This window comes from Bos indicus x Bos taurus, chromosome 21 (assembly GCF_003369695.1).
Source record: "Bos indicus x Bos taurus breed Angus x Brahman F1 hybrid chromosome 21, Bos_hybrid_MaternalHap_v2.0, whole genome shotgun sequence".
Taxonomy (NCBI): domain Eukaryota; kingdom Metazoa; phylum Chordata; class Mammalia; order Artiodactyla; family Bovidae; genus Bos; species Bos indicus x Bos taurus.
Window position 1 is genome coordinate 16,984,335 of NC_040096.1, and position 1,153,433 is coordinate 18,137,767.

Here is a 1,153,433-nt window from a genome sequence, read left to right on the forward strand (position 1 = left end):
TCTGCCAAAGGCTTTGGTGAGACCAGGCTGAGGTTAAGACATGACCTCCTCCTTTTTGATTTTGTTTTTTTAAACAAATATCTTTATATAAGGAAAATATACAGTAAAATGGGCTTCCTAGGTGGTGCTAGTGGTAAAGAACCCACGTTAAGAACCTGCCTGCTGATGCAGGAGATAGTTAAGAGACACGGGTTCAATTCCTGGGTTGGGAAACTCCCCTGGAGAAGCAAATGGCTACCCACTCCAGTATTCTTGCCTGAAGAATCCCATGGACAGAGGAGCCTGGCAGGCTACAGTCCATAGGGTCACAAAGAGTCGGACAGGACTGAAGTGACTTAGCATGCACTCATGCAGTACAACAGGGCCGGAAGGTGGTGGGAGTGGATGATAAGGAAAAACTTAATCAACCACAAAAGCTGCCCAAATGTGACTTCCTGCTGTGGAGGAGAGTGACTTGTCCCTTACCTCACCTGTATTTCCTGATTCAAAGAAACCTGTTCCTAGCAGGGCTGGGCCCAGGGAACCCCATTTTCCAACGAAAATTTGGGAAAGTTTGGGTTTCCAGTGGGAATTTGGGAAAAGTTGTATAGTTCTCAGGCTTTTAAGATATGGAAGTATAGAGAAAGGAGGGATGTTACAGCCCTTTATTCCAATGTCCCAGCCCCATCCCTCAGTATTTGTTGATGCCAAAGAGATTAATGAACCCCATGGAACTTGGGTAGCAGTACGGTAAGCAGTGAGGCTGTGCTGATGAGGAAGTGTGAGCAGCATCATAACTTCCTGTAGAAACTGACCAGGAGGTATAGTACAATGGGAGAGATGCTGAGGAATTTTGGGGAAGAGGTAAATTGGAGCCCGTCGTCCATCTCTTCCTCATTGCTGAGCCTTTCTTTGGCCAGGGGTCTCTTTCACTGTATGCAAGAAGACATACAGAGCCTGCCAGCTTCTGAAGCCTGTCCAGCTCGGGGCGTGTCACTTGCTTGTTCAGGTTCATGTTCACGTTTCCCAGGGAGGGCAATGAAGCTGCATGCTCATAGATTAATGTCTCAGCATAGCTGGTCATAATACTATAAAACAAGGCACAATATCTAATCTATATATAATACATAATACTAGACAGTGTATTAAAAAGCAGAGATGTCACTTTGTCAACACGGGTCAAAGCTGTGGTTTTTCCAGTAGTCATGTACAGACATGAGAGTTGGATCATAAAGAAGGTTGAGCACTGAAGAATTGATGCTTTTGAACTGTGGTGTTGGAGAAGACTCTTGAGAGTCCCTTGGACTGCAAGGAGATCCAACCAGTCCATCCTAAAGGAAATCAACCCTGACTATTCATTGAAAGGACTGATGTTGAAGTTGAAGCTCCAATACTTTGGTTACCTGATATGAAGAGCTGACTCATTGGAAAAGACCCTGATGCTGGTAAAGACTGAAGCAAAAGGAGAAGGGGGTGACAGAGGATGAGATGGTTGGATGGCATCACTGACTCAATGGACATGAGTTTGAGCAGACTCTGGGAGACAGCGAAAGACAGGGAAGTCTGGTGTGCTGCAGTCCATGGGGGTTAGACATGACTTAGCAACTGAACAGTACAACAATAGCTAGTCCAGGTGGGGCTACGTGGGACCCAGGAATCCCAAATCGGTCCATGTTGTCAGTAGCAGCATATCTGGTTTGGAAAATGCTGGTCATTCCTAGCAGGGTAATTAAGGGGAATCTATTGTCTTGGCATCTCAACTTTGCCTCTGCCTAGCCCTGGCCACCCTGCCTAGCCTTGAGCACTTGGAGAGGTGAACTGATGGTGTGTGTCCCCAGTGGAGGTCAAGAAGCATCGCAACAGACTTGTAACCCTACCCAGGACTGGGGTGACAGAACCTGAGCCCCCAGCTGAGCCAGCCCTTTCCTTTTTGTGTGACATCCGAGCCCCTGGCTCGCTGCTAAATAGTAGTAACCTAAGGACCCGGGAGGATGCACCTGGTCCAAGTGTTTACTTTCTTCTGCTGACAATCTACCCTGTCTTGGGGCTGGGTGCTATTCTTTTCCCCTGATTTAATTAACTCTTTTCCTCAATGATTTATACTGGGGCAGTCCCTGCTTTGGGGGGGATGTAGCATTAAGTGGGAGGGTTAATGGATTTTGTTTTTTGTTGCTACGAATATGCTTTGTTATCTATTTGCATATCAGAGTTGATGAAAGCAAGCAAGAATCATTGCCTCGAAGCAACCCCCCATTCTGCTCATCTAAGTGTTTGTCATTTTAAACCTGGACAGTAGTTTTATTTCATATGTAGGAAACATTTCTCCTCTTCCTCCTCTTCCTTCTTCTTTATGATGAGAGGAGATTCTCCTCCAGGATGGAAAGTATTTGCTTCATCTGTACTGAGAGGTCGTGGCTTTTATGTTCCCAAGCAGAAGGTCCCTGGGAGGGGAAGGGACGGGAGGGTAAGACCCAGGAACCCATTGCCTGGAGCTGGAAGCCACACAGACTCAAAGGTCTCCATCTCTCAGTGGGGATTTACACTCTGAAAGGGACAGCCCATCTCTCCCAGGGCGGCGGTTCTTATTTTCCTCTGAAAACTCAAGCTGCAGAAATTGATAGTTTCTCACAGCTTTTCTGACAGGTACAATTGTCGCCAGAAATGGAATAAAGAGACAATGCAAAATAGCTCCTCTAAGCTGCATTTAATTGGCTCTCACAGTCATTTCCCCGAGATGGATTAATCACACCAAGACACCATGTGCTCGCGCAACTCATAAACCCTGTTTTTCTCGATCGTTTTCCAGGGTGAGGAGGTGTTCTGGGCTACTCTTGGTCCTTATGTCAAGACCTGTTATTAGATTTTATAGGGGCCAGTCAATGGAAATGCCCGTTCAGGTTCTGGCACTCCAAGTCCAGGGGACAGGTGTGGCCTAATCCCAGAGGAGGCTTTCTTGCCATCTTGAAGATCACATCAGATTCCTTCTGCTTGTGGAAAATGACAGACTCCAAAACCACCATTCTGCCAGTCCTGGCAGGGGGTTATGGGTCTTATGCAAGCTCTAGCCCTGGGATCTGCAGACCTTACCATTAAAATACGCTCTTATCCTTTTTTGTTTTTTAAATAATTTATTTATTTTTGTCTCTGTTGGGTCTTTGTCGCTGCGGGGGCTTTTCTCTAGTTGCGGTGCATAGGATTCTTACTGTGGTGGCTTCTCTTGCTGCGGAGCACAGGCTCTCGGCACCTGGGTTCAGTAGTTCTGGCTGTGGGTTCAGTAGGTGTAGCTTCCAGACTCTCGAGTACAGGCTCAGGAGTTGTGGCACAGAGGCTTAGTTGCTCCATGATAGGTGGGATTTTCCTGGACCAGGGATAGAATCCATGTCTCTTGCGTTGGCAGGCAGATTCTTTACCATTGCACCACCAGGGACGCCCGTGATTTCTTACTCATCCGGGCATCTATGTGTACTCATATAGGCATCTATAGAGTATTGATGCTGCCATTTTTTGTGTCTAGAGAGCGTCCCAAGTGTCACTGGGCAGTCCCCTTCCCCAGAGTTAGTGAACTTAGTGAAATACACTGGACGAGGCAGGTCTTTGCAGTTTTGTTTTAAAGCTCTGTTACTTGGGGGCAGAAAACAGTGGAAGCTCAGCTTAAATCAGTGAAGAATTTAAGGCTGAAATCAAATAAGAACTTGCACAAGTTAATCTCAAACACTTAATGGTATGCAAATTTGAGCTCCTATTCATGTAAATCACTGGTAATGAGAATTGGTTTCAAGCAGCCAGATCAATTTTTCTCTTCTTGCTTCCTTGCGTGTCTCATTGTGAGTGATGTGCAGGCGTGCTATTTCCCTGGGATTCCTGTGTGGTGGGAGAAGACTGCTGGAGGGGTGGGGCTGAAGGACAGATGGGAGACCAGCTGGGCTGGAGGGTCTGTTCATGACTGTGGCTTCCTCTCCGAGGCTTCAGTTTAATCCTCAGGCTGCCAGCATAATGGTGACGACTGCGGGGGCTGCAGTCAGGCTTGTGGCCGCGTGTCAGAGCTTTGGCTTCTTGCTGGAGCCTGCTGGAGACCACCCACGGTTCCTTGTCATACAGGCTTCTCCGGCTTGGCCATTTATGTCATTAAGGCCAGCAAGAAGAGACTCTACAGCTAGTCTGCCAGCAAGGTGGAGTCATACAATGTAACACGATTGTGGGAGCACACTCTTACCACCTCTGTCACGTTCAGGGTTCCTCCCACACTCAAGGGAAAGGGATTTGTTACACAGAGGTGTGATGTTCAGGAGGTGGGGGTCATGGAGTGGGATGTGGCACCCTAGAGTCTGTCCATTCATTTCCTTATGAATTCTACTTCAAGTATCCTAAAATGGTGTGGCTCATGTCCGACTCTTTGCAACCCCATGGACTACAGCACACCAGGCTTCCCTGTCCATCACCAACTCCTGGAGCTTGCTCAAACTCATGTCCGTTGAGTTGGTGATGCCATCCAACCATCTCATCCTCTGCCATCCCCTCTCCTCCCGCCTTCAATCTTTCCCAGCATCAGGGTCTTTTCCAATGAGTCACTCTTCACATCAGGTGGCCAAAGTATTGGAGTTTCAGCTTCAGCATCAGTCCTTCCAATGAATATTCAGAACTGATCTCCTTTAGGATGGACGGGTTGGATCTCCTTGCAGTCCAAGGGACTCTCAAGAGTCTTCTTCAACACCACAGTTCAAAAGCATCAGTTCTTTGGCTCTCAGCTTTCTTTATGATCCCAACTTTGACATCCATACATGACTACTGGAAAAACCATAGCTTTGACTATACAGACTTTGTTGGCAAAGTAATGTCTTTGCTTTTTAATACACTGTCTAGGTTTTAGATGTTTAATGATTCTCTAAATTGAGCTTGAAACAGAAAGGAAGGACACAACCTTTAAAAGAATGACATAGCCATAGGACATGAGGAAAACTGGTTAGAACCAATTAGGTCAGCAGAAGATTTGACTTCTAGTAGATCTTGAGCCTCATTATATGCTCATTTTAATACATTAGCGTAAGCTAAATGTCACACCCACCAGCGTCATGGCAGTTCCGAGGTCAACCATAAAAGGGTAAGAAGTGGGTGGTAGCCCAGTTTCTGGAAATCTTCACTCTTTCCCCCAAATAATTGGAGTAATCCTCCCACTTATTAGCCTATGAAATTACCCAGTCCATAAAAGCTATATTTTGAAACACTTTACTCTTTCCTGGCTGACATTAGGTCTGGAGTATGTTTCTCTCTAAATAAATCTACTTCTTACATATCACTTTTTCTCCAAATTCTTTTGTGATGAAGCAAGAACCTCAAATTCACTGGCAGCAAGCCTATGTCTTCTGTGGCTATAAGCTGATAGAAGATAGAAGACTTAATTTCAGATGCTCCTCTGAGGTTACTCATGACTAGTTACCATGGTCATTATGGCTAACATCAGATCATTACTTATTAGTATGAGAAAAGAAATATCATCAAGAAAAGTTTCTGCTGAAAGAGGGATGGGATAAAAATAATAAGGGGCATAAGGGACTTTGTCATTTCCATGGCTTTTGCTCCCTTCTTACAGATAGTCAGTCTGTGATAATGGTGTTTCAGCTCTGAACTTCTGCAAGTACAGATGGCTCAGTGAAAGCCTTGGATAATGACTCAAAAGGAAAATCTAGAATCTCTGCTATGTTCACAAAGTGATGGGTATCCCAAGATAATTCTATCAGAAGTTGTTAATCAATTGTTAACTGATAAAGAGAGCCTTTCATTGTAACGAGCTTCAGTTCAGTTCAGTTCAGTCACTCAGTCGTGTCCAACTTTTTGTGACCCCATGGAATGCAGCACTCCAGGCCTCCCTGTCCATCACTAACTCCCGGAGTTTACTCAAACTCATGTCCATTGAGTTGGTGATGCCATCCAACCATCTCTTCCTCTGTCGTCCCCTCCTCCTCCCAACTTTAATCTTTCCCAGCATCAGGGTCTTTTCAAATGAGTCAGCTCTTCGCATCAGGTGGCCAAAGTATTGGAGTTTCAGCTTCAACATCAGTCCTTCCAATGAACACTCAGGACTGATCTCCTTTAGGATGGACTGGTTGGATCTCCTTGCAGTCCAAGGGACTCTCAAGAGTCTTCTCCAACAGTTTAAAAGCATCAATTCTTCAGCACTCAGCTTTCTTTATAGTCCAACTCTCACATCCATACATGACTGCTGGAAAAACCATAGCCTTGTCTAGACGGACCTTTGTTGGCAAAGTAATGTCTCTGCTTTTTAAGATACTGTCTGGGTTGGTCATAACTTTCCTTCCAAGGAGTAAGCGTCTTTTAATTTCTTGAGCTTATAGGGTACTATCCTGTAAAAATGAGGGAGGGGATTTGGGAAGGCGTCCTGAATCACAAAAGACTTATTTCATCTTCTAGTTAGTTACCTGGCTTATAATTGTCCCTTAGTAAACTGCAAGTACGCCTGATGAAGCATTGCATCATGCCTTATCAGTCATTCACAGTCTAATGTGAAGGAGGAAAAAGAAAAATGAATCTGCCATATCCTTCACTTCACATGGAGCAGGAGAAAGCTCACATTTCCAGGGAAGGAGAAGAAATGTAAACATGAAAGTGAACTTCACTCATATCTTGCTTACAAATTTTCACTGGGATCCCACCCCACACTATGGAAAGCAAAGCTACTTTATCTGGTCTGAGTTACTCCACAGCTTCACTATGAGGGCTCTATCAGTTGTATGACTCTCTTACACAGGTATTCCTTTCACACGTTCTTCTACCTAGAATTCCCCTTTGCTTTCTTCCACTTGGAAGCCCTCAGAGGTCCAGTGCTAGGGCTGTATTCCTTGGGAAATTTTCCCAACTTCTTCAGCAGGAGACTTGGAGCTTTCATTAAGCAGCAGCTTGGTCAAATCACACTGGAAAAGGTTATATGAAGGTTAATCTCTGCTGCTACCCAAAGAGCTCTTTGAAGGCAGGAATTGAAACATCTATAAGATACTTTTTCACCTTAATCTCTTTGATGCCATCCCAGGACCTGATGATAACAATTAATACCTATCAAGCTTTATTATATGTCAGACACTGACCAGCAAATTTTAAATGCATTACTCATTTAGTGCTCACAACCCTTTGTGTTACTATTACTGTTTTAATGATGGGAAACTGAGGTAGAGAAAATGTATATAACTCATTAAACGTCGTGTAACTAGATTTGGCAGAACCTATATGTAAATCAAAACTGATTCCAGAGATTTTGCTTTTAGCTTTTGTGTGATGGTACACTCCTCACTGTAGAAATCTGATGAATACATGTTTGTGGAGTAAATGACTGAATGAATGTGTCACAAGCTGGAATGTGGCCTCCTCCGCAAGGCCCCTCCCAGAGAAGCCATGCCCCTGCCCAGTTTGGCATTTGATTCCTCTAGTCCTGGCTTGCAGTCTCTTTAGCCTTCACTGAAGCAAAAGGAAGCATCTGGACTGGTGGCATTGATGGCTGATATCTCTATTTCTCCCCCACCCCACTCTGGGCAGCCTGACCTTAGGAGCCCTTGGTTCCAGCTTGCTTGTGACCTGATACTTCAGCTTGAGACCCAGAGGCCATGAGCCTCTGGACTGGCCCCGATGCAAGAGGCTGATGAACATTGCACACCTGTCAGCACTCCAGGTCTGGCCACTGATGGGACTAGACTGGGCACAAGGGTAGAGATTATATTGGGCCTCTCTGAAGAACTTTGTCAGGTGTACATGGCAACAACACCTCAGGTGGATGCTGGACCTCAGCTTCATAGAACCAAGGATATGGTGTCCTTTGAGCTGCCACTTACTGACAGGGCTGGAATACTGGCATGTAGCTAGTCCAAAGGTGGACTCTGTCCTTCACGGGAGGCCACTGGAACCCAACAGTTTCTTGCCAGCTACTATGTGCCTAGCATTGTGTTGGGTGTTATGAACATAGAAAGCTTCCTTGGCCACTGAAAGACTTCAAGCCTAACAGCACAGCTGACCATAGAAACTTATTACTATAACATCTGCCTGCAATGCGGGAGACCTGGGTTCGATCCCTGGGAAGATCCCCTGGAGAAGGGAAAGGCTACCCACTCCAGTATTCTGGCCTGGAGAATTCCATGGACTGTATAGTCCATGGGGTCACAAAGAGTTGGACATGACTGAGTGACTTTCACTTTCACTTCATTATCATCAATGCTATGTTATGTATGCATGTACTTTGGAGATACAGAAACTGGAGCATTTAATTTAACAGGAAGAGTGATATTAGGGTAAGCTGCCAAAGGAAGGGATAGTTTAGGGTGAAATTAAGTAAAACTCTTGCACAGTAGCTAGTACACAGTAGTGTAAGCACTGTACTTAACAAATCTATCCTTGAGATGCTCAAGGATATCAAATATCATTATCAGCAGCAATAGCAGTAGCATCCTTAGATCTAGAAGATACGTGAGTGATCTTTAGGCACAGAAATCAGGAAAGGGCTAGCAAAACTTTAAGAGGAGAAAATGTTATTCCCAAGGATAAATTTTTTAAATGTATTGAAAAGGCAGCATATTTTCAGGTTGGAAACTGGGAAGACACCGAGTCTCAGCTTGGGCGATATAGTTTCAATTGGCCATGACTATCTGTGTGCATTGGGAAAATCATTTTCCCTGTGGGCTCCTTTTTATAATTTGTAAATGCATTAAAATGGATTATGTTATCCAAGAGTCCTTCTAATAGCAGAGTCTACAATCTCCACAATATCTCAAGGACAATGTCTTGCAATCAATAAAATATTACTAGACACTTACAGAAACTGAAAGATGTATTCCATAGCCAAGAGAAAGATCGGTTAATAGAAAGTAACTCTGAGATATTGGAATGAGTGGACTAGGACTTTAGAGCATCTATTTTAAACATGTTCAAGAAATTAAAGAAAAATGTGGTCATAATGAACAAACAGATGGGTAGTAACAGAGAAATGAAAAGTGTAAAAAAGAACTTGATGAGTCCTTTACAGTGTAAAACTAAACTACTTGAAATTTTAAAATGATGACAAGTAAGTGAACTTGGAAAATTAATAGAAAATTAATAGAAACCATTTAATCCAAAGGACAGAGACTTGACAAAATGAAAAGAGCCCCAGGAACCAGTTGTACCAAGTCAGGTTATCTAACATATATTTAATTGGAGTTGAAGAAGGGGAATAGAAAGGAGAAGGAAACAATATTTTTGAAAAAGGAATGCTTAAAGTATCCAAGTTTGGCAGAAAGCAAAAACTACAAATTCAAGGAACTCAAAGAAATCAAGCAGAATATGTATAAAAGAAGCCACATGTAGGTATTACATCTTAAATCTGCCAAAAGTCAAAGAGAAAGAATTGTTGAAAACAGACAAGAGATATGACACAGCACATACTGGGAACATTGATACGCGTATGACGACTGACTTCTTTCAAAAGAGTGAGGACAAGAAGGTAACCGAATGACGCCTTGAAGGTGCTGAAAAGAGAAAATCAGTCCAGTATTGCAGACTTCTATATTCTTCAAAAACGATAGCAAATAAATGCATTTGAGTATTTGTTGCCAGTAGATGATAACTTCAGAAATGCTGAAGAAAAATTGCCAAGCTGAAGGAAAATGATTCCAGAAAGAAAATCATATCTACAGGAAGGAATAACAAGCACAGGGAATAGTAAGTCTGTGAATAACTATGAAAGACTGTATTTTTTTCTTTTCATAATTTCTTTAATAGACAGATGACTGTCTTAAGCAAAAGAAACAGTGTGTAGGGTTTATAACAAATATAGAGTTACTATTTATGACAACAATATCGAAAGGATAGGAAGTAAAGGCGAGTGAGATATTCTGTTACATAGTTATCATATATTACATGAAGAGGCACTATACAAACTCCAGCCAGACTGTGGGCAATGGTTAAGGATGCATGAAGTAGTCCTTTGAACGAGCACTAGAATATAATGCATAGAGGCAGAGCTGAAAAGTCAGTCATAGAATTAAACGAAATACTAAAAAATACTTGATTAACCCGAAAGAAGGCAAAAAGGAAGAGAGACGGATGAAACAAAGAGATGGCAAAGAGAAAAACAATGGCATTATGATAAAACCAGCTATATAAAAATTATACTAAATGTAAGTAAATGGAACACTCCAGTTAAAAGGCAGGGATTGTCAGAATAAATAAAATGTCAAGACCCCACTATATATTTTTTTGTACAAGAAATGATGTGTATAAAATACAGATATGCTGTGCTCAGTCGTTTCCGTTGTGTATGACTCTTTGCGACTTATGGACTGTAGCCTGCCAGGCTCTGCTGTCCATGGGATTCTCCAGGCAAAAATACTGGAATGGGTTGCTGTGCCCTCCTCCAGGGGATATTCCCAACTCAGAAATCAAACCCATATCTAGGGCATGCTCCTGTGTTGCAGGCAGGTACTTTATCCACTGAGCCACCTAGGAAGCCCTCTCTTATTCCTACTTAACCTTTATTATTTAACAATGATAATACATTGCAATAAATTCTCATTAGTAATATGCTAAGTAGTAGTGGGATGAGCCAATAGAGGTAGATTGAAAATAAAGGATGAAAAAAGCTATATCAAGTAAAATATAGCATAAAAAAAACTGGAGTAATTTTATTAGTATCAAACAAAATAGACTTTAAGACAAACAGTATTTTCAAAGACAGAGACATTTCATTATGATAAAAGGGTCTATTTATCTGAAAGACATAGCAGTTTAAATGTGTCAGTTCAGTTCAGTTCAGTTCAGTCGCTCAGTCGTGTCCGACTCTTTGCGACCCCATGAATCACAGCACGCCAGGCCTCCCTGTCCATCACCAACTCCCGGAGTTCACTCAGACTCACATCCATCAAGTCAGTGATGCCATCCAGCCATCTCATCCTCTGTCGTCCCCTTCTCCTCCTGCCCCCAATCCCTCCCAGCATCAGAGTCTTTTCCAATGAGTCAACTCTTCGCATGAGGTGGCCAAAGTACTGGAGTTTCAGCTTTAGCATCATTCCTTCCAAAGAACACCCAGGACTGATCTCCTTTAGGATGGACTGGTTGGATCTCCTTGCAGTCCAGGGGATTCTCAAGAGTCTTCTCCAACACCACAGTTCAAAAGCATCAATTCTTCAGTGCTCAGCTTTCTTCACAGTCCAACTCTCACATTCATACATGACTACTGGAAAAACCACAGCCTTGACTCGATGGACCTTTGTTGGTTGCCTACTAATAGAATGTAAAACTCCATTAAGCCAAAATTTACAGAACTAAAGACAGGGCGGAACTTCATTGGGCAGAAATATGGATGTCAGGTCACTTCCTCTACCTCAGTTCAGTTCAGTTCGGTCGCTCAGTCGTGTCCGACTCTTTGCGACCCCATGAATCGCAGCACACCAGGCCTCCCTGTCCATCACCAACTCCCAGAGTTCACCCAGACTCAAGTCCATTGAGTTGGTGATGCCATCCAGCCATCTCATCCTCTGTCGTCCCCTTATCCTCCTGCCCCCCTTCCTCTACCTAGTCCCTTCTTATTTAGCAGAAGTCCAGGGCATCGGTACTTAATAATTTCCACCATTCATCACCTTACATTAGGCACTTACGCATATTTTTGCTCATTTAATCTTCCCACCAATTACTTGAGGTAGGAATTCTTGAATCTTTAACAAAGGCAATCGTAATAGTATCGGTAACATCCGTATGTGCAGAGGGCTTACTGGATGACAGACGCTGTACTAAGAACATCATGCTGTTCCAGTGAATCCTCCCAGCAACTGATGAGCTGGGCATTATCATCGCCCCATTTAACAGATGAGAAAACTGAGATGCGGTGAGTTTAGGTCTCTTCCCTATAGTCACAGAGCAAATAGGCAAGGGAGCAAAAGTTTGATCTCAGGGGTTCCGTGTTTAGATTGGAGAGAGGCTTTTCAGAGGGCTGGTCCCAGGCTGAGTGATGAAGTCTGTTTTCAGGCCTGCCCTTCTACTGGAGGTACATGCCTTCGTGTGCATCGAAGTCACTATGCCTTTCTAGACTCCTGCCGGTGGCACTCACAACCTCATTGCAGGCTATGCCCTCCTGTTCCCTTCACTTGCCTCTGTCTTCAGGAAGGAATCCACATTTGTCATTTATGAATGTATTGGGTTGGCTGAAAGCTTCTTGAGAATTTCCCTTCCAGGGGCTTCTGCACTTGCAGCCTCTCTTCTCACTGGAGGGTAAGACCATGAGGGCTGACAGATCCAGGATTAAATCCCTGCTCAACACCCTCATGTAGTTTAACCTTAATTTTCTCAACTGGAAGTGGGAATAATGTCTGACTCAGAGGGCTACGACAAGGGTTCCATTAAATCAGGTACACACAACACCAGCTCTTGGGCCCAGATTTCTTTTCCTCTACTCCTCTGTTCCCAGCCACTCTCCTTAGGAATTCATGCATCAGGAGAAGGTGGGGGAAATCTTCTGAGAAGCAGTAGGGACAGCCAGTCAACTATGATGTACTGTCAAGGCAGACTTTTTTTTTTCTTTCTGTAGTTGTTATATTTTACTTTTCAAGTAACACTGATTAAAAATATTTATACACCAACTTTTAAAAAAAATTTTATTTTATTTTTAAACTTTACAATATTGTATTAGTTTTGTCAAACATCAAAATGAATCCGCCACAGGTATACCCGTGCTCCCCATCCTGAACCCTCCTCCCTCCTCCCTCCCCATACCCTCCCTCTGGGTCGTCCCAGTGCACCAGCCCCAAGCATCCAGTATCGTGCATCGAACCTGGACTGGCGACTCGTTTCATACATGATATTATACATGTTTCAATGCCATTCTCCCAAATCTCCCCACCCTCTCCCTCTCCCACAGAGTCCATAAGACTGATCTATACATCAGTGTCTCTTTTGCTGTCTCGTACACAGGGTTATTGTTACCTTCTTTCTAAATTCCATATATATGTGTTAGTATACTGTATTGGTGTTTTTCTTTCTGGCTTACTTCACCCTGTATAATAGGTTCCAGTTTCATCCACCTCATTAGAACTGATTCAAATGAATTCTTTTTAATGGCTGAGTAATACTCCATTGTGTATATGTACCACAGCTTTCTTATCCATTCATCTGCTGATGGGCATCTAGGTTGCTTCCATGACCTGGCTATTATAAACAGTGCTGCGATGAACATTGGGGTACACGTGTCTCTTTCCCTTCTGGTTTCCTCAGTGTGTATGCCCAGCAGTGGGATTGCTGGATCATAAGGCAGTTCTATTTCCAGTTTTTTAAGGAATCTCCACACTGTTCTCCATAGTGGCTGTACTAGTTTGCATTCCCACCAACAGTGTAAGAGGGTTCCCTTTTCTCCACACCCTCTCCAGCATTTATTGCTTGTAGACTTTTGGATCGCAGCCATTCTGACTGGCGTGAAATGGTACCTCATAGTGGTTTTGATTTGCATTTCTCTGATAATGAGTGATGTTGAGAATCTTTTCATGTGTTTGTTAGCCATCTGTATGTCTTCTTTGGAGAAATGTCTATTTAGTTCTTTGACCCATTTTTTGATTGGGTCATTTATTTTTCTGGAGTTGAGCTGCAGGAGTTGCTTGTATATTTTTGAGATTAGTTGTTTGTCAGTTGCTTCATTTGCTATTATTTTCTCCCATTCTTAAGGCTGCCTTTTCACCTTGCTAATAGTTTCCTTTGTTGTGCAGAAGCTTTTAAGTTTAATTAGGTCCCATTTGTTTATTTTTGCTTTTATTTCCAATCTTCTGGGAGGTGGGTCATAGAGGATCCTGCTGTGATGTATGTCGGAGAGTGTTTTGCCTATGTTCTCCTCTAGGAGTTTTATAGTTTCTGGTCTTACGTTTAGATCTTTAATCCATTTTAAGTTTATTTTTGTACACACCAACTTTTAAGTCCACAGTTTAGTAATGTTATTTGTAGCATATTCAAAAGCAGAGACATTATTTTGCCAACAAAGGTCCGTCTAGTCAAGGCTATGGTCTTTCCAGTGATCATGTATGGATGTGAGAGTTGGACTGTGAAGAAAGCTGAGTGCAGATGAATCAATGCTTTTGAACTGTGGTGTTGGAGAAGACCCTTGAAAGTCCCTTGGACTGCAAGGAGATCCAACCAGTCCATTCTAAAGGAGATCAGTCCTGGGTGTTCTTTGGAAGGAATGATGCTAAAGCTGAAACTCCAGTACTTTGGCCACCTCATGCGAAGAGTTGACTCATTGGAAAAGACTCTGATGCTGGGAGGGATTGGGGGCAGGAGGAAAAGGGGATGACAGAGGATGAGATGGCTGGATGGCATCACCAACTTGATGGATGTGAGTCTGAGTGAACTCCGGGAGTTGGTGATGGACAGGGAGGCCTGACGTGCTGCGATTCATGGGGTCGCAAAGAGTCGGACATGACTGAGGGACTGAACTGAACTGAACTGACTGAAAAGAATGCAGCCTTGTTCTGACTGGCAGAAGGTTGTGGACAATGTGTGTCTGTGTGTGCAGGCACTGGTGTTCTGGAACACACTGGTGTTCTGGAAATGGGGCAGGAAAGTAAAAATGAAGAAAACCAGAGCATGAAATGGAACGTTTTAAGATAGTAGCATTATATGCAAATCATGATAGACAGACTGGTCACGTGTGTGGACTTGGGTAAATCTTTTTATTAATCAGCTTATTATGTGTCAAGGAAGGAGGGTGTTAGGTAGTATTTAAGAGAGATTTAGTCCCACTATAAGATGAGAGAAAAGATAATCTGAGCTGAGTATTAGACAGGAAGCGTGGAGCAGTGTGATCCTTCCATAATTTTAGCTATTAACCTCCCTCTAGATTTTTGCCGTGTCTGAGAGTCACATGCACTATTATTCCCTTAATGTTTTTCTTAACATTGACTCACTTTTTTAAAACCTTTATTTTATGGGTATAGTTGATTTACAATGTTGTGTTAATTTCTTCTGTACAGCCGTGAATCAGTGGTTCACACACACACACACACATATTCTTTTTCATATTCTTTTCCATTATGGTTTATCCTAGGATATTGAATATAACTTCTGTTCTATACAGTAGGACTTTATTGTTTATTCATTCCATATATACTAGTTTGCATCTGCTAATCCCAAATGCCCAATCCATTCTTCCCCCAGCCCCCTTCTCCTGGGCAAACACAAGTCTCTTCTCTACGGCTGTGAGTCTGGTTCTGTTTCACAGATAATTTGTGTCATATTTCAGATTCCACATGTAAGTAATATCATACGGTATTTGTCTTACTTCAGACTTACTCTGTCTGGCTTACTTCACTTAGTATGATAATCTCTAAGCCCATCCGTGTTGCTGCACATGGCTTTATTTTGCTCTTTTCTAATGGCTGAGTAGCATTCCATTGTCTGTAGGCACCACACGTCTGCTTTATCCATCCATCTGTTGATGGACATCTAGGTTGTTTCCATGCCTGCCTATTGCAAATAGCGCAGCAGTGAACATCAGGTGCATATAGCTTTATTGCTGGGTAATATGGTCGTTCTGGGGCTTCCCTGGTGGCTCAGTTGGTAAAGAATCTGCCTGCAATGTGGGAGACCCAGGATGGTAGTTCTATTTTCCGTTTTTTGAGGAACCTCCACACTGTTCTTCTTTTGAAGAAGGAACGAATGAATACCTGAGAAAACGGTTTTATTGTGCTAATTAGGTATTTTTTTCTCATACAGGCCGAGATACAACCTATCCATCAAAACATAAACTGTTTATCTGAGTTCCACCCAGATAGTCACATGGCCACCTGGGAGAGTGGGCCACGTTCCACAGGGAAGATTCAAAGGGGGAGTTTGTTCCAGCTCTGACATCTCCTGGCTGTGTGACTTGGAGCCAGGGAGTCCCTCTCTTTCTCCTACCCCATCAAGTCACTGAACATAAAGCCTGTTAAGGTCACACAGTCCTGGAGTTTCCTCTGGAACCTTCTGACCAAATGCTTTTCAGGTCCCTGCTGGGCAGGGAAATAACCCCTTGTGGTGGTCTGAACCCTCTCGGGACAGTTCTGCATCTGCCCTACATTGGGCTCCTGGGACCTCCACCCTTTACTTCTGTTTCTTGCCTTCCTCTGCACATCCTTTCCAGCCTGGTGGCAGTTGTTGTGCATCTAGAGGCCAAGTCGTGTTGAGCAGGACCAGGGTCTCCTCTGTTGCGGTTAGGAGTCATCCGTTGGTGATGTCCATAACAGTAATACCCAGCTCTCACTGATGGGCACGTCCTCTGTGCCAGGTGCCTTGCTGAGCTCCTGCACAGGTGGGACCTCAGTGTAGCCTCACTGCCATCCTGGTTACAGGTACAACTTTCACGCCCCTCAAAGATGATGCATTTGACTGAAAAGACACTTTGGGAATCTGGGGCCAGGCTGACACTCATGTGGCTCTCCCCTCTGGCTCACCTGCCAAACCTTTCCATGGCCAACACTGTTTTGCCACGTCTCTTACCTTACTCTTGCAGAGTTGGTGTGGAGGATCCAGGAGCAGGAGTGTCCATCTGGCTCTGTTATATTTCATCCTGTGGGATCTGGTCCACCACTCAAGGCTGCTGAAATCTATTTGGATCCCAACTATGTCAGCTGACATATTTCTGTCTTTCTCAATCGGGTGTCATCAGAAAATTTGGTAAGCTTGTAGTCTTTATTTTCATCCCAAGTCATTGATAAAAATGTTGAATAGGAAGGGCCAGGGGAATTCTCAGAATGCCATTAGGAAATTCCCTCTGAATCAGCAATTTATTAATTTATCGCTCTTTGAATACTGGCAGTATACTAGCTATTGGATCCTCCTATTTATACAGACCTGTGCTTATTTCTCCAGCTTATTCACAAAGTATCATGAGATTCTTGGGGCTGAGATAATGGGATAAGAGGGCAGGTATGCAGTAAAGGGTTAACCCTGTCCAAATAAAGTTCTGACTCTTGCTTGGCTCCAGAGAGGTGATTTCTCAGTCCTTTGAATATGCTGTCTAAGAGTGTGTTTACCTGGGGACCTTGGGCCATGCTAGATGTGTGTGCTTAGTTGCTCAGTTTTGTCTGACTCTTTGCAACCCCATGGACTATAGCCTGCCAGGCTCCTCTGTCCATGGGGATTCTCCAGGCAAGAATATTGGAGTGGGTTGCCATGCCCTCCTCCAGAACTATGCAAACAATATCATTTAGGTGGGGACCTTGGATCATGGTGTGATCTTGACCTCTGGAGGGGCTGGAGACTAAAGTCTGTTGTGTCTACATGACCAAACCCCTGAAAACCCTGGACAACCAGCCTCAGGTGAGCTTCCCTGGTTGGCAACGCTTTGTGTGGGTTGTAACCCACTGTTGCTGGGAAAAGTAAGTACTGACCACACAGTGGCCCGAGTGGGCATGCCTGGTGTCTCTGGGACCCTGCTCTGTGTGCCTCTTCGTTCCGCTGATTTTGATCTGTATCCTTCTGCTATAATGAATCATAGCTGTAACAGGGCTTTCCAGGTGGCACTAGTGGTAAAGAATCCTCCTGCCAGTGCAGGAGATGCAAGAGGCTTGGGTTTGATCCCTGGGTCAGGAAGATCCCCTGAAGTAGGAAATGGTAACCCTTTCTGGTATTCTTGCCTGGGAAATCCCATGGACAGAGGAGCCTGGTGGACTCACAGTCCATGGGTTGCAAAGAGTGGGACACAACTGAGCACATGAGCGTGGCAACTGTTGCTGAGTTGTGTGAATCCTTCTTGTGAATTACAGGACCAGGAGGTGGGGTTGGACACCTCTTGAAACTACAACAGAAATCTCTGGATCACATTAAATGTGTCTTTCTTTGAAGCCAGTGGACTGAGTTCTATCCAGGTTTCTCTAAATGCCTTCTTCAAGAGGTACAAAGTCACTTTCTCTTCTGCGCAAAGTAGCATCCTTGCTAACCTTCCCCGGGGTCTGACTGCCCTGTGTGGGTCAGGAGCACTCATTTCAATCTTCTCTGGATGCTGTTTTGCCCAGGAGGACTTCAAGCTTGGGTATCTCCTCCTGCCTTTTAGGAAAGTCTCTGCTGAAACTCAAATACTAATGGGGGCATGCACACTAAGCTACTGTCACTCATTTATACTCCAGCTGAAATGAATCAGCCCACTCGTGGAACTAGAGTCTCATTTGGACAGAATCCGGGAGAGGGATTCAAACGGCGTCAATTTTATGTCAGTGCTAACATAAGGGCCCATGAGCACAAAAATACCTTTAGTTCATGTCCTCAGAGTTGTTTGTGTGAATTCTCAGGACAAAGGGCTTTTTCTCTTTTATTTAAAAAAATGTTTTTGGAGTCTAGTTGATTTACAATGTTGTTTCAGTTTCAGGTGGACAGCAAAGTGAATCACTCCTACACATATATCCACTCTTCTTTTTTTTTTTTAAGATTTTTTTTTCCCATTTAGGCTATTACAGAGCATTGACTAGAGTTCCCGGTGCCACACAGCAGGTTCTTATGAGTTATCTATTTTATATATAGTAGTGTGCATGGGAGAAGGCAATGGCACCCCACTCCAGTACTCTTGCCTGGAAAATCCCATGGACGGAGGAGCCTGGTAGGCTGCAGTCCATGGGGTCGCTAAGAGTCGACAACGACTGAGCAACTTCACTTTCACTTTTCACTTCCATGCATTGGAGGAGGAAATGGCAACCCACTCCAGTGTTCTTGCCTGGAGAATCCCAGGGCCTGGTGGGCTGCCGTCTATGGGGTCGCACAGAGTCAGACACAACTGAAGCGACTTAGCAGCAGCAGTGTGAATATGTCAATCCTAGTCTCCCAATCTCTTACTCATTCACTCATTTTTGGCTGCACTGTGTCGTTGATGCTGTGCATGGGCTTTCTCCAGTTGCGGTGAGCGGGGGCTATTCTTCACTTGCAGAGTGTGGGCTTCTCACTGTGGTGGCCTCTCTTGTTGCCGAGCACAGGCTCTAGGCACGAGGGGTCAGTAGTTGTGGTGCACGGGCTTAGCTGACCCCGAGGCAAATGGGATCTTCCTAGACCATGGGTTGGACCTGTGTCCCCTATATTGGCAGGTGGATCCTTTACCACAGGACTACCAGGGGAGTTTGGCTTTTTCCTTTAAACTATTTTTGAGATATATGTTGGTAGGGAGGGCTTATTTTTCCTCCTGCCCTTTGCTTTATCCTACAACCAAGGGGCGTGAATATCTGCCTTTAAGGTAATGACATGGGACAGTGCGCGCCTTCCTGCATCCCTGGACCTTTAAGGAATCATAGGATGTGTGCCTCGAAAAGCTCCACTCCTTATAGGAGATGTAAAGCCTTTTTGTTGTTTAGTTACTAAGTCATGTCTGATTCTTTATGACCCCGTGGACTATAACTCGCCAGGCTCCTCTGTCCATGGAATTCTCCTGGCAAGAATGTTGGAGTCGGTTGCCATACCTTCTCCAGGGGATCTTCTCAGCCTAGGGATCAAACCCACATCTCCTGCTTGGCAGGCAAGATTCTTTATCACTGAGCCACCTGGGAAGCAGGGGCCTTTATTTCTTCTCTCCTGTCATCAGAGGTGGGGGAAGTGGAGGGATCAACTGCCCCTCTACCCCCACACTTGATTAATGTGAGATGTTATAGTCCAGTCCCTACATGGAAGGTCTTTATATTTAAAGCCATTAAGAATGGCTTCATGGGCTCCAAAATCACTTTGGATGGTGACTGCAGCCATGAGCATAAAAGACACTTGCTCCTTGGAAGAAAAGCTATGACAAACCTAAACAGTGAATTAAAAAGCAGAGACGTCATTTTAAAAACAAAGGTGTGTATAGTCAAGGCTATGGTTTTTCCAGTAGTCATGGACAGATGTGAGAGTTGAACCATAAAGAAGGCTGAGCGCTGAAGAATTGGTGCTTTCAAACCGTGGTGTTAGGAGACTCTTGAGAGTCCCTTGGACTGCAAGGACATCAAACCAGTCAATCCAAAAAGAAATCAGTCCTGAATATTCTTTGGAAGGATTGATGCTGAAGCTGAAGCTCCAATACTTTGGCCACCTGATGTAAAGAGCTGACTCATTGGAAAAGATCCTGCTGCTAGGAACGGTTGAGGGCAGGAGGAGAGGGTGACGACAGAGGATGATATGGTTGGATGGCATCACTGATTCAATAGACATGAGTTTGAGCAAACTCTGAGAGACAGTGAAGGATAGGGAAGCCTGGTGCTGCAGTCCATGGGATTGCAGAGTTGGATACAACTGAGCGACTGAACAGCAACAAGAGTGGAAGTTTCTGGAGGGCAGAAACCACATGAATTTCATCCTTGAATCTGAGGGTGTGGCCTGGCCTAGCATGGAGAGGGAGTAACTGACATGCTGTCTGTCTCCTAACTTGGGAACGTTTCAGCCAAGTAGGATCAGGAAATGCAGAGTCCCTTTCCTCGGTCACCACAACTGGCTTGGGCAGCTGCCAGCTGGCTGCTCTGATGCTCATGAGAGGTCCCCGAGCTCTGCATGGGGCTGTTGGCTGTGAGCCCAGGCCTTCCTGCCTAGCTGGGCTCTTGGTCGGTCATGAAGTTCAATGAGCTCACTCTCCAATTTCACACGTGCATGTTGTGCTTGGAGCTTGCTGGAGATTGGAGACAAAAGCTGTCAGGCATCAAACCCACGGGCTCTCTGTGGCCATGTTGTCAATGGGGTCAGAAATGGGGCTTCCTGAACATTTTCTCCTCTAATATTGTTGTCAATCAGCTGTAGATCCCCTGGGGATCTTGTGAAAATGCAGCTTCTGATTCAGGAGCTCTGGGGTGGGGTCTAACAAGCCACCAAGTGATGACCTGACCACACTCTGAGAAGCCAATATCTAAAGGACTATAAGACACGTGGGTATCGACATGGTGGGGCAGGGTTTAGGTGGCCAACTAGCCACTAAAACTCTTGTGACACATTCTGAGCAGAAAATATAGAAAGAAGTGATGGATCCTGCGTTGGTCTGGAGGAAACCAGCCACCAGGGCATCTACTCTCCCTGAGGCAGGGGACAGGGCTCCCAGCCCGCATTGTATGACTTTGATCAATGCATTTGCAGCAGCAAGAGGCAGGATGGTATAATGGCTTCTGCTTGTGGTTTGGCGCCAATTCACCTCGGCAGGTTGGGCATACACTCCTAAGCTCTGTTCCTGTGGCCCAGAGCTTTCTCTGTGCCTGAGTTTTCTCTTTTGTAAAAGGGAGATGCAATCATAGTATCACTTGGTGCTAGTGCTAAAGAATCTGCCTGCCAGTGCAGGAGACACGGTTTTGATCCTTGGGTTGGGAATATCCCCTGGAGTAGGAAATGACAACCCGCTCAAGTATGCTTGCCTGGAAACTTCTATGGACAGAAGAGCCTGGAGGGCTACAGTCCATGGGGTTGCAAAGAGTCGGACACAACTGAGCATGCACTGTCTCTGTCTGTAGGGTTGCTGTGAAAGCTGCACATTATTTAAGGGACTCGGTTGATAAAAAACGACCCGGAGTAGTTCTTTTCCTTCTCAGCCAGAGCTCCAGTCCCTCAGCCTGGGACCTCAGGGGGCCCTGGGCTTCTGTGCCCTGCAAGGCCACGGTTGTGCAAGCGCTCTCGGGTCTCTTGTTACCCAGGAGCCGGCAACAGACCAAAATAAAGTTGAGAGGGGGACCGGCGGGGAGGGCCGAGCGAGCCTCTGTAGGGAGTCTGACCAGGTCAGCTGGGAATGCCTGTCAGCCATCCAGGGTGGCTCCTGCGTGGGCCTGGAGGTGGGTGAGTGACTCATGCCGGGGGCCCTCTCTACCCCCATGCCCAAGTGCTCCTCCCTTCCCGGGCCGGGGCTCACCTAATCCCCGCAGTGGGTGTCGGGGGGCACCCGCACCTGGGCCGAGGGCTAGGGTTGCAGCGTGCTCACTTCACACTCGGCAGCGTGCAGCTGAGGCCCTCTCCCCGGGCAGCGAGGTCAGCTTGGCAGACATTGCCTCTCCAGCCTTGATCTGGATCTGGCCGCAGGCAGCCGATTCCCCCGGACCCGACGAGGTGATGGCCGAACAAGAAGCCAGTGGGCTGCAGGTCCTACTGCACACGCTCCAGGTAGGCAAGAGGCCGAAGGCCGCCTGAGCTAGCCAGCCGGATCTTTGCTGCGCCGGGCCTGCCTGGGAGCCGGGGCTCTCCCCGCAGTCTGCTCTGGCCGCAGTGGCCTGGTTTGCTAACCAGCAGTAACACCCGAGTCAGCAGCAGCTCTCACCTTGAGGCTGACCTAAATGATGCTCTGGTGTTTAAATATTAAACCTGACTGTGTTGATGAGTGTGCTGCTTAAATTATTGAACCTGGTGGGATTAGAGGCTCAGGCTAAAAGATCCAGGTTTGCTCGAGATGAGCAAGATGGAAAAAAAGGCTGTTTGGCAAATGCACGCCTGTTTAACTTCTGCCTGAGCAGGACAGGAGACCCCGGGGTGGAAGCGTGTGTATAGAAGTAGGAGGAAGGGGGGGGGGTGCATCAGGAAGACTAGTCCTCTGGGCTTCTGTTGAATGGCCATTACCAGGTTCCCAGCGAGTGGTCCTTGTCGGAATCACCTAGGATGCCTGCTCACAGTGCCTCTTCTCAGTGGGATCTGCTGGAAGGAATCACTGTCACCAGGGGCGGGGGCCTGGGAATCTGCCTTGCCTTCTATGGGATTCTAGTCACTCCTGATTTTGAGATTTCTTGTCCCAGGGCATGGGTTTGCTAACTTATCTGCAGACTAGACACTCCCAGAGGGTGTTGAAAAAATGTGGATACCCACCCACCCAAATTCAGATTTAATTGATCTGGGGAGTAACCTGAGCATTGGATCTTTGAAACCCTCCCCTCCCAGGTGGTCTCAAAGTGCAACTCAAGTCAATGAATCACTGCTCTGTAGACTTGGGTAGATGCTTGCACTGAACGGATGCAGGGAACAGCAGACCTCAAAGGGGCCCAAGAGACCATCCATTCCAGGATTCTAAACCTGAAGTTCATGGACAGGCGGCACCAGAGAATGGGCTTCAGGGACTCCGTGACCCCCACCCACGGATTTAGAATGTCAATGTTTTGCACTTACATTCATTCTTCCCAGCTTTGAAAAGTTTTGTTTTCCTTGGATTCTTGAGAAAAGCTATATTCCTAAACATACATTTAGAGTTTTGAGCAAACTCTGGGAGATAGTGAAGGCCAGGGAAGCCTGGTGTGCTGCAGTTCTTGGGGCTCTCAAAGAGTTGGACTTACATGACTTAGTGACTGAACAAAATATCCCCAGAAATTTGAAAAACCGGGAAATCCAACCTTCCAGTGCACAGTTAAGGCAACTGAGTTTCAGAAGTGAGATAGCTTCCCAAGGTCATGTAACCACTTAATAGGGGAGCTGGGACTAGCACCAGAGAACTTCAGTATCCCGTGGACCAAGTGTCTCTGACTCATTCTATCCGGTGCAACAAAGGTAAGAATGTATCTGGGTTAGGAGCGTTGGCGGTGGGAGTGGGCCTGAGAATAAATATGCAGTGGGCCTGGAAGTCACTGCAGGATAAACTCAGTCTCCTGTCTTTCTACTGTGGGGTTTCTGATTGATATTTAGAATGATTGTTCCAGATTCTCAATCATCAAAGAAAGACTGAATTAAATTCATTATACCCTGTGTGCTAAGTCACTGTAGTCGTGTCTGACCCTTCATGATCCTATGGACTATAGCCTGCCAGGCTCCTCTGTCCGTGGGATTTCTCCAGGCAAGAATACCGGAGTGGGTTGCCATGCTCTCCTCCAAGGGTTCTTCCCTATCCAGGGATCCAACCTGCATCCCTTGCATTGCAGGTGGATTCTTTACCACTGAGCCACTGGGGAAGCCCTCAGTGTGCACTACTTATTCCCAATTAACCAAAACGCTAAAATAATTGGAACACGCTTGCCCTGTGCACTCTAGTTGATCTCAGAATCTGGTGGTGGAATTGACTTGGGTTCCCGGCTGAGCCCTGAGTCAGCCCTCTCTCCAGGTGTCTGCCAGAGTCTGGTTTCAGTTTTGAGGGCATATTAAAAAAAAGGAGAGCGAGAACCCAGAACAGATATTCCATGGAATAATGTGTCCTGATGAGTTTCCTGCCCCTCCTCATTCCCATCCCCATGGACTAGACCCTGAACAGTTCTGAAAAGGGCTTAGCTGGTGTGCTTTTGATGGAGGGTCTCAGAGGTCTTAGGGATTCAAGCCAGTCCTCCTTGTGCACAAAGGTGAGCGACCGAAGTGTTTGTACCGCTTCTCAAATCTCTGCAGAAAACAGCGGTTATGTCTGAGTAGGAGATCAGAATGTGAGTTCTCCATGTCTTTCAGAAGCACTCAGAACATAGCCAAGGGAAGGAGAAAGAGAGACCAGATGACCAGGAAGACAACGCACAGGGGTGACCATGTCCCCACGATATGATGGGGACTTCCGCCTCCTCGGGCGACTATGACAAAATCAACTAGATTATTAAGAAATATTGGTTTTCCAGGGACAGCCTTGGTAGTTCAGTGGCTAAGACTCCATGCTCCCAATGCAGGGGACCCAGGTTTGATCCCTAGTCAGGGAACTAGATCCTGCATGTTGCAGTGGAGACCTAGCACAGCCAAATAAATACATATAAAAGAAATATCAGTGTTTTACCTATTCCCCTTCCCTTAACAATTGGGAAAGGGCTAAGTGCTTTTTTTCCTACCCCAGTTTCAGCAGATTTATCTCTGCCCTGAAAGGATGAGAATCAGATTTCTACCCAGACATTTTCCAAGTCCCTGACTTTTACCGTATGAGTTGAGACAGAAAATCATGAGATTGACTCTCGAGGGCCTGGGTGAAGGGGAGGCGGCACAGAACACAGGTGTGAGAGACAGGAACAACTGGCTTCTGCCCCATTCCTGGCACTTACCAGCTGTATACCCTTAGGCAAGCCCCACAACCTCTCTGAGCCTTCATTTCTAGATCTGTAAAAGTAGGGGGCGGGGAGCAATAAAAATACTTTCCTCAGCCCTTTGTGCCAGGATTAAGAGAAGCCATTTGAAAAGTGCTTATAAACTATAATCGACAGTTCAAGTGACTCTGGTTTTTATGATTTCCCCGGCTGAGGACTCAGTGGAGAGGCTGGGAACATTTGCCTAGGCTTTTCATCATCCCATCCCTATTTCCTGGATGGGCTCCAAAACCCTTGGTAAAAAGGGGAGGTGTCTTGTCCATCCTGCTCTTGTTTCTCCGTGTGGTTTGAGCTAATGGGGAAGATGGGGAGCTGCCAGGGTAACAGGATGTGGGCGCCAGGCCAGCCCCGAAGCCGGGAGCCCTCAGCCGGCGATGTCCCACAGGATGCCATCTCTGACACACTTTGAGCTGTGATATGGGCACATTTTTTGCTATTTGCATTTGCATTTTATTATTTGATGTTATAGCTGCTCAGACTGAATCCCAGGTCTGCATCTTGGCCAAAAGGTGAATAGTGAAGCTCCTTTGCTTGACTTGGGCTCTGGAACTTTATCTATTATGGATTGCGAATGAGGTTGCTGCATGTGCGGTTTCCGGTCCTGAGTGAGCATCAGGCTCAGATAATAGAAAGCCTGGAGGAGGTGGCAACTGCACTGTTCCCTTGGACTTCTTCCTTCAAGGTTTATTTCTGAGACAACAGGTGATTTCAGCCTCTGGGCTGCGAAGAGGGGATGGGTGGGAAAATGATGACTGATATGTTTCATTCATAGCACTTGGGGGTTTTGTTTCCAAAACATATGCTTAAAAATTTCTAGAATACTTCACAAAGGATGTAGAAATATCCATCTATCGTACATCCATAGGACCTGGTGTGGCGGAAACTGAGCTTTCCCCTTGGACATCAACAGAAGGGTTTGGAAAAATGCTTGGAAAGGACCAAAATCCTTGGTCCTTGGAAAAGGACCAAGTTTCCTTTTAGATAGCAAGTATTGTGTCTTCCCTGAATATCCAGTCAGGAGGAGTCTCTTCTCCCAAATTCCTTACCATGGCATTCATTACATACAAACTTGCTCTACAAGTATTTTTATCTTCCCATTATTCCTCTAGAACATTGTATTTTCATTGAAAAATGGGTCAACTTTCAGCAGAAGAAATTGGTGCAGTTAAGAGGGTAATGAGGGTCCCCAGGGATCGTTCTCATGGCATCAAAATGTGGAGAGTGTTCAGTATTTGCTATGACACTGAGTTTGATTAAAACAGAAAATCTGAGAAGGGGAAGAGAGGAGATTGACATGGGAGTTTGCTCAAATGCTTGAGAGTCTTGAGTGGCAAGCTTCAGATCTAATCATGCCCTTGGCAATGGCTGCTTATCCATAAAGGTAGGTGATGGGGACTCCAGGACATTCAGCCAAGGTGACAGTGGTACAACTCTTTGGCTGGGGACATGAGCCACGACTGTATCTCTGCTTTTTACTGCCAAGTAATGTGATGTGTAGATTTCCCTGGTGTCTCAACAGGTAAAGAGCCCGCCTGCCAACAGGAGGTGCCAGAGACTCAGGTTTGATTTCTGGGTCTGGAAGATCTCCTGGAGGAGGGCATGGCAACCCACTCCAGTATTCTTGCCTGGAGAATCCCATGGACATAGGAGTCTGGCAGGCTATAGTCCATGGGATTGCGAAGAGTTGGATACGACTAGGTGTGCAGGCATGCGTGCACACACACCCTGTGATGTGTTACACACAACCTCCCCATCACTGACCTGACTTTTATCCTGGTCCTCTTCTTATCCATCCCCTCCCTTTAGCCCTTTCTTGTCACTTAACTCAAACTTGCATCTCACCCCATCCTGAGCCACTGTGCATCTCTAATCCCCCTCCAGGGGGAAGGTCAGAGACGGATTATGGCTCAGGGATTGGTGAAGTTGCACTGTTTAAACTTTTTTTTTTTAATTTAAAAGGAACAAAATTATTTTAGAGGCAGCATTCAATGTCCTTGTGTCAAAACAGTTCTAATAACACAGCATTAAAAGGACCAATGCATGCTAAGTCACTCAGTCGTGTCCAACTCTTTGCATCCCATGGACAGAGGAGCCTGGTAGGCTGCAGTCCATGGGATTCTCCAGGCAAGAACACTGGAGTGGGTTGCCATGGCCTCCTCCAGGGGATCTTCCCAACCCAGGGATCGAATGTGCATCTCTTACATCTCCTTCATTGGCAGGCAGGTTTGTTACCACTATCAAGTTGAGTCCAAAAGTCCCATCCTCACTTTTGGTAACTGAGAGCTCCCCTCTGCACTCCCACTGAACCCAGACTCTGGATCCAACTTCCTCCCTGAGCATCTACCTCCCCAAGGCAGCAGGCGAGGGACAGAAGGCCTGCATGGCTTTGAGGTGTGATTGAAAATTTGCCCTTGCTGGTGACATATTGAAGCTAATGGCCAACAGAGAGACCCACATTTACTCCACAACTGGCAACTTTTACTGGCAACATCACTCCACAATTTACTCAGTTACGAAAATTGGAACCCCTCTTATGAAAGTCAAACACAGTCTGGGTTAGAGCTCGGAAAGCATGCAACCAGGGAAGAGAAGTTGGTCTGGGTGGCTGATCACTGTACCATACCTGTAAGTGTGGGGGAAGGCAGCTATGAATCAAACAGACAAGGTGCTTCTTCATATTTCAGAAATAGGCACTTGGAAATGTATCCTCTTGGGTGTGAGCTCCATATCCTTTTGCCAGACCTGAAATGAAGGAAGTTGAAGGTTTGTGGGATCTGTGCTTTTTCACCAAGAGAATACTGCATGGTTCCCTCAAAGCAAGGGGTCTGCAAATCAGGTTCTTGAGAAAGAAAAGGATGTGTAAGATGAAGGAGAAATCGATAGCAGAGATGCCAGGAATACAAGAATGAGGAGAGCAAAGGGTGTGAAAGAAGACAGAGCACTCTGGGTCCTCTGCACCTTGCCCTGACTTGCTTCATTCATATTTGTTAGTTGAAAATGGCTTGAGATGCTTTGCACTGTAGTTCTTGTTCAGTTGCCAAGTTGTGTCCGACTCTTTGCGACCCCATGGACTACAGCACACCAGGCTTCCCTACCAGGCTTCCCTGTCCTTCACTATCTCCCAGAGCTTGCTCAGACTCATGTTAAGTCAGCGATGCCATCCAACCATCTCATCCTGTCAACCCCTTCTCCTTCTGCCTTCAATCTTTCCCAGCATCAGGGTCTTTTGATATGAGTCGGTCCTTCGCATCAGGTGACAAAGTATTGGAGCCTCAGCATCAGTCCTTTCAATGAATATCCATGGTTGATTTCATTTAGGATTGATAGGTTTGATCTCCTGGCTGTCCAGTGCTTTTGAATTGTGGTGCTGGAGAAGACTCTCGCATGGAGAGACTTTGTCAAATTCACGTTGTTATGTGTCTAATTTCCTCTACTTGGTCCCTTGAACTATAATAGTTAAAATAATAGTGAACATTTATTAAACAGTTTCTACATGTAAGAAGCTGTACAAAGTCCTTCACAGGCATCGTCTCATTTAATCCTTACAACAACCCTGTGAGTTGGGTGGTATTAGTGTCTGCATTGTAGAGCTTTCAAAGGGAAGGTTGGAGATGTTAATACATTTCTCATAGTCACACAGTGAATGAGTGGTGGAGCTGGAATGTGAGCAGAGGGAATCTGACACGAGTGGACGTGCTCTTGCCAGGTGCATTAGCTCTCTGAGGAGAAACAGGGCCATTGCGAAGATTCAGAACACATTTTCCCAGGTGGTAGGTGTTTGTGGAGGAGAAAGGAGACCCCCTCCCTTGGGCACATCAGGCAAAGACAGCAGCTGTGCCCACAGTCCTGGCAGGACTGGCCCAGAGGGCAGAGAACAGGTGTCTACAGTGGGTGTCTGCAAACTTTGAAGGGTCTGATAGCAAAGTTTTTAGGCTTCTCAGGCCACACGATCTTTGTCACAATTGTTCAGCCCTGCCGCTGTAGTTGTAGATGGCATGGGAAAGAAGGGGCTCTCTTGCAGTAAGATTTGTGTACAAAAACCAGGGAATGGGCTGGCCTTGGCTGTTGTGATAGACGGTGGACCCCTGGCTGGAGGTCCTTTGGGCCCAAGCAGGGTGTATGTCAGGGTGGGAGAGGGGACAGAAGGCGAGAGGTGGCGCATCAGGGGCCTGTTGGACTGGCTGCTGCCAAATGGGAACTTCCTTTATGTGCGTGGACGTCCTCCTCAACTTCCAGGCCGCCCTCCTTGCAAAGACAGCACAGAAAATGATGCTCTGAGTTCCTCTGGGGGCAAGTCTTACAGAACCTGAAATGCACACTTCAGTATGTCATTTCCTGCTGCTGCTGCCTGCAGTTTTCTAAGTACCAGTGGAGACATTAGACTATTAATCCTCCAAGGAGGGTTTTCAGGGCATTTTAGCAGCACTTAACATAAATGCCGCTGGTTTGATCCCTGGGTCAGGAACATCCCTGGAGGAGGGCATGGCAACCCACTCCAGTATTCTTGCCTGGAGAATCCCTTGGACAGAAGAGCCTGGCGGGCTACGGTCCATGGAGTCACACAGAGTTGGACATGACTGAAGCTGACTTAGCACATTGCACCAGTGTAGTAGGCGATTGTCTTGCAGATATTGTTTGCATTCAACAGCACTTCCAGCACAAGACATGTTCAGTTAAGCACTTCTTAGACTGGTTTCTACAGAACACCAGTGTTCCCTTGGATGCCAGTGAGTGTTCCACTCACAAAAGTTCTTGTTGACAGATGGATTGGAGATGTCGGGGTAAATAAACTTATTAGAATTGCTTACTGAAAGATAATCAATCTTTTGAAAGCGTTTCAAACATTTATGTCCTCCAGCTCTCAGTTTAAATGCCTTTTACTTGGAGGGGAATGCTCTGACACCCCAATGTTCCTGACAGCCCAATGAACTGGGCTCTGAGTCCCATCTCCCTAGTTTGACTTTGCATAGAACTTGCCACTTCCTGATGCTTGTCTGTGCCTTCTTTCCTTTCTTCCACCAGGGCAGAGATGTCATCTGTCTTGTTCACCTTTATCCCTACTACCTAAAGCACTCTCTAGGACACAGTAGGCACTCAATAAATGTTTATTGATTGAATAATAAGATGAATGTGCGTGGTAAATTATCAAGTTGGGGATATAATATATAGCATTTCTAAATCACCTCCAGTTCAGTTGCTCAGTTGTGTCCGACTCTTTGCGACCCCATGAACTATAGCACGCCAGGCCTCCCTGTCCATCACCAACTCCCGGAGTCCACCTAAACCTATGTGCATCGAGTTGGTGATGCCATCCAACTGTCTCATCCTCTGTCGTCCCCTTCTCCTCCTGCCCTCAATCTTTCCCAGCATCAGGGTCTTTTCAAATGAGTCACCTCTTTGCATCAGGTAGCCAAAGTATTGGAGTTTCAGCTTCAACATCAGTCCTTCCAATGAACACCCAGGACTGATCTTCTTTAGGATGGACTGGTTGGATCTCTTTGCAGTCCAAGGGACTCTCAAGAGTCTTCTCCAGCACCACAGTTCAAAAATCATCTTAGAGATGGGGTTTTTTAAAACTTTTATTTTGTATTGGAGTATAGCCGATTAACAGTATTGTGAGTTTCAGGTGGACAGCAAAGGGACTCCGCTGTATACATATGTATCCATTCTCCCCCAAACTCCCCTGCCATTTTCAGGCTGCCACATAACATTGAGCAGAGTTCCATGTGCTATGCAATAGGTCCTTGCTGGTTATCCATTTTAAACATAGCAATGTGTACCTATTGACCCCAAACTCCCTAATTTTCCCTTCCCCCAGAGATGCAATAATTTTTTATAGCAAATGCCCACCAGTATTCCATCCCACAGAACATTAGGTGTTTCTTTCTTTTTTTCTTTCTGGCTGAACCACCTGGCATGTGAAATCTTAGTTCCCTGACCACGGGTCAAACCTGAATCTTCCTGCAATGAGGGAGACCCAGGTTTGACCCCTGGGTCAGGAAGATCCCCTGGAGAAGGGAACGGCAACCCACTCCAGTAGTCTCACCTGGAGAATTCCATGGACAGAGGAGCCATGAGGTCTCACAGAGTCAGACATGACTGAACAACTAACATTTTCACTTTTCTTTCACTTTCCCTATGGTGAAAGCCCAGTCTTAACCTCTGGGCCACCAGGGAAGTCCCTCACAAGACATTAAGAATCCATGGAACACATTTGGGAAACAATGGTTGTAGATCCAGGCCATGTTATATCATTGCTTTGAGGTCTTTGAGGGTTGAATTTCTCCAAATCTGGAAACTGACTTCTGGCATGTTGAAACATTTCTAATCCAAGTTGATATGAAATTAGTTCTGTTGGAGACCTAGGGTCATTCCTCTACTTGGTGAATTCTACTAGCTGATGACTATCCAACCTGTCTGTAGGCCTTGAGTGGACATGACTTCTAATCCTTACTTGATTGGGAAGGAGAATATAAGTGACAGATGTGGAGGTTTAGAAAAAAGGTTCTTCTAGAAGCTCGTGAGAGCCATTCTGCTTCTGATCAGGAGGCCAAATGGCGATAAGTATGGCATTAGGTTTCAGATGAAAGGCAGAGTCAGATTTCAGAGTCAGGCTATCTGATGAAACTTTCCCTAGGGCACTTGGAGAGATAGAAGCTTCTTCAATAAATGGTCAGTAATGAATTCTCCCTCTACCCTTAAAAAAACCCAAACCCAATGTGTGTTAACATCTCCATCTTTGGATCCCACCAATCAGTACAGCCCAGTGCCCTACATGTCTGGCCCATAAGCACCCTTATCCCACCCCTCTTAAAACTCAAATTAATCCCCAAACCCCACGACAATGCAGATATTTTTTACATATCACAATAGGTAGATTAAGAAGAGGCTATAAGAAAATCCTGTTTTCTCCTTTCCCTTCATTATTAAATCATAAAATATATATTACATGTCCTAAAGGAAAAGAAATTCCCTAAATGATAGCTAAGATTTTAGATGAAGGAAGAGGCTAAAATGATATTTGAAAAGGTATTATTTGAAAATTAACATTAAAATTCAAGAAGTGTTTTTGCCATGAGCTGCTCACACTGTTGAACACTTACTATGTGCCAGTCTAAGCATTTGACACGTGTTATCTCATGTAGCCGTCACAGTGATCCTATGCAGTCGGTCCGACTACTATCTCCGTTTACAGATGAGGAACCCAAGGCGCTCAAGATCACACAGGCTTTAAGCAGAGGGTCAGGATGTGAACCTAGGCACAGTCTGACTCTGGTTTGCTTACTGCTCGTTGCTGTTACGCATCAGGCTACAGTTTCTTTTCCTCTTACCTGCCCTTTTCACCACTAATGCTTTTTTCCTGATGAAAGAAAGTAATAAAAGCTCATGATTATAAAATTCTAATTAAAATACAGATATAAATTTTAGGGAGTAAAAATCACCCCCTCAAATCCTGCTTTCTAAGACAACCACACAAGGGTCTGCTGTGTATTCTTTCTGTGTTTGCATACTTATAGCGATATGTGTATTTGTATAACTATGTCTATGTGTGTGGATCGTTTTAGCACACTCTATTCAATTTGCTTTTCCTACATATCAGTATAACTGTACATCTTTCAAGTCAGCATGTACGACCCAACTCAATCTTTTGTGATAGTTGCATAGAACTTTAGTATATGGATGTACTATGGCTTAAACAGAAGTACATTTTCTTCTAGTGTTTCACTTAAATTTGACTTGCTTTCTGTTTTGTTTTTATTTTTGATGTTGTGTTACATTTTAATCATCAACTTTATCAACATTTTCAAACTTTCATGAATTTTTTGGGCCATGAAACCTTTTCCCCAGGATCTGTTATACTTAGAGATGTTTGAATTTAACGCCATACCATTCTCTTTCTTGTAGGTCTCGTCGCTTTCACAGGGCTTCTCTGCCATACCACACTTCACCAGGATGTGGCAACAGTAAACACGTTTATATCCTTAAAATTTCTTTTACTGGATGATGCCAGTTCTGTAACATCTGATAGAGCTCTGCTTGATAATATTTGAAAATTTTACATTTGCCATAAATATTTATTTAAGATAAACAGGTGTAGGTTCCTTGGCTGGACTTCAGGTGGCCAGAGTTGATTTTGGACCCAGCCACTGTCTTTCTGTTTGCCTAGAATCCCTGGGCCAGCATCCTCTGTTTTGTTTTCAGATTTAAGTGCTAGGAGATGTGCCCAGAAAATATCATCTGTTTCCTTGGTATTTTATGACTCTCTTGTTAATGGTTCATTCATGTATTAAATGCTTCCCTTGTGCCAGAGGCTGTGTTAGGTAGTGGGTGGCAAGGTTCAAGAATCTTATTAGTCAGACACTTTCCTACTGAAATTCTTCCAAATGTTAATGACTAATGTCAGGAAGAAAGAGATCCGGAATACTGCAGTCACACCTGCCCTCCTTTCCCCCACGGACCATTTTATTCTGTGGTGACTGGCTGAGAACACAGTATTATCATTACTCAAGTCTCTGGGGGAAGATCTGAAGGTTCAGCAGCTGTAACATGTTTAGCTACGCCTATGTACTAACGTTAATTCGTATGTGGTCAGTTTTTAAAAAACTGCGGGGTCATAATTCTAATCCTTTTCATTCCTTTTTTTCTCTTCCAGTGAGTAGGGTGTCACAGATGCCCCCCCCTTTGTTTTGGCTACTCCCCACAGGATCTAGGATCTTAGTTCCCTGGCCAGGGGTTGAACCCGTGCTTCCTGCAATGGAGCCTCAATCACTGGATCACCAGGGGAATTCCACAGTTTCCTTTTTGGTGCCATGAAAGCTAAAGGACACTTGCCCCAGCTAAATGCACACGCCAATTTTTGTGAACAATTTCAGTGTAATAAGTTACACCATAAGGTTTCACTGCCTCAGGGTATTTACTTGGTTTTTTTTTTTTTTTTTGCATGGAATGGAGCTTTTTAAGGCTGGAATAGTAGAAGTCAGTTCTTGTCACATAAAGCAAACCCCATATATCTGTCCAGTTGTAACTTACCTTTTATGCCTCTAACCTGGGCACAATAAATTCTTTTTCTGTGAAATAATAAATTACAGTACTTTGCAAGCCACATATTACATGTGTTTACTGTATGAAATTATGTGTGCATTGATTTGGGGGCAGGGAAAAGACTCTAATGTATGTTTTCTAGACTTTGAATCAGATTAACTTTTGCCTACCAAGTTTCTATACAGAAGAGAAGAATGGACTCTTTGTTTTCCCTCTTTGGACTTGACTGAATTTATTTTATTTTATTTATTTTTAATTGGAGGATAATTGCTTTGTGATGTTGTGTTAGCTTCTGCTGTACAGCAACATGAACCAGCTATAAGTATACATATATCCCCTTCCCTCTTGAATCTTCCTCCTCCCCCAACCCCATCCCACCCCTCTAGGTTGTCACGGAGCACTGGGCTGGGCTGAATTCCCTGTGTTATATATCAGCTTACCACTAGATATCTGTTTTACATATGGAGAAGGAAATGGCAACCCACTTGGGTGTTCTTGCCTGGAGAATCCCAGGGACAGAGGAGCCTGGTGGGCTGCCGTCTATGGGGTTGTACCGAGTCGTACCGAGTCGGACGGGACTAAAGTGACTTAGCAGCAATGTGTATGTTTCAGTGTTACTCTTTCAGTTCATCCCACCCTCTCCTTCCCCTGCTGTGTTTACAAGGCTATTCTCTGTGCCTGTGTCTTTATTCCTGCCCTACAAAAAGGTTCATTAGTACCATTTTCTAGAGTCCATATATATGTGCTAATACATGATATTTGTGTTTATCTTTCTGACTTCACTTTGGTTACAGTCTCTAGGTTCATCCACCTCAGTTCAAACTGACTCAAATTCATTCCTTTTTGTGGCTGAGTAATATTCCATTGTATATATGTACCATGACTTCTTTATCTATTCCTCTGTTGATGGACGTCTAGGTTGCTTCCATGTTATGGCTATTCTAAATAGCACTGCAATGAACACTGGGGTACGTGTGCTCCTTGGTTTTCTCAGGTATATGCCCAGTAGTGGGATATATAGTAAAGAATCAGGTGGTAAAGAATCTGCCTGCAATGCGGGAGACCTGAGTTCAATCCCTGGGTCAGGAAAATCCCCTGGAGAAGGAAATGGCTACCCACTCCAGGATTCTTGCCTGGGGAATTCCATAGACAGAGAGCCTGGTGGGCTACAGTCCATGGGGTCAAAAAGGGTCAGACATGACTGAGTGACTAAAAACAGCAACAACAAAATGGTAGTTTTTTCCCTAGTTTTTTAAAGGAATCTCCACACTGTTCTCCATAGTGGCTGTATCAATTTAGATTCCCACACATTTTTTCCACATCCTCTTCAGCATTTACTGCTTGTGGACTTTTTGATGATGGCTATTCTGATTGGTGTGAAATGATACCTCATTGTGTTTTGATTTGCATTTCACTAATAATGAGTGATATTGAGCATCTTCATGTGTTTACTGGCCATCTTTCTTCTTTGGAGAAATGTCTGTTTAGGTCTTCTGCCCATTTTTTGATTGGATTGTTTGTTTTTCTTATACTGAGCTGCATGAGCTAATAAACTATTTTTATCCAGATTCCAACTTTGTCTTGACATCTTTCATATCTGATCTATACTTGTGAAAATTATAAATACTTTTGATGGATCAACTGTAGTGTTACTTTTCAAAGAAAGCCTCTTTTGATAAATTGTATAGATGATACTTCTCTTTCTCCTCTGAAGTAGTATCTAAGAATTTGTACCTCTCTCTTAAATCATCCATGCTTGCTTTGTCATAAGTTGTTCTTTATTTTTCAGTAGACCTTTACTGGGAATGGAGAATCCCAAAATAAATATGACATGGTCCTTGTCCTCCCAGAACTCACTGTATCAAGAGGAACCAGACAGACATCTGAGATTCTCCTGAAAATTACAGACCCTTTCTTTAGATAATCATACATATGCAATTTAACTAAGCATTTAGATCTTAGATTTGCCCATAGTTTGAATACGAATCTATGCCATGTGACTGCTTGGTTTGACATATCAGCAAATAATTACAAAGTACTATTATAAATGAAGATATAGCAACATGCCCAGGGAATTCCCTGGCAGTCCAGTTGTCAGGACTCTGCTCTCACTGCCAAGGGCCTGGATTGAATACCAGGTCAGGGAACACAAACAGAACATTGCATCCAACAAACAAACAAACAATACCAAGCCAAAAAAATCACAAACAAAAACACCATATGAGTGTGTTATTCTTGGAAAAAAAGAAAGTTCAATCTCCAGTCTTCTACGACCTTCTCTTCCTGACTAACAGATTGATTCGATAATTCAGACCAACCCTTGAGTTGGAGATAGTTAAAAAGACATATAAAGTATAAATAATTTTTTAATAAAAAGCATCCATGTCCTAACTAAATAATGAACATTTAATGATCTGGAGTCAGAAGAAGTGGGAAATCCAGAGAGATGAGCGGAACTCTGGCACGTCTGCCCTCGAGGCATTTACTGTTTTGAAGGCATGGCTTGAAAAATTAAGCTGTATGTTCTGTAGTCTTGCATGTCTAGGAGAACAGGAGTTGGAATATAGGGCTTACCAAGAATAGGCATCCTGGTAAACTACTCTCTGCTTTTGGGCTGAGACGTGAAGGGATGCTCACTAGAGATAAAGGCGAGTCATACATAATCTCACCTTCACACTGAGCCATTCCTCAACTCACCTGGGTGGTCCAGAAAATCCTAAGACTTGAACAGGCAGTCTCAGATTCCTGGAGCTTCCAGGTACCTGGGAGTAGCAAATTAAAATCCCCATCAGTGGAAGAAAATATCATACTGGGCTTTACATTAATTCTACAAATAATTTGGAAACCAGAGACCAGGGAAGATAAATCAATGTGAGTAACCACCAGCAGAAACAGGGAATTGTATTCAAGATCCTGTGGTAGTCCATAATGGAAAAAAAATTTAAAAAGAATGTTTATGTGTGTATAACTGAGTCGCTTTGCTGTAGAGCAGAGATTGGTACAGCATTGTAAATCAACTGTACTTCAATTAAAAAAATTTTTTTAAAGGAATATAGGATTTCTGTTGTACTCCAGAAACTAGAATTATCAGACACAGAATGTGAGAAGGCTTTGGTCATTATGTTCAAAGATATTGAAGTCAAGTTTGAAAAATTGGCCATGAACTATCATCTATATAATGTTATACAGCAGATTTAAAAAGGAACCAAATAGAAACTCTTGAACTGAAAAAATAAATAACCAAAACTAAGAACTTGATAGATTTAACTGTAGATTACATTTGGCTGAAGAAAGAATTGAAGACCAGGTCATACGAAGCTATCTAGACTGAAGCATAAAAGGCAAAAAGATTAAATATGCTATGCTGAAGGGCAGGTAAGAGATAGAGAAGGTTTAGCATGTATTAAAATTGGAGTTCTGGAAGGACAGAAGAGAATGAGACAGCAACAGTTTTTCAAGAAATTATAATAGAGTCCCAACCCTTTAATATACTGCTCATTCCTTGATAATAGGAGTGTCTTTCTCAAGTCTGTATTCCTGTAAGTACTTAGCACGACTTTATTAAATGTTTGTTGAGTTTGTTAGGTGAGGAAATGTCCCTATTATTTTCTATTCCATTTTATATTTTTGAAATTATGTCAAAAGTTCTCTTAAAATAGTATACTCTTTAAAACAATTCTATAAAATTACTGTCTGTTGTGGATATACATTCAAATATTGAAATTCCTGTATTTGCAGTTGTCACTTTAACATTTAGAACTAAATTTATGATTGACTTGACAGTTGAAGAGTAAACTCTCATTTGCAAACTGATGATTCATTTTTGACCCCCCACATACTCTTAGACTCAGGTTGTGCTGTGCTTAGTCACCCAGTCAATGTCTGACTCTTTGTGACCCCATGGACTGCAGCCCGCTAGGCTCCTTGGTCCATGGGGACATCCAGGCAAGAATACTGGAGTGGGTTGCCATGCCCTCCTTCAGGGGATCTTCCCAACCCAGGGATCGAACCCAGGTCTCCCACACTGGCCACATTGCAGGCAGATTCTTTACTGTCTGAGCTACCAGGGAAGCCTCAAACTCATATATGATGATCATACTATGATTATACTCCTATGATTATACTCCATTTCCCTTCTTGCTTTTTAAGTTTGACAGCAGCCTTTGGAAATGAGTTATAAAACTGTAATCTGATCACACTAATTAGTATATTACATTCACTTGTTGTTATTCAGTAGCTAAATCGTATCAGATTATTTGCGACCCCATGGACTAGAGCACACCAGGCTCCCTCCTTCACTGTCTCCTGGAATTTGCTCAAACTCACATCCATTGAGTCAGTGATGCCATCCAACCATCTCATCCTCTGTTGTCTCCTTCACCTCCTGCCTTCTATCTTTTCCAGCATCAGGGTCTTTTCCAATGAGTTGGCCCTTGGCATCAGGTGGCCAAAGTATTGGAGCTTCAGCTTCGGCATCAGTCCTTCTAGTGAATATTCAGGGTTGACTTCCTTTAGGATTGACTGGTTTGATCTCCTTGCTGTCCAAGGGACTCTCAGGCGTCTTCTCCAGCACCACAGTTGAAAAGCATCAGTTTTTCGGTGCTCAGTCTTCTTTATGGTCCAACTCTCACATCTGTACATGACCACTGGAAAAACCATAGTATTCTCTTTAATGATATGGTATTCTGATAAGAAACTTCATTTTTTCTCTTTAAAATAGAGAAGAAAGATGATGTTTTATAGGTTCTCTGGGAAACAGATTTTGAGACACAAAGTTGCATTCAGGAAGTGTACCAGGGAGGGCCTCAGCACCACACAGGAAGGAAGGAAGGAAGGAAGGAAGGAAGGAAGGAAGGAAGGAAGGAAGTCTGGGCAGGGGGAGGGGATGAAATGCAAGGTGGTCTCAACAAAGACTCCAGCTGATCCCAGCAGGGGTCCCAGAACTCCGATGGCCCTTTGCAATTGTCTCCTCCCGTGAGCAGGGGGCTGGCCCTTTATACCTCCTGCCCCACACCACTGACCAGTCATCAGTATAGGCTGCTTCTGAACAGGGGGCATGACCTTAGAGATCTCTTCACTTAACAGTAGTTCCCAAAGTGGGACCCAGGTGAGAGCTGTCAGTCCCTGTTGTCATTATTGGTGATTTCCTTTGGTTGGGTGGATGAGTGTCTCAGTCCTGAAGGGGAGACCCAGGAGGCATACGTGTAGCATCCGCTACAGGTGATATCTGATAACACTGGGTATCAGAAGACTTAGGTTCAAATCCTGGCTTTGGAATTTGGAGCTATGTGGTCTTGGGCAAGCCATATAACTAACCCTCTGGGTCACAGTTTCCTCATCTTTTCTTTTCTAAAGGAGTAGGAATGAGATCATATTTTCCTCACAAAACAGTAGTTTGAATGCTACTTTCATGAGTTTTGTTTCATATTTTGAATCAACGATAATATTGTTTACTTGGCATGTTTATTCATTTTACCTTAAATGTTACTTAAGGTGACACTTTATATATGACCATAAATATAGCAGTAGTGAAGTGAAGTGAAAGTCACTCAGTCATGTCCAACTCTTTGTGACCCCATGGACTATACAGTCCATGGAATTCTCCAGGCCAGAATACTGGAGTGGGTAGCCTTTCCGTTCTCCAGGGGATCTTCCCAACCCAGGAATCGAACCGGGGTCTCCTGCCTTGCAGGCAGATCCTTTGCCAGCTGAGCCACAAGGGAAGCCCAAGAATACTGGAGTGGGCAGCCTATCCCTTCTGCAGCGGATCTTCCTGACCCAGGAACTGAACTGGGGTCTCCTGCATTGCAGGCGGATTCTTTACCAACTGAGCTATCAGGGAAGCTATCATACTCAGTAAAAATAGAAAGTAGCCACAAAAATAAATATATTGAAATTTTTTCTTTAAAAATTTTTTAAATTGGAGGATAATTGCACTTTACAATTTTGGGTGGTTTCTTCTGTACAACAATGTGAATCAACTATAATATATGTATTTTGCCTCTCTCCTGAGCCTCCCTCCCACTCCCCATCTCCATGGCACCCCTCTAGGTCATCACAGAACATCAGGCTGTGTACAGACTCCCTGTTATATAGCTCTTCTACTATATATTTTATACATGAAGATGTGTAACTACCATATGTAAAAATATATTTAATTTAAACAATGTGGTGCTGTTAAAATCCACATTGCCTGTGGAGTCTCTGAGCTGAGGCCTTCTCTCTGCTTTCTAACATGTAAAGAGTTAGTTGCTCAGTTGTGTCAGACTCTTTGTGCCCCCATGGACTGTAGCCTGCCAGGTTTCTCTGTCCATGGAATTCTTCAAGCAAGAATACTGAAGTGGGTCACCATTCACTGCTTCAGGGGACCTTGTTGACACAGGGATCAAACCTGGGTCTCCTGCATTGCAGGCAGATTCTTTATCATGGGAGACAACAGGGAAGCCCCTGCTTTCTAAAAATATTAGCAACTATTGGAGAAGATTTGGAAATATACTAATAACTAAGACTTTAACAGACATTTCTTCAAAGAAGAATAAGCATTTCACCGGAAATAAACATTTTTCTCTGAGTGATTCAGTGAAATTCAATGCTCTGTCTCTTGTGATGCCTAAATCCAGGTCATATACTCTCAGCAGAAGATTTGTGACCTTCCAAGAAAATACTGAATTAGGTAGCCTTTAGGGTGAAATTGTATTATTCCATGATTCTCTTCTTGTGGGAAAGGAGTATTAAAAGAGAAGATATTTATGAGTTATACTTTTCTTAAGGTCATACATCTATTAGATTGAGTACCAAGTGGAAGCTTGAGGAATTAAATTTATTGGCTAGGGTTCCTAAAATTATGAGCACACCATATCTGAAATGTAGCCATGATGATCAGCAATCAGAATGCAATGCTTCAGCTCTCCTGATACCCCTGGAATAAAGAGCCTCTTGTAGATGGTAGACACTCCTTTCTTGAGTAGCTTAGCACAGCTCTGTGTGCTAAGTTGCTTCAGTCATGTCTGAGTCTTTGCGATGCTATGGACCATAGCCCATCAGGCTCCTCTGTCCATGGGATTTCCCAGGCAAGAATACTGGAGTGGGTTGCCATGCCCTCCTACAGGGGATCTTCCTGACCCAGGGATTGAACCTGCCTCTCCTGTGGCTCCTGCACTGCAGGTGGATTCTTTACCACCTGAGCCACCATGGAGTGGGGAACTACCCTACACCTAGTCCCTCTCCTCAGGAGAGGCTGATCTGAAGTATCACAGCACATGGTCCTCTTATCTGGAGATCACCATTTTCTTATTCAGTTGCTGTTTCCCTGCTGACGAGTTAGCCAGTTTATCCCCGGACATTGACACATTAATAGGAGGGGCTAGAAAATTCTACCTGTGATATCTTCCAGATATCAGGCCCTATACTGGGTTGCCCAAACCTACTGGCCTGCTTTCAGGGTTCTGTCACCTCTGCACATGCTGATCAGCATCAGGAGTAGAGATGGGAGCTTTCTCTGCATTTCAGCTGTATTCTAAGCTTACGTAGGGTTACTACTCACGATTCTTTATTCAGCTATGGTGATAGATAGTTCCTCCTAATCTTGGCATCCATTCAGCCCCAGATGTCAGGATTTGGCATCTCTTATTGACTTCACCTTTTGCAAAGAGCCAACTCACTGGAAAAGACCCTGATGCTGGGAAAAATTGAAGGCAAAGGGAGAAGGGGGTGGCAGAGGATAAGATGGTTGGATGGCATCATCCGCTCAATGGACATGATTTGGAGCAAACTCCAGGAGATAGTGAAGGACAGGGAAGCCTAGCATGCTGCAGTCCATGGGGTCACAGAGTCAAATACGACTTAGCGATTGAACACAACACAGTATGAATTCAACTATACTGGCCAACAGGATGGCTAGAATTCTATGTCTGTACCCATTTCCTCCATTAAACAAGTGAGGAAAATTATCTGAAGACATTCACCTTAGTGGGACCACCTCCTTTACTCAATTAGTTCTACATTCTGAATATATTCCCAAAGAATTGAGACTATCAGGCCTTTTTTGCTTGTATCATAAAACAAATGTATATCCATATATAAATAATGATGATGATGACATTTATGATATTAATATCAGAGGAGGAAGAAGACAAGTTGAAAGAGGAGGAGGTGCAAGAAGAGGAGGGAAGCAGAGGGGAGAGACCCTATATCTTTCCACAACCTTTCAGCTTTTGAATACAAATGCTTCATGTGAGAAATTTATCCCTTACATTTTATAGCTCAAGTACGATTGAACAAACTAGTACGTCTTATTCTCTTCTAGACCAACCCCATCTTTGCTCTGTTTATGGCTCTTTCTATCTCTTCTTGGTAGAGAGTCAGTCCTCAGACCCCATTCAAGGAGGTCTGTTGAAGTGAGTTAGTTGTATGTATACAGTTTTATTTGGTGTGACTATGAGTCACACGGAGTGTCTGAAGTTAACGCTAGTATTTACAGAGTGCCTGCCAACTCAGCCCTCTGTTTCTTCAGTTCTCATCTGGGAATCCCTTTGTTCTTTTCTTCTAAATGTCTTGCTCCCCTTGCCGTTATTTAATTCTGGAAATGGCACAGGAACCAAATTTAAATGATAATAATGTACAAATAAATATGTCTTTGACCCGATGTATGGATAACTTCCCTGGGACATGGTTGTGTTTGTCAGTTGCTGAAATCTGCAGAGAGAATGGGATAGTTCACTCTGCAGTGAATTTGGTGCTTATGTTACACGTACTTGGCCTTTGTGAGATTTGGTTCAGAGAGATGTTTTCAGGAAAGCTAATTTCCCATTACTCAGGACAAAAACGTGCTTGGATGCATTCCAAGCCACCCATGGTTAGAGCAGTTTTCATGCATGGCATGTTAGGGGTGCATGGAGATGAAACACTGATTCGATGCAGATGACCTCTGGACCTGCCTTGAGCCCTGATCAGCGCTAGGAAACCTCCATTTGATCTGGGATAATAATTATCTTTTTGGTTGACTCCAGTGATTGTCCACTAGGAATAATTTTGCCCCACAGGGGACATTTGACAGTGTTTGGAGACAACTTTGATTGTCACAATTGTGGAAGATTTTGCTGGTTAAACATCCCTATACTGCTTTGTGTCCTAATGCTGTTAAATGTCCTACAACACACAGGATCCGGCCCCCATCCAAAGAGGTGCCCAGTCTAAAAATGTCAACAATGCCAAGATTATAGCCTTCCTCTATCCAATCAGCCCTTTATTCGTTTTAGTAATTGAGGCTGAAAGTGAAGATGGCACAATGTCAGATAGCACGGTGTAATTTGGTCCAAATAATACTTTCTCTGAGAAGGGTAGTGATGCTCTCCTTGCTAATTCTTGGATTTGCTCATGGAAGAATCCGGCTAGTGAATCTCAGGACAGGCATTTTCTCTCCAGACCCACCTCCTCCTAATTCCCACTGGCAGTGTGCTTCTGAGCCCTGAGAACCAGTTGGCAGTGATCAGTGCAACTTGCTTTGATGTCTTCCTCAGGCTGGAGGAGCTGTTGAACTCTGTGAGTGACACATGCCTGGAGGCAAAGTGTATTATAACTCACAAATGGGAGAAGAAGACCAATTAGAGTTGATTAAAAATAGAACACACTGTGGGAAACATTTTGGGTCCAAAATCATTCAGGAAGCAAAGGTATATTCGCCAAGATCTGGCTGTGCCAAAAATGAAGATGGCCAGGCTGCCCTATGATTTATGCGTGTGCATGTTAAGTAACTTCATTCGTGTTCAACTGTTTGCAACTCTATGGACTGTAGTCCACCAGGCCCCTCTTCCATGGGATACTCCAGGTAGAAATACTGGAGTGGGTTGCCATGCCTTCCTCCAGGGAATCTTCCCGACCCAGGGATCGAACTCACTTCTTGTAGGTCTCCTGCATTGGCAAGTAGGCTCTTTACCACTAGTGCCACCTGGGAAGCCCCTATGGTTTACAGTTTATTATAAAATAGGCTTTTGGTGATTTAGTGCAACTATAGGCTAATATAAGTGTTCTGAGCTTGTTGAAGATAGGCTAGGCTAAGCTATGATGTTTGGTAGGTTAGGTGTATTTAATGCATTTTGCACTTCTGATGTTTTCAACTTAGAATTCCAGGATGTAATCCCATTTAAGTTGAGAATGATCTGTAGATGTTTGATGAATATTCATCCATCTTCGCCCACTGCTTCCTGTGGATAGGAGCTCACAGGAGAAGATAAAATAGAAAGGTTTTACAAAGAACTGTGGTCCTCTGTGATTTTTATCCTGTTCTTACTTTTTCTGCATGATGGTTAGATTGTAGAGCTTAATTTTGATCTGCCAGTGAGGCCAGATGTTGGGTTTAACTCCAGAGAGAGTTGAATTTCCATTCTAGTCCTACTACTCATAAGCTGTGTGCTCCTAGGCAAGTTATCTAGCTTCCTTAAACCTCGGTTCTCCCTTCAGTGTGATGCAGAAAATGCTATGCATCTGTTGTGAAAATGAAAGGTGATATCGTTTGTGAACGTACTAGCACAATTTCGGCACACATGACAAATGGCGCCTGACTTAACAGGGATTCGATTTATGATTTTTCCATGTTACGATGGTGTGAAAGCAATATGCATTTAGTAGAAACCCCACTTTGAATCTGGATCTTTTCCTGCCTAGTGATATGTGATATGATACTCTCTCTTGATGCTGGACAGCACGCATGAACCTCGCTCCTAGTCTCCTTGTCAGCCACATCATCGTTGAGGAGGTGAACACCAGGTATACTGATAACCATTCTGAGCCCAGATACCCATGCTGTTTACACTTTCAATAAAATATTCAATAAATTAGATGAGCTGTTAAATACTTTATTATAAAATAAGCTTTCTATGATTTTGCCCAAGTGTAGGCTAATGCAAATGTTCTGAGCATGTTGAAGGGAGGCGAGGCTAAGCTATGGAGTTTGGCGCAAACTCCAGGAGACAGTGAAGGACAGAGGAGCCTGGCCCGCTGCAGTCCATGGGGTCTCCAAGAGTCGGACATGACTTAGCTACTGAAGAACAGCAACAAATATGATAATCAGGAGAGGACCCAGATTTTGTGGGGCTTGAAGCTTATATAACTCTGGGGTTCCTCATTAAAAAGAGAGCCGTTGTTTTTTGTTTAGTCACTAAATTGAGTCTGACTCTTTTGCAACCTGATGGGCTGTCCATGGGATTGCCCAGGCAAGAATACTGGAGTGGGTTACCATTTCCTTCTCCAGGGGATCTTACAGACCTAGAAATTGACGCTGTGGCTCCTGCCCTGTCTCCTGCATTGTGGGCATGTTGTTTACCATTGAGCCACAGGAAGAGTACAAAATTACAAATACAAAATTAAACACGAATGGGAATATTTATTTAGAATAAGAAACCTTTACAAAGTAATGACTTTTAAAAAAGCTGACAACGCAGGCCTCATGAAATCCAGAAAAATAATGTATTTTTTAATTGACTTCCTGGCATTTCTTTATAATCCTTTTTATCATAACTTTTTGGGGCTGACTTTGCCATATTCACAGGACATTTTACTATATCCTCTTCCATAGAGAATAAGGACAGTTCAGCCTCTTCCTGGCATGGCTGATCAACATTTATTTTTCCCTGTTAATAATCCAAGAACATTTTCTTTCAGTGTCCTAACTTTGTTTTGGGGTCATGTCAGGTAAATTTTTAGAAGTATTGTCAAATTGGGGAAAGCTTCCATTGAGTTAGTTTTAACAGAGCTGTAAGTTCTGAAAGGACATGTTCTAGACTAAATTCTGGCTTTGCCCACTCCGTGTCTTGTTGCTCCTCCATCCCCGACATCCAGGGCTGGATGCTGTAGGCAACATCTCCATAATGATGAGGCCTTCATGTCATGATGGTGGGGAATCTGCATATGTGGGAACATTTCTGGAAGCCCTTGTTGTGCCAAGATGACTAACAGCAACTTAAGTATGTGTGTGTGAGTGCTAAGTTGCTTCAGCCATGTCTGACTCCTTGTGACCCCGTGGACTGCAGCCCCCCAGGCTCCTCTGTCCATTGGATTCTCCAGGCAAGAATACTGGACTGGGTTGCCATTTCCTCCTCCAGGGGATCTTCCTGACCCAGGGATCGAACCCACATCTCCTGCAGTTCCCGTATTGGAGGCAGACTCTTTACTACTGAAGGGAAGCCCAACTTAAAGTATACACAAGAGTTACTGTAAATCATAGGGATAAATCCAGCTAAACCCAGGTTACCTAGGTTCTTAGCTCAATTCCAGTGTCACTCAATTTGTGGGCAAAGTACTCGTATTAGTAGGAGGTTGAAGAAGAAATAAATAGGGGTCTTAATTGTAGTCAAAATATCTTCCATCTGCAAATTATACAAAAACACATGACAATGTAAACATGTAGCTAGGACCCCTCCCAGGTCTTGAAAGAATTCCATGGAAGGGAGGGACTCTGAAGCCTAAACTTCATGGTTAATCTACCACTGATAATAATAAATAACTCAGAAAAGGGAATGAGTGGACTTGGGAACTAGCTCTGCAAACTTGGGTAAAATCATTTCATTTTTTATGAACCTTTTTTTCCTACTTTTAAAGTGAAAATGGTGATGTTGTAAGGTCTCAGATACGCATAGCAGTGGGCAACTCTGAGAACTATTTCGGAGCAAGCCTAGAGGGGCCAGGGAGGATTGTGAAAGAGCAAGAAGAAATAGTCACCACATTAAGCCTGTCCCTTCCTGCCTCTCTCCTGCAGCAAAGTTTGCTTAGCAAAGGAATCCTGAATTTCCCCAGCACAGCAGAGCTATGAAAACTCTGTGCCACTGAGCACTGCTACAATTACGGGCTGTGACAGACCTATCTTTTATTTCCCTGGGAGTGAGATGTAAGGAATGAACTGAGCTGTCAAAATGACTTACCCAGACATCCCTCCTTTGAAAGTCATCAGGGCAGGCGGAGAATTGTCTTGGAGGCAGCAGGGCTCAGGCCAGTTCCCTGGGTGGTCCTGAGAAATTCTGGTTTCTGACAGTGCCTAGGAGTCAGATCAGACCGTGAGTTTGGGAGGGTTCCAGTGCTTTCTCGCATCACCTTTTGACCTTTAATCCCTCTCGTTTGATGAATGGACTGGGAGTGAGAGAAAAGAGGGTGATGACTAGTCTTGCCTGGACAATATACACTTTGAATGTACTTATGGTATTAAAACTCATTTTTTTAAAAAACTTGCATTCATTCTGATCTTAGCCAGCTTGAACATACATAAAATTCTTTTCCCAACATTCCTTTTCCACAAGCCTACAACTTTTTGATATATGTTTAGTTTTTGTCCTGTGTGCTTTCTCATTCTGGAACAGCCAGTCCCTTTACAACAACAGCTTTTGTTGAACACTTGTTTCTTTTCACCCTTATTTTTCTAAGTGGTTTTACTTACGTACATTGATGAAACTCCTTAACCCTTAGAATTCTTTATTCTTAGTGAAAACTAAGAAGTAAGCAATCACAGACTGTCTGTTACATTAGCATTCTTGGTTCCGTTCAGTTCAGTCACTCAGTCGTGTCTGACTCTTTGTGATCCCATGAATCGCAGCACGCCAGGCCTCCCTGTCCATCACCAACTCCTGGAGTTCACTCAGATTCACGTCCATCGAGTTGGTGATGCCATCCAGCCATCACATCCTCTGTTGTCCCCTTCTCCTCCTGCCCCCAATCCCTCCCAGCATCAGAGTCTTTTCCAATGAGTCAACTCTTCGCATGAGGTGGCCAAAGTACTGGAGTTTCAGCTTTAGCATCATTTCTTCCAAAGAACACCCAGGGCTGATCCCCTTCAGAATAGACTGGTTGAATCTCCTTGCAGTCCAAGGGACTCTCAGGAGTCTTCTCCAACACCACAGTTCAAAAGCATCAATTCTTCGGCACTCAGCTTTCTTCACTGTCCAACTCTCACATCCATACATGACCACTGGAAAAACCATAGCCTTGACTACATGGACCTTTGTTGGCAAAGTAATGTCTCTGCTTTTCAATATGCTATCTAGGTTGGTCATAACTTTTCTTCCAAGGATGCACTGGCAAATGTATAAACATGTTTCATAATTTCTAGAAGTATATTCTTCCTCACAGTGAAATTTTCAATATGGCACAATGTGTGAAAGACCCATTTTTGTTACTCTGTAAAAGGAAGCCAGAAGTGGATAAACCTATGGTCAATAATTAATGTTTCAGAATTTCAGCTTGTTTGGAAATGAACTAGAAATTCAATATTTAACTTATATCAGTATAACTTTCAAGTTATTTTTAAGTAGACATACCATAAAACATAATTATTGTTAAAAAGTTAACTTATAAACTTTTATCCATTATCTATTTACTTGTTTTTAACAATTATATTTATATTATCATATAAAAATTTCATGAGACATGAAAGAGCTAAACATCACTTTTTTTTGCTGACAAAGTTATCTTTTTTGCTGACAAATTCTGTAACACAAAAATCGTGAGCTTGTTTGATTTTAGTAAAGCTAGGTAGAATAAAACTTTTATATTTAATACTGATAATTCTACAGATATACCTGTTTTAATTAAACCAACAAGCTTAAACTAGCTTTTATTTACCAAAGGCTTCCCAGTGGTTCAGTGGTAAAGAATTCACTGTCAATGCAGGAGCTGCAGGAGATGTGGGTTCAATCCCTAGGTCAGGAAGATCCCCAGGATGTGTAAATGGCAATCCACTCCAGTATTCTTGCCTGAAAAATTCCATGGACAGAGGAGCCTGGAGGGCTACTGTCCTTGGGGTCGAAAGAGTTGGGCACAACCGAGCAACTGAACATACATGCACAATCCTAGACCAAGTGAGCTTGAGAAACATTTGGGTTAGTTTCTGTGTTTCTGAGAATACACTTTTTAAATTAATAATGCTTGTTTGTCTTTGAAAGTGTGAAAATGTTATTTGCTCAGTTGTGTTTGATTCTTTGTTTTTAAGCAAATTAAAACAAATTTTTAATTTGTTTATCTTTAAGCATATTACATAGAGCTCTTTATGAATTAATTTTGGTGATACATTGTGGAGGCAGAAACAAAACAACAGACCTGTGACATACATACTTGGACATCTGGGCAGTTGCAAATGGAGGTCTTACATCTTTCCTGAGACAGGTATGATAATGCAAAACTCACTGGTGTACAGTTGGACCCAAACTATTTTTCTGGCAGATGGAATAAGTTAAGGTTACCTACTCAGATGGCTATAGCTTTTTACCAATATTTGTGAAAGAGACTTTTAAATTCTTCATAGGCCTAATTTTCAAAATAGGCTTTCCTTTTTCCCCCTCCTTCTGATAAGAATTACCTTAGTTCCCGGAGAAGACCAGGTAGATACTTGCATTTCAAAAGGCACAGAGAAAGAAGACAAGTTTTACCAAGAAGGATTTTTATTCCCTAACTTCAGATTTTTTACAGTATGTGCAAGCCTTTTGAAAGAAATAGGGGAGGTTTGGGAATTAGTAGAAGGATCGGTGGGCTTTCAATTTTTCTAAGGGCACATTTCTGTTCTTGTAAAACTCCTTCTGTAAGTTGTTTTGAATTCCTCAGATAACTGAGCTGCAATTCTTGAATAATATCAGAAGCTGATCCACCCATACAACTATACTTTCTTCTATTTGCATTTTATATCAGGAAGAAGATCTTTGAGATGAAATAAAAAACTTTTATGTTCTAGGTTTAGAATTGTGTATCTTTGGAATGTTTTCCCCTAATCCTTCCACAAAGCCTGCAGAATATTTTTCTTTCCCTTTGGGTACATTGTTTCATTTTGGCTTAGGGAAGGAAGCCTAAAGAAATATTCCTGTCTGACTCTGAGTATCAGCTTTCAATCTGGTAAACACTTGTCCATAGAACTACTTAAAACAGTTTCTTCCAAATATCTTATCAGATTTTGACCAGAACAAACAGTGAGTAATTTTGTCAATATTGAGCAACACTGTGAATGCAAGAGGCATCCCCAAAGAGGGCTCCAAGGATACTATCATCCCAAGATCCAGAGCCATGCCGCAGTATAACCAAAAGAAAGAAAGACAACTCCCCTGACAATTGACAGCAGCTATTATAATAGGGCCCCAGTTAGCTGCAAATCCACATTTTTGTTTGGCCATATTTTGGGGGATCCCAACCTGACAGTTTCCAAGTCAAGTTCTCAGGACACAAAATGAGAAAAATGAGGGTGTCCAGTGGTTAAGAATCTGGTGTCCAGTGGTTAAGAATCTGCTTGCCAATGCAGAGGACATGGGTTCGATCCTTGGTCCAGGAACTAAGATCCCGTATGCCGCAGAGCAACCAAGTGTGTTTGCCCCAACTGCTGAGCCCGTGCACCTAGAGCCTGTGCTCTGCAACAAGAGAAGCCACTTCAGTGAGAAGCCTGTGCCCCACAAGGAAGAGTGCCTCCAGCCACTGCACAGCAACAGAGACACAGAAATACATAAATCAAGTGAGACAAGCGAGAAAGCAATACACTGTCCCCAGAAGAGGAAGAATCAACCATCCATGGACACCCAAAAGCAAATTCACAAGCCAAAACTCAAAGACCTAGTTCTTACCTGTGTCTTTTAGTCTGCCAATCTGAATTTGGAAAGGAAGAGACAACGCAAAATGGTACCTTCCTCTTTTGACCAGGCATCACAGATGGAGATCTGACTTTTTTAAGGATTCTTACCTTCTGTTGGCTTCTGGTAGTTTTCCCCAGATGTCATCTATGGGTTTTGAAGCTAGTGAGTTGTCCCAGCAGGTGTCATCCCGGTCATCAGACACTCTAGAGGAAGAGAAACAATTTCCCCTCTATACTTTATGGTGAGTGACTGGCTGAGAACACTTTTTCTCTAGGCTATACCTCCTATGTGGATAAGCTTGTCTAAGTTACATTTTCCACTGTGGCCACCGTAACTCAAGATTATCTTTGGAAGGGTAAACTGCTTGCTTAGCCTCAAAACAAAATTTTATCTACTTGAGACATCACACTCAGCCCAGCCCAGCTTAAGTCAAATCTGGCTTAGCTCACACTCAGTCTGACCTGGTCCAGTTGGCTTTAAGGTCAGACCCAGCCCAACTCTGGCCAGTTTCTGAATCCAGCGAAAAGAAGTGCTCAGATAATGTCTGAAGGCTCATGACACAAAAGCTGTGGGGCTAGAATCTGAGGGGGGCTTACCCATCACTTCCAGAGGCAGAGAGAAACCAGCAGTGCTAAGAGGCTCAGCAGGTACTGACCTCTGCTTCGTTGTTGCTCTTGGAAGCTGTTGGGCATCGCCTTTGATTCCCATTTCTGACACCAAAACTGTCAAAAGATAAATTGAGGTGGGTTAAAAATGAGTTTATTTGAACAAAAATTGATTCCCATTGGTCAGTATCCAATCCAGCAGATAGAAGGGAGCTTCTGAGGAGCTGTATAAAATGAAAGATTTGAGTAGGCAGAAGGAAGCAAGAACAAGGAAGCCATTCTAGGCAAAAAAGCTGGTTGGTTATTGCAAAGTTACTTTCCTTTAGGGGATGGCAGGGGTCTATCAGGCAGATGACCCCACTCATGCCGATCAGAGCATTCCTTACTGACCAGCTTAAGACTCCATTTTTGTGAGAGCTAAAACTATAATTGAATCTTGGTTTGGTGACATGAGGCTTAGCAAAAGCAACTCCATTTTGGGCCTGTTGTCTTGGTTTTAACAAGTTACATTTTGAAGACTTGGAGATGTTTCCTAGGAGATCAAAACACTGTTGAAGGGCAGAAGGCATGCATTGAATTGTCATAGGCAAATAAACACTGTCCATGGATGAAAAGGTTGAGAACAATGTACAGGTGTATATATCTTTCCAGATTTTTTCTGTGCATTTATCCACATATATATGTGTGTGTGTTTAAACAAAAACCAGACATGCTACAAAAGTATTTTGTGCATTTATTAATATAACATGAATATCTTTTTGCATTAATACAAGTGTCCTACAACAACATCGTTATCAATGATGGAGTATTATTCCATTGTATTATGGTAATTCATTTAATGTTAGACATTCGGAGTGTTTTTATTTTTTCATGATTAGCAACAGTGATGAAATGATGAAGATCCTTGCACATAGATGTTTGTCTCCATTCCTTAGAAATAATTGCAGTAGAATTGTTGGGTCAAAGGGTCTGTACATTTTAAAGGCTTTTGATTAAGTATTTCTCAATTGCCCATCCAGGAAGGTTGGAGCAATTTAAGTCTCTTCATTGCTTTAGAAGAATGCCCATTTCCCTCTCACCCTCACTAGGGCTAGATTTTTATCATGCTTTTAAATCTTTGCCCATTTGAGAGGAGAAAGATGGTAATTTGTTTTAATTTACATTTATTTGATTACTAATGTGATTGAGCAGTTTTTTTTTTTTAATAAGCTTATTAGCCATTTGCATTTCTGCTTTTGTAAATTGCCAGTTTATTTCTTTCGTGCAAGAGAATCTTTTCCTTTAGGAAATTCTCCCTAAGATACTGCTGCTGCTAAGTAGCATCAGTCGTGTCTGACTCTGTGTGACCCCATAGACGGCAGCCCACCAGGCTCCTCTGTCCCTGGGATTCTCCCAGCAAGAACACTGGAGTGGGTTGCCATTTCCTTCTCCAGTGCACGAAAGTGAAAAGTGAAAGTGAAGTCGCTCAGTCGTGTCCGACTCTTCGTGACCCATGGACTGCAGCCTTCCAGGCCCCTCCGTCCATGAGATTTCCCAGGCAAGAGTACTGGAGTGGGTTGCCATTGCCTTCTCCGCCCTAAGATACTAGGATCAATTATATTAAAAAAAATCATCTTTTGTTCTTATACTTCAAAAACATGCCTCCTGTTGGAAAAAGGAAGAGACAGTCTAAAGAAGGAAATGGTGTCCCTGTTAGCAAGTGATGAGTCCAGCCATGGGGGTCAGGGGCAGAATTTAGGCTTGTTGTTTCAACTCCTAGCCCTTGCCTCAGAGTTACCTTTTCCGTTAGTTGAATTCTATTCATGGCTATATATTGCATCTTTTTTAGGGGGTAACCAAAGGCTTTCTGGTAGTCTAGATCAGTAGTCCCCAACCTTTTCAGTACCAGGGACCGGTTTCATGGAGGACGATTTTTCCGTGGACCAGTGGCAGGAGGATGGTTTCAGGATGATTCAAGCTCATCACATTTATTGTGAACTTTATTTCCATTATTATTACACAACCTCCACCTCAGATCATCCGGCATTAACTGCTAGAGGTTGGGTACCCCTGGTCTAGATATTTGAGTATCTATATCAAATAGATATATAATATGATGTAGTATATAGTATAGTTTATATTAGGTAGTTTATGTTGTGGGGCTTCCCCCTTGACTCAGCAGTAAAGAATCTGCCTGCAATACAGGAGATGTGGGTTCGATCCCTGAGTCAAGAAGATCCCCTGGAAGAAGGCAAGGCAACTCATCCCAGTATTCTTGCCAGATAGAGGAGCCTGGCAGGCTACAGTCCATGGACTCACAAAGAGTCGGGCACGACTGAAGTGACTGAGTTTATATTATGTTGTTATGTTTTATTATTAAACTGATGATAGATGAGGGATTACCCTGCCCTATGCTAGGTTATAAGCTCCTAAAAGACAAGGGCAGTTTCTTCTTCATCTTTCTGACACAGTGGCTTGTCCATAAAAGCTGCTGTCTCTTGTGGGATGACTATGGATAATGCCACATCCCAATAATGCTATTTTAATTCTAGCAGATTTTGAGTTTTCTGGTCCTTTTGCAAACTTGGTATGTAGTCTTAGAAAAATGAGCTGAGTTTATAGAACTTCTTATTCTCCATATCCCAAAGGAAGACTGGTAATTTTGTTAATAAGGTTCTCTGTGTTATATTGGTTCTTTGAAAATGCTGAGAATTATTACAGTGGTAAAAAAACAATTAAGAGAATTCTACACGTAAGTCATTAACTACACTTGAAATAAGATATGTGAGTTACCACTGACATTTCATGGACTATATTTGCTAATAACTGAGCCTTGACAAATTGAAATTATTTACAAACTTGGCTGAAATGGGAATCCAATACTGCTTCTAGTCTTGTTGAACAATCCAATTAAGGGACTCTGTTAGAACATGCGTGCCATTTTTCTATTTGAAATGTTATGATGATGCTATATTTGAAGTCAGAAACTGGCTTTTGGACAGTGGTTTGGTCTCTTTGAACTTAAGCTTGGTGGGGTCAGGGGAGATGAGAGGTGGGGAGTGGGGGGAGCAGGTTCACACTTAGTCTTGGCCATTTGCCTTTCTTCTTGTTCAGAAGAGCTCAGAGGCACCATTTTCAGTTGAACCTGGGGGGGAGTAGCCCCAATCCTCGACAAGCCAATTGGCTTGTGTGTGCTTGGTCTGCAGAAGACACTCCTTACTGATGATCCAGTGGGATTCCTGGAGCCCAGCTTTTGTGATAAGTGATAGAACTTAGTTCCTTATGGATCAAACATTTTTTTTTAAAATTTAAGTCTAGTTGATTTACAGTGTTGTGTTAATTTCAAGTGTACAGCAAAATGATTCATTTATGCACACACATATATTATATACATATTCTGATTCTTTTCCCTTGTAGGTTATTACAAAATATTGAGTATAGTTCCTATGTCATACAGTAGGTCCTTGCTGGCTACCTCTTTTATACGTAGTATATCTGTTAATCCCAAGATCCTAATTTATCTCCCGATACCCGCTTTGGTAACAATGTTTGTTTTCTATATCTGTCAATTTGTTTCTGTTTTGCATATAATTTCATTTGTATTACTTTTTTAGATTTCATAGCCCAAATGTTGACTTGACCTCAGTGTGGCATAGATATCTTTCTTCCACGATGAGAGTTCCTTTATAGGAGCTTGACCTTTGAAACAAAGAGAAGATTGGAAGGTTCCAGGAAGGGGCTGTTCTTTTCACTGATGCATCTGAATCTTATTGAAGCTGTGGATTTGTCTGGTTTAGGGATTGCACATACTGAGACATGGCCAGTAAGATACCGTGTCCTAGTTGAGTTTGGTGTAAATGGCAGCTTGTGTCTAGCCCACTTCAGATGAGTTAGGTCTGCCAGTTTATTCTGTTAGCAGTCCATACCAATGCTGGGATCCTTCAAGAAGTCCTTTCTCAGTGAATTCATGTGAAATATAGAAAGAGTGGTCAGAGCTTTCCATTAATTTGTCTTTTTTGCTGTTCAGTTCAGTTCAGTCGCTCAGTCGTGTCTGACTCCTTGCGACCCCATGAATCACAGCACGCCAGGCCTCCCTGTCCATCACCAACTCCCAGAGTCCACCCAAACCCATGTCCATTGTGTCGGTGATGCCATCCAACCATCTCATCCTCTGTCGTCCCCTTCTCATCCTGCCCTCAATCTTTCCCAGCATCAGGTCTTTTCAAATGAGTCAGTTCTCCGCATCAGGTGGCCAAAGTATTGGAGCTTCAGCTTCAACATCAGTCCCTCCAATGAACACCCAGGACTGATCTCCTTTAGGATGGACTGGTTGGATCTCCTTGCAGTCCAAGGGACTCTCAAGAGTCTTCTCCAACACCACAGTTCAAAAGCATCAATTCTTCAGCGCTCAGCATTCTTTATAGTCCAACTCTCACATCCATACATGACTATTGGAAAAACCATAGCCTTGACTAGACACACCTTTGTTGACAAAGTAATATCTCTGCTTTTGAATATGCTATCTAGGTTGGTCATAACTTTCCTTCCAAGGAGTAAGTGTCTTTTAATTTCATGGCTGCAATCACCATCTGCTGTGATTTTGGATCCCAGAAAAATAAAGTCAGCCACTGTTTCCCCATCTATTTGCCATGAAGTGATGGGACCAGATGCCATGATCTTCGTTTTCTGAATGTTGAGCTTTAAGCCAACTTTTTCACTCTCCTCTTTCACTTTCATCAAGAGGCTTTTTAGTTCCTCTTCACTTTCTTCCATAAGGGTGGTGTCATCTGCATTTCTGAGGTTATTGATATTTCTCCCGGCAATCTTGATTCCAGCTTGTGCTTCTTCCAGCCCAGCGTTTCTCATGATGTACTCTGCATATAAGTTAAATAAGCAGAGTGACAATATACAGCCTTGATGTACTCCTTTTCCTATTTGGAACCAGTCTCTTGTTCCATGGCCAGTTCTAACTGTTGCTTTCTGACCTGCATACAAATTTCTCAAGAGGCAGGTCAGGTGGTCTGGTATTCCCATCTCTTTCAGAATTTTCCACAGTTTCTTGTGATCCACACAGTCAAAGGCTTTGGCATAGTCAATAAAGCAGAAATAGATGTTTTTCTGGAACTCTCTTGCTTTTTCGGTGATCCAGCAGATGTTGGCCATTTGATCTCTGGTTCCTCTGCCTTTTCTAAAACCAGCTTGAACATTTGGAAGTTCACGGTTCGCATATTGCTGAAGCCTGGCTTGGAGAATTTTGAGCATTACCTTACTAGTGTGTGAGATGAGTGCAATTGTGTGGTAGTTTGAGCATTCTTTGGCATTACCTTTCTTTGGGATTGGAATGAAAACTGACCTTTTCCAGTCCTGTGGCCACTGCTGAGTTTTCCGAATTTGCTGACACATTGAGTGCAGCACTTTCCCAGCATCATCCTTTAGGATTTGAAATAGCTCAACTGAAATTCCATCACCTCCACTAGCTTTTGTGCTGAGCTCCATGATAATCTCCAATGTTGTTACCAAGATGAACTCACATCCCAACAGGCCAGTAAAATGGGAGATGAGTTGTTGGGGAAAGGACTTTAATTGGAAAGCTAGCAGACAGGGAAGTTGTCAGATGAGTGTCTCAAAAAACCATCTTCCCGGGGATTTTTCCTTGTGGCCCAGTGGTTAAGACTCCATGCTGCCCATACAGGGGGCGTGGATTTGGTACCTGACTGGGGAGCCCATGTGCTGTGTGGTGTGGCTCCCCCCCGCAAAAAACAAAACAAAACAAAACAAAAAAAAAACATCGTCCCTCAGTCTGAATTCAGGCTCCTTTTATGTAAAGGAAGGGGGAGGGGCCCACTGCAACCAATCGCTGAGCGGGACCCATACTGGTCAGTCGCTAACAGGCGTGCACCTGCCCCGCCCCTATTACAACGTGAAAAGGGCAGGACAAATTGTGCCACTTTCCGTTCACTGTTCACTGTTGGGTGATGGGTAAACTCCTGGGTGGCTTGGGGAATGAGAAAGAACTGAGTTACTAGTTTTGACTTCTAAAAAAATAGCTACTGCTCTCCCAAAATGACACAATGAAGCTACTTTTGCTTTCCTGAAAAGGCCTTTCATGAAGGATGCTTAAGCCATTCTCTAGGTGGTTACTGCTAATCTCGTGATCCAGGTGAGCCCTGTGAGGTCACAGCAGGGGACAGGACTGAAGATGAACAGTGGCATCCGCTCTGCCCTTGTCTAGACCTGCCTGTTAAACACACCGCCACTAGGTTGTGCTAGAGTATAAACGTAGCACTGACGTGCATGTCCTGGTAAATCTTTTCTTCCTTGGCTATTTCTTCCGTTAAAAAAAAATTCTTTCTGTTCTTCATGGCTCAGGAAATATATCAGAAACATCATTGTGATCCTCTGCCTTTAGATGGGGAAACAGTGGAAACAGTGTCAGACTTTATTTTTTTGGGCTCCAAAATCACTGCAGATGGTGATTGTAGCCATGAAATTAAAAGACACTTACTCCTTGGAAGGAAAGTTATGACCAACCTAGAAAGCATATTAAAAAACAGAGACATTACTTTGCCAACAAAGGTCCATCTAGTCAAGGCTATGGTTTTTCCAGTAGTCATGTATGGATGTGAGAGTTGGACTGTGAATAAAGCTGAGTGCCGAAGAATTGATGCTTTTGAACTGTGGTGTTGGAGAAGACTCTTGAGAGTCCCTTGGACTGCAAGGAGGTCCAACCAGTCCATTCTAAAGGAAATCAGTCCTGGGTGTTCATTGGAAGGACTGATGCTAAAGCTGAAACTCCAATACTTTGGCCACCTGATGTGAAGAGTTGACTCACTGGAAAAGACTCTGATGCTGGGAGGGATTGAGGGCAGGAGGAGAAGGGGACAACAGAGGATGAGATGGTTTGGATGGCATCACCGACTCAATGGACATGAGTTTGAGTGAACTCCAGGAGTTGGTGATGGACAGGGAGGCCTGGCGTGCTGCAGTTCATGGGGTTGCAAAGAGTCGCACATGACTGAGCGACTGAACTGAACTAAACTTAACTTGAATATCTTATGGTGGTGGTGGTTTAGTCGCTAAGTTGTGTCTGACTCTTGTGACCCCATGGACTGTAGCCCTCCAGGCTCTTCTGTCCATGGGATTTCCAAGGCAAGAATACTGGACTGGGTTGCTATTTCCTTCTGCAAGAGGTCTTCCTGATTCAAGGATCAAACCCAGGTCTCCTGCATTGTAGGCGGATTCTCTACGGCTGAGCCAGAATCTCTTATAGGCATCTCAATTACCATGTCTGAAACTAGGCTCTTAAATTTCTACCTAATTTCCATATATTTTCCCAGTTAATGGAATCTACATCTACCAGTTGTTTAGGCTTGTTATCTAGTACTTTCCACTGATTGTTTAATTTCTCTGATCCAATTAGTCAATAAATTCTGCAGGCTCTCCATTTAAAACACATTCCAGACCTACCCAATCCTATCCTCTCTACTTCAATTTGAGTCCATCCACAACCATCTCTTACTTGGATGGATCTTAAAATCCATTCTCCATATGGTAACCAGTCTGGCATTTAAATAAGATCATGTTTTCTTGCCTAAAATCCTCTTGGAAGATGGGAAGTAACTAATTGGGAACAATAATAGAATTTATGATGCCACTAAAACAAGCAGGGAACCTAGATTTTCTTTCACATCATTGTGCTGGTTTATTTGCCTTTATTCTCTCATCTCATCTCTGTTTCGTGGGTATTATTCTAGTTTATTTCAGCCAAAACAAAGCAAAATAAAACAAGCAAAGCAACGAAAAAAAAAAAAAAAGTGAGGCTCAGAAAGACAAAAATAACCTGCTTAACATCACACAACTGCTAAGTTAAAGCTGGATTTGAATTTTAGTTCTCTCCAGTGCTGAAGTCCAGGGATTACCTATTTGTTTTTTCTAGTCACTTTGTTGGCAACTAGTCATCTTTCTTCCTCTGGCCTCAAGAATGCTTTCTGAGAAGTTTCTCTATTTCTTGGGCCATTTGCTTGATGATTTATCAACTGTCATCATTACGGTCTTATTGAAGACTTGGTTACTGTATTGATTAAGATTAGGCTATGGATAATAAAACTAAAAATCTTGGTTTTATTCTATTACACATTGAAGAAGTCTGAAAGTAAGCAGCCCTGAACTGTTATGGGATTCCATTCTCATCATGGCCATGACTTTTTTTCTGCCCTCCTATTGCAAAGCATGATTACCTTCCTTAAGATCACCCTATGATCCAAAACTGTGGCTGGGAAGTCCTACTAATATTTGCTCTGTTACTAAGGGGGAAGAGTAGAAGTCAGCCGTCTCTGCTGTGGTGACTGACCGCTTTCTTTTATTTTCAATATTTGGGATTTATAAAAAAGTGTGGTATAAAGAATATGTATAAAGAATAAAGTTGATTTGGCATCAGATTCACCTGGCTATAATTTTCAGCTTTCCCTGGGACTAACTTTGCTAATTGGGCAAGCTGTGCAACTTCTCTAAGTGAGGTGCTTTACACAATCGTCTCATTTAAGTCTTACTAAAGCCCCCATTCGGAGAAGGCAATGGCACCCCACTCCAGTACTCTTGCCTGGAAAATCCCATGGATGGAGGAGCCTGGTGGGCCACAGTCCATGGGGTCGCTAAGAGTCGGACACGACTGAACAACTTCACTTTCACTTTTCACTTTCCTGCCTTGGAGAAGGAAATGGCAACCCACTCCACTGTTCTTGCCTGGAGGATCCCAGGGACGGGGGAGCCTGGTGGGCTGCCATCTATGGGGTAGCACAGAGTCGGACACGACTGAAGTGACTTAGCAGCAGCAGCAGCAGCAAAGCCCCCACTCTCTCTGTTTTACAGATGAGAACACCAAGACTCAGAACATGTTAGTGCACTTCCAATAATGATCAATAGGCAACGATTAACACTTCACATGGCACACAAGGTATCCAAAACACTATTTACCTAGTTTTAACCTGAAGCTTTCCTCTTGACTATCAAATAGGACCCTTCATCGTTTTCAATTTATCAAGGTTTTCACAGAAAAAAAATAAACAAACCACCTCAAGTTTAATGCGATCAGAGATGATAGGAGAACGTCATTGTTGTTGTTCAGTGGCTCAGTTGTGTCTGACTCCTTTCGACCCCATGGACTGTGGCACGCCAGGCTTCCCTGTCCTGCCACAATCTCCCAGAGTTTGCTCATACTCACATCCATTGAGCCGACGATGCCATCCAACCATCCTTTTCACTGTTGCCCCTTCTCCTCCTGCCCTCAGTCTTTCCCAGCATCAGGGGCTTTCATAGGGCTTTTAAAGAATGCATTTGTTTTTTTGACTGCCTTAGGTCTTAGCTGCAGCATGCAGGATCTTCTGTTTCAGCGCACAGACTCTCTACTTGTGGCATATGGCTCAGTAGTTGCAGTGTGTGGACCTGGTGGTGCCATGGCACACTGGATCTCACTTCCCTGGTGGCTCAGATGGTAAAGCGTCTGTCTACAATGCAGGAGACCCGGGTTCGATCCCTGGGTTGGGAAGATCCCCTGGAGAAGGAAATGGCAATCCATTCCAGTACTATTGCCTGGAAAATCTCATGGACAGAGGAGCCTGGTAGGCTACAGTCCATAGGGTTGCAAAGTCGGACACAACTCAGCGACTTCACTTCACTTCTCTGACTGGGGATCAAACCTGTGTCTCCTGCTTTGCAAGGATGATTCTTAACCTCTGGGCCACAAGGGAAGTCCATGTCATAGAGCTCTATAAAAATTCATATGTCTGAAGTCCAACTCTAGGGACTTCTGATTCAGTAGGTCTGGATGGACTTGAGATGTCTGTTGTTTAAAAAGTTGATGTGTATCCATGGTGAGCTTCTGACACAAGAAGAAGAGCTTTCTGGAAATGTGCTGCTGGCCTTAATTTGGTCTCGTTTTAGATAGAAAAGTCTTTGCCTGTTCCAATGTTTGTGCTGTCATATTAAACAGCCATATCTAGATTTCTTATCACATTGACATTGTTACCACCCTCCTAAGGAGTGTCAGTGTAATCTTTCTTCTCATATTTACCTGCAGGAATTCTTTTAGAAGCGGGCTCTCAGCTTGTTCTGGGTGGGCTCAGTTCTATATCTAGGGGTGCTGCTTAGGCTATATAAGAGTTGCTCTTAATTGAGGTGTTGGGGACCCCCTGTTCATCTTGCCCCTCCCTCTTGGCTTCTTTATGGGGTGAAGGCTGGTAGGGGAGAATGAGAAGAAAGTCTAAACACTCCAAATTGGAAGGTTGGATTTCAGAGAACAAAAATAATATTCAAGGCATCTTTCCCCTCTGTTTATGCTGACAAAAGGCTGTCTTTGTAAGAACTCTGCGGCATCAAGCGCACTGTTGGCCCTCTGCAAATCAGCACCAATGACAACATTATAATTACATTTCAAAAACAAAGGCAGCGAGAAACTGCATTTTAAGTATCCTTTATTTGGTTGCTCTGGGGGTGTCTGTGTAAATTCAGTGCTGGAGAGCAGGTGCAGAGATTAAAAATACACTCAGGGGAATATCCTAGCCATCCGATGTGGTTCAGACTCTGTGCTTCCCACGCAGGGGACATGTGTTCAATCCCTGGTCTTGGAACTCAGATCCCACCTGCTGTGCAATGCGACCAAGAAAATATTTTAAAAAATGTATTTGCTCAAAAAAAAATCTAGAACCCAGTACCTTGTTTTCTGTCATATCCATCTTGAATATTAATGCTTTTCTGGAGGCCTAGACATTAAGGAGGGGTGATGAGGTGGGACAGGAGAATTCCTCTTCTTTTGGGTTCTATAATAGCACAATAAACCAAGGATGAGGAAGACTAAAGCTTTTGGGGGAGGGTGGAGCTAGAAAGCAAATTTGTACTAATAACCAATGACCAATTTCTCATGTACTCAGAGCATTAACCAGCTGTTTAGAAAGGGTCTCCTAAGGTAGGCATAATCATGTGTGTGTGTGTGCTCAGTTGCTCAGTTGTGTCTAGCTCCTTGCAACTGCGTGGACTAGAGCCCGCCAGGGTCCTCTGTCCATGGAACTTCCCAGGCAGGAATACTGTAGTGGGTTGCCGTTTCCTCCTCCAGGGGATCTTCCTGAAGGCATAATCATAGCAACCCCCATTTTAGCATCCACTATTTGCAGGCAGGCTTCCGGGTAGTTCATTGCCATGGTTTCTCATTTCCACACGAAGATGCTGCGAGAATATCGTGTATTCTCTGGGAGTCTCTGAGAGGGCACGCAGAGGGGAGGGGTGCACAGCCAGTAAGTGGCAAAACCAAGATCCAACCCTTTAGGCTCTGAAGTCTTCGCTAGTTGCTCCAGGTGGCATCTCACCTCTGACTTGATGAGGGTTCATTTCTTAAAATTGGAGTATGATTGCTGTACAAAGATGTGTTAGTTTCTGTTGTACAATGAAGTGAATCAGCCATGCGTGCATGCTAAGTCGCTTTGGTCGTGTCCAACTCTTTGTGTCCCTGTGGGCCACAGTCCACCAGGTTCCTCTGTCCATGGGATTCTCCATGCAAGAATACTGGAGTGGGTTGCCGTACCCTCCTCCAGGGGATCTTCCTGACCCAGGGATTGAACCTGCATCTCTTATGTCTCCTGTACTGGCAGGCGAGTGCTTTACCACTAGTGCCACCTGGGAAGCTGGAAACAGCCTTGTGCATACATACATCCTCTCCCTCCTGGACCTCCTTCCTACCCCAGGCTCCCATCTCACCCCACCCCACATCCCTCCCCTCTAGGTCATCATGGAGCACTGACCTGAGCTCCCTGTGCCGCACAGCATCTTCCCACTAGCTATCTGTTTAACATGCGGCAGAGTCTGCCTGTCAATGCAGGAGACGTGGGTTCAGTCCCTGGCTCAGGAAGATCCCCTGGAGGAGGAAATGGAAACCCATGCCAGTATTCTTGCCTGGAGAATCCCATGGACAGAGGAGCCTGGAGGGCTACAGTCCATGGGGTCGCAGAAGAGTCAGACAGGACTTAGAGGCCACACAGCAACAACAACACTTGAGTTCACTCTTCCTTCCTGTGATCAATTAGTTTCTCCTGGCTCTTTCTGCTGACTCTCCTCACATGCTGCCAGTAGTTCTGGAGTTTAACATGACAAAGTCATGACACCAGAGAGAGATACCAGCTTCGACAGCCCAGAAAAACAGATTGACTGGTTCAGCTGAGCCAGCAGGAAGGTTAAGTTGTATAAATATATGGCTGAATCACAGTGGCCAGTGGATAGGAATCCCACATAAAATTGGAATAGGGCAGAGGAGGTCTATGAGGACTGTGGCAAGTGTGAGTATATATATTTGTGTGCACACTGCATGGGTGTCTGTATGTAGAAAATGGGTAGACAAAAGATGCAGACCAAAGTGCATCTGGACAGATTGCAGGGGTCTTCTGATTGTGTGCATCCTGGAAAGGGCATAAGTTGGCCATGTGACTACTTTTTTGGAAGGATTTTTTTTTTTTAATGTGACCATTTTACAAGTCTTTATTGAATTAGTTACAATATTGCTTCTGTTTCACGTTTTGGTTTTTTGGCCATAAGGCATGTGGGATCTTAGTTCCCCAACCAGGGATGGAACACATACCCCCTGCATTGGAAGGCGAAGTCTTAACCATTGTAGGGGAAGCCCCTCACAATACCACTTTTAATCCTGTCACCAAGGCTGGCTCCCCACAAGAGATAAGAGAGTGAGGGTTTCGGTGATGGTGGAAGGAAAGCCATGGAAGAGAAGAGTTTGTTCATAACCTGTTCTCAGCATCAATTCTGAGCATTGGCTAACTATTAAAAAAGCAAAGCCTACTTTTGCAGATCATCTTTTACCTTCCTTTGTGTATCCTTGGAACTCTAGTACAAGTTCCAATGTCCTTTTGCCCTTCATATGATAAATGAACTCCGTTTTGATCTCAGCAAGACAGCAATGAGCAGTAGTGTGAAGTGAGATCCCAAGTCCCTGCCCAGGAATTGAACCTAAGTAGCCTGGATGAGGAGAAGGCAATGGCACCCCACTCCAGTACTCTTGCCTGGAAAATCCCATGGACAGAGGAGCCTGGTGGGCTGCAGTCCATGGGGTCGCTAGGAGTCGGACACGACTGAGCGACTTCACTTTCACTTTTCACTTGCATGCATTGGAAAAGGAAATGGCAACCCACTCCAGTGTTCTTGCCTGGAGAATCCCAGGGACGGGGGAGCCTGGTGGGCTGCCGTCTCTGGGGTCGCACAGAGTCCGACTGTGTGACGACTGAAGCGACTTAGCAGCAGCAGCAGCAGCAGCCTGGATGAGGACCAGGAATCCTAGCCACCAGACCAGCAAGGGCTAGAGGCTAGAAGCTATTTTCCCCTGGATCATTGTCCCCAATGAAAATGCATTTCTCAAGGAGGCAGAAACTGTAAATGCAGGTACAAGGTTTGTTATTAGGGGCAGAGCCCAACAACAAATGGGAGAGCACACAGAGAAAGGGTTTCATTAGCAGAGATAGAAGCAAGGCAGAAACGCACACCCAGAATAAAAGGCTGTGGGCGGCCCCCTAGTGAGGAGGAGCACAGTGAAGAGGGGGTTGAGTCATTTATATAGATCAGTACTTCTGGTTCTTTGCCTTCCTTCAGGCCAATTACCTGCTTTCTTTTTCCACACCTGACCTACCCTGGGACCCTCCCCTGGGTGTGCACACTCCTCTCAGCCAACATGGGTCTGGAAGTGAAGGCTTCTGGGAGGAGCAAGACTCATTATAGCCTGGTGTTATCCCTTGACTTTTGACCCACAAGGAGGCTTTCTGTGCCTGTGTAGTGTCTCCTCTGTCCCAAAAGAGAGGGGAATGGAGATCAGATCCCTGAATCCTTTACTCAAACAGGGTTTTACCCCACTTTGTCCCTGCCGTGACTGTTATCTTGACTACTGCCATGACTATTACCTTAAGGTGTTCACAAGAGACAAACACTGGCTGTTTACCTTGTTTGTGTTCTTACTTCCATTTCAGAGGGCAAACAGGAGGCTGATTGTAAATGTCTTAACTGGAGCCCACTTATCTCTTGTCTCAGAAAATGCTAACATTTGTAAGTATCCAGCCCAAAGCCCATTTCTTTGCGGCCCGTGAAATACAAACAGGAGGCCAGCTGTAAATGTCTAACTTGGAGCCCATCTATCTTCTACATCAATTGGTTTCAAGGCAAAGTTCTATCATCATCTCCCTAAATTCTTCTCTGTAACAGCCTCTGTTACTCCGAAAGCTAAGCTAAGTGATGTTTCCATATTACTTAGTGGCCTAAGTATTATGGGCTTAAGTCTTCAGAAAGCAGCAGGAAAGAGCCAATTTTCACCCCAAGTTGGATCTGTTTCTTTGACTTTAATCTTTGCTTTCAGTTGTTCTTTGTTATCATAGTATATACAAAAGAAAAAAAATACATTGGTGTGGAATATTTTGAAAACAAATTTGATCATTCCTTTTAAATAGAGATTAGGAGACATATAAATTTGTCAATCACAAAGAAATACCCCCAGTCTAAGGATTTGTTGTTGTTTTTCAGTCACTAATTTGTGTCTGACTCTTTGTGACCCCTTGGACTATATATAGCCTGTCAGACTCCTCTGTCTGTGGGATTTCTCAGGGAAGAATACTGGAGTGGGTTGTCATTTCCTTCTCTAGGGGATCTACCCGACCCAGGGATCAAACTTGCATCTCCCTGCATTGACAGGTGGTTTTTTTTTTTTTTACCACTGAGTCACCAGGAAAGCCTGAGCCTAAGGATGACCTTCTTTAAAATTAGAATTTCAAACAGTGGTGTAAGCTGCTTTGGGAGATGCTGGATTCCTTGTCTTTGGATGTATTTTAAAAAAAAAAAAAGATGAGGAAATTTATCATTTGTGTGTTGTATGGGTTATCTCGGGCTTCCCACATGGTACTAATGGTAAAGAGGCTGCCTGCCAATGCAGGAGACTTTAGAGATGCAGATGTTCCCTGGGTTGGAAATATCGCTGCAGGAGGGCATGGCAACCTACTCCAGCATTCTTACCAGGAGAATCCCCATGGACAGAGCAGCCTGGTGGGCAATTGTCCATAGGGTCGTGAAGAGTCAGACTTGACTGAAGAGACTTAGCACAGCACAGAACATGGGTTATTTCATGCATTTGACAATAGTCAGATTAGAGAACTTCTAAAGTCCGAGATTCTAATCTGTTAGTAGAATTCTCATGGATTTCAAGGGGAACCCATGTTTCTAAAAGTGTCTGCTATGTTGAGAGCCAGAATGCACTTTTCTGCAGCCCTGTTTCAGCCAGCCTAGACCTCAAAGGCAGCCTTTCAGAGGTTAATCTTTGAATACATTGTTAGGCTTACTTACACTTTTCAGGTTGACAGATGAGTTTTCGTTCCACAATGTATCTAGTGATGCCTAATGTAGTCACTGCACAATTAGCATTAAATTAGTTATAGGATGAAATGAAACAAATTTGGCTTTTTGAAAAGGGGGATTTTCTTACAAGGTCCAACTTGAGAGAAAGAAAGCCAGAGAATATTTCAACTCAAAAAGCAATTTACTTTGAAAAGGAAGTAGGAAAATTGCAGCCCATCATACCTAATTACTGCACACATTTGTGCTTGAATGCGAGCTGTCTCTCCAAGGAATGGTCTCCAAGTTCCTTACACTTCTCTCAGCAGCCAGAATCCACTGCTGATGGCAAAACAGTCATTGGAGCAACACGATTTTGTCCATTTCCTGACACGGTCGAAGGAAGTGCTGACAGAATGCTGTAGAAAGTCTTGATCTAAGTGAAGTAATGGGCCTGCGATGATGAAAAATAGGATGGGACAGAATGTAGATATTTTCATGAAAGCTGAATGCATTGAATGGATTTCCCCCTCAAGGTCAAGGGTTCAAAGAATTTTTGTAGATACTACCCCTTTCAGGAGATGGAGCTTAATTTCACCCTCTCAGCTTGTGTAGGTTAGACAAGTGACTTGCTTTTCCAAAAGGTAGAAAGGGAACCATAGTAACTTCCGATTGGAGAAAACTGACAAATGTCAGTTTATCCAAGTGTTGAATCATGTTATCATACACCTCTGATAGATGATGGGAAGGGAAGTTCCCTTCTGAAGACTTATAAACTTGGCTAATGAAGGGGAGAGAAGGAGGCGACAGAGGATGATCTAGTTGGATGGCATCACAGACTCAGTGGACATGAGTTTAAGCAAACTCTGGGAGATAGTAAAGGACAGAGGAGACTGGTGTCCTGCAGTCCATGGAGTCCCAAAGAGTCAGACACAACTTAGCGACTGAAAAACAACCAAAGATCAGGGACCATTCTAGAGGGCACCCTTTCAGTACTTCTCAAAACTGTCAAGGTCATGGGAAAAAGGAAAGGTTGAGAAACTGTCACAGACCAAAAGAGACTGGAGAAATGACAACTAAATGCAATGTGATAACCTAGTTGGGAATTTGGCACAGAATGAAGACGTTAGTATAAAAATTGGCCAAATCCAAGAAGATCTAGAGGCTAGTTAATAATGTACCAATGTCAGTGTCTTAGTTTTGACAAATGTGCCGCACCATTATAAGATGTCAGCAATGGGGAAAGAAGGTGACAGGGATCTCTGCAACTTTTCTGCCAATCAAAATTATTCTAGGGGGACTTCCCTGGCAGTCTAATGGTTAAGACTGTGCTTCCAATGCTAGGGGCGCAGGTTCAATCCCTGGTCAGGGAACTAAGATCCCACATGCCCTGTGTTACGGCCAAAACATAAAAAGAAAAAACCCAAAACAAAAAATTATTCTAAATTTAAAAGGTTTATGAAAAAGTTTCAAGGATTTTATTCTCTATGAAGATTTCTCTTCCATTTCATTAGTGGACTTCATCCATGCCTTTGATACTGACTCATCAGATTGTTTTCAGGAAATCAATGTATTCCTTACAAAGGATGTCTGCATTTCTAATCCTGTGGCTCAAACACCAGACTTCTGAAATGAATTTCTTATGACTAAAAGATTAGACTGATCATTCAGCATCTAATGCTTGACAATTGACCATGGAAACTCTGAAAATCACTCAGAAGGTCGTTAATGCTTAATCTAATTATATATTAACTTAAAACAGTCTGTAATGACAAGACACAGTTATAACTACCCTTGGTAAATGGGCATAAAACTGGTTGATGTTCAAATGATAGACTTTATTTTATAGAGAATAAAAGAGACTTTGGAACTAATTTGATCAAACATCCCGCCAAAGTACAACAATCCCTTTATATAAATTGATTGATTGAATTGATTGATTGAAGGCTCCTTGATTTTGCTTATCCAGTTAATTCGTGTCTTCCTGATGGGAGAGGAAAAAAACTTCAATTTTTAATCATGGAAAATCTGGTGCTTTATTTACACAATTGGATGACTTCCTTCGAGAAGATTAAAGCCAAAACTTGAGACAGAGTTAGAAATAATTCATAAGGTTTTCTTTTTTTCTAATTTTATTTTATTTTTAAACTTTACATAATTGTATTAGTTTTGCCAAATATCAAAATGAATCCGCCACAGGTATACATATGTTCCCCATCCCGAACCCTCCTCCCTCCTCCCTCCCCATACCATCCCTCTGGGCCGTCCCAGTGCACCAGCCCCAAGCATCCAGCATCGTGCATCGAACCTGGACTGGCAACTCGTTTCCTACATGATATTTTACATGTTTCATTGCCATTCTCCCAAATCTTCCCACCCTCTCCCTCTCCCACAGAGTCCATAAGACTGTTCTATACATCAGTGTCTCTTTTGCTGTCTTGTACACCGGGTTATTGTAACAATTCATAAGGTTTTAAGAAGAGATTTCCACCTTGAAATTGAGATAGTCATGGCTAACCAAAATAAACGTTGCTTCTATTTAGAAAGAACTTCTTACCTCCTCAGCATACATCTCTACCATTTACTTTTTTAGAAGATTTATTGATTTATTTGTATTTGGCTGTGCTGGGTCTCTGTTGCTGCATGCAGGCTTTCTCTAGTTGCAGAGTGGGGGCTACTCTGTAGTCGTGGTGCACGGGCTTCTCGTTGCGGTGGCTTCTCCCGTTGAGGAGCACGGGCTCTAGGGTGCGCGGGCTTCCGTGGCTGTGGTTTGTGGTCTCAGTAGCTGGGGCTCAAGGGCTCTAGAGCACAGGCTCAGTAGGTGTGGCACATGGGCTTAATTACTCCAGGGCGTGTGGGCTCTTCCCGGACCAGGGATCGAACTCATGTTCCTTGCATTGGCAGGTGGATTCTTAACCGCTGGACCACCAGAGAAGCCCCCATTTTATTTTCATAATGAAGATTTTCACAATTACATTTTCTCCCCTTCTCACACACTTTTCCCAGAACTCCTATTAGTCATTCTCATATACTGAATTCAGTATGGACATGGATAAAATGTCAGTATTTTTGTGTCTAGCTACTGCTTATGTAGGAAGTCACGACTCTCTGTGACTGTACTTCTTGGTGACTTTCAAGCAGTAATTTTCCTTTCATTTCTCTTCAACCTGTAGCTTCATTTAATAATGTGTTAAAGAGAAATTCCTACTGGTGGGAAATGAACCTTCTCTGGAAGGCAGGGAGATGCCACTGCATCCCTGTGAACCTGTGTACCAGCCATGTCTCTCAGATTCCTTGAAAAGATGCAATCAAAAGCAACTTCCATCATCATGATATTTGGTAATTTCAACATAAAGCTGAGTTCCAGAAAGGCGAATTGAAACAAATGTGTCCTCCTTAAGAGGGAGCATTTAGCTAAGAGCTTGCTGAATATCTCCTTAGTTCTTGGAATTCAGCCCTGGCAGTTACAAGAGAGTTGCCTGATGTCCTCTTTGTGGTTTATGTGATTCTACACAGCTGCAGACACTTTTCTGGACTATTAAAATTGTGACTTACCTGACTACTTGCCAAATATCCAGGGCCTGTTTGCTGAATCTTTTGATAGACCATTCTTCTCCCACTGGCCTTTTACAGTCTCTGACCCTTGAAGCCTTGAAGGTGGAACCATAGCCTCTACCCTTTGTAGCTCTTTTTAAAATTATCTTTCCCATTTATTTAATCTCTCAACTCTCATCAGTTTTTATAACCCAGCCTGCTAACATTGTTTTTCCAGAATCTTCTGGTTTCTTGGACATGAATATGAAAAAAAAAGAGATGTCAGTTTGTATCAGTATCTTCATCTCACCTTACCTCTGACCTGCTCCCTTGACTTCATGAAATATAAGTGAGATTCATGAGGTATGAGTGCTTGAAGAATCTCTTGTGAAATTATGAACAACCAAGAGGAATGTACTTCAAGAAGTCACCGTGTCCCCGTTAGAGTTCTCGGGTGACACCAGTGGATCTTAATAACTTCAGTGTGTGATTTCACATTTCCAAAGAGGTCTCCAAGATATTCCACAAATAGATGGGAGAGTCTGTGTGAATTTAATCATGTGTTAAAAAGAAATTTCTATTGGTAGGGAATGAACCTTCTCTGGGAGAATGATTTGCAACATACTCTCACTGATACATGTCACCTAATGATTACATTTTGAACCTCTTCATTCACCAAAGAGATCAACAAGATCTGTGATAGAGATACAGATGAAAAATACATTATTAACTAAGTGATCTTTAAAGTGAAAGTGAAGGTCACTTAGTTGTGTCTGACTCTTTGTGACCCCATGGACTGGAATTCTCCAGGCCAGAATGCTGGAGTGGGTAGCCTTCCCTTCTCCAGGGGATCTTCCCAACCCAGGGATCGAGCCCAGGTCTCCCACATTGCAGGCGAATTCTTTACCAGGTGAGCCACAAAGGAAGCCCAAGAATACTGGAGTGGGTAGCCTATCCCTTCTCCAGCAGATCTTCCTGACCCAGGAAGTGAACCAGAGTCTCCTGCATTGCAGGTGGAGTCTTTACCAACTGAGCTATGAGGGAAGCCTAAGTAGTCTTTGGGTGTCCTGAAAATGAAGCTATAGAATATTCGGAAAGATAAATAACATTACTAACTTATTTCAAAACTGCTTTTTGTTGAGCAGTTGCACTGGGGTGAGAGGGGTACTCCCCAGGTCGCATGGTGGTAGAGAATCCACCCGCCAATAGAGCAGACCCAGCTTTGACCCCTGGGTTGGGAAGATCACCTGGGGAAGGAAATGGCAACCTAGTCCAGTATTCTTGCCTGGAAAATTCATGGACCAGGGAGCCTGGCAGGCTATCGTCCATGGAGTTGTGAGGAGTCAGACACTACTGAGCACGCACGCATCTGTGGCTATAATTAATATAACAAATCTTGAAACAAACTCCATTGCAGCTGCCCACATAGCACTGAGATTCCTGGATATATTTGGTTGGAAGCATTTTGCTTTGAAGATGAGAATGACTAGGATGGAAACCACAGTTGAGGTTCCTCAGAGGTGTTTGGCCTGGGGCAGCTGGTCCAACAAGCTCATGAAGTGGCTTGAGATCCTTCTGAGAAGTGCCTCCTGTGATGAAGAGGGTATGCTATTTAGATAGGATGAGTAATCGCTTTTCATAGAAACTTAAAGCTGAGTATTGACAGGCATTTTCTGAGGTGCTCACCAGCACTCTGGCCTCCAAATAAGGAAACAACTACTGGAATTATTATTTTTTTTAATATTTATTTGTTTATTTGGGTGCATTGAGTCTTAGTTGTGGCATGAGGGATGTTCGCTGTGTCATGCAGGATCTTTCCTTGCTACTCAGGGACTCTTCATACATGGGCTTAGTTGCCCCTCGGCATGTGGGGTCTTAATTCCCTGATCAGGGATTGAACCCAAGTTCCCTGCCTTGCAAGGCAGAGTCTTAATTACTAGACCACCAGTGAAATCCCTACTGGAAGTATTAATGTTCAGCCTTTGGTATTTTTGCTTTTAGCTGTTGATGACTATTTTCTATGCTGTAACTCACCCAGAAGTGTAAGGACTTTGTGATTTCAACTTTGGTCGTAGGTTGTATGATATACTGACTCCTTCTTGTTGTTACTGTTTCTATTTTTTCTTATAAAGTAATGTGCTTATCGTTGAATTTGAACTTTTGGTTCTTCGCGAAAGGTGTACTGGAAACCAGAGTCAACCTTTCATGAGTGGGGTGGGTCCTCACACAGGAAATAAGAATTGGAAAATTGCCTTTGATGCAGGGTGGTATATCCAGTGTCTCCTGATCTTGCTTATTTTGGTCTGTAGTTAGCAAGTTTAGACAGAATGGAGGGAAAGATGGCGTCCTCTAGCAGGAGGCCAGCCAAGGGCATGATGGGAGATCCTACCTGTTGGGAAACCATAGAGGAAGTTGAGGAGACTGCACTCTGTCAGAGCCCAGCTAGCCATCTACCAGATCTACTTCCTCTTCCTTTAATACAGCTGCTGGAGTTGTGTGCACAGTTCATGTCCTGATTCTGGAATATGCTATCCTAGCAGCTTGGGAGGGAGGTGAATACCCATGAGCAGGAGAATTAATCTTAGAGTTGCAGTTGCCCCTCTCCACATGATGGTCCCCAACCCATCCTTACAAGCTGAACTTACAGATTTGGGCCTTATTTTTATTAATGGAGGCAGGGCGTTTTTATATAGTATATGCTAACTCATCCATCGGAGAAGGCAATGGCACACCACTCCAGTACTCTTGCCTGGAAAATCCCATGGATGAAGGAGGCTGGAAGGCTGCAGTCCATGGGGTCGCTGAGGGTTGGACACGACTGAGCAACTTCACTTTCACTTTTCACTTTCATGCATTGGAGAAGGAAATGGCAACCCACTCCATTGTTCTTGCCTGGAGAATCCCAGGGACGGGGGAGCCTGGTGGGCTGCCGTCTATGGGGTCACACACAGTCGGACGCAACTGAAGCGACTTAGCAACTCATCCATATGTCTTTTTCTTATCTCTTTAAGCCAAAGAGTTCATCTACTAGAGATGAGGAAGCAATTTATACTTACACAGCAGAATGAAAGGAGTTGGGACATATAACTATTATGTCTACTAATTTTACTCATACCAAACTTTAGTTAAGCAAACTTTTCATAGACTGAGGGAGCTATGAGAGCTGAGACCTTATTGGCTTCTTTACAAAGGCCTCCCTGGCATGTTTACAACCCAATACATGTCTTCCGATTATGTTAGTTTGCTGCTTTGAGCCAATCACGGGAAAATCAGGGAAAATATTGGAAATAAAACAAAGAGGAAATCTTACTCTTTACCTATTAGAATGCACTGGGTGTTTTCTTTCAGTATAACAGAATCAACCATTTTACACAGAGGATAATTATTAATCATTCAAAAATAGATGTAATGTCCCATGTAAGAGCAAAGCCATGCCTTTATTTTAATTCTTGGTTGATTGTCTTAGTTTCCAGCAGGTGAGTAGCTGGTGGCATCCACTATAGAATGAAATCTGCCAAATTCAACTAGTTTGCAATTTAACCAAGTGTGTGTACGTGTGTGTTTATGAATCTGATTGACCTTACCTCTGATCCAGAACTCTAGTGCTGGCTGTGAATGCAAGAAGAAAACAGACAGTTGTCTGGGAGAAGTAATTTGTGGGGTGACCAAAAGGATCCAGGACCCTATGTATCTCTGTGACTTGGCTTTTCACTGATCCTTGAAACAAGAAAAGCTTTATTTCTTTGATTTATGTTATTCTCATTAGATATACTGGGAGGGATATTGTGTTACACAGGAATTAGTCACTAATTCATTAGTAGAGTGGTTCTTGACCAGTGCCAGTTTTGAATTTGGCAGTGTTGTTCAGTTTTCACAACTAGGGGGAGTGGGAGTTGGGTGGGCTACACATTGGCATCCAATGAATACAAACCAGGGATGCCGCTGAACACCTGATGATGCACTTTTAAGAAAATTTACAATTGGGCCCTGTACCATCCCACATCCTCAGTAGCTCCTCTTGAACAACTTTTGTCCATAATGATTAAAGTATTAATATTTTTATTATTATTAAAATTGAATATTTAAATTAAAAAATTTTTTTTCTTTTCTCAGTTAATCAACTTTCAGTTATTAAAGTTGAGTAAGGAACATCACCATTCCTTGCTGTGGCACAGGTTATAAACTTAAATGGAATTTACCTGCACCACCAAATGTTTCAACTTTAAAAAATAAAAGGAGAGTACAAGTGACTGTTTAGTTCTAGAAAATTTGAGCAACGTGTTCATAACAATGGCTGTGGTTGCCAGAAAGTGTGTCATTTACGCTTCTCTGGTTGCAGCGAGCGGGGGCTGCTCTTCATTGCAGGGTGAGGGCTTCTCACTGCGGTGACTTCCCTTGTTGGGGAGCACAGGCTCTAGGGCGTGGGGGCTCAGTAGTTGTGGCACACGGTCTCAGTTGCTTCTGCAAGCCGTGTGTTACTCCGGGATTCGTGACCTCCGGAGGAGAGGATTTCCATCTGGGGTCAGAGACGAGGCTTGACTACTTGGAGCTTTTTGTGCAGCAGAGTTTTTATTAAAGTGTAATAGAGATAGGGAAAGCTTTTGACATAGACATCAGAAGGGGACAGAAAGAAGGCCCCTTTGCTAGTTTTTAGCAAGGCATTTTATGTCTGTTAGTGAGCTGCTAATCAGATAAGAGAGACACCTCAAGGCTGAGGGAGTTTCACCAGGCCCCTCTCCCACAATATGCATTTCTGAGATAGGATGGCATGAGGTGTGTCATCCCTGGCCATAAACAATTGACACAAATACTGGTTTGTTGATCCATTATTAGCTCAACGTTTGAGAAAAGGAAAAAAAAAAAAAGGTTAGTCGTCATAGGCAGTCGTCACAGACAGAACCAGTTTCATCTACAGTGAAGGGAAGAAAAAAAAATGTTTACCACTTGCAGTTTATTTCCTCCTGCCACTTGGGGACTTCTGGCCTTCCTACCTGTTACCTTCTCACTTCTCGGCATGTGGAAGTTTCCCATACCAGGGATCGAACCCGTGACTCCTGCATTGGCAGGCAGATTCTTTACCACTCAGCCACCAGAGAATGCTCATTTACCTTTAGATACTGTTAATGTGTCATGCATGCAAATGGGACGGTGGAAATGTGACTAAAGTGGGGGCTGTAACTGCCATGCTGGCAGAGTTGCCTTCTACCCTACCAGCTCAAAAGTTCAATCTGTTTTCATTTAGAGTATATATATAAAAAATGTGTCTGTTAAACAGCCTGACTCTGATTTAGCCTCTTCAGATACTCTTGTGCTGTACAACAGTGGTTCTCTCTGTAAATGCTATGTATTTTGAGGATACACAAAAAATTATGATGTGTACAGGATAATGTTTCCTACCAATCAGATGTCCATTTGTTACTGTGTTTGTTAAAAACCCTTTATCTCTTGTTGTTATGAACCTCACTTAAAACTGAAAAAAAAAAGAGGGCTTCTCTGGTGGCTCAGTGTTAAAGAATCTACCTGCCAATGCAGGGGACATGGGCTTGATCCCTGGTCCAGGAAGATCCCACATGCCAAGAGATGGCTAAACCCATGCACCACAGCTATTGAACCTGTGCACCCTAGAGCCCATGCTGTGCAGCAAGAGAAACCACCGCATTACGAAGCCTGCACACCGCAACTAGAGAGGGGTCCCCACCTGGTGCAACTAGAGAAAGCCCACGTACAGCAGCAAAGACCCAGAGCAGCCATAGATAAATACATAAATCTAAACAAACAAAAAAAATCCTACAGCATAAGTCGGCACTCCATCTTCACCTCAACAAATAATTATCTGGCCCCAAGTATCAATAGTATCGAGTTTGAGAAACCAGACCTTAGTGTAAGCTAATTCATTGGCAAATCCTTTAGAGAAAATAGTTGGCAGAGTGGAAGGTTTTGAGAGAGAATGGGCAGGGTGGCCAGAAAGGCATTAGAAGAAAAGTGTGAAAATGGGAGATAAGTGTTGGGATTCATCATCACCCGGACGTCGGCATCTGTGAACTGAAAGGGAAAGAATCTCTCCCTGGGAAAAATGCCAAATGTAAGAGCTGTTTTTTTTTAAAATGGCAGAGTGCTGCCTTAAGTTCACAAAGGTGAGGAGAGGTCGTGGGAGGGAGGGCACACACAGGAGTGGCAAGAGCAGGGATCCTGGACCTGAAGTTAACACTGGCCTCTTTCTGGATTACTCTGGATCTTGAGGGATATCTTTGAGAGAGCATCATGCACTGCTTGAGGTTTCCAAGGGCATATCTGTCCTCTGAGACCCTTGAGCGCTTTTCCAGAAAATGAACAGATGCCATCTCTTGCTCTCTCATCTCTCATTTTCAGTCTGATTCATGTTTAAGCAGCCACTCTTGGCCTACAGCGCCCAAACTAGAAAGTTAACCTGTTAGCCTGAAGATCTTCTCTTTGGCCCAGTCTGACCTCATCAAATGCCACAGGGTCATAATGTTGGGAGGGACCTGAGAAGCCATCTCTTCTTGTTCTCTTAGTTGAAGAATGAGGAAAGCAAGTAAAGGCTAGAGAAGGTAAACGATGTCTCTAAAGTTGTAAAGGAAGAGTTGGGTGAGAAGTGGGTCTACTGTCTCCTCATCTGACGTTTTCTGTGCTGTCACGTGGTCTCTCACAAAAACCAATGAAATAAGCTCCTAAAATCTTTGTGATATTTCAGAGTTTAAAAGGTCTAGGTCCTTCTCATTTTCTTTTACTGTCATGCGTTCCAAATTCTGGTTTTTGGAAATCAAACTTTCAACGCATTTTTTAATAGATCTACTTTTGAGATGGGTTTATATTTCAGTTACTACTACTGCATAACGAATGACCCCAATATCAGTGGCTTAAAGCAAACATTTCATTTTTCTCACAGTTTGGAAGGGACTCGGCAGGGTAGTTCTTGGTTGGTGTCTGTTGTGTGTTGTATTGGAAGCCATCTGGGGATGCAATTATCTGAAGGTTCAGCTGATCTGGATAGCCAAGATTTCTTGCTGCTATGGGTCACAGCTGATGCTGAGTGATCCCTATGGAGCTGCTCAAATTGGGGCTGTCTATCACAGCTTCCCTGGTGGCTCAGTTGTAAAGAATCCATCTGCCAATGCAAGAGACACAGGGTTTTAATCCCTGGATTGGGAAGATTCCCCTGGGGAAGAAAATGACAACCGACTCCTTTATTCTTGCCTGGGAAATCCTATGGACAGAGGAAACTGATGGGCTATAGTCCATGGGATTGCAAAGGGTCAGACACAATTTTGTGATTAAATAACAACAATGGGAGGTGAATGTAGTGTGGGCATCTTCACATCATGGCTGCTTTAGGGGATCCAGTACTTGCGCATGGCAGGTCAGGGCCCCAGATGCAAGATCCCAGTGACCTAAGTAGAGTTTCATCACTTTTTATGGCTTAGCCGTGGAAGTTAAGCACTGTCACTTCTGCTACAGTCCTTATTGGTACCAATAAGAACTGCTACCTTATTGGTAATAAGGGGGTCACTTGGCCAAGATTCAAGAATATGGGCCATAGATACTACCTCTTAGTCTTTCTCTCTCTTTAGTTGCTAAGTCATGTCCAACTCTTGCGACCCCCATTGACTGTAACCCGCCAGGCTCTTCTGTCCACGGGATTCTCCAGGCAAGGATACTGGAGTGGGTTGCCATTTCCTTCTCCAGGGAATCTTCCTTACAGGGATTGAACCTGGGTCTCCTGCATTGTAGGCAGATTCTTTACCAATTGAGCTATGAGGGAAGCCCGCCTCTTGGTCGTAGGTATGATAAAACATTTATAGGCATGTTTTAAACTTGTCAGTTTGTTCTCTAGAATCAGAGAGTTTCCACTAAAGAAACATTAGTTACTTTGAAAGTGATTTTTTTTTTTTCAAATTTAGTAGCTTTCAAAACTCAACTCAGAAAATAGGAAGAAAGGTTACTCTTGCTATCAAGGAAATTATTCCTTTGGCCGCGGTCTCCTCACTAGTACAGTAGGAATAAAAATATCAAAATTGCAAGACGATTTCAGGCAATCCAGTGGTCCAGTGGTTAGGACTCAGAGGTAGCAAGCACTGCAGAACTGCAGGGGCCATGGGTTTGGTCCCTGGTCAGGGAACTAAGATCCGGCATGCAAGTTGCAAGACAGTTTTCAGGATTAAGGAGTAAGTGATATCCGAAGCCAAGTGGGCACTCGGTGGTAATATTTGTAGTACTGTGGGCTGTGTGTGTGTGTGCGCCGTTGTGTCTGACTCTTTGCAACCCCATGGACTGTAATTGCCAGGCTCCTCTGTCCATGGAATTTTCCAGGCAAAAGTACTGGAGTAGGTTCCATATCCTACTTCAGGCGATCTTCCTGACCCAGGGGTCGAACCTGAGTCTCCTGCATCTCCTGCACTGGCGGGTGGATTCTTTACCCCTGCGCCACCTAGGAAGCCCCGTTATGGGCTATGTGGGATGTCAGTTCATAACCTGATGCCTAGTTCTTAACCCTCAAGGTACAGAATACCTCTGAAAAGCAGCTTTTCAGAGTGGGTTGGGGAAGGTCTAAGACTAGGTTAGAGAGCAGCCAAGTGGTGGAGCAAAACCACAAAATGATGGGGTCCCTGAAATGGGAGACATGAGGACACCCGAGTCAAACTTTTGTTGCTTCGTGACTGTGCTTTAGACCAGCTGGCTAAGAACTAGCTGGGTGGAACAACCCAGAAAAGGGCTTCTTCTTTGTGGTTTTGGAAACTGCTTGGTTCTGGGGCCTTTCAGTGGCAGAATGAAGCCTCCCTGTCCCAGTGCTTTTAGTCTTCCCTGTGTGCTTGGGAGGTTGATGGATTCAGAGAGGATCAAGGTGGTGGGTGGCAGCTGCTGATTGAACAGGAAGGCAGCACTCGCATCCTCCACTTTGGTACTGAACACTGGGTGACAGGCACCTGGACATGTTATTTACTGGCTCTGTTTAGAATCCATTCAGAAAAGCTGAAAACAATTTGGCACTTCTTTTCAGCGAGCCTTAATTCTAACTTGCAAGTTTTGTGCTGTTGTTTGTCAACTGTGTTCTGGAGCGACTTCACAGCCTTCCTAGAAATGGAGACAAGTCTGCTTTCCGCTGATTGTCATTTAAAAGAAATCAGAGAACATCTCAAGGGTGTGATGCTGTTGATTGCTGTTGTAATGATTATGACTCAGAGTCTTTACTGTTTACCAAGCGGCAATAAATGTGCTGGACATAGACAAAGCGTAGGATTATAAATGGTCTCTTTTCAGAGGACACAACCTCACCATTTTCACTTGTTTTGGTTATTTTTCTCTCCTCCTTAAGAGTATCCTGCTAAATTGAAAACATCGTGATCTGGGTGTAAAATTGATCCAGGAAGATGCATTTCTAAAGATCTTCAGATCTGTTTTTAGACGACTCACCTTTTGTTAGGCATGCTCATGGCCATGTTTATTCCCCAATAGCCAATCGAACATCTATTGTGACTTAGGCAGAGAGCTAAGTGTTTTGCATCCATTACGGTATTTCTCACCCAATTGTATACTTGAGCTGGGTTCAGTGATTAGTCCAATAATGTAGGAAAGAGAGTAAGTTGTACAAAGGTTTTGGTGACCAAGGTCTATTTGAATTAAGGTACATGCTTCAAACACCCCTGTCCCTTTCTCTACCCTAACTTTACTGCCCTTCTTTATCTCCCTTATCTTTGCATGTTTCTACCAGCTATATAACTCTACACTACTCTCATTTGCCTGGTTTCATCCTGAGCATTCTGCCCTCCAATTTTCTCCTAGTTAATGCTAGCTTATTCTTTCACTCTAAGCTGAAGTGCTACTTGTTTTTTAAAAAAGAAAAGGAAAATTTTATTATTATTTTTTTATTGGAGCATAGTGGCTTTACAATGTTGTGCTGGTTTCTGCTATACAGCAAAGTGAGCCAGCTATACCTATCCATATATTCCCTCTGTTTTGATTTCCTTCCCATTTAGGTCACCACAGAGCAATGAGCAGGATTCCCTGTTCTATACAGTGGGTTCTCATTGCATGTGCATGCGAAGTCCCTTCAGTTGTGTCAAACTTTTTGCAACCCTATGGACTACAGCCTGCCAAGCTCCTCTGTCCATGGGATTCTCCAGGCAAGAATATTGGAATTGGTTGCTGTGCCCTCCTCCAGGGGATCTTCCCGACACAAGGATCGAACCCATATCTCTTATGTCTACCTGCAACGGCAGGTAAAGTGGTTCCTTACCACCAGCACCACTGGGAAGCCCTCTTTAGTTATCTATTTTATACGTAGTATCAATAGTGTATGTATGTCAATCCCAATCTCCCAATTCATCCTACCACCCTCTTTCTCCCTTTAGTATCCATACATCTGTGTTTCTATTTCCACTTTGCAAATAAGTGTGTTATTTCTTAAGGAAATCCTGTACTGATTAACATCGAATAACCTTATTTTATGGTCACATGACAACATACACTTGGGTACTTATCCTCAGTTGCAATTCTACATTTCTTTGGGTGACTATTTAGCTATCTGCCTTTCTTTTTTTTTTTTTTTTTTGCTATCTGCCTTTCTAACTGGCTTGAAAGTTTGATGAGGGCAGGGACTGTGTGTATGTACGCTATCAGTGTTATTCCTGCCACCTAACACAGTACCTGGTACAAAGTAAGTACCTGACAATATTTGCCAAATAAAAAATAGACCACCTTCTAACTTTACCAGAGGCTGAACCATGTATGCCCCTTTACTTAGAAGGGAGAACATTGGTATTCTTTGTTGTTGGTCAGTTGCTTTTGTAACCCCATGGACTGCAGCACGCCAGACTTCCCTGTCTGTCATTTCCTGGAGCTTGCTTGAACTTATGTCCATTGAGTTGGTGATCTCATCTAACCATCTCATTCTCTGTCATCCCCTTCTCCTCCTGCCTTCAATCTTTCCCAGCATCAGGGTCTTTTCCAATGTGTCAGTTCTTCAAATTGGGTGGCCAAAATATTGGAGCTTCAGCTTCAGCATCAGTCCTTCCAATGAATATTCAGGACTGATTTCCTTTAGGATTGACTGGTTGGATCTCCTTGCAGTCCAAAAGACTCTCAAGAGTCTTCTCCAGCACTGCTGTTCAAAAGCTTCAGTTCTTTGGTGCTTAGCCTTCTTTATGGTCCAACTCTTACATTCATACATGACTACTGGAAAAGCCATAGCTTTGTTGGGAAAGTAATGTCTCTTCTTTTTAATATGCTGTCTAGGTTGGTCATAGCTTTTCTTCCAAGGAGCAAGCATCTTTTAATTTCATGGCTGCAGTTACCATCTGCAGTAATTTTGAAGCCTGAGAAAATAAAGTCTGTCACTGTTTCCACTGTTTCCCCTCCTATTTGCCATGAAATGATGGGACTAGATGCCATAATCTTCATTTTTTGAATGTTGAGTTTCAAGCCAGCTTTTTCACTCTCCTCTTTCATTTTCATCAAGAGGCCCTTTAGTTCCTCTTCACTGTATTCTTAACAATTAATTTTGTAAGACCCAATATATGACTAGGGCATTTGTCAAATTCTGGAGCCCAAGAATTATGAGGAAAGATACTAGTGGGATTGTTCATTCTTTTACTGGTAGTGAAGTATTTTTAAATTAAAAAAAACTAATTTTAAATGGAGTACAGTTGCTTTACAATGGTGTGTTAGTTCCTGCTGCCGCTGCTGCTAAGTTGCGTCAGTCGTGTCCAACTCTGTGCGACCCCACAGACGGCAGCCCACCAGGCTCCCCCATCCCTGGGATTCTCCAGGCAAGAACACTGGAGTGGGTTGCCATTTCCTTCTCCAATGCATGAAAGTGAAAAGTGAAAGTGAAGTTGCTCAGTTGTGTCCGACTCTTAGCGACCCCATGGACTGTAGCCCACCAGGCTCCTCCATCCATGGGATTCTCCAGGCAAGAGTACTGGAGTGGGTGCCACTGCCTTCTCCGGGTTAGTTCCTACTGCACAGCAAAGTGAATCAGCTATATGGATACATGTACGTATATATATACGTATGTATACACTTAAATGTACGTAAGTCCCTCCCTTTTGGACTTCCTTCCCATTCAGGTCACCACAGTGCATTAAACAGTTTCCTGTGCTGCACAGTAGATCCCCACTAGTTATCTATTTTATACATAGTCTCAATAGTGTATACGTGTCCGTCCCAATCTCCCGATTCTTTCCATCCCCTCCTTTCTCCCTGGGCATCCAGACATTTGTTCTCTACACCTGTGTCTATGATTCTGCTTTGCAAATAAGATCATGTACACAGTTTTTCTGGATTCCACATATATGAATTTAATATAGTATATTTGTTTTTCTCTTTTGGACTTACTGCCCTCTGTATGACTTGTTCATTCTCAAGAGTCCTCCTAAGACAGAAAACATTACATACCATTTCACTTTATTCTATTTTGGAATGATGTTTATTTTTTAATATTATAAAACCACATCACCCAGCTTCTGTAATTATGGCAAGCTTCTTATTTTTTTTTTTTTGCTATTTCCAGCCCAACAGCTATCATATTGAGAAAACTCTCATTTCTTTACATCTGTGTCTCCTTTGTTTCCCTGCATGTAGGATCATTGGTTCCATCTTTCTAGATTCCATACATATGTGTTAGTATATGATATTTGTCTTTCTCTTTGTGATTTAATTCACTCCATATAGTAGGTTCTAGGTTCATCCACCTCATTAGAACTAAGGAGAAGGTGGGATGATTTGAAAGAATAGCACTGAAGCTACATATATACATTATTATATGTAAAATAAATAACCAGTGGGAGTTTGATGTATGAAGCAGGGCACCCAAAGCCAGTGCTGTGTGACAGCCTGGAGGGATGGGGTGGGGAGGGAGGTGGGTGGGTGGGGGGCTCAGGGTGGAGGGGACACATGTATGCCTATGGTCGATTCATGTTGATTTATGGCAAAAACCATCACAATGTGTAATTATCCTCCAATTTAAATAAATAAATAAATAAAAACTATTTCATAACCATCTGGTGGCTCAGACAGTAAAGAATCTACCTGCAATGCCAGAGACCTGTGTTCAGTCCCTGGGGCTACAGTCCATGGGGTCACAAAGAGTCGGACATGATCGAGCAACTAACTCTTTCACACTTTCGTAGATATTTCAGTCCATACTCATTTAAAACAACTCTCCCTCTTTTGAACTCGTCTCAGCCCTGAAAGGAAGTTTTTCCTTCTGCCCCAACTAAACTTCTAACTATGCAACTTCTTCCTATTTCTTCTTGTGTGAAGACAGAAAGCTATTGGTCACCATTTCTGGTATAATAATCATTTTCAGTCATTGAAGTTTGTGATCAGTACCCTCTTTTATCACTCATTACCAGCTCCAAATTTAATAATATCTTTTCTTTAGCCAATGGACCATTTCTAGTGAGTGTTCAAACTGCGTGACTGAAGAACAAATTTATTTTTGGCAATATGGTTTTCTTGGGCTATGAGCTGTGTCCTGTGCTCTTGGCTCATGAATTTGGAAGAGGTTCTGTCTTATTCTCTAGAGATCAAGAATTAAAATTTCATGGGCTTATTCTTTCCATCTGTGGGAACAGAGTAGCAGAGTGTAAGCACTCTATTTCTGTGATATCAGGGGTGTTACAGAAAATGGGATTGGGATGGCCTTTTTTCCCCTCTGTTCAGTAAAGTTGGGTGTAGACTTGAGAAAATTTCAGAAAGAGGCATGGGATACTTCTTTTCCCTCCACATTGGCTGGGGTCATATTGATGTTCCCTATTTATTAACACAGTTCTTGGCACATGATGCTGCATCACGTCAGTCGTGTCCAACTCTTGGTGATCCCATGGACTGTAGCCCGCCAGGCTTCTCTGTCCATGGGCTTCTCCAGGCAAGAATACTAGAGTGGGTTGCCCTGCCTTCCTCCAGGGGGATCCTAGGGTGTGTGTGTGAGTCTTGCATTGGCAGGTGGGTTCTTAACCACTAGCACCATAATAGGCATCCTGGATGGCATCACTGACTCGATGGACGTGAGTCTGAGTGAACTCTGGGAGTTGGTGATGGACAGGGAGGCCTGGCGTGTGCAATTCATGGGGTCGCAAAGAGTTGGACACGACTGAGCGACTGAACTGAACTGAACTGATACTAGGCAGCCTATAATTGTTTGTTCGGTTGCTGGATTCATAGAAAAGTTGATCTTTATAGCTTGTCATAAATTTGTGTAAGGATGTTCTCACTGGAATATGCTTTGAGGTAAATCCTGTCATCAAAGAGAATAGGATAGCAAGGCTCTGGCAGATTTCATATTAAGTTTCCATTTCATTCCATTCCATTATATCCCATTCCATTTTATCCCATTCATCCCATCCCTTCCCAAGCCATTCCATTCAATTCCTTTCCATCCTATCTCTTCCCATTTTATAACATTCGGAATGTTTACTGAATACCTACTTTGTGTAAGATGCCACACTAGAACCTGGGGACCCCAATGGGAAATGAGGTAAAATACTTGTTCTGGAGGAGCTTAAAGTCTAAGGAGAGTGTGGGAGATTAAAAATTGCTTCAATTTTTTTCTACTCCTCCAGTTGAGAGGTAGAGATTAATTCCATCCACTCAAATCTGGGCTATCATCGGTAACCTGACTGGCCAATAGGATGCGGCAGAGGTGATGGTTAAACTGAGGCTAAGCCAAAAGAGGCCTTGCAACGTCTACTCAGTTCTCTTGGGATGCTTGATCCGCCGTGTAAGAAGTCCAAGTTGCTTAAGACTAACATGTTGGAAAGGCCGCATGAAGGCATTCTGGTTCATAGTCCACGATGAGCCCAGTCCTTCAGCCTGCCAAACAGAAGCCATCTGTGCCAAGGTATCAGACACACAAATGAAGCCATCATAGACCCTCCAGACCAGTCATTCATTTGCCAGCTGAATGCCACCCAGAGACCATAGTTAACACCTTGGGAAGTAGAAGACTCTCCCAGTTAAGCGCTGCCCAAATTCCCTGTCCACAAAATCAAGAGAGAAAATGTAAAGGCTATTGCTTTAATCCAATAGGCATCAGGGTGGTTTGTTACCCCTGCAATAGACAACCAAAACACAGAGGCAAGAAAATAACCAGGATTTAGTTAGAATTCTAATAAAAGGAGGGGCAAAGTGGATTGTGAGAAATCAAATATTTAGAGCAAATAATTCTGTTCTTGGACGGGCTGGGCCACTGCACCATCCCACTTTAGAGGGCATTGATTATGTGGTAGTCCTTGCGAATGGCATGCCTCGCAGTTGTACGGTGCCCAACGTATGCAGACATGTGGCAGTTTTGAGTAATGAGTGCCAGGAAGGTAGGTAATGCGGAAAAACTGTAGAAAGGGAACTTGAGCTTGGAATTGAAATACAAGTAGGTTTCATGGGCTAAATACAGGTAGGTCTCATGGGCTAAGTACAAGTAGGTTTCATAGGCTAAGCACAAGTAGGTTTCATGGGCTAAATACAAGTAGGTTTCATGTTCTTCACAAGGAGAAATAATACTCCATCAGTAGAAGCAATGTGAGCAAAACTTTGAAGGCATAGGAGCCTATGATGGGCTTGGGGCACAGTGACTGGTCCTTTGAGGCCAATATACATGGTATTGGGGTTGGGGGAGTGGATGGAGAGGAACTCCTGAAGCTGAGCGATGTGAAGGGTCTTATATCTTAATGGAGAGTCAGGAGGAGGAAGGCAACAGGGAGACAAATATTTCAAAGCAAGTGAGCAACAAATTCAAAACAGTATTTGAGAAAATTGTAGTTCAAAACCCCACAGACTGTGAAAGACAGTGTTTGTTCTTTCAGCTGCCTGCCTCTACTAGAAAGCTTGGCAAGTCGGTTTTTTTTTTTTTTTTTAATAGGAAAGTCTTAAACAACAGGGAATTACTCAATGATTCATTTAAAAGGATCATTAAAGGAAAATGGAGGCATGTCGCATCCTGCCTTCTTTAATTGCTCATTTATTATTACTGTGGGTGAGATAATGGTTTTGTGTTATTCTTCTAAATAGTGTAAAATATTTATTGGTAAATATAGCAGTGCATATATTAATGCCAGTGGAGATTTTGTGGCGTGTTTTTTCCCTCCGCTGATAGCCATAATTTTTACTTAAAGGAAAACAATATTGTGCTGATTCATTCTAGCTCAGAGCTGAGCGAGAACATTACGAACTAAGCATCTGTACGACTGCACTGTCTCTTAGCACCGGTGGAATGGCAGGATTCTCCGGGGCTGGCCGTAGTCTGTGAAATCAATTTCTTTCCTGTTTATTAACTCATGATTTGGAAGAGGACAAGCAGAGGTGTAAAAATGTTCTTTTCTCCCTCTTCGTGACAAACAACCTGATTGAAAATAGCTTTTATGAGTGAGGATGCTTACCATTTCATGTGCCTGAAAGTCTACGAAGGACAGGGAGACCTGGCGTGCTGCAGTCCTGGGCTCGCAGATCGGACACAGCCGAGCAACCGAACAACCGTGAAAGTCTACAGGTCGGTGGTTTTATAGAGTTGGTTCACAGCTTAACAACGTCACCAGTGACCCAGGGTTGTGTCCTCAGACAGCGGTGCCCCAAATAGGAAATAGAGTGTTTGTCTTGTTGCTTTGTTTTTGCTTTTCATGGTTTCTCTTTTTAAATCTTGGAGGATAATCTTTTCTGGAATCTCTCAGTCGACTTCTATTTGAGTTTCCTTACCCAGATCTGCCCTCATGGTGGTGTGGTGGTTTAGTCCCTAAATCATGTCTGACTCTTTTTGACCCCATGGACTATAGCCCACGAGACTCCTCTGTCCAAGGGATTTCCCAGGCAAGAATACTGGAGTGGGTTGCTGTTTCCTGCTCCATGGGATCTTCCCCACCCAGGGATCGAACCCACGTCCCTTGTATTGCAGAAATTCTCATGCAGTTGCAGGCAGGTTCTTTGCCACTGAGACACCAGGGTAAGTCCCTATCTGGGATCATACTCACATCTTAACCAACCATTGGAAAAGGAGAAAGACAGAAGAGGTGAACTGTGGCCCATTCCCCAGGGAGGGGACAAGTAGAGTATGTATCTTTCATCAGCAGGCTGCTGCCCCGGGCTTGAAACAAATGGGATTTTCTGGGAAGCAATTATAGAAGAACGACTGGAGTGTGTGCAGCCAACTGTGTTGGCCACAGGTCAAACCAATTTAGGGGCGGTGATTTAGTAGATTCTGTACACCCAGATCTATCTCCCTGCTGGAAGGTACAGCAGAAGCCTAGGAGAGAGTGCTTGTTCTCAGGGAGCATTAGTGGGCATTGAACTAAAAGTGGGCAATCTCTTAGCTGGATAAATGGATCCAATAAAATATACCGATTATCTATTACACCTCAGGACACAGGAATGCAGAAATGAGTGAGACCTAGTTCTTGTCCACAGACTCACAATTCCTTTCACCATCTGCTTCATCCTGGAAGCAGCTTCATCCTCCAAGGTTGCCACACTCTGTCATGCTTCCCTCTGAGTAAGTAGGGCTGTGACACAGCTGGAACATTCCCCTTGATATGGTGCAGGGCCCTGTGGTGCTCCCAGGCACAAGGCCTTACTGTGTCTCCCATTTCTTTGATTACAGGAAACAGCTTTCATTTATCCTCCATGACCTTCCCTGAGTCCCAAGGGACAGATTCAAGCAGTTGTTAATGAGGGAAGGGAGGGGATGCGAGACCAGGGAGAAACAAACAGTCAAGAGCCACCTTGGGGCAAGGCCCTGTTACCCCATCAAGGGATACACACAACAATATCTTTGAGCTCTTTGCAGATACTGAAGAGCTTCCCAAGTGGCACTCGTGGTAAAGAACTGCCTGCCACTGCAAGAGATGTGAGAGATGTGGGTTCTATCCCTGAGTCAGCAAGATCCCCTGGAGGAGGAAATGACAACCCACTCCAGTATTCTTGCTTGGAGAATCCATGGATGGAGGAGCCTATGGACAGTGGGCTACAGGCCATAGGGTCACAGAGAGTCAAACATAACTAAGTGACTTAGCATGCACGCAGATACTGAAAGCCCCTCCAGGTCGGAGAAGTTAATGATTGGTGATGACAGGTGGCCCACAAGCATGTAGACCCCAGACTGGTTGGACCCGAAGGCTGCTGATGCTGACTCCTGCTTACCTCACTGTCAGCCCATCAGAAGAATGCCCATGAGTGATCACAGCCTCCTTGAACAACGGTTATAAAACTCCTCACTATCTTCCCAAAGTTGGAAACACATGGTTTTGAGGGCATTAGCTCACTGTGTCCCCCTTTGCCTGGCAAAGCAGTAAATCTATCCTCTTCTACTTCACTCAGAACTTGTCTCTGAGATATGATTCAGCACCCATGTGCAGAGCAGCTGGGCTTTCAGCATCACTCCTGCCCCGCTTCTGCCTGATTTCCCAGATGTATCACTCATGGACCTGGTTGGGTTACACACCCCGTCCCTGAATTCTTCTAGCATCCACGTTTACCTTTGTCACAGTCCTTAACCATCCTGGGTCCTAACTGTTTGCCAGCTGTTCGTCTCAGCCAGGCCTGGAGCCCTGTGAAGGCTGAATGTGTTCCCATCTGTTTGTATCCCAGCCCAGTGACTGGAACATGCATGATTTCCAGGGAGCATTTGTGGGACGAATGCATGAATAATTGAATGAAAGGAAATTAAACATGGATCTTTTTATCCCTCTTCAATCAGTTTCCACTTTATTAGTTTTCCTCTCTCCCTTTTCTCTTTGCTCCTTTCTCATCACCCTGTTGCCTCTCTTGTTTTCCTTTTTGCTCATTATTCACAGTTAACTGATGAATCCTGCATTTATACCAAGTTACGCGATATTGCCCAGCCTTGCTTTTATGGCTTATCCCCCTCCCTCTTTTCAGAAAGAAGAGCAGTTATGGGGGTTTCTGCTGGTGGATCCAGACACATCATTCATTGCAGAGAAGGGACTTTGTTTTTTTTTTTACCATCAGCCATCTTTGGGTCCATTTTCAAAGGGCTGGATATTTTGTGATTTATAGTAAAAAATAGATATTTGGTCTTCCTCTTGTTTCTGGCACAGAGCTCCCCAAACCCTTGGAATATCCTCAGTGATGAGAGCAATAAACTTGTCTTTTGTTAAGTTAATGGGTTGACTTTTGGACCACATCTATGAATGGAAAGCTGACTGTCAGGAGAACTGACCATGTGGTTGGAGGGTTGGGACTTTCAGTCTGACTTCCTGGCTCCCCAGGACACCCCAAGTCCCCTTTACCTCCAGGGAAGGTAGAAGAGCCAGAAGTTGAATCTATAGACTATCTAAGGATAGGGGAACTACCTTGGCAGTCCAGGGGTTAAGACTCCACATTTCAAGGCAAGGGCATAGGTTCGGAACACTAAGATCCCACATACTGTTGGTGTGTCTCTCCCCCCAAAATTAAAAAAGAAAGAAAACAGGAAACTTGAGAGATGAAGTTTACAGAGCCTCCAGGTTGGTGAACAGGTGGAGATGCTGGGAGAGTGATGCTTCCGGAGAAGGCATGTGAGCTCTGTGCCAATCCCCCGGACCTTGCCCTGGGCATCTCTTACATCTGGCTGTTCCTGAGTTATACTGTTTTACAATAAACTAGCAATCCAGAAAGTGAAATGTTTCTCTGAGTTCGGGGAGAGGATTTAACAAATTAATCACACCCAAGGAGGAGGTCGGTTATGGGAATCTTTAATTTATAGCCAGTGAACTGGAAGGACAGATTAACAACCTAGATTTGTGATTGACACCCTGAATTAGAGGAGCTCACTGGAACCCCTGATTTATAACAAATATGTTGGCCAGAAGGAGGGGTCACAACCTGGACTTGCCACTGGAGTCTGAAGTGGGGGTGGGCGATCTTGTAGGACTGACCCCTCAGCCTCTGGGATCTGATGTTATCTCTGGGTAGATAGTGTCAGAATGGAGATGAACTGTAGGACAACCTGATGGTGTCCAGAGTATTGTTTGTGGATGTGGGGGAACCTCTCCTACAATGGAACTGGTACCAGAACCGAAGACTAGCAAATTCCCTGGGATGATATATCAGTGGCTTCCCTAATCCTTGGTTCTTGTTCCCAGATTTTGGGAGACCAAAGGGTGGGAGAGGACAGGGAACACTGACACGGAGCACAGCTGTGCATGACATTTGTTGGAGGGGACTCAAAGAATGATGCCTTCTGTTAGCGTCCAGGGCAGCTGTGATAGGAGGCATCAGAAAAGTGATGCTGAGGCTGCCTTCTTTAGGCTCAGCTCCCTGTGGAGAAGCTCCCAGAGCAAATCCAAGTCTTTTCCTTGGTAAGCGTATAAACCTCAAATGTCTAGGGAACCCCAGGTGTCTCATCACACCTGGAAGATGAGTTAAAGTATTAAGTTTGGGCATTTTGTCCATAATGGACCTTTTTTTTTGCCTTGTTTGGTGTGTAAAAGCGTACCTTTACAATAGTATCTTATCAGTGTTCAGTGGTGACCTAAATGGGAAGGAAATCCAAAAAAGAGAGGATATATGTATATGGAGAAGTCAATGGCACCCCACCCCAGTACTCTTTCCTGGAAAATCCCATGGTGGAGGAGCCTGGTAGGCTGCAGTCCATGGGGTCGCTAAGAGTTGGACACGACTGAGTGACTTCACTTTCACTTTTCAGTTTCATGCATTGGAGAAGGAAATGGCAACCCACTCCAGTGTTCTTGCCTGGAGAATCCCAGGGACAGAGGAGCCTGGTGGGCAGCAGTCTATGGGGTTGCACAGAGTCGGACACAACTGAAGCGACTTAACAGCATGGCTAATTCACTGCTGTACAGCAGAAACTAACACAACATTGTAAAGCAACTATACTCCAATAAATTAAAAAAAATATCTTAATTGTTGTTATTTAGCCACTAAGTCATGTCTGACTCTTTACGACCCCACGGACTATAGCCCGCCAGGCTTCTCTGTCCATGGGAATTCTCAGGTAAGAATACTGGAGTGGGTTGCTATGCCCTCCTCCAGGGGATCTTCCCAACCCAGGGATCGATCCAGTGTCTCCTGCACTGGCAGGCGGATTCTTTACCGCTGAGCCACCAGGGAAGCCCATCGTGTGTGAGTATTTCCTCCCATTCTGTTGACGTTTCTTTGTTGATTGTTTCCCTGGTTGTGCAAAAGCTCTTCAGTCTAATGTAGTCTCATTTGTTTATTTTAATCTCATTGCACATGCTTTTGGTGTCTTACCAAAGAGAACATTGCCAACACTAATGTCAGAGATTTTTTTTTTTTTCTCCTGTGATTTCTTTGGGAGTTTCATGATTTCAAGTCCTAGATTTAAGTCTTTGACCTATTTCGAGTTAATTTTTGTGAGTGGTGTAAGATAAGACTCCTGGCTTTATATTCAAAAGATTTGAAAGCAGTATCTGGAAGAGACATCTGCACACCCATGTCCACTGGAGCATTTTTCATAACAGCCAAGATATGGAAGCAACCTAAGTGTCCCTCAACAGATGAATGGATAAAGAAGATGTATATACATACAGTGGAATATTATTCAGCCACGAGAACAAGAATATCCTGCCATTTGCAGCAACACAGATGGACCTTGAAGGCATTAGGTTTAGTGAGATAAGTCAGAGAAAGATGAATACCGTGTGATACCACTGATATATGGAATCTAAAAAAGCTGAACTTGCAGCAACAGAGAGTGTAATAGAATGATGCTTACGAGGGGTTGGAGAGTGGGGGCTTTGGAGAGGTGCTATTTATGGGTGCAAACTTGCAACTTATAGGTAAAGAAGTGCTTGAGAGCTAGAAAATTAACATATTACCATGCAATGACACTGGCCTGGTTGTTGAGAGCCTGGCCTGGGCTGTACTCTGGCGTTGGCATTGTGGATCACCACAGAGGTCTTGATTAAGCCCTCCCTCCCTCTGAGTCTCGGTGTTCTCTCCCGTGTAACAAAGGGGAGAGTGTCAAGGATTGCAAATACCCCACAGAGCTATGTCATGAGATTTGTTGCTACCCCAGGTGTCTCTTAAGAAAACAACACTTCATCCTTGTGAGTCAGGGAAGTCTTTCCATGTGAACATGTTAGTGGATTTCTGTTTCTGCTCTCTGTCCTGGATTGAACAATAATCTAAGCCTCCTGAAATTAGCAAAGGCTTTGCTACCTTGGCCCACAAAGCCCCTTTTCATTTGCCCTTTCTGCCTGAACTATCAGTGTTTTCTTTTGCCCATTTTGCTGATGTTGCCAGTTTCTGAAGGCTAAATATGGAGATAGAGCCCCTGAGATGCTTCATTCAGTGAGTCCTTTTCAGTTTTTATTTAAGGAGCAACCATGCAACGATTTGTTTTTTAAAAAATATTTATTTATTTGGCTGTGGGTCTTAATTGTGGCAGGTGGTCCTCTCTCTACTTGTGCATGGGCTTAGTTGCCCTGAGGCATGTGGGATCTTAGTTTCCAGACCAGGAATCTAATTCGAGTCCCTGGCATTGGAAAGTGAATTCTTAACCACCAGACCACCATGGGAGTCTCCGTTCAGCCATTCCTTATTGTAGAAAGTCCTTCTCGGCAGAAGGAAGCTGCCATTCCCATGCATACCCTTGACCATGCCACCTCCCTTCTTCTGCCTTCTTTCCTTTTAAAATTTTTATTTTCTATTAGAGTATACTTGATGTATGGGCTTACCAGGTGGTGCTAGTGGTAAAGAACCCAACTGCCAATGTAGGAGATTTAAGAGATGTGGGTTTGATCCCTGGGCAGGGAAGATCCCCTAGAGGAGGGAATGGCAACCCACTCCAGCATTCTTGCCTGGAGAATCCCATGGACGGAGGAACCTAGTGAGTTATAGTCCATAGAGTTGCATAGAGTCAGACGTGGCTGAAGCTATTTAGCATGCATAGTTGATTTATAATGTTGTGTTAGTTTCAGGTATACGGCAAAGTGATTCAGTTACATATACACGTGCATCTATTCTTTTTCAAATTATTTTCCCATTTAGCTTATTAGAGAATATTGAGTAGAGTTCCCTGTGCTATACAGTAGGTCCTTGTCGATTACCTGTTTTATATATAGTGGTATTATGTGTCAATCCCAAACTCCCAATTTATCTCCCCACCACCCACCTTTCCCCTTTGGTAACCATGAGTTTGTTTTCTATATCTGTGACTCTGTTTCTGTTTTGTCAATAAGTTTATTTGTGTCATTTTAAAAGATTCTACATGTAAGTGATATCGTATGGTATTTGTCTTTCTCTGATATATTTCGCTTGGTATGACGATCTCTAGATCCACCATGTTGCTACAAATGTCATTATTTCTTTATTTTTAATGCTTGAGTGATATTCCATTGTATATATGTGTGACATCTTCTTTGGTCTTCCCCTGTGGCTGAGTGGTAAAGAATCTGCCTGCAACGTAGGCAACTTGGGAGATGCAGGTTTGACACCTGGGTCAGGAAAATCCCTTGGAGGAGGGCATAGCAACCCACTCCAGTATATTGCCTGGAGAATCCTATGGACAGAGAAGCCTGGCAGACTAAAGTCCATAGGGTTGCAAAGAGTCAGACACGACTGAAGCGGCTGAGCACGCAGGCATGCACCACATCTTATTTAGCGATTCATCTGTCAATGGACATTTAGGTTGCTTCTGTGTCTTGTCTTTTATAAATAGTGCTGCAATGAACATTGGGATGCATTTATCATTTCAAATTAGGGTTTTCATCTTTTCTGGATATATGCCCAGGAGTGGGATTTCTGGGTTTTATGGTAGTTCTACTTTTAGTTTTTGAGGAAACCTCCCTACGGTTCTCCTTAGTTGGCTATACCCTCACCTTTCTTCTTAAAGATGGCTATCTGCTTTCATTGTAGAACTCCTCAGACCGGGAGTCCATCCTGGCCATCCTCCAGCTCCTCGGAGATCTGCTTTCAGTTGGTGAGTAGGTCATGACCTCACTCCTCCTGTGGCGGACATGGGGCATGCAGATGCCATGTCTCCCAAGAGACTGTGTGGCCTGGGGTTTGCTCCAAGTTTTCTGTGCGAGACAAAGTCACCATAAGATGGATGACTTTGGGCTTTTCAATCATGTCACCCGCCCTACAGTGGCCCAAATTTAGGAGGCATTTAGACTCTGGGTGGCTATTCTGTGACATCTCATCTCTGCGGCCAAGGACTTCCAGCCCTCAGTGGTTTGACCTCTCGCCTCCCCCTCTTCCCTCATCATGGCCCATTTAGAGAGCCAGGTGTCGGCAGCTCTCTCACGTAAGTCAAGTGGAGACAGGAAGACGAGGCAGGAGCTAGACTTAGCAGTGTGGTCAGCCATTATATTTTGAGGGATAAATGGACAGAAGTCACTATGGTGGCATCAACTGAGTCAACTGGGTCCCACTTCTATCAGCTCTTTTCCACCTGAAGTTCTTGGAAAACACAGCTTCTTGAGCATTCCAGCATTCACTTAGCTTTCACTTCTATGAAGCCAGCCATGTTGCATTAGAAAGACATATTCGTACCAAACAGAAATACCACAGTGAACGTCGCTCCAAAGCCCCAGACCCTCAGGTTACAGTTTCAGAAGGAAGGGTCCACTCGTATCGAGGTTTACCCTCAGGCTGTGCTGCACTCCAGTGGCAGGGTGACACCTCTTCTTCTGCATCAGGTACCCTCTGGAGGTGAAGCCCATTTGTTCTCTGGGATAGTTCTGACTTCGGTTTGTCCAGTGGTGTCTGGAACTCTTAGAATGAAACCACAGAGTTCTCTTTCTGAAATAGGTACTGATTATTGCCCCTTTAGTAGAGGATGAAAAATCAGAGAGTCTTCTTTGATTATAATCTCCTACCCTGTTGACCACCTTGGTTCAAGAGCATAGAGAATCATGTGAGTCCCCTTCCAAGATGAAACGTAACCACTGCCTTTTGGCTTATCCTGGGGTAAGATGGGGGAGGTCCTTCTTTAAAACTACTCTAAGGTAGAAAGACCAACATATTTTACCTTAGTCCAGACCTTCTTCAAAACTCCCTAGGTATATTATTAGGTGTTTGTTTCTCAAAGGATTACTCTGCTTGTTTCCATACGTCCCTCACATCAGTTACTGAAGGCCAGCACAAAATAATCATTAATACCACTCATGAAATTATTCTAGATAAGCTATCAAACTAAACTTTCTTCTATTAAGAGATGATTTAAACCTAATAGCTGAGGGATACTGATATTCTCACTTTATTCAAGTATATGATTATCAGTTCAGTTCAATTGCTCAGACGTGTCCGACTCTTTGCAACCCCATGAACCGCAGCACACCAGGCCTCCCTCTCCATCACCAACTCCCAGAGTCCACCCAAACCCATGTCCATTGAGTCGGTGATGCCATCCAACCATCTCATGCTCTCTCATCCCCTTCTCCTCTAGCCCTCAATCTTTCCCAGCATCAGGGTCTTTGCAAATGAATCAGCTCTCCACATCAGGCGGCCAAAGTATTGGAGTTTCAGCTTCAACAACAGTCCCTCCAATGAACACTCAGGACTGATTTCCTTTAGGATGGACTGGTTGGATCTTCTTGCAGTCCAAGGGACTTTCAAGAGTCTTTTCCAACACCACAGTTCAAAAGCATCAATTCTTCGGTGCTCAGCTTTCTTTACAGTCCAACTCTCACATCCATACATGACTACTGGAAAAACCATAGCCTTGATTAGATAGACCTTTGTTGGCGAAGTAATGTCTCTGCTTTTTAATATACTGTCTAGCTTGGTCATAACTTTGTACATCAGCCTACATGCATATTTCTTTACATGTGATAACAGGGCTTCCCAGGTTTCTCAGTCATAAACAATCTTTCTGCCAATGCAGGAGACGCATGAGACATGAGTTTGATTCCTGGGTCGGGAAGATGCTCTGGAGAAGGAAATGGCAACCCACTCCAGCATTCTTGCATGGAGAATCCCCACAGGCAGAGCAGCCTCGCGGGCTATAGTCCATGAGGTCGCAAAGAGTTGGACACAACTTAGTGACTAAACATCAGCAAATACATGCAACACAAGTACCCACATACACTGACTTCATAGAGTCTTAGGAAAGGAGAGTTTAGGCTCCATTTATTATACCTGCTGCAAGTTCTCAAATATTTCATTATTTCTCCATTTCTCACCCGTCACCCCTACCCCTGGCCCCTTACCTAATAGCACAACTTTACACAAGATGCTTCATGAACTCCACACTTACTGTCTCTGAGATGAGATGAATCAACGCTTGCTCAGTCTCTAGCTGTGAGATCTGCTTCCTGCTCCAAGGACAGGAGGGTAGTTATGTGAGACTCAGGGCCCCTCTGCTCGCCCCCTCAGGCACAGACCGGAGGATCCAATACATGATCAGCAAGGGTGGGAGTGAAGCCCTTCTGCGGACCCTGGTGGACACGGCCAGGACGGCCTCTCCGGACTACGTCATCCTCCTGCCGCTCTTCCGGCTGCTGGCCAAAGTTGGCCTCCGAGGTACCCACGCCCCCAGACCCAAGGATGGCTGGAAGGGTATCTGGGGTTGTTATCATGGGAACGATTGGGGAAGCTTTTATGGGAGAACAGAGAGGAAGCAGGTCTAGACACCTCGGTGATGATGGCAGGACCCGCCCCACAGGCGAGCACATCCCAGGTACCTGGGGGCTCAGGACTGGACCCAGAGCAGGAGTGGACTACCTGGGGCATGAGACGTGTGGAGGACGGAGGGGAGATATTCCAAGGAGGTTTTCAATCACTTTATTTTTAAACTTTATTTATTTATTTTTGGCTGCACTGGGTCTTTCTGCTGTGCAGGTTTTTTTTCTCTAGTTGCAGCAAGAGGGGGCTATTCTGCAGTTACAGTGCATGGGCTTCTCATTGCGGTGGCTTTCTTGTTGCAGAGCGTGGGCTCTAGGTGCTCGGGCTCAGTAGTTGTGGTGCATGGGCTGAGTTGCTCCATGGCATGTGGAATCTTCCTAGAGCAGGGATCAAACCCACGTCTCTCACATTGGCAGATGGATTCTTAACCACTGGACCACCAAAGAAGCCCTCCCTAAATCCTCATTGTGTTTAGGGCATACTCAAATATGTACGACCTTACTTAAGTAATTAAGTCTGCAGAGACTGTTTCCAAATAACATAACATTCTGAGGTTCCAGGCAGACATGACTTTTGGGGAGCCAGTTTTTTTTTTTTTTCATTAATTTTTTAAAAATTCATTTGTTAAGTTTATCAAGGACTTCCCTGGTGCCTCAGGCAGTAAAGAATCTGCCTGCAATCCAGGATATTGGTGTTCAATCCCTGGGTTGAGAAGATCCCCTGAAGAAGGAAATGGCAACCTGCTCCAGTATTCTTGCCTAGAGAATTCCATAGACAGAGGAGCCTGGTGGACTACAGTCCATGGGGTAGTTGGACATGACTAAGCCATTGCTTAAAACAATTTTTTATTAGAATATAGTTGCTTTACAATGTTGTGTTAGTTTCTACTCAGTAGCAAAGTGAATTAGCTATATGTATACATATATTGCCTTTTTTTTTGGCTTTCCTTCCCATTTAGGTCACCACAGAGCACTGAGTAGAGTTCCCTGTGCTGTACAGTAGGTTCTCATTTTAATCTATTTTATACCTAGCATCGATAGCATATATACATTAATCTCAATCTCCCAATTCATCCCACCCCTCTTTTCCTGGAAGGACAGTTTTCAACTCACTAGTGATAGAGTGTATAATGTTAGTTGCTCAGTCGTGCTCAACTCTTTGTGACCCCATGGACTGCAGCCCACCAGGGTCCTCTGTCTATGGGATTTTCCAGGCAAGGATACTGAAGTGGTTTTCCATTTCTTCCTCCAGGGGATCTTCCCAACCCAGGGATTGAACCCCGGTCTCCTGCACTGCAGGCAGATTCTTTACCAACTGAGCTACTAGAGAAACCCAAATAAGTCATGTAGAAGTGGTGCTTCCCTGGTTGAAGAGAAGATGGGGGTTTAGAATTCTTCCCACTTATGCTCCACATCCATTTCTCTTTTCACATGGAAGACCCTGAAACACCTCCCTAAAACCCTAGGACCCTTTGGAGCACAGTTGAAAAAGCCTGGGCACCCAGGCTGCATGCAAATGTTACAAATTAGTCATAACAGTTAAGCTCCAATTGTGTGCAGTCTTAGACCACAGGGCTTCTTCCCTGGTGGCTCAGATGGTAAAGAATCTGGCTGCAATGCAGGAGACGGCTTCCATCTGTGGGTCGGGAAGATCCCCTGGAGAAGGGAATGGCTACCCACTCCAGTATTCTCGCCTAGAGAATTCCATGGACGGAGGAGCCTGGCGGGCTACAGTCTGTGGGGTCACAAAGAGTCAGACATGACTGAGCAACTAACATGAACACTTTACGCAGACCACAATCAAGAAGCGCAGTTCCTCTGAATGTTGTGAAGGCAGCAGCCGCTGAGGGCACAGAGCTCTGGGGGTACTCCTTCCTTTCAACGCTTCGAATTCTGCTTTGAGTCCCTTCAACATTTCGCAAACAGTGACTGAGACCCAGGCATCAGCCAGCTCCTGCAGGGTCACGTTCCAGACAAAACACATAGAAATCACCCACTGATCACTCAGCAGATATTGACTGCGTATCTCCCAGGGCTGTGCACTCTTCTAGGCCCATGGGAATGCCACTGTCACCAAGACAGATAAGGGGGTCTGCTCTTGTGGGAATTACATTCAAGTGGGGAAGGGCAGGAAGTACATAATTAGCTAGATAATAGCAGATGGTGATAAATAACTAGGTAGTAACTGGAAGGAAAAGAAAGGGTGATGTTCCTCTAAGATGGTGTTGACAGAGAGAGGTGACATTTGAGCCTAATCTTGAAGGATGAGAAGAAGTCAATGAAACAAAGAGTGGGCTAAGTGAACTCCAGGAAGACAGAAGAAACATGATATACACCCTAAATAGCAGAGTCTGGGGACTCAGACTTGGGTTTTAGGCTTGAAAGTGAAAGTGTTAGTCGTTAGTTGGGTCTGGCTCTTGTCACCCCTTGGGCTGTAGCCCGCCAGGTTCCTCTGTTCATGGAATCCTCCAGGAAAGAATACTGGAGTGAGTTGCCACTCTCTTCTCCTGGGAATCTTTCCGATCCAGGGATTGAACCTGGATCTCCTGCATTTGAAGTGGATTCTTTATCATATAAGCCACCAGGGAATCCCTGGCTTGATGCTTATTAGCAATGTGACCTTGGGCAAGTTACCATTGGGCTCTCATCGACAAAATGGGTCTCAGTATATAATTCTTGGGTCATTTGCTGTAAGGATTAAGCAAGGTTGTATGTCACCTGCTTAGCATGTAGGGTCAGAGGCTTGGCAAATAAGAGTCATGTAGGTTTTATAGGAGAAAGAGATGAATCAGAGAAGTGATTTTCAAGTTATAGACCCCGATATTACCATTGCCATAATTACATCACCACACCTTCTGCCATCAAAGACTGTAATCCTAGATGTTAGCATTCAAGCTGTCAGGGGCTGAGCTGAACAGAACAGCAATGAGATTGGCTGCTCATGAACGGATATCTTTCTTTTCTGATAAAGGGAATGGGTCATATGAGTTCAGTCACAGTCTCTTTGCTGGTGTCCTTTGGTCCAGAGATAAATATTGGTAATTGAGGTTTAGGATGTTACCTGTTTTACTCATTTCTCCCTGTGATGAATCTGATAGTGACCGTGTTCTTGCTAACATAAACGTGGCTTGGGCATTGCACTTGGGAAAGGACAGAGATAAATGTGACAGGTGGCATAGTCATTTGTTATCCTGTGAAAACCAAGTGCATAGAATAAAAAGTACTTTCTATTTATTTCTTATGCTTATTCACTATTATTAAAATAATAATGACTCACCCACAAGTCTGAATATCAGGTTTATTTTGATCAATATTTTCAAGAAATCTGGGGAGAAAATTATATTTTCTGAAATTATGTTTTCACCTTTTATTTTAAAGTCCTCTATCATATAGAATGATGACCTCTTATATACCTATCCCTCAGATCAAACCATTGTTAACATTTTATCATATTTCCTTAATCTATTTATGTTTGTTTGAAATATTCTAAGGAAAATTAGAGATAGCATTTTACTCCTACACACTTTTGAGTGAATTTTTTGAAGAGAGACATTTTCTTATATAATCACAATACCAGAATCACAAATCTAGCAAATTAACAAGACATGCATATTTATATTCATTCTAGTTTCTCTAAAATGTTCTCAGCGTGCCTTTTACAGACATGCTCAGGGAAGGATCCAATCAAGGTCCACACACTACATTTGAATTTATGTAACTTGTTATTTAGTTGCTAAGTTGTGTCTGACTCTTTGCAACTCACTGGATTATAGCCTGCCAGGCTCCTCTGTCTATGGGGATTCTCCAGGCAATAATACTGGAGTGGGTTGCCATTTCCTTCTCCAGGGAATCTTCCCAACCTGGGGCTCAAACCCACATGTCCTGCAATGCAGGCAGATTCTTCACCACTGAGCCACCAGGGAAGCCCAAGTTATGTCGCTTAAGTATCCTTGATTCTAAAACTGTCTTAGAGAAATAAATTTATACCCAACTAACATCTAGCTCATGTTTGAGAACAACCAGAAGCATTCTTACATACAGGGGATAAGAGTCATACAACCCACAAGGCACATGTAAATAATACTTGAAGAATAATGGACCGTATGGGTACCCTTGATGGGCTCTTTGGAGCCATCTGGTTCTAATGGAGACATATTTATTAGCATTTTCTACTAGATCTGAAAAGTCTCATTTCCATGACAATCCTCTTCCCTCCACCGTCTTTGCTGTCCTCTCCCCCACGTAGTATACAACTGTCAGAATTAATGTGCAACACAACAAAGATGGATTGATATGTGTTCACAGATAAAAAGTTTGGACAGAAGGCACTGGAATTGGAAGCACTTGATGTGACATTGATTCTGGCCAGGAAAAACCTATGCCACAGCCAGAACCTCCTCCACTGTCTCTGGGCTCTGCGTGTGTTCGCCTCTAGTGGTAAGCAACTCAACTGTGGCTCTCTGGAGGGCTTCCAGATCTGGACTGGAGCACCTGGAAACCGTTTGGGAGTATGGTTGGAAGGAGGGCTTGGGTGGAGGACAGATGTAATCCCAACAAGATAAATAAACCATGAGGATCCTCACATTCTAGAGACTGTAGAGGTGAGAAGTTATTTCTTTGTCTCCTCCTCAGCTGTGGAAAACTCTTTTTTTTTTCTTTTATTTATTTTTAATTGAAGGATAATTGCTTTACAGTATTGTGTTGGTTTCTGCCAAACATCAGCATGAATAAGTCATAGGTATACAATATGTCCCCTCCCTCTTGAACCTCCCTCCCACCTCCCTCCCCATCCCACCCCTCTAGGCTGTTTCAGAGCCCTGGTTTGAGTTCCCTGAGACATACAGCAAATTCCCATTGGCTATCTATTTTACATATGACGATGTATGTTTCTATGTTACTCTCTCCGTACATGCTACCCTCTCCTCCCCCCGTACCCCCACCCCGTGTCATAAATGTGTTCTCTATGTCAGTGTCCATGGAGAACTCTTGAATCAGTTCTTGAAATGAGAGGTCCATAATGTTTTCCCTTGGGAGCTACTTGTTTTAGCACTCTACATTTCTCTGTCAGTACTACAAGGTGAAAAAAACATTCCAGGGGAAAGCAGACTTTATTGAGTCCTTATATCCAAGGCACAGTGCAATGTGTTACAGCTGTCAAGAGCAGCCCTCACATCACAAATCTCTCCACTGTGTCCCTGAAGTCACGCATGCATCATGACATCCTTTACCCAAGTTTATCTCCCAATGTGTCTTAAAATGGTCCTTCAGGTAATTTGATATATCATAGTAGAAGTGTTGATGTTATTTGCCATCTCCTAATTTGGATTATTTCTGAGCATTGTTAACAATCGTGTATGTAGACTTAGCGTTTGATAGCTAAGAAGAAGAAAAGGAAGCTTAGGAGAGTGAAGAAATTGCTTGAGTTTATACAGATAAGTCATGAGGGCTGAGTTTCTAACTGCAAAAGTCATGTTTATTCTACTCTCCACACAGAGACAGTTCTTATTAATAGATTATATTCTGTACCACCTATTTCAGCATAATGAACATAGACTTTTATTTCTCTTTTCTAAGCTCCTTTCCTGCAGAAAGAAAAGTGGCAATTATTTAGATATAATACTCTCTAGAGGAAAGAACGTGAGCTTAGAGCCAAGAAGACCTGAGCTTGACTCTGATTTCATTTCTTAAGAGTCATATGACATGGGCACTTAACTTGTTTAACCTCAGTTTCTTCCTTTGTCAAGTCAGAGTTGTAATAAGACCTCATAGACTTGGTGGATGGGTGAGTAAGATCATGTTCGTGGGTAAGCTCATCACATAACAGTTGCTAAGTAAGTATTTTGCTTCTCTGCTTTCCCTTTTCCCTCAGTCCTATGAGATAATAGGAAGCATGCCCATACAGGGAATTAATAGGTGACCTTTTCTGTAACTAGCCTCAGAACTACCAAAATAGTAGGGACATGTTTTATTGGTTAATTTCATGAATAAGCATGGTGTGTGCGTGTGTGTACTTGTGTGTGTGCTCAGTCACTCAGTTATGTCCGACTCTTTGGACTGTGACCCACGAGGCTCCTCTGTCCATGGAATTCTCCAGGCAAGAATACCAGAGGGCATTGCTATTTCCTACTCCAGAAGATCTTCCTGATCCAGGGATTGAACCCTCATCTTACCATTGAAACACCTTGGAAGTGAATAAGCATGGAGGGCCCATCAAAAGACAGTATTTCTAGGGAAAAATCAGATAGACGCTTGACTCCATGTTCACAGACAGAATCTCCATTCACACTCATATATATTGACTAGATAATCAGACAATATTTCAGAGAGATTAAAAGAATATATCCAAATCAATGTCTAAAAAAAGGAAATTCTAAGTGAGAGGCTGTGGCTTTGCATAAAGGACAACTCTTATTGATGAGTAGGCAGAAGATATGCCATTCCCATTTTGAGCTTGCCAGCAGCATGAGACTTGAGATATCTTATTTTGGTTTTGTAGCAGGGGTTCCCAACCTCTGGGATCTAACGCCTGATGATCTGAGGTGGAGCTGATGTAGTAATAATAGAAATAAAGGGCACAATAAATGTAATGCACTTGAATCATCCCCAAAGCATCCCCCACTCCAGTCTGTAGAAAAATTATCTTCAACAAAATTGCTACCTGGTGCTGAAAAGTTTGGGGACCACTGTTGTAAAGAATAGTTAAAATGAATAGCCTACTCTCATTATATACATTGATTATAGAGATCTTGAAGAATTCCTTCAGCAGGGAGCTCTGAAAAATGCGGAGATTTGCCTATGGATATGAAGAAGTGGCCATTTGTCTCCTATTCCAAGACAACATTTATTGTACAAACTATTTCATAAGATATTTAAAAAATATATGATCAGTCTCTACACATTAACTTTACTAACGAGAGGCAAGCAGAGTTCATGAAGCCCATGGATTGCTGTCTCTTGGGTGAATTGTTAGCCACTATCGAATGTTCCAGCAAGTTTTCTTTCTGCAAAAGAAGTTGGCTGGAACCAGAATGGCTCTCTGACAGCCAGCAAACCCTTCACCAGCTTTCACTTGGCCAATGGGGATGTTTATATGCCCAAGTGGTCTAACCTTGGGCAGTCATCCAGCATGGAAGAAATTAGTGAGGATTTTTTATTGTTTTTTTTTTCTTTATTTATTTTTTAATTTTTAAAATTAAAAAAATTTCAGGTATACACGTGCTCCCCATCCTGAACCCTCAATTCCAAGTTGAAAGCCTTCCATGCTAGAATTCACGCTCTTAAAACTATTTCCTCCCTAACTGTACTTAATACTAGAGTTTTGCTGAATTATTTGCCAGGAGTTTACTCCAGCATGTTTTCCCAACTTAGAAGTAAAGACTGGGTAGCCATGGGAGTGGAAGATTGATGGACAGAACTTGGATGCCAAATTCTTGAATTTTGATCCAGGCAGTGACTGCCTGTACTAGCCTCAGGACGAATGGATGCATAGGGGATGTTCCAGGAATACACACTTCTCGTGGTAACTAAGACATCAGCCTCAGTCTCTCTCTGGTGGACTGTACTGGGATGAACTATATTAGAGACTCCAGTTTTCCATTTTTTATCCTTTCCTGAGGCTTGGAGCAAGCCAGGATAAGCCTCCCTTGATTCTCTCTCTTTGCTTCTCCATGACCCCCTTGCTACCATTCATATTTCCTGGAACAAAGCTGGCCCAAAGCACAAGGCATTCCTAGGTTTTAGTATGTTACTGAAAATGGGGTCCAGCTTCTTGCCACTCAAAAGCCCTTAAAGAGACCAGGTTGGGGGAAAGGAAAGTTTGCTTTATTTTGGATGCTGGCAACAGACGGGGAGGGTAGATGCCAGTCCAACGATCGACTCCGTGCCCTCCTCCACACCTCCCACCCCAACCATCAGGGGTCAAGAGCTTTTATAGGCTGAGGGAGGAGACTACATGCAGAAACAGCATGGTCGGCTCTAACAGCCACCTTGAAACTGGTCATCAGTGGTCCCACCAGGGTCATCTTGATGGTTTTAAGTACAGTTACTCTTTAGTTCCAGGTTCAGTTTGTTTCCATTTCTTTGAGGCCAACTCTGGGAATTGTGGCAGCTTATGTCATGGCTACAGTCTGCTCATCATGTACTTAACTTCTTCCACCTGGTGGGAATTCCAGTATCTACAAGACAGCTTACAGGATATGACTCAGTATATTATCACTAGCTCTTAAGAAGGAATGAAAAGTCCTTGACTTCCCTTATTGACTGAACTATTATTATTTGGTTTCCTTTGATAGCTTTGCTGCTGCATTTTCTTACTTTTCTGATTAAATTTTTTCTTTGGTTAAAGTTTTTCCATAGGCAGAAGAGTGTGTGTGTGGGGAGGGGGGCGGGTGGCAAGGACCATAGGATCCTGCTCTGTTTCACAAGAACAGTGCGGTAAAGGGGGAAAAAAAAAAGAGTCACACTTTGGAAGATAACCTTCTTTCCTTCTCTGAATTGAACATTTTGCCCCCAGCCAAACTGATTCCATTTTGTATCCTGTGGATTCCTCTTATTTTTTGATGTGACCAGAGCTCTTCCTAAAGTGAGCTGAGTGGAGTGGGGTGCTGGGGATATTGTGGAGAAGCTGGAGCATCATTGGAGATGAGAGTGGCATCCAGAGATTTTGTATCCAAAATACTTACCTGAAGCTGCCAGGTTGACCAGATACCCCTTTGAGTCTCTTTCTGTTATTCAGATCTCTCACTATGTTTCTCTAACCATCCACTTGGACAAAAAGACAAAGATTTCTGGTAATTACCTCTGAGAAGGACCAACTAATGGATAGAAGCATAGTCAAGCCATAGCCTCAGTGTTGGGAAATCCGAATGCCAAAGTAGGAGAATTTGGATTTGGCATGGAACAGAAAGGGTGCTATCTTTTTTATTAAGTTGTTCCTTAAAGTTTTAAAGAAGTGAATCCAAGTTGTACTCACCCTTAACCCATCCACTTGTGACTTTTCTTCATTGTAAATTCTCCAAACAGTAAAATGTACCCAAGAAAGTGTTTCTTAAGGTGCTGGCTGTGTGTGTGTGTGCGCGCACGCACATGTGAATGTCATTTTGTCTGTGTGTGCATGCATATGTGTGTGCGTGCATGTATGTATCATCTGGGAAGTTGGTAGTGGGTGAAACAGCTTGATCTGAAGTTGCCAGAAAGCCAAAGGTCTACTTAAAGAGAAATCTGCTGCTCAGCAATTACCTTGACTATTCTGATTAAAAATACAATGGATTCCACATATATGCATTAATACACAATATTTGCTTTTTCTCATTTTGACTTGCTTCAGTCTGGATACCAAGGAGGAAAAGGGGTGGGATGGACTGGGAGATTTGGATTGGCATATGTACACTACTATGTATAAGACAGATAACTAGTGAAAGGTGACAGTACGGCACAGGGAACTCTACTCAATACTCTGGGGTAACCTAGATGGGAAGGAAATCCAAGGAAGGGGGGATATATGTATACGTGTGGCTGATTCACTTTGCTGTACGGTAGAAACCAACACAACATTGTAAAGTGACTATACCGCCCGCCCCCCGAATACAATGGTGTAGAGCAATGGGCCACCGGAAAATGAAAAACGTAATTTCATGGCTTGGGCCCCCTTTGAGAAAAAGATAGGACGCGAAGATAATGAGTGCTTTTCAGGTGTCTTTAACTTCCAAGCCAGGGATGAAAGACCATAGACTTTCTCTACTTCTAAGTTGCCTTTGGCAGGAAAGGCAATGGACCTCATCTTTCTTTTAGGCTCAATCTGTGATGCTGAAAATAATGCTTGGTTCAGATGGGTCAATAACTAGTGTGCTTTTGTTTTTCTCAGTCACCACAGGAGCCATGTTGGGAATTAACGGAGCAATGGAACTTCTTCTCAAGGTCATCACCCCTTACACCCAGCAGCGCACCCAAGTAATCAGGTACTGAGCACTTTTGAGTACTTTCCCCCCCTTTGAACAGATACAGAGATGGGGATGGTCCCAAAGATATTCTCAGGGTGATGGGTTGACATAGCTACGATGTCCGCCTTAGATATGGTACAGTGACCTTATCCTGTGTCAACTCCCATCCACCCATGCACCACTTCCTCTGAATGTTACAACAAACCTGAATAGATATGATATAATGGGTATAGCACCATCCTCATTCTCAGATGAGGAAACTTAAATGTGGAGAGAGTCCCTAAGATCACAATGCCAGGAAAAGGCAGAGTTGGGATTTGAATTCAGCCTGATCTGTCTGACTCAAAACTCTTTTTTTTTTTTTTTACCTGAAGCCTTCAGGTATCTCTTTTAATCACAGCAACTCTACCATAATGAGTACAGCCCTTTAAAGACAGTCCAGAAAGGACCTGGAAATGAGATGTTCTCAGGGTCTCTGAAGAGATGGCCAGTTAAATCTCTGATATGAAATTCTGGTTGCGTGCTAGCTTTGAGATGTGCTTTTATGATTGGAAAGTGAAACTCTGCCTGTTCTCCCTGGTCCTGCCTGCTGGAGTGGAGTGAATCACAAACTTAAAAAAGGGAGATGGTCAGACACGCCAGCTTTAGAGATATTCAGAACCATTAAGATCCATCATTTATGGGAGTGACTCAGCAAGGACCTTGAAAGAATATTAGAAAAATTCAGCCAATTTCCAAGATATATGGGGTCGTTTGGCAAAGGAGCATTTCCATGCCCAGCCATGGTATTTTCCGCATCCCAGCATCAATCTTCAGCTCATCTCCCACCTGATTATTTTTCTCTTGGGTCACCAGACCAATGCCATTATCATCCATTCTCACCTGCACCTCTCTTCACCAGCAATTCCTAGAGTGAAAAGCATGATATCTCAGTCAAAAAAAATTACTCATCAAATATATCGAGAAGTACTGGGTTAAACAAAGTTAGGTACATTTCCTTACTCTAAGACTTCTCAGAGCTTTTGTAAAGCCAACACATAATTCAGAATATTCAAGATGGGTATGTAGTGTATTAATTGTTCTTTAGTTGCTCAGTAATATGACCCCATGGATTGTAGCCCACTAGGCTCCTCTGTCCATGGGATTTCCCAGGCAAGAATACTGGAGTGGGGTGCCATTTCCTTCAGGGGATCTTCCCAACCCAGGGATCAAACCTGAGTCTCCTGTGTTGGCAGGCAGGTTCTTTACCACTGAGTCACCAGGGAAGCTTCCAGGTAGTATATACCCTTTTCCAAAACTGATTTGGCTAGGGATCCATTTTTGTTTGGAGACCACCTCTCTTTTGGGAGTCTGTGTTGCATGTACCTCATTTGAAAAATCTCTGAAGTGCAAATGTATTGCAAAATGAAATTCAACTAAATTCTATCAAAGGATCCTCGTTTAGTTAAGTATGAAACTTCAGAGTCACAAGCTCAGTGACAAAAAAATTAACTTTCTTGATTTCTCTGTAATTATTGAATAGATCTTATTTCCCTCTTAAACTTCATTATTCAATTTAAATATGTTTGATTTGGATATTTTGGTTTTTATCATGGTTCATAGGCCTTTGCTGCTGACATATGCAGACTTAATGTGGCTTTTGGTCAATAATCCATGAGCTGTATCTTTTTGCCCTATTCCCCAGAACTCTTCTATTTTCCCCGCTTCCTTTTAAAGATTGCTTTTTTTCTCTTGATGTGGACCATTTTTAAAGTCTTTATTGAAATTGTTGCTATATTGCTTCTATTTTGTTTTGATTTTTCGGCGGGGTGACATGTGGGATCTTGGCTTCCTGACCAGGGATTGAACTTCCACCCCTGCACTTGGAGGTGAAGGTTTAACCACTGGACAACCAGGGAAGGCCCCTCCAGGACTCTTCTAAACTGCTGTTGTCTGCATGCATCTCTTTGACAGCTCAAAGATATTTGGTACTTATCCTATATCATGTGAAAATCTAGCAGCATCTCTTGGGCCCACCCACATAGCAGTATCCCTCAGTGCTCACTCGGGTACCATGTTGTTTAGAGAGCTTCTCTAGGTGAGTCCTCCCTGGCTTTTCTTGGCCCTAGGCCCCTCCTTTATGGGATCCATATAGTTTTATATCAAACTGGGGGATGGGGAGTAAATGACAAAGCACCGAAGCCCCCTTCTCAGAGATTCATGCTAGTCGCCCTCTCTATTGCTCTTTTTCTCCCGCAAAAGGAATAGAATTCACCACAGATCCAATCAAGGTGTATAGAAAAACGGGAAAGTGACCCCAGGGATTAACAGTGGTGGATGTTTCCAATGACACAGACGTTTCGGGGACCTTGGCATATTCCTGCATTTCTGGTCTGTTCTGTAAAAGACAAAACGATTCCCCTTCTTGATCCAAACGCCAAATTAAAACCAAACCTCCATAGAGGAGAGGCTTTTCCACCAGCCATTTCAATAGAGCTGTCATTGCCATGGCGTTTATTATGTGCTCTGCCCTGTGTTAAGCTCTTAGCATGCATTATCTCACTCGATCCTTTCCTCTTAGAGGCAGGTGCTATTACTATTCCCAATTTTAACAGGGGGAAAAAAATAAAAAGGAAGCTGAAAGAAATTAAGTAACATGCTGGGATTTAAGTGAAAGAGCTGGAATTTAAACCCTGTCTGATACATGAGCCTTTGCTCTTAAACCACCATCGTCGTACCTTGCACAGCCTGTTTCCAGCATTTGATTTCTAAAACAACCATAGGTAAGACAATCATAAGCATTTAAAGTTTGTTTAAATTTCAGTGACCCTCTAAACTCATGGACCAATTCGCTTAATGATAGGGGAGCCTTTCTCTTCGGTTGAGTGACTATTTCCTCTCAAAGGCTAAAGATCTGTTCTTCTGCATTTGAATTCTTTCTCAACGCTTCCTCATTTTCTGCCTTGCCTCCAGCCTCCAGCAGCACAATAAGAAGAAAGGCACTAAAATCAGAAGACCTGCCTTATAGCTTTCCTTCTAGCTGATTCCTTGGCAAGTCCTTTATCCTTTCTTAACTCTCACATTTCTCAAAGTGTGAATATCAAGTCCTTCCTCCTAGGTTTGTTGTGGGCATTAAGAAAGAAGGTGCCAAAAATCTCAGAAGCTTTGCTGGGCTTTAATGTTGTTCCTCGTTGGGAATATAAATGCTATTGGATACTTGGCCGCCTGCTTCAGATCAGTCAGCAAAGCTAGAGGCAAACGCGCAGCCGGGAGGTTTCTGCCATCACTCACCTTCTCCCATGAACTCCCTGTTCCAAAAAGTAACTAAGGCATACCCCAGTGGATTCGACTCTAGTCCACTGGGATGCCAGAACCTGGGGCTTTGAAAGGGTCTTCCAGGGATGCAGTAATGTGTCAGGGGGTCCTAATAGCTCTACTTCTACTTGCAAGAGGGTCATCTTGCAAGTGCTGGCAAGCTCTGGGAGAGTTATTCTCAGATGCCTCAGCGAGAACAGATGCTCAGCGTTGTTTCTGTGACTCCTCCCTGCCCTGGAGATTAAACCTGCCCTATTTCTCCAGTGCAAACCTAAAATTAGTTATGCAGCTGTCCTCCAATAAAACCCTGTCTCCAGATAGTACTCAGGGTGAGATTTACGACAGAGGCACCAACTGCATACCTTTTGAGAGAAGGGGCATGCCGAGCAATGTCACTCACCCTCTGTGGCTTCTTGCCAACCCTCACTCTCAGGGGAGGTGGCTGCTCCAGGCCTCCCTCACTTCCCAAATAGCCTCCGTGCTGGCAGAGTCTGAGGGCCATAGATTTGTGTCAGCTTGAACCTGTTTCCTCCTGACCATCGCTTTACTCTGAGCCATTTTTAATCAGACCTAGATGGCTCCTCTAGCCTTCCAGTTGGCCTTCCCTAACTTCAAGGCAATTAAGAATGTGTCCTGGGAGATTTCTCTGGTGGTCCCGTGGTTAAGACTGCACGCTTCCAATGCAGAGGATGTGGCTTTGATCCTTGGTTAGGGAACTAAGATTGCACATGCCATGCAGTGTAGCCAATACGTGCGTGCGCGCGCTTGTGTGTGTTTAGTTGCTAAAGCATGCCCGACTCTTTGTGACCCCATGGACTGTAGTCTCCCAGAGTTCTCTGTACTTGGGATTCTCCAGGCAAGAATACTGGAGTGGGTTGCTGTTTTCTTCTCCAGGGGATCTTCCTGATCCAAGGATTGAACCTGCATCTCCTGCACTGGAGGCGGATTCTTTAATGCTGAGCCACCTGAGAAGCCCATATATATGTGTGCATATGTGTTAAGAAATATATATATATATTAAAAACCCCCAATATGTCCTGATCTCCATCTCTTTCCTTACCTTGCAGTCCTCCTCTCATCTCTCTAGTCAGCTGCCCCTGCACATGGGATTCCCTGTCCTGCTCCAGACCTTTTCCTCAGGTGCTTCCTTCCCTCTGGAAGGGCATCGCTGTCTTATTGGATGGGAGAAACTCCCCCCACCTTTTCAGGCACCTCACAGGAAGGAATTTTCCCTCCTCCAGCTCTTTGTTCACATTTTCCTTAAACACATATCAGATTTGACTCCCATGTTGGCTTTCCCGGTGGCTCAGTGGTAAAGAATCCACCTGCAGTGCAGGAGAGGCAGGAGAGGTGGGTTCGATCCTTGGGTGGGGAAGTTCCCCTGGAGAAGGAAATGGCAATCCACTCCAGTATTCTTGCCTGGGAAATCCCAGGGACAGAGGAGCTTGGCAGGCTACAGTCCATAGGGGCGCAAAGAGTCCATAGGGGTGCAAAGAGTTGGACGCAACTGAAATGACTGAGCACGCACCACACATGTTGGTTTGTGTGTCTTCCCTCTCCTTGAAATTCTCAACCTTCTGAAGGAAGAAGTCAAATTATATTTATTTTGCTGTTCTCCATTGGCCGAACCCAAGTGCCCAGACCATGGTATACTCTTAATTAGAAAGAACTTCATTAAAAAAAATATATATATATATATATTTGAATAACCTATCTGATGATTAATAAAAGCCAACATTTATTGAGTGGGTGCTATTTCATGTGTGTGTGTTCAGTCGTGTCTGACTCTTTGTGACCATCTGTGACAGGCCCCTCTTTCTGTGGAATTCTCATGCAAAAATACTGGAGCAGGTTGCCATTTCCTCCTTCAGGGGATCTTCCTGACCCAAGGATCAACCTGCATCTCTTGCATTGGCAGGTGGATTCTTTATAACTGGGGCACCTGGGAAAGCCTGGGTGCTATTGTAGGTACTTCCTATTTATTATCTTATTCCTTGTTACCAAGAACTTCACATGTGAGGTTCTATCATGTCTAAACATGTCTGGGAAATGATGTGGTAGATCTCTCTGAAGTCTCTTGCGTGAGAGACTGAGGTGCCTGGAGGGAGAGGAATCGTGCTAAGAGAATGAAGGCAGCAACCGTCAGCTTGAGAGAGAAGAGAGTCTCACTGGAGGGAAGGCACACGTGGCGTCTTTTATCTCTTCCTCAGATTTGTCTAGAGGATTGCCTGAGGTTGGCAGAAGAGAAAGATCCGAGTGTGAGGGGACGTGACAGGCAGTGTTCACATTCAGGCTTCACTTCCTATTTGAGACAGAGCTAGGCTTCCAGTATTTGGTTTGATAATCCATTCAGCTGGAATTTATGGGGCTTTAGAATTTATGGGGGAGCTTTTTATAGAATGGTGGCGGGGGGAAGGAATGACACCAGGCCCGGGTGAGCTCGCTCTCACTAGCTGGTTCCCCTGTGAACAAGTTTGTTTATCTGCACCAAAGCTCTCCTTGAGCTTTCCAAATTTGCTAAGTAGGAAAATTTATTGAGGCAAAAATGGATTGCTGGTCTGGCTCATCTTATGACCTTAGACGAGCCTGTGTTTGTTCCATGTCTCGTCCTGTACCTCGGTGCCCTCATTTCCAGGGTGGACCTATGGTTCTGTAAAAACAATGGCAATTTCTGCTGTGAGCATCAGTTTATTTTTCAGGACTTTAAACTCTGTTGACCTCTTTTGCCTTAAAAACATCAGTGTATGGGGCTCCCTGGCAGTCCAGTGGTTAAGACTTTGCCTTGCCATGCAAGGGTTGCAGGTTTGATCCCTGGTCAAGGAATTAAGATCCTACATGCCTTGTGGCCAAAAAAAAAAAAAAAAAGAAAAGGCCAAAATCCTTCACTTGAAATTTCTCTAAAGCTTTCCCAAGAAGTCAGGAGGTCAGGAAATGTGTTGTTCAGGACCCTGCTGGTCTAACCCTCACCGAGGACATTTTCAATATTCCCATCCCATCCATGTCCTCTCAGGCTTTCAGCAGGATTCTCATGCTATAATTTATGCTCTTCAGGCTCAGGAGTTCCTGGGGGCCTAGCATTCTATGGGGCCACGGCGTTCAGAGACCATGTGCTTCAACTGGGTGCCAACACTTTGACAAGAGGAGAAGATGAATGTGTCGGGTCTTTAGCAAGCCTCATAAGCAAATTCTCCAGCTTAGCCTCTTGTTGTCTGTGCTTAGAATAGTTTTAAGTGATCTTCTCCCTTCAAAGGCCTGATCTCACAGCATCTCTGGCATTTGAGCTTTGCCTGAGTGCAGGATTACTAGACATTGCTTCACAGGCAGTTCTTTACAATGATTTCATCTTCAGTTTACGAGCTCTAAAAAATGTCCCTCTTCTCCTTTCCCTCCTTGCAAAACTCCCTACATTTTTCCTGTTTTGCAGACCCAGACCTTCTGGAATTTCTCCAAGCATCCTACCATTCCACTTTTCAGAGTAGCTGACAGATGAGTGGAGACTCAACCAAAGCTCATGGGTTCCCTGAGATCATGAGTGATTTGGTGACTCAGCTACTTTGTCACTGAGACAGAGAAGCAAATTTTCCTGTTTTTCAAAATAGCTACTGAATTTCTCCCTGGGTGTTCTTTCCCCCCTTACTTTCTCATGAATGGCTTTGTGGCTTTTGCTATTCTCGGTTTAATATAATTAAGACTCTGTGGTCTCCAGGGTTTGGGCTCACATGGCCGATTTCAAAAAATGTGTGCTCCAGATCACTTGGACTCAAATACCCTGGAACAGGAACAAAAAAATTCCACCCCAGCCCTACAAGTGCTTCTTTTGGGATGGGCCACACAGGCTCAACTTACTGACAGAGTGATTAGTGCCTTTGCCACCTGACGCCAAGCCTGTAGCTGATCATGGAATGGAGAGTTTCCTACATGTATTAAAACCTTGGTGACTAGGTTTGTTGGTTGAAATCCCTGTCATCTTTTTGGGAAGCCAGTGATCTCTCCCTGATTAGGGCCAGTTGTAGACATTCAAGTCATAGGATCTAAAGTTGGAAGTTCCGTGAGGACCTGCTGGTCCACTTCCTTTGTTTTAAGATGAGGCAGTTAAAACCCAAAGAGGTCAAACTCAGCCTTCCATCATGATGTCAAAACTCTGTCTCTCTTAGATCCTCTACTGTGTAATACAAATCAAACCTGCCCCGAACTAGGACTTTTGATATTTATTTGAGAACATTGTAAGTGTCTATCTTGATTCTAGGCAGGAGGGTTTGAAAATAGCAGAAGGTGAACCCTGCGTTCAAATTATGGCAACCATAAGAGCACAGTGTGGGAGGAACTTCCTGACCCCAGTGCTGGGCTTGTGAAATGGACAGATTTCCTGTTTTTGGAAATGTCCTCATCATGCCTTGATCCTTAGAGCTGAGCCAGAAAGCCCTCCTCTTGTGGACCTGGATCCTTAGGAGGCTCAGGACTTTGGAGAGCCTGCCTAGAAATGTGTCAAGTCCTCCTCTGGGCCTGAGATGGGCTTGGGTTGGCTGTGCATCCACAGGGCTCCTGGTCTGTTTCTTGCTCCTAGACACCCTGATACTTGAGTGAGGTGAATTGGATACCTCGAGGAGGAGGAGCTCTAAAATACATGCATATGGGGTTGCCCGGGGACCCCATGGCCAGTCCTTGATTCAAGGAAGAGATCTGGCAAGCAGGTCTGTCCTGTGGTGTGGTATTTTGTCCTCAGCATGACATGAGATGGGGCAGATGGAACATTGGTAACATGCTGATTTGGGGTACGTCCAGCTGTTTGTATAGCCAGAGGCTCCAAAGCAAAACAGAATAAAACTTGCTGGGCCTGTGTACCCGGGACGGTCCTACATGCCCCCTTGGCTCTGTGAGGGTTCTCTATGACACTCCATTCCCATCTTTATGTGCTGAAACCTGTTCTGCCCATACCTCTTCATGGATTTGGGCTTCCCAGATGGCACTAATGGTAAAGAACCCACTAGCCAATGCAGGAGACATAAGAGATGTGGGTTCCATCCCTGAGAAGATCCCCTGGAGGAGGAAATGGCAACCCACCCCTGTATTCTTGCCTGGAGAATCCCATGGACAGAGGAGACTGGCAGGCTACCATCCATGGGGGCACAAAGAGTCAGACAGGACTGAATGATGAAGCATATGTGCTTCAAGGATTTGCTCCCATTTCCCCTCTGGAGTTTGGAGGCAGGCTCTTAGGAATTTTCACTTTCAATAGATTATTAATCTTCTAGCCCAGGCTGAATGAGCAAGAAACTTTTGCAAAGAAATTTGTTTCTTCCTGTAAGTCATGCGTTCCTCGCAATACTATAACTGCTTTCAAATATGTGGGTGAGGGGTTTCAAAGAGCTGATGGGAGGTTCAGAAAGACCTGTATCAGGAGAGACTCTTCTGACCTTTGCCTTCTGCTTTGAGGGAAGAGTTGCTTTTAAGTATTATTTACTGACTTGGCCATGCCAGGTCTTAGTGGTGGCGTGGGGGTCTTTAGTTGTGACGTGTGGGATCTAGCTCCCTGACCGGGGATCGAACCTGGGTCCCCTGCATTAGGAGCGCAGAGTCTTAGCCACCAGGGCAGTCCTGAAGGAAGAGATGCTTCTAATAGGCCATTACCAAATTCTTCAGGGTTTGATTCTACACTCAGGTGAATTATGAAGCATATGTGTGAAGGGAGCACATTCTGCTTTCCCTATGGGGCTGTGAGTGGCTGCTGGGTCTGGGGTATGTTTATTAAGCAAGATGGACCTACACAGTTAGCTAGAAAGCAAAGGTCAAAAGAAATCTATTAAGCAGATGTATAGCCTTCTATAGCTAGCTTCTTTGAAGAATTTACACAGAGATTGCAGGATGGGAACAGATTGGAAACATTCTAAGTTCAGTTATAGTGCTATTTTAATATCAGGTCACATGTGATCATTAATTATATTTAAAAGAGCCAATGAGAAGAATGGCTAGAAAACAATCGTTTGCCATTTCAAATAAGTTAATTATTAAAAAATGAGGTTTTAATTTCAAGTGGTAGACAGTAGGTATTCAATAAATATCACTTGAATAAACGAACACTGTTGTTTGCGATGCACTCTTTTAACCATTTATTCCTTCAGTAAGTGTCTTTGACATTTATTATCTGTGGAGATGTGTGGACTTTGAGATGAAAATCTACAGCTCTTGTGCTTTAGGGCGCTTATAGATACATGCACAATATGATAATATAATGGGAGGATGTTCAAAGAAGGAGGATCTAGTCTACCCAGGAACTGTCAAGGAAGAATTCACTTAAAAAGGCAGCTTTTGATTTGAAATAGGAAAGGATTTTCAAAGTCGTTAATGTTATAAAAGAAGAACCCTCCAGGCAGAGGCAGAGACAAGTGCAAAAACAACAACAAAAAAGAAAAAACAAGAAAAGCTGGTGGGTTCATATATGACTGGGGTATATTGCAACAGAATGGGGCCAGGGAGCCTACCTCGGTTGTTTTGGAACACTCCAATATCTTAATAGCAATAAAAGAATGGAAATACATAATTCACAAAGAGGAAATAGAGAAACCAATAATCCCATGAAAATATTCAGCTTGCCAATAATCACGGACACACAATTTATATCAGGATACCAATTTCATAAATCAGAGTGGCAAATATTTAGAAAAGTAATATTGTTGGTGAGGATTCAAAAGATGAACTCTCATATATGCTGTTAGTAGTGTAGATTGATAAAATCTTCCTGTAGACAATGGGATGATGTACATCAGGTTTTTTTTTTTTGTCACATTCCCATTCCTTAAACTAATTTTTCCACTTCTTGAAATTTGTCCAGAATATCATTGAGAAAGGTGGATGAGTATTTGTGTACAAAAATATCAATCATGATATTATTTATAATTGGAAATACTATAAACAAAAAATGTGATAACATGGGTGAAAGTTATATCACTCAGTCATGTCCGACTCTTTGCATGGGATGCATAGTAAAATGGATATATTTATACATCATAATATCATGTAGCAACACTCAACAAATACATTAGGAATGCTGTTTGTCAGTAGTATGAGCTTAAGATAAAATATTGACCACAAAAAGTAACGTCAAAATTAAAAATGATCTCAACTAGGTATAAGAACATGCAGACAATTTCTGTTCCCAAGATGGAAGAACTGTGATCAGATTAATCTTCCCATCTGAAAAAAACTACAGATAAAATATATTTAAAAATTATTTTAAAAGATTTAATTGACATCAGGTAATGAAGAACAGTGATCCGTGGGAGTTGTTCAGTCACTCAGTCGCGTCTGACTCTTTGTGACCCCATGGACTGTAGCCTGCCAGGCTCCTCAGTCCATGGGATTCTCCAGGCAAGAATACTGGAGTGGGTTGCCATTCCCTTCTTCAGGGGATCTTCCCAACCCAGGGATCAAACCCGCATCTCCTGCGTGGCAAGCAGATTCTTTACTGTTTGAGCCACCAGGACTAAATGTTAACTTTAAATGTGTTTTCTGTAATTATTAGGCATTACTTTTGTAATGATGAAAATTAAAGCTAAATCAAAATAGTTACAGTAAAGTTTAGTCTGCAGAATATTATATTGGATTGTCTGGCTATGGATGCGTGCATTAAAACTAACAAAACCATTACTGATCATTAGATTGTTCATTTACTCATTCATTCAAAAAGGACTTGAAGAGTTTTGATTAATGAGGAGGATTTAGCCCATTAGCATTGGGAATGGGGAATGGAGGGAGCAAAAGCAGCGTGTGTTTTTGTAGGTGGAGAGAAAAGCACAAGAGAATGCATAGAAGCAAGAAACAGACTAGTTTGGGTGGAGTGAAGAATTAGTTGGATATTAACGTAGGTGAAGTTTGAGATGGGTGATCCTGGGAAAGAAAGATATGAACCAGGGCAGGATATCTTTATATCTTGGCTTCTCTCATTCTTCTCTCCTTCCCCTTCTCCTTCCTTTTCTTACCTTAGTTTGTTTGTATGAGGTTTTTTTTTTTTTTTTTTCCATTTTAGAGAAATTCTTTATGTTTGCATTAAACTTGACTAGTTCAGTTTTCTGCTATAGTCTGTCTGCTGTTCACTGCTTCTGATAAAGTTTTGCATTCATAACCATGTATTTAATATACATAACTCAGTTCGTCTTTTTTTTTTTTTTGTAATTTCAGTCTTACAGAGATACTTTGTCTCTCAGTATTTGTTTGTAAACAGTAACAGTTGAGTGGGGACTAAGGTGGAATTAGGTATAGGTCTCTACTCAGATATTTCAGAGCAGGATCTTCAGAGTCAGACTAAAGAGAAAGAAAGGAAGGGAGGGAGGGAAGGAGGGAGAGGAAGGAAGAGAGAGAGAAAGAAATCTGAGTGTTAATAGTTACTGTTTTGCTGATTTAGAGATCTGGCAGCCTAAAGAAGGAATGTAGTGGGACAGAGCCCCCGGTCTTGCTTTTTTATTTCAGTATCACCGAGATAATGCTCTGCGCCATGGTTAACTCTCCAATGCGTGTGATCAAAAGCGAACCTTGGCCACTTCTCACGTGCAGGGGTCTAGGAGGAAGGTGACCACGCCTTCCCAAAGATTCCCACGCTGCTATCTCCGCAAGTCCTTACTTCTCTGGGGTGGGGTCTTTCTCTAAGTGTTTACCAGAGTTTCTGTCCATTTTCTTCTTTCACAGTTAGGAGAGTTTTTCTAAATGTTATACTTTGGGAGCATCTCATTCCTGTTTCTCAGAACTGCTATGATTTTTGCCACCTAAATATTTCTACAATATTTTTTAAAAGGATGAAACAATTTTAGACTCTCTGACAGCAGTGCTTTTAATTTTCATAGAATCTTGAAATATTTTATGCAGAAGGAAAGTAGAGGGTACTCATTTCAGTACCCCCGGCTTGATAAATAGAGACTGAGTTCAAAATAGGTGATTTTCCTGTAGTTTACACAGGTTGTGGGTAGAAGAAGTAAGGTAAGATCCCAGTTCTTTTTTTTTTAATTTTTAATTTTTTAACTTTACAATATCGTATTGGTTTTGCCATATATCAACATGAATCCACCACAGGTATACACGTGTTACCCATCCTGAACCCTCCTCCCTCCTCCCTCCCTGTACCATCCCTCTGGGTTGTCCCAGTGCACCAGCCCCAAGCATCCAGTATTGTGCATCGAACCTGGACTGGCGACTCGTTTCATATATGATATTATACATGTTTCAATGCCATTCTCCCAAATCATCCCACCCTCTCCCTCTCCCACAGAGTCCAAAAGACTGTTCTATACATCAGTGTCTCTTTTGCTGTCTCGTACACAGGGTTATTGTTACCATCTTTCTAAATTCCATATATATGCGTTAGTATACTGCATTTGATAGGAATATCCAAGCATAGTTTTACCCTACCTTGCTGTAACACGATGACCTCTTCCCTAATTTATAAAAGTCATTAGAATATTAAATTACTTGAAAAAATAAACACAGGTGGTGTGCCATTTGACTAGAGCCTGAGGACTCTAAAAAGGAAAGAGGGACCCTCACATCTCTGTTGCCTATGACTGAAATAATTTGTCTCCGAAAATGGCCCACACTAATTATAGTGATCATCGTCCACACGATAAAGTCCTGTGTTATATAGCATATTGTGGCCTGGGTTATATAGCATGTTTTAGCCCTTGTTATATAGCATGTTTGGGGTCAAATGAACCCCCACAAAATGCTTTCAGATTTAGTACCAAGGTCTGCCAATTATAGGATGCTCTTATGAAATTAAATAACGCACTAGCAGAGTTATTTTTTAAACAGTTATTTTTGGCTGTGCTGGGTCTTCGTTGCTGTCCAGGCTTTTTCTTAGCTGCTGAGGGCGGAGGCTACTCTCTGTTGCGGTGTGTGGGCTTCTCACTGGGCTGGCCTCTCTCGTTGTGGAGCAGGGGCTGTAGGGTGCTTGGGCTTCAGTAGCTGTGGCTCCTGGGTTCTAGAGCACAGGCTCAGTAATTGTGGTGCACAGGCTTATTTGCTCTGTGGCATGTGGGGTATTCCTGGATCAAGGATTGAACCCATGTCTCTTGCATTGGCAGGAGGATTTTTTTTTTTTTTTTACCACTGAGCCACCAAGGAAGCCTGACACCCTCAGAATTATGATTATAAGGGGTAAGAAGGAAAGTGGGAAATGATCAGGCCAGAACAGTGGAAGGGAGTTTTTCTGAAACAATATCAAGAATCAATGAGGCAGAGAGGGCCCCCCACCCCAACAATGTTTATAGCAACACTATTTACAATAGCCAGGACTGAAAGCAGCCTAAATGTCCATCCACAGAGAGATGGATAAAGAAGATGTGGTACGTACATACAATGGACTATTACTCCATCATACGAAGGAATGAAACTGTGCCATTTGCAGAGACATAGGAGGCTCTAATATGGTTATACAGAATGAAGTGAGTCAGAAAGAGAAAAACAAGTATCATATATTAATGCATATATGTAGAATCTAGAAAATGGTATGGATGAACCTATTTGCAAAACAGAAATAGAGACACAGGCATAGAGAACAAATGTTTAGATACCAAGGAGGGAAAGGGGAGATGGGATGAATTGGGAGATTGGGATTGACATATATATACTACTGTGTATAAAATAGATAACAATTAAAAAAAAAGTCATTAAGGGGGAGAAACAGGAAAGGCAGTTCCAGATGTCAGCAACCCACCAACGCTGAGCACATATATAGACCACTGCCCTTCCTTGTTAGTCATGGGTATTACATTTCCAAATTACCTCATACAAGCTGGCATATTAAGATGTTAGCAGTATAAAGTGTTGCAATGAAATGACTTTAAATTTATAGACATGTTATTTCCAAGTCTCTCAAAGAAAATAGTTTTTTGAGAAATTCAATTTATTATTTTATTTTTTGTGCAGTTTGGAAAACCCAAATATTGCCTTCCTGAATTTTGTTTGTGATGGCAATAAATGTTCATCACAAGTTAGTTTTTTTTTTTTTTTTCCTGGTCAGAGTTGACAGTGAAGGCTAAAATGAGTTCATCGAACAGTTAGTCACTGGATCAATATGAGACTGTGTTTTGAAGCAGAAGTATAAGAGCATATTTTGGAAGCCAACTGTTGAATGGCTTTTGATTTTTGTGAAATTTTGTATATATTCTGTTTTTGTATTTTTTGTTTCATAAAGGCAAGCAGCTTAAAAAGGAGTTATAAAGTAATTTTTGGTGTCTTAGAAAATAGTTTTGAAAATAACTGTGTTTTCTCTTCACTCAGGGTCAGCTTCTGTCCATGAAAATTATCCTTTGAGGAGTTCCCATAGGGTGGAATTTCATAGCTGGAACTGGTTTATGGCTGTTCATGGCTTGGACAACTCAATTGACTCAGATCTTGGACAATTTGTTTAGTGAGAGGATGGTGCATTTGACACCTCTTATGATCGGTCTGAAAGTATTTATTCCAACACAAATATCAACTGCATATCATGACCACTAAAAGGGAAAAACAGAGAAATTAATTGCAGTGTAAAGATTACTGTTTTTGCTGTGGGTGTTCCAAGGCCTTCCAATCCACCACTTCAAGTGTAAGGCTACATGTGAAGGCAAATGGCTATGCAGACTTGTTGAAATGTTCGCTGTGGAGTAGAATTTTAATCTCAAGAGCCAGCCTGACGTGGAACCATGTGGCTTCCACAAAGTCCTCAGCAAAGTAAAGGTCACAGAGTGTATCATTACTAGAGGCTGTCAAGAATTTGAATCATTAGTATTAATAAAAATGAAACATTAATTGGGAACCTAATACATGTCAGATGTTTTCACAATATACAAAATCACTGTGAAGTTGGCATTTTGGCCTCCATTTTACAAAGAAGGAAACAGAGTCTGAGAGATGTTTAGCAACATATCCAAGGTTATACCAGACTGAACATTCAGGTCAGAGTCAGATTCAATCTGACTTTAAATCCCAATCTGTTTTCATCATAGAATGGATGAAAGTGAAAGTCGCTCAGTGGTCTCTGACTCTTTGCGACCCCATGGACTATGCAGTCCATGGAATTCTCCAGGCCAGATTACTGGAGTGGGTAGCCATTCCCTTCTCCAGGGGATCTTCCTTTGATCTCCAGGGATCTTCATTCGATCTCCAGGGAATTGAACCCAGGTCTCGCTGTTTAAATTCTTTGAGCCCTAAGTCCATGCTAATTTGCTCAGTCGTGTCTGACTCTTTATGACCCGTGGACTGTAGCCTGCCAGTCTCCTCTGTCCATGGAATTTTCCAGGCAAGAATACTGGAGTGAATTGCCATCCTGCTCCAGGGGATCTTCCCAACTCAGGAATCAAACCCTCATCTCTTATGTCTCCTGCATTGGCAGGTGGTTCTTTACCACTAGCGCCACCTGGGCAGTCCATAAGTCTATGCTTATTTCTATCTATAATCTGAGGATCTCTGGGCTATCATTGATATTAATGCTATATTAATTAAAGCTAAAGCATTTATGTCTGCATCTACCTTTTGCTTCTCAACAAAAATATCTAAACTGTGCTGTAAACTCACACTTTCCTATGAAAACCAATACATACCCATATCTACAGATTAATTATTGCAGTCTTACAATGGATCTGTTATAAGAAAGGATATGGGGAAAGGAAACAGACAGAGTGTTTTACATTTTTAAAGTCTAATTTCTTATGAGATTTTTCTTTTTATAAGTGGAAGATTCCAGCCCCCTTTCCAAGTGGATGCTTATGTGAAACTTCAAAATACGATACAGATAATAGCTACCCTCTTCGCAGTGTTTGAAAACCTCAAATTCTGCCTTCTCTTTGCACCTTCAACTTCTTTTCCTCATCATGCTCCTGGGATGCCAGGACTTGAAAGAACGTATAGTATAAACTTGCCAAACTATTGAAATTAACAATATGTCAGCAGTCATAGATTAGGATTCAAGAGTTGACTTTCCTCTTTATCAAATCAGATCAGTTGCTCAGTCGTGTCCGACTCTCTGCGACCCCATGAATCGCAGCACACCAGGCCTCCCTGTCCATCACCAACTCCCAGAGTTCACCCAGACTCACATCCATCGAGTCAGTGATGCCATCCAGCCATCTCATCCTCTGTCATCCCCTTCTCCTCTTGCCCCCAATCCCTCCCAGCATCAGAGTCTTTTCCAATGAGTCAACTCTTCGCATGAGGTGGCCAAAGTACTGCAGTTTCAGCTTTAGCATCATTCCTTCCAAAGAAATCCCAGGGCTGATCTCCTTCAGAATGGACTGCTTGGATCTCCTTGCAGTCCAAGGGACTCTCAAGAGTCTTCTCCAACACCACAGTTCAAAAGCATCAATTCTTCGGCGCTCAGCCTTCTTCACAGTCCAACTTTCACATCCATACACGACCATGGAAAACCCATAGCCTTGACTAGACGGACCTTTGTTGGCAAAGTAATGTCTCTGCTTTTGAATATGCTATCTAGGTTGGTCATAACTTTCCTTCCAAGGAGTAAGCATCTTTTAATTTCATGGCTGCAGTCATGCATTAGGGTTCAAATAATTTCTCTTTATCCTTACCAACACATTATTTTTCACTTAAAAAGTTATTATTTTAGCCATCTTAGTCTGTGTGAAGTGGTATGTGTTTGTGTTTTTGAGTTACATTTTTCTAATGGCTAATGATATCAAGCATCTTTTTAATGTGCTTATCAGCCATTTATATATCTTTTTGAAAGGTCTATTCAAGTTTTTTTAAAATCTATTTTGTAACTGAGTTGTCTTTTTGTCATTGATCTTGCCAGACTTTTAAAGTGTGTGCAGAGTATTCATTCAGTGATGGACTCCACCCCAGATTTATTCCAATGTAAAATTAGTGCATTGTTTCCATGAAAAGGAGAAGTAGATATTGGGTAGAAAAAGCAACAAATCTCTGCCATATTAAGAAAAATACACAAGGCAATTTCTCTGAGGAACCCTAGCAGACTTCCCATAACCTTGCACAGTAATAACTCTGTAACCCAAATTCATCAGTTTTACTTAATATTTTTCTTTTTCTGGCTGTGAAGTCATTACATTGGCTGCTGGGGAGAAGTAGGTGAAGTGGAAGAAATGAAATCCTGGAGTTGATTTCTGTTGGGTTCTACCTTCTGTCAGGGATAATTGAAAGCCCAACTATTCTTTCCATGTGATTAATATATGCCTTTAGTCAAGTGAAATGAACTCTGTCACCAGATTTCTAAGAAATTTCGTAAAAAGGTGAACCATTCTAGTCTGTTTGTGACAGTCTCAAATTTTGCATGAAAATCTAAACATCTTGTGTCCTGGGAAATCCCTCAGGGAGATAGGAAAGGTCTTGATTTCTGGTGATGGGTATGGAAAATTGATGGAAAAGTACAAAATTCACATGCTGCTGCTACTGCTAAGTTGCTTCAGTTGTGTCCGACTCTGTGTGACCCCAGAGATGGCAGCCCACCAGGCACCCCCGTCCCTGGGATTCTCCAGGCAAGAACACTGGAGTGGGTTGCCATTTCCTTCTCCAATGCAAGAAAGTGAAAAGTGAAAGTCGCTCAGTCGTGTCCGACTCTTCGTGACCCCATGGACTGCAGCCTACCAGGCTCCTCCGTCCATGGGATTCTCCAGGCAAGAGTACTGGAGTGGGGTGCCATACATAGTAACCCCCAAATTAGGGCCTGAAGGTAGTATTGTTTTCAATGACAGGTAGTTACAGCATGGGCTTCCCAGGTGGCATTAGTGGTACAGAACCTTCCTGCCAAGGCAGGAGACATAAGAGACTTGGGTTGGATCCTTGGGTCAGGAAGATCCCTTGAAGGAGGGTAACCCACTCCTTCACTCAGGTTTTATTGCCTGGGAAATCTTGTGGGGTACAGTCCGTAGGGTCACAAAGAGTCAGACACAACTGAAGTGACTTAGCACACATGCACAGATATGGCATAGATGGATAAATGGGTATCCTCTGTAGTCACCATCGTTTTCTCTGACCACTGATGTTGGCAGTGATGAGTTGTGGTTCATAATAAAGGACTATTGGACTATTTTGGGTGATGAGACTTGAGTGTGAATATAAGGACATTGTAATTGTGAACGTTAACAGTCTGTTTAATTTTAAACATTGTGAACACTGTGACCAGATTTTCTGAGAGTTTGGATAACAAAATGAGAATGATCATGATATTTTACCAGCTTCAGCATGACCTAGATATCACTGAAGAAGAAAGTTAAATGACCCTGCAATTTTTGGAAGTATAGTTGGTTTACAACATTCTGTTAATTTCTGCTGTACAGCAAAGTGATTCAGTTATACATATATATATGTTCTTTTAAAATATTCTTTTCCCTTACAGTTTATCATGGTATATTGAACATAGTTCCCTATGCTATACAGTAGGACCTTTTTGTTTATCTATTCTGTATATAACAGCTTGTATCTGCTAACCCCAACTTCCTACTCCACCCCTCCTCCAACCTCCTCTCCCCCTTGACAGCTACAGGTTTCTTCTCTATGTCTGTGAATCTGTTTCTGTTTCATAGACAGGTTCATTTGTTTCATATTTTAGATTCCATATATAAGTAATATCCTATGGTATTTATCGTTCTCTTTCTGGCTTCCTTCACTTAGGATGATGATCTCTAATTGCATCCATGTTGCTGCAAATGGCATTATTTCATTCTATTTTATAGCTGAGTAGTACTCCATTGTGTGTGGGTGTATATGTATTTAGACACCCCATCTTCTTTATGTACTCATCTGTCGATGGACATTTAAGTTGTTTCCATATCTTGGCTATTGTGAATAGCGCTGCTATAAACACAAGAGTGCATGTATCTTTTTGAATTATGATTTTGAATGACCAGTATAATATTAACAACTGATGGAGGGGTACCTGTAACTGGATTAGGGAGACTGATAATCAAGCCAAATATACTGTACAATACACAGAAAAAAATTGGGATCTTGGATGTTGAAGAAGGGATGTGAAGGCATATATAGAGACTGAATCTCACCAATCTGTAATGGGACAGTCAAGTACTTCTAAGCCAATTTAAGTGCTTTTCCTCTACTGAAAGGCACTAGGACTCAGTTGAAAATAGTGGCCTCTCGTTGATGTATGACAGAGACTACTACAACACTGTAAAACGATTATACTCCAATCTTAAAAAAAAGTAAAGAAAATAGTGGTTTCTGAATTGGCTTCAACATATGTATGAATGGAGACACATTATTGTTTTCTTGAGCGTCTGTGAAACTATTACTTTTCTTGATTCAGATATTGCAATTAAAATGTTCTGTAGTTAAACCAAAGGGAAAATTTGATAGTTGACCTGTTGGCCCTTCCCACTGTAGAGTTCATTCTGTTAGCTGTTATTAATGATCAAGTTTTCTATAATATTGATTAAGAAGGGAAGTAACAGAAATTAAAAAAAAAATAGTTCTCCTTAGGTTTTAGGCAATTTGTTTTGAGAAAATGAAGCATCAAACTATCGTCATGATTTCTAAGAAGATTCTAATGAAATTGCAGACAATATAAAACAAAAGATTGTAGTAATCTTGTCTAAATGCAAATTAGACAAATTATATTTTGCTCATCTGTCTGCTTATTTGTTAGATAGTGCTAATATAAATTTTGACAAATTCTATTTAATCTCTAAACTTTTTGCCAAGGGAAAGGGTAAGATCTTACTTTTTAAGTGTTCTGCACCCCTCGTACACAACATTGCTAAAAAGGGATGTGGTTTGCTTATCCATGGTATTCACAATGAATTTTCTGTCACTTTCAAGTTCCTCAAAACATTAGAAGCAATTAATAAAATTTTGACTTTATAGAAATGAAAGGAAATAGCGTCCTACCGCATGATACATCTTGACACATTTTTCTTGGCCATTAAAAAAAAAAAAGTTTTAAAACGTTGGCCTGCTATAAAATATTTTCAAATGTGAGATAAGAAGAATCTCCTTCACTAATTTGGAAATACCTTGAGGATAAAAATGGGGAAAAGGATTACTTTAAAAGAGAGATTTATATAATGTTTCTTCAAAGCTTTTCAGTGATCTTTAAAGAGATATTAAGGAGTTCTAGAAAAGGATGAACTGACTGCACTTGAAATATTTTAGGTTGTGGAAAACACTTATATGGGAAAAAAAAAAGAAGCCTTATTTTTGGAAAGAAATAAAACTGTTTCAGAATTCATAAAAATGCCAACAGAGCAGGCAGCCAAATTAAACAGGACTTTCTCAATTTATTTACTAAAACTGTAATGTATTTGGAATGCAACTTCAATTCCACAAATTCACACTACTTCTTGGCTTTAAAACCATTTTCTGTGAACGAGGTTTAATTTTGGATTTTTTTCAAGATTATGGACATTGTGGACACAGAAAATGTATTTGATAAATTTAGAGATGCAAAGGAACTGATGGACAGATGACTAATCTACCATAACAAACCAGTAGATACGATGTGGTTGAGCATTTGTAAAGAACTGGAAACTAATTCCTAGAAGTCTAAAAACCTGGTGTTGCTAGTAAATAAAATTGTAAGTATTCCGTGTATGAATGCTTTGTGGAGAGGGTGTTTAGCTTGACATCATCAAAACCAGAAATCAGTGTGATGTGGGCTTAATAAGGGCAGAACTTGCAACACAAAATGAATTTTATATTTGACTGTTGTCAGTATCACTACGACATTAAAAAGGATGTCCTAAAGGCTGCAGGAAATTCAGAGAAGTGTTGTTTGAGAAGGATTTAGATTTACAAGTAGCTTACTGTGTCATGGGACCAAAAGAAACATATTTTATTTTAAATTAAATATGAATAATACCTGCTTAACTAGTCCTGTGTTCTCTTTTTTCACAGTGCATTATATTCAAGTATCTTAAGAATAGATACTATTATAGCATAATGTAACAGAGCATCACTGTTATATTCAATACATTTAAAAGGTTTAAATAATTGCTCTATCAGAGGGCAGAAAGAAATATTATAAAAATATTAAACATTTCTCACACATATGGTTTGCTTAGATCTAGTTGGAAGGACTGATGCTGAAGCTGAAACTCCAATACTTTGGCTACCTCATGTGAAGAGTTGACTCATTGGAAAAGACTCTGATGCTGGGAGGGATTGGGGGCAGGAGGAGAAGGGGACGACAGAGGATGAGATGGCTGGATGGCATCCCCGACTTGATGGACATGAGTTTGAGTAAACTCCAGGAGTTGGTGATGGACAGGGAGGCCTGGTGTGCTGTGATTCATGGGATTGCAAAGAGTCGGACACGACTGAGCAACTGAACTGAACTGAACTGATTAGTAAATACTACTAAGTATTACCTTGTCTTATTTTTGTTTAAATATTAACATTTGTATAGAATACAGAATTATGATTTCAAATAAACATCTACTTTTCATATTTTATATTAATGATAAAGTGTTAGTCGCTCAGTTGTGTCTAAGTCTTTGCAAGCCCATGGACTATATCCCACCAAGCTCCTAGTCCATGGGATTCTCCAGGCAAGAATACTGGAGTGGGTTGCCTCCTGCAGGGGATCTTCCCCTTTGAGAATTCAAACCCAGGTCTCCTACATTGCAGGCAGATTCTTTACTGTTTGAGCCACCAGGGAGGCCCAACAGATATATGAATAATTATTGTATTTTATTATGATTTTTGTTTGTTTGTTTGATGTGGCTGTGTCCTGGCTTGGCTTTCTAAACAGTTGTTAATTCTACCCAGATAAATGCAGTACACTGACTCTAATCCAACTGGGGCTCCCCCATCCTCTTCCTGTAGGATACACAAAAGCAGATACGGCTTACTGAGGCTGTGCAAAAACATAGCTAACCGACAACATTCAGACCTCCAAGCGAAACTCTGAAAGGAAGCTAATGAGGTACCAAATGGTGTGAGGGTGGACTAATGGATAATTCAACCTCATTTTTATACAGCAAATAAAATGTATAAAAAAGGACTGTCCTAGTTAATGGGCTTCCTTGATGGTTCAGCAGGCAAAGAATCAGCCTGCAGTGCAGGAGATGTGGGAGACACGGGTTTGGTCCTTGAGTTGGGGAGATTTGCTTTAGTAGGAAATGGTTACCCACTCCAGTATTCTTGCTGGGAAAATCCCATGGACAGGGGAGCCTGGTGGACTATGGTCTATGTGGTTGCAGAGAGTCAGACTGAGCACACACATACACTCTGAGTCAATCAGTCAGTTCAGTCGTTCAGTCGTGTCCGACTCTTTGCGACCCCATGAATCACAGCACGCCAGGCTTCCCTGTCCATCACCAACTCCCAGAGTTCACTCAGACTCACGTCCATCGAGTCAGTGATGCCATCCAGCCATCTCATCCTCTGTTGTCCTCTTCTCCTCCTGCCCCCAATCCCTCCCAGCATCAGAGTCTTTTCCAATGAGTCAACTCTTCGCATGAGGTGGCCAAAGTACTGGTAATATGAAAAGTAACATTGTGGAGGAAGACCCGTCTAAAAGATGCAAGAAAGCGGATATTAAAACAAACAAACAAAAAGAGTCTAAGCTCAAGAAAACCCAACCCAAGAAACAAATAAAAATTTCCTGTAAGTGCTTTTCAGAGTAGAACTTAAAGTGAACAAGAATTCAGTGACTCAAGAGCTCAAAGATAAATTGCCAAAACAACAGAGTGAGCTGAAAAGGAAGATTACTGAAGGAGGAAAAAAAAAAATTAAGGTGCAAACTCTCTTTTAAGTGAAAGAAACTGAATAGGAATAGAAAAGACCTAGCAGAAAAGTGAATGCAAGACAGAGCAAAGCCTTGTGATAATCACTCTGAATGCGGGGGAAAAATCAAAGGGGTTAATGGAATTAAAATGACAGCGATAGATAAAGAGGTAAGAGATGATATTTTTAACTAAGAATAATTGGTCTTCTTGAAGTAGAAAGTGAAATAAATAGAATTGTTATGAATGAAAGAACACCCTACCAGAGTGGTCTCAGGAATCCTGCTAGAATGACAACCCACGTCTTTAGGAATCAGGCTCTTTCCTTCTGCTCCACCCTCTTTGAGTGCGTGCAGAGTCACATCAGTCGTGTCCAACTCTGTGACCCTATGGACTGTAGCCCACCAGGCTCCTCTGTCCACAGGATTCTCCAGGCAAGAGTGCTGGCGTGGGTTGCCGCTCCAGTGGATCTCCTCTTCCAGGAGATCTTTCCAACCTAGGGATCAACCCTGCGTCTTTTGCATCTACCTGCATCGACAGGCAGTTTTTGTTTTGTTTTGTTTTTTAACCACTAAAGCTGTCTGGGAAGCTATAGTGTGTGGCCACTCTGCCTTCATGCACTGCTTCCACATTCCGGGCAGGAGCATGGATGAAGGACATGGGGCCAATTGCGTCTACTAGTGAGCGTTTGTGTTTTTAAGACAGGATAAGCTCTCCCAGGGACATCTGACTATATCTCATTGGTGAAACTGTGTCACATGCCCACACCCCACGTCAAGGGCGTCTGGGAAGGTATTCTGTATTCTTCCTGTATAGTAGAGGAAGGCAAGGGGTTAACCGTGGCGTCTGGGAACCCAAGCCAGAGCCATCTCCCCAAACAGCAAGTCCATAGGCACTGTCTAAATTCGATAACTCAATAAGCAGCAATGTCAGTGTATTTTTTAGAAGCTTGGTGGTAAATACTGGAATAAACTGCAGAAATATTTGAAGAGTTTGCTTTAGGGAGCAAAATGTAAATATACAGAGAAGTGTGGTGCTGTATAGCTATTTTCACATAAGCCCTTTAATTTTACCTGAATTATAACCATGTATTTGTATTTAAAAATGGAAGTATCTTTGGGGAAAATATAGGGAAAAAAGGAAAATAGAGAAAATCATTAGGTGACATCCCTGTTCAACTCCCTGTCTCTTACCACCAGAAAATAAAAAATACACATACAGAGAAATTAAAAAGAAAAAGAGTTTTTGTAAGTAAAATTCTTACTAAATACATAATTAATGTATAATTATGTATATTTAAAGTTCAAGGAAACAGCTAAGAAAGTAAGGGGGAGAAGACAAAATTTTAGTCCATAGAGGGAAAAAAAAGAAGCAAAGAAATTTTAATCAATTGAATGAAAGGCAGGAAAGAAAATGAAAAGGAATCAAGGAGAAATAATGTAAGTGGGAAATACAAAATAAGAGAGCAGAAGTCCATCTATATTACGACAAATCTGAATGAGCTCAACAGGGGCAACAGAGATTAAAATCCAGCTGTGTGATATTGACAGGAGATATTCTAAATGCAAAATGATGTCTGTAACCTGGAAATAAACACATGAATACGGGTAGATCAGCTCCTAATGATGATGACTATAGGCATGGTTGTAGCATCAACAGCAACCACAAAAAACGAAATGATTTCCCTCCCCACCCTGCCAAAATTACCTGTCGGCCGTTTGTATGTTTTCTTTGATAAATGTCTATTCAAGTCCTTTGTCCACTTTTTAAGCAGTTTTTTAAATTTTTTTTTTTTTTCGCTCTTGAGTTGTAGGAGTCCCTTAAATATTCTGGATATTAACCCCTTATCAGACAAATGGTTTGCAAATATTTCCTCCCGTTCGGTAAATTGCCTCTTCACTCTGTTGACCGTGTCCTTTGCTGTCTAGAGGCTTTGTGGTTTGATGCACTCCTGTTTGTCGTGTCCTTTGCTGTCTAGAAGCTTTGTGGTTTGATGCACTCCTGTTTGCCGTGTCCTGTGCTGTCTGGAGGCTTCACTCCTGTTTGTCTGGTTTTGGTTTTGTTGCTTGTGCTTTTGGTCTCATGACCGAAAAATCATGGCCAGGACCAACGTCAAGAAGTTATGCTGTTTGTTTTCTTCTCCTAGCCTAATAGTTTTAGGTCTTACATTTAAGTCCTTAACCCCCTGTGATTTGACTTTTTTCATTTCACTGGAGTTCAGAATGATGCAACAGAGCCACTGAACCATGTGTCCGCATCAGAAAGTGGCAAATTGTAGGTGCCACTCTGGCTTCTCACGGCGTTTCCTGATCTCAACCCACAGCTCCCTGGAGGTGGGACCGTCCCTTCATTCTGAGCTGCATTTGCTTGATGGCACAGTTGAGGTGCTCAAGGCCTGCATGCAGGCAGAGAAAGGGGGCCTGGCTCCGTGGATCTCTCGGGGGAAAAGCTTGACAACACAGAGGAGTAGCAGTTAAACGTCAGAATAAATCACGGACTGTGTGGTTCAACACAGTGGGAAGACCAGTGTGTAAAGAATGGTGCCTGGGACTTTTCTGGCAGTCCAGTGGTTAAGACTTTGCCTTTCAGTGCACGGGGCTGGGGTTCTATCCCTGGTTGGGAAGCTAAGGTCCCACATGCCAAAAATCTAAAACATAAAAAAACCCAGAAACAATATTGAAACAGATTTAATAAAGACTTTAAAAATGGTCCATCCAAGAAAAAAGATTACAAAAATATTTTAAAAAAATAGATGATCCTTGACATACTCTTAATCCAGGCTTTTAGCTAGATTTTGAAGGTTGTTCAAGACCTGCTCATTTTGGAATATTTTCTCTCTTTATTCTAACCACAGTCCTACTGCAAACACAAAAGCTGTTTGCATTAAACACTTGCACGAATTGGCAATGACAGGGTCCTTCTGACAAGTCCATCAATCCCAGGGAGTGACACAGTAGAGAGGAGCTGACATCTGCTTCCAAATCTTCTATCTGGAGGTGAGACCTCTGGGCGCAGGGGGAGATCTTGACAGAATAACACATTCTCCTGAGGGATTTTTGTCCTGACACTGGGTCTTGATTTCCCCATCTTTTAAATTTCTTCCTTTTATTCCTATGCACATCCTGTGAGAAAAATTCATTTTGTTCCTAACCTGCTCTGGGATTGGCTTCTAAGTACAAACCAGAAGTACATCTGTACTTTCTCAGCAAACTCATCGTTTGGCTGGGTTGCTTCATAATTAGATTTTTCAAAAGCCCTCTCTCCTCATATATCAATGATTCCACGTCCTTAATCATCCTCCTTAGTTCTCCATGAGCCTACTCATTTGTCAAACTGTCTGGGTCTCCAACGCTTTGGCATTTACAGAAAAAGGAGGAGTGTCACACGCGAACCGGGTGTGATGTTGACCTGGCTGTGGTCTTGGGATCTTTCTCCCACGTTTTCCCCCTTCTGCTCCCCATTTGCCTGCCAGATGATAGCATTGTTTCCCGTATCCAAAAGAGAAGATCAGTCCATTTAATGGGCTTTTGGATTTCTGCAAAACTGCTTTTAGAAGTAGAGCACTCTGGAAATCGAGGCTTCCTGTTTATGTCCCTTTGTACTGAGAAATCTGACTTCCTAAAGCACTAACCAGTTTTACAGCTAATTAACCTCTGATAACCTTGGTGATAACCCAAGAGACAGGATGAATTATCAAATGAGTTCTTGGTCTCATATTGGGTAGATAGTACGAAGGGAGTATGTGGCAATATGTGGGCAAAGAACAGGCAATCCTCAGTTTCATCAGGGGTATCACAGCCTGAAAATTCACTCTATGGCAATTTAATCCTGTCTGTCCAAATAGGCATGAAAGGAACAAGCTAGCAAGGTCTCAGGCAAGAGACATATTTCTATTATTTGTCACTGGGGTTTTTCTGCAGAACCTGATATGGATATACTGTCTTTGATGTGTTCTCTTCCACTAGGAGACATCATTTTACGATGGGAATGAATATGTTTTTTTTATGAGAATCACTAAGTATGAAGTGTTGAAAGGATTCACTTCTTCAGCTGATCTACGAAGGTCTTTAAGTATCTCATTCACTTATGGATTCATTCTTTCTTCACACAGTTATTGGGAGTTTACTATAGACTGAATACCGTGTAGGCACCTGGAATGGGATGGTGAGTCAGAATAGATAGGCCTCTATCCTGATGGGTTTTATAAAGTAATAGGGAAAGACAAATGTTAATCATTATAGGACAAAAATACTTGTAAAATCCCTGAAATGATAATTGGTCATTGGAGGGTACCTCAGTGAAAGGCATATGGGGATAGGATGTTCTGGAGTTCTGATTGGTTGAATTTGCTTTGGTCATCCTGGAACTAATGAGACACATCTACAGACACACCCTTCCCTGTGAGTACTCTGAAGGTGAGGTCATGTTGCATTGTCTATTTTTTTTTTTTTTCAGAGGATTTGATAGTTTTTGTTTGCACTTCATACCTAGGTAGTATCACTTAGTTCATCAGATTCATCAGACAAAATGTCTCCAAACATAATTCCATCACAAAAGGGATACCTAGAAAAAAATTTTAAATATTGACCTGAAAATCATCTGGCTTGCTGGGAATCACATGTTCTTCAGATTAAAGTGAAATTCAACTCCAGATCTGGTGGGAATCCAGTAGCTTTTTACTCCCAGCATTCACCTGTAAACGCTCCCCTCGCAAGATTTACTGGAGATTTGGGGCAGAAGGTGGTTGTGGTGGTAGTGAAACCACACAGCAGCACAAGAGAAAAACCTGAATTTTGGATGTTCCAGATTTTAAAAGTCCCTCAAGCATTTCCTTCCTTAGGGGATTTTTGCCCCTTTTTTTCTTGAGCTCAGCTCTGTCATTTTTTCACATTTCTAAGTCTATCTTAGCAAAACCCTAGGGGTATCTTTCAACAGCTATCTTCTTTTGTTGAGGGCAATAGGATTTACTGAAAAGAATATAAAAGGATCCCATTATCAAATAAATTTGGGGAGCTCCAGCTGAAATACAATAGGAGCTTTTTAACTCTGGGATTTCTCAGAGTCTTTAATTCACTAATATATGTTGCAAATTGCTAAGAGGGAGATTTTTGAAAGTCTTTCACAGGATATATTTTTATTATTTCTCAGAAACGGCATCATTTATGATGATTTAGGCTCCATATAGTACAAGATCTATGACTTATAATGATTTGAGCAACAAGAAATGTGATGTCTTCATGTGGCTGGAATCACAGACATTGGATGGTTGGTTCTGTGGGTCAGTGGTGACACCAAGGGCTCAGGCCTTTGCCATCGTCAGAATTGACTGTACGCAGACTAGCCACAGAATGGCTGCTGCAAGAATACTCAGTGTGCCCAGTTGCTCAGTCATGGCTGATTCTTTGGGACCCCTTGAACTGTAGCCCCTCAGGCTCCTCTGCCCATGGGAATTTTCAGGCAAGAGTACTGGAGTGGGTTGCCATTTCCTTCTCCAGGCTGCAGCAGGTACAGGCTTTACGTCAATAGTGGCAGTATCCTTAAGAAAAGGAGTGGCCATTTCTTCCTAGGGCTTTTTCTTCGAGAGAATCGACTTGTTTCAAAATCTACCTATAGACTCTCTCCCACAGGTCTTTGGCTGGATTGGTTCTTAGCCTTATTCCTAAACTAATTCATAGCAAGGAGGATGGCTGAGCCTCCCTTAAGCATCCGGCTCTGCATGGGATAGGTAGAAACCCGCACACAACTGAGGTTCTTTTTGGAAGGTGTTAGGTGGGAATAAGTGCCGATCAAGCCACTAATAATGTCCATTAAAGAAACACATTGCTACGGACTGAATTTTGTCCCCCCTAAAAGTCATAATTTTGTCCCTCCTAACCCTCCTTTTGACTGATTAGATTTGAGGATATGGTCTTTATGAGTAATTAAGGTTAAATGAGCATCATGGACTCAATGGGCATGAATTTGACAGAGGAGCCTGTCTTGCTGCAAAGAGTCGGACATGACTTCATGACTGAACAACAACATCTGAGGTCATAAGGGTAGAGCTCTAATGTGGTAAGACTGGTGGCTTTATAAGAAAAGGGAGAGAGAGAGAAAGTACAAGCACCAGGGAAAAGCCAGGTGAGAACATTGCAAGAAGGTGGCTGTCTGCAAGCCAGGGGCGCGCTGTCACCAGAAACCAACCCTGTCAGACCTGCATCTGGGACTCCCAGTCCCCATAACTGGAAGAAAATACATTTTTTGCTGTCAAGCCACTCAGTCTGTGGTGTTTTGTTGATGGCAGCCTGCACTGACCAATATACACCTCAGTGTGATAAGAGCCTAAAATAGTACAGAAATTTCTAGAAAAATGATGAGATACTCCTCCTCTATGCCAACTCCATTCCTCCCTGGCGATTGCTGCTAAAAATGATTTGCAATCTACTTTTCTAGTCTTTTTGAGGCTTACCAGTTGTACATATATGTTCATGGGCTGTAAACATACCTATCCATGTACACACATACATTTTTGTTGTTGACTTTATTTTTTAACATTGACAGTCCACTTACAGTTATGCAAGTTTATTTATTCATTTATTTTCATTCTCAACAAAACATATACCCCAACGTGATTCCTCATGAGGGTTGCATGGATATTCTGTGCAGATGAATCATAATTTCTTCAACTATTTCATTGTGGAAGGATGCCATATGAAGTGGGTCCCACATGTATCTGAACATGGAATATCTCCTGAGATTTGTGTTCAGCACATTGGTAGATCTGCTGCTCTAGAATTATAGGTTCTCTCTCTTTTTTGTCCTAAAAGAAGACAATGTCTTGAGGCTTTTATGATGTTTAACCGCAGAAGAATGTAGTTGGCTGATGGTACTCAAAGGACTCGATGGCACAGGGCACTAATGAATTATTGCATGTTGGATAGTCTTCTTGTTTGACCCCTGTGCTTCTAGAAATGCTAACTTCTCATTCTTTAGGGCATCAGACACTTTGTTCTCTCATGCATGACATTGTACTTAGAAATGGTGACATGACTCAACCACTGACTTATTCCATCTTGGATGAACTCTTCCTCAGGTCGTGTAGCTTCAATAGCATAAATATGACTAATAAATTTACAGGCAGGATTTTGGCAACATATATAAGGTTCTGGCCTCCTTAGAAAAGTTTAAACAATTGGTCTAATGTTTATGAGGAAAATCATTTCTCGTTATGTAGGTTACTTGAATCTAATTTTAATGGTCAAAAGACACTCTATAAATATAGGAAACCCACCCTAGTAAAGTCATTTAGTCTTTAAGCCCATTTAATCCTACCAATGGGGTTGTTAAAATAAACATGGGTGATTCTAACATGCCTGGGAGTTTACACAACCGCTCTGTTTGCAAGAGCCAAGATATTATTGTGTTTATCATGGACAAAAGATGACCTTCATTTGGGGATTGGATTGAGTTCCAACAGAAAGATTATTCTGTAAACCTAATCCCCAGATGAATGTGGGTAATTGTTAAACACATATCTCAGTTTGTTGATTCAGTTGTTGGAAGGTCTAGATGCAGTGTTTTGGAAGATTTGTCTAACAATTTGATTTTTCATTTCTTCCTTTATACAGGCTCGTCTTGGCTTGAATTTATTTTAGGTGACAGCACATTTAAGTAGAGGAAAAGAGAAAGAACTAGAGTCATTAAATTGATGGATCAGAGACTTAAATTTTTTTAATGAACTTTCTCTCTTGATTTCAAAGGAATTATAAGAAAAAAAATCTTTCCCAAATCCACTTAATCTTTAGTACCTCAGTTTTGTCATCTGTGATGTCTTTCTAGACAAGGGTGACTTACAATTCACCCAGATTTCAGATTGTGGTGGTTAAGAGAGTTCCCATGTTTCATTATTTAAAGGTATTTATTTTACAGCACTTTTTTATTTCATTATATTATCTTTTTAGAGTAGTAGCTACCATTTTTTAACTTTAAAAGTGTTTTAAAATATTTTTATTTAAAAAAATTTTGTTTATTTATTTACTTTTTGGCTCCTAGACAGGTGCTTGAACCCTGGGTCCTCAAAGTAAAAGTCTGACGCTCAGCCAGCTGGTCTACCCAAGCAACCACCGGTTGGTCTCCATCACAGTATTGCCTCAAAGAATCATGGATTCCTTAAATTAGAAAAAAAAAATCATATTCTTATTCAAACTCCCATGCATATACTTTAAAAACATTTTTTAACCAGAAGATAATTACTTTACAGTGTTATGTTGGTTTCTGTCATGAAACGATTCAAATCAGCCTTAACTATATATATCCCCTCCTTCTTGAGCCTCCCTCCCACCACCACCCTGTCCTACCCCTCTAGGTCGTCACAGAGCGCCAGTCTGGGCTCCTTGATTTACATAGCATCTTCCCAATAGCTATTTATTTTACACATGGTGGTGCATACACTTCTATATCTTTAAAGCATGTCACGTCTAATGATGGTTTAAGAAGTATAATTATGCTACTACAAGTAATCAAAAGCATGTAAAGTATATTTTCAATTATATAGCATATATGAATACTTGTATATGATATTGTATTCATCCATCCATCCATCCATATATCTATCCTATCTGCAAAGATGTGTTCAGCATACGATAGGAATGAGTCAGTATATCTAAAAGCAAAAAAAAAAAAAAAAAAAAGACGTGCAAACAGAAGAACTTCTTCACCTTGCAATCTAAGCAAGCCATCAACCTCTTCATGGCACTTCTGGATGGAGATTGAAGGGTGAGAGTCATAGTACATGAGGGGTCTGGGAAGAGAGCCAGTGTCTCTGTAAGGGAGATGAAAATAGCAGGTGGACTCTGCTGGTAGTTCTGGCAGCTCTGCTCTAGGCTTGTTGACCTGCCCCGAGGAATCCCTGTGCAGTCCGCCCCTCGTGGTGAAGCTGAGCAGTGTGTCCTGTGCCACATTCCCTTATGCTCTCAGTGCACTACTTGCCCCCTTGCCCTTCCTCCCACCATGGCAATTCACTCCTGGTAATCTTTTTGCTTGTTTGTTTAATGAATTAGTTTATTTCTGGCTGTGCTGGTCTTTGTTGCTGTGCACTGGACTAGGGGGGGCTACTCTAGTTGCAGGGTGTGGGCTTCGTATTGCGATGGCTGTTCTTGTGGAGAAGGGTGTGCAGGCTTCGTTAGTTGCAGTGCATGGGCTCAGTACTTGTGGTGCATGGACTTTTCAGTTGCCCCAACTAGCGTGTGGGATCTTCTTGGACTGGGGATTGAACCCATGCCCCCTGCACTGGCACATGGATTCTTAACCACTGGACCACCAGGAAAGTCCACTCCTGGTAATCTTTAAAAAAAAAAACAAAAGCCCTTTTTTTGGGTGACAGTTTCTTCGTGGTTTCTGGAGCTAATGTGAGGTTAGTTCAGTTCAGTTCAGTTGCTCAGTCGTGTCTGACTCTTTGCGACCACGTGGACTGTAGCACTCCAGGCCTCCCTGTCCATCACCAACTCCTGGAGTTTACTCAAACTCATGTCCATTCAGTTAGTAAAGCCATCCAACCATTTCATCCTCTGTTGCCCCCTTCTCCTCCTGCCTTCAATCTTTCCCAGCATCAGGAGGGTCTTTTCAAATGAGTCAGTTCTTTGCATCAGGTGGCCAAAGTATTGGAGTTTCAGCTTCAACATTAGTCTTTCCAATGAATATTCAGGACTGATTTCCTTTAGGATAGACTGGTTGGCTCTCCTTGCAGTCCAAGGGACTCTTAACTGGATAACTGTACTCAAATCTCATATTAACCTATAGTGGAAAAGAATCTGAAAAGCAATATATATATAAAACCAAATATATATATGTAACTGAATATGTATATATATAAAACCGAATCACTTTGCTGTATGCCTAAAGCATTGTAAATCAGCTATATTTCAATTTTTGAAATTTACCATTTTAACTGTCCTTAAGTGTGCAATTTAGTGCCATTAATTACATTTTCACTGTTAGGCAACAATCACCACTATTTCATTATTTTAGGCAAAAGTTTTAAGCAAAAGTTTTCATTTGTTTCATTTAAATGTTTGAAAACTTTTAAACAAATAAAAACTCTTGTCTTAAACTGACATTTTCATTACTTTAAGCAAAACTCTGATGATTAAGCGATAACTCCCCATTCCCCTTCCCCTCAGCCCCTGATACTTCTAATCTGCTTGTATTCCTATGCATTTGCCCATTCGATCTATCTCGTATCAGTGGGAAGAATCTTACCATATTAGTGTTTTGTGAATGACAGCCTTTGGAAGTGCTGGTTGTGCTGGTTGCGTTAGTGATGGGAGCTTTAAGCCTTGGTACCAAGTGTGTCGCTGTGTTACGTCTAAATAAATAGGTCAAGTAAGGATCAGGCCTGTCTTTTCTTTGCTCTTCAGCAAGAGTAAAATCAGATACATTTCTGTTCATTCATCAAATCAGCAAATATCCGCCAGGTGCCTGTTCTGTGGTTTGCACAGCTTTTTTGTGCTTCCAGATATTCAAGATAGGATGGTCTCATACATGCATTTATCTTAGAAGAATTCAACTAAATACAGCACTTATTCTACTACAGTAATACAGAAAACATTCTGTAACACTTTATTTTGCATATATATGCATAATTATACACTGTTCTCATTATGTATTTATATATACGTACATACAAATTTATATGCACACACATATTTATATGTATATTTTATATACACATGCATATTATACATTTATTATACATACATTTATATATAGGGTCACAGTCACTCATCCATATATATTATACTTTATGAATAATTTAAGGAAACTAAAACATTACTGTCACATTGAGTTCTAACTCAAGAGTCAAAGAGACTCCCCTGTTTGTGAGAGCTTATTAGAATCCATACTCTGCTCTTCCCTTCCCTGAGTTAACCTTTCCTATCCTGGTTGTGGGGATTCTCAAAAATTTTTATCTGAATCCTAGGTCCTGATACCATTGCCCCTGGATTTGGAAGTACTTCCAAACCGGTTCCCCTTTGCAGAGTTGCTGCTTGGGACCAGCCGGGAAGGGTCCTCCCAGCCTGGACTGTGGTGCTGTGCTCCTGGTTCCTTGGCTCAGGCCATAGACCCTCCTTGGTCACATTCCCTCAGTTCAGTTCAGTTCAGTCACGTCCGACTCTTTGCGACCCCGTGGACTGCAGCACACCAGGCCTCCCTGTCCACCACCAAGTCTTGGAGTCCACCCAACCCATGTCCATTGAGTTGGTGATGCCATCCAACCATCTCATCCTCTGTCGTCCCCTTCTCCTCCTGCCTTCAATCTTTCCCAGCATCAGGGTCTTTTCCAATGAGTCAGTTCTTCACATCAGGTGGCCAAAGTATTGGAGTTTCAGCTTCAACATCAGTCCCTCCAGTGAACACCTAGGACTGGTCGCCTTTAGGATGGACTGGTTGGATCTCCTTGCAGTCCAAGGGACTCTCAAGAGTCTTCTCCAACACCACAGTTCAAAAGCATCAATTCTTCAGTGCTCAGCTTTCTTTATAGTCCAACTATCACATCCATACATGTCCACATCCCCTACTGATGTTCTAACAAACCTGTCTGAGGTTAGGGTTTTGATTTCTCTTGTAAAACTTTCCCATGACAGATGATGGTTCCCACAAGGTGTCTTTGACAGCATCTGGATAGTGTTGGGGGGGTACTTTTTCTTTTTCTTTCTCCAGAATGAAATGAACAAGTTCCATGCTGGGCACAGGATCTGGTGAGACCTTTGCACCATATGTTCATGGTTTTTCTTTTCTTTCACCGTGTAGGAGTTATCTCAGTTTCCATTTCTTTTTTCTCCTTTCTTTCTGAAAATAGTGATGAGAAAGATCCACTTGTCATCTGTTTCCCTTGGTAACTGGCCGTGTGTGTGTGTGTGTGTGTGTGTGTGTGTGTGTGTGCGCGTTTGTCTGTGAGCTTTTACCCATCGTGCTGTTCCTTCTCCAGCCAGGCAGGAGGCTGGGATGGTACCAGATGGTGTTCTGGATGTCCGTGTTCTGCAGGCAACATGTTCTGTCTCTTGTAAAGGTCCTCCTGCTTTATCCACCTGTTATTTTAAATAATTCTTTTTTCCCCACCACTTTCTGTTTCTGTTGCTACAACCCCGCATCCCATGGCCAGCTCTTGAGAGACTCTAACATTAAGTTCTAGGGCTGCCTACTTTTTTCTTTCTGAAAGCTATCTGATTTATAGATGGTTTGGTCTTGTATATAGAAAGTCATAATGAATCCATTAAAAAAAAACTATCAGAACAAATAAACAGATTCTGCAATGTGGCCACGATAAAAGATCAGTATTCAAAAATATTGATTAATATTCAAAGATCAATATTCAAAACTATCATCCTCGTTCATTGCTAGTTTACTGAAATACAGTATTTCTGACCCCAGAGCTGCTGGTGTTGCTAGGTGTCTGGGGTAAGAGCCAGATGTTGGGGTCAGACAGACTCGAGGCCAAGTTCCTGCTCTGGTGCTTTCTAATGTTACTTAAGGTGGGTTAATTTACTGTGAATAGTCCCTTCATCTGTAAAGTGGGAATAGTTATGAGATATACATCAGGGCTTCCCTGGTGGCTCAGTAGTAAAGAATCCGCCTGCGATGCAGGAGCCACTGGAGACATGGGTTTGATCCCTGGGTCAGGAAGATCCCCTGGAGGAGGAAATGGCAACTCATTCCAGTACTCTTGCCTAGAGAATCCCATGGACAGATGAGCCTGGAGGGCTGCAGTCCATGGGGTTGCAAAGAGTCAGAAACGACTGAAGCGATTGAGGACACACCCATGCACGAGAAATAAGTTAATGTTACTTCTCATAGTTGTGGCCAAGAAATTCTGTTAGCTCCAAATTCAAAACATATCCGTGTTCTTCCTGAGAAGATCACTCTAGCTCAGTGGTCCCCAGCCTTTTTGGCACCAGCGACTGGTTTCATGGAAGATAATTTTTCCATGGATCAGGGCAGGGATGGTTTTGGGATGATTGAAGTGCATTCCATTTGTTGTGAACTTTATTTCTAATCTAATGCCACTGCTGATCTGATAGGAGGTACCAGTCTGTGGCCCACAGCTTGGGGACTTCTGCCGTAGTTATACCCTGAACATTTTAAAGGGGACCACCAACCTAGATAGCATATTCAAAAGCAGAGACATTACTTTGCCAACAAAGGTTCGTCTAGTCAAGGCTATGGTTTTTCCAGTGGTCATGTATGGATGTGAGAGTTGGACTGTGAAGAAAGCTGAGCGCCGAAGAATTGATGCTTTTGAACTGTGGTGTTGGAGAAGACTCTTGAGAGTCCCTTGGACTGCAAGGAGGTCCAACCAGTCTATTTTAAAGGAGACCAGTCCTGGGTATTCTTTGGAAGGAATGATGCTAAAGCTGAAACTCCAATACTTTGGCCACCTCATGCAAAGAGTTGACTCATTGAAAAAGACTCTGATGCTGGGAGGGATTGGGGGCGGAGGAGAAGTGGATGACAGAGGATGAGATGCCTGGATGTCGTCACTGACTCGATGGACGTGAGTCTGGGTGAACTCTGGGAGTTGGTGGTGGACAGGGAGGCCTGCTGCTGCTGCAGCTAAGTCACTTCAGTTGTGTCCGACTCTGTGTGACTCCATAGACAGCAGCCCACCAGGCTCCCCCGTCCCTGGGATTCTCCAGGCAAGAACACTGGAGTGGGTTGCTGGCGTGCTGCAATTCATGGGGTCACAAAGAGTCGCACACGACTGAACTGAACTGAACTGAACAGTGACTATGGATACATCAATTCTGGGGCTACAGCAGTAGTTAGGAGACAGCTGACATTTAGGTAATTTCTATTTGGTTAGATATTCTTTAATTTTTTTGTTTTTCAAACAGTGTTTTCTAGCTTTCCATGTAAAGGCCTTGGGTTTCTTTCTTAAATTTATTACCCAGAATTTAATTCTTTTTGTAGCCATTATAAATGAGATTCCTATTTTAAACTTCATTTTTGAACTATTTGTTGCTAGTTTACAGAAATGCAATTGATTTTTGAGTATTGATTGCAGAACTTTTTAGTTCTAATAGTTTTTTCCATGGATTAATTTACTTACTATATGTAAGACCCAACCATCTATAGATAGGATAGTTTTACTTCCTCTTTTCCAATCAGCATTTCCCTCCTTTCTTCCTTCCCTTCTTATTAAATGCTCTGGCTAGAACTTCCAGTACAATGTTGAACAGAGGTGGTAAGAATGAATATTTTTTGTTGTTGTTGTTCTTCATTTTATTTATTTATTTTTTTTAAATTTTATTTTATTTTTAAACTTTACATAATTGTATTAGTTTTGCCAAATATCAAAATGAATCCATCACAGGTATACATGTGCTCCCCATCCTGAACCCTCCTCCCTCCTCCCTCCCCATACCATCCCTCTGGGTCATCCCAGTGCACTAGCCCCAAGCATCCAGTATCGTGCATTGAACCTGGACTGGCATCTCGTTTCATACATGATATTTTACATGTTTCAATGCCATTCTCCCAAATCTTCCCACCCTCTCCCTCTCCCACAGAGTCCATAAGACTGTTCCATACATCAGTGTCTCTTTTGCTGTCTCGTACACAGGGTTATTGTTATCATCTTTCTAAATTCCATATATATGCGTTAGTATACTGTATTGGTGTTTTTCCTTCTGGCTTACTTCACTCTGTATAATAGGCTCCAGTTTCATCCACCTCATTAGAACTGATTCAAATGAATTCTTTTTAATGGCTGAGTAATACTCCATTGTGTATATGTACCACAGCTTTCTTATCCATTCATCTGCTGATGGACATCTAGGTTGCTTCCATGTCCTGGCTATTATAAACAGTGCTGTGATGAACATTGGGGTACACGTGTCTCTTTCCCTTCTGGTTTCCTCAGTGTGTATGCCCAGCAGTGGGATTGCTGGATCATAAGGCAGTTCTATTTCCAGTTTTTTAAGGAATCTCCACACTGTTCTCCATAGTGGCTGTACTAGTTTGCATTCCCACCAACAGTGTAAGAGGGTTCCCTTTTCTCCACACCCTCTCCAACATTTATCATTTGTAGACTTTTGGATCACAGCCATTCTGACTGGTGTGAAATGGTACCTCATAGTGGTCTTGATTTGCATTTCTCTGATAATGAGTGATGTTGAGCATCTTTTCATGTGTTTGTTAGCCATCTGTATGTCTTCTTTGGAGAAATGTCTATTTAGTTCTTTGGCCCATTTTTTGATTGGGTCATTTATTTTTCTGGAGTTGAGCTGTAGGAGTTGCTTGTATATTTTTGAGATTAGTTGTTTGTCAGTTGCTTCATTTGCTATTATTTTGTCCCATTCTGAAGATCTTAATCTTGTTCCCAATCAGAGAAGGAAAGCGTCCAGTCTTGTTTCTCCATGAAGTATCACGTTAACTATGGTTTTAAGGGATCACTTTATCAGAGACAAGGAGATCCGTTTATCAGATATTAGTCAGTTATCTTCTATTCCTAGTGTGTTGAGCATTTTTATCATGAAAGTGTAATGAATTTTATCAAATGGTCTTCCTGTGACTATTAAAACGATAATATGATTTTTGTATTGTATTTTGTTATTATGATGGATTAATTGGTTGATTTTCAGAGGTTCAACCAACCCTGCATTCCTGCAAGTGGGTCAAGAGAAATCCCACTTGACCATTGTCTATAATCCCTTTTAGTCATTGCTGTATTTGGTTTGCTCCGCAAAGTTCTCTACTGGTTTTTACTTTGGCTTCCTTAGAGTCCTTTTTTCTTTTGGAAAATAGAGCAGCCAGAAAAATCTTAAAATATGTTATATCATTGCTCAAAATTCTCTGGTGAATTCCTCACTTGGAATGTAGGTGAAGCCTCTCAGTGCACACCAGGCCGTCTGTTCCTCCTTACCCCAGCTCCTACTCTTCTTCCCCCGTCCATTTTGGCCCCAGCAGCCCAGTCCAGCTTTCTGTTCCTTGAACAGATCAGGCCTCTTGTCATTATAGAGGGTCTGGGCATGCTTCCTTCTGATATGCATAGGACAGCTTCCATCCCTACTTTGTTCAGAGGTTGTCTTCCCCATGAAGCCTACACTAGCCAAACTTTAAAACTTTGCAAACTGGCCCTGTGCATCTGATCTCTTTACTCTATTTTTAATTTTTTTTTCTCCATGGCACTGATCACAATTGAGAATACTAATTTAATATATTCTTAAAAAATAATTATTGTCTATTAATTATTTCCTTAACCTTATCCCTTTGGAGTGTAAGAATCTTTGCTTTATCAGTTTATCTCAGCACACAGTAAGTGCTCAATAAATATTTGTTGGCTGAATGGACAGTGTAAATAAAGCTCCTAGACCAGTGCCTGATTTTTGGAAAAGGTTAAGTGAATATTTGATGGTGTTCTGTAATCAAGTACTATTAAATGGTGGGGGTAGAATATGGATCTAGTGGCAAAGAACCCATCTGCCAACACAAGAGACATAAGAGGTGTGGGTTCGGTCCCTGGGTCAAGATGATCCCCTGGAGGGCATGGCAACCCACTCCAGTATTCTCGCCTGGAGAATCCCATGGACAGAGGAGCCTGGCAGGCTATAATCCATGAGGTATCAATGAATCAGACAAGAGTGAAGCAACTGAGCATACAGTCACATACACTGAATAAGGCAAAACAAACTGTTTTCTGTTTTTTGGAGTTTGCAGACTGGAAGGGGAGAGAGACATTAGTAAAATCACCATGAAAGGAGTGAAAAATTACAAACTGAATTGAGAAATTTAAAAGGGGGGAGGGGTGAAGGATGAATATACCAATAGAGGACCTGGACCTAGGCTGCTGCTGCTGCTGCTGGGTCACTTCAGTCGTGTCTGACTCTGTGCGACCCCAGAGACGGCAGCCCACCAGGCTCCCCCGTCCCTGGGATCCTCCAGGCAAGAACACTGGAGTGGGTTGCCATTTCCTTCACCAATGCATGAAAGTGAAAAGTGAAAGTGAAGTCGCTCAGTCGTGTCCAACCCTCAGCGACCCCATGGACTGCAGCCCACCAGGCTCCTCCGTCCATGGGATTTTCCAGGCAAGAGTACTGGAGTGTGGTGCCATTGCCTTCTCCGAGACCTAGGCTAGGGGTCCTGAAAGTCTTTCCTGTGGGAGTGACACCTGACATGGGATGTGAAGAAGGAGGGGAAGGCCATGGCATTTTAGGCTGTGTCATTGGCAAGGACGGAAAACAAGTAACAGGACATGTTTCAAAGCCTGGCAAAAGGTCAGTGGGGCAGAATTATAGAGCATGAGAGGCTGGGCTGGGGCTGGGCTGGAGTGGGTGGCAGCTCCCAGGCTTGGTGGGGTCTCCAGGAGCATGTTTCAGACTTGGGTGTTTTTCCAAAAGAGAAAGTAGTTGTGGGAGTTGCAATGTGAGGGCTTTCTAATCAGATGATTTTGATAAAACATCATTTTAGTTGCAGCCTGAAGACCAGTTTGAAGGGGATCTGGAGTAGATATTTCCTGGGAGATTTCCTGGACAGAGAAGCTTGGTGGGCTACAGTTCCTGGGGTTGCAAACAGTTGGTCGTGATTGAACACACACACATGTTAGAGTTGATATGGTTAGATTCATTCTGGGGTTATCACAGTAGCTAGGTGAGAGATATTTGTGTGATTTAATTTCTTCCATTTACTCATGCACAACTCTATTTTCTGATATATCTAACATGATTCTGCAGTTCATATACATTTATTATACAGAAAATAAAATGTAAATTTCAACCAAGGACCAATGACTAGAAATTACATTTTTCCATGAAGTACCAGACCCCCATGTGCTTGGACTAGGGTTGAAACAACAGAGGAATGGGAAAATTAAGAGCATTCTAGAAGCTAAAATGGGGGAGTGTGAGTGCATGGGGTGATCTGGATGATAAGGGCATACAGACAGAAGGATGGATGCTCAGTTTCTGAGATAGCAGTAGTTCTATTCTGTGGGAAGAGGAAGACGAGGGAGGGTCATGTCTTGGCTAGGAGAATATCAGGATCCTAGTATCTAAATAGCAAAGATTGCAAGAAGCGTTGGGTGGTGTATAGACTGTAATGTAGCCCCCCCCCTCCCCGGCCCCTTAACCTCCATCTCCTGGTGTTTATGCATTTGAGTAATCCCCTCCCCTTGAGGGGGTTCCCAGGTGATGCTAGTGGTAAAGAATCTGCCTGCCAATGTAGGAAGTGCAAGAGATGTGGGTTGGATCCCTGAATTGGGATGATCCCCTGGAGAAGGAAATGGCAGCCCACTCCAGTGTTCTTGACTGGAAAATTCCATGGACAGAGGATGCTGGCAGGCTACAGCCCATGGGACTGTGGAGAATCAGACAGGACTGAGTGACTGAGCACAGCTCCCCTTGAGAATGGGTAAGATCCAAGGCTTTCTTCTAGACAATAGGATATGGCCACAGTGAGAGTGTGTTACCCCCATGATTGCATTGTGTTCTAGAAGACTGTATCTTGTTTACATACAGCCTATCAAAATTTCATGATTGATGGTTAGTAGACAGGTCCTATGTAGCATCTAGGAGCTGAGATTGGTCTTCAGCTGACTAATAGCAAAGACACCAGAGTCCTTAGCCTCACTGTTCCAAGGAAATGGATTCTGTCCATGATCTGTTGGAGCTAGGAAGCAGACCCTTCCGCAGCTGAGCTTTCAGATGACAAGGATGCATTTCTGGCTGACACCTTGGTTGCAGCTTTGAAAGACCATAAACAGAGGATCTGGTAAGCCATGGAGTTCCTGCCCCAGAAAAACTGTGAGATAGAAAGTGTTGTTTTAAGCTGCTAAGTTTGTGGTAATTTTTCACATAGACATAGATAACTAATATAGATCACGATCATTATATCTAGACCTTTGGAATTTCAGAATACTTGACCTCCCTGAAATAGTTTGGCTATTTTATTTTTCTCCAAGAGGGAGAAACCCATTTTCCCCCAGGGGCCTCTCCTGACGAGCATGTGACAATCCTGCCAGCTCACCATCTGCGAACACGTATAGAGAGATGAATCCTCACTTCCTTGCTTGGTAGTGGTTCTATTAGAGATACATACAAGTTCATGGTATGTTCCAGGGACTGTGGTAGATTTTAATTTAATTTTTCCTTGATTTCCTTCTTCACACCACTGTTATCAGTTAGACCCGATTAAATCTACTTCACTGGTGAGGCTGCTGTGAGATTTGGGGTGATCCAGTAAACCCCAGAACACAAGACTGCTTCAAACCCCAGCCTTCTAATTCCTAATTCAATGACTTTTCCTTTTCCTATTTGGAACCAGTCTGTTGTTCCATGTCCAACAGAATAGTGGCATCTCAAAAATGGTTATAGAACCAGGGAAACTATCAGAACCATGGGTGCTGAATGTCCATGTCCAGCAGGGGGCAGTCTAGAACACCAATTCATTCATTCAATGCTGTGGGCTTATTTCTTAGCGTGGAAGTAACTCACTTTGACTCATTTTCTTACTTGTTTAAACTTTAGCCGCTTGAATTTTTGCTTTTTTGTTGGTTTAACCATTGGTTGGCAAAATAGTTGGTGTTACGTTCTTAGTGTAACACCAGGGGGTCAGGAGGGAAGCAGAGTGCAGTGTTCAGACAGTGGACCAGTCTTCCAGACATTTATCCACCAGACAGAGTGAACGTTCAGAGGCTTTCGGTGACATTCACATGAATGCCTGATCTCAGCACCACGTGGGGGATCAAACACTTTCTGTTTGCTCATTAGTTCATTAGCTGATTCCAGTCGTTTGCTCTTGTTTAGATCTCATATGGATCCTATACCTTAACCTGCATCTTTACAAGCTTAATTTTTTTTAGAGGAAATTACTTATATTATCTTCCCAGTAGGCACACAATGTGTGTATGGGCCTTGAAATAAGGTTTCCCAGATCACTGCTAGGCTTTGCTGCATGAGATATCTCTGATATATTTTATTCCATTTCAATTTATTCATTTTCATTAATGAAGCTAGTTAACTGCTGAACTGATTTTACAGCTCCTATTGGGTCACAACCTACAGCTTCCCTCGTGGCTCAGATGGTAAAGAATCTGCCTGCAATGTGGCAGAAACCCAGGTTTGATCCCTGGGTCAGGAAGATCCCTTGGAGAAAGGAATGGCTATCCATTCCAGTGTTCTTGCCTGGAGAATTCCATTGACAGAGAAGCCTGATGGGCTACAGTCCATGGAATATCAAAGAGTCAGAAATGATTGGGCGACTAAAAGCAACAAACAGTTGGGTCACAACATACAGTTTGAAAAACGCTGTGCCTGGAAAATCTTGCGACTTAGTTTTAAACTGAACCCCCCCTATTTCTTTCCCCTTGATTGTGCATTATCTGAGTTTCTTAGGGGTTTCCTTCCCTCTAGTTCAGATGCCTCCCTGGACCAGTTCTCTATTCAGCTCCTGATTGAATTTCTTCACAGATATCCCCTGTTTCTGTGGCTACAACTGGTGTTGCTACTGTAGTGATTCATAAATATACACCCCAACTCTGGATGTCCTCCAGAATCCTCAATCTGTGTTTCTAGTAGCGTTTTGAATAGTTCTGTGTAGCTTTGTCCCCATCATCTCGAGCTCAGCAAGTCCCAAATCAAACTCAACATCTTCTCTAAACACCTCAATTTCCCTCCTTCCAGGGTTAATTGGTCTCCCAATTACCTTGGCTAAAAATTCCAGGCTCTCATTGACTCTTCCCTTTCCTTTGCCCTTTATCATTGGCCTGTTTACCGTCAAATCTTATTGATTCTGTTCCTGGTGAATTTGAGGTTCTTACTTTATAAGAAGTTTGGAGACAAAGTGATAGGTAAAAGTGGATTTATTTAGAGAGAAACATACTCTACAGATAGAGTGTGGAGTCTCACAGAAGGCGCGCGAGAGAGGCCTTGAAATATGCTGTGGTTAGTTTTTATGAGCTGGGTAGTTTCATAGGCTGGCCTTCCCTGGGTTGAGAAGATCCTCTGGAGGAGGGCATGGCAACCCACGCCAGTATTCTTGCCTGGGAAATCCCATGGACAAAGGAGCCTGGCGGGCTGCAGTTCAAGGGGTTGTATGAGTCAGACACGACTTAGCGACTTAACAACAACAATAAATTTCACAGGGCAGGGAGGAGTGAGATTTCTAGAAATTGGACCACCGCCCACTTTTCGCCTTTTATGGCCTCAGAGCTGTCTTGGTGGGTGTGACCCTTAGCTTACGCTAATATAGCACACTGAGCGCCTAATGAGGCTCCAAATCTGTCGGAAGTCGAGTCCTCTGCCACCTTGCATCTATGGTTCTAACCAGTCTTTGTCCTGTCTTGTGGCTATACCATTCCTTTAAAAGTTCACTCTGCCCGCTTTCCTCCTGTTTCAATTCTTTGCTCAAATTCTTCCTCTCGCTTTTCCATCCTTGACACCATACCCTCTTGATCGAAGAAATGGAATGGCTTCTTATTATCTATGAAATTGTATCTAAACTTATACTGGATTTTTGGTCTCCAACCTGATGTGCATCGTTGCTCTAAATGTGCCCTTTGCTGTATCACAGATTACTCCCCCAATTAGAAGGACAAAGTATTTGTGAAGAAAGAAATATTTTCTGGTTCCTCAGGAATCAATCTCCCATCTTTGACTAATACGACACTTACCATGTGTTTTCTGCTGTATCCGTCACTGTTTGGATTAATGTTTATTTATTGTGTTATCACACTACTGGCTTCCCTGGTGGCTCAGATGGTAAAGAATCTGCCTTCAACGCAGGAGACCCAGGTTCAATTGCTGGATCGGGAAGATCCCCTGAAGAAGGAAATGGCAACCACTCCAGTATTCTTGCCTGGAGAATCCCATGGACAGAGGAGTCTGGCAGGCTATAGTTTGTGGGAGTTGCATAGAGTTGAACATGACTGAGCAATTAACACTTCCACTTTTCAATGGAGCAGTACCTGATAGTGAATCCCCCCAAAACACATGCCATGCAAATCAAAAATGCAGGGTTGCCCCAAGATCTGGTCGTGATCTAAGAGTAGGCTAGATATTTTGCTTGGGATGCCCCCATTCTTTCTTTTCCTGTTTCTACAGTTTCCTTTCCCATTACCATAAAACCCGAGGCAGCAAGCCGCATGGCAGAGCAGTTCCCTGGGTCCCCCGCTCTCCACCGGGCGCCCCTTCCCAATAATGCCTTTTGTTTTGTGGGTACATGTGTCTCCTAGGACAATTCATTTCCAAATGTTAGGTAAGAAGGTGTTCCCCTTCCTGCAACACCACTATGTAGAGTTAGAAAGAGGGTGACTGAGGAAGCTGAAAGTTGATCCGAGGAAACTGCGGTTAGGAAGGAGACGTGATGTAGTCCGTTGGTGAAAACTAGCCTTGCTTTCTTTACAAGTGTCTTGAAGCTGGGTGGGTCTCACTGGGCTGGGGTCATCCCAACCATGGATTTGTGCCTTTGAGCATCAGACCACTGCTTTACAGGATTCTCTCACAGGTTATGGGGAGCAATCATGTTTCAAGCACCTAATTTCTGTTTTAGTTTAGTTTACTTTTGTTCATTCCTTTGTTGTTATTTTTCACTGTCGGCTCTATTGCTCAATGTGAAAGTGTTAGTTGCTCAGTCATGTGCGACTCTTTGTGACCCCACAGACTGTAGCTTCTGTCCATGAAATTCTCCAGGCGAGAATACTGAAGTGGGTAGCCATTCCCTTCTCCAGGGGATCTTCCTGACCCAGGGATTGAACCTGGGTCTCCTGCATTGCAGGCAGATTCTTTACCATCTGAGCCACCAGGGAAATAGTACATAATATATTGCAAAGAGACTTGTTCTTTATCAACTATGCAGAGATTGGGGCAAAGCAAGTGCAAGATAAGCTCTGAAGACCAGTGGATGTAGGAAGCAAAAATGGGAAGAGAGATTTCTGGGTTTGGGGTTTCAGTTCCGCTCCCATGTCTAGGAAATCTTGGAATAGTGATATATTTTCTTTGGCCTGTTCCCCCAGTTCTCAGAAGGGTGCTGGGAATATATCACTGGTTTTTTTTTGTTGTTGTTGTTATTCAGTTGCTAAGTCGTGTCCGACTCTTTGTGACCCCATGGACCATAGCATCCTGGGCTCTCCTGTCCTTCACTATCTCCTGGGGTTTGCTCAAACTCATGTCCACTGAGTTGGCGATGCCATCCAACCATCTCACCCTCTGTCATGCCCTTCTCCTTCTGCCCTCAATATTTCCCAGCATCAGGGTCTTTTTCAATGAGTTGGCTTTTCGCATCAGGTGGCCAAAGAATTAGAGCTTTAGCTTCAGCATCAGTCCATCCAATGGTTATTCAGGCTTAATTTCATTTAGGATTGACTAGTTTGATCTCCTTGCTGTCCAAGGGACTCTCAAGTGTCTTTTCCAGCCTCACAGTTTGAAAGCATTACTGTTGAATAGGCTTTAAGGATAAGTTAGTAGGGCTGTGCAGAACACTTTTTAAAAAAAAGCAAACCCACTCTCCCTCCCAGAATCACACCACAGAGTCCCCAGTGCCATGGTTTCCCTCTGCCATATGAGTGGGTCTTCGTATGACCTTCCCAGGCACAGGGAGCCTTGGGCCAAAGGCATTTTCATCCTCTGTGCCTCCTCTCGCTGTTACAAAGGCTGTCAAATTCCTTTATGGAAGAAAACAATGAATTTGGAAGAAAAATGCAATATAGCCATTTTCTACCCTAAGGAACCAGCTTCATTTTCTAGTGTGTGAGTGTTTTCGAGTGTGTCTCCTGGGCCCTGAGTATTTCAAGAAGTTTGCGGTGAATTGCTGTACTCACCCAGCCTCCAAGGCTCACCCCTCCCAACTCGTTCCACAGAGTCCCCGGGGTTTCCAGGTATAAATCAAGGGCCTGTGAGAGCTCTGGCTGGAAGGAGCGGGGTGTGAGGGAGCTGGTGGGAGCGGGGATGGGGAGAGACTCCCAGCAGCAGAAGGGACTCTTGATACCCATTTGCAAGACAGACGCTTCACTCAGCACGATTTCTACATTCCTGGCCCTTTAATGGTCAGCAGCAGAATCCATGGAATGCCTGCTACCTGGTTACTAATGGGGCAGTTAGGTGGCAGAAATGAGCAGGCCGGCTGTGGGATCCCTGGGCTTAAAAAAGACCAGGGAACACTGATCTGACCACTCTTGTTTCTCTTTCCCCAGGGCAGCCGCTGAAGTCCTGGCAGCACTGCTGAAATCCAGTAAGTGCCTCTTCTGGAGCATGGTGCTGTCTTTCCCCTCTGAGTTCAGTGAAAGATGCTCTTCTGTCTCCACGGCTCATTTTCAACCTGGAAGGCAATTGAGCCATTCCTGGCTCTTTGGGGCGAGAGGGAGGGTACAATGGCAGTTCCAAGGTCGGGGCTGCAAAGAGAGATGGATGTGGATGTGTCCGTACATAATACTGCCGGCACAAGCCACTCTAACGGGAGCCTGGTGTCTACTGCAGACCCGAGGAACTCTCCAGCTCCTTCTACTGGGACCAGCAGCCCTTAAGAACTGTTGGAATAAACTGAAGTTTCCAGTTGGATTGTCCTACGTATGAAAAGTTTATGAGAGCGAGTGGGAAGTCTGACTCTTCCCTTTGATTCACAACTCAGCTTGTGACTATATTCTTAGGCAGATGGGGTGTTGTAATAGCTTGGCCAGTATAGATACTGATAACAAGTTTATATTAAAAAGTTGGCTCCTTTCTCGGTTACTTGAGTGATTGCAAAAGCATAGCTCTGGGGGTCTGAATAATTTGAGGTTTTTTTTCTTTTTTTTTTTTTGCCTCGTAGCCCTGGTGTAATTACACTGGGAGTCAGTTTCATGTGAGCGATATAGTAGAAGGCACCATGCTCTTGGGAGGGAAGAAGTCTCAGCTTAATGTTTTTATTCCCTCCTCCCTCTTGCCTCTTCATCTATTTTAATTTGGCACCTTGGAAACCAGCTGCTTCAATTGTGATAGTTGTTTCTCTGTAGGGAGCCCGAGGCCTGTGGGTAATAGGTGAGTTTTAATAAAAACCTATAAATAAATAAATAAATAAATAAAAAAAAATCACCTCCCTCCCCACCCCCGCCCGGCCACCACACATCTGTCTCAGCTCCAAGTGCAGAGAAAGAGTCGTATCACATAATGCTTCCCTTTGTAGACTGAAAAAGTAGTTGAATCTTGGATTCATTTGGTTTCAGGTCTATCCACAGGTGCCTGACCTGAAGCGAGAGGGGAGGTGCTTAGAGCAGGTGAGGGAGTGAAGAGTGAGCGGTTAGACAGCCCTCCAGGCGGGAGGCGATGAGAAAGTGTTACCTGCGGGCTATGGGGATATTGCAGAGAAGAAGCCAATTCTATCTCCATATTGGAATATGTTTCTTTGACTTGCTTTTCGTTGTTTTTGTTATTACATAGTTGTTCGGCCACTCAGTCGTGTCCGACTCTTTGTGACCCCAGGGACTGCAGCATGCCAGGCTTCTCTGTCCTTCACCATCTCCTGGAGTTTGCTCAAACTCATGTCCATTGAGTCAGTGATGTCATCCAACCATCTCATCCTTTGTCGCCCCCTTCTCCTCCTGCCCTCAATCTCTCCCAGCATCAGGGTCTTTTCCAGTGAATCGACTCTTCGCATCAGATGGCCAAAGTACTGCAACTTCAACTTCAGCATCAGTCCTTCCAGTGAAATTCAGGACTGATTCCCTTGAGAATGGACTGGTTTCATCTTATTACAGTTCAAGGGTCTCTCAAGAGTCTTCTCCAGCACAATTTGAAAGCCTCAGTTTTTCAGCACTCAGCCTTCTTTATGGTCCACCTCTCACATCTGTACATGATTATTGGAAAAATCATAGCTTTGACTATACAGACCTTTGTTGGCAAAGTGATGTCTCTACTTTTTAATATGCTGTCTAGATTTGTCATAGCTTTTCTTCCAAGGAGCAAGTGTCTCTTGATTTCACGGCTGCAGTCTCAGTCTGCAGTTGATTTTGAAGCCCAAGAAAATAAAATCTGCCGCTGTATCCAGTGCAAATACTGACTGATTCAGATTTGGAGATTCAACACACTAGCCGAGCTTAGCAAATGGAGTGGGCTGTCCTAGGGGCTTAGTTTTAAGAGTTTCTAATGTCTACTCTCTCTCCAGAGCTCAGCTCAGCCATCATTCCCTCTGAAAACATTTTCCCTAACTACCAAGACCAGGCTAGATAGATGTCCCTCCTCTACGCACACATAGGCTCTCTCAACTCAGCATTGATTGCACTGCATTGAATTTGCTGTTTGCCCACCTCTTCCAGCTGATTGCAAGCTTTTTATGGCAAGGGTCATCTTTGCTGAATGTTGTTTTACTTGTATCAGCACAATATAAAGGCTAAAATAAATATTTGTGTGTGTGCACGTGTGTGTTTGTGTGCGTGCGTGCGTGCGCTCAGTTGCTCGGTCGTGTCGGACTCTTTGCCACCTCAAGGACTGTAACCAGGATCCTCTGTCCATGCGATTCTCCAGGCAAGAACACTGGATTGGGTTGCCATGCTCTCCTCCAGGGGATCTTCCTGATCCATGGATCTTCACAACCCGTGTCACCTGCATCTGCTCCATTGGCTGGTGAATTCTTTACCACTGAGCCACCTGGGAGGCTCCAAGTATTTGTGTACCAAATGTTGAAATGAGTGAATGATTTCTGATATTCACATGTATAAAAATGGCAATACCATCCTCTACTACCCTCTTTTACTGAATCCAACAACCAATGCATAAAACCAATGATCTTAGTTCTAATATCTGTTTAACTATAAAGATAGACTATCAGGGAAGTGATAGCCTGCTATCTTCTACATATAAAACAGGTTTGGTTTTTTTTTGCCCCGTTAGAAGGCTGTATAGGGCTATTTGCTAATTCTTTGGAGCTGTCCACATACATTTTGTCTGAATCTTACGTCCATCCTATCACAGTTGGATGAGAACTTCTCTAAAGTTCTTTCTGCCATTAATCAACCTTACTGTTTACCAGGTTTTCCAGCCTTGACACTCTTGGCATTTTGAACTGGATGATTCTGAGTTCTTGAGGCTTCTCCTGTGTATTTCAGAATGTTTGGCAGCATCCCTGGCCTCGACTCACCAGATGCCAGGAGCACTCCCAGTTGTAATGAACAAAACTGTCTTTACACAATGGTGATATCCCCTAGCATGTCAAAATTGCCTCCTTCTGAGAATTGCTGATGTATATATGACTATATAGGAGCTGGAGCTCGTTCAGGATTTCAAACGATCTCTCCTAAATACCTTTATTGGTATTTCATAGAAGTGCTTATTTTGTCTTGCATGGTGGTTTAGTTGCAACAGTCGTGTCCAACTCTTTGTGAGCCCATGGACTGTAGCCCGCCAGGCTCCTCTGTCCATGGGATTTCCCAGGCAAGAATACTGGAGTGGGCTACCATTCCCTTCTCCAGGGAATCTTCCTGACCCGGGAATTGAACTCTGCATTTTCTGCAATGGCAGGTAGATTCTTTACTACCAGGGAAGGCCTTCCATTAGTGATCTTAAATTCCCCAGTGCTGGCATCATTCCTGTGGACTCAAATGAGGTAGGAATATGAATGGCAGAAAGTCGTGTTGAACATGCAGAATTTACTTGGGAGGGAGCATGTTCTCGAGCTTTAGAGAATCTTAGCACAAGGAGGGCAGAAAGTTCTTCTACAAGTGCCAACACCCATGTGTGGGTAGAAAGATTCTGAGATCACAGCTGAGCTCAGCAGGAAAGAGGACTGTGTTTTTATCTTTTTTTTTTAAATTGAAGTATAGTTGATGTACAATATTATACAGATTATAGATGTACAATATAGTGATTCACACTTTTTAGAGGTTATAGTCCATTTATAATTATTATAAAATGTTGGCTATATTGCCTGTGTTGTACAATATGTCCTTGTAGCTTATTTCATACCTAATAGCTTTTGCCTCTTCCTCCTGTACCCCTATGTTGCGCCTATCCACTTCCCTCTCCCCACTCTTAAGCGCTGGTTTGTTCTCTCTGTGAATCTGCGTCTTTGTTGTTATAGTCACTGGTCTGCTGTATTTGATTCTCCTGTAAGTGATATCATATAGCATTTGTCTTTCTCTGACTTATTCACTTAGCATAGTGCCCCCTGTGAAAGTGAAGTTGCTCAGTCATGTCCGACCCTTTGTGACCCCATGGACTGCAGCCTGCCAGGCTCCTCTGTTCATGGGATTTTCCAGGCAACAATACTTGAGTGGGCTGCTATTTCCTTCTCCAGGGGATCTCCCAAACCCAGGGATCAAACCCAGATCTCCCACATTGTAGGCAGATGCTTTTACCATCTGAGCCACCAGGGAAGTCCCAAGTCTATAGATGATGTGGCAAATAGCAAAATTCCATTCCTTTTTAATGACTGCATAGTGTTCCATAATATGTGTATACAGTACTCATCTTTACCCATTTATCTGTTGATAGAGACGTAGGTTTCTTCCATACCTTAGTGATCACTTGTAATGCTGCTATGGACATTGCGATGTATGTATCTTTTGGAATTCGTTTTGTTTGTTTTTTTCAGATATACCGCCAGGGGTTGGATTGGTAGGTCACATGGTAGTTCTATTTTTAGTTTCTGAGAAGCCTCCATATTGCTTTCCACTGTAGCTGCACCACTTTACATTCCCACCACCAACGTAGGAAGGTTCAAGAGGGCTGAGTTTCAATGGCAAGGTCTTTCATGGACTTGGGCAGGAGCAGTTGCCATCTTTGTCCTGCCAGCCTAAGCGGTATGGTGTGGCATGTGAGGTCTGAGTGTGTGTGCTGCTGCTGCATTTAGGCTGGCTGGGGTACTGCAGGGGAGACGGTTGTCATGGAATTCTGCAGTTGTCTTCAAATGCCTTCTTGCATAGTTAAGATTTGACATGGAATGTCACTTTGGATCCCAGATGAGATTGTTTCCACTGAACCTAAATGCAGGAAGCTAATTTCTGTCTAAAATTCAAATCCTCACTGTGTGACACTGATATCTAGAATATTTCCATGAACATTTATCTCTTGAAAGCACACTCTTTTTAGCTGGTGGTTATTCTGGCCTTTCTACTTATACCTATCAGTATAAAAGTTGTCCTTCTTAGTATATCTCTATAATTTCATCATGGGGCTTCCCTAGTGGCTCAGTGGTAAAGAATCCTCCTTTGCGACCATGGGGGTCGCAAAGAGTCAGACAGGACTTAGCGACTGAACAACAATAACAACATAATTGTGCCACAAAAGGAGAATATTCCCCAGTCAAAATAGAGCCTGAAGGACATATCTACTACATTGCGGACAGTGAACACATGTGGGCTTGGGAATCTGAGGTCAAAAAGTCTTATCAGTAGTAGGTGATGGGAGGTAACCCCCACCAATAACAGAGTAGGGCTGGGGGATCTGGGAGCCATGGAGCCACCCACTGTAACAAAGAAAGGCAGAGAACACCAGTTTGCATTAGGACAGTTTCATTATTTCAGCTCTTTTTTCCATCAAGTAGCTTCTGCATGAGAAGGCAAAGAAGGGCAGGTAGATGGTAGGCAGAGAGAAATGAACCAAAAGACAGCTCTCATCTCTTTCCCTTTCTAAGCAACAGCAGGCAAAATAAACTTGGAAGTTCTAGGCGTTTTCCCCAATACCTTCTGAAATTTAGAATCCTAATAATTAAGGTCATTGCTCATTCAAGGGTCCTTTTTGTGTGTACATGGAATCATCTAATCCAGAGTCTAATCCTTTATTCTATCAGCTTCCCTCCTTCTACCCACACATGTGCAAATGCTAAATCTTCCTGTAGTGAAAGTTTTACCCTTTTATGCTTTATCCTACACAAAAACATTTAGCTTTTTATCCACAAAACTTAATAAAGGTTTAATTAAGAAATAAGGCTTCTATGGCAGGCAATTATTTTCCTCCAGTAAATCAAAACAATGCATGGTCCTTTGCCCTATCCCTTTTAAAATTTTTATTAATTTATTGAAGTATAGTTGGCTTGCAATGTTGTGTTACTTTCTGCTGTACAGCAAGGTGTCTCACTTATGTATATTCTTTTTTATATTATTTTACATTATGGTTTATCTCAGAATATTGAATATAGTTCCCTGTGCTAAACAGGAGGAACCTGTTGTTCATCCAACATAGTTTGCTTCTCCTAAGCCCAGACTCTCCCATCTTCCCTCCTCTTTGGCAACTGCTCTGTTCTCTGTGTCCGTGTGTGTGTGTGTGTGTGTGTGTGTGTGTGTGTGTGCTCAGTCATGTCTGATTCTTTTATGACCCCATGGACAGTAGCCTGCCAGGTTCCTCTGTCCGTGGGATTTTCCAGGAAGGAATATTGGAGTGGGCTGCTGTTTCCTTCTCCAGGGGATCTTCCCAACCCAGGGATCAAACCCGAGTCTCCTGGATTGGCAGGCAGATTCTTTACCACTGAGTCACCAGGGAAGCTTCCAGGTAGCATGTACCCTGACATCCTTCCATGAGCATTAGGTATAAATGGAGTTCAGAGAAGTGCAGGCCCTGGCAGGGATGCTTGGAATGAGCGTGCGCTGTGGGATTCTTTCTGATCTGTACCAGCTCCAGTGGTGAATCTTCATGTGATGTCTTGGCAGTCACCTTGCTGCCCACAACAAGGAAACACTTGAAGCACTTTCTGTCTCAGGCCTTACATCTTATTTATTTATTTTAAACTTCTTAATGGGCCATGTAGCATGCAGGATCTTAGTTCCCTGACTGGGGATCGAACCCATACCCTCTGCAGTAGAAGCGTGGAGTTTTAACCACTGGACCACCAGGGAGGTCCCAGGCCTATGTCTTGGTAAGAGGGTGATGGGTCTACTTCAGACCACCCTCCAGCTTCAGAGTTTTCATTTAGAGGAGTCTGGGAGTTTGCATAAGTGGGGGCAATGGAGGGTGTTTGAAATGGCAAAGTGAGTTAGTGGAGGGATGGCGAATGCAGGGGAGCTGGGGCAAGTCGGGCAGGAAGAGGGGTTCTCTGTGATCTCCCTAGAGAAGCCTGTCCAGCGGGATCCAGGGGACAGTGCATCCTGTTGCTAGGGGAAGGGGCCTTTTGGTGCCTCTCAGGCTCTCAGCGGTCTTCTCCTGTGGTCTGTCAAGCAGCTGTGCAGGGACCAGAGGCCGTGATGGTCAGAGAGATGCTCTGTGGCCAAATGTCAGAGAACTAGCCATGTAAGAAATGTCCCGACTGAGGCTTTTGTGGGAATTCTAGGAGCTCTTAGTTCTCAGTAGGGCATCAGTGTTTTAGGATGGTAGGCTTGGTAATTCCTTTGAACTTCTGACACACACCAGTAGCTGTGGGGCAGTATAGCCTTCTTGGGGTTCACATGTACAGTCTGGGTCACCATGGGGGCTGGAATCTGTCCTCCTGGCTTCTGGACAAGCCAGGTACCCCTGGGTTCTACCTGCTGCTGCCGCTGCTGCTAAGTCGCTTCAGTCATGTCCGACTCTGTGCCACCCCATAGACGGCAGCCCACCAGGCTCCCCCGTCCCTGGGATTCTCCAGGCAAGAACACTGGAGCGGGTTGCCATTTCCTTCTCCAATGGGTTCTACCTAGGGAGTGTTTTCCCTTTAGTTTCCAGGTGAGGGCCATGGAGTCAGACCATTAGAGCTGGAAAAGACTTTCTGGGTTGCTTAGTGCAGTGGTGTTCAATCTTTTTTTTTTTTTTTGAGTAGAGAGCTGAGAGCGCTCTCTGTCCATTTCCCAATGATTCTTGCCTTAAGGTGGCCTCTGAGACACATTCATGAAAATATAGGGCTCCCTGAGAACCTAGGATACTATTAATCTTTTCTAAAATTGAAATATATGTGACACTTAACATTGTATACATGTAACAGTGTTGATTTGCTACCTCTGTATATTACGGTGGCCATTATAGCAATAATTTGAATGTCTGTCACATCACATAATTACCATTTCTTTTTAGTGGTTGGAATAATTAAGATGCAGTCTCTTAATGAATTGGATGATTATAATACAATTTGTTGTCTAGATCCCCCCAAAAAACTATTGGTTTTATTCACCCCCCTCCTCATTTTGGGGCTTCCCAGGTGGTGCCTGTGGTAAAGAACCCACCTGCCAATGCAGGAGATGCAACAGACTCGGGTTCAATCCCTGGGTTGCAAAGATCCCCTGGAGGAGGGCATGGCAACCCATTCCAGTATTCTTCTCTGGACAATCCCATGGACAGCGGAGCCTGGTGGGCTAGAGTCCATGGGGTTGAAAAGAGTCGGACATGACTGAAGCCACATGTGCATGCATACTTGTAAGAACCAACTATCTGCAATCAATGATTCCTGCATTTTTGCATAAGAGTCTGTGTGTATGTGTTTCTGTGTATGTATGTATGTGTTTTTCCTGCAGGGTATGCCTCCATGGGGGCTGGGGTCCCTATTATAGCCCCCACACCTCTCACTGAGCTGGGCCCAGAGAAACTCTAGCACAGGGGTCCCCAACCTCTGGGATCTAACGTTTGATGACCTGAGGTGCAGCTGACATAATAATACTAGAAATAAGATTCGCAATAAATGTAGCGCACTTGGATCATCCGGAAACCATCCCCCACCCCTGAAACCAGTCCCTGATGCCAAAAAGGGTGGGGACCGCTGCTGTAACGCAGTGTTAACTGAGGAAGAATTCTTATTTCCTGACTTAAGCCTCATATACCTGCTTTCAATATACCTTAATGAAGAGACCAGCCCAATTCCTGTCCCTGGAAAGAATCGCACTGTGGTGTCATTACAGACCGGATGTGCTTTCTGCCACCATAACTACTGCAGAAGCGAGCCGGGTTATTTTGTGATGATCCAGAAATGAACTTCAGATAATATGGATAGATTTTTGCATTTGTCACACTGGGATGCACAGCTGTGATGGACTTTGTCCAGCACAGAGTGGGATGGACATGATAGCACAGATATCTACCATTCATTGACTGGCTTGAGTGTCATTAACTATGTATATACATGTTGCCTAGCAAGGAGGTCTCCTCATACCCATTTCACAGGTATAGGAACTGAGGCCTGCAGAGCTTAAGTAATGCACACAGCTTGTGGACTGCAGAGCTTATCTGCTGTAGATCCCTGAAACCTGAGCCCTGTGCATACCAAGGATAGATACCAAAGAGGGTAGGTTTATTTAGCCCAAAGAAGATAAAATCAAAAGCTGAAAGGAAGTTAAATGCTTTCTAAGTCTTAGGATTTTTTCTTCGTTTTTTTTGTGGTCGCATCTGGCATTTAGTTGAGAAAGTCCCTGGTCCATCCCATACAAGCATCTGAAGGGGACCCAGTGAGGGGTGCCCAATACACACACGTGGCTGCCCTAGAGGCCAGAATCTGCTGTGAGGCTGGTGAACGATGCAGTGAGCGAGAGGAGAAGGGGACAAGACCGGGAGGGCTTCCAGACCTCTAATACGTCATGCCGCATTCAACTTGGTATTTTTCCCCCTTGGTTCTTTTTTTTTTTTTTGAGTAATTTCCCCCCCCGCCCCCCTAGTTTGGGGAAAATTTTTTCCCCTAGTTGGGGGACCTAGCTGATCGGCGCTGGCCACAAAAGGCAGCTCCTGTAGTTCCTCTTTCTGCCATGTGGTGGTGCTGTTCTTTTAGTTATCTCGGTCGCGCTAGTCCAATATTTATTTTCAGTGAGTAATTTGTTTATCAGGAGGTTATTTTAATCTAATTTTGGCCATATTTGCTATTCCACACTATCTGTGCTTCCCAGCGTTAGCAGCTTGCATGTCTTGAAGGAAATTAGCTGAAGATGGTCTCGGAGGCATTTGCTCAGCCATCATTTAAGGGAGCTGGGAGAAAGAAGGCAGGGTGAGCGGAACCTGGGGTTGGAAAAGCTGCGGGAATTTGTTGCTCTCGAGGTGAGGTCAGCGTGACTGAGAAAGATGTACTGCGGGCGGGGGCATCTGGCATCTCGAGCAGCTCTTTTGAGGGATGCCTCTGGTCAAGGGCAGCAAATTCTGCAACTTACTTTCCCCATCTCCCTTGAACCCCCGTGATAACCTGTATTTTCCTGTATCTTACTCGCTTAAGGAAGATGTCCACCTGCCTTCCCGCGGTTCACAGGCATCCCACATCCCATTTGATAATATGTTTCATGAGCTGTTCACTGCCAGCCTTCGAGGAAGGGGGCAGGAAGGTGGGCAGTGGGAAGGGAATTATTGTTAGAATACCTTCAATGAATAATGATCGTAACTATTAATTACAGAGCACTGGCCCTTGTCGCATATTTTATATTTCCAGTTTACATATGAGGAAGTTGTCCTTAGGAGAGTTAATGCTTTCCCCCAAGATCCCATAAGTAGTGAGTGGAGAACTAAGATTTGAACTTAGTTGTGCCTTCCTTCAAAGCAGAAAATCTTCCTATTTCAAGGATGATTCCTGCCTCCCACTTGGAGCCAAGGAAACCTGGACTTGGCTGATGGGCAGATGACCTTTAATCAGTTCTTTGTCATTGTATGTGACTCAGTTTCATTTTCTGGAAAAGGGAGGGTTATACAGATTGAGTGGTTTGAGAGTGCTTTAGTAGAAGAAACAATTTTTTTTTTAAAGGAAGTCTTTTGAGGAGCATGCCTGCTGTGTGCTCAGTCGCGTCTGGCTCCCTGTGACCCTGTGGACTGCAGCCCGCCAGGCTCCTCTGTCCGTGGGATGCTCTAGGCAAGAATACTGGAGTGGGTAGCCATGCCCTTCTCCAGGGGAACTTCCCAACCCAGGGATCAAACTCACGTCTCCTGCATCTCCTGCATTGGCAGACGGATTCTTCACCATTGCACCACCTGGGAAGCCCTCTTCTGAGGAGAAGACACATCTAAAGCAGATGAAACAGGAGCAGAGGTGGGAGAGCCCAGTGAATCACAGCCTGACCTCGCCCTTGTCCCCTCTCCTTTCTCTGACCCGTTTGACTGACACTGAGAAGCTTCCACGGATGTTCCTTAGGGTTTGAAGGAATGAAGCTTGTGAACCTCCAAAGTAAATATTCTCATGAGGCACTTTCAGAACTCAGTATATTGTCAGGGATTATAATTTAAAGTTGGACAGATGAATCCTTTAGGAGGGTTGGAAAACTATGCTCGTTTTTACTGTGTGCTGGTCCTAAGGAAGAGCTCCTCCAGTTTGGCTGAGAGATGCAAAATTGTTATCTTCATCCTTAGCCCTAGTCAAGTAACTTTTGAGGCTCTTGGGACTAAGAGGACTAATGAAGCAATTAAACTTAACCTAATTAAGTGAGGAGGGTCAGCTTTCATTGGAATTTAGACTGTTAGTATGGTGTGTGCTAAGTCGCTTCAATCGTGTCCGACTATCGTGGCCCCATGGACTGTCGCCTGCCAGGCTCCTCTGTGCATTGGAGTTCTAGAGTGGGTTTCCATGCCCTCTTAAAGGGGATCTTCCTGATCTAGGGATTGAACCCGCATCTCTTGCATCTCCTGCATTGGCAGGAGGACTCTTTACTTCTAGCCTCACCTGGGAAGCCCTGTTAGTATGGGCAGGATGGTAAACCACCTTCCCGAGGTGGCCAGGGTGTTCCAGGTACCCACACGGGGTATAACAGAACTGTGGACTGTGGTCGTGTATTTTCTCTGCTTGACATAAAACTGTTGTCTGCAGAATATATTGTTTTAATAAGACTGCAACCATTCTGGCTCTCACACCCGAGAAGGAGGCTGGCTGTGTTTTCAGATGATCCTTTTCTCCAGCATTAAAGACCTGCTTTTCCCTCTAGTGCTTTCCCTCTGCCTGATTATCTGACTGTATATTTGAGCCGTGATGTTGCTTTGACAACACTGCAAATGTGTTCAGGGAGGCTCAGGGTCATGTGTGAAGGTAGCCTGTGTTTGCTGAAAGCTCAAACCTCTTACTTGCTAGAAGGATGAAACACGATGGAGAAGAGTGTTTGTACGATGGTATCAATGCTGGCTCTCAACAGACTGAACTCAAATCGTGGCCACGCTGGGTGGGTTCCGTCAAGATTCTGTGCTACAATTTCCCCACTGGTAAAGCAGGGAAGATGATACCCTCCAAGGATAATTAGTAAGATTTAAACAAAGTGGTGGGCTTCCCTGGTGGCTCAGTGGTAAAGAATCTGCCGGCAATGCAGGAAACTCTGGTTTAATCCCTGGATTGGGAAGCTGCCCTGGAGGAAGGCATGGCAACCCACTCCAATATTCTTGTCTAGAGCATCCCATGGACACAGGAACCTGGAAGGCTACAGCCCACAGGGTTGCAAAGAATCAAACACGACTTAGCGACTAAAAAATAACAACAACAAGCAAGTTGATGTGCTCATCGCGGGAGCGTAGTGCTAGATCTTAGTCTGTCTCTATAAAGATCAACTCTCACTTTATTATCAGTACCACTTGAGGAATACTGAGTTTCAGAAATGGGTCACACATGAGCATAACTGCTGTTGAAATGTCATCCCGTCTCCCAGCGTCTGCCTCAGTGCTGAATGATACAGAGTTGTTTTTACTGTCTGTCTTCCTTCTGTAAGCTTTTTGATTTTTCCAATAAAAGAAGCAAGTAAATAGATGAACACAGAAGAACAGGCCTTCTGAGTTGATCCACATGCCCTTAAACATACTTTATTTTCATTCTGGGGAAGCAGGGGTTGACATCCAGGATTGCTGAGCTCTAAATATTCTGGATTTTAGAATTCGTGTCACCCTGACATAATGAATGACTGGCTATGGATTGACAGAGATAAAGTATCACAAAGATTTAAAGAGATAGACAAAAAGATAAACATCTCAGGGCTCTGAACGTGCACGGTATCTTTCTCATCACATTCAGGACTGAGTGTACAATTATTTGCATTTGTCAGGTTGTAAGTCAGCTGCTTCCTACAGACGTCTAATAAGAGCAGTTTGCCAAGCACTTTTTCATGTATTATCTCATTTAATGCTTACTGTAGTCCTGCAAGACAGGTAAATATTTAAGTCTTCTAGAGCAGCAGCTCTCAAAGTGAGTGATTTGTCCCAAGGGAACATTTATTAATAATAAGGTCTGGAGACATTTTTAGTTGTTGCATCTGCAGGGAGTGGGGGTGTTCCTGGCATCACGTGAGTAGAGATTGGGATGCTTCTAAACATCCTGCAACGCACAGGGCAGCTCTCCCCCACCCTACCCCAAGACATAATGTTGTTGTTCAGTCGCCAATTCATGCCCAACTGTTTGGGACCCCATGGACTGCAGCATGCCAGGTCTCACTATCTCCCAGAATTTGCCCAATTCAAGTCCATTGAATTGTTGATGCCATCCAACCACCTCATTCTCTGTCTCCCTCTTCTCCTTCTGCCTTCAATCTTTCCCAGCATTATGGTCTTCTCCAGACCCAAATATCAATAGTGGAGGCTGGAAAACTGTTCTATAGACAAAGCATTGAGGTTGAAAGAGGATTGCTGATTTGCCTAAGATTGTGTGATGTGCCCTTGGTACACTGGGACTGAAATCTATCCCTCTGTTTCACTCCCAGAGGAGGTCAAGTCTTTTAAAGAAATAAAACTGTTTTAGGGACTTCCCTGGTGGTCAGTGGTTAAGACTTTGCCCTTCAGTGCAGGGGGGTGAGGGTTTGATCCCTAGTCAGCGAGCTAAGATCCCACATGTGTCAGTGCCAAAAAAAACACAAAAAAACAAAAACAAAAAAAAACCCCCAGAAAACATAAAGTCGAAGTAACCTCATCACAAATTCAACAAAGACTTTAAAGATGGTCCACATCAAAGAACAAATCTTTAAAAAAAATGAAATAAAACTGTTTTAAATACCTTGGCAGACTGTTGCATGTAAACAGCTGACAGCAGAGCTGCCGTGGTGGAAGTGGGGGTCAGAGGCCCCACTCAGCCTCCTTCTCAGCCCCTCCCCTTAATTCTGGGGCTTCCCAGGTAGCTCAAACAGTAAAGAATCTGCCTGCAATGTGGGAGACCTGGGTTTGATCTCTGGGTTGGGGAGATCCCCTGCAGAAGGGAATGGTAACCCACTCCGGTATTCTTGCCTGGAGAATCCCATGGACAGAGTATCCAGGTGGGCTCCAGTCCATGGGGTCGCAAAGAGTTGGGCACGACTGAGGGACTAACACACACCCCTGAGTTCCAGGGGTGCACAGCCTGGCAACCTCTCCTATCCATTCAAGGAGACCCAGAGAACATCAGGACCCTGTTGGCATTCACAGACCTTCCAGATTTCCCTGAGCTGTTACATTGTTCTGGCAGAGGATGAGAGCATCTGAGTTTGCATTTTAGTAAGATGTGTTGAGCAGTGGCAGGGAGAAGGAAGCATGGGGCCAAGGAGAAGGCTGCTGCTGGCACCTTCCAGGTGGTAGGAGAGGGGACTGGAAGGATTACAGGTGACAGATGATAGTTGTTCAGTCACAGTTGTGTTGGACTCTTTGTGACCCCAGGGACTGTAGCACGCCAGGCTCCTCTGTCCTTCACCATCTCCTGGAGTTTGCTCAAACTCATGTCCATCGAGTCAGTGATGCCATCCAACCATCTCATCCTATGTCGCCCCCTTCTCCTCCTGCCCTCAATATTTCCCAGCATCAGGGGGTTTTCAAATGAGTCAGCTGTTCGCATCAGGTGGCCAGAGTACTGCAGCTTCAACTTCAGCATCAGTCCTTCCAATGAACATTCAGGGTTGATTTCTTTTAGGATGGACTGATGTGATCTGCTTGCAGTCCAAGGGACTCTCAAGAGTCTTCTCCAGCACCACAGTTCAAAAGCATCAATTCTTCCATGCTCAGCCTTCCATATGGCCCAATTCTCACATCTGTAATTTACAGGCGATAGGGTAGAGTTTAAACGAGGACACAGGAGGCTCAGGCATGCTGTGGGATTTTACAGCACTGTGCTATTGGGTGTCATCAGGCTAAAGGGTGGCACGCCAGGAGCAGGGAGACTCAGCTCCTAGCTGTTGTCTTCTGCGCATGTGGAGGCATGGAGGCATGATGCTGCGTGAACCAATTTGCATGTGACCTTTGCGCCGCCGTGCAGATTTCTTTTCTTGCAGCCCACAGTGCTTGTTTTCACTCTGATTGGACACTGGCAAGGCCACGGCAGATAGGTGTCTCCTGCATCCATTGACGGAGAAAGGAGAGTGCTCTGTGTTTCTCCTTCCAGGTATAATTCTGGCTTTCTTCTTTAAGTGTCAGCTTCTGATGAGCTGAACATGGAAATGGCAAAATGAAACTAGGAGGAAGGTTACTAACAACGGCCCAGAAGAGATAGTGGTTTGTCTTAGGACTTAGCAGGTAATAAGAATCCAAATTCAGAAGAAAACTCTGGATGGATAGGAAAACTCCTGGGAAATTTTAGGTCTGGACAAAGACGTTCATTCCTAAGGGCTTTCTTGCAGAGATGTCAAAAATAAATAATAGAAAGGAGAGTGAGAAAATCTACCTGACATATCCGTCCCTCCCCTGACCTGAACTTGCACAACCCCCTGTGAGGAATGTCAAGAGGTGGGGGCCCCGCCCTCTGACACCCGCCCTTCTTTTCAGTCATCTCCTATTGCCCTCCCCTCACTCTGTTCACTTGCCTTTAGCTTCTAGGCTTTTTGTTATTTGCACTCACCAAATTTGGGCTTAGCCACTTGCTCTGATCTCAAGATTACTAGAATTTTCTGTTCTTGGATGTCTGCATCCTGACTCCTTCCTACATTCCGGTCTCAGCGCTAATGTCCCCCTCAAAGGGCTGCCCCGACCACTGATCTATAATAGCTACCCTACCCAGTCCCTCTAGAATCATTATTTTATTATTATTTTTTTAATTTTAATTTTTTTGACTATGCTGGGTCTTAGTTGCAGCATGCAGGATCCTCATATTCTTTGGGGCATGTGAACTCTTAATTGCAGCTTATGGGATCTAATTCCCTGACCAGGGACCGAACCCAGACCTCCTGCATTAGGAGTGGGAAGTCTTAGCAACTGGACCATCCAGGGAATTTCCTCATTATTTAATTTTCACTGTCATTATCTGAATTTACCTAATCTGTGTCTGTGTATGCCTATTTGAGGGCTTCCCTGGTAACTCAGCTGGTAAAGAATCTGTATGCAATGCAGGAGACCCTGACTTGATTTCTGGGTGAGGAAGATCCGCTGGAGAAAGGATAGGCTTACCCACTCTAGTATTCTTGGATTTCCCTGGTGGCTCAGACAGTAAAGAATCCACCTGCAATGTGGGAGACCTGGGTTTAATACCTGGGTTGGGAAGATCCCCTGGAGGAGGGCATGGCAACCCACTCCATTATCCTTGGCGGGAGAACCCATGGACAGAGGAACCTGGCGGGCTACAGTCCATGGGGTCACAAAGAGTCGGACACGACTGAGTGAGTAAGCACAGCACAGCTCTTGCCCATTTGAATCTCCCCCAAGGGAATAGAAACCCCTTAGAACAGAGACTTGGTCCATCTCATTTCCTGCTGAGATATCACCAAGGCCTACGGTGGTGTCCGGCACATACTGGCACACAGCAGTTGTTAGCAGTGTTTGTTGAATGAATGAGGAGTGGTGTCTGGGGTTTGGGGGTAGGAGTATGGTTCTAGCTGATGATTTACTGCCTGCCTCGTCACAGCAAGGTCTGGCTTTCGGGACAAGTTGTCTCCGCTTATTTGCATTTGCTGAGCAAAGCCCTCATGTGATCACCGCTTGCTGGGAACCAGCTCCTTTTAGAAAATTTTCAAACTAGATACTGAAGAATTAATCCTGCTTCCTCAAATCGAAGATGTCATTGATTATAAGAAGCACCATGTGTACATGCCACTGAGAGAAAGAGAATGCTGCCAGTTGCCATTGAAATACCATCGTTAGTTAGAAGCACCTTAAATTTGGAACAGCTTAAAATGTGAAAAAAAAATGTCTGAGAATTGATAAAGTACAAGATGAGGTGGCTTCATCATATGGAGTTCAGGGAAGTGGTGGGGCAGTTTCGGGTCTGGAGTATGTCCTTACTAGTCGTCCCTTCCTCCGAGGCAGTGCATCCTGACACTTGGACATGGCACGCTTGATGGACCAGAGGAAGCACTGGGTGTGTGCAGGAAGAGGCAGATATCACTTCTGAGGCTTTCTCAAGAGTGGAAAAAGTTCTCCAGCTTGGGAATGTATCTATGGAAAGGCATTAGAAGGAGTTGGTGATAAAAACAAACAAAACAACCTAACCAACAGTGAGTGAGTCTAGATTTAAAACAATACTATGAAGGATGTTTTCTTACCCTTTTCAGCCACTCTCACTGAAGCTTAGGAAAAGCATCTTTAATTTTCAAAAGGCAGTCAATGGGAAAACAAGATTTGCTTAAAATCCAAATTTACTTTACAGCCAGGTTTACTGAAATGTATCTATTTTACAAAGATAAAAAGAAAATACCTGCAAGCTAATTCAATATCATTATTCTTATTTGAGCTAAAGATAATGGAGTATAATTTCCATTACTTCTGGCATTAAGATTAGTTGTGTTTCAATACATATATCATAGCTTCTCCTTTGTGGGGAACGTCTATGCAGCTGCCAGCGGAGGCTGAAAGCTGACCCCTCCTTTCCTCAGAAGCCCTACACTCACCTCTTGGGCCTGACATAGGGGTTGGCCTCAGGGCATCACTGCTAGGTGTCAGGACAGCTCTTGAACATCCCCTGCAGTGACCCCAAGAACCGTCGGCTGTTTGTTTGGCTCCTTAAACCTTCTTGGGCTTCCCTGGTGGCTCATATGCTAAAGAATCTGCCTGCAATGCTGGAGACCCAAGTTCCATACCTTGGTCAGGAAGATCCCCTGGAGGAAGGCAATCACAACATGTTGCAGAATTCTTGCCTGGAGAATCCCATGGACAGAGGAGCCTGGGGGGCTACAGTCCGTAGGGTCACATGGAGACGGACATGACTGAAGCGACTTAGCACATTGAATGCACAAACCTTGAGTTTCCTATAAAAAATCAGCTCTCTGAAGTATGTCAGAGAGAGAGAAACAAACATCATATATTAACACACACATAGGGAATCTAGAAAAATGGTACTGATGGGCCTTTTTCCAGGGCAGGAATAAAGATGCAGACACAGAGAACAGGCATGTGGGCACGGGGGCACGGGGAGTTGGCGGGGAGAGTGGGATGAACTGAGAGAGCAGCGCTGACATCTGTATATTCCCGTGTTTAAAACAGATGGCTAGTGGGAAGCTGCTGTATAGCACAGGGAGCTCAGCTCGATGCTCTGTGATGACCTTAGGGGGTGGGATGGAGGTGTAGGAGGGAGGTTCAAGAGCGAGGGGATATATACATACCTGTAGCTGATTCACACTGTTGTACAGCATAAACTAACACAACATTGTAAAGCAATTGTGTGTGTGTGTGTGCGCTAAGTTGCTGCAGTCGTGTCTGATTCTTTGTGACCCTATGAACTGTAGCCTGACAAGCTTCTTTGTCCATGGGATTCTCCAGGCAAGAATACTAGAGTGAGTTGCCATGCCCTCCTCCAGGGGATCTTCCCAACCCAGGGATGGAACCCCCATCTCTAATGTCTTCTGCATTGGCAGGCAGGTTCTTACCACTTGTGCCACCTGGGAAGCCCAAAGCAATTATACTCCAGTTTGAAAAAAAAAATCAACTCTCATCACAATTTAGGGGCCTGGGAGGTAGCAGAGAAGATGCTGGAGGGTGATTGGGTGGAGGGGCTGAGCCAGGTTAGATTTGGCAGGTAGCCACGCCCCTCAAGCACCTCAGGTGTTCTGCTGACTTTATCTCCTTTGGCCTTTCAGAAACCTTCTGCAGGAAGCTGCTTCTCCTGGTAACCATGAAGGGTCTTTATCTGAATGCAAAGCAGTGTAATCTCTGCAAACCAGCATCAGAGCTTTGGGGATAACAATGTGGGTTGTCAGCTTTGGAGGCAGATGGGGGATTCCATTTGAATTCTCCATATGCCATTTACAAGCTCTCAGGACTTAAATAAGTTATTTAACTTCTCTCAGCCTCTGTGTCTTCATTTGTAAGAGGAGGCAAATAATGCTTATCTTCAAGCATTTTCATGAGACAAATGAGATGATCATGTAGGCTGATTAGCCCAATGCTGAGCACAGAGGAAACAGTCAGTAAATAAATACTCAGTAATTTTAACTGGTGTTAAAGTGGCAAAGAGGCAGCTTTTGTTCATGTACAGGACTTAGAAGGCTTGGTAAAAGCCTGCTTTGTCCAGAAACATCTTCTAAATGGACTCCATGAAAAGACCGCTAAAAGCATCTGTTGGCTGTAGTTAAGGTCACCGTTATCTTGGGTTGTAGTAATATCTCGAAAGGGGGAGATCTAGGGTGAGATATTACACAGTGTGAGTTCTGTGGCTCCAACTAGATCTTTCCATATGGGGTCTTGATGAAGATCAGGCAGTGTTTGTGATGTAATTGCTCTGGTCTGGGGGATCCAGGGACGAGAGGGTTTGGAAGCAAACCTTGGGGAGGAAGATTTGTTTGATGAGCCCAGCGAGTGGTCTTCTCTTCTGAGAAGAGGACCACTTTCCTGAAAAGGGCTAGCTGAATTGCCAATAGTTCATATGAATGAATTTCCATGAAGTTCCTGAAACAAAAGGAAATCAAGCTGATAATAAATCTATTTAGTCTTCCTAGGAATTTCTTGCGAGCGTGATGTCCTAGTATGCTGTATGGTTGAACATGATTTCTGTTCTCAAGAATGGTGGGGGCCTGGAATCCTGGTATATATTCTTACTCATATATGTGCATATCAAAAGCAAGGATGAGTTATTAAACAGTTAACCATTATCAATCAAGAAGATCTCATAACACTAACCAGGCCTCTAAAAAAGCTTTAGTAATGGGACCCAACTGGGGTAAATTTTTCCAGAGAGGGAACTACTTATAGTTCCTTAAGGTCTACATTATGGACATTGTCTGTAAGGGGTCCTGGGATAACACTGGGAAGTGATCCTCAGCATGTCTTTTGGGGTGTCTAAGGCAGCTATGTAAAAGGGATGGTCATTTGGGGTAAGAAGTCAATTACATTACATGGGGATTGAAGGACTCTGGTTATCAATTTTACTTCTTTTGAAACTTTTGCTTGGGCTATTCTCACTGGTGAAATGTATGTGAAGTTTGAATGGAATCCATATGGGGAAAGGGTTTTTGTTCGAGCACATCCTCCTGAGCTTTTATTGAGCACATATGTGGTTCAAGGGGCTGCACTGTGTATTCATTCTTTATAACGGATGTGTAAGGTTGATGCTGTCATTGTTTCCTTTTTATCTTGCTTTAATATTTGCAGATAATGGAAATGTAGTCCAGAGTGGCTTAGCAACTTACCCAAGGTTATGCAGCTGGTACAGTCAAAATGCAGATCAGCAGCTATGTGACCCTGGTGCTCCTGTTCTTGCATGAGGCTGTCCAGAGGAATGTGTTCATGTCCTGCGCAGTTGACAGTTTGCTGTCCAAAATTACAGAGGGCCAGTTGAAATAATAAATTGTTGTTGTAGTTCAGTTGCTCAGTTGTGTCCAACTCTTTGTGACCCCACGGACTGCAGCACACCAGGCTTCCCTGCCCTTCACCATCTCCTGGAGCTTGCTCAAACTCATGTCTTTTGAGTTGGTGATGCCATCCAACCATCTCATCCTCTATCGTCCCCTTCTCCTCCTGCCTTCACTCTTTTCCCAGCATTGGGGTCTTTTCCAATGAGTCAGCTCTTAACCTCAGGTGGAGCAAAGTATTGGAATTTTAAATAGATAATGCTTATCATGATTATGGGCTTCCCTGGTGGGCTCAGATGGTAAAGAACCCATCTGCAATGCAGGAGACCTGGGTTGGATCCCTGGGTTAAGAAGATCCTCTGGAAGAAGACATGGCAACCCACTCCAGTATTCTTGCCTGGAGAATCCCATGGACAGAGGAACCTTGCAGGCTACAGTCCACAGGGTTGCAAAGAATCGGACACGACTGAAGCAATTTAGCCCACTGAGTGCTTATTACATTCCAGGCATTGAGCTATCTACTTTATATATATTACCTCATTTAATTTTCTCAACAATTCTCAAGGAGGAGATCGTTATTAGGTGTTTTTTTTTTTTTTTTTTTTTTAAGTCTTAGTGATGAGAGCTGTCAAGTAACATGCTCAAGGTCACAAAGTTAGAAAGCAGTGGAGGTCATGGCCTTGTACATGGAATCCATAAAGAAAGCTGAAGGGTCTGCCCACTGAGGCAGTGAGGAGCATACGATGATGGTTAAGGTGGGTTTGGAGTTCTGCACTGATTCGTGTGTCTTATTCCTAGAGCTGTGGCTGTGAAAGCGTGCAGCTCATTCTTCTACTGCAGGTTCCCACCTTTCCACCGCTTTGAGTCATCTCTTTTCCCTAAAGGGCTGATAAAATTCTCAGACATGGTGAACAAAGAGCATCCATGGAAATCTCTGGTTTTGCCAAATAACAGTAGCAGAGTGCTGGGCTGCTTGCAGGTATAATAATCTGGCTCATCAGGCACTTACTTCTCTACCAGCCTGTCCTGGCATAGAAATTCCCCATGAGAAATCCAGGTTTTGAGTCTTAAAGGTTTCTGAGCTTTCTTGTTAAAAGACAAACATCCTTATAGAGATGATCATGATCTCAAATACCTTCAGGGGCGAGGTAGATAATTCACTTTTGAAAGGGATGGGGTAAGACCAGAAAGGTGCATTGGTTGCTATGGCAACCTGGGGACTGCCTGTCCTGCCCACAAACATTTATGACGTGGCATATAGTCTATGGACTTCCTGTCAAAGCGTAACCTATCTTTTTCCTCTCGTTAAGGTTCATTGTAGATGACGTGGAGAATAAAAACTACAGAGAAGTGTAAATTGAGGCTAAAAAATCCACAGCAAATTGAATCATCAATATCTTCCTCCCTCATAAGTACTATGGATATCTTGGCATATTCCCTTCGTTTTTCGTTTGTTTGTTTTTTTCCTGAGTATAAAAATCTGCTGCATCGTTGGGGTCAGTACTAAAGAAAACATTTGAACTTCTATGAAGAAATGAGGAGCAAAAATAAGATTGTGAGACCACATTTTAGACTGAGAATTAGCTACAAATAAGACATCAGGGGGATAAAACCTGGAGAGGTAGGTAGAAATAGTAAAACTTAAGAGAGTTAACGGGAGGTGGGGACCAGGATGTGGGCTTGCCACAGGAAAACTGGCCAGAGAAGACTTTCAGCTGGAGGCCTCCAAGGAGGGGCTGATGGAGACAGGACATAACACCTTTGGATGAAGTAGGAGTTGGGGTGCTCTGTTGCTCAATTGTGTCTGACTCTTTGTGACCCCATGGATTGTAGTCTGCCAGGCTCCTTGGTCTCGTCTGGGGATTCTCCAGGCACGAATACTGGAGTGGGTTGCCATTCCCTCCTTCCGTGGATCTTCCTGACTCAGGGGATCGAGCCCACATCTCCTGTGTTGGTAGGTAGATTTTTTACCTCTGAGCCACCAGGGACGCCCTAGGATTTGAGGATGAACTGTTAAATTAAAGGTTCTCAGAAGTCCTCTCTGCCCACTCCACTCCATCCTCCAATCAGCTTAAGATAAACCAATCCATTTCAGAAATTAAAAAAAAAAAATACAGAACAGGAACTTTTTTCCCCAAGAAAATCTTAGGAGGAAGCCATTTATGTAAACAGGCTAAAGTGCACCTTGTCAATTTTAAGGGGGGGTGGGGGGTCCTTACCTGCCCACCCCCAAACCCTGAGCTCACCCAAAACAGCTTATGAAAGCCCACATCTTCTCCTTGCTATCTGGCCTCCCCAGGAGAAGCACAGTCTTCCCCCCAAACCTTCTGGAGCTCCTGGAAACTTCTGATCCCAGCCACCCTCATTTCATTCTTTGGGTCCTCTCTGCATTGGTTCAGCTTGATGACCCTCCTCTTGTTGGGTTTGAGATGCATATTGACTTTTGCAAAGCTCCCGAGCCATCCCCAGAGAAAGACTGACTGATTTAGGGTAGAGGGTGGGGGAGAGGTGTAGCGGTTTTCGATGTTAGTAAACAGGACAGCTTGCTGAAGATTAGCAGGAAACCATGAATAAAATCATCGGGATTTGATAAGGGATTTTTCTCACAGACAATTAAAGATCCCCCCCCCCCCGTATCTCCCTCCCCCTCCCCACAAAACTGGAGATGAAGGTCATAAAGATAACACATTGTTAGTCTCATACTTTTAAAATAGATGAAAGACAAAAATGCTTAACCTCTCGCTGCCCACAGGGCCTCTGTGCACTGCTTTTTGCCATTCTGTCATCTTTTTAGCAGGCGATACTTTCCTTTAATGCCTCCTACTTAATCCTCAATTTCTTTTAAACATCAGATATTGGCTAGGCTGGAACCTCATTTAGGCAGCAAAGAAACTCCAGTGCTCTGTGGCCACGACCAGCCGAGATGAGAAATATTTTTGATACAAAAGAATAATTCATTAAAGGAGGTAATAAAGGTGATTTAAACCATCCACCACAAATATATCACAGAGTGAATAAAGCTCATCACTCTCAGTTCAGGGTCATGGCTAAATGAAATGTTGTGAAAAGTGAAAAAAAAAAAAGAAAGAAAGCAACTGCACAAATGGGTCAAAAAATCTCAGTGGGGCTCAGTCAAGCCTGACAGTTTAGAATTTGACAAACAAGCAGGATAAAAGGAGAATTCTATTAACATTATGAGAAAACCCTTCTGGAATAAAACACAATTTCCATGTCATTTTTTTTCACTCATGGGCATTTACATGGTCTTAGGGAAAAATCTGACTCGGGGCTGAAACTTTGCTTATCCAATTACAGCACAAGGGATCTCTCCCTCTCACACTCAGCCAAAAGCATAGACTGTCTATAAACCAGTGTGAACAGTATGGATAATGCAGAAATGTAGTGTCAGAGTGCAGAGCTGCACGATATGGGCCGTTGTGCCTGAGAGTCAGCTGGTTAGAGTTATACAGGGCACCTAGTTGACAAGGGCAGAGAGAACCAGAATCCAGAGAGGATCTACCCATCTACTAAGGTCCACACTAATCCACAGGTAGTTGGTTGTCCGCCGGCCCTGTAGGGTGAGGAGTTTAACATGAAAACTGGAGTATGTGTGCTGTTGAGAGAAGTCTCTTAGATGGTTCTTCCCCCTTTGTTTCTTCAAAGAGAATTTAAACTGTATCTTGAGGAGACTTCCCTGGTGGTTCAGTGATTAAGAATCTGCCTTGCAATGCATGGGACATGGGTTCGATCCCTGGTTGAGGAACTAAGATCCCACAGGCTACAGGGCAACTAAGCCTCAACTACGGAGCCTTTCTGCTGCAACAATTGATCCGAAGTGCCACTGTTGCTGCTGCTGCTAAGTCACTTCAGTCGTGTCCCACTCTGGGTGACCCCATAGATGTCAGCCCACCAGGCTCCCCGGGCCCTGGGATTCTCCAGGCAAGAACACTGGAGTGGGTTGTCATTTCCTTCTCCAATGCATGAAAGTGAAAAAGTGAAAGTGAAGTGGCTCAGTAGTGTCCGACTCTTAGCGACCCCATGGACTGCAGCCCACCAGGCTCCTCCATCCATGGGATTTTCCAGGCAAGAGTACTGGAGTGGGGTGCCATTGCCTTCTCCAAAGTACCACTACTAAGACTTTACTTCGCCAAATAAATAAATGTAAGTCACTTTAGTTGTATCCTGCTCTTTGCTGCTGCTGCTGCTAAGTCGCTTCAGTCGTGTCCAACTCTCCGAGAACCCATGGACTGCAGCCTACCAGGCTCCTCTGTCCATGGGATTTTCCAGGCAAGAGTACTGGAGTGGGTTGCCATTGCCTTCTCCGATCCTACTCTTTGCTATCTTACGAACTATAGCCCTCCAGGCTTCTCTGTCCATGGAATTCTCCAGGCAAGAGTATTGGAGTGGGTTTCCATGCCCTTCTCAAGGGGATCTTCCCAACCCAGGGATCGAACCTGTGTCTCTTCCATCTCCTGCATTGGCAGGCAGGTTCTTTACCACTAGTGCCACCTGGGAAGCCAAATGAATAAATAAATAGGTAATATAAAAAAAAAAGACCGTATCTTGAGAAAATGAAGAAACCATACATCAATCAGAGGGGTCTTATCCTCCCATAAGACTCTCAGGCAGAGTCATTCAACTAACAACATGTACACCCTTGCTATATATCCGTTTTAAATATAGCAAGTGTGTCCACTGAATAACTCCATTATACAGTGATATTGTAGAGCACAGGGAGCTCTGCTCAGTGTGATGTGGCAGCCTGGATGGGCGGGGAGTTTGGGGGAGAGTGGATATGTATGGCTGAATCCCTTTGCTATGTACCTATAACCATCACAACATTGGTAACATTGGTAACTGTCTATACTCCAATGTAAAAACTTAAAGAAACTGCAGTTGTGGTGTGGAAGAGGGGAAAGGCACTGTAAGATCTTACTATTACAGCTCCCTGAAGGATGTAAGGAAGCCCCATCCTCACCTCCCTGCTGGGTGGACTTCCAACCTCTGTCTGGGTATTTTTGGTGCCAGGTTGCTCGTCACCACATAAGAGTCCAGTCTCTTGTTGGGTGGCTTGACTCCAAGGAATTCCTTTCCCAGATGGAGCCAGCCCCTTGACTATGTAAACTGGCTTCCAGTCTCTTTCGGGAAAACACACAACACATCTGTTACACACGACAGCCTTCCCGACATGATGTCTCTCACTCGGGGTCCTTTCCTTTCCATTTGGATTGAGTCTTATAGTTTGCTCAAATGACCATACCCCAAGTCCACTGAGATTCCAGAAAGAGGAATGGAAATCTGGTGAATCTCTCTTCCCTTCTTCTCTCTCCTCCACACTCAATTATCCTTTTTCTGAACTATTTGAGAATAAGTTATAGACATTCACAATTGTGGATTTCCTAAAAACAAGAATATTCACTTACCTAAGCACAGCTTATCAAAATCCAACAATATGCATTTACATAATACTATGTGTGGGTGCATGCCCAGTCTCTCAGTTGTGCCCCACTCTTTGCAATCCCATGGACTATAGCCCACCAAGCTCCTCTGTCCATGCAATTTTCCCATCAAGAATACTGGAATGGGTTGCTTTCTCCTTCCCCAGGGATGCTTCTCCAGGGGATCTTCCCGACCAGGGATCAAACCCAGGTCTCCTGCACTGCAGGTGAATTCTTTACCACTGAACCACCTGGGAACAAACTATGTAATTAAGTGTGCTAGTTGCTCAGTCTTTGTGACCTCATGGGCTCCCAACAGGCTCTTCTGTCCATGAGATTCTCCAGAAAGCAATACTGGAGTGGGTAGCTATTCCTTGCTCCAGGGCATCTTTCTGACCCAGAATTGAACCCAGGTCTCCTGCATTGCAGGTGGATTCTTTACCATTGAGCCAGCAGGAAAGCTGCTGCTGCTGCTGCTAAGTCGCTTCAGTCATGTCCGACTCTGTGCGACCCCATAGACGGCAACCCACTAGGCTCCTCTGTCCCTGGGATTCTCCAGGCAAGAATACTGGAGTGGGTTGCCATTTCCTTCTTCAATGCATGAAAGTGAAAAGTGAAAGTGAAATCGCTCAGTCGTGCCTGACTCTTAGCGACCCCATGGACTGCAGCCCACCAGGCTCCTCCATCCATGGGATTTTCCAGGCAAGAGTACTGGAGTGAGTTGCTGTTGCCTTCTCTGCAGCAGGAAAGCAGCACTGGGTTAATCTAAACACCTTATTCAGACTTTACCAACTGCTTCACTAATGCCTTATGCAGGGAAAGAAAAAAAATAATTTTGGTCCAGGGACTAAATTCTCACTATATATTGTACTTACATGCCATATCTTTTTAAAAAAAATTATTGAAGTACAGTTGCTTTGCTATTGTGTTGTATTGTGTTTGTTTCTGCTGTTCAGTAATATGAATCGGCTATTGTTGTTCAGTTGCTCAGTCCCATCCAACTCTTTGCAAACCCATGGACTGCAGCACACCAGGCTTCCCTGTCCTTCACCATCTCCCAGAGCTTGCTCAAACTCATGTCCATCAAGTCGGTGATGCCATCCAACCATCTCATCCTCTGTCGTCCCCTTCTCCTCCCGCCTTCAATCTTTCCCAGAACCCGGGTCTTTTTCAATGAGTCAGTTCTTTGCATCAAGTGGCCAAAGTATTGGAGTTTCAGCTCCAGCATCAGTTCTTCCAATGAATATTCAGAACTGATTTCCTTTAGGATGGTTTGATTGGATCTCCTTGCTGTCCAAGGGACTTTCAAGAGCCTTCTGCAACACCACAGTTCAAAAGCATCAATTCTTCGGTGCTCAGCTTTCTTTATAGTCCAACTCTCACATCCATACATGACTACTGGAAAAACCATAGCTTTAAGTAGATGGACCTTTGTTGACAAAGTAATGTCTCTGCTTTTACGTATGCTGTGTCTGTTGATCATAGCTTTCCTTCCAAGGAGCAAGCGTCTTTTAATTTAATGGCTGCAGTCACCATCTGCAGTGATTTTGGAGCCCAAGAAAGTAAAGTCTATCACTGTTTCCATTGTTTCCCCATCTATTTGCCATGAAGTGAGGGGACTGGATGCCATGATCTCAGTTTTTTGAATATTGAATATTGAGTTTTATTCTGCTACATGTATACATATATCCCTGTGTCATGTCTTTTCGGTCTTTGTTAGCTGAATTCCTTGGTCTTTTTTTTTTTTTTTTGGCTTTTTACTACTTTCACATTTTTGAAAAGTGTGGATCAGATATTTACAGCATATCCCTCATCTTTGGTTTGCTGATTTTCCTCGTGGTTACGTTCAGGTTATGCTTTTGGTTCAGGAATATCATAGTACGGATACTCAAGTGATGCTGTGTCTTTCTCAGAACATCTTGTCTTATGTTGTTGACCCTGGTCACTTGATTAAGCTGATATCTGCCACTGGATACCAGTTTCTACACTGGAAAATTAATATCATCCTTTTATGATTAATTAGTATTTTGTGGGAGGGGAAGATCTCTTAGAGGAGGATATGGCAACTCACACCACTATTCATGGACAGAGAAGCCTGGTGGGCTATAGTCCACAGGGTTGCCAAGAGTCTGAAATGACTAAGAGGAATTAGCACGCACGCACACTGGGACATCCTCAGGGGGGTGTGGCCAGGAGAGCCTTTGATTGATGTTGCCTTTTCCCATTGGTTTCAGAGTCTAACAGCCGCAGGGCAGTGAACAGAAGCTACGTCCCCGGTTTGCTCAGGCTGCATCAGGATTGGCACAGCCACGACACGGCCAATTCCTTCGTTCCGATCCGCCGGGCGCTTCTGCTCTGCCTCAAGCATATTGCCAAGCTCCGATCGGGCAGGGAGGCCTTCCTGGCAGCTCAGGGAATGGAGATCCTTTTCAGCACCATACAGGTAACCTGCATGGGGACTGCCTCTGTAGTTAGATGGCATGTGAAGGAAGTCATTTAGGACTCACCCTTCACAGAGCTGGGAAATCTCAGTATGTTTCTTGCTTCTTGCTCTGGGCAGATGTTCTGGACTCAAATCCTCGTTCCTTCACTCACTCATGTATTGATTGACTCACTTATTAATTGGGTACACCTGGGTCAGGAAGACCCCCTGGAAGAGGGTGTGGCAACCCACTCCAGTGTTCTTGCCTGGAGAATCCCATGGACAGAGGAGCCCGACAGGCTACAGTCCATAGGATCACACAGAACTGGACACGACTGAAGTGACTGAGCAGGCACGCACGCACAGTGTGTACACACTGAGCGGAGCCGTGATCGAGAGCGTTGCTTTTTTGTTGCTGGGGTACAGTTGCTTTACAGTGTTATTTTCTGCTGTACGACAGTGAATCAGCTATATGTGTACATGTGTCCCCTTCCTCCTGAGCCTCCCTCTCATCCCCACATTCCATTCATCTAGATTATTACAGAGCACCGAGGCAAGCTCCCTGTGCTATTCAGCAGATTCCCTCTAGCAATCTAGAGGGATTTTTTTTACACATGGCAGAGCACATGCTTCAATCCCAATCTCCCGATTCATCCCCATCCCGTGTCTGCATGTCTGCTCTCTACATCTGCTTCTCTATTCCTGCCCTGCAAATAGGTTCATCTGTACCATTTTTCTAGATTCCACATACATGTGTTAGTGCTGATTTTAAAGCTAGAGAACCTGGTTTCAGATCTCAGACCTGGCGCCTACTGCTGTGCAGTGACTCCATCTCTCTGGGTTTCAACCTTCTTCTTCTTAAAAAAAAAAAAAAAAAAAGACGAAAGTGATAAAATCTAGGTTTTCTACGTGGCCTGGATAAGTTAACATAGACACATCTTGTTTAGCAGGGTACTGCCATGACTTCACTGCTTTATGAGGGCGAGTGTTTATTGGAATAGCGATTAGTTATTGGGACCTCACGGTGAATGTGATAGACAAGATCCCTGACCTTTGGGGGCAAATGTTCCAACAGAGAGTCAGACATTAAGGAAGCAAATGATTCAGTCTGGAATATAATTTCATATTGCTCTGTGGGATCAATAGAGGAAGGGCACGGGTCCACAGTGACTCCTGCCTGGGCAGAGAGAAGGTCTTCTCTTAGAGACATCAGGTCTTTGAGTGGGTGACACCTAAGCTGAGACTTGAATTATTGAGGGAGCCGGTCATGCCAAGTTTAGGAGGAAGGACATCCCAAGCAAAGGGAGTAGCACCTACGAAAGCTGTCACTGATCTCTGCCCCAGTGGAATATGTGTCTAGGGTTTCCTGGATTTCAACCAAATAACACATTCTTAATTTCACTTGATTAGGGCTAATGTAAGCACCATCGTGGGCTTCCCTGGTGACTCAGATGGTAAAGAATCTATCTGCCTGAAATGCAGGAGACCTGAGTTTGATCCCTAGGTCGGAAACAGCCCCTTGAGAAGAGACTTTCAACCCACTCCAATATTCTTGCCTGGAGAAACCCATGGACAGAGGACCTTGGTGGCCTGCAGTCCATGGGGTCGCAAAGAGTCGGATAGGATTGAGTGACTAACACACACACTCAGGCACCATCGTGCAGGGCTGCCTATACGTTCTCCATGAATAATGTGAGTGTCTCCCAGGTACCCGTCATCTGTTCACCCACCCTCTGTTGGGGCCAAAGCAGCTGTGTTTCACACACATTATGTTCTTTTCTGTCTTCTTATTTGGACTTCCCTGGAGACTCAGTGGTAAAGAGTCTGCCTGCCAAGGCAGGAGAAATGGGGTTCAATCCCTGTATCTGGACGATTCCCTGGAGTAGGAAATGACAACCTGCTCCAGTATTTTTGCCTGGGCAATTCTATGGGCAGAGGAGTCTGGCAGGCCACACTCCATGGTGTCACAAAAGAGTCTGACATGACTTAGCGACTAAACAATGCTTGAAAAGTGAAAATGAAAGTCCCTCAGTGGTGTCAAACTCTTTGCAGTCCATGGAATTGCTCTAGGCCAGAACACTGGAGTGGGTAGCTGTTCCCTTCTCCAGGGGATCTTCCCAACCCAGGGATCAAACCTGGGCCTCCCGCATTGCAGGCAGATTCTTTACCAGCTGAGCCACCAGGGAACCCCACAAATACTGGGATGAGTAGCCTATCCCTTCTCCAGTGGATCTTCCCAACCCAGGAATCAAACCCAGGTTCTCCTGTGTTGCAGGCAGATTCTTTACCAGCTAAGCTACCAGGGAAGCCCAAACAATGCTTAATATCTTCATATTAGTCTCTGTACTCCCTTCATCTGTCTCATTGCTTCTCTCTGGACACCTTCCAATTTCTCTCCACCTGAGTACATCTGGGGTAATGAAGCAGTCAACCAGAGTGCCGTTTTCCAATCATGCTATCTGTAGACTCTAACCATTTTAAAAAAGCTTTTCCCCTCTAAACAATAACATAATATTGCACTGCAAGCCAATATCTAATTTTTTTGTCTGCTATCACCTCTGGGTTTCTCTCCATCATTACAGTTTTCAGAGTTTCTCGGTCATGAAATAGCTACCTTTTCCATTCTGTCCCTCTGGATGAGGAAATGCTCTGAATTTTTCCAAGTTGCACCATACTTTGTAAGCTTGTGTTCCCCAAATCTCGAATTTCTCCCAGCCCTGTGAAACTGCCCCCTGCTATGCTGATCTTTCACAGCCCCCTACTCTGGCTCGTGTGCTGCAGCCAGCTCCTCTGCCCCTGCCCTCTGCATTTTTGACTGTTTCTCAGATCTGTGTTTTTTTTTTTTTTAAAAAAAACAAAAAAACACAAAAGAGCAGAAAAGACAGAAGATGTTGATCCCAGAGGTACAGGTCTTTGACACAGAGAGGGTGGAGAAGATTCGAAGTGAAGCCCAGACATAAAAGCAGCTGTGAGCCTAGAAGCAGGCTTCTAGAAGCAGTTCCTCAGCAGGTCGATAAAGACCTCAACTGCTCAATTAAGCAAATTTACAGTGAACTCCCAGCCTCCAATTACTGTTGGGACTGAAGCAGGATGTGAGAGAGGCAGACTCTGCATTTGGTGGCCAGGTTTCTCTTGCCCGCAGGCCTCCCAGCACCTGGACTCTGGGCTCTGAGCACAGATGCTGTTGCAGCTGTGCTGGAGGCGGGGCTTCACATCTATCCTCTCCCCTCTCCTGCCAGAGACGGCACGGGAGCTGCAGGACGGCCAACCTGGGAACCTTGGATCTGGGGATGTCATTCTGGCCACTATTGCATATTATGCTGCTGCTGCTGCAGCTAATGGTAATAACACTGACAATGCAGGAGAAGAAGAGGAAGAAGAAGAAAATGAAGGAAGAGATGGAAGAGGCGGGAGGCGGGGGTTGCGGAGGAAATTTGTGTTGAATGCTTACTATAGCCCAAGACTGGCATAGCAGCTTATGCAGACTTTCTGATTTCAATATTTTTAAAGGATTTGGTGGCTCAGATAGTACAGAATCTGTCTGCAATGTGGGAGACCCGCGTTCGATCCCTGGGTCGGGAAGATCCCCCGGAGAAAGGAACATTAACCCACTCCGGTATTCTTGCCTGGAGAATTCCATGGACAGAGGAGCCTGATGGGCTGCAGTACATGGGATCATAAAGACTTGGACATGACTGAGCGACTAACACTACCTACCTAAAGGATTTGAAACTGATGATCTTTTTTAAATTGGCTTATAATTGCTGTACAATGTTGTGTTAGTTTTCCCCTCTCTCTTGAGCCTCCCTCCCACCCTTCCCATCCCACCCCCTAGGTCACCACAGAGACTGAGATGAGCTCCTTGTGCTACACATTAACTTCCCACTAGCTATCTGTTTTGTGCATGTTAGTGTATATATCATGGTCTTACTTAAGAGTCCAAGCTTCTGTCCAATGCACCAGAATTGAGTGCATTGGACAGAAGCACTCAATTCTCCAAAATGAGTGTGATCAAAGCTGCTACATGGTGGCAAGGTCCCTATCCTCAGAGTTTCTGATTCAGTAGGTCTGCGATGGAGCCTAGAATTTGTGTTTTTAACAAGTTCCTAAGTGATGCTGCTGCTTCTGGACTGGGGATCACACTTGGAGAACCGCTGTCCTGTACCATTTTTATTGGTGTTTGTGGTGTCATTACAAGTCTACTAGGCGTGAAAGCGACTGAGAAAGAACTGTTTTTGAGTCCTTCCCACAGCTCCTGCTCATCGTAGTGTTCTTCACTTTGCTGCTGAGGTCGCTGCTTGCCATGTTTCTCTCTCAATAACCCCACCTCTTTGTTTCTTGGGTCCTGCATCCTTGCACAGATTCTCTGAGCATCCTTTAAATGTTCAGAGGATCACATTGTCCATAATGCAGTGAGGCTGTGTGTAACATACTGGGATCTTGCTGGAGCTCTGCATGAGGAAGGACAAAGAATCCTGACAGTTTGCATGTAAGGTTAAAAAAGAACCCCTGCTAGGATGCCCTGAAATAATTTGAGATAGTTACCAATTTTGAGAAATGGGTAATTGCAGATGGAATAAACTTGTATGAGATAATCAGATAAAGGGGCCATTCAGTCTCTGGAGCCAGAACAGCTTCTGAGACCTAAAACTTTGCTACGAATGGTTGTTTGGAAGCTTAATTATGTGTCATAATCACCCAGAGCGCTCATTTATATGCAGATAACTGGACTCCACTCCCAGAATTTCTCATCATTAGATCTGAGCTAAGGTACAAGATTCTGCATTTCTCATAAGTATTCAGGGGATGTTAATGTTGCTGATCTGGAACCCTCACTTTGAGAACCACAAGAGTAAGCCATGATAGTCTTTTTAAAAGTTGCAGCACTACCTACAATAGCCAGGACATGGAAGCAACCTAAATGTCCATCAAGAGGGAAATGGATAAAGAAGATGTGGTGCATGTTTACAATGGAATATTGTTGTTGTTGTTCAGTTGCCAAGTCATGTCCGACTGTTTGCTACTCCCTGGACTGCAGCATGCCACACCTCCCTGTCCCTCACCATCTCCTGGAGATTTCCCAAGTTCATGTTCATTGCATAGGTGATGCCATCCAGCTATCTCATCCTCTGAGCCTCTCTTCTCCTTCTGCCCTCAATCTTTCATAGCATCAGGGACTTTTCCAATGAATCGTCTGTTCGCATCAGATGAACAGAGGAGCCTAGTGGGTTACAGTCCATGAGATTGCAAAGAGTCAGACACAACTGAAGGGACTTAATGCTCACGCCCACATGGTAGAGATGATTATTTGCAAAGCAGATTTCAACTTGTCAAGGATCATGCTGGCTGCCACTGGAGAGGAGTATCCCAGGGCATGAGAGGAGGAGGAGTTAGCAGGGCAAGGGGAGAAGTCAGACCATGAGAGTTGAGGCAGGAGATGCTGATGGCTTTGGCTGGTGAGAAGCACTTGTCACTCAGTCTGCTTGTAACCCCATGAACTATAGCCCACCAGGCTCCTCTGTCCGTGGGATTTCCAACAGGAAAGAATACTGGAGTGGGTTGCCATCTCCTTCTCCAGGGGATCTTCCCAACCCAGGGATGGAACCTGCATCTCCTGCATTGCAGGCAGATTCCTTACCACTGAGCCACCGTGGAAGCCCAGTAAGAAGCAGATCTGGAGCTTAAACCCAGGACTGTTTCTTCCTTGAGCACCTCTTCCACTAGAACATCTCATTTTGTTATTGCAAGAATTGTTTCTAGGACTCCGCCGTGAGTTAGCCGTGGTCTCCTAAGATCTTTTCAGATTCTTACGAGATTTTATGATCCTAATGATGCCTCCTGGCATCCTCCTAGCTCACTTACTGAGTGTTTACTATTAGGCACTCATCTTACATATAACTCATTTAATTCAGACACAGTCTATGAGAGAGGTTCTGATAGCATCTCTTCTTTACAGATAAGGAAGTTGAAAAGAGAGGTATAGTAACTCACCAGGGTTCTGAGTTGTACAGTTAGTCCTCGTCAGCCCAGGATTTGTTTTTTTTTTTTTCAACATTAAACTTTTTATTTTATATTAGGGTATAGCCAGTTAACAATGTTGTGGTAGTTTTAGGTGAATAGCAAAGGGACTCAGCCATACATATACAGTATCCATTCTCCCCCAAATTCCTGTTCCATCCAGGTTGTCACATAACACTGAGCAGAGTTCCCTGTTCTCTGCAGTAGGTTATCCATTTTGAATATAGCAGTGTACATGGTCTTTCCAAACTCTCTAACTGTCCCTTCTCCCCCGGCCACTGTAAGTTCATTCTCCAAGTCTGTGAGTCTCTCTCTGCTTGGTAAATAAGTTCATTTGCATCATTTCTTTTTAGATTCCACATTTAAGGGATGTCATACAATATTTCTCCTTCTCTGTCTGACTTACTTCACTCAGTATGGCACTCTCTAGGTCCATCCATGTGGCTGTAAGTGGCATCATTTCATTCTTTTTATGGCTGAGAAGTGCTCCACTGTGTACACGCACCACAGCTTCTTATCCCTTCCTCTGTCGATGGACATTTAGGTTGCCTCCATGTCTTGGCTGTTGTAAACAGTGCTGCAGTGAACATCGGGGTGCAGTCAAGGACTTGGATTCAGATGGCCTTGCTCTGATCTGAGCTGTGTGCTATCCTCTATTTCACTTACATATTATGAAAGTAGGATATTTATCACCCCGCAGCTGACTCAATGATATTAAATGTGAGCTGAATATTTTAAGCAGTCTTGTATTTCATCGTCTTTTTCAAGTAGCAGGTGGATGACTCAGTTACAGGAAGAGTGTGCCTATAGATGTCACCTTTGCCACAATTCTGAGATATTTGTCCACAGAGATCCGATATCTTGGAGTCTTATCACTTGATGTTACACAACACAAGTGGCTACCCTGCATTTGCAGGAGCCGGAGGGTGTATGCCTGCTTAAATTTTGTGTCCTGAGCCCCTTCTTGCCTCACCTGGGTCTTGGTCACGATGCATTAAGACTAGGAAAATGTTGGCGAAAGATCTAGGCATTTCTGTTACAATACCTTGGACTCAAGGATTATCTTTGTTCTTTTAAATTAATTTTTATTGGAATATGGTTGCATTTGGAGTAGGAAATGGCAACCCATTCCAGGGTTCTTGCCCAGAAAACACCGTGGATGGAGGAGCCTGGCTGGTTATAGTCCATGAGGTTGCAAAGAGTTGGACATGACTGAGCACACGTGCGCATAGTTCCTTTACAATCGTGTGTTCCTTTCTGCTGTACAGCAAAGTGAGTCAGCCACACACACACACACACATCCCTTCTTTTCTGGTTTCCTTCTCATTTAGGTCACCTGGAGCACTGAGCAGCGCTTCCTTAGCTTCACAGTAGGTTCTCATTAGTGGTCTATCTTATACATAGTATCAGTCCAAGGATCACCTTCAAATTCATTAATGTTTTCTCCAGAGTAGAGCAGACACCCAACATAACATTATCCCTAATGTCTAGGTTTCTGGAGACACTGTCACCCAAAGTCAGTTCATGGCATGGCCTAATCCAAGAGGACACTTGGACTTGACTCCATCCTTGTACTTGCTTTTTCACCTGCACCATCCCACACCAAGTAAAGCATTGTTTCCATCATCAGCAATAAACCAATGACAGTCATAGACCTGGCTTCCAGAGTCCTGGCAGATTTGAGCAAGTTTCCTGGCCTGGACTTGGCTCCATATCTCCTAAGGTTGTAACTCAGAGCATTACCTCTGATCAGTCATCCACCTCACTCACCTCTCTTTATCATCCACATTCAGTTCTCTCTTTTTCCAATCCTCCTAGCTTTCACTAAGCACTTGAAACTATTTGAGCAGTCCCAGTGATGAAGTGGGCTTCCTGGGTAACTCAGATGGTAAAGGATCCACCTGCAGTGCAGGAGACCTGGCATCAATCCTGGGTTGGGAAGATCCCCTGGAGAAGGGAAAGGCTACCCACTTCAGTATTCTGGCCTGGAGAATTCCATGGACAGAGGAGCCTGGTGGGCCACAGTCGCAAAGAGTCGCACATGACTGAGTGACTAAGTCTTTCGGTGATGAAATAGCCTCAACTAATTTATTTTCCATGGAAAGTGCGCCTGCTGTTGGTTCAGGTTACCTGATTGGTATTGTCTGAGCACACTGAAGAGAGATAGTGTGGTTTTTTTCTTTTTGATGTGGACCAATTTTAAAGTCTTTATTGAGTTTGTTACACTATTGATTTTGTTGCTTTTATATTTTGGTTTTTTGATTGCAAGGCATGTGGGATCTTAGCTCTCTGACCACGGACTGAACCCACACCTTCTGCATTGGAAGGTGAAATCTTACCCATTGGACCGCTAGGGAAGTCCCAGGCATTCTTGATTGTATTAAGAACTTTCTGTTTTGAAAGTTGGCTTACTTTTATTTCACTCTGGAGTCATTTGGGTAGCTTGAATTCATGGCTCAAATTTTATTAACTTTTTCCCCTCCATGTTCTTTCCTGTGGGGCTGCCTGTAATGTGGACCTGAAGGTGCCAGGCAGGGTGTCACTGTAGACAGTCCCTGCTCTGTGGCATGTTCTAAAGCGTCCTCCATATCTCCTGCTCTGACTTATTGGCCTCAGAGCTTACTGGAAGCCCTTTAGGAATATCACGCTGGAGGCTTTCATTAATCAACTCTCTGTACCAAATCAGGAGACAAAATGTTTACTAAGAGACTGAAGGAAATGGCCATGCTTTTGCCAAAGAGATTCTGACCACTCCCAACTCACTCTCTCTCTCTCAGTTTAGTATACTTGTTCTTAGATTTTTCACGGTGCCTGAAAAGCAGGATCTTGTCATGTTCCATCAGCATCAAAATGTTACCTCTTGCAAACTCAATTTTTCTTTGCTTTGTCTTGTACCAAGAGGGACGGACACTGTGGGCTTTGAGAAGAGGCATGCTATTTAATTTAGGTGCTTGGGATTCTCTTAATCTTTCTTCTGATTTCATATTTTACATTTTCCTTGATATTTCCCCCTCAGATAATAGCTGAAAGAGAACAGTAAGACTTCTATCAGTTCAGCTGCTCATTTTCTAATTTAGGGGATAATTCACAGTGACACATGGGTGGTTGAAGGAAGATACCGTTTCCTTTCCTTCCCTCGGCTCTTCTAGACAATGTCTTACCTTAGGTGCAGCCTCCCTTGAAAATCTTTCAGGTCTATTTTCAGACTTAATTCACTCCAGTAATATATGAGCTGTAAAAGAGAAATAAAACTGTAGATGATAGACTGGACCAAAGCAGATTCTACATTAGACAAAATGCTACGTTAGAATGTTCAGATTAGATGGTCTACCTTTAGGGTATTTGCTGTGCATTTAGGCTGTGTGCAGTTCGTTACCTAAAATACCATTATAGCAAAGGGATTCTGCACAAGATGGTGGTGTCTGATAGGATATTCTCTTTGTTTAGAACTGCCTGGATGACCAAAGTCTGGAGCCTGTCATCTCCACTGGTCTTCAGATCCTGAGACAATGCTACCCTAAGAGTCCACTTCCCTTGGTCACAAGCAGCAGCGCGTATTCTTTTCCAGTCCCTGGGATCGTCACCTCTGAAACTCCACGTGTTCTAACTGAAGGTAAATATGTGGATATACAGATCTTCCTGTGGCTCAGTGGTAAAAAGTCCTCCTGCCAATGCAGGAGAGGCGGGTTTGATTCCTGGGTTGGGAAGTTCCCCTGAGGGAGGAAATGGCAACTCACTCCAGTATTCTTGCCTGGAAAATCCCATGGACAGAGGAGCCTGGCAGACTGCACTCCATAGGGTCACAAAGAGTCAGACACGACTGAGTGACTAAGCACATACACAATGTGTGGGTAGTTATTCTGTACTCATTTTGCTAGCTGTAAGCTTTATGATGAATTTTTGCATTTGGATAATATTTCAGAGGAATGTGGATGAAAGTAGAATCAGTTTTTTCATAATACCAAGGTCATTAATTTTGTCCTTTATTATTAATTGTTGCCAGTTTGCATCACTGACATGAGTTTGAATAGGCTCCAGGAGTTGGTGATGAACAGGGAAACCTGGCGTGCTGCAGTCCATGGGGTCACAAAGAGTTGGACACAACTGAGTGACTGAACTGAACTGAACTGATGGAATGACTATAGTCATCTCAGCTGATGTTAAAAAAAAAATCTATTTCCAGTCCCATGGTGGAGCCCCTCCACTGTACAGACTGGTTCTGGAATGAATTAGCCCTAAGGATGGAATTGAAATCAAACTTTTGCTGTTCACCACCCCCACAGTAGTCCTGTTAGAATATGTGACAGTGTGATTGTCCAATGTCCAAGAAGATTTTATTGTCAGAAGAGTCTAGTGGTTTTCAACTTTGTCCTTTTTCCAGGGAACAGATTTTCTGTAGGCATCATCTTGTTGTAATGACACTGGATGCTTTCTTTGGACTTCTGTTTTAAATACGTTCCTTCGTACTAAAATTAGGGAGTCAGTCAAAGTGCTGTCGACATTACAGCAGCTTTGACATGTATGTGATCACTAAACCCTGGCAATGATAGTTGCATAACTACTTCTATATCGGGTGGAGGAAGCCAGAATGGTCCACGTGCCTGCTAAGTCGCTCAGCCATGTCCAAATCTTTGTGACCCCATGAACTATAGCCCACAAAGCTCCTTTTTCCGTGGGATTCTCCAGGCAAGAATACTGGAGTGTGTTGCCATTTCCTCCTCCAGGGGATCTTCCCAACCCAGGGACTGAACTGCATCTCTTGCACTGCAGGCATATACTTTACTTCTTGAGCCATCTGGGAAGCCATGTGTCATTTTATTCTGCACTCGTTTTGCATTCAGCATGGGGCAGCACTTTAGACTTCATGAGATAGTGCTCTTGTGTGCCTGTATTTGCACAAATTACACATTCAATAATCACTAGCCTGTGTTGAGGTCTTGCGCACTTCATAATAGCCTCCTAGTTGTAAAAAAAAGTACTAACCATTGTGTTCTAAGAATTGCAACCCACCTCTGTTTTTTTTCCCCCACTTAGAAGATTATGAAGATGATGGTGAGGAAGAGGAGGACAAGGACTCAGACTCTGAAGATGTGAAAGAGGAAGTAGGTACACTTGCCCTCGATTCAGATGCTCTCCACATTCACAATTCTCAAAAGAAAGTGCCCTTTTCTATGTGCAGCTGAACCCAGAGTAAATTTTAAGGACACACTTTTGTGCTTCTCTGGTAGCTCAGCTGGTGAAGAATCTACCTGTGATGCAGGAGACCCCGGTTCGATTCCTGGGTCAGGAAGATCCGCTGGAGAAGGGATAGGCTCCCCACTCCACTATTCTTGGGCTTCCCTGGTGGCTCAGCTGATACAGAATCCGCCTGCAATGCGGGAGACCTGAGTTCAACCCCTGGGTTGGGAAGATCCCCTGGAGAGGGAAACGGCTACCCTCTCCAGTATTCTGGGCTGGAGAATCCAGGCAAAGAGTCGACACGACTGAGCGACTTTCACTTTGTGCTTCCACTCTAGGGCCCCAAAGATACTGATGCTCAGTTAATGACTGCAACTGTTGTCCTTTTCATCTTGGTAGGTCCTGTACAATCTTATTGTCACATCAGAGGCTATCCATTATTAAGGCACTAGTATTCCATCAGGATGAGCCTCAGGTAGACACTCCTGGTTGGTGTATTTAATAAGTGTGAATGGCATTCAGGCAAAGAGACCACGGAAAGATTTTCTAGGGAACTATTTCTGGTAGATCTCCAGTATCTTTGTAAGTTAGCCTTTCCTACTCACTCTGTCCACACAGGGCCACTGTGTCGTACAACTCCATGTACCTTGGAGTCGATGTGAGCTGTATTCCTTTGGGTTGTGTCGTGAGCATCCTAACCAGTGGGAGAGTAGTGCCTGTTGGTCTCTATCACTGCTAACCTGTGCTGTAGAGTGGAGGCCAGCAAACTTTCTAGGAGAGGTCAAATGATCATCGCTGTAGGCTTCGTGGACCTTTCAGTCTCTCAATGACTCAGCTTTGCTGTGGTGGCACAAAGGCAGATGTAGACAGACGTGCAGACAATAGGGACAGTGGGGCACAGTGTACTGACTGCGTTTCCAGAAAAGACTTCCTGAATGCTGGCACTGTTGGCATTTGACCAGATAATTCTTAGCTGCGGTGGCTTGTCTTGTACATTGTAGGGTGTTTAGTAGGACCCCTGACCTCAGTGCGCAGGGTGCTGGTGACACCCACCACTTTGACCCCCAGTCACGAGCAAAACTGTCTCTTGTTGTTTAGTCACTAGGTCGTGTCCGACTCTTGGAGACCCCATGGACTGTGGCCCTCAGAGCTCCTCTGGGATTCTCCAGGCGAGAACACTGGAATGAGTTGCCATTTCCTTCTCCAGGGGATCTTCCTGACCTAGGGATCAGGATCAAACCCGAGTCTCCTATATTCTCGAGTCACTCGAGAAGCCCAAAACTGTCTCTAGGACTTGCCACATATCTCTGGGGGTGGGGTGGGGAGGGGATCACCCTGTGGTTGAGAACTCCTGCTCTAGAAAAATGATAATTCATCTATGAGTTATAATTATATCTCCATTTCTGTTGGTGGCCATGAACAAGTTCCTTCAAGTTATAGTTCCTTAATTTTGACGCCAGAGAAATAAGACTGAAAAGCATGCACTAGCTTTTATGACATTCCTGGAGATGAAGTCTGAGTTTAAAAATCTGTCTATTTATCATCTACCATCTGTATGTCTATCTATCTATCTCATATCTATTTATGTATTACCTATATATCTGTCATCTATCTTTGTTGATATATCTATCATCTACTACCTTTCTATTATGTATATCTATTTACCTGTCTCATGTGTATCTATCTGTCTATCAAGCTACTTATCTACCTATCATCTCTATCTGTAGTTCTATTTCACCTTTATCTATCTATATATTTATCTATCTACTTGTCTATCATCTATATGTCAATTTATATATCTCACGTCTGCCTACCTATCTATATCCATCTATCTAGCTCATCTGTGTCTATCTGTTCATCTATCTAGCCATCCATCATTCCATCCTCCTCTCTCCCTTCTCTTCCACCTACATATCTACCTAGAGAGAAAGGGACTTTTTGCATTCTCTATCATAATAATCACCCACCTTGCTATTAGTAGTACAAGACATAGAGGGTCTACCTCTTAGTGAGGTCTCTAAGTTAAGGCTGTTACTGATATTATAGTGTGCTCAGAGTTTTGCTGATAAACAGAATCATTTTTGAAGTCATCAGAAGCAAATTGGCTCTTTGCTGTGGCTTGCTGGTGCAGGCCTATGGAGAACTTGCTGAATTATTTGAATAATACTGTGCTGCTGCAGTCATTCATCAATGCCACTTTCCCTCCCCTCTTGCGGGCTCTTTGATAACTGAATGTTTGATGCAGAGCGTCAGTAATCTCTTGTATCTGATATGAAGGCACAAGTTGCAGGCTGGTGCCTGACTTCACACAGCATGGGGTTGTGGGGTGGGGAGCTCTCAGACCATCTCCCTGCCCCCACCCCTGGCTCTGCAGATGATGGTGGGTTGGGATGGAGTGGAATCTAAACAAATAAATAAATCCAGCTGGGAAGGAAGCATAAGACAAATGAGTGAGGCCCTGGAAATAATTCATCACGAGCCTTCAAGCCGAGGAGAAGGTGAGAAGTTAGTGTGAGCACGCATTGTAGAGAAACAGAGGAACAGTGGAGTAAGGGCTTGATTCTGGGGCTGTTGCAAGAGTCGGGGAACTGGTGCCTCAGCAAACTTGTTTTCCCCAGGAGAAGCCAGCAGCATTTTCTCCTAGATTTGTGGCCAAGCCTTCCCAGGTGATGCTAGCGGTAAAGAACCTGCCTGCCAATGCAGGAGACATAAGAGATGCGGGTTTGATCCCTGGGTCAGGAAGATCTCCTGGAGGAGGAAATGGCAACCTACTCCAGTATTCTTGTCTGGAGGATCCCATGGACAGAAGAGCCTGGCGGGCTACGGTCCATAGCGTCACAAAGAGTCGGACATGAATGAAGTGACACAGCAGCAGCAGCATATGGGCAAGAAACCAAGAGTATTTATTGCTGGTCAGAGAAGTGACCCAAGACTTTATGGCCTTTTCATTTGAAAAATCTTAGTTGCTAATTGGGAGAAGTCTGTTAGAAAGAATTATTAAAAGGAACTTCTTATATCTGTAAAGGGTCTTGAGTGTGGATAGTCAGATTGCTATTCTTTAAAAAGTGTCATCATAAGGAAGGAGAAACTTACAATGAATATCAACTGGGAATTGGCCATGATTTTTCCTTCATGAAAATAAACATTAGATTTAGATAGACCCTGGAGAAGAGGATGTACAGAGTGAATTCAAGCTCTTCCTTCCTTTTTTTCCTCCTCTTAAACTTTTTATTTCTTTCAGATATTTTCTTGGATATGATTCGTGCGTGCAGCAGCATGCTAAGTTCTTAGGGATGATACTACTACTAAGTACTAAGGATTCGCTCAGTCGTGTCTCTTTGCGACCCCATGAACTGTAGCCCACCAGGCTCCTCCGTCCATGGGATTCTCCAGGCAAGAGTACTGGAGTGGGTTGCCATTTCCTTCTCCAAGGGATCTTCCCGACCCAGGGATCGAATCCAGGTCTCCCGCATTGCAGGAAGACGCCTTCACCTCTGAGCCACCAGGGAAGTGAGACCCCAAAACCTATTTTCTGTTCTCCAAAATTCACCTTAACCAAATTCTAAGTAACCAAGTACATTCTATGTATTTATGACCCTGAATCATATCTATTTGTTAAAAAAAAGTTAACTGTTAAAGAAAAACACAACTGTGAAAGACTTGGTGATATTCCAAATAAGGCCTCAAAATTTTCTCCTGCACTGAGAATACACCTTTACCTTCTAATCAAAGCCAACGTTAGTGTTACATTTTTGAAAGGCTGCTAGCTGTAATGGAGAAGTAACGAGCGGTCTCAACTTGCCAAGTGGAAGTCGTAATTAGCACCCATTCTGTGGTACATGGAACTGCTGCTTCCTTAGTCCCCTTACTTGGTGACACAGAGTCCCCTCACAGGCTTCTCAGAGAGAACTGAGGGAGTATATATCTGGATACTCATTAGCTTTTCAGAAAAATATAAAGGCATGAAGCTGAAGTTATATGAAAACATTCTATGTAGAAACATCTTAAGTTCTATTTTTCAGTTACCAAAGATATTTAAAAGAAAATACCTTTACTCTTTAAAAATACTAGTGTCCTTAATTTCCTTCTAATTCTTCACCTGAGTAGTCTCTCCAAAGAGCATGATTTACAAAATGCTCTCTCATGCATCCCTGCATCTTAGGGATGATATTATGATACAGAAGCAAATGAGACACAATTTTATCTTCAAAGAAATCAGTCTGGTCAACTTGGGGATTGTCTCAGCCAGAGTTCAAATTAGTTCCTTCAAAAGGGTGTTGAACTCAAATCTAATGCTGGCCAAAGTCAGTATTGGAAAGGTCCAATCTGAGGAAGAAGGACCTTATCTGGGTTGTATGGGTTCCAGAATCCCCAGATGATGAAGTTTGTCTGGGTTGCTGTGACTGCAGAGAAGTTGGTCTACTGATAAATAAATATAAATGGAATTTGTAAAATATGGAAGGAGTTGACAACCTGCCCGAATGCCTGGAGATTCAGAGGCCAAGATTCAATCTTTAAAGACCAGAAGGGATCTCTGGGGGGATTCCTGGCAGTCCAGTAGCTAAGACTCCGAGCTCCCAGTGCAGCGGGCCAAGGATTGGTCCTTGGTTGGTTAGGGAACTAGATCCCACATGCTGCAACTAAGAGCCAGTGCAGCCAAATAAATATTTTTTAAAAAGTAATGGTCTCTTACAAGTCTTTGAGAAAGGCATCATAGACAATATATAAATGAATGGGCATGGTTGTGTTATGATAAAACTTTATTTACACAAACAAGCAGTGGGTCATCAGTCGTGACCTATGTTCATAGTTGTGATTAGTTGTGGTCATCAGTTGCGACCCTATGTACCATAGCCCTCCAGGCTCCTCTCTCCATGGGGTTCTCCAGGCAAGAATGCTGGAGTTGGATCCCATGCCCTCTTCCAGGGGATCTTCCTGTCTCAGGGAATTGAACCTGTGTCTCTTATGTCTCCTGCATTGGCAGGTGGGTTCTTTACCACTAGCATCACCTGGGAAATCCATAGATTGCTAACTTCTGCTCTAATGCTAAGTAGATCACCTAGTTAGGCTGAAACTCATGGGCTACCGAACACTCTTCACACCAGACACACTGGCCTTACTTGCTGGTGGGGAGATGCTTCTCAATGCTTGCCAGGTTGCATTTCTATTGGTGCCACCTCAGGGCATGGCTGAGGCTGGAGCAGAGATGGTGGAAGCAAGGAAGATCTGATGGACGAAGCTGGGAAGGATAAGTGTTGGGATCTCTAATACCAGGCTAAGGAATTTGGGTCTGAAAATATCATTATATCAACCTCATGGGAATCTGTATTTCTTTTAAAATTTGGAGGGAAATTGCAGAAGATGGATGAAATATTGCATTTTTATCCCCTGAATCAGGAATATAAACATTTATTTTCACAATTTATTTGATTTAGGGAAGAATAATCCAGACTCTCAGGACTCTCAGATTTTTCCTTAACTAACAAAATAGACTTCTAAACTCTAGGGTAGAATCCGCATTCCCCCCCGCCACCCCATTTGATTAGGGAAATTTGATCTAGAAGAAGCACAGAGAGATGAATAGATTAAACTGTTTGATTCTTGATGTCCTTTCTCCGTATGAATCTATAACCTTTGGAAATAGAGAAGTGTTTGGAGGAGAGTCACCATTGCTATAAAACTATTATGGAATGATGATCTAGAAGAAGTAAAAGGTCTGGGATTATTCAGTCCAGTGAAGAAATGGCTGGTGGTGACTTGGTAAACTTTTAGGTGTACAAAGAGATAAAGGCGTAGCCAGAGGTTACAACCTCCTCCTCAAAGCCTGGGAGTTCCAGCATCATCTTGACTCCTCCAGGCTTCCTCTTACACTTTACGCTTCAACCACGTTCTTTCTATGTAAAAGTTTTTAAAAAAATATTTTTTTGAAGTATAGTTGATTTATCATGTGGTGTTAATTTCTCATGTACAGCAAAGTGATTCAGTTATACATTCATAAATGTTCTTGTTCTGTATGTGAGTGTATAGGTTCGGCCACCTTCTTTCTTTAAGCAAATTTAAGCTGTTTTTGTATTTTTTTTTTTTTTGGTTAGTAATTCCTTTCCCCAAGTCTTTGCCTAGTTAGCCCTTATGATCATTTAGGTCTAGTTAAATGTGACTTCCTCAGCTTCTTGTACCCCAGCCTCACTCATAATCACTCTACCCCCTTTCATTCTTCCCATGACATTTATCACTGTTCCAAGTCACCTTATTCATGCATTTACCTACTTAATTCCTGTCTTCCTTCTTTCACTAGAAGGTAAGTTCTATGGGATCATGGACCTTGGTCTGTTCCATTATCTCTGGGTCTCAGTACCCTTTCATAGTTGGTGCTCATTAAATGTTTGTGAAAAGAATTATTTAAATGGGTAGATAGATGAATAAATATGACAATTACAATTATGTTGAAGAAAGTGGTGATGAGATAAAAGCAATTCTTTTATATTGTTTACCCAGTTCATCTCATTTTGCATAAATTATTTATTTGTGATGAATGTTGATAAATACTGACATGAGTGCTGAGAAAAATTATCTTCTTTCTTTTTATTTAAGAAATACAATCTTACATATTAAATTATCCTTGATTAGGCCAGCCCTATAATTTGGAGGCAAGGGAACTGTGCCCATGATTCTGAAGAATCACATCTGTAGCTTGTCTCGATATTTCTCAGGATGGCATATGCTTTGAATAAACATATGCCTGTTGGTAACATATGTTTTGAATATTCCATTGCAGGATGATGACTTGGAAACAGATGTGAACAAGCTGAGCTCCAAACCTGGTCTTGACCGACCTGAAGAAGAACTAATGCAATACAAGGCAATGTGTCTTGAGCTCTCCTGCAGCTTTGAGGTAGGGTGTCAGCTGTGGTTCTGCTCCTTGGTGATGCCCATGGGTTCTTTGCAGGTGCTGGGAGGCCAGACAGGTTTCCACAAGGAAAGCATCACTCATTTTTAGCAATCTGCTCTGGGATCTTTCTGAAAGAGAAGCATAAGGCTAAACACAAACGTGAGAAGGTGGCAGAGCCACAGATGCATGCAAGGGTTCTACAGTGTGGCCTCAGGACCTAGGAAGGAAGTAGGATGAAGGCTCACGTTGCAGCCTGTTGTCTGGTGGGCAAGATGCCTACCCCCACGCACTGATAAGCAGTGAAAATCTTGGTGATTTAATTGTCCCCTTGTCAAAATGGAAAGGTTGTACTCCTTGGCTTTCTGAAGGTGACCAGCCTGATTCTAGGGTTTCTTTGTTAGTGGATACAAATCAAGAACCTTATACCTAGTGATGTCAGTTCAGTGACTAGTTGCTGCTGCTACTGCTGTTTCCACCTAATTTTAGACCTACTTTTTGACCTCCATTCTTTTCTTATGATTCTTAATAAAGCATGAATTTAGCCTCTTCTAAGAGTATAAGCTAAGTCACTTATAGAAGAGAGTTAACATGCTGCATTTTGCTCTAGAAAGCAGAAGGGGATCAATGGGTAAAAGGTTCAGGGAAGGAAATTTTAATTAAATGTAAAAAGTAATATCTTAAAAATAATCAAAATCACCCACAAATGCAAAGAAGCACCTTGGGATGCAAGGAAGCTTCTGTAAGTGAGTTGTTTGACTAGACTGAATACTTGGGGTATCGCAGGAGGCATTCATGTAGAACTGTACTACACCCATTGAATTCCCCTTCTAAGTTCGAGTTGCTAGGATTCTACCATTTCTTTGACTCTTGAAGCTTAGACTTTTTGTTGACTGACCTTGGAAAATGCTTTCCAGTTGACAGGATTTATGCTTAGCTCTGTGCCCAGAGAGTAAGGACAGGGATCAGATTGCATTCTCTTTCGGAATGAAACAATGACATATTCCTTTCTCCTTTTAACCTGAAGGAACTGGAGTCCAAGCCTGGAGATGATCTGAATTCTGACGAGACTGAGTATGCCAATCACCATCACATTCCGACTGCTGCCTCCCCAAAGGGGCTTTGCTTGAATAAGGACCAAATCTCCGGGGGACAAGAAAAAGAAGTCCCGGTCCAAACCTCTCTTCTGAGCAGGGTGAAGATGGGGAGGTCCAGCGTACATGTAACTTCCAAAAGAGGACCTGGGATGAATTCATACCGAAATGTACACTCTAATGGTCCTGGGATAGGTTCTTCTGGAAGTGACGTCTCAGACATTCAGGCATCCTTCCGAGAGGATGCCTGGGACATGGATGCGATTTCCTGCCCAAGGATAAGTGCTTCCTTTTCCAATTCCACTAAGACTAGAGAAACTGCCGAATTCATAGATCAGCTCCTGCAGACACATCCAAAGCCTATGGTCTTCCATGACCCCTATCTTTATATGGCCAAAGCCAGGAGAACCAGATCTGTGGCTGATTTCAGCATGATGGCATTTCCTGATTTCTGGGGACATTGTCCACCTCTCTCTGCCCAGCCTATGTTGCAACGTAAATGTGGAGTCCAAAGGTGATGGTGTTATTAACTTGGGAGCTATGTGTTTTTTCCTTCTTCAGTAAATATTGTTGTAGGTGGAATGGTTGGTGCAGATAGTTCTGTTATCCTCAAGAAAGTGAACATTAGTCAGGAGCATCTGAAAACCCTTAAGTACAAGCTTCCTTGATGGTCCAGTGGTTAGGACTTACCTTCCAATGCAGGGGGTGCTGATTCAGTCCTTGGTCTGGGAGCTAAGCTCCCACATGCAAAAACACTAAAGCATAAAAACAGAAACAATATTGTAACAAATTCAATAAAGACTTTAAAAATGGTCCACATCAAAAAAAATTTTTTAAATCCCCACGACCTTTAAGAACATTTTTGCCAAATATACAAGCTTGTTTCTCTACTAGGACATTTCAGAACCAAGTATAGAATGGTAGACCTTAAAGTGAAAAGTGAAAGTGTTGGTTATTCAGTTGTGTCCAACTCTTTGTGACCCCATGGACTGTAATCCACCAGGCTCCTCTCTCCATGGAGTTCTCCAGGCAATAATACTGGAGTTGGTTGCCGTGCCCTCCTCCAGGTAGTAGATGTATGTCTGCAAAATGAGTTTCTTAGATGATTCCAGTGCAACTGCTTAGCTCCTGTCCATTGCAAATCCTACAAAAGGAAAAGATTATCTAGTTCCACCAAACACTGGGATCGTTCCCTAAAGGAATTCCTCAGGAAAACAGACAAACAAACAAACAAGTGTGGATTGTTTGGGATCACTTTTCTCATTCACTGCAAATTGGAGTCTGATCTCTTGATGCGAGGATGTGACCTCCACGCAACAGTCCCAACCTTACAGAACTTGACTTGGCTTGGGGAAGAGTTTGGCTGCATCACTGAGGATTGTAAGGAAAAAATGCATCTTCCATCTTTGGGTGATGGATTATTCCCAGCATGCATGGAAGGGAGTTTGCCTTGGGAATGGCCTAGTGAGATTAAAAAGAAAATTACTAAAGCCGAGGGGAAAAAACCTATCTCCATGGAAAAAAAATGAGTATATATGCATTAAGTCTATGCAGTAAAGTGTGCATAGCAGTGAAAGTGAAAGTCGTGTCCGACTCTTCACGACTGCATGGACTGCAGCGCACCAGGCTCCTCTGTCCATGGGATTTTCCAGGCAAGAGTACTGGAGTGGGGTGCCATTGTCTTCTCCAATGCATGAAAGTGAAAAGTGAAAGTAAAGTCGCTCAGTCGTGTCCGACCCTCAGCGACCCCATGGACCTCAGCCTTCCAGGCTCCTCCGTCCATGGGATTTTCCAGGCAGGAGTACTGGAGTGGGGTGCCATTACCTTCTCCAGTGCATAGCAGTAAGTTTTATTAACTTATATTCAAGTTCATCAGCAAATTGACGGTGGACCCCAAGAAAAAAGTGTTCCTACTTGGTCTTTTGGCTGCCGTCTCTGACATCTGACATCTCTGACCTTATCTTAATGTTCTGTTTCCCGAGAGACTCACGGCAGGGGCTGGCTCACCTCCACACCCCTCTGGCCAGGATACTTTCCCCTGAATTCAAGCCTCGTGTTGACCTATCCTTCCTCTTCTCCTACCACTCCCTACCACAGAGACCTGGAATGGAAATTTAGGGAGGGAATCTGAAAGATCCTTAGGTAGCCTTCCTCTCTTGTACTTCAATCTCCCGGATATTGCTGTTTCTTGGGCTTCTCAGGTGGCACAGAGGTAAAGAATCCACCTGCCAATGCAGGAGACACAGGAGAGCTGGGTTTGATCCCTGGGTCGGGAAGATCCCCTGGAAGAGGAAATGACAACCTATTCCAGTGTTTTTGCCTGGAGACTTCTATGGACAGTGGAGCCTGGGGGGCCACAGTACATGGGGCTGTAAAGAATCAGATTTGACTGAGCACACTTTGCTGTTTCTTAGACAGCACCTTGGTTCCTTAACAGAACCAAGGAGTATAAATGATACCAAAGTTTAAGGTCTTACTGGCACCTCCTAGACCCTGAGGAGGCTAACAGTCAGCAACCCTGATGTCTCCTGTCTTAGTGCAAAGGACCCTCTTATTCCCACAGCCAGAAGCTCTCAGAGTCCTTCAGCCCGAATGCTCTCGACAAAACTCTCCTTCAAATAGACAGTTCTCCTAAAACCACAATCTGGCATCACAGCTTCGTACATTCCTACTGCTCGGTGCAGTTTTATTGCTTGATAATGAAGAAAAGGGAGGAGGCATACTGCTTTTTGTACTCATTCAGCTCAAGGTTGGGGTATTGTTGCATTTTTCTTTCATAATTCACTGATGACTCCCAAAGTGCTTTCCACATGACATAGGATGAATGGGATAAGGAGTGAAGGCCAATCCTTAAAATGTTTCCAATTTTCCTTTCCAGGATCAAGATACTTGAGGATGTCCGGAGACTCATCCAGCCAAGTGATATTATAAATAAGGTTGTCTTCAGTTTAGATGAGCCTTGGTAGGTGGTCCTGAACATCAGTGGAGCGAGGGTGAGGGGTGGTGGGCATATTGAATAACCTTTTAATGGCATGTGAATACGAATATTTTAAGTTAGTAATCCATTCCTTCTCCTGAAAACAACACAGTGAAAATTCGTGTTAAAGATCTGTAAGATAAAGCTTATCTCTAAGAAATGTCAAACTGTGTCTAAGAATAGCAGTCACTCCTATAATAACAGGTTCTTTAATTCATTTCAGGCCTTTGCAAGATACTGCTTCTGACTGCTTGCAGTTCTTCTCTGCGTTTGAGTCCGGAAATCTTCGCAAAGCCATCCAAGTGCGTGAGTAAGTAAGGAAAGCTGCAGGGGTAGGTCCTGGCAGCTCAAGCCAGCATTTTGCGACTATCTGTCCCGTCCTCTGTTTTCAGGGACCTCACATTGATAGTTTGAAATCTATCATGGTGGGAGCATTTACAACATACAAACAGCCCAGCATGTGAAGGTTTTTTTATTTTCCTAACAGTTGATTGTTAAATGTTTACCAACACACCACCGGGGAACTCATTAGCTGATGTCAAGAAAGTGGAGACTCTGACTTCTCAGGTGGTCTGGTGATTAAGAATCCGCCTGCCAATGCAGGGACTGTGGGTTTGATCCCTGGTCTGGGAAGATCCCACATGCAACTCACAGATCATGTAATGATAGTGTCTATACACAAATTTCCCCAAATGTCACAAATACCTTTATGGCTTTTTTTTTTTTTTAATTCCAGAACTCTATCAAAGACCACATACTTGGCACACGCATTAATGTAGAACTATTCACTTCATCATCTTTTTATGGCCTTTCATGACACTGACACTGGTGTTTTTAAAAATTCAGAGTGGGTTATTGTAGAAGGACCCACAACCAGAATCTGTTTCCTGCTTCATGATTAGATTCTAGAGAAACATTTATTTTGGCAACAATTTTACATTGGTGATGATTTTACATTGCCATTTCCTAATGTCATAAAATGGCAAGGACACAATGTTATTTTGTTTTACTGTTGGTGATACTGACTTTGATTACTTGCTTAACAAGACTGGGTGCTTGAAAGAAAAAAAAATCTGATTCAAGTCCTCCCCCTGCTTCAAACCCTATTGTGACTTTATCTTAGAATAAAGCTCAATTTTATGAGAAAGAGTGTATCGAGGGGCAGGGATAAGACTTTTTGAAAACAAAGTAACCTGATGATAATATTAAGTCAAAACTGCATTGCCAATTTTGTTGCTAAAGCTCAAAAAATAGTTTTTGGAGACATAGTGACAGGGTGGAGACACATAAGGACTTTCTGGGGTGCAGGAACTGTTCTACATATTGATCCAGTGAACTGTCAGACAGGTGTGTCCAGATGAATTTGTTTAAATTCACTGAGTTGTACATTTAAGATTTGTATACTTTAGTGCATATAAGCTAAATTAATTAAAAAGGGGGGGGCAAACAGACAAATCTTTCATTACTAGTCTAATTCATGTTTGTTGCCCTGATGGGGATTTACATATGCTATTCTAAAGGTTCATCTAGTCAAGGCTATGGTTTTTCCTGTGGGCATGTATGGATGTGAGAGTTGGACTGTGAAGAAGGCTGAGCACCAAAGAATTGATGCTTTTGAACTGTGGTGTTGGAGAAGACTCTTGAGAGTCCCCTGGACTGCAAGGAGATCCAACCAGTCCATTCTGAAGGAGATCAGCCCTGGGATTTCTTTGGAAGGAATGATGCTAAAGCTGAAACTCCAGTACTTTGGCCACCTCATGCGAAGAGCTGACTCATTGGAAAAGACTCTGATGCTGGGAGGGATTGAGGGCAGGAGGAGAAGGGGACAACAGAGGATGAGATGGCTGGATGGCATCACTGACTCGATGGACGTGAGTCTGAGTGAACTCTGGGAGTTGGTGATGGACAGGGAGGCCTGGTGTGCTGCGATTCATGGGGTCGCAAAGAGTCAGACATGACTGAGTGACTGATCTGATCTGATATGATTCTACTTAATCTTTACAAACAGTACTGCAAGTTTAGACACTATTTCTAATTTTCATATGAGGAGACTGATGCTCGAAAGTCATGTCTAGCATCAGATAGTAATGGCATATCCAACCAGATGTGACCACATTTTTCTCTGGAATATAGCACACTTATGTTTTTCGACCTGGATAAACACTTCATTGTTACTGTCATCGTTCAGTTGCTAAGTCATGTCTGGGTCTTCGTGACCCCATGGACTGCAGCACGCCAGGCTCCTCTGTCCTCCACTATCTCCCAGAGTTTGCTCAAATTCATGTCTGTAGGGTTTGTTTGATCTCCTTGCAGTCCAAGGGACTCTCAAGAGTTTTCTCCATCACCACAATTCAAAAGCACCAATTCTTTGACACTCAGCCTTATTTACGGTCCAAGTCTGACATCCGTACATGACTACTTGAAGCTTTCTTACTGTTTAATAAAAAGATGTGCTCTAATTGTATAACTGACTCTTTTAATACCAGGATACTGCTTCCCTCTCCTTAAATTTCTAGAGCCTGTGTCCAAAATTGTGAGACAAGGATGAAAACTAAAGCTTACCAGACAACTAGATCCTGGGTCTTAGATCTGTCATCCAGAACCTGAGATGTGTGGACTTCTCATTGTTAGAAGTTCTGTTGAAGGCTTTTAACCCACCCGTTTTGATTCTGCCTTTGCAGGTTTGAGTATGACTTACTGGTCAATGCTGATGTGAATAGTACGCAACACCAGCAGTGGTTCTACTTCAAGGTGAGCGGTATGAGGGCCGCTGTCCCCTACCGCTTCAACATCATCAACTGTGAGAAGCCCAACAGCCAGTTCAATTACGGTATGTGCACTCAGGGAAGAGAGACTTTCACAACAATACCAAAAATGATGTCACTTTTGAGTGTTGGACCAAGCTCTGCTTGGGTTGCATAGGGTTTGAAGTTGGGATGGCACGTTTTGGTTAAGCTAAATGGCGAGAAAGCCGCCAACCTAGAGCAAATTTCTACTGTGGGAGGGGAATGGGGAACTCTCCTTCTGCCATGCAATGTAACTAAAGGAAGTCCCCTGCATATGAACCTTCAAGTTGCAAACTTTCCAAGATGTAAACATGCATTTGCACATCCAGCCACTTAAGTTAGTTCATGTGTGTGGTGTACGTTGTCACCCCCATGCATCCTCAATAAAGAGTTGTTCTTTTGTGTACTGTCCAGTAATGTATAGAGTATGTAGTACAGTAGCTTTATCTCAAGCCCATGATGTGTGGAAGCAGGTGTAAAACAGTGGTGTTGTAGCTGGTACATTACAATCCAGGAATCACTGGATCATTTTTTTTTCAAGAGAGTAGATAGAACTGAATCTAGCAAGGAATCAGAACCTATGCCATCAATATCAAGCATGGGTGACATTGCAGCTTGCCCTCCATCTCCTATTGCTGACGATCCTTCAGCTCTACCATCTCCCACCTTCTCTCCCTCCTCCATCAGTAACTCTTCTGGCCTGTTCACTTGATTCCAGCCCCTGTATGCCAGCTATTGTACTGAATTACTGTACTTTTCAAGGTACTGTTCTATGAGATTAAAATTAAAAAAAAGAAGATTTATCTTTGCTATGTGTAATTTGTGTGCAAAGTATCATAAACCTATTACAGTACAGTACTATATAATTGATGATGGTAGTTGGGTACTTAGGCTAACTTATTGGACTTATGAACAAATTGGACTTAGGAATGCTCTCTTGGAACAGAACTCGTTTATATGCAGGGGGCTTATTGTACCTCACATAACTTTTTACAACTACCTGCCTCCCTGTCTCAGCTTGAACTTTTTGAAGTCACTGAGCCCTCTCACTTATCCCTTCTCTCCATCTCGTGAACCCCCCAGGAGCACACGCATTGCTCTGTTTGTGCCAGACAGGCAAACAGCACAATTCAATGGGACAACGCTCCTTTACACTCTCAGAAAACAGTGGAGAACGTTTAAATTCTCCCTAACACCTGTGGCCATTTTAGAGGAGGCATTCAAGGGACAAAGAGTAGAAACTGGAAGTTCTGCCTGTTACTGTTGGCTCATATACTGAGGCACTGAGTGGCTTTGAGGAAAGAAAAAGTATTCCCACATCTCCAGGCTCGAGCACAGGATGTTGCGTCTGTCTGGCAGTGATGAAATAGACTTTTGCTGGTATAGACAGAGAAAAGGGAATCCTTGACTCTTGAATTCACTTGCTGTAGCTGTTGTAACAAATTGTCTCATATTTTGTGGTTTTTAAGAAGACAAATGTATTCTTTTACAGTTCCGGAAGTCCACAAGTCCCAAATCAGTTTCCCTGGGCTTAAGTCGAGGTGTTGGAAGGCTTCCTCTGGACAGTCTAGCAGATTATTTATTTTTGTTCTCCAACTTTCAGAGCTGTATTCCTCACATTCCTTGGCTCATGGCCCCTTCCACCATCTTCAGCGTCAGGGCATCTTCAAATCTCTTTGCTTCAGTCACGTTGCTTCTCCTCTAAACTCAAACCTCTCCCAGCCTCTCTCTTGGAAAGACATGTGTGATTGAATTTAGGGACAACCAGGATCTCCTCCTCTCAAGATACTTAATTTAATCATATCCACAAAGTCTCTTTTGTCATAGAAGGTTAACACACAGCTCCCAAGGGTTAAGACCAGGGTATCTTTTTTATTTTTCACATACTCCTAATTTTATTTTATTTATATATTTATTTATTTTTGGCCACACAGTGTGACATGAGAGATCTTAGTTTCCGAAGGTGTTAGTCGCTCAATCATGTCTGACTCTTTGCAATCCCATGTGGCTAGCCTGTCAGGCTCCTCTGTCCATGGAATTCTCCATGAAAGAATACTGGAGTAGGTTGCCATTCCCTTTTCCAGGAGATCTTTCTGACTCAGGGATAGAACCCTGCTCTCCTGCATTGCAAGCATATTCTTTATTGTCTGAGCCACCAGGGAAGCCCAGGATCAAGCTTGTACCCCCTGCACTGGAAATTCAGAGTCTTAACTACTGGACTGCCAGGAAAAGCCCAAGATCTGGGTATGTTCCAGGGCTGTTATTCAGCCTACCACAACTCTCCTTTCCTTTTTTCCCCCCTCATGGATTAATCCTGCCTTTATTTTGTGTAGGGATGCAGCTGACTCTGTATTCCGTGAAGGAGGCTCTTCTTGGCAGGCCCACCTGGGTACGGACAGGCTACGACATCTGTTATTACAAGTAAGTTAGACTGTTAGCTTCCCTTGCTCTCTCATTCTCTCTCAGCTTCCTCCTTCTCCATTCTAAAAAATGTCTTAAAAAAATATTTATTTGCTATTTATTTATTTCTCTGCGACAGGTCTTAGTTGTAGCATACAGGATCTAGTTCCCTGACCAGGGATTGAACCTGGGCTCCCTACATTGGGAGCATGGAGTCTTAGCCACTGGACCACCAGGGAAGTCCTTCCTGCTTCTCCATTTTAATCTTATAAACCTGATCAATCTGTGCTTTTCTGGTTTACTCATCACCCTCTCAATGACAAATGTTGTGTCTTTCAGAAGCATAAGCATGTTAAATGACACCCACAGTAGACCACAAGAAATATCTTTTGGTTTTGTGAAAAGTCATCTATTCTTATTTAAACACATCAAAACCTTTAGACCTTGTTGTTGGGTACAGACTCAACCTATGACTAGCCTTCAGTTTCTTTCCTATTTCCATTTGTCTCAGTGAACAAAAATGTCTCAGATATTCTGGCTTATTCTTATCCATCCTGCACTTCAGTTTTCCAAAGTAGGTAATCGTGAATATGTGACAAATACACCTAAGTAACTATTCCTCCACAGCAAATGACGTTTTGGACAAAAGTAAAAGAGAAAAGTATTTCAGAATTCATCTTCAACTCTTGATCAGTAGCCAGTTTCATCAACTTATCCTGTAAAGTTGTAATGAAATTTGAATTATCCATGTATTTTGATAAAACAAATTCATTCCAGGCCCATGAATTGCTTATTTGTGCAGTTTCCTCTGATAGAAAATAAAATAGAAATTCATAAGACAAAAAAAAAAAAAAAAGATAGGAATTGCAGACAGGTAGAAGTGATGTAATTAATTATTAGTTCATTGCTGCTGCTGCTGCTGCTGCTGCTGCTGCTAAGTCGCTTCAGTCATGTCCGACTCTGTGCGACCCCATAGACGGCAGCCCACCAGGCTCCCCCGTCCCTGGGATTCTCCAGGCAAGAACACTGGAGTGGGTTGCCATTTCCTTCTCCAATGCATGAAAGTGAAAAGTGAAAGTGAAGTCGCTCAGTCGTGACCGACCCTCAGTGACCCCATGGACTGCAGCCTACCAGGCTCCTCCGTCCATGGGATTTTCCAGGCAAGAGTACTGGAGTGGGGTGCCATTGCTTTCTCCATAGTAAGAGACTGCTGCTGCTGCTAAGTCACGTTAGTCGTGTCCGACTCTGTGAGACCCTATAGACGGCAGCCCACCAGGCTCCCCCATCCCTGGGATTCTCCAGGCAAGAACACTGGAGTGGGTTGCCATTTCCTTCTCCTATGTATGAAAGCGAAAAGTGAAAGTGAAGTCGCTCAGTCGTGTCCGACTCTTAGCGACCCCATGGACTGCAGCCCACCAGGCTCCTCCGTCCATGGGAGTTTCCAGGCAAGAGTACTGGAGTGGGTCGCCAGTGCCTTCTCCAAGCATTAACTTTCAGCATCCTCTGGGGAGTAAGGGTGGAGAGGGAATAGCTCCCCCTAGAGGCTGCTTCCTTGGCTGGGGGATAAAGCATCAGTTTAAGGGGACTAAGCATTTGCCCAGAAGAGAAGGAAGAAATCAGACATCCCAAAGCAGAGCCTTGGCCTAAAGAATGCCTGTGTTAATGTTAATAGCTTTTAGATTCATTAACAAGACAATTGTTATGTGATTAAAGAGCAACAGAGGGGTAACATGAAAACCATGCATGTGTAATGTAATTCATTTTTCGTCTTCCAATCATGAATCCAAGCAGATGAATGGATAAGATTGCTACCCAGTCACGTAGCTTGTTTTACAATGATTGGCCACATTGTGTTAACATATTTCCAATAATGTGATCTAACAACAGGATAGATATGTGTATCTCTATTCAACCACAAATCAGAGTAATTTTCCCTAAGGTAAAATGCCTTAGATTAGAAAATGTATTTGTTTCCCTCTTTTACTTAACACAATCTTTTAAAAAATATATGGTATTTTATTGCAATTAATTGCATCTTCTTTCTATTAGAGTGAATCATTGACTTTTAATTTTTTTACTGGAGTATAATTCCTTTTCAATGTTGTGTTAGTTTCTACTGTACAATGAAGTGAATCAGCTATACGTATGTATATGTCTCCTCCCTTTCGAGATTCCCACTCCCCTTCCACCTTCCCCGCCCCACCCCTGTAGGTCATCACAGAGCACTGAGCTGAGCTTCCTGTGTTTACAGCAGCTTCCCCCAAGCTGTCTGTTTTACACATGGGAATGCATATATGTCGGACTTAATCTCACTATTTGTCTTACCCTCCCCTTTCCCTCATGTGTCCCTAGGTCTGTTGTCCTATGTCTGTTCTCTAATTCCTGCCCCACAAACAGGCTCATCTGTACTATCTTTCTACATTCCATGAAAAAGTGAAAGTGAAGTTGCTTAGTTGTGTCCGACTCTTTGTGACCCCATGGACTGTAACCTATCAGGCTTCTCCGACCATGGGATTTTCTAGGCAAGAATTCTGGAGTGGGTTGCCATTTCCTTCTCCAGGGGAATCTTCTTGACCCAGGGATCGAACCTGATCTCCTGCATTGCAGGCAGATGCTTTACCATCTGAGCCGCCATATGCATTAATATATGATAATTTTTCACTCTGCTCTAGAAGATTATTTTTTCCTTCATCCCTGCTTTTATTCTGTCTAATATATTTATTTGGGACAACTTTGCCTCCTTATTTCTTTGTCTCCGATGTGTCATCAGGCGCTCAGAAGTCCTTTGACTGTTTACATTCTTAGATTTAGTACCACGTTTCTAAAGGATCGGCTGGGTGCTTATTGTGGAAAGAACCATGAGCCATGGTACCTGAGTATATCTATGGGAAGGTGAAAGGAAAAAAGAGAGCACTCAGGAAGAATGGGATATTCATTTCCCTTAAAAAGTGATAGCAATAATGATCAATTAAGGAAATGGGCTGACTGCTTTTTGGGTTGGAGCATCATCACGTAAAAAGTGATCTCCAAAGTATTTTGATAACATATATTAATCCATGGATTTTTTAAAATGATTTATTTATTTATTTGTGGCTGTGGCGAGTCTTCGCTGCTGAGCACGGGCTTTCTCTAGTAGAGGTGGCTGGGGGCTACTCTCTAGCTGCGGTGTGCAGGCTTCTCATTGCAGTCGCTTCTCTTGTGCAGAGCGCGGTCCCTAGGCATGCAGGCTCAGCGGCTGTGGCACATGGGCTTAGTTGCTCAATGGCATGTGGGATCCTCCCAGATTAGGGATTGAACCTGTGTCCCCTGCATTGGCAGGTGGATTCTTAACCAATGGACCAGCAGAGAAGCCCCAATCCATGGACCTTTATAATTTGTTCACAATTTTTAAAATTCAATTATATAAATCTTGCTGTACTAGTATATTATGTACCCTTAGAAAACATGCAAAAAGTTTAGAATTTTAAATCATGGGGAAAAGATGAGAAAAATAATTTAAAATTTAAATCTTTAAATTTTAAATGTAAAATTATTATATTTTTGTACTATTGATAACTCGGGGCATCCTGTACCCTTAAAGTTGACCATGAAAAATATAGTTGTAAAGTGTCTGGTGGATAATTTTGAAAAATTGTGGTTAACTCCCCAGATCTAATTAGTGAATTTTTATGCAAATAAGAATTCTTGAGAAAGAGCTAGTATTAAGGGTAGGAGATGGATCATGTCAGTTCTTCCCTTCTCTTTGTCATTCATGCTTACAATGTAATATTATTATCAGTCTCTGAATTCCAAGCTGAATTTAGAAAAAATGAATTGTCTGTATTGTAGGGTTTAATGTAGATAATATAATCTGTAAATCCACTTGAGAAGTCTTCTGCAAATTTAAATACCTTGCCAGAAAGTGAAAGTGAAGTTGCTCAGTCGTGTCTGACTCTTTGCGACCCCGTGGACTGTAGCCCAACAGGCTCCCCCGTCCGTGGAATTCTCCAGGCAAGAATACTGGAGTGGGTTGCCATTAGAGATGGTGAGCTATTCCCATCCCTCCCTCAGGAAGCCTCCTGTGTAGCAATCCATACTTAACTATCTGACATATGAAAACCATCGATATGCAATGTAATATATTTTTCATATTCTAGCCCTGAAAAACAACAGAGAAGAACGGATAACACTGTTACACTATTGTTGCAGGCAGGGGGACCCCTTCCAGGACCCGAGAGTGGGTTCTTGTCTAACACTGGGAAGTGAATTGTCCAAGGAGACATTGACAAATCAGGAGAGCTTATTGTTAAGGTGGGGCCCAGGTGGAGAGCAGGGTAAGGGAACCCAGGAGGACTGCTCTGATAGTTCGCCATCGCAGTTTTTACGGTGATGGGATTAGTTTCCCAGTTGTCTCTGGCCAATCATTCTGACTTGGGTTCCTTCCTGGTGGTGTGTGCATTGCTCAACCAATATGGAGTCCAGCGAGAAGGAGTCTAGGAGGTTGACTGCACAAGCAGTTTCTCCTTTTGCCCTTTCCTGAATTCTTCTGGTGGAGGATGGCTTGTTAGTTCCCTTATTCCTTACCAGGACCTCCTGTTAGGAGGTCATACAAGAGCTCTGCCATCGCGCATCCTTGCCGGGGATAACTCATGCCAGTGGTTGCTGTGGTGCCTAGTCAGGGTGGGTGGTCTCAGCCAGTGTTTTTCCTAACTCTCACATCTAGCTTGTTTCACAATGATTCATCACAGTAGGTTGATGTGCAGAGCATACTGGCAGCAGTGTCAACCCTTATATTAAACCTTAGGCAACTTTGTTTCTTTCTTCTAAGATCACCATACATTTAAAGGGGAATTCTCACATCTTCTCCCCACATTCAGTTGATTTGATCTTTCTGCCCCTTCCCTGGAGTACCTCCATCCCACCCCCTCGCCCACCCACCTTACAGACCACTAAAGCCAGAAAACCAAAAGGGATCCTCGGAGGAAAGAAAGAAATGGGCAGGCTTGTTTTTCCATGGCTCTCATAAAAGTAAGCCAGGGCAGTTTTAGTTTCTGCTTTATTTACTTCCCCGAGGTCTGCTTCTTCTCGAACGTACACAGCTGCACACCTTTTTGAATTCTCTCTCAGCTCTGGTCTAAAGTTTTTTTTTTTTTTGCCAAAGGGCAGAGGGAGAGGAGCTGCCCACTCAGAGTGGCCATGTAATACACCACGGCTGATCTCTTCTGACATTTATCTCTGCTTGTGAGAGGGGACGGAACAGCTCACTCATGAAGATGAATGTCATACAAGAGCTCTGCCGTTGCGCAGTCTTGCTGGGGATCTCAGGAGAGAGATTTGGTGCTCTCCAGAATATTAGAAACGCCACAGACACAGGGCAGCCCGGTGACTTGGCAGCTCTGCCTTGTTGGATCCTGTTAAGTGAAATGATACACCCATGTTAAACAGAGCCATCGTCATTATGAGATTATCTAATTCCCTTTCTGTCTTGGCATTTACTTCTTTCATGCACACACACAGGAAAAAAAAAAAAAAAGGCTTCCCAAAAATAAAATAAAAAATATGACTTCCCAGCCTGTTTTAAAGTACAAACGGAAATAGATGGAGTTCATAACTATGCATTTGTGTACTTTGCTCCTTGCTTCATTGAAGGCTTTATGATTATAAAAGTGCAGATCCTTCCAAAGATAAATGGTTCAGGGAATGAAAAAGCAGAGGGGAGCCTTTTAACTGTGGAATGACTGATCTCTCCGTATTATCCTTGACCCAAGATGACATATCCAGGGGGCTTCCCAGATGATAGCTCAGTTGGTAAAAAACCTCCTGCAATGCAGGAGACTCCAGTTTGATTCCTGGGTCCAGAAGATCCACTGGAGAAGGGATAGGCTACCCACTTCTTTATTTTTAGCCTTCCCTGGTGGCTCAGCTGGTAAAGAATCCTCCTGCAATGCAGGAGACCTGGGTTCGATTCCTGGGCTGGAAAGATCCCCTGGAGAAGGGAAAGGGAACCCAGTCCAGTATTCTGGCCTGGAGAATTCCATGGACTGTATAGTTCATGGAGTCACAAACAGTCAGACCTGACTGAGTGACTTTCACTTTCCCAGATGACACTAGTGGTAAAGAACTCGCCTGCCAGTGCAGGAGACATAAGAGATGCAGGTGTGATCCTTGGGTCGGGAAGATCCCCTGGAGGAAAGCATGGCAGCTCACTCCAATATTCTTGCCTGAAGAATCCCTTGGACAGAGGAGCCCGGGGGGCTACAGTCCATAGGGTTGCACAGAGTTGGACATGACTGCAGATGGTGATTGCAGCCATGAAATTAAAAGACACTTACTCCTTGGAAGGAAAGTTATGACCAACCTAGATAGCATATTCAAAAGCAGAGACATTATTTTGCCAACAAAGGTCCATCTAGTCAAGGCTATGGTTTTTCCAGTGGTCATGTATGGATGTGAGAGTTGGACCGTGAAGAAAGCTGAGTGTTGAAGAATTGATGCTTTTGAACTGTGGTGTTGGAGAAAACTCTTGGGAGTCCCTTGGACTACAAGGAGATCCAACCAGTCCATCCTAAAGAAGATCAGTCCTGGGTGTTCACTGGAAGGACTGATGCTGAAGCTGAAACTCCAATACTTTGGCCACCTCATGTGAAGAGTTGACTCATTGGAAAAGACTCTGATGCTGGGAGGGATTGGGGGCAGGAGGAGAAGGGGACGACAGAGGATGAGATGCCTGGATGGCATCACCAACTCGATGATCATGAGTTTGAGTAAACTCCGGGAGTTGGTGATGGGCAGGGAGGCCTGGCATGCTGCGATTCATGGGGTCGCAAAGAATTGGACATGACTGAGCAACTGAACTGAACTGAAGCAACTTAACATGCATGTACAACACATCTAGGGTCTAATTTGAGAGCACACTTGAGTTTCTCCAGGCTTCTTTTCCCACTAGAAGAACAGATCAAGGACAGAAAGTTCTTGGAGTCAAAGTTCTACCACCCATTAATGATGTGGTCTTGGGGCAAATTATTCCAGCCTCTGTCAACTTCAGATTCTTCATCAGTAAAAGGGGATGTTAATGGTATCCACTTGATAGATCTGTGCTGAAGATGAAACGAAATAAGATAAAGTCCATGGAACTCATAAAAAGTGTCTGGTGCATACTAGATGTTCTGTGAATGGTAGCAGTGATTCATAATTAATAGAAGCATCTTAGTGGCATCAAATACTGATGACATAAAGAATGATAGTGAATAAATAACATTCACTAGATCTCCTCTGAATTATTTATCATTCAGTTATTTTAGACTTTAAGTTTATAGGTAGCCCTGATTTATGAAAACCAAAACTTCAAATTCTTGCTGTATTAAACCAAAAGACTACTTGCCCTTTTATCCATTCTTATGAGACAGATGATAGAATGAAAGAAAAAAAAAAAAAAAACAACACCTTGGTTTTGGAGTTAGCCCACAATCCCATTCAATCCCATTTGGGGTTGAGTCCTGATTACTGCACTTGTTGTATGCCTGAATGCATGCTTAGTCCCTTCAGTCGTGTCTGACTCTTTGTGACCCTATGGACTGTGTAGCCCACCAGGCTCCTCTGTCCATGGGATTCTCCAGGCAAGGATACTGGAGTGGGTTGCCATGCCCTCCTCCAGGGCATCTTTTTGACCCAGGAATCGAACTTACATCTCCTGCATCAGCAGGCAGTTTCTTTGCCACTGAGTCACCTGGTTAGCCCTAATTATACAGTAGGAAACCTAAAAAGAAACAAGACTCATGTGAGATGAGACCATCCCCACTCACCCTGGGGGCATCTTATTAATCTTGAGTAAAGATGCGGGCTCTGGTTCTACTCCGTGTAGGTGAAAAACTTGGGGATGACAAGGCACTGGTTTGGTTTTAGTCGCTAAGTCGTGTCCGACTCTTGCGACCCCAAAGGAGCCCACCAGACTCCTTTGTCCATAGGATTCTCCAGGCAAGAATACCAGAGTAACTTGCCATTTCCTTTTCCAGGGGATCTTCCCGATCCAGGAATCAAACCTGGGTCTCCTGCATTGCAGACAGATGATTTACTGACTGAGCTAGGAGGAAGCCCAATGCACTGGTTGAGTGTTTTACCTGCCTTTGAAAGAGAGAAGGACCCTGTGGTCCTTGTACCCTATGTTCTCAGCCTGCATTTTGTCTGTAGAAAAACTTTAGCCAAAGAACAAATTTAATTAGAGAAGCGAGATCGTGTAGAAACTAAGGAAAACAGACAAAGGAGACCAAATAATAACGATAAGGTAGTCCTTAAGCATAGTCAATGACACTTAGTTTCTGCTCAAGGGCTGTAGATAATATTCTGAGCCATATCCTATAGATACTGAAACTCCCACCAGGTGAAATAAGTTAGCTACATGATGACCAGACTGTGGCCTTGACGTAAGCTGCCACAATTCCAAGAACTGGCCTCAAAGTCATGGAAACAAACTGATCCCAGAACTGAGGATCAACTGTACCTAAAACAATCAAGATGATGCCGGTCAGACCACTGATGACCAATTTCAAGATGACTGCCAGTTGTGTTGTGTGTGTGTTGTATCTGCACGAAGCCCCTTCCCTTTGTCTATAAAAGCCCTTGCCCCTTGATTGTCAGGAGTGAGGGGGCATTGGCCTTTGGACAGGAGTCCACCCTCCCCCCAGCTGTTGGCGTCTAATCATCTAAATAAAGCAAACTTTCCTTTCCACCAGCTTGGCCTCTTTAATGGCTTTTGAATGGCGAGTAGCTAGGCCCCTCTTTTGGAGATGCCTTTACCTTCATGAGTATGTGTGTGTGGTGTGTGTGTGATTTCACACTCGTGCATGTAAAACTCTCTTCCATGTTTTGATTAGTTGTCAAAATGTTGACCATTTGACCAAAATGATGACTGGCTCATTTTACTTCAAAGAGAGGTATAATTGCTAATGTAAACTGAATGAGTGTTTGCAGTAGAGCCTTTATGAGTGGAGTCAGAGAGAATAAAAGGTAGAGCGTATGTGGTTTGCATGCTTTCTGAGTTACCATCTGCTTCTTTACATACTTGCTAATAATCAGAACCTTAGCTCTGCAGAAACTATAGAGCTTTAGGGAAATCTGGAGAGAGTAGACCCAATTAGGTATCAAGGACCAGAGAAAGCCATGGATGAAGATACCTTTTTGAAGTTTCTAATCCTGTAGTCACAAAAGCTATGGCTCCTATTAATAGGAAGCTGAGAAGCTTGGTGGGATCATCATTTGACACTTACATCATTGGGAATTTCTTTCTTTCACTAGAATGATCAGGGACCCAGAGTGCCATGTTGGCAGAAGCTGAGGCAAGAGAAATGCAGGTCATAGTCCATGGAACTGTGAATTTCTCTTTCTCCCATTCTTAGTTGTATGAATCAAGTAAGTCTCTTATATATGAACCTTCAAGTTTTGAACTCTCAAAGATGTGAACGTGTATCACTGAATCGCTTTTTCAAGAGGGAGATAGAATTGAATCCAGCCAGGAGCCAGAACCTGTGCCATCCGTGTGACTGATGGCATATCAGGTGTAAGTGAAATTGCAGCTTACCCTCCATCTCCTGTTGCTGACAACCCTTCAGCTCTACCATCTCCCACCTCCTCTCCCTCCTCCATCAGTAACTCTTCTTGCCTGTTCACTCGATGCCAGCCGCTGAGTGCCAGCTGTTGTACTGTACTACTGTACTGAACTTTTATAAGTCTTGTATTATAAGATGAAAAATGTTTTCTTTATTTTGGTGTGTTTTTAATGTATTATTTGTGTGAAAAGAAGTATAGACCTTTTACAGTACAGTCCTATGTAACCGATTGTGTTAGTTGGATACCTAGACCAGCTTTGTTGGACTTAACAACAAGTTGGACTTACGAACACACTCTCGGAACAGAACTCGTCTGTCTGTAGAGGACTTCTTGTGTTGAAAAACCACCAAACCACTAGAAACAAGACGGTAGATTTTCTATTTCTTCCTTTCTCAATTGCTTGATTCTTTTGGCGGGAGGTGTCATGAAAGTGGTAAAAAAGGCAGAAGAGAATAGTCTGTATTTTTTATACTTGCAAGAACACACAGAATAATTATCTATTTCTTCCCTCTCTCCACCCTTCCCCCCAGTGAAACCCCAAAACACAATGGACAAGAAAGCCAATGTTGTTAATGTTCAAAGGTGGAATTACATCTTTCTGTGTCTGGGTGTATTTTGCATTATAATGCAGCCTTGATGATAGCATTTCTCAGGAAAGCCTGCCAGGCTGTCTCAGCATCAAGAGACAAAAGGGGAATGTAACTGGCAGCGTGTGGGGAAAATATTGCTGGGAGTGTACTTCTGGGGGCAATTTACTTTGATACTGTTCTCTGAAGTATCAAAATTGGGTCTTCATCTTTGACAAAGGAAAGCACACATTCTCAAGCTGTAAGAAGTTGAACCATGTCGGGGTAACAAATGTATGCCTTTGGGAAGAAAGTATTGTTGTGGAAAGAACAGAGGCTTTGCAGGCAGATCTGGGTCCAAGGCACTCACTAGCTTTTTGATCTTTGTTGTTGTTCAGTCACTAAGTTTTGTCCGACTCTTTGTGAACCCATGAACAGCAGCACATCAGGCTTTCCTGTGTTTCACTATCTCCCTGAGTTTGCTCAGACTCATGTCCATTGAGTCAGTGATGCTATCTAAACCATCTCATCCTCTTCCATCCCCTTCTTTTGCCTTCAATCTTTCCCAGCATCAGAGTCTTTTCTAATGAGTTGGCTTTTTGCATCAGGTGGTCAAAGGATTGGAGCTTCAGCTTTAGCGTCAATCCTTCCGATGGATATTCAGGGTTGATTTCCTTTGGGAAATTGGGAATACGATTGACTGGTTTGATCTCCTTACTGTCCAAGGGACTCTCAAGAGTCTTCTCTAGCACCACAATTTGAAAGCATCATTTCTTCAGCACTCAGCCTTCATTATGGTCCCACTCTCACATCTGTACATGACTACTGAAAAAACCATAGCTTTGACTAGACGGACCTTTTTCGGCAAAGTTTCATCTCTGCTTTTTGATATACTGTCTAGGTTTGTCATAGCTTTTCTTCCAAGAAGCAAGTGTCTTTTAATTTCATGGCTTCAGTGATTTTGGGTCTATGGCATCTAAATGACAATTCCTCCCACCTTTCACTCATTCGCCTCTCTCTCCCTTCTCTTCTAGAAATCATTATCACCAGAGAACAGCCGTGACGGGCGCAGCTTCTGGGAAGTGCTATTACACGCTGACCTTTGCTGTCACCTTCCCGCACGCCGAAGATGCCTGCTATCTGGCTTACCACTATCCCTACACCTACAGTGCCCTCTTGGTAAGTTCCTCTGCCAGCCCTACGCGGGTTGGACTGAAAGGGCTCTTTGAGGCTTTCCTGGAAATCTTCAGGAAACCCTGACATCCTGCTGGGGAGCTTCAGGCGTCCGAGGGAGCCAGGGTTTGTTGTTTCTGACTCAGGGGCTTTCTGTCTGTCCCGTTTCCTTCCTTGGACAGAGCGCGGGCTGAGGTCATGGCCAGCGACATTCTAACAGCCCCAGTGGTGCACTGTGCTCTTCATATCCAGGGTGAGTGTGGATGCGAGGGGCAGGGGGCACTTTTTAGGGGCTTTATCTTTAAATAGCCCTCAATATACAATGTTGAAGGAGGACACATGGCTGAAGATTAAAATTCATATTTTACCAAGGCCAAAACCAAAGCAGAGAAAAAGTTTGAAAATTTTCTCAGCTAAACAAATTTGATCATGGGTGTTGTATATCCTCCTGTGATTTTTTTTCATCTTGTCATATTCTGAGGCAGCAAAACTGATATTCTACTTTGGTTTCATGCTAACCAGAAGTAAAAAGTTCACAAATATAACTTTAAAAAGTACTCCCAGTCTAAATAAAATTAACTAAAATTCCATAGCAATTCTGAAAGGTTATTTCCTTTTATTTTAGAAATGCAGGTACACTAAGTTAATATAGAAAGGTTGGAATCATGATCTAATAAATATCTATTAGTTTACCCTAAAAAAATAATAAAAAGCCCTCAAGTTAAACAAGAAGAATGAGATTGGAGTGAGATTATTAAGCTGAAATGGGGTAACACCATGCAGGTCAGCTGAGATGCCAGTTTAAAGGACATGGATGCATTGAGAGGTGTGAAGCAGAGATTGAGGGGGTGAAGCTTGGAAAAATGCCCTGAGATCACCTTGCAGCCACTTTCCCATTTCCAGTGGTTTCCTCGGCCATGGACTAGAAGGATCCAGGGTGGAAAAGAAGGGTAGAAGAATAAAACATTGAATCATTGCAAATAAGGGTCACGATCTTTTTACAATAGGAGTGTACTGTCAACCAGTCCAAACTTGAAGTCATCATTCAGATATCTTATCAGGCCATTTCTTGCCATTTGAAAAAGTTGGTAAATCATCCCTGTCCCTGAGCTATTTCATGGATATCCTGTGGAGTCATGAGCTAAAGTATCTAATAAAGTATTTCCATCCTCTGTGTTAATGCAAAATGTTATTAGCATATTTATAATAATATGTGTATATGCAAATATATATCACTTAGCCTGAAGGATAAGCATTTTCATTGCAAGCCTGTGATAAGGATTTGGAAAAGATCATAACTGAGAACACCTTTTCCCTCCAAAGAAATATTCACGTGTAAATGCATTGTTTTTTCTCCATTGAGAAGGCATAACTTAAACCACTCAGCTAACTGCTTCATAAAAGTACATCTGCCCTTCTCTCCATATGCTGGCTTACCTAAAGAGAGATTTGTTTTTACTGTTTCCCGGATTGTAAAAGATACACAACTAGTATTATTTGTGGACCACACTTAGAGATCTCAAGAATTTAATCCAAGAAATGTGCATCACCAGCTTGGCTGTAACAAGGCATGTTTGTTTTAAAACATGCTTGTTGCCTTGAGGGCCTCAGAACAGGCAAGATCCATAATCTCCTCCAACAGCTGTTCTTACTGTCTCATCTATGAAACCCTGCATGTTGAAAAGTCTACTGGTGGAGGGGGTTCCTTTTTAAAGACAGGTTTGATTTTTCTGTCAGAGTAATGGTCCATGGGTCCAGGTCACTGTTCTTTTCACTTGTTAGAATATCTTAGTCCTACGGACTTAGAGAATGGACCTGTGAACTCAGGGTGAAGGAGCTGGTGGGATGGTTTGAGAGACTGGTATTGACATATATACACCACCACGTGTAAAATAGGTAGTTCGCAAGAAGCTGATGAACAGCACAGGGAGCTCAGCTAGGTGCTCTGTGATGACATAGAGGGGTGGAATGGAGGAGTGGGAGGGAGGCTCAGGAGGGAGGCGATATATGTGTGTGTGTGTATATATGTGTGTTCAGTTCAGTTCAGTCACTCAGTTGTGTCCGACTCTTTGTGACCCCATGGACTGCAGCACGCCAGGCCTCCCTGTCCATCACCAACTCCTGGAGTTTACCCAAACTCATGTCCATTGAGTCGGTGATGCCATCCAACCATTTCATCCTCTGTCATCCCCTTCTCTTCCCACCTTCAATCCCTCCCAGCATCAGGATTTTACAAATGAGTCAGCTCTTTGCATAACGTGGCCAAAGTATTGGAGTTTCAGCTTCAACATCAGTCCTTCCAATGAACACTCAGGACTGATCTCCTTTAGGATGGACTGGTTGGATCTCCTTGCAGTCCAAGGGACTCTCAAGAGTCTTCTTCAACACCACAGTTCAAAAGCATCAATTCTTTGGTGCTCAGCTATATTTATAGTCCAACTCTCACATCCATACATGACTACTGGAAAAACCATAGCCTTGACTAAATGGACCTTTGTTGGCAAAGTAAGCATCTTTTAATTTCATGGCTGCAGTCACCATTTGCAGTGATTTTAGAGCCCAGAAAAATAAAGTCAGCCACTGTTTCCACTGCTTCCCCATCTATTTGCCATGAAGTGATGGGACTGGATGCCATGATCTTAGTTTTCTGGATGTTGAGCTTTAAGCCAACTTTTTAGTCTCCTCATATGTGCATCACAGAAGGCAATGGCACCCCACTCCTGTACTCTTGCCTGGAAAATCCCATGGACAGAGAAGCCTGGTAGGCTGTAGTCCATGGGGTCGCTAAGAGTCGGGCACGATTGAGCGACTTCACTTTGACTTTTCACTTTCATGCATTGGAGAAGGAAATGGAAACCCACTCCAGTATTCTTGCCTGGAGAATCCCAGGGACAGGGGAGCCTAGTGGGCTACCGTCTATGGGGTCACACGGAGTCGGACACGACTGAAGTGACTTAGCGGCAGCAGCAGCATATGTGTGTGTGTGTGTGTGTGTGTGTGTATGTGTATAGAGATAGAGAGAGAGAGGGAGAGAGAGACAGACAGACAGACAGAGAGAGCTGATTGATTCACGTTGTTGTACAACAAAAAGTAACACAAAAGGGAAAAAAAAGATTATCTTTGACCCTGTGGAGAAGCTCAGGGGCAGCTAGTATAAAACTTTAGAATTCAAAAGCGTTTGGGAAATTGTGTAGCTCACATCTATCATTCATAAATGCAAAAACCAAAGCCTAGAAGTCCCACATTTAGCTAGTGGCCAGAGAACTGAGTAGTGGCCTTTGAGGTCTATTCCTATCTGATGGAGACTCTGAGAGTCCTTCAGCTGACCTTGGCTGCATCTGGCTTTTTAATTTGAATTTTAGATCTGAATCAGCTTGTATGCACTTAGCAAAGACCCATTAAAGCTTCTTGGAATAAGAATGGGATCATGTTTGGGAAATAACACTGTTCTCAGCTGAATCACATCCATAGCGTTACAGACAAAAATTGTGGGTTGGTGACTTGAACTCAACCATCGGATATTGTATAATCACACAACTTGACAACTATGTGCACCTATAAAAGTGGGCTGCCATTGTAGTAGCTGCTGTAAGTCATAGCTTTGTCTCTGGGAACACTTAATACTTTTGTCATACCGAAGCACAAGTTTACAGTCAACAATTATTAATAGTTTAGGAGACATTGAGGTCAAATTGAGGAAAATTTCATATTGATGGGGGACAAAAACTCAAGAAAAGAAGATCTTGGAAGATGGTCTCATCTTCCATCAACTGATCTCTGTGAGAAAAAGAGACAGATCTTATTCATTGATGCTTATTGGCTTGTTACTCAGCCTATTGACTGAATCTCTTCACATTAGGGAAGTTTGAGGAGAGTTAATGAGAAAAAGAGAGGAAAAGGGATAGCTTTTCATTCCTTTTAAATGAGTAGAACAGAGTAAGAAAGACAATTTGTTACTTGAGGTGAAAAACGTGTATACTCGATTTTAGGTTTTACATTTCCAATAATGCATGGGCTTTGTCCTCTTCAGGTTTAAGAGAGTAATTGACTCTGTGACTTCTTTTAGAAAGCTCTTTCTCCCATCATGGACAGAATGAGTTCATTCTGTAATGCACACTAGTCATTTTTACTTTTGGACATATCCTAAGGAGAAACAGTTTTATTCCAACAGATCAGTGATAAATTAAATGTGGATGATACCCCAAGGGTGGAATTAGCTGTATTTTACTTGGGGGTTATGCTGATGGGTGAAAAATATATTTCTATGTGGAATTCACAACTGGTAAATCTCTTGTAATATGGATTATGTTTAACAATTATAGACATTTTTAAAGCAGGGTACATGTATGTTGAATGTTTTTCAACATGAACCATAAAAATTTTATTATTCTCTTATAATGAGAGAATTAGTATTTATTGGGTTCTTTCAAACTGATGTCTTCCAGATGCTTGCCAGGAATTCTGTTGGATAATCATCCCAATTATAGTATTAAAATAATGCTAAAAGAAAGAAATACAATATTATTGCCATTACAAAGCCAACAAAAGACCTGTTTAATCATCCATCTCAAGCTTTTTCAATAATTGCAATGATTGTTAATGTGTTGTTTGCAATACTTGTTAAAGTATTTGGTTTGTGTTCTGGATTGCCCGTAGGTAGCCAGGAGTATTGGCATCCCAAGAGAGTTTCTGGTGGACATTTTAGAGAGTAAGAAAGTGGAATCTTACTGAGAACTTAAAACGATATGAGTTGGCAAGAGAGGAAAAAAAAAAAAAGTGATCAGAAATAGGATGGATGTGTTGGGAGAGCTTGTGGCTTTTAAGGAGTATAGTAGGGTTTTTCACCAGGCATGTATACTCCCTGTGCTAGTAACCATCAGCAGGGTAACCTGCTGAGGTCAAATGAAGTCTTTTATGGGAATTTTAAGGGAGTAGCTGATGAAGCTTTATCTTTAGAGATAAAATGGAGGGTAGTGTAGGAAGTGAAAGGGAAGGGACGGGGAGAGAGGAGGGGAGAAAGAAAGTATTGAGAATTAGAATGCCATATTCACAACATCTTAGAAAGAGCTCACATTTAAAACATGTCAAATGGGAAGTATTGACTTACATGTGGTAGATCAAAGATGCAGTGAGCAAGTCATAAATCAGTGTTGTCGTTTAATCAATCAACAGACATCTATCTTTGTATGGGCCAAAAGAAAGGACAGATATCAGTAAAGGGTCCTGATGTTGAGGAGTTGAACACGAGAGGCCGTTCTGAAGGAGCTGAGGTGTGCATGGGTGCTGAAGTCATTGACCACAGGGACCCCTGAATTCCAGGGTTTTGAGCACAATGGAAGAGCAAGCTTTGGAGTCAGAGTGGCCAGGATTGAGGTCTAAGCTCTGTGTTTTGCAGTGTAGTCATGGGCAAGCTACTTAATTTTTCTCAGCCTCAGTTTTCTCACCTGTGAATTGGAACCATTGAAGTGGTTCTTCTATGGGTTATCAAGATTACATGACTTGATACATGGCAAGTGTTAGCCAACTGTCTACAACTAGTAAACAGTATTAGATAGTGACCTTAGAGCATTTATTCTCTTTTTTTTAAATGATGATGGGTGATCATTTTCTCTGTTGAACTGATTGTGTATATATACACAATATATAACAAAATTAAAATTACGTTATAAAAAAATCCCATTAAAGGACCAAAAAGAAATACATACAGAATCTACTGGTAGTTTTCTTAGGGTAGTGGATTATGATTATTTTTTATTTACTCTCTTATCCAATCTGGAGTAGGATATGGCAACCCACTCCAGTATTCTTGCCTGGAAAATTCCATGGACAGAGGAGCCTAGTGGGCTACAGTCCATGGGGTTGCCAAACAGTTGAACACAACTGAGCGCAGCACAGCAGCAGCTCTTCTCCAAATCACCAGCGATATAACTTTATCTATTTTTAACAGAAAAAGGATATTAAAATCACCTTTTCTTTATAATCAGCCAATCTGTGAATACACATCTAGAGACGAATCACTTCCATCAGTCTCAAAGTGGATCTGTTTCACTTAGGGAAAGTGGTGTTGGCAGACTGGGGCAGTTTGAGAAAGCTCATTAGAACCTAGTTACAGCATATTCTGTTGTTTTTTATTTAACTTAAAGGTGTCTTTGGTTCTTCTCTTGTAATGAGAAGGATTCGATTCTCTGATGAATGTATCTAAGTGACAATTGAGGACTAGTCAGTACAAAAGTAAAATAGGCCATCTTTTTAGGGGTGAACTTTATTCTGAATTAGGGGGATAGGAGGTACAGCTGTTTAAGGGCTAACAATGAGATGTGAATGATTTTTGAGTGTGAGTTTTTCTTACTTTATTAGTAGCCATCAGCAGAGTAGCCTGCTGAGGTTGAGCGAAGTCTTTTATGGAAGTTTTAAGGGAGTAGCTGGTAAAACAAAGTGGGCAGAAAATGCCTGCCGAGGGGCAGCCATGAGGCTGCAGAGTTATCAGCCTGATGTCTTTCCTGGGTAGGGAGGATTTTCTTTTAAGAAGACAACGTCTCTGGAGGTTTCCATAATTGCCCTGAACTCTTTCCCATTTTTGCAAAGAAGCCCACTCTTGTGGCTTCCACAGGGCTGCTATTACAGCTGTTTGTTGGCACATGCATTCAGAAGCCCTGCTTCTCTCATCAGTGGTGCCAACAATAGTTAATTAGGCATGGCCTCGCTGGACCTGAGATGGGAACATTTACCTAAGACTCATTTCCAGGAGAATGATACAAAGCCATTTTTTGAGAAAGGAAAACCAACAGCAGTTTATAATTGGTTTACTTCTGGAAGACTTCTGTGTGACTGGAGCTGAATAATGCAATGAGCACAGGGGTGTTACATGTTCCATGGCAGGTGGAGTGGTCAAAGGGACAAGGGGTTCATTGAGGGACACAGGGAGATGACTGCATGAGCAATTACAGAAAATGGGCTTAAGCTAAAAGTTGTTTGGCATTTGTGGAGTTGTAATATTAGTGATCATGAAAAATGTTATAGTGAGAAAATTAACAAAGAACTCATAGAAGAAGAAAACTTTTAAACTTTGCTTCCTTCATTAAGGTGACAGTGTTTTAAAGGAGAGTGTACATGAACACAAGATACTTTGCTTTTTTATCCTTTTTTCTCCTGTATCTAATTGTGTTTGATGACTTCTGTAGGCAAACCTGCTTCCAAACCTTTCAGGATCTAATTTATAAAATCTAGATTTTATTTTGTTTCCCCAAGTTTGAGGGCAGAAGGAGAAGAGGGTGACAGAGGATGAGATGATTGGATGACATCATTGATTCAATGGACGTGAGTTTGAGCAAACTCCAGAAGATAGTGAAGGGCAAGGAAACCTGGAGTGCTGTAGTCCGTGGGTTCACAAAGAGTCAGACACGACTGGGTGACTGACAACAACAACCCCAAGATTTGGCAAGAAGAGCTATGGCCTATTTGTATTGAGTTGGCCAAAAGGTTCGTTCAGACCGTTCTGTAAGACCTTATGGAAAACCTGAAAGAAGTTTTTGGCCAGCCTAATAACTTTGTGATATCGTAGAAATCATGGCCAGTACTTTTCTGGAGAAGGGTCTCTATTTCTCCCCCATCACCCTCATATGTCGAGAATCCTTGTCGCCATAATAAATGTGAAACAAATAGCTTTGATGGCAAGAACAAGGCAACAGACAAAACAAAGCAAAAACCCTCATAGAAACAATTCAGCAGACAGTGTTTCCCAAAACGCATGCTACAACTCTCCAGGGTCCCAAGATCTTTAGAGGAAAAGGGTTCAAGGGTCACACAGATTCTTGAAGCCCTATTGGCTAGTTTTTCTTCTATGAGTTTGTAATGTGTATTTGCATGTAATGTGTATTTGCATATAATGCGTATTTGCACAAGAGTCTGAACAGTTCTGCAGTCGTGAAAATGTCTTCATTTAGTTTAACTCACTGTGCCCCAGGTACTTTGGATCTCCCCCTCTCCACACTCCAGCATTTAGTAAGATACTGCTGATTACATTTTGGAAAATGCTTCAGGAAAAGGTATAGATTTCCAAGTTTGGGGGCCTGGAATCTTGATGGTAGTTATGAGGCAGAGTTCAACTCAGTTGAGATTTCAATAATAATACTGGGACAACTTTCACCCAGATATGTGTGAAAGTGATTAAAATAATTTGCTTATGATGACAGACTATCACTAAATCCAGGGTGATATTGACTCTTTAGGAAGGTGCTGAAATGTCCTTTTACCAGGGTGGCTGACATTCTGATGGGGTCATTTTTATTCCTGTCTGTGGCTTTTCTCCTGGGATGGCAAATGGACACTTCTTCAATGAGGGCTTTAATTACACTGATTTAATATTGACTTTTCTTTTAATAGATGAATTTCTTCTTTAGGAAGATGATTTTTTATTCCTGAAAGAGTTAGTTGCTCAGTTGTGTCCGACTCTTTGCAACCCTATGGAACTGTAGCCCACCAGGCTCCTCTGTCCATGGGATTCCAAGCAAGAATGCTGGAGTGGGTAATAGCCATTCCCTTCTCTGGGGGAGCTTCCCAACCCAGGGATAGAACCTGGGTCTCCTGCATTGCAGGCAGATTCTTTACTGTTTGAACCATCAGGGAATTCCTTAATCATTATATATTTGCTGTTTTTAAAACAAATTTTACTTAAGTCTCGTTTCATCTAATTGTTAGAAAATGTGGTTTGTATAATTTCTGCTTTTAAAAAAATTTAGTGAAATTTTTATAGTCTTGTATATGATTAATTTTATTACAGTTCCATGAACGTTTGAGAAAAAAGTAAAGGATGCTATCTGTAAAGACAGTTTGACATATATCTATGAAAAACAATATTGTTCAAATGCTCTATCATTTTTTTTGCAATTGATATGTTCAAGGCTGATGTATTGTTATAAAGTCTCCCACTCCGAGTGCAGTGTTTTCCCCTTCTGCTGTTTTGCCATTGTACATTTCAGTTCTGCATTATTTAATTCCTGAGATTTATGAATCTTATATGTTCTTTATGAATCATGCCCTTTATCAAAATAAGATTTTTAAATCCCATTTAATGCACTTTTCTTGAATATGACTTTGTCATATATTACTGTTGCCAGGCCCACTTTAATTTGTGTTTGCTTATCCATTTAGTTTCCATATTTCTCTTTTAAAATATTTTAGTTGAGTCAAATAGAATAAAAGATAATTTAGGAATGTTTTTCATACACATCATGGGTCTTTTTTTCCCTTCTCTTTTAAAGTTCCTTTTATATGCAGTAGGCAGTGGGATTTTGAAAAGCTAATCTGAAAGTTTCTGTCATTTAATAATGCTGTTTAGCCTATTTATACTTAAAACAATTTTCGGTGTTGGGTCTGTCATTTTGGTTTTGTAATTTCCATGCTTCATTGCTTTTCTTTCTTTCTCTCTCTCCGCCTCGTCCCCTGTCCATCCCTTCCTCCCTTTCTCTTTCTTTCTTCTTTCCTTTTTTCCTTCCCTCCCTCCCTTCTTTCTCATTTCTTCCTTTCTTTCTTTCTGTTTTATGCAACATGACGTGACCATATTTTCTTTGATTTTTTTTCCTACAATGTTTATAATTCTACTAGTGTTTCCCTTTCAGTTCTTAAAAAAATTAAATATATATGTATCCATGAATAATAACAGCTGAAGTTGAGTGTTTCCTGTATGACAGACACTTCTCACACACAGTAAATGACAAAATTATAGCAACCACTGAACGACATAGGTAATGCCATTTTATATACACATTACAGAGAAAACTGAGTCACGAAGAGGTTAAGTATAGGATTTACACGATTTATCTAGAATCCACAACCAAATTTAGAACCCAGGCGGTTTGACTCAGAGCCTGCATGGTTAGTCATCTTGCTATACTGCCTTTCCATTTTTAAGAATTAAATAATAATACTATGTCCATGTAAGCTGAAAAGTGAACATTTTGTTTTACTTTATACTTCACTTACACATTTCTTTTGAATTTCATTTCAGAACCAGATGATGAGATTAACATTTGATGATATGTTTTCTCCCTAAAGAACTTTTTTTTATGTCTGTATTATGTAGTAACTGTGTTTTCCAATGATCATCTAAACGAACCTTGTTTAACTGGACTATCCTTTTATATCACTCTTTAGTTTGAATTTGGGCAGCTAAAATTTGTCTTCAAGTTATTATAAGGATGAGGTGATATGTTTTCTGTGCTCTTGCATAGCTAAGCATATATGAGAAGAAATGTGTGAGTAAAAACTTGGCTGGTTATAGGTTTGCTATGCATTGTACTTTCAAGCACTAAGCAGTATTCATTTCCTCTGACATTCAGCACTGCAGAAGGAGTTGTGACCCAAGAATAACTTTTTACATATATATATGTGTATATATATTTATATATATCCATGAATAGGTTTATCTCTACACACACACACACACGCACACACACTTATAAAAATAACTTTAATTGTATAATGAAACCCTCATTCTGCTCAACAAGGAGCAGTGATGTTGGGTTTAGACTGGTGATCGAACACATATGTCTTGGCTTTGCTGCTGCTGCTAAGTCGCTTCAGTCATGTCCGACTCTGTGCGACCCCATGGACTGCAGCCTACCAGGCTTCTCCGTCCATGGGATTCTCCAGGCAAGAACACTGGAGTGGGGTGCCATTTCCTTCTCCAATGCATGAGAGTGGAAAATGAAAGTGAAGTTGCTCAGTTGTGTCCGACTCTTTGCAACCCCATGGACTGCAGCCCACCAGGCTCCTCCATCCATGGGATTTTCCAGGCAACAGTACTGGAGTGGGGTGCCATTGCCTTCTCCACATCTAGGCTTTACCTGGAACCAAATGAACGCATCCTCGAGAAAGGCAAGCCATAGCACAGCATGCGTGGAAGAGCCTCTGTGAAAGTCTGGGCTCTCAGACACAGCTTTCTTGGCCTGAGTCAGTCTTTGCCCAGGGAAGTGTGTGGTCATGAGAGATGAAGCTGAGCTCAGCTTAGAAGAGCCATCAGTTCTGGGTTTTCTTCAGCTTTCATACTTGGCTATTTACATAGGGCCTTTGTAACTAGTGTGTGCAGAGTGTGTGTGTGTATGTGTGCACAACTAGCTAGCGTCCTTGTCTCCTCAGGGGTATGAGACCACCTCCCAATCCCCATTGCAGGTGCTTCACAACAATACCTGGTATTCACCATCACTTGACAAATGACAGGAAGAATGAAGCACAAAGGTTTGGTCAGATATATGTGCCTTAGGTGAATTCTCCTTTTGAACCTGAGGTAGCCATGGTCCTTATAATTCCTTTTCTTAGTATTGTGTCAAATGCTGGCTCTCAGAAATACCACCGGTTTCTAAGACAGACCGAAGATATTGCTTATCTCGGTGTGGTAGACAGAATAATGCCCCTAGCCCAAGATGTTCATTTTCTAATCCCTGAAACCTTTAAGGATGCTGCTTTATGTGGCACAAAGGACTTTGTAGATGTGATTAAGTTAAACTTCTTGAGATGGGGAGATTATGTCAGACAATTAGACTGGGTCCAATGTAATCACAAGGGTCCTTAACCATGAACCACTGAGACAGAAGAGTCCGAGTCAGAGAAGGAGATTTGACCGTGGAAACCAAGGTAGCAATGTTGTGATTGCTTCCTTTGAATGTAAGAGGAGAACATCATGGGACAAAGAATATAGCTGCCCTCCAGAAGCTAAAAAGGCAAGGAAGTTACTTTCTAGAACTTCCATGAGCAGTGCAGTCCTGCCAACACCTTGATTTTTGCACAGTAAAACCCATTTTGGGCTTTTGACCTCCAGAACTGTAATACAATACATTTGTGTCATCTCCAACCAGTAAATTTGCAGTAATTTGTTACTGAAGTGATAGGAAACGAACATATTTGGTAAGGGAGAATGTGAGAAGAGTCTTGATAGTGTCTCAAAGGAGGAAGGGCAAACCTGAGGTATTTATTAAGATTTTAAAGTTTTGTGAAGTTCTGGTATTTTAATGTAGGGCTTGATTAACATTGGGTAAAGATCATGATAAAATGGTTTAAGACTGGTGGAGGCTGTAGGGCAAGCATCTTGAGGAGAGGGGTTGTCGAGTCTTAGTTGCAGCATGCTGGATCTTCACTGTGTCATGCATCACCTTTTGTTGTGGCTCATGGGTTCTCTAGTCATGGCCCACAGGCTTAGTCGCTCTGCAGCATGTAGGATCTTAGTTCCCAAACCAGGAAGAGGACCGGTGTCCCCTGCATTGCCAGGCACATTCTTAACCACTGGACCACCAGAGAAGTCCCCAGTTGATACTTTCTACTGAAGAGTTGTTCAGATGTTCCTGAAAAATTATCAATTTATGAAAAGTAAATTTATTTGTAATTTCTATTTTCCCAGGCAAGTGTTTCCTGTGGCAGTAAACTTGTGTTGATGCAGACAGAGAGTAGTAAATTCATATTAATCTAGGCAGTAGGCTGTGTGGAGGCAGATGATTCAGGATCCCAGTTGCAAGGAGGATGCGATTCAGGGTCAAATTTTCAGGTATCCCTGAAGCTATAGGAAAGGCCACAGAATCATTTGTCATCTTTTCTTTCCTTGGGACTTTTTCTTTTTCCTTGTAAGTCCGAGATTTATCTAATAGAGTACAAGTGGAATTTAGTTCATTCCTACCCAGATGCTAGGATTTCTACTTCGTTTAGAAAATTCTTTTTCTTACTGCCCAGTGTATTGGTTTTGTATTGCTGCTGTAACAAATTATCACCAATTTTGTAGCTTAAACAATTAAAAAAATCTTACAGCTCTTATGGTGAGAAGTTCAATATGGGTAAAAATCACTGGGCAAAAATCAACCTGAAAAGATACATGCATCCCAATGTTCATTGCAGCATTGTTTATAATAGCAAAGACATGGAAACAACCTAAATGGCAATCAGCAGAGGAATAAAGAATATGTGATACATATATACAATGGAATATTACTCAGCCATTAAAAAGAATAAGTAATGACATTAGCAGCGACATGGATGGACCTAGAGGCTGTCATACTGAGAGAAGTCAGAGAAGGACAAACATCCTATGACATCACTTACGTGTGCAATCTAAAAAGAAATGATACGAATGAACATAGAAAACAGAAACAAACTCATAGACTTAGAGAACAAACTTATGGTTGCCAGGGAGAAGGATAATTAGGGTGTTTGGGATGGACACGTACACACTGCTGTATTTAACAAACAAGGACCTACTATCTTGCCAAGAAACTCTGATCAGTGTTATGTGCCATCCAGATGGGAGGGGAGTTTGAGGGAGAAAGGATACATGTATGTGTATGGCAGAGTCTCTTTGATATTCACAACCTTTGCAGAAACTATCACAATATTGTTAATTGGCTATCAGATCAGATAGATCAGTCGCTCAGTCGTGTCTGACTCTTTGCGACCCCATGAATTGCAGCATGTCAGGCCTCCCTGTCCATCACCAATTCCCGGAGTTCACCCAAACTCATGTCCATCGAGTCAGTGATGCCATCCAGCCATCTCATTCTCCGTCGTCCCCTTCTCCTCTTGCCCCCAATCCCTCCCAGCATCAGAGTCTTTTCCAATGAGTCAACTCTTCACATCAGGTGGCCAAAGTATTGGAGTTTCAGCTTTAGCATCATTCCTTCCAAAGAAATCCCAGGGCTGATCTCCTTCAGAATGGACTGGTTGGATCTCCTTGCAGTCCAAGGGATTCTCAAAAGTCTTCTCCAACACCACAGTTCAAAAGCATCAATTCTTCAGCGCTCAGCCTTCTTCACAGTCCAACTCTTACATCCATACATGACCACTGGAAAAACCATAGCCTTGACTAGCCGGACCTTTGTTGGCAAAGTAATGTCTCTGCTTTTGAATATGCTCTCTAGGTTGGTCATAACTTTCCTTCCAAGGAGTAAGCGTCTTTTAATTTCATGGCTGCAATCACCATCTGCAGTGATTTTGGAGCCCCCCAAAATGAAGTCTGACACTGTTTCCACTGTTTCCCCATCTATTTCCCATGGGTGGGATAGAATGCCATGGATCTTCGTTTTCTGAATGTTGAGCTTTAAGCCAACTTTTTCACTCTCCACTTTCACTTTCATCAGGAGGCTCTTTAGTTCTTCTTCACTTTCTGCCATAAGAGTGGTGTCATCTGCATATCTGAGATTATTGATATTTCTCCCAGCAATCTTGATTCCAGCTTGTGCTTCCTCCAGCCCAGCATTTCTCATGATGTACTCTGCATATAAGTTAAATAAGCAGGGTGACAATATACACCTTAGACATACTCCTTTTCCTATTTGGAACCAGTCTGTTGTTCCATGTCCAGTTCTAACTGTTGCTTCCTGACCTGCATACAGATTTCTCAAGAGGCAGGTCAGGTGGTCTGGTATTCCCATCTCTTGAAGAATTTTCTACAGTTTATTGTGATCCACACAGTCAAAGGCTTTGGCATAGTCAATAAAGCAGAAATAGATGATTTTCTGGAACTCTCTTGCTTTTTCAATGATCCAGTGAATTTTGATAAATTTACCTGGAATGGGTGAATTTAACTCAGATGACCATTATATCTACTACTGTGGGCAGGAATTCCTTAGAAGAAATGGAGTAGCTATCATAGTCAACAAGAGAGTCTGATATGCAGTACTTGGATGCAATCTCAAAAATGACAGGATGATCTCTGTTCATTTCCAAGGCAAATCATTCAATATCACAGTAATCCAAGTCTATGCCCTGACTAGTAACACTGAAGAAGCTGAAGTCAAATGGTTCTATGATGACCTACAAGACCTTCTAGAACTAACACCCCCCAAAACATGTCCTTTTCATTATAGGGGACTGGAATGCAAAAGTAGGAAGTCAAGAAACACCTGTGCTGCTGCTGCTATGACTGTCACGTCAGTCGTGTCAGTAACAGGCAAATTTGGCCTTGGAGTACAGAATAAAGCAGGGCAAAGGCTAATAGAGTTTTGCCAAGAGAACGCACTGGTCATAACAAACACCCTCTTCCAACAACACAAGAGAAGACTCAACACATGACCATCACCAGATGGTCAACACCGAAATCAGATTGATTATATTCTTTGCAGCCAAAGATGGAGAAGCTCTATGCAGTCAGCAAAAACAAGACCGGGAGCTGACTGTGGCTCAGATCATGAACTCTTTATAGCCAAATTCAGACTTAAATTGAAGAAAGTAGGGAAAACCACTAGACCATTTAGGTATGACCTAAATCAAATCCCTTATGACTATACTGTGGAAGTGAGAAATAGATTTAAGGGCCTAGATCTGATAGACAGAGTGCCTGATGAACTACGGGCAGAGGTTTGTGACATTGTACAGGAGACAGGAATCAAGACCATATCCAAGAAAAAGAAATACAAAAAAGCAAAATGGCTGTCTGAGGAGGCCTTACAAATAGCTTTGAAAAAAGAGATGTGAAAAGCAAAGGGGAACAGGAAAGATATAAGAATCTGAATGCAGAGTTTCAAAGAATAGCAAGGAGAGATAAGAAAGCCTTCCTCAGTGATCAGTGCAAAGAAAGAGGAAAACAATAGAATGGGAAAGACTAGAGATCTCTTCAAGAAAATTAGAGATACCAAAGGAACATTTCATGCAAAGATGGACACAATAAAGGACAGAAATGGTATGGACCTAAGAGAAGCAGAGGATATTAAGAAGAGGTGGCAAGAATACACAGAAGAACTGTACAAAAAAGATCTTCAGGACCAAGATAATCATGATGGTGTGATCACTCACCTAGAGCCAGACATCCTGGAATGTGAAGTCAAGTGGGCCTTAGGAAGCATCACTACGAACAAAGCTAGTGGAGGTGATAGAATTCCAGTTGAGCTATTTCAAATCCTAAAAGATGATGCTGTGAAAGTACTGCACTCAATATGCCAGCCAATTTGGAAATCTCAGCAGTGACCACAGGACTGGAAAAGGTCTGTTTTCATTCCAATCCCAAAGAAAGGCAATGCAAAGAATGCTCAAACTACCACACAATTGCACTCATCTCACATGCTAGTAAAGTAATACTCAAAATTCTCCAAGCCAGGTTTCAGAAATACGTGAACTGTGAACTTCCAGATGTTCAAGCTGGTTTTAGAAAAGGCAGAGGAACCAGAGATCAAAAAAATCAACGTATTGGGTCTGTATTCCTTCTGGAGGATAGTGGAGGAGAATCCATTTCCTTGCCTGTGCTGGCTTTTAGAAGACACCACATTCCTCAGCTTTTGCCCTCTTTCCTCCATCTTCAAAGCCAGCATGGAAGCCTGAGTTCTTAGCATGTGGTTCTGGTCCTTTGTGGCTGGGGAAAGTTCTCTGCTTTTAAGCATTTGTGATTTATATATTAATAGTTTGGCCCCAACTGGTTAATGCAGGATCACCTCCCCATCTCAAATAGACTTAAATCTTAAATATATCTGCAAAGTCCCTTTTGCCATGTAAGGTAACATATTGTCAGGGTCTGCAGTTTGGAGCATGGACACCCTTTGTTGTTGTTTAGTCGCTAATCTGGGATTTCTTTGGAAGGGATGATGCTGAAGCTGAAACTCCAGTACTTTGGCCACCTGATGCGAAGAGTTGACTCATTGGAAAAGACTCTGCTGCTGGGAGGGATTGGGGGCAGGAGAAGAAGGGGACGACAGAGGATGAGATGGCTGGATGGCATCACTGACTCGATGGACGTGAGTCTGAGTGAACTCCGGGAGTTGGTGAAGGACAGGGAGGCCTGGTGTGCTGCAATTCATAGGGTCGCAAAGAGTCGGACACGACTGAGGGACTGAACTGAACTGAACTGAAGTTGTGTTTGACTCTTCATGACCCTATGGTCTGTAACCCGCCAGGCTCTTCTGTCCATGGGATTTCCCAGGCAAGAATACTGCAGTGGGTTGCCATTTCTTTCTCCAGGAAATTTTCACAGCCTAGAGATTGAACCCACATCTCCTGCATTGGCAGGTGGATTCTTTACCACTGAGACACCAGGGAAGCCCAAAGGTAGGGTACAGTAGGGAAAATCATTTGTTACCAGTTAGTTTTCTTCACTTAACATTTTCCCTGGATCGGTTGCTTTCTATTTTCCTTCCATACGCTCCCAGCCCTCCTTGTATTGCTTAAATCTAGTCATGTGCACCACTGAAGCTCTGTCTCACGTTCCCAAGCGTCTTGCGTGTACTCTGTTTTTGTGATAACAGTGTTCTTTACATGTCATTGTCATGGGAAGAGTGCTGTGTGCTCCTCCTCTTTTGCTGTCAGTGCAGCTTGAAATCAGATACTCTATTGTGCAGACACAGGCAGGAATGATGTTTCCTGTTCAGCCTCACTGAACTTCTTCCAGCGAGCAGTAACAGTCCTGCTTCTAAATGACTTGATGCCCTGTGTCAGGCAGATCTGTTTGTTTTAGTTGCTAAGTCCTCTCCAACTTTTTTGTGACCCCCATGGACCATAGCCTGCCAGGCTCCTCTGTCCATAGGATTTCCCAGGCAAGAATACTGAAGTGGGTTGCCATTGCCTTCTCCAGGGGATTTTCCCAACCCAGAGACTGAACCTACATCTCCTGCATTGGCAGGCAGATTCTTTACCACTGAACCTGTCGGACAGATTAGGTTAACAAAAATACTTCTAAACTACCAGGAGTTAGAGGAATATAAGCGTTATTGCTGCTTTCACCTATTGTTATTATCAAAAATCTTAAATACACTTTCCTTTCATTTATGCCCCAGACTCACCTTGATATTCTGGAAAAAAGTGTGAACCACAAGCAGGTCTACTTCCGACAGGAGGTTCTCTGCCAGACGCTAGGAGGAAATTCCTGTCCGTTGGTGACCATCACAGCCATGCCGGAGTCTAACAGTGCTGACCACCTGGAGCAGTTCCGTGAGTAATCACATACCTTCTTTGAAGATTTGGTGGTGACGGTGGTCGGGGAGGTCCTCTTAGTCTTGGAAGCCCTCTGTCCCTTTGAGGTCAGAAATTCCACAAAGGGTTGGGTACTGGTCTACCTTTGTAGAAATAATACACCCCAACTCTTCTTGCTTTGTTTTGTTGGTCAGTTGCTAAGTCATGTCCAACTCTTTGTGACCCCTTGGACTGCAGCACGCCAGGTTTCCCTCCTTCACTATCCCCCAGAGTTTGCTCAAACTCTTGTCCACTGAGTCTGGGATGCCATCCAACCATCTCATCCTCTGTCATCCCCTTTCCTCCTGCCCGCAATCTTTCTCAGCATCAGGGTCTTTTCCAATGAGTCAGCTCTTCGCATCAGGTGGCCAAAGTATTGGAGCTTAAATATCAGTGTTGCTCTGTTATCATAGGGAGAAAAAAATTAATTGCATATTGTCAGAGAGATGAAATGACTTGTTGAAATTGAGAGCAGTTTAAAAGTGTCAGTCAGTTCTCCTAAAACAGAACTGGAACAGGAAAATGAATCAACATTTTCTGACCTCTAATCCAGGGACTTTTCTCACCATGCTTATTGCTGTTATACTACCCTCATGGTCAGTCACAGTTTGGAAATAAAAGAAGCTGAGTCTTGGAGAGCTGGCTCAATAAGTCCCTGAATGACCTGGATACAGTTTGGATCTGAAGAACTAAAAGTATGGAGTAGGCTCTAGCCAAGAGTTGTAAAACCAAACCAAAGCACACAGGCACACACAGAGATGTACATGCACACACACACGCAACACCCATTTCATGTTAGAATCCTGAGCACAGATGTGATTTTCTTTGTAACCCACCGGCTTTTAAAGTTGGCTCCTCCTGGCATAGTTTTCAACCTCAGACAAAAGCAAGGAAAACCAAACAGAATGAGGCATGCTTTGCAATATGGAAAAGTTTGGGAAATGAAAGAAAAGGCTGGGGAATAAAAATCCAGCTAATTTATCCCCTAAAGAGGCAGCCTTACCTGATGAGGTGCTAACTGCATTCAGGTGAATCTTTGGTGGATAGGAAATGTAATTTCTCACACCCCATCAGCATCTGACAATGAATGCTTAACTGTCTGGCTAATCAACAACCGATTATCCCATCTGAATTAATAAGGCCATAACATGCTTTAATGAATAATAAGGGATTTTCCAAAAGTTCTCTGATGTGGTTCATGCATTTAAGAGCAGTTTCTCTTAACAGTTACCACTTTCTTCCCTTGCAGATGAGCAGTTCATGGAAGTTAGAGACAGTAATCCTTCCAGGCAACCTTCAGAGAGCAATTATTTATTTAAGAAAGTGGATCTTTGTATGTCTGCATTTTGCAGGCTCAGTTTCTAGATAGGAGCTGAGAGGTACCCAATGTGTAATTATAACATAGAGTTGCCTCTGCGCTTGCATCTTTATTTACATTGACAATGGTACTTTTGTTGATATTATAACCACAGAGATCATTCTCCCTTTAAGGAAAGGACTTGAAACACAGTGCTTGCTTGCTCAGTTGCTGCAATTATGCCCAACTCCTTGAGACCCTATGGCCTAGAGCCCACCAGGCTCTTCTGTCTGTGGAATTCTCCAGGCAAGAATACTGGAGTGGGTTGCTGTTTCCTCCTCCAGGGGATCTTCCTGACCCAGGGGTCAAACCCGTGTCTCTTATATGTCCTGCATTGGCAGGCAGGTTCTTTACCACTCGTACCACTGACACACAGTGAAAGCCCCTAAATAATTTGACACTTCCAAATAGTTCAGTTAAAAAAAATGAGAAAATATTTCTTATCACATGTTCATATGAATCAATGGAGACTCATTTCTGCTTGGGATCTAAGGTTGGTAATAATACATGTATACTATTGTTGGGGGGTGGGGATGGCTGGAAGCAGGACCTTGGTCCCCGTCTTCTTTAAAGAAATAATTCAATAGAGAGCGATATTGTGAAACAGATAAAGTGTTTATCAAAATCAAAGTACATGTGGAGGAAATGGCAACCCACTCTGGTATTCTTTTTTTTTTAATAATTATTAAAAATTGTTTTTACTGAAGGATAATTGTTTTACAGAAGTTTGTTTTTTTCTATCAAACCTCAATGTGAATCAGCCATAGGTGTACATATATTCCCCCTCCCTTTTGAAGCTCCCTCCCATCTCCCTCCCCATCCCACCCCCTCTAGGTTGATACAGAGCCTCTAGGTTGATACAGGTTGTTTGAGTTTCCTGACCCGTACAGCAAATTCCTGTTGGCTATCTATATTACATATGGTAATGTAAGTTTCCATGTTACTCTTTCCATGCATCTCAGCCTCTCCTCCTCTCTCCCCATGTCCATAAGTCTATTCTCTATGTCTATTTCTTCATTGCTGCCCTGTAAATAAATTCTTCAGTACGATTTTTTCTAGATTCTGTATGTGTGTATTAGAATATGATATTTATTTATCTTTCTCTTTCTGACTCACTTCACTTTGTATAATAGGTTCTAAGTCATCTGCCTCATCAGAACTGATTCAAATGCATTCCTTTGTATGGCTCAGTAATATTCCATTGTGTACATATACCACAACTTCTTTATCCATTCATCTGTTGACGGACACCTAGGCTGCTTTCATGTTCTAGCTTTTGTGAATAGTGCTGCAGTGAACAGTGGGATCCATGTGTCTTTTCAATTTTGGTTTCCCCAGGGTATATGCCTAGGAATAGGATTCCTGGGTCATATGGTTGTTCTATTCCTAGATTCTTAAGGAATCTCCATACCATCTCCTATAGTGGCTATATCAATTTACATTCCCACCAACAGTGCAAGAGCGTTGCCTTTCCTCCACACCCTCTATAGCTTTTATTGTTTGTAGACTTTTTGATGATGGCCATTCTGACCCGTGTGAGGTGATATCTCATTGTGGTTTTGATTTGCATTTCTCTAATAATGAGTGATGCTGAGCATCTTTTCATGTGCTTTTGTACATCAAAGGAAACTATAAGCAAGGTGAAAAGACAACCTTCAGAATGGGAGAAAATAATAGCAAATGAAATAACTGACAAAGGATTAATTTCCAAAATATACAAGCACTCCAATATTTTTGCCTGGGAAATCCCATGGAGAGAGGAGCCTGGTGGGCAATAGTTCATGGGGTTACAAACAGCTGGACACAGATGAGTGATCAAGTACACAGCACGCATGGAAGAGCACACGGGCGAATTCTCAGAGTGAACTGCTCCCAATAAGAATGGCTTAGTTTGCTTATATGGGGGCAGTCTTCTGTGTTTGTCTCTAGCCAGTAATCTTGCTTGGGCCCATATTTGGCCTGACTCAGGGTCCTTCCTGGTGGCACACACATCTCTCAACCAAGATGGATTACAGCGTGAAGGTTTCTGGGGGGCTTGGCAGGACATATGAAAAAAAATATGGTCACTTTGTTTTTCACCCAATCAGGGCGGATGCTCCTGTTGCTATTTTGTCTCAAAGTGTCCACAGGAGACTGGATGCAGTGGCTCAGCCTTGTGCCCAACTATCTCCTACATCAGTCTCATGTATCTTTAGAGTTTTCTCTCTTAAACATGTGCTAACATGTCAGCTGTTGTTCATCTCAAGATGGGCAGGTGTTGAGAGGACCCAGAAATGAATGATGTTCATCTTCTTTTGGGCATCATTGACTTGGAAGTGACAACCACTGAGTTGAGTCCCGAGGAGAAAAGACCCATGGAGGCTGTCTTTACAGGTGTGTCAAGTGGGCATTTGCACAGATGCCATGCTTAGAAGGGCCTCAAACTTTGTTTAATGCTCTTCAGTCTCCAACTTGAAAATCCTAAGAAAAAAGTTCTGAAAGGGGCTTTGAGTTTTCTCTAAGTTTTTTGAGTTTATTTATTTGACCGTGTTGGGTCTTCATTGCATCTTGCAGGGTCTTCGTTGCATTTTGTTGTGGTGCTCGTGCTCAGTGGTTGTGGCATGTGGGCTCAGTTGTCCCATGCGATGTGCGATTTTAGTTACCTGACCAGGGACCAAACCCACGTCCCTGGCATTGGAATGCAGATTCTTAATGACTGGACCAGCAGGGGAGTCCCTGTATTTTCACTGTGCAATGGACCCTCATGTTGAGCAGCTGGTCCTAGGCCTAATCTAAGTTCCTATAGCTGAAAAATGAAAAAGCTAGTGTACAAATGAGGTAAGTGGGGCTCAGGGAAGTTAAATATCACAGTCAATGGTGGTGCCTGATTTTCTTTTTCTGACTCCTGGGTGCATATGCACAATAAATGTGCTAACACAGTCATCAGAACCGGTGTTCAACATCACCATTCAGGCTCCACTCTGATCCAGGACTTCCTCTTTCCCCTATTCTATGTCCTCACACTATTGGAAGCTAGTTTAGTTGTTAAAGCAACTCACACTAAATTGACCGCAGGTAAATGCATTATCCTCTTCCTGCTCACAGTAAATTTTATTTTCTTCTCCTCACCCAATGTAAACATTTTCATGGAGGATGTTTCAGGCACTGTGGCAGGAAGGAAAGAAGGAAGGAAGATTCATAACCCTCCAGACCCTTAAGATCCCAGCACAGAGCTGAGATTGCATGACCTGAGCCTCAGTGCTGGATTCATAGTCCCTGATGGGTTGCAGAAACAATTTGTTCAGCAGCTTTCAATATATACATGAGCACAGGTCTTTACTGTAAAGAGCAGAATATGAACATCACCTACCCTCCAAAACACAATACCATGGCTGTAAATCAGAAATAAAACAACTTCCTTTGAACTGCAGTGTGTCACATTGTTTTAGGACAAGAAAATAGCCAATGAGCCAGTAGCTCTGGACTCTTCCTGCCTGCAGGCTTCAATTGTCTTATCTGCTTCCTCCCTGCCTGGGTCACCAGCTTCAGCCTGCACTTGTATTTAAATGTGATGTGACTGGTTTCAGATTCAGCGGCTGCCTCTCATCCCTCATAAGGAGGTTTTGGGTACTAGAAGACTTTCTTTCCACTGAGCAGGATTATCACTTCAGTCTTATTTTAGAAGTTCAAGAAATGAGAGCATGGGGGCCCAGGGAGAAAACACTTCCCCCCACTGGAGACTGGTTCCCTGATAGTCTGACCTAAAGTCCTAGACCAGGGGCTTGTTGAGAACAATTTATTGGTTACTTTTAATTTTTTCTTGACTCTGGGCTCCAGAGAGTCTTTCCTGGAAGGATTCATTTGCTTTGATTTATTTTTCTAAAGCATTTTTTAAAAAGATATTTTCCTGGAAACATTTAGGCTTACTTTCCTGATAAATATAGTTTTGGTTCAGTGAAAGTGAAAAGCGAAGTGAAGTAGCTCAGTTGTGTCCGACTCTTTGCGACCCCATGGACTGTAGCCTACCAGGTTCCTTCCTCCATGGAATTCTCCAGGCAAGAATACTGGAGTGGGCTGCCATTTCCTTCTCCAGAGGATCTTCCTGACCCAGGGATCAAACTGGGGTCTCCCTCATTGCAGGCAGATGCTTTAACCTCTGAGCCACCAGGGGTTCAGTAGTAGCCAGATTTAGGAGACATAAGTTCATTCCCTGGGTCAAGAAGATCTCCTGGAGAAGGAAATGGCAACCCACTCCAGTATTATTGTCTGAGAAATCCTATGGACAGAGGAACCTGGTGGGCTATAGTCCGTGGGGTCACAAGGAGTCAGACGCGACTTAGTGACTGAACAACAAGTAGCCAGATTTGCCTGGTATATGTTTTATCTCTCTCCTGAGAATTGAGGGTGAGTGACTTCTCACAATGGTCCCAAGAGAGAAGGCTCATTTTAGACCTGGAGATCTAAGCCTCAGAGCCAAAATGCTGGCAGGTCCCCAAGAGCAGAGTCACTGTCCACCCTTTCAGAGCGATAGTGAACAGGGAAGTTCTCCGAGAAATTCTCGTTGAGGCCGTGTGGAAGAGACTGACTTGAAAAGAAATGGAGAATAAAAGGGAGCTGTTACAAAAAGGATAAATGACTCATTCTAGCATCAGAGACTCTCAGTGGATAAGCCGTTCTGGGTCTTCTTAACTGGTAGGATTCCAAAGGTCAAACGAACCCTGGATGTTTGGGACGTGTAGAGCAGAGAGCCAGTGAAGAGTGAACAGAGTCTAAGAGGGTGGGATAAAGGCTCTGACAGGTTGAAATAGAAGGCATTGGATGAGCTGGTCTGGAGGTAGGTTTGGTAGGCAAGATCTATCCCAGACATGGGTTTGGGTGCTTTCTGAGACTACTCTCCATTGGTTAGTGATTTTCTGGCATAATTACACTTAGCCTAGTTAAATCCTTCTACACGTTGTGTGTTAGCAGATATTCCAAGAGTTGAGAAATCATATTTTCTTTAGTTTGTGTATGGTAAGTCCCCTACATATGAATGAGTTCCATTCTAAGAGCGTGGTCATAAGTCCAACAAAGTTAGCCTAGGTACCCAACTAACACAGTCATCTGTATAGTACCGTGAAAGTGAAAGTGTTGGTCGCTCAGTCGCTCTTTGTGACCCCCATCGACTATAGCCACCAGGCTCCTCTGTCCATGGGATTCCCCAGGCAAGAATACTGGAGTGGGTTGCCATTTCCTACTTCAGAGGATCTTCCTGACCCAAGGATTGAATCCAGATCTCCTGCATCTCCTGCATTGGCAGGCAAATTCTTTACCATTTGAACCACCAGGAAATTCCAAAAATACTGAAGTGAATAGCCATTCTCTTCTCCAGGGATCTTCTCAAACTCAGATCTCCTGCATTGCAGGCAGATTCTTTACAGTCTGAGCCACCAGCCCAGATAGTACTGCACTATAATACATTAAAAATACCATACAAATAATACATAAAATACAAACATAAAAAATTAACATTTTTAATCTTACAGTACAGAACCTTGAAAAGTACAGGGGTACCAGCTACATAAGCATTACTTTTTGCTTCCAGACATCCTGGGCTTGAAATAAAGATACTGTACTACTCTTCTCCAGGAGCCTCCCAGGCGGCACCAGTGGTAAAGAACCTGCCTGCCAATGAGGAGACGTAAGAGACACGGGTTCTAGACTTGGGTTGCCAGATCCCCTGGAGGAGAGCATGACAACCGCCTCCAGGATTCTTGCCTGGAGAATCGCATGGGCAGAGGAGCCTGGCACTTGAAGGTCCACAGGGTCGCAAAGAGTCAGACACGACTGCAGGGACTTGGCACAGCACTGCAGTACTGATCTCTGTACAGGACCGCATAGTAAAGTTCACAGAAACACAGCACTTGTAGAGGAGGCACGGCGGGTGACAATGTACGCCAGACACCTGGACTAACTTATGTGATTGACATGTGAACCCACGCTCGCATCTTTTCAAAGTTTGCAACTTGAGTTCATATGTAGGGGACTTGACTGTTCTCTTCAGGAGTGGTGTGTGTCTGTGTGTGTGCATAGGTGTGCTTTTTGGATTGGAACTGAGAGAAGATACTGCATTTAAGAAAACTAGAGAACAATTCAGAAGGTTAAAAAAAAAAGTCTCGGGAGAGGGGAGTATTGTTTCCTCAAACCCCATTGAAAGTGGATGAAAAACCAGGAAGGGCAGTTGGTCTGCCTTTTCGAGGGCTCAGCCACTCCTCTGCCTGGCTTCCTACTCTTGCGGAAGGGCTGTCATTATCTCCCTTTTGCAGATGGCCAAGTTAAGCCTCACTAAGGGTATACAGCCAGCCTGAAGCCCCATGTTAAGAGGTTTCTCAGAGAGGAGACCCCAGGTCTCTACCCCACAGTTCCAGAATATCCCCCTCTTTAGGGTCTGCCCTCACTGAGAAATTTCCCAGAAATGCACACAATCCAAACACACTGCTTATTGAAGACCATCGTCATTCTGTCAGCTTTTCTATTTTCTCCACATTTCCCCCATCCCCTCACATTATTTTTTTTCTTTTTTAAAGATTTTTATGATGTGGACCATTTTAAAAAATCTTTACTGAATCTGTTACGACATTGCTTCTGATTTATGTTTTGCTTTTTGGCCTGTGAGGCGTATGGGATCTTGGTTCCCTCATCAGAGACTGAACCTGCGCCCCCTCTGCAGTGATAACTCGGAGTCTTAACCACTGGACCGCCAGGGAAGTCCCTCATGTTTTCAATGACCATTTCAGTCCAGGGAAAGTTGAGTTCCTTTTTAGTTTGGGATCACATCTCTGTGATGGAAGCTTCATGTTTTTCTCAGGAACTTTCTTGCTGATTCTTTTCCCCTTTGGACATCTCTCCATCCACGCCCCCGAGCCGCATTGGCTTGACTATCCTTAAGAAGAACCTTAGGGGGGAACAAGTCTGTGAGAATTTTCCAAGGCAGAATGACATTCTCTTGTTAGAAGCTGTCCTTCTCCAAGCGAACAGTGACTGCCTGACTCACGGACTGGTGAGAAGCCGAGAAACAGAGGCGAATGGAAGGGGGCAGATCTGCTATTTCTGCCCTTGGGGACACCTCTACCTGGCATTTATTATAGCCTGAAAGAGCAGAGTCTACCCTTCTGTGTCTGGAGGTGAGGTAATCTCACAGGTCTGCCATAGCCTCTGATGGCTCACACACTGTTCTTTCCAGGGGGCCTGAGGTACAGAACAAGAGACTGTGTTTGCTGCTGTTAAAGAATACCTTTCTCTTGTTCTTTCCCTTAAAAATATTCATACAAGAGCAATGTTCTATTCAGCCTGCTATTATGCTAAAAGCTTTTTCTTGGAAGACAATAGCTGTTCTCAGGAAAAAAAAGATTTACACGGGGTCCCCAGGGTGTAATGAGCTACCACACAGCACCTGCCTCGGGTTGGGAGTTGTCACTTGTAAGTGGTTTTAAATTAGAACGGAGTGGAAAAATACACAGTTACAGAATTCCCCTTTTGGCTTCTTTGCAAATCATTTCCCACCCTCTCTGGCCTTTGTCTCTTCCTGAGACACCTGATCAGGTATGAAGAACAGAACTTTCCAATGAGGAGAGTGTGAAGTGACAGTAACGGTCCAAGGAAAACAGAAACCTGAAGTGGAAACCTCTCCCTCTTGGAAATTTCTGTTTCGGTTTTGTCCCCCACCCCTCCTGGAGGCACGTGGGGCTGAGTACTGCTAAGGGATCACTGAATTTTAGAACTTCAGCATCTGTAGACCGTGGAGTCCAGATTCCTCCATTGCTAGTGAGGGATTGGAGGTCAGATGCACGAACTGACCTGTGTTCGTCTCCCACCTGGTTGATGGCAGATGGGGTCTGAAACTTCGGACCTCTCGTCTCCTGATTAAATTAAGTGCTTTTCTCTCTCTCCTTTTTTTTTTTTTTTTTTGGGTAATGCATTGCTGTTGACAAGTTATTAGGACTAAAAAATGAGCTACAAGAGTATGAAAAACTTCTCTGTATGGAAGTTTTTAATAAAAACAAGTTAGAAATACTGAATTGTAACCTTTTCTTGTCTTACAGTATACATCTTTTCAGGCAACCAGGGCTAGGAACCATGGTAGATATTAGGAAGATAGAGATGAATAGCACGTGATTCTAGTCTTTGAGACACTCTTGATAAGCATTGTGTTTGTGTGTATGTGTGTGACTTATGCAAACAAGTCATTATGATACAGAAGTTATACAAGAACAAAGTTCAGTGGAAGCACTGAAGAGAGAGCCTTTTTCTTCTTGGAATCAAAGGAGGGCTGGTACCTAGGAGGGACAGCTTTGAAAATCCCATGTGTGTGACGATCCTTTATTGACACACCATTGCTTTTAAAGAAATCTCAGTGGACAATCCCAAAACTATTTAAAGAACTGTTTAAATCTTTCTTGAGAAGACATGAAAAGGGGAATATATAAAATGCATGCAAACCATCGTAAATTCATCTTTTTTCATCTTTCTTACTGTTACCAATCTACACAGACAAATAGAGGTTCACAATAATCCCACCGTTTTCCAACACAAACCTTTTAAACTATGACATTTAGATCAGTTAAGTATCTCCTTTCTACTTCCCATTTTGGCCCAGTCACTCTAAGAAAAGGAAGATGAAGAATGCTTTCTCCTTCCAAGGCTGGTTGGAGGCAGTGGGAAAAACTACAAAATCTTACAGTTGAATAGTTTTGCTTATTATACCCAATCATGTAGTTTACTCTTACAGAGTTTTTACATAATATATCATTTTGTCCTTATAGTTCCTTTGTTCTATAATGATAAAACTGAGATTCAGTATCAATGCCATTGGATCTGTGTCTTGAACTCAGACTATGGCATGCAGTGACGTGGAGGTGTGTCTTCCCAAGCAGGAAAATAGCTTTTGTAGAGACACGGAGGCCTGGAAATAATCGCTGTGAACATCTCAGGGTGCCAGAACTACAGGATGGTGGATTGAGTATGGGATCAGAAAATAAGGTGGGAAAGATAAATTGGGCTGAGTTAAAAAATATACCTTATTTTTCATATTAGTTTCTCCTGAAGGCAATGATGAAGTAATAGGATGCTGTTAAAAGCAGAGAAATGACAAGATCAAATCTGTTTTGGAGGAAGATCTTGTGGCAGGAATGTAGGGGATGGAGGAGGAAACGGCAACGTACTCCAGTATTCTTGCCTGGAAAATTCCATGGACAGAGGACCCTGGAGGGCTGCAGTCCCTGGGCCGCAAAGAGTCAGACCCAACTGAGCACACACAATGCAGGGGAAGTCTGGAGTGCGAACATGGTGACATGACACCCAGCACCTAGAAGCTCATAAGCATTTAGACCCAGATTCAGACTCACTGGGGTCCTGGTCTCAACTCTGCCATTTGCTAGCTTCACGAGCTTGGAAAATATGTTTCGACACTTCATGCTGAGGTTTCTCCACTTATAAATTTCGGGTGACAGCAGTACCTTCTTCACGGGGCAATCTGAAGCTTGTGAAAGGACTTAGAGCATGGGACGCAGTATTTAAGAAAAATATCAACTGTTAGTCTTCTACCTGGTTGATGAGATTCCCAGGGAAGATGCTGCTGCTGCTGCTAAGGCACTTCAGTCGTGTCCGACTCTGTGCGACCCCATAGACAGCAGCCCACCAGGCTCCCCGGTCCCTGGGATTCTCCAGGCAAGAACACTGGAGTGGGTTGCCATTTCCTTCTCCAATGCATGAAAGCGAAAAGTGAAAGTGAAGTCGTTCAGTCGTGCCCGACTCTTAGCGACCCCATGGACTGCAGCCTACCAAGCTCCTCCGTCCATGGGATTTTCCAGGCAAGAGTACTGGAGTGGGGTGCCATTCCCTCCCAGGGAAGATAAGTCTATGGAAATGGGAGGGGAGGGTCTGAATTTAGGAGATATGTCTAAGTTAGGAGTGAGAGGTCTTGGTGATTAACAGAGAATAGGGATAAAGAAGGAGTTGAACTATTTCTCTTTTGGGTGATGGGTGCACAGTTTAATACCAATAGAAGAATACTTGAGAGAGTGAGACTGTTATGAATGGATATTGAGTTCAGTTTTGGAAATATTCATTTCCAGAGGCCTGCAAATTATATAACTCAGGTTAAACATGATCATAAAGCCAATATACTATAAGATATAATCTATTTAAGAGGGAAATAAAACAAAGTTGCGTTACCTGATTAATTTTCTAAATTAGCAAGGATACTATAAGTTGACTCTATGTGGTTACTGAAGCAGAAGCATGTAATATATTTCATCAGAAAGTGAAAGTGAAGTTGAAAGTGAAGTTGCACAGTCGTGTCCGACTCTTTGCAACCCCATGGACACCAGGCTCTTCCATCTGTGGGATTTTCTAGGCAAGAGTACTGGAGTCGGTTGCCATTTCCTTCTCTAGGGATTCTTCCTGACCCAGGGATTGAACCCAGGTCTCTTGCATTGTAGACAGATGCTTTACCATCTGAGCCACCAGGGAAGTCTATATTTCATCAGAATCCATGCCAAAACTGTTATATCCTGTAAATATGTTCATAGGATTTAACAATTTATATCTTTTCAAGGTAATTAACTGTTTACAGAATGTTTATATATGATTAACTGTTCCTCACAATAGCTCTGTGAGGTAAAGAAAAAAAAAATTACATTTGTGGTTTCCATTTTTAGCTGTTAAAATTGAGGCCCTAAAAAGCCATGTGGTTAGTAAGAGCTGGAGCTCAGATTTACCCCCAGATGCTCTAGCTCCATAACCCTAATTCCATATTCTAGGACCTTTCAGCTCTTCAGTCATGAGAGAAAATCCTTTATCGTTGAGGTGCAATTCTCTGCATGTAAAAATACTTGTTTATATAGCAGGTAATACATTCTAGGCTTCTCCAATGTGCCTAGTACCTGTGTAGTCTGATTAACATTAATAACCCTTGTAATTAAAAAAAAATCTATACTACAAGTCCTTTAATTAATAATTTGTTTATTTATTTTGTATTTTTCTGTAAACTTTTTTAAAAACTTATTCTTAATTGAAGGATCATTGCTTTACAATATTGTTGGCTGTGAACATCTCAGGGGTTGGCTTCTGCCACATGCCAGTAGGCATCAGCCATAGATATACCTATGTCCCCTCCCTCCTGAACCTCCCTCCCATCTCCCACCCCATCTCAACCCCCTAGGTTGTCCCAGAGACCTGGTTTGACTTCCCTGAGTCATACAGCAAATTCCCATTGGCTGTCTATTTGACATACGGTAGTGTATATGTTTCCATGCTACTCTCTCCATTCAAAAATAAGGAACGCTTCACGAATTTGCGTGTCATCCTTGCGCAGGGGCCATGCTAATCTCTGTACTGTTTCAATTTTAGTGTATGTGCTGCTGAAGTGAGCACAACAATTTATTTTTATTTTTTGCCATTGATACCATGAAATTCCATGTTAGAATAGAATAGCCCTTGTAATTTTAGTAAAATCGAAATCTTTCTGCCTCCGCAAAACCCTTGTCGCCTGTATCTTACCCCTTAAACACTCCATACCCTTCAACCACACTCACCTTCTTTCTATTCCTTGAACACAGCAACCAAATTATCTTCCCCAGGCCTCTGGATTTGCTGTTCCCTCTGAGTGGAAAACTTTACCTCTGTAGCTTGGCAAGATTGATTTCCTCTGTGTCTTATATTATCCTTGCTCAGGTTGAGGAAACCTTCCTGGGTCACCATATGTAATGTTCTTTCGCTCAGAACCTCGTTATTACATGACCTTGTTCTATCTTCCTCACAGCCCCTATGACTGAACTCCATACGGACACAGATTACATGCTGTGTTTTTTCACTGTTGTATCTCTAGGGTCTAACAGTTCCTGCAGAAAGCCGGTGCACACTCAATATTTATTGAACAAATGCATGAAATTTTTGCATCTATTTTTCCTTCCACCCACAATGCAGGGACACCTCTTGAAAAGTTAACTTTTTCCTTAGGTGTTTCATGGGTTGCTCTCAGGTAGCCTCAACTGTACTCATAAAGTAGCTGTTGGATATAGTCACCCTTACGGGCCACTCCATTCTTCCCTGATGCCTGGGCTTGTTTTGTTAGTTGTCAGCTGTCCTCAAAGCTACTGAAAGGATTCTTGCTACTGCCATTGCTGGGTTTTCAGAGAGTTGCTTAATTCCGTGTAAAGTTGGGAGGAATTAGCACTCTCTAAAACTCCCCAAAACAATGCTGCTTGGCACCAAAGTGCCTTAAGTTTCCTCTGAAAGAAGCTCCTTCTTCATACACTGGACAGGGACAAATTGGCAACCCATGTCTGCATTATTCAGATGTTTTTCTTTCTCAAGAGTCCCTCACCTGAGACCTGAAAACTCATACTCCTTGCTTGTCTTCCAGCCTCAAATCCTAAGGCTTCCCTGCCTGCCAGCACATGTTCTCAAGGGTGGGTCATGACCAACCTTCCAGTTCCCCAAATAATCAAACTCAGTTTACGAGGCTGCAGTAACCAGGCACTCTGATTCATATATTTCATGGATGTCTCATAACATGACTGGCTTCCCAGGTGGTACTGGTGGGTGAAGAATCCACTGCCAATGCAGGAGACGCGAGAAACCGGGGTTCGATCCCCAGGTCAGGAAGATCCCTGGAGTAGGAAATGGCAACCCACTTCACTATTCTTGCCTGGAAAATTCTATGGACAGAAGAGCCTGATGGGTTACAGTCCATGCGGTTGCAAGGAGTTGGATGACCGAGCACACATGTGCAACATGACCATGAATTTGTTATTAAAATCCCTTATTTTAATAGAAAAGGACAATGTAGTTGATTATTTATGGATATTTATATATATATAGAAAAAGTATAAAACCATTCTGAAAAAAAAAATAACACCAGATTCAAAATAGTGATTCCATCTGAAGATGGTGGAGCATAAAGAGGAAAAAAAATGAATATTTATTGGGAGTTTGAATTTCTTAAAGGAAAAGAATTTTAAGGAAGATATGACAGAAAGTGTGAGCTTTTAAATCTGGATGGGCAGGCACATGAGTGTCTGTCCTATTGATTTTTGGATTTCCTACTATATTTGTATTTCATATTTAAAATTTAAATTGAAATTTAAAATGTTAACATGTCATCCTTAATCAAAAATTGATAAACTAGTATAAAATATTAAATTAACCACATATTTTTCATCTTATTATTCCCTAAGCAATTGCTTTTAACAGGTTCATGTTTTTCTTCAGTGCACACACACACACACACACACACACATATACTCACACATAAACACATGAACTCATGCATACTGATTCCTGAAATTTAGACTTAATGAACTTAAATTAGCCTTTCTGACAATTCTGTCCTGTGAAAGTCCAAATCTCTTTCCCATGAATTCCAAGATTGACAGCCTCACTAAATTCTGTATTACCAATTATACTCCCACAAAAATGTAGGAGAATATTTTCCTCCAGGGCCCAACCAACAATGGATTTACCAGTCTTCTACATTTTCCTGTTAGTTAAAAAAATTAATCCCCTTCTCTCAAAATACCATTTCAGTGTTATTTCCATTTGAATCTCTTTGTGCATTACTCAAGTTATACATATTTTTAAATGTTATTTATGTGTCTTTCTTTTAAGTTACTCAATTTTAAGAGTCATCTGTCTATTGTTTTATTAGATGCTTTGTTTTTCCCTAAATGATGTAATAGGAGCTCTTTGTATATTAGAAATATTCTTCTTTGTTAAACATTGATTTATTTAGCAAATATTTATTAAGTATTGATCATTGTTTTAAGATAGGGCAACAAATGGTTGATGTTTTCTAGTGACTAGGGTCTGTCACTTCTTTTTAAATTTGTTAACATCTTTGCTTAGTTTTCATAGAGTCCAGTATAATAATTTTTTCCTTTATTCTTATGAAAGTAATGTGTTAGGGAAAAAATATGATTTTTAAAGATGATGGAAGTAAGGCCCAGTGAGTTAAAAGCGAGTGGTGCATGGTTGCGTAGCTATTAAGTATGAAGCCAGAAATTGGAAACTGGGTCTTTTATAATAACAAAAATTGCTTTATTTTAAATGCAACACTTATAAAAGAATTCATGTAACATAAAGGTCTAGGATGGAGAAGGCAATGGCACCCTACTCCAGTACTCTTGCCTGGAGAGTCCCATGGACAGAGGAGCCTGGTGGGCTGCAGTTCATGGGGTCACTAAGACTCAGACAGGACTGAGTGACTTCACTTTCACTTTTCACTTTCATGCATTGGAGAAGGAAATGGCAACCCACTCCAGTGTTCTTGCCTGGAGAATCCCAGGGACGGGGGAGCCTGGTGGGCTGCCGTCTATGGGGTTGCACAGAGTCGGACACGACTGAAGCGACTTAGAAGCAGCAGCAGCAGCAAAGATCTAGGTTAAGAACAATTAAATGGACACCCAGGGATATACTTCCCATTTTAAGAAATGGAGCATTACTCCATATTTTAACCCCTGTAATCCTTGCTCCTATGTGTGTGCTCAGCCATGTCTGACTCTGCGACCCACGGACTACAGCCCACCAGGCTCCTCTGTCCATGTGATTTTCTAGGCTGGAAACACTGGATTGAGGTGCCATTCCCTTCTCCAGGGGATCTTCTTGACCCAGGGACTGAATTTGCTTCTCCTTCATTGGCAGGTGAATTCTTTACTACTGTGACACCAGGGAAGCCCCTTGTTCCTATGACCCCACAGTTTCTTCATTTGAGTAACTGTCATCCTGGATTTGTGTGTTAAGTAGTCTCTTGCTCTTCTTTATCTTTATAAAAATCACATTTATATATCTCTAAACAACCTACTGTCAAGCCTGCTATTTGGGGCTTTAGGTAAATGGAAACATACTGTGTATGTAAATCTTGTGTTATAATGGGCTTATTTTGTTAATAACATTTGAGACTGAACCATATAACATGTTGGAATTGCATCTGAGCTATTCATTTTCACTACTGTATAATACTCCCAGGTATCAATTTAGGTCTATTCATCCATTTTACTGTTGATGGCTAATTGAAATATTTACAATTTTGTTTTGTTTGCTATTACATACAGAAGGAATGGAAAGTTGCTCAGTCGTGTCTGACTCTTTGCGACCCCATAGACTGTAGCCTACCAGGCTCCTCCATCCATGGGATTTTCCAGGCAAGAGTACTGGAGTGGGGTGCCATTTCCTTCGCCAGAGGATCTGCCCGACCCAGGGATTGAACCCGGGTCTCCCGCATTGTAGGCAGACACTTTACCGTCTGAGCCACCAGGGAAGCCCTTTACATACAGAATATGTATACATATAAAGAGCCTGTTGATGAGGGTGAAAGAGGAGAGTGAAAAATCTGGTTAAAACTAACTATTAAATAAACCAAGATCATGGCATCCAATCTTACCTCTTCCTGACAAATAGAAGGGGAAATAGTGAAAGCAGTGACAGATTTCATTTTCTTGGGCCCCAAAATCACTGTGGACAGTGACAGCAGCCATGGAATTAAAAGACGCTTGCTCCTTGGAAGGTTAGCTATGACAAATTGCCTGTAAATTGCTTCAGGCCTGTCTAACTCTTTGTGCCCCTATGGATTTAGCCCACCAGGTTCCTCTGTCCATGGGATTCTCCAGGCAAGAATACTGGAATAGGTTGCCATGCCCTCCTCCATGGGATCTTCCTGACCTGGGGATCAAACCCATGTCTCCTGTGGCTCCTGCATTGCAGACAGATTTTTACTGCTGAGCGACTGGGAAATCCATGATAAATCTAGGCAGCATATGAAATTTAAAAAGCAGAGACATCACTTTGCTGACAAATGTCTGAAGTGTCAAAGCTATGGTTTTTCCAGTAGTCACATACAGATGTGAGAGTTGGATCGTAAAGAAGGCTGAGAGCCAAAGAATTGATGCTTTCAAATTATGGTGGTGGAGAAGACTCTTGAGAGTCCCTTGGACAGCAAGGAGATCAAACCAGTCAATCCTAAAGGAAATCAACCCTGGATATTCACTGGAAGGACTGATGCTGAAGCTGAAGTTCCAATACTTTGGCCACCTGATGTGAAGAGCCAGTTCATTGGAAAAGACCCTGATGCTGGGAAAGGTTGAGGGCAAGAGGAGAAGGGGATGACAGAGAATGAGATGGTTGGATGGCATCACCAATTCAATGGATATGAATTTGAGCAAACTCTGGGAGATATTGAAGGACAAGGAAGCCTGGCATGCTGCAGTTCATGGGATTGCACAGAGTTGGACACAACTTAGTGACTGAACAACAATAGCAACAATTTAGTGTTTTGTTTCTGGTTGCCCTCAAGATTTTCTCACTAACTTTGGTTTTCAGCAGTTTGACTATCAACTATATAGGTGAGATATATGTAGATATGCTTGTAACATTTATTCTGCTTAGAATTCTGTGAGCTTCTTGCATTAAGGATTGATTCCTTAATTTCTCTTTCTAATTTTTCATTGTTAGTATATAGAAATGCAAGTGATTCCTGTGTATTGATTTTGTATCCTACAACTTTGCTAAATTCACTGATTAGCTCTAGTAATTTTCTGATACTGTCTTTATGGTTTTCTATGTACGGTATCATGTCATCTGCAAACAGTGAGAGCTTTACTTCTTTTCCTATCTGGATTCCTTTTATTTCTTTTTCTTCTCTGATAGCTATGACTCCCAGAACTATGTTGAATAATAGTGGCGAAAGTGGACACCCTTGTCTTATTCCTGATCTTTCAGTTTCTCACCATTGAGAATAATGTTTGCTGTAGGCTTATCATATATGGCCTTTACTATGTTGAGGTAGGTTCCTTCTATGTCTATTTTTTGGAGTTTTAATCATAAATAGGTACTGAATTTTGTCAAAGGCTTTTTCTGCATCTATTGAGATGATCATATGGTTTTTATCTTTCAGTTTGTTAATATGGTGTATCACATTGATTGATTTGCATATATTGAAGAATACTTGCATCCCTGGAATAAACGCAACTTGATCATGGTGTATAAGCTTTTTGATGTGTTGCTGAATTCTGTTTGCTAAAATTTTGTTGTTCATCAGTGATATTGGCCTGTAGTTTTCTTTTTGTGTGTTGTCTTTGTATGGTTTTGGTATCAGGGTGATGGTGGCCTTGTAGAATGAATTTGGAATTGTTCCTTCCTCTGGAATTTTTTGAAAGAGTTTTAGAAGTATAGGCATTAGGTCTTCTCTAAATGCTTGATAGAATTCTCCTGAGTAGCCATCTGGTCCTGGGCTTTTGATTTTTGGGAGATTTTTGATCACAGTTTCAATTTCAGTGCTTGTAATTGGGTTGTTCATAATTTCTATTTCTTCCTGGTTCAGTCTCGGAAGATTGAGCTTTTCTAAGAATCTGTCTATTTCTTCCAGGTTATATATTTTATTGCCAAATAATTGTTCATAATAGTCTCTTATAATCCTTTGTGTTTCTGCATTGTCTGTTGTAACCGCTCCTTTTTCATTTCTAATTTTGTTGATTTGATTCTTCTTTTTTTCTTGATGAGTCTGGCTAAGGGTTTGCCAATTTTATTTATCTTCTCAAAGAACCAGCTTTTAGTTTTATTAATCTTTACTTTGATTAGTAAATGAATCTTTGATTTCTTTTTCATTTATTTCTGCTCAGATGTTTATGATTTTTTTCCTTCTACTAATTTTGTTTTTTTTTTGTTGTTGTTGTTCTTCTTTTTCCAGTACACCACTGCTTTAGGTCTAAAGTTAGGTTGTCTATTTGACGTTTTTCTTGTTTCTTGAGATAGGATTGTATTGCCATAATCTTCCCTCTTAGAACTGCTTTTGTTGTATCCCATAGGTTTTGAGTTGTTGTGTTCTCATTCTCATTTGTTTCTAGAAATTTTTTGATTTCCCTTTTGATTTCTTCAGTAACCTGTTGGTTATTTAGAAACGTGTTGTTTAATCTCCATATGTTTGTGTTTCTTACAGCTTTTTTGTTCTAATTGGTATCTAGTCCCAGAGCGTTCTAGTTGGAGAAGATGCTTGGTATGATTTCACTTTTCTTGAATTGACTGAGGTTTGATTTGTGACCCAAGATGTGGTCTATTCTGGAGAATGTCCCATGTGTGCTTGAAAAGAAGGTGTATTCTTCTGCATTTAGGTGGGATATACTGAAGATATCAATGAGATTCATCTCATCTAATGTATCATTTAAGCTTTGTGTTTCCTTATTCATTTTCTGTTTTGATGATCTGTCCATTGGTGTGAGTGGGGTGTTAAAGTCTCCTACTATTATTGTGTTACTGTCAATTTCTCCTTTTATGTCTGTTAGTGTTTGTCTTATGTATTGAGGTGCTCCTATGTTGGATGCATAGATATTTACAATTGTTATGTCTTCCTCTTGGATTGATCCCTTGATCATTATGTAGTGTCCTTCCTTATCTCTTGTAATCTTCTTTATTTTAAGGTCAATTTTGTCTGATATGAGGATTGCTGCTCTAGCTTTCTTTTGCTTCCTATTTGCATGGAATATATTTTTCCATTCTCTCACTTTCAGTTTATACGTGTCTTGAGGTCTGAAGTGGGTTTCTTGTAGACAGCATATATATGGGTCTTGTTGAGCATTTAATCCATTTACATGTAAAGTAATTATTGATATATATGTTCCTATTACCATTTTCTAATTGTTTGGGGTTGATTTTGTAGATCTTTTTTCTTCTGTTGTATTTCTTGACTATAGAAGTCTGTTTAACATTTGTTGTAAAGCTGGTTTGGTGGTACTGAATTCTCTTAACTTTTGCTTGTCTGAAAAGTTTTTTATTTCTCCATCAATTTTGAATGAAATACTTGCTGGGTACAGTAATCTTGGTTGTAGATTTTTCCCTTTCAGTACTTTAAATATATCCTGGTATTCCCTTCCAGCCTTCAGAGTTTCTGCTGAAAGATCAGCTGTTAAATGAATGAGGTTTCCCTTGTATGTTACTTGTTGCTTCTCCCTTGCTGCTTTTAATATTCTTTCTTTGTTTAGTCTTTACAGTTTGATTAGTATGTGTGTTGGCATGTTTCTGCTTGGGTTTATCCTATATGGGACTCTTTGTGCCTCTTGGACTTTATTGACTATTTCCTTTTTCATGTTGGGGAAATTTTCAACTATAATCTCTTCAAAAATTTTCTCATACCCTTTCTTCTTCTCTTCTTCTTCTGGGACCCGTATAATTCAAATGTTGGTATATCTAATATGGTCCCAAAGGTCTCTGAGGCTGTCCTCAGCTCTTTTCATTCTTTTTACTTTATTTTGCTCTTCAGAAGTAATTTCCACCATTTTGTCTTCCAGCTCACTGATTTGTTCTTCTGCTTCAGATATTCTGCTCTTGATTCCTTCTAGAGTATTTTTAATTTCAGTAATTGTGTTGTTTGTATGCTTATTCTTTACTTCTTCTAGGTCTTTGTTAAGTGACTCTTTCATTTTCTCCATTTTGTTTTCAAGGTTTTTGATCGTCTTTACTATCATTATTCTGAATTCTTTTCCAGGTAATTTTCCTATTTCCTCTTCATTTATTTGGACTTCTGTGTTTCTAGTTTCTTCCTTTATTTGTGCAGTATTTCTCTGCTTTTTAATTTTTTTTTTAAAGTTATTGTGTTTGAAGTCTCTTTTTTCCCCAGGCTTCAAGGAAAGTTGAAATCTTTCCTTGAAGAAGGTTGAATTCTTTCTTCCTTTTTGTTTCAGCCCTCCTAAGGTTGGTCCAGTGGTTTGTGTGAGCTTTGCATAGAGTGAGATTTGTGCTGAGTTTTTGTTTGTTTATTTGTTTCCTTTGTTTTTTTCTTACTCAGTACAAGGCTGAGTGAGGTGGTAATCCTGTCTGCTGATGATTGGGCTTGTATTTTTGTTTTGTTTGTTGTTTAGGTGAGATGTCCTGCACAGGGTGCTTGTGGTTGGGTGATGCTGGGTCTTGTATTCAAGTGGGTTCCTTTGTGTGAGTTCTCACTGTTTGATACTCCTTAGGGTTGGTTCTCTGGTAATCTAGGGTCTCGGGCTCAGGGTTTGATCTCTGGTCAGGAACAAATATTTCACAAGTGGTTTGTTATGGCATTAAGGGAGAGTAAAACAAATATCCAAAAACAAGAAACCAAAGATGAACCCCAGAAAAATGGCAGTTACAAATCAGACAAATAATAATTAAAATAATGGAATATACACATATACATATACACCCATGAGCAAAGTGAAAACAGTCCAACAAAAATAAAGTACAGTAGATTGATCTGGCAAACAAAGGAGATCAAAAATTTTATTTACTGGTTAAGAACAAAACTAACTTAAGCACAAACTGGAAAACAAAACTAAAGGAAGGTGTCAACTGGGGAATAAAGCAATGAAAACAAAACTAACAAATAAATTGAGAGGAAAGGAAAGAAAGAAAGAATAGATATGCAAAGTTGAATAGAGGTAGATGAAAAAGATTTATATATATTAAAGATTAACTGCAAGGGGAAAAGAACAGTAGGAAAGGCAAATGAAGGTATAAATGTAGAAAAAATATAATAGGTTTTAAAAATTAAAATTATAAAAAAAAGGAAAGAGAAAAAAAATGGAAGAAAGAAAAAAGGGGAAGAAAGGATAACTCCACAGAACTGCAAAAGCCCAATATAGAGGCAGAGGTTTATTGCAACAATAGGAAGTGTGACTGAATATATACGTATACACTCATAAGCAAAATCAAAGCAATCCAACAAAATTTAAGTACAATAGATTGACCTGGCAAACAAAGGAAATGAAATTATATCTCCAGAATAACACTAATTAAAGCACAAACTGGAAAAAAAAACTAAAGCAAGGTGCCAATTGGGGAAATAAAGCAATGAAAATAAAACTAACAAATTTGCTGAGAGGAAAGGAGAGAAAGAAAAGAAATATAGATTGCAAAGTTAAATAGAGGTAGCTAAAGAAGATTTGTATACATTAAAGATTAACTGCAAGGGGAAAAGGACAGTAGGAAAAGCAAACAAAGGAATACATGTAGAAAAAATAATAATAATAGGTTTAAAAAATTAAAATTAAAAAAAAGAGAAAAGGCAAAAAGAGGAAAACTCTGCAGAACAGCAAAAGCCTAATGTAGAGGCAGAGGTTTATGACAACAATAAAAAATGTGACTGAGGAAAAAGAAAAAAAAAGTTCGAAAGCTTAATTGGATTTCTTAGTGTCAATAAAATTGACAACGACAACAGAGGAGGGCAAAAGGAAAACAAAAAGAAACAAAAATCCAAAGGAATCTAAAGAACAAGTCAAAAAATAAGAATAATAAATGTTTTTCTTGAGTCTCTGCTGTCAGAGTCCTTTCCCTTGCTGGGAGTCACAGTCCGCCTCACCTCTCTAGGATGCCCTCCAACACTGTGCTGATCTCTGGACCTGCTGTGGGGGCAGCTCAGATTCTAATCTGGTCCTACTCCTGTGTGTTCTTGCCTCCAATGTCCACAGCTATCAGAGCTAGTGTGTTTACTTTTGTGGGAGCTCTCAGTGATCTTTTATATATTCCATAGACACAGAGTCTGCCTAATTGATCCTGTGGATTTAATCTGCATCTTGTACAGCTGGTGGGAAGGGTTTGAATCTTCTTCCTTAGCCACACTGCCCCTGGGTTTCAATTGTGGTTTAATTTCCACCTCTACATGTGGGTCGTCCACTGGGGTTTGCTCCTGAGGCTGCCCTGGAGGGCTTGGGGTTGCCCCTGTGAGGGCCAGGTGTGGGGTTCTGGCAGCACCAGGTACTCTGGGGGGTTGGCGGCTAGGGTAGCAGGAAATAGAGTGCTCTAGAAGGGTATGGCAACCAGTACTAGCCAATACGCTCCAGTATTCTTGCCTGGAGACACCCCTGAGAGAGAAGCCTGGTAGGCCACAGTCTACAGGGTGGCAAAGAGTCGGACAGGACTGAAGTGACCCTGCACACATAAACACAAGACTATTTTTTTGCCTGTGGCAGCTCTGCCCCAGTGAGAGTTGAGCATGAAGGTGGCACAGCTGCTTGGCTTGTGGGGACGCTGGCAGTGCCAAGTGTGCAGGGACACAGACTGCCTCTGTAGCAGGAGTTATGGCCCTAACAGAGTCTTTTTTTGAGCCTTTGTAGCTGGTGATCAGAAGGCCTCTTTGGCCAGTCTTTCTTCGTAGCTCCGCCTGTTCAGGCACCAAGAGGGACCCCTGGGTGGGGTCCTACTCTGTAGTTCAGTGCGTCAGGTGCATTTGACGGGCCAGCCTCTCTGTTGTTCAGCTGCTGATGCTGGCTTGTGGGGAGAGAGAGGCTATGGTGGTGGTTCCATGCTCTTTGCGTGACTCAGCAGTATCACCTTGCTTCCATGGCTGCCTGGCTTTCCTTCACAGGCATTTCCCACCACAATCTCCTCCCTCAAATCCCCTCGATCTGTCTCTGTGCGGTCAACAGCAGCCCTCACATTGAGATTGCTCCACAATCCCTAAACTCCAGCTCCGAGCCACTGCACCTTCCAGGAGACCTGTGTTCCTGCCCGGCATATATATGGCTGTGGCAAGTACTGTCTGATTCTCACTCCATTTAGGCGGCCACAGATCAGCTGTTTCACTCTCAGCCTTAAATGTTTCTCCTCTGACTCAGACAATTGTCCCGATATGGGGATTGGACCCCTGCTTCAGTTCCCTGACCTGCCGAGGGCAGGTCCAGTCCTACTAACACTCCTGTTTTTCTCCCTAGTCCCTTGGTCCTACTGAGTTTTGCGTGGTTCTATATATTCTTCAACACTGGTCAGGGACTCCTGTCTGCTCTCAGCTGGTGTCTGCATGCACTTCTGTGTCTGAAGGTGTATTCCTGATGTATCCATGGAGAGAGTTGTACTCCATGTCCACTTCCTCCTCTGCCGTCTTGTTCTCCCACCATCAGCTTTTAATAGCATGTTTGCAATACAGAGAGCCTATGTCTCCATGCCCATTTCCTCCAGCTGGAGCAAACAACTTTTCATTTCCTTCTACCCCCAAAACATGATATATTAGCCTGGGTCCTGAGACTGAAAGAGTTTGGTTCTCCTCTCACAGCAGTTTAAGTTTTACTTTGTATGATAGGGCTCGAAGAAGGAGGTGCTGTTTTTTGGCCTGTTTATCAGCAGCTCGTGAGCATCTTGCTCATATCTCAAATTTCTGTTTCATTTCTTTAAACATAGTTTTTTATATTATATTGTTATTTTATATTGTTTTCCACAGATCGACTATCTCCTGGAGGCCTTAGTTCCTACAGAAGAACTCAAAGATATTGTTATGTATATTCCTTGAGGAGGAACAACAGTTCAGTTCAGTTCAGCCTCTCAGTCGTGTCTGACTCTTTGCGACCCCATGGACTGCAGCACGCCAGGCCTCCCTATCCATCACCAACTCCTGGAGTTTACTCAAACTCATGACCATTGAGTTGGTGATGCCATCCAACCATCTCTTCCTCTGTCGTCCCCTTCTCTTGCCTTCAATCTTTCCCAGCATCAGGTTCTTTTCCTGCTTTAATTGATGCACTATAGTTTTCTGATTGTTCCTCTTGTTTCTGCCTTCTGTATTTCCCTGATTAGCAACTGTTTGCATCTGCTCTTTGGAACTCTGAGAAGGTCTAGGAGACTGAAGCCTTTATCTTGCAAATAGGAAAATTGAAAGGCTTTTGTGTCCAGGGCTTTCAGGGATTTCTTAAAATTTTACCTCTTCTACAAGCAGCCTTTCTTCCTCTCTTATATGCCACCAAAGCAGAAAAATTTGTTACTCCTTGTTGGGATATAACACTTTTTGCACTCTTTGGAATTCAGTGCATTCAACTGCTTTATGATATTAACCTCTGATAGATTCAAGGAAAGTTATGATGGATATGAAATCATGCAACTCACATTGGGGCTTTAACCCATCATCTGTTCATTGAGAACAAACATCTGGTCTCAGGACTTAATGAAGCTCACGTTCTTGATGTCTCATTGCAGAAAGGATTTAATGAGAGACAAAGTCATAGGTGAGAACTGGATTTATTTAGAAAGAAATACACTCCACAGAGTGTGGCCTATCTCAGAAGGTAAGAGAGGACCTTGAAATATGATATGGTGAGTTTTTATTGGCTGGGTAATTTCATAGGCTAATAAGGCAGAGGATTGTTCCAACTATCTTGGGTCAGGCATAGAGATTTCTAGAAATTGGGCCACCCTCACTTTTTGATCTTTGGTGCTTGGCTTCAAAACTGTTATGGTACTTGTGGGTGTGTCATTTAGCTTATGCTAATGTATTACAAGCTCAGTGAGGCTCAAAGAAGTCAGATCTGCTATCTTGAACCTAGTGAGTTCTAATAAGTTTTTCTTTTCTCCTGTGTCCGTGGTCTCAGAGTCAGACATGAGCTAACACAGCACAGCCACATGGCTATGTCATTCTTTTAAAAAATGCCCTGTCTGCTTCCTGTCTTGGATAGAGTATTATTCAGCTTTTTTTTTTTCTCCATTAGGATGAGAGAAACATTGTCCAGTGGCTTTCTACATGTTTTCTTCAAGAAAGCTATAAAAAGTATTTAGTCTATTATTCTTCTCTTAATGGGAATTCTCACCCCTTCAAATTCCATTAATATCCTTTTCTCTATTGACTTTTTAGTTTCAATTATTAGATTTTTAACTTCTAGAAATTTATTCCATCCTTATCCACACCAGCATTTTGCTTTTAGAATCTCATTCCTTGTTCATATCTTAAATTTCTCTTTCATTTCTTTCAACATTATGGTTTTTTTTTATGTTGTTATTTTATATTGTTTCCCATCAATCTAGTATCTTGTGTCTCTGCAAGTCTGGTACTCCTTCTTGTCTCTGCTGCCTCTCACTCATGGGGCCTTGTTCCCTGGTGTGTTTCATAATTGTTGACACCAAATCACTCATTTTTCTTGGAATTTTACCTCCTGGAGGTCTTTGAGGTCAAAATTGAGGCTGCTTTACTTAAGAAAGCATTTGTATTTGCTTTTGCTAGTTATCTGAGGATGCTAACAAATTCAGATAACTGTATTACCTTTCTTAAATTTGGGGACCACAGATGGATCATGAATTCAAATGAATGTGAAAATTTTCTTATAGTTATAGACTCCTAGGGAAATTTTGAAATAAGCTTTTCTTGCTCTGCCTTTTTGTGAATCAAGAGTGAAGACTCTTGGCGGGGGGGCGGGGGGGTGTCTCAGTTTTATGCAAGAATCTCTATTTGATGCCCCACCAAGGATAAGCCACATGCTTCACTTTCCTGCATCTCCTGCAGCTTTCAAAGCGAGAACTCGTGGTCTCCAAGGCTCGGTAGAAATCCTTGGGTGAAAAGTATGCTTTGATGCTTGCTTACCTTTCAAGACTTCTTTGGTCTCACTTTGTTTTTGGCATCTACAGATTTCTTTATTTAAGATCAGCTCAGCAATGCATTGAAAATGATTTTGGAGAAAGAGAGTATATTTAGTATGATGGTTGTTTCATTTGGGGGATTGTTCAGAATATTTAGTCTATTATTCTGTTGGAAATGGAGGTTTTCACTCCTTGATCTTTCCACTTTACATGCTGCTTCTTTCCATTAGAAAGAAAAAATGAAACTATTTTTTGTTTACTATAATGGATAATATGAATTTGAAAGTCTGTTTGTGAATCTGAAATAGTATATCTGCTCTTCTATATTTAGATTTGACGTTAGTCCTGCTGAAAGAATATTCCTTCTTTTATGGTTCTTGAAATACCCTTTTTTTTTCTCTCCTAGCAGAAAGTAAGGATTTTAATGGAGAAATAATTTGAAAATTTTAAATTAAGAATCCAACTCAGGACAGGTTTGCTCCAGTGCCTTTTGCTTCTTTTCTTTGACATCATGAATATTATCAGAAGAGTGGCTTTTGTTTGGCTTTGTTCTTTGCCTTTAAGATGACTTGTTCACCTAGAGGTACCTCCTCTTTCTGATTTCAGTCACCCATACCAACACCATCATCACCACCAGAAACCTCCAAAAGACAAGTTATTTATTCCATCCCATCTGTCTGCTCTGTGAAGCTAACTTGCGTTAGTTGCTCAGTCATGTCTGACTCTTTGCGACCCCATGGACTGTAGCCCATCCATGGAATTCTCCAGGCGAGAATACTGGAGTGTGTAGCCATTCCCTCCCACCCTAAAACAAAACATACATGGTCACTTTGCAAGTCTGACTTACAAAATGCTGAGACTGTGTTGTAATGCTCTTTCTCTTTTCTTAAAAATAAGGATTGAATTTAATGGAATAACACTGATGTGAACGATATTACACTATCCAATTTGTTTGTGGTGGTTTCCTACTCCCATTCTGCAAACCAAGTTGGAGGGAAAAAGGTAGTTTGGTCACACAGGCTTTTGTAAACAAGAATCTCTCGAGGCCATAGCAGGGATATCACTACACTGATTCCAGTCGCAGGAGAAGATTCAGGAACACAGACTATGGGCTGAGTCACTGGGCATATTAACTGCCTGAAATGTGGTCACTGAAATTTATGTCAAAGCCACCTTGGTAATGATCTCCTGACGGAGTTCTGACCTTAAGCTGGTATGTGCGGTGCTGCCTTTCCGAAGCAACAGATGAGTGCGGTAGGAGCTTCCATTCCACAACTCAGAAGCAATTGGTGATGCCCCAGTGTTCTCTGTGCGCCCTCCCTGTAGCTGATTTTCTGTGGCTCATTGAATGTGGAGCCCAAGTGCAGCTGTGGGTTTTGACATCCCAGAATTTTATAGGGCAAGGGCACCCTCAACATGTACTGATGTGCATCTGGGTTGGAAGTGGCTATTCATGAAACTAACAGAGTAAAACCCTAATTAGAAAGACCCGCAGGCGCCCTGTACCCTGGGATGCTTTAACAGAGCTGTCACTGTCTCCCCTCAGGCAGGATCATCCGGCTAGAACACTGAGCAAAAAACATTTTGTTCAATGTTCACCATAAATAACTCCCATCATTAGCAACGTGACAAGTGAAAAGGCGACCTGCATGTCAAGAGACAAAGGTTTTTGTATGGTGGTTGTAAGGGGTGATTCTGAAAACTTTTAGCTGCTGGGAAGTAGATTTTACCTTCTGAGAGATGCTACTAGAAACTAGGGAAGTCAGACGGGTAAGCCTCTCTGATCTTCAGCAGAATGAAGTTTAATTTGAGGTTTTGGAAACACTGTAGGCTGGCAAAGGGCTGCGGTGGAGGGACTTGACTTCGAATCCTGATTCATGTCAGTATTTTGTAGGACTTTTTCATTTCTTTGAAGCTGTATTTCTTGGTCTTTGCGATGGAGGGTTGTAAGCAACTCTTTGTTTAGGCTTAAAATGTAGCCCTGTTAATTAAGATTCTGAATTCTTTGGAAAAAAAAAAAAAAGCAAACCTATATACCTTATTGCAGTCTAATACACTTGTGCAAATAACCTTTATTCATACAGTTGAAAAGATACATTGTCAGATCATATGGTAGTTTCTCAAGCTGTTATGGAAAGCAAGAGTCCTTATCTTAATTTCTTCTCAGTCAATAACAATTCCTAATTCAGAAGGAAGAGGAGAAAAGCAGAAATGGTACTCCTTTGAAGGAAGCTGTGATGTAATGATTTGGTGGGCAACTTACATACTTTAATTAAGCACTCTGATTGAATCAATATGTACCCAACAGTTCAGCCTGGCAATCAGCTTAATCTCATTAAATGTTGTTCAGGCCCCAATAATTGATTAATAATACATTATCATTTATGAATTATTGACTTCAAGTTATTATAATTGCACCTGCTTTGTTCACTGCATCTGCTGCCCACATGTTAATTATGAAATGCTCAAGCACTTTTCTTGGAATAACTTTAGAGATAAAGCTGATGGGGTTTTTAATGAAGTAAGATTATCTTTGGTTCAGAGCTGGCTTTTCTCAACCCTGTGTTGTTTAATAAAAGGGAGCAGACATTTGCCTTTTTAAAGCCTGGCTCTAAGAATTAAAGACGGAGTTGGCAGACCCCATGCTCAAGTTGGACGGTAAGCCCTTCTGAATGAGGTAGATGATGTCAGCCTCCTAAGCCAGTGGATTCTACTTACTGAGAAAGAGCTTGCCTTACTCAGTAGGGAGTGGGTTTCATCTGGAAGAGATGGGTGCTTCCTTCATCAGTGGTCTGGGAGGAAAGAGAGGGCCTCAGAGAGGAAAATGGAATTGGCAGTGTGAAGGACTATCCTTAGACTGTGGGAGAAGAAGAACTCCTTGGAACTTCTAACATCAAGGAAATGTATTACCTTGTCAATTACCAGTTGACATTGGGGGCAACCTTCTGTTTCAACTGAGATCATACTGTAAAAGTTATTCCCCCCAAAGACATCTATTACATGCCACTGAGAGAGACAGACCTTGGATATAGAGACATCATTTCTGTTCTGGAGTTTACTGATTCTGTCTTTGAGGGTTGGATTTGCCTAAGGTTATTTGGGGATTCTAGAGGAAAGATTAGACCTTTCCTGGCTAGAGATAGGAAAGTGTTAGTTGCTCAGTCGTGTCCAACTCTTTGTGACTCCGTGGGCTCTAGCCCACAAAGCTCCTCTGTGGATTTCTCCAGGCGAGAATATTGAAGTGGGCTGCTATGCCCTTCTCCAAGGGATAGGAAGCATGGGAGCTGTTTGGGAAAATGCCCTTTAGAAGGGCCTTAGACTGAAGAAGAGGAGTGATCCCACTTAAACCAGGTTTAACCAGATTAGTCCATTGCGTCCTATTTCTCCCTACTTCTAGCTACATTCTCTCTCTCTCTCTTTCTCTCTCTCTCTCTTTTTTTTTTAGGGTGAACTGGTTAGCAAAATCCTGCTTCAGAGCCCCAGTCTGGCCTCAGCTTGCCAGATGAATAGAGACAGGAGTTGAGAATGCACCCACACTTGAGGCTGAACATAAAAGGAGAGGACAAGGTTAACCTGGTTATGGCTGCGGAATGCGCTTATGTTTGATGCTCAAGGGGAAAGTAAAATTGTGGGACATGGGGAGTCCCAATTTTGCAAAGTCCCATGGCCCTTCCTATGCCGTGAGTCTCTATCTATGGCCTTCCTTGAAGGACCTGGGCTTGATTTTATTGACAACACCCTGGGAGGCACTACTGTTGCCCGCTCGGGTTCTTAGTTCTTAAGAAACCCTTCAAGGATGAATGATTCTGGCTCTTCTAAGATGTTCCTTCTCCAGTGAGATCCCCCTTTAACCTCCAAAACCTTGCCCAGAAATCAGCAGAGTAAGAAATAAGATCTCATCTTAAGGCTACATTTTTTTTTCTTTTTGTGAATGCCTTTAAGAGATTGCATATTTTCAAGTGAGAAGATATATTTTTAATAATTTTATTTATTTATGGCTGTGCTAAGTCTTCGTTGCTACATGGGCTTTTCTCTAGTTGTGGTGTGCAGGCTTCTCATTGCAACAGCTACTCTTGTTGCGGAGCACAGGCTCTAGGGCGCGTGAGATTCTATAGTCGCAGCTCCCAGACACTAGAACACAGACTCAGTAGTTATAATGAACGGGCTTAGTTGCTCCGTGGCATGTGGGCTCTTCCTGGATCAATGATGCAACCCGTGTCTCCTGCACTGGCAGGCACATTCTTTACCACTGAGCCACCCGGGAAGCCCCAGGAAAGATTTTGATAGAGTGGGAAAGCATAGGTTCATCATCAGGCCTGGGCTGGCATCCTGGATTTTCTGTGTGAAGTTTGAAAGTGGCTTAAATTCTCTGGGTTTCAGTTTCCTTATCTGTAGAATGGGGATGATATTATTGCCCTCATAAGGGTGGTGAGGTTAATGCAGTAAGGCATATTTTCCTAACAGAATGTCTAAGAAAGTACATGCATGCTCAGTCGTGTCTGACTCTTTGCGACTCCATGGACTGTAGCCCACCAGGCTCCTCTGTCCATGGGATTTTCCATGCAAGAATACTGGAGTGGGTTGCCATTTCCTACTCCAGGGGATCTTCCTGACCCATGGATCGGACCTGTGTCTCTGCATCTCCTTCATTTCCTGTGTTGACAGGCAAATTCTTTTACCACTGAGCTACCTGGGAAGCTCCAATGTCTTAAGGAAGGTGCTTGTTAAATTCTCATGTGCCTATTCTGTCTCTGCCATCCTTGGCTATTGTAAGCTGATGCATCACTCATCTTACTTGGTGCCATTTTAACCCTCAGGTTAGCACACAGCTTTCTGAATTGAGGAGCAGGGGGTGAGACTCAGCAGAGAGGCAAGTTACCCAAATGTCACGTGAAGAGCACCGACCAAGCACAGCTGTTGGAACCTTGCTGATTAGCATTCAACTTTGAGCTCAGTAGACTCTGACCACTGACTGTTGGGCAACCTCTGAAGTGAACCAGCCTCAGTTTCTTCATCCGTAAAATGACACCAGTAATATTTTTTCATATGACTGTGATCAAGTTGGAAAGCGTTAGTGTGTAAAGCACAATGCCAGGCACGAGGTAAGGGCTCAGTAGTGCTCCCTCCTCCCGTACTCATCTTATATAGGCATTACGGTAGCTAATGTTTACTTCAGAGAGGGATTGCTCAAAGAGGAGAATATAAGCTTTCACATTTGTAATTTCAGATAACACCAGCAGGCAGGAAGTCGTCAGTATGATAAAACATCCTGTCTCAAATGGCCTAAAGCTCCTGGGATGGGGGTGGGGGAAGCTTGTCTATTTTATTTATTTATTGACTTATTTATTTGGGTGCATAGGGTCTTAGTTGTGGCGTGTGGAAGCTTTAGTCGTGGCATGTGGGATCCAGTTTCCCAACTGGGGATCAGACTCGGGGCCCCTGCTTTGGGAATGCAGAGTCTTAGCCAATGGACCACCAGGGAAGTCCCAGATCTCGTCTGTTTTTGATACACCAAGTTAAGGATGTCTTTTAACTCCTGTTTTCTAAATGAACCCCCAAATGACCAGTTTTAACATAGCCAAAGCAGTCCTTCTATCTTGTACCCCTTTTCTTTACACTCAGCTTGTTTACTATGGGTAGACCCACGGAGAGTGCCTGAAGTAGCCCCATTATGTTGCATAAAGGGGTTTAGACAAAATTGCAGAAGTGTTCTAAAAATACTGATTGTCTAGAAGCAATCTCTTAATAGATTCAGCTGCTCTTCCTGTGTTGAAATAAATCCCAGCTCACCTTGAAGTGAAGTGCTCCTTCAGATCCCAGATAATTTACTAGACATTTTTTTTTTGTCTTGCTTGATTTATTTTGATGAGATTCTCCATCTTTACCTCTTAGCTTTTGTTGACTAACCACACCTCTCCATTCATTTGGGCTTCCCTGATAGCTTGCTGCAGAAACCAGTACTCGAGAAACCAAGCACCACACTTGGAGAGTTGGAGAACACAGGTTTATTATGCTGGTGGGCCCAGAGGAGTTAACACTCTAAGCTCTGAGTCCCTAATAAAGGGGTTACAGAGCTTTTATAGACAGACTGTAGTGGGCAACACTAGCTGTTAATAGGCTGGTTTAAACTAAGGGGTTTCATGTGCATGGGAACAGTGGTCAAGATGGGGAAGGGGATGCCTGACCTGAACAGGCATGATTAAGCAGGTTTGCAGGGGCCGGGTGACTGCAAAGAGCAGGACAAGGGTGAGTGCGATAAACTCCAGTTCCTAGTACTGAAAGTCCCCATTTTCTGAGACTACGTGACCTACATGATCCAGACTTTGCAAGGGGCAAGGTGAGTTACAGAGGCAGAAGGAGGTAAAATTTTAACTTTTCCTCTTCATTCCCCCCTCTTGATGCTTCTATCACTTCCATGAGATAAACATCATCTCATGTTTTGGTAAGACTTCAGAGCTCCCCATTGTTTAAGGGGCTATATTGAGCTATTACCATTTGTAACTTTATGGATTCAATCCAAGAGGTTATGAACTGGGTAATTGCATTGAGAATACAAGGGCTAAACAAGAGCACCACAAAGAACATGAAGAGAGGACCGGTTAAAGGGAGAAGCCACAATGCCCAGCTCCAGATATTGTTCCAGTTACCCCAGGAATTTGCTAGTTCCCAATGGCAACCCACTCCAGTACTCTTGCTTGGAAAATCCCATGGATGGAGGAGCCTGGTGGACTGCAGTCCATGGGGTCGCTAAGAGTCAGACAGGACTGAGCGACTTCACTTTCACTTTTCACTTTCATGCATTGGAGAAGGAAATGGCAACCCACTCCAGTGTTCCTGCCTGGAGAATCCCAGGGATGGCAGAGCCTGGTGGGCTGCCATCTATGGTGTCGCACAGAGTTGGACACGACTGAAGCGACTTAGCAGCAGCTCTCCTTTTCATGATTCATTCCCTTAGCTGTTGGGCCATGTCCCTGACTGTTCCTGATTGGTTTACATAAAAGCAGCATTCTTTGTTCAAGAAGAGGCAGAGTCCTCCCTTTTCAGCTATCAGTGGGTCTAGCCCTCTCCTATTCTGTAAAACCACCTCAGCCAGGGAGTCTAGTTGGTCCTGTAAGGCCGCTAAAGATTTGGCTACTCTCTTAATGTTGTCTGTGAAGCCTTTGGATAGTGTACAGTAAAAGGTGGCTGATGAAGCAATTCCTGCTATTCCCATACCTACCCCAGCCATGATTCCTAGACCATCTAGTAGGGGCATAAACTGGATAGCTCTTTTTGACCATGTATATGCTGCCAGAGGTATGGTGAGAGTCTGGTTGTTAGGGACAATATTCATCTGGGGAGTGAGAGAAGCTAAGGTGCAGATACCCGTCCAATTGACTGGTAGACACAAGTAAGCATCTGTCCCACACACAAAGAAAAGGCCTTGATGGGGCGGCTCCATACTGTGTTTGTGGGAGGGTGGGTGGGCCACTCACCTTTTATAGTTTGATTACAGTGGTCCTGGCTAAATTGCCTAGAGGTTCAGTTCTGCCATTGTTTGTAAAGCATTCGGGAGCCTTTTGAGTTAACTCAGTAGCCTTTAAGACTGGCCCTTGTAAGGGTGGATCTATAGGAGTTCCCATGGCTGTTGCATTATTTAATGGTACTGGTGTAGCTAAGTACCATGGAGCTCCTCAGGATGAGCAGAGCCAGCAGTCCCTGGCCAGCTGGGGTTGGTGTCGTTAAGATGGCAAGGAGTTGTGTTGAGAACCTGGCACAGACAGGGGTCTAAGAGGGAGTTAACTCTGTAGCCTGGGTCTTACTGCCAAGAGGCAGAGCATGAGTTTTTAGGGCAAAGTTGGTCCGTGATTTTGTCTGCATTGTTGTTCCTGTCCGGTGGGTCTTTCCATTTATTTGACAGACAGATACCTGTTCTGGGTTGTAACATCTGCATGGCATTTGGGGGTAGACAGAGGACAGGGGCATGATGGCAATGGCATGGTGTCAGGATACCGCCCAGGGTTTGGATCTTCTGGTGGGGGAGAGGTAGCGGCAGTGGAGGGAATAACTGGAAAACATTTTTGGTGCCCAGGCCCCCGGATATACATCACATGTTATGAAGGCAGTAAGTAACCGGCCTATAGCATTGGCTATCTATACATTGTTCTAGCTGATGGTTGAGTAAGTGATTTTCCCAGGGTTGACTGTAACGTTGACAGGTGCATGATGGATAAGGAATGGCACCATCCGTTACAGCAAGGGACTCCAAAAGTCTGCGAAACAGCCTGCACATAACAGATAACTGAACACTAGCAAAGGGTTTCCTTCCCATCTTTGGGTTGTCACACCTATAGCAACTGAGCCTATTGTGAAGGGGGGTCAGTTATACTGTGGGGCAATTTAGTTCATAGGGAGAATTGATCATAAGAGACATCTAATAAGAATGAGGCTTCCCACTACAGTGAGATAACAGACAGCTAACCGTAGCTTCTGACCCAAATCCCAGTCCTGGGGTGTGACTGAAGCTAGTGTTGTAGCAAAGAGCACAGCAGTAATACCAATCAGGGGTACAGTCTAGGAGTGACAGTGAAAATCCACTGATATTTTGGTAGCTGGATACTCAAGCTTCCACCGTGCGTCGACCAGCCAGCTGCTGGAGTGTGGCTGGAGCAAGGCTGAAGAATCCTCAAGCTTCTAAGGTGTGTTAACTAGTCAGCTCCCGGAGAGACTAGAGCAGGGCTCAGCATCCTTCATGGGTGAGGGCCATTGCTTTTGGAACCAGACCCTGAGGGGGTTTTCAGGGTCCCGAACTGTGCACAGGGAGCTGCTGCCTTCTTGACTCTGGTGTGGTGGATCCAAGGGATGATGCCTGTAACTTTATCAGCAGTAGGGGTTGCCAGGACAACCGTGTGAGGGCCTGTCCAAACTGGCTGAAGTGGTTCCTTTTCCCAGTCCTTACCCATACCTCATCTTCTAGCTGATAGGGGTGAACCCAATTGCCCAAAAGAATGGGTGTCCTTTCTAAGCTTTCTCGGGCGATATGATAGAAAACTTTTCTCAGGGCCTGGTGGTGTTGGGACATCTCCAGGTCAGCTATTGGTTGGGGGTCTCCCTTGAGTTTCCCTGTCACTGGGGGTGTTCTCTCATACAAAATCTCAAGGGGAGAATAGTCTGAGGACCTTGGGTGCACTGGGCTCGGAGTAAGGCTAGGGGTAACAGGTTGACCCAAGATAACTGGATCTCCTGACAGAGTTTAACTAAGGTAGTCTTGAGGGTCTGATATATGCATTCAACTTTCCCTGAGCTCTATGGTCTGTAAGCAGTGTAAAGCTTCCATTTGATGCCCAGCATCCTGGATAAAGTTTGGATTATCTCAGACACAAAAGCTGGCTCATTGTCAGGCCCTATGGAGAGAGGCAGCCCATATCTTGGGATTATGTCTCTTAGCAAGGCCTTGGCCACTTCTGTGCCCGTTCAGTGCGTGCAGGGTAGGCTTCAGTAGGTGTATCCTGAGTAGGTGCAGACTACCACAGGTAAACACTTATAGCCCTGATAGGGCTTGACTTCAGTAAACTCTACTTGTGGATCTTCAAAGGGGAGTGTCCCAACTGTCTGCACCCCTGGGTTGGGTCTTGGTCCTTGGCTGGCGTTGTTTTATGCACAAGTCACACATCTAGCACTGATCTGGGCACACAGGGTTGGGAGCTTAGGAATATTGAAATAGCAGTGGCTCAATAAACTCTCCGGCACAGTTTTTCCTAAATGAGTTGTCTCATGATGTTATTTTACCAGCTGGATTGCTATATTACTGGGAACAAAGAGTCTTTGGCCTGGAAGCTTCCACCAGCCCTCTTTTTCTTTTATTCGTCCCTCATTTAGAACCCACTGATCTTCTTCCTTGGTGTATCTTGGGATGGATGCAATTCTGGTGCCAAGAGGACCTTAAAGATTGACTCAGGACTCACTGTGGGACTCAGTTGGGTCGCCGCCTCCTTGGCTGCCCGGTCAGCCAACTGATTTCCTTTGCTGACTGGATCAGTTCCTCACTGATGGCCTTTACAATGGATGACTGCCACTTGGGAAGGCTTCCAGGCTGCTTCTAACAGCTGAAGGATTTCTTTTTTGTTTTTAATCTCCTTTCCCCCCACTGTAAATAATCTCCTTTCTTTAGAAATGGCTGCATGTACATGTAGAGTAGTAAAGGCATTCCTTGAACCAGTATAGAGGTTGACCTGTTTCCCTTCGGCATGCCTTAGCACCTGGGCGAGTGCCCATAGCTCAGCCCATTGTGCTGACCACCCTTGTGGCAAAGCCTCAGGCTTCACTATCTTGTCAGTTGTTGTTATGGCAGAGCCTGCTTTAGGCTGCCCTTCTTGGATGAAACTGCTTCCATCAGTGAACAGTTCAAGTTCTGGGTTCCAGAGGGGAATGTCCATCAGGTCCGGTCTGGTTAAGTAAATTTCATCTATGACCTCTTTATAGTTATGATCGGGGATTCCCGCTTCCGTAGGCAGAAAGGTGATGGGGTTCAGGAGCCGAACAGTCTGGAGTTGAACCTGTGGGTTTTCGCAAAGCAGATCTTGATGGTGAGTCATCCTGGTGCTGGTCAGCCACGTATTCCCCTGGCTGTTCATCAGGCCAGTAACAGCATGGGGAACCTTTACATTTATATTTCATCTTAGAGTAAGCTTATCTGCTTCTCTGACCAAAACCACAGTGGCAGCTAATGCCCAGAGGTGTGGCGGCCATCCAGTGGTCACTGGATCCAGTCGTTTGGACAGATATGTGACTGGGCGCTGCCATGGCCCAAATGTTTGTGTGAGGACCCCCAGTGCAGTGTGATTTTTCTCATGTACAAAGAGGTTTAAGTCCCGCATCACATCTGGCAGCTGTAATGCTGGAGCGCTGGTCACAAGTCTCTTTATCTCCTCGAAGGCCTTTTCCTGTTCAGGTCTGCACTCTAGGGGGTCCTTTCCAGACCCTGCTGTGGCTTTAAACAGAGGCTTAGCAATTTCAGAGAAACCCGGTATCCAGATCCTACAGAATCCAGCAGCCCCGAGGAACTCATGGACTTCTTTGTTGGTGTTCGGCCGAGGTATTGAACAGATAGATGGCTTGCTTCCTCTCATGTATGAGTGCCTGATGCCCTTTTGAGATGACAAACCCCAGGTACTTGACCTCCTGTCTGCAGATCTGAGCCTTTTTCCAAGACACCTTGTACCCTGTGGTGGACAGTAGAGGCAACAGGGCTTTGGTGCCTCTCCAGAAGTCCCCTTGGGTGGGACTGGCTAGCAATAGGTCCTCCACGTACTGGAGTAGGGTGCAGTTTAAAGGTTCCCTGGGAAAGGCAGCAAGATCCACAGCCAGGGCTTCACCAAACAGGATAGGTGAGTTTCTGAAGCCTTGTGGCAGTTGAGTCCAAGTCAGCTGTGTCTTTCTTCCGGTGTGTGGGTCTTTCCATTCAACGGCAAACAAGGGCTGGCTGGTTGGTGACAGCTGGAGGCAGAAGAATGTGTCCTTGAGATCAAGGCAGGTGAACCGGCTTGCCTGAGCGGGTAAGAGACTCAGGAGAGAATAGGGATTTGGGACCACTGGATGGATGGTGATCACTGCACTGTTGACGGCGCAGGGGTCCTGGATGGGACGGTAGTCATTCCCTCCAGACTTTTTGACTGGCAAGAGCAGAGTGTTTCAGGGAGACTGACATTCATTTAGGATATTGGCATCTTGTAGGCAACGGATATAGTCCTAAATTCCCAGGTGTGCCTCCCGTGGTACTGGATATTGTTTCTGTCTAACAGGAGTGGCTCCTGGCCTCAGGTCCGCTACAAAGGGAGCATGGTTTTTGGCCAAACCTGGGGGCCCCTCCTCTGCCCAGACATCAGGGAATTCTTTTAGCAGGCTGGGGGAGATTTATTTGTTCTCTGTCTGAGGAATAGAGATGCCATTCACCTTCCCTGGGCGCAGTCACGGCCATCATCAGAGCCGATTGGCTCCCTAGTGTGAGTCTCGCAGGCTTTCTGGGGGCAAAGGTGATTTATGCCCCCAGTTTTGTCAGTAAATCTCTCTCCAGCAGGGGAATGGGGTACTCTTGTAAGTACAGAAAATCATGAGTCACCGGATGGCCCCCTAGCTGACACAAACCAGCCTTGCAAAATGAGCGGGCTGCCGTGTCCTCTGTAGCCCCAACTATAGTTGCTGTTCGGCCTGTGAGGAGAGCCACAGGTGTGGTTACCATGGAGTGTTCAGCTCCGGTATCCACCATAAAAGTCATTGATTGGCCCCCTACCTTCATCGTGACCATGGGCTCCCGGGGACCCAGGATCAGGGAGCCCGGTCTTCCCTAGTCTGGTTCTGCTCTGTCTAGGCCAATAAGGTTTTGGACAGCGGGCTCAGGCTGGTACCTTTCTCTGTTGGGTTGACTGAACTTCTTTGACCCTTTAGATGTCCCTCTGCATTGGGGGCACTTATCCCTTCAGGTCTGGCCTCTTTGCAATGGGTGCATTGGTCATAGCAGACTGATGATCTCTTCTTAGTTTCCCCTTTCCCCTTTCTGAGCTCCTTAATGCTGCTGCTAGCAGGGCCGTTTTCTGTTTCATTTTTCTATCTGCTTCTTGTTGGGCTTCACGGTCTCGGTTCACAAAGACTTTATTTGCTACCTCCAGGAGCTGTGTGGCATTCATCCCAGTAAAGCCTTCCAGCTTTCGGAGCTTTATTGGATGTCTGCACAGGATTGAGCCGCAAACGCAGCGTTAATCATCCTTTGATTCTCGGCTGTCTCAGGGTCGGAAGGGGTGTCTGTCCGGAATGCTTCACACAGTCTCTCATAAAAATTGGTGGGGTTCTCACCCACTTTTTGGATTATCATTGTAATTTTGGACATATTGGTGAGCTTTTTGGCTCCTGCTCAAAGTCCATGGAGAAGGGCATCATCATGGTATCAGCCCAGGGTTTCTTGTCCTTCTCTGGTTGAAGGACAAGAATTGAAATCCCAATTAGGTCTTGTCTCTGGCATTGCTTCTTATGCCCATCCTTCCACATCTAAGACCTCTGCGAGGGCTTGTCCTCGGAGCCATTTTTGGGCTTCAGTTGAGACGCATCATCTTTCCTCAGTGGTGAAGAGAGACATAGGAGCTGGCGACAGTTCTCCCATGTTGGCTAATGGGTGTGGAAAATGGACTCTAGGAGGTCAATCATAGCCTGTGGTTTATCAGGTATGCTGGGTTATGGTGTTTCCAGTTTAGGAGATCAGTAGTGCTGAAGGGCTCGTGATAGAGGATGGAGTGACCAGGCTGGATTGAGCCGTCCTCGTTCACTTGCTGAAGACCTTGAGTTTCTCGCAGTGGCATCTGATGGGCCATGGCCAGCTGGTTAGATTGTTTGGCTGAGTGGAGCCACCTCCCTACTGCCTTGAGGTTGGAGTTTTGCTCATGAGGTGGTGGGGGAACATGAAGGGAGCTGGGCTGTCAGGCAAGGGGTCCGGTGCTGGCTGTGCAGGGCTTGTGGAGTCAGGGGAACGTATTGTGGGGCAGTAGTGGGTCTTCCACTGGATTTCCCTGGAATATAGATTTTTTTCCTTCTTTCTTTTTTTCTGAGTGGTTGGGCCACAAATACTCTACTCTGTCCCTGTCTGTTTGTGCAAAATCTTGCCCATGGGGACAGGGTCTGTGCCATTAGAAGCCAGGAGGCTATGTATTGAAACTGATCTGGATGTCCTGGAGTCCCAGTGACGACCTGGTGTACTGCTTGGACAGTGGGCAGGTCGAGCATGCCCTCTGGCGTCCATCCAATGTCCAGCGATGGCCAATCGAGCTCGCATAAGTTATGAAGCTTCCTGGGGGTCATCTTGACTCCATAATCTCCTACAAAGCCTTTCTTAAAGTTCTTTATCATGCAATCTAAAACTGTTGGCTTAGAGGAACTTCCCCCCATGGTGCCAAATGTAATCTACCTGGCAGGGTTTTGAGGAAAACCTAATCTCTTAGATGTTGGCTCAAGGAGTCAGTTGACAGAAGAATAACCAGTAACCAATAATTTCTCCCTCCCTGTGTATCCCACCCTGAGTTGGTGGCACAAAGACAAACAAGGGTGGGGGCCCCCTCAAAAGAGGAGACCATTCAGGTGACTGCTTGGCCCTGTCTCCAGGGGGAACTTAGGTGCCTCTTAGCATTGGTGGAGCACTATAAACCCCTGGTCCACATCTGTCTCGCAGGGAGGGACTGGGTCCCCCAGAGGCAGACATCGCCTTGAGCCATATGAGGTCACCATGGAACCGCAAGTTAGGGCCCTCTCCGACTCCGTAGCCACAAATGCTGTGAAGCCACACAATCAAGCCTGAAGTGCAAGCAGATCAGGCTGCACACTTGTTCACATTCAGTTTTTGTCCACCTGGCCGCTCTCCTAAGGGAGATTTAAGATGCCTCTTAGCATTGGCAGGTCAGTATAAACCCCTGACCTGGACCAGCCTTGTGGGGAAGGATCAAATCCTGCAGAGACTGGCACTGCCTTTCAGCCTTATGAGGTCACCACGGAACTACAGGTTTTAGACCCTCTCAAGTTCCATAGTCTGAGGACTGTGGAGCTCACTTTCACTTCCTTCAGTTAGCAATCATGTATATACAATCACTCAGAGGTTATCAAAATACCTCCCTTTGCCTGAGTCCGTAGGTCTCCTATCTGATGCTTCCTTCCTGGGAGCCCAAGGAGGTGGTCAGTCTCTTCTTCTACCCATTGGGGTAGGTTCCTGCCTGGGGACTGGCCCTGGGGCTTTACCTTATCCTGTGGCCATTCCTGGTAAGTTGGTATGTCCTTCCAATGAGTTCGGTCAGAGCTCAGCCATCCAGAGTTGGAATGCTGGTCCAGAAAAGAACCCAGAATACCATCAGGTGGCACGCCTCCTTGTTTGTTTCAGGGCTCATCCTCTCTGACCCAGGCAAGCCACCAGTCTTGCAGCTCAAGGGGCTGGCATGGTGGGAATCTTGCTGAGGCCTCCAGAAATGTTGCAGAAACCAGTACTCGAAAAACCAAGCACCACACTCGGAGAGTTGGAGAACTCAGGTTTATTACACCGGCAGGCCCAGAGGAGTTAACACTCCAAGCTCTGAGCCTTGAACAAAGGGATTACAGAGTTTTTATAGACAGACTGTAGTGGGCAACACTAGCTGTTAATAGGCTGGTTTAAACTAAGGGGTTTCACACATGTGGGAACAGTGGTCAAGACGGGGAGGGGGATGCCTGACCAGGACAGGCATGATTAAGCAGGTTTGCAGGAGCTGGGTGATTGCAAAGAGCAGGACAAGGGTGAGTGAGATAAACTCCAGTTCCTAGTATTGTACGTCCCCACTTTCTGAGACTGCATGACCTACGTGATCCAGACTTTGCAAGGGGCAAGGTGAGTTACAGAGGCAGAAGGAGGCAAAATTTTAACTCTTCCTTTTCAAGCTCAGTCAGTAAAGAATTTGCCTGCAATTCAGGAGACCCTGGTTTGATTCCTGGGTCGGGAATATCTGCAGGAGAAGGGGTCGGCTACCCATTCCAGTATTCTTGGCCTTCCCTGGTGGCTCAGCTGGTAAAGAATCCATCTCCAGTGTGGGAGACCTGGGTTTGATCCCTGGGTTGGGAAGATCCTCTGGAGAAGGGAACAGCAACCCACTCCAGTATTCTGGCTTGGAGAATTAGTCCATGGGTTCACAAAGAGACACAGCTGAGCAACCTTCACTTTCACTTTCATTCATTTATCTCCACATGCAGACCCAAGGAGTAGAATGACTTCCCTCTTTCTCACACAGCTCTGAGACTTTGTAATTTGAGCATCTATCAGAGGTGAACCCTATTCAGAGGATTTGGGAATCAGTGGGTCTGTTACATTTTCTTTATTTTAAAGATTTGTTCATTTATTTATGGCTGTGCTGGGTCTTTGTTCCTTTGTGGAGGCTTTCTCTTGCTGTAGCAAGTGGGGTCACTCTTCCTCATGGTGAATGGGCCTCTCACCACTGTGGCTGCTCTTGTTGCAGAACACGGGCTCTAGACACGTGGGCTTCAGTAGCTGTGGTGCATGGGCTCTGGTTGTGGTGCAGGGGCTTTGTTGCTCCATCACATGTGGGATCTTCCTGGACCAGGGATTGAACCTGTGTGCCTTGCAATTCAAAGCAGATTCTTTACCACTGGATAACCTGGAAGCTCAGTGGGTCCCTTACTTTGTGTGGGGCAGTATCCTCCTCCTGGCTGCCTAGATAGAGATCTATCTGTGAAGTTGGGAGCTGGGTCCTGGAAAGCAGGTAGGAGATCAGAGGATATAGAGATGGGGACATCACATTGTCCATCATGTCCTGATTCTCATCTTTCTTTACTCTGTTTTATGAATCTCCATCTGGCCCAGTCACTGTGTCCTTTCTGATCTCAGTTGTGTACTAGGTATTGATCTCTGGCTTTATATTCTTTCCTTGGAGGAAGCAACTGATCCTTGCTGGGATGATGTCGTCCGGAGAGAAGCAGCGCTCTCCTGTAGGATGATGGCAGAAGCTTATACTGGGACTTGCAGGGCTATGAGCTGTCCTGTGGACAGAAAGTGTCCGCCTCCACACCTGCCAGTCTGGCATCCTTCACTGTTTCCATGTTTGTTTACAACATCTATAAGCAGGCAATTGGGTCAAAGCTATGGTTTTTCCAGTGGTCATGTATGGATGTGAGAGTTGGACTATAAAGAAAGCTGAGCACCAAAGAATTGATGCTTTTGAACTGTGGTGTTGAAGAAGACTCTTGGACTGGCAAGGAGATCCAACCAGTCCATCCTAAAGGAAATCAGTCCTGAATATTCATTGGAAGGACTGATGCTGAAGCTGAAACTCCAATACTTTGGCCACCTGATGCGAAGAGCTGACTCATTTGAAAAGACCCTGATGCTGGGAAAGATTGAGGGCTGGGAGGATAAGGGGATGACAGAGGATGAGACGGTTGGATGGTATCACCAACTCAATGGACGTGAGTTTGAGTAAACTCTGGGAGTTGGTGATGGACAGGGAGGCCTGGCGCGCTGCAGTCCCTGGGGTTGTAAAGAGTTGGACGCGACTGAGCTGAACTAAACTGAACTGCCTCTTATCTGTTTCCTGTTTCTCCTTCCTTTCAGTTCTTTTTTTCCAAGGAGATAGGCATCAATTTATGCTCTCAGTACTTCAAGAAGTGTGCCTATACCTCGTTAAACCAACTTTGTTTCTAGCTCATCTGTTCTCATGGCCGCTGATCATGATGTCACAAACAGTAGGGGATGGCCCGAGCAAGGCGTTAGGTGGTGAGACTGCAGATAGACTTTTGGAAACAGGAAAAAGAAAGCAATATCCTCTTCACACAGAGTTCTCCTTGGTAATAAAGAGCAGGGTGGAGATACATCAAAAAGCAATGAGAGAGAAGAACCATTTCCAAACACTGTCAGAGAAATTAGGGGGTGGAAATTAGCAACACTCATGAGCAGTGTTTTGTTTCCTTTCAGTCACTATGAAAGTTGAGTCTGCACAGCTCTCATGGGATGATGAATTCCACACAAGATGGGGACATTCAATCTTTGAGAGGCTAAGGAATTTGCCAGAGATTGTGAAACACAGGGACAAGCTTTGAGAAGGTTGCATTGGTATTCAGAATGAACTGAAGCAGAGATAGAAACACATTTTCTAATAAAGGGTCAGACAGTACTTATTTTAGGCTTTGTGAGCCAGTGGTCTCTGTCTTAACGACTCTGATTTTGTGAAGCAAAAGTAGCTATGCTGCTGCTGCTAAGTCGCTTCAGTCGTGTCCGACTCTGTGTGACCCCATAGATGGCAGCCCACCAGGCTCCCCCATCCCTGGGATTCTCCAGGCAAGAACACTGGAGTGGGTTGCCTTTTCCTTCTCCAATGCGTGAAAGTGAAAAGTGAAAGTGAAGTCGCTCAGTCGTATCAGACTCCTAGCGACCCCATGGATTGCAGCCTTCCAGGCTCCTCTGTCCATGGGGTTTTCCAGGCAAGGGTACTGGAGTGGGGTGCCATTGCCTTCTCCAAAGTAGTTATAGCCAATACATAAACAAGAAAGTTGTATTCCAATAAAACTATAAAAATAGGATGTAGACTGGATTGAGTCTGAGAACTCTTGAAATAGAGGATTATAGAATCGAGTACTGCGTTTAAATGGAAAGGGCCTTGATGGTAGTATTGATACCAGACTCCCCCTAAAATGTACTGGTTCATGCAGTATAGTATTGTGAGTGGAAAGAAAAGATCAGGACTGAATAGACTGATCCCCGTTCCTTTGTTTATTCCATAAACATTTGTTGTGGCTCCGCTTCAAGAAATATTCTGTGCTGGGCATTGGGAATACAGCAGCGCATGGATCTCTGTCCTTGAAAAATTTTATGTTCTAATTAGCTGTGCTAGCATGGGGAAATCACTGAAGCAACATCAACCTTGGTTTTCTCATTTAGAAATCTAATTTTTAAAAATCATGGGCCCTATTATATATACAATACAATCTATAATACATATATGTAAGGTATAAGAAATAAAGCAAACATATATTTTTGCACGACCCATGTTAACCAAAAAATAAGATGCTGTTAGTACCTAAGATTTTTCTGTCTTTCCCAAGACTCATTATGCTTCTCATTAACCCAAAATTTTGTGCTAATTATTTCCTTGATGTTTTGCTTCATACGTATGTTTCATTTAAAATTATGTACCTTAATTTTTTGCCTCTTTGCTTTTTAAAATTATTGGAACCATCCTGTTGTACCCTCCTCTGACTTGGGTTTTAAAATTAGGAATTTTTCTTTGAAGGGGGAGTTTATCCACACGAATGTATTTAGCAATTGATAAAACCTGGGGCCCAAAGAGCAGTGGAGTCAGACCTGTAGTCAAACAAAATTAGATTTATGAACATGCTATAACTAAGAAAAATGGAGAATCACTAGGCATTCCAAAAGGGGATTTATAAGAGGCTATTTATAGATTTTGGCTAGTGTTGGCCATCACTTTTCTTGGTAGGGATTTCTCAGAATTTGTAAGCCACGTTGCTAGAATAGTCAGTGTTTGTATCTGTAGAGTGTGAGTTCATGTAGTGACTCTGTTAGATCAGTTTGTTGTGGATTTTATCTTGTAATGTATGAATCTAGATAAATGGGTTTTGAAAGAGTTTGAGTTTATGTGAGCTGTGATGCATATCAGGACTCAGTTGGGCAGTTTATCTGTCACTTGGGTCTGTGTGCATTCTGCCAGATATGGTTTCTAAATGATCAGTTTTCCCCTTACAACCTTGATGCCAGAAAAGGCATTAAAAATGTTATCACTGCAGTTTATTTTTGTTGCAGTGCAACAGTCCATTGTAAGAGTATAGCCACATTTACTTATCAGTTCTATCTTGATATATTTGGATTGTTCCTGGGCATTTACTGGTACAAGCCATGCTGCTGTGAACATTTTTAAAATTTTAGAACTGTTTATTTTGTATTGGGGTATAGCCAATTAAGAAACAATGTTGTGATAGTTTCAGATGAACAGCAAAGGGACTCAGCCATATACACATATATCCATTCTCCTCTAAACTCCCTTCCTATCCAGGCTGCCACATAACTTTAAGCAGAGTTCCCTACGCTATACAGTAGATCCTTGTTCGTTATCCATTTTAAATACAGCAGTGTGTACATGTCCATCTGTAATTATCCCTTCTTCCCATCCTTCCCCCTGACTCCTGCCTGACAACCGTAAGTTCATTCTCTGTTTTCGAGTCTCTTTCTGTCTTGTAAATAAGTTCATTTGTATCATTTCTTTTTAGATTCCATGCATAAGGCATTCCATATGATATTTCTCCTTCTCTGTTTGACTTACTTCACTCAGTATGACACTCTCTAGGTCCATCCATATTTCTACAAATGGCATTATTTCATTCTTTTCAACAGCTGAGTAATATTCCATTGTATATATGTAGCCCATCTTCTTTATCCATTCCTCTGTCAATGGACATTTAAGAGATTAGTCTCCACAATTTACAAACAGTTCATGATGCTTAACAGCATCAAAACAAACAACCCACTGAAAAAATGGGCAGAAGACCTAAATAGACATTTCTGCAAAGAAGACTACAGATGGAAAACAGGTACCTGAAAAGATGTTCAACATCACTACCGATTATTAGAAAAATACAAATCAAAACTACAATGAGATATCACCTCACACCAGCCAGAATGGTTATCATCGTATAATCCACAAACAATAAGTGCTGGAGAGGATGTGGAGAAAAGGGGACCCTCTTACACTGTTGGTGGGGATGTAAATTGGTCCAGCCTCTATGGAGGACAGTATGCTGCTGCTGCTTAGCTGCTAGTTCGTGTCTGACTCTTTGCAACCGCATGGGCTGTAAACCTGCCAGGCTCCTCTCTCCATGGGATTTCCCAGGCAAGAATACTGGAGTGGGTTGCCATTTCCTTCCCAGGGTATCTTCCAGACCCAGGGATCAAAGCCACATCTCCGGCTTAGCAGGTGGATTCTTTGCCACCTGGGAAGCCCTATGGAGAGCAGTATGGAGGTTCCTTAAAAAATAAAAATATAGTTACCACATGACCCTAAAATCCTGCTCCTGGGCATATAGCTGGAGCAAAACATGATCCGAAAGGATACATGCACCCTAGTGTTCATTGCAGCACTGTTTACAATAGCCAAGGCACGTGAGCAACCTAAATAGACATTCTTGATGTGTATAAAAATTTCCCTAGGTTGGGTATGTACCCAGAAAAGGAATCATTTGGTGCATCCCTACATGGATATTTAACTTTTGTAGGAAACAGCTGGTTTCTGAAGTGGCTACACAGCCAGTTGTAGGTGAGAGTTACTGTAGCTATACATATATTCTGGCTAATACTTGGGAGTTGTTAAACTTTTTGTTTTTTGCCAGTCTGATGAGTATGTGATGATATCTCATTGTCGTGTTAATTGGTATTTCTTTGATTACAAAAGAGATGAATCGTTTTTTCAAATGACCCTTAGGTCTTTTGGATTCCCTCAGGTGTGATGTGTATGTTCATTTTTCTCTCCATTTTGCTATTGGTTTGTCTTTATCCCACATCTCTATGGAATCCTATTTTAAATATATCTTGGTATGCAATAGGGAAGTCCTGTATTTTATTTTGTTTATTCAAGAGTATTTTAACTCTTCTGAACCTTTTTGTGTCTAAATAAATTTTAGTGTGAAATTGTGTTAATTTCAAAAAAACAGTATAAAAGTACTTACTGGGGTTTTTATTGGAATTTTATAAAATTACTTATGTGCCAGGGCTGTCTGAGGAGGCTTTACATATAGCTGTGAAAAGAGAATTGAAAAGCAAAGGAGAAAAGAAAAAATATACCCATTTGAATGCAGAGTTCCAAAGAATAGCAAGGAGAGATAAGAAAGCCTTCCTTAGTGATCAGTGCAAAGAAATAAAGGAAAACAATAGAATGGGAAAGACTAGAAATCTCCTCAAGAAAATTAGAGATACCAAGGGAACATTTCATGCAAAGATGGGCTCGATAAAGGATGGAAATGGTATGGACCTAACAGAAGCAGAAGATATTAAGAGGTGGCAAGAATACACAGAAGAACTGTGCAAAAAAGATCTTCATGACCCAGATAATCATGATGGTGTGATCCCGCACCTAGAGCCAGACATCCTGGAATGTGAAGTCAAGTGGGCCTTAGAAAGCATCACTAGGAACAAAGCTAGGGGAGGTGATGGAATTCCAGTTGAGCTATTTCAAATCTTAAAAGATGATGCTGTGGAAGTGCTGCACTCAATATGTCAGCAAATTTGGAAAACTCAGCAGTGGCCACAGGATTAGAAAAGGTCAGTTTTTATTCCTATCCCAAAGAAAGGCAATGCCAAAGAATGCTCAAACTACCACACAATTGCACTCATCTCACACGCTAGTAAAGTAATGCTCAAAATTATCCAAGCCAAGCTTCAGCAATAGGTGAACTGTGAACTTCCAGATGTTCAAGCTGGTTTTAGAAAAGGCAGAGGAACCAAAGACCAAATTGCCAACATCCACTGGATCATGGAAAAAGCAAGAGAGTTCCAGAAAAACATCTATTTCTGCTTTATTGACTATACCAAAGCCTTTGACTGTGTGGATCACAATAAACTGGAAAATTCTGAAAGAGATGGGAATACCAGACCACCTGACCTGCCTCTTGAGAAACCTGTATGCATGTCAGAATGCAACAGTTAGAACTGGACATGGAACAACAGACTGGTTCCAAATAGGAAAAGGAGTACGTCAAGGCTGTATATTGTCACCCTGCTTATTTAACTTATATGCAGAGTACATCATGAGAAACACTGGGCTGGAGGAAGCACAAGCTGGAATCAAGATTGCCAGGAGAAATATCAATAACCTCAGATATGCAGATGACACCACCCTTATGGAAGAAAGTGAAGAAGAACTAAAGAGCCTCTTGATGAAAGTGAAAGAGGAGAGTGAAAAAGTTGGCTTAAAGCTCAACATTCAGAAAACTAAGACCATGACATCTGGTCCCATTACTTCATGGGAAATAGATGGGGAAACAGTAGAAACAGTGGCTGACTTTATTTTTCTTGGCTCCAAAATCACAGCAGATGGTGATTGCAGCCATGAAATGAAAAGATGCTTACTCCTTGGAAGGAAAGTTATGACCAACCTAGATAGGATATTAAAAAGCAGAGACATTACTTTGCCAACAAAGGTCCATCTAGTCAAGGCTGTGGTTTTTCCAGTGGTCATTTATGGATGTGAGAGTTGGACTATAAAGAAAGTTGAGCACCGAATAATTGATGCTTTTGAACTGTGGTATTGGAGAAGACTCTTGGGAGTCCTTTGGACTGCAAGGATATCCAACCAGTCTATCCTAAAGGAGATCAGTCCTGGGTATTCATTGGAAGGACTGATGTTGAAGCTGAAACTCCAGTACTTTGGCCACCTGATGTGAAGAACTGACTCATTTGAAAAGACTTTGATGCTGAGAAAGATTGAGGGCAGGAGGAGAAGGGGACAACAGAGGATGAGATGGTTGGATGGCATCACTGACTCAATGGACATGAGTTTGGGTGGACTCTGGGAGTTAGTGATGGACAGGGAGGCCTGGCTTGCTGCGTTTCGTGGGATCGCAGAGAGTCAGACACGACTGAGTGACTTAACTGAACTGAACAAGGGAAAATGATATAAAAAATGATAGCAAATGCTCATATCCATGATGGTTCCAAAAGCTTGTCTATTTCTCCATTTAAATAAGATTCTTCAGTAATTTTCATAATTTTTTTTATTAAGAGCTTGCTTCTACATCATAATTTTATTCTTGAATATTTTTTACTTGTGAGTTACTGTAAATGATATATTCTTTAAAAATTACTTTTCAAAATAATTGTTACTGGTAAAGAGAGATGAGTTTGACTTTTCTATACCATTTTTTATTTAGAAAATGGAATTCTTTTAAAATTTTAATATTTTTTCTGCACACTATTTAGGATTTTCTATATGGATAATCATATCATTTGCGAAAGATAGAATTATTTTCCTTTCATTTCAAAGTGTTGTATCTTTAAAAATTTTCTCTTGTTTTTAACACATTGGCTTGAACTTTAAGAACATTGTATAAATGGTGATAGTGAATATCTTTGTATTGTTCCTGATCTTAAAGAAATGCTTTCAACATTTCACCATTAAGTATGGTATTTAATGAAGGGGGGGTGTGTTGTGTGTGTATGTGTGTGTGCATGGTCATATTTGTGTGCATTTCATTTATAAGTTTAAGGAAGTATCTTTTTATTCCACATTTACTAAAATATTTTAAATACAAATGGATGTTGAATTGTATTAGATGCTTCTTTCCACATTTATTATGATTATCAGATAATTTTCCCTTTTAATTTGCTATTGAGTTAAATCACATTAATTAATTTTCTAATATTAAGCTAAACTTGCAGTCCTGAGATAAACCTACTTGTCATAATATATTGCCTCTTGTATACACTGCTTATTTAAATTTGCTTTTCCGTAGTTAGGTAACAGCGAATAATATTAACAATTGATGTAAAATATGTAAATAGACATCATGCTTGGGAGAAAAATGAGATAAGTTCACTTCCTTGTAAGGTGGTTGTGTGAGCCTTGGTATTGCCTATTTGTTATGTTAAAGAGCCATATGTTAAAGCTCCACCCACTGTCAGGATAGGGAACCATTTGATTGGCAGATGATGCAAAAGATAGTCTGACTAGAGGCAAGGTCATCAGAAGTTAAATAACTGTCAGTGTAAAATCCTGTTTGGAGGTTTGTACTAAATGTGTTTGGTCTCTTGATTTATTAGTGATACTCCTTATTCAGGTATAGAATTAATCTCTAAAAGGCTAATGCCTCTAACTCTGCCTTGCTTGGCAGTCTCTATATTCAATGCTGTCAGTGTGACTTCTGAAATTATTTCTTTTATTTAACTAGGTTCACGGACCATTGGTGCTCAGATTTGCACAGTAGTTTGAAAACTAAATGGACTTACTACTGACCTCTCTTCACAGTGTTTCTCCTTTTTTCTGCACAATCTGACAAGTCTTGCTTTTTGGAAGGGTTGAAATTTCCTAAGGGTTGTGCTATTGTGGCTCAGATTGTAAAGCGTCTGCCTGCAATGCGGGAGACCCAGCTTCGATCCCTGGGTCAGGAAGATCCCCTGGAGAAGGAAATGGCAACCTACTCCAGTATTCTTGCCTAGAAAATTCCATGGATGGAGGAGCCTGGTGGGCTACAGTCCATGGGGTCGCAAAGAGTCGGACACGACTGAGCGACTTCACTCACTAGCGCTGCTGTATATCTTAGTGCTCCAGGTAATGGATGGTGAAACGCACAGAGAATATGTTCTGCTAATTTCTATAGTGGGATGTTTCATAGGTTAAGAAGTAGAATCGTAGCATGCCTCATTTTGTCATTAATTCCTAATTCAAAAATAATTTCAAGAGAGCTTGTTTAGTGTCAGACACTGGGCTAGGTATTGAGTATGCAAGGATGATTAAAGCATACTCTCTATCCTTAAGAAATTAATGAGTTTTCCTAAGGGGACCTTGGGTTGGAAAGATCCCCTGAAGGAAATGGCAACCCACTCCAGTATTCTTGCCTGGGAAATCCCATGGACAGAGAAGCCTGGCGGGCTGTGGTCTATGGGGTTGCAAAGAGCCAGACATGACTGAGCACATATGCAACACAACAAAGAAACACAAAAATAGAACATTTAAGTGTTACAGGAGCTATGCTAGAAGTTAATACGAATTCGAGGTAAGGTATAAAGGAGGAAGCTGAAAACCATAACTGGGAGGGAAGAGTAGTCAGAGAAAATTTGAAGGAGCTAATGAGGCCAGAAGTAAAGATATGGGTGCAGTGTGGGTGTTCAGCAGGATGTGGGATGGGACAAAGTTCTCTCTAGGATGAGGGGTCATTGTCGTAAAGGTCCACTGGCATGAGGCAGCCATGAGCATCTCATGGGCTGCACTCATTTATTAATTCATCTGTCATTCATTCAGCCAGTTTGTACTGGGCATCTGCTAGGTGCCAGGGACTGTGCTGTGCGTAGTCACTCAGTTGATTCTAACTCTTTGTGACCCCGTGAACTGTAGCCCGCTAGGCTCCTCTGTCCATAAGATTCTCCAGGCAAGAATACTAGAGTGGGTCGCCATGACCTCTTCCAGGGGATCTTCCTAACCCAGGGATTGAACTCAGGTCCCCTGCATTGCGGGTTAATTCTTTACCATATGAGCCACCAGGAAAGTCCAAGAATATTGGATTGGGTAACCTATCCCTTCTCTGGAGGATCTTCCCGACCCAGAAATTGAACCAGGGTCTCCTGCATTGCAGGCAGATTCTTTACCAGCTGAGCTACCAGGGAAGCCCGTGCCAGAGACTGTAACAGATGTTAAACATATAAATGTGGTCTCTGACCTTTTGGAGCTTTCAGAATAAGGTAAGACAGTCAGTAAACCAGGAAGCCAATGAGAGAATAGTCACATAACGTAGTAATAGCCATAAGGAAAATAAGTAGGTTATAGTGATAAATAAAATAAGGTTGGGATATAGTTGTGGCAAGTAGTTTAGATAAGAATGGCCTCTTTGAAGAGGCAGCATTTAAGTCAATGCCATAATAACTTTGCACTTCACAACACGTGCTGAGGTGGGATGGAATCTGGGGAATGGTTTAGAAGGTTTTAGGAAGAGGGAACAGCCTGTGAGAAGCCGGGTAGCAGGAATGAGCTTAATGTGTTTCAGGAATGAAAAGGAAGCCAGGGTATGGGGGGAGGAAGGAGAAGAGATGCAGTGAATGACACTGGACACGTAGGCATGTGACAGATCTCGGAGGGCGCTGTAGACCAGGCAAGAAGTACTGGTGTAAGCAAGCTCAATGTCCATTGGCAAAGAATGGCTAAAGAAGATGCAGCACATATAGAGAACGGAGCACCACTCAGCCATTAAGAAGAATGAAATAATGCCATCTGCAGCACCCTGGATGGACCTAGATATTGTCATACTGAGTGAAGTAAGTCAGAGAAGGAGAAATACCATATGGCATTCCCTATATGTGGAATCTAAAAAGAAATGATACAAATGAACTTATTTAACAAACAAAAAGAAACTCACAGACTTAGAGAATGAATTTACGGTTGCTGGGGGGAAAGAAGGGGGAAGGGATAGTTAGGGAATTTGGAATGGACATGTGCACACTGCTATATTTGAAATGGATAACCAGCAAGGTCCCACTGTCTAGCACAGGGAACTCTGCTCAATGTTATGTGGAAGCCTGAATGGGAGGGGAGTTTGGGGGAGGATGGATATATGTGTATGTATGGCTGAGTTCCTCAGCTGTCCACCTGAAACTATCACGACACTGTTAATCAGCTATACCCCAATACAAAAGAAAACGTTTTCGAAAAAAAAGTTTTAATAGAGAGCCTTTGAAGGGTTTTGGATTAAAAAAGATACTGACATCTGGGATTTAAAAAATGCCACTGACACGAGTGGACAGGATGGTTGAAGAGAAGTAGGAAAATCACTCAATGATTTTCTTTGGAAAGTATGGCCAGGAACTAATGAGTGTAAATGGGAACAGAGAGAAAGAATCTTGTAAGAAATGTTTGGGTAGGGGAAGAAGACAGGTGACAAATGGCATCCATGAGTAGACGGTGGTGTCGGTTTTTAAACCTCTAAATTCAGCAAGAGTAACAAGTCTCTGGAGCAAGGCAAACAAGTTACTATAGATGGGTAACCTCTGAGGTCCTGAGCGTGTCCAGGAAGAGAATAGCATTTGGTGGACTTGCAGATCTGTTTGGGGCTTGTGACTGCAGCCAGGGTTCGTATGAGAGAAGGACACAGGTTTGGAAGGGCCCTCCTTTTCTGTAACTTGCCAGCCTACCCTGGCGGGGAAACAGGTTCCACACACGATGAGTCCGTCCTCACCTCTGTGGCCAGCCTGGCATTGTTTTGTTGCTGAGTTGGCCAGCCCCACAGTCAATCCCTGCTGAACAGCCATCTCTTGATCTCTTAGCAAGATCCTTAACGTCCTTTTCCTTAGTACCTCCTTAGTAATTTTACCAGGCAAAACGCTGGTTCATAGTGGTTCATAGTGGAAATGTAGGGTGCTATTTTTCTAGTGGATCATACACATTTCACAGTTACAAGGTGTGTGTTCAGGGGAGGGAGGAGATATTACTGTTTCACTTAGTTTAGTTGCTCACCTGCATCTGGATGGGAAGTACCTGATACAGACTTATGTCTTTGAATGGATGGTGCCTCACAGGGATAACTTCTTTCTTCAAATATCACTTCTTAATTTCTTCCATTTTTCTCCTGAATCTTTTACACTCAAGCCCACAGAGGCAGTATCCCACTTGCTCCTTCAGAAAATTCCAGGCCTTCCCACCTGAGGATGGAGTTCTACTCCTTGAACTCCTATAACTTCCAAACTTGATCACATACAGCTTAAGATAGATGGTAAAGAGCTTGTCTTAAATCCAGATGAGAAAAGTGCAGTCTCATGGGTGAAAGCAGCTAGGTGCTCCGACTCTCATTCATCCTCTCCATCAGCAAGTGTTATAGTTAATTGCCTTACTATTGTCTAGAAAGCTAGCACACTTTGTCAAGGTGAGCATTTTTTCTCTTTCTTTCTATTTTTGGTCAGGGCAACACAGTTCGGTCTTATGTGGACAATGGAAATCCGTTGTATAGGATTTCCCAGGTGGTGCTAGTGGTAAAGAATCCACCTGCCAATGCAGGAAACATGAGACATGGGTTTGATCCCTGGGTTGGGACAATCTCCTGGAAGAGGATGTGGCAACCCACCCCAGTATTCTTACCTAGAGAATTCCCTGGACAGAGGAGCCTGGCAGGGCATAGTCCATAGGGTTGCAAAGAATCAGACACGATTGAAGCAACTTAGCACTAACACTGAGAAGATAGTTTTCTACCTTCCTGTGAAGCAAGAAACAAAGAATTACAGTAAGTCTCCTACATACAAATGAGTTCTAAGTCCAACAAAATTAGCCTAGGTACCCAACTAAACACAATTGGCTATATAGTACTGTACTGTAATATATTTAATCATACTTTACACACGAATAATACATACAAAATAAACAGAGAATAAAGAAAACACTTTTAATCTTACAGTACAGTAGTTTGAAAAGTACAATAGTTTAGTACAACAGCTGGCATACAGGGGCTGGCATCCAATTAACAGGCAAGAAGAGTTACTGAGTGGAGGAGGGAGAGAAGGTGGGAGGTGGTAGAGCTGAAGGATCATCAGCAATAAGAGACAGAGGCAATGGAATTTCACTCATGCCTGATGTTGATGCAACTCATGTTCACATCTTTGAAAGTTCAAGACTTGAAAGTTTGTATGTAGGGGATTCACTGGATTGGGCTACAACAGCCATGAATGTCTCTGTCTCAGACATTTAAAGCTAATGAAAAACATACCATGAAATTGTATTTTATTTATGTATTTGCTTCCAAATAGAATGGAGAAGGGTATAGAGAATGTTTATTTTTTGTTTACTTTGCACATAAATAAAATTTTCAAATATTGCAGTGAAGCCAACTTAAGTTGAAAATGCAAGAGAAGAAAAGATTCCTTTCCTTGGCTAGGGATGTTTGGCTGGTAGGAGAGAAGAGAATGAAGGTAATCTTTGTTTGAGAAACGTGATTGTTAAAGAAAAGAGACTATTAGGGCAATAATTACAGAGGAGTGGTATATTTTGGCTTTGTGTTATTTGATTTTTCTTTTTGCTTGTTTCATTTAAAGAAGAAACTTGAGAAACTTCTAAAAATATCTTCTGGGTAGAGCAGAAGCCAGTTTTGAGACAAGATTTAAAGCACAGCCTAAGAGGGGAATGAAATGGTTTAGCAAAGTCAGAAGAGGTTTAGAATAGATCGGTCATGAACAATGGGAAAGGAGCCTCTGCCTTTAGACTGAAAGGAAGAAGGTGGCTTTTAGAAGATAAGTTTATGGATACAGGAAGCTGGAAATTGAAGGAGGTCACTCCCCTAGCCTTGATAGTCTGTGGGGAGTAATACGAGATCATCCACTGATGGGTAGGACGGGAGGATAATTTGAGGAGATTGGTCAAAGTAGAAACAGTCATTCAAGGGAATGGAGGAAAAGCTGACCAATGAAGGAGAGATGGGTGACAGAGTAGGACTTAAAGACAAGTGTAAATGTAGATCATGGGTTTGTGGGTTTCTGTCTATGTGGGTAGGTACTTTTCCCAGCAGTGCTCAGCAGGTCTCCTGGAACTGAGAAAGTCAGTGGATGGCCTGGCCCAACACTGAGGGTGGTAGGACAAGGGAGTGGGAAGACTAGGGGATAAAAGGAGACTTAGGTCATAAACCCTTTGTTTTGTGGGGCTGCTGCTGCTGCTGCTGCTGCTAAGTCGCTTCAGTCGTGTCCGACTCTGTGCGACCCCACAGACCACAGCCCACTAGGCCCCGCCGTCCCTGGGAAACCAACTAAGTTCTTATCTAATACATTTTGGATGATCCAAACACTAGATTTCCTGGTGGCTCAGATGGTAAAGAAACCGCCAGTAATGCAGGAGACCCAAGTTTGACCCCTAGGTTGGGAAGATCCCCTGGAGAAGGGAATGACAACCCAGTCCAGTATTCTTGCCTGGAGAATTCCATGGACAGGGGGGCCTGGCAGGCTGCAGCGGTCCATAGGTCGCAAAGATTCAGACATGACTGAGTGACTAACACTTTCATCACTTTCACTTTAAACACTAGATTTGCCCTTAATATGTGATAGCTAGACATGATGTTTTCCTTTACTCAGAAAGCTGAAGTTTACAACACCTCTGACTCATTCTCTGATGATAAATTTTACTTTCTGGAAGCCGAAATTCTGGTCTGAATACAAATGTCACTGGAAATTAGTTTCGTTTTGCTTATTCTGAGAAGTGATAAAATCCACATAAGAGAAGATAAATCCTAGGCATGTGTACCCAGCAGAAATGTTTGTACACTTAGTGTTTGCTTATGTTTTCCTGGAGGCATCAGCTGCTTTTTCTATACCAGTACCTTTATTGAACATATGGCATCTTGAGGTGAATCATAGGAAATTCAGCTGAGTCTCTTAATTGCTAAAAGAGACAGGTATAAATCCAGAAGGAGCCAGAATGTATCCACGAATGAACTCCAAGCAGGTGTGACTTGTCTAATTACTTGCTGATGGAAAAAGCACTCCTATCCTAATTTATGTACCCTCTGGTCATATGATAGGAAAAGTCTTGGCAGCTGTCAGATAGGGTGTGTTTCAGACAGGGTGGGTTTCAAATGGAGTGTGTTGTGATCTGGCTCCCTGAGTATTCAGGTAATGTGTTTTAAAGGGAGTAAGGATCTGGTTAGAATCTTGGCTTCATAGTTATATGGACTTCATAGCTACGTCAACTGGAGCATGTCTTTGCCTTTAAGCCTCCATTTTTCTCTTTCTTAAAAATGAAGCTCAGACTTCCCTGGTGGTAGAGTGGAAAAGAATCTGCCTGCCAGTGCAGGAGGTATGGGTTCAGTCCCTGGTCTGGGAAGATTCTACACGCCGCAGAGCAACTAAACCCAGGAACCGCAACGGCTGAAGGCCACATGCCTTGGAGGCCCTGCCCCGCCACTAGAGAAACCACCACAATGAGAAATCCATGCACTGCAATAGAGTAGCCCCCACTGGCTGCATCCAGAGAAAGCCTGTGCAATAATGAACACCCAGTGCAAACCCCCTCCAAAATAAACAAATCATTTTAAAAATGAAGCTCGTGCATGCGTGCTAAGTCACTTCAGTCATGTCTGACTGTCTGCGACCCTATGGACTGTAGCCTGCCAGGCTCCTCCGTCTATGGGGATTCTCCAGACAAGGATACTGGAGTGGGTTGCCATGCCCTCCTCCAGGGGAATCTGCCCAACCCAGGGACGGAACCCATGTCTTCTGCATCTCCAGCAATGTAGGCGGATTCTTTATGGCTAAGCCACTGGGAAGCCCAGTGAAGTTCACAATACACAATGTTTTATTATTCTGTGGACTAAGTATTAGAAGCTCTCAGCTGAGTTCCTGGCCTGTGGATATTTGCTCACCTCTGACACCTACTCATAGAACTTCTAGCCTTATGTATGGGAGATCAACTTGTGCTTATTGTGGTTCTTCTCCAGAACAAGAACTAAAACAGTGGAATCAAAGTGTCGGTGCTTAATAATCATATATAGATAGAGGGTATTAAAACAACTGTAGTAAAACATTAAAAATTAGGGGAATCTTGGTGAAGACTACACAGGAATCTTCTGAACTATTTCTGCAACTTTTCTCTAAGTCTGATATTGTTGCCAAGTAAAACTAAAAAAACAAAAATAAAGCCCCACGATTTAGAGAGAGAACACATTCACACATGTCCCAGAAATAAAGAAGAAGTAGTTGGCCTGTTTGACTGTCTCAGAGATGGCTCAAAAGAGACATATGGGTAAAAGAACAGAACTGGATTTGCAAGTGGAGATGGACAATGCACTCGGTGTTTGGGTGCAGTAAGGACAAGAGTATGGGCTTCCCAGGTGGCGCTAGTGGTAAAGAATCCCCCTGCCAGTGCAGGAGACACAAGAGACACAGGTTTGATCCCTGGGTCCAGATGATGCCCTGGAGGAGGAAGTGGCAACTCACTCCAGTATTCTTGCCTGAGAAGTCCCAGAGACAGAGAAGCCCGTTGCTCTACAGTCCACGGGGTTGCAGGCTTGGACCTTGCTGAGGCAACTTAGCATGCACACAGGCATTCCAGGTCTGTTGCAGTGAAAATTTAGCTAAGCTACCCAAATTCTCTGATGAAAAACCTGCATGGGGTGTTTTCTGGTTTTGGTTTTTAGAAGACTCGGCCTAATGAGCCATCAACTCATTTTGCCCAGTGATTGTTATTTTCCACTGCAGAGCCCAGTGTACTTGTGTTGTGAACGTGTTGTCCCAGAGAGGTGGCAAAGTGTGAGGCCAGCTTGCTACAGTAAGGAGGAGAAAGGGTAGAATAATCCAGGAGCCAAGGAAGAGGAAAAAGCACATCGTCCGCCTGCTGCTCCTGAGCAGCCCAGACCTTCGGACGAACTGAGGCTTTGGAATCAGAGGAGTAGTTTGCGCAGAGTAGCAGTGCCCAGGGCATCTCTCACTCCTAAGACTTATGCTCCATCTGCCCTGAGTTCTTCCCTCGGAGCTGCCTTTTGCCTTGTGGGTTTGGATTCTGTTTCTGGATGTTTCGAAAGAACATGCTTCTGTTTTTGAGTTGCTAATCATCACGCTCTGTAACTTGCAAAGAGACCCCCCCTGAGGTTTCGCCGACTCAAGTAGAACAGAGGATAAACTTATTATGGAGCCTAAAACACGAGAGAATCAAACTGAAACAAGTTCAGAAAATAAATTGAATTTAGAGCTAAATGAATAATCTCTCCCTCTTCTTGGGCCGACTGGAACAAAGTACCTGCTTGGAATAACAAGTCTTGTGTGTGAGCTGGCATTTGATTGTGCTTTTATTACCCAGTGGTCTGGCTTCGGCATGAAGAGAAGTGAGGAGTGTTTACTTAGCACAGGGTTGCTGGATTTGCTGGACATGCTTTAGCTCTGATCCATGATGTATACCAAGATGGGAGCAGCCGGCAAGACCATCAGTGTAGATGGGTGAAAGCCTATCCTTTATACCCCGTGAGGCAGAAACTTAACAGGAACTTCTCATATTCTGAAATCAAACAACAGATTGCCCTCATCCTTTAGAGAGAGACAGGTGAAAGAGTGGCCCAAGAAGAGCTCCAATTTTGACCCATGATCTGTGCAAACCCATAATCTCAGTAAGAATTATCCTTCCACCTACCTGTCCTGTATGAATAGTCCTTCTAGCACAGAGAAATTTTCTGCGTATGGGGCTTCCAAGGTGGAGCACTGGTAAAGAATCTGCCTGCCAACGCAGGAGATGCGAGAGATGAGAGTTCGATTCCTGGGTTGGGAGGATCCCCTGGAGGAGGAGATGGCAACCCACTCCAGTATTTTTGGCCTGGAAAATCCCATGGATAGAGGAGCCTGGCGGGCTACAGTCCATGGGATCACAAAGAGTCAGACACGATTGAGCTACTGAGCATGGCATGGCATGGGGAGCCACATACATGCTCTATTTCTAGGCTGTCAGGAGACACTCCTGAGGACTCTGGCTGTCAAGAATTAGCATCACTCTCAAGAGTGAAGCATTAGGTGGATATGCAAAATCACTAGTTTAGAAATACGCAAAATCATTAGCTTGTGTTCCTGAAAGTGATCTGTTTCTGCCGCTCATTCCTACAGAAATTTGCACAGATTTACACTAGTGAAACTTTTGGAAATTGAGTTGCCATCTGTGTCTCATGTGAGATTTTGTTTACACACCTGGATATTTGCAGAAAACAGGTAGACCTATTCATGCATAATTTGCATGAATCCAATCTGTTGTCTTGCACAACCAGGAGACATTTGTTTAAAGAAGGAAAGAAAAAGAGAAGGAAGGAAAGAAAAAGAGAAGGAAGGAAAGGATGGGGTAGAAAGACGTATATAGAATATTGTTTTAGCTTGTTCATTTATTTAACAGATATTTACAAGCATTTGGTGTGTGCCAAATGTATTTCTAGGTACTGATTAGAAAACAAAATAGGTAAGGTCCTGCCCTCTGAGAATTTACATTTTATTGATTTATCTTTTAAACTTTTAAGGATATTTCTTAATGTAGACCCTTTTTAAAGTCTTTATTGCATTTGTTACAATATTGCTTCTGCTTTCTGCTTTGTTTCTTTTTGGCCTTGAGGAACGTAGGATCTTAAATCCCCAACCAGGGACTGAACCCGAACCCCCTGGATTTGAAGGTGAAGTCTTAACCCCTGGATCCCCAGGGAAACCCCTGAGAGTTTACATTTTAAAGAGGGGACACAGATGATCACTACGTAGCCTAGGATAAATGATGTGTCAGTGGTTCTAAGGGATATGGAGGGAAGAAAAACAGAGTGTGGGATGGGAATGCCAGGTGGATGTGGCCTCTGGGTTGTCAGAGGTGGTCAGAGAAGGCTCTTTGAGAAGGGGCCAGCTGGAGGCTTGCAGACCCATTCCTGGCAGTCTGTGCTCAGCTGCTTCAGTCGTGTCCAACTCTTGGCGACTCTAGGGACTGTAGCCTACCAGGTCCTTCAGCCCATGAGAAAATAGCAAGTACAAAAGAGCCTCAGTAAAAGCATGTTTTAGAGGCTTCCCTGGTAGTTCAGTGGTTAAGAATCTATGTTGCAATGCAGGGAACGTGGGTTCCATCCCTGACTGGATAACTAAGATCCCACATGCTGTGGAGCAACTAAGCCTGTGCACTGCAACTACTTCACCCTCGTGCAACAACGGAGTCCGTGAATCACAACTAAAGACCAGATGAAGCTAAATAAATAAATGTTTAAAAAGCAAAAATAAATTAGAGAGGTTTACTCTTTTTTATAAAAGCATGTTTTAAAGCCCCACAGGATTATGCTTGGTGGGTTCTACTAAGGATGATCCATGTGGCTGAGTGAAGTGGACAAGGAGAGTCAGAAGTAAGGTCTAAGAGGTGATCAGGGCCAGTGTCTGCAGGTTCCTGTAGTAGTCCTAAGAATTCTGGCTTTTCCATTTAGTGATATGGCTCCACTGGAGAGCTGAACAATATGCTGTGATTTATACATGGAAAGAATCACTTTGGCTTCTAAGGGATGAAGGTGAAGCAGTGCCACCCTGGGTGATCCATTGCTTTGATCCAGCAAGAAATAGTAGTGACTTTGAACAGACAGGGGAGATGGTTGTGTTTTGAAGCCATTTTGAAGGCAGAGCAACAGATTTTGCTGATGAATTGGATAAGGAATGTATAAAAAAGAAATCATTAAGGATGCTCCTCCAGATAAACAGTGCAGACAGGCTGCCAAGACTGGAGCCAACAAGAGCAGGATGGAGGCTGCTCTCAGTCATTGAGGTAAAGCTGGCATTTCCAGCTCAGTGTTGAAGGAGAGTGATGTAAGTGGATATCCTTACCTTGTTCCTAGTCTCAGGAAGAAAGCACTTGGCCTTTCACCATCACGGACAGTGTCAGCTGTGAGTTTTTTTGTAGATTATTGTCAAGTTGAGGATGTGACCTTCTGTTATTATTTTTCTGAGAGTTTTCTTTTTTATCATGATTGGATGTTGAATTTCATCAAATTCTTTCTTCCACATTTCTGTATTTTTCTTGTTTATCCTATTAATAACACAATGAGTTATGTCACTTAATAAGTCTTTTTGAAAGTTATCTTCACTGCTTATAGGATTCCACTTAACAGTCATTTCTTCTAGCACTTGGAAAATAGTTCTCTACTTCCTTTTGGCCTCTGTGGTTTTCGTTTATTTGACTGCACTGGATTTTAGTTGCTCTACATGGGATCTTTGATCTTTTATTTGAGGCATGTGGGATCTAGTTCCCTGACCAAGGATTGAACCTGGGCCCCCTACATTGGGAGTGCAGAGTCTTAGCCACTGGACTACCAGGGCATTCCCTGGCCGCTGTAGTTTTTAAACAGATCCACTGTCGTTGAAAATGTTTTCCCCTACAGGTAAGGGAAGGGAAGGGAAGTTTAGGTGAAGGGTTTCCTTCTCATGTTGCCAAGAGCTTTTTTTTTTTCTTCCTCCAGTTTTCGAGGTTTGACTATGAAGTGTCTTGCTATGGGTTTCTTTGGTTTATCCTGTTTGACATTTGCTCAGTTTCTTAAATCTGTAGCTTGCTGTAGGTTGCCAAATTTAGGAACTTTTTAGCTATTATTTCTTCTAATATTTTTCCAGCCCTGCATTCTTTCTCTTCTAGTTCTCAGTTCAGTTCAGTTTAGTCGCTCAGTCGTGTCCGACTCTTTGCGACCCCGTGAATCGCAGCACGCCAGGCCTCCCTGTCCATCACCATCTCCCGGAGTTCACTCAGACTCATGTCCATCGAGTCGGTGATGCCATCCAGCCATCTCATCCTCTGTTGTCCCCTTCTCCTCCTGTCCCCAATCCCTCCCAGCATCAGAGTCTTTTCCAATGAGTCAAGGATTTGTTAAATCTTACATTATTGTCTTATATGTCTTTAAGGATATGTTCATTTTTTAAGCCTAATTTCTCTCTGTTGTTGAAATTGGGTAATTTCTATTGTTCTGCTATCAACTTCATTGATTCTTTCCCCATATCCTCCATTCTGCTGTTTCACTCATCCAGTAATTATTTTTTTATTTCAGAAATTGTATTTTTCAGTTCTTCAGTTTTATTTTATATCTTGTTTGTTGAGGCTTTTAATTTTTCATTGTTTTGAGTGTGTTCATAATTGCTTACTGAAGGAATTTTACAATGACTTCTTTAAAACTTTGTCATAAAATTCTAATACCTCTGTTTTCTTGTGTGTTATTATCTATTTTTTTAACTTGTTATTTTATATTGGAGTATAGCTGATTAAAAATGTTATGGTAATTTCAGGAGCACAGAAAGCAACCCAGCCATACATATACACGTATCCATTCTCCCTCCAAATTCCCCTTCCGTTCCGGCTGCCGCATAACATTGAGTGTAGTCCCCTGTACTATACGGTAGGTCCTTGTTGGTTTATCCATTTTAAATCCAGCAGTGTGTATATGTTGATCCTAAACTCCACACTTCACCACTGGTGATAAGTTTTTTTTTTTTTCTAAGTCTATGAGTCTCTTTTTTGTTGTAAATAAGTTCATTTGTATTACTTCTTTTTAGATTTCACATGTAAGGGATATCATATGATATTTCTCTTTCTCTTTCTGACTGACTTCTCCCAGTATGACAGTCTCTAGGTTCATCCATGTTGCTGCAAATGGCATGATTTCATTCTTTTTAATGACTGAGTAATATTCCCTTATGTATGTGTACTGCATCTTCTTTACCCATTGCTGTTGATGGACATGTATGTGGCTTCTGTGTCTTGGCTACTGTAAACAGTGCTGCAATGAATATTGGGTTTTATATATCCTTTCAGACCATGCTTTTCTTTGGATATATGCCCAGGAGTGGGACTGCAGGGTCCTGTGGTAGCTCTCTTTAGTTTTTTAAGGAATCTCCCTAGTACATTCCATAGTGGCTGTACCGATTTACATTCCCTCCAACAGTGTAGGAAGGTTCCCTCCTCTTCATTGGTGTTGTTATCTATGGCTGCCCATTTTCAGGACAACCTTCCTGTTTTTTTTTGTTTGTTTGTTTTGTTTTTTTGTTTTTGTTGTTAATGATGGTTAGTTTTTGACTGAAACCTGGACATTTTGAGGTATCATGCTCTAAGACTGTGGATCTTATTTAAATCTTCTGTTTTAGCTGGTATAATGGGTTGAATAGTGGCCCCCCCAAGTTCATATCTACCTGGGACCTCAGAATGTGACCTTATTTGGAAATGGTCTTTGCAGATATAATGAACTAATTAAGAATATTTAGATTAACTCATCCTGGACTTAGGACGGGCCCTGAGTCCAATGATGCTGTCCTTATCTATAGAGGAGAGGGCACCAAGAGACACAAACCAAAACCCTCGTGAAGACAGAGCTGGATTTTGGGGTTATGATGTCGTATGCCAAAGAACAGGTTTCCCAGGGGCCTCTGTGGCAAAGAACCCACCTGCCAATACAGGACAAATTGGTCAATCCCTTGGTCAGGAAGATCTCCTAGAGAAGGAAATGGCAGTCCACACCAGTATTCTTGCCTGGGAAATCCCATGGACAGAGGAGCCTGGTGGGCTACAGGCCATGGGGTCACAAAGAGTCAGACACAACTTTAGCGACAGAACAACAGCAAGCCAGAAAACACTTGCAGCCACCAGAAGCTGAAAGAGGTGAAGAAGGATGACCTTATAGAGCCATCAAGTCAGTGTAGCTCTGCTGGCCACTGGGTTTCAGATTTCTGGCCTCCAAAAGTGTAAGAGAATAAGTTCCTGTCATTTTAAGCCATCAAATTTGTGATAGTTTGTTATGGTCATCTTAGGAAGTAAATGAAATGCTCTGGCAGGGGAAGGGGTGGGGGTACCACTTTGTAACTGCTACAGGAGTGAAGTCCTAGTTTCCCACCTGGCCTTTGTTTGGAGAAACCTCTGCATTCCTGCTGATTGTGGATAGGTGTTCTGATCACATTAAGCTTCCATTGATTCCAGCTTGGCTGGGAGGGGCCAGAGTGCTTCATCCCTGCTTCTGACATGGCTGCTTCTGATACTGTGGGTGAAGGCAGCCGTGTTACTCCTGGGAAGTGTTGAAAGTCCTGACTCCTGCTAGTCTTCCCCTAATGCTACCCTGGTGGGGGCAGGAACGCAACACCTCATTACTGCTAGGGTGGAGTACAAGTCCAGGCTCCCTGTGTGGTCTCCCCACCTCTGCAGGCTCCCTAATGGCCCTCTCTGATACACCGCTGTGGGAGTAAAGATAGGGGGGTTAGGGTGCCTCCGTAAGACCTATCCAAGGTGGAAATCTAGTGTCCCCACTGGGCATTTGCTGGTAGGGGTGGGACCTCAGTTTGTTTCTGTGGGGTTGGTTTGAAACAGTTTGTTTCTGTTGCCTGTAGGAGAGTATTATCTAAAAGTTTTCTGATTTGCTAAGCTCCCCCCTTTTCTGATCCTTTGACTAGACAAAGCAGTTTTCAGTCTGGGCTTTTTTCATCTATGCCTGTTGGGTTTCTGAGTTACTGACTTTATTCATTCTAGAATGGGGATGCATGAGACAAAAAGCCACACAAAAAAACTTGAAGTGATGACTCCTTTGTCACTCTTTAGGTTCTGGTGGTTCACCATCCTCTTGTCCTTTCTTAGAGCCGTCTTTTATTTGTTTTAAACATCATGATCATATGGAAAGAAGAAAGAAAGATACACCTACTGAATACTGTGCTTCCAGAAGTAGAAATCCTTATTTGCCTGTAAAGCTATTTTTTTTGGCCATGCCACATGGCGTGTAAAATCTTAGTTCCCTGACCAGGGATTGAACCTGTGCCCCTGCCTTGGAAGAAGGGAGGTCTAACCTCTGGACCACCAGGGAAGTCCCCAAATATTTTTCACATCTTTACTCTTGTCAGATTGTAGAATTTATCTTCGATGCTCTTCTGGGTGAGTATAGTCCTCAGACCCTACAGAGATCTAGGGAACTCTGCTAGGTCATGGCTTTAATTATGAGCCCATAGACTCATCATGTCCCCCACTTAGGAGGCCCATGAACCTTAATAGAATTTTGGTCAGAAATTTCCTTTGCCCCTTGCTTTTACTTGTGAGCTAGCCACTTGAGTCATTGCTTTTAGGAGGAAGGGAAATTGATTGTAACTCATTTCTTTCTAAGGAGAGTCTTCACTTGAGAATTTTCTTAACCATAGGATTTCTCAGAAGAGCTAGTCTTTCAAGGGTGAATTAAATAGTATTCAGCTAACATGAATGTTTTCATGAACACAAATGTTCAAATCAGTGATTGCTTATTGAAATCCTGGCTTGTAAAAGGCAGTGGGCCAGCACCTTCCTCCTGTGTGCATTTCTCATAGTAAAAAAGGCTGCCACCTTCAAATGGCCCTTTTCTCAATTTTATTCTCACCTTGTTATCTAATATCACATTATTGACCAAAGATGTATTCGTTTGTCTTATTGACCATCAATAGGTTTTTGGAGGGGGATACAATTAACATTACCATGCAAAGTTGTTAGAGCTTAAAATTGATCAAGGGTTTATTATACAATTTGTGATTGTTGTTTTCTTTCACATTCTTCTCCATTAGGTTTTTGTTCCAACCTGTGTGTTGTATTATAAACACAACCTTATTCATGTAAAATTAAAAAAAATGATGCACCATGACATTTTGAGTAAAGAAGAATTTTTCGGCATATTTTATGCAGGTGCTTTCTCTGATTATCCAAGCGACGTACATACTACTGCCTCAGAAGATGATATTTCTTCAGAATATAGTTCTCATTCAGACAATGTATCAGGCCAACAAAAAGACAGAAAAAAAAAAACAAATAACCTCTGTGATTGATCATCATACAGAAAGTGAAAATGAAACTCTCAGTGCTGGAGAAGGCTTTACACACGTGTCAGGTGTGACTATTGAATGTAATAACTTGCAAAGTGTTAGTGAAATAACAGAATTCATTTTTGACCGGCCAAAATAAAAATCATGGCCACAGACATTAGCTTCTGCAAAAATCCCTCGGTCGATAGCAAGATATCCTTTCTTTACTGCCGGGTCTCAAACTGCCTAGCACTTACTATGTTCTTAAGCATTGCTTAAGTTTTTCTCAGCATAAGCATGTGGGAAATAGCTGAATTCAGCCATTCTTTATATGTTGTACACAGTTGTTTGATTATGAACTCAGTTATGTCTCTTGACTTGTATATGTTGCTTTTTTCAGAAATACACAGTGTGAGACTCAGGACTGTTTCTTGTTTCCTTTGTTACCTTTTGGGATGATTAAGAGAGTGCAGGCTCAGTAACTGATTGTGAAAAGAACTGATGAAGGAGATCAAGAGAATCTGGCTTAGGGGATAATGACGGAGACGCACAACCATGTTTTTATTCTGTTAGACTATGTTCACTCATTCATCCAATAGACATATCGAGGTCTTCTTTGTATGGGCGCCTTACTAAGTATTGCAGAAATTTCATAAAGCAAGAAAGAGGCAGAGTGACAAGGTCGCTAAGAACCTGAATGGTAGTGTCAGAAAGAATTGCGTTTAGTTCTCTGATCTTTCCCATGTTGGCTGCGTCACCTTGTGAAACTCAGCTCCTCTGAGCTTTATTCCCTCATCTATGTGTTCATTATGATGATTAAATGAAACAGTAAATGTAGCGAATACCCACTGTAAGTAGGTACTCAATTTATGTTGTTTATTAGGAAATCATGTCTGTCTCCCTCAAAGGAGTTTCTATTATAATAGAGAAGGAAGCACAGACTCAAAGAAATAACATTTTTAGAATTTGCACCAAGTGCGGCATATTGTGAATTCAAAGGAGAAAGCTCACTTTAAACTGGCACTGGGTGAAGAAATTAAATTTAATTAATAATTATCATTATTTTAATTTTTGGCCACACCATGCAGCATGGGCTCTTAGTTCCCTGACCAGGGATTGGACCCATGTTCCCTGCAGTGGAAGCATGGAGTCCTAACCACTGGACCACCAGGGAAGTCTCAAATTTAGTGTACTCTATACACCATCCTTGACTAGACGAACCTTTGTTGGCAAAGTAATGTCTCTGCTTTTCAATATGCTATCTAGGTTGGTCATAACTTTCCTTCCAAGGAGTAAGCATCTTTTAATTTCATGGCTGCAATCACCATCTGCAGTGATTTTGGAGCCCAGAAAAATAAAGTCTGACACTGTTTCCACTGTTTCCCCATCTATTTCCCATCAAGTGATGGGACCGGATGCCATGATCTTCGTTTTCTGAATGTTCAGCTTGAAGCCAACTTTTTCACTCTCCACTTTCACCGTCATCAAGAGGCTTTTTAGTTCCTCTTCACTTTCTGCCATAAGGGTGGTGTCATCTGCATATCTGAGGTTATTGGTATTTCTCCCGGCAATCTTGATTCCAGCTTGTGCTTCTTCCAGTCCAGCGTTTCTCATGATGTACTCTGCATATAAGTTAAATAAGCAGGGTGACAATATACAGCCTTGACGTACTCCTTTTCCTATTTGGAACCAGTCTGTTGTTCCATGTCCAGTTCTAACTGTTGCTTCCTGACCTGCATACAGATTTCTCAAGAGGCAGGTCAGGTGGTCTGGTATTCCCATCTCTTTCAGAATTTTCCACAGTTTATTGTGATCCACACAGTCAAAGGCTTTGGCATAGTCAATAAAGCAGAAATAGATGTTTTTCTGGAACTCTCTTGCTTTTTCCATGATCCAGCGGATGTTGGCAATTTGATCTCTGGTTCCTCTGCCTTTTCTAAAACCAGCTTGAACATCAGGAAGTTCAGGGTTCACGTATTGCTGAAGCCTGGCTTGGAGAATTTTGAGCATTACTTTACGAGCGTGTGAGATGAGCACAATTGTGTGGTAGTTTGAGCATTCTTTGGCATTGCCTTTCTTTGGGATTGGAATGAAAACGGACCTTTTCCAGTCCTGTGGCCACTGCTGAGTTTTCCAAATTTGCTGGCATATTGAGTGTAGCACTTTCACAGCATTATCTTTCAGGATTTGGAATAGCTCAACTGGAATTCTATCATCTCCACTAGCTTTGTTCGTAGTGATGCTTTCTAAGGCCCACTTGACTTCATATTCCAGGATGTCTGGCTCTAGGTCAGTGATCACACCATCCTGATTATCTGGGTTGTGATAGCATATTCAAAAGCAGAGACATTACTTTGCCAACAAAGGTTCGTCTAGTCAAGGCTATGGTTTTTCCTGTGGTCATGTATGGATGTGAGAGTTGGACTGTGAGGAAGGCTGAGCGCCAAAGAATTGATGCTTTTGAACTGTGGTGTTGGAGAAGACTCTTGAGAGTCCCTTGGACTGCAAGGAGATCCAACCAGTCCATTCTGAAGGAGATCAGCCCTGGGATTTCTTTGGAAGGAATGATGCTAAAGCTGAAACTGCAGTACTTTGGCCACCTCATGCAAAGAGTTGACTCATTGGGAAAGACTCTGATGCTGGGAGGGATTGGGGGCAGGAGGAGAAGGGGACGACGGAGAATGAGATGGCTGGATGGCATCACTGACTCGATGGACGTGAGTCTGAGTGAACTGCGGGAGTTGGTGATGGACAGGGAGGCCTGGCATGCTGTGATTCATGGGGTCGCAAAGAGTCGGACATGACTGAGTGACTGATCTGATCTGATACACCATCCAGTATTCTTGCCTAGAGAATCCCAGGGATGGGGGAGCCTGGTAGGCTGCCGCCTATGGGGTCACACAGAGTCGGACACGACTGAAGTGACTTAGCAGCAGTGGCAACATACACCATCCAGACTGGTGTACCAGACATATAGTCTTCATTAAATTAGGGGGAGTCCTGGGGGATCAAGGATAAAAGTGTATTTTGAGAATTTTCTTGGTGTGCCAGACATTTTCCAGTTATCCCCCCTAATACCCTGTATCCACTCTCTAACTCTAGAGAGTGAATTTATGAATTGGGAGGTTACTGATCTTTATAGTCAGTATCAATGGTGGCGGGGTTGGGGCGGGGGGTGGTCCTTTGATGGAGTGGCTTTGAATTGGATTGACCAGTAGGAGGCAGTATAAAAGATTGTAAAAGGGAGAAGAGTGAGATCTCTTTATTCTCCCCGCTTCCTTCTTGGTTGTGGGTTGGCTATATCTCTCTTCTGAAAGTCACCACTTCTTAGAGGCACCTCTCTCCAAACCTCTGCCCTTTCTGGGTGTGTGTGCTCAGTCACTTCAGGCATGTCTGGCTCTTTGTGACCCATTGGACTGTAGCCTGTCAGGCTCCTCTGTCCATGGATTTCTCCAGGAAATAATACTGGAGTGGGTTGGCATGCCCTCTTCTGGGGGACTGTCCCTACCCAGGGATCAAACCTACATCTCCTACATTAGCAGGCAGGTCACCTGGGAAACCCATTTCCCTTTCTAGGTACCAGCAATGGCTCCCTCTGCTTTTTGCCTTCAGGCCTGCCAGCAAGCCTCAAGGTCCTTGATCGGGCCTGGCTAATTCCCCTGGATTCTTGCTCTGCTTTTGCCCGTGCCCCAATACCCTGGTCTTCTCAGAAATTATTCTTGCCTCTACATCTCCTCACAGGATAGATGCCTCATGGAGGCTGAATCCAAATATCATTGAAGTCATATCTAAGCTCAGATAAGCATGGGTTAAAGCCTTTCGTAGATTTTGCAGGCTTCCAAGGTGGCTCAGTGGTAAAGAATCCACCTGCTAAGCAGGAGGTGCAGGAGATGCAGGTTCCATCTGTAGGTTGGGAAAATCCCCCAGAGTAGGAAATGGCAACCCACTCCAGTATTCTTGTCTAGAGAATCCCAGGGACAGAGGAGCCTGGTGGGCTACAGTCCACGGGGTCGCAAGAGTCGGACTTGACTGAGGGACTGAGCATGCATGCAGTGGATTTCATGGCAGAACAAAAGATTAGAAAAAGAAGGAAAAGTCGGGGAACTTTTTTTTTTTTTCCCTCCAATGCATTCACTGGAGAAATTTGTACCAACTTTTCCAGTGCCTGTGGGTTCTTAAGTTTCTTCCTTTTCAAAGTAATCCATCTCCTTTTCTAGAATGTGACCACCAGGCCCTGCTAGCCTGCTGCTAGCAGGACCTTTAATCACCTGTGTGCACGTCTAATAGGGCTATGAAATATGGACCCTGAAGGCCTCCGCACTGCCTTTTCCCTTCCTCAAATGGTGAATAATCATTGAACCGCTCCACAGTTTCTGATATAAAGTTCAAATCAAGCCATGAAAAAACCCATATTTCACAAGGTAACGTATTTTTGATTCCTGGCAGTAAATTTCTCTCCCTCTCACCGTGCTGTGGGGCATATTTGGAAAGGTCAGTTTGGCACTGTGTAAATTAACCAGAGAACCATTGGAGTTGAATGAAATCTATTGTCAATGTGTATTGATGGGCATAACATGGGCTGGGGGGCATGGCTCCAGTGCCAGAGTGATTCAGACCAGAAAGCAGAATTGTAACATGGGCCTTAGAATCATTGTTACTGTCGCGCTGAGTAACCATTGAAATGGAGTGGACAAAGCAGGACGACTCTTTCCACAGCTTGCTTATCGAAGTGAGTGTTGAACTTAATCCAAGGGTTGAACCGTGGTCGCTTGGTGTCCTGCGGGCCTCAGCAACTCGAACGTGAGCACTGCTGTTGTGTTGCACAAATCCAGTGAGCACTGGTCACGTTGTGATCCATGTTAATAGAGCACCCTGGTGTTGTGCAGTGTACAGCCTGTGAATCCAGGCGGGGTGAACCAGGGTTTATAACATTCTAGGTCTAGAAGGAGACAGCATAGTCCGGAGGCTAAGGCTCTTTGAGATTCCATGGACTGTAGCCTACCAGGCTCCTCTGTCTGTGGGATTCTCTAGGCAAGAATGCTGGAGTGGGTAGCCATTCCCTTCTCCAGGGGATCTTTCCCACCCAGGGAATGAACCCAGGTCTTCTTCATTGCCAGTAGATTCTTTAGCATCTGAGCCAGCAGGGAGCCCCAAGACGTGGACAGAAGCACAGATCTTTTGCTTGCTAGCTGTATGGTCTGGAGTGTGTCTTTTACATTTTCTAAGCCTCAGGGTCTTGGCTTTAAATACAATGATAATAACAACACCTCCCTGTGTGGTTTTGATTATGGAATCAGATAATGTAAGTAAGGCACTTTGCTCAGCACGATAAGCAATTCTTAAACATTAGCTATTACTGCTCTTATCATTTAATACGCAGGCCCTGAGTGGGAGCCCAGATCCCAATATAGCAAGAAATGATGATTACTAGAAGGACACAGAAGGGATTCTGATCTGTCCTGTTCAGAGTCCTCAATTCCTACCTGACTCCTTTTCATCCCTCAGTCACATAACGTCATTGGTGAGCAGAGAGGAGCACGACTTTTCCACAGTCAATTAAGTATTTAATCAATCTAGTCATCCATTTGTTCATGGTAAATTAGCCGAGCGCCTCCTCCTTCTTAGCACTGTCTTAGGCTCTGGGGAGCAGCAGTGAGCAGAGAAGACAATCCATACGTCATGCCCAAAGCCCTCGACACAGCTTCTGCTGGTCTGCCTGAGCATCTTATCAACGTCTCCCTTGGATGGCTCTGTTCTCATTTTTACCTGCGGGGAGACAGCTGATTAGGAGAAAGAGTGAGGGAGAGGAAAAGAAGAAAAAGGATGTGGAGGAGGGGGGCAGTGACATTTAGAGAAGACTTTCTGTGGATAGTAAAGCCAGAACTATTCAAGGCCTTGCCCTGCTCGCTTTCTGCTGCTCACAAGCCATCCCGTTTGTAGTTGCCTCCTGCGGTCGGTGACACCAGCAATCAGCCACAATTAATTGCATGTCTACTATGCACCAGGCACTGTGCTAGGCATTGGGCATACTGCGATGAACAGATCATAAATGTACAGTTTAGTAATGAATACAAATACGCTAGTAGTAAAGAACCACCTCCCAATGCAGGAGACTTAAGAGACACAGGTTTCCATCCCTGGGTCGGGAAGATCCCCTGGAGTAGGAAAGGGCAACCCACTCCACTATTCTTGCCTTGGGAAACCCATGGACAGAGGAACCTGGTGGGCTACAGTCCATGGGGTTGCAAGAGTTAGACACGACTTAGCGACTAAACTATAACAGCAGCAAGTTGGTGCAGGATGTGATCTTGTTCTTTAAGATCGAGTGAATAGCAACATCACTGACCTGACAATCTTTTGTTGAAAAGGAGGAAGCAGGAACTTCTGAAAAATGGACCTTTTTAAGGTAGTCAGGGCTCACCAGCCAACAAGATTCTCGTGTAAATGACACCACTCGTGGAAGCTTTGAGAATCGATGCTAACAATGGGCCGTACAGCCAAACTCTGCCTTTGGGTCTGAGCGCTTGCTGGTTTGGTCTGCACTATGGTAGGTCAGGTTAGAAAGTGATGAAAAATTACCCTGTTTGGTACCTTGTTTTCACAATATGGATCTTGGTGGAGCTTTGAGACCTTTATTAATAATAGCATCTGATGGTTTATTGGACATGTGGTACCCAATTAAGGGATTTGACAGTACAAGGCATATATTAATGACTTATTAGGGTGGACTTGGCTGGTAATTGATCACTAATGAGGCTTACTTGCTTGCATCTAGGCAAAATAAGATTTTGAAACTGTTTTAGCAAACCCTGCTTGAATGCCTTAGGAGAAGCAATCTAATGAATGGGTGATAAATATTTCATGGTGGACATTTTATAGCACCCATTTTACTAAATTTTTTAAGGATAACTAGATGGTTACTGAAAAGTCCCCATTGGCAGTTGCCTGTACAAAATTCTTGATGTGCAGGATCGGCACAGAGTAATTGCAGTCATTACTGACTTTCTCTTGCTACCTGTGGCGACAGAGTGATGTCCAAGTGACTGAGAGTGTTTTCCTGGGATGAGTAAGTTCTTGGCAAGCTTTGTATTGGATTCGCAAAGACAAAGCATAGTTTATGCATGTTTCTCAAATGTCATAAGAAATGAACCATTGCAAGCTACAACTATGATTGCTCACTGATGTGGAAGTGAAATGTTTTCTTTCCTTTTAGACCCTGAATTAAATAAATACTTGCTTGCCTAAAGATGTTGCATGTATGTTTGCCATAAAAATGCTCTGGATCTGTTTTACAAATTTCCATTTTCCATATGACCCTTTTTCTCTTTATATTAATGAACTTCACCTAATTGAATCAGATTCCACAACTTGACAAGCGCTCATTCTGAATTTCAGCTTCGTTTCCCCAAGCCGGCATTTTCTCAGTAACACTTAGCAAAATGATATCTATCAAATCACTGGTGCAGTTAGAATTTAATTTGCTCTATCAGCTGCCATTGTCATGCTACTTAACCTTAAAAAAGTAATTTTCCTCAAGACTTCATAATTCCTTTTACATCTCTCCTTCTTCTCACTGAATGAATTTAATAAACTCTTGAAAGAGAAAAGACTGGAGAAGAGCCATTCTTCACAAGCTGACAGGGGATGTGAGCCTGTAGTGACCACTTTATTTCCAAGTCACCCCAACTAGCTGGCATTGTATGGTTTTAATGGCATCTTTCCTCCTGACGCTAGCCTCAGCAGTGTGCCCTTAAGGAAGGGGGAAAGAAAGGCACTGACGGGGAATGGGAGGAAGGAAGGGAAATGGAGAAAAGGAGAGGCGAGGAAGGTGAGAACATAAAAGGAGGAAAGAAAGAGGAGGAAGGAAATAGCAATGATATTGGGAGAGAAAGCAAGGAGAAACAGGGGCTTCCCTGGTGGTCCAGTGACTGAGACTCAGTGCTCCCAAAGCAGGGGCCCAGGTTCAATCCCTGGTGAGAGAACTAGACCCCACATGCCACGACGGAGTTTGCATGCAGCAATTAAAGATCCTGCAAGCTGCAATGATGATCGAAATCCAAAGTGCTACCACTAAGACTCGGTGCAGCTGAATACATGAATAAATAATAATGTATTAAAAAAAGAGGGAGGGACAACACTGCAAAGGCAGAGAAACAGATTCCCTTGACCCTTTCCTGTCCTGTTGAAAGCTTTACTGAGTACTCAGCTCACATTCGTTTTCCGTTTTCTTTTTTTTTTCCTGCTGAGACAGATCTCTCATTTTATTTGAGGTTTATGTTTATGCGCATGCACACATTCATGGGTGTCTGATGGTGGAACAAGACTTGAATTACAACTTTGGAACTCTTTGCTCTTATCTATCTATTCAGTATCCCTGCCATCAAATCGGAGCTGAGATTCTTCATCACTTTTGCTATCCTCAGAGACAATAGGGTTCCATTGAAGGAGCCAGCCTGAAATTTAATTCTAACCAGCAGCTCAGTCCTAAAATCTGGCTGGGATGGAGTTGTAAGGTATTTTGACAATCCACTTAGTGAAAGAAGCGCCCCCTAGGAAATCGTAACTAAGAGTCTTAAGCAAGTCTCAAGAAGATTAGGCTAAAGTTTAAAAAAAGTCTCCAGGGAAGATGATCTCTTGAATAAAGTTGTCAACAAAAGGACTTGCATTTTTCCCTTTTCTGATCTTGTGAAGCAGTGGTTCTCAACTCCAAGCGATCATTTTCCCCCCAAGAGGACATTCGGCAATGTCTGGAGAGATTTTTAATTGCCATGACTTGTGGAGGGGAGGGCCGGGACAATGTAGTGGGGATGGTACAGGTGTGCTGGCTTGAATCCCATTCTTGAAAATTCATGTCCAACTGGAAAGTGCAAATGCGACATTACGGGAAACAAGACCTTTGAAGATGTAATTGAGTTAGCAGGAGGTTACACTGGATTAAACTGGGCTCTGTTCCAATGATTGGTGTCTTAATAAGAAGAGGGAAATTGGGAGGTGGGGACACAGACAGAGGAAAGACAGCCATGGGATGATGGAGGCAGAGACTGGGGTTACACTGCCACAAATCAAGCTAAGCCCAGACTGCTGGCGACCACCAGAAGCAGGAAGAGGCAAGGAGGTATTTTTCTCTAGAAAGTTTGGAGGGAGCATGGTCTGCCAACACCTTGGTTTCAGATGTCTAGCCTCTAGAACTACGAGCTAATACATTTCTGTTGCTTTCATCCATCCAGTTTGCAGCACTTGGTGATAGAAGCTGTGTGGGGTTTGCCCTTAAATGTCCTGCAACACACAGGCAGCCCACTGTGAGAATGAACTGCACGGTCCAATTGTTGGTAGTGTCAGGACTGAGACAATCTGCCAAAGAGCTTAGGTCTATAACTCTCACTGAACACTTTATTACATAAGCTTTGAGGCAGTTTCTATGCTATCAATTCAATTTTTTTTTTTAAACCTGATTCCTATATGTCATTTACCTTTTTGTGCCTTTGTATGTCAGCAATCCACTAAGTAAACTCTTGGATGGCATGGGGTTTGTATTTGCTTCTTTGATTTCTTTCTTTGCTTAATTGACATGCATACTGTAGGAGCTCAAAAATGCTTCTTGAGTAAATGAACAAAGGTTATCCAGTCTTTGATCGAGCTCAGTGGCACCTGTCCCCAGCCATGTTAACTGAACATTTTCTGAGGTCTTGAGGTTGTGCTTTCCTAAGTTGTGACTAATGTTTCTTAAGTCTGAAGCCTCTGGGTAGAACCATTCAATCCCATAAGGAAGGCCTGTGTGGATGAGGAAGCCTGGTCTTTCTCAAAGAGCTCCAGGATGAAAATCAGGAGATGGGTTCAATTTCCAACCCTTTGGGCATCTCACATTTCTTTCTAAACTTAAGTTTTGTCTACCTAAAAAATGAGACTAGCTACATCTGGTATATAGAAAATCAAGCAGGTAACAACATAAAGAGTCTGACAAAGGTACTAAATAAATATTTTATCTTTTATCCATGTAAAAATTGGGACAAATGTTTTTCTTGTTTCAGGAAAATGGCACGACTGGGAGATATAAATATTAATACATGCACGATGGGGCTGTGAGTTGTGTCTCAGAAGCAGAAAACAAGGAAGAGAATAATGCTTATGTTGTGTGAACATGCATCCTCTGTGCCAGGCATGTTCATGCTTTCTCATGACAACTCTCTGAGGTAGCCATTGCTCTTCAAAGTCTGGAGCGAGGGAAATGAAACTCACAAAGAGCTGAAGCCAGTAGGGACAGACTCAGATTTTATCATGAAGTCCGTGATGTTTCTACTGCACTTGCCCCCTGCCAAGCTTACACGAAAAGTCCTGAGCAGTTGTTTGGTAAATCAAAGGAAGGTGATGAACCCGTGTAGTGCTGGAACAGAAGAGATCTTGTAAATACAGTAAGTCCCCTACATACGACCCTTCAAGTTGTGAACTTTCAAAGACGCGAACCTGTGTTCCCATGTCCATGCACGTAAGTTAGTTCACGTGTCTGGCGTACGTTGTCATATGCATTTATCCTCTACAAGCAGTTCTGCTTTTTTGTACTTTACTGTACAGAGTACAGCAGTAAAGTATCTTTATTTCAAGCCCAGGATGTCTGGAAGAAAGTGAAAAAGCAGCAGTGATGTAACTGGTACCTCTAACTTTTCAAGGTACTGTATTGTAAGATTGAAAATGTTTTATTTTCTGTTTGTTTTCTATGTATTGTTTGTGTAAAAAGTTTTATAAGCCTATTAAAGTACAGCTCTATGGCTGATTGTGTTAGTTGGGTAAGTAGGCTAACTTTTTGGACTTATGAACAAATTGGAACAGAAATCTTAGAACGGAACTCGTTTGTATGTAGGGGACTTACTGTAACGTGAAGTGAACACATGTTTATAGGGTATTGTCTCTGTGTGGCCACTCTTGCCTGGCGGTGTGTCTGGGCTGGTTTTCTGTACTTGGTGATGACTACAGCTTGGTCTCCAGCATGTTCCCACAATATGTTGGGTGAAGGTTAATAGCATTGTCTATCACCATGGGATAAAGAGAAAATGATGAGTAATGGCCTCAGGAGCTCTACAAGGCACTCTGTTGAGTTGGTTGGTCTCAGAAGTATGGCCATCAGAGCTAGAGCATGATTAGGGTTAAAGTCCTGGGAAGAAATACTGAGTTAGAAGTAGCAATCCATATAAGATTTTAAACCTTCAGGTTAGGTTCATATTAGGAACTTATACTTGGTAACTCCTCTGAGAAAATGTCCGTGTCCTAGTGGGCTATGTCCTGATAGAAAAATATGTAGATCCATGGGCAAGTTTTCAGCGGGGCATTTGAAAGAAAAAAAACAAGTTTAACATATACATTTAAGTGATATCAAAGAGAATAATTTCTGTGTATGAAACCAGAATCACAGCAAGAGAAAGCTAGTCTTATCTTGGGTTGGCCATAAGGTTCAGTTGTTTTTTTTCATAACATCTTATGAACTGTTTTGGTGAACCCAATAGTTTACTTATCTGTGTTAAGCATATTCTGCATAGTTATTCCAGATCTGCTATTCAGGAAATTCAAATTGGAATCCCATGTTGATGGAAAGCATGCTTTTCCTGTACTATTGATAGAATGGCGGTGGTACCAATGGTTGAAGGTCATTGTGGGCTCACATGGTGCTGTAAATCTTGCCTGTGGAAGACCCAGCTTTCATCACTCAGCCTGTGATCAGTCAATCTGAATATGTGTGGATATTGAGGATGATACTAGCAAAATGACCAAGAATGGGCTCCTTTTGTGATGGTCATCACTGAGAGATTTTAGTAGTGTTTTTCTTTTGCCAAGATGCTACAAGAGCAGATATTTGATCATGAGAGAAAAAAAGTTAACTTCCTACTATCCTGTTAATCAAATTAACTTAATCATTGATGTCTACTCTAAAATTTTCACATTTCTGTATTTTTAGAAGTTTATATCCAAAAGAGTCAAAAATGAAACATATTTCTAAATGTCCTTCCATTAGGGATAAGTGGCTTTTGGTTTCTCCTCCATTTCTCTTATATGTTCTGCCTTCTATCTAAACTTAAGCCATTGACTTCTATATGAATGGTGACATCAGAAATATTTTCATTCTCTCTCTTTTTGGGTCGTCTGGTTCTGAGAAAGCATATACCAAAGGTAAAAGTCTTTTAATTCATATTAGAAGTAAATTCTGGCGTTTCCCAGGTGGCTAAGTGGTCAAAAAAATCTGCCTACAGTGCAGGAGACCTGGATTCCACCTCTGGGTTGGGAAGATCCCCTAGAGAAGGAAATGGAAACCTGCTCCAGTACTCTTGTCTGGAAAATTCCCTGGACAGAGGAGCCTAGCGGGCTGCAGTCCATGCGGCTGCAGGGAGTCAGGCGTGACTGAGCACACACACACACCAAAGTAGATTCCACTATATTAGACACATGACTTCTCGATCTTCTCAGACATTCTCCTTTCTTCCTTGGGAGGAGCTGCCTACCTCCTGCACAACACTGCAGTCCCCAAGGGCTCTTGGAAGGCAAAGCCCTCCTCTTACTGCTCCTGAGAAACTAGACCAGTAGCAAGCCTGCAGTTTCTAGTTCTTCTAGCAAAATTCTGGACTTGGATGAAAACTCACACTGAAGATGTGTGTTGTGACATTTTAAGTCATGAAAGTAACCAAGATAAGAAGAAGTTTTAATACCTCATGAAGTGAACTCTCACCAGCTGGAAACAGGAGACAGGAGGGATGTGGGCAAATTATCACCCGTTCTTCCCTTTCATTGACTACTTGGGTGTAGAATTTCTCTTTACAGCTTGTCTTTAGTTTACTCGCATGCTGAGTAACCCGGTCTGTCTCTTCATGGAAGGCTGTGAGTCAACGTGGTGATTATGAACTAACTTCTGTTCTCCATCCACCACCACCGTAATTTATATGTTAAAACCCTAATATGTGACTGTATTTGGAAATAGATCTTTTCAGGAAGTGGTGGTGGTTAGTCGCTAAGTCGTATCCAACTCTTGCGACCCCAAGGACTGTAGCCCACCAGGCTCCTCTCTCCATAGAATTTTCCAAGCAAGAATACTGGAGTCGATTGCCATTCCCTTCTCCGGAATCAAATCAAATCAAATCAATCAAATCAATCTCCTGATCCTTCTCCGGGGATCAAACCCAGGTCTCTTGCACTGCAGAAGATTCTTTCAGAAAGTAGTTAAGATTAAATAAGATCATGAGGGTAGGCTTATATGCAGAATCTAAAAAGGAATAATAGAAATGAAGTTATTTACTAAACAGAAACAGACTCCCAGACTTGGAGAAAGAACTTATGGTTGCTGGGGAGAAACCATAGTTAGGGAGCTTGAAAGGGACATGTACACACGGCTGTATTTGAAATGGATAAGCAGGCTGCAGGAGGCACATCTCTGGTCAGGGAACTAAGATCCCACATGCTGTGCAGTGAAGCCTAAATAAATGATTAAAAATATATTTTTAAAAAATAAATAAAATGGATAACCAGCAAGGACTTACTGTATAGCAGATGGAACTCTGTTCACTGTTATATGCCGGCTTGGATGGGAGGGGAGTTTGGGGGAGAAAGGATACATGTACATGTATGGCTGAGTCCCTTTGCTATCCACCTGAAACTACACAAAATTGTTAACTGGCTATATCTCATTATGAAATAAAAGGTTTGCAAAAGTTTTTTTTTTTTTTTTTAACAATGAATATGAGATCTAAGCCTGTCCATCCAACATAAAAATCTTTAAATAAAATGTTTCATATTCCCTCAAGAGAAAAGAAAGAAAAGAAAAGGTCATAGTGTGGGGTTCCAGTCCAGTAGAATTTATGTTCTAATAGGAAGAGAAAGAGACACCAGATGGCTCTTTCTGTTTGCAAGAGCGCAGAGGAGAGGCTGTGTGTGGGCCCAGGGAGAGGGCGACCATCGACAAGCAAGGAAACGAGGTCTCGTCAAAAAATGAATTTGAAAGTACTTGATCAGAAACTGTTAGTCTGCAGAATAATAAGAAAACACAGGTCTTGTTCAATTCACCCAATCTTGGGTATTTTATTATGGTAGCCCAAAGCAGGCTAATACAATGGTAATGCTGTATTCTGATTGCTTCACACCAAGGTTCTGTTTTCTCGGCCCCAGGCTAAGACGAATGTCTTACCTTGGGGGAAAAGTGCCTTAATTAGAAGATGACACATTGAACTCTGTTATAGAAATATGTCAGAAAAAATGTAAAGTTTTAATTATAAAAAGGAGATGCTAAAAATCTTCTCTTGGGGACTGTATCATTCTTTTAATGAAGCATCTGTTGTAGTATACGTCAGTTGAAGGAAACTCTGGGAGATAGAGAGACGGTTGGCCAAAAAGGTTCAGATATGACTTTTCAGTTGCTGCTCCTTGGTCCAGCAATATGTTATCCATTGTAGCTTTTCTACCGCACTTTGCAGAAGAGTTGAGTGGGGGAAATCAGTTGGCTTTTCAGGGGGCTATTTGAAAATATTCAGGCTGTTGCCAGGAAAATAGTAAGACAGAGTTTCATAGAACTCTATTTGTGAAATTAAATTGACCAGGATCAGGACAGTCCTACAGCTTCAATCTGGTCGCACGCCTCTAAACAGAGACCATCAATACAACACAGCGTCTTCCTTGTGAGGACATATCTAATGGGCTGCCACTGAGGTCAGCTCTAGGTCAAGCTTCATTTACTAATGAAAGAAAAAGTGAGCACTGTGGAGGACATTAATGAAACTTACTCTGGTTCTAAAGGAAGGCCCTGCCACTCCAGGAAGAGGAAATAAACATCACTCTTATTTCTTCCCATTTAGCAAGCTTTGCCAATTATTGTGCAGTGTGTGAGATTTTATGATAAAATCATTTGAAGGATAAGTGAAATAATGGAAGTGGCAGAGACGTGCAGGTAGGAGAGATGTTTATCTTGGAAATGACAAATCCTTTGGATGAGAGCCCTTGGAGTTTCATTTTGAGTGAGAGGGAGAAATATATAAATAGCCACAGAGGAAAGATTTGGTGGAATATTCAACAACTGAGACCAGATATTTTTTCAGGGAAGTATGGAAGTCAAATTAGAAGTCAAAGACCAGATGTCCCATACGTGAAAGATGAGAGTCATGTGAGAGCCAGAGCATGAATTTGTATTGGTGAGGAGATACGACAGTCATGGTGGTGGCTGTAATAAACTGACAAAACAGTTGCTTCTTTTTTTTTCTTTTATGCATGGCTCAAGACAGAGTGTGCTGATTATAGCACAGAATAATACTTGAATTCCAGAGAATGTAGCTCTGTGGAATCGGCCTCTAATGAGGCAGATGATCTACACTTAACTTCTCCATAGAAGCAGATGCTAAAGGGGGTGACTGTCACAATGTCCATATGCTTGAGTAAGGGGTATACCCAGACCCGATCTATGGGCCAACCAAGTCTGTCCCTTACTCTAGCAGCTTGTCCCTGAGGGGCATTCAAGTAGACTGAGAGTAAAGGTAAAATTATTCTAGGGTGGAGACCTCCCTGGTAGTCCAGTGGTTAAAAATCTGCCTTCAAGTGCACGAGACATGGGTTCGATCCCTGGTCAGGGAACTAAGATTTCACATGCCTCAGGACAACTACTCCTGACCACAACTACCGAGCCCCCAAGCTCTAATATTTAAACAAAATTATTCTGAGATGCCTTGGTGGCTCAGACTATAAAGAATATGCCTACAACGCAGGAGACCTGGGTTCGATCCCTGAGTTAGGAAGATTCCCCTGGAGAAGGGTGTGGCAACCCACTCCAGTATTCTTGCCTGTAGAATCCCATGGACAGAGGAGCCTGGTGGGTTATGCAGTCCATGGGGTCACAAGAGTCAGATACAACTGAGTGACTAACACTTTCTAAGGAGCAGTTCCAGGAGGCCTAAGTAAGAAGGAGGATCATTTGGTGATTTGGAAAAATGTAGAGAGTGCCCATGGCAGGGCTAATATAGCCGTCTGATTGCTAGTATACTGATTTTGAGGAATTGGATAACTCATGGTTGTATCCTGCATAGTGCATGAGTTACCAGGATATGTTTTCAACATCCTGGATGAGAGGTAGACCAATGGCCTGAGACCACTCACTTTGGTTAGATTGTAGCCCATGTCTGTGGTCTTTGCCACTGTCAGAAATGGTTGAGGAATTGGAGGGGAAGTCATCAGTAGGTGGGATGATCAGGATTAAGTGCATTTAGAAAGGTGAAAGATGCTAACGGAGAAGAGACATGTTTAAGAGTGTTGTGTTGGGTTGGCCAAAAAATGCATTTGGGTCTTTCCATGTGATGTTCCAAAAGATGACCTTTTTGGCCAACCCAATAAATATATAGTTCTGGACAATCAGCTAATATTCCTGAAATGTCAGTTGAAGTTTAGTATAAACAGGAATTTAGGTCATGGATTCACTGTGGTAGGTCACATAATGGATCCTCCAAGATGTCCTTGCCCCAGTCTCTTGCTTCTGTGAATAGGTTGCTTTATATGGCAAAGGAACCCTGCAGAAGTAATTTAGATTATAGGCCTTAAACTAGGGAAGATTATCCTGGAGTACTGGAGTGAGCCCAATCTGTTCTGTCCAACACTGAGAACTTTCAGTGGCTGAAGTTAGATGTGGTAGAAAAGGAGGCAGAAGAGATATGACAGGTGGGAAAATCTGTCAGAAAGATAAAACAGAAACAGAACTTGATGGACTGTTGCTGACTTTGAGGATGGAGGAAGGAAGTTGAGAGCAACTCTAAGATAACAGACAGAGAGGAGATGGGGTCTCTTGCCCTAAAGTAACAAGGAACTGACTTCTGCTGACAACCTGAGTGAACCTGGAAGCGGATCCTTTCCCCTAGCCTCCAAATGAGAGGCCTGAACATGTGACACCTTGATTTTTACCTGGTGAGACTCTTTTTAAAATGGATTTTTATTGGCATATAGTTGCTTTACACTGCTGTCTTAGTTTCTACTGTACAGCAAAGTGAATCAGCTATAGGTACATATATATCTCCTCTTTTTTTGCATTTCCTTCCCACTTAGGTCAGTCCCCTGCCTGGTGAGGTTTGTGTTGAGTTTCTAACCTACGGAACTGTAAGAGTAATTGGTTTTGCTTGAAACCTGTAAGTTTGTGGCAATTTGTTACGGTCACAAAAGGAAAGTAGTCTATTCTCCTATCTATCTTTCCATAGATATACATAACATTATTTTAATGTGTGAACACTCATATCTGAGCAAAAGTACCATATACTACACAGCATCCTGGAATGAGTCGATTTCATGGGAATATGCAGCCTTATGGTCAATGCTTCTGGCACCCACCACTGAGGGCTGGTCTAAGAGCATGTTGCATGCACCTTTTTTTTTGGTTTTGTTTTTACTTAAATTTAAAAGAATTTTTCTTTTTTTTTACAATGTTGTATTAGTTTCTGCCATGAAGAAAGAGTGTTAGTCTCTCAGTTATATCTGACTCTTTGTGACCCCATGGACTGTAGCCCACCAGGCTCCTCTGTCTGTGGAATTCTCCAGGCAAAAATACTGGAGTGGGTTGCTATGCCCTTCTCCAAGGTGTCTTCCCGACCTGCCAGGTTTCTGCCATTTGACAGTGCAAATCAGTCACAATTATACATGCATCTCCTCCCTCCCTCGTTCTCCTCCCCCCATCCCATCCATCTGAGTCATCACAGTGCATCAGACTGGGCTCCCTGTGCTATGAAGCAACTGCTCACCAGCCATCCATCCCACACCCAACAGTGTGTATATGTTGATGCTGTTTCTTCATTTGTTGCACACTCTCCTTCCCCCACTGTGTCCGCAAGGCCATGTGCTACAGCTGAGTCTCCATTCCTTCCCTGAAAACAGGTTCATCAATTCATTTTTCTAGATTCCATATATATGTGTGCAACTATTTTTAACTTCTTCAGTGATTAAAGAGAGAGACTCCATGGGTGAGATTATTGTACTCTCTGCTTTTAAGAGCTGCCGATTCACAAAGATTGTCAGAAATTCAAACAGCTCCAGGCTTCCCCAACACTTTTGCCAAATTTGATAACTTCTCCAGCCAATATACATGCATGTGTGTGGGTTTATGCGTCTAAGGTATGTGCCTACTATATGTACACAGATATAGAACTCTCATTTCCAAAACAGTTTTCTAACATGTTAAGAATAGAACTGGACACCAGCCTTGCTGAAACACATGGGTCTTCATTTCCTGTGGACTGGGGCAGAGCTGGTAAGAGACGATGGGGAGATTTGATTTTTGTCAACACTGAATCTGCCCTTTTCTCAGACTGACATCTCTCGCAGGATCCCTTTAGTTATGATTCCTTGTGTTTTGCAAACTCACTGATAAGTTTATACAAAGAAAAGCATCTTCTGTTTCTTTCTTCTCAAACACCCAGATCGTAAGAATTTAATGGAATGCTCCCCAGAGCAAGCACTCTGCTTGCCTGTCTCTCTTCAGCACCAGCCTGGATGGACAGCTTTCTCTGGGTGGTTTGTGTGCACTTCTTACACAGTCAACAGAACTGTCCTCTGTGTTTTAAATCTAAATGTGGATACTGAAAAATGCTAATTTATGATAAGCAAGAACTGGATTGACAGGAAGAACAGTAGCAGAGGGAGAGGATGTTTGGTGAGACTGGGAAGGGAGAAAGGAAAGGGAGTGAAAAATTTACAGAGACTGATTGGGAATAAAACCGTAGAGGTTAAAGAATTTCTTTAGAGTTAACCCAGAGAGGGGCTGCGATAGAATAACTTAGGAAAACCCATGTATATTTATATATAGGGAAATAGACCAAGCATGTTTTTCTTAGTCAGGCAATAGTGATAAAGAAAAAAATATACATCAGTTTAGGGAGTTACACACCTTCCTGGAAGATCAATTATTCCAAACCTTGGGTTTATGTCTTTAGATATAGTAAAGGTAGCTGTTGAGTTTTTGAAGGTGATTAACAACAAAAGACCAAGTTGCTGGTTGTAGGCTGGAAGATAGGTGGAACTAAAAAGCTGAACCCAAGTTATCTCATGCATGCTAAGTTGCTTCAGTCGTGTCCAACTGTGTGACCCAATGAGCTACATGTAGCCTGTCAAGCTCCTCTGTCCATGGGGTTCTCCAGGCAAAAATACTGGAGTGGGTTGCCATTTCCTCCTCCAGGTGATCTTCCTGACCCAGGGATTGAATCCCCATTTCTTATGTCTCCTGCATTGGCAGGCAGGTTCTTCATTGGCAGGCAGGTTTTTTACTCACAGGGTGAATTAGATGGACTCAGCAGAGATGCTATACTATGTCCCGTGATTTTGATGATCTGCAGAGACTTTTTTTAAAACAAGATTGATTTATTTATTTTTGGCTGCACTGGGTCTTCCTTGCTGCTCAAGGGCTTTCTCCAGTTGCAACAAGAGGGGGGTGTTCCCAAATTGCAGTGTGCGGGCTTCTCATTGCATGGTTTCTCTAGGTGGATTCTCAGTGGTCGCAGCTCGAGGTCTCTAGAGTGTTGGGTTGGTAGCTGGGATGCACGGGTTTAGCTTCTCTGTAGCATGTAAGATCTTCCCAGACCAGGGATCGAACCTGTGTCCCCCGCATTGGCAAGCAGATTCTTAACCACTAAACCACCAGGGAAGCCCCTGCAGAGACTTTTTCCTCTGGGAGTTTCACTGGCAGGATGTGAGAGTTAGGGCTACAGTTCTCCTGAGCAAGGCTGTCAGCTGGAGCAGGAGTTAGGGCTGACTTTACCCCAGGTCTGACTTCCCTGGTGGCTCAGATGGTAAAGTGTCTGCCTACAATGCAGGAGACCCAGGTTTGATCCCTGGGTCGGGAAGATCCCCTGGAGAAGGAAATGGCAACCCACTCCAGTATTCTTGCCTGAAAAATTCCATGGATGGAGGAGCCTGGTTGGCTACTGTCCATGGGGGTCGCAAAGAATCGGACATGGCTGAGCGACTTCACTATCTATTACCCCTGGTCACTTAAGGAGCTGTTCCTTTTGTTGATATCGCTGGCATTTTGTTTTGCATCCGTTTTGTGGAGAATAATGGAGAGATAAGGTGAAATAGGTTCTCACTTTACATTTGATGCAGCTGAGTCACAGATGGATACTGTTTGCCCAGCATCACACACCAGCATCTGGGCTTCCCTGGTGGCTCAGATGGTAAAGAATCTGCCGCAATGCAGGAAACCTAAGTTCAGTCCCTGGGTCGGGAAGACCCCCTGGAGAAGGGAATGGCTACCCACTCCAGTATTCTTGCCTTGAGAATTCCATGGACAGAGGAGCCTGGTAGGCTACAGTTCATGGAGTTGCAAAGAGTCAGACACAATCAAGCGACTAACATTTTCACTTTTTCCACACTGCAGCATCCACACGAACTCATCTAAATACTCTTAATTTTTCTTGATTACTAAAACCCTATTTCTACTCTGGCATTCCCCGAGGACAAACTTGTTTCTTGTTTCTCTGCAAACAAGAGACTATCCATGCAGAGCTTAATCATGGCTGAGAGAACATTTGAGAACTCAGGAAATATTTTAGCTAGGACCGAGTAACTCAGTTGGGGCATGTTTGTTATTTTCAGATATTTGTCAAGGAGTCATGTAAAAGAGGGATGTATCTAAACTCCTGGGGTCCCAGAGGGCAGATGCAGGAGTGTGATGTAGTAATTACAAGAAAACAGATTTAAGCCCATGAAAGGAAGAACTTGCTTTCAATTTGAACTGTTCAAAAACGGAATTAACTCTTTTATGTGATAATGAGTTCTCTGCCTCCTAAGGTAATTAAGTAAAGGCTTGATAGTTCAAATCTTGAACTTCAATGCTTCCATCAAAATTAAAATGACCCTACCTGAGCTTTTTACTTCCCTTTCTCTATTTTTCAAGTTTTATTTTAATTTTCTTAAAGTTAAAAATTTTATTTTTTTAATTTTTAAAAAGATTTTTTGATGTGGCTCATTTTTTAAATTCTCCAGTGAATTTGTTGCTATATTGCTTCTGTTTTATGTTTTGGCCTCAAAGACATGTGGGAGCTTAGCTCCCCACCGAGGGATCAGATCTGTCCCTCCTACATTGGAAGGTGAAGTCTTCAACACTGGACCACCTGGGAAGGGCCATACTCTTTTATATATATTTTTAAATTGTTATTTTTATTTTCATTGAGGTACAGTTGATGTACAGTATTATATGATTTCAGGTGTACAACACAGTGATTCACAATTTTTAAAGATTTTATTCCACTTAGACTTGGTCTTGATTTCTACTCTTCATCCAAACTTCTGTGGATTTAGCAGAGACCACCTCACCTTTCTGGGCTCAGTCTTCTTTTCTCCCATTTCCTTCTCAGTGTACTTATCAAAATTTCCCCCTCTCTCTGTTTCAGTTGTGTGTCTTCTTTCCCCAGTGGCACGTTCTTTTTTTACACACCACATTCTTCTTTACCCTAGAACAGTATTTACTTTCCCTGCCCCTCACATTTCCATTCTGAAACTTTTCGTGAAGCAAGACTTTGTCTGCACTTGGTCCTGATTCATGCTCACTCCACAGACTCTTGATATACGACTCTTATCTCCTCACTCTACTTACTGATGGGCATGGACATGTTTGTTCTAATATTCTTTTCTGACTTCTTGCTTTTTAAAAATTAACAAAATCATGAAAAGCTCTCTTCCCTGGACATCCTAACTGCCAGATATGGAAGCATCTTCCCGATCTTTGTCCTTCTGATTTCTCCATGACCCTGTGGCCCTGGATACAGTCCCTCACCTCCTGGAAGCCCTCTCTTCTCTTGACTTCTGAGGCAGTCTCATGCTAATTCCCTTTCTACTATTGCTACCCTGTCCTGGGACTCCCCAGGGAGCAGTCTTCTCCCATTTTTCCCTCTGTATTTTTCCCCTCAGCTGTATCATAGGCTCACTTAGGGTCAGCCATAGCCCTGCACGCAAATGGCCCTCAAATCCATTAACTTAAGCTCCAACCTTTCTTCCAAATTACTGACTTGGATTTCCAAATGCCTTGTTAGAGAGCTCCCCCTGGTTCTTCTGTGTACCCCAGAGGCAGCATGGTGAAAATCAGAGTGGTAAACTCCCCCACTCCATTAGCTCCTCACGCTCATTCCTTGACTGTGATACCACCATTATCCAAGCTGCTCGGGCCCACAATTTTGTAATCAGAGCTGACTCCCCTTCCTCTTACTCCACAGTCAGTGCCTAGTCTATATATCCTACCCAAGATTCCGTTCAAGTGAGCCCCCCTTTCTATTCCCACCACCCCTGCTTTCGTGTGGTGCTCATTCCTTTTCATCTGAACCTTTAGAGCATCTTAACTCATCCCACACCTGCAGTCTCTGTGATCTCCAGTTAAAACCTACATACTCAGAAATTATCTTTCTCTTCAGATCCCACTATTGGCTTTTTCTCAGTGACAGACTTCATAACAGTTTGAAATTTGAGTTTCTCCATGATGTTAGAGCCAACTCGGTGTATCTTAACCATTAAAATAGCTAATATGGATGAATGTTTACTCTGGATTAGGCATTGTGTTAAGTGACTTTAAACCCTATGAAGTAGGTACTCACAATTTAAGTAATTTGCTCATGTTCTCAGTTTATAAGACTTTGAGTCTAGAGCTCAAAGAAGCTCTAGAAGCTTTAACCATTCTGAGGTCCTATTGGCTTGTCCTCTACATATACTGGGCTTTCCAGGTGAACTTTGTGATTAAAATAACCTGTCTGCAAATGCAGGAGACGTAAGAGAATAGGTTTTATTCCTGGGTTGGGAGGAGCCCCCAGAGGAGGGCATGGCAGCCCACTCCAGTATTCTTGCCTGGAGAATCCCATGGACAGAGAAGCCTGGTGGGCTACAGTCCATAGGGTCACAAAGAGTTGGGCATTACTGAAGCAACTTAGCATGCATACTACATATACCATATGCAACTTTAATCTGAAATCTTAATGCATCTTCCCTATCTCATTCTGATTGGAATGATTTTCTACATATTTTATTTTAAGAAACTATCTGTTCTCTTAAGGACTCTACTAATTCCTGCTCCCTATTTGAAATCACACATTATTTATTTTGTACTTTTATGTATAACTTCTTTAAACATTTATTATAGCAATGCATATCCCTACCTTCTTAGTTCTGATATTTATCATCTCCTTACAGAGAGGGACCATTTGTCCACCACCTTTGTTTATTCTTTAAGTTATATAACAGAGCACACCTTCTCTATAACATAGTATCACGTGTGTATGCCCAGTCATATCAACCCTTTGGGACCTCATGAACTGTGGGGCTCCTGTGTACATGGGATTTTCCAGGCATGAATACTGGAATGGGTTGGTATTTCCTACTCCAGGGGATCTTCCCAAACCAGGAATCAAGTTGGTGTTTCCTGTGTCTCCTGCATTGACAGGCAGATTCTTTACCACTGAGCCACCTGGGAAGGCCACGGTGTCTTTATTTAAATTGAATTGACTTGTAGCACATTAACTCGATGTAAGAGCTTGTCCTAATTCAGTACAGTGGCCCCTTTCATGCTTTTATGATTAGTACTCTTAGTTCTAGTGCTAGACAACTGAAGTAGCCTCATTTGATTTATATATATATATATATATATATATATATATATATATATATATAGCATTGATTTATTTACACTTCAGGAGCTGCGCTTCTAAGTGGAAGAAAGTAAAGTCTCATTTCTACAAGAGACAAGTGATAATACCTGAAAGGGCCATGTCACTGTCCAAATGGATGGAAAAAATTCATTAATTAGAATTTAGAGCATGATTCTGATTTCTTAGAACAGATGGAAGAGATTCATCTAAGCTATTCTAGTTGACATGTAATGGTCTGAACTTTTTGACAGAAGAGTTCATTTTGAGGAACCGATTTTGAGTTCCCTGAATTCTGATACCCTTGAGGGGGGGAAAGCTGGGAAGGAGGATGTGATGAGGATATTGTACTTGTGATAGATCTGCGTAATCTGGGATGGAAGGGTGTGGTTGTCTCAGCAACCGTCTGCAAGAGGGATTTGAAAGTGACCATTTGGGTAGTCCTGTTTCAGAGAGCGGGTGATGGAATTTTTGCCTCTCACATGTGAAACTCATCTGTGCCGTTTCTCTCTACACCCATTTTTCTCTTTGCAGAACTCCCTGAGATTATTTATATTATTTATTTTTTTCCTTTATCCCTTTTCTCACTCAACCCTTTGATTTTCTCTCAGTTACACCTGTTATTTGTCAGTTTTGCTTTCCAAGAGCCTTTAAGTTTGTTTGGTGTGTGATGAACACATTTTTTTAAATGTTTTGTGACAGAACATTTCTGGAGTAAAGGAGTGATAAATATCAAATCAAGTGGAGGCCAGAAATTTAATTTTCCCTATCAGGGCTAATCTGTGCTTCGTTTTATCCTGACAAAAATTGATATTTTATCCCTGTGATAATGGAAGACTCTGATTGCAGTGCCTTTTCATAATTTAAGAAAAAAACGTTTTTCTTCCCCTAGAGAAGCTTGAATCAAAGCTGAGCAGATCCCTTGCTCATTGTGAAGAAAGTCACCTTATATTCCTTCAGCCTTTTGTGTCCCCTAGCCTGGCAGCAATTATTTCTGTAAAGTTGCTCAAGTTCTTGATTTAATGTGTTGCTTTCAGGTTTTCTCTCTGGTTCTTCTCAAGAAATTTATCTCACCATGGCAGGGATACAGGCCTCCTCCACTTTCTTCATCTAGCCCCACTTCATAAATTTAGGAAGACCTGAGGATTCTGACATTATGTCTGAGAACTGTCCTTTCCAGTTAATGCAATAGAAATTGTTTAAGGCTGGAGTGAGACAAATAAGTACTTATTTAACAAATACTTGTATGTGTGGGTCAGACGACATTTCAAGGGATCTGTAAATATTCATACATTTAATGGTGGTAACAACCCTATGATGACCATCAGATTTTTAAACCCATTTTACAGATGGGGAAACTAAGGCACAGACAAGTGAGAACTAAAGTTGCTGGCAAGCAGTGGAGCCAGGACCCAAGTGTGGCAGGCTGCCTGGATCCATGCTTTTAATCACTTTACAATGCTGACACCACATTAGATTGTTCAATTTGCTTTGTGTCCTTCCTAGCATCATCCTTCCCTCATGGACACCTTTCCAGTTCTTCTTAGGACTACTCTTTAGAATAATGTTGCAAACCATATTTCTTCACATTCTCTAAACTATGCCAGAAGCATTCATGAAATGTCTAGTTTCCCAAATCCTAGAATAACTTCTTCCGAGAGGTGCAGTGTCAGTTCTGCCAGAAACTAATCGTATGGTCTCGGGGAAATGTCTACTGTCTTATCCATCTGTAAAATAAGGAGAGGCTGGGCTACTCGATTGTTTCTGTTCTAACAATTAAGTGTTATGATCCTAAAAGTGACTCATGTTCTTTGGGGACATCCAGGCTGTGTGGACTGTGCTTAGAAATCTATCTCAGATTCAGAATGTATCTTCCAGGGGGCTAGAATCAGGTTCAAAACTTTGTCCCAAGGCTGTTCTATAGAATCTATTAGTATTACTACACTGACTGCCTTGATTTTGTGGCATATTCAGTTCAGTTCAGTTCAGTCGCTTAGTCGTGTCCAACTCTTTGCGACCCCATGAATTGCAGCACGCCAGGCCTCCCTGTCCATCACCAACTCCCAGAGTTCACTCAGACTCATGTCCATTGAGTCGGTGATGCCATCCAGCCATCTCATCCTCTGTCGTCCCCTTCTACTCCTGCCCCCAATCTCTCCCAGCATCAGTCTTTTCCAATGAGTCAACTCTTCGCATGAGGTGGCCAAAGTACTGGAGTTTCAGCCATATTAGACCATTCCTTATGTCCTTTTGACAGCCTCTGTTATGGTATAGGTATAAATGACAGCATATTCCATGAGGACAAAGAGACATTATTGCAAGACTCAGAAGTGTTCTGGGGGAAGCGAATAAGTTGTTTTATTCCCTTCGTGTGTGCTTAGTTGCTCATTTTTGTCTCTCTGTGACCCTGTGAACTCTAGCCAACCAGTCTCCTCTGTCCATGGTATTCTCCTGGCAAGAATACTGTAGCGAGTTGCCATTTCCCTCTCCAGAGTATCTTCCTGACCCAGGGGTTGAACCTGCATCTCCTGCAGCTCCTGCATTGGCAGGTAGATTCTTTACTGCTGTACCCACTGGGAAACCCCATTTTATTTCCTAAACTGGACAAAATACATGGTATGAAGCCTGGTCCTGAAACAGAGCACCCTGAATGGGTACTCAACAAGGCATTTTCTTCTTCTGAATTAATTAATTTAATTGGAGGCTAGTTACTTCAGAATATCGTAGTGGTTTTTGCCATATTCATATGAATCAGCCATGTGTGTACATGTGTCCCCCATCCTGAATGCCCCTCCTACCTCCCTCCCCATCCCATCCCTCAGGGTCATCCCAGTGCACTGGCCCTGAGCGCCCTGTCTCATGCATCGAACCTGGACTAGCGATCTGTTTCACATATGGTAATATACATGTTTCAATGCTAGCTATTCTCTCAAATCATCCCACTCTCACCTTCTCCCACAGAGTCCAAAAGTCTGTTCTTTACATTTGTGTCTCTTTTGCTGTCTCGCATATAGGGTCATCATTACAGTCTTTCTAAATTCCATATATATGCATTAGTACACTGTATTGGTGTTTTTCTTTCTGGCTTACTTCACTCTGTATAATCGGCTCCAGTTTCATCCACCTCATTAGATCTGATTCAAATGTATTCTTTTTAATGGCTGAGTAACACTCCATTGTGTATATGTACCACAGCTTTCTTATCTATTTGTCTGCTGATGGACATCTAGGTTGCTTCCATGTCCTGGCTATTGTAAACAGTGCTGCGATGAACATTGGGGTACACGTGTCTCTTTCAATTCTGGTTTCCTCATGTGTATGCCCAGCAGTGGGATTTCTGGGTCTTATGGCAGTTCTATTTCCAGTTTTTTAAGAAATCTCCACACTGTTCTCCATAGTGGCTGTACTAGTTTGCATTTCCACCAACGGTGTAAGAGGGTTCTCTTTTCTCTGCACCCTCTCCGGCATTTACTGTTTGTAGACTTTTTGATGGCAGCCATTCTGACCGGCATGAGATGGTACCTCATTTGTGCATTTCTCTGATAATGAGTGATGTTGAGCATCTTTTCATGTGTTTGTTAGCCATCTGTATGTCTTCTTTGGAGAAACGTCTGTTTAGTTCTTTGGCCCATTTTTTGATTGGGTCGTTTTTCTGGGATTGAGCTGCATAAGCTGCTTGTGTATTTTTGAGATTAATTCTAACAAAGCATTTTTTGTGTGAGAACCATGTTGGTTTAAGGCTCATAGCATACAACTGATGCTTACGCCCCCTGGTGGCATTTTCTGAAGCATCCCCACACTGATAACTTGGTTTTTATAGGCTTTATCATATGGAGAAGGATCAATGAAGGGGAAATATGTTCTTAAGTCTCAAGACTCCTCATTTCTGACTCCTCTGTTATACTCTCATAGATCTAAAGGTCCTTATGCTAGAGATTTTAGATCAATGGGGTCCATGGTTGGATTTCTTTCATCTGTGAGAGCCTGAAATTATGTACATAAAAAGTGTATATATGTGTGACTATGTGCCTTTTGTGCCGAAGAATTGATGCTTTTGAATTGTGGTGCTGGAGAAGACTCTTGAGAGTCCCTTGGATCACAAAGAGATCAAACTAGTCAACCCTAAAGGAAATTAGTCCTGAATATTCATTGGGAAGACTGATAATGAAGCTGAAGCTCCAATATTTTGGCCACTTGATGCAAAGAGACAACTCACTGGAAAAGACTCTGATGCTGGGAAAGATTGAAGGCAAAAGGAGCAGGGGGCGGCAGATAATGAGATGGCTAGATAGAATCAGTAACTCAATGGACACGAATCTGAGCAAACCCCAGGAGATACTGAAGGACAGAGGAGCCTGGCAGGCTACAGTCCATGGGGTCACGAAAGAGTCAGACATGAGTCAGTGACTAAGCAACAAGAACAGATCCACTTAAATCGTATCAAATATATGAAAATATCTTACTGATTTTAAACTTACTATATTCAGCATGCATAAAGTGATAAATGAAGGAATAATCCCAGATGAGAACAAGAACACATGAGACAAAAGAGGCAGACAGGAAACAGGAATGGGCAGGGGTGAAAAATAACTGATTAGAAATCTTGTACATGAAGGACATATAGTTCATTCAAAAAAAGTGAATGGGACTAATTCAGTCCTAGAGACAGATGGAGAGAGAGTTAATGAGTTTGAAGAAACTCACTCAGTACAAAGTACTGAGAAAGAGATAAAATATCCCCATTAAGATTAGGTAGAGACACACAGCACATGCTGAGGGACCCCAACATTCATCTAAAGAACTTCAAGGAGAGAGTGGAAAGAATGGTGGAGAAATCATATTTGAAGAAATAATAGGTTAGGAGTTTGAAGAACAGGAGAAAGACTTGAATCTTTAAAAAATGCATTCTAAATACTAAAAAATGAGAAACAAAAATAAATCAACCCCTAGAAACACCATCTTCATACAGCAGAACAACAGGATAAAGAGAACTTTTTAAAAATAGTCAAAGAAAACAGCAGATAACTTTCAAAAAGACAACAATTAGACTGAGGGAAATGAAACAGCAACAAGACACAATGTTTCAAAAGAGGATGAACTAAATGCAGATTTTTAAGTCATGAAAGATGAGGAGAATTTTCCAATAAGACCCTTTAAAGGAGGACAATTAACAAGTCTACTTTGGAGAAGGCAATGGCACCCCACTCCAGTACTCTTGCCTGGAAAATCCCATGGACGGATGAGCCTGGTAGGCTGCAGTCCATGGGGTTGCTGAGGGTCAGACATGACTGAGCGACTTCTCTTTCACTTTTCACTTTCATGCATTGGAGAAGGAACTGTCAACCCACTCCAGTGCTCTTGCCTGGAGAATCCCAGGGACGGGGGAGCCTGGTGGGCTGCCATCTCTGGGGTCGCACAGAATCGGACATGACTGAAGCGACTTAGCAGCAACAAGTCTACTGCAGTAAGAAGGGTAAGCAAGAGATTGGAGGCATGGGGTCGGAGAAATGATGCTGGTCATAGAAATTGATACATTCGATAAGAAAACTATGACAAGCATTGGTCACAAAAAATAATTTATTGTTTAACATGGTAAAAGTAAACCCTAGATAGCAATAACATGAAGGAAGACAGTATTCAAAGGGTACTTAAAATATGCGAAATTTCTGTCATCTTTGTAGGGGTGGGGATATATTGTGAATAATTAAATTTTGTTTAGAAGATTTATAGTAAAGAGACAACTAAAACACAGACATAAAAATCTATAATTTTGAAACTAACAGAGAAAGAAAAGAGCAGAATATATTAAACTTCATCAATCGAAGCAGAATCCAGAAAGTAGACGTAAAAAAGCAGCAAAGAAAAGAAAAAAAAAAAGAGATGGACACAAAATAAAGTGGCTAAAATGAGTATATATATATATCAATAATACCAATAAATGTAATCGGATTAAAGTTATATACTTTTGACTGTAAGTATTAGATTGATAAAAGGGAAATTGATTTTTATCCTGTTAACAAGACATGTACTTAAGGTGACCCTCAGAGAAAGGCTGAAAATATAAACCAAGAATAAACTTGAGTTATAATATCAATATCAGATGAGAGAAAATTTAAATGAATTATTAATTCAGATAAAGAGGGCTACCTTTTTATATTTGGTACCTAAATATAACAATTATTTATTACGGTGTCTGCCAACAGAGAGAAATAGAATTATTAGGAGACATGGATCAATTTATATTGTGGGTGATTTCAACAAATATGTCTGATTGATATATATAGAACTCCACCCCCGACAAATAGGCTTGCAAAATCTAACCATACTGTAGATCAGAAAAGAAAAATTCTCAGGCAATTTCATAGAATCAGTTACAAACAGGCCAGGTTTTATGAATGGAGGGCAATTTAATTCCATATCAATCATAAAAATATTTAGAAACTTAATTCTTCATTAAGAAAATCACCCTGAAATTTCAAAATGTCTTGAAAGGAAGAGTAATGAAAATATAACACATCAAAACATATGGGGCGTAGCTAACGTGTTAATTAAAATAATATTTTCTGCCCATTAAGCTGGTATTGAACACCATGAGTGACTTCCCTGTGGCCTGGGCTGTAGATTCACTCTGTAGTTACCCGGTAGGTCTCATGAACCAGTACATTCCATTTCTCAGACTCCTCCTCATCTTCCTATCACCTCTGCTTTTTAAGGCCAAGATAAGTGACAGCTGCCCAGAATACACCCTCTGGGTTCCAACGCAAGCTGATTTATGCTCTGTGTTTCTACCTCTCTGCTCCCAGGGCTCATCTCAGTTGGCTTTAGTGCTAAGTAATCAGTGACTCTGCTTAACCTAACTCTCTTCTCTCCACTAAGTAGAAGGTCTTTAGGGGAAGAGATCTTTATAGCCCCCACCATGCCCATATCGGGGACTTGCCTATGGTGGTGTGCATATGGTAGGGTACAGGCTGAGTACCAAGTTGAGTGTGGAAGGCATATACACATTGTCTTCACTAGAGTGATGGTGCTGGGATCTGTTGGTCTGGAGTTCAGAGAAGAGGTCAAGACTGAAGCCATGATCTTGAGTGTCATCAGCATTCAGATGGTATTGAAAGCCTGGGGATGGGATAAGATCATAGTGGTACTGACTACTGTGGGCAGAGGAGAAAGCTGAGAGATGGCATATGGTACAGTGGGGATTAGGGGGGCTCAAGAACATGAGCCTGGCTGCAAGGAGCATGTTCTAAGGAGACGTGAATTGTGCTAGATGCTGCGGGCAGGTAGAGAACAATGAGGCCTTAAAGGATTCCACTGGAGTAAAAGCAGTGAGTGTCACTGGGAACCTTAGTAAGCTCAGTTTTCAGCCAGTGTGAGAAACAGGACGCTTGATTGGAATGAGCTGTCTGCATGACTTCCACCTGGGGTCCACTCAATCTGGAGTGGTTCCCCCCCCCTCAAGATCTGGGTCACTGTAGCCCGTTCTCTGTATGAACTTCATACACTAAATATTTATATTATATATATGTATACATATGTGTGTGTACATTCGTATATATAATACAAAGCGACTGGGCATGCACGCATATATATGTTGTTGTTTAGTTGCTGAGTTATGTCTGACTCTTTGTGACTCTGTGGACTATAGCCCGTCAGGCTCCTCTGTCCATGGGATTTCCCGGGCAAGAATACTGGAGTGGGTTGCCATTTCCTTTCCCAGGGGATCTTCCTGACCCAGAGATCAAACTTGCGTCTCCTGCATTGGCAGGGGATTCTTTACCACTGAGCCACCAGGGAAGCCCAAAGGATTATTACCTTCATAAATAGACCCATCAACCCTCCTCTAATTAATTCATTGTGGTTTAATCCATACATCCTGAAAAGTTTGGTAATAATTCTGCTTAAAATTCTCTAGGCTGAATTTCCACGTGTAATTTGCTTTGGGTCTGTGTGTCTCTTATAACATGAAGACTTACTTCCCCAGAAAGGCTGTGAGACCCTTCCAGCATTTGGAAACCCTGCTCCCATGGACAGAGAAAGTAGCCTTGATAAGCTGGGGCACAAGCAGTGATGGGGCAGAAATAGTCCAGGGTTGGGGTGGAGATGGTACTGGACTTGCCCTTGAGGGCCAAGACCAGTGGTTTGGCTTTATGAATGGTGGTGTCAGGAAGTCCTGTAAGTCAGAGATGAAATATAAGACACTTAGCAGTGCTGAGAAGAAGGGAGTGAAGGCAGGGAGGTTGACAGTAACCCAAAGATTGCAGGAAGCAAAATGGGATTTTATGCCAGAAGGCCAGGCGCAAAAATTCAAGACCTAGGTGGGGACTCTGAGCATCGCAGGGTCAGTAGCCTTTGGTTAAACATGTTAGTATCAGAAAAGCCCTAGGTGAGACAGCAAGCATGGAAAAACCAGAGTCTGCTAGGCCTCACATTCAGGTCTGGCTTTAAGTGCCTTTTTTTAAACACTACTTTCTGTATTTATTTTTAGTTTTTGGCTGTGCTGGGTCTTTGCTGCTGCACGTGGGCTTTCTCTGGTTGTGGTGTGTGAGCTTTTCATTGTGATGTCTTCTCTTGTTGTGGAGTACAAGCTGTAGGGTGCCTGGGCTCAGTGGTTGTGGCTCCCAGCTCCAGAGCACCGGCTTAGTAGTCGTGACACACGGGCTTAGCTGCTCCACAGCATGTGGGATCTTGCCACACCAGGGATCAGACCCATCTCCCCTCCTTTTCAAGGCAGATTCTTAACCACTGGACTACCAGGGAAGCCCAGACTGAAGTTTTTGTTATGCTATTTATGAGAAGTCTGTCCATGAGCATAATTAACATCTGTCAGCCATTTATTTTACTTAAAGTGGAGCCAATAAAACTCTTTTGCTTTGTTATGGTGAGAATTAAGTGAAATTATGTGTGCAAAGTGCTTGGTACAGGGCTTCTCCGAGCAGAGAAGCTCTGAATAACTGAACGTAACCCCCTTCCTACCTGAGGCAAAGCCCCCTGGCACAAGTCGTTAGAATGGAACTTGACTCTACTTCGGAGGCTTTCAAGGGAGTAGGAGAAGGGTCTCCTATTCAAGCTTGACTTGATTTCCAATTCGAACAGAGACTATGGTCCAGAATGGTTACTTGTCTTGGTGAAGATCCCAACAGTTGTTGGAAGCAAAGCCAGAAATGTAACTCCAGCTGTTCTCAAATCTAACCCACAGGCATCTCCAGTTAAGCATGTAAACATTTACTGTATCAATAGGAATTCAGGGTGAAGTAAGATTTGCATCTTGGCGAGGAAACTTTGTTGATTTATGACAAAGCCTCTGAAGATAAGTGTAATTTTGTGTTTCATGGCTTCATTTTTATGAACACCCTAGAGGTCTGCATATTTGACTGTAATGCTTGCATCTATCTAAATATCCTAAAAGTAATAGCAGGAACATATGACAGAGGCTGTGTGTGATCCAGGCAGCCCCGACTTCAGGGCATGGGATGTGTCTTGTTTATACGCTGTTGGTGATGGACTGTTTTGATTTATCCACTTTTCCATCCTAGTCCTTCGGGCAATGCCAGTAATGATTGGAGTTCCAGAACAATCTGACTGGAGTGGAGTGAGTCAGGTCCTAAACCTGTAAGCTGGGGTCACCGCTCACACTCAGTGGCCGCTCGCATCTGTCTTGTCAACAAAGAACCCCTCAGTTTCCTTGACTCTCTTTTTAATTTCTTTCTTGTTCCTTTGTCAGAGTGCCCTCAATCATGGGTATTCCTCTCACGAGACTTTCTTTGGAACTGACTTGCCTCTAACATTCAGTTGGCCAAAAAGTGCAGCCAGGTTTTTCTGTAACATGTTATGGAAAAACTCAAATGCATTTTTTGGCCAACCCCATATGTGTGCTCAGTGCCTCGGTTTTGTCCGACACTTTGAGACTCCATGGACTGTAGCCCACCAGACTCTTCCATCCATGGAGTTTTCCAGGCAAGAATACTGGAGCACATTGCCATTTCCTCCTCCAGGGGATCTTCCTGACCCAAGGACTGAACCTGAATCTCTTGCGTGTCCTGTACTGGCAGGTGGGTTCTTCACCCCTGAGCCATCTGGGAATCCAAACCCAGAGCTTAATTGTTGCAGAGCTTAATTAAGAATGTGGACTCAGGAGCCAGTCTGCCTGAGTCAAAATCCAGCTTCCCTTACTCATTTTCTGAGTGACCTTGGGCCAGTAACTTAACGATCATGATCTGTAGGATGGTGATTACAGTAGCACCTCTATTCTGAGATGCTTTCTGAGGACAAAGTGTGTTAAAAGAAACAAAGTGCATAGTCAATCGTGGACACACATTAAATGCTCCTTGAAAGTGAAAGTGTTAGTCGCTCAGTCGCGTTTGACTCTTTTGTGACCCAATGGACTGTAGCCCCCCAGGCTCCTCTGTCCATGGGATTCTCCAGGCTAGAATACTGGAGTGGGTTGCCCATCCCTCCTCCAAGGGATCTTCCCTACCCAGAGATTGGACCCAGGGATCCATTACAGGCAGATTCTTTACCATCTGTGCCACTTGGGAAGCCCAAATGCTCCTTAATCTACTGTTATTTTCTGGTTCTAAAGCCACTGATTCTTCGTTTCCCTTTGGGGAATCAGCCGCACCCTCTTGCTACTCAGCCACTTGGGATGCAATGCTTGCCCTTGTCTTTGGCCAAATCTAAGGATGCCTGTCTGATTCCTGGTGAGACTGAAGTTGGGCAGCAGTTTGTTTTGAAAGGTATGGAACTTTTGATGATGATTTACGGAACCATGTTGAGTTTCCTAAACCCTCCCATTCCCAGACCATGTCAGCCTTTTCACTGGTCTGTCTGCAGAGCCCTGCAAGGTGCCTGATGCAGGGAATGTGGGTAGTGTGTGCTGACCACAGGAAGGAGTATGTATTTGTCAGTATTCAGTGAAGAAATACAGTCTCATGTGCAGCCCTAGGCTGGTCCTAGGACAGTATACTCAGCATTCTGGCTTTTTCTCTGTGTTACCTGCCCCCACCCCCTATTTCATAGCTTACTATGTGACAGAAAAGGGTATAAGACTTAAGTTTAGGGCTCATGGGTGAAGGGGAAATGGACAAACACCAAAGTCAACAAGGAAGGGTGCTTGTTTGAGCCCTGATCAGTGGTAAGGTCAAGTGCATGCTGGAAACAGAAGGGTGGAGTCTTCTCTATTGAGAGAAGGCTGGACACATTCTGAGTCTGATCACACCAGGTGGCCACACTGCCTGAGGCAGGCCAGTGGGTCCTACATTAGGGTTGGATTTGTGCAGGTTTTCATCTATGGTGACCAATGGCTCTGTGAGAAGACAGAGAGTAGAATTATGCTAGAGAGGTGCCACAGTTTTAGCAGAGGATATGGTATGTGTTTTGAACTTGGATGCTGAGCTAGGAACTCGATGGGACAAAGGAGAAGACGGGTGGAGATCAGAATCAGGGAGGGTTATAAGCAGGATGAGAGGGGGTCAGTGTTTGGTGAATGCCATCACTCAGAGTTAGTGCAACTTCCAAGTCTGGGGGAACAGTCCCCACCAAGCTGCTCTCCCTTCTGAGGCCAACTGCAAGTTGGAGTGTTCCAAAGCTACCTCCATGTAGATAATTTATTGGAGGAGTCAAAGAACTCCCTGAAAGCTATTATACTTACTGTGATAGTTTATTACAGGGAAAGGACCCACCCAGGAGGGGTCCATATGCAGAGAGTTGGCTAGCCGTAGCCCCGTGGAGTCAGGGACAACAGTACATGCTCCCTGCCAAGATGTGCGACAATACGCAGGAAGTACTGCACACATGGGAAGCCCACCCGAGACTCTGCTGAGCTGAGTTTTTACCGGGGTTTGATCACTTACTGTACATGTGGCTGACCTGTAATCTCAGATTCTCTGAAACTCAGAAGTGATACTGTCTGGCCCAGAACCTTTTCCCCGTCATAAATCTCATTGTTAGACTGTCCAAGGGGCAAAATCCCCAGGCAAACAAAGTCACTCTTATTAGGAAGTACGTTCCTGGAGCCTAGGGATGACCTCCATGTAGTCAAGGAGAAAGACTGGAGTCTCTTCATGTACAGTTAATTTTTCATTCCATAGTTATTAAGTCTTGAGTTGCCGCCCTCCCTCTTTTTCCTTTTTTTTTTGTTTTGTTTTGTTTTAATGCTGCACCGCATAGTTTGGGGGACCTTAGTTCCCTGACCAGGAATCAAACTTGTGCACCCTGCACTGGAGGCGTGGAGTCTTTACCAGTGGACCAGGGAAGTCTCCTTGAGTTGCCCTTTGATGAACTCATCCTGTGTGTGTGTGTGTGTGTGCGTGCGTGTGCCCGCACGCTCAGTCATGTTTGACTCTTTACAACCCCATAGACTAGCCTACCAGGCTCCTCTGTCCATGGGATTTTCCAGGCAAGAATACTGGAGTGGGTTGCCATTTCCTGCCCCAGGGCATCTTCCTGACCCAAGCATCAAACCTGCAACTCCTGTGTCTCCTGCATGGCAGGTGGATTCTTTGCCGCTGAGCCACTGGGGAAGCCTGAGCTCATCCTGAGGATGGTGACAGAAGGAGAGGCATAGGTTATAGAGGATACAAGAACTAGACCATAGAAGCTTGTAATCCTCTCAGGGTGGGAAAGTCAGGCAGGGTGGGCCTAATACTCAGAAAAGGAGTCATAATTATCATGTTATGAGAATTGTGCTGGCTTGGTTTTTCTGGTTGAGCCTAATGGGGCCAGACCTACCATGAGTTCAGCCCTAGCCTTTCTTTACTTTCCAGTCGGGAAAACTCAGCTCTATCCATTCTTCCAGGTGGATTGGATTATATGGACCAAAGTCCCAAGAAATGGATTTAAGAAATCAGTATCAAGTTTATTAATTTATAATTAAATACACACACTCATGTATTTGTGCATACTTTTACATAGAACAGGATGAGGTCACTCCCCCAGGGTGTTCCCAGAGCTGATAAGTTATCCATTCAGGACACCAAAATATACCTGCGAAGGCGGCTTGGTCAGCAGAGACTTGGAGCAAGGAGAGCTGGCTTTAAAGATATGGGGGTTCTCACAGCCTGATGGACTGGCCTAAATAACTGTACCAGACTCCTAAAATGTGAGGGAAATTTCTCGTGGTCAGTGCTGACAAGTCCTGAATTTCCACGTCTCCATTTTCATTATTTCTTATCAGATCCCAAAGGTTTCTCTCATTACATTATTTTATATTACAATTTACAAGCTCATTTTATACAAGTGACATTTCAGAGTAACTGGTTCCTGGCATGTTAATCTCACAGATGAGCCGGCTCTAAATCACGCTGTGCTGTGGGTTAGTACTGCCTCTCATCCACTGTGGGGGCTGCCATGCTTGCTATTTCCAAGGAGCTCTTCCCTCACTCCCCAAAGATTTCAGGCCTTGGGGATTTGGGGTCCACCTCTGAGCCCTCCATCCTCACCCTCCTTAGTTACCCTGTCAGATGAATACTTTCTCTTTTTCTGTATTTTTAATGTGCAATATCTTCAAATGAAAATAATTAAAAATAAAAGGCAGACTGCCTCAAGGGAAGAGGGCTTTCCAGGTAGCTCAACGGTAAAGTCTCTGCCTGCCAGTGCAGGAGATGCAGGAGAGGTGGATTTGATCCCTGGGTCAGGAAGATCCTCTGGAGAAGGAAATGGCAACCCACTTCAGTGTTCTTGCCTGGAGAATTTTATGGACAGAGGACCCTGGTGGGCTATAGCGCATGGGTCACAAAGAGTTGGACAGAACTTAGAGATGGAGCATGCATGCGCACATCAATGGAAGGGGTGTTGTTCAGTGTTGTTATGACAAGGGAGGTGCTCATTATGAACACTCCTTCAAGAAGGAACTTGTCACCCCACCAGGCTGTTGGTGGGTGCTTTGTAAAATTACCTGGGAGAGAAACTCACACTCAAAACCCCTCTCTTCCTTTGTATGGTAGAAAAGAGACCATGAAAAAAATAGTAATGGTAGGAAAAAAAAAAAAAAGATGGTTATTTGTGGATAAGAATTTAAAGTTCTCATGTAATATCCAGACTTTATATACCTAGGCTCACGCTTCACTTTGCCTACAGACAGACTTTGCATGTAAATGGGACTCTCACTGCAATGTGTACCTATGTATGGATAATATAAATACATAATGTTCTTCCTAATACAGCAAAGAAACAGTGGGGCAGATTTCAGAGTTTAAAATACAGTATTGTCATATTTTTAAAGCTGGAGTCACCTTAATGTGCTGTCTGCCTCACTCAGGCAAACTTTAAAATAATATCATATTTCACAAAACCCTATTAAACTGTCACATAAATTCCCCTTATTTCCTTTTCCCGTCAGTGCTGATTACCATGGAAGATATTTCTGTGTCAGTGGAAATTCTCATCTTTTCCCATCAGCCTCCTCCTCTTGGCTTGTTCTTTTGGGGGCCGTCTCCAGGGTGTGGTCTCCTAGGGTCCCCCTCTGCTTCTCCAGAGGAGGGAAAGGCAACCTGGTGACCCAGTGCTGGGTTTCTCATTAGCTGTGAGCAGCTTTAACCTCTTCTGGGCTGTGTTGAGAGACACCCTGATTTCACAGGGCCTTACAAAGAGTTATCATTTCTCAAGGACTTCCTAGGGGTCTGGGTCACGCTAAGCCATTCAAGTCACCTCCTCTCATTCTCACAAGAACCTAATGAGGTGGGATTATTATTATTCTCCCTATTTGGCCACTGAAGAAATTGAGACTGGCTGTAAATAACTTACACAAGGTCAAGTTAGAGGTGAAACAGCAAGATTAAAATTTAGGGTGACCAGTTGTCCTGGATTGCCTAAGACTGAAGGATTCTGGGATTTTCAGTGCTGAAAAAAAAGGGACCATCCCAGACAAATTAGGGTGGTTGGTCACCCTATCTCAGATCCCAGTCCATCTGACTAGCTGAAAACCCTTTGTTTTAACTATTACGGACACTACCCTACCTGCATGAAGCAGAATATAATATAATAATATCACATGAATTAATACAAAACTCACTCTTCTCTATTCCTATCTTTTTTTATTGTGTTTTAGAGAAAAGTTTTTGAAGTTGAATCTGAATGGTTCTCATTCAAACTTGATGCAGCCTTTTCAATAATTAATTCATTCATTTAATTTACTATAGCGTGAATAATAATATGCGTGTGTGCATGCTACATCGCTTCAGCTATGTCTGACTCTTTGTGACCCCATGGACTGTTGCCCGCCAGGCTCCTCTGTCCATGGGATTCTCCAGGCAAGAATACTGGAGTGGGTTGCCATTCCTTCCTCTAGGGTATCTTCCCAACCCAGGGATGGAGCCCTCATCTCCTGTATTTCCTGCATTGGCAGGCAGGTTCTTTACCACTAGCACCATCTGCGAAGCCCAAATAATAATAATAATAATATAATCCTCCTTAATTAATAATTATGCAATTTAATTACATTTATGAACAATTTAATGTGTGCTTTTTTCTTTGAAAACAGGCTTTACTTGTTTATCCTATTTAATTTGGACAAAAATTTTATGAGATACTTTTTTTTTTCTGGCTTTACTGAGATACAATTGACATACAACATTGTGTGAGTTTAAGGTGTGCAATGTTATGCTTTGAACCATCTTGCAAAATGATTACCACGGTGAGGTTAGTTAACACATCCATCACGCAGTACTTTTTCCCCCCTAGTTTTGCAAATAAGCCTCAGAGAACTTAAGTGACTGACCGCAGTGTGCATGCAGGGCTGAGATGATAACCGAGGTCTGAGACCAGAGAGCTGGCTGGCTCAGGACATATGGGAACACTGTTTATGCGCCCTCGTCCTCGCATCCTCAGGGCTGTCTGCAAGGGCCTTGCAGCAATCCAATCTTACCTGTGTAGCCGTGTCTCACTTCAAAAAGTAACTGCAGGAATTCTAACTTTTCAGAAAGATTCATAGCAGGGGGCTTCAAATTTGAGAGCTCTCCAAGTAAATTTAAATGATGACTTGATTTTTAAAATATCCATTTACATGCAATCGGCAGGGCCCACCTCTGGCACAATTCCTTGGCTTGGCCTAAGGGGTTGTTTGAAAGCAAAGCACTAGTGGGATGTCATCTGGCCTGTATTAAATGGCTTTCTGGGGAACGTCAAATCTACACACTGCACAGGAATAACTGATGGCCAGAAATTCTCACATGATAGAATCTTTACACCATGAGCACAGAGTCACCTCCCTCCCTCCTATCTATCTGTCTAGGTCATTCTGTTTCTTTTAGTGTCCGTTGTTCTTTCTGTCTCTGAAGCCTGAAAGAGGAAAAGAAGTATTTCATTAACTTCCTCTTAATTTACAAGTTCATCCATGCACATGCATGGTTTAGAAATCTATTTATAAGCTCCAGTTTTCTGTGCCCATTTAAGGCTACTCATCCTCATCTAATTCTACTTTAAAGCCGTGTCTCAAAGGATGCCCCGTAGAACTTTAAAAAGTCTTGCTATTAGTGCTTATGTGATTTTCAGGTGGCTCAGTGGTAAAGAATCCATCTGCCAATGCAGGAGACACAGGAGACACAGATCTGATACCTGGGATGGGAAGATCCCCTGGAGTAGGAAACGGCTACCCACTCCAGTACTCTTGCCTGGAAAATTCCATGGACAGAGGGGCCTGGCAGGCTACTGTCCATGGGGTCACAAAGAGCTGGACATGGCTGAGCATGCAAATCACATGAAAATCATGTGATTTTCAGACAGAGTGATATTGCTCTCACTAGGCTTTGTTCTTCTAACCCATATTTTTAAAAAAACTTTTTATTTTGTATTGGTGTATAGCCGATCAACAATGCTGTGATAATTTCAGGAGGATAGCAAAGGGACTCAGCCATACATACATGTGAATCCATCTCCCCCAAACTCCTCTCCCATCCAGGCAGCCATATAACATTGAGCAGAGTTCCCTCTGCTATACAGTAGGTCTTTGTTGGCTATCCATTTTAAATATAAAAATGTGTACATGTCCATCTCAAACTCCCTAACTCTCCCTTCCCTTCATCATTCTCGCTGGCATTATTTTTTAATGTATGTTTGTGTGTGTGTTTATCTGTGTGTATTTGTGTGTGTGTGTGTTTGTGTGTGTGTGTTTGCACATGCATGCCCCAGTTACTATGCTGAGTTTCTTTGGAAACAAAATTGAATGAAATAGATATCCTTAGGGACATTTTGAGATCTTCTTAGGCTCAAATCATTTTAAAAATTTGAGCCCCCATCATCATATATCATATTAAACATAATAAAATGCCCTCATATGCCACATTTCTCTTTTTAAACTGAATTTGAAATAATTTCATGTTTGTTTTGCAATTATTAGGCTATGGCTGATACTCAGTTTATGGTTGGCTGTGATTCCTTAGCCAACATTGTCCGCACTCAAGAATTTCTGTGAAGTGAGGAAATCTTACCTACCGCTGACTTTCAAAGATAATAAAGTTTTTATGAGTCCTAAATTCATTCATTAATGAAGTTGACATAATATTCTAATTTTGGGGCAATTAAACACCTATTGCCATCAAATAATGTTTCATATTTTAGAGCCAACATATACATTTCAGGTCTCAAATACTTTTCTGAGTTTTACCAAGCCCGTTGGCTCTGGTACTGTGGCTTGGGGCCTGAGGGGTGAAGGACTGTGGATGTCTTTCGTGCCTTGAAGTGTGTTCCAGCTCAAGACAGGGAAGAAAAGCAAGACGTGCGAGGCGGGGTGGACTCAAAGCACTGATGCCACAGTAGAATTGTGAGCCAGAGGCCAAGGAGCACAGGCTCTGGGGTATTTAATTCAAACTCAGAAGGAAGTAAACAGGGAGGTTACCCTGAAGCGAGTGAAACTTGAGCTGAACTTGAAGTCCATTGGAGCTGGTCAAGCAGAGAGGGTGTGCCATCAGAAGAAGAGCCAATGTTGGGGAGCAGAACGGAGCCTGTTGAGCCAGCGGCTGCACACTGTGCTTTGGGGGTGCATGGGGAGTGCCAGTGCTGGTGTGGGCTTCCCAAGAGAGGGGGCGGCCCATCATGGAGGGCCTGTGCCCCAGAAAGAAGCCTTAGATTTTTAGTTTGCCTGTTTATTATTTGTTTATTATACTGAAGTATAATTGATTTATAATGTTGTGCTAATTTCAGGTGTATAGCAAAGTGATTCGGATATATATATATCTCCACATGTTGTTGTCGTTCAGTCACTCAGTCATGTCCAACTCTTTGTGATCTCATGGGCTGCAGCACACAGGCTTCCCTGTCCATTACTATCTCCTAGAGTCTGTTCAGACTCATGTTCAATGAGTCGTGATGCCATCCAACCATCTCATCCTCTGTCACCCCCTTCTCTTTCTACCCTCAGTCTTTCCTAGCATCAGGGTCTTTTCTAATGAGTTGGCTTTTCGCATCTGTTAGCCAAAGTATTGGAGCTTCAGATTCAGCATCAGTCCTTCCAATGAACATTCAGGGTTGATTTCCTTTAGGATTGGTTGGATCTCCTTTCAGTCCAAGGGACTCTCAAGATATATATATATATATATATATATATATATATATATATATATATATATATATACATACATACACACACACACTCACACACCTTCCAGACCCAGGGATGGAACCTGTGTCTATGTGTCCTGCATTGGCAGCAGGTTCTTTACCACTAGCACCACCTGGGAAACCCCATATGTATGTATGTATACATATATATCGGAGAAGGCAATGGCACCCCACTCCAGTACTCTTGCCTGGAAAATCCCATGGACAGAGGAGCCTGGTGGGCTGCAGTCCATGGGGTCGTGAAGAGTCGGACATGACTGAGCAACTTCACTTTCACTTTTCACTTTCATGCACTGGAGAAGGAAATGGGAACCCACTCAGGTGTTCTTGCCTGGAGAATCCCAGGGATGGGGAAGCCTAGTGGGCTGCCATCTATGGGGTCGTACAAAGTCGGACATGACTGAAGTAACTTAGCAGCATACATATATATGTGTGTGTGTGTGTGTGTATCCATATTTTCTTTTTCTCTGATTATTTTCCATTACAGCTTATCACAAGATAGTGAATGTAGTTCTCTGTTCTGTACAGTAAATGCTTGTTGTTTGGGTCACTTGTAGAGACATGAATGGACCTAGAGACTGTCATACAGAGTGAAGAAAGAAAGAGAAAAACAAATATTGTATGTTAATGCATATACATGGAACCTAAAAAATGGTACAGGTGAACCTATTTGCAGGGCAGGAACAGAGACGCAGAAGTAGAGAACGGGTACGCAGACACTGGGAGGGAAGCGGAGGGTGGGACGAATTGAGAAACGAGGATATTGACACTGCCAGCTGTAAAATACACAGTGAGGACCGGCTGTATAGCCTGGGCTTCCCAGGTGGCGCTAGTGGTAAAGAACCCAGCTGCCAATGCAGGAGACTTGAGATGCGGGTTGATAAGATCCCCTGGAGAAGGGCATGACAACCCACTCCAGTATTCTTGCCTGGAGAATCCCATGGGCAGAAGAGCCTGGTGGACGGCTGTCCATGGGGTCGCAAAGAGTTGGACATGACTGAGAGAATCAGCACACAGCACAGTGGGAACCTGCTGTATAGCACAGGGAGCTCAGCTCTGTGCTCTGTGGTGACCTAGAGGGGTGGGATGGAGGGGGTGGGAGGCAAGCTCAAGAGAAAGGAAATGCATGTATACATATGGCTGATTCACTTTGTTACACAACAGCAACTAACGCAACATTTGAAAGCAATTATACTTCAATGAAAAGAAAGTCTTAGTTTTATCCTAAGGGCAGTGGGAAGGGGGAGATGAATATTTTGTACGAACAGGGGTGGGGGGATGTGAAATACTCAGAAAGGTATTTTGGAGGCAGAAATAACAGGACTCAGTAACTTTCTATGTGTGGGGTCGCTTTCTGTGGCATGGGGTCTGGTGAGACCTCCCTGTTTCTGCTGAGTCGCGTGGAGGCACAGTGATGCTCTACACTTTCACCAGCACAGGCCACGCTGGGCAGGGTGGGGCCGGGCCCTGAGCGTGAAGCCCTGAGGCCATGGGGTTTGTCTCTGGACAGCTGTCTCAGTCAGCTCAGGCCACAGAAACTGGCAGGAGGGTGTCAGCAAATGTCAGGAAAGACAGAAGAAAACATCAGCAAGAGGGGCCAGAAATAAGTATTTGATCCTGATAGAAGCCTGGTTTGGGAGCAGCGGAAGATTTTATATGCTGATCTCAATTTCTCGATTCAGGCCTAAATGTGTCACTAACATTCTCTGCGAGGCTCCCTGGCCAGACCCACACCCCCTCCCCTCCACATACACACTCTGTTGATTCCACACATCCTAGGAGCCCTTGGCCTGCCAGGAGCTCTTTCTTGTTGCCCAGTCGTCTGTGAATATACCTAATTCAGAAGGTGAATACATTTAAATGGCTTAAACATGAAAGGCAGGTTGCCAAGCAACTGGGAAACCAAAATACCCTTGTCAGGTTATGCAAGTGAAGAGCTAGCAGGTCATTGCTGTAGTGGTTTTTATTGGAACAGCATCAGTAATAATCCTCTTTCTCTTTCTTTTTCTCTTGTATCTTCTCTCACTCCCTCCTTTCATCTCTTCCTGTAAATCAGCAGCTCAACCTTAATTTTAAAACATAATATCTCTATTTCATCCCAAGTGTGGCCGGAATAGCTCTGGGTTCTGTTTGTGGAATAACTAAGCAGCAAAGTTACTTTCCGTATTCGTGACTTCTCCCTGCTCCTTAAATACCTCCAGGTTCTTGAAACAACCTGTACCACGCCAACCCTTGCAAGAGTAAAAAGGTCCACATCTCAAGGCAAGCAACGCAGCTATTGAAATTTCCTGGCACGATTTGAGTTTTAAAGCTCTCTGCTCCAGTGTCAGGTGGTGACATATGTTTTGGGCTTAAGACTTAAATTTTCTCCTACCTTCTTGGTCCTTATGACTCAGGCCCATAATTTATTCATCGTGTGGTTTTCACTTGGTGGTTTTTTCTGCCGTCTTCAACAGCGGAAACTAAAAAGGCTTTGGCAAGGGGGAGGTTGAAGATTCCTGAAGGAAAACGCAGGGAAGAGAGCAGGCTTTCAGTTGGCAATTTATAATTTAAAAAGAGAATCATCTGCATTTCCCTGGTGGCTCAGTGGTAAAGAATCTGCCCGCCAATGCAGGAGATACAGGTTTGATCCCTGATCCAGGAAGATCCCACATGTAGTGGAGTAATTAAGGCCGTGCGCCACAACTGCAGAGCCTATGCTCTGGAGCCCCTCAGTCTCACCTACAGAGCCCATGTGCCACCACTACTGAAATCCACTTGCAGTCAAGCCTGTGCTCTGCAACGAGAGAAGCCACCACAATGAGAAGCCTGTGCTCTGCAACTGGAGAGTAGCAGCCACTCGCCACAACTAGAGAAGAAGCCTAGGCAGCAATGAAGACCCAGCGCAGCCAAAAGTAAATTATTTAAAAAAAGAGAGAATCATCCTGTTTGCCTATTTAAAAATGTCCCTTGCACAGGAGATCACGTTTCCCCCCGTGTCCCTCTTATCAATTCTGTCGACTTAAAAACATAGCCACAACCCAAAAGTTGAGAGCTATGTTTTGTTCAGTGGAAATTTTTAGGACTTAAACCCAGGAGGTGACATCTCAAGTAACCCTGAGAGAACTGCTGTGAGGAGGCGAGGGGAGGAGCCAGGTTATACAGAAGTTTTACAAAAAAGGACAGTTAGCTTGAACATCAAGAGATTATTGTTTATGAAAAGAAACCAGATATCTCAAATTAAGGAATTTCTTTCCTGGTGACTCAGACGTAAAGAATCTTCCTGCCAATGCAGGCGATACAAGAGAAGGGAGTTCGATCCCTGGGGCAGGAAGATCCCGTGGAGAAGGAAATGGCAAACTGCTCCAGTGTTCTTGCCTGGAAAATTCCATGGACAGAGAAGCCTGGTGGGCTACAGTTCATGGGGTCACAAAAGTCAGATACCACTTAGGGACTAGACAGCAAAACAACAAGCACTTTTCTATGTGAGGGAAAATGCGAGAGTCTGAGCTCACTGAAATCATTCCTTTCATATATATCTCCGCTATCTGGGCCGGTATCCTGTATTTTCACATCCTGAGTTCCTCAGGGCTCACTGTAGGGAGTGGCTGCAGCCCTAAGGCTGCTAGATCTTGCGGGTATTCTTCCTGAGCGCCCTGGAGGATTGGAATAGCTGATGACTGTGACATCCTTGTTTATTGATATGGCAGGAAATACTCCTTTTTTCACTTCCCTTCCCTTCTTCACAGATGCCTAATAGTATCTCTCAATAAGATTTCCTAACAGGTTATGGTAACACAGGGGCAGACGCTTTGCTTATGGAAAAAACTGTCTTCAGAACAGAGCACCTGCACCCTCAGGGACTTTGAATTCTTTTCTCTTTCAAATACGGTCAGGCAAATAATATGGGTAAAAGCAAAGCGAGAGACCCGTTGTATGTGATCTGGGAGCAGAATTATCCACTAGGATGTTTCAATGTTTTCTGAGCAAAGCAATAGCTCTTTAATCTCTTTCTTCAAGATTTGTATCTGCATCTTTCAGTGCTTTATAATATGCCTCAACCTGATGAGATGTAATCTAGTGTAACAAGGTGAGCTGTGTTGGATGTATCTTTACTGAGCTGGAAAAGGTCTCCTTCCAACTCAGTTCATTTATTTAGGCTTCTCAAGGTTATTGTGATGCTCAGAGAGCTCTGGCTGAAGATTGCTGGAATTTCGGCTGTATCTTTAAAAACATTCTTTCAGAAACAGCTGGTAGTGATTTGACCTCACCATCAGTGGTCTGTAGGTGACACAGCCCTCCTGGGACCTTGTGGTGCTTGAGGGAATTATAAAGCTTTCCTCTGGACAGAATTAATTCTATTAAGGAGGCCAGAGGCAAAGGAGCCAGTGTCCTGAGGTACCAGTGAGCCAATACATCCCAGGCAGAAATGTGAGCATCCCTAACTGAGATCAGCTGATGGGTTGGGGGGGGGATTTGGAGATGCAGTAGCATCTGTCTGCAATTTTTCTGATGCGATTACTCACTTCTCCCAAGTGACTGTTGCTTCTGTGGGTAGTAAATTTCTTAAACCCAATCTAAATACTGTATTATGATACTGTATATATTGTGTATCATTATAGCACAGATGTATTATTTTTATTTCCAGCATATTATAGTATAACAAAATCTCTAGAAAAAAATCTGACACATACGAGGAAATGCAGGAATTTGTTCTTATTTATGCAGAGTCTAAAATTGTTATCTCAGCCTCCATTACACCACTTCCTCTTGGTTATCTGAAAATTTCCCAGGAATAGATTTCCTGATTTTCTTTTCATTTATACATTATCCAAACCCGCTTTCTTACAGTCAGCGATAGGCACGACTAGATATAGTCAAAATAAGAAAGTGAGATTGCCCTTTGCAAAGAAATATGGGTTTGTAATAGTTCAAGATTGGATTTGTTTCATGAGAAAGAAGGCAATGAAACAATGTTTTGTGTGTGTGTGTGGGGGGGGGGGCTTATCCTTTTATTCATTTTATTAATGTCTCAACTATATTACATTGGAATGTATTTACTTTTACCACTGAGTATGGTGAACAGTTCCAGTACTCTTGCCTGGAAAATCCCATGGACGGAGGAGCCTGGTAGGCTGCAGTCCATGGGGTTGCTAGGAGTCGGACACGACTGAGCGACTTCACTTTCACTTTTCACTTTCATGCATTGGAGAAGGGAATGGCAACCCACTCCAGTATTCTTGCCTGGAGAATCCCAGGGACGGGGGAGTCTGGTGGGCTGCTGTCTCTGGGGTCACACAGAGTTGGACATGACTGAAGAGACTTAGCAGCAGCATGGTGAACAGTATCAGTTAAGAGACTTGAAAGAGGGTCCAGGGGTGTATTGTTCAAGTTAATACAATAAGCCCCCTACATATGAATGACCTCCACCCCTCCTCTAAATTCTCTGTTGCCTCCGTTTGCCTTAATTTTCTTCATATTACTTAGAGGATGTTACTGTTTGCCTTCCCTACCAGAAAGTAAGCTCCTGATGACTGAACTTTGACTCCTGCCTTGTTATAGCTCCAATTTGTATTATAATGCCTGGTGCATCATAAGGTCTCAATAAATACTTGTTAAATGAATGGATTCTGCAAGAATTGGTAAAATATATTGTGAAACAACTGGGCATAGAGAGGTTAATTAGAGGTTAATTACCGTTAATTATGGGCTTCCCTGGTGGCTCAGTGGTAAAGAACCTGCCTCCCAACGCAGGAGACACAGGAAACACAGGTTCAATTCCCGAGTCGGGACAATCCCCTGGAGGAGATGACAATCCACTCTAGTTTTCTTGCCTGGGAAATCCCATGGACAGAGGAACTTGGCAGGCTACCATCCATGGGTTGCAAAGAGTCTGACCCGACTTAGCAGCTAAACCACAGTGGGGCTTCCCAGGTGGAGCCAGTGGTAAAGAACTTGCCTGCTAGCAGAAGAAATAAGAGACATGGGTTTGATTCCTCAGTTGGGAAGATTCCCCTGGAGGAGGGCATGGCGACCCACTTCAGTATTCTTGGCTGAGGAATCCAATGGACAGGGGAGCCTGGTGGGCTACAGTCCATAGGGTCACAGAGTTGGATATGACTGAAGTGACTGCACACGTGTGCACAGAGCAAACCTTTTCTGAGGTCAGCCTTTGCTCCACAGCTTCCTCCCTGCTGCCCCCCAGATCCTCAGTGAGGCCGTGGCAGCCGGTGGTGGGGGGCGTGAGCATCCTCTCTCCTCCTTCTGTCAGTACAGGAGCCCTTGTATTTCTGCCGAGAAATAAGAAATCTCTTTACAGAAAGAAGACAGTGGTCTCAGGCTGTTTACCTTTCATTCTGTGGTCAGGAGATCATTTCTCAAGCTTTGAGAGGAAGACAGAGTGCTGAGTTCTGCGAGGGATAAGATTTGAGGCCACTCCAGTATTCGGGCCTGGAGAATTCCATAGACTGTATAGTCCATGGGGTCACAAAGAGTTAGACACGACTGAGTGACTTTCACTTTTCACTTTCTTGCACTGGAGGAGGGTGGGGATGAAGATGATTGGTTGGGGATGAACTGAAGTTTTTAACCTCACCATTTGGAGCAACCCCAATTGAGACAAGTTTGGAAACAGAAGTCTGGTCAGTTGTGTGTTCTCATGGCGTATGGGCCAGAAAACCGGTAGCTTACGAGTCTGTATGGACTTCCCTGGTGTTCAGGGAACAGGACTCTATGCTTCCGGTGGAGGGAGCACGGCTTCAATCCCTGGTTGCATAACCAAGATCCTGCATGCCCCATGCCCACCTCCCCTCCCGCCCCCTCAAGTGTTTGTAAAAGAAGGCATGTGAAAAGTAGACCCTGCTCATCTGGGAAGGAATTATGCCCCAATAATCAGGAGCAGCGAGGGAGATCCAGTTCACACTTGATTGTTCAGAAACTTATTATTAGCACTGATTACGGGCTCTCTATTTTTTCTGCCAATACCTGACTTTTGACTTCTCTACTAATTAGCACTTGCATCTGAATATTTGAGAAAGAGAAAAAAAAAGAGAGATGAAGTTCCTTGTAATTTCACTTCTTGTTAGGCTCTCTCTTAAAAGAATACAGGAGAATATAATAGAATCAAAGGAGATTGAAACCACTGGCCAAAAAGTTTTATTTTTTTATCTATAATATTTCACATTGCCATTGATAACATTGAATTTAGTGTTGCAAAGACCTGAGAGAGCCTGATTTTATAGGTGAGGGACTTAGATTTCAGAAGAATTCAATCTTTCCTAATATGTTCAGTTAGTAGGATGCAGACTGGGCCCCAAACCCAGCTTGTCTAACTCAAAATGGACATGGTGCTTGTTTTCATATCAATATATCATTGTGTTTTATTTCAAGAGGATTAATTTCAGCCTTCCTCTTGAGTATACAAACAGAATAATATATGGTCAAATGAAAAGAACATTGGGTTTTGTTTCAGAACACCTACATTTTCCTCCAATGATTTTTAATGATTTGGTTTTGTTATTGTATAATTTGAGTTGTTATTTAAATCTTCAGAGGAAAAAAAGATCTAGGCTCATGGCTCCACTGAAAAATTCTAAAATAAAATTAAGAAAGAAATACTTCTAAACTTCGAAAATCTTCCACAGACATGAAAAAGTGGTAATGGCTTCCAACTCATCATACATTGATCTCTAAGTCTGTAAAGGACATTACAAGAAAGAAAAATTACAGGCTGTCATGGGACATAGATGCACAAATCCTGAGGGAAAAAAGAACAAATCTAGAATTACAGAAATGACATATATTATAATCAGATTGATTGGCTCTCAGGAGTGTAAAGTTGATACAACTTGAAAAAAATCAGTCAGTTTAATATAAAGTGATGTCTTGTTGCTCAATCTCTGAGTCATGTCCGACTCTTTGCAGCCCCATGGACTGCAGTATGCCAGGCCTCCCTGTCCTTCACTGTCTCCCAGAGGTTGCTCAAACTCATGTCCATCAACTCAGTGATGCCATCCAACCAACTCATCCTCTGTTGTTCCCTTCTCCTCCTGCCCTCAATCTTTCCCAGCATCAGGGTCTTTTCTAATGAGTCAGCTCTTCGCATCAGGTGACCAGAGTATTGGAGCTTCAGCTTCAGCATCAGTCCTTCCAATATATATTCAGGGTTGATTTCTTTTAGGACTGACTGGTTTGATCTCCTTGCAGTCCAAAGCCACAATTCTTTGATGCTCAGCCTTCTGTATGGTACAACTCTCACATCTATACATGAGTACTGGAAAAACCATAGCTTTCACTATATGGACCTTTTTTTTGACAAAGTGATGTCTCTGCTTTTTAATATGCTGTCTAGGTTTGTCATAGCTTTTATTCCAAGGAGCAAGCGTCTTTTAATTTTGTGGCTGCAGTCACCGTGTCTGCAGTGATTTAGGAGCTCAAGAATAGAAAATCTGTCAGTGTTTCCATTTTTCTCCCATCTATTTGCCATGGATTGATGGATTTGGATGCCATGATCTGAGTTATTTTTAATGTTGGGTTTTAAGCCAGCTTTTCCATTCTCCTCTTTTACCCTTATCAAGAGGCTTTTTAGTCCATCTTTGCTTTTTGCCATTAGAGTTGTATCATCTTCACATATGCGGTTGTTGATTTCTCCTGGCAATCTTGATTCCAGCTATGAGTCTTTCAGCCCAGCATCTTGCTACTCTGTATAAAAGTTAAATAAGCCTGTCCATGGACAAAGGGGAGCCTGTAAGGAGAATGAAGGAGGGGCATAATCATGTTATAATCAAATCCCATACCTGCAGGGTGGGTGACCCACAGACTGAAGAATACCAAAGAAGTTCTTGCACTTCTGTGAAGGTTTTAGGCCCCACGTCAAACTTCCTAACCTGGGATCTGGCAAAGGGAATCCCCAGGGAATCTGACTTTGAATGACATTGGGATTTGATTATAAGACTTTCACAGGATTGGGAGAAACCAAGACTCTTAGAAGGCATGAACAAAATCTCGTGTCCACCAGAACCCAGGGTAAAACCCACAAAACACTGAGCCAGACCTACTTGTGAATATTTAAGTGTCTTCTGCAGTGGTGTGGGTCAGAAGTGGCCTGCCGCAGGGTCAGGGCCACTGGCACCAGCAGTCCTGGGAGGTGCATGTTGGCATGTGCTTAGTCGCTCAGTTGTGTCTGACTCTTTGTGGCCCCATGGACTGTAGCCCCCCAGGCTCCTCTGTCCTTGGGGTTCTCAGGCAAGAATGCTGGAGTGGGTTACCACATCCTCCTCTAGGGCAGGCAGATCATGGATCAAACCCAGGTCTCCCAACATTGCAGGTGAATTCTTTACTGCCTGAGCCTCCAGGGAAGGCCAAGAATACTGGAGTGGGTAGCCTATCCCATCTCCAGAGGATTTTCCCAACCCAGGTATTGAACTGGGGTCTCCTGCATTGCAGGTGGATTCTTTACCAGCTGAGCTACCAGGGAAGGGCATGTTGGCATAAGTCCTTTTTGAAGGTTGCCAATAGACCATGGAACCTGTAACCTCCAGGACTGGTTCACCTCAGGCCAAACAACTAACAGGGATGGAGCATAGCCCCACCCATCAGCAGACAGTTGGATTAAAGATTTTCTGAGCATGGCCCTGCCCACCAGAGTAAGACCCAGTTTTTCCCCAGAGCCAGTCCCCCCTATCAGGAAGCTTTCACAAGCCTCTTTCTCATCCATCAGAGGGCAGACAGAAGAAACAAGAACTATAATCCCATGGCCTCCAGAAAGCTACAACCACAGAAAGCTAACCAAAATGATCACATGGATTTATAGCCTTGTGTAACTCAATGAAGGTATGAGTCATGCCCTGCAGGGCCGCCTAAGATCGTGCAGTCATGGTGGAGAGTTCTGACAAAATGTGGTCCACTGGAGAAGGAAATGGCAAATTGCTTCAGAATTCTTGCCTTGAGAATCCCACGAAGAGTATGAAAAGGCAAAAATATATGACACTGGACACCTACCCCAGGTCGGTATGGCCCAATATATCCAGTACGCTACTGAGAAAGAGTGGGAAAATAACTCTAGAAAGAATGAAGAGGCTGGACCAAAGTGAAAACCATGCTCATCTGTGGATGCATCTGGTTTTGAGAGTAAAGTTCAATGCTGTAAAGAACAATACCCTACATGCAGCTAATTAAAAAAGAGAGGTAGAAAAATCTTTATATACTGATCTAGAAAGACCTCCAATATATATTAGTGAAAAGCACACAACACAGAAAATGTTCATAGCATGCTATCTTTGGTGGTAAACTTTAGTATCATGTATATTCTATATAGTATATAATTTTTTCCATCAAACTCTTTTCAAATATTCTTTCTCAGAATCTTCTTTCATTGATATTTTCTTTTTTAATTTTTATTTTATATTGAAGTATAGTCAATAACCTCAGATATGCAGATGACACCACCCTTATGGCAGAGAGTAAAGAAGAACTAAACAGCCTCCTGATGAAAGTGAAAGAAGGGAGTGAAAAAGTTGGCTTAAAGCTCAACATTCAGAAAACTAAGATCATGGCATCCGGTCCCATCACTTCATGGCAAATAGATGGGGAAACAGTGGAAACAGTAGCTGATTTTATTTTTTGGGGGATCCAAAATCAGTGCAGATGGTGATTACAGCCATGAAATTAAAAGACACTTACTCCTTGGAAGGAAAGTTATGACCAACCTAGACAGAATATTAAAAAGCAGAGACATTACTTTGTCAACAAAGGTCTGTCTAGTCAAGGCTATGGTTTTTCCAGTGGTCATGTATGGATGTGAGAGTTGGACCATAAAGAAAATTGAGTGCCGAAGAATTGATGCTTTTGAACTGTGGTGTTGAAGAAGACTCTTGAAAGTCCCTTGGACTGCAAGGAGATCCAACCAGTCCCTTCTAAAGGAGATCAGTCCTGAATATTCATTGGATGGACTGATGTTGAAGCTGAAACTCCGATATTTTGGCCACCTGATGTGGAGAGCTGACTCATCTGAAAAGACCCTGCTGTTGAGAAAGTTTGAGGGCAGGAGGAGAAGGGGACGACAGAGGATGAGCTGGCTGGATGGCATCACGGACTCAATGGACATGAGTTTGGGTGGACTCTGGGAGTTGATGATGGACAGGGAGGCCTGGCGTGCTGCAGTTCATGGGGTCACAAAGAGTCGGACATGACTGAGCAACTGAACTGAGCTGGTTGGTTAACTGGTTGGTTAACAATGCCATGTTAGTTTCAGGTGTACAGCAGTGTTTCAGATGTACATACACATGTATCTATTCTTTTTCACATTCTTTTCCCATTTAGGTTATTACAGAATATTGAGCAGATTTCCCTTTGCTATACAGTAGGCTTGTTGGTTAACTATTTTAAATGTGGTGATGTGTACACGTCAATCCCAAATTCCCATTTATCCCTCCCTTCTCCTACCTTTCCCCTTTGGAAACCATAAGTTTGTTTTCTAAGTCTGTGAGTCTGTCTCTTTTTTGTAAATAAGTCCATTTATATCATTTTAAAAAGATTATGCATATAAATGATATCATTTTCTTTTCCATTTGTTTTCTGGTCTCTTTCTTCACCCCCTTGCCCTTCAGTCAGGCCATTTTTATCCACTGTCTTCCAGAGTTAAGGTCACATTAGCTGACTTGACCTTAATATCACAATATGTGCTTTTTCGCTATTTCTCCTGCCATCTTTAGCTCCAAGAAAAGTCCCCATCTAATCACACCATTGTAGAATGATTTTTCATCGTGCTTCCATAGCCTGTAAAATTACTCCTTAGCCTGGCTGAAAGACCTGTTTAAAAGAATCGGGTACAGATTTAGCCTATCGCATCACTCTTATCTTCTATATAGCTATTGCTTCAGTCACATAAAATGACATCGGTTTTCTTCAGACACTATGCGCTTTATGACATTGTTATTTTGCAAATATATCAACTTATCCCTTTCCTATCATCTCCCACCTTTCTTTTCTTTTTAAAGTATTTTACTGATTTTTTTTTTTTGACCACATCATGCAGAATGGGGAATCTTAGTTCCCTGCATGTGTGTACGAGTGCTCAGTTGCTTTAGTCCTGTCTGACTCTTTGTGACCCCATGGACTGTAGCCTGCAAGGCTTCTCTGTCCATGGGATTCTCCAGGCAAGAATCCTGGAGTGGGTTGCCACGCCCTCCCCCAGGGGACCTACCGGACCAAGGGGTCAAACCAAAGTCTTCTGCATTGCAGGTTGTTTCTTTACCCACTGAGCCACCTGGGAAACCCCCCTGTGGTAGAAGTATGGTGTCCCAGCCTCTGGATCACCAGGAAAGTCCCTCATCTCCCTCCATTCTTTTCTTCATCTGTCAAACTCCAATTAAAATGGGATGAACCAGATCAAATGTCACCTCTTCTGTGAAAATTTATTTGCTTTTTAAAAAATTTTCTCTTCTGTGTTTTACTATTGGAAAATATTTTAGAATATATTGAAAAATTGGAAATATTGACAAATACTTTGCCTCTATGAAAACTTACATATGATTGTTATTTTCTGGAGAGACAGACACATTAGGTCAGGATAAAGAGGACATAAGAATGACTCAGATGGCCTCCACTCACAGATTTGTCTCTGTGTACAGATGCCTTTAAGTATCTATTAATACAATTAAACACAGATAGGATCCATTACAATTCAGGTATCTCACCTGTATTGCTTTGAATCATCATAATGTGATAGGTTGCCAACAAAGGTCCGTCTAGTCAAGGCTATGGTTTTTCCTGTGGTCATGTATGGATATGAGAGTTGGACTGTGAAGAAGGCTGAGTGCCGAAGAATTGATGCTTTTGAACTGTGGTGTTGGTGAAGACTCTTGAGAGTTTCTTGGACTGCAAGGAGATCCAACCAGTCCATTCTGAAGGAGATCAGCCCTGGGATTTCTCTGGAGGGAATGATGCTGAAGCTGAAACTCCAGTACTTTGGCCACCTCATGCGAAGAGTTGACTCATTGGAAAAGACTCTGATGCTGGGAGGGATTGGGGGCAGGAGAAAAAGGGGATGTCAGAGGATGAGTTGGCTGGATGGCATCACCAACTTGATGGATGTAAGTTTGAGTGAACTCCAGGAGTTGGTGACGGACAGGGAGGCCTGACATGCTGCGATTCATGGGGTCGTAAAGAGTCGGACATGACTGAGTAACTGAACTGAGCTGAACCCTCTAATATCAACAGAAAGAGATCTATGTGCCATTTTTAATGGCTACATAGTATTCTGCTTTATATATTGTTTCCTTAACTAATTTCCTGTGGATGCACATTAAGTGACTTCCAGGTGCTCGCATTACTGTAAATAATGTCATAATGAGCATTCCTCTGTGCTGTGGAAATGTTTTGACAGTTTCCCCTGATCACATAAGATCATGATTATCTGTTTTCCTGTCTTTCTCACCAGAGTATTATTAGTTCCCTGAGGGCAAAAATCATTTCTTTTGGAATCTCAAGACCCTTATAGAGTGCCAGTAGGAGCTTATTAATACCACTAAAAGAAAGAAGGAATAAATGAATGAATATTTATATAGTTGGGTGCACATCACACATGTCTTTAGTTCTTTCTCAGTTTTTCATTGGCCGTGAGCCTGATATCTCTTAGGATTGTACAGTTCTCTAACAGATGTCATTGCCACTGACATAAATTTAATATGTGACTTTAAGAATTACAGTATGCCAAACCATGACTCCACTGTAGACCTTCATGGACTCCAGAATAGATTTTTTAAATTGCAGAGGAAAAATAAAAGATGTATACCCTACACTCTTTGCCGTCCCCTAAGCAGAGATGAGTTATTAAATCTTAAATTTTCAATTACAAGAAAAAAACACATAGTATGTGTGTCGCATACTGTTTACAGCTGTTGTCTATTATGGGTTCTCTGGGGCACCATTTGCTACTACAACTGAATGGTCCCATAGGTTGAACTCACCAATATGAATGCAAAATTGCCTAGAATCACAGAGAGGAAAATCTACTAGAAATGGCTAAGCTGCTGCTTATACTAATGTCTTCGTGAGAACCCACAGTTTCCCTGTTTGCTTCTTTAGGACAGCCTCTTAGGTTTTGTGGCATATGACAATTTATTGAATTATAAACTTGACTCTCCAAAGAAGAGAAACATCACTGATATTTCCTTGCAAGAGCTGCATTTGACCTATTGACTATAATGCACTAATTGTACTGGTTATCATGCAATGGGACTCAACTTGCCCAGACAATGAGAGGATCCAATTGATGTTGAAAATTTACAACAGCTTGAGCTTTTTTTTTCACTTCTTCTTGATGGACTGGGAACACTTACTATTGTTTAATATACTGTAAATGAGCATAGTTCAAAAACCACAGAGAGAGATATGGAATTATAGAACTGAAAATAGGCCACTGATTGGGTACAGATTCATCAAGCCTCTTTATTTCTCAATAAGCTTTTTATTGGCATGTCAATACAGCTTGCTTTGGAAGGAGTGAAAAGTAATTGTGATCAAATGATATAGTGGGAAAGTTGACTTCAACTAACTTCAACTGTGCTAACTAGCTGATTGTATACCACCCCACCCCCAACCTCATACACTTACTTAATAAGTTCCAGATAGCAAATCCTTGGTCTAACATGCCGAACATCCAGTCCAAAACTCAGTTTCTTTAGAAACTTGCATAATCCGTCTTGGACAGAACATGGTGGGGCTGGAATTTGAACTCTGGAAATACAGCTCTTGAAGTTGTTCTCTGAACTTATGGTTGCCAGCAGGGAAGGATGGGGGGAAGGGATAGTTATGGAGTTTGGGATTGATATGTACACACTGCTCTACATAAAATGGATAACCAACAAGGAATCACTGAGAACTCTGCTCAATGTTATGTGGCAGCCTGGATGGGAGGGGAGTTTGGGGTACACGTGTGTATATAGAGTTACGTGTATATGTGTGGCTGAATCACTCTGCCAGGCACCTGAAACTATCACAGCATTGTTAATCAGCTATTCAGTTCAGTTCCTTTCAGTCGCTCAGTCGTGTCCGACTCTTCACGACCCCATGAATCGCAGCATGCCAGGCCTCCCTGTCCATCACCAACTCCCAGAGTTCACTCAGAATCACGTCCTTCGAGTCAGTGATGCCATCCAGCTATCTCATCCTCTGTCGTCCCCTTCTCCTCCTGCCCCCAATCCCTCCCAGCATCAGAGTCTTTTCCAATGAGTCAACTCTTCGCATGAGGTGGCCAAAGTACTGGAGTTTCAGCTTCAGCATCATTCCCTCCAGAGAAATCCCAGGGCTGATCTCCTTCAGAATGGACTGGTTGGATCTCCTTGCAGTCCAAGGGACTCTCAAGAGTCTTCACCAACACCACAGTTCAAAAGCATCAATTCTTTGGCGCTCAGCCTTCTTCACAGTCCAACTCTCACATCCGTGCATGACCACAGGAAAAACCATAGCCTTGACTAGACGGACCTTTGTTGGCAAAGTAATGTCTCTGCTTTTGAATATGCTCTCTAGGTTGGTCATAACTTTCCTTCCAAGGAGTAAGTGTCTTTTAATTTCATGGCTGCAGTCACCATCTATAGTGATTTTGAAGCCCCCCAAAATAAAGTCTGACACTGTTTCCACTGTTTCCCCATCTATTTCTCATGAAGTGATGGGACCAGATGCCATGATCTTCGTTTTCTGAATGTTGAGCTTTAAGCCAATTTTTTCACGCTTCTCTTTCACTTTCATGAAGAGGCTTTTTAGTTCCTCTTCACTTTCTGCCATAAGGGTGGTGTCATCTGCATATCTGAGGTTATTGATATTTCTCCCAGCAATCTTGATTCCAGCTTGTGTTTCTTCCAGTCCAGCGTTTCTCATGATGTACTCTGCATATAAGTTAAATAAGCAGGGTGACAATATACAGCCTTGACGTACTCCTTTTCCTATTTAGAACCAGTCTGTTGTTCCATGGTCAGTTCTAACTGTTGCTTCCTGACCTGCATACAGATTTCTCAAGAGGCAGGTCAGGTGGTCTGAAATTCCCATCTCTTTCAGAATTTTCCACAGTTTATTGTGATCCACACAGTCAAAGGCTTTGGCATAGTCTATAAAGCAGAAATAGATGTTTTTCTGGAACTCTCTTGCTTTTTCCATGATCCAGCGGATGTTGGCAATTTGATCTCTGGTTCCTCTGCCTTTTCTAAAACCAGCTTGAACATCAGGAAGTTCACGGTTCACATTGCTGAAGCCTGGCTTGGAGAATTTTGAACATTACTTTACTAGCTGTGAGATGAGTGCAATTGTGCGGTAGTTTGAGCATTCTTTGGCATTGCCTTTCTTTGGGATTGGAATGAAAACTGACCTTTTCCAGTCCTGTGGCCACTGCTGAGTTTTCCAAATTTGCTGGCATATTGAGTGCAGCACTTTCACAGCATCATCTTTCAGGATTTGAAATAGCTCAGCTGGAATTCCATCACCTCCACTAGCTTTGTTCGTAGTGATGCTTCCTAAGACCCACTTGACTTCACATTCCAGGATGTCTGGCTCTAGGTCAGTGATCACACCATTGTGATTATCTTGGTCGTGAAGATCTTTTTTGTACAGTTCTTCTATGTATTCTTGCCACCTCTTCTTAATATCTTCTGCTTCCGTTAGGGCCGTACCATTTCTGTCCTTTATCAAGCCCATCTTTGCATGAAATGTCCCCTTGGTATCTCTAATTTTCTTGAAGAGATCTCCAGTCTTTTCCATTCTGTTGTTTTCCTCTATTTCTTTGCATTGATCACTGAGGAAGGCTTTCTTATCTCTTCTTGCTATTCTTTGGAACTCTGCCTTCAGATGCTTATATCTTTCCTTTTCTCCTTTCTTTTTGCTTCTCTTCTTTTCACAGCTATTTATAAGCCCTCCCCAGACAGCCATTTTGCTTTTTTGCATTTCTTTTCCATGGGGATGGTCTTGATCCCTGTATCCTGTACAAGGTCATGAACCTCATTCCTTAGTTCATCAGGTACTCTATCTATCAGATCTAGGCCCTTAAATCTATTTCTCACTTCCACTGTATAATTATAAGGGATTTGATTTAGGTCATACCTGAATGGTCTAGTGGTTTCCCCTACTTTCTTCAATTTAAGTCTGAATTTGGTAATAAGGAGTTCATGATCTGAGCCACAGTCAGCCTCTGGTCTTGTTTTTGTTGACTGTATAGAGCTTCTCCATCTTTGGCTGCAAAGAATATAATCAATCTGATTTTGGTGTTGACCATCTGGTGATGTTCATGTATAGAGTCTTCTCTTGTGTTGTTGGAAGAGGGTGTTTGCTATGACCAGTGCATTTTCTTGGCAAAACTCTATTAGTTTTTGCCCTGCTTCATTCTGTATTCCAAGGCCAAATTTGCCTGTTACTCCAGGTGTTTCTTGACTTCCTACTTTTGCATTCCAGTCCCCTATAATGAAAAGGATATCTTTTTTTTGGTGTTAGTTCTAAAAGGTCTTGTAGGTCTTCATAGAACCGTTCAACTTCAGCTTCTTCAGCGTTACTGGTTGGGGCATAGACTTGGAATACTGTGATATTGAATGGTTTGCCTTGGAAACGAACAGAGATCATTCTGTTGTTCTTGAGATTGCATCCAAGTACTGCATTTCAGACTCTTGTTGACCATGATGGCCACCCCATTTCTTCTGAGGGATTCCTGCTCACAGTAGTAGATATAATGGTCATCTGAGTTAAATTCACCCATTCCAGTCCATTTGAGTTTGCTGATTCCTAGACTGTCCGACATTCACTCTTGCCATCTCTTGTTTGACCACTTCCAATTTGCCTTGATTCATGGACCTAACATTCCAGGTTCCTATGCAATATTGCTCTTTACAGCATCAGACCTTGCTTCTATCACCAGTCATATCCACAGCTGGGTATTGTTTTTGCTTTGGCTCCATCCCTTCATTCTTTTTGGAGTTATTTCTCTACTGATCTCCAGTAGCATACTGGGCTCCTACTGACCTGGGGAGTTCCTCTTTCAGTGTCCTATCTTTTTGCCTTTTCATACTGTTCACGGGGTTCTCAAGGCAAGAATACTGAAGTGGTTTGCCATTCTCTTCTCCAGTAGACCACATTCTGTCAGATCTCTCCAGCATGACCCGCCCATCTTGGGTTGCCCCACGGGCATGGCTTAGTTTCATTGAGTTAGACAAGGCTGTGGTCCTTGTGTGATTAGATTGACTAGTTTTCTGTGAGTATGGTTTCAGTGTGTTTGCCCTCTGATGCCGTCTTGCAACACCTACCATCTTACTTGGGTTTCTCTCACCTTGGGCATGGGGTATCTCTTCACGCTGCTCCAGCAAAGCGCAGCCACTGCTCCTTACCTTGGATGAGGGGTATCTCCTCACCGCCACCCTTCCTGACCTTCAACGTGGGATGGCTCCTCTAGGCCCTCCTGCGCCTGCGCAGCCACTGCTCCTCGGGCGTGGGGTTGGTCCTCCCGGCCGCCGCCCCTGACCTTGGACTTGGGTAGCTCTTTTCCGCCATTCAATATAAAATAAAAAGTTGAAAAAGTAAAAGTTGTGCTCTACTCTGGTTGGCTGTACTGTCTGTGACTAAACAAATGCACTGTCTATAGAAACGTCAGGATTTTTTTGAAGCACAATCTTTGGTATGTCTTCCTCCTGTTAAAAGCCATCATTTACTCTCTATTTCTTAAAGTAGACATTCTCAACTGTTTATTTCTGGGACACATCTAGCAAATATTCTCATTACAACTCTTTGTGTCTCTCTTTTCTCCCCAGTCCAGAAAGCACACTTAGGTGCATGCTATTCAAGGTAACCATATTATAAAGATGATTTTAAACCTGTTTTCTTATTCATATCAATTGAACTAGAGTCTAACAAAGTATAACAAATATGTGATTACACTTGCCCAGTCAAATAGTGGTTTATTTGTCTCAAACATCTAGAAGCATTGAAGAAGCTAGTGAAGGTGCAGGATAGCTGCTTAAGGGGTTTTTCAAGAACCCGGGCTCTTTCTACCTTTATGCTTACCATCTTCTCATGTGACTTGGATTCTCTAATTGGCTTCCTCACCTTAAAGTGTCAGATCTATGTTCAAGGAAGGAAGAAGAGACAAATAAAAGAGACAGGAATCAAAGAAGGCATTTACCAGGTGAAACTGTGCTCTCTAATCCTTTTTTCCAGAAAGACTTACCCTCTGGCTGCTATTTACATCTCACTGGTCTCACTCCTGTCACATGGCCATTCTTACCTCTAAGAGGATTCATGAAGCTGGGTGTTTTGATCTGGGCACTTTTTTAACCTCCCCTGAAATCAGGGGTCTGGTAGTAGGAAAGAAGGGGACTAAAGTTTATTGGACAAGTAACCAACATTTTGTGTGATATATATATTGTGAACATACATATATATATCTATGTATGGAGAAGAAAATGAAAACCCACTCTGGTATTTTTGCATAGAGAATCCCGTGGACAGAGGAGCCTGGTAGGCTGCTGTCCATAGGGTCACCCAGAGTCGGACATGACTGAAATGACTTAGCACGCATGCATGCATTGGAGAAGGAAATGGCAACCCACTCCAGTATTCTTGCCTAAAGAATCCCATGGACAGAGGAGCCTGGTGGGCTGCCACGTATGGGGTCACACAGAGTCGGACACGACTGAAGTGACTTAGCAGCAGCATAAATACATATAGGGCTTCCCAGGTGGCACAGCAGTAAAGAATCTGCCTGCTAATGCAGGAAACTCAATAGATCTAGTTTTGATTCTTGTGTTGGGAAGATTCCCTGGAGTAGGGAATGGCACTACGAAAAAGCTAGTGGAGGTGATAGAATTCCAGTTGAGTTATTCCAAATCCTGAAAGATGATGCTGTGAAAGTGCTGCACTCAATATGCCAGCAAATTTGGAAAACTCAGCAGTGGCCACAGGACTGGAAAAGGTCAGTTTTCATTCCAATCCCAAAGAAAGGCAATGCCAAAGAATGCTCAAACTACCGCACATTGCACTCATCTCACAGCTAGTAAAGTAATGTTCAAAATTCTCCAAGCCAGGCTTCAGCAATGTGAACCGTGAACTTCCTGATGTTCAAGCTGGTTTTAGAAAAGGCAGAGGAACCAGAGATCAAATTGCCAACATCCGCTGGATCATGGAAAAAGCAAGAGAGTTCCAGAAAAACATCTATTTCTGCTTTATAGACTATGCCAAAGCCTTTGACTGTGTGGATCACAATAAACTGTGGAAAATTCTGAAAGAGATGGGAATTTCAGACCACCTGACCTGCCTCTTGAGAAATCTGTATGCAGGTCAGGAAGCAACAGTTAGAACTGACCATGGAACAACAGACTGGTTCTAAATAGGAAAAGGAGTACGTCAAGGCTGTATATTGTCACCCTGCTTATTTAACTTATATGCAGAGTACATCATGAGAAACGCTGGACTGGAAGAAACACAAGCTGGAATCAAGATTGCTGGGAGAAATATCAATAACCTCAGATATGCAGATGACACCACCCTTATGGCAGAAAGTGAAGAGGAACTAAAAAGCCTCTTGATGAAGGTTAAAGTGGAGAGTGAAAAAGTTGGCTTAAAGCTCAACATTCAGAAAACGAAGATCATGGCATCTGGTCCCATCACTTCATGAGAAATAGATGGGGAAACAGTGGAAACAGTGTCAGACTTTATTTTTCTGGGCTCCAAAATCACTGCAGATGGTGACTGCAGCCATGAAATTAAAAGACGCTTACTCCTTGGAAGGAAAGTTATGACCAACCTAGGTAGCATATCCAAAAGCAGAGACATTACTTTGCCAACAAAGGTTCGTCTAGTCAAGGCTATGGTTTTTCCTGTGGTCATGTATGGATGTGAGAGTTGGACTGTGAAGAAGGCTGAGCGCCAAAGAATTGATGCTTTTGAACTGTGGTGTTGGTGAAGACTCTTGAGAGTCCCTTGGACTGCAAGGAGATCCAACCAGTCCATTCTGAAGGAGATCAGCCCTGGGATTTCTTTGGAAGGAATGATGCTAAAGCTGAAACTCCAGTACTTTGGCCACCTCATGTGAAGAGTTGACTCATTGGAAAAGACTCTGATGCTGGGAGGGATTGGGGGCAGGAGGAGAAGGGGACGACAGAGGATGAGATGGCTGGATGGCATCACTGACTCGATGGACATGAGTCTGAGTGAACTCCGGGAGTTGGTGATGGACAGGGAGGCCTGGCGTGCTGTGATTCATGGGGTCGCAAAGAGTTTGACATGATTGAACGACTGATCTCATCTGAGTATACTTGCCTGGAAAATTTCATGTACAGAGGAGCAGGGTGGGCTATAGTCCATGGGGTTGCAAAGAGTTGGACACAACTGAGCACACATGTACACACACATGCATATACATATATAATGTGAATGTATCTGTATCTGTATCTATAACTATTTCTATATATTGTCTATATCTATACATAAAACAAGCAAACATTTGTACTTTTATTAATAACCAGTGATTCTTCAATAGATCTCATCACAGATCATAGCATACCAGTGAGACACTGACTTCATGACTGAGAACTTCTGATCAACAGTATAAACTCCAAACCCAAAACAAAATGTTCGAGGAGGGTTATTACTAGTTTGACACCAGCCTAATTTCTAAATTCATGAGCTACCATTTCCAGTCCTTTGCTTCAGCCACTCATGGCGTTTCTTGATTCTTGAAAGCACCGGTTTGTAAAAACTGATTGTTTTCACAGACTGGTAAAAACATTAAAAACACAACAGGAAACTGGTTGTGTTTCCTCTGTATTCTTTGCATGTGTCTTTTTCTTTGCTTAGAAGACCCTTCCTCATCTTCTCTCTCAAGCTGTGCTTGGTTGCTCAGTTGTGTCCGACTCTTTGTGACCCCAGGGACTATTGAGCGCCAGGCTCCTCTGCTCATGGGGTTCTCCAGGCAAGAATACTGGAGTGGGTTGCCATGCCATTTCTCTCAAGTTAGATGGTAATTATTCTGCAGGACCCAGTCTAAATAAATAGCATCACATCTCTGGAAGTGTCCTTCCCTCTCTTAGATAGACCTATTTTTGGTGCTTTATTTACACCTCCATTAGCTCGCTTGTCATCATTAGCTTGAATGTTTGTCACTGCCGACAAGCGCTTTGGTCTTTTACAGAACAAGAACTATAATAGATTCAGCTTTTTCTACTCTGCCTCCTGCAGCTCCTGGAATATGTTCAAGATACCTGCTTAAATTAAAAAAAAGAAAAAGCTGAATGTTATCCCCCAAATAAAAAGGATCTACAAAGAGAAGTAATGTGCTCTCAACATAGTCAATAAAAGTGCATGAATATATATGCCCCTTAAACCTGCATCTCGTTGGCTGTTGACAGAGGGGATTTTGTTTGTTTTAACTGATGATAATAGTAATATGATTGGGTAATTAATAGTTTATTTCTCTGTATCTTTTATTCTTTGTTATTTAGGGGTTCTTGAGGTTATTCAGTTTTGTCTTTCTTTGTATAGAATTAGAGATACAGTTTATACCTTCAAAAATATTACTCTTTAAGGGAAGAAAAGCCATAAACTCATAGTTAAATATTTAACTAATGATTTGAATAATTAGGAAGAAAATGACTTGTTTAACTTTTAGACTGTTTAGTGGCTAGTGTATTTATTCCTGGCAAAAATTTAGTTCTCGTCTTTAAAATGAGTTTAGGAGCAATAAGGAATCGGGTGAGGATACAGAAGGAAGTGAGAATCAAAAAACCCTCACAAAATCAGGCAGGAGGTTAGAGCAGACATGGTGAATTGCTTGTCTGATATCACATGTTCCCCACCTCCCACTTCCTCAAGTATGTGAGGACAGACATCACTAATCAATCAAAAGCGTTTTCCACCTGAGCCCAGATGTGGTCTGAGAATAGGTCTCAAAGCTATGTGCATCTTCTGTCAACAAAGAAAGGATGATAAGTCTATCTTTTCTCAATGCATTCTGCATAGAGGTATATTGTGTCAATACACTCCTTGTGATTGGCAGAAAGTGTGTTCCTGATTTCTTTTGCAAAGTGAAGCAGGTATTGCAACTCCAAAACTGAACTTCTAGGCACTTCCTTCTGTGAAATCTCTCCAGGATTGGTCTCAGTGTCATAAAGTCAATCATAAGTTTCCCAGTTCAGTTTCTGTACTTGACTCCTCTAACTGCTGGGAAATGAGAGGGAACATCCTAACCACAGATTTTATAACTGAGAAGGTAGAGAGCTAACAAGTACACACTTAATGGCAAGCAATATGCCAAGTGCTTTATAATTACATCATTTAGTTTTTATAACAGCTACAGGAGGTCAGTAGCATTGTCCTCATTTTACACGTGAGAAAGCAGCCTTGGAGAAATTAAATCCTTCGTGAGATCTTACAACTGGTAAATGATGAAGATAAGATTCAATCTCAGATCTGGGACATCCAGCACCATGCTACTGGATCCTGAAGAGAAAACTATTTCTTTGGTGGTCTTCTAAAATCTGATTCATGGCTTGTTTTGATGCCACGAAGTACTTACGGTTTGGATAACAGCCTTGAGCTTTAACTTTATACTCTCCTGAGTTTTACAGACTATAGAGGCGGATGGAAAATGGATAAATGCACATTAGGTGTGTATTAGAAACAATCAACCTATTTAAGGCTTTATGCCAGTCAGGTGTAAAACTGGCTTCCTGGAGATTGTCTTGATGGATATGGAAACTGTATTTAGGTTTAATTTTCTTGCGTGTGTGTTTTCTTTTTCTCTGCAGGGCAGCGCCCATACCAAGTGATTACGGCTCGAGTTCACCCAGGAGAGAGCAATGCTAGCTGGGTGATGAAGGGGACCTTGGAGTTCCTGGTCAGCAGTGACCCTGTGGCTAGGCTCTTGAGGGAAAACTTCATTTTCAAGATAATCCCCATGCTCAACCCAGATGGTGTCATCAATGGCAAGTATGTCAGGCACCTGGCCTAACTTAGGTCACATTTATGTTACCATGATAATGGATTGTTGTTCTGCTCAATGGATTTGACTTGAGAGGTCTTGGTACTCTGGTAGGAATAACTTCTCTTGAGTTCTGTTACCTTGTACAAATATCAGGATATTCTCTATAAATATTGGTATCAATCTCATAGTTTCTTTTAATAGAAAAGTATAGATTCATAGGCAATTACTAACAGAAGAATCCTTAGAAAGAATTGAATCTAACACTCTCCTTTTAAAAAGGAAGGAATTGACGTCCATGATAATCAGATGACTCCCCGCCCACCACCCCCTGCCACCTGGGCTGGGTTAATGACAAAGCCAGGGCTCAAACTGTGATCTGATGAAGTTAAGACTGGTGCTTTTCTTTGCTTCTGAGCCTGGTGGGCCACGGCCCATGGGGTCGCAGAGGGTCGGACACGACTGAAGTGATTGAGCACACCCTGCAGATAAGTCTTTATTTTCAGTTGTGTTTTTACTTGGAGCAGGAAATGGCAACCCACTCCAGTATTCTTGCCTGGAAAATCCCAGGGATGGAGGAGCCTGGTGGGCTGCTATCTATGGGCTCGCACAGAGTCTGCAGCAGCAGCAGCAGCAGCAGCAGCAGCAGCTGTGTTTTACTGAATTCTGGATACAGCTGTAATAAGCTGTATTTAAATGGAATGGCTGAAATGGTTGAAGAATGGCCACGGAATGGTTAAAAGTGAAATGACTGAAAAACGGTTGGCTGAAAGAGAGAAGACTGGGGTGGTGCTTTTCCTAGCCCACTCCTACATGCCTTTCAGAATGTATATTGGGAAAGATGCATTCCACTGTTAGAAAGAGTCAGCATTTTCAGAGTTTGTGGGCTGAGGCCCAGAAAGCAGAGCAGGTTCTCAATATCTCACAGCCGGTGGATGGGGGTGACAGGGTGAACATTCATACATACCTGCCTCAAGCTGTGGAAAAAAGCTTAACATTCCTTCCTTTGGTAATAAATGATTATTTTTACTATAGGATTAGACAGTGATATCCTATGGAAAAACCAGAATTCAAGATAAATAGAAATATTGAAAGGAAACATAATTTCAAGAGCTAAAGATGCAAAAGAAGTTGTAATTTAGAATATCCATATTAAAGAGGCAAACACACACTTTTAGAAACTAAGAAAATAGAGCAATATTGAAAATGTGAAAATAAAGAGAGATAAAATGAGAATTATAAAAAATATGAAAAAGCAAATTTCAGAGATAAAATGACTTAAATAAGAAAAATTTTTAAGAAATATAAAATAATTTCTTTCAGGAAAGAAATCCTAAATATTAATAAATGTTGAAATGCTGAGAATAGATTAGTTTCAAAGGATAAGAACAAAAAAAGAATATTGAGAAGTTAAAAAGGTTAAAGATATATAAATGGTAAAATAGTAAAAGAGGATCAGAATAAATTCCAAATGATAAAATATGTTAAATAATGCCAAGATGAAAGCAAATGAAAGCTAAAGCCTATAAAAATAAAATTAAAAAACAAACAGGAACATACTTAACAAGTTTCCTAGTTTTGTAGCTCCCCAATTCTTTTTTTTTTGATGGAATTTTTTGGTGGGCAAAGAACAGGGTCCTTCCTTTTTGTATATGGTGACTGGTTGGCACAGTCTGGCACTTTTTGCATATGGTGACCGGTTGGCACATACGAGGCATGAGAGGACAAGTCCTTTAGCAGGTACCATCAATCAGACCCGGGCAGCAGTCAGGCTTCTTAGATCTCAAGCGGGACAAAGCCCTGAAGCACAGTGTCCATTCCTGGTCCACAGCACTCAGCTGGCTCCTACCACGTGTTCATTGAGCTCTAGGAATCAGCTCTAGAGTCTCATTGAATCTCTCCTCCCTGCTTGAGGGGCTAAGGATTTTATTAGCATGGTTACTTAGCCTAAATGGATGGAAAACAACTCTGCAAGCCATCTTGAGGGACATGACCTCGTTTCAAATATTTTCTCATCCAAGTTGGCTCTTTTCTGAAGTTACGTGTTCCCTTGAATCATCTGGAGTCTGGCTGAGAGTGAAAAAAGCACTGGGTTCAGAGTCATAATTCTACTTGGGAATTCTGGCTCTCCCCCGACCTCCTTAGTTTTCTCTTCTATTGAAACAGGAAGCTCCCTGTTGACCCATCTGGGTAAAGGTAATATTCAAGGTAATATTCTAAGGTAATATTCAAGCTTTGGAACAAATACTATAGTTTCTTCTATTTCAGATGCTCACACCTCTGAATCAGAGGCTTGGTCCAGGTCTTAGTTTGAAAGGTTAATGTGGTCTCATCAGTGAATATCCTTCTGGTCTGGACATGCTTTATTTCCAGCTGGTTGCTCTGGGTTCCCTAATGGCAGGCCAGCTTCTTCTTTATGACACCACCATTCATCATCATTACCGTTATTTATTATGACTAACTTACCCTTTTTATTTATATAGCATCTTTCATCATGGAGCTCAAAGCACTTTGTAGGTTACTTTGGATCACTCAAACCATTTTGGCTGAGAGGGATTTGGAAATCATACCGTTATTCCACTGAAAGGAAAATCCCCAGGTCATTGCACATCATTACTGAAAGACTTGAGGCTGCCATGGAATCATAACATCACATGATAAATAGGCTTAAAATCCTCAGCTCATGAGCCCTTCCCAGAACACACCTAACATATGGTTTACCTCGTTTTTGTTGAGTCCCTAAGTCGTGTCGAACTCTGCGACCCCATGGACTTAGCCTGCCAGGCTCCTCTGTCCATGGGATTTTCTAGGCAAGAATACTAGAGTGGGCTGCTGTTTCCTTCTCCAGGATATTTTCTTGACCCAGGGATTGAATCCATATCTCCTGTACTGGTAGGTGGATTCTTTACCACTGAGCCACCAGGGAAGCCCATGGTTTATCTAATGTCCACTTAAATTCTTCATTGACATTCCATTTAAGGACATACACATTCCATGGTATATAATTAGGTGGATTTGTTTTTCTCTGTTTTGATCTTATGAATTTTACACATTTTGCCTAAAATGTGTAAAAATAAGGAAAAGATGTTACCTTCATTTTACATGTCTTAACTTCCCCAGGTGAAACCGACTCCAAGTTTGATGCAGTTCACCTAAACATTGCTTATGTGATGTTGTTTCTGATGTTCTGACTTTCATTGGTTTTCTTGGGACACATCCTATTCATAGGCTTCTTAACATTAACAAAACTTCCCTGTGTGTGGTCTGACCAGCAAAGAGGCAAGCTTTGCCTAAAGATTAAAGAGCCCAAACTTGAACTTGGCACTTAATCTACCACATGAAGCTTTTCTTTTACAAGAAATGATGGGCCCCTATGGAGTTTGAAAAACCGTGTAAAGGTGGAGTAGTTTATTTGATGCTAATGGAGACTCTGAGGATGGCTGAGAGGTTTTAATAGCAGTGGTCAGGGAGACAAAGCCAGGATTTTCTAGCAGAAATAGAGAGGGTCTTGCCAAACCAAAGATATCTTAGCAACATATGTCTGTAACAGGAAAACAAATCACAAAGATGGTTTCCAAAAGAAACGTCCTACCATCTTGTTGGCCTGGTCATTTGTATTGAACTAGGCTGAGTTCTAAGTAATCTGGGAGGCCTGACGCAGTGATCCGTTGATTCTTATAATTCTTCCCAACATGCAATAAAAGTAGGAGACCACCAGTTGGGTTAAAGTAGAGGTGATAATGGTGGCTTGATTAAAGCGGGAGGTGGGAGAAGACAGGTGATACCTTAAAAGGTCATCATGGCAAGTAAGTGAACGAGAGGAAGAGATCTAATGTGAATCCCAGTTTTTGGACTTTGGTTGCTGGGTGGATGGTAGTGACAAAGAATTTTTTATAAAATCAACACACAGGCCAACATTTTGTTCCCAGTAGAATCGGAGTATATTTGTCCTTAGTATATTTGTCCTTAGTATATATACAAGTCTACAAACGTGATTACCTCTTCCAAGACCACAGTGGAAAAGAAGTAAACAACAGTAAAGAAAACAGTAAAGATGGTGTTTTGCCATCTTGAATCCAGCAGAAACTAACACAAGATTATAAAGCCAACTCTACCGCAATAGTAAAAAAAGAACAAGGTCATGCTGTAAGTAATAGCTGACTGCTTTAGGACAGCGGTCCCCAATATCTGGATTCTAACGCCTGATGATCTTAGGTGGAGCTGATATAATAATGATAGCAATAATGTGCACAATAAATGGATTGCCCTGAATCATCCCCAAACCATCCCTCCTGCCAGTTCATGGAAAAATGATCTTCCATGAAACCAGCTCCTGCTGCCAAAAAAGTTGGGGCTCTTTGCTCTAGAAGAAACATATGAAACTATAAAGATCAGATAAAAATTTTGATGATTTTAACTATCTAGGACCATTTAAACTTAGTATGGATAGCCTTTTATTTGTGAGTTGGGAAGGCTTTATTTTACTACATTAAAAGCCCTCACAGACTTTATCTAGGAAAATATTTAGCACCTTTTTTAAGTCAAGAAAGAATCTTTCTCTTTTACATGTATTTTCTTATCCAGTAGTAATTATGGCCCAACCGGGGTATCAGTAGATCTTCTGTATAATTTTCAGGTATGAAAATAAATTTAAATACATATACAGGGGTGAAGTCTTCAGAGCAGTTTATTTATTTTTTAATTGGGGTATAATTGCTTTACAATATTAGTTTCTGCTGTAAGGCAAAGTGAATCAGCTGTAAGTATATGTATATCCCCTCCCTCTTGACCCTCCCTCCCACACCACCAGCCCACCCCTCTAGGTTGTCACAGAGCACCGAGCTGAGTTCCCTGTGCTCCACAGCAGCTTCCCATTAGCTGTCTATTCAGTTCAGTTTAAGTAGCTGATATTACAGAGGCAGGACTATAACTACCGTCTATTCTGCATTCCTTTTCTATAGAGATTTAAAAGCATTAAAATAAAAGAAACTTAAAATGTTCTAGCTGGGCGGATCCTTGTATATTACTTAGTCTCTGTCCATTAAATGATAAGGTAATTGAGACTAAAGAGATAAAAATAAGTTATCACATAGCCTAGTTGAAAAATGGCACTAAAAATTGTCTAGATAATTAAAACGCTCAGGCAAACACACACACACACACACGCGTCCAGGTTGTATAGCCAGCTTGTGATAAGGTTGGGGTTTGGACCCGTCTCCCTCCAGAGCCCATGTCAATTTTAATCCATCAGCTCTTCCCAGACTTAGATGGTGTGCTTAGTCACTCAGTCATGTCTGACTGCGATCCCGTGGACTGTAGCCTGCCAGGCTCCTCTCTCCATGGGGATTCTCCAAACAACAATACGGAGTGGGTTGGCATTTTTTTCTCCAGGGGAGCTTCCTGACCTGGGGATTGAACTGGGGTCTCCAGGATTGCAGGCAGATTCTTTCCCATCTGAGCCACCAGGGAAGCCCAAGAATACTAGAGTGGGTAGCCTATCCCTTCTCCAGGGGATTTTCCTAACCCAGGAATTGAAATGGGGTCTCCTGCATTGCGGGCAGATTCTTTACCAGCTGAGGTACTAGATGGAGATGGAAGTAAAGCCTCAGCCCCATCAGCAGAAATGGTTTCTAAAGTTAGTCCTGTTTTTTTTTTTTTTTAGCTTTTTATTTTATACTGGAGTAAAGAGATTAACAATGTTGTGATGGCTTCAAGTGGACAGCAAAGGGACTCAGCCATATATATGCATGGATCCATTCTCCCCTCCGATCCAGGCTGCCACATAACACTGAGCAGAGTTCCCCATGCTGGACAGTAGAACCTTGTTGGTTATCCATTTAAAATATAGCAGTGTGTACATGTTGATCTCAAATTATTGACCTTGATCTTCACATCCAGTGTGACAGGGATGAAAGAAGGCATAGCCTTCCCAGCTTTCCACAGTATTGATCCATGATAAATGAATCAGTTTATCCTTGGTTTTCCTTCATGGAATCTGAATTCCCAGCTTGGCTTAAGCCTGGACACTCTACCATATCCTGCCAGCTTTTTCCATTGTAGAAGACATCCTTCCTGTTGCCACCAACTTTCTGGCTGTAAATAGCACTCGTCTGACTTTGAATAGTTTTGGTCACTGGGCTCCTCTTCCACTGTCCTCTCTAGTACATTTTCATTCAGGTGACTATTCAGGATCACAAAGTGATTATGGTGATCCCCTTTGGGCTCACTTCACCTCTGGGCTTGGCTAGGCCTCTTCCTTCCTTTTTTTGATATGTTACCAGCTCCCCTCTTATATGACCTCAATTCTTTGAATGTATTTCAAATCTCTTCAAGATAAAAACATGTAGCACTGATTCTCAGATTTTCAGATTTCACAGATCAGTTACCTTTGAAAAAAAAGGACTGTAGTGAGTATATAATCTTTTAAAAATTTGCACAAGTAAGAATGGAAGATACTCTCTAAGCTGCTGACCAATAGATTCATGAGAAATTCAACATCAGATGTTTCTTGGGCTGCCTCTTCACTTACATAAAATCCTACAAGTAACTCAGAGGTTTGTGCTGCTCAATCTTTAGATCATGGAGGTGAGCATTCTTACTTTTCTTGCCACGATACATGTACTACTGGCCATGAAGGCTTCCTTGTGGGTAGAGAACAGTGTAGTCATTGAATGAATTGGCTATTCCCAGTATTAATCTTCCCAGAAAGGAGTGAATCCTGGAACAGGAAAAGATTCCTGACAAATGGACCTTTTAGGGGGAAGATACAATTCTTATGATTTTGAAATTGGAGAAACTCTGGTCCCCCTTACATCATTGAGGGTCATTTTAGAATGATGGCACCTAGGATGTCAAGGAGGTCTGAAGAAGCAATTGCTCAACTTGCTGCCTGAGAATGAGAACAGCTATCACCAATGATCAGTTTTAAATTTTCTGTGAGTAGTTATCATCTGTATATCCTTTATTCTTATTATTGTTCTTGAGTCACTAAGTTGTATCCTACTCTTTGCGAACCCAGGGACCTCAGCACTCCAGCTTCCCTGTCCTTCATTATCTCCATGAATTTGCTCAGACTCATGACCATTGAGTCACTGATGCCATCCGACCATATCATTCTGTCACCCCCTTCTTCTCTTTCCCTCAATCTTTCCCAGTATCAGGGGCTTTTCCAAAGAGTCAGCTCTTCATATTTATTCTTAATAAAGACTCTGATGCTGGGAGGGATTGGGGGCAGGAGGAGGAGGGGACAACAGAGGATGAGATGGCTGAATGGCCTCACTGACTCGATGGACGTGAGTCTGAGTGAACTTCAGGAGTTGATGATGGACGGGGAGGCCTGGCATGCTGAGATTCATGGGGTTGCAAAGAGTCGGACACAACTGAGCGACTGAACTGAACTGAACTGAAAGTGCTAATAAGCCTTTTTGTCTTATTTCAGCTGTGTTATTGAGATTGAAAGAAAGTATCTATGCCTCAGATTGGTGAAGAAGAGCAGTGGCCCTCATACTTAGAGAAACTCTTAAGGAGACAGTGAATAATAAGTACAATGGCTAGTATGTTTTAAAAATCATAGTAATATTGAGACATTTAAAAATAAAATTGTTTTTTAATTATGAAAGGATACGTGATACAATCAAGATAATAGGTGTTGAGGAAGATGGGATTTGATTCACACAGTGATAGAAATCTGAAAGTTCAAAAGGGGAATGCAGAAGAAACCAGATGATTAATATTTGCAGAGGCAGGCACGGCCTACAAGCCTGGGGGAAGCAAAGGGAAGCTGTGGAGTTACTGGAACCCAGGGGCTGAAAGGCTTCAAAACACTGGTGTTTGGAACTGAGAAGGAAATGTGACTTGTCATGGGCTTCGGTAGACCAAAGGTCACAGGTGAAAGGGTCAAAGAGTGTAATATCCAAATAGCAAGGGGACACATTCCACCTGCTGCTGGCACCCATGAGAGGATGCAGTGATGCCATTGGTGTGCATCTTAAGACGCAGGGGCTGAGCCAATCACCTGGTGCTGCTCTCGTCTCTTTACTGAACTGGGAAACATAGAGGGTACCCTTCACTTCCTCCTCCTGCCTTCTTCTCTCTCTCTAGCGCCTCTCATTTCAGAACCTAGCAGGAAGTCAACTGGCAAGGTAGTCTGAGCATTGCAATCTGCAGAGTTTTAGCTGCAGTGTGACAGAGAAGGAGACAGAATTGTGGGCTGAGAGCTCAGAGACAACTGGTGAAAAGCAAGCACAAAGTGCCCATCTACAGAGTGCCCATTATGCAATTGCATTGGGCTTATTACTGTTTATATGTGACTTCTTTGTTTTCAAAAAATAAAGTGGTTTATTGTCTCCAATGGGGGGAAAATGAAGCTTTATTATTGTAGAAAGTCCCACTGTGCAGAAAAAGCTTAAAGAAGAAATTAAAAAGCACCCAAATTTCAGGCTAACACATTGCATTACTCCAAGGGGTATTGTTCACATTATCATCTATGATAATTACATTGTGCCTGTGGAATTTTGTAAGATGGAGTCCCTCCCTGAATCAGGCTGCCCAGAGAGATACACTATTAGGAAGATGAAGAAGATGCATTAGCGTTTGTTCATAAATCTACAGCTTCGGGTATATCAGTTATTTCTTTACATGTATTTCTATATCCAGACCCATTTTAACTTTTATAAGATACTGTATTTTATAGTAGAGTTTAAAAACAAACAGCATCTTCCTAATGGCAAAGAATACAAATGGTGTTATTCGTTTTTAAAACAGCAATCTTACTGTATTATTGGGCCATAATTAATTCAAACAGTTCTCCTTATAAACAACAGACAGGTAAAGAGTCTTGTCAGTCTCTTGACAAATTTCTCAGGTCGTTTCCTTTAAGATAAATTCTTAAAAGTCGTGTTCTTAGTGAAATGTTATGCACATTTTATATTTAATACCTATCATTGCCAGATTTCTCTCTATAGAAGATACGCAGATGTATATTCCTCCCACTGATGGATGAAAGGGCCTGGTCTCCATACCTTTTTAACGCTGCACATTATCATTCTTTTTATTCTTTGTCAATCTGATAAGATAAAAATATGATTTTTAAATTTAACTTTTTATACTTGTGAAAAGTAAATATCGTATCCCATTTTGCAGATGGAAAAAAAAATTGGATGCAAAAATCAGGTGACATATGCAAGGCCAGCCACACGGTTGATGTTTCACACTCAGGAATTAAACCCAGGTTTGTCAGGTTGCAAACCTCCCATTCTTTCCACCTGGCTGTGCAGTCCCACTTATGTCAAACCTTCCATACCGTCATACGGTGACGCTTCTTTCGAATGCTGTCAGCATAGAACTTGGAAAGTGTAAGCGCCTAATACGTACCTGTTAAGTCTAACTCAGGGTGAACCTGACCTTTCTAAAGTGTTTTAACATGTGGCCCTCCAGAGAGTTCATCTTCAGACCAGAGTAAGACTGCTTCAGTCTAAAGCAGTGGTCCACAAGCTTTTTGACACCAGGGACCCTTTTCATGAAACACAATTTTTCCACAGACTGGATGAGGATGGCTTCAGGATGATTCAAGTGCATTACATTTATTCTGCACTTTATTTCTATTACTATTACATCAGCTCCACCTCAGAGCATCAAGCATTAGATTCTGGAGGTTGCAGACCCTTGCTTTAAAGAGCTTTGAACCAGCTCTGTCAGAAATGAACTTTCTGATACATCTTCAGTTAAATATTAGTAAGCAAGTATTGGTGTACTACTCACAGTGTTTTACTACAAAACACTGGCTATAGTTTTTCATTCAATCTTGTACAGATGTTAGAGTTAGGCCATAAAGAAGGCTGAGAACTCAAGAATTTATGCTTTTGAATTGTGGTGCTGGAGAAGACTCTCAAGAATCCCTTGGACTGCAAGGATATCAAACCAGTCAGTCCTAAAGGGAATCAACCCTGAATATTCATGGGAAGGACTGATGCTGAAGCTGAAACTCCAATACTTTTACCACCTGATATGAGAACCAACTCATTGGAAAAGACCCTGATGCTGGGAAAGATTAAAGGCAAGAGAATGGGGCAACAGAGAATGAGATGGTTAGATGGCCTCATCGACTCAATGGACATGAGTTTGAACAAACTCTGGGAGATAGTGAAGGAGAGGGAAGCCAGGCTTTCAGCAGTTGAAGGGATCTTGAAAAGTTGGACATGACTTAGTGACTGAACAACACCAAGAAAATTAGAAGATTAGATTTGTAACCTACCCATTTGAGGTATGATTTTTATTGAACCTGGGGGTATGATGCTTAACTGTCTCTATTCCCTTCTCATCCTTTTAGTCCCCATTCACTGTTTTGAATGAATGACATATCAGGGAGCCTGTTTTTATGTCTGGACAGTCTCCAACAGGCTAAGGTTTAATCAGCATCTTCCACGCTGGGAAGATTTGTGCCCTTATGAGTTCTGCCCTATGCCCTGAAAAGCAAGGACAGCCGATGACACTCCTTTGTAGAGGGGAGAAGGAGTAGCCGGAAAATACAGGGGAGACAGTAAAGGCAGAGGGATACTGTCTGTAGACGGTCAGCCTCTATCTGTATCACTCTCTCTCTCAGCAAGGCACTTTGTCCTCCTGTCCAAAGGCCAAAATGATCCCAAGCCAAACAGCCTAACAGAAGAAAGTTCTACATTCTCTGTGGCCTTTGGGAAGATGAATGATTGAGTAAATGTTGTCTGGAGAAATAGTGATGGTCGTTATCCCATGCCATGCCGTGACATGACAGGAGAATGATACTCCACATTGAACTCTCGTTCCAAAGTTTCAGCTCCAAATTCTCCTTTCAGTGAGGCCCAGGAAATCCACCACTCCTGCTATGGGATCTCCCTGGGAAATATTTGCTGGCCAAAGGTCATGTTTCTTAGTTAGAGCTTAGCCATGCCAGTCATCTTTCCTTCAACGTAGGATGCAATTTCTCTTCCTGGGAGCTGAAAAAGTTTCTTAAACTTGCAATCACGGACTTTGAAAATTCAGAATGTTTTGCTCTTTTGTAGTCTCTGGACCAGAGTCATCAGTGGATGGATATTTGTTTTTAAGAAAATTTTAATTTCTTTGGATATGGAGTGAAGGTTGGTTCTTTGGATGGAAATAGCAGTCTGACTCCGTTTCTGCTTTGTTTGCTGGTCTCAGTGTTAGGGGCTCTGAGAAGAGGTGGGCAAAAGGTATTTAACCTCTTTCTCTTTGCTTTACTTTCTTTATATAGATAATAGGGGGAAATGTTATTTTGATCCAGAAAGGATTATTTGGATGGAGGAACTATAGTTTTCTCCATTTACCTGATGCCCTCACTGGAAAAAAAAGGAACAATGGAAGTCTCAGTCCAGTTTGAATGCTGAGATGTTCTCCTAGGCACAGAAAGGGAACACTTACAGGAATATGTTAATCTCACAGACTCTTTTTAAAATTAAAAGGTAAAGTTTTAAAACTTTTTTTAAACATCGGAGAATAGTTGCTGTACAATGTTGTGTTAATTTCTGTTGTATAATAAAGTCAGTCAATGGTATGTATACATATATCCCCTCCCTCTGGGACCTCCCTCCCAGCTCCTGCATCTCACCCCTCTAGGTCATCACAGAGCATGGTGCTGGGCTCCCTGTGTTGTACAGCAGGTTCCCACTGGTTATCTGTTTTACACAGGGGAGGGTATATATGTCAATTCCATTCTCCCACATCATCTCAGCCCCTTCCCTCTCCAAGTTCATGTCCCTTTTCTGCACCTGCATCAAATAACAACAAAATGAAAGACACATATGCATTTGAGATTATTTTAAAAGTTGCAAATGTAACTGTTTTCTACCTTAAATACTTGCCTTGCAAATGTCTGCCAGCAAGTCTCAAATCATGGTCTACAGAGATTTTGCCGGACATCTGTGATGTTCCTTCTAAGAGACAGAAGGAGGTAAAGAGATCCATGAAGAACGTGGCATTTGGTGGCACTGTCTGAACCTCTGTGCGTACCTCTTAGGAAAAGTGTGAGTTAAGGGAATATTTGAGGGTTGTGGTTCTAGATGCTTTTTAACTGCCGTGTTGGAGAAGACTCTTTAGAGTCCCTTGGACAGCAGAGGGATCAAACCAGTCAATCCTAAAGGAAATCATTCCTGAATATTCATTGGAAGGACTAATGTTAAAGCTGAAGTTCCAATACTTTGGCCTCCTGATGCGAAGAACTGACTCATTGGAAAAGACCCTGATGCTGGGAAAGATTGAAGGCAGGACAAGAAGGGGACGACAGAGGATAAGATGGTTGGATGGCATCACCGACATAAGCTTGAGCAAGCTTCAGGAGTTGGTGATGGACAGGGAAGCCTGGTGTGGTTCAGTTCATGGGGTTGCAAACTCCGACATGACTAAGCGACTGAAATGAACTGAACTGCTTCTAGAGAGAGATCCGATACAGTCTTGTTGATGAACTTGTTCTTAGAGACAAAATGAAAATGATTTGCTCTGGGAACTGTGAAAGTCCTGCTGCTAAGTCATTTGCATAGTGTTAAATGATGCATAGTTCTGGGTGGATAGTTCTGGGAGGGTGCTCCCAAGGGCTTCCTTGCTCCCACCCCTTCCTACCACAGCCTGCCCACCGAGACGGGGGTCAGCAGTTTGACTCTTCCATTTGCCTTCCTCAGATATTGCAGTGCCCAATAAATATTACTATTTATTATTCCTAAATTTAGGATTATTAATTATATCAGCATAAACCTAATTTATGCCATCATAAACAGCGATAATAAATGCTGCCAAATGCTAATACCCAGCTCTTGCCAACTGTGCCTATGGTTGATGGGTTCCCCCCTCTCTTCCCAGAAGCATTAAATTAAAAATGATTCAATGTTGCAGAATCATTGATCACATCGGAGCTGAGGCTCTTGGGGAAATGGGCTTGTTTTGTTAAATGCTTTTCTCCCTCATTTGCTGGGCAACTTTTGTTATCTGTCTGCACTGGAGTTTTTCTCTGTTCCTCCCCCTATAGGTGGAGCAGGGATGCAGGCAAGGAGGGAGGTGGTAGATCATTTGTTCTTCTTTCTAGATCTCCCCTTTAGACATCTCTCTTTATAGTATTACCACTCTTAACACCTTCTTTCAGCATACTGAGAAGTCTTTATAAAGCAAACCCTTGAGGATAATTTGGATGTGTTATTTCTCAATTCCCATCACGTCTACCATGTTTTTAATGATGTATGTCATGTGGCTTCCTAAAATCCATCAATTTCCATCACTGGAAAATACGAAGCACAGCTCTGACAGCTCCGCCAATACCGAGGGTGTTATTTCTTTTGCCTTTTACCCTCGGGGAGGCTCTGCTTTTATGAAGGAGGACGTAAGCCTGTGTCCCTTTGTTATGAGAACTGTAGTAAGACCTCACTGCTTTTCTCAAAGGAAACTGTTTGAACTTTTCCTGCCTTCTTCCTGGATCGCTCTTTTTTTCCCATCTGGGATGACTGACGGAGGCGTAGTAAAGAAACTTTCCATCAGGTGATCCAAAGGCTGATTTAGGTCAGAGTTGTATTCTTTCCATTGATGTGGCTTTGAACAAGTTACTTAAGCTCTCCATTCCTGTTTCTTCAGTGTTTGAAGACACCTTCCCTAGGTATCATCGTGGTCAAATACCACAGCACTTTGAAACCGTTAAGCACTGTATGGAATTATAAAGGAAGGGTTCCTCGGATGGTGTTCTTTCTTTTTTTAACTAGAGGAAGGAATATGTTTTATATTTAAATTTTTATTGAGGTATAGTTGACATATGATACTACTATGTCACACACATAGTGATTTGACATTTATATACATTACTAATTTATCACCATGATAGGTCTAGTGAGCATTTGTCAACATATGAAGTTATTGCAATGTTATTGATTTTATTCCCTAAGTTTTACATTATCTAAGCTGTGACTTATTTTATAAAATAACTACAAGTTTGTACCTCTTAATTCCCTTTCCCTGTTTCGCCAAACCCCTCAACCTTCTCTTTCTCTCCCTCTCTTTAGTTTTGATTCATTCTTTCTTATACTTACAATTTCTTACTCTTTGCTGAAGTTCTTATTGAGTTCATCTATTATTCTCCCAGGTTTGTGAGCCTCTTTCTGATTACTTCTTTAAACTCCTCACTTGGTAAGTTGCTTTTCTCTTTTTCATTTACTTCTTTTCCTGAGGTTTTGTCTTGTTCTTTCATTTGAAGGTATCCCTTTGTCTCCTCAATTTCCCTACCTCCCTGTGTATGTTTCTACATATTAGGTATGTCAGCTACATCTCTGGGCCTTGGAAGAGTGACCTACATATACGTGATCACCACACAGGCTCTCCTCTGTGGGTGGCAAATGCCCTCCTCTTATGGTTGGACTGTGAGCAAAGTGGTGGGGGCAGGTCCCCAGTCCAGCTGCCTGTGAGGCCTGGCTGTGGTGGTTGCAGGTGCCCTGCTGGGTAGGGCTGCTTCTTGGCAAGGCTGTTTCTAAGGCCCAGCTGAGATTACTGCAAGTATGCTTGTGGACAGATCTGACCCCCCCAGAGTGGGAGTCACTTGGAGGGGCTGCTTGGGTGGGTGGATCAGGTGTGGAGGGTCCTCAGGGGAATGCTAGGATGGGATGCGTGGTGTTAACTAGTTTGATGGAGAGGGACAGACATAGTGCTCACTAGCGCTAAGCCAACTAGAAGCCAGGGAAAGGAGAGTAAAATAAATGGTGTCCACCAGCACTTATTTCCCCAGAGAAATTCCCACTAGATCCTAGCCTGTTTAGTACACACTATAAAGTTATAAGCCAGAACTCCCTGGTAAAGAGTCTGCCTGCAATGCAGGAGACACAGGTTCAATCCCTGGGTCAGGCCCCTGGGAAAGGGAATGACAACCCACTCCAGTATTCTTGCCTGGAGAACTCCATGGACAGAGGAGCCTGGTGGGCTACAGTCGTGGGGTGGCAAAGAGTCGGACACGACTGAGCGACTAAGCACAGCACACAGCACCAGAACTCTAGGGTCAGATTGATGAGGGCTCAACAGCCTTTCCACATCTCACCTGTGCTGTGATCTTGGGTTGGGTACTTAACTCCTTTGAGCATCAACTTCTTAACCTCTTTGAGCATAAAATTGTAAAATTTCCTTGTATGATGCAAGCACGTTTCAGGCTGTGCCTCTGCACTGGAACTCAGTGGGTGTGTTTTTACAAGCTCTTTAAGAGTGGGTCTTGGTTAGCCACAACCCTCTGGCGCTCCTAAATGTAAGCCAAGCTGGTTTTCAAAAGCAAACACTATGGGGGCTCATAGTGTTTTCTTCCTGGCACAGGTCCCACAGGCTGGAAAACACAACACTGGGCTCAGGCTGTTCGCTTCTCAGGGGGCATCTCCATAGTCGTGATACCTGCCTCCTGCCCCCGGTTGTCAGTGACCCCATGGTGGGGTGAGCTCTGTGACGAGGCAGCATCTCTGCTACTCCTACCTGTCTCGACGTGGTCTTTTCTTTATGCTGTTAGTTGTAGAAAATCTGTATGCAAGTCTCCAGGTCATTCTGACACAATTGCTCATATGTAATTGTAGTTCAGGTGTATCTGTGAGAGGATATAAACTCAGGAGCTTCCTACTCTGCCATCTGCATCCTGATGGTTTCCAGTTGTTTTCTGTTGCCTGCATTATAACTGTGGGACGTGCAAAGTTCTTCTCAGTCGCCAAGCCAAGCAGGCTCTTTCCTGCTTCCATTTTCTAGTGTTTCAAAGATATCAGGATAAGGTTTGGCAAGAATAGATGAGACAGATATTTTTCAGAGGTTGGGATAAGGTCAAAGGTGAGAAAGTCTCCTTTAATATATATATTTGATATATACGTATATACATGGTGTATATATATGTATATATATATAATTACATGTATATGTATACAATTTATCAATCTTACATCCACTTCATAATTTTAAAGTAACAGTCACAAGGACAACAACCTCTTTAGTAAGAGCTTTGATTGACTTGTGATTATGATTTAAAAATTATGGATTGGGTTGAGAACTGAATAAATTGTATAAAGTATACAGCACTAGGGAGGCTTGGAACTGGAAGAATTCAGCTAATGCCTATTTTCTTTTCATGCTTACTTTTCAAATAAATATCAGTTTTTGTTGTTCAGTTGCTAACTCAGGTCTGACTCTTTTCGACCCCATGGACTGCAGCACACCAGGGTCTGCTGTCTTTCACTGTCTCCTGGAGTTTGCTCAGATTCATGTCCACTGAGTTGGTGATGCCATCTCACCATCTCACCTTCTGCCTCCTTCTCCTTTTGCCCTCAGTTTTTCCCAGCATCTGTGTCTTTCCCAATGAGCCAGCTCTTCACATCAGGTGGCCAAAGTATTAGAGCTTCAGCTTCAGCATCAGTCCATCTAATGAGTATTCAGGGTTGATTTCCTTTAGGATTGACTGGTTTGTAATCCAAGGGACTGTTAAGAGTATTCTCAAGCACCACAATTCAAAATCATCAGTTCTTTGGTGGTCAACTTTCTTTATTGTCCAACTCTCACATCTGTACGTGGCAACTGGAAAAACCATAGCTTTGACTATAAGGACCTTTGTCGGCAAAGTGATGACTCTGCTTTTTAATACACTGTCTAGGAGAAGGCGATGGCACCCCACTCCAGTACTCTTGCCTGGAAACTCCCATGGAAGGAGGAGCCTGGTAGGCTGCAGTCCATGGGGCCGCAAGAGTCGGACACGACTGAGCGACTTCACTTTCACTTCTCACTTTCATGCATTGGAGAAGGAAATGACAACCCACTCCAGTGTTCTTGCCTGGAGAATCCCAGGGACACGGGAGCCTGGTGGGCTGCCGTCTATGGGGTCACACAGAGTGGGACACGACTGAGGTGACTTAGCAATAGCAGCAGCAGCAGCAACAGGTTTTTTATAGTTTTCCTTCCAAGGAGCAAGCATATTTTAATTTTATGGCTATAGGCACCACCCTCAGTGATTTTGAAGCCCAAGGAGCAGGGGGCGAAATCTGTCACTGCTTCCGTTTTAAATAAATTTAGTTGTTCCGTTTGAACGGATGAAAATCTGGCCTCTTGTGTTTTAGAACACAGCCTCAACCTCAACCTTCAGCCTCAACCTCCATCAGGGCATCTCCAAGAGTGTTTCGGGGTATCTGTGTGAGCAGTGTCTATGGTGCAATCTGTCTCCCCCAGCCTAGGGACTGCCTCCTTGGTGTACTCAGTCTCAGCATCTTAGCCAGCCTTATTGCCCAGCACCCACAGAAGCCTGGATTCCTGTGAAAGTGCGCCCCATGAGGAACCAGAAGGAAATGCACCTCTAAGCCTGGCATTGGGCAAGTGCTGGGAGCCTTGTTCTTGCAAATTCTGGGTCCTGCTGCCTGGCTGGCCGTAACAGGAAAGTCAAAGACAGCATGTAAACCTTGGTAATATGGCTCCACCCTCCCTACCCTGGCTTCCAGGTTGTCTTTTTCTTGGAGAAGGTTATTTATCTCCCTGAGCCACCAAGCCCTTTTGAATTATTAGTCTTATTCCTTTATTGCCCTGCTTCCTTGTTGCAAATATGTTCCTATACATCTTCACTGCGTAGGAAACTCTTTTCTATTTACAGCTTCTCTCTGCTCCTCACCCCTCCCCCTGGCCCAATAACAGCCAAGGAGATAAATAAGAAACATAACTCTTTTTGGCTATTATTTTTTTTTCTTACCCTGCACAGTAATATATATAATAACAAGAAAACAAATCTTATTACTAAAGTAATTACAATAAATAAAAAATAACCGAGTGTGGAGCTTAAGGAAGGGGGCATGTCAGGGGAGTGATTGCAACAGGATTTAAAAAATCTAATTTACTAGCACCAGTCTCACTGTTCTGTGGATGCCTCGTTTAGGAGATTGTGTCTAATTAGGGAGTGTTGTTATCACTCATTGAATACACCCGCCCCTAGCTGACTTGTACTTTGGGTCTTTGAAGGGAAAATTTGGCTCAAGGAATCCCTGGAGAAATTTCCTTGTCAGCAGCCCTGTGTTGATAACAGCTACATTTTGCATGCTAAGTTGTATAATTGTCAAAACATGGGAACTGCAAAGAACTGCATGGTATCCTTCCCTCTGATCATAGGTAATCTCCTCCTTCATCATCTAAATAGCTGGGTATTTATCCTGCCATTTGTGAATTTCTAAGTAGAGGTCACAGAGCACGCCTTAGTAAAACATGCTGGTGCTGACCAGTTCTTTTTGTTACAGTGTTTTTCCTTGAAGCCAATCTAATTTTATCTGAAAGCAATTTATGTCTCTTTGTTCTTGTGTGGTCCAGAGTGGAAATGTGGAATAGTTATTTTTCTTCATTATTTATGGCTATTATCTCATTTATGATAGCCATTTTTCCAAGTCGTTTTAGTATTTGAATCATTTCTTTTCTTTAAACTATGTCCTTGTATGGTCTGCATTTAGTATTTTTTAACTACACTGTAATTGTCCCTGTTTGGTTTCTTTAGCCTTCTTCAAGTTACTCTGGGTATGGAAGGCACTTTAGGCATGGCATAATAGTTTTATCATGTCTTTGAGCATCATTCTTCAACATCAGCATCACAGAAACATAATCACATTTGTTAATCCATTATGTGCTCATGTGATCTAACTTACTCTGGCCAATTGGTCTTAGTCATCTAACACATTTGAAATCCAGGAAAAATGCACAGTTTAAACACATAATATGCCGTCTCATTTCTCAACCGTCACTCCTGCAACCATCTCTGAAAAACACAGCCAACATCATCGATAAAGTGGCAAATATTAATTGAGCATTTAGCAATTGTTTGATAATGCTAAACATTGTGCATGCATTATCTATTTTCATCTTCATAACAACCCTCTGTGATAAGTCCCTAATATGACTTTATCGTGAGGACATGAATTTGAGCAAATGGCAGAAGATAATGGAGGACAGAGGAGCCTGACATGCTGCAGTTTTGAGGTTGTAAAGAGTTGAACACAACTTAGTGACTCAACAACAACAACAAATTATTTTAGGAGAGAAAGGAGATAGAACACAGATAATGAAGAGGGTATAGAATTGAGGTTTGTGTATGAATGTGTGTATGTGTGTGTGCATGTATGTTTGTGTTTGTGTGTGTGTTTCTAGAACCTGTCCACTTACCAATACATTATACATGATATCAAAAGTTAAGAGAATCCTATAATGTTAGCACTGGAAAGGCTCTTTGCATTTCAATAAATCGAGCCCTGCTCTCTTTCTTTACAGAAGATAAAAATGATGCCTAGTCAGGTTCAATAGGTTTTTAAATCCTTAGAATTTTGGAGCTGAGTTTAGAGGCTAAGTCTAAAATTTTCCCCACTGAATGGCCATTTCATGTGAGGATAATGCATTTGCAACCAATGTAGACATTTATTAATAACTTTATGCATAATCTTATGGCATTTAGGCAAGTAACACACAGCTAAGTACTTTCTACATTCTGTACTTCTCTGTGCAAAACTGCAGTCCCTCACTAGTCTAAGATGGCATCCCAGGAATGGTGAGACATCAAAGAGAGATTACACAGGGGAAACAGGGACCTCCCTGGTGAGCTGGTGGTTGAGAATCCACCTTCCACTGCAGGGGATGTTGGTTCCATTCCTGTTTGGAAAGCTAAGGTCCCACATGCCACGGGACAACTGAGTCCTCATTCCTCAACTCCCGAGCCTGCATGCTACAACTAAGACTCGATGCAGCCAAATAAATAAATGAAAATAAATATTCCAAAATATCAAAAGGGTAAGCAGAGTATTCTTGGAAGAATGGTGAAGATTTCTTTAGGCCAATGTTTCCCAAACTGGGTCTGAAGCACGCTAGCAGATTGGTGCTAATAGATGTTTCTTAAAATGGGTGCTCTGGTTGGAAGACACATTACAAATTTAATGCAAAAAGATTTCTTTGTTCAGAACCTACCAGTCCTATTGGAATATTAACTTGCATGGAGACTGTCCAATAGGGGATAAAATGCATGGCATTTACTGAACTTACTTAAACAGGGTCATACTTGTTGATATAGACCTAGAAGATCTAGAGGAATATTGTTGTTGCTGTATCATCATCAATTTGGGTCCAACTCTTTTGCAACCATGTGGACTGTAGCCAGCTAGGCTTCTCTGTCCATGGGATTTCTCAGGCAAGAATGCTACACCTATGGCTGATTCATGTTGATGTATGGCAGAGGCCAATGTAATATTGTAAAGCAATTATCCTCCAATAAAAAAGCGAGAAAAAGCAAACAAACAATAAAGAATACTGGAGTGGATTGCTATTTCCTCCTCCAGGGGATCTTCCCACCCGGGGAAGGAACCCATATTTCCTGCTTGGCAGGTGGCTTCTTTACCACTGAGCCACCAGGGAAGCCTCTTTAAAGGAATACTAGTGATCCTTCAACTTGGGTGTTGGAGAAGACTCTTGAGAGTCCTTTGGACAGCAAGGAGATCCAACCAGTCCATCCTAAAGGAAATCAACCCTGAATATTCATTGGAAGGACTGATGCTGAAGCTGAAGGTCCAATACTCTGGCCACCTGATGCGAAGAGCTGTCTCACTGGCAAAGACTGATACTGGGAAAGACTGAAGGCAGGAGAAGGGGATGATAGAGAATGAGATGGTTGGATGGCATCACCGACTCAATGGACATGAATTTGAGCAAGCTCTGGGAGATGGTGAAGGATAGGGAAGCCTGACATGCTGCAGTCCACGGGGTCACAAAGAGTTGGACACGACTGAGTGACTGAGCAACAACTTGGAAAGTGTGGCTCAAGACTTTTAAGTGAGATGCCAACGTAAAATGAAGCACATTACTTTTAAGGAAGCATATTTGCATAGTGGCTGAGAACACGCATTCTGGAGTTGAACTTCTTAGGCTTGCTACTTACTGTCTGTGTGATCTTGGACAAGAAGCTTTCATGGTTTGGATTATGTGGGAAACATTCTGAGAGGGAGATTTGCTATAGTATGTTTATTGTAGCATGCTTTTGAGAATAACACCTGTGAGGGAATGGAGGTAGCTGAACCAGGACTAGGGTAGGGTTGATTACTGACGAAGTTATTGCAGAGGCCTCAGATGATGAATGGGAAATTCTGCAGCTGGGGTAGGCTTTGGATATCCTGAGTTAAACCATGTGAACTGAACCTTTCCTTTGTGAATCTGACTAATGACCAATCATTAAATGTGGGCTGTCCCTGGGGAGAGGGTGCAACCTTAGCTAAAAGCCTTTTGACAACTCCTCAGTTCCTCAAGGAGGTACCCAGCCATGAGCCTCAGTGGCCAACAGCAGTTTAAGGATGAGTTCTTCAGTCCTAGAGGGATACTCTGAGTGAAATGCCACAGTTTCTTCTGTGCTTCACTTTTCTCATCTGTAAAGTGGGCATAATATAAAATTGATATGGGTTAAATGAATTATTGTACAATGTGCTTACTATTTATTAGTGATGAATAAGTATTAAGATAATAGCATAGATAACAATTTAGATAATACAATAGATAATAAGAATAATTAAGATAACAATACTTAAAATAAGTTATCATGGAATTCATAGTTAGATTTAAGCCCATGAAAATTGGAAGAACAAAGATATTTTTTACTCCTAGTAAACTGAAAACAATTTTAGTCCCTCTGTGTTATCATATGTTCACACCAGTGGTTCTCTGTGAGACAATAAAGCAAGTAGCAAGTGTTCTATCTTCTGATGTGCTCTTTCCCTACTAATGTAGGACTCTGTGATGAGAACAGTCTACTCCTTCAGAAGGCATTCCCTTGGATAGCTGGGATACATATACACCTGGGAAAGTGTATATAGTGTTTTTATATACACACACATATATGTATATATGTGTGTGTGTGTGTGTGTGTATGTATGTATGTATATGGACTTCCCTGATGGCTTAGATGGAAAATAATCTACCTGTAATGCTGGAGCCCTGGATTTGATCCCTGGGTAGAGAAAATCCCCTGGAGGAGGAAATTGCAACCCACTCAAGTATTCTTGCTTGGAGAATTCCATGTACAGAGGAGCCTGGCAGAATACAGTCCATGGGGTCTCAAAGGGTCAGACATAACTGAGCAACTAAGTATGTGTGTGTGTGTGTGTGTGTGTGTGTGTGTATACACACTGTGTATAAATATATAGTTTCCCAGATTTATATATATGTGTGTGTGTGTGTATGTGTGTATGTATACATGAATCTGGAAAATTATTCAGAATTACTTTGTTCAGGTTAGTCATTCCATTCTATAGATTAAAAAAAAACACTTAGAGATTTGATGCTGCTTATAAACTTTTATTCAGTTCCCCAGAATAGGTAAGATCAAGTCAAAAGACAAATGACTCTCCCATTCTACTATTTCCATGAATGTAATTTTCTCGGACATACATCTTATTCCTCATGGATTAATTCAAAGAGTAAGATAGTGTGAATTATAGATGAATATATTTCTGTGAATATATTTAAATGCAGAGCTCTAAAGAATAGCAAGGAGAGATAAGAAAGCCTTCCTCAGTGATCAATGCAAAGAAATAGAGGAAAACAATAGAATGGGAAAGACTAGAGATCTCTTCAAGAAAGTTAGAAATGTTCCAAGGGAACATTTCATGCAAAGATGGGCACAATAAAGGACAGAAATGGTATGGACCTAACAGAAGTAGAAGATATTAAGAAGAGATGGCAAGAATACACAGAAGAACTATACAAAAAAGATCTTCATGACCCAGATAATCATGATGGTATGATCACTCACCTAGATCCAGACATCCTGGAATGTGAAGTCAAGTGGACCTTAGGAAGCATCACTATGAACAAAGCTAGTGGAGGTGATGGAATTCCAGTTGAGCTACCTCAAATTCTAAAATATGATGCTGTGAAAGTGCTGTACTAAATATGTCAGCAAATCTGGAAAACTTTGGAAGTGGCCATAGGAATGGAAAAGGTCAGTTTTCACTCCAGTCCCAAAGAAAGGCAATGCCAACGAATGTTCAAACCACCACACAATTGCACTCATCTCGTATGCTATAAAGTAACGCTAAAAATTCTCCAAGCCAGGCTTCAACAGTATGTGAACTGTGTGCTTCCAGGTGTTCAAGTTGGATTCAGAAAATGCAGAGGAACCACAGATCAAATTGCCAACATTTATTGGATTGAAAAAGCACGAGAGTTCCAGAAAAACATCTACTTTTGCTTTATTGACTAGGCCAAAGCCTTTGACTGTGTGGACCACAATAAACTGTGGAAAATTCTTAAGGAGATGGGAATAAGACCACCTGACCTGCCTTTTAAGAAATCTGTATGAAGGTCATGAAGAAACAGTCAGAATTGGACATGGAACAACAGACTGATTCCAAATCGGGAAAAGAGTATGTCAAGGCTATATATTGTCACCCTACTTATTTAACTTCTATGCAGAGTACATCATGAGAGATGCTGGACTGGATGAAGCACAAGCTGGAATCAAGATTTCCGGGAGAAATATCAATAACCTCAGATATGCAGATGACACCACTCTTGTGGCAGAAAGTGAAGAACTAAAGAGCCTCTTGATGAAAGTGAAAGAGGAGAGTGAAAATGTTGGCTTAAAGCCAAGATTCAGAAAATGAAGATCATGGCATCTGGTCCCATCACTTCGTTGCAAATAGATGGGGAAACAAACAGTGGAAACAGTGACAAACTATTTTCTTGGGCTCCAAATCACTGCAGATGGTGACTGCAGCCATGAAATTAAAAGACGCTTGCTCTTTGGAGGAAAAGTTATGACCAACCTAGACAGCATATTAAAAAGCAGAGACATTACTTTGCTGACAAAGGTCTGTCTAGTCAAAGCTATGATTTTTCCAGTGGTCATGTATGGATGTGAGAGTTGGACCATAAAGGAAGCTGAGTGCTGAAAAATTAATGCTGTTGAACTGTGGTGTTGGAGAAGACTCTTGAGAGTCCCTTGAACTGTAAGGAGATCCAACCAGTCCATCCTAAAGGAAATCAGTCCTGAATATTCATTGGAAGGCCTGATGCTGAAGCTGAAACTCCAATACTTTGGCCACCTGATATGAAGAACTGGCTCATTTGAAAAGACCCTGATGGTGGGAAAGATTGAAGGTGGGAGGAGAAGGGGACCACAGAGGATGAGATGGTTGGATGGCATCACCGACTCAATGGACATGAGTTTGAGTAAACTCTGGGAGTTGGTGATGGACAGGGAGGCCTGGCTTGCTGCAGTCCATGGGGTTGCAAAGAGCCGGACACCACTGAGCGACTGAACTGAACTGACTGATATTTCTGTGACTTAATCATTCTGCCATGTAATAATAGAGAATTTAGCATTTAGGTGAGCTTCTCTTCTTGTATTTGATATTCCTTGATGGCTTTCCTGCCATCATATAGCCAAATATTGTGTGCTTTGGCATATCCATACTGTATAAACTTGTTTTATCTCATGGGAATTTATATCATTGCTGGTACTCCTATCAGAAAGTCTTCTCTTGAAGAGATGTCTTCTCTTGAACCATGCTAAAATATCTGTCCTTGAAAATTCTGTCCTTGATGTCATGTAGAATAAGCTAAATCAATCCTCTTCAGACATTTACCTAATTGAAAACCACCCTCACATCACTCCCATGAGACTTCCTTCCTCCAGAGTAAGCATCTCTAGTTCCTTCTAGTTCTCTTGTGATCACTGTTTTTTATTCTCCCACTCTCCTGACTACTCACTGATTTACCTCACTCATTAATTCACTGAAAGTTTGTTGATCATCTGGTAAACTTATGGGTGCAACAATGAGCTCACTAAGCAGTTCACAGTATAGAGGTGGACAAAGACAATATAATTCAGTGTTTGAAGCGATCTGATAACTGTGAACTGTAGGGATGCTCAGAGGAAGGACACCTGGCTTAATCTTGAGATCAGGAGCAACTTCCTTTGACGTCTACATTGAGAGCTGAAGGAAGAGTTAGCCAGGAGCAATGCATGTATAGGACAGTAGAAGTAGGGAGATATTAGAACTCTCTATAGGAGAAGCCAGAATGCTTGTAAGTCTAGAAATATTGAGCTATTATAGTAGGATTCTCAGATGACCACCATTATCATTCTGAAAATCAAATTGCTATTCATGAAGTCTGAAGTATGAAGACTTAAGGTCTTTGGATGGCCTCATCATATGGCTAACTCATTTTCAATTTAGTGTCAAGTAAAGTCCTGAACTCCTTTTTTCTAATAATGGCCATTAGCATGAATGTTTCCAGCTACATCCCTGGATAGTGGATCTGGAAGGACCACATGCTTGAGCTTACACTTACTCCAATTTCATCTGATTAGATTCCATTCTTACAAGACCACTTTGGATCTTGAACTTGCCATCCATTTCACTTGGCCCTCTTCTCATTTGCAAGGAGACTTCACTGCTGACAGGAATTTCTTTTATCTTTTTTACTCTGCTATTGATACATTTGTTGAACTTGAGTGAATCAAGTACAATAGACTAGAATACATATCACCCAAAACAGATCCATTTAGTTATGATCATTCAAGCACATTCTAATCTATTTGAGTGCTGCCATTGAACCTATCTCTTTTTATATAATGTGCAGGGGTATCTTGAGTGACTCTTGCAAATTCCTCACTGAAGGCCTGTTAAACTCTGTCTCCTTATCTAATAACCTGTCAAAGTGTGAAATGAAGTTGGGTTGAAACAGCTGGAATAATTCCTTAAGTTGTTCTTGGTGATAGGCGCTGGTTTCTATGATTTCTGCTTCTTTTTCTGGGCAGCCCCACACTTCCTTGTTAATAGGTTTAAGAGTGTTGCTGAAGGTCATTGTCAAGCTCACTGATTTTATCTGCTGTTTTCTCCTTTTCACAAACAGAGGGGCGTGTGTGCATCTTCAGTCTTGTTGTGAATTCTCCATAGACCACTGCCACTGACTCCGGCTACAGGTAGAGTCAGTCAAAGCCTCGAAAAGTGAAAAGGAGACCTCAGCTCCTGACTGAGGGTAGCTCAAACATCCCAGGGTCATCTCTAGGTGATGTGTTATTTACTTTCCCTCTGCCCAGAACAGCCCATGCGCAGTGCTTGTCAGGATGATTTATTCTAAGGACATGAGAGCTGCAGTTCTCTTGACCTTAGGGCACTGAACTAAATCATACACATGGGTCAAAATCATTGGGATTTCAGGTATTTTAATCTAGAAAAGTCTTTATTTTACTTATATTGATTTATTTTTTAATTATTAAAATTTATTATTTAATTTTAATTTATTATTTAATTATTACAACTTATTAATTTCTAGTGGAATATAGTTGCTTTACAATGTTGTGCTAGTTTCTGAAGTAGTGAAATTGCTCGGTCGTGGCCGACTCTTTGCTGCCCCGTGGACTGTAGCCTGCCAGGCTCTTCTGTCCATGGGATTCTCCAGGCAAGAATACTAGAGTGGGTAGCCATTCCCTTCTCCAGAAGATCTTCCTGACCCAGGGACTGAACCCAGGTCTCTTTCACTGTAAGCAGATTCTTTACTGTTTGAGCCACTAGGGAAGCTCATACTGAAAAGTATCTGAGTATTTTTCAGTGTTAATTTCTACTATACAGCAAAGTGAACCAGCCATACATATACACATATCCCCTCCTTTCTGGATTTCCTTTCCATTCAGGTCACCACAGAACACTGAGTAGAGTTCCCCGTGCCATATAGTAGTTCTCCTTAGTTACCTGTTTCATACATAGTATCGGTAGTATATACATATGAATCTCAGTCTCCCAATTCGTCCCATACTTCCCTTTCCCTCTTTTGTATTTATATATTTGTTCTCTATGTCTATGTCCTTCAGGCGTGTCCAACTCTTTGTGAACCCCACGGAGTGGTTCGTGGAATTCTCCAGGCCAGAATACTGGAGTGGGTAGCCTTTCCCTTCTCCAGGGGATCTTTCCAACCCAGGGATCAAACCCAGGTCTCCCACATTGCAGGCAGATTCTTTCCCTGCTGAGCCACAAAATCACTGCAGATGGTGATTGCAGCCATGAAATTAAAAGATGCTTACTCCTTGGAAGGAAAGTTATGACCAACCTAAATAGCATATTAAAAAGCAGAGACAGTACTTTGCCAACAAAGGTCCGTCTAGTCAAGGCTATGGTTTTTCCAGTGCTCATGTATGGATGTGAAAGTTGGACTGTGAAGAAAGCTTAGCGCCGAAGAATTGATGCTTTTGAACTGTGGTGCTGGAGAAGATTCTTGAGAGTCCCTTGGACAGCAAGGAGGTCCAACCAGTCCATCCTAAAGGAGAACAGTCCTGGGTGTGCATTGGAAGGACTGATGCTAAAGCTGAAACTCCAATACTTTGGCCACCTCATGTGAAGAGTTGACTCATTGGAAAAGGCCCTGATGCTGGGAGGGATTGGGGGCAGGAGGAGAAGGGGACGACAGAGGATGAGATGGCTGGATGGCATCACTGACCCGATGGACGTGAGTCTAAGTGAACTCTGGGTGTTGGTGATGGACAGGGGGCCCTGCAGTGCTGTGATTCATGGGGTCGCAAAGAGTCGGACACGGCTGAGCAACTGAACTGAACTGAACTGGTGTCTATGTCTCTATTTCTGTTTGCAAATAAGATCATCTGTACCATTTTTTCAGAGTCCACATATATTTGTCTTTCTCTTTCTTACTTACTTCACTCTGTATGTAGTCTCTAGGTTCATCCACCTCTCTACAAATGATCCAGTTTTGTTCCTTTAATGGTTGTGTAATATTCCATTGTATATAAATACCACATATTTTTAATTTACTTCTATTGATTTAATGCTCTTTATACCAATAGAGGTCCTTCTTGGCTATGATTAGATCCTAGATTGTAAAGTTTATCAACACATTTTTTGATGTATGACACATTATAAAATATATGTCCTACCTATTGTAGGCACTTTTAATATGAAAATGTTGTTCACCTGTGATAAGTTTGAGGGGGTTAAACAGCAAAATTCCAGACTATTAATATAACTTGGGAAACAACTTAAATCAATGATTAAATTCATAGTTGTGAGAAGACTTTTTTTTTCTACTAAAAAGTGTTCCTGTCTCCAGTTAAAATTCTGGTAATTTACACCAGTGATTTAAAAATGTGGTTGATCATTAGAATGCCTTGAGGAACTTTCTAAAAGCACAGAGTTCAAGGTCACCTCCTCAGAGTTTCTGATTTCTGATTCAGGAAGCGAAGGAGGAATCTAGGAATCTGTGTTTTAGTATATTAAATAATTCTGAAAATAGAGCAATAGTATGCTACTTGTCTTTATAAGCCTTGTGACAGTCACACTGTCAAGAGAATTGTGAAGAGAGGTTATGAATATAAGTATATATATGTGTATGTGTGTGTGTGCACGTGTGTGTGTGTGAGAGAGAGAGAGAAAGAACAAAAACATAAAAAACTATACATATGAAGAAAATTCACCAAAAGGAACAAGAAGAAGCCATCTCCATGTGAGAGGCAGGAAGCATTTTTTTCAAAGTATCCGCTACAGATGAGGGTGGCCACATCTCTGCTGTCCACTGGAACATCCCAGGTGGCTCAGGAGTAAAGAATCTGCCTGCCAAAACACAGGAGATGCAAGAGACATGGGTTTGACTCCCTGGATCAGGAAGATCTCCTGGAGTAATAAATATCAACCTGCTCCAGTATTCTTATCTGGAAAATTCCATGGACAGAGGAGCCTGGTGGTCTTTAGCACATGGGATTGGAAAGAGTCAGACATGATTGAGCACAACAGAACAAGCACATGTAGCAGAAAATAGAGGAACCAATACAGGAATGAAGCTCAGACTTTGTACTTAGAGCCTGAACACTGAAGGCTTATACACAGAAAGACTGAGAAATCTCTGAAGTTAATGTTGAAGATCTCATACAAGGGAATATCCATTTTGCCAAAGGCAGATGGGGAAGAAATCCGCATGGGATCAGAAAAATTTAGTGGACAATCTAAAACCACCTTCAGCTTCTAGAGATCCAGGACAAAGAAAATCTCCTTAGCCATATCTACCAAAGAATTCTGCTTAGTCCTTTGTAAAAAACTGTGTGGAAGTCATCTTTATTGGAGAACTGTATCATGGTATGTGTTGTATATACATGTATATATGTGTGTGTCTGTGTGTATGCATTAGATCATAGATCGTAAAGGATATCTGAGCATTTTTGATAGTGATGCATTATGAAAACTATGTCCTGTATATCTTAGGCAGTGTTTGGCTGCCATATGTATAAGATATCAGCCATTTGTTTAAGTAAGCCCAAAAGGATATTGCATATGGTTCCATAGTGTGGGTTCATCCATACGTGTCTAACTTCCTTTGCCCCTCATTGAAAGGACTGCTTCAGGTAATTTCAACCTTAGCCAGCTAGACCAGCTGACAAACTGGTGCCTCTGATAAAGGTGGCCAGAGTGAGCAGTGGAAATGAGCAATGTCCCTGGTAAATGCGACCTGACAGAGGTCTGTTCTGCTCTGAGAATGCAATGCAGTATAAATGCACACATCAGTTGACATCTATGGATCTTGTTCTAAAGCTGCCCAAGTGGGTCTACTGAGATATTTATCTTGTCTGTTTTTGTTATGTGCTTTGTATTTATTTTATTTACCTCAGGTCAAATGGTGATCATTTAAAGAAATGTACTTCATATTTTCTTCGTCACTGTATTACTCTGTTTTCGGCTGAACTGATAAATCCTTCCTGGGAAAGATACTGCAGAGAAATACTTTTTCATGGTAAGAAGGAAAAAGAGGAACAGTTCATGAGATGAAATTATAAAAGCTTCATTTTATAGGGTGATGACAAATGTGCTAGACCTTTCTGTAATATCCATAACCAAGAAACAGGAATTGCATAGGGATGAATATTAGCGTCTTTCATTAGACGTTTTAGTACATGCTGGAGGTCATTAATTAGGCAATATTTCTATGAGCTTCAAACTAGGACATCTCCAGAGTCCTATATGACATTTCCAGCTTTATACTGCCATTGAGTATCTTTTAGGTTGTTTTCTTTTTCTTTTTTTTCAGTTCATTTTAAGCATTTAGATCCATGCGTGTGTGCCTGTTATGCTGCTTCGGTTGTGTCCGACTCTGTGTGACCCCATGGACTGTAGCCCGCCAATTTCCTCTGCCCATGGGGATTCTCCAGGCAAGAATACTGTAGTGGGTTGTCATGCCCTCCTCTAGGGGATCTTCCCAACCCAGGGATTGAACCCGAGTCTCCTGCATCACCTGCATTGGCAGGAATATTCTTTACCAGTTAAGCCCCATTGAAAGGGAGTGACCTGAAAAACGGAGCCAGCGTGAAGGCAGAATTGTCCACAAATGCAAATGAAACTCTGGGAATTTGGAACTCTTATCTAGAACAGCTTTGGGCTGAAAACTGTACAACAAAGAGCTGGACAAAGAGGGAATTTTAGTGTCCCTAGGAGCCAACAGCAGTCTCTAGGTGCCAACCTTGGCTTGAGGAATCATATCGTTTACTATTCAGTACCCTCAAGTAGGGCAAAAATTGTAAAGACGAGGGAAAGTACTGGATGCTTGGGGCTGGTGCACTGGGACAACCCAGAGGTATGGTACGGGGAGGGAAGAGGGAGGAGGGTTTAGGATGGGGAACACATGTATACCTGTGGTGGATTCATGTTGATATATGGCAAAACCAATACAATATTGTCAAGTTAAAAAATAAAATAAAATTTTAAAAAAAGAAAAAAAAAGATCCAACTCTTACTTTGGACATTCTTCGCTTTTCTTCTCATCTTTTTCTCTATATATACTAAGACACTGGGACATTAAGGATAATCTACTTCTTAGTGTCCTGTTTAGGGACAATATTGGGAAGAGGATACACTTTGTGTTTTTAATATGTGCTAAATTATTATTTTATGAGTTGACTTGAGTTCTATGTTTTCTCTGAGAAAACCAAGCAAGAAAAAATCTGAAATGGGGAAGATTATGACTAGAACTAAATTCATCACAGGTATCGCCAGTCATGAGGATGGATTCACAGCAGAGTTCACAGAATAAGATCTGGAGGTCTTTAACAGGTCTTTGGATTCCTACCTGCCTGGGAAGTTGATGAACTAAGTCTTTCCAAAAGCAGCAAGTGGCACAAAACCCTTTCTTTTTTTTTAATTTTTAACTTTTTTCTTTCTTCTTGAAGTATAGTAGATTTACAATGTTTCAGGTGTAGAGCAAAGTGATTCAGTTATACATATGTACATATACATATATATATATATATATATATATATATATATACTTTTTCATATTCTTTTCCATTATAGCTTATTGGAAGATATTGAATATAGTTACCTGTGCTATGCAATAGATCCTTGTTATTTATCTATGTTATATATAGTAGTATATATTAGTTAATCCAGAATTTCTACTTTATTCCTCTGCCCACTTTCCCCTTTGGTAACCATTGCTTTTTTTCCCCTTCTATATATGTGAGTCTATTTCTGTTTTGTAAATAAGTTTATTTGTATCGTTTTTTTTAGATTCTACTTATAAATGATATCATATGATATTTGTTTTTGTCTGACTTCACTTAGTATGATCATCTCTAGGTTCATCCATGTTGCTGCAAATGGCATTATTTCATTCTTTTTTTATGGTTGAATATATGTGTGTGTGTGTGTGTGTGTGTGTGTGCGTGTGTGTGTATGTGTATATGTATGTGTGTGTGTGTATGTATATGGAACCTGCCTGTCAATGCAGGAGATGCGAATTTGATCCCTGGGTTGAGAAGATCCCCTGGAGAAGGAAATGGCAGCCCACTCCAGTTTTCTTGCCTGGGAAATCCCTTGGACAGAAGAGCCTAGTGGGCTACAGTCCACGGGGTCACAAAGTGTTGGGCATGACTGAACGACTAAGCGCGCACACACGCAGGCCTTTCCTGCCTTGTAATTAAATGCGTTTGCACATTGGTTGACTCATGTTCTCAGTGATCACTGAAAGTAAAAAGCATAATTGAAAGGTTTATCTTCTGGATTTCTTGGTGTGTCCTGGAGCAGGAAGTCTCAAAGAACAAAGCCATGGACAAATGAAGACTGAGAGACAGAACAGATCTAGGAGCGGAACTAAGGGTTAACAGTCCTTCTTCACTATGTCTTCTCACAAAGGAATTGCCAGGGGTGCTCATTCCCCACATCACTAGGCTGTGAGAACCTTAGGTCCAGAACCGAAAGCAGAGTAGTCTCTCTGTTGGGAGGTGTCTGCCTTACTCCAGAGCCGTGGGAAAACAGACACGCACTTGTATCTCTTGCTGTTGCTGCTTAGTCACTCAGTGGTGTCAGACTCGTTGTGATCCCACAGGCTGTAGCCTGACAGGCTCCTCTGTCCGTGGGGTTTCACAGGCAAGAATATTGGAGTGGGCTGCCATTTCCTTCTCCGGGGTATTTTCTTGACCCAGGGATCAAACCTGGTCCTCTGCACTGCAGGTCAGTTCTTTATTGCTGAGCCACTGGGAAGTCCCATTTGTATCTAGCATGCTGGCCTAAAACATGTGAGCTTTGTCTCTGCTTTCCTCCAGGACCAACCTTGTAACAGAGCTGCATCATATTAGTCACTCAGTCGTGTCCGACTCTTTGCGACCCCATGGACTATAACCCTCCAGGCTCCTCTGTCCATAGGATGCTCCAGGCAAGAATACTGGAGTGGGTTGCCATACCCTCTTCCAGGGGATATTCCCGACCCAGGAATCAAAGCCAGGACTCCTGCATAGCAGGAGGATTCTTTTACCACGTGAGCCACCAGGGAAGCCCACAGAGCTTCATGGGCTGGGTCTATTCTATACCATTGGAATTGAAAAAAAAAAAAAAAAATCTAAAACTTCACCTTTGCAACACATGCATGGTAAATAGAAAAGACAAGGAAAGCTGTGATTTTTCTTTGAAAGTAAAAGTTTAAAAAATGCATTGAGCATAATAGACTGTCAGCCACACTATCAAGCTGAAAATTATAGCTGGGCCCTGCAGACTTCCAATGTAAATCTGACAAAGAGGGGAACAGACAAGTATGGTACAAATGCTGCCTGGGATCGTAACTTCAATTCATCTCTGAGGAATCAACATGAAGGGCCTCCTCTCCTGGATGCTCATAAGCCCTATAATTTCAAGCTCTGTTCTCACCATGTGGGTGAATACAACCTTGAACTATGTCTGCATTTTTCATTTTATTTCAGGCAAATGAATTTCTCACAGGGCATGTTATTTGTGCAATCAGGCATCCTTTTTATCATTGCCTTCGAGCTTTGCTGTGAATAATGCCAAGATAGCCAGAGACATAAATAAACTGAAACCTAAGAGAAACCCATGTTGCAACAAATGGCCACAATATATTGACTTTGATAAATATTCTTTACTGTTGCCCATGCTGGCCTGGAGTTCAGTCAGCTCTTTAGCTTTTGATGACTGAGTTTGGAGTTGTTCTTTTGGGAGACTAGTATCATGAAATCTAGCCTGTTATGATTCCAATATTTTCTTTTCTTGCAAATAGAATATCATGCTTTGTCTTATCCAATCTTAGAATTTCTAAGACTCTGAACACTAAAGCATAATATTAATGTTATTATATATTGAGAGAGTACTCAAAAAAAAATGGGACTTCCCTGGCGGTTCAGTGGTAAAAGTCTGTTTGCCAATGCAGGAGACATGGGTTTAATCCCTGGGTTGGGAAGATTCCCTGTAGAAGGAAATGGCAACCCACTCCAGCATTCTTGCCTGAGAATTCCATGGACAGAGGAGCCTGGAAGGGTATAGTCCATGGGATTTCAAAAGAGTCAGACACGACTTAGCCACTAAACAACAACTCACAAATCGCAAGTCATTCTTTTAGTGCATAGGTTTTAGTTGTGATATATTGGATTTTCTTGAGTCAAGATAAAAAAGGATTATTTTTTGTTTTTAAAATTTTATTATTGAAGTGTAGTTGATTTACAATATTGTGTTAGTTTCAGGTATACAGTAAAATGACTCATATATATATATATATATATATATATATATATATATAGTGTGTTAGTTGCTCAGTTGTGTTCTACTCTTTGAGGCCCCAGGGACTGTAGCCCACCAGGCTCCTCTATCCATGGAATTATCCAGGCAAGAATACTGGAGTGGGTCGCCAGTCTCTTCTCCAGGGGATCGTCCCTATCCAGGGATGGAATTGGCGTCTTCTGCATTGCAGGGAGATGTGTGAGCCACCATGAAAGCTCTCTCTCTTCCTCTGTCTGTCTGTCTGTCTGTCTCTCTCCCTCTGTCTCTCTGTCTCTCTTTTGCAGGTTGTTTTCCTTAATGGGTTATCACAAGGGGGAGTAAGTCCTAGCTATTTATCTGTTTATTTATATGGTAATGTATATGTGTTAATCTTAAACTCTTAACTCATCCCCTCCAATTTCCCCTCTGGTAAACAATAAGTTTGTTTTCTATATTTGTGAGTCTGTTTCTGTTAAAAAAGAATTCTTAAAATCAGTGTTTATTATGTGACTGTAACAGTGCTAGTAATTTATATTACAAAAGCCTATTTAGTTGTTGTGACAACCCACTGGGAGTGATGATATTAAAATCCTCTATGCAGGAAAGAAAACATAGGCCCAGAGGGGTTGACTAATGTTCTCTGTGTTACTCAGCTACCAAGTAGTGACACTGGGATTTGAACCTGCTCTGACTCCAACATACCAGTATGTAATGATAGCTGTGCAATGAAACCATAGTTATTTCACTCATGGTGTTTAAACTATCAGCATTTTAATGGGACCCAATTGCTTATAAACTGTGAGACCCTGCTATGAACCCATTTGCCAGAATGGGCCTGTGGTTGTTGTTCAGTTGCTCACTTGTGTCCGACTCTTTGTGACTCTATGGACTGCTGTGCAGCAGGCTTCCCTGTCCTTCACCATCTCTCAGAGTTTGCTCAAACTCATGTCCATTGAGTCAATGATGCCATCCACCCATCTCATCCTCTTTCATCCCCTTCTCCTTGTACCTTCAATCTTTCCCAGCATCAGGGTCTTTTCCAATGAGTTAGCTTTTCGCATCAGATGGCCAAGGGACTGGGGCTTCAGCTTCTGTATCAGTCCTTCCAATGGATATTCAGGGTTGACTTCCTTTAGGGTTGACTGGTTTGATCTCCTTGGTGTCCAAGGGACTCTCAAGAGTCTCCTCCAGCACCATGATTGGAAAGCATCAGTTCTTCAGTGCTCAGCATGACCCAGTGTCAAGAGTCAGTGCCCCCTGGTCAGTCTCACTCTGGGACTGTCAGGTTCAATGTCAGCTTCACTACTCAAGTGATCTTGGAAAAGTTACATAAAGTCTTTTATAGGTAGTCCTCTCTCCTGTAAAATAAATATAACAATTCCTCCATTACTCAGAATGTGGTAGGATGAAAGGAAATGACACATGTGAATGGCTCAGCAGAGTGCCTAGTGCATAATGAGAAATTCATAAAAGTATATATTACCACATAAATTTCTGAGTTATCTGCATGCATGTAAGGAATGATGCTAAAGCTGAACTCCAGTACTTTGGCCATCTCATGTGAAGAGTTGACTCATTGGAAAAGACTCTGATGCTGGGAGGGATTAGCGGTAGGAGGAGAAGGGGACGACAGAGGATGGGATGGCTGGATGGCATCACTGACTTGATGGACATAAGTCTGAGTGAACTCCGGGAGTTGGTGATGGACAGGGAGGCCTGGCGTGCTGCAATTCATGGGGTCGCAGAGTCGGACACAACTGAGCGACTGAACTGAACTGAACTGAAGCTAAGTCATTTCAATTGTGTCCAACTCTGCAACCCCATGAACTGTAGCCTGCCAAGCTCCTCTGTCCATGGGATTCTCCAGCCAGGATACTGGAGTGGGTTGCCGTGCCCTCCCCTAGGTGATCTTCCCAACTCAGGGATGGAACTTGAGTTTTCTGCAACTCCCGCATTGCAGGCAGATTCTTTACCACTGAGTCACTGTGGAAGCCCTCTGAGTAATTTGCCATCTATCAGTTCCAACTCACCCATAGTTGACATTAAAGCTCTGTGACAACTTAGAGAGGTGGGATGCTCTAAGTTTGCTTTTTCCTCAGTACTAGACAGTAAAACAATTACATGTAAAACTTTTCTATAACTCACAATGACTTTCACTATTAATATTAGCTAGTAAGATTTTGTTTTACTTTATTACAAACCCTATGTGTTTATGTGGTGTCTGACAAGCCATAGGAATCCACCTGCATTTTATTTTTTATTCAATGTGCTTTTAATTTTTTATTGAAGAATAGTTTTTTACAATGTTGTGTTAGATTCTACTGTACAGCAAAGTGATATTTTTTACTCAGTTTCGTTCTTTTTAAAATTTTTAATTGGAGGATAACTGCTGAACTGAACTGCTTTACATTATTGTGTTAGTTTCTGCCATATGTCAACATAAATCAGCCTTTGTTGTTCAGTCACACAGTCATGTCTGACTCTTTGCTACCCCATGGACTGCAGCCGCCAGACTTCTCTGTCCCTCACCATCTCCTGAAGTTTGCCTAAGTTCATGTCCATGGCATTGGTGATGCCATCCAGCCATCTCATCCTTTGATGTCCTCTTCTCTTTCTGCCTTCAATTTTTCCCAGCATCAGGGACTTTTCCCGTGAGTCAGTGTTTACATCAGATAACCAAAGTACCGGAGTTTCAGCTTAAGCCTCAGTCTTTCCAGCGAGTATTCAGGGTTGATTTCCCTTAAGATTGATTGGTTTGATCTCTTCAAAGCCTCACTTCCCCCTTGAACCTCCCTTCCATCTCCCATCCCACCTCTCTAGGTTGTCACAGAGCACTGGGTTTCGCTCCTTGACTCATACAGCAAATTCCCAGTGACTATGTATTTTACACATGGTAATATATATGTTTCCATTCTCCTCTCTCATTTAGCTCTGCTCTCTCCTTCCCCCACTGTCTTTACAAGTCTGTTCTTTGTGTCTATGTCTCCTTTGCTACCCTGCAAATAGGTTCATCAGCACCATCTTTCTAGATTCCATATATATGCGTTAATATGTTTAAACTAAAAAAGAAAAAGTTAATACATTTCTCCCACCCTGCCCCTTGTCTCTTTCAATTACCAATCTTTTCTCTGTGTCTATGAGTTTGATTTTTTGTTTTGTTTTGCTTGTTCTTTTAGATTCTAAATATGAGAGAGACCACACGATGTATTTTTTTTCCTGTCTGACCTGTTTCATTTAGCATAATACCCTTCAGGTCCATACATGGCATTACAAATGGCAAGATTTCACTCTTTTGTGGCTCAATAACATTCTATTATACATTTTAATAATATCCTTATTCTTTTGTTCATGAACATACTTAGGTTGTTTTCATATCTTGCCTTATAAATAATGCTGCAAAGAATATGTGGTGCATATATCTTTTAGAATTGGTTTGTATTTTCTTTGAATAAATACAAAGAGGTAGATTACTGGGTCATATGGGAGTTCTGTTTTTATATAGGTTTTTGATGAACCAGCGTAGTATTTTCCATAGTGGCTGCACCAATTTATGTTCTCACCAACAGTGCACAGGCTCTCCTTTTCTGCACAGTCCTCACCAACACTTGTTATTATTATTTGATGTCTTTTTGATTATAGCCATTCTAGCAGGTGTGAAGTGTTATCTCACTGTGATTTTGATTCACATTTCCCCGGTAATTAATATGCTGAATATCTTTTCATCTATCTGTTGGCCGTCTGTGTATTCTTTTTGGACAAATGTCTGTCCACATCTTCTGCCCATTTCTGAACCATTTTTTGCTTGTTTTTTTCCTACTAAGTTGTATGAGTCCTTTGTATGTTTTGGTGATTTGCCCATTTTCAGATATATGATTTAGAATTATTTTCTCCTATTCAGTCAGTAGCCTTTTTATTTTGTTGATAGTTTTTTTTGGTGTACAGAAGCACTTTGGTTTTAGTTTGTTTATTTTTGTTTTTGTTGCCTTTGATTTTGGTGTCAGATTAAAAAAGCATCTTTGTCAATTCCTATGTTTAGGACCTTATTGCCTTTGTTTCCTTCTAGAAGTTTTGTTGTTTCAAGTCTTACATTTAGATCTGTAATCCATTCTGAGTTAATTTGTGTGAAGGATGTAAGATGTACAGTCCAGTGTCATTCTTTTGCTTGTGCCCAATTTTCACGACATCATTTATTGAAGAGACTATTCTTTCCCAATTGTATATTCTTGCCTCCTTTTTCATAAATTAACTGACCATATATGCATGGGTTGCTTTCTGGACTTTCTGTACTGTTTCATTGTTTTATGTGTCAATTCCATATCTGTTTTAATTACCAAAGGTTTGTGATATAGTTTGAAATCAGGGAACTTGATACCTTTAGCTTTGTTCATCTTTCTCAAGATTGATTTTGTGGCTCCATTCAAATTTCAAGATTGTTCTATTACTTTGAAAAATACCATTAGAATTTTGATAGGGATTGCATTGAATCTGTATATTGTTTTGGATAGTATGGACATTTTAACAATATTACTTCCTATAATCAATGAGCATGGATGTCCATTTATTTGTGTTCTTCAGTTTTTTTCATTAATATGTTGTAATTTCAATTCACAAATCTTTCACCTCCTTGGTGACATTTATTCCTAGGTATTTTATTCTTTTTGATGTAGTTGCAAATGGAATTGTTTTCATAATTTCTTTTTTTTGGATAGTTTGTTATTTCTGTAAAGAAACACAACAGATTGTCTACTGATTTGTATCCTGCAACTTTACCAAATTTGTTTATTAGTTTTAACGGTTTCTTGATGGAGTCTTTAAGGTTTTCTATACACAATGTCATGTCGTCTGCAAATAGTGACAGTTCTATTTCTTTCCTTCCAAATCACTTTCCATGTTCATTGAACAATGTGAGTGCTTACTTAATAGACTGTATCAGCTTGGGGACTGAATTGTAACAATTGCATCAGAACCCTACTGTAGTGCTGGTCTGTGTGATCTTTCTCTTTGACTTCCTGGAGCCTACCTTCTAATATGTCTTCAGTGGAGACTCCTGGTTGCCCTGACTTGGGGCAGGTGGTTTATAATAACTTCAAAGGCTTCCCCTCTCTCTAGCAGATCTGAATATCCTGGGGCTCTAGGACTGTGCACTGAAAATCCATAAAAGTTCTGAATCTCTTTTCCTATCGTGCAGTCCTGGAGCCCAGGAACTCGCCTCCTATCTGTCCCACCTTCCCCCAAGCTGGGGTCTTCAGTGCTGCTCAGCTCCCAGATTGAGCTCCAGTTTGTGGCTCTAAACTCTGTTTGTCCAGGACCCAGCTGAGGTGCCTGTGTATAGCCTGTCCTGGTATCCATTCTCAAGACAAGCGATTATGCATGTGTCAAACTGCAATTAATATAACTCTATAATAATACATGATTATTGACTAAAAGCTACTTTATTCAGATGTCTCTACCTTTTGCTTAAAGTACTTTTGTTGGTGGTGGTGGTGGTCCCAGGACCCCATCCATGATGTCACATTACATTTAGGTGTCATATCTCCTATGAGATTCTTGGACTTTGTTTTTGATGCCTTTATAGTTGTGAGGAATACTGGTCAGGTAGTTTGTAGAAGGTCCTTTATTGGGAATTTGTCTGGTATTTTTCCCATGATTAGATTAGGGTTATAGGTTTTATTTATCACAGAGGTAAAGAGTCATTTTCATCACATCATATTAAAGGTAATTCTATTAATGCAACTTCCCGCTAGTGATGTTGACCCGACTGAGCTGGTGTTGTCGGGTTCTTCCAGTGTAGAGTTACTCTCTTTTCTCCCCCGTTTCAATACTGTACTCTTTCTGACCAGTGCTTTTCACTCAAATAACATCAGGTCACCACCAAGGAGTGCAGAGATAAAGAGGAGCTTAGATAAAAGCCTGAACAAGGTCAGGAGATCTAAAGCCTGAGACTATTCTGCTTGGGGTTTAATTTGTTCCTGGATCTAACGGCAGGAAAAATGGAAAGAATTTTCCTTGAGAGCAATGAGGAGTGGGCCACTGTTGTGCGGTTGTATTCCGGCAGAGGGACAGGCCCCGCTGGCCATGGGGAGTGAGCTCTGTCCTCAGCTCCCTCAGGTGCTGCCAGGGGCCCATGCTGCAGGGCCACCAGAGCAGAGGTTGCAGGTCAGTCCTGGTGCTCTCATCAAGGCTGACGTCACTCCATGATGTGCAGAACAAAATGGCCAAGGGTGGCTCAGCTGTGGCTCATGCCAGGGGAAGTCTGAGAGGAGCAGCTAAAGCTGATGGACCCCAACCTGGTAGCTCAAGGAGGAGTGGCCCAGCTGGCCTCGAAGAGATGAGGATTCCGAGTGAATTCCTTGACAGAAGATGGAGTTCCTTTAGCTCTTTTTTAAGCCATTGGCCACATCTTTAATGGATGGGTGGAGGAATTTTAGATAGAGTCAGAATGGTAGTCATCATCCCAAATGGGCCTATGTGGTCCTGGAGAAGACTGTTAAGAGTCCCTTGGACTGAAAGGATATCAAACCAATCAATCCTAAAGGAAATAAACCCTGAATATTCATTGGCAGTTCTAATGGTGACGCTCCAAATATTTTGGCCACCTGATGGGAAGAACTGACTCATTGGAAAAGACACTGATGCTGGGAAAGATTGAGGACAGGAGGTGAAGGGGATGACAGAGGATGAGATGATGGATGGCATCACTGACTCAATGGACACGAGTTTGAACAAACTCCTTGAGATAGTGAAGGACAGGGAAGCCTGGCACACAGGACTCCACGGGATTGCAGAGTCAGACCCGACTGAGCGACTGAACAACATCAACAGCAACAACAACCGTTCCTTCTAGAAGGGGATGGTGGCAGATCCTGCTCAGGAATGTTCCATGGAATTATGTCAGTGTTAGAGTGGGAGAGAGGCCCAGGGAAATATTAAACAGAATGTGTTTAACTGAGAAACCTGGTTACTGCCAAGTCCTCCCTTGATCCACTTTGTGCGTCACTTTTCCCGTGTGTGAGGCAAAGTGTGAGGCACTTTTCCTGGGGAAGGAAGCATCCCTGTGTGAAGGGGTCTGTCCTGGGAGAACTCTGGCATGTGCTGAATGGTCACTGACACCTCTAGGAGGGCATCCCTTAGCCTAAGCTACCAGCCTAAGCTTCCTTCCCTTTCTGCTACCTTGAATTTCTTTCTGCAGACCTTACACCTACAGACACTGACTTACTGAAGCCTAAGCTATGGGACCCAGTTTGGAAGATTTTGCCAACTCTTTCATCATCCAAAGTTGGGCAGATACAAATAATTCTAGTTGATCCAGACAGTGGAGGGATCTACAGGCATCTTAAGACCTGTCTTCATGTCCAGCTGGTCTTCGCAGGTGGCTCAGTGGTAAAGAATCCACTTGCAAATGCAAGAGATGTGGGTTCAATCCCTGGGTCAGAAGGTCCCCTGGAGAGAAAAATGGCATCCCACTCCGGTATTCTTTCCTGGGAAATCCCATGGACACAGTGGCCTGGCGGGCTACAGTCCATGGGGTCACAAAGAATCGGACACGATTTAGCGACTCAAAGACAGCGTGTCCAGCCAGTCCTTTTCTTGTAGCTGAAACACTTGATCTGTCATTTACCTAGTCATTTCAGCTTTTAAACAAAATGGAATCTAGGTAGTTACCTGAACAAATTAACCTTTTTGATGACAGTACTAACCATCTGGGTTAATCACCCCTGTGAAATCAGCTGTCCACAAAAGCGGAGTTTTATGAGTCTTATTTCCTTTGACCTTTATTCTAACTGCCCAGTTATCTGACAACATGTGTCTAAAAAGTGAGCAAGATCCACGTGGTTTACTCTAAATTCAATGTCTGACCTTGCTCCTCCGCTGTAGAGTGTATTGTTTAGATCATGAAATTGGTGAGGCGAGGAGAAATGATGCTGAGAGGAAAATAAGCCAAGTGCAGTATGAGCCCAGGAAAGACCTCACAGTGCAGTTTGCTTACATTTAAATTAACTGATGCTAATTTATTTACTTATTATATTTATGGGATGCACCCATTGCTTATTAGCCCCTGGATACGTTTTAAGAGGACCATAAAAAGAGACACTCCTTGTCATTATGGCTAATTAACATTCAAACTGACTAACTAACTAACATTTAAGCGCTAAGAATAAAATCAGTCATGGGCCAGTCAACATTTTCATCAAATGTCCTTAAATAGAATCCATTAGTTGGTTCCCTCTCCTCTACTTTTCAACCTGCTGCCAAGATATCTGGCACCAGAGAATGTCGGAATTGAACAGGGGAATTATATTGTTACCTCTGTGACAATTAATATCTGATGTGTTTCTGGGCTCATACAAGGTAGTATGCAATATTAAATGGACAAGGCTTCCTCCCAGAAGTGGTTTATAGTCCAGCTATAATTGATACAGAAGTAATGAACTTGTAAACCCAGCGTTTATATGTCCTTTTATTCTGGACTTGTCTTGCTCATGCAGCCACAACAATTACTGAAGCTTATAAATTAGGTGTGTGTCCAACAGTAAGTTTTCTTGATTGAATATGTACGGTGAAAGACCCTTGAGCTACTGTAAATCCATTCAATTGAAGCATGAGAAGGACAGGGAGAAGTAGTGATTGGACAACTTGGTAATTCTTGTAATTTCTAAAGGGGAAGAGAAAGGGAAGAGAATTCTTGTTTTTTGTTTGTTTGTTTTTCTTTTTTTTTCTTGGTCATTAACTTACCCAAGTAAATCTCTATATAAGCACATATGAGTCCTATATTAAAAATATGTTTATATTAAAAATTTCATCCCTGTTTTCTTTATATTCTTGATTTCCACCTACTATTTCAGTTCTGAGTTGTTTTTCTACTGAAAATAATTAGGAAAGGTCAAGACCAGGCAGAGGGGGATAAACTGTGAACTTTGAAGATCTTCCACTAAGTTTGGTGGGAAGGCCTAATCTTGCTTGATGTTTAACTTATCACCACTTAAGAAGTAGCATTTTTACTTTAGTCAGACCTGGTAAATTTGTATTTTTAAAGAGTCCTTATTTTAAGCCATGAATTATCATTAGGCTAACTTTTCAGTAATCATTTCCATGTGAATCAGAAGTTTTAACCAAATTACAGATTTATAGTCCTGTGATACTTTATTCTCAGTGGGCTTCTTTAGAATTAGAACATCTAAAGTTAAATTTCAAGTTGGTCACTAATCTAGTGTAGACTAGAGGAAGAACATATGGGTTTTGGGGCCCGACTTCTGAAATTTCTGGCCTGGTTGGACACATAGCTAACCTCTCTGAGGCTCAGATTCCTTACCAGTAAAGTGAAGTAGATTATGAAACCTATCCATTAAATGAGATAATCAAATAAATTGCTTAACTAGATCTGTGGCAAATACTAACTGCTCAATCTTCAGCTATTGTTATTACAGTTAATTATCAATATCATAACAATGCAATATGAATTATTAACAGCTCTATTGGCTTCTTATTTTAGCTGAAAGTTATTCTCATGGCATTCATCACAGTCTAAGGAATCATTTGAATTCAGTTCCTTTCTCTTAAGATGATACTTTGAATGTCTCCCTGGAGTGACTGCAATGAAAGTTTCTTAATTTTTTTTCTTCCAACCCTTTCCTCTTTCCCCTTTGCTCATCCATTTCTTACTGAACTCCTTGATTCTGAGCCTTGCATGCATACAGATGGCTATTAACTTATCCCTCCCTGTGGTGGTAGGAAGAGTGGGGTGGGGGGGCATTCATTTTCATCTTGTTGTGAATCAGCTTGGTAAAGGTTCCATCTCTGGCCCAAACTATGCATAGCTAAGAATCAGATGGTGTGTAGGAGAAAGGCGAAGGCTGCTACTTAGGCCAAGCCAAAGAAGAGATCCAAAATACATAATAAAATAGACAAATTTGGCATCTCATAAAATTAATGAAAAAATAGATATAAAATAGGATCAATGTGTCCTGTGGGTTTGTGGGAGCAAGTTTCTTGGTGGTAAAGATGGTCTTGCCCAGAGCTGGCTTTTTGTGCAAGAAGAGTTTGGAAGTAGGGAGATTGTAACTATTTTCCATCCATTCAGTAGATAATTAACGTACTACCACTAAGTGACAGGTGCTGCTCTAAGCCTTGTGTAGAGTGATATACACCAGAGGCATGGTCTTTGCTCCAATGGCTGTTACACTAAGTTAATAGGAAGAATTATTTTAGTAAATGAATATTAGTTGACAACCATGATCTCAAAGTTATTATTTACAAATAAAGCAGATCAGCTGTGCTAATAAGGAGTAGGTACCCAATGTTAATTATTGTTAATGAATAAGCTAAAGAAAGATGGAGGGAGGAAGGTATGAATAATTTTCAGACACAGTGAGGATCTGCTTATGGTTCTAGAAAAAAGCTATGAAGGAATAAATAAAGAATCACCAAATTTCATACTTCTCCAAATCTTTTTTAAGATTCTACAACTCCACCATAATAAAACAAACTGGCCTTGTCAAATCTTGCAAAACCATCAATCTCAAAGAGATCTAAATGAGCTTTTATATGGTTTATATCAAATGACTCTGGACTTCTTAAGAATTTTCCATCAAAACCACTTTTTTTTTTAGTACGTCAAGGCTGTATATTGTCACCCTGCTTATTTAACTTATATGCAGAGTACATCATGAGAAATGCTGGGCTGGAGGAAGCACAAGCTGGAATCAAGATTGCTGGAAGAAATATCAATAACCTCAGATATGCAGATGACACCACCCTCATGGCAGAAAGTGAAGAAGAACTAAAGAGCCTCTTGATGAGAGTAAAAGAGGAGAGTGAAAATGTTGGCTTAAAGCTCAACATTTCAGAAAACTAAGATCATGGCATCTAGCCCATGACTTCATGGCAAATAGATGGGGAAACAGTAGAAACAGTGACAGACTATTTTTGGGGGTCCAAAATCACTGAAGATGGTGTTTGCAGCCATGAAATTAAAAGCCGCTTGCTCTTTGGAGGAAAAGTTATGACCAACCTAGACAGCATATTAAAAACCAGAGACATTACTTGGCCAACAAAGGTCCGTTTAGTCAAGGCTATGGTTTTTCCAGTGGTCATGTATGGATGTGAGAGTTGGACTATAAAGAAAGCTGAGCACTGAAGAATTGATGCTTTTGAACTGTGGTGTTGGAGAAGACTCTTGAGAGTCCCTTGGACTGCAAGGAGATCCAACCAGTCCATCCTAAAGGAGATCAGTCTTGGGTGTTCATTGGAAGGACTGACGTTGAAGCTGAAGCTCCAATACTTTGGCCACCTGATGCGAAGAGCTGACTCATTTGAAAAGACCCTGATGCTGGGAAAGATTGAAGACAGGAGGAGAAGGGGACAACAGAGGATGAGATGGTTGAATGGCATCACTGACTCGATTGACATGGGTTTGGGTGGACTCCGGGAGTTGGTGAACAGGGAAGCCTGGCATGCTGCGATTCATGGGGTTGCAAAGAGTCGGACACGACTGAGCTACTGAACTGAACTCTTGCCAAAAAGGGGGATCTCAATTCGTCCCACCCTCCCCTTTCCCCTCTCTGGGTCCCCAAGTCCATTCTCTATGTCTGCATCTCTTTTCGTGCCAAATGAGGGGATATATGTATACATATAGCTGATTCACTTCATTGTACAGCAGAAGCTAAAACAATACTGTAGAGTAATTATATGCCAAAAAAGAAAGAAAAGAGAGGGGGATTCTGAATGGGCTGTTGTTTTCAGAATTTTATTGATTATCTCAATTTGAGGGCACTGAGTATGTGTATTAAGATATGTTCTAGAGAGGTGAAATGAGAAGCATGCATAATAAATATTACTCTCAAGCATAGAGTTCTAAGTACCTTGATGCTTTGGCACAAGCTCTCCTCTTGAAGGCCTGGTATTGATAGAAACAGTGTTGGCTTTTGGTGAAGCAGGAGCCCAGTGTTCTGCTACTTCCTTTCTCCAGCAGAGGCAGGAGAGGGGGCTCTAAGTAAGATGGCTGCACCCTTGTTCCTACTTCAGGGCCCCCTTGGGTTAGCATTGTGAGCCATTGACTGAGCATCATCATTTCAAGAAACAGAGTGAGATCCAGTTTGTCCTCCCAAGTTCTGTGTCTCCATGGAACCATGTTATCCTGTTCTTTCAATTCCATTTTCTCCTGATGCTCAGGTGATTCTGCCAACTTAGCTGGGTCCTAAGACCTATTCTTGCTTGAGAGTAGATGGCTTATCCTGGTAAGTGACTAACGTGGCTGTTACTTCCAGCAATATTAGCCTCAAGTATTACTAAGCCCATGAGGTGGAGCTTAGGGATCAGGTGGTGGAAAGTTGAAAAAATGCAAATCCTACTCTTCTGAACTCCCAGTGTCTGTGACTTTCTCCTTCTACCTTTCTGTTCTTATCATGGGTGGCTGTGTAGAGTGAAGAATCAGAATAGAAACTAGAGATATCTGTGGTCAGATCTAGCCTTTCCTGATCACCAAGTATCACCGGACAAAGTATTTAATCCAGACAAGTATCACTGATTAAATGGGTAATATGATAATAGGTGGGTTCTGAGAGAAAAAGTAAGCTAATCTAGGTAAACAGCTTGGGACCTAGCCCAAAATGCTCAGTTTAACAGAGATCTTATTTTTATTAAATAATTTGCTGTTGTTGTTTTTTAATTGCTAAGTGGTGTCCGAGTCTTTGAAACCTGGTTTGGAGCCTGCCAGGCTCCTCTGTCCATGGGATTCTCCAGGCAAGCATACTGGACTGGGTTGCTATTTCCTTCTCCAGGGGATCTTCCTGGCCCAGGGATTGAACCCACATTTTCTGTTTGGCAGGTGGATTCTGTACCACTGAACCACCTGGTTCAGTTAGGTTAAATTCAGTCACTCAGTCATGTCCGACTCTTCGAGACCCCATGAATCGCAGCACGCCAGGCCTCCTTGTCCATCACCAACTCCCAGAGTTCACCCAGACTCACGTCCATCGAGTCAGTGATGCCATCCAGCCATCTCATCCTCTGACGTCCCCTTCTCCTCCTGTCCCCAATCCCTCCCAACATCAGAGTCTTTTCCAATGAGTCAACTCTTCGCATGAGGTGGCCAAAGTACTGGAGTTTCAGCTTCAGTATCATTCCCTCCAAAGAAATCCCAGGGCTGATCTCCTTCAGAATGGACTGGTTGGATCTTCTTGCAGTCCAAGGGACTCTCAAGAGTCTTCTCCAACACCACAGTTCAAAAGCATCAATTTTTCAGCACTCAGCCTTCTTCACAGTCCAATTCTCACACCCATACATGACCACAGGAAAAACCATAGCCTTGACTAGACGAACCTTTGTTGGCAAAGTAATGTCTCTGCTTTTGAATATGCTATCTAGGTTGGTCATAACTTTCCTTCCAAGGCATAAGTGTCTTTTAATTTCATGGCTGCAGTCACCATCTGCAGTGATTTTGGAGCCCCCCAAAATAAAGTCTGACACTGTTTCCCCATCTATTTGCCATGAAGTGATGGGACCAGATGCCATGATCTTAGTTTTCTGAACTTTTTCACTCTCCACTTTCACTTTCATCAAGAGGCTTTTGAGTTCTTCTTTACTTTCTGCCATAAGGATGGTGTCATCTGCATATCTGAGGTTATTGATATTTCTCCTGGCAATCTTGATTCCAGCTTGTGCTTCTTCCAGCCCAGAATTTCTCATGATGTACTCTGCATATAAGTTAAATAAGCAGGGTGACAATATATAGCCTTGATGTACTCCTTTTCCTATTTGGAACCAGTCTGTTGTTCCATGTCCAGTTCTAACCGTTGCTTCCTGACCAGCATACACATTTCTCAAGAGGCAGGTCAGGTGGTCTGGTATTCCTATCTCTTTCAGAATTTTCGACAGTTTATTGTGATCCACACAGTCAAAGGCTTTGGCATAGTCAATAAAGCAGAAATAGATGTTTTTCTGGAACCGTCTTGCTTTTTCCATGATCCAGCGGATGTTGGCAATTTGATATCTGGTTCCAATCCCCAGTCTCATGTTCTAAGCAGATTGGAATACTCCTTCACTCAGGAACTTGCTTTACCCCTTTTTCTAATTTTTATACCATTCACTTTATCAAGCCTCATTTCCATATCCCCTTCCTCTCTCCATTGAAATCATGCAGTGTAATCAGATTTAGCAAGTTAAAATACAGGACACCCAGTTAAATTTGAATTTCAGGAAAACAAAGATAACGTTTTAGGATAAGTATTTCCCATGCAATATTTAATAAGATATAATACTTCTAAAAATTTTATCTATTTGTCTAAAAGTCGAACTTAACAGAGTGAAAGTGAAAGTGAAGTCGCTCAGTCGTATCGACTCTTTGCGACCCTATGGACTGTAGCCTATCAGGCTCCTCCATCCTTGGGATTCTCCAGGCAGGAGTACTGGAGTAGGTTGCCATTTCCTTCTCCAGGAGATCTTCCCAACCCAAGGATTGAACCCAGGTCTCCTGCATTGTAGGCAGACACTTAACCGTCTGAGCCACCAGGGAAGTAGGTTGAGAGTAACTGAGAGTAGTTGGTAATTTAAAATATAAAGTACGTGTGATCTGTTAGTATTTAAATGTTGGAAGTAGTCAAATGCTATAATAATTATCCATGGGTCACAAATTACAAAAATCTGGTCAGGATAATTATGTCCTTTTTCCCCCATGTAGACTTTCTGTGATAACCCACAGTAGAGACAGTGTCTCTTTCAGTTGAACTCCATTCTGATGGCTCAGTGTTTATGGACCTGTATGGTATATTTTTCTAAGATTATCAACTTCAAGAGAGTAGGGACAATTCATCTTTGCTTCTCCAGGGCTTAGTATTTAAAACATTATCAATTGAAAGAATGAATGAATGAATACATAAATGAACCAGTTTTTATTTAGCGAGATTCAACCAAGATTATCAACAGGGCTGAGAATCAGAGTTTTAAATAGGGCAGCGCTGAACAAAGCACAGAAATCTATAGATTTTCCGAGTATTACCAGACTTTACCTCATACACATTCTTTTCAGTCATCGTGATTAGTGAATTCCTCCTCTCGACAACAGTTGTGTTTCTCATGCCTTATCCACTCAAGGAGTCAGAGCAGAGGGGTTGTGTAAATAGATGCACATCCCATTTTCTTAGGGAGGATTTTTATATCAGTGCACACAGTCCAGGAGAGAAGAAACCAGAGACACAGAAGGGGCCTCTAGGTGTCTAGGACTAGGTGTCCTAGCCAGCTTTATCTCTGGAGTTGAAGCAGTAAATCTTGCTCTGCAAAGAACTTAATTTTAAGTTCCTCAATATTAATAAAAGCATTAAGGGCTTGTATAATAAAAGTTTATTGACTAATTTTCTGCCGTAATTTCTATGTGATTCCTGTGCAGCCATATTATATTTTTATGAAAAGGAAACACTGTGTTCCTAGGCTGCATGATAATGACAATAAAAGAGCAAAAGATACTTTGAAAATCATTCATCAGGATCTGAGGCATTTTGGGTGAGGAAATTTAATCCTATTTTCATGGGGGATGTGTGGAGTAATTTTAAAAAAAATAATAAGGGAGTTTACCCAACTGGGGAAATACTAAGAAGCCCATAATACATTCATGATTGGTTCATATATTACTCGGCTATGCACAAAAGTAGATCTCTTTGTAAAAGTCTTCTTGAGCATCAAGAGAGGAGAAGTTGAGATTACGGTCAATAACCTGTCATCAAGGGCTAAATTGACATGTGTGATTGTCCTATCCCTGCTGTGGGATACAGAATTATAACAATAATAAGACTCAGAATAGTGAATGAGAGTTAAACATTTACTTTGTTTCTGTCACCATGTAAAGCATTTTATAGACCATGATCTCATTTATTCCTCGTGACCACCCTATAAAATTGGCTTTCTCATTAGATGAGGAAATGGGTCCAGCCCATTGCCCCAAGCCACATAACTAGCGAACAGTGTTATTAATGTTCTAATTCAAGATGAAGAAGCTACTCTCCATGCATTTACCATGGCCTCTTGCTGTGAAACTGTATCATGGATGCCTTAGGAATTGAGCCAGGGAGCAGCAACCAACCTCTAAGACACTCTTGTATGTGAGAGTGAAACCAAGGGGTTTTGGAATAAAGTACCTGTCATGAGGACATGAGGTGCCAAGAGTTAAGTGGAATAGTCAGGTATGATAAACAAGCTCAAGAAACATCATGATCAGCATGGTTATGGGAATGAACGGACAACAGAGTCAGATGCATTAGAGTGAGGGTTAGGAACAGATGGAGTAAAGCCCTAACTTTTTCAATTAGAGGTGTAATTGATGACCAAGCCCAGCAACCATCTGACTACATGAACTCAAGAAAGATGATGTGCTCAAATCCAGCAGATGGAGGCTTGCTGGCATGGACTCATTTTGTGAAGGGCTATCAGTGTGGCCCTGTGTCATGTGACTGTATTAATTAGCTGTGAGACTGCTGCTTGTTTATACAGGTAATCGGGATATTTGAATAAGAATGTCACTGATCATCAATCCTTTAAACTTCTGAAGTAAAAAATCTGACTTTTTTCATATTGATCTAGTATTTTGTCTTTGGAACTAAAATCTTCAACATCTCATACTACAGAAGTGAAAGTTGCTCAGTCACACCCAACTCCTTGTGACCCTATGGACTCTAGCCCACCACATGCCTCTGTCCTTGGAATTTTCCAGGCAAGAATACTGGAGTGGGTTGCCACTCCTGTCTCCAGGAAATCTTCCTGACCCACGGATCGAACCTGGGTCTCCCACACTTCAGGCAAGTTCTTTACAGTCTGAGCCACCAAAGGGAAAAATAATTTCAACAACTCTCTCCAATTCCTGCTCAACTAAGGTTTATGGCCTTTGGAGCAGAGATGAGCACATAGAGCAGACTCTGGCTAATTCTGTTTAATTAATGACTTTTGAGAACTGTAGAAGATGATAGGAGGCTAGATGTGCCAGTAATATATCTTTGCTTCGAGAAGACTATCCAGGTACCTGTGCCAATAGGCCCATGCCAAGGCCCCAGCATAAGCCCTGAAGTCACTAAATGACTAAGTGGCAGGGTGTACACCTGTTAGAAGGGCACTGTATCTCTGTCATTGGGAGAGATCAGGTAGCTCCCCTTCTCCAGGATATAAACATGGCAGTTGTCCAACCAAAGGGTCAGCAGCCTGGGTTGAAGGTAATCACGGTGGAATTGGCAGGGGGTCAAGCCAGCTTCTTCTGCCTGTAGAGAGACATGCCCAGCAGACAGTGGCGAGATTAGTTCTTGGAGAGGTCAGAAGAAGAGGTTAAGCAAAAGCTCAGGTCGTGTTCTGAAGAGCTCTGAGCATCAAAAAGAAAACAGTGAAATCCATAGGAGAAGGGGCAGATGATAACATGACAGATGAGGCTTGGAACACTCCAGTAGCCTCAGGAACTGAGAAGGGAACAAAGGAGGGAGCAAAACCTGCTTTAAGACAATTGTTTGCATGAAGCCAGGAGGCTGTGCCTGGTTTTAATTGGATATCGGTTATGCAGTGTGTGATACTCAGCTGGATTTTAAAAGCATGTGGTTAGGTCAAGAAAAAAACAATCCGTCTTTGAATAGGCAGGAGCAGACTGGGCCAGCAACAGAGCCACCGTGCTTTAATATAATACATACAAACAGCCTGTGGACCAAGCTGGCCCTCTGCAGCCCAAGGACTGAAACAAGAGGAAACAGTACTTGCTGCCCATACCTTCATGAAAATGAAAGTGTTAGTTGCTCAGTCATGCTTGACTCTTTGTGACCCCATGGACTGTAGTCAGGTTCCTCTGTCCATGAGTTTTCCCAGGCAAGAATATTGAAGTGGGTAGTCATTCCCTTCTCCAGGGAATCTTCCCAACCCAGGGATTGAAACTGGGTGTCCTGCATTGAAGGCAGATTCTTTACCATCTGAGCCACCTATAGGATCTCCCTATAACCAGCTGTCGTGTTGGGGCAAGTAGAGACAGGGGGAAATAGCTCTAATAGAGAGTTAAATTCTGAATTGACTGAGCTTTTTCCCAACAGAGCTGTTTGTAACCAACCCCTAAACAAATTTTAAACCAGAAAAATTCAAGATACCCCACTCAACATGAAAATTTAAGATTTCCCTTATCCAGTGGGATGGTGGGGAGTAAAAGGGCGGGGGAGATATCTTTTTAGGAGCAATGTCTGAGCTGAATGGTGAATAGATTTGTGACTCTGCTCTGTGTGTGTTATTGGGAGTAGCATCCTTTCTGCTTCCTAGAGAAGTGGGTGTGAACCAAACCTGAGAGATCAAGAACAGTCACGCTGGTGCTCCTTCTGATTTGAAGCCCATTACTCTGGTAACATATGACCCCTGGGACACCAACAGAGTAGCAAGTCCACCAAGGGGATCTGGAGAGAAAGAAATCCATGAAGTGTGTGAATGTGTGATAGCTTTTGGTGCTTGCAAAGGTGTGACTTGTTGCTATGGCAGTACTTCTGAGATGAATGGGTTATAACAGGAAATGCCTCTCAACCCTTTGTTGCCATTCAGTCATTCAGTCGTATCTATGTCCGACTCTTTGTGACCGCATGCCTGCAGCACGCCAGGCTTCCCTGTCCTTCTCTATCTCCCAGAGTTTGCTCAAACTCGTGTCCTTTGAGTCGATGATGCCATCCAAGCATCTCATCCTCTGTCGCCCCTTCACCTCCTTCCCTCAATCTTTCCCAGCATCAGGGTCTTTTCCAATGAGTCTACCCTTTACATCAGGTGGCCAAAGTATTGGAGCTTCAGCTTCAGCCTCAGTCTTTCCAACCTTGGCTTCAGTCAAACGAGGAGCATATATGAGTGAAGGCTTGGTCAGGGAAACTTCCCTTCTGGCTGCTGCAATGAAATCTCTTCCCTTCAGGGACACAGTAGGGCACTCCTGTGCCAGTTTGGATTTATAGATCTTCACCACCGCAAGCAGGCTTCCCTGGTAGCTCAGTTGGTAAAGAATCCGTCTGCAATGCGGGAGACCCCCGTTGAATTCCTGCGTCAGGAAGATCTGCTGGAGAAGGGATAGGCTACTCACTCCAGTATTCTTGGGCTTCCCTGTGGCTCAGCTGGTAAAGAATTTGCCTGCAATGCAGGAGACCTGGGTTCGATCCTTGGGTTGGGAAGATCCCCTGGAGAAGGAAATGGCTATCACTCCAGTATTCTGGCCTGGAGAATTTCATGGACTGTCCGTAAAGAGTCAGGCACCACTGAGGAACTTTTACTTTCACCACAGCAAGCTCCTCATCAAGCATGGCAGACAAACCACTCCACAGAAAGAAGCAAGAGCCTTACAAGGAGCGTGGTGATGGACTGCTGGGTTCATTTTCTGCTTCCTGCTCTAGACTGATCTCCCTTTTCCTTCCAACCTGGCACATAATTTGGTGGTCAGTTTCCCCCTCCACTTGGTCTCAGTTGAGTCCACTCATCCATTTATCAGGAACAGGTGCCAGTTGATACAAATAAATAAGTTGGAAAGGAAAAGGACCTCAGCATCCCAAAGCCCTCCATTGAGCTGTGACTCAGGAATTACAGCACATTGTATTAAACCATTTCTTCTTGATGCATTGGGGCTGCTCAGGAGCCGACAGTGACATATGGGAAAGGCCCTGTTAGCGGGATTGGGGCTGTTGTGTGATAAATGACACAATATGTCAAAGAACATCTGTTATCCATCATGCTGGCTTCCTTGGAACACTTGGATGATGTGTGTGTGGGGGGGGGAGCGCTTCTGGGGAGGGGGCTGAGAGGTGGGTGAGTTAGGAGGAAGCAAGACTCAACATAGCTGGGAGAAGATAGGAAAGGAGGCCCTACCCTTGAGAGAGTAAAAGTGATGCAGGAAGATGAACACGACAGTGAGTCTCTCCAGCAACCTGCCACTCTCCTGGTTCTTTTCATCTCCTCTCCCTTGATTTTATTTTTAAAATAATGTGGTCGAGGGTTGAGTGTATTAAACCATCATGCAGGCAGGTGAGGGATTGGAGCTGGCTGCACCGCTGTTCCGCTCCTTTCATTCTCCAGACGCACCGCCCTGGAGGGGCATCGGATCTCTCTGGGGACAGACAGGCTGAACTGGGCATTCTGCGACTTCATTGGCATGACAAGCTGTATTCGAATTGTCCAAGCAAACACTCTGAAGCCCCTCGTGTGAGAGCAGGTTTTGTGCGAGGAGGGATCTTTCATTTTGGATTTCTTCGCCTTTCATCCTGTTATAGTCATGTAAATGTCTGTCTTTCTTATCTGGATGCAAACTTTTCTGATTGTTTTGTGTCTGGGGAGAGAAAACTTCCGTTTGTTTTGAATTTTTCTTTGTGATGTTATGAATGCAACTTTCCCAGGATGAGTCCAGGGGCACCCAGGAGAAGAAATGGATTTCTCACTCCCTTCAAAGATGTAACCGCTCATCATGTTATCTAAAAGAATAAATCTGTTTTAGTGATTCTGATAGACCAGAACCAGACACCCCGGGGCTCATCTGCTTTTGTTTTAGATGAGATTGGAGGTAGAAATGCTTATTGAGAATATTTACATCTTATATTTACAGAGTCACTTTCCTTGGTGCTCATATTTCTTTTTAATATTGCTTCATAACTTTTTAATATGAACCTGCATTACTTTCCCGTGTGATAGAAGTAAAGGAAGGCACAAACATAAGTCAGAGGCTTTGAATCCCCTCACCTCGGCAGAGGAGGAGGTCTTATGAAATGCATTTCCCAGACTTCAGAATGAGATTCTCGTTTGAAAGTCTTTAGATAAGGTCCATAAATCTGAAATTTAAAAAGTTTATCCACTCGATTCTGATGATCGATATAGTGAATAAATCAATTGCAATCTAAATATCAATTTCCCCTTTTCCTGTTACTCATACTCAGATTTCCCTCTGTGTATTTATCTCAGCCTCTTATCCACCATGCAAGGATTAAATAATGAATACTTGGTATAGTGCTCCATAAGAGATATCTGTTCAGAGTGTGGAGTAAGGTGGGAGACCTCAGCTCAGACTAGGCAGAGTGGCTATGCCGTTCATCCAGCTAGGACAGCCTCCTGAACCTCAGAGAGGCAGGTTCCAGGATGCTGTAAACATGCCTGTGAGTGCAGCTGCTGAGACATGACATGCCTGGTCCTCACACGTGGGAGAGCCAGCCTTTGGTCTGCTGCTGTGGTCAGGCACACCCAGGCTTCACTTGCAGAATTCTAAACTGCAAATAACTCCCCTTCTGTTCCATTGGCCTATTCCAAAACGCAAACAAACAAGCAAAAACTATCCAGAGGAAACTTGGCATACTTTTTCTCACCTACCTGTGACCCTCGATGCCGGCTTACTCCAGTAGCTCACCGATCCTGTAGTCATGGATCCTTAGCACACCTCTGAGTCCGTGAACGTAGTCTGATCCAAGTCAGCTTTTCTCCAAGGCTCCACAAATGGATTGTGGCATGATAGCTACTCGATCCAGCCACCCCTTGATAGCTGGGGCCCATTTTCATGCTGGATTTGACTGTTGTCTAAGTCAACAGTGCTCATCTTTGCTCAGGAAACTCTTCCTGGTTTGTTTTATAACTCTGTAATTTTTCCTCTGTTAAATCCCTACCCTAGACCCAGCTCGTTTGAATCTCTAAGGATGGGGTTTGGTCATGTGTATTTTTACAATGCTCCTTGCATATTTATACAGTGAAATCACAAATTTGAGGCAAGAAATCTTTGAAAAGTTGAATGGGGTTTTTGTTTTTGTTTTGTTTTTTTTTTTGGTTGTTTGCTCTGGAATGAAATGTTGGGGAAACATGTTTCCTGTCTCCTAGATTAAATTAACATTAATTTTAGACATTATTGTGCTCTGTTTATTAAGACTGGAGGATGACTCCTTGCTTATTTAAAAGTTAACTTTTTGATTACAGTTGTTTTAGAATAGACTCAAAATGATAGATTTTGGGTTAGGGACAATTGAGTTCAAATTTTAGTTCTGCTGGGACTTCCTTGGTGGTCCGGTGGTTGACTCTGTGCTTCCAATGCAGGCCGCATAGGTCCAGTCCCTGGTCAGGGAATTAAGATCCCACATGCTGTGCAACGCAGCTAAAAGAGAAAAATTCAGTGCAGTTTTGCACTAACTGACTTTGAGGATGTTATGTCATGTCTTTGATCATCATCTATAAAATGCAGGCAATGCCCACTTCACAGTTTAGGTTTAAAGAAGACACTGTGCAGTTTTCCCAGCTCAGTACCTGAACATGGGATATGCTTTAAACAGTAGTTATTACTCTTAATAATTTAATTATCTTAGTTACTGATTAATAGATATTCTTATTGCTTTATCTTCTTAATATCCCAAATATTTGTAAACTCAAATTGGTATTTTTCACCTGAGACATGTCAGAATGTAATAAGACCTTTTAGGATATGTTTTAATAAATAGCCATCATTTCTTTGAAAATATTTACAGACATGTACATGTATGCACAGATGTACTCACAGCTATTAGTGATTGAACATGTAGAGACTCATCACTGAATATTTTACTTCTTTGAAATTGTGTTTCTATTATAACTCAACTGATTGAATGCTTTCTTTCCTATGCTTAAACTTTTGGGATGTTTGACTTTCTCAGCACTTTTTCATTGTCTTGCTTTTATAAATTAGTTGTTGGATTGAAATTGTGTTAGACTTTCCTTTTACCAAAATCCCTTGAAAAACAGTCTTCTTAGATTTTTGAACCTTCAATTAGTTGATCCTTGGTCACACATGTGGTTATGTCAACATTTGGCCAGGAAGGAACTTGGAAGTTTAAGAATTGTATTAAGATTTCACACCAAGCAGTAGAATTAATTCCTCCAAAGGAGTATCCAGATGCATTCAGTTCAGTTCGGTTGCTGAATTATGTCTGATTCTTTGCAATACCATGGACTGCAAGATGCCAGGCTTCCCTGTCCATCACCAGTTCCCAGAGCTTGCTCAAACTCATGTACATCGAGCCAGTGATGCCATCCAACCGTCTAATCCTCTCTCATCCCCTTCTCTTCCTGCCTTCAATCTTTCCCATCATTAGGGTCTTTTCCAGTGAGTCAGTTCTTCACATCAGGTGGCCAAAGTATTGGAGTTTCAGCTTCAGCATCAGTCCTTCCAATGAATATTCAGGAGTGATTTCCTTTAGGAATGACTGGTTTGATCTCCTTGCAGTTCAAGGGGCACTCTAGAGTCTTCTCCAACACCACAGTTCAACAGCATCAATTCTTCAGCACTCAGCTTTCTTTATGGTCCAACTCTTACATCCATACATGACTACTGGAAAAACCACAGCCTTGACTACATGGACCTTTGTTGGCAAAGTAATGTCTTTGTTTTTTAACATGCTGTCTAGGTTGGTCATAGCTTTTCTTCCAAGGAGCAAGCGTCTTTTAATTTCATGGCTGAACTCACCATCTGCAGTGATTTTGGAGCCCAAGAAAATAAAATCTGCCACTGTTTCCATTGTTTCCCCATCTATTTGACATGAAGTGATGGGACCAGATGCCATGATCTTAGTTTTCTAAATGTTGAGTTTTAAGCCACCTTTTTCACTCTCCTCTTTCACTTTCATCAAGAGGCTCTTTAGTTCTTCTTCTCTTTCTGCTGTAAGGGTGATGTCATCTGCATCTGAGGTTATTGATATCTCTCCTGGCAATCTTGACTCCAGCTTGTGCTTCACCCAGTCCAGCATTTTGCATGATGCCCTCTGCATATAAGTTAAATAAGCAGGGTGACAGTATACAGCTTTGACGTACTCCATTCCCAATTTTGAACCAGTTCGTTTTTCCATGTCCAGTTCTAACTGTTGCTTCTTGACCTGCATACAGACTTCTCAGGATGTCTTTGTCCGCTTGACTTCACACCCCAGGATGTCTGGCTCTAGGTGAGTGATCACACCATCATGTTATCTGGGTCATGAAGGTCTTTTTTATATAGCTCTCTGTGTATTCTTGCCACATCTTCTTAATATATTCTGCTTCTGTTAGGTCCATACCATTTCTGTCCTTAGTAGATGCATTAGAAAGTGAAAGTGAAGTCGCTCAGTCATGTCCAACTCTTTGCAACCCCGTGGACTGTAGCCTACCAGGCTTCTCTGTCCATGGGATTCTCCAGGCAAGAATACTGGAGTGGGTTACCATTTCCTTCTCCAGGGGATCTTCCCGACACAGGGATCGAACCCAGGTCTCCTGCACTGGAGGCAGACGCTTTAACCTCTAGCCACCAGGGAAGCCCAGATGCATTAGTAGAGCTAAATAATTTATGTCTCCTCTTCATCTTTCATTACTTACCAAGAATTGCCTTCTTTTTTGGCCACACCCCTGGCATGTGGCGTGTGTGATTGTAGTTCCTCCATCAAGGATCGAATCCATGCCCCCAGCACTGCAAGATGAGATTCTTAACTCACTGGACCACCAGGGAAGTTTCCCAAGAATTGCCTCCTTGATGTCTTTCATGTCTCCCATTGTCCCTATGCTTTGGTCTCTGTTCTCCTGTAGCCTGGTAACTACTTCTCCTGTAACCTGGTAATTGCTTTCTCCCAATTTTAATATGTTTTGAATATGTCGATAAGATTAAACACCTTTACCATATATCAAAACCTTCAATGACTGCTGATTCTCATTTTATAACATTTGAACTCCTCTGCCTGCCATCCAAGGCCCTACAAAATCTGTGTCCTACTGATATTTATGATTTTATTATTTAGAAATCTCTCACTGACGGGGGGCTTCCCCGGTGGATCGGTGGTAAAGAATCCACCTGCGGTACAGAAGACACAGTAGACGTGGTTTCCATCCCTGGGTCAGGAAGATTCCCTGGATTCTTAGTACAGAACCCAGAATTCCCTGGATTCTTACCACAGTATTCTTGCCTGGAGAATCCCCTCAGGGAGAAGGGCCTGGTGGGCTACAGTCCACAGTGTCACAAAGAGTCAGAAATGACTGAAGTGACTTGGCATGTACACACCTGAACTAGACTTTCAATAAATTCACTCTTTTATCTTGAAGGTGGCCTGTGTCTACTGATGGAGGCACCCTGTCCCAGCCAGGGTAGCTTTTCTGAAGACCTCATGTAGATTCATTAGACGTCTTAAGAATCATGTGAGCATCATCTACAGACTCATCTTCTGTCATTCCTGGGATTCTCTCTTACTCTGTCTCCCACTCCATACACCCATCGTACTAAAAATCTTACAGGGCTCTGGGCTGACCGTGTTGCACTGGCTGTTGCCTCTGCCTGGAATGTCATCTCCCTAATATTGACATGACTTCTGTTCACATGTTTCTACTTAGACATCCTCTTATTGGAGAGAGTTTCCCTGACCAATAGCTATCGTGAAGCATGCTCCTCAAGGCACTTTCTATCTGCCTTACCCATCTTTTCTTTTCTTATTTTTTTGAAGATTTTTTTGGTGTGGACCATTTTTAAAGTGTCTACTGAATTTGCTGTAATATTGCTTCTTTTTTTATGTTTTGGAGTTTTGGCCCCAAAGCATATGGGATCTTAGGTCCCCAACAAAGGATGGAACCCACACCGCCTGCAGTGGAAGGTAAAGTCTTAACTACTGGGTCACCAGGGAAGTCCCTCTCTTGCCCTTTTTAATAGTTTCTACATGTTCAGTAGTGTGTTCATTACATGTCTTCCCATGTATATGATAATTCTATGCGTATGAAAACTGTCTTGTCCTCTTTCTGTCTCCAGCTTCTGGAAGGGCACCTAGGTACTCATTACGATTTGTTAAATAAATGAATATGTGCTAAAGACACGAAAAGATGTAAAGGAGCACAAAGCGTGTAAAATGACTGTGTTCGGGATGATTGAATAAAGGGAACCGTTCCCACCGGCCATTCATATCCCCCTTTCCACATCAACAGACAGACACCTAAATTAAATATAGATGCATGTCCCTGCATCTTCAAATCCGATGTGGGCACAATGGTATTAATAATACAAAATCCATCATGTCTGGCATTGCTTTAAGGAGATCAGGAGAGGAGAGGAGAAGGCCTGCATGCTTCTCCCTGCAGCAATTCCATACCTCTCTTAATGATATTTTGGTAGCTTGATAGAGGCATTTTATCCCAGAAAGGAGGCCGACATTTATCCTGGATTGCCTGAATTTACAGCTGCAGTTACCAGCAAAAAGCCATCAGGTTTTAGAGTTTTCTCATCCGTGGGAAGCTGGTCAATTTGTTTTATTAGAATCTTTTCCAGTGCCTGACCCTAAAATAACCGATTTCAGTGTTTACATTCTTAGTGGCAAGCTAATGAAGAGCCCTTGTTGGCTACAGCCAAGTCCTCGATGTCTGAGCAAAACCTCATCATAATGGTAACAAAAACCTCCCTGTGGAACCCACTGGAAAAAAAATCTCTTATCTAGGATATTTTTTTTTGCATCTTATTGTTTTGTGAATAAACATTTAATGAAAATAATTGTGGAAATGTGTGGAGCTTTGCTTTCCGCCCTCTGCTTCACACGGGTCCATGGTATCTACAACTTGTCTCTTCTTAGGATAGTTTATTTTTCAATCTTCTTGTCCTCAGTTTCTCCCTCTCATCTATGTGCCATTTGCTTGCTTTCTTCACTTAGTGCTGAAAGGTTTCTGGGATTTTTGAATTGGTGGGGAAGACGTTAGAAAAGTTCCCTTATAGGAGCACACAGAAAAGGGAACTGGGGGCTTTTGAGAGTCCTTTGTATGTACCCACGAAGATCCTTTCAGCTTTGTCACCAACAGTTCTGCCCATTAAAAGTCAACTCACTTTCAATTTTGGTTTCCTTAGGGTATATGCCTAGGAGTGGGATTGCTGGGTCATACGGTGGTTTTATTCCTAGTTTTTTAAGGAATCTCCATACCGTCTTCCATAGTGGCTGTAGCAATTGACATTCCCACCAACAGTGCAAGAGCATTCCCTTTTCTCCATACCCTCTCCAGCATTTATTGTTTGTAGACTTTTTGATCATGGCTATTATGACCAGTGTGAGGTGATAGCTCATTGTGGTTTTGATTTGCATTTCTCTAATAATGAGTGATGTTGAGCATCTTTTCATCTGTTTGTTAGCCATCTGTATGTCTTCTTTGGAGAAAAGTCTCTTTAGGTAGGTCTTTTCCCCACTTTTTTATTGGATTGTCTATTTTTCTGGTATTGAGTTGTACAAGCTGCTTGTATATTTTGGAAACTAAATATGTATCCCATTGTTCATTGCAGCACTATGCACAAGAGCTAGAACATGGAGGCAACCTAGATGTCCATCGATACATGAATGGATAAAGAAGTAGTGGTATATATACACAATGGAATATTACTCGGCCATAAGAAGGAATGCATTTGAGTCAGTTCTAATGAGGTGGATGAACCTAGAACCTATCGTACAGAGTAAAGTAAGTCAGAAAGAGAAAGAGAAATATTGTATTCTAACACACATATACAGAGTCTGTAAAAATGGCACTGAAGAATTTATTTACAGGGCAGCAATGGAGAAACAGACATAGAGAACAGACTTATGCACATGGGGAGAGGGGAGGAGAGGGTGAGATGTATAGAAAGAGTAACGTGGAAACTTACATTACCACATGTGAAATAGATAGCCAATAGGAATTTGCTGTATGGCTCGGGAAACTCAAACAGGGGCTCTGTATCACCCTAGAGGGGTGGGATGGGGAGGGAGATGGGAGGAAGTTTCAAAAGGGAGAAGATCTATGTATACTTACGGCTGATTCATGTTGAGGTTTGACAGAAAACAGCAAAATTCTCTAAATCAATCATCATTCAGTAAAAAAAAAAAAAAAAAAACATATTAAAGAAAAGTAAACCCATCATGTATTCTTCATTGTTTATTCTTGCCTCTTTTGTAAAAGACAAGGAAGGAAGCTAAACATCCATTGACAGATGAATAGATAAAGAAGATGTGGTGCATATACACAATGGAATATTATTCAGCCATAAAATAGAATGAAATTGGGTCACTTGTAGTGATGTGGATGGAGTTGCAGTCTGTCATACAGAGTGAAGTAAGTCAGAAAGAGAAAAAGCAAATGTCATTTATTAATGCCTATATATGGAATCTAGAAAAGATGGTACAGATGAACCTATTTGCAGGGCAGGCATAGAGACACAGACATATAGAACGTCCCTGTGGACATGGAGGAGGGGAGGGGAGAGTGGGACTGACATATATACACTGCCACGAGTAAAACAAAAAGCTAGTGGGAAGCCTGCTGGATAGCACAGGGAGCGCAGCTCAGTGCTCTGCGGTGACCTAGATGGACGGGGCCGGGGGGTGGGAGAGAGGCTCAAGAAGGTGGGGATATATGTATACACATAATTGAATCACTTCATTGTACCGTGGAAACTAACACAACATTATATCTCAATTCTACTCCAATAATAAAATACATTTAAAAAGTAAATGAACCCAAGAGTGGGCAAGAACGTGGAGCAATTCGGACTCTGCTACGCATCTGGTGAGAGTACCACTTTGGAAGACATTTTTGCACTTTCTTTAAATTAAACACACACACAAACACACACTTCTATGATTCAGGAATCCCATTCATAGGTATTTACCCCAGAGAAATGAAAACACAGACGCAAGCAATTGCTCACAGCAGTTCTAGTCATAATTGCCCCAAACTGAAAATCATCCAAATGTTTTTCAACAGATGAATAGCAAAGCAAATGAAGACATATCCATACAATGGGCTATTAGTCAACAACACAAAGGAAAAAAAAATCTGGCATGTGCTGTAATATGAATGAATCTCTAAAATATTCTTAGTGAAGGAATTCAGACACAGGAAGACTGTATACTGTGTGATTCTATTTTACGGAATTATTGAACAGGCAAAACTAATTTAAAGTGAGAGAAAGTAGATTGATAGTTGCCTGGGGGTAGTGGTAGAGGTATTGACGGCAAGCAGGCAGAGGGAATCTTTTAGGTGATGAAAATGTTCTATATCTTGACTGAAGTGGTGATTATGTGGGTGTGCACACGTGTAAAAATGCATCAAACTGTTCCCTTCAAATGGGTGCTTCTTGTTGAGTTAAAGTAAAAACAAAACAAAATGAAAACCAAATGAACTCATGTTTAAAGTCTGTATTCATCCACATCTTTCACCTGCCAGAGGCTCTGTCCAGAAAGAACTCTTGCCTCCCTGAAACTCTAGTGACCATTCACCCATTACGAGACCTTTAGAAAACTTTGTTAAGTTTTTATATGAATAAAAAACAAGTTCTGAGTTCAATATCTGGTTATGCTCTCCTCTTCCTATGAAATCTCTGGGACAGCAACCAATGATAAAAACAATGAATGTGATTAAAATGTATCAATTGCTCGAAATGCCTGGAATTTGCAATGCTTTACTTCATCATATCAATTTTTAGCAGAGTGCCTGGTGCCTAAGAAGCACACCATAAATATTTATTGAATAACAGGACAAACCTTATAGCAATCTTATAAACATTTATCATATTCTATAGATAAGGAAACTGAGGTTAGACAGGTTAAGTGACTTTTCCAAAATCTGAGTTAATTAATTGGCAAAGCCAGGTTTTGAGTCCTGATCTGTAGTATTTATTTTTCCATTAAATTAATTTGAGTTAATGCAAAGTGTGGGAGAAGGCAATGGCACCCCACTCCAGTACTGTTGCCCGGAAAATCCCATGGATGGAGGAGCCTGGTAGGCTGCAGTCCATGGGGTTGCTAAGAGTTGGACACGACTGAGCGACTTCACTTTCACTTTCCACTTTCATGCATTGGAGAAGGAAATGGCAACCCACTCCAGTGTTCTTGCCTGGAGAATCCCATGGATGGAGGAGCCTGGTAGGCTGCAGTCCATAGGGTTGCACAGAGTTGGACATGACTGAAGTGACTTAGTAGTAGTAGTAGCAAAGTGTATTATCTCCCAGTTGGTTGCTCATATGCTCAAATTGTTATTATAACTATGTCTTACATCTAAGTCATGTGCCTGTACTGATGATCAGATGATTTAAAATATGTGAACAATTTATAGAAAACTCTAAAGCTTTGTAGAAATATAAGAAATAAACATGATTTTATGTAAAATGTGGCTTTCTTTTTAACTATCACTAGAAAAGCTAACAGTTTTTGAGGGCTTACAAGTTACCACATGTTATTTTAAGTGCTGTAAAACATATTTAATCTCTCAGTTCTCACCAGAACTCTGTGGGGTAGATAGAACCATCATCATTGTCTTCATTTTACAGAGAAGACTGAGGTTCATGCAGATTTTCTCAGTCACAGAGATATTAAGTGGCAAAGTTAGGATTTAAATCCAAATAGTCTATATGGATATCTCATAGTCATTACCTTATACTCTCATCCATCCGTCTATCCATCCATATCCGAATCAATGCTTCTCGGCATTTTCCCTTGAAATATATCTCACAATTAATGTTCATTCACAGATATTCTCCCATCATTGTCATTCATGTCAGTTGACTACTAGATTGACAGATGGCAAGTTGTGCGATTTTTTTCTGTGAATTTGCATTTTCTGTTCAAAATGTCACCTTTTTCTTATTCCAGATGAAAGCTGATACTCCAGATTTAAACAACAACAAAAACAATCAGGCAGACAAAACAGTGGCATGGTTTGACTTTCATGATGCCAACCTGAATTGGATAAATCCAACATTAGTAATTCATGACACATTTATCTGGATAATGTCCTCTTAAGTTGAAAAACTTAACAAAGGGCTAACTTCCCCGTAAAGCTGTCCTGCTTGTTCCATCTGCAATGTCTTTTTATCTTGCTATTAAAAAAACTTTTGGCTGGGTCCAGCATGGGATTGCTGGATTTTGACTGTGCTGTGAATGGTGAAAGGACTCATGTCCAGATGTTCATTGACATTCTTCCCAAAGACCATACAGGGCTGGGCTGGGCATGGTAGATGGTGGTGGTGATGCCTTCCAGAGCAACTGACAAGAAGAAACTCTGACCAGTGTGGTATTCAGAGGAGAAGCCCTCATAAAACCTGAGTGGTTTATTCTTCACTTTGCCATCCATGTCTATAGGCTGAATCTCAGGTGGGGCAAGAGTCCTAGATCAGAAGAAATTCAGAGAAGCTCTGGTCAAAGCCACAGCTTGATTAAGGTATTTCAGGGAGGGAACTCTGATTAACCATGCCTCCAGAGCAAATAAAATTTAATCTGTTTCATGACAGTTTTGATGCTTCAATTTAAGGAGTTGTCGCATTATTAAATGGATGTCAGTTTTATCTGATTGGTTTTATAAAACAGAGTCTATCTGAAATGTTTTCAAGTTCAGGCTTTAGAACCTTTGCTGTTGTGTTGGCTGAGGTGGTATGGCCAACATTTGAACATCTCAAAAAAACATCCCTGCACTCTGGAGACTGATATATTTATTAGCTATTCTTTACTGATTTAATGAATCAGTAAAGGATATACATATATGTGTATATTCATATACACTTATATATTCATATGAGAGAGAGAAGGACAGAACAGGGCATGTTATAAACTAGTGCTATATACTGAAGCCGAAGCTTCAATACTTTGGCCACATGATGTAAAGAACTGACACGTTGGAAGAGATCCTGATGATGGGAAAAATTGAAAGCAAAAAGAGAAGAGGGTGGCAGAGGATGAGATGGTTAGATAGCATCACCAGCTCAATGAATATGAATTTTTTTCCATGTTTTGATGTGTATTTTTATTTCCCTGCAATTTTCACTTATCAAGAACAAGTAACAGGAAAAGTTGTCTGAACTAGTGCATAAACAAACATTCTGAAACATCACTGCTGCTGCTGCTGCTAAGTCGCTTCAGTCGTGTCCGACTCTGTGCGACCCCATAGACGGCAGCCCACCAGGCTCCCTCATCCCTGGGATTCTCCAGGCAAGAACACTGGAGTGGGTTGCCATTTCCTTCGCCAATGCATGAAAGTGAAAAGTGAAAGTAAAGTTGCTCAGTCATGTCCGACTCTTAGCGACCCCATGGACTGCAGCCTACCAGGCTCCTCCATTCATGGGATTTTCCAGGCAAGAGTACTGGAGTGGGGTGCCATTGCCTTCTCCAGGAACATCACTACACATATCTAATATTGATGAATATGAATTTGAGCAAACTCTGTGAGATATTGAAGGACAGGGAAGCCTAGAGTATTGCAGTCCATGGGGTCAGAGTGAGTCAGACACGACTGAGCTACTGAACAAGTTAGCACACTAAATGGACAGAATCCCTTTCATCCTGGAACCTAGAAAAAAAATTACTTGCCCCCACCTCCGGAAAGATGTGCAAAGGGACAGAATGAAAAGTCTCTCTATTTTTCATTATATATTTTTACTTAAATAAATATACTTTGCTATTTTTTTTCCTTTATGAAATTAACTTCTGGGACTTCCCGGGTGTTCCCGTAGTTAGGACTCCTTGCTTCCACTGGAGGAGGTGTGGGTTTGATTCCTGGTTAGGAAACTTGGATCACACACACCATGCTGTGAGGCCAAAAACAAACAAAGAAAAGCAATAATTTCTTCCTTAAAGGCTAAAAACCAGAGCAATCATTTGATTTGTTAGATATGCAACAATCTTTGATCTTTTGTGGATGTACATGGAGAGCTTTTTATTTGCAATGGGGCTATCCTTGGCACATAAAGTTTTTTTGATTCCATCAGGTGAAGAGGAGGCTTACTCAACAGGTTCGTGGCCATTTCCTTACTTAAGAGGCCTTCCCAGGTGGTGCACTGGTAGGGAATCCACCTGCTAATGCAGGAGATGCAAGAGACGTGAGTTCGAGCCCTGGGTTGGGAAGATCCTCTGGAGAAGGAAACAACAATCCATTCAGTATTCTTGCCTGGAAAATTTCATGGACAGAGGAGCCTGGCGGTTATAGTCCCTGGGGTCACCAACAGTTGGACATGACTGCTCATGCACGTATGCCTTACTTAAGATCCTCTGGGAGCAATTCCAATAGCTGACATCTTTGTTTTCTGAAGAGGACAGTGCACCCAAGGCATACTCAACATAAAAGGGATCATTATAAAGATCTGTCTTAACTCATTCAGGAGAATTGTAGAATCAGGAATGTATGATTAGGGTATCATGTCTAAGGGAAAACGTCTCTACTATGCTTCAAACTTCATATCTTAAAGAAAGAGTTGAAACCAGTTTTTTTTTTTTTAATTTAAATTTGTTTAGTTGGAGGCTAATTACTTTACAATATTGTATTGGTTTTGCCATACATCAACATGAATCCACCACGGGTGTACAGGTGTTCCCCATCCTGAACCCCCCTCCCACCTCCCTCCCCGTACCATCCCTCTGGGGCATCCCAGTGCACCAACCCCAAGCATCCTGTATCCTGCATCGAACCTGGACTGGCTATTTGTTTCACATATGATATTATACATGTTTCAATGCCATTCTTCGCAATCATCCCACCCTCTCCCTCTCCCACAGAGTCCAAAAGACTATTCTATACATCTGTGCTGTCTCTCATACAGGGTAATCATTACCATCTTTCTAAATTCCATATATATGCGTTAGTATACTGTATTGGTGTTTTTCTTTCTGGCTTACTTCACTCTGTATAATCGGCTCCAGTTTCAACAACCTCATTAGAACTGATTCAAATGTGTTCTTTACAATGGCTGAGTAATACTCCATTGTGTATATGGACCAAGACTAGTTTTGAAACTAAACAAGATTAGAAGTCTTTTGGGGACCGCTTGCAGGATACATCTGCCTGGTAGTCATATTGTCCAGAATTATGCAGGATTATTGGCTTAAAGGGTGTCAAAGGAGTATATAAATCATCATCTTTCATTCAGTTCAAAATAAAAATTTGTTTTCTGCCAGTAGAGTAGAAAATGGATATTAGAAACACACACCACACTCATCTGGTCTCCTAATTCCTCTGAGATTTTCTGAGCCTGAGATGAGTAGGAATCTCAGATTCTTCCATGTAAGATCCTTGGTCTCTGTCCATTTGCGGTGTCTTCAGTCCCATGAGAGGTCTGGTGTGGAGGGAACACTAATGGAATAAACGTGGAAAGAATGATTGGTGAATAGTAGAAAAAAAATAGTACCGCTTTTCTTGTTGGAAAGCAGGTCGACTGCCCCCTTCTTACCACTTTAAAAAGTGAGTTCAGGACTTCCCTGGTGGTCCAGTGGTTAAGAGTCTGTGCTTCTATTGCAGGGGGTGCAGGTTTGATTCCTGGTCAGGGAGAATCCCAGGGACGGGGGAGCCTGGTGGGCTGCCATCTATGGGGTCTCACAGAGTTGGACTCGACTGAAGTGACTTAGCAGCAGCAGGGAACTAAGATCCCACATGCCACAGGGTGCAGCCAAAAAAAAAAAAAAAAGAGAGAGAGAGAGAACCACCCCACCACCACCCCCTGCCCTGCAAAAACAAACAAACAAAAAGAGTTAAATCAACCCAACAAGAAGGCTCAGCAGGCTGGCTGAAACCAGGTCAGGTAAACTACTACAACTAGATACCAACTTGAAGAAACATGAAGATCAAGTCAGTTTTCTCTAACATTTAAAGGATGGATTTCTTTTTTAAAAGAAAGTAAAACTTCAAGAAGAAGATGACAAAATAAAAATAATTATAATTACCTTTATATATACGTTGCTCAGTTGTGTCTGACTCTTTGTGACCCCTTGGAGTGTAGCCCACCAGGCTCCTCTGTCCATGGGAATCTCTAGGCAAGAATACTGGGATGGGTTGCCATTCTCTTCTCTAGGGATATAATATCCCATATTATTCTTTATGCTAATAAGCTGCACTTATTTGCCAGGCGATGCACTATTCATTTGCATCAGTGTTCTATTTCCCCCAGTAATTTTACGTGAGCCACAGTCTCATTGTCTCTTTTAAGAAATGAAAACATTGAAGCAGAAAGAGGTTGAAGAGTACACCTAAGGGCATGCTAGAACTACATTCCTGTTATAGATTGATTATCCTGGGTTGCAGACTGTAGGGGAGTTTTTAGGTTGATAGCAGATATCATATGTAGGGTAGGTATTACAAGGAAAGTGAAGTTGATGAGAAAATAGATGGGAAATTAGACATCTTGGGGTACCTTTGAGCACTGTTCAGCCAAAATCTGTATGAATTATTTATATGTTACAGAATTAGTTAACCATGAGCTTATAACTTTTTTCCTCCTTGCCTTAAAAGTTTAATAAAGCTTTCTGAGTCTTATTTGTTTATTTTGGCATGTAGCTTTACCTTCTTACATGCATGCGTGTTCAATCCCTCAGTCAGATCTGACTCTTTGCTAGCCCACCAGGCTCCATGGGATTATCTAGGCAAGAAAACTGGAGTGAGTTGCCATTTCCTCCTCCAGGGGATCTTCTCCAAGCAGGGATCGAACCTGCATCGGCAATCAAATCCTTTACTACTGAGCCACCTGGAAAGCTCTAGCTTTACCTTCTTAGCCTACCTACATACAATAATCTTGTGAGTATAATAGGACCCTCTGATAGTGCCTGCTTTGGGGAGGTGTTCTGAAGAAGATCAGATCTATTGCTACTATTTTCCCAGAAGGTTCACATTTTTGGAACTTGCTGCCAATTCAGCAAGATGACTAGAAATTGCGTTTCTTCTGATTTTCCTCTGGTCTCATTTCATCTTGACTAGGGTGTATGTGCTCAAAAACATGAAGGAAACAGAAGCCATAGTCAGTACCTGTGTTCATTTGACTCTAAGATCTACTCTCTTTGGTGTTAGTTTGCCTGAAAGTAAGTAGCAAAGAAATCTTCATTCACTATCCTTATATCAAACATTGAAAGTACATTTCTCAATTCTCGTTCTTATACCTAATTGGGGTGAGAATAAAGATGTGGGGATTTAAAATTGAGATCCTATGAAATTTTGCGCCAATTTAAGCCTTGATTCTAGTATATAATTTTGTTTGCTTCCTTAAGAAAGCAATCCTTATGTTGGAATCAGTTACCTAGCTATATTACCTGGTGACTTGCTACATGTTTAAAATCCTAGAGGATTTCAAAATGAGGAAAGAATTTAGAATCAAAGTTTGAACATAAATTGATGACAAAAGATTCCTGCTTCTGAATAAGGTAGAGGAAAGAACTCAGTAGGTGGACTATTTTTTGTGTGTCAGATCAACTCAGAAATCAGGCCAGATCAACTCAGAAATAGAGGATGCTTACTGGGCACTGGGTTCAACTTGGTGTCCTTGTCTTGGGTGTCAGATGCAGCTGCTTAGACATGAGTTGACAAGTTGTGCATTAAGAACTATAAATGGGTGCTCATTGAACATAGAGCTTCCCAGGTATCTTCCTTGGAGACTAGGATCCAGAAAGTCTGAGACGTCATTTGGGAACTACCATGTTTAACAAATATCCTGGGTCTTCCCTGGTGGTCCAGTGATTAAGTATCCACCTTGCAATGCAGGGGATACAGGTTTGATCTCTGGTTGGAAAAGTAAGATCCCACATGCTGCTGAGCAACTAAACCCAACCACCGTAACTCCTGAGCCCTTGTGCCACAACTAGAGTCCATGAGCTGCAATGGAAGATCTGGTAAAGTGCCATGTGCCACAACTACGACCTGATACAGCCAAATAAATGAAAAAAAAAAAATTTTAACAAATCCTAGCAGATTCTTACTATTAGAGAAGTTTGAGAGATTCTGTGGAGAGAGGGAATTTGTGGGCTGTCAGAATTAATTGGACTACCCTTTAGTTTTTCCTCGCTACTTCCCCCAGATTCCCTGGTTCCTTACTATTAGTTCTGCATCATTGACTCTTTAGCTCAGCTCTGCCTTCACTGGACCCAATGTTGTAGGTATTCAACAACAGGGAACAATGGCAGAAGCAAGGAAATGCAAAATGGAATGCAGCTTTTCTGGTAGCAGCATTGAAAGCCAGTGACCTAAAGGAAGGTTTCCCAGGCGGCTCAGTGGTAAAGAATCTGCCTGCTAATGCAGGAGATGCAGGAGACACAAGTTCGATCCCTGGGTCAGGAAGATCCCCTGGAAGAGGAAATGGCAATCCACTCCAGCATTCTTGCTTGGAAAATCCCATGGACAGAGGAACCATGGAGAGTGGGCTTATAGTACAATTCAGTTCCGTCGCTCAGTCGTGTCCAACTCTTCGTGATACTATGGACCACAGCATACCAGGCCTCCCTGTCCATCGCCAACTCCCAGAGTCTATTCAAACTCACCTCCATTGACTCAGTGATGCCATCCAACCATCTCATCATCTGTCGTCCCCGTCCCCTTCTCCTTCTGTCTTCAATCTTTCCCAGCATCAGGGTCTTTTCAAATGAGTCAGCTCTTTGCATCAGATGGCCCAAGTATTGGAGTTTCAGCTTCAACATCAGTCCTTCCAATGAACACTCAGGATTGATCTCCTTTAGAATGGACTGGTTGGATCTCCTTGCAGTCCAAGGGACTCTCAAGAGTCTTCTCCAACACCACAGTTCAAAAGCATCCATTCTTTGGTGCTCAGCTTTCTTTATAGTCCAACTCTCACATTCATCCATGACTACCGGAAAAACCAAAAGCCTTGACTAGACAGACCTTTGTTGGCAAAGTAATGTCTCTGCTTATAGTCCATGGGGTCACAAAGAGTCTGAAACGACTGAGTGACTGAGCACCCCTTCACTGGGCTCCTAGCATCTCCTGGAGCCCACCATCCTGTCTCTTACATCATAGCCCTTTGCTATTTCTCCTACTAACCCTGAGCTTTATCTCTGTCATTATGACCCGTGTGAGAAATTTGGTTGTTTAGTGTCCAAACAAACCATTTTCTGCCTCAAAGGTTAAAGGATGTTATGATCTTATTTTCTCATTTGCTGGTTTTTGGATAATTATTCTAGGTATATGCATTCTAGGCCAGAGGACCTCAATCTTACATGGAGTTCCCTGGAGAATTTTACAGATCACACCCCTCCTCTTTTTAAAGGCTCCGGGAACCTTTAATGTGTCCCGAGTAGAAACCTACTGCCCTAGGAAGACTTGTGACCCCTCCACTGGCCCACAGGGTAGTGGAACTGGGTTTTTAATAAACTTCACTTTCATGGTAGGAGCTTCTAAAGGAACCAACCACAGTAGCATCTTGCTCAAACTCTCTTTTCATCTTTTTTTTTTTTAATTCATTTATTTTAATTGGAGGCTAATTACTTTACAATATTGTAGTGGTTTTTGCCATACATTGACATAAGTCATCCATGGGTGTACATGTGTTCCCCATCCTGAACCCCCCTCCCACCTCCCTCCCCATCCCATCCCTCAGGGTCATCCCAGTGCACCAGCCCTGAGCACCCTGTCTCATGCATCAAACATGTTTCAATGCTATTCTCTCAAATCATCCCACCATCGCCTTCTCCCACAGAGTCTCTCTTTTCTTTTTAAAAAAAACATCTATTTATTTGGCTGCAGCAGATCTTAGTTGTGGCATGTGGGATCCTTAGTTGCAGCATGGGGGATCTAGTTCCCTGACCAGGAGTTGAACTGTGGGCACCCTGTGTTGAGAATGCAGTCTTGGCCACTGGACCACCAGGTAAGCCCCCCAAACTCTCTTTTCTAGAAGAGAAGAATTTGCAATGAACTCTGTTTGTGCCTAGCCACATTCCTCCCCCAAGCCCCATCCGAGAAGGACTTGTTACAGTATTTGGTGTTTATGTAGTACTTGTCTCCCTGGAGCAGACGTACCATGCACATTTGTTTTAAGATCTCATTAATTCTCACAGATTTTTTTACTTAGGATTTCACAGGAGTATCACACCAATATATAAATGTTGAAACATTATTTCAAATATATATGTATGTGCCATATGATTTTTTAACTTAATATTTACATCACATAACCATTCATGCATACATGTTTGTCTCTATGTATACAGAAGCATAAACTATATATGACATATATTAAACACACACCCCCCCACTGCCAGTGTGCTTATATTTATCAACAGTGCTTTTCAAAGCCTTCTTTTAATCTTTAGTGCCCTATTTTTTTCTTTCCCTTTCCCTTTGCAGGAGTTTTCATCTCTCTTTATTACTGAAATCCCCTGGTGACACTTCTGGGTAGCTCACTCACAGTGATTGCTTATTTCTCATATGCTCCTGGTGGCAAAGTTGTCGCATAGTGATCAAACGATTGCAGCATCCATTGCTTGAAATCTCGCATCCAGTCCCTCCCTGCTTTATTCAGTCCATACAAAGTCTTTCCTGTCTGGGATTCCTTTTTTTTGGGGGGGAAAAACTTTTTATTCTATATTAGTATAGCCGATTAACCTTGCTGTGATCATTTCAGGTGCCCAGCAGAGTGACTCCGCCATACACATACATGTATCCATTCTCCCCCAAACTCCCCTCCCATCCAGGCTTTCACATAACACTGAGCAGAGTTCCCTGTGCTAGACAGTAAGTCCTTGTTGGTTATCCATTTAAAATATATTGATAGCAGTATGTGCATGTCCATGGGCTGCCCAGCTGGCTCAGATGGTAAAGAATTTGCCTGCAGTGCAGGAGATGTGGGTTTGATCCCTAGGTTGGGAAGATCCTTAGAGAAGGGAATGGCTACTTCTCCTCGGTATTCTTGCGGGGAGAATTGCGTGGACAGAGGAGCCTGGAGTCACTACAGTCCATGGCGTCACAGAGTCAGACATGACTGAAGCAACTAACACTTTACTTCACACATGTCCATCCTGAACTCCCTAACTATCCCTCCCCACCCCCATCCTTCCCCTCAGCAACCATAAGTTTGTTCTCTAAGTCTGTGAGTCTATTTCTGTTTTGTAAGTTCATTTGTATCATTTCCTTTTAGATTCTGCTTGTAAGCGATGTCATACAGTATTTCTCTTTCTCTGTGTGACTTACTTCACTCAGTATGAAAATCTTTAGGCCCATCCATGTTGCTGCAAAAGGCATTGCTTCATTCATTTTCATGAATGAGTGATATTCCACTGTATATATGTACAGCATGTTCTTTATGCATTCCTCTGTCGGGGGACACTTAGGTTGCTTCCAAGTCTTGGCTATTGTAAACAGGCCTGCAATGAACATTGGGGTGCATGTGTCCTTTCAGATAATGTTATGCCCAGGAGTGGGATTCCTTTTCTTTAGTCAATTGCCTGCAAAACCTGAGCTGCTCTATTAGTTGAAAAATAGATATTGGTAAACCTCATTGCCAGCTTCTATTTCAAAAGACAGTGCCACATAAGAGTTGAGAATACAGAATATAACAAGGGGTCAGACTGATCTGGGTTCAACTCCTACCACTTTCTAAGTGTATGGTCATCCTGAGCCCCTTCTGCTGGGTAGCTATGAGGCTGAGTTCAGATTGCCATGCATTGAGTGGAGTGCAGTGTGCCTGATGCGTGATAGGTGATCAATAGATGTTGACATTCTTATTATCATCATTGATTCTGCCAAGGCTTCAAGTTTCAGATCAAATTTTTCCTCTTTTTTAAGATCGTCTTTGACTGCACAGGGAAACTTCTTGACTTGTCTCCTTGTTGTATCATTTTCACTTGTGTATGCCCCATTTATGAATATTCCTTTTTTTTTTTTTGATAGCATTTCTCTTCCCGCCTAGACTGTAAACTCGTGAGGGTAAGGATGTGACTTAAATCATTGTATCTCTACAGCCAGACACACAAGTGTATCATGAGCATATGGGGACAGGCAGGGAAATTGCTACCTACAAATACTTTGATTAAAAACTGCTTGTGAATTTCTTCACTGGCTGTGTGGGAAGAAAGCACTAGACAAGGCATTCAAGGCCTTGGTCACCTTTTTCTAACTAGTCCTCAATTGGACATTTACATGAACCTTGCTATATCTGGCTTTTTGAATGGAAGTCTAGAAACTCTGTTCATTGCAAAGATTTTGACAAGCTAAAGCTCAAACTGCTGATTTCCTCTAGATGATAAGGAACACATTAAGCAGAGGGTGCAGTTTCTCAAATTCCATTGCTAGAATCTGCACTCCAGTCATGTGGCTTCTCTGCTTCAGTTCAGGTTAATTTCAAAGGCAGGCCACTTGTCCCCAGAGGGACTTGAAACCTTGTATGGACGTCACTGTAGGTTTGCCTGTTTTCTTTCCTCTGCTAAGGAGACAATCATTTCATGTGCTGGTGAAAAGTTTTAAACCATCTCATTATCAGTCTTTGCAAGCCCTTTAATGGCACAGCTTCCATTGTGATTGGGTCTGAATTGGGCTGAAACTCTCATCAGTAAGACTCCTGTTCTTATTTCTTCTAAATGGCAGATTCTTGTTTATGGCCATTCCTGTCACCACCAAGGAATCGTGAGCAGGGTTTGGAAATTCCTTAGCTAATATTTCAGTGATTAGGGTTATTAAAAGAGTGTTACGTTCAATGGATGTGAGAGGGACATGGCAGAATTAAGAGAGATGAATGATCAATCTTGACACTGAATGGGAACAGAATTTTTTGTTTCCCCTCTGTGAATGCAGTTTGCCTAAATGAAGCAGGGAAGGTCAAGTGGATTTTGATTGATATTTTAAAATCCTGTTTCCAATCTTTGATGAGGTCATTGGGTTACAGTGATGGTGGCTTCTCTGCATAAACTTTGCATCTTCAGGGCATCCTGTTGCTTCTATTTTAATAAGTAGAATATGGAGAGAATTGATGAGCATTTGAAGAGTAATATAATGTCTTGAGAGCTTCCTAGGTGGTGCTAGTGGTAAAGAAACCACCTGCCAATGCAGTAGATGTAAGAGACACAGGTTCAATCCCTGGGTCAGGAAGATCCCCTGAAGGACGGCATGGTAATCCACTCCAGTATTCTTGCCTGGAGAATCGTATCATGGACAGAGGAGCCTGGTGGGCTACAGTCCATAGGGTCACAAAGAGTCAGACATGACTGAAGCAACTTAGCATGCATATATTGTGTTGAATGGTGATCCCCCCAAAAGAGATGTGTGTATGTCTTAACCTTCAGAACTTGTGAATGTTTAGAAAGAGGGTCTTTGTGGATATAAGTAAGAATCTGGAAGTGAGATCATATTGGATTATGATCTCAAAGAGAGCCAGGAGTTACCAGAAGCTGGAAGAGGCAAGGAGGGCTTTTACCCCAGAATCTCTGGAAGGAACACAGCTCTGCCCACCTCAGTTTTGGCACCATGGCATCCAGAATGGCAAGAGAATAAACTTCTGTTGTTAAGTAACTGAGTTCGTAATTTTTAATGACAGCCCCAGGAGATGAATACAGTTGACTACGATTTATGTCAGTGTTTGTGTTCAGTTGCTCAGTTGTGTCTGACTCTGAAGCCTCATGGACTGTAGCCCACCAGGCTCCTCTGCCCACAGAATTCCCCAGGCAAGAATACTGGAGTGGGTTGCCACTTCCTACTCCAGGGGATTCTTCCCAACCCAGGGATCGAACCTGCATCTCTTAAGTCTCTTGCACTGGTAGGCAGGTTCTTTCCCACCAGCTTTACCTGAGAAGCTTAGGATTTATATCAGGGAGGCAAATTAAAAGACCTGGTCAAGGTGTAAGTTATCTTACTGCTTATTAGGTTGTGTGGCATTGGACAAAGATATTCTCCAATATCTGATTGGTTGGTTCATTGATAGATTCATTTATTCATCATCATGTACTTAGTAATCTTTTCAGTAAATACATTCTGACTTTCTTTTGTGCTCCAACCACTGTGGTAGACATTTTGATGACTAGATGTATTTCCAAACATTAAAAAAAATTACACTTAATGAAAAGAGACCAGTTATTACAGTATGTGTTTGTTAAATTTTCTTTTTCTGATTATAAATATTCTAATGGGAGAAAATGCTAATTGGAGAACATTTAGAAAATATAGATGGGCAAAAATAATAAAAGTAACCCATTATTTCAACACCAAGGGATTAATCATAGTTAATATTTTAATAGATTTACTTACACCCATTATATGAATGTGTGCGTGCTAAGTCACTTAGGTAGTGTCCGACTCTTTGTGACCCTATGGACAGTAGCCCACCAGGCTCCTCTGTCCATGCTGTTCTCCAGGAAGAATACTGAAGTGGGTTGCCATGCCCTCCTTCAGGGGATCTTCCTGACCCAGGGATTGAACCCGTCTTTTATTCCTGCATTGGCAGGTGGGTTCTTTACCACTGGAAGCAAATATATATAATATTGAATTTTATAATACTGTGATATATATATTTGCTTCCTTGCCTTTCTAAAAAAAATAAAAGAACATGTATATAATTTGTGTTAGTGTTTCCTTTCCTCATGCCAAAACTGTTCTTCTGAGACATCATTTTTAATGACTCAATAGTAAATACTTTGTCACAAAGATGGAAAATAATTTATTTGCTATTGTCGGAATTTCAGTTATTTCCATGAATGCTATTGTTGTCAATCTTTGCTCATATCATTGATTATTACCTAAGGAATAACTCCCATAATGGAACTGCTAGGTCAAGCCTCTTCACATTTTTCTCTCTTGTACTAAGTTGCACCAAATTGTGCTTAGAGACACGTCCCAACTTGCACTTTTACATGAAGTTTGTGACAGTGCCCACGTCCTGAGCGTCTGTTCTGAAAGTCATAAGGAAGGTTGTGTGTTGCCAACGTTCAAAGTTGCTTTCCTCTTTGAGCGTTTATGTCAGACTTCAGGTTGGTGGTCCTCATTATCAGGCTAATGTACATTTAAAAAGAAAAATCTCATCAAGAGAACTTGCTGCGGAAACGATTACTTAAATTCTGTTAAACAGTCATTAAGCACCTATGATAAGCATGAGACTTTTGTTATGTCTGGTACTGTGCAAAGATAAATGATGTGATTCATTGAAAGAACACATAGTTTATAGCGGGATAAAACCTGTGCATACCTGCGAAGACATATGTGGCCTATGAATATATGACAAGGAAGAGGCAGTATATACCCTCATATGGACTCAAGCGAAAGGGGTGATGGAGTCAAATTTTCTTGGAAGATATGACATGGAGATGAGTCACCAAAGCAAGGCAGGATTTTAAAAGATGGAGATTATAAGGCCAGAAGAACAGCATGAACAAAAGTTTTAAAAGGCTAGAGTACATCAAGGCTGTATATTGTCACCCTGCTTATTTAACTTATATGCAGAGTACACCATGAGAAACGCTGGGCTGGAAGAAGCACAAGCTGGAATCAAGATTGCTGAGAGAAATATCAATACCCTCAGATATGCAGATGACACCACCCTTATGGCAGAAAGGGAAGAGGAACTAAAAAGCCTCTTGATGAAAGTGAAAGAGGAGAGTGAAAAAGTTGGCTTAAAGCTCAACATTCAGAAAACGAAGATCATGGCATCTGGTCCCATCACTTCATGGCAAATAGATGGGGAAACAGTGGACACAGTGTCAGACTATTTTTCTGGGCTCCAAAATCACTGCAGATGGTGATTGCAGCCATGAAATTAAAAGACGCTTACTCCTTGGAAGAAAAGTTATCACCAACCTAGATAGCATATTCAAAATCAGAGACTTGACTTTGCCAACAAAGGTCCATCTAGTCAAGGCTATGGTTTTTCCAGTGGTCATGTATGGATGTGAGAGTTGGACTGTGAAGAAAGCTGAGTGCCGAAGAATTGACGCTTTTGAACTGTGGTGTCGGAGAAGACTCTTGAGAGTCCCTTGGACTGCAAGGAGATCTAACCTGTCCATTCTGAAGGAGATCAGCCCTGGGATTTCTTTGGAAGGAATGATGCTAAAGCTGAAACTCCAGTACTTTGGCCACCTCATGCGAAGAGTTGACTTATTGGAAAAGGCCCTGATGCTGGGAGGGATTGGGGGCAGGAGGAGAAGGGGACGACAGAGGATGAGATGGCTGGATGGCATCACTGACTCGATGGCTGTGAGTCTGAGTGAACTCTGGGAGTTGGTGATGGACAGGGAGGCCCGGCGTGCTGTGATTCATGGGATCGCAAAGAGTCAGACAGGACTGAGTGACTGAATTGAACTGAACTGAACTGAGGAATATTTAAGGAATGGTAAGTAGTCCAGCCTAGTTGGAGCCTAGAAAGAATGTGAAAGACTTTGACCAACACTGAAACCAATTTCGAAACTTATTCTATTGGCAAAATTACTGTCTGGGTATTCTTGTTTGTTTTTTCCCCTGCCTTTAATAGTCCTGAAGACTGTTTCAATGGATAGGATTTATCAGTCCAAAGGGAGGGATATTATGAAATACGAAGAGGAAGAAAGACGAGTATGATTTTTTTTTAATTGAAATGAAATGGGCATAACAGCTGAAAGACAAAGGAAGAAAGAAAAAGCCATTCTCCTATCTTGGTCCTTTGACACATTTAGAAAACTTTTTGATGGTTTTGTGGCAATAACCATAATCATCATTATCAAGTGCTTACTATGTGGTTGACACATTTTTAGCCATTAACTGAATGTTTATAGCAAGTGAGGCAGATATTTTAAACCACATTTATGTGTAAGAAAGCCAAAGTCTTGTAAGGTCATGTGCCTAGTCCAAGATCACACCATCTGTAAATTACAGCACTGGGAATAAAACATCCATCGTTTCCAGATCCTATGGTCTGAGTATTGCCCTACACTGTATGTGTAGGCCTCCATGGGCAGGATTTCTTGGTTCTCCTCTTAACTCATATCTCTGCATCCCCGGGGATGGAGAACTTGGGTTATCATATGCAATGAATGTCCAGTGGATTATCTGTTTTCACATTATTTTCTCTAGATCCTGTCAAACCACATCAAAACTACAGATCTTATGATGGGGTTACATTCTGATAAACCCATCTTAGTTGAAAGTATTGTTTAGTCAAAAATGGACTTGAGGTTCACAGAGGAAAGGGCATCTGCAAGCTGAGGAGAGAGGCTTCAGGAGAAAACAACCCTGCTAACACATTGGTATTGGACTTTCAGTCTCCAGAACTTTGACAGTCCAGAGGGTGGGTGCTGGTTCCACCAGCTGCTGCAACTAAAAAACCAGGTTCAGAAAAGTCAGATATCCTCTGGGAGCTGCTCTGAGTTTCTGAGAGAGCTGCCAACATTGCCTGGGTGTGCAGGCAGCAGGAAGCCCTCTTTCAGCTGCTGATTGAAGAAAAGAAAGAGGCAGAAAAGAACAAGATTTGCAGTTGTTTTCTAACCCCTGGCTGATGTACTGGTACAGGAAGTTATCAAACAGAATATGGAGAACAAGTTTCCAGGCTTGGGGAAAAATTTTTTTGGAAAAGAATCCGATTAATTTGCTAATGATTTGGGGAAAAAGATTATCATGAGACTGTGTCCATTAGAGGAAGAACCAGTAGATCTTCTCTGCAAAGTCCTTAATGGTAACAATCTGAGGCCTTCGCCGAGATTGTATACCAGAAGATTGTCTTCAGTGACCCAGCTTTGGATTCAATAGAGATCAACATTCCTCAAGACATCTTGGGAATCTGGGTGGATCCTATAGATTCCACTTATCAGTATATAAAAGGTTCTGCTGGCATTAAACCCAACCAAGGAATCTTCCCCAGGGACTTCAGTGTGTCACTATTTTAGTTGATGTCTATGACATATAGACAGGGGTGCCTCTCATGGGAGTCATCAACCAACCTTTTGTATCACAAGACCTAAACACCCTCAGGTGGAAAGGACAGTGTACTGGGGCCTTTCTTACATGGGGACCAACATCCATTCCCTCTGCTTCCCATCTCTACAAGCAGCAGCAGTGAAAGGCAGAGCCAAATGACCCAAACCCCAGCTCTGAATGCTCCCTCCTGTTCTCAGCTCTCATTCGTACCAGTGAAAAGGAGACCATCAAGGGTGAGCACTGCCACGTGTGTGTGGCAAGTGCATCTCCAGGCAGCTGGGGCTGGTTACAAGAACCTCTATGTGTTCCTCAGCCCTGTTGATTTTTACATCTTCTCAGAAGATACCACGTCCAGGTGGTACTCTTGTGCTGCCCATGCCATCTTCGGGGCCATGGGTGTGGGGATGGTGGACTTAAAAGAATGCCTGGAAAGGAACACTGACGTGGGGCTTGACTTGCCACAGCTGGTGTATCACGTGGGAAGTGAAGAGGCTGCTGGAGTGGATCAGTGGGCCAACAAGGGAGGACTCATCACGTACAGATCAAAGCAGCAGCTGGAGACATTCCTGAGCCTCCTCCTCCAGCACCTGGCCCCTATGGATACACATACATAGATGTGTTCCATCCTCATGGGCTCCACAACCCAACTGTGAACCTGATTTCCATATCTCTGTCTTTTGAAGACAGCTTTGTCCTATTGACAGTCAACATTCACCTTCCTCTTTTGGGAAGCATTTTTCCATTATGTGTTCACAACACTAATGTTAATAAATGAATGATATTCATGCAGCAAAAAAAAAAAAAAAGGACTTAACACCCCTGAGTTACTGAACATCATAGCTTAGCATAGCCTAACCTGCAAAGTGCTCAGAACACTTACATTAGCATACATTTGGGCAAAATCATTTAACACGAAGACTATTTTACAATAAAGTATTGGATATCTCATGTAATTAATTGGATACTGTACAACTGTACTGGTTGTATGGGTGCAGCATGCTTGTAAGTGTATCAGTTGTTTATCCTCATGATCACCTGGTTGACTGGGGGCTGTAGCTCATTACCACTGACCAGCCTCTTGGGAGAGCATCATACTGCAAGAAAAGATCACATTTTGAAATTTGAAATGCCTTTCCTACTGAATGTATATTGCTTTCATACCGTCATAAAGTCAAAATATCATAAGCTGAATTATCATTAAATTGGGGACCGCTTGTAGATGGAAATTCAGTGGCCATCTGGTTCCGTGCCCACTCTACTGAAATTCCCATTATCTCAGATAGGTATTTTCTGCTTCAAAACTTTGCTGCATGACACTGGAATGACATTTAATGTAGTTGAGAAGTGGAATGAAAGATGTAAAGTCACGTTTACTTCTAGAGAGATTAAACATTGAATAGAAAAAGTAATGTTTGGATGTTGCTAGAGATAATGGCACCCCACTCCAGTACTCTTGCCTGGAAAATCCCATGGACAGAGGAGCCTGGTAGGCTGCAGTCCATGGGGTTGCTAGGAGTCGGATACGACTGAGCGACTTCATTTTCACTTTTCACTTTCATGCATTGGAGAAGGAAATGGCAACCCACTCCAATGTTCTTGCCTGGAGAATCCCAGGGACGGGGGAGCCTGGTGGGCTGCCGTCTATGGGGTCACACAGAGTCAGACACGACTGAGTGACTTAGCAGTAGCAGCAGAGATGTTCTTGCCTGGAGAATCCCAGGGACGGGGGAGCCTGGTGGGCTTCGATCTATGGGGTCGCACAGAGTCAGACATGACTGAACCGACTTAGCAGCAGCAGCAGCAGCAGCGGAGATACGTCCTAGAGTCTTCTCTGTTGACTTCAGTCTTACCTGCCTTTCATAGTACAGAAACTCCCATGCTAACAAGAAAGAAGAGATGTCTTTCTGACCCATAACTGTGATGAGTTAACCTACTTTGGTAATATATTTATAATCTTTTTGAGCTCCTTGGAGGAAAGATGAAATATGAATATAAAATAATAACAGAACTAACCTTCAAGCACTTCCTGAATGCCCAGGTGTGGTTTGAAGCTTAATGAATTTGTGTTAGTAAAATATTCTGAGATCTCAGTTGAGGGGAACTTGAGAACACAAGTGGTTATTTATTATTATTATTATCAACTCCTGCCCAGAGTCACGGAGATTGATGATCCCTGCCATGTTTTATCCCCAGGAGTATGGTTGCAGGTGTCAGTCCAGGGCACAATAAATGTTTAATCCCTTAGAAGGATTAAAAAAAATATTATTATCCATAATATATTCTGAATGAACTACTTCTTCCCCTTGCTATTTCATCTGGTGATTCTTGGTATTTATAGTGGAAACAAACTACACTAAAATCCAGGCTGGACCCTTGGTGTTTTGTATCGGGTAGCAGCACAAAGAAACTCCATGGATTTTTACTAGCTCTGTAATATGAGAAGAGCGAAAAGGGCAAAAGAGTTTTATCTAAGGAATATTTTTTTGTACCTTGTGTCATATGGACCACCTCTTGCCACCCAGGACATTTGTTCTAGGTCTATTATCCAGTCCACCTTGACCAGATTTTTTTTTTTTTTTTAAATCAGTGATCTGGTCTTGACCACTCCACAAAGCTTCAAAGCAGCCAAGCCGAAATTTGTTTCCTCAGTTTCATGCTTGCCCTAAGGAGGCACAGGGGGAGAAGTTGGTGGCTGACTAATTCTGCCTCAATCACTGTCTATTGTCACTGACCGAGAAGCACAATGGAAAGATTTGGGCAGATGAAATGGTTCCAGTGCATTTCCAAAGTGATTACAGCAAAGTTTCATTGGTTTTCCAGATACAAACATTTAGCTGTTAAAATAAACAAACTTCTGCATCCCTACAATTATCGCTTACCCCTGCAGATGCAGCTTAAATGAATCCCAGCTCATCTCAAATGCTGTGATGATGTCTCCAAATGAAGCTTCTTGCTATTTTAGCCAGGGGAGGAGCAACAGGCATTCAGCTGAACGTTCTTGTACAACGTCCTCCTTGCTTTCCTGTAGAAGTTTGAAGGACATTTCCAATCAGGTTAACGAGGACCTGCTGATTCAGGGCTGAAATGGGTTTGTTTACATCTTTTTACTTACCAACCCATGGAAAGCCAGTCTCCTTTATCTGCCAGCCAATCACAGCCTGCCACTGTAACATCTGGCTTGAGCATCTGCCAGGAGAGGAAGCATTCTTTCTGTCCCCTTCAGCAAGTAGCAAGGGTATGTAATTGAGAACCCGTAATTGTAAGAATGCACAGACTGGCAGAAATCACGAAGGTGAGAGGAGATGGAACTGCAGGAGGAGCCTCTGTGTAACTTCCAAGGGAGCCCGAGGTAGAAAGAACCACACAGGGGAGAGTCGTGATTCATTTTAATCTGTGCATCTCTACAAAAGTTATTGTTAATGTGTATCCAACGATGCCTGTGCCATATTCTTTTTTTATATTAGCATTTTTTAAATTCATCTTTAATTGGAGGATGTTTTACAATATTATGTTGGTCTCTACCATGTATCACCATGAATCATCCATAGGTATACGTATGTCCTCGCCCTCTTAAACCTTCCTCCTACCTCATCCCATCCATCTAGGTTGTCACAGAGCACCGGATTTGAGCTCCTTGCATCATAACAGCAAATTCCCACTGGTTATCTATTTTACATATAGTAATGTATATATTTGCATGCTATTCTCTCACTTGTCCCACTCTCCCCTTCCCCCACTGTGTCCACAAGTCTGTTCCCTACGTCTACATCTCCATTGAGATTGTTGTTCAATCGTCAAGTCGTGTCCAACTCTTTGCGACACCATGGACTGCCGCACGCCAGGCTTCCCTATCTCTCACCATCTCCCAGAGTTTGCCCAAGTTCATGTCCATTGCATCGGTGATGCCATCCAACCATCTCAGCCTCTGTCGCCCTCTTCTCCTTCTGCCTTCAGTCTTTCCCAGCATCAGGATCTTTTCCAATGAGTTGACTGTTTGCATCAGGTGGCCAAAGTATTGGAGCTCCAGCATCGGTCCTTCCATTGAGTATTAAGGGTTGATTTCCTTTAAGATTGACTGGTATGATCTCCTTGCTGTCCAAGGGACTCTCAGGAGTCTTCTCCAGCACCACAGTTCAAAATTATCAATTCTTCAGTGCTCTTCCTTCTTTATGGTTCAGCTCTCACAATCATATTTGACTACTGGGAAGACCATAGTCTTGACACTACAGACTTTTGTCAGCAAAGTGATGACTTTGCTTTTTAACACACTACATTTGTCATAGCTCTCCTGCCAAGAAGCAATCGTCTTCTGATTTCATGGCTGCAGTCACCATCCACAGTGATTTTAGAGCACAAGAAGAAGAAATCTGTCACTGCTTCCACATTTCCCCCTTCTATTTGCATGAAATAATGGGGCCAGATGGCATGATCTTAGTTTTTCTTAATATTTAGTTTTAAGCTGGCTTCACTGGGTTATGCAAGCCCCTTTGCCATGACAAGGCAGTGATCCATGAAGGGGGCATCTCCATTACTGGCCTGCAAGTACGTTCAGCAGTATCATCTTTCTAGATTTCACATATATACATTAATAGAACCACTCTCTGATTAGACAAAAGTTAGGAAATGATATTTTCCCAAGTTGAAATTGCAAGGAATCATCCATGGATCTGGGAGGCACTGTTTTGATTCTATGACTAAGTGTTCTCTGAGTCCAGATTTATTCTTAAGGAGGCATGTGGCAAGTTAGGATGGAAACTGATTTGCTTCTGCATTTCTGGGGAAGCTGCCTCCCCATGGTGTATACTGATATGCTATTGCCTGAGTGGGAGACACATTGAAAAAGTAGCCTATTATCAATTTATCCTGTATCTTGTGAAGCACTTCCTAAGCTCTTCTCCCTTCTTTTGGGGTATATTTCCTACAGACTCTATGACTGTGCTAGTCAGTCAAAAGTACACTATAAAATTGCTCCGAGAACATTTTCAAAGCTTCCCATGAGATCAGATAAGAATCACTGGAGGTAATTGAAAAAGTTTGAGAAGTTTCCTAGGTTGTTCTAATCTGCCTTCCCTTCTCTGCACCCCTACATCTCTTTTAGAACCAGTGTGCCTGTGTGTTTCCTTCTGCTTATGGCTTATAAGCTCTTGGGCAACAAACGTTGGACCTCAGGGATCTCTGAGAGCTCCTGGCAGAGAGCAGAGTGCAGGTGAGGCCACGTGCAGAGTCACAGGCAAAGCAGGCTGTGCCAAGTACAACAGTCAACGTGTCCTGAGCGAGCTGTTGGCTAATTTATTGGTGATCTTGCCAAACTCTTGATTGGCCTGATGAGAGCATGCACAGGATAAGGACAAGAAAACAATCTTATTCTAGAAAACTGAGATTATAGTTTAGCATTTCCTGGTACTTTTTAAAAATATTTATTTATTTGGCTGTGCCAGATGTTAGTTGCAGCACGTGTTATCTTTGATCACTGCAACATGTGGGATCTTTAGTTGTGTCTTGCAACTAAATATATTGAACCAGGGTCCCTTGCATTGGGAGTGCAGTCTTAGCCACTAGACCACCTGGGGAGTCTCATGGTACATTAAAAAACAATTGTTTTTAATTGGAGGATAATTGCTTTACAATGTTGTGTTGGTTACAACGATGTGAATCAGCTATGAGTATCCACATACCCCCTCCCTCCCCTCTATCTCACCCCTATGTCATTCCTGAGCACCAGGCAGGCTCCCCATGTTATACAGCAACTTCCCACCAGCCATCTGTCTCATACATGGTAATGTATGTATGTCAGCGCTGCTCTCTCAATCCGTCCCACCCTCTCCTTCCCTTGCTGTGTCCCCAAGTCCGTTCTGTATGTCCGTATCTCTATTCCTGCTCTGCAAATAGGTTCATAAATTCTGGTTGTATCACCTCTTAGCTGGGTAACTTTGGGCATGTTCTTTAAACCATCTGTGCCTCAGTGTTCTTTCTGAGAATATTGAAAAAAAATTAAGTTATTATCTTCAAGTATAGTTATGAGGATTTTAAGAGGAAAATCCATGGGAATTCCCTGGCAGTCCAGTGGTTAGGACTCTGTGCTTTCTCCATAAAGGTCCCAGGTTTGATCCCTGGTCAGGGACCTAGGATCCCACAAGCCTTGTGATGTGGCAAAACAAAACAAAACAAAAAGCAGCAACAGCAACAAAAGAAGAGAGAGAGAGAGAAATCCATGTAACCTGAATTGTTAGATAAGGATCAATCAGGTATCTGTGTGCCAGGCACTGTAGAGCTGTGATATAAGTATAGAGATAAGATCTAATCTCTACCTGTGTAAAGTGACAAGTCAGAAGTTCTTAACTTGAGGTTCATGGGCCCTCCAGGCTGGGTAATAGAAACCAGTTCTCTAAAAATAGTGCTTGACACATAAGAAGTATTCAATTACTGTTAACTGTTTTTGAATAATTGATACTTAAAAAATATAATTCTTACTCTCTTAATGTTCAAGTGCTAAGAAATCTGATTTTTAAGTTTAAATTTTAATTTTATATCCAAGTACATTTTTTTTCTGCCCATTCTGCTCTGTAAAATTTCCATCACATTTTTAATGGAATCATCTATTTTCCCATAATTTCTATGTAACTTTGTCTTGGTTCTTGCTTCTCTGTTTCATCTCTTCTCTACTGCTTTGTCAAAGATGGTCTGTAATTTGCTATTTTGAGTGAAGATATTCCCAACTTTCAGGTGCGAACAAAAGCATAAGAGTATGTCTTAGAGTAACCGTCAAGATGATATGGTGCCCTTTCAGTCATCTTCCCGAAGTCACAGATTTTGCTCTTTAATACTTGACGTTCATTTTCATGCAGGATCACACAAGCAATTCACAAATATATGTGTCATTTTTAATAACCTATTACAATGCATGAACAAGAAACATATTAATTTTTTTTTACACTGCCAGGTCTTAAATAAGTGGTCCTTAATTTCTTTTGGATCTTGGACTTCTTTGAGGGTCTGATGAAATCAATTATATCACCCAAGAAAAACACATATATACAAGCATTTTTGTACAAAAAAATTCTGGTGTCTGTTACCCAACATGGGGGGGTGGTCCATGAAGCTCAAGTTAAGAACTCCTGACATGTCACTTTACTCCAGTAGAGATTAGATCTTGTCTCTATACATCTATCACAGCTCTACAGTGCCTGGCACATAGATACCTGATTGATGCTTATCTATTTGAACTTGACTTCTATGAAGGTGACTTCAAATGTCTGTTTTCAACTAGGGGCTTTATCTTAAGTGCCAGATACATATACCCAACTATCTTTCCTCCTCAACCCAGTTCTCTACCTCAAAATATCTAAAATGTTAATCAGCTTTCTCTGTGAGAGTGTGGATTTGGAGACAAAAATCAATCCATCTAACTCAGCTGAGGGCTTCCCTGCTGGCTCAGCAGTAAAGAATCTGCATGTAATACAGGAGACATGCGTTCAGTCCCTGGGTAAGGAAGATCCCCTGGAGAAGGAAATGGCAACTCACTCCAGTATTCTTGCCTGGGAAATCCCATGGGCAGAGGAGCCTGGCAGGCTACAGTCCACGGGGTCACAAAGTCAGACATGACTGAGCTGCTAAACAACAATGAGAACAAATGCAAGATGGCACTTGCAAAATGCCTTGTCCCATGTGGCCACTGCAGAATCTATTCACCTCTCCTCTTGGCATTAGCCTGTATCCATGAATCTAGGCTGGAAACCTTTGTGTCATTTTTCAGCTCCTTCTCTCCACTACCCTTATTTTAATTAATTATCAGATCTTAGTGTTTTTACCTCTTTAATACCCTTTGTTTCATTTTCAGTCTGGCCTGGTTTAAATTTTCACCATCTCTTGCTTAAATTTTAGTACCAGTCTACTAATCAGCTGGGTTCTGGTTTTCCCTTCTGTCTTTCTACCAGAAGTTATTTTCCTTTGATCCGAAAGCATAGATATGAATGCATTACTCCCTTGTTTAATGGTCATCAAGCCCTAGGTTTAGTATAAATATTCATGAGCCCAACTCAGACCTGTTGAAAGAATCTGAATCCCAGAACTCCGTATAATTAACAAGGTTCCTAGGTAGTTTTGTAGATCCTCAGATTGGGAAGTGCTGGCCTAACGCAGTGTTTCTCACTTTCCCTGATTCCTCAGTAGCATTTCTTCAAATGTAAATTCCTGGGCTTCCTCCCAAAGGCAGGATTCGGGAGATTTGAGACAGGTCTGGGGGCCTGCACAGTCACTCCTTCCCCAAGTGTCTCTGATGCAGGCGGTCTATGGAACGGTCTCCAACCTTTCTGGCACCAGGGACCAGTTTCATGGTAGACAGCTTTTCCTTGGACCAGGGTAGGGGTGATGGTTTCAGGGTGATTCAAGCACATTACATTTATTTTGCTATTTATATGTATTATTATTACATCAGCTTCACCTCAGATCATCAGACATTAGATCTTGGAGGTTGGGAACTCCTGGTTTATAGAATCACTCTTGAGCAGCCCTGAACAAAAGGTCTAAGCTTTGGAATCACACCTAAAGCTCTTCACAAACCTTGACTTCATTTCCTCCTCCCTGCCATACATTAGACCCTCAGGAAGGCAGAATTGCATAGCAGCTAAGAGGCTGAGGACCAGCCTCACACTTCTCTGGGTTCAAATCTAGGCTTTTCTGTTTACCAGGTTTGTGAGCTAATTAAGGGCTTATCTGCATACACCTTAGCCTCCTCATCTTTAATTTAGAGATAATTACACAATTGCTGTTCAATTGTTCACTGACTCTTTGTGACCCCATGGACTATAGCACTCCAGGCTTTCCTGTTCTTCACTATTTCCCAGAGTTTGCTCAAACTCATGTCCATTGAGCTGGTGATACCATCCAACCATCTCATCCTCTCTCGTCCCCTTCTCCTCCTGCCCTCAATCTTTGCCAGCATCAGGGTCTTTTCCAATGAGTTGGCTTAACATCAGGTGGCCAAACATTGGAGCTTCAGCCTCAGTGTCTGTCCTTCCAATAACTATTCAGGGTTGATTTCCTTTACAATTGATTGGTTTGATCTCCTTGCTGTCCAAGGGATTCTCAAGAGTCTTCTCCAGCACCACAATTCAAAACTATCAATTCTTCGGCAGTTGCCTACCAGTTTTGTGCCAAATGTTAAATAAAGATAAAATATGCAGTTCTTCATATAATGTAGTGCATATTATACATCCTGCATAAGGACATCTATTATTATTTGCCACTCCTGATCTACACTGTGGATTTGGATGTCTGTCTTCTTTGCTTGGGCTTCCCAGGTGGTACAATGATAAAAAAAAATCTGCCTGCAAATGCAAGAGACTTTAGTAGACTTGAGTTCCATCCCTGGGTGGGGAGATCCCCTAGAGTAGGAAATGGCAATCTACCCCAGTATTCTTGTCTGGGAAATCCAGTAGACACAGGAGCCTGACATGACTGAGCAACACACATACTTCTTTGTTTATACTCTTTCTTCTGACCACATTGCCTTCTATTTCTATATTCTTCTAGGCCGAGGATATTCATTACACCTTTTCTAACATCTTTCTTAACCCATTCTACTTCTCCAACCCCCTATTTAGATAACAATCCGTATTCCCTACTTGTGTTTTGTTAATCACATCATCGTAATTGCTGTCGCCTTTCATTACACTCATGTGTATGTTTGCCTCCCTGGCAGGGTGATGAGACCCCTGGACCTGAACACTTTCTCATTCAACTTTGTTATCCAGGCATCTGGCACAGTCTGTTTCCCAGAGTGGGCTCGCAACAACAGTTTGCTGCATGAATGAAGGTGATAAATATCTGGTGAGCTTTGGGTGTGATTCTAAAGTTCAGACCTTTTGACCAGAGCTGTTCAAGGGTGATTGTACACCTGCATCACTGTTATGGATAAAGAACTTGAGAATGGCAAAGAAAATACATTTTTAATATTATTTGGAAAGTCTTTATTATAATTTTTTCTCAACTTCGTTCCTAGAAGTGAGATATTGTTCAGTACAATTAATCTCCATGTGTCATTTGGGATGCAAACATTCTTTCTCCTTCCTTCCGTCTTGAGGCTTGTGGATACTTGGGTCTTGGCTCTGCCTGTCTCTATTGACCCTATGCCTGTCTGCATGATTTTATTGAGCTTGAATACTACACGTAGTGCTGGTGAGCTTTGACAACATGTTTACTGCGTGGCTGAGTTCCCAGTTCAAGTCTAGAAAGCTGACCTTTATAAATTTCCATATTTTCTCCCCACATTAACTGCTAGAAGTTTATCTTCACTTCAACTCGTAGGGCTCAAGTATTCCTGTACATCCTTTCATGGAACCAGCTGGGATCTGTAGATATCCACTGCTCTGTGGTTTTAGCCACTCTCCTAGTCCTTGTGACCGCCTGCTCTTTCTTGCTCTGATCTGTCATCCTCCCTGACCTTTCAGAACTGTCCCCAGAGAGGATTCTATAATCAGATATGAAAAGGTAAAAAAGTCAGGTTGTAAGGAAATGGCAGCAAGGTGTAGCATTTATCCAGAAACACCTTTACTCCACCTGAAATATCCTTTCTTCCTATTGTAGCCCTTTGCTTGCAAAAGGAGCTGCCTTCCTCCCAAGCCAGCTGCTCCTCAGCCTTGGGACAGCTGAAGTGAAGTCCCAGTTTTCTGATTCTGGGAGTGCACTTGACACCATTGCCAGGGAACAGAATGATGATGGAAATAATAATTAATAAATGATATGACATTATGGACTCATCAGGGACACTGTGTATTACTAAGCTGGATAGATGAAGAATATGGGTCTCTTAAAGACCTCTTAGAAACCTGGACAACCGTGGTAATGACATCAGCTAAACATTTGAAAAGCAAAGGCCCTTTGTTTCCATTTAAAGGGAAGTGGCTTCAATCTAAAAGGAGATGAAGGCTGAGTTGGCAAGGAAGCCCAGAGCCATGCCAGAGAACAAAGCTAATGCATTCAGGTAGCCCCTCCCTCTCGTCTGTAAAGGACCCAAAGGCAGGATTTTTCCTGCAGTTGTACAAAGACTCATTGTGGGTGAGTCCAACACTACCCAAATGTCATACATTGAATGCATTCTTTCTCTAAGCATCCACTTATTTATTTGGATTTAAATCCCAGGAAAGTGAGAAAAACCAGAGAAGTGCCTAATGGGGTGGCATGTGTTGAACTTGCCTCATCAATGAGAGAACACTGGTTTGCAGGCGAGTCTGGTTCATGTGAAGGCTTCTCAAAAGTATCTGGATTGGTTTCAGGTTCCCCTCCTCTTCTTTTTCCTAAATGAGTGGGTTTCACCTGGTTGAAGCAAATAAACACTAAACATCGTTCACTAATCCTGAACATTTTTATTCAGGTCCCAATTTGGTTTCCGGTCATATTGGCCCACAATTTTAGCTGTGGGGTTTCAGCTAAACAACAGCTGGGAGTTGACAGCAAGCCAGCTGCAGCCTGCTAGAGCAAACACTTGAGCTCCTAAATGTATAAAAATGATAAAATGACTAGACATATAGGCTTCTAATTGCACCCAGCAGTCTGCAGCTGGGAAGTCACCAGGAGAAATATATTCTGTGCTGTCATCCAGCAATCATGCACTCCACCCCAATTGAAAAGCACTTCCCTTTCCCCACCCAGATTGACAGCCAAAATGTGAAGTCTAGTTCCAGTTTCAGACAATGTTCGCTACTTATTGAGGAACTGACCCAGCTCCAGGCTTGTAAATCCAGTCAAAGGTGGAGCCAGGGTGATGCATCAGTTGAAATTTGATGGGGAAATGATGATAAGCTGATGCTGGAAAATAAGACTCAGATGCACATCTATGATGAGATCTATGGGGGTCACAAAAGTAGCCCCCAATGCAACAAAAAGCATATGAAAGATTCAGAGCACAGCCTCTTGTTTCTTTTATTTGACTTTCCATGGCATATCCTTCACTCCTGTCTCCTTTCCTCCCCTTTTCCCCCTTCCCTCTGCCCTCTAGATACATGCCCTCCTTTCTACAAACAACTGCTATAACTCATCACTCTTCTCCATAAGGCCTGTTCCAATGATAGGGGGACATTCATCTTTCTTGAGCTTCTCTCCAAGCATCAAGAAGGCAACCGTTTCCCTTATGTCAAGTATTCATGCTTTCATCTAAAGTTAATTTTCCAAACATTTGTTCTTTTTTTTGAAGTTTAAAAAAATCTTTTTTTTTTTTCAGATTAAAATTATTTCCATAAATAAGGATAAAGCAAACCCACTTCCTTGAGTCCATTATTTCAGGTGATTGTGATTTCCGTGAACGTTAGTGTTCCTGAGTATTATTTGAATATTTGCTTATGTACTTGTGGGAAGCTTCCCTGGTGGCTCAGATGGTAAAGAATTTGCCTGCAATGCAGGAGACCCAGGTTTAATCCCTGGGTCAGGAAGATCCTCTGGAGAAAGAAATTGCAACCCTCTCCAGTATTCTTGCCTGGAGAATTTTCTATGTGATAGAGAATCCTATGGACAGAGGAGCCTGGTGAGCTACAGTCTGTGGGGTCACAAAGAATTGGACATGACTGAGTGACTAACAGTTTCACTTTTGGCGGGAAGCTGCTATAGACTTTTCTTGGTAGGAATTCCAGTTTTACTGAATTCTTCCCTTTCCTTTAGATATTCCACTTTCCATTCTTCATTAAAGGCTGGATCATTAGTCATTCTTTCAATGCATAATTTTCTTTCTGGCATTTTATTACCTTGATTGAAGGAAAAAGTAACCAAACTTTCATAGTTTTCTTCTGCTTGAAATTTATCTTTCAAGATGGTTATTTCCCTGTAGATTTAAGAAAACTGAGCAATGTCTTTGTTTTCTTTTTCCCTGGAGTACTGATCTCCAACCTGTTGGACTAACTAGTCTTTTTTTTTTTTTTTTAGTATTTATTTATTTGGCTCGCCAGGTCTTAGTTGTGGCACTCAGATCTTTAGTTGTGGCATGCAAACTCTCAGTTGCAGCGTTGGGGATCTAGTTCCCTGGCCAGGAATCGAACCTGAGCCCCCCACCTTGGGAGCATGGAGCCTTAGCCACTGGACCACCAGGGAAGTCCTGGAGTAACTGTTCTCAATAGCAGAAAGGCTGAAGGGCAGTGGGGAGAGGATGTGTGACAAAGAGGTCAATAAAGGAAAGTGAATCTGAACTACTCTGGAACATCATCTGGCTGTGTTCTTGGGCCCATGGCACTACATTGTCCTGGCTTGTGTACGTTTTGTACACTCAGTCAGTGCGTGTGTGCCCAGTCGTGTCTGACTCTCTACGACCCCATGGACTGTAGCCCGTCAGGCTCCTCTGTCCATGGGGTTTTCCAGGCAAGAATACTGGAGTGGGTTGCCGTTTCCTTCTCCAGGGGTCTTCCTAACCCAGGGATTGAACCTGCGTCTCCTGAATCTTCAGCATTGGCAGGTGGATTCTTTACCGCTGAGCCTCCTGGAAAGCCATATATTGTACTAGAGCAACAAAAAAGAAGACTTCTTCTATTTTCCTTTGTATCTTGGAGGTCTTGCACAGTACCTGGTCTTTGAAATACATGTAGAAAGAGTGCTTGTGGATTGAACAGTGAATGAATGAACTGCAGTCAAATCTGGCTGAATACGTTTGTGCTAATGCCCTACATTTGTACATTTGTAAGATTTTTCAAAGTGTTTCCACATATTTCATTTCCTTGATGTGACTATTAGCAAGTTGTCACCTTTTTCTGCACTTTTGTGAATGAGCCAGAAAGCCTACAAATATACAACCTATTTTAAACTAAGAATTTAACCAGAAGAGGCCATGGCATGCAAGACCGGATGCTATCCAGTCTCTGGATACCAGCAAAGAGGTATCCAGCATACCTCTTTGCAGGCCTTGGGGGGATCTAGATCAGAGGTCAGCAAAACACACCTGTGAGCCAAATTCGGCCTGTGGTCCACTTTTGTAAATAAAGTTTTATCAGAACAGCAGCCATGATCACTCATTACCTCGTGTCTTCGACAGCCTTCTGACTACCAGACAGAGGTGGAGAGTGTGAGAGGCGGTTAGGCCCTCCTGCTGCTGCTAAGTCACTTCAGTCGTGTCCGACTCTGTGCGACCCCATAGACGGCAGCCCACTAGGCTCCTCTGTCCCTGGGATTCTCCAGGCAAGAATACTGGAGTGGGTTGCCATTTCCTTCTCCAATGCATGAAAGTGAAAAGTGAAAATGAAGTCGCTCAGTTGTCCCCGACTCTTAGCGACACCAAGGACTGCAGCCTACCAGGCTCCTCCATCCATGGGATTTTCCAGGCAAGAGTACTGGACTGGGGTGCCTTTGCCTTCTCCGTTAGGCCCTCCAGGTCTATGCTATTTACTCTTTGAGACTTGGCAGAAAAATTTTGTTGACCGCTGGTCTAGATTTTAATAACTGCAGGATACACGAGTCACTTTGAAGGATGTCAAAGAAGATAGGGGGAATCTATCCACCTTTGGAACCCCTCTGGATTGTTGAGTTATATTTCTGACCTATGATCTAATAATACACTTAAAAAGAAAGATCAGCAAGTAAGCACGAGAAAGTAAAGAATGAACAGCAAGAAATCATCCTTTTCAGTCAATTTTTGGGCAACGACACTCTGGGATATACAGGGTTTTTCACTCAGGTCTGTTGTGATATCTCAAAAGGCTCAGTGAGGCACTTCCGCTGTTCCACAAGGCAGCTGTGACATCCCAGTGAGCCATCCCAGTCCCCTTCTTATCTCACACTTTCTGTTATCTTTACCCCTGAGCAGTCACTCCAGATGCCTGCTGAAAGTAACCTAATTAGATATGGGTGCCTCTCTTCCCCTTGCTCGCCTGTGGAGTGGGTGCAAGCTGCCTTCACTCTTGAGAACTTAATTTTTTTTTTTTTTTTCTCAGTGGATTCCTCAGTAGACTGAACATATGGGACCTCTCACACCTGTAGGCATTGTAGCAATTTTCCTCTGATGAGTCCATTTGTAACCCTCTGCTCAGTTACACCAAAGGGTTCTTCTTCTTTTCTTTCTCTCTCCCTTTTTTTGGTAATCTCTGAAAGATTTTGCCACTTGCAGGGCTAAGAAGTCATGAGCTATGTGGCTAGCTGTGCGGAAACTTTTGCATGTGGACAATTTTTTTGACTTTCATAAATCTCAATGAATTTTTCTAAAGGCAGCTGCTTTTTATTTATCTGCATGACAATGCTAATATTCTAGAACAAGTCCAACATGAGAATTTGCAATTTACCTCTTTATTTGGCAGCTTCATTTAGCTTTACTGTTTTTTTTTTTTTCTTTAAATCACTGAGTTAATTACTGGGTTATAGATAAAGAAACTGACTGCAAAGTGATTAAGTGACTTTCAGATCAGAGTTAAATCTTGCAAATAGAGAGAATGCAGAAATATCCTTTCTCAGAGGCATCTGCTATATTAAAATTACACAGACTCTGGGATGAGAGGACCTGGGTTCTAAGCACAGCTTCATCAATGACAAACTCTAAGGCTGTGGCTGATTTGCTCCGTAACTTCTCTGAGCCTGTTTCCTCTTGTAAGAAATCTGGCTGCTCACAGTATTGTGCTCCTCACTGAATTTGAGCATGCATGCTCAGTCACTCAGACATGTCTGGCTCTTTGTGACCCCATGGACTGTAGCCCACCAGGCTTCTCTGTCGGTGGGATTTTCCCAGACAAGAATACTGATATGGGTTGGCATTTCCTTCTCCAGGGTATCTTCCTGACCAGGGATTGAACCTGCAGCTCCTAGCAGGAAAATGCTTTACCACTGAGTCACCTTGGAAGCTCTCACTGAATTTAATTCTGTTCTATTCAATGTGGCAACATTTCATTGAGCGTATACTCCTTCTAGGCGCTTTGCCTAGCACTGTAGTTATGCATGAGAGGGTAACAGGCAGAAAGGCTAGGGGTCTCCAAATGGAGGAAATAGACTGCAAGAGTCAGATGTTTTTTTCTCTCTCTCTTAAGTGGCAGGAGGAAACAAATTACAAGTGTCAGATATTTCCCCCTTCTCTATACACATTTATAAAGAGGTTTCTTTTAAAATTCCATGTTGCCATGATGACACCTAGTTCCACCTGAACTTAACTTTCCTCAAACCTTGAGCTAACCAGAGCATTTTTCTTATAGAAATGTTTTTCTTAAGCTATGACAATGAACTGTGTATTTACCCTAGACTCTGTCTTTCTTCAAGTTGGTTCAGCTTAAGACTCAGAACCTATAAGGACTCAACAAACCAGTATGTTTTACTCATACATTATTCACCTACTCTAAGTTACATCATCTATGTTAGCAAACCAGTATGTTTTACTCATACATTATTCACCTACTCTAAGTTACATCATCTATGTTAGCATCACTATGAACAAAGCTAGTGGCGGTGATGGAATTCCAGTTGAGCTATTTCAAATCTTAAAAGATGATGCTGTTAAAGCGCTGCACTCAATATGCCAGCAAATTTGGAAAACTCAGCAGTGGCCACAGGACTGGAAAAGGTCAGTTTTCATTCCAATCCCAAAGAAAGGCAATGCTAAAGAATGCTCAAACTACCACACAATTGCACTCATCTCACATGCTAGTAAAGTAATGCTCAAAATTCTCCAAGCCAGGCTTCAACAGTACGTGAACCATGAACTTCCAGATGTTCAAGCTGGATTTAGAAAAGGCATAGGAACCAGAGATCAAATTTCCAACATCCAATGGATCATGAAAAAATCAAGAGAGTTCCAGAAAAACATCTATTTCTGCTTTACTGACTATGCCAAGGCCTTTGACTGTGTGGATCACAACAAGCTGGAAAATTCTTCAAGAAATGGGAATAGCAGACCACCTGACCTGCCTCTTGAGAAATGAGTATGTAGGTCGGGAATCAACAGTTAGAACTGGACATGTAACAACAGACTGGTTCCAAGTAGGAAAAGGAGTATTGTCACCCTGCTTATTGCAGAGTACATCATGAGAAATGCTGGGCTGGAAGAAGCACAAGTTGGAATCAAGATTTCCAGGAGAAATATCAATAACCTCAGATATGCAGGTGTCATATATGACACCACCCTTATGGCAGAAAGTGAAGAAGAACTAAAAAGGCTGTTGATGAAAGTGAAAGTGGAGAGTGAAAAAGTTGGCTTCAAGCTCAACATTCAGAAAACTAAGATCATGGCATCTGGTCCCATCACTTCATGGCAAATAGATGGGGAAACAGTGGAAACAGTGACAGGCTTTATTTTGGGGGGCTCCAAAGTCACTGCAGATGGTGATTGCAGCCATGAAATTAAAAGACGCTTACTCCTTGGAAGAAAAGTTATGACCAACCTAGATAGCATATTCAAAAGCAGAGACATTACTTTGCCAACAAAGGTCCATCTAGTCAAGGCTGTGGTTTTTCCAATAGTCATGTATTGATGTGAGAGTTGGACTATAAGGAAAGCTGAGCGCCGAAGAATTGATCCTTTTGAACTTTGGTGTTGGAGAAGACTCTTGAGAGTCCCTTGGACTGCAAGGAGATCCAACAAGTCCATCCTAAAGAAAATCAGTCCTGACTGTTCATTGGAAGGACTGATGCTAAAGAAACTCCAATACTCTGGCCACCTGATGTGAAGAACTGACTCATTTGAAAAGACCCTGATGCTGGGAAAGGTTAAAGGCAGGAGGAGAAGGGGATGACAGAGGATGAGATGGTTGGATGGCATCACTGACTCAGTGGACATGAGTTTACTCCCGGAATAAACTCTGGTAGTTGGTGATGGACAGGGAGGCCTGGTGTGCTGCAGTCCATGGGGTCACAGCGTCAGACATGGCTGAGAGACTGAACTGAACTTTATATTAATGAAGCTGTATATTTACTTGGAAAACTGCCTTTCTTCAAGATTCATGCCAATAATTTTATGGCCTGGGATGACTCACCTGGTGCCAATGTTATCTCAAAATGCATGTTGTGGGTGAGGGGCCTGGTGTCAGTCTCTGAGTTTTGAGACCTTCCTTTTAATTAGCAGCCTGCTGGTAGCTATAACATCCAGCTAAAGACTAGCAGGGGGGCACTTTTTCTGTCCCATTCCGATGTCTATATCAGAAGATTTCTCTTTTATACTTTAATAAAACTTTATTGCAGAAAAGCTCTGAGTGATCAAGCCTTGTCACTGGCCCCAGATTGAATTCCTCTCTTCTGGAGGCCAAGAATCCTGGCGTCTTTCACAGCTCGGCAACAACCTTTCATTAATCAATCTAATCATGTCTCCTTACCAGTTTAATGTGTACTGGAGATTCAGATACATATAAATATGGTTTTAACATAATTTGGTATGAATCATATGAGATATAGTCTGGGTTCTATAGGGATATTTTGCTCTATCCAAGTGTCCAGGAAAACATCCTCTGAGACATGGTACCAGAGCTGTGATTGAATTAATGTCATCATGCTAAGATAGAAAAGAAAGATTATTTAGATGGCAACACTAGCAGGAGAGAAAGTGGGGTAGCATGAAACCACCTTGTTTATGTAGGAAACTGCAAGAGGTATATTCAGTTCACTTCAGTTCAGTTCAATTCAGTCACTCAGTCGTGTCCAACTCTTTGCGACCCCATGAATCGCGGCACGCCAGGCCTCCCTGTCCATCACCAACTCCCAGAGTTCACTCAAACTCACATCCATCAAGTCAGTGATGCCATCCAGCCATCTCATCCTCTGTCGTTCCCTTCTCCTCCTGCCCCTAATCCCTCCCAGCATCAGAGTCTTTTCCAATGAGTCAACTCTTCACATGAGGTGGCCAAAGTACTGGAGTCTCAGCTTTAGCATCATTCCTTCCAAAGAACACCCAGGACTGATCTCCTTTAGAATGGACTGGTTGGATCTCCTTGCAGTCCAAAGGGACTCTCAAGAGTCTTCTCCAACACCACAGTTCAAAAGCATCAATTCTTTGGTGCTCAGCTTTCTTCACAGTCCAACTCTCACATCCATACATGACTGCTGGAAAAACCACAGCCTTGACTAGACGGACCTTTGTTGACAAAGTAATGTCTCTGCTTTTGAATATGCTATCTAGGTTGATCATAACTTTCCTTCCAAGGAGTAAGTGTCTTTTAATTTCATGGCTGCAATCACCATCTGCAGTGATTTTGGAGCCCAGAAAAGGTAAATTCTGACACTGTTTCCACTGTTTCCCCATCTATTTGCCATGAAGTGATGAGACCAGATGCCATGATCTTCGTTTTCTGAATGTTGAGCTTTAAGCCAACATTTTTACTCTCCTCTTTCACTTTCATCAAGAGGCTTTTTAGTTCCTCTTCACTTTCTGCCATAAGGGTGGTGTCATCTGCATATCTGAGGTTATTGATATTTCTCCCGGCAATCTTGATTCCAGCTTGTGCTTCTTCCAGCCCAGCGTTTCTCAGGATGTACTCTGCATATAAGTTAAATAAGCAGGGTGACAATATACAGCCTTGACGAACTCCCTTTCCTATTTGGAACCAGTCTGTTGTTCCATGTCCAGTTCTAACTGTTGCTTCCTGACCTGCATATAGGTTTCTCAAGAGGCAGATCTGGTGGTCTGGTATTCCTATCCCTTTCAGAATTTTCCACAGTTTATTGTGATCCACACAGTCAAAGGCTTTGGCATAGTCAATAAAGCAGAAATAGATAGTGATCCCCATAAATTTGAGGTTCTTAATTTTGTTGTGGAAGCATTTAGAGACAAAGTGATAGGTAACAAGTAGATTTATGTAGAGAGAAATATACTCCACAGATAATATGTGCCATCTCAGAAGGTGTGATCTCTCAAACTGTTGCATGGTTAGTTTTGATGGTCTGGATAATTTTATAGGTTAATAAATAGGAAGATTATTCCAATTATTTGGAGAAAGGGGCAGAGATTTCCAGGAATTGGGCCACTGCCCACTTTTTGGCCTTTTATGGTTGGCCTCAGAACTATCGTGGTGCTGGAGAGTGTGCCATTTAGCATGCTAATGTATTATAATGAGTATATAATGAGATTCAAAGCCTAGTGGGAGTCAAATTTTCTACCATTTTGGATCCATTTGGTCCCAATCAGTTTTTGCTGTGTCCTTTGGCTATTTCATTCTTTAAAGGCTGTGCCCTGCCCCCTTCCCTCTTGTTTCAGTAGTATGTGGCAGGGTATGTGGTTGGAGGTACATTTAGGAACCAGGACATGAAGGGCCTTGTAAGATTTGTCAAGAAGTCCCAACTTGACACGGTAAAAGCAGTCCTAAGGGGAAAGTTCATAGCAATACAGGCACACCTCAAGAAACAAGAAAAAAGTCAAATAAATAACCTAACTCTACACCTAAAGCAACTAGAAAAGGAAGAAATAAAGAGCCCCAGGGTTAGTAGAAGGAAAGAAATCTTAAAAATTAGAGCAGAAATAAATGCAAAAGAAACAAAAGAGACCATAGCAAAAATCAACAAAACCAAAAGCTGGTTCTTTGAAAGGATAAATAAAATTGACAAACCATTAGCCAGACTCATCAAGAAACAAAGGGAGAAAAATCAAATCAATAAAATTAGAAACGAAAATGGAGAGATCACAACAGACAACACAGAAATACAAAGGATCATAAGAGACTACTATCAACAATTACATGCCAATAAAATGGACAACGTGGAAGAAATGGACAAATTCTTAGAAAAATACAACTTTCCAAAACTCGACCAGGAAGAAATAGAAAATCTTAACAGACCCATCACAAGCACGGAAATTGAAACTGTAATCAAAAATCTTCCAGCAAACAAAAGCCCAGGTCCAGATGGCTTCATAGCTGAATTCTACCAAAAATTTAGAGAAGACCTAACACCTATCCTGCTCAAACTCTTCCAGAAAATTGCAGAGGAAGGTAAACTTCCAAACTCATTCTATGAGGCCACCATCACCCTAATACCAAAACCCGACAAAGATCCCACAAAAAAAGAAAACTACAGGCCAATATCACTGATGAACATAGATGCAAAAATCCTTAACAAAATTCTAGCAACCAGAATCCAACAACACATTAAAAAGATCATACACCATGACCAAGTGGGCTTTATCCCAGGGATGCAAGGATTCTTCAATATCCGCAAATCAATCAATGTAATACACCATATTAACAAATTGAAAAATAAAAACCATATGATTATCTCAATAGATGCAGAGAAAGCCTTTGACAAAATTCACCACCCATTTATGATAAAAACTCTCCAGAAAGCAGGAATAGAAGGAACATAACTCAACATAATAAAAGCTATATATGACAAACCCACAGCAAACATTATCCTCAATGGTGAAAAATTGAAAGCATTTCCTTTAAAGTCAGGAACAAGACAAGGGTGCCCACTTTCACCATTACTATTCAACATAGTTTTGGAAGTTTTGGCCACAGCAATCAGAGCAGAAAAAGGAATAAAAGGAATCCAAATTGGAAAAGAAGAAGTAAAACTCTCACTATTTGCAGATGACATGATCCTTTACATAGAAAACCCTAAAGACTCCACCAGAAAATTGCTAGAACTAATCAATGACTATAGTAAAATTGCAGGATATAAAATCAACACACAGAAATGCCTTGCATTCCTATACACTAATAATGAGAAAACAGAAAGAGAAATTAAGGAAACAATTCCATTCACCATTGCAACGGAAAGAATAAAATACTTAGGAATATATCTACCTAAAGAAACTAAAGACCTATATATAGAAAACTATAAAACACTGGTGAAAGAAATCAAAGAGGACACTAATAGATGGAGAAATATACCATGTTCATGGATTGGAAGAATCAATATAGTGAAAATGAGTATACTACCCAAAGCAATCTATAGATTCAGTGCAATCCCTATCAAGCTACCAACAGTATTCTTCACAGAGCTAGAACAAATAATTTCACAATTTGTATGGAAATACAAAAACCCTCGAATAGCCAAAGCGATCTTGAGAAAAAAGAATGGAACTGGAGGAATCAACCTACCTGACTTCAGGCTCTACTACAAAGCCACAGTTATCAAGACAGTATGGTACTGGCACAAAGACAGAAATATAGATCAATGGAACAAAATAGAAAGCCCAGAGATAAATCCACGCACATATGGACACCTTATCTTTGACAAAGGAGGCAAGAATATACAATGGATTAAAGACAATCTCTTTAACAAGTGGTGCTGGGAAAACTGGTCAACCACTTGTAAAAGAATGAAACTAGAACACTTTCTAACACCATACACAAAAATAAACTCAAAATGGATTAAAGATCTAAACGTAAGACCAGAAACTATAAAACTCCTAGAGGAGAACATAGGCAAAACACTCTCTGACATACATAACAGCAGGATCCTCTATGACCCACCTCCCAGAATATCGGAAATAAAAGCAAAAATAAACAAACGGGACCTAATTAACCTTAAAAGCTTCTGCACATCAAAGGAAACTATCAGCAAGGTGAAAAGACAGCCTTCAGAATGGGAGAAAATAATAGCAAATGAAGCAACTGACAAACAACTAATCTCAAAAATATACAAGCAACTCCTACAGCTCAACTCCAGAAAAATAAATGACCCAATCAAAAAATGGGCCAAAGAACTAAATAGACATTTCTCCAAAGAAGACATACAGATGGCTAACAAACACATGAAAAGATGCTCAACATCACTCATTATCAGAGAAATGCAAATCAAGACCACTATGAGATACCATTTCAAGGCAGTCAGAATGGCTGTGATCCAAAAGTCTACAAATAATAAATGCTGGAGAGGGTGTGGAGGAAAGGGAACCCTCTTACACTGTTGGTGGGAATGCAAACTAGTACAGCCACTATGGAGAACAGTGTGGAGATTCCTTAAAAAACTGGAAATAGAACTGCCTTATGATCCAGCAATCCCACTGCTGGGCATACACACTGAGGAAACCAGAAGGGAAAGAGACACGTGGACCCCAATGTTCATCGCAGCACTGTTTATAATAGCCAGGACATGGAAGCAACCTAGATGTCCATCAGCAGATGAATGGATAAGCAAGCTGTGGTACATATACACAATGGAGTATTACTCAGCCATTAAAAAGAATACATTTGAATCAGTTCTAATGAGGTGGATGAAACTGGAGCCTATTATACAGAGTGAAGTAAGCCAGAAGGAAAAACACCAATACAGTATACTAACGCATATATATGGAATTTAGAAAGATGATAACAATAACCCTGTGTACAAGACAGCAAAAGTGACGCTGATGTATGGAACAGTCTTATGGACTCTGTGGGAGAGGGAGAGAGTGGGAAGATTTGGGAGAATGGCATTGAAACATGTAAAATATCATATATGAAACGAGATGCCAGTCCAGGTTCAATACACGATACTGGATGCTTGGGGCTGGTGCACTGGGACGACCTGGAGGGATGGTATGGGGAGGGAGGAGGGAGGAGGGTTCGGGAGGGGGAGCACATGTATACCTGTGATGGATTCATTTTGATGTTTGGCAAAACTAATACAATTATGTAAAGTTTAAAAAAAAAAAAAAAAGAAGTCCCAACTTAATCCAAAGAGCTCTGGGGAACCAGTGATGTTTCCAGGCAGGGAAGTCACACAATGGTGCATATCCGATTAAACATTATTTGTGGGGGTCCTTCCTCAAGGACAGCCAGTTTTAAAGCTATATAATAATGTTTTCAGCTTCCAATGAAAGGGTTATAGCAGATCTGTGACAAGAGTCAGAGAGAAGGACAGAAGTCATAAATATTATCATTAGGGGGAGAGAAGTTGATTGGATGTGGTCAGTGAAGAAGGGTATATCTATACTGGTCATAAGCTCAACTAACATGAGTAAAAGCATTGTGCAAACTATAAATCGCATGTGTGAATGCTAAGTCTCTTCAGTCATGTCTGATTCTGTGTGGCCCTATGGCCTGCAGCCTGCCGGGCTCCTCTGTCCATGGGGTTCTCCAGGCATGAATACTGGAGTGGATTGCCATTTTCTCCTCCAAGGGATCTTCCCAACACAGCGACTTAGCCCACATCTCCTGCATTGGCAGGTGGATTCTTTACCACTGGGACACCTGGGAAGCAGAATGAGACTGTATGACATGCTAAATCTGGACTTTGATAAAAGCAGTGAGAAACTATCCAAATGAATTTTTAAGCAAGTATGGGTTAAGATAAAATTACGTATTTTAGAAAAATCATTTTGATGCCACTATGGAGAGGATGAAGAAGATGAAAGAAGAGGGAGGGGACATATGTACACCTATGGCTAATTTGGGCTTCCGTGGTGGCTCAATTGGTAAAGAATGTGCCTGCAATGCAGGAGACCTGGCTTCAATCCCTGGCTTGGGAAGATCCCCTGGAGGAGAGCATGGAAACCCACTCCGGTATTCCTGCCTGGAGAATCCCCACAGACAGAGGAGCCTGGCAGGCTGCAGTCTATACGGTTGCAAAGAGTCAGACACGACTGAGCGAATAAGCACAGCACGTGGCTAATTTATGTTGTTGTATGACAGAAATCAAACCAATATTGTAAAGCACTCATCAATAAATTAAAAATAAATAAGTAAAATTGAAAAAAAAAAAAGATTGGAAGAAGGCAATTTCTAGGTAAGGCATAGTAGAAGCATGGACTAGTGTGGTAGAAGTGGAGATGAAGCAGGACTAACATTTAAGAGAGTAGAGATAACAAGCTGACCAGGGATTGTAGGGAGAGAAGGATATGAGGAATCACTTCGTTTTCTGTCTGGCCATTGTGGAGAGAGCTGAACTGAAGATGGAGACTATAAGTAGAGGAGTTAGAGAGGAAGAAAGAGCTTGAGGGTAGACATGGGTAGAATGTAGATGGAGGGCAAGGGAGAGAAACTGAGGATGCCTCGAATATTCGAAAGGATGATGGCTTCATTTTTAAAGCAGGATAACCTTTCATCAGGTGGAGTCTCCTGGCTCCTTGAGAATCAGGAGAGTGCCTTGAACCCACTTTCCTAATTTACAGAAGTTTGAAATTTCCCCAATATGTCCAAGATTTCATGATGCTTCAGTTCTCAGGATTTCTTGAGTCTACACACTGTTCTGTAGGAATGAATTTTTACACAATATTTAGCCCCATGTGAAACTATTCCTTTCACTTCTTCTTATAAAAACACACTCTCCCTATTGCCCACACACACACACACACTTACAGGCAGAGTAGTTGCTCACTGACACTCCAGCCCTTGTGACCTTGGGGCAGGAGGTGAGGGGTGGGGAAGCATCACTTTTTACTCCAAGCATTTACTGAGTATTTCTTATACAAAATATATCAGTTACTGGTTGTAGAAGGACTGGAGAAGGCAATGGCAGCCTGCTCCAGTACTCTTTCCTGGAAAATCCCATGGACAGAGAAGCCTGGTAGGCTGCAATCCATGGGGTCGCGAAGAGTCGGACACGACTGGGTGACTTAGAAGCAGCAGCAGCAGCAGTAGAAGGATTACGGACTTCCCAGGTGGCACTAATGGTAAAGAACCCTCCTACCAATGCAGGAGATATAAGAGATGCAGGTTTGATCTCTGGGTCCAGAAGATTCCCTGAAGGAGGGCATGGCAAGCCACAGTACTCTTGCATGGAGAATCCCATGGACAGAGAGCCTGGCAGGCTATGGTTCATAGATTCATGAAGAGTCAGACACATTGGAGCAAATTAGCACACATATAGATGGATTATAATTGACCACTGTGTGGTAAATACAGGACAGGGTTGGTGCAGGGGTCATGTTAATAACAGAGGAGGACTGGTTTTATTATAAGTGAGTTTCATTTGACATGCCTATGGGACATTAAGGTCATTCCTGTGGTTACAGGTAACCTCACTCCTAGAAGATGCTTCCTATAAAGAGTTCAGTTCAGTCACTCAGTCTTGTCTGACTTTTACGACCCCTAGGACTGCAGCACACCAGTCCTCCCTGTCCATCACCAACTCCCAGAGTTTACTCAAACTCATGTCTATGGAGTCGGTGATGCCATCCAACTATCTCATCCTCTGTCATCCCCTTCTCCTCCTGCCCCCAATCCCTCCCAGCATCAGGGTCTTTTTAGATGAGTTAGCTCTTCGCATCAGGTGGCCAAAGTATTGGAATTTCAGCTTCAACATCAGTCCTTCCAATGAACACTCAGGACTGATTTCCTTTAGGATGGACTGGTTGGATCTCCTTGCAGTCCAAGGGACTCTCAAGAGTCTTCTCCAGCATTACAGTTCAAAAGCATCAATTCTTTGGCGTTCAGCTTTCTTTATAGTCCAACTCTCAAATCCATACATGACCACTGGGAAACCATAGCCTTGACTAGATGGACATTTGTTGGCAAAGTAATGGCTCTGCTTTTTAATATACTGTCTAGGCTAGTCACAACTTTCCTGCCAATTTTAATTTCATGGCTGCAATCACCATCTGCAGTGATTTTGGAGCCCAGAAAAATAAAGTCTGACACTGCTTCCCCATCTATTTGCCATGAAGTGATGGGACCGGATGCCATGATCTTTGTTTTCTGAATGTTGAGCTTTAAGCCAACTTTTTCACTCTCCTCTTTTACTTTCATCAAGAGGCTCTTTAGTTCTTCTTCACTTTCTGCCATAAGGGTGGTGTCATCTGCATATCTGAGGTTATTGATATTTCTCCCAGCAATCTTGATTCCAGCTTGTGCTTCTTCCAGTCCAGCGTTTCTCATGATGTACTCTGCATGTAAGTTAAATAAGCAGGGTGATGATATATAGCCTTGGTGTACTCCTTTCCCTATTTGGAACCAGTCTGTTGTTCCATGTCCAGTTCTAACTGTTGCTTCCTGACCTGCATATAGATTTTTCAAGAGGCAGGTCAGGTGGTCTGGTATTCCCATCTCTTTCAGAATTTTCCAGTTTATTGTGATCCACACAGTCAAAGGCTTTGGCATAGTCAATAAAGCAGAAATAGATGTTTTTCTGGAACTCTCTTGATTTTTTGATGATCCAGAGGATTTTGGAAATTTAATTTCTGGTTCCTCTGCCTTTTTGAAAGGCAGCTTGAACATCTACAGTTTCACAGTTCACGTATTGTTGAAGCCTGGCTTGGAGAATTTTGAGCATTACTTTACTAGTGTGTGAGATGAGTGCAATTGTGTGGTAGTTTGAACATTCTTTGGCTTTGACTTTCTTAGGGATTGGAATGAAAACTGACCTTTTCCAGTCCTGTGACCACTGCTGAGTTTTCCAAATTTGCTGGCATATTGAGTGCAGCACTTTAACAGCTTCATCTTTTAAGATTTGAAATAGCTCAACTGGAATTCCATCACCTCCACTAGCTTTGTTTGTAGTGATGCTTTCTAAGGCCCACTTGACTTCACAGTCCAGGATATCTGGCTCTAGATGAGTGATCACACCATCATTATTATCTGGGTCGTGAAGATCTTTTTTTGTCCAGTTCTTCTGTGTATTCTTGCCACCTCTTCTTAGTATCTTCTGCTTCTGTTAGGTCCCTACCATTTCTGTTCTTTGTTGAGCCCGTCTTTGCATGAAATGTTCCCTTGGTATCTCTAATTTTCTTAAGGAGATCTCTAGTCTTTCCCATTCTATTGTTTCCCTCTATTTCTTTGCATTGATGGCTGAGGAAGGCTTTCTTTGTCTCTTCTTGCTATTCTTCTGAACTCTGCATTCAAATGGGAATATCTTGCCTTTTCTCCTTTGCTTTTCACTTCTCTTCTTTTCACAGCTATTTGTAAGGCCTCCTCAGACAGCCATTTTGCTTTTCTTCATTTCTTTTTCTTGGGGATGGTCTTGATCCCTGTCTCCTGTACAATGCCATGAACCTCCGTCCATAGTTCATCAGACACTCTATCAGATCTAGGCCCTTAAATCTATTTCTCTCTTCCACTGTGTAATCATAAGGGATTTGATTTAGGTCATACCTGAATGGTCTAGTGGTTTTCCCTACTTTCTTTAATTTAAGTCTGAATTTGGCAATAAGGAGTTTATGATCTGAGCCACAGTCATCTCCCACTCTTGTTTTTGCTGACTGTATAGAGCTTCTCCATCTTTGGCTGCAAAGAATATAATTAATCTGATTTTGGTGTTGACCATCTGGTGATGTCCATGTGTAGAGTCTTCTCTTGTGTTGTTGGAAGGGGGTGTTTGCTATGACCAGTGTGTTCTCGTGGCAAAGCTATGAAGTGTAGTTTATATTCATACCTAAAGGACGTTGACTGTTGAGTATGGTTATTCCCCCTCCTCCATTTGTTTTTCCCAGGCTGATTTTATAGATTCTGCAGGATAGTACTATGCTGGAGGGTTTATGTTTCCATTTGGGGTTGAGGATCTCAGTGTGTCCTAGTGGACTGTTAAGAAGGAGACTGAGGTTCTAATGCAGGGTAGGTAGTTTAAGCAATTAAAATTCCCAGTTCTGGTGTCACAGGCTGCACTTTTATCCTCCTAGCTGTCTCAAAGGTCTATGCCATTGATCACAAAGTTAAACAGGTATGACCCCAAAAAATCTATCACCACCATGGGAATGTCAGCTTGCCACTGCATCAGTGCACTCATTAGCCATGAAAATTCTTGAGTGTTGGCCCGATTCTTATGGCTGGGGTAATAGGGTCAGGAACATTTTACTGAGGAGTGGGGGGAGCGGAAGCAACTCACGAAAGCTAGTTTAAGTCAAAATGAGACTCAATGCTTATTTATCAGAAAAATACAAGGGGAAATTAGACTTTATCTCCTCTTCCTTCCTTCTGTTTTCAGTTATGCTTCTTAGATGGTAGAAGGTGATTACCACAAGCATCAACTTTATATAGACTTTTGGTTCTCAGGGTTTCTAGATAAGGTTCTTATGCCATGACAGTTTCAACAGTAGTCCTGGAGAAAGCTTTGATGGACACAGCTTGAGTCATTTGCATTTCCATAAATGAATCAGTGTGTATGAGGGGATGTGACATGCTGATTGGTTATACCCAGGTCATTTCTTCACTGACCTTGAAGAAATAATGGTTCACCCAACACATACGGGATTTATGCTTGGTAGTCTGCTAAGTAGGATCCAGCCCTGGTAGAAGTGGGATCCAATATTTGCACCTTACTCAGCATCTGTATGGAGAAGGCAATGGCACCCCACTCCAGTACTCTTGCCTGGAAAATCCCATGGACAGAGGAGCCTGGTGGGCTGCAGTCCATGGGGTCTCGAAGAATTGGACATGACCCAGCGACTTCACTTTGACTTTTCACTTTCATGCTTTGGAGAAGGAAATGGCAACCCATTCCAGTGTTCTTGCTGGGAGAATCCCAGGGATGGGGGAGCCTGGTGGGCTGCCCTCTATGGGGTCGCAAAGAGTTGGACACGACTGAAGTGACTTAGCAGTAGCAGCATCTGTAAAATCTTGTCTTAGGCACCAGATCATATCCCCAAGCAGCTTAATGGGATCCAGCAGTGAGACCCTTTACAGATACCGCAGTGTCAGAACTGAGTATAGACGTCAACACTGCATGGCTGTGGCTGTAGGATCTCATCATCTTCCTCAGTTAATTATTTTATTTGGAACCGTTCTTGGTTTTTAACAATACATAGTTTGTTCTTTACTCTGGAGCACTGATATTTAAAAAAATAAGTCATAATAATTCTCATTTCATGTAAATACAGCAGAATTACTCATGTGTCTGTTTTACTTGTTTTAGGAAATAATTCAGACATAAATAATGCATAGAGAATAATGTAAGGAACAAACGTAAAGCTAATGTAATGCTATTTAATGAATTTTAACACTTTTATATATTTGTGTCAGGGTTTATGTTTAAACAAAAACAATATTTTGGATAAGGGTTAAAACCCTCTTGTATCCAGTCAAATTTAATTTCTATCCTTTCTTCTCCAAAGTTATGACTATCCCAAATCCAATGTTGGTCTATCATCTATCTATATATCTGTCTATCATCTATCTATTTTGCTTTAAGGTTTTCTCTTTGCTTTCTTTGGGTAATTTTTCTATGCCTGTGTATGGCTAATTTGGGCTTCCTGGTGACTCAGATGGTAAAGAGTCTGCCTGCAATGTTGAAGACCCCAGGTTCAATCTCTAGGTCTGGAAGATCCCTGGAGAAGGGAATGGCTACCCACTGTAGTATTCTTGCCTGGAGAATTCCATGGACAGAAGGGCCTGGTGGGCTACAGTCCATGGAGTTAAAAAGAATCAGACTTGACTCCGTGACTAACACTATCACTTTCATTTCATGGCTAATTTACTCTGTGTTTATAGAAAGTGATAATTAAAGTTCCCCATTAATTAAAAGCACACACACACACAGGTAGAAAAACTACTCTAAAATTTTAAAACATCAAAAACAAAAATGGTACCTGTAATAGAACTTTTTTTAGTGAGCCATGGCTTTTGTATGAAATGTTCCTTTGGTATCTCTGATTTTCTTGAAGAGATCTCTTGTCTTTCCCATTCTGTTGTTTTCCTCTATTTCTTTGCATTGATTGCTGAAGAAGGCTTTCTTATCTCTTCTTGCTATTCTTTGGAACTCTGCATTCAGATGTTTATATCTTTCCTTTTCTCCTTTGCTTTTCACTTCTCTTCTTTTCACAGCTATTTGTAAGGCCTCCCCAGACAGCCATTTTGCTTTTTTGCATTTCTTTTCCATGGGGATGGTCTTGATCCCTGTCTCCTGTACAATGTCAGGAACCTCATTCCATAGTTCATCATGCACTCTATCTATCAGATCTAGGCCCTTAAATCTATTTCTCACTTCCACTGTATAATTATAAGGGATTTGATTTAGGTCATACCTGAATGGTCTAGTGGTTTTCCCTACTTTCTTCAATGCAGAAGATGTTAAGAAGATATTAAGAATACACAGAAGAACTGTACAAAAAAGATCTTCACGACCCAGATAATCAGGATGGTGTGATCACTGACCTAGAGCCAGACATCCTGGAATGTGAAGTCAAGTGGGCCTTAGAAAGCATCACTATGAACAAAGCTAGTGGAGGTGATGGAATTCCAGTTGAGCTATTCCAAATCCTGAAAGATGATGCTGTGAAAGTGCTGCACTCAATATGCCAGCAAATTTGGAAAACTCAGCAGTGGCCACAAGACTGGAAAAGGTCAGTTTTCATTCCAATCCCAAAGAAAGGCAATTCCAAAGAATGCTCAAACTACCGCACGATTGCACTCATCTCACACGCTAGTAAAGTAATGCTCAAAATTCTCCAAGCCAGGCTTCAGCAATATGTGAACCGTGAACTTCCTGATGTTCAAGCTGGTTTTAGAAAAGGCAGAGGAACCAGAGATCAAATTGCCAACATCCACTGGATCATGGAAAAATCAAGAGAGTTCCAGAAAAACATCTATTTCTGCTTTATTGACTATTCCAAAGCCTTTGACTGTGTGGATCACAATAAACTGTGGAAAGTTCTGAAAGAGATGGGAATACCAGACCACCTGACTGCCTCTTGAGAAATCTATATGCAGGTCAGGAAGCAACAGTTAGAACTGGACATGGAACAACAGACTGGTTCCAAATAGGAAAAGGAGTACGTCAAGGCTGTATATTGTCACCCTGCTTATTTAACTTATAGGCAGAGACATCATGAGAAACGCTGGACTGGAAGAAACACAAGCTGGAATCAAGATTGCTGGGAGAAATATCAATAACCTCAGATATGCAGATGACACCACCCTTATGGCAGAAAGCAAAGAGGAACTCAAAAGTCTCTTGATGAAAGTGAAAGTGGAGAGTAAAAAAGTTGGCTTATAGAAAACGAAGATCATGGCATCCGGTCCCATCACTTCATGGGAAATAGATGGGGAAACAGTGGAAACAGTGGCAGATTTTATTTTGGGGGGCTCCAAAATCACTGCAGATGGTGACTGCAGCCATGAAATTAAAAAAACACTTGCTCTTTGGAAGAAAAGTTATGACCAACCTAGATAGCATATTCAAAAGCAGAGACATTCCTTTGCCAACAAAGGTTCGTCTAGTCAAGGCTATGGTTTTTCCTGTGGTCATGTATGGTTGAGAGTTGCACTGTGAAGAAGGCTGAGTGCCAAAGAATTGATGCTTTTGAACTGTGGTGTTGGAGAAGACTCTTGAGAGTCCCTTGGACTGCAAGGAGATCCAACTAGTCCATTCTGAAGGAGATCAGCCCTGGGATTTCTTTGGAAGGAATGATGCTAAAGCTGGAACTCCAGTACTTTGGCCACCTCATGCGAAGAGTTGACTCATTGAAAAAGACTCTGATGCTGGGAGGGATTGGGGGCAAGAGGAGAAGGGGACGACAGAGGTTGAGATGGCTGGATGGCATCACTGACTCGATGGACATGAGTCTGAGTGAACTCCGGGAGTTGGTGTTGGACAGGGAGGCCTGGCGTGCTGCGATTCATGGGGTCGCAAAGAGTCGGACATGACTGAGCGACTGATCTGATCTGATCTGATGGCTTTTGTAAGATGTTTATTAAAAAAAAAATCCCACTGTGATTGTGATCTGTCAGTTTCTGCTTTTAAATATTTTTGCTTTTGTATTTTGAAGTGATGCTGTTAAGGGTACAAACACTCATGGTGGTGAGAATATCTTAGTGCAGTGTTCCTTTAAGGATTATGTTATGTTTCTCTTCATTCACATTAATAAATTAGACAAATCTCTAATAACTACTACTACACAATAATTACTTGTCTAATTTACTAGTCTTTTTTTCTATGTAGTTTGGGACTTGCTGATCATTTTTCTTTACCCGTTTCATTATTTTTTTTAATTCCTTTCTTTGTGTATTCCATTTATTTTTCTCTGAACTTATTCCATCCTCCTCCTACACCCTTAACCTTTGATTTCAACAAACCTGTTTTTATTTTAATTCACCTTGTTTTTTAAAGTATAACTTTACAAAAGATTTTTGGCAAGCATTATTATATTTGTATATAGTTTGTAATTTACATAATCATTTCTTTAACCTGTGAATTGATTAGATTCTGTTTTTGGGTGTCAGATATTAGAGGTGGTTATCACTGTTGGTATAATTTGTTTTGTAAATTATAATTTGATGTTAGTTTTCCATTCCATCGTGACTCAGTTCCATTGTGGTCAGGGAAACTGGACTCTGTGAAGGTAACTTTTTAATATTTATTGAGATTTCTTTGTGACATAGTTCCTGACAAATTTTTATAGATATTCAACATTTTGCATAAAGATGGGCATAGTCTCTGTTGGAAACATAAGTATTTAAGAACAAGCTTTTATCACGCTATTTTAATTTTATCCACCTTTCTATTTTCTCTTCCATTTGATCTGCTTTTTTTTAAAGTTTATTTAAAAAATATTAGTTGTTCTTGGACTTATTTTATCCTATTCAATGTTTTTGCCTCAAACACTCTTCCCCATCACAATATTAGTATTGCTAAGTCAGACAAAAATAGTGATCCTTTTTTTTCACATAATTTTTATTTTTAATCTTTCTCTGGTAATTTCTTTTAAGTGTTCATCTTCTAAATATTATATAGCAGATTTTTTTCCTTTGGGTTGTTTGGTTTTAGAAAATTCAATAGATAGTACTGCCTTTTAATAGGTTATTTAATTTTTTATTTAATCTGAGCACTGATCAGTTTCAATTAATTCCTTCAATCTTACCTTGAACTATCTATTGAACATTTTTTATTTGCTTACTTTTTAAAATCTCACATTTCCTACTTCTATTAGCTTATAAATTTTAAAATATTCCTTTGTTTTTCCCCTTTGCCAGACTATAAACTACTAATTATATTTTTATTGTGTTTGTAAATTTCTCCTAGTTAAAAAAAATATTGATGTGCATGGAGAAGGGGGGCTTCCCTGTTGGCTCAGCTGGTAAAAAATCTGTCTGCAATGTGGGAGAACTGGGTTTGGACCTGGATTGGGAAGATCCCCTGGAGAAGGGAATGATTACCCACTCCAGTATTCTAGCCTGGAGAATTCCATGGACCTCATAGTCCGTGGAGTCGCGAGAAGTCGAACACCACTGAGTGACTTTCACTTGGATGACATGGAGAAGGAAATAGCAATCCTCTCCAGTATTCTTGCCTGGGAAATCCCATGAACAGAGGAGCCTGGCAGGCTATAGTCCATGGGGTATCAAAAAGACATGTTTAGTGACTAAACAAACTGATACAGATAGGTCCCAGGTACCCTTCATCCAGCCTCCCCCAATGGTAACATCTTAGAAAACTCTAGTACATCATCACACCAGGCTATTGACAAATATATAGACAGATAGACAGACAGATTGGTAGATATACAGTTGGCATACAGGAAATTGCACAGAAAAAAATTAATTTATCACAGAATTAACATTCATGTGATTGCCATACAAGAAATAAAACATTTGCAATGTTTCAAAATCACAAAGTATTAATATATTTTTAAAGGTAAATCTTTAGAGTTAATTAAGTTTCTTAAATTAGCTAAAGTTATGCAGTATCTCTATACTTTCTCCAGTGAGATGAGGATGTTAGCAAACCAAACTAGTCATTAAACTCTTTCCCACCTTCTCTGATTTTGTTTTAATTTTAATTTTACTTCTTTGAGACAGTGAAATTCAGCTATTTGAATCTGGCAAGTTGCATAAATTTGCCAATTGTATCTTACTGTGTATTTGTTTTTGTTGTTGCTGTTATTATTATTGTTTTGTACTAAAATACAGCTTATAGTGGCTCTTTCCATACTGATTTATGGAAATCATAAATCAGTATGAGCTTACTGATTTATCATAAATCAGCTTACTAAACTGTAAGCTTCATTTTATGTCTGCAAATGGCTTCACTTCATTTTCACTTGAATGATACTTTATCCAGATATAAAATTCTTGTTTGACTATTGTGTTCCCTCACCTTTTTGAAATGTTTTCTCTGTTGGCTTCAGGTTTTTATTATTAATAAAGTTAGAATTATTCACAATACAATTACTATTCCTTTGAAGGAAATTTATCTTTTTCATTTGATAGTTTTAAGACCATTTCCTTTAATTTTCATTGCATGAAATAGCAGTGTTATCTGATCTTTAGTATCACATTGCATACTAACCCTGGCTGTGCCTGATGTTCCTATGTTTGACACCTGAATAGTTTAATAATTGAGAATAAATCTTTAGCCTTCAGACATAAAGGAGGAAGGAAGACTGCTTAGTTACACAACCTGGGACATGGATCTGAGGACCTGATTTCTTTTTGTAAAAACTTTCAACGAATACCGTGTTTCGACAATTTCTCTATGTCTCACAGTCAGAGACACTTAAAAATTTTTTTTTAATTGGAGGATAATTGCTTTACAATGTTGTATTGCTTTCTGCCATACATCAACATGAATCAGCAATAGGTATACATATGTCACTTCTCTTTTGAACCACCCTCCCACCCCTAACCCTATCCCACCTATCTAGGTTTTCACAGAGCACTGGGTTGAGCTCCTTGCTTCATAGAGCAAATTCCCAATGGCTGTATATTTCACATGTGGTAATGTATATGTTTCAATGCTACTCTCTCAACTAGTCCCACTCTTTCCTTCCCCCACTGTGTCCACAAGTCTGTTCTGCATCTCAGAGACACATTTTACACTCAATTTCTGATTTTTTTTTTCCTATTGTAATTTGGCTTACTTGCTTTTGGTATGTAAGTTTGAGAAATCTCTGATCTGTTAAATCACATACCACCAGACCATCTGCTTTCCATCTCTCAATATTTAGATATTTCTTGCCTGTTGTCATCTCCTCTCCTACTTTCTGTAGGTTTGAAGATTTATAGCTATTTTTAAATCCTTTACAGTAATTTTAGGGGGGTATTCTTGAAGATATAATGGGTGGATGCATATATTCAGTCTTCTGTGTTTAAACAAAAATCCTTTCCATTAAGATTTTGCAGACCCTGGAAATTCTATTAACAGATGATAGAGTCCTTCATTTCATAATTAGAAAAATCCCAGTGAGACATAGCACATTAACTTATAAATTATAAATGGCTGTTATGCTTTCCTCTTTATAATTGACCCCCATTCAGAATTAATTGCTTCTATATCCTTATTATATCTCCTTCACATATTTATGGTTTTTGGTAGGCAGGCCTCAGTAACTAGACTGTGAACTAGTTAGGATTATGTTTAAGTTTAAGGCACTTTTGCATTTGAGGATCATTAGTATCTATCACAGTGCTTTGTGCAAAGAGATTGCCTCATAAATTCTTCTTCAATAACATTAAATAGTTTAGAATCAGAATTAACACAAAAAACCTTTAGCTCCAGCAAGTGTTTTTCATCCATCATTGAGAAATTTGAACCAGATGTTCACAGACTTTTCTCTCAGGTTTGTCTCATGATTTGAGTGATTGTATGTTTTAGAAACTGGCATTGTGAGGAGATTAAATCTTCAAATAATGATAAATTAACAGCATTAGTCTATATTTATATAATTCATTTATTTTTTTATGTTGTTTCCATACCATATATGTTTTTTCTAATCCTCACACATCCCTGCAATATTGGAGAATTGCAAGGTGTATTTCATTTTATTTTTATTTATTCTTCCAAAGAATGTATAGTACTGGCAGGGATAATCATTGGTAAATTGGGAAAATTCAAGAATATTCCCTAATTTAACATCATTTTTCTGTAAAACTATGAGAAACCAAGGCTGGGACCCAGAAGAGTTTGTTAAAGGGATAATAGAACATGGAGCAATGTCAGCGACAAAGTAGAACTTTTTCTTTCCATTTTGTTGTTGTTTAGTCACTAAGTTGTATCCAGCTCTTTCAATGCCATTGACTGTAGCTTGCCAGGTTCCTCTGTCCATGGGATTTCCCAGGCAAGAATACTGGAGTGGGTTGACATCTCCTTTGTCATGGGACCTCCTGACCAGGGGTTGAACTCATGTCTCCTGCATTGGCAGGTCAATTATTTACCACGGAGCCACCAGGGAAGACTTCTTTCCTTTTTCACTCTGCCCCTAAAGAGTGCTGTTGAGCAATAATCAGTACAAAGGCTGCAAAGAGCAAAGACTTTATTGGAGGTCTTAAGACCTGTAATTCAGGAGACATAGATTCATGTAAAACTGAAAGTGTATTCCAGGGAAGAGAAAGACTCAGGGTCTTATAAAAGCAAAAACCACAAGGTTGTACTCTGGCATAAGAAAAGAAATATTTCCTCTGTACGACTGTTTCTAGGTCCATACACATGGCTACAAATGACCCAGTTTTGTTCCTTTCTATGGCTAAGTGAAGTCCACGGTGTATATGTACCACATCTTCAGTTAATGGACATTTACTTTTCTCCCATGTACTGGCTTTTGTAAATAGTAATAGTTGTAAAGTTGCAGTAAACCTTGGGGTGCATGTTTCTTCCTGAATGATTTTTTTTTCTGGGTACATGCTGAATAGTGGGATCCCTGGGTCATATGGTAGTTCTATTTTTAGTTTTTTAAAGAAATTTCATACTATTCTTCATAGTGGCTATATCAGTTTACATTCCCAGCAACAGTGCAAGAGAGTTCCCTTTTCTCCATACCCTCTCCAGCACTGTAATCTAGAAAAATGGTACAGATGAACCTATTTACAAAGCAGAGATAGAAATGGAAATGTAGAGAACAAAAATATGGATGCCAAGGCAGGAACAGGGGGATAGAATGGATTGGGAGATTGGCATTGACATGTATAAACTGCTATACATGAAACAGTTAACTAGTGAGAGCCTGCTGTATAGCACAGGGAACTCTACTCATTGCTCTGTGGTGACCTAGATGGGAAGGAAACCCCAAAAGGAGGGGATTATATGTACAGATAACTGATTCATTTCAATGTACAGCAGAGACTAGCACAACACTGTGAAGCGACCATGTGCTGTGCTGTGCTTGGTGGCTCAGTCGTGTCTGACTCTTTATGACCCCATGGACTGCAGCCCACCAGGCTCCTCTGTCCATGGGGATTCTTCAGGCAGGAATACTGGAGTGGGTTGCATGCTATCCTCCAAGGGGTCTTCCCAACCCAGTATTGAACCCAGGTCTCCTGCACTGCAGGTGGATTCTTTACCATCTGAGCCACCAGGGAAGCCCATGAAGCAACTATACCTCAATAAAAGACAACAATAATAATAACTTTTCTTATTGAAAAAAAAGAAAGAAAGGAAATATTTGTCCTTAAGGGTTAAGCTGTCATGAGTTATTTTAGCCTAAGGGTCCATTGGGTAGATAGATGTTCTGATGCCTTCATCACTTAAGACAATAAGGGCTCAAAAGGTCAGATTCTATCTGGACTGAGATGTGCATAAGTCACACTTCTGTGATGGCTTCATATTAGAGAACACACTTAACAATGTTGACTCCATGTTGATTTTCCTTTCACGACATCACCATGAGACAGCTCACACCCTCCAATTTTTGATTGGAAATAGGAAAGGACTTGAGCCAAAATTCTCAGAAATGGCTTGTCTCCTAGAACCCTTGCCCAAACAGACACACCTCTTCAGCCAAGCCCCTCATTCCAAACAGAAAATGACTCCTACTTTGAGCTTCTCTTCTCTATTTTTTTTAAGCAGAGGAGGTAAAGGGACCACTACTTTTATAAATGGTAAATGAAGTTCTTATTTATTACAAATGGTTAAACACACTGATAGGTATCCTAGAAATTTTTGCTCACAGAATAGTTGAAGGCAAAAAGGAGTAATGATCATTTTTGCTTAGAGCAGAAAGACCTACCGTTGTTAGTTCTGAGAAGTGTCTAATCTATCCTGAAAGAAGCAGGAGGTCTGGGGATTTTGGATACACTGAAATTCCAGGAGAGGGGAATGTGTGGGTTTGAGAAAGAATGAGGCCTGCTGCTGCTGCTGCTGCTAAGTCACTAAACTGTATTGATTCTTAAACCCCATGGACTGTAGCCTGACAGGTTCCTCTGTCCATGGAATTCTCCAGGCAAGAATATTAGATTGGGTTGTCATTTCCTTCCCACGGGGATCTTCCCAACACATGCATCAAATCCGTATCTCCTACCTTGGCAGGTAGATTCTTTACCACTGGGAAGCCCCAAATTGAGGTCTATGACTATACAATTTAGAACAAAATCAAATGGAAGCAGTGAAGCTGAGATTAAATAAGGGAATGTTTTAAGAATTGAGGAAAAGTTCCCCATACAAGATTTCTGGGTCGGAGCTTTAAACAGTTGGGATTCAGAGTAAAAAAAATCCCAACTTTAAACAGTTGTGATTCAGTGTTTGGAAACCCATTTGTTGTGAAATGTCAGACAAAAAATGCAAGCTCCATTAATTAGTATTGCAGTTCATTTCATTACTAGTCTCATACTTGAGGTTTTGAGCTTGGATTTAGCTAGCAGGAAGCGTGCATTTTAAATACACTGAAGGAAGCTAAAATTGTAAATAAATCATTCTGCCGTCTTAAACTGACAACAAGGTGTTCAGTGAAAGTAGTGACCTGGTTAGCAGTCAGGGTCTGAGTTAGCACAGAAACATTCAATTGTTATGTAAACGGTGGGAAGCAGGGGAATGTTCCCTGCTCTTCTGCGAGATCAAATTAATTAACATTTTCACAGCAGCAGGGATGTCTTCTGCTAATGCCTAGCAGCTTTTCAGGTGTAACTCCCGTGGTTATTTCAAGAGCCTGTCAGTTGCAGCTTTGAGCAGTCTTCCTGTTAGCTGTGAGAAAGCTGGATAATTAAGGTGTTTGTGGCCATGCAGCCTTGCAAGGCAAAATGAACAACTGAAGACAGTACCACTGTTTTCTTCTTCTGAAGAATACACAAATAAACATCCATCACGCAGGTGGAACTTGAGAACATTATATGGGCTTCGCTGGTGGCCCAGATGGTAAGGAATCTGCCTGCAATGCAGGAGACCCAGGTTCCATCCCTAGGTCAGTAAGATCCCCTGGAGAAGGGAATGGGTGCTTACTCCATTATTCTTGCCTGGAGAATTCCATGGACAGAGGAGCTTGGTGAGCTATAGTTCATGGGGTCGCAGAGTTGGGCATGACTGAGCGACCAGTACTTTCAAGAACTTTATGGAGCTGGCTGACAGAAAATCCTTTTCTGATGCATATGTTTGTGGAGGAAAACTTTGTCTCATGGCTTCCTGATGGTCATTAGGTTTTGAAAAACTAAGCTGAAGCCCAGATGCTCTAGAGGCTGTGCTCCACAGTAAGAGAAGCCACCGCAATGAGAAGCCTGTGCACTGCAGCTAGAGAGTTCCCCCAGCTCGCCACAACTGGAGAAAAAGCCAACACAGCAACAAAGATCCAGCAAAGCCAAATAAATAAGTAAATAAAAGTACTTAAAACTGCACTCAATAAGTTAGATGTTTTTAAAAGCATCATCACGTATGGGAAAATTTGGGAAGCAAGCTGGAGTTAAGAGTTTCTAGCATTATTCATATTTAATTTTCAAACAGATTATTAATAAATTTTAAAAGTTGAGTACAGGCTATTCCAAGGTTCTATATGCAAATACATAGGCATATGCTGATAGAGTTAAACCTCAGTGATTAAGGAACTAATTAACGGAGTATCTACAATATGTAATAGTTTTTTCACAGTTTTTATAATTGCATTTGTAAAATTGGGATATAATTCACATATCATACAATTCAGCCATTGCAAGTGTACAATCAAGCAGATTTTAATATATTCACAGTGGTACAACCCAGCACCACTATCTGATTCGAGTATATTTTTGTTACCCCAGTAGAAACCCCATACACAGTAGCTGTCATTCGCCATTCTTCTCTCCCTGTGGTCCCTGGAAATCACTAATGTACCTGCTGTATCAGTGAATTTGCTGATTCTAGACTTTCCATGAAAATAGTGTTGTGTAATGTGGAGTCATATATGGCTCTCCACGTAACACAGTGTCATGGTTCATTCACTCACTGTTTTTTAACACTTCATTTTTTTTTCCAGCTCAGTATTTTTTCCATTGTATGGATATATCACATGTATTTATCAGTTCATTCACTGATAGACAGTTGTCTTGTTTCCACTTTTTGGTCATTATTAATAACACTGATATGAATATCCACATACAATTTACGTGGAGATATTTTTTCAGTTCTCTTGGGTCACCAGGAGTGACACTGTGGGGTCACGTGGGGAATCTATTATGTTTTAAGTAACTGCAAGATTACTGCAAAATAGGCAAAACTTTTTATTCCACTAGAATGTATAAGATTTTCAATTGTATTCATTCTCTAACATTTTGATCTTTTTAATTTTAGGGATGCTTTTTAATTTAGGGTGTGAAATGATATCTAATTTTCATTTTGAAATAGCTTCACCTGATAACTCGTGATGGTGATTGTATTTTCATGTACTTATTGGTCATTTGTATATTTGTTTTGGAGAAAGGTTTATTTAAATGCTTTGTCCAGTTTTTAATTGGTTTTTCTTATCAGATATGTGATTTGTGAATATTTTCTCCTATTCTATTGGTTGATTTTTACTTTCTTGAGGGTGTCCTTTGATACTCAAGAATTTTAATTTTTTATGAAATACAATTTATCTACTCTGTTTTGTCATTTTTGCTTTTGATAATCTGAAACCATTGGCTAACCCAAGGTCATAAAGATATAATCCAATGTTTCTTTCTAGTTTTGTAGTTTGGTTCTAGTATTTAGGCCTTTAATCCATTATGAGTTAATTTTTGTGTATGATATGAGATAGGGGTCCAAAGACATTCTTTTATTTAGGTATTCAGTTTCCCTAGCGCTATTTCTGGAAAAGATTATTTTTTCTCCCTCATTTGTAGTTGTTTTGAAAATGGGAGTCCTTCAACTTGATTCTTGTCTTTCAAGATTGTCTTATGTATTCTGAATTTTAAGTGCAGGTTGTCAAATTACAAAAGAAAGAAAAAAGTCAGGTAGAATTTTAATAGATATTTTATTGAAACTTTGGATCAATCTGATGGATATTGTCACAGTGACAATATTAAGCCTTCAAATCCATGAACAAAGGATACTGTTTCATGTAATTGCTGCTGCTGCTGCTAAGTCGCTTCAGTCATGTCTAGTGGGAAACTAGAATTTCCATACAGAATCACTTTTTCAGAGCAAATCAATTGTACATGGAGACTTGGAAATTACTATATCGCAAAGGGTTCAGCTCTCAGGGGCCTTATGAGACACTTTATATCTCCAGCTATGGCCCCCTCCTCTGACCTCTTATATACTCAGCTGCTACTGCTAAGTCACTCAGTCGTGTCCGACTCTGTGCGACCCCATAGATGGCAGCCCACTAGGCTCTCCCTTCCCTGGGATTTTCCAGGCAAGAACACTGGAGTGGGTTGCCATTTCCTTCTCCAATGCATGAAAGTGAAAAGTGAAAGTGAAGTCACTCAGTCATGTCAGACTCTTAGCGACCCCATGGACTGCAGCCTACCAGGCTCCTCCATCCATGGGATTTTCCAGGCAAGAGTACTGGAGTGGAGTGCCATTGCCTTCATGTATTCCAGTTCAGTTCAGTTCAGTTCAGTCGCTCAGTCGTATCCAACTTTTTGTGACCCCATGAATCGCAGCACGCCAGGCCTCCTTGTCCATCACCAACTCCCGGAGTTCACTCAGACTCACGTCCATCGAGTCAGTGATGCCATCCAGCAATCCCATCCTCTGTCGTCCCCTTCTTCTCCTGCCCTCAATCCCTCCCAGCATCAGAGTCTTTTCCAATGAGGCAACTCTTTGCATGAGGTGGCCAAAGTACTGCAGTTTCAGCTTTAGCATCATTCCTTCCAAAGAAATCCCAGGGCTGATCTCCTTCAGAATGGACTGGTTGGATCTCCTTGCAGTCCAAGGGACTCTCAAGAGTCTTCTCCAGCACCACAGTTCAAAAGCATCAGTTCTTCGGTGCTCAGCCTTCTTCACAGTCCAACTCTCACATCCATACATGACCACAGGAAAAACCATAGCCTTGACTAGACGAACCTTTGTTAGCAAAGGAATGTCTCTGCTTCTGAATATGCTATCTAGGTTGGTCATAACTTTCCGTCCAAGGAGTAAGCATCTTTTAATTTCATGGCTGCAGTCACCATCTGCAGTGATTTTGGAGCCCCCCAAAATAAAGTCTGACACTGTTTCCACTGTTTCCCCATCTATTTCCCATGAAGTGATGGGACTGGATGCCATGATCTTCATTTTCTGAATGTTGAGCTTTAAGCCAACTTTTTCACTCTCCACTTTCACCTTCATCAAGAGGCTTTTTCGTTCCTCTTCACTTTCTGCCATAAGGGTGGTGTCATCTGCATATCTGAGGTTATTGATATTTCTCCTGGCAATATTGATTCCAGCTTGTGCTTCTTCCAGTCCAGCGTTTCTCATGATGTACTCTGCATATAAGTTAAATAAGCAGGGTGACAATATACAGCCTTGACGTACTCCTCTTCCTATTTGGAACCAGTCTGTTGTTCCATGGTCAGTTCTAACTGTTGCTTCCTGACCTGCATACAGATTTCTCAAGAGGCAGGTCAGGTGGTCTGGTATTCCCATCTCTTTCAGAATTTTCCACAGTTTATTGTGATCCACACAGTCAAAGGCTTTGGCATAGTCAAAAAAGCAGAAATAGATGTTTTTCTGGAACTCTCTTGCTTTTTCCATGATCCAGCAGATGTTGGCAATTTGATCTCTGATTCCTCTGCCTTTTCTAAAACCAGCTTGAACATCAGGAAGTTCAGGGTTCACATATTGCTGAAGCCTGGCTTGGAGAATTTGAGCATTACTTTACTAGCATGTGAGATGAGTGCAATTGTGCGGTAGTTTGAGCATTCTTTGCCATTGTCTTTCTTTGGGATTGGAATGAAAACTGACCTTCCATGTATTTAGGTGTTCTTTAATTTCTTTCAATAATGTTTTATAGTTCGAAGTGTATGTGTTGCACTTCTTTGGTTACATTTGTCCCTAAGTATTTAATTCTTAATGATGCTATTCCATGATGTATGGAATTGTTTTAATATTTTATTTTCCGATCAGTCATTGCTAGTATACAGAAATACAGTTGATGTTAGCACATTGTTTTTGCAACTTGTGTTCTTGCTGAACTTGTTTATTAGGTCTATTTTGGTTTTATTGGTAGAGTCTCTATATACAGAATTATTTTATCTGCCAATAAGGATAATTTTACTTCTTTTCCAGTCTGGGTGTTTTTTATTTCATCTTCTTGCCTAATTTCTCTGGCTAGCATTCCCAATACAAGTTTGAGAACATGTGGTGAGAACAGCCTTCCTTGGTTTAGTATAGATCTTTGGGGAAAGATTTCAGTCTTTCACCATTAAGTATGATAACAGATGTGGGATTTTAATAGATATGCTTTATTATGTTGATGAATTCCCTCCTATTCTTAGTTGTTTTTTTTTTTTTTTGAGTGTTTTCTGTCATGAAAAGGAATTAGATTTGTAAAATGATTTTGTGCATCTACTGAGTTGATAATGTATTTTTTTGTCCTTTGTTTTATTAATATGGTATATTACATTGATTGATTTTTAACATTGATTTATATGTTGAACAAACCTTCAAATCCTGGAATAAATTCCACTTGTTTGTGAACAACATATATAATCATTTTTATATACTGTTTTGTTTGGTTTGATAGTATTTTTTGAAGAATTTTTAGATGTACTTGTATTTATAAGGGGTATTGATATCAAGTTTTCTGTAATGTCTTTGGCTTTGGTATCAGGGTAATACACAGTCAAAGAAAGAGTTGGGAAATATTTCTGCCTCTTTTATGTTTTAGAAGAATGTGTGAATAATTGATGCTAATTCTTTAAATGTATAGTAGACTTTACCAGTGAAGTCATATGGTCTGGGGCTTTCCTTTGTGGGGAATTTTTAAGCTATTAATTCAATGTCTTTATTTATTATAGATATATTCAAATTTTATATTTCTCCTTGATTTAGATTTGGCAGATTTATCTTTCCCAACATTTGTCCATTTCCTCTATATATTCTAATTTGTTGGTGTATAATTGCTTATGTGATGTGTGCTCTGCTAAGTTGCTTCAGTCACATCCGACACTTTGTGACACTACGGACTGTAACCTGCCAGGCTCCTCTGTCCATGGGATTCTCCAGGGTTGCTATGCACTGGAGTGGGTTGCCATGCCCTCCTCCAGGGGATCTTCCTAATCCAGGAATTGAACTCGTGTCTCTTAAGTCTCCTGCATTGGCAGGCAGATTCTTTTTTTTTGGCAGGCAGATTCTTTACTTACTTAGTGTGACCTGGAAAGCCCTTGCTTGTAGTATTTCCTTATAAACCTTTTAATTTCTATGAGCTTAATAATAATGTTCTCTCTTCCATTTTTTATCTTAATAATTTACTTTCTCTCTCTTTCTTTACTGTGTCTGCTTAGCTACAGGTTTATACATTTTCTAAGAACCAACTTTTAATTCATTGAGTTCTCTATTGTTTTTCCATTTTTGTTTCATTGATTTCTGTTTTAATTGTTATTATTTCCTTCCTTCTTTTTGCTTTGGGCCTGATTTTCTTTTCTTTTATTTCTAGTTTCTAAAGGTAGAATGCTGGGTTACTGACTTGATTTTTTTTTTTTTTTAAGGTAAGCACTTGCAACTATATGCCTCTGAGCAATGCTTTCAGTTTATCCCATACTTTTGGTGCATTTTGTTTTCTTTTCATTTCTCTCAGTGATTTTCCTGGTTTCCCTTGTTTCTTCTGGTTTGACCCACTGATTATTTAATTTCCACATATTTGTGAGTTTTCTCAAATTTCCCTTTGCTATTGATTTCTAACTTGATCTACTTTTGATCCTGGAACATACTTTGTATGATTTGAATCTTTTAGATTTGTTGAGACTTATTTTATGGCCTAGCATGTGATCCACCTTGGCACATATTTCCATGTGCATTTCAGTAGAAAGTGTGCATTTTGCTATATTGTACCAAGTGTTCTGGTGTTGGTTTATAGTTTTTCCCCATTGTGTAGTCTTGCTGGATTGTTCCAAGTGTTCTGGAGTTGGTTTATAGTTTTATGTACATCTTATGTTTCCTTGTTGATCTTCTGCATAGTTGTTCTATCCATTACTGGAAGTGAGGAAGTGAAAGCTGCAAGTGTTGTTATTGAACTGTTTCTCATTCTGATTAGTTTAGGTATTTTCATATATTATGCTACTCCTTTATTTTGTGCATGGATATTTACATTGTTATATCTTATTGATGAATTGATTCTTTATCATTATATAATATTCCTTCTTGTCTCTTATAATAATTTTTGAGTTAAAGTTTATTTTGTTTAATATTAGTATAGTCACTCAGTCTCTTTCTTTTGATTACAGTTTTCATGGTGTATCTTTTCCCAGCCTTGTACTTTTAACCCATCATGTTTTTGAATCTGAAGTATGTCTCTAGTAGGCAGTTTATAGCTATAACCTTTACTTTTTTCAAAAATCCACTCTATTCATCTCTACCTTTAGATTGAACAGTTTAATCAATTTATATTCAATGTAATTACTGATATGGAACATTTTCTATGTCCTCTTGCTATTTGTTTTCTATGTCATTGTTTTTGTTGTTGTTCAGTCACTAAGTCATGTCTGACTCTTTGTGATCTCATGAACTACAGCATGCCAGGGTTCTCTGTCCTTCACTGTCTCCTGGAGTTTGTTCAGATTCATGTCCATTGACAGTGATGACATCCAACCATCTCATCTTCTGTCACTTCCTTCTCCTCCTGCCCTCAATCTTTTACTTTTTCCATTCTTCCATTACTATCACCTTTGGGTTAAATAAATGCTATCTACTGTTAGATTTAATCTGACATTGCTTTTGTAATTTTTTTTTTTTTTGTTCTTTTCTGTTTTTGCCTTGGGGATTATAATTAATATCTTGATGTTTAAGCATCTGGTTCAGATGAATACAAACTGAATTACACCAGTATATAAATTTTTGCTTATATAGAATTTCATTTCATCCCCTGTTCCTTTGTGTTATGATTATACACATCATACCTTTATACATTGTTTGCACATCAACACAGTTTATAATTATTATTTATGTAGTTGTGTTTTAGATAGGAGAAAAATGTTAAACTAAAAATATGTTTATACTGTCTTTTATATTTACCTATGTTGTTACCTTCAACACTACATTTTTCATGTGTATTCTTGTTATTATCTAATCTCCTTTCATTTCAGCCTGAAGACCTTCCTTTAGAATTTTAGAATTTCTTATGTGTGTGTATGTGTTCGTCGCTCAGTTGTGTCTGACTCTCTGCAACCCCATGGACTGTAGCCCACCAGGCTTTTCTGTCCATGGGATTCTCCAGGCAAGAATACTGGAGTGGGTTGCCATTTCCTTCTCCAGGGGATCTACCCAACCCAGGGATCGAATCTGGGTCTCCCATATTGCAGGCAGATTCTGTACCATTTGAGCCAGGAGGAAAGTCCAAAATTTCTTATAGGGCACATCAGTTAGCAATTACTTCTCTCAATTTTTGTTTATCTAGTATTATCATAATTTCTTCTTCATTTTTCCTTCAAAAAGGATAGTTTTGTTACTTTTAGCCTTCTAGTTGGCGGTCTCTTTCAGTGTAAGTATGTTATCTCATGGCCTTCGGGCCTTCATTGTTTCTGAAAAGAGTAATCAACTTCTAATATTACTGTTTATTTCTTCTATAGGATTAGTTACTTCTATAATACTGTTTTCAAAACTTTTTTCATTTGATTATAGCTGTCTAAGTGTGGCCTTTGAATTATCGGTCATAGAGTTTGATGAGTTTTTTGAATATGTAAATAAATACTTTTCATTAAATTGGGACATTTTTGGTCATTATTTCTTTAACTATTCATTATACTTTGTCTTTCTCTTTTCTCCTTTCTGGGACTTCTGTTATGTGTATATTGGTATGCTTGTAGTGTCCTAATGGTTTCTGAGACTGTTCATTTTTAAAATTTGTTTCATATGTTTGTTCCTGAGATTCAGTTCAGTTCAGTTCGGTTCAGTTGCTCAGTTGTGTCCAACTCTTTGCGACCCCATGGACTGCAGTAGGCCAAGCTTCCTTGTCCATCACCAACTCCTGGAGCTTACTCAAACTCACGTCCATCAGGTCAGTGATGAAATCCAACCATCTCATCCTCTGTCTTCCCCTCTCCTCCTGTCTTCAATCTTTCCCAGCATCAGGATCTTTTCAAATGAGTCAGTTTTTCGCAGCAGGTGGCCAGAGTATTGGAGCTTCAGCTTCAGCATCAGTCCTTCCAATGAATAATCAGGACTGATTTCCTTTAGGATTGACTGGTTTGATCTCCTTGCAGTTCAAGGGACTCTCAAGAGTCCTCTCCAACACCACAGTTCAAAAGCATCAATTCTTCACCACTAAGCTTTCCTTATAGTCCAACTCTCACATCCATATATGACTACTGGAAAAACCATAGCTTTGACTAGATGGATGTTTGCTGGCAAAGTAATGTCTCTGCTTTTTAATATGCTATCTAGGTTGGTCATAACTTTTCTTCCAAAGAGCAAGTGTTTTTTTAATTTCATGGCTGCAGTCACCATCTGCAGTGATTTTGGAGCCCCCCAAAATAAAATCTGCCACTGTTTCCATTGTTTCCCCATCTATTTGCCATGAAGTGATGTGACTGGATGCCATGATCTTAGTTTTCTGGATGTTGAGTTTTAAGCCAACTTTTTCACTCTCTTTTTTCACTTTTATCAAGAGGCTTTTTAGTTCTTCTTTGCTTTCTGTGTTAAGGGTGGTGTCATCTGCATATCTGAGATTATTGATATTTCTCCCCGCAATCTTGATTCCAGCTTGTGCTTCCTCCAACCCAGCATTTCCCATGATGTACTCTGCACATAACTTAAATAAGTAGGGTGACAGTATACAGCATTTAAGTACTCCTTTTCCTATTTGGAAACAGTCTGGTATTCCATGTCCAGTTTTAACTGTTTCTTCTTGACCTGCATACAGATTTCTCAGGAGGTAGGTCAGGTGGTCTGGTATTCCCATTTCTCAAAGAATTTCCCATAGTTTGTTGCGATCCACACAGTCAAAGGCTTTGGCATAGTCAATAAAGCAGGAGTAGATGTTTTTCTGGAACTCTCTTGCTTTTTTGATGATCCAACGGATGTTGGCAATTTGATCTCTGGTTCCTCTGCCTTTTCTAAATCCAGCTTGAACGTCTAGAAGTTCATTGTTCTTGTACTGTTGAAGCCTGGCTTGGCGAATTTTGAGCATTATTTTGCTAATTTTGTTCCTGAGATTGGACAATTTCAACTGAACTATCTCAATTTCATTGAATATTTCTTCAGTTTGCTCAAATTTTCTATTGAGCACCATTAGTGAATTTTTCATTTCAGTTGTTGTACTTTTCAACTCAGGACATTTTGTTTGGTTCTTTTTTATAATTTCTGTCTCTTCATTGATAATATCTATTGGTTGAGACATGGATCTCAAACTTCCCTTTAGTTCTTCAGATCCAGTTTTCCTATTCCTTTGAACGTATAGACATACCTATAAGTAGCTGTTTTGAATATTTCTCAGTAATATAATATCTGGGCTTCTACGTGGACAATTTCTATTAACTACTTACTTTCCTATGTATGAGCCATACTTTTTACTTTCTTCTTTCTTCTTTACTCTCTCTTTTTTTGCATGACTCATAAAAAGTAGAAATTTTAAATAATATAATGCTTCAGTTCTGGAGATTAGGTTTATCCTCTATGCCCAGATTTACTGTCATTTGTTTAGCAAATTTTTTGAATGAATTTTCTAAAGCCTATATTATTTGTCATATGTGGTCACTGAAGTCCCTGCTTGGCTAGCTTAGTGATCATTTAATTATTAGTGATGTTCTTAGGTGTCTGTTAATGTTTATAGCCTCTGCTGAGCGGCCTGCAAGCAAGTTGGGGATATGCCATCAATAGTGCAAGCTAACAACTCTGCTTTTTTCTTTACTACCTACTTGTACAGAAACTCAAGGTTAGTCACAAGTGAGAGTCTAGGGCCTTTTTAGGTGTCTTCTGAGCCATGCACACAGGCATGCACATAGATCTGTGTATTCACACAATCCTCTGCATGTATATTCTCAGAATAGTTTGAGATTTTTTTTCAAATTCCTCTATGGGCATTTCTGTCCCCAGGTTTTAGTTTTGATTTTGTGGATAGTTCATTGTTTGTCCAACTGCTGTTCTCTGCCTCGGACAGCCATGATATTCAGCAATTGCCTCTGACTGTTTTTTAAAAATGCCCCGGGAGAAAGGCTGTTTTCACGTGGCGAGCTCTGAAGTAGGTAAAATAAAGACCAGTGTTGCTGATTCCTTTTGCCTGTCATCAGGGAAGAGCTAACACTTCTCCAATGGCTTTTCAACAAAACAACCTTATTGAAGAGTCTTGACACAACTTGCAAGACATCACTAATTAGATTTCACTTGCCATCTGCTACACTATCCTTGTTAGAGACCAGTAAAATGTAAATTAAGAACAGATGACAGAATGAAAGGAGAAAACAACACCTTCCTGTTGATTGTGATTACTCAATCTGGATGCTGGGGAAGCAATGCAATGTTATCTAAAGGATTCCTTCTTGCCATAGGCTAAAAGAATTGGCATTGAATGAATAAAAGAAATAAATAAAGAAATAAAATTTAATTTATTTATGTTTTCTTACCTTGGAAGAGGGGTGAGAAAGAAGGAGATCAGATATTATCTTATACAGGGGAATTTTTCCTATAAAATATAATTTTGACAAGAGATGTAAAAGTTATGTAAAAGAGATGTAAAATTATATTAACTATGTTTAGCTTGAAGTGTATATTTTTCATTTAAAATATACAGTAGATCAAAGGTAGCATTTTTTTTTTTCTGGTTCATGAGACCTAGCTATAAAGATATTTTGAATTCTCATATTGCTAAAATAACTCCCAGAATAAAAGGATGAAGTCAAGCTGCAATGAGAAACTTGTCTGATTTAATTCTGGGTCTTAATGGAAATAAGATCCAAAGTAAAGTAATTTCAAATTTTTTAGGAAGTATCTTTGAGGAAGCTAGTGGTGAGTCATAGTCAGTCTGTATATATATTTTAAGTCAGAGTCTGTACAATTTGCTGATAAGTGAGATTAGGGGTATGAAATAAGGAGGCACCCAAAGATGACTCTAAGATATTTGGTTTGAGAAGCCAAAGAAATGGGGGAGACATTTGCTGAGAATAATGAGAAAGTCATTAGTGTTACCTCCTTTTTTTTTTTTTTAATAAGATCTGATGAATAGTTCCTTTGCCTTTTTAACTTCCTGGTGCTGTATGTGTGTGTAATTTAGCTGAACAATATAAGCAGTCCCCTGTTGTCTGTTTTTTTTTTTTTCCCCAGAGTTTCAGTTACCTGAGTTTAAATATGGCTGGAAAATATTAAATAGAAAATTCCAGAAATAAACAATTCATACATTTTTAATTGCATGCCTTTCTGAGCAAGTGTGATGAAGTTTCAAGCCGTCACACTCTACCCTCTTGGGTCATGAATCATTCCTTTGTCCAAGCGCTCCACATGGGATATGCTACCTGCCCCCCCGCCTATTAGTCATTTAGTAGCCATACTGGTTATCAGATAAACCATCGTGATATCACAGTGCTCTGTTCAAATAAGCCTTAATAATTGCTTCAAAGCACAGAAGCAGTGATGCTAGGAAACACATAGCTAGGACATCCACTGAGGTGGATAACATATCCCCTGTGGGTATGGGGGAATCTAGAATAAACGGGCTGCAGAGCGCCAGGGTAAGATTGAAGCCAACACCACACCTCTCCGTATGAAACTATTATGGAGTATGTCAAGAGAAAATGAGGACAAACAATAAAAGAGATACCAGAGATTATTTTTTAGGGAAATGAATTTCCAAACTTCCTTCAGGCCACCCATTTTTCAATTTGGTGAAAAACCTGGGTTCACATTCATCCTTGAAATGTGTGACTGTGGATGGTTACATAAACCTTCTGAAGTATAGTTTTTTTCCAGATATGAAATGGAGGCTGTTATGAGGATTAAATGAAAAATACAGTTTTTCTCCTGTTATTTTTATTTACTTCTCATGCTTTACTGAAAATCTAAAAGAAAAAGGAAAGAGAACAGTCCTATATTTATAGTCTTATTTATCGCTAAGCATCTCTGTAATGAGTAGTTATTGAGATCCATTGAATATAGGACATGATGATAAGGACTGAAGCAGATTTAATAAACAGCCAAAATATAGTTTATCCTCCAATGACTTATAATGTAAGTACAAGCACATATAGCTTAGTTAAATGAAAGTTCAGGACAGTATTTGAGGGTGATGCAAATGTGAATGCTGTAAGTAATTGTTTTAACAAAGCCAAATATTTATTCTTTGTCACTGAGAATTTACTAAGCATTTTGTTAAGTGCCTGTTACCAACTGGGTTCTTGGCCTTCCGCAATCAACAGAAGCTGACTAGAGGCCAGACAAGAAATTCAGGCAAGGCTATGTTTTGACCTCTGCTGCAGTGGTGGGGGTGAGGACAAACAAGTTTCCTTTGCTTGCTCCTTCCGGAAGGAGGGGCAAGGGGGATCCTTACTTGGGATGAGGGTAAGGGTGTCCAGGGGTCAGAGAAGGTGACTTACATGGTCTGCCCACCTCTCTGGTGGTGGTGTGTGCATACGTGGTACCTGCTTTTGCTCTCAGTACCCAGTTTTTGCTCCCTGATGGCTAAGATGGTAAACAATACACCTGCAATGTGGGAGACCTGGGTTTGATCCCTCGATTGGGAAGATGCCCTGGAGAAGGGAATGGCTACCCACTCCAGTATTCTGGCCTGGAGAATTCCATGGACAGAAGAGCCTGGTGGGCTACAGCCCATGGGGTCACAAAAGGGACACGAATGAGCAACTTTCTTTAGGAGTGGTGGTTGTTATTTTTTGGTCTCTTTGTATCTTTTACCCAGAATTTGCCCCAAATGTGCAGGCACACTGTTATTTTTAGTCTTATACAATTTATTTTTATTTTGTTGCTAGAGGAGAGGTTTGTCCAGGTGCAAGCATTGCAACCCTGCAGCAAAGAATCCCAGGTCCCAGCCTGTCTCTTTCAGTATGGTATGTCACTTAATTCTAAGAAATGAACAAACAAAATTCTGTGAGTTGGATACTAATATTTCCTTTAGGTAGAGATTAAGGGATAGGAATCATTCTTATCTGATATTAAGGATTCTTAAATTTAGCAAGGTTAAATAATTTAGCCAAATATACATGGCAAGTTCCAGCACCAGACCTGACTCTACTGACTATACACAAGTGAAAGTGTTAGTTGCTCAGTTGTGTCTGACTCTTCATGACCCCATGGACTGTATGTAGCCCACCAGGCTCTTCTTCCAAGGCATTATCCTGGCCAGAATACTGGAGTGGATTGCTGTTTCCTCCTCCAGGGGATCTTCCCAACCCAGGGATTGAACCCGGGTCTCCTGCATTGCAGGCAGATTCTTTACCATCTGAGCCACCAGGCAAGCCTGACTATACACAAATTTTTCTTTGTTTTCCTAAGGAGTTCAGAAGTTGGAGAAATTGATGCTGTACATGGGAGTAGTCAAAGAAAGTCTCTTGAACATGGCAGTGTTTGAGAAGTTTTTTGAAAGGTGGGTAGACTAAGAAAAGAAAAGAAAAGAAAAGGACCAGATTTCAGACATGATTCCATCAGGAGAGAGTATTTGATCCTTGGGAGAGCACACACTGTTTTGGAAACAACCAGGACATCTGTCTTGCTTATAGCACTAGGTTTTGTTAGGCAGTAGTAAGACTACTAAGAATAAGTTTGGAAGCAAATTAAAAAAAAGAACAGTTTATCCTCCAATGACTTGTTGAAAAAAACTTGCACACTGTGAGAGTTGCGAGTTAAGTTTTATTTGGGGCAAAATTAGGACTGCAGTCTAGGAGACAGCTTTTCTGATAGCTATGAGAAACTGCTCCAAGGAGGCAAGCAGGGAGGTAAGATATATAGGAATTTTGCAACAAAGGGCAGGGAAACTGAATATCAAAAATTACTATTAATTAAAGAAAGCCAGATATCCCAAGTTAAGGTATTTATCAGTTTTCTATGTATGGGAAGATGCAAGAGTCTGGGGCTCACGGACATCTTTCCTTTGATATGCACCTCAGCTGTCTGGGGTCAGTATCCTATGTTTTCATATCCTGAGTTTTCTCAGGGCTCGTTCCTTGGGGAATGGCTGCAGTCTGCTGGATGCCAGTTGGCAGATATTGTTTTCGGCCCTGAGTTTCCTCAGAGCTCATGTGTTCACCTTGGAGGGCTGCAGTCATCCATGACTGTGACAGCCTTTGTTTACTGAGATGGCAGGAAACACTGTATTTCTCAGACTTATAATCTAAATATCTAGTTTGTTGTTGTTGTTGTTCAGCTGCCCAGTTGTGTTTAACTCTTTTCAAACTGTGTGGACTGCAGCATGCCAGGCTCCCTTGTCCTTCAACATCTCCTGGAGCTTGCTCAAACTCATGTCCATTGAGTCAGTGATGCCATCTAACCATCTTATCCTCTGCCACCCCCTTCTCTGGCCCTCAGTCTTTCCCAGCATCAGTATCTTTTCCAACGAGTTGGATCTTCACATCAGGTGGCCAAAGCATTGGAGCTTCAGCATCAGTCCTTCCCATGGATATTCAGGGTTGAATTCCTTTAGGATTGACTAGTTTGATTTTCTTGCCACCCAAGGGATTCTCAAGAGTCTTCTCCAGCACCACAGTTCAAAAGCATCAATTATTCGGCACTCAGCCTTCTTTATGATCCAACTCTCACATCCATACATGACCACTCGAAAAGCTGTAGTTTTGACTATATGGACCTTTGTTGGCAAATTGATGTCTTTGCTTGACTAGGTTTGTCACAACTTTCTTTCCAAGGAGAATGTGTCTTTTAATTTCATGGTTGCAGTTACCGTCCTCAGTGATTTTGGAGCCCAAGAAAAGAAAAATGTCACTGCTTCCACTTGTCTCCCTTCTATTTGCCAGAAAGTGATGGGACTGGATGTAGTTTAGTTTGTTAAAAGTTTAGGACAGTATTTGCTGATGATGAAAATAAGAATGCTCACCAAGAGTTGGGTTGGTGAACCAAGACCACTCTGTAGATCTTGAATGCCAATCAAAGTAGTTTACATGTCCTCCTGTAGATAATGGTAAGTCATTGGAAGAATTTAAGTATCGGTTTAGAATTATGTCTTTGGGAGAGAAACATTATGAGCAATAGAAGGCGAGAAAGCCGTTGTGGAGTCAATTTTTACAATTCACCTATGAGGTGATAAATCTTGGGCAATTTTTCTGTTTAGGAATCTTTGTTCCAAAGAGTAAAACTGTAGAGCCCACCTCTATACTCTCTTCTCCCCTTGTGTATCTCTTTTTCTCTCTTTCTCTTTTCTTAAAATAGTCAATTTTTAAAGAAGAGTTACATAGGCTAAAGATCCTGTGTCCTAATTTTTTAAAATAAATAACAACTCTGATCAGATCGGATCAGATCAGTCGCTCAGTTGTGTCCAACTCTTTGCGACCCCATGAATCGCAGCACGCCAGGCCTCCCTGACCATCACCAACTCCCGGAGTTCACTGAGACTCACATCCATTGAGTCAGTGATGCCATCCAGCCATCTCATCCTCTGTCGTCCCCTTCTCCTCCTGCCCCCAATCCCTCCCAGCATCAGAGTCTTTTCCAATGAGTCAACTCTTCGCATGAAGTGGCCAAAGTACTGGAGTTTCAGCTTTAGCATCATTCCTTCCAAAGAAATCCCAGGGCTGATCTCCTTCAGAATGGACTGGTTGGATCTCCTTGCAGTCCAAGGGACTCTCAAGAGTCTTCTCCAACACCACAGTTCAAAAGCATCAATTCTTCGGTGCTCAGCCTTCTTCACAGTCCAACTCTCACATCTGTACATGACCACAGGAAAAACTCAAGCAATATTAAGGAACATGTTTAAGATCCCATAGAAGCAAGTGTCCGAATCAAGACTAAATCTCAATTTGTCTTCTGACTTTCTCTTTAGTACTGTAAGTAGTATCCTCCCAATCTTTCAACTTTCTCCTGCCAGGACTTTAAGAAGAAGAAAGGCCAGACTTCCTGGATGACTTTCTTCATTCCTTTACCTAGGATGGTACTGACAGTCAATGTTGCTTTCAGGGGATGAGGTGAATGTTTCTAGCTACTGAAACTCCCAATCAGCAGAAATTATTTTCCTGCATCTCTGTTTCTTTCCTGAAGAGACTTATCTGGATTTTATTATACACCAGAGTTAAACACATTGATAGCCTCTGGAGAAACAGAGAATCAATTTTCTTGCTACCTGTACTAGTTAGCTGGAGAGGGAAGAGTTTTGCTCTCTTGAGATATCTTTTGGCTTCCCGCTCATCAGGGAGTTGTACACGTCCTGTATACCTTCTGGTCCACAACAAAAAATTGCCTTAATGTGAAAGAAGCCTCAGAGGCATAGAAGAAGAGAACAAGCAAAGAGCTATGAATTTTTTTTTATTCCATTCAGGAAGAAACATATGTGGTGTTATTTGGTCTAATTAAAGGACCCTAATTCTGGATTTTGGGGGGATATCTCAGCTATAATATCAGCACTTGCATTAAGGTTAAGAGAATGAAACAAATTGCAGTCTTAGAAAGGACAATTTTTATTTTTCTCAGTGTTAATGCTTCTGGTCTTTACGTGGAATTTTTTCACCAAGAGTTTGTCTCTAACAAGGAAGGCATAGAGATTTTTAGACTGTAGCAGTACAGAGAGCTTGCCAAGACAGAGATGATCAGGAAAAAAATCAATACACCATAATTAAATCTGTTGAATTAACATTTTTTTTTTAAAGTTGTGGCTTTAGTTTAGATATTGGCTTCCCAGAGAAGAAATATTCTTCAGCAGTAGAATGGGGAGTTCCTTCAATCATGATGAATTGGTTGCCTACCACATGCTGGTCACTGTGCTGAAAAATTAACAAATATGATGGACATCTGCCTGTCTTTAATTACCACTTAATCATAATCCCCAGAATGTAAATTCCTAGTTGGGCTTGTTTATGACTGTATTCCTCAGGATAAGAATAGTATCTGACGCTCTGTAGATGTTGTAACAATAAATATATGGTGAATTAATGAATAATACATGGTTTTATACAACGCTTTTGTCTTTTGAATAAAATTTTACACCTTACACCAACTTGTCAAGCATGAAAGGGAGTATTAATTTTACATATGAGAAAACTGCATACTAAATTGTCAACAGATTTCTAAGGCTGAATCGTGTAATGACACTTGACTCACAAGCCATCAATTATTAATGTATTAAACACCGTAATCCTTTCTTCAAACAAAGTTTGCCTCTAAATTTCAATGTGCAGGTTAGACACAAGCTGAGACGTTCTGGTTCATGTAGGTATGGGAGGCAAAGATGGTCCATTTCTGTAGGTTTCTTCCCCACCTTTCATCCCTTGAGGACATTGAGTTGATCTGTCCACAGGATAGGGTGGTTAAGACTTTCATAAAATAATCTTCTTCTGTATTATGCCTTTTACTCTGAAACTAGAAACTATTGTACTTTTGCTAATTTAGGCAAATTACTTAACTGTCCCAAACCTCTATTTCCTCATCTGCAAAGTGGCAATTATAATAACAATGCCTATAGGATTATCATGAAGATCAACGGAGATAACGCATAGAACCCCGTAACAGAAGATTGGCACTCAATGTTGGTTATGATGGTGATGAGGAGGAAAACCAGCTGTACCATCCTCTGGCCTGATATAAAAAGATGGGGCGTACCTTATTGTTTTTCTTATAGTGATGGGATCTTTCACTATTAAAAAAATAAAAGTATTTGTTTTATTTTACATCGCAAACATGACAACTAAGGTAAATGTGATTGCTGGGAATAATCTGCTTTTGCTTTTGTGATGTCAGCGAACATTTGAAACTCAAAACTGTTTTGCTTCTTAACTGATTTTGCTGTATTAAGCATTTATTTAAGCACACTTCATTTACGACATTTAAATTAGAAGTTTAAATTCAATGCTGTCTTATTCCCATTCATATATGTTCAGTGAGTAATTTCAGTGGGTCAGGTGCTGTACCAGGTTCTGGGATTCAGAGATGTGACAAGATACTATCTTTTACCTTCAAAGGGCTCAACTTCTGGTGGAGGAAACTATAATATGAATGTGAAATGAGTTCTGTGGCATCAATATCCACAGGTTATTTTTATAAAAATTGAAAATATCCATAGCTCTCTGATCATTTTGCGTATCTGAGTTTGCTGTCTAATGTATTTCTTAGGATAGGATCACGGGAATAATATTCCTTGGGTTCTTGAATCTTAATAACAATGTGTCTGTTTCTCTTTGTATCTGAGGATCACTTTTGTTGGATACAAACAAATTTGTCTCATGTTTTCTTCCTTTAAATGTCTTATTTAATTTCTTGAATATCACTATTCAATTTTCTTCTGAAGCATTGCTGCCAAAAGAGATAACCTGATTTTTCCTTTTTAAGTACAGTGTTTTTATTGCCTTGCTCCCCAATGAGTTTTTTTTTTTTTCCTTTAAAATCCAGTAATATTACTAGATTATGTCTTGATGTTGGTTCTGGATCAATATTATTTATCTTAGATGCATAATAAATTATTGCAATGTGATTTTAATTTTTTTATTATTTTGTGTGAGTTTTCTCAATATAGCTTTCTTAGTGCTTTTAGTATAGCCTTTGTTCTGATCTTGGCCTTGTTTTCTTTCTTACACGCCCTTATCCATGGGTCACTGTTTGCCTGTCTTCAATGTGTCATGCACTATGTGTCAGTTTCTCTTAAATCCTTTTTACCTCTTTGATTCCTAAGGATTGGGCTTCCCTTGTGTGGCGCAGCTGGTAAAGAATCCATCTGCAACCTGGGTTGGGAAGATTCCCTGGAGAAGGGAAAGGCTACCCACTTCAGTATTCTGGCCTGGAGAATTCCATGGACTATATAGTCCATAGGGTTGCAAAGAGTTGGATAGGACTGAGCGTCTTTCACTTTCACTTTCCTTAGGTTTGAAATTTTTTTTTTTCACATTTTTCTTATAAGGCATTATTTGTATTGGTTCACTCATTCTTTCTACTCTAGGTTTCATTTTCAAAATTATAATTTCTTTTTCTAACCATTTATTGAGTTATTTCTGAGTTTTTAAAATTAGTTTTTTTTTCCCATGAATTATAGGATATGTTCCTTTTTTAAATTTAAATTTTTAAAAATCCTTTAAGCATTTATTTTGAAATAATAAACATCTGTCAGAAAAGTAAAAATTGTAATAATTGTACAAAAAGCCCTGTGTGTGTGTGTGTGTGTGTGTATATTTAACCCATTTTGAAGCATCTTGCATATCCACAGTATAATGATGAAACTTAGAAAATAACATCAAGGTACTAGTATTTATCGGTTCAGATTTCATCAATTACACCAATAAAGATCATTTTCCCAATGCATGTGGTATTCATGTCTTCTATTTTATTTATTTATTTTTTAAAAAAATTTATTTTATTTTTAAACTTTACAATACTGTATTAGTTTTGCCAAATATTGAAATGAATCCACCACAGGTATACCTGTGTTCCCCATCCTGAACCCTCCTCCCTCCTCCCTCCCCATACCCTCCCTCCGGGTCGTCCCAGTGCACCAGCCCCAAGCATCCAGTATCGTGCATCGAACCTGGACTGGTGACTCGTTTCATACATGACATTATACATGTTTCAATGCCATTCTCCCAAATCTCCCCACCCTCTCCCTCTCCCACAGAGTCCATAAGAGTGATCTATACATCAGTGTCTCTTTTGCTGTCTCGTACACAGGGTTATTATTACCATCTTTCTAAATTCCATATATATGCGTTAGTATACTGTATTGGTGTTTTTCTTTCTGGCTTACTTCACTCTGTATAATAGGTTCCAGTTTCATCTGTCTCATTAGAACTGATTCAAATGTATTCTTTTTAATGGCTGAGTAATACTCCATTGTCTTCTCTTTTAAAAAAAGTTTTTAAAAAGATTTTTTTTGATGTGGACCATTTTTAAAGCCTTTATTGAATATTGCTTCGGTTTTATATTTTGGGTGTTTGACTGTGAGGCCTGAGAGATCTTAGCTCCCCCACCAGGGAGGCTGCACCCTATTCACTGGGAGGCAAAGTGTTAACCACTGGGCCACCAGGGAAGCCCCACGTTCATGTCTTCTTAATCTCCTCCAGTCTACAATAGCTTGTCATCCTTTTTTATTTTTCTTGATCTGGACATGTTTGACGAGTACTGGTCTGTTATTTGGAGTGTACACATTGATTTGAGTTTTTCTGATGATTAAATTTATTTTCTATATTTTTGGCAAAAGCATCATGTAAGTGATGGTGTGTCCTCAGGGGCATATGTATTTCTAATGATGACGTTATCTTTGATCTGTTGATTATGGTTGTATCTGCTGGGTTTCTTCACCATAAATTTACTAATAATTTCCCTTTGAAATTAATAAGTATCTTATAGGGACACAAGTCTATGTAAATATTCTACTCCTCATCATAACCCACTAATTTTAGCATCCATTGATGATTCTGGTTTATAACAATTACTATTATATTTGCCAAATGATAGCTTTATTTTCCTTCACTCTTTCTGTTTTAACGAGTGGAATTCTACTCAAATGAAGAGCTCTTCCTTTATTTACTTATATCAGTACAAACTTATGAATAATTACTTGATTTTAGTGTTCAAGTCTTACCACATTTGGTCATTGAGATTCCCTTGAAATTGATTCTTCTGTCATTTCAACATGTTTCCATTATTTCTGAGTGCTTTAAAAATTCTGGCATCGTAATATATTCTAGACTGATATTCTTTCCTCACCCCACCTCTGAAGCTAGGTATTTCTTCAAGAAGCCCATCACATCAGATAGGTGATGCCATCCAACCAATTCATGCTCTGCTGTCCCCTTCTCCTCCTGCCTTCAATGTTTCCCATCATCAAGGTCTTTTCAAATGAGTCCATTCTTCTCATCAGCTGGCTAAATATTGGAGTTTCAGCTTCAGCATCAGTCCTTCCAATGAATATTCAGGACTGATTTCCTTTAGGATGGACTGGTTGGATCTCCTTGCAGTCCAAGGGACTCTCAAGAGTCTTCTCCAACACCACAGTTCAAAAGCATCAATTCTTTGGCGCTCAGCTTTCTATATAGTCCAACTGTTACATCCATACATGACTATTGGAAAAACCATAGCTTTGACTGGATGGACCTTTGTTGGCAAAGTAACGTCTCTGCTTTTTAACATGCTGCCTAGTTTGGTCATAGATATTCTTCCAAGGAGCAAGCATCTTTTAATTTTATGGCTGCAGTCATCATCTGCAGTGATTTTGGAGCACAAAAAAATAAAGTCTGTCACTGTTTCCCCATCTATTTGCCATGAAGTGATGGGAATGGATGCCATGATCTTAGTATTTTGAATGTTGAGCTTTAAGCTAACTCCTTCAACTCTCCTCTTTCACTTTCATCAAGAGGCTCTTCAGTTCCTCTTTGCTTTCTGCCATAAGGGTGATGTCATCTGTGTATCAGAGGTTATGATATTTCTCCTGGCAGTCTTGTTTCTAGTTTGTGCTTCATCCTGCCCGGCATTTCACATTATGTATGCATATAAGTTAAATAAGAAAGGTGAAAATATATAGGCTTAATGTACTCCTTTCCCAACTTGGAACCGTCTGTTTTTCCATGTCCAGTTCTAACCATTGCTTCTTGACTTGCATACAGATTTCTCAGGAGGCAGGTAAGGTGGTCTGGTATTCCCATCACTTGAAGGATTTTCCACAGTCTGTTGTTATCTACACAGTCAAGGCTTTGATGTAATCATTAAAGCAGAAGCAGATGTTTTTCTGGAACTCTCTTGCTTTTTCTATGATCCAACGGATGTTGGCAATTTCATCTCTGGTTCCTCTGCCTTTTCTAAATCCAGCTTAAACATATGGAATTTCATGGTTCACATACTGCTGAAGCCTGGTTTGGAGAATTTTCAGCATTATTTTGCTAGTGTGTGGGATGAGTGCAATTGTGCAGTAGTTTGAACATTCTTTGGCATTGCCCTTCTTTGGGATTGGAATGAAAACTGACTTTTTCCATTCCTGTGGCCACTGCTGAGTTTTCCAAATTTGCTGACATTTTGACTGCAGCACTTTCACAGCATCATCTTTTAGGATTTGAAATAGCTCAACTGGAATTCCATCACCTCCATTAACTTTGTTTGTAGTGATATTTCCTGAGGCCCGCTTGACACATTCCAGGATGTCTGGCTCTAGGTGAGTGACCACACCATCGTGGTTATGTGCATCATGAAGATCTTTCTTGCCACCTCTTCTTCATATCTTCTGCTTCTGCTAGGTCAATACCACTTCTGTCCTTTATTGTGTCCATCTTTTCATGAAATGCTTCCTTGGTATCTGTATTTTTCTTGAAGAGATCTCTAGTCTTTCCCATTCTATTGTTTTCCTCTGTTTCTTTGCATTGATCATTGAGGAAGGCTTTCTTATTTCTCTTAGCTATTATTTGGAACTCTGTATTCCAGTGGGTATATCTTTCTTTTTCTCCTTTGCCTTTCATTTTCTCTTCTTTACTCAGCTGTTTGTAAGTACTCCTCAAACAACAATTTGCCTTTTTGCATTTCTTTTTCTTGGGGATGGTCTCCTAAAAAGTCACGAACCTCCTCCATCCATAGTTCTTCAGGCAGTCTGCCTATCAGATCTAACCACTTGAATCTAATTGTTACTTTTACTGAGTCAGTTGTATATGACTCAGTTCTAAGGAGAAATTTGAATTAACACGTTACATATTCCTGATTGATAATCATGATATTACAGGACTCTCCTACATTTCCCACCCCATAATATGGTCTGACCTGATTTCACCTTGTCCTTCGCTTGTTATCTTTTGTTACATTGGATGTCTGAATGATATTACGAAACCAGGCTTATCAAAATAACTCAGAGAAAACACACTTACATCTTAAGTCTACATTGGTTTTCAAATTAAAACATGCAATAGGCTAATTCAATCCTGGGGGAAATTAGGTGGGAAAGTAGGAAAGATACATCTTAAAGCTTTTGGAGCTGGTGCTGCTCAGAGTCAGATGCCAGTGATTCTAAACAGCAAATGCTCTAGATTCCTGCAAGTTTTTTGGCAATAAAGTCCTTTATAAAGTCCACGTTCCTATATAAGTGTTAATTTTCTTTCTTTCCATAAAATAAAGTATAAGGCAATGCTTATTTTGCTTATTATTGCCTTTGGCTTTTTGAAAAAAATTATATTGGAGTATAGTCGATTTATAATGTTGTAATAGTTTCGGGCGTACAGCATAGCGATTCAGTTATACATATACATATATATATTCTTTTTCAGATTCTTTTGCCATAGAGTTATTACAGAGTATTGAGTAGAGTTCCTTGTCCTATATAGTAGGTGCTTGTTGATTATCTATTTTATGTGTAGTATTATGTATACATTAATCCCAAACTCCTAATTTATCCCTTTCCCTCACCTTCCCCTTTGGTAAATGTAAATTTGTTTTCTAAGTCTGTGTATGGTTTCTGTCTCATAAATAAGTTAATCTGTATCATTTTTTAGATTCCACATATAAGTGATGTCAAATATTTGTCTTTGACTTACATCACTTGGTGTGATCATCTCTAGGTCCATCCATGGTGCTTCAAATGGCATCATTTCCTTTTTTGTGGCTGAATAATATTCCATTACGCATACAACACACACACATCACATCTCCATCCATCTGTTGATGGACAGTTAGTTGTTCCCATGTCTTGGCTCTCATAAACAGTGCTGCTATGAACATAGGGGTCAGTGTATCTTTTCTAATTATGGTTTGCTCCAGCTGTATGCCCAGGAGCAGGTTTTTTCTGAGTTATATGGTATCTCTATTTTTAGTTTTTTAAGGAACCCCAAACTGTTCTCCATAGTGTTGATACCAATTTACATTCTAATCCTTTAAAGGCATTCACTAAATGTGTATACCGATTCTTTGGAACTCTTGTTAAAATGAAGATACAGAAATGGGACCCAGGTTTCTACACACCTAACAAGCTCTCACATGATGCTACTGTGCCCATACTTTGAGGAAAATGAGCAGGTTAGGTTTGGACTAACCTAGGTTCAAGTGTCAACTCTGGGTGATTTATTTAACAAAGTTGAGATTTCCACCCTGGTCATTTCTTTGTTGTTGTTGCTATTGTTTAGTGGCTAAGTTGTGTCCAACTCTTTTGCAACCCCATGGACTGCAGCCCACCAGGCTCCTCTGTCCATGGGATTTCCCAGGCAAGACCACTGGAGGGGCTTGCCATTTCCTTCTCCAGGGGATTTTCCTGACCCAGGGATTGAACCTGCATCTCCTGCATTGGCAGGCAGGTTCTTCACCACTGAGCCATCAGAGAAGCCCTGTAGTCATGTGCAGATCTGTCCATCATTTGAGGACCTCAGCTTACCTCTGCCCGGGCTCTGGGGTGACCAGTCCTCTGGCACCATGTGGCTGGGTTCTTGGATATGTTGAGGGACACTTGGGTTTGATTGCTTCTTTCTCCTTCACTCTAGACTACTGTCTATCTGAGCTCTTTGTATGGCAAAACTATTTTGAACATAATATGTCACTTACAACCCTGATTGTTTGAGCTGTAGAGTGATGATGGCCTTAGGAGGACACTGTGTTTTGCTGTGTTTTTTCTCTTTCCTCCTTTTCCTGATCCAGGCGGTCTTTATTTGGAAAGCTCTGGGTACAGTGTCTGGCCCACAGTGGCCTATGCGGTTCAGTCGTGTTCTCTCGTGCATCTACTTACCTTGATAAATATTCTCCTGCACCCACGCTGTCTCCTGTTACTAAGATGTGCAGTGAATGGTAAAGCACTTGCTAAATCTCAAACATGCTGCCTCTCTTCAGATTACAGAGCTTGCTGTGCCGTGGGCACTAATATTATCAAGCCTGGCATCACTCATTCAGTCTGAAGGGCCCCATCTCTCCTTTGATCAGTCACGGCTGGATGGGAGATTTTTGAATCATTTTATTGTCTGACTGCAGCTTTATAGATTCTCTTTCAGGAAGCAGCTCACTTTTCCTCTTTCTTCCTCTGGCCTCTAATTCTTTCTTTGCTTCAGGGGTCCTGGTAGTTCAGGGTCTATGTGTCAAGGCCTTTGGTTAGATCATTTATTTCCCATTCTCCGGTTAGGATAATCTTTGTATTTAGCAAACACATAAACCCATATGTGTGGGTGCTAAGTCGCTTCAATCTTGTCTGAGTCTTTGTGACCCCATGGACTGTAGCCCATCAGGCTCCTCTGTCCATGGGTTGCTCCAGACAAGAATACTGGAGTGGGGTGCCATGCCCTCCTCCAGGGGATCTTCCCAACCCAGGGATTGAACCTCTGTCTCTTATGTCTTCCACGTTGGCAGGCGAAGTTTTTTTTTTTACTAGCGCTCCCTGGGAAGTCCATTGTAAAGTCCACAACCGATGTTAAAAAGTGGTTTTGAGTGACATCATTTCCCTTTAGACTATCTGGCCTTGAAGGTATGCTTAGGTTACCATGAAGATGATGACTTTTATTCAGTGAACTCTTAGAACCATCCTTTCTGATTCATTTTTTGATAGTTTTGGCTAATATGTGGGTTTTTTTTTTGGGGGGGAGGGTCATAAAATGACCACATTTTCAGGAGACCAAAAGCCTTTTTTTTTTTTTTTTAAGGGAAGGGATTTGACCTACCAAAAACTGCAGGTTTAATTAGAGATATCCTAGACATGTGCTGCAAATACCCTAAAAAAGGCAGGCTCATAATATACATGTAAAGTACTCAGAGAGGCTTCCCAGGTGGCACAGATTCTTTGGTGGTAAGGAATCTGCCTGCCAATGCAGGAGACTCAAGAGATGTAGGTTCGATACATGAGTTGGGAAGATCCTCTGAGAAAGAGACGGCAACCCACTCCAGTATTCTTACCTGGAAAATCCCATGATCAGAGGAGCCTGGCAGGTACAGTCTGTGGGATCACAAAAGAGTCAGACACGGCTGAGTGACTGAACAAGAAAGTTGCATTACAATCTCGTGCTAGTGTCTACTGTACAGCAAAGTGCATCAGCTACATGTGGACACGTATCCCCTTCCTTTTGGTCTTCCTTCCCATTCAGGTGACCACAAAGAACTGAGTAGCGTTCCCTGTGCTAAACGGTAGTTGTCTACTTTATACACAGTAGAGTGTACATGTCCATCCGAATCTCCCAGTTCTTCCCACCTCCCCCTTTTATCCCCTTTGGTATCCACGCTTGTTCTCTGCATCTGTCTCTATTTCTGGTTTGCAAATAAGTTGATCTATAACATTTTCGTAGATTCCACATATATGCATTCATATATGAAGTTTTTCTTTTTCTGACTTACTTCACTCTGTTTGACACTCTCTTAAACCAATGCTTTTGCTTTAAAAAAATGGGGAGGACTATATGAGTCAAATGACTTCCTTTGTGAAAATCAAAAGGAAGTGTTTCTTCCCCTCTTCTGTAAGTCTGCAGTTTTTCAGTGGGGGAAAAAAGATAGCAATGCTGACCATTTTCCTCTCGTTAGAAGCAAAGCAAGACTTCAAACTCTATTTGAGGGATGACCCCTTTTCAGAAATTAGAGGCGCTGAATTTATTGCCAGCCAGTCATAACTGTCCATCTGCTAATTTTCTCCACATAGAGGCAGCAGCTGTCATTTCAGAAATGCTACAGTAGATAATAAGATGGGGTGCATTTCATCTTCAAATGCTTAAAACAAATCCCTAGGAAGAGCGACAGCAATTCCTCCGACTGCATGAATCGCTGATGTCATTAACACAAAATGCTAAATGGACTTGAAGATTGGAAGAAAATGGATTTGCTTTAAAAGGAGCAGCACTCGAGTTAGGTGTTGTACTTGTTGTAATAATGTGAAATTGCAGAAATCTAGGAACTGCTGAAGCCATAAGTGCACACAGAGATACTCTCAAAACCACAGCCACGCAGAGAACACTGAATACAAATACATATGGGTTTCCCAAGTTCATGCCTCCTAGATAGACCTAAGGAATGCATTGTTGTCTCCGCCCCTGAAAAACCAGCAAAAATTTTCCCCGACTAATAGGAGAAAAGACTTGTTTAAGTCTCAAATGAGTCCAGTTTCTCCCCAAATCTGCACACCTAGTAGATCTTAGAAGCCATCCTTCCCTTGGTACAATTTAATGGCCTGCTTGGGACTATTAAATAGTCTGTTCAGCAATTTATATTGTTATATCCTTGCATTTTTTTTCCTCAGACAACATTTTATTTTTTATTGGAAATTGCTTTACGACATTGTATTAGTTTCTGCTATACAACAAAGTGGATCATCTATACATGTCCACATATCCCTCCCCCTGCAGCCTCCCCCACCATCCTGCCCGTCTAGGTCATCACAGAGCAGTGAGCTGAGCTCCTTGTTCTTTATAGCAGCTTCCCTCTAGCTTTCTGTTTAACACATGGTGCTGCATATATGTCAATCCTACTCTCCAAATACGTCTCACCCTCCCCTTCCCACCATGTCCACACACTTACTCTCTGTATCTGTCTCTATTCTCGCCCTGCAAACAGCCTCGTCTGTACCATTCCTTAGATAACTCTTTTTCTCTTCAGTCTCGTGGTTTCCACTCTTAAATGTGTTCAAGTCAGTTTGAATTTAAAAACTAACCACTGCCTCTTATTTGAGGTTCCCAGTCAAGATTCTTCTCCCTTCCAATCAAAGTGCATGCAGTTCTCTGATGATTATTCATAAGGAAAAGTGTTAGGATGAGATAAGGAATGAATGACCATAATCCAAGTGGTGCTTGGCATCCCTGAGCATTAGAGTTGAAGATGAAGATGTAGATACAGATAGAAGTAGAGATTATGCACGTGGATATAGATGTAGACATGGTCTGGACATAGACGGGTGGAGAAAGAGTTATGTAGTTTCTCCATGGAGATATCTAAAACAGAGATCGTTTCATTTAACCCTCAGAATAATCCTGAGAGGTAGGGTAGGAGTATCTGTATTCTTTTGCATATGACAGTATTGACTCTCAGAAGCCCCCAATCCCCTTATCTGGAGACAAAGCTGAGTTGAGACTCAATCTGTTTAACCAACACTCAGGCTTATTCTGATCGCAGCACAAAACTCCACCTCGCCCCTACATTTGGAAGAACTGTTGTCTGGAATGGTATATCTGCCATTGTCAACCTCTGGGTTTTTTCCTTGTGGACATTGCTCTAGAATGTGATCTCTGTGGAACAGAAGGAAAGCAGAGGCAGAGAGAGTTGCATGGAATTGCTGGCTACTGGTCACAGAGAAAGCTTGCATTTTTATTGCAACAAACAAATACTTTTATGGGGCCTCCACTGATTTCATTACTTTTGATATTACAAAAAAAAAAAAAAAAAAAAACAACCCAGGGTTGATGAGACTCCAGGTCAGGGCAGAATCACAGAGCAGTTAGAGAAAATTCTGAGGCTCTGGGATGTTGTGCTGGCAAGTACCTTGATTTGAGAAAAGAAATTCATTTAAACACAGCAGATAGGCTTAGGAGAAAGTCTGGGACGCTGGCTTCTTTCTATTGCTATTTGCTTCTTTCGAAAGATTTGCTTTGTATTTTATCTTCATCCTTGGTCGCCAGGCAGAAACCCTATTTCTAAATGTCATTGCTATTAAAAAGAGGATGTTGGGGGATGTAAAGCAAGGAAAGAATAAAAGTCATAGAGGAAGATGCAACAAACCTACCATTTCTCAAGTCAAAATATTTTAATGGTGAAATCAGGATAAATGATTAATCTAAAGATTTTCTGTTTCCAGCAAGCTGTAACAGGGCCTGACAAGCAGCAGGAAACTAATATTTAAAGATAATTTCAGAAACATGAGATTAGAAAGTGCTGAAAGGAGGAGGCTGAACCTTTTTCCTTCCACCTCCAAGATTTATTAAAAATAGTGTTTTTTCTTTGAACAGAAAAAGTATCTGATTCTACATTTAAATGTTAGTACATTTTTCACTCCAAAGTATTTACTAATACCAACTCTGACACAGTTACTATATTTGGGTCTACATGGTAACAAAGAAACTGTTTCTGTCCCCAAGGAAGCTTACAGTTTAACAACAAAGGTGAAAGAAACAAAAGTAAATGGAATGAAAACCATTCAAAAAGATTCTATGAGAACTCTGAGGATGGTGTCGCAATGTATTTAGTACCAGGAGAACATAAGGGTCTGGGGATCAGGGAAAGTTTCCCTGAAAAACTGACCCCTGAATGTTGAAGAGGTAAGGGATGAAGATTTGGGGAGTCCTGGCAATGAGACCAGCAGGCACAATTTCTCAGGAAGAGTGGTGTGCAGTTTGATTAAGTTGAAGCACAGAAGGACAAGGGCAGGACATCACTGGTGGCTCAGTGGTAAAGAATCTGCCTGCCAATCCAGGGGACGTGGGTTCCATACTACTGAGCAGCTACGTCCACGCACCACAACTGCTGAGCCCACGTGCTGCAGCTACTGAAGCCGGGACACAGAGAGCCTGTTCTCTGCAGAGAAGCCACCAGGATGAGAAGCTCTCGCACAGCAATGAAGAATAGCACCCTCTCACTGCAACTAGAAAAAGCCTGAGCAAAGCAGCAGACTCAGGGCAGCCAAAAATAAATAATTTAATAAAATTATGTTTTCAAAAAGAGAAGGACAAGGGCAGCAGGGGGTGGTAGTAGGGATCCGGGTAGGGAGGTTGGGAGGACTAGATGATGGAGATGCTGCTCTGCTTCCTCTTAATCTCTGGTACCTTGATTGTCAGCCTATTGAATAAATAACATCTCAGCAGGACTTCTGGTCGCCTCCCTAGAGAAGGGGCGGCCATTGGTAATCACTGGTGGACCCGGGCTTTTAAGGTTCCCTTTACCCACCACCCAGCATCTCGGCTTCCTTCTCTCTGAATTGCAGTCACTGTTCTTGCTAACCAGCTGTGTTACCTTTGTAGAGAGACTTGATACTTTCAAATGGGAACATCCTCTTTTCCCAAATGAGGACAAGTATGATTTTTGAGCTCATTTCTAGAGCTAATAATCCATGATGATGTATCTGAAAATGACCCTCCAGCTCTCTGAGTAAATGTCAAGTTTTCTGTGGCATCTATATGGATAGGGTGGAGTTAACGTGTTAGGAGAAAGACCCTATGCTGTTTCTCGGAGGGAAACAGATGTGGATGGAAAGCCTAAGTCTGTTAGGTGGTTTGGGGGCATTTATTTAACCATTTCTAAGTGTCACTGTCTTCACTGGGGTGCAATAATATCCACTTGGCAGAATTACTGGGCCAGCTAGAAAGAGCATATGTAACATGCCCAGCATGATATATTGATCTCAACTTATTATTAATAATGATTATTTGTGGAACTGGAGAGTCTAGAGAAATTTATTGAACTTGTTCTCCTCAGAAGTAGGTAGCGGAGAACAATATTTCCCAAACTTCATCTTCAAACTCTGGTGACCCTGACTCAAGTTAAATATGGTTTCCAGTTCTCTGGGGAGCTGTGAATAATCACGACAATTGGGATCTGCATCTTTCTGGGCATCTTCAGTGGATGCCAATTGAGCAGAAGTCAGAAGGAAGTTGGATTCATTAGTTTAATTGTCTTGTCGAGCTTTATTTTCTCAAGTTATTTTCTTCTAAATGTGTATTTATTTGCTTGTTGTTGGTTCCCGCAGTCACAGATGCTCACTGAGAGGGGAGGACTTGAACAGACAGTGGCTGTCTCCCAGCGCTCATCTCCAGCCCACAATCTACCATGCCAAAGGACTCCTCCACTACCTGGGCAGCATTGGTCGGAGTCCCATGGTGAGTCACTTCCTTCTGCTTCCACACTCTTGGCTGGTTCCCCCCACCTTCTGGGTACAGAGTACTTTCTGTTCAGGCAGGAAAACCAGACACAAGCCTAAGACCTGTGTATGACAAGCTGTAATGGGGGCATATTCATTTCCTAAGGCTGACATAGCAGAATACCACAAACTGTATAGATTAAAAAAAAGACAAAACAGCAGCCTATCTTTCACACTTCTGGAGACTAGAAGTCTGGAAATTAAGATGTCAGCAGCCCCTAATGTCTCCAAAGACTCTGGGAAAGAAGCCTTCATTGCCTCGTCCTAGTTTCTGGTGATTGCCAGCAGTCCTTCGCATCCTTGGCTCATGGGAGCACAGCTCCAATCTCTGCCAAATTTCTCCTTTCTTAGCATAGCAGTCACTGGACTAATGTGTACATGCTCAGGCATGTCTGACTCTTTGTGACCCCATGGACTGTAGACCACCAGGTTCCTCTGTCCGTGGGATTTCCCAGGCAAGAATACTGGAGTGGGTTGCTCTTTCCTTCTCCAGGGGACCTTCCCAACCCAGGAATCAAATGTGCATCTCCTACATTGGCCGGCAGATTCTTTACCACTGAGCCACCTGGGAAGCCCACAGTGAACCAGGGCCCACCCTAATTCAGTATGGGCTCCTCTTAACTTGGTTACATCTGCAAAGAATCTTTTTCCAAATAAAGTCACATACATAGGTACTGGGAATTAGGGATTGAGAGTATCTTTTTGGGAAACCATTTAACTGGCAACAAGAGCAAACTAGGAGTTCAATATTCATTGCTGAAAACCGGGCAAAAAATTGCATTTCATCCCATTTCCTGGGTCTTTAGTTTTTTTTTCCAGTTATTCATCAAGAAGGAAAGTGTATATGTCTCATTAAATAGTAAAATTTTCTCTAGATGTTCAGATTCGTATTCAACTAGCACTTATTAAGTTCCACAGATGATTCTGTCACCATTCTAGGCACCTTCACATGTAGGCTTTTCTCTCGAGCTTATAGTAAATGTGCAATTGATGAAAAACAACATTCAGAGGCTTAGGCTCAAGATAAGATAGGAGGTAATACTAGCCACATAACTGTATGAAAGTAATCATTTATGGACTACAAACTATGAACATATCTATCTGCAAAAGTGCAGAGGGCATATGTACAGATTTAGAGTGCTTACCTCACTGAAGGAGCTTAAACTAATTTGCAGAAGCTCACACATGGACCAATTCAAACAATCATCTCCACCATTAACCACTTTTTGACCATATACTATATGATTAAAACAGTGGCACATTCAATGAGTATCCAGTGAAACAATGGATGAATATCTAATTTAGAAGCTGACTTGAACCTCAAAAACATTAAGAGGTCAGATGATGTCCTTGGGATCACCAGGAAGTAGAGTTGATCTGGCTTTCTACCCTGCAACCCCTTCTCTCTTCATCACTTATTCTTTGAGGGGATGTGTTAAGTCCAGGTGTCTGCTCCCAGGGCAGTTGTATGGACAATGCTTAATTCTCCATCTATGACGTGTGATCACAGGTAGAATGTTGTCAGACAAGGACGCTCCCCTGAGCCACCAGGGTTTTTAGTGAGGGTCGTTATATATTGGCTGCACTGTGTCTTTGTTGCTGCTACGAAGGCTTTCTCTAGTTTTGGCAAGTGAGGGCTACTCTCTAACTGCCACGTGCGGGCTTCTCATCGTGGTGGCCTCTCCTGTTGCAGAGCGTGGGCTCTGGGTGCACGTGCTTCAGTGGTTGTGGCGCGGGAGCCAAGTTACTCTGAGACATACTGGGATCTTCCCGGCAACGGATCAATCCCTTATCCCCCGCATTGGCAGGTGGATTCTCAACCACTGAGCCGCCAGGGAAGTCCTCAGGAGTCATTTTGTAGCCCTGGTGTCCATGCAGCTAATCTTAGTCTCCAGGCTCTTCAGAGGTCAAGCTTTGTGGCCCAAGAACCCCACCATATATCACATGGTATCAACCTTCTAACGTGGCCCAAGGTCCCAGGTAAAGAAAGACACTCTTATCTATCAGGATATTCCACAGATGTCAAGGTGAGCTCCCAGGAGCCAGTCCAGGGTCAGACCTTTCTTTGGAGAATATAGGGTTTACATGCTTCAGGCTTGTTGAGTCAGTGCTTTATTGCAAAATGACAAAGCACATGCTTTTCCCTTAAGAACACTTATTCTACATTGGTCAAAATGTGCCATGTTTTCATGCTACCTCACATTCTCCATCCAAGGAGACGCTGTAATCTGCTGTCTGCCCTCTAGAAGTAACTTCATGGCCTGCATATGTGTGCTCAGTCCTGTCCAACTCTTTGCCCCATGAGCTGTAGCCTGCCAGGCACCTCTGCCCATGGAATTTTCCAGGCAAGAATACTTCAGTGGGTTGACATTTTCTACTCCAGGGGATCATCTACCCAACCCAGGGATTGAACCTGTATCTCCTGCTTGGATTCTTTATCACTAGCACCACTTGGAAAGTCCCTACCCAGGGCCTCGTGCATAGCAGAGCCCCAATCTCAAAGTCAAGATCTTGAAAAGTGTCTCTCTAAGTAGGAAGCCTCAGCCTCTGGGTGGAGAGAGAGAGAGACTTACAGAAAAAGAGTTTCCACCCTGATACACATTTTAAGCATACACACATTCTATCCGTAACAAACAGGATTCCTCTCCACTCTGACAACCTCTAATTGAAGAGCAGAACATTTATTTTAAAGCATGGTAGGTGAAAGCCTTGTTTAAAAATATAAATAAACATTAATTAACTGTAAACATGACAGTCACAGATTCGTTTCCTGCTGGGACCATCTGAGAGGTGGGTGAGAAACAGCTGAGCGCTAGATGTTGTTCGTAGCATTACAAAGCTCTCCTTTAGGGCCAACATCAACTTTCAGTTACCTGTGTGGCTATATTTAAGCAGCCTTCTGCTGACAGCAGAAGCACTGCCACTCACTCAGTACTCAGGCCTGTCCTTTACCTGGAAGTCTTCCACTGAGTCAAGATTGTCTCTTGTGCTACATGGTTGTAAATTAACAGTAACTCCACACAAACACTGACTCTTATGGAAATATTTCTGAAAGCATTAGGAAGCCCATTTCTGGTGGTTAGGAGGTTCTACCTGCTCTAGATGGTACTGAGACATTTGCATATTGGCAGGTAGAATAATATAAACTCCTGGGACTAATGAGAATGCAGGAGATGGGGAGAAAGCAATGTCATGATACTTCTGGAGCTTGCAAAAGACCATACAGTTCATTCAGTTTATAAGCAATACAGCCCTTTTCATATATTGTTTCATCCATTCACTGATTCATCCATCTACCCTTCCATCCATTCATCCATCCATCTTTTCATCCATCCATTCATCCATCCATCCAGGCAGTCATCCATTTGTCTACTCATTTACATCATGTGTATAATAATTGTGCCAAGTGCCAGAAGGTACCTTTTCTTTAAGGAGTTGTATAATTTCTTTGGTAGAAAGTGGAGTCAAGTCTGTGAAGAAACCCATGTAGTAAAAAATGAAACAAAGTTTGTCAGTAAAAACTAAAACCAAGGTTCGTGTGAGTTGTAGGAACACAAATGAGGGCTTGAGTAACTTTCCCTTAAGGTTATGGAAATGCTAGAGACTGAAGATGCCGTTTGAGTTGTACTTGAATGATGAGTAAAGGTTTTTCTTGCACTCACAATAAACTAGTAGAGAAATATCCTTTCTTTAGATGTCTACAAGCCTGATTATGGACTCTTTTATCTTCTTCCTTGTGAAATTGAAGACTTGGTGGGATTTCTGTGTCTGAAGGTCACCAGACGGAGCAAAAGAAAGGAAGCTTTTATTAACTAATGGCATAGCTCTCACATCACGCTGATCTTATGTTCCCTTTCCTATCGTCCTGAACTTCCATTTTATGTCTCTCTTGCCTGTTAGAAGATCAGGAAATATGCTGCAGATGTTGGATCCAAAAGCCCAGAAACACACGCTATTGGCATATTTATACACCGGAATGCAATTCAACAATAAAAACTTAAAGACAGTAGCAATCAACTACAGATATACTCAAAAACACAGACCAATTTCAGGAACATGTTTAGTGAAATAAGTTAGACATTAAGAAGCACATATTCTATGCTTCTATTTATACAAAGTTTAAGATGAGTTAGACCAGAACAGTGGTTTCCTCTAGAAGGAGATTCAATAAAAGGGGCCAGGAAGGAACTTTCTAGATTAGTGGAAATTTTTCTATATTTTGAATGAAGAGTCAGTTACAACAAAACTCATTGACTCAAAACTCTTTCAAGTTCTGTACTTGTACATACTTCCATTTCCATTTATTTTAGAATTAACGAAATCAAAGCAAAGTCACAGAGCTTTGAAATGTAGCTAGGAGATAAAGGAGGATGTTCAAAGTAAAATTGACCAGCACAAAGGCGTGTGAGTCAATTTAGGGGAGATTATCTTTGCCAGAACAGAGTAGAGAGGCTGAGAAGATTTATCAGAAATCAGAAGGCTCCAGTCAGAGGAGAGGTATGTAAGTGGAGAAGCCCAGAAGAGCAGACAGCCTTAACAATCAACTAGTGGTAGGCACTGAAATGTTCATCTTCCAGGAGCTCCACACAGGGGTCAGGAGATATGCTGCACTGGGGCAGTAGGACACGGCTTTGGGGAGAGGAGGAAAGCTGAGGCTCCAGCAAGCTCCGAGGAGCCGAGACCAGCAGTGTCTTCTGAAGAGCTGTGCTGTAGCTGCTTGGTCTCTGTCCTGCTGCAGAGCATCTGGGCTTCAGAATTAGGAGAGGTATCAGTTTCCATCCCCCTGGCTCTTGCTGTGTGCGTGCGTGCATGCTCAGTCATGTCTGACTCTTTGCAATCCCATGGGCTGTAGCCCGCCATGCCCCTCTGTCCATGGGACTTCCCAGACAAGAATTTGAATACGTGTTGGTAAAGAGATTGCAGTGCTCCGTGAGCAGCTCATTGATTTCCATTTACCACTCACACAAAATAGGCTGCCTTCTTCCAGGGGACAGGGAGGGCGTATTTGGGGTTTATCCTTCTCTGGGGCCCAATGAAACAGAACTTTCAGCTACTAACATTATTTTACTGGTCTTATTCTGTCCCTCTGGCATATGTTTTTAGTTCATCAGCTTCTTTTTAAAAAAGGCACGGAAGTAGAGGACAAGAAGAAATGGCATGTCCCTTCCTAAATCCTTGTCTCCAAGGACCTAAGGATACGCTGTACACACAATTTATTTTATCTGCACTCTATTCTTCAGAAGTAGCAAAGGAACATGTGTTACAGTTACTTATTTTCTTTGACTCAGGCTAAGGTACTGAATCTAGAATTCTCCTGTTTTTGTATTTGAGGATAAAGTAGGGGAAAAAAACCCCCTTCCAAAAAGGAAACAAGCAACAGAAAACATGGAGGTCCTGGGTAAAAAAAAAAAAAAAATTATAATAATAATTTGATCCCATATTTTTTTATTTAAAATTGTTCCCGTGATACCAGAATAAAGATTAAGTAATGAGTGGCTATGTGCTAGTCATTTAACCTCCTTTAACTTTAGCACAATGCTAAGTTGAACCTCATTTGTAAATTTGAATGAAAGCCTCCTTTCAGGAATTTTATACTGATTAAACATGTATGTCATGAACCTTAACAGTATGACTGGCCCATATCAAACATTTAAGTAAACCGCAGAGATTAAAATCATTATTAGTTCCCAGAACGGTGCTACATCCAAAACAAAGCCACACTTTAGAGTGCATGATGTTGCATTAATGTACATGGGCTTTGTCAACATAATTGAGCTATTTGAGAAAGAAGGACATTATAATACCTAACTCCGGAATGGCGGAAAACTTCCAGCAGCATTTTATAATATTTAATAAAGGGTCCCACTGTGAGAAATCTCATAACCCATTAGTTACTGATGCCTTCTGCTGAGTTAAATGGGAAAATTTTCACCCCAAATTAGCCACTGGAGGTAGACAAAGCTGATGTGTAAGTAAGGCTGCTTTTCTAAGACCGTGTTGGAACTTTGACCCATAATGGCCCAATTTAAGTGAGAATCTCTCACTCTAGGAAAGAGAAAAGAACATCAGATCCTCTTTCAGTTGTGTTTGTGTATTTGCTCAGTCCTATCCAACACTTTGTGACCTCGTGGACTGTAGCCCACTAGGCTTCTTTCTCTGTCCCTGGAGTTCTCTAGACAAGAATACTGGAGTGGGCTGCCATTTCCTCTTCCAAGGGATCTTTCTGACCCAGAGATCAACCCTGCCTCTCTTGCATCTCTTGCATCTCCATCATTGGCAGGCAGGTTCATTACCAGCTGAGTCACTGGGGAAGCCAACCCTCACCCTCACCTTGCCTCTTTTAGGTATTGATAGGAATAAATTCTGCACGTGCCCCCTGTGGTTAGCCTCAGACATGAATGGTGTTGCTGACAACTCAGATGAATCTCTTGCTAAGAAGAGATCACACCTGTCAGTAAAAGGACTGGGAAATCTGGTCTTGCAAACAGGGTTCTTGGATAACTAAGCACTCCACTAATAGCATTTCTCTCCTAGAGAGGTTTACTCTGCTCAAGAACTTGGGCTGAATGTTGTCTGCAAAATATTGTACTCAGGCTGGAATCTCCAGGGCTATAGTGAGACTTGTTTGGTTTAATTGGAAGCATCGTGGTTTTGGATTTCCATCACATTCCCCAGCATTAGCCTCCTTCGAGCTTCAGCCTTGCCTTCATTTTCTTGTGGCAAGGGTATAAATTATGTGGAGGTCTTGCTGCCAGGAAGCAGGAACAAGACCCAGATGTCAGGAATGGAAAACACAGCAGCTTAAAGCTGGCAGAAAGAGCAGTAAACAATCAGGAACAGCGGAGCCATGGGAGTAGGGGAATGGCTAGGAGAGATGGGCTTGAGATGAGGGGGGAGTAACCTCTGGAACAAGGTTCCCAATTAGCTTATAGAGGACCCAGGGTGGGACCAAGGAATGGAGGGAAAGATGGTGAAGGTGTGTGAGCAGCATAGTAATGGGGCCCTCAACAGCCTCTTTGCTGAGCAAGAAATGATGGAACACACATTTGCATGAATTAAATTAACCTTGCAATTTAGTTCAGATAGGAATTCACGGGAAAAGGTACTAGGGAGACGCATGGGAGTCTGATTTCAAAATCGTAATCCAATCCACAGTATACACTTGGCTGATGAAGAAAGTGAGGCACAAGGGACTCAGTTTAGCTCAGGGTGAACAAGTGTAAGACTAACCACTCTGGCTCAAAGAAAACAAAACTTAACTAAACGAGAGCTTCAGATCTATGTCTCTCCCAAGTCCCTTGCCTTGGGGAAAAGCACATCATATTGCCTATTTACGTAATCAGAATTTAGGTATCATTCTTAACCTCTTCCTCACTAAGCCTGTGAATCCATTTAGTCTCTAATTCCTATAGATTTTACTTTCTTACTCTCTCGCCAAACATCCTTTGTATCCATACTTACCTTTTCTCCCTTAAAGTAAGCGTTTGCCCTCTCTTGTGCCTGGTCTCAGGCCCTGCAATTCATTCTTTGTTGTTTTTTTGTTTGTTGTTTTGAAGTGGATGATTTATAAAATCTATATTGAATTTGTTACAGTAGTGCTTCTTTTTTTTTTTTCTTTTTTCATTTTTTAAAAATGTTTTGGTTTCCTGGCCCTCAGGCATGTGGGATCCTAGCTCCCCAACCAGGGATCGAACTCATACACCCTGCATCAGAAGGTGAAATCTTAACTACCGGGCCACCAGGGAAGGTCGCTTTGCTCAGTCGCATCCAATTCTTTGTGACCCCATGAAACTGTAACCCGCCAGACTCCTCTGTCCATGGAATTCTCCAGGCAAGAGTACTGGAGTGAGTAGCCATTCCCTTCTCCAGGGAATCTTCCTGGATTAGGGATTGAACCTGGGTCTTCTGCATTGCAGGTAGGTTCTTTACCATCTGAGCTAACAGGGATGCCCCCTGCCAGGGAAGTCCTCCTGCAATTCCTTCTTACTCCAGTTCTGGTGACCTGAGTGCATGACTCCTCTTTACCACAATACTGATGGCTCCTTCCCCACTGTTGGGAAAATGTCCAAACATCCTGCAATGATAAGCATGCACATCAGGGATCTGATCACTGCCCACCTCTGCCTGTCCCCAGGATCCACTCTCTTTCAGTCTATAGTCTTATTCTGAGTGATTGCAGTTCTTCATGTGCATAGTCATTTCTCATTTTTCCATTTGCTTGGACAGCTCTCCTTCAGTGGAGCTCATCTTAGGTATCACCCCCTAAAGAATCCCAGGACCACCACATCATACACTTCAGGGGTGCCGTTCCTTAGAGTGCATGGTGGAAGACACCCCAGGAGTTGTGCAGCTTGTCTTTATTTGGGTTTCCAGAGGAACTGTGCGTCTTTCTCCTCTGACAGTAGTATGTTCACCTATTGTGGTGCTGGAGAAGACTCTTGTGAGTCCCTTGGACTACAAGGAGATCAAATCAGTAAATTCTACAGAAACCAACCCTGAATGTTCACTGGAAGGACTGATGCTAAAGCTGAAGCTCCAGTACTTTGGACACCTCATGCGAAGAGCCAACTCATTGGAAAATACCCTGATGCTGGAAAAGATTGAGGGCAGGAGGAGAAGGGGGCGACAGATGGTTGGATGGTATAATCGACTCAATGGACATGAATTTAAGCAAACTCCAGGAGATAGTGAAGGAGAGAGGAGCCTGGCGTGCTGCAGTCCGTGGGGTCGCAAAGAGTAGAATATGACTTAGCAATTAACAGCAACATTCACTTGTGGGATCATCCCAGTAAAACTGCTCCTGGAAAAGGCAATATCGACCTAAAAAGTGTTTTAAAACATGAAGTCTGGATGAGAGCGAACGCGGGTTCAATTACTTGTTCACATACTTAATAGTGGTGCGAGCTTGAGCAAGCCTAGGCAAGTTACTTTTTTTTTTTTTTCCTGCAATTAAGTTTTCAGCTGCAAAATAGGAGATAATTATAGCACCTACTTCATCATGAGATAATCTATATTAAATGTTTAGCACAGTATCTGAATCATTGTAAGTCTCCAATAAATTAACTACTGTTGTTCTTGTCATTGTTATTGAGGGCAGTATTGCCTTATATTAAAATTTTAATTTCTTCTGCCACAGTGCAGGCACCCAGCAAATATTTGTTGAATCAATTGATGAATAAGCAAGATAGGGCCATTTATTAATGCATGGATATTAGAGTGTCATGACTGGGCACATTTCCCACTTACCTATTACAGATTTTTACTGAAAGGAAGTAGACGAGTATTAAGTCATCCAATCAGAAAGAAAAAAGCTTCTTTAACTGAAATAACTTGATAATTGTCTTGTAATTGCCCCCTGCAATGTAGAGTAACACATGTTTCCTATAACTAACGTGCCTTTATTTTTAGGGATGTCATTTGAGCAATAAGTAGATCAATGTCTCCATCTCCTTTATTTTCAATCTTGAGGGGCCACTAGAACTCCTAGGGCAGAGTGGAGCTCATTCCAACAGGTGCAGAGGTCTATAATTTATCATTTATGTCAGCTTTCAGAATCTGAAGGATCAGAAAAAAATAAAATTCTTTTTTTCCAGTTGAGTTCGGCAGCTAAGGAGCACCTGTCACCACAGAGGCATAGCTTCTGGTTCAGCTGAGAAATCTGTTGCTAAGACACAGCCCTAATTTGTTTGCACACTTTTCATGAGAATGGTGGGTGTTTATTCCCAGGGAGAAACTGAGGCGTGAGAGAGAAAACTTGGCGGGAAATTCATGATGGCAGAAGATCACACCTTGAACAGTTATTTGATCGGTTCCTTTAGAGGCTTTCAAAGCATAGCCCCATGTCCGGCGGCATGAGTATCCCCTGGGGTTGTTAGATATGCACGTTCCTGGGCCTCACCCAGACTTGCTTCAGTAGCCACATTGCTGGGGAGTGGGCCACGGTCTATGATGCAACCAGTCCTCCAGGTTATTCTGTTGCTTCATGGCGTGTCAGACCCTCCGCTCTAGACTCGAGACGCATGCAGTGGATCTAAACCCTGGCTACACGTTTAGAAAAACCTGGAAAACTTTTAACAATCCCATCACCCTGGTGTCACTGCAGACCAATTAAATCAACATCTTTTGAGGTGCGCTCCAGGCATTGATATTTTTACAATCTCCTTAGGAGATTCCAGTGCACAGACAGGATGGAGAAGCACTGGCCTGGGGGATTTTTATTTTTATTTTTTTTGCAAACAACGGAAACCTGCTTAAGTAAACCAAGGTGGCAATTTTGAACAAGTCGAATAATGTCTAACCAGAGCTGGAAAACACCCAAACCCTAGACACATCTTCTGTCAATCTCTCATTTTCTCCTTCTGTGGGCACATTTTCTGGTTTCTGCTTTTCTCTGCACATTTGCCTAATTATCTCAGCCTTTACAACCCAACTTATTCTGCTCATTCACTGTTTCTCCGCTGCTTTTTCATTATTTTTGTCTTGTCATTGGACTGACTCCCTCCTCGCAACTCTGTATGGAACACCCACAGCTCAATGATATCTAGAAGCTGGAGAGATTTTATTTTCTCCTAAGATTTTAACTTGAAACTATCAGTTAAGGATTCCTCCCTCCCCCAATAATAAAATTCCTTTTTTATTTTTAAGAGAAAAAAATACCTAAAATACTTCTCTGCTAACAGGAAATTCACAATGCAATTAAAAAATTTCCCCCAATAAAATAGTAGCTTTTTGAAGAAAAAGTAAAAGTTAATGTGCTAGTCTCGCAGTTGATCCCAACTCTTTTCGACTTCATGGATTGTAGCCTACCAAGCTCCTCTGTCCATGCAAAGAATACTGGGCTGAGTAGCCGTTCCCTCCTCCAGGGGAATCTTCCCCACCCAGGGATCAAATCCAGATCTCCCGCACTGCAGGCAGATTCTTCACCATCTGAGCTACCAGGGAAGCCCAGTAGCTTCCTCTTATTTAAAATTAAGAGAGAGAGGGAGAAGAGAAAGAAGGTAAATTTATCGAGAATATCTTCAAGTCCTTTAGTTCTTAAAACTCTCACCTCATAGATGACTCCAACCACCTTGACTCCAGATATCGGTCCTGACATCTCTGAATTCTTCCCTGCTTACATAGCCCATCAACTACCACACCTTATCAGTTCTGATCTACTCTTCAAGAATTAGTTTTCATCTTCTCCCATTATGACTGAGCAGACCATCTACCTATTTGCCTTTTTTAATCTTTCTTACATATGTGTGTTTATTTATGGCTCCATGCATGCACCCTGCATGTTCCGGGTCATTCCTGGTGTCAACAGCTTCTTATTCAATCAGTAAACAAAAGGACTTGATCAGATACCAGAAAACAGGCTCATCTCATCTAATTTCTCAACCAACAACATTGTTGATAGCAATTTATCTGGCCTTAGCTAAACTATTTCCAGAGAACAGAAGTTTTTAAAAGTGTGACACTGCATTGCAGGACATCTCTAACCATTGAAAGTTATTTCTTGCAGATAATAAATATTCAACAACTGAAATCTACTTCCATGGTACATATTCTCCTTCCTTTTGCCTTCCTCTGTCATTTGAAATGATAGCAAGTATATTTATTCATTCTTCAAATGGGAGAATTTATAAATTTGGAGGGCTTCTCAAGACCCTACTGAGCTTTTTTCCCGCCTAGGGTAAGCATCTCCAGTATAGTTAGTTGATCTGTGTTTCTGTGTGCATGAATGCTAAGTCCCTTCAGTCGTAGCCCACCAGCCTCCTCTGTCCATGGGGTTGTCCAGGCAAGAATACTGGAGTGGGTTGCCATGCCCTCCTCCAGGGCATCTTCCTGACCCAGGAACTGAAACCCAAGTCTCTTATGTCTCATGGACTGGCAGGTGGGTTCTTTACCGCTAGTACCGCTTGGGAAGCCTGATCTGTGTTTATAAACATTCCCATTTCCCTGACTTTCTGATTTCAATTTACTGAGGCATCCTGGCTTGTTTTTAAATGCCACACTCAGAAGTGAAAAGCACTGTATTAGATATAAATTGACCAGTGTGAGGTATATCAGACTGATTGCTCTCCTAAGGCATGACCACTTTAACTTCTCCAGAAGCAATTTATGATTAATTTTGACATCCATGGCTACTGATTCATTTTGAGCAAACTGTCATTTAAAACCTCCAAATCTCTCATTCAAAACCTACTGCTACGCTGAATGTCTCTTTCCTTTTGCCACTGTTTGCGTCTAATTGTAGGAGCTGCATTTATTCTACTTTAAGTGTTTCAGTTTCCACGAATTCAGCTCCTTTTGCCACTTATCATTTCCGCTCTTACTGTGCTTTCACTCATTCAAGGTCATTATTACCCTCTTGTGCATATGTATGTAGTAGCTTCAGTTGTGTCCAACTTCTTGCGACCCCATGGACTGTAGCCCACCAGGCTCCTCTGTCCATGGGATTCTCCAGGCAAGAATACTGGAATGGGGAACACATGTATACCTGTGGCGGATTCATTTCGATATTTGGCAAAACTAATACAATTTTGTAAAGTTTAAAAATTAAAAAAAAAAAAAGAAAATATATTGCTGATTATTTTCTGTATTAAATGAGTCAGACTATTTCTGTTTTCAAAGAAAAAATTCCCCTTGTGCAGGTATGTGTTTAATCCCTTAAGCGAGTTAATGAGATCTTTATAATTCAATTTTTCCTGTTTTCTAATATACTCTGAATTTTACCTAATTGTATATTAATATTTAAATGACATAAAACTTATGAAAAAATTTAGAAACAGGCTTTTAATATGTTAAATCTTTTGAAACTGATGGAATATGTTAAACTGTACTAAATATTGTGGATTCATGTCATTTCTCTTTAGTTATAGACATGATAATGAACAATAAACTTTGGTAGGAAAAAAAAAAAAGAATACTGGAGTAGATTACCATGCTCTCCTCCAGGAGATCTTCCTGACCCAGGGATGGAACCCATGTCTCTTATGTCTCCTTCATTTGCAGGCAGGTTCTTTACCACTAGCCCAGCTAAGAAGCCCATTCTTCCCTTAGTTATCCTCAATTCTGTATCATTAGCAAATTTGACAAGCACCTTCAGCTACCTACGCTGTGTACTTAACTTATTACATAAAGACTACATTTCTAGAAACTAAGGAACAAATGTGAGGAAATACCTCAACGAAATTCTGGGACTTCTGTCTCTTTGAAACACAGACGTGTGTATGCATCCTATTTTAGTGTTAAGTACACAGATTACACCTCTACAGCTTGGTAAATTCTCACAAAATGAACATACCATGTAACTGTCAAGCAAACCAAGAGACAGAACACCACACACAACCCAGACACCAGGCCATAATGTAATGTCCTCCTACCCTCAAGCATAGACATTATTCTAACGTCTTTCAGTGTAATAGTTTTGCCTGTTTTTGAATGTCATATAAGGAAATCATACGGCTGTGCTCTTTCACATCTAGCTTGTTCTTGCATTCTCAATCCTGGATGGTATTTTGTTGAATGATTATAGCACAATTTATTAATCAATTCTACTGCTTACAGATTTAGGCTAAGAAAAATAATGCTGCTGTGTACGGGTTGGCCAAAATTTTTGTTTAGGTTTTTTCCTTAAGATGGTACAGAAAAACCCGAACGAACTTTTTGTTCAACCCAATATATTCTTGCTATCTTCTCGTGCCCAATGTATGCATTTCTGTTGGGCAGGTTCTAGAATTCGTGTATATTCAGCTTTAGAAGACATTCCCAAATTGTTTTCTATAGTAGCAGTATGGTGACATAGTCCCACAAGCTGGGTTTGAGAGTTCCACTTCTGCTGTTTTCTTTTCATGATGTTAGGAGTCCTAATAACACATTAGATGCAGTCGTGTCTCACTGTGGTTTTATATTTCCTTGATATCGATTGAGGTTGAGTACATTTTCATTTGCTCAACAGCCATTTGGAACTTCTTTTTTTGTCCATTAATTGTTGTTTTCTTATTGATACATGTATACATTCTCGATGAATCACTTGTTGGATATCTATCTGCAGGTATATTATTTCACTCTTTGGTTTGCCTTTTCACATTTCTCCTGGTGTTTTTGCTTCAAAAAAAATTCTCAATGAAATGTATCTAGTTTTTTAATGTTTTTATTTATTTTTAGTTCTTATTTTCGTCCTCGTTAAGAACTCTTTCCCAGCTCCAAGGTCAAACATAGTAACCTATGTTACCCTCAAGTGACTTTATTATTTTATCTTCCATGTTAGGATCTATAATTTATATGGATACTTTTTAACATATTATGAGGATAAATATTTACTTCTATTTTTCTATATATTTTACCTGGGGATTCAAGCCTCCTAAAACCATCCTTTCCCACTGCACCAGTGTGTGAACTCTGTCATGAATCAAGTGACTGTGAGACTCTCCTTGGAATATCTACTTTTCTCTATTGATCAATTTATGTATTATTTTACCAATAATAATGTCTGTTATTCTTATGAGTTTCATGCTTTTATGCTATTTTAAATACTGTTTTCCAAGGTTTTTTGTGATCCACACAGTCAAAGGTTTTAGTGTAGTCAATGAAATAGAAGTTAAGTGATTTTCTGGAATTCCCTTGCTTTTTTTATGATCCAGCAAAAGTTGACAATTTGGTCATTTCATATTTCATGGCATATAAAATACTGTTTTAAACTTTAGGCTTTTTGGGTACATTTATAGTATTTATAAATGCACTTGATTTTTATATATTGACATTCTTACCTGCAATTTTGCAATAATTTGTATGTATAGATTTTTTATATTCTGCATTTAGCAATCTTTATATAGGGAGATAAAAGACAATTTTATTTATTCTTTTAAAATCTTATACTGTTTTTTTTCTCTTACGTTTATTTTTCTTTTCCTTCAATTATACCATCAATTACAATTGAATCTTAGTGCCAGGTCTTTTCCTGAGTTCAGGGACTAAGCATAATATTTCATCAAAAATTATACTATTAACTGTTTTTTAGGTAATGGTTCTTAGGTTAAGGAAATTCTGTCTGTAAATGTATATGTTTTTACATTTTTTATTTTTATGCAATTTTATAGATTACTTTCCACATACTGTTATTACAAAATATTGGCTATTTAACTGTGTTGTGCAATATATCCTTGAGCCTGTCTTATAAGATTGTTTGTTACTTTTTGATCCTGTATGGGTATTGAATTTTATCAAACATTTTCATGCATCTATTATGATTATCATATTAGTTCTTTCTTTAGTCTATAAATGTAGTGAATCACATTGAATAATTTTTGATGTTGAAACAACCTAACTTTGCATTCTAGATTTTAACTAAATATTATACTGTATAATTTTTTCATTTTTGTTTTGAAATAATTTTAGGAAAGTTCCCCAAATAGACAATACCCATATATACTTCCCTTGTGGATCAGATGGTAAAGAATCTGCCTGCAATGTGGGAGACCTGGGTTCGATCACTGGGTGCGGAAGATCCCCTGGAGGAGGGAAAGGCTACCCACTCCAGTATTCTGGCCTGGAGAATCCCGTGGACAGAGGAGCCTGGCAGGTTGCAGTCCGTGGGGTTGCAAAGAGTCTGACACAACTGAGCGACTAAGCACACGCATACATACTTCATCCACTTTCCCCTAATGCTAATGCTTTGCACAATTATGGTACAATTATCAAAACTGAAGGTTAATATTGGAACACTGCTATAAATGAAATGACAGAGTTCATATGGGTTTCACAAGCTTTGCAGACCAATTTTTTTGTTTGTTTCAAGATTAATTCACAATCCTCATCATACTTAGATTTCATATTTCCTTAGTTTCTCCTCTGCAAAAATCCCTTACACATTCTTTGTCTTTCATGACCTCAATGATTTTAAAGAGTGCTAGTCATTTTTAAACTTTTCTTCAATATGAATTTTGTCACCGCGTCTGTTATTGGTGATGTTTACCTTGGTTACTTGGTTAAGGTAATGTCGGCCAGATTTCTCCATGGTAAAGTTATTGTTTTTCCTTCTGTAGTTAACATCTTGGAGAAGAGATTTTTGACACTATGCAAATAACCCTTTTGCTCCACAAATCTTTCTCATTAATTTTGGCATCCATCTTGCCAGCAATTATTAAACGGTGTTCTAATGGTGATTTTCTATTTACTTCATTTCTTCTATATTTATTAATTGGAGTTTGTATGGAAAAACTGTTAAAGGTGATTTCTTTTTCTTTTTTTTTTTTTTTGAGATACAGTTGCTTTACAATGTTGTGTTAGTTTCTGCTGTACAGCAAAGTGAATCAGCTGTATGTGTACATATGTCCCCTCCCTCTTGAGACTCCCTCCAAGCCTCCCCCCATCCATCTAGGTCATCACAGAGCACCGAGCTGAGCTCCATGTGCTATACAGCAGGTTCCCACTGACTCTGTTTTACACATGGCAGTGTATATATGTTAAACTCAACCTCCCAGTTCGTTCCACCCCCTCAATTTCCCTGTGTCCACCCATCCATTCCTTACCTCTGAATTTCTATACCTGCCCTGCAGATAGGTTCATCTGTACATTTTCCTAGATTCCACAAATAAGTGTTAATATATGGTATTTGTTTTTCTCTTTCTGATTTTCATTCTACATAATAGATTCTTGGTCCTGCTACATATAAAAGTTCTAATTTAAAACACTCCCTAACACCATACACAAAAATAAACTCAAAATAGATTAAATATAAAACCTGACACTGTAAAACTCTTAGAGGAAAACAGACAGTACACCCTTGGACATAAATCACAGCAAGATCTTTTCTGACCCACCTCCTAGAGTAACAAAAATAGAAAGAAAAATAAGCAAATGGGACCTAATTAAACTTAAAATCTTTTGCACAGCAAAGAAAACCATAAATGATATGAAAAGACAACCTTCAGAATGGGAGAAAGTATTTGCAAACAAAGCAACTGACAAAGGATTTATTTCCAAACTATATGAACTGCTTATGAAGCTCAATATAAAAAAAATCAATCTAAAACTGAGTGGAAGATATAAATAGCTATTTCTTAAAGGTTATTTCTTATTTCCTCTTCTGGTTTGGACTCTGTCTCCTCCCTCATCATAAGAAAACTTCTCAGAAGAGCTTTACATGAATTATATTTCTTTACATCCTGTTTGACCCTGAGGTCCTTCCAACCTAACTTCATCCTTGATAACTCTACCTACAGAACTCTTGCTGAAGTCGACAGTGGTCCCCATGTGTCTGGTTCTGCTAAGTAAACAGTATTTACCTAAGAAAGTTGACATTTTAAGCATGTAAGAAACTAGCAGATTTAGCTTCTCTTTCTTTGGTCATTGCAGGTCTTCTGTGATTTCCATGGCCACTCCCAAAAGAAGAATGTATTCCTTTATGGCTGCAGCATCAAAGAGACCTTGTGGCAAGCAGAGGCTACTGTAGGTACATCGAATCTCTCGGAAGATGTCAGCTACCGGGTAAGTCATTAGGGGGAATGACATAAAAATATTTGTGTCCAGATTCTTGCCTTTGAGACTTGCCTCAACCATTATTTTCCTGAATAAGCATTTTGATTATTTTAACTATAGGATTATAGCACATGCAGGTTGAAGGCATGTGTATCTTTTCCTCACTTTTGATGAATAATGTCTTTCTACCTGGTTACTTTCAATTTTTCTTTTTCCTGTATGATGTGATATAGTGATAGGAAACCTCATTTTAATTCCTGACTTTGTAACTATTAACTGTGTGACTATGATCCATTAACATCACCTCTCTGAACCACCATTCTGTCACCTGTGAAACAAGGATAATGAAAACACTGCCCCTGTTATGTATTTACAGAAGGACTAAAATGATACTGAATTGGAAAGGATCTTAAATAAATATGAAGGGATGAAAAATATTAAGGCATTTCACCATCCACATTCCTCTGTGTGCGCATACTATAAAAAGTAGACAGTGATCCACTGAACCTAATTCTCTTTTTTTCTGGGTTCCAGTAGCTAGAGATCAGCTATCCCCACACTGAACCCAGAGGGGTCAAGGAGGGAAAAGGAAAGAAGGACTTCTTCCTGTTGGGATAAAGGAGACAAGTTTGCTGCTTACCGGGTATTAGGAAGACGTCGAAGAGGTCAAGTTATCCCCCACCAAAAAATAAATAAATAAATAAAAATTGGCCTTTCTTTAAAATTTATACAGGAAAAGGAAAAAAATGACTTGTTGGAAAAACCTGGTTCTCCTCCTCTGTCTTTCTCCTTTCCTTTTACACAGAACGCTTCATTTCTCACACTGTTGCTTAGTTGCTAAGTCATGTCTAACTCTTTGTGACCCCATGGACTGTAGTCTGCCAGGCTCCTCTGTCCATGGGATTTCCCAGGCAAGAATACTCTAGTGGGTTGCCATTTCCTTCTCCATGGAATCTTCCTGACCCAGGGATAGAACCCGTGTCTCCTGCATCTCCTGCATTGGCAGGCAGATTCTTTACCACTGCACCACCTGGGAAGGCCATTTCTGACACTGCTGAGGATCAGGTATTTGCATTTTCCCTCCACCAGGCAATTCTGTGACAACACCTGAGTGTCTTACAATTTAACTGAATTCTAACACTGTCTACCTGGAGATAACATCAGATTTCTCAGGTTAAGGGCTCAGTCCCAGGAGACATCCCCCCCACTTCAGATACCAGTTGCAAGTAGTAAGTCCCCAGGTTACCCACAACTCCTGTCTGACTCAGCTACAAATCAAGGGTTTCCATGATCTCCTTCCCTTTGGGTCTGGTTATTTCCTAGAATAGTTCATAGTATTCAAAGGAACACTTATTTACATTTCCCAGTTTAGTTAAGGATATGCTAAAGGATACAGGTTTTTGACTTAAAACATTGCACAAAGTGAGAGTTTCCAGTTAAGTTTCATTGAGGACAAAATGAGGACTATAGCTCGGGAGATAGGACCCCAGATAATTCTGCAAAACTGCTCCAGAGAGGCAGGAGGGAAGGTCAGTATATATGTGATTTTAGTGAAGGGGTAATACATGCAATCAAACATCTTTTTTTTTTTTTTTGCAGAAGTTTTCTGCTAGTCACGAGGAGAATCGTCACCATGAAGAATTTTATAGTGCTTTTCTAGATATGAAGAGATACAAAAATTAAGTCCATAAAATTGCAGTAGCTCATGATTTAACCCTTGTAGAATTGGATGGCAAGTGGCAAACTGTCACTGACAAGATAAACAGCCATTTGAAAAGATATATAGATACGGGAGGGTCCCAAGTTTCTGTAAGTGTGGAGTCGCAGTGGGGGTACATTACTTTCCAGTGTATGGAAGGCTTCACCAACCTGGAAGCTCCCCCCACTTGCATTCTATTTGGATTTTATGGAAACTTCTTCACATGGGCTTGATCATTTATTAACTCCATCTCTAATCTTTCACAGAGAAGTAGTGATCAGCCCTGATCCAGGAGTGATTCAGGAGCCCACCCAGAGTCCCCTTATTAGAAGAAAATATGCTCCTGTTATTCTTATCACATAGGAATTTACAAGTGTTTTAGGAATCTCATATCAAAACTGGGAATGAAAAGCCAATATATATAGTTCTTACTGCAATGACAGTATCACAATTATGATGGTACCAACCTCTTCTTAGGGGCTTCCCTTGTGGCTTAGATGGTAAAGAATCTGCTGTAATGCAGGAGACCCAGGTTCAAGCCCCACTCCAGTGTTCTTGCCTGGAGAATTCCATTGACAGAGGAGCCTGGCGGGCTACAGCCCATGGTGCCACAAACTGTCTCTTGCAACTGAGAGACTACACTTTCACTTTCAACCACTTATCATTCTGGATATATGAATTTACTGAATATGAAATACCTTCAGGGTTAGTGAGTATGAAAAGGGGGAAAAAACCCACCAAACTTCTATCTCACCTGAAAATACTTCCCGTGTCCTGAATTGCTCCCCCCTCTTCACTCGTGCCTATTAGAAGCATAACTGCTATTGATCACTAGAATTCCCCCAAGGCTATTAATGCAGAAACAGCAGCTTATCTTCCATGTCCTATTTACTCTAAGGCTCAACCAGAGTACTGGTGATAAACCTCAAGAAGCTTAACTGCATAATCTTAATTAGAAAACTAGCTTGGATTAAAACATTTCATCTTACCAGATCATGCTGACCTATATAAAATTATCTCTTATGAGCAGTACATCTTGAGTTAAAGAATCTATACTATCCAGCCTTAAATATAGAGTCACCACGAATTTTTGCTCTCTTTTTCCAAAAAAAAGTTAACAATACTCATAGATAATGAGAAAACTTGCATCTTTTCCCAGGTGGCACAGTGGTAAAGTATCCATCTGCCAATGCAGGAGACACAAGAGATGCAAGTTCTGTCCCTGTGCCAGAAAGATGCCCTAGAGGAGGAAATGGCAAACCACTTCAGTATTCTTGCCTGGAAAATTCCATGGACAGAGGATTCTGGTGGGCTACAGGCCATGGGTCGAAGAGTCAGACATGACTGAGCACACACACACAATAAAACTTACCCCAAAGACTTGTGATGATTAAATGAATTAATGAATGCAAAATGCATAGTAAGCATTCAGTGAAAAGCTATCTAGGAGAAGGCAATGGCAACCTACTCCAGTACTCTTGCCTGGAAAATCCCATGGATGGAGGAGCCTGGTAGGCTGCAGTCCATGGGGTCGCCAAGAGTCGGACAGGACTGGGCGACTTCACTTTCACTTTTCACTTTCATGCATTGGAGGAGGAAATGGCAACCCACTCCAGTATTCTTGCCTGGAGAATCCCAGGGACGTTGGGGCCTGGTGGGCTGCCATCTATGGGGTCGCAGAGAGTCGGACACGACTGAAGCGACTTAGCAGCAGCAACAACAACAACAACAACAATATCAATGTTTGGGAAACTGAAATTAGGTTTAAGACACAGAGAAAGTGTCTGGGGAAGAGTTGAATGTCCCAAGCCTTCTTTCCCCACTCAAGCTGGGGGATCCTAGGAATCATTGCAGTAAGTCTCCAGTGGATCAATTCATGTGTAGAGTTCATCAATTTCCTAATCATTTAAAAACAAAACATATCAAACCACCTCCAGTTATCCTAGCTATCATCATCTTCATTGCTCACACTGACCTAGATCCATCTATGTAAAATCAAAAAGGAAATAGAAAGACTTTACTGTAAATGAGATGGTGTGGCACCCAGTATTTAATGAATGGATAAATTGCCACTGTAGAGGTGTAAAAGGATGTTCCCATTGCACTTTGTAAATTTCACATCCTCCAGGCTCCAAGGCTCCAGTAAAGGGATCATAGATTATGGAGTTTTCCAAATTCACGCCATTAATAGAGTCTGTGATTTTTTGGAGAGAGATTATACTAGCTAAGAAAAGAAGATTCACTTAATTTAAGAAAGGAGAGATCATTTAAATGATGTCAGATTAAACTTTTTGCAACAAGGCAAAGCATTGATAAATTGAAATTATATTCAAGTATTCTCAATCACTTTAGTTGATAAAATAAACCTACCTAAGGAGGCAAAAAAGCTGTACGCAGGAAACTAAAAGACACTGATAAAAGAAATCAATGATGACACAAAAAAATGGGGAGATATACCATGTTCTAGAATTGAAAGAATCAATATTGTGAAAATGACTGTACTACTCAAAGCAATCTACACATTCAGTGCAATCCCTATCAAATTACCAATGGCTTTTTTCACAGAACTAGGACAAAACATTTTACAATTTGTATGGAAACAGTGGCTGACTTTATTTTTTGGGCTCCAAAATCACTGCAGATGGTGACTGCAGCCATGAAATTAAAAGACGCTTACTCCTTGGAAGGAAAGTTATGACCAACCTAGATAGCATATTAAAAAGCAGAGACATTACTTTGTCAACAAAGGTCCATCTAGTCAAGGCTATGGTTTTTCCAGTGGTCATGTATGGATGTGAGAGTTGGACTATAAAGAAAGCTGAGCACTGAAGAATTGATGCTGTTGAACTGTGGTGTTGGAGAAGACTCTTCAGTGCCCCTTGGACTGCAAGGAGATCCAACCAGTCCATCCTAAAGGAGATCAGTTTTGGATGTTCATTGGAAGGACTGATGTTAAAGCTGAAATGCCAATACTTTGGCCACCTGATGTGAAGAGCTGACTCATTTGAAAAGACCCTGATGCTGGGAAAGATTGAGGGCAGGAAGAGAAGGGGATGACAGAGGATGAGATAGTTGGATGACATCACTGATTCGATGGACATGGGTTTGGGTGGACTCCGGGAGTTAGTGATGGACAGGGAGGCCTGGTGTGCTGCGGTTCATAGGGTCGCAAAGAGTCAGACATAACTAAGCGACTGAAGTGAACTGAACTGATGGAAACAAAAATGACCGCAAATAGCCAAAGCAATCTTAAGAAAGAAAAACATAGCTAGAGGGATCAGACTCCACGACTTCAGACTATACAAAGCTATAGTTTTCAATACAATATTGTACAGACTCAAAACTAGAAATGTTCTCTATTTATGTCTATTTAAGCAGTCATTTAAAGGCTTAGATAAGCAGATTCTATTTTTTCCCATGAATAGTTTATGAAGTACTCCCTATAAGCAGCACTGATCCATGTGCAGAGAAGATACAGACCTGCTCTCATGGAACTTCTAGGCTTCAGAAGAGATTGCAAATAAGCAACTAGTTACATACAGAAAATTATGATGAACACTTTAAAGGAAAAACACAGTGTGAGGGATCATGGGAAAAGAGGGACAAGAATAATGTGTACTAAGTCGTGTATGACTCTTTCGGCCACGTGGACTGTAGCCCACCAAGCTCCTCTGTCCATGGAATTTTCTAGGCAAGAATGCAGGAGTGAGTAGATATTTCCTACTCCAGGCGATCTTCCCAACCCAAGATTGAAACCACATCTCTTGCGTCTCCCACTTTGGCAGGAGGATTCTTTACTGCTGGTGCCACCTGGGAAGCTCCAAGAATGGATGAGTGAGTGAGTGAAAGTCTCCCAGTCATGTCCAACTCTGTGACTGCATGGATTGTAGCCTGCCAGGCTCCACTGTTCATGAAAGGCTCCTCTGTTCATGGAATTCTCCAGGCCAGAATACTGAAGTGGGTAGCCATTCCCTCCTCTAAGGGATCTTCCTAATCCAGGGATTGAACCCAGGTCTCCCTCATTACAAGTGGATTCTTACCGTCTGAGCCACTAGGGAAGCCCAAGAATACTGGAGTGGGTAACCTATCCCTTCTCCAGTGGATCTTCCTGACCCAGGAATTGAACTGTAGACTCCTAAATTGCAGGAGAATTCTTTACCAGCTGAGCTACCAGGGAAGTCCCCAAGAGTGGATAGATTAAATCAATTAGGAGGAATTGGAGAAACTCTGAGGATAACATTTATACTTCATTTCCCTTAAAATTATGATGCTATAGGTCTGAAGCCTATGTAGGAACTTAGAGATCATAGTAAATTACATTAATAAACACATTAATATATACTTATGTTCAATGTTTTTATAATTAATTATATTAATCCTTATATTAATCTGATAGCTATGTTAAGCATGGGGACAGTAAGAACCAGAGATATTAAGAGATTTGCTCAGTGTTCTAGAAATAAACAAAAACTGCATTTCTTGAAAAATAGTTCCTTAATTTACATTCTCATCCATTTGTTCTACTTCTCCAGCTTCTCCCAGCAATTTGTCCAAAGACTGACATTATACCATTTCTTATCTAATCTGTATACTTTTTTACTATGTGCTAATTTTTGGAGATTTTGCTAACACCGAAGTGAGAGAACCCTCTGTGTTCATATCACAAAAGTTCTGAACTGTCTAAATGTAGTATTGGTATACTATCAACTCTGGGATGCCATCCTTGGGGTTTGGGAAGGTCCAGGGACTAGTTGTCCCCTCTCTTTAGATAGACTAGGGTCTATTGATGCCTTCTGGCTTCCCTGGCGGTACCGTGGTAAGGAACCTGCCTCCCAGTGCAGGAGAGGCAAGAGGCGCAGGTTCGATCTCTGGATCAGGAAGGTCCCCTGAAATGGAAATGGAAACCTCCTCCAGTATTCTTGCCTGGAAAATCCCATGGACAGAGTAATCTGGCAGGTACAGTCCATGGGGTTGCAGAGAGTCGGACATGACTAAAACGACTGCACACACGCACAGGACATACGGTTACCTTCTAAATGGAAATTAAGTGACCTCACGTGGTATGTACGAATCCAGAGAGTATGGATTTTTATAAGTTTTATAATTGGCCCGACTTCAGATTTATAGATCAGAGGATGAGATTGAGAAGTTCATTTTGGCAGTTATACTCTTTCAGGAAGAAAAGTAACTGTATATGTGCTCCTGCTTAAGAAGCACCAGTGGTCCGTATGTCTGAGATAAGTGAAAACCCAGCCAGAAGACAGGGAGTCTGGGTTGAGCCACTCTCTAAATTTCAGGTCCCTGTGAAGTCTGTGGCTTCCCGTGGGGCTCAGCACAGTAATGTATGAGGCTGGGTATATGTTGCAACAGTGGTTCATAGTGATGCAGGAAGATGAGGTGGAAAGATCATAGTCTTTGGAGTTGGCCATGTTGGCATTTGGATCCCATCCCACCCACTTTGTAGTTGAACTTAAGCTAATTCTTTCTGACTTTTCTAAGCTTCAGTTTCCTCATCTTTAAAATGAATAAAAGGGGCTTCCCAAGTGGCACAGTAGTTAAGAACCTGCCTGCCAATGCTGGAGACCCAGGTTCGATCCCTGGGTTAGGAAGATCCCCTGGAGAAGGATATGAAAACCCACTCCAGTATTCTTGCCTGGAGAATCCCATGGACAGAGGAGCCTGACGGGATATAGTCAGTGGGGTCACAAGGAATCAGACATGACTTAGCAACTAAACAGTAACAATAACTACAGAAAAGGATTTAAAAATTGGTACTCAATACTTAGAATTGATATAAGATTTATAGTTGCATATATTAAGTGTTTGATATATTGAAATGCTTAATACTAAGAAGTTATTATTTTTTTTAATGATGCATAGATACAATCCTCTGCAACTCACCATACTTTGATTTTCTTAATTGTAGACTCTTCCCAAAATCCTTGATAAACTCGCACCAGCGTTTACCATGAGCAGCTGCAGCTTCCTTGTGGAGAAATCTCGGGCGTCCACAGCCCGGGTAGTGGTGTGGAGAGAGATGGGGGTGTCCAGAAGCTACACCATGGAGAGCAGCTACTGTGGTTGCAATCAGGGTCCCTATCAGGTATGTGAGGCTGAGGGATACCTCTGCTTTCTGTCCAGCAGCAATGCACCGTGATGGAGAGCTATTGCATACCCATTGATCCTTCTGTCTAGTCTGAAAGAGGAAGAAGTCTCCAGGAAAGTCTGGCCTAGCACCCTTGATCTTGCAGAAGAACTAGTTCAATGAATGCTTTCCCTGGCAGCACAATCTGTGTTGATCCTGGAAGCAATCTGTGGCTGCCTGCTGATTTGGTATTTCAATCGTCTGCCCTCTCTGGCGAGTGGTAGGGAGCCACCTCAGACAGGCACCCCTGCCTTTTATGGAACCTCTTCCTGGCCCTGTTTTATGTATGAGAACATTTTCTTTCCTTTTGCAACACGCAGACCAGTCCCCGATGCATCATCAAAAAAGGCATAGCTCAGGGCGTCGATATTGTCGAGACATATATGGTTGGTGTTTCTCTGTCTTTTGTGTTCAGCCGCTCTCTGTTATCCTGCTGTCGCAGAGCAGACAGAAGTGTGTGCCTGATGCAGGTCTCCCTGAGATGAGCGGGCCTGGGACTCGTGTCTTAACGGTGAAGGAAAGGCCTGGAATGAATCATATTCTTCCTACAGCTGTATTATCTGTATGAGCAGCTGGGTAGCTCTGAGAGCTGCTTGCCCCACTCCCCCACTAGAGGACCATAAATAAGGGGCATGGTGACAGTGCCAGGGCAATAGCCTCTTCTAAATGTGTTAGGCAAGATGACAGACTACTCCTGGGTGACTTCTATTCAACCCTAAGTGTTCCTGGACCTTGCCAGCGTTAAAGCCCACCGCGTTGGCTTTGATCCTCTCCTGGAACCATTAGGAAGCACTTGGCATCTCCATGATCCCGTGCTCGTAGAAATCTGTTAGCCATCAAAGGCAGTTCAGGGAGTGACAGGTGGGTGATGAACATTATCTAACTTCCCATCTGCTCAGAGATACTTTTCAACATAGGGCTCCTGACCAACCAGTTTGACCTATCAATTGTGTTAAATCGTCAGTTTGTCTATAAACAGTGGCCTGAAGAATTGTTTTTATTACTGAATTAATAAACGATGAGAATGAATTAATCTTTATTTACAAACATCAATCTGATTCAGAGTAAAGACCTCCCTCTTCCAATTAATGGCAGTACATTGCTTGCCTGTATTAACCTCTATGTTTCATGTATGAAATGCAGATACTATTAAGGATTCCTCTCCTTCCTGATAACCCTGGAGGAGGAAATGGCAGCCCACTGCAGTATTCTTGCCTGGAGAATCCCATGGACAGAGGAGCCTGCCGGGCTGCAGTGCATGGGGTCACTAAGAGTCAGACACGCCTGAGCGACTGAGCACACACTCATGCTCCTTCCTGCCAGGCAACATTTTTGTAAAGGTCGAAAGAAAATACATAAACAAAAGTACTTGGAGGGTTATTGCATTAGGATTCTGTTCACTCTCTTGACATTCAAAACCCATAGATAGGATTGGGGGAAAAAAAAAAAAATTCTGGACTATTGTGACTCAAGAAGTTACGCTTCTCGACTTGTGCCTCTCTCGCCATATGCTTCTCGATGGAAATGGGCCAGTCACTTGTTTAAAAGACAACTCCATGCATCGCTCACAGATTTATTGGATTGGTGACTTTCATTGACTTTGTTTCTCCAAGCACCAATTCAGGCTAACAGCTTCTAGTCACATAAGTATCAGTGCCATTCACAATAAATCAGCCAGACACTCAAAGGCGCTTGGAGCTGTTGTTTGAAAACTAAGTGACTCATAGGTTGAGGCCCTCACCAGCACTCCATCTTTCAGGCAACACACACGGTGTCTGTTGGAAATGGCAAACAGTGAAAGAAGCTCTCCCAGTGGGATGGCTTTCAGATATGGACTCAGCATTGGTGCTGTGAAATTTTCCACATGGCCTTTGCACGGGGTCTCTATAAGGAAGCACTGAGAAGGAATGGGCTCAGAGAAAAGTCCTAACAGTGCCAGACCTGGCTTTGCTTTCAAGATCCTATTCTGCATATGAAACACCTCTCTGAAAGGACTGGTTTTCCCTTCCCCTTTGTTTTTCTGCTCTTACAATTGTTGTTGAGCAACTGAGCAGAATTGCAGACTGAACAAGAGGATGGTGAGTAATTTTACATATTGGGGGGCCCCCTGGGGAGAGGAAGTTAGCCCAGAGTTGGGTGTTTTGGTGATTTTCGTCTGAGGTATATAATGAAATCTATGAGCTGTAAAGCTGTATAGAAATTTCCATCCTGAGCATACTGCAAATGACTTTTGTACTTTGAGAAGCCGAATCCCAGTTGAGTCCTGAGGTTATTATTCTAAGGTCATCTTTCCATTTTTTTTTTGTTTAGCATTACCATTTATCCAAAGATGGAGGGTGCTTAAACACCCCCATGAGGGACATTCCTTCCTTCCTTCATAAGAATATAAATATTTTTGTAGTTTCTCTGGTTAATGCAGCTTTAAAGTAGCTCCAATCATTTCTCCCAGCACACTAAGTATCTGATTTGATAGTACTGAAATGAAATATCATTTCTTACAGTGACATTTATGTTGGAACAACACTGAAGCATATAAGCTCTCACCTTCTAATAATTATTAATACTATGATATTTTCCCTTCTATTTTCCAGTCTATAGTTGACTAATGTTGAAAAAAAAAATCCTCCTTTTTTTTTTTTTTTCCTTTTGAAACATAGCCTGTACTGCTAGGTTATATGCTCTGATCCATAATTTGTATTTAATATGGAGGTCCCACCCACTGAGAGATTTACTTGTCTTTGGACTGGCCCAAAGCTGTGGAGATTGTTGAGAGGAAAAGCCAAAGTGGAATGATGCATCCTTTGGAGGCTTATTTTTTAAGTCACTCAGCCTATGTGGACAGCTGTGTGCTTTACACTGAGTGTTTGTGACTGGGGGTCACATGCATGGTGTGTTTGCATATTCAAAAGCTGATGACTGGGTCCCCGGGGGCTGCTGGTGGCTTAGGAGGCTAATGTGAACACTCCCACCCAAACAGGCTGTTGACAGGCTCCTTGGCAGTGTTGCTGACTCCTGGGATGGCCAGGAGGGTCTCAGTCAGAGGAAGGACAGAAGATGGGTGACTCAGCTGAGGTCTGAAGAGTGACTCAACTGCATGTTGACAAGCCCTACCTGCCAGCCGCTTGCATTGTATTGTGGACTCCCCAGCTATCCATCCTCTTTACCACCAAGAGAGAGATATTTCAGGAGCCCCAGCCTATTCAAATCATAGTACTGCCCATTACCCATCATCGTGTTTAGGAAAAAATCCAAACTCCTCATCATGAGGGAGGCCAACTCCTCACCATCAGTGTGAAGCCTTTGACAGCCTCCTCATTCATTATTTTTAAAGATTTTTTTAAACTCCTTTTTAACATTTACTTTTAACTGAAGAATACTTACAATATTGTGTTGGTTTCTGACATACATCAACATGGATCAGTCATAGGTACAAATATGTCCCCTCCCTCTTGGGCCTTTTTTCCACTTCCCACTCCCTCCCATGCCTCTAGATTGTCAGAGAATCCCAGTTTCAGTTCCTTGAGCCATACAGCAAGTTCCCACTGGCTATCTACATATATGCTTAGAATCTATGTTTCCATGCTACTCTTTTTTTAAAAAGATTTTTTTTTATGTAGATCATTTTTAAAGGCTTTATTGAATTTGTTACAGTATTGTTTCTGGTTTAGGCTTTTCGGCTTTTTGGCTGTGAGGCAGGTGGGATCTTACTTAGCTCCTCGATCAGGGATTGAACCTGGACCCCCTGCATTGGAAGGTGAAGTCTTAATCACTTCCCATCCCTCCTCATTCACGTTTTTATACCCAGTGTCTTCTTTAGTATGGAATAGGTGTTATGTATGTGTGTTGTCTCACCAATAAATGGATAAGTGAATGAATAAATGGTGATTTCCAGGTAGGGTCAGATGATTTTCCTCTGTCCATGGATAACTAGAAAAAGGAGATGAAATTCCCACCATGGTCTAAATGTGATTAGAAGCCATTCTAAAATTTGACTTTAAGAGTTGTAATTCATGGAAATGGAAAGTGTGTGGGTGAGACCGGGAAATGAATAAGAATGCAACTCAGACTTCTCAGGCCTGTCACTATATACTTGATTTAAGAGCATCTAATGATTCGTTCTCAGAGTAAGGCAATTCTAGTCCAGGTGTGGAACTTCACATGGCCACATTCTAATAACAGATTAGACAGGAAGACATACACCTGTGCATGTGGAAGAAGCTGGGAGGCACCTCCTACATCCCCCTGGAGAGATGCTGATTCCCCATTGGCTCACAGCTGCGTCCATCACCAGAAATTGCCTAGAGCTGGTAGAAGCTGCTTTGACCAAAGCCCTGGCTTCTCTGTGTGAGCCTGCATCCCACGGCTGGTCTATGTGGGGGTACAGTGCCTGGCCCAGTTGGGAAAACACCAAAGAGAGGGACATTCCAGCTCCAGAAGTCCATGTAGGATCATCTGAGCCTCAGCTGCAACTGTGTTGAAGCTCAGCTTCCTCCTCAGCCCAAGTCTGCTTTTCTCACCACTCACAGGTGGGATTATGTCATGTATCCCCCTTCTCTTGCAAATCCTTCTGCAAAACAGCTTATAACAGTATTTCACAAAGGCTTAAATTAGGAAACATAAATGTTGGAACAAAGCACCTAAGCTGTTGAAGATAGGTTGATAGGGATGAATTTCATATAAAAATTAAATCATCTCAACTTGGCTTTCAAGGCTCCCAGCGCTCTCTTATTCAACAGCCCACTCTATCCATGGGGTTTCCCAGGCAAGAATACTGGAGTGGGGTAGCCATTTACTTCTCCATGGAATCTTAGTGACCCCGGGATAGAACTTGCATCTCCCACATTGGTAGGTGGGTTCTTTACTGTGGAGCCAACAGGGAAGCCCCTCACACTGGTGGTCTACTGCTGTGTGGTCTAGAAGGGAGGTTGAGTATATTGGTTTCCCATGGCTACCTTATGAATTACCAAAAATGAACAGGGCTTCCCAGGTAGCTCAGGTGGTAAAGAATCTGCCTGCAATTCAGGAGACATGGGTTTGATCCCTGGGGTGGGAACATCCTCTGGAGAAGGAAATGGAGCCCACTCCAGTATTCTTGCCTGGAAAGAGGAGCCTGGAGGGCTGTGGTCCATGGGGTCACAAGGAGTTGGACATGACTGAGTGACTAACACTTTCAGGGGATTAAAACAGCACATATTTATTCTGTAACATTCCTGGAGACGAGAAGTTCACCATTCAATTCAGTTCAGTCGCTCAGTCATGTCCGACTCTTTGCGACCCCATGAATCGCAGCACGCCAGGCCTCCCTGTCCATCACAATCTCCCTCAAACTCATGTCCATCGAGTTGGTGATGCCATCCAGCCATCTCATCCTCTGTCATCCCCTTTTCCTCCTGCCCCCAATCCCTTCCAGTATCAGAGTCTTTTCCAATGAGTCAACTCTTTGCATGGGGTGGCCAAAGTACTGGAGTTTCAGCTTTAGCATCATTCCTTCCAAAGAAATCCCAGGGCTGATCTCCTTCAGAATGGACTGGTTGGATCTCCTTGCAGTCCAAGGGATTCTCAAGAGTCTTCTCCAACATCACAGTTCAAAAACATCAATTCTTTGGTGCTCAGCTTTCTTCACAGTCCAACTCGCGCATCCATACATGACCACTGGAAAAACCATAGCCTTGACTAGACGGACATCTGTTGGCAAAGTAATGTCTCGGCTTTTGAATATGCTGTCTAGGTTGGTCATAACTTTTCTTCCAAGAAGTAAGTGTCTTTTAATTTCATGGCTGCAGTCACCATCTGCAGTGATTTTGGAGCCCCCCAAAATAAAGTCTGACACTGTTTCCACTGTTTCCCCATCTATTTCCCTTGAAGTGATAGGACCACATGCCATGATCTTAATTTTCTGAATGTTGAGCTTTAAGCCAACTTTTCCACTCTCCTCTTTGATTTTCATCAAGAGGCTTTTTAGTTCCTCTTCACTTTCTTCCATAAGGGTGGTGTCATCTGCATATCTGAGGTTATTGATATTTCTCCGGGCAATCTTGATTCCAGCTTGTGCTTCTTCCAGTCCAGCGTTTCTCATGATGTACTCTGCATATAAGTTAAATAAGCAGGGTGACAATATACAGCCTTGACGTACTCCTTTTCCTGTTTGGAACCAGTCTGTTGTTCCATGTCCAGTTCTAACTGTTGCTTCCTGACCTGCATATAGGTTTCTCAAGAGGCAGGTCAGGTGGTCTGGTATTCCCATCTCTTGAAGAATTTTCCACAGTTTATTGTGATCCACCATTATGGGGTTAGAAATACCATGTTTTCTCTGAAAGCCCTAGGGAAGAATCTGGCTGATGGCTTTCTCTTCACTTCTGATGTTTGCTGGCTTGTAGACGCATCACTCGAATCTCTTCCCATCATCACCTGGTCTTCTCCACTTGTCTGACTGTGTCTCCATGTCTTCTCTCCTTTTCTTACAGGAACACCAGTTATATTGCATTTGGGACCCACACTCCTCCGGTATGACCTCATCGAAACTAATTACATTTCCAACAACCCTATTTCTGGATCAGGTCACATTGTGCAGTTCTTGGAATGACACTGATTTGGGGGAGACGTTATTTAATCTAGTGCACTGGGTCAGACAAGAAGGTACAGAATAGTTAGATCTAAGAACCGAAAAGAGGTTTTTATTTATCTTCATACTGCTGTGCTGTGAAGCCCAAACAGATGATCACCAGTCTTGTTTTCACGATCAAGAACATGAGAAGTTTTAGATTTTCTTGGAATTTCTTGGAAGACAAATTTGAGAGCTATGCCATAGATAATTAATTCTTTAAAAAAAATATTTGTGTTTATTTTTTAAGTGTCTGAGCCACCTGGGAAGCCCAAATTATTTTCACTTTTCTTTTAGATAATGAATTCTGTTTAGTGCTGGTTGAATATTATAACATACAATGCCCTTAAGGAAGCAATAATAACAAACAGTCTATGTTGTTTACTGTGTGTAAAACCTGGAAAGGCTACCCACTCCAGTATTCTTGCCTGGAGAGCTCCATGAACGGAGGACCCTGGCTGGGTAAAGTCCATGGGGTTGCAAAGAGTTGAACACGACTGAGCAACTAACACACTCCACCAAAATCTTTGGTAGCTGTAAGTTAATCCATTTTTTTGATACTGCAGGGTAAAACACTGTCAATTTGTTTTATCATCATCACCACTGTCATCCTTGTTTTACTAATTGGGATACTTAGGCAGAGTGGTTAAGTAACTTATTCAATGCCATGCAGTTAATAACTTTTAGACTCAAGATTCAGAGAAGGCAATGGCACCCCACTCCAGTACTCTTGCCTGGAAAATCCCATGGGTGGAGGAACCTGGCAGGCTGCAGTCCATGGGGTGGCTAAGAGTCGGACACGGCTGAGTGACTTCACTTTCACTTTTCACTGTCATGCATTGGAGAAGGAAATGGCAACCCACTCCAGTGTTCTTGCCTGGAGAATCCCGGGGATGGGGGAGCCTGGTGGGCTGCCGTCTATGGGGTCGCACAGAGTTGGACACAACTGAAGCGACTTAGCCGCCGCCGCCGCCGCAGCAGCAGCAGCAGACTCAAGATGTGACTGCACGTACGTGTGGCCCTGGAATCTTTGCCTTTACCCGCCCTACTTTCTGCCTTGCTGAATGACACTGGTGGAAGGAATCCTGGACTTGGGAAACAGGTGACCCAGCTTCTGCTTTTGGCTATCACTAAGGAAATCTGCCCTTCGCAGGTAGCGCTAGTGGTAAAGAACCGACCTGCCAATGCAGGAAATGTAAACGACGTGGGTTCAGTCCCTGGGTTGGGAAGATCCCCTGAGGAAGGAAATGGCAACCCACTCCAGTACTCTTGCCTGGAGAATCCCATGGACAGAGGAGCCTGGCAGAAGGCAGTCCATGGGGTCACACAGAGTCAGACACAACCGGACGGCTAACACTTTCACTTTCAAGGAAATCTGCAACAATGGCTATGGGTTTCTTGTCTATAATAGGAAGACATAATTAGAACTAAGACATGGGCATGTGGTGGTGGTTTGCTCGCTAAGTTGAGTCTGACTCTTTGTGACCCCATGGACTGTAGCCCACCAGGCTTCTCTGTCCATGGGATTTTCTAGGCAAAAATACTGGAGGAGGTTGCCTTTTCTTTCTCCAGGGGATCTTCCTGAACCAGGAATTGAACCTGGGTCTCCTCCAGGGAAGACCGAAGACATGGGCATGGTCTCTGGTAAATTGTGTTTGAAATAGGCAGCCTTTGATGATTATCCATGGGGCTTTTGGGTTACCTAGACCAGGTTGACTTGGCATGATTTTGAAAGCCCTAAAAATCTTCAGTAACCACTGCTGGGCATGTGATTTTTCTAATGGGAAACTGCTGTGCTTTTATAAGCACCAATTAGCTATTTGTGAGGAGGAAATAGCAGCCCACTCCAGTATTCTTGCTGGAAGAATCCCTTAGACAGAGGAGCCTGGTGGGCTACGGTCCATGGGGTCACAGAGTCAGACACGACGGAAGTGAGAAGCAGCAGCTACTTGTCAGGAGCCTTTGTTCATCCATCCCGTCCTTTCACACCCCTTCATCCATCCTGACCTGTTTCTTTGTTGGCCTTTCCTGAGTAAACAAAAAGACTCTGGAGGAATGTAACACTATGAACCGACAGCTTTCTACCAGCGGGGAAAATGAAGGAAGCAGAGCTAGTCTTCAGTGAAACAAGCTATTGAAGTTTGTATCAGACAAGTCCCTGCATTGCTTCTAAACTCATTTTCCTTTCTGGTGACTGCTTTCCTTGTCCTGTCAGGGAACTACGGTTCTCACACAGCTCTTTGGACTTGACTAGTCTTTATTTGAGGACACTTCTCTTCCTCAAATGTCCTAAACTGAAAAATTGCCCCCCTGTCAGGGAATACACGTACATTCTTTCTCTCTCGACCAAACACATTTATGTGTACATATCATATGTGTACGCACATATTACCTATCAGTGGTTCCCCATAAATTCATACAGGAAGTATGGCTGATTTAAAAAAAAAACTATTTATCTTTTTTTTTTTTTTTATTTTCATTTTTTGACTGTGCCAAGTGGCATGTAGGATCTTGGTTCCCCAACCAAGGAAGAAACCTGCTTCTGCTTCATCGGAAGAGCAGAATCTTAAACACTGGACCACCAGGGAAGTCTCAGCTTATCCTTTAGTGTGGGTGTCTGTGTTAGACACCCAGGCTTCCCTGGCAGCTCAGACAGTAAAGAATTTACCTGCAGTGCGGGAGACTTGAGTTCAATTCCTGTGTCAGGAAGATCCCGTGGCCAAAGGAATGGCTACCCACTCCAGTATTCTTGCCTGGAGAATTCTATGGACAGAGGAGCCTGGCAGGCTGCAGTCTATGGAGTTACAGAATCAGACACGACTGAGCGACTGACACACTGTTAGACACTGATTTCCAAGGAGACCTCTGCACTACGCAGTCGTAACTTTGAGACAATTACCTGACCTCTACGAGGTTTAGTTGTAAAAACGATTTCCTCCCTATTCCTCCCTATGCAGATGCTGTTAAGACTGAATGAACAAATGGCTGTAAAACACGGATCTTTATTTTTCTAGTAGACATTCATATTTTTTTTAACCATCTGTACTATTATTGATGGTATGTAAAAATTTTTAATGATTACTTTCTCTTTTAATTTTAAATAAAGACACCTCAGCTCTAACTTTTACCCATAATTGTCTTATTCAGATCTTAATTAGAACCTTTGGGGTTGGAGATTAGGTTATCTGTGATTTTATTAACTTTGGTATGAAGCCATGGTTGAGAATCATAGATTTTGACTTTTACTGAGGCTAATAAACGCTGGACTGGAAGAAACACAAGCTGGAATCAAGATTGCCAGGAGAAATATCAATAACCTCAGTTATGCAGATGACACCACCCTCATGGCAGAAAGTGAAGAGGAACTCAAAAGCCTCTTGATGAAGGTGAAAGTGGAGAGTGAAAAAGTTGGCTTAAAGCTCAACATTCAGAAAACAAAGATCATGGCATCCGGTCCCATCACTTCGTGGGAATTAGATGGGGAAACAGTGGAAACAGTGTCAGACTTTATTTTGGGGGGCTCCAAAATCACTGCAGATGGTGATTGCAGCCATGAAATTAAAAGACACTTACTCCATGGAAGGAAAGTTATGACCAACCTAGATAACATATTCAAAAGCAGAGACATTACTTTGCCAACAAATGTCCGTCTAGTCAAGGCTATGGTTTTTCCTGTGGTCATGTATGGATGTGAGAGTTGGACTGTGAAGAAGGCTGAGCACCGAAGAATTGATGCTTTTGAACTGTGGTGTTGGAGAAGACTCTTGAGAGTCCCTTGGACTGCAAGGAGATCCAACCAGTCCATTCTGAAGGAGATCAGCCCTGGGATTTCTTTGGAAGGAATGATGCTAAAGCTGAGACTCCAGTACTTTGGCCACCTGATGCGAAGAGTTGACTCATTGGAAAAGACTCTGATGCTGGGAGGGATTGGGGGCGGGAGGAGAAGGGGATGACAGAGGATGAGATGGCTGGATGGCATCACTGACTCGATGGAGGTGAGTCTGGGTGAACTCCGGGAGTTGGTGATGGACAGGGAGGCCTGGCATGCTTCGATTCAAGGGGTCGCAAAGAGTCGGACACGACTGAGTGACTGAAGTGAACTGAACTGAATATCCATATATCTATATTTATAGATTTAGGTATATTGAAATAGCTTCTGTATGTATTATTTAGAAATTTCCTCTATTATCTACCTTTTATTCTATCAAAAGAATAATATATAATATTATTATTTTATTTAATAATATAATCTATATAATAGTTTATAGATGAGGTTCTAGGAAAGGGGAGGGAAACTTGTGAGTCTGCTCTTAGGGGAAGAGTGAGGAGTAGAGGGCAGGGCAAGGAAACAGATTTAAATTCCTCCAAAATTTCTGAATTTAAAAGCCTACTCTGGGACTTCCCTGGTGCTCCCATGGTTAAGATTCACCTTCCAAGGCCAGAGGTGCAGGATTGATCCTGGTCAGGGAGCTGAGTTCCCACATGACTCATGGTCAAACAGCCAAACATAAAGCAGAAGCGATGTAACAAACTCAGTAGAGACTTTTTTTTAAACCCTATTCTGATCATGAGCACAATTCCAGAAAATATTTTGGATCACTGTTCTCTTGGAAGTAATTTTTCTATCCTAGGGGGAACCTCATACGGACTATAACTCTTGCTGAGCTCTGAATGAGAGTCGAGGGGCATCTTAATTTCATTAATGTAATTTGAGAATTGTTGTTGTTGTTGTTCAGTCATTAAGTCATCTCAGACTCTTTGTGACCCCATGGACTGTTTCATTCCAGGGTCCTCTGTCCTCCATTATCTCCTGGAGTTTGCTCAAATTCATGTCCATTGAGACAGTGATGCCATCTAATCATCTCATCCTCTGCCACCCTTTTCTCCTTTTGCCTTCAATCTTTCCCAACATCAGTCTTTTCCAATGAATCGACTCTTTGCATCAGGTGGCCAAAGTATTGGAGCTTCAGGTTCAGCATCAGTCTTTCTAATGAATATTCAGAATTGATTTCCTTTAGGATGGACCAATTTGATTTCCTTGCAGTCCAAGGGACTCTCAAGAGTCTTTTCTAGCACCACAATTCTAAAGCATCAATTCTTCAGCACTCAGCCTTCTTTATGGTCCAACTCTCACACCCATACATGACTACTGGAAAAATAGTATTACTTAAAACTTTAATGTGCATAAAAATTACCTTGTAATTTTTGTGTATAGTGCAGATTTCTGAACCACATCTCTGTTAGACCTGGGGTTTGACCCAGGAATCTGCATTTCTTCAAGCACTCCTGGGAATTGCGATTCTTAGTCACTGAGAGATGAGGGGGGACACCCAGAGGTAAAAGGGGAGATGGTTTTGAAGCTAGTTTTTGTAGTTTCTGTTTTTGTTCTCTTTCTCCTGATTTGCTCTCGGCTACGGAGACTTTTTCATGGCTTTTATTGTAAAGTCTCAAATTTTCTGCTTCTCCCCACCTTTAAATTTTTTTTTTTTTTTGGTTTGTATGTTGTGTTTCATCTGTGTTGTAACTGGCTTAGTTCTCCCAGAAAAGTTGTATTTAAAAACTACCTAATATCCCAGTGAGTTGAAAGACATTTTTCGTTTTGTTTATTTTTCTAGTTTTTCGGACAGCATGAGGTTAAAGTTTCTTAAATTGCTTGTAGAACAAAAGGGTCTAGGAACTGATATAATTATACACCAAATTGTTTGCCTTTGTGTACACTTTTCTGGGGAAAGTGTCTACAGTTTTTTAAGATATTTTTAAAGGGAGAGCAACTACCCCACCCCCCAACACACACTCACACACACACAGACACACACACACACACACAAAGATTAAGAGCTCATACTTCAGTTTATTGAATCCAAGATTTCCAGGGAGCCCATCACAGCTTCCCAGCGTCTGCTTTTAAATCAGCCCAGAAGTGTTTGACTTGACTTTGTGAAAATCAAATGGGGTCTGTAAATTGCTCTCTACTTATCAATTAGTGCAAGAACAATGATGCATCTCATTAAGTGTGTATTAGAGTAACTTCAATCTAAATCTTCTGTGATTACCCATAGGACAATAATGTTTTCTGCTTTGTACAGGTGGTCATTTAGAATGAGAAGCAGTTCCCAAGCTTCACCTGGGATTAATGCACAGTCTCAGGCCCCACCTACTGCTTCAGGATCTGCCTTGTAATAAGATTCCCAGGTGATACATGTTCCTAGGAAAGCCCTGATTTAGAGCATCCTTGGTTTGCTGAGAGGGCTTTCCAGGTGGCTCAGTTGGTGAAGAATCTGCCTGCAATCCAGGAGACTCAGGTTTGATTTCTGGGTCGAGAAGATCCCCTGGAGGAGAAAATGGCAACCCACTCCAGTATTCTTGCCTGGAGAATTCCATGGACAGAGGAGCCTGATGGATTGCAGTCCATGGGGTTGCAAAGAGTCGGATATGACTGAGCATGCATGCATACGTACAATTGGTTGGCAGGGCCTTGAGAAAGGATTAGAGGTCCAGAAAGGGAAAACTTAGGGAGCTCTAACTTTTCTGTTAGACAAGGACTTTGTTCCCAGAAATTTTGTGAGCTGGAATGAGGTGCTGTATGTGAATGTGATTTAAAAGGTTAACATAATCCCTAATATGAGACCTTTAAAAAAATAGAGTATAATTGCTTTACCATGTTTTGTTAGTCTCTGCTGTACAATGAAGTGAATCAGCTATATGTATACATATACCCAATCCCTCTTGAGACTCCCTCCCACCCCCATCTCACCCCTCTAGGTCATCGCAGAGCCCCGAGCTGAGCTCCCTGTGCCGTCCAGCAGCTTCCCACTAGCTGTCGATTTTACACATGGCAGTGTATATATGTCAGTGCTACCCTCCCAGTCATCCCCTCATCTCCTTCCCCTGCTGTGTCCACAGGTCCATTCTCCAAGTCTGTGTCTCTCTCTTGCCTTGCAAACAGGTTCTTCAGTACCATCTTCAACAGGAGACCTTTTGTTGATATGTGCAACTATTTTAACGCTAGATGAGTTTGCTGTTGTTTTCTTCCCCACTGTACTTTCTGTTCTATATCAACCTTCTCCATTCTGGGGCTCAGAACAGAGGACCATTTCCCAAACATCTGCTTTGTCATTGGAATGACACTCCATTCCTTTGTAGAGAAAAATATGAAATCGAAATGCTAATCTATCATTTTAGTATGAAACTCTATTTGAATCTTTCATGTCAATCCCCTTTCTCTCTCTCTCTCTCTTTTTTTTTTTTATGAACAATGATTCAACAAGTGTTGCCTTAATTTTCTGCTTCTGTTTTGGTTTCTTAACCTCTTTGTATATCTCAAAACACATAATGAGCTATTTATTAACTCACTGCAGGCTTAATGATATAGTGAAATATGTTCCTCATTCTGTATCCCCTTATTCCATAAAGTCTGTCAGCCTTATGATTAGACTGTTAAAAGGAATTAAATAAAAATCAAGAGGCAGAGATGCTAATAAGGTTGCCAGCAGGGGCCTTTCCTGGGATTTCTAAAGCCCTGGGAGCTGTGAGTTTTAAATGCCCATTGTAGAAAATGGTTCATTGTATCAAAAATAAGGTCAGAATCAGGCAGCACAGGATAATCCAATGAGCCTCTGATGACCTCTGATAGGTTAAAAATAATTTGGCTTCAAAGGAGCAGGAAGAAGAAAAGATGGTTTATCTCTGTAAATCTTTCTCTCCTCATGTGATTAATGTAAATGCAAGAACCCAGATGCCCTAAGGGAGCAGATATAAAAACAAAGAATTCATTTAATATAGGTTTTTTTTTTTTTTTTTTTTTTTTTTATCCCATTGCACAGCATGTGGGATCTTAGTTACCTGATCAGGGATCAAACCTATGCCCCTTGCAGTGGAAGTGAGGAGCCCTAACCACTGGACTGCCTGGGGACTCCCTAATCTAATTATTAAACATTTTGCACAGAGAAGATGGATTGGCCCAGCCTGAGATTCATTTCTCTGGTTCTTGGTGCATGATTGAGTTCCTTGGGGTAGCATCTCCTTACAAATGTGCTGAGAAGGCAGGATTCAGGTTTTGGAAGTATTATCTGTGGGGTTGTCTCCTCTAGAACATGGAGTGGACCCTGGACCACAATACCATCCTTAACTGGGGGTGGGGTGGGGGTGGAGGGGCAGGTAATGGTTCTATTTTTCCAGCTATTTTTTCCATATTATTTATCATATTTCACATCAGTGGAGTAGACTTGGAAATTTTTTATAAAACTGAGCAGTGATTCTCTTTACATCTATTTTCCATACATTCCATATAAATGAGAAGAGAACATCCCATGGACAGGGGAGCCTGGTGGGCTACGGTTCATGGGATCATAAAGAGTTGGACATGACTGAAGCAACTTAGCAGCAAAAAAAAAAAAAAAAGAATACTTTGAACCGTGTTGTCAGAAGGTAGGCAGTAGACATTTTTATATAGATTTATAATTGTTTTATCAGTTAGTTAGCACATTTTTATTAGGTATCTACTTTGTTTTAAGCTGAAGCTAGGAACTTGAGGATATATATGGAAAGCTGAAAACACTTAGCCAAAGTCAGATACATGGTCAATTCATCTTCATTCTGCATTCATTCTTTCTTTCATTCATCATTCAATAAACATTTTAAAAAAAATCCAGACAATATGTTAGGTGCCAAGAATATGACAGAGAGTATATATGACAGCTTCTTACTCTCCCAGAGTTTATGGTTCAGACAGAAAGGAAGTTAATTAAGTAAGCAATAGCAACAGAGAGTCCTATAAAACAACTGGGTGCTGTAAGAAACACAGAAGGAGATCATTTAGACCTTCCTTAAATGTTTTTGAGCAGAATATAAATTATCCATTAGTTATTTTTGTTTTGCAAAATTGGGGGAGGTAACTTTTGTAATGAAATAGAATATAATTGATGGAAAGTAGCAAAGGCTCAGGAAGTTCTTGACTTTTGCTTCATCCCAGTTTCCTTTTATGCTTTCTTTCCATTGCCTATTTCTAAATCTCACTGTGGACTTCCATGATGGTGGCATGTGTTAGGCTGCATCTGGGTCCACTGGAGCACACAACTATTAATATAATATCCTTCTCCTTATTCTACCATGCCTTCCTTGGGAAGATACAGAAATGTTTTGCAGGTGTTTCTATGAGGCTTATAGTTGACTATAGCTCCCTGAAGACACACGGTCAAATCAGAAAGATCAAAAATGTCTCAAAATCCTTCTTAGGCTGATAATGAATGATGAAATACAAATAAGGGTAATCTTGATTACTTTGTGAAATGAATTTCTGTATATCTGCAAGTATTCCTGAAAGCAGCAGCAATTACAGCAATAAAAATACCTTACCTTTGCAGAGTGGTTTATAATTTGGAAAATGCTTTCATAAACTTTATTATCTCAGATGAGACAGAAAACCACCATAGACCAAGCATGAGAGAAAATGAAAGTGAGAGATAAGGAAAGTGAGTCAGGAATGAGATGGAAAGTAATGCAAAGTGTATTTCTGGCCAAATCCAGCAGGGAGGTTTGCTCATCTCCATGGGGTGTGTCCAGACAGGCTGTGTGGAACCATTTCCCAGAGGGGTTGTAGAGAGGGAAGAAGGAGAGACATATCTGCCTGCTGCAGGCAGCTCCCCTTCCTGTCTCCCAGTAGACCAAGTGTGTCCCCAGAGAGTTGAACTATTTGGCCTCTTTTATAGCCATTCATCTAAGTCCAGAGATGCTGAGAGGAGCTAGAAACTCAGGGTGAGGCTGGTTGGCCTGCTATGGTAGCCGGAATGGAGGAAGTTCTCTTTGGACAGTAACTGGTCTGCTCCAGAGTGTGGAGCTGTGAAAGCCCAAGCAGAACTTGGGTTTCCTAAAGGCTTCTTTGGTGGCTTAGTTGGTAAAGAATCCACCTGCTAAAGCAGGAGACTTGGATTCAATCCCTGGGTGGGAAAGATCCCCTGAGAAGGAAATGGCAACTCATTCCAGGATTCTTTCCCAGGAAATCCTGTGGACAGAGGAGCCTGGTAGGGTACAATCCATTGGGTCACAAGATTTGGACACAACTTAGTGACTAAAACCATGACCACCAAGGCAAAATTCTCCCACCACTGAGGGGCCCACAGCTGATGTCACCACTGAAATCTGAGAAGGCACCTAACATATGTCCTACACAATTCCTCCAAAAATCTTCTTTATATTGTTAATTATAAACATTATAAAACACAAGTTGACAATACTCAATAAAAATATTCATAACGTTTGATCCTAAAGTTTCACTTCCAGAAATTTAATCCCCCAAATTCACAAAAATACGAAACACAAGGATATCATTACTTGTTAGTAGTGAAGAAATGGAAAGGACCTGAATTCCCACCAGTAGAGGATTGGTGAAATAAACATTGTCTGTTTAATGATGGATGACTTGGACTAAAGCAAGAAGATAACTAAATTCACATGGTCTTTAGCATTTCTATACACTAGCTCCATTATGTAGTGGCTGTATTTTGGGTAAATGATCTATTCCTTTTAATCTTTATTGTACTCATCAGAAAAAAATGAGGATAATGATTGTACTTTCTTCAGCATGTTTGTATGTGAAGCATTTAGTAGATACAAAATGCTAACTAATCTTTGTCTTTACCATCCTCCTCCTCCTATAATCTCCCGTAAATATAAGTAATATATATGAATGTTTAATGCATATTTATATGCAGTTCAGAGAAAGATATATTGCAGGAGCCATGCAAGGAGAATGGGTAGCTTATGCTCAAAAGACTTGAATTCTTTTGGATGGATCTCAGTTAAAATTTTAAGGGGAGAATGAGGGCATCTCCCTTATGTATTGTTAGACTCAAGCTTCTGACATGAATACCAAGATAAAGAAAATTTATGAGGCATTCAAAATGCTTGGTAATTTGTCAGTGGTAGAATTAGAATTTAAGCTGTGTTGTAATTAGAATTAAAACACACTAAATCTTGTGTTACTCAATGGTACCACGTGGCCTCATGTTGATGAAATTTTCTGGTGTCACAAATCTGGGACAAGCAATTATTGAGTTACAGATAAAAATTTGTGTCTAAAAATATTGTAGCAAAATAGAATCATGGGCATAATATAAAAAAAGGAATTTAATATGGATAATTGCAAAGTCCAGCATTTGGTTAAAACCAAAAGAAATCACTCCAGTACAAGAAATTTTATAAAAAATATTTAGGGATTTTACTTACTGGTAATGTAATGTGATTAAATTGTGAATTATGACTGTTGGAAATGTGAATATGATAGTCAATTGCATTAAAATTATCATAATGCTTAGAGTGAGAAAGCTGATATTTCTGCTTTCTCCAGCTCAGTCTAATTGCACTGAGAAAAAATGTGTTCCATTCAGTAATATGACTTGATTTTCAGGCACTTAAGGGAGAATTGCAATAGAAGTATGCAACGGTCAGGTAGAAAGAACCTTTGGAGCCATCATAAGGATGATGGTGTTTACTTTCAAGGCTCAGGAAAGTCAAACAGGGGCTCTGTATCAACCTAGAGGGGTGGGATGAGGGAGGGAGATGGGAAGGAGTTTCAAAACGGAGCGGGGATATATGTATACCTATGGCTGATTCACATTGAGGTTTGACAAAACAACAAAACTCTGTAAAGCAATTATCCTTCAATTAAAAAAATTTTTTTAAAGATAAAATGTGTCCATCAATAAGATTTAAAAAGAGAAGTAATGAGACCGTACTTGTGGTTTAACAGCTGTATGCTGACTGGGACTGGGGACAACAGTCCATGGTTGGAAGGAGGGCAGCGGTCTTGAAAACAAACAGGAGAGACAAATTTAAGAAATATTCAGGGGGCTTCCCTCGTGATTCAGTGGTTAAGAATCTGCCTTCTAATTCAGGGGACATGGATTCAATCCCTAGTAGGGGAACTAAGATCCCATATGCTGTGGGACTACTAAGCCCACAGGCTACAACTAGAGAAGCCTGCGTGCCACAACAAGACAAACTGGTGTGTTGCAACTAGAGGAAGCATGTGTGCTGCAATGAAGACCTAGTGCAGCCAAATATATGTATGTATATATTATGTATGTATGTATATTCAGGAGGTGGACTTGACCAGAGCTGATAATGGGCTGAATGAGGTAGTGAGGGGTGAAGAAATGGGAAGGGGCTAGGATGACTCAGGCTTCTGGATTAGATTCAAGGTCGGGAGTGTAAGAAGTGGAACCGTTGTGGGAATGCATGAGAGAGAAAGGATGACCAAGTGCGTCAGGCGGTAAAGCATGGGCAAGGCAACTCAGTGCTACTTTGAATCTTGCACCAGAAACTAAAGAAGCAGAGTCTGGCTTGATGGATAAACTCTGTGGCCAATTCCCTTGGAGAAGTTTGTGATTTTGTGATCAGACCACTAATGGAAAAGAATGCGAAATTGCTATATTAACCTTATGAGAAACTTTTGAACATATACTCATTACTGCTGCAACACCGCTGACCTTATCCTCATTGCAGCTTAATTTAAATTCTAATGCTTGTTATTCTACATCCTCCAAAATTCTTATTATACGTTTCCTTATTGCTACTAGCTTCCTAAATGCAAATCTATAAGTTTGGTATTATTTTGACTGGAGAAAAAGGCCCTGGGTCAAATTTGACTATATGCCTTTTTTTCCTCTAACCGTATTACAGAAAAACAGTATGGCTCATAAATGTATGAACTCGTATCTATGGCTATCATTTCTTTGTCATTTTGATATTACTTTTAGACTTTGATCATATGCATATGTTTACAGAGTTGTCAATCAGTACATATACTGTGAATCATTTATTTACTTTTATTATTTTTTTAAACTTTATTCTGCAAGCCAAATGGTGTGGCCAGAAAGAGAGAAAAGAAAAGGGAAAGCTCTTAGGCCAAAGTGGACACTAGGGAGGTCCAGAGAAGGGAAGTCAATGCAGGAATATAAAACCATGTTGTGCAAATTGGGACTCGAACCCACAGTCTATTTTTAATATTTATTTTTATTTATTTATTTGACTGTAGTGGGTCTAAGTAGCAGGACATTGGATCTTTAGTTGCAGTATGATGGATCTAGTTCCCTGACCAGGGATTGAAACTGGGTCCCCTGCTTTGGAAGCATATGTCTTAGTCACTGAACCACCAGGGAAGTCCCCTGAACCCATGATCTTTTAACTGAGATCACACACCTGGTCTCAGCACTTAACGAGTCTCAGTTCTTGATGTCTCATCGCAGAAAGAATTCAGTGAGAGACAAAGTGACAGATGAAAAATGGATTTATTTAGAGAGAAACACACACCATAGACAGAATGTAAGCTATCTCAGAAGGCAAGACCACCTGTGAATTGTTTTCAATTAACATTGTACCATAAGAGTTTCCCACTTTTCTCTGAAAACATCATGCTTCTAACAACTGCATTTTCCCTCGACATTGCCTTTATTACACTGCTGCTGCTGCTAAGTCACTTCAGTCGTGTCCGACTCTGTGCGACCCCATAGACGGCAGCCCACCAGGCTCCGCCATCCCCAGGTTTCTCCAGGCAAGAACACTGGAGTGGTTTCCATTTCCTTCTCCAATGCATGAAAGTGAAAAGTGAAAGGGAAGTTGCTCAGTCGTGTCCGACTCTTAGCGACCCCATGGACTTCAGCCTACCAGGCTCCTCTGTCCATGGGGTTTTCCAGGCAAGAGTACTGCAGTGGGGTGCCATTGCCTTCTCCGTATTACACTGCAAGTTACTTGAATTGTTATACATTTAGTTTGCTTCCAAATTTTTGGCTGTTTTATGCAACTCTCAGGAAAAACATCTTAACCTATAAACTTTTCCCTACTCACCACCATATTTTCAACAAATAGATTAGAGTTCCAAAGTGGAATTTCTAGTCTACGTGCTTTAAAAAAAATATGGAACTGGATATTGCAAAATATCATTTACCAAATTAAAACCTGCCTTGGCCTTGATTCTTTGCTTATGGTCAGTATGCACAGTTGCATTTTCACTTGGGTTTTTTAATTTAACCATATATATAGCAAATTTGGGCTTCCCTGGTGACTCAGATGGTAAAGAATGTGCCTGCAATGCAGGAGACCCCTGTTCAATCCCTGGGCAGGGAAGATCCCCTGGAGAAGGGAACAGCTACCCACTCCAGTATTCTTGCCTGGAGAATTTCATGGACAGAGGATGCTGGTGGGCTATAATCCATTGGGTCACAAAAGGTCAGACATGACTGAGCAACTGACACTTTTACTTTTCATAGCACATTTAAAGTGAATGAATGGACAGCTAAGCATAGGAAGGAAGGCAGCACAGAAATATAATGGCCACATTTGTTTTAAAAAATAATTCTTAAATTCTGGCATCTCATAATTTTGATAGGTTCCTTCTTACTTTCTTTTTACTCCCAGATCTAGTAATGGCAAGATTGAGTGGCAAAATTTCTTATGTTTTTTCACTCAGCTGTATTGTCATAGAAAGGAATTCATGGATTTGTTTGTCAATTTACTTTTTAAATTTTGTGAAATGATGTCCTAAAAGAGACCATTGAAACAACCATTGGATTGACTTCCAAATTGGATCATCATTTTATCAACCATTTGAAATCTCATTTACCCCTGAAAAGCATTGCCAGTTCCCATAACAAATCAATTTTTGTGTCCTAATGCTCCTCAGACTCCCCTCAGTCACCCATGAATGGGTTGAGTACAGCTGTTCATAATCAACCCCTAAATATAACCCAGAAATGAAATCTTTCTCCCCCAAATCTCCCTGACATAGATATTTCTTCACTGGCTCAACATTGGCAGAGAAATAAGACCATTTGTAGTCTCTGTTAGGAACCATTAGAGAGATTGCCAAGCAAAGTGGTGAAATGGAGACCAGCAGCCTTCTCTTCATCAAAGACACGAGATATGAGTTTAATTTGGATTATGAGTTTCTTAGGCAATGAGTATGGATATATGTTAGCAGGAGACATTAACTGGATTACTGAAGGAGGAATCTATCTCAGAGTTTTTCAGTTCTGTGCTGTTGACATTTTGGCTGGGTAATTCTTTTCGAGGGGCTCTCCTGTGCATTGTAGGATGTTTAGTAGCATCCCTGGCCTTAACCACTAGATGCCAGTAATAAATGCTACTTGTGACAACCAAAAACATGTCCAGACATCACCAGTTGCCCCCTTGTGGGTTAAAACCACCCATAGTTGAGAACTACTGATTACCTGCAGTTGCTTAGTTTTCCAAGTCCTCTCTTGGAATCTTGCTTGGATGCCTTACCTACAAAATCAGAAGATTGAACTGGATAATACTTTTTTAGCCTCTAGCTCTAAAGACATTTGAACATGTGGAGGCCAGAGAAACAGGTTTATTGTCTTTGGTGGTGTTGGTTTAATCTCAAAGTTGTGTCCAACTCTTGCAACCATATGGACTGTAGCCCATCAGGCTACTCTGTCCATGGGATTTCCCAGGCAAGAATATTGGAGTGGGTTGTTATTTTCTTCTCCCAGATCGAACCCAGGTCCCCTGCATTGCAGGCAGATTCTTTGTTCCATACGATTTTTCAAACCCTAGACTTTTGTGACTCCTGAAGTTTAAAGATTGCTACAATGGGGGACTTCCCTGGTGGTCCAGTATTAAGAATCTACCTTCCAAAGCAGGGGGTGCGGGTTCGATCTGTATGGGGAACTAAGATCCCACATGCCACAGGGCAGTTAAGTTTGTGCACCTCAACCACTGAGCCCGCACGCCACAGCTAGAGAGCCTGCGTGCTGCAATGAAAGATCCCACATGACATACCTAAGATCCAATGCAGCCAAATAAATCAGAAATATTTGAAAAAAATGCTACGGTGTTATGAAACTGTTTTAAAAGAAACACCATGGTGTTGTCAGTTGGGGAATGTAAACAAGATGGGCTGCTGTTTCCTCTAGGAAAGAATAACAATAATTGTTAGAGACCGGAACTCGAAATTTTATTTGTGCTAATGCCCTAAAGTACCCCAGATTGGAAGCAAGCTGGCATATGATGGAGTTGAAGATGGCAGAAAAGTAGCCAACCCTGAGAAGAAGATAGGAGTGAAGACAAAACCAACAGATGTCAAGTCTGAAAATGCCCACATCATTTCTTTTAAACATAAAATAACCAGATGACAGGAGTAAAAAAAGGTTCAAGGGATTCAGGAACTGATTTCCTAAGAGCACACATGTCTGTGGGAAGGTTTATGCTTTCATCACTTGGTTGCTTAAGTTTCACAAGGACGAGAGACTGGCTAGGTGTGAAATCCATGAACTGCTTTTGGAGTACATCGAAAGGAATGACTAATACATTTAGAACACTGGTGAGAAACAGAAGCTCAGGAGTTCTAGCACAGCCAAGAGGGTGCAGCGGGAAAAAGGTGGTTAAGGATAGCGAGCCACGCTCCACATTCCGCTGCCATCACCATGCAAAGAGCTTTTGTGATGGTCAGTGTCTCTTTGGACACACAGGCTTGCTGCCTGTCAGTACACCCCACGCGCCGAAGAGAACCAATGGATTTGGGTCCGGCTTCACAGACAAGGCCATTCTCATCTGCAAGATAATGCTTGCCAAAATTCAATCAGAAAGAAGAAGGGATATTAAATCTGTCTTTCTTTTGCTTGTTCTCTCTCACCCTCTCTTTCTCTCCTAACCCGGCACTTCTAAACCATCCAGCAGGCCAAATTTCATAGTCATACACTGAGCAATCATGACTGTGAAGGATGACTGGTAACATTATTTAAGTGCTTACCATGATCTTGAAACCTGGCTTGGCCTTGACCTCATAACATATTATAATAGAATACTATTGGAGCTTACTCTACTCTTAAGTTTGCACATGTTAGATTAACTGTCAATGTAAATCTTTAAGGTTGTCGTTTAGTCACAGAGTCATACCCAACTCTTTGCGACCCCATGGACTACAGCCCACCAGGCTCCTCTGTCCACGGAATCCTCCAGGCAAGAATTCTGCAGTGTGTTGCCATTTCCTTGTCCAGGGGATCTTCCCAATCCAGGGACTGAACCCACATCTCCTGTGTCTCTGGCACTGGCAGGCAGATTCTTTACCACCTCTTTGAATAAGGAAACTTGAGCAGCGGGTAATTAGGTAACATGTCCAAAGTCATACAGAGAGTAAGTTGAAAGAGCTGTGCTGTGGCTCAGGCAGACTTTCTCCTTGAGCCTCTGCTCCGTGTAGCTATGTCTGTCCCACCACTTCCTTGAGCTTGCTATAGCATGGTCCTAATTCATTCTAACCACCACCTGACACATAGATATTATTTTTATCTTTTTCCCTACAGATGACGAAATTGAGGGACAGGGAAGTTGAATCACTTGTCAAAAGTCACATAGAAATCTGGTAAGGAGTGAGGATTCCAACCCAGTTGGCCAGCAGTCAGTCTTTGGGCCACGTGCTCTGTGCCCACTGCAGGGCAGCTGCAACGATGTGTGCCAAGCCACTGCCCAGCACAGAGGAAATCATTGGAGTAACACACAGGGTGGTGTGCCTCCCTGGTTCAGAGAAGAAGGACATTACATTTGGTTGCTTGTAAGGGGTTGTTCAAGAAGGGTTCCTGGAAGGAATGGTATCACTAGAACTTTGGGGAATGGGCTAATTTTATAGGTAGAAATTGAAGGGAGGGATTTCAGGAAGATTAAACAATATAAGCAAAGGCATAGAGCTTGAGTTTTGCAGGATGGGCCTGAAAATGTTCAGTTGGTCATGGAGAAGTTTAGGGCAGTGAAAAGGGGCTAGCCTTTCCTGAAGCACATAAGCTATGCCTTCCTGGAAGATTTTCTTGAAAGTACAGCAAGTTAGGGAAACTAAGAACTCAGGGTGGGGAAAGAGAAGTTTGGATTAGAAAGAGATTTGGGCACACTGGCCAAAGCTACTATCAATGGACAGCCTTAGAAAGTGACCAAGAATAAGGCAGATACTGCCATGGGGACATGTATGTTAATCAGGCAGGAGTGCCTGTGCTGGGTCGCCTCCAGAAGTGGGGATCATTAAGATAAAACTCACAAGATAAGAGTCACAGGCTGGTAGGAAACCTTTTACTCTGCCACAGTCCCTGAGGACTCACTAGAAAGCCAGTTATCTTTCAACATGACCCTTTTTATGAAACACATAACTAGTATGTAAATGTATTCATAGGGAAAGTATTATTAATAACTAACTTATGTATGCTGTGCACTACTGTCAGTGATTTTAAATATTAACTCATTTAAAGGTATCAATAATGAGGAGAGTGAAAACGTTGGCTTAAACCTCAATATTCAGAAAGCAAAGATCATGGCATCTGGTCCCATCACTTCATGGGAAATAGATGGGGAAACAGTGGAAACAGTGTCAGACTTTATTTTTTTGGGCTCCAGAATCACTGCAGATGGTGATTGCAGCCATGAAATTAAAAGACACTTACTCCTTAGAAGGAAAGTTATGACCAACTTAGATAGTATATTGAAAAGCAGAGACATTACTTTGCCAACAAAGGTCCGTCTAGTCAAGACTATAGTTTTTCCAGTGGTCATGTATGGATGTGAGAGTTGGACTGTGAAGAAAGCTCAGCACCGAAGAATTGATGCTTTTGAACTGTGGTGTTGGAGAAGACTCTTGAGAGTCCCTTGGACTGCAAGGAGCTCCAACCGGTCCATCCTAAAGGAGATCAGTCCTGGGTGTTCATTGAAAGGACTGATGCTGAAGCTGAAACTCCAATACTTTGGCCACCTGATGCGAAGAGTTGACTCATTGGAAAAGACCCTGATGCTGGGAGGGATTGGGGGCAGGAGGAGAAGGGGATGACAGAGGATGAGATGGCTGGATGGCATCACCGATTCGACGGACATGAGTCTGGGTGAACTCCGGGAGTTGGTGATGGACAGGGAGGCCTGGCGTGCTGAGATTCATGGGGTCGCAAAGAGATGGACATGACTGAGTGACTGAACTGAACTGAATGTTTAATTGCACAATTAGCAAATTACACTTACAGATAAGGATAATGTGTATGACAAGAATTTTACGATCTGAATTATACTTTCATTAATAGAATATTGTGATATTTGAAATCAGAGTGAGTCTGGATTGACTGTTCTCATCACACGTTATACATTAGTGTTAGTTGCTCAGTTGTGTTGGCTCTTGTGACCTCATTGACTGTAGCCCACCAGGCTCCTCTGTTCATGGAATTTTCCAGGCAAGAATACTGGAGTGGGTAGCCATTCCCTTCTCCAGGGGACCTTCCCAGTCCAGGGATCGAACTCAGGTCTCTCACATTGCAGGTAGATTCTTTACCATCTGAACCACCAGGGAAGCCCTCCTCTACTGGCTACCCTAGTGACAAGGAATGTAGTCTCTTCGATGAAGATGTGTAAAGAACCTCAGCTTTGGGGCCTCTGTCTCTTAACTCTGTTATCAAAGACTCTGATGCAGTTGGTCCCCTCCAGTGATGGCTGTGAAAAGAGGATGCAGCCAATAGGAATTCTGCCTGCCCAAACAACGGGGCAGTCTGGATAGAAACTCATCAACAGCAGTAGCTATTGAGGATGATTCTGTGTTCTGTGCCCTGCATGGGGAGAGTTCCTGCAGGGAGTGCTGAGATCTGTCAGGTTTGGCTTTTCAACATTTGTGACAAGGCTGAAGCTCAGGTAAACCTACATCTCATTTGCCTGGGGTCAGGCGCCACAGCCAGATAATCCGATCAAATTCAGCCCTGGCATTGTGCCAGGCCAGCTGAGATGGAACACAGTAGGCTCACCTCCAAAGCAGAGAAATACTCTTCCTGCAGCATTCTATTTGCAGTCCAAATAAGCTTTGTTTTTTGTCCTCCTTCTCAGACAAAAATTTAACCGGCCCTTAGGAGGAGGCACAGAAACCAAACAAATACTCATATTTGTTGAGAGTGACTGACCCTTCCCTAGGAAAAACTAGAGCAAATGTCTTTTGATTTTTTTTGTTAAACCTGTGTTAATTTTTGATTGCAAATAATATGTGTAATCAGGTGACTGAGAAAATACTGATTGGGGAGCAATGCAAAAATATTAAACATCCCTCATGCACTTCTACCATTTTCATGTATGTCTTCCCAGAATCTTCATGCATATATTTGTATACTAAGTACATTTGCTGGTCAATCACTAAATCGTGTCCGACTCTTTGCAACCCTATGGACTACGCACGCCAGGTTTCCCTATCCTTCACTATCTCCCAAAGTTTGGTAAAACTTCATGCCCATTGAGTCAGGATGCCATCCAACCATCTCATCCTCTGTCACCCCCTTCTCCTTCTACCATCAATCTTTCCCAGCATCAGGGTCTTTTCCAATGAGTCAGCTCTTCGCGTGAGGTGGCCAAAGTATTGGAGGTTCAGCTTCAGCATCAGTCCTTCCAATGAACACTCAGGACTGATTTCCTATAGGATGGACTGGTTTGATCTCCTTGCAGTCCAAGGGACTCTTCGAGTCTTTTCCAGCACCACAATTTGAAAGCATCAATTCTTTGGTACATAAGCACATATAAACAAGTAGTTTTAAAAGTAGGAGCTGCTGCTGCTGCTGCTGCGTCGATTCAGTCGTGTCCAACTCTATTCGACCCCAGAGTGACCTGTAATTGTTTTGAAACCTACCATTTGGGGGTATGTTTTTTTAATTCTGAAATTATTTCACTTAGAGAAATTTTGCAGGAACAGTATGAAGTTCTTATCATCCAGATTTATCAACAGTTCGCATTTTGCCCAATTTGCTTTATTAATTCTCCTTCCGTCTTTCCTTTGTCTTCCCTTCCTTACCTGATTCTGTCCTTCCTCCCTCTTCCTTCTTATCATCCATCAATCTACATCTTTATTTCTCTAATCTATCCTCTATGTATCTGTCCACCTATTATTCTGAATCATTTGAGAGTAATTGGAGACATCACACCCTTTTAATGTGTGTTTCCTAAAAATAAGGACATTCTCTTGTATGGCTACGATAAAATATTCTCTTACACACTCTCATAAAATTATGAAATCAAACAATAAACCTTGATGCAGTACTCTGTCTAACCAGAGTCCATCTTCAAATCTCATCAATTATCCCAATAATGTATTTTATAGCTCTTTCCCCCTTGTTTTGGATCCAATCCAGGATTACATATTACATTTAGCTGTCATGGCTCTTTCATTTACTTTAATCTAGAACAGTTTCTCATCTTTTATCTCTCTTAACCTTGACATATTTGAAGGAAATGTCCCTCGTGTGGATCTGTCTGATTTTTCCCTCATCGTTAGGTTCAGTGTTTGCATCCTTGGCAGGTATATCACAAAATTGATGCTGCAACCTTTTGGGGGCTTGACGGGAGGTACAAAAGTTTGTTTGTCCCAGTATCAGTGCTAAATTTGATCACTTGATCAAAGTGCTGTCTTCCAGGTTTATCCACTGGAAACTTATAGTTTTCCCCCTTATAATAAATAGTTTTCCCATGGGGAGATATTTTAGGCCCAGGGAAATGCCCTAAAAATAGAATATTTTTCATCAAACCACTAGCTTAACATCTACTTAGGTTGTTTTTTTTTTTTTTTTCCACTTTATCATTATTTTTTGTTTACTAGTTAGCTTTGTATGACAAGAAAGAACTTTCTCTTCCTATCTATCTATGTATCTACCTTTCTAGCTAGCAAACTGGTAAGGACTCACGGATTATTCAATGAATTTTATAGGCCATCATTGTCATTTTATTTTATTGCTCAAATTTCCCCAAAGGGAGCCACTTCATGCCTTCTTCTTCTTTTTTTTTTCTTTTGGCATGTTCTCATCATTCTCTGGGCACTTTTTTAGTTTCTGGCAACACAAAATATTCCCGGCTAATTTTATACTTCCTTCATCCTGCTGTGAAATCAGATTTTCCTTCAAGAAACAATGGCTACTTTCATTGAAGAAACGTCTTTAAAACCTATGCGTGCTCATTGCTACTGACTTTTCTCATGGGACAGACCCAGGAGCTAAGAGAAATATCCCGCATGTATGTAAAAACAAGACGACGTGTTGATTTCTCCAGTTCAAGACCAAAGAGTATGGTCTCACCTTTCTCTTTTTCATATTTTAGTTGTCTTTTCCAATAATGAGAAAGCTGGTGAGGTAATAGAAGAAATGTGTGCATATTTCAGCTCATAGATGAATTGCACTGACTAATTTTAAAATATATTTTATTGATTTTAATTTATAAATAATCAAATGCACCCATTTTACCTGTCCTGTTTGAAGACTTTTGTCAATGTGTGTACCACTGAAACCACCAACCACAGTCGGAATACAGAATGCTCTGACACCTCCCCCCAGGTTTCCTCCTACTGATTTCTCATCCTCCACTATAGGGATCAGCTAGAAGGTAGCCACTGAGTTGCTTTTGGTCGTTGAAAGTCATATTCCCACTTCTAGAATTTGATATAAATGGAATCATAAAATAAGTCCCCCTCCTGTTTCTGCTTATTTTACTCAGAATGATATTTTTGTGATTCTTCATCTATATGATTCTGATTGATTTTTGAATGATAAACCAACCTTGCATTCCTAGAATAAACCCATATTTGTTCATAATTTGTTATCTTTTTATATGCTTCGACAGTTATTTTGTAAGTATTTTGCTAAAGATACGTATGTTTTTGCTTTTAAAATATATTTGTTTTGAATTTTATGTCTTAGGTTGTTTTTGTTAAGTTTTGTGCACAAGGTAATGTTGGTCTCCTAAAATGTGGTAGAGAATGTTCTTTCTTTCTATACTTTATTAAATAGCCTGGAGAATATTGGTGTTATTCACTCATCAAATATTCGCTAGAATTCACCAGTGAAATCATCTGGGCCTGGGATTTTCTTTGTGGGAAAGAATTTTAATAATGATATAAAGGTCACCCTCTAGTAACTTAAAATATGTATGTATTTAATTTAGTCCAATATTGAAATGTATAATCTTGGGGCAGGTTAGTATGACACATATTGCTTGTTCATTACCAGAAGTATAATATAATGGAGTAAAATATGATATTTTATTTTTAATTAAAATAAAACTTTAGCTTTGGCTGTGCTGGTTCTTCACTGCTGCACAGGCTTTCTGTAGTTGCAGCCGTGAGGGCTACTCTCTGACTGCGCTGCTCAGGCTTCTCACTGCGGTGGCTTCACTACTGTCCTTGCATTGTCAGGCATATTCCTAACCACTGGACCCAGAGAGGTCCCAACGTATAATCTTTTAAACTCAGTGATATATTATGGTATATTTCTCCGTCAACAAATATATGCAAGTACTGTAGAGCATTTCATTTCATGCAGGTATGACAGTTTATTTATCCGATTTCTCCCCTTGTATACTCACACTCATTTTCTTTAAACCGACTCTTTTGAAGCCTTTTTACTCCAGTGACGTTGCTAATGTCAAGCTAATGAGTTACCTCCACATTGCTAAGCCCAGTGGTAAGTTTTTAGTCCCTGTGTCATGTCATGTCACCCACAAGCAGTATTTGACTAAGTTATTCACTCTTTCCTCAATATACTTTCTTCACTTGGCTTTCAGAACACACCAGTGTTTCTTGGTTTTTCCTTAAGTCACCGATTGTTGTGTGTTTAATGGTTTCACTTCCTGTGGGACTTCCTGTCCACTTCCTGAACCCTTAATGTTGAAATGATTCAAGGCTCTGTTCTAAGTCATCTTCTCATCCTTCTATTCCCTCAATCCCTTGATAATCTCAACCAGATTTACAACTTTAAGTATCATTTCTGCTGATTATTTCAAATTTATACCTTTAGCTCAGATCCGTCTTATAGTTCCAGACTCAGAAGTCTGATAGGCATTTCAAACTCATGTTCTATAATAAATTCTCCTGCATAAACTTTGTTACTTTGGTTGATGTCAATTCTGTCTTTATTCAGTTCCAAATACTTGGATTCAACTGTGACTCATCTTTCTCTTATAGTTGATCAAAATCCAAATTCCCTTGGCTTTACTTTTCTCATACATCCAGAATCTTATTACTTTTCATCATGTCATTGAGCTGTCAATTATTATCACCCTTTATACCTCTTTTGGGGCTTACCTGGTGGCTCAGATGGTAAAGCATCTGCCTGCAATGTGGGAGACCTGGGTTCCATCCCTGAGTCGGGAAGATCACCTGGAGAAAGAAATGGCAACCCACTCCAGTACTCTTGCCTGGAAAATCCCACAGACGGAGGAGCCTGGTAGGCTACAGTCCATGGGGTTGCAAAGAGTCAGACACGACTGAGCAACTTCACTTTTTTATGACTCCTGTCTCTCCTGCCCCTTTCAATCTAAGCCACCATCATCTCTTCCCTGGATTACTCTTAAAAAAAAAAAAAAATCTTCTATTTTCAATGCATTCATATTGTATCACATTAATAACTGAATTTTTAGAGCTTAATTACATTACTCCCCTACTCAAAACACTTCAGTGTTTCCCCAGTTTACTCCTTATACAATCTAAACCCCTTATAACAGTTTGCAGCTTTCTACAAGGCCGGATCCCTGGTGTGTCTCCTTCTTACTCCTTGCTCAAAAAACTGTGTTTTCCTTACAATTCTATGAAAATTCCTGGTGGGTGTCTGTCCAAGGGCTTTGCCCTAACCACTCCCTCTTTTTCTGGAGTTCTACACAGCGAACCACTACCTTGAAGTCAGCACTCAACTCTCATCTACCTAAAGCTGCCTACTTTGACTATCCCCACCCTCAGAGCTCCCAGTTCCACTTGCCCAGTTTTCTCTTTTCTTATTTCTATATAACTTGCCACCTTCTAATACAAAATTTTGTTATTCAATTGCTAAGTCTTGTCTGACTCTCTGACTCCATGAGTGCAGCATGCCAGGCTCCTCTGTCCTCCACTATCTCCTGGAGTTTGTTCAAATTTATGTCCATTGAGTTGGTAATGCTATCTAACCATCTCATCCTCTGCTGCTCCCTTCTCCTTTTGTCTTGAATCTTTCTCAGCATCAGGGTCTTTTCCAATGAGTAGGCTCTTCACATCAGTTGGCCAAAGTGTTGGAGTTTCAGCTATAGTGTCAGTCCTTCCAATGAATATCCAGGGTTGATTTCCTTTAGGATTGACTGATTTGATCTCCTTGTAGTCCAAGGGACTCTCAAGAGTCTTCTCCAGCACCACTATTTGAAAGCATCAATTCTTTGGGACTTAGCCTTCTTTATGATCTAATTCTCACATCCATACGTGACTACTGGAAAAACCATAGCTTAAACTATATATATAATTTTTATGTATATATATATGTATATAATTTTCTTATTTGTTATATTTACTCTTTATTGTATATCTAATTTACTTATTTGTTATATTTACTCTTCATTGTATGTACTCTGTTAAAATTTAATCTTCTTAAAGCAGAGATCTTTTTTTCCCTTTTGTACCAGTATATTATGCATGTATCATGATTTAGACAGGTTTTCTAAAATAAGGTGTATCTATCTAAAATATTTATTTGTCTTCTGCCCATTAAATTAGTAATTCATCTATAATTTATATATTCCCATATCTATATCTATTAGCACATCTATATCTATTGATATATCTATATCTACTGTTTTCTTTTTCTTTTTTTTCTTTTGTTACCTTTATCCTTTATTTATTTAAATTTTTAAATTTAATTTTATTTTTTAACTTTACAATATTGTATTGGTTTTGCCATATATCAACATGAATCCACCACAGGTATACACGTGTTCCCCATCCTGAACCCTCCTCCCTCCTCCCTACCTGTACCATCCCTCTGGGTCGTCCCAGTGCACCAGCTCCAAACATCCAGTATCTACTGTTTTCTATCCATTTGTGTTTTATTTATTTATTTTTTTGTATATTTACTTGTGTTGGACAGTGTTAGATAGTGTGAGAAAAAGGTAGACAAATATAGAGTGATGACTGGGATCACTCAGGTTGCTAGAACTGATTGTTAAATATTCAGGAATTTACAACCCAGTTGTTAAATCAGTATAGCTTGAAATTGGCCTTGGTAAGAACTTTTACATTATATAAATTGGAAAATGCCACAAACAAGGGCTTTTCTCATCCCCCCTTAACCCCAGAGCCTGTTTATCAGTATCATTAGAAGTACAAGACTTATTCTTTGCCATCAAGCAGTTAAACTTCTAAGCATAGGATTCTTGACTATAATATATAATAGAACTTGAAAGTGAAAGTCGTTCAGTCCTGTCTGACTCTTTGCGACTCCACGGACTGACTATACAACCCATGGAATTATCCAGGCCAGAATATTGAAGTGGGTAGCTGTTCCCTTCTCCAGAGTATCTTTCCAACCCAGGGATTGAGCTCAGGTCTCGCATATTGCAGGAGGATGCTTTGCCAGCTGAGCCACCAGGGAAGCCCAAGAATACTGAAGTGGGTAGCCTTTCCCTTCTCCAGCAGATCTTCGTGACCCAAGAATTGAACTGGGGTCTCCTGCATTGGCAGGCAGATTCTTTACCAGCTGAGCCACCAGGGAAGCCCATAACAGAACATAGCAGGATGCTTCAAATTGACTCTTACTATACTTGTGTTTTGTGGAAATAAATGAGAACAGAGAGGTGATTTATTCAGAAATTGATATAGCAAGGGAGTCAGGCACCATCACTTGTCTGGCAGAGAGTCAGTGGCAATCAGGTAGTTAAAAAAGCTTTATAGTGAGAAAAGGGGAAAGCATCAGCTTGGAGGCTGTTGGCTTGGGGAAAGTGGATAAATATCAGAGGGGCATCTTATGTGATTGTTTTGGTAGGAATATGTGGCTTTCTCTAGTTTGTCCTGAGTTGGATGAGAGTTGGGGTGACAGTTGGGGGAGCTGGTCGTCCTTAACCCAGTCCTGACCATTCTGGCTGATTGCAGCAGAGGTTGCAGTTGGGTTTTCTGGGCTTCACATGTGAATTAGAGAGTCCCATTGTCATATATGGTCTGGCCATTGTCTGTATATTCAGTTTCTTTGGTGTCTATTTTGGTCATTCTCTTGCTTGTGAGAGATTGATCAATTCAGAGAAGGCACAAATCCCAGATCTTTAGTGCTCAGTGATTGTCAACAATGTCAACTGTATTGTGAGATCTCCTTGACATTGTCATTATTTCATGGTGGAGATCATTGGGTGAGAGATGTCACTGCATTTAACAGAATACACTGTTCTGTTAAACAGATACACTGTTCTGTGTATCTGGACAGAATACACTGGACCAATGTTATTACTACTGTGATAAAACAACAATTACTGGTTTCTATAATATCTACTACTGTGGGCAGGAATCCCTCAGAAGAAATGGAGTAGCCATCATGGTCAACAAAGGAGTCCGAAATGCAGTACTTGGATGCAATCTCAAAAACGACAGAATGATCTCTGTTCGTTTCCAAGGCAAACCATTCAATATCACAGTAATCCAAGTCTATGCCCCAACCAGTAACACTGAAGAAGCTGAAGTTGAACAGTTCTATGAAGACCTACAAGACCTTTTAGAACTAACACCCAAAAAAGATGTCCTTTTCATTATAGGGGACTGGAATGCAAAAGTAGGAAGTCAAGAAACAGCGGGAGTAACAGGCAACGTTGGCCTTGGAATACGGAATGAAGCAGGGCAAAGACTAACAGAGTTCTGCCAAGAAAATGCACTGGTCGTAGCAAACACCCTCTTCCAACAACACAAGAGAAGACTCTGTACATGGATATCACCAGATGGTCAACACCGAAATCAGATTGATTATATTCTTTGCAGCCAAAGATGGAGAAGCTCTACACAGTCAGCAAAAACAAGACCAGGAGCTGACTGTGGCTCAGACCATGAACTCCTTATTGCCAAATTCAGACTTAAATTGAAGAAAGTAGGGAAAACCACTAGACCATTCAGGTATGACCTAAATCAAATCCCTTGTTATTATACAGTGGAAGTGAGAAATAGATTTAAGGGCCTAGATCTGATAGATAGAGTGCCTGATGAACTGTGGAATGAGGTTCGTGACATTGTACAGGAGACAGGGATCAAGACCATCCCCATGCAAAAGAAATGCAAAAAAGCAAAATGGCTGTCTGGGGAGGCCTTACAAATAGCTGTGAAAAGAAGAGAAGTGAAAAGCAAAGGAGAAAAGGAAAGATATAAACATCTGAATGCAGAGTTCCAAAGAATAGCAAGAAGAGATAAGAAAGCCTTCTTCAGCGATCACTGCAAAGAATTAGAGGAAAACAACAGAATGGGAAAGACTAGAGATCTCTTCAAGAAAATCAGAGATACCAAAGGAACATTTCATGAAAAGATGGGCTTGATAAAGGACAGAAATGGTATGGACCTAACAGAAGCAGAAGATATTAAGAAGAGATGGCAAGAATACACAGAAGAACTGTACAAAAAAGATCTTCATAACCCAGATAATCAGGACGGTGTGATCACTCACCTAGAGCCAGACATCCTGGAATGTGAAGTCTAGTGGGCCTTAGAAAGCATCATTACAAACAAAACTAGTGGAGGTGATAAATTCCAGTTGAGCTATTTCAAATCCTGAAAGATGATGCTGTGAAAGTGCTGCACTCAATATGCCAGCAAATTTGGAAAACTCAGCAGTGGCCACAGGACTGGAAAAGGTCCGTTTTCATTCCAATCCCAAAGAAAGGCAATGCCAAAGAGTGCTCAAACTACGGCACAATTGCATTCATCTCACACGCTAGTAATGTAATGCTCAAAATTCTCCAAGCCAGGCTTCAGCAATATGTGAACCGTGAATTTCCTGATGTTCAAGCTGGTTTTAGAAAAGGCAGAGGAACCAGAGATCAAATTGCCAACATTTGCTGGATCATGGAAAAAGCAAGAGAGTTCTAGAAAAACATCTATTTCTGCTTTATTGACTATGCCAAAGCCTTTGACTGTGTGGATCACAATAAACTGTGGACAATTCCACCTGATCTGCCTCTTGAGAAATTTGTATGCAGGTCAGGAAGCAACAGTTAGAACTGGACATGGAACAACAGACTGGTTCCAAATAGGAAAAGGAGTTCATCAAGGCTGTATATTGTCACCCTGCTTATTTAACTTATATGCAGAGTACATCATGAGAAATGCTGGACTGGAAGAAACACAGGCTGGAATCAAGATTGCCAGGAGAAATATCAATAACCTCAGATATGCAGATGACACCACCCTTATGGCAGAAAGTGAAGAGGAACTCAAAAGCCTCTTGATGAAAGTGAAAGTGGAGAGTGAAAAAGTTGGCTTAAAGCTCAACATTCAGAAAACGAAGATCATGGCATCTGGTCCCATCACTTCATGGCAAATAGATGGGGAAACAGTGGAAACAGTGTCAGACTTTATTTTTTTGGGCTCCAAAATCACTGAAGATGGTGACTTCAGCCATGAAATTAAAAGACGCTTACTCCTTGGAAGGAAAGTTATGACCAACCTAGATAGCATATTCAAAAGCAGAGACATTACTTTGCCAACAAGGGTTCATCTAGTCAAGGCTATGGTTTTTCCAGTGGTCATGTATGGATGTGACAGTTGGACTGTGAAGAAGGCTGAGTGCTGAAGAATTGATGCTTTTGAACTGTGGTGTTGGAGAAGACTCTTGAGAGTCCCTTGGACTGCAAGGAGATCCAACCAGTCCATTCTGAAGGAGATGAGCCCTGGGATTTCTTTGCAAGGAATGATGCTAAAGCTGAGACTCCAGTACTTTGGCCACCTCATGCGAAGAGTTGACTCATTGGAAAGGACTCTGATGCTGGGAGGGATTGGGGCCAGGAGGAGAAGGGGATGACAGAGGATGAGGTGGCTGGATGGCATCACTGACTCGATGGACATGAGTCTGGGTGAACTCCGGGAGTTGGTGATGGACAGGGATGCCTGGTGTGCTTCGATTCATTGGGTCACAAAGAGTTGGACACGACTGAGCGACTGATCTGATCTGATCTGATCTGATAAGATACTTTGGACCTAAGAACCTCAATTTCCAAGAGTACAAATCCCAGAGGTTATGAGAATCACACTTGCAGATCTAAGTATCTTTTTCATAATGCAAGGTATAGCTTGTCCTGCTTTGTCTGTTAGATCCAAATACAAAAACGTATTAGCAATGACAGAGAAGCCACCATGATGAGCATGCAAGAAATGTAGAGCAATGTGACTGTACAGCCCTACTCATGTCAATGAGTGAAACTGATCTATATTTCACCTAAGGCAGAGTAGTATCCTTAACGACTTCTGCCAGAGTCCATGATAAGTATTTTTATTTCCACTGTTTGCTCTGAATGTTCTCATAAATGATGAGTCCATTTAAAAAATGGCAGCATCTATTCTAAGGATATTATATTGAGATAACCTATTTAAGCATGTTAATGGCATTTAAATGTAAAAATTCAACTTAGACTTTGTTGCTCTTTTGGCAGTAGAACTATGGTCCATTGTTGAAAGTCAATATAAGGATGAATTTGGCATTAATAAGAACTACGGAAATGGAGTAGACACTGCCTTGAGAATGTAGTGGGCTGCTTCTTATTTAAGGCTTTCAGGCACTGGTTCTAGCTTTGAATGGGAAGTTGAAATAGATTAACTTTAATGTCCCTTTCAATGCTAGGACACTGTGACTCAGAATGATTCTTGAGAGATGCTGATTGATGACTAACTACTCTAAGGAAAAGAGAATGGCTGATTTTAGGGTAATCACATAGAAGAAATAGAGATTGGCTTCACAGTGAACTGAGTTTTGCTTAGTTTCTGAGCCAGAGTTATAAAGGGAAATTGACTAGCCTTATGTCGTTTCATCTGCCACACAGAGGATTCTATTAGTCATCTGTTCTCCTCCTAATAATTTGGTATACTTTATCCTTAAAGACTATGTGGATCATGTAACTGAAGATGTTCCTATTTTTATTTTAGTGATATGAAATGAAGGGGCAAATTTTCAGTTAAATGTTTTAACTGCCTACATTCAAACTGCCTCTCTATTTATGGTTTTTCTTCCTGTTCTCAGTCTCCTATTCTAAATGACAGTGTGTTGACTCTTTATTTTTATGTTTGGCATTTATGTACATTATGCACACTTCTGAATCCCACAAATCCTTTGTGAAGTGAAATAGGAAATCAATGAAAGGATGGGTAAGTGGATGGAAGGGTAACAACTTGGCAAATCGGTGTTCTTTTTGGTAAGCACCAGTAAGTAGTGATACCATCATGCTCCATGAAGATGGAATAAGTTGTCAATCACTATTATTGCCAGTAATTTAATCCACTACCCAACATCCAAAAATTTTTTTTTTTTGCTGATGGGCTCCCATTTTGATAACTATCAGCCCTAATCCAAAATTCATTTGGAATAATGATAAATGGTGGGATCCAGTTGGCTAATAGCAAACTGATCAACAATGTTCTTGGGTTTGTTTTGCATAACATTAATAGTGTTCAGTACATGTTAGATACGTATGAGAAGGTTTCTCACAATGTAAGTTCCATGTTGAACATAAAACATAAAATAACAGCTGAGTTTTATACAAGCTATTTACAATAGCTAGACTTTGGGTCCCAAAATGGCGGTACACTTGATCCGCCATCTTTGTTAGATTGAACTTGGAATTACTTCTACATGAGTAAAAAGTGACTGCTTCTCTATTATTATTACTGATCTGAGAAGGTGTAGAATGTTGTGTTCAGTTCTGGACCACATCCTTGGGAAGGACACTGAAAACCAGAAATGGATTCAGAAGAAGTTCACAAATTGATGAGGGGTTTTGGAAGCACCTTAGGCGTCACTTGCAGGAGCTGTGAATGCTTAACCTGGAAAAGTGATGGCTCTAAATTGATAAGGTTCCTTTGTTCTGATATCAGACTTAAATTTGTCCACTGTTTACTAAACTCTGTGCATAAATGGAAGTCTTCCAAAAATACAGATACCCCTATGCATATGGCATATGCTCGTTGTACCACAATGTAATTTGTGAAGTGCCTGCATGCGTGCTAAGTTGCTTCAGTTGTGTCTGACTCTTTTGAGACCCAGTGGACTGTAGCTTACCAGGCTCCTCTGTCCATAGGATTTTTCTAGGCAAGAATACTAGTGTGGGTTGCCATGCCCTCCTCCATGGACTCTTCATGACCCAGGGATCGAACCTGCGTCTCTTATGTCTCCTGCATTGGCAAGTGAATTCTTTACCACTAGCTCCACCTGGGAAGTTGCCTATGAAGTTCCTAAAAGATCCTAAAAGCTCTTGCAAAAGGTCTATAAGATGTAGTTTTCTGTTTACTGCCGGGTGGAAACCTACCTGTCAAGACCTCTTTGTATACACCTCCTAGACCGTGTTCCAGGGAAGGTCAGAGTAGATTTCGCCTGTCGCTCAACTCGCCTTTTGTTTTCTTGTTGAAGGCAGCTTGGATGGGCAGGTGCAGAGAGATGGATGCCTGCAGTCTGATAACTGGTTCCTAGGACAGGAAGCTGAATCCGAAAGAGCCTTGATGGGACTTCCCTGGTGGTCCAGTGGTTAAGAGTCTGCCTTCTAATGCAGGGGACGGGAACGTGGGTTTGATCTCTGGTTGGGGAAGTAAGATCCCACATGCCTCTGGGCAGCTAAGCCCTTGCACCACGACAAAAGATCCTGTGTGCTGCAACTAAGACCCGGTGCAGGCAAATTGATTAATTAATATAAAAAAGAGCCTTGGTAGGGAACACTGCTTTTCCTACCCTTGCCTTTACCCCTAAAATAACTCTTGAATCTACATTTATCCCTAAGCACTATCGTGGTGAGCGGATGTAAGGGAGACACAAATTGGCTGACTTGCTCTTTCAGTGGCATAGTCTCAAGGAATTTTATAGCTTAGACATTCTGAACACTCCTGTAGTAGAACAGGCCCAGCTGATGCTGCTGATTTACTCAAGGCAGACGAGGAAGTCTCTAACAGTATTCCCTGCCAGCTCTGATACTCTCCAAGTGTCCACAGCCTGCTTGACTTCATTTGTAATGTCTGCAGACTTCTCCTTTAGTGAAAATCTACTGGCTACTAAAATATCCTAGGATTGGTGGTAACTGGAGCCATTTTTTCCCATCTACCTATTTGCCTTCACCTTCAGACAGACCCCATGAAGCAAATAGCTTGTCAGGAAGGCCCATTGTCAAAGGAGGTCATGGGGATAACATGGGGACCAGGTCTGATCAGTGACAGGCATTTGGTTAAAAAAGAGATTGTGTAGGTTTAATTAAGAATGATGGAGAAGGCAATGGCACCCCACTCCAGTACTCTTGCCTGGAAAATCCCATGGACGGAGGAGCCTGGTGGGCTGTAGTCCATGGGGTCGCAAAGAGTCGGACACGACTGAGCGACTTCACTTTCAGGCATTGGAGAAGGAAATGGCAACCCACTCCAGTGTTCTTGCCTGGAGAATCCCAGGGACGGGGGAGCCTGGTGGGCTGCCATCTATGGGGTCATACAGTCGGGCATGACTGAAGTGACTTAGCAGTAGCAGCAATTAAGAATGAACATATTCTTCTATAGACAGCCAGTTGAGGGCTCTCGAATCCTTAAGTCAGGTATTGTGAAAATAAATTGGACAGGACATTATTTGATTTTGTTTTTTAGCATATGTAGCTTTCCAATTATGCATTGCTTATGCCAATAATACATTAATTTGCATTGCTTGACATTTGCATTACTTGAATAGCAGTTGGGGTATTGAAAACATGAAGCACATTGGACAAAAATTTGGCTGTAAAATTGAGCACCAATCATGGTTTAGTTGGGCATAAGTGAGTTATTTAATCCAATGAAAGAAAGAATAAACAAATGATCAAATAATATTTTTATTTTTTTAAAGACATGATTAAGGCGATTTCCATCTCTGGAAAGTTAGACAGTTTTTTTACTGGGCCAATTAGGAAGAAGTCTTGAGTGGTCTTCTATGGGAACAAAAGGAAGCAAAGAGGCATTTAAACTGGTATTTTAAGCAGAATCATCAGTAATAACATATTCTACTTAATAACAGTTTTAATTTCCCAAAGTCCTCTACATTAACCGTATCATTTTATTTTGAGGTGATTTAGGCAAATTATCACTATTATCCCATTCAATAGATAAAGAAATGGAGACAAGCAGGGTAAATAATGTGCTTAAAATTACACAGCTGGTTAATAAGTGGATTGAATCCAGGGTTCAGCTCTCTTAGCTTAGCCATTTCCTTTTTCCACTAGATTATGTCACCCCTCAAAATTTACAAATGATCTCCATCTGATTTAAACATCTTGTGGCTAAATATACCTTAATTACTTCCTTCCTTCTGTCCCCCCACCTTTTCTCACAGTCTTTCTCCACCCGCTTCCTTCCCCCTCCTCTCTTCCTTCCTTCCTTTTTCTTTCCCCCTTTCCCCTTCTTTCCTTCCCTTCCTTGTTTTCTATTTTTCTTTCTTTGCAGCACCATGACATTAGTAGACATCAGCAATCTCTTTGTTTTGGACTTATAAAACCTTTTCATCCCTCCTTCCTCATTCTGAAAGTTACCATAGCGACTTAGCATGTGCTTTGAAGGGATTATTTATGTATATAAACACACACACATATATTTGGCTTTGAATACCAAGCTCTTAAACTTGCTTACTCATAGTAACCTCCAGGCTTACATTCTTAATTTCTCATCTCAAGTATGGCGGGAGTTATTATAAAATAGCTTCTTTATAGAATGATTCTGAGGATTAAGCTTGATCATTATGTGATGGACTTACCTGAACTTCTGTTATACTGAGATGTGTGTGCTCAATAAATGGTAGCTATTGCTCTTGGATTGTTCAGTTCATGAAGCAACAATGGAACTGAAATTTAAAAGAAGACAAAAATCCATCTTCATTTCAAAGAATGGGGGTGGAGTCACAGAATACACAGCACTGATTTGAGATCAGATCCAAGCATTGTTATCAGTTGGTTTAATGCCCTTTCTGGTGAAATCCCATCAATTTTCCTATTTTCCTTGCATGTGAAAGATTTACAATGGGTTGAAAAGAAACACAGCTAGTGGGGAATGAATGAATGATGGAATTCATAATATGCCTGTGGAATCATAATCACGATTTATCAGAATGGGCAGCCTCTGATTTGTCAGGGAGGTGAGAAGTTATTTAAAGTTCAGGCCTTGGAAGAAACATCTTCAGAATTTGAAAGAGAGAGTGCTAAGTTAAATACAATAGTAGGGAAAAGGAATAAGGTCCAGAGGGGAAGGGCGACTTCAGCCATGGTTTGGTCTCTTGGAGTCAATCAATATCAAAAGGGTTCCTTCCAAGAGGAATTCTAGGATTTCAGCTTCTCCAGCAGTGGACCAGTGGAGGCCCTATTCACAGCAGTGACACGTCTTAAATCAGGCCTCTCACCCTGGCTGTTGACACATAGCTGGGTGCGGACCAGCTGAGTAATTGAATATGAAGCCCCATGCCAAATGGTTCCATTCAGTTCACTAGAAAGCAACGACAGGGTTAGTGCAGGAGAGGTCAGCCTCTGTTGGGAATGTGCAGCCATGTCTGGCATCACTGACTCAGAGGAGTTGGTTTCAGCTGATTCTCAGAACCGGAAGTTCTTGTACCTCTCGGCATTTCCCCACTTCCCCACATTGCATTATAGACTTTCTTTTATTTATTTCCTTCCAAATACAGGTTTCCTAAGTTACAGCAGAAACTCTCCCCTCTGAAAGATCCAACATCTGATGCGCATTTTAACATCTCACTTCTATATGTTAATTATTTTATTTAAGAAATGGTTGGAAGCTGACTTAGGCATAGGGATATAAAATCCATTTAAAGTTTCTCTTAACGTTGTCATCCCCCCGCCTCCAGAATCTGGGCACTTGGCTAAAAGCTTAGTGTAATATTGCAGTGATGCGTGAACCCTCTCTCCCTCAGCCCCCAGTTTCTCATACCCGACCATTTCACTTCCAAGTTGGGCAACGTGCCTAAGAACAGGATCAGGCTGGCACAGTACCTACCAGAGGAGGAGGAATCCTTGCTTTCAGAGGGAAGCACTGAACCATATCTCTCAGAAGGGGAGCCTGACCCCTTCCTTCTCTTCCCACCCCCTCCATCTGGAAGAGAAGAGAAACACAGAGATGTGGAAGTTGCCAAAGTTTAATTACTTCTACTGAAAGTGCCAAAAAACCGTGAAAACTTATCCTTTAGTGAAAAGAACCCACAGGGCCTTGTGGACATTTGCAGCAGTCTGTTTGTCATTTTTTTTTCTCTCTCTTTTCTTCTTTAGTCCCCCAAGTAGCAAATTTCCATTTTTCCTTTCCAAGAAGCAAGAGGACAGATTGTCCCTTAGAGACTTCAAAGGGGTGTTTTGGATTCTGTCACCTCAGACAGAACTATTGAGACACCCTCAAATACTTCTGCATTAAGATCTACACAACCTGAAACTTCGGAGAGTGTGTACTCACACCATTAGCTCATTGTGTCAACTATCCATCCAGACACCTTGTACTAAAATAGAGCCCATCTTTGACTAACCCATAGAGGGCCATGTCAGGAGATATTAAAATGGGTGATTTTTAATTTTTGTCTGGGAAGGGGGGCAACAAAGATTTAGACAACACAGGAACAACAATTAGAAAATTGTAATATGAAAGTGTAGGCAATTAGATGATAATTAACATTTTCATTAAACAACCATTATCAAGTGTTTACCATATGTCAAATCTATAGACTTTCATGGGTATTATAATTATTCCTCATGACAACTCTGTGAAAAAAAGCTAATATTGTCACTTAATAGATTCAAAGAAAGCTACATTTCCAGTAGAGATAAAGAACCTGACCAGAGTCACCCAGCTAAGGGGCAGGGCTGTAATCTCAATTCATGTCTTGTCGTCCCAAGACCAGGGAATCAAGGCCTCAGTGAAGACTTAATTAGGTAAAGGCTGATCAGGCTTGCAGATTGCCTACACTTGATTTATCTGCCTTTTCTCTCCTTGTGGCATATTTTTGGTACCTTTTAGCAATACCTGTACACTTGGATTGGTATTTACCAACCCGAAACAGGAGAAGCAAAATTCTCTCTGCTACTGGTGAGTAGGCTGAGGGGTAGTTGAGAGTATCAAGTAATTAAAATTATGTAAAAATCATCAGCGAATCACAGTGATTGTTATTTTCTAACTTTTATATCAAGAAGTAAAAACTGGTGACATTTAGAGAATAAGTTTATTCCAAAGAACAAATTTGGATGTTGAAGACTCTAAACAGCATTGCTTGAAAGAAAGAAACCTAATGTTCTTTCCACTCTTAGCAGCAAGTCTTTTCATACAAAGGAAAGTCTTTTTCATTACCAAAGGGACATTGTAGTGTTTCTGTCTTGTTGGTGACCCTTTCAAGAGCCAAACATCTTTCTTATGTTACCTGTGAAATCAGTGTGATTTGCTTTTTGATTTCGTCTGTCTGTTTCTTATAAATCTTTTTCATTGTGGATTTATCACACAAGTCTGTGTAGCAGCTAAAGGCACTAAACATTAACTTCTACATTGGGGGAAATTTGTATAGAAGACGATGGTGCAACTGGGGAATTTCAATTTCAAGACCTTTTTTCTTTTCGAATCTTTGATGTACCTGATCCTTTCCTAACATCACATGGAATATAGAAATTGCCCTTAGAAGTTAAGACATTGGTTTTGTTAGTTCAGTATTAGTCTCTAGTTGAAGCTCAGGTTTTAATTTTTCAACATTTGTCAAATAATTCATTTTGTACTGAATTGGGCTCAGAGGTTACATGTATGATGACTGGGAATGGAGAGACAACATGAATGGTAAGAATTTGAGAAAAAAAAATCAGCTGAGAGTCTTATGGGTGTTCCCTTGTAGTTAACTCTTTGTTTTTCTCTTGTTGACTTTAGAATCCTCTCTTTAACTTTTGACATTTTAATTATAATATTTCTTGCTAATGGTGCGATGCTGTGCTCAGTTGTGTCTAACTCTTTGAGACCCCACAACTCCACATGCTGTAGCTAGCTTGACTTTTCTGTCCATAGGATTCTCCTGGCAAGAATACTGGAGTGGGTTGTCATTTTCTTCTCCAGGGCATCTTCCCCACCCAAGGATCGAACTTGCTGCATTGCAGGCAGATTAGTTACTGCTGAGCCATCAGAGAAGCCCTTATAAAATGTCTTAGGTTTGGACAAATATATGCAACATTAGGGTATCATACAGGATAGTTTCACTGCCCTAAAAGTCCTCTGTGCTATGTCTCTTCATCCTTCCCCGGCAACCACAGATCTTTTACTGTTTGCATAGTTTTGCCTTTTTCAGAGTGTTATACAGTTGGAATCATACAGTGTATATTCTTTTCAGGGCGGATTCTTTCACTTAGAAATATGCATTTAAGCTGCCTCCATGTCTTTTCATGGCTTGATAGCTCATGTCTTTTTAGTGTTGAATAATATTCCATTGTCGGAATTTACTGCAGTTCATTATTCATTCACCTACTGAAGAATGTCTTGATTGCTTCCAAGTTTGGGCAACTACAACTAAAGCTACTATAAAACATCCATGTGCAGGTTCGTGTATACAACGTTCAACTCCTTTGAGTAGATACTGAGAGTGTGACTGCTGGATTGTATGGTAAGGCTACGTTTAATGTTGTAAGAAATCGCCCAAATGTCTTCCAAAGTGACTGCCCCATTTTGCATTAGCAGCAGCAATAAGTGAGAGTTCATGTTGCTCCAGGTCCTTATCTGCACTTGATGTTGTCTGTACTTTGAATTTGGACCATTTTTATAGGTGAGGAGTAGTATCTCATTGTTTTGATCATAAGTTCCTCATGAAACAGGATAAAGAGCATCTTTTCATATCTTATTTGCCATCTGTATGTATTCTTTGGTGTGGTGTCTGCTTAGATCTCCCCCTCACTCTTGTTTCTAATTGGATTGTTTTCTTATTGATGAGTTTTAAACTATGCTTTGGTTTTGATTTCTGGTGTCTCAGAGGGAAAGTCCTATGAAGAAATAGTTGTATTATGCACATTTCATTTTTCTCCAACTGAGATATAAGAAAAATCTTGGCAGTGAATGGATACATTGTCAGACATTTGCAAATTATTATGATATTTGAGGTTATGCCTATAAAGAGAAGCATGCACTGGATAAGCCAGAGGACCAATTTATAACCAAGTACTATCATCCACATTTGGTACCTGCATTTTCATTGGTATTTACAATTGCTTTGACATCAATGACACTGAAGTGACATAATTCGTTTTTAATGCAGTACTTTTCAAACCAAGTTCAATAGATGCATGCTAATCTGTGGATATATTGTTTGAAATCCAGAAAAGTTTTGTCCCTTTATTCAATAATGAGGATCACCAGAAATATGTGTCTTTGATCTCAAACTACAATAATTTCCACAGTGCTATCAGAGACTTTCTTTGCTTTGGCTAGAGACAGGCTTGGGCCAGTTTCTTGTCCTTTCTCACTAATTCATTTCTGAATTGCAGATTTTTTTTTCAAACCAGGGATGCAAAAGCAGGGAAAACTGTGTGTCCAAACACATCCTTGTCTTTTTCCCTATTGACAAGATGACCTACAAATGGAGCTTAAGACTGTGGACTTATAACTTCTCATTGGGAAATAAAATGCTTGGGTCCTGAGAAATACAAAGGAGATGGAGGAAAAGCAAAAAAGACCTTCAACTGCCTCCTTCCCCGAGAGTCCATCTTATGTGACCTTGGGATATACTGCAGGATTCACAGTGGGTACATGTTGATAGGAAACTGGATAACATTATCCACTGGAAAGGGTGGCTTGGTCATTGCATGCTAGAATGGAGACCTGAGTCCAATCTGATTTTTCAAGGGAAGTTGTGAATGTGATTTTCATGTGAAATCTCCTAATTTTCAAATATTGGCAGTGAGTTCATATCTTGTTCACAGCCCTGTGACCTTAATAAAATGTATCTGTGGATGAGATCTGGCCTGCTACAGGGCTTCCAGCTGATGACGTCCACTCTATGTGGGTTCATTTTGCTGCTGCTGGTGTTCATTTTGATGATGATTTGCTGATGAGAAATTGTACTTTGACAAACACAAGGTAGCTATTTAAAAACATACACAGGAAGCACCTTTAGTTTAATTTCATAAGCATATACTTCTTTGATTTTGAAAATATTCATGCCAAAACATCTTGGTCTACTCTCCTGAATATGGGAGATGACACTCCCTTTCTGCATGCTGCCTAATCTATCGAACACTTACCCACAGAGAGAAATCCATTCTTGAAGGCACTGTAGTTTTACCCAGGTAAAGATTTATAAAACTGGCCCTCTGTGTGTGGGTGACTAGACCTCAAGACCTGTGCACCAGGCAGGCTCTGATGAAAGGAGGATTATAAAGGGAGCAGGATGGAGAAGAGACTCAGAACAGAAATTTCAGGAAGCAGAGTTGCTAGGTTGCAGAGGCCTGGAAGTTAACCCTCACATAATGTTACAGGTCTTTGAAGCTCCATGGAAGATGAACGTGGTCACCTGAGAAACAGCCCCTGGTGTTTCTTATGTCAGAAAAGCCTTATGTCTGGGCTTACACATACTTCATTTATATATAAGTAGTTGTGGTAGGAAATAGAGATACCAATGAAGGGCAATGTGGTGTTCTAGGAGTTGATTTGTATTTATTTACTCTTGGGCTTCATCTTCCCTGGTGGCTCAGATGTTAAAGAATCTGCCTGCAATGCAGGAGACCTGGGTTCAATGCCTGGGTTGAGAGGATCCACTAGAGGAGGGCATGGCAACCCACTCCAGTATTCTTGACTAGAGAATTCCATGGACAGTGGAGCCTGGCGGGCTACAGTCCATGGGATCACAAGGAGTTGGACACATTTGAAGTGATTTAGCATGCACAGCTCAGTCAATTAAGTGAAGACAGTCATTGCATATTTTTGTCATTAGAGAACTGTGGTTGTGAAAAGTGCAGGTAACTGGGTTTCACCAGAGCCATGCTGTAGGTTTAACACTAGTGAAAAAAGATCCAGTACAACTGTCCAGAAAGAGGAAAACTTAAGTCAACCAACTGTTTGTTTGTTTGTTTGTTTGTCCGTGTGATACTACACAAAAGTTTAAGATCAAGCAAGCTTGAATGCTTAAAAAAAATATTCAGTGTGTAGCAGATGGATTTTAAAGATCTACCTCTGGGTCCTTAGTTATGAAGAGACACTTTCTTGGATGGGAATGAAGCATGTAGCTTGGTGATAGCTAAGAAAATTAGCTTGTTCTGCCCCACAGAGAAATAGATAAACTAACAAAGTTTCCTAGGCTACATAATGCTGTTCTTGGAAACTTCCGCCTCTCAGAGTGAATCCTGGTCTTTCCAACTGCACCACCACCTCCCTCCCCTCCAACCACCCACCCCCCAAGCCCCCCCTGCCACTCACTGTCAGTGTTTAAAATGGGAAACTCTCGAATCTGGCTCCTAAACCATTTCCAGCAAATCTGTGAGGGAATGAAAAGGACCTCTGATTTAGACTTGGACTATAAAGCTCCGTTTCACACTCTTTTGAGACATTCCAAGAGGCCTCCAAAATCAGCCCTTACCTCATTTCCATAAGCACGTTTTTTCGCTTTTCTTCTTTCTTCTCTTCCCTCCAATCTCTTGCTTTTTGCCTTACATTACATATTTGTAGGGTACGTGATATCTAAGAGACGCTGTGCTATGCTCTTGTGTTTTCCGAAAGTTTTCCTGTTCCTCTCAGGTTCGAAGGCTTTGTTAACAATTTTAGCCACTCGTTATGTAGAAATAAATAATAGAATTATTTATTAGAGAATTGTGAAGCTTACTTTCAACATACTAACATTAAAGGAAAAGAGAAAGAGAAACAGTAGAGGATACACCACCAAATTGGGTTTTGACCAACATCCTGACTTAAACAGTTCTGGGAAGTCCCATATCACAGTACATCTGGAGTCCCAATTGGGAAAAGGTCCCAGGCAGGGTGTCTACCCTGTGGATGAGACTTCAATGATTGCAGTTCTGGCTTCTCATTTATATTCCCAGTGAAAAGTGAAAGTGAAAGTCACTCAGTTGTGTCCAACTCTTTGCGACCCTATGGTCTATACAGTCCATGGAATTCTCCAGGCCATAATACTGGAGTGGGTAGCCTTTCCCTTCTCCAGGGGATCTTCCTATTCTTCCAGGGATCGAAGCCAGCTCTCCCACATTGCAGGCAGATTCTTTGCCAGCTGAGCCACAAGGGAAGCCCAAGAATACTGGAGTGGGTAGCCTATCCTTTCTCCAGAGGATCTTCCTGACCCAGGAATCAAACTGGGGTCTCCTGCATTGCAGGTGGATTCTTTACCACCTGAGCTATAAGGGAAGCTTTTTTTTCTTCTTAAGAGCAAGTATTTTAATTTCATAGCTGTAGTCACTATCAGCAGTGGTTTTGAAGTCCAAGAAAATAAGATCTGTCACTGTTTCCATTGTTTCCCCATATACTTACCATGAAGTCATAGCACTGGATGCCATGATCTTCATTTTTTGAATGCTGAGTTTTAAGCCAGTTTTTTTCACTCTCTTCTTTCACTGTCTTCAAAAGGCTCTTTAGTTCTTCTTAACTTTCTGCCATTAGGGTGGTGTCATCTGCATTTCTGAGGTTACTGATATTTCTCCCGGCAATCTTGATTCCAGCTTTTGCTTCATCCAGCCTGGCATTTCCCATGATGTACTCTGCATGTAAGTTAAACAAACAGTGTGACAATAGACAGTCTTGAAGTACTCCTTTCACAATTTGGAACCACTCTGTGGTTCTAGGTCGGGTTCTAACTGTTACTTCTTGACCTACATACAGATTTCTCAGGAGACAGATGAGGTGGTCTGGTATTCCCATCTCTTGAAAAAATTTTCAGTTTGTCATTATCCACACAGTCAAAGGCTTTGGTGTACTCAATAAAGCAGAAGTAGATGTTTTTCTGGAACTCTCTTGCTTTTTCTAGGATCCAACAGATGTTGGAAATTTGATCTCTGGTTCCTCTGCCTTTTCTAAACCCAACTTGGACATCTGGAAGTCCATGGCTCCCATACTGTTGAAGCCTGGCTTGGAGAATTTTGAGCATTGCTTTGCTAGCATGTGAGATGAGTGCAATTGTGTGGTAGTTTGAGCATTCTTTGGCATTACCTTTCTTTGGAATTGAAATGAAAACTGACCCTTTCCAGTCCTGTGGCCACTGCTGACTTTTCAAAGTGGCTGGCATATTAAGTGAAGCACTTTAACAGCATCATCTTTCAGGACTTTAAATAGTTTATCTGGAATTCCATCACCTCCACTAGCTTTGTTTGTAGTGATGCTTCCTAAGGCCTACTTGACTTCACACTCCAGGATGTCTGACTCTAGGTGAGTGATCACACCATCGTGGTTATCTGGGTCGTTAAACTCTGTTTTGTATAGTTCTCCTGTGTATTCTTGCCACCTCTTCTTAATATCTTCTGCTTCTGTTAGGTCCATACTGTTTTTGTCCTGTATTGTGCCTATATTCACTAGAAAAATTCCCTTGGTATCTCTAATTTTCTTGAAAAGATCTCTAGCCTTTCCCGTTCTGTTGTTTTCCTCTTTCGTTTCAGTGATCACTGAGAAAGGCTTTCTTTTCTCTCCTTTATATTCTTTGGAATTGTGCATTCAGATGGGTATATCTTTCCTTTTCTCCTTTGCCTTTCACTTCTCTTCTTTTCTCAGCTGTTTGTAAGTCCTCGTCAGACAACCATTTTGTCCTTTTTCATTTCTTTTTATTAGGGATAGTGTTGATCACTGCCTGCTGTTCAATGTCAGGAACCTCTGTCCATATATCTTCAGGTACTCTGTCTATCAAATCTAATCCCTCGAATCTATTTGTCACTTACACTGTATAATCATAAGGAATTTGGTTTAGGTCATACCTGAATGACCTAAATTTGATTCACGTCATACCTGGATCAAATGAATGGTCTAGTGGTTTTCCCTACTTTCTTCAATTTAAGTCTGAATTTTGCAATAAGAATTCCATGATCTGGGCTTCCCCACTGGTTCAGTGGTAAAGAATTTGCCTGCAATACAGGAGACATGGATTTGATCCCTGGGTTGGGAAGATCCTCTGCAAGAGGAAATGGCCACCCACTCCAGTATTCTTGTCTGGAGAATCCCATGGATAGAGGAGCCTGGCAGGCTACAGTCCATAAGGTCACAGATAGTTGGACATGACTGAAATGACCGAACATGCATGAGCATGGTCTGAGCCACAGTCAGCTCCTGGTCTTGTTTTTGCTGACTGTATAGAGCTTTTCAATCTTCAGCTGCAAAAAATATAATCAATTTGATTTTGGTATTGACCATCTGGTGATGTCCATGTGTAGAGTCTTCTCTTGTGTTGTTGGAAGAGGGTGTTTGCTATGACCAGTGCGTTCTCTTGACAAAACTCTATTAGCCTTTGCCCTGCTTCATTCTGTATTCCAAGGCCAAATTTGCCTGTTACTCCAGGTGTTTTTTGACTTCCTACTTTTGCATTCCAGTCCCCTATAATGAAAAGGACATCTTTTTGGGGTGTTAGTTCTAAAAGGTCTTGTAGGTCTTCATAGAACCATTCAACTTCAGCTTCTTCAGTGTTACTGGTTGGGGCATAGACTTGGATTACTGTGATATTGAATGGTTTGCCTTGGAAACAAACAGAGATCATTCTGTCGTTTTTGAGATTGCATCCAAGTACTGCATTTCGGACTCTTTTGTTGACCATGATGGCTACTCCATTTCTTCTAAGTCATTCCTGCCCGCAGTAGTAGATATAATGGTCATCTGAGTTAAATTCACCCATTCCAGTCCATTTTAGTTTGCTGATTCCTAGAATGTCGATGTTCATTCTTGGCATCTCCTGTTTGATCACTTCCAATTTGCCTTGATTCATGGACCTAACATTCCTGGTTCCTATGCAATATTGCTCTTTACAGCATTGGACCTTGCTTCTATCACCAGTCACATCCACAGCTGGGTATTGTTTTTGCTTTGGCTCCATCCCATCATTCTTTCTGGAGTTATTTCTCTACTGTTCTCCAGTAGCATATTGGGCACCTACCGACCTGGGGAGTTCCTCTTTCAGAATCCTATCATTTTGCCTTTTCATACTGTTCATGGGGTTCTCAAGGCAAGAATACTGAAGTGGTTTGCCGTTCCCTTCTCCAGTGGACCACATTCTGTCAGACCTCTCCACCATGACCCAGTATGTGGTTCCTTCTAAATCAGCAGGCACCCGGCCGTTGCTTCTCTGTAACACCAAACCAGGAGAAAATCCTAAATCTCTTTGGAGAATTTTTCAGTAGGGAGAGTACAAAATATGCTGTTGGTTATTTGTATCCATTTGGAAGCCATTCAGTTTGTCTAGGGCAGAGAATTTGAACCCAACTGGAAATCTAAAGAGGAAACTTCCCTCGTGATCCAGTGGTTAAGAACCCACCTGCCAATGCAGGGGATCCAGGTTCCATCCTTGGTCAGGGAAGATCCCACGTGACCCAGGGCAATTGAGCCTGTGGGCCACAACTACAGTGCTTGTGCTCTAGAACACTCGAGTAGCAACTACCGAGCCCAGTCGCTACAACTACTGAAGCCCACAAGCTCTAGAGCCCGTGGTCTGCAACAAGGGAAGCCGCTGCAATGAGAAGCCCGCACACCGCAAGGAGGGAAATCCCATGCACAGCAATGAAGACCCAACACAGCCAATAGATGACAAATAAATAAATTAATTAAAAAAATAAAAAGAGAGATAGTGAGAAGAATATTCAGCAGCATGGGGGACAAAGCTAATCACAAATGCTACAAGGTACAAGTCCAGTGAATTAGAGAATGTGGAGATTTCTACAGATCTGTTGCAGCCCCTTCAGCCAAGGATGTTTTTCTCCCCACTCCAACCCCTATCCTGTAATCTAATCAGAAAGTAGAAAAGCAATGTACATTCCTGTGGGATTTTTATTATCATCACATTATTTTTTAAAGCATGATATCCAGCGGGCTCCAGTGGCCAAAGAAGTGGCTCTGATTAAGAGAGCAAGCCCATTTGTGAGATACTGTGGAAACAGTGGCGACATGCAAAAAAGGCTCAAGGCAGTTTACTGTAAACTCGGGGTGAGTCAACAGGACAAGATTGCCAAGAAGTTTAATTTGATCTTGTGCTGCCTTAGAAGCCAGTATTTAAAATAAGTGGCGGATGGGTGATGCGCCTTTCTGCAGGGATCAGAACACACCTGGAGTATTGTCATTTGGTTGTGAACCTCATCCTTGAAAGCAATATACCAAATAAGCCCCAGATCTAAAACCCAGATTAGACTCTTGCTGCTCTGCCCTTTACCTCTTGGAAAGTTGTGTAGGGAGGGGAGAAGGGACTCTGAAGAGATTGTATCTTGACCAGAAGGAGACAGAATCACCCAGGTGAAGCATCTTTGAATATACGAATAGAAGCTCCCAGAATTGAGTCTGAGAGCTGATATAGTGTTTGCTCAAGTCACTGCCCAAACATCTCTCCCCAGAAGATCTTCCCAGAGCTGGTTTAAAAGAGCATTCCCTCCCCCTGCACTGTACCCCCCTTTACTTAAATTTATTTGTTTATTGGAGTGTAGTTGCTTTACAATATTATGTTAGTTTCTGGTTTACACTAAATTGAAAAAGATATATGTTTACACTGTTATTGTTTAGTCGCTAAGTCCTGTCTGACTCTTTGCAACCCCATGGACGGTAGCCCACCGGGTTCCTCTGTCCATGGAATTCTCTAGGCAAGAATACTGGTCTGAGCCACCAGGGAAGCCCACAGTAGGGTGAGTGATAAATGGTTCATGAGACAGGACTGGGCATGTAGATGACACTGTCTCAAAATCTCCTGACTGGTGTGTGAACACAGAATTCCATACTTCTTGTCTCATTTTGTTATGGACTTGACTTGTTCTTGACCCTGGAAAAGCTATATTGTATGTTTCCATAAAGCCAAGTCATTTGTTATTTCTCCAAATTCATAGATTTGAGAGTATGATCATACTTGACTTTCTATAAACAAAAATGTTCAAAATTTTTGCCATTTACCATAAATGTGTCAGATTTTAGACATTTACATTGGCTATCTACCGTTGCACCAATTTTCCTATCTTTTTATCATTGATACTTAAAGTTGATTTAAGAAGGAGAAAAAGAAGGAAAGAAATCTGAAGGGCTAGTCCTATATCTCAGTTCTTAGTGAGTATTGTGAAAAAGGACTATCTCTTCTGCCTCCTCCGTCACCAGCAATGGTTCCCTTGCTCGCTGGTATGAGTTTGTGTTGTAATACTTTACTAGTAATAAACATAATCGCCTTCCAGTTTAAGTGTTGCTTCCTTCAGTCTCTCTCTGCTTAAATGTGAGAATTAGCTCAGGGCTTCTTAGCCTTGGCAAGCTACCTTTGGCCTGCCTTGCCCTTTGATCTGTGATTTCTAATTACATTTCATAAGGGTTCCTGCTTTTACACAATTTATTGACCCTTTGACAGGAATTTGGGCTAGTGTCATTTGAGAGAATTGATGTTTTTTGCAATCTGACAGCTGTTTGGATTTCAGAGTCAATAGCTGAGGATGATATTCTTGTGACCTTTAGAGTCACTGTTTTCTTTTGCTTTAAGGACCAGACACAAGAACTGCCCAAACTGACTTTGACAGTTGGAAACACGATGCTTCTGACTAAAGCACGAAGGACTTTGTGTTCAAAATCTAAAACTGTCTAGAAGACAGTTGAGGATGAGAAACTGTATTGAATTGTCATCTACTAATTAATTGTATAAGTGATGATACCTTGTAATATGTGATAAAGTCTGACAATTGGAGCTTCAACTAGTATTGTAAAATTTTAGTGGGGTAGATGAGAATATGATGTCATTGAAATCATAGCCATATATATTTTATATATTAAGTGAAACTGTATCTAGCTTCTATACTACATATATAAGTGAAATATATGCATTTTACTTATATATAAAGTGAAACTGTATGAAATCTATGCTCTTGTCATACATTGAAAACAATTGACAGCATCAGTTATGTATGGTTCAGTTTTATATCACACACAGATGAGCATGGGGTAGGTGGGAAGAGAGAGAAAGAGGGAAGGAAAGATTGTGAAAGAAATTAATTCATTGTCTCAACGCAAGTGCTTAGCAATAGAACTTTGATAGTAAAGTGTTGTTTTGCCACTTACTAAATCCTGTTATTGCTGTGGTTCCATGATGATACAGTAGTAGTGGATCTTATATTTATTGAGGTTCTATCCTTGGGTCAGGACGATCTCTTGGAGAAGGGAATGGCAACCCAATTCAGTATTCTTGCCTGGAGAATTCCACGGACAGAGGAGCCTGGTGGGCTCCAATACATGAGGTCACCAAGAGTCGGACACAACTGAGAAACTGATGCTTTCACTTTCCTATGAGTCAAATATTTAAAAATTTTTTTATTTAATCATAATATTTCTGAGAGGTAGGCCTTTTTAATCCTCATTTTGAAGATGCAATTCAAAGAGAGGGAACAAGTATCACAAAGCTACAAATTGAGGAAACAGGACTCACCCTACAGGATACTCCCACCTAAGACTTAGCTTCCCTTATGCATATTTTGGAAACTGAAGTCCTGATAGAATATTCAATCAGGGGACCAAATTATGAACCACAAAATTACTCTTAAATTCCAAACAGTGCAGGAGGCTAATTTTGATGCCAGAGAAGAGAATTTAAATTTAAAAAGCCAAAAATTAAATATATATATATATACACACACATATATTATATATATATATATATGTATGTATATAGATAGATAGAGTGCATAGTCTTTCCTTTAAATAACTGCAATTTTGGTTAAGAACAACAAACTGCACCATGGTTTTCTCATTTGTAAAGCATGAGGATTAGGCTATGGTGATTTAAAAGACTTTCCCACTGTGGGAATATGATTCATTGAATTTAAAGTGACATGGACAGATTGATTAAGGTCATGAAACAAACGGAGCTAAAACATCTTCCTTTGGGTGTGGTTCCAGGACCACCCTCATCAGAATCACTTGCACCTTTTATTAAAAGTATAGATTTCTGAGCTCCAGCACCAGAACTACAGAGTGTTCCGTAAGTCCTTAGAGCCAGGGAATCTATATTTTAACTGTCTTTTCCAAAAGCCTGGCATTGAGTAACTGCTAGGTAAATGAATGGTAATTCTGTAACATGAATACTACTAATTATTCTTACATATCTGACATTTGAGAACCACTAAGCCAGAGTGTGGTATAACAATACATTCAGGTGTACTGGATATTGAATACCCATCCTGATCAGAAAACAGGAAAGTAGATCCCATCTTGACCTACTGTAACATCTGGTGAAAAAGTTTGGAGTTTATTTTGAGTTTTTATTTTTTTCTCTATGGATCCTATTGCATCCTGCACTAAGAAAAACATGAAAGTGTTAGTCGCTCGATTATGTCTGACTCTACGACGCCACAGACTATAGCCCTCCAGGCTCCTCTGTCCATGGAATTCTCTAGGCAAGAATACTGGAGTGGGTTACCATTTCCTCCTCCAGGGGATCTTTCCAACCCAGGGACTGAACCTTGAACCAGGGGGATTCTTTACCCTCTTAGCCACCAGGGAAGCCCTCACTAACGCTAACATTAACCCTTTCCCTTGGGCTACAACCTTTTTTACAACCCTTGCCTTTATTTTATAATTGCTCCTTCCCTTAGACCTAAGAACAAATGCAGACAGTAAATGTCAGTAGTGCCCATTTAGAGCCTAGAAGAAGAAAAATATGACTTTAAGAGTAAAACGTTTTGCAGGCCTTTCTGTGACTGTGGTATCTGGGTCTGTATACATACCTGCATACCCAGGTATCTGTGGCCAGGGGAAGCAATGATCTGGTTCAGACCTCTTCTTCATTCATTAATTAATCGTGAGGCTAATATATATTGAAGGCCAACATAAGCAAGAAACCATGCTACGACAAAGTGCAGTTGCTCAGTTGTGTCTGACACTATGCAATTCCATAGACCGGGGCCCCCCAGGCTCTTCTGTCCATGAGGATTCTCCAGGCAAGAATGCTGGAGTGAGTTGCCATGCCATCCTCTAAGGGATCTTCCCAACCCAGGGATCAAACCCAGGTCTCCCACACTGCCGGCAGATTCTTTACCATCTGAGCCACCAAGGAAGCCCAAGAACACTGGAGTTCGGAGCCTACCCTACAACCAAGAGATATTTATTTCAACTATAGTGTCAGGTGGGCTTACCTGTGGCTTAACAGTAAAGAATCTGCCTGCAATGCAGAAGCTGCAGGAAACGTCATTTCGTTCTCTGGGTTGGGCAGATCCCCTGGAGGAGGGCATGGCAACCCACTCCAGTATCACTGCCTAGAGAATTCCATGGGCAGAGGAGGCTGGTGGGCTATATAGTCCATGGGGTCACACGGAGTCGGACACGACTAAAGCGACTTAGCATGCACACATGTGTACTGTCAGGTGCGTAAGAGGTACTCAATACAACTTTTAAAATAGACGTGACATCTATCTTCACCAAACCTACAATGTCTTCCATTTATAGAGACCCCACTGTATTTTGTGTCTGGCCAAAAATCAAAGATCACCTGTGAAGAGAAGAGCCTCTTAAGATCTAACTCGTGACTTCCAGTTTTTCCCTTTCTCCATGCTTCACTTTTAATATCCTACAACAGAATGAAAAGTTCAGTGGAAAATGATAAAGTTGAGATTTCATTAGCTTTTGATATCACTGGTCCTTGGGGAGAAAAGTCACATTTTTGGGTGACCTTTTTAGCTAATTCACAGCCAGGAGAAAATCATTGTCAGGATCTTTTCTATTTATAGGGATTTAGACTCTGCTGGTAAAGCATGGTCCTATGGGGTGGGCTGTGCTATGGGGGTGAACAGAGATGGAGTGTGGGTCTCATCCTTTTGGCCTCTGACTCCCAGATCCTGGGCCACAGCAGCTAGAAGAATGAGATCAGACTGTGACACGTAGCAGTATAGTACCGAGAGGAGAGAGAGCTTACTGCTGACCTGAAAATCAAGGAAGATTTCTCAGCAGAAGGGACATTTGGATTAAGCCTTATATTATATGTGATCAGGCCTTTGACAGATGGAGCAGGGAGGCCAATTCAGATGGCAGTTGCCACACATAACACAGCAACTGAGGTGAAGGAGCAGATGCACGTAGAGAGAACATGTGAAAACGCTTGGTTTCTGCAAGGGTCTTCTCCTCGGTATTTCCCTATAGAGTTAAGTCACGTTTCTTTGATCAGAACCTAGTCTTTCAAGATCGAGGGTTTTCCAGGCTCACCACCTGTCTTGGCCACATAACCATTCTTCTGGACAAGCTGGGTCACTACTGACCTCAGCATGTTTTGATTAAAACAGCACGGTCTCCAGTAATATCCCTTATTTGTGAGTTTCCCCGATGGAAAAGGGGGCACCAAATTGGTAGTGTCAGGTACAATTCCCATCAATAGAAGATGAAGAGAAAGGTCCACGAGGTCACATACAGTCTGTCTCTTAAGCATCAGGGCAGGACAATGATGGGATGTGTTTATTTTCTCACAGTCTGTTAGGATTCAGACTTACATGTTTCCATTCATAGAGTACCTCTCCAAAAAGGCAATGACATCACTTGGGAAAAGGCTAAAGGTCACTTGAAATCTGACTTAAGGGGAGATACAGTAAAGTTCAGGCTGTCTGGAAGTTTGCACTGAGGTCCCTCTGGGTTTTCTTCTCACTTACTAACTTACTCTCTTGTGATGCTCTAAGCAACTGCACCCTTGCTTCTAGGCTGCCACCCACCGCTCACCCAACCCCAGCCCTCCTCCCAGGGCTTCCCCAGTGACCTTAATTATCACCTCCTGAAGTGCACATACTTATTGCTTTTCATCTGTCCCCAGAAACTGATCCATCCTCTGCAGGCATCCCTGCTATTTAACTCTTTCATCGGTTTCTTACCCAGAGCTGGTGCATTTCCACATCCTAGAAAATAATCTATCCTCTCATTAGATCCTCATAAAAAGGGACTTTGCAACCTACCAGCTGTGTGATTTTTCCACCTCTGAAACTGAACTTCGAAATGTTGGCTCTTTTTTCCCTCCCTGCTACAGCATTGCATGACTGGTCTAAATCCCAGTTGCTGCCTGCATGTCACTTTTCACCATTCTTTTTCAAGTTTGCTCTGTGCTTTGAATATTCTCTTCAAAGGGAAGGGCTGCTCTTTCCCTCCAGTTAAGTCTCCCTTTATTATACTCTGCTCTCTCATTGCTATTGCTGCTATGTTCCCCTGCCTGTCTCTTCTTCTTTCCCTGACATTTGCAACCCTTTCAGTTTGGAATCACCTGAGACTTTTCCTTCGTGTGAGGTCTTCCTTTGCACGTTGGGGCATGAATATAAATGACAATACAACCAAAGGTAACAACCATCCTTGCAGATTTTATTTGGTTATGTGGCTCTGCTGTTACATCTTTCTGTATTCTAATACAGTGTTGAACAAGGATGACTCTCTGCTGTAAGATTTGGGGCAGTCGCCTGGGATGGTGGGGCAAGTGCAGTGCTTGGACTTAACAATCCAGGTTCAAATCCTGGCTCTCCCACTTACTACCCAGGGGTTTGCATTAGCTACTGATTTTATATTCAGTTGCTGTGTCTGACTCTGTGAACCCATGGACTGTAGCCTGACAGGCTCCTCTGTCCATGGGATTTCCCAGGCAGGAATACTGGATTGGGTTGCCATTTCCTCCTCCAGAGCATCTTCCCAACCCAGGCATCAGACCTACATCTTCTGAGTATCCTGCCTTGGCAGGCAGATTCTTTAGCTCTGGGCTATCTGGGAAGCCCAGATGTGTTAGTTCAGGTTACAAATGGCCACAAACAGGATGGCTTACAATTGTTAGTGCACGTTTGTGTGCCCAACACACAGTGAGACCAAAATGTCTCAGATTGCAGCTGAGAAAGTTTTTTTGGAGGCCATGCAAGGACACAGATGGCTCAGGACCCAAGACCCTGAGGTCCCCGAAGGGTTTCATTAAAGCATTTTTAAAATCTAGGTCGGGGGGAGGGGGTCGTGCACAAGTCTCTGACTGGCTGATGGTAACAAAACAGGGTGGGGTTACTGGGGTCAGCATTATCAGTCTTTAGGCTCCAGGAGCCCTGGGACTGTGTGCATGTGGCCCTTGAATAGTTAATATTCCGTGTGGTGGGAGCTTTTCACATCTGGGAAACAACTCTGAAAATTTGCATCAAATACTATTATCTAGGTGCTTCAGGGAGGAGCTAAAACAGAGGATATGGGGAAAGGCATGTCCAAGCCCAGCCCCCACAAGGCTGCGTAGGGTCCTGTCTGGTCACAAGATGACAGCGATGTATTCTCTGATGGTTTTGGACTATAGTTCAATGTCAAGGACTGGTTCCTTCTGAAGTCCGGAGGCGAAACCTGTGAAAAGCTTCTCTTCCAGCTTCTGGTGGTGGCCACAATCCTTAGGCTTTTGGCTTGTAGATGTATCACTCCAGTCTCTACCTTCATCTTTTCGTGGCTGTGTCTCTGTATCCTCTCTTCTTATTATAAGAATGTCAGTCATTGGATTTAGAGCCCACCTTAAATCCAATATGAGAGCATCTTAAGATCCACTTAAGGGACTTCTCTGACAGTCCAGTGGTTAAGATACTGTGTGATACTAGATGCTTGGGGCTGGTGCACTGGGATGACCCAGAGGGATGGTATGTGGAGGGAGGAGGGAGGAGGGTTCAGGATTGGGAACACATGTATACCTGTGGCGGATTCATTTCAATATTTGGCAAAACCAATACAATATTGTAAAGTTTAAAAAAAAAAAGAATGATATATGTATAACTGATTCACTTTGCTGTACAGCAAAAACTAACACTGTAAATGAACTATACTGTAATAAAAATTACTTAAAAAAAAAAAAAAAAAGATACTGTGCTTCCAATGCAGGGGCTATGGGTTCAATCCCCAGTCAGGGAACTAAGATCCCGCATGCTTCATGGTGTGGTCAAAAATAATAATAAAAAGATTGCCTTAATTACACCTGGCAGGACTCTACTTCCAAATAAGATTACGCTCACAGGTACCTGTGGTTAGAACTTGGGGATATCATTTTAGGGGACACTATTCACCCCACTATAATCTTAGTTAAAATTTTAAATCTCAAACAGTTTTAAGTCTGTTTCCTCAGCTATAAAATTTGGATAATATTGCCAGCGAGAGTAGTTGTTGAGGGAAATAAATCACAAAATGTTTGGAAATTCTCTAACATTATAGAAGATGTTGTCTTAAAAAATGCACAATGTGAGAGTGGTAAGTTAAATTTTATTTGGGGCAAAATGAGGACGGCAGCCTGGGAGACAACTCCTCAGGTAGCTCAGAGAAACTGCTCCAAAGAGGCAAGGCAGAAAGGTCAGCATTCATGTGATTTTGTTGAAGGAGGAATACATGCAATCAAGTGCATATTTTTCCAGAAGTTTTCTACTAGTCTCATGACGCCTTTCTAGTCACAAGGAACAGTAGTCACCATGAAGGATTTAGTGCTTTGTAGGTATGCTGCTGCTGCTGCTGTTAAGTAGCTTCAGTCGTGTCCGACTCTGTGTGGCCCCATAGATGGCAGCCCAGCAGGCTCCCCCGCCCCTGGGATTCTCCAGGCAAGACACTGGAGCGGGTTGCTATTTCCTTCTCCAATGCATGTATGCATGCTAAGTTGCTTCAGTCGTATCCGACTCTGTGCGACCCTGTGGACAGAAGCCCACCAGGCCCGTCTGTCCACAGGATTCTCTAGGCAAGAATACCAGAGTGGGTTGCCAGTTCCTTCTCCCCTTGTAGGTATGGAGAGATATAATATTTGGGCTCATAAAATCGGCTCCTGAGAATCTCTATCTGAAGACCTGTCCTCCCAGGTTTTCCCTGGGCACAGAGGGCCTCATTTCTGCTCTCTGCCCTGAACTTCTCTCAGGAGGTGTTGAAAATCAGCAGCTACAGCAGCACATGATTTAATCCTTGAGGTAGATGGCAAGTGCCAATTTGCAGTTGACAAGGGCATATACTAAGTCATCAGTAAATATCAATTCCCTTCTCCAAAAGTCCAATGGCTCTTTGGGTATGGCACATTGGAAAACATATGTGATATATTTACAGATTGGAAAATTAGTTGTCCCAGATCTAGTGCTGTATTTCTATACGAAACTGAGAAATAAGTTTTCCCTCTAATAATTCAACTGCAAGACAAAGTTGGAGATTTTGGAGAAGAAGGGGTGCAGACAAAAGCCAGGCAGGCCTAATTCTTTCAGAATATGTATTTATTGAACACCTATTAAATACTAAGGGGTTCCCTGGTGGCTCAGATGGCAAAAAAATCTGCCTGTAATGCAGGAGTCCTGGGTTTAATCCCTAGTTCAGAAAGATCCCCTGGAGGAGGAAATGGCAATCCACTCTACTATTTCTGCCTAGAGAATTCCATGGATAGAAGAACCTGGTGGGCTATAGTCCATTGGGGTCAGGAAGAGTGGGACAGGACTGAGCGACTAACACTTAAATTTTATTAAGTATTAAGCACTGATTAAAGGAGATCAGAGTCCAGGCATCATGGGAGCAAAGATAATTAAGAATAACACACTAAATACATACTTTTTTATAGGTCACTATAAAAAAATAGGCACAGTTAAGCAGGACAGTGGGATGGAGCATGATAGAGGGCAGCGGGGAGGGTGAGTTTTGAAAAGATAACAATGAAGGAAAGTTCTGAATGAAGCAAGGGGCTACTCAGTGCAAGGGGCTGAAGGACACGTATTCTGGCAGAGGGGCCAGCAAGTGCAAAGGCCCCAAGACAGATGGAGGAAGCAGAAAGCTGGGACATCGAACAGAATGGGACGTGGGATAGATTTTGAGGAGGCACATTGTAGAGAGCCCAGTAGACCACAGTTGAGATTGGACCTGTCACAGGTGCTGGGTGGGATCCAGTGTGACTGGTGGCAGCAGTGTCCAAGGACAGCCACAACCACTGGCTCCAATTTAGAAAGGCCGCCAGCAGTGTGGACAGAAACCGATGGAGCCGGTTCTCCCGACATGGGGCCACACCATCTCTGGATACTTGTTCTCACTCTTTTCATTTCTTTTTATTTTTTTAATATTTTTGGCTGTACTTTATTGCTGTGCATGGGCTTTCTCTGGTTGCAATGAGTGGGGCACTCTCTCGTTGTAGTTCACGTGGTTCTCATTGCAGTGGCTTCTCTTATTACAGAGCATGGATTCTAGGGCAGGAGTTTCCGTAGCTGTGGTACATAGACTTAGCTATCCCGAGGCACGTGGGATCTTCCCCTACCTAGGATTGGACCTGTGTCCCCTGCATTGGCAGGTGGATTCTTTACCACTGGACCCCCAGGGAAGTCCTTTTCATTGTATTTTAATCTGATAGAAGTAGATGATATTACTATGAGACACTTTGAGAAACCAAAGATGCTTTTCAGGTGGTCAGTTCCTCCAGTGCAAGTAACATGATAGTACCTTTCTAAGTAATTTCACAAAATTACAAATCCTGTTTTGTGAGTTTTCCTATGCTGGGAGCTGTTGAGCTTCTTCCCCTAAAGCTACACTCTATTGTGATCTGTCATGTAGCTTCAGCTAGATGAGGCCAGAGTTAGATTTAATCCCATTCCCGTTTCATGTCCTGTGGTGCTCAATTATGTAATAAAAAACACTTTCTCAAAAGATAAAAGCATGCATGAAGATAAAAGGCGAAGTCGGGGCCTTTCCAAAAGGGAAAGAAAAGAGGCTATGAGTATTGGGAGGAAGGAGAGAGAGTGAAGGGAAGCTGAACAAAGGCAGGGCGAGTGAAGCAAAGCACGCAGGTACTGGACTGAAGCAGCGACTAGCATTGTCTACTTGTGGTCTGATGGGTTTTCCTCCATCAGTGCGCACTGGTGCAACCCTGTCTTCTAAACTTGTCTAGGAAGGCATTGAGAGGTGAGGTTCCTTCTTCTTGCTGTTGGAGACTGAGTATAGAGCAAAAGCAAGTCAAACTGAAATTGTATGTTAAAATTATGAGATTAATTTATAGCGATCGATCAGATTTAATGCAACAGTTATCAGCCTTTGATCAAGCTGTGGGCAAGGACATATTCAACATTCATAGAGCACCTGCAGTATACAGTAAGCTTGTTAGGGTGGGTAGAGAGCTACCAAGAGAAAGACATGGTCCCAGCCCTCTTAGGTATGAAGTGCCGAACCTGAGTCATTTCCTATGGTTTTCATCTCTTCTGTTCTTTTAACCTCCTCTCTCTCGGACGCATTCAGGGTTAACTCCAAAAGGCCAAAAAATTTATTTGGAGTGTAAGTGGGTGTGGGCATTGGAGAAAGACTGGGCATGAGCTGAAGGCAGGATGCCAAATGTCCCACATGCATATGCCAGTCGCTCAGTTGTGTCCGACTCTTTGTGACTCCATGGACCGTAGCCCGCCAGGCTCCTCTGTCCATGGGATTTTTCCAGGCAAGAATACTCAAGTGTGTTGCAATGCCCACCTTCAGGGAATCTTCTCAACCCAGGGATCAAACCTGGGTGTCCTGTGTCCCCAACATGGAAGGTGAATTCTTTACCACTGAGCCTCCGGGAATGTTCCACAAACTCAGGCAAACAGCTCTCTTTCTGCCTGCACCTGTTCCCACCTATTCCTCTTGGTTTTACTAAGGGACACTCTGCTGTGATAAGCCAAGCTGGCCACAGGGTGTCACAACTGCCCCAGAGACTCCCAGACACACTCAGGAGAGAAGGTCTGAAAGGTCAGGCAGCAGCTGCTGGTGGCCCCCACTCTTGCCCAGGTGGCTTCGTGAGTCAGCCTTGAATCAGCTGGCTGCTGCTGCAGAAATCACACAGAATCTGCCAGGGCCCTGCCAGAATGGCTCCAAAACTGCTCCTCAGACCTTGAGAGGTTCCCTGTGTAACAAGAGGAAGGGATCTAAATTCTGGCTGCCCCCGTGGGTGTGGTGAGGGGCTGGGAACAGAAGTAGCCCTGCTCAAGATTGGCTCCCTCTTAGGCTTTCAGTTAATCAGACCCAGTTTGCCCCTGGGAGGGATATTCATGATTTGCCTGGAGAAGAGCTTGCCAGGGAGTCAAAAGACAATGATTGTGGTGGTGTTCAATTTCCTTCAAGCTGGTGATCACCGAGCTAGGCCTTGGTTTCTTTATCTGTAGAATGAAAGCACATCTTTTCACTTCCAAAGCATGAGAGAATGCTCTGGCATTTGTCCTGTCGTTAGATGTTTCGATTTTGTTGTCTTATTTGGCCTTTACAAACATTATTTCTGCTGTTTTGGGTCTCTGTTGCTGTGTGCAGCTTTTCTCTACTTGTGGTGAATGGGGTCTCTCCTGTTGAGTTGTGGTGTAAGGGCTTCTTGCTGCCGTGGTTTCTCTTGTTGCAGAGCACAGGCTCTAGGGCGTGCCGGCTCAGTAGTTGTGGCTTAATGTCTTAGTTGCTCCCTGGCATGTGGGATCCTCCTGGACCAGGGATCAAACCCATGTCCTGAGGATTGGCAGGTGGATTCTTACCACTGGACCACCAAGGAAGTCCCTTATTTGGCCTGGAGAGCCTCTAAAGTAAGAAGAATTACCCTACCCCCTGTGTATAGACACAGAAATTGAATTTCTGAGAGGCTAGTAAAAGGTAATGGAAAGGTCAGCTAATAGAGACATTTTATGCAGATTAAAGTGTTAGTCACTCAGTGGTGTCTGACTCTTTGCGACCCCATATACTGTCATCCACCAAGCTCCTCTGTCCATGGGATTTTCCAGGCAACAATACTGGAGAAGGTTGCCATTTCCTTCTCCAGGGGATCTTCCTGACCCAGGGATCGAACCTGGGTCTCCTGCATTGCAGGCAAATTCTTTACTATCTGAGCCACCAGGGAAGCTCAGACTAATTCCATCATAGTTGAGATGTTAATTGACAAGCCATGCCAAAACCTCCTATAAATTCTAGGAAACCAGTGTAACACACGATCAGATAAATGACACCGAGGATAAATTTGAATTAGGTTCTGTAAAAGGTAAATTCTGGATCTTTGGGGTAGAAGCTAAATTTGATTTATGAATCAAATGTTAAGAACAAAACAGAATTATGCATCCATGTGTGTAAAGAAGAAACAGGAGAAAGGAAACTGGTTTCAATTACATTCCATCAATATTTAATGAATTTCTCTCCTGAGAAAATGGCTGGTTAGGGTAGTAGAGGACACGCATCTCTTGAGGGCAAATGATTCCAGGCACATTAATATCCAGAGGCAAAGGAGAGTAATGGAGGATTGGGGAAGAACACGCAAGGCACTGGGGGCATTTACTAGGGAAGGAAACCTCAACCATTGGTGGAACTCCGTCCGAGCCATGCAGAAGGTGTTATTTCAGTTAGATTTGCAAGAACAGTACAGTAGAGCAGGGCTTCCCCAGTGGCTTAGCAGTTAAAGAATCTGCCTGCAGTGCAGGAGACTTGAGTTTAATCCCTGGGTTTGGAAGATCCTCTGGAGAAGGAAATGGCAACCCACTTCAGTATTCATGCCGGGAGAATCCCATGGACAGAGGAGCCTGGTGGGTTAGAGTCTGTGGGGTCGCACATGACTGAGCACGTGCACACACACACAGGATAGAGCAGGTTTCAAGACAGAGCAGGTTCACCTAATTGAAAGAAAGAAATCCATGAACAGAAGGTTAAGAAAAGCTTTCATTTGGAAAAGTTTATTGGTGGTCTTTTTTATTGAAGTTATGGGGCGCATAGACCTGGGAGAGGTAATTTGCAATCATATTGTAGACGGTCTTCTCAAAAGACAATTTGGAGCTTGGTGAGCGAGGAAGAACCAAACAGAATTTTGAAGCAAGCTAGTGATGTAATTTCTATAAAAACTTCTTTGTCTGTTGTACGATATAAGATGTATTGTGGAGGCAGGAGATGAAGAGGCCAGATAAATGTTCAGTGAAATAATTGTTGTTAGAGATAAGCAGGACTTGAACTAATTTGGTGCAGTGGGAGTGAAAACGAGATGTGAGAGACACCAAGGTATGAACTCGAGGATGTGGCTTCTGATTTAATACAGGTTGGAATATTGAATAAAGGGTAAAAGGAGGCTGAGGTTTTGAGCTCCCGTGGAAAATGAAGGTGCTCTTAAGAGGGGCAGAAAAGTCAGGAGGAGAAAGAAGCTTCGAGAAAGCTTACAAGAGGAAGCATATAAAGAGAAGGTCAATACAAGTGAGACACTAGGGGAGACCTATGAGGAAGTGAATGTGAGACAGTAAAGCTGATGGAAAGGCAGAAACCACTGGTGAAGACATAGAGTTACAAACGTAGATGGTCCCTAAGAAGAACCAAGGTCAGTAGTGGCAGCTGCCTTGGGGATTAAGTGGGATCGAGGTGAAGCCCCAGGATGTGCTTATGAGAAAAGTCAGGATGGCCTTTGATGGGAGCTGCCCAAGCACCATTACCATCTTCTCTGTAGTGGATCACCTGTAGGGTGGTTAGGTTACATGCAGTGCTGGGTTCTACCTCTGGAGTTACTGATTCAGTAGTTCTGGGATGAGTCAACCAAATTTTCATTCTCACAAATTCCTGGATGATGTGGATGCTGCTGCTAGTCCAGCGACCACACTTTGAGAAGTGCTGGGCTACTGAAAAGATCCCTGGATATTTAATTACAAGACCTACGGTAAATCCCAAGTCTTTCTGTTATTTGCTGTTTGATGTCAGGTACATCTCTGCTGATTTCTTTCTATGCCAGGTAAGGCTCTTACCTGCAGTGTAGGTAAGTAAGTGAGATCTGTCTCATAGTATGTATTTAAAACAGATTTACTGAATTCAGATTGTTAGACATTTTTAAAAAGACAGCAACTGGCTGGGAATTAAGGAAGTAACATGGAGGAGAAAAAATATGTTTCATTTTGTTTATTTGAGAAACTGAGAGATCTATGCATGTTTGTGGGCAAAAGATTTGATCTGAATCAGCTGCTGTTGTTGCTGTTGTTCAATCACTCAGTCATGTCCAGCTCTTTGCAACCCCATGGACTGCAACTCACCAGGCTTCCCTGTCCTTCACCAACTCCTGGAGTTTGCTCAAACTCATGTCTATTGAGTCAATGATGCCATCCAACCATCTCATCCTCTGTTGCCTCTTTCTCCTCCTGCCCTCAATCTTTCCCAGCATCAGGGTTTTTTCGGTCTCTGTGAAGTCACAGATGATTTCAGAGCTGGCATGAATCTTGCATATCCATCAGTCTGTCTGTCTATTTCAGCAGGGACATGTAGGCCTGAAGACGAGTTTTCTCATTTTGCTAGTACAAAGCTAACCAAAACGCTGGAACCACACACATTCAGAAGGGGAGGAGTGAAAGGAAGCACCCTTTGAATCATGCATAGATGTGTAATTCGTTCCCAATAAAAATGGAGATGAGGCTGGAGCTGGATAACCATCAGCTTGGTCCAAGGTACAAAGGTTTAATTTTTTTATGTTTGTATTTAGTCATTTTTATGGTACTGACTTCCCAGCTCATTTCTGAATAAATCCATGCAGCACTGAAACAAATGCCAAAGAAACAGAAGAAAAAAAAAAACCCTCTTAGAATTTCCCGACCATATTTATAGTGAGTTGACAGATATTGCATTTCCTTCATTCCATGCCCTCATCAATTCATTGCTAAAAGGAAAGAAAAAAAAAAGATAGAGAGAAAGCGAAAAGAAAATAGATGAAGAATAATTTGTATGGAGCTTCTGGTCATTACCCTCCTGTTATAACTCTCATTAGTAGAATGAATTAACATTACATTAATACACACAGGGATAAAGGATGCTGCCCCCAAAGCAGATGCTTATTCTGATTGCAGATTCATTGGTATCATTTGCTTGTTAAATTCAGCATCTTTCGGTTTTTTTTAAGTTTAGTGCTTCTAAGAGACTGAAAGTTTCTCCTTCGGTAGATCTTCTTCCGTGTAGTCAGGATGCAGATCCCAGGGTGAGTGGCCATAGGTCTGTCCACCTGCCTTTGTGTATAAGGTGTATCCCGAACTTGCTTGGGCACCTTGAGCGTTACGAATCTAGATCCCTCCCACCTTTTCCTGTTGTTCTCTTGTCTGGTCGCAAGACAGTGGCCCCAGCACTGGCAGAGAGAACTAGCCTGTTCCATGATAGTGATTTTTTTGATGTGGACCTTTTTTTTTTTTTTTTTAAGATTGTTTATTGAATTTGTTACAGTGTTGCTTTAATTTATGTTTTGGTTTTTTGACCATTGAGGCATATGGGATCTTAGCTTCCCGAGCAGGGATTGAAGCTGCACCCCGTGCATTGAAAATCGAAGTCTTAACCACTGGACCACCAGGGAAGTCCCCCATGATCGTTTTGGTGGAATTCAGCTCTGATGGAGTGTGCCAGTGAGCTCTCAGGGACTCCTTAGTGGCTCTGCCGTGGATGATGGATTGAAATGGAGACCGAGGGCAAAGCAACACCTCCCCACACACCATCCCTGACTTGGACAAGGGACATCAGGGGCAACAATGCCAAGGTGGGAGAGAGGTTGTACTGTGTGTCTCAAACATTACTGTGCATGCCTCTGGGGCTTTGTTACAAAGCAGAGCTAATTCCACAGTCTTCTGTGGGTTCAGATGCTGTTGGTCCATGAAGTGCTTGGCATTGCCCTGATCAGTGATGGATTTCAGCTTCTTCAATTTAACCCTCTGTCTTCTGTGACAAAAACAACTAGTGTTTTGCTCAGCTAGCTCCAGAGGGCCATGTAGTTTTTCTTTCAAAGTAAAAGAAAATGAATCAACAGGGATGGAATCATACAGGAAAATCCCCTTGAGAGTTTTCCCCCAAGGTGTAGAGGCAGGTGAGAGCATGAGGCAGTGAGAACTGTAGATATCACAGTGGAGTTTGCTTCATTTCTAAATTTTTTATTATGCATATCTATTTACTTGGCTGCAGCAGGCACGTGGGATCTGTAATCTTCGTTGCAGTGTGGGAGACCTTCAGTTTCTACCTCGGGCTTTCTATTTGTTGCATGTGGAATCGTTACTTGCAGCATTTGAGCTCTTAGTTGTGACGTGTGGGATCTGATTCCCTGACCAGGGATCAAACCCTTGCCTTGGGAGCTCAGAATCTTAGCCACTAGACCACCAGGGCAGTCCTGCCTCATTTTTCATTCTTACCCTAGTTATTAATTTTTAGGAAGGGTGTCCTTATGTCACAGATTTCCAAAAGGAAGTCAGGAGGAGACCTGGATTTTGGAGAAGAAAAAAAAAATCACTTTTATCAGCACTCTTTGTGCTAATCTTAACAAACATTTCAGGTTTTAATCTTAAAGGGTCAGTAATGTCATACATCAAAGATAAAGGAACTCAGAAGAGCTTACTACAGATTCAGAGAGATTGAGTGACTTGCCCAGAGCCAAGTTACTAGGAAGAGCTATAGCCCATGTCCCTTGATTTATAAAAAATACTGCTTATGACTTACTCATTCTTTGAAACCTGTAGTTTGATTTGAGACCGACTGGTATCTTTTATTTATCACTTGCATCATTTCCCATGAGATATGCTTGGCAACCTGAGTGCCAAAACTTCCTGGAAGGATGAACTCACATCCTTCATAGGAGGCTTGGAGGTTTCCTGGTCTCACGAGAGTCCCCAGGAAGATGCTCAAAGGCTGTTAAGGGAGCTAGGGGTCAGGTGACTCCTGCCCTTCTGCCCCCAGGTCCTGGATCTCTTTCTGTCTAAATTGCTGTTCTTCCACGAGCTGATGGGCTCCTCCTACTGCCTTGACCTGCACTGACCCTTGTTCCTTCTTTTGCTGAGGATTTCTAAAAATTGGCAGCCTTCCCTTGTTTCCATTGGGTTCCTTGCTTTTCTACTACAGTCAGCCCCCTACTTGCTCCTTAAAAAGAAAGTTATAACAAAGCTAGATAGTGTATTATAAAGCAGAGACTTCACTTTGCTGACAAAGGTCCATAGAGTCAAAACTATGTTTTTATCCGGTAGTCATATATGGATGTGAGAGTTGGGCCATAAAAAGGCTGAGTGCTGTAGAGTTTAGGCTTTCCAGCTGTGGTGCTGGAGAAGACTCTTAAGAGTCCCTTGGACTGCAAGGAGATCAAACCAGTCAATCCTAAAGGAAATCGACCCTGAATATTCATTGGAAGGACTGATGCTGAAGCTGAAGTTCCAATACTTTGGCTACCCAATGGGAAGAGCTGACTCATTAGAAAGATGGGAAGAGCTGACTCATTAGAAAAGACCCTGATGCTGGGAAAGATTGACGGAAGGAGGAGAAGGCCACAACAGAGGATAAGATGGCTAGATAGCATCATCCACCCAACTGACATGAGTTTGAGCCAACTGCGGGAGATGGTGAAGGACAAAGAAGCCTGCAAACCTTGGGGTCCCAAAGACTCGGACACGACTGAGTGACTGAACAACAACGCTGCTGTACTCTATACAGTACTGTACACTGAAGTACACAAGCACAGCCACTTGTAATGACTCGTGTATGTGACAATGTACGCCAAACACATGAACTTACGTGACTGGACTTGTGAATACATGTTTGCATCTTTGAAAAGTTCACAACTTGAAGGTTTGTAGGTAGGGGCTTACTCTAGTTTTGAGAGTTAATGAAATCCATTTGAATTTTAGAGTTGCCACTCAGGACAAAGAAAGGAATTTATATGGACCACATAAATCATTCATATCAGTCAGATCTTGCTCCTGTATGTCAAGATTCCCCCCTGTCCATCCTCATAACTGTGGCAGTAACTAGGTCTCATCATATTTGTTTGCACAAGGGCTGACTTCATTGTGAGTTCAACTAGCCCATGCTGTTCTTTAGGTGAGGTTACCTAGAGGTAAAGGAATCTGAACAAGTATATTAATTACCACTGTTCCTAAGAAGCATGCATAAAATTGGGGATGTTTTACACCAACATCATTTTGTTTTCACAGTTACTTTTAATTTATTTTATTTCTTGCTAACATTATTACTGATTTTTTTCTCATCATTATGCAGATTTTTTTTTTGCTTCAAACCAATCATTCTTTGCTCACTTTATTTGTTTAATTATTAACCAAAGAGCTTACCAAAAACCCAAAAGCAATATTTGAAGACAAAATGAATGAGAACTTTTCAGATTTGATGAACATTGTGAAAATTAACTTTTGGTTCTTCCTGACCCAGGGATCAAACTGGGGTCTCTTGCACTTCAGGTGTATTCATTACCATCTGAGCTACCAGGGAAGCCTTATCAACAGTAGGTAAAAGTGAACGTTGGTCCGTCATGTCCAACTCTTTGCCACCCCATGGACCATACAGTCCGTGGAGTTATCTAGGCCAGAATACTGGAGTGGGTAGCCTTTCCTTTCTCCAGAGGATCTTCCCAACCCAGGGATTGAACCCAGGTCTCCTACATTGCAGGTGGATTCTTAACCAGCTGAGCCACAAGGGAAGCCCAAGAATACTGGAGTGGGTAGCCTATCCCTTCTCAGTAGGTAGGCAAAATCAATTCTTCACACAAGTAAAAAATAAATCTGCATTTAAATACATTGCACTAAAAATTTAGAAGAGTTGAAAGAAAATATCTGGAGGACAACTAGATAGAAAAAATGGCAAATACCAGTTAATACTTATAAAGAAGAGGTACATATGTACAAAATGAAAGCTGAGTTGTGTGATACTAAGTCGTGTGATACTAAGTGAATTATTACCTTTCATGGCTTCTTACATACCTACTAATTATTGTCTATATTATTAAGTTATACCAGATTAGTTTTGCTGTGTTTGATTGCACCATGAATTATTGTTCATGTAATCTGGTCACATGCTCCAAATTTAAAAGAAAGAAATATATATCAAGAGAACCTTGGTTATAACAATAATTAGACTATGACATCTGACTTTATGGACATTCTTTTATGTATTCATGTTCTGGAAAGTACTTAATAGAATGCCTCATGGATAAATAAATAAATGCTGTTGAAAGGATATTAGAATCCTTGATCTTCAGTAGAATTCTTATTTTAAATTTTCTTCATCTTCATAGTTTCCCAGTGGGATATATGAACTCCAAGAGAGTAAAAAGAATCGTTCTGTGACATCTTAGTAGAAAGTCTTAGCCCTTCTTTCTTGAATTTAAAACAATTTTAGTGGATGTTTTATACAACATATCCTACATTTGTACTGTACTGTATGTAAACAAATTCATAAACAATCCATCAGGCATAAAATAGGTGAAAGTTCAAATGCTAGCATATATGCAAAATTGACCCCATGGACCACAGCACGCTAGGCCTCCCTGTCCATCATAACTCCCGGAGTTTACTCAAACTCATGTCCATTGAGTCAGTGATGCTAACCAACCATCTCATCTTCTGTTGTCCCCTTCTCCTCCTGCCCTCAATCTTTCCCAGCATCAGGGTCTTTTCCAATGAGTCAGTTCTTCACATCAGGTGGCCAAATTATTGGAGTTTCAGCTTCAACATGAGTCCTTCCAATGAACACCCAGGACTGGTCTCCTTTAGGATGGACTTGTTGGATCTCCTTGCAGTCCAAGGGACTCTCAAGAGTCTTCTCCAACACCACAGTTCAAAAGCATCAATTCTTTGGTGCTCAGCCTTCTTCACAGTCCAACTCTTACATCCATACATGACCACAGGAAAAACCATAGCCTTGACTAGACGAAACTTTGTTGGCAAAATGATGTCTTTGCTTTTTAATATGCTATCTATGTTGGTCATAACTTTCCTTCCAAGGAGTAAGAGTCTTTTAATTTCAAGGCTGCAGTCACCATCTGCAGTGATTTTGCAGCCCCCAAAAAATAAAGTCTGACACTGTTTCCATGGTTTTATATGTCTATTTGCCATGAAGTGATGGGACCAGATGCCATGATCTTAGTTTTCTGAATGTTGAGCTTTAAGCCAACTTTTTCACTTTCTTCTTTCACTTTCATCAAGGGGCTCTTTAATTCTTCTTCACTTTCTGCCATAAGGGTGGTGTCATCTGCATATCTGAGGTTATTGGTATTTATCCCAGCAATTTTGATTCCAGCTTGTGCTTCATCCACCCCAGCATTTCTCATGATGTACTCTGCATATAAGTTAAATAAGCAGGGTGACAATATACAACCTTGACATACTCCTTTCCCTATTTGGAACCAGTCTGTTGTTCCATGTCCAGTTCTAACTGTTGCTTCCTGATCTGCATACAGGTTTCTCAAGAGGCAGGTCAGATGGTCTGGTATTCCCATCTCTTTCAGAATTTTCCACAGTTTATTGTGATCCACACAGTCAAAGGCTTCGGCATAGTCAATAAAGCAGAAATAGATGTTTTTCTGGAACTATCTTGCTTTTTCAATGATCCAGTGGATGTTGGAAAGTTGATTTCTGGTTCCTCTGCCTTTTCTAAAACCAGCTTAAACATCTGGAATTTCATGGTTCACATATTGCTGAAGCCTGGCTTGGAGAATTTTAAGCATTACTTTACTAGTGTGTGAGATGAGTGCAATTGTGCAGTAGTTTGAGGATTCTTTGGCATTGCCTTTCTTTGGGATTGGAATGAAAACTGACCTTTTCCAGTCCTGTAGCCACTGCTGAGTTTTCCAAATTTGCTGGCATATTGAGTGCAGAACTTCAACAGCATCATCTTTTAGGATTTGAAATAACTCAACTGTAATTCCATCACCTCCACTAGCTTTGTTTGTAGTGATGCTTCCTAAGGCCCACTTGACTTCACACTTCAGATTGTCTGGCTCTAGGTGAGTGATCACACCATGATGATTATCTGGGTCATGAAGATGTTTTTTGCACAGTTCTTCTGTGTGTTCTTGCCACCTCTTCTTAATATCTTCTGCTTCTGTTAGGTCCATACCATTTCTGTCCTTTATTGAGTCCATCTTTGCACAAAATGTTCCCTTGGTATCCCTAGTTTTCTTGAAGAGATCTCTAGTCTTTTCCATTCTATTGTTTTCCTCTATTTCTGAGGAAGGCTTTCTTATCTCTCCTTGCTGTTCTTTGGAACTCTGCATTCAAATGGGTATATCTTTCCTTTTCTCTTTTGCTTTTCACCTCCCTTCTTTTCCCAGCTATTTGTAAGGCCTCCTCAGACATCCATTTTGCTTTTCTGCATTTCTTTTTCTTGGGGATGGTCTTTATCCCTGTGTCTTGTACAATGTCATGGACTTCTGTCCATAGTTCATCAGGCACTCTATCTATCAGATCTAGTCTCTTAAATATATTTCTCACTTCCACTCATTAATATAAGTAAAATTAAAAAAGACAGACAATAGCAAATGTTAAGGATGTGGTGAAATTTGACCCCTGGTATACTGTTGTTGAGAATATAAAATGACACAGCCACTTTAGAAAACAATGTGACAGTTCTTTAAATTTTTATTTATGTTTGTATTTAGTTTGTTACTGAGCCGGGTCTTTGATGCTGCATGGGTTTTTCTCCAGTTGGAGCAAGAGGGGGCTGTTCTCTAATTGTGATGCTTGGGCTTCTCGTTGTGGTGGCTTCTCTCATTGAGGACCACTGGTTCTAGGGCATGTGACGCAGGTTTCTGTAGTTGCAGAATCTGGGCTCAGTAGTTGTGGCTCCCAGGCTCTAGGGCCCAGGCTCAGTAGCTTTGTCTCACGGGCTTAGTTGTTCTGAGGCATGCAGGATCTTCCCAAATCAGGGATTGAACCCAGGTCCCTGCACTGGCAGGCAGATTCTTTACCACAGAGCCACAAAGGAAGCTCATAAAATTTTAAAAATAGAGTTACCATGTGACACAATGATTCTACCCCTGGGGATACCTGCTAAAGAAATGAAAACATATATCCACAAAAAAACGTGTACATGGACATTAATGATAGCATTATTCATAAGAGCCAACAAGTAGAAACAAACTGAAAGCCCAATAGCTGATTAAAGAATAAACAAAATATGATATATCCATCCTTGCAGTGGATATCATGACAAGGAATATAGTACTGACTCATGCTACAACATAGATAAACCTTGAAAACATTATGTTAAATCAAAGAAGCCGGAGACACCAAAGGGCACATATTTTATGATTCCATTTATTGATTATGTCCAGAACAGAAACTCCATAGAGACAGAAAGTATCAATAGATTAGTGGTTGCCTGGAGCTGGGGGGATCAGAAGATGGGAACCAGCTGCTAATGGGTATGAAGTTTCTGTTTTGGGATGACAAAAGTGTTTTCACATTAGATAATGATGGCAGTTGTACAATTTTGTGGGGGAAAGAAAAAAGCTAAAAAACAGTATTTCAAAAAAGAAAAGAAAAAAAAATATGTTTGAAAATTACTGAAGCAGATAAACTCACACAAACTGGTTGAAGCAGTAAAGTTAGACGATCACGTGAGTAAAGCTATTCAATTCTATTTACATGAAGTTGCCACATTTCTTCTCTCTTTAGATAGCACAATCTCTAAAAGAAGTTTTTCTTTAAATTATTCTTGTAAGCTGGAGAAGGATGTAGCAACCCACTCCAGTGTTCTTGCCTCAAGAATCTCATGGATGGAGGAGCCTAGGGGGCTGCAGTCCATGGGGTCACAAAAGAGTTAGACAGGACTTAGCGACTAAAGAGCAACAACGAATACCCGTAGGCATGGATTTAACAAGAGCTGTCATGCTCCACTTTGTGTATGGGCTCAGTGGTCTAAATGGGACCCACTGGATGTGCACTGAGGAACTACTGCTGCATAAAATTCTTCTGCGAATTAGAAGGAGAACAATTTGATTAAAATTGTAATTTGTTCTCATGAAAGGGACTGTGGAGAATAGGGAAGACTGAGTTCTTCATATTTTCTTCTATTTGAGCCTGTAAGGCTCAGAGTTTACCATTATTCCTCTTCTGGCTATGTTTTAGAATGACAGGGAACCCCCCAGCTTTTTCTCATTTCTGAGTAACTACCAAGGGCAAAGAACTGTTGTAGGGCTTCCAAGGTGGCTCAGTGATAAAGAATCTGGATAGTCTTAATGGGTGTCTCTTAATGCAGGAGACACAGGAGAATGGTAAAGAACCTGCCTGCCCATGCTGGAGATGTAAGAGACTTGGGTTCATTCTCTGGGTTGGGAAGAGTCCCTGGAGGAAGGCATAGCCACCCACTCCAGTATTCTTGCCTGAAGAATCCCATGGACAGAGGAGCCTGGTGGGCTACAGTCCATGGGGTTGAAAAGAGTCAGATACAACTGAAGCAACTTAGCGGTCACTCACTCAAGGGCTGTTAACTTGAATAGTCATTCAGGTCAGGTCATTGTGGGGATAACTTAAAGGAACAACAGGGAGATGGCACTGTCTTAGCTCCCTGGTTGGAGGCTAATTCAATAAATCTGGTCTAAGATCTGTTTTTTCCAGATTCTTTCCAGAGAGATTATTTAAAGAGCCTGATGTGTGTGATAGTTAGCCCTGAGTTTTTACTCTAGGTAAAGCTGTTTTGTAGGTACTTGGGGCTGGAATTAAATCCAGCCTTTGTGGGGACTTCACTTGAATTTGGGGATCCTCTATAACAGGGGTCCAAACCTCCAGGATCTAATGCCTGATGATCTGAGGCAGAGCTGATGTAATAATAATAGAAATAAAGTGCACAATAAATGTAATGCGTTTGAATCATCCCCAAACCTTTCCCCCAGTCCATGGGAAAATTGTCTTCTGCAAAATTAGTTCCTTGTGCCTGAAAGGTGCTGCTGCTGCTGGTAAGTCGCTTCAGTTGTGTCCGACTCTGTGTGACCCCATAGATGGCAGCCCATTAGGCTCCTCTGTCCCTGGGATTCTCCAGGCAAGAACACTGGAGTGGTACTAGGGGACCTAAAAGGTACTTGGGGACCACTGCCCTATAAGAAAAATATTACAAATTGTAAATATAAAAATACTTACAAAAGTGAGTATCTGTTTAGACAGAAGACATAACGCATCATACAGGTAAAATGCTGCCAATCCCCACCAACATAAAAAAAAAAGCTCATTTCAAACTTTATGTCTCTCCTCCCCTTCCAGACTTACTCTCACAGCCTGGTGCTCTAGGATGTGTTTGGAGCCCAGGAGAATTCCAGGCCCAACTTTCTTATCACATCACTGGGCGAGTCAGCACAGCTGGAAGTAGGAGAGTTATTGGGAGCTCTTTCTACACCGGGATGGTAGCTATGATGTAACTACACTTGGACTCACTACGAACCTTTTATGTACCACTAACCAGAAACTAAGTGTACCCCAAGTCAACTCCTCCTGAGCGTGATGCTCGAAAGGCCATGGGCACCATGCTACCACATCACAGGAAAGGAAACGTGATGGAGGGGAGTGGAAAGTCATGTTGTTAGAGAGAAGGCAGAAGGTTAACCTATGGCTATTAAAATTCCCAATTCTGTACATTTTATGACAATAGGAAGGAGTCTATTAGTATGTGATTTGAAGCTTAAGCTTTTTTAACTTCATGGTAAATATATCTTTGCCGACTTCTCGTTTTCAGAGACATTTGCAGACATTCGTTTAAATAAAACTGTTTCACCCATATCTTTTGGACAAAGTCATAGGAATAACAAGTTCCTAGGACATTTTGAAAGCTTCCAGTTTAAAATAGAGGAACTACAGAAGAAGAAGCAACATTAAAAAGTATTCTCTCACTTATCAAGATACATTTTCCTAGAATATCTCCCATTTGTAGCACAGAGATGAAAACCTTCTCCCCCTCATAAAAGGCATTAAAAAAAAAAATCCCAAATCCATTGTAATGCTCTCAGTATGGGTGTATTATTAGCTTACTGAGTCATTGTGAGTCAGCATATCTAAATCTTATCATATTGGCTTGCAGCATCTCATGAGCCATCACTATGATAAACATAAAAAGGTAGGAAAAGATCACATTCTTGAATGTATTTAACCAGAATACTGTAAAACCATCTCTAATGACTCACAAGGCACAATTCAGCTGTTCCATCATATATATCAGTGTCAGCTCCATAGAGGGCTTTGCTGGGCCTGAGGTGAATATAGAGACTTATAAGCACAGACTCCGTTCCTTAAGGAGCTCTTTTTTTTTTTTTTTTTTAGCAGAACAAGGTAACTATATCCAGGTAACTATACAAATACAAATACTTGGTATATATAATACAAATACTGGGTAGCAGGTAGATATGGGGAAAAAAACTATGGAAATTCCTAATAGGGAGATTATCATCCATTTATTTGAAGATAGAGGGGTGAACAGAATATATTTGGGTCCTGTGCTCACAGAGTTTAAAATCTAGTGAGGAAGACATGCACGAAATAATTCCATACATTCTTGGCTATTTCACTGTAAATTGCAATGTGTTATGAAAAAATAGATTTGAGAGACAGTGAAAGAAAATCCTGGTTGAGATTCAAGAGTCTTAAAGTCTGAGAAGGTGACACATTGGTTAAACTGAGTAGTAAGTGTGAGTGAGTCCGGTAGAGGGGTAGAATGTTTTGGGCAGAGAGATGTGTAAGTATGAAAGCCTCTAAGGCAGGGAAAGCTTGGCTTGTTTAATGTACTGAAAGAAAGTGAGCGGGGATAAATTACAGTTCATCCATGATAGGGGCATGAGGTGGTTCAGAGAGCAGAGATAGAAGCTACATTCTAAAGGGACTTAGAGACATGTTAGCAATTCTGTGCTGTGGCAATACTTTGGAGATACTAAAAAATACGGCTCTCATATGATGTAGAGTGTGGATGGGAAGCAGAAAGAAAGTACTGGTAAGAGGTTCCTGGAGTCATTTAGGGAGCGATCGTAACCTGGACTCGTGCAGAAGCAGTAAGAGTTGGGGGAGGGTCACCAGTTGTGCAGGTGGAATTGACAGGACCTGTGTACGGATTGGGAGGAGATTGAAGGAGAGAACAATGCTGGACTACTTGCTTTATATTATAGTCTCTTTTTTAAAAAAAATTAAAAATTTACTGAAGCCTAGTTCATTTACTGTGTTATATTAGTTTCAGATGTACAGCAAAGCAATTCACACCTACACACATGTACGTGTGTGTGTGTGTTAGTTGCTCAGCCACGTCTGACTCTTTGCAGCTCCATGGACTGTAGCCTGCCATACTTCTCTGTCCATGGAATTCTCCAGGCAAGGATACTGGATTGGGTAGCCATTTCCTTCTCCGGGGGATCTGCCTGACGCAGGGATCGAATCCAGGTCTCCTGCATAGCAGGCAGTTTCCTTACCATCTCAGCTACCAGGGAAACCTATATATATTCTTTTTGAAATTCATTTCTATTACAGGTTTTTATGAAGCACTGAGTATATTTCCCTGTGTTACATAGTAGATCCTTGTTAATTACCTGTTTTGTGTATAGCAGTGTGTATATGATAATCCCAAACTTCTAGTTATGTCTTCTTCTCCCACCCTCCACCCCCCTTTGGTAACTGTACACTTTTTTTCCCCTATGTCTGTGAGTCTATTTATGTTTTGTAAATACATTCATTTGTATAATTTTTCTAAGATCCTACATATAAATTATACATGGTATTTGTTTCTCTGTCTGACTTACTTCACTTAGTATGAAAATCTCTAGATCCATCCGTGTGGCTACAAATGGGATTACTTCATTCTTTTTATGGCTGAGTAATATTCCATTGCACATATGTACCATCTCTTCTTTATCCATTTATCTGTTGATAGACATTTAGGTTGGCAATTGTAAGCAGTGCAGCAATGAACATTGGGGCGCATGTATCTTTTCAAATTAGAGTTTCCTCCAGATATATGCCCAGAAGTGGGATTGCAGGAACATATAGTATTTAGTGTGATCTTAACTTTGTGGCAAGACTGAGTTCTTTCAAGCATTAGACATGTTTTCTGCTGGTTTGTATTCCTACAGCAACAAGTTTATAGAAGGTAATGAACAAATATGGATTTGCAATTTGTTGTACTAGATAGAGCGTCTGATATCTGGTTTCCCTTGCTTTCTGCTCCTTAGCTGTTTTTTTTTTTTTGGTCTTCTTTCCATCCCTGTGTATTTGCTTCCTGATCATGACTTTGGAGGAAGAAAAGGAAACATCCTTCATACTTCACATTTCAGAGCTACTTACCATCTGTTCAAGGTAGCACAAGCTTGAGACACACAGTTATTCTTGTTCTTTTGGACAAATCCTACTGGGGTGGCCACCCTGGAAGGGCTATCTAACATGGTAGCAGCTGGTGGCCCAGCTGAGATAAAGACATGTGATGCATCAGTCAATGCCTATTCTATTTTGCATAATTACCAGAGAACATTTAACTTATATGAAGAGTACATCATGAGAAATGCTGGGGTGGATGAAGCATAAGCTGGAATCAAGATTTCTGGGAGAAATATCAATAACCTCAGATATGCAGATGACACCACCTTTATGGCAGAAAGTGAAGAGGAACTAAAGAGCCTCTTAATGAAAGTGAAAGAGGAGAGTGAAAATGTTGGCTTAAAACTCAACATTCAGAAAACTAAGATCATGGCATCCAGTCCCTTTACTTCATGGCAAATAGATGAGGAAACAGTGGAAACAGTGGCTGACTTAATTTTTTGGGCTCCAAAATCACTACAGATGGTGATTGCAGCCATGAAATTAAAAGATGCCTACTCCTTGGAAGGAAAGTTATGACCAACCTAGTTCAGTTCAGTTCAGTCGCTCAGTTGTATCCAACTCTTTGTGACCCCATGAACCGCAGCATGCCAGGCCTCCCTGTCCATCACCAGCTCCTGGAGTTCACCCAAACCCATGTCCATCGAGTCAGTGATGCTGTCCAACCATCTCATCCTCTGTCGTCCCCTTCTCCTCCTTCCCCCGATCTTCACCAACATCAGGGTCTTTTCAAATGAATCAGCTCTTCACGTCAGGTGGCCAAAGTACCTAGACAGCATATTAAAAAGCAGGGACATTATTTTGCCAACAAAAGTCTGTCTAGTCAAAGCTATGGTTTTTCCAGTAGTCATGTATGGATGTGAGAGTTGGACTATAAAGAAAGCTGAGCACTGAAGAAGTGATGCTTTTGAACTGCGGTGTTGGAGAAGACTCTTGAGAGTCCCTTGGACTGCAAGGAGATCCAATCAGTCCATCCTAAAGGAGATCAGTTCTGGGTGTCCATTGGAAGGACTGATGTTGAAGCTGAAACTCCAATCCTTTGGCCACCTGATGCGAAGAGCTTACTCATTTGAAAAGACCCTGATGGTGGGAAAGATTGGGGGCAGGAAGAGAAGGTGACAACAGAGGATCAGGTGGTTGGACGGCATCACTGACTCAATGGACATGGGTTTGGGTAGCCTCAGGCAGTTGATGATGGACAGGGAGGCCTGGCGTGCTTGGTTCATGGGGTCACAAAGCATCGGACATGACTGAACAACTGAACTGAACTGATACTGATAACAGAGAACATGGTTTTAAGATGTCCTTAGATACACCCTGGGCTTCCCAGGTGTAGCTAATGGCAAATAACCCATGTGCCAATTCAGGAGACAGGGGTTCAATATCTGGGTTGGGAATATCCCTTGAAGGAGGGCATGGCAGCCTACTCCAATATTCTTTCCTAGAGAATTCCATGGACAGATGAGCCTGACAGGCTACAGTCCATAGCATTGCAGAGTTGGATATGACTTAGTACACAGCCCGTTCAGTTCAGTTCAGTTCAGTTCAGTTGCTTAGTTGTGTCCGACTCTTTGCAACCCCATGGACTGCAGCACGCCAGGCCTCCCTCTCCATCACCAACTCCTGGAGTTTGCTCAAACACATGTCCATTCAGCCGGTGATGTCATCCAACCATCTCATCCTCTGTTGTCTTCTTCTCTCCCGCTTTCAATCTTTCCCAGGATCAAGGTCTTTTCAAATGAGTCAGTTCTTCACATAAGGTAGCCAAAGTAATGGAGTTTCAACTTCAGCATCAGTCCTTCCAATGAATATTCAGGACTGATTTCGTTTAGGATGGACTGGTTGGATCTCCTTGCAGTCTAAGGGACTCTCAAGAGTCTTTTTCAACACCACAGTTCAAAAGCATCACTTCTTCGGTTCTCAGCTTTCTTTATAGTCCACATCCATAAAGGACTACATAAAAACCATAGCTTTGACTAGATGGACCTTTGTTGGCAAAGTAATGTCTCTGCTTTTTAATATGCTGTCTAGGTTGGTTATAACTTTCCTTCCAAGGAGTAAGCATCTTTTAATTTCATGGCTGCAGTCACCATCTGCAGTGATTTTGGAGCCCCCCCAAAATAAAGTGTGTCACTGTTTCTCCATCTATTTCCCATGAAGTGATGGGACCAGATGCCATGGTCTTAGTTTTCTGAATATTGAGTTTTAAGCCAACTTTTTCACTCTCCTCTTTCACTTTCATCAAGAGGTTCTTTAGTTCTTCTTCAGTTTCTGCCATAAGGGTGGTGTCATCTTCGTATCTGAGGTTATTGATGTTTCTCCCAGCAATCTTGATTCCAGCTTGTGCTTCTTCTAGCTCCGCATTTCTCATGATATACTCTGCATATAAGTTAAATAAGCAGGGTGACAATATACAGCATTGACATACTCCTTTTCCTATTTGGAACCAGTCTGTTGTTCCATGTCCAGTTCTAACTGTTGCTTCCTGACCTGCATACAAATTTCTTAAAAGCAGGTCAGGTGGTCTGGTATTCCCATCTCTTTCAGAATTTTCTGCAGTTTGTTTTGATCCACACAGTGAAAGGCTTTAGCATAGTCAATAAAACAGAAGTAGATATTTTTTCTGGAACTCTCTTGCTTTTTTGATGATCCAACAGATGTTGGCAGTTTAATCCGTAGATGCATCTTGATCATTTCCATGAATACTTCAGTGAAAGTGGTGTAGTATCTGTCTCGTTTTAATGATCTTCAAAGAAAATGATGCTCGGGGTTTTTGCTGTGATCTGCATCTCCTGGCCTGTCTTGGAATTTGGAAGGTCTCAATAGAGCTGCAATGAATTTTAAAAATTAATTTTTATTGGAGTATAGTTGCTTTACAATGTTGTGTTCATTTCTACCGTATAGCAGAGCAAATCAGATATATGTATACACATATCCCCTCTTTTTTGACTCCCTTCCCATTTAGGTCACCACAGGGCCCTGAGTAGAGTTCCCTGAGCTATACAGTAGGTTCTCACTAGCTATCTGTTTCATACGTCGTATCAATAGTGTATATATGTCAATTGCAATCTCCCAATTCATCCCACCCTTTTCTTCCCCCACTGGTGTCCATAATTTTGTTCTATGCATCTGTGTTAGAGCTGCAATCATTTTGTTTCTTCATCTGGCAGTGAAGCAGGTGTGGATAAGGGGCTCTGAGGGCAGAGCAGTTGCTCTGGTGGGTTCATGGGCCAGGTGGATGGCCGTGACCGACACCGCCTTTTCTTCCACCTTGGAGACCTAGTTCAGCCTGACACATTGTTCCTTACATTCAGCTTTAGGGTCTAAGTAATCCAAATGGGAAACTTGCATTAGAAAGAGGGTGAGGATTTGGAGGAGATGAGAAATGTCTGAGAGAAAGAGCAAAATGAAGGAAGAGGTAAATATATAACTGCATTAATCATCTATTGCTAAGTCACAAATGACCATCAAATAGCGCTTTAGACTACACACATATATTAGCTTAGCTTATGTGGGTCAGAGTCTGGCATCGCTGGACTAGGTGCAGTGCTCCAGGGATCACTCACAGGGCACAGTCAAGGGGTCAGTTGGTCTATAGACGTTGCGGGGCTGAACTTGGTAAGGAGATACCTCCAGGCTCATTCAGGAGGTCTTGATTCTCACTGCTTTTACCTGCCCTGCATTCCTTGCAATGTGAGTCTCTTCCTTTATTGATGTTGCAGCTGACTTATGTCTACAACTGTGTGATAAGGTAACAGAGAGAATGCAAGCCATATAGGAGTTCCAGCTTTTGGAATCTAGTTGTAGAATTGTTATCTCATCACCTTTACTGCCAATGAGGATCAAGTCACTAGTTCCAGCGTATACTCAAGAAGAGGGTATTATTAATATACAAGGGCACGTACAGGATATGGAGCTCATCGGGAGTCACCTTAGAAGCCCACCAACCTCTCTGACCTCAAACTACATCTGGTGACAAAAGTTGAAACTGCCATGACGCAGGAAAAGAAGAGATGCTTCATTGGTTAAGTACATTTCCCTCTACATAGAAAGGACTCCAAATTATTACTCTTAACATTGAGCTCAAATCTAGGCTCAGATTAATGTCATGGTCAAAGAGAGTCTAGTAACCAAAAACATTTTCTCTTGACTCAAGTTAGTTTTTACTGTTTCTCAAACATCCCAGAAGACAGGCGTCTTCTACACTACGCCATCTCCTCTGAAAATCTCTTTTTTTTCCCCTTCCACCCACTTAACTCATACACAGCCCCATGATTACGTTAAACTTCTCTCTTCCTGTCTCTGTAAACAACCTCCTGGATGGCTAATCCTATCTTCCAGTTCTAGATTACGAAAGTTCAGAGAAACCTTCCAGCTACAGAACCGAAATGGCCTGGCAGTTGCTGAATTCTCTTTGGAGAGTGGAGAAGGGAAACACACAGAGTGAGCAAAGCAAGTTCTCTTTTGCAGGCAGGAGAGGAGAAAAGCTGGAAATCCCACTTATATTAATGTTTCCAGTCTCATCACATAGCATTTATTGTGTGCATGTTTTATCTCCTTAACCAGACTGCAAACTCCTTGAAAGCATGTTCTTATCTTTCTTGTATTCTGCCATAGCAAATGCTGGGCTAGAGTGGTACAGACAGATGGCATGTGTGCTGGGCTGTGAGTATTTTTCCATTAGACTAGTGATTAGAAGCGATATTGTGCCTGAAAGTGCTGTGTAAATGGTAACACTCTGTATACATGGTACAGTTATTACTGTTACTATCATCACCATCACCCTCCAGCACGTCTTTTATGTACCCTCTTCAAAGATGGACCCTCTTCTGGATCGATGCTCTGTCTTGATCCTTAGAATTTAAGAGCAGCAGAATAAACGAATCCTTTCCAAAGATATATTTGTGCATCGATTTGCCTTAAATTATAAATACTATAGAGTGGGACTATCACATATAATGTCAGTTGGGTTTCTAAATATTTTATTTTTCTAACTATAAAAGCTATAGAAATAAAGTGAGAACAAAATAGAAGACCCCACCTTGGGCAACTTACTGTATTTCTTAGCCCCTCGTATAAATGTGTATGCTGCTGCTGCTGCTAAGTCACTTCAGTCATGTCCGACTCTGTGCGACCCCATAGACGGCAGCCCACCAGGCTCCCCTGTCCCTGGGATTCTCCAGGCAAGGACACTGGAGTGAGTTGCCATTTTCTTCTCCAATGCATGAAAGTGAAATGTGAAAGTGAAGTCGCTTAGTCGTGTCTGACTCTTAGCGACCCCATGGACTGCAGCCTACCAGGCTCCTCCATCCATGGGATTTTCCAGGCAAGAGTACTGGAGTGGGGTGCCATTGCCTTCTCCGATAAATGTGTATATACGTATATAATTACATTCACATATATCATATATATGCTACATGCCTAGATATGTGTGCTATATATATGTGTATACACATATACAAAGAATTGATGCGTGTTTGATTCCTGGGTTGGGAAGATCCCCTGGAGGAAGAAATGGCAACCCACTCCAGTATTCTTGCCTAGGAAATCCCGTGGACAGAGGAGCCTGTGGTACACAGGGTCACAGAGTCAGACATGACCGATCCGCTGAGCATGCATAACCAATTAACAATGTTGTAATAGTTTCAGGTGAACAGCAAAGTGATTCAGTTATACATATTAGTGGCATCCTTTGGAGTCTTAAAAGTTGAATTACTAGTCAATTGCATGGCCTTTTGCAATATTTTTATAAATTTCTTTCTTCTGGAAAGAATTTGCCAGTTTATATTTCTCCAGGAGTCTAGGACATCCCCACCCTCAAATGCATCACTTATCATTTAAAAATTTCTGCTGATTTGATAGAAATATCCTTGCACTTAGCTGTAATTGTATTTTTTAATTACTGAGGTTGATATTTTTCTTGTGTTTTGCATTTATTCTTATGGGAATGGTTTAGTCATCCCCTTTGCCCACTTGACTTTGGATGAGTCTTAATGTTTTCTTTCTTGATTGATAAAGTTTCTTTGATAGCTTATTTTAACCTTTTGACTATTGTAATACTTTTTAAGATATCATTTGCTGTTATGCTTTTATATATGATTCCCCCCCAAATTATGAATCATGCTGCTTATTTTTGTTTTAAAATATTTTCCATCCACATAAAACCAATGCTGATAACTGGCTGTCCCCTAGTCACGTAATTCCCCAATTCTCCAAGGTAATCAGACTTTTGACTTTGGTGATGATCACTTTCTTCCTCTTCTTTGCAAGTTTGCAAATATATGTGTATTCCTACTTAATACATTGTTCAGCTTTTCTCATACTTGAACTTTATATAAGTGTAAAACCACATTGTGCCTTTTTTTGTCACATGTTTTTCATTCAACAATTGTAGTTTTAAATTATAATGACATGTGGATGCATATCATAATTAATTTGCTCTGCAATATAGTAAGTTTTCCATACTTCATCTATTATATAATCTTAATGACCCTTTGGGTTATTTTCAGGGATTTTTGTTGTCATTTTGCAATTACACACAATATTGCTTTGGACATTCTTGTAGATGACAAGTTTCCTAGAGCAAATTTGCAAATTATCTCTAGGGAATATGTTGAGGAGTCAAGTTGTTGGGTACTGGGATAGGAATATGTTCAGTTTTACTGGATAAACACCAAAATATTTCCCAAAGTAGTTATTCTAGCTTTCTTTTATTCCAGCAGTTAACAAAGTTTTCTGCTTTTTACCTTGGATAGCATTTAGGATTTCTGAGTTTTTAAGTTTTTCTTATAGGATGAATATGAAATGTTATTTCAAGGTTATTTTAATTATAATTTTGCTCATTACTAAGTGAATTAAAGCACTTTTCACGTGTTTAGAGGTTATTCATGTTTTCTGATCAATGTTTAAATTCTTTGCTTATTTTCTCTTTTTTAGAAAACCTCTTTCTAATTGAATCACAGGTGCTCTTTTTTTATTCTAATTTTTTTGTCATTATAAGTGTTGCAAATATATTCTTCCTATTTATGGCATGATATTTCTCTCTCTTTATGATGTAGTTTGATTGATGAACTCAAATTCTCAATTTTCCATGCATGGGTTTATCAATGTTTGCCTTTATGATCCATTCTTTTTATGTTTTATTTTTAAAAATCTTTCATTACCTTCTGAAAGGAAAAACTCTATTTCTTTTATACAGTGACACCACTTCACTTCTGACGTCAGACACAAGGTTTTTTCTCATATGGATCAATTCTCTGACACCAGCTGGATGTCCTACAATTTAATTCAATTCTAACACTGGCGACCTAGAGAAAGCATCACATCCCACAGGTTAAGGGCTCAGGCCCATGAGACTGCCCCTAGCTCCAGATGCTAATTGTAAGTCTGGGCCTCCATTACTTCTAAATGACTGGCCGTAAATCCCACAGTAGCCTCCTCAAGTTTGATTATTTGCTATAATGGCACACAAATCTTAAGAAACTACTTACATTTACTAGTTTAATACGTAATAAGGCAAATATGAGCTTCCCTAGTGGCTCAGTGGTAATGAATCAGCCTGCCAAGCAGGAGACAAGGGTTCGATCCCTAGGTCGGGAAGATCCCCTGGAGAAGGAAATCGCAACCCACTCCAGTATTCTTGCCTGGGAAATCCATGCACGGAGGAGCCTGGCAGACTACAGTGCATGGGGCAGCTAAGAGTTGGATACCACTTAGTGACTTAATAACAACAGTAAAGGCATATAATAAAAGATTCAAATAAATGACCAGCCACAGGAGGAGATGCATACAATGAGTTCTAGGAGGGTCCTGTCCCTGTGGAGTGGGGTGTGCCAATCTCCTTGCATGTGCAAGTATTTACCAATGAACAAAGAGATTTAACCAGCATTCAAGTTTTGTCTATAAAAGTACTATGGTGATTATTTTAAAAGTCACTATTGTCATGAAATATTATCTTCAAACACTGCTAAAATTAAACCATCTTTATCATCTTAGCAGAGATCCTGTCTAGCTTTAGTGAAGTATCCCTTACACCATATTGAAATCTATTTACTAATATTTTATTTAGGGTTTTATATTTTACATTAGCAATTTTAATTTGTTTTCTTCATTCTGTTTTATAAGGATGATACTACCTTCACCAGAAATGCTGAGTTAGATACCATCTTTCTGTGTGCTCTAGAAAAATGATTTTTATTTTAGAAGAAAACTAACTCACAATGTTTTATTTTTGAATAGATGTGTTTGCCCATCAGGCTCCTCTGTTTATGGAATTCTCCAGGCAAGAATACTGGAGTAGGTAGCCATTTCCTTTGCCAGTGGATCTTCCTGACCTAGGGATCAAACCCAGGCCTCCTGCATTGCAGGCAGTCTCTTCATCTGAGCCACCAGAGAAGATGGTAAAGAGGTTCGGTGGGTTTGGACATTGGTTTGATTCAGCGATCCTCTCACATCAATGATATGGTTTCTTTTTACTTCTCCACTCTGCATTCTGGTTGAAAAAACTTTTCAAACTGGCTCCCTTCACTGGGGCAAAGTGTGGCAGTTTGAGACATCACATTGTTCAGAAGAGAGAGGGCTGGCTTCTATAAGCTCTCATAAGATGGAGGTATCTTATTTTGAGAAATTCATAGGAAAAAAAAAAGCTTCTGCTTTATGTTTCATTGTCTTGAATTGAGTCCATTGTACTTTTTAACCATCAAATGCCATGAATTGATGACATTAGAGATGGGTCAACTGATCAGCCATGATAATAAAGGAACTTTGGTCTTGATTTCTCCCGGCAATCTTTTTTTTTTTTTTTTTTGCTGTCAACTATTTTTTATTTTATTTATTTTATTTTTTTGCTTTTTAAATTTTATTTTATTTTTAAACTTTACATAATTGTATTAGTTTTGCCAAATATCAAAATGAATCTGCCACAGGTATACATGTGTTCCCCATCCTGAACCCTCCTCCCTCCTCCCTCCCCATACCATCCCTCTGGGTCATCCCAGTGCACTAGCCCCAAGCATCCAGTACCGTGCATCGAACCTGGACTGGCAACTCGTTTCTTACATGATATTTTACATGTTTCAATGTCATTCTCCCAAATCTTCCCACCCTCTCCCTCTCCCACAGAGTCCATAAGACTGTTCTATACATCAGTGTCTCTTTTGCTGTCTCGTACACCGGGTTATTGTTACCATCTTTGTGAGTCTCAATCCAGCAGGAAAGATGGGGGTCAACATACCACAGTTGAGGGCAGTTACTGAAAAATTCACTTCATGGTTAAACCCCAGTGACTGATTCCTCAATACACGGGTTGCAAACTGCTCTTCTCTGCTCAGAGACCCACAGGGCCCATGCTGCTGTTGCTGCTGCTAAGTTGCTTCAGTTGTGTCTGACTCTGTATGACCCCATAGACGGCAGCCCACGAGGCTCCCGCATCCCTGGGATTCTCAAGGCAAGAACACTGGAGTGGGTTGCATTTTCTTCTCCAGTGCATGAAAGTGAAAAGTGAAAGTGAAGTTGCTCGGTCATGTCTGACTCTTTGCGACCCCATGGACTGCAGCCTACCAGGCTCCTCCATGCATGGGATTTTCCAGGCAAGAGTACTGGAGTGGGGTGCCATTGCCATAGCCCTCCACTGACTGGGAGCTGGGCTAACTGTGCATGATATGCCTTCGTGGGTTTCCCAGCATCTTCTGAGACAGTGTTCCAGCCCACAAAGGTTCTAAATCTTTTTTGATTTCTTTCACATGTGCTGCTATAGCTATTACCATAGCTTTGATTTTCTTTTTGAATAATAATGATAGTGTTGAGATCTTAGGTACTGTGCAAACAGCTTTGCATATGTTATCATATTTCCAATCACTCTCTTATAAGACTTATTACAATATTTTTGTTTTCATCTATTTCTTTTTAAAGAATTAGCTCTTAGATTTGCTTATGTCTGCTGGTTCTGACATTTTTTTCAATAATTAATTTTTGCTGCATTTTATCATTTCCTCCTATTTTCCTTAAAGCTGCCTCTATATTCTTTTTTGAATTCTTGATCATTAAAAATTGTTATTCAGCATTTAATTTAAAAGTATTAAAGATCCAGATTATATATGCTTATATTTATTATGTGGATTTATAATATTTTTATTTAAGATAGTTCCTTCTTTCTTCTTCTTGTGTTCAGTCATGTCCAACTTTTTGGGACCCCATGGACTGAAGCCTGACAGGCTCCTTTGTCCATAGGATTCTCTAGGCAGAATACTGGGATGGGTTGCCATTTCCTCCTCCAGGGGATCTTTGGGACCCAGGAATCAAATCCGCATCTCTTATATCTCCTGCATTGGCAGACAGATTCAAACAAGCCCACTGAGTTTCATAGGCTTCCAAAGATAGTTCCTAAATAGTATTTTAATATGTATTTAATCTTTAACTTAAAATGCTCTTAGAATAACCGCTTTCTACTTCTTGTAAAGTTATTTTTGAAATTTCTGCTCTCGCTGAGTCTTTAAAAATAAAAAAAGATGTTGGTCTGTACAGTGACTAATTTGCAGAACTTAATGAAGATTTGTATCCCAATAGACACAATTTTTAAGCCATACCTTTAAGGCTTAAAAAAAGAATGATTTTTAAATTTGTGATTAAAATTAAATATATGTCTGTTCACATACTTCTGTTAATTATGTTAATCCAATCATCACTATTCATATATGTTTTGACTACTTCATTCATTATCCAGTGAAGGTAGGGAATTAAAGCAACTACATTATATTTCTTTCCATTTCTTAATTAATTTTGACAAATAACTGCTTAGTTAAATAATTGATTTCCTAAATAATATGTGAACACAGGCTGTAATTAGCACCTGGATTAAGAAATTGAAAGTCGATAACTCAGCCTCCTGTTCCCTTTCAGTCACTAACCCCTACAGGTAGCTGCTGTCCTTAATGCTAACAGTAGAGATAGATAGGTTTTGTCTGCTTTCCTAGTGTCTTAACATTGTATTGTATTGGGGAGATTTGTTCATATTTTTTGTGTGGAATGTTTTATAAATCCAGGGGCTTTAATGCTTAAAAATTAGAAAGAAACCAAAAAAAAAACAGTCAATATTGTGAGGCACCAGAGGGAAACACACATGAAGCTGAGGGCTTAATTTAGGGAAAAAGAGAATGAGCAGCTATGGCAACCAAACGTATGATTAAATTGGAGAATTTTGAATATGCACTGTGTATCAGTTAATATGATATGATCAATGTTAAACTTTTTGAATGTTTAATGATCTTATGGTTGTAGAGGAGAATGTCTCATTGCTCTTCAGAGATGACGATGATATAGTTAAGAGTCAAATATTATAGGGTCTGCAAGTTAGTTTAATAATGGTTCAGTAATGGACTTCCCTGGTGGTCCAGTGACTGAGTCTCTACCATCCAAATGCTAGAAGCCCAGGTTCAATCCCTAGTCAGGAAACCAGATCCTATAGATATTATCAGTTCCATTCAGTTGCTCAGTCATGTCCAACAATTTGGGACACCGTAGGCTGCAGCTTGCCAGGCTTCCCTGGTATAGTCAGATAAATAGAACTGATACAGCCAAATAACTAAATAAAAACAAATATAAAAAAATGGTTTAGTCAAAGAAATATACATACATGTATATTTGTGTATGTGTATAAAAATAGCAAGGACATGTGGCAAAATGTTAAACATTGGTGATGGATATGTTAGTGTCTTATTGTTTCAACTCTTCTATGGAGTTGAATTTTTCAAAACTAAAAAAAGTGAAAAACAATCCTGCCCGGTGATTTAATCCTGACATTTAAAATTTGAGAAATACCTTTTCCATTGTGATTCCATTTCACATATGGGGAAAACTGAGGCTCAGTGGGTTTCGGTGAATTGTCTAGAGTATGATCCTTCCACAAAAACTGCATGGATACTGTTGACTGACAGTTCCAAAAGGTTAAAGTTCCAAAACATTCTGGGATTTTATAATAGATATGGAACAAGTCGATCAGATACTCTAATCTTACAAACGATGATGTCTAGAGGGTTGAGTGTTTGGCTCAGGTTCAGTGAACAAAAGGTGTCAGAACCTGTGTTACAATCTTGGTTTTCTGATTTTTTAGATTGGTAATATTTTCACTGCACCACCACAGATCTGAAGGTTCTTTGCAGGAAGAATTCTGGGCCATGAAACACTAGAACAACAAAGTTACAAAGAAGACAAAAAACCCTCAAATTCCTCTATATATGTTTTGGGTTTATGTTTGACATCTGACCACAGGTCAGTCAGGCGTTGCTGATTGCTTGACTCAGGAACATTTTACATAACTCCTCTGAATGGGTAAGATCCTTGCTTGCTTTCCCTGGCCAGGTTGGGAGTGTATCTTGGCATGCAGCAGAACTTCTGAATGTTTATTGCCCTGTCTTAAGTCAACAATTTGCTGAATCATTTACTTTTTCCCTTTGACAGAGTTTCAATGCTGTCAGTAAAATTTGCATCAGGGCAGAAGGGAATTATTGTGGTGTCAGGCATTATGGGTAATTCCATGTAAATAGTTCTGCCGGGAGCCATGCAGACTTGCCTGGAGCCAGTAAAAACTCCAAACGGAAGGCTTCCTTCTGTCTGGATTTGTTAATTTCAGTTGAGTGGCCAGAGGCAGGTGCCTTGGAAATAGGTAGGTTGGACCCTTGACAGTCCTCTTGAACTTGAGAGCGCTATCCAATCTCGTTTATTCTTGTCTCACAGAAAAAAAGTTTTGTTTTCAATGTCTTTGTTTCCATTATCCACATCCTTCTGTTTACTTTCCTTGGCCCCAGTCTTCCTGAAGAGTAAGGGGATGTGTCTGGTGCTTCCTTCCTGCATTCAGACTCTGAGCCCTGAGTCTGAGTTAGTTCTTTGATTTGTTGTTGTTGTTGTTAGTTTATTTATTTATTTTTCTAAATTGGAGTATAGTTGCTTTGTGGTGTTGTATTAGTTTCTGTTGTACAGCAAAATAAATCAGCTACACATGTACATATATCTCCTTCCTTTTGGATCTCCTTCTCATTTAAGATCACCACAGGGCACTGAGTAGAGTTCTCTGTGCTATACAGTTGGTTCTCGTTAGTTATCTGTTTTATACATAACAGTGACCTTCCGTAAAATCTCGGTGAAGAGAGATTCCCCTCTGAGGAACCTGTATGATGTTATAAGAACAGCTCTGAACGGAGAATTAGGGATTCACCCACTCAGTTTTGTGATTAGTTAGTGCTCCCACCTGATCATACCATTTTTCATCACTAAATAGGTAACAATGAAAAAAAAAAAGAAAAGATTCTACCTTAATGTGTGATTTGTAGGAGGTGAGAAATTAGGTTTTACTTCTTCATTGTTCAGTTGCTAACTCGTGCCTGACTCCTTGGACTCCATGATCTGCAGCACATCAGGCTTCCCTGTCCTTCACTCTCTCCAGGAGTTTGCTCAAACTTAGGTCCATTAAGGTGGTGATGCCATCCAACCATCTCATCCTCTGTTGTCCCCTTCTCCTCCTGCCCTCAATATTGACTACTGGGAAGCTGTTATATAGCAAAGGGAGCTCAGCTCAGTGCTCTGTGATGACCTAGATGGATGGAATGGGGGTTTGGCAGGAGGCACAAGAGGGAGGAGGCCCAAGATATATGTGTGCTTATAGCTCATTCACTTTGTTGTACAGCAGAAACTAACATAACATTGTAAAGCAATTATATTCCAAAAAAAAAAAAAAATGAACCTGGGTTTCTGACACTGTGGAGGCAATACCTTTAGCCAAAATAATTGTGAAAAAGAATTAACTTTTCATAGGGCTTCCCTTGTGGCTCAGATGGTAAAGAATCTGCCTGCAATGCAGGAGACCCAGCCAGTGTCATTGTGAGATATTTGATAACTCAGATGAATTGCAGCCTTCCCAGAGCATGAAAGCACAACAAACCATTTTTTCCAGATCAAGCATTCTATTTCTTGTTCCTCTTTATTTCACATCAGATCATCTGAAAATAAAAGCAAAAGGAACAGGCATCACTTAAAAAGGGCAAAGAAAAGAAAACACCTGCATTTAAAAGCTAAGTCAAGACTCCTGTAAAGTTCAGATTTGTGACCTGCCAATAGTGAACACTGACTTGCACATGGTCAGGAGTGCCGATCTGCACACCCTCTGGGTTCTTCTTCTCCAAGTTCCTTCGTCTTTCAGACCTATGGACTTTGAATATAGGTGTCGTGTAATTTTCCGTGGCCTACAGCTAGTCTTATCCACACTGCTCTTCTGCCAAGGACAAATCCCAAATAAGTCTGATTTGGGGATTTCATAGACTTCACAGTTCATTGGCAGAGCAGTGAATCTTGAAAAACCTGTTGTTAGTGAATCCCCTAGCACTTCTTGGTTCAAATCCTTAAATCGACTTGCTTCTGAGAGGTAAATTCTGATATTATTCATTCAAGCATCTTCAGGACTCCCTTTCATATCTTTTACTGTGTCCCTCCAACATACAACCCAGTGAAGTAGCTTTCAGATTTTAATAAGCATAAAATGATCAAAATGCATTTTATCAAATGATAGCCTTGGAGTTCCTGATTTGGTGGATCTGGGCGTGGAACACAGAATTAGTTACTTTTAACCAGTGTCATCCCACTCCATGTGATCCTATTTTGAGAATTTTGTAGAAGTCTTCATGGAAATTGACACTCTTTGACTCAGTTGAATTCTAGTTGCTCAGAGCAGTTTCACTATGTGAGATAGTCTAAAAAGTGGCTGATGTTCACCATTTTGCACTGTTTCCCCCCCCCCCGCCCCCCGCAGATACAATAAATGGAAAACTTCGACCGTAAAAGTGACTTGGACATCTGTGCTTAAACCCAAGTGCATTTTCAATTTAAATGTTATTTTGGGGTCAGAAGTTTGGTTGAAAATAGTGAGAGGAAACCAGTTTCCCTACATCACATGTTCAACTCAAGTGATACAGAAGATGTCAGTACTGTGGTATGACTTCCACTTAGTCAAAAAGGGGACAAAATCAATGCCCATTTCTGTGGCTTTTATTGAGAAACAGAAACATCTCTGCCTCTTAATTTTGCTGTTATTGTTGAAGATCTAAAGATCAGAACCAAGTTTTGATGTTGGAAAGCGGAATGAAAACAAAACCTGTTTTTTCTGGCTACTGGAGGTTTTTATCCTTCTTAGCTTAGAACTTCTAGAAAGATGTTGTCTCAGGCTCAACATAAACACACCAAGATGCAGTGTAAGTGCTTCATATTTTACAGATCAGGTTGTAGATGGAAGCCCTTTTGGGGGCTAGATTTAACTAAAACTAGTGCTCTGCTGACTTTATTTGCTTTTCTTTCTTAAAAATCTCCCAAATATAATTTCTGGGTTCCCATTCTGAGACTCACTTTGATGAAATTCAATTAATTGTAATTATTCTTTTTGGAATTTTCTCTCTTAACTTTATGAGTGACTGCATTAAATCTCCCCAACATGTGCTCACACACACACACACACACACACACACTTTGTTTTGTGTAAGTGAAAGTGAAGTCGCTCAGTCATATCAGACTCTTTGCAACCCCGTGGACTGTAGGCTGCCAGGCTTCTCCATCCATGGGATTTTCCAGGCAAGAATACTAGAGTGGGTTGCTGTTTCCTTCTCCAGGGGATCTTCCCAACCCAGGGATGGAACCTGGGTCTCCCACACTGCAGGGAGACTCTACCGTCTGAGCCACCAGGGAAACCCTTATTTTGTGTGAAGCTGAAGTCTGAACGGGGAAATTTCGCCCCTCACTCCCACTCCTCAATACCAAGGACATTTGGCCATATCTAGAGACATTTGGGGTTGCCCTAACGAGGGAGACATATTCTGGACATCTAGTGGGTAGAGGCAGAGATGCGGCTAAACCGTTTGCTTTGCAAGTGCACAGGGTTGTCAGTCCCTACAGCAAAGAATTTTCTAGCCCACATGTCGAAAGTGCCGAGGCAGAGAATCCCTGGTGTAGTGCCTACAGAAGTTTATCCATGAGAATGTATTTTCATTTTGTTTTTGTGAAAAGCTAGTTCACCCATCAACCAATTGGAATACTGCCAAGTGGCCTTTTCGCATGCTCCTTCTGTAATCCCCTCAATTGCAAACCAAAATGAGTGAAATCAGCACAAATATCTCAGGGGGTCATGATTCACAAATAAGGAATAGTTAGCTCTGGCTTGGCAGGCTCCCTCCACATCCATTCAGTGACCTCAACATAAATTATGGTCCACGCACAGCGCACTTTAGTGCCTGCTCATTTCCCCTTTCTCTGCCACCCAGAGCGTCACCACCTACCTCTTGTTCCCTAGCTCCATAAAACCACAAAGCCCCTTCTCTCTCTATTATTCTCAAGGCCTAGCAGGACTTTTTGTGTTCAGGCAAATAAACACACTACCAATAATCCAATAAAACCTTTACAGACATGGGATATAAACCATAGCGAGGAGCAGTGCACAATCTATAACTGCTGGCTTCTTTTTTATAAACCTTGCACTTGAGCCCCGAAAGCAACACAAATCAAAGCTCATAAAAGCGCCAAGGTTTTATCCTTATTGTTCCTAATGGGTTGATTCACCCTACCTGTGCTAGTCCCCTGGTGACCACAGGCTATCTGGGCTTCTAGATGGAAAAGATGCAAGCTGGCATACCAGGTTCAGGGGAGGAGAACTAATTTCAAACGCTTCTTTTCCATCATGATGATTTTCCCTTTTGGTGGCCATCAGAGTAAACAGAGAACATATCAGGCTCCCAGAGACAGATCACAAAACAAAACGAAATCCTGGAGCTCATATTTTTTTCTCAGCTGCGTTTCCCATCTCTAACTTTATGAGGGAGCTACAATTAATCTATGCTATATATGAAAACAGATTAGAACTGATAAATGTGAGCTGTATGATAAAAAAAAAAAAAAAAATACTTGCCCCAAAGCAGAGGTAAGAGGAACCACAGTTAGAATGTTAGTCTTTTCAGAGGGAAAACATTATCTTTGGCAGAAAGACTGCAGGCTTTTGCTGATAATCAAAACACCGATGTTTTCTTCTGAGTCACAGCTCAGATGTCTCTAGGGGCCAAGCAGAAGACATAAATGAGTGGAAAGCAGGGGATAGGCACAGATGTTGTGGAGGGGCACCTTTGTCATCTAGATATATGCTTTTCTTGCAACACCCCTCTCAACAGTTCAACCAAATTGTTGACAAGTAGACATGTGTAAAAGACCCTGATGCTAGGAAAGATTGAAGGCAGAAGGAGAAGGGAATGACAGAGAATGAGATGGTTGGATGGCATCACCAACTCGATGGACACGAGTTTGAGCAAGCTCTGGGAGTTGGTGATGGACAGGGAAGCCTGGTCTGCTGCAGTCCATGGGGTCACAAAGAGTCAGCTATGAGTAAGTGACTGGACTGAACTGAGACGTGTTTTCAGATCTTCCCATTTTTCAAATATATACAATAAATATTTATTTTAATGTAAAGCCTTCACATTTTTATTACCTGGGAAATAAATTTCATTTAGGGAAAAAAAATGCCTTGGCCAAAATAAAACTAAAACATATGTATGGGCTGGATCCAGCTAAGGGCTACCAGGTTGGGCCCCAACCTTCCCATGATCTTGCTTCTTCCTTGGAAAGAAAGAGCTCATGACTATGATGTTTGGGCTTCCCTGGTGGCTCAACTGGTAAAGAATCTGCCTGCAATGCGGGAGACCTGGGTTCAATCCCTGGGTTGGGAAGATCCCCTGGAGAAGGGAAAGGCTACCCACTCCTGTATTCTGGCCTGGAGAATTCCATGGACTGTATAATCCATGGGGTTACAGAGTCGGACACGACTGAACGACTTAAAAAAAATTTTTTTTAAATGACATTTTAAGTTCATTAGTCCCAGGAACCTAATCAAGGCTTTCCAGAGCACATGAATTTTCTTCTTTTTTTAAAAAACCTCCAAGTAGGACCCACATGTGTTCCTAGAGGGTGCATGGGCGCTCAGTCTCTCAGTTGTGTCTGATTCTTTGCAACTCAATGGCCTGTAGGTTCCTAGAGAGTTGTTTAGTCACTAAGTCATTTGGACTCTTTGAGATCCTATGGACTGCAGCACACCAGCTTTCCCTGTCCTTCAGTGTCTCCTGGAATTTGCTCAAACTCATGTTAGCTGAGTCAGTGATGCCATCCAACCATCTCATCTTGTGTTATTCCCTTCTCCTCCTGCCCTCAGTCTTTCCCAGCATCAGGGTCTTTTCCATTGAGTCAGCTCTTCACATCAGATGGCCAAAGTATTGGTGCTTCAGCTTCAGCATCCATCCTTCCAATGAATATTCAAGAGTTTATTTCCTTTAGGATTGACGATTTGATCTCCTTGTTGTCCAAGGGACTCTTTAAGAGTTTTCTTCAGCACCACAATTTGAAAGCATCAATTCTTCAGTGCTCAGCCTTCTTTATAGTTCACCTCTCACATCCATACTTGGCTACTGGGAAAACCATAGCTTTGACTAGATGGACCTTTGTCAACAAAGGGATGGCTCTGCTTTTTGATACCCTGTCTAGGTTTGTTACAGATGGCATGAGTCTGGGCAACTTTTGGGGGCCCCCTTGCACTTCAAGCCTTCTCCTCTAGGTGTCACTGCAGCTCTCCTCTTGGGCAGGTGGTGGGCCTCCTACTTCCCTTCACTGTAAGGCTTTCCTGATGACCTGGCCCTGCCAAGTCAGCCAGCCATGGAGAAATAAAGATTACACACAGCCTTCCCTTGGCTAAAGATGCCAGGAACCATCAAAATCAGACAGCAGCTTCATATAGCCACAGGCACCAAAAGATTGCCTCTCTGGAATCTCTTTCAACTGGTTTTGCTCGGTTGGAATGTAACATCTTTTCAACAGCTCCTTCTTTTCAGAGCTGCGTTATGGTAAAGCAGCTGAGGATGGCTTGTGTTAACCCAAATTCACACTAACAGCCTGCCAGGAGAGGTGATGCCTTCATACATAAGGGCAGGTGCAGGAAAGGTGGTAAGGCAAGGGCTTATTGGATTCATTGGCACAGTCATTCTGAATGCATCCAGTGGGACCCATCTGGGGCTGATCCCAAACTCCAAAATGCCTTCTTCCCTGGAAGAATCATGAGCCAAGAGGTACAGGTGTTCAGAGAATGCAAACAAACCTTCCTCTCATATTTCTTTCAATTGTGAACACCTATTAGCAACTTGCCTTCCCACCATTTCCCAACAGTGGGAATGTAACTGAGCACACAGTCGGAAGATAGAAACAGAGCTAGCCAACTGAGTCTGGTTTCTAAGTACCCACAGAGGCAATTGCATTGTATCTTCACTGGTAAGTAGTCAGTGGAAAATATATGAACATGTAAATAAATGATGTTTCAATTCTCCATACTAACATTGAGAAATGGTGAAATTAATATTTCCCCTTAATTTTCCTTTCCTTTTTCCCCCCTCTTCTTCTCCCCCGACTGATAAGACTTCTTATCTCCTTAAGATACTTGTTAAGCGTCTTCTACTGCCTACCAATCAGGACACAGCTAACCTTTAGGAGGCACTCTCTCACCATCAAGTCCATTGCTTTGGTAGTGTTGTTTAGTCGCTCAGTCGTGTCCGACTCTTCACAGCCCCATAGACTGCAGCCCCCCAGGCTCCTCTGTCCATTGGATTCTCCAGGCAAGAATATTGGAGTGGGTTGCCATGCCCTTCTCTCAGGGCTCTTCCAGAACCTCTCCTGCATTGACAGTCGAATTCTTTACCACCTGGGAAGCCCTTCAAGTACATTATATATTGACAAAAAGAAGAACATACACCAGAAGACCCCAATGACCACTTCTGAAGAGCCAAGAGCAAAAACAGAGTGTTGGGAGCAAAAGCAGGGCACTCTGTATGCTCCCTGCACTCAACACCACCAAAAGGGCAGGCAAACCACCTAAGTCCAAGCTTTGGACACCACTATACCTGACCCCATTTGAGGACTAAGCTAGCCCCTCCAGGTTCCAGCAAGCCAGAGACAATGTTACTTGTTCTCATTCCCCCCTGCTGCAGCAAGGACCCCAGTAAAGACTTGCCTGAGGAAAAAAGAAAATACACCATTTGAAAAATTAGAGATGATACTTGTGCTATTAGATATTAAAAAAAAAATGCTGTTGCTGCTGATATTATGGTCCTTCTTGTTCCTGGGGAGAGGGGACATCATGACCTTGTAGTGACCAGGAAATACTGCAAAATGGTGTATAGTTTGGAGAGTTAAGAGGAGAGGTAATTGAGTCAAGAGTTGAGGCTGAGGTTGGGGTAAACATTGTGAGAAACCTCTGGCTGTGGGCTTAGGTGTGGTGTGGCTAGATCCTAAGTGTGAATCGACACAAATTGTAGCAGACAATTCAAATTTTGGAAAGTTAATTCACCTTCTTGAGAATTTATAAAATGGGGATGATAATGCTTATCCCCATTGAGCTGCTAGAAATATAAATATTAGGTATTATGTATTACATAGTATATAATGTATCATACACCATATATATCATATTATATATTATAGATACAATTCAGATAGCTAATGAAATAATGTACAGAGCCACAGCATGAAGCATGGTTCCTGGCTGGTTTTTGCACTCCCAAGTGTATTAGAGCGAATTGTGGAGGTCTTTAATAAGTTTGGGCATTTTTCTGCTAGTCCATTTCGGTTCCCTGACCCTTATCTTCTTTCTTTTTTTTTAAACTTTTTATTTTATATTGGAGTGTAGCCAATTAAAAATGTTGTGATAATTTCAGATTGACAGCAAAGGGAGTTAGCCATAGATATACTTGTATCCATTTTGCTCCAAACTCGCCTCCCATCCAGGCTGTCCCATAACGTTGAGCAGAGTTCCCTGTGCTAGGCAGTAGGCCCTTGTTAGTTATCCATTTTAAATATAGCAGTGGGTACATAAGCATCCCAAACTCCCTAACTACCCTTTCTCCCCATTCTTCCCTCCTGGTAATTAACTTCTTTTGAAGATCCTCTCAGCAACTAACTGTTGCTGCTTCTGAGACCCTCACTTTCCTCATTTATCAGTTTTATTTCTTCTGCGAATATGGTCAGCTATCCATTCTAGGGGGCGTCCCTAGTGGCTCAGAGAATCCACCTGCCAATGCCAGAGATACAGGTTCGATCCCTGAGCTCGTTAGATCCCCTGGAGAACGAAGTGGCAACCCACTCCACTATTCTTGCCTGGGAAATCCCATGGACGGAGGAGCCTGCTGGGCTACAGTCCTTAGGGTTGCAAAAAAATCGGGCATGACTTAGCGACTAAATAGCAACAACAGTCCCTCCTAGCCCTTCCACTGAGGTCTAGGAAGCGTTTCCTCTGGTCCCCAGAAGTGTTTCCAGAAGGGGAAGCTGAGCCAGGACATAGCCAAATGCACAAGCCCCAAAGGTCCCCCGAGTTCCCACTGGCCAGCTGGCTTTCTGGCCCCAGTATGTGTTGGTTTCCTCCTGCTTTTTGACACAGTTTTCTCATTTCACAAAAGACTTTGTGATTCGTATTCAACAAGAGCATTCTCTGGCAGCATCCGTGGGAAATCGGACTGTCAATTTATTTACATCCAGCCTCAGGACAGAACTACTGTGCCTGTGTAAAGCTATCACAACATGCATAAAATAGAGCGTGTGTGTATATATATACATATTGACTAGAGGTGACGTTTAGAGTGGAAATCCATTGCCCCACGGATTGGAAAAGTGACTAACAGTAGGATATAAAAATGCCAAAGAAAGACTTGGTGTTATTGCTAAATGGAGGTCACTTTTTCAAATTCATGGTTGATAGTTTCCTCCTGAGATGCTCTGTTCCGTACGGATAATCACAGTGCCATCCATATGTGGACTTGTTGTGCCCGAACTTGACATGGGGACCTGGTCCTCCCATCATAGAAAAATGCACGTCTTTGTTAAATCCCCTACATCTGGGAAAATGGGCCAGTGGCTGCGGACGTATATCACAAAGGGAAATAGCAAAGGTCTCTGGTGGGCTATCAGCTGTGATGTCCTGGAGGGAAGACCCCTGGACTGATGGTCAGGGGATATGGTTATTGATGGTTCAGAGATAATCTTATCTTCACCTTCTTTCAACCCGCTCCTTAGGACTGTTTAGGATTATACTCCATTTCTATCTTTGTGTCATCTCTATCTATCTATGTATCTACCTATCTAATCTATCTATCCACAATCCATCCATCTACATATTCTATGTACTCTTTCTACCTAGTTTATAAATGTTAATAGCATATATATGTCTATAGTATATGTGTAACAAGAGAACATGATCAATATAATTATTTAGCTTGAGTTAGAGTCCCTTTACCATATGCTCATAGCATTCTACGTTTTGGGGTCACAGCACTTTCAAAACTACAATAAGCAATTGTTATCTTTTTCCTTTTTTGTATTTGGCTGTTCCAGGTCTTAGTTGTGGCAGGTGCAGACTTCAGTTACAGCATGCAAACTCTTAGTTGAGGCATGCAGGATCTAGCTCTCTAACCAGGGAATCGAACCCAGGCCCCCTGCATTGGGAGCACAGAGTCTTAACAACTGGACCACCGGGAAGTCCCAATAAAGTAATTATTATCATAATTTCTCTACACTAGGTTACGTGAAGGGGGAAGGCCTGTGTCCTCAGCCTGAGAACAATGTAATGGCGTCTGGCACTTGAAAGGAATTTACTATATATTTTTGAATGAATGATTATTAAATCTTAGTCTTTCTTAAATCTCTGGGTGACTGAACCATATGTTTTGACTTGTTTTGTTGTGACTAATGGACACTGACATCTCTACTGGTCTATTGTGATCCTGGACTAAATAATATGGTTCAATAATATCCCAGTGGCTTATATTACTAATTATTCTTACCTCATTTGAGTTTTTACAACTGTCTCACAAAATGAGATTATGAGTCCCATTTTATAATTGTAACTCTGAGGCCTCCTGGAATTTGGTTCTAGTGAGTGTTTCTCATGTGTCCGTTCAGTTCAGTTCAGTTCAGTCACTCAGTTGTGTCCGACTTTTTGCAACCCCATGAATCACAGCACGCCAGGCCTCCCTGTCCATCACCAACTCCCGGAGTTCACCCAGACTCACGTCCATCGAGTCAGTGATGCCATCCAGCCATCTCATCCTCTGTCGTCCCCTTCTCCTCCTGCCCCCAATCCCTCCCAGCATCAGGGTCTTTTCCAATGAGTCAACTCTTCGCATGAGGTGGCCAAAGTACTGGAGTTTCAGCTTTAGCATCATTCCTTCCAAAGAAATCCCAGGGCTGATCTCCTTCAGAATGGACTGGTTGGATCTCCTTTCAGCCCAAGGGACTCTCAAGAGTCTTCTCCAACACCACAGTTCAAAAGCATCAATTCTTCAGCGCTCAGCCTTCTTCACAGTCCAACTCTCATTCTCATGTGTAGAGTTATCTAAACTTGAAGCAGGAGTCTCGATCTTGTCCAGGATTCTCTAATCTGAAGTTTATGTGGTCTGTAGCTTCTCCAGGGGCTCTTTCCTCCCCAGGGATCTAACAGAGGTCTCCTGCATTGCAGGCAGATTCTTTCCCACTGAGCCACCAGGGAAGCCCAGAGACAGAAGCTCCACAGTTAGGGTTCACAGGCTGGAATGATTAAAGGGATGAACCCTAACAGGAACACATCCTGTTACTGAATTCAGGTTACAGCTGGTCCCACCTAATGAATTCAGTTTGGAAACCAAGGGAATGATTACTAAGGCTCCTCTTTTGGGGTAATCAAAGTGATTTCTAATGTCATTGCACTTAGGTTTAAACTGTAAGATTTGCACATATATTTGTCTACATAATTATCATTGTTTTAAAAAAAACTCAACCTTTTATTGTATGAGATCGGGTCGCATGAGAATTAAGATGAGCTATATCTACACATTTGTGGATCACAACAAACTATGGAAAATTCTTAAAGAGATGGGAATATCAGACCACTTTACCTGCTTCTTGATGAAAGTGAAAGAGGAGAGTGAAAAAACTGGCTTAAAACTCAACATTAAAGAAAATAAGATCATGGCATCCAGTCCCATCACTTCATGGCAAATAGATCGGGAAACAATGGAAACAGTGACAGGCTTTATTTTCTTGGGCTCCAAAATCACTGCAGATGGTGACAGCAGCCATGAAATTAAAAGACACTCGCTCCTTGGAAGAAAAGCTATGACAAACCTTGACTGCATATGACAAACCTTGAAAGCAGAGACATTACTTTGCCGGCAAAGGTTCCTCTAGTCAAAGCCATAGTTTTTCCAGTAGTTATGTATGGATGTGAGAGTTGGACCATAAAGAAAGTTGAGCGCTGAAGAATTGATGCTTTTGAACTGTGGTGTTGGAAGAGACTTTTGAGAATCTCTTGGACTGCAAGATTCAACCAGTCAATCCTAAAGGAAATTAGTCCTGAATATTCATTGGAAAGACTGATGCTGAAACTGAAGCTCCAGTACTTTGGCCACCCAATTCGAAGAACTGACTCATTGGAAAAGACCCTGATGCTGGGGCAGATTGAAGGCAGGAGGAGAAGGGGATGACAGAGGATGAAATGGTTGAATGGCATCAGCGACTTGATGGACATGAGTTTGAGCAAGCTCTGGAAGTTGGTGATGGGCAGGGAAGCCTGGAGTGCTGCAGTCCATGGAGTCACAAATAGTCAGACATGGCTGAGTGACTGAACTGAACTAAATTGATATCTACAAGTGCTTTGTGGACTGGGGTTTGTCTACACAATCAGCAATGGTGTGTCCTGAAAAATAAGAATATTTCTTCCATTTGATAAGAGACTGTGGTCCTTGATATCATTAATTGCTATATATTTTATACACAAATTTATGCAAGAGACTGGTAATATCAGTGCAAAGCCCTTAAGTCGTATATAGAAAATACAAAGGGGGCTGCCGTCTCTGGGGTCACACAGAGTCGGACACGACTGAAGTGACTTAGCAGCAGCAGCAGCAACAGAGTAGATCCACTGTGTAATTTGGTATGAAAATTGCTTCTGAAATTTCCAGGTGTATATACTGCCCAATACTAAAAAGCATGGCTAAAAAGATTGGAATTTTCAGAGGAAATATTTGCCATTTAATCCATGAATTTGACCCCTTTAACCGGATCAAATATGTAGAAAGATCCAAGTCACTACAAATGACCCGCTTTAATTCTTTTTATGTCTGATTGATACTCCACTGTATTATGTACCACATTCATAGCTAGTGTATAGCCCAGGAAGCTCAGCTCAGTGCTCTGTGATGACCTACAGTGTCTGAAAGTGAAAGTGAAGCTGCTCAGTTGTATCCAACTCTTAGTGACCCCATGGACTATAGCCCACCAGGCTCCTCCATCCATGGGATGTTCCAGGCAAGAGTACTGGAGTGGGGTGCCATTGCCTTCTCTATTGTCTTTGGCTAGAGAAAGGTAAAGAAAAGGGTAAGAAATGCTATTTACAAATGGTTATCTCAACTTGTTCAGATACTGAGATGGACATATTTTAAGAGCATCGTTTCAGTATTGAGGTCTGATTATCTCTTGAGTGGAAGATGAACACCCAGACCTTTACCACCGTACTTGAGCTTAAGAGTTTCTCATCTTCTTGGAAGTTTTTCCTCTATGAGCTCCACTTCTGTCATCCATCCTATTTAATCCTAAGTCTACTTCTAAAGCAACCACATTTGGCACTAGAATCAACACAACACATACATTTTAATCTAGATATTAATTCAATTCTAACACTAAGGAATGTGGTAGAACACTGCAATGCCAAACCCACATATTTGGTTAGTTAGTGGACGCTACCAGAGAGTCTCTCAGCTAAAAGAAGATTTACAACTACCTTTAGGAATTTTTCCACTTTGTATCTGAGTCTTTCTCCTCATGGAAAATCAAATGTGTCTGAGCATATAATATTCCATTGCATATATGTATCACACCTTCTTTATCCATAGCTTCTGTATAGCACAGGGAGCTGAGCTCAGGGCTCTATGACACTTAGAAGGATGGGATGGGAGGAGGGTGGGAGGGAGGCTCAAGTGGGAGGGGATATATGTATACATATAGCTGCTTTGCAGTGTTGTACAGCAGAAAGTAACATAACATGGTAAAGCAATTATACTCCAACAAAAAAAAATGAATTAAAATAAATAAAAGAATTTAGAAAGAGGTCAAAGTAGAAAGACAGCTGATAAGGATAAAATCATGTTGTGGACTCCACCCCATTTCTTGTAGGCAGTCTTAATGGAAACCCAATCCCAATGCACTATGGATCCCAGACTTTACACTCACTTATCAGACTATCCCCATGGTTTTACTTACACTGCTCTTCCCAGCTTGAGGCAGGGAAAGGGAAATAGCATGGAGTTCACAGCATGGTTTTATCCTTATCACCTTACTGATGGTGAATTAGAGGCCCAGTTGGGTTGAGAGCATTTCTCCAGGTAAAGGGTGCATATGTGCTTCCTGTGGCCCAGAGATGAGTGGCTTGTGCAAAAGGGAGACAGTAAAGAACCATCTCAGGCTGCATCCAGCTGAGATATCTAGAATATAAAGAAAATGGATGCTTGCTCCTTGGAAGAAAAGCTTTGACAAACCAATACAGTGTATTAAAAATCAGAGACATCACTTTGCCAACAAAGGTCTGTATGGTCAAAGGTATGGTTTTCCAGTAATCATGTATGCATGTGAGAGTTGGGCCATAGAGAAGGCTGAGTGCTGAAGAATTGATGCTTTTGAGTTGTGGTGCTGGAGAAGGCTCTTGAAAGTCCTTGAACTGCAAGGAGATCAAACCAGTCAATCTTAAAGGAAATAAACACTGAATATTTACTGGAAGGATTGATACTAAAGCTGAAGCTCCAATACTTTGACCAGCTGATGTGAACAGACCCTGATGTGAGAAGACCCTGATGCTGGGAAAGACTGATGGCAGGAAGAGGAGGGGGCAACAAAGGATGGGACGGTTGGATGGCCTCAGTGACTCTATGGACATTAGTTTGAGCAAACTTTGGGACATAGTGAAAGACAAGGAAGCCTGACATGCTGCAGTCCATGGTTTTGCCAAGAGTCAGGCACAACTTATTGACTAAACAACAGAAACCTTGTTTGTGGGATTTTAGCAGCACGCTCCTATCTCCTGCTACCTGCGGGTGCACCTTGAACTTGTATGTGTCTCTCACTGATATCACATCCCTTTTCTTCTGCCATCAACAGGCTGTAACCTGAACACTCCTCCTTATGTAGTTACAGGAGGTTGGAGGCAGGAAGGAAGAAGATAGGACTGATTGGGAAGAGTTCCATTAAAAAATAAAACATCTGTCCCCATTTGAAGTGAACAAAACCTGCTAACATGTAACCTGCTTGCTGGATTCTCCAGCTGTTCCCTCCTGAGCAGTTGGGTATCAAAGCCGCATGGCCCGACAGGAGGACTGTTTGCTCTGATGCTGGAGCAATTATAGCCTGACGGCGCTCAGCTCTGTTACTGTTTTTATTACTCTTATTATTACTTCTCTGCTCATGGATTCTGAAGGCCTCTCTACACAGACTTGAACCCTGGGGAATCCCAAAGCCACAGGCACACCGTTTGCAGTCACTGCTCAGCAGCTCTTGGATTGATGTGGTTTTAGCATCTTCCCTTTATCTGGTAAGCAGAACCAGCGATGTTTAGACTTCCACTCACAGAAAAGAGAGGATTCCCTGCAGAAAACATTGGTTTTTACTCTAGGCAGCAAGCAAAATAGAGGAGAGCAGCCTCTTCATTTTCATCTAAAAAGTTCTCCAAGTGTCAAGATCTCCCTGCCAACTCTGGGCCAAGAGGCATATTCAAGGCCAAACTGTTTGGGACCTACACTTGCAGCTTGGGACAATGCATCCTGTTGATGCTTTTGTTGTCGTTGTTCAGTCTCTAAGCCAGGTCCAATTCTCTGCAACCCTATGGACTGCAGCACACCAGGCTCCTCTGTCCTCTGCTACTTTCGAGTGTTTGCGCAAATTCATGGCTATTGAGTTGGTGATGCTATCTAACCACCTGCTCTGCCACCTTCTTCTCCTTTTGCTTTCAATCTTTCCCAGCATCAGGGTTTTTTCCAATGAGTTGGCTCTTCGCATCTAGAGATTACATATTGGAGCTTCAGCATCGGTCCTTCCAATGAATATTCAGGGTTAAATTCTTTAGAACTGAGTGGTTTGATCTCCTTGCAGTCCAAGGGTCGTTGCACACAGGAAAAAATACTTTTATTGAATAAATTTATCAAATAAATCTCTCCTTGCATTCTCATTATGTGCATGTTTTAAAACACAACCTTTGTACAAATCAACTTTCCAAATAGATTTGCAGCTGGGTGGGTGTCATTTGGTAAAAAACAGAGCAAAACTCTAGAAGATGAAAACAAAATCTTATTTTTTTCCCCTTAGGGTTAATTTTATTAATAAGTTCAGTTCAGTTCAGTTCACTCACTCAGTCGTGTCTGATTCTTTGCAATCCCATGAATCGCAGAACATCAGGCCTCCCTGTCCATCACCAACACCTGGAGTTCACCCAAACTCATGTGCATCAAGTCAGTGATGCCATCCAGCCATCTCATCTGTCGTCCCCTTCTCCTCCTGCCCCCAATCCCTCGGGGGCATCAGGGTCTTTTCCAATGAATCAACTCTTCGCATGAGGTGGCCAAAGTATTGGAGTTTCAGCCTCAGCATCAGTCCTTCCAATGAACACCCAGGACTGATCTCCTTTAGAATGGACTGGTTGGATCTCCTTGCAGTCCAAGGGACTCTCAAGAGTCTTCTCCAACACCACAGTTCAAAAGCATCAATTCTTCTGTGCTCAGCTTTCTTCACAGTCCAACTCTCACATTCATACATGACCACTGGAAAAACCATAGCCTTGACTAGACGGACCTTTGTTGGCAAAGTATCATCTCTGCTTTTGAATATGCTATCTAGGTTGGTCATAACTTTCCTTCCAAGGAGTAAGCGTCTTTTAATTTCATGGCTGCAATCACCATCTACAGTGATTTTGGAGCCCCCAAAAATAAAGTCTGACATTGTTTCCACTGTTTTCCCATCTATTTCCCATTAATGCTATCAATAATATTTTCTTACTGATTTTTTGGTTAAAACATTCTAAAATTAACCATTATTTCTTAATTTACTTATTGACTCAATATGAAAGTTTTGTACTGCAATCTTACTGCTTTTAAATCCTGAATGATGATTTTTCTCTGCATTTGGTCAGGCTTCATTTGCTGAACTGAATATAAAATTGCTATATTACATTCGGTCAGATAGCCACACATACATCTTCAGGCCCTAATGGATATTAGCCCCTCTTCCTGTTTGTATTGGTTTTCTCCCTATTCTGTCTCTCTCTTAAGCATTCAGTCAAGCAAAACTTGAAGGGGAATGATAAAAAAATATCGAAGAAAGAACGTTAGTAACTAGAATTGCTCAGAACTTGGGTGTTAACAGGGGCCAAGCAGATAACATAAATGCACAGGGCTAGGAAAGTGTGAAAGTGTGTATTTAGCTGCTTACGTTGCTTCTCTTGTTTTGTTAGACTCCTTTAAAATGCTGTACTGGGACTTCCTTGGTAGTCCAGGGGCTAAGCCTCCACACTCCCAGTTCAGGGGGCCCGGGTTCAATCCCTCGTGGTGGTACTAGATCCCACATGCCAAAACTAAAAGACCCTGAATGCCTCATCTAAGATCTGGTGCAGCCAAGTGAATAAATACATAGTTAAATAAATATCAAGAACAACAGAAATGCTGTACAGGGACATGCAAAGTCTGACCTTAGCCACAGCAGTTATTTTCCCTCTGAACATCCAAAATGTTTCTCATTTTACTGTAAGTTGTACTTTTCTAGTAGGCGATCAGATCCTTGAAGGTTGACATCTTCTTTGAACTCCTTTGATGATGTTCTGAATGCCTAACCCTGCCCTCTAAAATTATACACTGCACCACACTCTGCTGCAGATGTCGAGATGGAGGTGGTCTTTTGGAGGTGACAGGCACATAAGTCATGGTTGAGTGTTGGCATGGTGCTTCTTTCTTCCCAGCATAGTATCACGTACATGTAGTGAGAGCTAAATAAATTTCCATTTGTGTGTGTGTGTGAGTGGCGTCAATGCTAATTGTTTACTGGTGATGAATGCTGACCGAGCCAGGTTGTCAACCTTCAGAAAAACCTGTAATTCTTCATGAAGTCAAGGACACCTCCTAAAAGATCCCTCCACACAAATCTGCATTCAAATTGAGGGTAATAATCAACCATCCCTGCATTTCTATTGTTCAGTAAAACCCAGTTAGAAACCTCTTCCCTGGAACAAGCAGCTGGTCCCCACATAAACTGCGGTCTAGGGTTCTGGAAGACGGAGTTAAGAACGGTGATGGTGCCAAGGTCTCATCAGGGTGTAGGGCTCCCTAAGAAGTCATTCTTGTCCCCCAGACTGTCACTTTTTTTTTTACAAATGGAAGGTTTGTGGCAACTCTGTGTTGAATAAGTCAGTTAGCGGCATTTTCCTCCCCATAACATTTACTCACTTGGTGTGTCTGTCTCACATTTTGGTCACTCTCAAAATATTCTACACTTTTTCATTATTGTATTTGTTATGTCTGCAATCAGAGATATTGGATATTACTATAGCAGAAAGATTGTGACTCACTATAGGCTCAGATGATGGTAAGCTTTTTTTTTAGCATAAAGTATTCTTTATTAAGATATGCACATTGGTTTTATTTTTTTAGACATAATTCTATTGAACACTGTTGGGGCTGAGGGAAGACCACCCCAAAATATGACTCAATGGCATATTGATTATCTTGAATAAAATTCACTTTAGAAATGGCTAGTGGAGGGGAGAATATATTGAAAAAAGTACTCGGGTACTTCCCTGGTAATCCAGCGGTGAAGATTCCATGCTTCTACTGCAGGGGGCTCAGGTTCAACACCTAGTCTGGAAACTAAACCCTCACATGCTTCATGGCACAGAAACAAAAAACAAAAAACAACTCATATTCCCATCTTTCTCCATAAAACAGAAAATAAACCTACCATATGAACCATGTGAGGGTATTGTCCCTATAGCAGGAGGACAGAAAGCATCCTTATTGCCAGAGATAGGGAATTTATACCCCAATGCACAAATCCCTTTATTTTCTTCAGTTCAGTTCAGTCGCTCAGTCATGTCCGACTCTTTGTGACCCCATGAACCGCAGCACGCCAGGCCTCCCTGTCCATCACCAACTCCCAGAGTTTACCCAAACTCATGTCCATAGAGTCGGTGATGCCATCCAGCCATCTCATCCTCTGTCGTCCCCTTCTCCTCCTGCCCCCAATCCCTCCCAACATCAGAGTCTTTTCCAATGAGTCAACTCTTTGCATGAGGTGGCCAAAGGACTGGAGTTTCAGTTTCAGCATCAATCCTTCCAAAGAACACCCAGGACTGATCTCCTTTAGGATGGACTGAATGGATCTCCTTGCAGTCCAAAGGACTCTCAAATGTCTTCTCCAACACCACAGTTTTTCTTAAGTCTTCACAAATAATTGTTTCTTTGTCTAAAAACAATATATACAAATAGCTTGCTCTGGTACTTTCAAGGGTTCCATTTTTTTTTCTCCTATTAATCTATCTCATATCTGTTTAATCATTAGACCCGCCAGAAGAATTCCAGAAGGTTAAGGAAGAAATTCCTCCTAACCCAAAACATTTGATAGACTAGAGTACACACTAATATTCACTTTATTCTGGTGGTCTAGAACTGGACTTGACATACCTCTAGGGTGTCTCTGTATACCAGGAATATGATTCTTCTCCCTCAGCTCACCCAAAACTTTACTTATCTAGGTGGTTTAAAGCTCTAGCTTCTCTTGAATGCCTGCCCTCAGTACTTTGCTTCATTGTGTTTTATCCACATCAAATTGACCAGGTTAAAATGGAAGAAAATAAAGAAGAAAGTGAAATCTGATCATAGATGAGTGGCATTTATATATGCGTACACACATACACTTTTTAAAGCTGAAGTATTCGTTTATTCCCAGTGTTGTGTTTGTTTCAGGTGTGCAGCATTGTGAATCGTTTTATGTACATATGTGCACACTGGAGAAGGAAATGGCAACCCACTCCAGTCTTCTTGCCTGGAGAATCCCGGGGTCAGAGGAGCCTGGAGGGCTGTATAGTCCATGGGGTCACACGGAGTCGGACACGACTGAAGCAACTTAGCACACATCCATATGTATCATTCTTTTCAAATTCTTTTCCCTTATAGATTATTATGAGATATTGAGTATAGTTTATGCTGTACTTACCTATACAATAGGTCCTTGTTGGTTATCTATTTTATATATAGTAGTGCGTATATGTTAACTCAAACACCTAATTCATTCCTTTCTCCTTTCTCCCCCCATGTTAACCATGAGTTTGTATCTTGTGTCTGTGAGTCTATTTCACTTCTATAAATAAGTATATTTGTATCATTTTTTTTAAATCTCACGTATAAGTGATATCACATAGTTTTTGTCTTTCTCTTTCTGCCTCATTTCATTTAGCCTGACAGTTTCTAGATCTATTTGTGTCACTGTAAATGGCATTATTTCATTCTTTTTAAAGGCTGAGTAATATTCCATTAGGTGTCTGTGTGTGTGTGTGTGTGTGTGTGTATAGACAGAGAGAGAGAGAGAGAGAGCAAGAGAGAGAGAGAGAGCGAGAGCAATAGTTGCTTCCACAGCAATACAATAGCCTTGGCTATTGTAAATAGTGCTTCCATGAACTCTGGGGTGCAGGTGTCTTTTTGAATTAGAGTTTTCTCCAGATGTATGCCTAGGAATGGGATTCATGGATCATGTGGTGACTCTCTTTTTAGCTTTTTAAGGACATACATATATTTGTATGTTTCATATGTGTGTGTGTGTGTGTGTGTGTGTATCTCATCTGTATAAATGGCTACGCTCATGTATACGATAGTGCATGTGGTAAAAGTACCCGAAATTCACATTTATGGAGCATCTACTCTGTGTACCTGCGTGGTACATGTGCACATTTTATTTCATTCAGTATTCATAGAAACAATTGAGTGATAGATAATATGTTCCCATTTTAAGGAAAAAGGCCTTGATTTCAGATAGGTTATATAAATTGAATAGCCACTGGGATATGAAGTGGCAGTGTTGAGATTCAGAGCCTACAGAACTGACTCCAAAAATATTATTTCGCACTATTCAAAGCAGAGGCCTTGTTGGGGCCTATTCTGGAGCAGTACGACTCAAACTGTCTGGTTCCTGAACTATTGATTCATCTGTTACTACAAAGATATAAGTAGCTTGTACCAGAATATAAATAAACACAATCACATGCTCCTTCCTTGGAAGAAAAATTAGCTTAACTAAACGTGTGCTTCGTCACATGATTGATTTATATTCAGGCTCAGGTCTTCCATTTCTTTAAGTGTTCACAAACATTTCACAGGCAAACACTAATCTGAGGATCATGTTTTGAGAAGCACTGGCTTCAGCACTGCTATGGTGCTCTCACCCTCCCAAGGCGTGCCCCACCCAGAGTGTCTGGTGAAGGCCTGTTCTGGTGGGTCCCTCTCCTGGCAGAAGTCATATGGGAAAGTTGGGGTATTCAGCTTCATGTTAATGGTGTTCCACCTTTTGAAAATAGTTTTTGTTTATGTCCCATCCCTCTCATCAGACAAGGAGACACCTCCTGGGTGCACTTGGATGGACTGGAGTGAAACCTGGAGGCATGGGTAAAGATTAGGGTTGATATTCCACTGGGTGCACCAGTATGACTATGTCCATTGTTAGTGCATTAAAATACTTTCACTTCTGCACGTTAATAGCCGCTGCTAATGCCCTCCAGGGGAACCCCCATCCACCCCTTCACTATACTGTTCTCCCTCACTCTTCTTCCATATTCCTCCAGGACCACATCAAGGTTCAGAAGCTACAGGATCTGGCCAAGCAGAACCCTGCTCCATTGCTATGACCAGCACTTGTTCTAATTTGTTGTCATTGCTGTTCAGTCGCTAAGTTGTGTCCAACTCTTTGGGACCTCATGGACTGCAGCCTGCTAGGCTTCCCTTTCCTTCACTGTCTCCCAGAATTTGCTTAAATTCATGTCCATTGAGTCGGTGATTGCTATCTCACCATCTCATCCTCTGTTGCCCTCTTCTGCTCCTGCCCTCAATCTTTCCCAGCATCAGGGTCTTTTCCATTGAGTCAGCCCTTCGCATCAGGTGGCCAAAGTATTGGAACTTCAGCTTCAGCATCCATCCTTCCAATGAATATGCACGGTTTTTAGGATGGACTGGTTGGATCTCCTTGCAGTCCAAGGGACTCTCAAGAGTCTTCTCCAACACCACAGTTCAAAAGCATCAATTCTTTGGTGCTCAGCCTTCTTTATAGCCCAACTCTCACTGGAAAAACCATAGCAGTTCTAATTGGTCATTGTCTTTTTCAGATGAATTTCTCAAAATGTTATATAAAACTCATAGGCAGTGGCAGGGTACCTTCTCCCTCCCCCGCACCCCCCCCCCCAGAATCTGTGACACTAGAAGGAAAGTTCAAAACTAGGTCTAAGAGTGGCCCTAGGGACCCAGAACTAGAGAGATTGCTCCGGCTAGCCATCTTAAGGTAGGCTATGAAGGCTTCAGGAACCAAGGGCAGAGCTAAGGGATCCAAGTGCCAGAGAAGACGAGTGACAGGGGCAGTGGGTGGGGATAGAGAAGGGAGGTGACAGGCCAGTTGTTTAAGATTGGGCTGTGCCTGTGCCTGCTGCCATTCTGGTTCAGTCTTTTCATTTCTTGGGGTGATGAGGAAGTTGGGAAGGTGCAATTTATGGTGGCACATAACCTATAAGAAAAGATGAACTCCAAATCTCCAAAGGCAATTATTAAACAGGTTTGTGATGTTTAAAGCCATATGTATTGACAGAGACATTTGATTAGTGTCAGGGGAACATTTATTGTAACCCGGTTTCTACCAGCACTTAGCTGTATAACCTTGTATAAGGCATTGTCAGTTTATGCATCTATAAAACGGAAAGTTAAGCTTGGTAACGTTCCTGCCTCTGCTCAAATTGTAGGCTGTCTAAAATACAGTATCTGATTCATATTTACTCTCAGGTGTATGGTCCAGAAAGACATAGAAAGGCAATCACAGAGGACTTAGCTGTCTGCTGTGTCATTCATGGCTTAAGCACAAATTCACCAATAAAAGACCCAGGGAAGGTCCAGCCTAGAAATAAAGGACACATTTGAAATACAGCCCACACCTTCAGCCCTGCTGTTTCTGTGAATATAGGGCCTTTTTGCAGTTACTAAGGAAACAATTGTCAGTAATGGATTAGGAAGCCTGGGCTGAAAGGATGGATACAGAGGGGCTTTATACACAGGAACCCATCAGATGGAGTCTGGCAGAGACACCAACATGCTTCACGATTGATTTGGTCCTCAGTGTGAAAGCATTAGAGTCCATTTGATGGGGTCGATAAACAAGGAACCCAAGGAACCTATCCACCAACTCTCTCACTTTCTCCTCTTCCACCTATTAGATTTCATGGATCCGCATGGCTGGATTGGCTTGGTTTTAACTTCTCTGCTGGGTGTATGTCAGGACAAAGGTTGTACGCACTTAATTCAGCTCAGAGCCTCTCCAAACTCATTTAAAACTCTCAAAGTCACTGTCTCTTGACTCATGCTGGTAGTTCCCAAAGATTCTGAGAATGTTTCTGGGGACAATACCAAGGGAGTAGATTTCTTGTTGCTATATCTTTACTAGACCTTAAGATGTTTAACCCCAAAATGAAAACAAGCACAGGCTCAGTGACCCAAAGGAGTTAAAGAGAATCTAGAGGATACTGGTGGCTCAGATAGTAAGTAATCTGCCTGTAGTGCAGGAGATCTGGGCTTGACCCCTGGGTCAGGAATATGTCCTGGAGAAGGGAAGGGCTACCCACTGCAGTATTCTTGCCTGGAGAATTCCATGGACAGAGGAGCCTAGCTGGCTACAGTCCACGGGGATCACAAAATCAGACATGACTAAGCAACTAACACTTTCACCTTCAGAGGATACTAGGTAATATATGTGAAGGAAGAAACAGGTACTCAAGATAAGTCAGTATGCCTAGCCAGCTTTATTCTTTGCCTTTTGTCCTTTTGAAATATTTAAATTCAAATATTTAATTTAATTTTAATTTAACTAATGATTTATTAAAATGAATTTTAAATTTAATTTTACTTATACATTTTAAATCACATATTATATAAAATAACATATTCATTCAGATATAGTACTCTCTTCAAGCTTACATGCATTGCTTAAGGAAATATGAGTGAAAAAGCAATCACTTATTTTTCATGACTAAAAATAAGGAAAATCAAACAAAGAAAAATAAATAAAGTGGGTACTGTCATCATTATGAATTTCTAACTACTTTGAACATTTTAGGACATATAAATCATTTACAATTTTTTAAATAAAATTAGCAATTAGGATTGCAAGATACACTGCACTATAGCCAACTTTAGCTTTTAATATTCTATTGGATGAAATAATGGCTTTTGCAGCCATATAGATGGATCTGGAGATGATCATACTAAGTGAAGTAAGTCAGACAAAGCCAAACATCATACTGTCATTATGGGTGGATCTAAATAATGATACAAATGAATTTATTTACAAAAAAGAAATCAGTTCAGAGACTTAGAAAACAAACTTGTGATTATGAAATGGGAAAAACAGGGGAAGGGGAATAAATTAGCAGTTTGGGATTAACATACACACACTATTGTTTGTAAAATAATCAACAAGTACCTACTATACAACACAGGGAACACTACCAAATACTCTGTAATAACCAAATGGGGAAAGACTTTGGAAAAGAATAGATATAGTATATGCATAACTAAATCACTTTGCTGGACATCTGAAAGTAATACAACATTGTAAATCACCTATCAGTTCAGTTCAGTTCAGTCACTCCATTGTGTATGACTCTTTGCAACCCCACGGACTGTAGCACACCAGGCCTCCCTGTCCATCACCAGCTCCCAGAATTTACTCAAACTCATGTCCATTGAATCGGTGATGCCACCCAACAATCTCATTCTCTGTTGTCCCTTTCTTCTCACACCTTCAATCTTTCCCGGCATCTTTTTAAATGAGTCAGCTCTTCTCATCAGGTGGCCAAAGTATTGGAGTTTCAGCTTCAGCATCAGTGCTTCCAATGAATATTCATGACTGATCTCCTTTAGGATGGACTGGTTGGATATCCTTGCAGTCCAAGAGGCTCTCAAGAATCTTCTCCAACACCACAGTTCAAAAGCATCACTTCTTTGGCACTCAGCTTTCTTTGTAGTCCAACTCTTACATCCGTACATGACTACTGGAAAAACCATAGTCTTGACTAGATGGACCTTCGTTGGCAAAGTAGTGTCTCTGCTTTTTAATATGCTGTCTAGGTTGGTCATAACTTTTCTTCCAAGGAGCAAGCATATTTTAATTTCATGGCTGCAGTGATTTGGTGCTAAGTCACTTCAGTCGTGTCCAACTCTGTGTGACCCCATAGATGGCAGCCCACCAGGCTCCCCCATCCCTGGGATTCTCCAGGCAAGAACACTGGAGTGGGTTACCATTTCCTTCTCCAATGCATGAAAGTGATAAGTGAAAGTGAAGTTGCTCAGTCATGTCTGACTCTTAGCGACCCCATGGACTGCAGCCCACCAGGCTCCTCTGCCCGTGGGATTTTCCAGGCAAGAGTTCTGGAGTGCGCTGCCATTGCCTTCTTTGCAGTGATTTTGGAGCCCCCCAAAATAAAGTCTGTCACTGTTTCCATTGTTACCCCATCTATTTGTCATGAAGCGATGGGACCAGATGCCGTAATCTTGTTTTCTGAATGTTGAGTTTTAAGCCAGTTTTTTCACTCTTCTCTTTCACTTTTATCAAGAAGCTATTTAATTCTTCACTTTCTGCCATAAGGGTGGTGTTGTCTATGTATCTGAGGTTATTGATATTTCTCCCAGCAATCTTGATTCCAGGTTGTGCTTCATCCAGACCAGTGTTTCTCATGATATACTCTGCACATAAGTTAAATAAGCAGGGTGACAATATACAGTGTTGACATACTGATTTCCCGATTTGGAAGCAGTCTGTTGTTCCAATCAGCTATAGTCGAAAATAAAATAAAAAATTTTAAAAGAAGGAAATTTAAACATTCCAGAGATGCTTAAACTAAATTGTGAAATTATCCCCGTGAAGTTGCCTATTCAAAACACATAATGTTAATATTCCATGATATGAATATACACAAGTTTATTTGACTAGTGATATACTAATGCTTATTTAGGAATTTCTTATTGTTTGTCTTATGACTATTTTCTTAATATTGCTTTCTGGAATTTGAATTAACTCCAAGAGCTTAAGCATTCTTAAGGATGCATTTTCAAATTGTCCTTTGGAAATACTGCAACTACATGCACTTCCACTGGTAACCAGCAATAACGTTGCCAATTTGCAGATCTGTACCAGCAAACCAGTACAATTTTGGGATCAAGGCTAAATCTGAATTGAAAACCAAATCATGCTATGTTATAGTATGGTATAATATAGTAATTTGCATTTTGTATCAAGAGAGCTAATTTTCCCCTTTATTAAAATCATGTTTCTTTTGTAATATTTTTGGCAATTTACATATTTTTATATTTTATTTGTTCAATCACTAATATTTTCCTTTATGGTTTCTTCTTTGCAGATATATATTAAAAGACCTTCTCCTGGTCTGGAGATGAGAAACATAAAATCTGTATTTTTTTCCTGTATTGTTGTTTGATTTTTAAATATCTAACCTTTTAATCAAAATAAAAATTTTTATATTTGTGGGAGAAGTTTTGCCTGAAATATTAATCAGTTGTCTTTGTTTTAGCCCCATATAGTACATTTTCTTGTGACTTGAAAAGCTTCTTATCTTGTGCAAATTTTCACATATTCCAAGGTTTGGGGGCTTTCTGTATTCTTCCCTTGATCTACTGCCATATTCTGCATTAATATCATAACAGTAAATTATTGTAAACATGTAAGATCTTTTGCCTATCTGTAAAGGAAAACGCTCATTATTATTTTCACTGTTTATTCCAAAATGATTCTTGGGTATTTTTGCCATGTATTCTTCTAAAGTAGAATTAGTTTGCCAAGTCTGAAAATCCCCACTGCTGTTTTGGTTTTCGATGCTTTTATAGACTAATGTGAGAATTGACATTGCGTGCCATTGGGCCCTGCTTTCCCAGAATTCAGTATGCTCCTTCATTTCTTTACATTTTTTCATTTTATCTGTTGGTAAATTCCTGAGATTTATCATATAATCCTTAGGGTATTTATTATTAATTCCATTCCTAGATATTTTATAGTTGTGTTGCTATTGTGATGGAATTTTTATTATACTTAATAATTTATTTTGCTGGTTCATAGAAAGAAAATTGATTTTTGTATATTTAATTTGTTACCTGTCTACTTACTCATTTCTTGCCTCCTATCTAATAGATTTTCTGTTTCAGTTGATTCCTTTAGTTTGCTTTAGTACCTAATCAGTCTTCAAATAATGATAACGTGCTTCCTTCCTTTTTAATATGTATGATTACATTTTTTCTTATCTTACTGAATTGTTTGGAACTTGTTGAATATTGGTAAATAACGGTAGTGAGAGTATGCAATAGTTTTAAGAAGGACTGTGTATGCCAAGTATAATTTTGACTATTGGTTTCATGTAAGAAAGACTTCCCTGGTGGCTCAGACAGTAAAGCATCTGTCTACAATGCAGGAGACCTGGGTTCGAGCCCTGGGTTGGGAAGATCCCCTGGAGAAGGAAATGGCAATCCACTCCGGTACTATTGCCTAGAAAATCCCATGGACAGAGGAGCCTGTTAGGCTACAGTCTGTGGGGTTGCAAAGACTGGGGTACATGACTGAGCAACTACACTTTCATGTAAGAATTTGCTGTTATTGTTGATAATAATAAATACTTGTATAATGAGAAATGGGCCATGTATTAAATCAAGTTTTTAAATATATTTTAACTCCTTGAATTATCTTAGGAGTTCCATGAGGTAGATAGTGATATTATTATTATTATCATTAATGATTATTATTATTATTCCCATTCTACAGATTAGAAAATTGAGGCACCGAGAGTGATTTTCTTAATGGCCATACAGTTAGCATAGGGCAGCTCTAGGATTGGGCACTAGCGATGTGAGCCCCAGGGCCTGTGTTGATACCCACCATGCTGCCCTCTCGTCTTTGTAAGTGCTGTTAGCTCATAAGCTGAGATTTGTATCCAAAATGGATGCACAGATCCAGAAGGTCCTGTTTATTTTTCCTCTATTCTCCTCTGCTTTTTGATCTCTATCCATTAACATCTATGTTAGTAGATTTTCAAATAACACCAGCCACATGTCATTCTCAGAAAAATACCTTCTAGATTAGGCTATAAAATTATTTGTCTTACTGCATTATTTACATGCTATAAGGATCAGTGTCTTGGATTTAGGGTTATGCTAATATTTTCCAACTTTTTATTGAGTTATAATTGGCATATAACATTATATTACTTTCAGCTGAACAACATAGTGATCTGATATATGTATAGACTGAGAAATCATCATCACCTTTCATTAATATTCATCACCACACACACATACAATTTTTTTGTGTGTGTATATGGAGAGAACTTTTATGATTTAGTTTATTAGCAACTTTCAAATATATGATACGGTATTAACTATAATCACTACATTGTACAAAACATCCCTATAACATTTATTTTACAATTCAGTTCAGTTCAGTTCAGTGGCTCATTTGCATCTGAATCTTTGTGAAGCCATAGACTGCAGCACACCAGGCTTCCCTGTCCATCATCAATTCTGGGAGCTTGCTCAAACTCATCCATTGAGTTGGTGATGCCAACTAATCATCTCATCCTCTGTCATCCCCTTCTCATCCTGCCTTCAATCCTTCCCAGCATCAGGGTCTTTTAAAATGAGTCAGTTGTTCACATTAGGTGGCCAAAGTTTTGGAGTTTCAGCTTCAGCATCAGTGCTTCCAGTGAATTTTCATGACTGATTTCCTTGAGGACTGACTGGTTTGATCTCCTTGCAGTCCAAGGGACTTTCAGGAGTCTTCTCCAACACTACAGTTCAAAAGCATCTATTCTTCAGCACTCAGCTTTCTTTATATTCCTACTCTCACATCCATACATGACTATTGGGAAAACCATAGCTTTGACTAAATGGACGTTTGTTGGCAAAGTAATGTCTCTGCTTTTTAATATGCTGTCTAGGTTGGTCATAGCTTTTCTTCCAAGGAGCAAGCATCTTTTAATTTCATGGCTGCAGTCACCATTTGCACTGATTTTGGAGCCCAAGAAAATAAAGTCTGTCACTGTTTCCACTGTTTCCCCATCTATTTGCCATGAAGTGATGGGACCGGATGCCATGATCTTCGTTTTCTGAATGTTGAGCTTTAAGCCAACTTTTCACTCTCCTCTTTCACTTTCATCAAGAGGCTCTTTAGTTCCTCTTCACTTTCTGCCATAAGGGTGGTGTCATCTGCATATCTGAGGTTAATGATATTTCTCCCGGCAATCTTGATTCCAGCTTGTGCTTCCTCCAGCCCAGCATTTCTCATGTTGTACTCTGCATATAAGTTAAATAAGCAGGGTGACAGTATACAGCCTTAATGTACTCCTTTCCCAATTTTGGACCAGTCCATTGTTCCATGTCTAGTTCTAACTGTTGCTTCTTGACCTGCATAGAGATTTCTCAGGAGGCAGATAAGGTGGTCTGATATTCTCATCTCTTGAAGAATTTTTCACAATTTGTCTTGATCCACACAGTCAAAGGCTTTGGTGTAATCAATAAAGCATAAGTAGAATTTTTTTCTGGAATTCTATGTCTTTTTTGATGATCCAACGAATGTTGGCAATTTGAGGAACAAGGTTCCTCTGCCTTTCCTAAATTCAGCTTGAACATGTGAAAGTTCTCAGTTCACGTACTGTTGAAGCTTGACTTTGAGAATTTTGAGCATTGCTTTGCTAGCATGTGAGATGAGTTCAATTGAGCAGTAGTATGAACATTCTTTGGCGTTGACTTTCTTTGGGATTGGAATGAAAACTGATCATTTCCAGTCCTGTGGCCACTGCTAAATTTTCCAAAGTGGCTGGCATATTGGGTGCAGCACTTTCGCAGCATCATCTTTTAGGACTTTAAATAGCATAGCTGGAATTCCATCACCTCCACTAGCTTTGTTTGCAGTGATGCTTCCTAAGCCCCACTTGACTTCACACTCCAGGATGTCTGACTCTAGGTGAGTGATCACACCATCATGGTTATCTGGGTCATTAAGATCTGTTTTGTATAGTTCTTCTGTGTATTCTTGCCACCTCTTAATATCTTCTGCTTCTATTAGTTCCATACCATTTCAGACCTTCGTTTTGTCCATCTTCACATGAAATGTTCCCATGGTATCTCTAATTTTCTTGAAGAGATCTCTAGTCTTTCCCATTCTATTATTTTCCTCTATTTCTTTGCATTGATAACTGAGGGAAGCTTTCTTATCTCTCCTTGTTCTTCTTTGAAACTCTGCATTCAAATGGGTTCAGTTCAGTTCAGTTCAGTTCAGTCACTCAGTCGTGTCTGACTTTTTGCGACCCCATGGACTGCAGCACGCCAGGCCTCTCTGTCCATCACCAACTCCCAGAGTTTACACAAACTCACGTCCATTGTGTTGATGATGCCATCAAACCATCTCATCTCTGTCATCCCTTCTTCTCCCACTGTCAATTTTTCCCAACATTAGGGTCTTTTCAAGTTAGTCAGCTCTCCGCATCAGGTGGCCAAAATGTTGGAGTTTCAGCTTCAGTCCTTCCAATGAACACTCAGGACTGATCTCCTATAGGATGGACTGGTTGTATCTCCTTGCAGTCCAAGGGACTCTCAAGATTCTTCTCCAACACCACAGTTCAAAATATCAAGTCTTCGGCACTCAACTTGGATATATCTTTCCTTTTCTCCTCTGCCTTTTGCTTCTCTTCTTTTCACAGCTATTTGTAAGGCCTCCTCAGGCAACCATTTTGCCTTTTTGCATTTCTTTTTCTTGGGGATTGTCTTGATCAATGCCTCCTGTACAGTGTCACGAACCTCCGTCCATAGTTCTTCAGGCACTCTATCAGACCTAATCCCTTGAATCTATTTGTCACTTCCACTGTATAATCATAAGGGATTTGATTCAGGTCATACCTGAATGGTCTAGTGATTTTCCCTACTTTCTTCATTTTAAGTCTGAATTTGGCAATAAGGAGTTCATGATCTGACCCACAGTTAGCTCCCGGTCTTTCCTGACTGTATAGAGCTTCTCCATTTTTGGCTGCAAAGAATATAGTCAATTTGATTTCACTATTGACTATGTGGTGATGTCCATGTGTAGAGTCTTCTCTTGTGTTGTTGGAAAAGGGTTTTTGCTATGACTGGTGTGTTCTCTTGGCAAAACTCTGTTAGCCTTTGCCCTGCTTCATTCTGTACTCCAAGGCCAAATTTGCCTGTTACTCCAGGTATGTCTTGACTTCCTACTTTTGCATTCCAGTCCCCTATGATGAAAAATACATCTTTTTTGGTTGTTAGTTCTAGCATGTCTTGTCAGTCTTCATAGAACCATTCAACTTCAGCTTCTTTAACAATACTGGTTGGGGCATATAGCCTTGGATTACTGTGCTATTGAATGGTTTGCCTTGAAAATGGACAGAGATCATTCTGTCATTTTTGAGATTGCACCCAAGTGCTGCATTTTGGACTCTTTCGTTGACTATGAGGGCATTTTACATTTTTACTATTGGACATTTTAACTTCTGATCACCTTCACCCACGTTGCCCTCCTTCCACTCTTTACTTTTAGCGATCGCCAGTCTGTTCGTTGTGAGGTGTTTTTTTTTCTCGTAGATTTCACATGTAAGTGAGATCATACAGTCTTTGTCTTTCCTTAACGTATTTCACTTAATGTAATGCCCTCAATGTCTTTACATGTTGCTGCAAATGGCAAGATTTCCTTCTATTGTATTTAGACTAATATTCTGATTGATCCATATCTATATGTCTATATCACATTTTCTTCATCAAGTTATTGATTGATGGATTCTTAGGTTCATTCCATGTATTGGTTATTATAAACAATACAATTATAATAATATTTTAAAAGAAATTCTGAATTTTTTGAGTTCTGATTATGTGTATGGCCATGCTGGGAGGCATGTAGGATCTCAGTTCCCTGACCAATGATCAGAACTGCACCCCTGCAATGGGAGCACAGAGTCTTAGCCGCTGGACCTTCACAGAAGTCCCTGAAATTTTCCTTATCAATATGTGGTTTGTATTTAACTCTTTCTCATCCTTGGTTTATCTTCCTGCAGGGCCCTCACATGTAAACAACATTTTTCAAGACACAGTATTTTCTCCTCAGTTCTATATGTCATTGCCTTACTATTTTTTGTGTCTATTGGTGTGAGCAAATTTTACTATTTAATTTTAAATTATTTATTGGGATCTATACACTTTTTTGGTTTCTTTTAATTAATTACAGCACTTGTATTTGGTGAACTTGTTTGATCTGCAGACTTAGGTTTTTTTTGTTTTGTTTTTTTTAATGTAAGGAAGTTCTTTCTTCTTTCTCCTCATCCCTTTTTTCTTTTTCTTGACTTGTGTTATGACTTCCATACTATCTAGTCTCGAAGTACAAGATCGCTTTTCCTAAATCTGTTCCATGATTCTTGTTTACATATTTAACTCATCAGGTTTATCCAGCTTTCCCTTGAGATGCTGGAAAATTTCTCAAGGTTATCTTACACAGAATGAATTTCATTTTCTGCGTTGAATAGTGTGTGAACTCTTTCCATTTGGATTTTAATGTAGAAATGCCCTTTTCCATCTCAGCAGTGCAATTTCTTCTGACCTCTTATTCTCTCATCATTCCTTTTTGCTATCCTTGCACCAGGGCAATGATATCTCTTGATTATTTCCAAGATATAAGTAAGAAATCTCCCAGATTGTTTTCTCATTTCTGGAAGTAATTGTATTTTTAAAAATGAAACTTGTTTAGTGTCTTTTGAGTGCCACCCTTTTTAACTGTAGTATTTCTACACATGACAGCATGAAGCATGTAACCTCTTTCCTCTTTGCTTATAGAGGGTGTTCAATGAAGTCTAGTTTTATTAAAAATAAAGATAGGTTTTGCCAGACATTGTTGGTCTTTGGGGGCAGAAATTAATCCCTATTCACTTATAACTTGGGTTTTGGACACAGAGAGAGGCCCATGCAAGATCTGAGGACTGATTGAAGACTTGACCACGCAAAGTTAGGTCCTCGAAAGATGACAACTGCAGTCAGTAAACTGGTGAAAACGCAATCTGTGAAAAGCAAGAAAGTAGGTTTGCCTGAATGTCTTTTGGCCATGGCTTTGGGTAGAGCAGGAAAAAATGGAAAAGTTTTTATTCATAATTTCTCAACACAAACCCTCCTTTAAGCAGATTTGGGAACATAATTCAGTTGGACAGTAGAACCCAAAAGGCTTCAAGCCCAAACTTCAGCCTATACTAGTCCTTTATTGGCTGTTCCCAAGTGCCTAGGGGAGTCAAGCATAAGATCTTTCTGGAGGCAAGAACATTAAAAATAAATCCACAAATACTTTCTTTGAATTAAATAATATGCAAATTTAGAATTCTTGAAAAATCATAAAATGAGCAAAGAAGCCTATGTTATTGCCACTAAACAGAAAAATCAAACCAATAAATGATTCACACAAAGACTATATTTAGGACTGATCAGGTAGAGCATATAAATAACTGTGTTTATAGTATTTCAGAGACAGGTTTTGAGATGGATATGTTAGAAAAATGATTCAATAAAGCTGGAGAGAGAATTATGAAAATGGAGTATTTGTATAAAATATTCAGAATCACAGAGATAGAAAGAAATAACAAAATATGAAAGTAGAGTTAAGAGTTTTGGAGTAGATAGGGAATGGGGGAATAAATTATTCTAAGAAATAATGGGTGACATTTTTCTAGAACTAATGAAAGACACCAATCTTTACTGTCACTGAATTACACATAAAAGAAATAAATCTTACTGTACTTCAGAATATTAACGATAGAAGATCCTACAATTTCTAAATGTAATTACACTAGTTTATTGACATGCTATGTACAGATTTTTTTTTTTGGCTGCAGCAGGTCTTCACTGTTACACGTGGGCTTTCTCTGGTTGCAGTGAATGGGCGCTACTCTCTAGCTGCGGTGCGTGGGCTTCTCAATGCAGCGGCTTCGCTTGCTGTGGAAAAGAGGCTCTAGGGTGCACAGGCTTCAGTGGTTTCGACTCTTGGGCTCAGTGGTTGTGATGCATGGGCTTAGTTGCCCAGTGACATGTGGGATCCTCAGGGAGCAGGGATCTAATGAGCATACCCTGTATTGGAAGGCAGATTCTCAATGATCGGATCATCAGGGAAGTCCTACGTAGCTTTTAAAACATTTTTCTAGTGAGTGATAATTTTTAAAAGTATTTTGTACATGAATGTTTTACTGATATTACCCCTGTCTATGTGTTTGTGTATTATAGGCAAATCATATCACTAGTGTCTGAATGTGTACGTGAGGGGTTTTCATTTCTAAATCTTCACCAGAAATCACATCATTATGTGCTTTGTATTTTGCTTTTCACACTTATCATTAAATCATAAACATTATCGCTTATTGTCAAATTGTTATAATTATTACTTCATTATATCTCATAAAATTTATTCCACTATAATTTCATTAGTCATTTTTCCTTATTAAATATTTAGACTTTTCTCTCAAAAAATTTTAATTACTATGTATAACTTTGACATGATACACATTTTGTGCATACGGCTTCACTTTTATTAGAATTGGTTCCTTAGGAAAAACTCTCAGAAGTAATATTATCATATCAAATAGTCATTGTATTTTGATATGTGCCAGCTTTTATCATAAGAGTCAGCACTAAATATTTTCAATTTGAGTGTGTTTATCTACCAATTTGCAGAGTGTAAGAAGTATTTTTAAGTAATAAAATAGAATATTTCCCCATGTTTGATTTTTAATTGGTTTTTCTCTATGCTCACCAGTATCTTGATAAGTATCTTGCTTAGTATCTTGCTTATCAGTATTCATGCTTTATAAACTTATCTTCTGTGGATTCTATGTTTGTCTTACCAATATATAATTTTCTGCAATAATACAAATATTAAAAAATTAAATTTTAGACTTTAAAGTTATTTTAAAACTTATTTTAAAATATTAAAATAAGTAATTTTCTACAGTAATACAAATATTCTTCCCATGTTGATATTTAAAAGTTATATGAGGGTGAGGCTATTAGCCAATTTGGGGAACAAATATAGTTGTGAATTTCACTTATTTTGGGGTAGATTATCAAGAAAAGTTTAAAAATATATGTATATGTAAAGAACTGTGCCAGTGAGTTTTGCTTACCAATGTGTTGAAAAAATAAAGAGCTGTACTTTCTAGCAGCATTGGTACATGGATATTGGTGTGTCCTTGCTGGACTCACCCAGTCTTGTTTCTAACCCTCTTCTGTCTTACATATCTTTATTAAAAAGGATGAGCAATCTAAACTATTTAGTTACCAGACAATTCTAAAGCTAGTGTTTGCTTTATTACATAATTCTGACCAATAAAGTATAAGCAAGAAAATGCTGTCATTTCCCCCCTCCCCCCCCCCCCACTTTCTCTTTCTCCTTCCTTGAATGGTGATGTGCTGGCTGGAGCTACTGCAGCCACCTTGCAGTCATGATGAGAAAATCAGAAGAATAGCAGATACAGTGAGCCTGATTTTGTTAAGACAACTGAAATAAGGCCAGAAACTTAATACCCATCAAAACTTATGATATGCAAAAAATAAGGTTCCATTTATTATTAAGTCACTTTAGTCAGACTTTTTGTCATTGCCTGTGAAAAACAAATCCTAATTAATCGAACTAAGCTTAGGGAGAGGAAAATTGGTTCTCTGTTTTACTAAGATACACTTTTAAACTAACCCAAAGCCAGATTTATCTATAAAACTACTGCTGTGAGTACATAGTAACTGACCAATGTAGATAAGAGAATTTTTAAATTTTGTTTACCTGTTTCCCCAAATGTATCCAGGGAGTAAATGCATCTCCTGGAGCGAAAATAAAATAAGAATTTTTTAAAATTGCTCATGGCATTTAACAACAGGAGAACAGAATTTAAAGGCATTCCTATATCTGCTATCCAGAGAAATATAGTTCCACTCAGCAAATACAATAAGTATCCAAGGAACGCACACCCATGCCTCTGCATATCCATACATTTATAGCCATTACTTACCCATTTATAATATATGGAGGATATACCATATGCTGAACTATGTGTTCCATGCCAGGGATATAAAAAAACATATATTGCTTAATCCTTGCCTCTGAGATTTTCACTCCAGGCTGGATGTAGGACAGAAGAAGAGGCCATTTGGATAAACAAATGTTCTTCATACTGTTTGGGAGTAAAAAGCATAGGTTACTAAAGTGAGATTCATAGTAGAGAGCGAAATGGAACAGGTGTTCCTCAAGGCCCCACAGTCAGTAAATGCTGTAAGTTACTTTATTTGATGTCTTCTTGTCTAGTCATTTTATTTTACTAACCATTAACTGAAATAAGTGAACTGATATCTATTCTGAGACTCTTTTTGCATTATAAAAATGCTATTTTTTTCTTTTTTTTTTTCAAGGTTGGGAAGAATGGCGAGAGTATCCTAGAAACATATACCATACCATATGTAAAATAGATAGCCAATGGGAATTTGCTGTATGACTCAGGGAACTCAAACTAGGGCTCTGTAAAAACCCAGAGGGGTTTAAAAGGCTGAGAGATGGGAGGAAGGTTCAAGAGGGAGGGGATATATGTATATCTATGGCTGATTCATACTGATGTATGGCAGAAACCAACACAATATTGTAAAGCAAGTATCCTCCAATTAAAAATAAATTAATCTAAAAAATAAGGTGATACGGTAGTAAAAAAAAAAAAAAAAACTATCTTTTTGACTGTTGCTGTACAGAATTTGACTTGTATGTAGAAATTTCCTCTGATCTGCCAATATTGTGCCTGCTATGAGATTTATTTCCCCCAGGACTCTTCTTTTTTCTGACTTGTTATTTGTTGGACTGGATGCTGGGGTAACACATGTGGATCAGTTATGTTGCCTATCCCTAGAGCCTGGATTCTTGTTCATACCCTCCTTGTTTATTCCCCTTTGCCACCAGCGAGGCAGGAGGGTGGAGGAGGACGGTCTGACCTCCACCCCACTGTTCCTGACCAAGCCAGCCATTGTAGAATGAAGCAGAGCAGTCAGGAAAATGGGAGGAGGGAAAGCATTGGACCTCAGAGCTGCTGTAGCAGGAAAGAGACTGAGATCTGTTCTCTTTTTGTGAAAAGGGATCTTCTCGATTGACCTAAGGAAAACCACTTGTTAAACTTCTGTCTTTCCCCTCCTGCTGCTGTTGTTTACAGAGGAACAGACTTCCCTTAACTCTGAAGTAATGTCTCCTTTCTTCAGGTAAACAGGTGTCCAAACATCCAGCAAACCACATTTTTAAACAGCTGAAATAAAGTTGAGGACTTTACACATTTCTTTATCATTTTACCTAGGAATTCTTTCATGAAATTGTTTCCTAACTTGGAACTTCATTTTTCCTTGGGACACTTAGGCCAATCTTTTAAAATTTTTACTATCACATCCCTGTCTTCTAGATTACTATTCTTTGGATGGAAAATCTATTTTTTTAAAAATATAATATTCAACTATTGATTTTTTCATGTAAGTGAAGTGTACTTTATAAACACGAAGACCTCAGAACTACATTGAATTCTGTTGTATTAAATATCTTTATAGGAAGAAGAAAAGAAAAATTGAGATAAAACTGATCAATATTGTGGGGACTTTGAAATATTCTTTCTCACGGCACATCTAAGTATGTGGAGGGAGGAATTATAATCTCTTTTATGGATGAGAAAATCAAGGTGAATGAAGTTCACAATTCTAAAATAACACATTCATAAAATAGTAAAATGAGGGTTCAAATCCAATTTAACTTCAAAAAGCATGCACTTTGTAGCTCATCAAGTAATACAGAGTTCCTCCCAGTCTACATATAGCAGTTTGTTGAGTTGTTAAGTCAGAATCAATTTATGAGTCTCCAGGTGGCGCTAATGGTAAAAAAACCCACCTGCCAAAGCAAGAGAAATAAGAGAAGCAGGACTGACCCCAGCGTGGGGAAGATCCCCAGGAGGCGGAGGTGGCAACCCACTCCAGTATTCTTGCCTAGGAAATCCCATGGACAGAAGAGCTCCGCATGTGGGCTACATACATAGGGTTGCAAAGGGTCGGACACGACTGAAGTAACACACACACACACATACACCTTGTAGGGCTTTTTAAAAAAATATAATTGCTTTACAATGTTGTGTTAGTTTCTGCTGTACAACAAAGTGAATCAGCTATTTGTTGCTGTTGTTTAGTCACCAAGTTGTGTCCGACTCTTTAAGACCCCATGAACTGTAAGCACGCCGGGCTTTCCTGTCCTTCACTGTCTCCCACAGTTTGCTCAGACTCATGTCCATTGAGTCGGTGATGCCATCCCACCATCTCATCCTCTGTCATCCCTTTCTCCTCCTGCCCTCAATCTTTCCCAGCATCAGGATCTTTTCCAATGAGTTGGCTCTTACATCAGGCGGCCAAAGTATTGTAACTTCAGCTTCAGCATCTTTCTTTCCGATGAATATTCAGAGTTGATTTTCTTTAGAATTGACTGATTTGATCTCCTTGAAGTCCAAGGGACTCTCAAGAGTCTTCCCCAACACCACAGTTTGAAAGCATCAATTCTTTGGCACTAAGCCTTCATTATTGTCCAAGTCTCACATCCATACATACTGGAAAAACCATAGCTTTGATGACACAGACCTTTGTTGGAAAAGTGACATATGTGCTTTTTAATATGCTGTGTAGGGTTGTCATAGTTTTTCTTTTATGGAGCAAGCGTCTTTTAATTTTGTGACTGCAGTCACTGTCTGAAGTGATTTTGTGGCCCAAGAAAGTAAAATCTATCACTGTTTCCACTTTTTCCCTTTTTATTTGCCTTGAAGTGATGGGACTGGTTGCCATGATATTAGGTTTTTGAATGTTAGGTTTTAAGCCAGCTTTTCACTCTTCTATTTCACCTTCATCAAGAGGCTTTTTATTTCCTTTTTGCTTTCTGCCATTTGAATGGTATTATCCACATATCTGAGGTTGTTGACATTTCTCCTGGCAATCTTGATTCCAGCTTGTGATTCATTCAGCCTAGCATTTTGCATGATGTACTCTGCATAGAAGTTAAATAAGCAGGATGATAATACAGAGACTTGATGTACCCTTTCCCCAATTTTGAACCAGTCCGTTGTTCCATGCCTGGTTCTAACTGTTGCTTCTTGACTTGCATACAGCTTTCTTAGGAGGCCAGGAAGGTGGTCTTGTATTCCCATCTCTTTCAGAATTTTCCGCAGTTTGTTGTGATCCACACAGTCAAAGGTTTCTGTGTAGTCGATCACACACAAGTAGATGATTTTTCTGGAATTCCCTTCTTTTCTCTATGATTCAAAGAATGTTGGCAATTTGATCTCTGGTTCCTCTGCCTTTTCTAAACTCAGCTTGTACATCTGGAAGTTCTCGGTTCACATACTGCTGAAACCTAGACTGGAGGATTTTGAACATTGCATTGCTAGCATGTGAACTGAAGACAACTGTACAGTCGTTTGAGCATTCTTTGGCATTGCCCTTTCTTTGCAACTGGAATGAAAACTGACCTTTTCCAGTTCAGTTATATGTATACATACATCCTGTCCCTCTTGGACCCCCCTCAACCATCTCACCTACCTAGATCATCATATATACACTACCATGTTTAAAACAGATAACTAGCAGGAACCTGCTATAAAGCACGGAAGCTCAGCGCAGTACTCTATGATGAACTCATAGGACTTTGGTAAAGATTCACTGAGTCAATGCATGTAAAAGAGCTCAGAACAGAATGACACGTGGTCAACATTCAAGGTGCTTGCTAATTGTTAATGATATCATAGAGTATATGTCACGGCTCTGCTTTCATATGTTATCTTAGTACAGCTGAATATGTGGTTCTAAATAAATGGTGAGTGGTTTTTATTTATTTACTTTTTGAGTTTTAGTGTTTTTACATGAAAGATCTCCTTCATTCTCCATTGTTTGGTAAATTTGTGGGAGAGAAAGGATATCTCATTTTTTTTCCTACAAGAAACTCTTTTAATTTATTATTGCTTTCTTTTGTATTTTGGCATAAGCAGACTTTTAGTCTCTCTTAGTAACATTGTTTACAAACTTTTGTTTCAGCTGTGAAATCCTTTTGTAAAATATAGATAGAAGCATTGCTGCTTTATCAGAAGTTGGCGGGGAGTGGCTCCTGGATCTTCAAGCACCCTGCTGCCATTCAATACCCCTAACCACTCATTATTGTCTTGGGGGTTCTCCCCTAAGGTTGATGTTATACAGGCTGAGAACTGCTGATCCATAAAGCACATGAGAAAACTCATTGGGCAGTGACTGACAAATACTGTTAATTCATCATTTCTGTGATAGATGTACATCCAGGAATCCTTCCTCCTAATCACAGATTGTCTTCACTGATTTCCACTCTGTTCTCACTGTTGACTGCTCTCTTTAACTGGCAGGGTCTACAGTTTGGTACTGGTGAGCTGGAGGAGATGGGAGCCATGTTCTGCTTGGGGCTCCTCGTCTTGGAACTCAAATCTGGAAGCTGCAGCCATCAACTCCTGACCCGCGCAGCAGCTCTGCTAAATGCTGAGGAAGAGTCTCTGGACGTCTACCTGCAGAGGTAAGTTGCTCACAAGTTGAACCTTTGTGTTTCCATCGGAGAATATCTCAGAAGTGAAAGTCACGTGGACCTATGGGTGTTTGATAAAGAAAAAAGCATGGAGAAACTGCCAAATGAAGGTAAGACAGTAGAGTTCTATTGGAGCCAAACTTGGGACATCCTGAGTTCTTGATGAAGACAGGGAGGAGGATGCTTACTTGTACATAAAAGCACATAGAAAGCTACATACATTTATAAATATGCATTTTTATAAAATTTTGCTTATGACAAAGAAGATGCAGCTTAGCAACACACATACACACTTACTTATGTATGGTTTGACAGTTACATGTTTATATGTGTACAGGTATCATTTTGGAGTCATTAGTCAGCTCAGAAGAGGCAATCTCATCATTAATATCAGCACGCCTGGGGGACAAGGAATAATTTAATCTTCCCATTCTTAAATAGCAACGTTGCGTCTCAGAATACATGATGCTGACGAATACGTTGGCCCGAGAACCTGACTCACAGCCATGGCAGGGAAAGGATGGGTCTCTGAGAATGGTGAGGATTGTTAATGAGTCAGGAGATGGATAACTGTTATCCACATGAGCCCCTTTGATGCCCTGCACTTTAGGCAAATTGTATTTAGGTGGAAGAAAGAGAGATATAATGGCCAAGAGAGAGAAAAGAGTATCAACAAACATCAGAGGATGGAAGGAATGTCATTGCCCACATTTTAAGCAAAGGGAGGGAGAGGGGAATTGAGCCACTGGGGAAGGAAGTGGCTACCAATAGTTGAGGAAGCATCCTCACATCCAAAGGCAGAGAGAAAACCGTTATATTGAGGTCTCTTACTTCCAGCTCATTTTCATGAATTTTCATCCTGCCACTGTTAGGCAGCCATTCCAATGTGACTTCTCACCAAATGGCCAGTCAAGCCTAGAAAGATCTAATAGCTTAAATTCATAATGCTTCGGAAGGCACTGGTTTTCTCTGAGATTTAATTACCTAAGTGCAGTAATTAACTTGCTTATCACACGATGCTATAGATCATAGACTCCGGTGACTTAAGTAAATCCAGGCCTCTTCCCTCCCCAGAGACACTGCACTGACTTCATTTTGACATCACAGCCGCTTCTGTCTGCCCCTGCTCCTTCCACGCCCCTCAGCACCCAAAGGCTTGGTGTGTTTGGCATCATGCTGGTATTTTAGCTTCTTTCCCTGACAGCAAGTGCTTCCATCTGCCAGGATGTATATTTCAACGTGTCTTTTCATCTTCGCCTTTGCTGAGCTATCTTGGGTGCAGACATGCCTGCGTTTTCTTTCTTTCTCTCCATCTTGGCCGCTCCCCCCACCACCTCCCGTCTCCTCTGCTGTTCACTGAGGAAAGATTGAGCAGACCTGGCATTGCTTGCTTTCCCTGAATTGATTGTGCCCGTCTGTTTGATCCAATGCAGTGAGGATTAGTTGCCTGTAAACTGGAACAAGAAGAAATCTATCAGAGAAATGCCTTTTCTAATTCAAGTCTAAAGAATTTGGTGTCAGGCTCCACATGCAGTGGTTTCTCTATGGGTGATCATAAGAGCAGGGTATTACCTTACCTCCATGCCATCCCTTATAACTAACTAGTAATTCCACACAACAAACTAGTAACTTTTCAGTTGCAACCTATCCAAGGATACTGAAGGTTGAAGTCTGACCCTTCTTGGGCTGGGGCAACTTCTTACAGGGCAGGATACCCACACATAGGATGTGATTCAGCTGTGTGTTTTGAAAAGTTTTCAATTAAACTTTGAGAGGCATGGAATCTGGTGGAGAGCAACAGAATGAAAGCTGCCTCTTCCACCCAAACATTTGTATCATATGTCTACTCATGGAGATGGTTGATGGTGGTTCCCACCCAGAGGACATGAAAACTACTTGGTTGAGAGGGAAATCACCGTGAGAATGTCTTGACCCAGAAAATATCCCTTTCGGTAAGTGTATATTCATTAAGGGATGGTAGAGGAGATACTTGTTGGCTTGAAACCAGCAGCAAGCTGTTTGAGTACCTTTGATTCATTTCCGATGAATAGAACTAAATCATGATGTATAATAATCAGCAGAGTGAATCCTAGGAATTGTGTTAGCAACAGGGCTCTTATTTTCATACAAAAGGGTGTAACTGTTACATATGCCTTAAACAGGAGACTTCTGCTGCCCTCTTCCCACCCCCTGGCCCAGTCCTGACTTTTATCCTTGGGTGTGTTACCTTTATTTAATGTAATAGGATTATATATTTCAGAAAGATTCTTCTTTTCTTGCACAGAAGTAAATGCTAGAAAAAAAAAAAAGGCAATCATTGACCTGAAAGTTGCCTTAAAAATATGTGAGCATGTGTTATTTTGAGAGTCCTTGAGACAAGGCCCAGGAGTGATCTACTGGGCAGATAAAGCCTGGCTGTATGCTGGTGGGCATCGTGTTTTTTGACAATAGGTTTCATGCCTCATTTACCACAGAAATAATTAGAATGTAGTCAACATCCACAGAGCAACTCACCATTTTTCATGAGCGGATAAAGGGCAGAATGGTGGATGTTTGCTCAGTGACTGAAGCTGAAAATGAAATACATGCATGCTTTGTTTTTGGTTTTTCTTCTTTAGCTCTCTTCCCAGTTGCTCATTCAAGAGATGTCTGCAGACTCGTTAAGGCATCTTGGAACTTCTTGCCTTTCTTCATTCTGTCTCTTTCCTCTCAGCCTCATCCCTGGAAATTATTGTGTGTGCACTGCAGGAATGCTAAGCTGTTTCTTCCGGAGGGACCGTTTATCCATTGTGACAGGTCTTTTGCAAAATCATTTAATAGTTTTGCCGAGTCAGCCACTGTTCATCTCGATTTGTGTCCCTCCATTGCCTCTCACTCTTCAGTTCAGCTACCCTCTCTCCCTTCGTCCTTCCATTAATAACGACAGAATGTGCAGTCTCCAAGCTGAACCTTAGCAATGGCTTAACATCTCACTTATTCTCCCAAATTACAGTCTCGTTGCATTAACGGGGGGACCCCTTAGCATCCATATAAACTTGTTTCATCTCTTTAATTTGATGAAACAATACAGAAAAAATAAAAATCTTTCATAGACATTAAAAAACCTAACTATACTTTTTAAAATAATTATAGATACTTGATTTAAAACAAATGCAGTTTTGTTTTTCTGAATATTTAATAAAATATAATTTGGAAATCAAACAACAACAATACAACCCTACTTCTGTCTTCAATCACCCATTATCCAACTACCTCTAGATAATCATTGTCAATATTTTGGTGAAATTAGATGACTTTTTTACATGTAAATAAACTGATTTAAAAAACGCACTCAACAACAATATATAAGACTTCCTTTCCTTGCAACTTTATAAACACTTCTTTAAAAAAAAAGAAATTACATTTACTTATTTATCTATTTACCATGCCTTGCAGCATGCAGGATCTTAGTTCCCTGACCAGAGACTGAACTTACCCCCTGCATTGGGAGTGAGGATTCTTAGCCAATGGACCACCAGAGAAGTTCCTAGATATTACATTTTAGAGAAACTTTGATTCACAGCAAGATTGAGAGGAAGGTACAGAAATTTTCCATAGGCACCCTACCCCTTCATAGCTATAGCCTTCCCTGTTATCAACATCTCCCACCACAGTGGTAAATGTTTGATAGTCAATGAACTAACATCGACACATCATTACCACCCGAAGTCCAGAGTTTACATTAGGGTTCACACGTTATGTTATACATCTAATGCATTTGGACAAATGTAAAATGACCTGTGTCCATCATTATATATTATGCAGAGTAATTGCACTGCCCTAAAAGATCCTCTGTGCTCCCTCTACTCATCACTTCCTCTTCATCAACCTCTGTCAACCGCTGACCTTTTGATTGTCTCCATAATTTTGCATTTTTCCAAAATATCCTATAGTTGGAATCATACAGTATTTAGCCTTTGCAGATTGTCTGTTTATCTCTAAGAAATACATATATTTAAGTTTCTTCCATGTCTTCTCATAGCTTTAGAGCTCATTTCTTTTTTTTAGCACTTGATAACACTCCATTGTCTGGATGTATAATATTAACAGTTTATTTATCCATCCATCTACTGAAGGACATCTTGGTTTCCTCCAGATGTGGGCAATTATGAATAAAACTGCTGTAAACATCTGTGTGCAGGTTTTTGTGTGGAAATGTGTTCAACTACTTTGAGTAAATACCAAGAGTATGATTGCTGGATTGTATGCTAAGAGTATGTTTAGTTTTGTAAGAAACTGCCAAAGATCTTGCAAAGTGGCTACCTTATCTTACATTCCCACCGGCCGTGGAAGAGAGTTCTAGTTGCTCTGCATCCTTGTCAGTACTTGGTATCGTCAGCATTCTATATTTTGGCTGTTCTAATAGGTGCATAGTGGTATCTCATTGTTGTTTTAATTTGCATTTCCCAGTTGACATAGAATGTGGAACATCTTTTCATATGCTTTATTTTCCATCTGTATATCTTATTTAGCGAAGTGTCTTTTAAGGTTGTTGACCCATTTTTTAATCACATTGTTTTCTTATTTTGAATTTGAAGAATTCTTTGTATATTTTGGATAACGGTCTTTTATCAGGTGTATTTTTTTCAAATATTTTCTCCCAGTCTGTAGCTTGTCTTTTCATGCTCTTCACATCATCTATCACAGAGCAGAAATCTTTCATTTTAATGAAGTCCTCCTTAACAATTCTTTCTTTCAGGGATTATACCTTTGGTGTTGTATCTAAAAGAATAATTGCCAAAACCTAGGTCATCTATGCTTTCTCCTACCTCATCTTCTAAATACAGTGATTGTTTTTGCATTAAAATCTTTGCAGTTTATAGGTGAAAAGTGGGTTCTTAGTTTGACCTTTTCTGATATGAATTACATTCTTCTATTTCATTAGTTTTTTTTAATGAATTTCCAAATAATATATTTTGTTCTTTATTCTTTTAATAATCATTTAAAATTTATTTTTAAATTTAATTTCAATTTCTATGTTAAAGGTATTCAACCTCTGTTCATCCTGGATACTTCAAATATTTTCCCATTAACCTTTCACATTTTTTACATAATTTATTTATGAGTTGTTACCTGCCAAAAGTGAAAGCACTGGAATTTTAACTTAAGGTGCATTAAAATTATATTTTAAAGTGTGGCATTATAAAATATTTAAATGTAAAAACATTATAGTCTTTTTCATCTATTGACTATTTACCTATATTATTTTTTCAAAATCTGACATTTTATCCCACTTCTTCAGGTCTTTAATTTTCAACAAAATATTGTTGAATATTTTGTATTCTTTCTGTACATCTTTTTCATATACTTACCTGATAATTATCACCAGCTTTTAATGTTCTTGTTATACTAAAAAGTGTCTTTTTTCATCATAGATTGGTAAATAGTGGGTCTTAGTTACACATGAAGATTCTTACTCATTGATGTGCTTATTTGTAATTTCACTGCACTCTGTAGTTACACCTAAATGTATTTCCCTAGATTTTTCTTTTTTTTCTAGATAAATCATAGCATCACTATAAATGTTAACAATTAGCTTTCCTTACTTGTTTTAAAAAAATACTTGATTTTATTTACTTATTTTAAAGATTTTTTTTTTATGTGACAAAGAAAGCCAGTGGAGATGATAGAATTCCAGTTGAGCTATTCCAAATCCTGAAAGATGATGCTGTGAAAGTGCTGCACTCAAGATGCCAGCAAATTTGGAAAACTCAGTAGTGGCCACAGGACTGGAAAAGGTCAGTTTTCTTTCCAATCTCAAAGAAAGGCAATGCCAAAGAATGCTCAAAATACCGCACAGTTGTACTCATCTCACACGCTAGTAAAGTCATGCTCAAAATTCTCCAAGCCAGGCTTCAGCAATATGTGAACCGTGAACTTCCTGATGTTCAAGCTGGTTTTAGAAAAGGCAGAGGAACCAGAGATCAAATTGCCAACATCTGCTGGATCATGGAAAAAGCAAGAGAGTTCCAGAAAAACATCTATTTCTGCTTTATTGACTATGCCAAAGCCTTTGACTGTGTGGATCACAAGAAACTGGAAAATTCTGAAAGAGATGGGAATACCAGACCACCTGACCTGCCTCTTGAGAAATCTGTATGCAGGTCAGGAAGCAACAGTTAGAACTGGACATGGAACAACAGACTGGTTCCAAATAGGAAAAGGAGTACCACAAGGCTGTATATTGTCACCCTGCTTATTTACCTTATAGGCAGAGTACATCATGAGAAATGCTGGACTGGAAGAAACACAAGCTGGAATCAAGATTGCCGGGAGAAATATCAATAACCTCAGATATGCAGATGACACCACCCTTATGGCAGAAAGTGAAGAGGAACTCAAAAGCCTCTTGATGAAAGTGAAAGTGGAGAGTGAAAAAGTTGGCTTAAAGCTCAACATTCAGAAAACGAAGATCATGGCATCCGGTCCCACCACTTCATGGGAAATAGATGGGGAAACAGTGGAAACAGTGTCAGACTTTATTTTTCTGGGCTCCAAAATCACTGCAGATGGTGACTGCAGCCATGAAATTAAAAGACGCTTACTCCTTGGAAGGAACGTTATGACCAACCTAGATAGCATATTCAAAAGCAGAGACATTACTTTGCCAACAAAGGTTCGTCTAGTCAAGGCTATGGTTTTTCCAGTGGTCATGTATGGATGTGAGAGTTGGACTGTGAAGAAGGCTGAGTGCTGAAGAATTGATGCTTTTGAACTTTGGTGTTGGAGAAGACTCTTGAGAGTCCCTTGGACTGCAAGGAGATCCAACCAGTCCATTCTGAAGGAGATCAGCCCTGGGATTTCTTTGGAAGGAATGATGCTAAAGCTGAAACTCCAGTACTTTGGCCACTTCATGCGAAGAGTTGACTCATTGGAAAAGACTCTGATGCTGGGAGGGATTGGGGGCAAGAGGAAAGGGGACAACAGAGGATGAGATGGCTGGATGGCATCACTGACTCGATGGACGTGAGTCTGGGTGAACTCCGTGAGTTGGTGATGGACAGGGAGGCCGGGCGTGCTGTGATCATGGGGTCACAAAGAGTCGGACATGACTGAGCAACTGATCTGATCTGATCTGATCTGATCTGATGTTTTTAAAGTCTTTATTGAGTGTGTTACAATATTGCTTCTGTTACAATATTGTTGTTTTTTTGGCCATGAAGCATGTGGAATCCTAATTCCTAGACCAGCGATTGAACCCACACCTCCTGCACTGAAAGGTCAAGTCTTAACTACTAGATCACCATAGAAGTCTCTGCTTGCTTTTTACTTTTATCTATAAACTTACTCAGTTTTGAGAATGTAGTATAAAGACAATAATGATTCTATGAGCAAATTCACTGTGAACCTCATTTGAAAATGAGAATAACTCTAAGTATTTAAGAGTTAAGTAAGATGTCTGATGGTTGGTATTAATGTTCAGTGTCTTATTTTTTAATTATTACTTTTCCTTAGCATATTAATTTAAAAAGCAGGATTGGATGATGAATTTTTTGGTGTGTCTGGAAAAATGACTATGAATTTGAATTAATAGTCTTAAATTATGTTAATAGATTTTATAATATTCACCCATTCTTAAAAATCAAAGGAAAATATATTTGGCTGAAGATCTAAAATATTATTTTATCCTAGATATTGATGTTATTTACTGTGAGTAGAGAAATTTTTTTCCCTTTGTGAGTAAAGTATGTACTTTGTATTGTTCAATCATTAGAAACACTTTGCATTTCCTAGGATATTATCTGGAATATATATGTGTTGAACATACACATATTGCCAATCCAACCATCTGTGTCTCATTTATTTTAAACAAAAGCATTATTTTTCCACTTCTTATTTTCTCATATAAGATGTATTTGTGGCATTTGGCTTGTCTTATAGTCACAGTCAGATCATTTTAAAATTCAGTTTTGTCTAATTATTTGCATTGTTCATCTCTGTCCATTCTGTGCAGTCATGTCCTCCTTCTTATTTTTATATTGATTCATCTCATTTGTTTGCTAGAGAACACCTTTTTTTTTGTAAACTAAATCAATGGATACTTTTGATATATTAGTATACATCTGAATATTTTCCTATTTACTTTACATCACAGTTCCACTTTACCTACCAAGAGATTTCATTAAAGCAGTATAGGCTTGGTTCAATTTACTCTGATGTTTAAAGAGTAGTAATCAGCCTATTTTTTCTTTCTTTGTATGTATCTTATGTATTTCTGCCTTACTAGTTTTTCCTGTTCATGAACACAAATATTCTTTTTCTACTGCATCAAAAATATTTCTTTACTTCTTTATTTTAGGTTTAGGTCCTTTTGATTCATCCTGGATTTGAATACTCTGTCCTTTTCTGACAAGTCTTTCAGTTATAAGATAGCAGTGTTTCCATTATGTGTTCATTTCCTTTCACTAAGAGTGTTTGATATGTTTTCCCAACATATGGGTCTGTCCTCTCCTTTCCTTTCATCACTTCTACCTTGTAACTATTTTTTTTTCATATTTTAACAAATTTTTACTTTATAACAGTGTGGTTGATTAGCAACATTGTGTTTCCATAAAGATGACACAATGAGCTAATTTACAGAGCAGAAACGGACTCACAGGCCTTAGAGAACAAATTGATGGTTACCAGCGGAGGATGGGGAGGAGAGGGATAGATTGGGAGTTTGGGATTGACATGTACACACAGCTATGTTTAAAATAGATAACCAAAACTTCCAAAACTATGTTGAATAGTAATGGTGAAAGTGGGTACCCTTGTCTTGTTCCTGACTTTAGAGGAAATGCTTTCAATTTTTCACCATTGAGGATAATGTTTGCTGTGGGTTTGTCATATATAGCTTTTATTATGTTGAGGTACGTTCCTTCTATTCCTGCTTTCTGGAGAGTTTTTATCATAAATGGATGTTGAATTTTGTCAAAGGCTTTCTCTGCATCTATTGAGATAATCATATGGTTTTTATTTTTCAATTTGTTAATGTGGTGTATTACGTTGATTGATTTGCGGATATTGAAGAATCCTTGCATCCCTGGGATAAAGCCCACTTGATCATGGTGTATGATCTTTTTAATGTGTTGTTGGATTCTGATTGCTAGAATTTTGTTAAGGATTTTTGCATCTATGTTCATCAGTGATATTGGCCTGTAGTTTTCTTTTTTTGTGGCATCTTTGTCAGGTTTTGGTATTAGGGTGATGGTGGCCTCATAGAATGAGTTTGGAAGTTTACCTTCCTCTGCAATTTTCTGGAAGAGTTTGAGCAGGATAGTTGTTAGCTCTTCTCTAAATTTTTGGTAGAATTCAGCTGTGAAGCCATCTGGACCGGGGCTTTTGTTTGCTGGAAGATTTTTGATTACAGTTTCAATTTCCATGCTTGTGATGGGTCTGTTAAGATTTTCTATTTCTTCCTGGTCCACTTTTGGAAAGTTGTACTTTTCTAAGAATTTGTCCATTTCTTCCACGTTGTCCATTTTATTGGCATATAATTGTTGATAGTAGTCTCTTATGATCCTTTGTATTTCTGTGTTGTCTGTTGTGATCTCTCCATTTTCGTTTCTAATTTTGTTGATTTGATTTTTCTCCCTTTGTTTCTTGATGAGTCTGGCTAATGGTTTGTCAATTTTATTTATCCTTTCAAAGAACCAGCTTTTGGTTTTGTTGATTTTTGCTATGGTCTCTTTTGTTTCTTTTGCATTTATTTCTGCTCTAATTTTTAAAATTTCTTTCCTTCTACTGACCCTGGGGTTCTTCATTTCTTCCTTTTCTAGTTGCTTTAGGTGTAGAGTTAGGTTATTTATTTGACTTTTTTCTTGTTTCTTGAGGTGTGCCTGTATTGCTATGAACTTTCCCCTTAGGACTGCTTTTACCGTGTCCCACAGGTTTTGGGTTGTTGTGTTTTCATTTTCATTCGTTTCTATGCAAATTTTGATTTCTTTTTTGATTTCTTCTGTGATTTGTTGGTTATTCAGCAGCGTGTTGTTCAGCCTCCATATGTTGGAGTTTTTAATAGTTTTTCTCCTGTAATTGAGATCTAATCTTACTGCATTGTGGTCAGAAAAAATGCTTGGAATGATTTCTATTTTTTTGAATTTACCAAGGCTAGCTTTATGGCCCAGGATGTGATCTATCCTGGAGAAGGTTCCATGTGCGCTTGAGAAAAAGGTGAAATTCATTGTTTTGGGATGAAATGTCCTATAGATATCAATTAGGTCTAACTGGTCTATTGTATCATTTAAAGTTTGTGTTTCCTTGTTAATTTTCTGTTTAGTTGATCTATCCATAGGTGTAAGTGGGGTATTAAAGTCTCCCACTATTATTTTGTTATTGTTAATTTCTCCTTTCATACTTGTTAGCATTTGTCTTACGTACTGTGGTGCTCCCATGTTGGGTGCATATATATTTATAATTGTTATATCTTCTTCTTGGATTGATCCTTTGATCATTGTGTAGTGACCTTCTTTGTCTCTTTTCACAGCCTTTGTTTTAAAGTCTATTTTATCTGATATGAGTATTGCTACTCCTGCTTTCTTTTGGTCCTTATTTGCATGGAAAATCTTTTTCCAGCCCTTCACTTTCAGTCTGTATGTGTCCCCTGTTTTGAGGTGGGTCTCTTGTAGACAGCATATGTAGGGGTCTTGTTTTTGTATCCATTCAGCCAGTCTTTGTCTTTTGGTTGGGGCATTCAACCCATTTACATTTAAGGTAATTACTGATAAGTATGATCCCGTTGCCATTTACTTTATTGTTTTGGGTTCGAGTTTATACACCGTTTTTGTGTTTCCTGTCTAAAGAATATCCTTTAGTATTTGTTGCAGAGCTGGTTTGGTGGTGCAGAATTCTCTCAGCTTTTGCTTGTCTGAAAAGCTTTTGATTTCTCCTTCATACTTGAATGAGATCCTTGCTGGGTACAATAATCTGGGCTGTAGGTTATTTTCTTTCATCATTTTAAGTATGTCTTGCCATTCCCTCCTGGCTTGAAGAGTTTCTATTGAAAGATCAGCTGTTATCCTTCTGGGAATTCCCTTGTGTGTTATTTGTTGTTTTTCCCTTGCTGCTTTTAATATTTGTTCTTTGTGTTTGATCTTTGTTAATTTGATTAATATGTGTCTTGGGGTGTTTCTCCTTGGGTTTATCCTGTTTGGGACTCTCTGGGTTTCTTGTACTTGGGTGATTATTTCCTTCCCCATTTAAGGGAAGTTTTCCACTATTATCTCCTCAAGTATTTTCTCATGGTCTTTCTTTTTGTCTTCTTCTTCTGGAACCCCTATGATTCGAATGTTGTAGCGTTTAATATTGTCCTGGAGGTCTCTGAGATTGTCCTCATTTCTTTTAATTCGTTTTTCTTTTATCCTCTCTGATTCATTTATTTCTACCATTCTATCTTCTAATTCACTAATCCTGTCTTCTGCCTCTGTTATTCTACTACTTGTTGCCTCCAGAGTGTTTTTAATTTCACTTATTGCATTATTCATTATATATTGACTCTTTTTTATTTCTTCTAGGTCCTTGTTAAACCTTTCTTGCATCTTCTCAATCCTTGTCTCCAGGCTATTTATCTGTGATTCCATTTTAGTTTCAAGATTTTGGATCAATTTCACTATCATTATTCGAAATTCTTTATCAGGTAGATTCCCTATCTCTTCCTCTTTTGTTTGGTTTGGTGGGCATTTATCCTGTTCCTTTATCTGCTGAGTATTCCTCTGTCTCTTCATCTTGTTTAAATTGCTGAGTTTGGGGTGTCCTTTCTGTATTCTGGCAGTTTGTGGAGTTCTCTTTATTGTGGCGTTTCCTCACTGTGTGTGGGTTTGTACAGGTGGCTTGTCAAGGTTTCCTGGTTAGGGAAGCTTGTGTCGGTGTTCTGGTGGGTGGAGCTGTATTTCTTCTCTCTGGAGTGCAATGAAATGTCCAGTAATGAGTTATGAGATGTCTATAGTTTTGGGGTGACTTTGGGCAGCCTGTATCTTGAAGCTCAGGGCTGTGTTCCTTTGTTGCTGGAGAATTTGCTTGGTATGTCTTGCACTGGAACTTATTGGCCCTTGTGTGGTGCTTGGGAAGTTTTGGCCACAGCAATCAGAGCAGAAAAAGAAATAAAAGGAATCCAAATTGGAAAAGAAGAAGTAAAACTCTCACTACTTGCAGATGACATGATCCTCTACATAGAAAACCCTAAAGACTCCACCAGAAAATTACTAGAAATAATCAATGACTATAGTAAAGTTGCAGGATATAAAATCAACACACAGAAATCCCTTGCATTCCTATACACTAATAATGAGAAAACAGAAAGAGAAATTAAGGAAACAATTCCATTCACCATTGCAACGGAAAGAATAAAATACTTAGGAATTTATCTACCTAAAGAAACTAAAGACCTATATATAGAAAACTATAAAACACTGGTGAAAGAAATCAAAGAGGACACTAATAGATGGAGAAATATACCATGTTCATGGATTGGAAGAATCAATATAGTGAAAATGAGTATACTACCCAAAGCAATTTATAGATTCAACGCAATCCCTATCAAGCTACCAACAGTATTCTTCACAGAGCTAGAACAAATAATTTCACAATTTGTATGGAAATACAAAAAACCTCGAATAGCCAAAGCGATCTTGAGAAAGAAGAATGGAACTGGAGGAATCAACCTACCTGACTTCAGGCTCTACTACAAAGCCACAGTTATCAAGACAGTATGGTACTGGCACAAAGACAGAAATATAGATCAATGGAATAAAATAGAAAGCCCAGAGATAAATCCACGCACATATGGACACCTTATCTTTGACAAAGGAGGCAAGAATATACAATGGATTAAAGACAATCTCTTTAACAAGTGGTGCTGGGAAATCTGGTCAACCACTTGTAAAAGAATGAAACTGGACCACTTTCTAACACCATACACAAAAATAAACTCAAAATGGATTAAAGATCTAAACGTAAGACCAGAAACTATAAAACTCCTAGAGGAGAACATAGGCAAAACACTCTCCGACATACATCACAGCAGGATCCTATATGACCCACCTCCCAGAATATTGGAAATAAAAGCAAAAATAAACAAATGGGACCTAATTAACCTTAAAAGCTTCTGCACATCAAAGGAAACTATTAGCAAGGTGAAAAGACAACCTTCAGAATGGGAGAAAATAATAGCAAATGAAGCAACCGACAAACAACTAATCTCAAAAATATACAAGCAACTCCTACAGCTCAACTCCAGAAAAATAAATGACCCAATCAAAAAATGGGCCAAAGAACTAAATAGACATTTCTCCAAAGAAGACATACAGATGGCTAACAAACACATGAAAAGACGCTCAACATCACTCATTATCAGAGAAATGCAAATCAAAACCACTATGAGGTACCATTTCATGCCAGTCAGAATGGCTGTGATCCAAAAGTATACAAGCAATAAATGCTGGAGAGGATGTGGAGAAAAGGGAACCCTCTTACACTGTTGGTGGGAATGCAAACTAGTACAGCCACTATGGAGAACAGTGTGGAGATTCCTTAAAAAACTGGAAATAGAACTGCCTTATGATCCAGCAACCCCACTGCTGGGCATACACACTGAGGAAACCAGAAGGGAAAGAGACATGTGTACCCCAATATTCATCGCAGCACTGTTTATAATAGCCAAGACATGGAAGCAACCTAGATGTCCATCAGCAGATGAATGGATAAGACAGCTGTGGTACATATACACAATGGAGTATTACTCAGCCATTAAAAAGAATACATTTGAATCAGCTCTAATGAGGTGGATGAAACTGGAGCCTATTATACAGAGTGAAGTAAGCCAGAAGGAAAAACAAATACAGTATACTAATGCATATATATGGAATTTAGAAAGAGGGTAACAATAACCCGGTGTACAAGACAGCAAAAGAGACACTGATGTATAGAACAGTCTTATGGACTTTGTGGGAAAGGGAGAGGGTGGGAAGATTTGGGAGAATGGCAATGAAACATGTAAAATATCATGTAGGAAACGAGTTGCCAGTCCAGGTTCGATGCACGATGCTGGATGCTTGGGGCTGGTGCACTAGGACGGCCCAGAGGGATGGTATGGGGAGGGAGGAGGGAGGAGGGTTCGGGATGGGGAACACATGTATACCTGTGATGGATTCATTTTGATATTTGGCAAAACTAATACAAATATGTAAAGTTTAAAAATAAAAAAAAATAAAATAAAATAAAGTGGAAGAAGACAAAAGGCAAAAAAAAAAATAATAATAATAAAATAAAATAGATAACCAACAACGGTCTACTGTTCATCAAGGGGACGCTGCTCAATATTCTATAATATCTTATAACTTTTAATGCCAGAGTCTGGAAGTGCTTCTAAAGTTTTCCCTCACAGATTCACTTTTCTGCAGCCTGGACTCTCCTCTGATGATGTGTTTTATTTTCAGACATTTTGCATTTTGGTTTCATTGCACCTATTTCTTTATCTTTGTCAGTTTTTTCTTTTATTCATGCTTACAATATATAGAGTTTTCTTTCCATTTGAATCAGTTATCTTTTTATTTAATGTTTCATGGATGTCATTTTCCGTGAATTTTCCTGAAACCTGAATAGGGGTGTTTTGCCAAGAAAATGCACTGGTCATAACAAACACCCTCTTCCAACAACACAAGAGAAGACTATACATGGACATCACCAGATGGTCAACACCGAAATCAGATTGATTATATTCTTTGCAGCCAAAGATGGAGAAGCTCTATACAGTCAGCAAAAACAAGACCAGGAGCTGACTGTGGCTCAGATCATGAACTCCTTATTGCCAAATTCAGATTTAAATTGAAGAAAGTAGGGAAAACCACTAGACCATTCAGGTATGCCCTAAATCAAATCCCTTATGACTATACAGTGGAAGTGAGAAATAGATTTAAGGGCCTAGATCTGATAGATAGAATGCCTGATCAACTATGGAAGGAGGTTCATGACCTTGTACAGGAGACAGGTATCAAGACCATCCCCATGGAAAAGAAATGCAGAAAAGCAAAATGGCTGTCTGGGGAGGCCTTACAAATAGCTGTGAAAAGAAGAGAAGCAAAAAGCAAAGGAGAAAAGGCAAGATATAAACATCTGAATGAAGAGTTCCAAAGAATAGCAACAAGAGATAAGAAAGCCTTCTTCAGCGATCAAAGAATGCAAAGAAATTGAGGAAAACAACAGAATGGGAAAGACTAGGGATCTCTTCAAGAAAATCAGAGATACCAAAGGAACATTTCATGCAAAGATGAGCTCGATAAAGGACAGAAATGGTATGGACCTAACAGAAGCAGAAGATATTAAGAAGAGATGGTAAGAATACACAGAAGAACTGTACAAAAAAGATCTTCACAACCCAGATAATCACGATAGTGTGATCACTGACCTAGAACCAGACATCCTGGAATGTGAAGTCAAGTGGGCCTTAGAAAGCATCACTACGAACAAAGCTAGTGGAGGTAATGGAATTCCAGTGGAGCTATTCCAAATCCTGAAAGATGATGCTGTGAAAGTGCTGCACTCAAGATGCCAGCAAATTTGGAAAGCTCAGCAGTGGCCACAGGACTGGAAAAGGTCAGTTTTCATTCCAATCCCAAAGAAAGGCAATGCCAAAGAATGCTCAAACTACTGCACAATTGCACTCATCTCACACGCTAGTAAAGTAATGCTCAAAATTCTCCAAGCCAGGCTTCAGCAATGTGTGAACCGTGAACTTCCTGATGTTCAAGCTGGTTTGAGAAAAGGCAGAGGAACCAGAGATCAAATTGCCAACATCTGCTGGATCATGGAAAAAGCAAAAGAGTTCCAGAAAAACATCTATTTCTGCTTTATTGACTATGCCAAAGCCTTTGACTGTGTGGATCACAATAAACTGTGGAAAATTCTTCAAGAGATGGGAATACCAGACCACCTGATCTGCCTCTTGAGAAATCTGTATGCAGGTCAGGAAGCAACAGTTAGAACTGGACATGGAACAACAGACTGGTTCCAAATAGGAAAAGGAGTACCACAAGGCTGTATATTGTCACCCTGCTTATTTAACTTATATGCAGACTACATCATGAGAAACGCTGGACTGGAAGAAGCACAAGCTGGAATCAAGATTGCCGGGAGAAATATCAATAACCTCAGATATGCAGATGACACCACCCTTATGGCAGAAAGTGAAGAGGAACTCAAAAGTCTCTTGATGAAATTGAAAGTGGAGAGTGAAAAAGTTGGCTTAAAGCTCAACATTCAGAAAACGAAGATCATGGCATCCGGTCCCACCACTTCATGGGAAATAGATGGGGAAACAGTGGAAACAGTGTCAGACTTTATTTTTCTGGGCTCCAAAATCACTGCAGATGGTGACTGCAGCCATGAAATTAAAAGACGCTTACTCCTTGGAAGGAAAGTTATGACCAACCTAGACGGCATGTTCAAAAGCAGAGATATTACTTTGCCAACAAAGGTCCATCTAGTCAAGGCTATGGTTTTTCCAGTGGTCATGTATGGATGTGAGAGTTGGACTGTGCAGAAGGCTGAGCGCCGAAGAATTGATGCTTTTGAACTGTGGTGTTGGAGAAGACTCTTGAGAGTCCCTTGGACTGCAAGGAGATCCAACCAGTCCATTCTGAAGGAGATCAGCCCTGGGATTTCTTTGGAAGGAATGATGCTAAAGCTGAAACTCCAGTACTTTGGCCACTTCATGCGAAGAGTTGACTCATTGGAAAAGACTCTGATGCTGGGAGGGATTGAGGGCAGGAGGAGAAGGGGATGACAGAGGATGAGATGGCTGGATGGCATCACTGACTTGATGGACGTGAGTCTGAGTGAACTCTGGGAGTTGGTGATGGACAGGGAAGCCTGATGTGCTGCGATTCATGGGGTTGCAAAGAGTTGGACACGACTGAGCAACTGATCTGATCTGATCTAAATGCTAGTGTCTCTTTCCTGTGGCTAATCATTTCCCAAAGAGCACCATTGCTCTGTGGGTTCTTATATATTGCAGATCGTATCGCCCACTGGGTTGTTATGTCCTCCTCTTTCAACTTCTATTTCATTATTTTTGTTTATTCATCTTTAAATAATGAGAGCTCTATTATCTTAAAATTACTCAATAGCCCAGGGTTTAAGTGTTTTTTAAAATAATTTGTAGTCTAGCCGCATGCAGGCAGCTTCTCCTGTTTTAGAGTGAAGTAGCTTGATTTGTTGCTCTTCAGTCGCTAAGTCATGGCCGATTCATGGTGACCCCATGAACTGCAGCGTGCCAGGCTTCCCTGTCCTTCCGGAGTCTGCTTGGATTCATTGCCTTTGAATCAGTGATGCTATGTAACCATATTATCCTCTGCACCCCCTTCTCCTTTTGCCTTCAATCTTTCCCAGCATCAGGGTCTTTTCCAGTGAGTCAACTCTTCACATCAGGTGGCCAAAATATTGGAGCTTCAGCTTCAGCATCAGTCCTTCTAATGAATATTCAGGGTTGATTTCCTTTAGGATTGACTAGTTTGATCTTGCTGTCCAAGGGACTCTCAAGAGTCTTCTTGATATAGGTGATGCTTTTTCTTCAATAATATGTTGTATTTTTGGCTTTGACCTGAAAGTGTAGATTTGGGGTGATTTCATTGCAGAAGTTAAGGAGAAAGGAAATGTTATATCTGTATTTTCAGAGACTCTCCGATTCCCTCAAGATGGTTGGTTAAAATTTACTGAATAAATATGTGAGCTAATTGATACTTAATATTATTAATGAACTTCTGTTCAAAATATGTTTATATTTTAGAATCGTATGGAGGGAAACTAATAGCAGTTATGATGATGATGGCGATAGTGATGACAGCAAATATTCATGTCAGTGATATGAAATCTCCTTCATAATTTACTTGGTTCCAAATAGCTCCCTGGAAGGAAAGTTATGACCAACCTAGACAGCATACTAAAAAAGCAAAGACATCACTTTGCCAACAAATGTCCATCTAGTCAAAGCTATGGTTTTTCCAGTAGTCATGTATGGATGTGAGAGTTGGACTGTAAAGATAGCTGAGTGGTGAAGAATTGATGCTGTTGAACTGTGGTGTTGGAGAAGACTCTTGAGAGTCCCTTGGACAGCAAGGAGATCTAACCAGTCCATCCTAAAGGAAATCAGTCCTAAATATTCATTGGAAGTACTGATGCTAAAGCTGAAACTTCAGTACTTTGGCCACCTGACGCAAAGGACTGACTCATTGGAAAAGACCCTAATGCTGTGAAAGATTGAAGGCAGGAGGAGAAGGGGATGACAGAGGATGAGATGGTTGAAAGGCATCACAGACTCAGTGGACATGAGTTTGAGTAGGCTCCAGGAGTTGGTGATGGACAAGGAGGCCTGGTGTGCTGCCATCCATGAGGTTGCAAAGAGTCAAACACAACTGAGCAACTGAACTGAGTACTTGTATAATCTCATTTAAATCTCTCAATAACTCTATGCACTAAATGTTATTATCTTTGTATTACAGATGAGTGCATTGTGATTTAGAAAATATATGTGGCTTGCCTAAGTGAGAGTGTTGATAAGTCATAGAGCTGAGATTTCAATCTATATTGTTTTGCTAAAGAATCAGTATTTTTTAATGACTATGATGCACAACCTCTTAGTAGATAATAATGACAATAATAATAATAGCTAACACATGTTAAGCATTTACTCTTTGTATGTCCAGGGCTATGTGTTTTGTATACATATGTCACTTCTTGCTTTATCTTTTAAACCAGGAATTGACAGACTTTTTCTGCAAAGGGATAGATAGAAAATATTTTAGTCTTTGTGGTCCATATGGTCTCTTTTGCAACTACTTAGCTCTGCTGTTGCAATGTGGAAGTAGCCGTAGCCAATATGGAAATATATGGGCATGGGTAGATTTCAATACAATTTTATTTACAAAAATAAACAATGACTGGATTTGTCCCAGTGAGCCAGTTTGCCAACTCCTGTTTTGAACAATTCTTTGAGGCTTTTACTATTATTATATCCCATATACAGATGGGGAAACTGGAGGTTAGAGAAGCCATATAACTTATCTCTCACCTGATAATAAGAATCAGATAGGAGTTGAACAAGCACAGGAGTCGAGTCAGACACTATGACTCTGTATCCTTAATGCTTGTGTGTGCTCACTCAGTCACGTCTGACTGTTTGCAACCCCATGGATATTGTAGCCCACCAAGCTTCTCCATCCATGGGATTCTCCAGGTAAGAATACAGGAGTGGGTTGCCATTTCCTCCTCCCCAGGGGGTCTTCCCAACCCAGGGATCGAAGCCATGTGTCCTGAGTCTCCTGCATTGGCAGGCAGATTCTTGACCACGAGTGCCACCCGGGAAGCCCTAGTATCTTTGATGCTTTGTGATGTCAGTACTAAGCCATGTGGGGTTTTTGATGAACAATGAATGACACCTTTTCTTCTCTCATAAATTCTAAACCAAATAAGAAATAAAACCCAAGAGCTAGATATGTTGTATGAAAATTACCTGATTTATTACTGGTAATAAAGAATTAGAGAGCATGGCCCCACCAGAATTGAACTTCCTTATCTAGAACCATAGGAGCAGGGCTGGCCTTGCTAACCTTATCGCATAGAGGAGCAATGAATCATATTGAGTTCAGGGAGAGAATGACTATGTGGGTCACCAGCAGCTCATGCTAATTCAGTGCTCAGCAACTTCATGGCCCTCTTCCTCTCTTAGGCAGATACCAGTGAGGGCTGGAAGTGGAGTGTCAATGTCTAGGGACCAAAATGGGATATATAGTATTGGGGAGAAAGGTTCCCCACAAAGGTTCATGGAAACTCAGTGCTTCTGATTGTAAATTACTCTCTGTTTCCACCAATTCCAATTGTTGCTACATAGCAATTATAATGGTATTTATTTTCCTTGTTGTTGGTCACCCTAAGCCCATAATATTTAATATTTGAGAATAGTCTTAGCTTCACTCCATAATTGCAGGCCAACAAATGTCCACTGACTACAAGGAGGAATGTTGGAATGGAACTCAGTCTGGGAATCTGTTGGGACTATGAGTTACCACATATTGCTTTAAAACATTAAATGGTTCTCTAACTAGTCAAGGAAAGTGAATCATTTAGCCAGGAAGAAGTGTCCATCTTAGCAGGAAACAATAACAAAACTCCCCAGCTTCATTAGTAGTTAAAGAAAGGCTAATTCAAATATTTAGGGTATGATTCTATGCTGATTCTTCTATAATAAACAAAAAAATGAAGACTCAGTGTTGATGTATCTATGAAGAAAGAGCTTTAATAATATCATACAGCTATCTGTAAATTGGTTTACTTTCCTCTGGAGAAGAATTTGGCAACTTTCAAGAAGGTCCTTAAAACTTCTCATTTAATCTTGTTTGCAGCTTGACTATCCCTCAAGATATAAACTTATCAGAAAACAGTATTTACTACATAGATATTTATAGCAATGAGACTTATATTCCCAAATAAATTTAACCCAAATTCCTAGTAGTGGAAAGAAAAAGAACATGGTTGGTTATTTTCTAGAATACCACAAAACCATGAAAATACTGAGTGTCAATGCATGTATAAGATGATAATAAGAACAAACATTCATTAGAACCTTTACCATGAACTCGATGCTATACTAAGCATTTTATTAGTATTATGTTATTTTATCATATAAATAATTTGTGTGATAGAGCCTATTATTAATGGGTCTTTTACAAAGAAATTGTTCTACTGAGATTAAGACGTCCGCCAAATGTCATGAATCTTGTAAAAGAACCACTAGCTTTTGAATTCAGTTCTGTTTCATGACAAGGCTCAAGTTCTTACCCTTTATGATATTCAGAGTTTCAAATAATAAATGGAAAAAAGAAAAATTAATTAACACTCTACACATGCTGATTGTGGCTTCAGCAACATACAGAACCACTGTCAGAGATGAGGGCCTTCAAATGCATAGTCTAAAACTAATTTAATCTTACTGGTTTCTTTTTCTCTTTAGTCTCTAAAAGTATGTGTTAGATGAATGTATGTCTGAGTGTGTTTATGTGTAAGTTTTCAAACCTTAATGTCCTGGGCTTATTTTGACCTAGAAATACCCCTTGATTGTTTTAAGATCACTTAGGGAAGATGAATATACATCATCATAGGTGGATTGTATGTCACCACAGATTAAATGCTTAGCCACTCCTGGAGCTAAGGATTCAGAAAAGAAAGATGGTAGTGATTGCAGACAGAGAGGGGTTAAAGTGAATTTTCTGCATAGTGCAGTTGTTATTTGCAAAACATTACCACCTGATAACAACCATGAATGTTATCTGATCTAAAAGAATTCCTATATTACAAGTGATTCCCTGGGGCCCAGGGAATCCTGAGTGGCCACTGTGTGCACGCATGCTAAGTTACTTCAGTCGTGTCCGACTCTGTGACCCTATGGACTGTAGCCCGCCAGGCTCCTCCATCCATGGGATTCTCAGGCAAGTGAGAGTGGGTTGCCGTGACCTCCTTGAGGGGATGGTCCTGACCCAGGGATCAAACCTGCATCTCTTATGTTTCCTGCATTGGCAGGAGGGTTCTTTACCACCAGCATTACCCGGGAAGGCCCAAGATACCGCTAGGTATAGTTAAGTGATTTGCCCATTGCCAGTAAACATTGGGGGTCTCATTCAATTATGCCTCAGGCTTGTCCAAATGAAAGACCGGTCTCCTGCCTATGAATCTATGAACACCTGAAAACGGATAGGCTAGCAGCCCTTTGAAAAGAATTTCAGTCAAGAAAACTCATTCTTCCCCCTCTTTATCAACAGCATGTCTGACTCTTTGCAACCTATGGATGGTTTTCTTGGCATGTGGACAGCCTAAGTTTATTCAGTGGCTTTTCATTAATTTTTAGAGTAATGCCTTTTTCTCTTTATTTCTTAGTATTGGGTTACGCTTTTTGACACCCCATGAGCCCCTATGGCTCTTACAAAGAGTTAGCCATTTAGTATTAGGGTTCAAATCATTTCACCTGTAAGTTTACCAGATATATAGAGGATAGCAAAACTATGGATGTGACAACAAAGTTATGAGGAAAAAGGGAGAAAGGATGGAAAGCTGCTTTACAAGAGAAGAAATCAAGGTCATGATATTCAAACTAGAATATCCTCATGTGAATAAAAAGAATCAGAAATTTACATTTTTGGCTTGTAAGATCCTGAATTTAGATGACTCTGTTGTTGGAGAGAAACACTAATTTTAAGTTTCTGTGAACATTTCCAGGTTATGTTATTTTTCTTTACCCTCCCTGGTAACTTAAATGGTAAAAAATCTGCCTGCCAATGCAGGAGACACAGGAGACACGAGTTCAATCCCTGGTTGAGAAAAGCCCTTGGAGAAGGAAATGACAACCCACTCCAGTGTTCTTTCCTGGAGAATTTCATGGACAGTGGGCTACAATCCATGGGGTCACAAAGAATCAGACACAACTGAGCAGCTAACACACACCTTGGTCATTTGTCCAATTCCCCCCTCTAAGAAGGAAATCAAGTAATCTAGACAAATCTATTGCATCTGAGATGAAATAATCTGTCATGGTTTTCTCTGTCTCACAGCTCTTCATGAAGCCCTCACTTTAGTACCCAACACAGTTTTTATCAAGGACATGTGGCTTAGTTTCACTGACGCTCAGTTCTGGTTCAAAATATTAACGCTGACAACTGGCTCTGTGACTTTGGGGAGGTGGCTTAACTTGTTTACTCTCAGAATTTTTTTAGCTTTAAAATTCAAGATCTTTAAATTCCTTTCCTCTTGAATACCTTATGTTTATTCTCAAGGCTATGGCCACTGACATCCCCACATTTCAACATGGGCTATGAGGTTACAACCCTACCTTTAAGACATAAAAGGCAGGGCTGTTGGATTATGCTAAGTGGTGCAAAGCTTGTATTTAGTTAAATGAAAATTAAATTTTATCTCCATGCTTACTGAGTAGATAATACAGGGACAAAAGCTTAATAGTCCTTAGGTTATAGAAAGGAGTTATAAATAAATGAGAAAAAGAGAGAGTAAAACAAATTAGTGTGTTGATAAGTGGATGTCACAAATTGAGAGACAATAACATGGTGAGGAAGAATGTTAAACCAACCATGCAACATTAGAGGTAGAATCTGGTACAAGATGATTCTTTAAAAAGGATCTTAATATTCTTAACCCAAATGTTAATGTATACTGTATCCTTTTCCTAAAGGTGAAGACTTCGAGGGGGAAGGAGTTGTGATTCACATCTGCTTGGTCATTTTAATATCTTTAGATGCCTTTGTCCAACTCAGACCCAGAAAATGTCCTAATAAGACAAAGAATATCTTCAGTTGTGTGAAAACTCATCCTAGACTTACTGATTCTGTTGTGGTGAGAGGTGAGTCTATAAGAAAAGTGGAGGCAACTCAGCATAAGTCAATATTGTTTCAGTACAATGAAAATGGAAACTGAATTAGAGCCATTGTGTTTATAATGACTTGGTACTCATCATTTTGTTATGTGGTGGTGTCCAGTCAGGGAAGCTGGCTAGTTCCTTCTTTTTGCCAGAGTGTGGCAGAATAAATAAAATGAAGAGCAGAGTGGTAACTTGTCATAGCGATGGAACTGTGATAAAGGTTTGATAAGTCTATCAAATGCATATTGCTGCTATTGCTAAGTCGCTTCAGTCATGTCCGACTCTGTGTGATCTCATAGACAGAAGCCCACCAGGCTCCCCCGTCTCTGGGATTCTCCAGGCAAGAACACTGGAGTGGTTGCCATTTCCTTCTCCAATGCATGAAAGTGAAAAGTGAAAGTGAAGTCGCTCAGTCGTGTCCGACTCTTAGCGACCCCATGGACTATAGCCCACCAGGCCCCTCCATCCATGGGATTTTCCAGGCAAGAGTACTGAAGTGGGGTGCCATCGCCTTCTCTGTCAAATGCATATATATATATATATATACACTTATTTTGTTGTTCAGTCACTAATTCCTGTTGTACTCTTCATAACCCCATGGACCTCAGCATGCCAGGCTCCCCGTCCTTCACTATTTCCAGGAGTTTGCTCAAAATTCATGTCCACTGAATCAGCGATGCTAGCTAATTATCTCATTCTCTGCCACCCTCTTTTCCTTTTGCCTTCAGTCTTTCCCAGCATTAGGGTCTTTTCCAATGAGTCAATTCTTCGTATCAGATGGCCAAAGTATTGGAGCTTCATCTTCAGCATCAGTCTTTCCAATAAATGTTCAGGGTTGATTTCCTTTAGGATTGACTGGTTTGATCTCCTTGTAGTCCAACAGACTCTCAAAAGTCTTCTCCAGCATCATAATTCGAAAACATTTCAATTCTTTGGTACTCAGCCTTCTTTATGGTCAAACTCTCACATCTATACATGACTACTGGAAAAACTATAGCTTTGACTACACGGACTCTTGTAGGCAAAATGATGTCTTTGCTATTTAATATGCTTTCTAGGTGCTTTCCAAGAAGCAAGCATCTTCTAATTTCATGGCTGAAATCACCATCCACAGTGATCTTGGAGCCCAAGAAAATAAAATTGGTCACTGCTTCTACTTTTTCCCCTTCTATTTGCCATGAAGCAATGGTATTGGATGCCTGATCTTAGTTTTTTGAATGCTGATTTTTAAGGCAGCTTTTTCACTCTCTTCATATATATATATATTTATGTAAAAAATATATATTTATATATGTATATATATAAAATATTTGCATATTTATAGCATGTGTATGTTATCTTAAATGGAGCAAGCACTAGGAAATTATAATTATTATTAATTGCTACCTTATAGATGACTAAATGGAGGCTTTTGATGCTAAATGTTTGATAAAAGCCAAGCCACTACTACGTGGCTGATCTGTGACAAATACTGATCAATTTGATCCCAAATTTTTCTCCTGAAATGTATTTAAAATAATTCTTTAAAAAACTTATTTATAAAGTAGTTTCCAACCCAAAGGGGTTAAAAACTTAAGCCATGAAATATAATCCATTTTAATTGGTGTTCTTGACTAAAGAACTGGCTCCTCTGCATTAGATATGAAGATAACAACATCCCACATTAGAGATAGGAAATATACATGCAAATGAGTATCAGCATTCTAAACTTTTCACTGACTGAAGTTCGCGACCATAAGGCAAAACCAGCCAACCTAACTTTGTTGTTGCTCTTTTTGTTCATGTATTTCATTACCTAGAAATAACCTAGGAATAGTCTCCTCCACATTCTAAGGAAAAGATGTGCAATTATCTTGTAGGGGTACCTAATATCAGTTGTTGAAGGTTTGCCTTAGAAAGGATGGACATAGCTTTTGGACACAGGGTCTGAAGAGGTTGAATTGACTCTGTCTTTTATCATCGAAGCACTGAGGACCTAGAGATGATTTGCACTGCAGCTGAGCCCTAGTTTGCCACTCAGCCATTAGTATTGTAGGAAAGTAGACCCTGGGGAATTGAATATACTCATCAGAAAAACAGGAGTTAATGGCACTACTGATGATAATAACCAATGCTTATTGATTTAACAAGTGCCAAGCACCATTCTAAATTTTCATTCATATAAGCTTTTAAAATTCCCTCAAATAGTCCTAAGAGGTAAAAGAAAGTATTTTGCCCCATTTTAAAACGATGAAACCAAGATACAGGGAGTTTAAATAACTTGACTAAAGTTACTCACAAGTGATGGAGCAGGAATCTGAACCCCAGAGGTCATCTCCAGGACCAGCACATTTAGCCACGACACCAGCTTAAACAACAGAGGTGGTTTTGTAAAATCACAAATCTTTTCTTTCTAACTGGATCGTATGTGTGTCTGTACTTGTTTACTTTGTTAGGAAAACAAGCTGCCCTTTATGAACTGCAGGTTGGAATGTTGTTTTCACGGAAGGGGAGGCTTATTAAACCATTGGAAAAATGGTGGGGATATAGACAAGGACTCTGTGGTCAGTTAAGAGTGCGAAAGTTAGAGGTTTCTTAGAGCCCACTCAGGAGGTGCTTTGGCTCTCAAAATCTTTCAGGACACCTCCCCCATCTGCACCATCATCTCCTGGAGTCCTCCGAAAGGAACTGTCCTTACCTACCTCTGTGTCTGTAGCCATGAAGAAGGCAGCTGGCTAAGGCTTCCCTGAAAGCTGAGAAGACCCTCATGTCTGTCGTCCCCCAATTCTTCTACCACAAATGCGCCCCCTCCCCAGGAATAATAGACTCTCTCCTTCTGCCTCCAAATCTGATAAATAGATTGGCAGGCTCTAATTCAGAACTTTAATAAGAATCAGAGAGAAACGATGGAACCAATATGTTGTTGCATACTAAGGGCTTCCATAGTGGCTCAGCAGTAAAGAATCTGCCTGGCAATGCAGGACACGTGGGTTCGACCTGGGTCAGGAAGATCCCCTGCAGAAGGAAACAGCAACCCACTCCAGTATTCTTGCCTAGAAAATTCCATAGACAGAGGAGCCTGGCGGGCTACAGTCTATAGGGTTGCAGAGTCAGCCACAACTTAGCAACTAAATAACAACAATCAATATTTTTAATATAATCATGAGTGACTTTGAAAAACTATTGCCTACAAATAGACAAATCTATGGCTTCAAAGCAGATGTATGAGTTACAACAGAATTAAGCATAAGCTATGTTGGTTTCACTCGGAGAAGGCAATGGCAGCCCACTCCAGTACTATTGCCTGGAAAATCCCATGGACGGAGGAGCCTGGTGGGCTGCAGTCCATGGGGTCGCTAAGAGTTGGACATGACTGAGCGACTTCACTTTCACTTTTCACTTTCATGCATTGGAGAAGGAAATGGCAACCCACTCCAGTGTTCTTGCCTGGAGAATCCCAGGGACGGGGGAGCCCAGTGGGCTGCAGTCCATGGGGTCGCACAGAGTCGGACACGACTGAAGTGACTTAGCAGCAGCAGCAGCAGTATGTCGGTTTCACTAGTTCCCATAGAGTAGAATGATGGCAATTCTTAAATCTGAAATTTTTCTTGACTTCCCAATGTGTGCATAGCAATTATGATAATTTTGATTTGTAAAATTCTTCATTATTTTAGGTGTTTCTATTTATGTTTACAACAGCTCTGTGAAGACCCCTAGGTAAATACTGGAATGGTGAGAACATGAGAGATGCAGGCAACTAGGCAGCCAGGTCTGCAAAATCACTTCTTGGGATTTAAAACAGATGTTCCAGGAAGCATTCTGTTCTGTCTAATGGCATAATTGTTATTAACTCCGTCAGCAACACAGAGTTTGTGTCTTCCTTAAGACCTAAGGTTTTTTTTTTTTTTTGTAGCAGTGGGAATAAGTATAGAGTCAGGAACACTAAATTTCCTAAAGAAATTGGAATTTATAAAACCAAGAGAAACAGACAAAAACACACCATTAGTTACATTTCAGGCTGAAATGCAGCTAAAGGGATGACATATCCTTTGGAGCTACAAGTGACTTAATGCCAAAGGGAGGGAGATCTTTGACCTATGGCATGTTTTGTTCTCACCCAGTAGAGAATGATATTCAGACTGAGAAGGATGAAGAGCAGAAAGGGAGAGGAAGAGAGAGAGGAGGAGAGAGAAAAGAGAATAAAGCTTGCCAGGAAGGAACACATGTCAAAGGTGGGAGAGGAAGTTTACCAGTATATGTTTGAGTCTAAATGAGTTCAGGGGCTTTCCTGGTAGTTTAGTAGTGAAGAATCTGCCTGCCAATGCAGGAGACGCAGGTTTGATCCCTGCTTTTGGGAGATCCCCTGGAGAAGGAAATGGCAACCCACTCCAGTATTCCTGCCTGAGAATCCCATGGACAGAGGAGCCTGGTGGGCTATAGTCTGTAGGGTCTCAAAAGGGTTGGACACGACTCAGTGCCTAGACAACAACGACAATAAAAAGAGTTCAGGTTTTTTGGATTAGCTGTATTAAAATGCAATTCTGAAATAATATGCGTGTTATATTATCTAACTCTTGTTCAAGACCTTTGAGGTGGCATGTTTACAAACTGAAATTGGAAAATATGTTCTTTTACTCTCCAAACCCTAGAAAGAGATATAGTCTCTCAAACCTAGGCAAGTTAGTAGGATGTAGATATCAGGGAAGCACAGGTTGAATTATTGAGAAAGATTTATTAAGTATTTAGAAAATGAACTGGGTATGACTGAAAACTACCAAATACTCTCTGTAAAAGAAAGATACTCAAACAAATCTGATTTTATGATAGCTTAATTGAGACATTATTGATGTACAATAAACTCACATATTTAAAATATGCAGTTTTGATTGGCTTTGACGTGTATACATACATTCATGGTACCATTATCACAATAAAAATTACAACTATTTCCATCATCCCCCCAAATATCCTTGAGTCCCTTTGTAATCATAACTCTCAGAGGCAACCATTGATTTGCTTTCTGTCCTCAAATTTTAGTCTGTACTTTTAGAATTTTATGTAAATGAAATCATATAGTAGGTACTCCTTTTCCCCATTTGGCATTTTCACTCAGCATCATTATCTTGTGATTTATCTGTATCCTAATTTGATTCTATTTTATTTTTATAAAGTTACTAGCTAGTTGATCAAATAAATGTGGACTTCAGCCACATATGTTTGTTTCTCTAACAGTTTGAGATGGATCAGTCCTAATTTAAATTTTTTTCACTGGTTGTTCCTTCAGACTGGTATACATTTCCTTCAGAGTTGGGTCCTTCTTGACATTCAAGTCGTGCCTTCAATGTCATAATCTCAGCTTAAATTTCATCATCTCAGCAAGATTTGTCATGGCCATCTTGCCTAGAGTAGCATTCCTCATCACTACTACTATGACAACTTTAATTCAATATCATCTGTCTTTCCCAGTGAGAATGTGCAACCCATGAGAAAAAGAACTTTATCTGTCTTGTATAAAGGGATATTCCTAGCACCCAGAACAATGCCTGATGCATAGGAGGTAATAAATAAATAAGTGAACAAATAAATCTTTGCCAAAGTCTTTCATCTTATGTTTATGGGAAATTAGGGAGACCTATGGGCTGAATAATGGCATAATTCAATGCAATTGTTATTAGTTGAAGTAATATATTCTATGTCTGTTGATTAATGGATATTTTTCTGTTCAAGATTTATATCCACAGCTTTACCTTCAGTCCTGTCCTATTCCACAATTTTTACACATTAAAAAAATTAAAAGAAATAGCTGTAACTGTAGAAACAATGATATTTCTTTCTGTATAATGTGAATCTATAACACATAATAGAGATGTAATTGTTTTTTCTCCCATTCTGAAGGCTGTCTTTTCACCTTGCTTATAGTTTCCTTTGTTGTACAGAATCTTTTAAGGGCCAAAGAACCAAATAGACATTTCTCCAAAGAAGACATACAGATGGCTTACAAACACATGAAAAGATGCTCAACATCACTCATTATCAGAGAAATGCAAATCAAAACCACAATGAGGTACCATTTCATGCCAGTCAGAATGGCTGTGATCCAAAAGTCTACAAGCAATAAATGCTAGAGAGGGTGTGGAGAAAAGGGAACCCTCTTACACTGTTGGTGGGAATGCAAACTAGTACAGCCACTATGGAGAACAGTGTGGAGATTCCTTAAAAAACTGGAAATAGAACTGCCTTATGATCCAGCAATCCCACTGCTGGGCATACACACTGAGGAAACCAGAAGGGAAAGAGACATGTGTACCCCAATGTTCATCGCAGCACTTTATAATAGCCAGGGCATGGAAGCAACCTAGATGTCCATCAGCAGATGAATGGATAAGACAGCTGTGGTACATATACACAATGGAGTATTACTCAGCCATTAAAAAGAATACATTTGAATCAGTTCTAATGAGGTGGATGAAACTGGAGCCTATTATACAGAGTGAAGTAAGCCAGAAGGAAAAACACCAATATAGTATACTAACACATATATATGGAATTTAGAAAGATGGTAACGATAACCCTGTGTACGAGACAGCAAAAGAGACATAGATGTATAGAAGAGTCTTTTGGACTCTGTGGGAGAGAGAGAGAGGGTGGGATGATTAGGGAGAATGGCATTGAAATATGTATAATATCATATATGAAATGAATCACCAGTCCAGGTTTGATGCATGATATTGGATGCTTGGGGCTGGTGCACTGGGATGACCCAGAGGGATGGTACAGGGAGGGAGGCGGGAGAGGGGTTCAGGATGGGGAACACGTGTACACCCATGGCAGATTCATGTTGATATATGGCAAAACCAACACAATATTGTAAAGTAAAAAAAAATAAAATAAAGAATCAAAAAAAAAGATGTAATTGATATTCTAAAATATATTTACAGGTGGAAATGATAGATAGCGCTGAAAACATAAAGCTAGATAAGGGTAAATTCTCCTTCCAGCTGATGACATAGCCTCTTGGAAGAGTATGCAGTTGTCTCCTTCGGGTTGTAATTGACAGTGAGCTTAAGAAGGCTCAGTGTGAGAAGCCTGTCAAAGTTCTAATGACAAAACAGTAGCTTTGATAGATTTATAAGACACAGAATTGGAGAGGCACAAGTTTCCTTCTGCTTTGCTCATGGAAACACAAAGCCTAAAGTATTATAGTTTGTTCCTGAACCACAAAAAGGGAAATGGCTGCAATGGATTGCTTATATCATAGTAAGAAGAGTAATATAAAAATAGTGCATGTAATGAATAGTAGAGGAAAAGGGCAGTGGTCATTTTGTCAGCTGTCTTCAGATATTCCCTTAAAGAAAAGAAATTAAAGCTAGTCTTGGTTTGACAAATGCGATGAACTAATATCTATTAATACCTGATACAACCTGGTTTGCTTAGTTAGAGATGCCGACAGATAGAATGACTTCAGGATCTTATAGCACTTGACAAAGGCTTTGTAGGGCAGATGTAAGATTCGTGAATTCCTACTTGGAAAACAGTATATTTAGAATCTATACTAACACTGTCTTATAAATTAAAATGTATCCTACTACTAATAAAGGCATTCGTTTTCATTTATTTGGTATGACATGTGGTCCATTCACTTTAAAAGAAAAAGATGAAACCATGAATTCTTCCCTAAATTCCGATTGATATTGAATAATAGACTGTGAAAGTAAGTTTGAGGAGTGACTGCTTGGCAGTCTTGTTTGAACTTTATCTTGTGCTATTAGGAGACAAAAAAGTGTTTGTTTTGTTTTTGAATTTTTCTTAAATCAGAAAATAGCAGTTTTTAATAGAGTATAGAGGGGGGATATTGAAGGATTTGGCTTGTAGGTCTTAGTCACCACAGAAAATCATTTTATATTCCTCAATTTCCATTCAGTTGGGTGGTTTCGCATAGATACTTGCTGAGATAGTACTGTCCAGAAGCATGGGTGCTGAATTGCAGGGCTCTCGAGGGGAAATTTTCTCAGCAATCTCATTAGTAAAATGAAACTGCAGGCGATAAGATAAGCTTGCCCAATTTATTTACTTAGGCATTCTATTCTTCAAAATTGTATTATTACCCAGGGAAAAGCATTAGCTATTGCTGTATCTTTCTTTTATGTAGACATTTATTTCAAATTGTAAGAAGTACAACACATAGTAATCCATATTAAGTTGAGGGTTGCATTTTTCCTGGACAATTTTCTCTATTAACAAGAAGTAGAGACAAAGGAAGAACAAAGACATATTTGTTATGTGCTGTGGAAGCAAAATTATTTCTAAATAACACTGTTGTGTGGTGTATTCCTGGAGGTCCTGACAGCTTCTTATAAGGCAAATGAACATTTCAGCTGAAGTTTGCAAGCAAAACCCAAGGCCAATTGCAAACTATTTCTCTGTCTCTCAGCAAACTGCAGGGGGCAAGAGAGAGCTTGTGTAAGCACTAGGAACCTAGATTATCCTGGGTGCTTCTTCTCACGTGTGTTTTTCAATCTTCCAACTTGTGATTATTATTTTTCAGCACGGAATTAGTGAATCATTTTACATAGCGCTGTTACGTAAAATAAAATGATACTTTGTTTCTCTGCATTGGCCAATTACTGGGTGGAGAAAATTGGACTCCTGAAAGACACGTGTGTGCATAGTTTGCCAGATTACAGGAAAGCCTTATAAAATGCTCCCAGATGTCTGGTGCTAGAGAGGGAATAACGCCAGGAACAAGGAGCAAATTGAGGTGGGTTTCAGATATTATACAGCCTATTGAAGTAATAGCTAAGAAAATAAATAAGGTCATAGACATGAAACTGCTCTGCAAGGTCAGTAATCATAGAGTTTTACTATATTAAGCTCATTTGCTCCTTTCCTTTCTCCCTCTTTGGCTGATGCTATTATAGAAAATATTAAGGGAATTATTGCTAATGCTTAATAAACAGTACATTAAACATGAATCATCTCATCTTTTTAGTACATGGGCCACAGAACAGCAAAGAAGCAAAGTCTGGACTTTTTTTCCGGGACATGACCCGATAGCTAATCATTGAGGTTGCCTTTTTCAAAAATAAAATAATAATAATAATATTTATTAGTGTATAGTTGCTTTGCAATGTTGTGTTAGCTTCTACTGTACACTAAAATGAATCAGCTATACATATACACATATTCCCTCTTTTTTGAGTTTCCTTCCCATTTAGGTCACCACAGAGCATTGAGTGCAGTTCCCTGAGCTATACAGTATGTTCTCATTATTTATTATTTTATAGATAGTGTCAGTCATGCATCTATTGTTCATCCCAACCGCCCAGTCCATCCCGCCTCCCCTCCCCCCTCAGCTTTCCCTTCTTGGTGTCCATACATTTGTTCTTTATGTCTGTGTCTATTTTCTGCTTTGCAAATGAGATTGCTTTTTATTTAAAGCTTGGTAAGGTCGTTCCTGGTAAGAATTTTGTTATGAAAAAGTTGAAGTATACTAGAGTCTCCTTCCAACCTCAAAGGAGAACCTGTCCTTCATTAGCATGAGGTTTCTTAAACTTGACTATGGCAGAGCCGGTTGAAGTCAGGATTGTAACACTGGCTTTCTTTGAATGCCAGGAATTGAGTCAGTCTATGTCCTAGGAGTGAACAGCTGGAGGATGGCAATGGGATCACTGAGGAGAGATAAATGAAGGGACTATTTTTGAAGGGAAGATGAAGGGAACTGTGAAAGGATGGTGAAGCACTCTAGGAAGAGCGATGGTGGGAAGGTAGTATCACCTTAGTGAAGGAGACAGACAGAACCAAGAGAGAGTCACCCTTAACCTGAGAGATGTACTTGCAGGAGAAGGGGAGTCCAAGAGGGAAAAATATTGCAGCCACTGCCAAACCATGTCTTTACAGGGAGGGACGTGAGGGAATGAATGCTGTACCTTTTTCTCTTGCTAACTCTGATCTCCTCATTATGCCACAGTTTGTCCAAACTGCTCCAAGCCAAGGAAGCCTGGTGAAGCCAGTCTTCTAGGTCAGTTTCCTAGGACACAGAACAGGATGGAGAAAGATGAAGAGAAGACCTGGTGGGGAAAATGGGGAATATAGAGCACGTCCCACATTTTAGCTTATTTATTTTTGGAAATACACCCCAACATGATTAGCTTCCATGTTTCCATAGATAAGTATACCAAGCTTAAAGTCTTTAATATAATTTGCCCAGGTTCCTTAAAAAAATAAAAATAGAGCTACCATGTGACCCAACAGTCCTACTCTTGGGCGTATTCCCAGAGAAAACTATAGTTCAAAAAGATACATGCATCCCAATGTTCAGAGGAGCACTATTCACAATAACCAGGGCATAGAAATAACCTAAACATCTATCAACAGAAGAATGAATAAAGAAGATGTAGTACATATATACAATGGAATATTACTCAGCTCTAAAAAAGAATGAAAATGGGTCATATGTAGAGATGTAGATGGACCTGGAAGTGTCAGAAGTAAGTCTGAAAAAGAAAAATAAATACCATCTATTAGTGGATCTATGTGGAATCTAGAAAAATGGTATTGGTGAATGTATTTGCAAAGCAGAAATAGAGTCACAGGTGTAGAAAACAAACTTAAGAATGCCAAGAGGAAAAAGGGATGATGAGAGGAATTGGGAGACTGGGATTCACACGTACACACTATTGATACTATTTACAAAATAGATAACTAATGAGAATCTACCGTATAGCGCAGCAAACTCTATCAGTCCTCTGCGGTGCCCTAAATGGGAAGGCAGTCCAAAAGGGAGGGGGTATTTATGTATGTGTATAGCTGACTCACTTTGCTGTACAGCAGAAAGCAACACAATGCTGCGAAGCAACTATACAGCAATAAAAATTAAAAACAAATACAAATAAACAATTTGCCCAGTTTTAAACAAGCATCTATCTGACTTCAAATTCTTCATCTGCTGCTGCTTTTCCTTTGTTCCCAAAGAGCATCTTTGGGGAAGATAATCCACAAAAGGAGAAAAAAAAGATTGATATATCACCTTTCCTCCCTACTGTAATTCTAGTAGGTCTAAGTGCTGATCCTTGTTTTCCAAAGAGACAGGCAGGACTAACAAAAGTAACTAATCAGAATTTCTCAGGCAAGGAGTCTCAACCCTGGTGTTCCCCATCCTGCTCCTTTATCCTTGGTTGTGGGTCTTCTGGGAGGCCTAAAAAAACTTTGAGCCAAGTGTTCTGGGCAAGCCCTGAAGTGCCATTCTGGGAACTCGCTGCCATTAGTAAAATGAATCTCAAAGGCATTTGTAAAGTTTGAAGACAGACCACTGCCTGAAAATTACAGACAAATGATATGTTTGTTTTGCTGTGTATGTAATTTAAAGATCTTGTGGACTCCTGGTAAGATAAGACAGAACCTCAGTTTTTAAGACTTCACCAGAGGCCTGTAAAATTTTCTTTTAAAATAATTAAGTTGGGGAGGTAAACTAATTGAATCTTTAAAACCAGAAGAATACATTATCATCAATCTCATGTGACATGCCTTTCAATGTATATTATATATAGTTTTTAACTTTAAAATGTTTAACCTTTTTAAAAAATTATTTACTTTTAATTGAAGGATAATTGCTTTACAATATTGTGTTGGTTTCTGCCATATATCAGCATGAATCAGCCATAGGTGTACACATGTCCCCTCCCTCTTGAACCTCCCTCCCACCTCCCACCCCTTCCCACCCGTCTAGATTGTCACAGAGGTTTGAGCTTCCTGTATCTTCTCTAAATAATTTATGGTTTGAGCTTCCCTGGTGACTCAGTGACAACAAATCTCCCTGCCATTGTAGGAGATGCAGGTTTGAGCCCAGGTCAGGAAGATCCCCTGGAGAAGGAAATGGCAACATGAGACCCTGGTGGGCTACAGTTCATGGCATCGCAAAAGACTCAGACACGACTTAGCAACTAAACAACAACAGCAATTCCAGCTTTATCAAAAAGTTGAAAAAACTATCCAAATACCTTCAATAAAATTCCTCAGATGTCAATATTTTGTACATCTGCTCTCTCTTCTTCCTTTCCTCTCTCTCACACACATGTGCACAGAAACACAATAGTATTTTTTTCTGAGCTATTGGAGAATAAGCTGTAAACATCATACAAATCTTTATCTTTGTCTTTAAATAACTCAGTGTACATTTCCTAAAAACAATGATATTCCTGTATATAACTATAGTACACAAATTTGGAAAACTCAGCAGTGGCCACAGGACTAGAAAAGGTCAGTTTTCATTCCAGTCCTAAAGAAAGGCAATGCCAAAGAATGCTCAAACTACTACACAATAGCACTCATCTCACACGCTAGTAAAGTAATGCTCAAAATTCCCCACTCCAAGCTTCAATGATATGTGAACTGTGAACTTCCAGATGTTCAAGCTGGTTTTGGAAAAGGCAGAGGAACCAGAGATCAAATTGCCAACATCTGATGGATCATGGAAAAAGCAAGAGAGTTCCAGAAAAACATCTATTTCTGCATTATTGACTATGCCAAAGCCTTTGACTGTGTGGATCACAATAAACTGTGGAAAATTCTGAAAGAGATGGGAATACCAGACCACCTGACCTGCCTCTTAAGAAACCTGTATGCAGGTCAGGAAGCAACAGTTAGAACTGGACATGGAACAACAGACTGGTTCCAAATAGGAAAAGGAGTATGTCACGGCTGTATATTGTCACCCTGTTTATTTAACTTATATGCAGAGTACATCATGAGAAACGCTGGGCTGGAGGAAGCACAAGCCAGAATCAAGATTTCCGGGAGAAATATCAATAACCTCAGATATGCAGATGACACCATCCTTATGGCAGAAAGTGAAGAAGAACTAAAGAGCCTCTTGATGAAAGTGAAAGAGGAAAGTGAAAAAGTCAGCTTAAAGCTCAACATTCAGAAAACTAAGATCAATGCATCTAGTCCCATCACTTCATGGCAAATAGATGGGGAAACAGTGCCTGACTTTATTTTTTTCTGGGCTCCAAAATCACTGCAGATGGTGATTGCAGCCATGAAATTAAAAGACACTCCTTGGAAGGAAAGTTATGACCAACCTAGACAGTATATTAAAAAACAGAGACATTACTTTGCCAACAAAGGTTTGTCTAGTCAAGACTATGGTTTTTCCAGTGGTCATGTATGGATGTTAGAGTTGGACTATAAAGAAAGCTGAGTGCCGAAGAATTGATGCTTTTGAACTGTGGTGTTGGAGAAGACTCTTGAGAGTCCCTTGGACCACAAGGAGATCCAACCAGCCCATCCTAAAGGAGATCAGTCCTGGGTGTTCATTGGAAGGACTAATGCTGAGACTGAAACGCCAATACTTTGGCCACCTGATACGAAGAGCTGACTCTTTGGAAAAGACCCTGATGCTGGGAAAGATTGAGGGCAGGAGGAGAAGGGGACAACAGAGGATGAGATGTTTGGATGGCATCACCGACTCAATCGACATGGGTTTGGGTGGACTCTGGGAGTTGGTGATTGACAGGGAGGCCTGGCGTGCTGCAGTTCATGGGGTCGCAAAGAGTTGGACATGACTGAATGACTGAACTGAGCTGAACTATTATAAAAATGAATAATAATTGACACTGTAAAAATAATCTATAAATCTTATTCAAAAATGTTTGTTTCAGTAATGCACTTTATAACAAAAGGAAAAAAAAGACATAGGATCCAATTCAGAATAATAAGTTTCATTTAGCTGTCAAATCTCTGGAGTCTCCTTTAATGTAGAACAATTTCTTGGACTTGCTTTACATTTCATGACCTTTACATTAAAAATATTCAGGCCAGTTACTTTGGAGAATTTCTCTCTCAATCTAAGTTTGCCTGATGTCTTGTCGTGATTAAAATCAGGTTGTGTACTTTTGGCAAGAATACCACAGAAATAGTGTCTTATCTTTCTCAGTGCTTCATTTTAAGAACCACATAATATATATTTGTCCCATTACTGATGATGTTACACTTTGATAACTTGTTTAAACTGCCAAGCTTCTCCAATATAAAGTCACTTTTTTCCTTTTTGTTTAATAAGCATCTAGTGGGAAAATTTCTGGAGATTATATAAGTATTCCATTTTTCATCAAGCAATCTCCAATCGGTATTAGTGTCCTTTGGTTGTATTTTGTCTGTATTATTTTGGTATAATTTTTGTAGTATAACCAGATGATTATTTCTCAATTCCACTATTTTTTCTACATTTATTGGTTAGCACTCCATTGTAAATAATAACTATTCTTTCTGATTGATTTACATCTCTATGTATTTACTGATTTTTTTCAATGGTCATAATTAATTGCTAATAGTTCTTTATTTTGATGCTCAAACTGTCCTTAATTTGGATAATCGAAATTCCTTCTTACTGGCCCCTATAGCCCCCTGGCACATCCCCATCATTCTTTGAGCATGCCTTTATTTAGAGTACAGATTTATGTTCTAAGTTCATTTTGTACTGTCCCTGATTCCTCTCTGAAGCATTCTTTGTCTTCCAGAGAGATCTGATCTCATTTTAAGGTGGTATTTAGCAACTAAGATCTAAGTGTCAGTTTGTATTATTTTTTTAGCAGACTGAACTAATACACCCCCTTCAACACACACACACACATGCCCCTCTTTCTCAAGATGATCTTAATGTTGAAAAGGAAGAGTTTAAACAATTATATGGAGCCATTCTTAAGGAAAGACATAGACTTTTGGCATCAATGCTCTTTGAGTTATTATCAGAACTGGTGATTTTCAGCTGGGGGAATTTAAGATCAAGAAGAAACAAATGACACACCATAGGTACAGGCAATGGTATTGGCCACCTTGATATTTCATTGGCTTTCAAGTACTCTTAACTTTCCTTCTGTCCTGATTCATTGTTTACAGATAAATTTCTCCATGGCGTCTAGTTCATCATCAAGAAACTTGATGCTGTTTGATGTCAACAAACTTCCTACTAGGTTTAGATTAAATGGATTTTTCCAAGTGAACACATTAGTGTTTGGGCTAGTGTTTATCAGCCTCCACGTAAAACCCAGAGAGAGACAGTCAGCAAGGAAGACAAGAGTCAGCAAGGCTTAGGAATCAAGTAGGAAACTGTGATGCTGAGCACGGCCCCCCCACCGTCCCCACCCCCCACCAAGGGTCTAAGGTACTAGAAGAGTTGCTCCGTGACTGGTCCCATGCTCATTCCCAAGATGATTCCAGGTGTCCAGTAACAGTTTAACTTTGTTAGTAAGATATCAGCTTACATCATTTGCATTTCCTTACCCACAATGCTTTTAAATTTGGTGCCTGCTTTGAAAAGCAAATGATGACATTCTGCTGGGAAAATATCAGCCCCTGTGTGCTCTTTATAAAGTAAGGAAGTGGAATAACATTCACTGGTATGGGGGGAAAGGAATATGTTTTTCACATTTGGTGGTTTCAGAGAATGTGGCATGTGTTTGCCGTGTGTGTATTGGGAGGTTCTATTGGGGAGACGAGGTGGAGGATGGGGAAATAGAGATTCTGGTTCCCTGTACTAGCACAACAGTGAACTAAGAACTGTCAGTAATTCTGAAAACCCTTGTAAATAAGAGGACATCCACTTTGTTGTTAAGAATGATCAAGCAGAATTGTGCTGAGTGTGTGTTAAGATATATGTCATCAGAATTCTGGGTAAACCAAGCTTAGATCATGAGAAAAGAAGCTTAGACTCAAGGGTTGAAATTTACCTGGTCTCATGAATGGTTCAAAGATGAGAAGGGGGAGGAAAGCAGGTAAAGAGAACCAGATAGAAACTGATAAAACACAAATCTCTTCTCCCCTCCCCTCTTTCCCTTTCCTTCTCATCCCGCCCCCAAACCTTTTTTTTCTTTTTGGTCTGCCACAGCAAATGATCAACAAATCCTATTATTTCTTTTTCCAATACATATTTAATTTAATTTAATTTTTTCAAAGTTTGTTTGATGTGGACCATTTTTTAAAGTCTTTATTGAATTTGTTACAATATTGCTTCTGTTTCATGGTTTTAGTGTTTTGGCCACAAGTCATGTGGGATCCTAGCTCCACAGCTAGAGGTCAAACCAGCACCCTTTGCATTGAAAGGTGAAGTTTTAACACTGGACCACCAGGGGAGTCCCCTCCAATACATATTTTATATTGAATGAAGTAAAACAGACTGTATTAGAAACAGATAAGGCATGAATAAAATAAATAGAGGGTTTTTAAATTTGAGGAGCTTAACATAGTAAATGGCACCCCACTCCAGTACTCTTGCCTGGAAAATCCCATGGACGGAGGAGCCTGGTAGGCTGCAATCCATGGGGTCGCTAAAAGTCAGACACGACTGAGCGACTTCACTTTCACTTTTCACTTTCCTGCATTGGAGAAGGAAATGGCAACCCACTCCAGTGTTCTTGCCTGGAGAATCCCAGGGACGGGGGAGCCTGGTGGACTGCCGTCTATGGGGTCACACAGAGTCCGACACGACTGAAGTGACTTAGCAACATAGTAAATAAGCTAGCACAGATACAAAACTAGTATAATAGAAGTAGGAATTAACAAGTTGTATGTATTTTACATATAATATTATATGTACGGTAATAGCAGTATTTGTTTTTACCTGTCCGTCCGAATGCAGCTATAGGAAGATAGGGTTTATCTTTTCGTTTTGTTCACTGTGTGTACCCAGTTCCTCGAATAGTTCTGGGTGTAAAGTAGTTGCTCAATAAATACTGAATGGTAGATGAGTGGAAATGTTTATACCTTTTATCATCATTTATTCCCTTCTCCTCTCTTTTGTAAAATTACAGTGGATTCCACTTCCTCCTCCTTCCATAAACTTAACTCACTTAACCACTCTGCTGCCCAATCCACTTTCTCCTTTTAAGTCCCCCTTGCATTTTCTGCTTTGCATCAAGTGCAGTGGCTCCTTGCTTCCTCTGCTTTTAAACTCTCTCCACACTTTTCTCCCACAGTTCAGTGTTTTGTTTTTTTTTTTTTGCATCTCCTCTAGCTTTCCTCCTATCAGGCTGGGTAGTCAGTAACATCATTCATTTGGTCTTCTTCCTTTATTTTAGTTTTAAAGTAAGATTTGTGGATATTTGAGATGTACAACATCATGATTTGATATACATATACATCATGAAATGATTTCTATAGTCAACTAAGTAACACAAATTTCAGGCGCTGTTATCACACCCACCCATGTGTACTCACCCACACACACACCGTTTGCTCTTCATCTGTTGATTTTTCCTGGAGTTCCTTCACTGCCTTTTCTTATCCTTTTTTTCTGCCCATTTTTCTGAAGTAATCGGATCAAGCTCCATGACTTGGACTATGACCACCATGCTCAAAAAATAAAAAAAGAAAGAAAATCTTTAAAAAAAAAGTGAATGCAGAAAAGAAATGAAAACATGTAACTCAAGACTGAGTCCTAGCACGCTCCAAGTTTTAAAAGGCAGGGAGCAATTACCAAAGAAAAATGAGAATTTGTGGCCAGAGGTTTTAAAGGAAAATCAGATATTTTTATTGTCCCAGAAGCCAAGAGATATAAGCATCTTGAGCAGGAACACTGAAAGGCTCTTACCAGCTGCATAGAGTAGTGACAGTCAGTCAGTGTTTCCAACCATAGGTGGAGTGTTCTGCTAAGTTCACACTAGTATAAATGATAATAGCATGTTTTTTATTTTTTAAATGCATAGATAAATGGATAGATATCAAGTAAACTGAGGTTTGGATAAACCTGGTTTGAATATTGGTTCTGCCTTTTATGAACCACGATGGTGAGAAACCTGGGCTCTGAGGTTAGATGACCTGACTTTGGCTCTTTTTATCAGCAGATGGTGTCCACTAAATAAATCTCAATTCCTTTATTCATTAAATGGAAATAGTAATAATACCTCTTTCATTAGTTTGCTCTAAGGATTAAATGAGAAAACATATTTCAAGAACTTAGAATCTGTTGCAGTTGTTGCTGTTCAGTAGCTAATCTGTGTCTGATTCTTTGTTACCCCATGGACTACAGGATACCAGGCTCCTCTCTCCTCCACTATCTCAGAGAGTTTACTCAAATTCATGTCCATTGAGTTGGTGATGTTATCTAACCATCTCATCCTCTGCTGCCCCCTTAATCTGAGTACCACACAGGAGAAAAAAAAAAAAAACACTCACTGACTATTACTCCATGAGCTTGTGTTTCCTAGTCCATTGAACGTGCATCATGCATAGTTCCAAGTTTGTAAAATTATTGTGAAAATCAAAGTAGAATGAATATCCATGTAAAATGTTTTGTACATCGTGAGTTCTCCATACATGTTGATGGAATCACCCCTGAATATATTCATCATTTGGGGTGAATTGAATGACCTAGCCATCTAGTTTATCCCTCACTTGAGTGTTGCTAGTGGTTATGGGGCTGTAAGCATGACACAGCTTTAAATTATTTTATTCTCAGTCATACTATTGAATCCATGCTCATAAAGTGCTGTTGGCTGCAGACAGGAAGCGTAAGGAGCACTGATGCGCTGCAGTTTTCACGGGATCTTAAAGATGCATTCATCTGATCCAGATTCTCAGAGCACATCAAGGTGTCTTTAGTGCTTTGAAAACCAGTGCTAAAAAGTGAAAATTTAGTGATCATTAAATCCAATTTGACTTTTGTCTCGGGGGAGTAAACAGCATCCTCACAAACAACATGTTTTATGTGAAGTGCTTGCACTTGGAATACATAAACCACTTCTCTTACCTCATATTTCAGAAACAAATTTAAAAATAAGTAAACAAATTATTTTCTAAGTATGAAATGCAATCATTCCACACATTAGGTCTGAAAATCAATGTTTAATTTCCTGACTTTCTTTCAATCTAAAATCAAATGTTAAATAACCCTTGTCCATTATTAAATGACAGAGTAAAATTTGTCTGCAAGGTTTATGAATATTCTTGGAGGCTATAATAAGTTCACTTTATATTATAGTATACCATACATTAATGATAAAATATAAAATAATGTTTTTTTAACCTCAATCCACTTTTTGTTGTCACAACAAAAATGTACAAAATGTTTTGAAACATCTTGAGTTTTTACAAAATGGTATGTGCTTATGAAATGTTTATGAGGGAAAGAAACTTTATGAGTCAATAATTGTAGCAGAAGAACTAGGTTCTTAGACCTGGGCTGCTAACCTTGGGGGGAAATTTGTAATATAAATGTTATGAATTTGATTATAGCACTTAATTATGAAAATCACCACTAAAACTCTCCGTCCATCCCACGCTCATCTCCTAGATAATATCCTCTTGAGGAAAACCTTAAGTTTGTTCTGTATTCAATACAATTTACTATCACATGCTGTTAATCCCAATTCCTAACATTTCATCTATTCGGTAGTAAAGGGTGTGTGCTCAGTCACAGTCATGGCCAACTACTGATGACCCCATGGACTGTAGCTATGACTCCTCTGTCCATGGAATTGTCCAGCAAGAATACTGGAGCTGGTTGCTATTTCCTACTCCAGGGGATCTTCCCAACCCAGAGACTCAACCTGCATCTCTTGTGTCTCCTTCATTGGCAGACAGATTCATTCCTTACCACTGTGCCACCTGGGGAGCCCATTTAAGTTGGCAGTACCCTTCAAATGATTACTTCCTGGTTAAGCAAAGAGAAAAGGCTAGGTTTTCATGAAATCACATAACTCTGCTCTTTTTGGAGGAATCATCAAACAAAATGTGTATACATGCACATACACACATCACACGCCTGGTAAACTCTAACATAATACGTTGTAGAAGTGTAATAGGATATTATATACCTTCCTCCAATAACTTTTTCAAAATTTGGAAATGATGCAAAGCCACATGGGTAGAATTTGTAGAAAGCTCACTAAAGGAAAGATAGTCCCAAGGGGTCAATGAAATCTCTTTTCTGGACTTTTTGTATAACATGTTGAAGAAACATTGAATTAGAAAATAAGAAGCATGTCAAATTACTTTCATGACAAAAAATATTGCCCAAAAGAATATCATGGGTTCCTCTGAGAATTTTCCTGGAAGTAGAAACCACAATTGAGTTTTCTATTTTAATGGAAATGAAGAGCTAGTAACGTGTGATCAATTTTTAAAGGGTCATCCTTGATGAGAGCATGAATGATTTTTCCTTTGGAAACTGAAGTTAGAAGAAGAGGCTTAATAGACAGAGATAGGAAACACTATTCCAATATGGACCATGATTCCTCAAATGTTGACACGCCATTTGCTTTGTTCCATTTCTTCATTTCCCTTCTCTGGTTAGTGGCTACATCTGGCCAATTTCCATTTTTAACATTCCATGCCAATTTTTTTCCTTTTCATTTTAACATTTTAAAATTAATTTTTATTGTAGTGGACCTAGAGACAGTCATAGGAGTGAATTGTCAGAAAGAGAAAAAGCAAATATTGTGTATTAACATATATAGGTGGACGCATGCCAGTTCTCTCAATGTCATGGATACAAACACATATAAGTTGCTATGGATTGAATTGTGTTCCTCCAAAATTCATATATGGGAGCCCCAATCTCCAATGTGATTTTATTTGGAGACAGGGACTTTATGAAAGTTATTAAGCTTAAATGAGATCCATGAAGATTGAACCCTGACTTGCTAGGATTCGTGTCCTTATAAGAGACCGCAGACAGCACATTCTCTCTCACACATACGCCTAGGAAAGGCAACGTGAGGACACAGGAAGAAAGATGTTTACAAACCAGGAAGACGGCCCTCAGCAGAAGCTAAATGCTGTTGCTCCTTGATCTTGGACTCCCAGCTTCTGGAACTGTGAGGAAATAAAGCTCAGTTGCTTAAGCCATCTCGTCTATGGTATTTGTTACGGCATCCCAAACTAAGACATAGGCTGATTACATCATTCCAGAATCAGGTCTATTTTATGTTGTCCCAGGTTTAGATAAATCCTCATAAAAGCCTTATGATTGAGGTTTTATACAGATGAGCTCTTCAGTTTTCTAAGAGGTTAAATTATTTCCCCCAATACACATAGCAAAAGATGACAGCTCACCATGACAGCATACTTTTATTTTAATGGTGTGTTTCTTCCATGCACCAATATTATTTCCCTAGGCCACCGTGTTTAGCTTTCCAGCATTTCTCAGAGTTATCCAGCACCTGTGTTAATTTTGTATGCTTATCAAGTCAAGAGCATCTCTTTTGTTACTTCACTTTCACCTCATGCTCTTTTAATGCCCCTCTAAGAGTTGCCAGGACAAGTCCCCAATCCTTAACCCGTCTTTTAAGGTATGTTCAAAATCTGAGCCCACTTAATTAAAATGCATCACACTTTCAAGCTCTCATGTCCAATCTCTGATCCCCCATGCTATACTGGAATACAACACATTCAATTTTGTCTTTATGATCTTATAGTCTATGGCATTCCTGCTCCTGGAAAACAGTTTCCTCTCCCATCCTTATACAAAAATTCTACTCATCATCTGAAGCTAAACTCAATCCAACTACTTGTATACGTTTTCTTATGTCAGTCTATATTGATCCCCTTGCTTGGAAGTCTTCTAGTTATGTGTGTGTGTGTGTGTGTGTGTGTGTGTGTGTGTGTGTGTGTGTACATGTGTGTGTGTTTGGTTTGCAATGTATTTTCTTTTAGTATTTGGTTATGTATCTTCCAGTGTTGTCTTATGTTTATGAGACAACTTTTCCAAAAAAAGAAAAAAAATCCTTAAATGCATGGTTCAAATCTTTAACAAAGTAACCAACAAACCTACTAACAAAGAAGTTGTTACTAATCAGTTACTATGTGATCTAGGCTTTACAAAAACTAAAATGGCATTGGATATGAATATATTCTTCCTCTGTAGTATATTTCTTCAATTCAGTTCAGTTTAGTGGCTCAGTCCTGTCCGACTCTTTGTAACCCCATGAACACAGCACGCCAGGCCTCCCTGTCCATCACCAACTCTCAGAGTTTACCCAGACTCATCTCCATCTCCAGAATCCACCCAAACCCATGTCCATTGTGTTGGTGATGCCATTCAACCATCTCATCCTCTGTCGTCCCCTTCTCTTCCCACCTTCAACCCTTCCCAGCATCAGGGTCTTTTCAAATGAGTCAGCTCTTCACATCAGGTGGCCCAAGTATTGGAGTTTCAGCTTCAACATCAGTCCTTCCAATGAACACCCAGGACTGGTCTCCTTTAGGATGGACTGGTTGGATCTCCTTGCAGTCCAGGGGACTCTCAAGAGTCTTCTCCAACACCACAGTTCAAAAGCATCAATTCTTTGGTGCTCAGCTTTCTTTATAGTCCAAGTCTCACATCCATACATGACCACTGGAAAAACCATAGCCTTGACTAGATGGTCCTTTGTTGGCAAAGTAATATCTCTGCCTTTTAATATGCTAGGTTGGTCATAACTTTCCTTCCAAGGAGCAAGTGTTTTAAATTCATGGCTGAAGTCACCATCTGCAGTGATTTTGGATTTCTTAGCTGAACCCAAAGACACTATGAATAGTAGATCAGTTGTTTGGATGAGTGATGGTGCTACTGCTGCTTGTGCTCCAGATGTCAAGGAATATCCAACACAATCTCATCTTTGCTCACCAATAATACTAAAAGGACATCTTTTTTGGGTGTTAGTTCTAAAAGGTCTTGTAGGTCTTCATAGAACCGTTCAACTTCAGCTTCTTCAGTGTTACTGGTTGGGGCATAGACTTGGATTGCTGTGATATTGAATGGTTTGCCTTGGAAACGAACAGAGATCATTCTGTCATTTTTGAGATTGCATCCAAGTATTGCATTTCAGACTCTTTTGTTGACCATGATGGCTACTCCATTTCTTCTAAGTCATTCCTGCCCGCAGTAGTAGATATAATGGTCATCCGAGTTAAATTCACCCATTCCAGTCCATTTTAGTTCACTGATTCCTAGAATGTCGACGTTCACTCTTGCCATCTTCTGTTTGATCACTTCCAATTTACCTTGATTCATGGAACTAACATTCCAAGTTCCTATGCAATATTGCTCTTTATAGCATCGGACCTTGCTTCTTTCACCAGTTACATCCACAACTGGGTATTGTTTTTGCTTTGGCTCCATCCCTTCATTCTTTCTGGAGTTATTTCTCTACTGATCTTCAGTAGAATATTGGGCACCTACCAATCTCGGGAGTTCCTCTTTCAGTATTCTATCATTTTGCCTTTTCATACTATTCATGAGGTTCTCAAGGCAAGAATACTGAAGTGGTTTGCTGTTCCCTTCTCCAGTGGACCATGTTCTGTCAGACCTGTCCACTATGACCTGCCCATCTTGGGTGGCCACCCAGGGCATGGCTTAGTTTCATTGAGTTAAACAAGGCTGTGGTCCATGTGATTAGATTGACTAGTTTCCTGTGAATATGGTTTCAGTGTGTCTGCCCTCTGATGCCCTCTCGCAACACCTACCATCTGACTTGGGTTTCTCTTACCTTGGACATGGGGTATCACTTCACGGCTGCTCCAGCAAAGCGTAGCCACTACTCCTTACTTTGGACGAGGGGTATCTCCTCACTGGCCACCCCTCCTGACCTTGAATGTGGAGTAGCTCCTCTTGTTCCTCTTGTGCCTGCGCAGCCACTGCTCCTTGGACATGGGGTTTCTCCTCCTGGCCACCGCCCCTGACCTCGGGCGTGGGGTAGCTCCTCTTGGCCATGCTTCTGCCCAGTCCATTGCAGCCGGTGCACTTCTGTTAGAACTGGACATGCAACAACAGACTGGTTCCAAATAGGAAAAGGAGTATGTCGAGGCTGTATATTGTCACCCTGCTTATTTAACTTATATGCAGAGTACATCATGAGAAATGCTGGACTGGAAGAAGCACAAGCTGGAATCAAGACTGCCGGGAGAAATATCAATAACCTCAGATATGCAGATGACACCACCCTTATGACAGAAAGTGAAGAGGAACTAAAAAGCCTCTTGATGCAAGTGAAAGAGGAGAGTGAAAAAGTTAGCTTAAAGCTCAACATTCAAAATATTAAGATCATGGCATCCATTCCCATCACTTCATGGCAAACAGATGGGGAAACAGTGACAGACTTTATTTTTTTGGGCTCCAAAATCACTGCAGATGGTAATTGCAGCCATGAAATTAAAAGTCACTTACTCTTTGGAAGGGACTTTCCTGGTGGCTCAGATGGTAAAGTGTCTGCCTACAATGCAGGAGACCCGGGTTCAATCCCTGGTCCGGGAAGATCTCCTGGAGAAGGAAATGGCAACCTACTCCAGTATTCTTGCCTGGAAAATCCCATGGATGGAAGAGCCTGGTAGGCTACGGTCCCTGGGGTCACAAAGAGTCCGGACATGACTGAGCGACTTCACTTCACTTTCACTCCTTGGAAGGAAAGTTGTGACCAACCTAGATAGCATGTTGAAAGGCAGAGACATTACTTTGCCAACAAAGGTCCATCTAGACAAGGCTATGGTTTTTCTGGTGGTCATGTATGGATGCGAGAGTTGGACTGTGAAGAAAGCTGAGTGCCGAAGAGTCGATGCTTTTGAACTGTGGTGTTGGAGAAGACTCTTGAGAGTCCCTTGGACTGCAAGGAGATCCAACCAGTCCATTCTAAAGGAGATCAGCCCTGGGTGTTCTTTGGAAGGAATGATGCTAAAGCTGAAACTCCAGTACTTTGGCCATCTCATGCAAATAATTTGACTCATTGGAAAAGACTCTGATACTGAGTGGGATTGGGGGCAGGAGGAAAAGGGGACAACAGAGGATGAGATGGCTGGATGGCATCACCGATTCGATGGACATGACTTTGAGTGAACTCCGGGAGTTGGTGATGGACAGGGTGGCCTGGCGTGCTGCAATTCATGGGGTCTCAAAGAGTCAGACACGACCGAGGGACTGAACTGAACTGAACTGAACTGAATACTAAAAAGGATCGTGAAGGTAGTGGCATAGAAAGAACAGCATGGTGTGATGGAAGCCTTGTGAACTTTGAACAGAACCTAGTTTGAATTCTGTGTCTATCTGCTTCTTCATTTTATTACTAAGGAAATTACTTAACTTTTCTCAGCCATATTTTCCGTATTTAAAGCCCCCATCATGGAACCTGGCTCACGGTAAATGCTGCAGGCAGAGTCTCCTGATTTCTATTTGTGGCCGTTGAAAATCACTATGTAGAGAGCTTTGTGATTCCTTCATCCATACTCTTTTATGCCAAAATTGCTGCTCCAACTTTTCCCTGATACAAAGATGAGCAACATGCGTGAGTAGATCTAAAACGCAGCCAGATTCCTGAACTGGCTTTGAATGAGGGCAAAGAGATTCAAGTTTTAGAGAAGACGTACTATAGCCAAGGTATTAATTAGCGAAGAGAAGGGGTTATGCATAATCCCTTTTCATCATACTCTTCTTTCACAACAGGAAGCAATATATTTGCTCACCTTAAAAAGAATCCACGAGACAGCCAATCCTACAGATGTATTACAATGCTTTAGACAGGATATAATTAGACAAAACACCTTGTATTAATGGACTGCCTCTGGGGTGGGGATGAACCTGATTAGAGAATCTATCATTTCACTTGGTAACATTTATTGCATCTGCTTTTAGAAGTGAATTGGAAGATTTAATGAATGATTATAAACCTGAAAATAACATCCCATTGTTTTTTAATAAAGAATGAATGAATGTAGACCAAGGTAATTCTGTTGTTTTCATTGGGAGGAGAGTTTGGGCTGATATTTAAGGCTCTGCTCAGCATTAAATTTGGAAAAGTGCAATTTAATTGGTAGGAGACGGTATAGGTTTGTGAAAATAAATCATGTCAAACATATTTGATTACTTCTTAAAATTAAATTGCTATTGAACTAGATAGAACAGGAATCAAGTAAATTTAGTACAACTGGACTTTTTTAAAAAGCTGCCTGACAGCATTCTTTATTAGTGTTAAACACAACACATTAGTTCCAGGTAGGTTTATGATAAAATAGTTAAGAGGTAATAGACAATGGATGCTGGGATTGAAGAGCTATTGGACTGGCCAAAAAATTCATTTGGGTGTTCTGTAAGATGAATGAACTTTTTGGCCAACCGAATAAAAAGAAGCATAGCTATTCTTTGGAATGGCTGGAAAATCACAAGATGCCAAAAGTGGAGGGCTTCAGAGGCAGATAGATTTGTGGTCAAAGATTGGCAGTACTAATTACTGGCTTTGTGGCTTAGTACTAATTACTAAGTCATATCCTTTCTGAACTTCAATATTCTCATCTCATAATATTATTAGTTACCTTCCAGGTAACTGGAGAAGGCAATGGCAACCCACTCCAGTACTCTTGCCTGGAGAATCCCATGGACGGAGGAGCCTGGTAGGCTACAGTCCATGGGGTCGCTGAGAGTCGGACATGACTGAGCAACTTCACTTTCACTTTTCACTTTCATGCATTGGAGAAGGAAATGGCAACCCACTCCAGTGTTCTTGCCTGGAGAATCTCAGGGACAGGGGAGCCTGGTGGGCTGCTGTCTATGGGGTCACACAGAGTCAGACACGACTGAAGTGACTTAGCATAGCATAGCATAGCATCCAGGTAACTACCCAGGGTCTGTTGAGGAGAGCAAATTAGATGGTTTTAAAGAGTGGAACTCAGGACCTGGCATATAGCAGGTATTCATGTAATATTTCCCCCTCACTTTAGAACACTGATGCCATGGCAGCTTCCCCTAATCACACAGAACTCTAAGAAGTTTAGGGAGGGGATTGCTTCAATATTCGTGGGCTTTCCTGGTGGCTCAGTGGTAAAGAATCCACCTACCAATTCAGGAGATGAGAGTTCAGTCCCTGGGTCAGGAAGAATCCCTAGAGAAGGAAATGGCAACCCTCTCTAGCATTCTTGCCTGGGAAATCCCATGGACAGAGGAACCTGGCAGGCTACAGTCCATGGGGTCACAAAGAGTCAGACATGACCAAACAACAACTGCTTCAAACTTCAGTCAAGAGTCTGGGTAACATTAAGGGCCAATCTCTATGCATCCTTGATCTCCTGGTACCCTATAATGTTTCAAGTATTTCCCTGAAAACACCTACTGAAGAGATCAGTACTGCAAAGTCCAGCTTAGTTCTTTGAAAATAGAAACTCAAAAACTTTGCAAAAATTGTAAGAGAAAAGCTTCAACAAAAATCAATGAAAGTCTTTCAGGAAAGACCGTCTTAGTACTTTATGCTCCATGTTGAGATGTGGCAAGAAGCCTCATGTATACACTCTGCCACTCTCTTCTGTTAATTCTCTGCCTGGTCTCCACATGCTACTGGAATGTTTCTCATTTTCTTTCTTTCTGTTCTTGCTTATTCATTACCTCCTCTCCCAGGAATGTAAGTAGATCATATGAAAATAACATTTTTTTCTATAAGGTTTATTGCTCTGTTCTCTGAGTTGTAAGTCCTTTGAATTGCTAGTCATGTTGCAGTTGCTAATCCATTGTAGGTACCCAGATAAATATATTTAAATGAATTAATAGCTGATGGTGAGAACAGGAGGCAGCAAACTATGACCCATCAGTCAGATCCAGTCTGCCACCTGCTTTGAACAGCCTACAAAAAACACAACTGTATTTATCATTTATATGTTGCCTATGTCTGCTTTTATGCTATCATGGCATAATGTGGGGCCAGGTGACCTACAAAGTCTAAATAGTTGCTATCTGGAACTTTAGAGAAAAAGTCTGTCCACACCTGCTTTAGAAGTTAAGAATCCACAATATGATCTCATCACAATCATTATCTTCATCATTATAGCTCTCAAAAGCATTTTAATTAGACTAGACATGACTACCTTTGTTTGGTAGCCCTTGCAAGATGGCTCTTATTTCCTCTTATCTTGCAAATGAGGAAACTGGCACGCAGAGAAATCACTGCCCTAAGAATATGGAGCTCAGCAGTGTCTGAGCTCAGATTCATCCTTCCCCAAATTATCTGACTCCAAAGCCTTTGATTTTCATACTATACTAAGCTACTCATATGCTTACCATAGGCATTTTAAGTGACCATGAGCAAGTCGTTAAATTCTCAGTGTCTCCATTTCCTTTTCTTTCATGGGTTTAGGATAAAAATGATTTGTTTAAAAAACATGAAACAAAACCAAAATTGAAAGTGCCTGAGCCTTGTTTTCCAAGTTTGTTTGCCATGAATTGTCCCTTTCTCTTTATTCTATTTCTTTCTTGGTTTGCTTGTTTTTAATCGAAGGGATTAGAGAGGGGCTGTGCTCATTTTTTACACTCACCGCTGACATTGGAATGGAGGGAATGTTTAAGAAACCAAGATAGAACCATTTCACAGGAAAAACTCTGAGAGATTAGGCAAATGGGTTTCAAAGTGGAATATGAAATTTAATGTGGCTAAGTGATGCACTTCACTTAGAAGGTAGAAATAATGCCTAGGCTAAGTACAGTTTAAATGGTGCTTAATCAGTTAATATGGCAGAGGAAAAAGATCCATGTGTACTCAGAGGATGAGCATTTACATTCTGGGTTCAGTGTGAGCAGGGGTGGAGGGAGCTAACGTGCTGTCAGCTGGAGTGCAGAGGGCTGTTCTGTTAGTCCTGGGATACCTGCCCTTTTAGGAGGCTTCCTGGGTGTTAGTGGTGAAGAACCTACCTCCCAGTGCAGGAGATATAAGAGACTCGAGTTCAGTCCCTGGCTCAGGAAGATCCCCTGGAGAAGGGCACAGCAACCCACTTCGGTATTCTTGTCTGGAGAATCCCATGGACAGAAGTACCTGGTGGGCTACAGTCCATAGGGCTGCAAAGAGTCAGACACAACTGAAGCAATTTCACACACACATGTGCACCCGGGCTTTTATAAGGCACTGATTAGAACACACCGAGGCACCTAGTCTAATTCTAGACTCATTAGATAGCAAAAGAGATGGAAAGTCTATTTCCAGGAACTAGAAATGACGGCCAAGAGCTTGAAGACTGTTTGGTAGCAAAGAGTGTAACAAGGAGGAGACCTGAAGGTGAACCTCTTGGATCAAAGCCTCAAAGACCCAGTGGGATGGAGTCCCTCCTGCCCTCTCCACCCTCCTTCCATGCTGCAGCCCTGCTCTCATCACATGAATTCAACCACATTTGTAGGATTCCACCCTCCAGTGTAATCAAGGCATTATAGCCCAACTACAGAAGGGACAGTGGTGCTTGAGTTTCTGTCTGTCCATGAGAAAGTCAACTTGTCGGGATCAGGGTCTTTATCTTATTTACTGGGGCACTCCTAGACCCTACACTTCCCCTCCTCCTACACAGAATCTTATTTTGCCCTCTGCTTTCTCCTTTTCTCTCTCTTTGGGAGGGAGGAAGGCTAAGTATAGCTTCATCATTAATTATGAAAGAGATCGAAGAAGGACAAAGATAGAAAAATCCAGGCAGCATATTGATAGAGAGTTTTTATTGGGGAAAACGTGGTGGGGGAGGAGTGGAAGAATGCCCTGCAATGGCCAATGATGTATGTGATCAAGCATCGTGGTGGGTTATGAATGGGGCCGTCTGAATTTCTCAAGTTTATATACACAGAGGTTAAGTTGCTTTTTACCTAATTAGTGGCTGTTGCATTGCATTTCTTTAAACGTCATCCCACTCTGGATCTGGATGCATGGATGATTAGAATTAGAAACATGTCATTGGTATCCTTGGTGCCCAGTAAGGTGCTAGGCAGGTTGTGGAGATTAAATTATATTTTGAAAAAACAAAATAATAAGAAGGAAAGGGGGTCATGTCAGCTGCAGAGGGATCTGATAGGAGACGGAACTATGCTCTGATACCCTTCTATGTGTTTCAGGTCAACATTATAATTTAGCTGTGGACACCTAAAGCACCTTCAGGGTACATAGCACACCCGGACATGACCTGGAAGCTAATTCAGCCTTAGGATGTCTTAGATTGTCTTAGAACAGGAAAGTCACTAAGGTGAACAGAGACTGAATTTTTCTTTTTTTCCCTTCCTTCCTCCCTCTCTTCCTCTCTTTCTCTTTCTTCCTTTCTTTTTCTCTCTCTTTCATTTTGTCTTTCTTTCAATAAAACTACTAACAGAAAGGCACTAGATTTAAATCAATCACAAAAGCACTATAAAGTAGACCCAGATTACTGGAGAGTTTACTAATTAATTAACATTTGCCCAGTTCAGCATGCCCTTGTTAGAGAAAATTATGTAATGTATGTATGCCACGTCTCTCCTTAAACACACACACAAAAGAGGGAGGCATGGGCAACAGGAAGGAAGAATAACTTATGCCAATAGCTGGATTTTTACTCTTTCTGGTCATAAAATGTCTATTGAACACTGATTAGAAGGCATGAGAGTTATAAACAAGGCTGTGACCTCCTCAAAGGCACATATATTGTAGGGGAGGAGCGTATGCAAACAGCATGTTAATTATGAGAATATGGAAAGGGACCCAAGAAATAAAACGCCTGTGCCACTGAGTTTCAGCGGAAGGTAAAGACACATTTCACTGGTGACAGGGATAAAGGAGTTCAAGCCTTAGGTGATATTTGAATCACACCCTGGAGGGTAGTTAAATGTCAGTGGACTGACAGGGGGAGAAGCAGTGTAAGCTGAAGGCAAGATGGGAGCACAGCACAGATTCCAACCCGTAACACAAGTGAGTCAGAAGCGGAGGGTTAGACTAGAAGAGGAAAAGTGAAAGTCATTTAAACTCTGGGGAATTTGGGGCAAAGCCCGCCTTATGAAAGTCGTCAGAGGATCTAGGTAACCAGGGGCTTGAGCATGAACACAAATAGCCGGTCTGGATCAGTGTGAGGCAGTAGGGATCGGCAGGATCTGTAAGAAACTGAAACTACTAAGATACAGGTTTTTTTTTTTTTTTTAAATAGTGTGGAGACTGAACGCCCATGGTAACCCCCAGAGCAGGCGTGGTTCAGTTCACAAAGTTCAGTTTATTGTGGACACAGGTCATGACCTTGTCATTAAAGACACTCTAAAAGTCAGTTGTTGTTTAGTCACTAAGTCATGTTCTGACTTTTTTGTAACCCCATGGACTGTAGCCCATCAAGATTCTCTGTCCAAGGGATTTCCCAGGGAAGAATTTTGGAGTGGGTTGCCATTTCCTTCTCCAGGACATCTCCCCGACTCAGGGATCAAACTCAACTCTTTTAATAGGCAGCTTCTTTACCACTGAGCCACCAGGAAAACCTCCTGAAAGTCAGTACTGTTTACAAAAGTATAAAAGGATGCTCACCGACTGGCATTTCTGGGGTTTAAAAGTGCCTCCCCAGTCTACCAAGACAGAAGGGATCCTCTGGAGGGAAGTAAGTGAGCACCTTTGAATGGGGACCCCTCAACATCCTTCCTCTTAAGAATCATCCTTGTTTTTCTGAGGCTTCCCAGCAGGCATGCAATCAGCCTGCACTCTGAGTGTTTGAAGCTGTGTGCTCACCACTTAACACTTCTGGATTATTGAAATTTAGGGTCCCTCAAAGAAAGGGAAGTACTTTAATGATCTTCCCTATGGCCTTGCCTCCAGGTCCTGCCCGGCATCTGCACTCCCCACGGTGCTTCTGCTCATCCAGAATTGGAAACTTAATTTGCTTTTAGGAAAGGAGACATAGGAAATTGGCCTGACCCAGCAACTTGACTGATTTAAGCCTGCAAAGTCAAGTGTTCAGAAGGGAGTGAACAGGGAGTTCTCACCACATCTCTGAAATCAAGAGAAATGGGGGGAAATAACCTAAACCCTGCACAGCGAATTAGGGGCAGAGCCCTATGCCCCTGTTATTGTTACTGTTCGCTGTTCCTATAATGGTCATCAGCCTTATCGCACATACAACAAACAAGCCACTAGGGAACAAATCTGATAAACCACTCTTTGCAGCTCGCATTCCTCACAGATCCCATCTGAGGTCTCTCCCTAGAAGAAGTGCTTATACCGGATAATCTAATAGCAAGAAATGGAAATTCCCTGTTTTCGACCTCCCAAACAAGTTGATGTCATTTTCTTCATGATTTGTTCTCATTGTATCCTTCTTTGGGTCTTCAGCAACCAGAATCATTCCTGGTTGATGTGAAGCTGATTATGAAGAATGAAAACTGTATTTGTTGTATTCTCAGACATCTTTGGGGAGAGAAAATGGCTTCGTGAATCTGTTGTATTATTTGCAAGATTGAATCAGTAAGAAGGTGTGATGGTAAGCATTTAAGAGAACAGAAAGGAAGAGAAAAGCGAAGCATAGGGAAGATTATTTGGTAAGTTTTCAGCAATCAGTTTGTGGTTCTGTAAATAGGAACGATATGAGTTATTTTCTCTATTGCATCCTAGATTGCTAGCTTGATGGTAGCAATAATAATCTATGCTCTGAGGCTTTTACTACTTAACATATAATTTAAGAATAATTTGGGACTTTCCTGGTGGTGCAGTGGTAAAGAATCCACCTGCCAATGCAGGGGGCAAGGATTCGATCCCTGGTCCGGGAAGATTCCACAGGCTGTGGACAACTAAGCCTGCGAGCCACAACTACAGAAGCCCATAGGCCTAGAACCTATGCTCTGCAACAAAAGAAGCCACTGCAATGAGAAGCCGGAGTACCACAGTGAAGAGGAGCCTCCATGGCTGAGACTAGAGAAAGCCCAAGTGCAGTGATAATGATGCAGAACAGCCAGAAATAATTTTTAAAAATTATTTAAATAATAAAAGCAATTTAACATTCTTCAGAAATACACTCTTTTAAAATATTTTCTCCAATGGCTATGTCCATAAACATCATGCCCATGAGAGCTGTTCTATACCCCGATGGTGTGAATGGGATAGAGAGTGTTGTTTCCTCTCTACAGATCTTCTGGGGATCACCTCTCGATGTCTGGAACCTCCCTGGCATTTTCAGTCCTGATCTTTCTTGAGGATTGAATTGGAGTTACTCTAAGGATTGCCAAGCACACAGCCTGATTCACATTTCTAGTAAGCATTGCTGCGCAAGAGAAACCTGAAAGGCTGCTCAAGTGGAGTGGGGCCCCACAGGGGGCTTAGGTTGCTGGCATGTAGATTAAAATCTCCTGGACTAGCTAGAGTTCATGTCACCTCTGTTCTGTGTGACTTTCTGTCCAGTCTGATTTACAGTTGAGCTAAATACATCATTGAAAAACCACTGTTTATATTTTCTGTAGCTTGGAAGATACTAGACAAAGATTAAAAATAAATAAACAGCTCATCAAGGCTTGGAAAAGTTTCAGTTATGCAGGATGAATAATTTCTTGAAATCTGTTGTACGGCATAGGGCTTACAGTTAACAATATTATATTGGGCACTTATGTGTTAAGAGTTTAGATCTCATGTTAGGCGCTCTTGTTGCTGTTCGGTCACTAAGTCGTGTCCGACTCTTTGTGACCCCGTAAAGTACAGCATGCCGAGGCTTCCCTGTCTTTCACTGTCTCCTGGAGTTTGCTCAGACTCATGTCCATTGAGTCATACAAACAAAACACAAAAACAAAAGGGGCCAATGAAAGCTTTGGAGATGATGAATGTTTATTACTGTGACTGTGGTGATCCCTGGTCAGGGAACTAAGACCCCACATGGTACCCCCCAAAAATAACAACAGCAAGAACAAAAAATCATCTAGAAACCACCCTGCCATCACGCAAAGGCAGGCAAACAGTGTAGCTTAATGAAGGGCAGTCAGAAGAACAAACTACCCCCAGAACCAAGGGAAGATGAGGACAAAGATGAGAAAACATATGGCTAGTTAGAGTTGTGAAAGGAAAACAGAGCTTGACAAGTCGGCAGTGATGTTGAAGGCCAGACAAGGGGCAGGGAGCCACAGAGCTGCGGGAGGCGAGGGAATGAGGGATTTTTTTTTTTCCTTTGGAAATTGTATTTTGTAAGCCTGTCTTTTGAACAGGAAAATAAATGAAGTGAAACTCTGGGAGAAAAGCAGTGGAAACATGATGATCCCATGAAAACAAAACAAAACAAAAAAACATTATCCCTGACCCCCTTAAATCTAAGCATTTCTGAATAGATAGAACTAGAGTCCTTGCAGCTGGTACTCTTATTAATCTTGGCTTCTAGGCTAATTGCCTAAAAAATTAAACAATCTATCCACCAATACTTCCTTTCTCTACCAATAGTTTCCCTTTTCTCTCCAAAGAGAGAGAGAAAAAAAAATAATGGGAATGAATTACTGGGAAACCTAACATCAATGTTTAGTAAATAATGGCACAAATATCAATATAATGAGAAGAAATCTGTAAGTATTAGACAAAGAGGAGTAATGATCAGCCAGTCAAACTGCAGATCTGTAAGGGAGAAATCATGCCCTATGTACGTGACCACCTTTGCTTCTCTTAATCAAATGGTAAAGAACAGCGGTGTGGGAAAGTCAGAAGCAGTTAGCTAGAAAACAAATCTTATTTTTAGACCTATACAGTCCCAGCTCTCTGCTACACTGCAAGCACTTTACCTGTCAATTAAAATTAAAAGTTAATTGATAACAGTCCTGAGTGGGCATATATACAAAAGACGGGATAGGGAAAAATCCACCAATCTTTAAAAAAATGGAAATAATCTTTACAATGGGGGTCAAAATGCCTTCTTTTTTCTTCTTTTCAATGCTATAGAGATTGATAAATTTTGGAGTAAATCCAGACTTCATCCTGAACCTTTTTGCCATGAACTGGAATTCATGTATTCACTCTTCCCTGGTGGCTCAGTGGTTAAGAATCCGCCTGCCAATGCAGGAGGCACAAGAAACACTGGTTCAACCCCTGGCTCAGGAAGATCCCCTGGAGTGGAAATGGCAACCCACTCCAGTTTTCTTGCCACAGAGGAGCCTGGCGGGCTGCAGTCCATGGGGTCATGAAGAGTTGGACATGGCCTGAGTGTACCTACACAGGATTCATTTATTCACTCCCCTCACCTCGCTTCACAGTCCATACTTTTCCCCTCTCTCCTTCCCTTCCTTCCTCCTTCCTTTTATTCCTTTTTTTTTTTTTTAAATCTTCAATGACAATAATAAGGTATAATGAAAGACATAGGAATTTTTAAATTTTTAATTAATTTATTTTTTAATTGAAGGATATTTGCTTTACAGAATTGTATTAGTTTCTGCCAAACATCAACATGAGTCAGCCACAGGTATATATATATGCTACCTCCCTTTTGAACCTCACTCCTGTCTCCCTCCCCACCCCTCTAGGTTGTTACAGAGCCCCTGTTTGAGTTCCCTGGGTGACACAGCAGATTCCCATTGGCTATATATTTTAAATATGGTAATGTAAGTTTCCATTTTACTCTCTGCATACATCCCACCTTCTCCTTCCTGCCCACTTTGTGTCTGTAAATCTGTTCTCTATGTCTGTGCCTCCATTGCTGGCCTGCAAAAAATTTCACCAATACTATCTTTCTAGATTCCCTGTTTTTCTCTTTTTCACTTCTTCACTCTGGATAATAGGCTCTAGGTTCATCCACTTCATTACAAGGCTGAGTACTACTCCACTGTGTGTGTGTGTGTGTGTATGTGTATATATATATATATATATATATATATATATATATATATATATATGTATACCACAGCTTCTTTATCCATTCATCTGTCAATAGACATCTAGGTTGCTTTCATGTTCTAGCTATTGTAAATAGTGCTTCAGTGAACATTGGGTTACATGCATCTTTTTCAATTTTGTTTCCTCAGAGTATATGCCTAGTAGTGGGCTTGCTGGGTTGTATGGTACTCTTATTCCTATTATTTTAAGGAATCGTGACACTGTCCTCCATAGTAGCTGTATCAATTCATCAATTCATTTCCGCCAACAGTGCAAGAGGGTTCCCTTTTCTCCATACCCTCTCCAGCATTTATGGTTTATAGAAGTTTTGATGATGGTCATTCTGACTTCTGTGAGGTGAGATCTCACTATAGTTTTGATTTGCATTTCTCTAATAAAGATGGAGAAGCTCTATACAGTCAGCAAAAATAAGACCGGGAGCTCAGATCATGAACTCCTTATTGCCAAATTCAGACTTAAATTGAAGAAAGTGGGGAAAACCACCACACCATTCAGGTATGACCTAAATCAAATCCCTTATGATTATACAGTAGAAAGGAGAAATAGATTTAAGGGACTAGATCTGATAGACAGAGTGCCTGATGAACTATGGACAGAGGTTCGTGACATTGTACAGGAGACAGGGATCAAGATCATCCCCATGGAAAAGAAATGCAAAAAAGCAAAATGGTTGTCTGGGGAGGCCTTACAAATAGCTGTGAAAAGAAGAGAAGCAAAAAGCAAAGGAGAAAAGGAAAGATATACCCATTTGAATGCAGAGTTCCAAAGAATAGCAAGGAGAGATAAGAAAGCATTCCTCAGCGATCAATGCAAAAAAAAAAAATAGAGGAAAACAACAGAATGGGAAAGACTAGAGATCTCTTCAAGAAAATTAGAGATACCAAGGGAACATTTCATGCAAAGATGGGCTCCATAAAGGACAGAAATGGTATGGACCTAACAGAAGCAGATATTAAGAAGAGGTGGCAAGAATACACAGAAGAACTATACAAAAAAGAGCTTCAAGATCCAGATAATCATGATGGTGTGATCACTCACCTAGAGCCAGACACCCTGGAATGTGAAGTCAAGTGGGCCTTAGAAAGCATCACTACGATATTTGGCAAAACCAATACAATATTGTAAAGTTTAAAAATTAAATAAAATTTAAAAAAAAAAAAAAAAAGAAAAGAAAATCAAAGGACAAAAAAAAAAAAAAAAGAAAGCATCACTACGAACAAAGCTAGTGGAAGTTATGGAATTCCAGTTAAGCTATTTCAAATCCTGAAAGATGATGCCGTGAAAGTGCTACACTCAATATGCCAGCAAATTTGGAAAACCCAGCAGTGGCCACAGGACAGGAAAAGGTCAGTTTTGATCCCAATCCCAAAGAAAGGCAATGCCAAAGAATGCTCAAACTACCGCACGATTGCACTCATCTCACACGCTAGTAAAGTAATGCTCAAAATTCTCCAAGCCAGGCTTCAGCAATATGTGAACCGTGAATTCCAGATGTTCAAGCTGGTTTTAGAAAAGGCAGAAGAACCAGAGATCAATTGCCAACATCCACTGGATCATGGAAAAAGCAAGAGAGTTCCAGAAAAACATGTATTTCTGCTTTATTGACTATGCCAAAGCCTTTGACTGTGTGGATCACAATCAACTGTGGTAAATTCTGAAAGAGATGGGAATACCAGACCACCTGACCTGCTTCTTGAGAAACCTGTATGCAGGTCAGGAAGCAACAGTTAGAACTGGACATGGAACAACAGACTGGTTCCAAATAGGAAAAGGAGTACGTCAAGGCTGTATACTGTCACCCTGCTTATTTAACTTATATGCAGAATCCATCATGAGAAATGCTGGACTGGAAGAAGCACAAGCTGGAATCAAGATTGCTGGGAGAAATATCAGTAACCTCAGATATGCAGATGACACCACCCTTATGGCAGAAAGTGAAGAGGAACTAAAAAGCCTCTTGATGAAAGTGAAAGAGGAGAGTGAAAAAGTTGGCTTAAAGCTCAACATTCAGAAAATGAAGATCATGGCATCTGGTTCCATCACTTCATGGGAAATAGATGGGGAAACAGTGGAAACAGTGTCAGATTATTTTGGGGGGCTCCAAAATCACTGCAGATTGTGACTGCGGCCATGAAATTAAACGATGCTTACACCTTGGAAGGAAACTTATGACCAACCTAGATAGCATATTCAAAAGCAGAGACATTACTTTGCCAACAAAGGTCCGTCTAGTCAAGGCTATGGTTTTTCCAGTGGTCATGTATGGATGTGAGAGTTGGACTGTGAAGAAAGCTGAGCACCAAAGAATTGATGCTTTTGTACTGTGGTGTTGGAGAAGACTCTTGAGAGTCCTTTGGACTGCAAGGAGATCCAACCAGTCCATTCTGAAGGAGATCAGTCCTGGGTGTTCTTTGGAAGGACTGATGCTGAGGCTGAAACTCCAATACTTTGGCCACCTCATGAGAAGAGTTGACTTATTGGAAAAGACTCTGATGATGGGAGGGATTGGGGGCAGGAGGAGAAGGGGACGACAGAGGATGAGATGGCTGGATGGCATCACTGACTCGATGTACGTGAGTCTGAGTGAACTCCGGGAGTTGGTGATGGACGGGGAGGCCTGGCGTGTTGCGGTTCATGTGGTCACATATGGTCAGACATGACTGAGCCACTGAATTGAACTGAACTGAACTGAATAATGAGTGATGTTGAGCATCTTTTCATGTGTTTGTTAGCCATCTATATGTCTTCTTTGGAGAAATACCTGTTTAGGTCTTTTTCCCATTTTTGATTGGGCTGTTAGTTTTTCTCGTATTGAGTAGTATGGCCTGCTTGTATATTTTAGAAAGTAATCATTACCTGTTGTTTCATTTGCTATTATTTTCTCCCATTCTGAGGTTTGTCGTTTCACCTTGTTTATAGTTTCCTCTGCCGTGTAAAGGCTTTTAGGTTTAATTAGGTCCCACTTGTTTATTTTTGTTTTAATTGCCACTACTCTGGCAGGTGTTTCATGCTTCCCTGGTGACTCAGACAGGAAGGAATCTGCCTTCAATGTGGGATACCTGGATTCGATCCCTGGGTTGGGAAGATCCCCTGGAGGAGGGCATGGCAACCACCTCCAGTGTCCTTGCCTGGAGAAGCCCCATGGATGGGGGAGCCTGGTGGGCTACAGTCCATGGGGTACAAAGAGTCAGACAATAGTGAGCAACTAGGCACAGTAGGTGGGTCACAGAGGGCCTTGCTATGATTTCTGTCTTAGAGTGTTCTGCTTATGTTTTCCTCTGAGGGTTTCATAGTCTCTGGTCTTTCATTTAGGCCTTTAATCCATTTTGAGTTTATCTTTGTGTATGGTGTTAGGAGGTGTTCTAATTTCATTCTTTTACACGTAGCTGTCCAGTTTTCCCAGCACCATTTATTGAAGATGCTATCTTTGCCTCATTGTTTATTCTTGCCTCCTTTGTCAAAAATAAGGTACTCATAGGTGCCTGGGTTTATTTCTGGGCTTTCTATCTGTTCCATTGGTCTATATTTCTGTTTTTGTACCAGTACCATTCTGTCTTGATGACTGTAGCTTTGTAGTATAGGGACACAGGAATTTTGAAGTTACTGGACTTCAGCTTGATTACCAATGTTAAAATATAATACTTATGTGAACTTAGATGTTCACATCAGTATTTCTAATTTTTAATATGTATTCACTCATTAAATGGAAATACTAATGCCTGTCCAGCAAGGTGTGAGGATCAGGAAAGTGTATGTCAAGTGTCTGGCACACACCAGTGTCCTCTTGGTTTCCATGATGCCCCTCCCCAGTGTGTCTACTCACTGAGTCTCAAATTGTTGATTTCTTGACTTTCTCATCCAGTTGCCTTATAGCTTAATTCTTGGCCCTCAGCTCTTACATGTTTATATTCTATCCTCAATGGAGCCTATTATGTTCAAATAACAAATATGTATACAGAATATTCAAATTGCTATCTCTAGCCCTGACTTCTCCCCAGAGCCCCATACTTACATGGCCAGCCACCTCTGTGATAGCTTCCCTTGGATGACCCAGGTGGCTCACATGGTAAAGAATCTGCCTGCAATGCAGGAGACTTGAGTTTGAGCCCTGGGTCAGGAAGATCCCCTGGAGAAAGGAATGGCAACCCACTACAGTATTCTTGCCAGAAGAATTCCAGGGACAGAGGAGCCTGGCAGGCTACAGTCACAGTTGGACACGACTGAGCGACTAACACTTTCATTTTCATTTAGCCTAACCAATGGTGATAAAGAGCTTTTTGTCCATTTCACAACACTGTACTTCTTCCTCCTTAATTTTTTTTAAAAGGGGGATAACTAACACTAATATTTACACAATTATCATATTCAAAACCTAAGAATCATTTTTTAATTTCTTCTCCTTTTTATGTTTCCTTTCTGTTCTTTGTCTTAGAAATAGATATTAAATGAACTTGCTTATTTTTATTGCTACCACCGAAGATTGTATTAATGCTTCCAATTATTCATTCTCTCATTGTTCTATAAAGGGTTGACTGTGCATATTCTTTGCCACAGAACCTGTAGGATTTCCTGTGAGAAGAGTTTACTTTCCTGCTCAAAGTCCAATTTGCAATACATGCCCATGAATGTAAACATGTGACTGGTTCCTCAGCTGTGTATCCTTGCTGTGATCAAACCTGCAATGGGCAATATTTGTCTGTAACCATGGGTTTTGCCAGACAAGAATGATGGCGGTAAAGGTAGCAAAGTATTTAAGAGTAAATGTCAGGAGTGATTAATAATAAACCATGGAGAATAAGCCCGTAAGAAGGGAAGTGGGGATGCTAAAGAGTCATGGGGCTTGAAAAGACAACAGGGCCCATGAACGCAGGTCTTGGCAGAGTTGAGAAATCCAAGAGTCAGGTTCTAGATAACAGTTTCTAGAAAGATAAAAGATGCTTGAAAATGAAATTAAAGAAGGGGTGAGGTGATTAAATAAAAAAAAATGTTCTTTGACAGATGAATGTATAAAGAAGATGTGCTACATACATACAAAGGTATCTTAGCCATAAAAGGAGAAGGAGGTGGCAACCCACTCCATTATTCTTGCCTGAAGAATTCCATGGACAGAGGAGCCTGGTGGCTAAAGTCCATGGAGTCACAAAGAGTCAGACACGACTGAGTGACTAATACTTTAGCCATAAAAAAAATGAAGTTGAGTCACTTCTAGTGAGATGGATGAACCTAGAGTCTGTCATACAGAGTGAAGCAAGTCAGAAAAAGAAAGACAAATATCCTATATTAACACACATGTATGGAATATAGGAAAAAGGCGCTGATGAACCCATTTGCATGGAAGGAATGGAAATGCGAATGAATAGAATGGACTTGTTGACACAGTGGGGGAAGGAGTGAGTGGGATGAAAGGAAAAAGTAGCATCAACATATATACACTATTGTGTGTAAAACAGACAGTTATTGAGAAGTTGCTGAATAACACAGGGAGCCCAGTCTGGCACTCTGTGATGGGATGGGGGAAGGGAGGGAGGCTCAAGACGGCTCAAGAGGAGGCTATATGTATAATTATGGCTGATTCACATTATTGTTTGAATTATAACACATTATAAAATTTAAAAAAGCAAACAAACAGAAAACTTTACAAGATTTCTTGGGTATGACCTTTGGGAATAAGTAAATGAGATCAAAGAAAAAGCCACTGGAGGCAAAGAAACCAAGAAATTTAGGGGCTAGGATTTTGGAGGGGTCATCTGCTTGGATGTTGAAGTCTTCAAGAATTACAGAGAGTTTTGGGTCAGTTTAGTGCTAGAATATTCAAGGAATGAAGAGAAATGATCTGAAGCATGCAGGTGACTCTATGGGACTGATGATCAATAGCAAAAGTACAGTCTTTTGGCATAGACAACAAAGGAGCTGGAGGTGGGGTGAAGTTTACAGAAGAAGAAAACAGTGACTTGGAGGTAAAAATGAGGAGCAAGGAGGATATTTATGATCAGTGATATATGAGATATGAGAGAGAAAAAAAAAAAAACAGGCAATATTTGAGAGTGCTGCAGCAGAGATAATATCCTTGAAAGATTGTCAATAGAGCTGAAAGTTAAATGTAGATTGAATAAACGAATGAATGCAGAGTTGTGATTATTTCTTTTATGTTGCCACTGTATATAGATTAAGGGCTTCCCTGGTGGCTCAGATGGTAAAGAATCTGCTTGCATTGCTGGAGGTCCTGATCTGATCCCTGGGTTGGGAAGATCCCCTGGAGAAGGGAATGGCAACCCACTCCAGTATTCTTGCTTGGAAAATTCCATGGACAGAGGAGCCTAGGGGGCTACAGTCCATGGAATCACAGAGTCAGACACAAATAAGCCACTGACACTTTCACTTTTCATATATAAGGGGACAAAATAAATAATTTCATTCAAGAGCTCACAGGAGCAGAGAGGAGCCTAGAAACATCTTTTAGCTGTTTTGGAAACACACAAAAGATCAAGTGACTCTTTCAGGCTGGTGTAGAGCCTTGTGATCGGTCAGAGGAGGTTTCTTAGAGAAACAGGTGCTTCAGGGATGATTAAGTCATTGTTGGGAGGTTAGGTTAGGAGAGGAAACAGCCTGGGAAAAGTTCAAAAGGCACGAGGCCATCAAACAATGCTAGTTCCAGCCTAAGAGTGATGGCTGCCTCTTTTTCCAGTCCTCTATTAAGAGACAAAGGCTGGGACTTCCCTGGTGGTCCGGTGGTTAAGATGTCGCCTTCCAATGCAGGAGATGGGGCTTGATCCCTGGTCAGGGAGCTAAGCTCCCACATGCCTTGCAGACAAAGAAACCAAAACATAAAAAAGAGTGATATTTTAACAAATTCAGTAAAGACTTAAAAAATATGGTCCACATCAAAAATTTAAAAAACAAACAAACAAAGGCCTGGCTGAATCTCTAGGTAAGCCTTGGTGTGCATCATCTTCATATGCTTGTATCTGCTCAGGTGCCTGTGTGAGCAGCTGTGACAGTTTTCTCAGTGGGATCCTTTCTCCTCTAATACTGATACACTGTTTCAGAAATGTCTTATTGTAGAGTGAATTTTGCCTTTTCTGCCAGGGTGTAGAGTGTATGTGCACCACCACGTCAAAGACCAAGATGGCCTGTTGAACTGTGGTCTGACGTCAGCAAGAGGTATGGGCTTCCCAGGTGATACAGTGGTAAAGAAGAGACTGCCCAACAAGAGATGCGGGAGACGTGGGTTCAGTCTCTGTGTCAGGAAGATCTCCTGGAGGAGGAAATGGCAACCCACTCCAGGATTCTTGCCTGAAGAATCCTATGGACAGAGAAGCTTGGTGGGCTACAGTTCATGGAATCAAGAGAAAGGGCCAGTGGGAGCACCACATGTATTCATGGGTGAAACAGTCCTAAAAACCAAGGCACACACATATATACTTGAAGATTTCACTAAAACCCTTCTAAGTCGAACTGTAGTTTTAGGAACCATCCACTAGATTGTGAACTCTGAAAGGGCCTGATTCATATCTTACTCATCACTGGGGCCCCTACATCTAGCTCAGCGTCTGGCATAAAGCATAAACTGAAAAACCATTTGATGGTATTTTGTTTAACCTTCAGTATTGAAGTCAAAGAGCAGAGGAATATGCAAAATAAATCATTCAGCAATACTGTAATGGAATATAATCGTGTTAGCTTAAGAGTACATTGTAACTTGTAAGTTTTAAGACATTTAAATGTACACTGACTTATTGGACCCATAAACAATGTACTGAGTTATATGGCATGCTTATCATCTTCTATTTTACACAGTGAAGAACAGTGTCTCCATTAATATGTGAGAGTGTCAAGGCCATAAGCAAATACTTGTAGTAGCTGGGACTAGATATCTGGTTTTCTGAACCATTGTTCAGTACTACATGTAAGATCAGGAAATGCATTGTGCTTCAGCCATAACCAAGCCAGGGCTGATTTTGGCTGTATTATAGAGTTGGGTTCCCAACATGGAACAGTTAGAGAAAAGTGGGTATTGGATCTAAACTTCAGCTTTGGTCACTTGAGTTGTGTGACCTTGAGCAAGTTAGCACATTTCCTCCATCTGTATCAAGAGGACAATTATAACCAATGCATGATGCAACTTTAACTTAGGGTCTTGCAAGATAAACATGTATAAAGCTAGGCACGATGGGTATTGTTGTTTAATTGCTAAGTCATGTCTGACCCTTCTGTGACTCCATGGACTGTAGCCCACCAGGATCCTCTGTCCATGGGACTTTCCAGGCAAGAATACTCGAGTAGATTTCCATTTCCTTCTCCAGGGGATCTTCTCACTCAACCCAGGGATCAAACCTGTATCTCCTGCATCAGCAGGCAGATATTTACCACTGAGCCATCATAGAAGCCCTGGTGCAATGGTAGCTACTCAGAATTGCTGGATAATACATAGTGTTATGACCATTAGATGTGCCATGTTTAGTGACAGTTCATTGGTGACAGAGTACTACAATGATTGGTGGGAATGTCATTTTTCTCATTGACTGGATGCCCATGGGCACTTTTTACTTTCTATGCTTTGGCACAGTTAATGTACTTGGAGAAAAGGATATGAAAATGTAGACCATGTTTTCCCTCCCTTCTGTTGAGTCAAAGAGAAGGAAGAGTAAGAATCAGGCAGGATTTGGAACGTTGGGGATGCTAATGATCAGGACACCAATTCAAAAGGCACAGTGTTGATGACACAGTGGCCTGAGAGGGAGTGTGATGGCACTGTTCAAGTATTTACCAAGTGAAAACATGGTGAAGGGCGAGACAGCCTGCCATACTCGGGGACCTTCCACATCACAGCGGGGACACTGAGATGAAGGTTTGAAGGCTCTCATGGCCTTGAGGCTAACTGAACTTGTGAATTCAGAACTGTCAGCTGAGGTGTCCCGCAGTAACACATGGGCTGGCAAATACTGTGTTGCTCTGCAGAAGGTACCTTGGGAAGATGATGTCATTTTTTAAAAATGTTTTGAATTCCAGTTTATTCTCCATGTGTTAAGGCCCTGAAAATAGATTCTCCATTAGAAGGGTCTTTATCGGATATGAGAAAAGCATGGGGATAGTACATCCCAAGACCTTATTTTTATTTTTTATCACAATGAAAGCTAGCTTTCTTTAGTTTTATTGTCTTTCCAGATTAAACTATAAGAAAAGATCTTCAGAACCACATACAACTGAAATTAAAAAGCATATATAAAATAATTTATTTAATAATAAAATAGTTTATTTTCCATGGGGCAGGAGCTTGATTCTGATTTTCAGAGCCCTGTCAAGGCTAAGGAAGCTAAAGACAAAAACCTTGACTTTATTTATAACTTTGACACTATAGACATAATGGATTTTTGGATTAATTTTGATTTTTAAAAGTACTGCATTGAAATATAATTTATCTTGATTACTGAGTTTTCTTTTTTTTTAACCACCACTCTCTCCTTAAATTTTGCACCTGGGATTTTCCACTGGATTGACCTCTACACTCCCTTGATTTATTGTAGGCTTTGAGTTCACCATCTCAAAATTAAGATCATTGTGGACAGATTCCATCCATTTTTCAGAGGCCTCTAACACACATTCAGATTTAGTTTGAATTAAGAAATTAACGATGAAGTCATAGAATAAGTTCCATGGAAGCAACAGTTTTATGTATTTTGTTCTGTGATGTATCCACAAAACTTAGCACATCACTTAGCAAAATTCAGGAGCCCAATTAATAGTGGTAAAGAACCTACCTGCCAATAAAGAAATGCAGGAGATACAGGTTCGATCCCTGGGTCAGGAAGAACCCCTGCAGTAGGAAATGGCAACATGTTCCAGTATTCTTGCCTGGAAAATTCCATGGACAGAGGAGCCTGGTGGGCTACAGTCCATGGGGTCACAAAGAGTTGGACGCTAATGAAGTGAGTTAGCAAGCATGATCAGATAAATAAATGCAGTGAAACTGTATAGTTCTTAGTTGTTTATAATCAACTAATATTTTTTCTAAGTTATACCTGACAGAGCCTTAGAGACCCATAACCAAGTTCTGGCAATTCTTTGAGGCTTGGGTTCTCTGTCTTGGCTAGCCATTAGAGTAGCTCACAAGCTACCACTTGCTAATTTGGTAGCCTTAACCACATTACCTGATGTTTCTGGACATAAAATTCATCACTTGACTTTATGTGGCAATAATAAAAAGTTATCATAAACAGTTTGGTAAGATTAAGTAAGAACACGTGACAGTTGGTTTTACAAGTGGTAAAAGTAATGTGAATTTAAGAATGCATAATTACTAATTCCTTGCCAAAGCAAACATCTTTGGATTTAGATTTGTATATAAACAACATTGCACCAATATAACCAACAGAGAGAGAAAAGACAGGGTTATATGTCCCACATTGTTGAATTAGGCTCCTGGCCTTTTTGGCCTGGGCTCAGTTGGGTTTTTCTTTTCTACAGTTCACTGACCTAGAAAGAAGATTTCACATGCTCAAGGAATCATTTCATGGGTGGGGGTGTGGAGGTGGTGTCTGATTCTCTTTCTGACCTTCGCAGTCAGCTTTCTCAGAACCTAAGGCTGGAGATTTTCCCCCCATGGCTGAGATGATCGAATGCCACCACACATTCCCAAATCATGCTGCGATCTTTCTGCCTCTTACATTATCACCAGCAATAAATATTCTGCAGCGAGATTTGAGCTGACGGCTCAGGTGATGATGTACCAAACAGGAAAGACTCCAGCTTTGTTCTTCTGGGGTTCTATCAGATCCTGCAGCACTCACGGGAAGGAAATCGTATTGGTTTTCTTTCTCCCTACTGTCATGAGGGCAGATGAAACTTGAAACAGGCAAGAAGCAAAGAGATAGAGGAGGACATTATCAATGTCACATAAAAAATGTCTCTCTCCCCTGACCAGACTGACGTTGGGGCTGCAGGGTAAGCCATTGGGCTCGAGGAAACCTAGAGCAGCCAGAGGTTTTCTGGGCGCTTTTGAAATAAAGGTTGCTTGCAGGTAAGGTGGGTCTCCCCAATGACTCAGAGGAGATGAGAATTTGATCCCTGGGTCAGAAAGGTCCTATAGAGAAGGAAATGGTAACCCACTCCAGTACTCTGTCCAAGGACAGAGGAGCCTGGCAAGCTACAGTCCATAGGGTCACAAAGAGTTGGACATAACTGCAGCAGCTTAGTATGCATGCATGACTGTGGATAGGCAGCAGGTTTAGAAATCTCGGACCTGGGAATCTTTGGGAGTAGGAGGCTTAGAAATGCATGCAGGACATTAGCTTAGCCTTTGGAACTGAGTGAGGAAAAACTGAGAAGCAAAGAGAAAGAAGAGGATGTTATCAGTGTCACATAAAAAATGTCCCTCACCCCAACCGGACTGACTTTAGGTTTGCAAAATGACTTTGCCCATTACCATCTTATTTCTAGCTCATTCTCCCTCCCATATTTATTCAAGTGGCATTCCTCTAGGAATTGGTTTGCAGTCACTCTGCTTGCATGATTACCATGTAAAGATTAACAAGAAGGTTTGTGTAAGAGTCTTGTGAGATGGATTTTATTATAACCCCCATTTTACAAATGCAACCGCTGAAGCACAGCAAGAGTAAATGCTTGTTTAAAACCATGCAGCCCGTAAAGCTGGTGTCAAGTTTTGAATTCAAGCAGTGGGACTCCAAAGTCTATGCATTTAATCTAGTTTCTTGAAATATATGATGTGCATAGATGTGTGTGTGTGTGTGTGTGTATGAGTTTATCCAGGTTTATAGTTGTTGCAAACCATTGGAAACAACTTAGCAACTGAGCCACAGTATAGCTGTTCTCAGTAACAAGTTGGCTTGATGCAATCATATGATGTGATTTTCAGGTGTCTTATCTAGGTAGGTGCTGCTATCAATACCTCTTTTCTGATCCCGGGTCTCTAGCATTCCTGTTCATGCTGTGAACTTCTCAATATTTCTTCTATGTATTCCTAAGTCAGACTGGTTTGTTTTCAGTTCCTGGCACTTAAAAATCATGATGGATGCCAAATATTATGAAGATTATGACATATGGTACTCTTTCAAAAATCGTGTTCTCAAATACAGGGTATCAGCCAGGAGTTCATTTTTCTGAATTTTGAGAGAGTAGAATGGAGCCCTTAGTGGAAATGCTCTGAGGCTAGACTGCCTCAAATAGAGGACCTGGTGCCTCAGGTGGTAACGAATCTGCCTGCAGTGCAGGAGACACAGGTTTCATCCCTGGGTTGGGAAAACGCCCCAGAGAAGGGAATGGCTACCCACTTCATTATTCTTACCCGGTGAATTCCACTGACAGAGAAGCCTGGCTGACTACAGTCCGTGGTGTCGCAAAGAGTCGATCACAACTGAACGACTAACATTTGGATTCCAGGATTTGCCAAATACTAGATGTGTACCTTAGGCAAGTCAGGGAGATGTATCTGTGTCAGTTTCCTCATCTTAACATAGAAAAATGATAGTTCACAGTTGATCCTTGAACGGTGTTGGGGTTAGGGGTCACCGACTCTCCATGCAGGCGAAAATCCACATATAAGTTGCCTCTCTAAATATATATAGTCCCTCCCTATACTGAGTTCCTCTGTATGCATAATTCTTTCTTATCCATACATTCAACCAACCCTGGATCATATAGTACTATAGTACTTACTATTGGGGGAAAAAATACGTGGAAGAACTAAATAGAAATTCTTCAAAGCAAAATTTTATAGGTGAAGAAACTGATGTTCAGAAAGGTCAAAAATATTTTCTAGTCACTCAGTCGTATCTGATTCTTTGTGACACTGTGGGCTGTAACCAGCCAGGCTCCTCTGTCCATGTAATTTTCTAGGTAAGAATACTAGGGCAGGTTGCCATTTCCTATTCTAGGGGCTCTTCTTGACCCTGGGACTGAACCCACATCTCCTGCATTGGAAAGTGGATTCTTTACCACTGGTCCACCTGGGAAGCCCTTTAGCTGGTTTATCTGTATCTAATTGCAAGGCTCTTTATCCTTGTCTGTGAGATCTCATTTGGGAAGAAGACAGGTTTTTTTTTTTTTTTTTTTTTTTGCATGGGGCACATATATCTAGAGCATTCACCACTCATACACTTACTAGTGAGAATAGGCACTTCTCACCATCTGGAACTAAACTCTGCCCACCTACTATCAGTCTGTAACAGTGAGCCCTCACATGGGCTGAGTTTGATCCCTTCCAGTGTCATGGTAAGAAGGGAGGTGACTTTCACTAAAATCAAACCTTTATGCAGGACACTGCTCTAAGCATTTAGCACATTATTACTCTTTTTCATTTTTCAAATCCTTAGACTATAAGCAACCCTGGAACATCTATATGGTATCTTCCTTTTTGACGCAAGAAAGTTAGCTTCTTAGAGGTTAAGAAACTTCTTCCCAGTCACACAGTTATCTTGAAGTATAGTTAGGCTGGAAAACTAGGACTGTTTGACCCGAAATAAACATTGCTGATATAATATGACCATGACCAAGTTCTCCATAAAAAAAGATGACGAGAGCGGGAGTAAAACCATAATTTCGTTTTTAGTGAGAAGTCTGGCATGATGAGCTTTGTATAGATGATGGAAGACAGTGACAGGAGGTCTGTAGTTGGAAAAGATGCAGAGCCTGGGAAAAGAAGTGATGAGTAAGACAGTTTAGGCAGAAAAGTGTGAACCAAATCTAGGTCCACAAGGGGTGGGGTCTGAAAGATGGAAGGAAAACCTTGTGGAAATAGACACCTTGGTCTTGGTCTTTCTGACTTACTTCACTCTGTATGACAGTGTCTAGGTCAATTCATGTCTCTACAAATGACCCAATTCCATTCCTTTTTATGGCTGAGTAATATTTCATTGTACATATGTACCACATCTTCTGTATCCATCCCCCTGTTGGTGGACATTTAGGTTGCTTCCATTTCCTGGCTATTATGAATAAATCTGCAATGAACATTGGGATGTGTGTGCCTTTTGGAATAGTGGCTGTAGAGTAGAAACTAACACGCCATTGTAAAGCAACTATACTACAGTAAAAATAATTAAAAAAATATATACACCTCTGGTTTTGCAGAGGTCACACCTTGATGCTCGCTCAGAACCATGACTAGCCCCTTCCTGGTGAGAGCTCAGTGTCACTATTGATCTCTTTGCTTCCCCACTGCAACAAAGTTGGAGCTTCCCTGGTGGCTCAGATGGTAAAGAATCTGCTTGCAATTCAGGAGACCCAGGTTCGATCACTGGGTCAGGAAGATCCCCTGCAGAAGGGAATGACCACCCACTCCAGTGTTCTTGCCTGGAGAATCCCCATGGACAGAGAAGCCTGATGGACTACAGTCCATGGGGTCGCAAAGAGTCAGACACGACTGAGCTACGAATGTTTTCACTTTCTTTCTTTGCAAAAAAGTGATGATGTCACGTCAGGAGAAAAGGGAGCTGGGATAACACTGGCTCCCTCCATGATGGGGCTGACGATTTCTTCCCACTGGGTGCTTCCTTCCTTAGCTCTCTGTTACTCTTACATGGTCTTCTGTGGGCAAAAATGAAGACCCCAGAGCAAGACTTCCCTCCCACTGCTGCCATTGTTCATTGAGGGCTAATGGGGCCTTCACTCCACATGGGTGAGGCAAACCCCCAGGGAAGGTGAAGAGACTTCTTGGCACCCCTGCCCCAGGCTCAGGGTGTGTTTCCATCCAGCTTTCCTTTTTCTTTTGTGCTCCTGCTTTGCTGTGTCTACAGTCTGCACATTCAATGTAAAGTCATGACAGCATTCCTTGGTTTAAAAAGCTGTTTCAAACATATGACTTTTAAAAAAATTAATGGTGAGTGAGCAAATTAGAAGAAAAAAAAATATAATAATGAAATGTATACTGAAAGTATTTAGGACACTATAATGTACATTTTTATATAATATATATCTCTCTCTGTGTCCATTTTATCTTTCTCCATAAGGGAAAGTATCATTTCATTTTTAACTGCATGGGGTTTTCTGGCTCTGCTCACCAAGGCTGTACTTGGTGTGCATTGCTGCCCAAGATGTGTCCCTGGCAATAGAATGCTGTGAAATAGGGTTCTGCAGTCAAATTAATTTGGGAATCTGAGTTAACCAAGAAAAGCAAGCTTCACCGCTGCTGACTTTCTCTGTGCCTTCAATGCGCTACCCTGCACTGTGCAGCTCCCAAAGGCAAATGCTGCAGGCGGATAATTTGACTGTGAAGCCCCCCTTTCCTGTATTTTATAATGATTTCCTACAAGATCAATCAAGATTAGTGTTCCTTGGGGAGGAGAGATAAGAAATGTCAGAGTAACGGGTCAAAATCATGGTTTGCAAGCTTCCAAAGATTTAGGTTCAATTCCAAATCTGCCACTAACTTGCTGTGTAATTTCCCATGAGTAATTTTTCCACTCTTAGGATAATAGACTCACCTTTGCACTTGGAAAGTGGCAGGAAATGGAAAGCTATGGTTTTTCTAGTAGTCATGTATGGATGTGAGAGCTGGACTATAAAGAAGGCTGAGCACTGAAGAAATTGATGCTTTTGAACTGTGGTGCTTGAGCAGACTCTTGAGAGCCCCTTGGAAAGCAAGGAGATCAAACCAGTCCATCCTAAAGGAAATCAACCCTGAATATTCATTGGAAGGACTGATGCCGAAGCTGAAACTCCAGTAGTTTGGCCACCTGAGGCAAAGAGCTGACTCATTGGAAAAGACCCTGATGCTGGGAAAGATGGAGGGCCGGAGGAGAAGGGGGTGACAGAGAATGAAATGGTTGGAGCATTACCAGCTCAGTGGACCTGAGTCTTGAGTAATCTCCGGGAGACAGTGAAGAACAGGGAAGCCTGGTGTGCAACAGTCCATGGGGTCACAGAGAGTGGGACATGACTGAGTGACTGAACAACAAATTATTTTTATCCTGATAACTTTCAAAACCCTAATGCACTGGGGATAAGGAAGGACAGAGGCATAATGTTCACTCTTTAAACTGTTCATCTGTACAGCAGGTTGCTCAGAGGTGTGGATACCTCAAGAGTTCTATGACACCAAGTTTATAAGGACCCTCCCCCTGCAGCAGGGTGGTCTGATGAATAATTGAGCCCTGCTAGGAAGGGAAAGCTTTATAGTTTTCTGATACTCTATGTGTTTGCAACTGGCTAACTCTGATAACACTCTTAAATAACCCCTTTCACCTTTAAGCCTGATACACTTACCTCCTGTTTACTGTTCCAGGAGCTCTCTTACTATAAAAATAACCCAGCTTTAGAAAGTCACTACTTTTTTTTTTTTTTTAAAGAGAATAAAAGAGCCCTGGCTAGAGCCTTCATAATTTAGAGACTAGAAGCCCTATTGGTGTGTGTCATTATGACCTAGATGGTCTCCCATCCGTGGAAAGCTGATCCTTTGTTACAGAGTAAAATTCTCCATCTGGCTCATCTGTATTTGGATCACCCCAGACCTTCCAGGATGAGAGAGTTCATGCTGAATCTTATTAGCTGACTGACCATTAACTGGTCTGAGTGTTCACATATGTGAATTAGAGGTTAATGCAGTAACAACACAGCCCGCCCACCAGGAAGTTCTAGGACTCTGTGCAAAAGTGCTGCTAGCTATAATCCACACCATTATTTTCTTTTACTCTGAAGATCTGATGGAAGGAATAAGATTGAGGGTTGTGTTAACATTCAGGTTGAGCCAAAATTGTCCCTAAATATTAGGACTGGAGACATAAGACTAAAATAGAAAACAGTCAGTGTGAAGTTGAACAGTAATTATGGAACACATACCACATGTACTTTAAGATTAGTAGACAGACTGCATTCATTTAGGAATGGTTTCATGGGGAGGTGGGTAGACAGATAGCTGAGTATTGGGTTGGTCAACAAAAGGAAAGTATTCTACCAGGGTTCTTTGATTTGCAAGGAAAAAGGAATGGACTTCAGGTATCCCATGTGAAAAATACAATTTTAACACAACGATAAGGTTATTTTATACATTTCAGTTAGGAAAGAAAAGTCATCTACATTTTAGGTGACTAGAATTTGAGAAATAAAGTGCTTTAGGATCCAGAGGTGACTCTTTCTCCAACCTTCAAAGAACACTCAAAGTCCTGTGAAGAATTCTGGCTCAGGACTTGCCTGGTGGTCCAATGGTTAAGACTCTGTGCTTCCCCTGCAGGGGTCATAGGTTTGATCCTCAGTTGGAGCGTCCCAGATACCAGTTCAGTTCAGTTCAGTGGCTCAGTAATGTCCAACTCTTTGCAACCCCACAGACTGCATCACACAAGGCTTCCCTATCCATCACCAACTCCTGGAGGCATGTAAGGTGGTCTGGTATTCCCCTCTCCACCCTGGACACTCATAGGCAAGTCTGACTCAGCCTCTTGTGAGGACCCTGCTCCTTTCTCCTGTCTCCTGGCACACACGAGATTTAGTTTGTGCCGTCGCAGAGTCCGCTTCCCCAGTCCTGTGCAAGTTCTGTAATCAAGTCCCACTGGTCCCCAAAGTCAAATTCCCTGGGGGTTCTTGTCTGCTTGGTGGCTCTATGGTGCGGCTAATGGCGACCTCCTCCAAGAGGGTTTATGCCACATGCTCTGTGACCTAGGTCTGCTGCAGTCAGAGTGCCTGTCCCCGCGGCAGGCCACTGCTGACCTGTTCCTCCACAGGAGACACTCAAATGCTCAAAGGCAGGTCTGGCTCAGTCTCTCTGGGGCCTCTGGCTCCTGGTGTGCACTGTTCAGTTTGAACCCTCTGAGCGTCTCTGGCGGGTATGGGGCTTGATTCTAAACATGATTTTGCCCCTCCTACCATCTTGTTGGGGCTTCTCCTTTGCCCCTGGATGTGAGGTATCTTTTTTTGGTGGGATCCAACATTCTCCAGCCGATGGTTGTTCAGCAGGGAGTTGCAGTTTTGGAGTTCTCACAGAAGATGAACATTTGTCCTTCTAATCCACCATCTTGAATAGACCCCTGGTCTATTGGCCCAAGGTATGACCAATGGAGCCTAAATACTGTTAGCAATTTTATACTTAACCATTCCCACCATCATAAAAAAAAAAAAAAAAAAAAAAAAAGACTGCTTAATCTCTTTCCTCTTACAGGACAGAAGTTTATTCTTTATCTTGCCTACGCTCCACCCAGTTATAGCCTCTGCTTTCCATTGGCAGAACTTCTTTCTGTGTGGGAAGAACCCTATACGTCATTGGCAACCAGCCAGCCTATGGATTGCTCCTCTGGAATTGTTGTTTGCTGTGGTTCAGTTTGCTCAATCATGTCCAACTCTTGTGACCCCATGGACTGTAGTCTGCCAAGGTCCTCTGTCCATGGGATTTTCCCAGGCAAGAATACTGGAGTTGGTTGCCATTTCCTACTCCAGGGGACATTCCCAACTCAGGAATCAAACCCATGTCTCCCGCAAGTCTATTGCATTGCAGGCAGATTCTTTACCACCGAGCCACTGTATCCAAGTCAGCCACGCCCAGGGACTGGGTCACACAGTAGAGAGAATGCTTTGTTCCAGGGGTTTGAGAGCAGACTGTTTATATCCACAGGGAAAGGTTTTCTAACAGGGAAGCTAAGGGATGCTGCAACTGCAAGATGTCACACCAAGTTAAGGAGAAAGAGGGGCAGAAACCTTGAGATGGTGAAGAGAGCTGCCTAACTAGAGTGGACAGGTGGTCTGAGGTAAAACTAAAAAGGAAGAATTCAGCCAGAGTAGACATGGCTTGCAATCAAGAGAATGACATGAAAGAAAATAAGCACCAAAAATATAAAAGAGAAAGGACAGTGGATTATGGACCATGGTGATGGGGACCATGTTTAAGTCTTGAAGTGTAATGAAGACATCACAGTTCTGATTGCTGATGGAACTTCTTAAATTTTAGATCAGCAGGCAACCAAGCAGAACTAGGAAAGACACACACTCTGCATTGTGCTAATTGACCTTCAAGAAAAGAATCCAGTTCTTTATTGAATTTTGAAACACCAGTTTGATGGAAGAGGTGAGGCTCAACTTTCAAATTTGGCTTTAATGTTTGCTAGAAGGCATTTTGTTTAACTTCTTGCTTTAGTTATTCAATCTGTAGAATAGAAGAGCAATGCTTACATTGAAGATTTGGTTTTAGGGTTAACACAATGTGTGTAGGCTAGTATTCAGCATATAGTAGATGTTTTATATATGTTAATTCCTCTTCCCCCCCCTAATATTCTTTAGATCTAGGTCCCTACTAATTCTCCTTATCTACTGGAAATTTTTTAACCTGTGGGTGGTTTAAAACTCATGTCAGGCTAAACATGATGAAAGGGAAAGTTAAGGCTCTTTGAGTGGAGAAGAAGGCTGAGAGGCTGGTGATAACTTAAAACCGACAGTAAAACATTGAGCCGTCTATGCTCATTGATGACTCTGGCATTCTTTTTATTGGGTAGAAATAAAGAGAAGTGACCCAGACTGCACAGCATCAATTGTCAGAGTTCTGTTCCTGGAGGATTTTCACTCTGCACTTGTTTTGAGCTCCTGCAAATGAAATCAGACTTCACAGCTCTTCTGGCACCACAAAAGGGAAGATTAATTAAAATTAGTTACAAATGAAGCAATGCCCCCTGCCTTTGTGGAGTTTGTTGGTAAAGAAATGTATGGTAGCAGTTCCTGACACTACTGAAGCGACTTAGCAGCAGCAGCAGTGCTTCCTGGTGGTCCAGTGGCTAAAAATCTGTGCTCCCAATGCAGGAGGCCCTGGGTTCAATCCCTGGTCAGGGCGCTAGATACCATATGTCACAACTAAAATTTCCTCACGTGGCAACTATGACCCAGCACAGCCAAATCAATGAATTTCTTCTTCTTTTTTTTTTTTTAAAGAAAGAAATGACAAAAGTGACTAACCTTTCTTGAACTTTTGCAAGAGCCTGAAGTTGTCACTCCCATCATCTAACCTTATATTAATACCTATTTGCCAAAGATGTTTTCTTTGGCTTGTTGTTTCCATGGGCTTCACTGGATTATAAGATCTAATTATGGGGTGCAGAGAAGGAAGGGGAAAAGCCTACCCCTCATCTTCTCTTTGTTCCTGATGCTGATGTGCTCATACTCAGTCATGTGTGACTTTCTGTGACCCCATGGACTGTAGCCTGCCAGGCTCCTCTGTCCATAGCATTCTCCAGACAAGAATCCTGGAGTGGGTTGCCATCTCCTTCTCCAAGGGATCTTCCAGACCCAGAGATTGAACCCATGTCTCTTTTGTCTCCTGCATTAGCAGGCAGATTTTTTTTTTTTTTTTTTTTTACCACTAGAACCATCTGGAAAGCCCTAGGTATAGCCAATGGCTCCTGGCTGTCCAAGTCCTCTCCCTGGAGGTCAGTCTTGGAGCTGTGCCATTTCCAGGAATTTTCCCAGATTATCACAGAGAGCACTGACTCCTTAAATTCAGTACATTGGCAGTGTCATAAAAAGAAGCCCTCCCTGCCGGGCCCTCTTTGTTCCCCTGGTTGATAGAATCACAGTGAATACAACTCTCCTTATGCAGATTCAATGGTTCCTGCTGCTCTCTCCGCTTTGGTCTGTTAGTCACCAAATTAAATTCTTACATTGGAAAGATTCAGAAGCCTACAGGTAGCTTGGTTCAACAAATAGTGAGGAAATCAAACTGAAAATCAACACACTTCAATGCTTGTTGTATGAACTCATTCCCTGGAAGCTATGGGGCAAGAGTTAGCATATACAATTTATTCAAAGATTTTTAAGTTTCAGTTTGTAGTACCCGGTCTTAAACTGTGCCTAGAGCAGGTCTCAGTAATTATAAGCTGGATGAACAGATGAATTCTGAAGAGCCCCAAAGAATTTTGCCATGAAGATCTTAAGGGCTCGCATACTTTACCTCCTGAAGACACACTCAAGTTACATTCATTAAAAAAAAAAAAAAAAAATTGTCTTTAAATGTTTCTTTAACAGCTTTATGGAGCTATAATTTACATATCATAATATTCACCGATTTAAGTACATTATCATTGATGTAGCATTTATTCTTGACCCAACTTTTGTTATAATGAAAGGAAGGATCAGTGTTTCTCTGATTGATCTGTAGGGAAACTAAGGAGGTTCAAGATCATTATCAAGGGTTTCCCTGATGGCTCAGTGGTAAAGAATCTGCTTGCCAATGCAGAAGACGTGTGTTCGATCCCTGGACAGGTAAGATCCCACATGCCACAGAGCAACTGAGCCCCTGCACCGCAACTGCTGAGCCTGTACTCCGGAGCCCAGGAGCCACAACTACTGAAGCCCTAGCACCTAAAGCCCATGCTGCCCAACAAGAGAAGCCACTGCAATGAGAAGCCCAAGCACCACAAGGAAGAGTAGCCCCTGCTCACCGCAGGCAGCAAGGAAGACCCAGCACAGCCAAAAGTAAATAAAATTATATTTAAAAAGACTATTATCAAAGCTGTAATCTACTAGGATCCCAGAGCACAGTGCTTTCTGGCAAATCCCTTTTATCTCAGAACCCCCTGGGCTGTTTTTCCCTCTTGGAAACCTGGGCCTCTGGCAGGAGAGCTCCCCCTACACTCAGGCTGTGGGATGAAGGATTGGCTGTGGTCTTAGTGAAGGGAGGCCCTATACCTACAGATACACTTGAGAGTTCTTATCTGAAGAGCCTAAAGGATCTCAATCAGGAGTGTTTAAAGTACAGATTCCTGGGTTCCACCTCTAAATTCCTAGCTCAGGATGGCTGACTTGGGCCCAAGGAGACTGTATTTTAAATAAGATCCCAATAGGATTCAAGTATAGGTGGTCCCAGAGAATCCTGAGTGTCCCTTGGACAGCAAGGAAATCAAACCAGTCAATCCTAAAGGAAATCAACTGTGAATATTCATTGGAAGAACTAATGCTGAAGCTCCAATACTTTGGCCACCTGATGTGAAGAGCCAACTCATTGGAAAAGACCCTGCTGCTGGGAAAGACTGAGGACAAGAGGAGAAGGAGGTAGCAGAGGGTGAGAAGGTTAGATAGTATCACTGACTCAATGGACATGAATTTAAGCAAACTCAGGGAGATAATGGAGGATAGAGGAGCCTGGTGTTCTAGGATACATGGGGTTGCAAAAAGTCGGACATGATTTAGCGACTCAACAACAGAGACTATTTTATTCTGAGACTATTTTGAGAGACACTGAATGAATTTATAGCAACATCAGAATGGTTATGTGTTGAAATGTTGATTCCATTGACCTAAGCAGATCTAGTTTAATCTACCTAACATGGCCCTTCTGGGGCATCTAATTAAATATACATTTACACACAGGCACAAAAGAAAAGTCAAGCTAACATGGATACATAAGGAAAAGTAATTTAAATACATATAGTTTTCTTGTGAAAATAATTTTTTAGAATGATGCCATATCTTATTCAAATGTGTCTTGAAAATATTAGCTGAGCCTAGGTCCCTGCTGGGAAATGAATAGAAGGGAAATTCAAGCCTCTGAAATTACAAAAAAAAAAAAAAAAAATCCAGTGACTGAGAGTCTCTAGCCCCCTTAGTTAAGGCAGGACTTCCTAGGAATAATTAGCATTGGAAAAAACAATTGAAATAGAAGTTGAAGACCACTAGCTGATGAGCCTGCTTTGTATATTTATGTATTCTGCTGGCTTTGCACTGAACTTTCTGCCTAGGAAAAATGTGCTTTTATTTTTTGTCCCAGCCTCCCCTTTTCTCACAAAGCTCCTGCCGTGCCAAGAGAGATATGAAAAAGGCCAAGTGATCTGATGTTGAAGCTGGAAGAAATATCTCCCTTCCAGTGACCTTCTGAGATAATGAGCAGATATGGTTTTCTAATATAAAAGAAATAAATCAATAGACCTTTCAGGGAGCCGGGGCCATAACAGTGGAGTCCAAGACCATCAATTGCAAAAGCAAAGGGCAGAGGCACTTTTCCCTGTAGATCAGTGTTAGACTACAACAAGGGAGCAGACACTCCCCAGAGCCAGGGAGGGGCTAAAAGAGAGCCTCTTCCTCCTCCTCCCCCACCCTGGGAGGAAACTTACACCATCACAGGGCGTTTCTCTAGCTGTTATTTTCTGTTGATTGAGCTAATACATAGTTTTGTGAGATGGGTTGCACACATTGCAGGCAGATTCTTTACCATCAGAGCCATCAGGGAAACCCTGTTTTCTTTAGCTTATTTTTAGTGTTTTGCTATGAATTCTTCGTTAGACACAGAGGCATATCGGTGTCATTTGGAAGTCTTCCTGTTGCTCTGTAGAGCACTTATCCTTTGCTCCAGGTTTTCACCTGCAACCGTTGGTCACTCTGCAGAGGCACGTTTAGGAACAGAGCTACCAAGTGTCAGGGGCCTTGTAGGCCATCGGAGGCATCTCTGACCTAGAACTATTGCTACACACATGGTAGCCAGTGGTTGTTATTTGCATAGTATCATAATATGCCAACAAGAACAAAGGGTGATGTATGTTCAATTTAGGAACGATGTCTGGTATTTTAAGAATCATCACATAGATAATTTTGATAATACAACTGCTGTTTATTGATATCTAGGTGTTAGACATAGTATCACCAACTCAATGGACATGAATTTGACCAACTCTGGGAGACAGTGGGGGACAGAGCATTCTGGTTTTTTACAGTCTATGAGGTTGCAAAGAGTTAGACACTACTTAGCAATTGAACAGGATTTCCCTGGTGGCTCAGACATTAAAGAATCTTCCTTCAATGGGGGAGACCAGGGTTTGATCCCTGAGTCGGGTAGATCCCCTTGAGAAGGCAGTGGCGCCCCACTCCAGTACTCTTGCCTGGAAAATCCATGGACAGAGGAGCCTGGTAGGCTGCAGTCCATGGAGTCGCTAAGAGTTGGGCACGACTGAGCGATTTCACTTTCACTTTTCACTTTCATGTATTGAAGAAGGAAATGGCAACCCACTCCAGTGCTATTGCCTGGAGAATCCCAGGGGCGGGGAAGTCTGGTGGGCTGCCGTCTCTGGGGTTGCACAGAGTCGGACATGACTGAAGCGACTTAGCAGCAGCAGCAGTAGCAGAGTGACTAACACTTTTTAGCAATTGAACAGCAATGAAACATCTTTCTAAATATACGAATCCTTAAGGAGGGTTTGTTATTAGACCCATCATACAAATATTATAGAGGCTCTGTACATTTCAATGACCTGAACTAGGTAACACAAATGGAAGATATTAAGTGAAGCATATTTTATTTAGGGCTATATGACCCAAAGTCTATTCTTTTAAGCATCATTCTCTACACAGGAAGAGACATCAATAAATGGACTATAGAAGGAGCTTTGGAGAATCAGAAACTACCCCTCTGAGGAAGCTCAGTCATTTCTGGACCTTTAGTAGACAACTATTTGGATGGACAACTTGTTCCAAGTGAGAGGGCACAGAAAGCTTAGTATTTTCATGTAAATACTATGGTCCTGGTCAGATTTCAGAAATTGTCCTTGATTCCCTTTCCCTTCTACCCATTTTTTCTTAGCAAAAATTGTATGTATACACATATCCCCTCTTTTTTGGACTTCCTTCCCATTTAGGTCACCACAGAGCATTGAGTAGAGTTCCCTGCGCTATACAGGAGGTCCTTGTTGAGTTGTCTATTTTATACATGCCTGTATGCAAGCTCAGTCACTTTAGTCATGTCCAACTCTGCAACCCCATGGGTTGTAGCTCACCATACCCCTCTGTCCATGGGATTTCCCAGGCAAGAATACTGGAGTGGGTTGCCACTTCCTTCCCCAGGGGATCTTCCTGGCCCAAAGATCAAACCCACATCTCTTACATCTCCTTCACTACCAGGTGGATTCTTACCACCACCACCACCAAGGAGGTCCATTTTTATATATGGTAGTGTATATATGGCAATCCTAACCACCCAGTGCATCCCATCCCCTCCAGACTTGTATTTAAATATCATTTTTATAAGTGAGATTACACATCTTTTCTCGCTAATATGGTAGACATATATCTTGGAATGCTGCCTTAAAATCAGTTAGAAACAATACCTTAAGAAAAAAGCAAATCATAAATACAGGCTTCCACAGATTTCTTCAAATAAAGCTGTTGTTTTTAATTACAGGTCCTATAATTTTGCACATGCTTATTTCACATTAAAGAACTGATAATTCGATTTATGGACCACTCTTACATATTTATCTATAATAATCTTTCCTAAGCAACACATTATTACCTTGGTTCAATGTGTGATATATGAAATAAATTAACTTTCATCTCTTGCTATTCTGTGAATCACACTTCCTTCCCAGTGGCCTTAGTGAGGAGTTGATGTACCATAGGTGGACATTCTGGAAACTTCTCCAATCTCTGTGTATGGCATTGCCATGATGGAAACCAAAAAGCTAAATGAAGCCTCAAGAGTTTGTAGCACTTAATGCATTAACTCAGACCTCTGGTCCCATCACCTTATCTATTCCAGTTTTCCTGGGTTTCTGCTTATCCATCTTTCCAGTCTCATTGGAACCAGTATGTGTAGCCTGTGGATTTGTGCTATGCTCGCTGCTGAAGCAAAACAGACGCGTTTCTGAAATACATCTTCATCTGTCTAGGTTTATAGGACAAGGTCATTCATCTTGTGTCTGGTAAGAGGGCTCTCCAGGCGTTTCCCCGGGTAATGGGTCTGATTCACATGATGTGATGAAAGGAGAGGTAGATGGATTCTTCACTTGTCACTACCTTGCAGGATCCCATGCTCTAGGGAGAAGGAAGAGTTTAGCACCCCAAGTCCTCCTCCCAGTTTCAGGACTCAGAGACCAGGCATAAAGGGTCCCTGTGCCCTCTTTACTGTTATAACTTCCCATGTGGCACTGGGGTAAAGAGCCTGTCTGCTAATGCAGGAGACATAAGAAACTTGGGTTCAATCCCTGGATTGGGAAGATCCCCTGGAGAAGGGCATGGAAACCCACTCCAGTATTCTTGCCTGGAGAATCCCATGAACAGAGAAGCCTGGTGGGCTACAGTTCATAGGGTCATGAAGAGTCAGACACAACTGAAGTGACTTAGCACACACACACACACACACACACACACACACACACACAGTCTGACATTAAGGGTGACAGCTTTATCCACCCTCCCAGGAATAGACACACTGGGAACTATATTCAGAGAGAAAGGAAATGAAATGAAACCAAACTCTGTAGCCCAACTCTTTTGTGTTTTATGAGGAGTGGCTATTTTGGGGCTATTTTTTTCAGTGACTGCATTTCTCAACCGAACATCAAGGACAAATGATTTAGATAAGGGACAGCAAATTGGCAGAATTAATGGACCAGAATATTGTAATATTCCCATACAAAATTTTGCAGTATTCACATATAAAATCTCCTAAGCATGGAATAACCAATCTATCTTTCCTTCTTTCCTCTCTCTCTCTCCCCTTCTTCTTCCTTCCCTTCTTTCCTTCAGCCCTTCCAAAATCAAGGCACTGTTTACAAGAGACTATCCTATATGCTTCTCCCTGACGACTCCTTCCTTGTATTTTGATGCTTGGGGCTGGTGCACTGGGACGACCCAGAGGGATCGGAGGGAGGGAGGGAGGGAGGAGGGAGGAGGGGGGGAGGGAGGAGGGAGGAGGGTTCAGGATGGGGAACACATGTATACCTGTGGCGGATTCATGTTGATATATGGCAAAACCAATACAATATTGTAAAGTTAAAAAATAAAATTAAATTAAAAAAAGAAAAAATATATATAATTAAATTTTTTTTCCTGCACCGTGTGTGTGTGTGTGTGTGTGTGTGTGTGTGTGTGTTAGTTGCTCAGTCGGGTCTGACCCTGCAACTCCACTGTATGTAGTCCATCAGGCTCCTCTCTCCATGGAATTCTCCAGGCAAAAATACTAGACTGTGTTGCCATTCCCTTCTCCAGGGGATCCTCCCAACCCAGGGATGGAACCCAGGTCTCCCATACTGCAGACAGATTCTTTGACCATCTGGGCCACAAGGGAAGCCCATATATATGTATGTGTATATCTGTTAACTCAGAGGCTAAATACATTTAGAGAACACATATCTATGTTATATAGAGACTATGTTATGTAAAAGATGCTTGCTCCTTGGAAGAGAAGCTGTGACCAACCTAGACAGCATATTAAAAAGCAGAGACATTATTTTGCTGACAAAGGCCCATCTAGTCAAAGCTATGGTTTTTCTAGTAGTCATGTATAGATGTGAGAGCCGGACTATAAAGAAAACAGAGCACTGAAGAATTGATGCTTTTGAACTGTGGTGTTGGAGAAGACTCTTGAGAGTCCCTTGGACTACAAGGAGATCCAACCAGTCCATCCTAAAGGAAATCAATCCTGAATATTCATTGGAAGGATTGATGCTGAAGCTGAAGCTCCAATATTTTGGCCACCTGATGTGAAGAACTGACTCATTGGAAAAGACCCTGATGCTGGGAAAGATTGAAGGCAGAAGGAGAAGTGGACGACAGAGGATGAGATAGTTGGATGGGATCACTGACTCTTTGGACATGAGTTTGAGTAAATTCCAGGAGTTGGTGATGGACAGGGAAGGCTTGTGTGCTGCAGTCCTTGGGGTTGCAAAGAGTCAGACATGACTGAGCGACTGAACTGAAGTGATATTACGTATATTATTATATTATACGGTCTCACATGGTCCTGAGCAGTCCAGAACAGGACTTTTTCTTCTAAGTCTCCATTCTAACTGTGCTTGCTGAGAAGTTTGACTGTTGATAAGTCACCAGATAAATGTTTATTTCAATTCCAGAGAGTTTCCTTTTCTACAAACTTGCTTAGAAATACAAAAGCATAATCCAAGGCAGGAATAAAGCCTGTATTTTTTTAAAAAACTTACTGTTATTGGTTTACAATGTTGTATTAATTTCTATCGTACAGCAAGGTGATTCAGTTATACACATATATATATATATATATATGAATTTATATATTCATTTCATTTTCTTTCTCATTCTGTTTTATCAGAGATTATTGAATATGGTTTCCTGTGCTATACAGTAGGACCTTGTTGTTTATCCATCCTATATATGCTAGTTTGCATCTGCTAACCCCAAACTCCCAGTCATTCCCTCCCCCACTCCCCTCTCCCTTGTCAGCCACAACTCTGTTCTCTATGTCTGTGCATCTGTTTCTGTCTCATAGATATGTTCATTTATGCAGTGCTTTAGATTCCACATATAAGTGATATTATATGGTATCTGTCTTTCTCTTTCTGAGTTACTTTACTCTGATAATCTCTATATCCATCTAGAGATTATGGATAATCTCTAGATCCATCTATGTTGCTGCCAATAACATTATTCCATTCCTTTTTCTGGTTGAGTGGTATTCCATGGCACCATCTCTTCTTTATCCATTCATCTGTTGATAGGCAGTTAGGTAGTGTCCATGTCTTAGTGAAAGTCGCTCAGTCGTGTCTGACTCTTTGCAACCCCATGGACTATATGGTCCATGGAATTCTCCAGGCCAGAATACTAGAATGAGTAGGCTTTCCCTTCTCTAGGGGATTGTCCCAACCCAGGGATTGAACTCAGTTCTCCCACATTGCAGGCGGATTCTTTACCAGCTGAGCCACAAAGGAAGCCCAAGAATATTGGGATGGGTAGCCTATTCCTTCTCCAGTGGATCTTCCCAACCCAGGAATCAAATCGGAGTCTCCTGCATTGCAGGTGGTTTCTTTTCCAACTGAGTTATAAGGGAAGCCTTTAAAGAGAGACTTTCCTGACCAGGAATCAAACCCAGGCCTTGACTGGGAAAGCACCGAATCCTAGCCATTAGACCACCAGGGAACTACATGTCTTGGCTCTTGTAAATAGTGCTGCAATGAACAATGTGATGCATGTATCTTTTTAAAGGCTATCCTTCTAATTGTAAATCCTGTCTAGTGAGACGGTACTAAGGAGAGAGGAGGAAGATCCCCCTTGTGTCTCCCTGACAACACTTGTCCATATTAAGCTCGGTGTCAGAACAGTCAATGGAGCGTGCCTGAAGCGGAGGTTTGTCTCTTGCTTAGACTCAGGTCTGTCTCCCTGTATCTCGGTCTTGTCAGGGGGTTTACTTGTTCTCTGTGACCAGGCAGATGTAAACAACTTGAGAGAAAGGAAGTCTGTCTTCCTCCTGCTCCTGTGCTCTACACTGTAAGTTCTTAAAATCTTGGTGAGAATCTTACTAAGCATGATGTTTTTCACTTCAACACAAGGGAAACTTCATCATAAAAACTGCGTCACAACTTTGCCTTTAGCAGAGCAATACCTATCACACTAAATTATGATGTATTCAAATTTATTAGCTGTCTTTAAATATAATATAATGTTTCATGTCTGCAGATTGAAACACTATTATTTTTTAAATGAATTCAACAGCTTCAAGAGGACATTTGTCTTTGAGGGGAATTTGTGTTTATTTCAACTTAGAGAAGCCACCTTAATTAATAATCCCATCTATTTTTTTCACATATGTGTGGCATCATTGACACTACGGACATGAGTTTGACCAAGCTCTGGGAGATAGTGAAGGACAGGAAAACCTGGCCTGCTGTAGTCCATGGAGTCGCAGAGTCGGACATGACTTAGTGACTGGACAGCAGCAAATGCTAGCTTCCACAGTTAGATTGCAAGATCCTTGAGGGAAAAAATCCCACGAATCACATGTTTTTTGAAACCCCAGGGCTCCAAGGAATGTAAGTGATGCTCAGACAATACCTATTGGTTAATGGCATTGTCACCAGGTGTGTGCTGAGGTCTGGGTTTCCTCTTTACTCTGTAGTGGCTCAAGGATGGAGGGATCTCTGTGGGCAGTGGCAGAAAGAAGGCATGCATTTCAACTCTCTTGTGTCCGTTCTTGGGTCCAAAGGGCTCCTCCTTGAGCTTCCTGCAGGGCTTTGAAGTCCACATCCCTCCCAGTGACTGCCCCATGCATCCTGAAGGCATCGGCTGGGCCTCTCCCCAGCATCATCCTCCACTCCAATGTTCGATTGTGGCCGTGCAGTTTTATTGCTCCTGGTAGCACTAATATCGCTGCATAAAGTGGTTTCTTTGTTCTCATCCTTTTATCCTCCCAGCAGTGCTGACCTTTCAATTTGCCCACTTTGTAAGTTCCATCAAAAAACCCAATCCGTCCTTGTTTTTGCCTGGCTGTGATGACGCTCCCTCCTTCCCCTTCTTCTCTCCCCTCTCTCTTAGATCCTTTTTGTCCCTCTTTCAGCCTTTTGATTTTATTTTCTTCCCAATGACTCATTTGGAGCCTTCCTAGCACAAAGAGAAGAAGAAGACTAGGACACTAAGTTTGAGATTTATCAGAAGCCTTTCACTGCAAAATGATGCCATGGGAAATTGTATCATCCATGGACTTGAGGAAGAGACAGAGGACTGGGAGAATATTTATGTGTGGATGGATTTTCATACTGGTGTCTGCTATAAGGAAAAGACAAAAGTGAAAAATAAAAGGAGGGAGAAAGATAAAGACAGGCGAATAAAAGTGAAGATGGATAACCTAAGGCTTTGGGCTGCCTCTCTAGGAAATTTAGAAGCTGGTTCTTCCTGTCCCTGTGCAAAACAGAATGAAAACATTCAATACACCATAAAGTGAGAAATGCAGAAAATTCTATCCTGAGTTTCAAGTCCAGGTCATCATTATTGCTGAGGATCAGCCAACTGGTAGCACAGAGAATCTCTGAGAAAACAAGCCTTTTCTTTTGGATTTATTTTTTGCTCTATTTCATTATTTTTTTGTTTTTGGACACATGTCATGTGGGCCTTACTTGACCAGGGATTAAGCCCCTTGCATTGGAAGCACATAGTCTTAGCCACCGGATCACTAGGGAAGTCCATCTTTGGGGTCTGGAGTGAGCAAAGATGATAGGAAAATGATGCCAGAAAGGTTGCAATCCTGGAACAAATAGAGTTGCCTGCCTTCTTCAATTCCTAGGTGGCTCAGTGGTAAAGAATCTGCCTGCCAATGCAGGAGATGTGAGTCTGATCTTGAGCCAGGAAGATCCCCGGGAATAGGAAATGGCAACCCACTCCAGTACTCTTGCTTGCAAAATTCCATGGACAGATGAACCTGGTGGGTTATTGTCCATGAGGTCATGAAGAGCTGAACACAAGTGAGTGACTGAACATGTATGCATGCCTTCTTCAAGGGGCAGGAGGCACCAATGCCATTTCTAAATGTCTTTTTTTTTTTTTTCAGCAGTTAACTACCATTCATTTTGTACTGACTCCCAAATTCCCCTCTTTGGATGTTCTTCCCAGATTGACTGTCCTCCCCTTTGTACCCAGACATACTTACTTGCTCCTTTGTCTTAGTTTTGTGTGCAAGTCAACTTCTTCTCTCACCCTCTATTTCTTTTCATGCTTTCCCACCTGGCTGCTGAAGGTGAACAAGGTTAGCTTGATTTTACCTTTCCAGCTCTCACCTCCACACAGCCACTGCTGGACTCCGTGTGGTATATGCTGGCTTTTCACTGTTTGTTGACTTCTGTCCAGCATGGAACGTCTTGCTTCACCCAAACCAAGGAGAAGAGAGGCGGTAAGGGAGAGAAGAATGTACCAAGACTATCAGGCAATCCTCACACACACGGACTTGTTTCCTAAGCAATGTCCCCTAAAATAAGATGTCCACTAAAGTGACAATGAAAGAGGGCCAGAGACTGGGATTTCCCATCCTGTTTAGCCTAGAGTCCAGTTGCTTTGGATATTATGCTGTTGCTTCTCCTGGGAACAACATATCCTCCAAGGGTACCTGGACACATAGCGATGGTGGTAGGGTCAGTTGTAAGTTTTCATGAAGACTAGAGGGCTGAAAGGATAAAATTAACTTTCAATACCTGATGCTGGGAATGACAGATGCCCTGAAATATGCAATTAAAAGTATATTTCATCCCATACAATGAGATGTGTCCCCCACAAAATTTCATTAATTCCCCATTTAAAAAATGCACACACGTAAAAGAAGGCTGCATAGCCACTTTCTCACAAAATTCCCAGGCTCCGGGTAGTGCTCAGATGTTCAGTCCTGTCGGACTCCTTGTGATCCCATGGACTGTAGCCCACCAGATTCCTCTGTCCATGGGATTCTCCAGTCAAGAATACTGGAGTGGGTTGCCATTTGCTCCTCCAGTGAATCTTTCCAATGCAGAGATTGAAACTGAGTCTCTCATATCTCCTGCATTGGCAGGCAGATTCTTTACCACTAGCACCACCTTGGAAGCCCCAGGCTCTAGGTAAGTGTTGCTCTGAAATCTTCTAATCCCTTTTCCAGAGTCCATTCATTCTCCCATGCATTTTCTTGGGCAACCCCTATGTGTGAGCATAGGCGATTTGGTTGTTAGTAAGATGGATAAAGCCCCTGGCCCTCTAGACTTTTGTCCAGGTGGGAGATGTGAACTAGACAGAGATCCTGCTCTTCCATGTTATGAGTGTTTTAAGAAAGGAAGTGTGGGGTTCTATGGGAAGGTGTGGAAAGGATTTGAGCTGGATTAGGGTAGTCAGGGAAGACTTTCCTGAAGAAGTACTTCCTAAATGGAGATGTGAGGATGAGCAGGAGTTCAGAAGTGAGAGAGGGAGGGCATAGGAAGAGCCCTGGAGGAGGCAGCACATATGAACATGTGAGGCTGATTGATCCAAGAAACCTTCAGAAGAGTTACTCCATATGGCTGGATCTTGGCAGATAGACAGAAGAAGGCAATGTGGGACAAATAGGCTGAGCCTATCTTATAAATAATGAGTTTAGACTTTATAAAGAGGGTAATTGGAAGTCCTTAGGGTTTTAAAAACAAGGACATTGGCAATTCAGATACACCCTCTGTCCATAGTTTGGCCCATAATGAGTGGATTAAAGTTGAATCCAGTTATCCTGTCTTTTTCCTCCCCATCCTCCACTCATTCCACATGGAGCTAATTATGCCACAGCAGCTTCCAGAGTGCTGTGCCTTATCTTGGGTTTTGAAATTTGTTCATTAGGCCAAGAATTTATTGATAACTATTAACAGCATAAGATTTGCCCTGCATTTATAAATTCAGATCCTCTCTGGATGCCTAGGCAAATTTATTCATGAATAACCTTAGATGCTGTCTCCTGAGACTGCATAGAGAAAGCATGGTGTTATTTTCAGATTTCTCATGTAAGCTTGATGGTGCGGTTCTTACTGAATCTCAGCAACCAGAGTCTCTCCATGTTCTTTCACTTTATTCTTGTAGCAGGGCTACAGGTGAGATGAATGGGTAGGATTGGTATTTTCTTTCCCACAGTTAAGGGAATAGATCACTTCCTTAGCTATCAACTTAAAGGCTCTACTATGGACTAGTTGTTTGTTGTTTAGTTAAGTCCTGTCTGACTCTTTGCGACGCCACACACTGTAGCCCGCTAGGCTCCTCCGTCCACAGGATTTTCCAGGCAAGAATACCAGAGTGGGTCACCATTCCCTTTTCCAGGGGATCTTCCCAACCCAGGGATGGAACCTGCATCTCCTGCATTGGCAGGCAGGCGCTAAACCATTGAGCCACCAGGGAAGCCCACGCTGTGAACTAGAAGAGTGACCTATTTAATAGTGAACCACTATTAAAGTGAAATGCAGTTTCCATGGCCATTTCTTTTGATCCCTTCAATGACACTCTTGGCAAGGATTTTCCAACTCTGATTTTATGAAGAAGAAACCAAGGCTCTGTGAGGTTAAGTGACTGTCCAGTGTTCACACTGCTGAAGGAAGGGGCCTGAGCATGGGCTATTGTCTAACACTCAGAAATGAATTGTCCAAGGAGACACACATGCTAACAAAGAAAGAAACTTTATTGAGAAAGCTCCCCTGGGTGGAGTAGGAAGGTAAAGGAACCCAGGAGAACTGCTCTGCCATGTGGCTCGCAGTCTCAGGTTTTATGGTGATGGGTTTAGTTTGCAGATTGTCTTTGTCCAATCACTCTGACTCAGGGTCCTTCCTGGTCATGCATTCATTGCTCAGCCAAGATGGTTCCATTGAGAAGAATTCTGGGAGGTTGGTAGGACATGTGGACTGGTGTCTACTTCTGGTTGGTTGGTGGTGGCCCATTAGTTCTATACCCACTCCAGTATTCTTGCTTGAAGAATCCCAGGGATGGCGGAGCCTGGTGGGTTGCTGTCTATGGGGTTGCACAGAGCTGGACACGACTAAAGCGACTTAGCAGCAGCAGCAGCAGCAGCAGCAGCAGCAGCATTAGTTCCATGTTCCTTGCCAGGACCTCCTATCATAATCCAACTCATGCGAATCGTCCCTGTGGTACCTGGCCAGAGTGGGCAGTTTTGGTCAGTAGTTCCCCTAAGATCATAGCTCTGAAATACCCTTGGAAAACTGAAAATAAAATGGATATGTTTGGTCTCAATGACAAATGATCTTGTCTCTCCACACTTTTTTGGGTCATTATCACCATTCCTGAAAGTTGTCTTGGCGATGTCCCTCTGGTCCCTTGGGCTTTCTATTTTTTTCCTCCAATCTCCTTATCTGGCCCATCATGCCTTGATAAACTCATTTGTAGTTTCTAGTCTTGGGCCACTAGTGCTTCTGCCATCGAGGGCTCTTTGCTCTTATATGATAGTGTAGCAGGAAATAAATGCAGATCTGAATTTCAGAAACCTGTGTTCTCTTCCTGACTCTGACCTTGCAGTGTAAGATGAGTGATTCTGGGCATTTCATTCCACTTTGTGGAGGCTTTCATGGCCCCATCTCTGATGCAGAGATTAGCATTCGGAAGGTTATGACCAACCTAGATAGCATATTCAAAAGCAGAGACATTACTTTGCCAACAAAGGTTCGTCTAGTCAAGGCTATGGTTTTTCCTGTGGTCATGTATGGTTGTGAGAGTTGGACTGTGAAGAAGGCTGAGCGCTGAAGAATTGATGCTTTTAAACTGTGGTGTTGGAGAAGACTCTTGAGAGTCCCTTGGACTGCAAGGAGATCGAACCAGTCCATTCTGAAGGAGATCAACCCTGGGATTTCTTTGGAAGGAATGATGCTAAAGCTGAAACTCCAGTACTTTGGCCACCTCATGTGAAGAGTTGACTCATTGGAAAAGACCCTGATGCTGGGAGGGATTGGGGGCAGGAGGAGAAGGGGACAACAGGGGATGAGATGGCTGGATGGCATCACTGACTCGATGGACGTGAGTCTGAGTGAACTCCGGGAGTTGGTGATGGACAGGGAGACCTGGCGTGCTGCGATTCATGGGGTCGCAAGGAGTCGGACACAACTGAGCGACTGATCTGATCTGATCTCTACTTAAAATGAAGGGAGATCTTAAGACAGGCAGCCATCAGGGCTTTTGAAGGACTATTCCTGTATTTATTTAGACTTCAAGTCAGTATCCTCATGACTTCCAGGTGTTCTTATGATTAAAAACTAAGCTATGGCCTCCAAGGCCCGTCAAGGTCCACACCCCTGCACATCCCCAACCTCATTTGGTATCCCTAGACCCTTTATTTCTTGTGCTCCATTTCTACTGGCTTCCGAGTGTTTCTTAAAATACTCAAGCTTCCTCCCGCTGAAAGGTTTTTCTCATAGCCTCTCTTTGCCCTGATACCTCTTACCACCCTCTAGTTAACATCTACTCATTCCTTTTGTTGCAATCAATGAGCACTTCCTCAAGGGAGCACTTCCTAGCCCCTAGAATAGCCTTGGCTGCTGTGTGCTCTCATAGTACCGTGTATCATTCCTCTGTAACAGTGGTCAGTCGTGCCTGCTAAGTTGCTTCACTTGTGTCCAACTCTTTGCAACTCTATGGACCGAAGCCCACCAGGATCCTCTGTCCATGGAATTCTCTAGGCAAGAGCTGGAGTGTGTTGCCATGCCCTCCTCCAGGAGATCTTCCCAACACAGGAATCGAACCCACGTCTCTTATGTATTCTGCATTGGGAGGCGGAGTCTTTACCACTAGCATCACCTGGGAAGCCCTAACAGTGGCCATAGTTACTTGCATTTAGCGTTGTGATTAACTGATTGATGTCTGTCTTATTCACTGGATCATAAACCTGATGATGGAGACCAAGTTTGCCTTTGTGAATTCTTGTCATCTCGGTAACTAGCACTTAGGTGCTCAGTGGTACCTGCTGAAGTTGGAACTTGTTTAGTTAATACTTTCTAACATACTGAACTACAGTATGGGGGGATTCAATTGCCCTTGAATTGTCCTGGTCCCGGCATCAAGGATCCACTTGTTTTGTTTTTGTTATGGTTTTTTATTGAAATATAGTTGCTCTATAATGTTGTGTTAATTTCTGCTGTACAACAAAGTGTATCAGCTATGTACATATACATACATCCCCTCCCTCTTGGACCCCTCACCGCTCACCCCACAATTCTACCCATCTGGATCAGCACAGAGCACTGAGCTGAACCTGTGCTGCACGGCAGCTTCCCACTAGTGGTCTATTTCACACATGGTAGTGCATATATGTCACCCAATCTCCCAATTCACCCCACCCCTACTTCCCCTGCTGTGTCCACACATCCGTTCTCTATGTCTGCCCTATGTCACAGGGCACACGTGGAATCAAGGATCCACTTTTATTAGAATTTAAACCAATACTTCGTAAGACCAGAGAGTATGATCAGATTTTATATAGATTTCTATGAATTAAAGGAGTTCTAAATTGTATGTTTATATGGAATTCTGATCCTGTTCAGATCAATTCGAAACTCTGTATTTAATACAAAATATTGCAGAATTCTTGTTTAGTTAATACTTTCTAAATACTGTAGGATTGAATTATGTTTATTAAAGTTAGTTGGCTAGTGGAAGGTGAACATTACAGGAGAAAGCATGTAGTATTAGTATTAGTTTACTATGGTGGCTATAAGTGTAGGTTCTAGCATCAGACCTCTTCAGATCAAATACTGCATAGTCATAGGTGACCTTGTATAAATTATTTAGTTTCCTTCTGTTTTCTTACTTGTAAAATACAAAAAAAAAATAGCAACTTCCATCTAAAATTGATAAGGATAAAATAAAAAATAATCTTTGCAAACTTCGTAGCATAGCCCTGGACATAAAGTAAGGATCTAATGAGTATTAGGTCTTACATAATTAAGGGATTAATGTAGTGTATTATTAAATTGTTAAGGAATTAATAAATATTCATTGATGTGCTTTGGTATTTTTTGAAAACCACAGGCCCTATATTTTTGCAATACTTCCAGTAGAAAGTCATGATTTTTGATGACATCTAGACATTAATTGAAAATATCCATACAGAACCTTGAAAGACGTTAACATCTTTGACAGAAAACAAGGAAGTCAGTTCTTTTAGGGAAGAAAAGATCTTGATGACTCCACTTTCTTTTTGATGATCCTCACATGCTTCTAATTTTTCTTTGCCCACCATGGGAACATTTTTTGTCATCACTTTTTAAAATCACAAACACTCCCACATCTTGTCTGGGTTCTTATGGTAACCTTATACCTTTTCCTAAAGTGGTGAAGGCAGGCAGGTATTCTGACATTTGGAAAAATGAGGTTTGCAGTTATTTTTAGACTCAAATAGCAGCGGCAGGTTTCCATCTTTAGGAACTGTAGGAACCCTCCCTCCCTTATGTCTGGGACAAGGTAATGACTTCAATGGAGTAATGGCTTGCCATTCATAAACTTTATCCCACCGATGACTACTTACCTCCTTAGTGGTCTTTGTATTACGCTATTTTGTCTTTTTAGTATTAAGAGCAGGAGGCCCCAGTTGTTCTTCACATTTGATCATTTTTTCTTCTTCAACTAGAAGAAAATGAGAAGCAGGGGCAGGCTACTCTCACGGCTAAATTGTTCCTGCTAATAAAACTACAGGAGCTGTACATCAGGGTGTCTTCCATAAATCAGCCTTGGGGAGAATTAGGTGCTGAGAGATGGAGGAACGATGTTTAATCATCACTTGTAGGAAATCATTAGCTGCACACCCTCATTCCGCTACTTGCCCATTCATCATTCGCCAATCGCTAGTTTTCCCCCAGACCATTAACATTTCTCAACGACTTTCTAAATGCAGAGAAAAACCGCAGAAGGGGTGAAGGATGGGGGGACATTATGGAAACACACAACTGAGAGATGTCTCTGCTGCTTGCCTCCTGCTCCCGTGAATGTAAATGGACCAATGTAAGAACAAAATGATCGATACCTTGGCCAGCCAGATGCTGCCACGAGAGCTAAGGAAGAGTTTGCCTCCTGTCTGCCTCTTCCCTCTGTACAAATAAATAACCCAGACGCTGTTCCCTTGGCTTTGTGGAAGGCAGCTCTGTCTTTTCTTTGTTACCATAACCTCATGATGGTCAAGGGAAATGAAGAGATTAACTGGGTGGTAGAGGAGTACCAGCTTGGGCAATTAATTGGCTCTCCCTAAATTTGCTTCCCCCAGCCTAGAGAGTCATAACTGAAGAAGCTGTTGCTGTTGACTGTGCTGACGTAGTCGCTATGCTGTGTCTGACTGTTTACAATACCATGGGCTGCAGTTCACCAGGCTTCCCTGCCCTTTACCATCTCCTGGAGTTTGCTCAAACTCGTATCCATTGAGAGTACTGAGAATTTTGTATCCTTGATAAATAGAAGCAGGAAATGTTGCTAATAATTTGTGCTCAACAAATCAGAGGTATTAAAAAAATATAAAAATGCTCATTTTATTGAAAAGTGCATATTTAAAGAAGATGGGAAAATAGATGAAATGGTAGTCTAAGAGCAATTTCTAGGAGGTCTATAGGACTTTAGAGATTATAGTCCCTGCTGCTTCAGGTTATGTTATTTCTAAGGCCATCAGATCAGTCGCTCAGTCGTGTCCGACTCTAGGGTTCCTTTTTTGCTGATGGAGGTAAATGCCTAATGCAACTCTTAGCTTTACTGACCAGGATTATTGTCACTTGTCAGGAAATGGATCAAAAATGGAATGAAGTGAGGGAGAGATTACGTTCCATGGGTAGGAAATGAACAGACAAAGGTTGGGGGGTGAATGTGAACACATGTGACAGAGTATGTCTGATGGGGAGAGGTGGAGGGAAACAGAGGAGTTGGCGTGCTTAGATGGTCTTTCTGAGGAACAAGAAAGTAGGTTCGATTAGAAAGTTAATCCAGTTGCCACTGCTTGGGGCTATTGAGCCTTGCAATAGACCTGCTTCCAGAAACAAACCAGGGGTTGCAATGGAGGGAGATAAAGGCAGAAAGAAACAAAACAGTACATGTAGCTGTACGTGTAGGTAGAGGACGATCCAATATGAGCTATACATGGATGCAGTCATATGTAGTAAAAGTTTATTAACGCATATATATATGGAATCTGGAAAAATGGTACTGATGAACCCATTTGCAGGGCAGGAAGAGAGATACAGACATAGAAGATGGACTTGTGGACAGAGCAGATGAAGGGGAGAGTGGGACAAGCTGGGAGAACAGCACTGACATGAACACATTACCATGAGTAAGCAGAAAGCTAGAGGGAAGCTGTGTATAGGGAGCCCAGCTCTGTGCCCTGTGATGACCCAGATGAGTGGGATGGGGTACAGGTGGGAGGGAAGTACGAGAGGAGGAGATATATGTATAAATGTAGCTGATTCACTTCACTGTACAGCAGAAACTAACACAACATTGTAAGGCAGTTATACTGCAATTTAAAAATGAAGATCTCTGGTGGTGGGTTTGAGGGAGGGCATCAACTTTCTTCTTTTTTATTCAGTTTCTCAAACATTCTGTGTTGATCACATTGTGCATGCATGCTAAGTCACTTCAGTCATGTCCAACTCTTTATGACCCCGTGGATACCAGGCTCCTCTGTCCATGGGATTCTCCAGGCAGGAATACTGGAGTGGGTTGCCATTTCCCTTTCTAGGGGAACTTCCCCACCCAGGGATCGATCCTGCATCTCCTGCATTGGCAGGTAGATTCTTTACCACTAGGGCCACCTGGGAAACCCATTGATCACTTTACTTTTAAAAAAAACATTCACTGAAGAAATATATATCTCTTGAAATGTAAAAATAAAATAAAAACATCATAATACAGAAACATGTTGTTGCATGTGGGGTTACCCAAGGAGTCAGATAGAAATAGAATGTGGGCATTGGCTGAAATAGTTAACTGAGTGTGTCTAATGCTCTGTTTGTGTGTATGTGTATTTGTGTAACAAGGATCTGAGACAAGTATGTAAACCGTTAACATGTATTAAATTTATAAAATGAGGAAGTACATGGGTCCCTGTTATTAATCCTCCATACTTGTTGTATATTTAAGTTACCTTTTGGTATTAAAAAATTAAAAAATAAACATATTTTTTATAATTAGCAAGAATGTGATAATAGTGTTATAGATTTCATAATCTACTTTAAGGATACTTTGTTTTCTAACATAATTTTATTAATGTCACTTTGCCTCAGTGGCTGAGGTCATTAAGAATAATGACATTTCTAATTCATTTTGATCTGGAAGTTTTTGTTTTTTTTTAAGATCTTGCAGGTGAAGAGTAAAGTGTCTTTTTAATGTTAATTTGGACCAACTTTGAGCTGTGTAGATGTAGATTATACAGAAAACACCTGATTATTCAGTCTGCACTCTGATGAACCTATTTCCAGACAATGACAGAAAGCACAGAACATCTGTAATCAGTTCCTTTAGGATGGCTTTGATTCCCCAAGAGCTGTTCCAATTACAGGTGGGAAAATGGCAAGATGGTGAACTTGTGTTCTTAGGAAAAACTAGAGTACTAGGCAGAGAAGGCAATGGCACCCCACTCCAGTACTCTTGCCTGGAAAATCCTATGGGGAGCGGAGCCTGGTAGGCTGCAGTCCATGGGGTCCCTAAGAGTCGGACACGACTGAGCGACTTCACTTTCACTTTTCACTTTCATGCATTGGAGAAGGAAATGGCAACCTACTCCAGTGTTCTTGCCTGGAGAATCCCAGGGACGGGGGAGCCTGGTGGGCTGCCATCTATGGGGTCGCACAGATTCGGACACGACTGAAGTGACTTAGCAGCAGCAGAGTACTAGGAAATGTGGTGAGACCCACAGGGTGTGTGTTTTGGTGGGAATGGGCTTGAATTTGTTCTGCCCCGTGCCATGATGTAGATCCACATTAGGATGACATGGGTGGTTTTCTATATTTGAAAACGACACAGGTCCAGAGCAGGAAAGCACTTGAGTTGTGCTATTTTTCCCTTTTTTTTTCTTTAAGGATTTTTTTCTGATGTGGACAATTTTTAGATTCTTCATTGAAGTTGCTACAGTATTTCTCCTGTTTTATATTTTGTTGTTGTTTTTGGCCACAAGACATATGGAACGTTAATCCCTGACCAGGGATCGAACTCGCACCCCCTACATTGGAAGTTTTAACCACTGGACTGCTAGGGAAGTCCCTTGCTGTTTTTGCTGATAGTTGGGACTCTGTCCTGTTCCCTTTCATGATTGTCCTTAAAATAAATCTTTTTTGTAAACACATGATTACTGTGTTCTTAGTTAGTGACCATGCACTGTGAGAGACACAGGGACACAGTCAATCCAGGCCGTTTCATCAGGAGTCACGTGAGAAAGAGAAGCAGGTGACAAACTGCGATCCCAACTTGGTGAGCTCTGTTGTTGAAGACACTCAGTGTTCTAGGGCGGGACAGGAAGGGTACCCAGGTTACACCTGGTGGGTCAGAGAAAACATCCTGGAGAAAGTAGCACCTTTTCTTTTATTGGCTAAATAAGAAAGATGATGGAGTGTGTAGGGTAGGGCTCTCCAGAAATTTGAATCAATAGGATATATAGAGATCTAGTGTGTGTGAGTGTGCTCAGCCATGTCCAACTCTTTGCGACCCTGTGGACTGTAACCCACCAGGCTCCTCTGTCCATGGAATTTTCTATGGAATTGGTTGCCCTTTCCTACTCCAGAGAATCTTTCCAACCCAGGGATTGAGGCCGCATCTCTTGAGCCCCCTGCATTGGCAGGCAGAATCTTTACCACTGCACCACCTGGAAGTCTATTGGGTTGGCCAAAAAGTTTGAGTTTTTCCATAACATATGGAATACAGTTAAGTCCCATACATATGAATGTTCACTTCAAGTTTAGAACTTTGAAAGGTGCCTATGTGTCAGGTGTGAGTTCTATCAGGAGGGCAAATCACAGCTTGCCCTCTGTCTCCTATTGCTGACGACCCTTCAGCTCTACCGTCTCCCACCTCCTCTTCCTCCTCCATCAGGAACTCTTCTGGCCTGTTCACTCTGTGCCAGCCCCTGTGTGCCATCTGTTGTACTGTACTTCTGTACTTTTCAAGGTACTGTACTGCAAGATGAAGAATATTTTTTGTGTTTATGTATTATTTATGTGAACAGTATTATAAACTGATTATAGCACAGTACTATATAGCTGATGGTGTTAGTTAAGTATCTTGGCTCAAGCCATTATGGAGGCCAAGATATCCCACCAACTCCAAGCTGGAGACCCAGGAAACCTGGTGGTATAATTTGGTCTGAGTCCAAGGGCCTGAGAGTCAGGAGTGCTGATGCTTGATGGCAAGATGAGATGATGTCTTACCTCAAGCAAAAAGGGCAAATTCACCCTTCCTTCATCGTCTTGTTCTTCCAACCCTTAAAGGATTGGAGGGTACCCCATCTGCACTGGTGAGGATGAACTTCACTTGGTCTCCCATTCAAATGCTATGCTCTTTGGGAAACACCCTCATAGGCACACCCAGAAATGATGTTTTACCAGCTACGTGGGCAGGCTTCCTAGATGGCTCAATGATAAAGAATCCACCTGGCAATGCAGGAGATGCAGGAGACTTGGGTTCAATCCCCTGGAGGAGGAAATCACAATCCACTCCAATATTCTTGCCTGGGACATCCCATGGACAGAGGGGCCTGGTGAGCTACAGTCCATGGGGTCACAAAGAGTCAGACACAACTGAGCATGCATGTGTGCAGCCATCTGGGCATCCCTTAGCCTAGTCTACTTGACATACAAAATAAACCCAAATGGAGCATATTTCACATATGTGGAGCAGTACTTTCAAATACCTGGAGCTGTAAGGGGCTGAGGTATGGTTGATAATGTTTAGTCATTAAGTCATGTCCAACTTTTGAGGTTTGGCAGAAAATATTGAAGTACAGAATATAGTCATGGCATGATGTTGAAACATTTTGAGGTGGTAATGACTAGATTTCTGCTTTAAAAATAGAATCCTTCTTATAATGTAGATGCTTCCCTATTGGAGGATGAGGCTGGAGACAAAAATATATTTGTGGCTAGGAGGTAAATTATACCTCCTAGCAATAAAACATAAATTAACCAGAATGATAGGGATCTTATAAGACCTTCTGGCTTCAGAGTGCTTTCAGTAGACTGAACTAGATAGAGTCACTAGGTTATTTGGAAGAAAGGAAGAGTACAACCTAGCTTGTAATTGTTGCTGTCGTTCAGTTGCAAGTTGTGTCCAACTCTTTGTGACCCCATGCACCACGTAGCCTGCCAGGCTCCTTTGTCTATGGAGTTCTCCAGGCAAGATTCTTCAGGGAATCTTGTCCATGGGATTCTCCAGGCAAGAATACAGAAGTGGGGTGCCATTTCCTTCTCCAGGGGATCTTCCCATACTAGGGATCAAACCTGGGAAGCCCACAGCCTAGGTTAAAGTAGTTCTAGCACTTTCCCTTCATCCGGGTCTTTTCCAAAGAGTCATTTCTAAGGAGAAAGGGGCATCAGAGGATAAGGTGGTTAGATATCATCACTGATTCAATGGACATGAATCTAAGCAAACTCCAGGAGATAATAGAGGGCAGAGAAGCCTGACACATGAGATCGCAAAGATCTGGACACAACTTAGTGACTGAACAACTTCTAGCTCCTTAACACCCAGGTTTGTTGTAATATCTCATAATAGTAATAATAACAACCACAACCAATGCGTACTGAGTTCTTTCTATGTGCCAGGCATTATTCTAAGAGTTCATGTGTTTTTTCTCACTTAACTCTCACAACAACCCAATAAAATAGCTTGCAGTTCTCTCATTTAAGAGACAAAGCCCAGAGAGATTAAATAATTTTCCCAGGATCACAAGGCTAGCTGATGAGTGTAGCCAGGGGTCAAACCCAGGCAGTCTGCCCCCAGAAACTCTACTCTTACTCCCGTGCTATCCCACTTTCTATATCAAAACCATTTTGTGTTTCCACTTTCAAAGTCATCCCACTATTTTTGCTTGTTTATATGTTACTTGAAATATGTTTTCTTTAGACCACACACTGATCTTTTGATGATGATATAACCTGATGATTTTGTACATCTAATGCTGACTCCTTGACAAGTTGATAATTGATGTCATTATTAAACTCATTGGTAATGAAATTATTTCATTTAACATTTTTATTTCATTCTAGACCCATCAATTATAAGACATACAAAATTTATATGAAAAGATAGATGGGCATATAAAATGTTTCTAATATAGAAGAACAAGTCATAGTGATTTATATTTCAGTGTGGAGATTCTCTTATTCATCCATCTATCCATTCATTTGTCAAATATCTATTGAGTGCTAACTCTATGCTGGATGTGGCTAATGTACTAGGGATATAAAATCAAAAAGACATGGTCCTAACCCTCCAAGATCTCTCAGTCAGCCGGGCCTAATCAAATTCCTATTTCTGCTGCTGTCTATAATGTGAGACAGCAATGAGAATAAGGAAGCCTTCACAGCAAAACTTCTATTTAGTGAAGTCAAGAAATAAAATTAAGTCAAAAGTCAGAGATGATTAGAATTTTTAATCTTTTTTTTCTTAACATTTTTTTAATGGATGTGGACCATATTAAGAATCTTTGGAATTTATTAAAGTATTGTTTGTATTTTCTGTTTTGGTTTTTGGCCACAAGGTATGTGGAATCTTAGCTCCCAGACCAGGGATGGAACCTGCACCCTCTGCATTGAAATGTGAAGTCTTAACCACTGGATCCAGGGAAGTGATAATAATCTTTTTTTCTTTTTAAAGAAAAATCGTGGCAAGAGTATCTCAACACATACACACACACACACACAAAACTGCTCTGAGAATCTACTGCCAAGCTAAAGAGCCCCTTTTTAAAATCTAGTTGGATAGACAAGAAGAAAAGCAAAAAATGATGACCCAGACATTATGATTTGGGGTAAATTAGTAAAAAGGTCTATATTAAAATTTAACTAGAAAATTTATGTTGCATTAAAAAGTAATTGTATTTAAGAATTAATGAAAAAGTATCCAGTTGTGTCTAAGCCTTACTTCTCTGAACAATTGTTTGAAGTATTTTTTTAAACATAATTAGCAATAGGTGAAGTTCCAATTGCTAAATATATTTTTTAAGAGTGCTTTACTGTGCAGAGATGAGCCCTGAAAAATCAAGGAAAATAGATAGCTGCAGTTTAACCTCTGGTCATCAAGTGCAGCAGCAAGGCAAGCATTCTGGCGATGCAGAGAGGAGGCACATAGACTATTCAGCCTTTGTCTTATGTGATTATATATTATTCTAAAACAAGTAAAGCTAAACTAGGGGAAGATAGCTTCTACCCGCTCTTTGCTTCTTTGTATTCCTCTTATTGTGGCTCAGATGGTAAAGAATCTGCTTGCAATGTGGAGGACCCAGGTTCCATCTCTGGGTCAGGAAGATCCCCTGGAGAAGGGAATGGTGACCCACTCCAATATTCTTGCCTGGAGAATTCCATGGATAGTGGGTCCTGGTGAGCTACAGTTCATGGGTTTGCTAAGAGTCAGACAAGTCTGAGCAACTAACACACACACACACACACACACACATTCCTCTTACTATAAGAACCTTAGCATGCTTTTTGCTATTATTAGATTCCCTAATAACAAATGCAGAGTAGACTTGTTACCAAAAGTATGATTTGAAGTTCAGAGCATAGCAAATATTCCAGAGTCAAATGGACGCAGAATCCCTATCTTGAAAGAAATAATAGAGCATTTTTTGAGCTCCAAATGGGTTTCCCTGGTGGCTCAGCTGGTAAAGAATCTGCCTGCAATGCAGGAGACCTGGGTTTAATCCCTGCGTTTGGGAAGATCCCCTGGAGAAGGCTACCCACTCCAGTATTCTGGCCTGGAGAATTCCATGGACTATATAGTCCATGGGGTTGCAAAGAGCTGGGCATGAGTGAGTGACTTTCACTGTTGAGCTCACAGTGTTTTGTGGGCTCATTTGACTTAGAGTTCTCATTGACTTCTCATGAATTTATTAATGTTCCCATTTTAGAGTTGAGAAAATTGAATCTTGCCTCTGAGGTTTCTCCCCAACTTCACACAGTCCATCAGAAGAATAGAAGTTTTAGAGTAAGATTCTCTGATGTCACAACTGGGGACTATTTCTTATTCTTGATGTACTCACTAGTAGTTTTCTGAAAAATCTTCCACTATCTCTCTGATGACATAAGAGGCCAAAGTTGAGAAGTCAGGCAAACTTGTGTTCCATTCAAATGTGAGATCTTGCAGAAATCAACTCAACAGTAGGAAACGTACAGACCTCTTCTTCCCCTTGCCAGAGAATATTTACTTATATTCTAGAGTGAAAATTCAATTTAACCCTCCCCCTACCCCCTGTCCAACTCCAACATTGTCTTTCTCTCTGGAGTTTAGGGTAGACAATCTATGAACAGCTCTACTTTCAGGGTGCTCAGCTACAGTATACCCACTGCATGTGCTGGAACCATCAAGCCCTCACTGGATCTGGGGACTGGGCACTGGGAATTGATATAACATATTTCTCTGGCAGCTGCTTTTGCTGTGAGTAATAATCTGTCTTTATCTCTGACTGGGAGGTCTCATGTTAGCTGGCAAGTAGGTTAAAATCCCATGTGTGTGTGCTCAGTCACTCAGTCATACCCTAATATTTGCAACCCCATGAACTGTAGCCCACCAAGCTCCTTTGTCCATGGTATTTCCCATGTAAGAATACTGGACTGGGTTGCCATTTCCTCTTCCTGGGGAGCTTCTTGACTCAGGGATTGAACCTGTGTCTCTTGTGTCTCCTGCATTGGCAGGTGGATTTTTTTACCAATGTGCCACCTGGGAAGACCAGTTTACAATCCCATATTGTCCACAATGTCTAGCATAGTGCTGTATTTTTAATGTTTAATCACCAATGGCTTTTTGAAAGAGGACTTACTATACATGAGAGATTCTTCTAAGCCCCTTGGGACACAGCATTAAGTTCCATAGAAAGGCTCCTGATCTGTGGGGCTTACATTCCAGGGCATGAGTAAACAACAGGTTAAACAGATAATTTTTATCTGATGATAGCTTCCCTGAAGGAAATCTAACAGTAAACCTTGGGATAGTGAGTGACTTGATTTAGGATAGAGGCTAGTCTAGCCAGGACAGATATGACCTCTTTGTATATTGAAAGTCACTCAGTCATGTCCAACTCTTTGTGACCCCATGGACTGAACAGTCTATGGAATTCTCCAGGCCAGAATACTAGAGTGGGTATCTTTTCCCTTCTCCAAGGGATCTTTCCAACCCCGGGATCGAATCCAGGTCTCCCACGTTGCAGGCAGATTCTTTACCAGCTGAGCCACAAGGGAAGTCTCTTTAGACTGTTGAGAAAGTCATAGTAAGACAGTGGTTCTTGTTGTGGTATTGTTCAGTCGCTAAGTCATGTCCGACTCTTTGTGGCCCCGTGAACTGTAGCACGCCAGGCTTCCCTGTCCTTCACTACCCGTGGTTCATATACAAGGTTGATTCTGTCCTCAGAGGAGACATACGGCAATGTCTGGACACACTTGTGATTGTCATGAATGAGGGAAGGTGGAATTACTACCGGCATCTACTGGCCAGAGGCCAGGGATGCTGCTGAACATTCTATAATTCCTAAGACTCTTACACAATAAAGAACTACCAGATCCAAAATGAGCATAGGGCTGAGACTTAGAAACCCTGTAAAAGGGTCACAGCACTGACTCTGGTGTAAAAAGACACTGTGATTGCATATTTGGGAAGTTAATAACTTAATGAAGAGTGGCGGAGCTGCCAGAGAAGCGCTGAGTAAGGACTGTCCTTTGAGCTGATTCATAGAGATAGTTGGGAGTTTTCCAGGTAGAAATGAGGGACATTATAGGACTAGACTCTCTCAGTGGCTGGGGTATATGGCACAGGTTTCCTACCAGAGAACTTCCCAGTCCCCAAGGATACTGGGGACCCCATTATAGTAGGATGTAAGAAGTAGTTCAGGTAAGGACAGGTCTCTACATACCTACCACGTTCAAGCATCTCTCTGTGTTAGGGACAAGGGAGCAGACTGGTCAGCTCTTCTCAAACCAGTTTTCTGTTCATCTTGGGCACACACCTAAATTACCTATCTCACCTCCACTCTCAGGAAGCAATGGCCATATGACTGGGTGTAGGTGTGAGCAGGGGGGTGTCCACCTCCAGGCCCTACTCACAAAGCCACACGTGGTCCTCACTCTTTTTCCCAGCCAGTGGGCGGAAGCAAAGGACTATAAGCCCCCAAGAATGGAGGTCTCGAATGATGGAAGGAGGCTAGACCATGCATCACTGCATGAAAAACACTGTGCTGGAACTTACTTGAGCAAAAGCCAAGATTTTATGGTAGTAGGCCCCTGGGATTTCAGGCTTGAACTATCATAGCAAGATAGCATATATTGGTGCATATATATGGAATTTAGGGAAAACGGCACTGATGAACCTATTTGTAGGGCAGGAACAGAAACAGACATAGTGAATGGACTTATAGGCATGGTGGCGGGGGAAGGAGAGGGTGGGATGAATTGAGAGAGTAGCATTGGCATACATACTCTCCTTTGTATAAAACAGACAGCTAGTGGGAAGCTGCTGTATAGCACAAGGAGCTCAGCTTGGTGCTCTGTGATGACCTAGAGGGGTGGGATGGGATGGGAGTTGGAGGGGACATATGTATACATATAGCTGATTCACTTAGCTGTACAGTGGACTCTAACACAACATTGTAAAGCAGTTATTCCAGTTTAAAAAAAATAAAGAAGTGATACTATAATTAGTATAGATAGTGCTAAGTATTTTAGGTTCAATATTCCTAATCCTTTCAAAGACTTTGCAATACAGTTGCTATTACCCATATTTTAAACATATGAGAAAGGGCTCCAAGGGATTAAATAACAGATACTAGTAACTGGAGAGAATTAGGAATTGAATGTACGATCTTTCCAACATGCTAATTAGCTATGCGCTATCCTTGTGGAAGAAGTAGCTTTGAATGACTATATAACTTTATGGAGGGAGAGCTTCTCTAAACTGGTTTGTATCTTTCCTTGTCTTCCCTTTTTCTTCTGGTTTGGAGGATGAACAGGTAGCTTTCTTCCAACTCGTCATGCCTGGTGTAGGACACCACTGCAGTGTTCTCATCATCTAAAATATTTGACTCAGCACAAGAGGTAGCGTGATTGGTGAATAGAAACCATTCTTGCATAAATGGTACCTTTCTTGTCAGACACAAAGTGATGAATACAGAAGCTTCACAAATACTGTTGCTTATCATTTTCCTTATGTCTTTTCCTTCAATGAATTGAAAATGTACGTGAAGCAAAGGGTCTGCTATGTCTTCCAGCTGCTGGAAGTCACATTTCCTAGTAGGAGAGTTTATGGCTCCCCAAGGCTGCTGGAAGAAGGAGTTACCAATAATCAGATAGTGTCATAAAGGAGACACGTGTTTCCATGAATGAGCTCTGGGTAAGCCTAGGAGCTCTTCTGTGGTCAGAGGTGAGATCAGGGCCTGAGAGGAGTAGCCTTTCTATCTCTGATATGACACACCTTAACAACAACAAAAAGACCAGCACCACCGGGTCTCAGAGTGCAGGAAACAAGGCCAGGAAAACACGTGGCCTTGGTTTGCCAGTCTGCCCAGCATCTTTGGGAAACTATCGGTCCTCCGTTCTTAGTCCTTGAAAATTACCTGGGACTGAGCATGACCTTCTATTTCCAGAATTGGGCAACTGATCTAGACTAGACTCATTACTTATTTCTGTCTCCATCTCCCACCTCTGATCCCAGACACACTGACTGTTATAAGAACAGCCATATTGCCTAAGCAACACCAGTAGGGATTATCCTTAGGGCCAAAGTTCTCTCTGATTATAGATATATCTAATTAGCTGGGCCAGGTAATCCTTGGGGCATCAGGGATATTCCTTAAGGAGAACTTAACAGGGAACTCAGTTTGGTGGTCTGTGATGACCTAGAGGGGTGAGTTGGGGAAGGGAGGTTCAAGAGGGAGAGGACATATGCATTCTTATGGTTGATTTATGTTGTCATACAGCAGAAACTAGCACAACATTGTAAGGCAATTAACCAATTAAAAATAAACTTTAAAAAAACTTGAAAAGAATAAAAAGAGCTTAAAAATGCAAACTCACAGAAGAAAGCAGTCTTAGAAGATTTGAGGAAAAAAATACTCAGATCATATTATTTGAGATTATATCCAGAAATATAGTCATCAATGAAATAAACCAAATGCTCTAAGTTTTCAGTTTTAGGGAAACTGCATTTTCTTTTTGTGTCTAAGTTAATTTGAATTGGGCTTGTTCTCATTTGCAACCTAAAGGAACACTTGCAGGGCATGTTCCTCTAGGCGAAGATAAGAATTTGAACCTTTTCCCCTCAAAAACAATGAGAAGTCATTGAAGGATTTAAGCTAGAGACATGCTTAAGTCTGTGTTTCAAAGAAATCACACTGGCTGCACTGTGGAGGGTGTATGTCAGAGGGACAGCAGTGGTGTGTGTGGAGGTGATTATGGTGATCTAGATAAGAGAGGTGAGTTGCATAGACCTGAGTAGTGAACTCAGAATGGAGAAAATAGCACACATTAGGGAGATAGTTAGGATATTAAATTAATGCATTAATCAACTAAGTATGGAAATTAAGAAGGGGAGAGTTGTTAAAAACTACTCCTGAGTTTCTAGATTGGAAAAGTGATTGAATTAGAGGGTCACCCAAGGAAAAATAGAGAAACCTACAGAAACAGCAAATGTGGAAGGGGTGTGAAGATCACAAGTTCTTTGTAAGGGATACACCTTTATCACGTTCACGTGGAAATGTCAGTTACATAGCTAGAACACTGGACCCGAGTTTCAGAGAAGCACTCTGGACAGGAGATATACATTTGCAAGTCATCTATAACTGATGATAATTAAGTTTATGGGCATGTATAAAATCACAAAATAAAAGGTTAATAGTCAATAGAGAGAAGACCTGGGGCTGGGCCTTGGGGGATATATTGAGCCCAACATTTAATAGCTAAATAAAAAAGAATGAGTCTGCAAACGAAGATAGAGAAACAGTGACCAGAGAGATAGTAGAAAATCAAAGAGGCCTTTTTAAAATTAATCAACTTATTTTTTATTGAAGTAAAATTGCTTAATAACATTGTTAGTTTCTGCTGTACAACATGAATTAGCTATATATACATATATCTCCTCCCTCTTGAGCCTCCCTCCCAATCCCCCATCCCACCCCTTTAGGTCATCACAGTGAAGGAGATTTTTTTGTGCCAACCAAGGAAGGAGAAAAATGTTTAGGATCTTGTGGTCACAATTTCTGTTTGCTGTTGACAAGTCCAATAAGCTGAGCACTGAGAAATACTAATCAGATTTAGCCATGTGCATGCCACTGGTGACCTTAGGACCCATTTCAATACTGTTATCAGAGCTAGAGTCAGATGCAGTGGGTTGAGGAGTGAGTGAGGCATGAGAAAATGGAGACGGCTTATCATAAATAATGCTTCCAAGCCATTAAGCCCTTCAAATGCAGTAGCAAACTACCAGCAGCTAAATACTGGGTTGGCTGGAAAGATCATTCAGATTTTTCCATTTAAAAGATCTGAATGAACTTTCTAGCCAATCAAATACAGGAAAACACAGGAACTTTCTGGACAACCTAATACATACTTGAAAAATTGAGATTTGCTGTTAGATTTGCCTAGATCTCCCAGAATAATCCCAGGTGGCTCAGCAGTCAAGAATTCACCTTTCAATGTAGGAGACCCAGGAGAAGCAGGTTTGATCCCTGGGTGAGGAAGATCCCCTGGAGAAGGAAATGGCAACCTACTCCAGTATCCTCACCTGTAAAGTCCCATTGCCAGAGGAGCCTGGCGGGCTACAGTCCATGGAGTCACTACTGAGCGACTAAGCACACTCGTCCAGAATGAAGTGGGCAAGTGTGCTTGCTTCTCTGTCCATGGTACACTTACATTCAATCAGCATTTATTACATATACACCCTGTGTTAGACTCCGGGTTATTATTGGCTTTGGGTCTTGATTTTAAAGAGCTGTCATCTAGATGTAACATAGCTTTGCAAAGATAGTGGTCTAGTTTGATGTAGTAACACAGTGAAGGAATACAGAGGAGATCTTCCTAAATGGATCAGCAAAGGCCTCCTGAAGGATGTGACAGCTGAACCAAGTCTTGAAACGTATGTGGGATTTATGTTTATCCTTGTGGAAAGATAACTCTTCCATGCGTGAATTGCATCTATAAAATATGGACGTCAATAACCCAATAGAATAAATGTATAGAAAACCAGAAGTCAGTTTACTTACATTCATCACAGGGCCTAAGCACCACGAGTTGGCTCTACATGCACTGAAAAAAGGAAAAAGCAGAGCTTTCAGGTATCTATTGAAAAGATCACTCCTAGACTTCTTATCTCTGTGGGGTTTCAGAATGAAATATATCAGCTCCACAGGGAAGCCCCTGACAGATGGGAACCTATTTAACAAACCATGGAAAATGAATAGTTTGGCTCTGAAAGGGACCACACAGTCACAGAAAAATCTATTCTCAGAGTTGTGGGTGTTGGCAGGACCCAATGACCCACATTCAGAAAAATTTGTCTATTAATTAGGGCAGGTGGTTCCATCCCAGAAGGCTCTGCCTAGCAACTGTAACCAAGAGTTTCTGCAACTTCAGTCCTGTGAAAGAACTTCAGTGTGAAAAATCAGAGTGGCATGGATAGTAATAAGAGAAGTCTCTGAGCTTGAACCTGACTGCTTTATCTGTGCTCTTATTTTTGCTTGCTCCAGATGAGTTATTTCTGACAGGCCAACAGATCCCCAAAACAGAGTCACTCTCCCTGCAAAAAACTTAAGCTCTGTGTGCTCTTTTCATCTTGCCCTTTAATCCCAGTGATGGATGGTTTCAAATAGGGATATTAAAACTGTGTTTGAGGGTCAGTACAGGATGGTTCACACCTGATTCAAAGAGCCAACTCATTGAAAAAGACTCTGATACTGGCAAAGATTGAAGGCAAAAGAAGAGGATGGCAGAGGATAAGATGGTTAGATAATATCACCGACTCTATGGGCATGAATCTGAGCAAACTCTGGGAGTGAAGGACAGGGAAGCCTTGCCTGCTGTAGTCTATGGGGTTGCAAGAGTCAGCCATGACTTAGTGACTGAACTACGACAATGGGATAGCTGAGACATGGATCAGGAACAATGGCATTTTTCATGTCTTCTTGGTTTGATTCATTCATTCATGGAACAAATATTTATTTCACACTTTTCGTAGATAAGGGACATACTATTGAACAAAACAGAGTATTTCCGCTCAAAAACTTAAAATCTCAGAATATGTACCTCGTATTGGGATTGCTAGGTCATATGGTAGTTGTATTCCAAGTATTTTTCAGGAGCCTCCACACTGTTCTCCAGAGTGAGTGTATCAAGTTACATTCCCACTAACAGTGTAAGAGGATTCACTTTTCTCCAGCATTTATTGTTTGTAGATTTTTAAATTATGGCCTTTCTGATCAGTGTGACATGATATGTCATCATGGTTTTAAAACCATAATTCAAAAAGATACATGTACCAATGTTTATTGCAGTGATAGTTACAATAGCCAGGACATAGAAGCAACCTAAACGTCCATCAACAGATGATTGGATGAAGAAGATTTGGTACATGTATACAATGGAATATTACTCAGCCATAAAAAGGAAACAGCATTGAGTCCTTTGTAGTTATGTAGATGGATCTAGAGTCTGCCAAACAGAGTGAAGTAAGTCAGAAAGAGAAACGAATATCACATATTAATGCATATATATGAAATCTAGAAAGATGTTCCAGATGAGCCTCTCTGCAGGGCAGGAATAGACACGCAGATGGAGAGAACAGACGTGTAGACACTGGGGGCAGTAGAGAGAGCGGGGCGGATGGGGAGAGGGGATAGACACACATACACCACCATGTGCAAGATAGCTGTCTAGTGGGGAGCTGCTGCACAGCACAGGGAGCTCTGTGTGCTGCTCTGTGACGACCTGGAGGGGTGGGATGGGGGGAGGTGGAAGTGAGATCCTGGAGGGAGAGGATATATGCATACATACAGCTAACTCACTTCACTGTACAGCAGAAACTAACGTAACACTGTGAAACAACAGTATCTAATATAAATGCATCAAATCTATGGGAGGAGATCAGCAGTCATTTCAGTGCAGTGAGACAGTTGCTGCAACAGGGAGCCTGAAGTTTAGAGAGCTCTAAGTTCAGGGAGACCTGGGAAGAGGTAGGAACCCAGTATTTGAAGAATCCTGGAAGGATGCTGTGGGAGTTAACTGTAAGGAAAATGAAGACTTTTGCATCAATGAAAAAGGAGACGGTGGTGTTCAATGAAGTGCTAACAGTGTATCAAGGCAGGAGCCGTTAGCAGGGCATATTTGTTGAATGACCAATGACTTGACATTGAGAAGGATGAAATAGGAGTACATTAAGTCCCCTACATGTGAACCTTCAAGTTGTGCAGTTTCAAAGATGTGAACTTGTGTTCTGTCGATGTCAGGAGTGAGTGACATGGCAGCTTGCCCTCTGTCTCCTGTTGCTGATGACCCTTCAGCTCTACCGCCTCCTACCTCCTCTCCCTCCTCCATCACTAACTCTTCCTGCCTGTTCACTTGATGCCAGCCCCTGAGTGCCAGCTATTGTACTGTACTCCTGTACTTTTCAAGGTACTGTACTATTTATTTTTTGTGTTTGTTTTTTATATATTATTTGTGTAAAATGTATTATAAACCTATTATAAGTTTGTGTTAGTTGCTCAGTTATATCCGATTCTTTGTGACCCCATGGACTGTAGCCCACCAGTCTCCTCTGTCCAGGGGATTACCCAAGCAAGAATACTGGAGTGGGTTGGCGTTATCTTCTCCAGGAGATATTCCAGACCCAGGGATCAAACCTGGGTTTCCTACATTGCAGGCAGATTCTTTACCATCTGAGCTACCAGGGAAGCCTATTATAAGCTTATAATGCAATAATTATTATAATGAGTGCAATACTATATAGCTGATTCTGTTACTTGGGCACCTAGGTTAAATTTGTTGGACTTAAAAACAAACTTGACTTATGAATGTGTTCTCATATGGGAACTCATATGTAGGGGACTTACTGTACAGTAATTGAGATGGAGAGGTAAACTGGGGTTAGATCACGTAGGGTCTCCAATGTGGATCTGAGGAGATACAACGTTACCCTTTGCATCAGCACACAACAGATTTTTTTTCTTTTAATTATTGTATTGAAGTATAGTTGATTTACAATGTCATGCTGGTTTCAAGTGTACAACACATTAATCCATATATATATGTATATATATATATATATATGTATGCTATGCTATGCTAAGTCACTTCAGTCGTGTCCGACTCTGTGCGACCCCATAGACGGCAGCCACCAGGCTCCCCCGTCCCTGGGATTCTCCAGGCAAGAACACTGGAGTGGGTTGCCATTTCCTTCTCCAATGCATGAAAGTGAAAAGTGAAAGTGAAGTCGCTCAGTCGTGTCTGACTCTTAGCGACCCCACAGACTACAGCCTACCAGGCTCCTCCGTCCATGGGATTTTCCAGGCAAGAGTACTGGAGTGGGGTGCCATTGCCTTCTCTGGTATGTATATGTATATATATATATATATATGTTATATTTCAGATTCTTTTCCCTTATAGGCTATTTTAAATATTTAGTACAGTTCCCTGTGCTATACAGTAGGTCCCTGTTGTTTATCAGTTTTATATACAGTGTGTATATTCATTCCAAACTCCTAATTTCTCATCCGCTACTACAGTCCACAGACATGACTGAGCAACTAAGCACGCGCACACTTTCCACTTTGGTAACCATAGCTTGTTTTCTATGTCTGTGGGTCTATTTCTGTTTTGTAAATAGGTTCATTTTTTTAATGTTTCTTTCTTTTTTTTTTCTGATTCCACATATAAGCAATATCATATGATTTTTGTCTTTACCTGGCTTACTTCACTTAGTATGATAATCTCTGGGTCCTTACAACAGTTTTAACTGGAAAGCAGATGCTTTCCATGTGTGTACTCTGGTACTCTGGAAAATATTCACTAATAACTACTTCATTCATATTAAAAAACAGACGAAGCCTCTGTTTATACCAGGCGTTGTGCTAAGCTCTGGGACTACAGTGGTGTGCACAGCAGGCATGGTCCTTGACCTTGTGAAGTTTATAAATATGTGTGTGTGTGTGTGTTAAGTTGCTTCAGTCACGTCTGATTCTTTGAGACCCTATGGACTGTAGCCCATATGGCTCCTCTGTCCATGCGATTCTCCAGGCAAGAATACTGGAGTGGGTTGTCATGCCCTCCTGCAGGGGATCTTCCTGACCCAGGGTTCGAACCTGCATCTCTTATGTTTCCTGCATTGGCAGGTGAGTTCTTTACCACTAGCACCACCTGGGAAAGCCAAAGCTTATAAATAAGACAGACATTACACAGATGATTCAGTGTTGATGGGATAAACTTGAGATATGAAGAGATGGAAGATGAAGGTAGAGAGGCATCTTAAAGGTGCAATGGTAGTAAACCAACCAGAAGGTAGTGATGGCTTTTAAGGGTCTCATGGTAGTAAACCCGCCATTAGAAAGTGACGGCTTACTCCAAGGCAGAGAGTGCAGTTGGGAGGGATGAATGGATTCCAGAGATTATGTAGAGATAGAAGCTATAAGATGCTGTGTAACTGGGATCTCCTGGTGACCATAAACATCCCTTGATGGAATGACATGACAGAGCTCAGCCTATTCCATGGAGAAAAAGAAACCTATTCGAATTTTGCAAATCAGTTCAGAGAGAGCTGTCAATATGTCATATGCTCAGCAGAAGATAGATCACTTGGCATAGCCAATTTCTGGGCAGCTAACATGAAAAGGGATTAGTACAGGTTGAGATGCAAAAATCTATTTAAAATTTCATACTTAGGTTCCTTTGTGGGCCAGGGCTCTTGCAGTGGCAGGTTTTTCTTCTATTTTTAACTCATGGCAGATTTTTTTCTCCCAAGATAGAGCTATATCTTAAATTAAATATTTAATTATGAATATTTCAAACACATAAAAATGTACAGAAAATAATGTAATAGACACCTATGTAGCTAGCACTAACATTTTAGAAAGTTAACTTTGTATCAGATTTGCTTTAGGTAGCTTTCTTAGGCAGATAGTTAGTTAGTTCAGTCACTCAGTCGTGTCTGACTCTTTGTGATCCCCATGAATCGCAGCACACCAGGCCTCCCTGTCCATCACCAACTCCTGGAATTCATTCAAACTCATGTCCATCGAGTCAGTGATGCCATCCAGCCATCTCATCCTCTGTTGTCCCCTTCTCCTCCTGCCCCCAATCCTTCCCAGCATCAGAGTCTTTTCCAACGAGTCAACTCTTCGCATGAGGTGGCCAAAGTACTGGAGTTTCAGCTTTAGCATCAGTCCTTCCAATGAACAGCCAGGACTGATTTCCTTTAGAAGATGTAATTAAATCATGATCTCTCTCTCTTCAATATCCTTAACATCTCAGAGGAAATCATCACTGCAAGTTGGTGAAGGTCATTCTGCATATTTCTGCATTTATTTAACATGTATATATCTACAAACAACACACGGTATATTTTAAAATCTTGCACAGGTTGTATTGTATTTGATCATTCTCTCTCTTGTCTTCTTCAATCAAAATACTGCTCTTGAGATTTGTCTGTGATAAAAGTGGATCTCATTCATTTATTCTAAGAGTAGTATGGACTACCCTGTGTCTCAGTCAGTAAAAAATCCACTTGCAATTTGGGAGACCCAGGTTCGATTCCTGGGTTGGGATAATATAGATCCCATTCCATTGATACTCAACATTTATAGATCTATTTCTTTTACTGGGACACAGTAACTTTCTCTTTGTTCTTTCACTCACATGAAAGTTTCTCTGTGTTAGCTATTGTGAATCAGAATTGTTGGTCTACATCCTCATTACTAGATGGTGATCCATGCAGTTGCTTTTGGAAAATGTGGATGTGAAAGGATATCTCACTATTGTTTTAATATCCATTTTCCTAATTGTTAATGAGGTTGAGCTTTTTCTCTCACAATTTATTAGCCACTTAAGTTTCTTCCGCTATGAATAACTTATTAATATACTTTGTCCATTTTTCCATTTGTTGCTTCTCCTTCTGTTATATTCTTTTTGTTATGGATTTGGAGAAATTTATTCTATATCCCGAATACGTGGTCCTTTGTTTGGTCCAGGGATTAAAATTGTTTTCACCCAGTCTGTGACTTTGTCTTTTCATTTTTCTGCTTTTTAAATTTCCTTTCTGGAAATTTCTCTGTGTTTTTCATTTCTGTGTTTTATTTAATATGTTTTGAAATAATTACATGATTTTTGTCTCTTTAGGATTGATGTGTATTTTGTACTGTTTAGGATTTGTTGCCTAACCTCATGATGAAGATTTTTTTTTTTCCAAATTTTCTTCTAAAAGTTCTATAGGATTGCTTCTCACATATCTTTTATCCCACCTGAACTTCAGTTAAAGATACAGAGAGAGTTCTAATTTGTCTTTTCCTATATAGGCAGCCAATTAACAGTCTCAGTACCACCATCAAAATCTTTGTAATGTCATCTCTGTCATGTGCCAAGCTCTCATATACGCAAAGGTTTGTTTCTTTGTTCTGTAACCCTTGGACTATTTTCTCTTCTTGTATCCTGTATCACCCAGATTAAAATATAAACCACTATATAAAATATATAAACTAAAAAAGCTGCAAGGGTGTTTCTCTTTTGAGTCATTTGTACACATATATTCAGCTTGTAGTAAGTACTGACAGATTTTTTCGACATTTATGAAGAATTCTGAAGCTCCATATTGCCACTTATGGGAATTGCCTTTCCTTATCATCGATTCATTCTAATGGAGAATAGTGATGTCTACTTGTGATTTAATTTACTTTTTTTCAGATGACTAATGAAATGGAGCCTTTAATTTTTGTATTTTATGAACCATTTGAGTATGCTCATTTGTGAGGAGGATGTTCCAATTTTTGCTCGTTGTCCTGTTGAGTTGGTTGTTTTTTTCTGATTAATTTGGACACAAACACACAACACACTTTTTACTTCTTTACCAGGGTATTTTTGGATGATAGGTACTCTTAATCTAGTGCAATACGACTTAGTTTTCCCTTTATAGATATTCTTGTTTATGTCCTATTCAAGAAATCTTTGCCTTCCTCCAGGTCATAAAACATTCTTTTCTGTGTTCTTAAAGTTTTATTATATTAACTTGCATGTATAGGTCTCTGTTCCACATTTAGTTAATTTTTGTAGATAGCATGATACAGTGATCAAGGTACAGTCACTTGCCATGATGTTGATATCCAGTTGACACAGTGCATTTACTGAAAAGACCATTTTGTCCTCACTACACTGCAGCCACCTTTGTCATCAGCCAGGTGACTGTATATAAGCTATCTCCAGACTACAGTGTGTTCCGTGGATCTGCTCGTCTATCATTAGGCCAAAATCACACTCTCTTAATTATTACAGCTTTATGATAGATCTTGCTTTCTTTTAAGTATGTTCTTCAATTTTGTTTTTCTTCTTCAAGATTATCTTGCCTGTTCTTAGACATTTGTGTTCTAATGTAAAGTTTTAGAATCAGCTTACAAACTTCCACACAGAGTATGTTTGCAACCTAACAACATGAAATTTTCCATTCTCTGGACTGTCTTTCCAATTAATTGATTCTTCTTGCTGCTGCTAAGTTGCTTCAGTCATGTCTGACTCTGTGTGACCCCAGAGACGGCAGCCCACCAGGCTCCCCTGTCCCTGGGATTCTCCAGGCAAGAACACTGGAGTGGGTTGCCATTTCCTTCTCCAATGCATGAAAGTGAAAAGTGAAAGGGAAGTCACTCAGTCGTGTCCGACTCCTAGCGACCCCATGGACTGCAGCCTACCAGGCTCCTCCATCCATGGGATTTTCCAGGCAAGAGTACTGGAGTGGGGTGCCATTGCCTTCTCCAAATTGATTCTTCTTAAGCTCCTCTAAATACTTTTTGAAATGTCTTGTTTTAGAAGTCTTATATAATTTTCATTAATTTAATTTTTCTTAAGTATTGTACATTTTACACTAAATAGTATCTTTTCAAATATACTTGTTTGTTAATGCTGAATTATGTTTCATATCTGTTTTAAATAGCATAAAGCTGATTTTCTCCAAGCTATTTCTGTATTTACTGACAAGTTTAGTTCACTTAAACTAATGATAAATTAATGCTATGTATGACTTTATTTCCTCTTACTTATTTTGAATTTTCTATGTACCATGTTTGTCTTTATTTTGATCTCTATATTTTCTGTCTTCCATAGGATTGATCAATTTTATTTATTCCCAGCTTCCTCTCTACTGTTGTGGAAGATGCACATTATACTTTTATTCTTTTATTGGTTTCCCTTAATATTTCAATATAATACCTCCTTTGTGGGAGTTGATATGAGAATTTAGTAGCAATAATGAGACAATCTATTCAGAGCTCATGGCCTATGTTATGTGCTCAAAAATGGTAATTATCATTATGAGTATTCCTCTGACTCTTAGCAATATTATCAAAAGACAAAAATCATCATCTTCCCTCATTCTCTCTCCTTTTATGTATCCTTTTATCAATCTTTATATATCTTTCCAGGACTGGACATTAAACCTATGATAACTAACAGACTTTGATGTCTGAGTTATTTTATCATAAGAGTAAAGTCACTAAAAGTAGCAAGGATATTTCTATACAAATAGGTTTCTAAAGGCAGTAGAAGTCTTGGTAGGGGTCTTAAGACTTCTGAGATGAGAAGGTGACACACGCTTAATGCATCCAGGCTCATGTGACTTGTTAAACCTAGATATGGTGATGCTCTGATCATCTGTTGGAGGAGCAAACACAAAGAGTTTCTGCCCTAAAAGAACAAAAAAAGTTTTTAATTGGGGTGCTTGCATTAATTTGGGCTTCACTGATAGCTCAGTTAGTAAAGAATTAGCCTGCAATGCAGAAGACCCCGTTTGGATTCCTGGGTCAGGAAGATCCCCTAGAAAAGGGAAAGGCTACCCACTCCAATATTATGGCCTGGAGAATTCCATGGACTTGATAGTCCATGAGGTCACAAAGAATCATACATGACTGAGTGACTTTCACTTTCAATGCATTAATTAACAGAATTGTGCTTTTTCATTTCCACTAAAGAGTTTCTCCTGGCTCTTCAGAATTTATCTCCATCACACCTCATAGGTCTTCAGGCTCTGAGACCAAGTTACGGACCTTCATAATATGCAAAAATTCTGACTGTGAAGTCACCATTTCGCAACCTCATTCATTCAAACACCAGTCCTGACATAATCTGGGACTACATCTATACAGAAAAGATCTTCATGGCCCAGATAATCATGATGGTGTGATCACTGACCTAGAGCCAGACATCCTGGAATGCAAAGTCAAGTGGGCCTTAGGAAGCATCACTACAAACAAAGCTAGTGGAGGTGATGAAATTCCAGTTGAGCTATTTCAAACCCTAAAAGATGATGCTGTGAAAGTGATGCACTCAATATGACAGCAAATTTGGAAAACTCAGCAGTGGCCACAGTACTGGAAAAGGTCAGTTTTCATTCCAATCCCGAAGAAAGGCAATGCCAAAGAATGCTCAAACTACCGCACTCATCTCACACAGTAGTGAAGTAATGCCCAAAATTCTCCAAGCCAGGCTTCAACAGTAGTGTGAACTGTGAACTTCCAGATATTCAAGCTGGATTTAGAAAAGGCAGAGGAACCAGAGATCAAATTGCCAACATCTGTTGGATCATCAAAAAGTAAGAGAGTTCCAGAAAAACATCTACTTTTGCTTTATTGACTATGCCAAAACCTTTGACAAACTGTGGAAAATTCTTCAAGAGGTAGGAATACTTACTACCTTACCTGCCTCCTGAGAAATCTATATGCAGGTCAAGAAGCAACAGTTAGAACTAGACATGGAAAAACAGACTGGTTCCAAATCAGGAAAGGAGTACATTAAGGCTGTATATTATCACCCTGCTTATTTAACTTATATGCAGAGTACATCATGTGAAATGCTGGAATCAAGATTGCTGGGAGAAATATCAATAACCTCAGATATGCAGATGACACCACCCTTATGGCAGAAAGTGAAGTACTAAAGAGCTTCTTGATGAAAGTGAAAGAGGAGAATAAAAAAGTTGGCTTAAAACTCAACATTCAGAATACTAAGATCATGAAATCTGGTCCCATCATTTCATGGAAAATAGATGTGGAAACAATGGAAACAGTGACAGACTATTTTTGGGGACTCCAAAATCACTGCAGATGGTGACTGCAGCCATGAAAGTAAAAGATACTTGCTTTCTTGGAAGAAAAGTTATGACCAACCTAGACAGCACATTAAAAAGCAAAGACATTACTTTGCCAACAAAGGTCTATCTAGTCAAGGCTATGGTTTTTCCAGTAGTCATGTATGGATGAGAGATTTGGACTATAAAGACAGCTGAGGACTGAAGGATTAGTGCTTTTGATCTGTGGTGTTGGAGAAGACTCTCAAGAGTCCTTTGGGTAGCAAGGAGATCCAACCAGTCCATCCTAAAGGAAATCAGTCCTGAATGTTCATTGAAAGGACTGATGCTGAAGCTGAAGCTCCAATACTTGCCACCTGATGTGAAGAGCTGACTCATTTGAAAAGACCCTGATTCTGGGAAAGATTGAGGGCAGGAGGAAAAGGGGACGACAGAGGATGAGATGGTTGGATGGCATCACCAACTCAATGGACATGAGTTTGAGTAGGCATCAGGAGTTGGTGATGGACAGGGAGGCCTGGCATGCCACAGTCCACGGTGTCGCAAAGAGTCAGACACGACTGAGCTGAACTGACTGACATCTATCGAAGGGCCTTGAGTCATTTCAAAGTCATTATCATTTTTTTTTATAACTTGTGGACTATCTGACAGTAGCACTTATATATCTTTTGGATGTCACATCTGACTCATTATTAGACCCAGTGCTAACTGGTAGATATGATCTCTCACTCCAAAATATTTATCTTTTTCCTGAAAAGGCAGACAGAACAATTCAGATTAACCTTTATAGGAGAGACAGTAGGATTTTATTGCTTTCTGTTAAAAATGTTTGAAATACATATATACACTGGAACATTATTCAGCCATTAAAGGGAACAAAGTAATGCCATTTGCAGTAACATGGATGGACCTAGAAAGTGTCATAGTGAGTGAAGCATAAGTCCAAAAGAGAAGGAGAAATATCCAGTGACATTCTTTATATGCAGAATCTAAAACAAATTCATTTACAAAACAGAAACAGACTCACAGTCTTAGAGACCAAAGGTGGAGAAGGATGGGGAAAGGACAGTTAAATAATTTGAGATGGACGTGTACACACTGCTCTACTGAAAATGGATAGCCAGCAAGGACCTGTGGTGTAGCACAGGGAACTCTGTTCAATGTTATGGGGCAGCCTGGATGGGAAGGGAGTTTGGGGGAAAATGGATACATGTATATGTATGGCTGAATCCTTTTGCTGTCCTCCTGAAACTATAACATTATTGTTAATCTGGTGTACTCCAAAATAAAGTAAAAAGTTAAAAAAAAAAAGAAATACTGCCCAGTCCATACTGATCTTATTTGTGGAGTTAGAAACAAGATCCAGAAAGAACCATTTCCTACTTTGGTGTGGGTTTTTGAGGGATGGGATAAGACTAGTAGTTAGAAAGTGATTTGTGAGTGAAGCTAATCTTGTATCATACATCAACACTTACATGAATCTCTTCTTCAAGTTGATCTTATAGTTTGAGTGTATCAAGGGAATTCAAGATTGATCAACAGGGAGACGGGCAGTGGGGAAGGAAGAAGAGCCAACCTGGATTCCTAGACTGTGTTTCTGTACCTGTTGAAATCCCCAGAAACTCTGTCTCACAACAGTAAAGCAGGCATTTCATTCCCATGAAGATCATCCGTGAAATGTTTTAAGAATTAAAGACAGTGGGGATATCTTGGCTAAATTTGCAAAAAGCCCCAAAGCCAACTGCTTTCCATGTCTGCTTTTCATTGAAGTGAAATCAGTTTCAACTTGCAGTAACCAACTCGTTGGCCACCTTCTGCTTGTTTGTTTCATGTAAGTGATGCTTTGTCTCTCCAGTGGTATGCATAATTAGTTAAAAGGCTGAGAAGAACAGCTGAATCTCTGGGGAATTCACATCCATGAAATTGCTTCATTCCTTCCAAATCGCTTATGGTTTCCAGTTGTTTGAAGGAAGTTCTTCCACTGAATGAAATTATTTTATTTGCTATAACACTACCCTCCAGCCACGTCCTCATTGCTCCCTTTCCTCCTTAATCCATTTGGCTGGATGTGCACTCTGATACTGGGAGTCTGAAAGTTCTGGTCCTCCATTCTGCTTTCTTTCTCATCATCTTCACAGGTGCGCACCTGCTGTATGTTCATGTCAGTCAGCTACTATGGGATTTTCTAACGTCTGGAGTTCTCTGGACATAAATTCCATTATTTGAAACAAAGGGTCTCTATTTATTTCAACCTTCTCTTTCCCTTTTGGAGTTAGAATAGTTTCTCTTTCCTTTGCAGAGTGTGTCATTCTTGTAAGTGATGGAGTCTTCATCCATGGAAGCCTAGTCCTGTCTCCAAGGTTCAAGACTCCCTGCCAACAGCTTTCTTAGCATCTCTGGGACTTTTAAGCTTTTGAAAAAAATATTTATTTATGTTTTTGAGCATTTTATTTTATATTGGCTTATAGCCGATTAACAATGTTGTGATAGTTTCAGGTGGACAGCAAAGAGACTCAGCCACATGTATATAATATCCATTCTCCCCTGAACTCTCCTCTCATCTGGGCTGCCACATGACATTGAGCAGAGTTCCATGTGCTATACAGTAGGTCCTATACACATGTTAAATATAGCAGTGTGTAAATGTCCATCTCAAATGCCCTAACTATCCTTCAATTAAAAATAAATTTTTAAAAACTGAAAAAAATCACCTTGTATACCTTCAATATATACAATTTTTATTTGTTCATTATACCTCATTAAGGCTTTTTCTTAAGGCTGAAAAAATTATAGGAGAAGAGCCACTGTGAGGTTCTATGGGGTTCTGACACATTCACTAAGAAAATTAGACTTCTGGTTTGGGGCAAGGATAGTGTTGGGCTAGAGATGAGAATATAGATTTTCCAGTTGAGTGGCATGTGTTTAAACCTCTAACTCAGCCTTTACTTGCTGTGAGCCTTTACCTACCTCTTAACCTCGGTTCTCCATCTGTAACTTGTGAATAACACTGCTGCTAAGTCGCTTCAGTCGTGTCTGACTCTGTGCGACCCCAGAGACAGCAGCCCACGAGGCTCCTCCGTCCATGGGATTTTCCAGGCAAGAGTACTGGAGTGGGGTGCCATTGCCTTCTCCAGTGAATAACACTACTACTTTCCATAAAGGGATGTTGTTAATTTTTAGTGAGATAACGTATTTAAAATGTTTGGGATGGAGAAGGCACATTATAAGCTCCTACATGCCATGTTAAATATTAATAATGATATTAATAATGGTGGAGCAAAGAGAGTACTATTTCCCACAGAAGCAACCCACTGATGGAATTCAGGAAAAAATATAGCCAGAAAGTTAATTCGCTTTGTGAACGGGTTGACTGCAAATAGGAGATGTGGTTATGCAAATTCCAGAAATAATAGCTAACATTTATTTCAGCCTGCCAGAGTATATTCACTGCCCCAGTGGTTTTCAAATCTTACTGTGAATAAAAATCCCTGGGAAGTTTGTTGCAAATGCAGAAGCCTAGGTTCTACCCTTAGAGATTTTGTTTAGATTAGCCTCCAATTAAAATAAATATATAAATTTTAGAAAAGAAGTAGCCTAAAGGGACTTCCCTGGTGGTCCAGTGGCTATGACTCTACCCTGCATGGGACATGAGTTTGATCCCTAGCCATGGAACTAATATCCCACATGCCCCCTCGGTGAATCACAAGTAAATAAGTAAAAATAAAAGAGAGAGTCACTACAAACCACTTATTAGAAAAATTAAAAAAAAAAAGAGGTTTAACCTAGGATGTTTCCATTGACTAATGCATACTCAATGTTGTAGTCAATGTCATCTAATACATATGAATTTTTCTTAGTTTCCCAAGTACCTTTTTAACTCCCAGTCTCACAAGTAATAGTAATGTCATTGTCTAACAATAAGAGATTTGGTGTGGTTTTTCAGGTAAAGTCCCACAGTAGAGAGGAATTGGTGTTATTCTGGGTGGAAGAATAAGGCTTTTTCACCTTATTCTTAGGAAAAGAGTGGATGAATAAGGGGCAGTAGCAGCCCTTTTGCATTCCTGAGGCCCACAGAGGAGGATAGCCAGGGCCTGGTTGTAGAGAGCACATACAGGCTACTCTTAGCAAGGGAATTGGGCAGTTGGGTGAGAGACGGAATGGATTAGGAAGACGTATCATCCAGATCAGTTTGGCAGGCTGCCCAGCAGACTCCCCTAGGAATCTTACTGATTCAAAAGCTCTAGGACATTAATTCATTTAAATTTTACAGTAAGCCTGTGAGTTAGATGGATATTACCATTACTTTCACTTTACAGAGTAGAGAGGTGATGCATTAAGAGGTTTGGTAACCTTTGCAAAATTCAAATATTAAGTAGTAATAGCTAGGAGAGTTGAGACTGGGACTCAGGTTGGATATGAACAGGGCCATGACACTATTATGTCTTGTTTTGCTTCTAATGCCAGTTAGTTTCTCTTTTAATAAAAAAAAATATATATATATATGTATGTGCATGCATGCTAAGTCGTTTCTATTGTGTCCAACTCTGTGCAACCCTATGGACTGTAGCCTGCCAGGCTCCTCTGTCCATGGGATTCTCCAGACAAGAATACTGGAGTGGGTTACCATGCACTCCTCCAGGGGATCTTCCTGACCCAGGGATTGAACCTGAGTCTCTTACATCTACATGCATTGGTAGGAAGGCTATTTACCACTAGGGCCACCTGGAGATATTTATATATATTTATACACACACACACACACACACACACACATATATATATATATACACTTTTAAAAGGTTACTTTCCATTTACAGTTATTACAAAATACTGCTTTTTTATGTATGTATTAATTCTTTACAAAATATTGGTTAAATGAATAAATGCATACATGAAAAAAGCAATACTCAAATGCTCGATAAATGTTACCTAAAATGCTGTTCTTTCAAAACACACACACACACACACACACACACACATGAAAGCTCTAGAAAGTGTACAGAAGTCTGCAGATTTTAAGGGTCATAGTGATTATGAGGAGAAGACAATGGCACCCCACTCCAGTACTCTTGCCTGGAAAATCCCATGGATGAAGGAGCCTGGTGCACTGCAGTCCATGGGGTCGCTAAGAGTCAGACACGACTGAGCGACTTCACTTTCACTTTTCACTCTCATGCATTGGAGAAGGAAATGGCAACCCACTCCAGTGTTCTTGCCTGGAGAGTCCCAGGGACGGCGGAGCCTGGTGGGCTGCTGTCTATGGGGTCGCAGAGTCGGACACGACTGAAGTGACTTAGCAGCAGCAGCAGCAGTGATTATGAGGACTTGCTGGTTACACCAGTATGAGAGCTCCCAATGTGCCTCCTCTTTGTTGATACTTGATATTGCCTGTCTTTTTCATTTCTGCCCATTGAATATTTGATTGATGTTATCTTATGATGGTTTTAGTTTGCATTTTCTTAACTCCTATTGAGATCCGACCACTCAGGTTTTCTCCTTCAAGAACTTCCTATCCATATTTTATACTTAGTTTCTTTTTTAAAATGTTGCTTTCAAGGAGTGTTTACATAATTTGGACACTAATTTCTTGATATATAGCTGTATTGAAAATCCCCCTGAATTGTGGGATATATTTTGAGTGGGGTTACCTTTTTGAATGTAAAAGGTCAAATACAGGGAAAGGGAAGCATACATCACATCTTTGGAAAGTAGTCATTGTGGGAAGAAGTTACTGAAGCCAGGAGGAAGGGCTCAGGATTCAGAAGTTATGCAGTCTGAGCCAGTAGCTCTACCTGACCCTCAAATGAGGCTGAGATTTTGAGAGAACCTGGATTTTTTTTTTCTCTTTCTGTGGTCTCAAGTAGCTTTATCATCAGAGAACCAAGTATGAACTGAAGGAAGAATAAATAACTCAGTCGTTATTTTTGTGGGAGTTTTAAAAAATTAATTTATTTTTAATTCAAAGATAATTGCTTTACAATATTGTGTTGGTTTCTGCCCATATCAACATGAATTAGCCATAGGTATACATATGGACCCTGCCTCTTGCACCTCCCTCCCACCTCCCACCCCATCCCACCCCTCTAGGTTGTCACAGAGCACCTAATTTGAACTCCCTGCAACATACAGCAAATTCCTACTGGCTATCTATTTTACATATGGTAATGAATATGCTTCCAGGCTACTCTCTCAGTTGTTCCTTATCCAAGAAACACTTAATGAACTCATAACATGTGCTACGTTGCACACCATTATCATATGTATTAATACAATGTGTGAAGAGGATAGAGAACTTGCTCTTCAGGAGCACTCCATGTTGTCAGAGAGACCCACCTCTAAGGAAGCCTTTAAATAACAATGTGACAAGAGCCTCACAGAGCTAAGGACAGGAGCCAGTGATTTCTTCACTCGTTGGTGGAATATTTATGGAGCATCTACTCTGGGGACTAGGGATGCAGCTGTGAAACAAGGAAGGCAAGAACTCATAAAACATATATTTGTTAAAGGTGGGAGATGATCAATTAGCAATCCACATATAAATGAACAAATCAACCCCATAGATAAGTCATCATTAAATTAGTTCATAAGCAAGAAATTCAGGCAATGATACATATCATGCCAGACAAATTTGATAACATGAAAAGTTTTGAAGCATGGGTCTACTGTATCTGGTGTGGCCAGAGAAGGCCTTTCTGAGGAGCAAACATTTGCATTGAGAGGTATGTGATAATCAGGAGTTTTGTTGTTGTTCAGTCGCTCAGTTGTGTCCAATTCTTTGTGACCCCATGGACTGCAGCACACCAGGCTTCCCTGTCCGTCACTCTCAGAATCTGGTTGAATTCATGTCCATTGAGTTGGGGGTGTCATCCAACCACCCCATCCTCTGTACCCTCTTCTCTTTTTGCCTTAGTCTTTCCTAGCATCAGAGTATTTTCCAATAAGTTGGCTCTTTGCATCAGGTGGCCAAAGTGTTGGAGCTTCAGCTTCAGCATCAGTCCTTCCAGTGAATATTATTCAGGGTTGATTTCCTTTAGGATTGACTGGTTTGACCTCTCTGCAGTCCAAGGGACTCTCAAGAGTCTTCTCCCAGGGCTGTAGTTTGAAAGCATTAATTCTTCTGTGCTCAGTCTTTTTTATGGTCCAACTCTCACATCCATACATGACTACTGGAAAAACCACAGCTTTGACTAGACAGACCTTTGTCCGCAAAGTGATGTCCTTGCTTTTTAATATGCTGTCTAGACTTGTCATAGCTTTTGTTCCAAGGAGAAAGAGTTTTTTATTTCATGGGTACATTCTTTAGATCATAAAGAGATGAGCAGGAGTTAGCCATATGAAATATGGGAGGAGCAAGAATAGAGAAAGTGAAAGTCTGCAAGGCAAGAATGAGCTTGAGGTTCACAAATAAACAGAAATCACAGAAAAAGGAGTAGTGGAATCTGCTGACAGGCAGGGAACTTTGGGGTTGATGTCAAGTTTTGCAGAAGAGGTCACATTAGGCAAAGTATGGAAGGGTGGAGAATAAGCTAAAGGACATTCTGGCCACGTGACATAACATGATCAGGGATTAGGAGAGTTAATGTGCTGTGCAAGTCCGAGTTTCAGCATCTAAATCCATTAACCTGTGCAATCAGAGTGTCAGGCACAAAGTCCAGTGGGCCGCTGCATGCGGCTCTTCCTAGATCCAGGATCAGCCCAATTGCTGACACACCTGTGTCTCCTAACCTAGCATCCTAGAACCATTATAGGCTCCATCTTTAGGCCAAAACCTGGAGATGATCCAGTAAAGGGATATTTTTCCCCAGAGATGTGAATGTAATAGAACTCTGACTATGATGTTTTTTAAAAGCAGTTTTAATTAATTCATTAGTTTATTTTTGGTTGCACTGGTTTTTTGTCACAGTATGTGGGCTTTCTCTAGTTGGGGCAAGTGGGGGCTACTCTTCTTTGCATTGCGTAGGCTTATCATTGCCATGGCTTCTCTTGTTGTGGAGCACAGGCTCTGGGTACATGCACTTCCGTATTCACAGCATGCTGGTTCAGTACTTGTGGTGCATGGGCTTAGTTGCTCCACAGCCTGTGGATCTTCCTGGGCCAGGGATGGAATCTGTGTCCCCTGCATTGGCAGGTGGATTTTTACCCACTGTACCACCAAGGAAGTCCCAGATTGTGATTTTTAACTAGAAGTGAGAAGATTACGTTGGGGTCATCTAAGGCAAGTTTCAGTCAAATTCCCATCACCAAAGCTTCTACTTTGAACTTGCTCATTGCTACTGGGTTGCTGAAAGTTTTGTAGCCAAATATGTCATGAGGGTATATAAATGATCCCATTGTTTGGGACGGACATCTGAATACAAATGGACCTGACTCCATCCTCTCAGAAAGCTAGTGGAGTCCAAGCAATTAGCCTTTAAATCAGATCCCCTGGCCAATGATCCAGGTCTATACAAAACTAATCTAGAGGATCCCAGGGACAGCAGAGCCTGTTGGGCTGCCGTCTAAGGGGTCGCACAGAGTCAGACACGATTGAAGCCACTTAGCAGCAGCAGCAGCAGCCCCTACCATCTAAATTTCCACAGTGCCCATCTCAGTAGCTCTCAGCATCACTCACTGAAGGGCATACTTTTAAAACACATGCAAGGTTTAGCAGTTTTCATAAAACTTAATGACACCCTCCTCTTTGTTTTTAAAGAATAGAGATATTCACTTGACCAAGTAAATGCTGTTTGAGAAAAGGGCACATCAGAGAGCTCATCCTTCCCTGGAGATAGCTCTGCAAAGTCTTCTCAAATCTATCTCTATGGCTCTTAGTTCTGCATAAATGATTCCAATCACTTAAATAGTCTCTGGTTATAAAAATAGTCACCAGGAGACTTGGAGATACCACACATTTTAATCAGAACCATTCCTGATTTTCACTATTTTCACTTCATCTTATATCTGATTTCTTAAAGTTAGACATGAGTTAAAAATAAGGATGTTTTTGTTGTTATTATTTTCAGTACATACTGATGCATTATTATTAAGAATAAGTATTCCTAGGGAATGCAAAACATTCTGGAGAAAGCAAAGAGCCTTCATTTTGTACTTGGCAATTATTTTCTAATCACAAGGCTCAAAGAAGCTTCAGTGGGGGGCAAGTGACACTGTTTCTCTAGAAGAAAGATGCTATAGATGTTATCCCATTGAGGTATCTGGGTAACATTGTCAGCCTAGGAAAGGAGATCACGTGGTGTATGAATTTCACCAGCTGAGTAGAAAAGGAGCCACTCCCCCAGAGAGAGAGATTAAGAGAGTGTTGTATTTCATGCAAATGTTTGTTAATCTCTACATTTCTTCAGCCTCTGCTCTCTCAATGTTTCTCAGCACTTGGTGGACAAGTGAAGGGTCTGCAAGCTAGTGCCCTAGGGCAAACTTGCCTTTTTTCTAGACTATTAAGTCATAAAAGATGACTACTTGGCCTCATTTTTTTTGATCCTGTTATTTTTATTGTATAGCTTTAATAAATGATTTTCATTGGAATGCCAATGGGGAGAGGGCAGCAAGAAATAAATGACAGAACCTAGGGATTTATCAATTCACTTTCATGATTTCTTCCTCTTAAACAGCTAAAAGTCTCTCCTGCTGTAAAGATCCAACATGCTTCCAATTTAATTCAGTGAGTATTCAGGAAATGTATATCTATTCCATGTGGTCACAGCTCCTACAACATACTATGATTTCTGTAACCCACAGGAAGCAATTTCATGAAAGAGTTGTAATAAGTCCCAAATGCTTAAAGAATAGTGAAAAAAATAAGTCAAATTCAAAATCTGTAGACCAAATAATTAAACAATCCATGTTACAAGGTAACAAGAGGTAAAAATATCTCTTGATGTTGTCTTCTGATGAAGTCTCCGTCAGAATTTTCATAATCATCAAGAGAGAGGTAGTCATGGAATATAAGGAAAATTTGGAAATACGGAAAGACCCAGCCCTTAGATTTAGATCACCACCCTAGTCTGGAAAATATATGAACCCAACACTGACGTCTGCTAAGGATGAACCCCTCCCATCAGCTGCCTTGTGACTGGATTACCTGCTTAGTGAACTACTGAGGCTGACGCTAACATTTCTGAGTGGGTTAGCATATGAATCTCAGTTCTCTATGGATTATTTTAATGATTTGGGGTAAACTTCCTGATTTTCCACATTTGGTGGTTAAGGATGCTTTTAATTCATAAGGTTATCTCAAAAGTTAAAATAAATAATTCATGTTAAACACCTCGCCCATAGCTGGTGCTCAGTAAATGCTAACGTGTTCTTTTTTCTTTTTTTAATGGAAGTATAGTTGATTTACAATGTCATGTTAGTTTCTGGTGCACAATGAAGTGATTCAGTTAGATATATGGATATATATCTATATATATGATATATATACTTATGATAAATCTCTCTCTATATGATATATATATGGATATGTATCTATACCTATATATGGGTATTTCTATATGTAGGTTTATATTCTCATGAAAAAGAATTAAGTTTGGTCCCTTCCTCACATCATATACAAAAATTAATACAAAATGAACATTGTATCTAAATGTAGGAGTTAAAATTATAAAAATCTTAGACGAATACATAGGTGTCAATCTTCAAAATCTTAGTTTGAAAATAGTTTCTTTAACATGACACCAAAAGCTCAAGTGACAAAAGAAAAAATACCCGATAAATTAGACTTAATAAAAATGAAAAGATTTTGTGTTTTAAAAGATACCATCAAGAAAGAAATGGGACAAAGTATTTTCCTATCATATATCTGATAATGGTCTAGTAACCAGAATATGTAACAACTCAGCAACAAAAAGACACACAACCCAATTTTTTAAAAGTGATAAAGACATGAATATACTTCTCTTTTTCTAATTTATATACTCACCTCTAAAATGTATATACATACATATATATGTAGAAGGAAGTTTGATGGTTCTTCAAACAGTTAACATAATATCACCATATGGCATAGAAATTATAGCAGACATTTATGACCAACCTAGATAGCATATTGAAAAGAAGAGACATTACTTTGCCAACAAAGGTCTGTCTAGTCAAGGCTATGGTTTTTCCAGTGGTCATGTATGGATGTGAGAGTTGGACTGTGAAGAAGGCTGAGCGCCGAAGAATTGATGCTTTTGAACTGTGGTGTTGGAGAAGACTCTTGAGAGTCCCTTGGACTGCAAGGAGATCCAACCAGTCCATCCTAAAGGAGATCAGTCCTGGGATTTCTTTGGAAGGAATGATGCTAAAGCTGAAACTCCAGTACTTTGGCCACTTCATGCGAAGAGTTGACTCATTGGAAAAGACTCTGATGCTGGGAGGGATTGGGGGCAGGAGGAGAAGGGGACAACAGAGGATGAGATGGCTGGATGGCATCACTGACTCGATGGACGTGAGTCTGAATGAACTTCGGGAGTTGGTGATGGACAGGGAGGCCTGGCGTGCTGAGATTCATGGGGTCGCAAAGAGTCGGACACTACTGAGCGACTGAACTGAATTGATACCTAATACTATTTGCAGTAGCAAAACAGTGAAATCATCCTAATTGTCCTTTAACTAATAACAGAAAATCAACACACAGTGCATCCATACGATGGAAAACACATAGTATATCCATGCAATGGGGGCATCGCTCAGTCAAAAAGAGAGAGAGTCTTACCAGACGGCTCAGTGGCAAAGAATCCTCCTGACAATGCAGGAAATAGGGATGCCATCATTGTGTTGGGAAGATCTCCTAGAGAAGGAAATGGCAACCCACGCCAGTATTTTTGCCTGGGAAATCCCTTGGACAGAGGAGCCTGGCGGGCTACAGTCCATAGGGCTGCAAAGAGTCAGACATGACTGAGGGACTGAGCATGCATGCACATAAAGAGGAATAAGGGACTGATATGTGTTACAATGTGGGCAAATCTTTGAATCATTTATGTCAAATGAAAGCAGTCAGTCACAAAAACCACATATCATATGATTCCATTTTCAGGAAATGCTCAGAATAGGGAAATCTATAGAGATAAAATGGAGAAGGCAATGGCACCCCCACTCCAGTACTCTTGCTGGAAAATCCCATGGATGGAGGAGCCTGGTGGGCTACAGTCCATGGGGTCGCTAAGAGTCTTACATGACTGAGGGACTTCACTTTCACTTTTCACTTTCATGCATTGGAGAAGGAAAGGGCAACCCACTCCAGTATTCTTGCCTGGAGAATCCCAGGGACAGAGGAGCTTGGTGGGCTACAGTCCATGGGGTCACACAGAGTCAGACACGACTGAAGTGACTTAGCAGCAGCAGCAGCATAGAGATAAAAATTAGATTGTTGATTGCTGGGGAAAAAAGGAATAGGGAGTGACTGCTTGATGGGTATGCGGTTTCTTTTTAGGGTGATATTCTGGAATTTGCTGATGGTAATGCTTGTACAGCATTGTGAATGTCCTAAAAAGCCATTTAATTGTATGGTAGCTTTACTTTTTTTGAAGCATAGTTGATTTATAGTGTTGTGTTAGTTTCTTGTGTTGTATGCTTTACAATGGTTAAAACGGAGAATTTAATGTTTTATGGATTTTACCTCAATGGAGAAACAGCAAGTGGGGTTCTCATCATGAAGTGCACTTTCCCCCAACCCTGGATTCAATGATTTTTTTTTTTAATTGGATAGCCCTTAGATACAGACCTGGTGAGTTTATATATAACAGAATCATTGTTTCTTGCCCTCTGAGCAGGATGAGCACTTGTCTTTCAGTTCTTAACACAGAGCTGTACGTAGGTGTTTGAGCAGGTAATTTTGTAGTTTTGCTAGTTCTGTAGAAAGTCCCAAAGGGGACAGGATGACGCTATGTTATCACATCACAGAAAGTTCCTAATCAGAGCGCCACCTGTGGATCAGCACCTGCCTCAAAGCAAGAAAATTGACACAGGAGGGGAAAAAATGGCAGACTTCACAACCTAGGGGCAATCAATTTATCAGTTTGGGGTTCTGGTACTGACAGTCATCTGCTAAATGGCAGCTGAAGAAGATGGCTATCAAAATTTGCAATTTAGTCTCCATGGCGCTGATGGCTGCAGGGTCCGGCTCTAGCAGTGCAGCTCAGTTGGAAGGCTCAGCTTAATTGCCAGCTCATCAATTCGCATTGACTACCTGCTCTGGCCTGGATCCCTGGGTGGTGAAAAGGAGAAATAAGCAGAAAGAGGGGAGCAAATTGTTGCTTACAAGAAGGATTGCTGGAGTTCTGTTGTGATATCTGACAGCCAATCTTTTATAAAGTCTGCTAGGCTTTAGAAGAGGGACTGGAGGGTTTTTTTTGCTTTTTGTTTTTGCATACTCAGAGATGCTCATCTTTGAAATAAAGGCTTTGTAAACATTTGCTGGAAATATTCATTGGAAGGACTGATGCTGAAGCTGAAGCTCCAATATTCTGGCCACCTGATGGGAAGAGCTGAGTCATTGGGAAAGACCCTGATGCTGAGGAAGACTGAAGGCAGGAGGAGAAGGGGATGACAGAGGATGAGATGGTTGGATGGCATCACTGACTCGAAAAACATGAGTTTGAGCAAGCTATGGTAGATAGTGAAGGACAGGGAAGCCTGGCATGCTTCAGTCCATGGGGCTGCAGAGTTGACACAACTGAGCAACTGAGCAACAACAGCTAGTACCTGGACTGGGGAACATGACTCTGCAACTGCTTGTTGGAGACATAGCCTCAATGTGATGAGTAGAAGGTCAACTTGTCTGAAAGACACTGTCTCCCTCCACCCATGCTCCAGCACAGTCATCAGACTGGTCACCAACCTAGTTCCTTCCTGGTCTTACAGCCCCAAAGGGAAGCTCAGGGGTACACAGAGAGGAAGCAGTGGACTGCCTTCCTGATGACATGGTCCCCCCTTTTCCCCAGCATAGGAAAACGCCCCGTGTTCACTGTGCAAACTTAATGGTATGGCAGTCTTCGTCAATGCACCAAGCAACTAAAATATTCACTTTACAAGGCACCCACTGGCTTCATCATTTCCAAGGACAGAAGTCTATTCTCAGGCTCAGAGGAAGAAAATGATTTGCCCAAGGTCATACCAAAAAAAGTAACTGCTGGAACTGGCATTCTCTTCTCACTCTCTCTGATCTGAAAGGTCACATTTGTTCTACCTCACATTAGGAGAAGTGAAGAGACAAGCTGGCTGAGTGGACATGTGGTCTGTCAGAAAAGTAAATGTCACTGGACTTTGAATATAATGCACTCTATCCTTTCATTTCTGTCGTAAAGGCTCCTCTCTAAGCTCCCCAAAGCACAGAAGTGAACTTTCTAAAACCTGAAAGCGTTGGTCTCAATCTATCCTTTGTCATCAAAGAAGTGTAAGGGTCAAAGATAAAAGTCATATTGCTTGGCTCAGGTGCTGCACCATCCAAAAGGCTTCTGACCACTTGCAACTCACCCACAACATGATAAGCATCTTTAAGGATGGCCAAGGATTTAGATATGGCTTCAGAAGTATCAAGTCACCTGCTTTATCCCACTTAGCAGACCCTGTAACACTGAAAGACTTCATTTGGTTTTTAAGAAAAGGCCAGCAATCTATGACTCGAGGGCAAAGTCCAGTCCTCCAACTGCTTTTTTTTGTAAATAAAGTTTTATTAAAAATCCAACCGCACCATTCATTTGCCAGTTGTTTATGGGTGTTTGTGCTACAAGACTGAATTGAGTAGTTGTGTCAGAGGTTGTGTGATCCACGAAGCCTAAAATATTTACTATATGGCCCTTTACAGTGAAAGAGAAGTTTTCAAATCCAGCTTTATGGTTCAGAGGGAAGGGCTTTCTGGTATTTTCTCACTACAAAGTCTATTTTCTGGTGCTAATGAAAGTGAATTGTACAGGGCTAAGAGGTGTTGTAGCAGTCTAAAACATGGACTCTGGAAATCAGAAAACCTTGGGTTGAAATTGAGACAACTTTTTGGCTGTGCTCTTAGGGTAGTCACTTAACTGCTGAATTCCCTCATCTGTGAAATGCACGTTATCATTCTGACCTTGTGGACCATTTGAAGATTTAGTCAGATTGGGGTGTTTGTAGAACCTAGCCTAGTGCCAGGCACAAGCACCTCATTGAATGATATTTCCGACATGATTCTTAGAGCACCATATCTCATGAAGGTCTCAGTTAAATTGGCATTTTGGAGGACTCACACTAGCTCCTACTATTCTGGTGGCTCAGTGGTAAAGAATCCACCTGCCAAAGTAGGAGATGAGGGTCTGCAGGTTTGATCCCTTGCTTGGAAAGATCCCCCGGAGGAGGGCATGGCAACCCACTCCAATATTCTTGCCTGGGAAATCCAATGGACAGAGGAGACCGCTGGGCTATAGTCCATGGGGTCACAAAGAGCTAGACACAACTTGGTGACTAAACAACAACAACAATCCCTGAGCTTCTCTGTGATAGCAGATGGCTTTGGACATCCCAATGGTGCATGGCCTAGAGGAGGCTAAGTGCCTTGAAGCTCTAAAATGGAATGCCAAAGCTGAGTCATTTCAGAAAAAGTACAGACCCGTCTCTTCTCTCCCTTCTTTCTTTTGTCTCTCTCTTGCCAGGGACCTGTTATCCTGCAGACATCTCAACTTGCCCACTCTGATGAATAAAAAATGCACCAGGCAGTGGCTAATTGCTGATAGTTCCCTCCCTATTGATCTTTCTTTGGCTTGACTCTCTCGGATTTCTGAGTGACTCTTCTAGCTAATTATGATTGAGACGGGTCAGGATAAAGAAATCCCATTTAAATATGTCTATGGCAGAATGGCAAATTGTCTGTCTGCAGGACACACACACGCAAAACCAGTGCAGATGTAATTTTAGAGGCAAGGATCTTCAAGTTAAAGTTTCACATATTTAAGCAGAGGAAGGGGAAAAATACATTGGCAAAGTAGATTAAAACCAAACCTGAACCAAACTATGATGGAAAGAAGGTACCTAGTGGGTGTGGAGGGCTCAGAGTAATATAAGAAGTTGAATGTCTGAGAAAGCGTTTTTTTTTTTTTGTAATGACTTTGTTGTCAAAAGATACTCTGCTAAGGTATTAGTTATGGTTTTCATGTAGACAGAGAAGGGTTTGTTAGGGATAATTATTTTATGGAATTTCCTGATAGTTCACATAGCTACGCTTAGGTGGTATGCAGTCATAAGCAATGCAGCCAGGAGAAATGCCCAACCCCTCTGTGCTGCTGCTGCTGCTAAGTCGATTCAGTCATGTTTGACTCTGTGTGACCCCATAGATGGCAGCCCACCAGGCTCCTCTGTCCCTGGGATTCTCCAGGCAAGAACACTGGAGTGGGTTGCCATTTCCTTCTCCCATCCACTTTGTGAAACTGTCCCAAGTGAAATCCTGAGGCTGTCACTGCAGACCTTTGGTAGCTGTTAGACTGCCAATCACAAAATCAAACTTTCACTATTTCTACAGAAATACAACAAAATAATTTGCTCAACCACATGCTTGTCAGAAGAGGCAGACAGCCACTGCTTCACCACGCTTCCTTCTTCCTTCAAAGTCCTGAGTGAGATTCTTTGCTCTTAGAAGCCAGATTACTCCTGCAATCCTAACTGTGAGGGAGTCAGGGAAATTTAGACTTTAGCTTCACAGCATTAGGTAAACTTGTAGTGCATGCTACAAAGGAGATGGAATAGAGTCCAGTAAGTCAATCTATAACGTCTATACAACCTGAATTATATTTTAAAGATTGCATAAAAATACACAGAATGCACACCTTTTTTTTTTTTAATCTCAGGAGGATTTTTAATCCCTGGACATTCTTAGAAATTGAATCAAGAAGATTCTGCTATCCTCTGTTACTAAGATTAGTTACCACCCACTAGATAGACCACTACTCTGTAATAGCAATAAGTTAGATGCTTTACTCTTTGAAAGGGCTGATGCTGAAACTGAAGCTCCAGTATTTTGGCCACCAGATGCAAACAGCTGATTCATTGGGAAAGACCCTGATGCTGGGAAAGATTGAAGGCAGAAGGAGAAGAGGGTGGCAGAGGATGAGATGGTTGGATGGCATCACCAAGTCAATGGACATGAACTTGGGCAAACTCCAGGAGATGGGAGGGGACAGAGAAACCTGGCATGCTGAAGTCCATGGGGGTGCAGAGTTGGACATGCCTTGGCAAGTGAACAACAGCAACATTTAAGACGCTTTACATGCCGAACTTCAGTGCTACCACAACCATAGGTGATAAATATTATTTTTCCCACTTGACATTTGGAAAATTGAAGGTTAGCCAATTTAAGTAACTTGTTCTATTTACACCACATATGTGGTAGGTAATATGACCAGATATCTAAGGAATGTACTTAGATTCTTAGGTTGTAAAGCCCAGAATCTCATATTTATTGATGAGTTGAAAGAAAAAAAAAACAAACAGAGACCAGATATTCCATTATTATTGGTGGTACTTTTTTGTTTGTTGTTTTGTTCTTTTTTTATTGTTGTTTTAAGTAGACCTCCTGACTAGGAGGAGACTTTTAAGAATTTATGAGGAATTTGGCAAGAAGTTCTTTTGCTTGGCAGTTTTCCTTTGGATGGGCATCTGGGAAAAAGTAAAAAAGATAAATAAATAAATGTATTTATCTGAGGTGAGTCTTCGTTTTGGGAACTCTTTCTTACACACTAGGGTTCATTCCTAGCACTCAGTGTCTGGATAGTCGCCAGACTGCAGATTCAGAGTTCTGTCTAGTTTGAATAGGAATCATCTCTGGTTCCTTTTATTTGCATCTGAATGCAATTATAACATTTTAGGGCCTCTTGCTATGGGCAGACGTTTTAGACATTTTTTTTTTCTTCTGTACTAAGTAAATCTAACTCTGTTTTCTTCAAAAATGCATAAGCACATGGAAATGGGTCAGCCCAAAGGATGAGTGTTAAGAGAGTAACCCAGACTAAGTAACTGCACAAAAAGTAAGTTTCTCTTCTCTCTTCATCAGGATAGTTCATGCGCTTAATCACCCCATGAACACAAATTTCTGAACGCTTTCACTTGTTTTCAGAGTAGCTAATTCTATTTTTAAAAAAATCCTCAGATATTGTGATTGAATTAGCTAGATTCTATTTTTTTGTGTGTGTGTTAAGGTTAAATTTTATTTATTTTATTTTTTTTTATTTTATTTTTTTATTTTTTAACTTAACAATAATGTATTGGTTTTGCCATATATCAAAATGAATCTGCCACAGGTATACATGTTGGGGAACACATGTAGCTAGATTCTAGAATTCATGCTCTAGGGGAATTCTATAGGTGTAAGGCAGTTGAGGAAATGGAATAAGCACTTTGACCTTCACTTCTGATTTTTTGTTGACTTTGAACTGAAAAAAAAAAAATAGCCCCAACGTCTTAATCTTGCATCTGTAAGCCATTATGGAATTCTTAGCTGAAAAGTGCTAGAGAATTGTATACAAAATTAATCATTACCTTATAATGAAATGGTTCTGCAGATTACCGCTTAATAATACTTGAAGTCATCAAAAAGCTCAAAGATTAATTACCATGTAACTGGCAGTGCTTAGATCAGAAAATTAAGGTTCCAGTGAAGAACAGAAAAATATCCACATAATTACAAGGTATAAAATATAGCTTAGTATTAATACCTTCATGTATATGGGTATCTCAAAATAGCAGATTCCTTTTGAGATCATCAAGTAATTTTTCATTACTTTAATTTCTTTTCATATAGCACCCAATATCATGCTTGTTTACTAATTTGTGTCTTAAGGACAGTTTCTCTTTAGCAAACAGCTGCACCACCAGGAAATAATTGGATTAATATCATTTGATAGAATATTATTGTTTTTGCTATGGATCTTGGCAATTAATAGGCACATGTTATCTACAAATATTATTTGGGGATATTTTTAATGGGCCTTAGGTAGCAAAGCATATGCCATAGAGCTACAAAATGTTTGAAACCATGTAGAGAGAGTTTTGTGTTTATTGGTGTATCATTTGAATCAAGGATTTTTAAACTTATTTTAATTTTACTTTATATCCTTTCTATGTCTCTGCAAATAGTACACCCTTGAAGAGTAGTGATTTGATAGGGTCAGTATTTCCTTTAAGAGCTTCTAGGACAGAGACCTGAAATCTGGAACTCAGCCTCCTATATCTATGTTTGGTACTCAGAGATTTCTCTCATGTGTCAGACTATACCTTTCTTACTCCACTTAACCTAATTTAACAGTTTGGCTTAGAAAACTGGCCACTTAGGTTTTTAGGGGATTTTTAAGATGTGAGATATAATTTAAACATGGAATTTGGCAAGCTGTGCCAGGCTCAAGCGGGAGCCATATGCTGGCAACCGCCTCCTGGCAAGTGAGTTTCAGAACACGTTTGGCATTCTGTTTTTCCCATTTGAAAATATTTGCTCTACAGTTACCTGGATGATGGTAAAAAAAGAGGTCACTTACAAAGAAGGAAGTGGAACCTCAGGGAATGGGGGCAAAGACGGGTCTCAAAGACTGAAGGACCTGGTAGGAGGCAATTATTTTTTATCAGAAGCAGTGGTCGCTGCATTAGGCTACACCAGGTGACGCTCTAAGGGGTGAGATAAGTGAACTACCCACTAAAGATTAGTGTTGGGGACCTTTTTTTTTTTTTTTAAAGCAAATTTTTCAAGCAAAGGGCCACTGAGATGTCTCTTCTTGGTACCTCCTTGTCTTCAGACAAAAAAAGAGATAACTAGAACTTTTATGTGTGATGGGGATCACCCTCCAAGTGACCATCTCACAGCTTCAAAAATCGCTCCTTCAGTGTTTAATAAGACAGAAATTCATGATGGCAAAGCTGTGTCTGCCATTTCACCGTTATATTCTGGTTTCTAGCAGAGAGCCTACCACTTGGCAGGGCCTCAGTAATATCTCTTGCCTCATGAAACTTCAGTGAGTAAATGCCTAGGCTCAGTCACAGATCTGTAGCATCCATTCCTTAAATTGCAAATTAAAGCCATATTTCAGTGTTAGAGAACCCAATGTAGTGATATAATTCTACCTGCTTTACCTTAAGTCTAACATATAAGTAGCACTTAATATGACCCTGATGCTGAGAAAGATTGAAGGCAAAAAGGGAAGGGGGTGGCAGAGGATGAGATGGTTAGATATCGTCACTAACTCAATGGACATGAATCTGAGCAAATTCCAGGAGATAGTGGAGGACAGAGGAGCCTGGCATCCATGCGATTGCAAAGAGTTAGATATAATTTAGCAACTGAACAGCAACAAAAAATGTCAACTTAGCACTTGTAAACTCATCAAGAGATTCAGTTTCTTTGTCTTAGGTAGGAACTGGGACTATACATATTATGGTTCCTGGCCTTAAGTTGCTTACAGTCTAATGGGAGGGAGAGGTAAATAAGCAGATTATCTCAATATCATGCTATAAATGTAATTCATGGAGCGATCAGACAGATATACAGCCTGGGTGATGGTTAGCATGGGATTTGTAGCAAGACAGGCCTGGGTTTCAAATGTAACTCAGTCACCTAATAATTATGAAACATCACCACTGTCCTTAACCTTTCTGAGCTCTGATTTCTTCATGTGTAAAAAGGATTTAATGAAGCACTTATCACAGAGCTATTGTAAAGTTTTGATGGTATAAGATGTATAAGGTACTTAGCACTACATTTAGCATTTATTTGACTTGTTATTAATTTTTGCTCCAAAATCAGGGAAAGTTTCCCTAGAGAAGTGGATATTCTTTTGTATTGTGTGTTTGTGTGTGTGTGTAGGAAACTCCAGCCATGTGAAGGGGCAATACTATGGCAAGGCATTCAGATTTGTCTAATATAATAAACATCATGGTGGTGATGGTGGTTTAGTCACTAAGATGTGTCTGACTCTTTGTGACCCCATGGACTGTGGCCCACCAGGCTCCTCTGTCCATGGCATTTCCCAGGCAAGAATACTGGAGTGGGTTGCCATTTCCTCTTCCATGAGATCTTCCAACCTAGGGATTGAACCTACAGACCAGCATCTCCTGCACTGCAGGCAGATTCTTTTGCCACTAAGCCACCAAGGAAGCCCCAAAAGCATCCTATGTAGCACTAATATGTACATGGATGAATATTTATCCTGTGTCATTTCAGAAAACTTTAGCGGCAACTCTGACTTCTCATGGGTGATCCATTCGAACTGTGCACAGCCATTTGTGTCTCTCTTTTGAGTTTTCATTCATCTTCTAGCTCTTTGGGATTTTATAAACAGTGTAGTGATACTGCTTCTGCTTCTTGGTAAGAAGCATATTTATTTTGGAATTCTTGAAGGACGAGAATGAGAAGGGCATGGTGTATTGGGTCTCAACCTGGGGAGATTACCCCCTCCAAGAGACACTTGGCAGTGGGTGGGAACCTTCGGGATTGTCACGTCTGCAGAGGGAGGGTTACTGGTATCTAGTGAGTAGAGTCAGGGATGCACAGATCTTACAGTGCACAGGACATCCTTTTCAACAAAAAACTTATCTGACCTCGCATGCCAACAGTTCTGCAGTTGAGGACCACAGGCATAGGGAAAGAAAGTTTGGTTTAGTATTTGTCCATCATCGGTGGTTTGTTGAAGACATCTCAGGAAGAGAGACAAGAAAGAAGCTTCTCCTAAGAAAATAATGTCACCTGTGGGCTAGAAGACAAAGGGAAGGGACAGAAAATTCAGCACTATAAATTTTTAATTTCATGTATTTATAATTATAAAGAAATGTTAAGGGGGTTAAAAGAATCACAATACTTTCCAATATCAATTATTTATATATTGGAGAATCTGAGAAAGGGGCAAGGAGACCACTATCTTTTAAGGGTATATACTATAACAAGCTTTAAGTATATCTTATGTTTGCTGTCATAAAAAAAAAAAACTTCCAGTAAGTGGCATTACCTGGGATTTAGAAACTGGGCCCGCAGATACACAGCTGGCTAATGAGAGAATCAGAATGTAATGCAGAACAGTCTGATCCTTTTCTAAGTCACCGTGTTTCCCCTTTTGCTGGTTTCGTGCATCAAGCCAATGATGGAGGCAGACACACAACAAAAAACCCAAATGAAAAATAATAACAACCACTGCCACCACCACAGATCTGGCCTCAAGAAAGATGCAAAATTGCAGAAAGCAAAGCCAAATGGGAAGGCTGTCCATGTGTCCTGATTGCAATTTAATGTGATTTTAAACTGGGAAACATGCAATGCCAGTTCTCTAGGCTCTGGCCCAAGACACACCTCAAACAACCTGGGTCGTGCTGTTCTCTCTTGCACAGAAATAGCTCCCCACTGTTCCTGGGGGAGGCAACACAGGGACATGAGGCAATGTGAAAGAGTCGGGTAGAAGTTAAGATCCTGAGTTTTTAAGCCCGCATGGAAGGATCGGGTAGGACTCAGATGAAGACATGTGTTCTTTAGAAGACTGTACACATAACTTAGAAGGGATCTTAGTATTTAAGGACAAATGCCATTTGAAAGGATTCTTTTCCAAGATCACTATCCACGGAGAAAAGAAGCATTAGCAGCCAGAAACCATGGACTATGAGAAGGGCTCAAAGCTGACACAGTAAAAGTTCAGATTAGCCAACAAGGGAAATGCCATTGAGACGGAACCATTGGGGAGTAAGCAGAGTCCCACAAGCAGGCAGAGGGACGCCCAGTGCCAAGCTTCTATAGCATGTTAGATGAAATGATTGTGAAGACTCGGATGGTCTTTTCTGGCCCCAGGAAATAATTGGTGAACTGAGCAGAGCTGTCTCACGCATGGGCCAATGACAAATTATAACAATCCATTATTTTTACAAGAAAAAGGGAAAAAGAAATTTTTCCCTCCCTCTTTCTCAAAATGAATTTTATGTCTGGAAGGAGCACCAGGCAAATAGACCCCTGAGGCTGAAGTTTTCTATTAACTCACAGGATAGTGACTTAACTGAAGAAAAGCAACACGTGAACCTCCTCTCTGAATCCTCCCAGCATCCCTCAAACTGACTTCAAGAGCCTAGTTGCTCGGCACACCTCACCCCCTGCACAACAGAGCTCAGCATGAGAGGAGAGGTCCTCAGGCTGAGGGCCACATCTGACCTCCTCTGCGGACCCAGCCGAGGAGCTGGTTAGAACAGATTGGACTCAGATGTGGACATGCGCTCATTAGAAGCAGGCTGGTCATGTGTCTCATAGAAGACAGAATCAAGAATTGCTTGGAACAACTTCTAGCTGCTATGAAGACATCAAGAACCTAATACGGGTCCTTGAGGTTGGTGTGACATGGTCATTGGTTTTCCCACTATTCTCTGAAATTCCTACCCCATTCTACGCCACCCCATGCCTATGGCACCCCATTCTATGCCTCAACATGCACAGTGTTTCAAAGGAGAGAAGTATGTTCTTCTAAATGAAATGCTAATTTTGCTCTAAATGCAAAGGAGAAGCACTGAAAGACTTGCCATAACCAGCTACAGCACTGAGCCCTTTATAACTCATTTGCAATTCCCCAAAGTCCATCCACACTATCCTTGTCCTAATTAGTTCCTGACAGGCACATCGGCTGAGAAAATCAAAACAGCCCGTAATGCTGGAGTCGGGGCTTTGCAACATCTCAGACTCTGGGAAACACCACTAAGGTCTTCACTGACCTCAGGGCCTCCTTCCCAGAGGATTCTTCCTGCCAAGAGCTCAAGAGAGCTCAAGGCCTGCATATCCACACCTTGGCTCGACTGATTGGGGGAATCTGTTGGGGATTAAGGATTAGATGGAAGAGTGGGTGGCTTCTGGAAACACAAAGATACGTGCCAAGACTTGGAACCAGCTCTTCCTCCAGAGAGAACGCATTGTAATACCATTTGGTTTCCGGCAATGAGAAATTGTCTGACCATTGTAGTACCATTGACTCTGACAATGAGAATGTAATATGTTTTAGGTCATTGTGGGTCAAACTGGAGCCTGGAGCCATCTTGACCACTCCAGATGGACCCACCAGATCATTCTTAAGCAAGCTCAGCCAGGGTGGCGGGGTGGGGAGACACATAGGGCTCTAAATGTTACCTGGGAGTGAAAAATTAGGGAGAGATTTCACTTACACAGTGGCTGAGCAAAACTGAAGCTCCCCAAGGAAGAATCAAGCTGTTAATACTGTATAATATATATGCCCTGGTTCTGGAAATCCCAAGAGATACACCTCAGATTAGTGTCACAGCTGGAGCTGGCTATGTCCAGATTCTGATTCTAACATTTGCTAGCTCTGTGGACTTAAGCAAGTCACATAACCTCTCTGAGTCTCCCCTTCCCTATTTGTAAAATGGGAGTGACACCATCTATCTCTAGGATTGTTGTGATAATAAATTGAGTTAAATTACATTTAGAGCACTTAGGATAGTGCTGATGCATGGAAAATAATATACAAGTGCTAGTATTGTTGCATATTTATAATATAATATAATATTTATAATAAATATATTCTATATTTATTATACACAATTTACATATTTAATTATATGAATTACAATTTATAACACATTATAGTTAAAGATTATTATATATAGAGGTAGATTCCCAGCAGGCACTAGTGGTAAAGAATGTGCCTGCCAATGCAGGAGACACAGAGGATACAGCTTCAATCCCTGGATCACGAAGATCCCCTGGGGGAGGAAATGACACCCCACTCTAGTATTCTTGCCTGGAGACTCTGATGGACAGAGGAACCTGATGGGCAACAGTACGTGGGATCACAAAGACTCAAAACATGACTGAGCGTGCATGCATAGATTACATTGTGTTATAATATAATAATATTTATTATAATATCATATAACACATGTATTATAATACCATAATTGCATAATTAATAATATAATTATAACAATATAATAATATTACAGTATTATAATTATATAGTTTCTACAATTACATATTATAATCATACTATATATTATAATATATAACTAGAACACTAATGGTACCCCACTCCAGTACTCTTGCCTGGAAAATCCCATGGATGGAGGAGCCTAGTGGGCTGCAGTCCATGGGGTCGCTAAGAGTCAGACACGACTGAGTGACTTCACTTTCACTTTTCACTTTCATGCATTGGAGAAGGAAATGGCAACCTACTCCAGTGTTCTTGCCTGGAGAATCCCAGGGACGGGGGAGCCTGGTGGGCTGCCCTCTATGGGGTTGCACAGAGTCGGACACGACTGAAGCGACTTAGCAGCAGCAGCAGCAGTATACTAATAATATAATAAAGGCTTCCCTGGTGGCTCAGATGGTAAAGCGTCTGCCTGCAGTATGGGAGACCCTGGTTCGATCCCTGAGTTGGGAAGATCCCCTGGAGAAGGAAATGGCAACCCACTCCAGTACTCTTGCCTGGAAAATTCCATGGACTTGAGAGGCTCCTCAAAGCCTGGTAGGCTAATATAATATTGTAATATAATATGTTTATTACATACTGTATGTTATATAGCATATATCATATATTACACATTATTCTTTATTGGTATCTCAATAAGCATAGAGTTTCTGAGGATACATCGAGGTCCATTTTTTTCCCTAAAATTTGTAATTGCTTTCTATATTTTCTGAGAAAAAGTCCACGTAGTCTGGCTCAAAGCTAGCTCGAACACGTACTAGCTGTGGAACGCCAAGAGTCCTTCCCTAGTCCCACCCAGTTTCTTGATCTTGAAAATAGATCTTGGTGAGAATTTAAAGAAATTAGGAGAATGAAGTCCAGTCAGAGTCCTCTGCACAGTTAACACGTGGATTAAACAGTGGGCACATCAGGCTTGCAGTTGGGCAACAAGTTCTGAGAAAATGAGGGCCCTTGCAGCGTCTGCCTGCAATGTGGGAGACCTGAGTTCGATTCCTGGGTCGGGAAGATCCCTGGGAGAAGAAAATGGCAATCCACTCCAGCACTCTTGCCTGGAAAATCCCATGGACGGAGGAGCCTGATAGGCTACAGTCCATGGGGTCGCAAAGAGTTGGACACGACTGAGCGACTTCATTTCACTTTTGCCTGGTTGTCTCTGACAATGCGTGCTTTTATCTCAGTATGCCCTACACATATCACCATTTTACTTCATAGCAGAAAAACCTGTTGGAGCACCCTGAGAAAGATGTAGCATTTGAAGTGCTGAGTGCCAGCCTGGTGCAGAGAGGGTGACCCACCAGTGTTAACGCTTGTGCTTGTGCTGATGACTATAAAGGAGAAAAAGTAATTATGTTTGCTGTTGTGGTTTTGTATTTCTCTGAAGAATGGATTGGAGCATCCCATTATTTTATACTTCAAGCCTAGAGGCCACAGCCTACCATATACCTTGCGTGCATGCATGCCAAGTCACTTCAGTTGTGTCTGACTCTTTGTCACCCTATGGACTGTAGCCCGCCAGGTTCCTCTGTCCATGGGACTCTCCAGGCAAGAATACTGGAGTGGGTTGTCATGCCCTTCTCCAGGGGATCTTCCTGACCCAGGGATCAAACCTGCATCTCTTACATCTCCTGCATTGGCAGGCAGGTTCTTTATAGCAGCACCTGCGAAGCTTCTATATATCTTAGAAATCCTGAATATTGTGAATGTGTGTTGACATTGGAGGATGGATGATAGGGTGACCAACTGTCTCAGTTTGGCTGGAATGAGAGAGTATTCAAGATATGGAACTTTCATTATCATAAGTGAATCCTCAGTTTGAATACATGAGTTGGGTTTTCTGAATCACTTTTTCTTATTGACACCTGGGTGAAAAAAAGCCTGACTAGACGTATCAAATGAGAAACGATACATAAAGCATGTGCCACAGAGTAGAAGTAACATAAATATTGCACCTGTTCTGTTCGAAGCCTTCCACCCCCCAGTAAGAAACAATGAAATTCTGCCATTTTCAGAGATGCAGATGGATCTAGAGACAGTTACACAGAGCAAAGTAAGTCTGGAAGAAATAAGCAAATATCGTATATTAAGGCATATGTGTAGAATCTAGAAACATGGTGCTGATGAAGCTATTTGCAAAGCAGAAATAGAGACACAGACCCAGAGAACAAGCAGATGGACACCAAGGCAGGGAAGAGGGGCATGGGATAAACTGAGAGGTTGGGATTGACAGATATACACTACGATGTGTAAAATGGATAACTAAGGAGAACCTACTGTTTAGCACAGGGAACTCTACTCATGCTCTGTGGTGACCTAAATGAGAGCGAAATCCAGAAAAGATATGGATGATTTACTTTGCTGTACAGCAGAAACTAGTTCAACATTGTAAAACAACTATTACTCCAATATTTTTTTAAAGGGAGAGAGAACTATCAGAGTGTGGATATAGGCTCCACAGTTGGCAACTGTATAAAGCTGGGCAAGCTGTGGAAACTTTCAGAGCCTCAATTTTATCATATATATAATAATAATAATTATTGTTATATAAGAACCTTGACCTTGATAGATTACAGGGAGATTAAATGCAAAAAAAAAAAAAAAGACAATTACTGCAAAGGAACAATTATTATGTGGTATTTCCCTTCTTATTTCCTTTTTTTTCTTTCTTCCAGTAGGTTTGCAATCCATAACTTTTTTAAAAACTGTTTAAGAAAGAATTTTATTTTTGAAAATAACTTTTAATAGAGCCATATATTCTCCAAGAATATAACACGATTTTATTGGTCATTTAATCAATATTTCCAAATATTATATAATTTTAGTTTTTTGTCTTAAGTTTTTATTTTGATGCAATTTCAGACTTATAGGGAAGTTGCAAGCCTATTACAAGGGATAAACACATTGATATGAGAAGATAAAATGCTAAAGTAATTGGAGCAAAATGGAAACTAGTGAAGAATCCATAACTCTTATACAGAACAACCGTCTTGAGAAATAAGACTCCCAGACACTGGTTGACCCATGGTATGATCTGCATTTCTCAGTTGAGAGAATTCCAGAAACGATGCTTCTCTGTGCCACCCATGCCCTTCCCATGGAGAAGATGGTGTTCTCTGTGAAGTGCCTGCACGAGGTGTTTAAAAACACAGAAGAGCTTTTAGAAACACTCATGAGCTGGCCAAGATTCTAATAGTAAGGCATCGATTCAGTGTAGCAGACAAGTTCTTGTTTCTAAATCCCATTGATCTTCTTTCATCCTTAATAATGCCCCATAGGAACTGAAAGAGGAATAAAATATGATGTAAATCTATTCCACATCTGCTAATATGAAAAACTGATTGTTTATACATAATTTTGTGATTTCCTTTCTTCTTTTTTCCTTCCCTCTTTCTTTCCAACTTTTCCAATGTTTCTTTTTTATAAGCTATTAATTGGCCATTTCATACATTTATGTTCTAAATTTTATGTATTTATTTTTGGCCGCCCTGGGTCCTTTTTGCTTCCCACGGGCTTTTTCTTGTTGTGGCGAGCAGGGGCTCCTCTCTAGTTGGGGCGTGTGGGCTTCTCACCTCCATGGTTCCTTTCGTTGTAGAACATGGGCTCCTGGGTGAGGGGGTTTCAGTAGTTGTGGCTCATGGGCTCAGTAGCTGTGGCTCGTGGGCTTAGTTGTCTCCAAGCATGTGGAATTTTCCCAGACTAGGGATCGGCCCTATGACCCCTGTGTTGCCAGGCAGATTCTTTACCCTTGAATCAGCAGGAAGCCCTCCACTGTTTCTTTAGTTACTTCTGTTCTCATGTGAATCATAGTTTCTTTACCTCTCTTGTCTTGACTTCAATTTTAGTTGTCTCTATAATTTCTTTATTTTCAGTGATCATGGATGAATCTTCTCTTTTTATTTAGACAATTCATTCAATTACATGCACAGTGAATATTTATCGATCACATTCAACTGGGCCAAACACTGTGTGAGATGCCAATAAGGCAAACAGAGTTGTAATGTTATGGTTTCTTTAATGAGTTGCTCTTTTCTACTCAAAAAATTATACATGAATACATAGAAAAGAAGAAGTGTATTACATTCATCGTCTCATTTTATTCTCATCATGTAAGGATTAGGGGAAATAATTAACTTGCCTAAGGTCACTAGCTAGAAAGTAATAGATTCATGATTCAATCCAAGATCTGTTTCACTGAAGAACAATGGCTCATTCTAATTTGGGTGTGTGTGAAATAATTCATGTTGGTCTTCTCATTTTTCTCCTTTTAGAACTGGTGACTTGAAAGTTTTTACTACTAAGGTCTTTCCCAGACAAAATATGAGACAGAGGGAATTTTACTTCAGTGATTTCCTTCTACCCCATCAGTTCCTGTCTTTATCATATCCAAGGATAACACCTTTAAATCCACCCTCTCCCCCACATACACATTCTTGGAGCTACACCATCACCCAGATTTTTTTTTTTTCCTATCGAAGTGCGTTTGGTGTTTGTCCCATTCATTTGTATTCTTACTCAGAAACCAGCTAATCTGATACACTAACGCTGTGTGCGAACTTGTGAGTAGGTCTAGCGTCAACGCTGCTTCATTTGGTTGGACCATTCTGGGGACATTTCTCTAACCCATGAGATTAGTAACTGAGCAATCCAGGCATTCCCTGGGCATTAGGAAAAGAACACGTGGACTTGGGGAACTTCCAGTCATGCCAGATCATTTTCTAAAAGCATTTAGGTCTCCTTTACTTAAATTAAAAGTACTTAGGCTCAGTAATTTACAACAGTTTGATAGACCACACATTCTCACTGTAATATTAAAATTCAGACCACCCAGGCTGGAAAATTTCTAAGAGGACAAAGAATGATGAATCTAGCCTTGTGTTTCCTTGGTATGAGTCTTGTGTATTGTTTAATTGGTCAAGTCTCTGTTGGATCAGTAGATTGTTAACAAGATAAATAAATGATCACCTCTAACAAAAATACTTGGCATGGAAATATTGGGTTCCAGTATTTTTTTTTTCTTTTTAAAGCCTATGAAAATATCACATTAATTCAGCTCTGGGTTTGCTCCACCTTGAAGTGAGAGATTTGGCAGTCCTGCTGATCATGTCTCCAATGAGTTCAAACCTGGGAAGCTATTATAAAAACACACTAGTTCTCCTTTCTTTAGGACTAAGCAGATTTTCAGTTCTGCAAGGAGAGAGAAAAAGAGACAAACACACACATTATCTGTAATACAATCTCCTTGACTGTTTGGCTCATAGTTAGTCCTTCTGACTGAGTAGGGGTTTTCTCATCTGCCGTTTAGCTCCAATACAACCAAAGGTTTTCTCACCAGTGTCCAGCACACACTGCCTAGAGAGGATGCCCGTTTTACCTTCTAGACTCAAAGACATCACAGTGTCCATCGCTCCCTCCTTGTCGTGTAGTTCTTATCTTCAGTCTTTCTTTAAACCCTATTAATCACCACCTCTGAAAGGCCCCATTACCAAGAATATTTAACGTATGACAGGATAATACACTAGGAGATATACTGTGGGGAATATTATAGTCTTGGCAGGACTAAATGACTTAAAGTCATCTCACTCTCTAGTGCTGCTTTGATTAATTAGCCCCATTTCTCAGAATCCTTAAGAATCCAAGCTTCTCTGTACTGTGAGGAGCCAGCTCAGAGAAGGTTTCTTTTTTTTCCCCCTCTCACTGGGTTTCTTTCTTTGTGGAGAAATGTCTTTACTCTTAAATACCAGCTTATCTCTAAAATGTTCATTTGATCAGCAGATACGATTATACTTCCGATATGTGCTGAACATTGCATGTAGGGATGGTAGTGACCAAGTTGAGTGATACTTGAATCTCACTGCAAGAGGCTGTCAGTTTCAAAGGGGAAATCGATGGAAATGGGGTTTCTATGACATACGGAGGAGAAAGTGCTTAACTTCATCTACAGTACCAGAGAAGGCAACATACGAACCAAGTCCTAAGGGGCTGGCTGTTGTCTACCAAGCAGATGGACCAAGGAGGGTTATTACAAGCAAAAGGGGAAGATAATGTGCAAATATATGGATAATTCTTGAAGTATTAATCAAAGCTGAAGTTATCCAATCTGTCTAGAGGAGAAAGGTCAGGTGGAGTGATAGAAAAGGGTGAGCATCAAAAGTAGCCAGGAAGAGACTTCCCTGGTGGTCCAGTGGCTAAGACTCTGCACTCCCTAGTCAGGGATTTAGAGCCCACATGCCACACTTAAGGATTTGCAAGCTGCAACTAAGACCTGGCAGAGCCAAATGAATGAATATATAAATATTTTTTTTTCAAAAAGTAGTTAGGAAAAGAAATGTCATATGAATTCTGCCCAGGAATATGGTCCTTGTCCTACAGATAATGAGGGACAATTGAAGATGTTTTAGCAGATGTGAGTTTTTAAGTTACTCTAGTAGAATAAAAGTATGGACCCAGAGGAGGCTCTCCCCATCTTTTATGGGGAGAACAGTCAGGAGGCTATTGGAAAGTTTAGATATGTAAACAACTGGAGGAACAGGATTTGGGGCTACAAATGTGAGTGTGAGTCCTTCTCCAGACTTCTCTTTCATGGCCCTGTAACATTTTCTTTGTTACATTTTCTTTGTTTCTTTGTTATTTCTCTGTACAAAAATCTCTCCAGATTCTTTTCTTGTATTTAAATATAGTTGAATATTTGTATGCATGGCCCTTCTGTCAGCCAGCGATCACGGAATAATCTTAGACTCCAATGATTTTAATGGGGTGAGTTCCAAATTACATGATGTTGGAAATACCTATTGGGAACACAATAGCAAAAAGAAAGTCAGAGGCTAGTGTAACATGTGACAACAATTTTAATTGAGTCTTTTTGAACTAACACTGTAATACCTATCATTGGGTTTGGAAAGAGTTACAGAAAACATGCAGTTTAAGTTTCTGACTTGGAATCAGTTTCATCTCTGGCATGTGTACTAATTCATATTAATTGGCTATACCCATGTTCAAGATACTTATCTACTCCAAAGCTTATTATTTTTCAACTCTGAAAGCATGGGAAAATAGCTCTCTTGCTTGCTTCTCAGATCAATTAACATATGGAAAAACACTTTGTAAACTTTAATGTACTTTCAGAATAAATGGCTTTTGATTATAATGTCTAAGGGCAAATAGCTAATTAGTGACAAAGCCAAGATGAATACTCAGGTCTCCTGATTTCTAGCCTAACCATATGACAATTTGTTTACTTTTATATTGAATTATTTTTCTCTGCACACCTCACTCAGTTTCAAAAAGAATGTAGTCCAGATGCTTTCTTTTCCCATAGCACACTAACTTTGTCATAAATAAAACACTCACTCATGCACACACACAAACACACACACATATGCACACACAGAAGCCATTGCAGTCTCTTCCTAATTCTAACCACTCTCTTTAGTGCTTAGCACAATCCACTCCATCAGTGCACCGAAACTTATGGTAGAAGAAGCCTCAAAGAGAAAAGGGGGTTGTTAAGCTGCTTCCCATCACTTCATGGGAAATAGATGGGGAAACAGTGGAAACAGTGTCAGATTTTATTTTTCTGGGCTTCAAAATCACTACAGATGGTGACTGCAGCCATGAAATTAAAAGACGCTTACTCCTTGGAAGGAAAGTTATGACCAACCTAGATAGCGTATTCAAAAGCAGAGACATTACTTTGCCAACAAAGGTCCATCTAGTCAAGGCTATGGTTTTTCCTGTGGTCATGTATGGATGTGAGAGTTGGACTGTGAAGAAGGCTGAGCACCGAAGAATTGATGCTTTTAAACTGTGGTGTTGGAGAAGACTCTTGAGAGTCCCTTGGACTGCAAGAAGATCCAACCAGTCCATTCTGAAGGAGATCAGCCCTGGGATTTCTTTGGAAGGAATGATGCTAAAGCTGAAACTCCAGTACTTTGGCCACCTCATGCGAAGAGTTGACTTATTGGAAAAGACTCTGATGCTGGGAGGGATTGGGGGCAGGAGGAGAAGGGGACAACAGGGGATGAGATGGCTGGATGGCATCACTGACTCAATGGACGTGAGTCTGAGTGAACTCCAGGAGGTGGTGATGGACAGGGAGGCCTGGCGTGCTGAGATTCATGGGGTCACAAAGAGTCAGACACAACTGAGCGACTGAACTGAACTGAACTGAAGCTGCTTCTTTAAAATGATGAATAGAATCCTCAACTGTGTCTTGGTATTGGAATCATCCTTGGAATTCTGAAATAATTTGTGGTGTTCAAGCCACTGAGGACCTCTGAAGTCAGGGTATCCTGAATTTCTCCTGAGTAACTGAACCCAAACCCATGGATTTGGCTAAACAGCCAGAGGTGATTCTCATATGCGCTTCAGTCAGTGGGTTCCCACAGTCTCAGATTTATAAGTTTATTCATCGTAGCCGAACTTCACAAGTAAATACATGCCCTAACTTGCCTTTTGCCTCTCACCTCCTCCTCTCTGTATTGTTGGAAATACTCACTATGCAAACCAGTTTGGATTCACATGAGCCCAGGCGCTCTGCTGGGTACACTAATGAATGAACGTAATTGCTGCCCACAAGGCATTCCAGGTGTATGCATGCCTGGCCCCTAAAGAAGTGAGCCTAATAAGAGTGTGATCTTTACAGTGGCATGTGTATCTGAAAGCCCAATAGTATATATATATTTTACATTTTTAATTGGAGCATACTTACTCTACAATACTGTGAAGGTTTTTGCCATACTTCAACATGAATCGGCCATAGGTATATGTATATCCCCTCCCTCTTTAGCCCCTCTCCCACCTCTCTCCCCATCCCACCCTCTAGGTTGTCACAGGGCACTGGCTTTGGGTTCCCTGCATCATACATCAAGCTTCCATTGGCCATCTATTCTACAGGTGGTAATGTATAGGTTTCATTACCTGTTCTCTCAAATCATCCCACCCTCTCCTCCCACTGTGTCTAAAAGTCTGCTCTTTATGTTCATGTCTCCTTTGCTGCCCTGCAGGCAGGATTATCGGTACTATCTTTCTAGATTCCATATATATGTGTTAATATACGACATTTGTCTTTCCCTTTCTGACTTACTTCACTCTGTATAATAGGCTCTGAGTTCATCTACCTCATTAGAACTGATTGAAGTGCGTTCCTTTTATAGTTGAGTAATATTCCTTTGTGTATATGTACCAAAACTTCCTTATCCATTCATCTGTCAATGGACATCTAAGTTGCAAAGCCCAGAAGTATTAAAAAGCAGGGAGTACTATTGGACAGGGAGATCAGAAAGAAACAACTTCACAGGGGAGGCAAATTTTGGGCAGGGTTTGAAGGCTAAGAGAACTTTCCAATAAATTGAACTAGTGGAAACAGAGAGCAGGGAGCTGGTAGGAGAGTAGAGAAGGAAGGAAGATATTCTTGAAAGAAGGTAGGGCGGCACGTTTGTGCAAAGTCACTTCAGTTTTATCTGACTTTTTGTGACCCTATGGACTATTGCCTGCCAGGCTCCTCTGTCCATGGGATTCTCCATGCAAGAGTACTGGAGTGGACAACCTTTTCCTTCTCCAGGGGATCTTCCTGGCCCAGAGATGGAAATCGCATCTCTTAAGTTTCCTGCATTGGCAGGTGGATGCTTTACCACTAGTGCCACCTGGGAAGCCCATGATTAGGGAGTCATAAATTGTCTTGAGGACATGGTGTCTTCAGAAAGATAGGAATGATGATGAGTCAAGTCCAAGGAGGTGGGCTGCCTCAATGGATGAGGCTGGAGAGGTCTTTAGGGAGTCGTCAAAAAGGGCTTTAGAAATAGATTATTAATGAGAACTTATTGTGCAGGGAACTCTACTCAATGCTCTGCTGCTGCTGCTAAGTCGCTTCAGTTGTGTCCAACTCTGTGTGACCCCATAGATGGCAGCCCACCGTCCCTGGGATTCTCCATGCAAGAACACTGGAGTGGGTTGCCATTTCCTTCTCCAATGCATGAAAGTGAAAAGTGAAAGTGAGGTCGCTCAGTCGTGTCCAACTCTTATCGACCCCATAGACTGCAGCCCACCAGGCTCCTCCATCCATGGGATTTTCCAGGCAAGAGTGCTGGAGTGGGGTGCCATTGCCTTCTCTGACTCAATGCTTTATGGTGACCTAAATGGGAAGGAAAATCAAAAAAGAGCAACACATAGCTGATTCATTTTTCTATAGAGTAGAAATGAACACACTAGTGTAAAACAACCATACTTCAATAAAAATTAATAAAGAGGGGGTTTAGATGCTTTGCTATGAAGCTCTATTCTGCTGTTCTCAAAACACAGCATGGCTCTCTATTTGAATTTTTCTAATGATGTAAATTCAACAACCAAGTTATCCTTAATAATATTTCTGAACCAGAAAAGATGTTCTGATGAAATCGGTTCTATCTTTTTATTTCCTTTCAGTAAAGGAATCACACATATTTTTTGGAACCTCTGTCCACTTCTCTGCTGTCTTCCAAGGCAGATCAACACCAAAGCACCTTATTCTAATGGCCTCTCTGGCCTCCATCTCTTCCACATCAACACACAAGGCCTCCAGAATCCTCACCCAGCTCTCATTTCTTGTGGTTGGCAGCCTCTTTGTTTCTAAGGAGATCTGTTGAGATTGAAACAAGCTCTACACCAGTTATTAGACAAGGGGCAACATTGCAGAGAAAGAGAGGGGGCTGGGGATAAATAAGATGAGATTTCAGGGTTAGTCAAACCCCAGAAGACTCAGGACTGATCTCCAGTTCCAGAGAAAACTAATGATCTGCGTTGAGATGATCAACCCAGCCCAACCCTCTGAGCCAGGCACCTACTGAAAGAGAAGGGCAGAAACAATCTCCCTTTTTGCCTGTGATTGGCCCTAGGCCCGGACTGAAAGGGAGTGAATAGCAGATGCAGGATTGTGGAACTAGATCTGGATCTAGTCTAGATCTAGAACTAGGTCTAGATCTCTGTCTGACCTACCAATGACTCCAGCCTGCCTTGGCTTAAGGCCTGGGAAGACTGGGGCTGTAGATTTATGGGAAGGGATGGGGTAGATAGACAGGAACTGAGCCTACACAGGAAGATAAAAGAGGACTTAGACTGTTAATATACCATAGATATACACAAGTCCTCACCCAAGAAGGATCCAGGTCCCAGAACTATGTTCTCTGGAGTTCAGAGGAGACACTTCATATTCCAGGAGGTGAAATAAAAGTGGAAAAGGAGAAAATATTACTTAGAGTAGGGGTTGGGACTGTGGTGTCTGGATGATCTGATTCAAATCTGATTTTGTTATCACTGTTAATATCTATATCCCTGTTCAGTTCAGTTCAGTGGCTCAGTCGTGTCTGACTCTTTGTGACTCCATGGACTGCAGCACACCAGGCCTCCCTGTCTATCACCAACTCCTGGAGCTACTCAAACTCATGTCCATTGAGTTGGTGATGCCATCCAACCATGTCATCTTCTGTCATCTCCTCCTGCTTTCGATCTTTCCCAGCATCAGGGTCTTTTCCAATGAGTCAGTTCTTAGCATCAGGTAGCCAAAATACTGGAATTTCAACTTCAGCATCAGTCCTCCCAATGAATATTCAGGACTGATTTCCTTTAGGAAATTATCCCTGTTTATATATATATACACACACATACCCCCTCAAGGCAGAAACTCTGTATATCTTAATTATCCTGATATCCCAGCAATCATCACAGACACACTTGATCAAGTTTCATTGACTTATTTTATTTTGATTTATTTTTTAATTGAAATATAGTTGATTTACAATATTATTTTAGTTTCAGATGTGCAGCAAAATTATTCAGTTATACATACATATATACCTATTCTTTTTTAGATTCTTTGCCATTCTAGGTTATTACAAGATAATGACTATAATTCCCTGTACTATATAGTAGGTTCTTAGTAGTAATAATTTGCAAACAAATTTTGTTTGACTTCTCTCTTTCAGCTTCTTGTGTTCCTACATTAAGTTACATAGACTAGTCAGAACATAAGGTGGCCTCTTATATGCCAGTTGATCACCACTGTATCTCCTGGGAATTATTTTGTAACAATATAATATAATATATTGTGTACTGGTAGATAACTGACATTTATTTATGAGGTCATTGATTGATAAACTGCCTTATATTTAATATCTACACAGTAATGATCTAACTAGTTTGCACTTAGCAGAGACTCAAGAAATTTTTATGGATTGAATGGTTTAGGAGATCTTTTAACTTTTTTTTCTTTATTTTTTAAATTGGGCATATATGAGTGGATGAGTTTGCAAGTGTTAGGTGAGCTGGGCTAGGTCAGTGGAAGAAATTAATAGGGCCCACTCCCAGTTTCTAGTATGGTATTGATATTCCTTTATTTTTTTTCTTAAAAAAAAATTGTAAAGAATTATTTCTGACTTGTAAGGACTTGGGGAAAACTTCTGTTATAAGAGAGACTGAAGAGACTAATCATTCCTGGCAAGGTGTGCCTGTTTATACAGTCAAGAAAAAAAGAAATGAGTCAAGATCACCCATTGATGAAAACTGCTAGTTATCAAGAAGCAGAGAGGTGCCTAATTGCACTTTTAGGAAGAATAGTTGTAGCAAAGAGAGAAAACAGTCCCCCAGGTTATGTGTTATAAATCAGGCTTTGGTGGGTCCAACTTGTGGACAGAAGAGGGGATAATAAATCTCAAAGGTCTGGGGAGGGTTTGAGAGAGAAGCAAAGAAGATGGAGTAGACAGAGATGAATCCAGAGACATGATGTTAAAAGAACATCTAAGTAGATCAAGCCAGTCAATCATAAAGGAAATCAGTCATGAATATTCATTGGAAGGACTAACGCTGAAGCTCCAATACTTTGGCCACCTAATGCAGAGAACTGACTCCTTGCATAAGACCCTGATTCTGGGAAAGATTGAAGGCAGGAGGAGAAGGAATGGCAGAGGATGAGATAGTTGGATGGGATCACCAGCTCAATCAACATGAGTCTGAGCAATCTCTGGGAGTTGGTGATAGATAGGGAAGCCTGGCATGTTGCAGCCCATGGGGCTGCAAAGAGTCAGACACCACTGAGCAACTGAACTGAGCTAACTGATATGTGGAGTCTAGCAAAATGGTACAGATGAACCTATTTGCCAAGCAGAAATAGACACACATGTACAGAACAAATGTACAGACACCAAGTGGGGCGGAGTGGGATGAACTGGGAGACTGGCATTGACATATCTATATATTATGTGTGTGTGTGCTCATTCAGTCATGTCTGACTCTTTGCTACTCCATGGACTGTTGTAACCTACCAGGCTCCTCTGTCCATGTGATTTTTCTGGCAAGAATACTGGAGTGGGTTGCCATTTCCTTCTCCAAGGAATCTTCTCCACTCAAAATTGAACCCATGTCTCCTGCATTGCAGGCAGTTTCTTTACCTGCTGAGCCACAAGGGAAACCCAGAAGAGCTGTGTCCTGCATAGATAACTAATAGATAACTAATGAGAACCTACTGTATAGCATGGTGGGGGTGGGGAGGAGCAAAAAGACAGAACTGAATTAGGGATTTTTTTCAGCATCTCCCAAAGTGTCAAAATTCTCAGGGCATGCTGTGATGTAGCTTTCAAGACAATGAACTCTGTAAGGCATAAACACTGTCATATTTGTATCTGTATCGGCTGCAGAGCCCAGTACAGGGCCTGGCGCACAGTAAGCACTCTATGATGTTGAATAAAGAATTAAAGAGACAAAGAAAACAATATCTATAGCATTGAGGAGTTCAGTCAAGGATGCTTTGGTGAAGGGAATGAAGGAGAAGCAAGGAGGAAGCAGGTCTTTTAGGTTTTAGATCCGTGGAGTCTGAGATGGCTCCTGGAGCACCATACCAGTATTTCAGATGCTGGAGAGTGGTTTCCATTTTTAGCCAGAAATATGGGATGGGCACACAAGAAGAAGGAACGGTGGGAAGATGAATAGTAGGTGTTAGTCAAAGCCACAGAAAAATCTTCCAGAGAAATTAAATAAAGGAGGTATTATGAATGTCTGAGAACTGGGGGATGCCCATCTATAGGACAGAGAGGAAAAGCTCTCTGTGTAGAAGCAAATAAGATTGAGTGACCTTATTCACAGAGGCAAGAGGACCAAGTCTTCTATCACAACACAGAAGTCAAGATAAAGTCCAGAAGGAGGGGTGGCCAGTTGGGATACACAACAGAACTGTCAAGAGGCTTGGAATCCAACAAGAGATATGTTGGCACCCAGCTAGTTGCTTTCAATGCCAAGGTCACTAAACGGTGTTGTGACTTTCATAAAGGCAGCTCAGTTGACATGTGACAATGGATGCCAAAGAAATATCAGGAGAATCAGTTAAAAGGAAATTGGAACACAGTTAAAAACATTCCTTAAGAAGTTTCACTATGAAGGGAAGGATAAAAGCAAAAGTAATGACTGCTCTGCTGCTGCTCAGTCGCTTCAGTCGTGTCGGACTCTGTGCGACCCCATAGATGGCAGCCCACCAGGCTCCCCCGTCCCTAGGATTCTCCAGGCAAGAACACTGGAGTGGGTTGCCATTTCCTTCTCCAAAGCAGGAAAGTGAAAAGTGAAAGTCAAGTCACTCAGTTGTGTCCCACTCTTCGAGATCCCGTGGACTACAGTCTACCAGTCTCCTCCATCCATGGGATTTTCCAGGCAAGAGTCCTGGAGTGGGTTGCCATTGCCCTCCGAAGTAATGACTAAGGCCACTTAAAAATCATTTCAGGATTAGGAAAAGCAGCATATTTGAAGCCAATTAAGTTGAGGGGAAAATCTGGAGGTACTAAAATGGAGAAGTGTCAAGTAAAAACCTGTAAGAGTCATTCAGTTGACTCCAGGAAGAGGAAAACTGTCCCCTTCCTAGAGATCAATGGTCAGAAAGGGTAAAAGTTATATTATTCTACCTTTGAAAATACTGAATATTTTTCCAGGTGTGTATACATCTATATGATGAGAGTTGAAATATTTGACCTAACCCTACAGATTGCCAGGTACACACACACATATAGTTTTTCATTTAAATATTTTTCTATAGGTTGTTATACCTTCCTAGGGACTTTGTAAAAAAAAAAAAAAAAGAAAGCATTATTATTTTCATCTTACATTGTAGAAACAAAGTCTTGAATCAGGTACATAAATCAATCAAGACCAGGTACCTGCAAAGTGGCAGGGTAGGTCAAAAATCCCAGATCTCCTCATCTAAGATGGAGGGCAAGAGCCAGGTCACTTCCTTGCTCCTGACACACGTCTGCACTTAGGTAGAAATGTGTATCAAAGATGTGAGAGATGCAGTCAGATGAACTTGAGCTGTTAAATAAGATGGTGTGTGTGTGCGTGTGTGCCTGTGTGTACATGTATGCATGCACACTAATTGGAAGATTATATAGATTGAAATGGTGTCCCCTCCTCAAAAAGACATGCTGAGGCCCTAACTCCTTGCTACCTGGAATGTGATCTTGTTTGGAAATAGATCTTTGCATTTATAACAAATATGTAAATTAAATGCATCATCGTGGAATAAAGTGGGCCCCAAATCTGATCTAAAGGGAGTCCTGATGAGAGGAGCAGTGATACAGAGAGAGGCACACAGGTAGAAGACAGCTATGTGGTGATGGAAGCAGAGATCAGAACGACACATCTACAGGCCAAAGAATGCTAAGGATTTAGAGCAAATCCCGGAAGCTAAGAAGCCTCTCGATGAAAGTGAAAGTGGAGAGTGAAAAAGTTGGCTTAAAGCTCAACATTCAGAAAACGAAGATCATGGCATCTGGTCCCATCACTTCATGGGAAATAGATGGGGAAACAGTGGAAACAGTGTCAGACTTTATTTTTCTGGGCTCCAACAGATGGTGACTGCAGCCATGAAATTAAAAGACGCTTACTCCTTGGAAGGAAAGTTATGACCAACCTGGATAGCATATTCAAAAGCAGAGACATTACTTTGCCAACAAAGGTCCATCTAGTCAAGGCTATGGTTTTTCCTGTGGTCATGTATGGATGTGAGAGTTGGACTGTGAAGAAGGCTGAGTGCTGAAGAATTGATGCTTTTGAACTGTGGTGTTGGAGAAGATGCTTGAGAGTCCCTTGGACTGCAAGAAGATCCAACCAGTCCATTCTGAAGGAGATCAGCCCTGGGATTTCTTTGGAAGGAATGATGCTAAAGCTGAAACTCCAGTACTTTGGCCACCTCATGCGAAGAGTTGACTCATTGGAAAAGACTCTGATGCTGGGAGGGATTGGGGGCAAGAGGAGAAGGGGACAACAGGGGATGAGATGGCTGGATGGCATCACTGACTCGATGGACGTGAGTCTGGGTGAACTCCGGGAGTTGGTGATGGACAGGGAGGCCTGGCGTCCTGTGATTCATGGGGTCGCAAAGAGTCGGACATGACTGAGCGACTGATCTGATCTGATCCGGAAGCTAAAAGAAGCAAGAAATCACAATTCCCTAGGTTTCTGAGGGACCATAGTCCTGCTGGCACTTTAATTTCAGACTTCTGGGCTCCAGAAGGGGGACACCAGACATTTCTGTTGTTTTCAGCCACCTAGTTTATGAGACTTTGTTATCATACCCCTAGGGAGCTATCATGGAGGGATATAACATAGATGGGGTGGTGAAAACTTGAGCAGAACAGAGACTGTGTGAGTGACTGAATGGAGGTTAAGTGTGGAAGTTTTCAGGGGAGTAAACAGAGTTCTGGGGTGAGTGTTTCCTAGGGGCCAAATATGGAAGTTTGTGGGCCTCCCTCGTGGCTCAGTGGTGAATCCTCCTGCTACTGCAGGAGATGCAAAAGACCCAGGTTCTATCCCTGGGTTGGGAAGATCCCCTGGAGTAGGAAAATGGCAACTTGCTCCAGTATTCTTGCCTGGAAATTTCAATGGACAGGGGATCCTGGAGGCCTACAGTCCATGGGGTAGCGAAGTCAGACACAACTGAGTGACTGAGCATGGGACTGGCAGGCCAGCCTGTGTCTGAGCACAGTGATTTTATAAATGGACACAAATGGGTCCTGTCCCTCTCTTTTGCTGTTGTTGTTTGTTATTCTGCCTCTCTTAAGCTGGGAGACATGTTATTTAAGGTTTCTAAGGTTCTGTTCACTTATTTGCAAACTAGATATAATAATACCTTCACCATGGGATTATTATGAAGAATAAAGGGCATGTGCCATATAAAGCATTCACTGCAGTGCCTTTTAGTGCTCAATAAATTTAGGTGAATTGGTAGTTTTTGTAATAGAGTTTTTGTTTATGTTGTTACAATTCCGTGCCTTTTTCTAGCAGCATTTTTATGTGGAATTACAGAGAGTTGAGGCAGAAAAGGATGAAGACAAAAATCCAGCTTTGAAGTATATTTGTTTGTCCATTTAAGGCACCATGATACTAAGGATAGTGGGTGGTGTTGCTAGTAGTAAAAGCAACAGCAGTCGTAATAGTAATACAAAGAAGAAGAGGAAGCAGAATAGGGGTTTTAGATTAATAGGTTCTAAACATTTACTGTGTGCCTTGCATATTTTAGCAAGAATGTGAGATGTAGGAGAGAGGGTAATGTTGACATCTGGAATCCCAAGATCGAGAATAAATTCGATTTAAACAAAGGACAATGTTTTAGTAGAAAAACCGAAGGTAATTCCAGGTAATGGAGATGGGAAGAGAAAGCAAGATCAAATGTTAAAAAAAAAAAAAAAGGTAAGGGATTTAAAAGGTAATTGTTGAAGATAAGGCACACAAATTGAATATTTGTGTTACACAGTAGTATATTATGCTGATGGTTATTTTTCCTCTTATGCGATGGCTATGGATGCTTGCGGATGGTGTAAAAGTCATTATTACTACTGATAATAGTAGTAGGTGCTACTTATTGAGCATTGACTATTTTCTTCTTGTAGTAATAAGAATATTATGAGTATTATTTCAGGCAAGTCTTAAATCGATCCTGTGAACTATTGCTTTGTGCCTCTAAGATGCTGCCTCAGATCTTATCAGTGTCACTAAGCTCCAGGGCCCTTGGGGTTACTGATTATTCCCTGATTGCCTCTGCAATAATTATCCATGGACTCCAGCCAATACCACAATGGCATAGCCCAATAGCTCCTGAGATCCTACCTGTGCTGCTCACTTTCACCTTCTATGCTACAGCTTGCTAATCATCTCTGAGATATGTAGGATCATAGGACCTGATGGATGTCCATGTATGACAGTCCTGAACTCTAGAGGATTTAGTGCCATCATTATAGGGGACAGGAATGCAAAAGTAGGAAGTCAAGAAATACCTTGAGTAATGGAAAAATTTGGCCTTGGAGTACGGAATGAAGCAGGGCAAAGGATAACAGAGAACGCACTGGTCATAGCAAACACCCTCTTCCAACAACACAAGAGAAGACTCTACCCATGGAAACCACCAGATGGTCAACACTGAAATCAAACCGATTATATTCTTTGCAGCCAAAGATGGAGAAGCTGTATACAGTCAGCAAAGACAAGACCAGGAGCTGACTGTGGCTCAGATCATGAACTCCTTATTGCCAAATTCAGACTTAAATTGAAAAAAGTAGGGAAAGCCACTAGACCATTTAGGTATGACCTAAATCAAATCCCTTATGATTATACAGTGGAAGTGACAAATACATTCAAGAAATTAGATCTGATCTAAAGAACTATGGACGGAGGTTCATGACATTGTATAGGAGGCAGGGATCAAGACCATCCCCAAGAAAAAGAAATGTAAAAGAGCAAAATGGTTGTCTGAGAAGGCCTTACAAATAGCTGAGAAAAGAAGAGAAGCTAAAGGCAAAGGAGAAAAGGAAAGATATACCCATTTGAATGCAGATTTCCAAAGAATAGCAAGGAGAGATAAGAAAGCCTTCCTCAGTGATCAGTGCAAAGAAATAGAAGAAAACAATAGAATGGGAAAGACAAGAGATATTTTCAAAAAATTAGAGATACCAAGGGAAATTTTCATGCAAAGATGGGCACAATAAAGAATAGAAATGGTATGGACCTAACAGAAGTAGAAGATATTAAGAAGAGGTATCAAGAATACACAGAAGAACTGTACAAAAAAGATCTTCACAACCAAGATAATCATGATGGTGTGATAGCTCACCTAAAGCCAGACATCCTGGAATGTGAAGTCAAGTGGGCCTTAGGAAGCATCACTACAAACAAAGCTAGTGGAGGTAATGGAATTCCAGTTGAGCTATTTCAAATCCTAAAAGATGATGCTGTGAAAATGCTGCACTCAATATGTCAGGAAATCTGGAAAATGCAGCAGTGGCCACAGGACTGGAAAAGGTCAATTTTCACTTCAATCCTAAAGAAAGGCAATGCCCCAAAATGCTCAAACTACCACACAATTGCACACATTTCACATGCTAGTAAAGTAATGCTCAAAATTCTCCAAGTCAGGCTTCAATGATATGTGAACCATGAACTTCCAGATGTTCAAGCTGGATTTAGAAAAGGCAGAGGAACCAGAGATCAAATTGCCAACATCCGTTGTATCATCGAAAAAGCAAGAGAATTCCAGAAAAAATAACTACTTCTTCTTTATTGACTATGCCAAAGCCTTTGACTATGTGGCTCACCACAAACTGTGAAAAATTCTTCAAGAAACGAGAATACCAGACCACCTGACCTGCCACCTAAGAAATCTGTATGCAGGTCAAAAAGCAACAGTTAGAACTGGACATGGATCAACAGACTGGTTCCAAATCGGTAAAGGAGTACATCAAGGTTGTGTATTGTCACCCTGCTTATTTAACTTATATGCAGAGTACATCATGAGAAACGCTGTACTGGATGAAGCACAAGCTGGAATCAAGATTGCAATGAGAAATATCAATAACTTCAGATATGCAGATGACACCACCCTTATGGCAGAAAGTGAAGAATTAAAGAGCCCCTTGATGAAAGTGAAAGAGGAGAATGAAAAAGTTGGCTTAAAACTCAACATTCAGAAAACTAAGATCATGGCATCTGGTCCCATCATTTCATGGCAAATTGATGGGAAAACAATGGAAACAGTGGCAGACTTTTTATTTTTGAGGGGCTCCAAAATCACTGCAGATGATGACTGCAGCCATGAAATTAAAAGACACTTGCTCCTTGGAAGAAAAGTTATGAGCAACCTCGAAATCCTATTAAAAAGCAAAGACATTACTTTGCCAACAAAGGTCCATCTAGTCAAAGCTATGGTTTTTCCAGTAGTCATGTATGGATGTGAGAGTTGGACTATAAAGAAAGCTGAGCACCGAAGAATTGATGCTTTTGAACTGTGGTGTTGGAGAAGATTCTTGAGAGTCTCTTGAACAGCAAGGAGATCCAACCAGTCAATCCTAAAGGAAATCAGTCCTGAATATTCATTGGAAGGACTGATGCTAGAGCTGAAACTCCAATACTTAGGCCAACTGATGTGAAGAACTGACTCATTGGAAAAGACCCGATGCGGGGAAAGATCGAAGGCAGTGGGAGAAGGGGACGACAGAGTTTGAGATGGCCTCACTGACTCAATGGACACGAGTTTGAGTAAACTCCAGGACTTGGTGATGGACAGGGAGGCCTGGTGTGCTGCAGTCCATGGTGTTGGACACGACTGAGTGACTGAACTGAACTGAACTGATCTGAAGAGTGAACTGATTACCATTTGGGAATGGGAGTCAGTGAATGTTTTTGTCTCCCTTTCTGTCTTTTTATTGATTTTCCTATGAACCAATTACTTCATAAAGACTTCCCAGTCATCTTTTTGGGAAATAACAACCTGCCAACTTAGAGAAATTGTTTGCTCTTGATCACAAGTAGTGGCCAGTGACACACCCTCAGAGTGTTCCCTATCCTTTTCTATCCCACACCCTTTTCCCTCACTTTCCTCATGCTCCCCTGATATTTATATTCCCAATGAATAGCAGCGCATAGGTATTAATCTTTCTAGAACCCAGGCTGAGATAATGGTACCAGAACGGGATGATGATAATGTCTTGTTTAGGGGCATCCCTTCGTATAGCCTTTACCTATGTATGATTAGGATGAGCTGTAGGTGGAAGGTGACACATGGATTATGCAGTGGCTGTGTGATGGAACAGAATGAACCTGATGCCTATTATAAGGATAGTAGAGTAGTATGACTTCTGTTAATAATGCTGGTAGCCTTGGCAACAGAAAATGATAGGTTAAGGGCAGTGTACTGCTCGCTTGAGTCATGCTATGAACCCTGGGATGCCTTTATAACAGATTTTAAGGAGACTCTCATCTTCTGTAACTATGAGGTATAAGCCACTGAAAATCGCAGAGGCTGCTAAAAGGATAGCTGAGCTGTAAATGAACCTGAATGTTCCCCTTCAATGAATCAATCACCTTTGAGAATTAGGGTCTTGATAGAGGAAGAGTCAACCATTAAACCTAGGATATGGGCATTTGGATGGACATGCCTGAAAGTCTTTAATCTTTAAATTCTCCTGGATTCTTTTTTTTTTTTAAACTTTACATAATTGTATTAGTTTTGCCAAATATCAAAATGAATCCACCACAGGTATACATGTGTTCCCCATTCTGAACCCTCCTCCATCCTCCCTCCCCATACCATCCCTCTGGGTCGTCCCAGTGCACCAGCCCTAAGCATCCAGTATCGTGCATCGAACCTGGACTGGCATCTCGTTTCATACATGATATTTTACATGTTTCAATGCCATTCTCCCAAATCTTCCCACCCTCTCCCTGCCCCACAGAGTCCAAAAGACTGTTCTATACATCAGTGTCTCTTTTGCTGTCTCGTACACAGGGTTATTGTTACCATTTTTCTAAATTCCATATATATGCGTTATTATACTGTATTGGTGTTTTTCCCTCTGGCTTACTTCACTCTGTATAATAGGCTCCAGTTTCATCCACCTCATTAGAACTGATTCCAATGTATTCTTTTTAATGACTGAGTAATACTCCATTGTGTATATGTACCACGGCTTTCTTATCCATTCATCTGCTGATGGGCATCTAGGTTGCTTCCATGTCCTGGCTATTATAAACAGTGCTGCGATGAACATTGGGGTACACGTGTCTCTTTCCCTTCTGGTTTCCTCAGTGTGTATGCCCAGCAGTGGGATTGCTGGATCATAAGGCAGTTCTATTTCCAGTTTTTTAAGGAATCTCCACACTGTTCTCCATAGTGGCTGTACTAGTTTGCATTCCCACCAACAGTGTAAGAGGGTTCCCTTTTCTCCACACCCTCTCCAGCATTTATTATTTGGATCCAAAAGTCTACAAATAATAAATTCTCCTGGATTCTTGAGGCTAGCAGAGGCAACCTCCTTTCATGTGTTGCAGGAAAACAGACTCTTCTTGCCTAGAAGCTTGCAATCTTGTCACCTGAAGAGCAAGTCTTCTAAGATAAGGCTTATCCTCCTTAAGAGCTTCCCCTTTTCCTCGATTGCCTCCAGGGCAATAATCAGAGTTAGGGTTTAGTGCAGCTGGATTAGGGAAGAACAGCCTTGCTCCAGGACAACAGAGCCTATATGTGGAAGGATTTGCAGGACCTTCCTAGTGTGTATGAGTGAGAACCAGGAGACTCTGTATAGGTGAGACTATACTATACTATACTATACTCTGAGTAGGTGAGACTGGGGTAGGGACAGATATCTAATACTGGGTAGGGGAGGATGTATTGACATAGAGACACACGAGACTCTGAGTTCAATGGTCTGTTAAAAACACCTAGAGCAGATTCTAGAAGTTTGCCGCATGCACACTGTTAACAGACCAAAAATGAAACATCACATGAACAGATAGAATTGATGCAGAAAAAGCATTTGTCACAAACCAACACCTACTCATGACAAAAACTCTCAGGTAGTTAGAAATGGAGAATTAGTTTGACTTGATCAAGAGCATCTACCAAAAATTTATAGCTCAGGAGACTTCTCTGGTGGTCCAGTGGTCAAGAATCCACCTTCCAATGAAGGTGGATTATACTTTTAAAAGTATAGCTTTTTAAAGATTATACTTTTTAAAGTATAGCTAATATCATACTTAATGACAAAAGACTCAATGCTTTTCCCTAGGACTGGGAATAAAGCAAGGATGTCTACTTTTACCATTACTGTTCAACACAGGACTGGAAGGACTAGAAAAATTCTATACAATATCCCCCCTCCCTGCTTCCCCAGTGAATCCACCAAGAACCAACAAATGAATTAACAAGATTGTTGAATATAAGATTAATACATTAAAAGAAAAAATGTTTCTATATACTAAAAATGACATGCTGAAGCTGAAATTAAAATGTAGTATCATTTATAATTACTCCAAAGAAAATAAAACCCCTGGGAAGACACTTAACACAACACATACAAGACCTGAATAGTGAAGATTACAACATGCTGATGATAGAAATCAAAGAAGATCTAAAATGAAGAGACACACTGTGTTCATGGATTGCAAAACAATTCCAATTGTAAAGATGACAATTCTCCGTAAATTGATCTATAGGTTTGATAAAACACCCATCAAAATCTTAGTGAAGGTTTTTTGTAGCTATTGAAAACGCCTATTGTAAAATTTATATGGAAAGGCATAGGTCCTAGAATAGCTGAGACAATCTTGATGAAAAGAATAAAATGAGAGGAATCACTCTACCCACTTTAAGAATTATAGTTACAATAACCAAGACAGTGTGATATTGGCAGAGGGATAGATGCATAGATCAATGGAACAGAATAGAGAACCCAGAAATAGACCCACATAAATATGCTTGACTGATTTCAACAAGGTACCAAAGAAATTCAATGTAGGAAAACTTTTTGACAACTGATGCCAGAATGATTGGACATCCATAGGCAAGAAGATGAACTTTAACCTAAACCTCACACTTTGTTAAAAATTAACTGTTTTTAGACTTGACACCAAAAGCATGATCGATAAAAAGAAAAGAAAAAGATGAGCTATATTGCATTAAAATTAAAAACTTCTGCTCTGTAAAAGACTATATGAAGGGGATGACAAGACAAGGTACAAACTGGGAGAGAATATTTGCAAAAGCTACTTATCTGACAAAGGACTTGTATCTAGAAGAACACTCAAAACAACAGTAAAAAAAAAAAAATCAAACTAGTCAATTAGAAAGTGGTCAAAAGACACTTCACTTAAAGGGATGTACATATGGTAAATAAGGACATGAAAATATTTTCAGGATTATTATCCTTCAGATAAATGCTAAAAAAAAAAAGCAAAACCCAAAATGGAATATCTCTATGTATTAAATGGCTAAAAAAAATAAATAATTTAACACCAAATGCTGATGAAGCTGAGAAGAAACTGAATCACTTATTCAATGCTGGTAGGAACCCAAAATATGAATAGATCGATAGATACATGGATAGACAGACAGACAGTAGGTAGATCATTGTAGTAGACCCCTGTAGTTGCAAGAAACAATACAGAGAGATTCCAAGTACATTTTTCTCAGTTCCTCCTTGTGGTAACTTCTTGCAAAACAAGAATCCAGTATCACAATTAGAACGTTAACATTTATGTAACACACTGATCTCAGATTTCTTCAGTTTATTTCTGTGTGCATGTGTCTGTGCAAACAAAAGTAAAAATCTTCAGTGCACCTCCTCAAAGCTTGTGCACGTCAAAGGCCCACAATAATGAGATCAAATTGCCTTTGCTGAATATTGAGGATAAAATCAGAAGACTCCGAACAGTGGAAATATTAGAAGAGGTGATATCCCAGAGGACACTCCTTTCATGAAGCCAGTGGTTTTCAAACTTAACCCTGCACAGAATCTTTAGAAAGACTTGTTAAACATCAATTTCTGGACCTCATCCCCAAAGTCTAATTCAGTATGCCATTAGATTTGGGGATCTAAAATTTATATTTCTTTTTTTTTTAAGTTTTTTTAAATTTTTTATTTTTTTAATTTTATTTTATTTTTAAACTTTACATAGTTGTATTAGTTTTGCCAAATATCAAAATGAATCCGCCACAGGTATACACGTGCTCCCCATCCTGAACCCTCCTCCCTCCTCCCTCCCCACACCATCCCTCTGGGTCGTCCCAGAGCACCAGCCCCAAGCATCCAGTATCGTGCATCGAACCTGGACTGGCATCTCGTTTCATACATGATATTTTACATGTTTCAATGCCATTCTCCCAAATCTTCCCACCCTCTCCCTCTCCAACAGAGTCCTCCCACATGATGTCAGTGTGACTGTTCTGAGGTTTACCCTTTGAGAGAACTGTACAATAAGGCGATAAGAAATGTGCTGAAGAGGGGCAGCTCCAGGATCTTTGAGAAGTTCAGTGGTGTGTTGCCCTCTCTAGGCTGGGTTTGACAGCGGGAGATATTAACATCGAAAAAAGCTCTGCAGTATCAGTGCTGATCATGAGATGCCAGAATGACTGAGGCTAGATGGCAGCACTTAGCCATCAGAGGCAAAGAAGATGTGCCCGGTGTAATTACTATAAGAGGTAGGAAGGCTGGAGTGGCAATCAGGATGCCTTGACCTGCAGTGGTTTGTAGCTATGGCTAAAAGATCATGGGGCTTTTTTGATTAAAGGAGGAATTATTTCGCATGAGGAAGGACACTTCAATGTCATTGCAAGCGGCTATAGAGCATTAGCTTGCAAAGAGGTAGATGTAGGGCTGGTATCAGAAGCTGGACCCAAGTTCATACATAGACATATATCTTATCCAGCTGATATATCTGCGTTATATCAAGAAAAGCTCACTTTTTCTCACACAGGCATATGATCAGATCCCACTCACAAAGTGAAAGAAAAATGATTTCTTACCTTTGAGTCTGCTATTGAGCAGAAACATGCTGCTTCTAGCTTATTTCTCAGCCAAACATTTTTTCATTTTATTCTGTTGTCTTCCAGAAGAAACCACTCATACCCTTAAATACACGAGAAACAGAAGTTCAAGTTTGTGCTGCTAAACAGAGATTGCCTATTTAAAATCTATAGTGTGGTACCAGATTAAAAACATATTCAAGAACTGAAATATTGGAGACTGTGTTCTGAAATCCCACAGCTAATTTGTGCAATAGGTCAAATAGCTGATCCTTAAAGTAGAAACTGATGAAATCCAGGATGTTTATGTAGAATGTAACAAAAGACCTGCTCTCAACAGACCCAGACCTTGGTTCCTTTGGTAGAAGTAATTTCTTAAAAGGTAATAGAGCTTAAAATACCAGTTTCCACCAAGATCTTAATTATGCATAAATTAACCAAATGGAAATGCAATGAAAACTCTTCAGAACAAGCCACTATCATGCAAGAGTTTCCTAATTTATTTCCCTGTTACCATTCTAGAGTCTACTCTCACACACTAGTCAGAGCTATCCTTGAAGAATCTAGTTAGACTATGTATCTCCACCTTCGAATCTAGTTAGACTATGTATCTCCACCTTCGAATCACGCAGTACCTTCCCCTCACATTAGAAATAGAGTTCAGATTCTCAAACCTGGTCCCAAGGCATGACCTGGCTCCAGCCTATCTCTCTCACCTCTTATTTGGTACCCTCCCATTCACTTCGATTATATGCTCCAACCATACCAATGTCTCTTTTATTTCTTAAATTCTTCTTTTAATGAAATTTATCACCATTAGCTGAAAGAATCATCTCAGAGAAGCCTTGTCTAGCTTCCCAAACAGTAGTAGTAACTATTCCACCTGCATCTGGTCCATACAACACCACTGTTTTATTCCTTATTGGAATTTTCTTGATTAGAAATTATCTTGCCTATGTATGTATCTGTTCATTGTCTGCCTCCTCATACTAGAATATGATCTCCAAAAGAGCAAGAATAATTTTGTTCTTGTTCAATGTTGTATTCCTAGAACCTAGAAAAGCGTTTGGAACAGATAGCCACGCAGATCTTGTTTGGAGTGAGTGAAAGGATGAACAATTAATAAAATGAAGTATGCTTTATACATTTTCCAGACACTCTACTCCCAGGATTCCTACACTCATTAGTACATTTTATTACCAGCTGGTCCAAAAGTCTTCTTAGCTATTGGAAGAGAGTGCCATTTGGTACAGAATGATCACCATATCTTTCCAGAAATGAAGGAAAGACTTCTTTGGTGGGCCAGTGGTTAAGACTTTACCTTCCAATGCACAGAGCGTGGGCTCAATCTCTGGTCTGGGAGCTAAAATCCCACATGCCTTAAAGCCAAAAAATCAAAACATAGAAGGAATATTGTAACAAATTCAATAAGGACTTTATAAATGGTCCACATCAAAAAATCTTTTAAAAAATGAAGGAAGTTATTGTATACTGGTCATTTATTCTTAATTCTTACTTTGCTTAACATGTTATTTTAGTAACTATTGTGTATGTGGAACAAAGGTCAGCAAACTACAGCCTCCAGGCTATATTTGACCCACAACCTATTTCTTGTAAATAAAGTTTTATTGGAACACAATCACATTAATTTGATTACACATTTTCTGTGACTGATTTTGAGATGCAACAGCAGACTTGAAGAGCTGCAAAAGACAGTCTAATCCTTAAAGCTCAAAATATTGGTTGATTAACCCTTGAAACAAATCAATCAATATGGGTTTCCCTGGTAGCTCAGATGGTAAAGAATCTGCCACAACATAGGAGACCTGGGTTTGATCGCTGGGTCAGGAAGATCCCCTGGAGAAGGAAATGACAACCCGCTCCAGTATTCTTGTCTGGAGAATCCCATGGACGGGGGAACTTGGTGGGTTGTAGTACACAGGGTTGTGAAGAGTTGGACATGACTGAGCGACTCCCACGTCTTTCACAAATCAATATGGCTTCAAAGATAGAAATGGTATGAGAAAAAGACTTGCAAAACATCAAGGGATAACTGAGCGCACTGACTAGTGTTTGCTTTGGGTAAAATCCAGGAAATTTTATAGAGATCTCACTAGAAGTGTATCCTCAACAGGGTCTCAGGTTAGAGCAAGAACAAGAAGCCTGGGTTTCAGTCATTAAATCAGAAAACAGAACATCATTGGATGAAGACCTAGCTCCTCATTCAGGCTGGTTCTATATTCTCTTATTAAGAGATGCACTTCCCTCAGGTTTTCATCATGCCCCCAGGTTCTACCTTTGTTTGTGTCTTTTCTGTGCAGTCTGGAGCGTAAAAATATTGCCATCTTCATGATGAATTGTTTCCCCCATTAAATTGCAATTACAGGTTTTAATCACTTCATTATTCTACCTAGTTTTTGGGTCCTGACAGTTAGGCTGCAGAAAATAATTGAATTGGCTTTGCCTCAAGGCAGTCCCATAAGATCTTACCTTGCCTTGGGAATCTTTTTGGCTGATTGACCAACTTAGCCCTAATTTCCATGTTCTAACCTAAAAAATAGTTTCACATTTCCCCTTTGAAACATTTCTTTGCATTTTTTCCTACTTTGAACAAGATACTCTTCATATAAAAAGACAAATCACAAGTCTATAAGTAGTGTAGTATTCACAGAGCTTCTTATATAAGAGGCTATAGTTGTTTCAGAGTTAAACTTTGTTATTTCCCTTAGCTTCTCTTTAGATCAATTAGAGGTAAAACAGCGTGGAAGATCCCGGATATTACGTTCATTTTTTTCCAACCCTTTCCTCTTCCAGTGTTGTAATTTTTGATTTTTAGGCTATGAAAGCAATATTGCTGAGGGATGGCAGATGGCTGGCTGTCCATGATGATATCTTAGGAAGGTCTCCATGGTCTATGGCTGGGGACTCAGGATTCTGGATACCTCCCACAGACTTGTTATTGTTGTTCAGTGGCTAAGCCATGTCCTACTCTTCATGACCCCTTGGACTGTAGCATGCCAGGCTGCTGTCTTCCACTATCTCCTAGAATTTGCTCAAATTCATGTCCTTCAACTTTAGCACTACTGATATTTTAGGCTGGGTAATACTTTGTTGTGAGGGGCTCGTCTGCTCCTTACAGGATGTTTAGTAACCTCTGTGTCCTCTACTAAGTAGTCGTCAGTAGCAAGCTCCCTCCCTCAGTCATGACACCAAAATTGTTCCTAGACACTTTTTTTTCAGAGTCTGCAGATTTATTCACAAAGTCATACTACATCACTGTCACACAGCCGAGTGGCACTCCTTCACCCATAGAAAGGATCACTCCATGACAAGTCCCATGGACTGTGGGATGTCACATAGGGAAGTCATCCCATTAGCTCCCCTTCCTTCAACCCTATTTAAAAGCTTGCTCTTCCCTGATTTATCCTTTGGCTTTCTAATTGTATAATCCCTACCTGGAGTGTTGTTCTCTTCCCCTCTTCCAAAAATCTGCTTAGTGAATACCTAGTAGCCTTAATGAAAATGTCAACACTCTCTGAAGCTTTTTCCACACCCTTCCCCAACTCCACGCAGATGGGAATTTCTTCCATCTCTTCCAGTGACCAACTGGACACCTCCATGGGTTTGTCCCAGAAACAGCTCACATGTGCTGTGTTCAGTGCCGAGTCATCAGCTTCTCCCATGCCTGCTTCCCTTTCTGCTTCCCCCATATCAAAGAATGCCTCTACCCTCCATTCCTAGACATTTTAATATGTTTCTTGGGGCTCAAGTTGCTCCTGCCTGAGAACTGCTGGTATATAGGATAGATGGCAGAGAAGGCAATGGCACCCCACTCCAGTACTCTTGCCTGGAAAATCCCGTGGGCGGAGGAGCCTGATAGGCAGCAGTCCATGGGTTGGCAAAGAGTCGTACACGACTGAGCGACTTCACTTTCACTTTTCACTTTCATGCATTGGAGAAGGAAATGGCAACCCACTCCAGTGTTCTTGCCTGGAGAATCCCAGGGACAGGGGAGCCTGGTGGGCTTCTGTCTATGGGGTCACACAGAGTTGGACACGACTGAAGTGACTTAGCAGCAGCAGCAGCAGCAGCAGCAGCAGGATAGATGGATGAAAAGAAAAGAAATTTGCTCTTAATTCTTTTCTTTTAGGGCAAGAAGCATTCAACCCAGTCAAGCCAGATTCCAAAGTCATACAGTTAATCATTCAACTTTATTTCTGAGGTTGCCTTACTGTAATTCAAGGTGTTTATAAAAAGCAAATCTTAACTCAGACTCTTTTTCCATAAAATTACTATGTTAAACTGTCTTTCCAAGTAAGTCACAATTTTCTCACATCTTCTTGGGGAGAAAATTTATAGTAGACTTTTGCTCAGTTATACAGATCATCATATTTTTATTGGGAGAGAACAAGATTTCAAAATTTAAGATCTGTACACTATCTATCAAAAAGCCCACAACTGAATTAATTCTGAAACCTAACTAATGTACATTTTCATTTCCTTTTATTGAAAAGCTGGGTGATAGAGCTTGGGAAAGAAGAGAACTTCTAGTCCAACAACTTCATTTTCAAATAAGGAAAATAAATCTCAGAGAAGTGAACTGATGTGCCTCAAAACAATAATAAAAGAATAATTTGAGCTCAGGTTTTCTGACAACAGGGGTATGGTTTTATACTACGGAATTCCACACTTCCATATATGTGCATAGGAGGTATTTTGATGTTTCAACTTCAAGCAAAATAAACACGATTGTTCATATATTACACATAAGTCTCCTACTCCTCTCTGTACCTTAACTATACCTGGTTGTGCTTTTATAACGAATTTCAATACATTTCTCCCACCCATGATCCATCCCATGGCTGTATCTGCTATGGGCATGTAGTGCATTGGGTTTGGATCAGGACCTTAAAGTTTTCTGGTCCAACTGGCAAGTATTGTCATCTTAAAACATGAAAACTACCCCATCTATCAATTTATGGGAATTCCACCCTCTCCATTAAGGAAGTATTCCTTTGGCTTGTGTCTTTGCAATTTGTTCAAATGGGAACTATTTCTTACAAATGTCCCTGGTCAACAAAGCTTAAGTTCCTAAAAAATACATCCCCAAATATCCTAACCAAATGCATTATCTAGTCTTAGACAAAGGTGTTATCTCATGCTCATCCTCTATTTTAAAATATATCTTTCCTCTTATCATTAAAAAAAATGGCATTTATTCATTTATTTTTGGCTGCACTGGGTCTTCATTGCACAGGCGTTCTCTAGTTGTGGTGAGTGGGGGCTACTCTCTAGTCGCGGCCAGTGGACCTCTCAGTGAGGGGGCTTCTCTTGTGGTGCGGGGCTTAGTTGCTCTGTGACATGTGGAATCTTTCCAAACCACAGATCGAACCTGTGTCCCCTGCATTGGCAGGCAAATTCTTAACTCTTGGACCACTAGAGAAGTCCCTCTCTCATCAGATCTGAATCATCTGTGTCCCTGTCCTTTTTTTCTCTAGGATAGAGCCCAACCCTTTAATGGAAGGTATACATTAGTTTCCCTGCAGTTTGCCATCAGCAGCCAAAAGCCCTTTGCCAAAAGAGCTATCCTCTGAAAGTAGAACTTGAAGGTCACTTTTCCCCCCCAAAATTTAAAAATTTTTAAAATTTTCCCTACCAATCAAAAAGTTCTAAAACAAGCCGGGTGATGCTTATACTTGGGGAGAGTGGATCAGTCTGAATGGGGGATGGTAGCTGTCTGTATTCAAGCCCTAGGAGCAATTCTGCATTTCTGTGGCTGTTCCCCTTTTACAAAAAGGAAGAGGGCAATTGGCCAAATAAAATATAATTATTGCTGAAGTATATATCATTCGTTTTGAGCTAATGAGATCATTTCCAGAAAGATTCTGTTAGCAAAAGTGAGAAAATGGAAGGACTATAAGGAGTTAGGTCAGAATGGGAAAATAATGTAGTGTGTGGAAAATTCTGTGTGTAAAAATGCAAGCACATATGAATTCAGGTGAGAATTTCAGAGAATGTTTTGCTGGAATGTTAGCATTTTGAAGGGCCTATGAATGCTCTTTTTAAGTTTATTTTTTAATTCATTTTTTTAATTTAATTTTAATCAATCTGAAACTTGGCATTTTCACTATTTATACCAGGATTTGGGCTCTAGAGTCAGAAAAATCACATTTATAAAATACCAGCTCCACTCCTTATTAGATATGGGATTGGAACAAGTTCTTTAATTATTCTAAAATTGCATTTCCTCATCTATAAAATGGAACCAATCAGTTAGTAGAGTCTGGCTCAGATGTTCAGTAAAGGCAAGGGAGATGGGTGAATGGATTTGGGGGTGGATGGGTTGAAAAATCAGAAACTCTGAATCCATCAGGAGAAAAACAGTATCATCTGAATTCTTAGAAAAAGAAAACAGCTTTGTTTTGTCCGCTCTTATCAGCAGTGAGAAAGAATTCAGTGTTCATTCTTCAGGAAGGGCATGAGACCTCAGCTATCAATATTGAAGAAAGTACAACTTCACCTGTCTTGAGTGTTTTTGCTTTTAGGAAGCGGAAGGCTTTTATTGAAGTGGTGGCTCGGGAATTGCCTAAGAACTTTGTTTTGGACTCTGAGTTCCTCGGATAGATTGATTTCTCTCTAATGAATCAAGCCCTTGAAACTCGCTCTGTGATATTGCAGACACCTCTGCCTGAGCTCAGCAGCCAGACAGAGCCCAGTCTCGCTGTGGGCTGGCCTTCCTGTTCCACTGCAACAAATTAGAAGGCTTGCTTTTCTGAATCAGTAACGGGCTGGCAGAAAACATGATGCAGGGACATCCCACAGGGCGCTTTGGATGAGCAGGCGATCTAACTCCTGATGAAGGGGCCACGGCGGCTCATTGTGTAGAGAAAGTCTCCTTTCTGCAGCAGGAAGGTAAGAAATTGTGCTTCATGCTGCTGAGCTGATTATTCTGTTCACTCCAATTAGCACTGGATCCAAATGGAATGATGTAGTTTTCCTTAATTCTACCAATTATCCCAGTACTCAATGGGAGAATGCATTCTTTCTTTCCAAATGGAAGTGCAGAATTCCTCACTGATATGAGGTCTGTTGATTACTGCTACCAGATGAATGCTGCCTGCAATTCTGCTCAAAGTGTAGCCTTTTTCTTTCTTTTTTTTTTTTTGCCAGTGTGCAATTGCCCATCAGTATCATTAATTAGAGGGCTGCACTCCCCTTTTTCTCCTTCCTTAATGACCTCACACTCAATGAATCCCATCTGGAAGATGCTTACAAGTGCCCTGTGCTGTGTGCTCAGTTGCTCAGTTGCGTCCGACTTTTTGCAACCCCCTGAACTGTAACCCGCCAGGCTCCTCGGTCTATGGGGTTTTCCAGGCAAAAATACTGGAGTGAGTTGCCACTTCCTACTCCAGGGGATCTTTCCAACCCAGAGATCAAGCCCACATCTCTTGCATCTCATGGATTGACAGGTGCATTCTTTACCATTAGTGCCACCTGGGAAGGCCAGTTCAGTTCAGTCTCTCAGTCATGTCGGACTCTTTGCGACCCCATGGAATGCAGGATGCCAGGCCTCCCTGTCCATCACCAACTCCTGGACTTTACTCAAACTCATGTCCATTGTATTGGCGATGCCATCCAACCATCTCATCCTCTGTCATCCCCTTCTCCCACCTTCAATCATTCCCAATCTCAGGGTCTTTTCAAATGAGTCAGTAGTTCACATCAGGTGGCCAAAGTACTGGAGTTTCAGCTTCAGCATCAGTGCTTCCAATGAATATTCAGGACTGATCTCCTTCAGAATGGACTGGTTGGATCTCCTTGCAGTTCCAGGGACTCTCAAGAGTCTTCTCCAACGCCACAGTTCAAAGCATCAATTCTTCAGCACTCATCTTTCTTTGTCCAACTCTCACATCCATACATGACTACTGGGAAAACCAAAGCTTTGACAAGATGGACCTTTGTTGGCAAAGCAATGTCCCTGCTTTTTAATAAGCTGTCTGGGTTCAGGGCTCCTGCCAACAGGTCAGGCCTCACACCTTGGGGGGCTGAGAGGGCACCGTGACTGGAAGAGAGGAAGGGAGAGTGCATTTGGAGGCAGTTTTCCAAGCAACGAGCTACAAGTATTGACTGCGTGCCTCTGATTCAATGCTATAGATGAGCAAATAGTAACAGGGTCTTTAATGGGCAACAACTAAAAAAGCAAGTCACCCAAAGAGCATACATCTGTATCCACCACAGCCCAATGCTTCCGACAGGGATCTCCGAAGGAGGAGTACATTGAATCAGCCAAACTTCACTTAGCCCTGACAGTTTGATGGCCCTGCTATGGAGAGAGTGACAGATGTTACAACAGCAAGAGCTGTATACTCTAAATGCAGGCAACATGGGGTGGGATTTTTTTCCTTTTTTTAAACATCAAGTTGCAAACCCTAAGGCCAAAGAGAGAGGGATGGGTATGAGAAAAAGAGGTAGGGTTAGATTTGAAGATTTGGAGAGTTTCTGCGGTTAAAAAAAAAAAAAAATTGTTGGGCATTTAGCAGTGGAAAATTAACCAAACTAAATAAACTGACCAACTAGGGGTTTATTTGTTCCCATTTATGAAGTGATCTACAAAGACACTAAGCTGGGAAGGAGGGATCTCAAACAGTGTCCCCAAGGCAAGGGAATAAGGAAACCTAGAATGATGAAGTGTTTAGTTTTTGCTTTTCAACCCTAATTACTTGAGTGAATTAAAGTGTCCTAACTGAGCTCTGTGTGGACCCTTGACCTCAAGAGGCTTATACTAAAGAGTTTTCTTAACAGCTTTATTGAGATATAATTTAAATCCAATGAGTTTCACTCCTGGTGAGTATGAGATTCAATGATTTTTAGTAAAGTTTGTGTAATCATCACCACAGTCCAGCTTTGGAATATTACCATCACCCCAAATTTCCACCAAGAATCAATCTTCCCACCCCATTAGCCCAAGTTTCCACCTAGAATCAATGTCCTCCCAGCCCCAACCCAGGAAACTGCTAATCTTTCTTATTTTTTATATATATTTTTTTCTGGACAAGTCATATAAATAGTATCATGCCCTTTGCAGTCTTCCCCATCTAGCTTATTTCAATTAGTGTAGTGTTTCTGAGATTTATTCATCTTATATGAATAGCACGTGTTGGTAATTTTTCTTTTCTTGTGGTGGATTAGTGTTCTGTTGTGTTGGTACACAACTTTGTCTATCTATTCACCAGCTGAGGGACATTATGACTGTTTCCAGCTTGGCGTTATTGTGTATAATGCTGCCACCTTCAGATTTGCAGTTCCTAGAGAATATCCACCGTTTCTTGCCACGTGGTTCATTAGTATATTTTCCAACTCCAGAATTTACAGTTGGCACTTTTCACAATTCCTGTTGGTTTGTTGAGATTTTCTGTTTGTTGATCACTGTCATCACACTTTAAACATAGTTTTCTTTAGTCCTTTGAACATACTTCGTAATGGTTACTCTGAAATCTTTGTCTGCTAAATCCAATATATGGCCCCACTCAAAAACACTTTCTATTGACTTCTTTTTAACACTTTTCTGAGTATGCCTTTGCTGCTCTCGTTCTGTTGTTAAGTCACGTTTGACTCTTTGCGACCCCATGGTCTGCAGCATGCCAGACCTTCCCTGTCCTCCACTATCTCCTGGTATTTGATCGAACTCATATCCACTGAGTGGTGATGCTAACCAACCATCTTATTCTCTGGTGTCCCCTTCTCTATGCCTTATATTTTCCCTTTACTTGCATGTCTCATAATTTTTATTGAAAGTGGGAATATTTTAGATAATGAATGATAGTAACTGAAATCTGATATGTCCTGTCTATGCAGAAATTTTTGTTTCTATAGTCTTTTTAAAAATTTTGTTTTGTTTTCTTAGTAACTTGCTATGAATAAACCTATGAAATCTATTTCACTTGTAGTATGTGACTGCTACTGTTTCTACTGATTTGTTTAAAAATTTTTATTTTACTCATGATTTCCTAGGAGTCATTTTTTTCTGCATAACTTCATGATCAAACAATGATATTTGAAAATCTGTGCTAAATACCTCAATTCAGAAAGTCTCTACCCTCTACCAATGAATTTGTGTATATGTTGGGGCGCACATTCAAATTCATACAATTTTTTAAAATATTTGTTTTTGTTTTATTTATTTATTTTCTTTGGCTGTGCCAGGTCTTAGATATAGTATTGTGGGATTTAGTTCTCCGACCAGGGATTGAACCTGAGCCTCTGAATTGGGAATGCAGAGTCTTAGCCACTGGAGCACCAGAGAAGTCCCTTCTACAGCTTTTAAGCCAGCTCCAGCTTTTCCTTTCCACAGGTCCTATTGTACATATGCAAGGACAGGGTCAGACATCAATATATAAACAATGTAGATTCTCTTTGCTCCGCTTATCATGTGTGCACAACTTCCTAGTCAACTAGAGACCAGTGGGGAAGATCAAGACCCCTTTTTGCTGTGTCATTTATCAAATTTCTCTGCTAAATTTCTGTCTAGCCTGCCAGTTTCCTACTTGCCTAGCTAAGTTCACACCTCTAAGTGAGCAAGAGGTCTTTCTTTCATTTGTTACAGAGATGGCTAACGTTACCGACAAAGCTGTTACAGGGTTTCTCTCTTGTCTGCTTGTTGCAGATAAAATTGGCCCTCACCATCAGTGAAGCTTCCGGTTTTTATGAACTGGCTCATTCTTATAGAAAGAATGACACAGGCTTTCAGTTTTTGTACCCCAAATTCAGTATTTTTTCCATGAATAATTGCTTCCAAACTCAATATAGGCATTTGGTTAATTTCCAACGTCCTAAAATTGTGTATGTGTTTTTAACAACTTTGTCCAGTCTCGTAGCTCATTTTGGGGGAAATTTGCTGAGAGGATTTGCCATATTAGAAGTCTTGTCTCAAAACCTTGTTTTTGAAAGAAGACAAGCATGAATCAGTCAATGAGAATGTAGCTATCATGTATACCCCATTAAAAAAATTAAGATGCACTATCCCATGCTCCTCCTTTTAATTATGTGGTATCAAGTCTCCTCATGATTATAATTCATGATTTGGAGTACTAACACCCTTTTTAATTTTTTTAGTCGGTGAATAATTGCTTTACAATGTGATAGTTTCCACTGTACAGCAATGTGAATCAGCTAAAATTAAACATATATCCCATCCCTCTTGAGCCTCTCCCCCGATCCCACCCCTCTAGGTCATACACATATGACATACACATATAAATGTGTATATGTCAATACTACTCTCTCAGTTTGTTCCACCCTCTCCTTCCCCTGCTGTGTACACAAGTCCATTCTCTGTATCTGTGCCTCTGTTCCTGCCCTGCAAATAGGTTCATCAGTACCGTTTTTCTAGATTCCTTATATACACATTAACACTCAATATTTGTTTTTCTCTTTCTGACTTACTTTACTCTATGTGACAGACTCTGGGTCCATGCACATCCCTACAAATGACCCAATTTCAATCCCTCTTGTGGGTGAGTAATATTTCATTCTATCCATGTACCGTATCTTCTTTATCCATTCATCTGTCAATGGACCTAGGTTGCTTCCATGTCCTGGCTGTTGTAAATAGCACTGCAATGAACATTAGGTGCATGTAACACCTCTTTTACTATTTAGTCCCCAGAACTGGATGCAGTAATACACGCATGGTCTCCCTCATGGTCTCCCTCAACTCCCTCAGGTAGTTGTAGCTTAATCTGTCATAGAATGGATTCACTGAGAGTCTATCATTCAACAGCAGTAAACAAGAAACAGTACAACTTGATTTTTTCAATAGATTTGTTTGGGCTCAGGCAGAGAATCCATGATGGGAAAGTAGCTCCACGCTAGATTAAGTTTCCATAGGAGAAGTTTGGGATGGTTAGTTTAACTATCTTTATCCTTCAGTCTTTAATGGTGGCAATGGAAACATCCACAGGGACAAAGGAGAGTGTAGTAATATAGAGAAAAGCCAACGTTTCCTGAAAATCTTTCATGTTCTAGGCATGATTTTAGGTGTTTTGCAGGTTATTGCTTTTTTTGATCTTTGCAGCCCTATTGATGAGAAAGCAGAAATCAGCTGAAATAATCAACCTGGCTGAGATCACAGACCTAGTCCAGTTTGAGTGTGGATACTCTGGGTTCAGACCTGGGCATTTATTGAGTATGAAGTGCGGCTCACTACTCAGTGAAGGGAGCTTTCTCATTGGAAGCTAGCCTGGGAATGCCTCGCTTTACCACTTCCAGTTCTTAAGGAGATGGAGAGAAGACTACCGGTGTAAAATTTTGAAGGAGTCCATCTTACAGAACATTATAGTGGTGCCAGGTTCCAGTTTAAGCCAAAGCCTCTGCTCTGCCTCCCAAAATCGCAAGTCCCCAGGAAAAGTGGCTAAGAAGACTGTCCTCTGGCTGCTGAAATCTACAGACCTCTATGCACATCAGGAGTACATTGTGCATGGTAAGTAGCCATGCCTCCCACTAGAACAATCATTTACAAATCAGAACGGAACTGGGGAATTGAAATCACGATTGCTGGCAGCCGCTGAATCTGAGGACATTAGATAAACACAACAATGCATTCTGAAAATAAGGTGGCACTTTCTAATGGTTTTGGGGGTGGCAATCTCATGCAAACCACAAGGAAAGCATCAGAATAGCAAGTCACATGAAAATAATGTTGCTGAAATCCTGATAGACCTAATAATGGATGAAAATGGAATCATGTCTGGAACAGAGGAAGTAACAGCTCGGGTCAATTTTATCCCAAGTTCCGAAAGTGTCAGAAATGGCGCAGGTTATGTCAGGCTTAGCATCTAGGACCCCTTGGGACCATTAGCCCCAATAACTCTGAGGCCAAATCCTCATCCCAGGAAAGCAAAGCTTCTGCTACCTTAACAAGACCATGTCTGCCTTACAAGTAGAGTAGTAAGTCAGTGACATGATTGAATTTTAACGGGAGGTCATAGCAGGAGCTGCTTTTTTTGATCTTTTATTTTTAAATGAAAGTCTAATTGCTTTACAATATTGTGCTAGTTTCTGCTGTACAATGATGAGAATGAGCCATATGTATACATTTATTCCTTCCTTCTCACACCGCATCCTGCCCTTCTAGGTCATCACAGAGATGAAGTCTCTGCGCTGTGCGGCAGCTTCCCACTCACTGTCTGTTTTCTACATGGTCCTGCGTATATGTCAGTGCTGCTCTCCCAGTCCATTCCACTCTCCTCGTCCTTCCCTGTGCCCACTTATCCATTCTCTGCGCCTCTATCCCTGCCCTGCAAATAGGCTCAGCTGTACCATTTTTCTAGATTCCATTTATATATATTAATGTACAATATTTGCTTTTCTGTTTCTGAGTAACTTCACTTTGTATGACAGATTCTAGGTCCATCCACATCATTACAAATGTCCCCAATTCATTCTTTTTTATGATAATATTCTACTGTATATATGCACCATAGCTTCCTTAACCATTCTTCTTTGATGGACATTTTGATCATTTTACAGTTTTGAAAATAAAGAAGGATTTGTCATTCATTCCATTGCTTCGCCAGCCAATCACCTTGGCCTGGGAGACTTCAGTGCTATTGCTTCGTGGGTTTCATAGTATAAAGTTATCCACCTACTTGGTGTTGTGAAGCTCAGTCTCTCTCAACCCAGTTGAGCACAGTGGGAAGGATAAGCCTTTATTAGTCTATTTCCCAACATCTATTTGGCACAGGCTGAATGCTCTGATCACTGGATTAAGAAAGACAGTCACTTTCAAGGCCTGGGAAGTAGGAAGATGTCACCCTACTTGCTGCCTTAGGCTATGGGCATTACTTATTCATTCCTTCATCCATAACTGTATTAAATAGTGTCTGTACTTGGCATGGATTAAGTATCAGAGAAATTACCAGTATGCAGAGGACATGTTCATTGGAATCTTCCAAATATTTTTTTATTAACACAGAGAATGTTTATTGGTATGGTCATTTAAATTCTCTGTGATAATTTCCTTCATCCATAAAGTAGGAAGGATAAGAGTATCTATATGATATATTGTTGTAAGGCTTACATGGGATAATAAGTAGTATGCTTACAATAATACATACCACATGACAGATGCTCATTCATTCCTCTTCACATCATGTGGTCATTCCAAAACCTTTACAAAATTTTCACAAAAACTCCCTTCTGTTCACCAACAACATAAATAATAGGTAACATTTGTAAATTAGATACCATGTGAAGCAACTTCTCACATTAATTATTGCCATGTCCATTTTATTGATAAGGGTATCAGAGTGTAGGAAATTAATAATAGTCCTCTGAGAGCACCTCTAAAGTGTGTTTAGAGGGGCTTTCTGATCCATTGTTGAGTGGACTGGATAGATAATGCACTTCAGGCCATCTGATTAGGGGTGAGTGATGTCACACATCACAGCAGTGGAAGGATCATCACCCACTCTTATCCCGCCTAAGTGCTTTCCTGATAGCATCACTCTCATTTACTATTTTGGGAGAGAGGGCAAGAAGTGGAGGAAAGAAGCACAGATATAAAGCCCAGAGAGAAAATTGGGAGCTGGACCTGTAGGTTCTTTACTTCCTGAGAATACAAATCACCAGGATTTGGAGTATATGCTGATCTTATCTCAGCTCTACGTCTACCAGGATTGGCTCACCCTGCCTACCTGACCCTGTGGGATGGGGCCACAAAGGATTCTGATGGGGGCAAACAGCGAAGACAGGTCCTTCCATCACTTGGTCAAGGACAGGACATGACTGCTCAGTCATAATCCTTGGGAGCTGGAAATGTGGTTGACGTGACAGAATACATGCTTCACCTGTCCAGTGAATGAAACTTGCTGTCTTCCCAGAGTTTTCTGAGAACTCCTTTACAAGAGCAAGTGTTTCTGACCAAATCTGCCCATGTTAGTTCTACCTGACTCATAGAACCCCCTGATTCTCCCATCCTCAAGGTCTCTAGGATGATAACTGGGTTGATAAAGAAAGACTTTAGGTCTGCACAGGAGCAGTTACTGGAAAGAAAGTCAAGACATCAATCTGAGCCCAAGACAGGAAGGGATAAGAATAGTGATTAGTGAACTAGGCAACAAGGAATGTGGGGGCCATTCTGGATGAATGAAACAGTGACCAGTGGAGATCTGAGGGACTTCCCTCGTGGTCCAGCATTTAAGAATTGGCCTTGCAATGCAAGGGATATGGGTTCTATGCCTGGTCAGGGAACTAACATCCTACATGCCCACAATCAACTAAGCCCATGCATCACAACTGCTGAGTCAGCATGCCACAATTAGAGGGTCCATGGGCCGAAAGGAAAGATCCCACATGACTCAGCAAAGGTCCTGTGTGCTACAGCTAAGATCCAATGCAGCCAAATAAGTATATAACAGAGATTTGGGTATAATACAAGATGACAGGGATGGTAGTCAGCTCAGACTCCATTTAGTGAATGGTTTGACTACAGCAGAGACAGGTTTGTATTTTCATTGTTAAGTTCTGAATAGGCTGTTATGCCTTCCTTGCTCCTCATCATCACAGCTCCTACCATAGTGGAGCAACTCCATTCCCATCTGTTGAAAGGATGAGTGGGTGGTTGACCTTTTGCTGAGCGTCTCCTCAGTACCCCATGACCTCTTGCACTTCCTGGAAACTCTGTTCTTATGGGCTTCCAGTCTCCATGCCCTATATGGACCATGTGGCTTGAAGAACACTCAGCTACTCTGCCCATGCTCCTTTTGAATTGGCATCAGTTATCCTCCTTAATGGGCTTCTCCAGGGGCTCAGCAATAAAGATTCCGCCTGACAAAGCAGGAGATGGGGGTTCAATCCCTGGGTCGGGGAAATCCGCCAGAGGAAGAAATGGCAACCCATCCAGGAAACCCCATGGGAAGAGGAGCCTTTTAGGCTTCGGTTCACGGGGTTACAAAGAGTTGGATAAAACTGAGTCCACGTGCACATGGACTCATTCTCCTTAATGATATTCTTCCTATGTTCTTGGGGTTACTGAAAACTCCAGGGCCTGCTTCACTGCATCAGGCCTAAGATCTGAGGTCACAGTTTCATAGGCAATAACAGGAATACCTGACATACCACCCTGTGAACTCTTGTTCTGGATGCAAGGGAGAGGAATGGAGGGAAGGGCTGTGGAATAAATCCTTCACCCATAAGGCATTTTGCTTATCAAGATAGGAAGCAGTGGTTCTCCACCCAAGCTGCACTTTAGAACCACCTGGGGACTGTTTAGCATGTCCACACTCCACCCTGGATCTATTATTTTAGAAGCTTAGCGTGTGAGGCTCAGGCTTGGGTTTTTTAAGCTCCTCAAGAGAATTGTTTTGTAGTCAGAATTGGAAGCCAATGAACTATGGTTCCCAACTTTGCAGCAATTAGAATCATGGGAAGATTTCAGTAATCTCAATGCCCAGTCTATACTCCATACCAGATTTAAATCAGGTTCTCTGGGGTGGGAGTCTTCTTAGGGGGGGCTCAGTAGTAAAGAATCCACCTGCTAATGCAGGAATTACAGGGGATTCAGGTTCAGGCCCTGGGTTGAGAAGATCCCCTAGAGAAGGAAATGGCAACCCACTCCAGTATTCTTGCCTGGATATTCCCATGGATAGAGGGTCACAAAGAGTCAGACACAACCGAGCACACACTAGCTAGATCTAGGGTGGGACCAGGGCATCCAATTCACAACTCTCCAGTCTATACTTATGAAGTCAAGTTTGAGAAGGAGGTTAGTTTGATTTGAGTGCAGGAGAAGGTGAATATGCAGATGCCCTTGGTCTGCTGAGCTAATTAGTTGCTAACTGAGTGATGGTGAAATGTACTGATTTGAGACTTTGATCAAAACAATATCATATGTCTCTTGCTCATCCAAGTTTCAGCCTTGATATGAATATGATTATTGATTAAGCAAGCAGTGAAGGGCTAATGACTTTATTTTTTATGTCAGGATTCCTAGGCATCAGAAATAACAGAAATAAAATTAGCTGCTATTGCTTTAGTGCCAGGTCATCACAGCAGTCTTGAGAAGTGGGTAATAATACTCCAATTGTAGAGAAGAAGAAATAGATGTGGACAGAACTTGTTCTGGAACTTTTTAAGGAACTTGTTCAAGGTTGCCCAGGATTTAAGAGCTGGAATTAGGATCTGAACCATGGTATAATAACACAAAACTCAGGCCCTGCTTACTACTCTTGGTTGCCTTTATTTTTTAAGAGCTGATTGTAATATAATTTACATGCCATAAAGGTCATTATTTTAAGTGTACAGTGGTTTCTAGAACATTTACAGAGCTGTGCAAACATCACCATTTCTAGCTTTAAAACATTTCCATCATCCTTAAAGATGCTTTGTGCCCATTTACCTGACTGACTTTTAAAGAACATTGGATTTGTAAGTACATATCTGGGCTTTAGTCCCGGCATTATCATTTGCACAGTCCTCTGACCTTGGAGAGGCCCTTAACCCCTCTAGGTCTCCATTTTTTAAATGAGTCACTTAGAGATAATAATCCCTGCTATAGGATAAAGGTCAATTAAATATCACATAGAGAAGTGCCTGGTAATGAGGAAGAGTGAAAGAAAGTAGAAAGTACTGCATTTCTTTAGTATGAAAACCATTTTTCACCTTTCAAGTGCCTTAGATTTGAAAGTGACCTCAGAGAGTTGCAGTAATGCAAGATCAGTTGTTTTTCCCTCTTCCCCATTGTTCTGTCTACCGACACCTCATTCCACTGAGGTCTGCCTCACTGAACCCCTTTGGGAGTTAAAATCTGCATCAGCCATAGTAGCTGGTGAGCGGATGCACCCCTCCTTAGCACCAGCATGGCTGAGGGTTCTGCTTGGGATCTTTAGGGATCTTTGTTGTCTCTGGCAGAAGTCCGGGTGCCCATACATTTCTGTAATGACTAGCTGTCAGGGAGATGCATGGTGTCCTTTAACAGGAGAACAAAAACAGATGAGGTAGACGGTGGTATTTCTCTGGTCTCTTAATTAGCACACTGATGGGTGAAGAGAAGCCCTGGCATCATGACTTCTGGGGAAAGAGGCTAAAGGTTTATGATATTTATCTAAGTCTCAAATATGCAGTCAGTAGTGAGCTCAGCATTAATGCCCCCAACCTTCTTTGATTTACATTGGTTTAATTCTTTGCCTGAGCTGTTTTCTTACTTTCATATAGCTCAGGTGATGAACATCCTGAGGGCATATCTTCTTCAGCCTTATGATGTATTCTAGCTACCAGCATTGATAAGTGTTCACTGAAATGTAAATCGAGCTTGAATCTTCATATAATTTCTTACCTGTCCCTTTTCCTCCACCTTGCCATATTTGGGTCTTATCTTCCATATAGCTGAAACACCTAGAAATTCACAGAGTTTCTACCTAGGATCTCCCTCACGGCTTTTTGATAACACCAATGATATTTTCCATAGCTGTGAGATGAGAAGATGAAAACCTTCTGAGGGGCAGAAGGACCCTCAGCCCCTGGCCTCTCCTGGAACGGCTGATTGAAAAGACCTGCAAATATCATGCAGGCCCTGGAATGTTGGAGATGAGAAATCAGATAGATAGAGGGACTACGGGAGGGTACATTCCAAGGAGTAATTCATCTCTAAGTGTGCCCCAGGGCTCCTGCTATACCTCCTGGGCCAGGAACCCACGTGAGAGAAGCAGGGCTTCCTCCTGAGCATCAGGCAGATTTCAGCGTCCCCAGCCTCAATGAGAAGCAGGAACAGACAGCTGCACAGGGAAAGGCAATGGTGATATAAATACACGTTTAATTGCACATCAATTACAATTACTAGGCCGCGTTTATTTAAATGCAGTATAATTAGAGCAAAAGCCTTGATTTAATCATAACCTTATCAAACACCGATTCCGTCATCTTCCTGTGCTTTTGCGGTCTGTGTTTCCCTTTGGGCCAACTGGCAAGGGGAGTGGGGATGGCAACACCCTTTGGGGTCAGGAGGCCCCCGCTGAGTTTTCTCTCCTCATCTGGGCCCCGTGCTCAGAAGCTCAGAGTGGCTCCTCTTGTCTCTTCTTCAGCAGCTCACCATGAGAGGGCCTGATTAGCTAGAATGACTTATTGAAAATATAACTCATCCCTCATGGCAGGCTTCATAACCCGGGAGCCCAAGATTAGCAAGGACATTACGTAGGTTCAGCCTCCAGAGATGAATTACTCCTTGGAATGTACCCTCTCGTAGTCCCTGTATCTGATTTCTCATCAGCTTTGATGGGCCCTGACTTGACATTGCCGCAGAGGGGTGGACAGCAGGCAGGCAGCCTGTCTTTCATGGTTAGCTCCAGGCTGTGTCTTTGTCCACCTCCCTCCCTCTTTCATTATCTCTTGGCTTTGCTGTCCCTGGCTCCCTGGAGGCTGAGACATTATCTTTAAGTTTTCTAAAGAAGAATGCCCTCTTTCTGCGAGTGTGCTGAAACGCAGCCATCTGTTGTACCCTTCCCAGCACAAGCATTTCCAGGTGGACAAAGCGTCTTTTCATTTTTTTTTTTTGGACTGTTTTTTAAAATGTTATGTATTTATTCATGGCCGTACTAGGTCTTCGTTGCTGCACGCGGGCTTTCTCTAGTTGCAGCGAGCGAGAGCCAGGCTCTAGATGTGCTGTGCAGACTTCTCATTGCGGTGGCATCTCTTGCTGCGGAGTATGGGCTCTAGGCACACAGGCTTCCGTAGTTTTGATGCATGTTGCTCCATGGCATATAGGATCTTCCTGGACCAGACACCGAACCCATGTTCCCTGCATTGGAAGGCAGACTCCCAACCACTGGACCACCAGGGAAGTCTCAAAAGGATCCTTTCTTCAATGACCTTCTGCCTGGTGACCAGGAGAGGAAGTAGAAATAAGCTTCATCTCCATCCCGTACATTGTAGTGAAGGTCTAGTTGAAAAAGACAGCCCCAGCAAAGACAGACACTAACAAAAACAGGCAAGTGTCTTCATGTTTGCTCCTGGCTATTTTTTTTCCCCCCTCATTTCATGCACTTATTTCCTACTCATCCAGCCAAACAGAAATCAAGTACATTTCTGGAACTTTAATATTAATGTGTAATGTGTACTGAGCAACCACTCTGGAACAGGCACGGTTTCTGCATTATCTTTCACAGCAAAGTGCAAGGAAGCCACTATGATTAATTCCATTCCACAGATGAGAAAAGAGGTCAATTTTCTGGCCTGAGATCACAAAGTTAGTAATGCAGTGACCACTGTTATCTGTGGGACACGAGATTAGAACCAGTGTTGCATTGCGCAATTTTTTAAATTTTTGTCTCATCTGATTCTTACAACTCTACAGACAAGGCATTATTCTAACACAGCAAATAAGGAAACTGACCTCTGAGAGGTGAATCTATTGCATGAATTTTCATGACTAGAGGGTGAGGAAACCAAGTGTTGGACCCAAACAACTGCACACTCCTGTCCATGCCTACTCAGTCCTCACACAGTATGGGTTGCTGTTTCCTCTTCCACGGGGTCTTCTTGGCCCAGGGATCAAACCTGTGTCTCTGGTGTCTCCTGCATTAGCAGGTGTGTTCTTTACCACTAGCGCCACCCGGGAAGCCCCAACAGGTAACACCCCCAGTCATCTAGTTGCATAATCCAGAAACCATCCTGGAAACTTGCCCCCTCCCCCCCTGCCCCGCCCACCACACTGTATCCATCAGCAATCCTGCCAGTTTTATATCTCGGTATGTCTCAAACATACCCCATTCCTCCTCAACCCGTTGCCCTGCTAGTCCAAGCCATCATCTTTTAGTTGGAATCCTGCAGTTACTGTCCAACTGGGCATCCTGTTGCTATTGTTTATTCCAAACAGACCATTTCCTCCATATTAACCAGAGTCAACTTGAAAAGTGCAAATGTCTTCTATCACTCATTGACTTAAGTCCCAGTAACAGCTTCCTGTCCTTCTCATGGGGCTTCTAGATGGCTCAGTGGTAAAGAATCTGCCTGTCAAGCAAGAGAGGCGGGCTCGATCTCTGGGTTGAGAAGATCCCCTGGAGAAGGAAATGGCAACCCACTCCAGTATTCTTGCTGGGAAAGCCCGTGGTCAGAGGAACCTGGCTGGCTACAGTCCACAGTGGTGCAAAGAGTCGGATACAACTGAAGCAGCTACACAACAGCAACCCTTCTTATGGTGAACGTCACTGTCCCCTCTGTGGCCTTTGTTCCTAGTCAGTGAGGGATTTCTACCTTCTCTCTGGCCTCCTCTCAGGCGGCTCTCCTGCCTCCCTGCTCTGGACACTTGGTCTCTTTACATTTCCTCTTACGTGTTCTTTCCCCAAATACAATCTCTGCACGTATTGTCCTCTCTGTTTTAAATTCCCTTCAACTCCCTCACCTTCCTTTGCCTAGCTAACTCTTCCCCATCTCCGAATCTGAACTCAAAAACGATCTCTCTGGGGACTTCCTTGGTGGTCCGGTGGTTAAGACTCTGTGCTTCCACCAGAGGGGGCATAGGTTCAATACCTTGTCTGGAGCTAAGATCCCGCCTGCTGTGAGGCACAAAAATAAATAAATAAATAACCTCTTTGGCAAAAGCTTTCCAGACTCTTCCAAATAGATCGGAGCCTCTTTCACACATTTACAGGACTCATCAGCTTTTTATTTTATACTTATGTAATTATCTTATCCATGCCTCGCTCCCCACTAGGGTCTAAGGCATAACAGGGCAGGGACTGTGTGTGTCCTGGCACCCAATATCCTGGCGACAGATATCTAGAAGGAACTCAATAAGTATAGATTGAAATAAAGACTGAATAAGGCTCTAGTGTTAAATAACCCACTTGCCAATGCAGAGGACATAAGAGATATGGATTCAATCCCTGGGTTAGGAAGACTCTTGGAGGAGAGCACGGCAACCCACTCCAGTATATTCTTGTCTGGAGAATCCCATGGACAGAGGAGCCTGGCAGGCTATAGTCTGTGGTTGCAATGACTTAAACATGACTGAAGTGACTTATCATGCATGCATACTCAATTCAGCCTTAAATCTATTTTTGTGTGTGTATATCTGGCTTCCTCTTTATTTTACAATGTCTTTACCACATCCCACAGCTGAGTCTCTTCTTTCAGTTTTGTGTGTGGGGGGAGGGGACGCTGTAGTCTTGGGCTCTTGCCTTTACTGTGCGCCCTAACTAACCAGAATTCCTCTTTCTTTCCAGAATAATTTTTGCAGTTCATCCCTTTTCATTTTGTACAAGTAACACCTTATAGTCACTGTGCGAGGAGTGGGCTCCCTTGGTACTACTTTGGAAGTGTTATAGAAGCCCATGCTGGTGATACACTCTGTAGCAGAGATTTCAACATAAATCCCCAGGAGCAACATGTTGTTTAGTGGTAGATGAAGGTATAACAAGGAAAAAGGCAAAAAATTCAGAATAAAAATGGAGGAATAATTGATGAGAAGGTAATACTAACATGAAGAAAAGCTTTGAAAAATTAGATATACAGAGCCTCTTAAAACTCAGTGGGATGGAGCCCTGGAAAACATCCTTGGGAGACGGTTTACCAGCCCAAACAAATGTTCCCTTAAGGCTGTACCAGTCACCATTCTAAATCCTGGGGCCAGACAGAAACACAAAACAATTTCTGATCTCAAGGCATTCTCAGGTCAAAGCCTATCGGTGTGCAAATTCATGGATTTTCATGCATGTTATGTGGGTGTGTGTGTGTGTGTGTGCGCGCGTGCAGTTATGTGTGTGGAAAGGAAGTTAAAGCTGACTAAATTACAATGTAGCAAGTGTGCGCCTGCAGTTATGTGTGTGGAAAGGAAGTTAAGGCTGACTAAATTACAATGTAGCAAGAATCACTTTTAAAAAAATTATCAGTTTAGTTGCTTTATAATATTGTGTCAGTTTCCTCTGTATAGCAAAGTGAACCAGCAATATATAAACATATATCCCATCTTTGTGGAATTTCCTTCCCATTCACCACAGAGCATTGAGTAGGGTTCCCTATGCTGTACACTAGGTTCTCATATATTTATTATAAAATAGTTATCTATTTTATACATAGTATCAATAGTGTATACATCAATCTCAGTGTTCTGGTTCATCCCACCCCCATCCCGGTCTTGGTATCCGTACATGTGTTCTCTTCCCCTGTGTCTCTATCTCTGCTTTGCAAATAAATTCATGGGTATCAGCTTTCTATATTCCATATATATGGGCTAATATACAATATTTGTTTTTCTCTTCCTGACTTACTTCATTCTGTCTGACTGTCTCTAGGTCCATCCGCATCTCTGCAAATGGCACTCTGCAAATGAAATGACAATTTCATTCCTTTTAATGGCTGAGTATATGTGTGCTACATTTTTTTATCTAATCGTCCGTTGAAGGCCATGTTGGTTGCTTCCACTTTCTGGCTATTATTTAGTCACCAAACATTCATTGAGAATGTATAATATATAGACACAGTTCTAGGCCTTTGGGATCCAATGGTTAAAAAAAAAAAAAAAAAGAACAAGCCTCCTGCCTTCTGAGACATTATAGAGGTGATGCATGGGTTTAGCTCTGGAAAAATCCATGCAATGTTTCCAGCCTTGCCGGTCACCTTGGATGCCTGTAGCAGCTCTGGTCACACCCCAGGGAGATCTTTATAGACAAGTGGTGGTCCAGACACTCTACATATGCAAAGAACATCCATGGCTATTAATGTAGCATTCATGTGCCAGATACTAGGGTACAAAAATGAATAGGACATGAATTCCACAATAAAAGCAACTCTTTCTTTTTATCTTAATTTATTTGCCAGTATTTAATTTATTGATGTATATATATATATATATATATATATATACACATATATATAAAATATATATGTATGAGAATGATTGCTTTACAATATTGTGTTAGTTTCTTCTGTACAATGAAGTGAATAGGCTACAACTCTACAAAGATCCCCTCCCTCTTGAGCCTCCTTCCCACTCCCCACGTCCCACTTATCTAGGTCATCACAGAGCACTGGGCTGAGCTCTCTGTGCTATCTAGCATCTCCTCACTAGGTATCTGTTTTTACCAAATCTTTCTTTTTATAAAAGAGAGCTGTCCTCATGCAGAGGTGGTATTCAAATGAGAGGGACCTTTAGCCCCTCCCCTCCAAATCCATCTCCTGTGAACAGCTTGTTGCTATTGTTTAGTCTCTCAGTCATGTCCTACTCTGAAATCCCACGAACTGCAGCATGACAGGCTTCCGTGTTCTTCACCATCTCCCTGAGTTTGCCTAAACTCATGCCAATTGAGACAGTGATGCCATCCAACCATCTCATCCTCTGTCATCCCCTTCTCCTCCTGCTTTCAATCTTTCCCAGCATCAGGGTCTTTTCTAATGAGTTGGCTCTTTGTATCAGGTGGCCAAATATTGGAGCTTTAGCTTCAGCATCAGTCCTTCCAATGAATATTCAGGATTGATTTCCTTTAGGATGGACTGGTTTGATCTCCTTGAGCTATGAACAGCTATTAGGTCATAAATCCATACTACTTGAGAAGCAGCCCTTTAAGGTCAAACGTTGCTGCTACCAAAGCTGTTCGATTTTGGTTAAATATTCTGAAATCTTGACAAGTTCTATTCTGTGAGGGTGCTAAGTGCACGATATTTGTCCTAAGCAGGTCAACCAACCCTTCCAGATATTGAGAAAGTCAGCTTAGAAGCAGAAAGGATACTTGGCAGAAAATCTACAAGAAGGGATACCCAGATGTTCACGAGCATTTGAAGGCATGGTAGCAAGTATAGAAGAAAACTCACTCACATCTCCATCTTCTTGATGTTCTAGGGCTGATAAGTATTTGGAGACAACACACTTGATTCCAAATTCCACTCCAGCATTTCACAGATGTGACCTTGCAAGAGTTACACACGTACTCTGAGCTCAGTTTTGCTGAGATGATGAGACCTTACATCCAGGATTGTCAGAGAATTAAATCTGGAGTAGAAACTAGTGAAACATGATCATGTGTCTGTTTCTGAGTTTTGCCTCAGTCTGGTCTTTTTGCAGTACCTTCATAATTGATTTGGGGGCTGGATATCGAAAGTCCTATAGCTCAGCTTGAACTCTGGACAGATTACTAAACCTCTCTGAACTGCAGTTTGGGATCCTTAAAAGGAAAACGATGCCCACTCTTGCACCATAGTTTGGAACTACAGATGATGCATGTATAGCCCTGAGGTGACTACCCAAAACATGATGAGTTCTCAAGGCAGTAGAAACATTATTACTATTAATTATCACAACATAGCGAGAGGAGTGCTTCTCCCTCATTCCCTTTTTGCAAGTGAAATTATGTTAGGAATAGGATTTTCCTCTTTCTTCTTAGTATATTTTTATGCATTCTTGTTTTCTACCAGCAGAGAAGTGAGAAACAGTTAAATGCAGTTATAAAGCACAGACGCTGTTCATTAGGGTCTGATTTATAAATGTTTTACACGGTATTCATGCTACGTGACTACAAATTATGCTTTGGAACTTGGTTCTGCAGCAGGAGTTGCTGTTCAACAGCCAGTCCCAGCGAGTTTGAATTTTGGTAGCCTCCACCATCACTGATCGTTCTTTTCCTCTATGAACACGTTTTCATTTGTGTATGAAGATATCCACATGTTTGGATGAACACTCTTCTTTGCTTCTGAACTTCTCCATAGGCCTGCCACCTGCCATAGGTAAATCGAGACTCTTGCTTGTGTCTCTGGTGAGTAGAAGGCAATATTAAGGTAGAGGTTGTGATTAAGGTGCTCTTTGATTACCAGTTCCTTGACATTGGCTGTGCTTGTCCCTCTGGCGATCCCATTCTTTGGAGGGGGAGTGTGGGCAGTGGGAGGGTTGGGTTGCTCCTGCCCTTAGAAACTCAGTGGGATTCCAAGAGCTAGGGCTTCGTCAGAATGTTTTTGTTGTTGCTTACTCACTAAGCTGGGAGAAAATCAATAACCTCAGATATGCAGATGACACCACCCTTATAGCAGAAAGTGAAGAGGAACTAAAAAGCCTCTTGCTGAAAGTGAAAGAGGAGAGTGAAAAAGAAAGATGGCTTAAAACTCAACATTCAAAAAACTAAGACTATGGCATCCAGTCCCATCACTTCATAGCAAATAGATGGGGAAACAATGGAAACAGTGACAGACTTTATTTTCTTGGGCTCCAAAATGACTGCAGATGGTGACTGTAGCCATGAAATTAAAAGACGCTTGCTCCTTGGAAGAAAAGCTATGACCAACCTAGAAAGCATATTAAAAAGCAGAACATTACTTTACCAACAAAGGTCCATCTAGTCAAAGCTACAGTTTTTCCAGTGGTCATGTATGGATGTGAGAGTTGGACAGTAAAGAAAGCTGAGTGCCGAAGAATTGATGCTTTTGAACTGTGGTGTTGGAGAAGACTCTTGAGAGTCCCTTGGACTGCAAAGAGATCAAACCAGTCCATTCTAAAGGAAATCAGTCCAGAATATTCATTGAAAGGACTGATGCTGAAGCTGAAACTTCAATATTTTGGCCACCTGCTGCAAAGAACTGACTCATTTGAAAAGATCCTGATAACGGGAAAGATTGAAGGCAGGAGGAGAAGGGGATGACAGAGGATGAGATGGTTGGATGGCATCACCAACTCGATGGATTTGAGTTTGAGTAAGCTCTGGGAGCTGGTGATGGATAAGGAAGCCTGGCGTGCTTCAGTCCATGGGATTGCAAAGAGTCGGACATGACTGAGTGACTGAACTGAATTGAACTGACTCACTAAGCCATGTCCAGCTCCTTTGCAGCCCCGTGGACTGTTGCCTGTCAGGCTCCTCTGTCCAGGGGTTTTCCCAGGCCAGAGTACTGAAGCAGGTTGCTGTTTCCTCCTCCAGGGTATCTTCCCAAGCCAGAGATCAAGCCTGCATCTCCTGCTTTGGCAGGTGGATTCTTTACCACTGAACCATCTGGGAAGCCAGATATTAAGAAAGTTATGATAAGGGGCTCATTTATTGGGTTGGCCAAAAAGTTCATTCAGATTCTCCATAAGATGGTATGGATAAACCAAAACAAACTTTTTGGCCAACCCAATATTTTGTCTTATGGATGGAAAGGGGCTTAAAAGTAACCCTACCTTTCCTGAGCCCCTAGAAACTCCTGAAGGCTACTGCTCTTAAATTCCTCATAGGAGATTTGATCTTTACTGATTGAGTCCTATTCTCTGTTCAGTCTCATTCAAAGGCATTTATTATGCACCAATAATAGACAACAAACAGTGTCTGGGTGCTGTGGGGGAAATGGAAATGAACTAGACATGATATTTGTACTCAGGGAGTTTGAAATCTAGTAGCTACTAATGGTACTGACTGATATACACTGAGCTCACTCTTCAAAGTGGCAAGGACTGGCTCAAGAACACAGCATCTCATTTAATTCTCAAAATCCTGTGTGTTAGCCAATATTATCATCCCCATCATATTAGCACCCTAAATGTAGGTTAAAGATGTTTAGCGACTAGCTCAACTATAAGGAGGTTTTGGAGACAGAATGCTGGGATTCAAATCTTAGCTTAAATAGTTACCATAATTATAATTTTGGGCAAATTACTTAAATTTCCCTGTTACTTAGTGTCCCCATTTATACAATTGGGATAACACTGTTATCTACCTCCTAGACTTATTGTAAAAATCAAATAAGGTAATTTGTATTGAGTATTTAGTATTGTCTGTTGGTATATAGCAAGCACACCAAAATGTGAGCTATTTTTAGCTATGGTTTCATCAATGTCCTCGATATGCCATCAGTATTTCTGGGAAGAGACAGATGTGTTTGAAACTCTAAAGCACTCATCTGCATTTATGAGTTAACTGTCATATTTATCCATAGGGTGAAACCAACTATATGGTCACTAAATATCACAAGAACAGAGATGTAATTTAATTCCAATGATAGCAATAGCTTGTAGATGTCAAGTGAGAGCTACAGAGCCTGGCACTGTCCTGGTGGTGGTCTAGTCACTCAGTCCTGTCCAACTCTTTGCGACCCCATGGACTGCAGCCCACCAGGCTCCTCTGTCTATGGAATTCTCCGTGCAAGAATACTGGAGTGGGTTGCCATTTTATTTTCCAGGGGATCTTCCTGACCCAGGGATTGAACTCTGATCTCCTGCGTTGCAGGCAGTCTCCTGTGTTGTAGGCAGATTCTTTACCAACTGAGCCATCAGGGAAGCCCTGGTCACTGTCCTAAGTGCTGAGAATTCAGCAATTAAAAGTGTATCTGGCACTTTGGATTCAGAAAAACAAGGATTAGAAGCTTGCTTCCTTGGGCATCCCTCATAGCTCTGTCAGTAAAGAATCCGCCTGCAATGCAGGAGACCCCAGTTCGATTCCTGGGTTGAGAAGATCTGCTGGAGAAGGGATAGGCTGCTCACTCCAATATTCTTGGGCTTCCCTTGTGGCTCAGCTGGCAAAGAATCTGCCTGCAATGCAGGAGAGCTGGGTTCAATCCCTGGGTTGGGAAGATCCCCTGGAGAAGGGAAAGGCTACCCACTCCAGTATTCTAGCCTGGAGAATTCCATGGACTGTATAGTCCATGGGGTTGCAAAGAGTTGGACACGACTGAGTGACTTTAATTTCACTTCACTTCTTCCTTGTTCTCCTAGTTGTGCATTCTTGTGCAAATTACCAACCTTGATAGCGTTTAGTTTTCTCATTTTACTAAAGTAACAACAGTAGCTACCTCTTAGAATTATTTGAAGATTAAGTGACTTGAAAAATACAAAGCATAGTCATTGCACAGAATAAGTGCTAAGCAAATGTTAATTAAGCAGATAAGTTCTTAGGAAGATCTAGTGCACATTTATAGGCAGATATTGTAATTTACAGCTTAGCCCCCCCCCCTACAAAAACAAAACAAAACTATAAGATTTGTAGTATTAATCAGGTCCTGCTAATGAAGAGACTTAGTTTATGAAATTAACTTAAAGCGAGAGCTTGGTTTGAATTCACATCACCATAATCCAAAACAGATGTTCTTTTCACCATTTTGGTCACAAGCATTAGGTAACAATAATTGGTTTTGCTGAGAATGTACATACAGGCAGACACTCATGAGAGGGTCAGAAGAAGAAGTATGAGGAAAGTTGAATGGGGAAAATGCATTGTATATGGAAAAGAACCCCACATTGATGTTGTAGATAGAAACAAATGAAGTTGCCGATTGATGTAGCAAGAAACCATGAATGAACAGACGAATGATTTGCCGATAGGTTTACTGTGGACAGATTTAGAAGTCATGGAGAAACACGTGCTGCCATCTGGCAGGAGGTGAATTACGGTACTCACTAGTTAGAGATTTGAGAACAATTAGCGAGATAGATTCCATGCATATAAATAGAAAGAGCATGTGGATATATGAGTGCTACATGGTGATGGATAATGCCACAGATAAATAGTGGAGCTGGAAATGCACATAGAGAGTCTGGATAAATGATCCCTATAAATAAGTATTGCTCATGGAAATTTCAGATGCTTTTCTATTTATGAACATTTGACATTCATCCCTAAGGAATTGCATATTTCCTCATCAAAAGGAAAAGCGACTATGTAACCAATGACTGGATATCTGATTAGAGCTTTAAACATTTGCACCATGTTAGCTGCTGTAACCATGGCTCAGGCTCTAGCTCCAAGCTCTTGGGAGTAAAATAGATGTCTCATTTATGAAAAGACAAGGCAGCCATAGTAATTGTTGCTGGGAAAAGCTCACCACCAGTGCCTTTACCGAAAATGTCCATATTTTCCCTTCCTGTGATAAGTAAGGAAAGTCACCATCCCTTACTCAAGGTAAAGGGTTTGGTGTGTGTAGGTGCTGGGAAGTGTTCATGTTGTTTGTGAGTCATGGTGCCCCTTATGAATGGCAAGACTTTGGGATTTTAAATTTTAGAAAGCTCTGTATATATTGTAGGAATGACAAGGTCATAATCTAAGAAAGGTGATGCTGTCTGTGGAATGCTTTCTAGAGGAAATTACATGGGCTTTGAGGTCAGATAGATCCAGAATCCACTGTGTGATTCTAAACAAGTTACGTAACTGCTTCTTCTCAAACATAAAAGCTGGATGATAACTATTTCATATATTTGCCATGAGAATTAAATGTTATATGTAAGCTACTTAGCCTAGAATTTGGTCTATGATAGGGTTTCAACCAAAGGTAGTTTTTATGATTAATTCCCAATAATCAAAACAGCAAAATGTCACCTGTTTGTCCCCAATGTGGGCCTCTTGGATCGAGAGGATTTCTCACTAGTTAGATAACACAGCTTTGCATAAAGACAGAAACCAGAGTATCCATGAGATAAACAGCTGCCAGAGGCTCAGAGTTTCTTTCATCTCAAATTGTGTAGGAAAGATCAACTTGCTTTCTAGCCTGACCCATTCGAAAAAAATAATCCAAGCCCAGAGGGGCCACCCAAGTCTACAGTTGCAAGCTGTAATAGAAGGAAAAACCAAATAGCACCTTGATTTCTGGTTGTTTTTCCGCTATTTGCTTTGACTTATGGCAAAGGAACCAGAAGACTAATTTTCCAATTGACAAAAGGAAGAAACACAGGAAGGAAAGAAGGGAGGGAGGAAGGAAAACAACAATAACCAAAATGTATTGCGTATATTGAGCCTTCAATGCGTGTGTGTTAACTTAACACACACGCATTGAAGGTTCAATGCACTCAGGAACCATTCTAAATACATTTTGTATTAGTTTATATCAGGGCTCCCCAACCTCTGGGATCTAATGCCTGATGATCTGAAGTGGAGCTGATGTAATAAAAATAGAAATAAAGTACACGATAAATGGAACGTACTCTAATCATCCCCAAACCATCCCTCACCCCCATTTATGGAGAAACTGTCTTCCAGGTAGACAGGGACTGTCTACCAAGTCCCTGACACCAAAAAAGTTGGGAATTGCTGGTTTATAGAACATAATCAACCACCCTATGGCCTCTGGTACTTTTACTACTCCCATTTTATAGATGAGAAAGTGGATATGTATAGAGCTTAAGTGACTTGGCCATAGTCACTGGTGTGAACTGAGAGTAAGCCCTAGGTCATCCCATTCAAGGGTCTGCCCTCACGCTACTGTGCTAGCCTGCCTCCACTAACCTCGCGATACTGAACTCTCTAAAACTGTGACTTACCTTTTAATTCCAAATGTCATAACTCGTTTATAACTATTTCATGGCAAGGGGACATCAGCAAAGTGTCAGTCACTGCCATCCACTTAGTGGAGCATTCAACGAGCGTGTGCTCCATGTGCCTCCGTGTGCCTGCTGTCGGGGTTACTATGGGCGCTCGACAGCACAGCACATCACCCAGAATTCCATACCACTGTGGTCCGGATGTTTGAAAAGGACACTTTACCATACTAATGTTCTGCAGTCAATCCATGCTAGTGGTTAGAATATGGTATAGCGAAAACAACTGAAAACATATCCATATTTTGATGTTTTGATAACACTTGGACTCTCAAACAATTACATGTGTTTACTTGTTTCTTGCTGTTCTCTTTACCACCCCATGCAAACATTTGTTCTCCCTGGAGCAGAAGACTTGTTCACTATACAATCCCCAGCACACCTAACAGATTTGATGCACTGTGGGAGTTACGCACCCAGCTGTTGAGTGAATACTGAATGAACACAACATTGACAGATCCTGGCATAACACTTTACCTCCTCCCCCTGAAGTTTAGGAACTGCTTGACGATGTAATATTTCATTTGATAGTCATCAACACCCCCAGGAGAGAGCCAAAATTTCACTTCTTCTTTTACCAAAGAGAAATGAGAGATTCAAAAAGGCTGTTTGAATTGTCCAAAGTCCTACAACATGGAAGACTCCAACTGCTTTGACTCCAAGCCCCACATTTTTTATTACACTACATTGCAGATAAAGCTATGCTATGATTTTGGAGGTAGTATGTCACTAAATTGAGCATTTTACCAGTAGACACTCAATATAATTAGACCAGGGACATGAATACAGGCAAATGGAATCAATGTCTATCTTCTCAGTTTCATGATAGTCTTAAAGAAAATGTAGAGTGTAAATGGGCTGAGGTGGATGAACAAGGTTAGATAAACTGTATTTAGTTTCCTTGACTCAATATAACCAAGAGAAAAATCCCATGTACCCACAGCTAATTATGGCATTACTTTCCCAAAGCAAAACTTTAGCTTCATCCCTTACAACCTTATGTCATACAAAGTCATACTCATCAAAGTCTTACGCTCTGTACCTCAGTACCTCCCTTTTCCCCAGTCTGTGATGTGAAATGTCTAGAGTCTGTAGTTAGCCTGTCCAGGTTGAAACCCTAGGTTTGCCTGTTTCTTTCTGTGTAGTTTTAGGATGAGTTCGTTGGGTCACTGAGTTACTTTGGTTCCTGGGGTTACTTTGGGGTAAGTAGCTTCTCTGCGCTTCAAACTTTCCATGGTTAAATGATTAAATTAATTAATATATATGAAATAGTTCTAGGCCTGGTATGTAACCAAGTGTTTGGGAACTCGGCCATTACCGTTTATATTTTCATTGCTATTGTGCATTCAGATGACCTTGCCTCAGCCAGCTTTTCCTCTCCCAGGGTTTTGCTGCAAGAAACATCTCTTCCTACTCTGTCATTCTCTTTACCTCCCTTCTAAGCTTTCAAACCACAGTTTCCTTTTATTATACCTCTAAATGTACGAACAAGACCATTTACCTTCTGAGAGCCGGAATATGGCTCAAAATAAACATTCCATTGAATGAATTAGAGTCATCAAACGAAGGACAATAGATTTTTCTTACAGTGACAGTGATCAATGCCTATCTATCACTTCCTTGTGTACTATTTCTGATTTGTTTGTTGAACCTCAGTACTGAATGCCATCCCCTCGTGGCCCAAGCAATGGTTATTTCATGTCAATATGGCATTGATCACACACTTAAAGAAAAGGAGATATGTAAACTGGGCTCTTGTTTCTGCAAGCAAAACCAGCTAGAGGGAATGGTGGTTAATGCAACCTTCATCTACTTCTTTCATGAATCTTTTAGCTAACAGTGATTGAGTACCTTACTGTTTGCCAAAGAAGGTTCTGTGCTCAAACTGGTGAATCAGCAATAAATCGGATGCTAGAGCGGATATCAAGGAATTCATAAAGAAAGGATTTGTTGCAGAGAAAAAACATGCAGAGAATTATATAAGGCAAAATTTTTGTATAGGCTCATTCTTGATCCAGGATGTTCCTGTGAAGCTTGGGCTGCAGAATTAGAAAAGCTTCTCAGAGAAGGGATATCAGAAGAGAATTTGAAAGGATGAAGTAGGAGTTTGGCAAGATGGAGAGCAGAGCTATCATTTGGTGAAATTACATCTAAATTTATGAATATATGGGCTCCCCAGGTAGAACTAGTGGTAAAGAGCCCTCCTGCCAATGCAGGAGACATAAGAGATGTGTATTCGATCCCTGGGCCAGGAAGATCCCCTGAAAAGGGGCATGGCAACCCATTCCAGTATTCTTGCCTGGGAAATCCCATGGACAGAGGAGCCTGGCGGGCTACAGTCCATAGGGTCACAAAGGGTCAGACACAACTGAAGCAACTTTGCACACATACACACTGAGTGAATATGTGAATATATATTCATAATGTGCAAATACATGAATGCCTGCAAAAGCAAAGCCATGAGATAAGAATGCAAAGCCCTCTCAGGAAACATCTGCTATATCAGTGTGGCTGTGATGTGGAATTTGGGAGTGGGTGGAGTGATAGCAAGAGAGAAGGGTCCTCTTATAAAAACATTTCCGTCTCATGCTCTAAAGATTTCAGTTTTGTCCATTTCTTAGGATTGGACAAATCCTATTTCAAAATCACAAATTGTCATTAACATTATAAAGTTAAATGAAGCTTCACTTGGCCCTTAATTTTTCTTTGCTTATGCTGGTCTGAGTGTGAATACTCCTAGCCTAGCACTTCTTTCAAGGCTGTGCTGAAAGTGCTGGCACTTCAATTTTCCTCTCGCCCAGAGTTGGCAGTCTGCTATCACTACATTTTACAGATCAGCTCTCCTATCAGGTAGGTGACAGTAATTTCCTGAATTTTATGGTATGCATATGTGCTGGCCACCCCAGGAATGAAGAATTCTGTATGTGGCAGTACTAAAAACAATAATTAAAAAAATGGTGGCTTAATCACTAAGTTGTGTTAGACATTTTTGTGACCCTAAATTTGTGACTGTAGCCTGCCAGACTCCTCTGTCCATGGGATTTCCCAGCTAAGAATACTGGAGTGTGTTGCCATTTCCTCCTCCAGGGGCTCTTCCCAACCCATGGATTGACCCCACATCTCTGGCATCTATCCTGCATTGGCAGGCAGATTCTTTACTGACTGAGCCATCAGGGAAGCCTAGTTTAAACATATAACTTCATTTGACACTTTTATTTTTATTACAGTAATGGTTTTCAATATATTAGTGAAGGTACATAGTGCTTTACTTGAGAGAAGACTCCCTTTCATGTGAAAAAACTTCTGAGGGGAAGCCAGGTTCTAAAAACCAGAACAATAAAATGGAAAAATGTGTGGACTACGTGGCGCTTTGGTGTCAGGTATTTTTGGTTCAATTTTATTATTTATGGTGTTGAACAAAGATAAATAGATGTTCAAATATACAATATATATTGAATAGAAGGAGAGGAAAATAAATGATCAGATGTAAGTTAAAACAAAGGAAATGGGTAGGATTGAGTTTAAAGTTCTGAATCACTAATCTATCTCTTACATGCAAATTTCTAAGCTTTGTTACAAATGCCAAGTACACAGATCCCAATGAATCTAGAGCCATTTGTAATAAGGGAAGGGGAAAGTCACAGAAATGTAAGCACTGAGTGTCTTGGTATTTCACAATGTCTGAATCTAGAGCACACTGTAGGATGCTATACAAGAGGTGTAAGACAGTGCATGTCTTAAGCTGATGTTGAAGCTTAAACTACGATAGTTTGGCCACCTGATGTGAAGAGCTGACTCATTTGAAAAAGCCCCTGATGCTGGGAAAGATTGAGGGCAGGAGGAGAAGCGGACAACAGAGGATGAGATGGTTGGATGGCATCACCGACTCAATGGACATGGATTTGGGTGGACTCCAGGAGTTGGTAATGGACAGGGAGGCCTGGCGTGCTGTGGTTCATGGGGTTGCGAAGAGTCAGACACGACTGAGTGACTGAAATGAAACTGAATGAATATAACAAAAAAAGAAGCAGACTCACAGACATAGAGAAGAAAGCAGTGGGTACAAGTAGGGAGGCAGGAGGGAAATATTTGGCCTGGGAGGGGAAGGTGCAAACTGCTGGATGTAAGGTAGGCTTAAGGATATATTGTACAACCCAGGAAAATTACAAATAATTAAAATAACTGCCAATAGAAAATAACCTTTAAAAATTGTATGAAGATTCTTAGGTTCAGTTCAGTTCAGTCACTCCATCGTGTCTGACTCTTTGCGACCCCATGAACCGCAGCACACTGGGCCACCCTGTCCATCACCAACTCTCAGAGTTTACCCAAACTCATGTCCACTGAGTTGGTGATGCCATCCAATCATCTCATCCTCTGTTGTCCCCTTCTCCTTCTGCATCTGAAGACTCAGATCTTCACATCAGGTGGCCAAAGTATTGCAGTTTAAGCTTCAACATCAGTCCTTCCAATGAATACCCAGGACTGATCTCCTTTAGGATGGACTGGTTGGATCTCCTTGCAGTCCAAGGGACTCTCAAGAGTCTTCTCCAACACCACTGTTCAAAAGCATCAATTCTTCAGCGCTCAGCTTTCTTTGTAGTTCAACTCTCACATCCATACATGACTACTGGAAAAAACCATAGCCTTGACAAGACGGACCTTTGTTGACAAAGTAATGCCTCTGCTTTTTAATATGCTGTATAGGTTGATCATAACTTTTCTTCCAAGGAGCAAGCATCTTAATTTCATAGCTGCAATCACCATCTTCAGGGATTTTGGATTCCCAAAAAATAAACTCAGCCACTGTTTCCACTGTTTCCCCATCTATTTCCCATGAAGTGATGGGACCAGATGCCATGATCTTAGTCTTCTGAATGTTGAGCTTTAAGCCAACTTTTTCACTCTCCTCTTTCATTTTCATCAAGAGGCTCCTTAGTTCTTCTTTGCTTTCTGCCATAAGGGTGGTGTCATCTACATATCTGAGGTTATTGATATTTCTCCCAGCAATCTTGATTCCAGCTTGTGCTTCTTCCAGCCCAGCGTTTCTCATGATGTACTCTGCATAGAAGTTAAATAAGCAGGGTGACAATATACAGCCTTGACGTACTCCTTTTCCTATTTGGAACCAGTCTGTTGTTCATGTTCCAGTTCTAATTGTTGCTTCCTGACCTTCATACAGGTTTCTCAAGAGGCAGGTCAGGTGGTCTGGTATTCCCATCTCTTTCAGAATTGCCCATAGTTTATTATAATCCACACAGACAAAGGCTTTGGCATAGTCAATAAAGCAGAAATAGATGTTTTTCTGGAACTCTTTTGCTTTTTTGATGATCCAGCAGATGTTGGCAATTTGATCTCTGGTTCCTTTGCCTTTTCCAAAATCAGCTTGAACATCTGAAAGTTCACGGTTCACATATGGTTGAAGTCTGGTGTGTAGAATTTTGAGCATTACTTTACTAGCATGTGAGATGCATGCAATTGTGTGGTAGTTTGAGCATTCTTTGGCATTGCCTTTCTTTGGGATTGGAATGAAAACTGACCTTTTCCAGTCCTGTGGCCACTGCTGAGTTTTTCAAATTTGCTGATATATTGAGTGCAGCACTTTCACAGTATCATCTTTTAGGATTTGAAATAGCTCAACTGGAATTCCATCATCGCTACTAGCTTTGTTCATAGTTATGCTTTCTAAGGCCCACTTGCCTTCACATTCCAGGATGTCTGGCTTTAGGTGAGTGATCACACCATTGTGCTTATCTGGGTCATGAACTTCTTTTTTGTACACTTCTTCTGTGTATTCTTGCCACCTCTTCTTAATATCTTCTGCTTCTGTCAGGTCCATACCGTTTCTGTCCTTTATTGTGCCCATCTTTGCATGAAATGTTCCCTTGGTATCTCTAATTTTCCTGAAGATATCTCTAGTCTTTCCCATTCTATTGTTTTCCTCTATTTCTTTGCATTGATCACTGAGGAAGCCTTTCTTATCTCTCTTTGCAAAACTTTGGAACTCTCCAAATAGGTATATGGTTCCTTTTCTCCTTTGCTTTTTGCTTCTCTTCTTTTCACAGCTATTTGTAACACCATCTCAGACAGCCATTTTGCTTTTTTGCATTTCTTTTTCTTGGGGATGGTCTTGATCCCTGTCTCCTGTACATTGTCATGAACCTCTATCCATAGTTCATCAGGCACTCTATCAGGCACTCTATCTAGTCCCTTAAATCTATTTCTCACTTCCACTGTATAATCATAATGGATTTGATTTAGGTCATACATGAATGGTCTAGTGGTTTTCCCTACTTTCTTCAATTTAAGTCTGAATTTGGCAATGAGGAGTTTTCATGATTTGAGCCACAGTCAGCTCTGGGTCTTGTTTTTGCTGACTATACAGAGCTTCTCCATCTTTGGCTGCAAAGAATATAATCAATCTGATTTCCTCCTCTGCTGATGTCCATGTGTAGAGTCTTCTCTTGTGTTGTTGGAAGTGTGTTTGCTGTGACCAGTGCATTCTCTTGGCAAAACTCTATTAGCCTTTGCCCTGCTTCAGTCTGTACTCCAAGGCCAAATTTGCCTGTTAAGTGAAGTGAAGTCACTCAGTCATGTCTGACTCTTTGCAACCCCCATGGACTGTAGCCTACCATGCTCCTCTGTCCGTGGGATTCTCCAGGCAAGAATACTGGAGTGGGTTGCCACTTCCTTCTCCAGGAAATCTTCCCAACCCAGGGATTGAACCTGGGTCTCCCGCATTGCAAGCAGACGCTTTACCATCTGAGCCACCAGGGAAGCTCAATAAATTTGCCTGTTACTCCGGGTGTTTCTTGACTTCCTAATTTTTCATGCCAGTCCCCTATAATGAAAAGGACATCTTTTTTGGATGTTAGTTCTAAAAGGTCTTGTAGATCTTCATAGAAGCATTCAACTTCAGCTTCTTCAGCATTACTGGTCGGGGCATAGACTTGGATTACCATGATATTGAATGGTTTGCCTTGGTAATGAACAGAGATCATTCTGTCGTTTTTGAGATTGCATCCAAGTACTGCATTTCTACTATGATGGCTACTCCATTTCTTCTAAAGGATTTCTGCTCACAGTAGTAAATATAATGGTCATCTGAGTTAAATTCACCCATTCTAGTCCATTTTAATTCTCTGATTCCTAGAATGTCGATGTTCACTCTTGCCATCTCCTGTTTAACCACTTCCAATTTGCCTTGATTCATGGACATAACATTCTAGGTTCCTATGCATAAATAGGAACCTATGCAAAAAATAAAGATTCTTAATATGTTTTAAAGAATTAAAAATTTCAAAAGGAAAAAACTAAAGCAGTCCAGTTTTGATGCAGGATACAGGATGCTTGGGGCTGATGCACTGGGATGACCCAGAGCAATTGTATGGGGAGGGAGGTGGGAGGGGGGTTCAGGATTGGGAACATGTGTACACCCATGGCGGATTCATGTTGATGTATGGGAAAACCAATACAATATTGTGAAGTAATTAGCCTCCAATTAAAATAAATAAATTTTAAAAAATTTGGGAGAATGGCATTGAAACATGTAAAATATCATGTAAGAAACGAGTTGCCAGTCCAGGTTCGATGCATGATACTGGATGCTTGGGGCTAGTGCACTGGGACAACCCAGAGGGATGGTATGGGGAGGGAGGAGGGAGGAGGGTTCAGGATGGGGAACACATGTATACCTGTGGCGGATTCATTTTGATATTTGGCAAAACTAAAACAATTATGTAAAGTTTAAAAATAAAATAAAATTAGAAAAAAAAGAAAAAAAATCTAAAGCACAATGATTTTAAGCATAACTTCAAAAAAAATCTAGTTAACAATAATGCTTAAGAAGTACAAATGTGTAAAGGAATCATGAAGACGATGTTGTAAGGAAATACAGCGACCTAGGAAAATATTAAATTGGTTTCTACTCACCCTTGGAGTTCAGAGACAAGTTTCATTCTGTGACATCACCTGGTTTGGTTTGTATCTGAGTTTCTATCCAATAGAACTACTAAAGAGTAGGACCTGTGAGTCATTAGTAGATATGAGTGAGTAATACAAATTCATGGTCTGGAAACACACCATGGTGATGGGAAACAGATATTGAGAAATAAGCAGTTTCATAAAGGAAGAAGAATAGGGAAAAAAAAAAAAAAGTACTTATTAACTGGGGCTTCCCTCATAGCTCAATCGGTAAAGAATCTGCCTACAGTGTAGGAGACCCAGGTTCGATACCTGGGTCAGGGAGGTTCCTAGAGAAGGAAATGGTAGCCCACCCTAGTATTCTTGCCTGAAAAATTCCATGGACAGAAGAGCCTGGTGGGCTGCATTCCATGGGGTCACAAGGAGTCAAGCACAACTGAGCAACTAACACTTTCACCTTCACTTATTAATTAAATGGCCTGTGCTTTTGAGAGAGGATAATGAAAGAAAGTGGTATACCTACCTTAGCCCATAGTTTAGAATGTTCCAAATGCAAAGTCTTTCAAATCATACAGTCTCAAATAAGTGAAGGCATCATTTTGAAAGAATTTTTGGAGCAGCATTTGTATCCTAGCTGTCAACTGCTTTGGTGGCAAGGTAATAAATGCTTCCGAATTTGACTTAAACAGAGTAAATCCTATGAAGCTGTACTTAAAAGACTGTTGGACTTTCTGATAATTCCCTAAACTCCCATGTGTGCCAGGGGAAAACACAGCAGAAGTGGGGCATCAGGGCACAAAAAGCCACCTATGACATCTTCGAAGTGGTCATGGTGATGGCCACCCCCAAGGCCATGACAATGTCCCTGCATCTGTTCATCATTGAGATTCCAGCATCAGGCATCTTCCTCTCCTGCTTCAGAGCCTCTGAATGGCCTTGATCAGTAATCATGGCCATTTTCTGCACTTTAATTTCCTTCTTTAGAAATGAATTGGTAGACATTTCCTCTAAGATATGTCAATGTTGAATGGGATGTGCTGTGGCAGAGTTCCTCTATTTTAGAGAAGGAATTGGGGCACAGACCAAAAACCACAAGAGACACACTTCCTATCTAGATCTTTTATATCTGATACATAAGTAGAGCCTGGAGACAGAAATAAGTGCTACCAAATCTTGCCCTGATTTGATTCCAGAAAAATATTTCTAACATTAACAGTAACAACCTTCTATTCTGACTCAATTAGAGATGGTGACTAGAAATGCCATGTACCAAGCAATCTTCATGTTTTATCTCAGTTGGTCAAAGTCTAAGCTGAGTCATCTTTAGATCCTTCCTGGCTCTAGACCACTATTGAAATTGATTTTCCACTTCCTCAGAGAATTCATAAAGAAGACACCAGCATCATTTCTTGACTTGGCAGTTCCTGGATGCTTATCTGGGCTTATATCTAGGAGAACTGGTAAACAGGCCATTCCACTGCCCACAAGTTCCTGCTTTGAAACAAAGGCAGCAAAGCGACATTTCCCCCTTTCATTCTACTGTCCTCGCCCACTCCTGTTCAGATGGCAAGTGCTTTAGAGACCTCCTAACACAAAGATATCTTTGATCATTAAGAGATTCCTGTTTATAATTTCAAAAAATGAGCTTACATTATCTTAAAAGAGTCTAATAAGAAAAGGAAGGGAAAGGAAATCAATTTATAGCCACTTATATCTGGTGCTCTTTATGGACGACATGTGATGCTCTTGTTCTATCTGACTGTTCATCCTCAGTTTCCAGAAAAGAAATCAGAGGTTAATAAAATTTAAGCCACATGTTGAAGATCAAATAGGCAAAGCCAGGATTTAAGCTTTTCCATTACCTTTTTCTGCCTGGGAAAAAAGGATCCATAGCCTGTGTTTAACTCTAGCAAGAAACAAGTAAAGCATATCTGCCAAAAAGAGAGAAGAAAACAAAATACAATGGAAGTCTTCTTTTCCTTTGGCATTTAAAGGAAAGCCTTGTGTGAAAGCATGAGGAAGGAAGTTGTACACACGCTTACATGAGCAGAAATATTCTTAGGAGCCTTGGGATTTATTTCAGACATGTTTTGAATGGATATATTGAAAGCAAGAAGGAAGAGGAGGTGAAAAAAAAAGCATCTGATGAATAAGCAAGTGGGAGAAACCATGAGGAATAAAGATGCAGTGTAATCCTAGCCTGATTCCTTCTGGGGTAAACTAGCATGTTGGTGCTGTCTGTACTGCAGGGAATATATCAGCTAGACTGAGATTGCTATTTCATCACAACTGATATTGGATTTGATCCTTCAATTTGGCCAGTTGGCTGTAAAAACAACATTGGAAGTTTTCAAAGTTTTTGGCTCAAGTGAATGTTTAAATATGGGTTCCCTTAATTGCCTTGACTGAGAGACTAGATAAGTTGCCTTTGGATAAGCAGCTAATTGAGTAGGTGCAGTCTTTATAAGGGTTTCCCAGGTGGTTCAGTGATAAAGAATCTGCCTTCCCAGCAGGAAATGCAGTTCAATCCATAGGTTGGGAAATTCCCCTGGAGAAGGAAATGCCAACCCACTCCAATATTCTTGCCTGGGAAATCCCATGGACAGAGGAGCCTGTCCTCTGGTGGGCTACAGAAGAGTCAGACTTTTGGGGTCACAAAAGAGTCAGACACAACTTAGCAACTAAGCAACAGCAAGTGATTTATATCTGACACCCAACAACCCATGTGATGTTTTCCTATAGGAGTCATTTCATTAAATCAAACATCTTTGACTGACTTAACCAGGAAATCAGCTCAAGAAACTAAACCAAGAATAGCCATTGTCATTTGCTTTTTTTCCATGACCTGCAAATAGGAATCATGAAAGTAAAGTGTCACCAAATGTCCAAGATCCCTAAGGGCACCCACCTCTCAGGTGTGTGGTCAGCACCTCCAAAGAGTATGTACTGAGACACTCAAAAGTGTCCAGCTGAACCTCAATCTGTCAACCGAACAAGTCCAGCTCTGGGGATGTCTGTTGTTATTTTTCAGTCACTAAGTCATGACTAACTCTTTATGACCCCATGGACTGCAGCACACCAGATTCCTCTGTCCTCCGCTATCTCCCAGAGCTTGCTCAAAATCATGTCCATTGAGTTGGTGATGCTATCTAACCATCTCATCCTCCACCACCCTCTTCTCCTCCTGCCTTCAATCCTTCCCAGCATCAGTGTCTTTTCCAATGAGCCGGCTCTTTGCATCAGGTGGACAAAGTATTGGAGCTTCAGCTTCAACATCAGTCCTCCGAGTGGGATGTTGCACATTAATAAAACAAGCCTTCACGAGCTCCTTGGCTGGCCATAATTAGAGGAATTACGAAGTCTCTGTAGATGCAGCAAACTGACTCCCCACAATTCTTTCTTATTCCCACAGGCTCCATGCAAAGAGGGTGAAATGCTTGTGATCTGATTCCTCAGTGACTCCTATCCTTCTATGCAATCTTATACTTTCTCAGTGATCACTCCTAGAGCAGTTATCTTCATGCTTTTCAAAATAATGATCAGCCCTGACCTTCTCCCATGCCTAAGATCCTAGCTCCCAGAACTCATTCCCCAAATTGAGCTCCAGATCCCCTGCCATCCGCTTGTGTTAAAAGAGAGTTTGATCACCTTGTACTTAATCTTTCTGGAAAGACTTTCTTTTATCTATGGAAAATGATGGGTCAGATTATCTGAATGCTTGCCACATGTCACATTTAGTTTTCAAATGCAACTACAGTTATTAAGCACTATGGTACATATTTTTCACATCTGATACAACCAATAACCTTGTGATGCTTATGTCCCAGTGTTCTCATTCAGATGAGAAAATGGTTTAAGTGATATTGAAATGGATTTCTCAAATTAATATTGATCAACAGAGGCATATCTAGAACACAAAGAGCAGATTCCAAATGCAGTCCAAAGCTCACCCAGGCACTCTATCAGGACAATTGCAATAATTAAATTCCTAGGACAGAAGAGCTGCTGATTTGAATCACAAACAGTGTATATGAATTCCCATGAAGACGCCCTCCATGCCCCTTTTTGTTAACTTTATATTTTTTGGAATATAGCCGATTAACAATGTTGTAATAGTTTCAGGTGGACAGCAAAGGGACTGAGCCACATGTATCCATGCTCCCCCAAACTCACCTCCCATCCAGGCTTCCACACAACATTGAGCAAAATTTCCTGTGCTATATAGGAGGTCCTGTTGGTTATCCTTTTTAAATATAGCAGCATGTGCATGTCCGTCTCAAACTCTGCATGCCTCTTTTTAATATATTTTCTGAAGTCAAAGAGGGAAATATTTCCATTTCCCACTTTTTCAGATAGAGAAAACTGAGACAAACTGATGGTCTGATTTGACTAAAACCACTCAATTGGAGAAGTGAAAATCAAAGACCCAAGATCTGAATCCTGGTCAACAATAACCACCAGGCCAAGTTGACGTCATTCATAAATTAATGTATTGAATTCTACTATGAGTGGTATTGTGAGCTTATCTGCAAAGGTTGCAGACAAAATAGAAAGATACATAGACACGCTTCCTATGCCAGCTGAAAATCTCAAACTCTGTGATCAACATTCTTGTTTATTTAATTCTCAATATTCCCTTAGCAGTTCCCTAGACTGGTCTAGTTATATAAATGCAGACCATGTGAATATAATCACTGTCAAACATGCAAATATTCTAAAACACTTCCTCTCATTTCTGCTCTACCTACAGTCATCTTCTGAGCACAGTGTCTAACAGACCATCCACTTCCTAATTAGGGAGGGATCTGGTATTTGTCTTTGTGACTTATTCTGTGTAAGCTCCAATTTGCTGCCAAATCCTCATTCTCCACAGGTGGGAACAGGAGAAAAAAGCATTTTGCACTGGTTTCTGTTTCAGTGTAAAGTTTTCATCTCTGCAGGAGCAATTAATTTTCCCTGTTTAAAAAGACAGAGAAAAGCCTTATCTTTGGCTTTTCATTTTAAGAGTTTGGTGGATACAATGTAGGAGCAAATGCATATTGGTCTTTCATGTTTCCCTGTTGAATCAGATGAGTTGATTTCTGAACAATATTCTCCGTATTGTATAAGGATTTAGTAATCTGGTTAGTTTTCACTGAGTGCCAGGAGATATTCATAATGAAAATACAAATTTAAAATATGTACTTGTTTTGAGTGTGTTTAAAGATGTCTTAAAACTCTCCACTCCAGATTTATAACAATGTGAGTTCCTCTCTTCTTTTGTAATGTTGTTTTTTAGCCTCCAGCATAATGAAAAATATTGGATGTGACTCAATACACAAAGGTCTCTATGATCATGTAACAATAGTAGTTATGGTTCAAAGAACAGTGGAATCAAAAGCAAGAACTTAGTTCAAGATTTGACTCCATCTCTTATTAAGCATGTGGCTCATTTGCCATCTGAGTTCTCATTTCCCAGTCTCTATAATGGGAACATTCCTCCCCTGCCCATCTGATGAATATATGGTGAGGGTCAAGTTAGACAAAACTATGGAAGTGCTTGGTTTATTGTGAAACCTGATGTACCTACATGTATTATTTCCTATAAAATAACATAAAGTGCCCTTATGGGGAGTCACAGTTTTGCCAGTGTGTCCCAATCCTTTTTGCGGGCCGAAGTAACAGTCCGAGAGATTATTTAAATAAGAGGAAAAATGATTTTAAGTAATTAATCTTTTTTATTTTTATATAATTTTTAAAGGTTACTTTCCATCTAGTTATTACAAAAGATTGACTGTATTCCCCGTGTTGTACATCTTGTAGCCCATCTTACACCCGTAGTTGTACCTCCTGCTCTTCCGTGTCCCTCCCCCTACACCGATGACCACTAGGGTTTTTCTCTAAAAAAGTCTGCTTTTTTGCTGTTGTCGTATCGACTATTTTTGTTATATTTTTTAGAGTCCACACATAAATAATGTCACAAAATATCCGTCTTTCTCTCTCTGACCTATTTCACTTAACACAATGCCTTCAATTAAAAATGATTTAGATATTTTATAAAAGGAAGTGAAAGTGTTAGTTGCTCAGTCGTGTCCAACTCTCCAGGCTATCCCATGGACTATAGCCTGCCAGGTTCTTCTTCCTAGAATTCTCCAGGCAAGAACATGGAATGGGTAGCCATTCCCATCTCCAGGGGATCTTTCTGACTCAGGAATCGAACCTAGGTCTCCTAAATTGTAGGTAGATGATTTACCATCTAAGCCACCAGGTAAATTTTATGAGTAGTATCAGTAGTGTATATATATCAATCCCAGTCTCCCATTCATCCCACCCCACCCCTTCCCTCAATGGTATCCATGTTCTCTAAGTCTACATCTTTATTTCTGCTTTGCAAGTAAAATCATCTTTACCATTTTTTCTAGATTCTACATATATGCATTAATATAGCGCAGGGAACTCCACTCACTACTCTGCGATGACCCAAATGAGAAGAAAATCCAAAAAGAGAGGGGATATATGTATACATGTGGCTGACTCACTTTGCTGCAGAGAAACTGTCACAGCATGGTAGAGCAACTACACTCAAATAAAAAAAGGTAAAAAGTGATTTTAAATAGTGAAGTCTTTTGGAAAAATCATGGTGCTGTGTCCCTCAATTTCTACTTCTTTATGTGTGAAAATAAGTAAGTAAGGTATCTGCCCTAGAATTGCCATAAAGTTTATTTCATTTTGTTTGCAATATTTTGGGGCCAGTAACCAACACATGTTGTTGCTTAGTTGCTACGTCATGTCCGACTCTTTTGCGACCTCGTGGACTGTAGCCCTCCAGGCTCCTCTGTCCATGGTATTTCCCAGAACACTGGAGTGGGTTGCCATTTCCTTCTCCAAAGGATCTTCTCAACCCAGAGACTGAAGTCATGTCTCCAGCATTGACGGGCAGATTCTTTACCACTGAGCCACCGGGGAGCACATAATAAGTACTAATAAGTACGGTTAGTTCCTTCTTCCTACACTTCCTCATTCAATCCACCTCCCTCCTGATTTGAGAAAATCTCCTGGTTCTGATTGAGAGGGAATCAAAGTGGATGAATGTGTTCCAGTTAGAGGGGCTGGAAATACCATCTGCCAGTTAAGAGTTAAATGACCCGGAATCAGAAGAATCCCTCTGTGTGGGATAAGCCATGGGGAGAAGGAATGGGGCATTTCCCTCCACCCTTTCACTGATCTAAGGTCAATCTTTAGAACAGAGTTTTCTAAATGTTTTTTGTTAATGCAACTCACATGGTGTAGTACATCTTATGCAGTGACCGAGTATACACAAACGTACATACACACAGTCGCAGACAAGAGTTAATAAAGATCCCTATTTTTACTTTCATTGCAATATATGCTACTTTCTGGTCTATTCACTCCATGATCTTTAAAAAATAATTTTATGGACACCCTTATTGTTAACAATCCAACAGTTTAAAAATGCTTTCAGAGTATCTCCAAGTATGACCTCCAACATCATAACTTCATTTGTCGTTCCCTATGATGTCCCTGTCTGATAAGTAACAAAGCCAGCTGTTACTGTTTTGCAAATCAGAAAACTAAGAGATCATGACAGAACTTTGAATTGAAAAGAGATCAAAAATATAAAACCGGGGCTCCCCTAGTGGCTCAGTGGTAAAGAATCTACCTGCCAATGCAGGAGACTTGGGTTCGATCCTTATCTGTGAAGATCCCACATGCCACAGGGCAAATTAATCCCAAGGGCCACAGCTATGAGCCAGCACTCTAGAGCCTGGAAGCTGCAAGTGCTGAAGCTGGTGTGCCTAAAGCCCGGGCTCTGCAACCAGAGATGCCACTGCGATGAAAAGACCACACACTGCAATTAGAGAGAAGCCTCTGCTTGCCGCAACTAGAGAGAAAGCTCGCACAGCAACGAAGACACAGCCCAGACAAAATAAACACAAAAATAAATAAATACAAGTTTTAAAAATATGAAACATATATATAGAGAGAGAGTTGCCCCAAAAGTTTATTTTTTCCATAAAATATTACAAAAATATTTTTTGTATTTTTATTGTATTTTTATGTAATATTTTACATAAAATATTACAAAAGTTCATTTGGCCAACCCAAAATCTATACCTATATTCTATATTTTTAAGTATACATAATATATATATATATATAGAGAGAGAGAGAGAGAGAGAGAGAGAGAAAGGGGCAAGGGGACCTCCCCAGTGGCTCTAGAGTAAAGAATCTGACTACAGTGCAGGAGCCATGGGTTTTATCCCTGGGTCTGGAAGATCCCCTGGCAAAGGAAATGGCAATCCACTCCAGTATTCTTGCCTGGAGAATCCCATGGCCAGAGGAGCCTGGCCGGCTACAGTCCACATGGTCTCAAAGAGTTAGACACAAGTGAAGCGACTTAACACACACACCCCCTTAGAGAGAGAGAGAAATGCTTTATTCTTTCTTGGATTTTTTGTTTTTAACTTCCAGAGTAAAAGCCCCACAGTTTCTCTCAACCTAAATGCTAAGAATCTTTTAATAGCAATAAAGCATGAAATCAATCTTGGGCCTCCCCAGTCTCTGCTTAGGGCATCCACTCCATCAGATTCTGCTACTGCGGCCATCAATAAGATCTAGGTCTTACAACCATGCCTGCTTCATGGGACAAGCCCAGAGCCAGATAACATCTCTATATCCAGATCACAGTTGACAAATATGCCAGTGTCCCTTAGACACATAGCATACCTTCTGGCATGGCTTAATTGGAGCTTATTATTTTATTTACTTTTTAATACAAGATTCTAAAAGAGAGGAGGGGATGAATTAGTAGTTGGGATTAGCAGTGAGCCTCATAGCTTTCTCTTTAGTGTCTGACTTGCCTCTGTGAAAGTCAGTTTGTTTTGTTAATGCTTACTAGCCTAAAGCTACTGCCATGATGTTAAAGATGCAATGTTAGCACAGCACTGACATACAGATTTGTTTTCTATGGGCAAGAAATTAACGATCACATAGGATATTGAACCCCTGGCTTTCCTCCAACTTTCTGGCCTCTATGTTCAAAGGCTGGATTAAAGATAGACAAAGGGGCTCCTGAAGGGGTTATCACTAAAAACTCAGTGGAGATCAGAGAAATCTAGGCTGGAGGATCAGGATTGAGATATCATCTTATTTCCTCTTCATCACTCACCTTCCACCATCAGGCAATTGGTTAAGAAGGAAACAAGTCATCCTTTGGCAACTCAATCATCCTAGAAGCTTTGTCAGACAGAATACAGAATTTTATTTGCCTCAATCCTGGAGGCCCTTCTGTCACCAGATATAAGAGAATATAGTGAACTCCAGTTTGATCCAGGACAGGATTTATACTCAAGGTGTTGAAAACTGAAACATGAAGTTCCAGTTACTAGGGAGCTGTCATTTTGGATTCCAGTTATAACGCAGGAGGCCCATCCAAGTGGATGAGAGCAGTGAGAGAGGCAGGGCTCAACCACAAGGAAGGTCCCATGGGAAGGAGGTAGGAAGATCATATCTAGTAACCTGGTCCATGATTCAGGGCAGGACTTCAGACCTAACAGGGAATCAGAGTGGAGATGCTGCTGCCCTGGGGTCCCAGAGCAATATCCAGATTTGGTGCTCTGGATGTAAGAACACTAATCCCTGGAACCTCCTTTCTTGTAGGAGAGAGTCCTTCATGGAAATAGTTGCTGTTGGTTCTGGGCCAAAGAGAGATTACATCTGTAGCTGACCAGGTTTCATCTGATACTTCCTATGAGCATGCTTTGGACTCCCTGAGCTTCAGTTTCCTCCTTTCTAAAATGCAGTGGTAACACCTGTCTCTAGGGTTAGGGTTTTTGAGAGCTTTGAATGAACAGATGGATACTAATCGGTATGTAGGACCAGGCACAATGATAGCAATAGCAATAGTGATATACTCTTTATTATCATTATTTAATATTACTTTTCAGTTTCTAGGGTATGAAGAGGCATTTAAGATCTAATTCCGTCCACTTATCTCACTCACTCCGCTTAAGAAAATCTTCCCAGGTCCATATGAGTAGTGTACATGGATCAATTAATCAAATCTCAAACTTTTAACTGGGTTCAAGTGTGTGAAACCCCATAACCAGTCTTCACCCCTATGTCCCTGTGCCCACTGAGGGCTCCCTACTTCACTGCACTCATCCTGAGTGCCACCCAACAGTGGACAAGCTAAGAAAACCTGAGTCACATTTCTTGGAGGAAAGTAGGTGGCAGGTGCCCAGCTCCGCACCATTTTCTGTTTGAATAACACAAAAAACACAAAAGATATTGCTAAAAATATGCACCAGACCTGGCTGGCACACTCTTCCATGAGGAAGAGACTAGGCAGATAGCCATCTCTTCTGTAGGAAATTAGTGTTCTTCTTGGAGATGTGGGATAAAACCAGTGACCTCTGATGACTCACCATCTTATTGAAAGATACTTGGAAACTCTGCTTCCTGTCAGTATTGGGGAAGGAGTAAGTAGAAAGTGATTAGGCAAAAAAAAAAAAAGAAAGAGAGAAGGCATGAACCCCACCCATGGCAGGACCACATGAGTCTCTGCATCTCTGAGTCCAATTAGACATGTCCCATTCTTAATGGGCAACCATATGCTCTGAACCCAGAAGACTGTGAGCATTTATCTGCCGTCTGTAAGTGTCAGCTATTAGAGATAAACCCAAGCAAAGAGACTTGAGGCCAGCTTCGTGCTCTATAGTTTAGCAACTTTTCTCTGGTCACTTCTTTGGATTACTTATTAAGCAATATTTATTTCATGATAACCTACCCCTGCAATGCAGGCTGTGTGGTTACCAACCCTCTTCTCACAGTCTTTCTCCCCATTATCAAAGCGAAAAAAGGTTGACATTTCTAATGGCATGCATCTGTATTTTAGGTGGAGCCAACCCCATCTTGGTGAGCCTTTCTTCCACTTTTACTCCATGTCTATGGGGAAAAGTAAAGAACACTAGAAAGGGCAAACTGTCTCCCTCCTGGAGCAGAAAATAGTCCTCAGATTTCAACACGGAGCTCTATGTCTCAGCCCACAAATTATCATGTTCATGAAACCCTGGAGAAAGAATGAATATGGGCTCTTGTGTATAGGGTGTGCTCTTGTGATTAGGGTTTTATTCTAGAGTAGAGCTTGGCAAACCTGTTGTATAAGTCAGTATCTCTGGCTTATTTTGAATCAAAAGTTTTTTACTGATGTGTAACTGACTTACAAAAACTACACTTTTGTGTTGCTTTATGGTACAACTAAGCTACTGTGCTAGTTTCAGGTATACAGCATTAGTGATTTGTGTATTTTTGCAGATTAGATTTGATTATAGGTTATTGCAAGATAGTCTGTATAATTTCCTATACTATATAGGAAATCCTTATTGCTTACCTATATTATGTATAATATTGTATATCTGATAATGCCATACTTTTAATTTGTCTCTTCTCCTCCTCCCTTTCCTTGTTGGTAACCATAAATTTGTTTTCTATGTCTCTGAATCTGTTTCTGTTTTGCATATAGATTCATTTATGTTATATTTTAGATTCCACGTATAAGCGATGTCATATAGCATTTCTCTTTCTCTGTGTGACTTACTTCACTAAATATGGTATCCTCTAGGTCCATTCATATTGCTGAAAATGGCAACATATTCTTTTTTACAGCTGGGTAGTATTTCATTGTGTATATACCACATCTTTTTGGGGGTTGACATATATACACTATTGGAGAAGGCAATGGCACCCCACTCCAGTACTCTTGCCTGGACAATCCCATGGATGGAGGAGCCTGGTAGGCTGCAGTCCATAGGGTCGCTAAGAGTCGGACAAGACAGTGGCTTCACTTTCAATTTCACTTTCATGCATTGGAGAAGGAACTGGCAACCCACTCCAGTGTTCTTGCCTGGAGAATCCCAGGGACAGGGGAGCCTGGTGGGCTTCCATCTATGGGGTCACACAGAGTCAGACACGACTGAAGCGATTTAGAAGCAGCAGCAGCATATACGCTATTGATTCTATGCATATAGTAGATAACTAATGGGAACTTGGTGGCTCAGACAGACAGAATCTGTCTGCAGTGCAGGAGACCCAGGTTTGATCCCTGGGTTGGGAAGATCTCCTGGAGAAGGGAATGACAACCCACTCTAGTATTCTTGCCTGAAGAATCCCACGGACAGAGGAGCCTGGCGGGCTACAGTCCACAGGGTCGCAAAGAGTCAGACACGACTGAGCAACTAACACATTCACATTCACGATGAGAACCTCCTGTATGGCACAGGGAACCCTCCTCAGTGCTCTGTGGTGAACTAAATGGGAAAGAAATCCAAGAAACAGGTGATGTATGTATATGTATAGAGGATTCACTATCCTGTATTGTTGAAACTAATACAACATTGTCAAGCAGCTACATTATTTTTTTTTAATGTATTGCTTTGCATAAGCTCTCTCAGAGCTATTCAACTCTGTTGTTATAACCAACAAGCAACCACAGAAAACGCCTAATACATAGAAAGTGTTCCATAAATGTTAACTAATAAGCCCATTTTGTTGGGATATGCTACTCATTCTTTTCCTGAATCTCCATCCTTGGTCTCCGATCAACAACCTCCACAGGTCTGTTTATCAGGAGAACCTCGTCACCTCTGTAACAAGGTGTTGTCAACCCACGGGACCTCTCAGTTTGGGGGCAGCCTCTGAGATGGGATGTTTGAGTCCCAGGACCTTCAGCAGGTATCCCTCCAGACCCCCAAAGAGCCAACTTGCTGCTGCAGTTCACAGCAGTCCCAAAGGTTGTGACAGGTGGACAAAGGAAGCAGAGGCATGAGTAAGGCAGAGAGAGGTCAAGAGTCTTTTGTCCAGCGTCATGAAGAACAGAAGGCTACCTGCAGGCCTCAAGAGGGGAGGATTCAGCCAGAGAGTATGTCTGGCAGGAGACAGCTTCCTTGTCCATCCTGGCCCCATTCATCCTATCTTATCCCTTCCTGGAGAAGGGCCCCTTCCTCTTGTTTTACAAAGTGAGTGATTTTTAATGATGTCAGTCTTGTTGCCCTGATCAGTATCAAGGTGGGCTTGAGGTAGGTCTGACTTCACCAGACCCGGACACGCTCTCCTCTAATTTTTAAAGAGCCACTCAGACTCTTGGCCACCCACCCCATATAGTCTTTTGTGGAGAGAACTTACTTGCTGAGTGTGCAGTCTTAGATGCCTGGGGCAGTTTCAGCTTCAGGGAAGGTGCTGTCTGGGGCTTGTACTGAGACCAATTGGCTCCTCATCTCTCAGGTGAGACAAGCCTTCCTCCAACTTCTCCTGGGCCACTTGCTAATTTCACTGATGAACCAAAGCATCCGTTTTTAATCTCATCAAATCAATTACAAATGTTACAGGTTGTAATTACCCAAGGAACTCCGGAAAACTAATTAATACGCAATCCCCACAATAAATTACTCTTTTCCTTTGGCCTTATGTTCCAGAAAACACTATTCTGAGGATGCTGAGAAGGAGCTTTTCTCAGCTCTTCCAGGAATAATTGTGAAAATGTTCTTTATTTGGCTCTGCTGTGTGTTTTCAGGGCTTTCCAGGTGACTCAGTGGCAAAGAATCTGCCTGCCAATGCAGAAGATGCAGGACATGCAGGTTCAATCCCTGGATCAGGAAGATCCCCTGGAGGAGGAAATGGCAACCCACTCCAGTATTCTTGCCTGGGAAATTCCATGGACAGAAGAGCCTGGCTAGCTGCAGTCCATGGGATTGCAAAGAGAGGACTCTTAGAGGACACGACTTAGCGACTGAGTACACACGTGTGTTTTCCAGTGTTTGTCAGAGGTGGCCCCAGGAGTGGCTCTGTGTGGCGGCCACAGCACCTTTTACACTTTGGGGGAAGTTACCACGTGATCCGTGAGCCTAGGCTGTCCTTCCACCTCAGGGACGAACTTCAACTCACTTGGGGAAAATCTGGAGAGGAGGCAACAGAAAGCAAACATCAGATGCAGGGGGTTCTAGAAGGAAAAGCAGAGCAACATGGTTTACTTGGTCCTGGCAGTGGTCAATCTCCTTCAGCAAGGGAGCTTATCAGAGAAATTCAAAACATATATATATATATATATATATATATTTTTTTTTTTTTTCCTGGTAACAACAGGCAAAGGAATCTCAGAGTTTGCGGAATCTCAGCATTAGATATCAATAAAGGCTTTTCTTATTGAAGGAATACTGGAAAGCAGACTCTAGAAGAGCTTTCTTGGTGGCTCAGACATAAAGAATCTGCCTGCAATGCAGCAGGAGACCTGGGTTTGATCCTTGGATTGGGAAGATCCTCTGGAGAAGGGAATGGTTATACACTGCAGTATTCTTGCCTGGAGAATTCCATGAATTTTGGAGCCTGGTGGATTACAGTCCATGTGGTCGCAAAGAGTTGGACACAACTGACTGACTAATAGGAGTATATCAATAATAAAAACAGAAATCAGACCATTTATAGCACTTATATCCTCCCAGCAGAGGATCCTTCACCTAGAACTGCTATTCATGGGAGCTGTTACTCAAAACTGTTACTATAAATATGTGGATAAAAGAAGAAATGGGAAAGCAAATTTGTAACCATTCCAAGCAGGGAATCAGAAGATAGAGAACTTTAGGAATGATTTTGGTGTGTCAGAAGGATTAAGGATTGGTGAAAGTGAGAGTCGCTCAGTCATGTCCAACTCTTTACGACCCCACGGACTATACATTCCATGGAATTCTCCAGGCCAGGCTACTGGAGTGGATAGCCTTTCCCTTCTCCAGGGGATCTTCCCAACTCAGGGATTAAACCCAGGTCTCCCACATTGCAGGCGGATTCTTTACCAGCTGAGCCACAAGGGAAGCCCAAGAATACTGGAGTGGGTGGCCTATTCCTAATCCAGCGGATCTTCCTGACCAAGGAATCGAACTGGGGTCTCCTGCATTGCAGGCAGATTCTTTACCAACTGAGCTATCTGGGAAGCCCAAAGATGGCTGACGGGAGGCCAAAGTTCTCGGACTCTGAGCAGTAGCGAGAAGTTTCCTCTTCAGGGTACCCTAGAAATGGTGGTTGGTTGTCTTGTGTTTCTGAGTCCACAAGTGTGGCGTGTGTGTGTGTGCAGGGAACATCAACAGCCATTAGAGCAGGTAAGACCCCTGTTACACTTCTCCCCCAGCCCATGCTGCCCCTTGCCCATCAGGGTCTGCATGCTTCTCGCTACATTTGCACAGTGAACTGCAGTCTCCCCTACAAGCGGCGGGACAGAGGCGGAGAGAGACGGTGTGTGCTTCACCCCAGACCTGGCAGCTGGCACTGAGCTTGGCTCCCGGTAGGAGCCGATTAAGATCTGCTGAGTGGACGGGCTACACACCACGCTGCTGAGCATGCAGACCCCGAGGGTGTGTGGCAGGCAGGCTCCTGGGGTCTTTTCGTCACCAGCAGGGCTGCCTTCAATTTGGCAAATTCAGGAGTCTGGGTTTTGTCACTTTTTCTTTGACTGTTTACTTTTAAGACAGAAAGGTATTTCTTGAATTAACATGGACTCAAACATGGAATATAGGATAAACTCTCTAGAAAGAGGAAGCGAATCTCTGGTCAGATAATTCTTTGTTGGGAGGAATCTTAGCTCAGATGATGTTCCCAGCTTCTTTGATTAAAAATCTCAGCGTTGGCCTGATAATTCTCACTCTCTCGCTTCTCCTCTCTACTTGATCATCTTGTTAGTTCAGTTTGCAGAGTTTTCTAATGCTTCCTTAGACATGGCTTTTTTGAAACTACTTTTTTTTTTTTTTTGGCTTTTTAAAAAATTATTATTATTATTATTATTTAACTTTACAATATTGCATTGGATTTGCCATACATCAACATGCATCCGCCACGGGTGTACACATGTTCCCCGTCCTGAACCCCACTCCCACCTCCCTCCCCATACCATCCCTCTGGTTCATCACGGTGCACCAGCCCCAAGCTTCCTGTATCCTGCATCGAACCTGGACTGGGGATTCGTTTCTTATATGATATTATACATGTTTTAATGCCATTCTCCCAAATCATCCCCCCCGCGACCCCACCTCTCCCACAGAGTCCAAGAGACTGTTTTATACATCTGTGTCTCTTTTACTGTCTCGCATACAGGGTTGTCATTAATAGTGGGAGACTTTAATACCCCACTCACACCTATGGATAGATCAACTAAACAGAAAATTAACAAAGAAACACAAACTTTAAATGATACAATAGACCAGTTAGACCTAATTGATATCTATAGGACATTTCACCCCAAAACAATGAATTTCACCTTTTTCTCAAGCACACATGGAACCTTCTCCAGGATAGATCACATCCTGAGCCATAAATCTAGCCTTGGTAAATTCAAAAATACATTTGAAACTACTTTTGATTGTTTCTTTACACCGTTGTGTAAGTTTTTCTGTACAGCAGAGTGAATCAGCTGTATGTATACATACATCCCCTCTTTTATGGACTCCCTTCCCATTTGGGTCACCACAGAGCAATGAGTAGAGTTCCCTGTGCTATACAGTAGGTTCTCATTAGCTATCTATTTTATACATGGTATCAATAATGCAAATATGTCAATCCCAATCTCCCAATTCATCCCACCTTCCCTTTCTCTCTTAGTATCCATATGTTTATTAACACATATATGTGGAAACTAGAAAAAAACAGTGTCAAAGATCTTCCTTGTGAAGCAGAAATAGAGACACCAATGCAGACATGACTTTTACTGAAGCAGTCATTCTTTTTCCCCTGGATCACTGCAAGACTACTCAAAATCATCTTTTGTTTCATTTCCCCAACTCCATGCTACTCACGTCTTCAAGGTGACCTTTCAATAGAATCATCTAATAGCATTAAGTTCAAACATATGAACTGGCCAATACTGGACCTCTCTTGACCTTCACAAAATAACACTTTAATACAATTTAACCGGATGTCATTATCTAGCTCACAAATATTTATTGGCATCCTGTGAACAGGAGTTATTTTTTAGAGGAATTGGCTATACTTCATTTGTTAATTACTCTCCCAGAAGTACATAAGCCAGAGTGATACCCCAGAACCTCATTTTCCACAGATACTCTTTGCTAGATAACAGACAGCAAAGAACAGCCATATACGATTCAGTTACAATGTTCAAGTCAAATCATAAAATATACCCATGTCCATATTTAATGACTTGCTGTATTAGCTTCTGAACTATAACTTTCTGATGTCAGTGTACAATGTCTCCCGGTGTAAAACTGTCAGCAAAACCTCAGGATGCACCCTGACACTATTGATTATTAGCTGAGTGACCTTGGGCAAATCCCCTAACCTGTTCATCCTTCTCAGAAAAATTAAGCATATGTGTAGCACTTAGCCCACTGGGCTTTTGTAAAACTTAGAGGAACAGTGTATATAACGTGTTAAATATTACCTATGAAGCGGTCCATGATGTTGGCACCTACTAAGTGGTCCATAATATTGACCCATCAAAACTTCTCCCCATCAATGCAAAACAAGTTCTTTTAGAATCAGGCTTCTCTTGGACGCTGATGATATTCTACAGCTAAATAGCAACTCTATGGGGGCATTTTCTCCAAGTCTTGCTAAGTCTGAGTTCATGTAATTTACGTGTACCCAATGGGAATCTCCCTTACCCTCCTTTTCTTACCTATTCTTTATGAAAATATGCCTCCACTTTTCTTATATTTACTTGAGTTTGCATGGAGAAATTTAAAATAAGTTCATTTTTTTAAATTTGAGTGATTATTGCCAGGAATGTGAATTCCAAAATGAATTAAGTCAAAGAGTTAAGGTGCTTTATAGTTAGCTTTTGCTTCATTTGACAAGAAAATATTAGTATTGTGCTGTTTTTAAATAGCACACATAATTATCCCCTCATTAATGATGTCAAATATTAGTATTTAACACATTGCTCCAATTAATTATGTTTTTTAAATTAAACAGCTAATCTCTAACAAGATATGTTTAAATAATTATATCTAATGCTAATGGGATAGGGAATGCATTCCAGCATCTTCTTTATAAACACAAAATGAAATTAAGGCTGGTTTAGTTTCCTTGGCTGAGCAGCTCCTAACTTCATGTCCCACCATTAGCTACACACAGTTTATGCTTCCATGCACGTGGGCATGCTAAGTTGCTTCAGTTCAGTTCAGTTCAGTCACTCAGTCATGTCCGACTCTTTGCAACCCCATGAATCACAGCATGCTAGGCCTCCCTGTCCATCACCAACTCCCAGAGTCCACCCAAACCCATGTCCGTTGAGTCGGTGATGCCATCCAACCATCTCATCCTCTGTTGTCCCCTTCTCTTCCTGCCCTCAATCTTTGCCAGCATCAGGGGCTTTTCAAATGAGTCATTTCTTCACATCAGGTGGCCAAAGTATTGGAGTTTCAGTTTCAATATCAGTCCTTCCAATGGACACCCAGGGCTGATCTCCTTTAGGATGGACTGGTTAGATCTCCTTGCAATCCAAGGGACTCTCAGAAGTCTTCTCCAACACCACAGTTCAAAAGCATCAATTCTTCCGTGCTCAGCTTTCTTTATAGTCCAACTCTCACATCCATACGTGACCACTGGAAAAACCACAGCCTTCACTAGACGGACCTTTGTTGGCAAATTAATGTCTCTGCTTTTGAATATGCCATCTAGGTTGGTCATAACTTTTCTTCCAAGGAGTAAGTGTCTTTTAATTTCATGGCTTCAATCACCATCTGCAGTGATTTTGGAGCCCAGAAAAATAAAGTCAGCCACTGTTTCCACTATTTCCCTATCTATTTGCCAGGAAGTGATGGGACCAGATGCCATGATCCTAGTTTTCTGAATGTTGAGCTTTAAGCCAACTTTTTCACTCTCCTCTTTCACTTTCATCAAGAGGCTCTTTAGTGTTTCAGTCATGTTCAACTCTTCACCCCATGAACTATAGCCTGCCAGGCTTCTCTGTCCTTGAGATTCTCCAAGCAAGGACACTGGAGTCCATTGCTATTTCCTTCTCCAGGGATCTTCCCGACCCAGGAATCCAACCTGTGCCTCCTGTATTAGCAGGCCAATTCTTTACTATTAGCGCCATGCACAGTTTATGCTTCCGACTCTAAAAGGCTCACTGTTGCTATGTGGACTATGTTCTTCCAGGATTTTTTATCTGTTACTGTTCATCCTGGGGTGTCCTTTCCACTAGTCTTAGCCCAGATCAAAGCTCATGCGTTCCCTGTTTGAGGACACCTCCCCAGCCCCTCCAACTGAATCACTTGTTTCATTCTGATCTCCCAGTCTGCACTGCCCCCTCTTCTGATAGAATGTTCAGTGAACAACACTGTGATTGATCTCTGAGTATGTCTGACCCCATTCCCCTCCCTGGCTCTTCTGTATTCCCTTCTACATCAACAGCTCTCAGCACATGGAAAGTGGATGAAAGCTGGCTTTTCTTAACTTTTCTCCCCTAAATCAGTAAATAGATAAATGAAGAAAAGAACATTCATAGATGATCAATAAATGATTATTGAATGAATGAGTGGATTAAATGAGTTAGTAAGAATTTTCACAAGTCTGGGATGTGCATGGCTTAAGGCACAGGAAAGATCAGAGACAGAATATTTATATTTTGAAATCAGAAGTGAAAAACAAAGTATAAAGCAATACCGTGGAGTTAAATGAGGTAATTTATTTAAAGTGTCTAGCCACACAATTCTCAGTAAGCTTTCCACAGCAGATGCATTTTATCGTGCTTCTTATTGTTACTGCTATGTTACTCAGTAATTAGTAAATGGAAAAAGCTACCTAATATAGCAGATGCTACTGGCTGATGCTAAAGCACCTATTTACTGCTATTTTCATTTATATTAAAGACACTTTTAAAAATAATTTACAGTGATAAAAACAGAGTTTAATGTATAATAGTTTCTATTAATATATATGAACTAAATATATAGTGTTGTATAATCTGTGAAATAACTTTACATGTATATAGAAACTATCATTTGTTTTAATTCTTATAATACAGTGCCATGGCTTTGTTAAGTGGTACTTATTGACTCCTGCCTTAGGTCAAATTGCTGTGGCATCTTTATATCATATCAAGTGGTATTATAGTACATTGCATAATATGTTTTATCATGATGCTTATAACAAACTATCCCAGCCCCTCCTAGAAGGATATTTATTTTTTGATTCTTTGTAACAAACTCTCTCTAATCTGCCTCGGACGGGATATTTGCAGTCTTTTATGTCCTGCCAGTCTTCCCTGGTGGCTCAGATTATAAAGAATCTGCCTGCAATGCAGGAGATGCAGGTTCGATCCCTGGGTTGGGAAGATTCCCTGAGAAAGGAATTCCCTCCTCAGTTATGATCCTCAGAGGCTGTCTTTACAGAGTTGAGCTTTTAATATTTTTTTTAAAGGCCATAATTGTCACTTACAATTATAACTTTTTTTTTTTTTTTCATGAGCCCAACTCAAGCTGTGACTAGTAAACTGTTTAAATCAAAGTATTTCCTTGAAGGTCAACAGTCATGTTTATAGCAAAATTGATTCTACTGTTAATACCCTATTAATTAAGTTCCCTTAGAACTGAGTGTGGGATAAATTAAAATAGACTTCTTGGGGTTAGGATAACCTCCCTCAGAAGGTACTGAACAGTTTTCTCTCCCACATTTTGTGAAAAGACTTGATTTCTCCGTAGTCTGTACAACACAAGAGTCTATTCTCAATACTTCACTTCTCTTCAAATGTCACGTGTTGATTATTTATCTGTTGTTGTGTAGTTGCTAAGTTGTGTCCACCTCTTCTGTGACTCCATGGACTGTAGCCCACCAGGCTCCTCTGTCCATGGAATTTTCTGGGTAAGAATACTGTAGTAAGTTACCATTTCTTACTCCAGGGCATCTTCCTGACCCAGGGATTAAACCCATGTCCCCTGCACTGGCTGGTGAATTATTTGCCACTGAGCCACCTGGGAAGCCAGATTATTTATCTACTTCATGGCAAAACAGATCACCACCCTCTACAACATTTAGTAGCTGATAAACATAACTACTTCATTCTTATAAGAAACCATACTTAACCAGAGTTTTCTTCCAGAGATGTTTGTCATTGTTCAGTCACTCAGTTGTGTCTGACCCTCTGCAACCCCATGGACTGCAGCATGCCACGCTTCCCTGTCCTTCACTATCTCCTCAAACTCATGTCTGTTGAGTCAATGATGCCATCATGGCCATTCTGCCTGGCTATCATGTAACTTAAATGTCATGAAAACATGCGTGATGAAAGTGATAATCCATAGATTAAATGTGCTACTCTTAACCAAAAATAGAATAACATCCACAAAATGGCAGGTTTTGCCCCCAATTTGGTGGTAGGTGGTGTTGGATATAGATTTATGTCCTGAAATCAAGAGCCATCTGGTTTTCTTCCCACAACTGAGATAGGAACTCATCGCTCTCTAAACTCCTTGGAATCCCTGGGTGTTTCAGAAGGCAAGGAGATTCAATTTTGTTCTTACAACAAAAAGGCCTGTGTAAAGAATTCTTTTAGTCTGTGTAACAATAGCAACACAAAATCCTTTTATCTGAAACCTGAGAGTCTGATAGAAACATAGAATTTGGGAGAAGGTTTCCAAGATAACAAAACAGAGTCTTTAAATAGCAATACTGATTTTGTTTCTTAATAATCTCTCCAATTTCTTACCGCCCCCCGCATCCTGCAAATTTTCAACATCTAGCCATTTTTACCTTTTTCATCTTAGCTGTAAGCATCTTATTCAAGCACTTCTTATTTTCCTAAGACAGAGAACACCAGTATCTGCCTATGGCAAGCAAACTAGAATCTCACCTAAGAACACTGATTAGCTTGAAGTTTTGGCAAATGTTCTTGTAAAGAAACGGCCCATTCTAGCACCATGTCTTCTGCAGTTTCATTGTTTAAAGTACGAATTCTCTTGAACACCTCACCTCTTCAATTTCTGTCTGTGGCCAGTAAAAATCAGCAGAGACATGGGAATAACCCTAATTTGCAGGCAGAGTATATTTTTCTTACATTAAAAAAGTGAGATTTTCTGTCATTTCTTAATATAGTGTATGATTTGAGCATTTTTTATGTATGAGGTAGGGGCTAATAATGATGAGAGTTACAAGGTAATCTGAAACATGTTTCTGATTTGTAAGGGAAAACACAGTGAATAAATGCATTCAAATTGACCAGGGAATTATTTCTATCCTGCATAATCATGGACTTTTGTGTGTATGTGTGAAAGAAAGAACATGTGGGCTTGGTTTTAAGACAAGCGGGGGTTTCGGTTACCAGCAGGGAGAAGGAGAGCATTTGAGGCAGAGTCAGGATGAGTCAAATCAGAGAAACAGCACAGTCCTGAGTATATGAAGAGAGGTGAAAGGCCAAGTGACCTTGAATGGAGGGATCATGTAGGAGAATATAGTTGAAAAACGTGGATGAAGAAATAAGTAGAACTGAGACTGTGGAAGCTCCTTTTTCTCCCTAGATATGTGATATCAAGCCTCTGTGATAGAAAATGGCATAGACCAAAACTCTATTAAGAAAAGGGGTGGGGAAAGCAACCAGGTTTGCTGAAAATTCACGAGGTGTCCATTGTGAAATGTCTTTGCTTAAAATATGTGTTTAAGGACGGTGGGATCTAGAAAGAATGGTACAGATGAATCTATTTGCATTGGAAGGCAGAGTCTTAACCACTGGATCACCAGGGAAGTCCTTAAGATGAACCTATTTGCAAAGCAGAAATAGAGACACAGACAGAGAGAGCAAACATTTGGATTTCAAGGGGGAAGGGGAGTGGGAGGGACTGGGAAAGGGAGATTGACATACATACCCTACTATGTATAGAACAGATAACTAATGAGAACCTACTGGATGGCACAGGGAACTCTACTCGCTCGGCAGTGACCTAAATGGGAAGGAAATCCAAAGAAGAGGGGCTATATGTATGCATATGTTTGTGTATATATATGTGTATGTGTGTACGTGTGCATGTTGTATATATATAAAGACTTCCCTGGTGGTGCTAGTGGTAAAGAATCTGCCTCCCAATGCAGGAGACACAAGTTTGATCCCTGTGTTAGGAAGATCCCCTGGAGAAGGAAATGGCTACCCACTCCAGTATTCTTGCCTGGAAAATCCCATGGACAGAGGAGCCTGGTGGGCTATAGTCCATGGGCTCACAAAAGTGTTGGACACAGCTTAGTGACTAAAGAACAGTAGCAAATATATGTTTATATGTGTGTGTATGTATATATCTGTGTGTATTTACATATATATATATATATATATATATATAGCTTATTCATTTTGCTGGACAGCAGAAAATAGCACAACATTGTAAAGCAACTATATTCCAATACAAACTGAAAAGAAAATATACTGGTTATCAGTAAATTTAAACTTTATGTGAAGATCCTGCTGCATAAAAGCTATTTATTAAAATAAATATAAATAATAATTTACATCTATGGAAAGTATATATATCTACATATCAGTCTATCTGAATTGTTTCTTACTTTTAAGTATTTTCACCATTCAAACCACAGTAAATCTCAGTTTCTTTATTGCACTATCTTTGACATATGATGTTGTGCAAATTTAAGGTGTAGAACATGTTAATTTGATACATTTATATATTGTCATGTGATTCAAACACCTCCTTCAGCACTTTCCTACCTAATCATTTAAAGCCACTATTTCCCTCGAGCGTTCCATTCTGCTGTGTCCTCATATTAGATTTTTAATTCCTAAAGTGTCCAATCATTCTGTATCTGGAGAGAAGGAAGTGTTTGTAGAAATGAGAGTTCAGCATGAACCACAGCTATACATGTCCCTTTCAACACAGTTCCTATGAACACCAGTTCTCAACATTGGACTTTACAACTGCTGTTTCCTTTACTTTGAATTCCCTGACTTTGTTCCAGGCTACCACTGCAAATTCTTCTAGCTGGAGTTCACACAATTCAGACTAGGGACCTCATAAGATACAGTGAGTTTTAGGAAGCTCTTTATAATATCAAAGGACTTTTATAAATCTCCAGTTGAGTTAGCATGAATGGGGAAAATAAAGAAAGAAAACATTTCTCTTTTCAGGATAACGGGGTCTCAACAGACAGACATAGGTTTACAAGGATGTATGCAAACCTCAGCAAGCGTTCACTTTCCTCCCATTTACTCTAAACTCTCTGGGAAAGAATGGGAAAACAATGAAAGAAGACCTAGGGTTACAACCTTTCACCACCCTTCCTGCCTCTGCATGACAAAGGCTGGACACCTCTCTGTGAGAACCTCCAGGTCTTTGCTGCATGCGTGCTAAGTCACTTCAGTCCTGTCTGACTCTGTGACTCTATGGACTGTAGCCTGCCAGGCGCCTCAGTCCATGGGATTCTCCAGAGAAGAATGCTGGAGAGGGTTGCCATGTCCCTCTCCAGGTTCAGGAAAGTGGAATTTTTTTTCTCTGGGCCCAGGGAGTTACAGAATTTCAATTCCTGGGACCAGCGGGGGAAGGAAGTATCATGATCCATGAATCATTCTACTGCCAGTGGCCAGGCCCGCTTGGGGATACTTCATGAAGAAGAACTGGGCTGTCCAGTTGAACCTAAATGCTCAGGAGACTGAAACTGTCTGTCAAAGCAAAGTAGAAATAGAGACACAGACGTAGAGAACAAATGTATGGACAGCAAGCGGGGAAAGGAGGGTGGGATGAATTGGCAGATTGGAACTGACATATATACAAAAATATGTATAAAATAGATAACTCATGAAAACCTACTGGATGCCATAATAAATATATAAATAAACAGAAACCAATAAAAGCAACCCATCTAAAATATAGAGCTAAAATTATGTATTTACATTTTTTTTTTTTTTTTAGGTAGGGTAGACCGTCTAACCAGCTGTCTCGAATTTAAGAATATTAGAATTTAAGCTTGCACTTACATTTTAAAGATAATATTAATGCTGAAATTCAAAGTTATTGGCTTTTTATAAGTTCCATCGACTTATAGATGTCCGAGTTTTGAGGACAGAGGATGGCAACCCAAGAGGATCTAGATACAAAATGAGTTTTCTGGGGATGGGAGAGGGCGGGGTGGTCCTAAATTTGAGTGACAGGAGATTTGTCCAGTGACTTCTCTGGGGACACCAGATAGCGCTGGGCATTAATCATCTGTTTCCTGAGCCTTCAGGTCCTTCAGTGTGCTCCTGGCCTCAGGCTGCTTTCGGCCTAGCTTTCGCTGTGTGCACCTCCAGCGCTGTTACTGCGTATCTTTCGCGAGCCATTCTGAGTCAAACCTGTTCACCAGAACATAAAATCACCTCAGAAAGAGAAAACTGTGGAGGAGTTAAAAAATGGATACTTTCTGAAGTAAGGAAAGCTCAGAATGTCAAACTATATTTCATTGGCTGAGCAATCAATGGTTTTCATTCCTGGAGTGAGACTAATAGATAAACATTTATAACATAAAGAGTTCTATAACAAGTAAGTGCAGAGTGGTACTTAAGGGACATATATCTATAAACTGTGAGTCAGAAAATAAATGCATACGTTAATTATCTTTTAACTTTTTGAAGGATCAAAATTTATGTCCATATTTTAAATTGTCCTAATTTGTTGTGCTGTATTGAGCAACCGCTCCTGACTTTCCCATCATACATAGTGCTCTTTATGTTGATTACTATATATGCAGTAACCAAATTTATTTCTTTGTGGCTTTGAAGCATGTAAGAAAGAAAAGTCCTTTTAATATAAAATTTAAAAAAATTAAAAAAATAAAATTGAAGTGGTGATACCACTTAGCATGGAAAGGTGGACCAAAGCTAACCAAAAATTTAAGTGTTTTCAACGAACACATATTTCTTTCAAATTTTCTGATTTCTTTTGGACAATGAGAAAGTGTTCTTTTACAAGTTTTTGAAAGATGAAGATGAGTTTTGCAACATTGCAGCCGAGTGAGACAGAAACCACAGTTTGTCTAGTGTCAGAGTAAGATATTTTAGTTTCTGATACTTTGAAATTTATACTGTACCATGTGTTCCAATGTTCATGGGAATGTATCAAATGGTAAAATATTTTAGCTATACCCAGTTATGCTGTAGCTGAAAGTGATGACTTGCTGGTTTAATAGAATGGACTTTCAAGGGACCATTGGAGCCATTCATTGTGATAATATGGTGAGAATGATGGGAAGCAGACATAAGAATGGGTTATCTTTTGGACACTTTAACAGTAGTAGTCTGAACAAAACCATCATCATTCATTTCTAAAGTGGCAAACTGTCTTGCCCTAAAATATCCTGTCTGATCAATTGACATCAAGTAGATCATCATTATCCTTATTTGGACCGTATATGAATTAGTTAGCTTCCTTGGGTCCCTGAGCCACAGAGTATGGGCATGGCAACCCACTCCAGTATTCTTGCCTGGAGATTCCCATGAACACAGAAGTCCGACGGACTACAGTCCATGGGGTTGCCTAGAGTCAGAGATGACTGAAGCAACTTAGCGCACACACACACACACACACACACAGACAGCCTTGTACCCCAGCTCCAATTCTATAATCACCCAGCGAGTTTCCAAAGAGAAGGACTCAGAAAATAATGATACATAATTCACAGTACATGTCTGAAACATCAGTGGGCCACTCAAATATCTTCTTTCATATAATTGCCATTTTTAGTCATTAACTGTCCTCTATAATGAACCAGCATCTTACATTTACATACCTTGTCCTTCAAGCCACTTACATCAACTCATTTATCATATCAGGTATGAGAACTTAGGGGTAAATTCTTGTTGACAAGTTGGTTGAACAAGTTTCACTAAACTGTCCTCTGTCTCTTTCTTTCTCTCTCTCTCCCCTCCCCATCTATTTTGCTCTCCTTCATTTCACATTAACGCCTTCTCTCCCACTCTCACCCTCTGCTATTCTGTATTTCTAATTTTATGAAGAATTTGGTCCCCATCCTTACCCTATCATGGATTAACTTATTCAATAAGAAGTTGGACAATAGCCAAGAGGCACATGAAAAATGGTATGCATCACTAATTATCAGAAAAATGCAAATCAAAACTACAATGAGTTACCACCTCACACTGATCATAATAACCATCATCAAAAAACCTACAAACCAATGCTAGAGAAGGTATGGAGAAAAGGGAACCCTCTTACACTGTTGGTGGCAATATAAATTGATCAGCCACTATGGAGAACTGTATGGAGATTCCTCAAAAAAACTAAAAATAGAGCTACCATATAATGCAGTAATCCCACTCCTGGGCATATATCCAGAGAAAACCATAATTCAAAAGGATACATGCACCCTCAAAGTTTATTGCAGGACTACTTATAATATCCAGGACATGGAAGCAACGTAAATGTCCAGGAGAATGGATAAAGAAGATGTATATATACATACCATGGAATTTTACTCAGCCATAAAAAGAATGAAATAATATCATTTACATCAACATAGATGGACTTAGAGATTGTCATACTAAATGAAATAAGTCAGGCAAATAAAGACAAATATATGATATTGCTTATATATGAACCTATTTACAAAACAGAAATTGAATCACAGATGTAGAAAGCAAACTTATGGTTGCTGTGCTAAGTTGCTTCAGTCATGTCCAACTCTTTGCAACCCCATGGACTGTAGCCCAGCAGGCTCCTCTGTCCATGGGATTAACCAGGCAGGAATACCGGAGTGGGTTTCCATTTTCTTCTCCAGGGTATCTTCCTGACCCAGGGATCAAACCCAGGTCTCCTGCATTGGCAGGCAAATTCTTTATCACTAGTGCCACCTGGGAAGTCCCCAAAACTTATGGTTACTAAGGAGGAAAGGGGGTCTTGGCGGATTGGGGTTGACATATATATATATATATATATATATATATATATATATATATACACACACACACACACATACATATTTATGTATATGCTTCCCAGGTGGCACAGTGGTAAAGAATCCACCTGCCAAAGCAGGAGATGCAAGAGACATGAATTCAATCCCTGGATTGGGAAGATCCCCTGAAGAAGGAAATGGCAACTAACTCCAGTATTCTTGCCTGGGAAACCCTGTGGACAGAGGAGCCTGGTGGCTTGCAGTCCATGGCGTCGCAAAGAGTCGGACATGATCGAACACACACACACGGACATTAATATATGTAAAGTATAACTAATAAGAACTTACTCTATAGCACAGCGTGCTCTATTTGGCGCTCTGGAGTGACCAGTGTGGGAACGAAACCTAGAAGACGGTGCACGTGTACATGTATGGCTGGCCCACTTTGCTGCACAGCAGAAACTAACCCAGCGTTGTAAAGCAACTATACTCCAATTTAAAATAATGCACAAATCAATTTAAAAAAAAGACATTTGTTTTCTTTCTAGACCTCTAAACCATATGACAGAGTTCATGACTTTGATTTCGGTTGAATTGCTATTTCATTACAGTTTTTCCTGAGATAAAGTAGGTTTAATATGTCAACATTTGTTGAATGAATTAAGCCATTCAGCTCATTTGGGTTACAGAAGCCCTTCATCTTATCTGATTATACATCTTCTATGCCATGTATAAATTTAAAATACTGAGAAAATTATTTAAATACCCAAGGTCTCTCTTTTCCCAGCTGAAACAGAAATGATAATGTCACCCTATATATTTGCTTGTTTTCTTTTTTTTTTAAATTTCAATGAAATGAGAGCAAATGCAAATACACAGTAGGTGATAACAATGTTACTGATTTATTTATTTTTCCTTTACTAATAGTGCCTAGTGCTGCTTTCTGTATACTTGAAATACTCCATTACTGAAGTCAACAATTAACAAGACCAAAAAAAAGAGAAAGGCAAAGTAATAAATTATGCCCTTCCTCTTACAAGTGTTGAATCAATGACAGACTGTGATGATGTGAAGAACTTGGCAAATAGGAAACACTAGGGAACCCTGCTAATTGTTTTGGGTGATGATGGTGAGATATGCACAGAGGGAATAATTTGTTTGTCTTTAGATGTTTATGAGTTGTCTAATAGGCTGCTGGTACCTCCTCAGTGGGACACAGCATTCACAGAGCTATCCTCCCAAAGGTCAGATTGCAACAGCATGATGTGAACAACATGTCCAAATACTTCCCTGGGATGCAATTAACAAGGGGATTCAGACTTCCTCTTTTTCTTCTACAGAAGCCAAGAGGCAACAGGGCTGTGTTTCATTGGGAAGAGGCATATGATGGGGCTCAGCTTTTCCAGGAAGCAGACAGGTGATCCGTAGGCTGGGGAGAAAGTGTTGGATGAAGCTAAGTGTCTAGAATTTAAAAAGTGTTCTACTGCTTCTCAGTAGACAGCTGCCTCTTGAGATCTGGCCCTCACCCAAGTCTTGAACATCACCTCGGCATTTAAAGAGAAAACAAGGGAAAAGGGAATCCACAAAGCTGTGTTCTAAGCAGCATTCACATCAAGGAACGCCACAGGCTAAGTTTTGTTCACCCTGTTAGCATACAGAATCATTTTGCTCTACAGAAAGCTGTCTTTTCCCAACCGAGAAAACAAACAAACACACAAAAAGCAGAACTAATTAAGATCGTCATATCTCAATAAATATGCAAATGAAAAATCAAAACAAAGAAATTCTATTTATCACATCATAAAGTTGCAAATTGCTGTACAGGCTGGCTTGGAAGAATTGCAAGGGATGGAGTCTTCTTAATGGCTTTGCCCAGAAACTGTGTTCAAAGCTGCACTGATGGGTTTATACTTGAAGATGAAGGTGATGAACTCACCAAAATAAAAATATTTTCATGCCTTATCTCCCAACACTGTGGAAAGAAGAGGGGAATACAGATTCTGTTAAGTAACGATGTGTCCAGTGTTGTGCTATGAAATTTGCTCCTTATATATTGTTTCAAGAAGAAAGCCAATGAGATACCTAATTTACAGATGAAGACAGTAAAGCTCAGAGAAGATAAAGTCCTGTTTCTCACTAGGGCTTGGAAACCAGGAGTCCTTCCTCCAGTCATTTGTACAACAGTATGTTTTCTTCCTCTTTTACATTTTTCTCACTGCACCACATAATTCTCTAGCACTACCGAAGGTGACTTTTTAATGTGTTTTTAGAGGATAGCAAGGGCTTCTCTGGTGTCTCAGATGGTAAAGAATCTGCCTGCAATGCAGGAGGCCTGGGTTTTATCCCTGGGTGGGAAAGATCCCCTGGAGGAAGGCATGGCAACCCACTCCAGTATTCTTGCCTGGAGAAACCCCATGGACAGAGGAGCCTGGCAAACTGCAGTCCATGGGGTTGTAAAGAGTTGGACACGGCTGAGCGACTAAGCATGCATGCACACACAGGATAGCAAAGCATTTGGAAGGAAATGAAAACAGTTTTCAGATATTTTCTCCATACATTTTCCACATCTGTGTATTAAGGACCACCTTATTGTTGGAGGCACAGTTTGATTTCTGCATCATGTGATTTCCTTTAATTTATATTTGATTGAATTTGCATATATGATAGCTTCTTCTTGAATTTATCATCTTTGAAACATAGAGAAAGAGTGAAAGGGAGAATCACGGACACCGCAATATTGCTGATATTGCTGACAGTATCATTCCTCTTCCTTACCAAATGGACTTGGTCCTGTGAAAGCGGAATCTGTAAGCTGCAGAGAGAGCATCTCTTAATGATATTGGTAGCTTTGCTTTGATAACTTGAACCTGCCCTCTGCCATGTAGAATGCTGCACTTAGAAGAAGGCCCTCCCTGGTCCCAAGCAACATATGTGCTATTCTTATCTGCTGGGTGAGGCTCTTTATGAGGACGGGGAGTTACCTGGAATGAGCAAACAGCTAATGAGATGGGACCAGCCTGGTATCCTCATTGCCCTGGTCTCAAGGGCAGTGCAACCAGAAGTCTTGCAACTGGCAGAAGGTTGCACACATGGAACTGCTTATTAACACTGACAGTAATATGAGACAACAGCATAAGCAAAATGTCAAAGAGAATGGTCAAGCTAAGTGCTTGGACAAGTTAAAAAAGAAAAAAAAGAAGACAAGGAAGGCAGCTTGCTACTGTTCTTGGGGAAGACTTAGAAGAAGAGGTGGGATGCAGGCTTTACCTTCAAGGTGGGGTAGACTGGCAGGAGTGTCAAGGACAATCTGACTGTATTTTTTTAGATAAGCAATTTTGTTCAAAGGAATAAGATAGTGGACCAAGTGGCGGCAGGAGATATACATAGCAACCTGCAACAGGTTGGTCAGTTTGTCTTTTTTGTCTGTTCCCTTTTCTCCCTTCTTCCTCCCTCCTTCCTTTTTGTTTTCCTTTTTTCTCTTCTTCTTTTCCTTCTTTTATCCTTTCAAATTTAAAACATTTCAGTTTTATTTTCCCATTAAAACAGTTATTTTATGGCATTTGCATTTATTTACATATTATAGGTGATATTAATATTATGATGCATATGATATGTATGTAAATATTTTTAGAGAGCCCATGGAAGGTTGCTTAGGGCACTTCTGGAGGCAAGTGACAAACATCACTTCTGCTCACATTCTTTTGGTCAGTGACTATTTTAAATCACTATTCTTATTGCCTGTATGTGACTCCTCTCAGTCTATACAAGTGTTTAGTATTTGTAGCAGAATCATGTCTTGTGAGCCTGTTACTTTTATCAATTCAGTTTTTTCCTTTCTGAACTATATATTTTAGTAGTCTTTTCATTGATGGCCCATGTGTGGGAAAATATTTAGCTCACCCTCATTCAAGAAAAATAAAGTTTTTGCTTTTATTTCAATATATAGTTCTAGTATGGGATTTGTTGCCCTTAGCATCTTTAAGATAGTCATTCTTTTTTTTTTTTTTTTCTGACTAGCTTTAACATTATTATTACTTTTAGAACATTTTAAAATGAAACTTTCAATTTGGAATAATTTTATACTCATAGACACGTTGCAGAGATACCACAGAGAGTTTCCTTCATATAATTTCCTCTATTTTTTTTTTAGTGGGGGATCTGTTAGATAGCACCACTGACTCCATGGACATGAATTTGAGTGAATTCTGGGACACAGTGGGGGAGTGAGGAATCTGGTGGGCTGCAGTCCCTGGGGTCACACAAAGTCAGACATGACCTAGCGACTGAACAACCACCACACTGTTGATCGTCATTCATATAAGGGTGATCCGTCTTTTATCTTTCAATTTCTCTAAGATTTCTCCTCTGTTTTTTTTTTTTTTTTTTAATATAAGCCCAAACTTTATATTATTAGATTCAATAGACAAAATGACATTTCAGTAAACAATAGCAAACATAACATAGGAAAAAAAGAAAACAAAAATTACAGGGCTGATGACATGCTACTCGTAAGGCGTAATGTCTACCTAAAGTTTTAGGTTTCGATTTGATAACACTCATAGCAGAGAAACCATTCTGGCAAAGCCTATGTTGACAGGAAAGGAAGACTAGATTTTTAAAGCAATTTTAGCAAGCTCAGTATATTTATTTAAACCTTTTATCCAAAGTGAAGCAAATCAACCTATTATTTTTAAACTAATTTTCCATCTTTATTTATTTATTTATTTTTGGATTATCTGGTTTTCTTTATTTTCTTTATCTTTTATTTTTTTTAAATTTTATTTTATTTAACTTTACAATATTGTATTGGTTTTGCCATATATCAAAATGAATCTGCCACAGGTATACATGTGTTCCTCATCCTGAACCCTTCTCCCTCCTCCCTCCCCATACCATCCCTCTGGGTCGTCCCAGTGCACCAGCCCCAAGCATCCAGTATCGTGCATCGAACCTGGACTGGTGAAGATTTCTCCTTTGTTAAATTAGTTTCCATCCTGTTGTATCTTATTGTGAACTTTTTTTTTCAAATCTTACTTCTTTCCAGGGTATTTCTTCCATTTGAGGACTATCACCTTTTAGCTATTATCTTTTTGAATATTGCCTCTTACCAATTTACTCTGAAATCTACTTCTAGACATATTTCTTATTGTTTATTAATTCTCTGCTTAAATGGGTCTTTTGTGCCATTTAAATGTTCCTCTGGGTTGTTCACTGTATCTTTCTTTCTTTTTCTTTTTTTTAGAGAGAATCTGTTTAATTTTCAATTTTATCTTTTCTTTATCAAGAATGACTTCTGCTTTCATTATGATTCCAGAACTTATCTAGTTTCTTAATTATTTAAAAAATGCTTACTCAGTAGTCTTTACCAGATTGTCAAATGATTTCAACCTTGTAGTGTCTGTTTTTGATGCTTTATTTTATACCTATACAAGGAAGTCTCTTTCTATTACTATATTCTCTGAGACTTTTTAATCTTTAATGGGTGTTAATTTTGTCAATTTTTTTCCATAAATTTATATGGTCATATGATTTTTCTTCTCTAGCTTGTAAATACAGTGGATTACACTTCTTAATTTTTAAATATTAAGCCAATCTTACATTCTTGGAATTAAACCCATTTGGTCAGCTTATGCAGTTCTTTTTATAGAATACTGAATTCAATTTGCTGATGTTTTGTTAAGGATGTTGCATTTATAGTCACTAGAAATATCGGTATTTTCCTTTCTTTACACTCTGTCTGCTTTAAGTATTAGAATAATACTTGACTCTTAACATGAATGGAAAGTCTTTCCTCTTCTTTTATTTTCTGAAAGCGAGTGTGTAGTTTACTTAAGTCTTCTCTAATCATGTAGAATTCTGCAGTGAAAATATCTGGTTCTAGAAAACTCTTTTTCAAGATGTGTTAAACTATGAATTCAATTTCTTTACTAGGTACAGGGCTATTCAAATTATATATAATATTGGGTGAAATGTGGTAATTTTGCTTTCAGGGGAAATTGATTCATATCATATAAATTGTCAAATTTATGGTTATGAAGATTTTTTGTGGCATCAGTTTTTATTTAGATCCTTGCAGTGTCTATAATCTTTGTGTGTGTGTGTGTGTCGGAGAAGGCAATGGCACCCCACTCCAGTACTCTTGCCTGGAAAATCCCATGGATGGAGGAGCCTGGTAGGCTGCAGTCCGTGGGGTCTCTAGGAGTCGGACACAACTGAGCGACTTCACTTTCACTTTTCACTTTCATGCATTGGAGAAGGAAATGGCAACCCACTCCAGTGTTCTTGCCTGGAGAATCCCAGGGATGGGGGAGTCTGGTGGGCTGCCATCTATGGGGTAGCACAGGGTCTGACACTACTGAAGCGACTTAGCAGCAGCAGCAGTATGTGTGTGTGTGTGTGTGACCTAAGTCACTTCAGTCGTGTCCGAGTCTTTGCAACCCTATGGACAGTAGCTCGCCAGGCTCTTCAGTCCATGGAATTCTCCAGGCAAGAATACTGGAGTGTGTTGCCATTCCCTTCTCCAGGGGATCTTTCTGACTCGAGATCGAATCTCTGTCTCTTGTGTCTCTTGCATTGTCAGGCAGGTTCTTTACCACTAGCGCCACCTGACAAGCCCCAAATCTATAGTCCCTCCTTTATTCCTGATATTGGTAATTAGTGGCTTTCTTCTTTTCAGTATAGTTAGAGGTTGGTAGTTGTATATATCTTTTCAAACAGTCAGCTGTTCATTTCATTGATTTTATCTATTTTTTTTTGTTTCTATTACATTGATTTCTGCCCTTATCTTTATTGTTTCTTTCTTCTGTTTGCTTTAGTATTTATTGTTGTTGTTCAGTCACTCAGTCATGTCCGGCTCTTTGCAACTCCATGGACTTGCAGCACTCCAGGCTTCCCTGTCCTTCACCATCTCCCAGAGCTTTCTCAAACTCATATGCATTGAGTCAGTGATGCCATCCAACTATCTCATCCTCTGTTGTCCCCTTCTCTTCCTGCCTTCACTCTTTCCCAGCACCAGGGTCTTTTCCAATGAGTCAGTTCTTCACATCAGGTGGCCAGAGTATTGGAGCTTCAGGTTCAGCAAAAGTACTTCCAATGAATATTCAGGGTTGATTTCCTTTAGGATTGACTGGTTTGATCTTCTTGCGGTCCAAGGGACTCTCAAAAGTTTTCTCCAACACCACAGTTTAAAAACATTAATTCTTTGGTGCTCAGTCTTCTTTATAGTCCAACTCTCACATGCATACATGAGTACTGGAAAAACCATAGTTTTGACTAGACAGATCTTGTTGGCAAAGTAATGTCTCTGCTTTTTAATATGCTCTCTGGGTCTGTCATAGCTTTTCTTCCAAGGAGCAAGTGTCTTTTAATTTCATGGCTGCAGTCACCATCTGCAGTGATTTTGGAGCCCAGGAAAATAAAATCTGTCACAGTTTCCATTGTTTCCCCATCTATTTGTCATGAAATGATTATTTTGCTCTTATTTTCCTACTTTCTTGAGGTGTAGCTTAGATTTATGACTTAGACGTTTCTAAGGTATGCATTTATTGCTATAACTTTTCCTCTCACCATGGCTCTCTCTGTGTGCCACAAAATTTGATATATTGATATATTCATTCATATATATGAATATATATGCAGATATTTTGACCTCCTGAATTTTCTTATCTACTTTCCAAATGTTTGGAAATGTTCTTTTTGTTTTTTATTTCCAGCTTGATTCCTTTGGTCAGAGAACCCAGACTGCACTATTTCAGATCTTTTAAATTTGTTCAAATGTGTTTATGGCTCAAGATATGGTCTGTCTTGATATATATTTTATCAGCATTGGAAAATAATAGGTATTCTGCTGTTATTTGGTGGAAAGTATGTTATAAATATCAGATCTATATTGTTGGTTAATGATGTTGTTGAACTCTTCTATGCCTTGACTGATTTCCTCTCTAGTTGTTTAATCGCTTGTTGAGAAAGGAGTGAAGTCTTGAATGATAATGATAGTTTTGTCTAATTCTCCTTTCAAATCTATTAGATTTTGCTTCATGTAATTTGTACTTCTATTGGTTGGTACACATGCATACAAGAATACTCTGACTTTTTGATGTATTGACATTTTTATCATCATATCCCTTTATTTCCCTTGTTATTTTCTTTGCTCCGATGACTATTTTATTTGATGTTATTAATACAGACACTCCTGGTTTCTTTTGATTAATGTTTGCATGGTGTATCTTTTCCATCCTTTGGGTTTATATCTATCTATTTCATGATACTTTAAGTGAAGTATTATGAATGGCATACAGTTGGGTCACATTTTTAAAATCTACTTTGACAATCTTTCTTTTTTTTTCTTTTTCTAATTTTGTTTTATTTTTAAACTTTACATAATTGTATTAGTTTTGCCAAATATAAAAATGAATCCGCCACAGGTATACATGTGTTCCCCATCCCGAACCCTCCTCCCTCCTCCCTCCCCATACCATCCCTCTGGGCCGTCCCAGTGCACCAGCCCCAAGCATCCAGCATCGTGCATCGAACCTGGACTGGCAACTCGTTTCCTACATGATATTTTACATGTTTCATTGCCATTCTCCCAAATCTTCCCACCCTCTCCCTCTCCCACAGAGTCCATAAGACTGTTCTATACATCAGTGTCTCTTTTGCTGTCTCGTACACCAGGTTATTGTTACCATCTTTCTAAATTCCATATATATGCGTTAGTATACTGTATTTATGTTTTTCCTTCTGGCTTACTTCACTCTGTATAATAGGCTCCAGTTTCATCCACCTCATTAGAACTGATTCAAATGTATTCTTTTTAATGGCTGAGTAATACTCCATTGTGTATATGTACCACTGCTTTCTTATCCATTCATCTGCTGATGGACATCTAGGTTGCTTCCATGTCTTGGCTATTATAAACAGTGCTGCGATGAACATTGGGGTACACGTGTCTCTTTCCCTTCTGGTTTCCTCAGTGTGTATGCCCAGCAGTGGGGCTGCTGGATCATAAGGCAGTTCTATTTCCAGTTTTTTAAGGAATCTCCACACTGTTCTCCATAGTGGCTGTACTAGTTTGCATTCCCACCAACAGTGTAAGAGGGTTCCCTTTTCTCCACACCCTCTCCAGCATTTATTATTTGTAGACTTTTGGATCGCAGCCATTCTGACTGGAGTGAAATGGTACCTCATAGTGGTTTTGATTTGCATTTCTCTGATAATGAGTGATGTTGAGCATCTTTTCATGTGTTTGTTAGCCATCTGAATGTCTTCTTTGGAGAAATGTCTATTTAGTTCTTTGGCCCATTTTTTGATTGGGTCGTTTATTTTTCTGGAGTTGAGCTGTAGGAGTTGCTTGTATATTTTTGAGATTAGTTGTTTGTCAGTTGCTTCATTTGCTATTATTTTCTCCCATTCTGAAGGCTGTCTTTTCACCTTGCTAATAGTTTCCTTTGATGTGCAGAAGCTTTTAAGGTTAATTAGGTCCCATTTGTTTATTTTTGCTTTTATTTCCAATATTCTGGGAGGTGGGTCATAGAGGATCCTGCTGTGATGTATGTCGGAGAGTGTTTTGCCTATGTTCTCCTCTAGGAGTTTTATAGTTTCTGGTCTTACATTTAGATCTTTAATCCATTTTGAGTTTATTTTTGTGTATGGTGTTAGAAAGTGGTCCAGTTTCATTCTTTTACAAGTGGTTGACCAGATTTCCCAGCACCACTTGTTAAAGAGATTGTCTTTAATTCATTGTATATTCTTGCCTCCTTTGTCAAAGATAAGGTGTCCATATGTGCGTGGATTTATCTCTGGGCTTTCTATTTTATTCCATTGATCAATATTTCTGTCTTTGTGCCAGTACCATACTGTCTTGATAACTGTGGCTTTGTAGTAGAGCCTGAAGTCAGGTAGGTTGATTCCTCCAGTTCCATTCTTCTTTCTCAAGATCGCTTTGGCTATTCGAGGTTTTTTGTATTTCCATACAAATTGTGAAATTATTTGTTCTAGCTCTGTGAAGAATACTGTTGGTAGCTTGATAGGGATTGCGTTGAATCTATAAATTGCTTTGGGTAGTATACTCATTTTCACTATATTGATTCTTCCAATCCATGAACATGGTATATTTCTCCATCTATTAGTGTCCTCTTTGATTTCTTTCACCAGTGTTTTATAGTTTTCTATATATAGGTCTTTAGTTTCTTTAGGTAAATATATTCCTAAGTATTTTATTCTTTCCGTTGCAATGGTGAATGGAATTGTTTCCTTAATTTCTCTTTCTGTTTTCTCATTATTAGTGTATAGGAATGCAAGGGATTTCTGTGTGTTGATTTTATATCCTGCAACTTTACTGTAGTCATTGATTATTTCTAGTAATTTTCTGGTGGAATCTTTAGGGTTTTCTATGTAGAGGATCATGTCATCTGCAAATAGTGAGAGTTTTACTTCTTCTTTTCCAATTTGGATTCCTTTTATTTCTTTTTCTGCTCTGATTGCTGTGGCCAAAACTTCCAAAACTATGTTGAATAGTAATGGTGAAAGTGGGCACCCTTGGCTTGTTCCTGACTTTAGAGGAAATGCTTTCAATTTTTCACCATTGAGGATAATGTTTGCTGTGGGTTTGTCATATATAGCTTTGATTATGTTGAGGTATGTTCCTTCTATTCCTGCTTTCTGGAGAGTTTTTATCATAAATGGATGTTGAATTTTGTCAAAGGCTTTCTCTGCATCTATTGAGATAATCATATGGTTTTTATTTTTCAATTTGTTAATGTGTTGTATTACATTGATTGATTTGCGGATATTGAAGAATCCTTGCATCCCTGGGATAAAGCCCACTTGGTCATGGTGTATGATCTTTTTAATGTGTTGTTGGATTCTGATTGCTAGAATTTTGTTAAGGATTTTTGCATCTATGTTCATCAGTGATATTGGCCTGTAGTTTTCTTTTTTTGTGGCATCTTTGTCAGGTTTTGGTATTAGGGTGATGGTGGCCTCATAGAATGAGTTTGGAAGTTTACCTTCCTCTGCAATTTTCTGGAAGAGTTTGAGCAGGATAGGTGTTAGCTCTTCTCTAAATTTTTGGTAGAATTCAGCTGTGAAGCCGTCTGGACCGGGGCTTTTGTTTGCTGGAAGATTTTTGATTACAGTTTCAATTTCCATGCTTGTGATGGGTCTGTTAAGATTTTCTATTTCTTCCTGGTTCAGTTTTGGAAAGTTGTACTTTTCTAAGAATTTGTCCATTTCTTCCATGTTGTCCATTTTATTGGCATATAATTGTTGATAGTAGTCTCTTATGATCCTTTGTATTTCTGTGTTGTCTGTTGTGATCTCTCCATTTTCATTTCTAATTTTGTTGATTTGATTTTTCTCCCTTTGTTTCTTGATGAGTCTGGCTAATGGTTTGTCAATTTTATTTATCCTTTCAAAGAACCAGCTTTTGGTTTTGTTGATTTTTGCTATGGTCTCTTTTGTTTCTTTTGCATTTATTTCTGCTCTAATTTTTAAGATTTCTTTCCTTCTACTAACCCTGGGGTTCTTCATTTCTTCCTTTTCTAGTTGCTTTAGGTGTAGAGTTAGGTTATTTATTTGACTTTTTTCTTGTTTCTTGAGGTGTGCCTGTATTGCTATGAACTTTCCCCTTAGGACTGCTTTTACCGTGTCCCACAGGTTTTGGGTTGTTGTGTTTTCATTTTCATTCATTTCTATGCAAATTTTGATTTCTTTTTTGATTTCTTCTGTGATTTGTTGGTTATTCAGCAGTGTGTTGTTCAGCCTCCATATGTTGGAATTTTTAATAGTTTTTCTCCTGTAATTGAGATCTAATCTTACTGCATTGTGGTCAGAAAAAATGCTTGGAATGATTTCTATTTTTTTGAATTTACCAAGGCTAGCTTTATGGCCCAGGATGTGATCTATCCTGGAGAAGGTTCCATGTGCGCTTGAGAAAAAGGTGAAATTCATTGTTTTGGGATGAAATGTCCTATAGATATCAATTAGGTCTAACTGGTCTATTGTATCATTTAAAGTTTGTGTTTCCTTGTTAATTTTCTGTTTAGTTGATCTATCCATAGGTGTAAGTGGGGTATTAAAGTCTCCCACTATTATTGTGTTATTGTTAATTTCTCCTTTCATACTTGTTAGCATTTGTCTTACGTACTGTGGTGCTCCCGTGTTGGGTGCATATATATTTATAATTGTTATATCTTCTTCTTGGATTGATCCTTTGATCATTATGTAGTGACCTTCTTTGTCTCTTTTCACAGCCTTTGTTTTAAAGTCTATTTTATCTGATATAAGTATTGCTACTCCTGCTTTCTTTTGGCCCATATTTGCATGGAAAATCTTTTTCCAGCCCTTCACTTTCAGTCTGTATGTGTCCCCTGTTTTGAGGTGGGTCTCTTGTAGACAACATATGTAGGGGTCTTGTTTTTGTATCCATTCAGCCAGTCTTTGTCTTTTGGTTGGGGCATTCAACCCATTTACGTTTAAGGTAATTACTGATAAGTATGATCCCGTTGCCATTTACTTTATTGTTTTGGGTTTGAGTTTATACACCGTTTTTGTGTTTCCTGTCTAAAGAATATCCTTTAGTATTTGTTGCAGAGCTGGTTTGGTGGTGCAGAATTCTCTCAGCTTTTGCTTGTCTGAAAAGCTTTTGATTTCTCCTTCATACTTGAATGAGATCCTTGCTGGGTACAATAATCTGGGCTGTAGGTTATTTTCTTTCATCATTTTAAGTATGTCTTGCCATTCCCTCCTGGCTTGAAGAGTTTCTATTGAAAGATCAGCTGTTATCCTTATGGGAATTCCCTTGTGTGTTATTTGTTGTTTTTCCCTTGCTGCTTTTAATATTTGTTCTTTGTGTTTGATCTTTGTTAATTTGATTAATATGTGTCTTGGGGTGTTTCTTCTTGGGTTTATCCTGTTTGGGACTCTCTGGGTTTCTTGTACTTGGGTGATTATTTCCTTCCCCATTTTAGGGAAGTTTTCCACTATTATCTCCTCAAGTATTTTCTCATGGTCTTTCTTTTTGTCTTCTTCTTCTGGAACCCCTATGATTCGAATGTTGTAGCGTTTAATATTGTCCTGGAGGTCTCTGAGATTGTCCTCATTTCTTTTAATTCATTTTTCTTTTATCCTCTCTGATTCATTTATTTCTACCATTCTATCTTCTAATTCACTAATCCTGTCTTCTGCCTCTGTTATTCTACTATTTGTTGCCTCCAGAGTGTTTTTAATTTCACTTATTGCATTATTCATTATATATTGACTCTTTTTTATTTCTTCTAGGTCCTTGTTAAACCTTTCTTGCATCTTCTCAATCCTTGTCTCCAGGCTATTTATCTGTGATTCCATTTTAGTTTCAAGATTTTGGATCAATTTCACTATCATTATTCGGAATTCTTTATCAGGTAGATTCCCTATCTCTTCCTCTTTTGTTTGGTTTGGTGGGCATTTATCCTGTTCCTTTATCTGCTGAGTATTCCTCTGTCTCTTCATCTTGTTTAAATTGCTGAGTTTGGGGTGTCCTTTCTGTATTCTGGCAGTTTGTGGAGTTCTCTTTATTGTGGCGTTTCCTCACTGTGTGTGGGTTTGTACAGGTGGTTTGTCAAGGTTTCCTGGTTAGGGAAGCTTGTGTCGGTGTTCTGGTGGGTGGAGCTGTATTTCTTCTCTCTGGAGTGCAATGAAATGTCCAGTAATGAGTTATGAGATGTCTATAGTTTTGGGGTGACTTTGGGCAGCCTGTATCTTGAAGCTCAGGGCTGTGTTCCTTTGTTGCTGGAGAATTTGCTTGGTATGTCTTGCCCTGGAACTTATTGGCCCTTGTGTGGTGCTTGGTTTCAGTGTCGGTATGGAGGCATTTGATGAGCTCCTGTCAATTAATGTTCCTTGGAGTCAGGAGTTCCCTGGAGTCAGGGTTTGGACTTAAGTCTCCTGCTTCCGGTTATCGGTCTTATTTTTACAGTAGTTTCAAAACTTCTCCTTCTATACAGCACCATTGATAAAACATCTACATTAAAGATGAAAAGTTTCTCTACAGTGAGGGTCACTCAGAGAGGTTCACAGGGTTACATGGAGAAGAGAAGAGGGAGGAGGGAGTTAGAGGTGACCCAAATGAGATGAGGTGAATCAATAGTGGAGAGAGTGGGCTAGCCAGTAGTCACTTCCGTATGTGCACTCCACAACTGGACCACTCAGAGATGTTCATGGGGTTATACAGAGAAGAGAAGAAGGAGGAAGGTAACAGAGGTGGCCAGAAGGATAAAAGGGGGGAATGAAAAGGAGGGAGACAGATCCAGCCAGTAATCAGTTCCCTAAGTGTTCTCCACCGTCTGGAACACACAGAAATTCACAGAGTTGGGTAGAGTAGAGAGGGGTTAGGGAGGAGACACAGGCGACCTGGTGGAGAAAAAGGAGAGTCCAAAGGGAGAGAGAGCAGTCAAGCCAGTAATCTCACTCCCTAGTGAAAAATGCGTCCTGAAGATTGGGTCCTTAAAGGTACAAAATTGGTAACAAATACATAAAAGCAAAAATTAAAAATCTAGAGTAGAGTTTGGAATTTCAAAAATACGAAGTTAAAGAAAAGAAGAAGGAAAAGAAAGAGAGAAAAAACAAACAAACAAAAACAAACAAGGTCGCGAAAATTATAAAGAAAGTACAGGTACAAAATTGATAACTAATACCAGAAAGCAAAAATTAAAAATCTAGAGTAGAGTTTGGAATTTCAAAAATACGATGTTAAAGAAAAGAAGAAGGAAAAGAAAGAGAGAAAAAACGAACAAACAAAAACAAACAAGGTCGCGAAAATTATAAAGAAAGTACAGGTACAAAATTGATAACTAATACCAGAAAGCAAAAATTAAAAATCTAGAGTAGAGTTTGGGATTTCAAGAATACAATGTTAAAAAAAAAAAAGAAGAAGAAGAAAAATAAAGAGAGAAAACAAACAAACAAATACGAACAATGTCACAAAAATTATAAAGAAAATACAGGTACAAAATTGATATCAAATACCAAAAAGCATAAATTAAAAATCTAGAGTAAAGTTTGGAATTTCAGATATACAATGTTATATAAAAGAAGAAGAGAAAGAAACAGAAAAGAAGAAAAAAAAAAGTCACGGAAATTATATAAAAAAAAACTATAGGTACAAAATTGATAACATATACCAAAAAGCGAAAATTAAAAATCTAGAGTAGAGTTTGGAATTTCAAAAATACAATGTTAAAGAAAAGAAGAAAAAAACAAAAACAAAAACAAACAAACAAAAAAAACAAGGTCAAAAAATTATAAAATATATATATATGAAGTTTGCTGAAGAAGAAAAAAATAGGGTCTTTTTTTTTTGCAAAGTAATAGGTTATAAAAGTGAAAATTAAAGGAACAAGAGAGGACTTAAAAAAATTTTTTTAATTAAAAAATAGAAAGAATGATCGTAAAAATTATAAAAATATATCTAGGACTTTTTTGGGTTTTTTTTGTGGGTGTTGTGGGTTCAGTTCATTTTTGGCTAGTTCCTTGGTCAGATTTATATTTCTCAAGATCTATAGGCCCCTTCCTATGTAGTCTGTAGTAACCACAGGGTTTTGATCTATTGCCTGTAGCTTCCAAGGCGTTTCCCTCTGTTATATCTTCTTCTGTTTGCTAGTCTCTTCAGTATCTGGTTTTCGCCCTGACACAAAGGGCACGGTGGAGGACACTTTTTTTTTTTTTTAGGCTTACTTGTTCAGGCGCGCTGTGGGGAGGGAGGGAGGGATGCTGCAAACAAATAACACTGGCGTGGGCTCGCAGTGCCTCAGCCACCCCGGGTCTGCCCCCGCTCACGGCGCGTGTAGCCTCCCTGTCCACACTGCTCGGACTCTAGGTTGTTCCGCCGGGAACAATCCGAGGCTGGCCCTGGGCTGCATGCACCTCCCAGGTCCAAGCCGCTCAGCTTCAGGCACTCGGGTAGTCCTCAGAGGCGCAGACTCAGTTGGGCCTGCGTTTTGTGCTCTTCCCAGGTGATGAGGTGTTTGGCGAGCGCCAATGCTGCGACTTATCGCCTCCCCGCCACTTGGTTATCTGGGTGTAAAACCGGCGCACCTTCTCAGGCAGATGTTGACCGTCCAGACTCCCAAGAAGTTTTAGTTAGCAAAGAAGCCTGCTTACAGTTTTATAGATAATGTCTCTCTGGGGCTGCGATTGCCCCCTTCCGGCTCTGGCTGCCTGTCACCGGAGGGGGAAGATCTGCAGCCGGCTATCTCTGTTCAGTCCTTTGTTCCGTGCGCAGGCCTGGCGGTCTTAGGTTAGGGCTGGCTTTTCGCGTGGTAGATATCCCACAGTCTGGTTTGCTAGCCCAAATTATTTCGCTCAGATAGCGCTCAGGGTATTCATGCCAGATTCTTACTCTCAGCGATGCAGCCCACGCCGCACCTCCCTGCCCAGCCCCGGTTTGCTAATGGCGGATGCAGGCGTCTGCGCTGCTTCTCCGCTGGGGGAGTTACCGTAGGGCTCGCAATCTGCAAGTTTTAATTGTTTATTTATTTTTTTCTCCCTGTTATGTTGCCCTCTGTGCTTCCAAAGCTCGGCACAGATTCGGCAGTGAGAAGGTTTCCTGGTGTTTGGAAACTTCTCTCTTTTTAAGATTCCCTTCCCGGGACGGAACTCCGTCCCTCCCTCTTTTGTCTCTTTTTTTTTTGTTTTTAATATTTTTTCCTACCTCCTTTCGAAGAGTTGGGTTGCTTTTCTGGGTGCCTGATGTCCTCTGCCGGCATTCAGAAGTTGTTTTGTGGAATTTACTCGACGTTTAAATGCTCTTTTGATGACTTTGTGGGGGAGAAAGTGTTCTCCCTGTCCTACTCCTCCGCCATCTTGGCTCCTCCCCGACAATCTTTCTTTTAATTCATATATATGAGAAACACTGGGAAGGAAGAAGCACAAGCTGGAATCAAGATTGCCGGGGGAAATATCAATGACCTCAGATATGCAGATTACACCACTCTATGGCGGAAAGTGAAGAGGAACTAAAAAGGCTCTTGATGAAAGTGAAAGAGGAGAGTGAAAAAGTTGGCTTAAAGCTCAACATTCAGAAAATGAAGATCATGGCATCTGGTCCCATCACTTCATGGCAAACGGATGGGGAAACAGTGGAAACAGTGTCAGACTTTATTTTTCTGGCCTCCAAAATCACTGCAGATGGTGACTGCAGCCATGAAATTAAAAGACGCTTACTCCTTGGAAGGAAAGTTATGACCAACCTAGATAGCATATTCAAAAGCAGAGACATTACTTTACCAACAAAGGTCTGTCTAGTCAAGGCTATGTTTTTTCCAATGGTCGTGTATGGATGTGAGAGTTGGACTGTGAAGAAAGCTGAGTGCCAAAGAATTGATGCTTTTGAACTGTGGTGTTGGAGAAGAGTCTCGAGAGTCCCTTGGACTGCAAGGAGATCCAACCAGTCCATTCTGAAGGATATCAGCCCTGGGATTTCTTTGGAAGGAATGACACTAATGCTGAAACTCCAGAACTTCGGCCACCTCATGCGAAGAGTTGACTCATTGGAAAAGACACCGATGCTGGGAGGGACTGGGGGCAGGAGGAGAAGGGGACGACAGAGGATGAGATGGCTGGATGGCATCACCAACTCGATGGATGTGAGTTTGGGTGAACTCCGGGAGTTGGTGATGGACAGGGGGACCTGGCATGCTGCAACTGATGGGGTCACAAAGAGTCGGACACGACTGAGTGACTGTACTGAACTGAACTGGATAGACAATTGTATAGCATTTAATGTTATTGATAAGTTGTAGCTAATTCTTCCATTTTATTGTTTGTTCTTTCTCCCTTTTAGTCTCTAGTTTTGTTTTTTCCTGGTTCCTTGTTAGTGGGTTTTTTAAACAATTCTGTTTTTATTTCTTTATAAGACCTTGAGTGTTATCTCTACATATATATTTTTGTGTTGTAGCTATTACATTTTACATGCATAACTTAAAACCTAGTGGTGTCACATTTTTACCAGTTCAAGTGTGGAAAACTTTCCTCCTTTGTACATCCCTTTACCTTCTCATTTATTATATAATTAGCTTAAATATTTATATGAACTGTAACACACTGTATAATTTTGTATTACAAACTGTAATTTTGGATCCAACCGTCAAACATAATTTTAATAGTTCAAGAGGGAAAAAATCTATTGCCTGTATTTATATTTTTACTCTTTTGTTATTCTTTCTCCCTTTCTCATATTCCAACATTATAATCTTATTCATTCATTTCTGTTTAGGGGGTTTCCTTTAGCCATCCTGTTAAGGTAGGGTGGCAACAAATCCTCAAAATTTTACTTTATATGAAGATGTCTTTATTTTCTGTTCATTTCTTGAAGGCTATGTATATATATATTTGTATTTAAGAGTACTGGGTTGGTAGATTTTTTTTTTTTTCAAATTTGAAAAACGGTGTTCTGTTTTATCATTCCCCCTATGGTTTCTGATGAGATCTCTGCTGCCATTCAAATTATTTTTCCACTATAGTGCTGTGACCCTACACTTTCTCTCACACTGGTTTCAAGATTTTCTTTCTCTTTTTTTTTTCTTTTTTAGTTTCAAGATTTTTAGTTTGTCTTTAATTTTCAGCAAACTTATTACCTGTCTTATCAGGTCTCCTTGGGTTTATCTACTTGCTCAGTATTGTATTTGTAGGTTAATGTCTTTTGCAAAGTTTAAAAAGTTTTCAGCCATTACTGTTTTGAATATTTTTTTTTAATTCTCTTCTTTTGGGACTGCTGAAATGAATATTGTAGATCTTGTCTTGATATTCTCTTCATTGTTTTAATCTATTTTCACTCTGTTATTCACATTGTATAATTTCTATTGTTCTATTTTCAAGTTCACTGATTCTTTCCTAAGTTCCTCCCATTCTACTGTTAGCCTAACCATTGAATTTTTTAATGTATTTTTAAAATATCTATATTTATTAGTTTTAAAATTTCCATTTGGTTCTTCTTTATATGTTCTGTTTCCTTATTGGTACTTTCTGTTTCTTTGTCAAGTTTTGCATTTCTGTTATTGTATTTCTCACTTCTACAATTTCCTCCGATTCTTCTTTATGCTCCTTATTTTTTGATGATATTTTCTATTTCTTTATTAAGACATTCAGTTATTTTTTCCTGTCTGTCACAATGACTCAGTGAAATACTTAAATGATGTCTGCTTTCAAATCCTTGTCAGATAATTCTGACATCTGTGTCATATTGCTGTTGGCATCTATTGGTTGTCTTGGTTGATATAATGAGTGAAATCTGAACAATTTGGGTATTATTCTATGAGAATATCAGTTCAGTTCAGTTCATTTACACAGTCGTGTCCGACCCTTTGCAACCCCATGGACTTCGGAACACCAGGCTTCCCTGTCCATCACCAACTCCTGGAGCTTGCTCAAACTCATGCCCATCGAGTTGGTGATACCATCCAACCATCTCATCCTCTGTCGTCCCCTTCTCCTCCTGCCTTCAGTCTTTCCCAGCATGAGGATCTTTTCCAATAAGTCAACTCTTTGCATCAGGTGGCCAAAGTGTTGGAGCTTCAGATTCAGCATTAATCCTTCCAATGAATATTCAGGACTGATTTTCTATAGGATTGACTGGTTTGATCTTGCAGTCCAAGGGACTCTCAAGAGTCTTCTCTAACACCACAGTTCAAAAGCGACAATTTTTCAGTGCTCAGCTTTCTTTACAGCCCAACTCTCACATCCATACATGACTACTGGAAAAACCATAGCTTTGGCTAGATGGACTTTGTTGACTAAGTAATGTCTCTGATTTTTAATATGCTATCTAGGTTGATCATAGCTTTTCTTCCAAGGAGCAAACGTCTTTTAATTTCATGGCTGCAGTCACCATGTGCAGTGATTTTGGAGCCCCCCAAAATAAAGTCTGTCACTTTTTCCATTGTTTCCCCATCTATTTGCCCTGAAGTTATTGGACCAGATGCCATGATCTTAGATTTGTGAATGTTGAGTTTTAAGCCAGCTTTTTCATTCTCTTTCACCTTCATCAAGAAGCTCTTTAGTTCCTCTTCACTTTCTGCCATAAGGGTGGTGTCATCTGTGTATCTGAGGTTACTGGTATTTCTTCTGGCAATCTTGATTCCAGCTCGTGCTTCATCCAGCCCAGCATTTCTCATGATGTACTCTGTGAAGAGCTGACTCATTTAAAAAGACCCTGACGCTGGGAAAGATTGAAGGCAGGAGGAGAAGGGAATGACAGAGGATGAGATGGGTGGATGGCATCACCAACTCAATGGACATGACTTTGAGTAAACTCCAGTGGGTTGGTGATAGACAGGGAGGCCTGGCATGCTGCAGTCCATGGGGTCACAAAGAGTCGGGCACAACTAAGGGACTGAACTGAACTGAACTCTGCATATAAGTTAAATAAGCAGGGTGACAATATACAGCCTTGACACACTCCTTTCCCAATTTGGAACCAGTCTGTTGTTCCATGTCCAATTCTAACTGTTGCTTCTTGACCTACAGACAGATTTCCCAGGAGGCGAGTAAGATGGTCTGGTATTCCCATCTCTTGAATAATTTCCCACAGTTTGTTGTGATCTACACAGTCAAAGACTTTGGCATAATCAATAAAGCAGAAGTAGATATTTTTTTCTGGAACTCTCTTGCTTTTTCTATGATCCAACGGATGTTGGCAATTTAATGTCTGGTTTTTCTGGCTTTGCTAAATCTAGTTTGAACATCTGAAGTTCATGGTTCATGTACTGTTGAAGCCTGGCTTGTAAATTTTTTACCATTACTTTGCTAACATGTGATATGAGTGCTATTGTGCGGTAGTCTGAACATTCTTTGGCATTGCCCTTCTTTGGGATTGGAATGAAAACTGACCTTTTCCAGTCCTGTGGCCACTGCTGAGTTTTCCACATTTGCTGGCATATTGAGTGCAGCACTTTCACAACATCATCTTTTAGGATTTGAAATAGCTCAACTGGCATTCCATCACCTCTCCTGGCTTTGTCTTGGTGATGCTTCCTAAAGTCCACTTGACTCCACATTCCAGAATGTCTGGCTCTAGGTGAGTGATCACACCATTGTGGTTTTCTGGATCATGAAGATCTTTTTTGTATATGAGAATAAGACCCATGAGAATATAGGCCTTATTAAACTCTCCTGCTTGGACTGGGCTCCTACAACACCACTCAGACAGGAAAGGAAGGAATCTTGTTATTACCACATGAAAGTGAAACTCTAGGTTTCCCTTAGGCTCCATGGACACCCATGGTGCTGAGAACTCCTTGCTACTACTCAGTTCAGTTCAGTCACTCAGTCGTGTCTTACTCTCTGTGATCCCATGAATCGCAGCACACCAGGCCTCCCTGTCCATCACCAACTACCGGAGTTCACTCAGACTCATGTCCATCGAGTCAGTGATGCCATCCAGCCATCTCATCCTCTGTCGTCCCCTTCTCCTCCTGCCCCCAATCCCTCCCAGCATCAGAGTCTTTTCCAATGAGTCAACTCTTCGCATGAGGTGGCCAAAGTACTGGAGTTTCAGCTTTAGCATCATTCTTTCCAAAGAAATCCCCGGGCTGATATCCTTCAGAATGGACTGGTTGGATCTCCTTGAAGTCCAAGGGACTCTCAAGAGTCTTCTCCAACACCACAGTTCAAAAGCATCAATTCTTCGGCGCTCAGCCTTCTTCACAGTCCAACTCTCACATCCATACATGACCATTGGAAAAACCATAGCCTTGACTAGATGGACCTTTGTTGGCAAAGTAATGCCAACAAAGTAATTACTACTACTGGGCACTAGTGAATGCTTTTGCCTTAACCAGGCCTTCACTAGTATTGTTCTGGGTGGAAGCAGTGTGAGTACCTTGTGCTATTGGTCTGCTTTAAAACTGGTAGTGAATGGTCTTGTTATCAATAGTTGTGTTTGGAAGTTCATGCTCCCCTACAGGGCCCCCACTGGTATCAGTGGGTAAGAAACCATGTTCGTGCCCCTTGGAGATGAAAGTTTTGGCTCTTTTCTACCTTCTCTGATGCTTCCTTAGCTTCCTTGTAATTTTGGACATTAGAATGCAGTCTGATGAGAGCAGAAATCTAGCCTCACCACACCTCTATTGGCAGGATAAGGCTAGGACTGCTGGGTTTTTTTGGTTTTTTTTTGGTTTTTTTTTTACCCACTGTGGGGTTTGGTTGGAATAGAGCTTTTATAATTTAAAACTTTTTTTAGTGAAGTCACTCCATTTTTTAATCATTTGGATAAAGAGAGCAAGTTCTTGTCAGGGATTTTTTTGTCTTGTTAGCATTGCCAGGCTGTCAGCTTTTCTAGGTCCAAGACTAGAGTATGTGAGGCCAAAAGAAAATCCAGGGAACATACCACCCCTTTGACCAGTAGGCCCCCATCTAGTCTGGTCTCTTCTCTCCACATTTCATCCATGTTTCAGTTTGTTTAATATATAATATCCAGAGAGGGCTATGAAGAGGAAAAGGGAGAACCTTCTGTTTATCTAGAAGTGGGGAGTCCCTGAATATGCTTTGTGGTTCTCTAACTCATCAGGATATTTACACATTTGGGCAAATAAGTGAGAGATATAATTAAACTACTGAAGGATTCCCAGGTGCACAAGTGGTAAAATTCCTCCCTGCCAATGCAGGAGACACAGGAGATGCAGATTTGATCCCTGGGTCAGGAAGATCCCTTGGAAGAGGAAATGGCAACCTGTTCCAGTATTCTTGCCTGGAAATCCCAAAGACAGAGGACCTGGTGGGCTACAGTACATGGAGTCACAAAGAGTTAGACATTACTGAGCACATAAGCACAGGCTTTCTTAATTTATAAATATATAAAAAATATATAAATGTATTTAACATATAGATACATAACATATTAATATGCATTATATATAATATATAAATATATTAATAATATATAATTTTATAATATATTATACATTGTTCATTATACACTAATTATTGGATGAGCCAGAGAGTTTGTCCTGTTTTTTCAGTAGCATCATGCAGAAAAACATGAGGGAACTTTTCGACACCTCAATATATATTTAAGCTATATATTATGCAATATTTTATATATTTAAGCTATATATTATGCCAATACTTTGGCCACCTGATGCAAATAGCTTTCTCATTTGAAAATCCCCTGATTCTGGGAAGGATTGAATGTGGGAGGAGAAGGGGACAACAGAGGATGAGATGGTTGGATGGCATCACTGACTCAATGGACACAAGTTTGAGTAAAGTCCAGGAGTTGGTGATGGACAGGGAGGCCTCGCATGCTGCAGTCCATGGGGTCACAAAGAGTCAGACATGACTGAGCGACTGAACTGAACTGATTATACTTATTTATAAATATGAATGACAAAGGAATCCATATTTATTTAAAATTACTAAAATGTACTGACAATTAATTAATGGCTTATTAATTAATGGTTTAATTCATACATAAAACTTATGAATGTGGGATCAAGATGACAGGACAGGATGATTCCGACCCTACCTCTGTTCATGGCCACACCTCTACAGCTACATACAAATTGTTTCCCTCTGAAAAAGATCTGAAAATTAAATGACCTGCTTTCCACTACAAAGAATTAAAGGAGCACATTGAGAATGGCAGGAAAGTTTGAGACAGAGCCCTGGCAAGAATTGTGCCTGAAAACCAGCATGCAACAGAGGACATGGAGAAATCTCATTGAGCTAGTGCTTCTATCAGAGGAGCGAGGGGCTGGTGTCCTACCCAATGCCTGGGGTCTGCACCGGAGGGATGAACCGCTAAAATGTTTGGCTAAGGGATCCAACCAGGCTGGTGTCCAAAGTGCTGTTAGAATCTGAGACTTCCCTTCTAAACGACTCACATGTTGTCTTACCCACCCTGAGACACAGAGGAAAAAAAAAGAAAAATAGCAGCTTGAAAAGTGCCTGGAGTGTATGTGAGAGAGACTCATTTGCTAATCTAAAAACATGTGCTGGAGGGGCAGGGATCTTTGAAAATTTTCTCCAGAGATGGAGGTATTGATAGGTGCCCTCTCCACATACTCTGCTGGCATAGGCAAGTAAGCTTGGAGAGAGCACCCTCCTGCTGCCTTGCTAAGATGGACAGGAGCCAGTGGTCATGGTACTATATCGCTGCCCTGCTGAAGCCAGAGAGCCAGGTGGTTGCAGTACCCGCCTCCTCCCTGGCTGGGGCTGGCATGTGAGAGTGGTCATGGCACTTGCCCACTCCCAGCCTAACTTCAGCATAAGCATGCAAGCAACACACTTTCCCGCTGCATTGCTGAAACTCATGGATGTGCACAGTCAAGATATTTTTCTGCCACCTTTCTGAAGCCAGGGAAGGAGCCCTGCTTCCCACCCTCTCCAGTTGCCTTGCTAATGACAGTAGGTGTGTGTAATATACACAGGGGACTAGTTATCTATCTATCTCATACATCTACTATCTATTTCAGGTATCTGTCTATCTATCTATCACCTATCTGGGAGTCCCAGGTAATGCTAGTGTAAAGAACATCCCTGCCAATGCAGGAGATGTATAAGACGCAGGTTCAATCCATGGGTTGGGAAGATCCCTGGAGGAGGGTATGGCAACCCACCCCAGTATTTTTGCCTGGGAAATCTCATGGACAGAGGACCCACGTGGGCTATAGTCCATGGAGATGCAAAGAGTTTCTATTATATTTTCAGCACATTCTAGGTGTTCTGTCAGTTCATTTCAGTTCAGTCACTCAGTCATGTCTGACTCTTTGCGATCCCATGCATCAAAGCACACCAGGCCTCCCTGTCCATCACCAACCCCAGGAGTCCACTCAGACTCATGTCCATTGAGTTAGTGATGCCATCCAGCCATCTCATCCTCTGTTGTCCCCTTCTCCTCTTGCCCTCAGTCCCTCCCAGCATCAGAGTCTTTTCCAATGAGTCAACTCTTCGCATGAGGTGGCCAAAGTACTGGAGTTTCAGCTTTAGTATCAGTCCTTCCAAAGAACACCCAGGGCTGATCTCCTTTAGAATGGACTGGTTGGATCTCCTTGCAGTCCAAGGGACTCTCAAGAGTCTTCTCCAACACCACAGTTCAAAAGCATCAATTCTTCAGTGCTCAGCTTTCTTCACAGTCCAAGTCTCACATCCATACATGACCACAGGAAAAACTATAGCCTTGACTGGATGGACCTTTGTTGGCAAAGTAATGTCTCTGCTTTTCAATATAGAATGATATAAATATGAATCAAAGGCAGGGGCCTTATCACAATATAAGACTATATAAACACTATTAAAGATCAAAACAAATTAAGTGAATATATGAAAATTTATATTTAGAAGAAGGCATTTCAATAAGAGAGTCATTCAATGGAAATTAAGATGAGCTTTTACAGTTGATCTATCTTATTTGGCTGGATGTTGAGGAGTTGGAAGATTATTTTCGATATAGGAAATTGTCTGTGTGAATAATCAAGACTTGAAAACACATTCAGCCTGGTATGTTTGAATGATCACAGTAGGAATGGTCTGCTAACTTGCCTGTCATAGGCAAGGTCCAATGCCATGGGAGACTGGAGCAGACTCCACAGTGGAGGGGAGGCAGGGCTTTGTGAGGGGATGAATGACTCTGCTGGTAACTCATGGACACCTGCCAACTGGACCCTTTAAGAACATCCCATCCACTGATGCTCATATTGCATTAGTAAGCAAGCCTGAGTTCTTGCAAGTTACTGTAAATAGTGCTAATTTGAAATGGCATCATAAAAATTATGTTTTAGAGAAACTATTAGTGTTGCCGATTGGGAAGGTTTTGTAATAGTAATTGCAGCAATGAAGGAGTGAAGCAGCACAGCTCAGTTCCTACTCACCTTCACCACCACGTTTCACCATCTTTTTCAGTATCCACAATAGAGGGGAATTACAATTTGTTGATCAGTTTTATTTTGGAGAGCACTCCACTAGGTTGCATCCGTGTGTCCTCTTATTTGGTATTCATAACAACGTTTGAGTTATTATTATTGCCCTTCTGTGAGGTGAAAGGGATTTTCCAAGGTCCCCTGGTCAGGATCATAAGTCAGGTTCTTGACCTTGTACGGCATTGTCCCCTCAACACTGACCATGTTGGCGGTTGTGTTAAAGGCACTTGGTGTCCTTGCCAACTTGAGCTTGTGTTACGACTGGACGGGTCTTACCTTCCTTTACCCAACTGCTTTATCACCCACCATTCAGCCTGTAAGGTATGATAACAACTTAATGCTGTGATGCTGTGGAATCAAGATTCAGACTCCTTCTCTTTCCTCTCCATTCATGAAATGTTCCCCCAGACCTTCAGCTTAGGGTACTGAGTACCCAGAGAGCATGCAGTGGCTCCTAACGTTAGTGAACAATTAAGAAACTGGCCTCTGATTCATTTCCCAAGCTGAAATGTAACCATGCTGCTGATTCCCTATTTTCATTGTTTATGGCGAGGCAGGTGGATGAACATCTCTGCCTGATTTATGAAGAGCTTGCCTTCTATAAATCACAGAGTGGAAACCCAGCCTGCTGCTAATCCTAATTGGTTAAATCCTAAGTAGGGAGTGATTAAGAAGTCTTCAGGAAAGAAGGTACCTCATGCAAATGAGGAGGATAATACAGTTCCTTGGGAGGAAATTTCTCCTGCTCATAATATACGGTCCGAGCTTGTTCATTCCTGCCACTCCCTTCTGACTCCTGTTGGTCAGTATCTGTGATCTTCCACTTGTGAATAAACTGGAGGGAGATCTGGGAGATGATGCAGGCATTCAAACATAGTGGAAAGAGAGTGCTATTTCTCCACTTGTTCTCTCCTTTAATGTCCACCTGGATTAATTTTTTTTTTTTAAATTTCAATCAGGCATCCACCATGATGAAGGGCTAGCTGTGAAATATGACTTATAGTGCTGTTCATTATAGTGGGAAACATTAAAGATTTTTTGCATCCTACCTATCAGCATTCCAGTGCCACTCTTTCCTGGGCATAACTGACATGACACTCACAGAGAGTCAATGACAGCCACCTCTGATTTTTCACTTTGAGCCTCAAGGACCCTGATGATGTTAAATAGATGAGACCATTCCTAACTCGTGATTGGAAATCTTCTGATTGGACTTAGACATGCAGACTCTGCTAGCTAACGAAGAAGGGAGCCTGTAGATTTTACAGATTTTTCTCCCCCGTTGCAAGCTAGTGGTTGAGAACACAGGGAGCTATATGCAACACGTTGAAAGGAGCGGGGGGCTCTTGAGATTAGAACTCAGTGAAGATAATCCCCACCCTCTCTTTTCCAACCAATTATAAATGTTCTTTTCTTTGGATAACATCTCTTTTCGTCTTCCCCTCCTTCCTCTCCACTTCCATTTTTATTCCCCTTCCCCTCTTTTTTTCCTCCCTTTTCCTTCCCTCCTTTCCTCTCCTTCCTTTCTTCTCCATGTTTTCTGGGAACTCATGGCAGAGGCAGCAGCAACAGCAGCATCGCTTCAGAACTGGATGACGAGCCTCCCTGCCTGGAAGAGATTGAGTACGGAACCGGAACCGACAGCAGCTTGGACCAGGAAGGGAGCTTCTCAGAGCTGGACCGGCAGATCCAAGCGTGCGCTTTCCACAAGGATGAGGGAGACAAAGAAGAGGAGGGGACAGGGAAGGGAAGAAAAGCCATCCCGTAACTCTGAGGTTCATTGCAAGTTCTGTGCCTCTGGCCACTGAATTAGCTGCCATGCTGCTGCTTTGCCATCAGACACACACAACGTCAGCACAGAAAGCCCGAGTGAGGTCAACATCCCTACAGCCAGATTTTGTTCTACTTTCACTATGCGTTGAGGGTGGCTACTTCTTAATCACAGCATTTTACATATTGGGTTGGTCAAAACATTCAATCGGATGTTATGGAAAAACCCGAACAAATGTTTTGGCCAACCCAGTAGTTAGATGGCTAGATGTATGCTGTCATTATGCTAGAATGGGAGACTCTCAAAATTTCCATGGGTCCTCTAAAGACTGTTCTGAGCTCTTTTCCATCTCTGCTTGAAACCAGAATGGACTAGAAGTAGAAGGAGTTCAACTTCCTTCGTGTCTTCTCAATGAAAATTCTAAGTGATCATTCACATTGTTCTCTATATGAGGGTTATAGCCTCCTGCTATCTTCCTATTATACCATCTGAGCTCCTCAACCCACAGCAGGAGCCCCCTTGAGACTCTGAGGGTCCTGACAGGGTCTTCCCTTGCTGGGTGATTGAACATGGAAGACTGTACAATTGAGTAATCATCCTTGGTCTGTTTTAATAGTATCTATTTTGCGGATCCAGTAAAGGCCAGGAGCTGTCCTATTGGAAGGGGCATAATGGTGAATAAGACATGACCAAAGTCTTTACATGAATAAAACATGGCCAAAGTCTTTACAAATTTGAAAATGCTATGAAATTCAGGCCACTTACCATTATCCTAGAAGGCAGCAAGGCACAGTGGACACTTCATTCATTTCAGACTCAGATAGATGTGGCTCATATCCGAGATCTGGCATTTGCTTGTTATGAGAACCAAGGCAAGTAATCAAATCTCCCTAAACTACAGTTCAGTGGAGATGAGCGTGTCTATATTACAGAGTTATTGTGAAGATGAAATGAAATCGTATGTAAAAGTACAGAGTTTGGCACGTTGTAGACAATAAAGTTGGTTTATTTTACACCGTAACACAGGCAGAACATGCTATGGAAGTATTCTCAGTTAACAAAACAGACTATGGAGTCAGTTGGTTAGGAAATACTCTCTCTTCCTGGAGGGGATCAGGGCAGGAGTTTCTGTCGGAGCAGAGCCTAGGAGGCTGCTGTCACTTAGGGCAAGTGAAAATGCAGCAAGGCCCTGCAACAGAAAGATGGAAACAGTTTGAAAATAGAAACAATGCTATGTGCAGGGCTAAAGCATAAAGGATGAGAAGAGACTGGGAAGGCAGATTAAAAGGGAGGATAAAGTGGAGATAATATGTTAAAGCAAATGTATGTTTGTCCAGATGCCATTCGTATTTTGTGATGATTAGGTTTGGCTGCAAGAGATGGACAATCCAAAACAGCATAGTAGCTTTTGTAAGATAGAAGTCCATTTGTCTGTCATGTGGAATTCCGGATATAGGCAGACCAGAGCAGGCACCAAGAGTGCCTGGTGCCAGGCACTCAGCTTCAGCAGCCTTCTAGCCCTCATTGTGTGTTGCTTCTCCTCTTGGTCTCAGACAGCTGCGGAAGCATCACACTTTGCATTTCCCAGTCAGCATTAGGAAGGACACAAATAGGATATCATCTTCTTCATATTTCCAAAATTATGCATACCACTTCTACTTAACCTCACCATCCAGAAAGTGGTCCTAGGAACAGAAGTAGCTGAAAGGAAGGTTGGAAAATGCAGTCTTTATTTGAAGCTGCTGCTGCTGCTGCTAAGTCGCTTCAGTCATGTCCAACTCTGTGCGACCCCATAGACGGCAGCCCACCAGGTTCCCCCGTCCCTGGGATTCTCCAGGCAAGAACACTGGAATGGGTTGCCATTTCCTTCTCCAGTGCATGAAAGTGAAAAGTGAAAGTGAAGTAGGCAAGGTTAAAAATTGGAAATTTAATCTGAAGTGAAAACGATGCATATTGAGGATCAAAAACATGCCAAAGAAACTTTTCCTAGTATACCTAGCACTGCTAAGAGATTTTGGAAACAGAATACTTTCAGAGAAAACTAACAGTCCACACTTCTAGAACAGCAGAAAGCCATAGAAAAATAAAAATGTTTTGCTATAATTTAGCCCCAATGGATGTGACAAAGTTATGTGTGCTGTGATTTAGGAAGTAGATATTATTATTACATTATTATTATTATTATTATAAATAGTCCCTTATTTTCTGACTCTTTTTCAAATTTCTTTGCCATCATTCAGAAATAATAATTCATTCTTTATATTAAGGTATTCAGATTTCTGTAACATATACGAGAAGTTTGAGGGAAATAACAAAGACATTGAATTCAAATCCAAGTTGAAAGCATCTCTTTACTTCTTCCATATTCAGTATTTCCACTCTTAAATAGAGGATGGAATAATGCTTCTGTTTGTTTCTATTTTTTGTTTGTTTGTTTTTTTCATTGCTTTGAGGGTCAAGAAGATAACATTGTTGAATATATAAATGGTGAGAGGAATGGAAATAATCCTAACACATCATCAATTTGCATCTCAGCTCAAAATTGTTTATTTAGCATGCTTTTGAGAATGTGCGTAGGGCAGGTAAATTTCTATGTGATGTGCTCAGGAAAAGCCAAGAATATGGACTGTTTATTGATCCAGCTATTGTAACAAATATATATTAAATACCTGCTATGTGCCATGCTCTTTTTATGTGTACTCAATTGCTAAGTCATGTCCAGCTCCCTAGGACCACGTGGAACTCTTACCCATCAGGCTCCTCTGTCCATGGGATTTCTCAGGCAAGAATACTGGAATGGGTTGTCATCCCCTTCTCCAGGGGGTCTTCCTGATCTAGGGATCAAACCCACATCTTCTGCTTTGGCAGGCAGATTCTATACCACTTGAGCCACCTGGGAAGCCTGTCTTGTTCATTAGGCTCTAAAGCTGCAGAGAAAAAAAGACTCACTGTGTCCTGAAGTTGCTCAAAGTTCAGGGACAAAGATGGACAATAAACATTTTCTTGCAATAGAGCAGAATTATGGGCTGCAGAGGATGATACAGAAACACCACATCCAGTGAAGGCAGCAGTGGTGGGCGAAGTCTACTCCAAAAAATGATAGTTTAGGTGATGTTGGAAGGATATGTAAGAGTTTCCTGGTTATAAAGAAGAGGAAAGACATCTTAAGAAGTGGGAAGAGTTTGTGCAAAGGCCCTGTGGTGGAGTGAGAGTTGGAATAAAATGTTCAGTGTGACTGATGGAAAAGATGTGCTTGTGTGTGGGGAAAGGAGGGGAGTGATGGGAGATGAAATTGACAAACTAGAGATCTATCAGATCAACAACACTTATCCTGCCTTGATGGAAATGTTGGCCTTTGTTCTGAACATGCTGCGTGGAGGCAAAGATTTTCAGCAAAGGTTTGACCAGAACTGATGTCGACATGTACTTATCATTCCTGCTGTACCACATGCTTGTGACTGATTGATCTGAACCCTTGCTATGCTGGTTGTTCGATGGTCTCAGGACCATGCTGAGTGTATCATTAGAGCAGCAGGGCTTCCCTGATGGCTCAGATGGTAAAGAATCCACCTGCAGTACAGGAGACTCGGGTTTGATCCCTGGGTTGGGAAGATCCCCTGGAGAAGGGAATGGCTACCCACTCTAGTATTCTTGCCTGGAGAATCTCATGGACAGAAGAGCCTAGTTGGCTACAGTCTATGGGGTCTCAAAGAGTCAGACATGACTGAGTGAATAATGCTTCACAGGTTTGGCATAAGGTGCAAGATAAGAAATGCAGTTGGGGCCATGTTGAATACTTGGATCCATAAGATGTCCCATTGGAAAGAAAGAACTCCTAGAATCCAGAAATACATAAGGAAAGAAAGTAGAAGAAGTCAAGCTACACTCTGTGAGCTTGGGGACCCAGGTGGAAGTCCTCAGCCACTGAACCCAGACTCAAGTCAACTGGGAAGAAGTTAGCTTGGACGGAGCAGGAGAGTCGGGGAGAGCAGACTTTCTTCCCTTCCTGCTAGGACAGGAGGCTGTTGTGTGTTACACTTCACTGATCTTGAGTCTGGGAGCAGAGTAAGGGGAGGGGAGGCTCATCACAGGTCACATATGGATCTTCCAGTTCAGCCAGACGTGTCTCTTGCTGGCCAAACCACAATAGCCAATTGTCCTGAAAAGTGTTCTACCAAATTTTGAGCCAACTGTGATTATTCAGGAATTCCAGGGAATTGTAAGTGCTAATGGGAAGCACATGTGGTTCAGACTGTGCGAAGAAGTGTGTCTGGAGAGGTGAAGTGGAGTCCAGGCCACATACGTGGCTGTCCTGTGCCAGCTGTCATCTGGTGCTCTGCGTGGCAGGGCTGGAATGGGGTGGGGGCCTTTTTCACCCCCAGGATAATCATCATGTGTAGAGAAGCACAGGCTTCTCACAATCCCCTAAAGATCAAACATCGTTGGTCCTCTAAGGGTGGGGTCTGCTGTCTCTTCATGACACTTCCCTGTGCGGGAGATTTTTCAGCTTCTTTCTAGATTCAAGTTCTACCCATGTCGCCCCATGGACTGTAGCTCCAGGCTTCACTGTCCATGGGATTTTCCAACCAAGGTTAGTGGAATGGGTTGCCACTTCCTCCTCCAGGGGATCTCCCGGACCCAGGTATCTTCTCTTGCTTCTCCTGCATTGGCAGGTGGATTCTTTACCACTAGGGCTACCTGAGCTACCGTAATGCCCTTCATGATTATTTTAAAACTGCTCACATTTTCATTCTGTCTCTGACAAGCTTCTCCCTTTACCTCATTTGGGGTAGCAAGACCTGCTTCAAATATCATTTTTCTTACATAAAACCTTTCCTAATCACCCCAAGTCAAGTTATGTAATTTCTCTTCTGTGACCCTAATGTACGATTTATAAATTCCTATTATAGCTTGCTTGCCGTTTACAGCTTTATTTATTTATGTGTTTTTTAACAGCTCCATCCCCACTGGCCAATGAATAGAGAACTCTAAGTTGCATGGACCTACCTATTATTTCTCAGTTTCCCTGTACCTGAAATATTAAAGTTTCTCAAAAATGTATCTTCCCCCGGGTCTCAAACCTGGACACCCAACGTCTCAATGAAATTCCATAAATTTGGGAAATTTATGGAATTTCTTCCATTTCCCCTCTCAAATCAGAGTATGTGTTATAGGAAGGGAAATCGGTTTCATTACAGTTGACATCTTGCCCAAGTGTAGCCCAGCATCTCAAGTCATTGGTTGCCAGGGAAGACTGTTCCCTGTGTGGGGTTAGATTCCCAAGGAGCAGGGTGGCCTTGTCCTTGCCTAGATTATGCAAATGTTTAGATACAGCAGTGAGAGCAGAGGTGCAGTCTCTGAGAGTCTCCTGCTGCATCCCCATCAAGGTGCTCTGAACACACAGGCTCTCTTTGTTGTGAACTGGCACATGACTCCAGGTGCGTTGTGCCAACTTGGCTGCCTGGGTGCTTCTTTCAGTCCCATCCATTGGCTCCAGTTTCTCCTGGGTTTCCAATAAAGGGATTCAGAGCTACAGAGAACATTTGAACAGAACCTGGTCCTTGAGTTAAAGCTTGCATTGAGCCTTGCCAACATAAGTAAGGTCACATTACACCTGAAGGGGAGGAATTCTCACTCATGGCTTCCGTGACCCACCCTGAGTAAGAGAGCTGTAGAGTCAATTTCATAGTCCAAGGGGAGTCTGTACCCTCTGCCAAAATAAGAAATTTCCATGAAATAAATGCCTGACACGAGTCATCCTTGCTCAGGAAAGAGACTGGCATGGTGGAGCTGAACACTTGCACCCTCATCAGAGTGATGGATTCATTTGGCCCTGTTGGTACAAACCGCCCCTGCCCTCTAAAGGCTCTGGCCTTGGAAAAACACATGGCAGGGTAGCCCGGGTACTAACCACGCAGGCCTTTTTGGGCAAAAAGGATTCATGAGGTTTGCAGTCTGCTGCTGTCCTCGCAACAGATGTCCTCTTCTGCTTATGTTGTAGTTCGGTTCCACATGGGACACGTGCCCAACTGATTCTTGATAAAAAGTGCTGTTTAGAAAAAAAAAAGAAACCGCTTAAAGGAAATTTTTAGATAAAAATGGATCATATTGCAGCCATTATGCACCTAATAATAAAAAAAGATTCAATTGTATATAGCTTAAAATTATCGGTTACACATGTTCCAACACAAGAGAGCTGAAAGTGATCTTGATTCACACACACACACACACACACACAATATATATATATATATAGGTTCAATGTTTTTGGAAAGAAAACAAAGTAAGTGAAGAAAGGTTTATCATTATGTTCCTGTTTCTAAAGGCAGGAAGTAACTAAATGATGATTTTACTCCGTTCTATCACATAGAACTGGGGGTAGGATGTGAGGCTGTCTCATCAGCATTTGACATAGGCTGGTCTTCTCGCCTGTGTATATTTTGAGCCTGTTCAGGTCATGGAGAAAAAGATCCAGTTCTCTTTGGAAGAGAATGCATGGTTCTGAGAAAATTACCGATTTAATCACATTGCCTCTTGTAACAAGTAGCCAAACAGAGCAAAGCAATGAACTATTAAAATGCATGGAGCAAAACTGGTTGTTCTGATGAGGAGCTTTTATTGATCTTTTATAATCTTGTGTAGGGCCTTACAGGGTTAAAATGATTTCTTAAGAGCAGACATGTATCATGAGCATCCCTCTGACAAAATAATCAGCATTAAGCACCGTTCTTCAGAGCAGTTCAGTTGAAGTGTCTGAATGTGGACTTGACTTTGGAGGTCAGGGCCAGAGGGACCCTGAGGTCCATTCTGGACTGGCCGTGGGGCAGCGTGAGAAAGCACAGAGGCCAGCAGTGTGACCTTGAGGGTGTGGGGGCTCATTGGATAATGTTGGATAGAATAATATCAACCAGCACCCCCCTACACCACACACACACACACACACACACATTTCATTCTGAAGAAGTTATTTTAGAAGGTTTCAGGGAGGAAAAGCCTTCCTGTGTTCCTACTCTGCTCATCGTCACTCATTTAAATTCTCATGACTACTTTACATGATAAAGGGGCATTAACTGATGCCATTTTCAAAAAGAGGTTTGGCCCTATACAGAAGGACACTTTTACTGAGTGATGGAACTGGTATCAACCCCCAGAGAAGTCTGACTTTCCAACCCATGATCCTTTTTACTTCCTTAGAGGGTTGGGCAGTAAGAGTACATAACAACCAAAAGATGCTGCTAAAATGGGATGGATGTGAATACTTGCCACATACCGTAGTCTGACTCCATAGCATTTGTTACCATGTTTAAGCCACACAACCCAACCCTACAAGATAAACCCTCTTTCTATGCTCAGTCCATAGGTGACAATGCTGGAGCAAAATGGTCAGGACTTGCCTAAGATGTGTTGTTGTTCAGCCACTCAGTCATGTCCAACATTTTGTGACCTCATGGTCTGCAGCATTCCAGGCTTCCCTGTCCTTTACCATTTCATGGAGTTTGTTGAAACTCATGTCCATTGAGTTGGTGATGCCATCCAACCATCTCGTCCTCTGTTGTCCCCTTCTTCTCCTGCGTTCAGTCTTTCCTAGGATCAGAGTCTTTTCCAATGAGTCAGCTCTTTGCATCAGGTGGCCAAAGTATTGGAGCTTCAGCTTTGACATCGGTCCTTCCAATGAATATTCAGGGTTGATTTCCTTTAGGATTGACTGGTTGAATCTCTTTGCTGTCCGAGATTGTGTGCCTGAGATTACTCAGCTGTTAAGGAGCAGAATGATGATTTTAACCCAGAGCCTGCACTCCAGGGAAGAGTATCTCTTCCAAGAACCCTAAAGGCCTCTCAGGGGCCATGGAGAGGGCCATCTCCCTCTGTCACTAGAAAGATGTATTAGTGTTGGTTTCAGTATTTGACTCAAATACAAACAACTCATAGCAGACATCACTAAATATGTGTGTGTTCAGTTGCTAAGTCATGTCTGACTCTTTGCGACCCCATGGACTCTAGCTCGCCAGACTTCTCTGTCCATGGGATTTCCCAGGCAAGAATATTGGAGTGATTTGGCATTTCCTCCTCCAGGACAAAGCAATGGCACCCCACTCCAGTACTCTTGCCTGGAAAATCCCATGGACAGAGGAGCCTGGTGGGCTGCAGTTCATGGGGTCGCTAAGAGTCGGACACAACTGAGCGACTTCACTTTCACTTTTCACTTTCTTGCACTGGAGAAGGAAATGGCAGCCCACTCCAGTGTCTTGCCTGGAGAATCCCAGGGATGGGGGAGCCTGGTGGGCTGCCGTCTATGGGGTCGCACAGAGTCGGACACGACTGAAGTGACTTAGCAGTAGCAGCAGCCTCCAGGACATCCCTGTATAATCTCTGCTTTAACCTCAAACTGAACAAGTTCAATGTCAGAGCCTCCTCCCAGCAAAGTCTCTATATCCTGGTTCCTGAACTTGACCATCTCAATGGGAATCCATGTGTGCCTGACGTATGACCCAATGTCTGACCAAGTCAGGCACTTTTTGCTTCACTCAGTGGACAGTTTCAAGCCTCCTCCTAGCTCTGTTTAGAATCTGCTCCTCTTTCTCCTTGGTCCATTCCTCACCTGGGTTTCATCAATGGTTTCCTCACTACAGTCTTCATCTCTGGCTTTGCCTCCTCTCCAGCCCTTTATTCCCATATAGACAGGAGATTTGGGAGGAAAATCTGTTTCTATTTCTGCCGTTTACAATCTTTCACTGGGCTCCCATTGTCCTAAGGTTAACATGCTAATGTGACTTGGCATTTGAGCTCGTCTCTTTTTTAAAAGATTTTTTTTGATGTGGACCATTTGTAAAGCCTTTGTTGAATTTGTTACAATACTGCTTCTGTTTTATGTCTAGAGTTTTGGGCCACAAGGCATGAGTGAACTTAGCTCCCTGACCAGGGTTCAAACCTGCATCCCCTGCATTGGAAGGTGAAGTCTTAACCACTGGACCACCAGGGAAGCCCCTTGAGTCCTTCTTGATCCAGCCACTGGCTAACTACCTGGTCTCCACTCTTAACACAAACCCATATGGAGGTCTTAAAAGTCACTTTTGGTTTCCAGAACTCACTCTACCCATTTATTCTCTCTGCTTCCTCTTGTGTGCCAAATTTTATTTATGGTGTGCTTCAATTCTATTCTCATCCACATAGTCTCCCATGATCTGATTCTGAGTTCTCATAGCACCTTGTAGGAACCCTATCATAGCTTTTGTTGCAAGATTTTCCCTGGGGACTCTTCTGTTTCCCCCACCAAACTGTATCTTTTTGAAGGACAGAAATGATTTTGTTCACTGCAGTATCCTGAGGGCCTAGCATGGTGCTCAAAGAATGATGGGCCTTCGTTAAATACATAAACATTGAATGATCAAGATCTCCATCTCCAGCCTGCATGTCTCGCGAGAATGACCTCCTACCCGTTGCCTCAGTAACCTATTAGACATGGATAGCACAGCTTGCAGGAAAGTAGGGCACACACGTGTCCGGCCAACTCAGAGCAGCATCAGTGAAGCATCCAGGAAAAACCTCCCTCAGACCCTGGTCTGTGGGGCCTCTTACTCTGTAATTTTCCAGATGCAGCTTCCTTTTTTTCCTCCGAATGGCCTGTAGAGGTCAGAAAAGGGCCTTGGTTTCCAATCCAGGACTGTCTTCTGTGTCCATTAGCATTCACCCCGGGTATCTATAATTAAGCAAACCTAGGCGCTGCACATAGGAACGGAAATGCATTGAGTTTAATAAAACAGAGTGTAAGACAACTTTAGATTGACTCCAGCCTTGTTTATTCTTGCACACTTGTAATTCTGCTTTGGTATATTCCCAGTCAAAGAGACCATTGTCCTGGGAACTGAAGCGTGTCCCTTCTTCATTGCTAACGCAGGCAGTCCGAGGAGGCAAGCCATATGAGCTTACTGCTCCCCGCTAGCAGCAAAAAAAAAAAAAATGTTTTTGTATTTCTTAAAGCAAAACAATAACAAATAGAAGGACATGTGGATACCATGAGAGGAACTCCTTCTGATGTTCTAGCTTTTTGTTTATCAGGAATGTACATGCATTCAGAGACCAGAAAAAATATACTTCCATATATTATTTCGATTATATATATATATATATATATATATATATATATATAAATGGAGAAGGCATGCTGGTTGCTCCTATCATTTAAGAACCACTGATTTTGTTCTGTAAATTGTTGCCTAGTGTATGGGACAGAGCATGAGACTGAAAAGAGCCCACGGGGTGGGGTCTGACTCTATCACTTTCATGGATAAACTTGGGACTCATGGTTCGGTTCTCTGGGTCTCCATTTCTCCATTGGAGAGTGAGGGCTGGGCCAGGTGAAATCTAAGGTCATGTCTCTTTCTCATATTCGTGGCCACTGAGCCAGCCGGCCTATGGGGAACGCCAGCACCCCTGGACTGGCCAGGAGGATGAAGAGGAGGCATGAGGTGGCCCACACTAGCGCTCTGTCCCCGGAGGGCCTGAGGCCAGGCTTGTACAATGATCTTTTCAGAGCCCAGAATGATGCTGTTGATACCCTGCCAAAGCCCAGCAGAATAAAAGCTTCCGAAATCAGGGCTAAAAATAAATAATGAAACCAAGTGACAACATAAACAGGAAGACCTAAAAGTGGTGGGGGATGAATTGAGTCAGCAAACTGGGGGGGGGGGGGGGGGCGCGGTGTGGGGAAGAGTCTCATGCATTCTCTTCCGCGAGGATGGGGCTGCAGGAGGCTCCGGAGGTGCCAGTGCGCTTGTGAACGGGGGTGTGATGCCACCTGGGATAGGAGGCAGGCCATGGAGCAGAGGTGTGACCCCCTTCTCAGGCTCATTTCCTCTCTGCCACATACTCGATCCGCCCACTCATCCCTGGTCTTTGTTGGCTGTTCAGAGAGAGCGCTTTGTAACAGTGCCCTTGCTGTGCCTGGACCTCTGCGTGGGCCAGGGCCAGCTGCCCTCATTGACCTCGTCTCTCAGCTTTGGGACTCTGCTTCCTCTTTGCACACACTCTGGATTTCAAATGAAACGGCGTTTCAATCTGGTGATTCAGGGCGATATGTGTGCAAGAGGGCTAGGTAGGGAAAGGATGCTACTAGTTTTTAAGTGCATCTCACTTTCCAGCCTCTGGGATAGGCACATTCATACCACATACAAGGAGACAGGCGTCTCTGGATAACAACAACACAAGTCAGCACAAGAAAACTACCTCTGCTCACTTTATCTGGCTGCTTCTAGTTCTCACAGATGCTAAGGGTAAAGATCCAGAGCAGAGGGAATTTTTATCAAGGGAAGTGGCTTCATATTACTCGGCCATAAAAAGGAATGAAATTGGGTCATTTATAGTGATGCAGATGGACCTAGAGTCCGTCATACAAAGTGAGGTAAGTCAGAAAGAGGAAAACAAATATCGTGTATTAATGCATATGTATGGAATCTAGAAAGATGGTACAGATGAACCTATTTGCGGGGCAGAAATAGAGATGCAGGTATAGAGAATGGATACTGGGACACAGTGAGGGAAGGGGAGAGTGAGGCAAATTGGGAGACTAGCGCTGACATATGTACAGAACCACGTGTAATATAGATAGCTAGTGGGAAGATGCTGCATAGCATAGGCTGATCATCTCAGTGCCCTGTGATGACCTAGAGGGTGGGATGGGGAAGGGAGGCCAAGAGGGAGGAAATCTATGTATACATACAGCAGAAACTAACAACATTGTAAAGCAACTATACTCTTTTTTTTTTTTTAAAGGAGGTGGCTCAATGAATTGGGGATATATGCAAATGTGAACATTGTGAGGGTAAAAGGACTAAGAGCTCTTTCTCTGTGCATATATAGAAACAGAGATTTGGGCTCTAGCAGGAAAGAACAGGGAGGGAGGGGACTTCCCAACATGGGCAGAGGCTCAGCTCCATGGAGAAAAGGAAGGTCGTGAGAAATTCTGATTTATTAAAAAAAAAAAAATCACATGAGATGTTTGATTTTAACTTGTTTCTTATTCTGTGGGGTCTCATTGGACCCCATACCTATGCCCTCAAATCTTTAGTAAAAGAAGACCATCTCAAATAACAATATTTTGAGTAAATGGAAGATGAGGTTTGCTCGTTTTGGATAAAAAGACTGTGGGTAGAGGTTGTCAAGGAGAATTCAGTGGAAGCAGGAAATTTGCAAAAATTTGTTTCTAGGGCATAACAGTTCCCACACTCCAGCTTGGAAGTTTCAGCCATTTTATGTGTCTATGAAAATGGTGATGATAATAATGATCATGAAACAACAATAACAAGTGACCATGGTCCTTTTCCATGCACCGTGTCTTAGGCTGAGTGTTTACGATTCATGATATCCTTGCTAGGTAAGTAACTGTCATGACCTCTATTTTGTGAATGAGGACAGCAAGTCCTAAGAGTGTGTGCAAAGTAAGTACCCAAGACAGAGGCCAGGTTTGGATGTGAACTCTGTGTCCCCTTCCCTCCCATGGTCTTTGTGGTAGAAAGCCTCCATAAAGTAAGTGGTCCTCCTCGGCAATGCGGCTCCTTTCTTTTATCATCTTGAGACAAACCTGTCTTCATGCTTTCTTCCTCAAATTCATTTTCAGCATCGTATTTTCAAACTTCTTCAAGACTTATCCTCTCTCAGTGCACCCATGAACCTTACTGTTGCTCCATCTTCCTTCCATTGTTCTCAGTTAAAATGCCATCTGATCGTCTGAAGGAATCTCTCGGTGGGTTGATGGTGATGGGTGGTGATGTGCATGTGGAATACATGAAGCACACTGAAATCTTGAAATATTTTTAAAGGTAAATGACATATTCATGGATGGATATGGTCCCACCCAAACAAAATTAGGTTGGGGCGCCAATCAGCAGGATTTTCCTAAAAGTGTCTGCTGTGAGTCAGGAAATGGTTACACAGGTTTCTACCATGTCTATGAATATTCTGAACAATATGAGGGATTCACAGTGACTATATATTTTTTTGTGTTAGAGTTTATTTTGCAGCCACTCTGGAATACAGGGTTCAGGGTTCATTGTGAGCTCTTATTCAGAGACCTATGGTGCTCAATTGCTCAGTTGTGTCCGACTCTTTGAGACACTATGAACCATAGTCCAACAGGCTTCTCCATCCATGGGATTTTCCAGGCAAGAATACTGTAGGAAAAAAAAAGAGAAAAAAAAAAAGAATACTGTAGAGGGTTGCCATTTCCTCCTCCAGGGGATCTTCCCAACACAGAGATCCAACCTTTGTCTCCTGTGTCTCCTGCACTGGCAGGTGGATTCTTTACCACTGAGCCACCTGGGAAGCCCCCAGAGACCTCTGAGCACCATATAACCATGGCCTCATTTTAAGAGATACTTAATTTACTTTATTAGGTCAGGCTCTCTGGTTTCCAAATCTTAAACTGTCACTGCCTCTCAACATCACTTAACTTCTATTTACCAGGGCTTTCAGGGAGCCAATCACCTCTACAAGGTGACTCAGCAAACAGCAACAAGAGGAACACTTTTTGCTCTCTTATCTTCTCTTCCCTCTGTTGGGAATGGATTTCCATGTCATTTGGTATAAGTCAAAGTTTCTTCCACGACAAAACTTGACCAGAGTCTTCCTGATCTTCTTTTGAATGCCTTTTATTTTTGTTGGTCAGTTGGTTGATATTTTCCTCATCTGCAGTGACTATAGGATGGCAGAACCAGAGACACTTAGCAAGGAAAATCCAGATCCTAAAAGTTAAAGTCCACACTCAAACCCTAAGATGGTTAGTGATTGGCTGCCTACCCCATGTTCACACACACACACATACATGCACACACACACACTCACACACAAGTGCACATTAGTTCCTAAGGAAAAACTCTTATATGGATCAAGGGAGGCTCAAGAAGGAGGGAATATATGCACGCATCAGAGTGATTCGTTGTACAGCAGAAACTAACACAACATTGTGAAGCAATTAAACTCCAATAATAAAATTTTTAAAAAGGGCAAGATGGATGGAGCCTTCAAGGACACTGATTTGGTAACCATTGCAGAGAGCAGAGTTTTCATGGTAAGAGGAAGTTTATAAATAGAAGTAAGTGGAGCTACTTCTCTCCCAGTGCTTTGTAATTGATGTCATGACACCTTATTCCATATAATAGGGCAAAGATGGTGCAATAAGATTACCTCTAGCTTAAGAAGTAGCCTCACTGTCAGAGGTACCAGTGGGCTCAGAGTGGGACAAAGGAGAAGCAGATAGGGGCTGCCTCCCCCACTCTCACAGTGTTCTCTCTCCATGTATCCATCAACAGCAGTGGATCTAGCAATGTCTGCTGATAGATATGAGACACAATGAAATTTTCACGAAATAGACTTCCACTCCCATGTCCCTGGGTATCTTTTTCCCACCTGAATTGAAGTGCTCAGGTCTATATGGAAAATTAACTTAATAAACCGATGCTTATCCCTATAGGCTTATTTGGGTTTTTTTGGTCCCACCATATGGCATATGGGATCTTAGTTCCCTGGAATGTGAAAGTGAAGTTGCTCAGTCATGTCCAGCTCTTTGTGACCCCTTGGACTGTAGCCTGCCAGACTCCTCCATCCATGTGATTTTCTAGACAAGAATACTGGAGTGGGTTGCTATTTCTTTCTCCAGGGGATCTTCCTGACCCAGGGATCAAGCCTGGGTCTCCCGCACTGCAGGCAGACTATTTACCATCTGAGCTCAAAATCCCTAGTTCCCTGATCAGGGATCAAACCTGTGCCCTCTGCATTGCAAGTGCAGAGTCTTAACCATTGGACCACCAGTGAAGTCTCCAGTTCAGTTCAGTCACTCTGTTGTGTCTGACTCTTTGTGACCCCATGGACTGAAGCATACCAGGCTTCCCTGTACATCACCAACTCCTGGAGCTTACTCAAACTCATGTCCATTGAGTCAGTGATGCCATCCAACCATCTCATCCTCTGTCATCCTCTTCTCCTCCTGCCTTCAATCTTTCCCAGCATCAGGGTCTTTTCCAATGAGTCAGTTCTTCATATCAGGTGGCCAAAGTATTGGAGTTTCAGCTTCAGCATCAGTCCTTCCCATGAATATTCAGGACTGATTTCCTTTAGGATTGACTGGTTTGATCTCCTTGCAGTCCCAGGGACTCTCAAGAGTCTTCTCCAACATCACAGTTCAAAAGCATCAATTCTTCGGCACTCACCTTTCTTTATGGTCCAACTCTCACATCCATACATGACCACTGGAAAAACCATAACTTTGACTAGATGGACCTTTGTTGGAAAAGTAATGTCTTTGCTTTTTAATATGCTGTCTAGGTTGGTCATAGCTTTTATTCCAAGGAGTAAGCGTCTTTTAATTTCATGGTTGAAGTCACCATCTGCAGTGATTTTGAGCCCAAAACAATAAAGTCTCTCACTGTTTCCATTGTTTCTCCATCTATTTGCCATGAAGTGGTGGGACCAGATGCCATGATCTTAGTCTTCTGAGTGTTGAGCTTTAAACCAACTTTTTCACTCTCCTCTTTCACTTTCATCAAGAGGCTCTTCAGTGAAGTCTCCATATAGGCTTATTTGAAAGCACCTATACTCAGTCACAAGGAGGTATTAAGCTAATTTTATAGTTTTCAACCTTCCACTTTTTGGATTACATTTTTTGGTTAGTTAGGAAATAAGATAAATCCTTAAAGGCAAAGTTAGCTTATAATCAGAAATTCAGTAAAGACAAAGTTTAATAAATATAAAATAATGCTGATTTTAATAAAAGTATTTTATTTTAGAATGTCTTAATATCATAAGTAATAGTATTAACATTGGAAATCCACCAATAAAACTACAGTAAAAGTGTTCAGTTCATATAACAAAAAGCATAACAAGAAAACAAAGCCAAGAAATTAAACAGTAAAAAGAACTAAACAGAAACAAGACTGACAACATTTAATAATTGTAGTTATAAATGTAAATGCTATAAATTATGCCACTAAGTGACACAGAATATCTACCAGGATCAAAAAGGGAATCTAGCTATTTTTATTCATTATATAAAACTAAATAAAATATTCATAATGAAACAATCTAGCGTGGAAAAGAAGTAATGAGTAAAAATTTCTCGGGAGTCATTACCAATGAGAAGAATTACAAATGCAAAAGCTGAAGTTCGGAATAAAGAGTTGAGATAGAGGACTGATTTAGGAATGGTAAGAAGAAGCCTGCCAGGCTCCTCTGTCCACGGAATTCTCTAGGCAAGAATACTGGAGTGGGCTGCCATTCCCCCCAGGGATTGAACCTGGGTCTCCTGTGTTGCAGGCAGATTCTTTACCATCTGACCCACCAGAGAAGCCCAAGAAATACGAACGAGTTTATTATTAGAGCTATGATAAAAGACCTGGGAGGAAAAAAGCCGTTCTGATCTCACTGGGGAAATGTGACCAAAGCATATGAAAAGTAAAAACACAAAAAATGCAAAAGGATTCCTCCCCAGAACATTGCAGCAGGAAGAAGCCACAGGCTGCAGGCCTGAGGGGTGAGGAACAAAGCCATAGCATCATCAGAGCTCAACATCAGTCATCCGGTGATATGCCCATATCTTATCTCCTGCCCCTGTTTCCCTCTTATACAAGGTAACTTTGAAAACATGATAAATAGGGAGAAGGGATAACTAGATCTATTGAATTATGTGGGTTTAGGACAGATTAAAATGAATTGAAACGACGGTCTCCTTCAGTTGTCCATATGATGCATTAGCTTGACATTCAGAGGTTTCTTAGTCCACTCCAGCCTACCTTTCTAGGCTTATCTTCAAATACACGTGGCCCCAGAGCCAGCTTTTTAGCCAAAATGGGCTATTCACCATCTCCTAAGTTTATCCTGCATGTTATCACCTTGTCTTGCTCTTCCTCCCTCCCTTCAAGGGCCAGTTTAAATTGCCCCTCATCTGAATATCTTCTCCTATAACTCCTGTTCGCTCTGTTCCTCCATCTATGACCCCTTAAACCATTTATTACATAATTATCCATATCATTTCATGCTCCACTGATTGGCCATTTATCTCTTTTATGGAGGTTTGATGCTTCACATGTGTCTGTCATTTCTCTACAAGCACACTGTTTGATTCCTGAGAGCCGGGCCATGTCTTTCTATCACAGCATTCATCATTTGCCACTCTCTAATTTCAATTTGTTGATCAATATTATCTCACAAAAATGCTCACTATAAAACTTAAGGTTAACGATTACTTTCTTCATTGTACAGACTAGGTCATGAAAACTCAGAGAAGTTCAAAAACCTGCCCTACATCGTGTGACTAATAAGGGGCAGAATCAAAATTTGAATCCATGTGAATGCAACAAAGACCTTCTACTTTTCCCAACAAGGCTGTGATGTCATTATGCCTTCCCTGAGTTTCCAGCCCAGACGGTACTTCACACTAAAGTGCTTATAACATTTACGTATACAAAAGAGATTTTTCCGTAAGAGTATTTCAGCTACTGTAGGCGATTTGCCTGCAATTTGTACATTTGTAGCAGGGACATAGGATTTCTAGATTAGATATAGAAAATAATTAAATCTAGAAAATTAAATCATTCCGTCTACCTAGACAGAATGCCTATTCATGTGTAACATGTACACACAAACATGTGCATACACATACACAGATGTTTGCACCATGATAAATCAGCTGATCAATGCCACACACAGATTTCCCTGAAAGGACATTGCTTTCTCAATGGCGAAATGAATGATCTTCATTGGCAAGGACATGGAAAACTTTTAATTCCACTTAAAGTAGAAGGGGGTAAAATCTTAGCAGAATGCTTCAAGCCTCAATTTTATTGAGAGAGTGCCCAGAGATTATTGATTGGGTTTGTGGCTAGCATATTACTTTGAAGTAGAGACCTCTTCCTTGTGATATTACCTTTGAAGAACTCCTCTATTGAAAAGACTTCCCTGGTGGCTCAGACGGTAAAGCATCTGCCTACAATGCGGGAGACCTGGGTCAATCCCTGGGTCAGGAAGATCTCCTAGAGAAGGAAATGGCGACCCACTCCAGTATTCTTGCCTGGAAAATCCCATGGATGGAGGAGCCTGGCAGGCTACAGTCCATGGGGTCACAAAGAGTCAGACACTACTGAGCGACTTCACTTTCTTTTCTTCTATTGAAAAGCTCTGTGTCCATTCATTGTTAATCATGATCCCAGAAAATCTAATGAGTGGAAAGGGAGCTTAGCAGGCTGGTTGTATTTTCAGGCTCCTGGTTTGTTCTGTATTTAAGAGAGGGGCATAATATCTCTGGAACTTATTAGGGTTCAGAAGTGGGAAGAAGCCTGACAAATAGAGGGGGACTGTGGGAGGGAAGAAACCAGAGTCTAGTTGTTCATAGGTTCCCTGGATACCTAACTTCACTTCTCAGCTTTGGACTTTCACCAAGTGCCTAAGGAAAACAGTCATAACATTTCCTTCTTGTGTGTCTTTTGTACTTTAGCCACTTAAAAGTCACCTCAATGACTTGTTGAAATACAGTGCTGAGCTCAAATTCTGGAGATTCTGATTCAGTTGGTATATGATGGGGTCCAATGATTTGTATTTCTAACAAGTTCCCAGGTGATAATGACCCTGCTAGTCCATGGAACACATTTTGAGAACCACTGTCCTAACAGACATGACACGTTATCATAAGACTCACCAGGTGATCATAGGAACATCTGGTCCTTTTAAGGAAATGTATTATAATGCTACTAGTTAGAAACTTTTGCTAAAACCAAACCTAAATATTTTCTCTACACCAACACCAATATTCTTTCTTTCATCTCAGAGCTGTTTGCTACATTATACATATGTTCATGCTATCTCATGCCTTGTTCTTACCAACGCTAAGTTGCCCTCCACCAAACCAGTGATGACAGGCTTGTTGTCACTGATGGGAGATTTTCTTCTTTTCTTGAGAAAAGAGTTTGTTTTCATGGGACCAAGGAGAACAGAAAGACTTATCTCTAAGGGAAGGAAACACTAATATCTGCTTCGTCTCCCCTCTTTTCCTCCTATTTTTCTTTTCTTCTGTCTCCTCTGCCCTCATTTTCTTCTCATGCTTCTTTTCTGTTAATCTATCCCCTTTTATTTTCTCTAGGTTTGCAAGTCTCTATCCCCTTTCTCTACAGAGCTTAGTTGAATGAGTTCATTATGATCTGCCCTGCCAACTTCCATCTCCATGACTTTATTTCTTCTTACTTTATCCTCAATACGTGTCTTTTTCTGAACAAAATGAACACAACTATTTTTGAACCTTGAAGCGTGTCCAGTCTTTGAAACTTTCAGGCCGAGCAAGATGTTTGATGGTTGTAATGACCTCTTCTGAATATCAGGGCACCTTCCATGTACACAACCTCTTTCCAAGAGTCTCAATAATGTGTAGATTGCTATATTTTTGTGCAGTAACACCATGATCCTGAATACAATGGATTTAACTCCTGACCCCCAAACAGCCTGTTTATAGGCAGTCCTTAGGCTCATGAAGTGACCTGGTATACAAGCTGTAGCCAATACCAACAAGAGTACCCTTTGCCTGATGGTGACTTTCCCAAGCTAACCAGATTTTTCTTTGCTGAAGAGTTTAACTTTGAGACACATATAAAAACAGTGTTAACAATAGGAGTTGAAGTAAAGAATTGCCAAGGCACCAAAGCAATAGTCTGAAGGATAGTAAGCCATGGGACAGCCACTAAAATGTCTCTGCATCATCATTCTTTGAACTATTGTCAAGACCTGAACAAAGTTTCCATCACTAGGAAGCCTGGTTGCATATCATTTTAACAAATTGTTTGAGATAAGCTAAGAATCTCTATTCCTTATCCCTTACAGAAGCTGAATTTACAAACAACAGAGAAAGTTATTTTAAGACTAAGATCTAGACAGAAGGTATCGACGAGAGGTGCATAGGACATAGATTAGAGGTCAAGAGTAGAATCCAGGATTGATCATCATAATCAGTAGCAGTCACTGATAAGAAAATTTCAAAGCTCCAGTGTATTAGAAATTTCAGTCATTGTGTCTATCTTCCTATGACAGACCTCTGGGGCACTCACTCCTCTCAAAGTCACTGATGGAAAGAGAAACCTAACTGAATATTGTACAATCTCACTTAAGGCTTCCATTGACATTATTAGACCAAAGGTGAACAAATACTTCAAAAGCAGCAGGTGTGTGTGTGTGTGTGTGTGTGTGTATGCATACCCAGGTTTGAACCCTGGGTCAGGAAGATCCCCTGGAGAAGGGAATGGCTACCCACTCCAGTATTCTTGCCTGGAGAATCCCATAGACAGAGGAGCCTGGTCAGCTACAGTCCTTGGGATCGCAAAGAGTCACACATGACTGAGTGACTAACACACACACACACACACATACACATATATAACTTTATATTTTTTATTTCATATAATTATAGCTTATGAAATAAAAATAAACCTTTCAAAAATGAGCTAGGCCAATCAGACCCCTTTATGGGCCATTTAAACTAAGAGAATTGAGATAATGATTTATTTAGCTCAAGGAACAGCAGTCTGAAAAATTACAAGGCAAATTTGAGCCCAAGAAGAACAGTATGAAAACTGAAGATGTCAAGATGCTGAGCCCCTGTATTGGCAGAAAGTGCGATGCTGAGGAATCATAGGTAGAGAAGAGACAGAGAGAACCAAAGACAGAGAAAGCACACAGTTCATACAGGAGGATGAGAGAGCTTCTGGTTCAAAAGATGCCTTGATTGTAAAAAAAAAAAAAAATTCTGACCCAGTTGTAGTCTGTGTCGAACTTGACAATAACTGATTTTCCTTGAAACTCAGATATGTCGAGCCACTTGCTTGAGATTATTCAGTGAACATGGAGAGGAGTGGGTATTTCAATCCAGACTGGCTTGACCCACTGCTTTTGGTTTTTCCAGAACATGGTATTGTGTAGTGGAGCCTTTACCTGCATGGAAGAAGGTATGAGTCATAAAGATCAGTCTGTGTGTGTGGTCTATTGCTCAGTCGTTGTTTTTTCACATGTATGTGTTTGCATATGTGGATTATAGGCTCCTTTTTACAATTTTTTGGCTGCATTGGGTCTTCATTGCTGCATGCCAGCTCTCTCCAGTTGTAGTGAGAAGGGACTACTCTTCCTTGCCACCCACAAGCTTCTCATTGTGGTGGCTCCTTTGGTCATGGAGCACGGGCTCTCGGGCACGGGCTTAGCAGTTTAGGCGCACAGGCTTAGTTGTTCTGCGGCACGTGGGATCTTCCTGGACCAAGGATCGAACCCATGTCCCCTGCACTGGCGCTTGGATTCTCATCCACCAGGGAAGCCCAAGGTTTCCTTTAGATGATTTAGAAAGTGCCCCTCTATCTCATCTATTGCAAACTTTTTCAATCACAAAGTTTCTGGCAATCGAGTATTTTACTGGAATAAACAAACTTAAATTTTCTACTTATATTTTACATGAGATTCCCAGACTAAAAAGTCACAAAATTACATAAGAGTCCAGAAATCCCTTTCAGATAACCAGTTAAATACTCAGGAGTTTCTAAAATCCAAGAACTGCTTGGTATTACCAGTCAGCTTGGTGCTCTTTGAAGGAATTCAGGTGTCCAGACAGCCATTGTTTCAGCTTTAAATAGAACTGGCAAACTTCCAAAAATATCCATACTTATGGCCATCAACATTCATTTCTGGTGTTCAGTTGAAGCCTTATATATCATTCACAGATACACAGAGCATTGTCTCTGGACTCTGTAAACCACGAGATGCCTCTGTCTTGAGACCACCTACATGCCTTTCCCCAGGTCCCCAATATACAACCTTTAGGTGAATGATAACTTTGGTAAGCAGATAGGCAAAGTATGTGTATGTGTAATTTGGCTTTCTCGAATCTGAACAATCTATTATGCATTTCCCTTTTCACTTTTGTACTATGCTTACAAGGAACCATACCTTCACACTTATATTTATCTTGCCCTCAAATCTAATAAAAAGATCACGAGTAAATGACAAAGAATAATACAATCAGTGTGGCTCACTCCTTTCCATCATGCCAAATACACTGAAAATATTGCTGAGATGTGAATTAGGAGATGTGGTTTCTTGTTCCAGTTTAATTGCTGAGAGTGTGACTTTAGACAAGTAATTTAATCTCTGAAAAACCTTCCAGAGTGAAAAGAAAAACCCTGTCATGCCTTTCAGTTCCGACAACTCTGAACAGATGGGATGATGCATGTAGCAACATACTCAACACTTAAATAAGTAGAAGGGGTCTGTCTATGAATGAAAGAAGAGTGTCAGGTTAGCAATTAGCATTGAGAGGAGATCCATTGAATAGGGGGTTCTATTTTAAGAGATAAGTTTATTTTATAATTGCCAAAAAGCAAGGTGGGCCTCTGATGTTTACTTAGAGATAATCAGTTTGGTTTGATCCTTTTGTTTAAAAAATATTTTCTCTTATAGAAAAATCTCTTCAAAAAATAAGCAATTATTACAGTGTAATTTTTGGCATCTTAAAGGAACACATCCACCTGCTATGACATTAAACTGGGGTTTGCATTCTAGGATTTTGGAATCTAGGAACTAAAATGATAACAGGAATTATCCATGAAAATTCAACATTATTTTTATAGGCATCCACATAAAAAAGTGTTAATTACTTTAATGGAAAAAATACACCAACAAAATGACAGTGTTTTCTGATGATGTTGTCGGTTTGTTGTATTCTCTCATGCTAACATGAATTTTAAAAATTTTTCACATTTTGAAACTTTACATTAAGTGTGTGTGTGTGTGGTTGTGGTTGTGGTTGAGGAGGAGGACTTTGGGTGGAAATGCTTTGAATTCTATTGGGACACATTTTCCTGGAGTTATTTGCTTCTTAAAACAAGTCAATACCATCATTTATAACCATAACCCTGAAGGCATCATAGTTGCCTAAATATATAAATGAAATGAAATGTGCAATTTGCAGAGTGTTTAGCTGAGTACTTTAAAATATGGAATGGTTTGGGGGAATACGTACAAGTAAAAAAAAAACATATGTGATGCTATCTAGGAATGTTTATTAAATGCCTATTTGTGGTTGTGTTTGACGTTCTAAGGGACACAATGAGTGTAACTGTGAAATCACAGAACTATAAAGATGGAAGGAATTTAGTGAGTCTTATGTAGCTTGTACACTTTACTGATAAAGACTCTGAAGTGAAAGATGATGAGTCCTGAGGTCACTAAGCTGGAAAGACATAGGGCTCATACCCAGGATTCCCGAGACCTAGTTCAAAGCCCCTTCCAACACATTCCCTTTAAGAGCCCTCTTATATCCACTATTGCTTATGCATCCTGTGAATTTCCCTAATGTGCTTATAAACAACCAAGCAATTGTCTAAACCCAGTGTTACAGTTTTGTCAACACCTTTAACAGTGGGTTTGAGAAGGAAATGGCAACCCACTCGATTATTCTTGCCTGGAGAATCCCAGGGACAGGGGAGCCTGGTGGGCTGCCGTCTATGGGGTCACACAGAGTCGGACACGACTGAAGCGACTTAGCAGCAGCAGGAGACTTCAGGCCTTTACTAAATCATTTGATTAATGTCAATAGTCCAGATCTTTCAGGTTCTGAAATGGATGACTGTATGGACAGGGAGCTGATTGGACAGTGTATTGGGCCTATATGCAAAGGGTATATGGAGATGCATTCCTTTTTGCTTGCTGTGTAGATTTGCTTGGGAGTAGAGGCCAGAAAATTGTTAGGAAAGAGAATCCTGAAAGTAAATCAAATCACAAGTCTTTAGAGAAAAACCATCAATTAGGTCACATATAGATCACCTCCTGTGGCAAGGATAGGGTTGCTTCTCAGGGACTGGACCTTTGTTTTGTATCTTATCTCCAAATTGCTTTACAAAGACATCAAATATGCACACTCCCCATTCTTCTGTTCCACTGTTTACCATATAATGGCCCATTATGAAGGCTTTGCTGAAGGCAGAAATTAACCTTTTGGAGAAATTTCCTTCCATTAAGTTTAGTTACATGAATCCAGACTGATTTTCTTTCAGATGGGAAGTTTTTTGTTTTTTTTTTTAGCCAGTATTTAAGTGCTCTGGGCTTGACTCTCTATGAGAGACTTCCTGGTGGAAACAAAATTGTTAGCTATGGTCTCCATGGTGATTTTTTTAAGGCCAAGTTTGAATCAATCTTCTAAATATTGAGGCATAATTTGTGAATGCAATTGAATGAATAATAATAGAATCATCAACAATACAGCATTACCTTTAATTCTGATGTTTGAGACTTTCTGCAGACTTGCTCATAACTGACCTTCAAATTGGTTTCTCAGCATGACCTTAAAGGTTGCCCTTCCTCAATCATGTTGTTCTAGCCAAGCAGTTGTGTTTTCTCTCACAGCACTATATATCTGGTTCTTTAAAGAGCAGCTCTATTCCACCCACTCCTGGGTTTTTTCCTTAAATCTGTTCCATTGTAATCCTTCTTATTTTATGCAATTCACGAAACACAGGCTCCCTTGCCCTAGGAATCAATACACTGGAAAGAATTCTGTTTTGAATATCAGGAGACCTAAGTTTTAACTGTCAAAACATGTTCTATGGCTTTATTTAAGTTTCTCGGTCTAAAAGTCCAGAAAGTTGGGCCAGATCATTTCCAATGTCCTTCGTCTGTAGATTTTATGATGAATCTCAGTCACAGAAACAAAATAATACAGTCATCAGAGAGCACTGTTTTCTTGCTCCATCTTTTTAATAGAATGGTTTTCATCCATTGTCTTTTCAAACGTGTGCTTCAAGTTCAGAAATATGAAATGTAACCAAAAGGTTCTGTGAGCTAATGAGAGGAAGGAGTGAATTCACCTCTCTGAGAAGATGCCTGTTCGGATAAACTTGCAGAATGGGTCTGCAGGCTGAGAGTGCTGTTAACCACGTGTTACCACTGGCAAAGTGGAGATATCACATAATATATATATATTTTTTATTATCTTTCTTTAAGTATCCAGAAAGCAGTTAAAACAAGAAAAATTCTAATAAATCATCACTGGCCAAGAATAAGTAACTTAGTTTTAGGGGGTCATCCATTTAGGCCAATAGACCCGAGGGCGTGAATCATAAAATGGACTGAGGGGAGGGAGAATGAACCTGCTGGTGTGTGCTGTGCTTGTAATGGGTTTTCTTCTCTTTTCCTACATGTCCCTCCATGTTAAGCTACACACAGGTAAAAAGGGAGTAACCGGAAAGCAAACTCCCCCCTGAAAGCTCTCCCTCGAGTCACGCGTAGCTAAAAAAAGTATCTGTTGACTGCTGCTATGTTTTATCTATGTGTTATGGGGTCAATATAGTGTGGTGGCTAAGATTACAGCCCCAGGAACCAGTTAATACAGTCCTCAAAGTACTGCGTGTCTCATAGGTAGCTAACAGTAAATGCTTAATAGGATTAATAGTTGCTGTTGATCCTTGCTGGGCACAGACACAAATTGAAGGAGATAATAAGCCTTCATAGACAACCTTCATAGACAACCAAAGTAAACCCTACGTATATTCATAAATACTTCAAAAACACCGTGTTTGAAAAAAAATTGTGGTTAAAAGGATAAAATGTAGTTCAACATTCTGGACTGTTCTTCCCTTGGTACCACCCACCACATTGCCCAAGCTTATGTAATTATAAATTGAACAAACATTGGTCTTACATTAAAATGTAAAAGGCATATAATACAGTTACACTGTAACCTGGGTAGCATCGGTCCTCCAAGCCGAAAAAGACTTCTTTTTATTAAGGGCATGAAAATGAACTCAGCTAGTTTTCTCCTGACTCCTCAACCTTCCTACCTTCTAGATGCCTCCATCCTATCCTTTTGACTATGGAGCCCCCTCCTCATGTCTTGTGTGACAGCAGAGAGGAATTAGAGGACCTTGCAGTGTTTAAAAGTTAGCTGGCTTAGACGATAATGTGGGTGCTGTGAGTTACCTTGGGGAAGAAAGTGGTTTTACACGTGACATTAAAATTAAGTGTATGCTTAACATATGTCCTACAAACTTATTGTACTTCCTTTTTCTCCCTTGTCCTATACAGTTGTTATTGTTCAATGACTAAGTTGTGTGCAATGCTTTGTGGCCCCATGAACTGCAGCACGTGAGGCTTCCTTATCCTTGACTATCTCCTGGAGTTTGCTCAAATTCATGTTCATTGAGTCAGTGATGCCATCCAACCATCTTATCCTGTCAACTCCTTCTCCTCTTACCCTTGCAGTCCAAGAGGCTCTCAAGATTCTTCTCCAACACCACAGTTCAAAAACATCAATTCTTCAGCATCCATCCTTCTTTATAGTCCAACTCTCACATCCATACATGACTACTGGAAAAACCATAGCTTTGACTATACGGACCTTTGTCAGCAAAGTAATGTCTCTGCTCTTTAATATGCTGTCTAGCTTTGTCATAGGTTCTGATTAGTTATCTATTTTATAATAATAGTATATATACATCAATCCCAATCTTCCAACTCATCTCCCCTGTCTTGGTTTCCATGTGTTCACCCGTTCATTCCCTAGGTCTGTATCCCTATTTCTGCTTTGCAAATAGGTTCACCTGTACTGTTTTCCTGGATTCCACATATATAAGTTAATATACTATATTTTTCTTTTCCTCTCCAGGGGTCTCCCAGGTGCCAGACATAAAGGTTTTTCTTACAGTGACCCTCTGATTATCTTTACTTTCCCCTCACCCATATGTTTTAAGAGAACTTTAACAAACTGCAGCTATTCACAAACGTGGTGGCCCTGCTTGGTTTTTGTTTTGTTTCAATAAATGACATGGCACGTCCTAGCATGAAGGAAGCATGGTTTCAACTCTGAAATATTACTGCATTTGGCCTTTACTTGGGATGCGGGCCTTTCCGACGGGGACCTTCTTTAGCCATTCATTAAACACTTATGGTGGGAAAAGAAAATTTAAGTGTATGCTTGAATCCAGGGGCTGCACTGTAAGGCAGCTAACCTACTCAGAAAGGCATGGCCAGTGAGAAGGCAATGAGGACAAGGCCCGTTCTAGGCCTGGAAACAAGTAGCTGATGGGAGAAGCTTCTCCGCTGCTACAATCTGGGTGGTGGCAGAGATGCTGAACTCCTCCAGGGGCAAGCTGGGGTCCACTCCTGCTGTTACCCTGCCTTCTCTAAAATCCCTGGGGCCACACCACCCCAGGCAGCAGCACGGTGGTCTCTAACCTCACCGCGTTTCCGAGTAGCCCACGCTCCATCCTCGGCTCTGTTAAGGTGCGAGTTTATGGAAACACTGACAGCCCTATGTTTGTGTTCAGCCCCGCGTCAGGTCTGAGTGATAATGAAATCTTGTTCCTGTCACGCTGGGGGATTGCAGAGAGCAATCGAGACTGGTAAACAGAGAAACTTACCGTGATGATTGTACGTGGGTTTTAAAGGGCAGGTATGATTAGAAATGTGACTCTAAAAAGGGATTTCAACGTTCCAGATTTATTTCTCTTCCACAACTCTCCTGTCACATCCACTTAGTTTACAAATACAAGCAAAAGAGTTCTAATTTCAGCAGTGGGAAGCTCCGAAACAGCTTGGACGAAAGCAGCCTCATGTCCCGTCCTTCTTGGCATTTGAAGAGCCCTGGCCACCAGCGCGGGACCGAAGGCGGTGGGAAGCGGCTGAGCAGGCTGGAGGCGAGACAGATGGTGATGGATGTGTCCGATGCGTGGTGCATCCGCTAAGCAGGCGCTCCAGCTCGGGTTCCTGTCGTGCGGATTAATCCAGAGCGTGTCAGCCACCCTCGCTGTAGCCCCGCTCTGTCAACAAGTGCTTCTGAGAGGACAGATTCCAAACTGTAAACATAACAACTTGTTTTAAAAAATGACAAGAAAAAAGGAAGAAAAGAAAAAAGAAAAAAGTAAGAAGCAACAGCAAAGCTCTCACTCTGTGGCAAGCCTTGTAGTAGCAGGTGGGAATTCTAGACGTCTTTATTCTTGTGGCAAACTGGCTATTATCTGGTGCATTCTGGCACGTTCTCTGAGCTGGACAGCTCCAAGGAATCCAGACTCAGCATCATACTATATACGAGGCTTTATGCCAGCACTTTCACTTAAGTACTTAAGTATAGGAAGAATGTTAGCAGGACTATTAACATTTTCTTTTCTTTCAACCTGTGAAGTATCATATGCCATCTACTACCTGTTGTTACTGTTTCGTCACTAAGCCCTATCTCTTTTGTGGCCCCATGGGCTCCTCTGTCCCTGGTATTTCCCAAGCAAGAATACTGGAGTGGGTTGCCATTTCATTCTCAGAGGATCTTCCCAACCCAGGGATTGAACCCACATCTGCTGCATTGGCAGGTGGATTCTTCACTGCGGAGCCACCAGGGAAGCCCCTATTATTTCTATTTGTTACGTGGCTCCATAGGGAGCAGGGTAGGGATTGGATCATTTAGTCTCCTAGCATTCCTTGTTGTGAGAAATTCAACTTTTGGGGATCCCAGCCAAAGACAAGGTTATCCAAAGACAATCCCAATAAACCCGATTCCCAGTTTCCCAGCATCTATGGGAAGACTTGTAACCCAAATCTGGTCAATAAAATTGAAATGGAAGTCTGCTGGGAAAGGGGTGGGAAGAAGTAATCTTTAAAATGCTTGCTTTTCTGATGAACAAAAATGGATGTGGTTTCCAACAACTTTTACTCCTTTCATAGACTTCCTGTCTCGTACTCAGATACAATGGCTGGAGCTGCAGCAACCTTTCTGTGATCAGAAGATAAAGGCTATGAGTGCCAGACCCAGTAGACCTACTAGAGCTGACTCACTGAAACAACAGTAATTGCCTATTTCTCCTGCTGTTGTGGGAGAAAAGCAATATCTTGTTTTTTAAAGCCTGTGTAATCAGATTTTATACTATAGAAAGCTAAACCTTTCCTACTCATATGGTGGGAAAGGATGGAACTATTCTTTATCACTGGAGGGAGATTCGGCAATTGCAAGCATCTAGCCTAAGATGTATAACCAAATTGAGATTTGACCCAAGTAATTATCACCTTGTGGGGATTTGGGCAAAGCAGATGTGAAGTCTCGAAGCAGATGGCGGAGTTCTCTTAATTGGGGGGATCAAAGTTGAAGCACCACAAAGTCTTTTAGGGATACTCTGGCAGTTTAGGTCTGGGTATATAAAAGCAGACTCTGTCTTGGTAGAGATTAACAGATCCAAGAAGGAAGACTGATCTTTAAGAAAAAAAAAAAAATTGGATTTTACAAAAAAAATCTTCATTTTGCCATTACTCTACAACATTGACTTAGTTTCTACTGTACAGAAAAGTGACTCAGCTGTACCTATACAAATATCTTCTCTTATTTTGTGGATTTATTTCTCATGTAGGTCATCACAGAACACTGAGTAGAGCTCCCCATGCTGTATGTTAGGTTCCCATTGTGTGCGTGCTACATCGCTTCAGTCTTGTCTGACTTTCTGCAGTCCCATGGACTGTAGGGCTTCCTCTGTCCATGGGATTTTCCAGGCAAGAATACTGGAGTGGGTTGCCATGACCTCCTCCAGGAGATCTTCCTGACCCAGGGACTGAAGCTGCGTCTCTTACATCTCCTGCATTGGCAGGCAGGCTCCTTACTGCTAGCACCACCTGGGAAGCCCAGGCCCTCGTTAGCTGTCTGTTTTATGCATCATAGTGTATGCATGTCAATCCCAATTCATCCCACCCCCCGTCCCCCTCTTGGTGTCCATACACTAGTTCTTTATGTCTGTGTCTTTATTTCTGCTTTGCCAATAAGTCTGTCATACAGAATGAAGGAAGTCAGAAAGAGAAAAAAATATATATTGTATATTAACACATGTATGTGGAATCTAGGAAAATGTGTAGATGATCTTACTGACAAAAGAAGACTGAGCTTCTACACTAATTTGGCTTCATTTTTCTGGGGAACTGCACTAAAACAAAACAAAGACAAATTTTTTAAAAAAACTGTCTTCTCTCAGGACCTCAGGGCACGAGTCATTTTCAGGCAAAAGCGGAACTCCAGCATTGCCCTGCTGTAAAGAGCCCGATCTAAAGCCTGCTTCTCATGCCATCCCTTATACTTCCCTCTCTCCATCTGGCTCTTGCTTTTTGCCACTTCTGACATTTCCACATTCTCCTGTTTGCACTTCTGCATAGCCTTTCTAGGAAGTATTTCTCCCCTCAAGCCTAGTATAGTGCCTCCCTACAGAAGTACTGCCTCGATGCTTTGCCTGCCAAGTCACTTCAGTCATGTCTGACTCTGTGTGATCCGCATGGACTGCAGCCCCCTAGATTCCTCTGTCCATGGCATTCTCCAGGAAAGAATACTGGAGTGGGTTGCCATGCCCTCCAGGGGATCTTCCTGACCCAGGGATTGAGCTCACATTTCTTATGTCTCCTGCATCCGGCAGGTGGGCTCTTTACCACTAGCACCACCTGGGAGGCCTTTACTCTGCCTGAGTTGGGAATACTGAACCCCACTACGATGAGGGAAGCCAACCAAATGTGCTGGCCTTCATTTAGGCTGGATTTTGATGCCAATGGAGGTGCAACAGTTCTTTTAAACCTTTATTTATTTATTGGCTGTGCTGGATCTTTGTTGCTTCATGGGCCTTTCTCTAGTTGTGGTAAGTGGGGGCTACTCTTTAGGTGTGGTACTCGGGTTTCTCATTGGCTTCTCTTGTCGCAGAGCAAGGGCTCTAAGGCACACAGGCTTCAGTAGTTGCGGCACTAGGGCTCTGGAGCACAGGCTCAGTAGTTGTGGTGCATGGGCAGTAAACAGCACAAGCCTTGATCTCAAACTGGGAAATGTACCCTGTTCTCTTCATTAAGACCACAGTGCCAACTCTGAACCCAGAGACTTGGTAACTCAAATGCTACTCTCCTCTTTAAGCTCCTCCCCACTAAACACACACACACACTCACTCACTTCTCTCTCACTCAGTACACAATGGTGTAACCAGAATAAGATGACAGTAGTGAACACACTTGGAAAAAGAAAGGTGATGGAGGCAGCAGATACTGATCATAGTGATTCTGCTTGAAAACTGTGAAGATTTTTAACCCCTGGTGGAGTGGAGTTCTAGTCAAGTCTTGCACATGCTCTCTAGAAAGTTTCATTTGTCCATTTCCTCTCTATTCCCTCCTGGCTGTAGGAGGGGTTCATCAGAGGTCCTAGAATTGTCTCAAGTTTCAGGCAGAGCCATTTTGCAAACTTGTATCTTCTTAGATTCATTCCTTTGAAAATGTAGCTGGATTCCAATTCATTGACTTTCACCCAGCTCCATGTGCTAGTAATCGGGCCTTGATAGCTTCCGAGATATTATATATTACAGTCATTAGCCTACTTATTTTTGCCCTCATACCTCTCTCTCAACTTAATTAAAATTACCTTAAAGCTCTCAGATTCCATATGATCTTTGCCCTGAATCATTTTATCCCTCTACAAGGTTAGTCTGGACATTTGTCATTCAAAGTCTTTTCCAATTTCTTCTCTTACAGTTTGAGCTTCAGAAATAGTTTTCCAACCCTACAAGGCTCCACATTTCCAGACTCTTTCTGTTTCATTCCAACTCATTTCTGCTTGTACACAGGTTAATTTATTCAGCTCATGTCTTTCTTATAACAACTTTCCTAAATTCATAGTAGTAGCTAATATATCATTAATAACAGTTATTTAAAAAAATTTCCCTAGCATTGCAAACTTGGGGAAATGTTCTGTTCTCAATGTTTTCATTGTTAAGCATGGATCATCTTTTCAGCCTTTATGCCCTTACCAATATCACATACATCAAGCTTCTGTCATGTGATACCCTATTTTTGGAAATGATATTCATTTTAATTAGGATAAGTAAGTTTTTCTGTTAAAGCATACCAACCTTCAAATCTCCATGACTTAACAGAATAAAGGATTATCTCTCATTTAATTCAGGTAAGATACAGATGAAATAACCTTCTTTCTTCCCCAAGTTACACATCTGAAACACACAGTCTTCAAGATCAGCATGGCAGAGGAGGAGAAGAAACATTTTGTCTAGCTTCTTGAAAAGGGAACCCCACCCACACTGTTGGTGGGAACATAAATTGGTACAGCCACTATGGAGGCAGTGTTGAGGTTCCTTTAAAAACTAAAAACAGAGTTACAATACAATCCTTCAATCCTACTTCTAGGCATATATATGAAGAAAATTATAATTTGAAAAGATACATGCACCCCAATGTTCAAGGCAGGACCATTTACAATAGGCAAGACATGGGAGCAACCTAAGTGTCTATCAACAGAGGAATGGCTAAAGAAGATATGATAATACAATGAAGTATTACTCAGGCATTTAAAAGAAACAAATGATGCCATTTGCAGAATATAGGTGAACCTAGATACTGTCATACCAAGTCAACTAATTCAGGCAGAGGAAGACAAGTATCATATAATATTATGTGGAAACTAAAAAGTGATACACATAAGTTTTTTTACCAAACAGAAACAGACTCACTACCATAGGAAATAAACTTCAGGTTACCAAGGGGAAAGGGGCAAAGGGAGGGATAAATCAGGAGTTTGGGATTAGCAGATACAAACTACTATGCATAAAGTAGATCTTATAACAAGATCTTACCATATTTCACAGGAAACTATATTCAATATCTTAAACTATAATGAAAATAATCTGAAATTAATATCTATTATATATGCAATATATATGTATGTACTACATATTATATATACATAACTGAATTAGTTTATTGTACTCCAGAAACTAACACACTATTGTAAATCAACTAAACTTCAGTAACAAAAACACAAAAACTCACAAAAAATGTCTTCTCGAGATAGAGTCAAGGCAAGTATGTTTCAGATTTAAGGATCAACATGTGCAGAGAAAGCAAATTTTAGGTTAAGAGTCAAGAGACTAACTCAAAATTGTTTCTGATGATGAAAAGATGCATTCCAAGATATCATTACACTGGACTTCTTTTTGTTCCGGCTTTTAGCAATTTTGAGGACATATGGAATTCATGGGAGGAATGGAATAGGGAAGGACAGAAATACAGTATTTGAAATATTACAAGAACATTTAGTACCTACAGACAGGAGCAGAATATTTTTTTGTCTAACTTTTGCTTTTTATTTTTAATTTTCTTTATTTTTAATTGGACGATAATTGCTTTACAATATTGTGTTGGTTTCTGCCCTATATAGACATAAATCAGCTGTAGGTATACACATGTCCTCTCCCTCTTGAACCTCTCTCTCACCTCCCACCCCGTCCCATCTCTAGAGGCCACAGAGCATCAAATTTGAATTGCCTGCATCATACAGCAGATTTCCACTGGCATCTAATTTTACACATGGTACTGGATATGTTTCAGTGCTACTCTTTCAATTCTTACCACCCTTTCCTCCCTGACCCCCTGCTCCCATGTTCACAAGTCCATTTTCTGTGTCTACATCTCCATTGCTGCCTTACAGATAGGTTCATCAGTACTATCTTTCTAGATTCCATATGTGTTAATGTGTTAATATACAACATTTGTCTTTCTGTCTCTGATTTACTTCACTCTGTGTAATAGGCTCTTGGTTCATCCACCTTATTAGAACTGGCTCAAATGTGTTCTTTTTCATGGCTGAGTAATATTCCGTTGCATATATATATATATATATATATATATATATATATATATATACCAAAATTTCTTCATCCGTTCATCTGTCAGGGGACATCTATGTTACATCCATGTCCTAGCCTTTGTAAATACTGCTGCAGTGAACACTGGGGTACATGTATATCTTCGATTAAGGTTTCCTAAGTGTATATACCCAGGGATTCTTGGGTCATATGTTAGTTTTATTCCTAGTTATTTTTAAGGAATCTCCATACTGTTCTCCATAGTGGCTTTGTCAATTTGCATTCCCACCAACAATGTGAGTGGGTTCTGTTTTCTCCACTCCCTCTCCAGCATTTATTAGAACTAGAATATTTTTAATGCCTTCACTGTCAGAGATGAATATATGTGTTTCACATTACTTAGAAAACAAGTTTAATTAATCATTATCTTTCACTTAGTTCTGCCTTCAGGAGTTGCTTTAAGGGCAATTATTATGGATCACCAAGATAGAATGACAATATAATTTATTGACCAAACTTGGACACTTTTGTGAGTGAAAGGCTATACTATAAATGCAGTGGGGCAACGAGTGTTAACCAATCATATCCTGGGAAAACAGGGATATATGGTGTCATGGAATTTCTATAAAAATCATGAAATGTTCACATCCATATTTATAATGGAAAAGTAAAAAAGTATGATATTAATAAACAAATAGGTATTCTAATTCTCATAAAATTATCTAATGCACAGTTGATAAATGAAGTTATAAATAAAACATTTGATACCATGAAAAGAGTTCACAATACATTAAGATATGAGAAAAGTTAAAATTTGATTTCTATTCATAGTGTGGAGGAAAACAGTGTAGACTTTTACAGCATATTAACACTGTTCAACTTGAAATGCTGAACGGCAGAATGGCGTGTGTGTATGGTGGTGGTGTGTGTGTACTTTTTCTTTACTTAATCATATTTTCTAGCTTGATTCATTCTTACTAGTCAGCAGTTTAGGGAGTCCTGTAAAAAGTCTTTAAAAAGTTACTTGTGGACTTGAACAAGGTTTTTAACTAGTGAATTCAGCTGAAGGGCAGCTCAGAGTCAAAGAAGAATAATTCTTCCCAAACGTATAGCACTTCCACTTTAAAGAGCTTTCATGTGCATTATCTGATTTGATCTACTCAACAGCAGACAGGTATTATAATTCTCATTTTACAGTTTCAGATTTGGAATTTCTGAAAGATTAACTTAATTGCCCAAAGTCAAAAAGATGTTTGGAGATAAGGTGGGAATATAGTTCCTGTCTCTCAACACTGAGTCCAAATTTCTTTCAAAGGTAGATTCTTGGCGCCCTCCTGGCTCGCTGGCTGTGACCTGAAATTTTATTACAGACAGCGCTGAGGGGCTGCTATTGGGTTAGAGGGGATCTCTGGAAAATTTGTCTTGAAACTTCATATGCACTACTGATGTACTTAGCAGATTGGGTCCTGCCTGATCACCAGAAAAGTAAAACACTGAATTTAATAAAAATTCAATGCTAGTCACATAATCTGAAGGCTTGATTGTGTCTGAAGGGTGTAACATTTAAGATTTATTTTTCTTCCTGGTAAGATTTACTCCAATTCTATTTTATATAGTTTAAAGTATTAGCTTAGCTTTTCCCCCATAAACAAAAACACAGGGTCACAAGCCTTCTATTCATTTATAATAAACTTGCTATCATTATTAATGTATCTTAGGGGATGTTCATAAAGAGTGTGTGGGTGGGTGAAAGGAGTTAAGCATTAGTTTGGCTTCCTTGATGGCTCACCTGTAAAGAACTGGCCTGCAATGCAGGAGACACAGGAGATGCTAGTTCGATCCCTGGGTGGGGGAGATGCCCTGGAAGAGGAAATGTCAACCCACTCCAGTATTCTTGCCTGAGAAATTCCATGGACAGAAGAGACTGGTCGGCTACAGTCCATGAGGTCACAAAGAGTCGGACACGACTGAGCGACTGAACAGGCAGGCACACACGTAAGCATTAATTTAGCCTTTGCATGCCCTCTGCTTATGACTCAGAAATGTGCATCTTCTCATTTAGGTTTGTGAGCATACTGTTTGTCAGGGCTCAAATCTAGCCAGGAATATTTAATTAATCAGTTAGAAACATGAAGATCTGCCATTGTTATTTCTTTGGAAGTTAAATGCTAAATTTGTGAGTGATGGAAAAGAGTTATGGGATAAATCCCTAATATATGTTTCCTGATGCTTATTCTAATGAATATAAAGCTTCCTGACTCCTGTTCATTATGTATATTTTTGAGTTAGAGCAGACACTTAATTTCATATTTAAATAATTGCTTTGAATAATCACAGAATTAAAGGACAGTCACTCACATCTGCATAATTTCTAGTCTTGAAATCTGACAACCTAGTCTCAGAGACCTGGCCTCAATTTATATTGTTGATGTTTAATAGTTAGTATTCCTTTGAAATTTATAGCAAATATTTCATAAATTATTCTCAGTAGACTTTATGTCAGGTACTTAATAGTTTATGTTGTTCTGAGACCTCATAATTTGCAGATGGCATTTAAAATGGTTGTCTGACTACAGATTCAGGTAGGAAGGGAGAGGATATTGTAAGCTAATTCCAGGGAAGTTTTTCTATTAATGTATGCACTTATTTTTGATATTTTGTTGTCTTTTCATTTGCCGAGAGTAAACAAATAAAATCAGATTTTGTTTTACAACATGAAGCAAAGAAATGTGGATGCAGTAGACAAAAGTGTATAAATCTCGACTGAGCACCATGGTTCAAATCTCAGCTTCCCCAATTAGCAGATGAATGAATTAGGGCAAATTAGACTTACATTTCTCATTTGATTTCCTAATTTTAAAAAGACCCAATTTGTGAAGTTGTTCTTCCCGTCTGGTGTTAGCAGTAAAGATCCTGCCTGTCAATGCAGGAGACATAAGAGACACGGGTTCTATCCCTGGATTGGGAAGATCCCCTGGAGGATGGCATAGCAACCCACTTCAGTATTCTTGCCTGGAGAATTCCATGAACAGATGAGTCTGGTGGATTGCAGTCCATGGGGTTGCAAAGAGTCAGACATGACTTAGCTACTGATTAGCAACAAACGGCTTTCTATTAGGCTACAACAGCAGAGTTAAATAGTTGCAAGAGATATTATATGGCCCACAAACCCTAATATGCCTGTTTCTTTATGAAAATATATATATTTAAATGTTGAATCACTATGTTGTACACCATAGTACACTATGTTGTACTATGAAACTAATGTAACATTGTATGTCAATTTTACTTCAATAAGAAAGAAAGGTTTGCTCCCTTCTGAAGCCTGGCATGCTGCAGTCCATGGGATCACAAAGAGTCGGACATGACTGAATGACCTGAACTGATCAACCTAAACTCACTGATTTAAAAAAATGGAGGAAAAGAAGAAGTAAAACTCTCACTATTTGCAGATGACATGATCCTCTACATAGAAAACCCTAAAGACTCCACCAGAAAATTACTAGAACTAATCAATGACTATAGTAAAGTTGCAGGATATAAAATCAACACACAGAAATCCCTTGCATTCCTATACACTAATAATGAGAAAACAGAAAGAGAAATTAAGGAAACAATTCCATTCACCATTGCAATGGAAAGAATAAAATACTTAGGAATATATCTACCTAAAGAAACTAAATACCTATATATAGAAAACTATAAAACACTGGTGAAAGAAATCAAAGAGGACACTAATAGATGGAGAAATATATCATGTTCATGGATTGGAAGAATCAATATAGTGAAAATGAGTATACTGCCCAAAGCAATTTATAGATTCAATGCAATCCCTATCAAGCTACCAACAGTATTCTTCACAGAGCTAGAACAAATAATTTCACAATTTGTATGGAAATACAAAAAACCTCGAATAGCCAAAGCGATCCTGAGAAGGAAGAATGGAACTGGAGGAATCAACCTACCTGACTTCAGGCTCTACTACAAAGCCACAGTTATCAAGACAGTATGGTACTGGCACAAAGACAGAAATATAGATCAATGGAACAAAATAGAAAGCCCAGAGATAAATCCACGCACATATGGACACCTTATCTTTGACAAAGGAGGCAAGAATATACAATGGATTAAAGACAATCTCTTTAACAAGTGGTGCTGGGAAATCTGGTCAACCACTTGTAAAAGAATGAAACTAGAACACTTTCTAACACCATACACAAAAATAAACTCAAAATGGATTAAAGATCTAAACGTAAGACCAGAAACTATAAAACTCCTAGAGGAGAACATAGGCAAAACACTCTCTGACATACATCACAGCAGGATCCTCTATGACCCACCTCCCAAGATATTGGAAATAAAAGCAAAAATAAACAAATGGGATCTAATTAACCTTAAAAGCTTCTGCACATCAAAAGAAACTATTAGCAAGGTGAAAAGACAGCCTTCAGAATGGGAGAAAATAGTAGCAAATGAAGCAACTGACAAACAACTAATCTCAAAAATATACAAACAACACCTACAGCTCAACTCCAGAAAAATAAATGACCCAATCAAAAAATGGGCCAAAGAACTAAATAGACATTTCTCCAAAGAAGACATACAGATGGCTAACAAACACATGAAAAGATGCTCAACATCACTCATTATCAGAGAAATGCAAATCAAAACCACTATGAGGTACCATTTCACACCAGTCAGAATGGCTGCGATCCAAAAGTCTACAAATAATAAATGCTGGAGAGGGTGTGGAGAAAAGGGAACCCTCTTACACTGTTGGTGGGAATGCAAACTAGTACAGCCACTATGGAGAACAGTGTGGAGATTCCTTAAAAAACTGGAAATAGAACTGCCTTATGATCCAGCAACCCCACTGCTGGGCATACACACTGAGGAAACCAGAAGGGAAAGAGACACGTGTACCCCAATGTTCATCGCAGCACTGTTTATAATAGCCAAGACATGGAAGCAACCTAGATGTCCATCAGCAGATGAATGGATAAGAAAGCTGTGGTACATATACACAATGGAGTATTACTCAGCCATTAAAAAGAATACATTTGAATCAGTTCTAATGAGGTGGATGAAACTGGAGCCTATTATACAGAGTGAAGTAAGCCAGAAGGAAAAACACCAATACAGTATACTAATGCATATATATGGAATTTAGAAAGATGGTAACAATAACCCTGTGTACGAGACAGCAAAAGAGACACTGATGTATAGAACAGTCTTATGGACTCTGTGGGAGAGGGAGAGGGTGGGAAGAATTGGGAGAATGGCATTGAAACATGTAAAATATCATGTATGAAACAAGATGCCAGTCCAGGTTCGATGCACGATACTGGATGCTTGGGGCTAGTGCACTGGGATGACCCAGAGGGATGGTATGGGGAGGGAGGAGGGAGGAGGGTTCAGGATGGGGAACACATGTATACCTGTGGTGGATTCATTTTGACATTTGGCAAAACTAATACAATTATGTAAAGGTTAAAAATAAAATAAAATTTTAAAAAATGGAGAGAACAAAAACTATCAAAAATGTTGTAAAATTTCCAACAGGTGATGATTTTCAAGAAATCAAAAGCATAGAAATAATAGAAGATAACTTTATTAAATTAAAAAATAAAAAGATAATAGCAACAAGAATTATGTTTCTCTTTATGATAGAGTACATTGTAGCAGAGACTTCTTCCAGAGGCTCAGCAGTCAAGAAACTGCCTGCAATGCAAGATTCACAGGAGATGCAGTCTCAGCCCCTGTGCTAGGAAGATCTCTGGGAGAAGTAAAAAGGCAACCCACTCCAGTATTCTTGCCAGAAAAATCCCATGGACATAGAAGCCTCATGGGATGCAGTTCTTTGGGTCACAAAGAGTCTGACATGGACTATCACCTTAACACCTGGTCTGACACGCTAAGACCTAGAAAGGTAGACACCAACTGTGGGTGAAGTATACAATAAAAAAGAGTCATAATACTTGCAACCCAGATTTTTAAAAGCTCCCTTTCTGATTGAAATAATTTTATCTGCTGATACTATGCTTAATAGAGGAGAAACCTACAATGGAGAAAGATAGACTAGACAGAAGTTCTAATATTTGTTATAATAGTGTGTAGTGGTTAACATAAAATTACAAAACAAGGAGAAAAAAAAGGCATATAAAGCAAGAGAAACTAAAATAAAAATAAATCATATACTGGCTGTATACTAAATTATAATGATTTTTGTAGTGCAATAAATGGTTCAAACACTCCAATTAAAGTACAGAAAATAATGAAATTGGATTAAAGAAAAAAGGAACACATGCTGCTTACCAGACATGCATTTTAAATGTGAGAGCATTAAAAATGGCAATTTAATGGATGAAAAACAACATGCCAGGAACTAACTGAAAGAGTGGCCGTTGACATTCTAGGAATCAGCAAACTCAAATGGACTGGAATGGGTGAATCTAACTCAGGTGACCATTATATCTACTACTGTGGTAAGAATCTCTTAGACAAAATGGAGTAGCCCTCACAGTCAACAAAAGAGTCCAAAATGAAGTACTTGGGTGCAATCTCAAAAATGACAGAATGATCTCTGTTTCCAAAGCAAACCATTCAATATCACAGTAATCCAAGCCTATGCCCCAACCAGTAATGCTGAAAAAGCTGAAATTGAATGGTTCTATGAAGACCTACAAGACCTTCTAAAACTTACACCCCAAAAAGATGTCCTCTTCATTATAGGGGGCTGGAATGCAAAAGTAGGAGGTCAAGAGATACCTGGAGTAACAGGGAAATTTGGCCTTGGAGTACAAAAAGAACCAGGGCAAAGGCTAACAGAGTTTTGCCAAGGGAACGCACTGGTCATAGAAAACACCATCTTCCAACAACACAGAGAAGACTCTACACAAGGACATCACCAGATGGTCAACACTGAAATCAGACTGATTATATGTTTTGCAGCCAAAGATGGAGAAGCTCTATACAGTCAGCAAAAACAAGACTGCAGCTGACTATGGCTGACTATGGTTCAGAACACCTTATTGCAAAATTCAGACTTAAATTGGAGAAAGTAGGGAAATTCACTAGACCATTCAGGAATGACCTAATCAAATCCCTTATGATTATACAGTGGAAGTGACAAATAGATTCAAGGAATTAGATCTGATAGAGTGCCTGAGAAACTATAGACGGAGGTTTGAGACATTGTATAGGAAGCACTGATCAAGACCATCTCCAAGAAAAAGAAATACAAAAAGGCAAAATGGTTGTCTAAGGAGGCCTTACAAAAAGCTGAAAAGATAAGAGAAGCTAAAGGCAAAGGAGAAAAGGAAGGATATACACATTTGAATGGAGAGTTCCAAAGACTAGCAAGGAGAGATTGGAAAGCCTTCCTCAGAGATCAATGCAAAGAAATAGAGGAAAACAATAGAATGGGAAAGACTAGAGATCTCTTCCAGAGAAGGCAATGGCACCGCACTCCAGTACTCTTGCCTGGAAAATCCCATGGATGGAGGAGCCTGGTAGGCTGCAGTCCATGGGGTTGGACACCACTGAACGACTTCACTTTCACTTTTCACTTTCATGCATTGGAGAAGGAAATGGCAACCCACTCCAATGTTCTTGCCTGGAGAATCCCAGAGACAGGGGTGCCTGGTGGGCTGCCGTCTATGGGGTCGCATAGAGTTGAACACGACTGAAGTGACTTAGCAGCAGCAGAGATCTCTTCAAGAAAATCAGAGATACCAAGGGAACATTTCATGCAAAGATGGGCACAATAAAAGACAAAAATGGTGTGGACCTAACAGAAGCAGAAGATATGAAGATGAGGTGGCAAGAATACACAGAAGAACTGTACAAAAAGATCTTCATGACCCAGATAACCACGATGATGTGATCACTCATCATGAGTCAGACATCCTGTGAATGTGAAGTCAAGTGGGCCTTAGGAAGCATCACTATGAATAAAACTAGTGGAGGTGATGGAATTCTAGTTGAGCTATTTCAAATCCTAAAAGATGATGCTGTTAGGGTGCTGCTCAATGTGCCAGCAAATTTGGAAAACTCAGCAGTGGCCACAGGACTGGAAAAAGTTAGTTTTCATTCCAATCCCAAAGAAAGGTAATGCCAAAGAATGTTCAAACTACCACACAATTGCACTCATCTCACACAATGGCAAAATAATGCTCAAAATTCTCCAAGCCAGGCTTCACCAGTACGTGAACTGTGAACTTCCAGATGTTCAAACTGGATTTAGAAAAGTCAAAGGAGCTAGAGATCAAATTTTTAACATCCGTTGGATCATAGAAAAAGCAAGAGTCCAGAAAAGCATCTACTTCTGCTTTATTGACTATGCCAAAGCCTTTGACTGTGTGGATCACAACAAAGTGTGGAAAATTCTTAAAGAGATGAGAATACCAGACCACCTGACCTGCCTCCTGGGAAATCTATATGCAGGTCAAGAAGGAACAGTTTAAACTGGACATGGAACAATGGATTGGTTCCAAGTTGGGAAAGGAATATGTCAATGCTGTATATTGTCACTCACTTACTTAACTTAGATGCAGAGTATATCATGAGAAATGCCAGGCTGGACAAGGCACAAACTGGAATCAAGATTCCCAGGAGAAATATCAATAACCTCAGATATGCAGATGATACCACCCTTATGGCAGAAAGCAAAGAAGAACTTAAGAGCCTCTTAATGAAAGTGAAAGAGGAGACTGCAAAAGTTGGCTTAAAACTCAACATTCCAAAAAATAAGATCATGGAATCAGGTCCCATTACTTCCTGGCAAATAGATGGGGAAACATTGGAAACAGTAAGAGACTGTATTTTTTAGTGCTCCAAAATCATTACAGATGGTGACTGCAGCCATGAAATTAAAAGACACATGCTCCTTGAAAGAAAACCTATGACCAACCTAGATAGCATATTAAAAAGCAGAAACTTTCTTTTACTGACAAAGTCCATCTAGTCAAAGCTATGGTTTTTCCATTAGTCTTATATGGATGTGAGAGTTGGACTATAAAGAAAGCGGAACACCAAAGAATTGATGCTTTTGAACTGTGGTGTCGGGGAAGACTCTTGAGAGTCCCTTGGACTGCAAGGAGATCCAACCAGTCCATCCTAAAGGAAATCAGTCCTGAATATTCATTGGAAGGACTGATGCTGAAGCTGAAACTCCAATACTTTGGCCACCTGATATGAAGAAGGGAGTTATTGGAAAAGACCCTGATGCTGGGAAGGATTGAAGGCAGGAGGAGAAGGGGACAACAGAGGATGAGATGGTTGGATGGCATCACCAACTCGATGGACATGAGTTTGAGCAAGCTACAGGTGTTGGTGATGGACAGGGAAGCCTCGTGTGCTGCAGTCCATGTGGTCGCAGAGAGTCAGACGTGGCTGAATAACTGAACTGAACTAAAAGAGAGTTGGCTTGAATATATTAATAGTTGTGTGTGTGTTCAGTTGCTCAGTCATATCCAACTCATTGCAGATCCATGGACTGTAGCCTACCAGGCTCCTCTGGCAAGAATACTGGAGTGAGTTGCCATTTCCTTCTCCAGGGAATCTTCTCAACCCAGGTATCAAACCTGTGTCTCTTGCATCTCCTGTATTGGCAGGCAGATTCTTTAACACTAGTGGCACCTGGGAAGTCCATATTAATATATCACAGTCTAAGAGAAAAGTTCTGCTAGAAACAAAGAAGTGGCTTACACAATAATAAAAGGGTTAATCTACCTATGGAGAAGGCAATGGCACCCCACTCCAGTACTCTTGCCTGGAAAATCCCATGGGCAGAGGAGCCTGGTAGGGTGCAGTCCATGGGGTCACGAAGAGTCGGACACAACTGAGCAACTTCACTTTCACTTTTCACGTTCATGCATTGGAGAAGGAAATGGCAACCCACTCCAGTGTTCTTGCCTGGAGAATCCCAGGGACGGGGGAGCCTGGTGGGCTGCCATCTATGGGGTCGCACAGAGTCGGACACGACTGAAGTGACTTAGCAGCAGTAGCAGCAGCAGCAATCTACCTATATCATATTAAACTTCTATATAAATATTGCTTTGAAATACATAAAATAAAGTTGTAAGAACTAAAAAAAAATAGAAAAATACACAGTGTGGTAGAAGATTATTAGTATACTTTATTGAATAAGTGATAGAACAAGTAAACAAACCAACTGTAATCTTTGTTAAACAATATCTTAAAAAGATCTGTAGGAAATATACTTAATAGTAAAATCTTAAAAGCTTCCGCCCCAGATACTGGGTCAGCAAAGGAGACTATTATCACTACTGAAGTTACTTGCCAATGCAATGAGGTAAAGGGAAAGGAATTCAAAGTGTAAGGATTGGAGGTAGAAATTACAATTTTATTTACAGTTGACATAATTGTTTACAATTACATAATTTTAATTTTAAGAAAATCTACCAAATATTAAAACTAATAAGTAAATGTATCAAAGTTGCTTGATACACGGTTCTTATAAAACATTAATTGTATTTCTCTGTACCAGTAACAAATGAAAAGGAAATAAAATTTGAATAATGATACTTTTTATGCTGGCTTCTAAACATCAAATCCTTAGTAATAATTCTAATAAAAGATTTCAAGACTCCTACTCTGAAATCTACAAAACTATGGAAAAATTTTAAAGAATTAAATAAACGGAGCCACATTATGCTTATAAATTATAACAATGGGCTTCCCTGGTGGCTCAGACGGTAAAGCCTCTGCCTACAATGCAGGAGATCTGGGTTCAATCCCTGGGTAGGAAAGGTCTGCTGGAGAAAGAAATGGCAACCCAGACCAGTATTCTTGCCTGGAAAATTGCATGGACGGAGGAGCCTGGTAGGCTACAAGTCCATGGGGTCGCAAAGAGTTGGACACAACTGAGCGACTTCACTTTCTTTCTTTACATAGGTATTAATTCTCTCCAAATTGATTTATGTATTAAATACATTTCCAGTTAGAAAAGATTAATTATATTATTATATAAATTTTTTTGTATTAGGGAAGAGTGAAGAAAGTTTATGTTTTAAAATGTATGTCGAAATTAAAAGAGACAAGAATATTCAAAACAATCGAGGAAAAACAGAGTTAAAGAAATTGCAAAACCAGAAAGCAAAACATTACAACGTCATAGAAATTCATATAGAGCTTTTAAAAACAGACCACTGGAACAGATTAGAGAGATCATAGTCATAAGTTTATCTCATATGAGACAAGATGACACTATAGTTAATAGGGAGAGAATGATAATTTTAATAAATGATGCTCAGTTAACTGATACCCATATATAAAAAATGTAATGTTGACCTTATCTCACATTAAGTGCTAACATCAGTTCCCAGTAAATTGTAGATCTACATTTGAAACCCGAAACAATAAAGCTTTCAAAAGGAAAAGAAATGCATTAGTGACCTTGTAGTAGGACAGAAAAGCAGTAACCAAGAAAGAAAAATATTAATAAATTAATCTCAATTAAAATTTAGAAGCAGTGTTTATTAGAAGAAACTATTCAAGAGTAAAAAGTCAGAGTAAGGGAAGATATCTACAATGGGAAAAAAACCAAAGACAAATGACCCAGGCAGAATATATAAAAATAACTACAAATAATTAATAACAGGAGAAAGCTAATTAAGTTTAAATTGGAAAAAAGACTTGAATAGATAGTTCACAAAAGAGTACATCAAAATGGTATGTAAACATTCGAAAATGTACTCGAGGTCATTAATCGTCAGGGAAATGTAAATAAAACTATAACACAAGGCTACTGCACATGTACTGAGCAAATGTCAAACTAACATCAAGCAGGGCTGAGAAGTAAGACATCTAAGGTGCAAATTTTGAGAAAGAGCGTACTTTTATATTTGATCGATGCACAGTCTGCACAAATCCGAAGGTGAGTGCCTCCTTTCATTTTGTGCTCTTGGCATCTAAATCTTAAGGAGAACCCCTCTTAGGTTCATGCAATAGATTAGAGTACAGAACTCAATAGAACTCAATGAGAGTGAGCACTTTCTTAAGTTTTCAACCCTACTTGCCTCTACCCAGTTGTGACCCTGATGGTTACAACTGGGTAGAGGCATGTACCCATTGTGAGGATAGGAATCAGTGGAAGTATTTCATTGGCACAACCACCTTGATAGAATTGTTGAAATATTTACTAAAGATACATATCTGCATACCTATGACATAGCTAGTCTGTGCTCTGCTTAGTCATTCAGTCGTGTCCAGCTCTTTGCGGCCCCATGGACTGTAGCCCTCCAGGCTCCTCTGTCCATGGGGATTCTCCAGGCAAGAATACTGGAGTGAGTTCCTATGCCCTCCTCCGGGTAGCTAGCCTAACTTTTGTTATTATACTCAAGACAAACTAATTCATGTTTCTCAAATGTCAAGTATGAGGATTCTCATGACAGCAAAATTTCTAAAACAAAATGTAACGTTTCCAAAAAACAAATGTAATATTCATCAAGAGAAGAATATGTGAATACTCTGTTGTGTGATAGTTCAATGGAATAATATTCAAGGATGGAAATGAGCAAAATGCCACTAGACACAGCATCATATGTAATTAATCTCACAAATATAATGTTGAGTGAAAACAGGCAAACACAATGGATCATATTTATCAATTTAGAATAATTTTAAAAGAAGGTGCAATATACTGGTAGGATTAGAATTCAGAAAAGTGATTACTTTGGGGAAATAATTTACTGAGAAGAGGACAAAAGGAACTTCTGAAATGCAAGTGATATCATATAAGTTGACCTGAAGAGAGTGAAAACTGTGAACATTTAGTCAGCTGTGCACTTATTATTGGGACAATTTTTGTTATTGTTCCTTGCAGGTCTATTGATTCTGGCTTCTTATACTTGAAACTCTATCACTAGGAACACGGGAATTTAGGATTTGTATGCCCTTTTAATGGCCTGTAACTATCATGAAATGATGCTCATTATTTTCAGTAACACTATTTACTTTGATATTGAAAATACACAACCTTGATTTCTTTTGGCTGTTATGAGCGTGATACATCTTTTTCCATCATTTTACTTTTAACCTGTTTGCTTCTTTAAAGTGTGTTTCTTGCAAGGAATCTATAGTAAGTTCTTAATGTGTTGTTAATTTAACAATTTCTGCCTTTTTAATAGAATTTTTAGATAATTTACACTTAATATGATCGTTTATATGATTGTGTTTACCATCTTGCTATTTTTTTTCTACTTGTCTCATTATGTTCTTTATTGCACTTTCCCTGTTTGTCACACTTTTATGGATTGATTGAATATTGTGTTTTTATTATATCTTTATTTACTCACTACTTAACTAATATCAACAGAGTACTTAGTCCTGTTAGTATATCAGAGGCTTTTTTAGGATTTATTAGGGTTTATACATCTTTTAATACATATTTACATGTATTACATATGTTTAACTTATCAGAGTCTAAACCCTACTAAAATTACTTCTCACATAGTAGAAAACTCATACAAAAATATACTATAAATTTTCCTCTCCTGGTTTTGTGCTTTTTCTGTCATATATTTTATTGCTACATATATTATAAACCCCACAGCCCTATTTTTGCCTTAAGATTTATGCAAATTTTATAAATATATTTATTCTGGTAAAAAGTTTACTAAAATGAGAGAAAGCTTTAATATCACATATATCTAAAGTTAAAATCAATTTTATTAAATATCCATTGTGGTTAAAATATTTTAAAATTCTAAGAAAAACAGTTGTTTAGTTGCTAATTCATGTTCGACTCTTTTGTGAGCCCAGGCTCCTCTGTCCATGGTATTTTTCAGGCAAGAATACTGGAGTGGTTCCCATTTCCTTCTCCAGGAGATCTTCCTGACAGACCCAGGGATTGAACCCATGTCTCCTGTTTGACAGGTAGGTGCTTTACCACTGAGCCACCAGGAAAGCTAAGAAAAATCAGCAAACACTTAAAACTGAATCACATAATCAAATGAAAACCCTACATGTGAAAACAGGTAGCTTGCTAACAAAACAGCATTTAAAGTGCAACCTACAATTCTAACAGAAGCCCAACTACACTTATCAGAAAACAAAGTACTAGTCAGGAACGAAGGAACTAGGAATTCAGTTCAAGCAGTAAGAAATAGAAGTTAGTAAACCCAAAGAAAGCAGCAGAAATAGTTGATAAAAACAATGAGAAAAAGTAAAAACCGATTGAAAGAAAAGATTTGAACATGAGACTAAAGACTAGTTTCTAAAAAGACACTATAGACAAAATCTGAGAAGTATGATGAAAAAAAAGAAAGATGAAAATAGGCACTGAATGTAAGGTAGGTATACTGACAAATTTAACAGGTTTTTAAAGTATTGAAAGGGTATGATGAAATATACGTGATTAAATCCACAAAACTTGATCAAACGAACTAATCTTCAAAATATTTTAAACACTAGATTTTGAAGAAGAAAATTTAAAAATCCATTAGATTATATTTTTAATATATTGAAATGGAATCCCAAGCCTTACCCCCCACCACCATGACAAAAAAAGTAAAAAATTTTAAATTCAACAAGATAGATGCTATTGTGGCTGTGGAGTAACAGGTAACTTCATGTATTTATGGTGGAAGTGAGAGCTGGAAGTCATGGTTTTAGAAAATAATATATTATTTGAAATAAAATCAAATACACATGTACTTAAATAGCATTGTATATATAAATATGGAAGGCTACCCCACTGGCTTAGCAGTAAAGAATCCGCTTTACTGGAGAGAGGCAGGACACGCATGTTTGACCCCTGGATTTGGACAACCCCCTGGAGGAGGGCACGGCAACCCATTTCAATATTCATACATCCATACATGACCACTGGAAAAACCATAGTTTTTCTGTATGGACCTTTGTCAACAAAGCAATGTGTTTGCTTCTTAATATGCTGGTTGGTCATATCTTTTGGTCATAATATCTAGGTTGGTCATAGGTTTTCTTCCAAGGAGCAAGCGTCTTTTAATTTCATGGCTGCAGTCACCGTCCACAGTGATTCTGAAGTCCAAGAAGATAAAATCGGTCACTGTTTCCACTTTTTCCCATCTATTTGCCATGAAGTGATGGGGCCGGATGTCATGATCTTAGTTTTTTGAATGCTAAGTTTTAAGGCAGCTTTTTCATTCTCCTCTTTCACCCTCATCAAGAGGCTCTTTAGTTCCTCTTTGCTTTCTGCCATTAGAGTGGTTTCATCTGCATATCTGAGGTTATTGATATTTCTCCCAGCAATCCTGATTCCAGCTTAAGAGTCATCCATCCTGGCATTTCACATAATGTACTCTGCATATAAGTTAAATAAGCAAGATGACAATATACAGCCTTGACGAACAAGATTATTTATAATATGTAATGACTGAAAAAAGTTCAAAGCTCCTTGTTATTCTCAGATGATAGACGAAATCTCTACAGAAGATTATTTATTAGGATGAACAAGGTCAGTAAGAATGTTAGATTAGTATATACTATAATATAAAATAATAATGGAAAATAATCAGAGTCCTATAGATCAGCAACAACAATAAGTTATGCAATTAGAAAGATTACATCTTATGGTTGCTGGGGTGGGAAGGATAGTTTGGGAGTTTGGGATGGTCACGTATACACTGGTATTTTCAAAATGGAAAGCCAACAAGGACCTATTGTATAGCACAGGGGAAAAACAAAGATTACATATGAAACAGCAAAAATAAATCAAGTAATGATCTTGTAATATATTTAACAAAACTATGAATGATCTTTCAGAGTAAAAATATAAAATTTAACTAAAGGGCTTTTAAAAAGACCAAAATGAGCATAGATCTATACCATAGTAAATTGGAAGAATCAGTATAACAAAATGGTCAATTCTTACCATATTATTCCAAAAGTTAAAAGCAAACTTAATTACTGTTAAATGTCAAAAGGGTTTTTCTTAGGATTTAAGAATCTATTCCTAAAATTCATATAAAGAAATAAAAAACCAAGCACCCAATATACTTCTTGAAACAGTGAAAAGGTTAAAAGGCAATGGAACTATGGATAGTTAAGATTTCAAATATGTATGATGCTCAGGCTCTCAACTTATGTTCCATCAGGATTTTTCAACATTGATACTTGTAACATTTTGGACCAGATAATTCCTTGTTGGGGGCAAAGTGTCCAATGCATTATAGAATGTTTAGTAGTATCCTTGGCTTCTACTTCTGCAGTAATGACAACCAAAAATGTCTCCAAACATTGCCAAATGCTCCCTGAGGTGGGGAAATCACCCTGGTTGAGCATCACTGTGCTGTGGTGCTGTACTAAGTCTCTACAGTTGTAACCAACTCTTGGTAACCCCATGACTGTAGCCTGCTAGGCTCCTCTGTCCTTGGGATTCTCCAGGCAAGAATACTGGAGTGGGTTGTCATGCCCTCCTTCAGGGCATCTTTCCAACTCAGGGATCAAACGCGAGTCTTTTAAGTCTCCTGCATTGGAGGATTCTTTACCACGAGCTGCTGCTGTTGCTGCTAAGTCGCTGCAGTCCTGTCCCACTCTGTGCGACCCCATAGACGGCAGCCCACCAGGCTCCACTGTCCCTGGGATTCTCCAGGCAAGAACACTGGAGTGGGTTGCCATTTCCTTCTCCAATGCATGAAAGTGAAAAGTGAAAGTGAAGTCGCTCAGTCCTGTCTGACTCTTTGCGACCCCATGGACCACAGCCTACCAGGCTCCTCTATCCATGGGATTTTTCACTAGCACAACCTGGGAAATAATTTAAACCATTTAATACTAGCATAGGTGTGGACAAGCATATTAATTATCATTACAAAGAGGAAAGAAGAATCAGACCAACCTGCAGAGGAATTTGGGATGTATAGAAGTGCTATTACAAGTTAATGGGGAAAATTTAGTAGAGAATACTGCAACAATTAGAAAATTATAGAAAATGATAAATCACATAGATTTATGCCTTCTATACAAAAATAAATCCCTGGTTTTTAAAAAAAAATTATGTGAAGATTTGAATATAAAATTAAAGCAGTACACAAACATTAACAGTATTTTCATTTCTATAAAGCAACACTTCAGACATATATTTAAGAAGGCATTTAAAAATATATTTACTTTGGCACAGTCTGTCATTGCAAAAATATGCAAACAGTTTTACTCTCCATCATTAAGAGAAATAAACTTCATATACCATTCAATACTATGTATCTGTTAAAATAAAATAACTGGATCTAAAATTATCACCATGAATAAACCTCAAACATATAATACCAAGAACAGAAAGCAAGTTGCAAAGTGATACTAAGATTAAGATATTTTATATCTTAAATGTTAAAACCTTCAAAACAATAATATATATTGTATATAGTTGCCAACAAATATATTAAATATATAGAACCCCATAAGGGAAATTTCTTACCTTTCTGAGAAGGTAGGGAAGGCAATGAGATGATATGGGATTTTAATTAGATGCTTATATGTCTACAATTAAAAAAAAAGAATCCTAAATAAAAGGTGGCAAAATTTTAATAGATGTTAGTACTTGACATCAAACATTAAAATTTATGTTTCTATGTATGAAAATGTGCTGTTAAAAATAAAGAAGAATTACTGGTTCTGTCATATTGATTAAATATATTTTTAATGTCTAATAGAAGGAAAGCTATGACAAACCTAGAGAGCATATTAATACTCAGAGACATCACTTTGCCAACAAAGGTCTGTATAGTCAAAGCTATTGTTTTTCCAGTAGTCATGTATGGATGTAGGAGCTGGACCATAAAGAAGACTGAGCACCAAAGAATTTATGCTTTCGAATTGTGCTGGAGAAGACTCTTGAGAGTCTCTTGGACAGTAGAGAGATCAAACCAGTACATCCTAAAGGAAGTCAACCCTGAATATCCATTGGAAGGACTGTTGCTGAAACTGAAACTCCAATACTTTGGCCACCTGATGTGAAAGGCTGGCTCACTGGAAAAGACCTTGATTCTGGGAAAGGTTGAAGGCAGGAGGAGAAGGGAATGACAGAGGACAAGATGGTTGGGTGGCATCACCGACTCAATGGACATGAGTTTGAGCAAGCTCCAGGAGCTGGTAAAAGACAAGGAAGCCTGGCATACTGCAGTTCATGGGGCCGCAAAGAGTTGGACATGGCTTAGCGACTGAAGAACAACAAAGGGATAAAATTAAATCTATAGAAATAAAAAAAATAATTAAAATGAATGACTGAAAGGCCATTCATAACCTTCAATGATGTCTTGCCACTGCATTCTTCCCCCTATAAAACTGTCCTTGCATGAAGGCAGGATATTCTCTGGTTTTACTAATAGAATTTCAACATGCCTCAATATGGATGTGGATTTGCCTTTTCTTGTTTTGAAGAGATTTGCTTGTAAGATCATTATTACAATACATGTACTCAAAGCTTTTTTCTGTTTTGTTGTGTGACCTTTAGGCTAGGATGAATTAAAATCGTGTGACTTTTAGGCTAGGATGAATTAAAATTTAATTTCTACATTACAGATAATGGATAAGCCAATGTTGTTTTACTTCCTGTTTATCAATGAGCTTTCCCTCTCTTCTTCTCTTTCTCTTCACTCTTCCCTTCTTTTTCTCACCTCAGCCCATTCCTCTCTGTCCTCATTCACTTTAACATCCTTTCACCAGCCTTATCTCTCTCTTTCAAAGCCAAAATAATGATGCACATTATGCTCATCTGGGTCTCTCCCCACGTCTCTATTTCCAGAACAGATTTAACTTTAAACAGTGGGTCATTGATTAGATGTTTACACAGCCACACTGGATCTTTATTGCTCTATTCATTTATCTTATTCAGGGGAAATGGGATCAGTTCTACTTTAATTGTGTCATCTCTAAAGATAACAAGAACTCTTTTAAGGTTTGGGGAAAATATATAGTGGATCATGGATAATATTTCAAAATAGTTTTAAAAATATTTCAACAGGATGCCTCCAACTTCCTTAACATTTTTTATATTGAATCAAAAACAAAATAAGAAAAAACAGAGTGCTGTTTATCTTGCTTTCCACAGTCTGAGTTAACACCTCCTTATTCATTAAGTAGATGCAGAGACAAGACTCCAGTTGATGTCTCCTGTTTGTGTTTTTTTCCCCTATTCAGGCTCCTCTTCTAAATCTCATATCCAGTCAAATTGTTGTCACTCTATTTTGGAGCTTCTCTTTCTTTATATTGTTTTCCGACTCAGATCTATAAACAGTAGGCAATGCCGTACCATTTACAAGTGTGAAATGTCTGACTGAAATGAACCCAGTTCACCTCTCTCTTAGGAAATGCTTTGTTTCCATAGGGTACAGATCAGGTTTGAGTGGGGTTTGACAATGAGAGGGTCATTGCCACGGCCTCTGTGAAAGTACTTGTAATCCACCCAGAGTCTGAATTGTCTTTGTCTCTCTGAGAAGCAAAATGGAGCCGATGAGTGTCCATGCTGCAACTTTATGATAGGATTCCTGACCAACAGAACTCTATCGCTATGGAGACCAAGGTCTCTACTCAGTGTTCCTAGAGACAGCAGCAGAAGCAGTAGAAGAATCATGGCCGTTGAGAAAGATCCAATGCCAAACTTACAGAAAGCCTGGAAGTGAGGATAAATCCATCATGTGTTTCATTTCTCCCCATAAAACACTGAATAAACCTTTGTGACATGTTGGTGAGTCCTTATTTGCAGTCAGAGGATGTTACTTTTTTGATTCTCTCTCTCTGTTAAGCTCAGTCATGTCTGACTCTTTGCGACTCTATGGACTGTAGCCCACCAGGCTACAAAAGAAATGCAAAAAAGCAAAATGGCTGTCTGGGGAGGCCTTACAAATAGCTGTGAAAAGAAGAGAAGTGAAGAGCAAAGGAGAAAAGGCAAGATATAAACATCTGAATGCAGAGTTCCAAAGAATAGCAAGAAGAGATAAGAAAGCCTTCTTCAGCGATCAATGCAAAGAAATAGAGGAAAACAACAGAATGGGAAAGACTAGGGATCTCTTCAAGAAAATCAGAGATACCAAAGGAACATGCAAAGATGGGCTCGATAAAGGACAGAAATAGTATGGACCAAAGGAACATTTCATGCAAAGATGGACTCGATAAAGGACAGAAATGGTATGGACCTAACAAAAGCAGAAGATATTAAGAAGAGATGACAAGAATACACAGAAGAACTGTACAAAAAAGATCTTCACGACCCAGATAATCACGATGGTGTGATCACTGACCTAGAGCCAGACATCCTGGAATGTGAAGTCAAGTGGGGCTTAGAAAGCTTCACTACAAACAAAGCTAGTGGAGGTGATGGAATTACAGTTGAGCTATTCCAAATCCTGAAAGATGATGCTGTGAAAGTGCTGCACTCGGTATGCCAGCAAATTTGGAAAACTCAGCAGTGGCCACAGGACTGGAAAAGGGCAGTTTTCATTCCAATCCCAAAGAAAGGCAATTCCAAAGAATGCTCAAACTACCGCACGATTGCACTCATCTCACACGCTAGTAAAGTAATGCTCAAAATTCTCCAAGCCAGGCTTCAGCAATATGTGAACCGTGAACTTCCTGATGTTCAAGCTGGTTTTAGAAAAGGCAGAGGAACCAGAGATCAAATTTCCAACATCTGCTGGATCATGGAAAAAGCAAGAGAGTTCCAGAAAAGCATCTAATTCTGCTTTATTGATTATACCAAAGCCTTTGACTGTGTGGATCACAATAAACTGTGGAAAATTCTGAAAGAGATGGGAATACCAGACCACCTGATCTGCCTCTTGAGAAATTTGTATGCAGGTCAGGAAGCAACAGTTAGAATTGGACATGGAACAACAGACTGGTTCCAAATAGGAAAAGGAGTTCATCAAGGCTGTATATTGTCACCCTGTTTATTTAACTTATATGCAGAGTACATCATGAGGAACGCTGGACTGGAAGAAACACAAGCTGGAATCAAGATTGCCGGGAGAAATATCAATAACCTCAGATATTCAGATGACACCACCCTTATGGCAGAAAGTGAAGAGGAACTAAAAAGCCTCTTGATGAAAGTGAAAGAGGAGAGTGAAAAAGTTGGCTTAAAGCTCAACATTCAGAAAACGAAGATCATGGAATCCGATCCCACCACTTCATGGGAAATAGATGGGGAAACAGTGGAAACAGTGTCAGACTTTATTTTTCTGGGCTCCAAAATTACTGCAGATAGTGACTGCAGCCATGAAATCAAAAGAGGGTTACTCCTTGGAAGGAAAGTTATGACCAACCTAGATAGCATATTCAAAAGCAGAGACATTACTTTGCCAACAAAGGTTTGTCTAGTCAAGGCTACGGTTTTTCCTGTGGTCATGTATGGATGTGACAGTTGGACTGTGAAGAAGACTGAGCGCTGAAGAATTGATGCTTTTGAACAGTGGTGTTGGAGAAGACTCTTGAGAGTCCCTTGGACTGCAAGGAGATCCAACCAGTCCTTTCTGAAGGAGATCAGCCCTGGGATTTCTTTGGAAGGAATGATGCTAAAGCTGAAACTCTAGTACTTTGGCCACCTCATGCGAAGAGTTGACTCATTGGAAAAGACTTTGATGCTGGGAGGGATTGGGGGCAGGAGGAGAAGGGGACGACAGAGGATGAGATAGCTGGATGGCATCACTGACTTGATGGACGTGAGTCTGAGTGAACTCCGGGAGTTGGTAATGGACAGGGAGGCCTGGTGTGCAGTGATTCATGGAGTCGCAAAGAGTCGGACATGACTGAGTGACTGATCTGATCTGATGTGTTTATTTAATTTTTATTAGAACATAGTTGGTTTGCAATATTGTGTTAGTTTCAGGTATACAGAAAAGTGACTATATATATATATATATATACACATATATGGAGAGACAGAGCTTTTGTTGTTGTTGTTGTTGTTTAGTTGCTAAGTCATGGCCAACTCTTTTGCAACGCTATGAACTATAGTCCGCCAGGCTCCTCTGTCCATGGGCTTTCCCAGGCAAGAACACTGGAGTGGGTTGCTATTTCTTTCTCCAGGAAATCTTTCCAACCCAGGTATCTAACTTACGTCTCCTGCATAGGCAGGCAGATTCTTTCCTACTGAGATACCAGGGAAGCCTATATATATATATATATATATATATATACACACACACACACACACACACACACACACACACATAGTTGAAGTTATTATTGTAGTAGTTGTTATTGTTTAGTCCATAAGTCATGTCTGACTCTTGTAACTTTATGAACTGCAGCCACCAGGCTTCCCTGTCCTTGACCACCTCCTGGAGCTTGCTCAAACTCATGTCCATTGAGTTGGTGATGCCATCCAACCATCTCATTCTGTGTTGTCCCCTTCTCCTCCTGTCTTCAATCTTTCCCAGCATCAGGGTCTTTTGCAAAGAGTCAGCTCTTCATATCAGGTGGCCAAAGTATCAGAGCTTCAGCTTTGGTATCAGTCCTTCCAATGAATATTCAGGGTTGATTTCCTTTAGGATTGACTGATTTGATCTCCTTGCTGTCCCAGGGACTCTCAAGAGTCTTCTCCAACACCACAGTTCGAAAGCATAAATTCTTCGATGCTCAGCCTTCTTTGTGGTCCAGCTGTCACATCTGTACATGACTACTGAAAAAGCCAAAGCTTTGACTAGACAGACCTTTGTTGGCAAAGTGATGTCTCTGCTTTTTAATATGCTGTCTAGGTTTGTTACAGCTTTTCTTCCAATGAGCAATCATCTTTTAGCTTCATGGCTATATATATATATGTGTGTGTGTATATATCTATATATATATATATCTTCTTTTTTAGATTCTTTTCCATTAAAGATTATTTTAAGATATTGAGTAGAGTTCCCTGTGCTATACAGTAGGTCCTTGTTGGTTAACTATTTTATATACAGCAGTGTATACATTTTAATGCCAAATTCCTAATTTACCCTTCTCCCCTTCCCCTTTGGTAACTGTAAGTTTGTTTTCTATGTCTGAGTCTATTTCTGTTTTTTTTTTTTTTTTTTTAATAAGCTCAAGTGCATCATTTGTTTTTAGATTTCACGTATCAGCAATATCACATGTTTGTCATTGTCTGACTTACTTCACTTTAGTATGATGATCTCCAGGTTGCAGAATCTTCATTTCATTCACATTCTTGTAAGAGGACCAAACCCCAAGTTTAGAAATATTTTAATTGAAATAACTATTGTAGCACTTATTCATTTACTCATTTACTGACTCATTAACTCATTTTGCACACGCGCTCTTTGAGTATTCTACTGCCCTCTGACCAGTGAGAAATTTCCTCTCTCTCTTTCATGCTCATGCTTAGTTGTGTCCGACTCTGCAACCCCATGAACTGTGGCCTGCCAGGCTCCTCGGTCCATGGGATTTACTAGGAAAGAATACTGTAGATGGGCACATAATCCAGTATACTAGATGTATTAGAAATAATCTACCATTTTGAATACATACATATTATAAGGTTATAGCAAGGAGTTTCATTAATCAGAAACATACATGACAAATGTTAGCTACCAGAGGATTTGGGATTTGGATTAAGGATTTGGAAAAAGCCTCCACCTCATTGTTTGTCTGTGCATTTTCATATCCCTGGGAGTTAGTGGAGGATTAGTATACTATACAGGTTAGAGGATGGAGTAAGATGGCCAAGTCTCTGTCGTTAGTCCTTTTTGACTTACTGCTTTCCTCGTTCAATTACTGTTCAATGATTTTTCTGAACAATAGCTCTCTGAAGACGATAGCTTCCCAGTGAAAGGGCTCAGAGTTCTTACCTCTAAAGTCAGGAATAAGAGATCTTGCAGAAATAGTTATGAGTGATTTAAGGGTAAAAAACATCATCACAATTTAAGAAGAGAAAGGCATCTTTGCAAGCAATCAAGCTAATGGAATATCTGAGCCAGAAAACGTGTGTGTGCAGAAGAGTGTGTATGCATGTGTGTGTACGTATGTTACTTCAAACAACTTGGAAGACTCAGTATCATTTTATTAATTTTACAGTTGAGAAAAGATATGCCCAGAGAGGTTAAGTTCAGAGCAAGTAGCAGCAGAATAAGAAAGCAAACATGTAAAACTAGGCTCTTAACCTTTATTCCAGGGTTTCTTAACCTCAGCACCACCGCCGTTTGGGGCAGGATGACTCTTCGTTGTGGGGGATTATTCTGTGCATTGTAGAACATTTAGAAACATTTGTACCTCTACCTACTGAATACCAGTACACATCTGTCCCTTTCCCTTTATCCCCCAGTTGTGGTAGCCAGAAATATCTCCAGACATTGCCAGATGTCCTCCGGAGGAAAATTATCCCTGCTTAAAAATGACTGTTCTATTCATAGTGAGTCCCTGGGATCCTGAATGTGTAAGCATTTTATGATAAATCATCTAATGAACACGGCCCACTGTTATAGCTTCACTAATGTAGATGGTTTAGCAGGTTGCCTATGATTGCTTTCATTTTGTTTTAGGAAACTTATTTGTCCTCATTTTTAGCCATGTAGTTCTGATGAAGACAAATAATTATATTTTTTCCCCTGCCATCTCCAAGTCTCATGACAGAAATATTACCAAAGCAAGAATCAGGGTCTTTTCCGGTTCCTTTCCTCTTTGGTGAAGATGGTTTGTGTGAGAGCTAAGGATCAGCCTGGGAAAGATTTGACTAAAGAATGATGTCAGTGGGCAGAAATAAGAACTTATGGTTTTCATATCCCAGGGTCTACCATCCTTCTACTTAATATCCTGTGGCTTTGAGGTTTATCTCCACCTTGATTCTGTAGGCTTTTCACATGTTTTTTCCGATAAAACTTTATTTATACTTACACTAGTTTGGGTTTGCTTTCTGTCACTTATAACCAAAGAACCCCGGCTAACAGAATTGAATAGACAAGGGACTCTAAATGCCATAACCTTAAGGAACAAATACGTTCCTATCCTCAAATCCCACCTCAACCCCCTTCCCCACCCAATATAAACGACCAGAAAACCAACAAAGAGTCAGCCCTTTCCTACTTTAAAAATGATCCCATATTACTCAAGGAAGTCTTACAAGGTCCCCCAATTTTGGTTTAAGAGTTGCTCCCTAAACTGGAGGTAACAAAAATATAAGGAAAGGGTCATTTCAAATAAATTTGACTGATGATATCTGTGTTAAGTGTAGGAAATACCTGTTTATTTATAAAATTATTACTAGTATTATAATCATATTTGTTAGGATTTAGAAAAAGATAACAAATGATTCACTCAAGAATGGCCCCAAAGGTACAGAATATGATGTCTGACACATAGAGAACAGATGGTGTCAATAACCCAGTAGGAGATGATTAGGTTATAAATCAAGGCACTTTCCATGGAGATAAAGTAGCAGGGTAATGTGAAAGACAATATTTAAGTACACGGGGATAAAGGCGTCATGGAATAGAATGAATGACCCCTGCTGGAGCGGAAGTGCAAGGAATAGTTATAAATACAACGTGGCTATAATGGTGTATAGGAGAATTTTCTTAAGCTTTGCAGGGGGATGTTAGAAAGTAAACTGTTTTGTCATATTCATTTTAAGGGTTTGACATGATTCTGTATTGGAAAAACCCTTATATCTGGAAAATCAAGAGTGTATTCTAACATAACCCCTTCAAAAAGGAGCCAGGAGAACAATTATTTTGCCTTCTTGAAGTTTATGATTTAAAAAAAAAAAAGTATAAGGATTCTCAACTTTCCTTTTACATGTTGCAGCTTTATTTCCTGGAACAGGCAGGAAATCAAGCCAGGCTGGGCAGGAATAACATTTTGTATGAGAAATGCCAGTATTATATCCCATTAGAACCAAGGCATGATTGAGAGAGTAAATAAGGAGAAATGGGCGGGGAGCAGAGAGGAAGATAAAGAGGAATAGAAAGAAAAAGAAAAAAGACAAGAGAAAAGGGAAAAGGAGACAGAAGAAGAAATGGGCAATTCCCATTATCTGTGAAGCCAGGCCAAGGGACTATAATGGAGTTGTTTTTTGTTTTTTTTTTGAAATGTGAACATATTTTCCTTACCTCTCAGCTTCAACTTTTTGCTGTCTGTGCTCTAGGACATACTCTCATTCTTCATCTCATTGAATAAAAACCCTTCCTCCCTTCCTCCTCCCATCCTAAATTATATCAAAGAGCAAATTAAGCTTGTTATTTCCTTGGAATCCAGCATCTGAGTTCTACACTGGAAATACAGGGCCATTTGAGTTTGGGTGGAGATGCTCCTCATTTAAGCAAACTCATTCTGCTTGTCTTGCTATTATGGACCTCATCTGGTATGGATCTGAACCTTACTTTTTTTTTCCCTTTACATTTTTTGGCTGTGGCACGAGGCAGGCATGTGGGATCTTAGTTCCCTTGTCAGGGATCAAACCTGTGATCCCAGGTTGGAATCTGGGAATCCAGATTCCAGATTGGATTGGAAGTGCAGAGTGTTAATCACTGGGCCACCAGGGAAGTCCCAGACCCTTCTACTGAAACCCACCATTGGGAACCCCAGAATACCAACATGAGAAGGACTGCTTTCCTACAACAAGGCAACAATAACAACAAAAAGATTTTCTTAGGCAAATTGGTTCCAAGGTCACCTGCAATCAAGTTAAAACCCTGATAAGAGGAATAACCTCAACCTCACCATTGACATAAATACTGGATCCTGCCTCACTTACTATTCTTACTAACCCAGGTATGTAGAAATAGGGGAGAGGTCTGTCCTTTTGAACTGAATAGGCTCAAGCCAGGGGAAAAAAAAAAAAAAAAAACAAAGAAAAACCTGACTAAGCTCCTGAATTAGTTAAAAAGGAAAAAGAAAAAAAGAAAAATGGAAAAATAAATTATTGGCTTCCCAGCATCTAATGCCACTAAGAAAGTAAAATATATGGTCATCTTATCTTCCTAAATTACTTGGGTTATTAAACCTCCATCTTTTTTTATTTGTTTTTGTCATATTTGCTATTTATTTTGGTAAAGTATTTAAAAGTAAATCGCAAGCACCATGACAATTTATTTCTAAACATTTTAGCATGCATTTTTTTGAAAAGAAGAATACTTCTTAAAAAACATTTTAAAATACTTTAATACTTATTTAAAGTATTTTAAAATACTTAAAAATTTTTAGAGTATTTTAATTTTAAAACATATATCCATAATACCACTTTCCACATGAAGGTAACAGTTCCCTAAAATCTTTTAATAGCCAGTCCTTGTCAAATTCCCTTCAGTTCAGTTCAGTCACTCAGTCGTGTCCGACTCTTTGTGGCCCCATGAATCGCTGCACGCCAGGCCTCCCTGTCCATCACCAACTCCTGGAGTTCACTCAGACTCATGACCATAGAGTCAGCAATGCCATCCAGCCATCTCATCCTCTGTCATCCCTTTCTCTTTCTGCCCCCAATCTCTCTCAGCATCAGAGTCTTTTCCAATGAGTCAACTTCGCATGAGGTGGCCAAAGTACTGGAATTTCAGCTTTAGCATCATTCCTTCCAAAGAAATCCCAGGGCTGATCTCCTTTAGAATGGACTGGTTGGATCTCCTTGCAGTCTAAGGGACTCTCAAGAGTCTTCTCCAACACCACAGTTCAAAAGCATCAATTCTTCAGTGCTCAGTCTTCTTCACAGTCCGACTCTCACATCCATACATGACCACAGGAAAAACCATAGCCTTGACTAGACAAACCTTTGTTGGCAAAGTAATGTCTGTGCTTCTGAATATGCTATCTAGGTTGGTCGTAACTTTCCTTCCAAGGAGTAAGCGTCTTTTAATTTCATGGCTGCAGTCACCATCTGCAGTGATTTTGGAGCCCAGAAAAATAAAGTCTGACACTGTTTCCACTGTTTCCCCATCTATTTCCCATGAAGTGATGGGACTGGATGCCATGAGCTTCGTTTTCTGAATGTTGAGCTTTAAGCCAACTTTTTCACTCTCCATTTTCACTTTCATCAAATTCCCTTACTTCTTCCCTAATATCTTTTATAGATAGTTTTTAAAAACAAGAATCCAGTCTAATACTATTCATTTAATTTGGTTGCAAAATCATGGAAGTTTCTTAAATCTGTAAAAGTTAAACTTCCATCTTTTAATTCAGAGATGACAAATATCTAGGAACTTGTCAGTCCTCTCCCTTTGAAGCCTGGCCAATTGCACTAGCTGATCATAATAGTTTTCTATTCATCTTGGATAAGACCTCAGAATCCTTCTTAACACAGTATATCATAAAGCTGCTATTGGCAGATGATTATCACTGTATGAACTCTACTTATCAGCTCTCATGCTGAGGAGAGAAGAAGAAAGCAGTTTCACAGGTGTGATAGCTGGCATCCTTGGAAGTAGCTGACTTGGCATACGACCTGGTGAAAAGGTGAAAATCTGGCAACTCCCACAAAGTAGTGACATTTTTGGGGGGTGTAGTTCTAGAGTTAGATTTATAGTCAACTAGACTTAGGTGATTAATGGTCTATCAGAAATGAAGATGCTTATTTTAATTAATGTGTTTTAATTTACATTATTAAATGCTTCCCAGGTGGCACCAATGGTAAAGAATCCACTTGCCAATGCAGGAGTTACAAGAGACACAGATTCCTGGGTCAGGAAGATCCCCTGAAGTAGAAAATGGCAACCCATTCCAGTGTTCTTGCCTGGCAAATCCCATGGACAGAGGAGCCTGGCAGGCTACAGTCCATGGGGTCGCAAAGAGTCGGACATGACTGAGCGCCTGCACACTGATTTGAAATAGGGAGTTTTCTCCACTGTACTTTTACTATATCACGTTATTGTCCATGTATATCCTTGTTTTATACATGGAAACATGGAGCTTTAGGACACTTGCCATTAAATGTATGAATCATAAGGCTCATTTGCATTTCTTTGATTCCATGATAACCAAACATTTGCATATGCTTGGTTCCCCTTTCCCTATAGGAAAAAAAAAATGTCCTGATCTTGCTAATGCAAGTATGCTGATTTACAAAAGCTAGGCTTCTTACTTGTATTCTATATGAATATATTGAAATTCTAATTCTCTTCATTACCCTAAAACTAAGTTTTGCACAGTCCTGCAAATAATTTCCCTGATTCTTCCCCCACCCCCTGCCTCCACCCCGATAATGGTAAATGTAGTGTTTCAAGAAAAAGAACCAGCTTTCTGGAGTAGTCATCTGTCCCTTTCATTATAATTTGAGTAAACAGAATAGCTGAGTGATTAAACAAAGAATTTGGATCAGACAAGTCAGAATTACAACTTTCTTGTTGTGTGACCTTCGGTGAACTTCAAAATCTTTCTAAAACAGTTTGTGCTTGTGAAATAGTAATAATAGGATTTATTAGTGCTGTAAGCTTCTTGTAGAGATTAAATAAAATGTTGAAGAGATGCACTTAGCAGTCCCATTAGTTAGTACTCAGTGTATATTAGCTATTGTCATGATTTCTTCTTTCTAATTTCAATGGCATTAAATTACCACATGAGGAATTTGATGACATGTTCATAGCATCAGGTCCCTAATAATTTTATACCCGTGAGACCTAAACTTACTTTTTGAACCTAATCAACCATTGTTCATTGCTATCCCATCAACAGTGGAAGCGTCTTGATGGTGAGAAATCTATTTTCCATATAATTACTTAAAAGGACATTTTAACTACAGTAGCAATTTCAACTGACTTCATGTCATTTCTTAGTCACTCAGTGTCAGAAAGCCCAACTGCTCTTCAGGGAACTAGTGTCTCCCAAGCTTTCTCATGTCAGGTTGGTCTACCACAATCATAGGAAAAATATCACATCATTCAAAGGCATTTCAGGCACCTAAAAAAGCACATGCTCTGATAACTGCTCTGCAGAGTGAATTACACAGATGCAGCCGCAGCAATCTAGGACCTCATATTGAACAAAGCCCTTTTCTAGAGAGAATGAGAGAGGGCTTGGACAGCAAGGAGATGAAGCCAGTCAGCCATAAAGGAAATCAGTCCTGAATATTCATTGGAAAGACTGATACTGAAGCTGAAGTTCCAATACTTTGGCCACCTGATGTGAAGAGCCAACTCACTGGGAAAGACCCTGATGCTGGGAAAGATTGAGGGCAGGGGGAGAATGGGACCACAGAGGATGACATCTCCAATTCAATGGACATGAGTTTGAGCAAACTCCAAGAGATAGTGAAGGACAGGGAAGCATGGTGTGCTGTAGTTCATGGGGTTGCAAAGAGTTGGACACAACTTAGAGACTGAATAACAGCAACTTGACTCATAACGAGAAAGGGTGTGTTGTACTGGAAGGGGTTTTCACTGCAGTGTCTAGAAGCCTACCTTTCCCAGGTTTGTACTTTAGCAATTCCTTTTACATCTCTGAGTCTGTTTCCTCGATGAAAAGTGGAATTATAAATCCACCCACCTCCCAGGGTTCTAAATGCTATGAAAACATCTGCGATGTGCCATGAATATTTATATAACCCTTTTCTGCAAAAATAAAAATAATAATAACAAGCTGATCAGGACAGAGAGGAGATGAGCAACGGTAGATAATTACAGGTATCGTTATTTTAATTTCCACTCTGGGCCAGGATGAAAACACAATCTCAAGCAAGTTAGCTGAGAACTGGGGTGGAAATTACTTCATGTTGGTTAGCAGGAACCATCTAGTGAGTTGAAGACTGAGAAATCAGATTTCTAGGTAGTTGTTTTGTATCAGCTGAGCAGGGATCCGAAATAAAAGAATTTTTTATGGGAATATGGGACTATTCATGGTGTTAGGGAGCTTAGGCAAAGGATTAAGAGGTCTCTAGAAGAAGTGGCTCTTGGAAGACTCCAGATACACATTTCTCATCATGCTGCTCTGAGGTTCTGGAGGCAGAACCAAGTTTATACTGCCTCCTCACCCAAAGAGCCTTTGACAGCAGCATTAAGATAAAAATCCCCAATGGCTTCTGATTGCTCTTAAGAAACAATCTCGTTCTATCTAGTTTTATAACTTGAGACTCTATCTGCAAATATCCCCATGGCTCTCAATGCTCCAGACTCAATCACAGAATTTTTGTAAGTTTTCTAATGGACCAGGCTTCCTCCTGCCACAAGGGACTGTTGCAAATGATGGTCCCTCTGTCTTAAATCTTCTTTCTCTATCTGTTTGCTTAGTTAACCCATCCTTAGCCTTTAACCTTCAGCCTCAGGAAAACATCCTCTGAGTATCTTAGCCTAATTTGATCCCTGTTACAATTTCTCAAGGGCTCCAAGTCAGTTCTTATCCTGTATAGCCAAAGTGTTTAAAATGTTGGAAATTTCTGTATTATCTTGCAGGGCTTCACTATACTTGAATTACTTACATAACTGTGCAAGCCCCACAAAAGAGGGAATTTTACTCAGTGCTATTGGTACCTAATAAAAGGTTTGCAGCTCTTCAATAATAATTGCTAAATGTGCTTATGAATAACTGAATAAATAAAGAAAGAAACTGAACATTTTAAAGTTATAAAATATATTTTATTATTCTATTGTTTACACATATTCAATGTAGAAAATTTCAAAAATACTGTTATAAATAGGATAAAATATTTTATTTCTGTCACATAGGACTGGTAATTTCTTAAAATTATATTCATTTATTATTTTACCTAACATTATTAATGTATCAGTAAGTTATAATAAATTATAACTTATAAGTTATAATCAATAAAGTTATAATAAATAATCCTTCCAGTTAAATATGAGTGCATTTATGTAATGTATATGTGTGGATATATATGAAAGTGAACGTGTTAATCATTCAGTCATGTCCGACTCTTTACGACCCCATGGATTGTATCCCTCCAGGCTCCTCTGTCTATGGAATTCAGGCAAGAATGCTGAAGTGGGTAGCCATGCCGTTCTCCAGGGAATCTTCCCGAGGCAGGGACTGAACCTGGGTCTGTGGCATTGCAGACAGATTCTTTACTGTTAGAGACACCAGGCAACCCTGGAGATAAACAGATGTAATTTCAGATTACTGGGCATACATTGTTTATAATTTAACAATACCATGACAAATTTTCAAAACCATTAAACATTCTCCACCAAAATCATTTTCAATAGCTAAGTAGCATCATGGCCTTTTGTCAAGAATTTATTTAACTAATAGCTTATTATTGGCATTTAGACTATTTTAAATATTTTATTATAAACAGTGATGGAATAAACAGTTGTTTCACCAATTTTTTCATGCCTATTTCTAGGGTGAGTTTCTAAATATGGAATTATTCGATCTCATATTTAATGCATACTGCCAGATTGTTTTAAAAGGAAAAGCAGAGCTCTCTCACACTAGTGGATATAAGAATATCTAGTCATACTCATCTCAACAATATGATTTCTCTTCTCCTCTTACACTCTTCCAAGTTGACAGACAACATTTGTATTTTATTTTAATTTGTATCTCTTTGATTACAAATAGGATTGAATTTATTCATAAACACATGCATACATGCATAATGCATATATGTGCATATTTATCATTTATAAATATATTTTATTCATTTTATAAGCATCTGTTGAATTTATACATATACATTTTACATACATTTATCATTTTCTAAATATCTTATTTTGTTCCTATTTTGTACGTATCTGTTGATTTTCACACTCAAGATGTTTATCTTTTTCTCAGATGTGTATAAATGTCTATGTTTTTTTCAAATTTATTAGACTACATTTGCAGTACATTACATTTTCTCAATTGGTTGATCCTTTTTCATTTTACATTATGGGTTTGCTAAATGATTGCATAAGCATAATTTATTTTTCTGATGAACATGTAAGCTTTCTCTAATGATTAAATATAAATCATGCTTGAAAATGTCTTCATAAATATATATTCTCCATTTCTTTTTAATATTAACCTGCAAAGGGGGAGCCCCTTAAGAAAATCTTTGTTCATCCCCACCTAGCCCTTTTCTCATCTCCCTAAACATTTCCTTCAAATATATCCAATATATTTTAAAGTGTATAACATGAAAGTTAGACTCAAGAGCAAATAAACCTTTATTCACACTTCTTACTATCTCCTTAGGAAATATTCCACAATATTAATTGCTTGAATAGAACCCATGAAAAATTTAGAATTATTAATATATTTTAACAAAGTGCTTTCCAGAAAAATTTTATATATATACTTTTAACTTCATTGGACAGTGTCCTTCTAAGTGTACTATGACTGTTTGATTAGGCAGAAAAACTGACTTTTATTTTATTTGCAATTCATTAATTACTTATAATAAATGTTTTTATGTCTCTCAGCTCTTTGAGTCTGTTTTATGAGTATTTTGTTCATGATTTTTTTTTTTTTATGTTTATCTTCTTGGCATTAGTTCTCTCTCTGTGACCTGTAAGGTTCTTTACACACGTGTGTGTGATAAGTTACTCTGTCGTGTCTGACTCTTTGTGATCCCATAGACCACAGCCCTCCAGACTCCTCTTTCTGTGGGATTCTCCAGGCTGAAGAATACAGGAATAGGTTGCCATGCCCTCCTCCAGGGGATCCTCCCGACCCAGATCAAACCCATGTCTGTCATATCCCCTGAATTGGCCAGCGGGTTCTTTACCACTAGAGCCACCTGGGAAGCTCACACTTCCAGGAGAGTTATGCTTTTGTGAATTTGATAGAATTGTCCTCATGTGATTTAACTGCTTTTAATTTGAATCCCCATATAATACACCTGCTTCATATGAACACCAGCTTCTGTGCCCAGGAGAACTGAAGCTTTTTTGGAACAAAACAGGATCTATCACCATTTCAAACCATTAGTCCCATAGAGTTAGATGAGCTGAGTTATATTAAGGGGAGGCTGAGTTTAAGCATCTTATTCCCCCAAATTCTGCTTCCTGGGTCCAGACAGTTCCCCACATCTTCGATGTCCTTCATAATAAACACTCATGTACTGTATACGTATAGAAGACTTAAAATACAATTTAAAAATGCTCTTGTCCTGCACACACACATCATATCACATGGTAAGCAAAATATCATTACTACCAGTCCTCGGGATGCCCTATAGTAACCCCACTTTTGAATTTTTAAACTCAATTTTGTTGAGTCACAGTTACATAATATAAAAGGCACACATTTTAAGTCTATTATTTGACATCCTTTGACAAGTATCAGTTCAGTTCTGTTGAGTCACTCAGTTGTGTATGACTCTGAGAACCATGGACGTCACCATGTCAGGCTTCCCTGTCTATCACCAACTCCTAGAGTTTACTCAAACTCATGTGCATTGAGTCCGTGATGCCATCCAACCATCTCATCCTCTGTCGTTCCCTTCTCCAACCTTCAATCTTTTCCAACTTCAGAGTCATTTCAAATGAGTCAGTTCTCATCAGGTGGTCAAAGTATTAGAGTTTCAGCTTCAGCATCAGTCCTTCCAATGAATATTCAGGACTGATTTCCTCTAGGATGGACTGGTTGGATTGCCGCAGTCCAAAAGCATCAACTCTTCAGTGCTCAGCTTTCTTTCAGTCTGACTCTCACATCCATACATGACTACTGGAATAAATATAGCTTTGACTAAACAAACATTTGTTGGCAAAGTAACGTCTCTGCTTTTTAATAGGCTGTCTAGGATGATCATAACTTTTCTTCCAAGAAGGAATCTTCTTTTAATTTCATGGCTGCAGTCACCATCTTCAGTGATATTGGAGCCCCCCAAAATAGTCTCTCACTGTTTGTATTGTTTCCCTATCTATTGCCATGAAGTGATGGGACCAGATGCCATAATCTTAGTTTAAGCCAACTTTTTCACTCTCTTCTTTGACCTTCATTAAGAGGCTCTTTAGTTCTTCGCTTTCTGCCATATGTGTGGTGTCATCTGCATATCTGAGGTTGTTGATATTTCTCCCGGCAGTCTTGTTTCCAGCTTGTACTTCTTCCAGTCCAGCATTTCTCATGTTGTACTCTGCATATAAGTTACATAAGCAGGGTGATAATATACAGCCATGTTGTACTCCTTTCCTGATTTGGAACCAGTCTGTTGTTCCATGTCCAGTTATAACTGTTGCTTCTTGATCTGCATACAGATTTCTCAGGAGGCAGGTCAGGTTGTCTGGTATTCACATCTCTTGAAGAATTTTCCACAGTTTGTTGTGATCCACACAGTCAAATGATTTGGCATAGTCAGTAAAGCAGAAGTGGATGTTTTTCTGGAACTCTCTTACTTTTTCTATGATCCAATGGATGTTGATAATTTGATCTCTGGTTCCTCTGCCTTTCTAAATCCAGCCTGAACATCTGGAAGTTCACGGTTCACATGCTGTTGAAGCCTGGCTTGGAGAATTTTGAGCATTGCTTTGCTGGCATGTGAGATGAGTGCAATTGTACAGTAGTTTGAACATTGTTTGGCATTGCCTCTCTTTGGGATTTGAATGAAAACTGACCTTTTTCAGTCCTGTGGCCACCGAGTCATCCAAATTTGCTGGCATATTGAGTGCAGAACTTTCACAGCATCATCTTTAAGGATTTGAAATAGCTAAATGGAATTCCATCACCTCCACTAGCTTTGTTCATAGTGATGCTTCTTAAGGCCCACTTGACTTCTCATTCCAGAATGTCTGGCTCTAGGTGAGTGATCACAGCATCATGATTATCTGGGTCATGAAGATCTTTTTTGTATAGATCTGTGTGTTCTTTCCACCCCTTATTAATATGCTCTGCTTCTGTTAGGTCCATACCATTTTTGTCTTTTATTGTGCCCATCTTTGCATGAAATGTTCCCTTGGTATTTCTAATTTTCTTGAAGAGATCTCCAGCCTTTTCCATTCTATTATTTTCCTCTATTTCTTTGCATTGATCACTGAGGAAGTCTTTATTATCTCTCCTTGCTGTTCTTTGGAACTCTGCATTCAAATGGGTATATTTTTCCTTTTATCCTTTGCCTTTAGCTTCTCTTCTTTTCACAGCTATTTGTAAGGCCTCTTTAGACAGCCATTTTGCCTTTTTGCATTCCTTTTTCTTGGAGATGGTCTTAGTCACTGCCTCCTGTACAATGTCATGAACCTCCATCCCTAGTTCTTCAGGCACTCTGTCTATCAGATCTAATCCCTTGAATCTATTTGTCACTTCTACTGTATAATTGTAAAGGATTTGATTTAGGTCATTCCTGAATGGTCTAGTGGTTTTCCCTACTTTCTTCAATTTAAGTTGAATTTGGCAATAAGGAGTTTATTATCTGAGCCACAGTCAGCTCCCAGTCTTGTTTTTGCTGACTGTATAGAGCTTCTCCGTCTTTGACTGCAAAGCATATAATTAATCTGATTTCAGTATTGACCATCTGGTGGTGACCATGTGTTAGAAGAGCGTGTTTGCTATGACCAGTGCATTCTCTTGGCAAAACTCTGTTAGCCTTTGCTCTGCTTCATTGCATACTCCAAGGCCAAATTTGCCTGTTACCCCAGGTATTTCTTGACTTCCTACGTTTGCATTCCAGTCCCCTATAATAAAAAGGATATCTTTTTTGGGTGTTAGTTCTAGAAGGCCTTGTAGGTCTTCATAGATCTGTTCAACGTCAGCTTCTACAGCATTACTGGTCAGGGCATAGACTTGGATTACCGTAATATTGAATGGTTTCCCTTGGAAACGAACAGAGATTATTCTGTTGTTTTTGAGACTGCATCCAAGTACTGCATTTAGGACTTTTTTGTTGGCTACTCCATTTCTTCTAAGGGATTCTTTCCCACAGTAGTAGATATAATGGTCATCTGAGTTAAATTCACCCATTCCAGTCCGTTTTAGTTCACTGATTCCTAAAATGTCAGTGTTCACTCCTCCCATCTTCTCTTTGACCACTTCCAATTTGCCTTGATTCATGGACCTTAACATTTCAGATTCTTATGTAATATTGGTCTTTACAGCATGGGACTTTACCTCTATTACAAGTCACATCCACAATTGTGTGTTGCTTTTGCTTTGGCTCCGTCTCTTCATTCTTTCTGGAGTTATTTCTCCACTGATCTCCATAGCATATTGGGCACCTACCAACCTTGGGAGTTCATCTTTCAGTGTTCTATCTTTTCGCCTTTTCATACTGTTCATGGGGTTCTCAAGGCAAGAATACTGAGGTGGTTTGCCATTCCCTTCTCCAGTGGACCACATTTTGTCAGAAATCTCCACCATGACCCATCTATCTTGGGTGGCCCTACACAGCATAGCTCATCATTTCACTGAGTTAGAAAAGGCTGTGGTCCATGTGATCAGATTGGTTAATTTCCTGTGATTGTGGTTTTCAGTCTGTCTGACCTCTGATGGAGAAGGATAAGAGGCTTATGGAATCTTGCTGATGGGAGAGATGACTGAGGGGGAAACTGAGTCTTGTTCTGATGGGCAGGGCCATGCTCAGTAAATCTGTAATCCAATTTCTTTTGATGGGCGGGGCTGTGTTCCCTCCCTGTTATTTGACCAGAGGCCAAACTATGGCGGAGGTAATGAAGAGAATGGCGACCCCCTTCAAAAGGTCCCACGCAGGCACTGCTGCACTCAGTGCTCCAAACCTGCAGCAGGCCACCACCGACCCACATCTCTGCCACAGACCAGAGATTCCTGGACACTCACGGGCAAGTCTGGGTCAGTCTCTTGTGGGGTCACTGCTCCTTTCTCCTGGGTCCTGGTGCACATAAGGTTTTGTTTGTGCCCTCCAAGAGTATATATTGACAAGTATGTATGTCTGTAATCTAGATAAAGATCATGTCCATTACTTCCAAAATGTTCCCATGTGCTCTTTTGCAATCAATGGCCATTCGCCCCACACTATGCCCCAAATAACCAATATAAGCTGTCACTAAAGATTAGTCTTAAATGTTCTAAAATTTCATATAAATATAATCCTGCATTGTGTATGTACTTGGTGTCTCTGACTTTTTTGCACAGCAATAATTTTGAGATTTATCTATGTTATATCATGTGTATGTAGGAAGTTACTGTTTAGCTCTGAGTAGTATTGCATTGATTACCACAATTTGCATACCCACTCTCCTGTTGAGAGACAGTTGAATTGCTTCCATTATATTTAGTTGTTAATATAACTACTAAAAATATATTTATGTACAAGTATGAGCATATACTTCATGTGGATGTTTGCTGTTACTTCTCTTGTATAAGTAGACAAGAAGTTGTTGGGTTGTATGTAAAAATTGTTGTATACAGGTCTAGATTCTTAGCATTTCCAAAGCAATTTGCACTATGTTACATTCATACCAGAAGTGCATGAGTGTTTTATTTAATCCAGATCCACTAGGTAAGTTTAGTTTAGTGGTTTTGTTTTTGTTTGTTTCATTTTAGCTACTGTGATTTTAAAATGTACTCCAGAAGGATCAATGCTGTTGATCATCTTTTCTTGTACTTATTGGTCATTCATTCCTATATACTCTTTGTAACTCATCTGTTGACATCTTTTGTCCATTCTATTTTCAAATTAGCTTGTCTTTTTATCATGGAATTAAAAATTTCCTTCATATATTTCAGATACAAGATTTTTGTGTATATATATGTGATAAATCATTCCTATAATATATATTTTCTATAGCATATATAAATATAAATAATATAGACATATGTGCACATATATTTATACATCACATTATATATTTATGTATACATATGTATATGTCATTCCTATAATATGTTTATATATAATGTATATTATATACTTATTATATATATGTACTATGTATTTCTAACATATATGCTTATATATTCTATAATATTTATATATAAATAAATTATAATTATCTTTATATGTTAGAAATATTTTTACCAGTCAGTGGATGCCTTTTCATTTCCTTAATGATGCCCTTTTTGTCAAATTTACTACAGTATAATATGTATACAATAAAGAGTATCCATTTTAACTGCACATGTGATGAGTAAGATGCATACAACAATAAATTTACATTATACTTTTTTTCTCTTCCTCTTTGAAATCTATCCTTGCCTCCACTCCTGGCTGTTGACAGACAACTGCTAATCTGCCTTCTGCCAAAAGAGATTAGTTTGCATTTTCTAGATTTTATATGAATGAGAACATGCAGTGTTTATATCTGAAGGCTTTCACTCAACATCATGCTTCACCCGTGGAGGCTGGTCCAGCTGTTACCTGCTTTAGTAGCTTGCTGCTTTTTATTATGAAATAGTGCTCTATGGCATAGATAGGCTGCATTATGTTTACCCATCCTCTGGTTGCTGAGCATTTGAATTGCATCTGTATAAAGCTGTTGTGGTACCAGTTTTCATGTGGACATCTATTTTCATTCTGCTTGGGTAAGTATCTAGGAATGGAATGGTTGAGGTTTATATGCTCATTTATGTTTAACCCCTAAACTGCCTAATGATTTTCTAATGACTGGATCATTTTGCACTCCTACCGGCAATGATGTGAAAATTTAAGTTATCGCTTATCTCACCAGCATTTACCATCATCAGCCTTTTTAATTTTCTTGCTAATGTGTATACTGTGACATCTTATTATGTTTATAATTAGCTTTTCCCTGATGACTGAGGCTACTGAGTATCTTTTCATATGCTATTTGCCATCTCTAAAACTTTTTGGTGTGGTTTCTTTTCAAGAGTTTGCCCCATTTATTAGAGTCAATTGTGTTTTTATTGTGGGTTTGGAAGTTTTTTTCTTTATTTTGTATATAATTCTTTATCAGATGTATCTTTTGTCAGTATTCACTCCTCTTCTATAGCTTCCTTTTTAGTTTTTCAAGTGGTATCTTCAAAGAGGAAAAGGTTTTAATTTAAATGAAGTCTAACAACTTTTTCTATTATGGCTAATTTTGTTGATGCTGTAGGTTTTAAAAATTTCCTCCTATGTTTGCATCTAGAAGTTTTATAATTTTAGTTTTTACTTTTAGTCCTGTGTTTCATTTTGAGTTCATTACTGTATGAAAGTTATATGCTGAGATTCAGATTTTTCCATGTGGATATCAATGGTTCCCTGGTGGCCCAGCAGTAAAAAAAAATCCTCTTACCAATGCAGAAGCCACAGGAGACCTGGATTCGATCCCTGGGTCAGGAAGATCCCCTGGAGAGGAAATGGCAATCCACTGCAATGATTTTTGCTGGGAAAACCCCATGGACAGAGGAGTCTGGTGACCTGCGGTACATAGGGTCGCAAAGAGTTGGACATGAGTGAACACATAGACACACCAGTGGTTCCAGCATCATTTGCTTAAAAACAACCACAATAAAACCATAATTTCCTCTATTTACCTAGGTATATTTTATGAGAATCAGTTGACCATACATGTTTGGATATATTTCTGGACTCACTGTTCAAACCCATTGATCTGTATGTCTATACTTTTGCTAATACCTTACTATCTTCAGGCTTCCCTGGTGGCTCAGAGGTTAAAGCGTCTGCCTGCAATGCGGGAGACCTGGATTCGATCCCTGGGTCGGGAAGATCCCCTGGAGAAGGAAATGGCAACCCACTCCAGTATTCTTGCCTGGAGAATCCCGTGGACGGAGGAGACTGGTGGGCTACAGTCCACAGGGTCACAAAGAGTTGGACACAACTGAGCGACTTCACTTCACTTACTATCTTGATTACTTTATAGCAAGTTTATCCTTAAATGCTTTATATTTTCTTGATGGCACTACCAATAGTACTGACTTAAAGAAACATGAACAGTGTGAGTATAAGGAGTTAAGTTTTATTTGTGGCAGAATGAGGACTACAGCCCTGGGGACAGAATTTCAGATAATTCTGAAAAACTTCTCCAAAGAGATAGGGTGGAAGGTCAATATATATGTGATTTTGGTAAAGGGGGAGTCCATGCAATCAACCACATATATTTTTGCAGAACATTATTGCTGGGCTTCCCTTGTGGCTCAGATGGTAAAGAATCTGCCTGCAATGCAGGAAACTCAGGTTCAAACCTTGGGTCAGGAAGATCCCTTGGAGAAGGAAATGGCAATCCACTCCAGTATTCTTGCCTAGAGAATTCCATGGACAGAGGAGCCTGGCGGGCTATTGTCCATGGGGTCGCAAAGAGTCGGAAACAACTGCTCTTCCTACTAATCGTGAGGAGCAATTGTCATCACGAAAGATGTTAGTGCTTTTCTAGATATGAGCAGATACAAGAATTGTGCTCAAAACATTGCCTCCTGAAAATATCTAAGTGTCTGAAGGCCTGTCCTGCCAGTTTTTCCCAGAGCACAGAGTGCCTCGTTTCTGCTCTCCACCCTGAACTCCTTTCAGAGGTTATTGAAAATCAACAGCTGAAGCAGCACATTATTTAATCCTTGCAGAGGTAGTTGGCAAGTTCCAGTGGCAAGTGCTGATTTGTAGTTGATGATAATATTACTCACATTATATTTTCAATTATTGTTGCTAGTATATAAAATGCAATTGATTTTTATATGTTAATTTTTCCATCTTAACCACACAGATAAATTCACTTATTAGTTGCAGTGAAATTTTTTGTAGATTTCTTAGAAATTTTCTATATTTATGATTTTATTCTCTGTAAATAAGACAGTTTAACATTTTCCAATTTATTTGCCTTTTAACTTTTTCTTGCTTTATTACACTTGCTGAATTCTCTATAAATACTCTTCAATAGAAATGGTAGGATTTGGTTAGATTTTCATCATTGCCTTTTATTAGCTTGAGAAAGTTCCCCTTTTCTTTCTAGTTTATTGACAGATTTCATCATGAATGGGAGTTAAAATTTATCAAATAGTTTTTGTGCATCTATTGATATGATCATATTTTCCATCTTCTTTCTCTTGCAAATATGGTGAGATACATTTCTGCCAATGATAACCATTCTTCTATTTTTTATTTTTATCATATTCTTCAACCATTATGTTTTCATCATATATTTTTATATTTCCATAAACCATATGGAATGTGTGTATGTGAGTATGTGTGTTTGACTTCATATTATGGGTGTCAAACCATAGTTACTTGATTGAAATTTGTTTCTCCAGTCAACGATGTGTTTTAAGATCTGTGTCTATTTAGATGTGATGTGCTTATGTGTTGTGTGTAGTCACTCAGTCATGCCCAACTCTTTACAACCCTTTGGACTGTAGTCTGCCAGGCTCCTCTGTCCATGGTATTTTTCAGTCAAGAATACTGGAGTGGATTCCCATTTCCTTCTCCAGAGGATCTTCCCAACCCAGGGATTAAAGCCACATCTCCTGTGTCTCCTGCATCTCAGGCAGGTTCTTTGCCCACTGAGCCATCTGGGGAGCCATTTGTCTGTGATAGTAGTAGTAGTGAGCTGCTCAGTCTTCTCCGGCTCTTTGCCACCCCATAGATTGTAGCCTGACAGGCTCCTCTGTCCATGGGATTCTCCAGGAAAGAATACTGGAGTTGGTTGCCGTTGACTATGGCGTATTTATTGTCGCTGATCTGTACCATTCACTTATGTAAATATTACATATTTAAACAAGCAATATGTTCCTTCAGCTTTACAAGACAATGCCAACTTCTTTTCCAAACTAGTTGCATCAGTTTACATTTTCACAAACGCATGAAATGACTAGCTGCTCTTTATGCATGAAAACTTCCAGTGGTGTCTGCCTTCCATTGTTTGCAGTGTGGTCCGTGCACATTGGTATCCCTTTGTGGTTTTATTTGTTGGTAAACAAATACTAACATCTCCTGGATACAGGTTTTTGGTGTTTTTTTTTTTTTTTTTTTGCTTACTTTTGATTCTTGTTTCTCTTTGAATTACCTGCTCATATTTGTTTAATGTAGACTCCAATGGCATTAAGTTTTTTGGATGAATTTGCAGACAGTTATTTAAAATATTGACTATACCTACTAAAAGTTCTTTACTTTTACCTTTCTAAGTGCCATCAAATAAAGATTTGCCATTTTCTCCATGTATCTTTTTTGTTAGATTTATCTAACAGTTAAGTTTTTAATATTTTGGCAATGCAATTACTGCATTAAAATTATACTTTATTGCTCTGTATTGCTAGTGTATAAGAATTCACTTTATTTTTATTTTGGTATTATATTTAAGCACCTAGCTATAGTTTTAAAATTGTCAATTTTAATAAATTGGCTGTGGATTCCCTTGCTTCTTTTATTCTCCTTTATGACCAATATTTATTTGCTTTTTTTCTTCCTTTATGGGTGAAGACTGCCAATTAAATTTTGAATAGAAGTGGTGATTGTCAGCATCATTTTTGTTTGTTTCTGATTTTAAAAACAGTACTCTTAAGCATTTACTGTAGAGTCTGATGGGATTTTGGTAAATACTTTTATTAAGATAAGAGGGTTTCCTTTTGCTTTAAGTCTGAAGAGAGTTTTAACTATTATTTTATATAGAAGCTAAATTTTATCAACTCCTCCCCTTCTATTGAAGAGACTGTAAAGGCTTTCCCTTTTAATCTGTCCACATAGGCAAACTATTAAAATATTTTCTAAAATTAAGCAAAAATGTTGAATTTGCTTCTCCACTCACAGATATTCATTAAGTCTTACTTTGTGTCTGGTATTTTGCTAGAATTTAGAGATAAGTTTACAACAATGAAAAAGACAGAATAGTAATTAAAGCCTTAATTATATTTTTAAGAAACAAATAAATAAATAATATGGCACAGCAATAGTGTTTTATACACAAATAAAATGAGATAGAGATTGCATGGTGCTTGTCTTCATTCAGGTATAACAAAGTACAAGCCTGTTAGCTTATAAACAGCAGCATTTTAATTCTCACAGATCAGCAGTTCAAGCTCAAGGTGCCAGCATAGCGTGGGCCTTCTTGTTGGTTCATAGCTGGCACCTTCTTGCTGTGTCCTCAAATGGTGGTAGGCACTAACACACTCTGTGGGATCACATTTCTAAGGGCATTCATCCATTCATGAACACCCCACCTTCATAACTTAAGCACCTCCCAAAGATCCCACCTCCTAATACCATCATCTTTGCCAGTTGGGATTTCAACATATGAATTCTGAGGAATTCAGACCACAGGATTTCACCCTGACTCCTCATCTTTAAGAAAATGTTTAAGAATGTTCTATCTGATTTCAAAATATGATGAAAAAATGACATTTAAGCAGACACTAGAAGAAAAGGAGAAAAGGAACTATGTGGATACATGCAGAAAGAGCTTTCCAGGTGAAGTAAATGACATGTGCAAAGGTCCTGCGGCAGAACCACAGAGAACTAGAGAGGGGGTGTGACCGGGGAGGAGCAAGGGGCAGTGCTCTATAATAAACAGACAAAGAGGCAGCTGCGTGTTGGATTGTGCAGGTTCCAAATAATCAGATTTTATTATGGGGTCTTGATGAACATGGCCAGAACCTGACTTCTATTCTGAAGTGGATAAGACCCTGGAAACTTTGAGCATGACTTCCTTTTAAATAGAATACTCCAGCTCCTTTGGGGAAGACAGTGAGAAAGCAAGAGAGCAAAGATATTGTAAAAGCAAGTCGGTAATTAGAAGGCTGAGGCAAAACTCCAGATTAGAGAAAATGGTGGCTTGAGGGAGTGAAAAAGACTATGATTCAGTGCATATACTGAATATCCATGATAGAAAATACTATTACTTATAGCATAAATTGCCAGGCACTCCAAGGGATGTGTCAATATGTACTTGTTTCATTCACTCACAAGACCCTCAGAAGATAAATACTATTATTACTTCCATTTTGCACAAAGAAACTGAGGTGCCAAGAGGTGAAATATCTGTTTGTTGTTCAGTCACTAAGTCATATCCAACCCTTTATGGCCCCATGAATTGCAGCATGTCAAGCTTCCCTTTCCCTGGGGTTGTTTTAAAAGGGTCAGAGGATTGATTGGGAGCCCTGATACAATGAAATCTACCTCTAAAGATGGCACCAGGTAGGTATCCAAAGTGCCCAAGAGCAAGGGAGTTCCTTGGCATATAGAGGCAGGTTTACAGGCTGCCTGAGAGCCCACTAGAGAGTTCTAGAGACACTTTAATAATCATCTATGATTCTAGGGTGTATTTGTTGCTTAAGCCAGAAATCTCAATTCTTTGGAAAGATACAAGAGGATCCCCTTACAAACTAGTGCAGGGGGAGAAGACTTACATAACTTTTCTGTTACTATTGCTACTTTATTTTTATTTTAGCTTTATTTTTTAAAACATTGTATTTTGTACTGGGGTGTAGCTGATTAACAAACAATGTTGTGATTATTTCAGGTGAGCAATGAAGGGATTCAGTCATACATAGGCATGTATCCATTCTCCCCCAAACTCCCCAAAAGATACCTAGTTTCCTTGAATCTGAGAGCCTAAGGGAACTCTAGTGTTAACAGACAAAAGGACAAAGAAGTAGAGGGTCTAAGATCCTTGCTGTCATCGCCTATCCTGCTTACCCTGAATGTCCATTCCTTAATACTCAAGAGCTGAATTGGAATTTTCTTGGCTGAAATATAGAAAAGTCCTTTTCTTCTTGTCTTTTTTTTTTTTCTTTTCCTAAATAAAGCTCCCTGCATTGTTAGTGTGATGGCATAGAAGACCAAGCTATTATCCTGCAGAAAACTGTCAATCATATACCTCTGAGAATCCCTCAGCATCCCAGCTGCTTACACATGCTTGGTCATTTCCATCTTTTCCCAAGGGTGAAATCCTTCAAGCCCCTTAGGTACTTTTTGTTCATTTCAGACATATCTTTTGTTAGTTTTTTGAAAATTGGTTTTTCACAGGCTTAGGAAACCAAAGTTTATGAGAAGAAAAGACAGAAAAGAAGAAGAGAAGAAAACATTGCATATATACGAAATTACATGTGTATAAAAATAATGCATATGTACACAAAACATATGTATACACTAGTATTTTCATATATGTGTATATGCGTATATATAATGGGGTTCCCCTGGTGGCTCAGTGGTAAAGAATCCACCTGCCAATCCAGAAGACATAGGAGACACAGATTCAATCCCTGGGTCAGGGAGATTCCCTGGAGAAGGAAATGGCAACTGACTCCAGTATTCTTGCCTGGGAAATTCCATGGACATGGGAGCCTGGCGGGCTACAGTCCATGGGGTCACAAAGAATCGGTAACAACTGAGCTACTGCATACACACACACACACACACACACACACACACACACACACACACACAGTTAATTTATAATGTTGGGTTAGTTTCTGGTGTACAGCAAAATGACTGATTTATTCTAAAATATTCAGAATATTTCATATTTTCCCCATTGTCCTTTAGTGCAAGATATTGAATCTAGTTCCTTGTCCCATATAGTAGGACCTTGTTGTTTGTCTGGTTTATATATAGCAGTGTGCATCTGCTAGTCTCAAACTCCTCATTTACTGCTTCCTGCACCTCTTCCCTTTGGTAACCGTGAGTCTGTTCCCTATGTTTATGAGTCTGTTTCTGTTTTGTAGATAAGTTCCTTTGTGTCATGTTTTGGATTCCACATATCAGTGATATCATGTGATATTTTTCCTTGTCTGACTTTATTTGGTATATGTTTTATACACTATTTATGGACAGGGATGGAGGTGCATGGCTATTTAGATCTGTATCAGTTCTTTATCCTTAGGGCTTCCCCGGTGGCTCAGTGGTAAAGAATCTGCCTGCCAATGCAGAAGACATAAGAAATGTGGGTTTGATTCCTGGGTGTGGAAGATCCTCTGGAGGAGGGCATGGCAACCCACTCCAGTATTCTTGCCTGGAGAATCCCATGGACAGACTAGCCTGACGGGCTACAATCCATAGGGTCTCAAAGAGTCGGACACGACTGGAACAACTTAGCACTCACACGTCCACACAGTTCTTTACCGTTAGCTCACAACTTATCTGCTTATGATTCCCCCAGATATCTTGGTCCCTAGCAGGCCCTCAGCATTTATCAAGGAGATCCAGAATCTCAATCTCAGTTTTACTTGCTCTAGGGACTTAGAATTAACTGAAAAAATTTTTGTGAGCTGAGTATACAAAGGCTTAAGACTATCAACTTTGTTTTCTCTGCATTTTAGTATACCAGGCCTGTATTAGACACTCAGCAAATGTTTGATTAATGTAAAAACAGTTTCCTATTTTACTTTAAATCTTTTGAATTCCACTCCCCATCTCCCAGAAAAACACTGTTTGATCCATTATGTTAAACACAGTACTATATATATTTATTTCCCATTGACCAACAACCTGCTGGAAATAGTCTTTTACTAAAATCCTGCCTATTGGGCAAGTATAGGTAGTACACTTAGCTTAAGTTCATCTCCCTCATCCAGAGTCTTCAGTGAATGGGGACAAGATTGCTGTCTGTCTCAGTCTGAATATTCCTTGCTAACCATCCTTGCCTTCTTTTGTGCTCTGTGTAGTGATTTTCACTGCCATCCTTAATTCTAAGTCTGTCTGTTGTAAATGACAGCTTTAAACATGCCTAAATTGCTAGATGTTGTAAAATGCCTGCCTAACAATGGCAACCCACTCCAGTACTCTTGCCTGGAAAATCCCATGGATGGAGTAGCCTGGTGGGCTGCAGTCCATGGGGTCGCTAAGAGTTGGACACGACTGAGGACTTCACTTTCACTTTTCATTTTCATGCATTGGAGAAGGCAATGGCAACCCACTCCAGTGTTCTTGCCTGGAGAATCCCAGGGACGGGGGAGCTTGGTGGGCTGCCGTCTATGGGGTCGCACAGAGTCGGACATGACTGAAGCGACTTAGCAGCAGCAGTAGCAACACACATTTTAGGACCACCTCTGTCCTGCCTTGGTTTTTCAAATATGTTATTATTGAGTCAGTTTTTCCTTCCTGGCCCTTCCAAAAGGAAGTAATGGCTTGAAGGATGCAAAGAGGCATGAACATTCCAAACGTGTTCCAAGAAAAGTGAGTGGGTGGAGAAATTTACATAGAGCAGAGGTCCTCAACTCACTGAGAATAAGGTGTATACCATTTTAATGATAATTATTTGTAACATCTTCTTTATTATCCTGAAATGAAAAGCAAAGGTGATGCAACATCCCACACAGTTAGTTTCAAAATATCAACATTATAACCCTAACTGTAATATCAAGCAGGACTATATTAAACTGATATTAATTATAAGTGTTAATGGTCAGACACAGTTCCCTGAATGCAAACTGTCTTCAGTAGCCTGGTGTCTATTTTCTCTTCTCCAAATCACTGTTTATTCCTAAGATGTTTTGTTTATCAAGTCTTGTTTTCCTTTTAAATCTTTATTCCAGATTGTTACTGAGCACCAACTAGCACCAGGCACTATGCTAGGCAATAAAATATGCATTACCCCCTCACCCACAGCAGACAAGGAAACCAACATGTTAGCAAAACATTCCTAAGCCTAATTATTGGGACATTACAAAACGAAGTCTCAAAGCAAATCAACCTGTTATTTCTGCTGCAGCAAGCAGGAGAGCTGTTGTAGTTGAGTCGTTGTAGTCATTTAAAGGAAGCCTGGCAGGGGAAGGTCCAAAGACAGTTGGTGTTCTGTTTTTTATCTAGGTGCTCATTACATGGGTATGTTCAATTTGTGAAACTTTGGGAAGCTTTACAATTATGCTATGTGCTATCCACACTTTTCTCTATGTATGTTATTTTTCAGTGAAACCTTGGGTGTGTGTGTGAAGAAGGGAGACACAGAGTTTTGTGAATCTAAAAGTTTCCTTTATAATTGACTGGTTTGATCTCCTTGCAGTCCAAGGGACTCTCAAGAGTCTTTTCCAGCACCACAGTTTGAAAGCATCAATTCTTCAGCTCTCGTCATTTCTTTATGGCCCAACTCTCACATACATACATGACTAGTGAAAAGACCACAGCTTTGACTATACGGACCCTTGTTGGCAAAGTGGTACCTCTGCTTTTTAATGCACTGTCTAGATTCATCACAGCTTTTCTCCCAAGGAGCAAGCGTCTTTAATTTAAAGTGTCTCCGTTGCTTCCCTGCACACAGGTTCATCAGTACCGTTTTTCTAGATTCCATATATATGCCTTAATATACGATATTTGGTTTTCTCTTTCTGACTTACTTCACTCTGTATAATAGGCTCTAGGTTCATGCGCCTCATTAGAACCGACTCAAATGCATTCCATTTTTTATTTTTTAAAGTTTATTATTGGAGTATAATTACTTTACAATGTGGTGTAAGTTTCTGCTGCACATCTAAGTGAATCAGTTGTATGTATGCATATATCCCCTCCCTCTTGAGCCTCCTTCCCACCACCCCCCACCCCCATCCCAGTCTCCAAACTTAGCTCCCTGTGCTATACAACAGCTTCCCGTTAGCTATCTATTTCACACTTGGCGGCCTGGAAGGCTACGGTCCACAGAGTCGGCACAGAGTGGACCGTGACTGAAGCGGCTTGGCTCTCATGCATGCACACGTCAGTGCTGCTCTCCTAACCCCTCCCAGCCCCGCCCCACTGTGTCCGCATGCCTGTTCTCCATGCCTGCATCTCTTGTCCTGCCCTGCAAACAGGTTCATCTGTGCCATTTTTCTAGATTCTATATATATGCATTCATGGAGTGTACTTGTATAATCAGCACCCAGAGCAAAAAGTAGATAGTATTAAATACCTCAGAAACCCACCTTCTGTACCTTTCCTATCATTAAACCCTCTCCCCAAAACAATCTGCTATACTGACCTCTTACATCATATGTTTTGTCTGTTTCTGTGTTTTATATAAGCAGATTTCTAGTTTGGGGTCTGACTTTTATTCAGTTGTGTTTGGAAATTCACCTATTTTTTGCAAGCATTTGTGCTTTATTTGTTCTCATTTTTGTATATAACATCAAGATTCAACTGTTGCCCAGTTCATCTATATTTTGTATTGTTACCAGACATCTGGAGAGTAACAGTTTAACTATTATAAACAGGGCTGGTATGAACTTACTGCAAACGTGTGTGTGTGAGTGCTAAGTTGCTTCAGTCACGTCCGACTCTTTGCAGCTCATGGACTGTAACCCACCAGGTTTCTTTATCCATGGAATTTTCCAGGAAAGAATACTGAAGTGGATTTCTATTTCCTCCTCCATTACTGTGAATATATGTATATATATACATTTTTGTTAGGTGTATACTTAGGAATCAAATTGTTGATTTTGATTTCTTTATATATTGTCGTAGATATAGATTTTAAAACAAATGAAAATAAATTCACTGGGTCAGTCTTCCATCTTTTACTTGAAAACTGAATGCAAGGTTTTGACTGATAGACTCATTTACAATCCACAATTATATTTGTTCACACTCTTTTTTAAATTTATGCAAACCAGAATCAGAAAACTTTGAGTTGAACACTAAAAAAAAAAAAAAAGGTACAAAAACTTGTGAACACTGAAAATCTTGTTTATTCTTTCCCAAGACTTCAATGTACATTTACCTTTTAACATTATTTAAGACAATCAGGTACACTGGTCTGGCAGCAGCTTGTCTCCACTGTGTTCCTTATTGGGACCTCCTGGTGAGAGACCAAGCAAATGGCTACTATCATGCTGATTGGGCATTTCTGGCCCAACAAGACACCAATAGCGTCATCCCCACAGCAGTCAACCAACACCCCCAGATGAGAACCAATGAACTGGGTAATACTCATGTTCCTTCCACAGATCAAGCCCTGAGCCTTTGGAGTGGGAACATTGACTCCAAGACCCTAGACTACCAAAGAACTAACCCTAGGGAGTATCAAATAGTGAGAACTCACACAAAGGAAACCGCTTGAATAAAAGACCCAGCATCACCCAACCACCAGTAGCACCTTTGCAGGACACCTCATCTCAGCAAGAAACAAAACAAAAATACAAAATCAATCATGAACAGACGTGATTACCATCTCGCTCAGCCTAACAAGAAAAACAAACAAACAAGACTCAGCACAAATCTCACTCTATACAAAGCTTACACAAACCACTGGAACAACCCTAGGAGGGCAGAAACCAAAAGGAAGAAAGAATTCAACCTTGAAGCCTGGGAAAAGGAGACCTCAAACACGATAAGTTTAAAGAGAAAAATAATGAAAAGGCAGAGAAACACTACATAAATGAAGGAACAAACTAGAAACACAGAAGTCCAAACAAATGAAGAGGAAATAGGCAAACTACCTGAAAAAGAATTCAGAATAATGATAGTAAAGATGATCAAAAATCTTGCAAACAAAATGGAGAAAATGCAAGAATCAATTAACAAAGACCTAGAAGAATTAAAGAATAAACATGCAGGGATAAAACAACACAATGACTGAATTAAAAATACTCTAGAAGGAATCAATAGCAGAATATCTGAAGCAGAAGAATGAATCAGTGAGCTGGAAGATAAAATGGTGGAAATAACTTCTCAAGAGCAGAATTAAGTAAAAAAAGGGAAAGAACTGAGGATAATCTCAGAGACCTCTGGGACAATATCAAACATACCAACAGTCGAATTATAGGGGTCCCAGAAGAAGAGAAAAAGAAAGGATATGAGAAAATTTTGAAGAGATTGTAGTTGAAAATTTCCCCAACATGGAAAAGAAAATAGTCAATCAAGTCCAAGAGGTGCAAAGAGTCCCATACAGAATAAACTCAGGAGAAACATGCCAAGACACATACTAATCAAACTAGCAAAGACTAAACACAAAGAAAGAATATTAAAAACAGCAAGGGAGAAGCAACAAGTAACATACAAGGGAAACCCCATATCCTTAACAGCTGCTTTTTTAGCAGAAACTCTGCAGGCCAGAAGGGAATGGCAGGGTATACCTAAAGTACTGAAATGGAAAAATCTACAACAAAAATTACTGTACCTGGCAAAGATATCATTCAAATAAATAAATAAAAAGCTTTTCAGACAAGCAAAAGTTAAGAGAATTCAATACTACCAAACAAGCTTTACAACAAATGTTCAAGGGATTTATATAGTCAAGAAATACAAGAGAAGGAAAAAGATCTACAAAATCAACCCCAAACAATTAAGAAAATGGCAATAGGAACATATATATCAATAATTACTGTAAATGTAAATGGATTAAATACTCCAACCAAAAGACACAGACTGGCTGAATGGATACAAAAACAAGACCTGTATATATGCTGTCTACAAGAAACCCACTTTAGACATCAAGACACATGTAGACTGAAAGTGAGAGGATGGAAAATTATATTCCATGCAAATGGAAAGCAAAAGAAATCTGCAGTAGCAATCCTCACCAGACAAAATAGACCTTAAAATAAAGAAGATTACAAGAGATAAGGAAGGACACTACATAATGATCAACAGATCAATCCAAGAGAAAGACATAACAATTGTAAATACCTATGCACCCAACATAGGAGCACGTCAATACATAAGACCAACACACTAACAGACATAAAAGGAGAAATTGACAGTAACACAATAATAGTAGGAGACTTTAACATGCCATTCACACCAATGGACAGATCACCAAAACAGTAAATTAATAAGGAAACACAGTCTTAAATGATATGTTAGATGAGATGGATCTCATTGATGTCTTCAGGACATTCCATCCAAATGCAGAAGAATACACCTCAAGTGCACATGGAAAATTCTCCAGGATAGACCACATCTTGGGTCACAAATAAAACCTCAGTAAATTTAAGAAAATTGAAATCATATCAAGCATCTTCTGCAACCACACTATGAGACTAGATACCAATTAGAAGAAAAAAACTGCAAGAAACACAAACACATGGAGGTTAAACCACACGTTTCTAAATAACCAACAGGTTATTTAGAAATCAAAAGAAGAAGAAATCAAAAGAAGAAGAAGAAATCAAAAGGGAATTCAAAAAATTTCTAAAAACAAATGACAATGAGAACACGGCAACTCAAAACCTATGGGATGCAGCAAAACAAGTTCCAAGAGGGAAGTTTATAGCAATACAATCCTACCTCAAGAAACAAGAAAAACATCAAATAGATAACCCAACTTTACACCTAAAGCAACTGTAAAAAGAAGAACAAAAATCCCCAAATTTAGTAGAAGGAAAGAAATCATAAAGATCTGAGCAGAAATAAATGAAAAATAAATGAAAGAAACAATAGTAAAGATTAATAAAACTAAAAGCTGGTCTTTGAGAAGATAAACAAAATTGTCAAACCCTTAACCAGACTCATCAAGGAAAAAAGAGAGAAGAATCAAATCAACAAAATTAGAGATGAAAAGAAGTTACAACAGACAATGCAGAAACACAAAGGATTATAAGAGACTATTATGAAAAACTATATGGCAATAAAATAGATAACATGGAAGAAATGGACAGATGCTTAGAAAAGTTCAATCTTCCAGACTGAACTAGGAAGAAATAGAAATTATGAACAACCCAATTACAAGCACTGGAATTGAAGCTGTGATCAGAAATCTCCCAAAAGACAAAAGCCCAGGACCAGATGGCTTCACAGGATAATTCCATCAAACATTTAGAGAATAGCTAATGCCTACGCTTCCAAAACTCTTCAAAAAATTTCAGAGGAAAGAAGACTTTCAAACTCATTCTATGAGACCACCATCACCCTGATACCAAAACAAGACAAAGACAACACAAAAAACTACAGGCCAATATCACTGATGAATACAGATGCAAAAATGCTCAACAAAATTTTAGCAAACAGGATTCAGCAACACATCAAAAAGCTCATATACCATGATCAAGTTGGGTTCATTCCAGGAATGCAAGGATTCTTCAATATATGCAAATCAATCAACGTGATACACCATATTAACAAAGTGAAAGATAAGAAACGTATGATCATCTCAATAGATGCAGAAAAAGCCATTGACAAAATTCAGCACCCATTTATGATTAAAACTTTTCAAAAAAAAATTGACATAGAAGGAGCCTACCTCAACATAGTAAAGGCCGTATATAATCAGCTGACAGCAAACATTATTCTCAATGCCAAAAAACTGAAAACGTTCCCCTTAAGATCAGGAAAAAGACAAGGGTGTCCACTTTTACGACTCTTATTCAACATATTTCTGAAAGTCCTAGCTACAGCAATCAGAGAAGAGAAAGAAATACACGGAATCCAGATTGGAAAACAAGAAGTAAAGCTCTCACTGCAGATGACATGATACTGTACATAGAAAACCATAAAGATAGTATCAGAAAATTACTAATGCTAATCAGTGAATTTAGCAAAATTGTAGGATACAAAATCAATACACAGAAATCGCTTGCATTTCTATATATTAACAATTAAAAACCAGAAAGAGAAATTAAGGAATCAATCCCATTCACCATTGTTAAAAAAAGAAATAAATATCTAGGAATAAACTTACCTAAGGAGACAAAAGAACTGTACACAGAAAATTATAAGACACTAATGAAAGACATAGACATGGAACAACAGACTGGTTCCAAATAGGAAAAGGAGTTCATCAAGGCTGTATATTGTCACCCTGCTTATTTAACTTATATGCAGAGTACATTATGAGAAACGCTGGACTGGAAGAAACACAGCTGGAATCAAGATTGCCGGGAGAATTATCAATAACCTCAGATATGCAGATGACACCACCCTTATGGCAGAAAGTGAAGAGGAACTCAAAAGCCTCTTGATGAAAGTGAAAGTGGAGAGTGAAAAAGTTGGCTTAAAGCTCAACATTCAGAAAACGAAGATCATGGCATCCAGTCCCATCACTTCACGGGAAATAGATGGAGAAACAGTGGAAACAGTGTCAGACTTTATTTTTCTGGGCTCCAAAATCACTGCAGATGGTGACTGCAGCCATGAAATTAAAAGATGCTTACTCCTTGGAAGGAAAGTTATGACCAACCTAGATAGCATATCCAAAAGCAGAGACATTACTTTGCCAACAAAGATTCGTCTAGTCAAGGCTATGGTTTTTCCTGTGGTCATGTATGGATGTGAGAGTTGGACTGTGAAGAAAGCTGAGCGCCGAAGAATTGATGCTTTTGAACTGTGGTGTTGGAGAAGACTCTTGAGAGTCCCTTGGACTGCACGGAGATCCCACCAGTCCATTCTGAAGGAGATCAGCCCTGGGATTTCTTTGGAAGGAATGATGCTAACTCTGAAACTCCAGTACTTTGGCCACCTCATGCGAAGAGTTGACTCACTGGAAAAGACTCTGATGCTGGGAGGGATTGAGGGCAGGAGGAGAAGGGGACGACAGAGGATGAGATGGCTGGATGGCATCACTGACTTAATGGACGTGAGTCTGGGTGAACTCCGGGAGTTGGTGTTGGACAGGGAGGCCTGGCGTGCTGCGATTCATGGGGTTGCAAAGAGTCGGACATGACTGAGCGACTGATCTGATCTGAATGAAAGAAATCAAAGATGACATAAACAGAGGGAGAGATATTCCATGTTCCTGGGTAGAGAAAATCAGTATTGTGAAAATGAGTATACTACCAAATGCAATCTACAAATTCAATGTGATCCCAATCAAATTACCAGTGACATTTTTCACAAAACTATAACAAAAAATTTCACAATTCATATGGAAACACAAAAGACCCTAAATAGCCAAAGCAGTTCTGAGAAAGAAGAATGGAGCTGGAGGAATCAACCTTCCTGACTTCAGATTATACTACAAAGCTACAGTCATCAAGATAGTATGGTACTGGCACAAAAACAGAAATATAGACCAATGGAACATGATAGAAAGCCCAGAAATAAACCCAGGCACCTATGGGTACCTTATTTTTGACAAAGGAGGCAAGAATATACAATGGGGCAAAGATAGGCTCTTCAATAAATGGTGCTGGGAAAACTGGACAGCTACCTGTAAAAGAATGAAATTAGAACACTTCCTAACACCACATACAGAGACAAACTCAAAATGGATTAAAGACCTAAATGTAAGGCCAGAAACTATAAAACTCTTAGAGGAAAACACAGGCAGATTGCTCGATGACATAAATCAAAGCAAGATCCTCTATGACCCACCTCCTAGAGTAACAGAAATAAAAGCAGAAGTAAACAAGTGGGACATGATTAAACTTAAAAGCTTTTGCACAGCAAAGGAAACTATAAGCAAGGTGAAAAGGCAACCCTCATAACGGGAGAAAATAATAGCAAATGAAACAACTGACAAAGGATTAATTTCCAAAATATACAAGTAGTTCATACAACTCAATTCCAGAGAAACAAACAAGGCAATCAAAAAACAGACATTTCTCCAAAGAAGACATACAGATGGTTAACAAACACATGAAAAGATGCTCAACATCACTGATTATTAGAGAATTGCAAATCAAAACCACAATAAGATATCATCTCACACCAGTCAGAATGGCCATCATCAAAAAGTCTACAAACAGTAAGTGCTGGAGAGGGTGTGGAGAAAAGGGAACACTCTTGCACTGTTGGTGGGAATGTAAATTGATACAGACACTATGGAAGATGGTATGGAGATTCTTTAAAAAACTAGAAATAAGACCATCATATGACCCAGCAATCCCACTCCTAGGCATATACCCTGAGGAAACCAAAATTGAAAAAGACACATGTATCCCATTGTTCATTGCAGCACTATTTACAATAGCTAGAACATGGAAGCAACCTAGACATCCATCAACAGATTAATGGATAAGGATGTTGTGGTACATATACACAATGGAATACTACTCAGTTACAAAAAGGAATGCATTTTTGAGTCTGTTCTGATGAGATGGGTGAACCTAGAACCTATTATACAGAGTAAAGTGAGTCAGAAATAAAAAGATATATGTATTCTAATGCATATATACAGAATCTAGAAAAACGGTACTGAAGAATTTACAAGGCAGCAATGAAGAAACAGACATAGAAAATAGACTTATGGACATGGGGAGAGAGGAGGAGAAGGTGAGATGTATGGAAAGAGTAACATGAAAACTTACATTACCATATGTAAAATAGATAGCCAATAGGAATTTGCTGTATGGCTCAGGAAACTCAAACAGGGGCTCTGTATCAACCTAGAGGGATGAGATAGTGCAGGAGATGGGAGGGAGGTCCAGAAGGGAGGGGATACATGTACACCTATGGCTGATTCATGTTGAGATTTGACAGAAAACAACAAAATTCTGTAATGCAATTATCCTTTAATAAAAAATAAGTAAAAAATAAAATAAAAAGAGCCAGGTATATAAAATATTCATTATTAAATATGCTTTTCTAAAATCCCAATCTTATCACCTGTATAAGGCTGCAATTGAAAACAAAAATAAAAAGAAGGGAAAATACTTGCTGTTCTTATTCTTACTTGTTCAATTACACATCTTTGAATGAACTAGTCCCTTATCCACTAACCTTCTTCTGAACGTAAATGATTTGTATGTGATCTAATCATATTTCCTGGTCCCTTGGCACTCTAGAGTCTTGCTGTGCATACCTATCTCTGATTTCCATACATTGTATCTCAGAGATAACCAAATGCATGGCCAACTTCCCTAATTAGATTCCCTGTGTCCTGGAGACCTCCCAGCAGTGCCTTCTCTTCTTTTCATTCTTTTATTTATTTATTTTTTCTCTCTCTCTCCCTGAAGTATCCTCTCCTTCTATTTCCCTGATCCCTAAGGAGCCTGTTTCAACATTTGTTTATATATCAAAATAATTGAAAGCTAAATTAATTCTCAGCTTCAATTTCTCAAGCTTCTTTTCAATTGCTGTAACTTTTTCAACCCCCTTAAGAATCTGGACTTTGGCAACTAGGAAAAGCTTTGAAAACAGAAAGCACACAGTAGATATTGATTGATCAGTTAATAGACTAGACAGTCTATTAACTTCAAGCCTGGAGTCTATGATTTTATGATTGATGGACTTGATGGATTTTTTTTTCTCATGGGTTCTCGAAACCTGATTATTAAATTACACAGAGAGAGCCACCAACCATGTTTGTAAATCCCACACACTTAATATCTCTGTTCCTTTTGTAAAAGAGTTTTAATGAAAAAAAAAAAAAAAACCTAAACCCCTGGACTATGAGTCCTTTAGTGACAAAGAAATGTGCTTCATATCTCTTTATGTACTAAATTCTCAGTATATTGGCTAAGGCATAGTATAATCTCAATATAGAGCTCTCTTACTGTGATTTAGGGGGAAATGTGATTGGGAAGTATGTCAAGCCGCATCTTTAATGATCCTCAATGATCTCTACTTCCTGATATCCATACTAGGTATAATCCCCTGCCTTTGAGGATGGGCTAGTCTGGTGACTTGCTTTTAAGTAATATAATATAGCAAAGATGATGAGATGCTGCCTTAGTGATTGGTTATGAGAGATTAGAGAGAGTGTGTGAATGCTCGGTCATATCTGACTCTGTGCACCCCTATGGACTATAGCCCACCAGGCTCCTCTGTCCATGGGATTTTCCAGGCAAGAATACTGAAGTGGTTTGCCATTTCCTTCTCCAGGGGATCTTCCCAACCGAGGGATCAAATGCCTCTCTCCTAACCTCCATATTTCTAGCAGATTCTCTTTGACCTATTCTGGTTTTGACAAAAAAAGTTGTCTTCTTGAGGAGGCAAGGAATCAAGGGCAGCCTCTAAAAGCCAGCTAGGAACTGAGGCAGTCAGGCCAACAGGCCTTGGAGAACTGAATTCTGCCAGTAACTATGGCAACTTGGAAATAGATCCTCCTCAGTTGTTCCTTTGGGCTTCCCTGGGAGCCCTGGGTTTGATCCCTGAGTTGAGAAGACCCCCTGGGAAAAAAAAAAAGAGAGAGAGAGAAGACCCCCTGGAGAAGGGCATGGCAACCCACACCAGTATTCTTGCCTGTAGAATCCCCATGGACAGAGGAGCCTAGTGGGCTACAGTCCATGGAGTTACAAAGCGTCAGACACGACTGAGCGTCTAAGCACAGTTCTACCTTCAGATGAGTTTCCAGCCCCGACTGGCACTTTAAGTATGACCTTCTAGAGACGCTGATAAAGGACCAGTGTAATTAAGCCACACTCAGACTCTGATTCACAGAAACTATAAATTAATAAATCTGTATTAACTTAAGCCACTGTTCACTATAGTTATTCATGTAGCAATAGACAATTTACATAGGAAGATCATATCTATGGAGTTAAGAGTACCAACTCTGTACTAGACATTAGAAGAGAGGGATCTGAAGCAAAGAAACTCATTTGGTCTTAGCAACCTTTTTGCAAGGTATGTCATTAGCTGGTACATAGAGATGACTTTTGGGTTTCCCCAGTGGCTCAGTGGTAAAGACTCTGCCTGCAAAGCAGCAGACTTGGGTTCGATCTCTGGGTGGAGACCTGGAGAAGGGCATAGCAACCCACTTCAGTATTCTTGACTGGAGAATCCCATAGACAGAGGAGCTTGGCGGGCTGCAGTCCATAGGGTTGCAAAGAGTCAGACACCACTGAAGCAACTGAGCACACACACACACAGCTGCTGCTGCTGCTGCTAAGTCGCTTCAGTCGTGTTCGACTCTGTGCGACCCCATAGACAGCAGCCCACCAGGCTCCGCCGTCCCTGGGATTCTCCAGGCAAGAACACTGGAGTGGGGTGCCATTGCCTTCTCCAGACTGCAAGGTTAGGGGTCAAGAAAAAGTTCAGATGATTTATTCCAACCTACCAAAGATCACACAGAGCCAAGATTCCAAAACCCAGACTAGATCTTGTGAAGAATGAGAATGGGAAGAAAAAAAAAGAAAGGGCTAGATGTGAATCTTGGTTTCATGGGTCAAGAATGAGACAGGGGACTGAGGTTTAGCTAGAGTGTATGTGGGTGGCCCCAAAGTACCAGAGAATATGACACAAGGTAAGGGAGAACTAAGTCATGATCTATATACATAAAACCCTAGGGAGGGTAGAAAATTAGTTTAAATTCTCTTGCATTGGATAAGAATCAGTTGACAAATGAAATTACAGAAAGGATATTTCAAAAAAGAGCCATGAATATGATGCCCATTAAAACATAGAGAAACAAAAACATTTAATGTGAAAAATGATTTTTGTAGTCACCAGAAACATGTAGCAAATTTTTCCAGGAAAGTCATGTTTTACATTGCTACCAGCTTCTAAGCCTAGCTAGAAATATCTACAACCATAATGCAGCTGAAACACTACACATTTTTAATGAAAGCACAGGATGCCAGACTCTGGAAATAATGCATTCGACAACAACAGCCAAATGAACCCCAATAAAATAGAAAAACAAATTACTTAGCTGAATTATTTCCTCAAGAAAATCAGTTTTAATGGAAAATTTGTGAGGACTCTGAGCTTTTGTAAGAGCTTTAAAAATTGATACTACTAGCTCTATGTTGTTGTTTCTGATTTCTTTCCAAAACATCATGCTTTTTCTTGATATAAAAATATTGTCATCACAAGTCTTGTTCATAATAGGCATGTATAGGGACACAGAGAGGGTGAGGTGATTTGTTTAGAAATAACCAGATAAGTTGGAAAGGTGAGTACAAACAACAAAGGAATTAAGAAATTACTGGATTCCAAAAAAAAAGAAGTATGTAAAATGCTTACTGGTAAGAGAATCAGCTCAGTTAGATATATAAGTAAATGCATCCCAGGAGCAAATAAAAATGCTGACAGGACAAATTACTTCTTATGTATGCTTAGTCAATTCCCGGGTCTTAGATTTCTCATCTTAAAACAAATGATAATGCTTCTTTCTATCTCAAATGGCCTAACACAGATGGCAATTCCTTGCATCACTCCTGCCATGTAGTAGATGCTGAATGATGTTTGTCGAATCTGAAACTGAATGTGTTACCTTCCTAGGGGGAAAGAATGAAAGTCATAAAGAAGAAAATTTAGAATATCACATCCGCAGGATAGATGAATTTGGCAAAAGGAGGAGAGCCAGGAAGGGAAGAAGAAAAGGTCAAACAGAGGCAAAGCCTAGAAAAAGTTTAAAGGCTGGCTAGATGCCTACCAAACTCCCTTTCTCTTCCTGTAAGAGGGTTCTCTGACCCCTTTGCACATAAGAGGCATGTGAAAAGTTCTTGCTGACGGATAGAGAGAGCAAGTAACTTGTTTATAGTTAAGTAACAGAAGCTATACATAAATAAATGCATGTTCCCCCTTCCCTCCCTCCTGCCTGCTAGCTGGATTATGCCAGGGCAGCCCTGAACTATGTACTGAAGAAAAGCCATCACATAGTAGGACCTGAATCCCTGAGCAACTGAAGGACACAGAGGTTCACCCCACATAGCTTGTGTTGAACTGGAAATGCATGAACGGACCTAGAGACTGTCATACAAAATGAAGTAGCTCAGAAAGAGAAAATCAAATATCATATTAACTCATATATTTGGAATCTAGAAAAATGGTACAGATGGTCTTATTTGCAAAGAAGACATAGAGAACAAACATATGGACACCAAGGTGAGAGGAGAAGGGGTGCAGTGAATTGGGAGATTGAACAATCTCATATGTACATTAAGTGAAGTGAAATCCGTCGTGTCGGACTCTTTGCGACCCCATGGACTGTAGCCTACCAGACTTCTCTGTCCATGGGATTTTCCAGGCAGGGGTACCAGAGTGGGTTGCCATTTCCTTCTCCTATGTATAAAATAGATAACTAATGAGAACCTGCTGCATAGCCTAAGGAACTCTACTGGGTGCTCTGTGGTGACCTAAATGGGAAGAAAAGACAAAACAGGTGATGTATGTATAGAAATGGCTGATTCACTTTGCTGAAGAGCAGAAACTGATACAGCAATGTAAAGCAACTGTAATCTAGTAAAAAAAATGTGGTATACCTAAGCAATGAAGTATTATTCAGCCGTGAAAAGGAATGAAGTAGTGATTCAAGCTACAAGACGAATGAATCTGAAACTATTATGCTAAGTAAAACCAGAAAAAAAATCTACATATAGTGATTCCACTGATGTGAAATGTCCAAAGAAGGTAAATACATAGAGATAGAAATATTGATACATTGCCTGCATGCCAGCCAAGTCGTCAGTCATGTCTGAATGATAGCAACCCTCTGGACTGTAGCCCTCAGGCTCCTCTGTCCATGGGATTCTCCAGGCAAGAATACTGGAGTGGGTTGTCATTTCCTTCTCCAGGGGATCTTTGGGATCTTCTCCACCTAGGGATCGAAACTCTATTTCATGTCTCCTTCATTGGAGGCGGGTTCTTTACCACCAGTGGCCGCCTCTAGGGGAGTGGTAGGTGGTCGATGAGGAAAGAGTGCTAATGGGAAAAGGTTTCTTTCTGTGTTAGTGAAAATTTCCTGTAATTAGATAATGTGAGAGTTGTACAACCATGAGAATATCTGAAAAACCACTCAATTGCACACTTTAAAGGGTCAGTATTATAGTATATGAATTATATTTCAATAAAAAAGAGAAAAGATGCACTAAAAAACCCTTTACCGTGTTATTCCAATGAGAATACTGAATTGGGACTGTAGCTAGTATTATTTACAAATAGTGCCTAAATGGAAGCAAAAGAGGACATTATGTAGCTGACTTTATGTATGTTTAGAAAGCGAAAGTTGAGATTTAGAGAACAGACAAATGACTTGGTCATTCTTTGCATCAAAGAAATATTCCCTTTACATTCCTATCAGTGGCCGATTCTCCTGTCCATTCATATTGATTGTGTTTATGGCATAATTTTGGGTGTATAGCCATTGGCTGTGAAAGAGGTATCAGTATTCTGCTTGAACTGTAATCAACTCCCAGAGGAGGTGAGAGACCTGCCTACTGCAGAGGCATTTATTTTGGAGCCAGCACTGTGCAAGAGTGCAAATATCTGAGATATTTGCTTAGGAGCTCAGAATTTAAACTTGCAACATTGGCTTAGCCACTTCGTTTAAGGTAATAAAAGTTGCTTTTGTTGGAGATATATTTGGAACACCCATTGTGTACATTTTCCCAATTAATTGGACTTTAATTACTTTGCAGAAAATCTATAAAAGAGTCATCAAAGTTTTTGAGATGAGAACAAGCTGGTACATATTCCATTTATTTTCCATAGAACTATCTCACCATGAAACTTGAAAAAAAAAACAATGGTCAATTTAATTTTCTTCTGTTGAGGTTTATAAAAGACCCAATAGAGGCTACTATCTCTAATTTTTATAGAGATAGCTCTATTTAGAAATATAAATGCTGAGAAAGAGAACAGGCTCAGAAATGCTGTTTTAAATCAAGGTGACCCTTTAAATTAGTTTTTTACATTTTGTGTGTGTGTGTTGTACACATTTATATGTATAGATACTTGTATTATTGCCTCAGTATTCAATCCAAGCAAGGTTAAAAAAAAATCCAACAAGAATGTGGTAACATAAAACCAATTTCTTGATTTTTCTAATTTCCATATCAACTGTTTTTCTAGGGTACTTTTTTCCCATGGGAGTTGGGAGAAAAAGTGATTATATGTGTGAAAATGGTTTAGTAAAATGTGTGTAACTTCAGTACTGAATATATGCTTAGGGGGGTAGAGGTTGAATAAGACATAGTGGCTTAGCTTGAAGGAAATGTGTTTTACAGTCTGCAAGTAAGAAGGATTTATGTACAAATGATGCGCAAGGGAAGGATGAGGGGTTAAGAAGCAAGGGCGGGGGGCAACACTGAATGTGAGCTGGGGCTGTATCCTGCCATTCCCTCTTTTACAATATTAATGTTGAAATGGGAGGAGCCACGTTAAAATCCCAACCCAAACATGTCCAGTGTGGTCAATGAAAAAGAAAATTATTTTTGGCATTGGGAGCAGGACAAGACCAGATGGAAAGCTAGAATCTAAATAAAAAGTGAAACCTGAAATTAAAAACACGTCAAAATCCATCAGTTCAGTGTGGGCTGAAAAATATTCTAACCTAGAGGGAGTTGATTACCCTTGAGGACGTCTCAAATCTCTTTCCGGCCCTGCACTTTGATGCTATAAGATGCTGAGCTGGAAGGTAATTGGCTGAATATTTTGCCTTTGATTTTGAAATTTCTAATCTTCAACTTTGGTCCTGTATAGTGTTGCTACACTGTTTATTTTCTGACCAGGCCACTTAGACCTTCTTCATATTACTGATGGGTACTTCTCTGTAGCCTGAATCAGTTTAATGTTTTTGACAGTGAATTCCCAAGTAATTGCAATGGCTTCAGTCCTGATCTCTGTCCCAGGGCACACTTGGAAATTAAATGTTAATTCTCACCAGTTATTTGCTGACTTCATCCTCATTTTATTAAATAATCATTTTTTTTAAATCCTTTCAAATTGAAATATGCATGCCCCAAGGAGATCAAACCTGTCAATTCTAAAGGAAATTAATCCTGAATATTCATTGGAGGGACTGACGTTGAAGTTGAAGCTCCAATACTTTGGCTACCTAATGCAAAGAGTTGACTCACTGGAAAAGACTCTGATGCTGGGAAAGTTTGAAGGCAGGAGGAGAAAGGGGTGACAGAGGATCAGATGGTTGGATGACATCACCGACTCAATGGACATGAATTTGAGCAAACTTGGAGATAGTGAAGGACAGGGAAGCTTAGCGTGCTGCAGTTCATGGGGTCACAAAGAGTTCCAGTCCAGTTCAGTCGCTCAGTCGTGTCCAACTCTTTGAGACCCCATGGACTGCAGCATGCCAGGCTTCCCTGTCCATCACCAACTCCTGGAGCTTGAAAAGAGTTGGATGTGAGTCTTTCCTGGAATCACAAAGAGTTGGATGCAACTTAATGACTGAACAACATTGCATGCTCTATTATCTGAAAGGTTTGGCATGTTGGAGAGTCTGGGTCAAACTGACCCAACCCCATGCTCTCTTCATGCTTTCTCCATGAATTTCCCATTGGTGTTCTGAGTATTCTAATTTGCTGTAAGATACTGTTCTGTCCCTACTGGGGTGAGGGAGTGAAAGTTGCTCAGTGGTGTCTGACTCTGCGACTCCATGGACAGTAGCCCACCAGGCCTCTCTGTCCATGGGATTTCCCAGGCAAGAATACTGGAATGGGTTGCCATTTCCTCCTCGAGGGGATCTGCCTGATTCAGTGATAGAACCCTGGTCTTCTGCATCCTTAGGATTGTTAGATCCATCCTAAGGAATCAGATGAATTCCTTAACATCTGAGCCAACAGAGATGTGCCTGCTGGGATCCTGCTTTAACTGCAAACAACTATAGAAGAAATTGCTACTATTTAAAGGAAATCAGTCCTGGGTGTTCATTGGAAGGACTGATGCCAAAGCTGAAACTCCAATACTTTGGCCACCTCATGCGAAGAGTTAACTCATTGGAAAAGACTCTGATGCTGGGAGGGATGGGGGGCAGGAGGAGAAGGGGATGACAGAGGATGAGATGGCTGGATGGCATCACTGACTCGATGGACGTGAGTCTGAGTGAACCCTGGGAGTTGGTGATGGACAGGGATGCCTGGTGTGCTGTGATTCATGGGGTTGCAGAGTCGGACCCAACTGAGCGACTGAACTGAACTGAACTGAGAAGTGGCTTGAACCTTTCAACAACATTGAAAGTGCTGCAACCCAGTTATAGTAAAGAAACGCTTCCCTGATGTCTCAGATGATAAAGAATCTGCAGGCAATGCCCGAGACTTGGGTTTGATCCCTGGGTCAGGAAGATCCCCTGGAGAAGGGAATGGGTACCCACTCCAGTATTCTTGCCTGGAGAATTCCATGGACAGAGGATCTTGGTGGGCTACAGTCCAGGGGTCGCAAAGAATTGGACATGGCTGAGTGACTAACACTTTCACTTTAAACTGATTTTTCTTTTGTGTTGGAAGAATTTTCCGCAAGTTTTCTGAGGGTTTATTTTGATTGAAGAACTAGGTAAGCAAAGTCCCAAGGCACATGCATTGTCTTGTGATGATAATTGTATACTTTATCTGGTTCTAGTGGATAACAAGGGCTTGCCCCTCATTCTGGGAGTATTTCTCTTCTAGAGGAGTTGCATGAAGTTTGCTGTAGAATTTGGAGGGGAAGATATTATATTTAGTTAAAAAATCACTCAATGAGATATGAAGCTACTTGTTCAAATTCAGCAAAATAGAGTTCTCCTTAATTCCCAAGTCATGTATACTAGAACAGCATGGAGTAGCACAAAGGTCTTGATTTTTAGACATAGAGACATTTGATTTAAATTCTGGTAACCACCCCTTACTAGCTGTATGAACTTCCATATAAAAATAGCATCTGAGACTCACAGCCCTAGATAGAAAAATAAAGTGTACCTTACAGAGGTTATTGTCAGTCTTTACAAATGCCTTTAATCTACTCCAAACGTGAGACACAGTAGTAAATGGCAAATAGTCTTATCAGTATTTCTCTCATTATTATTTCCAGTGGGCTGCTTGGTTTAAGGTTGGCACTGGTGCAATGAGTCATAATATAGTCATAGTACAGAAATTATATTTAGAAAAGCTTACGTTTTATTCCTTTTACTGGAAATTTACTAGACCACTCAACGTGGTAGATTCTCGTTCAGCAAAAGCACAATATACAGATCTGATATTTTCATAAAGGAAGGCTACATGTAATAACTAATGAAAAAGAGAGAATTTGCATTCTCCTTCCAATATTCCCTGTGTAATTCTATTGTATAATCTTAGCCAAGCAAGTGCACTTTTCCATCTCTTTAGGGAGGAAGAGCAGAGGGCTTTTTCTGCAATATCAAGGCTATCTCTGTGTAAATTATTTCCAATAGACGAATGAGAGTGACTGCAGTATTGTCCCTCAAGTACTTGGCATTCCTTGTAAGAAAACATGATGTAATTGGACTTTAATAACTTGGATGAAAATGTATCCTAGGGCCATAAAATGTTTCTCTACAACATTAGATCTAGGCGAGTTATTATGATTACCTCTTAAGAAGTGTTCAGATTAATGGATATGTGATTATAAAGTCCATTACAAAGGCAGAATCAGGAAGAGGTACAGAGAAGCACCCTGATGTTTCAGTGTGTCTCAGTCCTGAACATTTCGGGCAGAGAAGTTATTTTATCACTGGGATTGCCAGACTCAGTGGGGGAAAAGGTGAACAAGGAGACCTGCCCTGAATATCATTTCCACCTTCCCATTTCCCTTGTATCACATATTAGGAGTCTGCTTAAAGGAGCTTCCCTCCCTCTATTGCAGTATACAGGTGAGCACTGTAATATGAGTCAAACCACTTGAGTCTACCAGCTCAGCCCCCACCTATTTATGTGATTTGTGTGTGTGTGTGTGTGTGTGTGTGTGCTCAGTTGTGTCTGACGCTTTGTGAACCCAAGGACTGCAGCCCGCCAGGCTCCTCTCTTAATGGGAATCTCCAAGCAAGAATACTGGAGTGGGTAGCCATCTCATTCTCCAGGGGCTCTTCTCAACCCAGGGATCAAACCTGGGTTTCCCACATTGCAGGAAGATTATTTTACCATCTGAGCCACCTAAATTCCCATATAAAATAAAAATTAAAACAAAACAAAACACAGAGGGACTGTCAGGTAATACACACAAAAAATCAGTATCTCTGATCTATTTGTACCGAGATGGGTCCCATGGATCTGGGTTTTTAATAAGTGCATCGAATGTTCTTATGTTCAGATGACTGTTCTAGTTGCTGTAATAGAAGCAAGAATTAAGTGCAGTCTTAGCAACCAACTCAGCCTGAAGGAGTTAGGAATGGTTTCTTGCAGGAACATTTGATCTGGGCCTTGAATAATGAATGGGGATGTACTAGGCTGAGCAAAGGGGGGCAAAGGGTCCCAGAAAATGGTATCTTAACAAAATCCTTATCTTCAAGATGTTGCCTCGTCTATGAAATGAAGACACTAAAAAGCATGCCTTCTCATCTGATGCCTTCTGCTTCAGTGATAACTTTGGATCTGGGCAATTTCAATGTTATTTGCTTCTCAATTCACCTCAAAAAGTTCAATGTAGTAACTTGTCAGATTTTCTTTGTGAGAACTTCTCTCTACTGGAAAAAATGAAAATATTTGGGAAGCTCTATTATAATATAACTACCTTGCATGTTTGCTAAGTCACTTCAGTCATGTCTGACTCTTTGTGACCCTATAGACTATAGCCCACCAGGCTCCTCTGCCCATAGGATTTTCCAGGCAAGAATACTGGAGTGGGTTGCCATTCTCTTCTCCAGGGGATCTTCTCAACCCAAGGTTTGAACTTGCATCTCTTAGGTCTCCTGCATTGACAGGTGGTTTCTTTACAACTAGCGCCAAGCAGTTACAACTAACTGTCAAGCAGATAGAGGTTATCTTCCTTGTTCACTTTTGTATCCATATTATCTTTCAAATTACCTGGTCCATTTGCACTCAAATGTGCTTATTATATAACTGAATTGAATTAATTGTATTCAAGTGTTCACTTTCAGGTAGACCTGTTAAAGGTTAGTTTCATATGTAAAATAATATTTTAATTATAATAATTATAATATCAAAAATGTAAATATTTGGAATATGCCTAGCCATTTCATATTTTTAGATCACCCACTCATTCAACAAATATCTATTGAACATTTTCTAGTTGTAAATCACTATTCTTGGCACTGGGGATGGAGCAGTCGACAAAACACAAAAGTTCATGCCCTCATAGGCTTATGTTCTGATGGAAGAATGGAGAGATCATTCCATCTCTAAACTAAATTAAGTTATAATGATCTATAATTCATAGATGAGTGCAAGGGATTTCATATCTTGATTAGGGTACTCATTTTGTCACACTTGTAAGAAAAACCAGAAGCTACACAATGCACAGGCTATTTTCTACTCATGAATTAAAAAAAAAAAAAGAAAAAGAAAAGCTCTCCTTCTAAGGCTTCATTCAGTATGAAAGTGTCTCTCTTCTTGTATCAAAGGGCCATGAGTCATTTCCCTAACATTAGGACCAAATGTCCTTTACAGGGTACAGAAACAACTCAAGTATCTGGAGATCACTTTCCGGGAGCATCCACTAACTGAAACATAGAAATGAAGAATCCAGAATAAAGTCAATCTGAGTGGCAAAAAGAGAAGTGCTGAGTTTTTGCATGATCTGACTCTCTAATACTTTTTGTATTGGTCTTGATCATCCCTTTAAGGAGCCGTACAATAGCAACAAAAATAACAACAATAATTGCAACAAAAACAGGAATAGTGAGGAGAGCTACCCCTTTGGGAGCATATACTCATATTGGATTCCTTATTTCATTTTCTCCCAAACTCTATAAAGCAAAGTATGATTATGATGGCTGTATGTGTATGTGCTGTGCTAAGTCACTTCAGTTCAGTTCAGTTGCTAGTCGTGTCCGACTCTTTGTGACCCCATGAATTGCAGCACGCCAGGCCTCCCTGTCCATCACCAACTCCCGGAGTTCATTCAGACTCACGTCCATCGAGTCAGTGATGCCATCCAGCCATCTCATCCTCTGTCGTCCCCTTCTCCTCCTGCCCCCAATCTGTCCCAGCATCAGGGTCTTTTCCAATGAGTCAGTTCTTCGCATGTGAATCAAGGCAAATTGGAAGTGGTCAAACAAGAGATGGCAAGAGTGAATGTCGACATTCTAGGAATCAGCAAACTAAAATGGACTGGAATGGGTGAATTTAACTCAGATGACCATTATATCTACTACTGCGGGCAGGAATCCCTCAGAAGAAATGGAGTAGTCATCATGGTCAACAAAGGAGTTCGAAATGCAGTACTTGGATGCAATCTCAAAAACGACAGAATGATCTCTGTTCGTTTCCAAGGCAAACCATTCAATATCACAGTAATCCAAGTCTATGCCCCAGCCAGTAATGCTTAAGAAGCTGAAGTTGAATGGTTCTATGAAGACCTACAAGACCTTTTAGAACTAACACCAAAAAAAGATGTCCTTTTCATTATAGGGGACTGGAATGCAAAAGTAGGAAGTCAAGAAATACCTGGAGTAACAGGAAAATTTGGCCTTGGAATACAGAATGAAGCAGGGCAAAGACTAATAGAGTTTTGCCAAGAAAATGTACTGGTCATAGCAAACACCCTCTTCCAACAACACAAGAGAAGACTCTACACATGAACATCACCAAATGGTCAACACTGAAATCAGATTGATTATATTCTTTGCAGCTAAAGATGGAGAAGCTCTATACAGTCAACAAAAACAAGACCAGGAGCTGACTGTGGCTCAGACCATGAACTCCTTATTGCCAAATTCAGACTGAAATTGAAGAAAGTAGGGAAAACCACTAGACCATTCAGGTATGACCTAAATCAAATCCCTTATGATTATACAGTGGAAGTGAGAAATAGATTTAAGGGACTAGATCTGATATAGAGTGCCTGATGAACTATGGACTGAGGTTCATGACACTGTACAGGAGACAGGGATCAAGACCATCCCCATGGAAAAGAAATGCAAAAAAGCAAAATGGTTGTCTGGGGAGGGCTTACAAATAGCTGTGAAAAGAAGAGAAGCAAAAAGCAAAGGAGGAAAGTCACTTCAGTCATGTCCAACTTTTAAGGGACCCTATGTACCATAGCCTTCCAGGCTCCTCTACCCATGGGATTCTCCAGGCAAGAATACTGGAGTGGATTACTATTTTCTCCTCTAGGGGATCTTCCCTACTCAGGGATTGAACTTGCATCTCCTGCGACTCCTGCATTGGTAGGTGGATTCTTTACCACTGAGCCACCTGGGAAGCTCAACTATGAATATCAATGTCCAGATAGTTAACTGGTTTTAAGAACCTAATATCCAGATACTGTTTTTATTTCCACCGAAGAGTTTCAGAGAAATATTTCTTATCAAAAATTAGTAATAAAATTAGTCGTTCTTCCTTTCCCTTCATCGTATTTAAAATTCTGTGCATGGATATATAGTACATCACTAACAAAATCACTGATGTTTGGCATTTAAGAATAATCAAAGACACTTTTGCCATCAAGGCCAACACCCGAGGAATGAGCAGAGAAAGCAATGATGTTGAAAGTAAGCTCAGCAAAAATTTCTGCTGGTAGCTTCCAGATATGCATCAAGCTGCTTTGAGCTTCTTCATTTTTCCTTATGTTAAATAAATTTATCTGTGTAATGGGCTTTCCAGGTGGTGCTAATGGTAAAGAACCTGCTTGCCAGTGGTGGAGACACAAGAGTTATGGGTTCAATCCCTGGGTTGAGAACATTCCCTGGAGAGAGTATGGCAACCAACTCCAATATTCTTCCCTGGAGAATCTCATGGACAGAGGAGCTTGGCTGTTTTGAACATATTCATTTTTCCTTATTTTAAATCAATGAAAAAAAATAAAAAATCAATCAATCAATCAATGTATCTGTGTAATGGCATTGTTAACTATGTGGAGTAAATTCACCAATGTACTGTGTCCTCACGAACAAAATTTACTCTTTTTTACCTTGGGAAAATCTCCCAGTGCCTCCACTGGTATGTATTTCTCTGTTGTCAGTTTACTTGACCTCTTTCATTCTGCTTGGCCGCAGCCACAGCCTCTCACTCATGTACAAACACCTCCCACAGTTAGAAGCATTGCTCCCACATGATGCGTTACTATAGAGATGAGGAATGGCAGAGGATGGCATCTCAGGGTCGCCTTTTTTATATAACCAGTGCTCCTTCCCAGAAGAGTGACACTGATTTGCTCTCCACTGAAGGCAAATATTTGCTGTTGTTAAAAAAGGGGTTTTTCATTTCCAGGCAAACATATTTGCTTACTTCTTTGGTTCCCACTAAAACACCTTGGACTTTCTGTAAGCCAGAAAAAAATCCAACCTCCCCTTACCATTCCATATGTCAGCTTTGTGTATTAAAGGAAGTAACTTTCTAAACATTTCCTGATATTGCTGATATTTTGCATCATTTGCTTCTCAGTATATTTTTTAGCTAATATCTACAGTGCCTTGATATAACCATAATTACAAAGTGAGGGATTAGTCAGTGAGAAAATTGGAGAAAGGAGATGTATTAATAGGCTAGAGAGACATTTCTTATAGAAAACATACATTTGCACCAAACAAGAATCCATGGCTCACCTCTTAGACTAAGACTACAGAACAGTCTTAAGAGAAGGTAAAAATTTAGATCTTTATTTCAAATCATGTCATTTTTTAACATGGGAAAATAAATGGATTTTATTATTTATGTTTCTTGCCTCTCAGGATTTTCACTAAAGTTCCACTCTTTTTCAATATCTTCTAATTTCTGTACTTACTTCAACATGGTTTATTAAATTATTTTGACTTTATTTGTTGCTGTTGCTGCTGTTGTTGTTTGTCAGTCTCTTTTGCTTTTGCCAGAGTTGAACTTGTGAATGGATCCATATTTAATTTGACAAATAGAGCTGGCAAGCCCTGGGGCACTTATATAATTAGTCAAAGATGTCTCACGGCATGCCGTGCGTGCCCTGCACACATCTACACATGGCATTGGAAGAAGAATAGTCCAAATGCACTTTTCTCCTAAGACAGAGGATTATTTTTCAGATCAATATGGGCTTCTTTAGAATAAAGTTACTTTTCTCAGTAGGCAAAGAAAAGGCAGTTCCCAATTAAACATCATTCTTCAGAGTAGTCTGCACTTACTATTACTTGTCTAACATTTGAGAACAAGATACCTTTAAAAAAAAAAAAAACTTTTTATTGTGTATTGAGGTATAGCTGATTAACAATATTGTGATAGTTTCAGGTAAACAGTAAAGAGACTCAGACATACATATATGTGTATCCATTCTCCCCCAAACTCCCCTCCAACCCAGGCTGCCACGTAACATTGAGCAGAGTTCCATGTGCTATACAGTAGGTCCTTATTGGTTATCCATTTTAAATACAGCGGTGTGGAGAACAGAGATATCAATTAAGACCCTGCAGTTGTAGACTTCTGTAGACTTCATGCCTCTAAGCAAAATACTCTGGAGCATAGGAAACAATGTTGTTCATTGGGAATTATACCCTGATTACTAAACTGTCCAACCGCCCTTAAAAAAAGTCACCGTGTGTCTCAGTTAAACTCCCCAGCTGCAGAGCCTGAGATGAGGATTCACTTGCAAGTGATTTATTAAGGTAGTGGTCCCAAGGTAAACTGATAAAAGATTGGGAGAAACAGGACAGGGAAGGGCAAGAAGTTAGTCAAGGGTGATTTCAGGCAAAGTTTAATCTCAGCCTGATTCCATGACGGCTCTGGAGTGTTTGCAGTTTGCATCTCAGTTTATCAAAACTCAAAGCAGTGGAGCTAGGCTTTCTTAATCCTGTAACAGTCAGCCTTTAGTTATAAGCTCTCCTAGAGGGATAGAAGCTCCCAGGCATACAGGGTAAGGTGGTTACAGTAGGCAAAAGACGTTTATCTAGAAGTACATGCCACTTATGGCTACCCTGATAGCTCAGGGAGTAAAGAAACTGCCTGCCAGAGCAGGAACCTCAGGATGCATAGACACGGTCTCTGGGTCAGGAAGATCCCCTGGAGGAGGAAATGGCAACTCACTCCAGTATTCTTGCCTGGAGAATCCCATGGGCAGAGGAGCCTGGTGGGCTATAATCTATGGGATCTCAAAGAGTTGGACATGATTGAGCACACGCACACACACGCCACTTATAGCAAAGTGCAAAGAAGGTGGAGATAAATTCAGAGATCCAAGAAGAACTTGGAAGAGAATTGACAGTGTTTGCTAAACCATGTGTTCTCCTCCCAATGTTTGCACATATGCTGTTTATGCTGTTCATTCAGTGTCAAAATGTACTCTGAATCTAGTCCAGTGCTATCCAATAGAAATATGTGAGCTAAATAACTTAAGATTTTCTAATATTCACATTAAAGAAAGTAAAAAAAGAAAGACAAAATTAATTTCAACCATATATTTCACTCAATGCAGTATTTCCACACATGTAATAATAAAAAATGTCAGTGAGCTATTTTACGTTCTTTTTTGCACTTGGTCTTCAAAATCCATTGTGTATTTTGTGCTTATTGTACATCTCGCTTTGGACTAGACTCATTTAAGGTGTTTAATAGTCACATATGGCTAAGGGCTACTGTTTTGCACAACACAGATGTAGCTGGTTTCTTGAGCTGATCTTTGGGGCTATTACTGACTGATATAGTCAGAGAAAATAATATGTTAAACTTGAAAGAAATTGTTTCTGTGCCACACTACTCATAATATGCTCTCTACTATAAGAATAGTAAAATTCTTCAATCACCTTTGCTTTCGTGAAAATACCCCATTCCTTCTATAAGGGGGCCCTATGGCTACCTTTGTATAAAGTGACTGTCTGATTGCACATAATTGTTTAGATTCTGGTAATTTGACCCAGTTCAGTCACTCAGTCGTGTCCAACTCTTTGTGATCCCATTGACTGCCCCATGCCAGTTTTCCCTGTCCATCACCAACTCCTGAAGCTTGCTCAAACTCATGTTCATCAAGTCGGTGATGCCATCCAACCATCTCATTCTCTGTCATTCCCTTCTCCTCCTGACTTCAATCTTTCCCAGCATCAGGGTCTTTTCCAGTGAGTCAGTTCTTCACATCAGGTGGCCAAAGTATTGGAGTTTCAGCTTTAGCATCAGTCTTTCCAGTGAATATTCAGAACTGATTTCCTTTAGGATGGACTGGTTGGATCTCCTTGCAGTCCAAGGGACTCTCAAGAGTCTTCTCCAACACCACAATTCAAAAGCATAAATTCTTTGGTGCTCAACTTTCTTTATAGACCAACTCTCATACCCATACATGACTACTGGAAAAATCATAGCTTTGATTAGATAGACTTTTGTCAGCAAAGTAATGTCTCTGCTTTTTAATATGCTGTCTAGTTTGGTCATAGCTTTTATTCCAAGGAGCAAGAGTCTTTTAATTTCATGGCTGCAATCACCATGTGCAGTGATTTTGGAGCCCCCAAAATAAAGTCTATCACTATTTCCATTGTTTCCCCATCCATTTGCCACGAAGTGATGGGACCAGATGCTAAGATCTTAGTTTTTTGAATGTTGAGTTTTAAGCCAACTTTTCACTCTCCTCTTTCACTTTCGTCATGAGGCTCTTTAGTTCTTCTTTGCTTTCTGCCGTAAGGGTGGTGTCATCTTTGTATCTGATGACATACACAGATGGTCCAATACCATTCACCTTTTTGAGGATTACCTGTGTACCCACTGATTTTCCAGGTCCTGATTCCAGTATCTCTGAGGCTTGACTTCCATTCAGTCCTCAGTTTGGCTGAAATACGACTCTGAAGTAGGTCTACTCTGACCATTCTCTTAAAATTATAACCACGTTCCATTGGAATCATTATCCCAATCCCTACTATCTTTACCCTACTCTCCTTTTTTTTTAAACTAATATACCACATAATGCATACATTCATGTTGTTTTTTTCTACTGTTGCACTACAAAAAAATAAGTTCCATAAGGTCAGGGATTTTTTTTTTTCTCTGTACCTCTAATATGTAAACTAGTATGCATTTGAACCAGGTATTATATGTATTAGGAACTTCTTATATATTTGTTGGATAATGAACATATGCTGCCAAAATAAATTACCTGAGGTCCCAAACAGAAAAATTGAGAGCCCTGCTACGCTGCCGGAGAAATATAATTTTTTGGACTTCTTTATGTTGCTTAGATCAGTATGGTGACTGTGAAAGTGTTGAATCATGTCAGCTAGAATGGAGATGTCTAGAAGGAAACAGAGAGAATGATAGCTTGGCCACAAGTCCTTTTAGGACACCTCTACCTGCCTTTCACCACTGAATTTTGCAAGTCCATGTTGACCTTCATTTCAAAGTGAATTTCTTGGGTAGAACAGCAATGCAGTAGAAGTTTCTTTCTCTGTTACATCTCTATTTCTTTCTCAATGTCTACTGGTGACATTTTAGAAAAAAAAAAAAAAAACAAGCAAATAAATAAAAATAGAGGTGATGTCAGCAAACATGGGAGAGTAGACAGTTCCAATAGCCTGTTTTCCCAAAAGAAACACAGAAAAATTGAGCTAAGGTGTCAGAATCAAGTCGGTCAGAACTCTGGAAAATACTAAAGGTTTAGAGCAACCAACTGATTGCTGAACCAACAAAAAGGCAAGTTATGTCTCATTTTTTCTTTTCTTTTTTTTGCCCCTCCTGTTTACCATTGGAAGTGGTCTTGGAGAGAGTTCAGGGTTTAGATTCTTTTTGTGGGACCCTAGTCACTGATTTTGGAGGGAGCAGAATAGATCTTATTTGCAAAAGAATTGTGTTTGTCTGTTCCAATCTGCCTGGAGGCTGCCTCAAGGCCTGACGCAAGTCACTTGCCTTGGTTTGACGCAGCTCCAGTGTCAAGTAGGGTTAAAGCAGCAAGCTTTCCTCAGAAACAGTGTAAAGCAATTCAACAAACCACAGTCACCTGGGGCAAAAGATAATGGTTGAAGCAACAGTGGAGCAGCCAAAGTCTGGGAAAAGCAATCTTGGAAGAGAAATGCTTTGGGAAATTAGATCCCTCAAAATCACCTGTATATACTGGAAAATTGGGAGAGTCCTGGAAATATCCGGGACAGGATGTACATTTAAAAAGACCTGAGAATTTCCTAAGCTGTCACCTCTGCCTAATCCCAAGAATCAAAGCAAGTAGGAAGTGAAAACTAACGAAGAGTTGTAAATGGCCTAAGGGCTGGAGAAGTGCCCCAGCATACAGCCAACCTGCAAAGACCAAATATCTATGGTGGCTCAGGCAGTAAAGCATCTCCCTATAATGAAAGAGACCTAGGTTCCCGGGTTGGGAAGATCCCCTGGATTAGGAAATGGCAACCCACTCCAGTATTCTTGCCTGAAGAATCCTATGGACAGAAGAGCCTGGCTGACTACGGTCCATGGGGTCACAGAGTCGGACCGGATGAGTGACTAAGCACACAAGCACAATGATGGTGTTTGAATTCACTGTGTTCTAGTGTTCTTTGTTTGGAGAAGGAAATGGCAACCCATTCTAGCATTCTTGCTTTGAGAATCCCACAGACAGAGGATCCTTGTGGGTTACAGTCCATGGGGTTACAAGAGTCAGAAATAATTTAGTGGCTAAACCACCACCACCAGGGTTCTTTGGGCCTTGCGAACACGTATGTGCTCAGTCACTTGAGTCGCGTCCAACTCTTCGCGACCCTATGGATTGTAGCCCGCCAGGCTCCTCTGTCCATAGGATTCTTCAGACAAGAATACTGGAGTGGGTTGCCATTTCCTAATCCAGGGAATCTTCCCAACCCAGGGATCAAACAGTCAAACAGGCATCTTCTGCGTCTCCTGCATTGTAGGTGAATTCTTCACCACTGAGCTCAGAGAAGCCCTTGTTATGCAATAATAAATATCTAAAACTGACATTGGTGACTTTAAATGGGCTGCCACCATAAGAAATATGTAATACACGTGCCAGAGGCTAGAAAGGCAAGGGAAAAATTTCTAAGTGGAAGTTAGAAGGAAAGAGAGTCATGCTAATCAATAGCAAAACATTTGGCAACACTCTCACCTATGTAACTTGGAATACAGAAAATATATTCAATGAATTTGTGCATCTAGCTGAGGAAATATCTAAATCAAAAGCTAAAAATGCCAGCTGACTTTTGGTAGCTATATTAGAGGTGGGTTAACTAAGGAACAAACTGTTCAGTTTTGGAGCAGAATCTAAATATTTAAGAAATTAAATCTGAACTTGGAAAGCAAAACTGTTTCTCATTTCCAGATCCTAGTTTGAAAAACTATTCTCAAAGTAAGAAATGACCTCAGGGAACTTCCTCGTGGTCCAGCAGTTAAGAGTCTGCCTGCCAATACATGAGATACCAATTCTATCCCTGGTCCGGGACGATCCCACAACTGCTGAGCCCACGTGCCCTGGAGCCTGTGCTCCACAAGAGAAGCCATGGAATGAGAATGTACCCCAATGAAGAGTAGCCCCACTTTTGGCAACAGAGAAATCCTGTGAGCAGCAACAAAGACCCAGTGCAATCAAAAATAAATGAATGAATGAATTAAAAACAAAAAACAGAAATGGCTTCAAGACAAGAATCAAATCCAGCCCTTCTGCAGTAAAAGGTTTCCTTAGGGTCAAGAGTAAATTGAGAATGCAAGTGTAAAGTCCTTTGTTAAAACTTTGGAAGGATTTAATGTGGTGCCTTATAGATTCAACTAGATGACCAAAAAAAAAATTGCTAAGAATGTTAAAGATATTTTATCATAGCAGCTAAAAGTAGAGTATGACTTGTCTTGAAGATATTTGGGATGGGGGAGGAGGGACAAAGCAAACACTGACATGATTGTAGAAAACCTACGAAGTTTTTAAACAATTAAAGGGAGCTTGCACTAAAAGAAACAGAGACAGTTCAAAATGGCAAGAGATTTTTGGACATCTGAACTTATGTAGACAGGAAGCAGTAGGATGAGAATGCCTTTAGCTACAAATGGGTTACTTAATTTTTGAAAGGAAAAATGAAGGATGACGCAGAGGTCAGGACCAGTAGCTCAGAGAGCACAGCCAAGACACACACACACAACACACACACACACACGTTCCAAGGAGTAGAATTGAATCTGTGTGTGTGTGCTCAGTTGGGTCTGACTCTTTGCAACCCCATGACCCCATGGATTGTAGCCCTCCAGGCTTGTTTGCCCATGGCATTCTCCAGGCAAGAATACTGGAGTGGGTTGCCATTTCCTTCTGCAGGGGATTGTCCCAACCAGGGATCAAACACCTGTCTCTCGTGCCTCCTGTATTAGCAAGTGGGTTATTTACCACTGGGCCACCTGGGAAGCCCAGAATTGAATCCACTGGGCCCTTATACAAGAATATTTTCTGTTCCAGGGGTAGAAGAATTGGAGATGCATGCCAAGGTAGATTTTCAGAATTTCCATGAACATATGGTTGATAGGCAGCTTCTTTTACTCTTGTTATCCTGCTGCTGTATCTAATTCTGTGTCATATCTTTTGATGGATGGGGTGAATTTTCAGGTCTTCAGATTAAGAGGATTTGTGCATATTGAACTGACCCTGAGGAAGTCACAGATGAAACCCCCCCTGCACCTGGGTCTGATTTAGAAGACAGTACTCTGGACTTTCAGTCCAAGCATGAAGTTAAAATTGGTCTGACTCTGGGCTCCAATAGGGTAGAAGGAGAGTATATTTTGGGTATGGAAAGAATGTGACTCATTATCAGTGTTTGGAAACTACTGCTTTTGTGCTCTTGGGAGCCTTGAGTCTCCATGCAAGACCAGTCACACCACTGTCAAGAGAACATGGAGAGACAAGTGAAGGTTCCCATGGAATGGGAGGGGCTTGAGACCACATAGGCCAAGATGCCCATGTGCCAGCATCCCAGCTCAGCCCAGGGCCCAACTGACTGCCTACTGAATGGAATTCCAGGAGTGAGCACTGGCAAGATCCGCTGAGCCCAGCCCACAAAATAGGATCACAGGCAAATAAAAGAGTGACTGTTTTAAGCCCCTATGTTTCAGTGTAATATCTTTCTGCCTTTTCATACCGATGTGACACATTATTTTGAAGGGCTCCAAAATCACTGCACATAGAGACTGCAGCCATGAAATTAAAAGATGCTTACTCATTGGGAGAAAAGCTATGACCAACCTCAGTTAAGTTGAGTTCAGTCCCTCAGTCGTGTCCAGCTGTTTGCGACCGCATGAATTGCAGCACGCCAGGCCTCCCTGTCCATCATGAACTCCCAGAGTTCACTCAGATTCATGTCCATCGAGTTGGTGATGCCATCCAGCCATCTCATCCTCTGTTGTCCCCTTCTCCTCCTGCCCCCAATCCCTCCCAGCATCAGGGTCTTTTCCAATGAGTCAACTCTTCTCAAGAGGTGACCTAAGTATTGGAGTTTCAGCTTCAGCATCAGTCTTTCCAATGAACACCCAGGACTGATCTCCTTTAAGATGGACTGGTTGGATCTCCCTGCAGTCCAAGGGACTCTCAAGAGTCTTCTCCAACACCACAGTTCAAAAGCATCAATTCTCCGGTGCTCAGCCCTCTTCAGAGTCCAACTCTCACATCCATACATGCACTGGAAAAACCATAGCCTTGACTAGATAGACCTTTGTTGGTAAAGTAATGTCTCTGCTTTTAAATATGCTATCTGTATTGGTCATAACTTTCCTTCCAAGGAGTAAGTGTTTTTTAATTTCAGGGCTGCAATTACCATCTGCAGTGATTTTGGAGCCCAAAAAAATAAAGTCTGACACTGTTTCCCCATCTATTTCCCATGTAGTGATGGGACCAGATGCCATGATCTTAGTTTTCTGAATGTTGAGCTTTAAGTCAACTTTTTCACTCTCCTCTTTCACTTTCATCAAGAGGCTTTTTAGTTCCTCTACACTTTCTGCCATAAGGGTGCTGTCATCAGCATATCTGAGGTTATTGACATTTCTCCCGGCAATCTTGATTCCAGCTTGTGCTTCTTCCAGCCCAGCGTTTCTCATGATGTACTCTGCATAGAAGTTAAATAAGCAGGGTGACAATATACAGCCTTGACGTACTCCTTTTCCTATTTGGAACCAGTCTGTTGTTCCATGTCCAGTTCTAACTGTTGTTTCCTGACCTGCATATAGGTTTCTCAGGTGGCTTGGTATTCCCATCTCTTTCAGAGTTTTCCACAGTTTATTGTGATCCACACAATCAAAGGCTTTGGCATAGTCAATAAAGCAGAAATAGATGTTTTTCTGGAACTCTCTTGCTTTTTTGATGATCCAGCGGATGTTGGCAATTTGATCTCTGGTTCCTCTGCCTTTTCTAAAACCAGCTTGAACATCAGGAAGTTCACGGTTCATGTATTGCTGAAGCCTGGCTTGGAGAATTTTGATCATTACTTTACGTCGCAAAGAGTCGGACACGACTGAGCGACTGAACTGAACTGAACTGAACTTACTAGTGTGTAAGATGAGTGCAACTGTGCAATAGTTTGAGTATTCTTTGGCATTGTCTTTCTTTAGGATTGGAAAGAAAACTGACCTTTTCCAGTCCTGTGGCCACTGCTGAGTTTTCCAAATTTGCTGGCATATTGAATGCAGCACTTTCACAGCATCATCTTTCAGAATTTGAAATAGCTCAACTGTAATTCCATCACCTCCACTAGCTTTGTTTGTAGTGATGCTTTCTAAGGCCCACTTGACTTCACATTCCAGGATGTCTGGCTCTAGGTCAGTGATCACACCATTGTGATTATCTGGATCATGAAGCTCTTTTTTATACAGTTCTTCTGTGTATTCTTGCCACCTCTTCTTAATATCTTCTGCTTCTGTTAGGTCCATACCATTTCTGTCCTTTATCGAGCCCATCTTTACATGAAATGTTCCCTTGACATCTCTAATTTTCTTGAAGAGATCTCTAGTCTTTCCCATTCTGTTGTTTTCCTCTATTTCTTTGCATTGATCGCTGAGGAAGGCTTTCTTATCTCTCTGCTATTCTTTGGAACTGTGCAATCAGATGCTTGTATCTTTCCTTTTCTCCTTTGCTTTTTGCTTCTCTTCTTTTCACAGTTATTTGTAAGGCCTACTCAGACACGATTTTGCTTTTTTTGCATTTCTTTTCCATGGGGATGGTCTTGATCCTTGTCTCCTGTACAATGTCACGAACCTCTGTCCATAGTTCATCAGGTACTCTGTCTATCAGATCTAGTCCCTTAAATCTATTTCTCATTTCCACTGTATAATCATAAGGGATTTGATTTAGGTCATACCTGAATGGTCTAGTGTTTTTCGCCACTTTCTTCAATTTAAGTCTGAATTTGGCAATAAGGGGTTCATGATCTGAGCCACAGTCAGCTCCCAGTCTTGTTTTTGCTGACTGTATAGAGCTTCTCCACCTTTGGCTGCAAAGAATATAATCAATCTGATTTCAGTGTTGACCATCTGGTGATTTCCATGTGTAGAGTTTTCTCTTGTGTTGTTGGAAGAGGGTGTTTAAACAGCATATTAAAAAGCAGAGACATTACTTTGCCAACAAAGGTCTGTCTAGTCAAAGCTATGGTTTTCCCAGTAGTCATGTATGGGTGTGAGAGCTGGACCATAAAGAAAGTTGAGTGCTGAAGAATTGATGGTTTCGAACTGTGGTGTTGAAGAAGACTCTTGAGAGTCCCTTGGACTGCAAGGAGATCCAACCCGTCCATCCTAAAGGAAATCAGTCCTGAATAGTCATCGGAAGGACAAATGCTGAAGCTGAAACTCCAATACTTTGGCCACATGATGTGAAGAGCTGACTCATTGGCAAAGACCCTGATGCTGGGAAAGATTGAAAGCAGGAGGATAAGGGGATGACAGAGGATGAGATCATTGTATGACATCATCAAATTGATTGACATGAGTTTGAGCAAATTTCAGGAGTTGGTGATGGACAGGGAAGCCTGGTGTGCTGCATTCCATGCGGTGGCAAGCAGTCGGATACGACTGAACGACTGAACTGAACAGAAGTTTCAGTGTGTTTGTTAAGAGGCAATAGATAACCTTGAAGAGTCCCTTGGACTGTAAAGAGATCAAACCCGTCAATCCTAAAGGAAATCAACCCTGAATATTCACTGCAAGGAGTGTTGCTGAAGCTCCAATACTTTGGCCTCCTGATGGGAAGGGCTGACTCATTGGAAAGACCCTGAAGCTGGGAAAGACTGAAGGCAAAAAGAGAAGGGGGTGACAGAGAATGAGATGATTAGATAGCATCACCGACTCAATGGACATGAATCTGAACAAACTTTGGGAGATAGTGGAGGCCAGAGGAATCTGGCGTGCTGTAGTCCATGAAATCTCAAAGAGTCAGACATGAGTTAGTGACTGAACAACAAAAACAATACAAAGGTAACCAGAACAGAAACCATCCTTGTCTACTTGAGAAGTTCTGATGATTTGAGTAGCTGATAAAAATCCACACAGGATAAAGCAGAGGAGGATAGCAGCTGGTAGGCAAGAAGCATCTTTGAGATTTCCTTGTAGGTTCTCAGAGGGTGATGGGCTGAAGGCCTGAAAGCTCAAACTAGATGGGTCAGAGAAAAACTAGAAATATTGTGTTACTAAGTCACCTTATCACTATAGTAAGTTCCTTACACATAAACAAGTTATAGTCCAAGAGGGCTTCAAAAGGACAATTTGTTCTTGACACCAACAAAGTTAGCTTAAGTACCCACCTATCACAGTCAACTATCTAATATTGTACTGTAATATGTTTATAATAATTTTCACACAAACAATACATAGCAAACAAACACACAAAATACACACTTTATTTTTGGGGGCTCCAAAATCACTGCAGATGGTGATTGCAGCCATGAAATTAAAAGATGCTTACTCCTTGGAAGGAAAGTTATGACCAACCTAGATAGCATATTAAAAAGCAGAGATATTACTTTGCTAGCAAAGGTCCATGTAGTCAAGGCTATGGTTTTTGCAGTGGTCATGTATGGATGTGAGAGTTGGACTGTGAGGATAGCTGAGTGCTGAAGAATTGATGCTTTTGAACTGTGGTGCTGGAGAAGACTCTTGTGAGTCCCTTGGACTGCAAGGAGATCCAACCAGTCCATCCTAAATGAGACCAGTCCTGGATGTTCATTGGAAGGATTGATGCTGAAGCTGAAACTCCAGTACTTTTGCCATCTCATGTGAAGAATTGACTCATTGGAAAAGACTTGATGCTGGGAGGGATTGGGGGCAGGAGGAGAAGGGGACGACAGAGGATGAGATGGCTGGATGGCATCACGGACTCGATGCACATGAGTTTGGGTGAACTCCGGGAGTTGGTGATGGACAGGGAGGCCTGGCGTGCTGCGATTTACGGGGTTGCAAAGAGTCGGACACGACTGAGCGACTGAACTGAACTGAACTGAATCTTAACAGTTCAATACCTTGAAAAGTACAGTAGTACCAGCTACATCACCACTGCTTTTAGACTTGCTTCCTGGCATCCTGGGCTTGAAATAAAGATACTGTACTACTGTCCTCTATCCAGTACTGCATAGTGAAGTAAACAAAAGTTCAACCATTTCTAGAGGGTGCACTCATGTGGCAGTTTATGCCAGACACGTGAACTAACTTGACTTGACTGGACATACGAACACAGATCCTTTTAAAGTTCACAACTTGAAGGTTCGTATGTAGGAGACTTACTATAATCTGGTTTAGTCTTGAACAAAGAGACTCTTCATCTGAGAAAGCTATATAAATGTGAGTTATCATAAAAGAAAAACAACACAAAAATCTGACAGGTCAGGGGTCTGATAGATTTCAGCCGCAGAGAGCACTACAGCACTTGATCTACGATGACAGACCTAAGAGCAGACAGGCATGGAACCATCAGAAATTTAATAAAACAAGCAAGGACCCAAACTGCTTCCTATCAAATGTCTCAGCACATGTATATGGATATAATGCTGAAAGAACTAGAACCTCTGAGCTCACATAAGCACAACCTACACATCTCACAATATCCAGGCTTTAGGGACTCACTTTGCCCTAGCTATCTTGGTAAGGCCAATCCACAAGCATCATTCAAATTGCAGACCAGCAGAATGTAAACAATGAGTGAATGGAAATGAATGTGGCCTCCCAGGAGATAAAACCTGGGCTCATTATTTTGTTTTTCTATCCAGAGAGGAAAGAACTTTGAAATGGCAGCTTCTGACAAGAATAAAAGAATAGCAATAATCATGGTAGCTCTGTCCGAGTCAATTTTCTCCATGTGGCAAAATATGATAGGAACTCACAAAATGAAAGGATACCAGGCTACCCAGAGCATAGCTACCACCAGGGAACTCATCATGAATCCATCATCATGGCATCTGTTACCAACAGTATTTATTCAGCACGTTCATCTCATGAAGTGGTGGTGGAGCATAACTGTACCCCTTGTGCAGGCTTCATAAAATGTATTGTTAAGGGATGGGTAATATAGGAGGTGATATAAAAAATGTTCCATTTTAAGCATTTTCAAATTGGCCAATTTCCTTGATCTTTAAAAATATTTGCAAAGCACTGTGGTGACGGAAACATTTTTCTATCTTTAAAATGCATAGACTGGATTGATCTTGAAAGACGGCTATGCCATTAGAATATCTGATAGATGTCGTTTCTGCAGGCTACCGGTACTTGGATAATGTAGCAAATGGTCCCAGGAATGTTTGCTAGATTTGCTCAGCTATTTCAATTGCTTTTCTGGGCTCCTTGCTACAGAAGGTTCTAATCCATAGAAGACCCTGCTGAGCTGAAATGTCTCATGAGTTCTCTATTCCTTTAAATATCCATCCAAAGGTCACGTTTCTTGATTAGGCTCACTGCTCTATTAATACTAAAACCTGCTGCCTGATTCCTTCCATTTACCGATCTCCCTTATTCTACTCTATTTAAAAAGAAGTCAATGACTTATTTCTGTTAACTGCAGATGAAATGCAAGTTTTTTAAGAACAAAAGTCTTGGTCTTTTTTTTTTTTGGCCTCCTCTGATATATTCAAGTGTCTAGCATAGTTTCTGCAGCTCAATAAGAATGCACGGAATAAATAAATAAATGAATGCAGCTCTGGTAAGGCATTTTATTCCTCTGAACTATAAATCTCATCTTCTGAAAGAGAGTAATTGTTCTAGTTACCAGGACCTGTAACCTATATAATCAAACCTCGTTCCATGCAAGTCTGCTTCATATGGGGTGAGACCAAAGGAGGTCTGCTTTTTATTTTTTTTTTAATCATCCCAATGACAAGTGATATCAGGAGATTTCAGTTTTCGATTTTCAATGCAGAAATTGTCTCCATGGAAGTCCAAACTGTTAGTTTCCACAGCATGGACCAGCATAATAGGGTTGAACTAGCATGAGTCATTCACACATTTGTTAGATAGACATTTATTAAGAGCCTACTGTGTATCAGATGAACTTGGCCCGTGGATGCAGAAATGAATCAATTGCGGCGTGTGTCCACAAGGAGCTCACCGTCTGCTATAAGATGAAGCCATGAACATTTCTGTAGCAATGGTAGGATGCAGACTGCACTGCTAAGACGGGAAGCGCAGATGTTGAAGAAGCACAGAGAAGAGAGTCCCTCACTGCGGCTGTGGAAGAGGTGTCAACGAACTGGGTCTTGGAGGAAGAACAGAAGCTGTCCAGGTGGACTGGGTGATGAAGGAGGGAAGGTCAGAGGAAGGACTTAGGGCAGGGAAAACCAATGGGGAAAGGAGTGGTGTGGTCCAGGAACCTGGGGAGTTCAGAGTGGGTCAGTGTTTTGTGGAATACTGGATATCTTGATTAAACTCAGTTCTTGGGAATGACCTCCCTGAATCTTTAGTCAGAGACATGACACAGCTTCTTAGACTCCAAAAAACAACTCATTCTACTATGGAGGAAGCATCTTTGTTTTTTATTTATTTTTTAAATTGAAATATAATTTATTTACAATGTGTTAGTTTCTGGAATACAACTAAGTGATTCAGTTATATATATACACATATACATACACACATATATATGCATATATATATATATATATATATATATATATATACACATAACGGAATCACTTAGTTGCATATATATGTATATATATATATATATGCTTCCCTGGTGGCTCAGAGGTAAAGAATCTGCCTGCAATGCAGGCAATGCAGGAGACCCAGGTTGGATCCCTGGGTCGGGAAGATCCCCTGGAGGAGGGCCTGGCCAACCCAGTACTCCTGCCTAGATAATCTCATGGATAGAGGAGCCTGGCAGGCTACAGTCCATAGGGTCACACAGAGTCAGACAGGACTGACTAAACATATATATATATATATAAAGTTCCTGGTGTTATTAAATAGGGCCTTGTTGTGTATCTATTCTATATATAATAGTTTGCATCTGCTAATCCCAAACTCCCAGTCCAACACTCTCCTGCCCCCTTCTCCCTGCTTTAGCAACCATAAGTCTGTTCTCTATGTTGTGAGTCTGTTTCTTGGATAAGTTCATTTGTGTTATATTTCAGATTCCACATATAAGTGATATTCTATGCTATTTCTCTTTTTCTTTCTGACTCACAATGATAATTTCTGGGTACACTGATGCTGTTGCAAATGGCTTTATTTCATTCTTTTCATGGCTTAGTAATATTCCATATCTTCTTATTAGTTTATCTATCATATCCTCTTTATGCTTTTATTTTTATGGCTGAGTAATATTCCACATTTTCTTTATTCATTTATCTGTCATTGGACATTTGGATTGTTTCCTTGTCTATTGCAAGTAGTGCTGCTATGAATATAAGAGTGCATGAAATCTTTTTGAATTATAGTTTTATTCATATACATATAGAGACAGCATCTTTGAAGACCACATGTCTAGATGTTGTTCAGTTCAGTTCAATTCAGCCACTTAGTTGTGTCCGACTGAATTGTGCAGACTCCATGGACTACATTACACCAGGCCTCCCTGTCCATCACCAACCCCCAGAGTTTACTCTAACTCATGTTCACTGAGTCGGTGATGCCATCCAACCATCTCATCCTCTGTCGTCCCATTCCTCTCCCGCCTTCAATCTTTCCCAGCATTAGGGTCTTTTCAAATGAGTCAGTTCTTCACATCAGGTGGCCAAAGTATTGGAGTTTCAGCTTCAACATCAGTCTTTCCAATGAATATTCAGGACTGATCTCCTTTAGAATGGAGGGATTGGATCTCCTTGCAGTCCAAGGGACTCTCAAGAGTCTTCTCCAACACCACTGTTCAAAAGCATCAATTCTTTTCTTCGGTGCTCAGCTTTCTTTATACTCCAACTCTCACATCCATAAATGACTACTGGGAAAACCATGACCTTGACGAGATGAGCTTTTGTTAGCAAAGTAATGTTTCTGCTCTTTAATATGCTGTCTAGGTTGGTCATAACTTTTCTTCCAAGGAGCAAACGTCTTTTAATTTCATGGCTGCAGTCACCATCTGCAGTGATTTTGGAGCCTCCCCAAAATAAAGTCTGCCACTGTTTCCACTGTTTCCCCATCTATTTCCCATGAAGTGATGGGACCAGATGCCATGATCTTAGTTTTCTGAATGTTGAGCTTTAAGCCAACTTTTTCACACTCCACTTTCACTTTCATCAAGAGGCTTCTTAGTTCCTCTTTGCTTTCTGTCATGGGACTGGATGCCATGATTTAGTTTTCTGAATGTTGAGTTTTAAGCCAACTTTTCCATGGTCCTCATTCACTTTCATCAAGAGGCTCTTTAGAACTTCTTTGCTTTCTGTCATAGGGGTGGTATCATCTGCATATCTGAGGTTATTGATATTTCTCCCAGCAGTTTGATTCTAGCTTGTGCTTCATCCAGCCCAAAGTTTCTCACGATGTACTCTGCATATAAGTTGAATAAGCAGGGTGACAATATACAACCTTGACATCCTCCTTTTCCTATTTGGAACCAGTCTGTTGTTCCATATTCAGTTCTAACTGTTGCTTCCTGATCTGCATATAGATTTTTCAAGAGGCAGTTCAGGTAATCTGGTATCCCCATCTCTTTCAGAATTTTCCATAGTTTTTGGTGATCCACACAGTCAAAGGCTTTGGCATAGTCAATAAAGCAGAAATAGATGTTTTTCTGGAACTCACTTGCTTTTTCTATGATCCAAAAGATGTTGATAATTTGATCTCTGGTTCCTCTTTTCTAAAACCAGCTTGAACATCTTGAAGTTCATAGTTTATGTATTGTTGCTGCCTGGTTGGAGAATTCAGAGCATTACTTTACTAGCGTGTGAGATGAGTGCAATTGTGTGGTAGTTTGAGCATTCTTTGGCATTGCCTTTCTTTGGGATTGGAATGAAAACTGACCTTTTCCAGTCCTGTGGCCACTGCTGAGTTTTCCAAATTTGCTGGCATATTGAGTGCAGCACTTTCACAGCCTCATCTTTAAGGATTTGAAATAGCTCAACTGAAATCCGTCACCTACACTAGCTTTGTTCGTAGTGATGCTTCCTAAGGTCCACTTCACTTCACATTCCAGGATTTCTGGTTCTAGGTGAGAGATCACACCATCATGATTATCTGGTTCATGAAGATCTTTTTTTGTATAGTTCTTCTGTGTATTCTTACCACCTCTTTAGAATATCTTTTGCTTCTGTTAGGTCCATACCATTCCTGTCCTTTATCGAGCCCATCTTTGCATGGAACATTCCCTTGGTATCTCTAATTTTCTTGAAGAGATCTCTGCTGCTGCTGTTAAGTCACTTCAGTCGTGCCCAACTCTGTGCGACCCCATAGATGGCAGCCCACCAGGCTCCCCGTCCCTGGGATTCTCCAAGCAAGAACACTGGAGTGAGTTGCCATTTCCTTCTCCAATGCATGAAAGTGAAAAGTGAAAGTGAAGTCGCTCAGTCATGTCCGATCCCATGGACTGCAGCCTACCAGGCTCCTCCGCCCATGGGATTTTCCAGGCAAGAGTACTGGAGTAGGGTGCCTTTGCCTTCTAGTCTTTCGCATTCTATTGTTTGCCTCTATTTCTTTGCATTGATCGCTGAGGAAGGCTTTCTTATCTCTCCTTGTTATTCTTTGGAACTCTGCATTCGGATGGGTATATGTTTACTTTTCTTCTTTTGCTTCACTTCTCTTCTTTTCACAGCTATTTGTAAGGCCTCTTCAGACAGCCATTTTGCTTTTTTTGCATTTCTTTTTCTTGGGGATGGCCTTGTTCCCTGTCTCCTGTACAATGTCATGAACCTCCGTCCATAGTTCATCAGATCTGTCTATCAGATCTAGTCCCTTAAATCTATTTGTCATTTCCCCTGTATAATCATAAGGGATTTAATTTAGGTCATACATTAATGGTCGAATGGTTTTCCCTACTGTCTTCAATTTAAGTCTGAATTTGGCAATAAGGAGTTCATGATCTGAGACACAGTCAGCTCACGGTCTTGTTTTTGCTGACTATATAGAGCTTCTCCATCTTTGGCTGCAAAGAATATAATCAGTCTGATTTAGTTGACCATCTTGTTGATGTCCACGTGTAGAGTCTTCTCTTGTGTTGTTGGAAGAGGGTGTTTGCTGTGACCATTGTGTTCTCTTGGCAAAACTCTATTAGCTTTTGCCTTGCTTCATTCTGTACTCTATAGCCAAATTTTCCTGTTACTCCAGGTATTTCTTGACTTCCTACTTTTGCATTCCAATCCCCTATTATGAAAAGGATGTCTTTTTTGGGTGTTAGTTCTATAAGGTCTTGTAGATCTTCCTAGATCTGTTCAACGTCAGCTTCTTCAGCACTACTGGTCTGGGCATAGACTTGCATTACTGTGACAGTGAACAGTTTGCCTTGGAAACGAACAGAGATCATTCTGTCATTTTGGAGATGGCATCCAAGTACTGTATTTTGGACTCTTTTGTTGACTATGATGGCTACTCCATTTCTTCTAAGTGATTCTTGCCCACAATAGTAGATACAATGGTCTTCTGAGTTAAATTCACCCATTCTAGTCCATTTTCAGAGAAGGCAATGGCACCCCACTCCAGTACTCTTGCCTGGAAAATCCCATGGATGGAGGAGCCTAGTAGGCTGCAGTCCATGGGGTCCCTAAGAGTCAGACATGACTGAGCGACTTCACTTTCACTTTTCACTTTCATACATTGGAGAAGGAACTGGCAACCCACTCCATTGTTCTTTTTATTTTTTTAATTTTTTAATTTTATTTTTAAACTTTACAATATTGTATTAGTTTTGCCAAATATTGAAATGAATCTGCCACAGGTATACATGTGTTCCCCACCCTGGAGAATCCCAGGGACAGGGGAGCCTGGTGGGCTGCTATCTATGGGGTTGCACACAGTTGGACATGACTGAAGCAACTTACCAGTAGCAACAGTCCATTTTAGTTCAGGGATTCCTAAAATGTCAATGTTCACTCTTGCCATCTCCTGTTTGACCACTTCCAATTTGCCTTGATTCATGGACCTAACATTACAGGTTCCTATGCAGTATTCCTCTTTACAGCATTGGACCTTGCTTCCATCACCAGTCACATCCACAACTGGGTGTTGTTTTTGCTTTGGCTCCATCTCTTCATTCTTTCTGGAGTTATTTCTCCACTGATCTCTAGTAGCACACTGGGCACCTACCAACCTGGGGAGTTCATCTTTCAGTGTCCTATCTTTTTGCCTTTTCATACTGTTCATGGGGTTCTTAAGGCAAGAATACTGAAGGTGTTCCCTTCTTCAGTGAACCACATTTTGTCAGAAATCTCCACCATGACCCATCCTTCTGGATGGCCCTATATGCCATGGCTCATAGTTTCATTGAGTTAGACAAGGCTTTGTCTATGATATATCTTATATGCACATAAGGGGTTCCCTGAGAGCTCAGTTGGTTAAGAATCTGCCTGCCATGTGGGAGATCTGGGTTTGATCTTTGGGTTGGGAAAGTCCAATGGAGAAGGGAAAGGCTACCCATGTGAGTATTCTGGACTGGAGAAATTCATGGACTATATAGTCAATGGGGTCACAAAGAGTCAGACATGCCTAAGTGACTTTCACTTTCACTTTCATATGCACATAATGATTGTGTCCAAGATGTTTAATATTCTCAGTTTAATCGTTCTCAAGCATGTAACTAGGTGTCTAAAACCATAGCAGTAAATGGTATCATCTAGAACCAACCCACTGACAAGCTCCTTGCTAATAGATTTATAAAGAAATTAAGGTTGGAAAAGTCTTTGCCTGATAAGAGTGATAGAAGTACTTGGCTTATCAATAAAGACGATATGAAAAGTGATTTAGCTGCATTTGTCACCACAGTTATGACCAGGGCTCCTTGATTTGACCTGGAGAGCTAGAAGATTAAACCTTTTCTCTCATATTTTCAAATGCACTTCTGACTGTGGTTTGGACATACTCAGGAGTTTCCAATGGTTCTTTCCATTACCAGGAATGTTCATCTGCCAGATAGCCACATGGATGACTCCTTCACTTGTTTTCAATCTTTGCTCAAGTGTCACCTTTTCAGTGAGGTTTGCCTTGAGCATCATATTTAAAATTGCAATTTCTTCCCCACACACTTATCCCACTGCCTACTTCCTCAGCCCCTGGCACTCCTGATTGCCCTTTCTGTTGTTTAATTCTTTCTACAGCAGCGGTTTTCAAATTACATGTTTGCAGGCTTGCTTCTGGGTCTGTTAAAGGATAAGAATTGGGGAAGTTGCACAGACAAAGTCTCATTTTCCAGCATTTGTTTTAATTTAGTTCTCTTTAATAAGTTTTCTATTCTTTGACTCAACAGAATACATCATTTAAAGCATGTTGCTGCTGCTACTGCTAAGTTACTTCAGTTGTGTCCAATTCTGTGTCACTGCATAGACGGCAGCCCACCAGGCTCCGCTGTCCCTGGGCTTCTCCAGGCAAGAACACTACAGTGGGTTAAAGCACGCTGGGGTGTTGCAAAGTTGGAAAATAACTGATAGAGGAGAAAACACACAGAATTAGACTCTGAAAAGTTAGATTCAAGCCCTACATCACCTGTAGACCACTGTGTATAAACTTAGGAATGCCATGCTCTTACTTTGTACTTGTAAGACGGTTGACAAAGTAATAATCTTGTGTGTGTGTGTGCTCAGTCATGCCCAACTCTTTGCAACATCATGGACTATAGCCTGCCAAGTTCCTCCGTCCAGGGGATTTTCCAGACAAGAATACTGGAGTGCATTGCCATTTCCTTCATCGGGGGATCTTCACAACCCAGGGATAGAACCTGCATCTCCTGTGTTTCCTGCATTGGCAGGAAGATTCTTTACCGCTAGGACCACATGGGAAGCCCAAGAATACTGGAGTGAGATGCCATATCCTCCTCCAGAGGATCTTTCCAATCCAGGGATCTAACCCACATCTCCTGTGTCTCCTGCATTGCAGGCAGATTCTTTACCATGGAGCCACCAGGAATAATCTCTTGGTCCTACTCAAATGGAACGTTTCTGTGATTCTGAATAGCTAAACATACATACTCCCTGCTGTTGCAGAACAAAGAAAGGACTTCTCATGAAACCTGTTATTATTATGAGACAGAGACAAGAACAAAAACTGATGTTAACTAGGTGTGAGGAGATGCAATCATAAATCAAAGAGGTGATGTTTTACATAGGAACCAGGCGCTGAAAAATATAAGTAATAGGAAATAGGAAACAGGCTAGATGACAAAAGGTGAGAAGGAGGGTCAGCCTTGAGGGTAAAGTATCTGCCTGCAATGCAGAAGAGCTCGGTTTGATCCCTGGGATGGGAAGACCCCCTGGAGAAGGAAATGCCAACCCACTCCAGTATTCCAGCCTGGAAAATCCCATGGATGGAGAAGCCTGTAGGCTACAGTCTATGGTAGGCTACAATGTATGGTAGGCTACAGTCTGTGGGTTCGCAAAGAGTCAGACATGACTGAGCGCCTTCACTTTCTTTCACTTTCATAGACAATATGGGGCTTCTCAGTTGGCTCAGTGGTAAAGAATCCACCTGCCAATACAGGAGATGCAAGATATAAATTCAATCCCTGGGTCATGATGATCCCTGGGAGGAGTACCTGGCAACCCACTCCAGTATTCTTGCCTAGAGAATCCCATGGATAGAGGAGCCTGGTGGGCTACAGCCCATGGGGTCACAAACAGTTGGACATGACTGAGCAACTAACACACTTTTTTCAGTGATTCATCTGGTGAAGGCTAAAATATTGTTCTCTGGCCAAAGTCATGCTTTGAAACTCATCCATTGACATACCTTCCCACAGTGGTGATGCTTTAGGAAATAAGGACCATTTTGCACTTGTGTTTTATAATATGAAAAGCAACAGCAGCTTCTCTTTAGAATGCATTGTTCCAAAAGGATATCTTCTGACATACCCACAGGATTCTTGATAGCAGCTGTCATATTCCAAGTCCTGAGAACACTTCCTGGTGAATATGAGCCTGCTCTTACTGAAAGGTCAAAAGGGAAATCAATGGCAGAGTAAGTACCTTGAAACAGTATAGACTTTCCATACATGTGTGATGTGTTGAAACAATTCCTGTCCATCAAATTCTGCTAAGCTTCATTTCCCTTCTTTGATCATTTAGTCATTTCAAAGGACTAAAGGACACAGCTCTAATCAGAACTAATTTATTACTATACCACGTTATTAATTCTGGCCCAAATGCACTGATTTTTTTAAACTTTTTATTTTGTCTTGGGATATAGCTGATTAACCATCAATGTTGTGATAGTTTCAGGTGAACGGCTAAAGGTACTCAGTGATACATGTATATGTATCCATTCTTCCCCAAACTCCCCTCTCATCCAGGCTGCCACCTAGCATTGAGCAGTGTTCCCTGCGCTATAGCGTAGGTCCTTGTTGGTTATCCATTTAACATATAGTAGTGTATGGCAACCCATTCCAGTACTCTTTCCTGGAAAATCCCATGGATGGAGGAGCCTGGTGGGCTGCAGTCCATGGGGTCTCTAGGAGTTGGACACGACTGAGCGACTTCACTTTTACTTTCATGCATTGGAGAAGGAATGGCAACCCACTCCAGTATCCTTGCCTGGAGAATCCCAGGGACAGAGGAGCCCGGTGGGCTGCAGTCCATGGCGTCGCACACAGTCGGACACGACTGAAGCGACTTAGCAGCAGCAGCAGTGTGTACATGTTCATCCCAAACTCCCTAACTATCCCTTCCCCTCATCCTTCCCCCAGGCAACAATAAGTTTTTTCTCTAAGTCTGTGGGTCTCTTTCTGTTTTGTAAGTAAATTCATTTGTATCATTTCTTTTTAGAGTCCACATGTAAGAGACGTCATGAGATCTTTCTACTTCTCTATGTGGCTTTACTCAGTATGACACCCTTTAGGCCCATCCATATTGCTGCAAATGGCCCCAGTTCCTCTCATTTTTAGAAGATTTTTTGATTATGGCTTACTTTTGAACTGAGGGATACAAAAGTTTGTTTAAAAAAGTGATACTCTACAGAATATTACTTAGTCTTGACTCCCAAATTTTTCATGAGCCTTGGCTTATGAAAAACTCTAAATCTCCTAAATTTTTTGATTTAGGTACTAATACAGTAAATTGAATATATGACTTCTCAGATTATGTTACATTAGAAACAACTTTTTGGACTAGGGGCATAACTGACTGTTGAACATCATAATAGTAGCTGGGTAAGACTTATTGACCTAATAATAGCAAAGGAGAAGATGAAATATTATTTACAAATGAGACTCAAGTACTTCAATACTAAAAAAATATGCTCATTAGAGAATGTTTACAAAATACATACCTACTTGAAATAGAAAATAGAGAACTACTTGCAATTAAAATAGAAAATAGAGCCATGTCTCTTGAGAAGATATTCTAAGAAGATATTCAATTTCTTTTGGAACAATACATTCTAAAGAGAAGCTGCTGTTGTTTTTGATATTATAAAGCACAAGTGCAAAATGGTCCTTATTTCCTAAAGCATCACCACTGTGGGAAGGTATGTCAGTGGATGAGTTTCAAAACATGCTTTTGGCCACAGAACAATGAAAAGAGTCTATTAGATAGCTCTAGGATCAAAGACAATATATTATGTCAACTATAGTCTTAGATATTAATGCCAATTAGAATAATTAATATCCATGAAAACTTAAAGGAGGCAAAAAATATTTTTAGAAGCACACTCATTAGTTATTGAACTAGGAAAATGAGAATTAACCCTTCAATGATAACTCATTTTCCCTCCTCCAGTCCTCTCAAGTAAAAAATAAATAAATAATTTAAAAAAAGAAAACCTTGGTAAAAATACAATAAGTTTTAAGCAAAAAGTCTGAATCAATATATTAGAAAATTTTAAAAATTAAAAAGCCAAAGTAAGGATTTTTCCATTTTTTACATAAGGCTTTTTGTACATAAGGCTAGTGTTTTGAGTAATTTTAATAATAGTCAAAATTCTTATAAATCAAACAAATTTTAGGAAATTAAAAATAAATTTATATGCCAACAAGGGGCTATAATGTGGAAGAGATTAAACACTTAAAAGAAATAGTACTATAAAATTATATGAATAACATTGAAAAGCTATATAAAATAAGATATTGTCTGTACTTTGTTTCAAAACATAAGATGTAACATGATGCATTTATTAAAAGAAAGAAATTTAACATGTTATTGAAGGCCTTCTCCAAAATAAGGGCTTCCCTTGTGGCTCAGGTGGTAAAGAATCCACCTGCAATTCGGGAGACCTAGGTTTGATCCCTGGATTGGGAAGACCCCCTGGAGAAGGGAAAGGCTACCCACTCCAGTATTCTGGCCTGGAGAATTCCATGGACTGTATATTCCATGGAGCCACAAAGAGTCAGACATGAGTCAGCAACTTTCACTTTTTCCAAAATGATGGGTCCAAAGAGTTTTAAGTTCTTAAAAACAAAAAACAAATGATGCTTATGCTCTCTAAATTTTTTTGTGTTGTAGAAAGCAATATATTTTTTCTCAATTAAATTTATAAATCAAGTATTAATATAGTTCTCATAATAAACCATGAAGATAATTCAATAAAAACCTACAGGCTAATTTTTAAGAATATAAATTTATTAATAAAACAAAAATATAAAATAATCTGTTAAAATAATAACATATAGTTTAACAAAGTCTTTACAGGAATGTGAGGCTAGCCCAAATTAAGATATATATTAATATATTAAAATGTAGTTTAATAAGCAGAGAAGACACTGTGTGTGTGTGTGTGTGTGTGTGCGCGCGCGTGTGCATGCGTGTGTGTGTGTGCATGCTCAATTGCTCAGTTGTTTTAAACTCTTTGCAACCTCATGGACTGTAGCCTACCAGGCTCCTCTGTCCATGGGATTCTCCAGGCAAGAATACTGGAGTGGATTGCCATTTCCTCCTCCAAGGGATCTTCCTGACACAGGGATCAAATCCACATCTCTTGAAACTCCTGCATTGGCAGGTAGATTCTTTACCACTGCACCACGTGGGAAGCTCCAGAGAAGATATTAGTAGATGTGAAAAATAATTGGAATAAATTTTATATTATTACTTTACATTCAAAAACATTTTTTAAAAAAACTTAGTGCAGAGATTTCCCTGACAGTCCAGTGGTTAGGAGCCTGCACCTCCACTGGAGAGGGCAGGGATTAGGTCCCTGCCCTGGGAACTAAGATCCAGCAAGCCAAGTGGTGCGGTCACAAAAAATAAGCTTTGCACTAATTATAAATAGAAAAATACTAACATTACATGATGACTACTTCAAAGTTGATTATTTCAATATGATTAAATGATATAAAATTTTATTTTATACATGCTGTAATATATATATTTTATTGCATGTATTCTCTATATAGTATGCATCCTTAAACTCATCTAGCTATATTCAAAGTTTTCCTAGAAATTCCAACCAATACATTTAGAAAAAGAAGAAATAAGAATATTATTTAGAAAAGGGGGAATTAAAATATAAGTATGACAATTTAGTAATTGAGTTACCTACATGGCAAATTTATAAAAGTATGCTATTTTCCAATATAATTTCAGTAACAAGTCAGATATCAAATGCACAAAGAAATCCAATTGCACACATACACACTCATTAGAAATGGACTATTTGAAACTGAAAGTAAAGCATATCATTAACAGAAAAAAATCTTTAAAGGATTTTTTTCATTATGGAGATTAAATAAGAAATTACATAAAATATGATTTAGCACTTTCACAAAAGGTAATAATGAAGAGAAAAACAAAAATATATCATTTAGGCTTAAAGTTACTTGGGAAGATGGGTTAAAAAAAATTTAAGTCTAGATAGTTTGGCAAGAGAAAAAAGATGTATTATTTGAGAAAAAACTAAGAGAGAAAACTAACCAGAAATATGACAATTTTATAATAGGAGTTTACAGGAAAGAAAATAAGCATGAATAGAGTATGTATTAAATAAACTAAAAGAAAAAATCTTACCAGAATTTAAGAAAGAAAGAGGTTTTCAGTTTTCAGGAACACAACAAGTGCCAAGTCATGTGAATGAGAGCAGCCACATCTATACTACAAATGAAGAAAAGAATGTTCCAAAGTGTCAGAGCATGATAAAACACACAAACAAGCAGAAAGCAAAAGAAAAAAAAATATTGTTCCCCAAAGGGGGAAAAAAAAAAAACCAGTCAGACTTTTTAGCCTTCTCTTCAGCAACACTCTACACCAGAGAACAACAAATTAATGTTTTCAAAGCTTCAGGCAAAAATAATTTTGTCCTTAGAATTTTACACATATCAAAAGAAGTCAAATGTGAATACAAATTTAACATATGTTGAAATATGAAGAACTCAAAAATTATTTCTCACATAATTTTTCTCAAAGAAGAATAGTTTCAGCAAATAAAAAAAGAAACTAGAAAGAAAGAGAAAGAACCACACATGGAATCAAATCACCATGCATCACAAATGCATCAGAAAACTTAAATATAAGCAGGCCTAAAGAATAAAAAAAAAAATTAGACCAAATTTAAAGAGAAAGTGGAATGGCTCTTAATAGAAGGCAGATATTATATTAATATTAATTTTCTCTATACTTTCTGATTTCTCTGTATTTAGATTTGTGGGTTTTAGGGGACTATTAGGAGATAGTTTCTAATGTATCAAAACAAACAGTATTTGAGTGAAAATGCTATCAAAGAGTAAGTCCAGTGAGAGCTTAGACTGAACCTACTTTGTTCCCAGCTATTTCCTTTGAGAAGTGCACTCGTTCTCAATGTGTATGAAGTTAATGGACAAAAAGAAAAAAAAAAGAAAAGAAAGAAAACATTGACAAAGTAAATGCTCAATTAAGCACTGAAGAAGTCTTTAAGCATACAGTTTAAATACTCAATGAAACTATGAGTCATGCCGTGTAGGGCCACCCAAGATGGACGGGTCATGGTGAAGGGTTCTGACAAAACGTGGTCCACTGGAGAAGGGTGTGGCAAAGCACTTCAGTATTCTTGCCTTGAGAACCCCATGAACAGCATGAAAAGGCAAAAAGTTAGGACACTGAAAGATGAAGACACTCCCCAGGTGTCTAATACGCTACTTGAGATCGGTGGACAAATAACTCCAGGAAGAATGAAGAGATGGAGCCAAAACAAAAACAACACCCAATTGTGGATGGGACTGGTGATGGAAGCAAGGTCCGATGCTGTCAAGAGCAATATTGCATAGGAACCTGGAATGTCAGGTCCATGAATCAAGGCAAATTGGAAGTGGCCAAACAGGAGATGGCAAGAGTGAACATCGACATTCTAGGAATCAGCAAACTAAAATGGACTGGAATGGGTGAATTTAACTCAAATGACCATTATATCTACTACTGTGGGCAGGAATCCCTTAGAAGAAATGGAGCGTCCATCATGCTCAACAAAAGAGCCCAAAATGGAATACTTAGAGGAAATCTCAAAAACAAAAGAATGATCTCTGTTCATTTCCAAGGCAAACCGTTCAATATCATGGTAATCCAAGACTATGTCCCAACCAGTAATGCTGAAGAAGCTGAAGTTGAATGGTTCTATGAAGACCTACAAGACCTTTTAGAACAAACATCCCCAAAAGATATTCTTTTCATTATAGGGGAGTGGAATGCAAAAGTATGAAGTCAAGAAATACCTGGAGTAAGAGGAAAATTTAGCCATGGAGTACAGAATGAAGCAGAGCAAAGGATAATAGAGTTTTGCCAAGAGAATGCACTGGTCATAGCAAACACCCTCTTCCAACAACACAAGAGAAAACTCTACACATGGACATCACCAGATGGTCTATACTGAAATCAGATTGATTATATTCTTTGCAGCCAAAGATGGAGAAGTTCTATACAGTCAGCAAAAACAAGACCAGGAGCTCACTGTGGCTCAGATAATGAACTCCTTATTGCCAAATTCAGACTGAAATTGAAGAAAGTAGGGAAAACCAGTAGACCATTCAGGTATGACCTAAATCAAATCTCTTATGATTATACAGTGGAAGTGGGAAATAGATTTAAGGAACTAGATCTGATAGACAGATCTGATGAACTATGGATAGACGTTCATGAGATTGTATAGGAGACAGGGATCAAGACCATCCCCAAGAAATAGAAATGCAAAAAAGCAAAATGGCTGTCTGGGGAGGCCTTACAAATAGCTGTGAAAAGAAGAGAAGCGAGAAGCAAGAAGCAAAGGAAAGGAAAGATATACCCATTTGAATGCAGAGTTCCAAAGAATAGCAAGGAGAGATAAGAAAGCCTTCCTCAGTGATCAATGCAAAGAAATAGAGGAAAACAATAGAATGGGAATGACTAGAAATCTCTTCAAGAAAATTAGAAATGTTCCAAGGGAACATTTCATGCAAAGATGGGCACAATAAAGGACAGAAAAAGTATGGACCTAGCAGAAGCAGGAGATATTGAGAAGAGGTGGCAAGAATACACAGGTGAACTGTACAAAAAAAAAAATCTTCATGATCCAGATAACCATGATGGTGTGATCACTGACCTAGAGCCAGACTCCTGGAATGTGAAGTGAAGTGGCCTTAGAAAGCATCACTAAGAATAAAGCTAGTGGAGGTAATGGAATTCCAGTTGAGCTATTTCAAATCCTAAAAGATGATGCTGTGAAAGTGTTGCAGTCAATATGCCAGCAAATTTTGAAAACGCATCAGTGGCCACAGGACTGGAAAAGGTCAGTTTTCATCCCAATCCCTAAGAAAGGCAATGCCAAAGAATGCTCAAACTACCACACAATTGCACTTATATCACAAGCTAGTAAGTGAAGCAACTCAGTCATGTCCGAGTAAAGTAATGCTCAAAATTCTCCAAACCAGGCTTCAACAGTACGTGAAACAATAACTTCCAGATGTTTAAGCTGGTTTTTAGAAAAAGCAGAGGAACCAGAGATCAAATTGCCAACATTCAGTGGATCATCGAAAAAGCAAGAGAGTTCCAGAAAAACATCTATTTCTGCTCATTGACTATGCCAAAGCCTTTGACTGTGTGGTTCACAGTAAACTGTGGAAAATTCTGAAAGAGATGGGAATACCAGACCACCTGACCTGCCTCCTGAGAAATCTGTATGGAAGAAGCAACAATTAGAACTGGACATGGAACAACAGACTGGTTCCAAATAGGAAAAGGAGTACATCTAGGTTGTATGTTGTCATCCTGCTTATTCAACTTAAATGCAGAGTACATCATGAGAAACACTGGGCCAGAAGAAGCAAAGCTGAAATCAAGATTCCCGGGAGAAATATCAATAACTTCAGATATGCAGATGATACCCTTATGGCAGAAAGTGAGGAAGAACTAAAGAGCCTCTTGATGAAAGTGAAAGAGGAGAGTGAAAAAATTGGCTTAAAACTCAACATTCAGAAAACTAAGATCATGGCATCTGGTCCCATCATTTCACAGCAAATAGATGGGGAAACAGTGGAAATAGTGGCAGACTTTATTTTTGGGGGGCTCTAAAATCACTGCAGATGGTAACTGTGGCTATGAAATTAAAATATGCTTACTCCTTGAAAGAAAAGTTATGACCAACTAGATAGCACATTAAAAAGCAGAGACATTACTTTGCCAGCAAAGGTCTGTCTAGTCAAGGGTATGGTTTTTCCAGTTGTCATGTATGGTGTTGGACTATAAAGAAAGCTGAGCGCCGAAGAATTGATGGTTTTGAACTGTGGTATTGGAGAAGCCTCTTGACAGTCCTTTGGAGTGCAAGGAGATCCAACTAGTCCATCCTAAAGGAGATCAGTCCTGGGTGTTCATTGGAAGAACTGATGCTGAAGCTGAAACTCCAAAACTTTGGACACCTGATCCAAAGAGCAGACTCTTTGGAAAAGACCCTGATGCTGGGAGGGATTGGGGGCAGGAGGAGAAGGGGACGACAGAGGATGAGATGGTTGGATGACATCACCGACTCAATGGACATGAGTTTGAGCAAGCTCCAGGAGTTGGTGATGGACAGGAAGGCCTGGCGTACTGCAGTCCATGGTTTACAAAGAGCTGGATGTGACTAAGCGACTGAACTGACTGACTGATACATATGTGTGTGTGTGTGTGTGTGCGCGCGCATGTGTGTGTATAGACAGATTTATTTTTCAGATTCCTTTCCCTTATAGATTATTACATAATATTGAGTACAGTCCCATACAATATCTTTTCATGCATATAAATGGTAAAAATTTGAAAAGAAAAATAATAAAACTAACTAGTGGTGATAAGTTAGGAGAGTGGAACCTTAAGGGAGCAAGACAGAGATTAAGAGTGCAGAAAGGGGTGATCTCACAAGCAAATAAATTTCTACCTTGTCTACAGTGGATTATGTGATGATTTTTTTTCAATCTGTGAGTGAATACTACCATGCTTTACACTCACTATTTGTAGTTTTCTACATGTAAGTTATACTTTAATAAAAGTGTTCTTGGAATATAAATTCCAATCTGAGTTTTTATGAAAAAATTAGATTTATCAGAAAATAAGCAAGGAGAGTTAAGTATTTGAAATGTGGGTATAGGTTCAGGAGCATAAAACAGTATGATAAATGTGTAAGCTATAGTAACTCCATAAGTGAAACAGAAACTTTGAGGCAGGAAGTGATGGAGATAAAGCTAAAAAGCAGGGACGGACAAATAGATGGAAAGACTTGAATATAATAGTAAGAACCGTGGCTTACAAGATGTAGAAAATGGGAAGAAGGGATGTCCCTGGTGGTTCAGTGGTTAAGACTCCACAGCTTCCAATGCAGGGGGCAGGGTTCATCTCTGGTCTTGGATCTTAGATCCCACATGTCTCATGGCACTGCCAAATGAGTATCAATCAAAGTTAAATCCAAGACACAAAAATAAATGACAAAAATCTTTAGCATGATAAAGAGCACAAACACAAAGAAGACCAAATTACCATGAGTCTTCATGCATCAGATAACAAAATAATTTAAATGTGTAACCAAGAATTGCAGGCAATAAAAGGAAAAAGAATAGAAAAATATTAATTAGCAGAGTTTAGCTTCTCTCTTGTCTCATGACTAATCCATGTCACAGAGGATTTAAATTGCAATTTAAAAGGTAGACCTAGAAGAAAAATATCTTCTCTACTGTATGTGCTAAGTCACTTCAGTTGTGTCTGACTCTTTGTGACCCTATGGACCGTAGTCCACCAAGCTCCTCTGTTCATGGGATTCTCCAGGCATCAGTACTGGAGTGGGCTGCCATGACCTCCTCCACAGGGATCTTCCCAACCCAGGGATCTAAATCATGCCTCTTATGTCTCCTGCATTAGCAGGTGGGTTCATTACTAGAGCCACCTGGGAAGCACCCCCTGTCCCGTACACTAGAAGCCAATTTGTTTTCAGGTTTCTATGTTTACATACATTATCCACACTAGGTAAATCCTGTGGTTAGTACTACCATATTTCTCATATTTCTACCTCCATTCTCATACCACTCAGCAGTGGCCACAGGACTGAAAAAGGTCAGTTTTCATTTCAATCCCAAAGAAAGGCAATGCCAAAGAATGTTCAAACTATCCCACAATTGTACTCATCTCACACGCTAGCAAAGTAATGCTCAAAATTCTCCAATTCAGGCTTCAACAGTATCTGAACCATGAACTTCCAGATGTTCAAGCTGGATTTAGAAAAGATAGAAGAACCAGAGATCGAATTGCCAACATCTGCTGGATCATAGAAAAAGCAAAAGAGTTCCAGAAAAACATCTACTTCTGCTTTATTGACTATGTCAAAGCCTTTGACTGAGCAGACCACAACAGACTGGAAAATTCTGAAAGAGATGGGAATACCAGGCCACCTGACCTATCTCCTAAGAAATTTGTATTCAGGTCAAGAAGCAACAGTTAGAATTTGACATGGCCAACAGACTGGTTCCAAATCTGGGAAGGAATACATCAAGGCTGTATATTGTCACCCTGCTTATTTAACTTATATGCAGAGTACAGCATGTCAAATGTCCAGCTGGATGAGGCACAAGCTGGAATCAAGATTGCCGGGAGAAATATCAGTAACCTCAGATATGCAGATGACACCACCCTTATGGCAGAAAGTGAAGAACTAAATAGCCTCTTGATGAAGGTCAAGGAAGAGAGTCAAAAGGTTGACTTAAAACTCAACCTTCAGAAAACTAAGATCATGGTATCCAGTCCCATCACTTCATGGCAAATAGATGGGGAAACAATGGAAACCTAGAGAATCCTGTGGACAGAGGAGCCTGGTGGGCTACTGTCCATAGGGTCACACAGAGTGGGACAGGAGTGAAGCAACTTAGCATGCATGCATGCATTGGAGAAGGAAATGGCAACCCACTCCAGTGTTCTTGCCTGGAGAATCCCAGGGACAGAGAAGCCTGGTGGGCTGCTGTCTATGGGGTCGCATAGAGTCAGACACGACTGAAGTGACTTAGCAGCAGCAGCAGCAGCAGCAATGGAAACAGTGACAGACTTTATTTTCTTGGGCTCCAAAATCACTGCAGATGGTGACTGTAGCTATGAAATTAAAAGACACTTGCTCCTTGGAAGAAAAGCTATGATAAACATAGACACCATTTTGAAAATCAGAGACATTACTTTGCCAACAAAGGTCCGTCTAGTCAAAGCTATGGGTTTTCTGGTAGTCATGTATGGATGTGAGAGTTGGACTATAAAGAAAGCTGAGCGCTAACGAATTGATGCTTTTGAACTGTGGTGTTGGAGAAGACTCTTGACAAGGAGATCCAACCAGTCAATCCTAAATGAAATCAGTCCTGAATATTCATTGGAAGGACGGAGGCAGAAGCTGAAACTCCAACAGTTTGGCCACCTGATGAAAAAAACTGACTCCCTGGAGAAACTCTTATGCTGGGAAAGATTGAGAGCAGGAGGAGAAGGAGACAATAGAGGATGAGGTGGCTGGATGACATCACTGACTCAATGGACATGAGTTTGAGCAAACTCAGGGAGATAGTGAGGGACAGGGAAGCCTGGTGTAATGCAATTCATGGAGTTACAAAGAGTCAGACACAACTTAGCTACTGAACAATGAACAACTCTTCTTTAGATTCTTACCCCATAAAAGTCATTACAGAAAGAATAGAGTTCTGTGTGTAGTAGGTTCTTATTAGTTATCTATTTATATATAGTGTTGTGTATATGTCAATTGCGATTTCCCAGTTTCCCCCGTCCCTACTTCCCCCTTGGTAACCGTAAATTTGTTTTCTATATCTCTTTTGTAAAGACAGCGAAAGACAAACATCATTTATTATTGCTTTTATGTGGAATCTAAAAAATAGTACATATGAACTAAGCTTAATTTTTAATATTTATTTTTTACTTGCTTCTTTCTTCTTCCATCCCCTTCCACATTTATCTTTCCCACATAGTAACCTAGCACAGGTTCTCTCTAATTTTTGCTCACGCTTATGTAATTACATACAACCATATGTGTATGAACATATACACATACAGACTCAGGACATATACATAAATTTGTATACACAAATATCGTTTATGAGTTTTGACATTATTTGATCAAAATATCTTTATAATATGCATTATTTTGTATATAGTACTTATCTCCCTCAGCAAAATACCTAGTGCAAAGTTATCCACATACATTTCTGCAGCTCTAGGCATTTTATTTCTGGTATAATATTCTATGCTATGGATATAAGATAAAAATATTCAACCTATAATTGGAATTCACATTGTTTCCACATTTTGTCACTACAAACGATGCATCATAAAATATCTGTATTTCACTGTTGTGGGTTGAGTTTCCTGGGAAACGGATGCTGACAGAATTTCTGAATGTTGCAGCAGGAAGCTCAAAATTTTTATGGGTTCTATGTATGTTCTGTTAAATTTGCAAATGTTCTTTGGGTATTAAAGACATGAATCCTTCATCTGTTATCTCTGGTGTCTGCACTGAAAGAAAAAAAACTTTGGTAAAAATCCATTTTTATCATATATTTTATTTATGAATAACATATTTTACTAGCAATACTATGTTACCTGTACATTGGAATATTTATTTCACTGGAAATTTCTTTGGGGAATGGTATAAGATGGGGGTCCAAATACATGGTCTGGTGATGGATAATATTCCACTAGTATCAGTTACTAAATAATCCATCATTTTCCATTGATTTCATGAATACTTGTATCTATATTAATTCACACTTATATAAGGATCTACTTCTGGGATATTTATTTATTTTACCAGTGAAACTTCAGTAAATTTGAAATATATTTATAAATCTTTAATCTGATACATATACATGAAATCAAAGGTAAATCACTTATCATGACAGATAAGTGAAATGTAAGAAGTCTTATTAGAATAAGGAAACAAACCACCTTTTGTTTAAATTATCTTGAAATGTTAATCAGAACAATAAGAAAAGGAGCAAAGTATTGAGTATTAAAAAAATTGAGGCAAATTTATTAATATTTGACATGATACGATTTTATATTTGGGAAGAGAATCAACCGATAAACTATTTTGACAGTAAGAGAGTGTATAAGTTGTCCAGTTAAAAAATGAATATACAAAATCAATTGCTTCCTAGACATAAACAGTAAAGTCAGAAAGCCAAAATCAGGAAAGATCCTATTTATAAGAGCAATATAAAGATAAACAATCTGGAAAGAAGCTGGAAAAATGTTCAGTGTCTGTTGGAAGAAAACAGTAAAACCCTACTGAGAGACATAAAAGAAGAATTGAGACAAAGAAAAGGCACATTCCTTGTAGATAATAAAGATTCAACATTGTGAAGAGTCAATTCTTTGTAAATTTATCTGTAAATTCATTATAGGGTTTGGGTATCTCAAGGTCAGTAAAGAGGTTCTGGGCAAGTACTCAGTTCACTTTAAAAATACTCTATTAATATCTCCTCTATATTGCATCCTCACATTCTTATTACTATCTGTCTAAATCAGGGGCTAGCTATCTGTCTCAGTTCAGTTCAGTTCAGTCACTCAGTCGTGTCCAACTCTTTGTGACCCCATGAATCGAAGCACGCCAGGCCTCCCTGTCCATCACCAACTCCCGGAGTTCACCCAGACTCACATCCGTCGAGTCAGTGATGCCATCCAGCTGTCTCATCCTCTGTCGTCCCCTTCTCCTCCTGCCCCCAATCCCTCACAGTATCAGAGACTTTTCCAATGAGTCAACTCTTCGCATGAGGTGGCCAAAGTACTGGAGTTTCAGCTTTAGCATCATTCCTTCCTAAGAAATCCCAGGGCTGATCTCCTTCAGAATGGACTGGCTGGATCTCCTTGCAGTCCAAGGGACTCTCAAGAGTCTTCTCCAACACCACAGTTCAAAAGCATCAATTCTTCGGCGCTCAGTCTTCTTCACAGTCCAACTCTCACATCCATACATGACCACTGGAAAAACCATAGCCTTGACTAGACGAACCTTTGTTGGCAAAGTAATGTCTCTGCTTTTGAATATGCTATCTAGGTTGGTCATAACTTTCCTTCCAAGGAGTAAGCGTCTTTTAATTTCATGGCTGCAATCACCATATGCAGTGATTTTGGAGCCCCCCAAAATAAAGTCTGGCACTGTTTCCACTGTTTCCCCATCTATTTCCCATGAAGTGATGGGACCACATGCCATGATCTTAGTTTTCTGAATGTTGAGCTTTAAGCCAACTTTTTCACTCTCCTTAACCTTTTACACTCTCCTCAACTTTTTCACTCTCTTCACTTTCATCAAGAGGCTTTTGAGTTCCTCTTCACTTTCTTCCATAAGGGTGGTATCATCTGCATATCTGAGGTTATTGATATTTCTTCCAGCAATCTGTCTAGCCACGGTCAAATCTGTCCTGAAATCTGTTTTTATAAATAAAATTTTATTGGAACACAGCCACACCCACTCATTTACATGTGGTCTATGGCTCCTTTTACTCCACAATGGTGGAGTTGAGTAGTTGGAACAGATAGTATGACCACAGACATTTACTATATGAACCTTTAGAAGCAAAGGTTGCTGACACGTGTTCGTGTTCTTGATCATAAAAATATAGAGGATAAGCTCATTTCTTTCTTATCTCAGCATATGCAGACTTCAGTCATAAGTGTTGCCTAAAACTATGTTTGCTTAGTGAATTAAAAGAAAGGATATTCCTTAAATTCTTTGTTTAGATTATTAAGGTTTGATTTATTTATGTATATTTGCTTGAATATTTTTAATGGAAGATGAGATGGGGGTAAATCTGAGAAGGGTAGCAAAATAATGTGAGCTAGAAATGGATAAAAGGTGAGGTTGAGATATAAAGAAAGGATTAAAGACAAATTAAGAGAGAGGATTACAGTAGAGATGGAAAGTGGGGCATGGGGGTAAGATACATGACGGAGGCTGGGAGAGGGGTGACCCTAGTAAAGTCTCCCCAGATCAAAAGATCTGGAGTTAGGACTTCTGTGGTGGTCTGCTAATTAAGAATACAGCTTCCAATGCAAGGAACGCAGGTTCAGTCCCTGGTCAGGGAATTAAAACCCCACATGCTGTGGGGCAACTAAGCCCACGCCACTCCACGAAGAAAGATCTTGCATGCTGCAACTAAGACCTGATGCAGCCAAATAAATAAATAAATTACAAAAGAACCCTGGGGTTTATTTCTGATTCTTATACTACATTATCTTGTATTCTTATATTCTCATATTAGTCTAAAGCTTTTCCCACTCAAAATTAAATTCCTTAGCTTCTTATTTCCAAATATGTAGGAACTCTTCACTTATCTTTATTCCCACTTCTACCACCTCCTTGCTCTAAGCCAACACTGCATATTCCCTGGTTCTACAATGGCCTCCTAATTGGACTCTGTTATCACTATTTGTCAGGGTGCTTTGGGGGTTGCAAATAAGAGAAAACTCTAACTCTTAGCCAACTCTAACTGGCTAAGGAATAAGGAGAATTTACTGTATTATTTAATTAGAAACTCTAGCAGCAATTCAGATTTCAGGCATGAATGTATCAGGAATCTAGGTCCATTTCGGTACTATTATTTTATTTTATTTTTTATTGGTGGATAATTGCTTTACAATACTATGCTGGTTTCTGCCCCACATTAGCATGAGTCTGTCACAGGTATACGTATGTCCCCTCCCTCCTGAGCCTCTGTCCCACCTCCCACCCCACCCTACCCCTGTAGGTTGCCACAGAGCACTGGGTTGAGCTCCCTATGTCACACAGCAAATTCCTACTTGCTATCTAGTGTATATATGGTAGTGCATATGTTTCCTTGCTATTCTCTCAATTTGTCCCACCCCCTCCTTCCCCCACTGTTTCTACAAGTCTGTTCTCTGTCCTGGTCTCCATTGCTGCCCTGCAAATAGGGTCATCAATACCATCTTTCTCACTTCCATTATTTTATCATGTGCTCCTTCGTGGTGGAGTTTGTCTTCCCACTGGCTTTCCTCCTCATGTAAGATTGTCAGCAGTGATCCAGACCTCAGCTTTCCCCATTCACATTCAAGTGGAGAGAAATGATATCTTGTTCGTCAAATAGGAATCAGCGGCCCTAAACTTGAAAACAGTTGACCCAACCAGAGCCCATCACCTGGGCAGGAAGACTGTGATAATGATCCTAGAGATGCTTACAAATAGGGTGAATAAAAAGTTGAATAGTTCTCAAAGTTGAATGTGCATTAGATTCTCCAGGAGGTCTTGTAAACCACAGATCACTGGGTTCCTCCTGCAGAATTTCTGACATAGCAGGTTTTGGATGAGATCTGAGTTTCTCCATATCTTTTTTTTAATGTATTTATTTTTAGTTGAAGAGTGATTGCTTTACAGTATTGGTTTGATTTCTGCCATACATCAACATAAATTAGCCATAGGTGTACTAATGTCCCCTCCTTCTTGCACCTCCCACCCTTTCCCAACCCTTTAGGTTGTTACAGAGCCCTGGTTTGAGTCCCCTGAGTCATACAGCAAATTTCCATTGGCTATCTATTTTACATATGGTACTGTATATGCTTCTATGCTACTCTCTCCATTCATCCCACCCTCTTCTTCCTCCCCCTGGTCCTTATCCATAAATCTGTTCTCTATGTCTGTATCTCCGTTGCTGCCCTGAAAATAGGTTCATCAGTACTAACTTTCTAGATTCCATATATATGTGTTAATATATATAATAATAATATTAGTAGTATAATAATTATATCTTATAATATATTATATAAAAATATTATTATATAATATGTATATTATATATATTAACACATATATATGGAATCTAGAAGTATGGTACTGATGATCCTATTTGCAGGGCCGCAGTGGAGATGCAGACACAGAGAACAGATTTATGGATAAGGTCCATCTAGTCAAAGCTATGGTTTTCCCAGGAGTCATGTATGGATGTGAGAGTTGAACTGTAAAGAAAGCTGAGTGCTGGAGAATTGATGCTTTTGAACTATGGTGTTGGAGAAGACTCTTGAGAGTCCCTTGGACTTTAAGGAGATACAACCAGTCCATCCTAAAGGAGATCAGTCCTGAGTGTTCATTGGAAGAACTGATGTTGAAACTGAAACTCCCAATAGTTTGACCACCTGATGCAAAGAGCTGACTCATTGGAAAAGACCCTGATGCTGGGGAAGATTGAAGGTGGGAGGAGAAGGGGATGACAGAGGATGAGATGGTTGGATGGCATCACCGACTCAATGGACATGAGTTTGAGTAAACTCCAGGAGTTGGTGATGGACAGGGAAGCCTGGTGTGCTGCAGTCCATGGGGTCGCAAAGAGTTGGACACGACTGAGCAACTGAACTGAACTGAACTTCTGACTTATTTCACTCTGTACAATAGGCTCTAGGTTCATCTACCTCATTAGAACTGACCCAAATGTGTTCCTTTTTATGGCTGAGTTGTATTCCACCATATATACGTACCACAGTTTCTTCAGGCACTCATCTGTTGATGGACCTTTAGGTTGCTTCCACATTCTAGCTATTGTAAATAGTGCCACAATGAACACTGAGGTACATGTGTCTTTTTCAGTTTTGTTTTCCTCAAGTGTTTTTGCTGGGCCATATGGTGGTTTTATTCCTAGTTTTTTAAGGAATTTCCATACTGTTTCCCTAGTGGCTGTATTAGTTTTCATTCACACCAGCAGTGCAAGAGGGTTCCTGTTTCTCCACACTCTCTCCAGCATTTGTTGTTTGTGGATTTTTTAATGATGGCCATTCTGATCGGTGTTGAGGAGATGTGACATTCTCCATTTCTAATGAATTTTCACACAATGCTGATGTTGCTGGTTTATACTTTGTGAACAGCTGGTGTCAAGAAAGATGTATTTAAAAATCCTTTCCCAAGTTATGAAGAGGCTGGGAAATATGTCGAGTCTCATTTATTTTCAGAGAGAGCCTAAATATTCTATGAGACTGTTTAATGTTTTCATTTTGACAAACCCAGAGCCTTGAGTTCTGGGAAGACTGAGTGATGGCTGAGCTACATTTAAACTTTTAAAAAATGTTTTATTTTGTGTTGGAGTATAGCCAGTTAACAATGTTGTGATAGCTTCAGGTGGACAGCAAAGGGACTCAGGCATACACATACCTGTATCCATTCTCCTCCAAACTCCCCTCTATCCAGGCTGCCACATATCATCAAGCAGTGTTCCCTGTGCTATACAGCAGGATCTTGTTGGTTACCCATTTTAAATATATGATTTCTCTAATTTTAGACCTGGATCTTTCACTCTTCTTGCTGGGCAAATATTAGCACTTGAGGTTTTGTCAAAGTCCCAAGTCTAAGGAAAGAAGAAAGTCCCTAATCATTTCTGGAAAATAAAAGCACCAAAGTGCAGGCTGAGGGGCTTATAACTCCAGCTGGACCCATACTCTTGGAGAACTGAGTCAAAGATGAACCGAAAGATTAACTGCAAGGATCTAAGGAAATGATCAGTTCATTTGTCCTCATGCTCAGTTCCAGATTCCAGGGTGATCTGAAGGACATGAAGACTAATATAATAATGAAAGTTACCACCCACAGGGGTTTAAAAATGGCAAAAATTAATGTGAGACTGTACTGGCCTCTGCTGGAGTCTGAGGTCATTAAGAGAGCTCTGTTGACTGAAAACTAGTCACAACCTCAAAGTAGAGAGTTATTCTATTTAGTAGGAATGTTTTGGACTCTGAGCCCAGGAGACAGCATCTCAGTAGCTCTGAGAAAGGCCATATGCAAGTTTGCAACAAAGGGAGCAGGCAGTCTGAACATCAAAGGTCAAATATCCAGCTAAGGAATTTAGCATTCTGTGTATGGGAAGATGCAAGCCTCTAGGCTCACTGAATTCATTCCTTTCACGAACCTCAACTATCTGGGACCAAATCCTGTTTCCTTGTTCACCTTAAGGAGTGGCACATGGCTGCTTCTTGCATTCCCCATGCTCCTCAGCAATCACTTAGGGGAATGGCAGCATCCGCTGGATCGCAGTTTTGGGAGCCCTCATTCACATTTGGAGGCCAGAAATCTTTGATGGTTGTGACATTTCTTATTTATTGATACTGCAGGAGATATTTTCATCTCACAGCTTCAAATCTGGAGTAGCTTGACTGTAAGGCAGCTGAAAGAAGTGCTAATGAAAAGCAAACAAAAAATCCTACCGCTCTGGCCCTGGCCTAGCCCTCTGTAGCTGATAAATAAAAGGACATTTTGCCAGATTCACCAAGTAGCCAGTTTCCTCTGAAGTCACCAAAGTGACACCTTTTTAATCTCTTTCATCAGGTGGTGGCCTATAACTTACTATCCTGGAGGAGGTTGGGCTGCCATAACGAAATACCATCGATTGGATGACTTGAATAGCAGAAATTTCTCACAGTTCTAGAGGCCAGAAATCCAGCATCAAGTTGTCAGCAAGGTGGGTTTCATTCTGAGGCTCTTCTCTGCAATAAACAACCACCATCTCACTGTGTCTTCACATGGCTTTTCCCCAGTGTGTGCTTTTTGAAGAGAAAGAGCTTTCTCTCTCTCTCTCTATTTATCTCATCTGCTGTCTTTTCTATAAGAGTAGTAATGTCATCATGCGATGCTTATCTTCATGACCTCATCAGACTGTATCTCCCGAAACCTCCAACTCCAAATACTGTTACCTTAGAAGTTAAGGCTGCAACATATGAGTTCTTGGAGTCCCAAACATACAGTCTGTAACACTGAGCCTTGATTCAATTAGGCAAGGATGCTCTCTCCCTTTTTAAAAATACGAGACAATAAGTCAGGCTTGGGAGAGAAAATTCTACTTAAGCCAAGAAATTAGAGTCAGGTTTCTAGCTCTGCTCAGACCGTGATGAATAACTATAATTGTAGGCAGCTATCAGCACTGGGGAGAGAAGCTTTCCAAAACCTTTTCTGCATCTCAGACCAAATATTCTTCTCCCTTGTTTTACAGGGAGAAAATGAAAATGTTAGTCACTCAGTCATGTCTGACTCTTTGAGACTCCATGGACTGTAGTCCGCCAGGCTCCTCTGTCCATGGAATTTTCCAGGCAAGAATACTTTACAGGGAGAGTACAGAAGTAAATGAAGCCCAGGGAACCAGCCAGAAAAGGGCTCCCTCCCCAGGCTGTCAGTCAGTCAGCTGCTTTCATCACAGGAAAAGGAGTTGTGAATTACAGACTCGCAGCCTCCCAGCCAAAGCTGCCCCCCTATGGACCTCTCTCTTGCTGCTTTCTGATTATTTCCGATTCCTGTAAAACAAACCCAAGTTCAGAAGCCCTTGTTGTGAAGGGAGAGAAAACACGCGGGTGACTGAGGCACTGAACACAGGTGTCATGCAAAAGCGATGTCTTTTACTAAACAGCCTGCACCCTAAGGCATGTATGCGGCATACCCAGGCTTGACAAGCTTGTATTATTAATACAATAATACAAACACATAGATAGTGTTTTATAATATGTCAAAGCAAATCCATGGGTACTGTCTGATTTAATTTATGGAGCAAAACAGTGAGTTAGAATTATAATAACCTTCCCCCACCCAACCTTATAAATAGATACGTGAATTGTATCATGTTTTCCTAGCTTCCATTATAGGTGTGGGATCACTGGACATCAGATTCCACTAAGGGAGAAAGTATTGTTCAGGGTGTGGTTTGATAAAGGGGTTTGAGGGGGCTGTACCCAACACACACACACACACACACACACATTGTAGTCAGAGGAATCTTGTCCAGACGGGAATTTGAGTATGTTATTTAGAAAAGCAATGAGGAAAAGAGGGTTCTGATATGGGAAAAACACAAGGCAGTCTCTGCCATAAACTGTGTGATGCTGGGCTTATCATGTTCTCTAGATTTTCCTCTTAAGATGAAACATTCACACTAGATGAGGTGAGGACACTGAGCAGTTACTGTCTTCCAGGCCCTGGGCTCCATGGGCTTCCCCCATGTCTCAGTGATAAAGAACCCACCTGCAATACAGGAGAAGCAGGTTCTCTCTCTGGGTCGGGAAGATCCCCTGGAGAAGGAACTGACAACCCCCTCCAGTATTCTTGCCTGGGAAATCCCATGGATAGAGGAGCCTGGTAGGCTAGAGTCCATGGGGTCAAAAAAGAGTGGGACACAACTTAGCGACTAAACCACAACAAGGGCGCTATTATCAAAGCACTTTAATTATATCTTCCCCTTTAATCCTCACAGAAAAACTGTGTGATTAGGAATTTTATTATCCTTATTTCTTCCTTGTTTTCTTTCCTTCTTTCTTTCTTTCATTTCTTTTTATAGATAAATTCTAGTAAAAGAGCAAATTGCTTACTTAAAATTGGGAGAACTAGGGTATGAGCAAAGGTCTGTATGAGTCCAGCTATGCATGCAGTATTCATCCACTTAAAAAAATATTATTGCATCTTTGCTTCATCCCAGACATCATTCTAGGCATGAGATATAAAAAATTTGCTTGAACTCTGCCCCATGGAATTTAAGAGGGGAGAGAGTTTTTAATCAAATGAGTAAAACTATACTTGGAAAACAGCAACTCTTCTAAGTGTTTTGAAGATAAGCTCCTGGTGATTTGAGAGAATAGAACATCATGTAGAAGGATATGCTAAGTACCTCCTGGACAAGTTAGCCTAGGGAGAAGATTGTTCTGAAGTCATCTAGCTTTTCTTACCCAAGGCTGGAGGAGCTGACTCAGACCAAACATTGGGAACACAGGAACATTGAGGGTTAAATAAAGGATGGCCGTGAACTGTCGTGGCTTATGGAGAGACCAAGTATAATCAGCCTGGAGTGCTACTGAGAAGTACACAAATATACAGGATATAACTGATCCAACAGAAAGAAATGCAAGGAGTCAGGCTATACCTCTCTAATTGAGGAAGTAGAGAAAAGATTGTTAGGTGGTGCTAAAGAGTCTCATTGGACCTGATTCCAAGGAAGCAGTCAGTTAGGATGGAGTTAATTAAAGGATGGGGTGTAGTCTAGACTTACATGGCTCTCTATATTATAGTTAATTAAAATGTTAAGTAAAACCATCTCCATTTGGATGGTACCAAAGTACATTGAGGGCTTTCCTGGTGGCTCAGACAGTAAAGAATCCACCTGCAATTCAGGAGGCCTGAGTCAATCCTTGAGTCAGGAAGATCCACTAGAGGAGAGCATAGCAACCCACTCCAGTACTGTTGCCTGAAGAATCCCAGGAGCCTGGCTCCTGTCCATGTAGCCATGGACTACAGTTCATGGGGTCACAAAAAATTGGACATAACTGAGCACGTACACACGTAAGAACTCATAAGCCCATATACCCTGGTGCTTTCCAAGATGGCCCACACTGTATCTATGGGATGTGTTTCTTTCTGAGTACACCTTCCTTCATTTTACTATGGCTTGCTCTTGAATTCTTTCCTTGGCGAAACTAAGAACTCACACTTGCCTGAGACTTGGGACGTGATCATCCTCTCCCACTTCACTTTCTTTGCAGCAACTCCATGACGACACGTACAGTATGGGTCATGATGCATTTAAGCTGTCGTCCTTGAATTGCAAAGAAAACAAAGAGACAGGAGGAGGACTGGCAAGACCAGGTGTGGGGCTAGCGCTTTTTGAAGCTCTGGAGTCCAGTGGCTAAAGGAGTTTGAATCCTGTCTCTCCTCACTCCTGTGTCTTGGGACCTTCTCTCAAGCCCCAGTCCACCATTTCTTCTGTATGCAATATGTGTAAGACTAGAATGTAGCTCATTAGATTACGTTTCCCATAGATCATGTTGAGTTATTCTCTGAATATTAGAAACCATTATTAGAGTTACTGGGGGTAATGCTAATAAATGTTCACTGCCGCCCAGAGGGAGATGATCTTTGGCTCATTCTGAATTGCCCTCATACACAAGACTTGGTTTTGTTCTTTGTTCCTTATTAGTCTAAAGGGAGTGTTGATATTCAATGTTAGTGATGTTTTGGTTCTAAGCCACTGGTTCTGACATGAGTTAAGACTCTGGACAGCAGCTGCTTGGACAAAGTCCAGACTCCAGAGGAAACTAACTGGGATTGGCAAGGGTTTGGGATATTTTCAAAGCCCCAATCAAAGGGTTTGAGATTCTAGGAAGACTGTTCATCGTGTCAGGAGAAAGCAGACCACAAATCAGGAAATTAAGTTCTATAGGCTGGATTAATACAGGAACAGGAATAGTAATGTTGGTGGGAACAGCAGCAGCTTACTAGACATTAGGTGGACTTGAACTAAGCTTCAGGTAGTCTAGATATTACTGTGTGCCTCCTCGGGCATTCAGATGACTGTCCTGCTATTCAGGAGAATCCCTCCCCAATACTGTTGTTTACTCACTAAGTCGTGTCTAACTCTTTGTGATCCCATGGACTATAGCCCAACCAGGCTCCTCTGTCCATGGAATTTCTCAGGCAAGAATACTGGAGTGGGTTGCCATTTCCTTCTCCAGAGGATCTTCCCGACCCAGGATCGAACCACTGTCTCCTGCATTGGGAGGCAGATTCTTTACCACTAAGCTACATGGGAAGCCCCAGTAGGTCATTATGATTTATGTTATGCCACCCAAACCTACCCCAGCTGACAAGACCAGGGATGAATATCTGATCTAAAGATATTACTCTTGCCAAGTAATGTGCTAAGGATTTACCAGTTTATACTTAAACTTTCTCAATAATCACAGCAGTTCAGCATAGATATTTCTGTTTAATACATAAGGAAACAGAGTTCTTTTCTCATATATTCTAGCTACCTCTTGGAATAAATCAAATCATCTGAAACTTAGTGGCCTATACAAATACTCTACTGATTTCCCATGGCTACATAGAGTAATAGAACTCAGCTGGATGGTTCTTGCTTTGGCTCTCTAATGCTAGACTGGACCTAAAGCCATCTGAAAATTCTGAGCTGAACATCCAAGATGGTACACCTTTAGTCACATGTCTGGTGTCTGAACTGAGATGGCTTGGTCATGAGGGGCCAGCTAAGCATCTTTCTCTTTCCTTCCATGTGACCTTCCAAATGGTGAGCATGAGCTTCTTGAATGCATGATGGTATGAGAAGGTCAGACTCTTTACATGATGGTTGGCACCCTCCAGGAAGGATAGGGAGCAAGCCAAGAGGCCTAAGCTGAAAGGTGTTTTATATCTTGCCCTCAGAAGTCTCAAAAGTATAATTCTTTTGGTAAAGTATGTCACTGAGCCCAACTCAAATGAAAGAATGGAGAATCTGACCCCTACCTGTCATGGGAAGAAGTGTCAAAGGATCTCTGATAGTGAAAGTCATTCAGTCATGTCCGTGACTCTTTGTGACCCCATGGACTATACAGTCTAAGGGATTCTCCAGGCAAGAATACTGGAGGGGTAGCCATTCCCTTCTCCAGGGGATCTTCCCAACCCAGGGCTCCCACATTGTAGGTGGATTCTTTACCAACTGAGCCACCAGGGAAGCCCAAGAATACTGTAGTGGGTAGCCTATCCCTTCTCTAGCAGATCTTCCGGATCCAGGAATCAAACCAGGGTCTCCTGTATTGCAGGCAGATTCTTTACCAGCTGAGCTACCAGGGAAGCCCAAAGGATTTCCGGTCATCTTTAACAAGTTATACCATGGTAACTGAGGATGACCATTGAATCTTGATCTATCATATAGCAGTATCCATTTGATCACATTTCAGGTAAATGAACCCAAGAGAATGTTTTATTGTGTTGATGAAGTAGCTGAGCTACAGACAGGTAAAGTCCTATAATCCAATTCACAACATTCTCTAGGAATTTTCACATATAAAGCTGCCCATTGATTTGTTCAAAAATAAGAAACTGCTTCTAGAAAGGAGGTACAAATTCAACCCATTGAAAAGAAAAGAAAATGAAAGTGTTAGTTGCTCAGTCCTCTCCGTGGAATTCTCCAGGAGAGAACACTGGAGTGTATTGCCATTCCCTTCTCCATGGGATCTTTCCAACCCAGGGACTGAACCCAGGTCTCCTGCATTGCAGGCGGATTCTTTACCAAGGAAGCTCATTGAACACAACACAAAACACTATGAAAACCCTATAGGGAGCTCTCCAGAGCAGGTTGCATATGCAGGGATCTGTAAAGCCCTAAAACCTAATGGCCATTCAGGGACAAAAGCTCCATGCTGCTCCTTCTGTATAATCACCAGGTGGCTGAGACTTAGAACAGATGGGCCAATTCCCAGAGAGCGACTCATGTCATACATCTGGGATGTTAACATGCTGTGGGGTGGAAGTCTTAGTGTTTATAGTAGCAGAAAGCTCTGGATAAATCACTCGTGTTCCGCTCCACATTTAGAGTCATAAAAACAAAAAAACAAAAACAAAAAAAACCCTGCACTCATCTGAATATCCAGGAGGAAATCCAACAGTCATGATAGTGCAGTGATCCAAAAGAGAAGACTGAGGCAACCCCAGGGTTTCATGCTTAACATGCAGTAGATTATACATGGGTGAATATGGAAGGTGTCAAGCGTGGTGAGTGGGAGAGATTGCAGAGAATGGGGAGAAAATATTATCTCTTTTTGCCAATGGTGATAATGAGAAATTAGACCAGAAATCACTGTAAAAAGCCATCCTTATAAAACTGCTTTATATAAAAAATAATGAGAACAGAAGTAATTTAGTTAGCTAATTATCACATGCATTTCACATCAGCCCACAAGCAACCAGAAACCATTAGCAGTGCGCCCCGCCGTTCTTATCAAGCAGGGGATTAATAGGAACAAACCTGAAACTGGCTTTTGCAGAGATGAATCCACCATCCTCAAAAGGTAATAATCACTCTGGGCCTCCCCTTGCGATCTGTAGGATGCAGTGAGTTTCCCCTGGAAGCCTTGGGCAGCAGAAACACGTTTGCCTTTACCTCTCTGTAGTTGCCAGACTCTGAGCACTTGAGGTACAAAGTGCATCATTCTGTGTAGATAGTCCTAGCGCTTAATTACTCTCATCAGTGACAAAACCCAATTTCACGATGATCTCTGACTCTTCTTCAGACCCCGGTGGAGGAACCTAGTGGAGGAACAGATCCTTGATCTATTCTTGGCAGGATTTGAAATTGAAAGTCACTCATTCATTCAAGTGGTTACTGTTACCTTCCTTAGATGATGCACTGTAATAGGTGGCGAGAAAGGAGAAAAATGATTTATGTAAAGAGCTCCTAATATGATGTAAAAGGAAACAAACAAACAAAAATTACAACACGGCCCCTGTATCAACACTCCCTTGGCAAGAGACACAACTCAAGGGATGAGGGTCTGGACTTGAAGATTAAAAAATACAAACAACTAAGCAAACAGAGAGTCTGGGTGGTTCTTGCAGACAGAGGGCAAACAGCATGAACAAAACAGAAAAATAAAAATTACATATGTTTTACATGCTAGCAGGGTAAGCTGCATATGGAGAGATTGCAATTGAAATAAAGCTGCTGTAATATTTGTGCTCTAAGTATAGGCAGTGACCCCTGGTACTCTATGTTTTGAACTATTTGTTTAATTTTAATTTTTAAATTGAAGTATAGTTAATTTACAATGTTGTGTTAGTTTCAAGTGTACAGCAAAGTTTATATATTCAGTTTATATATATAAATGACTAGCCCACCAGGCTTGTCTGGGCATGGCATTTTTCAGGCAAGAATACTGCTGTGGGTTGCCATTCCCTTCTCCAGGGGATCTTTCTGACCCAGGGATTGAACCCAGGTCTCCTTCATTGCAGGCAGACTCTTTACTCTCTGAGCCATCAGAGAAGCCTATATATATATATATATATATATATATATATATATACATGTATAGACACATTTATATGTATATACATACATATACACACATTTTTTCATATTATTTTTCATTATAGTTATTAAAAGACATTGAATATAGTTGCCTATACTATACAGTAGGTCCTTGTTTATCTATTTTATGTATAGTAGTGTGTATATATTAACTCTAAATTTCTAATTTATCCCTCTTTCCCCCCATTTCACCTTTAGTAACCATAAATTTGTTTTCTATGTCTGTGTGTCTATTTCTCTCTTGTAAATAAGTTCATTAATACCATTTTTTCAGAGTTCTCATGTAAGCGATATTATATGACATTTGTCTTTGTTTGGCTTACTTCACATAGTGTGATCATCTCTAGGTCCGTCCATGTTGCTGCAAATGACAACATGAATTATTGAAAAAATTATTTCACTTTTTTATTGCTGAGCAATATTCCAATGTGTATACATATCTATATGTGTGTGTGTATGTACATATATATCTGTCTCTGTTAGTCTCACAGTCACATCTGACTCTGCAACCCCATGGACTGTAGCCCACCAGGCTCCTCTGTCCATGGAATTTTCCAGGCAAGAATACTGGAGTGGTTGCTGTTTCCTTCCCCAGGGGATCTTCCCAAGCCAGGGATCAAACCTGGGTCTCCCACATCACAAGCAGTTTCTTTACCGTCTGACCACAAGGGAAGCCCATATATATGCATGTGTACTAAGTCACTTCAGTTGTGTCTGCCTCTTTGAAACCCTATGGACTGTAGCCTGCCAGGCTTCTCTGTTCATAGGATTCTATTGCACTTCCACTCTATGGAGTTTGCTGCCATGCCGTCCTCCAGGGGATCTTCCTGACCCAGGGATTGAACCCACATCTCTTAGGTCTCCTGAACTGGTAGGTTCTTTATCACTGGTGTCACCTGGGAAGCTCTATATAAATTCTGAGAAGTCATTTTTAGATCAAATTCTTGGGTATGCTGTTGCTGCCTCCACTGTCACCTCTCAGAGTAACTTTAGGGATAGTAGCAAGTAACTTTAGGGATACCTCTCTGAATATGAACATTCTGGCAGATTGCTTCTGAGTGAGCTAAAGGTGAGTATTGTATTCAATATCCTGGGAGCTATGTCCATGTTCAAAGGCATGGCCTCTTGTTCTAGAAGACTTTGGAGCTTCTTTAGATGACCTTGGTTCTATTCACCATAAGTTTGAGGAGAGGCTCCAGTTTGGAACGTCTGCTCTGACTCTGTGCTGAAAACTCGTGGTAGAATCTAATTCTCCATCCTTGGGGACCCTTTGACAACATAAGTAATAGGAAGTATATACTTCCTGTCCTTGGAGTGCTTTACAGATAATGAATCTCAGGCTTCATTGCAGATCTGCTAAACTCAAATCTGCATTTTGACAAGCTCTCCAGGTTACTTGCATCCATGTTAGAGTTTGAGAAGCCCTGGGCTAGGATGTGCAATAGCTGATGGGTTAGTTGGAAAGATAATAAAAATAAAAATAGAGTTTCCAGCCATTGACAGACACAACCTTGCCAGGAAGTAAGAAGGTGAGCAATTGGATTGCATCTGTAAAGCCTCAAGATTCTTTTTTATTTCCCTGCTCTCCACAGTGGAGATCATGCCTAAGAACTCATAGTTAGCAACATTGTTAGGTTTTAGATGAATTTGACCACATGTTTTCCTCACTGGTTAAGGTAGCTAGTAGGACATTATTTTGATGGTGTATTTTCCTTCATATCTTTTTTTTTTTTTTAACCTTATGGCTCTTCTCCACTCAAAATAGACTGCAAAGGACCCACTGCCTTGGGTTGGAGTTGTTACTGCAGAGACCAGAAAATAAAGAAATCAATTTCAGGTTTTTGAGTTTCAAAATGGATTTTGAAGAGGAATACTTTGGGAACTGGAAAACATAAGAGTTTATCTTCAAAATCCTAAACCGCAAAGAATTGAAGGCATAAACCTCAGGCTATTTTGAAGAGATAAAGAGTCAGGCAAACTTGCCATCAGATTAGGTAGAAAGTTTATGGACTATGTGGATAAGAGACAGTCAGGTGATGAAAGGCAGAACTCAGCTGCTTGGGAGCCCTAAATATGGTGCCGTGTATCCTGGAGTCTAGACTGGGTCTTAGGATTCCATAGGCTTGAAAGAGAAGACCTGGGTTCTGCCCCTGCCCCTACCGGGGGCCTCAGATTTCCCAGAGCCCCTAATGGAAAGTGAGAGTTCTTGGTGTCTCCAAGCACACAAGGGTCTGTAGGATGTTCTAGGATTCCAGAAGAACATCCTAGGATGTTCTTCAGGATACCATGAAGACATGATGACAATATGGCTGAGGAAGGCAGTGACTTGGCCTCCAGTTTCCAGAATGAGAAGCAACAATCTGTGAAGATTGGATGATGATAGATATTTTTCACCTCCTTCCCCAGCAAAGCTTGGCATCTTCTGACTGTTCCCCGACACAAGAGAGACATGACCCAACTGACAAAGATGCTTTTCAATCTATTGAGAGTAAATGTTTGTGTCTGTCAAAATGGGAACTGAAACGAGATATTAAATTCTACTTTAGAAAGAAAATACTTTCTCTACCATTCTGTGAATGTGATGTGAATGCTCATACTTGCTGCAGACACTTGTGACTCAAGAGCAGAGTCAGGATCACCCTGCATGCCCCACAAATCTATTATCTGCTCACTGGCTGAACAGACCCACAAGATGATGAACATTCTCCTGTGTGGTTCATTTGCTTGGTTTATTCAGGGATTTGGGGTGAGCCTTTTCCAGTAGTCATGTACGCATGTGAGAGTTGGACCATATAGAAGGCTGAATACAGAAGAAATGATGCTTTCGAACTGTGGTGCTGGAGAAGACTCCCGAGAGTCCCTTGGTCAACAAGGAAATCAAACCAGTCAATCCTAAAGGAAATCAACCCTAAATATTCATGGCAAGGATTGAGGCTGATGCTGAAGCTCCAATACTTTGGCCATCTGATGGGAAGAGCCTACTCACTGGAAAAAACCCTGATGCTGGGAAAGATTGAGGACAGCAAGAGAAAGGGGTAACAGAGGATGAGATGGTTGGATGGCATCACTGACTCAATGGATATGAGTTTGAGCAAAGCCCAGGAGATAGTGAAGGACAGGGAAGCCTGACATGCTGCAGTCCATGGGTTCACAAAGGGTCAGACATGCCTTGGTGACTGAACAACAAAGCATGACAACCATTATGGGCTGAATTCTGTCTCTACAAAATTCTTATGTTGAAGTTCCAATCCCTAGTACCTGACAATGTGACTATTTGGAGGTAAGGTCTGTGAAGATGTGATCAGGTTAAAATGAGGTCATTTAGGTGGGTCCTAATATAAAATGATTAGTGTCCTTCTAAGAAGAGGACATTTGGACACAGACACAGAGAACAGACCATGTGAAAATATGGTGTGAAGATGGCCGTCTACAAGCCAAGAAGAGACGCCTCAGAAGAAACCAACTGTGCCAACTCTTGACTGTATGCATCTAACCTCCAGAGCTGGGAAGACTGGTTCTGCGGTTTAAGCCACCCAGTCTGTGCCTCTTTGTTATGGTGGCACTAGCCAACTCATACAGCAATTATGTAATGTGGTCAAAACTCTGCCCATGGAACCAGGCATAGCTTTGGAGCATATTGGGAATAGGGATGAGAAAATGAGCAGGAAGATTGGATCAGTGCCTTCTCTGGGGCAGCCCAGCAAACGCTTGGGTCAGTGCTTGACTCAGACTGTATTTATTTATTTATTAAAATTTATTTTAATTGGAAGATAATTGCTTTACAATGTTGTGTTAGTTTCTGCTGTACAATGAAGTGAATCAGATATATGCATACATATATCTCCTCTCTCTAGAGCCTCCCTTCCACCCCTCATCCCACCCTTCTAGGTCATCACAGAGCACCAAGCTGAGCTCCCTGTGTTATACAGCAGGTTGCCACCAGCTATCTATTTTCCATGTGGTAGTGTATATGTGTGCATGCGTGCTCAGCCATTCAGGCATGTCTGAGTCTTTATGACCACCTGGCTCCTCTGTCCAGGGGATTCTCCATGCAAGACTACTGGAGTGGGTTGCCATTCTCTTCTCCAGGGAATCTTCTGACCCAAGGATCAAACCCTCATCTTCTGCATCTCCTGCAGTGGCAGGTGGCTTCTTTCCCACTGAGCCGTTTGGAAAGCCCAGTAATGTATATATGCAAATGCAAGTCTCCCAATTCATCCCACACTTACCCCCACCCCAGCCATGTCCGTTCTCTATGCTGCATCTCTATTGCTGCCCTACAAATAGGTTCATCGGAACCATTTTTCTAGATTCCTTATATAAGCCTTAATATACAATATTTGTTTTTCTCTTTCTGACTTACTTCACTCTGTATAATAGGAACCCAGACTCTTTCTAAAATACATGAAAATGTATGTCTGTGACTCCACTCTGGACCCTTGAGCCAGATTAATCTCATCATTCTTCATGAGCTAACAAACTTGTCAGTGTTCATAACTCTGAGCCTCTCCAGGTATGACTGTCTTATAAGCCAACACCCTCTTCCCATCCTGCATTTGGCCAGTCATTCTGGACTTAGCTCATTTTCTTGCATCCAGCTTGGAATGTCCCTTGTCATATTGCCTTTTGTGGTTTCCTTTCACTGGATTCTGATTTTCTGCCTAAGATCTCTTGACTAACCAGGATGGCCCTATAATACAAATCAGATTTTTCTTTAATGGTCAGAGATCATCAAAGTGGTTTTATATTAGGACTTTCTGTGGATGGAACAATTCCTATGAGCTGTCTTCTTTCAAATAATAGAAAGGACAGGCAATATTTTAAAGTAGTCATGGAACATACAGCAGTACTATAATGGTAATGCAGTATAAAATAAAAATTAAAAAAAAACTCAAGTTCTTCATCCCATAGCAACTTAATTATTAATTTTCCATATCTTCTGTACATAAATATTTTACCTTTGTATTTTACCCAAGTATTTTACTCTTGTAATCATATAAGACATATATTTTTACTCTTCCTTTCTCATATCACAGGACAAAAGCTTTTCTTTATTACTCAATGATCTTAATAATTACTCTTAGTGGCTTCATAGTATTACATATAAAAGAATGTACCTTTTCTTAAGGGCTTCCCCAGCGGCCCAGCAGTAAAGAATCTGCCTGTAATGCAGGAGACATGGGTTCAATCCCTGGGTCATGAAGATCCCCTGGAGGAAGAACTAGCAACATACTCCAGAAGATTTTCCTTGGAAAATCCTACGGACAGAGGAGCCTGGCAGGCTATAGTCCATACGGTCACAGAGAGTCAGACATGACTGAGCATGCAAGCACATACCTTGTCTTAAATATTGCTGGACATTCAGGCTGCTTTAAAATCTCTCCTATTTTGAAAAATGCCAGAACAAACATCCTGATTAAAACAGTGCTTTCCATCCTTAGGGTTACTTTCCATCCTAGGGTTACTTTCCATAGGAAATGACCAAGTGAAAAAAATCTTGAGTATTTTATTATAATTTTAAAAGCATATCAAATCTTCAAAAGAACCTGAAATTTGCATTGCTTGTAGCAATATATGAGTGTACCACTTTCATTTCAACTTCATCTGAATTTGGTGTTATCATTATTTTTTAGTAAAAATGAAATACGACCTCACATTTGTTTTGATCATGATTCTTTGATCAGAATGTTATATTTTATATCCCCTCTAATTTGTGAATTTACATTCATATTACAAGGTATAGGGACTTCTCTGGTGGGTCCAATAAAGCTTCAAGCTTCCACTGTAGGGGGTGTGGGTTCAATCCCTGGTCCAGGAACTAAGATCCCACAGGCTCAAAACGAACAAAACAAAGAGGTAGATAAAGTCATGGCAAGGAAAAATGAATATTCAATCACCACTCTCTGCCAGTTTGCTAAAGATTTTACATTTGTTACTTTTTAGTCTTTTCGATAAACTCTGATCATTTCACAAATTAGTCACCTGAGATTTTGTGTGCTTCAGGTATTGCCCAGAATTACAAGTCTAGTAGGTCAAAGAGCAGAAATAAAACTCAGAAATGTCTCCCTTTAGGAACTGACTGATAATGCTAGAAAATTGATTTGTAGACATCAAAGCATTGATGCATAGGTTTGCAACAGGCCAGAAGCTGAAACTGACCTGTTAGTAGTTAAAATATAGTATCTGGGCCCAGAACTCGGAGATTCCAAATACAGTGGGTCTGCAGTGTGACCAGGAAATTGGCATTTTTAATTAATATCCCAGGTGATTTTCATCATTAGGGCAAGATTTGTATTTGGCAGTAGTTTGGGTATCTCAGTAGTAGAGAATCCACTTGCAATTCACCAGACTTCCTGCAGTAAAGGAGACGAGGTTTGATCCCTGAATCAGGAAGGTCCCCTGGATCAGAAAATGGCAACTCAGTCCAGTATTCTTGCCTGGGAGATCTCATGGACAGAGGAGCGTGACAGGCTACAGTCCAGGCAGTCACAAAGAGTCAGACCTGACTGAGCGACTGAGTACATGTGTCTGAGCACACACCTGTCCCCTCCCCGAAACACACATACAGTAGTTTCTACTCTTAACTCTCAGAATCACCTATAGAGCTTTGTAAAAACCTGCAGAACTTGGCACCCTACTGTAAACCTACTGAATAAAATCTCTTTTAATGGAGCTCATGTATCTGCCTTATTATTCCCCTGCCCAGTGTATTCGGCCAAGTAGATGCACAGAGCCACTCCTGGCATCTGGAAAATCCCACACACATGAATGTCACTGCTATTGTCCTTTGGGTCTGTGTCATACAATCCTGTATTAAGAAGGTCCTTTATAGACGTCTCTGGTTAATTGAATAGAAGCGTCTGTAATGAGGTGCCAGAGGGCATGGTATCCCCAGTAACTGAGTCTGCTTGCCTTTTTTGAATCTCCCTATAGATCACTCTGGGGTTTCTCTGGTGCCTCAACAGTAAAGAATCCACCTGCAGTGCAGGAGATGCAGGTTCAATCCCTGGGTCGGGAAAATCCCCTGGAGAAGGGGATGTCAACCCACTCCAATATTTGTGCCTGGGAAATTCCATGGACAGAGGAGCCATGAGGTCGCAAAGAGTCAGACACCGCTAAGCGACTAAGCAACAACAAAACAACACTGTAAGAACTCCGAAGATCTTTACAAACTGAAAATTTATTTTATTTCTTAGATACATGCATCTATACTAGTTCTTATAGATGTTAAAGTTTTATTTCTTTCTACTGCAAAAAAAAAAAATGCTCTCATGACAAGGCATGTTTCTGAAATTACCCTCCTTCTCACCCCCACCAACACAGTAATTGTTATATTCACATATTGGATGAAGAGCCTAAGATAAGGGTCTAATTTGGATTAATAGGATAATTACTGTGTGACAAACGAATGCCAACTAACACGAGGAACTGCTTTGTGAGAGAGTTCTTAGTTTGACAAAGGTTTGTTTTCAGGTATGCAGCCTGAATTGCCAGCTTCAGACTTATTTCTCAGGCTTCTGATGAAATTTATATTTAAACAATACAACCCTACCATTTTCTCAGATATTTTTAAGAGTCAAGTTTGAAGTCTCTCGTGGCGTCTTTCTATCCTTCCTCAGGCATTGCTGAGGCAGCTGAAGGCTGAATTGTCACTTCAACCTTTTTGATACCCCCAAGGAGAGCTCCCTGAAAATGAGGCAGTATCTTGAACCTGCAGGTGGGAGAAACGCAGCCTGCCTCCAGAGCTCACGCCTGTGTCCCCCAGGGCATCCTGCATGCTCCCAGGTGACTGTCGGCTTATGCGTTTCTCATCCTTACAAAGCTGTGCACTCCATCAGTGTCATGGGCTGTGCAGGAATACTCTGAAAATCAGGACAGAACATCTTCAACAACTACCCACTTTTGAGCCGCTAGGATGCCACAGGTGCTATACTAGCAACTATTAGTCACATTTCAGGACGAGAGAATGTGAAGGGAAAAGGTAAAGATACTTGCCAAAGAGGGACTTCCTGGTGGTTCAGTGGTTAAGAAACCACCTTCTAATGCTCGGGACCCGGGTTCAATCCCTGGTTGGGGAACTAAGATCCCACATGCTGCTGGACAACTAAGCACTACCCCCCCACCCACTGGTGCACCAGAGCAAAGACCCATCACGGCCAAAAAAGAGAAAAATAAGAAAGAAAGAAACTTGCCAAAGAGTCGTTGCACAGTAAGTGGCAGATCCTGGGGTTCTGATTCTGAACTGATTCCAAAGACTGAAATCAGATTTTTGTGTCATCCCTGTCTGACCTGGAGTAGGGACATGGTAGGTTTTAAACACACTGAATTATTGAGGAGCCACCCTCTTCTGGATATTGAGTTCAACTAGTTGCAAAAACGATCAATGCCCAGAATCTAACCACCCTACTTCACATGGGAGTTGCCTGTGAAGATGGAGGCCACTCTTGATAACTGTGGGGAGACTGGCTCTGACCCCCATGGAATGGCTCGCATTTCTATAAAATTAAAAATAGCGGCCAGGCTAGCTCAGTCAGTAGAGCATGAGAGTCTTAATCACAGGATCATTGGTTTAATCCCCATGTTCAGCACAGCTTTGGGGCTTCCCAGGCGGTGCTATTGGTAAAGCGCTTCTGCCAGTGTAGAAGGTATAAGCAAGCAGTTTTGATCCCTGGTTTGGGAAGATCCCCTGGAGTGGGGTACAACAACCCACTCTAGTATTCTTGCCTGGAGAATCCCATGGATAGAGGAGACTGGCAGGCTATGGTCCGTGGGATTGCAAAGAGTCGGACATGAATGAAACAACTCAGCACATGACCCAGGAATCCCACTAGTGGACATATACCCTGAGAAAATCATAATTCAAAAAGACACATGTAAGCCAGTGTTCGTTGCAGCATTATGTACAATAGCCAGGACATGGAACGACCTTAATGTCCATCAACAGAGGAATGGATAAAGAAGATGTGACACATATATACAATGAATGTCACTCAGCCATAAAAAGGGGCAAAACTGGATCATTTGTAGTGATGTGAATGAGCCTAGAGTCTGTTGGGGGGAAGGGAGAGTAAGACAATTGCAGAGAATAGCATTGACATATATACACTACCACGTGTAGAGCAGATAGCTAGTGGGAAGGTGCTGTTTAGCACAGGGAGTTCAGCTCGGTGCTCTGTGATGACCTACAGGGGTGTGGTAGAGGGTGGAATGGGAGTGGGGCTCGAGAGGGAGGGGCTATGTATACATATATGTACAGCTGACTCACTTTGTTTTACAGCAGAAACTAACACACCATTGTAAACCAATTATACTGGGGGAAAAAAAAAAAACTCAAGGCTTCTGTTACTTGAATTAATCATTTCTGTTTCTCTTCTCTCCCGACTTCCCTATTATCTGCCCTTATTTTATGATGGGTCCTTTTCCATGTCCTTAGACATTTTTCCCTACTGGTTTCCACTACCTGAATCCCCTCAGGACACATGAAATACATAATAAGCATCGGCCACCTGCTCGGAACCTAGCACTGTTCTCATTCCCAGTCCCATGTCAACCACCCACCTCTCTGGGTTCTTTCCCAGCCACTGTGAAGAAGGGGTGGTTGGGGGCCACACCCTGTGCTACCTGAGATCACAGCCTCTTTTTATTATTTTATGACCTGGGGCAAGATGTGTAACCCAGCCATGGCTCAGTTTTCTCTTCTTCACCATTTCTGGGCTCATAACAAGAGCACCAACAAGGCTGGCCCATTGATCTACTCTAATGCGCTTCTCTTGTGCATGCGTGCCTGCTGAGTCACTTCAGTTGTGTCTTACTCTGTGTGACCCTATGGACTGCAGTCCACTAGGCTCCTGTGTCCATGGTATTCTACAGGCAAGAATATGGAGTGGGTTCCCATTTCCTCCTCCAGGGGATCTTTCTGACTCAAGGATCAAACCCACATCTTTTAAGTCTCCTGCATTGTCAGGCAGGTTCTTTACCACTAGTGCCGCCTGGGAGCTCAATGGACCTCAATTCAGGACGGATGCTTTGCAGTTTCCTTTGTAATTTGTCATCTCTCTCTGCTCCCCTTTCTGGCTCATTCCTCAGGGTTGTCTTTTGTCTAATTTTTAATTTTCTTCTTTGCCTCTCTTTCTCATTTCTGCTGAGTTCTGAGGCCCCAGAAGGATGTATTTATAGGTATGTGTTCTTTAGTATACAGTCATCACACCAGTGAAAAAGCACAATAAAAGGTTCAGACAATTTCATGGCTAGCTCTTTTTAAACACAATGAATTGATTTGGAGATGGAATTAATAGAATCAATGACATATAGGCAGTATTTCATAAAAATATATAGTTTTGCACAAGTGAATTTGTTTTAGTTGTATATGTTTATGTGTGTGTGTGTGTGTGCGTTGCAAGGCTGATATATGACCACACTGCAAATAAAGACCAACTCTGCTGAGTCCTTAATGAATCTTGGTGAAAAAGATATTGAACAGCTCGAAGCCTCCTATCATATCTGAACAGCAGGGGTAGGTAGGTCTCCTACATAATGGTGCTTGGGGGAATGCCTTGTTGATGTTGAAATTTAAGTGAAACTGGAGGGAAATGCTTGGAAGAGGTTTTATAGTCTGTTATAAACTGTTCATTTTCCTCCTTTTAATGTGGATTCTATCCAGGAATCTGTAGAAACTGCCGTTTTTCCCCTAGAGATGATGTCTTTGTAACCATATGATAATGTGAGTGTGTGTGTTCTTCCACATTCCTTATCTACATGATTTTATGTCTCTCTCCTGGGAAAAAAAATACATGTAATTTGAAATGCTGGATGGATACCATGAGTCATAGGAAGGACATTTGGACACAGAAAATACACAACATTGGCACCAAGTATTCTGCAGGAGTTGGAACTCAGGCTCAAATTGATGATGATGTGGATGTTGCAATGGTAAAGAAGACACACAGAAAAGAAGTCTCTTTTCTGGTATCCTTTATCAGTTGTGAAATGGTTGCATTATTTAGACAGTAAGTAAGAGTTAAGTAAAGAGGCTCTTGATGAAAGTGAAAGAGGAGAGTGAAAAAGTTGGATTAAAGCTCAACATTCAGAAAACTAAGATCATGGCATCTGGACCCATCACTTCATGGGAAATAGATGGGGAAACAGTGGCAGACTTTATTTTTTTGGGCTCCAAAAATCATTGCAGATGGTGATTGCAGCTATGAAATTAAAAGACGCTTACTGCTTGGAAGGAAAGTTATGACCAACCTAGAGAGCATATTAAAAAACAGAGACATTACTTCACCAAAAAAGGTCCGTCTAGTCAAGGCTGTGGTTTTTCCAGTAGTCATGTATGGATGTGAGAGTTGGACTATAAAGAAAGCTGAGAGCCAAAGAATTGATGCTTTTAAACTGTGATGTTGGAGAAGACTCTTGAGAGTCCCTTGGACTGCAAGGAGATCCAACTAGTCCATCCTAAAGGAGATCAGTCCTGGGTGTTCATTGGAAGGACTGATGTTGAAGCTGAAACTCCAATACTTTGGCTACCTCATGTGAAGAGCTGACTCAATTGAAAAGACTCTGATGCTGGGAAAAATGAAGGCAGGAGGAGAAGGGTCGACAGAGGATGAGATGGCTGGATGGCATCACTGACTCAATGGACATGAGTTTCGGTGGACTCCAGGAGCTGGTGATGGACAGGGAGGCCTGGCATGCTGTGGTTCATGGGATCGTAAAGAGTCAGACACGACCGAATGACTGAACTGAATTGAAGAGTAAAGTTGGGTTTTCCTGGTGGCTCAGACGGTAAAGACTCTGCCTTCAGTGTGGGAGACCCGGGTTTGATCCCTGGCTAGGGAAGATACCCTGGAGAAGAAAATGGCAAATCACTCTAGTGTTCTTGCCTGGAAAATCCCATGGACAGAGAATCCTGGCAGGCTACAGCCCATAGGGTCACAAAGAGTTGGACACGACTAAACGACTTCTCTTTCACTTTCAAGAGTTAAGTTGGGAAAAGATTAGAGAAGAAATTGTAATATTACATACTACTTCTTGTATAAAACTTTGTGAAAATTTTTCTTTGTGAAAAAGGAGAACTCATAGATTTGTATCTTGCAGCTAAAAATGCTCCTATAATCTTGCCATCTAAACCATTCCATGTCTTCTCTTTGTTGTTCTTGTATAGTCACTAAGTCGTGTCTGACTTCGTGACCCCATGGACAGTAGCCCACCAGGCTTCCCTGTCCTTCACTGTCTCCCAGTTGCCACTGCCACTAAGTCGCTTCAGTCATGTCCGACTCTGTGCGACCCCATAGACAGCAGCCCACCAGGCTCCTCTGTCCCTGGGACTCTCCAGGCAAAAACACTGGAGTGGGTTGCCATTTCCTTCTCCAACTATCTCCCAGACTTTGCTCAAATTCATGCCTTCTTTATATTACCTAACAAGTTTTTGCTGCAGGAATGGGAAGTTTCTGAGGCTGGTAATAGAATGAAATTACGTGCTAGTGAAATGTGTTCATTTAAGCATGTCAGTGTCTATTCAATCCACTTGCAACAATAGTTCTTCAGGTTCTATTTATCCTATTGTGGTTCATGTGGATCTCTGTCACCAGACATGTGAGTTTCCCTTATCAAATATATATTCTTCTGTAATTCCTAGTTTATGAGGTGACAGAAATAAGGAGAGAATAGGGAGGGACAGAGTAGAGACAGAAAAAAGGTAGGGGAAAAAGTCATGGAGAACTCTAATACTTATTTAGTGTTTACTGTATCACAGATAGGGCTTTCCTGGTGGCTCAGCTGATAAAGAATCTGCCTGCAATAGACATCCCTGCCAGGCATTTTATGTGACTAATCTCATTCATTTTCACAGTGGCCAGGCATCATTATTCTTCGATTCTGTACTAGGCTTCTTTGCCCATGGAATTTTCCAGGCCAGAATCGTGGAGTGAGTTACCACTTCCTACTCCAGGGGATCTTCCTGACTTAAGGATCAAACTCATATCTCTTGGGTCTCCTGCATTAACAGGCAGAGATTCTTTATCACTAGGGCCACCTGGGAAGCCCTTTTTAGAGGAGACTACATAAATTATCTGACTTATCAGGAGTCTTGAGTTAATTCTCTCACTTAAGGAGTACAAGGTAGCTCTTCCAGCTTCATCTCACTCAGCATTTCCCCAGCACCGTGCTTAGGTAACTCCAGAAAATTCAGCTAGCCTTCCACATCGCACAGCAAGGAAGAGTTGATATGGTTTGGAAATTAAATATATAGAGAAAAATCTAAATGCTCAGTAGACTACAGATTCCTGTCCCCATGAAGTTGTTTCTTTGGTCAGCATCAGTCAGCGTTTTCATTACTAGGAGTTGTTTGTAAGATTCTGATTGTTTTGAAGTCCTGAGACCAGCTGATCTTGCAAACTTGGATCACTCCTAGTAAAAATGTGGGCAAGTCTGTTGGAGATAGGAAGATTCTCTTAGTTCTTGGATTATTTGGTTTATTTTAGATGACATATAGTATTGATCCAATTCCAAGTATTTTTCCAAACTTTTTCATGCTCAGGCATCCACTTAAAGAAAGCACCTTTTTTTGGGGGGTGGGGTGGGGCGTGGGGATGCTGTGCAGGCTGTCTGTTGTGGCATGTGGGCTTTCTCCAGTTGTGGTGTGTGGGCTTATTTGCCCCAGGGCATGTGGGATCTTATATCTCCAACCAGGGGTCGAACCCATATCCCTAGCATTGGAAGCACAGAGTCTTAACCATTAGACCACCAAGGAGTCCCCAAAGAAGACACTATTCTGAAGGGAGTATTCTAGTGGCACAAAGATTTAGAGGATCTTGCCTCTAAATCTTGCCTTTAGATGTATCATTCAAGCCATTTACCTATGTTAATATATTGTTGAGACATAGGCTTAACAAGTTTCTAAAAGAGACTGTTCCTTATGAGAGGAACACTATCACAGTAGCACTCACATGATAGATTGTACAGAGCCATCTCTTATCCTCTGGAACATGGATCCAGCTCCACCGTTATCTGAGCCAGCCTCCCCCCTGCTCCCCTTGCAGACAAGTGGGGCTGGACTAAAGCCTTTGTTTTGCTTGCTAATCTCTGACCCATCTGACATTCATTCCATCAGTGACTCAGCCTTTCAACCACATATTCACATAATCACCAAAGAGACACTAAGTAAGTGCCTACTGTGTCAACATTTTTGTTTCGCAGAAAGTTCCACCCTGAATCAAGAAAGAAGAGTTGATAACAGATTGCAAAAGACACACTAGGCTGACAAAAACACTTAATGACACCAATAAAATCTTCATTCTTATTCCAATGTTTATCCATTCAGATTTTACAAATACTGAGATGTACAGACATGCTCTCAGATGTTTCCAATCAATATTAGCATGCAGAGGACTGACTCAATATCTGAAATACTGGAGAGAAATCTACAGCTGTCTGCAAGGAATATTTAGTTTTTTAAAAAAACTCCCCCTTTCCCTTATAATTCTGAAATTGGAAAACATGTGAAACTTAGTAAGGTAGGAAAATCTATTATTTCAGCATTCTTAAATAACCACTGTCAATATTTTAATATTTAACTTTTCAATCTTTCTCATGCAAAAATTCGAATTTATATATAAATGGATTGATGTATACAGGTAGAAATCTACACACATATTTTCTACCAAAAAAAAAAAATTACTAAGCACAGTATGTTATAGCCACGGATTCACTTTATAGCCACATATTCACTTAGAAAGCTTATGAGCATTTTATATGCCAAGGAATATTTTTCTATAATATTATTTTTAGTGATTGCAAATTCATTTCATGAATATATCATCATTTACTTAGACAATTTCCCTGATGGCAAAGTGGTAAAGAAGCCACCTGCAGTGAAGGTGATGTAGGTTCCATCCCTGGGTCAGAAAGTTTCCCTGGAGAAGGAAATGGAAACCCACTCCAATATTCTTGCCTGGGAAATACAATTGACAGAGGAACCTGGTGGGCTATAGTCCATGAGGTCACAAAAGAGTCAGACATGACTTAGTGACTAAACAACAACACTTGAATATTTCATTTGATTTTACATTTTTTAATTGTAAGTTATACTATTATGTCAGTCAGTTATTATTAAAATAATGCTGGATAACAAACCATTGCAAAACTCGGTGGCTTAAAATAATCTTTATATTCATAGATCTACTTGTTGGCCATAGCAGCAGCTCTGGTTCTCTTTTCATATCTGCAATTCAGTATCTTCTCCGTGTGAGTCTCCTCTCAAACTATCAGGCTAACTGGGGCACGTGATGTCCATGGCAATAGTAGAGATAAGCCCCACTTTGCAAACATATTCCAAAATCTTGTTGACATTACATCTGCCTATAAACAAGTGTTCAAAACAGATCACATAGTTGGGTCCAAAGAAATTAATATATTTCATCTTTCCTTAAGGGAACAGGAAGGAGTGGGAGGAACTGGGAGACTGGGATTGAAGCATATACACTATTGACACTACGTATAAAATAGGTAACTAATGAGAACATGTTATATAGCATCGGGAGCTCTACTGTGGAGACCTTTATGGGAAGGAAATCCGGAAGGGAGGGGATATATGTATACATATGGCTGATTCATTTTGTTTACACTGGAAACTATTTAGGTTGGTGAAAAAGTAACTGTGGCAATGGCACCCCACTCCAGTACTCTTGCCTGGAAAATCCCATGGACGGAAGAGCCTGGTAGGCTGCAGTCCATGGGGTCGCACAGAGTCGGACACGACTGAGCGACTTCACTTTCACTTTTCACTTTCATGCATTGGAGGAAGAAATGGCAACCCACTCCAGTGTTCTTGCCTGGAGAATCCCAGGGACGGGGGAGCCTGGTGGGCTGCTGTCTGTGGGGTTGCACAGAGTCGGACACGACTGAAGCGACTTAGCAGCAGCAGGCTCGAACAAATCTTTTTTAATCAAATTAGGAACCATTATAATCAATACATTTTTGCCAATGAGAAATAAGTTTGTTTATTCCTGTAGCATAAAAACCCATGCTGAGAGATTTGACGTACTCTTGGAAGGCATTTTCTGTGTCCTGCTGGTTGTGAAAGCATTTTCCCTGAAAAAAGTTGTGGAGATGCTTGAAGACTGGTAGCTGGTTGGCAAGAAGTCAGGTGAACTTCATGGGAAATAGATGGGGAAACAGTGGAAACTGTGTCAGACTTTATTTTGGGGGGCTCCAAAATCACTGCAGATGGTGACTGCAGCCATGAAATTAAAAGACGCTTACTCCTTGGAAGGAAAGTTATGACCAACCTAGATAGCATATTGAAAAGCAGAGACATTACTTTGTCAACAAAGGTCTGTCTAGTCAAGGCTATGGTTTTTCCAGTGGTTATGTATGGATGTGAGAGTTGGACTGTGAAGAAGACTGAGCGCCGAAGAATTGATGCTTTTGAACTGTGGTGTTGGAGAAGACTCTTGAGAGTCCCTTGGACTGCAAGGAGATCCAACCAGTCCATTCTGAAGGAGATCAGCCCTGGGATTTCTTAGGAAGGAATGATGCTAAAGCTGAAACTCCAGTACTTTGGCCACCTCATGCGAAGAGTTGACTCATTGGAAAGGACTCTGATGCTGGGAGGGATTGGGGGCAGGAGGAGAAGGGGATGACAGAGGATGAGACAGCTGGATGGCATCACTGACTCGATGAACGTGAGTCTGAATGAACTCCGGGAGTTGGTGATGGACAGGGTGGCCTGGCATGCTGCGATTCATGTGGTCGCAAAGAGTCGGACACGACTGAGCAACTGAACTGAACTGAACTAGGCTTGAACAAATCTTTTTTAATCAAAATAGGAATCATTATAATCAATACATTTTTGCCAATGAGAAATAAGTTTGTTTATTCCTGTAGCATAAAAACCCATGCTGAGAGATTTGACATACTCTTGGAAGGCATTTTCTGTCTCCTGCTGGTTGTGAAAGCATTTTCCCTGAAAAAAGTTGTGGAGATGCTTGAAGACTGGTAGCTGGTTGGCAAGAAGTCAGGTGAATATGGCGGATGAGGCAAAACTTCATAGCCCAACTCGTTCAACTTTTGAAGCGGTGGTGGTGGGACATGCAGCCATGTGTTGTCCTGCAGGAGAATTGGGCCCCTTCTGTTGACTAATGCCAGCTGCAGGAGTTTCAGTTTTTGGTGCCTCTCATCGATTTGCTGAGCATACTTCTCAGATGTAATGGTTTCACTGGGATTCAGAAAACTGTAGCGGATCAGAAGGGCAGCAGACCACTAAACAGTGACCATGACCTTTTTTTGGGTGCAAGTTTGGTTTGGGAAGTGCTTTGAAGCTTCTCAATCCAACCACTGAGGTGATTGTCACAGGTTGTCTTTACAATCCACTTCTCATTGCACACCACAGTCTGACGACTGTAGGATAGTCGATGTTGAGCTCTTCAGCAGCTTCCCACGTAGGTGTAAGAGGATCAGCTTCAGTGAACCTCTCAATTGGTCGTTGTTAACTTCTGATAGCTAACCACCATGCGCCTCCCCTTCAAGGCTCTCATTTCCTTTGCAAAATTTCTTGACCTTCCACTGAACTATACATGCGTTAGCATTTCCAGGGCCAAATGTGCTGTTGATGTTGTGGGTAGTCTCCACTGCTTTACGACCTGTTTTGAACTTGAATAAGAAAATAGCTCAAATTTGCTTTTTGTCTAACATTTCCCCAGTCTAAAATAAGTATAAAATACACAGCAAGTACTATGTCATTAGCAAAAAAACATAAAGTGAGAAATGTGCATTAAAATGATATATTATATAACCACATTTATTTAAGAATGTATTCCAGTATCAAACAGCAAAGTTCAACAATGCAAAACCACAGTTTAAAAAAACACAGTTAAATTAAAAAAAAATTTTTTTTGATGTGGATCATTTTAAAGTCTTTATTGAATTTGTTGTAAGATTTCTTTTGTTTTATGTGTTGGATTTTTGGCTGTGAGGCATGTGGGATCTTAGCTTCCTGACCCGAGATCGAACCCACACTCCCAGCATTGGAAGGCAGTCATAACCATTGGACTGCCAGGGAAGTTCCTAGATGATAATCTTGAAATGTTTGTTTAAGACTATTTTATGTAAGTAACGTTAGACAATATGTGTTCTACATGCATGTGCCTAATCTACCCACAGCATGTGCTTTAGGTATAAAAATCTGCTGTAAATTAAGTTCCTCTCTAAGGATTTGGTTCAGGCCATCTTAGACTTGATGACATTTGTTTCTCTCTTCTTGATCTGCTAGTAGATGCTATATCTCAGGTACCACCTTGCTTCTTGATGATTAATGGCCTCTGATGATCTTGCTTTTCTTCCCTGATTAACCTCATTATTATTATTTCAGACACAGGCTTGATATCTGTGTTTCCGCACCTAGCCAGGTGGTCCTGGTCGGGGAGGTCATTGGCAGCATACCCTTTTCAGCCTTGCTTAACTGGCAGACCTTGCCAGCTCCTAGTCTAATTTGAGCTTGAAGGAAATCAATCTTAGACCAGTAGTTTCATTCTTGAGAAATTTTCCTCTCTTCCTTATTAAGACTTGGCTTCCCTGACTATTTTGTCAGTTATTGTGACAACTCTTGGATATTTCCATCTTTATAGAGTATTGGTAGGTTTCTCAAAAGCCTTTAAATAGATGTATATGTGCTAAGTGGCTTCAGCTGTATCTGACTCTTTGTGACCCTATGGACTGTAGCCCACCAGACTCCTCTGTCCATGGGATTTCCCAGGCAAGAATACTGAAGTGGGTTGCCATGCCCTTTTCCAGGGGGTCTTCCTGACCCAGGGATCAAACCCAGATTTCCTGAATTGCAGGCAGATTCTTTTCTGTATGAACCACAAGGGAAGCCTTGGTAACATGGTTAAATCTCTACAGCCTCTATGGAAGAGATAACGGATGGGTCACTTAAAATATTTCTACCTATGTCTTTAAAATATTAGGTTAATGATTCTCAAACTTGAACATACATGATAATATCCGGAGGGTTCTTAATATCATGGGTTCTTAAACTTGGCTTTTCATTCCTACTCCCCAAATCATGGTTTAGTAGTCTAAGAAATATCCAGGATTGTCCATTTAATGAGTTCTTTTGAAACAGTACAATTTAAATCACATCTTAAAAAACTTGTCCAAGACAGAGTTATTGTGGCTATTGCATTTAATCTGACTGCACACTTTGTATAGGTGAAAAAAATTAAATCATGAGTCAGAAAAAAAAATTTCTTGCCTGAATTCCATGTACTTTAAAAAAAAATTTATTTTCTTGGTTTTGGATGGGTCTGGAGCAGTAGTATCCTCCAGGATGCCCGCCCACCAACATGGGATTTTGATATGTAGACAGTAAGAAGTACTGCTTCAGTCCCTCAGCAGTTAATTTTGGATATCGCTCTTTGGCCTGTCATACATGTATCCGATGGACATCCTTTCTTGAATTTTTCATTTTTTTAATCTTTTTTTCTCCAAGAAGAGAAAGTCCTGTCTGTTGTTAACTGCAGAATTGTGCAAGAATTTTTCTGAGGAAGAATTTGTGATACTAAAATTTCACCTTGGAGCTTCTGATTTCAGCTCTACTATTTAAATGGCTTAAAAGTTATCATTCCCATTCTTCCAATAAGACAAAGCTATAAGGACTTCCCTGGTGGTCCAGTGGTTAAGACTCCGTGCTCCCAGCGCAAGGGGCCTGGGTTCAGTCCCTGGTCAGGGAACTAGATCCCACATGCCACAAATAAAACTCCCATGCTGCAACTAAGAGAGTTCACATGCTGCAATTAAGATCTGCTATGGCCAAACAAATTTTTTTAAAAAGAAAATAAAAAACTGGAAAAATTGCAAAGCAATGACTACTCTTAGACCTCTCAGAGAACTGAGGTTGCAGGATAGACCACTACCCTGAAATCTGGAGAGACAGACACATCCAGGGGGCTTCCCTGATGGTTCAGCTGGTAAAGAATTCGCCTGCAATGCGGGAGAGCTGGGTTCGATCCCTGGGTTGAGAAGATCCCCTGGAGGAGGGCATGGTAACCCACTCCAGTATTCTTGCCTGAAGAATCCCCATGGACAGAGCAGCCTGGCGGGCTGAAGTCCATGGGGTTGCAAAGAGTCGGACACGACTGAGTGACTAACACACACAGACACATCCAGAGAGATAGAGCCACTTAAGATCTACTTAAGTGACTTAGCAGCTGGGTCTGAAGTGACTTAGCAGCAGTAACAGCAAGATCTACTTGCTGGAAATGGAAGCTACTGGGATCATAAACTAGTAGGAACACTACGCAGAAGAGTTGCATAGCAGGCCTGAGACTTCTCCTTGAAGATATCTGCTTGCAAGTCAGCGGGTTCCTGGCAACTCAAATTTTGGAAGGGTTCTCACCGTTCAGAGAACAGTGTTCACTCATGGTGCCTAGGTTGTTTATATAAACCATGTGATTTAGCTGACACCTGTTTCCCATCTGGGAGGCTGAAAGCTTGGTATGTGCCAGGCTGAAGGTGACCCCTATAAAAACCTTGAGCACTGAGTCTCTATGTGTTGGGGGCCAGAGTGAGGTACTCCGCCCGTGACAAAGGTCATGAGGAAGGAGGCTTGACATACGCAAAGGCGGGATCGAGCCTCAGGAGTCCCCCTGGAACTCCTCGAGCATCTACCCCCATAACCAGAGCCTGCCTACTTTACTACTTTGTGCTCTCACCTACACCTCTGACTTTACAGGGGGCTGTCCCCCACCACCTCTTTTGGAGAAGGAGTTAACCTAGAGCTCCAGTTAATAATAATTCCTGGGCGTGATAAGAATGTTTTAACCTACAAACTCCTCTGAAGTTTCTCTAGCCTGCCTGACAGGCTCGTCCGGCCACATGTGATTGCTCACAGCCTCCCAACCGTGAGAGGCACGAGATGCTTTAAACCCTCTAAAAACAGGTTCTTTAGAGAAGTTAGAAAACTATAAGTATAGTGGGCTGATTAGAAATTGTGTTGGTGAAGGGTTTTTCATTTGTTGAGCCAATGTTTGTTGCTACGTCTCCACATCCCCTGCCCTTACACACATTAATGAATATATAGAAGAAATAAGTATTAACCTTTGATATTAATCACGTTAGACCTTAGGCTAAGTAAATTCTTTCCTTAACTAAAACCCACTACACCGTCACCCTATAGGAATGTAACTTTATTTGGGTGGTGTCTGTTTTAAGAATAATCACCCCTGGAGAAATAAGTGTCCTGGTTGACTGACTGTTGTCACAAGGAGAGGGTCATAAATTGTCAGCAGGCCCCCCTGGCCAGAAGATGATGTAACACCCCTAAGACCTCTGTATACATTTGTATGAAGCACCTGACTTTGATAAAAGTCAGGACTGCTGACCCCACGTGACTTTTGCATAACATCTCAGTGTATAAAAGTAGACCATGGAAAATAAATAATTGGGATCAGTTTCTTGAAATACTGGTCTCCCCATGTCTCTCTCTCTTTCACTCTGGCTGAGTCTCCATCTGGAGCGCGGAACCCACCATGCTTACTAATTATGCCTGGGCTTCTAAGATCCGACTGGGGAGGCCTCAGTGTCTCCTCTCCTTCGGGAGAACGGAAGGACACCTGCGGCCTACGTAAGTGGTGCAAACTTCTTGTCTTGAAGTTTTATTGGTCTCCCGAGTAAACCAAGCTACTCAGCCTCTTTTCTCCACTGAATTTTCCTACTGAGCTATCCTCATTCTATTACTCTTTATATCCTTAATTAACATTTAATTAACCAATTGTTTCCTGATCTTCGCCTACGCCGTCTCTCCTTCGAATACCCTGGATCAGCCGGGGCTGGACCCCGGCATCTATGAGCTTCCCTGACAGGCAACATTGAATATGCATTGTCACAACTCCTAGTTGTAGGAATTAAGAGCATCCTGGGTGCCTCCTCTGAGACAAGACTGGGGGAAGCTTGTGGCTGGTTTCCTCCAAATTTCACCCATATGCATTTTTCCTTGGAGGATTTTGCTTTGTGTCACTTTACTGTCAGAAATCCTAGCTGTATGATGATATTCTGAATCCTATGAGTGTTTCTTCTAAATTTCTGAACCTAGGGTAGTTGTGGGGACCCCTGACAGAAACATTTAGGCAGGAAATTTCATAAATTGCAGGAGGCTGATTATGGATAAGCTTGAAAGGGGAAAGATCCTGAAGACCATTGTCTTAGGAGGGGTCTCATACATTCATGGGTTTTATCTCCAGAACTCTATCCAGTTCTCATGGTGAAGTTTTAACAGACTCTTTCCTTGTTCTGGCAGAGAAAGGGGAAGCATACTCATTGTGAAATAAGCTCAGAGACTTCTATTTAACCAAATCCCACTCTCCAGGGAGAAAGTCTTTGCCAAAGGCTTATACCAGGAAGAACATTCCTTCGATTCCAGTCCCCTTCAGGTTTCCCATCTCTCCTAAGAGGGGAATATATCCAATAGGGTTCAGAGATTGAAGGAGACAGATCAAGAACAATGTATCCATGGAGTATTCTGGGATATACAAATATCAGATCAATATGTTCTATTCCTGAAACTAATATAATGTTATATGCCAATAATACCTCAATAAAAAAGCTGAATGGATTGCAGACTTAAATGTAAAATGTAGAATACCTTAAAGAAAACATAGGAGACAAATCTACCGAATTTTGAGTTTTGTGATAAGTTTTCAAATATAAGACCATGGTGTGACTCCTGAAGGAAAAAACTGCTACTTTGGATTTTGTGAAAATTATAAACTTCTGCTCTGGGAATGACACTCTTAATAGAATCAGAAGACAGGCACTAGATTGGGAGGGAATATTTGCAAAATCCTTATCTGATAAAGAATCTGTATTCAAAATTTACAAAAATAAAAGTTAAGACTCAAGAAAAATATTCCAACTAAAAATGAACAAAATATTTAAACAGATATTTGCCCAGATAAAATATACAGATGGAAAATAAACATATGCAAAACTGCTCAATGTCATTTGTCATTCAGTTCAGTTCAGTCGCTCAGTCGTGTCCGACTCTTTGCGATCCCATGAATCGCAGCACGCCAGGCCTCCCTGTCCATCACAAACTCCCGGAGTTCACTCAGACTCACGTCCATTGAGTCAGTGATGCCATCCAGCCATCTCATCCTCTGTCGTCCCCTTGGAATATGCAAAAACAACAGGAAGAGGCCACTGCATACTTACTTGTTGTTTAGCCCCTAAGTCATGTCCAACTGTTTGAGACCCCATGGACTGCTGCCCGCCGGGCTCCTCTGTCCATGGGATGTCCCAGCAAGAATACTGGAGTGAATTACCATTTCCTCCTCCAGGGGATCTTCCCAACCTAGGCATCAAATCTGTGTCTCCTGCATTGGCATATGGGCTTTTTAAAATTGTGCCACCAGGGAAGCCCATTCTACAAAATATTTGACAATTTATCCTCAAAATTGTCAAGATGGTCAAAAGCAAGAAATATCTGAGAAGCCATCACAGTTAAGTCTGGCCAAAGAATAAATGACATTTCTTGTATCTTGGATGGACACAAATAGGGGATTAGGTAAAATCCAACGCAAATAAATAGGAACTTGAATTAAGTTCTGTAAAAAATGGCTTTCAACCAAGAGTCATGCATTATGTCTTCTATTAATGTTTATTTGTATCATCAGCTCTGCATTAACCTCTGCCATACCACTTCCTCTGTCTTGGACTACTAGAAATGGAATAGCCTGTCTTTACTGTTTTGTTTTGTTTTAGTTGGAGGATAATTACTTTACAATACTGTGATGGTTTCATACATCAGTATGAATCAGCCATAGGCATCCATGTGCCCCTCCTCCCCGAAGCCCCCCCTACTCTCCTCCCCACCCCATCCCTCCAGGTTGTCACAGAGTGCTGGCTTTGGGTGCCCAGGGTCTCACATCAAACTCGCACTGTTATCTCTTTTACATATGGTAATGTATATATTTCAGTACTGTTATCTCAAATCATCCTACCCTCTCCTCCTACTGAGTCCAAAAGCCGGTTCTGTATGTCTCTGTGTCCTTTGCTGCCCTGCACATGACACTAGGTGCCATACGGGCAAACCAAGCCTTCTCAACCTGCCCGTTGAAATCTATCAGTCTTACTGGATTTGATATTTGATGCTCAGGGAAACCAGAGCTCAATCTACCCCACTGGCTGACTTCTATAGTTGTTATGGTGGAAACAAACTTGTTCCTGAAAGACAGCTAGAAATTTGCTCTGGGCTTGAACTTGTCTATAAGCTGATGTATCTCTTACAGAAAGCAGTGATTTTTTTTTCTTTCAGAAATTTAATTTATGAATTTAAACTAGTTCTCCATTCTGTGTCTGAAACCTCACCTCTACTTATGCAGGGTAATTTCCACAGTGTGATTAATCTCTATTCCAAGCAGCATTTATAAGCAAACAATTCATTCTGTAAGTGACAGTATGTTGCCTGGAATATTTACATCTTAAAGGGTTTAAGTTACATTATCATACTTAGGAAATTAAAATTCAATCATTCACTCAACACATATTTATTGAGCATATACTGTATTCAAAGCACTCCACTAAGCATCAGGATCTTTCAAAGCTACAGCTTCCTGCCCTTCTAGTGTTTCTTATATAGTTGGGAAGAGGAAAGAACTGACAGAATGTTTCTCTGTTTTTTTCATTTCTACTGGAGTATAGTTGCTTTACAATGTTGTTTTAGTTTCTGCCGTACAGCAAAGGGAATCAGTCACATATATACATATATCCCTTCTTTTTTGGATTTCCTTCCCATGTAGTCCCCATGGAACACTGAATAGAGTTCCCTGTGCTCTACAGAAGGTTCTCATTAGTTATCTATTTCATAAATAGTGTCAATCGTGTATATATATCTGTCTCCTAACTCATCCCACTCTCCCCTATCTCCCTGGTACCCATATGTTTGTTCTCTATGTCTGTGTCTCTATTTCTGCTTTGTAAATAGGTTTGTTGTTACTGTTCAGCCACTAGGTCATGTCTGACTCTGCTACGCCTGGCTCCTTTGTCCATGAGATTTCTCTTTATAATCCAATGGACTATAGTTGTCATGCTCCTCTGTCCATGGGATTTCCCAGGTAAGAATCATGGAGTGAATTGCCATTTTCTTCCCTCGGGGATCTTTCCAATCCAGGGGTTGAACCTGTGTCTCCTGCTTGCCAGGTGGATTCTTTACTTCTGACTTTTGTTTTTCTCTTCCTGATTTACTTCATCCTGTAGGACAGTCTCTAGGTCCATCCACATCTCTACAAAAAACAACTCAGCTTGGTTCCTTTTTATGACTGAGTAATATATCATCATATATGTGAGTGAAATCTTTATCCATTCGTCCGTTGATAGATATTTAGTTTGATTCCTGGCTATTATAAATAGTGCTTCTTTGAACATCGGGGTCCATGTTTCTAATTCAAGACAGTGTATAGTGGTTACTCTGCCTACATTATAAGCTTCCTAAGTAGACCAGGATGTTGTAAGCTGAGATTATCAGGAAAGACTTCTTTGAAAGTTTCAAGACGATGTTAACTAGCACTGGTAGAAGCCAGCAGGACAGGAAGAATAAATGGAAAAGGCAGGTGGCAAAACAGGGCATGCATATCAGAGGATGAAAACTGGAGCTATCTGCTCTGAATAGCTTTATGGAGGGGGTGAGGAGGGAGGGCGATGTGACATAGATTGGGCCCTTTATGTACAAATTGAAAGAGCTTAAACTTTGTTTCCTAGGCAATGTGGAACCATTGGAAGGAGCCATTTCTGATTACAGAAGTGCCAAGATCAGAGTGGTAGTTAAAGCCATTCAGGCAGCATGTAGAGGAGGGATGGAAAGATAATTGAGTTGGTAGCACATCTAAAGTGTAAAGTGAGAGCCTGAACGAAAGTAGATCCTGCAACTACAAAAGTGGATCCTGGAAAGTAGATCTAATTATGGAATTAGAAAGGAAGGAACTGGTATGGGAAATATGAAGTAATTTAAAATGTTGTTTCAAGCCTGAGTGAAGACAGTTTGGACTGCAGGGAAAAGAGAACAGGAGCAGAGTTTCTGCAGGAAGGTCCTGAGACTGACACCATAATGAGCATCCTTCCCAGCTATCTCTTCCCAATTAACTTCCAAAGGAGGCACATTAGTTGAGTTGCACAATATTCAATATTCTATGGGATTTCCCTGGTGGCTCAGATGGTAAAGAACCTGCCTGCAATGCAGAAGACCCAGGTTCGATGCCTGGGTGAGGAAGATCCCCTGGAGAAAGGAATGGCTCCCCACTACAGTATTCTTACCTTTACAGTAGAATTACCACGGAGAATTCCTCAGAAAGAGGAGCCTGGTGGGCTACAGTCCACAGGGTCTCAGAGTCAATATTCTGTATTTGTTTTCTGTCTCCACAATTGCCATCAGTGATGATGCCAACTGTCTTATCTTATTGAGCATCTCCATTACCACTAAAGTAGCTCATTTGCCTGAACACAGGAGCTAGCGCCAGTTCCTCCAATTACTTATTAGTAAACAGGAAGTCCAAGAGGTACTCTGCTGATTCCACCGTGGATCTGAACTCCACATTACCTAGTCCCAAACCCAAATGAATATCAGTTCCTTGAAGACAGGGAGAGTCGTGTGATTTCCTTAGAGGGATTTCCTTAGAGGGAAACCAACAAGATGAAAAGTGAGAAGTGATTTGCTCTTCTGTTTCCACCAGAACGACCAGTGTTTCTGCCAGAAGAGGCTTAGGTGCAGCCCTCCACCACAACTCACTGCTGGGAACTAGTAGCTGGGGGGAGTGAGAAGATATGAGGAGGGACCGGAAGATGTAAACAAAGAGGTCTGCTGGAAGCCCAGACTCTTCTCTAAAGTATTTATTTCCTAACCTTATGATTGTTTTATCTCTAGAATTATGATGGACTTTTGTCTTATGTTCGGTTTCATATCTATGTTTACTTTGACACAAAAGTGATATATTCTTTCTGATCATTAGAGTAAAGCTTTTGCACTAAAAGATATGCCATGATAACCCAATGGTGTTGAATACTCACTGCAGATCCCTGTGCCCCCTGGGGTACTCATAGCCCTGTATAATAAGTGTAAGAAGGATTTTTTTTTTTTCACAAGCAGGGAGCATAGGAAGAGGGTAGTTCTCACATCTACCAAGCTTGTCTTTTTTTTTTTTTTGCAGGGGGGTGGATTGCATCTTTTTTATTTTTAAAATTAATAAATTTATTTTAATTTGAGGCTAATTACTTTACAATATTGTAGTGCTTTTTGCCATACATTGACACCAAGCTTGTCTTAAGGGAAAGTGGGAAATCAAAAGCCAGCTGGACTTATAATTGCTGAACCTCTAGAAGGAGCTGAATCATGCAGACCCTCCAACACAGTCAGCTTTTCTACCCATTCTGGAAGAGAGAAATACCATCCAAAGGCCTCTGGAGATTGACTAGTCAATCTTGAATTAATCAAAGCCTGGCTGTTTGAAACAAGGGAGCCAAACTTTCCCTAACTCCATTAACATTTTCCTCCATCCAAGTATGAAATATGGGTCCATTTATTATTTATCATCTTCCTATTTGATATTTCACCTGCTGCCAACACAGCCAAGTCCAGCCAAGTTCCCCACATGGTGGGCCAAGAGGCAGATGATCCCAGCAAAGCAGCAGCCCCATGTCCAGGGAACCAGATGGGTGACCTTTCCCTTTCCTGTTCTCCAGACCAGAGGACAGACAGTTAAACTCTCTGGGCGGTCTGGGATTTTTGCTTCTATAAATTTAAATGTACATTTTCAGATTGATGGTCTGTTTCTCAAAAACATTGATCACACATTTGCCAAACACCATCTTTCAGGCATTATGCCAGAGTAGCCAGTTTTTCTGTTATCTGAAATTCCTTATATTATGTCCCCTACTTTCTTGCTGACCTCCACTCAAAATAACATGGTGTGAACTTTTTATGGTGCCTTTCTCTCCTTCTATGTACCCCATGTGTTTGAAATATGTTTAATATATTGCCACATCTCATTTTTAAATATCATGAAGCTAGGCCAATTCTATGATATTTTAAGTGCCCTCATGATGAAACATATGGCCAGAGGGGTGGGAATAGGGAGGTGGAGAAAGAAATGTGGCGAATGTAATATTTTCCCAAGGGAAGGGAGCAGGGAATATGACCTGCAAGATGGAAGAATCTATGAGCATCACTACTGAAATACCATCTGTTTCCATTCAAATTATCATCTTGAAATTATGTTTTTTTAATTTTTCATATGCCATAATGTATAGGATTCAAGGGCCAAAACACATCATAGTGTTTGCAACCAACCAGTCCAGTTGCTGCCAAACCTGTGGCAATTCCACAAAGAGAAAAGGAAAAAAAAAAAGAGAGAGAGAGAGAGAATGTTGTTGCATTTTCATTTTTATTTCTCTTTGAAAAAGAGACATTGTTTTTTATATATTTTTATTGGAGTATAGTTGCTTTACAATATTGGTTAGTTTCTGCTGTACAGCAAAGTGAATCAGCTATATGCTTACATATACCCCCTCTTTTTTGGATTTCCTTCTCATTTATATCACCATGGAACTCTGAGTAGAGTTCCCTGTGCTACACAGTCAGTTCTCATTAGTTGTCTAATTAATACATAGCATCAATAGTGTGTGCTCAGTCGTGTCCACCTCTTTTGCAACTGCATGGACTGTACCTCTCCAGGCTCCTCTGTCATGGGATTTCCCAGACAAGAATACTGCAGTGGGTTGAGTTCTCTTCTCCAGGGGAATCTTCCCAATCCAGGGATTAAACCTGAGTGTCTTATGTCTCCTGAATTGGCTGGCGGCTTCTTTACCACTAGGGCCACCTGGGAAGCCCGTCAATAGCATATATACATCAATCCCAATCTCTCAGTTCCTCCCACAAGACCCTGTTTCCCCTTGGTATCCATATGTTCTCCATATCTGTGTCTATAACTTCTGGTTTGCAAATAGGTTCATAGGTATCATTTTTCTAGATTCCACATACATGCAGTAATATTTATTACAGAATTATTAATATTTATAATATTTATTACAGACAGTGATAGAGATCATCATTTACAACAGTATTCATTGATCATGAATTGATTCATTATTAATTCTTTCATTTAGCAACTAGTTAATGTATTTTATAAATAACATATGATGTGTGGAGATAAGGATAAAGAGATGAAATTAACTTTGTTTTCAGTTAATCAGAGATGAAAGGAAATGAGAAGAGAATGAGCAGACTTAAAATGTGAATGATAAGGCCAACTGTAGAAGTTCACAGGGATGTTCCAGGAATATTCCCCACATTTGGGGGAAGAGGTGGTGAACTTGCTCAGCAATAGGGAATTCTTCTTAAAGAAGGCTACTTTTTAAGCTGATTTGTAAAATAGGTTGAGATTTCAAATGGCAAAGAATCTGCCTCCAATGCAGGAGAACTGGGTTCAATCTTTAGGTCAGGAATATCCCCTGGAGGAGGAAATGGCAACCCACTTCAGTATTCTTGCCTGGAGAATTCCATGGACAGAGGAGCCTGGCAGGCTATAGTCTATGGGGTCGCAAAGAGTCGGTCATGACTGAGCAACTAACACTTTCACTTTCATCTGTGCAAGGGGGAAATTGACTTTTTCAAGGCTTTGAAATTAGAATATGCAAATATAAAGAAGTGTCCATAAGCCCTGGTTACAAAGAATTCATTCTGGCTGAAATGTACAGGAGCAGAGATACAAGAGATGCAGAAAGAGTGGCTGTAACTCCTTAAGAGCCCAACTCTATTGAAAACCAACAAGTATTTGAGCAGTGGACACCTGAATTCCTACTAGGAATGAAGGAAGAAACAGACAAAACAGGCTCCGTCTTGAAAGCAGGACTCCATTTTGGGCTGGACTGTGGACTTTGATCCATATGCCCAATATCTATGGAAATGACATGCCAACTGGAAAACAAGACCCCTCGGGTGGAAGAGCCCAAGGGCTCATACCTAGACTCTTGGTCACATAAAAGAATACCCTAATTATCTGTGTAACAGAATAGAATCATAAATTCTATTATGCTTATTGGGGTATGACCACAGGCCTATTGATAATTGTCCACTGTTAACTACCTAGGCTTCAGGTATATGAATCATGAGTTAACTTTGGTTGTATCTTTCTTTTCCTTTGTTTAGACTAGTTTCAGGGAATTTGGGGAGGTGGGTTTGGTCACGTACACTTTGAGTATATAAGGTTTTCACAAAAACTGGTTGGGGTCCTTGGCTAAGAGGAGACTCTGCCTTGGACCTGCTGGTGTAATAAGCTGCACTCCACTATCTGCATTTTCCTTCTGAGTGAGTTTGTTCTTGAAACACATGGCTACAACAGGAAGGCAAGCTGTCTTTGGTTGAAATTGTATCTTGATGAACATGGTATAGAGACAAATTCAAGGTCTTGTCTGTCAGTGACCAATATCAGAGACATAAGCAAAACTACTTTAAGGAAGGCATGAAGAATAAATAAATGCAACATGCTTGCAAATATGTGGAAGAGAAGAGAGAGGAAGAAGATGGAAGGATCAGGGAATGAAAGAATAGGGGACTTCAAAAATAAATAGCAAAGAGAGAAATGGTAGGCATCAGAGAGAACAGAAAGGAATTTTGGAGAAAAATCTGTATAATATGCAATTGTTTTGCTTGCTTTTCTAGCATGAAATATTTTCTATCCCTGTCCCCTACTCTTTCCCCAACTCTCCTTTCAGCTTCTTTATGAAGTTTTCTGTGATCTTAGTTATTTTAATGGTGGGTTTGATCTTCTTTTGGAAAGGTAGTAGGAAGATGGAGTCACTTTATTGAAGCAATATGGAGAACTGAAGATATCATAGAAAAGAAAACAGAATCCAGTTCAAGCCTTCAAGTAATTTAAAGAAAAATCATGGGATCAATTTGCTTTGAATTTTCACATGGAAAATGCAAAAATGAGGTTTCAAGCCAATCTCACTAGATTTTAAGTCTGAAGGAGCACCTTGGCTGACATTAAAGCTGTGTTAGCAAAGATTTAACTGTGGTAACGATGGTGGTGGTTTAGTTGCTAAGTCATGTCTGACTCTTGTGACCCCATGGACTATAGCCTGCTAGGCTCCTCTGTCCATGGGATTCTCCAGGCAAGAATATTGGAGAGGGTTGTCATTTCCTTCTCCAGGGGATCTTCCCAACCCAGGAATTGAACCTGGGTCTTCTGCATTGCAGGTAGATTCTTTACTGACTGAGCTATAAGAGAATAGTTAAGAATAAAGCTAGGAGGTCCTTTTACTATATAACTCATAGTCAATTTGAGGAGACAGTCATGTATGCACGAAGTTAATGAACCAGGTAACAACATTCATCCTTAGCAGCGCTCAGTGCCCAGTCATGTCTCTCAGTCATGTCTGACTCTTTGCAACCCCCTGGACTGTAGCCCACCAGGCTCCTCCTTGGGATTCTCTAGGCAAGAATACTGGAGTGGGTTGCCATGCCCTTCTCCAGAGGATCTTCCTGACCCAGGCATCAAACTGACATTTCCTTCATCCTTGGCAGGCAGATTCTTTACTGCTGTGCTACCAGCGAAGCTTAGCAGGGCCACCTAAGAACTATTTGGTAAGTGTAGAATAAGGTATAGATGTGTAAACTTTGGGTAGTCTTTACAAGGTAAAAACCAGCCACCAACGAATGAAGCTTTCCCATATATCCAAACTACTTTTGACAATTCCCTCTATCAGCCCATACGTATTTTCTCTCTCTCCCACTACACTGCAAGATATGAAATAGTCATGTGGGTAAGTATCCCTCGGGATTGTCAGTGCTATTCTCTGGTTCCCCAAATGTTCGCCAAAATATCAATCATCTTGCATTTTTATAGTTTTAAGAAAATCTTGGTTGAATTAATAAGTGTATTAGGAATTTCTGTGAGTTGATAAATAGCACATTTTCCAAAGAAATTGCCCAGGATATGTTCCTCATTGGTGCACATATTTTTAGCAGATTAAGAAATCTGAGTAATTTCTAATACTTCTGCATGGACTTGCTACTAATATTCAAGAATATATGATCAGAGTGTATCACCCCTGAAACTGATATTTGATGAGCTCATCAGAATTTTTATCAGGCCAAGACTTGTTTTTAGGCATTTCTTTTTTTTTTTTTTTAATTTAAATTTATCTATTTTAATTGGAGGCTAATTACTTAAAAAACTGGAAATAGAACTGCCTTATGACCCAGCAATCCCACTGCTGGGCATACACACTGAGGAAACCAGAATTGAAAGAGACACATGTACCCCAATGTACATCACAGCACTGTTTATAATAGCCAGGACATGGAGGCATTTCTTATTTAATTAGTTCATGTATTTCTCACCACACTGCTGAAGGATGGGTAATATTATTCCTCTTTTCTGAGGAGAATGCTGAGGTTTATGGGTAATCATCTCCAGGATTTATATCCAGGTCCTTTGACATCTTCGTGGGGTCCATGCAGCCTCTTGGGATTGAGAGTGAGAGGTGAGTCCTGAGACCACACCTCATTGATTAACCTATAACTTAGGCAAGTCATTTCCCTAATCGATACGGTCCTTCCCCACTTCCCCATCTCAGCATCCCACCTCCTGCATATCTGGTACTGCTTGTCCTTCATTTTAGACAACCTGGTGCGTAGGACCAATCTACACCCCATGCAGAAGGAGCGAAAATAGTCTAATTTATCATCCAGCTTTCCTTTATCAGTTTACTCAGCCATTCATTTATGAAATATATTTCTGAGTGCTCACTATTTGCCAGGCATTGTTCTAGGTGTTGAGAGGTAGAGCAGTAATACAGACTAGAGTCCCGTGTTTGAGATCTACCCTGGTGCGCTGAGCGCAGGCGGCTGCGACCGGCGCACGCGGCCGAGAGGAGCCACCCCACGTCCAAGGTCAGGGGCAGAAGCCAGGAGGACCCCATGCTCGAAGGGCGGCGGCCAAGAGGAGTTACCCCACGTCCGAGGTCAGGGGCCGTGGCCGGGAGGAGCTACCCCACGTCCAAGGAGCTGTAGCTGCATGGGCACAGGAGGGCCTAGACAAGCTATCCCACGTTGAAGGTCAGGAAGAGTGGCAGTGAGGAGATACCCCTTGTCCAAGGTGAGGAGCAGCGGCTGTGCTTTGCTGGGGCAGCAGTGAAGAGATACCCCACACCCAAGGTAAGAGAAACCCAAGTAAGACAGGAGGTGTTGCAAGAGGGAATCAGAGGGCAAACCTACTGAAACCATACTCACAGAAAACTAGTCAATCTAATCACACTAGGACCACAGCCTTGTCTAACTCAGTGAAACTAAGCCATGTCCGTGAGGCAACCCAAGATGGGCGGGTCATGGTGGGGAAATCTGACAGAATGTGGTCCACTGGAGAAGGGAATGGCAAACCACTTCAGTATTCTTGCCTTGAGAACCCCATGAACAGTATGAAAAGGCAAAATGATAGGATACTGAAAGAGAAACTCCCCAGGTCACTAGGTGCCCAATATGCTACTGGAGATCAGTGGAGAAATAACTCCAGAAAGAATGAAGGGATGGAGCCAAAGCAAAAACAATACCCAGCTGTGGATGTGACTGGTGATAGAAGCAAGGTCCGATGCTGTAAAGAGCAATATTGCATAGGAACCTGGAATGTCAGGTCCATGAATCAAGGCAAACTGGAAGTGGTCAAACAAGAGATGGCAAGAGTGAATATCGACATTCTAGGAATCAGCGAGCTAAAATGGACTGGAATGGGTGAATTTAACTCAGATGACCATTATATCTACTACTGCGGGCAGGAATCCCTCAGAAGAAATGGAGTAGCCATCATGGTCAACAAAAGAGTCCAAAATGCAGTACTTGGATGCAGTCTCAAAAATGACAGAATGATCTCTGTTCGTTTCCAAGGCAAACCATTCAATATCACAGTAATCCAAGTCTGTGCCCCAACAAGTAAGGCTGAAGAAACTGAAGTTGAACGGTTCTATGAAGACCTACAAGACCTTTTAGAACTAACACCCACAAAAGATGTCCTTTTCATTATAGGGGACTGGAATGCAAAAGTAGTAAGTCAAGAAACACCTGGAGTAACAGGCAAATTTGGCCTTGGAATACGGAATGAAGCAGGGCAAAGACTGATAGAGTTTTGCCAAGAAAATGCACTGGTTGTAACAAACACCCTCTTCCAACAACACGAGAAGACTCTATACAAGGAAATCACCAGATGGTCAACACCGAAATCAGATTGATTATATTCTTTGCAGCCAAAGATGGAGAAGCTCTATACAGTCAGCAAAAACAAGACCAGGAACTGACTGTGGCTCAGACCATGAACTCCTTATTGCCAAATTCAGACTGAAATTGAAGAAAGTAGGGAAAACCACTAGACCATTCAGGTATGACCTAAATCAAATCCCTTATGATTATACAGTGGAAGTGAGAAATAGATTTAAGGGCCTAGATCTGATAGAGAGAGTGCCTGATGAACTATGGACTGAGGTTCATGACATTGTACAGGAGACAGGGATCAAGACCATCCCCATGGAAAAGAAATGCAAAAAAGCAAAATGGCTGTTTGGGGCGGCCTTACAAATAGCTGTGAAAAGAAGAGAAGCAAAAAGCAAAGGAGAAAAGGAAAGATATAAACATCTGAATGCAGAGTTCCAAAGAATAGCAAGGAGAGATAAGAAAGCCTTCTTCAGCGATCAGTGCAAAGAAATACAGGAAAACAACAGAATGGGAAAGACTAGAGATCTCTTCAAGAAAATCAGAGATACCAAAGGAACATTTCATGCAAAGATGGGCTTGATAAAGGACAGAAATGGTATGGACCTAACAGAAGCAGAAGATATTAAGAAGAGGTGGCAAGAATACACAGAAGAACTGTACAAAAAAGATCTTCATGACCCAGATAATCATGATGGTGTGATCACTGACCTAGAGCCAGACATCGTGGAATGTGAAGTTAAGTGGGCCTTAGAAAGCATCACTACAAACAAAGCTAGTGGAGGTGATGGAATTCCAGTTGAGCTATTCCAAATCCTGAAAGATGATGCTGTGAAAGTGCTACACTCAATATGCCAGCAAATTTGGAAAACTCAGCAGTGGCCACAGGACTGGAAAAGGTCAGTTTTCATTCCAATCCCAAAGAAAGGCAATGCCAAAGAATGCTCAAACTACCGCACAATTGCACTCATCTCACACGCTAGTAAAGTAATGCTCAAAATTCTCCAAGCCAGGCTTCAGCAATATGTAAACTGTGAACTTCCTGATGTTCAAGCTGGTTTTAGAAAAAGCAGAGGAACCAGAGATCAAATTGCCAGCATCTGCTGGATCATGGAAAAAGCAAGAGAGTTCCAGAAAAGCATCTATTTCTGCTTTATTGGCTATGTCAAAGCCTTTGACTGTGTGGATCACAATCAACTGTGGACAATTCTGAAAGAGATGGGAATACCAGACCACCTGATCTGCCTCTTGAGAAACCTATATGCAGGTCAGGAAGCAACAGTTAGAACTGGACATGGAACAACAGACTGGTTCCAAATAGGAAAAGGAGTACGTCAAGGCTGTATATTGTCACCCTGTTTATTTAACTTATATGCAGGGTACATCATGAGAAATGCTGGACTGGAAGAAACACAAGCTGGAATCAAGATTGCCGGGAGAAATATCAATAACCTCAGATATGCAGATGACACCACCCTTATGGCAGAAAGTGAAGAAGAACTAAAGAGCCTCTTGATGAAAGTGAAAGAGGAGAGTGAAAAAGTTGGCTTGAAGCTCAACATTCAGAAAACGAAGATCATGGCATCCGGTCCTATCATTTCCTGGGAAGTAGATGGGGAAACAGTGGAAACAGTGTCAGAGTTTATTTTTCTGGGTCCCAAAATCACTGCAGATGGTGACTGCGGCCATGAAATTAAAAGACGCTTACTCGTTGGAAAGAAAGTTATGACCAACCTAGATAGCATATTCAAAAGCAGAGACATTACTTTGCCAACAAATGTCCGTCCAGTCAAGGCTATGGTTTTTCCTGTGGTCATGTATGGATATGAGAGTTGGACTGTGAAGAAGGCTGAGCACCGAAGAATTGATGCTTTTGAACTGTGGTGTTGGAGAAGACTCTTGAGAGTCCCTTGGACTGCAAGGAGATCCAACCAGTCCATTCTGAAGGAGATCAGCCCTGGGTGTTCTTTGGAAGGAATGATGCTAAAGCTGAAACTCCAGTACTTTGGCCACCTCATGCGAAGAGTTGACTCATTGGAAAAGACTCTGATGCTGGGAGGGATTGAGGGCAGGAGGAGAAGGGGATGACAGAGGATGAGATTGCTGGATGGCATCACTGACTCAATGGACGTGAGTTTGGGTGAACTCCGGGAGTTGGTGATGGACAGGGAGGCCTGGCGTGCTGCGATTCATGGGGTCGCAAAGAGTCAGACACGACTGAGTGGCTGATCTGATCTGATCTGATCTGGTGCCTAGGAGAGGGTGTCCCCAAAAGACAGGCAGTGTAGTATATTGGGAGCAACACATATTTCAGATGTGATTCATCTGGGTTCAAATTCTCTTTCAATTTACATTCCTACCAACAATACAAGAGGGTTCCCTTTTCTCCAAGCCTTCTCCAGCATTTATTGTTTATAGATTTTTTGACGATGGCCATTCTGACCTGTGTAAAGTGATAACTCATTGTAGTTTTGATTTGCATTTCTCTAGTCATCTTTTCATGTGATTCTTGGCCATCTGTATGTCTTCTTTGGAGAGATATCTGTTTAGGTCTTCCACACATTTGTTTGATTATTTGTTTGTTTTAATATATTGAGCTCCATGAGCTATTTATATATTCTGGAGATTAATCCTTTGTCTGTTGCTTTATTTGAAAATATTGTATCCTATTCTAAAGATTGTCTTTTTTCCTTCTTACCTTGTATTAGCAGGCAGATTCTCTACTGCTTAGCCACTGGGGAAGCCTATATATAATATAATATAATGATATATATATTATATATATACACACACACACTTAAGCACTACTATGTGTGGGCTTCCCAAGTGGTTCAGGGGTAAGGAATCTGCCTGTCAATGCAGGAGACACTGGTTTGATCCCTGGGTCAGGAAAATCCCCTGAAGGAGGAAATGGCAACACACTCCAGGATCTCTGCCTGGGAAATCCCATGGACAGAGGAGCCTGGGAGGCTACAGTCCATGTAGTCACAAAGAATTATAGATGACTGAGTACCTGACCACACTACCATGTGTGAAACAGACAGCTAATAGAATGTGCTGTAAAGCACAGGGAACTCAGCTCAGGGCTCTGTGATGTCCTAGAGAGGTGGGATGGGATGGGGAGGTTGAGAAGGAGATCCAAGAGGGAGGGGTATATGTATCCATATAGATGATTCACTCTGTTGTACAGCAGAAACAGACAGAACATTGTAAAGCAAGTATATTCCAATAAATAAAGGTCTGTTTTTACCACCTAGTATTATGTGGAATGAGGGACAAGTCACTTTATTTTTTAAAAAATTTTATCCATGTATAGTTCATTTACAATGTTGTGTTACTTTCTGCTGAGTAGCAAAATGAATCAGTTATATTTTAAATATCACTCTAAATCTCTGTGTTATCATCTGTTTAATGGGGATACGTACCCATCAGGAGTATAATAGGCAACATGGAAAATCCATTGCAAGATTGTCAAGCCAATGGACAATATAAAAAGTACACATGATAGCTGCTGAATTCCAGCACCTCCTTTCTTTGGGGCTGTGACACCACATCCTTTGTAATCCACTTGTTTCCTTTGAATGTTGTCATTTTTATAAACTGTTGTCTGGCTTAATAGACCCCCACTTTTCTTAGTTTCTCTTGCTTCTACATGACTGATTCATCATTCAGCAATTGGAGAGATGCTTTGAAAATATGAACTTGATCATGCCAACTTTTTGATGGAAATCCTTTAACAGTTTCCCATTTTCTTGGAATAATATTGAAATAACTCATCATGGCATGTGATTGACTCCCCTGGCTGCATCTCTCACCTCTTCCTTGACCTTGACACCTTTTGTTTCCTTTGCTTCTGGCCCTCCTGTCTTGGCGCCAACCTTCAGAATGTCAGTTCACTTCCAACTTAAGATCTTTACATTGCTCAGCCATCTGCTAGAGATACTATTTCCCCCAGATTTCTATTACATAGCAAAAACACCACCACTCACAGAACATTCGCTTACTACTCAATCAAAAACATTCCCATTTTTCATCACAGCAACATTTTGTACAATCTAAAAGTACTTATTTATTTGATGATTTATTTTCTGCCCCACTACAAAACTGTAAGCTCTATGTCAACAACCAAAATCTGTCTGTCTGATGCATTCCTCTGTCCCTAGCATCTGTGCCAAGTACATAGTATGTCTTCAACAAATATTCATTGAAGGATCACATAAAGGATGCTTCCCATTTTGAATATCCCAGCTGCTGGGCAAAACTTCATACTAGCTTATCTAAATTTAGCTTAACTCTCTTGAAAGAGATATCATTAAGCTAGTTTAAAACAATAGGCAGATATAACTGTCTGAGAAATATCCATCAGCAGTGCACCCTCCAAAGGCCCTTTTTCAGCTTTGCTGTGGGTAGTTATTTCATAAGGACCAGTGGGTGACTGGCCTGATTATAGAGGCCACTCTGCATAAGCAAGTTTCTAAAAAGGCACACAAGACGGCTCAGTCATGATTAGAGCCACCTTTTCCCTCCTCTCTGCCCCGCCCTCTCTCCTGGGCACTGAGGCGGAGGTGCTGGGCTGTCATCCCATCTTGGACAAATTGCCTCCATCACCTCCCCCTCGTTGCCCTTCATCCCTTTCCAACATAATTACCATGTTACTAATAAGTCAAATGAGTGGGTACCGCAAAGTGGGCAGCTCCATTTGGCTGCCTCAGTGAGCACTGGCATGGAGTGAATGGGAAACAGGGATTAACAGGGCTGCTACTGCCCTCGGCGCTCCAAGGGAAGGCTGCTAATGGATTTTCTCTTCAGCAGCTCTTGCTTACAGGGATGGTACAGGGAAGCAGCTGGAGGAAGACAGAGCTCTGGCTCCATCTCAGTCCCCAAGCTGTATCCCTCTGGCCATGGTAGCACTTCCCCAAACACCACAGAAAGGAGAGAGCCGGATCCTTCCAGCCCTCAGAAGGACTCAGCCTCTTCTGGGCTGCCTTCCCAACACCCCAAACACCAGCCACTTCCTTTCAAACATATTTCCAAGTGAATGTTGTCCTTCCTGACATCTGTGCCCTCCCCACAATCTTGACTCTCAGATGAATTTATCAGGCAGGTGGCACTAGGGTTAAAGAACACACCTGCCTGTGCAGGAGAGGTAAGAGACCTGGGTTCGATCCCTGGGTCGGGAAGATCCCCTGGAGAAGGGAATGGCAATCCACTCCAGTATCTTGCCTGGAGAATCCCATGGATGGAGGAGCCTGGCAGGCTATAGTCTATGGGGTTTCAAAGAGGCAGACATGACTAAAGCAACTGAGCACTCATGCAGTGCCTGCCTGACAAGTCTTAATTCCAGGCTGGATAAAAGATGCTGGGGCCGGAAAGCAGCCAGATACTTAGGACTGCTTCCTCCCCCAGGCTGGGAAGCCAGGCATCCGGGCAACTGGCATGGACCACAGGATCACAAGAAACAAGACGTCTTCACTAATTTTTGCAATCTTATAATACATTACCGTGAACATTCAGCAACAGCACAAGGAGTGCCGGGTGCTTATTATGCAGTCCTATTGGTGTAGAGTTTCTTAATTTAATTTTAAAATCTGTAGAACTTGACTGGGTCGGGGAGAAGGGGTGGGGCAAGAGTGGGGAGTGTGGTCTTGTTCCCGCCTGATAGAGAAAGATGCCAGATAAAATCATCCTGGTGGGAAAGTATCCAGGACTTGCACTTGCACACAAGCTCAATTTTAATACACCAGAGTATGCTTTCTTCCTTTTTTCTCTCTTTTTTTATTTTTCATCATTTACACAACTTAGCTCTGAATAGCGTTTTGAGAGGCTTGTGACAGGGAAGAGGCGATCTCCGTCTCATCTCATGAATTACTCCCCCCGCCCCCTGCCCCCCACTGCCGGTGCACTTTTAAATATTAATCTACACGAGGTTATTAATCATCAGGAAGGCAGCCGCGGGCACGGGCCACAAGACTTCATCTTTTACCACACATCTCTCAATGCTAAAAGAGCAGATGAAAAATGACTGGGGAACCACCCAAGATCTCTTCGCCTTGTCACCAGCTCCTGTTTTCCCTGGGACCCACAGGGACTGTGACACTCTCTCTGCCTCTAGTGCAGAATGAAGGAAGAGAACACGCGATGTGAAGCACACCTCAAGCCTCACTGACTTGGAAAGAAGGGGTGAAAGTGAGTGTGGGTGAGGAGAAAACCTAAGTTCAGAATATTTTTAAAGAAATCTATCCGTACCTCTTTTAACATACACTTACAACAGATGAAGTGTTGCCAGAAAGGAGGCCTGTGAAAGACCCAATAAATGTTATTTTTTAGAAGCTTACTGTTTACATATTGATGAGTGGTGAAAACTTGGCTAAAGAATGGCTTTTGAAAACATTTCCTTATATAATTTTTATCTGTTCTTCTAGTCAATCTGGTTTGGCATGACAGTGATCTTTGATTTCATTTTTATTTATTTATCTTTTTGCCATTTGTTTTTGTGGGTGTGTGTAAGGAGTAATGTTAGTTTAATGACTGTGATGTGCCAAGAGAGTATTATTGGTCATTTTCATCTCTACTAAATTCTGCAAATTAGATAATATTAGACCCACTTAGAAGCTTCCCAGGGGGCGTTAGTCATAAAGAACCTGCCTGCCAATGCAAGAGATGGTAAGAGTCATGATTTCCATCCCTGGGTCAGGAAGATCCCCTGGAGGAAGAAATGGCAACCCACTCCAGTATTCTTGCCTGGAGAATCCCACAGACAGACGAGCCTGGTGGACTACAGTCCATGGTGTCACAAAGAGAACAACTGAAGCAACTTAGCAAAGGTCATTTAACAGATAGAAAAATTACAGTTCAGAGAGATTAGATCATTTGTTTGGGGTCACAAAGTTCATTAAAAATAAGTAAGGTAGCATTGACATGGAAGTAAGTCAGAAAAAGACAAATATATGCTACCACTTAATATGTAGGCTAAAAATAATACAAATGAATCTACATACAAAGCAGAAACAGACTCACAGACATAAAAAACAAACATGTTTACCAAGGGGGTGGGAGAGGGATAAATTAGGAGTATGGGATTATCAGACATAAATTCCTATACATAAAACAGATAAGAAACAAGGATTTACTGTATAGCACAAGGAACTAATTAAATAACTTGTAATAATGTATACTGGAAAGATAATCTGAAAAACTATATATACCTGAATCATTTTGTTGTATACCTGAAACAAGTACAATATTACAAATCAACTGTACTTCAATTAAAAAAGAAATGTAAGGTAAATCCAACTTCATGCCACGCTGTTTTCCCTCCTTAATAGAACTGTTGAGTGTGTAGATCAGGGCTATGCTGATTTAAGCATAATACAGATGGGTTTTCTGTTGTTTAGTCACTAAGTTGTGTCTGACTATTTTGCAACTCCGTAGACTGCAGCCCGCCAGGCTCCTCTGTCCATGGGATTCTCCAGGCAAGAATACTGGAGTGGGTTGCCATTTCCTTCTCCAGGGGATTTTCTAGACCCAGGGATCAAACCCATGCCTGCAATGGGAGGCAGGTATTTATTAGTATGGACCAAATGTTTGTGTCCCTCCTAAATTAATGTGTTCACACTACTCTCCAACCATAGAATGCTTCACCTTCAAGTCTTCCTTTACTATGACAAGACCCAAAGACAGATAACAAATGAACAGGTTTTACCTTAAAAGAATGTCACTCTTTAATTGTGGCGTTGCGTGAGTGTGTTTCAGTTGTGTCTGACTCTGCGACCCCATGGACTGTAGCCCACCAGGTTCCTCTGTCCATGGGATTCTCCAGGCAAGAATACTAGACTGGGTTGCAATTTCTTCCTTCAGGGGATCTTCCTGACCAAAGGACCGAACCCGCGTCTCTGGAGTCTTCTGCATTGCAGACGGATTCTTTCCTTTTGAGCTACCTGGGAATCCCCAGTCATGGCTTTGACCTACATCTAATTGGCCTTAACTTAGAAATGAGAACGCATATGGCTAAATCAACCTGTATGTGAACACAGAGCCAGGAAGGAGAGCTAAAAAGGGATCCAAAAAATGTTTCAAAAGCTTCAACAACAGACTGAACATAGCATCATGAAATTTATCAGACACAAATGTAAATTTAAAAATAAAAACCATCAACAATCACACACATGAATAATAGGGAGGGGGTTTATCAATAACACATGTGAAAAAGACAGAGGTTTTAATTGACTCTAAGCTCAGTATGAGTCAACTGCGTGATGTAGTTGCCAAAATGCTAATGTGACTTTGGGCAACAAGAACAGAAATAGAATCCACTTTTCAAAACAAGAGGCAATCTTACCACTCCATTCTGAGACCACACCTGGAGTGTTGGATTAGATTCTGGGGAGTTTTCAGGTGGGGGAGGAACCTGGAACCATACTATATGGGGAATGATTAAAGGAATTCAAAGTCAAGATGGAAGAAAGCCAAAATTAGTATCTTAAAATATCCAAAGTTTTGTCACATAGAAGGAGAAATTAAGTTTATATGTAGGATTATATGCATGTGGAAATGGAGGGGAATCTGGGATCATATATAGGAGATGTTTTTATAATTTAGAATGCTCTTAAATAGAATGGGCTGCATTAGGAAAAATGATTTGTCAATCAGAAAATTAAGCAGATTCTGGACAATCACCTATTGGAATTTTTAGAGAAGACTGATGCCTTCAATAAGTCAGGGCTAAAAAAGAGACCTGTCATGGCCTCACTTCATGGCAAATAGATGGGGAAATAATAGAAACAGTGACAATTTATTTTCTTGGGCTCCAAAATCACTGCACATGGTGACTGAAGCCATGAAATTACAAGATGCTTGCTCCTTGGAAGAAAAGCTATGACCAACCTAGACAGCATGTTGAAAAGCAGAGACATTACTTTACCAACAAAGGTCCATCTAGTCAAGGCTATGGTTTTTCCAGTAGTCATGTACGGATGTGAGGGCTGGACTATAAAGAAAGCTGAGTGCCGAATAATTGATGCTTTTGAACTGTGGTGTTGGAGAAGACTCTTGAGAGTCCCTTGGACTGCAAGAAGAGCCAATCCCTCCGTTCTAAAGGAGATCAGTCCTGAATATTCATTGGAAGGACTGATGTTGAAGCTGAAACTCCAATACTTTGGTCACCTGATGAGAAGAACTGGCTAATTAGAAAAGACTCTGATGCTGGGAAAGATTGAAGGCAGGAGGAGAAGGGAACGGCAGAGGATGAGATGGTTGGATGGCATCACCGACTCGATGGACATGAGTTTGAGCAAGTTCTGGGAGATAGTGAATGAGAGGGAGGCCTGGAGTGCTGCAGTCCATAGGGGCACAAAGAGTCGGACACGACTGAGAGACTGGACTGAACTGAACTGAGACAGGAGGCACTGTAGCATAACCATAAGTGTTACAACATCTTCGTCCATAAAATCTGCACCTTGTTGGACAACCATGAATCATTTGTTGTATTTTTTCAGTGATTTTTTTCTCTTCCCAATTAAAATGGAAGTTCACTGAAGCCAGTGACGGTGTCCTTATGCAATGTTTCTTCTATACTTTCTTCATTCCTTCTTTTTTTGTGTGCTGTGCTCAGTTGCTTCAGTAATGTCCAACTCTTTGCGACCCTATGGACCATAGCCCACCAGGCTCCTCTGTCCATGGGATTCTCCAGGCAAGAATACTGGAGTGGGTTGCCATGCCCTCCTCCAGGGGATCTTCCCAACCCAGGGATAGAACCCATGTCTCCTGCACTGCAGGTGGGTTCTTTACCGCAGAGTCACCAAGGAAGCCCCTTCATTCCTTCTAGTGTGGCACAAAGATGAACCCATAATAATTATATACTGATTGATAGCTGACACTTTTACTAATAATAATGTAACTAGTATCACCCCTTGAAGTATACAATGTTATGTGCTACTCTCCTCCATATTGTGGCTGACCTGTGTCATTTGAGTTAATATTTTCTGATTTTTGGCAAACAATTATATGTGTTCATCTCATTGGAAAGCACTGTGCTTTTACTCCAAAGATATCCAGTTCTGAATAATATGGCCATGCTGGGATATCTCCCTATGTCCTACTGTTCTCTTTGTGAAACACAGGGAGGGGATTTCCAAGGTCCCCTTTAATTCTGTCACTCTGTGAATCTAGTCATGTGGACTGCCTTAGGAGTTCTGATTATTTTGTCTTTTTCATGTATTTCCTTCATCTCTAACTGTCTCTTGTTTCTTCAGTGACTTTGATAGGATCAGCACTGAGCTGAGTATGTTACTATCACATTCTGAACATAGCATCTCAAGAACTCTTAAAGATTAAATATGTAGAGAATTATAAATATTTGAAGTACCCTGGGGCTGGTGTATGTACTGTCTTTAAACATATCTTTTTGATCTAGTATCTTTTATTTGCTTGCTTGAGTGCTGGCTCTTTCCCCTCTGTTGGAGCATCAGAACCTGTGCAGACTTTTAGACTGGCAAAGACCCTGCAGACTTTAAGACTGGCAAACCTAAATCTTTGCCATCCATACCTACTTTAGGTTGCAGAAAATAATGAGATACTCACAAGCAATAAGACTACAACAGACTGTGAAACAAAGATTTGCCTTTGCTGCTTCTGAACTGTGTTAGCAATTAACTATAGGAAGGTCCAAGCTCTGGCTTTAGTGCTGCTATTCATTCACTTAAGAAAGACTAATAACCTTGTTGGGAACCCACTTCCGAAGTGGTGACTTTACGTCATATAACTTTACATCATATAACTTTACGTCTTTCTTGAATATCTATTTTCCAACTCAATTTATTACAATCAAAATTTTTCATTGCAGGTCTGCCACAAACATGAGTGAAATAGACACTGACCATTTATTGATGTTTTCCTTCTTTGCTTCCATTCTTATTTCTTCCCTCCCTCTCTTTCTGTCCTCTTTTTTCTCTATGTTTCCTCAAAAGCTGCCTTAGGATGGCTTACAAGGAAGTGCAGGGGAAATGTGAAATTTACAAAAGAATGTTGTTGTTCAGTAGCTCAGTCACATCTGACTTTTTGCGACTCCATGAACTATAGCACACCAGGCTTCCCTGTCCTTTACCGTCTCCTGGAGCTTGCTCAAACTCACCTCCATTGAGTCAGTGATGCCACCCAACTATCTCATCCTCTGTCACCCCCTTCTCCTCCTGCCTTCAATCTTTCCCAGCATCAGGGTCTTTCCTAATGAGTCGACTCTTTGCATTCAGGTGACCAAAGTATTGGAGCTTCAGCTTCAGCACCGGTCCTTCCAATGAAAGAACAAATTTAATGATCCCAGGAGAAAGGTAAATTCAGAAAATGTGTTTCAAATGTCCACCACTCTTTCTAGCATGTTTCACTGTGTTTTGCAATAGCAAGGAAAGTGGGGGAAATTAGCAACTACATATTTGTCTACAAGATGAAAGCAAACTCATTAATCAGAAGTATGGATAATCCTGGTGCTGAGATCAGAGAGGAATAGATAAAATTTGGATTGATTCAGACTTGGTTCTCAACATGCTATTTACAAAAATTACAGCAACAACTTTTGTTAGAATGTTTCTTTATTATTTCTCAAAGCAAACATTGGCTGTAATGCCAAATAGCCCTTCATTTAAAGGCATCATTGTAAGAATGGATGGTGAGAAAAGGAGTGCGGAAGACAGACAGCCATGTTTTTTTGGTTGTCCAGCTTAAACTAAGGATGGATTTTCAATAACTAGAGGACTGAGCCACCTGCCTACCCTCCAGACAACTTTAATATAAACTCAAACTTTCTCATCGGCCTTACAGAGCTCTAGGTTATTGTTGATGTTCATGGGTTTGAAGTTGTAAAATCTGACGAGAAGGGCATATCATTATTTCCTGTGTCCAGCAAAATCCAGTCCTAAACATTAAACAATCAGGTTTGGATTAAGGTAAAAGTTCTATTTAAAATTATTGTGATTAAATACTCATCTGTGTTGCAGACAGTATCTCTCATGTTTAAAAAAAACTCCTCATGTTAAGTGTTACATAGAATGGAGGCATAGAGAAATACAGTAAGTAACTTGTCCAAATTTGCACAAGAAAGAGAAGGGCCATATTTCAAACCTGTGTCTCTCTGATTGTGAAGACTGGTTGCTCAGTACGTGGGTGCTAAGTTGCTTCAGTCCTGTCCTACTCTTTGAGAACCTAAGGACTGTAGCTTGGCAGGCTCCTCTGTCCATGGGATTCTCCAGGCAAGAATACTGCAGTAGATTGCCATGCCTCCTCCAGGGGATCTTCCCAACCTAAGGATCAAACCCACACCTCTTTTGTCTCTTGCTTTGGTAGGAAGGTTCTTTACCATTAGCACCTGGGTTGCTCAGTGGTCCCTGCTAAAAATTCACCATGGCTAATTTCCTAACAAAAGTTTATTACATCTTTGAACCTTTTCTTTTTTTACTTTCTTTTTTTTAACTTCTGTTGTTCATTCACATATTTGTATGGTTTTACAAAGGCCAAAGGCTTTGTAAATAATTTTGGTCATAAGTTAAAATTTAAGAAAGGATGTTAATATTCTCCATCTATCTATCTCTTTCTCTTTATCTCTCTTTCTCTTCTTCTAATATTACAAATCCTGTCCACATCTTGGCAGACATAACACATACCTTGCTTTTTAAAATCTAATCTCAAAAGATAGACTTTGTCTCCTATAGGGTCAAAGTTTATTGATTATCATACAGCTAAGAGAAGAATTTAGCCCAAAGTAGAAAAGAGTCAACTTGTAGTTTTCCTTTTATTTGTCCTATTTTTAAAAGGCCATCATTTTTTTTATAGTCAGGATGATCCATAAGAAGGTTCCCTGATGTTTACTTCAGAAAGGGTAAGGATGGGGATTAAAATAGAAATCATATCCATGATACAACTGCCATACTTGTCCAGCCTGCCATGTAGAATCCTGAATCATTTTTACACCTGTGTGAAGAAGTGGGACATTGAGTCCCCATTCTTTCCCTGTCCAACACCTCTGCCACTAATCTCTTAAAACTTACTTAAAAATTTACACTTTATGAAACAACTTCAAAGGTTGATGTCTATAAAGACTATAGCAATACATAGTTGATATGCAAAATATAGAAAGCAAACATGTGAAAATAAAAGTCAACTATGATTTCATTTCAATAACATTATTATTTACATATATGTGGATATATATCCACAACTTTTCTCTCTGTGTAAATGTACTGAAGCATACACAAACACATATTTGTTTGAGTTTAAGAGAATTAGAATTTTGTTTCTGTATAATTGTGCATTCTTATTATTCAACTTGTTAATAAGCATATTCTAAGTTTATGACTGTATACTATTCCAACACAGGTTGCATTGTAACTTGTCTAGTAATGCCAATATTAGTGCATATTTATATTTAAAATTTTTCACTTTATAAAAAGCATTTTAATGGTAATTTTTGTTTATTTATACATATGATTGTGATGTACATTAAGTCACTTTTCCATCTATAAGAAGCAAGGCCTTGATTTAATAGGTCAAGAGAATACAGAAGGAATTTCCATATAAAAGGGAATAATAGTATATGCAAGCATCCTGTGGTAGGAAGTAGGATGGAAAAAAAAAAGCAACAAATTCTAAAAACAAACCAAAAAACACTATAGCAAGAGTACAGATAAGAAGAGAAAGGATAATAAGGGGAACTGGAAAAAGAGGCATGGTCCAGAATATGCCTTAGTCTTTATTACTTTGTCCACAAATGTCCATCTAGTCAAGGCTATGGTTTTTCTAGTGGTCATGTATGGATTGAGAGTTGGACTGTGAAGAAAGCTGAGCGCTGAAGAATTGATGCTTTTGAGCTGTGGTGTTGGAAAAGACTCTTGAGAGTCCCTTGGACTGCAAGGAGATCCAACCAGTTCATCCTAAAGGAGATCAGTCCTGGGTGTTCATTGGAAGGACTGATGCTGAAGCTGAAACTCCAATACTTTGGCCACCTGATGCAAAGAGCTGACTCATTGGAAAAGACCCTTGTGCTGGGAAAGACTGAGGGCAGGAGGAGAAGGGGACGACAGAGGATGAGATGACTGGATGGCATCATCGACATGGACATGGGTTTGGGTGGACTCCAGGTGTTGGTGACGGACAGGGAGGCCTGGCGTGCTGCCTTCATGGGATCGCAAAGAGTCGGACACGACTGAGTGACTCAACTGAACTGATCTTACCCTAAAAGCAAAAAGAGAAGCTTTTGAAGTTTTATTTTTAAAATAGAGTTTGAGAAGTGGGGCATAAGCAATTTGTGCTTTAAAAGTTCCAAGTTGCAGTGCAAAGGATGGGCTGAAGGAGTGAGTAGAATTCTCATGGATGAAATAACTTGGAGGCTGTTGCCATAGTCCAAGTGAAATAATTGTAGTTTGGTATAGGATGGTTAAAAAAAAGAGAGAGAGAGAAAGAGAGAGTGAGAGATATTTGGGAGACAAAGCTGCAAAACTGATAGGACTTATGGTAGGTGGAATATGGGTAGGAAGAAAGAAATATAAATTTACAACAACATCTCCTAGATTTCTGACATGAAACACAGGTGCTGCCATTCACTAAGACAAGGGATGCGTGTGTGTGTGCTCAGTTGTGTCTGACTCATTGCAACCCCATGGATTGCAGTCCTCTAGGCTCCTCTGTGGAGAAGGCAATGGCAAGCCACTCCAGTACTCTTGCCTAGAAAATCCCATGGACAGAGGAGCCTGATAGGCTGCAGTCCATGGGGTCACTACGAGTCGTACACGACTGAGCGACTTCACTTTCACTTTTCACTTTCACACATTGGAGAAGAGAATGGCAACCCACTCCAGTGTTCTTGCCTGGAGAATCCCAGGGATGGGGAAGCCTGGTGGGCTGCCGTCTGTGGGGTCACACGGAGTCAGACACGACTGAAGTGACTTAGCAGCAGCAGCAGGCTCCTCTGTCCGTGGGATTTCCCAGGCAAGAATACTGGAGTGGGTTGCCATTGCCTCCTCCAGGGGATATTCCCAAGCAAGGGATTGAACCCACATCTCCAGCATCTCCTGCATTGGCAGGCGGATTCTTTACCACTGAGCCACGGGAGATCAAGATACAGGATAGTGGAGGAGAAACATGTTTGGTGGGTGGATATGTTGTGCTCAGTTGTGGAACTCTTGAAACATCTAAGTACTTGTGCTTAGGTCAAAAGTCTTAGGAGCCGTCCAGGCTTAAAGGAGTATACTTGACTCTCATTGGCATGTAAATGATCATGAAAGCATGGACTTGAATAAAACGTTTAAGGAGACAGTTGCTGTTGTTTAGTTGCTGAGTCGTGTCTGACTCTTTTGTGACCCCATGGACTTTAGCACCTGCCAGGCTCCTCTGTCCGTGGGATTCCCCAGGCAAGAAAACTGGACTGGGTTGCCATTTCCTTCTCCAAGGTATCTTCCTGATCCAGGGATCAAACTCTCATTACCTGCATTGGTAGGCAGATTCTCAGTAGAGAACCTAGAATAAGCATTAAAGTGCAGACAAGGAGGAGGGGAAAGAGGCAAAGTTGAAAGGGGAAGGGCAGCCAGAAAAACTGTCAGTAACAGTAAAACGGTATGGGAACCAAAGCTGATGAATTCATGAATGAACCATCTAATTCTATTTGACTCTTAGTGTGTGCTCTTTTGACTTTAATGTGTGAAATCTGCTTAGCATGTTAAAGTGACTTTATAACAGCATGAGGGAAGCTCAGGCACTATTTTTAAGCAGGTAATTGAAGACAGTTTTATTGCTAATTTTAGCTTGTCAGAGGCATTTGTAAAATGGCATAAAATAGTCACTCCTACAGAGATGGGAAGGTAGGTGGGGATTGAGGTGATGGGGGTCATTTAGCCCAAAGGTCTCCACAAATGTATGACACACATTCGGGCTTCAAATGTAAATGAACAATGGAACCCAACAGCTATTTCACCCTAATTGCACTCTTGGGCCTCTTTACTAGAGAGAGAAGACTTCATAAAGGGAGTTATTCTCCATGAACTGGACTTCTTATTATAGAGGACAAAGCAGGGTCTCAAGAAGAAAGGTTTGGTGAAGCCATTCTGAGATTAAAGTATCATTGAAAGCCAGTGAAATATTAAGGTATTGTCCTGGTCAGTTCAGCAGCTATAACAAAATATTATAGACTGGAAACTTAAAGAATAAAGCTGTATTTCCACTGTGGAGCCTGGGAGGTCTAATATCAGGAGGCCAGGGTGGATGGGTTCTGGCAAGAGCTTGTTTCTGCTTTGCAGATGGTTACCTCCTTGGTATATCCTCAAGCGAGTAAGAGAGAAATCCTTATTTTATCAGAGATTTAAGCCCACCATAAGGATCCCACACTCATGACCTAATCTAAACCTAATTATCTCCCAAAGGTATAGCTTCCAAGTGCCATCACAGTGGGTTTTAGGATCTTAACAAATGAAATTTGTTGTTGTTTCGTTGCTAAATCATGTCTGACTCTTTGCAGTCCCATGGACTGTAAAACGCCAGGCTTCTCTATCTCTCACCATCTCCCAGAGTTTGCTCAAACTCATGTCCATTGAGTTAGTGATGCCATTCAACCATCTCAGCCTCTGTTCCCTTCTCCTCCTGCTTTCAATCTTTCCCAGCATCAGAGTCTTTTCCAACGAGTTGGCTCTTTGCATCAGGTGGCCAAAGTATTGGAGCTTCAGCTTCAGCATCAGTCCTTCCAATGAATATTCAGGGTTGATTCCCTTTA

General features: G+C 41.2%; 1 protein-coding gene and 2 non-coding genes across 4 annotated transcripts; 1 reads left to right on the top strand and 2 right to left on the bottom strand.

Moving 5' to 3' along the window:
* The first annotated feature begins 21,695 nt into the window (after positions 1-21,695).
* On the top strand, positions 21,696-950,214 carry AGBL1 (ATP/GTP binding protein like 1). 2 transcript variants are annotated; one of them, XM_027520902.1, is made up of 23 exons: positions 21,696-22,041; positions 93,847-93,910; positions 96,310-96,456; positions 100,863-100,994; positions 106,420-106,513; positions 153,623-153,660; positions 181,569-181,777; positions 191,222-191,387; positions 192,809-192,876; positions 199,728-199,844; positions 200,866-201,446; positions 203,811-203,894; positions 204,133-204,219; positions 206,591-206,739; positions 209,029-209,116; positions 220,278-220,422; positions 238,152-238,305; positions 371,377-371,557; positions 522,768-522,897; positions 540,279-540,410; positions 548,027-548,203; positions 681,790-681,953; positions 948,687-950,214. In XM_027520902.1, the coding sequence occupies exons 1-23, from the start codon at positions 21,991-21,993 to the stop codon at positions 948,895-948,897; spliced, it is 3,369 nt and encodes a 1,122-aa protein (XP_027376703.1). In that variant the 5' UTR covers positions 21,696-21,990; the 3' UTR covers positions 948,898-950,214. The 2 variants fall into 2 exon arrangements, with proteins under 2 accessions (XP_027376703.1, XP_027376704.1); XM_027520903.1 differs by lacking the exon at positions 21,696-22,041 and adding an exon at positions 86,387-86,506.
* Positions 250,971-251,074, bottom strand: LOC113880237. Its single transcript, XR_003507694.1, has one exon. It is a non-coding gene; the product is annotated as a U6 spliceosomal RNA (small nuclear RNA).
* TRNAG-CCC lies at positions 465,085-465,157 on the bottom strand. Its single transcript has one exon. It is a non-coding gene; the product is annotated as a tRNA-Gly (tRNA).
* Positions 950,215-1,153,433: the final 203,219 nt, after the last annotated feature.

What these genes read in the sequence shown, in the direction of transcription:
- AGBL1 (XM_027520902.1), top strand. Translation starts at nt 21,991, where the DNA reads ATGGCCGAACAAGAAGCCAGTGGGCTGCAGGTCCTACTGCACACGCTC. An exon ending in TCCTTTTCAGCACCATACAG is followed by an intron (nt 181,778 to 191,221) that starts GTAACCTGCATG and finishes CTCTTTGTTTAG; the next exon opens with AACTGCCTGGATGACCAAAG. An exon ending in CGGAAGATGTCAGCTACCGG is followed by an intron (nt 540,411 to 548,026) that starts GTAAGTCATTAG and finishes TCTTAATTGTAG; the next exon opens with ACTCTTCCCAAAATCCTTGA.